This window comes from Camelus bactrianus, chromosome 5 (genome assembly GCF_048773025.1).
Source record: "Camelus bactrianus isolate YW-2024 breed Bactrian camel chromosome 5, ASM4877302v1, whole genome shotgun sequence".
Lineage (NCBI taxonomy): Eukaryota > Metazoa > Chordata > Mammalia > Artiodactyla > Camelidae > Camelus > Camelus bactrianus.
In genome coordinates, this window is record NC_133543.1 from 36,175,888 (window position 1) to 37,329,320 (window position 1,153,433).

The 1,153,433-nt window shown below is 38.7% G+C and overlaps 4 protein-coding genes, 4 long non-coding RNA genes, 1 other non-coding gene and 1 pseudogene across 14 annotated transcripts; 4 read left to right on the top strand and 6 right to left on the bottom strand.

Annotated features, from left to right (window-relative positions):
* The first annotated feature begins 290 nt into the window (after positions 1 to 290).
* On the top strand, positions 291 to 114,552 carry LYPD6 (LY6/PLAUR domain containing 6). 4 transcript variants are annotated; one of them, XM_074363628.1, is made up of 7 exons: positions 291 to 586; positions 20,652 to 20,731; positions 89,830 to 90,018; positions 97,619 to 97,717; positions 109,678 to 109,808; positions 111,659 to 111,777; positions 113,936 to 114,552. In XM_074363628.1, exons 3-7 carry the CDS (start codon positions 89,901 to 89,903, stop codon positions 113,949 to 113,951), a joined length of 483 nt encoding a protein of 160 aa, XP_074219729.1. In that variant the 5' UTR covers positions 291 to 586; positions 20,652 to 20,731; positions 89,830 to 89,900; the 3' UTR covers positions 113,952 to 114,552. The 4 variants fall into 4 exon arrangements, with proteins under 4 accessions (XP_074219729.1, XP_074219727.1, XP_074219728.1 ...); XM_074363626.1 differs by having other exon boundaries at positions 294 to 586; positions 111,659 to 114,552; XM_010950263.3 differs by lacking the exon at positions 291 to 586 and adding an exon at positions 18,477 to 18,662 and having other exon boundaries at positions 111,659 to 114,552.
* Positions 114,553 to 165,584: 51,032 nt separating this feature from the next.
* MMADHC (metabolism of cobalamin associated D) lies at positions 165,585 to 182,325 on the bottom strand. 2 transcript variants are annotated; one of them, XM_010950267.3, is made up of 8 exons: positions 182,230 to 182,325; positions 181,666 to 181,724; positions 178,214 to 178,358; positions 175,219 to 175,436; positions 172,609 to 172,714; positions 171,870 to 171,979; positions 167,634 to 167,720; positions 165,585 to 166,708 (listed from the first exon to the last, which is right to left on the bottom strand). In XM_010950267.3, the coding sequence occupies exons 2-8, from the start codon at positions 181,672 to 181,674 to the stop codon at positions 166,514 to 166,516; spliced, it is 870 nt and encodes a 289-aa protein (XP_010948569.1). In that variant the 5' UTR covers positions 181,675 to 181,724; positions 182,230 to 182,325; the 3' UTR covers positions 165,585 to 166,513. The 2 variants fall into 2 exon arrangements, with proteins under 2 accessions (XP_010948569.1, XP_010948567.1); XM_010950265.3 differs by having other exon boundaries at positions 171,870 to 172,000.
* Positions 182,319 to 797,191, top strand: LOC105065205 (uncharacterized). Of its 2 annotated transcripts, XR_012506994.1 has the most exons (16): positions 182,319 to 182,464; positions 184,899 to 185,112; positions 244,102 to 244,206; positions 466,490 to 466,596; positions 496,821 to 496,988; positions 582,402 to 582,573; positions 582,799 to 582,972; positions 585,433 to 585,525; positions 593,616 to 593,697; positions 622,554 to 622,764; positions 680,202 to 680,275; positions 700,693 to 700,968; positions 708,034 to 708,075; positions 763,202 to 780,786; positions 790,672 to 792,376; positions 797,067 to 797,191. It is a non-coding gene; the product is annotated as an uncharacterized LOC105065205 (long non-coding RNA). The 2 variants fall into 2 exon arrangements; XR_012506993.1 differs by lacking the exons at positions 466,490 to 466,596; positions 680,202 to 680,275.
* On the bottom strand, positions 249,105 to 249,636 carry LOC105065216 (peroxiredoxin-5, mitochondrial-like). Its single transcript, XM_045513029.2, is given in 2 exon segments — positions 249,105 to 249,251; positions 249,253 to 249,636. Coding segments are annotated over 2 exon segments (486 nt in total). The 5' UTR covers positions 249,612 to 249,636; the 3' UTR covers positions 249,105 to 249,124.
* Positions 378,885 to 401,710, bottom strand: LOC123615431 (uncharacterized). The gene is made up of 4 exons (XR_012506995.1): positions 401,238 to 401,710; positions 398,586 to 398,698; positions 385,234 to 386,832; positions 378,885 to 381,789 (listed from the first exon to the last, which is right to left on the bottom strand). It is a non-coding gene; the product is annotated as an uncharacterized LOC123615431 (long non-coding RNA).
* On the top strand, positions 547,875 to 547,947 carry TRNAV-AAC (transfer RNA valine (anticodon AAC)). Its single transcript has one exon. It is a non-coding gene; the product is annotated as a tRNA-Val (tRNA).
* On the bottom strand, positions 778,104 to 790,677 carry LOC141577702 (uncharacterized). Its single transcript, XR_012506996.1, has 2 exons — positions 789,215 to 790,677; positions 778,104 to 788,881 (listed from the first exon to the last, which is right to left on the bottom strand). It is a non-coding gene; the product is annotated as an uncharacterized LOC141577702 (long non-coding RNA).
* A 17-nt stretch (positions 797,192 to 797,208) lies between the features above and the next one.
* Positions 797,209 to 816,358, bottom strand: RND3 (Rho family GTPase 3). The gene is made up of 5 exons (XM_010950268.3): positions 815,954 to 816,358; positions 815,382 to 815,469; positions 804,010 to 804,119; positions 801,016 to 801,150; positions 797,209 to 799,218 (listed from the first exon to the last, which is right to left on the bottom strand). Exons 1-5 carry the CDS (start codon positions 816,101 to 816,103, stop codon positions 798,967 to 798,969), a joined length of 735 nt encoding a protein of 244 aa, XP_010948570.1. The 5' UTR covers positions 816,104 to 816,358; the 3' UTR covers positions 797,209 to 798,966.
* A 2,691-nt stretch (positions 816,359 to 819,049) lies between these two features.
* Positions 819,050 to 859,210, top strand: LOC141577703 (uncharacterized). The gene is made up of 2 exons (XR_012506997.1): positions 819,050 to 819,136; positions 854,176 to 859,210. It is a non-coding gene; the product is annotated as an uncharacterized LOC141577703 (long non-coding RNA).
* Positions 859,211 to 998,055: 138,845 nt separating this feature from the next.
* LOC123615433 (U1 spliceosomal RNA) lies at positions 998,056 to 998,209 on the bottom strand (annotated as a pseudogene).
* Between the last annotated feature and the right edge of the window lie 155,224 nt (positions 998,210 to 1,153,433).

The following is a 1,153,433-nucleotide window of genomic DNA, read 5'->3' on the forward strand; positions in this document are numbered from 1 at the left end:
CTCACAGGAAGGGATCAGTGCAACCCGAGCAAACGTTGCTCGTTTTGAACGCTTGCTGCGAACGGGCTTCAAGGACAGGTCTCAGATCCTCCCGGTTCAGTTCGCAGAACTCAGGAGGCTCGCCCAGCCGGCCGGAGTGTGGAGCTCGGTACCCCACCTGCGCGGGACCGTCAGCTCGTGCGGGCGGGAGTTTGCAGACTTGGCTCTCGGGCCCACTCTCCCGGAGTTGGGTCGTGCGCTCCGGGCCAATGAGCGCGCCCCGCGGAGGGCTCGGCTCCCCCCGCGCGCTGATTGGCCCGGCGGCCCGCGAGGCCCCGCGGGCGGGCAGCGGCTGCGGGCAGCGGCGAGTGCCCAGCGCGAGTGGGAGTGGCGCGCGCGGCCCCCGCCGCCCTGTTACTCTCCGCGGCCCTCCCTTCCTCCCTCTCTCCCCCTCCTTCCCTCCCTCGCTCCTTCGCTCCCTCCACGCACTCCTTGGCTCCGGCCGCGCGCTGGCGGGGCGCCGCATTGCACACTCTGGGGGCGCCGCAGTGTTCGTGGGATGGGGCAGCGGACTGCCGCTGGCGGCCGGAATCCGCGTGCAGCCCGGGTGAGTAGAGGCGGGCTTCCCCGGAGAGCACAAAAGGAGACGGGGCTCGTGCCAGCGGCCCGAGCTAATGCGGGGCCTGGGCCAGCCACGGAGTGGGCTGAGTCCCTGGAACTACCTAGTGCTAGGACAGTCCTTCCGCCTACACCCTCCTCGCCCCTGGCCAGCAGAGCTAGGGTCCTGGCCTCTGCATCCCTCTCCGGTGTTGTGCCCCTGAGTGGGCAGCCAGCATTGCGCGTAACCTGGGCAGGTCCACAGGGGCGTGTGTGTGCGTGTGTGTAGCGCTAGCGCGCAGGGGGTGGGATGGAAATGTCAGGAGCAGCCAAGTTCAACGCTGCAGGAATCTTTCCCAGGAGTAATTCAGCACCTTCCCAGGGCCATGCGTGCGTCCGCCAGGAACTCCAGCCGAAGGGAAAACCGAGGCGGTGGAATGGCAGCGCCCCACGTGTTGCTGCGGGGCGTGCGGGGGCTGGGGGTAGAGGGGTGGCGGCCGTGGCGGGGAGTGCCCCAGGTGCAGTGAGCTGGGGCGCCTCCCGCCTTTGCGAGAACGCGCCAAGCCCTCCGACCACCCACTCCGGGGACTCGGCTAGGGGGCAGTTCACTCACGGAGCCAGGGCTTCGCCTGGACTTGACTTGGCGACCTGCTTTTCTCCTCAGTAAAAGCAGCTCCGTTGGTTATATTTGGCTAGTGTATTTTAACCTAAAGCTCTCTATCGGTGGGTCTATCCGACTCGCTCTGACCCCCGTCACAGTCTCACGAGCTCCCCGCCCCCAAACCCCTGCGCTCAGTATGGATCCTGCTCCTCACGGCGCGGTTCAAAACTTGCTGTTTGAGCTTGATTGCATCTGGCGTGGTTGGTCCCTGGCATCTTAAGTGTCACAATCATTTGCCATTTCCTAGGGGACTGCAAGGACTTGTTATAATTTGGGGGTGGAGGGTGTTGAGGAGGGGGCAATTCTTTGGTGGCGAATTTGTTGGCAGAATAGCACTGACGTCCCAGAGCGTTTGACAGAAAGAATGTTAAGGTTCTCCCTCTGGTAATTTACCCAAGGTGTGACCTCCAAAATTCAATTTTCTTTGTGGGAGGCTAGAGAGTTTAGAATCTCCAGGGGGAAGCTTATTTCTTGTTAAATTGACTTACGGTGACACACACTCTGTTCTGCTCTGCTCTGGCCAGCCATTGCAGATGCCTCGATATTATTAGAGCAATTCCCTGAAAGCCATTACATTTTCTTTCAGTGAGAGGAACTCGAAGTAGCTGTTTAGAATTTTGGATCTGCACCTTATTTCTCTGGAAGACATTAAGGGTTACTGTATATGTGCTCACGTGTACTAAGTTTGCAAAAGATATTTGTGCAATCGTCCATGAAATGGCTTAATGCAGGTTTATGTTAAACCTATTTAAATGTAAAACATCTATCTGTTTTCAATTTTAGTTTCCACCTTGGCCAAAGGCACCAGACTGAAACAAGACTTAAAAGAATCTTCCTTGGTTAAAAAATGGTTTTTACAGAACTCTAGTCCTGAGAGCATACAGTAAGCGTTTGGAGCTTGCAAACACACAAAGGCTGTTAAAAATTTGAATTAGTTTTTTGGGTTAAAAATATCAGAAATGCTTCCACACCCGAAAAATGTAGATACGATTTCCTGGGTCTACGTATTGAAGCTGTTGATCGTCTTTATAAAATGAATGTTTATAGCATAAGCTGCGTAAATGAGGTTAATTATAGCAAATAATGCCAAGTAAAAAACCATCCTTTGCATCATGTTGTACAGTTTAGAGGGAACATTGAGATCTATTAATTAAAGAATCTTTGAGGAAGTTATGTATCACCTGCATTTTATAGGTGGAACAACTGAGGCTCTCAGAGATTGAGTGACTTTTCCAAGGTGAATAGCAGAGTTCAAGTTTTTGTTTTGTTTTGTTTTCCAAGTTCTTCCCTCCTTTGCTCCCTCCCTCCCTTCCTTTCTTTGTGCTGGGCTTCCTTCTTTCCTGGTTCTAATTTCTGTACCTGTTTTTACTATTCCACCCCATAGCATCGGGACCATTGTGTACCATTCCCACTCTCTGCTAAGTACCACTTAACTCCCACTAATGTGTGGGCTGATAAATATTTAAGGAGAAAGCTAATAATGGTTTTTAAGGAACTATCATTTTCAAAGCGATATATTATTTTTATTAATGAGTTGTTATAAATACAAATCATCAAAACCCTGAAGAATGATGTCCTTATGGTAGTGCTTCAGGAAAATCAAGTGACTAGTAGTGGCAGAGATGTTTGAGAAATACACGTCTCCCACTCTACAAGCAGAAACTCCTCATGAGTTCAACAGACAGTTACAACAAAGCTCTAATAAATGATTAGTGTTTGAATTTTAAAAAGGACTTAGAAAACAATTTACTTAAATAAACCCAGAACCACTCTGGAAAAAACAAAAAACACTTATCAAAAGTCCTTGGCAGGGAACATATAGCTCAGTGGTAGAGCATAGGTTTAGCATGCATGAAGTCCTGGGTTCAATCCCCAGTACCTCCATTAAGAAAAAAAAAAAAGGCCTAATTACCTCCCCTCTCTGCCCAGAAAAAAAACTAAAAGTGAAAAATAAAAATAAAATAGTTGGACAAAAGTCCTGAAATCCTCATTAACTAGTTTACAAATGCAACAGAAGACACTGATTAAAGAGAGGTTATATTTTCACTTGTATAGCTAGCAATAAGAAGCTTACAGACCTGCCCATCTGATTATTTATTAAAAACCCATCATTTGCAGATCTTTTCTTGGAAAACTATTGCTTACTGTGTTTGTGATATTGTGTAATATTTATTAAGATGAGTAGAATTAATGTTGTTTGCATTAATGTAGCTAGGAATATTTGAAGGGTCAGGTTATTAAATTAGGCCCATGAAGGGTAACAGATCCCAGGCACACTAAAAATGAGATAGCCAGAAATGAATGTGGCAAAATCCTTGCAATGGATCCCCAAAAACAATAATGAAAGGCTCTTTCATATTGTGAAATGAGAATTGTGGAAGTACTTGGCTTCCATCGTACCATACATATACTCAGAGATAAAAAGGGAACACAGTGTAAACGACTTCTTTGCTTCTGCTTTTGCTGAGTGGTATTCCTATACCCAGGCTTTCTCGAGCAATAAACACACTGGAGGTAATAGATCAAAAGATGGCAAGTGCTCAGGATACTCCAGACCTAATCAACAGACTAGATACTAAATCACCAGGATGGCCATCAGCCAGGCGTGTTGAACCCTAGTGTGTAAGTGACAGCTTTCCAGGACATTTGCTGATGGCCTTGGGGGGCTCTTGTCAGGGGAATGGTTTCAGGTAGGACCCTGGAGCCATCAAACCAGATCCATGTCCCTGTGGACAACTGAGAGATCAGAATTCAAAGTGAACACAGATTACAGTAATACAACTTATTTTGGAGAGAATGGGAATAATGTATTAGAGTTTAAGGCAGAAATCTATTTGTGCTAAAATGTTGCAGAAAATGTGATTTTTTTTAAAACTTTCAAAAAGCCTGACTGGATTTCAAATCCCAGTGCCCTCCCTATTCATGACTTTTTCGTTTGGCCAAGAAAGAAGAAATAAAGAGTGGAGATAAATAGATACTTGTCTGAGTGGACAAATAAACTCTCCAGGGGAACTAGTTTGGGCATGGTTTTATTTCAACTTTTATAAATGTTTACGGATGATATGTAGTTCTTATGGGTAAGTGAAAACCATGCTGATAAAGTTGAACCATAGGAATAACTTAAAAGACAACCTAAATGGGAAGAAAAATAATAGAAGATTAAAGTCAAAATGGAAGATTGAAGATAAGTGTACTTGGGAAAAGCAATCCCAAGCACATTTACAGATGTTTTTAAATTCTGTTCCCATCAGCGGTCAACCTAGCTGGATAATATTCTCTCAGCTCTCTTAAAAAAAAAAAGTGTGTCCACCAAGTTAAAGTCAATGTTAAGAAAAAGGAAGTATGTACAATTCTATATTAGTGTAATACCGTTAAAAAATGTGTAGTTGAGTAAGTTTGTATAAATCTTCTCTACTTATCTGTTCATCTATCTCCATAGAAATAAATACATCAATACGTTAATAGTGACTATCTCTGGATTTTATGGGATTGCAGATGTTTTTATTGTCTCCTTTTCTTCAATATTTGCCAAATTTTCTTCAATGAACATATATTGCTCTTATAAGAAAAAGTGTTATGAAAATAAGATACAGTGTTATAACCTCGGATTTCATATAGTCTTACTATAAGAAAGACTCACTTGATTATTGTTTCTATGTCTTCTGAAAAATTTGTGATTAAAAAATTTGCCTTTTTTACCCCCAGAATTCCCTATATAGAAAAGGCAGCATGTTTAAAAATTGTGGGGTTTTTTTGTTTTTTTTTTTTTGGCATTTGGCACTAGGAAAAAGTGTGGCTGAAGATGAACACTCGTGCTTTCCCTAGGTAGTGAGAACTGGGGAATTAAAAGGCATTCCATTTTTGCCATAACTATTGGGATATGAAGAACCAAGTTAATGGAAGCTGGCATCTCTTGTAACAACTCCATAGACAAAGAAAGCTTCCAGGATCTTATCAGGGGTGTGCCCAGTTTCCAGAATCATGGCCCTGAGAGAAGCCCCAAGTATGATGTCCCCATCAGGTAATTTTAGTTTTCTCCCAGTCTACCAATTGGGGGTCATAGTTATAGTTGGTGACTAGTTACCATAACTGGTAACCTGCTTGACATTTTTGCTCTATGAGGTTGCAGATACCGGAAGTCAAATTCTCATGCACACAGTTACAAATAGAGTGAACTTGGATTCTTTTTCATGAAAATAAAAAACTAGAACTAGAACACATCTGTAGATATTTGACAGAAAGTAATAAGCTCAAAGACTATGAAATACCCTTGTCTCTTGTCCGGCGTCTCATCTGCTCATCCTTACTCTCTCTTTTGCCAAGAGGGGATGCAAGGTAAAATTTAAAGTCATTCCAAAAAACATTCAGGTGTATGCATGAATGATTGCAACGTAATGGATTGCTGGGCAAAACAGAAGTATTGGGTGTAAAATCTTCTCTTTTTATAGGCTTTTTAGAAGCCATATGTGTAAGAGGTTCTTAAAGCCAAGATTGTCCTACTCGCTCTGTCATTATTTTTTTGAAATCATGATTGTTACTTGAATTACTAAAATAAGTATCTCTAAGCATTCTAAATGATTAAATAACAATACAGTTAATGTGTTTGAGTGGTAGGATTTTTGGTGCATATTTTCAAAAATATGTTTCTTAATATTCTGTGCTCTAAAAAGCAGGAAAAATAAAGATTGCATTATTCTCGTGCCATTCCATCTCCCTTTTTAGTACCACGTAGTATATAAACTAGCAAATGTACACATTATTTGCTTACATCAAGACATGTAGAAATACTAGTTTCTTTATGCCATTAAAGGAATTTAGATAATATATACACTTACTCGTGCATAGAGTGATAGCATTTATTACTCTTTATTTGTATAGCTTTTCATCTACAGGACTCTACCTGTTTATGAGGGGTTATGTCAATTTTCCATTGGCAGAGAGGCAGTGCAGAGCAAGGTTAGAGGCTTTCGATCTCCCGTGTTCTAATTCCAGCCTCACCATTTGCCAGAACTGTGTGACTCTGGGCGACTTACTGAGTTTCCTCCAGTTTAACTGGTTACCATTAACTAGCCGATTGACCTTTAGCAAGTTTGGCGCCCTGTGTCTGGGCTTCATTTGCTTCAACTATAAAATCAGGGGGTTGCACTAATTAAACTTTAAATTCCCAGATGAGGGGGAGCCAACATATTTTTTTTGACATTTAAAACTACCCAATAATGCTGATCTAATAAAATGGTTTTGAGCAACTGAAAGTCGGCAGAATGTTGATATTGAGAACAAGCTAAGTTAAAAAGACAAAGGTCTTGGCTTCTAAGAGCATGAGATCTATAATAAAAAATTTAAAACATCTAGCATATCTCCCTGGAATTTGTTCTTTTCTTTCTATGTAGATCTTCACTGTTCTTTGACTTGATTATCCATGCAGAATACATTTAATTCCTTTCAAGTGTTCTAAAAATATTAACTCTTAAAAATACTGACTTTAACAGAAGCAATATTCTGCATTTATGTAGGGTCTTTCCATACAGGATCAAAAGAATGGTATTAGAAGTACATGGGGTTTTTTTATGTGTAACTTCATAGAAGAATTTTCGTTTATGGAATCCTTTTAATTCATATTCCTAGTCATCCAACCGAGTGAATTCTCAGAAACTTTTGTAGCAATTCTGACTTGTTCTTGGTCAGACATGTCCTTGGTCAGGAGTGTCTTTTCATCCATTATTTCCCAATTGAGAAGTCTTTTTAATCCTTCAAGGCCTAGTTCAAATGCAGTCTCCTCAAAGAAGCCTTTTTTCCTGATTCCCCCATCAGTGTAAATTTTATTTTTTTACATATACCTGTGTTTTGCACTGACATGGCTTTTTACATTCTAGCTTATTATTACATCATGTCTTCTTTCTCTTGAATGCTAGCATGAGCATATTATCTTGCACAGAGGAAGCCTTCAATGACTGTGTTGAATAGATTGACCGCTTTTGTAGAGAAGAAGCTATAAAGACTGGCTGGGGGGTGAGGATGGGGAGAGTGAGGATGAGGGTGGGGGGAGGGGGCGAAGGATCACAGAAGACTGATTGAGATGGAAGGGAGAGATTTTGTAGTTTATGACAACCTCCATTTAATCTTAGTCTCTGGATGTCCATCAAGAACACACAAATGCCCTAAGCTGTGACTGTTCTCCTCAGAGACACTTCCTTGCTTTTGTTTCTTGGGAATACCTTCTAGATATTGAGGGTCTTTCTGGAACAGACTCTAAGCCATCACTCACCATAACCTAGGACTTGGGCAAGTGAAATATGCCATCTTCACCCGTGGAAATAGAAAGCTGGCTGTTCCACTCTTTCATACTAAGCTGTACTATGCTTTTTAAAAGTGTATAGATAATTTCTATTACATGAAAAGAACAGAAAAGTTCAAGGAAGAAAATAATCATTTCTTTTCCCCTCACCCAGATTTAAGTATTCATATGTAATTTCTTACTACTTTAATAGCATTCTTCGTCTCTCAGTTCCATGGTGGCCCCTAGCTACGTGTATATAGCACGTGTTCAGCGTGTTTGATCCTTATCCCAATAGAATAAAATAGAAGACAGTACATCATAAACATATACAAAGTCCTTCTTTGCTATTGAAAACTGTTTCATGAACCACCTCATAGAAGAGCATAATATACATAGTTAGGGCTCTTGCTTTTTAAACGGAGAACTAGACAAGGCTAGATCTGTTTAATCTCTAATAGCCAGTGTTCTTCCTGTTCCATTGTTGGAGATTGGAATCACAGCCAGCTGACTTAAAATGTTGTTTTAAGGATCACCAGGTGAAATGTGCTGGATCAGCATCAGCTCCACCCAGTTCTGAGAAACAACTCAGGGTTCATCTCCTCCTGTTGTCAGTATTGTTATTCTTTGGTATAGCCAAACCAGGCAAGTAAAAATCAACAGATTGCAAAAGGTGTTTTTTCCATCAGAGTGATTCAGAGACTCCACTTCCTAAATGAACGGCAATACGTATCATATAATAAAATAGCATTTTCTGGTTGATTTCTACATATGCTTTTTTAAAAATTGAAATGTAGTTAATTTACAATGTGTTAGATTCTGGTGTACAGCAAAGTGATTCAATGATACATATATGTTCTTTTTCATTATAGGTTATTACAAGTTATTGAATATAGTTCCCTGTGCTATATAGCAGGACCTTACTATATATAGTAGTGTGTATCTGCTAACCCCAGTGTCCTAATTCATCTCTCCCTTCCCATTCTTCTTTGGTAACCGTAAGTTTGTTTCCTATGTCTGTAGTCTGTTTCTGTTTTGTAAATAAGCCCATTTGTATCATATTTTAGATTCTATATATAAGTGATATCATATGATATTTATCTTTCTCTGTCTGATTTACTTCACTTAGAATGATAATCTCTAGGTCCATCCATGTACCCATAGATGGTGTTATTTCATTCTTTTTTACAGCCGAGTAGTATTTGACTGTATATACATACCACATCTTCTTTATCCAGTCATCTGTTGATGGACATTTAGGTTGCTTCTATATCTTGGCTATTGTAAATAGTGCTATTATGAACACTGGGGTTGGAATAGCATTTTAAGGAGAGGAGCTGTTTGGAATGGTACTTTCTTCTCAGCTTGGGACCTATGTAGGAAAAACCTTTACTAGAAGGGGTAATTTTCAGCTAGGCCAAGCGAATTTAAGAAACTGAAACTTGAATGCTGTAGCACCTAGAAGACATTGCGGGCAAGCAGGTAAACTCGTTTCCCATAGCTTCTGGGCAGTTCTGACGTTGCACGAGGGTTTCAGATCTCTCCTGGAACAGGGTACTGAGTAAGGTTGAACATGGAAAATGGAAAGAAGAAAAAGAGTACAGACAAGAAGGCGCTAGAGGATTTGCAAGAAGGAAAGGATCATCTATTTTGTAGCCACTTTAAGAAAACTTTCCAGTCCTGATTCCCATCTTATCTGGGGGAATCCCTAAAATAAAGAGAAATAAATTTAAGGAGAGCCACAAAGCCCTACCTGCCTTAAGTTATGTGCCGTGTTCCTGCCTCAGCCTCCATTAGGGCCGTGCCAGTGGTAAGGCACTTTCTCAACTGTAGAGTCTAAGAGATCTTCATCAAAGGGCTTCCCTGAGGGGAAGCACACACTGGGCAATGAGTGAACCCAAGCTGGTTAACAGCTGTATATTGGTCAAGTAGGAGGTAAAAGTTGAGGGAATCCAAGAATCCAAGGGGATTGAGACAGAAACACAGAAGAGGCAACAAGTTTGTGGTGAGGTATGGGTGGAAATGGAAGGTGTAGGGATCTTTGCTTATGCCCCACTTTTATCTAAACTCTGATCAGGCTATTTGCTGAATTATCAACCACCAATTAACTGCCAGCTTTTGGCCAAGCCAGGTAACTTCTTTGAACTTCCGTTTCCTCAGTTGTAAAATGGGTGTACGAGATCAGTCCCTTTAGAGTGGGATCTGCAGAAAGACACTGGATCCAAGGGATGTGGAGGGAGAAAGAAAGCACGATGGTCCAAAATGTTTGGGAAACACTGGGTTAAATGCTTTTCAACTGTAAGACTTCTCAGAATTTTTAGTAAGTGAACGATCACTCTGAATATCTGAAAGAGGAAGTGTACTCTTCAGTGAATCCCCAACCTTTTAAACAACTAAACCTATTTTGAATGTACATCTTGAGGGGCAGTGTTCTGTGCAGCACTGAATATTGGACTAGCTGTTGTCTGAGGTCCTTCCGAGTTTTAAATTCCGTGAATCTACAGTTAGATAGTTCATCTCTCTTCCTGTTTCTTTTTGAGCTAGCCTCTTGCCTCTCACCTGGGAGAGTTTTTGTGTTGTACATAAACCTTTTGACCAAAAATGTACTGTTAGAAAATCCCTGCATCTACTTTAAGAGCACGTTGAGATGGCGCAAACCTGCAGGGTGTGCACTTTGCCCGTAACTTTTGTATTTTAGACTGCAGAAGTCACAGGCAGTCAAAACACAAATAATGAATTCCCCAAACACACACATACACACGCACAGTCCCTCATAAAAACACTGAAAACATTTATTAATAGAGAGGGGATAATATTTTAGAAAGAAGTAATTTATAAAAGGCCCAGATTTTATTCTGATAGAGGCACTTCTGGGCAAAGCAATGCAGTTAATCACAGCGCTGTAACGTGAAGATGAAAAGATGAATACGGACTGTGTACAGAATGTGCACTGTTCATCCCTTCAGCTTCGGGATTCCAGAAGATGTTTACCACATCTCACCCCACCAACACCAATCTTGGATTTTCTGTTTGGCTCCTGCCAGATTCACCCTTTGCCGATGAGGAGCTGGTAAAAGTGGGGATGTTTGGAGGGGGGAATAGAGGCAGGAGTCCAGGGCACAGCGTGGCTCCATCTAGATTGTACCACTGCTGAAATAGCTCCACTTTCAGAGGTGGTGGAGAGCAGGGGAAAACACGGTGGTTGTGTGTCATCTCTGTGTTAGAGAATAAGGACTCACAACGGCTAGTTTTCATATGGTCATTGCTGCACTTCGTGAATTCTCTGAAATTAGAATAATCTAAATTTCTGTGGGTAACCTACAGGTAATCTACAGCAGACGGTTTACAGTGGGCTATGAGTTTAAATTTCTTTATATGTTTTTATACTTGATCTTAGCCAAAATGCTGAGAAGCCTTTTTTAAAGAAATAATTTATTAGTTAACATTAGTATACAAAAGCCAAAATAGGATAATAATTTCCCCTTTATATAAATTTACATGTTGCAGTATGTCTCAAGTTTGGTTGTCTTTGCTCTACCTTTATTTACAATTTTTAAGAATCATTGTCAGATATTCTGTTATTTGAATTCAAGCTTATCTCTGATGAAACATCAATATTCCTATTTAATTTTTCTGGTCTTGTTAAAAAGTTGGAATTAGTTGTACATGTTTAATATTAAAAAAAAATTTTTAATGGAGGCACCGGGGATTAAACCCAGGACCTGGTGCATGCTAAGCATGCCCTTTACCACTGAGCTACACCCACCCTCCCTAGTTATATTTTTAAACTCTAAGTTGAATTTTGAAATTTGGTGAACAATTTATATCTGTTTTTTTCCCAAGTGATAAAAAACATATAATGATATGGGCTTGATTCGGAGGACTCGTGTTTCCTCACCTCCTTGTCCTGGTGAAGATTCTAAGCTGTGCCGTGCCCTGGTCTTTGAATTTGGCTTTCTCATTTATAGAGGCCACCTTTTCTATTCCCTTAAACATATGAATGGTGTTTTTAGTTCATCGCACATTGCAAGCCCTGGCCCAGAGTAGATGCTCTGTAGGTATCTGAAGAGCAGACACTCTCCCTACTCCATCAGTGTTTGCTGAATAAATGAACAGATGAGTTAACGAGCAGTGCTTCCTGTCTGCCAGTAATGTAACCATTGCCTGGCATACGAGGCTGGTTTTCTTAACAATTAAAAGTAAATTTTTTATAACCCCCCCACATGATGCTAGTTAGTGTTTAATGTTCATTTCCCTGTTTCTAAAGGTAAACAGATAAAAGAACTCTACTTAGAAATTTTTGTACACGTTTCAGAGAACAAAACAGATGTATCCATCAGTTGATTCTGTACTGCAGCAGCTCAATGAGCTTTGGAAGAGACTGAGTCTTCTCACATAGGAATGAGGTGCTCTCTATGGGATGGGGCCTAAGTGCCTTAAAACCACTAGGTAGGATTTGTTTTGGCATGTTTGGAGTGCTCAGTCACTTTATGGATGCTGGATTTTCAGAGAGTTTTCTGCATAAACTTCAAGTCATCTTGTGTGAAAAAAAAATCACCTTTGCATTTGGTCTGTACTTGATTGTTGATGTCTTATAGGCTGTGCTCTGGATGTGTAGAAAGATTGAGTCTTCCCCGCCATTTCTCAGACTTCTTGACTATTAAGTCTCCCTTATTAAAAACTAGTTGTTTGAAAAAGGAAACAACACACAGATCTAGAGAACAAACTAGTGGTTGCCAGTTGGGAGAGGGAAGAGGGGAGGGGCAAGACAGGGGTAAGGAATTAAGAGGTACAAACTATTATGTATCAATAAATAAGCTACAGGGTTATATTGTTCAACACAGGGAATATAGCCAATATTTTATAATAACTATAAACAGTATAACCTTTAAAAATTATGAATCACTGTGTTGTACACCTGTAACATATAATATTGTACATCAACTATATCTCAATTCAAAAGACCAGTTGTTTGGAAGGTAACAGGGTATACACCTTTCTCTTTTCAAATAGGGGAGAGGAAAGTCTCCTCTTTTCTCCGCTGCATTCAAACAGTATCCATAATTCCCTAACAATTTGTCTAGGACATTATCAATGTCATTGCTTGGCAAAGTGGAGTTGATTTATTAAAAGTATCTATTTATTTTAATAATCAAGCAGAAGAACTTAAATGACTTTGTTTGGGGACTTGGCATTGAAACTGACTGTATTTGCTGTAATTTACCCAACAAATGACAGTATTAAGGTTTCCTTTCCCATCTTTTTTGGGCAGGTGTTTATGTCATTTTTTTGGCAGCACTTAAGACACTGTCTCTTACTGGTGATCTTGAGAATTGTTCATACTTGAATAGATGATGAACTTAAGTTTAAATAGCTTTGAAATCTTCAAAAAATAGTTACATCTTTTAATGTTGCATCAACACTGTCAACATTTAACATGTCCAAAATCTTTAATGACCAAATGTTTCACACTTGCCAATGCAAACATGGCAATAATCAGGCAAAAGTACTTTCTTCTGGGACCTATCCAAAGATATAAAAAGGAAGGGGAAGACATGGCAGCTGTCCTTGTGAAACTTAGAATGGCTTCTCTTTCTGTCTCTCTATAAATGTAGGAGAACCAACTCATGCCAATCACAGTGCAAGGTGGAAAACACAATAATGAATGAAATAAGCAGAAATCTCTGGGGGTAAATCAGTAAGTGAGACTCACAGAAATCCCTGTCCTCAAAGAGCTTCCATTCTAGAGGGGAGGAGGTAGAAAATAAGACACAAATAAGACCATATGCAGCATGCCAGCGGATGATAAGTGCCGTGGAGAAACTAAAGTGGAGAAGAGGGAGAGGGAATGTCAGAGGTGAGTGGGAGGCAGGTGGTGACTTTAACATGGTGGTCATGGAGACCCCACGGTGAGGGTGTCACATGAGCCCTTGGACCAGGTAAGGGAGAGAGCCTTGGGGACCTCCAGGCAGAAAGGTGCTCTGGTGGCATCTTGAATTTGCTTGCTCTCCAAACAGCAAGAAGTAAAAGTCAAAGACAGAAGGGGGCAGCCCTTCCATCAAGCAGAACCTTGGAGGTTACTTCAAAGACATTTCCTCTTTCTTTCTTTCTTTCTTTCTTTCTTTCTTTCTTTCTTTCTTTCTTTCTTTCTTTCTTTCTTCCTTCCTTCCTTCCTTCCTTCCTTCCTTCCTTCCTTCCTTCCTTCCTTTCTTTTTTTCTTTCTTCCTTCCTTCCTTCCTTCCTTTTCTTTCTTTCAATTGAGTTGGGGAGCCACTGGAAGAATTTGTACCAAGGAATGACCTGATTAAATGTACAACTTAAAAGACGACTGGCTACTATAAGAATAAATAATAGGAGGGAGGGGACAAGGCTGAAGGAGGCTGTTGCAATAATCCAGCTGATGTTGGCTTAGATCCAGGTGGTTGCAGTGGAGGTGGTGAAAAAGAGCCTTTTTTTTTTGTCTATTTGAAAGGAGTGGAGGAGATAGGATTTACTGAAGGGTAGGATGTGGGGAATGAGTGAGAAAGCGGAGTGAAAGATGGTTCCAAGGTTTGGGGCTGGATGACTGAACGTGTGGGATTATCATGTAGTGATGTGGGGAAGCTGAGGAGGAGTGGATTTGGAAGAGGATCGACTTCGGACACCTGACTTTCGAGATGCCTATTAGGCATCCAGACATAAGGGATAGGGGCTCAGTGGCTGGGGAGAGGGGAGAGGTCTGGGCTGAAGATATAATTTGGAGAATGTCACTGTCTCTGTAAAAGCCGTGAGACAGGAGGAGATTCATAAGCCCGAGGAGATCAGATGGGCCTGTCAGAGCAGAGTAAGGACAAGTAAATGGCAGTTGTAAGGTCCTTTACTTATTTATTTTTTTTGGTTATAGCTGCCGAGAGAAGTTAGGAGAGTGAAGGCCAGAGAGATAAAGCAGCTTTCATGGGAAGTGTGAGAGTGGAACTGGTCCCTGCAGATGGATAATATTTGGGGAGGTGGAAGTAATGAGGGGTGGGCATTTAGTTGAAAGGTTCGAGAATTAAACACACCACAGCCCTTAGTACAAAGATCCCAGTAGAATTTACTCACTTGTGGAAGGGGTAGGACTTTCAGTCCCTGTTCCATCTATTTCCCAGGATCGAGACATGAAAATGGTTAAGAGCCTCGAGTCCCATTAAAAATCTCAAAAATTTCCCGACCCTTTAGCTGCAGCTTCTCCCCTTCATCCTCGCAGCTGGTGCCACCTTATATTTTGTAGTAACTCGAAACTGACATGTGGGGAATTTTAAGTACATATGTTATCAAAACAGATGTTCCACAGACTTTATAGACTTCTGGGAGGTCATCTCATCTTTCTGAAAGCAGCCTGGAATTTGAATTTAGTTCCTCTCATAATTTTATGTTCTCTGAAGTCACTACGTGGGACATTTTAAATTTATTAGCAACTTTTTCTTGTTCTTGGCTTTTAGGGAGATAGTAATTTCAGTAAAACTGAACAAAAATTGTATGCTGTGTCACCTAGAGGCAGAGGACTGAACAACTTTACTTGCCTGGTGATAAATCTAAGGCATGTAAGTGTTTTAATGCTTTCTTTGGAACTTTGGAGTCATATTTTATAAAGGACATAAAACCCTGCCTTCTTTTTTAAAGCAAAGTGATAATTAAGGCAAGAATGAACTTCATAATATAACATAAAGGAGGCTGACTTCAGAACAAATTGAAAAATTTTGCCTCTTGCTACCTCTCCCCCTACTTTTTGCTAGAATCTAGGTGAGGCTCAAGTCTCATTTTTATTCTGGGTTAAAGTTTCTTGTGGAGTTGGGGAAGCTGAGGACTTTGCCAGGACTCCCTGGAGTAAGAGCACGTTACGTGTTTCTTTGTTCATTGTAGTTCAAGAATGCCTTGAAGATGATGTGGTGGTAATGGTGTGGCAGAACCAGCTGTGATATTTCCCTATCTCTACTTTTTCTTTGGGTTTCAGGGAGGTGCAGGGCACAACCCCTTAGGTGTTGGCTGGAGACCAGCAGTCAGTGAGCAGCCTGGTGGACCTGCTAGCCTGTCCGGTAGAATTTTCTAGTCTCTCCTGTGGTGGCAGAAGTATTCTGTGTCTGTACTGGTCAATATGATAGTTTTAGCCACATGTGGCTACTGAGTTGTTGAAATGTGGCTGGTGCAGCTTAGGAACTGAATTTCTAATTTTTAAAAAATTTTAATTTACTTACATTTAAATGGCCACATACGGCCAGTGTCTGCTGAATTGGACAGTGTGGCCGAGCTGATGGCTCGTCTTGGGCTTTCTGGAGCACAGAGCGGGCAGGTGCCCACCCTGCCCTTGCTGGGGCCCCTCCACCACCGTGGTGAGCGTCCACAAGCAGATCCTTCTTGTTCAAACACAGCACCCATCATTGCTTCTGGAGTGGCTGGAGATGGTATAGGACTTTGTGGAATACGTCCTCCCTGTCCTTCAGGGATAGGGGTGGGGAGAAGGAATATAAAAAAGCAGAATGGTATTGGATGAGATCACGTAAGTGTTATGGTCTTAAAGACCCTTGATGTTAAAACATATGATATTAAACTAGCCTATTTAATGCATTATTTTATAACTGAGGATGAAAGAGAATTATCCTGGAGAATAGATTTTGGAAGTAAACATGGTGAAATAATCATTTCACTAGTGTTTTGAAAGTAGGGGTTCAGTGAGGGACCCCCTTTCTCTCCCTAAGGAGAGTTCCTTGTTTATAAGGGGTGCTTTTAAGGGTTTTCTTCATTTTTAAAATTTAAGAGTGGATTATTGAAGGCTGGCTACGTGCTGTCACATAAATATCAACGGCGTGTGTGTTGCTCTGGGGTGGAGATCGTTGAGGAGAGGGCTGCATAGCACAGGGTCTTCACATGACCGAGACAGGGCCGTGGTAAGGCCACTGCTGGGTGTGTGAGCAGGGCCCCCTGGGCCCAGCCTCAGAGCTCTCAGTTGGGGTGTTGGTGTCGTGAAGTCTGCCGCGTTAGGATGATACCTCACATTAGAATGATCATCCCCGGTGATACCTTCGGAGAATGATTCGCCTCCGAAGAACTGCCCGTCCCAGCAGCCTTACCGCTGCGGGGATGAGCTGTCCCCGCTGACTTTGCGGAGAAAGGTTTTTAAAAAGATTTGTCAATTGATATTTCTGTGGTCATTCTGCCACTCTGTCTCGTAAAACTAAATGGAGCCCGTGTGCCCGGGACTATGCCTCACTTGCCATCTAAATGAGGAGGAAAAAAGTGTGTACGCGGACGAAGAAAACTAACAGTAAAACACACCGTGAGATAGATCCCAAATGAGTGGTCAGACTAAACTCGCATCTCCCCCAGGGATCCTCAAAGGCATAAAGGCCGTGGGGTGGAGGAGGTACAACGCGTACTCTTTGCGGCTCCAGAAGGCAAAACTAGAGGGGAGTCTTTAATTAAATGAATGGTTCTGGGAGGCCTGTCTGTGCAGAGCCCGCTGGTGATGGAGAATGACTTAGGAGAGGAAGGGTGAACAGAAAGCGAAGGTGTGACAGTGGCTGCCCGTGGTGGGGAGACTCATTTTGGTCCATGGGAGGGGAAGCTTCCGAAATTAGAGGAGGTGGCGGTGAGGGGCCCCTTCCCTGGAGGTGTCCCCAAGGAGACTCCCTGGGCACTCAGTGGGAAGGAGGGGACTCAGGCTGGTGGGGCAGGGGTCAGCACATTACTGACCTTGGGCCAAGTCCTCTTCCTGCCTCCTTCTATAAAGTCTGGTTGGCACCCAGTCGTGTCCGTGTGTTTACGTGGGGACGGCTGCTTTCACAACGTCACGGTAGGGGTGGGTAGTTGTGATGAGACCTAAATCATTTACTCTCTGCCCCTGTGGAGAAGAATGTGAGGGCCCCAAAGAGGATTGGATGCAGGGATACGTCAAGTCTTCTCGCATTCTCTGAATGTAAGAGGTTCAGACAAGAAACCTGTGGGGAGTGGTAGGGGAGCTTCCTGTGAGAGGTGGGCTTGGAGTTGGACCTTGAAGGAAACTTGCTGGTCCTGGCGGAGAAGGCCATTCCGTATGACCACCGGGACAAGTCTCAAGGGGAGTAAGTCAGTGGAGCTTGGATACAGCATCCAGACTCACTGCAGCATCCACTCATTTATTCGTTCATTCATTCATTCATTCATTCATTCTTTGTGCCTCCAGCACATGGTCAGCCGGTGTAGACAATCATCTAAGCCATTTCTCTGCCTTCTCTGGGTACAGTCAGCACAAATTCTGGCATGAGCTGTTGGCATTTTGATAAAAACTTTGCTGGTATGGTAGGAAATGCTCATCAGGTTCAACGTTTATAATTGAGTTTTATGGAGTTATTTTAAGTATAATAGTCTCACCTAGACACAGCTGAGAATTTATTCACATGTTTGGCTCAATTGTGGGATGTAAGAAGTGGTTGTTCCAAAATGAAAACCTCACTGTATCTGCAGGAGATGCAGCTTGCGGTGTTAAGGATAGGACGCACATTGCTATTCATGCCTTTTTAATTGATTAGCCTTTAAGGCTTCTGAAAGCCTTTAAAAGTTGTTTTGTCAACATTAGACCAGCTGCTGTGTAATTATGGTAGCTCTTCTTGCAGTTAAATTCTTTTAATAACGTGTTCAATCTGCCGATGCCAAAGTGCTTTGAACCTGTGATATATACTATAGAGAGCTTTTGTTTTTACTTACAGATGGTTGGTGCCGTTTTCTGGGCAACTCTGTAGAATTTTCGCAGAAATTTCAAAGATGGATTACTTCGAATGGGAGGCAAATGAATTTGAACATCAGGTTACTCCTCCCCCTATAAAAATTGTTCATATGTGACTTGAATTTTGAACTTGACTCATAACAACCTAAATATGCTCATTAAAAAAAACAAAAAACAACTCTGCTCCTTGGAACGTTTTAAAAGCTCTGTTCACTGACTGTCCAGCTTGCAAATCAAAACTTTCTGGCATCAGTCAGATGGTGGTAAAAGCAGTGGGGCTTGGGATGAGGATCATTGCTTAACGAGGAACCAGGCACGGTGGTTCTGCCTTCTGTGCAGGGAACTGAAGCTTCGCTCAGAAAATCAAATACAACTTTAGCAGCGTGTTTTGCTGTTTTTAAGAGGAGTTCTATCCTAAAGTCTGGCACAAGAAGGTAAGACTAGATAGGGGCTGGTATCAGAACGATGCGAACAGAAGATCCTGTGCTTCTTTCCTCTAGTCCCCTATCCTCCCCACACACTTTGTGCCCCACTTCTGTGGGCAGATGGCACTGGTGCTTAAGGCAGTAAGAGGTGGGGTGGTGATGCTGGCGGCTATGGCGGTTACCCCCGATAGCCCAGGCCATTTAGGTAACTTCTTCCCTGTGGCATTTTAAGAGAGAAAAGGCAAAGTCATTTAAAATAAAGGCACAGAGCATCAGCCCCTGTAGGAACAAGAGACCAGACGAGGCCACAGCTGGCTCTTTCTGGCCTCTTTTGTCCCCTGTGTATTAAGGAATGTGTCTCTGTTGGTGGAAAACCGCGATGTGAATCCCTCAGCCACCTGGGCTCACCTTTTCTCTCCACTTTGTGGAGTAAGGGGGCTGGGAGAGATATTGACCTTTAATTGTGTGAAAAAGCCAATCTACTTTGAGTTTGAACAGAAGCGCAGGCATATTAATACTCTGCAAAATCTGGAGAAGAAGCTCACCTGGACAGTATCGGCTTACATAGCCTCTGGGCCCGCTGAAAACTGTCTCTTGTGCTCACTCACCCGGGAAGTGGAAGTTTGTTTGCCTTGGGAGCTCTTGAGTCCTGAGAATTGCTCATTTGGGAGGTTTGAGGACCAATGGACATGTAGGTGGAGAGTACTTGTGTGTTGTAAAGTAGCCTTGAGATACTGTTCTGAAGAGAACTAGAATTTGTTTAATTAAAATTGGCCGAAATTAATTATATTGTTTCCTGTGGGACAAAACTTGTTCCTGGTAAATGGCTTCATCTTTTCAAAGTTATATTGAATGTTGTCAGAGTGTTTTTAATATTTTAGGCTTGTGAATAGACTACCCAGAGGTGACCAAGAAAACTAGCACGAGTCTCAGGGTTCTATCTCTAAATATCCAAACTTGTTAATATCATTCTACACTTTTTTGGTGACATCACCTTTTGCTAAGGTACATAGTTTACATTGATCTGATAGGAACTAAGTCTGCCTTCAAGTGTCAAGTCTAATTTCTTGCATGAAACCTGGTCTTCAAATCAGTTTTATCACATCCACATTATACATTCTGCTACCTGTAATGCTTATCACATTAGCCTTTTATAAGCTTTATCAAAGTCTTGCATATAGTTTTAGAAAATTATAAACTCTCAAAATTTCTCTGAGGGCTGCAAAATTGTTTTTGTTACTCTCGCAGAATAGTCTCACATTCTCTCGAGATTGCGTTGAGTCAGGAAGAGGAGATGTTGGCTTTTCCTTCTGGTGCTAAGACTTGATTGTCATAAACCCACATGCATATGTATGTACACATATACATGCATATGAGTGAACAGTTCCCAGGAAACCCCACGATCAGCATGACAAAGGACTTGTGCATGCTCAGAAGGCTGGAGTCAGGGAGGGCTTGGCTTCTCAAACTACCCATCCCTCTGAGTCTCCTGTTATGTTCGAAGGTACTCAGGCATAAAATCTTTATTATTTGTATCAAGTATTTTGATTCTTGTTTATAAATGGCAAAAACCCAACTCAAATTAGCTTGGGAAAATTTATTTTGAAGGACTGTCTCATGTGTGGAGCAGAATGGATCTTTTTCTTACTCCTAATTTATTCTATTTGGACTCTATAAGGATTGCTGGGTCTGTACGCTTTATATTTTTATGGTGTTGGACTGTGCCACCTCTCCCTTACATGAATAAATGGAAAATAGTTGAAGGAAGAGTCAGACAGTGAAACTGCTGGAAGGCCAGGTCTATAGTTGGGCCTCGCTAGCAGGGACTTGAATGCATCTGGTACTCTCCCCATCTTTTCATTTCTCTCATCTTGTTGGTTTCATTCTTTCTTACTGCAGCCCAGGTGCAGAAAAGGTGACCTCAAATGCTCCTAAGATGGACACATCTCATAGCTTGTGCCACCACATGGGACTGACTCATGCTCTCTCTCTTCCCAGAATCAATAGTCCTGAAGAAGAGAGCTGATTGGCCCAGCCTGGGACAGATGTCAACTTGGACCAATTAGCTGTGGCTGCGGGTAGGATCACGTTGTACTTGTCATTGGTGGCTCCTGTCCTGTGTGCCAGTAAAAGGAGAATCAGTGTGGGCTGGAGAACCTTGAAACACATAAGATGTTTTTCTTCCCCATCCATGGACACCTCACCTCTTTCTCCCCACCTGTGACTCCCGGCCTCTTCCGGGAGCCTTCTGTTTTGGTCACTTCTGCCTTGCCGTGCCATTGCTTTTCATGGTTTGGTGAAGACCCTGGGACAAGACCTAGCGTAGACAGAAGGAGACTCCTGGGTCAGTGATTTAGAGCAGATTTCTTCTGGTCTTTTCCCTTGAGCCCCAGTGATGCTCATCTTCCTTTTTGGAATGCAGAGAGGAGCAGCAGCTCGGGAGAAGCAAGTGAAAAGGTCGAATGACGAAGCTCACAGCCTACTTTAGGCCCAGCAGATAATGCCCTTTTCCAAAGGCTAAATGTTTTCTCAGGGTGAATAGATCAGTCATGAGGCCCAAATTTCATGACTACCTTAGGAGATATTTGAGTCTTTATGTATGTATAACATGTACAACAGTTGGTGAAAATGTAGTTTCGGTTTTGCCTTACTTCCTAATTTGTTTTCATTATTCAAATTCATTTGCATATACTTTCAAGGCTAAGCAAGTTTTCCAGGCCCATTTAACATGTAACTCTTAAGAAATTTCCTGGGATTCTCTATGTGTTCACTTAAATAGGAGTCATTCTTTAGTTCCCAAGTTAATGGTGCTAACTCACTCACGTTCTGCTTCTGACAGCCATGCGGCAGTAACGCGTCCCCAAAGGAGTTGCAGTGGATTTTTAAATCTTGTGTTTTCAGCTGCTGCCTCGTTATCCCACCCTGATTGGCATTTAACCATTGAATTAGATTTTTCTCTTACTAAAGAGAGCTTTGCGGGCTTTAACTTCAAGTGCCTATATCACAGGCTGAGGTTTGCATTATAATTGACTTTTTGCTAGAAAAGGCATTGTCTCCTAGGACGGAGGGAAGATTTAGACACAGTTCCCTGATTCTCTTCTTCAGGGTTCAGGGGAGTGTGCTTCGGGGTGGTTCTGTAGGTGAACATTGTAATAACAGTCTCACGCGGCACATGTTAACATGCTAACTTTATTTCTGCTGTCAGTGGTGATCATATTCCATGAGAGCTGTTTCTCTGGGCTTGTTGACTGATGTGGCCATAAATATGTCCCTGAAGGGTAAAACTGTAGCTGTTTCAGTACTGATGGAACAAAAATAAATGTCCCACTGTTTTAGTATTACAAATTATAATCTTGCTGCGGCATGAAATTTAGGGTGGTAATAGTTTAATTCTACTTTTTATTGACATGATGGAAGAATAAATAGAATTAAAAATTCTAATCAAATAAGTTTTGCTGACCATATTGTGTGCATGGTTCATTCTTTGCCCCTTAAACCATGGAATATATTATATTTCAAAAACAGCAGCACTTTTGGATGTTCTTACCATTAATTTTTTGATAGTAAATAAACAAAACTTGTTTCTCTGGGCCTGTACATGGATTTTGAGGAAAGGAATATACGTTCACCTTATGAAGCCCAAATCGTGTACTTGATGTTTCTTCTTCTTCTTCTATCACCATATTCATTCAGTCAGTCAACAAGTATCAATCATGTACTTGCCTGTTCTACCTCTGGAAACTGAAAACTAGAGAGAGACATATAAGAAGCTTCCAATAAAGAGCTACAGAAATCATGACAGAAGGTGCGGTGGGTCACAGAGGAGGGAGTGGTCAGTTCAGATCAGGGAAGGCTTAACCAGAAGACGACAGCTGAAGGGCACCGTCTGACCTGGGGAGGACAAGAAGGAAGAATGTGAACCAAGACGCAGACATAAAGCAGCACAGTCAATTGAAGGAAGTCGTGTGTTTGAATAAGGTCAGGATGAGGGCGTGTGTAGGTAGAAGGGAGACACAACAGAATGGGTAGAGGTCTACCCAGTGAGGTGTTTTATATCTATATGTATACAATATATATGTCCTAGTTGGACACACATGCATATACATATATGTACATATGTAAGAACATATGTGTGTATCCAATTATGGAATATGGATTTTGATTTTAGATATTAGTAATTTGCAGTCTCTTTGTTATCTGCTTCTAAATTTAAGAGGAAGATGAATACTCCGTATACTGGAGAAGTGCAAGGATCTTGTGGGATAGAGGAAAGGGGCGGGTTCATCATTTGAAAAACCCACAGGATGATTGTGCTAAGTCCCCATGCCCCACCCCGCTGAGAATTACAGCCAGACTCAGCGGGTGCCGCTGAATTGTTTAAAGTGGGGGCTTGATGTTGTCCTGTAATATCAGTGACCTCATTAGAGAACTATCTCGATTTACTATTCTCTAAATAAAAGACTTTAAAAATTAGTTACTTGCCTTCTCCATCTCTAGGCTCTCATGAACCCCTGTGTAATTATTCAATATCCAAGAAGAAAAATCATTTGTTGCCCTGTTGGCACAAACACATTTTAAAGACTAATAGGAAAGGAGTACTTGGGGACTGAATAAAACACCGAAGTTGGAACAGAAAACACAAGCTACTGTCTGTAGCTTCCCACCTTTGATTTTCATGACACAGGTCATTTCTAGGACCCCTGTGCCTGGTGCATGGTAGGTGTGCAGTGACAGTGCCCTTGTCCTCCCCTTTCAAGCTCTAGCTCTTTTTTGAAAATCAGGTCCCCTCAAAGTTTCTGTTAGTGGCTAATGTCAAGAGTGACTGGGAGAACTGTTTGAAGAAAATATTGAGAAGAAAATGAAGACTCAGATGTCAGACCTATATAACTTAGAATGAGAGGGGAATTTAATGGTTGCCTAATACTCCAAATCTTGCACTTCATAGATGGGGAACCCAGGGTCTGGGATTTGGAGCAGCTTATCTTAAGTCACTAATAAATGTGGGGAAAGGACCAGAGCCTGGGTCCTCTGACTCCAAATATCACCTCTTTCTAGTCTCTCAGACTCATCAATGTCATTTCTGCATGCTTTCTCTTCTCACTAAACAATCATAGTTGGCCCCCATAAAGGTTCTCATCAGCAAATCTGAAACATATCCCTCACTCAGCTGCCCCCCTCTATGTCTGAATTTTGGACCGTTTAGAGGCACCAACATCCACCAGCTGCCTGAGCGTCACTTTGTCTCCCTCCTGTATTGACTCGGTCACTTGGTCCTGTTGATTTCACTTTGGAAACGTTTCTCAAATCCACCTTTGCTTTCATGTCCTCTATTCCTTCCTTGGCTGAGTCTTCTTTTTTTCTCTGGACTATTGAAGTAGCTTGTAAGTTGGGTCTGCCTTCTGCAATTCACTCTCCTCACTGCCGGCAGAGTGTTTTTTGGAAAACATACATCTGAGTGCGGGATTCAACAGCTTTCATTGCCTTTTCATTCTGTAAAGTCCCTCTCCCTTGCTGTGGCCTTTTATGATGTGGCCTCAATATCCCTCTTCAACAGTTTCTTCTGTCACTTTCTCCCAGGCTCTAATCACACCAACCTGTTCAATATTCCCAACTTTTTCATGGGCTTTCCCATGCCCTTCACCACAAGTTTAAGCACATATCAGTGCTCAGTTCTATGCATTTGCCACTCTTATCATGAGGCCTCCTCTTCCTTTCTTGGATGAGATAGACGAATCCAGAGCACTTTGTTTATACTTCTCTAATAGCCCTGAGACTGTTTTCAGGTGTTCGATATGTACTGGAATTTTTTTTTTTTTTTCTGTTTTACTCAGTAGTCTGTGAACTGTTTGAGCTCTGCAGTTGTATCAGATTCAGTCTTGCATCCTTGGTTCCCATGGTAGACTGAATAGTGGTCCCCCCAAAATGTTCACATCCTAATTCCTGGAACCTGTGAATGTTACTTTACATGGCAGAAGGGGTCCTTCTAAGAGGAAGACAGAAGGGTCAGGGGCAGAGAACGTGGTGTGTTGGGGGAAGCAGGGGGAGAGAGGAGATAATCAATGGAAGCAGAGGTTGGAGTGAGTGCTTTGACATCCGCTAAGGCATGCAGGTGCCGCTAGAAGCTAGAAAAGGCAAGGAAATGGATTCTCCCTCATAGCCTCCAGAAGGAACACAATTCTGCTGACACTTGATTGTAGCCCATAGTTTATGCGGAACTATGAGATAATAAATTAGTGTCGTTTGAGGCAACTAAGTTTGTGGTCATGTGTTGCAGTAGGAAACTGTTATGGCCCCGACACATACCTGACCTGCAGACGGACTCAGTATATTTGCATCTTATCTTGATTAAGCAGAGTCGTTCCTGATGCTCCATCAATGCCCCGCGTAATTATGGTAGCTCACATTTCTTGATCTTTCGCTGTGTGCCAGTCACTGTGCTCAGCACTTAATATGTGATCCTCAGCATCACTCCAGGGCTACGTGCTCTTTATCATCCCCATTTGGCAGATGAGGAAACTGATGCACAGCATATGCTAGTAGTTTGCCCCACAGCACATTAGCCATAGGTGACGACACAGGGACTTGAAGTGAGCAGCCTGGCTCCTGGGTCTTGGTTGCACCTCTGTGTCTAGTCTAACCTCATGCTCAAGGCACATGTATCGAGTCTACGTGTGTTGGCCTTGTGTGACAGGACGTGAGGAAAACTGGAAGAGCTCTGATTGAATATTGATTCTTCACTAATCAGTTGGCTCTGTAAATTGGGCAAGTCAGCTAACCTAGATCTGTGTGCCTGTCTTTGCCAAATCTTTCTTTTTCTGTTTACATTATGGGGTTGGTGTGAGGGTCAAAGGATAAGTCCTGCGATGTATCAGGCACGACACTTATTCTGTTTATTGTTATCGATTTGGCTGCTTGTATATCGTTCACAGTCCCCTGGACCAGGGTTACGTAGTGATGAGACACGACGTCTGACTCATTTGGTAAGTAGGTGCTTAACCTACTTGATGAACACGTTTGATAAAAATGCCCTTTTGCCCTGTTGGTCATCATTCCTGTATTTTGGAATTCACTGTATTCACTGATGCTAAAAGCCTGAGAGCTCACAATTTAGTCTTCGGCATAGAACATCATTTTTTCCCTTTTTCCCGCACTCCTGAGAGAATATTTGTGTCCTGTGGCCCACAGGAAGGTAGGGCTGATGAAGGTTTGCAGTGCTTTCAGCAGCTTTTCAGGGGGGTTCTTTGGAATAAGGGAACAATTAATCCCTTGAGGATACTTGTCATTTGTGGTGGAGAATCTTAGGCTTGGAATGAGCTGCAAACCCCGGGGAGTCCTGACTCAAGAAGATCGGAAGTTTAAAAAGTAAGCCATTGAGGTGAATTTTACTTTTTTCCCCTGTCCTGCCTTAGCCTGCAAGGTTACTTTCCTTTACAGATGTTTAATTGCTCACTGTCTGCCATTTGATTTTGAGATTAGTTGAGATTACCAAGACGGTGGAAAGCTAAGACGTGACCTGACCAGGCTTGAACCGACTGGCAGGTTCTCAACTTTTTAAAATACTGATGAGCTGCAGGGAGGCTGGTTTTGGCTGAGATGACACCCGGCTTTTTGCAGCACCTTGTCATGATTTAGTGTTTCTTTTATTTACCTGTCAGATATTCCCATAGCACAGGGTCTACAGAGCACAAGTGTTTTATACATGCTCAAAGCAACTCAAGCTATCCTGGATGGTATGGATCCCAACGTAGAATGATGCTGGCACAGGCATTCCATGTACACACTTCTGCTCCTCGATTTCATTATTTCCCTTGATGGGTTCTTAGACATAGAATTAGTTAACCAAGAGGATGAGCTTTAAAACAAAAACAAAAGCAAAACTGAACAAAATGGGGGAAAAAATGGCGCAGATTAAGGATTGCTTTCCTTAAAGATTGTATTAATTTACACTCCCACCAGTAGCGGATGAGAATTCTTATCTCACTGCAACCTTGCCAGCGCTCACCTCTTCAATAAATATTTAGGGAGTTCTCACAATCTTTCAGGTTCAGACATTTTGAAAAGTTTTCAAAAGTGCCCCAGGTGATTCGAAGTGTAGCCAGCTGAGAATCGCTGGTTTGGTTGATGGAAGAAAGATAAGAAAGGAGCTTTTCTCTCATCACTTCTCTGTAGTCTAAATGTCTCTCCCTAGCCCCTTAAAGTAGAATAGATCAGTTTCTTGAGGTCATTCCTGTTTTGTTTTGTTTACATAGCACAGGCTCTTCCCACGAGCAGCCTCTTCACACACTCAGTCTAATACCACCTTGAAGCAATAATTCATAGTAGTGTCAACATTAGGTTTAGTAATATAATCCCCTGCCCACACAGCGCTTTCCAGTGTTCAGGTATTTCTTACGAAGGGTGTTACCTTTCAGCTGAACAGCATCTCCTTGCTTGCAAAGTGCCTCACTAGTATTATCTCATTTAACTGTCTCAATAACCTTGTGAATCTGACATTTTCACTCTTTTTACAGAAAAGGAGGAAGACTACAATTAATAAGCAACTTTTCTCTAAGGTCACACAGTAGTGATCATGTGTTAGGAGCTGGCTCAGTGCAGGTCTTCTGACCTCAGGCTCAGAGTCTAATGCTGTGCCGTAACCTGCCATTGGGATTTCCCTAGTTCGGCCCCTGTTCTATTACACAAATGGATCTGGTTATTAGATTGTTTTAGGTTATTTTATTTAGCATCTGCAGATTTTACCCTGCTTCCCTTTGCTCATTTTCTTCCCTAAATGCTCATCTAGAATTCTAAGCATCTAGAGTAGTGTTTCTCAACCTCTTTTTTCATTCTGTCTCCCTCCCCAAGGGAGGAAAATTAATTTAATTTAAATTCTTTCTAATGAGAGAAATTAAATGCTAAGGAATAAGATCTTGTCAAGCAGGACTGAGCTTTGGAGGGCCACCATCTATTGTTACGTGTAAGTTTTTATTTTGGACTCTTAACAACCAGTTTTCATCTTGGGGGCTCAAAAATCCTGTAAATGGAAAAACTAATTTAGATGACCTTAATTGGCTGTCAGGGCAGAGAGGTGGGTCGTAGGAGTTCCAGATGGAACTGACATCTGTGTGTCACTAGTGGAGCATGTGAAACTGACATTACTCTTAAATGAAGGCTGTTTAAAAAACTACAAACCAATGAATTACTTAAAAGGCAGTGTTGCTTCAATGTGAATTGCTAATTATTTAAATACCCATTCCATGGATCAAACCACCTGGAATTTCAAGCTTGCCTTGGTTTTCCCTATGCTGTTTAGGTCAAATAGCTTGTGTCTTCCCCCTCCACCCACTGTCTGCTCTTTTATGACCTTTGCGTGGACTCTGGTCTACTTGTTGCTGCAGCTCTAGGCTCAACTTTTGGACTTACTAGTTTCAGATTTGTGGCAGTTACATCTGTTTCCATTTATAAGTTTAGAGAAGTAAATGCCGGCACGCTCGGAGACAGGAAAACACTGCCTTGGTAGATAAGGACGGTCCCATGCTGGACTTGACTGGCTGCCACCAGCGCTGACATCCTCTGACCTTTGGCATGGAAAGAATGTAAATGAATGGGAATCAAGGGCCCCAGGTAGCTTCTGTTTGTTTTTGCAAGATTGCCAGATCTAAGGGGTTTGAGAAGATGCCAGATTTTATCAACACAGAGCCAAAGAAAAGAACAAGGGTGGCAGGGAGGGGCCCAGGAACTGGGGAGGCGGACTTGCAGGGAGGAGGGCTTGGCGGAGAATGAGCTTTCATTCATTTCTATGGGTAGGCTTTTTAAGATTAACATGCTAATTTCTTTATTGAAGTCAAACAAGATTTGAAGTCATTTATTAGGGTTCATAGTGTGCCTATTTATAGAAGTCAGAATAAAAGTCAGTGAACCGTGAATGTTAACATGCATCTAACACATTTAAGAAGATTTAAAAGTTGAATATACCAATGGAGCTGCACTTTTCTCCAGAGCCTCTTTACAAGTTTTACCCTTATTTCCTTCCCTCCCCCTGCTTTATTTTACACACTGTCTTGTCTTGTGTGAATTCCTTGGCCTCAGCTTTTAGACACTGAAGCCTGTTTTTAGAGGGAATTTCATTTCTAGTTATGTTACCAAGCTCGTGTGCCCACAGACACAGAAAGCTAAACTCTGACGCAGGTGTTTGCAGCAAAGAAAGGGTTTACTGCAGGACACCAAGCAAGGGAGTGGGGGACATGCCTCAGATCCACTCCATCTTGGTCTTTGAGTTAGGGATGTTTTAAAGGAGAAGGACAGAAAAAAAAAATGGAGTTAATCACGTCTTGTGACATTTCTGTGACACTTCTTAATTGCAGCTTTGAGAGTCGTGATATATCTCCAGTTTATGATTCTCTGGCCAGGTGGTCCATGGCTCCAGGGTCTGTGTGCTCATCCTGCCTGGGGAAACAGCCTGAGTTTGTCCGTTAAGAGTGATATTGACAACAGCGATTTTAGCATCTACGATAGCAATTGTAGTGCATTAGTGGTGTTCCCCACTGGAGCAATCTTAGTCATCTGACTCTGGTTGATTTGCGTTCAGTAAGCACAGAACTGAGGTCAGAGGGAACAAGAAAGGGATTAAGGTCAAAGGAGACAAGCAAAGGAATAAAGTTTTGGGTAGAGAAATTGATCATAAACTAGGGAGGGAACTCGGTTTTAGGGGGTATGGTTTCAGTTAAACATTTAGTTGATGATGGCTTTCTATTCAACCTGCTGAAAAATGCTAGTTTCACCCTCCCCCTCAGGTAGCTAGACTTTCAATAGGAATAAAAAGATGGTATTAGTTATCCTTTGCTGCATAACAAACTGCCACATGTGGGTGGCTTAAACCATCTTCCTGCAGTGTCTCTATGACAGGTTTCTGTTTTGAGGTCTCACACAAGGCTGCGATCAGTTGTTCACCAGGGCTGGGATCTTATCAGAAGACTCAACTAGGGAAAGAGCCACTTCCAAGCTCACACTGTTGTTGCATAGTTCAGTTTCTGGAGGCTTTTGGGACTGAGAGCCTCAGTTTCTAGCTGCTGGGGAGGTCACCCTCAGCTCTGTATTGCGTGGGCCTCCTCCCCAGCACCGTCACCAAAAGTTGTACACTTGTTAAAGATACTTTGAAAATTTGATAATAAAAATGAGGAAAAAATTCACATTTTATTACCCAATACAAGAGCAGTTAATAGTTCAGTATAATTTTTACAGTCAATTCTTGATATACTTGTTAAGTCAAGATAATGTGTCATATATAATTTTCAAACTGTGTTTAACTTAATATTACCATATTAGTATTTTAATGTTGTTATAATATCTCTTAAAATTTTAATGTATGAATAATATTCCATTATATGTTTATAAAATAATATAATTCTTTGTTGAAAAAAAAAAAGACACCCCATCACCTTTGCCATATTCCATTGATTAGAAACCAGTAGTAGGCCTGCCCGCCCTGAAGGAGAGAAGGTTATACAGGGCATTAATACTGGATGGAGTCATCTTAGGACCCTCTGCCAAGAAGAAACATGGCTTCATTCCAACAAGCCCTAAAGATCTTGGGTTCTTTGAGCGAAGGGACCTTGTCTTTTCTGAGATAAATATTTATAGAGCCTTTGCTAAGTCTTGGCCAGCGCTTTCTGGGTCCTGCAGCCCTGGGCCAGTACTGTGCAGGGCAGGACAAGACCACCCTGTAAATATATGCACGTAGAGAAACACCTCCTTGTGGTATCTCAAGCAAGAGAAAGCTCCAGAGCTTTATCAAAACAAAGGCAGAAAACACACCCTCATGATTTCCTTCTCAGTTTCAAAGCTATAACAGAAGGAAGAGTGTATACTCTGGTTCTGGAGATGCTCAGTTTTTTTCTGTCATTAATTCCCTGCTTGGTGCTCCAAGATATCCAGAAAGGCTGTTTTGAATGGCAGGCACCATGAATACAAATATCAGAAAGATAGTCTTTTCCCTTAAAGGACTTACAGTCTTGTGAACGAGACACAGATGGAAGTGGACAATTATCAAATGACATCAAAGACCTGTAAAAAAGTTATGCAGAAGGGACTGTGGGAGCACAGAAACTGTAAACCTAATCCCAAGGCGCAGGTGGGTAGGTATTAGGTGATATTCAAGGAAGACTTCCTGGAAGAGGTGATGCTGTGCTGAATTAGCTGAGTTAGCCTTTGAAGAAATGTGGGCAGGCTTTCCAGGGAGGGGGACAGGCATCAGGTACAAAGGTTCAGAGGTAGGAGGAAGTTTGAGACCACAAGAAACTGCCAGTTGTTCAATGTGGACAGAGTTTAGGGGCCCACTGGAAAGTGGTAGAGGATGCACTGCCAGGGTAGGCAGGAGTCAAATCATTATCAGAGTACTTGGATGTTGTTCCAAGGAGTTTGAAAGAATTAGGGGAGTCTCCAACCAGATTTGTGTTTTAGAAATAGAGGAGGATGGGAGGGGTGTTAGGAAACAAGAAGGCCAAATAGGATGAAGTGATAGGGTATGAAATATGATAAAGTCAGAATGGAGGGGAGAGGATATATCTGAGAACTCCTAAGAATCCTTAAGTTATGGGTATTGAAGTGATCATGGAGAATGGAGCAAAGGGATAAGTGAAGCTTGCCTCATATTTCTGACTTAGATGACTGGGTGGAGGGTGGGGTGATTCATCAGCATAGAAAAGATGAGAAAAGCAATGGGTTTGAGTTCATTTTTGTGATTCTTTGTTTTAAGGGGCTTGTGGGACATCCCAGCAGAGATGAACAGTGTTCCGGGTTATATAGATCAGGAGCTCAGAAGAGGGGACTGGCTGGGTGACTTAGATTTCATTTAGAATTATTTGCCCAGAGGTGGTAGTTAATGCCAAGCATGTGGAGGAGATCACAGAGAGAGGGTACAGATCCAGAAGAGAAAAGAGGTAGAGCTGGGTTCCCTTGACCCTGCAATTAGGGGGAAGGGGAAACTGTAGGAGAGGAGGAGAAGGAAATGGTGTGGCAACCGCACCGCCCCTGAGTCTAAACCTTCCCCAGAGAGATCACCAGTCCCACTGGCTGCTCCTCCACCCCAGTTCCTGTTTTCTGGGAGGGTTAATCTGGTTTTTCTTTCTATCTTAGGGAGTTACTCCTGAGTCCATGCAGTACTAATATGGCTAACAAGGGCCCACTCCTGCTGGGGTCAACCTTCAGGGAAGAGGGGTGTGGTAGGACTCATGTGTACCATGATCTGCCCAAAAGACCAGAAGAGACAAGAAGACAGGTAGAGGGTGGGGTCAAGAGGCCCAGACAAGGAGAGCATTTCAAGGGGGAGGAAGTGGTCCATGGTCTTAGATGCCACTGACCCCACAGAGAGGTCAAATTGAGGAAGAGGAGGACAGTGAATTGATGACTTTGAGTGGTTAAATCTGTGAAAATAAGAGGGCAATCTTGGTTGGCTGGTTGGTTTTTCTTTAGATGGGGAAGGCATAACTGTACTTCTGTGTGGAGGAAGGGGAAGAAAGTCATTTAACTGGGATTGAGAAGAGACAGGTGAAGGAGGGCATTACTGATGGATGAGGTTCTTGAGGAAGTGGGAGAGGACACAGGAAGAGGGATGAGCTCAGATAGGAAGGGGGCCATCGCTCTTGCTGAAGTAGAGGGAAGAGGGGTGCAATGGAGATTATTTGAATTGGAGGGGAATGAGTGGGATGCCAAGAAATTAAAACCAGTTCCTCTTACCAGGAATTAATCACATGCTACAAAAACCCAGCTTCTCCTCTCACTCCTTAAATACACTGAATATCTTTGCTCGCAAAAGAATTTGGTATGTCGTACACCAGCACCAGAGGATTGATGTGGAGGGCTGGAGCCAGGACTAGGGGTCCTTATAAGAGTTCCTTTTTGGACCCAGTGTCCCTGTCCAATGCTAACTTCTCTACATTCCTAAGTAAGCCAAAGAACATTCCATTCCAGCAAACATAAAAATGTGAGTGCAACTAACAAAAGTATGGGTTAAGGGCTGGTTACAGTTGTTCAGTTAGCGTTTGTTTTTCTCCTGTCTCCTCACCACGGTTTTCCTTCTCACGAGGCTGTCTCCAGGTTGCATCAGGACATTGCAGAGTTGAGATCCTAGCTTAGGGGGACTTACTCTCAAGTTCCACAACAGTCACTGCTAAAGAACATAGCTGAGGATATCTGGCCCTGCCTGGGACTTGCCCTCCCACCCATCATTTCATTTACTAGAGGATCTGGAAGATTTTTCCATGCACCTTAAGCCAGGGTAAGTGAAATTTACCAGCACAGTGGTTCAAGGGAACTTTAGATAGAGAAAGTAGACTTGTATGGCATTACATATTCTAAAGAAACAGACTTTTTTTTTTTTGTTCCTCCAGGAAGCGTTCTGGTTCAGTTCATCACAAGGAGGGTGAGATGATGGTGATTTTATCCAGATTACTTTCTTATCCTCTGCTTCCCCACCACCAACACTTCAGACTGAAGAGCAAGCAATTCTTTTACTCTTTCATATTTAGGATGCTAACTGTGGTTTGTGGTAATTCCCGCATGGTAACAGTCACCAGTGCTTTTTTGAATGCCTTGCATATGTCAGAAATTATGTCATCAAAATCCATGCCTGCCACTGAGCCAGCATCAGTGGGCCTCACCTGCGGAGACACTTAGCACGTGTTTAACTGAGATGCCAAAGGGTGCAGAGTGTGGGACTCTAGTAGCAGGGACGCCTTGTAAGACATGTTTTGTCACTTCCAGACTTTGGTTAAGTCTCGAAAATACTCCCAGTCAATCCTAATTTAGGTTTGGAATTTCTCTTCTTGATCCTTGGGTGGGGTATTGGGCCAAAACAAGTCCCTTGGCCTCTGCTCCCCCTCCACCCCCCAAAAAGGCTTCAGAAATTCCAAACCCTGGGGAGATGTATCTTTGGGTTTCTGGTGCCAGAATAAGCTCTTAGGGGTGGCTGATGCATTCCAGTGCCTTGGCTTCCCTGGGCTCTGTATTGGAACTGGCCCTCATTCTGGACAGAGGGCAAATCAGGGGCTGTGCCTTGAACACAGACGTTTCAGGGCCTTCCTCCAGGGAGATGGGTGCTGGTGAGGCTTTACCCGGCTTTAAGCTGCCCCACCACAGCCCATCCTCATTAAGCCCTAATACTTGTAACACAACTCTCCTGGTAAGACCTTAAGCCCGATAAAGTCCCATTCCTCTGTTGAGACTGTAACTGTACACTTTGTCACATTTTTGTCACTTTGAAGTCTCTGTTTGAATCAAAAGAGTACTTTGACTGAGTTTGCCCAGCAGATTAGTTATCCAGATTGGCCCAAAGCCCCTGAGTAGAAGTTTTAATCCCTGTGTTGTCTTAGATACCTAGGGACAATTCACGGGGACAGCTTAACCTGGAGTGCTATGTGGGTTTCATTCTCACTTGTCGATTAACAAGCTCTTTCGGGAACTTGAGATGCTAGAGTTGCACACCTGGCTTCAGGGAACTCCGGGATGTTATTGTCCTGGAGCTGGTCTGATCATGAACGTGCAGGAGCGTTTGAAGAGTTTGATTTAGTTTCAAAAAGTTCATCTCTATGATCCAACTTACAGGACATTTAAGAACAAGCAAAAGGAATCCGTTGTAATAAAGGCCAGAACAGTGATTACCTCTGGAAAGAGTAGGGACGGGACAGAGGCGTGAGCTTATGGAGTGTAGGGAATGTTCTATATCTTGCTTTGGGTGGGGGTTACACGAGGACATACATATATGCAAATTCATGGAGCTATACAGCAGTGAAATAGAAAATCTATTCGCATCTAAGAGTTTATGCCGTCATTCTCCAAGACTTTGATTTGGACTTAGACATTGTTCAAGATTCTCAGTATAAACCTTTGAAAGGTTTTAAGATTATGTAAGGAGTTAACTCAGTGAGATTTGTACTTGGAAGAGCTCTGTCTGGTTGTTGCTGGACAAAGGATGAGGACAAGGGTGAGAGCAGTGACAGTGGCTTGGGAGGCTGGCACAGTGGTCCAGCAAGAGACATTGGGCACTTGGAGTAGACAGTGGTGGGGAGAGAAGGGGCTGGGGGCTGGGTGGGGTACAGGAGTAGGAAGTGCTGAGGATGACTCTCAAGGGTCCAGATCAGTGGTCTGGATGGAGGGGCCACTCCCCAGACATCAAGACACCAGCTGGAGTTTCAGATGCCTGTGAGCCAGCCTTAGAGATGACAAGTAGGTAATTAAGTAAATGAGTCTGGAGCCAGAAAATAGGTCTGGACTGAAGTTATAAATTCGTGAGTTGCTGGTGTGGTATTTAAAGCAATGGGAATGCATGAGGTCACTTTGGTAGAAAGTATAGAGTTGGGAGAAGAGATTCCAGGACTCTGCCTGGGGGAGTTGCCTCACTTAGCGGTTAGGTAGGGGAGGAGTCAGAAACCGAGGCTAAAAAGGCAGGCAAGAGAGGTATGGGGCAGCGAGGGGACTGTGGTGCCACCACAAGGGACAAGTGTTCCTAGGAGCAGGGAGTGGTCAGCGTGGTCGGGTAAGTTGAGGGCTGAAATCCTCGATTGGATCTGGCGGCCTGGAGACTGTGGTCACATCAGCTAGAGTGGTTTACATGGAGGTGTGGTGGTAGCAGCCATCACAAAGACCTGTTTTTTTCCCAGCAGGATATTTATTGCTTTAGCTGTCTATTCAAAATAGCCATCATTTATGTAACATTTAATTGCATAACAACATTTAAATTAAAGTTTAATTCTAGAGCACAATGTAGAAGGGATGAATTGGGGTCCCACTTTCTTAGTTGTTTTAGTCAAACAAATTGAATTTAGGGAATGCTGTGGGAAATGATTTTTAAGTCCATATATTTACTCAGTAGGATTTTTAAAGAGATCATTTCCATGGTCCATTCCTGGCCTCCACACGGAAATGAACTGTGTTGAGACTTGATTCATGTTGCTTTAAGGGACAAAGTCTTGCGTGAGCTTTCTTGGGAAATTTAGATCTCTCCAGCTGATATTGAGGCTAAGTATCCCTCTGGGCTATAAATGACCAGCATCTCCTAAACCTATTACAGCAATCCTGATAATGGAAAGAAACCAGGGCAGTCAGTACTTGTGCCACATTATTTCAAAAGTCACACATACTGTTCTGTTGAATTAAATACATAAGCTGAGAAAAAAGGGAAAAAAAGAATCTCAAAATTGTGCTCAGGTCTTTAGTGCAGGAGGTATTTTGTGTAGATGATGCTTTGGCCAGTAGCATGGAAAAGTATAGAGACGTGTGACTCTTACATCCCAGAGGGTCACGGTGACACTGGCCATGGACCTGATGTCCCACAGTCCTGGGGGCGAAGGCACCGATTTGAGTATTACCTAGAGCCCAGCAAGCAGTAGATGCCCGAGGGATATTGAACATCTGAGTCTGAATAGAAAACCTGCCCCTGACAATCTCCTTTCTCTTGCTTTCTTTCTGAGTCTCAGGCTCTTGAGAGAAATGATCTGTATTAAATTTCATATTCTTATTCCACTTACGGGGTTCTGCTGAGAATTGAAAGGTCAAAACTATAGTGAGGTTCTTTATATACTTATGTCAAGAGGGAGAGCCTTAATATCTGGCTTAATGGGAAGGTGGCACTTTTAGGCTCTTGTTATAGGCGGTTCATATTTTTAGGATGAAATTTGATTTTACAGCATAGTCGTATTTATAGAATGTTATATATGTGTGTGTGTATTTTGTCTGTCTTCCCCACCCCCAGCGCTGTTTTTGCATCCATCTCCTTCCTGTACACACACATACACCATTTTCATTTTGGGGTCTCTTTCTCCCTCCACACCTGTTATTGCTCCCAAAACCACATGGGTTGGATGCAGAAACACCTCCCCCTTCCCTTACCCCTCCTGTGGGTAGTTGGAAAACTTTTTTGCTTTTGTTTTTTTCTGAATAGAAAAGGTTCTACTAACTTTAAAAAAAAAAAAAAGGAAAATTGTATGTCTAATGACATGTTATGTAATTATATAAAAAGCTATATTTATATTTATTTTTTTCTTTTCTTTTTCACATGTACTGGGATGACCAAGGAGAGAAAGTAGTACGGAGCTTAATTGGTTCTGGAACTATGCCAGGGTTTCAGGGAAGGTTGGATGTCCAGCTTGGTCCGGGTGAACTTGAGTCTCCAAGGATCTAGAGAGACTCAGGGAAGTGTCTGTGACCCAGCGGAAGACCTGGTCACAGACCTCACGCTGCGTCACAGACCTCAGGGTTTACTCTGGGTTAGAATGCACACCTTAGAGGGAGGTGGGGTATGTGTGGATTTATTTCAGAGATGACCAAAACAGGGCTTGCCATCATTCCTTGAAGAACTAGTGTGAAGGAACTTTTTAAGTAAGTACCAGACTACACTGTTCCGGGACTTGCTGAGGCTGAGTCACGGAGCTGTCGGAGGTAGACAGACGTGGGTGTGAGTGGAGAGAAACTTGAGGAAGAGGTTTCTCATCCTCTGAGGGCTGGTTGATGCTGAGAATGATGCCTACTGGTTTTTAATCACTTGCTAGAGACGTAGTCCTGCTCTCTGTCTTGCATGATGACAGTAAAGCCCAGAAAACTGTTATGTGTTCTCTGACCCTAGGTTCCCACAGTCTCAAACGAGATTTTGGATGCAGCTTTTCTGCAGAGAATCAGGAAAGTGGGGTTCTCCTGCTGTTCGCTCTTGGTGTCCTCTTGTTTTCCTGCCTTTCCACCATGCTTTCTTGCAAACCCTCTGCTATAACTGATACCAAGACATTTGAAAGTCCCTCCCAGGTGCCAGACAGGGATCATTTTGTTATTATTATTGCTGTTGTTATTATTACTAGTTTTGCAGAGAGGGGAGGAATTGGGCTTGACAGGTGGAAGGGGGGACTCCAACAAGAGTGAGGCTGGAGGCAGGGAAGTCCCAGGACTGAGATATGCGAGTTACACAGGACATTATTAATGAGAACAATGCCATAAATATGCAGAGCATACAGAACTGGGCTTCTGGTTCCAAAAATGCTCCCACTGCAAATCATAACTGCAGCGTTTTCTTAGCACACAAGCCAAGTGTTGTTCTAGCGCAAGAGGAGGCAGCGGGGCTGGAGGCAGTGAACACACCTAAGCAAACGTGGCCCAGGATGGAGCTGCACAAATAGAAAAGGGCTGCCTGCCGGCCTGGAAGCTGCCTCGGGGCTGAAACAACAGAAGCTGGGGTTGAACAGCGTGTGCCCGGGAAGAGTGGTTTGTCTTGGCTCTGTTTTGCAGGCCTTGGGAAAACAGCCCTACAGATCAACTCTCCAGATTTGCAATTCAAAACCTGTACAAAAGAAAGAGCTCTCTCCAACTTGGCAATATCAAAGAGCTTTCTGGCTGCTAAATCACATTATGCAGTCTCTTTGTATGCCCCAAATTTCATCCCAATACCATTAATATTAATAGAGATTGGGGTCCATCACCCACCCCACACGACCCCAGTACTTTTTTCTTCATTGCCTCTGAACTCTTCTGCTTAGCAGGTAGGGCCCTTCTATTCTGGAAAACCCATAGAGAAACGTTTACAGGACAAAGGCTTGAGTCAGGTGAACCAGAACCCCCATCTGTAAAAGGCTACTGCTAATAACTACTTGGCAGGGATGTTATATGGATTAAATGCAATTAAGTGAATTATTTAAGTGTAATGTAAAAATATACTCTCATTATGTGCCTATATATGTGAAAGGTCTAATCATGATATGATGCTAGGTGCTCACTCTGTCTTCCCTCTGGCTTTGTATGCAGCATCTCTTTGGGATAAGCAACTTAATCCAAGATCATACAACTCAGGAGGAGTAGAACTGAGGTTTACAATCCTTAAAACAGACAGCAGAGCCCCTGAGGAACCACTGCTAACATCCCCTCATTTGCAATCTGATTTGGTAGATGCAGTAATGTCTAAATTCATCTGATTGAATGTAGAGAAGTCCAAAGCTTGTGTGTCCTTCTCCCTTGGTTTTATTTAAACTGTCCATGGTGCAGTATCCAAACACCACCTCCTTTGTCACACAGTGTCAGAAGATGGCATTAAATCAGACTTCTGCTGCACATGGTTATGCATATATGAGTCATCCACTATGGAAGCCCACTGTCTTACCTGGGTTTCTGATCACTGCTGCTAAGAAAATTGATGGCCCCTGGTTGAGAACTTTGTCTAACAAGAAAGCTGAAGAGTCTGTTCTGCTTTGACTTAGGCAAGTGATTTTTTTGTAGCAAAGTAGATGACTTATTTACTTTTGTTTCTTTCTTCTTTTTTGGGAAAATTTGCTGAATCATGTGGTTCCCTTGGGTCCGAGTACAAGGAAAGTATGTAAGAATCTGCCTACTTTGCTTAATGATCCGAGAAAACCACAATTGCTGAACAGGTCCCTGGGTTGCGCTGGGCGCCGTGCACAGGAGCCGTTTTGTCAGACGTTAAGGGGATGCCTCTTGCAGACTTGGGCTCTAACCTTTGGAAGGCACAGTGGCTCTCCCAGTCCCAGCAAAAATGTGAATGTACAAAAGCAAAGCAAGGGAAACTAGGTTAGGGCCCCTCTGGTCCTTCCAGTGTTCCATCATCATCTTGGTTTGCTGGCTTTACCATTATTTTTGCCCTGGAGTCTCTTGGCCTCTGCACTCACTCATCACACGTGCACTACTTGTCTCCCAGGCCCCAGGCTCTGGGGATCCAGGAAGACACAGTTCATGTCAACATTTTGTCTCTTCTTTTTTAGGCGCTTTCTAAAGCTGGTGATGCCTGGTTGTACTCATGCTTGGGACTGAATCTCCTGGCTGTGTCTAATTCATAGTAAGAATCAAGGGAGCTTATGTGCTCAAACTTTTAATAATAGTACTCGTCCTGTCATTTCATTTTAGTCCTCTTGTTTTTAGCAGCAATATTTTAACTTATTCTAATATTTACGAATTTATTGACAGATACTTTTCGAAGCCTATTATCTGTGAAGTACGATATGGGCCCTGTTTCTGATGAGTGGTTATTTTGATTTTCACAGATCTTTTAAGTGAGCGTTTGTAGAAACTGAAAGGGAAGTTTTACTCTCAGCAATCTGCCCTGCATTTAGAGCTGGCCATCTTACTTTATCCCCTTCTAAGACCTAGCCCCTCAGCCCACCCTGACCAGCCCCACAGGGAGTAATGCTACGGTCTCCATCACTCAGACATGCTCTTCGTCCATTTACAGGGCTCTTCTCCCCCAGCTTGGCATTGTTGGGTTGTCTTGCAATGTATGTCTTACTGCCCCATCCGGGAATCTCATGCCTCCACCTTTGTGTTCTCCGTAGTGTTTAGCAAAGTGTCTTGCAGAGAATATAACTACACAGAAAGTACAGGTTGCATGGATTTTTATAAGAGAATCATTTTTATAAGTGATTCTATTTGAGATACTGAGCATTAGCGAACATTTTTATGATCATCGTGGGCTATTTGAAGAAGATGCTCACTCACTGAATTGGCAGGAACATGCTCTCTAAGGGACCCTCGGGCATTCTGTAAACCAGTTTTGGGTTGGGTCGAGCAGGGAGGAGGGTGTGCATCTGTGGAACTGGAGCTCCTCCAACGCGAGGGCAGAAGGGATGCCCTCAGAGAGAAAACTCAGATTGCAGCTGGTTTGCATCCAGTGAGTAGCTGTACATGGGGAGCCAGTGGGAACTGGAGGACTCAAGCCTGAGAGGAAGAGGGAGGTGAATGGAGCAGAGACAGTCAGGGGACACCACGTCCTGTGTATCAGAATTCACCTTGGGCCTTTTGTACAAAACTGGTAAGCCACCAGCAGCCTGAGCTTTACAAACTGCTCACCTTAAATGTTTAATGGTAAAATTATGGGAATAAAAGATATCTTACCAAAGGTTACCTCATGGAGTGGAGTAGACCTCCATTTAAAAACTGGTATTTAAAAATCTCGATAAGTCTACTATCAGGTTCAACCAAAATCAGCAGCAGGGGAGTTTATTCTCATGCTGTAATTAAGCTTATCTGTGCTTTGATCTGTTTCTCCTCTGTTTCACAAGAGGTCAGGAGCCCTGCCCTGAGCTCGGCCCTGTCCCTGTCGGCTGCTCCTTTAGGTTAAGGTGTGCCGTGGCCCTCCCATGGTCGGCTGTGCCTTTTAGAAAACAGGAATGCTGTCTTCTTACCTACTGCAGTAAGGTTGTTGACTAGGAATCTGAAATCTTTTATGGCTAGTAGCTGTGATGTAATTCATTAATTTAACAGGTATTTATCAAGCATAACTTACTTAGTGCCAGGCGCTGTTCTAAGTGCCGGGTCTGCAGCAGGGAACAAGCAGACAGAATCCTTACCCTTGAGAAGCTTACATCTGTGGGTTGGGGGGAGACAGACAGTAAGCAAAATAAATCATTAAATGATATTGTGTGTTTGAAGGTGAAAAGTAAGTACTACTGAGAACTACCTCGAAATAAAGCAGAGAAAGGATAGGGGGAGATGTGCAGTTTTAAACAAGGTTAGGGAGGCTTCACCATAAATGTGGTTTTATATAGAAACTTGATGAAGGTGAGGAAGCAAACCATAGGGATCTCTGGGGAAAGAGCATTTCTGACAGAGGAAGGAGCAAGTGCAAATGCCCTGGGGTAGGAGCTTGTTGGCTAGTTTCAAAAAGAGCAAACAAAAGTGATCAGGTGAGAGCGGTAGGAGGTGAGATCTGAAAGGTAATGGAGGCTGGATTAGATTGTGTCTTGGGGGCCTTTGTAATACCTCTGGATTTTACTGGAGTGAGAAAAAGTCACAGGAGGGTTCTAAGCAGAGGGGGGACATTAACTGATGTAACTTTTAAAGAATTACTGCCTGCTGTGCATGAGAAGAGACTGTGGAAGGGTGAAGGTTGGAAGCAGGGAGACCAGATGGGAGTCTATAAGCTGTTGCAGAATTCCAGAGACGAGGTGATGGTGGCAGTGGAGTGGTGAGAAGAAGTCAGAATCTGGATATATGTTGATGATTTGCAGATGGATTAGGTGTAAGTACGAGACTAGAAGTGGAGTCAAGGATTTTGCACACATTTTGGCCTGAATGACTGGAGAGATGGCGTTGTCATTGACTCAGGTTGGGCAACCCAAGAGTCTAGCAGGTGTCTAGAGACAGACCAGGAGTTCCGTGTTAGACATTTTAAGTTTTCTGTGTGCATTATACCTCCAGCAGGAAGTGTTGAGTAGACAGATAGTTGGATTCAGAAGAATGCAGCTCAGGGGAGAGATCTGGGCTGAAAAGACATAGTTTTGAGTCATGAGCATATAGATGGCATTTAAAGCCATCTGTCTGGAGGAGATCACCAAGGGATGAGGAAGGAGTAGAAAAGAGAAGAGGTTTAAGGGCTGACTTTGGGACACTCAGTATCATGAGTCTGGGACACGAGGGGGAATAGCAGTGGAACGTGAGGAGACGCAACCATTGAAAAGGAAAGAAAACCAGGACACAGAGTGTCCCAGCAGTCCAGTGAAGAAGTTATGAGGAAGAGTTGTGTCAGATGCTGAGAACAGGTCAAGTAAGACGATAATGACAATCTCCCATTGGACGCAGCACCTGGGGGTCATCGGTTGCCGTGATGAGAACTGTTTCGGTGGAATGCTGAGGCAAATCCTTGTTTGAGGGACTCTGAAACAGAATGGAAGGAAAGGAACTGGAGACAGGTATATGTGACTCTTGAAGAGTTTTGCTGCAAAGAAAAAGAAAAAATAATAGGTCCGTCATTCACAGGGCGACTGGAGTCAAGAGGGCTCTATTTTATTGTTTGTTTTGTTCTATATTATTGTTATGTTTTGTTCATTTTTGGTTTTAGATGGATAAAACAGCAGAAGGTTTGTTTGCTGCTGAGACTGATCTGGTGGAGAACACAAAATTAATAATATCCAGGGGAGAACTGCTAGAATGTTGTGGCTGAGTAGGTGGGAAGAGAGAGGATCTACTGGCGAGGGCGCCCTGTTTGAGGAATGTGGACAATTCATCCCTGGAGCAGGAGGAAGGCTGGTGTGTTTGGGCACAGATTCTGGCAGGTGGGTAGAGGTGGTGGTGAGAGCGTGGGGAGGCTCTTTTCTGATTTCTTCAGACTTCTCAGTGAAGTGAGAAGACAGGTCACCAACAGAGAGTAACGCTAGGGTACAGAATGGTAGAAGTTTGAAGAGAAAAAGAGAAGGGAGAACATTGTCATCCAGGAGAACGGGAGCATGCGTGGACTAAAGTCTGATACTGCAGGCTGTAACGCTGGTGGTGGTTTTTCTTATCAGTATCAGTGCACACTTGTCAGTGCTGTTCCACTTACCAAGTGTTTTCCCATATACAGATCATCCCAACAACCCGATAAGGTGATAGAGAGAGCTGGGTGTGCTAAAATCACACAGCTTAGTCAAAGAGTGGGACTCAAATCCAGGTCTCCTGAATTGCAGTCTAGAATTCTTTTCTTCTCTTAAGCGTCTCTTTTTTTTTAAATTTTAAAACTTTTAGAATTGAAGTATAGTCAGTTACAATGTGTCCATTTCTGGTGTACAGCACAATGTCCCAGTCATGCATATATATACATATATTCATTTTCACATTCTTTTTCATTAAAAGTTATTGTAAAATATTGAATATAGTTCCTTGTGCTATACAGAAGAAATTTGTTAATGAGTGTTAATTAATGATGATTTCCAGGTATCAGTGTACTTCACAGGATCTATATTTATCCTTCTGTGTTTTATTGCTCTGAATAGTCCTAGAGAGAAAAGATTAGATTCATTAGTCTTCGTCCGTTACTATTAAGGGTTGAGTTTCATCATCTTCAGCCATAGTCCAGTGGGTAGTCCAGCAAGTTTAATGGTGAGAAAATCCTTGCAGAACTTAAAAATGAAATCTAGTGAATAGGAAAAACATTGCCTTGTTAATGGACATTCTGTTTGCTTTCCGGGTCATATACATTTTTAGAAATACTTTTGTTAACATGGGAAGTTGTCATTTCCTTAAGTGCAAAATATTGTTATAAATAGGAACGAGGTAGGATATCCTCCTCACTCTGCACACATATCTCATACGATGCTAACAAATAACGTTGGGATAGAAGAGCTCTCATTTTCCCTTAGGGATGATGAGAGTTTCTAAGACAGAACTGATCATTTTCCTGTTGTATTAGAAGCGGTTTAGTCAATTTCGACATCTCCACCTCCTCAAAATGTCGACTCTTTAAAACAAACTCTTCAACATACTCCACCTTCTGAATGCTCGCTGGCTTCTGTTCACCTTGTTTTAGACCTGGGTCTGCGGCCCCAAATCATATTTGGGAAACTCACATTGGCACCAGTCAGCATCTCGGTTCGGTGTTAGTGACTACATCATAAATTACTGGAGTTTCTAAATCTTTCAGCAGCTTGACTCAAGTCTCGTGAAAGATTTAGTTCGTGGCAGAACAGCTTACCTATGCGCAAATGTTAGTCAGGCATCAAAACTACGTATTGAATTGAAATAATTTCAAAGTGTCTGCAGAAGGGCAGTGAATACTCGAATTGATAGCCTGTTATAACGCTGTTACTTCATCAATTTAAGAGAAAGTTATGAAAACATTGTGGCCTGACCTCTGGGATTCTTTCAGATAGACTAGGTTTTCTTACGCTGTTAATACTTTACATATGGCTTTTGTCTGGATTCAAGGTAATAGGCTTTTAGTTAAAGAGAGTATTTTAGAGCCTAAAAAACTTTGACAATATTTGGTTTTTAAAGAAAACATTCTGATGAGTGCTTTTGGGGGTGTTTTATTGCGCTTAAAATAGAGAATATAAAATTGACTATTTTAACCATTTTGAAGTGTACAATTCAGCGACATGAATTATAGCTACAATGTTGTGTGCAACCATTGCTCCTGCTCTACTACCAGGACTTTTTCATTACCCCAGGCCCAGTAAGTGTTTTTCAGATCACATGAAAAGATTTAAGTTTTCTGTACCAGTTGACTCCCCTTGAATAAGGCCTTAAGCTTGAATAGGGCAGTCATTGTGTTTTGGGTCAAAAATACTCCAATATAAGTGCTCGTCTTGTAACATGCTTATTTCTTAGTGGCTTGGGCTTAACCACATCTTTGGCCTCGTTGGTTATTGTTAAAATTCAGCTTTTCAGGTAAGACGATTGCTTGCAGGAGCCTTCCCTTAATCCTTTTATCCAAGTTCCACAAAATTAAACTCGACATCTGTTAGTTGAACATCAAAGAGATGTGACGATCATGTGTGTTGCCATATGTACAGTCCAGAGATGAAAGTCAGCTCAGTTTAAAGAGACCCCAAATAACAGATGACTAGAGGAAGCAGTACGTGGAAACCAGGATGAGAGAAGCATTTATCTTTTTCAGACGTTATGGGTCAAAGCCTTCCATGAACTGTGTAAATACCCTAGAAAGGAATCACTTTGGTAAATTATAATGAACCGAATCTACTTTGAGCAAATTTATAACTTCAATTTAAACCACTGATGCACTTGTTTTTAGATAGCAGCAGTGGTGATTTCCTAGTAACTGATGATACAGACCACTAAATAATAAAAGTGAGTTTTCTCGCTTACGGTGTGCTTACTATGACCCACACATCTTCCTCCACTTATTTAACAGATACTCATCCTTAAAGGATCCAAATTAAATGCTACTTCTTTTGTGAAGCCTTCCCCAAACCCCAGAGACAGCCATTGAATCTTCTTTATGGTCCAGTAGTGCTCTGCAAAAAATCTAGATTGCAGGAAAGTTCACATTAAATTCTCACTTCCTCTTCTCCGTGAGCTGCTCAGGGATAGGGGCTATGTCTTGTTCCTCCTTGCATTCCCACCACAGTTCCTAGCACACGACGGAAACCTATTAAGTATTTGTCGACTGGCTGAATGCGTGAACTAACCAATCTAAGCTTCCACACTGGAGTTTTCATTTTTTGATAGTGTTTCAATTTTGAGATGTTTATGTTTTATTTACCAAAGCGATTGGCAAAATACATATAGGATCCAATTTTATGTGTTGACATAAAGTTGTGACATCAACTGAAAACAAAATATTCTAATCACAAACTCCTGGACATTTGCCTGTGGCCATGGAAAACTCAAAGTGGAAAACTCACAGTGGATGACTGTGTTTGTTTGTCCTGAGAGTTGAGAAGGCTCCAGCCAGGGACGGATCTCCTCCAAGTCCACTGTGACCGAGTGACTCTCCATCATCTGCTTTGTCCCTGTGGAAAGGCCCAGCCCTGGTCCTGGTCACGGGCTCCGTCAGGGAAACATTCCACTTGGCGTGGTGCTGGTCACAGCTGGGTGCCAGTGGTGGCCTTGCAGCTGGCACTGCAGAGGAAATTGCAGCACAAAGGGAACAGCCTGTCTTGAGGCGTCACCGTAGATCTCTGTGACCACAAGGGGGCTCCCTCCCTCCTCCCGAGGCCCCGTCCAGGTGCAAATACAGAGACCCTGTACCTTCAAGTGGCTTCATGGGACCCGTCCTCTCATTTTTCTCTCTCCCCTTTGCTTCTCTTTTGATCCCTCCTTTGCCTGAAGGTGAGCTCACCACATTCCAGGTGGCAGAGTGAAAATAAGTGAGGATGGGTGTACGTGAGTGCCTGGTCGCATCCACTGTGAGTAAACTCGGCCGGCTGCCAACCTCAGCACTCAGAGCAGAAGCATCTGAAAGGCACGTTGCTTTCACTAAGCCCCCAGGAGGACAGGCCCAGCAGGGACATACGGATTTATCGGAGTTTAACAGTGTTAGTGAGGGATAAGCCCTGTAGTGCAGAAGAGGGCAGCAGTTTGGACAACTAGCAACAGCCGTCCTCTCCGTCCTGCCTGCTGCGCAGGGCTGCCTGGGCGACTTTCTTGTTAAGAATTCAGGGACTTAACTGGTCTTCTCAGCCAGGCAGTTGGATAAATTTATGTTCTTGGTACTAAAATGACCAGTGAATTCAGTGCAAACAATGAGACTGGCTCTATACAGATTGTGAAATTTTCCCTTTCCTGTGATTATCAGAGAAATCAAGTCTTATTTGTGCTCTTCCCAGAACGGAGGAGCTGGGGGAAAGGATTGATTTTTCTCCGGCACTTGGGAAAAAGTACGCATATATACAGAGTGGGGTGGGGAGAGGGAGAGCGAGAACAGGAGAATAACCTGCTTTGGAGAGCCGGGTGGGGTTGGCTCCCTTTGCAGGCATCGGACTAAGGTTAGGGCAGCACTTGGGTCTAGAACGTGGCCACTGTTCCCTGGGCCACTATTTCCCCGGTGCGGCTACATGAGTCCATCTTGGCAAAAGATCAAGAATTTCCCCCCAAGCCTGTCATTAACCATTTTAATTGCCTATGCATTCCAAAATGAAAATGTCCTTAAAACCTAAGCCATCTATTTTAACCTTTTGAATCTTCTGTAAAAAGGTAAGTAGCATGTGGGGGAAGTTCCCTCTTGAAGAATGAGGACAAACCTGAACAGAGTTATAATTATAAGGGGAGGAGAGTCTTCAGAACACTAATGGCAGGGTAGGAGGTTTTGTTTCCTATTGCACTTAGGTTTGGAATAGCTTTGTTTCTCTCTCAGCTGCCGAATAATTGCCCCCTCTTTGTAAGATGATTTTCAGATTTCTCATCTACCATGTACTTTAAATTTTAATAATGCTTATTGATACGGAGGGTCCAGACTTTCTGCTTCTCGCTGATCTCAACCTCTTGCCTTCACCTGCTAGAAACTCTTCTCTCCAAAAGGAGCCTGATTGCCATACAGAGCCTTCAGGAAACAGCCAGGGTGGAAGCAGGTCCTTTCTTACCAGGCTCAGAGGTGGGACCGGAATGCTTGCTTCCCAGGTGGGAACTGCAGGCCTTGCTTGTAGACATATTCCCACCTGCTGAAAGGAAGGAGGTGGTTAGCACAGGATGGCACTGGCAGTGAGGGACACGCCTTCTCCCGCAGCAAAGAGCTATGACTCAGAAAATAGACATTTTGGAATGACTCTGAAGACTAATGGGATTCCTGAAAAGGGAGGGAAGGGCTGTAAGGTGCTCTGTAGTCAGCACAGAGTGGGGTTTCTGGTAGACCATAACCGATGTCCCCTCTCTGAGTGGCAGCTTGCCACTGTGTGCAGCCCTCATGCATATTAGCTCCCTGTTGAGTATAAACAATGAAATAAATGGAGAACATACGAAGATGTGTTTTATTACGACTTGAACTGTCTTCCTGTCACCTTTGCATGGAGTGTGCCAAATCGAGGCTTACCCACCAGCCATCCAGCTTCCGGGTTGTGAAGACATAGCACTCTGCCCCCATCCCCATCATAACCCCCCAACCTTGTGTTTCCTGGAAGGGCTCAGGACTGCAGTGATCATGGAGGAGACCACAGGGAGGAATCTCAACGCATCCAGCGTGACAGCGACACTGTCCCTCCAGCAACATTGAGGTGGCCTTCCAGAAAGCTAACTACCTCTTTAGTTTGAGAGGCTCCACTTTTGTATTAACTCTCAGTTCCTATAGGAACGCCTGAACAAAATGTTTCTTCAAAATGAGTAGAATTAAGGGCAGATATTGGGACTGAGTTTGGGTAGCAGGAGAGTGAAGAGAATGTTTCAATACTTCAAATTTGGTGAATTTACTCCTCCTCATACCTTTCTCTCAGGACAAATCTTTTTCAGGAATCGAGGTCTTCGGTTGAGTTGCAGGTGGAAGGAAGCAAAATGGTATCTAATTCCATTTCCTTTCTCACCTTGCCCTTTATTCAAATCGCACTGACCAGTGGAAGGGCGTTTCGTTGATTCCTTCTTTTATGTATGTAATCAATGTTCACATAAGATTTACTGCAGGAAGGCGCCGTGTCAGATGTTGGTGCTGCAGAGGTGAATAGGAGAAGTGGGGCTGGAGGAGCTCCGGGGGGTGTGGAGGCAGGTGTACCGACAGTGGCCACAGCACCACACACTCTGAGAGTGGGGTTAAGAAAGCTGGAAAGAGGTGGGCCACTCAGTGGGAAAGGGCTGGGGAAGAGTTCTCAAGGAGGACCTGCTTGCGCTGAGATAGAAGGATGATCATTCACTGGGCAGGTAATAAGGATGAGACACCACGGGCAAGAAGTGCTGGGGAGTTCTCTCGTTGACTTTGGTTGACCATGTGCCCATTCCTGAACCAATCTTTGTAGCTAGGGAGATAGGTCTGGGTCAGATATTATCCCCCTTTACAGATATTGGAGGACTTAAACCTGTAAGTCCCTAAACTACTCCCCGGTGGACTTCCCACTTGGTACAGGGTCCTGGTAGCCACACACAGAAAAAAGGCAGTGGGAAAGTAGAAAAATGTCTACATACCATATTCTCTACAGGACAGAGAAGGGATGGAGGGGGAAACAGGGAAAAGAGTAACATTGAAATACTCTCTTCTAAATGTTCCAAAATAATGACTTCACTTTTATTTAAATAATTAAATATGTTGAATTACCTTTCTCTCACCTTATTTTTTCCCCCAAAGCTGATGTACGAAGATAAAGAGGATTAAAAGTTTAAGTGAATGTCCATGGAAATAGATGATGGGGTGAATTGATACCAAGCTATAGGGTTAACCTGGTACAGCCTCCCTAAGTGTTCATTTCACATGAATTCACACATTGCTTTATGTGAAAACAGATGTATTTATTATGGAGTACAAGGCAATCAATGCTTAAAAAAAATAGAACATGAGGCATCAAGGAAATTTCTGCTTCCTCTTTTGAGCTGGATCTCAACCCCACCTCCCCACCCCGTAGGCACTTCCCCTACTCTACCACTGGGGCTGGTTAAGAGGAGAAGGTTGAGAAGTACTGGGCTCCATCTTCCTGAACTAAGGAAAATTACCCTCAGTGAAGTTCTCGTGTAAAAATGACATGTCAGGGAAACATCTGGGAATTGGTTGGGAATTGGTTCTGCCCGTGGAATATTCACAACTCAACAGCAGGGGTGAAGAGGTCTGGCTGGGTAATCAGGGGTATGATTCCAGGGAGAGAAAGGAGTCATGTAATTATTGCCTGACTGCTTGGGTTTTTTTCTTTTTTTCTTTTTTAATATATATAAAATGAGTAGCTACATTTAGAATCTGTTCTTCACATACAGTTTTCACTCTGTATCCACAGGGGGATTAGATCCAGGACCCCCACAGACACCAAAATCTGCAGATCCTCAAGTCCCTTAATATGAAGTGGCATTGTACAGTCAGCCCTCAGTATCCATGGATGCAGAACTTGTCTTAGCTTCCCTGAAGTCAAATACCTTTTTTCCTGCCCTGTGTTGTCTTTTTATGAGCCACTCAACTAAACCTGTTTTCAATAACATTCAAGTTAATGGTTCTATGACTTACATTAAATGGAAGATTAAAAGCTCTCAACAGCCTGGTGAACTTAAATTAACCCTTCCTAATGCTAGGTCCATTAGCTTTCTTCTTCCCTGGAGGGACTGGGAAAGTTCCAGAAAGTTCCTTGCCCAACAGAACGGGTTAGTACCATACTGCACCATTTCTTAAGTTTTACAGTGGACTTTGTCAAATCAGGTTACAGCATGGGACTTAAAAGTCAGTTATACCATGGTTCGGGGGAGGGGAGAGTGGCTGGGAGGCAAAAAATACCCTAAGCCTTAGCTTCTAAAGACTTAGGAAATTATAGTTGCTTTTGACATTTGATTGATCACTTTTCTTAATTTCCATTCTGATAACAACCTCCCTAACCTTTTCCTAGGTAGCTCTTTCATGGCAGAAACACTGTCCTGTGTATGCCGGAGAGAGATGGGGCCAGTTATATGGGTGGGGGATGAGAGGGTAGCCCCGTCTCTTTGAATTGATTTGCTCATGTTTTCCTGGGTTTACAGAAATCAGGACACTTGAAGAAGTTAAAATTTTAAGCCATAAAAATGTTACCGTCACAGCGAGGCAGAGACCTGGCTGCGGGGAGAATGACCGAGTTAGGCATTTAGAGGAAAAGGACTAAATTAGAGAAATATGAAAATTAGAAACAGAGAAGCCAAATGGCCCCGCGCATTAATGGCTGGCCCGAGGGAACATCCGTGCTCACCTGCTTCTGGCCTTACAAGCTGAATCCAGGCACATTGTCATCACAATGGCTGCACTTGAATAGCAGGAAGGTCACCTAGATTAAGAGTTTTGACCTGTTACTGCAATGGGGCTTCAGTATGGTGTCTTTATTTTTGGTCTGTAAAGTCTTTTGTTCAAGGCAAAGTTGATCTCTCCCTGTGCCGGGCCTTGCGTGGAGGTGGACCAGCTTCATGTTTCCAGTTAGTCCCTCCTCCTGCTCCCACGGCCTCTGCTTCCTGTGAGCACAGGAGCCCCAAGCCCTCTCTCTTTGAGGCTGTGGTGCAGGGGTGCACCCCCTGGACTGAGGCATTTGGGTGGCTAGCGCAGTGGTCGCTCTCTTGGGATCACACTAGCAGACCCCTGCCCATCCCTGGCTGTTGACCGTTCAGCATCGCACCTCCTAGCATTGTTACCGAATGGAGAAGCATACGTGTAAACACTGGGAAGCCTTATAACCTCCTTGTTAACTAAGTGCAGTTGATTATAATAATTATTTTGCTTTGAATTCCTTCTGAGGAGATTTGCCGTTCAGGTAGTTCACTCATATTTTGGACCTTGACTAATTTTCGAAATGCTCTATACTGAGGATCTGAAAGAGGCCACAGCCAATTTTGAAAACCTTTAGCCTCGTAGCTCTGCTGCGCAGTCTGCTTGCTGGCCCCTTACTCTCAGCACCGTCTTACTTCATCCCTCCTGAAGTAATCTCTTGTCCCTCACGGGAGACCTGCACACAGGTCGGAGCTGCGAGGCTCCGTGCTGGCTGCTTCTGACTGGGTTAGGACGTTTAGGGAAAGCCCTCACTTGTCTTCTGTTCCTGTCTGCTACTCACTCACCCATCACTTCCTGTGCTTCCATTTCATTGCAGATTTGCACATTGACTTAGTGGCTCTCTGCCCTACTTAGAGACAGCCTACTTTTTTTGACTTTCTGGAAAATTCCTTGGGACGTTGCTACTTGGAGTGATGCCGCATTGCCCACCCTCCTCAGTCGTGCAGGCCCTGTCCCTCCTGCTTGAACCCAGACATCGGGGTACATACCCTAGTTTATGTTTTAAATCTCAGGATGTGAGGTCTTGTGATGGCCCATGCTGTTTTCTCCGCACTGTGGATCATTGATGTCTGGCACAAAGTATGACAGTCCGTTAAGTCAGTAGACAGTAATTAAATGGAAGAATTTCTAGATGTGGTTAATAGATGGTGAGCAGGTTGTGACATGATGTAGTGATATAATTGGATTTGTGTTTATACGTGGACTCTTTTTTGGAGATACTCATTGATAATAGCGGTCTTTGTTGAGCACATGCACTGTGTTGGACAATGCTCCAGCTGCTCCGTGTGCATTTCCTCTAACGTTCACAACAAGCCTGAATGGTGAGCATCACTATCCCCATTTTGCAAATGAACGAATTGTGACCTTTGGCCAAGGTGAGTGGCAGAATCAGCATCATTGTTACAGGCGTGTCGGACTTCAGAGCTAAAGCTTTCCATTACGCTAGGCTGCTATATATTTACCAGACGAATCCTGGAGTGATCATTAACCACTCTCAGCGGAGAAAACATTTCCAGCATTCTCTTGAACATGACAACATATGTGTTCATTGAATGAATGATTGATTAATTCTTTCTTGCTATGTGCCAGGTACTGAACTGGACTTGGGAGTTTTAAAGGTGAATAAAACTCAACACTTGCCCCTAAGATTTTCACAGTCTACTAGGGGAACCTCTTGTTCAGTGTCACTGAATGAGCGTCTAACGTCTGGTATAGAAGGTCCTGAAAACCATCTTTGAGCATTCTCTTATTTCATCCCTTTTTTTTTTTTTCTGCTTATGGAGAAAAGTACTTGTTCTAAAGCTACTTAACTTAAGGGATGGCATAGACTATTCTAAATTCTTTTATGTTTTTTAAAAAATTATATTTTTTTTACTGGAGCTGTTACTGGCTTTCTGCATTGAAGTCAGATTCCACAAAAGCAGCTAAGTGTGATTACGTTTCACATTTATATGGCCCCTTACAACCTATATGATGCTTTCTAGGTACATTATTTAATTTGATCCTTATATGGGCAGATATCCGATCCCTGTTTCACAGACGTGACTCTCAGAGGCCACTAAAGAGCATGCGATGGGCTGGCTGTGACCCAGTGTCTTCTGCCCATGACACATCACCTTTTCAGTGGGAGGAAGAGCTGTTGTTGGTAAGAGAAGCTTTCTGAGAGATGAGAAGGTATATTGAACAGAAGGAAATGTGATTATAAATATCCTGGCTGGTTTGTGGGGAAGTTGAGAATCAGGGATGTGCCTTCAGCAGGACACCAGGAGTCAAGGAACTGAGCAGAGGGAGACTGCAGAAGGAGGGTGTCCGCTCGGGCTGCCATGACTCTGCCCCACACGCTGGGGAGCTTAGACAACAGACGTTTATTTCTCCAAGTCCCTGAGGCCAGGAAGTCCACAATCAAGATGCTAGCTGATTCGGTTCCTGGTGAGGGCCCTTTTCCTCACTTGGAGGCGGCCACCTTCTTTGCGTGTCCTCACATAGCAGAGAGAGGACGGCAGGCTCGGTGGTGTCCCTTATAAGGACACTAATCCCGTCAGAGGGCTCCACCCTCAGGACCACATCTAAACCTGATCACCTCCCCAAGGCTGCATCTCCAGACACCATCGCATTGTGGGGTGTGGCTTCAGCATATGAATTTGGGGAGCACTGCTCAGTGCATTGCAGTGTGTGTGGTGGCAGAGAGGTAAAGCTTAGGGAGGAAGAGCTCACCCTAGGCCAGTCAGGGCGTAGTGTGTGTGTGTGTGTGAGTGTGAGCCTAAAAGGCACAGCCAGCGTGGCTGTAGAAAACAACTTCTCCCTGGGCGTTTGGACCGAAAGTGAGAGGAGGGTGGGATTTGTGACTCCTCGGCATACTTCAGCCTTTCTCTGAACATCTCGCAAATTCACACAGTGATTGTCGACCCCCCCCAAGGAAAAGGGAACTGTGACTGCATAGTAGTGAGTGTTATCCCCATTTATAGAAGCAGGATGCTGCCATGAAGAGGCCTTAAGTCATTTCTTTGAGGATATTGAAAAGGTTTTTAATATGTATCCTTTTGAAACCCTTCAGGTCCAAATCTCACCCCTCAGGGAAAGCTTCCTGTCAATTGAAAGGATATGCTTTACGTGGGACCCCACTAGAAAAACAGTCTTTGCACATTGGCTCAGGTGTGTGACGGAAAGTGTGTGTCCTGAGTTCTTTGGTATATTCACCTGATTCAGCTAGAGGCCCGCAGACGTCTTTCCTAACTTCCAGTGTTAGGCTGCTTCAGTGATAACTACAAAAGCCCCTTTTCATGGTAATTGTAATCAGAGTTCTGAATACATTTATCCATCTATAGCGTTTCAGCTTTATACTTAAAATAGATGCCATCAGAAGTATTTTGAGGGCCAATTTGGAGAGCTTCCATTGAAAACCCATTCTTGTGTTTCCAGCATTTTCAGCAGTAGAACAAGTGAAGTCGATCTGGTCATAAATGCCTACAGTGGCTGGATGAAGTCGAAGCTCTTTGTGTGAAGACAGGGCTATTTCCTCCTCGCAGCTACAGAAGCATGCATGTTCAAAATAAATAACCGCACACTTGCTCTATGGGGATATTGGAAGGGACTAACTAACCAGTTTACGAAGCATGAAGGCCATTGGGTTTGCGGGCAGAGGGGATGGAGGATGGGCAGGGCAGCCTCACCAGGAAGAGGCTGAGACTGGTGTGTCCCGGTCCCACTGTGCGGGCAGCTGGCAGGCTGCAGACCCAGTGTGAGGGACCTGCCTTTTTTGGACACGGCATTACTTGAACATCAGAGGGTATTATGCACACATCTGAGGAAGATTAAGGGATCTGGATTGCAGTGTACCGTGAGAGAAGATGAGATTAGCTTTCCCCAGCTAGAAAGAATGGTTACATTTTAGAAAGTATTTTAACCTCAGGGATTTGGAAGTTCTCCTGGAATCTATTACCATCTATTAGCTCCTGGGGCTTTGAAGCGCAGCCTGCTAAAGGTATGGCAGTAGCAGCGTGATTTGCTTTCCTCGTGGTGGGCTTGAATACCAAGGTGCCAGACGAGACTGGAAAGGCTTCTCCAGACTCCGTGACGGAGGTGGGGCAATATTACACCGAGCCTGCCTACAGATCCAGTGACGGGACAGTGAGGAATAAGAAGTGTGTAATCAGCTTAACGCTGTCATATTTCGATCAGGATGACAGGAGTACTTAAGACCTTCTCTGGAAAGGCAGAAGCCAAAGAGCTTTTGCTTCAACTCTTAATTCCCAGGGACGCCATCTCTTCGCAGTGTACAGCGTGTGGAGGGAAGGAGCTGGCGTTCCTTTTCCTCTACACGGAGGTGCTTTTACAGCCGTTAGTGATTCTGTGAGCTTCCCTTCATGGTGGGTCCCTGCGGTCATCCTTTTCTACAACTAGACAGAGTGACCTCTGAACTTCCGGAAGTTTTAAAAGGTTTACACAGTTTGTAAAGAAGTATTAGCACACATACACATATATGTACACAGGTGACCTCTGAACCTCCAGAAATTATGATAATAGCAGCGATGGTTATTCTGTGTGTCAGGTTTGTGCCATGGGCTTTCACTCTCCGCCTTATTTAAACTTCAAAAAATAGAACATGAAGACCCTCTGAGTCTACATTCGTTCAAAATATAGTATTTTAAAGCCAAATTTATAGCCATATGTTTGCATTTCATAATTTTGAGCCCTTTATTGATAATGAATTTTTTTCCTCATTACATAAAGTAAAAATCATCCGAAATTCATGCCTCCGTGAGGACCACACATAACATTTTAGTGCCCATCCTTTCACCTCGCTCTTTTTCTCCCTGTCTCTCCCAAACACACTGGCGTGTACATATGTGTGTGTGCTAATAATTCTTCACAAATTAGATGACATGACACATTCTGTATTTATAATGGAAGGAAACCTTTTAAAAATTACATGGTTTGTTCCTTCCCTCCCTTCATCTCCAGGAATTCCCAGCTCCACCGTCAAGCAGTGTCGAACAACCTAGTTTATACATCTCCACATTTCTCTCCCTGTATGATGTAACCATCTACAAGCATATATATTTATGTTTTGTCCTGTTCAAAGAGGCATCCTGCAAAGCAGTGTTGGTCATGTGCTCAGGATCCATGATCCACAATTCTAAACAGTAGACAAGACATTCCAAAACAGGTGAATTATGGGAACATATCTCCTCTGAATCTTCCCTTTCTTGCTGAGCAGTGCGTCATGGACTTCCCTTCTTGAGATGGCATACAGCTGACTCACTCTCTTCAGAGGCTTCATAATAGGATGTGGGGGCCCCATATATTCCTTTTTTTCCATATGCATAGTCGGTTGCCCACACGCCATTTTTATCAATGAGCTGTTCTCTCCACAGTGGGTCGCACTGTTATTCACGTTGTCTTATAGAGGCTTCTCTTCCATGAATATTGCCAGTGATCACATGGGGTATACTCCAGACATGATACTGAGCTGCATTTCTTGGCTCTTCAGTCTGTTCTGTCATTTATTCTCATGCCAGGTTTGATTCTAATGGATTTACGTCTGGTACGGCCCTCCCCCTCGTTACTCTTTTTAAAAAATTTCTTGCCAATTTTTGGACATTCAATCTTGCTGAAACAATTATTATATCCACTTTAAAAACTGGGGATTCTAATTGGCATTGCATTAAATTTACATATGAGATTTGAGTTTATAGGTTCATTTCTAATTTTTCTTTTCATTTTAATAATATTTTTTTTTAATTTCCATTGCAAAGCTCTAAACTTTTCCAGCCACCTGAACAAATTCCTTCATTGATTCTAGTAGTTTTCATTTTTAAACTGGAGTTGGAATTTCTAGGTATATAAACATATCATTAGCAAAAAGAGAGGAACTTATCTCCTTATTTATTTATATGAACTATTTCCTTGTCCTCAGTTCACTGTTGAATTGTAGTAATAGCATCCCATCTTATTCCTGGCATTTGAATGATGTTTGCAACTGATTTTCAATAAATGGGTATTTTCATTGTCAAGAGGTTTCTTTCTATTTATATTTTGCTTGGAGTTTTCTTTCAATGACTGTTGAATTTTACCAAATTTTTTTTAGAACCTATTGATATAACCAATCACTTTTCCTCCGTGCATTTGTTGCTGTCATCAATGATGTTCTTGGATTTGCTGGTGTGAAAGCTTGACCATTGGCAATATTCATTCATCTACTTTTAGATTTACTTGCCAATATTTTATTGAGCATTTTTGCAAATATTTACAAGTGGGATTACTCCGTAGTTTTCTTTTATTGTATTACTTTTATCAGTTTTCGTTTTAAGACTAAACCAGTTTTATAAAATGGATTTAGGTGCTTTCCCTATGTTTCTATAGTCTTGAATAATTTAAATAACATATTTCTATTCTTTATAAGTTATATGGAACTCACTGTAAAATCATCTGTTTCTTCTCTCTTTTTAATGGTAGAAATTTAACCACTCTCCCAGTCTCTCCAACGGTAATTGGTCTATTTGATTTTCTACGTGAGTCAGTTTTATTAATTTATACCTTGCAATAATTCATACCAAGAACTTTAGACTATGTTCACTTCTCTCTCTTCCTTCTGCCTCCAGCCTTGCTCCTCCTTAACTCCTATGCTTTCTTTCCTTCTTGACAGTTATTCTAGCCTCACAGTTTGTCTCTTATTTTGAAAATCTTTAACATTTAATTTACATGCTCTCAGTCATGATATCCATAGTATCTTAGATTTCACAATGTATTTGCAAATATACTTCTTACTACTGTTTTTTCTCCTTTCCCATTTCCTCTACCTTGAGGTCTCTTCGCTGGTGCATTTTTGTTACATTAGAGTCTTTCTCAATAGTTTTTACATATGAAGACTGAGGTTTATTTATTTTGAATCGCTGCATTTCTTTAAAGACTTTCTTGCTTGCTGTAAAACCTGGGGAAAGTTATTTAATTTCTCTGGACCTCATCTCCTTAAGTGTGAAACAGGGATACTAATAATAGTTACCTTATACAAATGTGAAGATTAAATGAGTTGGTATAAGCCTTCTGGCTATCTGTTGTTACAATGAACTACCCCAAAACAACAGTGTAGACAGCAATTTGTCGTTATCTCTCATGGTTCTCTGGGTTGGTTGGGCTTACCTGGGCAATTCTTATTTGGGGAGCTTTCATGCAGTCGGGCTCCAGCGGCAGAGGCTAGAATTGTCTGAAGGATCAGCCAGGCTGGAGGTCCAAGTTGGCTCTTTCACTCACGTCTCAGTTTCCCTCATACAACCTCTCTGTCTGTCAGAGGAGCCTGGATTCCTTACAGGGGAACTCAGGGCTCCTAGACACAGAAAGCTAACAGTCTTCATAATGTCTTGGCTTAGAACTGGTACAGTGACACTTCTACCAGATTCTATGAGATGGGAGACTAGACTCCACCTTGGGTTGGAGGAGTAGCTTGAATTGAGAGGGAGGGAAGGAGTTAATGGCAGCTACTTATGCAGACAAACTATGACAATAAGTTAAATGCTTACAACTGAACCTGTCACTGAATAAATGCCAAATAAGTATTAAGGATACTATTGTTGTTATTATTAAATTGCCTTCAGTATTTCCTTTTACTGTGAGAGTTGAATATCTTGTCTGGGTAAAAAATTCTGGCAATGTGATTCTTTTTTCTCAACAGTGTGCTGATGAAGTCTGATTCTTTTTCTTTTATAGGTGATTTGTTTCTGTCTAGAAGCTTTTGAGATTTTTCATTAAAATCAGAAATAAGAAAGCTATTACCACATTTTAACAGACTTTTAGACGTTCTAGAAAATGTAAGACAAGAAAAGAAAGGAGTAATTGAAGAAGAAAAGATAAAATTTCCTCTTTGAGCTCATGATTATTTTTAGAAAACCCAGGAGACTCTATTAAGGGAAAAAAAAAGCTAACTAAAATTAAGAAGGGAATATGATGAGTTATTACAAGATAGATGCATAAAAACAATAACTTTATTCTAGCAAGTACAAGTTTGCATTGATATGTATCTTTTAAAATCATTTTAAACTTAGAACTGGACAGGCTCTTTCAACCTGCCAACTGAAGTTTTTTTTTTTTTTTTTTTTTTTTTTTTTTTGCAAAATAGGGAAATTTTCTTCCATTATTTCTTCAGTTTTTGTCTTTCCTTCACCTGCTCCTTTTTCTGCATGTTCTTGTTATTTGTAACTGTTATGTCAACTGCCTTTTCTTGGGAAAATATGCCCTTTTATCATAAGATTTTAATTTTCCTATTTTGGATGATGGGGATGGCAGAAGGTAGCTCTGTGTGTGTGTGTGTGTGTGTGTGTGTGTGCGTGTTGGTTTTGTTTTGTTTTGTAGCTGCTCTGAAAGTGCTTCTATTGGGGGCTGCTTTTTTTTCTTATCAGAACACTCTCTTTTGCTACCGAGAAGGCTAAGGATGGGGTGGGGGGAGTGCGGAGAGGTTTTCCCGGGGATCTCAACAGAAGACAGATTGCCAGCCAGCTGGACTCACCCAAAGTTCGTGGATTTGTTGCTATTCAGAATGTCCCAATAGCTTGGCCTGAACTCTGAGGGTAAATAAAGCAATGAGTAAGCCATGCAAACCAAGGTAAGGGGACTGACCCAGCCATCCCAGAATAATAAGCAGAAGATAAATGATGCTGGTCAAATAGAATGGATGGAGGAGAAAGATGATAATTAAAAAGAAAAAGGTATAAAGTAACCCCATTGCACAAGAAGTTTTCTAGAATTGAAACAAAATGAAATGAAACATTCAGTAGATGGCAAAGATACCTAAGAAATTGCTGACAGTGATTGCTTCTGGAGAGGAGCAAATGGGAGGCTGGCGGACCAGGGTTGAGAAGATGGCTTCCTTTTCACTGACTTGTACCCCTATGTCAAAGTGACACCTCACATATGGATACAGTTATGCAGTTGAATGGGGAATTGAATGGCTATGAAAAAATACAGTGGTGTTAGGATAGGGTGTAAATTTTCTGTTTCTGAATTATAGGAGAATATAACCTTTAATTTGGAAGGAAAAATGCGTCTTCATTTTCATTATTTTTAATGAAACCACAAGAGTATTAGTGGTACCTGTGACTTTGTCATCAATAGGTAAATCAAAACCATATTCATATAACATTAGAATTGCTGCAGACATCCTGAAATATCATTTATGCTCATCATTGCTTGAAATTATAATGTTGTTCATATCACAATGAGAGCTTGACATTTAATGTCATAATAAAGAAGCATGTATAGTGCTGTATCATGAGTTCGTATACCTTAGTATTTTGATACTGGTATTTAAATATAATTATAATCCTATGTATTTCACTTTATGCATTTAAAAATACTGTTTTGGGAAAGTGTCCACACATTTCACTAGCTTACTGAAGGGATCCTTTCCCCAAAAGGTCAAGAACTTCCTGGCTATAGGGGCCGTTGGGGTGAACTACTGGCCTAGAAGGGCAAGTGGGAAAATAGCTGAAAATGCAGAGCAAAAATAAGTAAGTAAAAGGTCGGAATCATTAGAGGGACATTAGGAGGCTTGGAGGACAGCCTCACACTTCCAAAATAGGCTGAATAGAATCCTTCATCATACGAGGGCAAATCTTCCCAATAAAGGGTAGCTGGGAACATTATGTCTGTTTTGACTTTTGTCGTTGCTTTATTGGTATGTCTTTTTAAAGAAGAATACAACGTTGGCAAAGCTTTTTTGGCTTGTTTTCAAGTTGATTTTACTGCTCCACAAAATCGCCGTCTCAGAATCACCCGTGCAGGTCAAACCCCTTATTCTGCCGGTGGAGAAGGCCGTGTGATTGTCCGAGGGGCAGGAGCCGGGAACGGAGCACCCAGCCCCAGGGCTGCAGGCCCCCCAGCCCTCCCCAGCCGAAGAGGGCGCGGGGAGAGCGGTGAGAGCCGCAGGGCATCGCCCGATGCGTTCACACCTGAAGGAGCATTCGGTGATGGCGATCCGTCCCCTTCAGGCTGTGTAACCACCCGCAAGGCGGACCGGCTCTTGACATCCTTACTGGGGTAACAATAAAAACAGGTTTTTAAAACTCTTGCACGGTTTCCTGCTGGTTGTAGGTCTCGTGGCTATTTACCTGCTTACACAGCAGAGAGCAGCATCAGCGCTTGGCACTAGTGATGGTGTGGAAGGAAACAACAGAGGGCAGAATGTGGGTGTGTGTGCGCGCGCGTGCGTGTGCTTGAGAGAGTGGGGTGGATCATAATTCTTTTTCTGGAGGATGAGAGAGGAACTAATGTTGTTTGAACCCTGAGATTCTATACTCATGTGAACTTTTTGGAGAAAACTACAAATGTTACTGGCCGTTGTAATCTTGTTATTTTATTAGCTCCCCTCCGCCTCCAAGATTTACTATAAAGCTACAGTAACCAAGACAGATTAAGTGTCATATATAAACTTTCTGGTAATACAGTTGTTAATAGTGTTTGCTACTTAATTATAACAGCATTTTTAAAACGTGTCATGGCGTCCTTCATTTCATGTTTTGATTAAAGTGAAGAGTTGAGAGTTTGCTTTTGAATGTTGCCATTTGCTCTAAGATTTGGAGTTTTCCCCAGAATATGCAAACAAATAAAATAAATAAATAGTAATGCATAATAGCACTGTCTCCATGTATGAGATGGGTTTCCATTTGCGTATATCTGGGTGCATCCTCACTCCAGGACCTTAACTCAAACAGGATTTACTCTTCTAAGTAACAGGGAGACTGGAAGTAGGCAGTCCAGGGCAGATGTGACAGTTCCCAGAGACCAGTCTTGTTCCATCTTTCCAATTCTTACACTCCCCAGAATGACAGCTTCACCTCTGGGCTACTCTTCTGTGTTTCAGGCAGCAAGAAGGGTGAAGAGCAAAGAAAGAAAAGCAAAAGCCAAATGTGAGCCAGTGCCATTCTGGAAACCCTACTGTGGCTTCCACTTACATCTCATTAGGCAGGAACATGTCACTAGGCCACCCTAGCTGTAGGGGACTCTGGGAAATGTATTTTGAGTCAAGCTAGATGCCACTCTGAACAAAATTGAATTTCTATTTGTAACACAGAAGGAGTGATTGGATTTTGGATATGCAACCAGCAGCTTAGCCCAGGATCCTTCACCAAGCCCCTTGTCTTCATTCTAGCTGTTTCCTGCTCATCTCTCAGGGCTCTGTGTGTGCCTCCTCCTCCAGGAAGCCTCCTGGGAGCCCCAGGAGGGGCAAGGTGACCATTGTTTGAGTGTTGATGGCACCCTTTAGCCATACAGTTAAGATAACACCTAACTTACCCATCTCATCTGGAACAATCTGTTTTAGATAAGTGCCTCTTCATTACACATCAGAGTAGGGTTTGTATCCCAACCTTTACTCCCAGCTCCTAAAACAGTACTTGGCACACAGTAGGTGCTTAGTTAAAGTTTGTTGAACTGAACTGTTGGAAACAAGTTAAACTTACTGAAATTCAGGGATCTCAGAGTATTTATAGTTCTTTAAAAATTTTTTTTTACTTTTCTCTTTTTTGAAGTACAACATATATATACATTTATAAATGTCAGTTGGGGATGTTTTTAACCTTGTGAAGCATACAGGTTATTGATGCAAGTCTGTGTGTGTGTGTGTGTGTGATCTGTATGTGGGTGCAGTTGTTAAATACACCAACAGTTTCCCACGGCACCACGTGCATTGATAACCATGAACCAAGCATGGGTTAGAGGTGGTGGTCTCAGACAGGATTCCAGTGCTGTCAGGAAGGTGCAGCTCACCCTCCAGGGATATTGGAAGACAAATGAGGTTGTTTATCTGAAAAGTATTTTGAACTCTTAGCTCTCCAGGAGAAAGGTCCTATGTTAATTTCTAGTACAGTTAATCCTCTATTCCTCATGTCATAAGGAAAAAAAACAGAACACAGATTGTCTAAAGGTCATTGATTCTTGATTTTGGAGTTGAATTATAATATATTTTGGATGTTGGCAGGAGACCCACCTCCTGTGTGGATGGAATGAAGCTATTCTTAATGTGAGTCGATATTTCATGAATTTGTATTATCAACTCCTGACTGATCAGCCCTATCAGAGTCAGGTGATGTGGAATACGTTTGTACTAAGAAGGGCCAAGGCGTGTGTAATATGTTTATATCTTTGGCTATTCTTAAGTTCCATCTTTATTTTCTGATTAGGTCGTAAGAAACCATATATTTGGACCTCAGTAGTTTTAAAAATGCTTTCACTGGGGTACATTTCAATGTTTTACTGAAATGCTTAAGTGAAGAGTACCTCCAGATGGTCCGTAGAACCATCAATGGAGTCATTGACTATAAAAGACTAATGAATGAATGGTTGCTCTAGGATCCCAGTGTCACAAATTATGGTCCCCAAGCAGCAGCAGCAGCAGCAGCACGGTCACCTAGTAACCAGTTAGACATGCAGTCTCAGGCCCCGCCCTGGACCTAGTCAATCAGGAACTCTGAGAGTGGGGCCCAGAAATTTGTGTTTTAAAAGCTTTCCGGGTGGTTCTGATGCAGGAGCAAATTGAGAGCCAAAGGCCATAAAATCAAGATGTTTTCAAAGTGTCTTGCATCATGTCTCTTGGAATTCAGCACCAGGTAAAAATGTCTTCTGTGACATATAGGCTGGAAATCTTCTCCCAGAAGAGGAGGCTGATATCACCCACTATGTTCCCACCTTTGCCTTTTCCTTCAGGAAACTTGGAGCTGTGTTGCTTGCTCAGTCAGAGTCAGTACATTTGCATGGCTTTGTATTTTCCTTTGCTTTCCATAAATTGTATTCGCTTCCTTTATTTAACTCTCTTACTCTTAGTCTGTTATGTTAGGTCTTCCCAAATCCATTTGCTAGTAGGTGGGTTGGCTTACTAACCATAGAATTTGAAATAAATTGACTCACTCAGTGACTGACCATGGAGGTATTTGACTAAGCACTGTGGTAGACACTAGGGAAGCTGGCATGGAATGAAACATATCTTGGAGAAAACTCTATGCATGCCCTTGAATACTTACTTATACATAATAAGAAAATGTACACATCTAGACAGGAATAAAATGAAAGTGTTTGTTGACTGAAAAAAAAACGCACAATGTGAGAGCTGTGAGTTAAATTTTGTTTGGGGCCAAATGAGGACTACAGCCAGAGAGATGGCCTCTCAGATAGCTCTGAGGACCTGCTCCGAAGAGGGATGGGGAAGGTCAGTATATGGATGATTTTAGTGAAGGGAGGACACGTGAAATCAAGCACACCTTTCGGCAGAAAGTTGCTGCTAGTCACGAGAAGGTTCCTGCTAGTCATGAGGAACAGATGTCTCAATGATTTTAGTGCTTTCGTAGTTATGAGAAGATGCAAGAAATTGGGCTCGTAAAATCTCCTCCTGAAAATACCTGTCTGAAGACCTGTCCTGCTAGTTTTTTCCCAGAGCACAGAGCGCCTCAGTCCTGACCTCCGCCCTGAACTCCTTTCAGGGTGTGTTGCAGGTTATTGCAGTGACTAGTGACTTCATTCGTGTAGAATCAGATGGCAAGTGACAGTTTTTAGTTGGCAAAAGTAAAAACTTCTCCCACTCCCCCAGGGAAGGCAATCTCCCCAAAGATAATCATTAATAATCTCTTGGGTATCTTTGCAGGAAATAAAATTTATGCATAGGACCCATATATATATGTATGTGTATTTATGCATTTTCCTTTTTTTTTTAAAAAAAAGGACTAAAAGATCTGGTCACCAATTGTAATGTGTGTGTGTGGAGGGTGCAGCATTTCCCTGTACTAACAAGCAATGCTCTGGCACCAGCCGGCTGTTTTACAAGTCAATTCAATTCTGACCCTGAGTACCTGGACATGGCATCAGATCCCACAGGTTAAGGCTCAGCCCTACAAGATGAGATGCCAGTCTCAAGTCCAGGTTGTCACCTGTGCTTCTGACGAGCTATATATTGGAGGTTCTAACCACTACCTCCTTGGGTTTGATTAACTTGCTAGAGCAGCTCACAGAATTCAAAGAATCATCTTACTGGAATCCCAGTTTGTTATAAAAGATTATAACTCAGCAGCAGCTAGAAGGAAGAGATGCATAGGGCAGGGTACGGGGAAAGGGTGGGGAGCTTCCATGAGGCCTCCAGGCCCACCACTCTCCCAGCACCTCCACGTACTCACCAACCTTGAAGCTCTTTGAATTCATCCTTTGAAGTTTTTCTGGAGACGCCATTGCACAGACATGACTGATTGCAAGTGATTCAACCTTCAGCCCTTTCCCCCTCCACAGATGTCACGGGGAGTCCCAACCCTCCAATCACATGGTTAGTTCTCTTGGCAACCAGCCCCCATCCTTAGGTGCAAAGGCCTACTTCATTAACATAACAAAAGACACCTTTTATCTCTTCATTTAGGAAATTCCAAGGTTTTTTTTTTAGTTAAAGTATAGTTGATTTACAATGTTGTGTTAGTTTTCTGGTGTACAGCATAGTGATTCAGTTATACATATAAATATCTATTCTTTTTCAGGTTCTTTTTATTATAGGCTATTACAAGCTATTGAATATGGTTCCCTGTGCTGTACAGTAGGACCTTGTTGTTTACCTATTTTATATACAGTAGTTTATATCTGCTAATCCTAAACTCCTAGTTTATCCCAGCACCTCCTTATCCCCTTTGGTAACCATAAGTTGTTTTCTATGTCTGTGAGTCTGTTTCTGTTTTATAAATAAGTTTGTTCGTGTCTTTTTTTAGATTCCACATATAAGTGATATCATGTATATTTGTCTTTGTCTAACTTACTTCACTTAATATGGTAATCTCTAGGTCCATCCATGTTGCTGCAAATGGTGTTATTTCATTCTTTTTTTTTTTAAACATTTTTTATTGATTTATAATCATTTTACAATGTTGTGTCAAATTCCAGTGTTCAGCACCATTTTTCAGTTATTCATGGACATATACACACTCATTGTCACATTTTTTTCTCTGTGAGTTATCATAACATTTTGTGTATATTTCCCTGTGCTATACAGTGTAGTCTATTCTACAATTTTGAAATCCCAGTCTATCCCTTCCCACCCTCCACCCCCCTGGTAACCACAAGTCTGTATTCTCTGTCTGTGAGTCTATTTCTGTCCTTTATTTACGCTTTGTTTTTGTTTGTTTGTTTGTTTTTGTTTTTGTTTTTTAGATTCCACATATGAGCGATCTCATATGGTATTTTTCTTTCTCTTTCTGGCTTACTTCACTTAGAATGACATTCTCCAGGAGCATCCATGTTGCTGCAAATGGCATTATGTTGTCGGTTTTTATGGCTGAGTAGTATTCCATTGTATAAATATACCACATCTTCTTTATCCAGTCACCTGTTGATGGACATTTAGGCTGTCTTCATGTCTTGGCTAATGTAAATAGTGCTGCTATGAACATTGGGGTGCAGGTGTCATCCTGAAGTAGATTTCCTTCTGGATACAAGCCCAGGAGTGGGATTCCTGGGTCATATGGTAAGTCTATTCCTAGTCTTTTGAGGAATCTCCACACTGTTTTCCATAGTGGCTGCACCAAACTGCATTCCCACCAGCAGTGTAGGAGGGTTGAACCCTCCTATTTCATTCTTTTTTATGGCTGAGTAGTGTTCCATTGTGTTTATGTAACATGTCTTCTGTATCCAATCAGATGGACATTCAGGTTGTTTCCATGTCTTGGCTATTGTAAATAGTGCTGCTGTGAACACTGGGGTAGGAAATTCCAAGTGTTTAAGGGGCTCTGTGCAGAAATGGGAGATGACGTGCAAATATAGATTTCTTACTATAAATCACAGTGTCACAGGGATCTTAGTGTACATTCTCATCTCCATCTTGCTTTTTTTTCCTTCATAATATATATGGATCTTCTCTCTTTTAAAAAGCTACACACTATCCCTTTGTAAGGCTGTACTTTAACCTATAAACCTACCTCTTACTACTTAGGAGCTTAGTTTATCTTGACCACTCTCACCTGTAGTATCTTGGCACCCTTTTGCAATACATCTGCTAGGTGAATTGTCAGAAATGGAATTTTGGGGTTGAAGAGTCTGCCCATTTTAAAAAATTGATGGATACTGCTTAATTATCTTCCAAAAAAAGAGAAACTAATTTACTTCTCAAATGAGATTGTCCCTTTTCCCTAACACACTCACTAACATAGGGTATTCTCAAACACAATGTTTTGCCACTTTTACAGCAACCAAATTATATTTCTTTGAACAATTGTTTTGATTCACCTTTGTTAACTTTGATAAGGTTGATCATTTTTAAAAAGATTTATTTGCTCTTTTTATTCCTTTTTTTGTGGACTGCTGTTTAGGATGATATTTATCAATGTTTTTCATGATTTAATCCTAAAGTTTCCATACCTGGATTTGTTTGTTTTTTTAAGTACAGATTTTCTGGTTCTTCTTTAGACTCCCTGAGTCTGCCTCTCGAACAGGATACTTTTTTCTAATAATGCACTGTGTGAACACGGTGTCCAGGAGAGGTCTCGCTCACAGGCAGTGTCTCTGCCCTCTTTTATCCAGTTAACAGGAAATGAGCAATTAATACTTCATTGTGGGCACTGTTATCATTGGGAGCCAAAATACCTTACCACCTTTTTCCTTTTTTTAAGCTAAACAGTTATGTGTCAAAAGTCATCTCATATTGGGACCAAACTGTCTGTTGTGGTGGGAATGAAAATGGAAGGTAGAGGATAAACATTTCAGGAGAATGTGTCTGTGAATTATGTGCCAAAGAAACGTGCTTCCTTCAGAGTCATTAAGTCATCATGCTCCCCAGACTGCCATTTGGGCCTGGGAGCCCGGAGCTGAACTTTAAGACCAATCATAGTAACCGTATTGGCTAGGTTTCTGGTATTTTTAATTTTCCCTGCATTTCTCTTGGTTTGACAATGTCACACACCTCTCAGAAACGCTCTCCTGTGGTTTGCCTTTCCCTGCTCCCTGACTTTATAAAGGATTAAGCTGCTGTTGAGCACCATCCGGCAGTTTTTATCCTCACCAAGGCAAAGTGAGGCTGTTTAGGACTCTGCAGCCGGGTGCTCCAGGTACCCTGCAAGCCTTTTTTGCCCCAGTGAGACTGGCGTAGGGGAAGAGAAGGTTAAGTTTGTGAGTTTCTGATATATTTTCAGCCTTCTTTTTCATCACAACGTCATGGAGGAAAGCAGATGAAGAGAAAAACCAGCCCCAAATTTATCATATGTAAAGAAAAATGAAACTTAATTAGAAAAACAAGAAGGAATTCAAAAAAAAAACTCAGAACAGAATGTCATCTTTCTGCAATGTTACAGACTTACCAAACCACAGACTCTGTGGCCCACGTTCTTTCAGTTGTTCTCAGCTGGCTTATTTTATTCTCCTTCCCAACCTTATTTCTCTGAGATTTGCACTTTCCATTTGTTCTTGAAATCACTTAGCAGTTAATCTATTCCCTGGCATTAGGGCTTCCCCTGGGAGTTTTCCAATTGATTGGCCTTTTAATCCGGTTGTTGAAATTCTCCCAATACTCACTGACACAGAGCAGTTTCAATTTGTGTGTTGTAAAGTGTTGGCCAGGGTCGTTAGGAAAGTGAAGTTCACACACCTGCTTTGTGGGACTGGCATGGAGCAGGCAAAGATTTGCAGTGTGAGTGTGGCTTCTGGGGAAAGAAGGGAAGAGGTGTTTGGAACAACTGCCAAGTGCACTCCAGATCTGGGCCCCATCTGTGCACCACAGCTTCCAGCACAGCGAGAACACCCTTAGGACCAGGTCAGGGCAGATGTGTGTGCATTAGGGACCGGGGCCAAGTGGCTGCCACTTGTGTATAATACATGGACGGGCCTTCAGCAACCCAAGAACCCATGGCCAAGTTTCCCTAGAAAGAGCTGGTGGTGTATTTATGCAGCTTTATGAATTTACATCACTGGAAATAGGGCTTCATAAGCAATGGAACTTTGATAGACATTCAGTTAAGAAAATTGTATTATACTTTTTGTTTTCTTCTCCCAAATTAGTGTTTTAGGCGACTATTCAGAAAAAGAAATCTCAGAGCGTGAGAATGAGGTACACGTTTGAAGTGATTTTTATTAAAACATTTACTAAGACATTTACTAAATATTTGTTAATATTTTTAAAATGCTCACTATCCATATTTCCTAAATCCTCATTTACTTTCTACAGATTTTATAATTAAAAGATTTCTCATCCATTAAAATCTTTCAACTAGCCAGGTTATGGTTTTAGGTGTTTTTTTTTTTCACTTTATTTATTTAAAAATAATTTTTTATTTTTTATTGAAGCATAGTTTTAGGTGTTTTTTGAATTTTTTTTTCTTTTTTGGTTTTACCGTTTGTTTAAAAGATGTTAATGTAATGTTCTTTGAGAGATCAAGATGTTTGCCTTTAGTAAGGAATAAATGTTTTAATAAAATTGACTTCCCCTCAATAAGATAACATTGTATTTTTACATTTTTGTCTTTCCTACTTATGATTTTCTTGAGGAAAAGGGCTGGGTCTCCTTCAAATCCGAGCCTCCATACTTAGTACAGGGCTTGGCCCATGCTAGTCCTTGGTAAATTTTTTTTTTTTTAACAAAATCATGAATTAGTTGCCTCTTTGCTGAGGCAAACAGTCCACAGTAGTGGGGGATTATGAAACACCCCATGAGACACTCGAGAAGACAAAAGTCCAAAAATGTAATGATTCAGTTTTTTAGAAGAGAGGACAGCGCAGCTCCTTAGAGGCGTGGCCGTGGTGTGTGGAAACCCCAGCATTCAGCCCTGGAGGGTGCGTTCCACGGGGGTCATACCCAAGGTCACTGAAGCCTTGTGGAGTGGTGGCCAGAAGCTGGCAGGCGTGAACCACAGCAGTCAGTGGGGGTGCTTTGTGTGTCCTCCTGATGGGTTTTGTTTTAATTTTGAATCAGTTTATATCCTTTAAAATGCAGCAATCTCACAATAAAAAATCTGGATTTCTGAGGTTTCTTAAAAACTCAACAAATTTCACTTCACTAGCCCTCGTGACAGCATTCAGCTGGAGCTGGTGTGGCTGTTCCTTACAGACTCTAGACTCTTATGACCATCTAGTGAGACAGAAACCCTTTGTGGGGCACATGCCTGTAGGATGGATATGAGGAACCCACAGCTCGGTACACGATGTGGAAGAATCTGTGCTCTGTGGTCCAGCAGATCACCTTGAACTGGTCGTGCACAACCAGAAATAGTGAAAAGGGGGCCAGGCCAAAGTCTGGTGCTTGTATTGGTGCCAAACCTTGGTCCCTAGAGAAAAAGCAGAGGGCGTAGTATGGGTTTTCCTAGGCTTGGATGTGGAGAGGAGGGTGCCCATGTGGTGTGGTGTCTGTGGAGCAGGCAGCAGGCGGGGCGCTGGGAGGAAGCAGGGGAGGGGCCTAGTGAGCTGGTGCAGGCAGACTGTGAAGGACCGCGAAGCAGATGCTGAGATGGCAATAGCCTACTGCACACCTGGGATGGGGAGGGATGGAACTGGAGGAGGCTGGGAGAGCTGACAGATGCAATACAGGCCTGACCCTTGTGAAGGAAGGAAGGGAGGGAGGAAGGAAAGGGGACTCTTAGATTTCAATGCAATTCCAAGATAGTTTAGCAAGGAAGATGGGGAGTCCTTGAGCCAAAGTCACCTACTGGGGAGCCCTGTGTCTTCCAGAATGAGCCTGCCTTAGTGTCCCTGCCCTGCTCAGTCACTGGCTGGGAGCAGTGTCTTGGAAGTGTGGCTCTGGTATAAACGTGATGATGGACTTTGGAGCACAGCAGCTAAAGTTGTAAGGCTTGCCACAGTGAGAAAGCGTGAGGCTTATTCTCAGGGCCGCTGCAGTCTGCCCTTTGTGCCACAGACCTCCTTCTCCTCCTAAATTCAAGGAGCAGCACCTCCGTGATTCCCGTGGGCTGCGCTTCCTGAGGAGGAACCCAGAAGATGAAGGTTAGTGGGATAAACTATAACCCATCCTCGCTGCAGTTGACTTGGGGGCAACTGGTACTCAAGCCCTTCTTCCTGCAGTGTCCATTCTGAGTGCCTCACATCGTTGACCATCACCTTGGTGGGTCTTGATGGTTTGCCTGATGGCGTGGCCCCAGTCTTCTTACCTGAGGGGTCTGGAATGTTGGTAACCAGGCCCCACAGTCTGGGATTGCTGCATGTGTCTTATCACAGTCACCGTTGGGTAAAGGATCCCAGGAAGCACCCAGTGGATGGCCTAGTTTCATGTGGTTTCCTCCCTGCCTTCATTGGATAGAAGCAGCCCTGCCTTTTCTCCTGTTTAGGGCCAATTAGCTCTGCCAGTGTGGCACTCTGTTGGTCCTTGGGTGCAGAGTCCTGTGATGCAGCTGAAACTTGTAATTTAGTGGGACCCTTGCTGTGTCCTTTGGTCAGAGCGTGCTCCCTTGGAGACCAGGACCTGCAACATCACAGGGCCCAGAGATGCGAGTCATTGGCAGTGATGGTAAGAGGGGCCACTCCTGCTTCTACCCCTTGGTTTCCAGATCCATGTGTTCCTCCTGTTGGAGACACAGCACCATATGGGAGACTCTGATCTAATGCATGTGCTGCCTCCTGAAGGATGGCCCCCATCCTTTCAGAGGTCCCCTCTGAGCTGGGACTTTGAAGGCTGTTCCAGCGTTTGGTGAGGCCAGCTGCTGCCGGATGGTGCGGTGTGTGATACGACAGTGGATCTCGTGGTCCTGGGCCCAGAGCTGCATCTCCTTGCTGTGAAGTGGGTTCTGCGCAGACACAGTGCTGTATAGGACTCCGTGCCTGGGGCTCGGGCATTCTGTAAGCCCCCAGACAACAGTGCTGACTGAGGCTCTGCTGGGTGTGCATGCCTTTATGAATGGGCAGGTAAACAGAACCCAGCTCATAACGAGGGGTTCCGGGTACCTGGTCACTTGCTATCACACGAACAAGCATTCTGTCTTTAGCAGGGCTCAATGGAATGCCAGGGGCTGTTTCACACAAAGGGTCTACTTCTCTACTGCAGATGGTGTGGCCTTGATCTGGAATCCCAGGGCCTATTTTCTGGTTCACCTGCTGGGGCTCACCATAGCTCTGTACTGCCTTGTGTGTACTGATAATGAATTTAAACTCTATTCTGGGAACTATTCACAGTTTCTAACGGTAGAGCTGTAGATTTTTCTAGGCTGGATCTCTGATTTTGCAAACTGTAAGACAAAGATTGGAAAGAAAAGAAACCAGAGGCACGCAGAATAGTTTAGAAGCTATTGCAGTAATCCAAACAAATATTAGGGACCTGAGCAGAGTGATGTAGGCATGACGAAGAAAATGAGACTGATTTGAAAAGTATTCAGTAGACAAGACCAGTGAAAATGGAGAAATTGCACATCAGGAGGAAAAAAATGTCCAGAACAATTCTGCGGTTTTGGAGTCTGCTGAGTAGCCAAAAGATATTTCCACATGTTACATTTTTCTTGTTGCGTCTTAGAGTAAAGATTCCCCAAAGACTATACCACTAAAAGAAACTTGAACAGCGGTGAGCCAAAAATGTGAATGAGCTGTGTTTAATCAGCTGGATCTTGAACTGAACCCCAGTAATAATTTTTGTTAATTCAGTTTTTTTTATTCCCAAAATACTGAGCTGGGATAAACCATTAATATATTGAACCAGAATATCAATTCTCTTTTCATTTGTTTTGTTTACTCCATAACCCCAGAATGTAGAACAGTACCCAGTACGTATTAGACACAGTAAATATTTCTTAAATGAATGAATTATCCTAATTAAACCAATAATTCATTTGGAATTTATGAGGCTTTTTTGGGCCCTATTTACAGCATGAGTTATTAGTGGGAGATGTTGAACTTGCAGTGTAAATGAAGACTGGAAAAGATACACCTTGTTCACAAGTCTCTTGATAAATGGAGTGGGTTCGATTAAGTCATGGGAAACTCAGACAGGTTCTCATTTTACTTGAACTTGATATTTTTGGCTTCATGAAATCCTACAGGAAGAAAGGACCAAGAGAGATTCTTCTCGTTCCCTCTTGATTGCAAGAGGGAAGTACTTACCTCATCACTTTGTGACACGATTCCAGGGAAGGGAAACCCTCAGCATTCTTCTTGGTCCACCCAGTGCAAGCCAGGGTCCTTTCATCTCCTTTAGTCCCCATGTCCAGTTTATTCTAAGAAAATAATGGGGACTAGACCATGTGATGTAGTAGCAAGGATGCTACTTACTCACGGCGTTATTTAGAATACGAAACTTTGGAACCTTCTGAAATGGGTAAGAATGGAGGATTGAAAGAAGGGGACATAGCCCCTTAAAATTACCTACATTTTGATCTGTAAGGACAAGATTTTTACCCTTAAAGCAAACTGAGTTACAGAGCAACTGTTAACATATAATAGAAACACTTCTTTCCTCTAATTCTCTCAGGACTTGAGCTATTTTTCACATCTCCATCCACAGTCTTGCCATTGACTTTAATGACTTAGAAAGAAACCAGTGAATTCAGAGAAGGTTTGGGGACAGTGGCAAAGTGAGTCTTCCAGAACACCTGGTTTCCATATTTGCTTCCTCCTCTTCACCCTCCTCAGTCGTTGTCCAGTGTTCACCTGTTTCCTTTATGCTTCTTCAAGCTGAAATGACCACTTTCTTTTAAAGTGACACAGTCATAGTATGTCCAGGACACTTCGAGCAAGCCGGTCTCCTCTCAAAGGCTTTCTTTTCTTCACTCTAACTCCAAAATTACGAAGGGCTCTTTGAGGCATGGCATATGAAGCCAGATTGTCTGAATTCAGTGTCCCCTCCCACACTTCCTGTCCAGGTGACCTTGAAGCAATGGACTTATCTCCCTAAGTTTAATCATCTATAGAAATTGGGCTAAAAAAAACCCCATAAAGTAATTGACAGACTCACATGGAAAGCATACAGGATGATTCTTGTCACATAATAAGCTAACATTTCTAGCCGCCAACTGAAAATGAAGTGCAGGAGAGGTCGAGTGGTTCCTTGGGGCACTCCTGAGACTATGGCCCCTTGCTCTGCTTCATTTCCTTTTTATCCCCTTTGACCTCTGCACCAATGATAAGGCCAAGAGTGCCCCCATCAAAGCCATTGTCCTGTATTTCCTGATTGGATGTAATTAACACATTGTGTTGGTACTTAGCTGGGCGATCATCATTCTACATCACCTTAGCCCTAATTGGTTCTGAGGTCACAACTTTAGTAACTGGTTTTCATTTATTTATCACTAATTTAGAACTCCACTACCCTACACTGTAGCCACTGTCACAATTTAGTTTAAATTGCAATTAGGGGGAGGGTATAGCTCAAGTGGTAGAGCACACGCTTAGCACACACGAAGTCCTGGGTTCAATCCCTAGTACCTCCTCCAGAAGTAAATAAATAAATAAACCCAATTACCTCCCCCTCATTAAAAAAAAATGCAATTAAATAAAATGAAATTCACTTCCTCAGTCACCTTTCAGTTGCTCCCCGGGCACACGTAGCTAGTGGCTCCAGAATTTGGCAGCCCTAACATAGAATATTTCCATCATTGCAGAAAGTCCTACTGGGCCGTGGGACTTACTTAGACCCTCGATTTTACTTGTGCACAAAGAATTATTGTAGCATTTCCCATCACGATGTATTAGGCTCCCTAGCACAAACAGCTAGAAACTTCAGATCCCTATGATCATGAGAACAGGAATTGGGGTAGCCCGTCATCTCATATCAAATCCCAACCTTTTAAAGATCTTTGCTCCAGTTCCTTTGCCTCTTCTAGGATACTTCTCTACAGTATATGCTTAACTGCTTTTTTTCCCACCCATATGAAAAAGACCCGGCAGGATACAAAGCAACTGCATACATTGTGTGGTTTTGATATTAGAACTGTGTGGTCTTCACTTTACAGAGTGAAATTAGGGTGAATGCATTACTACCCTTCCTGCTTATTCTCAACACCATTATTTGAATTTGTTCCCTTTTGCCTTTATTCTCAGCCTTGCTTTCTTTCTGTGAATGACATCAGAATGAGTGACTGGAAAGTCAGAGAAGATGGAAAACTTGCCACCTCAGTCATCGTGGGATCAACAGTTGAATTGATCATGAGTGGAAATGTCGGGGTGGGGGTCCCAGTGAGTTGAAAGCATCTCGGTGCATCAGTGCAGATGAGGAACTGAACTGTGGCGGGTGGTGGGGTGGGTGTTCTTGCTCAAGTTCACATGGCTCTTTGCAGCAGAGAAAGAGTCTGAGCTCGAGCCTGCAATGTGCAAAAGTCATTCTCTGTCCATCATTCCATGCCGCCTCTGAAAACACTGGTGTATTTGTTTCCTTTCTCAAAAACCCACCCATCTCTCTGGTTGCCTTTAGAGGAATGGTTGAGAGGGTATCTCTGTCCCAGGAGATGCCTCAAGACGTTTTCTCTTTTGTTGTTGTAAACGAAATGCGCTAGGAAGAAAAGTAGCGTGCGCTTCACTCCCTGCATTTCTAGGGCAACATGGGACGATCACTTCATCAATAGGTTGAGAACCACTTTCAGAAAGTGATTACCCAAGATGCCTGTCAGGGTTGGAGCCAGAGCAGTGTAGAAACCGGATGGGAAGCCGTGGTCATTTTATATTTATCTCACTGCCTGCCTGTTCCCTTCCTGTGAGTACTCTGAGGAGCCCAGGAAGGAATGACAGAGGAGACTAGCAGAATAAATTACACTGATCGTGTTGGATTGCTTAATAGTTCCATAATAGAACTCTGTGGGGAACTTTTCAGCGGGGTTTGCTGATGCCTGGGGATGAAAGGAATGTATTTCGGGGCTGTTTCCTCCCACCAGCGACTTGCAGAAGCATGATGAAATTTCCCAGACGTTGCTGCAAATTAGAATCCCCTGGAGGGTGTTTTCAATCCCAATACCAAATTCACACCCTGTACCAATGAAATTGTAGTGGGTGTGAGCCAGCATCAGCAGTTTGTAGGGATCCTGGGTGATTCTGAAGTGCGGCGAATTTGGAAACCTTGGTCCTTTTTTGACCACCCGCTTCTCTCTCTTACTTGCCCTTTCTCCTTTTATCATTCTTTCTCCTGCTCTTCGTCTCTCCACGTGTTCATTTTAACTGTTGATCCCTGAGGAGGGCCAGCCAAACCCTCTGCCCCACCCAGAACAGAGACAAGAGGACACCAAATCAAGGTGGTCTTTAGTGGCCCCTTCCCTCCGGCAGGGGGATGCTGTCCCCGACTCGGTGTCCTAGTGCTCACTGACTGCCCGAATGAACTCTTTTCTGGGCCTGGCCCTTCCTCCTTCACCCCATCCCTGGTGTGCTGTACGCCTTATAGGTTAAGGCTTCCAAAAGTGGTATTTGCTCGCTCCTGGGCACCTACAAATGAACTCTTGGGCACCTGCCGGTTCTGAAGGGGATTTAAAAATGTGTGTCTTCGTTTCTTGGTGCTCCAGTTTTCTCCTCTGGAAAATGGGGCAGTAACAATGCCTCCTTTGTAGTGTTGTGGGAATTAAAGAAAGCACTTAGAGAGTGACTTGCACACATTGGGTTGAACCATATGAAATCGCCATGTTTGTAGGGCAAAATGATCGAATAGTGGCAATTTCATAATGTTCAAGCCTATAGTAAGTGCTCAATAAACGTTATTACGGTTATTGTCCCTTTTATTTAGTTATTTAATTTGAATGTGATTTTATTTACATTTGATAATTTTTGTTTAGCTTTAAAGCTGTTACATGGGCTTTAAGCAAAGGAGCTTAATCCTAGTTTTCTGTATATATGTAAGTAGCAGTATAATTATTATAATCAGGGTTAATTAGTTGACAGTAGAGGTAGGAGTGGTTCTGTCCATAAGCCTTTTTTCTCTTTAAAGAAGAAAGCATTTTTCAAATTTGAGAAATCCTGCCCCAGACCTTCCCAGTCTGCCTTGTTGACTTCACCTGCCCTGTGTTTTTTATCCTCACAGCAGGATGCTTATCTTAGTTTGGTATCAGCTAGAAAATCTGACAAGCAACCTGGGCTTTTGATTTCTGCTAATAGAACAGGATATTCCATCGGTGCCTTTTTGAAGACCTTTCACACCTCCTTTCTGGACTGTAGAGCAGACAGTTCCAAACCAGTGTCTTGACCCAAATGAATTACCAGACGCCTTGCTCAGCCACTCAGGGCTGATTTTGAGAATTATATTAGCTAGCAGGCATGTGCAAGGTATGGTTCAAAGTGCTTTACACGTGTTAGCTCCTTTAATCTTCATAAGAGCCCTATGACTTAGGTGGTATGAGTTTCCCCATTTTACAGATGTGGCAACTGAGGTGCAGAGAGGTTAAGAAACCTGCCCACGGTCCATCTGCTCTCAGCAGCAGAGTCAGAATTCTAACCCGGTGGCTCCAGGTATATGGACCTCTTAGCTCTTAGCACCTGCTCCGCAGTCTGTCCAAGCATTATCTGTTTGTCCTCAAAACAGCCCTAGGTGGTAGGTAAAGGGGTCTGGGGTCTTCCTTGCTCAGCACCCTCTCGGCTTTGCCGCCCATTGCCTGGTCAGTCCTGCATGTGACTGCAGGGTGTGGCTGGGTGCTCCCCATAGAGTGGCCTTCTTTCCAGTCCTGGTGCTTCTGCCCCTCCTTTGGATAAAATGTTTCCCTGACCCTTAAAATAGTTAGAAGACACATGCTAATTCTTTTGACTTGAATAGCCCCTTTGCCCCAAGCCCGAAGCGTGCCCCAGCATTCTTTCCTCATTGAGTGCTCCTTGGAGATGTGCCCACAAGCAGTGCTGGAGGACCCGCCCAGAGGGGTGGAGTTACACGGTTGGTTGATTGCTTTCTCCAGCTCTAATACCACCTCCTCAATTTTGAGAAGGCCTGCCTTTGTGAATGCGCTGGCTTTCCCTCTTTCTATTTTTTTTTTTTTTCTTTTCTATGAGAGTAGAATGACAGCATGTATTTCTATTCATTGACCTAACCCCTTTCAGAGAAAAAGCAAGAGTATTCTTAGGAATAATAAAAATTGTTTTTTGCATTACTAGGGCCAGGGGTGGCTGATCAGGTTTTTAGGAAGGAGCTCTCGTTAAGGGAAAGAGTACTGGAATTACAATCCTGGAATTAGGAAAGGGCCTTGCAGTCAGGGACCCTGAGGCTTACCTGTCACCACATGATGAAACCACCACTGGAGATAACACTCTGGAATTTTAGGATCTTTTTTTTTCTCTAATCCCTCATATTTCCAATATCCTCTTACTAGTATACTTAGTTGATTATTCATATGAATCTAGAGGTTAAGTGGATCTTTATAAGATGAAATGGGTCATTCTGTCTCCATTTCTCCCCTTCTTCCTTTTTCCAGTTAAGCTGCCCTGTTGATAGAAAGGAATATGGACCTCTTGTTGGGTTTCACTGATAACGTCTTGTGACTGGGCCTGTGTAGTGTTGGTGCAGACGTCGTGTTATCTGACTCCTCTATTTGGCATCTTACACATACGTGGGCTTGGGTCTAAAGACAGCAGGTCAGTATCACACCATGATCACTCTCGACTACATGACTTAGAGATGTGTTATCTCTCATTTTTATGAGATTTTTAAACATTTCATTAATGATTTTACTAATAGAATTCAAGTATTTGTTTATTAAGCTGGAGCGATTAACAATAACATGTAAGACTGATAATGTTATCTATGCCTGCCTCATAGAGGACGATGAATGAATGAATGAGTCAAAAAGAGAAACAGAAAATAAGGAGGACAATTGAGGGACAGAAATAGGGAAACTCAGTCATGAGGAGGAGAGGGGAGGAATATCACTCTCTTGTGGCTGGTGGCTGAACTCAGTATCAGCAGTCGGGAGTGGAGTTTAGATACCTGCATTTCCTTACCTACAAGAAGCTACTCAGTATGTATGTTTTTTTTTCCCCCAAGAAGGGAATTAGTTTAGATGCAAAAACAAAAAATTTCTATTATCAAGGACAATTTTCTTTTATTAATGACTCCTACATCTTTTTCTGCCTAGATGAATACCGTGTAAAATCTCATTAAATTCTGTTTTGCTACAATAATAAACTTCTTTACTAACCATTGTTTATGGAGACTTGTGAATGAAGATGGCGCATTACAAAGGAAGAATGCCTACCTCAAGGTTGCAGAGTTAGGGGGTTATTTGATACATTCCTTGACCTTCAAACCCAGGGTGAAGAAATCCTTCCTTCCTCATCATGACTGTGCTAATTTGTTAAATGTGCATAAAAAGTCAAGTTATAGTTTAGACTGTGAGTTTCACAGAAATGAAACTGTGATGGTCTTTGAGCTATCGGGAGAGAGACGTACGATGTGTAGTTCAAGGTATTGGTTGATTAGAAACTTGGAGGATGACTATGTGGATGGGTTTGTTTTTAAAAACATACTCTTTATTAAATGAGAAAGACTGGTTAAGATTCAGTACAGATCTTCCTCTACTTGCAATAGTGTTACATCTGGATGACCCTTTCATAGGTTGAAAATATCATGAAGTTGAAATGCATTTAATACACCCAACTTACCAAACATCAGAGTTTAGCCTCATCTACCTTAAATGTGCTCGGAACACTTACATTAACCTACAGGTGTGACAAAGCCTATTTTATAATGAATTGTTGACTATCTCATGTAATTTATTGAATACTGTACTGAAAGAGAAGAACAGAATGTTCTATGGGTACAAAACGGTTGTAAATGTGTTGGTTGTTCAGGTGACGGTGTGATGGTGATGGTGTGGCTGACTGGGAGCTGCAGCTCACTGCTCAGCAGTAGGAGGGAGGGTCCTACGACATATCGCTAGCCCAGGAGAAGATCAAAATTCCAAGTACTGTTTCTACCAAATGATTATCACTTTCACACCATGGTACAGTCAAAGGTTGAGCCATCACACATGGGGACAGTCTATAGCTAGCGACAAAGAACCAAGTGATTTGGGAAAAATAAAACTGTTAAGGTTTTTACATAAGCCACTGTTTTGATGTTGGTTCTTTGATGATTGTTACTACTTTTTTCTTTTTTTCCCACAAGAGGAGAGAGCACGGGCCGTCTCTCCTACCTTGTACAATGTTCTGAAAGGGCTCTCCTTGCCCATCATACTAGCAATTTCACTTTTCTTGAACATGAGTTATAAATGGCTAAATGGGAACCATCTTCAAGGTCTTTTTTGACAAAAACTTGATTAGGATTCTTGGAACCCTGGACAAAAGCCTCTTCCATGCAAGATAGTAAATAAGATTTAAAATGAATTGGTTCTTAGTTTTGGGTGAGGATCAAGATTAGCTGAGTGATTGTTAATGGTGGATGGTGGGCCGTGTGCTTAACGTTCTACAACCATTTCATGATAGCCACAAGGGCAGCTGGTTTAGCCTTTGAGATGAGGACCAAAATTGTTTGAAGAGGGACAGCAATGATTTGTAAGTGGGAGGGAGAGGGATTTTGGCTTCCTCCTACCCCCAGGATCCATGGAGCTTGGGAGAAGTCCGAGAGGAAGTGGTAATTTCCCTGTGAATTAGGCTTTAGTCCATATGCAAAGCAATGGAAGGACTGTTTCATGAAGAGGTTGGAGATGTCAGGGTCACTTTGGCTTTCAGAGAACTGGAAAGAGGAAGCCGGAGGAGCAGAGAGCACTTAGGATTATGGGTAAGCAGGGCAGTGGCCAAGGGCAACTGAGAGGGGTGATGTGGAAGAATTAAGAGGCCTCAAGGCCTCAAAAAGAATCTTCACACCAGATCTCTAAAACCCAAACCAAGTAGCTCAAAACACCATGCAATGGTCTTGCTGGTAAAACGTGGTTCAAACACTGCAGAACCATCTCCAAGATTCACAGCAGGAAGCGTCTGCTTGATAAGTGATTATTACTGAAGTTTTGGAAACACTCTAAATTAATAGAGGAAAGATGAGTGCAGCCCTGCAAACGCAGAGAAGCCTGCCTCTGTGCAGGGCCAGGATTACTCTTCTTTGATCAAGAGGTGGAAGGCATGTGCCTGGTAATCTAAATGTTGGATTTGGAACTGGGTTATTTTGGACACAAGAGCGAATGTGTTTGTGATTTAATCCACTTAGAGCCGTCATATTGTTACTGAGTACATTTTGAACTTTCACATTTTTGAAAGGTTTCTAAGATGAAAAGTCCTAGGAAAATAAAATAAAATAAAAACACAAGGTTCTTAAACATAGAGGAATGTTTAATAAAAGACACAAAGGCAAAAAATTCTCCAAACTCTGCCACTCCCTTCCAAGTAAATAAAAGATGGCAGGCTGTAGCTGAAATGTACCCTGTGTCCCGTTCTTGCCTGGACAGCTCTTTGACTCTGTCCCCTTATGGCTGTTTGCACTTCAGAATGCCTTCTCATCAGTTCTCTAGAACCTTCAGATTGATAGAGGAGGCAAACAAGCATACAGCCAGCAAGCAGAAGAGAGTGAACACGACATCTTTTAGGAACGTGAACATACTGCCAGGCATGCTCGGCCAGACATCATTTATCCTTCAGGAATTGAAGCATTTTTGATGCAATTGACCTTTAAATCAGATTGGGGCCAAACAGAAAGGCAGCTTTTCCCTGTAACTCAAGCCTTGCCATGGGGTTCCAGAAAATGAAATACACATTTTTGTAAAGCATTGATTTTTATGCAAATAGACCCTCAACTCAAATTGGGAATATGTGAACATCTATCACCTTGGAGGTTATGAAAATGGAACATCAGTGTCTACAAAATCTAAAAGAGGTCATCTCTGCCTGGTTTTCTGTTATTGACAACACAGGAAATTTTGATGGCTGGACCCTTTTGGAAGACTCTTGAACTGGTCAGAGCACCTGATTTCAAGGGACAGAAAGCCACATCAAAGTAGCTTGTGCAAAAGGGGTACTTGTGGTATGGAGATGGAGGCTTCTAAGGGAAGAGTTTAAAACTAGCCAAAAAGGCAGCGGTTGCACATAGCTTGAGCTTTTCTCTCCATTTCTCCTCTATGTCTCTCTTGGCGAACGTACTTCACTCTCTTCTTCTCCCTCCACATGGGGAGGAATGTGGCAGACACACGTTCCTGAGTTGTACTTCTTGGGGGCTTCTGTTTCAGAGAGGGCTGATTATCGTTTACCAATTCTGGCTTAAAATATATGAGAAGAATCTGCTGGGCTTGGCTTGGATCAGATTCCAACCCTGGCCCAGACAGCAGGGACCTGTAGGATGGACCACGTAGAGCATGGCACTGCCCGACAGCAACACGTGACGCATGCCAATAGAAGAGCCATTCCGATGAGAAGGGGAAAGTATAGGGCAAAACTGATTCTAAAATGCCCACTTGAACTATGTTTTCATTCTTTAAGCCTTATATTTTGATTTGAAAGTTGTAATGGAGTGATACTCCATTTTTACAGAAGAAAATCATGTCGGTGGGTAAACCGCTTCACCTCCTGGCATTTGCAGAAATATTCACGAGCTACTTTTGCACTTCAAGGCTAATGAGATTATTTAGAAATCTGTATTGATTATTGCAGTGGACAATCTGTGTGGTTCTGCTAGCCAAGCATCCAGTTTCTCTTCTTTAGGTGACAATTCCTAGATTTTCCTTTGGGGGACCCGTACCTCTATTCTCAAACCACGTGATTTCCATGAAGTTGATACTATGTGCTCATCTCAACGACATGCTAGTGACATGCAGCCCAATTGGAACACCACATTCCCCTGGCCACTTACAGTCTAAGGATGGAATGCCCTCCTTTTTAAGGACTTTTTCTGAAACACTTGGGAAAGGGCCTCCCTAGGAAGGCTTCTGAGGTTGCTGATGGCCACAGTTTGGGGAGACCTGAATGAAAATAAAGGCAAGAGAGAGGGGACAAAGCAGAGTTGAGGGATGGAAATTCCTGATAACAGGGTGTAAGTCCAACCGTGTCTAAGCTGGACAGCCAGGTGAGACTGTAAAATTCCTCCTCCTCCCCTCTTTCTCTCCGTTTTGGTTATAGGCTGTTTGATTTGGATTTCTGTACCTTGTAACCAATCTGACAAGTAGAATTATCTTCATGAGCAGAGCTGTAGTTCCTAATTATCTCTCCTGCTGTAGTTCCCTATTTCTAGACATCTACTGCTATGTAACAAACCACCACAAAACCTAGTGGTATAAAGCAGTAATGATCATTTCATTTATCTCTTGGTTTCTGTGGGTCAGGAATGTGGGAAGGGCTTGACTAACCAGATCTCACTTGAAGTCTCCATGCCGTGGCAATCAGACAGTAGCTGAGCTGGGGCAGAGGGGAGGAGAGGGGGCTGGAGCAGCTGGGGGCTGGCAGGGCAGCTCCCTCTCTTCATGAACTCTTGGTACATCGTGTTTGAATGACTTGAGCTTCCTCACAGCATGGCACTTGAAGCATTCAGACTGCTCACCTGGCTTCAGCGAGAGTGTTCCAGAGTGCTGGGTGTAAGTTGAATCACCTTCTATGTCTTGGCTTTGAAAGTCACACAGTGTCATTTCCACCACACTCTGGTCAACTGGTCAATAAGTTTGGCTCCGAGTCAAGGGGAGAAGAATGTAGACCCCACCTCTTCATGGTGACATGTCAATGAATTTGCAGACATGTTTTAAAATCACCACATATTATGAGCAGTCCTCAAATTGGGAGAAAGGTACTGTGGTCAAGGTGATATATTTAAGTAGACTTAGCTTTGTGACGTCATGCCTTTAGTTCATACTCTGGGGAACTGGATTAACTTTTTCAGGTCATTAAGGCTCCAAGCCTAGTCTATATATATTGAACATTAAATTAAGATTTGTCATGATCTTTCAGGCTTTAGAATTCCATTTAGTTCTCGTATTAAGGCATTCCAAATTTTAACATGAGTAGCATTGAAAAACATTTAGATTTGGATTAGTTCTCTACTGCATAATTGCTTCCGTATTGATTTAGTATGGAGGTCCTAGTACTTAGTACTTAGTCCTCTAGTACTTGCCACTTTAGTCACTGTGCTTCAGAACTGCTTCATTGTTTTCCAGTGGCCAGTTGCAGGAGTTGGGAGTAACCTTCTTTTATGGACTCTATATGAAATAGCAGTTAGGGTATAGGCTTGTAAAACTTGACCTGGGTTATGGTTCTATCACTTTGCCTCTCTGACTAGAGTTAGAAATCCTCTTGTATGATCTAGTACCATGGAGTGGAAAATCAGAATGCAACTCTTTTCAACTTTTTCCCAAGTGGAGGCAGTCTAATAGATCTCGAACTAATTTTTTTTTTCTTTTTCAGAATGTAGCAAGTAATCTATTGGAATAAAACCAGCAACTGAGTAACTCATGCAAAGATAATTCAGAGCACAAATTAAATCTGTCAGAGTGGTATTAGATTTGCAAAAGCTCATAAATAACAAATGAAAGGTCACAGAGCCGTGAAAATGAGAATGTACTTCTTCATAAGAGAGCCGTAGTCAGGGACGTATCCTCAGTGCATATTCAAATAGCAGTGCGCAAAATGAAAACGCTGCATCTTTCCTGAAAGTCTAGAATAGTCCAAAGACACAGTGAATTCCAGGGAAAAGCATCAAAGTCCTAGAAGGGACCCTTCATATCACAGAGCATGTCCAGAATCCTCTCTATGGGGTTTAGAGATTAAAGCTCCATCACCTACTGAGAATCTGTACAGAAAAGATACATCCCCTCAGCAGAGCCCGTATTTCAGCTAGACTCATTGTGAATGCACGTCACTCATCTTTCACTTCTCAGTTCCTAGAAAATACTAACAGAGTGAGTGGTGCTTCATGATTTGCTGCAGGAATGTAACCAGTTGGTGATATTAATAAACAGTCCTGCCCATCCTATTTTCTCATGGAGAAGAGAGGTGGGAAATGTAGCTCTGGCTACTACAAAGTAGATGGATTCTTTTACTGTGCATTGTATGCAGATCTGTGTGTGTGTGTGTGTGTGTGTGTGTGTTCATGCGTGCACTGTGTTGGGCTTGACTTGAATAAGGGAACAAAATCTGTATTTATGAAAAGCAATGTGTGGGCTTCATCAAAATTAAAAACTCTTTTGTGTCAAAAGACACCATCAAGAAAGGGAGAAGTCAACAGAGAGAAAGGGGGAAAACATTTGCACATCACATATCTGAAAAGCTTCCAGAGTCCAGTATATGGAAAGAACTCTTACACCTCAACAGTAAGACAGTACAACTCAATACAACTCAAATAAAGACAATAACTTAATGGAAAAAATGGGTAAAGGATTTGAATAAACATTACTCCAGAGAAGGTATGCAAATGACCAGTAAGCACATGAAAAGATGTTCAACATCACTGGCCACTTGGGAAATGCAAATCAAAACTACAATGAGATACCACTTCAAACTCACTAGGATGGCTATAATAAATTTTTTTTTTTTAATGAAAGTAAATGTTGGTGAGGATGTGGAGAAATTTTGCTGATGGAAATGTAAAATGGTACAGCGACAGTGGGAAACTGGCATTTCCTCAAAAAGTTAAAGTTACCATAAGACCTAGCAATTCCACTCTTAGGTATATACATCCAAGAAAAATGAAAACATATGTCCGCACAAAAAATGTACATGTATGCTAACAGCAGTATTGTTCACAATAGCCAAGAAGTGGAAACCACCCAAACGTGTATCAACTGATGAGTGGTATATTGCTACAATGAAATAGTATTCAGTCATAAAAAAGGAATGATGTACTGTTTCATGCTACAACCATGGGTGAACCTTGGAAACACTGTACTAAGAGAAAGAAGCCAGATGCACAAGGCTATATGTTGTATGATTCTGTTTACACAAAATGTTCCCAACAGGCAAATCCACAGTGACACCGAGTAGCTTAGTGGTTGCTAGGGAGTGGGGAGAGGAGGGACTTGCGATTGACTGCTAATGGGTGCAAGATTTCTTTTGGGGGTGATGGAAATATTCTAGACTCAGTGATGGTTACATGAAATTTGAACATACAAAAAAAAAACCCCACTGAACTGTATTATTTTTAAATGATGAATTGTATGTTATGTGAATTTTATCTCTATAAAATTTTTAAAAATAAAATAACAGACACTTTAAAAAACAAAAGGCAAGGTGGTGTTTACCAAGCTTACTAGCACATGCCCTAGCGATAGACCTTGAGTGTTGTCTCAGATTCCTACGAGTGGTGAGTTCTTTCTCTTTTGTGGTCAGTGGGTTGACCCTCCACTCTGGCTGCTGCAGTGTAGGGGAGGGAGTTCTTTGTGGAGTGAAGCTCAGTCAGTGGGAAACAAGAGACAGGAAGGTCCCGGAAGATCCGGTCTCTGTCCTTTCTCCCTCCGCCGACCACACTGAGTGCAGATGGTCCTTGGGGTCCTCCATCTCGCTGCGACTTGTTGTGACGTGGTGAGCCACATAGCAGCCTAGGATTGCATTGCTTTGTGTTTTCTAGTTTCATTTTACTTCTGTCTGTCTGTCTCTCCTTTTTCTTTACCCACGTTGTCTTGAGCTTGCTCCTCCCTAGGAAAATCTTAGTGCCCTTAGTCCTCGCACAGACTCTGTGACAAGCACCTGGCCAACTGCACAAGGGCAAGGGCAAGGGCAAGGGCAAGGGCATGGTGAGAGAGGGAAGAGAGGACATTCTATCAAACATGGAGTCTACTATTTTAGAGGCAACTTGAGCATTTTGGAGGTTATATTCATTGGCTTTAGGTGAAAAGCTGACTTATTTGTGCATAAAGGGTGAAGTTATTCTGTCAAATTCATTCTTGGAAGAGAACTATTTTTCAAAAATCTGCTTTCCTCTTTATAAAAGTAATACGTGCCCATCAAAAATCTTTGAGCATGCAAATTGAGCAAAAAGAATAACATCAAAATTATCTAAAATCCCACATCATTTTGGTCTTGGTCTTTTCAGTCCTTTTGCCTAGAAATATATACTTTTTTTTCCTAACGAAGGAACAATCTCATGAGTAAAATATTTTGGAATAATAAAGTGTCAACCACCTTAAAAATTTGGAAATTCTCCATTGAACACATACAGTTCATAGTTAAAAATAGTGGAACCCTCCACATTTGAAAACTGGCGCTAAACATGTCAGGCTGAGAGAGTCAAGCTTGCCCTTTCCTGTAATACATAGTAGAGCAGAATCTCTTTTAACGAATGAGTGATTGTTTTAACTTAATCTGTGATACTCCACCGTGTCGGGCGTGTGAGCACACACGGAGACACGCGCCTTGGAAGGGATACAGGGGACGTGCTCGTGACCTGTGCTCCTTCAAGATCTTTTACACAAGTGGAATCTAGCTAGAGCAGCTATGTGAGGATCATGGAGAGGAACGCAGGCCTTGTAGGGTAGTCTGGGGAGAGACGGGAGGGTGGGGAGGAGCAGCACGCACCTGTTTGCTTCCTTGACCAGGATGGCAGGAAGTCGCCTGGGTCTGCATGAACCGCAGCATATGAAAGTGCTGGTGGCTTTTAATGCCTCTCCCTCGCTGGCTTGCGCCTGTGCCTGGCTGGCATGGGGCCGAAGTTGGGGTATAGGAGACATACGGATTGTAATTTGTCATACTTAGTAGTTTGGGGAATGGTCATATTTTTCTGATTTAAGGAAATTGAGCTGTGTGTTGAACCAAAGTTAACTGCACCATGTTTACTTTGACTTAGAAAAGTAGACTGACTGATTCTGAGCAAAACCATAAGAGGAAAAATTTGGGAAATACTGCGTGGCATTGACTCTGACAGACATTGTTCTTATTGCTTTAAATATATTAATTTATTTAATTCTCATAGCACATATTTGAGGTAGGTAGTATTATCCTCATTTTGCAAATGAGGAAATGCAGGCACAGAGTGGTTAAGTAACTGGCTCGGGGTTGCACAGCAAGAATGCATTGGAGTAAGGTTTCAGATCCAGGCATCTCACTCTTCCCTTCTGTATGTCACTCACATATATTCAACACAAGCTGTGAAATGAAGGCTCGTGGCTGGGTAGCCATGCCTCAGAGGCTGCAGGAAGGCTAATTTCAGATGACATTAAGTAATGCAGAATACTTAGTGCCAAGATTGTGCAGAGGGAGACCTTTGAATCAATAACTGGAAGGAATTCTGTGGTTGAGAAATGCTTTCATGAAAATGGGCCACTTGCAGTGTTTGGTACATGTTGACACCAAGTTTCGCATTAAAAAGAACTTAGGTTGGCAACTAGTTGATATTTAATGTTAAATTATTCAAAATAAAACTAGAAAGCTTTCCTCACCTTGATCTGAGCCCTGGCTGAGAGGAGATAGGGGTGTTGGTGCTGTTCACTCGAGTCTCCAGGGGGCGCAGTGCAAACCTGTCACTTGGTTGCAGCCTCACCTGACCAGACGGTTGTACAAGGAAGCACTACTGCATACGTTTAAGATGAGATAATGCTGTGTCTGTCACTCACTGAGGGAAAGAGAGCCTTGATATTTGTGTTCTCATTGCATCGTTAGTACTAAGTGCCTAGCACAGTGCCTGGCAGTCACATTTATCAAGTGAATGAGCAGCTCCTTCCTTTTCTGAATACAAATCTGCTTTGGGGAACCAAACTGTAAACAGGAGATGGCGGAGTGAGCGTGAAATTGGCAAGGCTGGCATCATCAAGCTGTTACAGGGTGATAAGACTTCTACTCTGTTTTCTAACAATTTGTCTATTTTTTAAAAAAATAATGAACACACCAACCCATCTGGAGTTAATTTTAGTTTCTTGTGCATTGTTTGGCGTCAGTTAATCTTTTTCACAATTTTTAAAGTTATCATACCGTTTAATAAATTTTTTTGTTCTGTAATTTTGAAAAATTGCTTGTATCGTGTAAATAGTTGGGTCTATTTCTGAGCTCCTTAGAGTGTTCCGTTTTCTGAATTCATTTTTATACTTTCTATCATTCTGTTTTGATTAATAGTACTCTGTCCTGTGTGACTAATATCTGATTAGTCCATATTGATTTTCTCTATTGATTTTGGTTTGTAATATATTTACTCTTGGTCTATTTGTTTTGACAGAATAATTTTAGAATCATTTTGTTATGCTATTTAAAATATCTCATTGAATATTTGTATTAAAACCTGTAAACAAAATGTCCAAATTATGTTTTTTTAGCCAATTTAAAATAAAGTGAATATCTATCTTGCCCCCTTGCCTGGCGTCTGAATGATGGCATTTGGAAAAATAGTAGAACATGAGCAACAGACTCTAGAGAAAAGCAGTAAGGTGGCAAGCAAATAGCACATACAAATTAAGATATATGCCTCCCTTCCAAGTAAGCTAGGCAGTCCAACCCTAGGGAAAGATTTTACTGCTCTCAATTTTAATTGAAAGGGGCAGAGTCAGAATAAAGATTAAAATGATGATTACTTAAATTACTTAAATGACAGTGACACCTTGATCCTGTTTCTTCAGGGTTTATTTATACACTTTGAATCAGTCTTTGGAAGAACATAGTATCACCTAGTGTTTAAAAATGTGGACTCCTGAGCCAGACTGCCCAAGTTTGAATCAATTCCTCTCCTTATTTGCTGGACTTCAGTTTACTCACAGTGAGATGGTAACAGTGCGGACCTCACAGGGTGGTGAGGAGATAACATAGCTGATACACATAAATGACTTTAACAGTGCCCAGCCAGTGTTAGCCATGGTAAGGAGATTTTGAGCTATAAAGAGACATTTTGGTTCAAGAGAGGCCAGTGTACCTACATGTCTTTTTTTCCCTCCCCTGGATCTGGAAGCCTACCATGTGCAGGTTTGCAGGGCAGCTCGACCCAGGCAGGCTGCCCTCTCGCACCGGCTCTTCGCCGTCAGCAAGGAAATGTGTCTGAGCTTCTGCACCTGACTTCCTTATTGTTGCATTCTGGCAGCGGTCCCCTGGCCTCCTGGCAAAAATAGCTGGATTTCATTAAAATTCCATCTCTCACGATACCATCTCTGCTGGATATTAGAGGCGACTGCTACCAGTGGAGCCTTAGCAACCTAATTAAGAATAGATTTGGGCTGAAATTTTCTAAGTGCTGTGCAATCACAGTCTATAAAGTTGCTCTCCATGTCTGCCCACTCCCACGGGCCCTGGGCTCTCTGCTCCTCCCCAGCTCGTCCTGCCTGCACGGGAGCTCGGCTGTCTCCCGACGGGGCTTTCCTGAATTGGACACTGAGATGACTCTTGCTTTGTATTTTTCTATTTCAGGTGCGAGTCCTCTTTCATCGTCCCAAGTCCCCGCTCCCCAGCCCCCTGGATGAGTGACACCTGGGTCTGCCATGGAAGCTGGCCCTGCCCTGGCCTGGCTCCTGCTCCTGAGTCTGCTGGCTGATTGTCTGAAAGCCACTCAGTCCCGAGACTTCACCGTGAAAGACATTGTCTACCTCCACCCTTCAAGTAAGGCTCTGTTCTCTCCGCTGTGGAAAGGTCACTTGACTTCAAATAAGATTTGAAAGTTGAGAAAGGGCCAGCAGGAGGCAGCCTTTCAGGCAGGGGAAACCTTGGTGCGGGTGCTACCAAAACACGCTGTATGTTTCACCGTCCCCTTTTTATAGGCTGTTTGTTTTTATTTTAAGTTAAATTATTAGGCATGTTGGCTCTGTTCCCTGCACCGTCACTCTGATTCTGAGCATCCTTCCCTCTGACTCGTGCCAGCCCTTGGTCAGTTATCAAAGTGAACTGCCGTGTCCCAGGAGGAAGGTGTTTGTAAAAGATCAGGCCTTTATAGGCAAGATAATAGCTGGTCTTCCTGTCTGTGCATCTAATTTCTCAGTTTCAGCATAATTGCCTCCCATCACTTCCTAGTCCCTATCCCTTTCGGTTTCCTGTGTTTCAGAATTACCTAGGGAGTGCTTAGTAATGTGCATCCCAGGTCCCTTCCCTGCAGTGTCTGACTGCATGTATCTGGGGTGGTCCTGGTGGATTTTTGCTTTCAGCAAGAATTTCAGGTTCTGCTGCTGCTGTTAATATTCTAAAGATCACACTTTGGGAAACAGCAGCTTTATTTCCTCTTTTAGTCACCATCTCTGTATTTATCTCATCTCTCTTATTTTTACTTGACCCTCTCTGGATTGCCCCTGTGGTGGCTGAGATCTGGGTGTGTTGTGCGAGTGCTGAGCTTAGCATTTGCCCCGGTTTGCGTTACTTATTTGAAATGTTTTGTTCAACAAACTCGTTCTGAGCACCTACTGTATGTCAAGTGTTGTGATGGGCACGAAAGAACTAAATGCAAATCAGCCATAGTCCTTACTTGTGGGGATCTTGTGATCACTTAGACTCCCTCAATGCCTCAGGGTTTGAATATTTAACATTGAGGTGTTCTGGTTAAGTGAGAGGTGAGTCCGAGGAATACACAGAGGCTTGGAGGCCACCTGACCTTGGGCCAGCACCTCGCTCAGCTGCTTCCTACCCTTCTGACTTGAAATAAATTCCCTAACTTTGTGAAGACTGAATAAAAGAATGCAGACAAAGCACTTCGCGCTGAGAGCCATAGTAAATGCTCAGTAAACGTTAGGGGGCTTTTTTAAAGTATTGATTTCTCCGTTTCTAAGGTGGTTAAAATAATACATACCCTGTAGCATTATTTTGTGGACTAGAAATAGTACCTGCAAAACGCTAGGCACACGCATAGCAGGCAGCCGGCTGCTTGTAACAACAAACACATGGTGGTGTTGTAGTCGGCCCCCACAGTAAACTGAGGATGCTGAACATATCTCACTAATTTTTTAACTCCAAATCTACTTTTGACAGGCAGCAGATAGGTTTTTTAGACTTGTTCTTACGGGGAGGTTTATTTTAGTAACATTCATGAAAAGAAGGTGCCTTGATAGTTTCTCTGTTTTCCAGGATTGCATTTTGTTCTTTTCTCCAAATAGCCATGCTTTTTTTTTTTTATTAGCGTTGGTGAACAAAAACCTTGGTTTCAGTCTCTTGGGTTTGACTGCCAGGACTTTCAGCTTCTGTGAAATTTTCTGTCCACTTCAGTGACAGACTCAGAAGTCACTGGGCGGCAGAACAGAGCCAGGCCCGACCTTCTCTGAGGCTGTGATTGTACATGCAGGGTGGGAAGGAAAATTAAGGGGACTGAATGTAAGTGAACAAGAATGAAATGAACGCACAGACTGCCTTGGCCTCAGTGGTGTGGTCGGCCAGTGCTTGGGTTGAGTGGGCCTGTATTTGGAAAGCCCATTTTAGAACTAGATCCTTGAAGGATGCACTCTATCAGGTCAGAGGAGCCGTTGCTTCTGCTCTTTAGAAGTTGGTGAAAAAGTTCCGCTCACATGACCTGTGTTGATTAAATAGAGCCAGGGCCTGACTGAAAGGAACTCACCATACAGAAAGAATGGTGGCGTTTTCTGATGTGATTTTGGAATACAAAGAAGGGTAGAAGCCACGTTGTGTGTAGGTGATTCATCAGCAGGTCTGGGCTGAGTTCTCTTTCAGAGTTTCCAGGACTGGTCACCAGGAGTGTAAGTTCTTACTGGATCGAAGTTTCTGCCAACAGTTCCTACCTGGCCAGAATGTAGTTTACTCTGTCTGCTTTTAAACAGAGTTAACTTCACAATTCTCTGCACTATTTCAAAAGTTTGGGTTTTTTTTTTTTTTTTGCTTTTTTAGACTTTGATTTTTTTTTTTATCGGTCCTGGTCCTCTGACCCTGAGAAGCCCCCATTAGACTATGTTTAGATGAAGACATTGCTCCACAGATAAGCAGGTTTCTGTAGAACACAGACCATAAAAAATATATGAAGTGTAGGATTATTTTGATTTTGAATTATTAATATAATTGCCTCACTTTGTAGATGGAGACACAAATAGCTTTCCCAGGGTCAGCGAGTGAGGCAGATTCCATTAATGTTAGATAGCGCTCAGAACCTGCCCTAGGAGAAGCGCAGAGATGCTGCAGTCGTGAGAAGACACACGCGTTTTCTCCACCAAACATAAACTCACTTCTCCGGGCCCCGAACAGCCCTCGGAGATAAGAAGTGGGGTGAGATTGGAACCCAGCTTGAGAAAGTTCATCCTCCCATGACTAATCTCCTTTGCTCTCTGGTTCTCTAATCTTTGAAACATCTAAGCCTTTAAAAGAAATAAACTTTATGGCTTTCGAACTTGAGGCACTGTCCTCAATAACATTCATTTCTATAATTTGTATGAGTTTTCTTTTTCTTTCTCATGTGAAAAATGATGAATTTCTTCCTAGCCCATGACTAAAGTACCCAAGCCTAATAAAAACCTTCAAAGCAGGAGTTAGTATTAGGAGAAATGGAGCTAATACTTGGTTATTAGACCTTATACAAGATAGCAGAATTGAACATCCTAAGTGGCTTCAACCTGCTCTTGGCCTCCATTTCTTTCCTTGTAATAGAAACCTTTCCTGAGAAATTCAATATTCCTCTGGTTGCATATTCTGAGTCTTTCCTTAATCACATCGACCAAAGAGCTGTATCTCTGCAGGGGGCTTGTTTATGCCCAGAAAGCCGGCGAAGTTATCCTGTCATTCTACACTACCTAAGTCTTAGGTAGGCAGGGGACTTTCTAGACAGCTCCCAGGAAATGCATTTCTATCAGAAATACGTGTACAGTATTAAAATTATACTGACAAAATTTTGTTGCCTCATGGACTGAAAAGGAAAGTCAATTTATTAGATTTCTAGAAATTTTATATTTACATCCAGTTTCCAAAAACAATGGAGATTAACTTGGCAATAATTAAAACAAACACAAAAAAGTTTGGTTGCGTTACACATCAGCATACATTTCAAAACAAGATTCTCTTCTCACCACGGTTTTGGTAACTGAAGGCCTTTGTCCAGGTAAAAGTTCCAAGAGGTGGAAACAAAGACGAAATCTTTTCTGATGCCTTACAAATGAATTGTGGTTGGTTGAACTACGGCTGACCATGAGAGTTAATGGACAGGTTATATTACAGGAAGTAACTGGGCACTTTGGCATTTCTTTTTTTCTTTACAATCGCCTTCTCTTGAGGGACCAAGGACTTATGCCCTGAAATACAGAGGACTAAGCTTTATTAACTCTGTGATCAGGAGCCAAATTAGATTCATTCACAGCTGGGGCCACAACGATTTGAAAGCCTACTTGCTCTGTACTGCTTTGAAGTAACAAAGAAGAAAATAGCACCTCTCTTAGGAACCTCTTTCCGTCCTTTTTAAATAAATTTCTTTATCAGATGCAGTATCAGTTAGCAAGTTACTGGAGATAGTTGTTCATCTGTGGACTTGGTTTTCTGGCTAAATATTTCCAGGGGGGGAATTTAACCATTACTTGGTATTGTGCTATAATTATTGACTCAAAGTTGAGTCTGTTTATAGAGATTTGTCACTGAAAAGGGTTTGATTATTCACTGATCGGTACTACCTGCGAAGGCGGAAATAACAAGTTCCTATAAGCAAATATTGGACTGTAGTCATTGAAAATGCACACAGATATGAAGTTGTGGATTTAAAAATAAAACTCACCGCAAATAAGATCATTCGGTGAATTGTCAGTGATAAATGCCGATAAACACATTCGGAGATAAATGATTTTAAACAAAACCTCATTTGGCTACTATAGTGTTTTGGCTCATAGTCCTGTTTAAATTTGGATGTACTTTGAGTTAATTTCAGAGTCAAGGCCTACTTGTGAACGAAATAGCAGTGTTTAAAATACGTCACTAGTCTTACAAAAGATAATTTTGAAGAGTCTGTTAATCCAAATTTGGGAACACTACAACTGATTCATGCTAGGTTCTCAATAAGTTTATTCTTGGAACGGCTGGATAGTCAATCTTCATTCAAAGTTCTTAATTTATCTCTTTGATGGGAAAGTTTCCAGGAATAACTAATCCAACATTCCAGCTCAAAGTTTTACTGGCTGAAGTGACAGACAGATAAAATTGGCTACTCTAGTGAATTAATCATGCAAACTGAAGTATTATGGTTAGTTTGCAGTCATAAACCTTGGTGCATATGAACATTTTTTGAAAAATGCTGTTCTTTGACAAATCATTTACATCCTTTTTCTCAAAACTCCTACTTTACCAACTCCAAATTTCACAAACTATTTTAAAGTTCTATCTTTTACACTATATATTAAATATTTTAAAGTCAATAGTGAAACTATTTTTTAATGTATCCAATCAGGATAATTCCCTGAAATATTTTGTATGTTTTTTTTGTAATGGTATTTATAAAAATAAGCGACTTAAAATGTCCATAAGAATACTGAATGACTGCAGAATATGAGAACCTGTTTATTTTAAATTCTTCAGGCATGTGCTTACCTAAACTAGAATCTTTTTTATAGCTAAGTAACTGTAATTGATAAAGAGAGACTTGTTTACAATTACTAGAATTATGACTGATTACATTTAACTTAACATACCAAATAATCCTAGTTAATTTAATGTCTAAGATGCCTCAGGGTTCCTTAAAGCATCTCAAAGTTAGCTGGAGATCCAATGAACTTTTATAATTTGTTAAATACTTATTTACTTAACCAAAGATTTTAAAAGCAAATACAGATTGCTTAAAGGCCAAGAATCACACACAATCTGTTATTAGAAGCAGAATTTCAAGAAAACTTCTTCTTAACAGAGAATAAAATTGCAGTCTTGTATTAACCTATTTTTAATAACAAATTTTTTTACCTAATTAAATTTAATCCAACCTTAGAAAATCCTGAATCTTTTAACTCAATTGTAACCCATACTCTCTAGGTGGTGGGATGTGAAGATAGAAAAATTACCTGTATGTAGTTTTACAACATGGTTTACTTCTGTTTTCTTAGAATTAGATAAGAGGGAGGACGTGTTTAACCAGAGTGAAATTTTCATGTTGGGCTGCAGCAGCTGGATGGCTCTGCCTGAGCGGCTTTCCACCGCTCATTTTTAAGAGGATCCCCGTTCTCACTATCATTCTGTTCACGAACTCGAGTCCTTGGCCACTCTGAGGAGCGTAGAACTCTCAGATGCACCCATTAAAAGCTCCAGTTACCTGTCTTTTGTAGACAGCGTGTGACTTGTGATCGTGTTAGGTATTGGCTATTGTCAGAATCGGCTCTGTGAAATACTGCAGGCAAGTGCGAGGAGGAGCAGCTATTCCAGGCAAGGTGAAAATCAAAGTTCTGTCAGGCCCGTAATTCTGGCCTTAAGCTGCTGCCTCCTTCTTCATTTATTTTTGATCACATACTTAATTGGTTCCATGTGGGCAAAGCAATTTACCCTGAGATGATTATTTCCGCCAGTGGGACCTGCAGGCTCAGCCATCTGCGAGGGAGAACAGTTGGTTCCTGCAGATGAAGTGTTTACATGTTTGCAGCTTTCCAAGAGGCCAGGTACTTGTACAAATTAAAACACACACACACACACACACACACACACACACACACACACACACACACACACACACACACACACACACACACACACACAGAGGTTCTGTTCATGACAGGCAAAACTCTAAGCAGCAAAGCAAGCAAATGATTTGAACTAAGCAGCAAGTGAAGGTACATCAGGGAGAAGGGCAGAGACGGCCTGGCGTGACATGTGGCTCCTTGTCCATAGATGCCAAGGGGACCCTCGTGTGCTGGACACTCTAGAGCCTGACTGTTGCCGACACATCCCTCCCTGAACACAGACACAAGGCAAAGAATGCCCATACCTGGAGGACATCCCTGCAGAAGGCAGGAAGAGGCAGCTCAGGGTGGGGAATGGAGCGGATAGATAAGAGGGACTTTCTGGAATTATGCATCCAGCGAGCTGGAGCTAGGAGCCTCAGGGCATCCACATCCTTATGTCCCCTCAGCTCGCTGCCCCATGGACACTGGACATGGGCCCCTGAGGAAGGTCACCTCTGCACAGGCAGCGTAAATTTTAGCCATGAAGACTCTTCTCTTAGCTGATACTGTCTGTCCACTGAGATTCTTAACCATGTAAGTTCTAACCAGATAAAATATTAGATTGAACCAAAGAAATTTTGTAGGTAAGAAATGATCAAACATCAAGAAATTGTTAATGATTGAACCTAATATTTATATTTACATGTTGATGTGTCTACATAAGTTGACACATAAAAATAAATCATAGGAAATCCAGAGTGCCTTTTTTTAATTGTCATTTTTATTGAGATTATTTTTGATTCATCACCAGTTGTAAGAAATGATACACAGAGATTCAATATACACTTACTTTACTGGATTTCCCCCAATGGTAACATTTTGAAAAACTGTAAAATAATATCATTACCAGGTTATTGACAGTGGTACATTAATCCATCAGTCTTATTCAGACTTCCCGTTTTACTTGTGTCCATTTGCATGTGTGTGTATTTAGTTCTACATAATTTTATCACATGGAGGTTTGTGTATCCACCACCAAGTCTAAACACTAAATGGCTTCAATAGCACAAGGATTCCCCCTGTTGGCCTCACTCCCATATCCCTCTGACCCTCCCCACCATCACGCCCACCTGTAACCCCTGGCAACAACTAATCTTGTCTTCATTTCTAAAATTTTCTCATTTAAAAAATGTCACATAAGTGGAATTATACAGTATATAACTCCTTGGGATTGACTTTTTTCACTCAGCATAATTTCCTGGAAATTCATCCAAGCTGTTGAATGTATGAATACTTCATTTTTATTGCTGACTAGTGTTCTGTGGTATGGGTGTACCACAGTTTGTTTACCCTTCACCCATTGAAGGACATCTGGGTTGTTTTCAGATTGTGGCTATTACAGGTAAAGTTGCTGTGAACATTTGTGTACAGGTTTTTGTGTGAATGCAAGTTTTTATTTCTCAGGGATACATGCCCAAGAGTGCAATTGCTGAGTCATACGACAGTTGCATGTTTAGTGTTTGTTTTGGTATTTTTTTGAAGAAACTGTCAGTCTATTTTGAGAATCCTTTTTAAAAAATGAAAATGTCTAACTTCACAAGGCAGGATTCTGTGCTCCATCTAAAAAAATTGATCTTTTCTCTTGATCCTTTTTGTAGCCACACCATACCCTGGTGGATTCAAGTGTTTCACCTGTGAAAAGGCAGCAGACAATTATGAGTGCAACCGATGGGCGCCAGACATCTACTGTCCTCGAGGTAAACTCTCACAGACACGTTGAGGTCCCCAGAGCTGTCTGCAAGCCAACAGCCTGTTGACGATGATGCAGGTGCAGAGAGAAGCTTGCTGCCTTCTTACCCCCTTCTCTTTTCTAAGGCTACTAGTAGATCTTTTATGCCACATCAGTAACTGACCATCAGAGACTCTCAGACATATAAACTGATCTGTAGGATTGCCCCCTTTCTTGCAAAGCATCATTGGAGCTCCAAAAGAGGTAAGTGATCCTTCTCACCCCCGGGCCCGCCAAATGCAGGACAAGAAGAGAACCACCAGCCTGTAATCCACTCTTTGAAGCATTAGTCATTGCACAGTAACTTCCTTTAAGTAAAAATGTGAATTGGTGTTCATATAAAGATTCCATTTATTACACATCTTGCCAGAGGCTTCTATCCTGAGATTGCATGAAAGCTAGCCTTCTAAATGTCATCATTGCACAAATAAAAACTGAGCTTTTTAAACTATTAAGTTCTCTTTGAAGGATGAGATGGATACCAAATCGAAGCATGAAATTTTGACCCAAAGGCTCATTTCAAAATGAAGTCGATGTTTTGTATTCATCTCTCTTTTATCCTGTTGAATAAAAAAGATGGTTCATTTGGATATGGAGTCTAATAGCTAGCTGTTCTATTTTTGAAGGAAAGTCAATCCATTTGAGGGGGAGATGATGAGCATGGGATATTTTATGGACAAATGTTTGAGCGAGGAGTTAGATATGCAAGGATATCCCTGTAACAAAGGCTTTGCTGCTGCTCTAATTCAGTTGTGAAACATCACTGAACACACCACCCCAAATCTGTGATTGTTCAGCAAACGCTAGCGCTCCTGAACTCACCCCAGTGGAAGGCACTCTGTTTCCCCTGGAGGACTGGACATCCGGAGAGTGTGGGAACTGAGGGAAGAGACAGGTGGCAGCTACCTAAGCCAGCACTGTTTATTTAATCCATGAGTCTGCACCCAGACTGCCCAGGAGAAATACCCATGGGTCTTTCTGAAATCACCGGAACCTGTGTCCAGCCTAGACCAGGGGTTTGGAAACGTCAGCATGACCATCAGTCCCTGGAGGGCTTATTAAAACACAGGTTTCTGCCCCCACTTCTGCCTCCCCGCTCCTTCCTAGTTTCCGATTCAGTAGGTCTGAGATGAGGCCTGAGAATTTGCGTTTCTAAAGCATTCCCCAGTGATGCAGATGCTGCCTGTCTGGAGACCAGGTATTAAGAATCCCAGCTCTACGCCAGTTTGAGCTGGCATCTCTGAGATTAGGGCCTTGCATCAGGGAAATCAAATATCCCAGATGATTCAAATGAACTGTCAGGGCAAGAGGCACTGGGAGCTCCTCTCCTCACTCATAGAAAGTGAAATCATGTTTTCATTTCTAGATTCCTCTTGTTTACTTTGAGGTAGAGATGTTAGTAGGGTCCCAATAGACCACAGGGAAGAGGAAAACGTGGAGACCCTGAAGATCAGCTGTTAAGATCAGCTGTTAATCTTGTGAGTACATAAGCTAGGTGTCCAGCTATGCAGGTAATCAAAGAAAGGTCCCATCTGCACTGCCGTCTGCAGTCACGTGCTCCTTTAGGAATGAGCCGTGTTTTCTAACGTTCCCACTACAGAATGAACGTTTGGGTGGGTTGCTGATAGACCAGTTAAACCACTGCTTCTCACAGTTGGCGGCCCTTTGAAATCACAGGGGGAAACACTGACGTCTGGTCTCTTCCCAGAGATTCCTATTTAAATGGTACGTGTGCAGCTAGGCATATGGAGTTTTAAAGGTTCCCCAGGTGGGTCTAATAGGCAACAAAATTTGAGAACCATTGTAAACAGTGACTTTGGACAAAAACAGGATGGTTTGCTTGGATAGCCGATAACCTTTGGACTGGTTCCTGCTGGGACAAAGCTGGCAGATGAGCTTTTGAAACTGTTGCCACTGGTCAGAGCGACCTTACAGGAAACCCAACAGTGCTTCTCTCGGGACTGCCGGCAGAGTTGATGCAGAGGGAAGGGAGCGGCTGTGAACCGGTGCTCTCCTGGGCTTTGGGCTGTATGTCACAGGGGCCCAGTCCAGGTCTGAAGGTGTGCAAGGATATCCTGTCACAAAGGAGAAGCAGGGACCCGTAGCGCTGTGCTGGAGTTCCATTCCAGAAAAGACAGAGTTCTCTCTAGATGCTTTCTTTCGAGGTCAGAATCTATCCTTCTAAAATACAGATGCCTGGAAGTATCCCAGGGCTTTACACAATTTCTCCTCCCCCCCTTCTCTTTTCTCCCTCTTATCTTTCTGTCCTGAAATTTCTGTCCTGGAAAGTGATGCCCCGAGGTTCAAGACACAGAAGCACCATGCCAGGCCCTCAGGGGGATTATGCGGTGAAAGACAGGAATCTGGTTTCTTCTTTCAAGGAGCCCGCAGTTGAGTCCGGGAGATAAGATCTGAACGTATCAAATGTCAAAAATAGCAGGACAAAAGCAAGTGCCCAGTGAAACATGGCATTAAATGCTGTGGAGGTTTAAGGGAAGACTTGCTCTTTGGGGCTGAGGCCAGTGACAGCATCTTGGGCTGGGGAGAGACAGCAGCCTGGCAGGTGGGCGACGAAGGCACAGAGTGAAGAGCGCTTGTGCTCCGGGAAGTCACTCAGAGCAGGGGGCATGGCGTGCGCCCCAGTGGGCTCCGCAGGCAGGGGACACCTGAACTGGGTGGAGCAGAATGTGCTGGGGAGAAGTCGGCTCAGAATAGGGGAGCCAGGCTATTTTTGTGGGGCCTTGAACATCAGGTAAGGAGTGAGGACTAACGCTGTAACCTGAGAAGAGATGATTTCTTCTCCAGCAACGTTTTCCATTAGCCATCCACCCTTCCTCTGGGTTTTCTCCAGATTTTTCTAACAAAAATAATGTCATTATTATTAGATTAAGATTTAAAATTTGTCTACCATAAACTCCTGATGAACACTACTTTTTTTTTTTTTCTGTTTCTTATTAATTTATTGGAAGCAGCTATAAACTTCCAGCAGGCTTCGTAAGGGCAGTTCAGTAACTGCTATGGAAAGACATCCTGGCTTTCTGGGACATTCCTGGTTTTTCTTTTTCTCTTTTTGGTATGTGTGTGTGTGATATATATTTAACTAGGTTCTAATTATCACATGATGTGAAAAGTAACTGGTTGAAAGTGACAAAAAATCAGTTCATGTAAGTATTTAATTTTATCTCTATGGAATAAGCTTGCATCCCAAATTGCTTAGAAGATTGACTGGATTTCAAGCTCCCCATCACTTCTGACTTTTGAAATGTGTGTTCTGTAAGTACGTCCTCCTCCATTACACTGTTATTGCCTCTGGCACTCACAGATTCATAGGACCATACTCCTTCCCAAGAAATGAGAATTTCAGATGCCCTCCATCATGGACAGCCATTGCTTCACCTCCTCAGCTTCCATTTAGTCTTCGGTCCCTGAGCACTTCCTCTACAATAACCTTAATTTCATCAGCCGCTCGTTATAAATCTATGCAATTTTCTTGACTCTGTGAACCAGAAAGGGAAAGGATCTTGAAATCCTATTCTGTGAGGGACCAGAGTTGGGGGTCCCCTGCTCAGCTCCACGAGGTTTTGCCTGTGACTTTTCTCTGTGCTGTGAGATTAAAAGCTCCTTGAGACAGGGACTGTCTAAGTGTTTATTACGAGTTGGTGGAATTAAATGTCAAGTCAAAAACACTGCAGTTTTTTTAAAAGGCTTGTTCTGTGGAGGATACCTCAGCCGCCAAGGCTTTTATGTTCCTTCTTAATTATGAAGTGCAGATGCCTCCCTCGAAGGCAAAATCTTCATTGGAAATTATTGTTGATAGAAAGTCAGACCAAGAGAAATCTTGAAATAGAGGATGCATATCCTTTTGGTTCCAGCTTCTACGCAGTTCACTATTTTTCTGTGAAAGTGAAGAGAAATCTGGGCATGCCCTTGGCAGCTCTTTCTCTATCCGTTACCTGGTATAAGCAGGGAATATAAATGTGATCTCCAGCTCAAGTGAAGACAAGCCCCACGGTTACAGATTTTCAGGACAGACTTCTTTATTGTTGACTTTTTTTAGACCGAGTGCAGGCTGAGACAGACAACCTTTTTGTTTACTTAAGGGTGGATTTTTTCCTCCTCACTTTTAGACAGCCTGACCCGTAGGATCTAGCTCTTCAAGGTTTCTACCATTATACAGAGTTCTCTACCTCTGCACCCCGTGAGGACCCAAGATCTTGAATCTCCTTATAGTTTATCTATTAACCCTCCCCTCTCCCACCAGAGTAGAGAACTCAGTACCTAACCCAGGGTTGGCCCCTGGGATTCCCTTTACTTTCTGGAGAGTTCATTTGTACATTTATAAAAGGTAGTGGTTGTATATAATCCAACACTTCTGGCTGCTACGTAATGAGGTGATACGCAGATGATCTATCCTGTCATATTGCTAAAGGGAAGTCTTTGACTTCCTCCTTTTTCTAAAACAAACATTTTAAAGTTAAAATTTATCATACATTCTGGAAAGCGACTAGATCGTAAGTGCACAGCTGCTTGGCTTTTCACCATGTGAACATGCTGCGTGTCTGCCACTCATGTTAAGCAGTAGATCCCCAGAAGGCCACTGGGATCCCCTCATCGTTTCACCCCACCTCCCAAAAGTAATGCACTCATGACTGTCATGCATCTTTATATAAATGGAGCCACACAGAATGTCCTCCTTTCTTTCCCACACTCTGTGTGTGAAGTTCATCTCCGTGTTTTGCGAGCAGCAGGGTCATTCTTTCTCACAGACATGTAGCAGATCAGCATATGGATGTACTAAGTTCATCCATTCCACTGTTGACAGGCTTTTGGATTGTTTCCCGATTCTGAGTGCTGCGAGCACCGTCTACCTGTCTTTTGGCGCGCATATGTCTGCGCTTCTGTTGGGTCCGTCCCAGGAGGCGGGGCTGCCGGGCACGCGACACTCGTTTTGTGGTTTTCCTGGCCACTGCCTAGCGGGTCCGCAGAGCCGCCGTACCAGCTCGCAGCCTCCCCGGCAGGGCCTGAGAGTCCCAGTTGCTGCACGGCCTTGCCAACACTTAGTATGGACAGAAGCAATGGAGGCTAGACGTGGATGGGATGACATCTTTGAAGCACTGAAATATGTAACTGCCCACCTAGGATTCTATTCTCAGACTGTCAGCCTTGTCTCCTGGCTGCCCGGCTAGCTCTGAATTCCTGTTTGTGCCTCTCAATTCCCTCGAGACTGACGAAGGCCCCCGCATAGCTTCTCTGCTCCTCCGCAGGGCTTTCTGCCCGGCTTCTCAGCCTCTTCACCTGTGCAGCTTTTCAGTCAGCAAGTGCTCTGGGGAGAGCAGGTAGAGGATGTCGGGCCCAACTTAGTGCGCTGTTGGTTTTGGTTTTGCTGGTATCTTGCCCTTCAAATCCTGTTCGCCTTGGTAGCGCGCCTGTGCTTTCACGTGATCTTTGTTACCATTGTTTTCGTTTTACCCAGCTATTTTAGTTTTGTCCTACTGTTTCTTGGTAAGAAGGCACAAGGTAGTTCATCTCAGGTGGCACTGTAATTCTCAGATTCACTCTTTCATTAGAATTTTTTAACCGGAAGTTCTATTAGCCTAAACAAAATTTTTTTCTGTGCTCGAAAGCATCTGACCTACTCCAGTTCACAGTGTTTTTGCCCAAATATTTTCTGTTAACACAATTGCATCGGATAGGAAGTAACTATTTGATGCTTTTGTCTTATTGCTTTTATCTTAACTCCTGTCCACTATAAAGTCCTGTTTATCCTCATTACCTTTCCATACTTTGTCAGCCACCTTTTTGGCCTTTGTCTGGAAATAAGTACATTGCTTTCTGAATTTCAGTGATTTACTTTAAAAGAGAGGTTCCTCAGCTGCGTGTGTCACCTCTCCTTAATAGGTGTGGACGATGTTTTTGAAAAAGAGAGAAGTATCTGGTAGTTTTTTCAACAGATGCTGACTGCAGGATAAAGGAGAGCAATTATGACTTAATCTGGTTGATAAGTACTTATTTATTTTTAATTTCTGCCTTGAGGAATTTCCTCCTTGGGACAAGAAAAGAAAAAGATAATTGTTAAGGGTCTATGGCTAGCAGTGAATAGGACTGGGAAAGCCAAGAGATTGATCTGGTGCCTGGATACCAGAGCAGGTGATAATTCCTAATTAGGGTACACTTTAAATAATTCAGCTTATCTGCAACTCATTTGTAGTTCATTCTTCTCAAATGTCTGTTTTCTTTCATCTTAGATTCTTTTTTCTTTCACTTTCATTTAACTGAACGTAAAATTGAGTTATGCATACATAATATAGATATACCCACAGAATAGTGAACAGCATGATGAATTTTCACAAATGAGCCCACTGTGTAAGCAGCACCCAGATTAAGAAATTGACCATTTTCAGCAGCCCAGAAGCTTCTCGTTTGTCTATATTCAGCCTCTATCTTTACCACCAAGTGTCCTGTTATGGGCTAAATTGTATCCTCCCAAATTCATATATTCACTCCAGAACCCACCCTCCCAAATGTAACTGTGTTTGAAGATGGTAAGTAAAAATATGTCTTGGACAATACAGTATGGCTGTTCTTCTCCCCTTGAGTTTTCTAAATTAAGTTTGATAGTTGAAGCAAAAATTGTAATGCTGTCTAATGTGGTTCTAAATGTACGTAAGGGATTATATAAGACAATTTTACTACAAACAAGAGAGGGTAACAAGACATGAAGAGAAGTAAGATTCTACCCTTCATTTGAACTGATAAAATGATGCCAACAGACTGTAAGAAGTTATGCATATAATTTAATACCTAGAGCAACCTCTCAAAAAAAACAGTAACAAAGAAATATACTCAAAAACATGATAGATAAAGCAAAATGGAATTCTAAAAAATCTTCAAGTAACCCACAGGAATGCAGGAAAAAAATAGAGATGCAAAAAACCCCAGAACAAACAGAAAATAAAAATTAAAATGACAGAATTAAGTGCTACAATATAAATAATTACATTGAATGTAAAATTAAAAGAAATGAGTTGGCAGGGTGTATTAAAACACATGACCCAACTGTATGCTTCTGTCAGAAATTAACTTCAAAGGTAATACAATAGGCAAATTGAAAGTAAAAGGGTGGAAAAATATATTATGTAAACATGAATCAAAAGATTTCAGAGCAAACAAAATTACTAAAGGCAGAGTGGAACATTATATAATGATATAAGGGTCAATCCATGAAGAAGACATAACAATCTTAAGGAGTGTATGCACCAAATAACAGAACTGAAAAATATGTGAATGATAGAAATAAAAGGAGAAACAGATAAATCTACAAATATAGTTGGAAACTTCAGTACAACTCTCTCAACATCTAGATAGAACTAGACAGAAAACCAGCCAGGATATGAAAGAACTCAACAGTACAATCAACCAATAGGACCCAATGGACATTTATAGAATACTCTACCGATAACGGCAGAATACACGTTCTTTTCAAGTGTGCATGGACCATATGCCAGGATAAACCATATCTTGGGCCATAAGACAAACCTCAACAAAGTTTTACAGATTGAAATCATACAGAGTGTGTTCTCTGACACACTGGCATCAAACTAAAAATCAGTAACAGACGAATAACAGGAAGATCATCAAACACCTGGAAACTAAACAACACACTTCTAAATAGTCCATGAATCAAAGATGAAGTCTTAAGGCAAATATAAAAAGGCAATGAACTGAGTGAAAATGAAAACACAACACATCAAAATGTGTGGGGCGCAGTGAAAGCCATGCTGAGAGGGAAACTGACAGCACTAAATGCATCTGTTAGAGAAGAGGAAGATCAGTCATCTAAGCTTGCTAGTAGTTCAATAATCCCTAATAAGCTGACGTTTTTCTAAATTTTTAGAAAAGAGAGCATCTAAAATGAACACAAAACTAACCAGAAGGAAGGAAATAGTAACAATAAGGGCAAAAATCAATGGAGAAAAACAATAAAGAGGGTAATAAGGGAATACTGTGAGCGACTAGAAACGTAAGTTGGACAGTTTAGATGAAATGGTCCACACCAAAACACCAACTACCAAAAGTAACCCCAGTTTAAATAGGTAATAGTTACAGGGCTAGTTAAATTTAAGAAAGTTAGATTTGTAATTTAAAATCCTCCGCCGCCAAAATCACCAGGCCCAGATGATTTCACTGGAGTATTCTGTCAAATTTTTAAAGACAAATTCACACCAATGCTACACAATCTCTTCCAGAAAATAGAAGGGCATGGAACGCTTCTCTCTTCACTTCATGAATCTAGAATTACCCTGAATCCAAAACCAGACAAAGACAGTACCAAAGAACTCCCACAATCGCAAACATCTTTAATAAAATATTACAAAATAGAATTTAGCAATATATAAAACAATTATGCACCATGACAAAGTGTGGCTTATTCCAGGGTTGCAGACAGTCATTGCAGTGGAAGACCTGGAAGTTGCTGGCAGGGTGTAAGGGGTTAAGTGCACAGCAATCAGGCAGGGAGTGTGCCCCCAGATGCCACTAGCCTTTTGTTTTTCAATATAATTTGTGATATTATGACGGATTTTCCTCTCATTGATTTTCTTGCTCCTGGTGAATTGTTCTCGAGTGTCACTCTGATCATTACATGTGTTTGTTAAAGAGACCAAAACTAGCAGGGCCACACAGATAACTGAGTGGTGAGAAAGCCTGTTACCAGGAAGTTAGTCATTTTCAATTCAAATCAGTTTATGTGTATTTTGCATAAATACAGCTTCTGTTATTGGAAACTGAATATCAGTAGGTCAGTGGAAATTTGCATTTTATCCTTGAACCTTTTAAAAAAATGTTTTTGTTTGTTTTTTTAATTTAAGTTTATAGTCAGTTTATAATGCTGTGTCAGTTTCTGATGTACAGCATAATGTTTCAGTCATACATATGCATGCATATATTCCTTTTCATATTCCTTTTTATTACAGGTTACTACAAGATATTGAATATAGTTCCCTGTGCTATACAATAGAAACTTGTAATTTATCTCCTTGAACCTTTTTTTGACTTCAGAACTAGGCTGCGGAATTTCTGTATGTTTGTGGGTGTATGTGTGAATTTCATAAAAAGTATATTTCATGTTTGCCAATAGTTGCTTACGCTCTCTTACCCAGTTCTGATTTTAGTTGAATACCTGTGAGTCTCACAGTGAAAGACTTCTGTTTCACAACCTCTGGGAATTCCATGCAGTTACAGAATATGAGATTTTAGAGTCTGAAACTAACCTGGTAGAAATTCAAATCCATCTTTTATCTTTTAGATAAAAGCCTTTGAAATCCTTTTAGTGTGAAGTTATCAGCAGTCTTGAGTCTCGTATAACCGCATTACTAACCCAAGGATCATTCAAAATGCATGGTGAGCAGGACTCTGTGGCTGAAACTCAGTTTTTATCAATTCTACCATCCAGTGATAAGCCACATGTGGTCCACCTCGTTTTCTGCAAGGGAAATTCTGCCTGCTTGCCCCCACCCCCCTTGGAGATCACAATACAGATTTAAGGCTCTCACAAGTTATCCACTAAAGAAACCTGTCCAATTTTATTTGAGCATTTGTAAAATTTATTTAACCGCAGACCCTTTTTCCACATTAACATTTCATAACTCGCCTAGGGGTTTTGTGAGATAAGAAGAGGAATGGATACTTTTAAGGGACTGATGCTTCAGATTTGAGGTCTCTACTGCTGGAAGTAATGGGGTGTCTTTGTTTTATGGATTGGACTCGGTGAGTGTAAGAAATACTTGTATCCAGCCTCATCACCCTTTTCCCCCCAGAATGGCAAGCACTGGTTTATTAGGCACTGAGCTTTTGCATATTTTCCTGGGGGAAAAAAAAAAGGCTCATCAATTGTTTTTTCTACTTTCATTTAATGGAATGAGCATCCAGATAATAAATTAAAAGTTTGTTATGGACATAAAAGTATGAGCAGAAAGTAGTTATATCAAGTTCACCAATTGTTATGTTAAGGCTTACCTAAAACAAGATCATTCAATAGTTGAGGGACAAATCTCATTTCCAAACCTGAAATCATATAGTGATTTACTTAGTCCATAAATGTATGATCTTATCTGCTCAGATTTACATTTGGAGCAATAAAACCTCTGGCAGCTGCTCCTGGTTGTCTGCGGAAGAGGAGACAGGAGATAAGAACATTCCTGTTTTTACTGCTTTTTTGAACATCTGAAGCTGGGGTGGGGGTGAGAAAGGCGTCCCTAGCCTGGCCATAAACATCCAAATCTGATACTAAGGAAGTAAACCAGTGCTCTTTGGAAGATGTGGTAAACCTCTCAGGGCACTGGCCTCCTGTTAAGCCCTGCTAAAGGCTTAAAAATAACTGTAAAAACTATCATGCCACCTCCTCTCCATCAGAAAAGCAATCATTCCAATTTTGAAATATTTTAGAGCTTTGGGAGAATCACTATCAGGTGCAAAACTTTCAAGTTTTCTTATGAGCTCATGGTGTGATCTTACTTACCCCACTCAAAGAGCTCCCTAGGATTCTGAAGAAGCTAGAGACTGCCTTGACCTGACCGCAAATGATGAAATTCTGATTGAGGTGCCATGTGGGGGCAGCAGTTACGGGGGGATATTGACCCTTACTCAGCCCAGGTACACACACCCCTGTCGGGCAAGTTTCCGCCCTTAGGAAGACGCAGGTTCCTGTCAGGTGGGGGTGTCTGGGAAGAGCGTTAAAACCCCTGAAGTTTCATGATCCCCAGCATGTGTCAGTGTGGTCTGAATTAGCTCATTCCTAGGGTCTAAAATTCCTGAGCTTGCTTCTTTTGACATTAGTGCTTTGGTGAGGCGAACTTTTATTGCCTAATAAATAATATCATAGAAGGCCGTAATTCCATATTAGCCACTAAATATCCAAAATGTATAAAGCATGCAAAGTTAGGTCCAAGATATGGATGAAAAACAGCTCAGTGACATTTCTTAGGAATTACTCCTTTTTTTTTTTTTCAGTCTGAAAGTGAAGCAGGAACATTCTCCTAAATCCCAGGCTTAGAAAGCTGAGCACTGCCTGAAGGTCTTAAAGAATTACATCGACAAAGCCATTTTTCTTTGGGTTTTAAATTGCAAATAAAAAAAATTCTCCATGGAATTTTGGAAGAAATCTCAATGTTTTAGACTCTAGAATCTCATTTCATGGTCTTCATCTGCCTTTTTGGAAAGATCCTGGGATCATGTTGGGGAGAAATGGTGCTCTTCACTGTGGAACACCTGTTTTTTGGGGTTAGTTCTGTACCATCTTGAGTTTTAGGATCCGGTGTGCTCCTAGGCAAGAAGTTCTTTCTTTTGGATAAAAGCCTTTCCTCCAGATACAATAAATCTGTTTGTAACCATTCTGTCTTACTTGGGACTAGCCATTTTCCAAGCACGTGCCCGCGCCCGCACGTACACACACACACACACACACACACACACACACACAGCCCCCTTCACTACCGTCTTTTCTTTCCTTGAAGATCTTTGTTACCTGCCTCACTTTTTTTTCTTTTAACCCTGTGTTCATTGAACGTTTTCACCCCTTCATCTTCCTGAAAATTGCTGATTCTCACATCCTAAACCATCACTCCAAACCTCTCCTTCCCTAAAAAGAAAAACCAATACTTTGTTGGAAGACAAAGAGTGATACTGCTGGGTCTTGGTTTATGGGGATCATATGAGCAGAGACAGTCTTCTTCAGAAGGCTGCCTTTCTACCACGGGGAAGTGGATCTCTCCAAGGAGATCTCTGGTGTTGTATATAAACCTAACACAGTGCACATTCCATGTGCTGCTGAGTTTCCAGGGCTTGTGGTGTTGACACTCCTGTTGTGTTCCATCCAGGCAGGATGGGCTAACATTTGCCATCTCAATTAAACTGTATTTTCTCTGTTAACAGAGACTAGATACTGCTACACTCAGCACACGATGGAAGTCACAGGAAACAGCATCTCTGTCACCAAACGCTGTGTTCCCCTGGAAGACTGCTTGTCCACTGGCTGCAGAGACTCCGAGCATGAAGGCCACAAGGTCTGGGCAACAAAGCAAGTGACTGGTACAGCCTAGCCAGCTTCCTCCTCCCCAAACGCCCGCCAGTGCACACAAGCAAATTCTCACCCCACCATGTAGGCTGGCTCTTGACTGCCTTTGCTTCCTTCCCTGTTGGTGTCGAAAGCATATAAATTTATACTGGGGCATAGGATAACCAGCATAAATTATGTGAACACAGCACCAAGAGGGTATTGAAAATTATTGCCAGACCTTTCTTCACTCAGAAGAAAGTATTAAAGCTACAGAAGGGCGAGGAGCGAGGAGCAGTGATGCCCCGGGACGGAGCAGCGATGCCCCATGGTGGAGCAGTGCAGATGTGCCCTCGGTTCATTTAGCTGCAGGTGGCCAAGGCAGTGTCGCTTGGATGACTTTCTGTGAAGTGAGGCTCGTGTCTTCATTGGATGCTGAGTTGGGGAGGGCGTTCCTTTGAGCAGTGACCAGAGAACCATCTCGTTGTGGGTTTACTTTCCTTAAACGCCATCTGGTGCCAAGCGCTCAGTGCAAAACACACTTCAAACGCAGCCTTGAAGGAGAATGTAGAGTATCAGGAAAAGGCACCCCGACTCTCCCACTGGTCGTTTCCAGCTGGCTGTGCATGTGATCTTGTATATCAGCCCTTGATCTTTGTTTGAAGTCTGCCCACCCGTCCCCACCAGGCTGCCTTCCTGGTGGTTTGGGGGCAGCTCCCAGTCTCACTGTTAGTAGGGGCTTCTTTCTCTTAATAAGATGCCCAGTTTTCAAGCAACTTGTCAAGTACACTAAATTATTTTCCTAGTTTTTTTTTTTTTTTGAGAGGTAATTGTCATTCCTAATAACTAAAATATGAAAGTACACCCACAGGTTTTCCATGGCCCCCCTCAAGCTAATCTCATCTCTCAGGCATTATGGTGGCTACTTTACCAAGGAGGAAGCTACCAGAGAAGTGACATCATGTGCTCAGCTGATAACCACTAGTAAATGACAGAGACAGAATTCAAAATCACTTCTGACCTCTAGTTTCTCTCCTGAACATTACAATGTCTTCCTAGCCCGTGTCAACCGGGACCAAACTCAGACCTCTGCAGGATAATGCCTGTATAGGATATTAAGTACCACAGAGGTTTTCAAACGTTACTGTGCACAGGAACCACTCAGGGATCTTGTTAACATGCAGATTCTAATTTGCTAAATTCGGGACGAGGTTTGAGATTCTGCAATTCTAATAAGTTCCCAGTTGATGCTGAGGCTACTATACTTTGTGTAGCCATGGCCTAAAGTAATTTCTGTCAATAATCTTTTGGGTTTTTTTTTTTTCAATTATGATGCATGAGGAAAGCAGTGTAAAGCAGGAGTAATTGCATAAATGAAAACCCTTCAAATTTTAACTCACCCATGGGAATGGAGATAATTCTGCAGAAAGTTTGAATGATAGTAAATATTTAAGTTTAAATTAACTAGGTTGTAGCCACTTCACTTTCACGGTGAAGACTCAGCAAATCAAAGTTTACCATGAGAGCCTCTCTGAGAAAGGTAAGTATTACAATTCCCATTTCACAGAATAGCTGAGACCTAGGAAGCCTGTGAAACCATGCAATAACCACATGGCAAGATGTCAAAAACAGACCTATATCCCTAGAAGTTTAGTCTGGAAGGGGGGTTTTACTTTGACTACATTGCTTCCAGATTAAATTTCATACCACTTTCTCAAATGCAGGGTTGCTGTCTCCTTTGTAGAACAGGTCATTTTCACTAGTTTTGCCATGAGAGAAAGAGTTCTTTCAAAAATCTCCGTCCACTTCCCAGACCAGCCAGCTCCTCATCACCCTTTTTTTTCTCTCCATTTCTTCCAGGTCTGCACTTCCTGTTGTGAAGGAAATATCTGCAACTTGCCACTCCCCCGAAATGAAACCGATGCCACATTTGCCACGACGTCACCCATAAATCAGACAAACGGGCATCCGCACTGCGTGTCAGTGATAGTGTCCTGCTTGTGGGTGTGGTTGGGACTCACGTTATAGCAATTCAGAGGCACCAGGTGTCATAGCGATCCACTAGGCTCTCGATGGTCCATAGTCATGCATGAGTCGTTGGCCCGACCATTGCCACACACGCGAAACCACAACACTCATGGTGTCTTCACGGCCAAGCACGACCACTCCCCATGAGGAACGAGCATTACTTCATTGTAGTCATTTCAAGCATCCAAGCAGGCTGCCCCCAAAACAGACCTGAGTCCTATACCATAAACCTTTGTTTTCCCTCCAAGAAATAGTTCTACATTTACTGAGATTTGGGGCTCTTAATTCAGAATACATGCACAAGTCACAGGAGGTCTTGGGACCCTCAGAGATGTTGGGTGGTATGTTACATGGACACATATAGATCTGTGTTCTTCCAGAGAAAGGTACAGGTTTAAGTACAATTATGAATTCATTTATAGCTTTAGAGTTTCAAAACTGTGCTTCCCAAATGAATGGACTATTTTCTTGGAGATTCTGACCAAGTCCCTAGAAAAGTAGTAAGCAGTTTCAGTCGTCCTAATATTTAAGTGTCCCAATATTCTCCTCGTAACGATGGGAATATTTCCTCTGCTCTGCATGGGACATAAAAAAGGCAATCATAAAAGTTGGTTGTATTGGGGGAAGGGTGGCTGGAGAAGGAGTTTTCCCAACTTAATGGAATCGGCATCGGTAAGGTGGCTGTTTGTCCCTTCATGGTGTTGATGAGACTGGCCTTGATTGGGCAGCTGATTGAGATCCTGAATTCTACTTGGACCAATGGGTGTCCAAAGAACGTGAAAGCAGGATGGGGTTATTTCCTCTGGTCATAGTGTCTATTCAGGCATAGCTAATCCAGACGGAGGGTTTCAAAATGAAAAGAAGGAGATGGGTGGAGCTGATGCTAGTTCATTGTGAGGACCCACTAAGTGTCTCAGCCAAGTCTTTCTTCTGCCATTTATGCTGTCAAAGAGCCCTCTCTGCTCTTCCTCTTCCAAATCCCCAGTGACTTCAGGGAGAATCTCCTGCATTAAGTTGTCTCCAGATTAATCGCGAAAGAAGACGTGATATCTTAGGATAAGAAGCAGGTGGACCAGTGGGGTGATGGTGAGACTAGTAAAGAGATCCAGTGAAAAGTTTTTATTTCTTTTAGATGCTTGCTTTCTTATATTTTTTGGCATCCCAGGTTATAATTTTTTCTTCTTCCTTATAAATCATTTATACAATATTTATTTTTGTATGGCATAACTAGAAACTAAAATATATTGTAAAAGATTCTTTATTCTGAACAAGACGATCAAATTAGAATACATATTTTTCAACAGTGGTAGAGCTTGTAAAATATGTTTGTTGAAAGTTATCTATAATACTTGCACCAGTGTTGAAAAAAGTTAACTTATGTTGTGAGCAAGAGTAATGCACTGGCCTCAAGGTTCTTGCTCATGGTTTCCTCAGTGGTGTTGTCCCAGAAGTATTCAGGTGGTGACCGTCACTGGTTGAGTTTCTCTGCAGGGTTTTGGGGTGTATTTGTGTGAACTTCGGAGGACTTGTTGCTGATCAGGAGGACGCTGTTGTCAGGGTCCATCTGCCTTGCACAGGCTCATAAAATGAGACCCCTTCAGGGACCAAATATGAACTGACAGCAGTAACTCTGATACAAAATAATCTCAATTGCATCAAATGGCCTTAATTCAGAATTTGGTAAGCTGATCTATATGTTGCTTACAATTGGAGTTGGGGAAGCAGAGGGAGAGAAAGCAAGACATTTCTTGAGCACCTCTTATGTGCCAGACGCTAAGCACTTTACATAAGTTAGGTCCTTAAATCCCTGCAAGAACCCTATGAATAGTGTTACTAGTATTTACACATTGCAGATGAAGGTACTGAGGCTCTAAGAAGCTCAATAACGTGAAGCCTTTCCTTCGGATTTAGGTTATATGGGATGAGGTGGGATCAAACAGGAAGGGAAGTTGGAATTCCAGGTCTGACATTATGGGAATTTGTCCATCTCATCATATGGCATTTCTTTAGTCCTGCTTCTACAGGATGTCATTTGTGGGTGTCCCCAGACCATGTTTTCTCTTTGAGGGGTGGAGGTATGGTTTCCTCATTCATTCCTTTTGCTATCAGAGAGAAGACAGTTTGATCCTACGTCTGAAGATGCTAGAAGACAATGAAAATTTGATGTTGTACATATCGGCAAATACATTTCTGTGCATGGGTCACTCTCCACTGACACCTTCCAAATACTGCATGTGATTAGAAGAAGAGATAAAGTCCAAATCTTGGTTCTTCATGAGAAGCACCACTCCAAAGCCTCCCTGCCTGGTGTGCAGGGGACAGGTCCACAACGGTGCAGACTCACCTGCCACCCCGGGGGTCACTGCAAACTCCACACAGATGTGGCTGCGTGCACCCCATGTGCCTGTCAGAATGGCTGGTGTTTCATTCTCTTCAAAGAAAGTGATTTGCTCACCATCCCCAGCCTCAAGGAGCCAAGAAAGGGCCATTCATGTGGAAGGCCCAGGACTGGTCATCCATCTGACTTTTCTACCACATTAAACTTTACACTAAGTCCTACCATCGGTGAGGGCTTGAAGTGCAAAGAGCCACCATGTGTATATTAGCCTATGTGCCATTTATTTATTTTGAGACGCCCCACCATGTTCATGCTGATATGGGATTAATGCCTAAATTTTGTAAATATTGTACATTTTGTAAATCAATGAATAAAGGTTTTAAGTGTATCTTACCAGACTCCTCCCTGCAAACGTATAGACCAATCAATGATTAAGGCACCCAGGTAATAGACAAGGCATCGACTTAGCGTCACAGGGAACTTCCTTCCAGGAGGTCACTTTTTAGTTGTACAGACAAGAATATATGCATGCAAAGACACAAGGTAATTCATCCATGCCAAATGGTTCATACCGACAGTAAGTACTGCAGAAAATCAAAGAAGGAAAGATTACCAGACCTTTCAATCAGATCTGCAGTTTCCCTAGAACATTTTCTTTATTAAATTAGGAAATATAAAAAGGTATGTGTGTATATGTGTCCGTGTCTGTATGCATCTATATACTTAGATACGATCCCATTCGCTCTTTATTTTTAAACCTTATTCTGTTCTTGGGGTGAATTACATTAGGGATGATACAGTAGGAAACATTTTTCCCTGATGGTTTCTTCTGCAACAGAAAACAAACATTTGAATAACATAAATGTCATTTTCACCTATGCAATTAATTTATCACATTTTTCTTAGTAAAACAAGAGACATTGAAAATGACCTTGAAAAACTCCAGCTCATTTATGATTCTTGGTTATTCTTTAACACCCTATATTTTGAAATTTCCAGGGAAATAACATTGTTTCCCCAAAGTTGGAAGTTTTCTATTAGGCTCTGGATTGGTGATATGATTGGTGCTCCTTAAAGTGTGAAACTTCCGTGAAGACAGCTCTTCTTACTAACCCCTGTGAAGAGCTCTGTGTTCATGTAAACAGCACTGCAGGTAGACTGTGCTTTTATAGAAGATCTGATTATGAAAACATAGACTTAACATGGTAAGCCAATTTGGGGTCGGGGGGTTAAAAAGGATCCTTCACTTTATAAAGGCATTTTATATCCCTTTCTTAACACATTTAAAAGATTTTATTGACAACATTTAGGGCATATCAGGTATGTAAAGCCATATGTGGTACCTTGGTTACATAGTGGTGACTTTTATCTGTAACGCCAAGGGTGCTTTCACAAGTGTTTTTAATAAACTAGCGTTAACTCACGTACTAGGACTGAAAAATGTGAAAACTCTTTGAGCATCTGTTATCAATCCACACTGTAATTGGGAGAACGTGACCTTAAGAGATCCAGGCGTTTTTCTAAGCTTGCACAGCAACTGGGGAGCAGAACTAAAGCGGGGATATGAGGCAGCACGACTTGAGCCTGGCGTCTTCTCCACTGGAATCTCCAGGAACACAGGTCTCTGAATTTTTTTAACATAAAAATCTCTAATTTATCATTTGGCGTTACAAAACCAATGGTGATTTCCAAAATGTCTTTCAAATCAAGCCTTCATTTTCAGCAGTTACTCTCTTTAGCTCATTTCAGAATCCTGGCTTTTCCCACTAGCATATTACTCTTGTCTTGCTCTTTCCTTTGGCAAATTTTAATCCAATGCAGTTGGACTCCAAAGAACTCAGACTATTTGTCTCTGAGAAAGCCACACCGCTGTGTTAAAGAAAAGATAAAATTCAACAAAATGTCTCGTTGATGCTCAACGTAATTAAGACACAGGCAATGGAAACTGTTTTCAGCTTAGAGGTCTCCCATGCTCACCTACGGGATGGGCGGTACCACAAGGACAAGCAGCGCAGGGAAGGGCAGAGAATAAATCTAGAGAGGGCAGACTGTAGTCAAGAAAGCAAGCTAGCCCGATGGAAACATAGATTGTTCAATCTAACTTGAGAGGGAAAATATTCAGCAGATATAATCACTTTTAGAATCAAGACTTGAAAAAGCAGAATGATTTGTCTACATTAGAGATGACTGATTGTTCAGAAATGGTTTTCTCAGGGTTTACAGCATCTCCAGTGCCAAAACCCAGCCTCAAAAGTCACATTCAGGCCAGGAATTCAGGCCTCCACTGGAGTCCTCCTATGGAGGGGACAGGATCATTTTGTCAAAGTGGGGACGTGTGTATGAAAAGCTTCTCTGTTGGGTATAGCCAAAGTGAAAAAAAAAAAATCACCAGAAATAGGCATGATGCAAAAGGAAGGGCTTAAAATAAGTCACAATCTCAATACATTCGTTCATCTTGAGAAGAATTTCAAGCCGACTTACTGTCTGAGCCCTATGCTCTCTGTAGGGCGCAGGACTGGGTAGCAGGGATTCTGCACCCAGAGCCTGAGCCCTCCCCACGCCCCACCTACCTTCTCCCTGGTCTTCCTGAGGAGAGGCTGCTGGTCCAGCCTTACAGCTGCCCATCAACTGGGCTTTGCCTTGACCTCACCCTCTCCCAGCAGTAAAACAGGACTGAGTAAGCTATAAGCAGCTGCCCCTCACAGCAGTGTGTAGAGACACGTTGGCTGGGGACAGGGGTCATGCTTGAGGTGCTTTGCATTGAGATGTCCGGGTGAAAATGTACTGAGTAGACCTCAAAAGGCAATTAGAGCACATTTGGGCTCACTCGTGACTCACAGAGCCTGGCTTGGCGTGGCACGTGTCAGACTGGGCTTGCCCGTACCTTTAAAGTCTTTCTAAACACTCACCAAGAGTTGGGCTCACTCCTGACTTTAATATCATATTTAATCACCTAATGACCCCTGTGTGTGCTTTGCCAGTGACCTAAACACCAAGTGCACTGTGTAGAGACACACCCTCCTGCATGCAGACAGCCCGAGGCCAACAGGAAATGTGCAGTCAGAACTCTCTGTCTTCAAAGGTAGGAAATCTAAAGTCTAAAGAACTGAGAGGTCTATATGGGGTATTAAAAATCTAGGAGAAAAGCATGGCTGCTGGGTTTGGGTTGAACATGTTGAGATCAGTCGACATGTGTATCTAGTTCAATTAACCGGTCCATTACCACCTTCATTTTCTAGAAAGGAGACAGCGAGAGCCTCTCTGTGCACCCACCTCAGGAGCTCCAAGCCACCCAGGCAGACTAGCAGTCTGATTTGTCCTAAAGTCCCCATGTCCCCTGTTTGCCCATCCTATCCACTGAACACGTAGGGTAGACAAGTACTCCTCAGATTCTCAGAAGACGGACCCACCCTTTGGGACACAGAGGCGAGCGTTTGACTTAACAGGGAAATTCCTCTATTGAGCCCCACCATGGACACTTTCACTTTAATATTTTCAGCCTGGTACCGGGGCGCTTTATTCCTGGTACTGCACAAAGCGAATGACAAAGATGAAAGAACAGGGCAAAATTTGGAAGGCTTAAGAGAGCAGGTTGCATGAAAGATTGTAGATCACTGCAGACAACAGAACTCTTCCAGTTTTGCGAGTGGTGGGGAGGGCGGCGGTGAGAGACGCAGAGGACGCACCGCCCACAGCCCCACCCGCCAGACAGAGACAAAGTGCTGGGCAGGGAGGATGAGGGCAGATGGGCGGTGGGAGATCCTGTGAAAGAACTAGGCGAGGATATAAGGCCAAAATTACTGAGATTCGTGCAAATTTCACAAAGAGAAAGAGCAAGAGCCTGTTCAAACTCAAACACATGCAAGAATTAAATCTCTCAGACCTGGTGGAAGCAGGAACGCCTGGCGGGACTTGAAGGAAGAGGGTGGAGTTGAGGGAAGCAAATGCTCCTGCCTTAGTTCTGAGACCTGGGGTTTGATATCCTGGGACCAAACCCCAGTACACCCACATCTCCCAGAGCCCCATAGCGGTGGGTCTCCATGCCACCTACACATTAGAATCACCTGGAAGCTTTTCAATGACCAGGCTCCATGTCCAGCGAGTCTAATGTATTTGCTCTGGGGTCCTTCTGCCCCAGGTGGGCAGCCATGAAAGGCTAATCCATCAGGGATGGTCAATAATAGTCAGAGAAGCAGCCTTCGCAAAGACCAGCCTAGAAAAATAAATCGTGACTGATCCACTGGCACCCAAAACTTTCAGGTTATAGTCATTTACAGCTCATTACCAGCTTCTCCCAAGATTGACCTCATACCTTTCTTACAATTCAAAGTCCAAGACCCTTTGATGCCCATCCCTCCCTACCAGCTAACTCTTTTCACTAGCCAGACACCTGCCCATTTTTCATGTCCTAGATTAAATGCACCTCCTCTCCCCTCTAAAATAAAGTGGAACCCTCTTTCTGTTGACTGCTCTAGGATCAAACTTCTCCCTTCTGACACTTTATTGACTTATAATCATTTAGTTATTATTATGACTCCCTACTATACTGTAAACTCCACAAAAATGGGTAATATCTCCTTTTCATTCCCAGCTCTTTCCCAAGTCTCTGGCACACAGAGGACACAGAAGAGACATTTGTTAATTGACCAGATCAAATTGATATAGCAGGGCCTTGCCTATATCATATTCCCAGTGGATGTTGTCCCTGCAGAAAAGCCTGACCTTGGCCAAGTGTATGCATAAGAGTTAGGGGGTTATCTTCCACTAGCTGATCCTGTCCAGTGATACCAACCTAGCCCAGAAGGAAGAAATAATTCATTTAAACTGGGTTATTGAGCAACAGCTCTAAGAAGTAGGTTGAGGGGATTAGCAATGTTTATTTTTGTCTAGTGCAAAGCTCTTGACCAAGCGGTTCTCGGCTTTCACTAGGACCTGCCTGTACAGCCACCCTCAGTCCTCAGCTTCCTCCAACACTATGCTTTATCAGTGTCTGGGAGCTTGGAAATTGTAGGCACTCAGGGCTGGAGAACTCTACAAAGAACTTAGTCCAACACCTTTGTTTTGTTCCCTTCAAACCTTCAAATTTCCACTCATCCTCCACAAGTGGTACTCCTCCTACTTTATATGGAAAAGAAAAATTGGCAATAGAGAACACCTCAACTTACTGCCACCAAATCATGCTCCTCATGCCATCCACACTGATGCTATCTTTCCTATGACGTGGACAAGGTCAACCCTGCCTTCTGTGCACAGGCTCCTCTAGGACCTCTCTGTAGACATTGCTCCCCATCCCCGTCTTTAGCTTCTTCCTCTGTACTGTACCTCTCCCATCCACAATCAACATCATAAAGACAAAACAAAGCAAAGTGGACTTGAACCCTACTTCCCCTTCCACTGAATGGATGTATTAAGAGTGAGCAAAAGCACGGCTGAAAGCCTCCAGGCAGATGTTGTGAGCCTGCCTTTGTCTGGCATCCCAGCACCCAGGTACCCAGGTGCAGGGCTCCTGCCTGGTCTGTGATAAGGGAACTCTGGTCCAGGGAGCTGCGGTCCTGGCAAGTCTGCTCAGCTCCCGGGAGTTATAAGTTGCATATCTCCCTGGAGGAGGAAAGATGCTGAAAAATGCATTTCTTGCCTCTGCCTCTCACTCTCCAGCCCATGTTCGTTGAATATGTGGAAATGCTGTGCTAAGAAGGAAGGGCGTTTTAACACTCACACTGAATCCAAAAGCGTTAGGAGGTTTCTCCTTCCTCTCTTCCTCCTGACCCCCTCCTTCTCTCAAAAGTTTGAGAACCACCGATCAAGAGTGATGCAGAGGACTTATTAAATACAAAGAAGGCTTAGACTCAAACTCTGACTGCAAGTAGGATGTAATTGAGGGGGTAAATGTATGCTATTTGCGGCTGGCTTAAAATGTTATTAAACCAATGAGAGGTACATCACACAATCGTTGCTACAAGTCCAGAAAACCTGCTTTGTTCACCTGGTGCCAAGGCTTTGGGTCCTGCCAGAGCCCACCAGTTCATCCTGTATTAATAATATAGTCAGTCCTGAGAAATATAACTTCCATTTTTATACGTACATCATCTTCCCTGATGGCCCTGTCAAAAGTGAGCTCAGTAAGATTAGCCACATTTGAAAGATGGGAATATTAACACACAAAGGAGGTAAGTGGGGAAACACAAGGTGGAGTCAGGTTCTGCAGACAAAGACATCATGGAAATATTTAATCATTTTTTTCCCCTCTGCGTTGGTGTTACACAGAGAGTACAATCCAGCCACCTTGCTAAATTATCTGGGGAATCTAACAGTAATCTGTAGATTCCCTGGGATTTCATACCCACGCAATTCTATTGCCTGTGGATAAGGATGGTGGAACCATTTAATCTTAAAGGAACCATCTAATCCTTCTAGATCTTAGAGTCACCATCTGAGGAATGAGCTGAAATTGAATTGGTGGTTTAAAACCTTTTCTGGTTGCCATTTATACCAATACTTTGCAATGTAATTCAATGCACACATTTCTCTACATGTGAAAATATAACTGAAATATGTTTCATAAAAACATATGAACCTTTACAACATGTATTAATACCTAGTATTTTCCGTGTTCCATTCTATTGCAGCTCACCATTTTAAAAAAATCCTGAAAGTGACCCACTAATGGGTTACAGCTTAGAGTTTGAAGAGCAGTGAACCTTGTGATCACGAATGACCTTTCTTATCTATTTCCTGTTACAAATCCAAAGTCAAGAAATCAGGACTCAGTGCCTGGTCTGGAGCCCGTGGCCCCTCGCTGCTCAGGTGCTGTGACAGGGTAGGGGTTTCTCCCTGAATTCTGGGCTCCATATTCATCAGTTCAGTCTGGTGTGGTCCTATAAGCTTTCTGTGATTTATTATGTCATTTTTCTTGATTTGTTGATTAACTGATTCCACAAACCTTTTGATTTGGGAAGACAAATCTGGGTTTGAGTCCAAGCTTCCCTAGTTAAACCCTCCCTAATCTTCAATCTCCTTGCTTATAAAACAGGGATAAACGAGGTTGCTGGGAGGGTGAACCGGAAACGGTGGAAGCCCATAGCACAGAGTAGGTGTGTAGCGGGCCTGGTGTGCTGGGCACTGGCCTGGCACTGGGGCGACTACACTTGAGCTGGAGACGGTCCCTGAGGGCTCCAATGGTTCTCTTACTTACCCTCTTGCTCTTTTCACTTTGTAAACTTTTTTTTTTTTTTAATTTAGCAATACATCTGAAACGTTTTTCTGTTGGCAAGTAGAGATGTAAGAGATAATTTTTAGTGGTTGGTTAGTATTACATTTTATGGTTGTGTCATAATTTATTTCACCATTTCCTCCTTTTTAGGCATTTCTAGTTTTTTTACTTTGAAATACTTTTATATAAAGGGAATGCATGAGCATTGAAATATGAAGTAGGTAAGTAGATAAGTTTTTAATTAGAAAAGTAAAATCTTCCTCCCTTTCTCCTCCCACCTCTTCCGAGTCTGCACAATAATCTCTATCAATAATTTCCTGAGTATAGTTTTATATATCTTCTAGTGCACATGCAAGCAACTTTTAAATGTATTTATTTAATTATGTGAAAGATATCATATACACGTGTAGAGAACAGATTCTCCACTGCACCTTATTACATGAGTCCCTTTGGGATAGCGTCTGTTGTCAGCACGTGTAGCTCTGCTTCATTCTTTCAGTGGCTGTATGTGTTCCACTGTACAGATGGACCAGAATTTATTTAACCCATCCCTCACTGATCCACATTCAGCATATCCTAAAAGTTGTTTCTAAATGTTGCTTTTGTAATTATGCATTGGACACCTGTGTACCCTTTTGCAATAACTCTAGGGCAACTAACAGAAGTGGAATTTTTTTGCATTAAAATTTTGACCTATATCACAAAATTATTCTCCAGAAAATGGTACCAATTCAGGCTTTTATACCAACAGCGTATGAGAGTGTCTGTGTCGGTAGAGCCTCTTGAAACTTAGTAGTGTCAATACTTTATCTTTGTGATCGCTCCTTTTTTTCACTAGGAAATATTAACAAGAATGTTTAAATTACTTCAGGGGAGGAAAGTAGGAGACGTGTGAATAAGAAGGACTAACGACCTTGCTAATCCTGGAATAATTTCCAGGAGAGCTGCTCAAGGGACAGGTTACTTTATCGTCCAAGGAGAGAGTCAACTGGCCATTGAGTACCTGCAGAACACAGTTTTCTGAAGACTGGAGGCACTCACCAGGTGCCTGATTGTGAGTCAACTGGCATAAAACTAGCCTGGATGCTTTTCTCAGATCCGCCAAACACAGGCCATGTTGACTCTGATGTGACTGATTGTACTTCCTCCCCTTCACTCTGCCAGCCAGGAGGTAAACCTAACAGCACCACCTTTGTCACCCAAGGCTTGGCTTATAAAGAAAATAACTTGGGGAACACAAATAGGAATCAGCACACTTGCCTTTGCAGAACAGATGCCGACATTCTGTTAAGGGTAGCTTATGGTCCTCCGGAAACTCGGATTAACTCTCTTGCCATTCTCAGGCGGGAGAAAATCTGCCCCTCATTCTCCCATCCCCTGCCCCACCCCAGAAGTCTGCAACTCTGTATTCTGGACTTAAAAAAAAAATCTATTAAGTAGAAATATCCCTAGAGAGACAATGTTATGTTTCAATATAAAAGATCAAGTGTTGGATAAGACAGAATACCTATTTTCAAAGCCCAAATGTCAGTAATAATAATAAAAAGAAGTAGCAGAAATGGCTTAACAAAGCTAGAGCAGATTCGAGTGACCAATTGATATGCACAGACACAAGAAGATTCATATTATTGAAAAGTTGCAGCAGATCCTAGAAACAATTAAATCAAACACCCTCAGTTCATTTTCTGGATGAGATCATGGATACACAGAGAAGTTATGTGACTTACCCCAAGTCACACAGTATGTTGGTGGCAGCACTAGGCTCCCCCACAGAACCCCATGACTGTAAGCTCGGTGCCCCTTCTGCCGCCACATAGACCCCCTCAAGGTTATGGCGATCAGGTGGCTGGTGGAGGTGGGACATGGACATCAGGCAAAAAAGAGTGCAGCTGTTTAGAGCTAAGGGTGGAGGACAGGAGAGGAGAGAAGAAAGGAGGGGGAAAGGAAGCAGAGGACTCCAGTGGGGGAAACCAAAAAGAGAGAGTTGATACCAAAGGCAGATGAATTACTGCAAAAGAGCACATCCTCCCTTAGCTTCTAAGATGCTGAGATGCTGTTTGTTACTAATATTCCAATAATGTTAACTAATATTCTAAAAATTGAAAGCAACCATTGTAGTCATGTATTTCTGTTTCTGTTTAAAATGTGTACCTGTGATAATAGGAAGTAAGGATGGCATATTGAATTCTCGGCAGCACACACATGTTTGGTCTGGAGAAAGTTATTTTGATATGCAGGATGTTCCTATGTGTGCTGAGTAAAAGGGCGTACTGGCTCTACTAAAATTAAATGGATACGGCTCACTCCACATTTCCAGTGTTTATAGAGCATTTATTTGTATTACCATCCCTAGTTTGTTTCTGTTTCTTCCAGAAAGCACCACCCCTCCACCCCTGCCAAGCACCATGCTTCCATGAAGCTCTGCCTTTTTCCTCTCTCTCTCTGTAACTATGAAACCTTTGTCTTGCTCCTATACAGTAGGATGGCCAGAGGCAGGCTCTGGGCTATGCCCACATTCAAGGAATGTTTGATGAAAGGCTTTCTATTTTCCTGGAGAGACCAGGTCTTTTGTGGGTAGCTAATGGCAAAATCAATAGGGAAAAAAAGTACTCTAATTTGGGAAATTCTGGTTTCTCCAACCAGTGATACAGAAAAGATGGAAATAATCTGCTCAGTTCAAACAGTGATTTGAGACCAGACTAGACATGTGTTAAAGATCTCCCTAGGAAGCCTTGGGAGGAACACTGGGGCTGGTTCTGGACTCAGAGAATTCTGGATCTTTGATATGAATTTTTAAAAAAACACAAAAAAACCCCAAGAGGCTTCTTGTCAGCTTTTCTACCAGAAAGAGAACATTTGTTAGAACCAGCCTTGCAGAAGTAAAGAGGCCCAACCTACTGCAAATTTCCGTCTCACCTGCCACAGAGCCCTTGCCGATGGAGGCAGAGGGAGTCTGGCCCATTGTGTGCAGATGTATTTTTAATTGACTCAAATTTTTAAATTCACCCCTGGTCATCGTTTAGTAGGTTATGACATGGTAACCAACAGCCCTGAAATCTTGGTGGCTTCAAAAACATAGGGATTTTGCTTTGTTTTTGTTTTTCTCCTTGCTCACGTTCTCTATCAGCTGCAAGTTGGCTCCACGGACCTTCTTTATTCTTTCTGCAACATGCTCTTCTCCTGGTTGCGGGGAAGGAGAGCAAGACGGCTGGAGGGAAGACCAGTGCCTCTTGGAGCTTTCTTCTGGGATCGGCACCTTTTAATCTCCACTCACGTTTCACTGGCCAAAGCAAGTCCCGCGGCCAAGCGGCTGCCCATGGGGGAGGGCAGCACGCTGCTCCGCGGGGCTCCCTCAGGCCCAGTGTGGGGGGGACGAAGAGCGCTCAGGAAGCGCTGCACAGCCTGCCCCGCGGCCTTAGACTCAGCTGTTCCCCGAGTCCCAGAACCCTGTGTCCCTCAGAAATCAGAGTGTAGTTCGTGCCTTTTGACATGTTCTGACCAGTAGCTCTCAAGTCAAGGGCATCAGTATTAGGTTGTAATTTTAAAACTAGGGATGGGTTAAAGTCAAGCCTGACAGGAGTGTGGGAGTATGGTTTTCCCCACCCATCTCTTCCCCATTACTTACAGTGGGTAGTTCTGATGTGGTCCCTGCAGTTTCCAAAACTGGACAAGATGCCAAAAATAGGAAAATGTCTATAGGATGTTTTCTGTTGGGCTGAGGCTTGGCTTTTTTATGTGGAAAACTATTACATGGGAGATTTTAAGGGGAAGCTGTAAAAAAATCCAATTTTGAATGATTTCTGAGCCAACTTTCTCTATCTGTGTGTGTTTAGATAAAACAAAGAGGAAAGGCAAGCCTGAAGTTCAGCTGCTTTTTAAAAATTGAGTCTACTGTGTGTGTTTTTCTTTTTTTCCCATGACGATCAGCTTCAGACATTAATGATTCTGAAATGCAAGTCCAGTTCTAGGCAAAAGACTTTCAGTAGACAGTTTGCCTTGAACATTTCCTGCTGGCATTTTCAGGCACTCAGTACCATCATTCTGCCCTCTGCCCCCAGAGAGCCTCACTACAGTACCCTGTCTGGACCCAGGATCTACTAAATTCAGCAAAAATATAGGAAGCAGGTACTCAGGGCTGGGAACTGTGCCAGCTGGAGCTCTCTTGATGATTCCACACATCCCCACCAAAGTAGCCAGCGATGTCAGAGGCGGGACAAAGTAAGTGGTAAATTATACTAGAGTGATAACCACTGCAAGGTGAGGCACCCAAAGAGAACTGGTCAACTGCAAAGGAAGGAAGTGTGACTCACTTGTGCAAAATAGGAACAGAGTTCCTTGAGAGAAGGATGTGTAAACTCAGAAATGAAGGACGAGGTGGAGACAACCGGGTGATGAGGGGGACTGGAAATTCATTCTGGGGCTCCGGCTGCAGACCCCTAGGCGGAGTGAAATGTTGAAGGGTCTTGTAGCTCACTCACTGCCGAGCCCCTGCCCACCGTACGTCTGTACTGAGCTTTCTATTTAGTCTTTAACAAACCCATCTCAGCTCCAGTTTTAGTGTTTTTAAAACATATTTGTAAACTTTCATAATTGATTTTTATTTTGAAAAAATAATTTAAACACCAAGAAGTGTTTTTAAAAGGGTAATAAGATACCTGTGTAGCTACCACCCAGAATTAGCAAATATTATTATATATTTTATCTGATCTTTTAAGAAATAATCTATTCTCAATAAAGTTGAATACATCTTTCCCTGGTCACATTTATCTTTATTCTTCTCTTCAAAATTAACTGCTATCATGAATTTTGTGATCCTAGTCCTTGTTTTTTATATGTTTTCTAAATTTGTATTAATAAATACAGCATAAATTGTTTTATATATATGAAAATTTTGTGCAAATTACTTACTGGACTATGAATAATCTTCTGCAACTTGAATGTTTCACAACATTATGTTTTCAAGATTACTTCTGTGCTAACAAAGTCCATCATATAGGTATACCAAAATTAATTTGACCATACTGCTGCTATGAACATATAAGTTGGCTTCGATTTCTTGCTTTTACTAGGAGGACTGTAGCAAAATCTCTTGTATCAGGTTTATTTACCTATTTATTTATGTTCACACATTTCACTAGGGTATTACCTGAAAATGCAGCTGCTGGGTTATTGAGAATGCATGTTTTAAATTTTGCTAGACATGAGTATCTCTTATGATAAATGGTTAGTTTCTAGTTATTTTCTTCTTGAAGTCTCAGTGAGGATATTCCTTTTCTCTTGATCCTCAGTGATGGTTTGACGGTCCCATGTTAATTTAATTTAATTTGCAAGTCCTATTTCATTTGCAAATTCTCAAATGAAGGAAGATCTATGCAGATACATCCTTTGCTAAGTGATTGGATATGTCCTCACTCTCCTTCCCTGTTCTTTATTGAATTCGTTCCTCACATCTGCAGGTTCGACATCCTCTCCCCTTCACACTCACTTTGGATGACTTCACTTCTCTTTTCATGGGGAAAATAGAAATAAGAAGAGGAGATCAACCAAGTAAACCACCTCCAGAAGGGCTGCCCGATTTGCTCTCTTCCTAGAGGTGAAGAATTAGAAGCATTTGTATTTCTCGATCCAATTCCACCATCCTTGTAGTTCATGGAAATTCCTCTGAGGTTCTGGTAATAGCGTGACTATCAATCCCAGCTCTGGCCAGTGTGAAAAATCTATATCAGTTTCCGGGTTTTCTGGGATTTTAGTGGAAAGTTGGGAAAGAAATGCATCGGGGTCTTCAAACCACATTCTGTTGCCAAATGGAACTTCCCCTCTCCCTTAATTTTTAACTGCATAGCCCCTGTCAATGAGTATGTTTTTGCTTTCCTCCCCACCCCCTCATATCTGGAAACTACAGTGCAAAGGCAATGAGTAATTAGGCAGCATTTATAATTTTCATTAGAGTGTTTATATACTCACTTCTTGAGAGCCACCTTCAGAAGTGTGAGGTTTACACTGCAAGGAAGTTAACTCAGGCTCATTTTTTTATGATTCTAGATTTGAACGAAACACACATGGTGAGAATGTGAAATGACTGGCAGCACCTTTGGGGGAGACAGGCTGTGTTTCTGCCTGTTGTCCCCCTTAGCCCTGCCCCCAACCATGAAGCAAGCACCTGGAAAGACAGGTGGCAAGCGGAGACACGGCCTCTTCCAGGGCTCGACACTGAGGGTTTCTCCAGCGCTGGGTGCATTTCTGCAGCTGGGGGACCCAGTGGAGGGAGAGGGGCAGCTCATTCGAGGGGAACGAGTTCTCCTGCTGTAATGGGTTTGGAATGTAGACGTGGGATCTGTCAAAGGAGCTTCTCTGTTCTCCATCTGACAGCTTGTGCTCGCTCCATGACATGTGTGCTGCAGGAACATGACCTGGAACTGATGTGTTCTGGCAGAAACAAGCTGAGAGATTTCAGCCTCTTTCTGTCTGCCTTTTTCTCTCCTCCCCAATGGTGCTGAACTGTTGAAGGAGGGCGGGTATGTAACTGTCAGAAGAGGGTTCCCAGCCCCACCATCAAAGCCAGCTCTGTGGCCCACTAAATCCATATGAAGGCTGTTCCCAGATTCTTGCAAGATGGTGCTGTTATTTGCTTGTGGGAATTTACTAAGCATCAAACAAAAATCTGGGATGGGCTCTCTGCAAAATAGGGACTGAAAGAACAGAAAAAAACAAAACCAACTTTGTAGACACAAGTAAATGTGATCAAGATAATGAGAAAGTAATACAGAGAAAGGAGACAATGATCGGGTTATTCAGTTCAATATACACAATCAGTTTTGGCATTGGAAGATAAAGAGTCTGTTACGATCAGGTTTGATTGCCTATCGTAATGGAATCCAACACTCTCTGTATAGCTTTAAAATTTCTTTTTGGGAGTGAAGAGAAATGAAACTTAACTTTTGAGAATCCTACCCAGATCATCAAGCATTATAGTAATCAGTTCATTCAACAAATATTTGAAGAGTATTTACTCTGTGTTAGCAACTGGGGATGCAGTGGTGTAGAGGAGAAGCATGCCTCCCATGGGGCTTGTCTTTATCAAAGGCAGGGACTGATAGAAACAAGTACAGAACTAAAACACCTGATAAGTATATGGCATTTCAGCATGTAAGTATATGAAGGAATCCTGTGAGGGGCTGAGAAAGAGAAGGCGAGGGTAGGGGGAGGAGATAGCTCAGTGGTAGAGTGCCTGCCTAGTGTGCACAAGGTCCTGAGTTCAATCCCCAGTACCTCCACTTAAAGAATAGGTAAATAAATAAACCTAGTTACCTCTTTCCCTAAAAAAAAGAGAAAACTTCTTAAGTGGACATGGATGTTTAAGGAGAGAGTCAAAGGATGCTAAATGAAATAGTCCTGGGAGGGTTAGTCAGGTGGGGACCGGGGAGGAGCATCCAGGTAAGAGGGAAGAGTGCTTTCAAAGGCTCTGCTCGAGGAACTGAAAGAAAACCAGGGTGGCTAGAAGTTAGGAAAGGTAAGAGGGGTAAAGGGGGCTGGAGGGGCAGAAAAGGAAGGTAAGGAGTTGGGATTTTGTTCTCAGTGGGATGGGGAAGCCAATAAAAAATTGTAAGCACGGAAATGCTTAAATGTGTGCTCAACACACATACGCTTTTTTTTTTTAAACAGTCTCAAACATAACCATTTGAGAGTGAGTTGTCATACGGTTCCCTGCATTAGTTATCTGTTGCCGTAATATGTTACTCCACAGTTGAAGGGCTTGTAATAGCCTTTATTATCTCCGAGTTTCTGTGGGTCGGAATCCGGGGGTGGCTAAGCCGGCTTCTCTGTCTCACAATCTCTCTCAGGCTGCAAACAAGGTGTTGGCCAGGGCTGTAATCTTGTCTGAACAGTCAAGTACAGGAGGATTCACTTCCAAGCTGGCTCAAGTGGCTGTTGGTAGGATTTGTTGCCTCGTAGGCTGTTGACTCCAGCCCCGCGGCTCCTTGCTAAGGATTCAGTTTCTCACAGGCTGTTGGCAGGCGGACCCCTCAGTTCCCTGCCGCGTGGTCCTCTCTATAGGCAAGCTCACAGCAAGCAGTGGACTTCTCCCAGAGTGAGTGGGCGGGGAGAGGGGAAACAGCACCGAGAGGGGAGCCACAATCTTCGTGTAATCACATCTCCGAGGGCTGTGCATATTCTACTAATTAGGAGTGAATCTCTAGGTAGGGGTCACATGCAGCGGCAGGGACTACACAAAGGCATGAATATCAACAGGTGAGGATCACAGAAACCATCTTAGAGGCTGCCTACCACAGGCCCATCACCCCAAACACCTTACCACCAGCGCGGTCTCCCCCTAACCACGGTGCCATCAGCCAGATTAGGAAAGCAAACTGACGTGTCACTCAGACCCTTTTCAAGTTTTGCCAGTTGTTACAATAATGTCCTTTATAGCAAGAGGATCCAGTCTAGAATCATACTTTGCTTTTAGTTGTCACATCCCTTTGGTTTTCTTCAGTCTGCTTTAGTGCCTCATTCTTTCCTTGATGGTCATGATCTTGGCATTTTGAAGGTTGCAGGCCAGCTACTTTGTAGACAGTCTGTTGGTTGCGGGTTATCTGACGTTACTTTATGGCTGGGTTCAGGTTGTGCACCTTTGGCAGGAATATCATAGAAGTGACGCATTGCACCCTAGCGCGTGGCACATGCTTTTCATCAACCTGTTTATTGCTGGTGATTTTAACTGGGATCACCAGATGAAGGTGATGTCAGCCAGGCTTCTCCACTGTAAAGTTACCTTTCCCTCTCTTTTGTAATTAATAAGTATTTTGCAGAGAGTTTCTTTAAAACTATGTAAATTTCCTATTCCTCATGAAACATCCAATCTATTTATTTATTGACTTACATCAGGATGGACTAATAGATTTTCATTTTATTCAAAGGATCATTATTTATTATGATCACTATTTACTTTGATGCTAAATAGCTCCAGATTTGACCAGGGGAAGCCCTTTAAGCAAGCTTCTATGTTCTTTTGACATGTCCTCATTATTTTTTGATGCTCCAGGCTCGTCTTGCACTTCCCCTACCCCAGCCTTGGGATCATGCTTTTCCCTAAGGAGCCCTGGTGGAGAATGGTATTTACAAAACATGTTTCTGAAAAAAAACCAAGACAGGTGCTTATTACTATTAGGGTGTCACTGCTCCCAGGCTTTCACAATGGACAAAGCTAGATGTGTATGTATTTATGTATGTGTGTTTTTGCACACATTTACATCGTTGTTTATTTTTATGTCTATCCATATATATTGGAAACCATGAGTTCACACTGCTATCTCTAATTTCAGTGCAGCACCGCTGGGTAAATTCTACTTTTTCCACCTTTCTATATTTGTAGCCCCTTTCTCCCACAGTGAGAAACCTGACTTCACTTATCCTTAATATATTTGCTTGTTTGATCAGTGCCCTTGCATGCTGTCAACTGCCCGTCTCTGCTACCCCTCCCCCCACCCCCACCTCCCAGCATGGATTATCTTCTCACGTACTCAGGCTCCAAGAGCCAAGCTGAGATATCACCATCTCTACCACCTCCTTCTCGCCACATCCTTCCCACCCACCCAGACTTAGGCAATGTGCACTGACTCATCTCCCCACGTGGATGCCCTCCTCCTGTGCTGTAAGAGGTGCTTGAGAGCTGCTGTGTGGAGCCTTTCCACCAATGCAAACCCACTCCTGCAGGTGTGAGAATGCAGCTGTTTCCAGATCCCTGGACAGGCGGAGGTGCTGAGAGGAACTGAGTCTCCGAATAAGCCTGAGGTTCGACTGAGAAGCCTGTGATGTGGCAAGAGACCAGGGCTTCATCTGAGGATGCCACAGGACAGCCAGAGCCAGACTAGAATGAGCTGACCTCTAGCTGGGATCTGGGAAGGCTCAAAGCACAGTGAGTGGACCTGAGGCTCCTTCTCCACAGCTGGAAATGCACACAAGCTTCCACTAGATCCACATGCTACCCAAAGAGAAGAGAAAAACAGTAGGAAATGGAAAACACCTTGAAAGATTGAGTATTTACCCCAAAGAGAATAACCAAAGACTTAAATTGAAAAAAACCAAGTTATTTTCAATGAACAAGGAAGCATCAGAGAAAGATGAGGTCAACTAGAGAAAATTTAAAGGTCACCATTTCCCCAAACATGGGTTGTAGCATATAAACTTTGACAGTGATGTGTAGTCTCACTGGTGTGAAGATGAGTGAGGCTGCGTTGAACGGCTTCCCGTATGCCCATTAAATGTGAAGTGTGAGTGTTGATTCAGAGCGAGGGTTAGGAGGTGTGGGAGTTTGAGAAAAGAGAAGTTATAAAATTTGTATCTCAGGGGAATTCAAAATGCACATTAGTATCTTAAAGTCTCTGAGCAATCCTGTTTTATAAAAAAAAAAAAAAAGGCACCTGTTCAAATTTATATGCAAGCTAGGGCAGACCCAGGTTTGGAGGATCCTGAAGCCCTCTTAAGGCCTTCTTTTTCTTTTGAAGGCTCTCTTTAAGAAGAAGAACATAAAATTATGAATACAAAATTCAGAACTGAGCCTTGGAAAACACGGACTTGGACTCATGAAAACAAGGGTCCCTGAAGCTTTAGCTTCATTAGCTCTACTGTAAACCACCTCTGTCTACATGTTAAATGATCATATTTGCTCATGGAAAGATTCCCACATATACTCCTGTGAATAACCCCCACGGTAGGCTGACTTAACGTGGCGTTGGCACAGACTGCTGTGGCATCTCCAACACACCTCCCTTCTTCTGTCTCTCACTTCAAACCAAATACATCATCCCAGAGCTGCTCGCTGTTTTCCTAGAGCAGCAGTCTCATCCCCACACCACGTCTCTCTACACCACTTAGCTTCCAGACACTCTTAGACGGGTGCCTTTCAAGCCTCTTAGATCACAACTCATAGTAAGAAATAAGCTTTATATTGTAACCCAATACTCATATCTATTACATTCACAAAATGCATCTGAATTTTTCTGTAATGTGCTTTAATATTTCCTAGCTGATACAGTACATATTTAAAAGTAATTCTAGTTGGACCACACTTAAATTGTTTTGACAGCCAGCAGGTTGAGAACCACTCTCTGGCTAGTACTGTATCCTCTTTCATGCTGCTAGTCTTTGTTTATGTGGCTCCCTCACTCTGGGTTGCCCTTAACCTCTGCTATGATTTGGATTTCATGCCTCCAGTTTCAAATAAAATTCTACCTCTTATTGAAAGTCATCTGTTAAATCCTCTGTGCTCTCATGCATCTTGCAGTCACGTTGCGATGGCAAATATTGGATTCAGCCCTTTGATTTTAGTTAATTATTTAAAATTCAGTCCTCTTTACTTGATTGTGAAGTCCTTGGGGGCAAGACCATGTCTGATGCTGATATAGCCATTTCTAGGAATCCTACGGCACCCAGCACCTAGTAACTTGCAAATTTGTAAGGTAGAAGAAAATTATAGTGACTCGCAGGCTTGTTGTGGGGATTAAATGAGATAATACATTCAAATGGCCATGTAACTAGTATTGATTCTACCTTGTTTACAGTTGAAGTAATTGGCTTAAGGTCACACAAATATAACTGGAAGTGCCAGGACACAGGCCGTGCCCCACGTGCTTAGCCACCATGTCATTCTGTCTTACTTAACTGCTCCGCCCGTAGGACGCACTCAGTAATTGGTGACTATTGCTATCACTCAACAAAAGGGTGTCAGATCACAACTGAACAAATGATTCAGCAGAAACTATAGACTGCCTGGGAAAGCCTTTGAGCCTGGGGATAATTCCATTCATCATTCTGCTATTAGTTCGCTATTTAATCTGCTGTTTTATTTTTCTGTGTGAGTGGCTGTGACTATATAATTAAAAACCACCAGATCAGGAAAATGAATTTACTGTCTTCAGTAGATGTAATGACCACATCAGATTAACTGCAAGACTAATTCAACTACGCACAAATTAGATACTAAGATAGATGAGAAGAATCCAATTTGATCCAAAAAAATGATTTTGTGACTGCATAGATCAAACTAATTTTCTTCCTTTGTGCAATTCAGTTCAATTCAAACCCTCAAATATACGTGCAAGGCAGGGGACAGCAGGAAACATTCTCAGCATCTCTTGTTGCCAGGGAGTTCATAATCAAGTGTGAGTGGAGGGAAAAAGACATCTATACAAATAACCCTAATGTAAGGGAGGGTAAGACTTGTTTCATAAGGTTTCAATAAATCCTGAGGTTCCCAGGAGGAATGGGTTGTTTTCCAATGAGGGGATTACAGAGAGGAGAAGAGTTGTTGAAAGACTGGAATTGGGCAAGAGTGATTCTGGTTCTCAAAAATGAAGAAGATGAGGCATTTTCCTCATTACGGTTTTGTGGCAATTTTACGATTTTACGTAAGATTCTAGGACTATTTATTAACAAGATGGTAGGGAGAGCTTCTGTATGAGAGGAACCTGGTGATTCCTAAATAGTACTGAAGAGGTCATGTCAAATGAGTCCTTTTTTTTTTTTTCGGGGTGTCATGGTTATTAAACCGGTAGCAGTGAGAAATGTGATACATGTAGAGCAGCCAAAGTTCAGGATAGCCTGGGGACAAAACAGAAGAAAAATAGGCACACTTAAATTGATGAATTGAACAATTGTATTCAAAGGGTGCTGATTAACAGATAGATGTGACCCTGAAGGACACTCTTTAGTGTCTTTTCATTGGCCTCTAGCTTTAACACTGTTTGATTCATATTTAATCAGAAACTTGGATGAAGTTACAAAAAACATGTTAATTCATCTGAAGATGAACTGGTGCTGGGAAGAATGGCAAACAAACGTTGACAAAATCAAGGTCTACAATGCTTTTCATTAGGTTGAAATGATGGCTCAGGTACATCAAAATAAAACTCAGTCGTTTTGATTTTGATCCAAAAAGTCAACAGCACATGAAAAAGATGGTAGAGATGTGACTTAGAAGTGGGAAAACAAGTTCCTAGCTTTAATTAGTTGACTGTGATGAGTCAGCAGTATTACATGATCCCTGAAACCATTACCACCATCACCACTATCAGTATCCGCACCATTACAACAACTTAACTAGCACTTAGGCTGCCCTCATAGAAAGACTGTCTCTTGGGGGTGGGGGTTTAGTTCCACCAATCACATCACACCTAGAGCAATGAGTACAGTTTGGTGCGCCACATGAAAAACCTGGAAAATGTTCAGGGGGAGGGCAATGAAATGGGAGAAGAAACCCCAAAATGTGTTATGTTCAGAAAATTTGAAGGCCCTGCAGCTGATTGGCCTGGAGTAGAGATGTCTTAGCAAGAATATGATCAAAGTTTCCAAATGGTCCAAGGGCTGTCATCTGGAAAAGCAATTTAATATCTTTTATTGAGCTTCAAAAGGCAAAACTAGAACCAGTAACATTAATTATAGGAATACAGACTTGAGCTTATTAAAGAAAGTTCCCACAGCTAGAGCTGTTTAAAACTGGAAAGCATGGCTCCTTGCTGCCGTGTTTCCTGTTGTCAGGGAGTTCAGGCAGGGGGTGGATCACTCACTGGGGGCTTGGACTAGAGGTTCAAGCATCTGGCAGGTAGTTTGAGTTTGGCCTTTTAATTCCTAGACTGACCTCACTGAGTCTGGTGGGAACCTGGGGGCTCAGAGGAGAGACTGATGAGAGAATCTCCTAATTCGACGGTGGGGCCATCAGGGGAGGCAGGGGAAGAGGAAAGACAGTGGGATGTTAATCTGGAGGTGGCTGTAAGGAATTTTCTCAGGGCTTGGAGATGGGAGAAGTGGAGACACAGATTTCCCACTGTTAGGGATTAAGGGAAAGGCAGATTTTAGAAGATGTATATGAAGGAAAAGTTTGATAACACAGGTGACTGTGTATAATAGAATGGAGATACAGGAAGTAGCCATGGGAGGGTGGAGGGATCAGAAGTGGGGGTGTTGTCTGCATCGGAAAGCTTGAGGGTCCTGGAGCAGGTGGCAGAAGAGTTTGGGACTGAGACAGCAGTCATAGAAAAGGAGAATGAAGAAAGAGGGTTTGGAGGGCCAGTCTGAGTGCCAGGCAGGCAAGAGGAGAAGGAGTGTTGAGAGGCAGGCCTAGTTAATAGAGATGCCCCAAGGACTCACCCCCTTCTTGCTGCCCGACTCTCAGACTGTTTCCGCACACAAGGAAGCGGGGCTTACTCTGTACTGGTTTGTACAGTGCTCTGAAATCTTGCACTGCGTAATTCCTGGACCAGAACACTGGCCTCAGGGCCCTCCCTTCCTCCTCACACAGGATTCACACATGCTACGGGGTAACCGACCATTCCCAGGAGGTTGACTCCCATCTGGCCATCTCCACCCGTCCCTTTCCCATTCGACTTCACACTGACATGGTCTCCATCTTACATGCCGGACCTAAGGGAAATTTCTGTGCCTGAAGCAGAGAACTTGCAAGTCAACAGGAATATATTTTTTTCCAATCATGAGAAATTCTCTCCTAATAATAGCTGGATTCAGCAGCAAGTAGGACATATTTGTATACCATTCTGCTCAGAAGGGGCTCTAAACCCTTTAAAATACGTGTGATCTTCAAAACGCCTTGTACAGTGTGTGACTTTGTAAAACAGCTGAAGGCTAGTAACCATGGGTAAATGCCATTTAAAGAGAAGCTGAATTTTCTGCTCGCATTTGACTCGGACTTCAATTCTTCTTAGCCATAGGGCAGCATTTGCCTTCTCTGTAAAGAGCTGTTTTTGCTAGTCATAGAATCTGAAGTAAGATTACTTTGTGCACAACATGTAATGTAGTTATCTGAGACTTTAATGCATTGTCTTTAAAATACTATTTTCACAGATTGTTCCCATCATTCCTATGGCCTCAGATGGTCAACTTTAAAAGGACAGAAAGGTTGTGTGAAGTCTTTTTGTCCTTTTGATTTTCTTCAGAAGCTGTTTACATAAATACTTCACACGGGTATTCTGTTCTACCTGCTGAGCGGGCAGGGATCACTCTACTTGCTTGGAGGTTAGGAAAGAACATTTTTCCTAATGTTACTTCGCCTCCAGCAGAGCAAGTATAATACAAGAACTTACCCAGTCTCCCTTCCATCCATGCACTTTTCAGGGAAAGAAAATCGCTTTCCCCTCTGTGTCCCAGACGATAACAGGCGCAGGCTGTCTGCTCCGCACCTCACTCGGTGCCCTGCCTGGCCTGCTGCTTGGCACTTAGGAGGCCTTGAGTAATCCTGATTTATGTCGAGGGAATCCTACTCGGTCAGGCTCTACCCAGAGGAGCTTTTCTGATTAATCAAGAAACTATTTCCATGATTAGATTTGTATGAAAACTAGACTCCTCATGAGACTCAAATGCAAGAGGAAGAAAATTTATCCTGTTCCTTAGGTGAAGTCAGAGAGGCCTGACTTGGAGTGTCTAACAAATACGATCCTACAGAAGGGGTCTTTGTTGGGCATTACTTTGAATCATCTTGTGACGGCTGGGGAACCCTACCTAAGCTGCACATGTAGAAAGAGCCTAATAAACTGGGTAACAGGGAAGCAGAAAATCTGATTAGACAGACAGCCCACCTAATCAGAAAATAACCACACAGGCTGAACACAGACTTGCTGTTCTCAGCTGATTGCTGCCGGAAGCCACTTCCCCAGGGGCTTTTTTTTTTTTTTTTTTTTTTAACTTAATCTCCATCCATTTTTCTCCCTCTCCCGTTTTCTCCCTCTCAGTCTCCTGATCTTAGGTTTCTAACCAAGTTGGCCTGTGATAATCGTGATTTTGTTACAAGAGGCAAATGTAACCCTGGCTGTGTGCAGGGCTAAACAAGACATCTGTGTAAATATGTTTGGATTTGTAATCTCATCCTGCTTCCCGGCCTACAAGCTTTGATAGGATTAGCTGAAAGACTGGTGCCCAGGTAAATCTGCACTGGCTAAAACCCGTGTGTGCCCCCGGTGGGGTCATCAGACCATTATAATCAGGTCTCCAAGCCTGAGCGCTGGGCTCTTCGGACGGCACTGGGGGTGAGCGTTCTCTTTGTGTGGAGGGAGTAGAATAACCAACTTCATGTCTTTCATCACTGGATCATTTTCTGAAATAAACCACACACACACTGGTCCAAAAAAGCTGGGAAACAAGCTGAGCTGTGGGTTAAACCACGGCCAGGGATGGGCAAATGTTTAGTGTCTGGTGGGTGCGGGAAACCTCCAGCTGAGGCAAAGCTGTTGACGGGTCTGCTCCACCCAGAGGTGGTGGGGACAGGCTCCCAGCACAGGTGGGCCTTTCAGCACACACCTCTTACTCTTTGCTTCATGCATCTTCCACTGCTGTAGACAAGCAGGAGGACACTGGATTTCCTGGCAATCGCTTGAACTTGGGTCACAAATAATATCTTAATGACTTGTCAGGCATCTCTTAACACCCAACAAGTAGGCAAATTGATGCCATGGAACTCAGAGCCCCAGAGGTCTATTTATGGCCATAGCCAATTAACTGAGAGTTAGCCAAGAGGCATCAAGCTTACCTGGGCAACTGTTCCTTCTCTCAGGACACAGGAGCAAGCTGACCACAGGGCACGTGTCCTAAGCTGCCCGCCCAGGCCTGGTCACCTGCAGGGCTTGTTGGAGAGCTGGCTGTAGCTGCCCGCAGGATGTACACTCTGGGGCAAAAGTGATGGTGACTTACAACTGCCAAGTGTATCTGACTTAACTCCCAGGAAGGTAATTTGTCTGCGACTTCGGCCTCTTGATTGAAATCGTATTTGCAAGACAGATTCAACTTTACTGGATCTGAAGTTTATATAATTTCAAGGATCCTCTCTGAGAAAAAGAATACAAAATTGGGTGCAGGAGTTTCTAATAAATTTAAACACATCTACTCCATAACCTAGAAATCTCATTCCTAGGTATGTACCAAGAGAGGACTGGCATAGGTCCACAAAAAGACTGATACAAGAATGTTCATAACAGCTTTATTCATAATAGATCCAAACTAGAAATAACCCACATGCCCATTTACAGGTGAATGCATAAACAATAAACAAAAGATCTGGCCATGCAATGCAATACTGCTCAGCAGTAAAAAAAGAATTACTGTACATGTAATAACACGAATGAATTTGTATACATTCTGCTAAGCAAAAGAAGCCAGACAATCGATTCCATTTGCAAGCATACCTTGTTTTATTCACTTCCCTTTATTGTGCTTTGCAGATACTGCAGTTTTTACAAACTGAAGGTTTGTGGCAACCCTGTGTCAAGCAAGTCTATCAGTGCCATTTTTCCAACAGCATTTGCTCTCTTCATGTCTGTGTCACATTTTGGTAATCCTTGCAATATTTCTGATTTTTTATTATGATTATATTTGTTACGGTGACTGTGATCAGTGATCTTTGATGTCACTATCGTAACTTGCTGAAGGCTCATATGAGGGCTAACTTTTTTAGCAATAAAGTATTTTTTGAGTAAGGAATGTACACTTTTTAGACATAATGCTATTGCACATTTAATAGACTGTAGTATAGATTCAACATAACTTTTACGTGCAGTGGGGAACCAAAAAATTCATGTGACACTTTATTGCAATTTTTGTTTTATTGTGGTGGTCTGGAACTGAACCTGCAACATCTTCAAAGCCTGCCTGTTCACAATGTTCTAGAAGAGGTCAAAATACTTTAGGGCACTATCTATTAGAAGGGATAAATTTTTTAAAAAGCTGGAACTCTGGTGGGAGTGCAAAATGGAATAGTCACTTTGGAAAATATTTTGACAGTTTCTTATAAAGTTAAATACACACTTCCCACACACCCCAGCAATCCCATTTCTTATTAAGCCAAGGGAAATGAAACCTCTGTTCACATAAAATTCTGCAATAAATGTTTAGCATGGCTTCGTTCATAATTAGTCAAAAACTGAAAGCAACCCAAATGTCCCTCAACTGGGGAATGGATAAGCAAACTGCAATATACCAATATAATGGGATACAGTTCAGCAGTAGAAAAGGAATCGATTTGCTCATACATGCAACAAGGTGGGTGAGGTTTATATGCTGTATCTTAATGAAAGAAACCACATCCAAAAGGGTACATATGTGCTCTATGTTTCTATTTATAGGAGATTCTGGAGAAAACACATCAATGACTGCAGGAGACTGAAGGTGTAGGGCGGGGCTGGCTACAAAGCCATGGGGAAATATGGTGGGAGATGGAAATGTTCTCCCTCTTAAACATTGTGTTCGTGGTTACATGGCACTCTGTTCATTTATCAAAACTCACAGAATTGTGGCCTTGACTTTCTGGATGTTTCTCCCTCAGCAGAATCTGTATACATTATAGAAACCATGAGAGACATAGCCTGGTGGGGAGAAAATCAATGAATTAGACACAGGGAAATGCCCACCAGGAAACGTGGCCACTGACATCCACATAAAACTCATCCCAACCTCTTAAAATCACTGACTCTGAGGGCTGGCACTAGTCAGTAGCGGTGTTCTTTTCTCTTCAAGAATTCTACCTCATGACTTGGCAGTCTGGATATCTGCTCATTAGATTAGGGAAATCATCCCTCTTGGCTGAGAGAAATCTGACTTTAAAGGCGATAATTCCTCTCACATGTCAGGTTAGACTAAGTTGAGGGAAGAAATAGACCTAAAAATTCAATGGCTCACTATGATAGAAGTTAGCTAGGGCTCATCCAGGTGGCCCCTCTGAACCAGAAGGGACACTGTAAAATGAAGTTGAAGTGTGTGCCAGGAAAAGGGGGAAATGGATTTTGGTGGCCAGGTAGCTATCTCTTTCACACCCTGAAACCATCCAAAATAAAAAATGATACCTTCATTTGCTTTGCTTATCAAGGATTTGGCTTAAATCTGGGCAGCTTTTCACATCTCTACTATTTTTATCAGTGTTTTTGATAGAAAGATAAAGGGTAGTGGCAAAGACAGTGAAAAACTGTAAGAGGAGATTCAATAGTGAAGGGTCTTATAATTATGGGCTTCAATGAGGTCGATGAATGATTTGTATGTTAAGTGATGAGTTAGTTCTCTTTCTTCTCTATGAGCACAGATAACTGACAGGGGTTGAAAAATTATCGATAAGGCTAAATTTTTATTTGGTGCAATACTTAATAGGCAAATAAAGAACTATTAGGTGTAGCTGCTTTTGAGCGGACCTGAACTTAGATGGCAGACTAGGATGAAATCTTCCAGACAGTAAGATGCTAATCAGCAAGATCTTTCTAGGCTTTGCACATGGTTTTTTTAGAATGTCAAATGCACTTCAGTTTGAGCATGGAGAAAGTAGTGGCCCTGGGGAAAACTACTCCAAAGGAGTGATAAAGACAGACCCAAACATAGGCATTAACTTGGAACAATTCTAACAGCAAGTAGTGACAAATTCGAACAGTCATATTTGCAACAAAATGTAAGACATCATTAGCCAGAGCAGCGGAAACAAAACATAAGCGTATTAGCTTATCTTTGCATCGAAATATGGAAGTCCATACCAGCTGTCAGTCATGCAGAAAGACATTGCTACTTTGGATGCATAGGTAAGAACCAGTAGGTGAGCCAGGAGAGAAGGCACATAGCCTGCAAAGGTGAACTACAACAAAAAGTAGAACTTTTTGGTCATTGTGAGAAATTGCTCAATAAATATTTATTAAATAAATGCTTACATGAATAAAGTCCTACACAGTATAGAACATAGATTTGTTAACCAAATACTGGAAGTTGAGATTAAAGAGATAAAGTTAGCACACTCACAGAAAAAGAAGAAGTTCTGTACACAATAGTAAACCTAAGGTCAATAAAAAAAATAAAAATTAAAAAAAAATTTAAAAATATAAAATAGATAAATAACAAGTTTCTTCTGTATAGCACAAGGAACTATATTCAATATATTGTAGTAACCTATAATGAAAAAGAATATGAAAAGGAATATATGTATGTGTATGTATGACTGAAACATTACGCTGTACACCAGAAAATTGACACAACATTGTAAACTGACTATACTTCAATTAAAAAAAAAACAGTAAACCTAAGGAACTTCTTTCCTTAAGAGGCACAACATGAAAAAATCATGGAGACGGAGTATAAATAAACCCATGGATAGTACATCATTAATGGTTATTAAGGGAAGCAAGGGGTGGTGGAGGTTTATCTTTTGAGACTGCTGCGAAATTGTAATGTAACCTGGGGAGAATTCTCCAAACTGTGCCTTTCTGCAAATTGTCCCTCCATGTCACCGTCAGAAAGAGGATGATAGGCTGAGTGGCCCATGTGTCCACTGCGCTTGTTCCTCTGTCAATACAAGCATTTAGAGTAAAGCTGGACTCGAAAACAGGTAATTGCCTCTCTCAGCATTCCTGGGTTGGGCTGCCTGCTCCGAGATGCTGAGGAGGGCTCCGTGATGGATGACCTCCCATCTAAAAAGACATGTATGGTAATGGAGGTGAGGGGCCAGTCAAGACTTGTCTGTGTGCCCATCTGTGTCACAAGACAGTCCCAGGAATAATTGTGATGGAACTTTTCCAGCCTGGGGGGTGGGGATCGGGTGGTGACTAATTAATGTTCAAAAGATTGGGGTTAAGTGCACTAGCTGTTTTTGGTTGCTATGTCTTTCTGAAGTAGAGGGCTGAGGAAGGAAAGGAAGAAAGAGGCAGAAAAAACGGGAGCAGAAGGCACCAGGAACCCCCTAAGGACACCAAGCTTTTGTGCCAAAGGGCTGGTCCTTAGGGCAAACTGTGGTTGTTTCCCAAAAGCAGAAAAATGCACTTGAGCCCCCTGGGCGCCCACACCCCCGATGCCAGAGGATCCCAGCCAGAGGAGGTCTGTGTGGCATCCTGGAAGGGCTGGGGTGGGACTGTGAGAATAAAGGAACCAAGATGCCTGTCTGCACCGCTCTGGCGACATCCTTTCAAATCTGATTTCCGTTCTGAGATTTCTCTTTGATCTCTTACTTGAAAAGTCTGGTCCCCACAATGCACAAATCCTCAGTGCTGGGATATTGTGCCACATATCCAAGTTCCTCTTCTGGCCGCCTTGTCTGAGGACAATGGTGTCAGCAATGAGCACCGGCAGGCTGACCCTGGGACTTCCTTGCGTGAGCGAAGCTGTATCACTTGGACATAAGCATCACTTGGATGCTGAATCGTGTAGACTAACGTGCTTCTCCTCTCCCTGCTCTGGGGCTTATTTCTGTCTGTTCTCTGCCTTTCTCTTTGAGCATCTGTGTCTCTTTTTCACTCCCTCCTCCTCACTCTCTATTGCTTGTTCATGCAGGACATTTTTCAGTCTACAAAATGTAGCAACACATTTATTACCCTTGGGTAACTCCACAGACAATCAAGAAAATGCATTTCAGCATGGGGAAGTGTCATGAACAATGAATGTATAGCAAAATAAATTACTCTATAAATGAAGAAAAACATTTCACTAATGTAGAGTCCAGGAATATCTGAAGGTAAGGACTTACTTCAATTAGCAATGATTTAAAAATAAACCCATGAGTCAAAACCTGATATTTATAAAGCGCTTCAGACTTGTAGAGGGCAATTATTTAGCCGGTGGGTTTGTTAAGAGGGAGGTGAGGTGCCATCACCAAAGTCCTGCTCATCCTTTACATCAGGTAGCCTTCTGTGACCCCAGGCCTGGGTTGATGCCCTTGAGGTCTCATCACCCCGGTGCATCACTTTATCTCGCACTAGCACATTGTTTGGAGATTGCCGTTTCATGCATGTGCACCTCTGGCTAGAGGGCAAGCATCTGTATCCTGGGCACCTGTTACAGGGTCCCTAACACAGTGGACAATTAATACATGTTTGATAAGTGAATAAGTGAGTAAGTGAATAATTGATGCTGACTCCAAAACCTTGACTGATCTCCACAAGATGGCGGGGTGTAAAACCCAGTGGGTGGCTTCATGCCTCCCTATGGTCCCAGCAATGGAGGTGGGGCTGAGTGACCTGCGGGATCGACCACACATCACGGATCATCTTTAGACAGCTTCTAGGCCAGCTACACGTAGGGTGGGTCTCAGCAGCAGCCTTTCACCGTGGGTCCATGCACCAGCACTGTAGCACTGGGTCACCCTCTCCATGAGGCGCCCTCTGATCAGGAGTCCTATTTCCAGCTGCACCTGCCCCACCCTACACCAGGACTCCTGATTTCTCTCACCCTGCTGTCCACTTTCTTCTGTAGCTCTTATCACTTTCTAATGTAATTAGATTATGTAATTTATTTTTTCATTTTGTTTATTGTTTACTGCTGGTCTTTCCCACTAGAATGTAAAACCTTACTATGTGCCTGGCACACAGTAGGCACTCAGTGTATATGTGCTGAATGAACAAATGAATCCTACTGTGTGGCATTGACCAGGAGATATAAACTAGAGCCTAAAGCAATGGTTTTATGTGTTTGTGTGTCCTGTGGAAACTAGATTCCACTGAGCTGTTTTTGGCTGGGGGAAATTGAAAGGGGATAAATAGTCAGGGCTTAGCAGATCCCCCTTCATGCAACCACTTTTCTCTGTTTTATACATTGAAATTTTATTATTTTAAAATTCCTTTTGAGAAAGGAGTTCTACTGCTTTTAAGAAAATGTATTTGATTCCACTCTTTTCCTCCCAGGAGGAAGCTGGGGGCGGAGATGTTTTTCATTTGCTTGCTCCGTGCTGAGCAGGGGGGAATCCATGTCACTTACCAGCCCAAGCTGACAGCTCCACTCCTACCTTCCACAGCCAGACTGTGCTATACTGGTCAGAGCTCTCATACTGGCAAGACAGAAGCCAGTCCTCCGGGGAGCCCCCTCAGAAAAGTGGGGGTGTTAGATGTATGTATCAACACCTCGCTTCCCCCAGGTGGAGCTGGGAGTGGTATAAACACACGATGGAAACACACTATGCAGCCTTTAAGAAAAAAGAAACTCTGCAATACGTGACAACGTGGATGAATCTGAGGACATTATGCTAAATGAAATAAGCCCGTCACAGATACTGCGTGACTCCCCTTACATAAGGGAGCTAAGATAGTCAAACCCAGCAGATCAAAGAGTAGAATGGTGGTTGCCAGGGGTTTGGGGAGAGAGAAATGGGAAGTTACTAATCAACAGGCCTAAAGTTTCAGTTAAGCAAGATGAATAAATGCTGAAAATTAGCTATACAACATTGTACCTATAGTTAGCAACACTGGATTATACACTTAAACATTTGTTAAGAGGGTAGATCTCATGTTAAGTGTTCCTATCACAATAAAATAAAAAAAATTTTAAAGGAAACTTGTTTGAAACCCACTGATTTTTAGCAAAATATACATCTCTCTGTATTTAAACAAAAATACACCACGGAGCATCTTTATTACCTGTACCCTGAACCCTATGGAAAGTAAAATGGGGAGTTCTTATTTATTGCTTATCAAGGTCTACCAGTTTGTCTAAATTTTTAATGCAAAATGTGTGGGTCCCTAGACCAGCAACAACAGCATCGCATGGGAACGTGTTAGAAATGCAGGACCTCAGGCCCCACCCCAGACCTGTCTAGTCAGTATCTGCACTTTAACAAGATCCCCAGGTGATTCTAAGCTGTCCCTAAGGATTGCATTTTCAGTGCTGCAACCTCCTACTCTCCTTAGGGTGCCGTGAGGGCAGTGGGCAGCCAGGCTTTACCTGTGCTGTCATCCTTCAGGTGGCATTAGTAGCACACAGGGCCGCTGACAGAGCTGGGTTGTTAGAGCAGGCGACGAGGGGTCTAGCAGGGCATGTGGACACCCTGCACTTGAGATAATTAGACCTGAACAGGGGACTGCATGCCCAGGACTGGATTGTTCGTCTAAAGAATAGAGCGAGAGCACAAGTAATTGAAATATACCGTATTCTCTGAACTTGCTTTCGGCCAATACTTTCAACCTTTTCTGTAATAAATCTTCTACCATTGCTGCCAGCAAGAGGTCAAATGAATGGAATTACGTTTCAGTTCCTTTCTCTGCTCTCTTGCCAAGCAGAATTACTAACAAGGGATGACATGTCTTGAAAATAGGCAAAAACAACAACAACAACCAAAGGTGTGTTGGTGGGAGGTGACTAGGAGAAAAAGAGGAAGAGCAGCAGAGAGCGCTCCAGTCCGAAAACATGACAACCAAGCTGCGGCCTCTGAAAAGGGTCTGACTGCGCATTAATTTGAAAAGCACACACAACGTAGAAGTCAAACCTCGTTCGTTACACTTGGAAAAAGAAGTTTAGTGAGGCAGCTTAGCTTTTGCCCACAGTATATTTTTGAGCTGGATGCAATCAAACAAAAATATAGTTTACCATTTCTTGAGCAATTATAAGAGCTCCTGTAAATACCTTTCAGCTCCATTTTATCTTCCCTGTAAGTTAGGGTTGTGGTTCTTGATGAATGATTTGTCATCTTCCTTCCAATGATTTTGATCATATCATTTAGCAGCTTGGTAGGAGGGCACTTATGTGGTTTAGCTCTGAAACTGCCCATTAAGAGATGAGTAAAAAGTCAACAACATTATCCACATCATTAGCTTATGTAATAAAAAGTGATTAAATACAGCTAGCTTTCAAATGCATGTAAAATAGATCTAGCTGAAAATACAAATTTTTATAATGTTTATGTTCAGCTTGGATCGAATTACCTTAAATAACAGAAAATTGCCATCCTACCTCACTGATAACCATCAACACTGAAGTCATTACTGGATTATGAAAATTTTGCAAAAATGTTGGACAAAGCAGTAACTTACGTGGCTGGTTTTGCTGCACATCTCATTGGATAACCACTTGCCCCTCCCATCCCAAAACTGACTAGTTATATCTTCAGCAAACAGGAATTAGAGCATGGGTATTTAGGCTGCTGGAGGTGGGAGTGGGGTATATGAAAGAGAGAAAGATAAACTTATATTTAAGAAATACATACGTTTTTGTATTACCAAAAGATTTGGTGAGTCAAACGTGGGTGTTTTCCCTCTTTGATTTCAGGGACTACCAGAAACGATGGGGAATGTCTCACTTGTTTCCACATTCCTGGCCTTCTATGGGTGTAGGTTCTGGAAAGGGAGGACCCAGGGGACGATGAGTTTAGAAACTACGCCCCTGGAACACCCTCCAGGTGGCTGAGTCACGTCCTATTATGGAAGCTGCTCAGAGGCCACCAGGTCTCATTTCCCTCCTCAGCATCAGGAATTCCTTTTAATAGTCACAAACCATGTTCAACAACAGTCAGCACTGGTCACAACTCCTCATTCAAAGGTTGTGTCTAGATTTGGGTTTGGCAAGGTAATCTATTTATGGTACATTTTCACCATGGAATTATATCAAATTTTCACAACCAACGTTTTTCAGTCTTTATCCTTGCTGCTCTCTTAGCAGCATCTGAATAATCCATCCCTGCTGATTACCTCTTTCTCTTTGAAACACTCTCTTTCCTTGGTTTTCACGATAGAGGGTTTTTCTGACCAGCCCTTCTCTCTCTCCTTCTCTCACAGTGGCTCAGTCTCCTCTATCTGAGCATTAAACATTGGTGTTCTTCAAGGTCACTGTGATCATTGACCTCTAGTCCCGGACTGGTTCTGTTGTTTTCTTACTCTATTCTCTCTCCCTACTTAACCTCGTTCACTCCATGACTACAATGACTGCCTACATGATTAGGTTATTATCTTCAGCTCAGAGCTATCTATTGGGCAGCAGTCTTGTACATACAACTTTCTTCTCAATAGCTCTGCTTGGATTTTGACAAACATCATTCCCCACCCCTCAGCATGGATTTCTCTTTTATCCCATTCAGAGTCACCACAATCCAATAAAAGTAAGCCAGAAAATAAGGCATATTCCTTGGCACCTGCCCCTCCCTCACATCCGTATTCAGTCATCACTCACTTATCATCTTATTTCTGAAATGTCTCTCAAGTCTCTCCACCTCCACTATCACCATCTTAGTCCAAGTTTCTATCTCCCACCAGGATTATTTTGATTGCACCCTCTCCAGATCATCCCTCACACTATAGCTAAAAATGCAAACCTAACCCTGACTTACCCCGTTTAAGAGATTCATGTGGTTCTTAGCTTAAGGACCACATATCCTCAACCCTGCCTACAAGGTTTATACAATCTCACCTCTCATGACTCAGCCAGCCTCATCTTTCCCCTTATTTACCTCTGGGCTCTGCCACATTGGCCTTCTATTTCAGTTCTTCCCATTGGTCCAGGCTCCTTCTTCCTTTAGACTTTTTTCCAAGTAGGTTTTCTTTCTGGAATTCTGTCCCCTCCCTTGCAGCCTTCCTATAGCATTTCTCAAGATTTTATCTTGGACTTGATCTCTTCTTTTTTCACTTTCTCACTCAGAGCATTTGACCACTCCCAGGGTCCCCGTAAGCATTTCTGTGTAGACAATGCCCAAATAACACCTCTTTTAAAGCTGTGAATGAGCATTTACAATAATGGATATTTACACCTAAATGTTACATAAGTGTTTTAACTTCAATGTGTCCTAAACTCTTCTTCTCCCCAAATCTGCTGCCCCTCATGTCCTCTATATGCTGGCAATGGTATTACCAGTCTTAAAGACTCTCAATTTTAAAAATAACATCTTTATTGAAATATAATTCACATACCACAAAAATGACAATTTTAAAGCATGTCATTCAGTGATTTTTGGTATATTCACAGAGCTGTGCAATCTTCACATCTATCTAACTTTACAACAATTTCACCACCCTCAAAAGAAACTCTAAACCCATTTATAGTCACTCCTCACCCTTCCCTCCCCCAGCCCCTGAAAACCATTAACCGACTTTCTGTCTCTATGGAATTGCCTATTTTAGACACTTCAAATAAATAGAATCATTCAATATTGTAGTATGAATTAGTGCTTCATTACTTTTCACAGATGATTAATGTTCTGTTATATGGATATAGCATATTTCTTTATCCACTTATCAGGTGATAGATAGTTGGACTGTTTCCACTTTGAGCAGTAATAAATGATGCTGCTATAAACATTCCTATGCAGATTTTTTTGTGGATATATTTTTCCAGTTCTTTTGATTATATTCCTAGGATTAGAATTTCTGAGTCTTTCAAAACTTCCCTTTTTCCTGTTTCTCCTTATTTTAGTTCTACCTGCATCAAATTAATACAATTACTAGTCAAAATAAAGCTCCAATTCCATCACTTCAGTGGTCAAAAATCCCTCAGTGACTTCCCAGTGCCCTCCATGGTATGGTCCTTGCCAAATATTTTGGTCTAGATTTTAACTACTCTAGTGTAAAAGTTGACTTGTTTGTAAAGTCTCTCCTGAATGATCCCAACCACACCATCAATTAAAACCACATGGACTTTACAAATCCTTTCCTAGAACTTACATAAGCACAACAATTTGTACTAGGATATAAGTCCCAGAACAATGTGCAAGTCTTAGAACAATGCACATAGTAGATACTCAATAAATGTGTACCGAATAAATAAAAAATCTATTTTGTATAAATATTTGTTTTCATATTTCTTTCTGATGTGTTCATTGAATTTATTCAACACCACCCATCAGGCAGTAAACCTCATGAGGGAAAAGGACTGTATCCCTGATATCTGAATTTTCAGCTGGTAACATACTACTTGGCATATACTGTTTTCGATAAATAATTTTTGAATGACTGAATCAATCGCTCAATCAAAATCAAATTACTATTCCCTAGTCTTTGGACATGATTCTTAAGTGATTGGTTGAACTTAAGAGGATGCAATAGAACTCCTACTGTTTTCCACCTTGAGTTTTCCCATTTCAGCTTATGGTGCCATTAAAACAAAGCCTAGAATAAACTTTGATCCCTCTCCTTTTCTTACTCACACATCAACCTATCAGCAAGTTCTACTGATCGACTCCAAAGCAGATCCTGAATCCCTCCATCTTTCTTTAAGGTGCCATTTTGGGCTTCTGACCTCCAGAAACATAAGACAATAAATTTGTATTGTTTTAAGCCACTAGGGTTGTGGTAAATTGTTACAACAGCAATAGGTAACTAATACACCTCCCTCCCAATGAAAAGATGTTTAACAAAAGAAAAACCTCTAAACTTTTTCTGGTAAAAAAAAATATGTCAACTAAATAAATGAACACGGCATGTATGCACTAGCAGCAGTCACTTTAGGGACTGTCTGAAATCCTCATTTATTAAAAAGAAAGCAGAATAATTCAGACACGTACATACTTTATGAAGCACTCACTTCCATCATCCTGATCTCAGAAGACGTATTTGCTCAAGCGTAATAAACTATTACAGCATAGCATTACCAACATGTATTTTTTGTTGTTGTCTAGCAGTTTAAAAAATGATTCCTACTAATAATTCTTCCTGGCTGTAGAGACAAGTGACTTTAGGAACTCTGAAAATAATGACATCAGAGAGACCATTTACAACCATTTAGTCTACTCCCTTCATTTTAGAGATAGGTGATTGAGTCCCAGAAGTCAAGTGACATGTCCCAAGTTACACAGTTTTTAACAGAATGGGAGGAAAACACAACGACCAGCTGCTATTCCAGGCCAGTGTCACTAGCAGATGGAGCAAGGGGATGACTGGGAGGACATGGGACCCTCAAGAGGATAGGGTGCAGCCTAGGGACCCTTTCCAAGATAGGACTTAGGGTTCAATCTAAGTGCAATAGGAAGCCATAAATCATACACTTTTAAATTCTTAAATTCTTAAATTTAACATAATTTAATAATATGGATACACAAATTTAATCTGATAGAGATACAAGGACTATTGAAATGAGGTGGTTTATGAATTGGATCTTTCTTGCTGAAAAGATGCAGACAGGAAATGCAGAGGAGGATGCTCCTGGAGAGGAAACAGTATAGCAATGGCTAGAAAGTTAAACTTAACATGCTTGGGGATACAGTAAGAAGACTGTCTGGAGGGAGAGATTAATATAGGGGAACAGTGGATGACAAAGTGGGATGGAGAGCATAGGACAGTTAATGACTCTAGAGGCTCTAGTTTGAATTTATGAATGCCAGAGTCAAGAAATGCTTGCTTTGTCAACTTTTATAATGATATTCAATTTCTCTACAGTGAAAGCAAAATATCTTATTTTTATTGAAAACAATCTCAGAAAGGTTCTTGGTTTTGACAAACACACACACACACGCACACACGCACACACACACAGACACACTCAACTATACCCTGTTAAAAGAAAACCAAAAACAAAATTGTACACTATATATTTTTTTCTAAGTGCCTACAGAATCAAGAAATGAGAAGTGGAGATAATGCTTATTGTATAATTTAAGGAAGGTCTTCTGAGATAGCTCAACCCATGCCTCATGAGTTTGTGGAATCAACAACTCTGGAGCCTTTGTATTGAGTGTTGTACTCATGGGAGGGGGATTAATAGGGTCAGGAAAAGTTACCTGGAGGTAGTGATGACTTATGAATATATATATGAATATACCTAATGGACAAGGTAGGAGAAGCATTTTAAGTACAAGGGAGAAGATAGTCAAGGAAAAGCTTTGAGGTATGAATTATTAAGTTGGTAATGCCAGCAGGCAGGGTGGCCTGAAGGTTACTAGAAGATTAAACTGAAAATCCAGGCAGGAGGCAGATGACGGAGGGCCTTACACGCCCTGCTGGTTACTTTGATGTCACAATTTAGGGTGGTGGTTTCTAACCAGGTTCCATGGCTCTCTGAAGTTCCTCTGCTAAGACAGTACCATGCGGGGTTATGAGGGCATAGAAGAGGCTTCAACACTCCCCCTGTTCAGCCAAGGCTTAACGTAAGAACTCTATTTTATCTGTTTATGCTCCTATGTAAGTATGCAAATAAAAGTTTGCAAGGCTAAAAACGATTACAAAGCTCTGGAGGCAAAAGGAAGCTACAGAAGTATTTTGAGTAAGACAAAATCAGGTGCATTTTAGAAAAATCACTCTGCATCCAGAATAGAGTATCTGTCTCCGAGTTGCTGTGTTCCCAGTATGCTGTATTGGATTGGTTGTTGTCAACTGGCACCGCACGTGCATCTCTTCCAAGGCCGGGAAGTGGATTTCCCTTTAATTGCCTTCTCAGGAGTTACGCATTAGTCTCTGATGACAGGAAGTTGCGGAGACTCGGCAGGCAAAGGTGAAACTCAACCTATTACACTCGAAAGCTGTGAGGGTCCCGGGGATGCGCCTACAGGGCAGTTTCCTAGGACTTCTGCAGAAGCTCCCATTTCCTCGTCCTCTTTTGTCATTAGACCTGTTGCTTTTCAGACTTCCGCAAACTCCAGCTTTTCCGCCTCAAGTTGAACCGGTGATTATTTCTCCAATCCCCCGACTATTTCTCCAAGACCCCGGCCTTGAAGACAGACCTTCACTTCCTAGCTTCTCCCTCCTTCAGGTAAGTCGAAATTCTTACGTCAAACAACCCTTCTTCCTGTAATACTTGTAGCGTCCCTTCTCCGGACAGACCCAGACTGCTATCTGATTATTTGCATGTATCAAATAATCCATTGGATGGGGAAGATCATTTTAGAACTTCTGTTTATATTTGTTGTAATCTTTCCATATCATGCCATTTTATGACATACATAACGGTGAAAGAATAAGTATACCTCTTTTTATTGAAGTATAGTGGGTTTACAATGTGTTAATTTCTGGTGTACAGCATAGTGATTCGATAAGTATGTATCTTATAAATAAACCATTGTGCACGTATTGGGGTGTGTTCCCCACGTTTTCACTCATAGTGGTGCGAAGTTTTGAAAGTTTGAGAACACTGGTAAGGACAATGGCCTTGGGAGAGAGACGAAGGTGGAGGAAGCGCGTTTGGCCAGGAGGCTGTTACAGAGGTGGTCGAGGAGAGAATTTGTGAGGGTCTGAAGTGACATGGTGGCAGAGGCAGTCCTGATTTAAGCGGTATTGAGGATGTGAAATATATAGAAAGCAGTGAACTGATAGATCACCTTCGAGGAGGAAAGAGAAGGACGCTTCAAAGATAAATGACTCCTGGGTTTGCAGCTTAGACGCTTCCATTCACAGCAAGAGCTGCTGGCTGGTTGGTTGTTTTTTTTTGCGTTTCCTCTCACCCTCTCAACAATTTAGAAAAACCACCACCTACCTAAACCAAGTAGGATTCATCTCAGAGACGTGAAGAATGATATAATAGGAAAACTGCCCCCAAAACCTATTTGGTAAAAGCTCTAGGAAAAAACATGATTGTGGCAGATTCAGCTAACTGTCCACTCAAATTTTGTGTTTCCCATTCCGGTGTGTGGTGCTGTTACTAGGAAGTGGTGCCCAGAAAGGGCCCTGTGGCTAGTTCTCATCAAGGAATGTGGGTGGTGGTGATGTGTGCCACCTCTGGGCCAAAGCTTTTTAAGAAGCTGGAATGGCCCTTCACACTCTTCCCCTTCCATCAGCAGAATTTACAGAGCGGCAAGGCCCTAGTGGCTAATGCAGCCACACAGGGAAAGAGTTTGTGTCCCTGAATTACCTTATGGGGGAGAGCCACCTGCCTTAGTGTCATATGACTGAGAAATAAGACCTCCATCGTGTTAGACCCCAAAATATACATTAGCTCAATTTGTCATAGCAGTTGTCTACTTTAAATATTACAAGGATTATTGCAGAAGCCCCAAAGCATGAAATAACAGTAAATAATCATTGTTGATTCAAACCTTTAGAAAATAGATTAGCTACAGGCTTTCCGAATGTGGGGTCCACAGACTCCAAAGGGATCCATGCGTAGAATAAATTTAGTTGGTAAAATATATTTTTTTATTTTCACTAGTATTCATCTGAAACTTAGCATTTCTTTTCATTATGAATATAGGTGGCAAATTAAGTGTTACTAGCTGTTCTCTTGACTTGTCACTACCACATGATAGCTTTTGTAGATATCTCATAATATTATTTATAGTTCTCACTAATTCAAAATTACAGGACCTTTCGGCCTGCTGCTAGATCTTGTAATTTAAAGCATTAATAAAACACACATGTATTCTATCACAAATTTAAAAAATATTTTGATAAATAATCGATTTTTAACAGTATATGTATTTGATGTATTTAAAACCATTATTCTAGAAATGGGCACATGGCATGAAAAAAGGTTGAGAACCCCTGAAACATATATCCTTAGTGTAGCAGTGGATATCTAATTTAAAGCAACAGGGTTGCTGCTTCCAAATTTTGTGTTTCTAGTTTGAATACTAGCTAGGATGTGATAAAAAAAAATATAGACAGAATTGTAATAGTTAAGAAAAAAATCTCATAGTAATCTTAAGCATCAGGATATTGTAATAAAATGTCAGTAATAAAACAAACCTGTGCATGTTTGCATATGTGTGGACACATGCGTATAAATGTCTTTAATCTTTTTTATTGAGGGCAACATAGCCATTTAGACCATTAAGACTACTTTTAAGATGTTTCTAATTCATTTATATGATCATTTTATAAATTTAAAAATTCTGATTAAGGTATTTACAATATTCTTTCTTCACTAAACCACGTAAGCAGGTGCTTATGTTGAATAGTATATGAATTATATATGAATAAAGATATTCCACTTTATTCATGAGTCATACTGGGGATTGCAGTATTACAGATTTTAATTTCATCTCAATTTTATTACTTGATCTAAAACTAGTGCTCTATTTCTAAAACTAGAACTCAAAGGCTTCTTGAACTTTTAGTTTCCAAAGGCAGTAGAAGATACTCTGAACTACCGGCCACAACATCTTTGTACTATCAAATATTTACATTTATGATTTCTAAGAACCTAAAAATAATCACTTCTCAAAATCACTTTAAATCGTACTTAAATCACTTCCTCATAATTAAGAGCCCTTCCTTCTAGTAAACTATTCAAGAGCTATTTCCCAAAGTAGCTTGACCCATGATTTTCACAAGGTAATGCTGTGTGCGAAACTGGGATTTTCATATGAAAAAGACTTGGGTTTTGGTTCCTAGTCCAGATGACTTAGAAGCTTTGTGTCCTTAAATATTTCCCATTTTTTTCTGAGTTTCAATTTCCTCCTCATGAATTGGAGATACCCTCACTTACCCCATACTGTTTTTATGAATATTAAATAAGATACGTAAATTTCAACAGATTAATGTCTGTGCAAGAAAATTTGAACAATCCTTTACTGATTTATAAATAGAGTCACCACAGTAGATGTGAACAAACAGTTTGACCTTTACAATTAGTTAGCAAAATCTCTACATAGGAAGCTTTTTTGCATCAGGGTAGCACTTTTATAAACTTGGCTCTACAAACACACAGCATCTATCACTATAAATATTGATACCTTAAAAATCTCTATTTTTCTCACAACATAGGTATACATCCTTCTAAATTTTTGAGATGGAATTCTGTTGGATCCAGTGTTTGCATGTTTGGCTTTGAGGCACTGCCCACCCAACTATAGGAAAACTATTTAAAATGCTAATAAAAAGTTTCTGACAGATGTTTAATGACTGATTAAATCTAAAGCAGTGAACTCTGATTACCTGAGCTAACACACTATCTATGTATCAACAGCTAGTGGGAGTATTCCGTTTATTTGCTTTGGATGTAATGAACTGTTTGTGATGGTATTATTTTTTCTTCACCAAAATTGTGGTTAGATTAAGTGCTAAAGTATTCTGCCAAGCACGCTTCCTTTTGAAGTGGTTTGTATTATATTTTTAGGGAAACACATTTTGGGGAACTTTTATTGTTTAGATGTTCACAAAATTTGTTCACAGATCGGATAATAATACCAGCTAAAATATGCTGACATTTTCTGTAGGAAATGGTGACAAATGACTTGCATATGTCATTTCTCCTAAACCATACAATCTTCCCATTAGATGGGTGGTTACATCAGAGACAGAGAGCAAGTTGTTCACGGTCAGAAAATTTGTAAGTGGCAGAACTAAAGATCCAAACACAGGTATCTTCCAAAGCCCAGTTTTTGATAGCCACAATGCCACAAAGGTCTTTGATTTCCTAATGAGTGCCTGGATAGCTAAACTCAATGATATTTCATGGCATGTTGTAATGCTGAGAACTTCAGAAGCCTAAAACAGGATGGAGCCTTTAAAATGAGCATGAAATTAATATAAGCCGCCTGATTTCCTAGAAACAAATAGAAATTAATATAGCACATGATTCAAGTATTAGGATACATGAGAGAATAAAAGAAAAGCAGAACATCACTCCTGAGCACTCCGCTGAGGAAGTCTGTCAGCACAATTTCCAATGGGGCTGAAAACCTTTGTCTTGATCCTACATCCAGCCCTATGCCCTCTCCTGGACTGTGGAAAGTCAGTGGGTTAAATTCTAATCTCAAATTCACTAACGGAATGTTCTGAATATTCAAGTTAGTTTAGAGAGATCCGCGTAGCGTTCAATTCTGTATCTTTCAATACTATTCTCTTGAATTTTAGATTCCCACCTCCAAGTACCTGCTTGATATTCCTACTTGAAGATTCACCACTGTTTCAGCTTCAATGTATCTAAATTGAAGAGGGCCAGTTATAACCCACAAATTAGTACTTATTAATGAGACCATCAGGACAGGCATTAGAGACTGGCGCCCAATTGTGTTCCAATCCTGGCTGTCATTTATTATCTGTGTGACTGAATACACCACATACTCTCTCTTTGGTTCAGGTGTCCCATCTGTGCAGCAGAAGTAATGATACTTGTTTCATGGGGTCGTTATGAAGATTAAATGAATTACTACATGTAAAGCACTTTGGCAAGTGCCGGGTACATAGTAAGCACCATGGAAATGTTGGTGGTTATTAGTATTCTCATTCTCAGTCATCCAGGCTGAAAACCACAATCTTTTGTTTGGATTGCTAGATGTGGGAAGGATGTGGGAGCAAGTCAAAGGGAGCAGTTGGTCACCAACTCCTTTCAGTTCTTCTTTTGGAACAGTTACCCCATTTTCAACAGCCACCATCTTAATTTAGGTCTTCTCCATGACAACAGTAGTCCTCCTGTTGCCAGTTACTTCTCTCCTACAGTTTATGCCCTTTACTACCAGAAGATCTTTTTTAAATGTTGATTTAACAAAATTATTCTCCTATTCAAAAACTTTCTATGTTTAATGCTATAGCATATAGTGTAAATTCTTCATTCTTGGACAGAAAAATCCCTTCAATCCAGCCCCAACCTATTTTCCTAGCGTCATCTCTCTCCCTTGCATGTCAAAGAAGCTCTAAGAAAACCAGTCCACTCAATGCTACGTGCTCTTCTTCACACCACATTCTTAGGGCCTGAATATCCTCTTCTCACTATTCAAATCCTACCTGCGCTCCTTGGGTCAGCTCAAATGTTGTCTCTTCCACAGCCTCTAGATATGCCGTAAGCTCTATGTCTTGGAGCAGACATAAAGGACATCAGAATAAAAAATGAAATTTACTAATTCAGAGTGTACATACATTGGGAATGATTAAGTAAAAAGCAAAGAAAAGGTATGAGGTTTGAGAAATATTCGATGAATTATAACATTTTAAAACTATTCAATTATTTTCATATTTACATAGTGATACAAGCAATGACTTAAGTAAGTAGCAAAGGACCTGCCATAACCTATTTTAATAAATAGGTCTCATGTATAATTGAATGCTGGATATCACTGTTCAAGATCTAATTAACAGCCCTCACTGTCTCCCTTGTCCATTCTGCTATAATGTGATAGTTGCACTCCTAAGAAATCTTGCATGCTCCAAAAAAAAAAAAAAAAAAAAAAAAAAGCAATGTTGAAAAAACAGGAGTTTCAGATTCATAACATTGTTGAGTAAGGAATTTCAACAATAAAGGTGCTTTCTTATAGCCACAGATGTATGATTATAAAATGTAAACATTACTGAGCAAATCCAGTATTTTATTATATAAAGATACTGGTTTTTCTCTACTACTTCTAGCACTACCAATAGCCAGAACGTCTTACCATTCCTACCATCTCTGATATGATAAATGAAAAGAGATGCTCAAATAAAGTAGGAGTGTTATGAGCAACTTATAGTTTCCTCTTTGAGAATGGGGGAGGTTCTTAATTAAGATTGCATTACAAATAGATGATCATGTAAAGCAAACTGATAGTATAAAAGCCTGTATTATACTTGAATATTCTTTTTTTAATAGAAAATATTAATTTCAAAACTACCTGACTGACTTATCAGAAATTGCCAATTAGAGGAGTAGTTCCACAGACTAAAGACCCAGGAAATCTGGATTTTAATGCGACCTTGGACAAATCACGTAGGACTCTAAAGACTTGAGTTTTCTCATCTGAAAAATAAAGGGCAGGATAGTTGGTTTTGAATACCTCAAACACATCAATATTTCTAAGCCTTTTTCTTTTCTTACCTATGAGGCTATAAATTATTTGTGTAAGGTTCTCTTACTCACCATAACCTTAAAGTTCAATGAATGTGTCTATTCCCATGTACCTTACTTTTCAAAGAACTAGAATATAAATTCTTAATGTTAAAATAGTTATACATTTTGAATTTTCTTTTATGATTCAAAAGACATTTTGGATTTTTGAATGCCCTGTTACAAATACTGCAAAGTGACATAACAAATTCAATAGGTTCATTTTTGCATACTTTTTTCTATATTTTACAGTATTGTATTTTTAAATGAATCTAAAACTGTAACACATTCTACATTTCTAAAGCCTGACAGCTTACCCTTACTTTTTGCTTTTCTTAATATTTCAGGGACACAGTCCCTTTTTGTGGAGACAGGAGGCACCAAATAATTGCTTAACAACTGGAAAATAATTTGAAGTCTGAGACCCTATCAGATCTTTTGGTTAAGCCCAGCATTTCCTCATTGTTGCCCCTTTTTTATGTGTTAGTAGCTAGGAGTCTTTCTCTCCATCTTCCTTTTGTGATTCAAGCCACTAGATTCAAGCCACTAGACTGCACTGTGACAAACTCATACTTTTATAGGAACTTACAACTTAAAACATTAAAAAATAATATTCATAACTATTGAATAGTATGACTTACTGCACTGGAGATTCAATTTCTATTTTAAATATAATACAGTTCGTCTCACAGACCAAATAATGGCATCTGGGTAACAGCATTAGGGGAAAAAAGAAAGGCCAAGAAATTAAATCATTAGCAATGTACAGGAACCTCTTTTTCTAAACAGAATAGTTTAAATTCCAACTTGGTAGAACTGATAAAGTAGGATATTCCTCTTTACACAATCAGAAGCCTCACATTCTTTGCAAAACTTGGAGGAATTCTAGGTAATTAGATGGTGACACCTACTGGCCATACATTTCACTGCAAGCCTATCATTTTAAACAAGCAGAAGGATGACTGAAGTTGGGGAAGTCACAGGCACAAAATTAGGGGTTCTTATCCATTTGAGATACTCACACTGTGAATACATTTTAATGTAATATTTTAAATTAGATAAACATATATAGTTCTTTTGCTCTGAGAAGTTGTTTTGTTCACAAGGTATGTGTAGTTGTGTGTATGTATGTAGGTAAAAGGATACTCATTATTACATTAGCTTATTCTGCACTACGAAATGGACAGGCCAACAGCTAAAGGCTCTCTGGACATTCCACAGCCCCTTCTTTTGTCTGGGACCAATGTGTCCAGTACCAACAATAATAGAGATCTACTATCAGAAATGACTGTAACGAGATTGATTTTTACATGTAACTTATGGAATTAATTAATCTCAGTGCTTTTCAGTTATCATTCATAATAATCATAATGTCAGAAAAGTGGTATATTAAGCTTCTACAGTCTTTAACTTGCCTGTGAAAATAAATTTAATTTTAAAATAGAAAACAGGATTAATTTGAGAAGCAGGCCAGTTCTAACAGCCCTAGGTAGTATATCACCGGTTTTACACTTTATTGCTACACTCTAATTTTACTGGAGGAACTTGTGTTAACTGTTATACACAAAACTTCCAAAACAAAATCCATACCATAAAGCTTTCAATAGTCTCAATTTTATATCTCCATTTGTAGAGTCCTTGACCAACTCTCAGGTTTTTTCCAATATGGTAAAATGATTTTTGCCACCTGGAAACATCATTATCTTGAATCAGAGTAGAGCTTTTGTCTTTATTTGCATAAAAGTACCCTATGTTGATCTACATTTGACTCTAAAGGAACTATAAATAGAGAGCAATGTAAAAGCCAAGTGCTCATCCATTTGAGATTAATCGCCTCTTCCAGGTCACTAATTCATAGCCCAGTGTCCCAGGAGAGTTAATTCATTTCCCATGAGTGATCACTTGACTCTGCAAAGGTATTTTAATACACCCCGGCTTAACACAGGACAAATCTTATTACTGTAACTTAGTTACACTGCAATAAACATAGTCTCCCCTCCCCTTTCCCAGCTTGTCCCAGTGCCAGAAATAAGTCTTCCTTTTGACCCTACTGGTGATTTAACTCAGTTTGAACTGCTCCAAACCCAGTAATTTACAATTAAGATTGTGCAACGTTGAAGTTGGAATTTGTATTATTTAAAATAATTCTAATTAAGGGTAAATGAAGTCACATGCTCTGTAAGCAAATTACAAATGGATCTCGTGTCCTTTTGTAATCAGACAGGAATGTGCAGAATAAAATTCTTCCAAAAAATATTATTGGTTCCAATGTTAAGGATCTAACTTAGTCACAGCCTTAAAATGAATAGGAGAAACAAACAGCAATCAATGAACAGTACCATGAACACTCAAAGGTAAAAACTTGAAGTTAAAAAATGAAGAGTCATGGAGGTTTACCTCTGAAGGTGCTGACTTTTCAGGGTACTCAAAGCTTGTACCCTTTTCAATTTTAGTAGGTATTTGTATTTAAAAAAAAATTAGTTTGGAATTCTATTAAAGTCTCTTTACAGTCTCTCCACTAACAATAACTATTGTTTGATAGCAATGTTGTCATTCACATGGGGTTACCAGATTTACTGAATAAAAATAGAGGATACTCAGGTAAATTCAAATTTCAGGAAAAAAAGCAAGGAACTTTTTAGCATAAGTGTGTACCATGCAATATTTGGGAGGTAGGCAGTGTTTTCATTACACACACTGTTCTAATGGCACTGTAACTGTAAAACAGACTGAATTTAATCTGAAACTAATTGGAGGATCTCTCTATAGAGAGTTTTCAATGAAAATGGACACAAAGTTCCAGTTTGACCCCATCAAATCTAGATGACTGTTCTGAATCATCACTAAATTAGTCAGCATCTATTTTACAACCTTTTACCGAACAACTGTGTGCCAGGCACTGTACTGAAGCTTTCTTCAGTAACAAAACTGGACTTTTGGCAGGTACTTTTTCATGAAGTTTGTGACAAGGATGGCGTTTTACTACTCAAAAACTACTGAAAATTCAATTTACAGCAGAAAGGCATAGGCTATGAGTGAACACCAGTCTAAAAAGCTTAATGCCTATTTTTGTATCATTATATTGCCACTCATTTTAAATACAGGCATACTGCTCTTTCAGACTAGAATGTGTAAGAAGTTGTAACTTAAATACAACCTTACACAAAACACAAAGAAATAAGAGCTTCTATTTTTACATAGGACAATGAGATCAAAGCAGACTATAGCACTGCAACCTTATCTGTTTAGTCTGTTTTCATTTTAAGGAAGCAAATTTAATGGCTGTGGCATTTCATGTAAATACACTATAGTAAAACTGCAAATATGAAAAAATGAAACATTTCATGAAATAATCAAATATGATGACACAACTGCTAGATCAATGACTAATTAAAGAGAGAAAATCTATAAGGATGACTCAACATTATAGGAACTCTAAAAGAGAATGACTTAACTATCCAAGGATTAAGATGTTCTTAGAAAACTCAAGCTCTTGGTAAAATTGATCATGCTTTAAAAAAATATAAAAAGTGTCTACTACAACATAAGAAAAGTAAAGTGCCTCGAAATTTGATTCTTTGTTTAATCTAAAAATTAATGCACAGCTGAAATTATACCTAAATATTTAAAAAGAAACACCATAATTTTGTTTCAAAATTTCTCAGGGTTAACTATAAACTTCCATTCCTTTCTTTAAAAGTGTCTTCAATTTTAAGGGTTCTTTTTATGGTACCAGTTATATTTGAATAGATTTTACCACTATTTTAAGAGTGGATGTGGTTGCATTTTTAAAAACTTTTTATGGACGTATAACATATATACAAAAACATGCACTACTGTACGACTCAAGTTATCCATGCAGTCAGTACCCAAATTCAAAAGAAAACAGTCTCCACACCCCAGAAATCCCCTTTTCCTTTCTTCCAGTCACTACCCTTCCCCTCACAAGGGCATCATCCCGACTCCCAGCAGTTTTGCTTTTGTGCTTCATACTAGTGGCATTACACAGTATGTGCTCTTTTGTGTCTGGCTTCTTTCACACATTAGCCTCATGATTTTGTTGCAAGTAGTCCTAACAAATTCATTTTCATTATTGCATAGCATCTATGTGAATATGCCACAATTTCATCTATTCTAGTGCTGATGGGCATTTGAGCAGTGCCCTGCTTTTGGCTATTATAGTGCTGGTATAGACTTCTATGAATGCATGTCTTTTGGTGAACAGATAGATGAGTGCATTTCTGTTGGCTTTATATCTGAAGGGTGGAACTGTTAGGTCCTAGCTAGGGTATGTTAAGTTTATAACCACCAAACGGTTTTTTAAAGTGTTTATACTATTACTCTTTTCATCAATAGTTGTAATTGCTGTCTACATCTCTGACGCTTGGTATCTTCTTTTCCATTTTAGCCTTTCTGGGGACATGTAGGTGTGATATTGTGGGTTTAATTGCATTTCTGATGATTGATGAAGCAGAGAACCTTTTTATGTTTATTGGCCATTTGGATAGCTTTCTCTGTAAATTTTTAATAAGTCTTTTATTTTGGGAAAAAGTCCTTTGTTGCATGTATCTGTATCTGGACTGTTGGATATATGTCTTCAACTCTGTTGCCTTCTCTTTCATGTCTTTTGAGGAATTAAAAGTTCTTAATTCTAGTATGATAGAATTAATCAATGTTTTCCCTTTGTATGGTTAGTGTTGTGTCCTGTTTAAAAATATTCTTGCCTACTCTAATGTCACAAGTATCTTTTTTGCCCCCCAAAGCTTCATTCAATCTTTCACATTTAGATTTGCAACCTGTTTGGAAGTAATTTTGTGTATGGTGTAAGGTAAAAGCAAAAATATATTCTTTTCCTATATGAATATCCAATTGACCCAGCAACATACATTGAAAAGATCATTCTTTTCTTACTGCATTGCAGTGTCACCTTTGTCATAAATCAAGTGGCCACTCGTGCAGGTCTGTTTCTTAGACTCTTATTCTCTTGATTGGTCGGTCTATTCTGTGTCAATACCACTTGTTGTGATTACTATAGCTGTATGGTAGCAACATGGTTATAAGTGATTATAACGTCCAATGACACGATCGGAAGGCAAAGGCTCAAAGCCTGAATTTAAGTCTTCTGGATAATTCAGTTGTACCTTACATATATTATATTGATGCAAAGAAGGGAGGGCAGAGAAAAGTTATGAAAAAGCTTAAAATATGTTGGCTAGTATGAGAATGAAGATTATTACTGTATTTTTAAGTTTATTATGGAATTGGATGCTTACTTTCCAGATATGGGAGGAACAAAGACAACAAAAATACAGAAGAACTGTGTACAAGTATCAGGTGCAAAATGGTGTGGTGTAAACTAAGTGCTATACAAATGAAGGGGAAAGAAAGACCAGTGACAGATGGAGTAGTTATGAGAAGCTTCAGAGGAAGTAGAGTTTGGAAGAATCCTTGAATTTATTTGAATGCAGAACATTAGAGACTTCATTTTTGTTTCCTATATATCTTTAATGCATTACATCCATTATCATATCCTGCTCTTACTTCTTTAGACGCCTCTTTAACCTCTATTACTGAGTTTCAAAACAGATTAATGGTTTTAATCCTGACTGTACATCTGCATTACCTGGGAAGCTTTTAAAAAATAATGATGCCCAAGCCTCTTCACACTAGTAAAACAATCTGTGGGTGTGGGGACCAAATCATCAGTATGTTTAAATGCATTCCCACCTGATTCAAATGTACAGCTGAAGCTGAGGACCACTGAGTTAGGATGTACATTTAATCAGTGGTTCTCAACTGGGGATAGGATACTGTCAAATAAAATACAGAACACTTAGTTAAATTTTTTGCTCCCCAGGGGAAATTTGGCAATTTTTGGAGATATTTTTTGTCATGACCAGGGTTGCAACTGGCAACTAGAGGATGGAGGCCAAGGGTGCTGTTAGACATCCTAAAATGCATGTGACATCTCCCAGAACAAAGAATTTTTATCTGGTTCAAAATGTCAATAGTGCTGGGCTGGATAAATACTGCTTTGGAGCAACAAGAGACACAGTCATAAAAAGAGGAAATAGAGTTGGAACTAAAAGCAGAATTTTGTTCAAATGTATAAGGATTATATTGCTGTTACAAGTGACAGAAGCCCAAGAAATAAAGGTTTTAAATTTGAAGCCAGAGAACTACTGTGTGAAGTACAGCATTTATAACTGAATTTTTTGATACAGGTTTCAGTCTATTTTCAAAGAAAATTCAGAGCATGTAGAGTTCAATGGAATGAACTCAGAAGGCTATCTATGAAATGTGGCAGCAGTATTAGTTAACCTGGAAGTTAAATTCTGAGATTCTTTGATCTTGTTAATGACTATGAAGAGTCTCTCTCGGCATGTATGTGTGTGTATGTATGTGTATATAAGTATAAAAATATATATAAAAAATATATATATATCTCACAGCCAAGTTCCAGCACTGGGTCTTAACACTAGCTGTGGAACCTGATGCATGCTCCTATGCTTTCCATTTTGTCTACTATAAAATGAGGGACGTGGGTCAGATAATCTGAGAGACCACCTTCCAGCATTTAACTTCTATACACTAATTCCTAAGTTCTTGTCAAAATACAAATTTTACAACAAAAACATAATTTTCAGTGACAGGTCTAAAATCAATTTCAATGGCTCAGCCTTTCTTTAAAAGGTAACAAATTTTTGTCTAAGATGATAATTTTAACAATTCTTTATGAGGTCCTAATCAGATGAATATGATGAAATATACTTGCAATGTCTTCTTACTACAGTACATAATAGTTAACTGTTTTCTACTACTATCAGTAAGAATCCCTTGGGTTATATTTCCCAAACCTAAATCTTGCCATAACATTTCAAGGAAAAAAAAAAATCTCTAACTGGCGGTTACTGCTTCTCATGCTCTTGTTTCTGCAAATTCTGTTAGAAAGCAAGATGTTAAAAGGAGCCCCACCATCATATACCCTATGCCTCATATATTACAGTACATAGCCATAGCCACCTAAAGGGAGGAAGCATCCTTTCCAACCAGTAGATGGAACTCTAGAATTGTTAAAGCAAATGTTGAAATGTCAAAAACAAGGCTCACAGAATGGTGCAAGGTAGGAAATGCTGAATAAGCAACATGCACACTGGAAACGAGTGGTGCAAGGTAGTGGACCAAATAACTTTTTTTTGTGGAGCTATCCTTTGCATTGTAGGATGTTTAGTAGTATCCCTGGCCTGTACCTACTAGATGCCTATAGCACTCCCCTACCCCAAGTTGTGACAATCAAAAATACCTTCAGACATCGCCAGATTTCCCAAGGGGCAAAACTGTTCCAATTCAGAACCACTGAGAAGGCAAAAGCTATGCAAACAAACAGGCGATCTATAATTATGCACAGTAAGGGTTAATCTCACATTGCTGAGTGAAAGAAGCCAAAGTGAAGATCCTATATATGGTTTCACAAATATAAAGCATCAAAACAGACAAAACCAATTTATACTGCAGGGAATCAGGATACTGGCTACTGGTGGGAAGGGCAAGCAAGAAGAGGGAGTGCCTGAAAGACAGTAGGATGAGCCTATGAAATTCCACTAATGTTCAGTCTTGATTTGGGTGCTCCTTACACAGATGAAAATTTGAGTACCTATCCTTCAATAAATATTTTTCAAAATGCTACAGGAAATCACTATTTCATTTTTTTCATAATGAATGAAAAATTGTAGCTTACTGTTTGAATCATAAGCAACACTTATTATCAAGCTACATGTTAACTAAGCAGAGTTTTAAATGGAAATTGTAAACGAAATTAAAAAGTTGATCATCCCGTGTTCATTTAAAAAAACAAGCATTTAATTAAAAAATACAGAAAAATCCATTTTAATTTATTCATTTGGTGAAGTTATTTGTTCATCTGAGATTTATCTCTATATCAACTGATACAAGATTCACAAATCAAAGATGATTCTAAGTTTAAAATGCTGTAAAAACAAGCTCCATCCCACATGAGGTATTTCTGTAGAGTACTGCATTTTCCATCTATTGCTAAAATTGGAGGAATATGATTTAGCAGCTGAGGCACAGTTTTGTCTGAAAATAAACTACATTTACCCGTCTCAACTCAGGAGTTAAGAATTATTTTTTCAGCATGTATACAGATGAGATTGATACTCTTCTGTATGTAAAGATGTAGTATTATTCTTAGTCTTCTTTTCCTGCACATACATTTTTCAAAGTGATACTCAGACGAGTACCAGGACACTTGACAGGTAATAAAGAAAAAAGAAAATAAAAAAAAGTTAAATCTACACTGAATCCAGAATTCTCAATTGTATTTATTTAAAAAAAAAACTTTAAAAAGATAAATATTTTAGTTTCTTAGGAATCTTTAAGAACTATATTTTTAAGATTCTGCAATGAAAAAATACATATCATAACCAAATGTATGATTTATTTTTGGAGAAAATTAAAACAGGTTTTTCCAATAAAGGGGAGAAATAACAATATGAGATCATACCCTGGTCACATGTTAATTAATTTCCACATTCTGTACAATGTGGATGTGCTCAACAAGTATTTAATGATAATATGAATGAACATCTGAAATTTAAAAATCACAAACCACTTGCCAATATTGTGAATTCACAAATGTTGAAATAAATACCTACAAGTAAGTAAATTTTAAAATTTGAAACTTTAACAATGTTTATAGCTCATCCCAAGTGATACAAATCATAGAGCAAATAAATTGCCATTACTGCTAGTTTCCACTTAATTTCTTCATAATTTGGCTGTCTGGTGTTGCATTAGTAAAGATACTTCCCACAACCACATGGGTACCCCAGAGACTGTGACGAATCACTTTACAGCAGCCGAGATCATCAACAGAGAATCCTAAATGCCGATAGCGTTCATCTGTCTCAAAAAGAGTGTTGTTTGTATATGGTCCAAAAAACTGGAGGAAATAAAAAATGAAGTCATATTTTCATTAGCAAGAAAGATAATGGAGTAACAACTTTTATGCAAACATGAACACAGATCAATTTTAATACTCCAAATATTTAGAATAGTTCTTATTAAAAAATAAAAACGTCACGTGCAACACCTAACTGCCCTAACACCTCTTTTCCCCTGCGCATTCTGGAAATATGAAATGAATGATCTAGCAGACTGCTTATTATCTAGAACCATATGCATAACATTACATGACTTTTAAAGATGAAATAAACTTTAAGCAGTCATCTATAGTTCCACCTTTATAATTTTTAGGATAAGGAAACTAAAGCCCAAAGTGAAATTTTCATTTCTAGTACTAAGTCTTATGTGACTTTAATAAACAGTATATACTCCTATTTTAAGATTAAAAAAAATTTATTACTATTTGTAACTGAAAGATATAGCCAGAATTTAAAATGTGACCACAGTAGTGGTTCAGTTACTTTCTTTAAAATGTAACTTTATAAATGCTAATTTCCAAAAAGTTACTTTTCTAAATATTTCTTTACCATCCATATTTCCTTAATTCTAAAAACAGGTGTTTTTCAGTGAAACTACTGATTGCTAATTTTAAACTAATGGACAGTAAACACACTAATTCAGTGTAATTCAAATAATATCTACTAGCAAGGATGGAAAACAATAAACGCTTTTATTATTTTTAATTAAAGAAACTTAGTGATAGAGAAATGACGAGTGATAGAGGTCCCTCAAAGTTATGAATGCAACTGACTCTTGCTACTTCTTCACATAAAACTGTGAGGTTTTAAAAGAGGCTTAAATGATTTAATTTTGCTAAGGTTATAATTATAAACAATTTTAATAAAGATCATTCCTACTTCAAATTATATAATCTGGCTTTCAAAATGTATTTCGTTACTCACTGCCAAACCAGACGATGGGTCAATAAAATCAGCCCAATAGCCTTCTGCCCGAAGAGCATAGCAAATCTCCTTAGCACCGCTGATGAACTGCACAGAAGATGATACAAATATATGCTCAAGACAGCATTGCTACAGACTGTTTTATTTTTCAATACATTTTAAAATAAATCTTTTGCTTCAGATAGAGAATACAGTAAGATTAATAAAAAATTAAAGCTAATGATAAATTAAGACTGTGAAGTCCTAAGATTATTTTCACCAGTTCAAAACACTATTGGTTTATAGAACACTTTCATTTCTTTTAAAAAGTCCAAATTGTTTATTTTTTTCTTCTAACTTATCTCCTATTTTAGAAACTATTTTTACTCACTTCTGTGCTATTAACTCTCAAATTTGGCATGGATTATAAACTGTAATTGCTATTTTTCTCATTAGGGAGATATTAGAAATAAGGTAAGAAAGGGAAAACAAAATAGCCATAATGAAAAGATCTGAGCTACACATTCATTTGAATGAAAGTTGTTTAAACACATGTTCTTGTTTGTGTGTTCTTGAAAAACACATTTATGCACTCACACAGTCATGAAATAATTCTGAAAAGGCACATAAAAATAACAGGATAAATGGATAGATTAGGTACAGAGCTGAACAGGATACTTTTCACTATACACCTCTCTGTATTTTTTGTACAGTATATAAACATTACAGGCCACGAGCATTTATCACCTATTCAAAATCTTGGTCTTAATTCTGAATTCTTATGATGTCTGTATTAGTTTTACCAGAAATCTAAGCAGTGAAATAGACCAGTAACAAATATTAGAACCAGATTAGTATGTTAAGGAAAAAAAAAAAAGGACAGAACATAAATGTTTAAAAGCAAGGGTACAGTTCCATCAAACATGCCACATGCTGAAAACTATAAAACTGACCAAAACTACAAAACTGGTAACTGTTTTTAAACACTGAACAACAGTTAGACAAAACTGTAATCTTTGAGAGAAGGGAAACATAAGGTGATCCCCATATATGCTCTAGTCTTCCGTCTGGGGACACTTCATAGTCATAGGGCAAAGAAGTGGGGCCCAAGCAAAGTAATAGTGTCACTGAGCTGAGGAGGTAGAAAGCAAGAGTTCTGCACTGTTGAAGCACACAGAATTTGTTGGGTAGGGTACTAGAGACGAGGGAGGTGCATGAATGGGGCTCTCAAGTGGTCTGCAGAGCAATTTGCCTTGGTTCAGTAGTGAAGGGTTGAGCTGTACACACACAAGGAGAAATTCCTCAAGGTCTAGCACAGTGCCAGTGGTGAGGCTAAGAGCTGAATGGTGCTATCGGGGTGGTACGGTACTGGGTAACATGAATCTCTAGCCCATCCAGAGTGATGAGACTTCACTAAGCAACTCTGGCATTCAGCTGAGATCCTCGAAAGTCCAAGCCTTAGGCATAAGGGCCACATCCTAAATAAGGGGTTAGCAAGTGACAGCCCGAGGGCCAAATCTGGTTGGCAACCTGTTTGGCATTCAGCTGAGATCCTCGAAAGTCCAAGCCTTAGGCATAAGGGCCACATCCTAAATAAGGGGTTAGCAAGTGACAGCCCGAGGGCCAAATCTGGTTGGCAACCTGTTTGTGTAAACATAGTTTCACTGGAACATACCATGCCTTTTGATCTGTATACTGTGTAGGATTTCTTTAATAATACTAGGGTAGAATTGAGTAGTTGAGACCCTATGACCTGCAAAACCTAAAAATTTACCATCTGGCCCTTCATGGAAAAAGTTGGCTGATTCCTGATATAGAGATATACAACTTAAGCTAGACTATTTTCTCTGAATACAGGCATATCTCACTTTTTTGGACTTCATTTTATTATATTCACAGATCATGTGTTTTTTACAATTTGAAGGTTTGTGGAAACCCTGTGTCCAGCAAGTCTACTTGAGCCATTTTTCCAATAGCATTTGCTCACTTCGTGTCTCTGTGTCACGTTTTGGTAATTCTCTCAGTATTTTAAACTTTTTCATCTATTTTATTTGTTATGATAATCTGTAATTAGTGATCTATACTGATGTTACTACTATGACTCACTATGAAGGCTTAGATGATGGTTAAGATTTTTTAGCAATAAATTATTTTTTAATTAAGGTATCTACTTTTTTTAGGCATAATGCTATTACACACTTAATAGACTACAGTATAGTGAAAATATAACCTTTATATGCACTGGAAAACCAAAAAATTTGTGTGACTCACTTTACTGTGATTTTTGTCTTATTATGATGGTGTGGAACTAAACTTGCAATATCTCCAAGGTATACTTGTACTTTCTTGTAAACTAATGAAAAACATTTAAATATATTGTATTCTTTAGGTTATCTTCATACTTAATACTTACACTTATTCCTGTATTTCATTAATGTTCATAATTCTTAAAAATAAGAAAACTGAATATAGTCTAGAAAAGTCATTAGAATTATGTATCAATTTAATAAAAAAAAATGCCATACACAAAAACTACAAGATAAACAAAACAATTAATTCAAATGTTTGCAAAAGTTAACAAAGAATCCTGAATGATCACAAAATGAACCAGTTTTTCTCTTAAAGTTTTCTTCTCATCAATAGCAAATACTGACATCAACTGGAAAAAACTAGATTAGATTTAAATCACAAAACGTAAAACATCTACTTGGACAGTAAGCTATGTGTGGTTCTAAAATAATCACTAACATATCTAAAATAGGAAAATGTTTTTCTATAGAAAATAAAAGCTTAAGTCATTACAAAATTAAAAATCACATATAAAGTATGTTGCCATTTCAAAACCCTGAAACTGGTTACAGAAAAGCAACTTACAACTATACTAAGGCCAGTATCAAATGAGGCTCTGAATCTTGAACAGATTAAAAATTAGGACTACTGATATATGTGAGTGAGCTCTCTAGCATCTAAATGATAGTGGTAAGTATACATTTACTAATCATTATCTTAATAAAGAAATAGAAAATGTTTATTGAGTTATTGTGTATTTAAATTTCAACTCTCCAAATTCAGATCTTTAAAATCAGAGACAATGTCTTATGCCTCTCTGTAACTTCTTTTAACTAGCATATAACTTGCTCATGATTGTTAATTACTAAATGGAATCTGTTAGTAAAGCTATATGTGAAATATTTAAGTGTGAAGCCATTATCATAAAATACTCTGTTCAATATATAAAATTTTTCTAAGAAGAGAGAACCATACATCCAACCCTAAAGAAAATATAAAGTAATTCCAAATATTATCCTGCATGTAAATTAGTAAAGAGAACTTTTTCAACTATAGTTGGCTAAGGTGTCCAAGTGAGTTAATCTTAACCTGTGACACAGGCAAAAGAAACCGATATAACCGAACATCAAACTCTAGATAAATAATTATATAATTTTAAAATATGACTTTAAATTACCACTTATCATTTCTCAGGTTGATAAAAATGAGAAGTAATGCTAATATCCAGGGTAAGGGTGACAGGATACACACTAGGACAGTCTGTTTTGTTGGCAAATTGGTGGTGTCTATCAAAACGTAAAATGATTCAGCAATTCCCTATTTAGGAATATACAGATATAAATATATGCATAAAAATATATTCACTGCCTGTAATAGCAAAAGTTTGATTTTCAACTTATAAATTACTAAAATTTTTTTAAATAATTAAAAAATTTATGGTTTGCCCATGCAATATGATATTATGCAGATTTTACAAAGAATGAAATATAATCTGTGTAATTCTATAGAAAGGTGTCAAAACTTATCTTCTGGTTAAAAGCAAAGGATGGGAAAATAATGTGGGTATATAACACTACTTTATTATTATTGTACTGTACACTGTTACTGTTTATTCCTTAGAGAAGGCTGAGGTACTTTTCACTTTTTACTTGACATGCTTTACAAAGAGAAGAAGAAAGGAGACATGGAGGGAGAGAAGAGAAGCAGAGAGACAAAGAGAGAGATGGGTACAAAGAGTTAATGTAACTTTTTTGTTTACTGTATTTTCCAAATTTCCTAGAACAGACATAAATTCAAACAAACAAACAAAAACACATGGCATTTTTATTCTCAGAAAACATTAAGTTCTTTAGTACTGAAATACAGAAGTAGAGAATAAAGGCTAGAAAAGACAGCCATCACTTTAAAACACTGGATCATTGGTATTTAAATAGGATCATAAAATTAAAGTGTCAGGAGTTGAATTACCTTTTCTAAGAGCATTTCTCTTTCATTTTCTACCTCCTCGCTCCAAACAGTCATATCATTCTTAGTTTTCTGTGTTACAGTCAGAATCATTAGTTTGTTGGTAGCTGCTTCTGGAAACAGTGATTCAAAATCTATAAATGAAATAAGAATAAAACTCCAGGAAAAAATAATTTGTTTTTTTAAAAAACAAGAAACAGTGCATAAAATACTTTAGAATAATGATTAAGTTAAATTATTATGGTACCCAGTTAGGTTTACAAATGTATATTATTTTTGAACAAGGATGAAATGAATTTAGTTTTTATTTACTTCTGTTCTTATTGGATGAACTGAATTATACTGCCAACAATTCTGAAGAGTAAGTTGGGTTACATGTTGTTGGTTTTGTAATTTAAAAAAAAGATTATTATTAAGGTTTTTCTCAATAGTACTAATATATTAGCTCATGAAATTACAGCTGTAATAATCACCCAGGTGTGGGATGACTTCAGTAAAAGATTTACGAAAAAAGTAATTAAAAATTCTACTATTCCTATCTAATGGCAGCATGAGGTCAGATGTTTGGGGACATGTGAAAGTCTTTATCTTGGCCATGCAGTCATCATTTTCCAGCTACACATGTTAAAATATTAAGTTACAAAGCATTACAATTCCTATGGAGTACATTATTCAACACATTAAAAAATCAGTGACATTATCTAACACACATTAGTATAAAAATATATAAAGCACAACATACCTCTTCGCAGCAATTCTGGACATGTTTGGATTGCACACTCTACTTTGGCACTTTCAAAGTAAGTTTCTGCACTGTTAATTTCTTGCTCAACAGGTGCATCACTACCCTAAGGGGAACAGGAAATAAAAGTAAACAAAATCTGGAGTTCAAATAAAGTATCTTCACTGTTATGAACCTGTTTTCCCTAAAGTGTTTTTAATAATTTTAATCTAGCTGGTGATGGAGGAATAGTGTTTTCTTCAACATTTTCTCTGTGATGAATGTAAGATTTGAAAATTCTAAAAAAAATTTTGAATTAAAAAAGAACATATAAATATACTGATATTCTGAGACAATAGAAGTTGGCTAAGAAACTAAAATGTCATGATTTTGTCTTACAGTGTTACCTCTTCTGATATTTTGTGATATCTAATCATCCTTTCTTCTGTTCTGTAATCTGTAAAATGGGGTAAGAACATTAACTTACAATATAACATGATTAAATATACAGCCTCTCCTATAGGAAGAGCTTAGAGGCTTTTATTCAACTGAAATTTACTGGGTGCCTATTACACATCAGACATTACGACAGAAGAAGGCACAAAAATGGTAAAAAAAATCCAGTCTTCATTCTTAGGTATACAAGAAAAATAGCAACAAATAAATGCAATCCAATATGAAATGTACTGTAGAGTTATGAAGAAAGTGTTCTGGAAGTACAGATGGGGAAGAAACTTGCTTGCTGGGAGAAATCGGGAAAAGGATGAAACAATTTTTGAGCTACATGTTAATTAATGCATGTATCTGATAGGTAAAGAAGAGATGGAATATAGCTGAAGAATTAAGGAGAAAGAAAAAGTCCAGCAAGAGATAATCACAGTGCAAAGGCATGCAATGGTTAAAGAGAATGGTGTAATTTAAAAAAAATGAAAAATGCTGTGATTAGAGTGCAGGAGTAGGAAGTAATGGGAGGTAAGGTAAAGAAGATAAAGGATCAAAACTGTGGAGAGCCATTTATGCCACATCAAGAAAGTCTGACTTTAATCTAAAAGCAGTGAGGAGTATCAAAATCAGATATAAAAAGCTAATGACGTATTACTGTAGGGGATATACAGTAATGAGGAGGAGCAGGTGATAGACCAGCAGCAGCCAATATTTATTGATCACTTAGTGTATACATTCTCACATTTGATCCTCATAGCAACTTTGCAAGCTAGGGATTATTATCCTCATTTTACATATAAAGAAACAGAGGCTCAGAAAAGTTAAATAACTTTCTCAAGGACACAAAATTAAGTAAACAGGAGAGTTAATCTTTGAATACAGATTTATCCTATCTCCATAGTCTATCCAATTATAATGCCTCTAAGAACTGAAGTTAAGACAAGGCAGTTAAATTTTGGCAGTATTAGTGAGAATTGAAAGGACACAAATAATTTAAGAGCTGCTTACAGAGAGGAAGCAATGTAATTCTGTGACTATTTCTGAGAGAAGTTAAGGTTGACACTATAATTTTTGGGACAGGAGGAGGATGACTAAGTCACTTATACTACTAATAATAAGGAAGTAAGAACAAGTTTTGAGAGAAAAAAGGACTAATTCAGTATTAGACATGTAAAATCTGGGGACTTCTGAGATATCCAGATAACGATGTTTGGCAGGCAATTAGTAATATAGGGCTAGAAATGTCAGAAATAGACATAATAAATTAGGAAACATGAAAATGTAGCCTGTAGAGAAAGCCAAGGACTTAAGTGACCAGGGAGCAATTCGCATGAGAAAATCAAGAACAGAAACATTTGGGAGATATCCTATAACTGGTAGACAGAGGAGGAGCCAAGAAGACTGAGAAGAAATTATCTCAGATAAAAATTCAGGGAAAGTCAACTGTGTCCCAGTGTTCGGTTATCCGATATAACCCTTAATTGTGAGGGAATGCCATTTTCAATAATATGGCTTTGATCAAAATCTCAGCCTGAAACTATGCAGAAATATGAAAAATGGTAAAGGATCAGGGGTTTGACAGAAACTCTGAATTGCATCTAACTTTCCATTTGAGTAAGCAATAATGCAATACTAGTTTTACAACTCATTTAAAAAATTCATTATGCAATACCAGTTTAAAAAACTCATTTGGAAAAAAACCTCAGAAATTGTCGTTAAAAAAAACCTATTTAACACTCTTCCTTTTTAGTCTACTATATCTGAAGAATTTCAGAGATCTCCAAATTTTCTTAAGTTTCTAAATGGTTAGAGGAATAAAACTAGTTGGAATTTGGTCCATATATAAATTATAATTATCATTTATAAAAGTGAAAAACAGGAAATCTAAATTTCTAGTAAGTATAGAATTATTTATGTTTGAATAAACAGTTACTTAAACAGATCTTTTTGAAGAACATTTGATTACCTAAGAGACTGCAATCTAAAGTTAAGTGAAAAAATTGTACAGGAAACACTATGTGTAGGACAATGCTGAGTTTTTAAAAGCTATAGATATTCTTTTTGTATATATTGGACTTAGTTTTTTTTATTTAACTTTTTCAATGAAAGTAACATACTCAAAGTTATCAGAAATTATTATAGCATTTAATAATTAGAAAAAAAGAATACATGACATTAACAACTTACCTGAAATTCATTCACATATTGTGCCATTACAAACTCATGTCTTTCACTTGATAAAGGTTCTGCTAGAATATCAGGCAAAGTTTTATTAACCTGGCTTTTCTTCTGTAATGCAGTCCCATTGAGGTGACAATCAAAACCTATGTTCCCAGGAAGCTGGAATCTCTGATCCTGAGGTCCAAATGGTCCCATAGTTTCATCAGGCCATACTGTTCGAGAGCCTGAAGAGAAACAACAAAATGAGTCATTTTCTCCTTAACAGTTAAGTATATTGGTAAACTGAAAGAATATTCTTCTTCTAATTAGGTTTTTACCTAATCAACAGATCTGTGAAGTTTGCTTTCCTATGTGAATATAAAACAGTTTTATGTCATTTCCAAAACATTAATCAAAGCAACCAGTTGTAAGCTCAAAGGTAAGTTTGTTATTAGGAAAGGAGTCAATAAAATACTGTAATCCATACTATGTAATGCTTGATATTCATTAGAAAGAACATGGTAAATCTTTACTGATAATGAACGAAGTCCAGGACATATTACGTTAAAAAAAAAAGCTAAGCCAAAGAATAGCATTTTCACATTTATTTTCTATCCTCATATTTATGTTTTTAAATATAGAGGAAAGATTTGAAAAAAAAAAGATACTAGATTTAATAGTGGTTACCCTTGGGGAGGGGCATTGGCACAAAATATTAATGAACTGGGGAAAAAATATTGTATGAACCCAGTGAGACATAATGCCCTGTTTACCAGCCACACAAATTAATATAGATTAAATACTTATGGAAGAACAGACCACATTACTTTATTCACTTAAAATTTAAAAACATCCTAACGTGAAAAATTTAAAAAGATCCAGAAAAAAAAAATTTAAAAAATCAAACAAAGAAATATTCAGAGAAGAAGTTTTGTTTAGAGAAAGGAAGGGACGACTGCTACAGACTTCTGTTGGCATCAAAAATATAAATACTCTGCCAGAACTGCGTGAAAATCACCATGTCAGTATGGCTGCTCCTAAGTGCTACCATAACCCTCTTCCGTATCTATGACAGACATCACCCATCAGTCATGGAACTTTTTCCCACTGAACCCAGACACTATCACATAATTCTCAACCCAAACACTAGCCCAGTATGTCTCAAACTTTAAGTACTTAAGAATCATCTGAGATCTCACAAAATGTAGATTCTGATTTAGTAGGTCTTGAGTGGGGCTCAAAATTCTTTGTTTCTAAATGTCAGATGATGTTGATGTTATCCTATGCTGGTCTGCAGATCATATTGAGTAACAAGGCTCCAGACACAGCCACTAATGATTGACTAGAGGCAGTTCGCAAGCTAAAACTTACCAGCTATATTTGAACAATAAGGGTTTTAAAGACTCTTCAGATCTGTTTCTTTAAATAAATATCCAATATTAATAGTGGGATTGAGAATATTTTCAAATGTTTACTGGTCATTTAAGTTTTCGCATACAGAAATAGCCTGTTCAGATCCATTTTTGAAATTTTTGTTTGGTTTTCTACTGGGTGGTCTTTTTTCTATTTATCTACAAAAATTCTTTATATAGTTGTCCCTAGGTATTCACAGGGGATTGGTTCCTGGACCCCCTCCAAATACCAAAATCAGCATGTGCTCAAGTCCCTTATATAAAAGGGCACAGTTTAGTTGACATTTGAACAACTCAGGGGTTAGGGGTACTGACTCTGAATGCAGTCAGACACCTGAGTATAATCTGTAGTCAGTTCACTGTATAGTTGCTTCTGTACTGGCAGTTTCATGTCCTCATATTCACTGAACCAAGAACTGTGTAGTACTGTAGTTATTATTGAAAAAAATCTGTGTATAAGTGGACTTGTGCACTTCAAACCCATGTTGTTCAATAGTCAACTGTATGTCCATAAATGTAGCCTACATACAGCCTCCTGTATATTTTAAATCATCTCTAGATTACTTATAATATTTAACACAATGTAAATGATATGTGAATAGTTGCTGGTGTGTGACAAATTCAAGTTTTGTTTTTTGGAACCTTCTGCAATTTTTTTTCCCCAAATATTTTCAATTCCTGATTGGCTGAATCTGAAGATGTAGAACCCAGGAAGAGAGAGGGCCGGCTGTATATCCACAATATAAACCCTTATATTCTGAATAATAAATTCATTTATGATACATATATGTTTAGTCTTCAATTCTTGAAAATTGAGGAGTAATCAGAGATGGAGTTATAAAAGAAAACTGGGGCAAGAAAATCAGGGAAGGCTTTGCATGCCAAAGTGAACTTACATTACGTTTTAAGTAATGTGTTGCATGAAAAAAGGATTCCACGGGCAAACCTTTTAGGATACATTAGGTAAAGTTTCTAAGAGCCTTCCCTTAACATTTTAGTGTGCATTATAAACCTCTAAGATAGGAAGGGCTATGGCAAAAGTATTTCTCAAACTTAACTAATCACAGAACTTTAAAAGAAAATTTTTTATAGACCTTGAACAGTGATCCACAGTTTAAGGATTGTTTAGGAACTGCTACTGAAAGCAGTGGGAGACAGTCAAGGTTTATCAAGGAAGTGACATGATTAAAGTACCTTAGAATGATTATTATGATAGTGGTGTACAAAATGAATTAGAAAAAACAGACTATGATTCAATAAACAGTAGTATAGTAAAAAGTACTAGCTACATTTAAGAAATTCAGCAAAGAATGGCAAGAAGTAGTAATGCAGTTTAGTAGGACCAAAAGATTTGTTTCAGGGAACTGTGTTTTTGAAGATAATTACAAAGAAACTAAAGTTCAAGAAAATAAGTTTTAGAAAACAATATTCACTCTTTTTTTAAATATTGTAGATTTCTGGTATATTTAGGCAGAGCCCTGATTTTATTTTCAATGGGATAAACTAAACTTTAGAAAAATCAGTAAAACCTCAGGAAGAAATATTACAGGAAACACACCTCAAAATGTTATGAAACAATTATAAGTAAAGTAATAATAACTTTTACTTACATATATCTGGAGGTGCAGTGGCCACATGAGACTCATCAGAACCTGAAGATCCTGCAGTTGAAAAGGCTCTGGGATTGACAACCCTTTTAACTAAAGAGCAAAATCCTGGGAGATAGGAAACCAGTCTGGCTCTGTTACAGAGCACCTAAGAATGACACAAAAATCAAAATTATTCAGGATATAAACGTTATACTGACACAGACAATCTCTGGCAAATTCTCATATTGCAATGTATCTTCTAAAATCAACATTTATTCTACTATTATTGAGCACCTACCACATGACAAGATCATGCATATTTATAATTTTAAACATTTATATTTTAAAAAATAAACAGGAATATTAAAAAAGCAAATGTGAAGTTACCATGGCTAAAAATATATGGCTTTTCCAACAAACACCAGAATCAAGAGTGCCACACAAAGAGAAAAGAAACCTCTAAAAGGTGCCCTACTTAGCAACAACACTAAAAAGGTAGCACAACTATTAAGATTCTTCTATTCTCAAAATAAAGAACTCTCAAAATCTTTCCTAGGACCACAATCTACTTTCTAACTCTTCTCTTCTTTTACTGCTACAAATTGTACTAGTTTATCTCCCCTGTCATTTTTCCTTTTGGTTTTATGGCAATGTTCACTTTCCTCCATTTTAGCACACACCTTTGTGATACATTTTCTGCTTCTCTGTCCATTTCCTAGACTCTTGAGGTCAGTTACCATGGATGAATAAATCTTTCATGCATAAACTTTCATCAAAAATACCTGGGTCAGAATAATTTAATGCCTCCTATCTGTTTCAGTGAATGAAGTTTGACTGCAACATTGCCACACCCATTTATTTCTGTATTGTCTATGGCTGCTTTCATGTCCTTATGGCGGAGTTAAGTCGTTGCACAGAGACTCTGTGGCTTACAAATCCTAAAATATTTGCTATTTGGTCCTTTAAAAAAAAATGCTGACTCTTAGATTAGTGAAAAACATCTAAGAACAAACACTGTATCACCTGTCAAATGCTATTAAAAGATTTGAAAAATTAAGAGATTCTTGAGGGAACAGGAAAAAGTTTCATGGAGGATACACTAAGTTTTGAAGTAACAGCAGAAATTTGCCAGGGAAAGGGGCATTTCAGTGAGTCACTTTCAGGAACAAAGGTGTGGAGTCATAAAAGATATATTCAGAAAACTGACAAGTTCACTGAAGGTAGATATAATAAGGTAATATAGTGCAAAACAGGCTTCAGAGTTAACTTGTGGGCAACTGTAACAGGCTTTATACCTGATGCAGACAGTAAAGGTCCTATAAAATGAAGATAACAACTCAGAATTTTAATCTGTAGGCAGGGAGGAACAGAGTTAAGCTGATAAAATTAAAGGATGTGTTAAGGAATGTACCACTAAGGGCAGCATAGAGAATGGACTGGAGTGGGATTAGAGTGGTGTGAAAACTAATTACCAGGACGTTGAAACAGTCTAGGCATTTAATACTTTACAACCATTCTTTTTCCAGTTCATACAGTATTCTGAAATCCAACCCGTGTGTACTTTATGACTTTATTTCTCATGCTAAGTGCAAAAAAAATCCTAACTGGTCTTTCTACATCTCTGACATAATTTCTTTCAATTTTACCCTTCCTTCCCTTATTCCACTCTTAAGCCACATAGCAATATCTACTCAACATTTCCCATATTTCTCTGCCTTCTTTTAAACTGCCACAATAATTCTTCTGCTAAAACACCCTTTTCCCTCTCCTTCTAGGCCTGGCAAATTCCAACTCTTTCTTCTAGATCCAGAAAAACAGAACCTCCCTGTTTCCAGAGCATTCTGCCCACCTCAAAATTCAAGCATCCTTCCTTGGGTCTGTACCCAACCTGCTCAAAGAGACAAAAATGGTAATTTTAAGTGGTATATAGAAATTTGAATTGGATATCCACATCGAGCAATTGTGATATCTCACACAAAAGAGGCAGATTTTTGGCTGTTCTTAAAAACTCTTAAGATCTGGTGGCACTGGATTCACATTCCCAAATGACATTAGTTGGCAACACATTAGTTGGTAACTGGCAGAAACGAGTTACTTCAGTTTGTACAAGTCCCCACCACGGCCTCTTAATTTACCTGTCTAGCTGCTGAAGCATGGACCTTTCTGACCCTTGCTGTACATGCTAACTGAATTGTTAAAGACACATATACCTGCATATTTAATTACCAAAATACATTCAGTGTTTACAACGCATATAAACTAACATAAATTTTTAAAAGTATATTTGAATATTATTTTATGTAAAATTCTAACAATAAAGAATTAAAAAAGTATATTTCAAAATATTCATCTTACTGATCTAATTTATTCATTCAAATCAAAATAGAGCCAATTCAAATATTAACATACTAATCTCATTCCTTTGAGGGCAGCAGCACATACTTCTTTCACAACATTTCCTTCCTATGATTATGGCTAGGTAAAAATTCAGCTTAAAACATAGGCTAGACTAGTGGTCAATTTTTATGACTTGGTCTATGGTCTCACCATTAGACTATTACTTAACAGGAATACTCTCCAGGCTAACTGTTGCCATATCCATATCAGTCTTCCCAACACACTGCTCTAATTAAACCACCAAAATACAAAGAATAAAGTCCAAACTACTGAGTTTGGCATTCAAGACTGTTACTTGATCCCAAATAAACCAGCCAACCTTATTTTCCACTAAAGTCTTTCACACATCTAACATTCAGGAGAACAGAACCTACATCTTGATTTTTGAAACGGAGGATGAATATATCTCTTGTCTTCCCCACGCAAACCTCAGATGACCTAAATCCCACCCATCTTTCAAAACCAAAACTAAATGCTTCTCTGATTAAGTGAACCAAAACCCCTCCTTTTCCTCTCCACAAAGCTCTGAATCTGCATTGTGCCTTTGTGTAGCTTTTATGAAATTATCAGCCTCTACTTTTATGGTAACTGTTTTCATATGTCTCATGCCTCCTACTATATGAACTCTTTACGGCAAGTAATTACTGGACAGTCACTATGAATAATCTCTCTTGCTCTCATTTTGTAGTATTTGGAAGGCTACTTCCTATACTGAAACGGCTCCAAACCTCCAGTTTACCTAACCAAAAAAATAGAACACAGCTTAAAAAATAGATTCTAAATACTTCCTGAAATAATGTACTTTAAAAATATTAAAAAAGGATGCTGGCACTGAATTTATTTCTAAAAACGTATATGTAGAAATAAACGTGTAATTAGAAATATGTTTGTGTTCAAACTGTCTTCAAACCGTATTCACCTAATTTCACACCCATTACGTCCCTTGACATTTTTGATACTCAATATGAAACATTATGCCACCAATGACATTAGAATTAAACCCGTCCCTCCATTTTCTAACAAGTTCCCAAACTACTTTATTACTATACTGCTTCTTAAGAGACTAATTTACTCACATTGGCCATTTCTGGCAGCAAAGCAGACGCAAAATATCTTTCCTTTTGTTAAGTTATTCCTGGGAAAGGACAAAACAAAACAGGCCGGTGACGGATTAAGCTCTAACAGGAGACCGGTCGCTAACGTCCACCATCGCCTACTGTGGGTCCCTCCACCACGATAGGACCAAGTCCAGGTTCTCCCCGGACCCCACAGAGACCAGAACTCGCCCCCTGCCCCCATGAGGCACACAGGTCGCTGCCCAGCGGAGGCCGTGCAGCTCTGAGCCCTCCCGGTGTGTGTCCGCAGAAAACAACCCGGACTAGACTGGGGCGGGGAAGGAGGAGCCGTCCAGCGGGTTGGAGTCCTGAGGCTCGAAAGTAGGCACTTAGGCCTGACGACAGCTCTAAACAAAGGTTCGAGCACAGCTGGAAGATGAGAAAGCGAAAAAGATCCGAGGGACAGAGTGACAGGACGACTGGGGACAGCGACAGGGGCCCTGTGGGAATAGGGGCAACACCGAGAGCTGTGGCCCATAGATGGGCGAATTTGGAGGGGCTAACGCGGGCGGAAACCATCCGTACCAGTCACCGCCGCCGCCTCCAGCCGTTCCAGACCCTGAATCTTCCCGTCTTCAAAATGGCGGCGCGTCGGCAGGAGGGGCAGCGTCTACGCTGGCAGTGGCCAGACTGAAGGAGTTGCTGCCGAGCACATCGATGGGAAGGAGCGTCGAAACACTGATGCGCACGCGCACGGTAGGCCCCCGTAGAGCCGCCGTTCCATTGGCTACGACGTGCGAGGAGAAAAGCTGACGTGCAGGTGAGTTAGCGGGTTGGAGTCGAGGGCTGCTCAGCTGCGTTTAGACAGTCATTTAATTTCGTTTATTAACTCATTAATGTATTTGAAAGCCTCTTCTCTCCCCAACTTCTTACTGCCCCCGAGAGGTAGTCTTCTGTTCTTTGTATCGTAGTTTTTTATTTTTCGCTGTTTCTGAGATACGTTTTTCTCTTTGTGTACTAGGCCCTTAATAGGCCCAATAAGTATACACCACACGACTTATTTATAAACACTATATCATTTTCACTTGTCGGTTACATTTTTTAAGAGTTAACTGAAATCCATACTTTATTCATACTGATATTTTCAGTCAGGTTGGGCACGTTACTTAGTCACTATGCTTTTGGTTTCCTCAGTTCTAAAATGGGGATGATAATAATGCCCAACTCAGATGGTTTGTGAACATTAAGTCAGCCCCTGTACACCTAACCTTTGTATAGCAGCGCGTGCGTCCACATACACGCTCACGCGTCCACACACAGCTCACGGCTTGGGAGTCACAGAGGCTTCTGAGGAAAACTGCTGAGCTGAGTGTTGAACTTACTTACAACTCGTCATTTTTTCATGCCTCATAATTTCTCTTTCAATTTGGCTTATTTGTCCAGGTTATATAACAGGATTTCTGGTTGAATGATGATGGTAAGCTTTTTGAGACTGGGGACCATATTTATTCATCTTTGCCATGATAGGAAATCATCTATCAAGTAGTGGTGGAGATGAGAGGAGCCAGTGATCAGCAGAATGGCAGGAGGCTGTCAGGAATAACTTCATAGCAGAGGTGATGCTTGAACTGTGTTTTGAAAGATGAGTAATTGTTTGCCTGAATGCCAAGAAAAGACATGAGAGGGGTGAAGACATTTCAGTCAAAGGAAGCAGTGTGGACAGAGATATGGAATCCAAAACACTGTGGCAACTGGGAAGATCCACAGGTAACCAGTTGTGTTGGAGGTAGACAGGGGCCAGATCGTTGTCAGCCTTCAGTGCAGAACCTAAGATAAATGTAATCCTGGAAGCAATGAGACACAACTGGGCAGGTTTAAGCAGAGTTCCGGCGTTACAAGATTTGTGTCTCGAAAAAATCCTTGGGCTTCAGTACCGAGGATAGGTTGGAAGGATGTGGAATTGGAATTAGATCAAGTGGTTAGGAGACTACTTCCGTGTCCATAAGAAAGAACGTGAAAGCCTGAATTAAAGACAGAGGGGAAGCTGAGGAATTGATACCACATAGCTATCCGTTAGTTGCAGATGAGGCAAAGGACAAGTTGAAGATGAGTCCTACATTTTTGAGTTAAGATGTTGGTGAATGGGATTGCTTTTGCTGAGGTTGGGAATCCAGTAATATTAATTTGTGGAATGTATGCTCTGTGGTGGTGCTTGGGTAGGGATTTTCCCATTGCCTATTTTCATTCTTATAGCAATCCAGAAAATGGAGATATTATCTTCATGTTAAATACGCAGAAATTAAAGCACAAATAGCTTGCATATATTACTGATGCTTCCAGGGCTGGATTTAAATCTAGGTTTGATAGGTTTAAAATTAGTGTTTTCTTTCGCATAGACGGTTGTCTCCTAGGAGGAAAACAGATTTTAGGGGAAAGATAATGAGTTTGGTTTGGGATGTGTGTTTTAAGATGCCTGATTGGCATTCATATAGTGTTGTCAATAAGTTATTTGATAGTAGGCCTATTGCTTAGGAAGGTGGTTTATGTGGGAGACAAAGATTTGAGGGTCATTGACATATGGATAACAGTTAAAGCCACAGGAATGCCTCAGCTTGGAGTTCAACAATGGGCTTTAAGGCAGGAAGGTCTGTGAAACTCCTGAAAATGTATGCAAATTTTTGTATATTTGTTAGCAGATCCTTTTTTCTCCCCTAGGGAGGGGAGAGCTTCTTCAGATTCATAAAGGAGTTCATGATTCTGAAAAGATCAAGAACCACTAGTGTAGAGTATAAAAGAAAAAGGGTTAAAGTTGGAAGACTAGGACATTTTAAAGGGTTAACAGAAGAAGAAAAAACTAGTAATGGAGACTGAAGTTTCAGTTGGAAGCTAAAAGGAAATCAGAAGAGAGTATTCTAGATATCAAGAAGATAATTGTGTTTTTGTGCTATTAGATGCTACAAAAAGGTGTTATTGAGGACCACAAGCTATCTTTTGTATTTGATAACTAGGGCGATGATGACTTTGCCAGAGGAGTTTTAGTGGAATGGTAGGGGGATGGAATTTTGAAAACTGTGGGTATTCAAAGGATGAAACATAGCCCCTTGAGGGAAGTGACTTTATCTGTTTCTTCACTGTATTCCTGCCCTGGAGAGGTGATCAATAATATTTGTTGAATGTTGAACAAATGAAGAAGTGGTGACCATTAACAACCAGCTACCATTAGTAATAGCTGCTTTTTATTGTTCTGTTTCCAGCCTCCATACCTTGATAGCAGTTATCCACCCAACAACTGGGCTGGGGAGCAGTCGTGTCTACATTGCCTAAATGAAGAAACTGTGACTCAGAGAGGCTAAGTAAAATGCCCAGTGCTGTACAACTTCAGGCAGTGAGATTCACACTTGGATTTGTGTGGCTCCAAAATCTCAATTCCTTCTGGGACAATAAAACAAAGGAGAAGAAGAGAGAGCGGTGAGCATGTGTCTCTCAGCTGCTGTTCCAGTTTTCCTTTATCTGTTTGCCTTCTTCCTTTCACTCTCTCCTGGATTGTTCTTATTCTTCAGAGATAAAGCAGGGCCTTTATAGAACTATGAAGATTGATCAGAGTACCAGATTATGAGATTATTCAGAGGCCAATATGTAATCCTTAGGGTTTTCTTTCTCATTTTACTCTCACAGCTGCCTGCACTAATACTTTTTGATAAATACATGGCTTCCCTTTTTTCCTGGAAAACACTAATTCTCAATAACAAAGGATACATACTTAAGCAAATTGAGGAGTATGTAGTCATCACTGAGTGCTCAACTTGGAAAGACTTCTTGTCTTGCAGCTCACTCGGTAAAGACAATAGGATTATAAAACCAGAAGAGACAAGAGGGAATATTTTCTGCTCAACTAAGCATATCTAAAGCATATTAGAAGCTTGGAGACAAAATTCTGTGTTATTTTTAAAAAAGGTTGCATGAAACTATTACCTGGTTGCAAGAAAATAACATGTAAAGAAGGAAAATAATATTGAGCATTTTTTTATGTGCCTTTTGGCCATTTGTATGTCTTCATTGGAGAAATGTTTGTTTAGGTCTTCTACCCATTTTTGATTGGGTTTTTTGTTGTTGTTATTAAGTTGAGCTGTTTATATATTCTGGAAATTAAGCATTAGTCAGTCACATCATTTGCAAATATTTTCTCCCATTCCATAGGATGTCTTTTTGTTTTGCTTATGGTTTCCTTTGCTGTGCAAAAGCTTATAAGTTTAATTAGGTTCCATTTGTTAATTTTTGCTTTTATTTCTATTGCCTGGGTAGACTATCCAAGGAGAACACTGCTAAGATTTATGTCAGAAAATGTTTTGCCTATGTTTTCATCTAGGAAGTTTTTAGTGTCTTGTCTTATATTTAAGGTGTTAAGCCATTTTGAGTTTATTTTCATGTATGGTGTGAGGGAGTATTCTAACTTCATTGATTTACATGTGGCTGTCCAGCTTTCCCAACACTACTTGCTGTAGAAACTGTCTTTTCTCTGTTGTATATTCTTGCCTCCTTTATCGAAGATTGACGGTAAAAGTTTGTGGGTTTATTTCTGGGCACTCTATTCTGTTCCGTTGATCCATATATCTGTTTTTGTACTAATACCATGGTGTTTTGATCAATGTAGCTCTGTACTATTGTCTGAAGTCTGGGAGGGTTATTCCTCCAGCTTTGTTCTTTTTCTTATTGCTTTAGCAATTCTGGGTCTTTTGTGATTCCATATAAATTTTAGGATTATTTGTTCTAGTTCTGTGAAAAAATGTCCTGGGTAATTTGATAGGGATCACATTAAATCTATAGATTGATTTGGGTATGGCTATTTTAACAATATTACATCTTTCAATCCAAGAGCATGGGATATCTTTCCATTTCTTTAAGTCATCTTTAATTTCCTTAATCAATCTTGTAGTTCTCCGTATTTAAGTCTTTCAGCTCCTTGCTCAGATGTATTCCTAAGAATTTTGTTTTTATGGATGTTATTTTAAAAGGGATTGTTTCTTTACTTTACTTTTCTGATAGTTCATTGTTATTGTAAAGAAATGCAGCTGAATTCTGTATGTTAACCTTGTATCCTACTACCTTGCTTAATTCCTTTATCAGCTCTAGTAATTTTTGTGTGGAGCTTTTAGTGTTTTCTATATATAGTATCATGTTATCCACATATAGTGACAATTCTACCTCTTCTCTTCCAATTTGGATCCCTTTTATCTCTTTTTCTTGTTTTATTGCTTCTACAGTGTCACGTCATACCAATCAGAATGGCTATCATTAAAAAGTCCACAAATGATAAATGCTGGAGAGGGTGTGGAGAAAAGGGAATCTTCCTACACAGTTGGTGGGAATGTAGTTTGGTGCAGCCATTATGGAAAAAAGTATGGAGATTCCTGCAAAAACTAAAAATAGACTTAACATATGATCCAGCAATTCCACCCCTGAGCATATATCCAGGAGGAACTCTAATTAAAAGAGATACATGCACCCCAATGTTCACAGCAGCATTTTAAGAATAGCCAAGGCATGGAAACAAGCTAAATGTCCACCGACAGATGACTGGATAAAGAAACTGTTATATGTGTATGTATGTATATGTATGTGTGTGTGTGTATACACACACACACACACACACACTACTCAGCCATAAAAAAGAATAAAATAATGCCATTTGAAGCAACATGAATGGACCTGGAGATCATCATTCTAAGTGAAGTAAGCCAGAAAGGAAAGAAAAATACCATATGATTATCACTCATATGTGGAATCTAAAAAAAAAAAAAAGACAAATGAACTTATTTACAAAACAGACACGGACTCACAGACATAGAAACAAAAACTTATGGTTACCAGGAGGGAAAAGGTTACCAGGAGTGGGAAGGGATAAATTGGGAGTTCAAGATTTGCAGATACTAACTACTATATATAAAATACATATACAACAAGTTTCTTTTGTATCGCACAGGGAATCATATTCAATATCTTGTAGTAACCTGTAAGAAAAAAGAATATGAAAATGAATATATGTGTGTGTATGTATGACTGAAACATTGTGCTGAATACCAGAGTTGATACATTGTAAATTGACTATACTTCAATAAAAAAGGGTAATAATGGAATTTAAAAAGGGTATGGATACCAGAAAAAGTATGTGAATACTTGGTTTTAATTCTTTGACTTTGTCACAGACCTCAGCCGTTGAGAACACAACTTTTTAAGTTGCCTGCATCGATGCTGCAATAGCTTTTTAGTGTGGAAACATTAAGACAGACATATATTTATGCCATTTCTAAGAAATTCGAGATTTTCCTGGAAACCCTTTGTGTGTTCTAGCCATCCATTGTTAGATGGCGGTACGTGGATGTTACAGAGAAATGTTATAGAATGAATGTTATATGTCTCTAGAACGTAATGGAGGAGGAGCCCTCAGTTTAATATTTTGCTTTTTAGTTTGAATGTGATTCATACAGTCTGTCACTGGACTTCAATTGATATTAGATGTAACAATTGCCTGTCTGCTCTTCTCTCTGTCTCTCTCCTCATCGCTACAGTGGAGACAATGATATTGCCTACCACATAGGTATATAGAGGACTGACTATTTGAGATAATCCATGTAAAGAATTTAGCACAGTTCAGGGCACTTAGCAAGTATCCAGTAAGTGTTAGCCGATATCATTGTCCTCAGCATCATCGGCATCATCATCATCATCATCACTGAACTCCTCTGAACTCCATTCTCGTAGGGAGGTGATAACGTGGTAAGGAGCTTTGGTCCCCATATACATGCACAGGGCTGATCAGGGGTGATGATACTGCCATGGACCTTTCTGTATCCTTGGTGCCAGGAAATGGTTTAGTCCAGAAAGGAACAGGCATGAGTTTAGGTGGAACTCGCCTTGGGATGTTGGCCTGCTTTGTTCTGAGCTACTTCTCCTTGAGGGGATTGTGTCTGTGTTTTTGGACAGAGCGGAGAACAGGGGCGAGGGGAAGATTTGAGCAAAATCTCTTTAACTGCTGAGTGAGAAGCATCAATAAGTCATATTTTGTAAACTTAGGATTCAGGCTGTGGTTATCTGGCTACATAGAGAAGTGAAAATGCTTAGGTTTGAAATGAGGGTATGAAGCTACCTGGGAGCTTGTTAAAAATGCAGGATTTCTGGCTCCAACCCAGAACTACTGCCCCAGAATCTGTATTTTAACATAGTGATTCTTATGTGCAGTAAAGTTCTCTTGAATGAGATTGACCAGGAGGTGAAAGAGGGTTGGTAGCATTGAGCCTGGCCTAATGTCCATCACCCCAGATATAGAGAATCAGAATCTTTAAGGGGCTAAGGAAGCTGCGTTTTAAGAAACTCTTCAGGGAATTTTTATGAACTTGAGAATTTGAGGTAAGACATAAAAACTGTGCTGGGCAGAAGTGCAGTACACACTGTGAACACCAGCTGTCACTACTTTGCAATTTGAAAATGACCCTGCTAGTTACCAGCCAAAAGATTTATATTATATTATATTATTTACAAGAACATACTCTCAATTTGAAATGTAAAGATCTAGGGAAAATGAACTCTTAAGTTAAACAGAGTTGGATTATCCTGTGATTTTATTAAAGGTCTCTAGGACATATAAATGGCTTGCAATGAGTCGTGGTTGAGATTTAGAAATTTTGAGTAATGTGAATAAGCCCACATCCAGAGAATAATGTCTTTCTGCTCAGGGGAAATAAAGTGAATGCTTTGTGGTTTAAAAAACCAAACCGGACTCCACAATCTGAAAGTATATAAGGCAGTTCAGTGATTCTCAGAATATCTTTTCCTTTTTCCGGCCTCATGTTGCAGTGTTAGTTTTATACTGGGTTTACCAGGTATTTAATTTTCATCTGCAGCTCAGGGATTGAAAGCCTTGTGTATGGACACTGCACCATACTGGGAGACTTGGATTCAAGTTCTGGTTTTTCCACAAAGCTCCATGTGGATCACCACGACGAAGCCTTAATATCTGTGAGTCTTGAAACAGGCATACAGATGCCCCATAAGGGTTGTCCTGAGGAGGATCCAGATAATATAATAAACGTGAAATACTTTATACATTTTAAAGTATTAAAATAATGCAAAGTATTATTTGAATGCTTACAGTGTTGGGCCTTTGCTTTGATATTGGTCTTTGGAACCCCACTGAAACACTTTTCCATAAAAATGACTCTGGTCCTGCTAAGAGCCTAGTTGTTTCCCCCAGCTAGGTCTTTTGTTCCACCCCATCTAGGATTGACTGATAAAATATTGGATGCTCAGTTGCATTTGAGTTTCAGATAAACAAAGAATAATTTTTTAAATATAAATATGGCCTAGATATTGCATGGCAATCTGGCAAATCTAACTCAAAAGCAAACTAAGGAAGCTGTCCTGTGTTTATATTTCTACACCCCAACCTGATCTCGTTGCTCAGATCCTCTATTTTGCCTGGTATGGAAAAAGTTCAGCTCAAAGGCAGTGATGTAGGTCTGAAAATGCTGTCAGAGAGTTACTGCTAGCTGAAAGCTTACATTTTCAAAAAGGTTTATACTTCCTGTCTAGGAACAGCTTGCTTGGGCTTATACCTTAAAGACTGCTTGGAGGGAAATAGGGCCTCTTAAGTAATTAACTGGTAGACTTATTTTTCACTTCAGTTATATTCAGTTATTCTTTTGATTTTTGATTATTCATTAACATCTTTTTCTCTCTTCTACTGTGTGGTTATAGGACTAGAAGGAGGGAGAGCATGAATGTCCAAAATGAAAGCCATTCAAATGTTGGTGTTGTAAACAATTCTGTTGCGTTTCTGGTACAGCCTATCTTCCCAATTATATGTCGTGCAGCATATAATGCTATTAAGTGTATAGACTATATATAGAGGGTCCACACCCCAATAATGGCGAAGAGTAGGGAGAAGGAAAGGTGGGAGTTGGTTATAGCTAAGTGTCGAGAAAGAGTTTTCTTAGGGAAGTTTACAGTTTCAAAGTACTTGAGGATAATACACAAAATGGGGTTTAACTACAACAAAATAAATCCAAAATTACTCTTTCATGAGTATGCCCTGAAGCAGAACAAGGAATCACCCTAGGACTCCTGATGTACTGAACAGCCAAGTCTAACAGGAAGCCCTTGGAGGGTGACTACAGAAAAATGGCACCTTTGGGCTCAGCTAATGTTAACATACACTTGCCTGTGGACACTAGGTGGCGACATACGGCAACAAGAGGATTTTAGAATGTGCTGGACATGCTGAAGTAGTGGAAGAAGAGTTGTGAGATGAATTTTGGTTTCCTGCTGTTAACACAGAGCCCTTTAATTTATGGTAGAATGTTCCTTCAGCTGTGATCTTATGAAACTTCGGTAGGGGCAGGGAAAGGGTCACATCCATTTCCGGTGATTTTCCCTTTTAATTTTTTTCCTTCCATTCTAGGACTGATTACTTCACACTTATGCAAAGTACTTAATTAGTCTCCTCAGGGATCCAAACTTGATACCTATGTCCACCTTTAGTTACAGAGATGGTGAAGCTGTTTAATTGATATTTGGGGCCATTAGAGGGAGCCTAGAGAGGAGACGACATTGCACTGGGTGATTTGAGCCACCAGTGAGGGTAAGGCTGTATTCCTGGGCTGTGAGTTCCTGTCACTAAGAACATTTGCTAATCTGCTGACAAGCTGGGACTATCCCCTGGACATGCTGAAAGCCCAGCGCCCTGTCGTTTGAGCAGAGCAGGCACTTCACCAGCCCACGGACTGCCAGTGATTATCCTGCTCTTTGGCATACGGTTCTTGTTTTCTTTACTGTTTGATGATGTTTGGTGGCATCAGAGATGCATGTTTGTTAATTGCTTAAAGAAGCTTTTGTCTCTAAAAAAATCAGTAAAATCTTGGATCTGGGGAATTTTTTCCCTGTTTTAACTTTTATTGATACTTCTGAGTTCCAAGGAAATTACATGCCTATCAAATGATCATTGACACCCTTTTCTCCATTGTTTCAGGAATTCTCTGTTTTCCACCTTGTATTTATGCCCTTTCTCCTGCGTAAGTAAAACAGAATGATTTAGTTAGAGTTTGTGGATGACATTTACCGAGTCTATATTCTCAACAAAAATTTGAGATTTAAGTCAATTTTCATGCCCAAATTTGTCTCCCTCTTGCCCCGTTTACTTCAGCTGTCTTCTGACATTACCTACCCTTAGCTAAGCCGACTATGGGTATAGACCTGCATCGTTATCCTGTTAGTGCCTGCTGGAATGCCCCTTCTCCGTTCTCAGTGTTCAGCTCCAAGGCATCTCCTTGGATAGAGAAGCTATCTCTGGGTAATTCACACTAGTTTCCTGCTTCCCTGAACTCATATAATGTTACTCAGGCTAGCTCATTATTGTAACCTAGTCTCAGTTGCTTTCTCATCGGTTTACACATGTGTATGTGCACACACACACACAATTAACTAGATTACAAGCTTTTTGAAGGTGAGGAGTATAACCCAATGACATCTAGTAGTATGGTGTGTATTGAATATACATACTCAATAAATACCCACCTTTTGCCCAACTCTGATTCCAAAGCCTAAAACATAGGTGTTCAGTAAATGTTTGTTGAAACAGCTGAAGAATTGGTAAGTAGCTGGATCCCACTATGTATCTCTGGACTTTCTTTGTGCAGCTACTTTCTTTGTAACACCATGTTCCACAAATTCTGCCTTTCTTGGTTTACTTGAATTCTGATCTCTGCTTCTTCACCTCAGGAAGACAGCTTGACTCTGTGTTGCCTTAGAACTGCCTCCAGGAAGTGAACTGGTCAATGCTGAGGTTCCATTGTCTGTTTTCTTTCTCTCAGGTCACAGTCTTAGAATGCCTCTTCTCTGATGTCTATAAGCCATGTTTTCTATATTTTGTCTGATTTTCTAGTTGTTTATAACATGGGGGTGATTGTGGTGCTAAATCCATCCCCCTTTTTTTTTTTTACTCCATTTTGGCTTAAAGACAAAGTGTCTGTGGATATATTGATGGAGCTTGAAGGTAATTCTTACTTCCTGATATATTGCTATTAAAGACCAAATGAACACCTTAGAGTTTATGATAGAAGAGAATAGCCAGCAAATTAATGGTCAGAATAAAGCATGTGTGAGTAGTCCAGTAATTTTCAAGCAATGATAAATAAAAGGATCACAGGGATCCTCTGAATTAGATTGTTCTTTAAACTATGCATCAACCATAGTGAAACAATATCATGGAATGTACAGTCCCTTTCTACAACCACTGCAAAGTCTTAGAATTTTAGAAAACATTGCTTTCCTTATTTTAGATGGAGTAATTGAAATCCAAAGAGGTCATTACCTTTCTGGCAGACAATTGGCAGGAAGGGCCAGAAATTAGAATTAATACACCAACTGCCTTAATAATGTGTGTATGGTGTGGGTAAATGAAAAGCAACTTTAGTTTTCTGACCTAACATTAGAAGAGTATATGTTTAGCTTCCTAATAGATACTTTATTGCCTTTCAATTCATCTTGTTTGAAAACAGCTCCTCCTAGAATTTTGCTTTGGTGCTTTGCTTTAGCTTTGGCATAAATCCCCAAAGAGTCAGTGCAAAATTCAGTATCTAAATCTCCCTTAAAGAGAGTACTGCATTTTTACGAGCATAGTAATACCATCCAAAATGATATAAATGTACACACGTGAATATATATAGTTTAAAACTCTATGAAGGTTTATAATTTTAACATTTTCTTTTATTAGTCTTTTAAAATATCTTGAATTTTCAAATAAAATTGCTGTCTGTTATTATTTACTTAGATATTTTTTTTCTAGGGAATAATATGAAAATTCTCTGCTTATTCAGAATTTGTTATGGTTTCCCAGTGTTGCGTGGAGTAATATATCAAGAGGATTTTTCTGTTTTGTGGCAGCTTTTACTATCTTTAAAAAGTGATTCAAATTCCCAGTCACAATATCAGTGTTAAATAATTTTCAAAAAAGTTCTGCAAAAAAACCCTTAAGATTAATAGAAAAAATTTCTTCTATTGGCCATTTGCAAATTTTAACCATGATTCTATTAAATTTCTCTTTGACATGAATTTATAAATATCAATTATAATGAATCTGCCTCTCTGAATCAAAGGAGTTGTTAAAACCAAATGATCCAATTACAGGTTTATTTTAAAAATGAATGAATAATGAAAGCTTTTTAGCTGCTTAAGGTGCTATTGCTCCTATTACAGAATGTCAAATAAGTAACCAGTCTTTCTTTCATTAGGCTTAGACCTTTTTCTCTCAAATTTCTGGAGACTGTTTTTTTTTTTTTTTATTTGCAAGGGAAATAAATTAGAAAGCTATGGGGGCAGTGAGAGATAACAGCTAAAGATTTCCAAAGGATTATGATGATAGAGAAACAGGAATGACTCAGAGAGCCATTACACTCAGAATTCTAGTGTGTGGGCTGTGTTCCTACAGTCTTACCATGAGCTGGTCCTGATGATTGAAGTGTTGGATTCTGGACTTGCACATAGGGGAAGGTGAAGATGCGAGTATGTTTGATAAAAACAAATGCTTATAAATAGAAAGAACACTGAGGTTTTCAATAGCTTTCATGCTGACTTGTTTCTCTCTATTTATTTTACTTGACCACCCACTGGAAAATACGGTCAGATGACATAATCTTTTAATTATATTTAAAGCTTATGTTTTCTTATATATTATATTATTATTTTTCTGTGAAGAGAATGCTATAAGCTGAATTGCAAAAAGTAGTTCAGAATTTTAACATCTACTTTCAAAATATTTTCTCCACTCCAGAACTACTTCTGAGGAAAACTAAGGTCAAACGTTTTCATTTTTTCTGACTGTTAGTGTATAATTCTTCAAATCGACAATTAGTTAATGATTTACCATAGAATGTTTTCTTGTGCATCTATTATATGGTCAACATTGTGCGGCAGCTGTAGGGACACAGAGAAAGTATGAGCATTTACAAAGTCAATAAAAAGAGACGTCTAAGTGGAAAATATTTTTAGCATCCCCCAAGCTGGAAGATGAGGATTTAGTGCAGCTGCTTGCCTTGACCATACTTAGTCCGCTTCTGGTCCTGCCTACCTCCCAACATGGCTCTTTGATTAGGCCATTTATCCAGGTTTATATTTTTATGATTATGTTATTTATTACTCATGGATGAGCTAAGTAGTGTACCAGGATCCCGTTACTTTATCTGAATGACATTTTGTTCTCCCTGAAGTTTGGTTTTATTGTTTTTATTCTTTTAGTTTTCTCCAGTCTTATCCCTATCTTAGACCAAATATCTCCCCTGCTAATGGAAATATCATTTCAAAACTTGCAGGCCCATTAGGGCCCATCAGATTCATCTTCTTGAAGAACTCTCTCCTGATACCTTTCACCTGCTCCAGTCTTAGAGCAGTTGCTCTCTAGCTCTGTAGTAGAGCTGTCATCCTGGGATTTGCCTTCATGGGACTCCTCTTTCCTGGATGACATCCCTTGATTCTCATCTTTCTCCTTCTTGCTCTCATCTTCATGTTCTTGTATTGGAGGAGCACAGCTTCCAGTAGCTTCTTGAGAAGGCTTACATGCCAAATAGAATTTTTAGTATTTTTGTACCTCTAAAAATGCCCTCATTCTGCCTTCACATATGATTGTTACTTTTACTGTGTATAGAATTCTAGTTTGCAAATAATTTGTTCTCAAAAATTTGAAGACATACTTCCATTGTAAAGTGTCAGGATATAAAATCAACGTATAAAAATAGGTTACATTTCTATACACTAACAGCAAACTATCTGAAAAGGAAATTAGGAAAACAATCCCTTTACAATAGCAACAAAAAGAATAAAATACTTAAGAATAAATTTAAGTAGGCAGATGAAAGACTTGTACACTGAAAACTAGAAAACATTGATGAGTGAAACTTAAAGATGACACAAACAAGTGGAAAGACATCCTCTAATCATGATTTGGAGGGCTTAGTATTGTTTAAATGTTCACGCTACCCAAAGCGGTCTGCAGATTTAATGCAATCCCTGTCAAAATCCCAATGATATTTGTGTGTGTGTGTGTGTGTGTGTGTGTGTGTATAAAACAATTTAAAAATCCATGTGAAATTGCTTAGGACCCTGAATAGTCAAATCAATGTTGAGGAAGAGGAACAAAGCTAGAGGCATTCTACTTTCTGATTTCAAAATATAATACCAAGGTACAGTAATTAAAACAGTCTGGTACTCGCATAAAGACAGACATAGATCAATGGAACAGAGTAGCGATCCCAGAAATAAATCCATGCAAATGTATTTGACTAATTTTTGACAAGGGTGCCAAGTATACTCAATGAAGAAAGGATAGTCTCTTCAACAAATGGTATTGGGAAAACTGGATAGTCATATGCAAAAGAATGAAATTGGACACTTATCTTACACCATACATAAAAATAAACTCCAAATGGATTAAAGAGTTTAAAGTAAGACCTGAAACTATAAAACTCTTAGCAGAAAACTTAGGGGAAATGCTTCATGACATTGGCTTTGGCAATGATTTTCTTGGATATGACACCAAAAACACAGACAACAAAGCAAAAATAGACAAGTGGAACTACAAAAATCTAAAAAGTTTTTGCACAGCAAAGGAAAAAATAGAGAAGAGACAATGAAATGGGAGCAAATATTTGCAAACCATGTATCAGGTGGGGGTTACTTTTCAAAATATATGAGGAACTCTTAGGACTCAATAGTAAAAACACAACAAACAAGCAACAAATAAAAAAACCCCCAGAACAACCCTGGAAGAGCAGTTCCTCAAGATGAAGAGCAGAGCAGGGCAGGACATAGCAGAGAAGAGCACAAACTGGCAGGAAACAGGCACATGTAATAGGGTTTTGAAAATTGAGATTGTATGATGATTTATTCCCTTATCCCTCTGAAATGTTCTATAACAGGCATGCTCACTCCCTAGTATTTTCAGCCTGTGTGTACATGTGTTTGTGTATGAGTATCTTAGCTCTTTGTTAGCTTTGTGTCCTACTCATGAGAAAAGTGAAAGGTGGATCATTTTAAGATTGGATGTGAAATGACAGCTAACACTCCTGTATTCAGTTGGCACTTAACATTTATGTAATGCCAAAACATCTGGTCTTGTCTGTCACTCTCAGGCAAGAGGTTAGTCTAGTTGATTGCTTGGCGTCATGTACAGAAAGCAGCTGGCTGGTTAACTGGAGTTTTGATTATGGTTGAATTGGCTGGATGTTGGTGTCATGTGGACTGATGTTATGACTGGATAAAAAGGTGGAACAGAGCCAGGTACAGGGAAAAGCAATAAAAGTATGTGAAGTCAAACTTTTGCGTGGAATTTCATTGGCAAAGATAATTGTTTGTTTCTAAGACTGACTCTCAGAAACACTGATACCTGATTTAGTTTCTCTCTTGTGTCCCTCCATTACCATTTTAGCTCCTTGCACCCAAGTGTCCCCTGGTGTGCAGCCAAAATCCTCAGGCTGTCCATGGTCATTCACCCCTAAACACCCCACTCCTGGGATTTTCCTCACTAGGCAAGACCTCCAGCTTCTTAAATTTTTAGCCTTTGTGTCCCTCTCTCTTCCCTTTTACCCCTCTCATCAAATCTCATTTGTCCTGTCATTCAGAGATCTGCTCTCTATTGAAGGGTCAGCTGGTCTCAGAATCTGGAGGACATTATACTTAGTGAAAATAAGCCAGACACAAAATGATAAATATTGTATAATCTCACTTGTATAGAATCGTAAAAAGTCCAGCTCATAGAAGCAGAGAATAGAATGGTGGTCGCCAAGGGCTGGGGAGTGGGGGATATGGGAAGATATTGGTCAAATGGTCATCTTATAACAAACTTTCAGTTATAGAATAAGTTCTAGGGATCTAATGTACTGCATTGTGACTATAGTTAATGGTGCTGTATTGGATAATTGAAATTTGCTGAGAGTAGATCTTAAATATTCTCACCACATACACACACACACACACACACACACACACAGATAGTAAGTATGTGAGGTTGTGAATGTGTTAATTAGCTTGATTGTGGTAATCATTTCACAATGTTTATGTGTATCAAATCATCACATGGGTATACCTTAAATATATACAGTTTTTATTTGTCAATTATATCTCAGTAAAGCTGGAAAAAGAGAATGTAATTTTCATGAAGGTGTTTGTAGATGATATTGTATTTGTATTTATTACTTCATTTTTCCATGTGTGGATGTGGTCTCAACTGAGACTGAAATTCAGGCACCTCTAGCACTTTTTATCTTGTGTTTGCCAGAAGCACGTTTACATAAACACTGAGGAATGTCTTGGGGGAAGAAGGAGACAGGCTGGAAGGGCTCTCAGTGAAGAGCCTTGGCTGTCGGGGTGGTGGGCTGGTCTGTGTGCACCATGGTTTTAGTCACCTAGAGCTGTCCCCCAGTCCTGTTGAAAACATATGTGAGCTCTGTGGAGAGCACAGGGAGTCTAACTAAGATTTGAAGGAAAGTTGAGGTGGAGAGGGAGAACACTCTCTGTATAAGTCCTGGGATCAAAATGGGAGTGAGATTTTCTTTGCTGTGACACAGTCCCTGGCATAGATTTGATTTCTAGAGGGATCTGTTAGGGGCTGGGTACTTGCAGGAATGGGGGCTGAACCTAACCAAGGTCACTGTAGGAGTCAGAAGGAATAGAATTATTTAGGAACAGGTCTTAGATGACCTCTGGAGACCCAGACACATTGGGAAGGAGTTTTCATGGTGTGGGTTGGAGCAGTAGGGTGGGGGTTGCTGAAGGCCCGAGGGCTTGTCTAATACAAGTGGATTTGCAAGCCAGGAACATTTAAATTATTCTTTTAAATAGAACTTCATTTTTAACTCATGTTAAGTTGTAAGGAAATTCAGGTTATGTCTGTAACATACTTGCCTTTTACCAGAACCTTTGAATGCTTTGAGTCTAATAAGTACATTGATAGTGACAATTTCAGATCTCACCAATGGTACACTGGTGAAGGAAGAACACTTTTGGCAATCCTTTAAGTATTCTTCAAATAATATTTAATAAATTTGCTTCTTATCCTGCTGGATTTATTTGTTAGCTTAATACATGAGGACTTGAAATATCACTATGCAATTATTGACTGAGGCTTGGCTGCTGCTGGGGAAGAGAAAGGTGTGAAGCCCTAACACTTAGGACATCTAAGCGCTCTTTCTCTGTTAGCTCACAACTAGCAGTATTACAAAGGGAATTATTTTAGTTTATGCAAGTGATTACAGTAAAGCTTCAGTTAAATAATGGGTTTGCTGATTACTGTTCATTTAACAGAAATGTACTCAGTGCCTACTATGTCTCATGCACTCTGCTGGACGCAGGGAAAACTGGTGAGCTCTGCAGATGTAAACTAGTGCAGGTAAATCACGCTTATTAACTTCCCTTGTTGTCTAGCTGAAATACCAACTGGAAAATGTAAGACATTTTGGCAAGACTGTGCCATATTTATAAACCTCCCAAAAGTTATCCCTAAAGAGGATTTATACTTTATATTATCAGAAAGTATGTTCCCGTTCCCAAGATCTGGATATGAGGACTGCATATCAATGTCTTTGTGTGTGTGTGTGTGTGTGTGTGTGTGTAGTATTATTTGCATCTGTATCCACCAGAGCCTTATTTAGTTAGTTTTTTGAGGAGAGGATTAAGATTATTTATTTATTTAGCTTTTTTAAATGGAGATGCTAGGGATTGAACCTATGACCTCAGGCATGCTAAGCATGCACCACCAAAGCTTTATATGGCTAAAGAAAGATTTCAGAAATGCAAACATCAAATATATAGGTTTCATCTGTAGAAAAAAGTTCCAGCTTTCATTTAAACTACCAAAATTGCAGTCAGATGCTGGTAGAAAAATAAAGGCAAAGATCCTGTTTACGAGACATCTAGAGTTCAGCCATCAGATGGTTTTGGTTAAGATGTGTTTTCTCTTTATGCTGATGTTTCCACGAGACATTATCTTAGTTGGTGATTGCCCAACTGTCTAGTGTCTTCCTCTTTCTTATGTTTTTATAGTACCTTCATAGTGATACCATTTGGTTTTTGGCAATCTTTATGGAAAAGTTACTCCTCTGCAGCTTTCCTGCCAGTGGGTACAACTGCATTCTATAATGGGGAAGATTCTGATTTGTGTGTGTGTGTGTGTGTGTGTGTGTGTATGTGATTTTCCCATTGCTTCTTAAGGGCTCTTTGTGCTTTTCTCTTACTTTTGTCAGCAAGGAGCTGGTATTAAATCTTCACCCCACTAAGTTATTAAGTATTTAAGCTTATAATGGACTTGCCCTCTATACCTTTATGCTCTCCTGGAATGAGAGTGCATTAGAATGTTTACTCATTGAAGCTACCCTGCCATGCCTACAATAACTAGGTGACAAATTAGCCCATGCCAAGTTATTATTCTGCTCAATGGGAAGTGTGCTCTTGGGCGAGGTGGGCCGCACTGCACCAAAGGTGGGAATCAAGTTGTCTGTTTGCAAAAGGCTCACAGGATTCCCATGTATGTGTGTGGGAGTTGTAGACAGGGAAACCAGTCTTGATGCTATCATACGTTCTCTGTGCCTCCTGTGCTTAAACATTCAGTGACAGTCTTTTTGATTGACTCCTCTATAGAGGCAAGTTTGTTTTGACAATGGATTTAAACCCATTGTCCTTATTGTGTAAAAATAAGAATCCTTAGGCACCTGTTGCCATAAGGAACCCAGTAGACCCATCTATGAGTTTTTTCTTTTTGCATATTCCCTCTGTTAAAAATATGTTTTCTACCTAGAGGTAAAGCCAGTCAAAATATTCAGACTCACTTATGTGTCAGATATAGAAAAAATTTCTCTATATGACTACAATTATATGTCTACTGTATATTTATTTGCTTTTAATCATCCTCTCTGAAGCTGAAAATGATCATTCTGGATCATAGCTGAAGATGTACTCACCCCCTTTTCAGTTGCAAAAAATATGTTTAAATTACAGGACAATGAAAAAGAAACCCCCTGCTCATAATTGTTCTTGGCTCCTTTCCTTTGATGGAGAAATGGGAAGGAGAGGGGGAAAAAAGGCACCAAAAACAAATATTATGGACTGTTTCTCTAACTTCTTTCCCTGGAGTCATTGAAATAAATCTATTTGTTCATTAAATAAAATGATATTCATCTATGAAAAAGCCTGTTTGTCCTATTTCTCTTATTTTTCTTTATTCTGAAATGTATTAGATGGAAACTATGCATATTATTTTTCCTATGTAGCTTGTGATTAATTCAAATAAAACTGTGCAAACATTATGTTTTAGCTTTGTGCAGAATTCAGTATCATCTGTTCTTCAAGATGCAGTGTGTACATGTTTATTTACAATCACCACTTCTCTCTTTTGGTGCTTGTCTCTGACAGCAGGTTTTTTTTTTTTTTAGACTTGAATTTGGTTAACATGTCAAATGCTGACTCTTAACAAGTATTTTTGCTACACGTGTTTTCTAGTATTTATAATCAAGTGCTTTATTTATATAGCGCTTTATAAAACTTTTATTATCTTTGTATCTTAGCTCCATATACAGTAAGTGTTAAAACAGGTACCATTGTCTCCATTTTACAGATGGCAAATTGGGGCCAGAAAGTATTCATGACCTGTTTTAGATCACACATTAGGTTAGTGGCAGAGCCAAGACCACCAGAAGTCTTGCTTTTTACAGAGGTTGACTGCCTTAACCAAGTATATCAGAGGGTAGGCCCTGGACTTAAGTTTAGAGTTGCCCAAAATACAACCATCCTGTCTCTTCTGCCTCTTTATGGAGACAGGCATCTTGTCTATCTTGTCCACAATTTCAGCCCTAACAATTTGCATAGTATCTGGAATGAAACAGTACATATTTGTGAGTGAATGAATAATTGAATGGATGAAGTACAGAAAGATGCTGCAGATCTACTTTGAACGATAATGCAATGTGCCTCCTGTCCCCTTTCTCTATGTTTCTCTTTTTATGCCTAGAAACAATATTGTAATTTGAAACAATGGAGTTTGACAATGACTTACTATCTAAGCACTTGATACAGTTGTGAGGCAAAAATATTTTCATTTAAAACTTTGTTTCTTGATTTTGTTACCTTAGAAAATTAAATTGATCTTTCTGGGTCTTGGTATCCATCTAGAACTTGACTATTATCTGAAAATGATTTGTGATCTGACTCTCTGCATTTGCAGTCTGCTTTAGAGGGCTGGGAATATGTCTTCATTATGTATTTTTTTTCAGTTTAACACATTGTGAGTCTTTACAGAGTTAGGCTCTTCTCTTTTAAAGCTACCCCTGGAGGATGTTGGCCACTTGCAGGTATTCCTTTTTCTTTTTTAGGGCCCCCAGGGAACCAGTTAGTGGGCATGCACCGTCACACTCAAATCCCTGCTCAGCCACAATAAGTGCCTTTGGCAAGACGTCCCATTCATAGAAGGCACACTCTATCTTAAGGTTTTTGTCTGGAGTTTTCTCTATTCCAATCCCATGTCTTTGGAATATTTCAGGCAGGCAAGACTTTTTTTTTTTTTTTTTTTTGGAAGTTTTGCTTGAATGATTAATATGTGCTTGAAAGAGGAGAAATAGCCAAGGACATGGTCTGCTGGCCCCTGAGACACCATGGAGACAAGTAGATACTGGATTATTATTTCCTTCATTTCATTCTACTACTCTGAATGTGGTCGATACTGCGATTAAGACCTCTCAAATAAGGGAGGACAGTTCTCTTCTTTTTCCCCTACCTCACCTTTGTACCCTATAAAAGTGTTGTAGATTCAATCCAAACTTGTTGGCTGGGAGCCTACGGGGATTCCTCATCACGTGGCAGACTGCTGTGGTGTTTTTATGATAGTGTTTCTTTTGGTCTGAAACTGAGATATGTGAAATGTAGGTCAGGGGTTGGGAATTAATGCCTGCCTGTCATGTGAGAAGAAATAATTGGCATGAAATGTTGTCAAGAATGCCTACCATCCTGGCAGCACTGGGCCATTTTTTTACTATTGGTTTTGGCTGCTATTCCCAGAAAAATAACGGGCAGGTTCACAATTCTTAGACTATATCTTCATTAACTCTGTCTACTTATGGTGTCTTGGGTCCCCAAGAGACAGTCTGGAAGTATCTGCTTGGGCCTTTTCTGTGCAGGGTACATGACTGTACACACTGTGGCAAATTAATACAGAGAGAATAATGAATTTCTCTTATTCCCGTGCCAGATCTTCCAGGAAAACATCTACATCCTTTGAGAGATTTGAGAGTGGTATACAAGTTCTATGTAGAGATCATTGTTTTGAATAAGGATTTCTATTTTACTCTTACAGGGATAGTCCCCACTGGAGTGTGCACACATTGCAGGAAGACTCAGTCTCTAATGGTTTGGGTCCCAACCATTGATTTTGGCATGATGCACATGTTTTCTTTTATAAAAAATGTTACAAGTAGTGTTTGAGATCCTCAGACTAGCCCATTTAAAAATCTACAGGGGAGTAGAAATACATTCTGTACTTTCAGTTAAAAGCAATAGGAAAAGCACAGTTTTAATATTAGTAATTAGGCAGAATAAAAGGACAACACAATTGAAGAATAGCTTTTGCTTTTCTTGGAAAGCAGGTGCTGACAGTTTGGGCAGGTGAGTAGATGCTTCCAGGTGTTTTAGAGTGACTTTGGAAACATTCAAGGGTTTAAGAGTTGGAGGCCAGTCTTTTTCTGTTCTCTGCCACCATTATAGTAAAAAAAAGTTTGACTCATTAGAAAAAAAAACACCTAAAGCAACATTTTTTTCTCACTGCCTCTTCAGCACATATTGTTCAATAGCTTTTCCACTGGCTCTTGGATGAAATTTTGAGCAGTACTCATAGCTTTTTAAGTTACTCTTTGATGATTAATAGTCTTCCAGTAACATCTAAAGCTTCAAAGAGTACAGTTTATTATAATAGTATGAACTATAAATTTTCTCTCATCTCAGCCAAGGACCTGACCAAGTATTGGAAGCCTGGGAAGAGGGAAGGAGGGAGAGAAGGAGAACCTCCAGAACTGGAGTAGGATGAAGGAGGAGAGATCTTACTGATGTGATTCAGATTTGACTTCATAGATGTTCAAAACTGACTCTTCCATGGAGTGTGTTAGGGTGATCCACCTCTGCGACTCTCAACTACAACTCTAATTCCTGTGAGTTAAGTGATGCCTCATGCATGTTATTTTGACACTGTGTCCTCTGTTCCTGGACTTCTGATGGCTGCGCATCTCTTGAGTCACCTTGTCCTTCCAGGTACTTTTTTCAAAATGCCTGTAGGTTTGCCCCCTCCTGTGTGGCCCACATCTGGTCTACAGAAAACTTGGATCTTCTCCTTCTCTCTGCATTGCTCCTTCAGGAAAGTCAAACCACAGCCTCTTATACCAGCACTTAAACTCCCTTTAACTCTGAGAAATACTTGCAAGTCTCTCCAAGTATACCCTTGAATTTGCTCTCACTTGACTTAAAGCAAAGAAGTTGTCTTTCTCCCTTGGGGCAACCATACCCCCACTAATTCTCCAAAGGATTCTTCTCCAATTCTTCCAACTCAAAAGTTTTTATTGGTTGGAAACTTTGTTGGTTGCAGATGTTGGCAGAAGAGGTTTTATAATCTTATAATTTTGCACTGGACTCTTCTTACCTCATCATTATGTAATAACTCTGAAGCCTTGGCCAAAGCTTATATTCCATGAAAGAATCCCATTTATCCATTCTGTTGAATGTCTAATTTTACTTTAATACATATAGTTTTCTTGTACTTTGCTATGTGGGTATTAAAAATAGTGCTCCAATCAGCCAAGTTCAAGTTCTTTTTGCTCATAAGTAGTATTGTAATATAAATGGAAAGAAAGAAATTAGTAAAAAAGATACCCTTTTCTCTAAGATAAATCTGCCACAGATATATGATAGGGTGAGATGCAAATAGCAAAAAATAAATGCTAAAATACATAGACTAGTGTGATTTAAAAAAATTCTTTTTAACTGAACTATAGTCAGTTACAATGTGTCAATTTCTGGTATACAGCACAATGTCCCACAGACTAGTGTGATTTTGAGAGTAGAAAAATGGTGGTGGGGAAGGGAATTTTCTGGTAAGAGGCACTGTCAAATGAGGACAGCTTGGTGCTTGTTTCAGGTGGCCCCTGAAGGGGAAGGAAGGAGCAGACATGGTGGGCAACTAGATATGTTTCTTACCACCCATCTGTTACCAACCTGGAAATATCTATATTCATAGAGAAAATTATTCCTCAACTTAATCACCTGTTTCTTGTCTCCTTGTGCCAATGCATCTCATAAACCATTCTTTTCCATTAACCCATCATATACCCAGGCTACCTCCAGTGCTACCCAGGAAAATCAGTTATTCTAAAAATGATTTAAGAAGCACCCATTTAAAGACAAGGCACTGTGCTTGGTGGGTTGAAGATAAATGTTATGGTGTAGCTTATTCTCAAAGATATTTCAGTTGAGGTAGGTGATAAAAGACATGATCATATGAAGAATCATAGACCTGTCAGTGTTAGAAAGTTATTTAGTGTGCACTTATTTATTTATAGATAAGAAAACTGATACCCAGAGTGGTTAAGTGGCTTTAGAGTCATCTAGTTAAATAATGGCTGAGCTGGAGCCAGAACCCAGTTCTCTCTACATCTGCTCAGTGCTGCTTCTACTACATTTTCTCACCTCTCTTAAAAAAAAATAGGACTCTTTAACACAGTGTTACAAAGGATCTGACCATTTAGTCTGATAAAAAAAATTATGTGCTGGAGCCAGCTCTCATCAGCTCTCAAGAGCTGACTGTGGGCACCTTTCCAGCTCCAAGTTTTGAAATTGGTCATGGTAGGAGAATTTACCCCACAGAAATTGGCAGACACTACAAATCAAGGGTCCTTCTCTTTTCCAGGGAGAGCCAGTTATTAAACATTTACCATGTACTTCTGCTTATAAATAATAAATGTGCTAACTTTTTTACCAAGGGGTTGTCATATGAATGGATTTTATGGAGACATGGGATTTAGATAGAGAGAAAATGAGGGAGGCTATTTGAGAGTGGAATTAAGGAATGAATAGTTTTCTGGGACAGTGAATAGCATAGTTTGGTTGGGTGGGGGAAATGCTGGATGGGAGTTCTGAGTCGCATACCTGCAGAGACAAGGCTGAATAAATGAAAGTTTAAATCAGGGTGGGGTTATGGAAAATAGGGGATGTTGAAGTCTATGGTAAAATGGAAAGTAAAGCTTACCTAAATGTATTTTTTAAAAAAGGTTTCTATATTCTACCAACTTGAAATTTCCCATAAGGAACTAACACAATAAACCTAGAAAACAATATGAATTAGTAAGGCCCTGAGAAGGGACTATCATCTGTCTTCTTAAAATAGCATTAGTTTCCTTGACATAATGAAGGCAAAGTTGAGCATCCTAACTTATTTCCCTCTTCCTTCTTACTTTGTTTCTATGTTTTCATTTGGAAATACCCATAAATTATTTTTTAAATTTGTGTGCTTAAAAAAAATTCCATCAGTGTTTTACTTCATTAGTGTGAATACTGTAGAATTAAATTTTTGTCAGTAAAACCATTCTCAGCTTTATCATCATATTTCAAGGGTAATGATACCCCCACAGAGACAAAGATTCAGTTATATTTCCAAAAGATATTCATTCATACTCTAGTTTTCTGATGAAAAAACAATCCTACTATACACAAAGTGGAAAGTTCATGTATTTTAGGGAAGAATCTAGAAACATATTATTTCATTGATTTTTTTTTCAGAATGTCCCCAAGTTAATTTCACATAGTCTTTTGAATATGTTTCTTTTTTACAGTAACCTATAAGGACGACTCCACATTGATCAGCAGCCTTTTTTTTTTTCTAAGTGATAATTGATCCCTTCAGAAATATCTTTATTCCAACATATCAGATTCACAGGGGTTTATAAAAAATGGAAGATCAGTGGAATGATCATGACTCCTAAGGAAAGGTTTTCTGTATAAAGCAAACCATAATTCTTATATAGGAAAGTCCTAAAAGTTCTTAAAATTCCCTAACTGTAATCATACCTCAAAGAAGCCTAACAAAAATTATTGAATAGCTCTTTGTAAATGTGTCACAAGACCGTCTGATGATAATGACATGTCTTGTGTCTGCGGACCTTGCTGATGTTTGCTGCCAGTGGTACACATCGTTTCTTGTGTCAGAGATGGATTTGACTGAGGTCCCCCCTGTGATAAGCTGGTCAGGAGTGGAGCAGGGGTTGGGTAGAGACAGACTCGGACATTGGAAAATAAGTGATAGTCTAATCATAAAAATTTAATCTGCAACTTTGACCTCCTTAGCACAGATGGGCTGATTGATAGTACTTCTAAGAGGGGGCTTCAGCTCCTGGCTTGCTTGCCATGGTAACTCTACCAGGGATGTAAGAGGAAAGTAGGTGCTTAATTTGCTGAAGAACTCTGGAAAGGAGAGGGAAGGTCTTGCAGGCTTTCTTACAAATTTAGTTCTACTTCCACCTGGACTCTGGGCCTCAGCCCAGGGCCTCAGGCCTCTCTTGGGATCTCTGCTGCAGAGCAGGACTGCACCCAACAAATTCTGTGTAGCAGGCCAGGAAGACACAGGAAACGCCATGCCAGTGAGCTAAGTTTCACCAAAGGACTCCTGGGGGTTAGAGATGTCTGAATGTCCCTCGGAGAGGAAAGGTCAGGCCTGAGGGGGAGTTCCAAAATGGATTCCCCCTTCAGAAGCTCTGAAGAGTGTGGCTGGCAGTGCTTTGGGAAGTACCATATGCTCTGTGCAATAGCCAGCCAGATAACAAACATGCACCCAGAAGCCCAGGTGTGCCCTGTTAGCCAGGAAAAGGACTTACAGCACCATGAATTTCTTGCTAGGATGCGCCAAAATGAAATTGTTTGGACTGAGATTTGTACGAACACCTGCAAAGCCAAAATTTCAGCTTTCTTTTGGGCTGCCAGCATTTCCATCCCACAACGATTTCAGCCTTTTGCTTCTCAAATTCCTTTTGTGTAATATTTTTACTCTTGGGAATTATCCTGTTGCAAAACATGACTTGATTTTAGCTCTTGTTCCTCTGGTTTGATTTGGTGCTTGGAGTCCTGAATCACACACCATCAGTGTCCCCTTCCTCCTAGCCTTCTGATCATTCAGTGGGCTCCTAGTGGCTTCCGTCTGCCAATATTTTCATCTCCATGTCTGACTTCTTTTTCCCCAGGACTACAGGAAACTGCTGTGCCTGTGATTCATGGTCAGTAGGCCAGAAGTACCAGGGAATTAACAACCCCTAGAAACAGCCCTCAACTAATGATCTCAGGAACTGGGGTGTAAATACTCTAAATCCCTTGCCCCTTGGGTTCCTTAATTTGAAGGTGTATGTTTAGCACTGGCTCCTAGAGTTTCCTTAGTGAAATTAAGCATCAGTCACCTACATGGTAGTTGGATTGATAAGGCATCCTTCTTTGTTTCTCTTCCTTACTTTCATACCCTTATTCCCAGCATTTCCCTCCAAAGCTATTGGCACTCAAATCCATGTCTGAGTATTTTCCTGGGAGAACACAAACTTAGGCTTGCCTCTAATGTTAGGGTGTTCTATCTCTACTCTTTTACCATTTCTGTCTTTTGAAAACCTCTCGCCAAACCACATAGATTTTATTTATACAGAAGGATGGGCAGTGGCTCAGAGATTTAAAAAATGAAGGTATACAAATATGAAAATATACTCGTGCTAGATAACTCCATGATTTTGAGTCATTCCACCAATTCAAAAGAAAGAATCTGGGAAAATAAGGAAGTATAAAAAAGAGTAGTATCTTACAGGTATCTCTGAAGGGGAGGGCAATTTTCACTTAAAAATAAAAAAAAAAAAAGACTGTTGATCATTGTGGAGTTGTCCTTACAGATTAGTGTAAAAAAGAAACATGTTTAAGAGACTATGTGAAATTAACTTGGGGACATTCTGAAAAAAAAATCAATGAAATAATGTATTTCTAGATTCTTCCCTAAAAGATATGAACTTTCCAATTTGCATAGTAAGATTGTTTTTTCATCAGAAAACTAGATGTATGAATGAACATCTTTTGGAAATACAACTAAATCTTTGTCTCTTGGCAGGGTATCATTACCCTTGAAATATGATGATAAAGCTGAGAATGGTTTTACTGACAAAACCTTAATTCTACAGTATCCACACTAATGAAGGAAAACACTGATGTAATGGTTTTCTTAAGCACACAAATAAAAAATAATTTATAAGTATTTCCAAGTGATGAGAATGTAGGTTGAAGTCTAAGTGATACCAAAGGGTACCAATAATTTTTTAGGGGTGATAATTGCTAACCATTTATTGAACACTAATGTGCTAGTGATGATGCTAAACCATTACACACCCACACACAAACATACACATATCTTAAATATATCCTCATAATAAACTTACAAGGTAGATATAATTATTCTCTTTTTACTGATAAATGTAAGTGGGGTTAAGTAATTTGCCCCAAATTAATCAGTTCATAAGGGGCAAAATCCAAATTCAAAAATGAGGTCTTATTTTTGCTAAAGTTTATTCTCTTAACCACTGTACCATCATCCCTAAAAATTCTCTTTGAAGTTGATGCAAGATATGTGATCAATTCTGTTGACTGAATCAGAAATGGAATTGATAAAATCAAAATTCTATAATAATACAGTTATAGCCTTTCTTAAAAAAGATTGAGTTGGGTGTAAATTATGGGCAAAATTAAGAGTTTTTGATTCCTGCAAGAGACTACTTATATTAAATCTTTTTGCATTATTGGTAATATGCATTAAGTAAAGCTAGAAAAATAGGTCAAAGTTTCTTCTGGGGCACTTTGCTATTAGTCTAAAAAGATTATAGCAGATCAGTATCTCTAAATCACATTGCAACTTGAGGCTCAAATTTGATGATCCTGGGAAAGCTGAAATTCAGTGCTCCTTTTTGAGATTAAGTTGTGGCTGCAAGTAATTTGCAGAAAACTGACAATCCTGATAGTCTTGAAAAAAAAGGGAAGAGAAAACAAATTGGATCATTCTATCAGGCTTTTCCAGGGTATAGAAATCTTAATTTAATGTGAGCTTGGAGGTGAGGTAAGATTGGAATAGAAAGAGAAAACAAAAAAGAGAAGGAATTGACCAGGAAGAATGAATAAATTGCTTACAGTGGTCTTCCATCAGAATTGAAAGGTCTCTAACTTCTGTTTACTAAGTTCTCTTACTTTTGGATGTACTCCACCTAATATTTTTAAATTATTGTAATATTGTAATACATTCTAGATTGTTGACAATTGAAGGTGAGAGTATATACAATCTGGCTGGCTGTATGAGTTTATTAAAATATTTCTCTCTGTTAATATACAAAGTGTTACCAAGTGGAGTGTTTGACCTTTCAGTGTGACCATATGGTATGTGTGCTAAATAGGGTTGTCTTCAGGAGCAAACTTCAGAAACTCTGAGATAAAATCCCTCAGGACTGATGGTGTTTACTTTTCTCAAGTAATAAGAAGTGTGACAGTAGGTGGCTGCTAGTGTTCAGTGGTGCAAGAATGTGAGAGCCAGTGTCAGGTTCCTGGTTGCAAGTAGCTCACTCAGGGCAGAAGGAAGGGGAATGGATGAAAAAAGCTTTTCCAGAACCCCCATATAAACTTTTCTTATATCTCATTAGCCATAACTGAGTTCTGCTGGCAACATTTAGCTACAATGGAGACCAGAAAAAGCGAGTATTTGGTTTTTTTGGTTGTATGATGGAAGGTGAAGGGGAGGAGGGGTTAGAAATGGATGTAGACTTAGCCAACCAAGAGTTCCCATGTAATGCCATTGTGTAAGTAGGATCATTAAATATTAACTATAAAGAAACAAATTTCAGTGGGACATACCAAGAAGTATTTACTAATCATCCTGGCTGCCCGCAGGTTGGATGGGCTGCGCCAGTAGGTAATGTATTCCGCATCATGGCATGTGTTTAAACAGTGGGTGAATGAACATTTGACCAGTCTCTCATGAAGATTTAAGCATTAGATGGATAAGTGGTTGAACTAGATATCTTTTAAAGTTGCCTTCATAGCCTCAAGACTTGATGCTTTGTAAGCACTCCAATTTCTTACATTCTCAAAATTTTCTCTTTGTAGCTCACTTCCCTGTTATGTCCACTGGCACAATTGTGCTTTTACTTTTATCTTAACATTGATATCCAACAGTGAGATATCTAGATAGTCTTTATAAAGAACATATCTTTATCCCCAACTGTGTTTGTATCTTTTAAAAAACCGTCTTCTTCCCCCTCAAGAAATGTTGACAGAATTAATGTCAGAGATTTTTGTAATGGATGTGCTTATTTAATTTGATGCATTTTTAATCTTCAAAGGCTTTACTAAAGCTCTCACATGTTGTCCTTAAGATGACAGTAGGAACATCAATTTCCATGGCAATCTTGAAGCACTTCTCTTGTTTTTTGTTTGTTTCCCTTTGAAGTGTACATTTATGAAAAGACTCTCTTTGGATTTGCGCCTATGTTGAAGAAAGACAGATATTATTTGAAGAGAAAATGATATAAACAGTGAGTTGAAATTTTAAATTGGATAATATTGAAAGTTTTGAATTTTTGCTGAATACAAGCCAAATTAAAATGTTTCTTATTCCTAGGGAACATTATCTAGAATAAGACTGATCTTGATTTTTGCTTTGTTTGATGAAAGGTTAAATCAAAGATGTTAGAAAAATGCAGGAATTCTTGGTATATTCAGCACCGAATTATATTTGCCAATTCCTGGAGTTAGATGGATGTTTTTCAAATATACTCTGTAACTCTCAACAGAGAACTTTTATTATTATTATTCTCCTTTTTAACAGATAGCATCAGGAAAAATCCAATAAACAAAGTGGTGGGGAATAAAAGATAAACATAAAAAGAAAAAAAAAAAAAACCCTCACCCTGATTTGTCAAAAAAAAAATCCAAATGGATTGAAAATTGAGATATGGTCTTCCTCTCTTGTCAGATGTGATTAAAACAATTAACACTTAGTGTTGGTGAGGATATCGGAAAACAGGCCCTCTCATTTATTTCTGGTGGGAATGTTAATTGGCCCAAGTGATTTAGAGAGTAATAGGTTGCAGAGTATAAGCCAAAAAATCGTACTGTAGTATTGTTTGTAACAGTGAAAAATTGTATGTAACCTAAATAGTCACTGCTGAGGTGGTGGTTGAGAAAACTGTGGCACATTCACAGAGTAGCAAACTGTATAGACTAAAAACAATAAAGTGCTGAAAAGGCAATGTCTAGCTATGATATATCTATTTTGATTTTTAAAAAGTATGTGGTTGTATATATTTTGTAAAATGTTTTAAAGGATGTATCATTATTATTTAATAGTAGTCACAGTTTGGGGGAAGAATTTAGCATGATTTTCTGGGACAGTGTATATTAAAAATTAAACTTGATTCAAGGACCATCTATGTAGTGAACTCTCTATTAAGATTATTTACTTTATGTTAGATCTCTTAGAAGCCATTCATATTGTCCTAAGAATAGCAGTTTTACAATCAAGATGTAGAGAGAAAGAACTGCTGAGGAATTAGTAAAAAATTCAATTGGAAATTAATTTACTTCCACAGGATATTTTTAATTTTGGCATGTTGACTAAATTCAGTGCTTTGGTTTGTCTGTATGGAAAATGGGAAGCTTAAAGATGAACCAAAATAGAATAATACTAAATATTTCTGAACCTAAATGTTGAGCAGTCTTTGGTTATCTCTTCCTTTTCTTTCTTTTTTTTTTTTTAACATGGGTGTCTTTAAAGATTAAGTAATCCTAAATTCACTATCTTTGCATTATTAAATCCAGTGAATGATTTCTTGTTATTAAATCTCTTGTTATGAGAAGCTGTCGTATTGGAGAAAAATAATTTTCTCTCTTTTCGAAGATGCTGTCGCAGCTATTGAGTACACTTCCTTTGTGAAGGGTGGAAAATTATACAGAACAATTTTCCTAATGCAGCTATTCCTTTTTTGAGTCTTTATTAGCTCTGTCTCTCTTGCATGCTCTCTGTCATTGTGTAGCCTTCTATTTCCTTTGCACAAATGGCTCATCTTAGGCCTATATTTCCTTTGGACTCAGTGATATTTAATAAAGCCCTTGCCGTATATCCCAGATCAGAAAGACTTTGCTATTTTCTCATGGTTGAGCTATTTTCTCAAGATTCTTGCTTTTCTATTCAATGGATGAAATTAGTGGCACTAAGTAGTGGTTGGTGAACTTTTTTTTTTTTAATGCTAGACCTTTTCATTTCTTATTATATCTCTTAGTTTCCTTAAGGAAAAAAAATACAGGGCACAAATACAGTGGTCACTCATTTTTAAAATACCTCTGATGTATGAATTGATGGTCATATATCATGCATGCATTATAGTACATACCTATTGAAAGCTGAGTTTGAGAATAAATCACAAGCACTAGGAATAAATCTATTTTTCTAATTTCTGATATTTCAAGATGTTGTTTTGGAAAAAATGCTGTGACATTTGCACAACACATACATCAGCGTGTGGGCACTGATGTGTCACTTGCTGTTTATTATGCTCAATGGAGCTCTGGACTGAGGAAGTCACCTCTAGGCAAGAACATTAGAATATTTCTGGTTCAGCACTTGGTATCACTTGGCTTGACACAAAGCTAATAATGCAGATGTTTAAAGGACTTCACAAGCTCTTGGAAGGTCAAGGTCAGTGCCATTTAAACATGATTAGTGGTCAGTAATTAGTTTTATCTAATTTACCTTTTATATTCTTCTCAACTCTAGAAATAAGGTAATAAACAGTTTTAAACAAGCCTGTAAGAAAGAGTGAATTTGAATTAATTAAATCAGCAAGACAATTCAGGATCATTGAGAATGAAAATCCCTAGAAAGACTCTTTGAGCATCTAGATCAAAGCTTTCCAGTAGAAATATAATGCAAATCACATATATAATTTAAAATTGCCTACTCATCACACTAAAAAATAAAAGGAAACAGTTGGCATTAATTTTAATGGTATATTTTATTCAATATAATCAAAATATTATTTTAATACATAATCAATTTTTAAAAATTGAGATTCAAAAAATTCTTCTTTTGTACTAAGTCTTTGAAATCTGATGTGCATTTTATACTTACAGCATATCTCAAATTCAGACTAGTCATATTTCAAGTGCTCAATAGCTGTATTTGTCTAGAGACTACCATATTGGATAGTGCAGGTCTAGATTTTTAAAGTTGAAGCTAGAGTATTAGTTCATTTTTATTTTATCACGGCTAGTATGTTATTAGAATTAAAGTAATTAATAAGTGTTTAGAATGACAGCCAAGTCTAAGGATATACAGTGAATCACCATTTAGTAAGGAAAATGTAATGGATATGTTGCTGATTCATTGCCAAGGGGTAAAGAAAAATACAAGCTGCTGGTGCCTTCTATTTTGCAACAAATAAAACCCTAACCCACAAATCTAAAGGGAAAAGTAAAACTAATGAGCTTTGATTGGAATGAGACCAGTGGCAGAACGATTTTGACCACACAAGCATTTCCAGTAGTCTCTTGGGGAGATGGATTTAAGGGCCATTCTGAGGGCAAAATGCCAAAGGGCAAAGACCAAGATCTTCTAAATGTCAGTTTTTTTATATTGCCCATTTGTTAGTTTCTTAATGAAGTTTGGTGAATTTGCAAGCAGACTGCTTGGTGGGATGTACAGTAGGGCTGTTATAGTATCATATTCAGTTAAGAATAGGAATAACTTGCATTTATGCAATACCTAGTTTTTCAAAAGGTATTTTCATGTATTCTTCCGCAGATTTTTAAAGCAAGTTTTACTAATTATGGCATACCAAGCAAACTAAGGCCAAAAAATTTCCTTTCAGCAAATGATTATTGAGTGGTTAATAATCAAGGAATTGTGTTGGCCTTCAAGAGACGATGGTAATTGAGAACTTAGATATACAAGGCCTCACATATCTAAATCTTAAAAAATAACCATCGAAATCATTTGATTTCAAGGTAGTCTGTTCACATATGCTCCAGGTGAATGCCCAAATCTTGCTGCTTAGCCAAATCTGTCTGCTTCTTTATCCTGGGAAACTGGATTGGACCATGCAGGCACCTCAAAGAATTTTTCCCTCAGACTAAAGTACAGTCAACTAAGTCACTCTCTTTGTTCTTCCTCTTACAGGTCCATTTAGCTTCCCCATTCAACTTCCCAAGGGGGAAGTAAAAGATAATTGAGCAAGAATTACTTTTACTCTCTTCATTCTCCACCCAAAGATTTACTTGATCCTCATTACTCTTGGACACATGTTTGAGCTCTACTTGCTGGAAATGAAATTGTCTATACATATGTTGAGGGTGATGGTGACAATGGTGGTGGAAAAGGGGGTAAGACCTTGAATTCTCCCAGTGTGCCAGCATGAGATCAGGTCACTAAAACACACCCAATCTTGAATCTTTCTTCTCTTCAATCAGTCTTGGCATTCAACTCTAGTGAGCCAGAGATATTGCTACCTCCTTCAATAGAGATGAGTGGACTTTTTTTGTGAGATCCTTTCTCCAGTCCTTGGCATTACTTCTATTTACTTTGAGCCAATATGATTGGCATTTTGACCAATTTGGCTGTTTATAATTATGTCAAATTTATTGCCCCCAGAAACTACTGAAATGTGGCATATAACTAGTTATTAGTAAATTTATTCCAAAGTCATGTTATACAATGGCCAATAATTCAGTTCATATCTTTTTAACTCTCTCAATTGTGCCTAGCCATTGTTGAACCAAATTTTCAAGCTTGGACTATGTATTTTGCACCAGAGTTATCACGACGTTTGACCAAATAATACAGTATTAGTAGTTTGAAAATCCCTGAACTTGCTCTCCTATCTTTTATAGTTTTATATTACAAGAATTTATCTCCTTTTCAGAGCAATTCTTTGTTCTTATGTAATACATGAAAGTCACTCCTTTTGTACAAAAATGCTGGATTTTCCCCCTCTTTGTACCCTCTGCTTGGTACAAATTAGAGGGCCCTTATTCTGGGACCTGAGTAGAATTTCTGGAGCAGAATATTCTTTTTCTGATTTTCCCACTTTTCTGGTTATTAGAGATGATCAGGATCACTACACCAATCCTGGTCCTACGGAGACTTTTATTATCAAAGAAGTTTGGCTTTGAAGGGAAGGAAAACAATGGGGAGAAGTCTCAAGAGTTAACAAAGTTTTGGAAGGTTGTTTTGTTTGTCTTTCATTTTTATTTTTAAAGTAAGAGAGACTTCACATGGTTGTAATCTGAAAGAAAAGGTCCACTAGAGAAGGGTAGATGGTTTTATTATGTTCATCTTCAGTAACCCAAATGAAGATGATGGTGAGATTAAAATGATAGACGTTTCTTGATCAAAATCAAAGGGGTGGAAGAGAGGAAGAAGAAGAGAAAACGTGATAGAGAGTTTATGGGACTTCCATAGTTCTAAGTGTTGGAGACTGAAAAAGCATAAATGGTGAGAGATGAAGGGATTTGCCTCCAAAAGCCAGGATGTTCCTTGAAATCTTTGGGATTTTTCAATACCCTTTTTGGTATTGATTTTGTAACTTCTTCCCTGAATTCCCATCATGACTACCCAGGACTCAGACACAAATATAGTCTGTGTTTTAACACCCCTATAGATCTAGGCCAGCCTTGCATAATCTCATATCCAAGTCTGCCTTGAAACCCCAGGTTCAGAATTTCCAGTCAAGATGGCAGAGTGGTAGGACCACGAGCTCGCCTCTCCTTGCAGCTACAGTGAAACCACAACTGAATGCTAAACAGCTATTGAAAAAAAGACTGGAACCTAGCAAAAAAGATCTTCTGCAATTGGAAATGTAAAGAGGGAACCACAGCAGGACATAGGAGGGGCGTGCTTATGATATAATTGGGTCCCATACTGCTTGGGTGGGCGACCCACAAGCTGAAGAACAGTTAAGTTGCAGAGGCCCTCCCACAGGAGTGAGAGCTCTAAGCTCCATGTCAGGCTCCCCAGCTCCGGTCCTGGCATTGGGAAGAGGAGACCCCAGGACATGTGGTTTTGAAGGCCATCGGGGCTTGGCTCTGGGAGTCCCATGGGACTGGGGGAAATGGAGACTCCATTCTCTTGGGAAGCGTACACGGAAACTCACATGCACCAGATCCAAAGGCAGAGGCAGTGATTTTATAGAAGCCTGGGCCAGACTTGCCTGCTGGATTTGGAGGGTCTCCTGGGGACATGGAGGATGGCTGTGGCTCACCCAGGGGACATAAAAGCTGATGGCAGACATTCTGGGAGTGTTCATCTACACGAGTTTTCCTGGAGGCTGACATCTTGATTTGATCATTGGCACCAAGACCTAGCCCCACCTCACAGCCTGTAGAGAAGCCTCAGGCCAAACAACATACAGGGTCAGAACACAGTCTCACCCATCATCAGACCACCTGAGCCACAAAGGCCTCTAGACACGGCCCTACCCACCAGAGGTCCAGGACAAAGCCTCACCCAGCGGTGGGCAGGCACTGGCTCCTTCTGCCGGGAAACCTGCGTAAGCCTCTAGTCCAGTCTCATCCACCAGGGGCAGATACCAGAAATAAGAAAACAACAGACCTAAAGCCTGTGGAAGGAATCCATAAACACCTAGAAAGACAGATGATATGAGGCAGCAAAGGAATATCTCCCAGGCCATGGCACAAGATAAAATCCCAGAAGAAGAAATAAGTCATGAGGAGGTAGATAATTTATCTGAGAATGAGTTTAAAGTAATGATGGCCAAGATGTTCAGAGAACTCAAGAGAAGTATAGATGCACAGAGTGAAGTTTTTAGCAGAGTTTGAAAATATAAATACCCAAACAGAGTTGAAGAACAAAATCACTGAAATGAATAATACACTAGAAGGAACCAAGAATAGACTAAATGAGGCAGAAGAATGAATCAGCGAGATAGAAGACAGATTAGTGGAAATCACTACTGCAGAACAGAAAAAAGAAAAAAAGAATGAAAAGAAATGAGGATAGTTTAAGAGAACTCTGGGACAACATGAAGCACACTAATATTTGCATTATAGGGGTCCCAGAAAGAGAAGAGAGAAAGGGTCTCAGAAAATTTTGGGAGAAATAATCACTGAAAAATTCCCCAATTTGGGAAAGGAAGCAGTCACCCAAGTCCAGGAAGCACAGAGAGTTCCATACAGGATCAACCCAAAGAGGAACACACCAAGGCACAAAGTCATCAAAGTGACAAAAATTAAGGATAAGGAGAAAATATTAAAATCAGCAAGAGGAAAGCAACAAATAGCATACAAGGGAACTTACGTAATGTTATCAGCTGATTTTTCAGCAGAAACTCTACCGGCCAGAAGGGAGTGGCACAATATATTTAAAGTGATGAAAGGGGAAAACTTACAACCAAGAATACTCTATCCAACAAGGCTCTCATTCAGACCTGATGGAGAAATCAAAAGCTTCATAGATAAATAAAAGCTAAAAGATTTTAGTGCCACCAAAGCAGCTTTACAACAAATGTTAAAGAGCCTTCTCTAGTCATCAAACCATAAGAAAAGAGAACCCCCCCACCCCCTCCAAAAAAAGAAAGATAAAAAAAGAGACCTAAAAAAGATTGCTTTGGCTCTTCGGGGTCTTTTGTGGTTCCTTATAAATTTTGGAACTGTTTGTTCTAGTTCTGTGAGGAATGTGGTGAGTATTTTGAGGTTGCATTGGATCTGTGGATTGCTTTCAGTAGTGTGGCTATTTTGATAGTGTTGATTCTTCCAATCTAAGAGCACAAGAAATCTTTCCATTTCTTTGTGTCATTTTGGTTTTCAGAGTATAGGTAACTTCCTTGGTTAAGTTTATTTCTAGGTATTTTGATGTAATGGAAATGTTTATGTTGGTTATAAAATTCTAGTTTTTGAAGTGGAAAAAAAGTGAATGAAGGGCCACAAATGGCAAAATATCCTTCTTTCTTATGGGTGAGTTGTATTCCATAACATATATGTATGTGCTGCATCTTCATTATCTATTCAACTATTGATGTGCACTTGGAATGCTTCCATATCTTGGCAATTATAAATAATGTTGCTGTTAATAGCAGTTTGTATGTATCTTTTTGAATTAATTCTTATTTTGTGGTTGGCTTTATTCCTTTGATAACTATGTAAGTTTAAAAAGCTAAAGCTCTAAACATTCTTAGAAACAATGAACAGTACATATATGTAAATTAAAAAATATATGTACAGTTAAAAAGAAATGAGCTATCAAGCAATTAAGACTTAAAAGACATAATACTAAATGAAAGATGCCAGTCTGAAAAGGCTACAAACTGTATGATTCCAATCAAATGACATTCTGGAAAAGGCAAAGCTGCAGAAACAATAAAAAAATACTGGTTTTCAGGGGTTTGAGGGGAGGGAAGGAGGGAGGAATGAATAGATGCAGCACAAAGGATTTTTAGGGCAATGAAATTATTCTGTATGATACTATAGTAGTGGCTACATGTCATTATGCATTTGTCAAAATCCATAGAATGTACAACATTAAGAGTGAACTGTAATGGACCAAACTATGGACTTTGGTTGATAATAATGTGTCCATGTTGGCTCATTGATTGTACCAAATATGCCACACTGATGAGGGATGTTGAGGGTAGGGGAGTATATTTGTGTGGGAGGCCTATGTGCGAATCTCTGTATTTTCTGCTCAATTCTGCTGTGAACCTGAAAATGCTCTGAAAAAATAAAGTCTATTAAGGAAAAAAAAAAAAAAAAGAAACCCCAGGTTCGATCAGCCTTTATTTCTCTTGGTCTCTCATGAACCTGGGAAGGGAGATTATGCTATTGTTATCTGTGACCTGTGATTATTATCTATGATCTTGTGATCACAGTGTATTCTTGGGGAGCTCATATTGGACAAGAAAGTCCCAATTTGCTTTGACTAGGACTTGGCCCACAATTACAACTGCCTCTCAATTTAAAAGGAAATCAGACACTGTTAGATGAGCCACCAGCAGTTCAATACCAACGTGCTCTCAACGGTACAAGTTCCATTCCTCATCCTATATTCATTATCTCTGTGAATGGCATCCTTATCTAACCATGTGCCTAAGTTTAAACTTGCCAGTTTCATCCTTACATTACAAAATTTGTTTGTTACAGGACATTGAGTATACCTGCTAAAACTGAAAATGAATTCACTAGCACTGTGTAATTTTAAACTCTTTGGAGTTTCCCTTGATGGTTAGAAAACCATCAGATTCAGTCGGTTTCCAGATTCAATTAATTATACCTCTTAATATTTGTTTCATCCTCTTTTCTCCATTCTGACTATCATCTACTCAGTTCTATCCACCATATAAGCTAATGCATTAATTTCTGTACTTGTTTGCCAATCTCTAGTGTCATTCCATGTGCCTCTAACTCCTCTCCCTCAATCCATCAGACTCACTTGTACCAAACTGGCCTATCCCAAATGAAAAGTGTGATCATATTAACTTCCCTACTCAAATTCTTTTAATGACTCAAAAGTAAAATTTTTGTGTGGCATGCAAAGCCATCATGATGCAGTCCCTTGTCTACTTTTTCTGTTTTATTCCTGCCGCTGTCCCTCTTTACACTCCAGAAACACTGAGCTAGTAGGTAGTTTGCTGAATAGGCTGAATTCTCTTCTCTCTTTCATGGTTTTGTCTGTGTGGTACCCTTCACCATTAGTCCATCTGCCACACTGCTCATCCTTCAGGTCTCAGCTCAGCCTCTTCTCTCAGAAGCCTACCCTGCCTTTCCTGGGCAGCCTGGGGCAGCTCCTTTGTTACTGCCACTACCATTCTGTAGAACATCCTTCTGTTAAGACATTTTCTTCATTCTAATTGCTAAATACATAGGTCTCTAGTTTCACTAGACTGTATGCGTCTTGAGGGTATGGAAGAATGAGACTTTGAACTATGTTTGGACTTGAATCTTTAGATGAACTCATTACATAATTTGAGTCTGTCAAGAGACAACAAATGTTATAACTAATAACAGAATCTCCACAGTACATTTGGTACTGAATTAAATAAACACAAGTTCAGTGAGGTCATTGTGAGTGATAAATCTAACTTCCTATGACAAATACATTCTGTAACTTAAGTTTCACTATTATATTACCATTCTTAATTCTTTAACAATGCCAAGATCTTGTAACAAAATGAGTATGCACATTTTAATCTGAAAAGTGCCCTTCTGTTTCAGCATTCTTTGTCTACAGACCTAACCCATAATCCCATGGTCAGTGGTCATCCATTTCAAAGTGTACTTGATAATATCTGAAAGCCTTCTGACCCATTTATTAATTCATTTATTTAACACATTTTTATTGAATATGGGATATGTATAGAATGATTATGCTAAGGGCAAAGGATATAAAAGGTGAATAAAACATGATTTTTCCCTTGCAAGGATTAGAAAGTATAGGTTTTGTATATGTTTATTTTAACCCTTGTAACAGTCCTGAGGGGTAAGTATTATCATCTCCATCTTATTAATGAGGACATTTCAGAATGGTATTTATCATCTCAAAGGTGTCTTAAAACCCTGATGTTTTTCTAAATATAACATGTTTTGGAGGTCTATTTTGTGGTTTACAACTGTGTTTCTTAAACTTTAAAATGTACACATAAATCACCCCCAAGATATTATTTAAATATAGATTTTGATTCATTAGCTCTGGGGTGGGATCCAAGATTCTGCATATCTAGCAATTCTGAAATGCTATGCAATTGGTCTATGAACCACACTTGAATAGCAAAAGTTTAGAACATCATGTGTAGAATTCCGTTGTGTCAAACAATGTTCCTTTATTTATTGAGTCTTTCGTTTGGAAGACGGAGTCACCACTGCTTCTTAAAGTTGTTTAAAAATAAGAGTAGAGTATTAAGTTCTCACATCCATGATGTTCCTCAGCCTTTGGGGCCCAGTCAGATAATATGCATCCATTGTGAATCCTCTTCAGCTATTCCACCCCACCACAGTCTGTTCCCATTCCAAATTCTGTTGTGCTGATCGATAGTGATTTTCTCATACCTGCTTTGTTTCTTAATCTATACTGTAAGCTCTTTAAGGGCAAGAACCACGTGTTATTCATTTATTAACTCCCCAACACTGCTAGTATACTGCTGCACACTTAATGCTAGCGAATAATATGAGCTTGTGTTCACAGAGGAATCTAGTGTGTCCCTGGGACTATAATCCATCTTCTATATACATTGTCTCATTTAATCTTTCATGAACTCTGTGAAGTTCTTACCATTTTGTAGGTATACAGACTGAGACCTGGAGAGTTTATTACTTAAATAAAAATTAATTTACATAGTAGTGGCATCAGGATTTGAAATCAGATTTATTCTTTCCTGTCTGACACACCACACTACTTCTCATTACAGTGGACACTTAATTATACTCTTAACTGATGGACTAGTCCTATGAGTTAATTATTACTTGAAGTAGAATTGAATTAGAGACTATTTTGACTTTGTTTTATCCCCTTTTATGGTGGGAATCTCTGGATTAGGAATCAGCTGGAGAGTTTCAGGGAAGGATTCTGATATAACTGCAGTCCGCCTTCCATTTATGTTCCAGTCAGTTTCTTGCACTGGGACAGCTTTCGGGCTGGCAATGCCATGAACTTTTTGAAGCTATCTGAAGGGTTGGTGGCTCTGACAAGGCCATTGTCTAATCCTCACCTTCACTTGTTTACTTCATTGACTTTATGTCTGGCTTTCTGTCCTCTCAAAATGAAGAAGACTGACGTGGTAGTTGTATATTTATTCTACAGACATACCAGTTGATATGGAGGTAGTTGTTTTATAATTCAACATGGTTTTGTGACTCTCAGCCTGTTGTATGTCAACTTCATCCATAAGAGGAAGCATCTAGCCAGACTGCAATACGTTCTATGTTTGCTGGTGCTTATTAGTCCATTATTTTAAAGTAAAATATAGAAATGGATCACTTAACTAAAATTTTAGGAGAAAAAAATACCTGCTTTCTCTTGCTAACTTACTCTGTTTTTCTGGAGGTTCATAAATAATAAATTGGGTATATGAGGAGTGTCCTGGCTTCCTATTGCTCTTCTTCTAGCATCTCCCACTCCTGCAGGCCTCTTATTACACACCTTTTTCAATGAAGACAAACAGTAAGAATTTTGCATGCACAGTGGGAGTTTATCTATACAAAAATACTCAAACTTCGTTAGATCATTTCTGATAAATTTATAATCCCCAAACCAGAATATTTCTTAAGCTAGCTGTTGTTCTGGAAGAATACTATAGAATGAAGCTGCTCTCAGGGTGGCAGTCAAGGATAGTGATTCTGGGCATGGGTTCTGGAGAAGATAGACTGGGCCCACAGTTTACTATCTGAATGGACCTGGAGAGTTTACTTATGTATCGCAAACCTTTTTTTCCATCATCCTCAAAATGGTGATGACAGTAGTTCTTATGAGGACAAAATTAGATAGCTCAGATAAAGCATTTAGCAAAAACTCAGTAAATTTTAATTTTTTTTATTTCACTTTTCTCTTGACTCACTTCCAGAAGTGAAATTCTGGAAGGCTGTAGGTATTAAAGTGCTAATTGATTGGTTAATCGTTAAGAGTTTGGTAAAAGAGATTATTTGGGAAAAAAATGCTTAATAGTTTAGAGCTAGTGTCTGATCTGTGAATACATCCGTATTTCATTTTTCAATTTTGATGTCTGTTTTTAATATGAGTCATTGTGTTTTGGCTGTATTTTCCCTCATGAACAGTTATTTAATTATGGCCATAGAACTAACTTCATTGCATTCTGACTTTTAGAATATTTTAGGACTTGATGTTCTCACTAGGGAGAGGATTTTGAATTATTTAACTGCTTTCTTTTTGAGCTTCTAATCCACAGAAGTACAGTTAAAAAAAAAAAACTAGGAATACACTGGCATGAAGGGGCTAGAATAATGACATTATGTATAAGAAACTAGCAGTAATACTTGGTAGTGTTTTATACTTTTCTTCTGAATAGATTTGGAGTGTCTTATGATACACTATATTTGCTTGGAAGCTTAATAAATAACCACCTCAAGAAATTTATATCTTTTCGGCATATATATTTTTTCTTGGACCCAAGATTACATATATGGCACTTAAGTTAAACTCTGTCTCTTTATGTGCATACTTAGACATTGAAGCATAGACCATTTATTCTTATGGGTCAAGACCCTGTAAAAATTAATGAGATGTGTCAGAATAGTGCCTCTGGGGATGACAAAACTGGTGATGCTATTCCAGATGGAAGACAAGGCACATTCTGCTAGTGGGGGGGCATTACCTCCCTGGTTCAGTAAGAAAAGCTGAGTCCTGGAGAACTCTTGTTACGGTCTGTCCATAAGAGCAAACTCAGTACATTTTAAACTATAAGCTGGAATCGATAAAGGTACAAGATTATGTTAAAATATTTTTACACCTTTTCTACGTTGTTCTAAGTCTCTTTCCTAGGTGAGTTCTGCTTTTGGGAGGGACCTATAAGAGAGTAAAGTGGGCTGGATGGAGATCTAGAGAGTTCAAGCCACTGACTGGAACTAGTTTTTAAATTCATCCACGTAAATCTGTAGCTGATGTAGTAAAAATGACAATGGGCTCAGAGTCTGCAACTCTGAGTTTTAGTCTGGGCTCTTCGCTTATTGATTCTGTAACCTTGGACGTCAGTATCTTCATCAGCAAAACAGGGGCTTGAAATAATGATCTCTAGAGTGAGTTCCAGCTTGAGTGGTAGAAGCTTATGGATACCAGTCACTGTAGCCTTTCATCCCATAAAGTTCTAAGTCATAGAGAAGAGTCACAGGGAGCCAGATGGGAACAAAATATCAGTTTTATTCAGAACTCTCCTATAATGGCTACATTGGAGAGCACTGAAGGGCTTTCCTCCTCTCTCTCCTAATAAAGGTTCTAAGAACCATTCCCTTAGACTTAGTCCCCAACCCCCCTTTTTCTCCCCCCCCCCAAAAAAACCAGGCTAAAGTTGATAAAGTAAGGAAGCCCTGCATGGAGACTGTAGGTACAAATTCTATAAAACTCGAATAGAGGCAGGTAGAAGAAAAAGCCAAAAAATGAAATTATGCTATGCTTGAAGAATGATCTTTTATTTGTAACCTTACCCAGAAGTGGAATATCAGCCACTTAATACATGTTGGGTTCACATTAGTCTCTTAAATTAGACATAATATTTTCCAATATTAATTGAAACATTTGAACCCTACTCCCCACCATTCACACACATACTAGTCAGGATTCTTGGTTGTGTAAAATAGAATCTGGGCCACCTAGTTTAAGCACAAATAATTTAAGTGTGAAGATAGCTTAAAAAATTGTGGGGAAGAGTGAATCAGTGCCCAAGAATGATTTCAAAAGCCCCAGGCTGCTCAGGAAGCTGCCTACATGGTTAGGAAGCTCCCACCAGCCTGGCTGCCTGCTCCAAAACTTTACCACGTCTGGTCATTTAGCATCAACAAAAATCAGAGAGCCACTTCAACAACTGTCAGCTCCAGAACACACTTTCTTTGCTGTGATTCTGCTCAGCCTTGCACTCAACCTCTCTCCCCATGTAGCTCAGTGTGAAACAGAGTTGTGAGCTAGTGCCTTCATTGGGCAGAACCTCGATCTCACCCAGAATCCTAGCTACAGGGGAGTCTGGGAAATGCAGATTTTAGTTTTGAACACCTAATTTGTTAGAAGGCAGTGGGAATGAGGCTTGCCTGAGTCATCCATCTTCCAGTAAATCATATTGCCCTGCAGCCTTCTGCCTCAGAAGGATACAGGAAACTTAACACCACAGACAGGGCAGGAGGGAAGCTGGTACTTGATGTGTTTAGCAAACAGTAGGCTCAAAGCCAGCTTTAGAAGTTCTCGAAAATTTTAGTGTATTAAGAACCAAGACAAGAAGACAGATGATACAGTTTCTCTCAAGTCTGGAGAAGATTAAAGCCTATTAAAACTTGGCCAAAATGCTTGCTGCCCAGCATAGGAGGCAGTTACAATGGAAAGGCAGGGATGAGACACAGAGAGGCAGAGGAAGGCAGATGTCAGAATTCTTTTCTTTTCCCTCCACCAATAGAACCATCCAGATAAATAGGAGGAAGCCTGAGGACAGAAGTGGTCTTTTGCCCCCCTCTTGATTAGGAATCTGATGTCAGTTCCCTGCCAGGTTCCTCTATCACCCAGTGAACTCTGGGGCGGCGTGGATAAACAGAGGGACTGTTGGCATTGAACGTTTCTAAGACACTGAGTTTCTGTGATCCAGAGTGGAGAGGATGTGGAAGGCAGGTGAGCTCAGTATCAGCAGACATGCCATGGTGACCAGGGTTTTAGGGATGAGTGACCCTTCAGCAGAGCTGAGGACTGATAACCCACGTCATGGTGGAAACTGTGATGATATTCAGAGGGGTCCAGGTCAGATAGGCCCTCCTGTACTAATTCTTCTCCAACCACCTCCTCCCCCATCATCACCTGGCACTTCAAGGACAACTAATTCTCCCGCTGTCAAGTTTCCATAGCGCATTGTGCATACTTCTGTAATGCTACTTCATTTGATATTGTGATTGTTTGTTTGCATTTTTCACTAGATTGGGAACTCTCTAAGAGGTGAGGCTTTTAATATATGTATCACTAAGTCTCTGCGTATTTCCTTTCAGCAGGCGCTCAATTAACATTTTAATGCATTAAGACATATTCTTTATCCTAGGTATAGTTATACTTGGCCTAATTATACCACACTCTGAATGGGGAGGATATGAAATGTGATTATGAACCTTGTAACATGGGCATGGAATCTTGTAATGTAGGTTCAGAACCAGGAAATAAGAGTATAGAAGGGGAAGGAATAGAAATTTGGAGGGGTAAGAAAAAAATAAAAACAAGAAATAAATATCTCAAGGAGGTGTGATCTTTTTCTTCTCTTCCAATTACCGCAAACATTTTTACAAGTGAGAAATGAAATTATTTCTTGTTTTTATTTTAAATTATGGTAAAAGGCACTTGGTTGAAGATTTTGGGATGGGGAGATAATCTTGGATTATCTAGATGGGCCCAAGGTGATGACAAGGATCCTTATGGGAGGGAGGTAGGAGAATCAAAGTCAGTAATAGATCTGATGATGGAAGCAAGAGGCTGGATTGATTCAAGGATGAGGCCACAAGCCAAGGAATGCAGGTGGCCTCTAGAAGCTGAAAAAGGTAAGGAAACAGATTCTCCTTAGAGACCGCAGAAAGAACCAGCCCTTCCAACACCTTGACTTTAGTCCAGTGAGACTGATTTTGGACTTCTGACCTCTTGGACTGCAAGATAGTAAATTCATGTATTTTTTAAAGCCATTAAGTTTGTGGTGATTTGTTACAGTGGCAATAGGAAATCAATCCAGCCTCTTAATCTCACTCTCTCTACCAAAGGTAACCAGTGTTATCAGTATGTGTATCCATCCAGATCTTCTTTTATTTATGTATCAACGTACATATCACTGTGCACGTGTAAACAGTGTGGTTTTGAGTGTTATTAACATTTCACTGCATATATTATTCTATAGTTTGCTTTTTAAAAAACTTTGCTGTGTCTTAGAACCCTTTTTTTTTTTTATCAGTTTATGTTAATACACTTCCCTTCTTTCAACTACTCTCTGATTTTTCCATTCTGTGGTCTTTCATAATTTACATTATCATTCTACTAAATTACTTTATACACTAAAGTGTTGAAGTTTACCTTTCTGGATATAGAGGGGAAGCATAGCTAGTTGAAAATCACAGTCAAGTTCTTGCTTTAGGATATTAAAAAACCCTCAAATGTAACTATATATGATCATCATTGGAAATACTTTATTTCTCCCAAGTGAGTGATTATAGCTGAATGTGTCTTGGAGAAAGTGGTGTTAATAAATCCTGTCTTATCCAAGATTCTTTGTGATTTTTTTCTTTTTAAGTCTTAGAGTTTTGTGAATAACTTTGTGTTTCATTCTCAGATAGATTATAGGTTTAACAGATTAAAAGTGATAGTGAAAAATAATCCCACCTTGCAAAGCAGTCTTTTTTTGATGCAGACTTGTCAGAGCAGGTTACAACACATAATGAGATGTCACAGCCTGGTGAGACATGCAAAGCAAGTTAAAAAAACTGCCAATACTGCTTAGTGACTTTAATACTAAGGTTGGTAAATACGTGGAAGAAGAAATCCATTTGCTGCCATTCTGTTGAAATGTCTGGAAATATGTAGTTATCAGAACACCAATAAATGTCTCCTGTAGGTCAAGTTATTTAAAAAAAAAAAGCACTATGGTTTTATAGAATCTCTTTGGAAACTGAATGCACTTTGCTACCCAAGACCTGCTTAAAGCACTTGCTGTCAATCAGTAGAAAAGATTTGGCTACCACCTTGGTGTAAAATATAAAGGTACTCTAAAGGTTTAATGGATTGAAACTGTGCTATTTAATTTGAAATGGAATTTCCTACCCTCCTAGCTTAGATACTTAGGATTCTGTGAGTTTGCTGTTCATTCCAGCCTGGTTTATAGATCTAATAAAGAAAAGGCAGCAATGGGTTCAGAATGCAAGTGTGTAGAATTGAGGAGACAGGGCTCCTTTCTGTGGAAGGAGAGGGGAAAAAACACCCTATTAACTCCAACTTGTTAACATTTACTACGTCTCTAGTTCATTAGCCTCCCCACCCCACCCCCCGCCATCAAAAGAGTAGATAAAAGGTAAGCAGCAGCAACAGAAGACATTATATGCAGAGGTGAGCACACTACGACAAGGTCTTCTTTTAATAACAAACAGTGTAAGTTTTCCAGGAGGCAGACAGTATGAAGTACACCAAAAACTGTAATTATGCTCTCAGCAGGAAACCTGTATTTAGAGTGACAGTAAGAGTGTCTCTAAAAACCTGTTAGGTTAAGTCTGCTAGTCATAATTATATGTATTAAGAGTTTGTGTCTTCACTTTTTTCCTTTTAAAATTCAAAGGAGAAACCTAATTATAACTTGGACCCCAGTAAATTGGGCCATATTCAAACAATGAACATTTGGCAATCTCATCATGTGCCATGATATGTCCTACTGGTGCAGCTGCTATGGAAGCCAAGCTGACTCCCCCAAATAATTTGTTTTTGCTGCCTCCATTGACAGAGGAAAAACAAACAATAACTAAACAAGGGACATAATGAAATTGTGCTTTTTTTCAGTCAATGACACCCATGCCTTCTAGAGGAGATCATTCCTTGGGTAGATTCTTACATGTAGAATTACAGATTGTTTGTATGTTCTTAACATGTTTTTTAGCTAGACCATGGTTGGAAGAATCTTGGTTTCATTTTTGCCTCTCATTTGTCCATAGAGGCCCTAGAAGGTTACAACTGCCTTTAGTTCACTTCTGTTAAATTGTATGAGGCTCAAAAGTTTAGGTTCTGCCTGGTGTGCAGCAGAAGGTGTTGTAGCTGAACAATACACTTCTGAGTTATAGGGACTGGTCCTGCTGTATTCATCATAAAGGTGGCCCCCAAACATGTATATGACTACATTTGACTTTTCCATGTATGATTTACACTTCACTTAGTATATTCCACACCAATTTTCCAGTTTCTTGTTTTAATGCATAATATTTGCTGAACTTCAAGAAAGAAGAGCTTAATTATTTTGTTAGGATTAGATTATAATCATACAAATACATGTATAAATGTGAGGATTGTAACCTACTATTTAAATTATTGGGATCACTTATCATTAAGATGACATTTTATAATTTGGCTAGCATTCCAAAGTTATATGGTGAACTGAACGAGATTGATTTGTTGTGTTTAATGGCAAAAGTCATGCTGATACGACTGAGGCAATGAATCAAGCTGTATAAAAGTGAACTTAAAATATTTGGTACTCTTCCTCTCTATGGTTCTAATTCCTTGAAAGTGCTCATGGGTTCTATGGCCCAAGCAATTTTAAGATGGTCTGCACAAAATAATGATGACTGAATGAATTGATCCTGATCATTTGTTTTTCTCTATGGTCCTAGGCAGAAATGGAACTCAGAGCTAAGACATTTCATTCTCTTTGGAATTTATATCTAATTCAATTTAAATTTCTATCATCTGCCTTCAAATAGCCACCAAAGTAAAATCAGAGTGGTTCTAAGAAGATTTAAATAAATGCTGAAAATTTTGGAAACCATTTGCTTATGTATTGGTACCCCCATTGAAATTTGTATCTTGGGCAACCCAACTTTTAATTTTATTGAAATACTAATTTGGTCTTCATTATTGTTAGCTTTAGACCCTTTCAGTGGGCCTAAAGTTAATAATAGTTTTATGTAGGGTCTCATGGATTTTTATAGTGATAGGGATCTGTAGTCTGAGTAATGGCATTTCTCTAATTAAGCAGCAATTGAATAAACATAATACAAATCAAGGGTGAACTATTCATTAATTTTGACATTTAGCACAACTTAGATTATACTTTGTAGAGTTTTTGTTACTTATGTGTTGAGTAATTTGTGAAAGTAGTGAGTAACATGAATCATTGGACAGTTTTCTGTATTTTATTAAAATAAATTATTTGTGGAAAAATAGATCAAGCTTTACAGAGGAGGCATGAATAGTAGTGAATGTTACTAAGAACAAACATTAGGTAGTGAGCAGTGACCATTCCTATGCTCCATCCTGAAAGTGTGATCAGTTCAAGCAAAAACCAGTTCAAGTGAGCATCATTAGATGACCAGTTACCATGGTAGTAGAAATGGTAGCAAAAATACAAAAGAACAAGGTCCCAATGAATTAAATATGACTTTTAGAAATGTCGCTAAAAGGAGTTAGAATCTTTGAGCATATGGTAACCACACAAAGTAGTAAATTATCTTAAGTATTCCAAAATTGGGCCATGAAATGGTGAAAGTCAATCCTCAGATCTGGGTACCAGGTTTCCCCCTTTTTGTATAAATGAAATGGTAGAAAAGATAGTATCTGGAAAACCTAAATAAACAATTTGTATAGTAATATCAAGGAGACTTTAGAAGTGAAATTCAATGCATTTGAATTTTCCACTTCCTATATATATCCATTCTTGAAGGAGCTGAATGACCAGTCATTCTGTGCAATCTCAAAGAATACGTTACGGTATATTTTCAGAGTTAAAAGGAAACCTGAATGACTGTCTCATCAGTTTCCCATCCTTCAAGCAGAGTCACATGTAAGTTTGTTCATACTAGTGAGCTATTACCCAATTTTGACCTTTCTTTAGCAAAACCTTTCCTTCTCTCACCTGATTTCTTATGAATTTAGCAAACCGCACAGTCAGGAAAACCTTCCTAAATAACATCCTTTTCAACCAGGTCCACTTTTTTTGTTCTGTCCTCTATAGAAATGAATGATAACTGGTCCAAGTATGTCTGAGATTCTTGACTTTCTTTTGACCATTTTAACATCTATATTCATTTTAGAGATTTTGTTTTATCCTCCTTTTTTCTTCCTTTTTATCAAAAGCATTGTGTCATCTGGTTTTTAACTTTTCTTTCAGTTAAATTCATTAATCTTGGTTGGAGAATGTTAGGATAGTATTTGAGATAAGTAGAGACCCACTGGGGTGTGTTATATTTGAGCTTGGGATCCATTGTTTTATGTGTATTAATATTTTCAGTTTTTGAAAGTTGCCAGTGATACTTATTTATATCTTACTCTTTTTTTAGATAACTTGATCTTCCCTAATATTTCTCATAACTACAAATATGTATATAGTTATGATAGTTTTATCAATATCGGTAGAACATGTATTATCAATGAGTGAAAATAGACTGTTTATCCCTAAAGAACTGTTTAAACTAAATATATTCATAGATTCAAGTGCTTAAAGGCAGGAGTATTAATCTTTAATATGTAAATAGGTTATATTTTATAACAGTAAGTAATCAGCAAATATTATTTTATGTAATTTTACTCAGTTTTAGAATATAAATGATGCCAAGGAATTCAATCTTAAAATGGTGCAATTCATCTAGTTGAGGAAAAAACATTTTTATGCTATATAAGAAAATCAAACTTCTTAAAAAAATTGTTGTTATACTGTGTCCCATATCTAGTAGTATTTTATTTTATTTTATCATTTTTTTTTATAAGAGAACAACATTTTGCCATAAAATGGAGTTGTTTAGACTGGTACTTTGGTTTAGAGTGATAGGCAGTACTGTGCCTTTCTCTCTTTACTGTGAGAAGTTTATCTGATGTTTTTTCTGTTTTATCTAGCAGTAAAAAGATCCAATCTATCCAATTTGTTAATTTTTTGAAGACTGTATTATGGCAGCCCATTTACTTGAGTCTTAACCTATAGCTTAAGCAATCAATTCAGTTTGCATGGAAAGGGCATAAGGACAGAGAAAGGTTGTGAAAATTCTCACTGAAGGAAGAATAGTGAAGCTGGAATCTTTGGTCCTGATTTATCTCAGTCTTCTTTAATATGGGGATATTACTGCTCTTTTTTTTTTTCTGTTCACTCCAAAATAATGTTTTAAGCATAAATCCAAATCTAGATTTAGGATTTTTTTAAAGTTTTAAAGAGCAGATCTGTTTTTGTTTTTTAGATTCCACATATGAGCGATCTCATATGGTATTTTTCTTTCTCTTTCTGGCTTACTTCACTTAGAATGACATTCTCCAGGAGCATCCATGTTGCTGCAAATGGCATTATGTTGTCGGTTTTTATGGCTGAGTAGTATTCCATTGTATAAATATACCACCTCTTCTTTATCCAGTCATCTGTTGATGGACATTTAGGCTGTCTCCATGTCTTGGCTAATGTAAATAGTGCTGCTATGAACATTGGGGTGCAGGTGTCATCCTGAAGTAGGGTTCCTTCTGGATACAAGCCCAGGAGTGGGATTCCTGGGTCATATGGTAAGTCTATTCCTAGTCTTTTGAGGAATCTCCACACTGTTTTCCATAGTGGCTGCACCAAACTGCATTCCCACCAGCAGTGTAGGAAGGTTCCCCTTTCTCCACAGCCTCTCCAGCATTTGTCATTTGTGGATTTTTGAATGACGGCCATTCTGACTGGTGTGAGGTGATACCTCATGGTAGTTTTGATTTGCATTTCTCTGATAATTAGTGATATTGAGCATTTTTTCATGTGCCTTTTGATCATTTGTATGTCTTCCTTGGAGAATTGCTTGTTTAGGTCTTCTGCCCATTTTTTGATTGGGTTGTTTATTTTTTTCTTATTGAGTCGTATGAGCTGAGCTGCTTATATATTCTGGAGATCAAGCCTTTGTCGGTATCATTTGCAAAAATTTTCTCCCATTCCGTAGGTTTTCTTCTTGTTTTACTTCTGGTTTCCTTTGCTGTGCAGAAGCTTGTAAGTTTCATTAGGTCCCATTTGTTTATTCTTGCTTTTATTTCTTCTAGGAGAAAATTTTTGAAATGTATGTCAGATAATGTTTTGCCTATGTTTTCCTCTAGGAGGTTTATTGTATCTTGTCTTATGTTTAAGTCTTTGATCCATTTTGAGTTGATTTTTGTATATGGTGTAAGGGGGTGTTCTAGCTTCATTGTTTTACATGCTGCTGTGCAGTTTTCCCAACACCATTTGCTGAAGAGACTGTCTTTATTCCATTGTATATTCTTGCCTCCTTTGTCGAAGATGAGTTGACCAAAAGTTTGTGGGTTCATTTCTGGGCTCTCTATTCTGTTCCATTGGTCTATATGTCTGTTTTGTTACCAATACCATGCTGTCTTGATGACTGTAGCTCTATAGTATTGTCTGAAGTCTGGGAGAGTTACTCCTCCAGCCTCTTTCTTTCTCTTCAGTAATGCTTTGGCAAACAACAAACAAACAAACAAACAAAAACAAAGCTTAAATACAGGACAGAAATAGACTCATAGACAGAGAATACAGACTTGTGGTTGCCAGGGGGGCGGAGGGTGGGAAGGGATAGACTGGGATTTCAAAATTGTAGAATAGATAAACAAGATTATACTGGATAGCACAGGGAAATATACACAAAATGTTACGGTAGCTCACAGAGAAAAAAATGTGACAATGAGTGTGTATATGTCCATGTATGACTGAAAAATTGTGCTGACACTGGAATTTGACACAACATTGTAAAATGATTATAAATCAATAAAAAATGTTAAAAAAAATTAAAAGCCAAAAAAAAAAAAAAAAAGAGCAGATCTGCGTCTTCCATTAGAAATCTAGGCAGTGCCGCTTGAATAGAAGAATTTCTTAACTCCAAAAAATTTATGAAGTTTCTGTCTGTTAGGAGAAAAATATGGGATTTTCTTTCCTTAAGACATGTTTTTATTGGGACAGCCTGTTTGCCGTTGCTGCTTAAAACTGATCCCCAAAGAGTAAAACCTCAATGAATCACTGGATTGCTTGCCTTGGAGCAAGGCCAGAAGCAGTACGTTTTCAAGATAAACAGTGCTCAGGCTGAAAGAATGGCACAGATTTCTCAGGTGGAGTGTTCTCACTTCCCTTCCGGCATGTACCGTATTACACAATGTCTTACAGATAAGGCTTGAGGGAAAGCCAGTGTGAAATAACTTTATTTCATGATACTTTTTCCTGGCAGTTTAATTAAAATGTTTCTTGAGAAGTCCAAAGAACATGACTTTGAGTTCACTGGCGCTCACTGATTGAAGCCTGCTTTTATGTTCATCTCCACATTTTAAGCGGGGGCTCTGATACCTGTTTTGTTCCCTGCCGTACCCTGACTCCTAGCATAGAGCCTTGCTCAGACCAGGTGCTCAGTAAATATTGATTGAATACATGTTGAATAAATGAATTCAGGTTCACAACGATTGAAATTTGATTATAATCATAAGTCTGGGATGCTGTAAGTACAGCTAAATTACACTGGAATGGTCTTTATAATTGGACATGTTTATACCAAACATATTCTGCAGTCTACTCATTCTTGTTCATTTGCTCTTTCATTCGTCCAAAAGATATTTATTGACTACTTTGTCCATGATTGGCATTATGCAGTTAAGATACAGCGATGAGCTATATCAGGTCTCTGGGTTATATCAGGATGCATGAGGCACTTGCCCTGCCTTCTTTTGGTCTTGCCATTCTATACTTGGTTTTAGGCAAACACAAAAATATTTGCAAAATAAGGTCAATAATGTGGAGACTGAAATGGTCAGAGTAGGGGAGAAATTATACATTGCCAAGGGATACAAGAGGCTTTACAGAGGGAGCCAGGACTCAGGTACAGGTGGGATTTCAGAAGGTAAAACTGGTGACAGAGAGCTCCCCAGTGCTGCATGAATAGTGTGTATGTGTGTGTGAGTGTGTGTGTGTGTGTGTGTGTGTATATACATTTGAACACTTGACTAGAGAGAAGAGGAATGGGGTAAAAAAAAAGAGGGATATGTGGTCCAAGAGAAATTTGCACTACCCCTCTATTCCTATGTCTGCTGAGATTGGAGACCCCTGAGGTAAGTAATTTGGTCTTTGCAATCTACATTGTCCTTTGTCAGTCTGTGCTTGTGGTCAGGTGTCCAGAACTTACAGTGGCAGACTTGTTTTTGTTGAGACTGCAGATAACTGGTATAATAATGTATTGTTTGGGAGACCAAGGTTAAAGGCATTTAGTTGTTTCTGCTTTCTCGTAACACCAGTCAACTATTAATCAGAACCTAGTTCAGTTTTCCTAAATGAGAATGTTATACCTGGGGATTATTTGTGGACATTTTCTTAGAGCACAGAAGTATCTTTTAAAGCACTGAGCAGAAATTAACAGAATATTTGTGACTTTAGAGTTAATATAGTAACAAGCAAACGTCATATGTTCCCTGAACTTTCATTTGAATAAAATTAAAAAAATTTTTTTTAAATTTTTTTATTGAAATATAATCAGTTACAATGTGTCAGTTTCTGATGTACAGCATAATGTCCCAGGCATGCATATATGTACATATATTCATATAAACATAAAGTTTATTTGTTCATTTTATTTTTTCAAATCAATTTTACTAATATGTATTCATGGATCACTTGTTTTAGGAATCTTGTTGACATTTTCTTTGTTATTCAAAACTATAGCTCGTTTTCATGCTCAAGTGCTCTCCCAATATTTGGGAACCGATGTGTGCAGTGAGTTGATCTAGAGCAGGCATTTAAAAAGAGATGATGGGTAGATTTGGTGCAGTCCCTCTAGCCTGTGGAATTATACAAAACCTTACATACACACAGTCCTCATTATTCATGGATTCTGTATATTTGCCTACTCAGTAAAATTTTTGTAACCCTCAAATCAATACTCACAGTGCTCTTGCAGTCATTAGCAGACATGCACAGAGCAGTAAAAATTTGAAGTCATTCAACACATACTCCGAGCTGAGGTCCATCAAGGCAACACTCCACCTTCTTGTTTCTTTTTTATTTTTACCTTTTGTGAGGGGAGGCAATTAGGTTTATTTTTTAAAATTTATTTATTTATTAATGGAGGTACTGGGGATTGAACCCAGGACCTTGTGAGTGCTAAGCATGCTCTCTACCACTGAACTATATCTTCCCCTGTGGCCTTCTTGTTTTAGTGCTCATACTGTAAGCGTGTCGTTCTCGCAGTCTACTTGATGGCATGTTTTTCACATTTTTGTGCTTTCTATTGGTGATTTTCCTGTTTGAAATAGCCCCCAAGCATACTGTTAAAGTTTTGTCAGTGTTCCTAAGAGCAAGGAGGCTGTGCTGTGCCTTACGGAGAAAATATATGTACCAGGTCAGCTTTACTCTTGCATGAGTTATACTGCTGTGGCTGTGAGTTCAATGTTAATGAATCAACAGCATATATTAAATAAGGTGTCTTTAAAACAGAAATACACATAAAACAAGGTTATGTGTTGATTGGTTGATGAAAATATTGTGTCCAGAGACTCATGGGAACCTAGCCCTGTATTTCCCATAGTAATGCTTTAGTTGTCACTGATTCAGTGTTCCTGGTGACTTTATAGAATGTAGCTCCAGCAAATAACAAGAATTGAGGTACATATGTCTTCCTGGGGCAAAAGACTGTAATACTCCATCAGATTATCAGTGGGGACCATGACCCCCTCAAAGGCTAAGAACCCTTGTTTCTCTTCAGGAGTTCTTCCCATTCTAGTATTCTTGGACTCCAAGGCTGGCTCTGTAGAAACTTGAGCCAGTGTGCTGGTACTGAAGTGTTAAAGAGAGCAACACAGAGACCCGAAAACCAGAGACTGACGGCGCCACCTTGCCACTTACTGAGTAATCTCACCACTACTGGCTTTTGCAGTCAGACAGAGCTGGTTTGAATGCTAATTTTTCAGTTTACTAGCCATGTGATGATCCTGGGCAAAAGTGTTAACCTATCTGAGTTTCACATTTCCTCTATGTCACGCGGATACAGTAATACCTAACTTGGAGGGTTATTTTAAATATTAAATTCAATGATGGGTTTAGTTTAAAGAAACATGCCAAATGTCTGGGAACAGTCAAAACTGTTATTATAAATGTCATTATGGTATACACTCAATAGATCACTGGTAATTTCTGCCTTTTCCTCCTTCCCATTTGGGAACAGTATTGAGATCCATATTCTAATAGGTGGATGAACTAGTAAATTTACTATGGAAAGGCCTCTTTCCTGCAGTAACTAGTGTAGAAGGTAGGACATGCTGTCTAGGCCCTGGTTTTCTTCCTGCTGATTTCTGTGGTCTGAGCTCCACTGCGGTGTTGATGGATGGCTGGAGCTCCAGGTGGCACTGGTGGGGAGCAGTCAGCTGTGTTTTGGTTACAAGGGGAGTAACTGTCTCCAACTGCTGACCAAGAATGGAGGGCTCATGCTTCAGCGCCCACGCAGCTGCCTGTCTCCCGAAGGGAAGGTCAGGTTGGCTACAGCCGTTCAGAGGCTTGTGAATGACACCCAAGGGCCCTGTTCATATCCACGTGAAGGGGACTCCGAGGATTTCCCTTCCCTGATTTGAGAACCTGAAACCCCATTTGTCCTCAAGAATTTCTTAGGCTAATCGTTTCCCTTAGCATTTCAGAATTCCCCCGACTTATCTTAAATATGTAAAACAATGTAAGTCTGATGACACATCATTGAAGAATGAGGTGTTCTGCACTAATGGATTTTCCAGTTGAAACTGGCCCCTGGCTGTGTTTTGGTTTAATAACTTCATAGAAATGGTCATAAGTTGTATTAGACACTTTTTTGACTTCTTGTGTTTAAATAAAGTGGATAAGTAAACTTTTCTTGATTACCCATGAGTCAACTGCTGTACTATGTTATAGAACATAGCATCTCCCTCAGAGCCTGCTAATGCTGGTAGACGGATTGTCCACATATATTAGTAACCCTGTTTGCTTTCTTTGTTTTTTTTTAATGTTGTTGGATTTGTGTGACTAGGTGACATAAGTAGGTGAGGCCTGTCATTGCAGCTCACATTCTATAATGTTATGTTATAAAAGATAAGCCAAGTTCTCATTATTTGTGTACCAACAAATTCCAGCCATTTACATCATGTTTGTTTACTAAATATATGGACATTATGATACTATTTATGAACATGCACAGCAGCATTAGAAGAGTACATTTGATATTTATATTTAATGTATTAATATAACACATTTGAATGGATTAAATGCACAAGACTTCCATATATATATATATATATATATATCTATATCTATATCTATATCTATCTCCCTCTTTCCTATGAATTGTTGCTCTGGATGAAAATGAAGTAGACCTAGGATATTTTGTGGCTTGGGATAAAGCTGGTTACTGAGGAGTTTGAAACTCCAAGATAGCCCCACATTTTACTATTAATTGGATGCTTTGGTCACAGTTATGTTTGCTCAGAATGCAGGGTTTATGTACCAATTCCTGTTTGGTTCTAGGCCTCTGAAGTTGACCCTCAGGTACCACCATCTCCTGTCTAGAGGTGATACTATACCCAAAGGCTCATAGAATGACCTCACTTCTTTTTGCACTGGCCTAATTAACTTTCTGTCTGCAACATAATCTCACTCAATTAAAAAAAAATAGCCAGAATGTAAATAAAAATGACAGCAGGCTTTATACTCCAGTGTGTCTGTCTTGCCCTGGATGGAAATGACCCACCTCAAAGCCCCTGTGCTGATTTACTTACTTTGGTGCTGGTTGAGGGGGTGGGTGAAGCTGGGCCTGGCAGGCAACCTCTCAGTTTCTCTCTGTTCAAAACAGCCAAAATGGTCATCTCTGCAGAATTTGAAAACTGCACGTTCAGTAAAATAGAGACAAAGAAATGCAGTTGCTGTGAAATAAAATGACTGTCAAAAAGGGAGAGATCAAATGTGAGAGAAGGTGCATTTAATGTAGAAAACACAACTGGGTATCATTCCATTTCAAGGCAACCTAAGTGGAGAGTGCAAATATAATGCACGATAATGAGGTGCCCAATTTTGGAAAGTGGCTTTTAAAATGCTGCAGCAGAATGCTATCTAGAGTCTCTTAGGAAAAAGCAAAATCTCATCAGGGACCTTTTCAAGCATCATTTTCTCCTGTTTTAAATGATCTCACGTGAACTGGCTGTTAGTCGGCTTGGCATAACATTCTATCACTCATTATTTTTGACCGCTTGCACAAGGAACAAAAGGCCCATTATTAGTGATTTGCCAATTGTTGTGAGACTTAATCCAGGTACTTACAGAGCTCTTTGCCTCTTGCTTATTTTGTTGTATGAAGTTGTATGATCTAAGGGAATTCACAGCCCCCTCAAGCTCAACTCAGACACTCTCTTCTCTAGTGATTAGTTTGGAAGATGCGATTACTCCAAACACCAGGCCTCTGAGCATAAAGAAGAAGCCTTTTCTCCTCATGCAGGAGATTCTGGATTTGGGGTAAAAAAGGCTTTTCCCTTTATTTGTGTATAGATTCCTTTCTTCCATTGGGTGAAAACACAACCTTCTAAGGGTACAATGAAGAAGACTGCGTTTTTAACAATGTCATTTGTGACCCCCTGAGCACTTCACTGCCGGATGTGCTGTGGCCTATATGGTCCATGCTATGGTATTGCCTTTCAAAAGTCTCAAAATTTTCCTCTAAAGGATTGTAGACCTATTGGGCAAGTAGAATACAAGTGACGTAAGAGAGAAATTTCTACATGGGTGCAGAGGAAGAAGAAATCTGGGTCACAGGACAGGCTCCATGAAAGAAATGCCATGTGCAAAGAGGATGTCTATTATTTTGACATGTGGAAATAGTAAGGGAATTGTAGGATGGGGTTTATAGATGGCATAAAGGGCGTGAGTAAAGTAGCAGAGGTATTCTAGTATAGCCTAGAAAGCAACCTATTCAGAGTGTCCTAAAAGGGTTTTAGTTGATCTTCTTTATAATAATGCACACTGCTGTGGTTCATGTGATGGCGGGTTTGTGGGCTAGGAGGAACTGTTGGATGGCATCATGTTGACCTGATGAATTCTTGTAACTTATGCAGTGGCTTTGAGCCTAATGTAACACTCATATTTCATGGTTCATGCTAGTTGTGATTGTGCTTGATCATTTGTCTGATGTATAACAACCCTTTTGAAGCATGACTTATGATTATGCATATACATATATACATGCTGTTTATAATAAAAAGAAAAAATTGATGGATTATATACAGAATACTTTGGGTCTGAATCAAGTCTTTTACTTTAAATCATGTTATTTTGGAGTTAAGATTTCTATATACTAGAAATATCATTTCCAAACAGATTTTAGGTAAAAAGTATTCCAGTGTAATATAATACAGGTTGAGCTGAAAGAGAAAACAACACAAGAAAAACCAGAAAGTTACCCTTTTGGACTGTATTAGAGAACATTTATATGGAAATATAGTAGATGTTTGGGGATCAGGATTGGATTAAATTTACAATGAAAAATAAAACACATAAAAATAAACATCAGAAAGGGACGTTTATACAAGATAAACAACATATATTGTCTTTCAGCTGTCTTTCCTCTGGGCTTAAATGTTTTGAAGACTGGCGTGTAGAACAAAATGAGTTTTATGGAGAATTCAAACAACTCAGCATTTTTCAGGATACGGTTTGAGTTTAAGTGATCTGCTTTTCTCTTTTTGGAGAGAGGAAATGGGGGAGTAGGGAGGGAGGGAAGGAGAGACCGAGGGCATGGTTTGTCACTGTCTAATATGGAGCCTCTATTTTGGGTAGTTTCATGCCAATCCCCATTGGTCTCTTTCCAGTTCTCTGGCTTTGTGCAAGTTTCTTAAATTCCCTACAGCTCTTATTTCCTCATCTGCAAAATGGAGATAAAATGCCTGTGTGATAGGTTTGTTTTGACAGTCAAATGTAATATTGTACATAAAGTGCATAGCTCTGTGTCCAGGATATATTACCCGCTCACTGTAGGAATTTTATCACATACCCTTTTTGAGCAAGGCACTTTGACTTAACGCCTCTTATTTCATCCTCATAAAAGTCTGTGAATATTATTACAACTCTCAATTTACAGATAAAAATCTTGAAACTTAAGGGACTAAAGTGGTTTTTACAAGTTTAAACACATCCAAGGGTAGTAGTTAGGCGTTCAACTTAGACCTGACTGTTTCAAACCTACAAAGCGTTGTTGCATAAAATTCAGTCATTTCCTTCCTCTCCTCTTCTCTCCATTCACCATTCCTTCTCTCTGTAGTTCTACCTTCTCCAAGGTAGAGTCCTTGTTTTAAAAAGTTCCTAATGATAACTGGATGGGCTGAAACAATATTTTCATTCCAGTAAATTGAAGGAAATATAACATCATTGTATCTCCAAATGCCATTAATTCCCTTCAAAAATATAGCCCATTCTCTATTTTTTATACTCTTGTAATGCATATTAGTTGTAGAGACATTAGGAAATGTCAATAAACATAATTTGCCTGAATACTCAATATTCAAAGACAATCAATCATAGGTACCTTTTAGTGTATATCTTCAATTCATACCTATCCATGTATTATTTTTCCCCCTTGAGCAGTATCATACTACAATTCAGTTTATAATAGGCTATTTTTAGTTAATTATCATGCAAAAATACCTTTTCAAATTGGTAAATGTACATCTACATAATCATTTCTACTAACTACATAGCATCCCATTGTATAAAAGTACCTAAATAAAATAACCCTTATTATTGGATACTTACATTTTTTCCACTTGTTTTACTTTTATAAATTATAGACTCTGGCATATACATCTTTGTGTCCTTGGCCAATGATATCCTTAGGATAATTCCCTAGAAGTGGAGCCTGTGGGTTGGTGTTTAACATATATGGCCAAATTCCCTCCCTTAAAGAAAGGACCAATTTATTTTCCCTCCAGCAATGTATGAGAATGCCCATTTCTACACGCCCACACTAATGGTTATCATGCCTTTTAATCTTTGAGAACACCATTAGACCAAAAAAAGTGACTTTATTGCTTTTCTTTGCATTCCTGTGTCTATCCATTCTATATAATAATCACATTTCTAGGACTACTATCTAAACAAAATGTAAACTTCACTAGGTCAAAGACAAAGTCTCCACATACTTAAATGTTTATATCCTCCATCCTTCTGAAATAGAATAAATCACCAAAGAGGCAGTCGAGACATTGCTTGGCAGACAACCATGGATTAACAGTATATAACCTTATTAAGAACATCCTTGAATTTATTTTAAACCTCAAGCTCATTGTTCTCAGAACTCATTTACTAAGATAACCTTGTCCTGAGGATGACAAACACTCTGCTAGGCAGGCTCTCAAAGGAGAGGAAAGGAGAAGGTTATGGGAGCTAAGCCTTGGCATCACCTCACATTAGTATCTAGGTGGTACTTCAGTCTCTTTCAGTCTTTGTCCCTCTGTGGTCAGTGTCTGAGTGGCCAGGGTATAATGCCAGTGTCTCCTCAGGCATCAGTGCAGTGGGAAAAAGGAAAAACTATGCAAAATATACTTGATAGGTTTGTTTTGGGGAATATTGAACAGAATTGATAGTCTGACCCTTCATGAATGTGTGTACCCATTCAAAAACATGAAAAAAACTCCCTAAACAATAAACAGCTACTGCTTTGCTTTGAACAAAATTCTTACCATATTTTCCCACAAATAAAAGCACTGGAATAGTATTGTCTTTCCATATACTCTAGATTAGTTTGCCAAATAATTATGCTCTGCAGTCTGGCTTACACCATTTACACACACACACACACACACACACACACTCACTCACACATCTCACTAGGTGCCAAAAAATAATGGTGACCAGGTACCGCTAAAATGATAATGTCTTTGTAAATCCTTAACCAATTATCCTCAATTTGGAAACTGAGCAAGTCCAAGCTATCTTTCTGCACATGATTTTCCACTTAATTTTACCCTTCCTCTGTATTATTTACAATCATATAATTTCAAATTTCATACCAAAAATTAATTTATACTTGAATCAGCAGTACTTTATATATTAGGAGACACATAATACTGTCTAAAGAGACTTCCTTAAAATAGGAAGTTTCATTTAGCTAAATGTAAGGAAACTGAGATAGTCAACTCAAATCTGTAATTAAAGCCTGGGATCTCACATTATCTAAGAGTAGTGTTCCTTGACTAACCCAGACACATTTTAATGACTGGACAAACCAGATTCAAGAGGAAGGTGCTGCTCTGTTATTAAAAGAAAACTTAGTGATTGCGTTGCCATTGGGAACATCACAGAATCCATAATAAAGTTTACTTTGTGCAAGTATCACGGGGTACTTGTGGTATCTTAGCGTTCCGGGGTGCTTCTCATAGTTTAAAGGAGGAAAGCGAAGTGAAATTCAGCCAGCAACCTTTGGCACCACATCCTGGGAATGAGATAGCTTAAGTCTTTGTGAATTACCCAAAAAGAATCAGAATGAGTGTGATGATAGATGTTGGTGATTTGTTTTTGTTTTTAATGTATATAAAGTTACCTCTTCCAGATGCCCCCTATGTGAATGTTCAAAATGAACTGGAAGAACTCTACAATATGTTCACCATAAAGGAGTCAAGAATTATAGAACACTTAGGATTTATGAAGGAACAAAATATCATAAAGCTGCGGAGTGATGCCCCAGATTCACTGAAGAATCTGAGAAAGGAATGGAGGGAATAGTAAGAGCTCACACTTACACAGTGTTTATTATGTGCCAGATACTGTCTTTAGTGCTTTATATATATTAATTCTTTCAACCCTGCAAACAGCTCCATGAGGTAGTTATTTTATCTATCCAAGAGACCATTAAGACACAGAGAGGTTAAGTATCTTGCCAAAGGTCACACAGCTGGTAAATGGCAGAAGTGTAACATGAATTTTCTTTTGATTTAAGATGGTGCATCTTGATGGCCAGGTGAAAATGGAGCACTGCTAAGCAAGCCCCAAGGAAACGTACAACCCTCCACAGGAAGTTTTATTATCCGCTTCTGAGGAAATGGTGAGTTTGCAGATATCAGCACATTTAAATGCATTCTTAACAACTAATATGTCAGCTTGACCTTTGGGGTAGAAACTTCACTGGTTTCTAAGGTCTCAGTCTAAATGTCTGTGGAACCTGGGTTAAAACATGTCATGCTCTGGAGCTCAGTTTTTTTCTATCTAAACAAAAGGGTTGGATGACGTGCAAAAAAGAGCCTCTACAATTGTTTTGAGTCAAGCACATAGGCACATTGTTGTGGTCTGGTGGGGAAATTGTGCTGTCTATAAAGACCACACAGAAGACACAGGATAGTGTTCTCTGCCATGAAGTGGATTCAGTGAAAGAGCTTCAGCGTATTCTGAGATGGTTCAGCGTCTTTGCCTTCTCTAAATTCTTCACCTATGAAACAAGCTAGAGCAGAAAGGAAAGTGGCAACTGTAGGTTCAGGACAGAGTGGAGCAAACCCATCTTGTTTCTCTTGGGGATAAGCTTCAGTGGTGAGGGGAGGGTATTGATACTGACAACAGACACATACTCTTATCTGAAATTCAGATCAAATGATTCCACCCTTCAGACCATTCTTCAACAATGGTCTTTCCAGCAGCATGAATCTGTGAACAGAACCCAGCAGTTAATTTCAATCAGCCGGCTTTGCTGGTATTGCTGCTCCCATCGTAGATTTACAAAGCCATTCTTGATGCAGACAATAAAAGCCTCCTTTCCCTCTTGTGTTGTGTTCCGCTCTGACACTTTATCAAAGCACACAGACAGAGGGTTGTTCTTAACCATATGTATGAAATGGAGCAAGCTCACAAATCACGCTTTGATATTGCACTGTGGAAACACCAAGGTTAAAAGGTAAATCTGTGTTGTAACCGTATTGATTAATTGATGGAAGAAGGGTCAGGCTAATCTTTATCTTGCTTGAAAGACTCTAGTTCTGCATGACACATTTATTGAAATGGTTCCTGTGTAAAAAGATTTAAAGAAAAAAAAGGGGAGCCTTAATGCAAAAAAAGCGAGGGGAATCTCATCAAACGACCACTCAGAAAAGGTTAGTGAAAGGAGCCCTAATGCAAAGACAGTGGGGAAATCTCATCAAACGACCACTCAGAAAAGGTTAGTGAAAGGAGCCCTAATGCAAAGACAGTGGGGAAATCTCATCAAACAATCACTCAGAAAGTGAAAAGCACTAAAGCGGGGACTGGAAGGTGGAAGCTATTGGACTTCCATGTATTTTGAATAGGCTTCCTTGCAAATACCTTCACCAGTGAAGCAATTGGGGGAGGAGCAAAGGCAGTAGCTTTAGATACCAGCTTTAGCCATGCCCCAATATGACCAGAAAAGAGAATCCTCTCTTTTCAACAAGACTGTTGAAGCAAAAGACTTAACCTCTTGGACCTTCAGGGCCTGTACAGGTTAAAAACTGCCACACAGTGTTTCTCACAAGATGGTTTCCATATCCCCAGGGTGTGGTGGGAAGAGGAGGAGGGAATTACCTCCCCACACTTGGAGATGCACAGACAGCTAAGAACAGCTTGCCCAAACCCACTTCTGGCCCAAGAGAGATAATGAAGTATAAGAGCTAAGATTCAGAATTCTGAGAAAACAGGAAAATCAGAATGAGGAAGGACTAGTGGCTAAATCTGTGTAAGTGTGAATGGAGCTAAAAAAAATCTGAGGAGCACAAGGACAGGATGCTGATCCTGAATTACAGCACTGTTGAATGAAAGAAGGGCCTCAGCCAGGGGTGGGGGTGGGTGGGGAGAGGGTGGAAAGGGGAGTGAGTGTGGGAAGTTTTTTCTCATTATGCTCAAACCTGAAAAGACCTTCAGTTAGTGTCTGGACCTGAAGAGGCCAACCTATGATGTAGTCTCCAGCAAACCCAGACACCTCAGAGGCTCACTATAACATGTTTATCTCTGGCTCATGCGAAGTCCATGCCCCTGGGTAATACTCTTGCATCTTAAAGCTACGGCATTTGGAACATGCAGATCTACCGTAGCAATGAGGAGATGCCTGGAGGATCACATAAATTTTTTTCCAATTGTATTGAAAAATAATTGACATACCTCACTAGATAAGCTTAAGGCATAGAGCATGATGGTTTGATTTACATGTATTGTGAGATGATGACCACAGTTAGGTTCAGCTAATATCCATCTTCACATGAGATGTTTTAAAAGGATGTATCTGAAAGTAGATTTCATCATCTTTCTTATATCCTTCTGTCTGGGTATAGTCACAAAACCCTCAACCAACTGCAAGGAGGCTGGGAAATATGCCATAAAAGGTTTCTTGTCTTAGGTTTACCTTAGAACACTAGGGATTTAGATTTTCATAAAGAAAAATTTCCAAAGACTGCATCGTTACATATTGGAAGGAGCAATCATGGGATGTTTAGAGAACTTTATTGCTGTTCTCTCTGATACTCAGAGTAGGAGATTAGACTCATTTTTCTGCAGGTTCTGCTCTTTATATAATTGTATGCCTCTGTAATTATGTAGGCTTTTTATTTGCAAGGGAAAACATGAAACATGAGCTAGATATTTGGAATTATTTTCCTATCAAACTGATTTAATTATCCTTTTACTCACTGACCATAGCCACTTCCTACAAGTAGGTAGGGAAACTTTTATATTAAGAAAGCAGACACACACAAAAAAGAATGGAATCAGAAATTAAATGTATTTTATTCACAAATGTATCCATTTTGTGGCCTAAGGCCAACATTATGAATAATAAACACTTAAAGACATAAATCATAATTTGGTACAAATCCATATGTGAAATAAAAGATCTAACCTTAGTATTATGGTCTCCGGAATTCCGGTAGGTTGTATGTGACACATTTTACATTTTTGTGTTATTTGCTTCAATATATGTTAATAGATGGTAATTATATGCTTTTCATTTGGACAGCCCTTATCCAGAAACGATTTAATATTCGCACATCTAATAGGTCGCACACAGCTATTGATCATTCAGATCAGAGTTCAATTTGAACTGCTGCTGGTTAGATTAGAAATTGTAATCATGGTAAAAGATAAATTACAAGGCCTCTGAAGATCAGTTCTGTTTTCAGATTAGATGTACTTTTAGACATGAAACATCAAATAGGGGAGGTTAGAGAAGATCTGTGGTCATGTCATTATGTGGGTTTTCTAAGAAATACATCCAGAGAGCCATGGTACACTTTTCATCATTGTATCAGGAATGTTAAATTTAGAGGGAATGACATTTTATTACAAAAAAGATGGCGAAAAAAATCCATAAATTATTTGTGAATTAGAAAAGACTGCATATTTTGCAAATATAAATTTTGATATAATAAATGCTCTACTATTAAAGTTATACAGTTTTTAATATAGGGAGATTTGGTTTGGATTAGAAGACATCTAAATGAAGATTAATTTAGATGAAGCAGACCTCTGGTGACTTCAGTATTAAAAGGATTTTATCTTTGCTTTAAAACATTATTTTTTTTGGTCTAATTATAAAAGAAATACATTCTCATTATAGAAAATTTGGAAATTCAGTAAACTCTATTCTAGAAAACTAAGAACATTCACTGTTCTATAATCCAGATGTGTTACTATTAACATTTTGAGATATCTTGTTTCAGTCTTTCTTTGAATTTTTTCATGAAATATTTCAAGTATACAGAAGTACAGAAAATGATATAAAAAACTGCACATACATCTACCATTTAGATTTAAATGTTAACTTTTTAAATATTTACTTCAGATCTCTCCTACTGACAAATATATATGTTATAAATATAGATATTCCACTTCTTTCTCCTCCCTTCTTTTTCCAGAATTAACTATTATTGTGATATTTCCATTTTGTAATTTTACTGTTTCATCTGTAAACAATATGTAAAATTTTTTTATGTTTAAAAAGTATTTAACTGTTATCATCATCATTATAATGGTGAACAGTTATTAAGCACTTCCTATCTTTCAGGCACTGTCCTAAAACATATTACACACATTTAATCTAGAAGGTAGGTGCTATTATTATCCTCATTTTGTAAACAAGGAAACTGAGTTACAGAGAGGTTATTTAACTTGTTCAGGGTCATACTCCTGCTCTTTTTTAGCTTGCTTTTTTCATGCAACGCTTTGTTTTTAGATTTATCCATGTTGACACATATGGCCCTAGTTCATTCATTTTAACAGCTGTATAGTATTCCATTACATGAATGTCATAGTTTATTCCTCTACTGATAGAACTTTGTAAATCCTTTATGTATCCCTTGTGCATACCTGTGAGAGTTTCTTTAGGGGAGTCATATAGAAGTTGAATTACTAGGTTATAAATATATGCATTTTAGATTCTGTATGATTATTAAAAATTCATATGTTGGTCTTATAGCCATCTCATTGCTTTGCTGTACTTTGTTACCTCATGATCTGTGTTTTTCCTATACTGACAGTTCTATGTTGTAAATAGTGACGGTTTTTTCCTTCTGCTGTAATCTTACTCATTTTCTTCTTCTTCTCTTGCTGTACTGGCCAGGGCACTTAGCTCAGTGGAGGGGGGCTGCCACAGAGGCTGTACTTGTCTGTTTTCTGATGGTAAAGAGAATGCCTTTAAGGGCAAGTTTGTTGCTGGTTTGCAGTAAGTACCCCTTATCAGATTTAGGAAGCTTCCTCTCTTTTTAGTTTGCTAAGAGATTGGTTGATTTTATTGAATGCTTTTCTGTACTTTTTGAGAGGGTTATATGGTTTTTCTCTTTTAATCCATTAATGTGGAAAATTACACTGCTATAGTTTCTTTTTTTTTTTTTTTTAAACCAGAAGCATTTATTGCAGAAATCTGGCCAAGGTTCCAACTAGGTGACCTCAGTTGAGGCTGGGCTAAGGCCCCCTGCCCAGGGGTGGGCAGATGAAATAGGGAAGGTCGAAGGAGCACTTCTGGGCCTGTAGCCTCAGAGCTGTGAGATGATTTGGGGGGCCAGCCTGCAGGTGAGGCCTGTGCCATCAGGCTCCACATTCAAGGACTTCACTATGCCATCCTCTATCACCAAGGAGAACCTCTTGAGCCGTTGATTCCCAGAGGGACACCAATGAATCATCTAGTAACAAACCTGTCTCCTTCCCAAAGGCCCCAGTGGGGTCAGCCAGGAGCTGAACCTTGCCTTCCGTGTTGTGGGCTCGTCCCCATTCTTTAGTCACGAAAACATCATTAACACTCAAACATGTAACCACCTGGATTCCCTTGGCCTTCAGAGCTCCGGCCTGCTCCACAAACCCTGGCAGGTGGGTCTTGGAACTGCTGGGGGTAAAGGCTTCAGGGACTCCAAACAGCACCCCCTTCTTGCCCTTGAACAGCTCTGCTAGGTTCACCTTGTTCCCAGGCTCCCCTTCAAACACCACCACCGATGGGATGGCATCTCCCACCTTGATCGGGGCCATGGCTGCAGCAGTGCTCCTGAAACCACAGACCTCACCAAACGCCCACTTTAGGCTCCCTTCCAGGCACCTTCTGGCTCCCGCTGCTGCCGCACACTCAACAGCAGTCGCAGGGGAGACCACTGGGCGCATTCCTACACTAGTACAGTTTCTAAATGTTAATGTATTAATGTCTATGTATTCCTGGAGCAATATTTAGTCTGATATATTACTTTTCATGACATTGTTGGTATTATTTTCTAATATTCCATTTAGGATTTTTATATCTGTATTCAAAAATGAGATTTGTCTATAATTTTCTTTTCTTGAGTTGTCTTATACATTGTTGATATCAAGGCTTTTAGCTTTATAAAATGAATTGGGAACTTTTTTTTTAGTTTGCATAATGAAAAAATTATATGTTCCTTGAAGTTGTAGTGGAACTTGCCTATAAAACTGTTAGGGTAAGGTTTTAGGGAGATAATAGTGGAAATTTTAAATTACTATTTGTTAAATAATTATAAAGCTATTAAGTTCTTCTATTTATTATTGAGTTTACAATCATAAGTTACAGTTTTCTGGTTAATTTTCTGCTTTTTCTGAGTTTTCAAATTTATTGGCAGAAAATTTTTCATAGCATTCCCTTTTTGATTTGAAAAAGCTTTACTCCAGCTATCATTTCCCTCCCTTTTTTTTCCAAACATTGATGTATGCTTTCTCTTTCATTCTTAATTAATCTTGCCCAAGGATTGTCTGTTTTATTATTCTTAGATATGGCAATCCTCTAAGAATTTATTTGTGGGATTAAAAACCTCTTTAGATGTGGTGAGCTGAGGCTTGACTTTAGCCTCCAAAAGTGTCATAGCCTCTTTGCCTATCCACATTCCTGAGGAAATTCACAAACCCAGAGCCCCTAGACTGAAGGAGAGGCTTGATACTATAAACATCACAGTGTGGCAGATCTCCCACTTCACATGCCCTCTGCAGTATGACCTCCTCCATCAGGGGGAAACTCCTCTATCAAGGAATGGAGTTTATTCTTGGCTGCCTTGAATATGGGTGGGCTCTGTGAATGCTTTAACGAATAGAATATGGTAGAAGTACCCTTCTGCCAGATCTAGGTGTACCTTTTAACTGGCTTAGCAGCTTGTTTCTGGCTTCTTGGAAGCAAGTGAAGGAGTAAGAAATGTGACTACCTGAGACTATCATACTGTGAAAACTAAGAAATACAAAGAGAGAGGAAGACCAAAGGGCACCAAGGTGCCAGGCTTGTGAATGAAAAGCCATCATTGAATGTCCAACCCAGTCACTTTTAAATGAATCCAGCCCTAGCCCTATCTGACTACAAAGCATGAGAGACTCTAAGCAAGAGTTACCCACTGGAGCCCATTTAATTACAGAAGTGTGAGGGATAATCATTATGTATTCTTTTAAGCTTCTTAATTTGGGGGTGTTTGTTACACAGCCATAGATACCTACAGTGAGTAGTTACTGTGAGAATCTTCTTTTTCAGCCTTCTTCCAAAAAAAAAAAAAAACCATCTTTAACAGGATAAATATGCATATAATAAAGAAAAATACACAAATGCACAAATCATTGAGATTATCGTATATCAGCTCTGAATAATACTATTCCCAGAAGGATCAAGAATGCCACTGGGGTATGCCACTCAAAATGGAACCACTTAAAGTGGGACCATACGAACATTGGGTGATAAATGGAGTATTGATCTAAGTCCACCTCATATTGGGCCCAGTGATTATCTCCTACATATTTTCTGAGTTTTTTTTGCATCAGAAGTCAATGTGTATTGTTTAAATCTGGTAAATCAAGCAATAGATGTAAATATATTATATAGTGCTATAAAAGTGTATTATTTAAAGATGTAATGAATGTAATAATTAAGATCAAAGGGAAAGAGGGCAGTTGCAAAGAAATAGAATGATAGGAATCTCTTCATCATTTAAAGCAGGAAGTAAATAATAATTAAAGAAATAGAAGATTAAGCTAGCTATATATTAGATTAAAAATAAAAGCTAGTACTCACATAGTGCTTACCTGGCTCTGTTATAAGTGCTTTGTAAAAAATTAACTCAGTTAATCTTCACAACAACTCTTTGATGTAGGTATTATTACTTACTCTCATTTTACAGATGAGGAAACTGAGTCAGAGCAGCAAAATATAATTAGCCCAAAGTCACACAGAAAGGATACAAATAGTTATAATGGTAGCCATTACAAGAAGCCAAAACAGACAACAAATCTCAAACCAGTTTCCTGATTTCTGGGTAATTCTATGCTGTAACGCTGGCAGTCAAACAACTCCCTCTGTAGAGTCCTGAGGCTGCATAGTCTCCAGTCTTACTCTTCCTTTCCTAATAATTTAAAGCCAACATCTTAGACATACTGCATGGATTACTGTTCATTTCTTACGGGAGGACTTGTTTCTCTCTGTGTATTTTTGGACTGCTCCATGTGGCAGGATGGTGAATTCATCAGGGCTGAAGAGCTCGAGTCCCAGTGTCCATTCTAGAAGAGACTGGACAAGTAACTCCTTTGGTGTGTGAGTCAGCAAAACAAAGCAATGGTGATATTAGACTGTTGAATTTCTGGCCACACCTTCATCTCTGCCCTGTGGGGAGTTTTTCTCTTTCCTCTAAGAGTTTGAAAAAACTTTATAGTTATAGTGAAGTAAATTCTTTCATTAAAACAGTAAAAAATAATATGCTAAGGTTCTGTCCTTGGGTTGATCTTTTAAATGTCTCTGTAACTGAAATAAGAAAGGTGTTAACCCTGGGAAAAATGTCATGGGCAACAAAACATTCTTGGGTTTGCAGCTCACAGGATGAGTTGGTACCAGTTATAGCTCCCTCCCGCCCCAATATTGTTTAATGTAATGGAATCCAAAGGAACTTACCAACTCAGTGTGCTTTTTCAACACATTAACTCAGCCAGTAGAATTAATTTCAAGTTCACTTCTGCATGGATCATTTACAGTGCTAATTTGTGAGTTTGCACGGTGACTGCTGTTTTTTTCTTTCTTGCATCACAGTTCTTGGTCACAAAGTGAGCTAATTAATTTTGCCAATTAATTGTTACTATACCTCTCTTTCTTTTCCTAAAGCAATGGCTGTTTTTTTGTCATCACTTGTTGGCCTAGATCAGGTCCTTCTCTATGATTTTTTTTAAAGACCTCTGTGCGCACAGCTGCTTTGGCAAGTCAGAAATCAAGCTGACAGCCCATTGGAAAGGCATATCCTGTCACAAGTCTAAAGAGACACAGAGTGACAGTTCTCAGGCTCAAGTGCAAGGCCTGCCTCTCAATCCTCGTCAGCTGGCTAGGATCTTGGCTGATGCAGGCCACCAGTGCCAGACAGCAGAGGGCCTGAAGTAACAAAAATAAGGCCCAGCGAGGTAATTGGGACTGACAGAATGTTTGCCTATCCCACAGGCTTCTCTGCAACAGGCAGCCAAATTGAATATATCTTTTGAAAGTCTGAGCACACACATATTTTTTACTCTCTCTCTGCTATTTTCATTATTTTTAATTTTTGTTGTAGGTTTCTTAACCCACTCTTTCTCTAGATTTGTAATCTGAAGAATGGCATGGAAATCATTTTTCCCCCTTCTGTTATAACTCATCATGTACCTTCCAGGCAGGAAACAAACGCAGAAATCCAAATTCAGTTAGATCTGAAGAGGTGAAAGTACCGCTGGGTGTCTCTGAGGTTCATTCACAGTCCACGTTGTCAGCTGCCGTGATTGGTGTACCTGCAGCTGAATGAGAAGGGCGGATTTCAGACTTTGGTTCAGGTTCTTCAAACTTTGGAGTTAACTGGGGACATATAATCTACTCAAAGATAAAGATCTTAAAAATAAAGGGTAAGAATTATCTTTCAGAGGGAATGGTCTGGGTGAAGACCAATGCTATTTCTAGCAGTAGCAGGTGGCAGACCACACAGGATTGACCCTGCTCTGTGGAGGAAGTTTAGAATCTACTGAATTTGCAGAAAGACAGATATATTAGTCCATTCTAGCTTCTGTAACAAAATATCACAGGCTGGCTAACTTACAAACAGCAAAAATTTATTTCTCGTGGTTCTGGAGGCTGGTCCAAGATCAAGGCTCTGATGGATTCAGTGTCTGCTGAGAGCCTGCTTCTTTAGATGGTTGTCTTTTTGATGTAACCTCCCATGGGGGAAGGGTGAAAGATCTCTCTAGGGTTTCTTTTATAAGGGCACTAATTCCATTCATGAGGGCTCTGCCTAACACCTAATACCATTACCTTGGGGGCTGGGATTTCAACATATGAATTTTGGGGTGATGTAAACATTCAGTCCATTACAACAGATTTTCTGGATCACCCAGGTTTTGTTTTGTTTTTGCAAGTGGAGGCTTATTTTTACCCATCAAAATATATGTTGAGTCAGAATCTGCGACCAGATCTTAAATGGTCAGGAATATGAAGCCCAGGGAGCATTGGAATCTAATTTTTTAAAAAGGAGAGGCATCTATAGTATTGGAAATCACAGTTTCCTAATTCTGTTGAGGACAAAATTTATGTTAACATTATTATTTTAAAAAGAAGGTATGTACCACAAACATGGCTGCTGAACTATAGGATGGTAAGGGAAGTTTTGGGGAATCCACTTGGCAATTAGATGTCTATGCTGAAGGTGGCCATATAGACTTTTTTTTGCCTTAATCTGGAACTCTTGTAGCAATTTAGTCAATGGCCATTTTCTTTACTTCTTCCTTGCCATAGTAAATTTATTTGTTTTAACAGCCAGTTGCCCATGACCACCAGGAGAGACTGTCCAATCCATAGAGCATGAATCTTGCTAAGTCTAATTCTGTCATGATAAGTCTGTTCACCTTGACTTAGGAATGCATGATATAATTCTGACCAATGAGGATACTTCAGTTGATTGGACTTGGGAGAAAGATTTTTTGATCTTTAGAATAGATGCAGGAGAAAGTTCAGCTACTCATTATCTCTAATTGAAGCTGGGTGAGGAGGTGACGCTGGATCTTCTGAATCTATCCTGTAATTGTGAGAGGAGGTAGCCAGAGGACCAGGCAGCATGTTGAAGATGGCAGAGGGCACAAACAGAAAGCTGATACCTTGGGGATGTCACTGAAGAGCCAAATAACCATCTCCTTAACCACTTTGCCTCCCCACTTCTTGTGACATCAGATAATAAATTTTCTGATTTTTTTAAGCTGACTTTTACTTGGAATTTCTTTATCTTTAATTCAAAATGGATATAGTATCATTGTAGATAAATTATATGTTCCATTATTAGAATCAAATCAGAAACCCATATATGTAATCACTGGTCTGTTTTCTTGCTAATTAATCCACTGAACATTGGTCTAGAGATATTCACTCATTTATGGATTCATTTAGTAAACAGTTGTTGAGCCTTTACTCTGGGCCAAGCACTGGAGATGAAGCCGTGAACCAAATCAGTATTGTTCCTACTTTTATGAAATTTGTAATTGAGCAGGAAGTAGAGATGCTGAACATGTGTAGTTAGGGCAGAATATCTTGTGGATTCAATGATGCCTTTACCTGAAGCATCAGCATCTACCTTTTCAAGATGGGTGCCAGGCACAGTGCTTAGTCCCATCTGGAGGCCATGACATACTGTCTTCCTGTGTTTGGGCTGCAGTGGTTACTGGGCTTCACAGATGGAGCTATGGGGTTATAAGAGACTGACCAGCAGGCACTCAGGGCTATGCATTGTCTCCTAGCCATTTCAGTAAGTCACAGTACTTCACATCATGTTACATTTTTACCCTTTGGATGTCCCTTGGCAGTAAAGAAATGAATATTAATATAAGTAAATAAATGCAGTTCCCAGTAAACAGTATGTAAGTACAGAAATATTTACCTCTAATGATTCCTGATGAGTATTTGGGAAAGATGGTGAGCCAGACTTTAGGAGGTGGTGTCCTTCATGAGTCAAATGTTTCTTTCTGAAATTTTCCCACTCATGGCCTCTTTTCTTCCACTCTTCAAATATTTCTTCTTTACTGTGCCCTGGGGATGCAGTGAATAAAGCAATGAATAAACATTGGTTTCATTTCATCCTTGAAGAGCTTTGTTGTAAGTTAGGAATACAGGCATGGGAGACAAACAGCAGGTCTTTTTTTTTTTTTAACATTTTTTATTGATTTATAATCATTTTACAATGTTGTGTCAAATTCCAGTGTTCAGCACCATTTTTCAGTTATTCATGGACATATACACACTCATTGTCACATTTTTTTCTCTGTGAGTTATCATAACATTTTGTGTATATTTCTCTGTGCTATACAGTGTAGTCTATTCTACAATTTTGAAATCCCAGTCTGTCCCTTCCCACCCTCCGCCCCCCTGGTAACCACAAGTCTGTATTCTCTGTCTGTGAGTCTATTTCTGTCCTTTATTTACACTTTGTTTTTGTTTGTTTGTTTTTGTTTTTGTTTTTTAGATTCCACATATGAGCGATCTCATATGGTATTTTTCTTTCTCTTTCTGGCTTACTTCACTTAGAATGACATTCTCCAGGAGCATCCATGTTGCTGCAAATGGCATTATGTTGTCGGTTTTTATGGCTGAGTAGTATTCCATTGTATAAATATACCACCTCTTCTTTATCCAGTCACCTGTTGATGGACATTTAGGCTGTTTCCATGTTTTGGCTATTGTAAATAGTGCTGCTATGAACATTGGGGTGCAGGTGTCATCCTGAAGTAGGGTTCCTTCTGGATACAAGCCCAGGAGTGGGATTCCTGGGTCATATGGTAAGTCTATTCCTAGTCTTTTGAGGAATCTCCACACTGTTTTCCATAGTGGCTGCACCAAACTGCATTCCCACCAGCAGTGTAGGAGGGTTCCCCTTTCTCCACAGCCTCTCCAGCATTTGTCATTTGTGGATTTTTGAATGACGGCCATTCTGACTGGTGTGAGGTGATACCTCATGGTAGTTTTGATTTGCATTTCTCTGATAATTAGTGATATTGAGCATTTTTTCATGTGCTTTTTGATCATTTGTATGTCTTCCTTGGAGAATTGCTTGTTTAGGTCTTCTGCCCATTTTTGGATTGGGTTGTTTATTTTTTTCTTATTGAGTCGTATGAGCTGAGCTGCTTATATATTCTGGAGATCAAGGCTTTGTCGGTTTCACTTGCGAAAATTTTCTCCAATTCCGTAGGTTTTCTTCTTGTTTTATTTCTGGTTTCCTTTGCTGTGCAGAAGCTTGTAAGTTTCATTAGGTCCCATTTGTTTATTCTTGCTTTTATTTCTTCTAGGAGAAAATTTTTGAGATGTATGTCAGATAATGTTTTGCCTATGTTTTCCTCTAGGAGGTTTATTGTATCTTGTCTTATGTTTAAGTCTTTAATCCATTTTGAGTTGATTTTTGTATATGGTGTAAGGGAGTGTTCTAGCTTCATTGTTTTACGTGCTGCTGTCCAGTTTTCCCAACACCATTTGCTGAAGAGACTGTCTTTATTCCAATGTATATTCTTGCCTCCTTTGTCGAAGATGAGTTGACCAAAAGTTTGTGGGTTCATTTCTGGGCTCTCTATTCTGTTCCATTGGTCTATATGTCTGTTTTGTTACCAATACCATGCTGTCTTGATGACTGTAGCTCTATAGTATTGTCTGAAGTCTGGGAGAGTTATTCCTCCAGCCTCTTTCTTTCTCTTCAGTAATGCTTTGGCAATTCTAGGTCTTTGATGGTTCCATATGAATTTTATTATGATTTTTTCTAGTTCTGTGAAATATGTCCTGGGTAATTGGATAGGGATTGCATTAAATCTGTAGATTGCCTTGGGCAGTGTGACCATTTTAAGAATATTGATTCTTCCAATCCAAGAGCATGGAATATGTTTCCATTTTTTAATTTCTTTAATTTCTTCTTTAATTTCCTTCATCAATGGTTTATAGTTTTCTGTGTATAATTCTTTCACCTCCTTGGTTAGATTTATTCCCAGATATTTTATTACTTTGGGTGCTATTTTAAAGGGGATTGTTTCTTTACTTTCTTCTTCTGTTGATTTATCGTTAGTGTAAAGAAATGCAACTGATTTTTGAACGTTAATTTTGTAACCTGCTACCTTGCTGAATTCTTCAATCAGCTCTAGTAGCTTTTGTGTGGACCTTTTAGGGTTTTCTATATATAGTAACATGTCATCAGCATATAATGACACTTTTACCTCTTCTTTTCCAATTTGGATCCCTTTTATTTCTTTCTCTTGCCTGACTGCTGTGGCTAGGACTTCCAGGACTATGTTGAATAGGAGTGGTGATAGTGGGCATCCTTGTCTTGTCCCAGATTTTAGTGGGAAGCTTTTGAGTTTTTCACCGTTGAGTACTATGCTGGCTGTAGGTTTGTCATATATAGCTTTTATTATGTTGAGATATGTTCCCTCTATACCCACTTTGGCGAGAGTTTTTATCATAAATGGGTGTTGAATTTTATCAAATGCTTTTTCTGCATCGATTGAGATGATCATGTGGTTTTTGTCCTTTCTCTTGTTAATGTGATGTATTACACTGATTGATTTGCATATGTTGAACCAGCCTTGTGTCCCTGGGATGAACCCCACTTGGTCATGATGTATAATCTTTTTTATGTGTTGTTGGATTCTATTTGCTAAAATTTTGGTGAGGATTTTGGCGTCTATGTTCATCAGTGATATTGGCCTATAATTCTCTTTTTTTGTAGTGTCTTTGCCTGGTTTTGGTATCAGGGTGATGGTGGCTTCATAGAACGAGTTTGGGAGTATTCCCTCCTTTTCAATCATCTGGAAGAGTTTGAGAAGGACTGGTATGAGTTCTTCTTTGTATGTTTGGTAGAATTCCCCGGTGAAGCCGTCTGGTCCTGGACTTTTATTTGTAGGGAGGTTTTTAATTGCTATTTCTATTTCCTTTCTAGTGATCGGATTGTTCAAGTGTTCAGATTCTTCTTGATTCAGTTTTGGTGGACAGTATGTTTCCAGAAACTTGTCCATCTCCTCTAGGTTATCCAGTTTGGTTCCATATAGTTTTTCATAATATTCTCGTATGATATTCTGTATTTCTATTTTGTTTGTTGTAATTTCTCCATTTTCCTTTCTTATTTTGCTAATTTGTGCTCTTTTTTCTTCTTTGTGAGTTTGGCAAGAGGTTTGTCGATTTTATTTACTTTTTCAAAAAACCAGCTTTTGGTTTGGTTGATTTTTTTCTATGGTCTTGTTAATCTCTATGGTATTTAATTCCTCTCTGATCTTTATTATTTCCTTCCTTCTGCTGCTTTTTGGGGCTTTTTGTTCTTTTTCTAATTCATTCAGGTGGTGGGTTAAATTGTTTATTTGAGATTGTTCTTCTTTTTTGAGGAAGGCCTGTATCGCTATAAACTTCCCTCTTAGCACTGCCTTTGCTGTGTCCCATAGGTTTTGAGTGGTTGTGCTTTCATTATCATTTGTCTCAAGGTATTTTTTAATTTCAGCTTTGATTTCCTCATTGATCCATTGTTTTTTCAATAACATATTGTTTAATCTCCATGCTTTCCTTTTTTTCTCCTTTGTTTCTCTGTTGTTGATTTCCAGTTTCATGGCATTGTGGTCAGTAAAGATGCTTGAGATAATTTCTATCTTCTTAAAATTGTTGAGGTTTCTTTTGTGCCCAAGTACATGATCGATCCTGGAAAATGTTCCATGTGCACCTGAAAAGAATGTATATCCTATTTTTGGTGGGTGTAATGCTCTGAAAATATCCACCAAATCTAGTTTTTCTATTGTAGTATTTAATTTCTCTGTTGCCTTGTTTATTTTCTGTCTGGAAGATCTGTCTAGTGATGTTAATGCAGTGTTAAAATCTCCAACTATGATTGTATTCCCATCAATATCCCCCTTTATCTCTGTTAGTAATTCTTGTATGTACTTAGGTGCTCCTATATTGGGTGCATATATATTAACGAGTGTAATATCCTCATCTTGTATCACTCCTTTAATCATTATAAAATGTCCTTCTTTATCTTTCTTTATGGCCTTTGTTTTAAAGTCTATTTTGTCTGAAATCAGTACTGCAACACCTGCTTTTTTGGCTTTTCCGTTTGCATGGAATGTCCTTTTCCATCCTTTCACTCTCAATCTGTATATGTCCTTCTCCCTAAAGTGGGTCTCTTGTATGCAGCATATTGAAGGTTCTTGCTTTATTATCCAGTCTGCCACTCTGTGTCTTTTGACTGGAGCATTTAGTCCATTAACATTTACAGTAATTAATGATAGATGTGTGTTTATTGCCATTTTGAACTTATCTTTGCAGTTGAATTGGTATATCCTCTTTGTTCCTTTCTTCTTCCTTTTGTGGTTTGGTAATTTTCCTTTGTATTATCATGGATTTTATTTAATTTTTGTGACTCCTTTGTAAATTTTTAGCTTGTGGTTACCCTTTTTTGTAAATCTGTCAACCCATTACTATAACTGTTTTTATTAAACTGATAGTAACATGATCTCAAACCCATCCTACTGTTAAAAAAATTTAAAAAAGGAGGAAAAAAATATTCTATATTTCCCTGCCTCCCTCTCCCACTCTCAGTGATTTGTATGTCTTCTTTTATAATTTCATGTTTACTTTATTTGTAATTCATGAGTTATCACCTTTCCAGTTGTGTGTTTCTCATTTCTGTAGCATCCTGCTGCTTTTCTATTTAGACTAGCCCTTTCAATATTTCTTTTAGCATGGGTTTAGTGTTGCTAGACTCCTGCAGCTTTTTTTTGTCTGTGAAATTCTTTTATTTCTCCTTCTATCCTCAAGGATAGCCTTGCTGGATAAAGGATCCTAGGCTGCATCTTTTTTTTATTCAGGGCTTTGAATATATCTTGCCACTCCCTTCTGGCCTGTAGTGTTTGTGTAGAGAAATCAGCTGAGAGCCTTATGGGGGTTCCCTTGTAACTTACTCTTTGCTTTTCTCTTGCTCCCTTTAGAATCATTTCTTTATCCTTGACTCTGGCCATCTTGATTATGATACGTCTTGGTGTGGGTCTATTTGGGTTCTTCCTGTTTGGGACCCTCTGAGCTTCCTGTACTTGGATATCTGATTCCTTCTTTAAATTTGGGAAGTTTTCAGTCATGATTTCTTCAAAAACCTTTTCAATCCCCTTTGATCTTTCTTCTCCTTCTGGGACCCCTATTATGCGAAGATTGGGACGCTTTATATTATCCCATAGGTCCCTTATGCTATTTTCATTATTTTTTATTTGCTTCTCTTGTAGTTCTTCTGAATGGGTGCTTTCTATTGCCCTTCTAGATCACTGATTCGTTCCTCTGCATTATCTAGTCGGCTTTGCACAGCTATTAGATCATTCCTCATCTCTGTCAATGAGTTTACCCATTCTACTGGGCTCTTCTTTATAGCTTCAATTTCATTTTTGACATATTTTATATCTCTAAACACTATCTCTTTTAATTCCTTCAGCAATTCGATCACTCCTTTTTTGAAATCTTGATCTAGTAGGCTATCGATGTCTATTTCGTTGATCTTTCTTTCAGGGGATTTCTCTTGTTCTTTTAATTGGGAAAGGTTTTTCTGCTTCTTCATCTTGCTCATACCTCTTTGGCACTGTGGTTTATGGAGTATCATTTGTTTATTTTGGTCCTTAAGGATTTTATCTATCTGATGCCTATTTAGGAATAGAACTTAGGAAAAAAAGAAAAAAAATAAGAAAGAGAGAGAAAGAATTTTAAAAGAAGGGAGAAAGAGGGTTTGAAAACAGTGTATAATGAATAATAGAAGAGTGAGTTGAAGCAGAGTATTAATCGGGTTGAGACGTCCTTTTGAAACCTTTACAAAAAAAGGGGGGGGTGGGAGATGAATAGATGTATTTGAAACCTGTGTCTAATCAATAGCAGGACATCAAAACCCAAGAGAAATAGAAATGAATTAAGAAGTAAAGATTAAGAGAGTAATAGAAAATAGAACAGGTAAAAACAGATTTTAAAAAAAAAGGGGGGGGGGTTGTCGGTGTTCTCCTGGAGTCTGTGTGCTTTTAATGTGAAGTCTTTCTGTCTTCGTCCTGTTTTGGAAGCTCAGCTTGCTGTTTTCAGAGGCCCTCCGTTGGCGCCCTCTTCTGTGCTGCTCCCAGCACCTGTCGGCAAGCCGATCGCGCCTCCTCCTAACACTGGGTCTGGTGCAGCTCTCTGCTGTGGGCGGGCGGGTCGCTGCCCCTCCGGATGCCGCAGTCAGATGTGGCAGACTGGCCGGGTAGGAGGGCGGGTCGTGCCCCCTCCCAGCACCTCGGTCAGGGGCTGTGTTCCTGCCCGAAAGGCGGGGGGCCGCTCTCGCTCTACCTGCGCCCCCGCCGGTAGCTCCGCTGCTCTGTGCGGCTGCGCGCTCCGCGGGCAGCGCTCCGCCTTGGTCGGCGCTCCGCGGGTGGGCTCGGGGAATACCGAGGGACAGCCCTGTCCCTGCTCCGAGCCAAAACCCAGCTCCTTGTTTGTCTTTGTGGAGCAAGTTCTCTGAGGGACCAGGATGGAAGGATCCTATCTGCCCCGGGCTGCAGGCCAGTCTCAGTCTGGCCTTTGAGGCTGCTAAGCCCTTCGGTGCGGATGCAGGTTTCGCCCCCGCCCCCGCCCCCGCCTGAGTGCTCAGTGCGGAGGATATAGCGGCTGTGCCTGAGCCCCGCCTGTCTTCCCCCCAAAACTTTCCGCGGGTTTTCAGAGATGGGGGTGTGCACCCTTCCCCCGAGAGCACATCAACCTTGCTGTTTTATGGAGGGCCCAGGTTGTTCTGCCCTATGCACCCACAGCCACGGCGCGCAGCCCCTTGCGTTCCCCCGGGGCTGCCTCCGTGCAGCCACTTCTGTCCTCCGCCCGGCTTGTGCAGCCTGGCCCTGCCCGCGGCTGCCGGCCCGCGTCTCAGGCTGGGTGTCGGGGGGACGCTCTGTGCCCTTTTAACTTAGTTCTGTTAGTCAAGGGCTGCTCTGTACAGATCCGAGTCTCGGAGGCTCCCCCTCCGTCCCGCTGGCCTCTCAGTTGGAGAGGGGAGACCCAACGAAAGAGCGCCAGTCCTCCTTTGCCGCTCCCTCCCCGCGGGACCTGTCCCGCGCTGCTTTGCCTTTTGTTCTTTCTTTTTTCCTTTTCTCCTACCAGATTTTTGGCGTTTTTATCTTTTGAAGAGGGCGATGTTCTGTCGGAGTTCCACAGGTGCTCTGGTTGGCTGAGTGGGTCTATAGATGTGGGTCTTGGTGTATTTGTGGGAGAGGGTGACCTGCGAGCGTCCTTCTACTCCATCTTCTCCCTGTTTCTCCAGCAGGTCTTGAATATTGGCTCCACCACTTATTAACTGTAAGGCCTTGAGTAAGTTGCAGTATCTATTTGACTTCAGACTCTTCACGTTCAAAATTGTCAATAATTACACTACCCATTAAATAGACATTTATGGGAATTAAATGAGATAATGCAGGTCAATCAACTAGCTGAGTGTCTGGCAGAGTATTGTTCAGAGATTAGGTCTGCGCATGAGCAGCTCTAGCAGATGCCAGCAGGCAGTAAGGCCAAAAGTGCTGGAGGGAAAATGCTGCATAAACTCAGAGGAAGGCATCTCTGGGAAGAGGATAGGAAGCCACTTCAAGGAGGAGGTGCTGTTTGACCTGGGTTATCTCAGCCCTACCCTAAAATCTGGCTTAAAATTTCCCTTTCTGTTTTAATTAACCTTCAGTTTGAGTGCATGCTAGCTTTTCAGGAAGCTAACTCCATCTTGATGAGGACTGGATAATTTTCCTTTGTTCCCTGATAGCACGACTGACTCTAAGCAGTCACTCCCTGAAAGCAGGAGCAGAGATGGGATTCGGACAGGGCAGGCTACACTCCTGTCTACATTCCCACTCCTAGAAAAGCACCTTGTTTGTCTCAGAGATTGCTCTCTGAGAGTGCCAGATCAAAATCCTGTGATTCCAAAGAGCCGTATGACATTAAACAGACATTCTTGTTTCCCTGACCTTAATCCACTGGTATTTAAAAAGAGACAGTTGGACAACACAATCTACAGAGGAGATCCTATAGTGAAGTCTGAATGGGATACAGTTCATAATGTACTCAGCACAGTGCTTTGAACAGAGACAACACTCAAAAGGCATCATTTAAATATTTATAATCATAGATCCTATAATTCTCACTATATTAGTTTGCTTATTAGCTGCCATAACAAGTTATTATAAACTTAGTGGCCTTAAACAACTTAAATTTATTATCCTGTATTTCTGAAGATCAGAAGGCCAATATGGGTCTCACCAGGCTAAACTCATGGTGTTGACAGGCTGTTGTGTTCCTTCCTGGAGATTCTAGAGGAGGATCTGTTTTCCACTCATTCAAGTTATTGAAAGAATTCAGCCCCATGTAGTTGTGGGAGTGAGATCCCCTTTTCCCGTTGGCTGCCAGTTGAGAGCTGTTCTCAGATAGATTCCAGAGGCCACTCATATTCCTTTTCTCTTGGCTCCCTTCCTCCATGTTCACAGCCAGCAGTGGTGGGTGAGTCCTTCCCCTTCCTTCTTCTGTCTCATCTCTAACTCAAACAAGAAAAGTTCTCTGTTTGTGGGTACTGATGAGATTAGATTGGAACCACTTAGCTAATCCAGAATATTCGATTTCAAGATCTGTACCCTTAATGACATTCACAAGATCCCTTTGCCACAAAGGTAACATTCACATTTGGGTGACTGGGGAGTGGATATCTGTGAGTGGGGTGCATTATTCTATCTCCCACACTTTTCTTCACATTAAGGAAAACACATTAGGATCAGGCCTCTTAATTTTTTATCTCAGAATTCTCATTCTGTCTCACTTCCTATCTCCAATGCATCCAAAACTTCAACAGATCTCATAGCCATTCCTCTTTCCATGCCCAGATAGTTTTTTTCCTTTATTTCAGTTTTTTCTCTCCTCTCCCTTCAAACCAATGATTCTCATACTTACCCATCTATTGTTATAATCATCGTTCTCATATCTGTTACATTTAGCTTTGTCTCTACTTTTCTACTCGTTGATTTTGTTGCTGTCCAGATTTTCTCTGTTTTCATCAGTGTATGGCTTCTGCATCTTGGATTCTTAGAAAGAATCATTATTTTAAGGCTTCATAGAAATGGGTTAAGAGAAAGGAGAAATGCAATACTTTGAGAAACTTTCTGCTTTTCAGCAATACATCTTAATATTTATTTTGTTTTCATTTTCATTTTTATTGGATTATTAATTACAAAATTAGTATCTATTCATTCTAACAACTGATGCAATATTAAATGTATAATAAAATAAGTAATAACTACTCCTTAACCCCAGCTAATCCTGCACCAGATTAATGAAAGTTAACAGTTTTTGTAGCCTGTGTATCTTTCCATCCTTTTCCTATGCTCACATAACCGTATACAAATAAATAGAACCTTTTTCATTTGCTGTAATGGGCTGAATTGTATCCCTTCAAAATTCCTATGTTGAAGTCCTAACCCGCAGTACCTCAGATGTGACCTTATTTGGAAATAGAGTTATTGCAGATGTAATTAGTTTAGATGAGTCATTAGAGTGGGCCCTAATCCAGTTGACTGGTGTCCTTATAAAAGGGGGAATTTGAACACAGAAGCATGAATACAGAAAGAATGTGTGAAGGTGAAGGCAGAGAGCAGGGTAATGCTTCTACAAGCCAGGGAACACCAAACATCACCAGGAAAGAACCAGAAGCTAGGGAAGAGGCCTGGAACAGATTCCCTCTCACACAGATCTCAGAAGGAACCAACTCTGCCATCACCTTGGTCTTGGACTTCCAGCCTCGAGAGCAGTGAGGCAATACATTTCTGTAGTTTAAGCCACTCCGTTTGTGTACTTTGTTAGGGCAGCCCTAGCAAACTAATACATCTGCTTTACAAATATGGGCTCATATTATACAAGTTATTTTATGATGTGCTTTGTTCACTCAACAGCATGTCATGAACATCTCTTTAGGTGGCATATTTTAAAATAAGGGTATTTTCATGCTCTGGACAGGAATGTGGAATGTGGGCCTGGAGCTGCTCAAAGCTCCTTTCCTCAGGCCAGGGTTGGGTCTGGGAAGCAGCAGAAGTCATGGGATAGTTTCAGTTGTGGGAAATGGACCAACAGGAGTGTTGGCATAGCAGGCAGGGACTTGGAGGAGCCCCTTACAGTCTTAGTTATGCAGTCCCCGTGTGCACTAGCACAGAATTTGACTCAAAAAGGAAAAACACCTCCCTCACACTTGGTGTGCATATGTGGCACCACAACATATGCACTGGCTGAACAGGTGTGTCCTTGTTAAGTTTCTGGGGAAAACAACATCAAACAAATAACCAAACACATGTGAAGACTTCAGTAGCTTTGATATCCTAGGAATTCCTCTGACTTTTTGCTACTTCAGGTAAAACCAGCCCACAGTGGTGAGAATGCAGTATTTCAGTGATGAAGATGCTATAGTCTCTTTAGCTAAGGGATTCTTGACCTGGGAAACTAAACCCTCATGTAAGTAAGTGGCCAAGAAATTTATACTCATCAATGTTTTTAAGGTGGGTGTGGGCGTGCAGGGAGTGGAGTGGGGATGGTTTGTATCCCCAGGGGAAATGGTAACATCTATAGACAGTTTCTGCTAATCATAATTTCCATGGTGTCTGAATAATGATCAAATTTTGAGTGAATTTTAGGCCACAGCAAATAGAACACTACTCTCAGGGCATTTTATTTGCCTTCTAGGTCGAGCCTTCCAAAAGCTTTAAAAGTGTGTAGGGCAAGTTGTATGCCAGGAATTCTCTACATATTCATGCCATTCTTGGAGTGATTTATCCATGAAATGAAGCAGCAATGGAAAACTTGGCAGATATTGCTTCCTTTTAAGGTTACTGGTCCATAGCAAAGCACACTGTGTATGGAGATTGAAATAGGAAGGTTTATTTAAGGAGAAAACATTATGGTTATTTTGCTAGTCTATCAGGTGATATTTTGTTTTGCCCAAAAATGGTAGGAATTTGGTCCTATTGAGTTATAGCAAAATATGAGGATATCTAGGAATATTGTCACCTTGAGTTACATTTCTTAAGTTGATGTTTAGTTATTTTGATATTTATGCCCACTCTGTTTACTTTTCAGCTTTAAATTAATTTTATTTTTCAGACTTTTCTAAATCCCAGGTATAGCTTTAGACCATAATAATCACTTCATTAACAAAATGGGCCCATTACTGGTCAATGTTTTGTTTAAGATATTTAAGGATATCGTCTAAATAGTGGCATAAAACTCCTGGGATAATATGTACTTGGCCACATGACCAGAATAAAATGAAATTAGATGATTACACTTAATTAAATCAAGCTACAGGCCCCAAACACACAAATAAAAAGATAACTTTATTTATTTTATTTCCTCAGGATCTTGTAAGTGGGAGATAATTTATTATATGGAGCTTTCAGACTAACGCTTGTGGCTTCTGAACTATAGATCTGGTTTCCTAAGGGAAAGGGAGAAGAGTTCCAAGGGGCCAAGAGAACACAGGTGTGTCTACACTTGAGCCAAACTAAATCTTTTTCAGCCTAAAGATTTTCAGAATCTGGGTTTATGTTGATTTTCTTTCTTACATCATCAACCTATAATAATGGGAAAACAAAAGATAGGTAATAATTTGTGCAATGGTAGAGTAATCTTTATTTTGTGTCCAAAATTATATAACTGAATAATTTTTATTTCTTAGCTCCTTAGCCCATGAAGATGTTATTTCATGAATAGCTTCAAGAAAAGTTAAGGAAAGTTTTGGCAGAAGCACAATTATAAGGAACCAGTTTAATTATTTTGCATGGTGCTTAGAATTTGAGAGTAGCATGTGAGGTACAAATACAACTTTGGACTGATTAAATATTTGTTAAATCCTGAAAGAAAAGAAAATTCTTTCCATAGGTTACTACAGATACGAAGGCACCTGCGTGAACGCAATGGTGTGAAAGAAACATTTAGGCAAAGGAATTCTGTTTTGCCTCAGAAGATAATGAGAGAACCTGGTGGTATAGATCTGTAGTCAGAATACTTGAGACTGCCACATTATTCATCCTTCCATTTCCCAGAGTATTTTACTCCCTTTACCAATTCTGTAGAAGTACAATGAGGGTGAAATAGGGGCTAGTGCCAAAGAGGAAAGACACTTGGATTTCATCTTTTCTGAGATTACTTACTAATAATATTCTCTGCTTTCTGCTGTGTACTAAATACATTAATTTTTTAAAAGAATATTTTTGACGAATGTAACATCCTAGTAAATAATAGTTTTCTCTTCCTAATCCATGGATGTTAGTTAATACAGGCTAATGGCCACACACACACACACAAATACACACACATATATATACACACACATATACATATATAATAGAAGTTTTTTTTTCTTTTGTTTCATAGTCTGATATGGTTCAGTGTAAGGGTGTGCTCCACATGGTCGAAACCAGGCCCATTTATCCACTGTCTTCAAGGACCTTCTTGTCCTCTGCATTTAGCTCCACATGTGGGGAAAGTGAGAGAATGTGGAGGAAGCATATCCACTCTCAACTGCATTCTCTGCCAGGTGATGTGTGTCACTTCTACTTACATTTGATTGGCTGAAACTCAGTCCAGTGATGCCATCTAACTGCAGGGTAGGCTAGGAAATGCTGTCTGGTGGTGGGGCCAGAAGAAGAGGGGAGCTCTCTGCCACAATATGCAATAATTTTCAAATAAATATAAAGAAATAAAATGGGTTTGATGCTAAGAGCATTATAAAATTTACAGTGCTTATTATTATAAACAGCAAGTTTCTTTGTACCATGGATTCATTCATTGATTTATTCAACAAATATTTATTGAGCACCCACCACATATCACTTTGCTAGACACTGGCAGTATGGTGGTGAGCCAGATAGCCATAGTCTCTGAATTTATCAAGTTATCAGTTTAATGGTAGAGACACATATGCTAATTAATGTGTTTTTTTCAAAATATCTAGATGCACCTTTGCAGTACTTCTAGGTAGTACAATGCCACATAAAGAGTGTTTACTCCGTTTCCCTTCAAGTATGTCTTTGTCATGTCTCAGAATAATTTCTTAGTTATTTAATTTTCTATGTCTTTATCCATCAGTTGTCATTCCCTAGAGATAGTTAGTGGAAATGGAGGGTTCTCTTTATTCAGAGTTGGGTTTGAGCCAATTTCATCATTTTATACTTCTTGATAAGTGTTTTTAAATGAAATCCATTTGTTCCATTCCTTTCATATCCTTACCATGAAGATACTTTAAAAAAATGTTCCTACTTTGCAACCTGGGCCTCTCCTCCAACAAAACTACCTCGAGAGGTGAATAACTTGGATTGCTGGGACAGCCTGATAGAGGTTTTGGCAGAAAGATGGTGAGAACGAAGTCTGTCTGGGAATGGGCCGTTTGTCCTTTCATCCCAGAGCAGGGTGTCAGAAACCTTAAGTGGCTGACTCTGCCCCAGACACAACTATCCACAACCTCCTTAGGCAAGATCTTCTCCAGCAATGTTCCAGCATGAGAAGGGATTCAGGGCGTTTTTCCACAGCCTGTGATTGTACTACATTTCACTGACTTCACTGTCAGAACAGGGAGGGCTATATTAGGCCAGTTAGAAACAAGTTTGGGAATGTCCTAATGGTTCAAGTATCTGGTGCCTTTTATTTTTGGAGGCACACAGATATGAGAAGGCATCCTTACGTAACTCTGTCATAAGAGGAAGATTGCCATTTCTCAGACTCTTCCTGCCTGTGTCATGGCTCCCCAGGGCTGAGGGATTGGGGATGGGAGCTATAACTTGAGTTTAAAATTAATTGAAGAGCTACAGGTCTCATTTGACTCTACTTGATCTCCCTGGAGGCCCCAGCAGCCTGAGGGCAAAACTGAAATCTATGGAGATTACTGGAGAATGTTCTCTCTAGGACCAAAGAGAATCTACATTTACCGTAATTCTTTCAGAAGAAAAATAATCCCAAGGGCCTTTGATCTCTCCCCGTAAACAGTTGTAAGCACAATGGAAAAAAAATCTTGAATATTTCTTGAATATTGAGAATTCAGTGACCCTAAACTTTGCTGATGTTCACAGCTGACGTTGAGTTCAAGCAAAATAACCCAACCTTAGAAAAAAGATGGCTTCTGCACAGATGACCTCAGCATGGTGCTGATCTCCCTTTTTCCAGAGAAGAAGCCAGAAATGATTGAAACTCTAGTCTATTAACATTTCATCATGAGCTTTCATCTCTGACATATGGAAAATATCATTTATGAATAGATGCCAGTCCATAAGGAATGAAACAGACTGTTTGTGGAATATTAAAGGGATTAAGACTATGTATGGTATTAATTGAAATATTTTTGAGATACATCTCATCTCCAGAGAAATAATTTCTTTTTGTAGCTTCTAGAGTTGTAACTCACTTTTATTATATTATGGGTACACACACACACACACACACACACACACACACACACACACACACACACTACATTTAAGTGATGGAAATAGAAAGTTCAGTACCTGGGTTTTTGAGAGATGTTTCCAATGAAAAATTTAAATTTCTTAGCTATTTCTTGGGTATTTTGGGGACAATCAATCACATGATAGATTGCTTCATATTGGAATAATATAATGGTTGCCAACTTGCAACTACTTCTGTCAGAATTTAAACGATAAAACTTTTCCACTGAAATTTTTCTGTTGCCAAAAGGGATTGCCCATTTTCTATTTGTGAAGAGCAGCTCTTTTTGAAATCTAAAGTGCAGAATAAGGCCATTCTGAGAGAAGAGGCTAAATGTTATCTGGAATGAATATAGTTTCTGTTCTTACTCAAATATAGAATATTAAAAAATATATATGTCCAATATTTCTGGACCCTTAAATTTGTGTTTTACTCAGACTGTAGATTATCATTATCATCATCATCATTAATTGCGACATAGTGGAGAAAAAAATAGAGGGTGGAGGAAACAGGTAGCTTGTTATTTTTTTGTGTTCTTAACGTTTTCTGTAGCAGAATTGACTACTCTTTGGCTTCTTGGGTAGTTTCTCTTTTTTGGAGGCACCCATTACATAATTTTAACCCTAATTTATAGATTTTATTACTTAGATGGTTTTTAGGAATTTGCCTGCTATAACTGTACTTCTTAGTAGATGAACCTTGTCCGTGGCTCTTTAGAAGATAATTCATAGAAAAACAATTGCAGTGTATTCTATGGTGTGTGATGTATATATATGAAGTGTGTGGGACTGTGTGCATTGCATGTGTGTGCAATTTCCCAGAAGTGGAACATTTAATTTTTATTTATTGCTGTTTAATATCTGCCAGGTGGATGGTCAGATCTTCTGAATTATGAACTTTTGTAAGTTAAAAACATTGATAAGGATTGTAGAGCTTTTTCTCAAATGCTCCAATATGTAGGCTTTCTGCTTAGCTGGTTAATCATCTGAAAATCTAGTCAGGAAGGTCACCTATCATAAACTATGCTGGTGGGCCTGAATGTGTAACTTGTCCCTCCAACTGGCACTCTGTTGCCCTCAGATTCAGGTAGGGGTATTCATTTCCAATCAGCTTCTTGAAGACAACAGTGTAGTAGGGCCTGGATTTAGAGCTGAAGAATTAATTTTGAGTATTGCATCAACATTTTAATTATTTGTATATTTTTAAAAGCTTATTATCTTTACTTTTTCTCACTAAATATCTTCTAATCTTTTCGTAAATCATGGATAATGATAACCTACTGTATGGTTTTATCAGGAGCAAATGAAGAAAGGGGGCAAAACTACTTTCTTATAAAGTTCTCAACAGATGCTAGGTATTATTTTTTGTTTTGAAATTTAAAATCACATGTTCCACTTGCCTGGTTATTCAGTTCCTATTTATTCAGTGAACAGAGGTATACTGAATCTCTACTCAGTGGCAGATCTTGGGCACTAGGATGTGATGTCACACCTGGAGGTCCTACCTGGAGCTAATAGCCCAATGAGAAATCTGACTTTAAAGAAATACGTTAATAAGTCTGGTATCATGCTTGGTGATAAAATTTGAAGTGGAAGGGTACTCATTCTAAAAGAAGGTACAATGGAGATTGAATTTTATTGGAGGGCAGTGTGGGTCTGTTTGAAGAATTGGCATCCACTTGAAGACGACAGTGTAGTAGGGCCTGGATTTAGAGCTGTTGGATTATAAGGAAAACCTATGTAGGTGAATAGGGGGTCAGTATGTCTTCTCAGCAGAGGGAATAACATGTGCTGTTATTCTAGGGTGGAAGACAAGTCTAGTTTGCTGAAGGGATTGAGTGATGTCCAGTGTGACTGAAAAGTAGCGAACTGAGGATGGTGGGGGTGAATGATGGAGGCAGGCATGGACTAGACATGTAAAGGTTTGTTTTATTGCAAATTTGGTTGGAGGCTGTTAAAGTGTCGGGAACAGATGAGTGGCATGAGTTGACTGATGTTTTGAAAAGTGTAAACCCAAAGTAATGAGCCATATCATCAGCCCACCTGTAATGTCTCTTTCAGTAGCTTGAGGACCGGTGAAAATATAGATACTAATCATAAACATTCAAACAGTTTACAAAAGTACACAAAGGCAGGCAAAATTCATTGTGAATTCCATCATTCAGAGAAAGTCACTCAACATTTAAGTGAATTTTCTTTCACAAGGTATGTACACATGCCTACAATTTTATATTCGGATGATCAAACTACATTGTTCTTTTCTCCACTGGCCTTAATAAACACTCAGCAACATACTGTGGTCATCTTTCCATGTCCACAGTGATATTCTTCAGTATGCTTGATGGATGCTTAGTTATCTATTGTAGTCAGTTACACTGATTGGCTAAATCAATTCCCTATTGATGATTTGTAGCTATTTTCTGATTTTTTTGCTAACATACTGATGTGGTGGGCATCCTTGTACATAGGTGTATTTCATACATGTGATTATCTCATTAAATCAAATATTGAAAAGGGAAAATGCTTGATTAAGGAATTTTTACATTTTACATTTTCATGCATATTGCCAGTTGTCTGGAATTTACTTTAGAGAATCATGTGAAGAATCCGAATTTTTTTTTCCCTAAATGACTAGCTAGTTGTCTTATTCACTGCAAAAATAGGATGGGATTTTAAAGCAACACAAACACTCATTTTACTCTTTGCAAACTTAAGGCTGGTTTCTCTCACTCTTTTGTTTTATCTGTGTATATGTCAGTTTCTCTTACTGGACTATAAGCTCCTGTTAGTGATAGAAATGTTTGCTGTGGGCCACACGAAGCTTCTGTTCCAGCTGGGCTGTTTACTAGCTCCAGGACCAAGGCAATGGGCTATTACAGTAGCTGTAATTTCACTTTAAAATACTCTAGCATGGATGATAATGTGTGTGAGTGAGCGTAAATTAGTTTTACTCCATGCCTAGTTAATATTTGAAGTAACTCAGTCCAGCGTATGTACCAGAAGGGTGCTTAGTTAGCATTTCAAAGACTAATCAGGACTTCACTTTCTGAAGGCCGTGGGTATAAACCTTCAACTACTGCTATCTCAGTCTACATTCGAAGATTTTCCATGAACATAAGAACTGCTGGAAATTTTATTCCATTGGTGAAATGTGTAGCGTGCCAGATGTGTGGGTTAGTTAGACATACTGTATAGGCACCTGGTACCTCCACTCTTGCTGTAAAATTAGAGGTACCCTGGGTCCGATTCTTTTTCTGTGTCTTCTACTGTTCAAATCTGGTACATCTGATCCAAACAGAAGCTTAGCTGAATCCTGCTTCTAGGGGATTGTGTCACTACTTACCCCAAGTGGCTCTTGCATGCAAGGTCCTCTTTGGTGCATCTAAAGGTCACAGAGCTGGGACAGGACCAGAGTTCCAAGGATAGGTTTACAATGGTTTCTGTAGCCACACAATAATAACTGTTAGGAAGTACTGATGAATTTGGTCTGAGATTTGCTTTCTTTGTACCATATAGTAACCTGGAACAAGATTATGGAGGGGAAGACCTGTAGTCTTCCAGATATCCACCAGAAAGCATCTGCTAGATGTGTGGGCCAGTTCACAATGCTAGGAATGCCTTGGAGGTCACTTTCTTTCCCTCTTTTTATAAAAATATTCAGCCAAGGGACTTTCAGTGATTCCTGACTGCTGGGTTCCCTTGAGCAGCCTCTGGGCTGAATTGAGGTTGGTCACAAACTTTCCCTGTGCCCTTACCTTTCTCAAAATCAAAAGCTTATACCAAAAATAATGGCAGGTAGTGCAAATTATTACTGGAGTTTTTCACAGGAAGACAAGGAGACTGTCAAATTACAGGCAAAGCTTAAGAGAACTTCCCTTTAGATTTTTTTTGTTCTCTCTCCCCAGCCTCATCTTCCTCCCTCATTCCCAGGCTTTCCATTTGCTGCTTCTTTTCTTTCCATTCCCTTACTTTAACAAAGCCTCTAAAATCCCACTTGTTTATAGTCCACACCCTTGCAGCAAAACAAAATCGTTGCTCACGTATGCCCCTGGCACTTAGAGCTCTCCTGGTTATAAAGGAGGAGAGCTGGATCCATTCTTTTTATAAGCCCTTTGGCAAGAAGTATCAGAAGGACAGTGCATTCCTGACTCAGGGCACGTTTTCCCCAGAATCCTGCTTCAGGGCTGCTTGGCCCTTCACGATACACTCACAAGTTGCCTCCACCCATCTTAAGGCAGCTGAAGTCTTTTAAACAGTGTTGAAATGGAATAAGGCCAATAAGTACTGCAGGGGTGTGTCCCAAGGAGAGGAAGTGTTTCCCGAGCACATTGGAGTCTGTGTTCCATTTCCTTCAGAGTGGTGTCAGCAAGTAATACCTAGTGTGAAGAAGACATTTTGGAGCATGTTTATAGGGCCCATGGATGCACTTACTGTTTTAGAGGTATGAGCTTAAGTGTTGTTAAAATCTTTTGATGAGCACATGGAGGCCAGGCTGCTTCAGGCCTGCCCTAGCATGGGTCTGTAAGGAACCAGCGCAGCTCTCAGTGTTCTCTCCTGGGGAGCTGTGTGGTGTGCTTTAAACACTTTAACCCGTCATGCCTCAGGCTCTCAGGATTCACAGTAAGTTCTTATGCTCATCATGAAGTGCATTATGGTTTGCACTTTGATTATAATTGCTACCTTTCTTAACCGCTTAGTTTATTTTTGATCTTCTTAACCCCTCAAGGTGGATAGTATGTGATGTGGAGAGGGAATATGGTCTGGTGGTTAAGGGCACAGGAGAATAATCCTTATCTTACCACTAGCCAGCTCTGTACCTTTTGGCAATTACAAACTCCTCTAGATCTTAGTTGCTCATTTATAAAATGGGTATAATAACAATACTTACCTTATAGCATGTTTGTGAAATACAAATGAGGTAATATACATAAAATGTCTGGTATGTAATTCAATAAATATTAGTTACCGTTCTCCTCATCAAGATTACAGAGTTTGAAAGTGGGGTGGCTGGGATTCAAATGGAGACTTAACCTTCCAAGCTTTTGAAGGATCATGTTTTATAACAAAGATAACAAGTAATCAGAGTTAACATTTTATATTGAGCTCCAAAAATACTTGCTGGGTGTTATTCTAAGCACTCATGCATTAATGTCTTCTACAGTCATGTCCACTCTATGAGATTGGTACAGTTATCCCATTATCTACATTTGAAGATGGAGAAACTGAGGCTCAGAGAAGTTAAGTAACTTGCTCAAGATTCCTGGTGACAGAAGTGAACCCGCCGTCTGACCTGAGAGTGCAGGCTCTTAGCCACTACGCAGTGCTCTCAGTCACTGTGTGCATAAGACCTGACGCTATTTTTCAGAAGTCTTTCCTCAGTATTTATGGCTTCAGTCAGAGTGTTGAGGGTTCCAGTGTGAGAACCTCAGCCAAGTAAGCATGCCTGCAAAGCTGGCTGGGAGGGTACTCCAGGGTTCTCTGAGCAAACAGAAGGTATTTATCCTCCTAATGAAAGAAGGAATGCTGGGAAATTCATGGAAAACAAGTTCAGTCCAAAGGTGGTGACTATTAGGGAAGGGCAATTTTGAGTAAAGTTACTGAGTCAAGTAACCAGATTGCTCCCTGACTCAAGCTTCATGACTGATGCCTGACTGGAGGCCATTAAAAAATTATATTAATAGTTTTTATTTATCACAGCTCCATATGAATTCTCTATCATGACAATCGTTTGAGGAAAGTACTATGTTTTTATTTTTATATAGTTTATTTAAAAAATTTTTTTCCTTTTTGACTTATTTTTTGAGGGAGGAGGTAATTAGATTTGTTTATTTATTTATTTATCTATCTATTTATTTATTTAAATTAAAGGAGTTACTGGGGATAGAACCCGGGACCTCCTGCATGCTAAGTATGTACTCTACCACTGAGCTATATTCTCCCCCACAGGTATTATGCTTATATCCATTTTTCAGATGAGATATCTGAGGTACAGAGAAGTTTAAAAGATGTGTCTATTGCCATCACTATGCTGGTAACAGTGGGGTGACAGTATAACTCTCAACACCCAGACTGCAGGGCCTGCCCCGCTTCTGTGGATGTGATTATGGCGCAGTGAAGCCACACAGACTGGCAGGAGGCATCAGAGCAGCCACGCCAAAAGGGATGCTGCTTTTCCTAGCAGGGGCCCAGGGACTTTTCTGAAAGAGCCAAGGTTTGACATGGAAGTAGTGAAGCTTTGCACATTCTGAGATCTTATCAATAAGAAGTGTAACAAGATCTGGCTGAATAAAGTGATCCTGTTGCTCTTCTTCTGTCCCAAGGTGGTGTGGCTTGGGAAAGAACTCCTTGGAGAAGAATGATTGAGGCAGAGGCACTCTGCGTGAAGATGACACTTTTGTTTTCCTTGAGAAGGCCATGCCATCAGTAAATGAGGCACTTTACTGAGGGCATGGTTTGTAATTTGCTCTAGTTTGAGTTATTTTCTGAGAAGAAACATCCTAGTGGAGGCTGTGCTATCTTTTTTAAGTGGGACATGGTAATAATTGAGTGATGTGGCTGGATGATCATGTTTCTTTTCTCTGGGACTTCATTCCAACTTTAGGGAGGATAGTTTTTAATTATTAAGATAATGTCAGACCAACAAGTCGGTGAGCCCTAGCAGGGTCATTCTATCAGAAAAACTTGGAGTCATCTGCTCCTTGTAATTTCATGTCAAATAAACCCTTTACCCACCAGGTGTTTTAAATAATATAGCTTAGCTCCAAGACCTACATACAGTGTTTTCTTTATGCTAAATTAGTTTGCTTAAGAAGGGCCTCCAAGATAGGTAAACTGTAAAAGGAAAACATTGCTCCCAAGAATCAAACCAACACAACCATTTATAACCTAATAAAAGTATATTTGGCCAAGAGAATGAATAGGATCTCGTTATTCTAGTGAAAGTATAGTTTGTGTTTTATTTCACTTAGCTTCGCCTTTCTATGAGTCATAAATAAGAGATGCCAAGTAATAAATACACCGTACAAAATGCATTTTAATAATCCTAAAGGGTTTCATTACTCTGGCTATAATCTGGAAATGTAAATTATTTCTGATACTTTGGCCCTCATTTATCAACTTCAGAGGTTCTGTTTTTGCTGCTATAAATGCTATAGGATTATGCTTACTGTTTACAGAATAAATTAACTTGGTATGGCTAAATGAAATTTCCTTGTTTTTGAATATCTGAAAGACAATATTGAAATCTTCAGGGAATATATCATGATATCTAATGTTGTGTGGGTTTTGATTTTTTTTTTGAAAATGAAAACAATCCGTACTTCAAGGTAATAAATTGGAAAGTTACCCATGAGAAACCAAACAGCTGTTTTCAATAACGCAGGTAAATTCCAGTCATGGGAAAATCTACAACTGCCTGAGCTGTTGGAAAAGTCTTGGGCATTCAGCAGGCCTTGGGAATAGCAGAAAAATCCCTTATACAATCCGTGCCCAACCCATTGTTCTTATTTTGTTTTCTGTTCTCCATATTTACCTTCCATTCCAGTGAGTCTGGAATTTTGGATATTTAGTGCTCCAGGAATAAACTATATAGCCCTGAGTATTTGTACCAGTGCCTTGCTGTGGATCTGGAATGCCCTTTCTAAAACTCCATGTAGCCGTAACCTCCTTCAAGTCCTAGACCAAAGGCCACCTTTTCCACGAGGTACTTTAGCTCAGTGGCTGGCCCCCATCTCTGAAAGTCCTTTCTAAGTGGTTTACTTATATTCACATGTAACAGACATCACATAAATCTTTTATTTTTGATTTATGAAATTTTACTTTTGATTGATGATTTTTCACTTACCACAGAATTCTGGTCTTTCAAACTAGACAATAATTTCTGTGAGAACAAGGATCTTGTCTTAAACTTGTATGCGTTTCCCAAATTGCTTAGCAAGTGCTTTATACGCATTTGGGATTCAATGAATATTTGAGTAATTGAACATTGAATATATAAATGAGTGGGCTTCTAATAAACTGGTCTAGCCCAGCGGATGATTTGTTCACACCAGAGTAGCTATAAATGCCCTAGGTTTATGCCAGCTATTAATGGAGTAAATTAACATGGGAAATGCATTGCTGTGTTTTGGAAAGACATCATATAGTGTTCTTGGAATTACTTAGTAATGTTTGTGCCTTATATTTTCAGTGTATATTTCACTCCTATCATAAAAGGTTTATGTATGTATGTATGTATGTGTGCATTTTTTTCCAGTGCAGATTAGTACCTTTGATTCTTCCTTATCCTCTTCCCACAGTACTGTGCTTTAACCCAAGAGGACTAGAGCCTACTTTTCTTCCTCAGTGGGAAAAACATAGGGATTACTATAAATACAGAGCTCCATCTGTGGATCACCGTGGTCAGTGCTTTTTCTAATAATACTGTTCTTCTCCTCTAGAATGCTGTTCATGATCCACATTGATCCACGTCCACTATTTTATCTATGAACTGCTCAAAAGTTACTTCTGCCTAAATGCCTTACCTGACCAGTTCCACTCCGGCCTGTACATAGTGTTTCTTCATTATTTATTTATGTCATGTATACTTCATGACATTTCAACATTCATAAATTTACTTATTCATTCAACAGACATTTAATACATTCAAGCCCTGTACAAGGCAATGTGAAGTTACAAAGATGCCTCAGACACATCATGTCTTCAGGAAATGTGTAGCCTAGAAGGAGAGATCACACATATCTGGTAGTAGTAGTTAAGTACCACAGATAGTAGTAATGAGTTCCCCAAAAGAGGTACAGACAGTACCAATAATATCAATAATACAGGAGCTCAGAGGAAAGAGAACCTACTTTAAACTGAGGCTTTTTGGGTTAGGTTGTCATTTGAATGGGGCCTTATAGGCAGATAGAATTTGAACACATATTAGCTTATTGCTTTGTGATATTTCCATTGTAGACTAGACATAAGTCTACACGAATAGCATTTTCCTTGCTCAAGACTCCAGTGAGGAATCAGCAAGGCTTTGCTATGCCCTCCAAGGAAATATACTCCACAGAGCATGTCTGAGAAATGAAGATTATACAAAGTCATATAGGGAAGGAAAAGGTGGGTTTTACGTCACACATTCAGAGAGCATCTTTCAACCCCTCCATTCAACCTCTCCATTAATCTGTTCCCCTGTCTCTCTCCTCAGCCTGGAGACAGGAGGTCCCTTCTCTGGAAGTGCTCCCAAATGATATGAGGGCTTTGCTGGCTCCAGCCGCCCACCCCTGTGTCTGCTGGGTGCTTTTCCGTTGCTTTCCCCTGCCTCCCCTTCTCATGAAGCACCATTGATCACCCTTGAATGCTTCCACCCACTACTTGATGCTAAACAAAGGCCATTATTATGAGAATCAGGACTTTTTGTTCTCAGCAGTTAATAGCATCCACCGTCCTTCGAATTCAGTGAGAGAGTATAAATGACAAAATTTTGGGTCATACTGTAATTATGTTATGTGTGCTTGGTACATTCTGACTGTCTCAGGGGGTGGGTTCCATCTTCTGATTCTTTGGTTGCCTTGTCTTTCTACTTTACTGGCACCTGGCATGATGCTGTCTGCACAGAAGGCTGGGCGGATGGAGAAGCAAAGCGGCTTCCCTTACCGGGCAGGGCTCCGGGCTCAGGCACCACTCTGCCAGGTGAAGCAGACAGAAGCTGCACCTCATTGTTGTTTCTGCCACCGACATAATAGCCAAGGCCTCAGTCCCCAGGAGTAGGGTTTGCTGTTGTTCACTCAGGAGACCCTTAGAGGCAGAAGCTTCTTCTGGCATCTTGGAGTGTGGAACAAGGCTGGAGTGTGATGCCATCCCTGGGGAATTATCACAGAGGAATTTAAGACTAAGGAAGGTGAGATAAGGACATGTCCATCTCTGTCCCTAAGATGTCATCCAGTGTTAGCCACAGCTAATATTTATCATGGCATTTTGACCCTTCTAGTTCTAAAAAGAAAGCACTGTGACAAATCCTATTCATTAATTCCCATAGTACATGCTGACATGTGACATGCAAGTAGTTTCACCATGGCTGTCAGAATTTATTTCCATATGTTACATTTTATGGACATAATAAATGTACATATGGTTTGTTTCCCTCTTTATGATCTAATTGCTATAAATAGCCTAGAGCTCTTTTAACTGTATTGAACCATCATGTATTACAAGATTGTTTATTCCTGTCTTCTGAAGAAACACAGGGAATTAAAAAAATTCTGGAAATGGGAGTCCAGTATTTGATGAAATGAACACTATAAATATATCCTATGAATAATGTTAGGAGCATATAAAAAGCATATATCTTAGTCTCTAGCCACATATGGAAAAGAAAATGTTTACCAGTTGATGTTCGTTCCTGGATTAAAATGTATTTAAATGTTAAAGGCAAAATTAAAACCATTGAAACTGGGTCTACCATCCATAGTTAGAGGAAGCTACAGGCAATACCCTTTAAAAACTGTTTATTTTTACATTTTTTAAGAATGTAGATATGGGAGGGCCAAGGACAGCTCTAAGCCTTTAGCCCCCAGCGACAAACAAACGAATGAACAAACAAACAAACATGAGCAAAGGGACAGTGGTTTGTGGGTAGAATTATTGAAGAATCTAGCTTTTCAAAAAACAAATAAAATCATGCCCCAGTTAGTTGAAGTCTCCGACCGAGCTGTGTGTCAGGCACTTCTTAGATGCACAGCAATGCAATACAGAGCCAAAGGGTTCTTCTTGGTGGTCATCAAGTGCAAGTGCCACCAAAACCCAGATATGACATGATTCATGAAGCTAATTCTTGGCAAAGCTGCATCTCATATTCATGCCTTCTAAGTATTAACCCAGTGCTCTGTTGGTCCTCACTCTCTAACATCCATTTAGCATTCCTGGTATTAGGAAGCCATTTTTGGAATGGTCATTTTTTGGAATAAAAGTTGAGACTTTTAGAAAGTTTTGCCTTATTGTTAGTAAATTTTACCTTGCCTGCAAGAACTCAAATATTCTTTCCGCCTTAAAGCATTATAGTCTGTTTCTCCCCTCTTTTACACAATTGCTATTCAGATATTTGTGTTGAAAGTAATGGAAAGATTGAGGTATCATTAGATGGACTTTGGCGAGGATTTTGAGTTGGTAAGGTCAGGCGAATATTTTCTTTTATTCTCCAAATTTTTAATTTGAAAAAATTACAAACGTATAAACAAAGTTGAAAGACTTGTCTAATGAATGTGCATTATACCAGCACCTGAATCTATATTCAACAACTGTTGCCACATTTAAATCTTGTTCTCTCTTCCTCAAAGACCTTTCCTGGATATGTTTTTAATGAACCATTTGAAATATGTTGCAGACATTCCAGCACTTCACACCTAAGTAGTTCAGAACATATCTCTCAAGAATAAGACGTTCTTTTACTTAATGACAATACATTAACATTAATGTTCATTTAATTATACATGTAGTATATATAATTCTTATACTGAATGCTTTCTTAACACGCACAATGATCTTTCTCCTTCTCAACTGGTGTGTTTCCTTGAACAAGGTGAACTCTTCTGTTGCCACTAAGGTAAAAACCTCATTCCTCTGAATTTATGGGGAAGTAATATCTATTTGGTTTTTGATGTTTTGGTCTACCCCTATTTAAAAAAACCCTAATATTGGTATCAATGCACTGCTAGATTTCCTCCTTGCATTAACATGTGCATTACCTTTTTCATGCCTCATACTATCCATATAGATTTATGGGCACTGGATGTTGTGTGTATTATTCTGGATCCTTTCCCCAGTTGTTTCCTCCAGAGAATAACTAGCTTGCTTGTTCATGATTAGTTTTTCTTTTAATGACTTTTCTTCCATAGTGCTTGGTTTTAGCATTTTATCTGAAAAATTATCCCCCCTGTTCTTTTTAGATTTCACTGTAAAGCCTTCTTGAACAGGTCCATTAAAATATTTTGCCTATTTACAACCTTGCTTTTTCTTTGTTCAAATGTCAACATCTTAAGACAAGAAGTACAACTTTGATGAATGTTTCAGAGGATGCATGTGAAGAGAATACTCTAGGCTAATATCATTGTGTCAATACTAATTAGAGTGAGACTATTTGAGAAGGTCTAAATGGCCATGAAAGTGTTCTTATCAACATGCAAATGGAAGTGTGTCCATTTTAGAAGAGGAGACTTGACTCATTACTTGCTGCACCTCCAGATGTATTGGATGAAGTGTTAAGTAATATCTTCCCCAGAACAGTTATAACTGTATGTCTGTTGGTACTTGAATGGCAGGCTCTTCAGTTAGATGATAGAAGAATACCAATGCTATCAGAAAGGGCATTGCTCCTTTGGGTTGTTATCTTGTTGACCACATATGGAGAGAGCTAAACGAAAAAGAATTAGAAGTTGACAGGTACCAGATAATGCTTATGAAAGCCCTGGCACTCTATCTAACACACGGTAAGCATTCCATAAATATTAGTTTCATCAGCTCCAAACAGAAGTCTTTTTATTGCTTTGACAATGCAACAATAATTAATATTCATAATGAAGACTGAGGAGCTACCTGATTCTTCTGAATCATTAAAAAAGATTTAGTTATATTTTATTATGTGTATTATATTGTAATTTTTGAAAACTGGAAATACTTGTTTAGGAAGTTTTCTAATGTGTATTATCTTCAATATTTGATTCATAAAAATGTGCCTTTCCCCACCCTGTATAATCAAATTCATCATTATCATCATCATCATCATTGTTATCATTATCATCATAGCTTTTATGATGTGGTGTTTTATAGTTCTCAAAGACTTGTCTTGTATAAATATCCCATTTAATTTGCATACTGTCCTTTTGAGGTGAACAGGAGGAGTGTATTCTCTGAGACTTAGTTTTCTTTCTTGTAAAATGGAAATATGCATACTTACGTGAACGTTAAGATAAACTGCATGTGGCACCTGCTAGCCCTTTGATGGTCAGTCCTTATAATACTGGTTGTGTCAGTTTTCTGTAACTATTGTAACAAATTACCATAGACTAGGTGACTTAAAATAAAAGAAATTTATTCTCTCATAGTTCTGGAAGCCAGAAGTCTGAAATCAAGGTGTTGGTCATACTGTGCTCCTTCCAGAGGCTCTAAGGCAGATTCTGGTCCTTGCCTCTTCCGGTGTCTGGAGGCTGTCGGCATTCCTTGGTTTATGGCTGCATCACTCCAATCTCTGCCTCTGTGGCCACATGTCTTCCTCCTCTTCTATCTGCCTCCTCTGTATGTCTCTTTTGAGAGCGTTTGCCATTGGATTTGGCCCATCCACATAATCTAGGATGGTCTCCCCATCTGGAGATCCTTAACTTAATTATATCTGCAAAGACCTTTTTTTCCAAATAAGATTACATTCATACCTTTCATACCTTCCAGGAATTAGCACATGGACCTGTATATTGTGGGGTCATTTTCCATCCCATCACACAGACCTAGGAGGATTTGCGTTGAGATTATGTGCTGTAAGAGATCTCTGACTCGTAGTCTACAGTTAGCAAATTTTGGGTTCTTCTCTTTCACAGATATGCCCTAATTTTTCTGACTTTATGCTTAAATCAACTTCCTTGGTATATATAAGTGGTTTTTCCAAGGTCACAAGTCAATGAAATGAGAGCCTTATAAAATTTTTTCAGTCCAATGCTCTTTCTAATAACCATACTGTTAACACAATTTACTCTAAAAACAAAGTAGGAGTCAACAATAAGAAAACAAACAACCTAATCAAGAAATGGGCCAAAGACCTTAACAAACACATCACCAAGGAAGATATACAGATGGTAAATAAGTATGTGAAGAGATCTTCCACATCATATGTCATCAGGGAAATGCCAATTAAAACAAAAGTGAGATGTCACTACATATCAGTTAGAATAGCCAAAATCTGGAATACTGACAGCATCAAATGCTGATGAGGATATGGAAAACAGAAACTCTCACACATTGCTGGTGGGAATACAAAATGATACAGCCACTTTGGAAGACAGTTTGGTGATTTCTTATAAAATTAAACATATTTTTACCATAAAGTCCAGCAGTTATGCTCCTTGGTATTTACCAAAAGGAGGTGAAAACTTATGTCCACACAAAAATGTGCATGCAGATGTTTATAGCATTTTTACTCATAATTGACCAAACTCTGAAGCAACCCAGATGTCCTCCATTTGGTGAATGTATAAACAGACTGTGGTACATCCAGATAGTGGAAGATTATTCAGCATTAAAAAGAACTGAACTATCAAGTCATGAAAAGACATGGAAGAACCTTAAAGGCCTATCACTACATAAAAGAGGCCAATCTGAAAAGGCTACATACTGTATGAGTCCAGCCAGATAACATTCAGGAAAAGAAAAACTACAGAGATAAAAAAAGATCAGTGCTTGCCAGGGGTTGGAGGAGGAGGGAGATGAAGACGTAGAACGTAGAGGATTTTTAGGGTAGTGAAAATACTCTGTATATTATTTTACTGGTGGATATGTATCATTGTATGTTTGTCCAAATGCATGTACAACATCAAGAGTGAACCTTGATGTAAACCAGGGACTGTCGGTGATTATGTTGTATCAAAGTAGGTGCCATCTTGGTGAAAAAGATACCATTCTGGTGAGTGATGTTGGTAAATGGGGGAGGCTATGCATATGTGGATACAGGGGGTATATGTGAAATCTCTGTACCTTCCTCCCAATTTTGTTGTAAACCTAAAACTTCTCTAAAAAAATAAAGTCTTCTAGAAAGGGACATTGCATATACACTGAAAGCAATATTTCTCATTGGGATTGGGTATGTGGCTATTTGTGTTTGCCTACAGAAACAGTGAACAACTGGATGGGTGCAGGGTTATTGGCTAGAGAATAGTCAGGATGCTTGAGTTCAAGTCTCAGTTATGTCGCTTATTAGAATGTGACTTTGGACAAGTGATTTTACCTGTCTCTCAGTTTCCTCATCCATAAAATGAAAATAATAATAATAATAGCAATAGACTTCTGATCATTAAATGAGTACTATGCAAAAGTGGTTAAAATAGTGTCTGATTTGGGGAAGCATAATTGCTGACTTCTATTATAATTATCATCATGATTACTACTATTATTGTTCTTGTTATATAACTATGTAATGGGAAATAAGCTGTCTTTGAAAGTAAGGTTTTCTGTGACTTGGTGAGGACCATGCAAGGTAGAATTTTAGGGGAGAATGATTCAGTTTAGGAAAAATTAAGAAACTCAAGAAACAAAGCCAGTGAGGGCTAAGAAAGGAATTCTGGGAATAAAAATGGTACTTAGTGTTTCTTTAAAGAGCTTAGTAACTGAGCTTGTTTTACTGCTAGATAATAAACTATCAAATTTAGCAACTGGCTGCCTGCCTTGATTAAGGATTCGGAAAAGTGGGGGAAGGACAGCTGATTGTTGAATAAAACTATTTACAAATGGTTTATTTTTCTCTTACGTCCACAAATATGTACTTATTACCCAATAGAAGCTCTGAGGTGATCCCCCTTCTTTTGATTCAGTGTAGAAATCCAACCAAAATGTTAGCATAATGGAGAGGGAAAGGATGTCTGTTACCCAATGGTACAAAAATGGAGGGAGTAATAAGGCTGTAGAATTCGAAGTATCTAAAGAATTCAGCCAACTTAGGAGGACCTAGTGGGAGGCTAATTCAGGATTTCCTTGCAAGGGGACCTTGTATAACAGGAGTTGTTTCATTGACAAGATTCATATTCATCTGAAATCTGTTCATAGGGCGGCCTCGAACCATGGGCAGCCAGGCTGTAAAGAAGCTTTCATGGTGTTGAAGAACTCATGTTGCTCTGTGTGGTCTTGGAAAGAGCTTGGAAACAGCTTGTTCACAGACCCACGGACACCAGGCCCGTACTCAATTCTCTTCTGAAAGCCAAAAAACCTCTGAAAACAAGAAGTTTTTTCATAACTCATTTGGGAGTGGAATTTGACCTTTAATGACATGAAGTTATTTATCATCTTTACTTAGTAAGTGTGTTAGTTTGCTCAGGCTGCCATAATAAGGTACAATTTAACATCGGAAATTGTTTTTCCTCATAGCTCTGGAGGCTGGAAGTCCAAGATCAAGGTGTTGGAAGGGCTGGTTTCTTCTGAGGCCCCTGTTCTTGGCTTGTAGATGGCTGTCTTTTCTGTGTCTTCACAAGGTCTTCCCTCTGTGTCTGTCTGTGTCCTAATTTCCTCTTCTTATGAGGACATCAGTCCTGTTGGATGAAGACCCAGCCTAATGATCACATTTTAACTTAATTACCTCTCTAAAGACTCCTAGCTCCAAATACAGTCATATTCTGAGATATTGAGGGTTAGGACTTCAACATATGAATTTTGATGGGGCATAAACATTCAGCCCATGATAGTGTGGATGTTGATGTGTCTTTTGAAGAGATATTATTGTGCTGACCCCACTGGGAGTGTGATGTTTTATGTCGTATGTATCCTGTCACCTTCTAACATGCCCTGAATTCTGAAATTCAAAACATTTTGCCACTAGGGATTCAGAAAAGGGGTTGTGGACCTATAGCAGCTGTAGCTGAGATTCCAGCCAGAGCCAGGCTCCTGCTCTTCCCACAGTGCTGGACCATAGAATGAGGGGATGAAGTCACTGGTTCCCACCACCCTCCCAGCCTTTATAACTTCATTAAATTTACGACAATGAGAAGGGATGATTTTTAAAATAAATCTCTCCTAAAAAATACGAATGCATTTGAAGACTGATTATTCTAATTGTGCCTGTCTTATGGGGTGATTCTCAAGACAGGGCTGTATCATCTGGCCATAGAAACAGGCTTAGGCTATTTGGGTAGGGAATTCTGGAGTCCTGAGTGCCTGGGACATCGTCTAGAAGTGTGGGGTTGGTATGAGGAGGTCTGTCTTGCTTTGTGAGGAGGGGTATGACTGGATAAAGGCCAGAATATGGTCTCCTTGAGCATAGGCTAAATGTAGACATCTGGATAGGGCTTCATTTTAGGGGTTGAATGAGGAAGACAAAAACTAAGAAATCCACTGGACAAGAAATAGGCTCATTTGTAAAGCTTATGGGACGTGGAGGGCTGTTTTCCCCCATTTCATTCTTGTTGCTGGAGAGCTCTTTGCTCTTGAGAAGCAGTTCTCAGGAACTATGAGGGGCAAAAATTCCCTGCTTTTCCAAGTCAACAGCGAATTCAAAGTAATACATAAAAAGCTCTTAGGATTCATTTCAGCAAAGAGCTGATTGAAGAGCTGATTAATGCCTTATGAGGTCTGAAATTTTTGTATTTTTGAGGCAAAAAGCTTTGCATTTTAAAATAGTAATTGCTGATATTAGATTTTTAAAATATGTTTTGATACCAAATGTTTCATTAAAAATAAAATCCAAGAAGGAATACCTAAGAGAATGGTGTTTATGTGTGTTTGATGTATTATAGTAAACTGAGATAAAAGGAATGTTTCCCCCACTTTTTATTTATTTGTCTATTTTTAATTTTTGGAGAGAGGAGGTAATTAGGTCTATTTATTTATTTATTTTAATGGAGTACTGGGGATTGAACCCAGGACCTTGTGCATGATAGGCATGCACTCTACCACTTGAGCTATACACCCCCAGTTTTTAAAAGATTATTGTTTTATAGGAATTCTGGTGGTTTTGGTATATTAGGAATTTTAGGTGCTCTCCAAACACATGGTCATATAGCTTCCATGGGGGTCACATGTGAAGGACTTTGAGTCTTAGAATAAAATTTGGTGCTAAACAGATTAATATCTTACCTTCTCTGGGCTTGAGTTTCCCTGCTCATTGGGTAGCACCTAGCGATTGAAAACAAGACCTCCACATCTCCAGAATCAAGGCTGAACGCCATGGAAGTTGAGAAGAAGTAAACTTACCTGGTCTCGGGAGAGCGCACGTCCCCTTGACCTGGATGAAAACCATGAACACAGTTTTAACGATTGTTGTGGATGATGACCAGAACTTGATTAAGGTTAGTTTGCTTCTATTTACTGTGGAACCAGCCCACAGGCAATGAAGGGTGTTTGTGTGGATGAGGTCACAAGTTGAGTGGACAGTTCCCATAGCTACCCAGGAAGATACTCTCAGGAAATGGTCTCTGAAGAGGAATCTGCTGTGTGAGCAAAGCCCAGAAGCAAGAGTTGGCTGCAGTTTATACCACATCAGCTCTAAGACTCTACCCTGTTTTTAGTAAGGAAACTGTTGCTGGGCCACACTTACGCTTTCCTCTTCTCCGAGTCATTAGTACAGCAATAGGCCTGGTCACCACAGCTCTGTGGTCAAGCCAGCCCTCCATGCTTCTTTGTCATGGGAGCATCATGACAGTGAGGCTGAGACAAAGGAAACCTTTGGCAATTGTGAATCATGTTTGAGGATGACCTCAGGTCTCCTTAGGCCTCCATGTCTGACCTCGTGGACTCCTCCAGCAAATACCCGCCCTTCCAAGTTCTGCTGTGCTCAGAGCTGAGCTTGATGTGTTTCTCTATGGCAACCAAATTCAAACATTTACAGAAGAGCAGTGGCTCATGGGGCTCCTCTTCTGCTCTTCTGCTGTCCCTTTTTACACCACACTGTGTCTGAGGTTGGTTGGGTTGACTCACCTGTGTACCCACGAAGGCACTTATTGGACTGTGGGTATTTACTCAGATCTGCCCCTTAACCCAGGGGACTTTCAGCTCTCTACTCAGTGACTGCAGAGGTAGCATTCGGAATCTTTGCGGCTGGAGCAAATTCTGTGATGCTGAACAGCCACAATGCAATCAAGCAGTCAAGATATACATGTGAAAGCTAACATTATAGTGCCTTGTGGAATAAATGAGACACATGAGTGACAGACAATAGGTGATAGGAGGTTTCAGAGGGGAAGAGAGGGCTGAGAGCTGGAGTTGCCAAGGGAGGCACTTTGGAAGTGCTAAGGTCTGAGTTGGGCATTGAAAGCGAGTGGGAAGGAAGCCCAAACCAGGGAAGGAGCTCCTTTTTGATGGACAGAACAGCACAGGCCAAGGTGGGAAGTTGGACTGAATAGTGCTTCTTGGGGACCTGTGATTGATCACTCAGACTGTGAAAATCTTTATTGTTAGAACTCTGTGATGTAGTCAGTACCCCTCAGACACAGTGAGATACTATTGGTTTATCATTTGAAGTATTTTCAAGCAATTTTCCTTCTCCAAAATTCTTATAATCAGAAACATACTATCAGCAGGTCTGGGCTGTAACTACCTCCTTTAGCCTCTGGATCAGTCAAAATTCATGCCTGCAGAGCCGGAGAATGGACTCCACTGACTCTTGTGTTGTTTGCACAACTTCTGCTATAGCCTCTGATCCATGCCATGCTCTGAGGGCTGCCTTTGGAAAGCAGCCATCCTCACTTCTCCCACCCCCAGAGAGCCCTGCTAACAGCCAGCTCCACTTGGTAGAGAGGGAGGGTGGGAGGGAAGGAGAGAGAGAGGGGAGGGAAGGGGAGAAGGGAGTAAGGGAGAGGGAGACCTGATCTGATTTCATTCTTTCATACAGCATTCTTTACATGCAGAAACTTTTCTATGAAACAGATTACTTGCCCTGAAAAGCACATTTCTTTGGTTATCTAAGTGGGTAATTGGATTTATTTGAAGGCTTTGTAGTTCAGAGTGATAAATACAATAACACTTTATCCTATCCCCAGTGTCTAATTGTGTGTGGGCAGCGATATCTGCTTGTGAAGATAACTTTGTAGTTTCCCTTGGGAAGGAATGCATCCCCAAATGGGTAATTCAACTCAGCTATATTATCTTTACTAATGTTAAAGTAAACGACTTGACTTCTGTGTCCTAAAAAGCTTCTTTCAAGTGCGCCATACATCTAAATAGCCGCCTGTTTATTCAGCTGAAAATCAAAATGTTATTGGCAACTGAATGAACTCAAAACTAGTGAAACAAGATATTTCTTTATTGGTGGAAGATTTATCTAATTGGAGTAGGTACTATGGCCCTCATACTTAAAGGGATATTATAGACAATGCTACAGATCAAATGAACAGAGAGAACATGGGAAGTTTCCTGTATGGTCAGAAATTCTGTGCACATTGTGCATCTATACACTTTAAAAAGAATTTCACTACTGTTTTCTGCTGTCTTCCATGTCCTCTGGAGCTTTGCCTCTGAAGTAACTACACATTTAATGTTTGTGCCTGAGCTGTCTTGGTGAAGCTAAGGTCAGTGTTTAGTGTGGACGCTTCTGCTGGGACAGTTCAGCAGCCATCTAGGTATACAGGTCCTGAGCTGTATTAGAGGGTGAGGCAATACTCCCTTGGATTAATTTGGATACCAAGAGCTGGTCCACCTCAGAAGGAATGAGGAATTTTCCCATGCCTGTAACCCATGTTTCTAAGGAGAATGTTGTACAAAGACTTGACCTTATGTGCACATGCGTCTGCCCATACCTTGTGTTCAGAAACAGCATCTGGTCACCAGCTTTTGTGCTTTGGGCCTCAGTGACCTCCCCATCCAGAGTGGATGTCAGTGCTAAGAATTTCAGCACTTGCTTGCTGTCAGTCTTAATCTCCCTGACCCACAGACCTTCTGCCATTCCCACCAGCTGTTCCCACAAAGGACACTTGGAAACAGCAGCACACACAGTGACTTGTTCTACCTTGTCACTTTTGGTTTTTTCTCTTCTTGTTCACAGGCTATTGGTAATCCACAGAGTAAGTCACAAAACCAATCCCAGAGCTTTAAATGAATGTATGTAGATCCTCTGCAGTGGAACTTTCCATAGTGGCTGACAGTACCTTGCCCTCTCCTTTTAGTCCCCTCTCACATGCTTCTGAGTCCTGATTCTAAACTGTCTCAACTTTCTGATCGTTCTCTGAGCCTGGTCTTCATCCTCTGACTCTAGAGGTATCTCAAGCATACTTTACCATTGTGAGTGAGGGAACCTTCTCTTGAGTATTTTTCAGCATCCTCACCCATTTTCCACTCTTCTAATATCAGGCAAAGAGGCAACCTTCTGCTTTGTCCCTTCTGCTTGATCTCACGGCCTCCTGCTTCTCCTGGGATCTTACTCTGCTGGTTATTCCCTCTATATTTTACTTGAGTGTGTTCTCCAGAGACATCTCTGGACATCTCCCTCCATTTGATAAACATGCTCAAATTGCCATTAACTAAAAACAAACAAACACACAAACTGTAAAAACAAGTAGTTAAAAATAACAAACAAGACCCCAGGACCCCTTGACTGATTCTACTTCTTCATTTTTCTCTACTGACAAACATCTTAGTCTGCACCTGCCATCTCCACCTCTTTGGAACTCACACACTTCTTGGAATCTGGCTTCCAACCTCAATATTATGCTCAAACAGTTCTTTTCTTGGTCACCAACATCTCATAGTATGTAACTCAAAAGATCTAATCTTAGTTCTTAACCTCTTGACTCTGCGGTATGAGACATCTTGGCCATCCACACTTCAGTGGACAGAATGTTTGTTTGTGTCCTTCCAAAATTTAAATGTTGAAGCCCTAATCACCAGTGTAATGATATTTGAACATGGAGACTTTGGGAGGTAATTAGGTCATGAGGGTGGAACCCTCATGAATGGCATTAGTGTCCTCATAAGAAGAAACGTGAGAAAGATGATTTCTCCTCCCACCATGTGATAATAGAGCAAGAAGGCAGCCATCTGCAAACTAGGAAGAGAGCCCTCACCAAGAACCTAACCATCCTGGCACCTTGATCTTAGACTTCTAGCCTCTAGAACTGTGAGAAAGAAATGCTGGTTGTTTAAGCCACCTAGTTTATAGCATTGTGTTATAGCAGCCTGAACAGACTGAGACACACACCTTAAAACTTTATTTGAACATTGTGATGCTCTGTGCTTCTATGCTCCTCTGATTCTTTATTACTACTATTAAGACTTGTCCTTTGGGCCTCTTCCTTTCTTTCTAAATGAAAATGTTCCTTCTTACTTCTTCTCATTTCTCTCCTTAGCTATAGCCTTTGAATAAGTGATTATATCTACTCACACAAATTAAAATAGCACTTCTTGGAAAATATCTCCAAACCCTGTATCACAGCAGTGACCTATCTTCAACCTGTATTTTCAGTTGTTTTCTGCATATTTTCACCTGAAAGATTACCCATGGGTTTAAACTCAAACTCCAAGTAATCAAAACTGAACTCATTTTTTCCCTCCTTATTACTACTTTAGTTTATTCTTCTATCACTGGTTATGAAGAATACAATACCTTCCTAACTAATTGCTCTTATTTTCAGATCTTCTGTTCAAAATTCACACATGTGTGGGTAAATTTAGTAATGACAGATTTTTTTTTTAAACTTTGGCCGTGTTTAAAAACTTTCAGTAGCAGCTATTGCCTACTTACTTAAACCTAACCAGAACCTTGCCTTTAAGACGCTCTACAGTGTGGATATGCCGTATCTTTTCAAACTTACTCTTCTAAAACACTCTACAAACTCCCTGTGCTACAGATAAAAGTGACAGCTCATGGTTCCATGAATATGCTTTGTGCATTTTTGTCTCCATTTCAATAAACTGACATGCAAAAATGGTAATAGATTATTTTGAAAATGGATACTAGTGGATTCACCCTAATGAGTTGAATACATGAACCCAGAGAAGACATCTATCCCTAAACTGTCTCTTAATATAGGTAAGAAAAAATTTGAGTGGGGAGGTATAGATCTGTTATTATAAGTTGCTTATCTTTGATCATTGCCAGATTTTTTTCTACGTGTATCTTCTCTCCCGAAGTCTGTAAGTTCCTTGTAGACACACATGACTTGTTCTTTATATCTTCTAAAATATGAAGAACACATAATATTCCATATGTATTTGTTGAAAGGACATATAGATGGTTAAAAAATGGACATGATGCATACTATCCTTTAAGATAACATATCTATTATTTATCATGCAAGCCTGGTTTCCCATTGCCAAGTGAAAGCTTTATGGTAAACATCTGAGATCCTAGACAAATGGAAATTAAGCTGCTCCCAAATATATCTGGAGATTACATGGCACTTTGTGATGTTTTTCCCATTTTATCTTCCAGCTTAATTTTCATCTGGAAAGCAATACTCCACGAATGGCTCTAGCAAGTTGCAGATGCAGCTGGGGGAATTTTGCCATTTATAACATGAACCATTAATTTTTAGCAAAATTTCCAGTTATTTTTTTTAAGGCTGGTGATAATTGCAAGGATAATGCATATTCTCTAAGCCAAAAGATGTGAATTAATGAGGTAAAGGAAATGTTTATCTCTTGCAAATGACCAGAGAAGTTTTGCCAAATCTCTTCAAGTTATCTCTTCTCTTGGCATTTTCTTGGAAAGAATACATCCTAGTAATGAAAATTGCATGCTATTAAAGAGACCTTTATGAACTGATGCTACCTTACATGGCCACAATTAGAGATTTGGGAGATACTGGAAGTTGACATAGTCTTTAAGACACATTTAGCATATATAGTAAAATGTGATCAATGAAAAAAAATGCAGCCTCTAAACTAGGTCTTCACATCTAATCCAGAGTCATATGGTGTGCTTTTTAGTGTGTGTGTGTGTGTGTGTGTGTGTGTGTGTGTGTGTGTGTGTGTATGTGGTTGTTTACATGTGAAATAGTAATTAAAATGTTGAAAATAAGGACAGATTCTAGAGAAAAGCCTATTGTAGTGAAAACTGACAAAGGCTGATATCTTTAAAGTAAAATTCCTGGATAACTGAGGATGTGGATATATCACTCTGGGTGCTTCCTTTTATTCTCAGAGTGAGAAAGAAGAGAGTTTCAGAGGTTTGTACTCTCTACTCTGGATGGTTTGTATCCACATAACTAGATAGTTAGACTGTACCTGGGGTCCACATAAAGACTTTGGCTTATGCCTTCAACTCAGCACATTTATGGCAAAGTGCAAATAATTTTTGCTCTTTTTTCCTAGGCCTTCTGGCCTAAGGGCAAGTAAAACTTTTTATGTAGTTTTGTTTTGTGGTCTGTTAGATACCATTTCTCCCAGGTAGCTAGAACATACTCTTTCATCCTCTTTGGTACTTGATTTTGCTTTTATTTGCTTTTTTTGCTCTCTTTCAGATCTTCCCTTATCCCACCCTTTACCATTCCTGTTTTTTTCTTCTGCTTCCTTTGTTTTCAACTGTGCAGTTCTAGATGCCTGGAAGTTAATGTGGCTTGTTAAATATTCTCTGCACAGAGCCTGGAGAAAAGTGCTGTATTTGTCAGGCAAATAATGATAAGGAATCAAATTCCGCTCTGTGCTTTTGCCTCTTTCTGGTAATAAGTTATTTAATAATGTACTAAATGATCAATTGGCAGCTTGGTAGGGTGAATGCACTTCTCTAAGTGTCTCGTGAACACCCTGGGAGTAACTAGGTATGGGGAAGAATAAAAACCAATAATACATGTCAGCTCTTACCCATTTGAGAATTCATGTCCTCAGAAATATCAATGGAAAAATCTAATTTCTTATCCACAGTAGTGCTTGATTGCATTCAAAGAGGGATATTCTTCTGGTCTGGCTGCTTAGGGAGGGAGTTCAGAGCTCAGGAAACTTTTTACATCCTTAAGTTTTGCTCATTTCTTATTTACAGTGGATACTCACTGAGTTCATGGCACTACCTGGAAGGAGAGCTGAATTAAGAGCAAAACCAGGCTGGCTGGTGTCTCTGAGAGCTTCTATAGTCTCAATCACCAGAAGTGTCCCTTACATGGAACCCAGCTAAAGAGTCCCCACAAATAACTAACATTCCTGATCTTCTAATGTAGGTATACAAAAAAGAAAAGCCTGTTACCTGTCATTGGAGGATGAAAACTATAAATGATAGCATTGATAATTCCAAATCCTAAAGAGATGTAAAGTACACTTTCATCCCATAAATTGTTTATAGTTTTGTTGAAAAATACGCTCATTTAAAAACAATGTCACAGTCTATAACAAACTCCAGAGAATAAACACAGAAAGACTAGGGCAAGTAAGATCTGCACGGGCTGCAACTATCAGAGTGAAACCTTGTGGGGATGGTATGACTTGTGCTTGGCCTTGAAATAAAGAAGAGCTTTGGCTACAGTGGGCCAGTGTGGTGCAGAAAGAGGAGGGACTTTGGGCACAAACTGGCTTGGTTTGAATTCTGCTTGGCTACTTACCAGCTGTGTGACCTCAGACTAGTTGCTCAACCTGTCCACATCTCAGTTTTCTCCTAAGAATATTGTGCAGAGATGCCTAACAGGTGCTACATAAGTTATAGATGTAATTGGGTGGAAGAGCGTGGAGGAGAGCCCTTTACGCAACTGAGAGAGAGGGGAGCACTGGTGTGCAGCACAGGGAAGAGGATCTGTGGAGTGGAAGCGTGGCTACTGTTCGGCTGGTGCAGATGGCAACCTGGAGAGGAATACAAAATAAGGCTAGATTATGGGAGAAAACAGAATGTGTAGGTCAATCGTTCTTGAGTTATTCTAGCTCATCAGAAGTCAGTTAACTGGAGCATTCTGTTTTCTGGTGTGAGGGACTTTATTGTATAAATTGGCATGCTCTTGATTATGCTTCAGGCCTCAGTCTTGATGTCACTTCCCTGATCTTCCAAGTCTGAGTCATTTGTGCTCCTGTTACGCTGTGTTGCAATTGCTTTTCCCACAACCATCTCCCCTCTAGACGGGTGTGTTTCTTGATGAGGGCTCAGCCTGCCTATTTTATTCACTGTTATATTTGCGCACTGAGCACAGGACTTAGCTATTTATTAAGCACAGAGTAGGTGCTTAATGAATTTGGATGGGTCAGAAGAAGGAACGAAAGAAGGAAGGAAAGAAGAAAGGAAAAATGAAGGGATGGAAACAGGGAGAGAAAGAAGAGCTAACGAATCAGGATTCTGGCAGTGAGGAGATTCCAGTGGATGAGGACAGTGACTTTGAAAGCTGGTTGGTAAGCAGGGAGTGAGAGCTGACCTTTTGCAAATTCCCGACATTGGATTTTGTCTTGAATAGGCCAAGAATTTAACTGTCAGATGCCTAATTGATTCTGTCACTCTACACCTACCAGATCAAAGTGCATTTTCCTTAAAAGCCTTGCTCCTCTCTTTTCTGCAGCTCTTTTCAGTTGCTTAAGTGCAACTGCAAAAGGAAGGGAAGTCAACACTTCTAATAATCGTTCCTTGAAAAAAAGCAAGCAACCAGGTAGTACCACTTTCAGAAATACCTATTTTACTAAAACCCCATCCATCAATTATACTGTTTATCACTGATTCTAAAATGTATTTTTTTTCATATTTTAACATCTCTGCAATCAGGATGCATTTTATAATGCATGGCATATTACGATTATAAATGGCTGTGGTTTTCCTTTCTCAGTCCTACATAAAATCGTTGTGCATCTTTTAATCAATATCTTGGATAAAGTGGAGAAACCGAGGCCTCAGGTAATTTAGGAGTTTTCTGAAGGGTTACCCTGTAATTTGGTGGCAGAGCTCGGATGAGAACCCAGATCTTCTTTCTCATGATATGTGGTGGCTCCATGCTCCTGACTATGCTCCCTTCTCTCTCTTGATAATCTCACGTGTCAAAACTGCATACACATCATAGTAAAAGTGTTTTTCTCTCAGCTACCAAAAAGCCAGCTCCATTCCAGGACTAGGGAAAGGTCGCTTAGGAAACCTGAAGAGTAAGCATTTTTAATGATGAGTGTGGGATGCAGGAGCATTCACTGTTGATCTGAGTTCTGTGAAAGGTAAGCAGAAGATGTTTGCCACCAAATTGGTTCAAAGAGACTTGATTCCACCCCTGTGAAACGAGGGGATGCAGCAGGGACACCATGGCAACACGCATTTCCATCATTGTTCTCCTGCCTCTTCTCAGCCCCGAGGGCCTGTATAATGAGACCTTGACTCGCCTGGACTGCATCCAATTGTAACGTATTTTATTGTTCAGTGACTGTTGGATTTTAATGCCATCGTGCCCTGGATGGCCTTGCTTGACAATCTGGAAGCCTGAGGGAGGTCAGTCTCTTTATATTATGCATGATTTGAGGGTCCCACAGTCAGTCATCCCTGCTCCAAATAATGAATGGGCAGATACAAGTCTCTGTAGGGAAGGAAGATTTGGAATCCTGAGGTTTTGGTCACGCTATTCACTGTGAGTATCTTGCTGCAGAACACTCACTCAGTTATATTTAACTTGTGTATATTGTCTTGGTCTCACAAAGAATAGTTTATTTCTCATTCTAGAATTTTCCACACTCAAAAAACATTGGTTCTGGTGTACTTATCATTTTTCTCTCTGGGCTACTTTGTGGAATTTATCATGTTACATATGTTGGAAGAGGTTAAAAAAATCCTAGACTTTGCCTGGAATTGGTCATTAATTTGTTGGTTATTTCTATGGGGGCTCTTATACAACTCTTGGCTCACGGGGCCTTGAAAATATTACACTGGTTGTTTCTATGTGTTATACCATGATAGCAATCTATGAACTTGCACCACTGAAATTCTCTGACTCTCTGGAGAATTTAGTAATTCTCCTAGATTAGACTTTATGAGCAATTAAATTATCCATTGAGCAATCAACTAGTTTCAAAAGGGAGGGGGGAGGCAAATTGAATTAGGAGTAGAATTTAGAGACATTTAAATAAATAAATAAAATAAAATGTTAGACACAAAATAAGTGAATAAAACATTGAGACATAAGTCAAAGGTAAAAAAATCTTCTTATCATTCATTATGGCTATCATCACTGCACACATTTACTGAGTAGCTACTTCTCCTAAATAATTATAATAGCTAACATTTGAGCACTTCTATATGCAAGAGGTAAGTTTTGGGACTTAATTCTCTGAGTCAGAGTTTAGAGAACCTAAGTAGCTGAGTATATGGGCATAGAAATTATAGTAGATTCTCTGTGATTTTTTTTTTTTTTTTGTCCAGGTTTGAATCCCCACCACCCGCAACCCTGGGATCTCTCTCTCATCAGCTTCTCTCTGCATTAGAATAGAAATAACCAGCATTTGACATGATCCTGTTTCTCTGGTCATGTCCAGAGGTTGACAGAAGACACAAGTTGGGTCTATCAGAGTCCCTTCTTTAGGAAATTTAGAATTGGAATAAGAACATTCAGGGTTTTTTTGGAGTGGCTGCACCTGCAACATGTAAACTAGGTACCTGCTGGCCACCTTGTCCCTTATGGTAATCTTAAGGAGAGAGAGAAATATAGATCTGGAAATGGATAAAATCTATATGTAAAAGGAAGCAGAGAAGCGAGGTGGGAGGCACCTTTCTGTTGGTGTCAGAGGCCCTGTCCTGAAGCACAACTTTTTTCTTGTCCTGGAAGCCTCACAGTGATTTCTATCTTGTTTTCTTTTATTTAATCGTGAGTGGGTTTCTGTTATCGGTAACCAGGAAGTCCCAAGTATCATAAGGATAGATGTTCAATGTGAATTGATATCCTGACTGTCTGATATAATAACAGCTCTGTCCAAACTCAGTTCTGAATTCTGCCCTAATTAGTTTAGAAAAACTTTGAGGAATAGGTGGGCTGCTTCACTAAAAGAAAAAAAAGGACTTCTAAATGCACTTTCTGTATTTATACTACTTTTTATATTTTGGATTCTCCACTCAACAACTTTTACTGAGCACGCACTGCTTGAAAACCATTGGGATAAGCAGAAAAAACAAAGACCCCTTGTACTCATACACTCCCTATCCTTGAGAATCATGTAATCTAGCTGAGAGAGAAATGCAGAGAGGAAAATTCCTTAAGTACACCACCAAAGCATCAACTGTATATACAAATTAAACAGAGCAAACTAATTGTATACATGCCGAGGGGTGACAGAGTAATGAGCAGGTTCAAGGAAATGATCTCTAAGGTCTGTTTCAGCTACGAAATGCCACAAGGTTGCATACGACTGATAATTGGATAAAGCAGCACTTAGCAGTAACCCTCAGCCTTGGGGAGCTTGAAGAAATCAGGCCAAAGACAAGCAAAGATTTGAATAAAACTTGAATACTGGGAGTGCGTGCTGTTCTGGGCTCCAGTGGATGCTTGCTTATATGACAGCAGTGAAGGGACTCCTGATAGGGCTTTGGAATCTGCCCCGGAGAGGGGAAGGCACAGGAGGAAAGACAGCATGTCCCCTTCCAGGAGGCTTTGGCTGCAGGAGAAAGGGCAGGCCACCCACACCACACTGTCTTGATGACTTTATGATGCTTCCTAGGGTTGCCCGGACAGGCCTTCTAGATTATTTCAGTTTGAGCTTCAAGTCAGCATACGTATGTATTTTGATTGTCTTATTTCCTGTCATTCATCTGGAATATTCCATCTGAAGATCCTTGTGCTAAACAAATGCTAGAGAGAGAGAGTGCTCGATATTGTGTATTAAGAGACTTTGATGTGAGCTATAGCAGCATAAACTGCTACAATTTGGTGATTATCAGACTCAGTTATTATGAGATGCTTATTTACCATGTCTTTTCCCTGAACTGTAAGTTCCTTGACCACAAGGAATATAGCCATTAAAAGAAAAATCTTGTTCTTTCTTCTTTTGAAGTACAATAGCTGACACCCAATGAGCACTCAGTAGAGGCAGAATAGCTGAGTGGTTAAGAGTGTGGACCCTGAAGTCAGAGATGTGGTTTTAAGTATTGACTCTGTGAACTTGGATATGGCCCTTGAGCAGGCGAATGCCACTATCTGTTAAATGGGATAATAACAGTATGTGCCTTATGTGGCTGTTAGATGTAAAAATGATAGAGTAAAGCACTTAACACAGTGCCTGGCACATAGTAAACGCTTGATAAATGGCTGCTGTTTATTTTATATAGTAACATCTACTTATTGAATAATCAGATGAGTACATGAATGGTTTGATAGCATTCTATGAGGGAGTGGTCTTACAATAAATATTTTAACCTAGAAAAAGATACTGAAATAATCAGAAATTTTAAAAAACCTCACTATAATTAAAGGCTATAAGATTGGTTTCATCCTCTATCACATGGAAGATCACAATTTTCACCTGTGTTGCTAGAAACGGTGGGAAAAGGGCTCCACATCATGAATTTAGTTAGATTTGTGCGTCACTGGGAACACAGGCATGCCTACGGGCATGTGGGTTACAGTGTGGAGATGGATCTTGTTGCTGCTGGAAGCATCCTTGAAGGTATACCCAGCTCTCCTCTGGATGTAGTGACAAGCAGATCTGCAGATGCAAGATAGTACCGGCAGGGGCTGAACTGTCAAGCAAATAATGATAAGTCTTTTGTCATTTAAACTCTCATTCATGTGGATGGTGGGGGTGGGAAAATTGCCTTTTGTGCTCAAGCTGTAATGGCAAGGCATTGCATGAGCCAGAGTCTGTGTGTCTTATCACTAAACTTCCCCAGCTCTTGCAACATTAAGTGAGGACCTCCTTTGCTAGTGGAACTCTTTTTTTCACAGCTTCATTTGCAGCAGCAGTGGAACTAAGATTAAATTCCATCTCTGAGGCCAAGAAAAGATAATTTAATAAAAGAGCAAATCAGAGCAGCCAGTCAGCTGCAGCTGGTCAAACTCACCAGATAATAATTATGTGTGTGCATGTGGCGGGGGGTGGGTGGGTGGGGTGGGAGGAAACCAGACTGAAGTTTAGTTAATGTATGAGTTTGGTAGGGCTGCCTTAACAAAGTAACACAAAATAGGTGGCTTAAAACAACAGGAAGTTATTGTCTCACAGTTCTGGAAGCTAGAAGCCTGAAATCAAGGTATTTGGGGACAAGGAGAGTGGGGTGACTCATGCTCAAGAGACCCGAATTCCCTGATGGCTTTCAAGGAAGCATTTTTAAAGGCAAGGTGAGAAAGGGAGTCACAGGGTGTGTGATCAGCTCATGCACAATTCTCTGATGGGTTGATGGTGAGGTAACAGGGCAGTGTCACAGGGGTTAACATTATCCATCCTCAGGCTCCAGTAAGTATGGGGGCTAGGTGCTCATGGTCATCAAGCAGTTAACGTCTTCCATTTGGTTGAGGTTTTAGCATATGTAAAACAACTCAGGAAATGTGCATCAGATACTATTATCTAGGTGCTTCAGGGAGGAACTAAAGATTCTGTGACTGCCATATGACTGATTTACTGTTTAAATTCTTACCAGTTTTCCTGGCCCAACCGCTATTTTTGTCACTACGTGTTCACATCTTTTCAGTCATTCATTCTTGAGCCAGCTCCTGTGAGGCCTGGGAGACTACAGCTTTTCTACAAAGAGGAGGCAGGCAGAGGACATAGAGGGGAGGGGGTCTCTCCCAGGAAGGCCCTACCGGGCCCTGCTCAGTTGTAGTCTCTGCATCCAAAGTTTTCCTTTTTATAAAGACACCAGTCATATTAGATTAGGACCCACCCTCATGCCCTCATATTAAAGACCTCTATAAAGATCCTCTCTCTAAATAAAGTCACATTCTGAGGTACCAGGGGTTAAGACTTCAACATATCTTTTGGGGGAACATAATTCAACCCATAACAGTTAATAAAACAAAGCTTAAGTCTTCACATACTTTGAAGGGATCATGCTTACTACATTAAGTACACTTTATTTAAGCTCAGGAATTTTTCTAAATGTTGCAAAATGACCAGCAATAAAAGAAGTCAGCTTGAACTCTGGAATACTAGGATGTGAAGGGAAGAAAAGTCCTCAGCAAAGGAACACAAGTGTTTGCCTCAACAGCAGGGGGGACAGGAAGGATATTTCTAACAAGTGCGTTAGCCTTTCTTCAAGGCCCCGGTGCCAGTGCAGAGGGACCATTTGGGTCCTTCACAGCTGCTGTGATGACACAGAGTGCCTTCCAGAGCCAGGCTGTGGGGGGCTGCTGGACCTCTCTGTGGGAGCAGCAGGGCCCTCCTGGACTCTGCCCCAGGACTTCCCACCACTTCACATTTCAGTCTTTTCCATGAGGATGTGCGGGATGGTGGAGGCTGAGGGTCTTCTGTCAGAGAATGACCCTATATTCACATATACCACTGTCAGAGGATGGTCCTGAGAATTTCACGAGCTATTGCATGTAAGGGCATAAGTACAGCCTCTCCCAAATAGAAATGCTCAGCGACAGTTTGAGGTGAATTTTTGAATATAATCAACTATGAAAATAATCAAACTAGACTGAATTTTAAAAATCAAAGATGTTTTTAGTCCACACTTTGGAAAAATGATCAGAACAATGGAGTTTATGAGTGGCCGTTTTAGGGTAGGCTAAGGGGTCTATGTCCCAAGTAGATTCTAATCTTTTAGAAACTAGAAATCATTGCGTAACTATGGCTCATTACCTGTGTTGTGACATGAAAACTTGCAAAGCACATGTAGGGAGGTGATCTAAGGAAACAGGCGTTGAATGATATTCATTGAATTTTAGAACTGAAAGGGCCTTGATTTCATTAAGTACAGTAAATTTAATGAGGAAGAAAATAGTGCTTCTCATTTTATAAAGAAGTGTGGAAAGCAGAAGCTTCTCAGAAACAAATGTTAAAATCAGAATGATTTATTCTTGGCCACTAGGTTAAAATTTTTGTCATATGCTGTCTGCATTTTGTTTAATTAAGGCTTTATGGATTAGGGGCTTTTTGTTTATTTTGTTTTCAGATAGAAAGTGCTGAATCTACCACTATTAAGAGGCAAATATAGTTTTGTAATGTTTGAACTAATATATATACATACATTATATATGTATGTTTAATTTATTTAAAATGCTGACTTACCTCCATATAGACTGATTAAAAGAAAATGTCAGTAAGATGCAGGAAATGAGAAATGAAGACAGAAAAATGGGAACAAGAAAGATAAATATAGGAAGTAGGATCAGGGAAATTCTCTCATTTTAAGCTTCCTGGATAAATGCTCTACAGTTTCCTGGCCCCAGGGAATGTGCTTTTATCTCTGCAGTTCTATGTTTTCTGTAATCTGACTTATCATTTGTTCAGTAGATTATAAAGCATTGTTTCTTTGGTCAAGAGCACTGAGGCTCGTGCCTTCCCCTACCCTAGGAATTCTGCCATAAATCACTGCATACAGTTGCTCTGAGATGGAGGCTAACTTCATGTCTATAGTTGCTTGATTTTTTTTTATCAGAGGATGGAAATTTTTCAGTCACATTTTCCCCTGTTCTTCAAAGAACCAAGTTGAGATAACTTAGATAATTTAGGCCATAACTAAAGAAAGTCTTTTCTCTCTTTAGCTAAGTTCAGTGCTTATCAACAAATGTGTGCCTGGCAGTGGCAGGACGGAGGCTTGGATTATGCACCGAGGGCTGTTGGAAGGCCATGTGAATGTGGGGACTCTTGGGAATCAAAGCCTTTAAAGCCAATTGTAACCTCCTTTGTCTTTGCCCCTTCTCCTGGAGTCCCTGTCCTAACCTCACTTTCCATAATTCTTCCTCCTGTTACACTTTAAATTCCAGTCAACACAGCAGACCACAATTCCTCTTTCATGCCCTGGCTTGCAGTGTTGACCATGACAGTGGGCTTCAGAAGCCTAAAGCTGTGTCTTGTCAGCTCGGCATTGAAAGTGTGCACCTGCAGCTCGGGGGACAGCCCAGGACCAGTGTCTCAGTGAGAGGAGTAACTGAGATTGCTGAACCAGTTACACGATTTTATTTTTGTTCCTTGTTGGCTCTGATATTTTTCTTGAGGCAGCCCTGCTCCTGGGTGAAAATTTAGGCAGTCCTTTGATTTTTCTGGTCACTCTTAGTGACCAGACATAAAACATACTCAGATAAGTAAGTATAATATCCAATCCCATATAATTATCAAAACTTCCTGCTTGATTTTAAGTTGAGGTGACTCTTCTACCTCCAATTTGGAGTTGTTGCAGGTGAAAAGTCTATGACTGAGGAAGGGTGATGTGTTCAGCTGTTTTCTAAGTCAGTGGTTCTCCTGTTCCCCCTCCACATTCCTGTAGCGTCGGGGTTGAAAATAAAGGCACATTTTTCTCTGAGTCAAGGGTAAAAAGGAGAGCAAGTGAGGGAAATAGGGTGAGATGGGACGTTGAAATTTTTTTAAGTTTTCTGTATAATTAAGGTTACCACAAAATTTATCATCTAAACCGGATCACTTTGACAGTGAAAGGGACACCCTCTGGAAGAGATGTTGGGGTAACAAGTACAAGCCAAGACTAAAGGAGGTGTATGGTCACCTTCCGAGGACTTCAATCTTCTCATTACAATTAAGGGATCTCCTTTTCTTTTGTTTCTCAAACGTCCCTTACTCCATGACTTTCACATCATACCTATTTGGTATTTATTCTTCTATTTATTTGTTAAAAAATTCATGTCAAGAACTTTTTATATACCACACAATGTTCACAGCGCCCAACAAAACTTTTTATGATAACATATTCTATTAGACTTTTTGAACATGGACCTAAATAAAAATAAGTTTATTTGTTCATAAATTACATACATGTACCACTGATTTAATATATCATGCCCGTTTTACTCCAAAAGAGAAAAGTTTCAAGGTGAGATAATGATGTAGCATATAATATTTAAAACTGTATATTCATTAATGACAAAATAATATTGTTTCACATGAAGCACTAGACTTATTAGTACTGAACTTCATTAGTCCTAAGGCTATTACAAATATTTTGTTATTTTTGAAATTATTTAAATTTGAAACACAGTGATTCACAAATTGACTTCTGTGGAGATATAATTGGTTGTAATAGTATGTGTAACTGGAGAAAACACCCTCAAAATTACAGTATATGCAAATATGTAACTTATATACTAAGGCAATATTTACAATGTTAGATATTAATCCATATCTCAAATAGGCTTGATAACTTTTTTCCTGACTTTGAGTCAGAAGCTATTGTATCATGGTAATATAAGTGACTTATCTGGGCCCCATAAACAACAGCACATCATAATACAGTAAAAGCTAACAAACAAATGAGGATGCCACTGTCATCTCCACTATCGTCCCCCTCTCAGCCCCTCTTCCCCCAGGACACTTGTGAACCGTGTGCAGTATTGTCCCTACCTGATCCAGACTAAAATGGTCCTACTGACAAGCATAGGTCAAAACCAAATAGAAATAGGAATTTTAATGTCCTCTTTCTGCACCCTAGTGGGTGACTTGCTCATACTTGGTGATGCAGGCATTGACTTTGATGTCATATTGACCTTGATTCAAATTTTTGTTCTAACACTTAGAAGTTATGTGATCTTGGACATGTTACTTCATCCCTCTGCAACTCAGCTAGCTATTTGCTGTAAAATGGTGATACTAATACTTGACTCAGGTGTGTCTGTTTGAGAGTCAACTGAAACAGCGGGCTTGAAAGAAATCCAACCAAGAGCAGGTGCTCATTGACCTATAGGCTGTCTCTCTCCCTCTCTGCTTCTCTTCTTCCATCTTCCTTTCTGTCCTGGAATGATCTCCCCCTTTTTATGCTTTGCTGCTGTGTTTGAAAAATGAAAGAAAACAAGACATTTGGTATATTTGACCAGCTATTCTGAGTCCTGAAATTTGTTCTCCTCAAATGGCAGTTGGCAGACTTCTGTTCTATATTAGAAAGCGGGCAAGGGGACCTTGCTTCAGATTCATATGTGCCACTCATTTCTCCCAGGACTCATCAGCTAGAACAACCCCTAGGTCACATTCATAGTAAAATCTCAAATTCCATTGGTTTTGCTGGCCTTCCTCACCTGTTGGCAAAGGACTTTCAGCCCCACTGCAAGCCCACACCCCAGTATTTCTGGAACTCTCTATCAGGTGTCTTAAATGTGCTCTCAAGCAGTTTCACCCTGGATGCACCCAGCAATACTAGAAAATTTTGCCCTCCCACTGCTCTTCTGTGCACGGAGCCTCCCTGACATGGCTCTGCATATCCTCTCCTGGCCTTGGGGTCCCCCTTCTCCATGCCCCTTCACTGGCCATTCCAGGCCCTAATGGGGCTCTGCTCTGCACAGTTAGCAGCTGGACCGATTGACCAAGAAGATCTGAGACTCCATCATATCAAATCTGCCTGGTCTGTGTCAGGGAAGTGAGGAGGGTCAGGAGATGAGGAAGGAGATAGATTTTCTTCCCTTTGCCTAATGTTCTGGTAGGGAAGGATTACAACAGATATATTATATAATTTAGTAGAAATAATTATTTTAATTAACAGCTGTAGCTCCATCTTCCTCTCTTGGGTTTATGTATGTGCCCAGGAGACTGGGGCAGGGATAAGTCTGAAATGTGTTTACCAGAATATACCCAGGATCTCTACTCCATTCTGATAACTAAGCCTTTGAATGGGATCAGCTCATCATCTTCACTTTTTCCCTCAACACAAGCTTCCTACAAACAGACTTTTCAGCCTACATCCAAAACACCTTGGGCCATCAGATTATCTAGCTATACCCAAATATGCCTAAGCCCTAGAAAAGAGCATTGTTTGAATTCTGGTGGGACTTCTTGATGTCAACTGAGAAACTTTGATTTGTACTGTCTAGGTCACCATAAAGCAACAGCAATCAACATCATTCTCATTCTGATCTTCTTCCTTGTTATAATTATAACCATCATCAGTCTAATATCCACCATTTAAGTGCTTCTGACCTGCTAGATGCTGTACACAGCACTATTTAGTAAATAGGGCATGATTTACTTTCTTACGTAAGTCTTGCTCAGGCAGACCTGAAATGCAACAGGTGGACATAGCCCAAGTCCAAGATGAGTTTCTGCTACATCAGGTTCTTTTCATAGCCTCAAGACTGTACTAAAACCTGCCATACTACTGAGAGGAGGTATGCAGTGAGGACTGGAGGCAATAGACCATAGAGGTGTAGACTGGAGAAACCACTGCATAACTTACATAGATTTGATCCACCATTTAAGAGAGGAGACTAAAAATGTATTTTTGGATCCAAAGAATGAAGCCTTTAGTTCCACTGTTATTTTCACAAATTTGTTCTACATAATTCATTTAAAGGGCAAAAGAAACTTATTTTCACTGCATTATGCATTTTTAGTGGAATGCCCTGGAAGCATCAGCATCTCCTTATCTTTCCCTCCCTTGGAAAGAGCAATATATAATGAACACTCTGACATTGAAATGAGTAATTAATGTGCAGCTTATTTAGTCCAGTATGAATCAGCGTTCTGATGGTGCCTTGTGAGGACAGGATTATAATTGGCAGGATTTTTGCCTCAAGGTTGATAATTCTGAATTCTAGAAGGAACAAATGCATTAAATAGTACTGTGAATTTGTCTTATAAAGTGTACAGCCTTACAAGGAACAAATAAACGTATAGAAGACACAAATTAAGAAAAACTAATTAAATATATTCTAGCTTTGAAATCTTTAGGTCATTATAAATTTGTGGCAACTCTTGAATTATTCAAAACATTAATTAAAAAAACCAACTGAGGAATTCTCTTCTGTGATATGTTATCTGTAAGATTAGTAGATTCTTCAAGATTCAGCCATCATTTTCTCATTGGCCTCATAACAGTTGTAAGTCAAAGTGCTGGTTGACTTTTCCAGTTACCTGATTTGTTAGGAGTTCTGCAGTTCTTAGAGAAAGCTCACTCAACCACACCTAGTTTGGAATCCATGTCTCTTTCATGAACGGAGATTCTTCTCACCCTTGGAGACAAGTTTAATCTTTGAGCCATTATATAGTCCTTCAGTCTGACATGCTTTCCCCTCATTTCTCTATCAAATTAGTTACCTCTCTCTTTAGAAACTCTGCTCCAAATTTCAGAGCGTTCTTCCTGATTAATCCTATGTGCCCCTAATGTCTACTAGAAAGGATTGAGCAAATGTGTTTTGGGGAACACAGCTCTTCTGTGATGCTCTGGGTAAAAGGTGTCATAAATAAAGAACTGAGGGAAATGCCACCTCTGATATGCCCCTCTGGGAGACTTGAAGCATGTATTAAAAGTTCTGCTGTAAGAAGCTTATCTTGATTAACTTATTTGATCACACATTTACATCCCTAGGAGCTGTTGTTCTGTGGAATGTGCTCCAGGAACCACTACTACATATGTGATAAACTGGTATTAGGGTTAAGTTTGCTGATATCATTTTCAGAGTATTTAGTCATTTCTCCTCCAGTTAATATAAAATGCTTCAATTTTGTTGTCCCATCTCCCCAAGCACCCACATGTACACTGCTCCAAGTGGGCCTTTAATTCATACCAACTGAGTGAAAAATAGAAAGTTATTGTGACAGATCTGAAATTGCCATTCCTACCTAGATTTAAATAGACTCCTTCTATCTTTATTCATAGGATCTAGTGACGCTGTCTTATACTGACCCTCTCTGTCCCTCCTTTAATTCTTTAGTCGCCACATTAGTTACAAATGCTGCTAAACATGTTCAACTTCAAAGCCTTGCCATGGGCCTTTTATTTTAGCTCCTATTGCTACAGTCTGGCCTTTCCCGGGTGTGCAAGTCACAGCTGGTAATGATGGGGACCAGATGATGTCCCAGCAGCACATGAAAGGTTTTTTTTTACCAGGATGTGGTTTGATGGTTTTGCCTGGGTATTTTGTTGTTGTTATTTTTTCCTTTGGAATGTGAGTTGTGGCCAAGAATTATTTCCCTGATTACATTTTTGCTCTCCCTCTGCATTTGGAGAGTTGGAAAACATACAGAGACATAAGCAACATACTTGTGAACTACTTCTGAAGCTAACTAATAGGCCCTTGTAGGGTGACTGTTAGCTGTGACCTTTTGTCTATTCAATAAATAGGCTTTTATTATGTCCAAAGTATCATGACATCTTGTTTTATCACTTTTACCAAGGCATCATTATTCTAGGCCTTTAAAAAACTTAAATGTTTACAGACATAATTCATTGAATATTACAGGAAAAATGCCTGACCTTACAGTTAAGGTGTTGGCATCATAATGTGGAGGAGTGTGCACGAATTTATGATCACTAGCTGAAATGCTCTGTGCACAATGTATCGGCTGTCACTATTTAAAATATTTATTGTGTTTTTCTCATTATAGAATTGTCATGTGTTCATTGTGGAAGATTTGCACAATATAGAAAAGTACAAGGAAGAAATTAAAAATCATCTGTGGGGGAGGATATAACTCAGTGGTAAACTGCATGCCTAGCATGTACAAGGTCCTGGGTTCAATCCCTAGTACCTCCATTAAATAAATAAATAAATAAATAAATAAATAAATAAATAAATAAATAAATAAATAAATAAATAAATAAACCTAATCATCTCCTCACCACTGCCCCCCAAAATCATCCATAATCTCACCAGCATACACATCTCACTCTTTATTTCCCAGTTGGAGAAAAGCAATGGGATCTGTAAAACTGATACTCGAGTCATTAATTTCAGCATCATAACCAGACAGTCTGCCTGTTAGTAATATTCACCAGACTCAGAACCTAGCCACTCCCTGGAATCTTAACTCCTGTACCCAACTGCCATCTTAACATCTCCATTTAGATGTCTAAAAGGCCTCTCAAACTTAACAAGGCCAAAGCTGAAGCCTCAGTATTCATCTCTCCAGGCAGTTTTCCACATCTTAATAAGGAGCATCGTATCCACTCAGGATCTCGGGTCAGAATCTGAGAGGTCGTTCCTGACCTCCTTCCTTCCCCCCTCCCCCTCTTCTAGGGTATGTAAGTCTGAAGAGAGAAAGATTTGGGGTAATGCCAGATTTCTCTGGGCCAGGCCATTATTAAAGAACGTAATTTATAGGGGTCAGTTCTCCCCCTGCCAGAGGCAAATGGAATCCTGTCAACTCCCATGCTGGAGGTAAGCCTGACTTTGGCAGAACAAATGTTTTCCGTATTGGAGAAAAGGAAGAACGCTTATGGATGACCCAGCAATATGTAGCAGACTTCAACAACTGCTGTTTTTGGCAACAGAATTCAACCCTACGGGCTGAAATGTTCAAGCAGGGGCCTTTTGAGTAGCTGCCAATAAAGAGTGTTCAGCAAGATGAGCAAAAATCAGAGTTCCCAGCAAGTCAAGAAACTAGGAGAACCTGGGTCTGAAGAGGTCAGAACTCAGAATAGTAGGTTATCTTCTTGGGGTGATAGGTTAATCCATTTGCCCTATTCTTCTGCAAGGCACTGGATGGAATGAGCTGTTGAGTGGGGCTAGGGGGAAGGCGACACTGAGAAAAAAGTGGAAAAAAAGAAGGTAGGGAGATTGGTGCAGTGCTCCTCCACGGGAACTGTTGCCCTGGGAGGGATAGTTTCTGTTTGTGCAGACTGCCCTGCACATTGGGGGGACGTTTAGCATCTCTGATCCTAAGTGCCAGAGGTCGATGCTGGTAAATGCCAGAAGTGTCCATCAGTCATGGGGATAACCAGAAATGTAACTACATGTCTCTGTGGATATGGAGCAGTCCCAAATTCCTTGGAGTCTCCTGAGAGAACCTATTAGGAAGGAAAGAAATCTTAAGAGAGATTTGAAGGAAAAATGTGTGTGTGTGTGTGTGTGTGTGTGTGTGTGTGTGTGTGTGTGAGAGAGAGAGAGAGAGAGAGAGAGATTGAGAGAGAGATTGCTGATTGATTGATTGATTGATTGATGAGAGAGCACATTTTTACCGCCTGAGGTGGTCAGATTTAGGATATGGAGACTCATGGGATCAAGAGCAACCTCTGCTTCGGGATCCTCAAGGATCCTCAGACAGGACAGGGTGTCCATAGCCAGGGTCCTCTGGGAGAGTGCCTCCATCCTCAGCTGTCAGGGAGTTCTGCGGCCCAGCCAAGATTAGATTTGTTTTTGTCATTTGCATCTAAAATCCTGTTGGAGTCAGATTCCGTTACAGACACTTAAATAGCCAGAGTGTCTGATACACATGAGCATCTGTGATGTCATTTGCTCTGTGACACATTCCACTGGCCTGAGTAATACTACCTAAAAAGCATATGTTCTAGCTCCCTGCAACCTGTGCTTGGGAGCCAGGAATCACTTTGCTGATCACACTCATACAGAAAGATGGGTACAAAAGATCCCTAATCTTAGACAGCTTAGACTCATACCTGTCCTAAATATTTAATTTCATAAATACACCAGCATGTAGCATCCCCTTGGGCTGGTTATTTTACTTCTCTGAGCCTCAGTTTTCCTATCTGTGAAACAGGGATATTGATACTTACTTTTTAATGCTGCAGCAAGGAATGGGTAAAATAATTATGGTAATGATCTGATACAGATTTTGCAACTCCATAAACATTAATTCCCCAGCTAGCCAGAGTGTCCAGGTAATTATCTGGAGAATGAAACCACTTTTGACTCAATGACCTTATATAGTTTTATAAAAGCTTGTCTTCTTCAGGCACTTTCCATCATTCCTCTTGACCTTCTTATGATTTTGCACAGCCAGCACTAGACAATTTAGAAGAATAACTCTTACCCTCATCCAGGTGGATTACACATCACACTACAATTTAAGCTGGAGCATCAGACATATGGGGATGTGAGCAGGAGAAGGGGTTCTGTAATTTTTATAGAGCCCAAGAAGGGGTGCAGCATACATGCTAACCTGGGCATCAAATGCCAATTTTGTTCTAACAAATTAGTGGCAACAAAGAGGAAGGGGGAAAATTGTGCCGGGAACTGATTCATGCTTCAGGCAGCACCGGTGTCTGTACTCCTCATTACATGACTAAGCATTTATTTGCTGTCATGTAACATAGCCTTGCTGCCAAATACTCTTATATATCTGTGACAAACTCAAATAATGGTAGAGATTCCTTAAAAGGCATGCAGAAGTTACGGAAGTCAGGGATGTCAGTACCAATATAAACACTAAGCTTATAAAAATGAGGTTGGGTTACATGTAGTCAGACGTCAAAATGAAACAGGCTGTTAACGGTGCTTCCTTTTGCTGCTGTTCTGTCTTCCACATGTCCTTTCTCATTTAGACAGCCTCATCTCTTTCCCCCTAACACTCATCTCTTTCCCCCTAACCCCCCTCTCTTTGGTTTCTTTCTCTTTTTCCAGCAACACAGCCCCTATACACCCCCTCCACCCACAAGAAGTATCTTGAACACTACTAATATCCCTGGATCATAGAATGGATATTAAGAGGTGTCTTTATAAGTTTACACAGAGCATGAACCTAAAAAAGTAATTGCAAGAATTGCTGAAGCAAAAAATGTACTAAAGTCCTAGTGTTCTCATTTACTAATGAACCCAGATAAAGACACTCTTTCTAAAACTGCTTTCATTTCATGTAAGAGTGCCAAAATTAATGAAGACTATTCAACTAATTTACCTTAGCTGGAGTCTCAAAAATGTGGTACCTAGTTCCTGTGAGCAGTACTTTTATTTTTTATTTTTTTAATAAAGCAGAAAAACTGGGAAAGGAGCCAGTGGATTCTGCCTCTTCTCCAATATCTTCTGTCTCGGCCCTGAGGTTAAATATACTCATCAGACACAAGCACAGACATAGATGACCTCATATGGGGCTGAAAAAGAAATTAGAAACAGCAAGAGAGGCAAAAAATAAACAATGGATCATTGCTGAGATTTGTGTCATATTCAAGCAAAATAATATTAGCTGGGCATTAATTGGACATTCACTGTATATATGTGAATCGCTGTGCTGAGTGCTTTCCAGGCATTATTTATCTTTCATGCAGCTCTAAAAGGTAGGTAATGATGATAATAACAAACATCCAAGTAGCATTTATTATGTGTCAGGTAGAGTTCTAAGCACTCTTAAATGTCAGCTCATCTGATCTTTCTAACAATCATGTGAGGTAAATACTATTATCATCCCTGTTTTAAATATAAGGAAATTGAGGTACAGAGAATTTCAGCAACTTGTCCAAGATCACAATTAATAAGCGGGGGACCTAGAATTTGAACCTAAGAAGAGTTGGTATCAAATAGCGCAGTGACCACTAAGCTATAGTGTTATCAGCCTAATCTCTCCGAGGTTAAAAGGATGATTGGCATTTTGTACCCAAAGGTTTTGCATACTTTGTGCCCAAAGCTTATGTTTTCTGAGTGGCCAAGATTAATATCGTCGAGGAGAGAAGAGACCAATGGGACCTCAACTAGGGAAGGAATGAGGGATGATATGTGGAGAAGATGGATAAGGAAACAGCGTGAAGATGTGAAGGCAAAACACATGGAAGATGAGAGAAAACCAGGAAGCATGTGCCCTATTTAGGTGGGAAATGCACTTTGTATGACTTTACAATGTCTTCAGTCTTGGTCCCTGAGAGATTCAGTCTGAGTTGCTTGGTGGCTGCACTGCGTCCAGATAGTCATCATCTCTTTTCTCTAGACTGGATGCCTAACTGCCATTCTTGTCCTTCTAGCATTCTTTCTCCAACTAACAGCCAAGAGGGAGCTTTTAAACATGCACATCAGCTTATGAAGCTCCTTTGTTGGAAATCATCCAACACCTCCCATCCCTCTTGGAATAAAATGCAGACTCCTTGCCCTGGTGTTCAGGGCCCTGTGTAACCTGCCCTTTGCCTAACTGGTGGGACATTTTAGTCTTGAAATGGACATTACAAAACAGATATACATTACTGAGCTAAAAATGTGTTCCTTAATATGATATTCTGCACTGTCAAGCATGATGGGGAAATTTGCATTCATATGCTTAGTAGTTTTCAAAGATTTAACTGAAAAAAAAAAACAAACCCCACACAACCTTTCCTCAGTTAATTATTTAATTCCAATGTTTGCTGGGTGCACTGCCCCACAACTAGAAAGCTCAGAGTTGTAAAATCAACTTGATTCCAGTGTACTAAGCCAGAAATACGTATCAAGTTCTTCCTTGAAAACGAGTGATGCACCTGCATATGAAATATGTTTTAAATTAGCCCCTGAACAAATTATACATCAAATGTGAAGGGAATCAGAATATGCCAACCCAAAACATGCCACTTTATCATAGGGATTCTTTTGAGCTGAAGGCAGTTGAGAATCAATAGATACAGGCAGAGTTCCCTGCTTTCCTCTTATCTAAAAGCAAGGCATAAATTTCCCTTTAAGGAAAGAGCTCCTCTCCCCTCCCCGACCCTAGTACCAGGGAGAGAAGAGCAGACTCATCCCAGAAGATGGGACATCAACACAAAAGAAGTATGTAGAAACAGATCTTCTCAAATAGACCTTCTCTTCCATTATTTCTCCCATATATTTCCTAGTCACTTCCCCACAATTTCTTGTCTCCTGAAGCCCATATCCTCTTTCCTTTGTTAAAAGGGTCTAATCCCTGAGTCTAACTGCTTCTTTGAGTTTCATTTCTTTTCTGTGAACTCCATGAAGATGTATTTATAATTGTAACATCCAAACATTCAGTTTTTTTCTGTATATGTATTTTTTTTTATTGAAGTATAGTCAGTTTACAATGTTGTGTCAATTTTTGGTGCACAGCACAATGGTTCAGTCATACATGAACATACGTATATTCGTTTTCATATTCCTTTTCACCATAAGCTACTACAGGATATTGAATACAGTTCCATATGCTATACAGTATGAATTTGTTTATCCAAACATTCATTTTAAATGAAACCAAGAAACATGTAATATCCTATGAAAGAAGTGCTGGACCATACTCGGAGCTAACAAAGGAGTGTCAGAAAAATTTGAACTTTCATCCACATCGAGGGCATAATTTGGAGGGTTTTTCAAAAAAGTAGTTAGAGCTGTTGGTGAACTTCAGATTTTTCTCCTTCCTCTAAAAAGAGGGAAGGAGTGGGAATACATGAGTACTTCCTTCTTTGCCTCCATTCAAGAGAGATTTAAAGGTGTCAAGTAAAAACAAATTCAGACTTAAGTAAGGAGAGACTTTATTTGGAAATTTTTGCAATAGGGAGAATGTTCAGACCTCAGGATGTACAAGGGTGTCAAGACTCAATAGAAAATGGATTTTCTTTAATAGGGGTAGTAAACAGGACTAGCGGAACTCTGTGGGGAGGAGGGCCCGTGGTTGGAGTGAGCAGGCAGCACGATCAGGGGAGTTTAATGGGCAGCGTTTCTCTATGTGATGAGCAGCTTCTCAAAATGAGCTGCTGAGGGGGATGTTTTGTCCTTCAGTGCTTTAGTGCTTGCTCAGACTTGGGGTAAGCCAGAGCGTAGGTGTGTGTACTGAGGAGAGACGCCTGACCAAAGTTCGGTCAAGCCACAGTTTAGTGGGTAGGTAATGGGCAATTGTAAGCCCTTGGTCAAAGGGAATCATTTGAGAAGCTTAATACATTTTGAGGGAGACACACTGGACTGGGGTCTGCTTTCTGTGTGAGAAATATGTAAGGTGAGAGGCTGGCCTCAGTGTCCTTTGGCACCAAAGAAAAGGCTACTGTTTGGAAAATAACTGCACTTACAGGCTTAGCTGGGAAGATGTGTGGGTTTTCCCTGGCCTCCTTGCAAAAGAAGTCTTAACTAAGAGGACCTTCTAGAAGAACGAGTGGGCTTTGGCAGAGAGAGGCTGATGGTATTGCTGGATTCCTAGAGTCTGAAACATAAGGGTAGAAATGACTACCGTCTTTAGCAAAGGAACATCAGGCTGGAGATCCTCAGAGACTGGCATCTACAAAGAACTCGTAAATGAGCTTCATAGGGAATGAATTAGTTTTCAACACTTCCTGAGTTCAGAAAGCTCTGATGCTGAATCAACACAGCAGTACCAGTCAAACATGAACTTCCCTGTGCTCCTTTGCGTTTCTTCTAGTCCCCTGCTTCTTGCCTAGATGTCCTAAGTCGGCATAACGTATACTGGAGAGAAGAAACCTGACTACTGAAAAAGTTTTAAATTAAAAGCAAAATGCCTCCAAAGAACCAAATAGGGAAGGCAATGTCTTGGAGCATGGGAGGCATGTATGCCAAACTTAGGGAATATTCAACCCACAAGGTAGATCACCTAACTATGTAATGTCACCCATCTAAAAGTGCTGTTAAAACTAAAGATACAATTTCAACATGTGCAGCACTGTTACTTATTAAAAATCATTGTTAAAACTAGTGTGTCCTTTAGTCACTGCTAAGGCCTTGCCGCCTGTTTATTCCCCTGTACCATAATGGAAACAATGATTTCCCTTTTGTTGGAGAATATTTTTGTTAACAGTTGGTTAATAAATAGTTTGGACTGTTTAGAAAACTACTGAGAAGCATGAAGCAAAGCAATCAAACAGGTGAGTCATCCATTAGGATCCTCAAATCTTTTTGAATGCCTTTGGCTGGAGTCCCAATTAACAGAGTATGATGACTAATCGCATCAATTCTCTTTCTGCCACACCAAGTACTCCTAGGATTGCATCTCTCAGAAGCCTCCTGTAGCTTTTCTCTACAATATTTTGAAGTCTCAATATTGATTTCTTCTTGGAGGGATCCCTGAAGATACCATGCAAACCTCCTAATGCCAACACCTAGCTCACTTGAGGACAATCGATGATCTATTCTGGTCCTGATCAAATCAGGTGTTTCTGTGATTATGCCGCCTCCCGGACTGGGAGCAATCAAGCAGAGAATTATCAGGACATTGACAGATTAGCCTCATCAGTTACCTGCTGTGACCACCATCATTCTGTATATTAATAAGGAAAAAATAGCCTGCTGATTGTCATTTAAATTACATGAGGATATATTTGTCTTTTGGAACTCCAAGGCATTTAAATGTGATGTAAGAGTCAAAATTCATTAAAGAAGGAGAAGAGATGTTCCAGCAAACACTTCCCTAGAGGCTGAAGTATAACACTTGCACAGTGGAGAAGACGAGTACATTTTATCCTTGATCATTTTCAATATGGAACACAATATAGTCCAACCAGTATTTACTGAGCACTTACTATAGGCAAAATACTGTGTTAGGCTCTACAGAAAAGAGAAAAACAGGACATGGGGACCACAAATCTCTAGAGTCAGTCATTGAAACCACAGGTAAATAAACATAATCCAAGGCAGACTATAATGTATGATGCAAATTAAAAATAAAAAAATAAAAGAACCACAGAACTTCCAACATGAAAAGACCACATTACGTTGGAGCAATTATAGAAATCTTTGGAGAAGGAAAATATCTGAGTAGGCTTTCTAAAATTTTAAGCAGAAATATGTGCAGCAGCAAAAGCATGAGAGTGGGTGTGGCAGATGCTGAAGGTGCTCCTACCACATCCTACGGAACCGTTTTCCAGAGCATGCTGGCGGCTTCTCACTGCCAGCTCTGCAACTCTCCTGAGAGTTTTCTTTGGCCATGGGGCATGGTTGGTGAGCATGCAGGACAGGCCAGAAGGACCAAGGGCTGATGCCCTGGGAACAGCCCCAATCAGTGACAGACAAGAGCTTCCTCGTGCCTCAGATGGGAAAGTTCCAAGGTGTGTTCTACATCATCTCCTGGAGATACCCAGAGAGACTGCCCCTAGTTACCCAGAGTGGTTGATGCCCACTAACTTATCCTAGTGGCTTTCTGCCCATTCCTGTGCCTCACTTCCCCACTCTCCTGATTGGTCCTTCCTGCGGAACCTCCTCAAATAAATTACTTGCATTCAAATCCTTATAATAAATGATGCTTGTGAGGAACTCAGCCTAAGACAGTGGGCAAGCATAAGGCAAATTAAATAACCAGCAAACTATTCAGCTTGTTTAAAGAGGACATGGTGTATAGGACAAATAATAGTGGAAGCAGTGAAGCTTTTGGCTTTTTACTCTGTACCAAGAATTGTGTAAAGCACTTTTACACATTGTATCTCATTTAATAATAGGAAAACCCTGTAAGTTAGGTATTACTATAAATCAGAGATACAGAGAGGTTAATTAAGTTGCTCAAGATTATGTATCTGTCAAGTGGGGAAAGCAGAATCCAATTGCACTTCTCTGAGATGCTGAAACTAGACTTTGAAATCCAGCACTCTTCTGTCTCCCTAATGTTGTGGGAGTATTGAATGCCAATCTAGAGAGTTTCTACCTACCTGGAGAGGTAATGAGTAGCCGTGGAAGTTCCTGAGACAACTGAGGAACAACAAAGGGGATGCTTCAGGTTGCCTTGTGGCTCAAAAATAAAAAGGGGTGTTTCTAGAGGAAAACAGAGGCAGAACACTCTTTAACATAAATTGCAGCAATACTTTTTTCAATCCATTTTCTAGAGTAATGGAAATAAAAGCAAAGATAAGCAAATGGGACCTAATTAAACTTACAACCTTTTGCACAGCAAAGGAAACCATAAACAAAACAAAAAGACAACCTACAGAATGGGAGAAAATATTTGCAAATGATGAGATTGACAAGGGGATAATCTCCAAAATATACAAACAGCTAATACAGCTTGATATCAGAAAAACAAATAACCCAATCAAGAAATGGGCAGACGACCTAATAGACATTTCTGCAGTGAAGACATACAGATGGTTAACAGGCACATGAAAATGCCCAGCACTGCTAATTATTAGAGCAATGCAAATTAAAACTACAATGAGGTATCACCTCACACCAGTCAGAATAGCCATCATTAAAAAGTCTACAAATAATAAATGCTGGCGTGGGTGTGAAGAAAAAGGAACCCTTTTACTCTACTGGTGGGAATGTAAATTGGTGCAGCCAGTATGGAGAACAGTATGGAGATTCCTTAAAAACTAAAAATAGACAATCATATGATCCAGCAATCCCACTCCTGGGCATTTATCTGGAGAAAACTCTAATTTGAAAAGTTATATGCACTCCAGTGTTCATAGCAGCACTATTTACAATAGCCAAGACAAGGAAGCAACCTAAATGCCCACTGACAGATGAATGGATAAAGAAGATGTGTATATATGTATACACACACGCACGCGTGCGCGCGCGCACACACACACACACACACACACTGGAGTATTACTCAGCCATAAAAAGAATGAAATGATGTCATTTGCAGTAACACAGATGAACCTAGAGATTACCATGTTAAGTGAAGTAAGTCAGACAGAGAAAGACAAATATCATATGATATCACTTATATGTGGAATCTAAAAAAATAAAAGATACAAATGAGCTTACTCACAAACTAGAAATAGACTCACAGATGTAGAAAACAAACTTATGGTTACCAAAGGGAAAGCAAGGGAGAGGGAGGGATAAATTAGGAGTTTGTGATTAACATGCACCCATTACTATACATAAAATAGATAAACAACAAGGTCCTTCATTATAGCACAGGGAACTATATTCAATATCTTGTAATAACATACAATGGAAAAGAATCTGAAAAAGAATACACACACAACATATATATATGTATAACAGAATCACTTTGCTGTACACTTGAAACTAATACAACATTGAAAATCAACTATAATTCAATTAAAAAAAAGAAAAAAAGAAGAAAGAGGAGTTTTAACACTGAACAAGGCCATGGTCTGGAAACATCAGAGGAACACCAGTCATCCAAGGCCCTACCCAGTGCATCTAGTACATATGTGGCCACTGTTTGGGGAGTTCTAAAATTGAGATTAAGGTTTCAATTTCATAGACAGACAAACCTTGATCAGAGTTCTGGCCCCATCATTACTATTTCTGAGATTTTGAGCGAGGTGAGTTATCTTCGTTCTTTGAGTCTCAGGTTTGTTATTTGTAACAATGCAAGCTATTTCATAGGGTTGCTGTGGGGATTAGCAGAACTAACATGTTTAAAGAACTTCATCTTTTGCTTGACATACTCAATTTATGTTAGCTAGCATTATTAAAGCTGGGAATTACGTCTTACGCACACAGGCTGACCCTTTTTAGGTCTCATGAAGCGCAACCTCTTTCCAGCTTCCACCAAAAATTTAAGTATATAAAGCATGTCATTGCTTTATTGAAAATTTGTGGGACAAATATACAGATGATTATAGAGATGAGTTCTTGGCAAGTTGTGTCCTAATGAGACTTGTTTCTCTGACCCTTTTTTATGTAGCGGTCGCAATCTTATAAAATTACCAGTTAGGGGACTCAGTAGAAGTAGGTCACACTGGAAATTACCCTGGCATGTGTGCAAGAAGGCCTGCTTTCCTTCTGCCCTGGAAGATGCTTTAATAGGAGCCCCATTGAGGGCCAAGTTCGAATGCTGCTGCTGCTGCATTTCGGCATGTGCAGGAGTGTAGAGAAGTCAAAAAGGACATGTTTAGTTACTAAAAGCCAAGCTGGTGCAGTAATCTACAAGTTAAGGGTACTGTCTCTAGATGGCTTGGATTTTTACCTGTTACAAAACATTCTTCTCTAATATCTTTTATACTCATACAATATCATTTTTTGTCTTAAGTGGAATTTGGGACAATATTTCTCAAAATTATTGTCCGTATCTAGTGGATATGTTTCATTGCAGTGAGATTCAATTTGGTGTGAAGGGTGTTTTGCACTTAATCTCAACCTTGTGCTTGGTTTTATAGGGGAATCCAGAGAAATGACAGTCATATTTCTTCCCTAAGAAGCTTGTAATTTCACCAGGGAGAGGAAAAGAAAGAACCAGCATGTGTTTAGAAAAAAATATCTGGCTATGGGTGGGAATGTCCTAAGGAGGAGGGAGATGCAACTTGCTGGGTGTGTAAGACGGTTGAGATTCGGGTGAAAGCTGTAGATGATGTTTGTGAAGCAAGGAGCAACACGGCAAAAGGTGGAAGAAAGAATAGGAGAGATTTGTGTAGGTGACAGTGAGCACATGGGCTTGGCAGGGGCAGGAATCCTTGAAAGCAGATTTGGTAAAGGGAAGTGGACTCAAATTGGGCAGAGCTTTGGCTGCCAGGGAGGAGGCAATGTCCTATTGTTCCAAGCTCCAAGCTACCATCTTCGCACTTACACGATGTAACAGGATCCCAACTGATCTCCTGGAACCCAATTTGTATTACAACAAATGAAGTGATATTTTTAAAAAATGCCACTTCCCAGCTAAAACCCCTTTGTAACTTTGCTTTGCTGTTAGGAGAAAGACAAAACGTTTACCTATGCCTATGAGGCTCCTGTGATCCATTTTCTGCCGAACTCCACAGCTCCATCCCACCTTCTTCACTCTCTTCAGCTCTCCCCCTTTCACACTCTCCCCTTGTGCTCTTTGTTCAGCCACACTGGCCTTTTAAAATATCACTTCACCTGTTGTAAGCAGTACAAATTGGATTCCAGAAGACCAGTTGGAATCCTGCTGCACTGTCAGTCCCCAGTGATCCCTCTCACCAACTGGAAGCCTCTGTTTGTGCTATTTTGTCTGCCCAGAAAGCTCTACCCCTCCACTTCTTTCTTTGACCTAATTAACCTATCTCCATCTTACATATTGCAGCTCACATAAGACTTTCTAGGGAAAGCGTTCCTTTACTCCCTGGACTAAATCTCCTATTACATGCTCGCAGAACACCCTGTGCCTCTCTCTCATAAGACAGAATCTCGTTTGTGCTTACCTGTTTCTTTAGTTGACTATTTTAATGCCATCCTCTCTTACTGGATAATAAGTATGGAGAAGAGAAAACACCTGTCTCTTTGCTCATCATTGTACCCCTTGCACTTAGCACAGTGCTGGCCAGAGTTAACAAAGATCTCTTGGATTAGTGTTTGGTTGAATGAATGGATTGGTGAATGAATATTAAGAAATTTGCATACAAATTTTAGATCAAGGTTGGTATCTACTTTCTCATTGTTATCAAGTTTGAGAAATATTAGTTGCTTGTTTTATTTAAGAGCATCTTTTGTTTCTCTTCAGCCAGTTAGCTTATTTTTAGAACTACTATTCATGAGTTAGAAAACAAATTCTACACCTACACTTATCTTTTATTCCTTTGAGTCTTGCTTATTTTAAAAATGAAGAAAGAAAAGTAAACACTCCAATTTTGTGGTTTAGTTCACATTTCAGTTTTTCTCTTCTCTCTTTTATTCTGAACATTGTAAATGGTTTGAAAAACCAAGATTTTGCATTTATATTGCTCTTTTCTTTTATAGACTTCTGAGAGCTTTACAAACATGTGTTAATACTTACAACAGCATTCCAAACTACAAAAATACAGCCCCTTATGATATAGATGCTAGTAACAGGTTTGCAATACTGCAGCAAATACAAATTGGGGGTTTTGATTAAATCTTCTAAATTGACTAATGGTGAATTCCTTATAGAGGCATCGATCACTCTAAACTCAACAACAATGATGTCTCTTCAAAGAATACATGGATTTAGAAAGCTCTGGTTTGAAAACTCAGGGATTTGAAACATTTGTAAGTAAAAAGGGACAGGATAACATTTACTCTGCTATTTCTAACTTCTTGAGAAATGTAATTGGACTTTTAACCCTACATTTATTTCCCTGATATGTACATATAAAGCTATAAACTTTCCTTCAAGTATAATTTTTGCTGTACCCTGTGAATCTTGATATGCCATATTTCAGTTGTTTTCACTTCAAAAATTTTCTAATTTCCATTGGAATTTCTTTCTTTGGCTCATGGGTTCTTTAAAAATGTACTGCTTAATTTCCAAACACTTCTCCATTTTCTAGTTACCTTTTAATGTTATTGTCACTTTCAGTTTTTAATTCCACTGTGGTAAGAGAACATTCTGTGTTGATTATAATCCTTTGCAGTTTAAGTCTAGCTGCATGGTCTATATGCAAAATTTTACAATTTTTTGTAAATGTTCTGTAGCATTAAAATGCATATTCTTAAAAGTGTTTATTATTATGCACATCAGTTACATCAAGTTTATTAGCTTTGTTATTCACATCTTTTATATCCTTCCTGATTTACTTTAGTTTATTTTATTGGTTACTGAGAAATGCTTACTAAAATCTCGAACCATACTTGTGTATTTGCCAAATTGCATTAATTCTACCAGTTTTTACTTAATATATTTTATTGTCATGCTGTTAGTGCATACATGTTAGGAATTATTACATCTTTTGGGAAGACTGGCACTTTCAGCATCATAAAATGTCTCTATCACATTTCTTTAGCCTCTCCTTTTCGTGATTTTTGCATAGCTATATTAGGTTTTCTTATTTTGTGGGAAGGTTATTTTACGTGGTTTTTCTATTTCCATCCTCTTCTTTCAACTTGTCTCTTTATATTAAATGTGTTTCTCCAAAGCAGCATATAGTTTTTTTATCTGGTCTTACAGTCTTTACCTTTTAATTAGAATATTGATCTGTTTACATTTAATTTTTTTTGCTAATATATTTGTTTTCTCTTTGTCCTAATATTCATTCCTGATTTCTCCTTTCTAGTTATCTTTTGAGTCAATGTAGTATTTTCTTTTATTTCTCCATTTCTTTCTCTCTACTGGCTTGTTAACACATATTGTTTTATCAGTCATTTAGTGGCTACCCTAGAGATTATAACATGCATCCTTAGCTTTCATTAGTGTCATCTGTAATTCAGTATTTTTAAACTTCCTGACAGTGCAAAAATGTTAAAACACTTGAAGTCCATTTAAGTCCTTCCTTCTTTTTATGCTATTATTGATGTCCACTTTAGTTCTACTTATATTTTAAGCCTAATACATCATTTTAACTTTACTATAAAGTTAATATTAACTTAAATTTTCCTCACATATTTACCCTTTTCAGTGTCTCTGTTTTCTGCAATTCCATGTCTCCAATTGAGATAATTTTCCTCTGACTTGAAGTACCTTTCTTAGTATTTTTTTAGTGTAGGTCTTCTGGTGGTAGAGAATATTTTTCATAGAAAATATATTTGTTTTGCCTTTCTTTTTCTTCTGTGCATTTAAAAAGCTTTTTACTTTGAAATAATTATAAAGTCACAAGCATTTACAAAAATGGTATAGAGAGGTCCCATGTAACCTTTATGCAATTTCCTCCAATGTTTACACTTTGCATAATTGTGATAGGCAGAATTTTAGAGATGTCTTCTCAAGATTCACATCCCCTAATTATTCAAGCACTAATCCAGGTACTGCTGTGAAGGAACTATGCAGATGTCATAAAGTTTATGGTTCTTAAAATAGGGACATTTAGCCTGGATTTTCCAGATGGGCATAATCTAATCACTTGGGCCCTTGGAGGCAGAGAAATTGCTCTAGCTGAAATCAGAGAGATGTGATGGAAGAGGAAAACGGAGGATAAATGAATCAGAGAGAGAGGTCAGAGAGATTCAAAGAGTGAGAGGGACTTGACCTGCTACTGCTAGCTTTGAAGATGAAGAAAGGAGTCCATGAACCAAGAAATGCAGGTAACCTCTGAAAGTGAAGAATGACCCCAGCCAACAGCCAGGTTTTCGTCTCACAACCACGTGGAACAAAATTCTGCCAACAGCCTGAATGAGCTTGGAAGTGGATTTAACTTGGAACCTCTCAAAGGAATGCAGTCCTGCCAATACCTTGATTTTGGCTCCATGAAACCAGGAGCAAAGAACCACCTGAGCCACACTGTACCCAGACTTGTGACATACAGCACTGCAAGATAATAAATTTGCATTCCTTAAGGCCACTACATATATCAGATTTGTTACTGAAACAGTAAAAACACAAATAAAATATCTAGTGTGTAATACAAATCTAGGAAATTGATATTGGTACAGTATGTGTATAGTTCTATGACACTTTATCACATGTATAGCTTCATGGAACTACCAGTGCAATAAAGATATAAAACTATTCCATCACTACAAAGATCTCCCTCATGTTACCCTTTTATAGTCACACCCCTTTCCCTCCATCCATTCCTAAACTACTAATCTCTTCTTCACTTCTATAATTTTTTATGTTTTGAAAATGTTATATAAGTGGAATCATACAGTATGAGACCGGAGATGGCTTTTTCCCCTCAACATAATGCTCTTGAGATCCGTCTTCATGAGTCAGTAGTTCTTCCCTTTTTTTCTCCCTCTTTAATTTTGTGGTAAAAAAAACACACAATGTAAAATTTACCATGGTAACCATGTCTAAAGTGTATAGTTTAATAGTGTTAAGTATATTCTTATTCTTGTGAAACAGATCTCCCAAAACTTTTCATCTTGCAAATCTGAAATTCTATACCCCTTAAGCAACAATTCCCCCTTTTTCCCTCCCGTCAGCCCCCGATAACTACCATTCTACTTTCTGTTTCTATGAATTTGACTACTTTAGATACCTCATATGAGTGGAATTATACAGTATTTGCTTTTTTCAGTTAGCATAATGTCCTCTGATCTTTTGGGTTTCTTTTTAGTCTATTTCTCTCTGTTGTTCAAATGGGATAACTTCTATTGCTTTATTTTCAAGTTCACTGATTGTTTCCTCTGTCACTTCCATTCTGCCATTTGAGCTTAGCCAGTGAGTTTTTTAGTTTGAGTATTGATTCTTCTTTATATCTTCTATTTCTTTGCAAAGATATTGTATTTTTTCATTTGTTTAAAGCATGTTCATAATTACTTATTGAAGCATTTTTATGATGGCTGCTTTAAAATTCTAGTTAGATCATTCCAGCATCTGTGTCATCTAGGTGTTGGTGTCCGATGATTACCATTTCTCATTCAAATTGAGATTTGGTTCTCGTTATGCTGAGTGATTTTTAAGTGTACCTGCATGTATTGGGTATTATGTTGTGAATTAAATTTTCTATATTTTATGGCCTCCTCTACCACTGGGCTGTTGGGGAGAGGAGGGTGCCACCTCATTACTGTGGGGTGGGAGTGGAAGTCAAGTTCCCCATTCAACTTCTTTTGACACTCTGGCAGTCTAGGGATTCCTTACTATTGCTGGGCAAGGATGGAAGTTGGCTCTTCACTAGACGTTCATGACACCATGCTGGTTGGGAAGGGCAGAGGTACTTTATTACTGTTTACCATTGGCTTCTACTGACACTGACACTATGGAGGGGTGGGGGTTGCCAGAAGGAGGGTTGATCTCATTACAACTGGATTACGATAGAATTCCTGATTCTCTACTAGGGCTCTTTTGACACCACCCCAGCGGGGAAGGTACCTCCTTACTGATTGATGTGGTGGTAATGCAGTTTCCTTCCCATGGTTTCTGCTGAAACCACACTTGGAAGGGAGCTTGTTACCAACTGGTGGGAATGAAAGTCTCTGCTCCCCAGTTGGCTTTCTCAGACATCAGAATGGTGGGAGTTGAGAGTCACTCCTGGTTACAGACACTTGAGGTGAAAGACTAGGCTCCCCAGTTGGTGGGGATGGGGTTGGGATTCAGATTTTCTTGTGGTCTTTGCTTTGAGTAGGGCCACTGTTGTCTAAAAGTTTTCTATATCACTAGGCTGTCCCTTTCCTGGTCATTTAGCTAGAAAGAGCCTCTTGAGACTTTGTTGCCTATGCCCACTGGTGTTCAGGGTTGTTCATTTGATTTTTTTCCCCCTGAAATAGTTATTGATTCAGATCTTGAATGTTTGTGACATAGATTGGTAGAAATCGAAGATAAAAAGCTTTATACCAATGTCATTATGGAAGGGTAGGACAAACATTTTCAAAGTTAACTATCTTAGTTATCTCAAAGTCAAATTTTACTAGGATCAGTTTCTTCCATTTTATGTTCTAATGAATAAAATCTTTTTCTTTTAAATCCACAAGTTACTAGGATGTATTCAGGTCAAATATGTGTTCACTTAACACTTTCTATTATTTAAACATGTAATACCATATAAAGTATTATAGCAGTTTCTTGACATATATCAGAAATCAAAAGGGAACTGAAGCAAGCTGGCAACAAAATTTTCTTGGTCAGTATATATTTATTTATTTATTTTTAATTAAACTTTTTTTTATCAAGTTATAGTCAGTTTACATATTGTGTCAATTTCCAATGTATAGCATAATTCTTCAGTCATACATGAATATGCATATATTCATTTTTATATTCTTTTTCACTATGAGCTACTAAAAGATATTGAATGTATTTCCCTGTGCTATATAGTATAACCTTGCTCATCTATTTTATATATACCAGTCAGTATCTGCAAATCTCGAACTCCCAGTTTATCCCTTCCCACCCCTCTTCCTCTTGGTCAGTATTTAGAGCCAAGTAAAATTGGACTCTTTTTTCATTTAATATTTACAAAGCTTTCTAGTAGCCTATGAGTGACAATGGTGAATATTTGAGGGTAGAAAGATATGCTGTAACACCCCAAAATCCTTTTGGCTAAATATTCTCCAGTATGGCTTGCATGTTTTTCAGGTATTTGTTTGTACTTGATTCTCAGGTAGGAAAGTTCTAGAATAGGTATCTATCTTTGCATTTTCCAAATAACCAAGTCATCCAGTATTTGTTGAAACAAGAGACAGTTCATAATTACCTCAGAGATTTTTACTCTTTGAAGTAGGAAAAAAAAAGGCAATGAATAGATACCAGATTCAGCCATTGGTTACCCTTCTCCTCCTAAAATTTTCCTAGCATTATCCCCATATACAGTCATAGTTGGTTGTAAAGTGAATTACCTTATGTTGTTTAATTTTTACTGAGTAATGATTAGTGGTGTGGGCTTTGGAATCAGACAGAACATGTTTTAACCCTGAGCTTTTCCGCTTCGTAGATACTTGACTTGATCAATTTCTTTAGCCTTTCAAAACCCACTTCTTTGTCTAAAATGGGCAATAGGTGTTGGAATAATTATTTGGTTAGATGTTATAATAATTAGAGTATGAAACTGTTACACTTAGTGCACTATGTGATCTGCACATTTTAACTTTTTATTTATGATTATAAGGAAAGAAAGAGAAATAACTATCTCATTTAGAATGTACCTTTGGAACCTCTTAAATATCAGGTAAAAGTAAAATGGCTCCTTCAGAGTGGTGTCTGGGGATTTTTTATGACAGTGAGCTCTCTACTCTGGGAGACTCAGATGTTAGCACTATGCCTGTGAGCACCATGCCTTTTGAGTTGGCATAGCACATGATTCTGCAAGGACAGAAAAAGAGACAGATAGCAGGAATGTAGACACCCTTGAATGGCAGATCAAGGCCTTGTCCATTTGACAAATGACAATGCAGTATATAATGTGGTGGTTAAAAATGTGGAAAGTGGAGATAGACTAAGTTTGAATCCCACCACCGATAGCCAGCTGTAAAACTTCAGGTAAGTGATTTTACTTTACCTCTTTGTATCCCACTTTCTACATATGCAAAATAGTGACTGTAGTAGAATCTACCTTTTGTGGTTGTTGTGCATATTAAAAAATATTAGTGGACATCAAGTATGTAGAACATTGCCTGATATATAGTAAACTTTCAATAGTATTAGTTACTATTTAACCCTAACCACAAGGAATAGCACAGTACAGCAAAGCCTAGTCTGTTCTATTCCTGCCAGATAATTTAAGTTTTAACTAGGGGAGAGGCAAAACAATGAGATTTTTCTGCAGTCTTTATATTTCGTGCTATGTGAAGATAATTTTTTCATGCTTGCTACGTTGTACTATCTTCGTTAGAGAACAGGAGAAACTTGCCTCCCAATGTCCCGATTGATAAGGAAAAATTTTATAATTGGATGTCATCTCTGTCAATTATTTTGTTTTTGTTAGCAAAAGAAGCCTTAACCTCATGGAGGAGTGGGATGATTGTCTATAGAGTTGACTGTGGATGCGCCTGTTTTGGTTTATACCTTTAAGATAGGAGGTGGGACTCGTGTTCATTGCTGCCCAGTATTTTCCATAGTTTGAGGGAAGAGGCCTTCCTAGCAGAAGGCTGAGAAATTAATGTGTGTAACATCTGATTATTACTTAATCAACAGAACTTTTGATCCATGTAGATCAAAAAGAACTACTCATCCATGCAGAGCCTGGCAAGGAGAAGAGGTTTCTCCCTCACTTTTGGATTTAAAAAATCACATAAAACAGCATTCCAGTAGCTTTACACAACCAATATTTTGACTACATCTGTATTTTTTTTAACCTATTCTTACTGGTATGTGAATAGATTCTAAAGAGAATACTCAAATTTTTGGTTTGTTCTTTTCCAAGTTGAATATATTGTGTTTAAAAACCCCACTTTATTGAGGTATAATTTTGTTACATATAAATATACGTTTTTGAAATGTGAAGTTCAATGAGTTTTAACAAATGTATTCACTTTTGAAACCACCACCACAATCAATATATATTATACATCTATCAGCCCCGCTCCAGTTTCCTATTTTGTAGTTAATAGCCATACTAAACCCTAACCCCTAACCCCTAGTCCCAGGCAGCCACTGAGCTCTTTCTTTCATTATAGATTTAAGGGTTTTTATTTCCTAAAATTTTATGTAAGTGATATCTCATTTGTACTCTTTTACGTCTGGCTTATTTCACTCAACATACTGACTTTAAGATTCATACATGCCACGGGACTTATCAGAGGTTAGCATGCTCTCTCTCTTTTTTCCTACGTAGTATTCCATTATTTGAAATGCACTACCATGTGTTTATCAATTTACTCATTGAAGGATGTATGGGTTGTGTTCAGTTTGGGAATATTATGAATAAAGCCACTATGAACATTTGTTTATGGGTCTTTTTGCTATTGTATTTTTCCCCACTGACCTTTATATAAATTTTATGTATGTATGAAATACTTCATAGAAATGTGAGAAGAGATATACATGATATAGTTACAGCTTCCTTGCTTTCATTATTTAAAAAATGTTCTCTGTTTCTAAAGATGGTGTGATGTTATCCTTGAGGTATTGAGATTGTGACAGTGTGCAGTTTGGTTGGTAGTTACTGTTATCAGTTAGCCAGGACACATAGGAGTGGCTAAGCATTTTGGGGTTGTTTCTATTCCTTTTTTACACTTCTCTCTCTTCTGTGACATGGTTGGTAATATCATGCCTGAGAGGAGGTAGATGTGTGGAGGATATTCAGTACTTCCTTGAAGATTTTATTATTTTTCATTGGGACATTTTTTTCCCTCTTCCTCTGTTCTATATTCGGCTTAGGTCCTTTTACAATCTCTTATTCATTGAACCTCCTGTTGTTTCTTTAGCCATTAGCCTCAGCACTGAAGCTACTGGGAAAAGGACCAGCTGTAACAGTGGAGACTCATATTTTAAGCCTTCCTTGATTTTACCTTCACCCGTGAAATATGTGTAATCAGCATATAGTCCACATAAGAAGTGACTTAATTCCAAGAATCAGGGTCAATGATTTACTTGCTCTTCAGATTTCTCAAACTTGGAATTTCCCTTCATTTATTTCCTTTTGCTTTACAATCACTTGAATTCTTTTATTTAGGTTCAGGCTACCATGATATCACCCTGAAATACCTTCCAACTCAGTAATCCAGATCTCAAATGCAGCAGCATTCTTGGAAACTACTCAAACCTTCAATAATATAAACCCTGAGAATCTAAGACCAGTAGATATAGAAGCATCCAGACCTTCAACCCTGCTTATTGTGAAAGATTCAGAGCATTCAAAGGAGGAGTGTATCCCAGTGAGGAAGTAATTATTGAGCCCAGCAGCCTATTGTTAAGATATTAAATTAAGGTCAAATAAGATACCTAACCAAACTGCCTCTTAAAAATTGTGACTCATAGGCTAAGTGATGTGAGAATCAAATAAATATTATGAAACTCCTTTAGGGGGAAGAAATTATTTTGGATTTAAGTTTCAGTTAATGGAGTTCATTGAACCTCTTCAAAATATTCCATAAATTGTCTAATAAAAAGGATGGTCTTGAAAGAGTTTAAATCGTCTTTTAAAAACGAATGATGAAACTCTTTCCCATTCCTTTCCACCACATGAGAGGAGGAACGTTGTGCTGTAAATTCCCCTGTAATTTTAGTTACTGGGACCTGAATCTGGAGGAGAATGTCTAGTTAAAGAGTTCAAGCTGGCACAAAGCTGCCCAAAGCATACAAGGAGGTGGGCTTTCAAGAATTCTTACCAGGGAGCAGTTGAATGGAGGGACTTTACTATGACGCATTAAACAGATCTGTCCCAGAGGAAACGTTCATTCAGTCAGCCTGTGATTTTGTTTTCCTCATGACAGAGTACTGGTCTGTTGAGTTCTTTTCTTCTACTTTGCTCTCCAGGTTCTATTTTAAAGCAACTTATAGGTTGCTGCCTGTTATGCATTGGCATCTTAGAAGGGCTTCTACCCAACAATTAGGCAATCCCAATGACTTTTTCCACTGCAACCAGATCCCTCCCATTCAGGTTGAGGGCGGGTTAGAGGAGGCTGAGCATGATGCAGAGTATTTGGCATCACAGAACAGAATTTGAATTTTCTTCTTTGTTGCATCTAGAGGTGTGTTTTCTAGTAAATCGTTAGCATTTTGATTCTCTGCTTTCTCACTTTGAGTGAGAGGATAAAAATACAAAAATACTTTACTTAGAGGAATGTTGTGTCATTAAAAGAAATAGTGTATGCAAAGAGCCAGGTACCTAGTAAGTGCTCAAAAGTTTACTTCTGCTACTCTAATTTTTAGAAGGCTATTTTCTGGCTTTCTTATCCTTGAAAATGGTTGCTTTTGAGAGATTGAATGTGCCTCTAGGGAACCGCCAGAGGCAAATCCTTTTTGTAAAAACATAATATCATTATAGGTCTAGAATTTTTACAGTTTTCTTATGCAATGCATAACCTTCAATTAAAGTAACAGGTCATATGAAGTGATAAGACAATAAGAAATAAAAACAGAAAAAATTAGACAACAGAAAAAGATCTTCATGGCCTCAAATAATGGAGAAATCATACATAACAATTAAAATAACCATCCTTAATGTATTCAAGAAGATAGAAGACCAGAATGGGGACTTGGGGGAGAGCCTAGTGAATCTTAAAATTCCAAGAGGTTATAAAATTGGAAGATAAAGTATTTGAAATTGAGAACTCAATGTTTGAGGGTTAAAGGAGATTAGAAGCAGCTGAACAAAAAATTAGTAACTGGAGGATAGACCAGAATGAAATATCTAGAATGAAACCCAGAGAAGCAAAAGAATGTGGGAAATAGAAGAGAGGGATAAAGACCTGGAGTAGACAGTAAGAAGGTCTCACATGCGTGTAATTGGAATCCTAGAAAAAGAGAGAGAATAGTGCAGAAGCAATATTTGAAGTAATGCCTGAGAATTTTCTACAACGAATTAAAGATATCAATCCTTAGTTTCAAGTTCTACACATTATATTTCACGGCATTATCTGGTTTCCTGAATGCCATCAAGGGGTCAGATAATTCAGTTTACTAGTGCTGGAGAATTAGCTACTCATGAGTAGAACTTAGAACAGTAAGAAATGGAAAGTATCTGGGAAGATAAATACCTGCTCTGTTCTTTCCTGCATTGAATACTCCTTGCTGTGGTTGGTTCTTGCAACCCTTATACAGAAGTTATAATGCTGGAAAGTAAACTCAGCTACTGAGCAGCCTGTCGTGTCTTACTAGCTTGATGAAATATGATAACATATTTCATTGCATTCCTTGTGTATTTTCTTGCCTCAGTTTGCCTTTTCCATGTCCATACCACCCTGGAGTTGCCCTTCTCAGAGTAAAGTATACATTTCCTAAACACAGTGTTGATAGAAAAATACCCATTTTAAAGGAACATATATTGTATGGTTCCATTTATGCAACACTCAAATGCTAGCAAAACTGAATTATAATGCTAGAATTCAGGATAGTGATTACTTCTGAGGAGGAAGAAAGAATAAAGATAAGAAGAGGGGGCCATGAGGGAAACTTTCTGTGGTGCCTACAACTTCCTGTTTTGTTGGCCAGAATAGTTGGTACATTAGTGTTTACTTTATGAAAATTAGTTGAGTGGTACATTTATTTTTGTGCTTTTTCTATATATGTATTATAATTCACAATAAAAAAATGAAAGTGCCACACCAAAAATAGTTTTGTGCTTTTCAAAATATATAAATGGAAATTCTTGTCACCTTGTGGTCTTCATGTTTTATTTTCTTTTTGCTTGTCATTTTAATGTAAAAGCAAAGGAAGCAATAAACACGCATATTTGTTAAGACTACTGATCAATGACTTACATAGATTATTTCTACCTCTCACAGTGTTTCTTCAGGGAAGTGTTATCATCATTTCCTAAGTGAGGAAAGTGAGACTCAAAAAAAGTTAAGTGATTTCCTCAGATTTGTATCCTGCAGTACAGGAGGGGATCTGAGAAGTTTATGGAAAAGTGAAAATACAAAAGTACACTTAAATGAGGCAGAAAGCAATAGTAATACATTACTCCAGTTCGCTATTTATGCCCTGTTGCCTAAATGTACAGTATTTAAAAAATAAAATATGTGTATTTTTTATCTTTAGAAGTTCCATTTGGGTCTGTTTAAAAAATATTTTCCATGTCTCCATAATTTCAAGCTTTCCTCTGCCTTCTTGAATGTATGGAATGCAGTTATAATAAATGTTTCAATACCCTTAGCTACTAACTCTGTCACTGGGGTCACTGTGCTGTCACTTTCAATTGATTGGTCTTTCTCCTCATTATGGGGGCTGTGCTCCTGCTTCTTTTCACTCCTGGTAGTTTTTTACTGGACGTCACACATTGTAAATACTTCTTTTCTGGAACTAGATATTTTTGTATTCCTACAAATAATCTTGGACTTTGTTCTGGGAGGCATTTGATCTTTTCAAGGCATTTGACCCTTGCTTTTAAGCTTTGTTAGGCAGGACCAAAGTAGTCTTTAATCTAAGTCATAACTTTGTCCAATGACTGAGGCAAAAGCCTTCTGAGTACTTTACAATAGATTATGAGGTTTTCCTAATGTGACTGGTGGGATTACAAACTGGAGTGCAAGCAAGTCCCATCCCTGGGTGTGCTTGCATCATTTCCCCCTTCTCCTTTTGGGCGGTTCTTTCCCTGGCCATCGATAGTTTCCTTACATGCATGCAGGTCAGTACTATGTCAAGACTCAAGGGGGACCCTCTCCAGGTATCTGGAGCTCGCTCTCTGTGTAGCTCTTTCTTTGCCAGCACTCTTCTCTGTACTGTAAATTATACTGTCTTGGTCTCTCTGGACTCCAGCTCTGTAATTTCAACTAAGGGAGACTGTTTGGGTCTCTTCTGCCTCCGCTGCAGCCTGGGAACTCCTTCCAGGCAAGAAGTTGGGGGAGTCACAGTGCTCATTTCTTATGTCTCGCTTCTCTCAGAGATGATCATTTTGTGCAGTCTGGTGTCTGAAAACCATTGTTTATATATTTTGTTATTTCTTTGGTTGTTTGGTTTTTTAAAAATTTGTTTGTTTCAGGCTGGCACATGAAGCCAGTCTGTTATTCCATTTTGACTAAAAGTGGACATCAAATGTGTTTCTTTTGATTATACCTTTTTTTGTATTCAACAAATGAAATAAATACGTGTCATATTACACTAACTGGGAATCATCTCTCCCCCTGTTAACTAACGGCAAATATTCTTTTATTGTTGTTGTTGAATTTAAATCTACTTTATTTTTTATTGAAGTATAGTCAGTTTACAATGTTGTGTCAATTTCTAGTATACAGCATAATAGTTCACTCATACATATGCATTTATATATTCATTTTCATACTCATTTTCATTGTAGGTTACTACAAGATACTGAATATAGTTCCTTGTGCTATACAGTATAAACTTGTTGTTTATCTATTTTGTATATAGTAGTTAGTATCTGCAAATCTTGAACTAACTGAAGTCATAGTACTTTGTAGATGTGAGGTCTTCATGCAGTTGACCTATGATACACATTTTCTATATTAAGAGCAGAAATTCCCATCCCTTTCTCCTCATCAGCCCCTCCAAAATATTTACCTATTACTGTTGGGCAAATACACAAAACTTGAGCCTCATTTGATTCTTAGTGAGCCACGTGATCCATCTAAACTATTTCATAAGTCCAGACTCTAGCCATAAAGCAAACAAAACTTACAAAATGTTTTACAAAGAAAGCTAATGTTTATTCAGTGCCTGTTATCTGTTAGGGACTGCACCAGGAGCTCTTACAAATATTATCTATTGAAATTTCCTGGCAACCCTATTAGACAGGCATCATCCTTATTTTATTATCAATGATATTCATGCCAGGTCCCTAAGTAGATAACTGCAGCAGTTATTATTTCAATTCTTGGTGTCTAGCTAGTGCCAAATAAACAAATTATGAGTAAGCCTTCCTGTGCCTTAATTTTTGATATTTAATGATATCAGAATTACCTCAGGGAGAATCTGAGGTGACAAATCATAAGGTGAAATGTTAGTGTGCTTTTGTGCTACACAATTAGATACTATTTATATTCCCTGCTGCTGCTTGGCAGGAAAGCTAGTTCCAGGAAAGAGTTAATCCTTCCTCTAAAACGTAGTTTATTCTCTCAACATTTTTTCCCTTTTCACTCCAGAAACAGGCCTATTAATCATCATTTTGAATCAAGGTTATGCAATGCCAAGCAGTTCCAATTTGCAAACTGATCAAGTTTGGCAAACCCAGTCCAAATTTCCAGGACAGCATCTAAGCAAAGTGCACCTGCCCATAACTTGACCTGAACTCATACTTTGCCAAGTGCACTTTCTCAAACTTTGCAGGGCTGAGAGCCAGGGCCTTCAAGCCTGAAACAGGCTCCCCTGTGTGTGCAATTCCTGGCATGCAGGCTTACGGGTGTTACAACATAGACACAAGTTGTCCTTGAATGAGACTGATAAGTAAGCCCATATTTCCTTGTTTCCCTTCCCCTGGCTTCAGCTGCTTTCCAGCCCCTCCTTCCATATCCGTTGCTTTTTCCTGCTGTCTGCCTGCCACAGCTCTTAAGTTCAGCTGGGTTAGGTGGACTCATTATGGAGAAAAACCTAACCTCTGTTTGTTACCTAGTTAATAAATCACCTTTACCAGGGGACACATTGACTCAGCCAAACGAGAGGCCAAGAGGCAGGATAAAATCTATCCCACATCCAATTTACCAGAGTAGCTGCCAACTCCACTCTTTCTGCATGGAAGGCCAGTCTTATTTGCATTCTCTAAAGTATGATCTGATAGCTCGCATGCATTTCCTTTCTGGATCATATTTGTAAATTAATTAGCATTTGTTGTGAGCTTAGTATGTGCTTGGCACTAAGAAGTTTCACAAGTTTCTTTCTATCTCACTAAGCCTCAAAGACAACTTTGTGAAGTAAATATTTTAATCCTCACATTATAGATAAGAAAACTGACAGTCAAAGAGGTTAAGTGACTGTTGAAGTCCTCCTGGTAAGCTGTAGAGCTAAGACTCTAACCTCCATCTGGTTCTTTCCACTGCACACAGTTTGGGAGCCAAAGTAATTCATATGAAGATTCATAGGCTGTGTGCATTAAGCCGCTCACTTATGCTCAGCAGGCCTATTATAAGATCATTATATTTATAAAGCATGGGATTATGCACGCAGTTTGCAATCAGATACATACAGAGATGAAACTACTTAGTTCATAGTGCTTTGATCTTAGCCAAGGAGAGGTCTCTCCTGAATCCACCGAGCATATTGTGAGGCATGCTCCTTTGGAGGTAAAGAAGGAAAAAGAGGTGATACTAATAAGCTTTAAAAACTAGATAATTGGAGAGAATATTTGGTGATGCAGCACAAAGCTTTTTATTTTAGTAATAGTGTAGTTTGACTTAGGTAAAAATATTACAACATGATGATTTAATGGTTGTTCATGAATGCATTCAGCTTCCTTACTGAGCATATTTTTACTACATGAAGAAATCTTGGTGCTATTTCAGCCTTCTCAAGTTCCATTTGCCTTTTTATGTTCATTATTTTGGGAGTTGATGTTTGATAGAGATAAAGATAAGATAAAGAAAAGAAAGAAAATATATTTGCAAGGGTTTTTAGTGGTTTAATCTGTAAAACAGTGTAGAGCTCAAGGAAATTCCTGTGAGGATATCTGCAAGCAAAATGTTTTAGGAAAATGTCAGATTTTTTTCTATACTATACTTTTCTTAAGTTGAGGTAGGAAGGTAGAGAGACCAACAAATATTTTTCCCTTCTTTGTCTTGCCCAGAAATTTATAGAAGTCATATGTTATAAAATAATTCAAATAAATCAAAGGTATATCTCAGAAAGAGGATGTCACCCTCTTCCTATCTTTTCCTCTTCTGTCAGCTTCACTCCTGTCCTCAGAGGTCACCTTTTTTAACATTGTATGACATTCCAGGCATGATTTTTCCTAGCAGCTCACAAACCACACACACACACACGCACACGCACACCTGGCACAACATATGTCATTCATTCAGACCTCATTATTCATCAATAAGGCATCAACGCAGTGTTGATTCATTCATATCTTTTACTGTAAAATCTAATTAACCATCTCCCTCACAGAGAAAACTGATGAGTCCTGGTGATGAAGACTCCTGAGAGGTGGTCAGATGGTCCAGGCCAGGATTATTTAGTCCATTTGCCTTTCTGACTCAGTAGATGAGTTAACAGGTCACAGTATCTTAGTCAGTTGTGGCATTTGTTTTGGCCTTTTATCTTTGGTTTTAGCGATTTTCAAGCCCCTTGTTGTTGCTGCTGCCATTGTTGATTGGGGGAATTGAAAATGTAGTTGTGTACATCATGGCTTGTTGTGTTTGTTTTTATAGAGATAAGGGTCCAAAAGGTAAATCTGTCTTCTGGGTACTTCCTACCAGTATCAGCCATCTCCAGAAAGTGGCTGTGATGAAATAGTTACCAGCTCAGGCTCTGCTAACAGAGTTCTCGGCCCCTCCACCCTCTAGCTGTGTGACTCAGTTCTTTCCTTTGCTTATGCCGGAAACCTTACAGTCACCCCTCACTTTTCTCTTCTCCTCACACTCCACTCCCTGTATACCTGGAAATATTTTTGTCTCTACTTTTCAGATATAAACCTACAATCTGACCACTTCTCCGTACCACCATTGTTGCCACTCTGATCTGAAGCGCCATCATCTCTTGCCTGAGTTTCTAACTAGTTTCCCTGCTTCTCCCTTAACTCCCCTACTATCTACTCTCAACACAGCCCTAGAGTGATTCTTAAAACTGCTAGTCCCTGGACTAGTAGCATCAGCAGAACCTGGGAGCTTATTAGAAATGCAGAATCTTGGACCCTGCTCCAGACCTTCTGAATAAGAATTTTCATTTAACAGGATCACCAGTTATCACAAGACTATCTGTGGTGAAAGATCATTAAAAAACCAATCAACCAACCAATAAAAACAAAAATAAAAAACCGGAATCCATCATAGACCAAAATGTTAAAAAAAATGCAATAAAAACCAGTTACCCCCAAAAATAAAATTAAACATTAAAAATAGAAAAATGCAAGCCCTAATTTTGTATTTTTTGATTCAGAAGACCTACAATTTCTGTCAAACTGCTCCAGAAGTTTCTGCATACTTAGCCCACTGTCTGCATTCAGGTTTGTGCAGACGAGTTCATGGACTGGCACCTGCCTAACAACCACTGTCCCTCTCCCAGCTCCAGCCGCTCTGCTCTCCTTGAGGCCCCCAGACATTGCATGTGTACTCGGTGCCTTGACTCTGGCTGTTCCCTCTGCCTGGAGCCCTCTTGCCTAATTACCCACACAGCTCTATCCATCACCTCTTCAAGTCTTTGCTCAGTGGTCGCCTGGTCATGGCCTTTTTAGCTGCTCTACTTACTGTTGGAAATGTTCTTATGCTTCTCATGTCTCTTTGTCCTTAGTCTTTGTTTAAATGTCAGTGACTCAGTTTCTTCATATATTTAGGAATAATAACAATAAAACCAATCATGTAAGGTTGCTGAGAGGATTAAACAAAAGTGTATTTGTAAAGAACTTAGAGCAGTGCCTAATACATACTCGTATTATAAAGTGTTAAGTATTGTTAGTAATTAGTATAACTTAAATACACAAACAAAGGACTGCTCACTGTGGTTACCTCGGGGAAGGGGGGTGGGATTGATGGTGGGATATAAAAGATTTTGTATTTTTCACTCAATACACTTCTACCTAATTTAAAATTTTTACAATGGGTATTTGTTACGTTAACAATTAATGAAACACAATACAGAGGATGAAAGAAAAGCTTTTTGTTGTTGGTCTACTTCTTCTATCCTATTTCCCAAAGGCACATGCATTTGAAATTAAATTGTCATAATTATAACCATCAGAACAGCATTAATAATAATAAGAGTTTATGCAGTATTTACACTATGATGCTTGGCCTTGTGCCAAGTGTTTTACATACGTTATCTCATTTACTTTTTTATTCTAAGTAATCATTTATTATTTTTATGATAAATATTGTGCCGGTTATCAGTTTATTGCCTCTTAGCTCCAAATTCACTCTTCAATACCTGCCCTGTGATGATGGATGGAGCGCCTTTAAGATCATTTCTGCTTTAAAGTGAACATGAGGTTAAGGATTCTTAGCAGAAGGTGGCAGAGGGACATTGCAGGAGAAAGAGGCTCCCCTGTGTTTCCAGCTGTAGCACAGTGGGTCACTGGTGTGGGTGTGAGGACATCTGGTGGTGTTCCGCCCAGCCATGTTTCCAGAATGGACAGTTCTTTAGTGGTCTCACAGCCCCAGTGTGACCAGTGATCATCTTCACATGGTCTGTTCAGTATGAACATTCTGCTCCACAGTCCTCTGGCCCACCCTGGTGCTCTGATCCTCTGTGCTCACTCGCCACCCTCAAGTTTGTCTCTTGTGGCCCTTCCAACAGGGACATCTCGTGCTTCAGGCCACCTACCCAACCAGTGCTCCACCCTTACCTTATGCCCACATGCTGGCCACCCGCTGTGGCTCACATACCTACTTGGGCTCCAGAGGTTGCTTCCTGCTTGCTGAGGACTTCAGGCCAGCTCTGGCCTCACAAACCAGTTGACTTCTTTGCCATTCAGTCGGTTCAACTATATTTTCTGTAACGATGTCATCAAAACCCAGCTTTGAGGAGAACCTCAGCCTTGAGGAGAGGGTCCCCTTCCAAGATCGTCCTTCCTTGCATCATGTCCCTCAGACCTAGGGTACTTTACAAAGTTTTTTGGGTTTTTTTTTCTTTAGCATTTTTTTATTGAGTTATAGTCGTTTTACAATGTTGTGTCAAATTCCAGTGTAGAGTACAATTTTTCAGTTATACATGAACATACATATATTCATTGTCACATTTTTTTTGCTGTGAGCTACCCCAAGATCTTGTATATATTTCCCTGTGCTACACAGTATAATCTTGTTTATCTGTTCTACATGTGCCTATCAGAATCTACAAATTTCGAACTCCCAGTCTGTTCCTTCCCACCCCCTGCCCCCTTGGCAACCACAAGTGTGTATTCTATGTCTATGAGTCTGCTTCTGTTTTGTATTTATGTTCTTTTTTTTTTTTTTTGGATTCCATATATGAGCCATCTCATATGGTATTATGGTTTTCTTTCTCTTTCTGACTTACTTCACTTGGAATGACATTCTCCAGGGACATCCATGTTGCTGCAATACAAAGTTTTCTTATATTCTATAGCTACTCTTTAATATAGTGTGACAGTCCTTCCTGTTAATCTTTCCTGTTTAGGTCACTGTGTGGTTTTTATCTCTTAATTAGATATAAACTGTGACAAGCATTTTATTTTTTTAAATTTTACAATCTTTTTAAATGTTTTATCTTTTATTCTGTTACAACCTAAATGAAATAAAGTGAATGAATCTTAAGTGTATATACCTAAGTGAATTTACACACACACACAGAGGACTGTACCCAGATCAATATATAGAACATTCTGTTTACCCCCAGGAGGGTCTCTCTTAGCCTATTCTAGTCCATACAATGCTCTCCCCACAAAAGTAACCAATATTCTGATTGCTATCACAATCGATTAGTTTTTCTTATTCTTGAGAATAAGAAAATATCTTAAATATGTATACTTTATGATTCATTATAAATTGACTCATATTGTATGTATCTTTTTGTGTCTGTCGTCTTCCTCTCCACATGTCTGTAAAATTCATTCACACCTGTGTGCATCAGTAGTTCTTTCTTTTAGTTGCTGTATGGTATTTTACTGTAGGAATGAGTCACTATTTATCCGTTCCTCTTTGGATTGATATTTGAGTTGTTTCTTATTTTTTGTTATTAGGAATTAAGCTACTATAAACATTATAATAAAAGGTTTTGACAAACATGTCTAATCATGTCTTTGGGGAACATACCTAGGAACGACATTTCTGGGTCATAAAATAGGCTTATGTTTAGCTTTAGTAGATATTGCTAAACAGTTTTCTAAATTGATTGAACCAGTTTTATACTCGAATCACTAGTGTCTGATAATGCCTGTATCCTCGCCATATCTGGTTCCTGGTTCTGATGCTTGCTCTGACTCTTTGTGGGGTTTTTGCCTTTCGGTATGCTTTGTAATTTTTTCTTGATAGCTGGGCATGATGTAAGTGATAAGAGGAACAGTTGTAAATAGGCCTTTAGCAATGTGCTGCGGTAGGGTGTGAGGAGAGGGGAACCAGTCGCTAGCCCTGTGATTTGGTCTCTGTCTGAGGACTTTGTCAGTTTTGAAGAATACTGCTGAGATATTTTGTTAACTGTCCTCCTGTAGGGATTTGACTGCAGTTTTTCTCATCATTAGACTGAGGTTATGCTTTTTTGGAAGGAAGACAACAGAGGCCATTTTCTTCGCATCCTGTTTAGGGCACATGTTGTCAACATGACTTATCACTCTTGATGTTAACCTGAGATAGTGTTTGTCAGGTTTCTCAGCTGTAAAGTTACTCTTTTTAACTATCTCACCCCCTTTCCATACTGTACTTTTTGGAATGAAGTCATTATTGCAGGGGGGATTCATCCTTCACCTTTTTAAGAGTGAAGTATCTACATAATTTATTTAGAATTCTTCCTCCCCATTTATTTACTAATTCAGTCATTTGTTTATATCACTATGGATTCACAGATATTTCTTTTATACTCTGAGTTATAATCTAATACTGCTTTTTTTTGTTGTTCAAATTGTTTTAGTTTTGGCCATTGGGAATTTATTCAGTTGGCATCTATGTCCCTTTGACATACCTTCATAATTGTGGGGTTTGTTTTTTTATTTTTGAGTGTTTTTTTACTTTCTGCTTCAGACTCTTTTTGTATATTTCCTACTCGAGTTTGAGAACCAGTCCTTTCTTTAAGAACTCCTGGTTCCTTCTGATGGAGAATGGTATTAGAAACCAAGATCTGGGTACCAAGTGTGTCTTTGCTACTGGTGTGCTATCAGTCTTTAGTTTTCACCATTCTTGTAGGTTGTTAGTGTTACCTCACTGAGATTTTAATTTTCTTTTTCCCTGATGAGTAATGAGGTTAAGCACCTTTTTATATGATCTTTGACTACTTGCATTTTGTTATTTATGGAGTGTCTATTAAATCATTTGCTATTCATAGTTTTTAAAATTGAATTGTAGGACTCCTTTACATGTTCTGAATATGATCAATATGAGTCTTCGTTAAATATACACGCACGTATGTTGCAGATATCTTTTCCAAGTCTGTGGCCAGCCATTTCACTTTGTAATTAGTTTATTTGAAATTTATGCATAGTGATATTGATTTATTTTGTTGTATATATACTTATAAATATGTTAGGGCTTAAGCGTGCCATTTTATTATTTGTTTTCTACTTGTTTCTTCCATGTCTTGTTCCTCTATTTCTCTTTTATTGCCTTCCTGGGAGTTCCATGAACATTTTTTCGGTTCTCACTTTGTATTTCTCATTTTGGGGGTATCACTTTGTATAGCTTTCTTAGTAGTTGCTTTAGGTATTATAGTATACACATCTAACTTATGACAGTCAATAGGTATTAGTGTTTTACCACTTAAAGTGTAGAAATGTTACTTCCATTTAATTTCCTTTGCTTCCCCACTTTTTAAAGAATTTTTAAAAAGTTTTTCTCTATATATTGAGCACCCCATCAAATGATGTTATAATTTTTACTTCAATCATCAAATATAATTTACTAAGCTCATAAGAAGGATATTCTGTTATATTTTTTATTATGTTTATAGCCCTATTTTTACCCATTCCAAAGTTCTTTCTTTTCTGATGGGCCAAGCCTTTTATCATCTAGTTTATGTTTAGAGAACCTCCATTAGCTATTCTTCAAGAGTAGATTTACGAGTGATAAATTCTCTTAGTTTTTCTTCATATAAGAATGTCTTCAGTTCTCTTTAAATCCCTGAAGGATATTTTTGCCAGATATAAAATTCATAGTTGACAATTCTTGAAAAAATGTTGTGCCACTTTCTTCTGGCCTGATGGTTTCAGGTGAGAAATCATTCATTCAAACTGTTCTTTTACAGGTACTGTGTCCCTTAAACATTTCTTTTTCTTTGTCTTTAGTTTTTAGAAGTTTAATTATGATATGCCTTAGAATGAATTTCTTTGGGTTTATCCTACTTGAGGTTTTCTCAGCCTTTTGATTCTATAGGGTTATGTCTTTCCCAGATTTGGGGAGTGTTCTGTCATTTTATTTGAATACTTTTTTCAGTTCCATTCTCTCTCTTTTCACTTTCTGGGACTCTGATGAAAAGAATGTTAGCTTTTTTGTTATCCCATAGGTTCCTGATTTTTTTTTTTAAGTTTATTTTCTCACTGTTGTTCAGGCTGGGTAAGTTTTATTGATCTGTCCTCAAGTTCACTGATCTTGTCATCTGGCATCTGCACTCTACTATTGAGCACGTACAGCAAGTTAAAAAAATTCCATTATTATGTTTTACATTTCTATAATTTTCATTTGGTTCTTTTTAATAACTTCTTTATTTGCTGTTCTTAAGGTTTTCTAGTTTTTCATTTGTTTCAGAATTCCTAAATGCTTTTTGAGGTATTTTTATGATGGTGGCTTTAAAATCCTTATCAGATAATTCCAACATCTGACTCATCTCATCTTGGCATCTGTTGGTTGTCTTTTCTCATTTGGATTGTGTTTTTTCCAGTTCTTGGGATAATGAGTGACATTTGAGTATCCTGGATACTTTGGATATTGTGTTATAAAACTCTGGCTTCTGTTTAATCTTTCTTAGCCTGCATTCCCCCGTGGAGGTGTAGCACAGGGCGGGGTTGGCGTGTATATTCAGCTTCTTGCTGTGCAGATCTGGGGCCCTGATTCACACTGCTTTGTGGCAGACAGGTGGGGTAGAAGTTCAGTTCCCCTCTTGCCCCCGGACATCTTACAAGTGCGAATGGGAAGAACTCAGATGGGAGAGAGCCCAGCTGACACCAGCAGAGCAGGGGTGGGGATGAGTGTTGTGCCAGCTAGTGCTACCCACCTCTTTCCACCTCGATGCCAGCTCTCTGTTGGGCCCCACTGACCCAGGAGTGGGGGTGTGAAGCAGAGTGATGATGAGCCTCATTTCTCATTCAATCTGGACCCCACTGATAGCACCCAGGCACGGCAATCAAAGCACACTCTGCATTTTCAGGGCATGAAGATCACTCTCCAGGCAGCCATGCTGACACTAACTAACCTTTCAGGGAAATCAGAACTTTGCCTGCTTTAACTAGGTTAGAGGTGAAAGGCTCTTTCCCTGCTTGGCCCTGCTGGCACCACTGGATGGGGAGATTGGAGTACCATTGTCTGATGTCCTTGTGCAATGGGTGAGGGAGGTGAAGTGGCAGATGATGTGGGAGTTAAAGATCGGCTCCCTTCTTGGCCCAGCTGAAACTGTGGGAGTGTGGGTGGGTTAGGTGGATTTTCCATGGGTGTTTGGTTTGAGTTGGGTAGATGTTGCCAATAATGTTTTCTGTTCTGTTAGGTCACCCTGGTATTTTGACTGGGAGGAATAGGCTTTTCTTGGGAATTTTGTGGGTATAGTTGAGGTCTGTACCTGTTAGCAGTTCTGGGTTGGAGGCTTCTGCAGGACCCTCCCTGAGATATGTGGGAGGCAGTTAAGAAACACAGGGAACTCACCGCAAGTCCCAGGGTGCCTGCACAGTCTGCCTGTTTCTTTCCACCTTTCAGAGCCCATGTATAGTTGTTTTTTGTGTTATGTGGATGATAAGAGGTTGAATCAAGGAGGAAAGAGGCTAATTTATCTTGGTCAGAACTGGAAATCACCACCTGTATTTTCTGAAGAGCCTAAGTTTTAATATTTTGTAAGATTCAAGTTACTACTTTCTTTTTCCTTCATGGGCATGATCTCACACTAAATAGGGTGTTACCTGTTGATTTTTCATAAATGCCCTATGTCAGGTTTAAGGAGTGCCTTTCTATTCCTAGTTTGTTGGGAGTTTTTTATTAGTCATATATGTTGAATTTTGTCAAATGTTTTTCTGCATCTGTTGAGATGATTCTATGTTTTTTCTTTTTTTTGTTAATCTGCTGAAGTACCTTGATTAATTTTTTCATGTTAAACAAACTTTGTATTTTTAGCAGAAACCTCACTTAGTCATGAGGTATTATACTTTTTAGATTTGTTGGACTAAATTTGCTAAAATTTTGTTTAGAATTTTTGCCTGCATTTACAATAGGAATGTTGGTCTACAGTTTACTTTTTCTTATTGTTTCTTTGTCAGGCTTTGGTCTTAGGGTTTGCCTTTGTATTACTGGGTTATACACTTGCTAACTTTTTAGATCTTCTCAGTGCCCACAAACCTCATTTCTATTTCTTGTTTCAGCAGGTCTTCTTTTGATATATTCCCACCTTACCAACAATAATTAAAGCCTCTGATGGTTAGTAATTAACTTCCAGGTCAAGAATAAATTCGTATACATTTGAATTACAATCTTTTGATTTATGGTGGCCCCAAAAATGAAGGTAATTAAATGTTACAGCATTAAACTGTGATCAAATCTTTAAGAATGAATATTCAAGTAGTTCATTTAAATAAAAACCTGAAATAAAAAAATACTAAAATTTCATAGGAATTCTTCAAACTATCATTTCCACACCAATTTTTTAAAATTGAAGTATACTCAGTTACAATGTGTCAATTTCTGGTGTACAGCACAAGTTCCCAGTCATCCGTGTACATACATATATTCGTTTTCATATTCTTTTTCATTAAACACACCAAGTTTTTAAAGTTTTTTTTCCCTAGTGGAACAAGAAGTGACCAAGAAGAATGCAAACATGGTACATACTTAAACTTATTTCTATCCCCTCTCTCTCCTGTTTGAACTTTCTTAAACTATTGTGAATCAATTATGCAAAGTGGTGATAATTAATTTGCATCTTTAAACAAGTGAAAGCTTTTTACAGAGGATGGTTATTAAATGTTTAATATCTCTAAGGAGAATGGAAAAAGAGTAAATAAGCCCTTATTATTAGAAGAAATGCTGGATTTGAAGAACAAAAGTATGCAAATGATGAGTCTTTGACCCTGGTTCTGGTACCACAAGGAGATTCTGCTGTCTCTTTCCCTTGGACTAGTTTCATGTGGTGCAGGTCCCTTGATCCTTAAATGCAATAATGCCTTGAATTTGGTATTTAAATCAGGTGATTGCTAGAAACTCAATTTTTATTAAAAAAAAACAACAAACCCTAGGTATAAGATTATCTGATACATAGAACATGAATCTTCCATGTGTTTCAAATTTTAAAATTGTTTTCCTTTGTTCATAAAAAATTAATGTGAATTTTAAAAATTTTAGGTAATTTTAATAGCATTAATGTTTTTAGGGCTACTCTTTTCTGATATTATCTGATATAAAATGTTTCCATCTCTCCAAAACTGTGTTATCCATCTCCATTATATGCCTTGAAATGTGTCAGATATTAAATGGGATCTCAGATACTCTTGTGCCAGATTCGGTGACAGTACACTATAACCTGAATGAGAGCATTATCACAAAATTAGCTGCTATTGAAATTTTGCACTCTGTTCACCTTCTCAAATATTTTAATAGTAAGGCTGGGAGGAGGAATTTTTCCTCAGGACCTTCCTATTCCTTCCATCTTTTAACTCTTGGTGTTCCCTCAGACTGAATTTTCTTCTTTGTTTTCAAATTATTTTTAGATCTTTAGAAAATGCATTTTCTGTCTTTCCTGGTATTTGAGCAGCAGATAAGTTGTTACATGTGCTATCTTTGTCAAATATACACTTTAATCTTCACAATTACTCTGGATGGTAGGTTATGTTATCCATACATAACTTTTTTTTTGATGGAGGATGAAGCTCCAGCTTGGAGAGATTAAATATTATATCCAAGATCACACAGCTAATCAACAGCAGAGTGTATACTAAATTCTAGGTGTACTTGGACTCACAACCCATGATCTTATCTTGAACTGCAGTCAGGATGGTCTAGTGCCCATTTAGAAGAATGTTAGATGAGGTGTACATCATGCTCTGAACAGTGCATTCATATAACATTTAAGACACTGTGACAGTGTATTCAGAAATCCTATGCAACATTATCTAAGATGATAAATGTTTGACCGCGGCAGATACACAAGTGATTATAAGATGAATGAGTGTCATTTTTCTACTGCCTTGAGTTAGCAGATCTGCTTGTCAGAACTTCAGTGATATAAGTGAAATTTCAGCTTTCTTTTCGCATCAAATTGAAATTCCATAAACCTTAAACTTCCATGATAGCCAATATTCTAATTTTTCTACATGAAAAGACAATAAAAGTAGAATGAGAATATTCTGAAATCTTTGGGAAGGAGTAAAAGCTACCCCAAATATCGTCTACAACTTAAAAATCTCTTTCTTGGCCAAAAGTATAGCTGTGTGGCTAACAATAATGGATAGAATTTTGTATTTCTTCTACTTAAAGATTTTATTTTATATTCTTTATTAAAAGAAAACCATACTGTTATTATTTAATGTTGTAATTTAATTACAGTTTATCTTTTATCTCTATGCATATTGTAAGGGAGGGAAAATTTTCCTCTACCCTTCTTGGTTCTTTGGCTGTTCAGATAATCAAATTAACATAGGACAGATTAACAAGAGAAAAATAGATTTACTTATGTACATATGGGGACTGCAAAAGAATGAGACCCACAGGCATTCAGACAATTGAGGCTTATATGTCATTCTGAGCTCAGGAGAAGAGGTTAGGGGTCTGCGACTTCAAAGGGGAGGAAGACAGTTCACAGGAAGACGGGAAGAGCAAATGTTTGGTGAGGAAATGTTTGCTGTGTTGTGCAGACAGTGGACACAGAGAGGGATTTGATCTTCAGGCCCAGCCAAGCTCCCCTCAGCTTACCACACCCAGCCCGTGGTCTTTGTAGTTACCTCTGGTGATAGTTCTCTTCCTGAACCAGGCCCTCTATCTAAGTCCCTTTAGTCAGTTAAGGGTGAGGTGAAAGCTTTTCTTGAATATTCTGGGTCTTGATTGCCTTCAGCTCAAAATAGTCTACATGCCAGAGTGACACATTTTACGGAGACTTGTTCTGATCTCCTTCAGTGTCTTCATTCCCTAAATGGTCTCATTAGCCTTTAAGTTTACCAGGCAGCAACAAAACTCTGTTTACTATGAGACTGAACACTGGTTCTCAATTGGCGTTGTAAAATCATCACATCGTGTAGCAGACTCTGGATGTCCCTCTCAGAACCTAGGGGGAGCCCTTTGATGATAATGACTCACACTTGAGACACTTTGGGTGCCTGCAGCCACCTCATCCAGAGGGGCCTGAGGGTCCCAGAGTCTTTTCTTGACTTGCAGAGTTTCCAAATACCCACTGCCTTGCCTCTAGGTGGAGGATAGCAGCCTGGGATGATCTTACTGAATCAAAGTGAGAAGAATCCTAGTATCAGGCTCTGCTTTTCTGGAACTGGACCTGAGACATGCAGCAAATTAACCTATAGGAGTTATCTTCCTTGCCTATGTTTCAGGATTGCTTGGGTTTAATTTTGAAATGTATAGATGCCTATATAGCCATTAAGATTGCTGATTGTCTTACTCGATTCTGTTTTTCCTTTTCTCTGTGCTCTTCTTTCATTGGTGGAAGAATCTGGGATTATATATTATAAACATTGCAAAGAATTTCATAAGCTGTTGAATGTGGAAAGAAAAAGCTCATATAATTAGAATTTTTGAGGAAATTACTGAAAGAGCATGACACATAGCAAAGTCACAATTAATGGTAATCACCTCCTTTCTTCCTGTATGTTTTAGAAATAATTTTATAACCACTTTTCTGTCTATTCAAGATTTTACTGTCTCCCACCCATTTCTCCTGCTGGCAGCTTCTCACTGTGTTTTATGTGTTTGTCATTTTACCAGATTGGAAATACAACAGATATGAAACAGAAACTGATTTTTAACCCCATCTGATGTGGACACCATTAATTTATAACAACGCTGTTTTGCTTTTATTTTTTGAAAAAAGGAAAAAACTGAAAAAAAAAAAAAAAAAAAGCAAACAGCTGGTTTGATGGAAAATCTGCCCTAATCCCCGGAGAACAGGGAGTTCAGATGTGATATAAGCTGGCAGAAGGTGAACAAATAATCTTCTGGTGGATGAGTTAGTTCAGCTAGGATGGCACTACGACAGGATGGCACTACGACAGGATGGCACTGGCCGGAGAGAGAACACAAGGTATGTGGTCACACAGTGCCCTTGGAAAAGCTGACGTTGGGAAATGATAATAATCAGCTTACCAGTGTTTACAGTTATGAAAGAGTGCTAAAAAAAATGTAGAAATGAAGTTTTGGGTATGTGACATGAAAAGAGGGTCCTCTGCTCAGAATCCTTTTCAGATTATTGTTCCATCTCAGTTGATATTTTCCTAAACACCAGTAGAGGCCTCCAGACACTTCATTAAGTAAACAAACAGCATCCCCACACAGGGGAGAGCACACTCTGCATTGTGTCCACGGACGCGGAGAGGAATCAAACGGAATCTTTGAGCAGGAGGATTTCAGTGAGAGCCAGCTGTAGTCAGAGGAGGTGCTGACCTTCGTCTCGCCTGCCCAGAGGCTCGTTAAAAAAAAATAAATAAAAAAATAAAAAAACTTGGTCTAGAGTAGAAGGAGGTCGTGGGATGTGTAGTTATTGCTATTTTAGGTCACATTTAACTAATTGTCATAATGTGGGCATTTCTCTGCTAACAATCTATTATGTTGTCAGTAAGACAGTTCTCTCAAGCCACCTAACTCGCCCAGTATTCTTGGAATCCAAAAACTACAGTTAGAGAGGAATGGAATCAAAGTAATTCTTGGACCCCCAACCTGAGTTCTTTGGCAAGTGCCACTTTTCTGTCTCAGGTTTTCAGCTGGGCATAGTCCTAAAAGAGGAAATAGGAAAAGTTTGCTAAATAGTCACTACCCATGAGAGCTTCACAGAAAATATAATCAACTCGTGAAGAGCCTACTAATGATGGTCTAAAGCACCTCTTTTATGTGTAAATATATGTGCATTTATATGTGAGGTTGCAAATAAGCACCAATGGTCTACGTGACCATTATTGATTAACTATATGTTTCCCCTTTCCCCGAAGTTTTAATGAACAATCATAATTAGATGTCCTCTAATGCCCTAGGATGTCTGCTGCTTCTGCAGTAAATCTCTATCAGATTCTGTGTGTAACTGATAAAATCCACTCTGCTCCACCCCTTTATTAACTGCCTTAAGAAACTCCAGCAGCTTCTTTATGTGTTAGACACTTCTCTGACTGCACCTTTAGCTGACAGTGTAAATACATTCATTTTGCCGTCACATCAATTGATTTAAACTAATTAGGAACATTTGGGGGGTCCTAATTTGATAAGGAAGTGTGAATGTGTTTTTCCCCCCACAGCAGGTTTGTTATTTGCTGGGTATTAGAGGAGTGTTAATTAGGCACAGTTCTTCTGTCAGGTTGATGGTTTTTAAACAGCATTTACCACACAGAAACTAAAACAATCAGAACGGAAGCGGGGTTTTGGCCATTGGTGTGATTTGTCAGATTAGGTTAGTTACCTCTGGAATAGGAATGTGACAGTGGGTGAACATGTGTATGCCCCAGAAGCACCAAATCTGATTGTTCCTTTTGCACATATCCCTCCTCATGGAGGTCTGTTCCTCCCCATTTCAGAACCTTTCCAGAGGGAGGCTGTATCTCTCCAGTCATTGGCATTCTTTCCCAGCCCTACAGCATCCAGCGTGGTGTGCATCCAGGCCCTTCTTAATTTTAAAGCCAAAGCCCAGGTTTTGAAAATTCACTGGCCCTGAAGTATTTGCAGGAAATCTTTTGAACAGTTTGGGCCCTGGGATTTCTTTGTTCACTCTCTTCTGCTGAAGGCAAGCCGGGCTGGCTGGCGGTCTGTGGTCGGTTGGCCAGGAGCAGGGAAGCAAAGGGAAACAAACAACAGAGCAGCTGAGATTCCTGCTAGGAGATTGTTTGTAGATGGAGCCCATACAGTGTCTTTTGTTTATATGTGAGGCTTTACTTAGGGAATGCATAAAAAGAAGCTTGAAACAAGTAACCATTTAGGAAAGGAGGAAAAGGATTTTCTGACAACAACATTTTCAATTTTGAGGCTGGGAGAAATGCTCATTTCTATAATGCGAGTTTTCTGCAAAGATCCAGTTGCTCTCTAAGGCATGTGCTTTGTGTTCCCTTTGTTTGCTTCTCTGGTAGCTTTACACTAGTCACTTACACATTGGTCTGCCATCCTGCTGGTGACCAGCCTATAAATAATAGGAGCAAGTAAAATAATCTCTGAATGTCCTCCTGTTATTACATTCTGCCATTTGATTCTGCAAGTCTAACTTTGCATGTTAGTCTCACTACTAAAGACGAGTTAAATTGTTAAAACCTTCATCGGAAATGCCTGCTGTTTATAACTACCTTTGAGCAGTAGACTATACATGCTTAAAATAGGATGGAGGGAGGATCCCTTTATCACAGTGCCTGGCTGTCTGAAAAAAGCCTTGATAGAATAAAAAGAATATGATATTTGGAGACACCATCCATCTGTTGGTTCTAAACTTTGTTATTTGGTCTTCATGACTTAGTTGTCTTTGTAAAATTCAGATAATAATGACTATCTTCTAGCATACTTCTCAATATTAAGTGTTTTTTTTCCCTATTGTCATCCCGGTGTTCATCCTGATCCTTCTTAATTTTAAAGCAAAAGTCACAACCATTTAACAATGGTTGGTAAATAATAAGTATTTGTTTGTTTATGTGACTACTGTCTGTTATCCCCCATTCGTAAAGCTCCATGAGGATGTGGTGTGTGTCTCATTCACCACTGTGTACCCAGCCCCTGGCATGTGGTAGACATGAAATAAATATTTATTGTACAACTCAATGAAATATCAGCTATGATGGCATCTAATTTTAATATTATTGTTATTTTTGTAGTTAAATTTTACTAGCTAAAATCCAACATAAACACGAATTTTATTACAAACAAAGGCAGTATTTACATTTGTATTTGAAGTCAGGCTGAAAATGAATTATGTAAGCTTCCATCTCAAAAATAGAGGAAAAGAACAAATCAAAAAGAAAGAAAAAGAAGGAAATTCTAAAAATAAGATCAGAAATCAATGAGAAAGAAAACAAATATAGCATAGAGAAAATCAACAAACCAAATTTGATTTATTGAAAATGCTAATAAAATTGATAAATCTTTAACAAAACTGACCCAGAGAAAAGAGAGAAAACAAAATATTACCCATGTCAGAGATTAGAAGAGTGGTTGTTTACATAGATACTAAAGACATTTAAAAAGGCAACATTGGAAAGTCTTTAGGCATCTGCCATGTGGATGAAATGGAAGAATTTTATGAAAAACAACTTGCCAAAAGTGATACAGCCTAAATGATCATGTATCTTTTGAGGAAATTGAATATATTATTATGAAAACTTCTGACAAGAAAACTCCAAGACCAAATGGCTTCCTCATAAATACTTCTTAATATTTATGGTAAGAGTGAGCTTGCAAAAACCATTTCAGGTTATAGACGAAGAGAAACACTTCTTAACAAATTTTATGAGGCCAGCACAACTTTGATATGAAAATAATCTGATCAGGACACTACAAAAAAGAAAAATTAGGAACCAAACAGGGATGTGAATGTCCCTTAAATATTAGGAAATATAATGTAGATATATACATATAAAATTCATTTTTGATGAGGCTTATTCTAGCTTTTTAAGAGTAGGTTACCATTTAGATATCAGTGTTTGATTTTGTTCATAGCAGCACTATTTTTAAAAGTTATATACTGGAAACAGCCCAAGTGTACACTGACAGGAGAATTGGTATATAAATTGTGGTATGTTTATAGATTGGAATATTATACAGCTATGATAATAAATGAACTATAACTAAATGGAAAAAGGTAGATGAATATGACAAAAAAAGTATCAAGCAAAAGAAGCAAGACCAAGTATTCTAAGTCAGGTAGTGGGTTAGGCTTGGATGGAGGTAGGAGTGACTGAGAGGAGGCAGAATGAGGTTGGAAGTTTATTTTTCCTTGATGTGGGTGATAGTTACGTAGATCTGTTCAATAGTGAAAGTCATCAACATATTGACTTATCATAGTGCACCTTTCTGGGTGAATGTTTACACTTCAAAAAGGAGTTCAGATGAAACACAAAAAAATAACAATGTAATAATATAGCCTAATACTTGACCTGCAAGCTTAGCGTTTGTGTTTATGTGTGTGGCTGTAGATTCCCATTGTGACCACTGTAGTCTCAAGCAAAGCTTGCTGAGTATAAAGTAAGGGGAAAGATTAAATAAGTTAATGCAATAAGATCTAAGTTGCTTAGTCTGGACAGCAGGTGCTCATATAAATATATAAAGAGATGAGTCCATGATATGCATATTAGTTTTTTTACTTATTTTTTTTCTCTTAAGGGTTTACACTGTAATCATCCTTTAGTGATACTAAGTAAAAAATATATCATCATTTTTAATGTCCAAAGAGCACTTTATTACATAGCTATATTAAAATCCATTTTAAAAAACACCTTCACTTGAGCATTTTAGGTGGTTTTCAAATTACTGTCATTCTAAACAGTGCCTACATGGACTGCCTTTGCAATGACTGGAGTGCTCTGCTTCTGGCTGTCTGTCATATCTGTTCCATTCTACCATCACTCACTGCCAGGTCCACACAATTAACGTGGCAGGGAGAAATGCCCTCCCATTGCATCCAAGGATCTCAGTCATTCCACTCTTCTTTCCCAAAATGACATCTCATAAGCTTGTTTTAAAATACTGTTCCTAGAGACCATTCTTGTTTAGAGACCTTAGGTCTAGGTAAAGAAACAATTCAAGATTCATTACTTAAACTCCTCTATGTTAGCCGAGGAGACTGGAACATCATGGAGCAATTGTTCTAAAACTTTCCAATAATTGATATTTTGCACATTTTTAATCTAAAAATGAGGTGCTCATTTTGTGAACATCTTTTAAATTCCTAGTGATGCCTCAACATTCCAGGTTTTCTTACTCCGATGGAACCACATTCTGATTAAAAGAAAAAGAAAGAAAAAGCAACGGAAGAAGAGCTCTGAAAACATGATGGTTCCTCATTTTTCTTGACACTGTATTTCGATCCAAGTGAATGCACATTATACTTTCAAAGTGGTAAATAGATGTTCATAATTCAGTAATCCATAGTTCAAAAGAAAGGGCAAAATGTATTTCTCTGCCAACATTTATCTAAATGAGAGTAAAAGAATGTGATTCTGACTTCTCTGTAGTGAGATTATTCACAAAAGGGAAACAGAATGACCGTTCTTCACCTGAGGTGCAGCATCTACACTGGTGAACACAGCTGGCTTTGCAATAGCTCTCTAAGAAGGAGAATGGAAGAGGAGATAAATCCATTGAGAGAGTTGCATAAAGTAGACCTGGCCAGAGACTCAGACCGTGTAAAACTTGATTTGAGTCAAACAGGGAAGGAAATTTCCTCCTCAAAATACATGGTAGATTGCATCTCCTTCCTCTAAAATGTTTAGGTAAGATAAGCCAATTCATAACACTGGACAGTGTCACTTTCCTAGGAAAATATGTCTGGGGGGATGACTGATTCCATCTTTTGATAAATAAACTTAAAGAGGTCTTGCACTGATTTCTTTCTTGATAATCTGTCATTTTTACTCTGACTTATAATGAATCCAGTCTGCGTGGAGGTGTAAGTAAAAATTCACAAAAACAAAATGAGTAGAATGGAGAAATGCGCCATCATGTATTTTTATTTTTCCATGCCTTTGAGAAAAGTTCTTATGACTTTGTTCTCTAATGCCAAAGTAACTGAGTAGCCATCATTTGGGGGTAATTTGCACTGATATCCTTGATTGATCCGACATATTTGCTAAAGGGTATTTTTTTTTCCCTCCCTTTAAAATTGTTGATCACATTAAGCTTTTCATAAGATAGAAATAGAGCTGCTTCAAAATCCAAAGAAAGGTGACAACATAGTAGGGTAAATGCACTAATTGTTCTTCAAATAAAATCTGTAAAAAAAATTAAAATGAACATCTGTTTGAAGAATAGAGCTATTAAAGGGAATGTTCTGCACAAACAGTATGCCACACAGAAGAGTTGTACAATAACGCTGTGAAATTGTTTAATTAACTCATAAAAGAGGGAATCTAGTAAAGGAAATGTATGCAGTGCACTCTGGAGATATTTGACAGTCTTCAAGAGCAGATGTGATTATGATTATAATTATTTAAGTAAATTGAGCCATAATTTCTCTTTCTGTTGTAAAATAAGGTAAGTATATTATGAATCTTACATGGAAAAAAACTTAAACATAAATAATTCATGCAAATCCTGACTTTTGTTGTAGCTGCAGCATTGCTATCATTTCTTTTTTTTTCCACTGAAGTGTACTTTCGTAAATACAACTGAGAAGAGTAAGTATTCAACATGGAACTGGGTTGGATTTTTATGTGTACTTTGTGGAAATTGGCTTCAATATTTCGTAGATGTGACTTTCATCATAGAGTTAGATGTTCCTAAAACAACATTTTTTTTTATCTCTAGGAAGTATCAGTTATTTATAAGACCATGGTATATAGTGGGTATGAGTAATTTTATTTTATTACCAGAGAAACTCAATCAGAGACCTACCAGTATTGAACATGAAGGCTACAACAGCATTTTTTGTGTGTGAGGTCAACCAGTTTGACTTGAAGTGGATTCACTGACCACACATTACATATCAAGTTTGTTTAATATTACTATACAGATTTATTAGATCTCTGTCTGTTATTTTTCACCCTTCTCTATTTTGGAAATTGCATATTTTTATATTAATAACTTTAGTTAGTAATTACAGGAATGTTCTGCTTTCTGTATATTGTCTTTATCACTCTTATTAGCTAAAATTACAGCTAGATGGAAATTAATCAGACAAATTGGTATGCTTATTCATGAAACCCAGATTATAGTAAACCCCAAGATTAAGACTAATGAAACAATTACTTATTTAATCATTATTAAAAATGGGAACATTGCTCAGATATCTGACAGTAACTGCAGCAAGCTTTGGAAGTAGACAAATGAATGTGTTTTCCTTGACTGCTCTTTCATGAAAGCAAGATTATTATCACCTGCTGAGAGTTTTGCTTTCATATTCTACATTTTCCCTAGGAAAAAAATGTCTCTTCTTACTAGGAAAAGAGAAAATCTAATTTCTTCAATAGACTTCTCTTCTTGAAACTTAAGCTATTCTGACTCTGACTTTTTTCAAAATTTAAGATATGTATAAAAGTGTTCATAAGTCAATGCTGTAGACATTTATTATAGGCATAGTACTTACTACTTTATAATAATAAACATTGTATTAGAAGTATAAATATTCACTTAAGGTATTTCTTAAAACAAACTTAAGTTTTTAATTTCCTTTTCTTTTTTTTTTAAAGGAGGGGATTTTAATGGAGGTACTGGGGGTTGAACCCAGGACGTTGTGCATGCTAAGCACATGCTCTACCACTGAGCTATACCCCACTCCCTTAAATTTTTAAATGTAAGTTAAACATGTATTAGAAAGCGTAAGGTACTACAACCCTAATAGTGAAAATCCATAATCCTCTCCATGTGTCTTTGCAGCCGGTGTCCCTGAGCCTAGGGACAGCCATAGTCAGTCATTCCTGCTTTTAGGTTTTTTGGTGATTGCCTTAATGTTGAACTGCTTTTCTTATTTCTCAACTTTAGACATTAGCAGTTTTCTGCTATAATAGCTGAAGATTTTATTCACCCTACTGCTCACAACCTAGTCCTTCTCCATCTAAAAAAGTTCTGGATTGATAACTTTATTAGCTGCTTTAAAAAATCTTATATTAAAAATATCAATTTCTTGTTTTATCAAATTCAGATACCATCTCTTGATTCTCTGTATTGCAAGATGAGAATTTCAGTATTCCTAATACCTCCTTACTCTGCTTTTTACCATGCTTGAGTTACTAGATAAAATATAGCATATCCAGTTAAATTTGAATTTTAGATAAATAGCTAATTTTTTAGTATAAATATGTCCAATTCTGTATGAGACATCTTTAACCAAAAAAAGTATATATATATTCATTTGGAAAATGGAGAGCTAGATAAGTGATATTTTATTAACTAGACTTGAAAAAGAAGGATTTATTGGATAGACACAAAAAATAAGACAACCAGTTTACCTGCATAATCCCAAAGTCTTGGGAGTTTGGGGTACCAAATATTTCTACATCAGACTTAGAAGATAAAGCCAAAATCAGGAAGACTGGTGGAAAATTCTGTCTAAGGAGCAGCTAGACTCCCAGATCACCTCCGCAAGCCTTTAAGAGCCAGGCTAAATTGCAAGTCCCGCCCTAGCAGAGGAAATGAGGTTTTCATTTCTGGCAGAGTTGCTCTGGGGAGACTCTTAACTCAGGGAGAGCAAGCAAAACTAAGCACAGGGTGTGGCTCTCAATTGGAAACAAGAAGACTGAGTGAAAGTCTATATTCTGTACTGAGAGACTTTTAGCCTTCTTTTCCTTTTTGGCTCTCAGGATGATGATGGCAGCACAATTTAGAAGTAGCCTAGAGAGTTCTTTTTCTGGGCTCAAAAGACAGGCTCCAAACAAATGTTTACAAAACTCTCATTAGATCTTCTCAAGTGAAATAGCATGGTCCCCAATTTATCACTCATGGTAAGAGCCATCAATCCACAGCATTTTTTTTCCAAACAAATTTTTAGGATCTCACTCTTAAATATAAATTGCTGACTGGGAAAACTAGACATTGAAAGTCCCTAATGTAGAAGACAAAGACCAAAATGAACAAGTAGAGAAGGGAGACTCAGAGAACACAAATCTGATAAAGGAAAGAGAATAAAACTTAAGAAGCAAAAGAGCTACAAGTAAAGTTCTCAGTAAGATAAAGCATTGCACCTGAAACAAGAATGGGATATATTCACAAGGGAGCATCCCTTGAGCAAGAAAGAATGCTTTTAAACTACAAACAGGATAATAGAAACTTTAAAATCAATAAGATGTTTGGAATATATATTTTGGGCAATCTTCCCAGAAGTAACATCAAAAGACAAAAGGTGAAAAATTGAAGGGAAAGGTAGGAAAATAATATTTTTTTCCAAAAGATACAACAACTAAATAATATGAGTTCAAAAAAGAGAACAGAATAAAAAAATGGGGCAAAAATTTTGAATGAATTAACGTATTTCCTAAAACCAATGGACATAAGTTTTCAGGTTGAAAGAATTCATAAGGAACCTAGAAAAAAAAAGTCCATTAAAACATATGAATACTGGAGCAATGGATCATGAAACTTCACAATATCATAGATGAAGAAAATAAATCCTTAAGATATGAGAAAGTGAGAGAGGGTAGGGGGAGCAGGAGAAGAGGAGGAGAAGGAGAGGAGAGACAAGAGAATCATACCATCTAGGAAAGGCAGACACACCACCAGGCTTCTGCTGGTTATAGAAGCCAGAGTCCCTGATGGCACAGAGACTTGATGCACTGCATCCTTTTTGAATTTACTTTTTAAAAGCCAAGAAAATCTGTCACCAACAAAATGAAAACAGTTGCTGCCTTTTGCAGACCATGGCAATTCTTTAGGACCCTACCATTTGGAGTGGTCATCAAGTATTACAGGAAGACCTGGTTTTGTTTGGTGGAGTCTTGAGGCAAATGAAAATAACTAGAAGGAAAGGAAGAGGAATAAGAAACTATATATATATTTTTTACACTTATTGTGGGGTAAGTCTTAAGACACTTCCACATGCTCTATGTCATATATTTTCCCCAAGGCAATGGGAGTTAAATATAATGCTGACAGACATATGGAAAAGAAGTAATTCTTAGATTTCTAGGCAATACCACAGCTTTACTAAGATGATGCGGAGCCCCATAGAATTCACTTTTTGAAATATGGGTAGTAGGATACCACTGGCTATGCAAAGTTAAGCTACACTAATAAAATTATGCTGTCTAGATCAAGGAAGATAATGGTTTCACTGTATTTGCTTGGGTCATACCACATTTGGAGTGTAGTGGGATCTGGTGAAATTTGAGCACAGGCTGAGTAAAGGAAAAATGATCGTGAGGAAAATCAAAACCAGATAGTATGAGGAATATTTAGAAGAGTGAAGGATTTAAGCCTAGAGGAAGGAAGACATATTGGAACACAATATGGCTAGTTTGCCGTATTTTAAGTACTCTTGTGTAGAAGAAGGAGTGGATTTTATTCTGGATTGCTTCTGAGACTGGAACTGATGCACAGATAGAAGTTATAGGAAGCTTGAGAGAGTAATTTCTAATAAGTAGCGAATCTTAGACTACCGTGTCTTACAAATCACTTGTTGACTCTTTATTGGACTTGTTCAGGGAGCAACCAGATGATCATCAGTTATACACTTTGAGAGAGAATTTCCACATTGCAATAGAGGTTGGACCAGCTGTGATGTAAAGTTTGATCCAGATCTAATAATATTCTAGGTTCTTTGATATATCAGTCTTGATAGTGTCTCCAAATACTGATCATTCAATGAATGTTAGTCATCTCTTGTATGTCAGGGAACAAACATTGTCCTACTTCCTGGAATGTTAAATCCAGCAGAAGTGCTAATAATTAAGCAGATCATTGCATAGTTAATTTTAGTTGTAATGAACATTGTGAAGAAATAAAGAATATTATGGCAACATATAACACAGAATCTAATTTAGTTTGGAAGGAGAGGGAAGATTTCATTAAAGAAATAATGTTTAAGCTGAGACAAAGGCTGTTAGCCACTAGGAAATTACTCCAGATTTGGAGTTGAGGTACAAAAAAAAAGTGTCTTTGATTAGAAAACTGCACATATTGAAACAAAAATTTTACTTTAGCACTCAACCAATCTTAAAAACATCCCTTAGCACATCCCTTATTTATTGATGTGCTATTGATGTTGGCTGAACGTTGTGTTTCTGTGTTGTGGGAAGTCCTCTGTACTCACAGCCTAGTTGATTTGCCTTGGGTTCATACTTTGAACGCTTTTAGTTTGATCGAGTGATTTTGTTGTTGTTGTTGGCTCTGACACCAGGATCCACTACTCTGTATTTGTAGGCTCTCAAATGAGTCAGATTCTGAATTATAGCCACAGAGGCAGGTGGGATTTCTTTTCTGCCCTTGGCTTTAGAACTGAAAATACTATAGTTTAAGTGCCACCTGCAAAACAAAGAAGTGAATGAGGAATGGCTCTAGGAGTAAATGAACCCATCCTTCTGAGTGTATTTCAGAAACCTACATAGTGAAATCTTTCATCTAAATTAAATTAAACAGACCCCTGCAAAACTTCAAAGACTCTGATGATATAAAAGGAGTAGCCAGAGCTTATAAAGTGCTGGTGAATAATTACAGCCTGAGATTTATTGGTAACCACTCTTGTGTCAGTAAGAGGTTGACTGATCAGGGGGGAAAAAAAAAAAGAAAAACAGACATTGGCTAGAGGGAGGACTCTTGAGCCACTCAATCTTCTGGAATTTCTAAGGAGTTTTCCAAGGGGAAAATTCACCATTCACATGCTGTATAGGAAGGTCTTTACATAGACCTAATGGATTTAGCTGTCTCAGGCTGCTTTATTTGATGGTGTCCAATGCAGTGCCTGAGAAATGTCATCATGTTTTAGATCTTAGGGATATCCATCATGCCTGCTAAGATATGAAAGGAACATTCCTATGTCTGAGGTATGTTATTAAATCTACAGTATTGGTTAGCTTCAGATCAGCTCAGAAATACAACGTTGTACAATGACATTTGACATGGACCTTATGAAGGACTATATACTCAAGAAGTATCACCTAAAACATGATTAGGACATTCTTGGTGGGTTTTCATACTGTTGAGTAGTTTTCATTGTGTGACTTAAGGTAATACACCCAGTGGCTTTTGTTTATACCAGGATAATGAAGGCTCTAAGTGCTCTTGTTACACAGTAACTGCCTGGATCCTTTTAATTACAGAGCTTGTAAGTGTGGTCTCCAAATTCTATAGCTGAGTATCAAATCGTCACAGTAAAACTGAAAGCTGAGCATTTTTTCAGAGAAAGCTTTTCTTGTCATTCTAAAATCTTGACTTTAATCTTTGAAAGATTTGTTTGGTTATACAAATATTAACATAGACAAGATAGTTATGAATGAAACAAACTTGTCACTTCAGTTCATCTTGAATAATATTAATGAATAAGGTAAAACAGGAGATGTGGAGAAAAAAATTTGAGGATTCATTTATGTCAATTATTCCAAGGTTCTAGATTTGGTCTTTGAGCAATTCAAACATAATCTATAAGTGCCACAAGGCATCTCAAGAATGGATCTCATGATTGCAGAATAAAACACCTTTAAATTCACAGAAACAAAATTTGATGAAAACAAGAAAGAATTTATTACATAAAATATATAACTTCTGTACATAAGGCATGTACAAACTGTTAGAAGTTATTCCCACTTTTAATTGCTTATTCTATATTCTAGATATGTATTTTCTCAGTATATATTAATATATTCTCAATATATTATTGGGAAACAATAATAGCTCACACTTATTGAGGGTTTACTATGTTCTTGGCATAGCTACACTCTCTACATATATCATCTTATTTATATTCATAACAATCCTATGAGGTAGGTACCATGGTGATTCCCATTACAGATGAGGAAACTTGTTCTTAGGAAGGTAAAATAAATAGTCCAAAGTTATACAGCTACTGAGTGTTAGAGACAAAATTTGGATTAAGGCATTCTGAGTTCAGAGCTTGGCTCTTAATCAGGAACTATTGCTGTCAACGTAGCAGCACAACTGATTGAAAAGCAGAGAATTCAAACAACTTGACTTCTTTGCATACCCTCAAACAGCTAGTTTGCTTTTAAAGTGATTTTTCTTATTTTTTATGAATTGTCTCTGTATTGACTATTTTGAAATTGTGAGGCTATTGCTGCAAATCATACCCACATGTACCTGAAGTAATATCACAGGTGGTGTTCCTGTGTGAGTCAGGGGATATTGAGAATTTGGAGGTAGCATTTGGACTTTCATGTGATGTGAGCAAGTTAATTAGGACTGAGAGCTATGACTCCTTATCTTAATTGCCTCTATCTTCTAGCTGATGTTAGAACTGTGTACCAGGTGGCTGGTGACTTGTAACAGGTAAATGAAAAATTTGGGGGAGGAAATCATGAGCATACTTTTTAGGAACAATTAGGTAATCAAGGCTAGAGATTTTAGGATGGAGACTTTCCCTTTTCAACAGTCTCTTCTCTCAAATATGTCATTACTCAAGGTCTTATAGCTTCCAGAAACATGGTATATTTTATTTCCAAAGATCTGCTTGCTATGTTAGATGAGGTCAAGAGCCTTGAGAGTGAAGATGACAGCCATGGAGAGAGAGAGACGAGAGAATCTGGCAGGAGAAATTAGCCCCGGCAAAAGCAAAGTGGAAATTGGAGCAATAATGTAATGTTTGGCCAAATTACATAAGTTATTCAAGTTCTTCATTTTCTGGATGGGTTTCTCTTTTCCATGGAATGATTTTACAGTTTTAAATTTAACTTTTTAATATGTTTTTATTCAAGTGACTTTGGAAGTTTACCTGTACAGGTCTAATGTTGTTGAGTATTTGCATTCTGCATTTTTGAAGTTTGGCTACCCACTGATCGAATCTTCAGACTTAAATGAACAGTTGAAAGAGTAAGGCACAGTTACTGTCCCCCCGCCCCCACCCCTCACACTGTTTTCATTGTGGTAATATGTAGTATGGTGTCCTTGGGCAAAGAAGCAATTTGCCTTCGTATTTCACCAGAGAAAAATTATTTTTGATTAGGCATTACTTTTCAATTCTTCAAGGAATTTAAATCTCACTCCTGAATATAAAATGTGTATCTTGAATATAAAAATATTTTTTCATTCTGATATGAATGAGGTTTCTGATTCAAACACTTGGTTCATGCAAGGGTCATTATTTCGTTCATTTTTCATTACAGTGTCCAAATTGATGGGTGTGTATCAATGTAACATAGGATCCAAAGGCAAAAATAAGTCTGTTTGCTCAATTCTAGCTACAACACATTTCAGTAGTGCAGTGTCTGCTGTGTAGCAAGACTGAGAAAGTTTCTTAATCAAATTTTCTACAAATCTTTGATGTCTGCTTATTTATTTTCTGCAGAACAGCAGTCTCTTCATGTTTGATGTCCCAGTAGCAAGAGCCTGTTTCTGTTAGTTTGATTGTAGAAAGAGAGGTGTCCTCACAGGGAGCCCAGCTGGATGCTTCCTGCTTTCTGCCTTAGTTTCTTTCATGGTAGGAGAGAAAGGAGGAAGGAGAGCACATGATAGAATTGGTAATTATTTGTACTGCTGGCAGGGCCTCAAATGATATTTATTCTATTACAGTCACTTCCAACCAGAGGATTCATTTTTTGCAGCAGATTGGAGGTGGACAGCATGCAAATGCTTGGATTAAAACACATTCTAATGCTTTGAAGCCCTGTGCATGTAACAGTGTTGTTTGTAGACCTATTTTGCTGCCGTTACATCGGTGCTTAATTAGAACAATTAGTAAGAAAAACTAAAGTGATTTGTTTAGTTTTAGTTCCCTACCAAATATTTGAATAGGAGTCAGGTGACTATTAGGATGGAAGGAAAAAGTGCAAAAGTTTACGATTTGGCCATGTTTTAAGAACTGTTATGTTTTAATGTTGTATTTAGGTTATTTATGTTCTGGTAATGTATTCAGTCCCTTAAAGGTTATGGGACTGAAGTTTCCCCACTTTTTAATGGGAAAGGAATTAGATTAATTGTTAGGGGATCCCACTGGGGAACCTTTGCTTAAGAGTTACTTTTGAATTTATTCCTGGAAAGGAATGGAACTGGCAGAAACAAGGGCAATTTTTCTATTGTATCTGATGACAATTTCCAGGAAAGTTTGGTTGGCCAAACCACATGAATGCTTGATCTTTATTGTAAATTGCCAAAAGGGATGTCCCCCATGGAAATTGTTATACTTGTTTTTATAATATTGGCATCTGTAAGCTCTTCGTGGTACAAGGAATAAAATCTTGAGGAGGCTGGAAAGATATATATCTTGAGATCCAGCAAATGGAAAACAGTCTCTTCCACAGTTGGAATGTCTAACTGACTCCATTATGTATAGTGGATGGTGGGAAAAATCCTTCCTAAAGTGAGAGAGGTTTTGTGTACTCAACCTTCTTCATGATCTTTGATGAGACTGGACTTGATTTTAATTCATATATTCAAATTTAAAATGATATTCTTAATAAATCAGCAATTTATCATAATCATTAAATATCTGAGACATTCAAATTAGAATAAAGATAGTATTCATTCATTCATTTATTCATTCAACAAATATTCATTGAGCACCTTGCAAGGGCCAGACACAGCTATCTGTGAGACAAAGTTAGCAAAATAAACATATTTCTACTTTCATGAAACTTTCACCTTAATGACGTAATACTAAACAAGGGGAACATTTTTTAATGCTCTACTGTATGTTACAAAAGGAAAACTTTTGGATAACTCTCAGCAGGTCATGCAGTCAAGATATTTTTCTGTTGTTTGGGATGTGCTCATGTTGATCCCATGCATCATGTCTGTTTCTGATTTACTTGTGATAACATTAAGCATTTTTAGACAGGTAGCAGACTTTATTTAACATTAGGCCCTACAGTAATGTTAACTTACTTAGAAAAGATTTAACTTATGGCAGTGACTTTATTTGTTCTGATACCTAAGCTGATCAGTTGCAGTTTTAACTGAATTCCTTTTCTGGTCTCGTGGAATTTAGAATTTACTAGAGACTCAAGATTATGCAGAAGTATATCAGCCTGTTGTTGTTGTTGTTGTTGTTGTTGTTGAATTTACTTTGTGTCTTTTAAGGAGATACAATCGGTGACTTTGCATCCATTCATTGCAGGTAGTCCTGCCAGTAAATATGGAACTTATTAGTCATATAGTTAATATAATTAATTTGTTTTAGTTCCCAAGTGAGAGACAAAGTTTTGATAGCTTGCAGAGTATGACAACCTTATTGGTTTTTCCATTTCCAGATGTTATTACTGTTTAGAGTACATGGATCATGATCATTGGTATGCAATATATTGTCCATTATAGTTTATTTCATGATAATGTTTAAAAAGCATATATATTATACCTGTGTGTTCAAAGTGAGGTGACAGCTCTGGCAATTATATGGTTACTGCAATTAGTATAAGCCATAAATTATCCATATGTTATATTATAATAATGAATCTTTGATGAGTTGTTAGCTCTGCAGCAACTAATTATTTTGCTAAAATAAAATACCAAAGGTTGTGAGTGATTTAATTTTTAAAATAAATTAGAAAGGATTCAAGGTTATCCTTATAATAGTCCTGTTAATTATTACGTGTTATGTATATTATGATAAACTTTCTTGAGAGGAAGAGAAAGAAATGGAATTGCTTATAAACCTGAGTGTGCGTAAGAGAGGGGGTTGAATATGTGACTTGTATTTGTCCTGTGTATATGATGGAAATACATGTGATAGACTTTGGCCCAGACTGGACTAGAACACCAGTACTAGAAGGCCTGCTTCTCTGACTACTGTGCTCAAAGCCCCTTGCTCCACCAATATACTCTCTTTTTACATTATTCTGAAATAATTAGGACTGAGAGCTATGACTCCTTATCTTAATTGCCTCTATCTTCTAGCTTATATTAGAACTGTGTACCAGGTGGCTGGTGACTTGTAACAGGTAAATGGAAGGAGAGGGAAGATTTCATTAAAGAAATTATTTTATCTTCCTAAGAACAAGTTTCTTCATTCCTATTTTACTTAAATAGTTTTCAGGAAATATTCACTAATCAGACTCGAAGGGGAAATGGTTGAGAGAGAAATTTTTATTGCACACAGAAAACATTTAATTTGCAAATTTCAAACCTATCTCTTTATTCTTTAACCATCATATTTACCTCCTGATTTAGATAGATTTAAAGGTCTTTTGGTTTAATGGTCCTGTGACTTTATTGTAAGCTGATTCACATCTTTTTTGTGAACAGGTTACTTATTGTTTGTAACAGTCAAATGTTAATCAGGAAATCAGAAAACACTCTAAGTGTTTAAAATAGAGCACATTTACTGCAGATAGCTAGTAACATAGGTGACAGAAGGACTAGAAAGCCAAACAGGGAAAAGAGGAAACCCCTAAACTAAATTAGCAGCAGCAGGAAATAGCTACCATGCCTAGGTTTAAACAGACTAGATGAATAGAGGAGGTGGTTCACTGGACTTTAGGTGCCAAGGCCATCTGGTATACCTTTCTGGTAGATGCTGCAGCAATGCATGCCACCAGAATTACTACCTGGGAAGAGAGAGGAGAAAATACCCTGCTTATCCATTCTTTCCACTATGTCGTCACCTCCAGTCTGTTGCCAAGTTAATATAAATTCTACTTAGAATCTGGTGTTTTTTACAGATGGTCATTCCAGCACTATAAATTTATATCTACTAAGTTCACAATTCTATAATTATTAGGTATTTAATTTCAGATGGAAATCAATTAGTTGGACTTCAAGGGGTTAGAAGGTACCCTGGAAAATAGACAAGTGTATATAAAACCTGTCTGGATTTGTAAACTTCTTAATGTTATGTAATAGAGCATTAAGTAGTTGTTCAAGTCTAGAGATTTCCAGAATGGAAAGCAGGGGGTTAGAAGGACTTTCAGAGCTTATTTACAGGGGAAAAAATACCTCTTATTACATCAACAAGAAAAGATACATCCTACAAAATATTTGTGACATGTGGAGTTTTGGTAAAATTTGAATGCTTAAAATTGAACCTTGGGTGAATGTTATAAAATTCGGTGCAAAGCTTTGGAGACTCATAAAACAGTTTTCTCTTTAGATAATTAATTTACTAATGGATTTTGTTCTGTCCAGACAGAATCCCCAGATCCTTCTCACTCACTGAAAGGAGACTATACCCTCATGCCTTTAAAAGTGGCATGGAATCCAGGAAGAGAGACCTTTTTCATTAAAATCAAGTTAGTTTACTAGTATTATATTAAAGCAAAATTCCAGCCACGGTTGATACATAAAATGGTTTTATTCTCTTTCCTTCTTCCTTTTTTTCCATCTTCCTTTTTGTAACCTATATACCCTCAAGAAAAAAAAAATAATACCTAGTTTAAGGTAATGGACTGAAACTTTGGTATTTCTCTGTAGGTTTCTTTACAAAAAAAAAAAGTTATTCTTGACATTTAGAATTTTTCTATCAAATACTAATGCCATTCAATATCATTCACTGGAGAGTACTGGAATTATTTCACTCTGGTCAGCTTGTACTAGAAATGAGAATGATATTAATGTCTATCTCATACTTTTGGTACGATAGTTAATACTTGTAAAGAACTCAGACTAGCACTTAGCATGTGGTATATGCTAAGGAAGTTCTTGGTGAATCAAACATCAATTAATCAATCAATCTATGCTCTTTCCATGTTATATTAATTCCCAACTCAATTCTAGAATATTTAACATTTTCTCTGTTTGGACTTCCACCTCTCTTTCTATTTATTCAAGTCCTGTGATTCTTTAAGAACTTGTTCAGATCCTACCTTCGTAAGTCTTTTGTGACAATTCTAATCTCTGCTGACTTCATCTTTGTCCTACACTCTATTGCACTTATGAACAAATACAATATGTATTTTAATTTAATCCTTACCATTGGTTCTTAAATAGGGGAGGGCATTGGAATTCCCTGGAGAGCTTTCCAAAATATGTATCCCTGGACCCAACACGCAAGAGTTTTTAGATTCAGTGAGTCCTGCCTAACACCAGAATATGTTTTGATAAAAATGTTCAGCAAAACTAGTCAACATACACTGATAATAATTATCTCTTATTGTGGGTATGTGAATTTTCTTTCTCAACAAGATTATAAACTTTTTAAGGACATGGGCCATGCTTTGTTTTTCTTGTGTATCTCCCCACAGTGCTGGAAAACATGACCACTAATGCATAATATTCCTCCTCTTTGTCTGCAAGATCTCTGAGAGTGGGGCCTAGGATCTGCATTGTCAAAGGATGTGGAAGGATAGAGAGATCCACAGATGGATCATTTAGCTGGTGCCACAGTTATGCTGTGTGATAAATAATCACCAAATTTCAGTGACATACAACAATAAGCATCTATTGTGTATGTTTTTGGAATCAGCAGGATAAGCTAGGCATCTCTGCTGATCTTGCATGCCCTTACATGTTTGGAGAGTTCGGCTGGGCCCACTCAGTTGTCTGCATTTCAGCAGCTCACTCATGTATCTGTGAACTGGCTCTGACCCATAGGACACTGATGCTCCTTCTGGGACCATCAGGCTAGTCAATGTGAGTTTTCTTGTGGAAATAGTAGAGGACAGTAGGACAAGGCCAAATGCAACATGTTCATTCCAAGCCTCTATTTGCAGTGTGCTGGCCAAAGCCCAACTCATGGGAGGAGGGTACTACAGAGTTACCTGGTAAAAACTGTGGACACCGAAGTTGGGAAGAAGTGGTATCCTTTCCCCAAACTACCACAGTGGAGCTCTCGTTAATGTCTCTTCTGTGCAGAGCCCACTCTGATGCTTTACTGAAGGTCAATTCTTGTTGACACCCGATCAAGATGTCTTAAAAATAGCCTTACCACCCTTGAGTAAGCAAGCTGGTAATCTTGTTTGAAGAAAAAAAGTTGCAAATAAACAATCACACTAATGCCATTCATTTGCTTTTAAATAGAAAAATATCACCTTGTATTTCACAGACTTGACATCACCCAGGTAATATGTCACACTTCATTAAACTCGAACATCAAATGCAGAAAACAAAATACTTGTTGTTCAATAAGATTACTACTTGAACAAGATTTGTGGAATTGTCAACATGATGTGTTTGAATTCAAGAAATTATACCAAGAACTGTGACTGGGAAAATGTTAAAAAACACCACAAATTTGCTTTGAAATGATACAGCATCTCGTCATCACTTGTGATTTGACCACTGGTTCCATCTTTATTACCTGTGGTGCTGCTTGGTGAACTGTTGCACAGCAACCCGTGCAGTCTATTGTGGAAGTTCAATTTAGCATTGCCGGAGATTCACCTTGGGGCTGAAAGAGAGTTTGTGCTAAATTCATTGGCTTCCAGCAAGGCCACAGCATCTCTTTGTCTGAGGGACCTAATCTTCTAAGGAGCCAGGGATAGCAATTATATAACTTATGCTTTTATCTATCTGTTTATCTATCTATCTATCTATCTATCTATCTATCTATCTATCTATCTATCTATGTGTTCATCACCAAAATAATAGCTGAATTACTATGACCATTTTTTTCTAAATTTATGTGTTCATTTTCCATATTTAATTATTTACTTTCTCTCAAGGTAGGTACTTCATTAACTTCTCGTGAGTGAGATTGATCAGCAAAACAAATATTACATAAATTTTAGGAAGGAAAATTGCTTTCCAGTCTTGCTTTGTCCTTACCTTGTCATGGGATTTTAGGCAAATCACTTAACTAATCAATATTCTTATCTATAAAAATAGACAATTTGGATATATGAGTAACATGGGTCCTTTCCTATGTAGCCAGATCATATATAAAGGATCTAAAGTAAACTCTGGGTCAATCAGATATATATATGTGTATGTATTTTTTATTTTGTTGTTTATATAGGAGAAGTCAATGTAGAATCACCCTGTATGGGTCAGTTTATCTTTTATTAAAGATATTATGCCAAGTTTTTCTTGGTTTTCCTTTCCAAGAGGAAGAATATTAACTTGTGGATAAACAAAAATAAAAGGCAGCACAGGGACACAGACTAAGATGTGGGTTATACAATATACCTAACAGAGTTCAATTTCATCTCCTTGCATTGATGGGCAAAAATAAATGAGGCAAATTGGGATTTAGATGTAATAAAAAAGTTTCTTTAGAGACTTTCTAATTGCTAGAGAAGAGAAAAGCTGAGAAAGGTATAAAAAGCTCTTTCTCTGACAAGGGGATACATTTGAGATTTTTACATGAGTGTGATAATGATGGAGCCAGAGAACATAACCATTTTCCTGGGAATTCAGGAGTGCTAGCATTCCACAGCATTAAGGACCATCTCCCTCTTGCACACATGCAAATGTATATGACTGATTGGTCTCCAGGCAACACAGCATCAATGGGAGCAACCTGGTTACAAAGCTAGGCTCTCAGGTGAGCGGAGGTTAAAAAGCTCAATTTCAAATAGAAAATTCTGTGGAACTAACACTGTAGCCTTTGTTTGTTTTGTTTTTAGTCACAAAAGAAATAATTGCTTTGGAATTTGGAAAAAATTTTAGTTTTAGTTCCCTTGTGTGCTTTTTGGTAGAGCTTTTACCTAGCACCACTTGCAGCAAAGAAGATTTAGCAAACTAAGCTGGGCCTTGGACACCACGTAATTAAGAGCCGTTGGCTGTATGGTTCTATAGGAGGATGAGAGGACCAACAGCTGGCCTTGCACTTGGGACCAGCCCATTTTAACCTTGGGGGAAGTAAAGTTTATAATGGGAATAAAGCCAGTAAAATAATTTGAAAATTATTTCAAAATGTTTGTTTTCAACAGAGTTTGAATCTTGGTGCCTTGTAGGTGGATATGTAGGCAATGCTTAGAAAAACACAATGCTATGAATGTTTAATAGCCAAATGACATCGTGATGTCAAAACCACTCATGTACATGGATTTTTAACTTGATTCAAGCTGCAGTGGCTTAAGCTAAAATAGAAGCACAGTTATTTTCAGGACTTAGAAATTTAAAAATTGAAGCTGCATGGTATTGTCTTGGGGTGAAGAAGTCATTCCTGTAATGGCAAAGAGGAGAAAGCATGGGAAAATAGATAATTATTGCCTAGACTTATAATTTGATGTTCACATATTGCAAAGATCACCAATGTATTCAATAAGAAAAGGGAATAACTTTTTTTTAGGAGAAACACCCTGTATCAGAGAAACACTATTCTATTTAATTTTCATATAGAAAGATTAGAGCCCTTGTTTCCATAAAAAGAGAAATTGTAACTAAATATAGGCTAATTGGTGATGTTTAGTAAGAACATTTGATTGTGTGACTCATGCTTTGGAACACCATTTTCCTATCAGAAAACTAGCTTGAGACCCTTCTATTACTGGGAATGTGTTTAATTAGATGTCAGGTTTTAATTAGATAAGACTGTTCAGCCTGTTTACTCTCCATTTTTATCTCTCCATGAGCCATTTCCCCATCAGAAGGATGCAGTAGTCATAATTATTCCAGTCATCCTGAAGAGAATGTTTTAAAATATAGTAGTTAGATGTCAAGAAGAGAAGGCTAGTTTCCAGTTATGAGAGCATTTTCCCAATGGAAGTCTTCCTTTTATTGTGGGTAGACATATTTGTGTCTGTTACTGGCTTTATTAGGCTCCATTTCTCCTTCTTGTACAGCTAAGTTCTCTTGTAACTGTTCAGAATTAAAGGAATTCCTCAATTCCAGAAATGTTTCCAGGTGTTTTTAGCTTTAGCCAGACTGTTTACATTACCTAAATAAGTACCTAAAAACATGGCATATGTAATAAAAATTGCCCAGCAAAAACATAGTGGAACCAAATGATTTGGAAGAAATTCCCATAATATACGGAATTTTAATAGATGTAAAGTTAAAAAAAAAACACTATGGTCAAATATTTGGGCAATTGTGGGCTAAATGAACAACTTCTTTACTTTGGGATTTATTAGTTTGTTTACTCTACTGTCAGGCATAAGCTCTTTGGTATCAGGCTTCCAGATCTTTCTACCTCTGGTATTTTCATGGAAAGAGGAGGCATGAGGGAGATAGGTTTTCATTTGAGTAATTGGTAGTGACACACTTTTATTTTGTTTCCTTTGAAACCAACATGTGACAGTATCCTCCCTCTATGCCCCCTATTAAAACATTTTAAAATTGTCTCTGTGATTCCCACTGTAAAAGAGAGCAGAGACTTGGGTATGTGTGACTCCTAGCATATGGTGGGCCTCAGTTGCTTGTCAAGATAAGCTAGGCACATGGGGATGTACAGTCTCTAAATTTTGGCCTCTCTGCCTTTATCTTTTAGATTGAAATAGTCAGAGCCCAATGGGCTAAGAGCTGTTGGTAAAATTTTAACTTAAAAATAAGTATACATTGAAGTATAGTGCTTATTTGACATTGTGTTGAAATTTGAGCATCTATTACTGAACTATCTGATTATTTGATAGGTGTATACTAAAAACTATAATCCATATACTGTTTTGCCTTAGCTCATGTTATCATCTCATTTGCTAACCCCTAGATCAAGTTACTATCATCTCTTTCCTGGACAGTTGTTATCTCCTCCTGCTAGTCTCTCTTTTTCCATCCATGTCCGACTATAGACTGTTCCTCACTCAGCAGCCAGTGATACATTTAAAACATAAGCCAGATCGTGTTCTTCTGATGCTCCAAATCATCAAGTCATTCCCTATGGTAGGCAGGATTCTAAGCTGGCCCCCGAGATTCTCACCTCCTCCTGTACACAATTCTGTGTGATTATTTGGAAGAATAATCCCTTAAATATGAGCTGGACTTGTAAATATGGGGGGATTACTCTTAGGATTGTTATGTTATATGACAAAATGAATTTTGCAGATGTAATTAAGGTCCCAAATCAGTTGACTTGAATTAATTAAAAGGGAGATTATCCTGAGTGGGGTTGACCTAGTTGGGTGGGCCTTTAACACACTGATGGCCAACTGTGGATCATGTGCCCCTGAGGAAACACAACTGTCACCCAGATTTGGATGACGTGGCAACCAACATGTTAAAAGGGTCCAGGTCTTCCTAGAAGTCAGAGAAATTTGATGTCAATGAGATCTTCTGCTGTGCTGGCAGAAAGCAGCCATGTTGTGAGGGGGACAGACATTGGCAAAGATTTGTGGACAGTCTCTAGGAGCTATGAGTAATCTCTGGCAGACCTTCAGTAAGAAAATAGGGATCTCACTCCTACAGTCACAAGGAAATGAATTCTGCCAACAACCTGAGTGAGATTGGGAGAAGAGCCCAAGCCTTAGCCCCTTCCAACATCTTAATTTCAATCTAGAGAGACTGAGTAGAGACCCTAGCTAGCCCAGATTCCTGGCCCACAGAAAGTGAAAGATAATAAGTTTGTGTTGTTTTAAGCTCTTCAGTTTGTGGTAATTTGTTATGGAGAAAAGTAATAAACTTCTCATCTCTCACAGAAGAAGACAAAGTAACTTTAGTAGTAAGGACTTTGGATTTTATTCTGGTATCTGGCCTGGACTCTCTCTGTTACCATCTTCTATTATTCTGTCCCTTCTTCCCTCTGCTGCAGCCACACCATTCTCACTGTGCTAGAGCACTTCAGAGTGCTCCTGACGTGCAGCCTCTGTCCTTACTGTTTCCCTTCCTGGAGCTCCCTGCCCCAGATATGCACAGGACCTCCTATTGCACATCATAGAGCTTCGTAGTAGAGAGCGCCTCCCTGACCACCCAGACGAATCAGGTTAGGCGAGGTTTTGCTGTGCCAACCAATAAACACCACATCTCAATGATTTAAAATAACAAAAGGCTGCTTTTTATTTTCCCTGTATGTTTAATTTGAATTAGCGAAAGGGGTCTGCTCATCATGGGCTTGAGGGACCCAGGCAGATGAAGGCTCCGCCATCTTGTAATGCCAGTATTTCAGCTTTCTTTTGATTAGTGTTAGCATGGTATAAACTTCTCCAGTCCTTTACCTGTTTCCCCCATTTCTTTATTATTATCTGTTTGTGTCTTTGTATTTAAAGTGCTTTCTTGTAGATAACATATAGTTTGGTCTTGTGTTTGTGTGTGTATGTTCTATATCCACTCTATCAGTCTCTGTCTTTTAATTGGTATTTGTAGGTCACTGATGTTTGAAGTGATTATTGATATAGTTAGAGCAATATCTACCATATTTGTTACTATTTTATATTCATTGCTTTTATTCCTTGTTTGTTTCTATTTTAGGCCTTCCATCTCTTCTGGCCTTCACTGGTTGTAATATAGGATATGCTTTTAGCATATCAATTATATTATTTTAAACTTTTTTAGTGATTTCCCTTGAGTTTGCAATATACAATTATAATTAATAGAAGTCCACTTTCAAATAATAGTATACCACTTCATGAGTAGTACAAATACCTTATAGTATTCTCTATTTCTCCCTCCCATATCTTATATTATTGTTATTAATTTTACTTATCCATAAGCTATATTACCAAATACATCATTGATTTTATTATTTTGAACAAACTACTATCTGCTAGATAATTAGAAATAAGGAAAATAGTTATCAGAGAAATGTAAATCTAAACCATAATGAGATACCACCTCACACTTGTCAAAATGGCTATCATCAAAAAAGCCTACAAATAACGAATTTTGGCGAGGATGTGGAGACAAGGGAACCCTAGTACACTGTTGGTGGGATTGTAAATTGGTGCAGGCACTATGGAAAAAAACTGTGGAGGTTCCTCAAAAAACAAACTATAACTGCCATATGACCCAGCAATTCTACTCCTAGATATATATATCTGAAGAAAATGGAAACATTAATTTGAAGAGATACTTGCACCCCAGTGTTCATAGCAGAACTATTTGCAATAGCCAAGACATGGAATAAACCCAAGTGTCCATCAATGGGTGAATGAATAAAGAAGATATGATATATATGCAATGGAATATTATTCAGTCATCAAAACAATGAAATTTTGCCATTTTCAGCAATGTGGATGGACCTAGGGAATATTATGCTTAGTGAAATAAGTCAGACAAAGACAAATACTGTATGATAGCACTTACATGTGAAATTAAAAAAATAATAAAAATGAATGTTTATAGCAAGACAGAAACAGATTCCAAGATATAGAGAACAAACTAGTGTTTACCAGTGAGGAAAGAGAAGGAGGGAGGGGCACATTAGGGGTATGGGATTAAGAGATACAAACTACTATGTATAAAACAGATAAGCAACAAGAATATATTGTATAGCATAGAGAATTATTGCTATTATCTTATCATAACTTTTAATGGACTATGAACTATAAAAATACTGAATCACTATGCTGTACACCTAAAACTAATATAATACTATAAATCAATTATACTTAAATTATTTTTTATTATGTTTTTATTGAACTTTTTTAAATAAGGAAAATAATTTTTTTACCTTTGTTTATTCCTTCTCTAATTCTCTTCCTTTCTTTATGTAGATACTAGTTTATGACATATCATTTTCCTTCTTTCTGAAGAATTTCTATTTTACATTTCTTGGAAAGTAGGTTTACTACTGTCAGATTTCCTCAGTTTTTGTTTGTCTAAGAAAATCTTATTTCTCCTTCACTTTTGAAGTATAATTTTTCTGGATACAGAATTTTAGGTTGGTGGATTAAAATAAAAAGTTTTAAATATTTCATTCCACTCTGTCATTGCTTGCATAGTTTCTAGAGAGATCTGATGTAGTTTTCATCCTTGCTGCTCTAAGGTGAGGTATTTTTTCCTATGGCTTCTTTTAGGATTTTCTGTTTGTCTTTGATTGTCTTCGTTTTGAATACGGTATTCCTAGTATATTTTTATATCTATATATTTATCCTGCTTGGTATACTCTGCACTTCCTTGATATTTGGTTTAGTGTCTATCCTTAGTTTTGGAAAATTCTCAGTCATTATTGCTTTGACTATTTCTTCTGTTCCTTTCTTTTTTCCTTCTCCTTCTTGTATTCCCATTATGCATATTCCTTTTATAATTGTCCCACAGGTTTTGGTTATTTTGTTCTACCTTTTTAATTTGTTTTCTCTTTGCATTTCAGTTTTAGAAGTTTTTATTTATATTTCTTCATGCTCACTGATTCTTTCCTTGGCTGTGTCTAGTCCATTGATGAGCTCATCCAAAGCACTTTTGTCAAATTTCTGTTACGGTGTTTTGATTTCTAGTATTTCCTTTTGATTATTAGAATTTCCGTTTCTCTGCTTACGTTACCCATGTGTTCTGCATGTTGTGCACTTTTTCCATTATAGCCCTTAGCATATGAATAGCAGTTGCTTTAAATTTTGGTATAATATTCCAGCATCTCTGCCATGTCTGTATCTGTTTGATGCTTGCTTTATCTCTTCAAACTATATATATATTTTTGTCTTTTAGAATGCCTTATAATTTGCTGTTGTGAACCAGATATGATGTACTGGTAAAAGGTACTGGAGTATAGACATTTTGTGTGAGGCTTTATGTTTATATGATTAAGAGTTAGGCTGTCTTTATTGTTTTCTGTAGCTGTAGGTGTTAGAAGCTAAAATTTCCTCTGGTGCCCTTGTTGTCTCTCCTGTTGTTTCCCTTCCCCCTGCTGGAAGCACCAGGGAATTTTTCTCTGATCTTCACTGTGAGAACCTGGTAGGGCTCCTGTAGGTAAAACTCAGCAAAAAGTAGAGGTCATCCTCCTATGACTGAACTTCCTGGAATTTTTAACTCTCAAATTTGTCTGTATTGAGCAATTCTATCGATTACCAGTTAAGTTTTCTTATCCTGATGTTGCTTTCCATGGAAGTTCTACTTGTGGGTTTTTGTTCTCGTAAATTGTAATTCTCTGTATCCGCCTGTCTGTCTCTCCAATTTAGCGGGCAGTTTTTTGATCTGTGACCTCAGTTCTCTATTGTATCTAAGAAGAGTTGTTGATTTTTTGTTTTTTTTCAATTTTTTTTTTCTTCTATGGGAAGGAGTGGTGACTTCCAAGAGTCTTACATGCCAGAATGGAAACTAAAAGTTATAATGCCGCAATTTCAACATGAGACTTAATGCTTTGCCACAGCAGTGGAAACACCTCAGAGAGTTGCACACTGGCTCCTATATTCTTCAACCTGACAATGACATGTCATTTCTATTCATATTTCACTGGCCAGAGTAAGTCACATAGTCACACCCAATTTTTGAAATGTGAGAAAATGTAACCCTCCAGTGTTCCTTGAAAAAGAGGACAATCAGAAGTACTGGGAAGCATTATTAATAGTTACCAGAGCATGCTCTATTAGATAGCATTTCCAAATCCACCTACTACCCTACACTCTTACCACATTATTTTTGCCTTATCACTTTATTATGCCATATTATACTATATGTATTATAGTTCATTATAGTGAAACTTGTCATGCTACATGCTCTGTTTATTGTTTGTCTTCCCTCTTCTACCCCCACCAATGTGAGAATCATGGGAACCGAGACTTTGTCTGCTCTATTCTATTTGTCTATTTTTATCCCCAGAATCCAGAGTATTCCAGTGCCAGTACATATTTGGTGAATGAATTAGTGAATGTATTTTATTTAAAACTGAGGAACCCAGAAAAATGAACCCTTTATGTCAGCCAAATCTGGCGCAGAAATTTTTCCAACAGGGTGAAGCTATGTAAACCTTGTGCGGAGTCTTTGTCGGACTAGCTGGCAGCATCCTTTGCTATCAGACAGCAAGGAGAGAATGAAAAAGCCTCAGAAGTTCCCAGGAATGTGGTGCTATTTTAAGGCAAGGTTATACACAGCTTGAGGGAAAATGAGTTTGAAAATGAGCTTAGGCATTTAAACAATGCAGGTAAAAGATCTTAATAACTTGAAAAATAGGTAAATTTAATTTAAGAATCTTTCCATCTCAGGTTTGTTTGTAGTCAAGGATATTCAGCTCTCATTCCTCACTTTTTGAAAAGCGAAAAGCTAAGTCACCTCTTGAATATGAAATGTAGATGCAATACTTGGAACATTCTCCTTCTTGAGGAACAGACCTGTCAGATCCTGGGGTGGTTAAAATGTGGACTTCCTGCTGATTCATGCACACCATCTTTGTGCTTTTTTAGGTTTATTGTTCACTCTGAGCTTAATGAGTGCATTCAGGCATGTAATGAAGAACAACGCCATCACACAAACAATTCATTGAAATCCAAAGATAAGGTGACTTTATCAATTATATTATTCAGTAGAGTAAATTTGCAATTTAGTAAGTAATACATAGATTTGGTGGCATCTGGAACACTGTTGTGTTGACATTCATGATATTAGCAGCCATGCTATAAAAACGGCATTCGTAACAGTGGGTGTAAACCTTTTGTTTCTCTACTTGCTAGAGGAAAGAGGTGAGAGCAATGCAGTTGTGGATTGCAGGTCCCTCTGGTGTGAAATTCATCCTAACTAAGTTTAAAACATTGGATGGCCAAAAGCATGGGTTCCCATAGCAAATGATTTTTATTTTCACCTGCATGAACCTTAGGTAATGGGATGAACACAGGGCTGATAGGCAGGTGAACCACCCCTCACCGATTGTCCAAGAGTTACTTGATTTAAGCAAATCACTTTCCTTTCTGCTCTTTCTTTTCTTTTTCTTTTATAAAGTATGTTACGGAGTTTTCAGAGCATGTTCATATGGATCTCATTTGATCTCATAACACATCCCAGGGAGGTTAGCTGGTCAAGGGTTTACTCACTTCTGTTTCTGGATAAGAGACAACGTTGCATGGAGAGGTAAGTGAGAAGATTGGAGCTTTTGGCTCGTAAGCCCAGCGCTTTTAAAAAATTACACAACAATGATGCTCTGGGCCTTGGTTTCCATATTTAATTTGCCAACTTAAGCTGTGGGTATGACAAGAGATAAGTTACATTTTAAATATTCTGACTAGTCAAAGTCTTATGCAATTGTTAAATAATCATCTTGCTTTTGTTAATCCAAGGGCTCTTTCCTTAGACCATAAAGCCTTCTTCTCCACATTCTTCTACAGCAAAATGTCCAAAATAAATGCATGTGTATAGCCCTGGAATTTTTCATGTGAAAACATTTAGGAATGAGGACTCTTAAAAGAAGAGTAGAGAGTCATTAAAAAGTAGCCAGTGGTAACTCTGATTTGGCCTTTTTTTAGGACCATTATCAAATTAATTTTTTTAAATGATGACTTGTTGGTTTGCTTCAATGTTCTGTTTTCTAATTCACTGATAAAGACAGTCCTCTTACTTTTGACTAGGCTTTGTTACATAGGACTATAATCTTCAAGGACAGAATTACAGTAACAAATAACTATTTTGTAAAGGACCAACATTTGCAGTGCATATGGTCTCTGTCATGAATTCTCAACTCTACTGTTGTACAGTACAAAATTAGCCATAGACAACATGTAAATAGATGAGCATATCTCAATAAAACTTTATTTATGGACACTGAAATGTGGATATCATATAATTTTCCCACATCATGAAATATGATTCTTCTTTTGATTTTTTCCAACTATTTAGAAATGGAAAAGCCATTCTTAGCTCATGGGCCATGCAAAAACAGGTGACTGGCTGGACTGGTCCATGGGCCACGTTGAACACTGACCTGGAGCACAGGAGAAACATTCGTTGCTACCATAGACACTACTCTGTTTGAGTGATACTTTGAGTTGGAAAAATGTTTCTAGGGAGTCTATTCTTACAACATAAACTTTCATCACTGTCAGCAAAGGCAATATCTAACAGCAAGGGTTTAGAAGTTAGGTGGTCATCCTTGCATAGGAAAAGTAGAAGAGTTTCCTCATCAGAAAGCTAGAGACCCCTTCTTTACATTCAAGGGAGGGAAATTAATTAGCATAATTTGGCATAGAGCTTGCAAAATCTTTGGGCAAAGACATTCACACAGGGCTAAGGACATTACTTCCCTCAATTTGGTGCTCAATAAATATCTGTTGAGTTAATTGAAATTTCCACAAAATTCCTAAGTTCTTGCTTATTATGTAGAATGAAGTGAATATAGACTATAATTGTCCATTTAGAAGACAAGGGGTTAGAGCAATGAACCTTTAAGTAGCAATCTTCACTGCTGTTTATGAAGGGTGATTATGAAAGACTTAAATGACAGTGAGATTTTACAAAAGTGCTAGGCAGTAGGGCAAGGTGTGCACACAATATCTAAATGATTAGCCATTATGAGCTTGATAATACCCATGACTGAGCTAATCTATGGCTATAAATTGGATATCTATGGAACCTGCTATATATTCTTTTAGCTCTCCAGCATGTAATCCAGTCATAATGGAACAGCTAATCACTGCTGTGTCCTATTATCTCAGAAGTTCACACATATTCTAAACTCCTTTGCCTCATAGTTAATGCCAAAATATGTTAGTTCCTAACTAATCTTTAGTTTTTTCATGTGTGCTACTTTTATTTGTTCAACTAAATCATGTTTCTTTTGGGCAGGATCATATCACATAAATAAGAGCAGCATAATGATTAAGAGCATGATTGTGGATTCAGGCTATTGAGGGTTTAAATTCTGTCTTGGCATTTACTAGCAGTGCAACTTGAGACACATTACATAGTCTCTCTTTGCTCTTAGTTTATTTTGTAAATAATGATAGTAAAAGTATTTACTTGATTGGATTGGATTGCTGTCAGAGTTAAATGAATCAATGCATGCAAGGTACTCAGAAGAGTTGCTGGCACACAGTAAGGATTCAAGTAATGCCAGCTAGAAATAGACCTCTGGGTCCTAGTCTGATGCTATAAAATCCTGTTTATAAGCTGATGACTCCTCCAGTCCTGATTCCTCCACTGAACCCCACTAAAGTTATCCACTTGGAATACTGACACACCTCCACTTTGAAAGAGGGTATTCATCTCAAAATTATCATACCCACACAACGGACTTTTTTCCATTCCAAATCTATTGTCTCTTAGTTTTTCCCACCCAATATGCAGCATTGACAACAAAAATCTACTATTTCCTTTTGAGATTTTCAGAAGAGACATGACAGGTGAGGAGGTTAGGGTGTAGATGTGTGAAATCTTCAACTGTTTACCCCAAAGCATAATTGATTCATCACTATTGATCTCAAAATAAAATAGGAATGATCCACATGTAGCTGAATATAGGCTATAATCTAGTTTCCTTTTTTTACTTTAGTCTTTGGCTACCAGTGATCCTTTTGCCTTTCCCTTAGGGAATAGGAAAGACAGAGAAGAACAAGAATCAGTATAACATTTAAACAACAGTGCTGGCGTGCCTGTGATAGCCATCTCGACGTGATGTCATGAGTAGCTGGTGTTGCCTTGGCAACACTACAGTGGTAAACAAAGATGTTTTCTGGATGGCTAGAGGAAATGTGGCTTTTATGCTGTCTCACACCCTTTTGCCACCAACCCCCTCCCATAGGCAGAAAAGATATTTCTTTCCTTTTGCTATGAATTTTCCACCTTGAGATAGAGTAAGTGAGGTGAGCCACTGTTTTCTTCATCTGTCTATTTTTATGTTCCACAATTTTACAATGCTGGACATTTTATTGAAACAACCACTCAATTCGGAGACTATGATATTGCATGCTGAATTCTAAAATCCCCTGTTGTGTGGCATTGCTAAGAATGCACAAGGGGAAATTCTGTGCCCAGGTCTGTGACAAGTTTGACAAGATGAGCTCAGATGACCTCACCTCATGTGGTCACACAGCCGAGTGTACTATCGAGGTTCTCGGGAACAGATAAGGCAGATGAGGAATGGCTCTCCCGAGACAAATGCCGAGCTTTTGTAACTGGAGTAGAAGAAAGAAACAGGACATTTTAAAGCATTGTTTAATGAGTAAAGTAACGTGATGTGAAGAATGATGGAGGATAGGCAAACATGGGATTTTTAAAAAATAATTTCTCCATAAGCTCACAGAAAAGATTACAAATCATTGTTGTTTTGTAAAAACAAATAAATCTTTTAAAATTCAGCTGGGAAGTGAGGATAGAAGGAAATATAATGTGCCCAAAAAAGCATTCATTACAGTGTTTATTGGTGAACTGTGGCTGTTTTTCATGAGGCAGTGACACCTGCTCTAATACACAGAGACAGGAAATTTTCAAAGGCATTGTTTTTTTGAGATCTTTGCAATATTTCTCATTTAAGAAAGACTAACTCCTGTGATTGAAAGTTTTTTTAAACATAAATTTAAATAACAGCATAAATATATGCCCTAATCGGGCACATTAGCGTGGATAGCTTATTTCCTATTCCTGGGGGAAATCAGTTGCTGGGTGGGATACAGAAGTAGACAGGCACATTTTGATTGGGGTCAAGATTGGCAAACAGTAGTTGGGACCAAGGATTTGGGTGAAGGTGAGCCTCAGCTAACAAACCTGGATCAAAACCTGTGTGCTGGAGAGAAAACATCCAACGGGGAAGGAACTGGGGACCACTGTAATTCCTGAAACACTTCTGTCCAGGATAAAGCCAATTTCTCTGTCTGCTGAACCTTAGCCTAAAAATAGGATGTTCAGTATTTATGAGCTCTGTTTCTCAGTCAGATTACCCAGAGCCAGTTCCATGATTGCGAAGAGAGGAGGAGAGAAAGCGGTTGACTTTTGGCATCTGAAAACACATGTCCCTCCCTAACTCAATTGTGACTGTCTGTCATAGAGCAGAGCTTTCTGTCTATGGCAATTGAGAGGTTGTAGGAAAAATAATGTGTGCTGGGCAACAATAATGGCAAAGGGGAGGGGTGGGGCTGTGGAGATGAGAAGGGATAAGGGAAAATAGAGACAAGAAATTAATGATTTTAAAGTTTCTGATGTGTTTCTTCGTTTATCTGTTTTCTCTCCACCTACCCCTTCATGATTGCTGTATGTATGAACGTGGAGTACCTTAATTTGTGAGCATCTGTTCATTCGATTTGCATTTCACATTCTCTAGGGGAAATTCTGTAACACAGTGAGCACAAAATGAGTTGCAGAACCATTAGTTGCAACAGAGGTGGGGAGGGGTTCCCTTACCTAAAGTGCTGCTTTGAAAATGTCCCCTGGTACTCCTGGCTTTCCTAATGAAATGCTATCAACACTGCAGATGGTAAAATGATGTATATATTTTGCTGAATTCCCTAAACAAGGAAGCTTTCAATGGAGGAGTGCAGTCAGAATATTCTTTAAAAAAAAGAGAGAGTCCCTCAGGAATCTGTAAACCTAAACCAAAATAAATGAAACTTGAAAATTATTTTTTTAAAAGCTGTATGAATCTATGATTTACGCTAAAAGATTGAGAATCATAAAAAAGAGACAAGTTTTTAAGGAGATTTAAAAAGTTTTCTGGTCAAACTCTGAACTCCCGTTCTTCTCCCTAATCAGTGAATTTTTGGTAACACCCAGACATGTACATAATTCCTAATGATTTTCAGGGAAAAAATTAAAACCCGTACTACATCATGATATAATTTATCATCCAGAATAGGACATTTTCAAAAGTATAAGGAAGCATGTTTAAAACGATTATATTAAGACAGCACACATAACTAAGACTGTCCAAACTAGACAACTGAAAGTATGGGCTTCCTTCCTAAACCTTCATCCTACAGAAGTGCATGCTTAGTTCTGGAATTGTCGCTGCAAATCCATCCACCTACTGGAGTAAAGGTCACCATACCATTACTCATCCTTTGATTGGGTTCGCCACATTTTCAGGACAGTGAGTTGGGATCCAGGAAAGTTAAGCAACTTTCTCATGGTCTTATAGTAACCGATGCACCATTTCCCCCTTGTCTCTTAGAAGTATCCTTTCTGTAGTTCCTAGATACTCAAGATCTTATCACCTCCCTGAGACTAATTACAACCACAGCAGTAACACCCCCAGGGACACAGTTTCAAGAGTGTGATTTTCTTCCTAGCACTCTGCACTTATAAATTACACTAATTTTTCTAGGCTTCAAGGCATGATTGTCTGGAGTGCTGACATATTCAGAGTGATATTCTATGGAATTATAGTATTTCTTTCTTGATAATAGAAGATAAACTAAATATACCTTTCAGTATATCCATGGAGATGAAGTCTTGGAACAAGCCCAAGTTAAGGGATTGTAGTTGTCAACTCACTGTTTTTTCTGGATGGAGGCTTCTTTTTCTACTTCCTATTCTTTAAAGGAGTTTAATTTTGTTAGTGTTGAGAGAGAAAAAGACATGTCTAACCCTTAAGTCTCTTTGCACTGCTTAACTTCCTCCCTTTAGAAGCAAATACCAGGAATGAATTCTGGAGGACAGGGGCCAACTAGCAGTAAAAGCACAGGGTTGATCCTTGAGCTGAGTCTTGAGGGACAGAATGATATCAACAAGGCCTGTAGGGCACTATATATACAGAAGTTCTGAAGTATTCAGGAGATTATTGAAAATCAGGAGTTTTTGCAATATGGGTGGAGTGTTTATGGCAAATGGTGCTGAAGGACTCTGCACAATGTGCTAAGAAGCTTGACTTCATTCTGTGTCCACTGGGGAATAACTAAGGGATTTTAAGTAGGAGAGAATGTATAGTATGCACCTTCTAAGGAGAAACTCAGGTAGCTTTAGAGGGTGCAATACAGTGCCACATCATGGCTGAAGACCAGCTGGAAGACTCTTGCCAAAGTTTGAATAAGAGAGGACAGATCTGAGCTAAGGCTTTGACTGAGAAGATTGATAAACAAGAGATTTAGATATTAAACTTATAGGACTAGGGTTTCACAAAATAAAAATCTGTAGTGAAACTATATTGAACCACTTAAGGGAGGACCATATTATGAAGAAGTAGAAGAGGAGAGGACAGCTAATAAATTTCTAGTTATGGAAACAGGGTAATCGGTGGCATTCTAAACTGAAGGACTACTGGAGAAAGAGGAAGTATTAGTGGGGTATTTGTAGAGATAATGAGTAACATCTAAATATATTATTTTTATGTGTTCATGAGACATCAGACACAGATGTCTAGAAACAGTAAGTATCATCAAGTCCAACTCTCTTTTTTTATATGAGGATACGAAGATTCAGAAGAACGAAGAAAGTTGAAGAAGATCACCCAAAGTCTAACTGAGGAGTTGAAACTCCAAGCCCCTGATATTCAGGTCAGAGTGTAACTCTTTCTCTGAGCCAAAGCTTACCTACCATGTCTTGCCATTGTTTATTTTGTTGGTTAAAAGAAAAATGGTTGAGTTAATAACAACATTTTAATTCCTGGAAAGACTTTGCCTGAGTCTTACCTTTTTCTTAAGTTATTGCCTTGCATGCTGTATTTCAGCAATTAATTATCTGCAGTAAGAAATTGCATACATGCTGCTTTTGGAGCAAAGTTCTATACGGAAGGTGACTCATCTCTGTGATGTCACAGGTTCCTGAGAGGGTTTTCTAAAGGCTTTTGCTGAAGGCAGTAATATTCGGTCTGGGTGTCCCCATTTCCTTTTTTTGTTTTATTCTGTGCAGCTGTGTTGGAAGCAAGCAGAGGAAGTACCCAAAAGTGGGTCTGGATTAGAACGATTCTCGAACTTCCCTTTCCAGCATCTGTCTTACTATGAGGCAATTCAAATAGGAGGCGACCTCACAAACAGCCCTTTGTCAAGGCCAACAGCATGTTTTCCTTATGAGAAATGCCCTTTGCCTAATGTAAGTTTTGAAAACTGTTGCTCATCAAAAGTGGAAGTGTTTGACCTCCATTGGAAATACACTTGTGGTAGTAAAGTCACCAGTTCCTCAAAGTGAAGACAGATGTTTGCAGTAAGAGGTTGACAGTGAAAGAAAGTTTTTTAGGTTCACATAAAAATATCATTAATAAAAGGTTAATTTTTTAAAGAAGAAAAAAAAGCCTATGGTCTGTTTTTTCGGCTTCAAGGTACTTCTCACAGGTTTTTCCATCTCTGACTCCAACATGATACTTATCTAAGTTACGATGACTCAGTGAAGTTTCCTTGGTTATTTTGTCGTTTGAAGGTTATTAGAAGATGGCAACATCTTGAGATATCGGGTTAAATTTTAGTCAGTGATCTACATTTTCACAATCCTATTTTTGTTATTTTCACAGCTTCTTTTTTTTTTTTTTTTTGATATTTAGGTTGATTTCTTATAGTGGCTTTGTTCATTATGGATCAGCCAGACAAGATTCTTACATTTTAGGATGCTAGTTGTGACTTTTACTTTGTAAATATCATCATCTATGTCTTCTTACTTGCTTCTGACTCCTAATTCAGAAATTACTGCTTAGCCAAAAATAATATGTTTTTAAAAAATTGTTGTTTGATTTTGCTTTGTTTTGTTGGCTGTAGTTAATGCAAAGCTAGATGTTTGTTTATTTATTCCAAGGCTTGGTTGTCTTAGGGAAAATTCTGTAACTGAATTACTCCCCACCAAACACACATACTGGAGATTCCCACCCTGAGGCATGTCTCTCCTTGATGGGGATACAGTCTTAACCTGTAACAAATCTTCCAACTCAAAACAGCCAAATTATTAGTCCTGCAATCACTCTGGTCAATGAAGTTTCCCACGATCTGTTTCATGGCCTGGTGGTGAGGATTGTATCTGTGTATTAGCCATGCTGTGACATACTTGCTGAAATGTGCACCGGTGGCTTTGACCTCCCTCATCACATGAGGGAGGAAAAAGGAGGGTGTGAAACTTTGTGACCATCTGATTCCCATGGAAGTTTTGCTTGTTTTGCTGCTGGCACTCTATAAGGCAAATGCTACTCACTTCTTTTAAGAAATCCCAGCTGCAGAAAGTGTTGCTGACCACAACAGAAGCCGTTGCCAAAGCGCTCTATTGGAGTACTGCTGTGGCCCAGAAATAGTTGCAAATAAGCAGAAGTTCTCAGGAAAAAAAAAAAAAAAAAAAAAAGAGGAAAATTAAAGCTCATGGAAAAGTTTTAAGATAAAAAGAATTTAATCTATGATTATGTCTCTATAAACACAGTTTGTGGGTTTCAGGACCAAGTCTGCACTACTGTTCACATTGTCCTGGCTCTTTTGTTCTAGGTGGGTTAGGAAAATACTTCCCTTGACATAGATGACATCAGGTCTCAACTGATAGCTGTGTAATATTTTATTTAAAAACCCCACATGTTGTATGAAAGTAAACTATAGTTAATAATTTGGTTACTTTGTTCAAAGAAGGTAAACTTTGATATAGCTGTGGGCAGAATATACAAGTTGTCTGTTGCTTTTTTTCTGTTTTATGATGCTATGTCTCTGTGTCTTTGGGGAAATACCTTCACATTTGTGGTTTTCAGTTTCCTGTGACTCTAAACATGTCATTAATCTCAAGCTGTGAATAGGATATGGCAATACAGAGGGAAACAAGCATATGTTTGGATGTAACAGTATTATTACTTCAAGCTGCAGGCATGACCCTGGGGTGATGACACACACTGATGAAGATTAGGATGAAGAGCTTCCACTATAGAATGAGTTATAAGAGAGATTTTTGGTGAATAGCCATTTGGAAGCTTTAAGGGAATCCATAAATAACACTCCTTTTTCTCCCCCTCCTGATCTTATTGAAACATAAGACAGAAGCCAAACAAAGAGACCAAAATAATAGTTTTGTTATGTATAAAAGTTGCATCAGAAAATATAATTTAATATGTGGCCAAATAGACATTTAATATTTTCTTTACTCTTCATTATGCATTTAATCTAGCACTGAAAACTGCTGAAATTCCTCTTGCAGGGATGGGGAGGGCCCACATGATTGAGAACAGAATACAATGCCCTCTCTGTACAGGCAGCCAGCTCAGTAAGGGAGCACAGCCCACAAGAGGCTTCTCCCAAACTCACATCACACTGACTCACTCATCTTCCCATAGGGAAGTGTGGGAAAGGAATGAGAGAGGCCAAGGGAAAGAGTAGGAAGTCCCTCATAGAGATACGAGGCAAGAGAAGTTGAGACCTCCCACTTAACATCCATAAGCAGCATAAAGAGAGAGGAGAGTGTGAATCATAATTGGTGAAGAGAAAAATGTTGCCATCTTAGAAGTTCTAGGAATGAGGTAGACGACGAGCCTTGTGGATAAAGGGGTTAAAAATAAGCAAGAACAGTTACATATGGAGAATAGAGATCAGTGTTTGTGGCCACTTTTGCTGATTCAGATGCACAGGTAAGAGGCTGAACAGCACATTTGAAAGATTTAAAGGGCTAAGAGTACAATGAGTCCAAGTTCTGTTGAGGGGAAATTCCTAGTGGCTCTTGCTTTACTTGTCTTTGGAACCCAAAAGGGCTATACCCTAGGAGAAAGGGCAAACTAAAAGTAAACAGATTCTCAAAGGAACTACAGCTCTTTAACCCCTGAACTGAGGTGATTCCAGAATTCTCATGCTAACAGGCAACTGACAGAAATGAACACAAATAGTTTCTGATAGAAGATAACATCATCCTGGTCAAAAACTTATTTATACAAACAATATTGCAGATAAAATGTCTGGCACATAGTAAAAAAAAAATCCATATACACGTAGAGACAACAGAACATGAATAGGAATGAATGGGAATATCTAGACAACAGATACAGATCTTCTGGGTTCCAGATATTGGTGTTATTAGACCTTTAAAATAACTATCATTTATGTTGTTCAAGGAGAACAAGACTGAGACAAGGTTAAGAATTCCAGCAGAAAAAAATTAAAACTTTAAAAAGCATCATATTGAAGTTCTAAATGTAAAAATACAGTAATCCAAATTAAGAACTCAGTGGATGGGTTTAGCTGCAGATTAGATGCACCTGAAGGAAGAACTGGTGAGATGGAATATAGGTCAGAATAAAATATACAGAATGAGGCAAGGAGAGACTAAAGGAATGGACTATACAGAAAAGAGCATAAGAGAAGGCAATAAGAAAGTGAAAAATATGTAACTGAAATCTCAAAAGAAAGAGACACAACAGGGCAAGAGCAGTATTTGAAAAAAGAGTGGTTGGGAACTTTTGAAAATTGATGAAAGACACATCACATAGTCCTGAAAACCCTGAGCAGCATAACTAGAAAGAGGGCATATCTAGATACATAATAGTAAAGTTGTTGAATAAAAAAGGCAAACAGAATTTAAATCATGGGAGGGTAGGATTTTTGTTTTTGGTGGTGAGAAGATAAAGTAAATGTAAAAGATCAACACTAGTACCGAGAGCTGACTTCTTAACAGAAACAGTGGCAGGAGGAATGATATTTTCAAAATCTTGATATCTGATTGAAAAACAGTAACTACTAACCAATACACCAATACTTTATGGAAAATACACTTGGAAAATGAAAGTGAAGTAAAAGTATCTTCAGTCAAACAAAAATAAAGATGCTTCTTTACCAGCAGATACACAATGAAAGCAATATTAGTGAGCATTCTTTGGGTGAAAGAAAAATGACTCCCTGTGGAAGCTCAGAGGTCCTCCCAAGGGAAACAAAAATGGTAAATATGTCATTCAGTAAATTAGTGTTGTCTATGTAAAATAATAATTAAATTTTATGTCATTTAATATATATAGAGAGAGTTAAGTAACAGTGCCATATAAATTGGGAGAATGAAATAAAGTATTTAAAGATTCTTGCATTGTATAGGAGGAGGATAAAGTACCAGTTAATTTATTTTATAAATCTCTAGGGTAAGCACTGAAAAAAAGAGTAAAAAAAGCATATAACTTCCAAGCTAATGGAGGGAGTTTGGAAAGTAATAGAAAATAATCCAATAAGAAGGAAAGAAAGAAGCCAAAAAAAAAAAAAAAAAAGACAAAATAAAGATGTAAAATAGATGGGATAAGTAGTAAGAAACAAATAATACAGTAGATTTGAATTTTACATGGAAAGGTAAAGGTGAATAGCAAAAATTAATTTTGGAAAAGAATAAAGTGGGAGGAATTAGTCTACCTGATTTCAAGGCTTACTATAACACTATAATAATCAAGACTGTGTGGTATTGGCAGAGGGTAGAAATTTAGATCAATGAAACAGAATAGAGAACCCAGAACCCACACAAATATAGCCAATTGATGTTTGACAAGGTGCAAAAGCAATTCAGTAGATGAAAGCTAATCTTTTTAACAAATGGTACTAAACCAACTGGATAGCTGTGGTACCCTCTGCTCCCCCTTACCAATAAGAAAGAACCTAAACCTCATGCAAAAATTAACCCAAAATGGACCACAGATTTAAATGTAAACATAAAATTATTAAGCTGAAAGAAGATAATGTAGGATAGAATCTTCAGGACCTAGGACTTGGGGAAAAGTTCTTAGACATGACACCAAAAGCAAGATCCATAAAATATAAATATTGATAAGTTGCGTTTTTCATTGCAATTAGAAACTTTTGCTGTGCAAAAGACCATGTGAAGAGGATGCAAAGACAAGCTACTGAATGGGAGAAAATATTTGCAAGCCATGTATCTTACAAAGAACTCATATCTAGAAAATAGATGAATTCTTAATACTCAACAGTAAAACAATCCGATTAGAAAATGGACAAAAGATACGAAGAGGCATTTCACCCTATAAGATATAGGAATGGCAAATAAGCACATGAAAAGATGTTCAGCATGACTGGACATTAGGGAAATGCAAATAAAGACCAAGATGAGCTATCACTACATACCTATAAGAATTGCAAAAATAAAAAATAGTGACAGCATCAAATGTCAGGTATGTAGAGAAATGAATCTCATACTTGGGACTGTAATATGGTACAGCCACTCTGAAAAACTGTCGGTTTAAAAATAAAAAATTAAACACACATTTGCCATACCTGTTACCAATTACATTGCTGGGCGTTTGTCCTAGAGAAATGAAAATGTATTTCCACACAAAAATCTGCATAGAATTGTTCATAGCAGTTTTGTTTGTAATAGCCAAAAACTTGATAAAGCAAAAATATTTCTCAATACGTGAATGGTTATACAAACTGTGGTACATCAATACCATGGAGTCCTACTCAGCAATGAAAAAGAAGAAACTGTTGATACATGCAATAACTTGCATAAATCAAGAAAATTATGCTTATTGAAAAAACTCTCAGAAGAGTTACACATTGTATGCTCACTTATATAAGATTCTCAAAATGACAGAATTATAAAGATGGAAAGTAGATTAATGTTTACCATGGGTTAGGAGTTGTGAGGTTAGGGGTTGGCTATGACTCTAAAGGAGTAGCATGAGGGAAACTGTTGTGGTGATGGAATAGTTCTGTGTTCTGTTTGTGATTGTGGTTTTAGAGTTGTATACATATGATAAAATTACATGCTATGCACACACATTATACCAACATCAAAATCCTGGTTTGTATATTATACTATAATTCCATACGATGTAGTTCGAATGAAGGGCTCAGGGGTCCTTTCTGTACTATCTTTGCAACTTCCTGTGAATCTATAATTATTTCAAATGTAGAGTTAAAAAACACCACACAAATTTATCAGTAATTACATTAAATGTAAATACATTAAGTGATTTAATTATAAGACAAAAATTACCTGACCAGATTTTTATTTTTTAAAGCCAAATCCTGTTTACAAAGGACATTCTAAAAACATTAAGAAACAGAAGATTTGACTGTAAAAGGATGGAATCACTAACCAAAGAAAGATGGTTTGTTTGAATATTTACTTGTATATTAATATATCAAAGTCGGTTGAAGCAAATACTTCTTCGAGTAATCATATGGTTTTGGAGATCTGTTGTTTTTAGGATTTGTCTGGTGGTGTAGAATTAGCCAGACTGTAATATCACTATGATTGAGATGAAAAAACAAACAAAAATTCATGCCTTACTAATGATGGAATAGAACCATCTCTCTCTCTCTCACACACACACATGCACACACATACACACACACATGCACACACCATGTTGTCATAGTTTATCATCAACTTAATTTTTAAGGAACTTAAAAAATTGGTAGTACATTGTTGTGGTTCATTTCATGACTATTTCCTAACACTCTAACCAAGTTATTCTATATACATGTTTTTTTTTTCCCTTTTCTTGTATTGTCTGGTTCTGTTTCTACCTGCCCTATGGACTGAGTGTTCAAGGACCTTTGCGGAATAGTATATATCCTACTGTTTTAAGCTTGCCTGTTTATGCTTCCATTTTATTGGTAGCTATGTCCGGATTTCATAAATACTTCTATTGATTTTGTACTTAACACTCTTGGTATCATAAAACTGTTCAGAAAACAGCAGCGTTATTAAAATGCAGAAAGTAAATGGATCTCTGGGAAGAGGAATATTCAGTGAACATCTAGAGAGGGAACTAAAGAGTCTTTATAGCCATACATAAAATAGCCATTTTGCATGTTGAAATCAGCTTACTCCATTTCGATCTCTCCCATGGATAATCTTTTTTTTTCCTCTGAGGAACTCTCTAATAATAATCCATCAGGAAGAAACCCTATTTGAAAATGAAAGCACAAAAAGTTCCTCTGAGATTTAGATGTCATTTAAATTTATCTTTATACTTACACTGCTTGAATACTAATTGCTGCTTGCCTAACTCAGGGGCAAGGTGTTTATTCTTATTATTATTATTAATAATAACTTTAAGAAAATGACTAATTAGACCATTTTATATTCTTATAAAGTTTTGTATTTCATAAGGCAATCCTTTTAACATTATTATATTTGATCTTCACGATGTGCCAAGAGTTCATGGCAATAGTTATTATTTCCATTTGCACAAAAGGAAACTAAGGCTCGGGGGTATTGCGTATCTTATTCCAAACCACACAAGTATACACCCAGTCTCAAACCCAGTCTTCATAACTTCTAGCCCAGAGCTGTGTCTACTTTGTCACACTGCCTTCCTTCCTTTAGTGATGAAAGTGCAGTGAATCCTGGTCCTTTAAAAGGGTTACCTCAGGAAGAACGCACTTACGCCTCTCTGGCACCTTCCTCACTCTATGCTCGTGTTTCAGGAGCCTGTCTAGTGCTTGGGGACCATGCTGTAATCTGCCTGCTATGAGTTCGTCTTTCCGCAGCAAATTTATATGGTTGTTTCTGCACCAGCGTGTGGTCCCCTGGCAAATTCATGGCAGGCTGATTGCTGGTTTTCTTTGCCTTCCAATGTCAGTTGAACCCAAATGATTAAATAAAATCCAAATCGGTCAGTGCAGTGCCAAGCACAGCCCACATGAAAACTCCCAATTTTAAAAATAAGATTGGCAGTGTTATCAGTATTGAGTATTCTGATAAAATTTCCCTGATGAAATGTAATTAAAGACTGCTGAAGAATAGAAATGAAAACAAAGTGTTGGTTTTATTCTCAATTTGAAAAAAGAGACAACTTTATTTGGATTCACATCCTAGTCTAATTATTGATTTCATCACCACAAATGAAAAACAGTAGAACTATAAGGAAGTTAAGATCCAACAAAAACATAGCAAAAAAGTGGAGAGAGAGTGGAAGGAATGTGGAGAAATTGTATACGAGAGGTATTAAGAAAAACCACTTTCAGAAGAGCTCTTTGTAACTAGGAAAGATAGAGTCTGGAGCCACTTGAACTTCAAAAGTTTCTGTGCATTCAAGGCCTCGTGCCTGTCTTGAAATGAGCTTGAGAGTTTCACAATGACCGGGCTGTAGCTCAGCTATTTCTGGAGGATAGGAGAACAGGATTTGTCTGGCATGGCAGGGTGGCCTTGTGCACACAAAAACACTTAAAATCATTTTTTTCTGGCTAATTTTATACATTAAAAATAAACTGCCTTGGAAGAGTTTTCTTTTTTGGATGACTTTTGGAGGGCCTGAAGTTTTAACCATTCCATAGCAGAATCTACTCTGTCATAAACGACATCAGTCTTTGATATACTTAGAACTTAAGAGTCAATCTGAGAACTCCAAAGAAGATAATCAGGAAATAAATCTGTGAAAGTAGGCAACAACCTTTACTAGCAGAAGTCGAGAGTTTTTTGATTTTTTTGAAATTTGGAAAGAAGAGAGAGTTGGTCGTGGGAGTATGATGAAGAGTGGATTAGACCAACCACTGAACTGGCCACTGACCAGATTCCTTCAGTCAGGCTGTGTTTCTCAAACTTCAGTCATTCTCAAAACATGCCCTTAATTTTTTCCATATCACCCTTCAACTGCTCAATTTTTTAGTTTAATATTTTTGTTTGAATTATGTTTCTTTAAAGCAATTTTATGTGGTATCATAAATGGAAAACCATTAATACCTGACATAAACAGAAAGAAGTGTAAAAGGAAATATCATACAATTTCATTAAATTTTAGTAGTATGTACTATTGTTTGTCCTGAATTCTAAGCTTGAGGCCTTGCCTTTTTGTTTTTGCTAGAAAAGGAGATTAAGATGTGGTAGAGGAGTTTTAAAGTTGTGACATCATTAAACTGATTCCTTTTCTTTGATGTAGTCTGACGGTTTAAAGGAAAATTGTAAATTGAATAATGTTCTTAATTTGTGAATAAGTACTATTGTTACTGTTTGATAGTTTGTTTTTTATTTCAAGCAACAAAAACCATTATTAGGAGAATATGAAGTAAATCACTGTGAATGTCCATATAAAGAACATGAACTGATCACTGTAAAGTCATTTCCAAGTGTCATTATTTGGGTGAGGCAGCCCCACTCTACACCTTTCCACACACAATTTGCAAACTGCTGGTCAATTCTGAAAGATTCAAAGCATGGTAATTTGATAGGGATCGCATTAAATCTGTAGATTGCTTTGGGCAGTATGGCCATTTTAACAATATTAATTCTTCCAATCCAAGGGCATGGGATATCTTTCCATTTATTTAAATCATCTTTAATTTCCTCCATCAATGTTTTATAGTTGTCAGCATGTAAGTCTTTCACCTCCTTGGTCAGGTTTATTCCTAATTATTTTTTATGTGATTTTCAAAGAGATGATTTATTTAGTTTCCTTTTCTGATATTTCATTATTAGTGTAAAAAAATGCAACAGATTTCTGTATGTTGATCTGGTAGCCTGCTGCCTTACCAGATTCATCTGTCAGCTGTAGCAGTTTTTGTGTGAAGTCTTCAGAGTTTTCTATATATAGTATCATGTCATCTGCATAAAGTGACAGTTTTACCACTTTCCTTCCAATTTGGATCCCTTTTATTTCTCTTTCTTGTCTGATTGCTGTGATTGGGAATTCCAAAACTATGTTGAATAGAAATGGTGAGAGTGGGCATCTTTGTCTTCTTCCAGATTTTAGTGGGAAGTCTTTCAACTTCTCATGGTTGAATATGATGTTGACTGTGAGTTTGTCAAAACAGGGAGCCTAATTGGCTTAAAGAATGTTTCCATTTCTTGAATAGTGAGGGCATGATGTTTGAAGGACATTTCCACAAGAATGTGTTTAATAAAAGTATGATAGTTAATTTTATGTGACAACTTGATCTGGTCACAGGATGCCAGATATCTAAACATTATTTTTAGGTGTGTCTGTGAGGGTGTTTCTAGAAGAGAAATTAATAAAATAGAAAATAAGCCTACAGTTGAGAGAATCAAAAGATTATTTCTTTTAAAAAGTTAAAATTATAAATGCCTCATGAGTTGATGAAGACAAATGAGACAAAGCAAAAATGAATTATTAGCAGACATGAGAAGGGGGGACATCATTACAAGTCCTATAGCATTAAAGCCACCATGAGAGAATATTATGAGCAAACTTTAGATGAAATGTAGAAATTTCTAGGGAAAAAACCCCTGAATTATACTACAAGAAATAGCCTACTGAGTTGTTGTTAACTATTAAATATATTGATTATGCAATTAAAATTATTCCCCCCAAAGGAAGTTCTAGGCTTAGATGGCTTTGCTTGTGAGTTCTACCAAATATTTAAGAAAGAAAGAATATCAATCTTACATAAGCTCCTCCAGAGAAAAGGAATGACTTCCCAACTTATATTATGAGGCTAACATAACCTTGATTCTAAAACCTAGCAAAGACATTAGAGAAAAGAACAATAGTAAGACAGACTCATGAACCAAATCCTGCAACATACAGAAAGTATAATACATCACAGCCAATTTAGAGTCATCTCACCAAGGCAAAGTTATTTAATATTTAAGTCTTCAGTGTAATCCACCAAATTAACAGAATGAAGGAGAAAAATAATATATTCATTTCAATAGATACCCAAAATAGCATTTGATAAAATTCAGCATCCATTTATGTTTAAAAATTTATAGTTCTTACTATACCAAGAATAGAAAAGGAGTTCATTAATCTGATAAATAATATTTACAAAATACTTAAAGGAAATATCATATTTAATGGTGAAATGTTGAAAATTTTCTTTCAGATTAGGCATATGTCATTTACTCACAAAATATTGGCAGGCTTAGCCAGTTCAGTAAGCTGATCAAAAGAAATAAAATATATAGTATTTAGAAGAGAGGTTAAACATGCTGTTTTTGCATTTGATCTGACTGAATAATTAGGAAAGCCAAAATACATATGAATTATTGGAATAAGTGACTTTAGTAAGGTTGATGTGTAAAAGTAAATATATAAAAATGAATTGTTTCTATTTACAAGCAAGAAGCTCTAAGAAAAAGTACCTTTAGCATAAATACCAACTACCTGGTAATAAGTCTATCTGAGAGTGTGAAAGATCCCCTACACATATGTGTGCATGTGTGTCTATGTATATTTGTGTATTTATATGTGTATATTATTGAGAGAAATTTGAGGAGACTTAAAAATGGAAGGATACATCATGTTTATGGATTAGAGGATTCAGTATTGAGTCCAGAAAGAGAACAGTATATATGTATATACACACACACATATATAGACACTTGATTTATGTTATGTGACACATAGGCTGAGGAAGGATGGACTTTTCAAAAAGTGGTACTAGTTTAACTGAATATTTTTACCAAACAAACAGATAGAAAGGAAAAAAGATGCAAAGTTAACTGCTACCTCACACCATACAGAAAAACTTATTTCAGGTTAATTGTAGATCTAAATATGAAACACAAACTAATGCAGCTTGTATAGGATGATAAAGGGACACATTTTGATGTTTGTTGGGTAGGGAAAAATTTTTTTAAACAGGACACAAAATGTATCATCCAAAAGGGAAATGATCAGTATAGTCGACTGTAATAAAAATGATCATTACTTTTCATCAAAAGAAGCTATTAAGAAATGGAAAAGCAAGGCAATCAGAATAAAAATAAATATCTTTTCAGGTAAAGAACCCCTTCAAATGAATAAGAAAGTTTACCTAATAAGAATGATACGCAAGAATCTTTGACAAGCACTTAGAAGATAGATAAATGGCTGGTAAACAACCTCGTCAGTGATAAGGAAAATGCAAATTAAAATTATAGCGAATAATGTCCAAGAACTGGTCAGTGGATAAACAGATTGCGAATACATTCCTATAATTAAATACAACTTAGCAATAAAAAAGAACAATCCATCAACACACGCAACCACATGGATGAATTTTAAGAGCATTATGCTAGGTGAAATAAGACAGATACAAAAGACTTCATACTATATGATACTATTAATGTAAAATTCTAGAAAAGGCAAAATTATGATGACAGAAGGTCTATGGTTTGCTCAGATCTGCAGATGGGGGAGGGATTTGGCTGCAAAGGGAAAGGAGAAAAGTTTTTGGAGTGCTGGAAATGCTCTGTATCTTGTATGTGGATCCATGACTACTTACTTTCTTAAAAATCGTTGAACTTATTCATACCATGAAAAACTATAAGCAATAAAAATAAATTGAAACACTGCACCAACATGGATGAATTTTTGAAATATAATGTTGATAAATAATAGTAATAAGAGAATTCATCTGATCAACTTATAAAAACAGGTAACTCTAAACTAGAGTATTCTAAGTCAAGATAGTGTCACCTTTGGGCAGAGGGAAGGGAGTCATGACTGAGAGAGGGCATGAATTGGGAGAGGGTCTTGTGGGAGCTGTTTAGTTCTTGACCTGGGTGGTGAGTTCGTGGGTGTTCATTTTGTGATGAGTTCCTGAATTGTATAGTTAACATTTTCAGGACTTTTCTGATGATGATGACAAGTGTCTGGGTTTTAGACAGATGGAAAGTGGGGAGACAATTAAATGTGTGGTTTTACTTTCTTTTGTTTTTGGTTTTAGGAGATGGGAGATAGTTGAGAAATATGACTTTTTCATGAGGCTGATTCATAGAGAAGAATGGAAGGTAAATGGTTTGAAGGGATAATTAATAGTGCAGAATTTCTGAGGAGAGATTTAGTGCTTAGCTAAAAGAACTGGCCTTTGACTCATCAGGGGGAGGAGAGAAGAGATACACATTCAGGTTTGTAGGTGGGGAGCAGAGGGAACTTCTGTCTCATGGCTTCTGTTCTCTGTAAATTAGGAATGCAGTAACTTTGGGAGAGGAAGTAGAAAGATGAGCAGATTTGCAGTTTGAGAAATGTACAAAAGTTTGGAGCAGTCATTGCAGAGAGTAAGGCCAGGTTGACCTGGAATTGACTGCAGAATCACTTGTTAGCATTATGGGTCCAAAGTGGCTTGGTGAGTTGAATCTGCAGTTGGGGTTCTGTGAGAAGAACCTCTGTCCTGGACTCAGACCATAGCAACGTGTAGTTTGACCTCTTTAACACACTTACCGTGGCTCAAGGGGCGCATAGATTATGCATGAAATCCCGATAGCTGTAAATAAGTACCCACAACTGGTTCTGTGAGGAAGACGTAGAGATGGAGTCACGAATGAGATCTGCACCTGGTAGTGCAAGGTGATTCAAAAGAGGAACATTGGTCAATAATCACAGGTGTCTCGACAATGGGGTGTTCTTCTTCAAATACAACCTATGTATAAAATTAGAGGGAACATCCTCATACCCGAGTTATTTGTCTAAATCATAGAATTCAAAAACAAAGAACCATAAAAGTGTGTGTGACTATTAGAAGTGTCTAGATATGGATCTTATTTTGCCTAATGCTGCTTTCAAATTCAAGAAGGAAAATTAGTATGAAAGTGTGAATGAATCAACATGAATAGGTCTACTATTTATTTCTACTCTTTGAAAGTAATTCGAAGCAGTTGTCATAGAGAGGATTAGCCAGTAGTATTATTTGTGTGTGTGTGTGTGTAATCATGTAATCTTGTTTTTAATAACATTTATACTAATCTTGTATGTTGGAAGGGATATAGTTCCTTTGAGGGTGATTATAGTTACTTTATCAAAATAAAGTGACACCCAGCTCGTACTGTTAGGCATCAATAAAAGAGATGAAAGTTTATTATGTTCTACTAAAAGTAAATAAAAGCAAGCAAAACATTTTAAGTAACATTCCTAGCATTGAAACCTAATTATGTCTATATTATGTTTTATTTTTTTAAAGCAGGTACACATTTTCTTGGAGTATCAAGAGAAGCAAAGATAAAAATAGGTAGTCAGAGAAATGATAAGCAAAAATATAAACACATCTTTCTTTTTCCTGTTAGCTCTTTCTTGTGCAAGTTGAGAAATAAAGAGATGGGAGAAAAAGAGGCTTTGGAGAAGCTTAAAGCAAAAGATTTACCTTCAGGCTCAGATGGGGAGCAAAGATTGGTAGACCCACTTGAAAGGGTCTTGATGCCAACTAAAGGCTTAGGGTTAATTATATGTACCATCAACTACTACTACATTCTACTACTAATATACATTCAAGTTATTTTAAGGAATTGGCTCATGTGATTGTTAAACTTGCCAAGTCTGAAATCTGCAGAACAGTGTGGCAGCTAGATACCCGGGAAAGAGTTGATGTTGCATCTCAAGTCCAAAGGCAGTCTGGAGGCAGAATTCCTTCCTCCCTGGGGAATCTCAGGCTTTCTTTGTAAGGCCTTCAACTGATTGAATGAGGCCCACCCACATTATGGGCTTTACTAAAAGTTTAATGACTTAAATATTAATCCCTTCTAAGTATTAATTCACAGCAACATCTAGACTGGTGTTTGACCAAAAACTGGGTATTATAGCTTAGCTGGTGTGTAAAATTTACCACTACACTATGCACATTCCTCTGGGACTTGCTTTTTCCATTCAACACTTTGTTTTTGAGATTCCTCCAGACTATAGTTCTAATTCATTCAGTTTTTCTTCTACATAGTATGTCATTGCAGAAGTATATCACAATTATTTATCCATTTGTTCCTACTGATGAACAGCTGAGTTATTTTCCTTTTTTATTCTGTCACAAACAATGTTGCTGTGAACATTTTAGATTATGACTCCTTAGTGTTCACATACAAGAGTTTCTTTAGATTATATACCTAAAAGTAAACTTTGTATTAGGATATGCACGTGTTCAGTTTACACGATAACGCCAAGTTGTTATTCCAAGTGATGTGCCAGTTCACACTCTGACCATTGGGGAGAGTTGTGTCCTGCTGTGCCCCATCTTGATCTTGTCAAGCTTTTTAATGTTTTAGTCAAAAACTGGACTCCTGGATTCTCTCATGAAGTGTGTTAGATACTATCTGTGTGACTGTTGTCAGAAAACTATAAGGCTTCTGCCAGCCTTAAATTCTGCTGGTTCCAAATTCTTACCTCAAACTACTCAGATAGATAATGTCAGAAAACAAATCAAATTCACACCAATTTACTGTGCTCCAACACTGAAGACATTTAATTTAACTTGGTTCAGAATGTTCACTGCGTTAATGAGCTAGAATATAAATCAAGCCGTCGGGTGTCAGTTTCTGAGTAAGGAACCTAACCTATATGGCTGTTTTTACACAAAATGGTTGAGTAGGGATGGAATTACAGTTTGCCTCTGGCAGTAAATAGGATGGTTATTTGAGTCTTTTGTATTAAAAAGATGTTGCAAAGTCATTTGAAATAGCATAATCCACTATGGGTTTCTTACAATTTAATATATTTTCTGTTAGAGGGCTGTGAATTTAGGGAAACCAGGGATGGTTGAATGGAGCCTGAAAATTTGAGAGCTTTGTCTTATCAAGTGTTGGTTTAAAGAAGCCTTTTATGTTTTTAAAAAAACAATTTTGAACTAACTCTCTATACTGGCTCCCACCTAGGAGCCTTTACTCCTTTACACGTACTATTGTCCTGTTGATCTTCTGTTGATAGTTTTGATTTCTTAAATAAAGAAGAGAATACAGCACACTATAATCTGTTTTATAACAATTACATTGTATACGGTCTCACTTGTTCTACTAATTACTGCACATCTGATCTGTGTCTGATACATTGCTTATTAAATTAAGTAATTGTTGTAAAGAAGAAATTCAATGATTTTAATAACAAATATACATGTACCTTGCCAGTTAAAGACTCCTTGAAGCAAGTGCTGCCATAGGCAATGACTTCCAAAATTTGGCAAATCTGGAAATTTCTCTGATAAATTGGGCTGAAAAAAATCAAAGTTCATATAAAGTATGTAGAAAATTGAGTCAAATGTAGGTTTATGTTGGTTATGATTTGTCTTGTACATGGCTTAATTCCCTTATCCAAGGAACAAATGGTGTTATTCAAGCTCCCCAAATCCATAAATGTGCGGATCATGTTGCCTTGTAGTAGCTGTTTAAGTTCTTCATAGGCTTTTATGAAAGCACAGAGATTTCAGCTAACATAATTTCCAGGACTTCTTTCTTGCAGTAAATGAAGTCATAAATATCTCTAATATGATTTAAAATAATGTTTTCTTTTCCCCCTCACAAATGGATGCTGTAAGTCTAGTTCCCCCCAAATTCGTTGATACCTGTTGTTTACTGCTCTTTTGTAATTTACTTGTGCACATTTGACATAATACATAGTATTTAGAACTCTTTTAAAACCCAACAGTAAATTTAAAGAAAAGAAATGTGTTCCTTGACAAGATAATTTGAAGAGTAAAGAAAGATACAGGGAAAATATGAAAGAAGTTCAACATTTACAGTATGGAGCATCTGATGTCTGAAGCCATGCAACTTTCCAGAATTGTTCTTCTAAATCTTGTTAGAGTAGAGGAAGAAGCTAAATATATCTTTTAGAGAAGAATGGCTGGTATGAATAGCTTTTATGCTTTGAAGTTAGAAATTAGATTTTATTTTATTTTTCCACCTATTGTCACTGTCATATTGTCATAGTCTCTGGTATATATTTAATGCTTAATTTTTCAATTAATTCAGCCATACTTTAATTGCACTTACTTCCAATGCCTTTCCAGATAAATCCAGCTGGAACTAATACTTAAAATCTTATAGCATTTAAAATATATATGCCTTATTAATTGATTAAATAAATATTTAGAAAGTGTCAGATATAGTAGAGAAAAAAAGAAACCAAAAATCATGATCTTTAAGGATATTTCATCTTAGTGGAAATAAATAAAATAAATAAGATATGCTAATAAGTGATAAATACTATGAAAAATTAAAGTAAGGAGAATAGGGAGTGCTGATATGCAAGAACACTTTGCATCATGAATAGGTCTGGGTAGGTTCCTCTGAGAAAATATTAGGAGGAAATGAGGTCAAGTTTGCAGCAGGGAAAATAGCAAATACAAATGGCCTGTGGCAGAGGGATTTCTTGCTTGCCCAAGAAATAGCAGAGAAGTCAGTAAGCATGGGTAGTGAGCACAGGAGACAAAAGTAGGTGAGGCAAGAGAAGTAATGAAGACTCAGCTCAAGTCAAACCATGTGGGCCACTCTCACAACTTTGGATTTTTCTCTGAGCTATTGTAGCGGCATGTTATCCTGATTTTCTGGGGTTCTTGCTAGGATGTAAAACCCTAGCAGTTGGATATTCATGTGGAAAAAAATTAAATTTCACCATTATTTCAAACTGAACAAAATTCGTTCCATTATGGTTATAGATCTAACTGACAAAGGTAAAAACAATAAAAACTTAATGAAAGATAACTTAAGATGATATCTTTGTGTTGTTGGGGTAAAAGAACAAAAAAGTAATAAACACTAAGGGAAAGGTTGATATTTTGTCAACTTACTAAAATTAAGAATCTCCATTTATCAAAAGATACCATCAAAAGAGTAAAAAGATAAGTCAAAGACAGGAAGGGGTATCTGCAACATGTATAATCTATAAAAGAAATCTTTTTCAGAATATGTAAAGAATATCTTCAAATCAGTAAGAAGGTTGACAACCCAGTATAAAATGGACAGGAAACTTGAATATCCTAAAGAGGATATTCATACGGTCAATAAGTATATATAAAATCCCCCAACTTCCTTGGTCATCAGGAGCACGCACATTTAAACCTCCATGGTTTTATTAACCACATTCCCACCAAACTGTCTAAAAATTAAACAGACTGACCTTACCAAGTGTTGGTGAAGACGTGGAGCAATGAGGACTGTCATTCATTGCTGATGGGAATGTAATCTGGTACAGCTCCTTGGGAAGACTATTAGTTGTCATTCACTAAACGTTAACTATCCTCACATTCCATGATCCAGCATTTTTCCTTTCGGAATGTCTTCTACAGTAATGCTTGCATGCATGCATCAAAAACATGTATAAGAATATTAATTGAAAAATTATTTGTGTAATATCCTCAAGCTATAAACTATCCAAATGCCCTATAGTAGTAGAATGATTAATATCTTTGTACATTGTACATTTATAAAGTTGATTACTTTCTGGCAATGAAAATAAATGAACTATAGACATATATAAAATGGGTGCTTTTCATATGCTGTACTGCTGAGCAATAGAAACCAGGCACACAATCATATATCCAGTATGATTCAGTTTATGTAAAGTTCACAGAGTGGCAAGAAGGAGCTTATAGGAGGCTTCTGATGATAGCATTCTATTTCTGATGTATCCATTTTGTATGTTCACTTTGATAATTCTTCAGGCTGCACACTTACAATATATCATCCTTTTAATATTCAGATAAATTTATCATTCAAATAAAAAGAGAAACCAGTATCTGAATCCTAGGTTCTCGTGTTTTGTGTAAGCGGTGTCTAATTGTATACTGAACAGATGGGAGTAATTGACTGACCTTGGGTATTCAGTAAAATGATGGTACATTCCCTGACATTTTTGTTTGAAGGTTAGATTTGAATTAAGATCTGCATCATAAGCTCAAAACACTGAGTGTGTGCAGGTTTTCAGTGTTTTTCTATTATTTATGCCATTTCATTCATTTTCTATTTCTTTTAATCGATAATTTTATGAAATGATTGACGCAAAGACCTAGAAAATCTTCATGTAAACTGAATTGATGATTCTTTCCTTGCTGTAATGGAGGACATCACTCTTCTTTTATAATGCTAAATGCCAGTCAAAGACAGGAATATTTATACTTCTGAGCACAGCGGTCGGTCCTGTTACAGGTTCAGATTATTCCTCTCATCTCTTAAAGGTTATGGTCCAGACATGGGGCTCTTTCCAAGGCATACATTTTAGATGACTGTCTGAAGCAATTGCTAAATCAGATAATCATTTTGGAGCAAGTGCTTTGAAGCCTTAAAAGAAAAGAATTCCTATTACTAATAAGATAATTATAATTTTAATTATAAATCTAGACTTGAATTAAAAAAAAAAAACACTCCTACACATGTGAATTTTCCGGGGGAAAATTATTCTTTATAATAATTTATTCTTGATGAAGTATGTTATCTGGATTGGATTTAACTAAATTTCTTCAGTTACAATGCATCTTTGTCAAATTATATCTAATATAAGCATCATGTACTCTGTGAATAACTAATAAAATATTCACCGACTGACCACTGACATATTAGAACTGTATTTCCTACTTTATTTCATTATCTCTGGCAGTCTTCAAATTTTTCCGAAAATAAATATCTTAATAATTTCTTCGTATATGGTAATTTGGAAGTATTTGGTCCTATAAACATGGGTAGCATGGAGATAAAAGAGACAATGGCCTACTTAAAATGTGGTATGATTTTAGAGTGTTGGGAGAAGTTCTACCACTGTAAACTCAGAACATTAATAAGTTGTTTTTACTTTAAATTAGAACAAAGGGTACACAAAGCAGGTGACCTTTAAAATTAAAAATATTTTATCTTTTAGGGGATAATATGCTTATTTGTTTTCCTTTTAATATAAATACAGTTTACAGATTAGAATAAGAGTGAAATTAGGCCAAGGTGAGGACTCGTGTTCTGTTCGTGTATTGGACCTCAGTCACTCCACCATGATTTCCTAAACTCACACCTCCCACCTGCAGGCACACGGGAGGTGCTGCTATCCTTAGGTGGCTGCAGGTCATGTGGACGCTTTACTTGTTCTCTGCTTCTTTGCATTTGTTGAGACCTCAACCAGTGACAGAAGTGAAAACGTGTTAATAGGGAACACCAGAATATGGAGCATGAGTCTGAATAATGACGTCCTGTGGCTTTAACCCAGATGACTTTGGTGTTGGGCATTTAATCACATTTGACTAAAATGTCGTTGTCACTGTCTTGGTCAATACTTATCTACGCTCATTCTGAATAATTATTATAATAGTAACTGGCATTTGTTGGGTGTTTTCTATATGCTAAGAACAGTGCTAAACTATTTTGTCCTATTTCGTTCTTTAAAAAATTTGGGAACATTATCCCCATTTAGCAGATTAGAAAATTGAAGATCCAGACTATTAAGGAACTTGTCAAAGGTTCTTGGTGAGACAGCAGACTAAACCCAGGTCAACCTGATCCAGAGCCCCAGTCCTAAACATCATGTACTGCTGTCTCTCCTGTTCTTTTCCAGACAGGTTCTTTGCTTCCTTTTTCTTTATATACCTTGCACCTGTCTCAGTGGCTGAAACTGCTCATGTTCAGCAGGTGATTGATGAAATAGAATTCTATAGAGAGCTGTGGACTCTCTGTGAGAAACTGCTTGGTTATGATTTATCAGTCATATTCTGTGTTTGCTGAAGCTGCCCTAATTTAGGAAACACTTGGTTTATGAAAGCTCCCATTGGCCCAGGCTTGGCAGATGGCTTATAGGCACCAAACAAATTCTGCTCCATTTCCCATTCATTATCAAATGCTGGCATGGAGGTCTTCCCGGGTGTAGGATGCAGAAGCCTTCCTTCCTTGTGCACATAATGAGGGCAGAGGAGAAAGAGAGGTGACCTAGTGGAGTGGATGGCCACACTCAGGGTACTGGTTGACTTTTGTGCTTCAGACTGGGGGAAAGAGGGCATTTTATAGGGCCAGAGAGTGAAGCTGTCTCCTGGAAACGAATTGACAGGACTGAGTATTAGTTATTTAAACAGCCAGTGGTTACTTAAGGTTCCCGGTGATCTGGTTGCAGCCCATTGATGGCTTTTCCACTGGCATGCCTTCTCAAGCAGTGGCTCTCAGAAAAGAGAAGTCAAGAGTAATTATGTGTTAGAAATACCTGCCTTCACAGTGGGGTATGATCAAACCTGTGAACTGCACCTTAATCCATTTAACCTCCTTTTTCTCTTGGTTGCATGAAACCTTGCTCTCTGAAAGAGTCTTTTAAGGCATTTCCTTTTATCCTCTCACCTTACTATCCTCAAACACCAGTAATCCTCCATTCAATCTCCTTCCCCTTTGAACTGTGCCTCTCGCTACCTCAAAAGGAAATATTTACTTCACACTCAACCTTTCAGAATTACTCTTGGGCAGATGCTACAAGTCTAGACTATATAGGCACACCTATTATGGAATATTAATGAGAAGGGTTCAGTGGGATTCAGTAGAGAAATCCACTGAAATACACACTGGAGATATTTTAGCCTGTATGATCTAACTCTGTCTTTGAATTTCTCCATATAACAATCTGTTATGTACAGAATCCAGCTAATTTCCAACTCCAATAAATCATGTGGTTATTTGTTACCAAGCACAACTGGTGGGCTTATTTTCCTAGGCGTGATTTTAAGTCTTATTGGCTGTTTCTTAGAAGGAAGAAAGGAAGCACACTCATGCCTGTAGAAGCCTGAGTCTAAGGTTAACTCCTGGGGGAACTCTAGCCCCAGAGCACAAAAAACCTTATAGAAAAATGTGATGGTAGGGAAGAGGCTTGATATGATATTTAAATATGAGCCGGGAATGAGACAAGGTTTGGAGGTCCCCTCTCCATTCCTGATAAGCTCAATCTATTCCACAAATATTTTCTTGGCTTCCCAATTTGGTACTGTAATGCCCCAAAATGAACGCATGCTCTCAGAAAACCACTTTGCAGTGGAGATAGGCAGGCAGAAGTTCCCCAGAGAGGGCTCACAGCAACAGCACCTGTGGGGAAGTGAGGGCGGGAGGATTAGGCAGAGGAACCAACTGCAGTGTGGTCGCACAGAGGCTTCAAGCTAATCCCCACGGAGTGATGGTGTGAGATGATCCTTCAATGTCCTGAAATCATGCAAGCCGTCCCTGGTGAGGGGAATAAACTTGAGCAAGGAAGCTCTCATTTCCTGGGGAGAAATTCAGCCATGAGCCCTCAGCTGGTGTCACCCCCAACAGCCAGCAGAATGAGTTCTTTAGGCCTTGGATCTCATTGGTGCACACCTTGCACCCACCACAGTCCATCTCTGCTCTACTGGGAGTTCCTTGCCTTATATGATCATTTGTCCTCATCTGGGAATAGTCCCTCTATGATTCCATATTAGAAGTTCAGTGAGACAAAACACTACCTACCACAGTAGCTGGTCTTGGGGCCACAATTAATATTGAACATTACTCCCCATTTTAGATTTCTTACTTACTTCTTAGGTAATACTTCTGCTGTCCAGTTGACTTACCTGGAGGTTCCAGGTTGTCATCTGTGAGGGGTCTGAGCCCCTGATCACCATGTCCTTCTCAGGCCATAGCTGCTACATTTGCTTATTTACTTTCAGAGTAAGATAGAGGAAAAAGCAAGAAATGCCCATACATTTCTCAGGCCAGTTCCCTTACCAAACTAAGTGCATGGTCAGGTACATGTCATTAAAATGATCTTCCCTCTCTGCTGTCATTCAGGGCCACCCCTGAGTGGTCCTTTCTCACCTTGTACCCGTAGACTAGGGCAAACCATTTATTAACCAAGCTTAGCTTTTTTCTTCTTCTATCAGCTGGTCATAAGGGAGCCCCCATGCAGTCACAGGTGCGAGCTGAAGGAGAGGAATCAGAAGTAGATGACATGGGAGTCTGAGTACCTGCTCCTGCAGCTTACTTGTATCCTCTGGCCATGCTTATGTCAGTCGCAGATGTATCACTTCTGTTTTATGATGAATTATTGCTGGGCTCATCTGACTCTAGGATTTGATGGGTCTGATGGAACCCAACTCATGATGGGCAGTTCTAGCCAAATGGCCACTTGTCCGTTAGGTAGTATCCCAGAGCTGTTGCTCGTATGGTGTGCAATTCTCTGCTGCCAGTAGCAGGCTTTGCTCTAGAACCCTAGGGGAGTACCTTGTGATTCTCTTGCTACAGCTTGTCATAAATCCTTCATGGTATTTCCCCCACCATTGATAACTCTAATATCTTGAGTCATGCTGGATTGTATGGCCCCTGGAGTATATACTTGCACTGAAAGCTCGACCTATTTTAGGGCCAGTTCCTGCTCTGTGATCTATTCAAAGCTTTCAGTTTTCCATGCCATTTAGCAAATAGGTAGATGATTCCCAAGTGTGGGATATGCTGCAACTCAAAGTAGCCTACCAGATACTGTGCTTCCTCCTTCTTAGTGGTGGAAGGAATGAGATGAAATACTTCCTCTTTTATATTGGATTGGGTATACTAGCATGATCCAGACCACTGGACTGTAAAAAATTCCCTAAATCTTTGTAGGGTTTATTTTCTTCTTTCTCTAGTGCGTATGTGTTACCAAAGTCACTTCTTGTTCATCTAGTACCATTAACATGATCTAATTGGTATAATGGACCAAAGTGATAGTTTGTGAAATGTCCAGATGAGCTAGGTCACTTCAGATTATCAGAGAGAGTGAGAGAACTAACATAGCCCTGGAACAGGATTGCAAATCTTGTGAATGCAAACTTCCTTCTTGACAGAGATGAAAAACAGTGCATTCCCCAGATCGAAGTCTATATACCATGTATCTGAGATTGTTAATCTGCTTTAATAAAGATACCATATGTAGCACAGTTGCTATAATTGAGATTTTTTACTTAAATGAGTTTGTGGCAGGCCTCCAGTATTATTCTTTTTTTAGGGGCCATACTGGTGAGCTAAATTAGGATATGATAGGGACCACTCTCCTTGCCTCTTTTAGGCCCTTAAGGATGTCACTAAATTTTGTCATTATGTGACTTTTTTATCCACTAGGGTGGGAGAAAGTTGTTTTCAACTTTTTCATTGACCTCTCCATGACAATAGGTCTTAATCCTTCAGATCAAAAGAAATGACATTGTGACAATGCCACCTGCCACATTCATTCCAATTATACATTCAGGGACTTGAGAAATGACCACTGAGGTTAGGATGTGGGGTCAGTGGACTCAGTATACTGCTGTGAGTTAGAGGTAATTCAGAACTCCACTTAGTATTTAGTTCCCATATGCCATAACTTTAATAGGGGGTTATTTATATCATGATATTTATAGTCTGTAGGTATCAAAGCTAAGAATATCTGTCCAATAGTCCTTGAAGTGTCTCAGTATTCCGTTGCCCCCAGTGAATGCTTACCCAAATATATAGCCATAGCTCCCTTGAGGAAGGATTGGGGAGGGCATGTGCTTCAGGGTTCTTCTACTTAAGGACAAGTCTCTCCTTCAGTCACTGTGATCTGGGTCTGAAAACTGGCTCAGATTCATATACGGGGTAAGGAATCATGGCTTTCTGTTGGGCTGGCTGCCCTCAGTTTCTTGCTCATCAGTACTCAGTTTATTTGAGGATTGAAGCAGTACCCTTGTTGAGTGTCCCTGCATCCTGCCCCTAGGAATGCCTTGTTCTACTAGCCATATCCGTTGCTCTCTCTGGTTTAGGCCCCCCGGACACTACTATAACCTTGCTGCTCATTGTGGTAATTGTACTCACCTTATTCTGATGATTATGCACTGGCACTTGAACTCTACTGTTGAATGTCCTATAATCCAATTGTTCCTAAACTCCATTGCATGTTAGAATCACTTGATGGCCTGTTTGCGGTCCATCTCAATGAAATCACAATATCCGGGGTCAGATCCAGGCATCAGTAATTTTTAAAGATTCCCCAAGGGTGACAGTGGAAACTCCTGCTTCAATCCATGTTGCTGCCATGAGCCCAGGTCTGCAACAGCGTCTCCTGCCACCAGTCCGCAGTGAGCGCAGTGATGCTAGTATCCTTTTCACAAATGCATTTCTTCTCCCTTTGGTAAACGGGGTGTCCTGCAGAAGCTCTGATGGAGCATAGCCAGCTGACTGGTCTCTAGGCCTTACACTTACTTTGTCCCTGTCTCTGAGCCCTTTGCGCCATTTGTTGTACCACCCACAATGGCAGTTCTGAAATTCCCGCTTTACTTAGTGTGGGCCAGCACTTTCTCCAAGCTTCTGAGAGCTGTTGTGGCAGCATCTTACCCTGATTTTCTGGAGTTCTTGCTAGGATGTTAAAACCCTTAGTACAGGAGAGTGTTTCCTTAATGAGAAACTGTCCCTTATCCAACTTTATATTCCGCACCCGTCCCCCACACTGACCCAACACTTTCAAGATCCAGTCCCATACAGCCTCTTCCTGCTCCCACTAGCACGTACTGACTAGGTCCTGCAGCTCCTTCAATACAGCATCTCCCTGCTCCCTTTGCAGGCCCAACGTGTCCCCAGTTGGTTATATAGTGACATGGCCCAAGTTATTGGTCTGGTGACAAAGAGAGGAAGAGTGGGTAAACCCTAATTTGGGGGAGGGGCAGCATGTGTTGCCTTGCTGGGCAGGGACCTTTGTATTGTCTTCAGCCAAAGGGGAAGTACTAGCCTTACAAAGGGGAAAGTAAATTCCTGTAGGTCCACAGGGTTCAGGAGACTTTGCGATCTCGAGTTTCCTAAGTGCATGGATTCAGTGCATGGATTTCTATTGCAGTTCCAGAGCCCCATCCCTTCCTAACCATTGACCTGACCTTGACCTCATACTGACTAGAAATGAGAATTCAGCTTCCCCTTGCACTCCACTACCCTTATAATTAAGTCCTGGACCAAAGGCTCAGCTTTTTCTGCCCTTCTAGAGATCACAGTCTTTATATGTTGCCAGCAGCCCCTTTGATTTTCACACTTTGCCTTAAATTGGTGATTAATCATGCTCAGACTTTCTTTGTCTCTTTCTAGTGCATAGACGGCATTCAGCAGGGTGTTAAATATTTCATTGTCCTTATAATTACCACTCTCTTTAAACTTTTTAACATCTGTGGTATTGCACCGTAGCACTTCACTTCTGAAGGGGCCCCATCGCAGGTGGCCACCAGCAAAAGCTGCAACAACCGTACCGCTATCGCATGCCATGGAATAACTTACTCCTCCCTGTGTATAGTGATGGGGTCCACCTCCAAAATCCAATTTTAGGTTTTGCTTCCTGGAACCACTTCTGGCACCAACCTTCAGAGATTGGGTTCCTGGGGAAACAGACTCTATGAGGGAGACTCACATTCAGGAGAGTTCTTGTAGCATAGCAACAACACCTGTGAAGAAGTGAAGACAGCAAGATTTGGCAGAAGTTAAACTAAGGTACCATTGTAAGGAAGGCCTCAGCTCATCTCACTACAGGCTTTGGAGCTGGGCAGGCCTTTAGGGTTGTCCTTCATTGACATGAGCTCAGGCTTTATACCCTTGCTTTGGTCAGCCATTAGAATTAAAATGCCCCAGGGAGAGGCACTTTCCTTTGGCAGAGGGCCATTCTGGGATGGGATTCAGTTAGCAATATTCCCTGCAGCTGGGGGAATAAGTAAGTCCTTTTAAAGGGGGGCACTTTGACCAACGTTTGGGCTGTTAATAGACTGATCAAGTAGTAAGTGACCTTTGGGCCAAAAGAAACCTTAGAAATGTCTAATGATATCTTCTTTGCGTTGTAGCTTCTTAATCATGGGCACATCCAGGGCAAATGCAGGATTCTTGATTTGTAATTCAGGGCTCTGTTATTTTTACCTCACTATGCTTAACATTATGGGCAGTTATGCTGTGTACCATAAATATAGGGAAGTAGGTGGAAAATAATGATCATTACTCAACGTTACATTGGAATAATTTAATAACAATATTTTATCCTTTGCCATTGCTAAGGAAAAGGTGTACTTTAATTTAGGCAATGGACATTTAGGCAAAAAAAAAATCTAAACAAGAATCACATTCTGAAACAACCATCTCTATTGTCCAAATAGAGATGCCTCCCCTAAGGGAATCAAAGTGAAACAAACAGAAAACTGGATGCTTTAATACATATCAACTTCGCTCAGGGACAAAATCCCAGGCATTCACAGCTCGTTCATTTTCTCTGTGCTACTCTCCTCTTCTCCCCCAACTTTCTGGAAAATACCTCCTTCTACACTCTTGAAATTTTTTGAATCTGTGCACTAACTTGGAATTCTGCCACACTAAAATGTATTTGAAAGGATTTAAATATTATTTCAAAAGGAAAATACTCTTCACAAGGATGATATCACTAGGAGTTGTTCCTAACTGTGAGTTAACTGATTCAGATGGCTGTTCTTGGCACTGGGGAGGCTGTCTGCACTGAGAGAAAGGGACTTTGAGTGAAGGAAGGAGTCACTCATGAGCACATTGATAGTGAAGGCTGGGCGGGTGCTGTGGAGAAGGACATGGGTGGGAACCTGCCTAAAGAGAGGGGTGGGGAGGGTGGGACAGGAGCAGAGATAAAGAATTAGCAACTCTCAAAGGTTGTGGCTGTCTAGGGTCATGAGTGTAAGAGAACTAATTTTTCTTTTTCCTCTCTCTCCTACACCACCTAGTCTTCTACTCCCAGCACCCCAAATTCAGGCCAGTGTAATTGCTACCGTTTTTCAGCCTCAGTGGGGGTTAAATAGGCCTTTATGGGATCATTGGGAGTTCTAACTACTATTTATTTGATAAAAATGTAACCTGAGCTCCAAACCACCAATTTACAGACTTTCGTTATGGGCGTCAGCAGAGGAATGACTTGTGGAATTTTGTTCTTTTCATTAAATTACAGGCAAGAAATTCCCATCTTCCTCCCAGAGTGACATCCCGGTGCAAGGTGTCTCTTTTCTTTTAAACCTCAGATAGCCTATAGACAGCTGCAGATAGTAGAAATATTATTTATGAAATAAATCCTGTGATAAAAAATGTTATTCCTCAAAGTTGAATATTACGTCTTCAAAGTAGTTGAGAGACAAAACTGATTATTTTTGGAGATGGCTGTTATTTTAAGGAAGTTAATTCCAAAAGATGTAATTCCTAGGAGGGGAATAAACTCTTCTGATTGAATTTCTCAGTGGTTTTAAGATAAGCATTCTCCACCACCGCCTAGCAAGGTCTGCAGGAGATAGCGTGGAACAGGGAACAAAGAGAGAGCCAACTTTCTTTTTAGCATGAGGTAACAGGAACTTGAGTGTTGAATGTTGGCCACTAGGCTGTGGGGTGCCAGGAAAAAGGTAAGATACAGCAGAACAGTGTCTGCAGAGATTAGAAGGCCCGCACTTTGGCAGAAGTTAAAACTTGAGACGAACGGCTTACAAGAAACCCCAGACTGTGGAATATTACGTCCATGGTGTCTAGAGTTTAAGTTTCCTTTCTTTCCCCGCACTTATACTCAGCCCTCAGTACAAAGTGACTGTGTACAATAAGCCTGTGTAGAAGTTCTTTGGCAAAGGTCAACGGAAGGGCAGGGGAAACAGAGTGGAACAAGGATAGCAGTTGGAGATGAGTCAGGGAGAAATTTGAAACAAGCAGTCATCTGACTACAAGTTCCTCTAGAATCCTTTGACAATGTGGAGGCCCTGGTCTTCCCATTGCATGTGGGATAAAGGCTTGAACCATTTTCTTTGGGGCATTAAAGGAAATGTAACCCCAGGAGGCTGGAATACTTGGAAAACCAATTCACACTTGTAAATTTTATTTTCATGTATTAAGTTTTCAGCATTAAAAACTGCATTTTGACTATGAAGCCCACATTTCTCCACTAATTTATTTTGGCTCCTCCTCTAGAAGAGATTTTTCTGAATTCTGTGGCTTCCAAAATCCAAGCTGAATGGACTGTTTCTCTGCAGTCAGTGTGGGGCCTGCTTGCTCTTTATGTGCTGCACCCCCAAACCCAATATGGCGAGGTCCCAATCTGTCTACATGTTTAATGCTACATCTGGTACTTTATGCCGCGCAGGTCCAGTGTGTTGGGGGGCAGCCCAGGCTGGCGGTAAATAGCGCTGGCTCTGGAACCAGACACCCTGAGCCCCTTTATCTCTTCCACTTATAACCTGTACAACCAGTTACTTAACCTTCTGTGTCTCAGAATGTCCCCATTTAAAGGAAGGACATATTAGCACCTACCACATAACATCATTGTGAGGATTCGATGAGTAACAGACGCAGAGCACTCAGAACAGTGTCTGACATATGGTAAATACTAACTTACTATCATCACAAAATAGAAGTTTTATGGGACGCTTTATTGAGTGGGTAAGAACAGGATCAATTGCTGAGTTCCAAGAGTTATTTTCTGTCTGAAAACTGAACTCAGGTAGAGCCACAGATACGTGAGCTGAACGGAGAGGTTCCTGAAGGTGGGGACCACACCTTCCCATGGCTGTGATTGCAGGACTCGGTGCTGCTGTGCACTAAGAAGAGAGTGCCGCAGAGTGACCTTGAAAATAGCTCAGCTTCAGTTTGGTTTTGGTCTTGTGGAGTGTGCAGAGAAATTACACGATTTATCGTGATCCAGAACTCCAGAGAAGCATGGAGGTGAATAATATTGTCCTTAGATAGTGAGATGGCCCATTTTCAAACATTGTTTTTGTATTTGAGGGTAATATATACTAATAAGCCAAATTCAAGACTGTCAGAACTTAGGGGGAAATGGAGGGCAAAGGCATGGACATTGCAGAAAGATCGACCCAGATTTAAGATAGACCTGTTCTGCCATTTACTAATTCTGAATCCATGTGCGTATCCACCCATCCACCTATCTAATCAGATGCAGGAAAGATTTAGAAACAGCTTACAAAATTGTATTTAAAAGAAGAAGTCAAGGTCAAAGACAAAAAACAAGCTGGAAAAAAAAAAGTTGTGACATATATGACACACAAAGAGCTCATATCATTGGCAGTTGACACTCCGACAAATTAATAAGGGAATGAACAATCCAAAGGAAATAGGCAGAGGACAGGAATAACCAATAAGAGAAGAAATAACATATGAAATGAGAGCCAATCTCTGTAATAACCAAAAGAGTACAAAATTGAGGCAAAAATGAACTTTGAATTTTTTTATTTAATTGGTACTGATTTTTAAAAAATGAGGAATACTAAGGATGTTCCCAGCTAATAAGAGGAAATAGAAATAATCACTCTTCTAAACTGTTGGTGAGAGTGAAAATCATTGCAACTTTTCTGAAAGACAATTTGGCAACATTTATCAAAAGTCTTGAAAATGTGCAACTCGTTAATCCAGGAATTCCACTCCTGGGAATTTCTTCTAGAGAAATAACAGGACTAATATGCAAAGCAGATTACAAGAGAATATTCATTGTAGCATTGTTTCATTAAAATTGAGAATAATATATACACATCACTGGGAGATTGAATAAATAAAATGTGATATGTTCATACAAATTTAAAAACCATTATATATTTATTATATGTTACATATAATTCAATATATTAGTATTATTAATATACAAGCTTAATTATAAATAATATTAATTAAAATTAATATGTAAATGATTAATTATATTAATATAGTAATAATTATCTATGTTTTATATATATACTATAGAAAGTCCATATTATGTTACTGTGTTTAATGAAAAAATTATTAGATTACAAATCCATATGTACAGTCCAACCTATTTCTTCTAAATATGTGTGCTCATGCATAAAGAATGAGAAAATGTGGTGCTTCTGGTAATGAGATTATAGGTAATTTTTTGTTTCTTGTGTAAACTGAAATTTTTTCAGGAAGCATGGATTACTTTCATAATCAGAAAAAATAAAATATTTTTATTTTGATAAATAAAGCAAAAAAAAAAAAGGAACTAATGACCAAGCACTAGTTGATAAAACTTCACATTACTACCAGCAACGTCAACAGTAGCTGCCAGGTGAATCTCCCTTTGAGAATCTCCCCTTGGTCAGGATGCTCCAGTCTGGAATGAAGACAGGCACCCTTCCTGTGAAGTCAACTCTGAACCCCCATGAAGAAACTGCTACCCAATTATGCAGAAACACTTTCTTGGTCCATGTTCATTAACAGTATTATCAGTCTTCCCTTCTGTCGTTATTTTTTCTCTGCTCTTCCTAAGGTTGAAAGCAATCCACCAAAAGACAATAATTTCATGTCTGTGATGGGCTCCTGTGCAACTCAGCTCATTCAAATAAAACAGGATGGGGGAGGAAGAATCTTTAAAATTAAAATGAATACAACCTTCTTCCTGCTGGAATTTTAATGCTCTCTGAAGGGCCATTAGTACACAGACTTGCTAGAGTCTAGAAGCATTTGACCTAATTTAGTGAGCAGTTCTAAGCACAGGGACCCTGGATACTGAGCAATCCTGCACAGGCCCAGGTGTCTAATTTATAGAATCTACAAATGGGCAAGCAGGATGCTCTATGCATAGATTCAGAAACTGTATAATGAAAAGTTTTAAATGCTTAGACAAGGTGATTATCATTTTATTTATTTGAAAAAGTAAGAAAGACTCTTAGCATTTTATAACTCAAAAGTCCTCAATATACTAGATTTATAGCTGAATAGTTTGTAGAGAAGGAAAAGCTGACACTGAAGGAATAAATTCAGTACTTTTCGGGAAAGCTATTTAGTGCAGATTTACTGATGATTTAATTTTTCAAGGTGATGCCTTAACTGTGCCATGAAAGAATTTAATAAAGAGAAGCCTTAAAATAGCATGGCTTTAAAAAAATGTAGTTTTCAGTTTTATTCATGTTTCTAGGATATTGATTATTAGCTATGCACAAAAAGGAATTTCCTCCTGCTTCATGAAAACATGAATTTTGTATGCAACTCATCTTTGCCAACGTTTATGTAAAAATGTTCTGTGGCTTAGGGTCAACTCTATATATCTGTGAGAACTTACATTAATTTTTAAGTACAACTAGTTAAGGACTTAGCTTTAATTCAGTTATTCTTAATGCAGCCATGTTTCCCTAGTGCTCAAATTTCTTTTAAAAAATCAAAGCATTTTTCATGAAATCCTTCAGGATAGAAAACATTTGCCAATTTAAATGTGAATAACAACATCTGTAGTTATTTGGAATGTAAGGGAAATGGTGAACAGTGCTTCCAGGAAAACCCAAAGTAGAACTGCTTCTCAGACACGAAACTATTTTTTTAACTAAACTGTATGCCAGGTGGTGCAGCAGATTTGGAATGCAAAGTTTGCTTGCATTTAACTTAAAAATGTGTTTTGAGCCAAATATATTATTTCCTTCTTAAAATCAATATTTACTCTTAAGTTTTTTTTCCTATTTGTTGAAATGTCTTTAGATGAAAATTTCTGAATTCTGTAAGGTTTTTTTTAAACTTCACCTTTTGTTCTACAACATGGATTAACTGTGGCTACAAAGCTTTAAGTGGAAACAAAAATTTACAAATTTTATTCATTCTGTGAAATGTATAAGTTTGAAAGAACTTTCTTCCTGTACTTAAAATGTTCAGTAACCTTGTGCAGTTTTTCTGAATTCTACACTGACCTCTAATCTTCTGGGATTTGTTTGTTTATTTGTGGCAAATGCAGCTTCCTTGTTTGGAAGACAAAAGTTCATAATGATTTATGATAAACACATTTCGGTTTCTAGATCATGTCACAGGGCTATCTTAATGGATATAGATAAACAGAATTTTTCGTAAAGACCAATAGAGAGAAAAAGGAAGGAAAGAATAGCCAGAAGAGAATATTTTGGATTTTCCTGACACAAATTCTTAACAAATGATTAGTAGTATTTGATAAGTTCCAAATATAGAACGACGTTTCCATTAGCTGTGCAATCGACAGGATGTTTTTCTTTCGACTCTTCCTAATTTGTGCATTAGTGTCAGAATTTTTGTTAAAATAGTTTTGAAATGAGGTTAACAATGGAATATCTTCTCTAAGTAAACTGGCTTTGTCTTAACAGGACATATCCATTTTAAGGTTGTATACATCAGGGTTATGATTTTGCAAACTGGGCCAAATGTCCATCCTGTTCTTTACACTAACTTCTGAAATTAGAGTGTGATTACTCTGGGTGAGTCCATGTACTATTTGGTTAGGCGAAGTGGGAAAAACTTGGAGTATGCCCAGAGGGAGAGCAGTGCCATTTATTTTCAAAATGCATTCGCTCCCTGGAAGATGGGCACATTTCCAAACCACAAGCAGAAATTATTGGACAGGGATTTTTATGGATTGATGTCCCCTTAAATGGGAACTTCTTTTGTGGGGCCACCATGGGGGGAGGCAGAAGCTTAGGTTACTGCTGCTTTTCTCTTCAACTCCTGGGAAAATGTACTCTCCAAACAAGGCAAATGCAAAGTTTCTTTTTTTCTGAATAATTACAAGGCGGTAATGATTTAAAGGTTTTCTCTATAGTTCACAAATATTCTTCTCTAGATTTAGGTTTTCTTTCTAACTAAGAACTTGATAAAACTGTCTAGTTTGTATCTCTCTAGGTCTTTTATCTCAAACAATAAACATCTATTAGATATCTGCCATTTATAAGACACCATGGGCAGATTTAAAGACAATTAAGCTATGGTGTCTGTCCTAGAAAGAACTCATAATCTAGACAGGAAGTTAAAGATGGACACTGTCTCAGGGGTTCCTAAACCACTCCCAGGTTCAGTGATTTGTTGGTGGACTCACAGGACCAGTATAAATACAGCAGTGGTTTATTATAGCAAAAGAAACCAAAGCAAAATTAGCAAAAGGAAAAAGCACATGGGGTAAAGCCAAGAGGAAACCAGGCATAAGCTTCCCAGAGTCCTTTTCTAAGATGTGACCCATGCTTAATTCCTCCAGTAATGAATTGTGACAACATGTGTGAACTGTCTACCAGGGGAACTCATTAGAGGTGCCCAAGATTTTCACTGGGGATTGGTCAAGTATATACTGACTACCTAACACAGAATTCCAGACTTTGGAAAGGAAATTGAGTGTTCAGCATAACTTTACTGCTAGTACATTTTAGGCACAGTGAATCACTCTTATGAGTTAGAATGGTGGGAACACTCTGGAAATCCATGTTCCCACATGCCAGCCAAGGGCCAACCTTGCAAGCAAGTTTTTCTAAAGATAGCAGTGTCAGGCCTGATATTACCTCTTTTCTGCACAGAAGCATAGTAAAAAGCAAAAAATAAAAAATAGTCCAAGTATTAAATAAAAGGTAAACATGGGGGGAAATAGCATCATAAGGATAAAAATATAGATCAAAGTAACAGAATTATAAATGCAGAAATGCAGAAGAAATATGTGGTCAACTGATTAGGGACAGGGGTTCCAGGGTAATTCCATTGGGAAAATAATTGTCTTTCCAATAAATAGTGCTGGGATAATAGGACATTTATATGCAAAAGAATGAGTCCTTCCTGTTATCTAGTACTGTATATGAAAATAAACCCAGGATGTATCATAGACCTCAGTATAAGAACTAAAATTATAAAACTTTCCAAAGAAGACACAGGAGAAAATCTATGACTTTGGATTAGGCAAATATTTCTTAGGACTAAAAGCACTAACCACTAAAGATTTAAAAAAAATAAATAGAACTTTATCAAAATTAAAATTTCTGCTCTTTGGAAGTCATTGTAAGGGAAGTTGAGAAGGCAAGTCTCCAGACTGGAAGAAAAAATTTGCAAATACATATTTAATAATATGTGCATATTGTACCGGGCACATTTTTAAAATTCAGAATTCAATCATAAGAAGATGATGCGATTAAAAATGTGAAAAATATTTGGCTTCACAGAAGAATATCAATTACCACATGAAAAGTTCTTAATATTATTAGCCATTAAGGAAATACAAATTAAAACTAAATTGAGTTACTACTTCACATCCTCTAGATTGGCTAAATTAAGCAGATTGACATTACTAAGTGCTGACAAGAATGTAGAGTAACTTGGACTCTCATACATTGCTGGTGAGATTATAAAATGGTACAACTACTTAGAAAATAATTTCTAATAAAGTTAAATATATGCATACCATACAGTCCAGGAATCCCACTCCTAGGTATTTATCCAAAAAAATGAAAAATATATCCACACAAGGATCTGTGTGCAAAGATTTAAGGCAGGGAAGAACCCAGAGATCCATCAAGTGGACAGAGAGGCAAGGTAGGAGACAGACGTTCATTCTGCCTCAACTTCCTCCACACTTCCAGAGAGCTCTTCCTGCCTCTGAGAATTCCACAAGCTCAGACCTATCACCCTCCTGCTGGCAAATCTTCAGCTGTTCTCCATCACCTGGAAGATCCGATCCAAACTTGTCAGCATGACATGCACAGTGCTGATGACCTGGCTCCTGTCCATCTTGATTCCTATTTCCCTCAGGGATTCCTTTGCTTTCTGAATTCTCCAAAGGTGGATGTTCCCAACCAGCAGCCCTGTCTGGGCTCTGGTCAGAGCAGCAGTGTGTCCACCTTTGGGCTGTGGATTTGGGGAAGGCAGATAGACCTAAAAAAAAGCCAAGTCAGAATTCTTTCTGGGAAGTGAGACATCTGCTAGGCAAAAATTCAGAAGGGCAATCAAAAGAGACAATGAATCCTATTCTTTGGACCTCCAGAGTGGATTCTAGCTCAGAGGCTTGCTGACAGGAACCTCTTCAATAAAACAAGAGTACTAAAGAAGGGTGGAGCTGTGAGCTCAGAGGTCAGTGCTGAAGCTTCTAGTCCAGGTCAACCTAGTGGAAGGAGGCAATAGAGCACAGTAGCTAAGAAGATAACCCCCAAGTCTCTGAACTTTCCACCTTGACAGCTATGCTACTTTGGACAGGTAACCAACCCTCAAAGCCTCAGCATTCCTACCTGTGCGGAGATTCGGTGTGGTAATGCGTGTGGAAGTGTTAACACGATGACTGGCACACAGCAAGACCCAACGAAATGCAATCTCTTCAGTGTCAAGAAGAGGAGTGAAGCAACTCAAGTCCTTCTTTACTCCCGAAGGAGCATTTGAGAGGTGAGGAGTCCCTAGATCTACCTGTGAAGAATAGCAGAATGTATCATTCGGATGAATTAAAGGTTACATCTAGACCCTGTAAAGCTAGAAGCAATGGATAAGGAATGATGGCTACAAAAACTTGAATGAATCACTTTACCTCTTTGGACCTCAGTTTCCTTACCTATAAATCTGGATTTGATGATATTTTACAAACTTGCCAGCTCTAACATGTTATGACTCTATAAAAATGGGATGAATTGTTGAATTATGACAAAAATCCTCTTTCATTTTATATGACCTTAGAAAAGAACAGTGCCCTCAGATGATGTGACATTTTCCAGCTCTAACCTGCCTCATTAATTCAGGATTGAAGCAATAACAGATGGGATTGACAGTGAAATTGAAGTTGAAATTAGCACATAAATTATACAGAAAACTATTAATTTGGTATGGCAAACCCATGGTTGTTCACAAAGTTTGGGCTAATAGTTTTATTGGGAAAAGTTTCTTCATTGGTTAAAAGTACATGAATACGCTTGGCTCAAACCCATTCCTCTTAATGAAATTCAGATTAATTGAGGAGAAGTTGTCTGTAATTCATAAAGCATTCAGATCTAACACACAGAGTAGGAGCTCAGTTAGTGTGCATCATGTGCTTTCCTCTTCTTTTCTTTCTTGTCTCCATCGTAACTCCCTGCCTAATGGCGTTGGAGCCTACAGAACACGTTAGTTTACGTGACCTGCTGCTTTGCTGAGCTCTTCTGCAAAAGGAAGAGGAATCTCAGGAATGAGCTGAAGGGACCAAAAGCCCCTTCCCAGGAGTCAGCTGGAATCTGCAACCCATCAGAACTCCCCAGTGGGGGCTGTAAGCTAAAGCATGGTCAATTCCAACTTCCCTCAACGTTGCAAGGGATGGTCTGCTGAGACCTCAAATTCAGAGTTCCACTTTCATTGCTCAGGGAATCAGTCAGCTTTAGATGCTTTTTATAAAAATTAGATACCAGTGTAGTTCTCTAACAGCCAAGAGAATTTACAGAAAGCATGGAACATAGCAAAGAATTCTTGGTATGAAGAAATTTCTAAACCCATGATTTCTCTGTTTCAGGAGTGTCTGTTGTAATTACAGAATCAAAATCAGAAAAGAAAAAAAAAAGTCCTGTGCTTCCTTTCAGCAGAAGTATTTTGTCACTGTGTTCATAGAAATTTGGCTGAGGAAAGCCTTTTATAGGTATGTCATTATTTGTAGCAAAACATTGTTGGATATAATATCATTCCATAGTAGCATCATTGTGCTATTAATTACCTGCTAAGGCATAATGATGCTTATTAATGATACACACAGAACAAGCTTGACCTCAAGAAAGAAAAGAAAGGGATTTCAAATACCCCTTTCATCAACTGCACAGAGGACAGAGAATGCAGCTAGTAGAAAGAAGGAAAATTTTGATAAGAGAAATGTCTGCTGGACCAAATAAAATAATCAAAACTTTCCCAAAGATCAACAACAAAAAAAAACAAGAAAGTCCATATTTTGTATAAGCACAATGGAAAGAAATGAAGCTTTCCAAGAAAGAGTGTTTACAGTGAATTTTGAGCACTCGCAGATGCAAAGATTAAAGATTATGTAAATATTATCTCCAGGGACCTGAAATATGAAAACAACAGCCCATCACAAAATGAAAAACTGCAGACCTATAGGCCTCACAGAAGAGAATCAGCAACGAGGGAAGCAAGGGAACACAGGGTATGGATGTTTTCACACAGGCTGCTCCCCTCACCCACGGAGGAGCCAGTGGAGTTTGGTACCAATGCACTGAGGTTTTTTCAGTCATGGTGATTGTGGTTCAGTTAACGAGTAATAAGAGGGAATGCTGGTCAGAGATCTCACAAGGGAAGGAAATCAGGTACCTGTATGTGAGCAGGATTTCTAGAAATGTCACCCAACTCTAGAGAAAATTCAGTAATTAATAACAGAGATTCTTGAATAAGCCCCTTGGGGCTTTGTGTGTAGGTGACAGACCCCAGTGAGCATGCCCAAATGAAAATACAAGCTCTAAAAAATGTTCTTCACTAGTTTTGTGAAATGAGATATATAAATTTAGAGCCAAAGATAAATTGCTGGAATAACAGAGAAGGTAACATCCGTGATTTTCCTTCTTTGCTCTGTCCTCATGTTTTGACTCTAAATAAAAAATTGAAAATATCTGTTTAAAGTTGAACCAAAGTATTAGTCTCTCTGAGGTACCCATGTGTCTAGCCAATGTAAAATGCAAACAGCTCTTGAGGTTCAAAGCTTGGGGTGAGTCATTCTCAACAAACACTTGATCATTTTCGTGAAGATCCCTATGCTAAGGAATCCCTAGAGGTGCTGTCATAGATCCCATCCAGTTGGCTCTGATTCGTAGAGGCAAGGTTCTAGCACCCAAAAATCCTAACTCAGATAAAAAGCAGTTTTACAGCCTATTTCCACTTGGATAAACTACAGTTTCCATTTGTGTTTCATTAACTCTTTTACTCATCTTACTCTCAAAACATCAAGCATGCTACATGCTGGTCTTATCTGAGTCCTTTAAAAATTGTTCATAAATATCTTGGTAATGTCTCAGCTAGAAGAGGCAAATATCTGGTGGCCAACATGGCCCATCTGTTTCCAATATCTAGCTGAAAAAAGAAGTCAGTAATAAATTATTTGTTCCTACAAACACAGAGGCTTTAGTAAATTTATTGCTATGGACCTATATTGTGTGTGTGTATGTGTGCACATGGGTAGCAGACATAAGGTCAGAGAACATGAGTTTGTTTACAGCATTACATGTTACAGAACAATGTCCTGAACAATTAAAAGTACAGTAATTTTATTACATTTAACTTGATAGTGTTTTTCAAGTTACTTGTATCCTCCTAGGCCATCCCTTGACCAGTAGCGCATCCACTTACTCTCAGGTATGGTTAGCACCCCGCCTTGACAGGGTTTCTGCTCCCTTGGAGCCAGGCATCCGGGCAACCAATATGTGGCTGCCTCTACAGTCAGGCTGGTCAGATGAGTAGAGGTTCCTGCTAGGTATATGAATGAGACTGTCCCCAAAGCTCCAAAAGTGGAGGAAGGGTAACTGAGGCTGAAATGTAGCCAGTGTGAACACTGAGCTGCTCTAAGGAGTCAAGACCAAGGAAAGTAGACGTGCAACCCCCTTCTCCACAAGTGACCAGTGGGAGGCGTACTTCTTTCTCTGGTCTCATGCTTATGATCAACAAATGCAATTTTAGAAAGACACTAGCTTTCCCCACCCCTAGCCCACGTTACCTGCGTGTCAGGTTGACTCCAGCTTACTCTCCTCGGTGGGCGACATGGTTCAATTTCACCCATTTGATGGGTTTCTGAAAATGAGAAAAAAATCGCAGTCTCTGTTTATATAATTTAAAAATTAACTTAGATACCCCTCAAAAAAGAAAAAAAAAAAAAGTCCACACCCATGTGATGAGAGGAAGCAGGAAAAGTAGCTGAGTTCTGTTCTTTTTTGCTTTGCTCAGCTCTGCTGCACTGAGTCACAGATGAGTATTTCTGTTAAGAGAGTTTCAAGTCTTAGGTTTAACTAGGAAATGTCTAATCCCATGAGAGGAAGCTAACTGGAGTGGTTCCAGAGAACACTCTGAAACTAGACTGACCAGATTCAAATCCAAATCCTACCACTTCCTACTTATGTGACCTTGAACATTCACTTAACCTCATTTTCCTCACCTCTAAAATATGCATACTGTTAGTACCTGCCTCTTAGAGTTAATATGAGGATTAAATAAAATAGTCCATATAAGATGTTTAACAGGGTACTGGGCACATAGGAAAAAATCAGTATGTGTTGTTATCTTCAACTTGGCAATGAATTCTTTGTTTTTATGCTCAGGTTCCAACTGGTGATAAAATACCTCACTGCCCCTCCCTCCAAGTCACTCTCTTTAATTTTGAGTGTGGAAAGTCCAAGGCATGGAATGGTCCCATGGAGGATGGTGCTCTGGGGACTTGGCGTTTGAGTTCCAATGAGATGCAGAGGAAAAGGAAGCCAAAGAATAGAACAGGAGTATCTCCCCACTGGTCAGAATCAGGCCACAGGGCCTGCTCATCCTGTTAGTCTGCGAGGCGCCTTCTTCCTTTGATTCCTCTTTCTTGTCTAATCTCAAGTTAAAGGTGCTCTCTCTCCTTCAAAAATGAAGGCCAAGTGTCAGAATGTCTGTGAATTTTCAGACCACGAGGGGCTGGTTTTGAGGAAAGTAATGGCGAGAAGCACATGCTTTCTTTGGAAAATGACATTTTGTTATAATTAAGGGAAATGCCAGCTTTGCGTCTCTTGCAGAAATAGATGTTGCCGATGAGGTGACAATGCGTACAGGAAGGAGGAAACACGGCAGATTCTTATTTGTGTCAGTTATGTTCTATAAAGTCACTGCAAACACTGAATCAGCAAATACTGAGCCATTGCCCCTGGGGAAATACAGGGTTAGGGTCCTGTGAGCCTCTGGTCACAGCATTTTCATCAGCCAATCAGTTCATAACCCTATTTTATGTGTGTGTCTGTTTAAAGACGTCTTGTTTAATACATACTGATGGATCATTAATATTTAACTCACGGCCCACAGCACTGTAAGTCATGTCTTAAGCAAGCTTATCTCACACACGTGTTTTCTCCGTAAGACCCGTTGCAGCCTTTTGCACTTAGAACAGAACTTCGGCACTATCTTTAAGGGCCATGTTAAACAGAAAAATCATCCCCCAAAAGGGCACAAAATCTGAAAAACATGGCATGACATAGATTGCAAAAAGGACATTTGTTTGTGGTGAGAGGAGTCGAACCAAGAAGGCAGTGTTACCCAGTTCCACCTCAGCTGGGAACGTGTGCATCAGACAGCTCAAAGTTTTCACTGTTCTGGGCACGTCCACACATGACTGCACGAGCACTGCAGTTATTGATTTGGGGGCCACAAATAAATTTTAGCGAGTAGGCAAGTTCACAAAAACAGAATTGGTGAATAAGGAGGATGGACTGCATTAAACCGTCTGCCAGGGTACCTCTCTTCCAGCAGCGTGTGTAAATTCCTTTGTTCCACATTCTCTCATGGCACTTGGTGGCTTCAGACTTCCCTTTTACAATTTGGTGAATGATTTTATGTGTTGTTACTTCATGATACCCTCAATGCCTTGAATGTGTATGGTACAAAGTAGGCACAGGATATGTATTCAATGAATTAATACCCGGTTAGCCCATAGAATCAGATTAACTTGCAAATTAATATGGGTTCCATAAAAGTTCATTTTTTTCAGGCTTTAGCAGAGCACTGTGGTATATTTTTTATTTATCATTGTTGAATAGGTCCAAAAGTGTTAACACAGATGTTTAAGAACTCAGAAAAATGGGGGGTTTCCTGCCTTACTTAGGCAGGTCAGTCACCTCTGTCAAATTCACAAAGAACAAAAAGTACTATAACTATGTTTACATTATTGTTTTGTAAATTTTTTTCTCTTCATTCATTTAGAAACATTCAAGTTATTTCTACTAATTGCATACAAAAAAGAAAATGCCATGGTATAGAAATATTATTACCTCTGTTTCCTTCATGCGGTACCTTTTGGGGACCGAAAACAAAACCCCTAAATTTTGAATCAAGTTTGAGACTGCGCCAGTCTTTACCAGGAGGAATGAGGTCCAATACATAGCACGTGCTGGTTTTATACTCTCTTATTTAATGTAGATTTTTTTTTTGAGTACAAGAAATGACTAATTAATTTTTATTCAAGATTGTTTACTTTCTTTCTAAATGTACTTTCGATCTTTATGTCCTCGGTGTAGCTTGGATGTTTCTTCCAAGAACATAGTATTCACTTTCCAAGTCTCATGTGAGACACCAGCCTTATTTGTTTAATTGCTTGGAATATTTTATAGTCTTATAGTATTTAACTTGGCAGTTTCATTTGGGAGCATAGAAAGGAAAGCTGCTTTAAATTTCTCTGTAATGTGCAAAGGCACCCCCAACTTTCATAGGCTTCTCTAAAATGACTTATTTGCATTACTCTTTTCTGTTAGACAAAGCAGGAAGTTACTCAGACTTTAAAAAAATAAGTTGCTTTTGTTTCTAAGAAAGTGGATTAATTAACTAGTTGTGATATTAACTAGTTAACCTGATCTGAATATACTTTTGACAAAGAAAAAAATAGTAACGTTTCAAAAGGCAGGAGCTAAGGTGTGTCAAGGCTCTCGGGCCCCCAAGGGCTGCTCGCCTCTAGGACCTCTCTCTCAGGGATCCTGCACTGTTGCCCGCAGGAGATGCTGCAGAAGTGATTGTTGTTCTTCTTGTGTATTGGCTAACCTAGCATCTTCATCTGTTCTGGCTGCTATAGCAAATACAGTAGACAGGGTGGCTTTAACGACAGACTTTTATTTTGCCCAGTTCTGGAGGCTGGGAAGTCCAAAGTCAAGGTGCTGGCAGATTCAGGGTCTGGTGAGGCCCCGCTTCCTATAACCCCCGTGCTTGGAATAGGAGCGTTTCAGCATCTTAGACCAACTCAACTTCATTTACTTCTGATCTTGATAGCAATGTCATTGTCTAATTTGTCGGTTGCCTAAATCCCTTGGTCTCGCTCAGTTTATTCTGCATACTCTCCTCTTCATATCTCCTGTTGTTTTAGATATTATGAAGTTTATATTCGGGTTTCTTCAGAGGTACTCCTGTGTTCCCCTCAACACCTTTAACACACATCTTTTCTTTTTCTTTTCTTTACAATTCTGTTACCTATTCCCACTAACTTATTTCTATGACTAGGAATATGCCCTCTCTATACAGGGGAGTATTGCCCCATTTCCACCACTGAAATATAATTTATGTCTCCTAGACTTTTAAACATTACTAGGTTCAAATAGGCTGACAACCTCCAACTCCACCTAAAGCTCTTTCAAATGTCAGGGCTAAGAAAGCTTATTTTATCAACATGAATAACGATTATCTTCGCTATCTGAACTTCTGAAAGATGCTGAATGTTTTCTATAGTACCATTATCTCCATTAACCACTTATTATGATTATGAATGTATGTAACCCTCATTTGAACAAAATTTCATGCTCACTATATATATATATATAAAATAATTTATATCACAAACATATATAATGTGCTGTATTCCCTATCACAGAACAATGCATAGGAATGTAGTAGGCATTCAGTACGTATCTCTTAAATAAATGAAAGAACATACACAAGATTTTCCAGCTCAGAGTAGCCTGAACAATGTAGATTAAAGGTACGATGAACTATACTTTGTATCTATTAGACTGGTAACAGTTTTTAAAAGAGTTAAGATAACTATTATTATGGAGTATATTAAGAGAAGGTATTTTCATGCGTTGTTTGTGATACTGTGAGATTGTTAAAGCTAATTTGGAAGGAACCCGGCCCCATCTATTAAAATATAATACACATACCCTTTAATTCAGCAACCCAGTTCTGGGACTCCATCTTCTGGGAAGAGAGAAACCACCTATAAGAACATATATTCCTGCAGGTATATATATATGAATATATGTTATATATGTACATGCAATAAATACACAATAAATATATATAGATATATATGTATGTTCACTTAAGGAGAGAAAAAAACTAAAACAACATGAGTATTTTTCAACAGTGGAAAGATTAGATAAATTATTATATATCTACCTATGTATTTTGGAATATTATAAAGTCATTAGAAAAACATAGTAGAGCTGTATCAGTTAACTTGGAGTGTTTTCCATGAAACATTGGGACGAGCTGGGGCTGGGGAAGCCACAGGAATAAGATCAAGGCTTCTGAACTTGGGGAGCTGGGGGCAGCCCCAGACTCTTCAAGGGCAGTCACCCCAGCAGGACCCGTTCAGTGGTGCAAAGCTCCCCAGGGATTCTCATCTCAGGCAGTGTTCAAAGATGATTGACTAGCTAGGTGGGGCCTTGAGCCATGTTAGGATTTTAGATGTTTCCCCAAAAGTGATGCACTTTAAGTGGAAGGTAAGAAGCTCAGATTTGATTGTTGAGAATACCACTTAAGTTTCTATGTAGGAAGTACACTGATGGTTGTGACATGGTGAATGCAGTAGGTAGGCTATAGCAATAGTCCCCAAGTGGAGGGAATGGTGGAGATGGCTGGAGTACTGAAAAAATAAAATAAAATGAAAAGATGATTTAAATAATTCATGTTTGATTTCTCACAAAGATACTAATCTATTGTTTTCATGTATCCAGGGTTGCTGTTGAAAAGTCTAACCCTAGTCAGATTCTTGGTCATAAAAAAGATGATTCTCTTTTTCTGTCCAGAAACTTGCAGAATGTTCTGTTTGTTTTATGTTTCAAATTTCACTGTAATATGCTTAGTTGAGGTTTTAAATTTTTTTAATTTAAATTTTTTTCTTATTTATCCTTTTTGGTGTACTTTTTGGCATTTATTCAGCCAGATGTCTGATATTTCTGTATTTAATTCTAGGAAATTCTGGTTCATTATTTTTTCACCTTCTTGAATTTATAATTTATATATACATATATATCATTATTTTATTTCTTGTAGATACATTCTGGGAGAGTTCTTCAACTTAACTGTACAGCTTATAACTAATTTTTCGGTGTTTTGTATTCTTCTATTCAACCCATCCATTGAGTTCTCTTTTTCTGTAATAATATATTTCATCCTAATATCTCCAATTGGATCCTGTCCAGAACTGCATGTTGTTATGCCATGTTTCCAATATCCCATTTTGAGTATCTGTTCTGTACATCCCATTAGTTAATTTCCCAATGTAAGTTATCCCATTTGTAGTATGGCTTTTTGTTCTCTGGCTTCACAAGTGTATTGGGTGGTAATATTGCCTCTGGGAAGGAGAGAAAAAAGAACAAAAGTCCAGGTCTTGCTTTGTACTCCTATAAAGCATTCTGGATGTGTTTGAGGGTGGGGTGAACACCTCAAGACCACTCCCTGTTCCTCCATTTACCCCGACTCTCCAGTTCTCTCCCACCACCCAGTCTTGTCATCAAAACTCTCTTTCATACTTCAGTCCTTCTCTTACTGGGGCAGCTGCTTCTAGTGGCGAAGGGGTAGGGGCTGGGGGGAGTTGTTCAGAGGCCAGCCAGGCAGTCAGGACTCCTTGCCTATGGCTCCCAACTTTAGCTGAATTATGGCACTTTCCTGATGTTCTTATTGTTCTTGGCTGCTGCTGTTGCTTCCCTATCCAGAATCAAACAGTTGCTGAATAATTTGGGACTTTGGATTTTGAAGCACTGGTGGGGGCCCAGCCTGGTAGAGAAATGGATGCAACTAGAATGTTCTCCCTTGCCCATTCTCTCCTGGGATCCAGGCCATAATTTCCCTGCAACCACCACTGCTCCCTCCACTAGAAACCTACTCTTGAAGACTTCTCAAGGATTCCTCTTGGTTTCTTTGGTTTCTTGATTATTTGCTGAGTAGGGTTTTGAGCCTCGCCAACCTTCCTCTTTCCGCTCTAGAATCTCCACTGTAGTTAGATGAGTTGAAACAACAGCCATCCAGTTTACATTTCCTTCTTTTTTAACCACTCCTGGTAATTTAGAATCTATCCTTGTCTTTTAACAGACTTCTATAAACATATATATATAAGAGTACTTTGCCCATAAACTCCTCCAGTGACTAGTTTTCAACCTCAGAAAACACCCATTCTTTCTCTGGATTGTTTCTAAATACCTTCTCCAAAACTGCTTTACTCTTAACAGAATGTAAATCCCTCTGATAGTTTTCCCAGGCATAAGAGACATTAAATTTCTTACAAAATTATGCTGCTATCAACTTTCCTTATAGTTCTACTTTTTCTTTCATATATTTAGATCCTCTGACATGTTTTGTATACATGTTTATGACTTTGTGAGATAATTTTTATATTATATGTATAAAAGTATTTACCTTGAACTTAATATTGTATTTGTGATAATATTCATCTAATAAACCTTTTCCCATTTGCTTTTGTGTTCAAAATTTCTATTTAATTTTTAAGATATATCCCAGCTATGGATTAAATACTTTTAAAGCAATTAAAAATCTTTCACTTTTCAAAGAGGAGCATAAACCATTCATGTTTACTTATGTGTGATATGCTTGGTTTTACTTTTGCCATCTGTTTTCTTATTTTTTGTTTATATTTATTGTCATTTTGTTTTCTATCTTTTGCCATATGGATATTTTTATTTACTATTTATCCAGTAATTTTAAAATATACATTGTTTTTAATTAAAATGATTAATTAAAATCATGAATTTTTAAATAAATATTTCTCTATCAAATTAAGAAGAAATTTACAAGATGAGGACCCCAGTGTATCACTATTCCTCCTGTACTTTATTTTTCCAGTACTTTTAATATACTATAGACTTTTGGATTCAGGACATGATGACATGGTACATTCCACATCTTCTCCTTAAAACAAGTTTTAGCGTTGATACTAAATTTGGACCCAAAAATTACAACAATTGTTTGATCATGAGTTACTTTTAAGCCATTGTGAATGCTGACTGCCAATTGTTTTATGTCATGACTTTTCCATTATTGATGTTCTTATTAAAATGGGATTTAATTTTAATCTTCAGGGATGTTTTAAGCATTAAATTCTGTATGTGAAGCAAAAACATAGTGCTTGGCACATAGGTAATCATTTAATAAAAATAATGTTATTTATTTTCTTATTTGGGGTTACATGAAGGGACATTTTAAATTAGTAAAATAGTAGCCTTTAAAAATAATAGCATGTAAAAACAATTAATTGCATTATTTGTAACTTATCACATAAAAAATACATCTTCAATAAGATCCCTCCCCCAGATGGAGAGTGTAATTACCATAACTTTGCATATATAAAATATTTTTCTGTCATCTGAAAGCACAAACTTGGTCAACTATAATAGTTTTGCAGCATATGTTTTTTTCTAACTTTGCACATTTTTACCTCTAATTTGTTTCTGCATTTAATTTTTCAGAAGAGAAATGTAAGGCCACCTAATTTATGACCATTATAGCATATTTTCTCCTCCCCACCTCTTCCTCTTCCTTCTCTTCTTTCTTCATATTCATCCTTTTCCACCATCTAGTCACTTAGAGACTGTTTTTTCTTTATATAGCCTAGGCTTTCTAGATGTAAATATATTTCTATTCATTGCACTTGAGATATGATTGGTCCATCTGGTGCAACCTATATCAATGGTCTGTTGCTTCATTAGCCCATCACCCCAAAATTTAGAGACTTAGAACAATAGATCTGAAAAGAAAAAACATACATGTATGTATGTGTATAACTGAATCACTTTTTTGTGCACCTAAAATTAACATTGTAAATCAACTACACTTCAATAATAATTTTTAAAAAACAATAGGCATTTAATTATTGCTCAGGCATCTATGGGTCAGCTGGGTAGTTCTGATGATAGGAGCTAGGCTTGGCTACTTCTTTAGAATTGCTCATGTGATGGAGATTAGCTAGCAGGTTCACTGAGAGTTGGCCTCAGGTAGGATGATTTTCCTCTGATGCACGTCCTTCAGTAGGCTAGCTTGGGCTAGTTCACACAGTGATGATAGAATATCAGGAAAGAGAATAGAAGCACCCCAGGTCACCTGCGGTCTGGCACATTGTCACTTATACCACATCTAGTTGGTCAAAGTTACAGGGACATCTCAGATTCAGGGGTAGAGAAAAAGAACCCATGATGAGAGGAGTGGCAAAGTGTGTAGATTTGAAATGGATGGAGACTTGGAAGCTTTTTACAAAATAATGTACTGTGATACTCAAGTGATTTGTCAAATTGGAAATTTTCTTCAGTTTTGTCTTTGATTGTAATTTCTTTTCAATTATCTCTTTTTTTTTTTTTGCTATTGTTCCAAATTCAGAGACCATAATTGTTAGCTTAAATCTTTAATCTCTATTCTCTATATCAATCATCTCTTTTTCTTTTTGTTCTGTACTCTAGGAAAAATCTTCAGAATCAGTTTTGTCACTGCTTAGATTTTTCTGGATGACAGTAGTGTTCTTTAGTGCATGCGAATAGTTATTCACATTTTTGAATTGCATTTTTTATGTCTTTGCAGTTCTTTCCTGGCTAATTTAGTCTTATCCCATCCTATTTTATATATTTCTCCCCACTTCTCTGTATTTTCTTTTTTTCCCCCTGAGTCATAGGTATTACATTTTAATTCCGTTGCCAACATGTAACAATTAGGAGACTTACTAGAAGTCCTTCATTCCAGCTTCTTTTGAAAGTGAGAGATATGGCAACAATTCATCTCAGATTCTGTTTGCAACAAAGGCTGCGACAGCCCCTTTTGATAGAACATTTTGAGTCCAGTTTGCTACAAACTCCACCCCTCCTGACAATGACACTAAGTTTCAGTTGTATTTTATCATAATACTCATGGCTCTCTTATGCTAGTGTTAAATAGAAAATAAAATATTCTTGATACCTATTCTAGACACATATTTTCATCAAAAGGTGGAGGGGGGATGAAAGACAGTGAGAGAATTACTTGTTTAAGAAAAATATTACAGCATATTTTTTTTTCTATGGATGGAAGAATGTTTCTTCATGTGCCATATGCAAACACAACCTATCTGTTCTGAAAGAGTATAATTTAAATCATCTTTGTAAAACAAATCATAAAGAGAACTAGGTAGAAAACCAGAAAAAAGCTAATTAAAACTTTAATAAAGTTAAGAAATATTTTAACTGAAAGCATGGTATTAACATTTCAACATGTCACAAGGTTTATTTATGAAATGTTTTGGATCATAAAATTGCCCCCAAATTAAAAACTTTTCACAATGGCATGTTTTTTTCAAAAGTCCATTGAATACAGTAAGAATTATGTTTTCCAACAAGAACATTCATATTTGTAAATATAACTAAAACATTATTGTTTAGAATATTTAAGCTATGGTTTAGAAATTATAGGAAAATTTAAAGAAGAAAATATTAGTCATGTGGGACATTTTCTACTGTAGCTGGTGAAAACATAGATTAAAAAAATACCACCGAGTTAGCTACATCAACGGTCTTGATGAAAATTTTGATATGACCAACAAATTCTGGACATTAGTCTGCGATAGGTAGAATTTCACAAAATGATGTTTTCATTCGTTGAGAAAATTGAATGTTGTCTTAGCAAAATCAATTAGCTTACCTACAAAGAATATTCATAAGATGGCTGAAGTTGATCTCAAACTTGTTAGAAAACTTATATTCAAAGTTACACACTTGGTAGAAACAAGAAACTTCAAAATTGCATTACTTATTGGCATAGGTTTGTGCTAAAATGTTGAAAATAGGACACCTGGTGGACACAGTAATTGATGCTATAAACTGAAGTCATTTCAAGTCTTGATCCATCCTTGAAGTGAATGAACAATAGGGTAGGTTGCTGGACTTAACTGAACCTAGGTCATAATGAGGTGGTGAAAGCAGTTTTAAACCACTGAGGAAAGTTAATTTGTTCATGTCTTCCAATGAAAATTCTTGCCTCTGCTTCTCAATGGAAAACTAGATCAAAACTTTACTATTAGGTTTAAATAATAACCCAGCAAAATGTATTTGAATAATTTTATGCAGGGGAATTCTTATTAATTACAAATGTTTATGATTTGATTTTCTCATTCATTTCTAGTGAAAGAATGTTGTATTCGTTTCCTCTGGCTGCTGTTACAAATTACCACAAACTTGGATTCTTAAAACAAAGAGATTTATTCTCACATAGTTCTGGAGATCAAAATTCCAAAATCAAACCAAGGTGTCAGGAAGGCCATGTTCCCTCAGGAGGCTCTAAAAAAGAATCCGTTCTATGTCTTTTCCAGCTTCTGGTGTCTGCCAGCAATCTTCAGTTTGTGGGTGCATCACACTAGTTTCTGCTTCTGTGGTCATGATGCCTCCTCATCGTCTGTGTGTTTAATCTCCCTCTGTCTCTCTCTTATAAGGACATTTGTGATGGCATTTAGGGGGTACCCAGTTGTCCAAAAATAATCTCCCCATCTCAAGATTCTTAACTTAATCACAATTGGAAAGCCATTTTTTCCAAGAAAGGCAATATTTTCAGCTTCCAGGGATTGGGACACAGTCTCTTTGAAGCCATCATTAGCCCCCTACACTTTTCTTGGGGAAATTCAATTGGCAAGAAAAATCTGGCCCATTTTCCTATCCTGTAATCAGCTTCAAGAAACGAAAAGACTATGCTGTATTACAATTCCGACATTGTGAAGACGAAAATTGAAATTCAAAAAAGGGTATATAGTTGCAGACCTTATGAAAATGTAGTAAAATTGTTTAATTTTCTTTCTCAGTCAAGATTGACAGTATGAATGAAGAAATACAACTGGAAATTGCTGAACTAAAGGGCAAAACAGTACTAAAAACTAAACCCAAAACTGTTGGAATATCAGGTTTCTGAAATATCTTGGGAGTAATTATCCAAAACGTAAAAAGGACCATTCATGGATTCTTTCTGTGTTCGAAGTATGTATCTTTGTGAACAGCTGTCCTATGCTATGAAGCAAGATAAAAATAAATATCATTCTCAGTTAACATTTTCAAGGATGAATTATTTACTACCTACCATAACTTGAATATTAGGTCTAAATGAATATCTTGGTGCAGAAGAAAATGAGTAAGGTTTCCAGTTAAAAATCAATGTAATGACAATGAAGAAGGAAACATTTAATAATTGGAAGTCATTTTCCATTTCTATTAAAAGAAATAAATTTGAAATACAATCTAATAAAGTCCATGTTTGAATTATCTTGCATACTTCTATAGAATAGCTGAAGTAAAACATAAACATCTTTATTATGTGTGCAGTAACTGATATTTTCACATAGTCTACCTTTTCTTACTCAGTTACATTATCTGCCTAGGTTCTGTGTGCTTTTGAGTTTGTAAGCCAATCCCTAGCTTACATCTTCTTGTTTCTCAGAGATGATAAAATTTGTTATTTTAAAATACCTCTTCTGTTCTTAAGAATAACTTTGAGGGTTTCTTCTTCCTCACTTTTCCTCTAGTCCTGTGTTTTGGTAATGCTAGCTGCTCCATAAATCTTCATGTCTCAGTGGTTTAACAAAACAGAAATGTACTTCAGAGTTGCATGAACAAAATGGATAGTCCTGATCGACGGGGCCGCTTCCCTACAAGGAGTGATGCAGGGACTCAATTTCCTTCCATCTTTTGGCTTCACTATCTTCAAAACACAGCTTCCAGATTACTGCAGAATAGGAAAGAGGATGGAGAATGATATGTGGGAGGCTTTCTAGGCCAGCCCTGGAAGTGGTGACTTCTGCTTTGTCTTACATCTTACTGTCTAGAAGTCAGTTACATGACCACACTGACATGTGAAGGGATGTGAGAGACATCATCTAGCTCTCCTCTCAGGAAGAAGAAGAGATTGACTGGTCCCTCCGCAATTCCTCTCCTTCACCTAAGAACAACTAGGAAAGAAACCAAAAAGTGAAAACAATAATTACTGAAACTAGTAAGGACCCTAAGCAATAAAAATGGTCTTATGAAGAAAGTGTTTCCTGCACTACCCCCACTTACTCTCATGCAGAATGAACTAGGTTTCTGCTGAGAAGTCTCCTTGTTCTTCAATGCCTATTCTTGACCCCACATTTTGTCTTTCTAAGAATTCCATGCTTTTGGTTACTGTGACTCCTTCTTTCAGGAAAACATGCAGTCTAACCCAAGACCTTAAAAGTATGTATCAGTTCATAGTGTCCTTAACAGTTTTGGTTTCTGTAGTGTCACTGATCAGACAGGGTAAAAATTTGATGATTTACAGTTTGGCCCTTTTCTTGTTTCAGTGAAGGCTGAGTTATTGATTTTTTTGTTAGTTTATGTCTTTACTGATCATTGTAGTTATAGTTGATTTTACAATTTTTTGTCTTTTAATCTTTGTACTAGCTTATTTAAATAGTTGATCCTTACCCTTTACTACATGTCTACCTTCACTACTGGGATTTTCCCTTCCCTATAGATTCTTACTTCTTGTTAGAATCTTTTCCATTTCTCTTAGGGTAGATTTAGTACTGTGAACTCTTTTAGTTTTTGCTTTTTTGTGAAGTTCTTTTATCTCTCCTTCAATTCTAAATGATAATCTTACTGGGTAGAGTGTCATAGGTTGCAGGTTTTTTCCCTTTCAGCACCTTGAGTCTATCATGCCACTTCCTTCTGGCCTGAAAAGTTTCAGCAGAGAAATCAGGTGATAGCCTTATGGGGGTTCCCTTATACATAACTCTTTGTTTTTCTCTTGCTGCCTTTATAATTCTCTCTAACTTTTGCCACTTTAATTTTGATATATCTTGGTGTGGGTCTGTTAGGGTTAATCTGGTTTGGGATCTTCTATGCTTTCTGGACCCAGATATCTATTTCCTTCCTAAGATTTGTGAAGTTTTCAGCCAAAATTTTATCAAATACATCTTTGACCCCTTTCTCTCTCTTCTTCTACTTCTGCGACCCCTGTAATGTGAATGTTGGTATACTTGATGTTGTCCCAGAAGTCCCTTAATCTGTTTTCATTGTTTAAAATTTGTTTTCTTTTTGCTGTTTGGTGACGGGTGATGTCCATTATCCTCTATTCCATATCACTTATGTTTTCTTCTGTATCACCGAGTCTGCTGTTATAAATCTTAGAGCTATTTTAGGAACCAGTACCTACTGCAGTGAAAAAGTATTGATCAGAAGTGTCAACATTTCCTTCAGCGTCACTTGTGTGTTTTTTTTTTTTTTTTTTACTTTTAAATTCTAGGAAAATTAAAGGTAATACATTTATTTACAATAACATTTATTTTATTATTTTGTAAAATTGTTTCTGTGTATAAATTTATCCATCTAGTCTTCTGTTTGAATATACTCCCCAAAAATATTTGGCTTGATTTTCCAAAGTTAACAATGTTTATTTTCAGACCATGGGATTAAATTTTTTTTTCTTTAGTCCTGATTTTCAGTTTTGCTTGGAGTAAATTTTTTTTTAATAAGAATGAACCATTTTTACTTCAAAAACAAGATCACTGTTTTCTTTTCAGAAATTTTATTGTAGATTTCTAGTTTTTAACCTATAAATTTGAAAATAGTGTGTACAAAAATATAGATACATGTATGTGTATCATATATATATGTCATACACATACATAGTAAATGTAAGGCTGTTTATTGATACAAAAGGATTTTTGGAGCATACATGCAAAGTATAGATCAGGAGCTATAATATGATTTTGAGATTTTCATGTATATATGTATATGTGAGTATGTTGTGTTTGTGTGCGTGTGTGTGTGTTTGCACGTATAGGCATTAAAGCTGTTTGGAAGACTATCAAATGTTGAGTGAGTCTCTCTGAGTATTAAGGTTATAGGCAAATAGTATTTTTTTCCTCATACATTTTTCCAAATTTTTCAAATTAACATAAATTACTTGTACAATTACAATAGTTTTTGGAAGAACAAATGTATTAACTTATCTTCCTGGAGAGGTTGAGAAAAATATCGATGGCTTTTAAGAAGTGCTCCTTTCTACTTTGTACATAAAAGCTTACAACGGTAAATTAGGTAAATCTGCTTGATTCCTGATGCCCTAAAATAATTAATGCTTTTATGCAGGGTGAAGCAAAAAATTGCATAACAAATAAACCTATTAGAACTTTCTGCAGAAAACTCTCCATTTTCTTTATGCTTTTCTTAATAGGAAATATTTTAGCTGATGTGAATAGGCAAGGAAATTTTCCCAGTTGCTCAGTGCCAAAATTTCTATGAAATCTCACCAGGCCAACCTATTTATTCTCTTTTTCACTTCGATTGCACTGTGGTTTGCATTATTATTTACTAACTAGATTACAGTCTACTGCTCTCTTCAGCTGTTTCCCAGCTTTTTTCACGTGAAGATTTCTTTTTTTGTTATTAAATGCTAGTAATTCATTCATTTGATTTCTGTGTGGAGGATGAATAGCTACATCACAATCTCAGAGCCACGGGAGAATGTCAAAAGTGTTTCTTAATCTGTTTTACAAATGATTATAACAGCTGACAAATAAGTCAAGGACAGGAAATCACCTTCTCCAGCTAGGAACTTATTGTCCATTTAGGTCTAAGAAAAATCTTTGACCCAGTGGGGATGATTACATATTCTTTATTTTAAATTTAGAAGACTTAGAAGAGACACACAAAAGAGAGGTATTTAGTGTATTGTATGAAGATTTGCAGTTAAGAGAATTGAAGTTTTCATTGGAATACTGCTGTAAGAAGACCTATAAAAATATAGGCATGGAAATAGCCAGCTAGATTCTACTCAGAATTTGGGTTTTTCTACTTGAAAAGCTTTATTTGTATATTTAATATTTAATGATTTAGTTAAGATGATATTATGTGGAGTCAGATGTGACAAGCAATGTGACAAGAAGCAATTTATACAGAAAATGCATCCAAGAGAGATGGGGAAAAACATTTTATTTAATTAAGATTGTTTTTCATGGATGAAAAGTATTCTTGGAATATGATGTGCATTTAAATATAGATATCTGTGCAGCTTATTTGCCTTTTAATATTCCAAAAATTGGTAATTTTATAAACTCTAGGCTAAGAGTTTTGTTTTTTTCTTCCACAAAAGAAAATAGGGTTGTATATTTCTCTTTAAATCCTCACAACCCTCCTTTGACTTCAGCTATTGCTGCCCCAACTCATTCTACACCCACTTTGACTCGCATTGCAGAGGCATCACTGACAAAACCTCTCTTGGACCTACACAATATACCTGCCTATAACTTTCCACCCCAGGGCCTTTCCAACACAGTGATGTGGTATACCTGTGAGAGTTCACCTGGCACTCACGCATGGGCCATGCAACGTTTGATGCCCAGAGTTCACCCTTGACCAGTAGAAGATGGAATCCAAAGTGTAAATGTGTTCCCCTTTCTTCTCTCAAAGGAAAATTCAGAGACTCATCTAATAATGCTTCCTAAGGGTGTGATTAGCCCCTTGCAGTGGTGTCCAGTACAACTGGCTTGCTGTCCTTTCCTTTCACTAACCCTCTCTCTTACTCTTGCCCTCTAAGATTGCTTTCTACTTTAAGGACCTATGTACAATACTTTGGCTCAGCCTCTGTATTTGGAGAAAGCCAGATTAAAAGAGTTACTGAATGCGGCCCCCAAAAGCTGTCAGGATGGGACTTTGGAACTAGTAATAAGAACCAATTGCTGGGTGTAAGATAGGCATAAGCTCACAAGTTTTTCACATACTTGACAACAATCCTAAAAGCAACATATTAGTAATCAATTACATAACAAAGATACACTTTTAATTTATCAATAATAAAAGTGTATCAACTATGCTAGAGAAACCCTTGAATTAGCTTTCTATTTTCTCTATAGAAGATTTTACAGAACTGTCATATGGAGAAGCAATCAAAGAGTTTGCAGCCATAAAAAGTAAGATTAATAGTATTACAGAGTTGTGGTCTGGCATAAATATTATGTTTTTTTTGTTTTCTAGTGTTTTGTGATACTATTTCATAGATTGGTAAGTGACCCTATCTAGTCTAATTTGAATCTCAGATCTTATGAAGGTGAATGGTCATTTTTGCTAGATTCAAACCTGGAATAATATTACCCCAAGGGCTATAAGCTACTGCCTTGCAACCATGTGGGCTTAGATAATGGAACCAATACAAAACAGGCAATACCTAAAAATTCAGAGAGACAAAAATTATTTGAACCCTAGAATAAGCCATATCTGAAACCACTGTTCCATTATATGAGGCAATCAGTTTCTCTTTTTCTTAAACAATTTTGAGTTGAGTTTTCCATCACTCACTACAGAAAGCAAAAGTACACAGGGATCACTATCCTCTTGAACACAGTGGAAGACAGAGCTTTTGGCTTTCTGATATGAAAACTGTACCTAATTATTTCCAGTGTTATTTCAAACATGGCCCGTGAGATCCTGAATAAACTTTACTTATTCCTCATTACTTAGCTTTCTTGTGATTGCTTCAGGGGAAACTATTTTGGTTTTGAGTAGTTTATCTTCCCTGATTTGTATTCTCATAGGACCCTGTATTTCATTTTTACATTATAGATAGATAGATGGTAGATTGATAACTAGATAGACAGATGGTATATAGATGACAAATTTCTTTTCCAATGTCTTTCCTATGAGACTTTAAACTCTAAGAGGGAGGCTTACTTTCTTCATTTTATTTTCAAAGTTATATGCCCATCATCAAGCCCAGGGTCTGTATGGAAAGAATATTACTTAATGAGAAAATAGTGCCTGATGGAATGATGGGCTGAATGAAGGATTTAACTCATATAAATGTGAAAAGCCAGAATCTTAGAATTTCTCTGTAACTAAGTACATGACTACATATATGCACATATACAGTTATGTATGTATATGTGTTTTATATGTATTTGTGTATACAGGTGTGTGTATTTGTATATAGACATGTATGTGTGAACATATATATGTACACATACACACAGAAACACACACATGTTTAAGAATGTGGAGGGCAGATTTATACAGGTCCAAATCCCACGTAATAGCCACAGTGCTTAAGTCCCTTCCAAGCCTACTTGATCTTAGAGTGGAGTAGTTAGTGGAGCAGATGACAGTAAAAGAGGAATGGATGCTCTGAATGCAATCAGCAAATACCTGTTTTATGTTGAAATATTTTGTTTCTACACAAATTACATAAGAAAATGCTTATACTAGCTTGGCATAACGTGTGATGAGGATAACTAAACATTTGCATTAAGAATAAGTCAGTAAAGATCCTGGGGTAACAGGATTCAAAATGAAATACAAGTGATCTTCTTGGCGAGTATGGATGTCGTGGGATGGAATGCCACAAAAGAGATGAACTGACTACAAAGACTGACTGCAGCCCAGGGAAGTGGGGAGCCACCCAGTCTCTACTGTAGCTGAGTAAAATTCTTGTGATTCTCCAGAAGTGCCTCCCTCCCCAAAGATTCTATTCTGATGTATCTATTGGAGTTAAGAAAAATTATCCTAACCTTGGAAATAAGACAAAAAAGAGTATAGCATATTTTTTTGATGACATACTGGGACATTTGTCACCAGTTCCACCCTTGAATTATTTACTTTTCTTGGATGATTTAATTCTAAAGGTACATATTACTTGGAGATTTTTTTCCCTTAAAAAAAGATCACCCCAAAAGTTGTGATCTTATTGTCTCTGTTGGACTTAAACAAGCTTTGTGTCTTACCTAGACAATTAATGTTCATGTTTTTAAACGTCTATATACCTAGTTTCTCAAATGTTCTTTGAATCATCCCACTGGTCACATAATTAATGAGATAATACTCAGTGATACATCTATTGTTTAAAAGACTTGTCTTTAATTTTTTTGAAAATTACCCTTTGACAAAATCTATGCTTATTCTTCTTTATTTAGCACAACAGTCTTGAGAAATATTTAAGCCATTAATAAATGTATTTTGAGGTTATCTTTTCTTCCATTGTCTTCCATTGAGAAAAAGTTTGTTTTTGTTTTGTTTTTTAAATCACGAGAGCTGCTTTTTTTCTTTTTGGGTGAGTGTACTTTATAAACTGGCTCTTCCATGTAGCAGAGCTGCTCTCTTCCCATTGAGACCAGTTAAGTTTCACAAGCCCTGCCTACACATTCCACCCTTACATAATGGAGTTTGACACATAATATGATTTTAATGGCCCTCAGGCACAAGCTGTAGATGTTGGCAACTTCAAGTGTTTGGATACTCTCAGCCTTTCTTTCCACCACTTTAGTATTCTTTTTCAACTTTCGTGAGATCAGAAACCAGTAGGCAGCTCAAGGAAGTGACTTAGTAAGTGTTTGGAACCACTTATTTCTAGAAATTATGAAAGCGGTGTGAGCTGTGACAGGAGTGGCAATGCGGGTGAGTTGTTACTGAGGCGGGAGGCCCAAGGGAGTGGTATTAACAGTGTCTTCTAAAGCCATCTTTTTGGCGCCTCTGTCCCTGTGAAGCCTGTACACCATCTGGCAGTTAGGCATGGAGCCATTTTAACAGATGGGACCCAGTATAGGAGGCTCCGAGACCATTTATTACTATCAACCATAGTGTTGGACAGGGTAGAAATACTCAACCAACTCTTTTTCACCTCATCTTTTAGTTGCTCAGTAAAGGGAGATAATATTTCTTCCCTTAAGTGAGGAAAAGACAAGAAATGGCTTCCTCTTGGGAGTCTGGTGCTATCAGAATATGAGTTGATGCCAACTCTTGCACATGCTACATTATTCACACAACTTTAGCAAACTGACTCTTTTTTTTTTTTTTTATAAGTATCTCCCTTTCAGAACAGTTTATAACAGCCTGGTTTTTAGCCTCATAACTTGGTATGTGTATGGCATCTTTGGATGTGATTTAGAATCAAAACAGATTGAGTCACATTTTTCCCCTTTTGATGTCCTAGAAAGAACTTAAATTGAGAGAGAAAAAGCTATCAGTATAATAGCTCCTTGGAAAATTTTTAGTGGGCACTTAATTTAGGCATAACAGTACATTACGATTCAAAGGAGTTAAGTTACACAATTCTTGCCCTCAAGAAATTTATCAGCTTGTTGGTGAGATGAAACACATAACTAAAATGACAGCATTTCTTCTTTCATTATAAAAGTAATTAATAATTGGAATAAAGTATTTGGAAAATACAGATATGTGGAAGAAAAATTAAAATCATCCATAATCTCATCACACAAAACCAATTCTTGCTATACTTTGAGATGTTCATTCTGAATGTTTTTTTTTTTCTTCAGTGCATACTCTTTATTTGGATCGTGAATTTGTGGTCATATATCCAACTTTTGATACTGATCTTTCTCAATATGCTATATCATCGTAATAAGTTAATATTATATTATAATAAGTGCTTTGTAAAGATCATTTTTAAAGATTGTACAATGTATCAAGTGAATGCACTAGAGATTATAATTTCTCTCTTTTTCGGCCTTGTGGTTGTTTCTAATATTTTTGTTGATAGAAACAAGGCTTCATTAAACATCTTTGTAAACTTTTTTCTTCTTTTAGGATTATGTTCTTAGAAAATATCCTCAGAAGCAGATTTTCTGGGTCAAAGGGAATACGTATTTGTTTATTAAAGAATCTTCATGCATGATCAGTGTATATTGTTTAATACTTACACATTTTGTTTCAATCATTATATGAGGCATTTTATTCACAAAACTTTTCTTAACATTTATAACTACCATCATGGATAGACCTTTTATTTCCAATTTAACTGACAAAGCCACTGAGATACATGTTGTAGAGCCAGTTTTGAGTACAAATTCAAGTAATAAAAATTTCTCTTTTGCCTCCTAATCCAGTTTCTTACTCCTTCACACTACCCTAATTCCTTTAGATTGGAGATGTTCAATGAAGAGTGAGCTTATTATTTACCTACTTCAAAAAGTCAGTAGCAAAGTTTAACCATAGACAAATACCAACTTCCAGCAGATTTTGATGGCTTTCCTACTTCTGTGTGTGAAGCTGAGGTCTTCTACCTCCCTAAAGTTATCCTTATCTAGGTTTTCCAGATCTTATCCTCTGACTAGGAATAATCTTGATAGAGGGAAGGAAGAATTATAATTAGCTGTGGCAATAAGTAATCTGCATAGTGTTTGGGGAGCTTACTCTGATAAGTCTGTCTTTCCACCTGTTAGTTTTGAAACATAAACCTATTATAATGGTAGGAAATCTACAATGGTGAGAATTTTGAATATTTCAACTCATCTGAGTTTATTTTCTGTATTTCAGGTTTTTTAAAGAAATCACTTGGGAGGGATATATTTGATCTATTACTTTCATTGTTTGTTGTTTTGTGTGTTTTGTGTGTACATGACTCATTTTCCCACCTCGTTTTGAGTTCCTTGAAGTTAAGAATTAGACTTCATACACAATTCCCTACATATAATAATCATTAAAAAAATGCCTATAAGGTAGCATGAATTATTTATATGTTATAAATTACCTTTCTCTTGACAGAAAGGCAGATGAAATGTTTTTCCACTAGTCTTCACTAAAGGTTAAGATATCAAAGACAAATTTTCTTGTCATGTTTATACTCCTAAAGAAACCAGTATGCATAAATATTCAAATATATTTTTATAAGGAGGTATTATAACCTATATTTGTAGTAATTCATAACTTTTCTAGTTCAGGGATTTACACTGGCCTTGGACATCTCATAGCATACGTCTGGGATTTTGATAACACTCAGAGGGCCAGCTGTCAGGAGTATGCTGCATTATTTTGTTTGGGGCCATTGTATGTATATTTATGATTTATTTCACTGACCAATCTGTTGAAAAGTGCTGTTGGTGCTGGAATATTACAGTATTCCCATTATGGAATATTACAAAACCCACCATGGTAAAAGATAATTCTGCAAACAAAATATATATTTGGATTTTTTTCAATTATGGAAATTATGTGGACCAAGAAATATGTGAGTATATATTGATGGACCAGAGATTCCGTTGAGAAAAATGAAATTTAAAAATTATTTATTTCTCAAGTGGGGTGATTTTATATTGGTCATTACTCTTCCATGGCAGCCACAAGATTACATTTTTAATGGCCTTGACAGAATAGTTTCCTATCATTCCATTTTTGAAGTTAACCAAAAATATTCATTCATTAGTAGGAAAGAATTTTGCTCACATTTTTGTTATTAAAAATAAAATTTGGAATGTGAGTTTTATTTTAAATGATTTCAGGATACTTAGAAGTTTCTTCTTCAAGAAAAAGAGATGAAAGAGCATAAATACCAGTAAAAAAAAAAAGGACTTTCACACATTCAATATGTACACACTATCTCTGTCAATGTGACATTCGTCCTTAGTTGTTATCAGTTATCATTTATGAGTGCAGAAAAGTCAAGCAAAATACTTGTTCAAACAGTAATGCACCTTGTTACAATCCTCTCGTCTAGTTCTGTTCATATACACCTAATATATTCATTCATTTAGTCACAGTCATACATGCTGTCATTATTTTCAGTGGTCTTTTTGAGAACTCTGCGCATATTCCCCAAATGTCACTCTAGAAATTTTAGAGAAACTCTTGTACATGTGCATCCTGCCACATGGATAGGAGTCTAACAGCTCGTAGTAGAAAAACAAGCAAGCAAACAAAGAGATGACTTTTTTTAAATCCCAAACTGGAAGCAACTACATATACATTTACAGTAAAAAGATATAAATACAAAATATAGTATTTCAAAGAAAACTACATGGCTGTGAAAAGGAATGAGCCGCAGTTATAAACATTAACATGGATTAAAGTCTCAAAAGCTTTTGCCTAAAAAGCAGGTCATAGAAGAATATTCACAGTATGAATATATTCATATAAACTTGGAAAGCAGCAACACTAAACAAATGGTAAAATATAATTTAAAAATAAGAATTATTAAATCAAAGGGAGTATATTGGTTATGGAAAGTTAAGGGAATGCAATAGAAGAGTATATGTAATTTTATTTTTCTAAAGTTCTTTTATGAGGACATATGAGTTTAATATTATATACATGCAGAAGTTTTATAGAATTTCTGTGTGCATAATACTTCCACAATAAGCAGAATTTTAAAATACTTGATTAAAATAAATTATAGCACATGTTTTTGTGTAATACTGTTACTAGAATAAATAATGTAAAGGCACATGAATCATGAGAAATTCTCCAGAAAGCTAGACATAGATGCAGATAACCCAGGTTGAAATTCTGCTGCTGCCACTGACTATAAGAGCTTTGGACAAATCATTCAAACTTACTAGTATCAATTTTCTCATTTTAACCTAAGAATAATTCACAGCTATTGCTTTCTGATAGCATTGCTGTAGCTTCAAATGATCTATTGGATGTAATGGGCCCATATATAGTCTACATTTATTAGAATTAAACATTTTTTAAAATATATAAATTTTAAGTTGTAGAATATGAATTATACAGTTAAGTTCTATAATATAGAAACAATAATTATTTGCAAACTTTGGATAAAAATTTAAATGTAAGTCATTAATATGCCATGAACTTTCTCAGCAGTTGAATTTATTTCTAAAATTCTCAAGTGCTAAATGCAAGTGAATCTTTGTTCATTAGTAAGAAATGGCTTTTCACCATGAGACTTCCACAATATTAATTATAAAACTCAGGGCAAAGCAAATGTCCAGAATCATAGCTAATGGATGTCTTGCTGAATATCAATTTCTTGTAAACTGCTTCACTAAGGGATTAATTTTCAAAATTCACTGAATTGACTAAATATTCCAATTTGTAAATGACTTGTTTCGATAAATATTAATATTTTCCCTATATGATTATATACATAAGTACCATAGCATTATTCTAAGTAACATTCAATTTATTGAAAATTAACTGACATTAAGTACTTTAGTTCTCTTGAATTCTGGCATATTCTTTACATAATAAATATATTTTAAATTGTATAGACTATTTTTGAATATTCAAGAGGTGAACGTAATATTTATTCATTACAGTCAATAAAATAATATTTTTGAAATGTTCTTGAAAATAAGATGAATTAGATAAATTTGGTAAAGTTGACCAATTGGTTATTTACTAAATTAATACTTTGGAGATCCATCTTTTGGTGAATTAGCCTGCTTCTTTATGGCAGGACAGGAACAAACTTACTATGTTTTATAGCAGGACAGAAACACCTAGAAAGGAAATCAGCAGGAGAGTGGAGTTGTGGACTGTGAAGGATATGTGTAAGATTTAATTGGATGGATACTGAGCTACCACACAGGATTGAATTTTCAATAAAACTCACACAAATCAGAGATTTTAGCTAGTATCAAGCTTTACTAACACTTTCAAGGACACAGGTAATCTTGCAAGCTCTAGATGAAGCAGAGAGAAAAATGAAATATCCCACATGGCTCCCTGGGTCCTTCCTTTTGACATCAGGCACTCACATCTGGCCCAGAATCATAGATGGAGTCTCTAAATGGGCTTATTTGCAGACCAGAGAATGTTTAAGTTATGAAACATCTCCATTCTGTACTCTGGAGAGTTGATTCATTTATGTGGCATTCTTCAGGGATCCATGTTTCAAAATTTTTAGAGCCTGTGTTTATTTACTACAGGTAATACTTTGGCCAGGGGTATTTTGCAAAGGCCATTCTGTAGAGTAGGTAGTTTCCTCCCAGCAAATCTCATCAGTCTACTTATATATGGGTCTAGTGAACAGGCCTCAGTCCAGATCACTGGCTTTCTTTCCTTTAGAGTAAGTACAGCCCACCAGAAAGAGAGGAAATGATTGTAGGCCTGCTGCTCAACTCCTTCCTCTCAGAAATTTGGGCAGATTTAAAGATGCACTTATTGCAAGTTATGCAAAAGAAAAAGGAAACACAGAAAAGGAAAAGAAAAATGGAAAAATCAAGACAATTAGAAACTCAAGAAAGGTATAAGAAAGGCAATGAATTCAAAGAACGCTGTTTATGTAGTCATACAAATGTAAACACATTTATAAGTGTAAAATTTAGCCATGATTATAGAATGTAAATGTGTAAATACATGTAATATAATTTTGGAATTGAAACAGTAGGTTATAAGTTATAGGTACACTTTTGAGCTAAAAGTGATGGTAAAACTCGACTGGGAGGATTAATGGGGTAGGAGAGAGATGGAAAGGTGGTGCAAGTCAGTCACGTCCTCAGAAGTCATAATGATATTTCAAAAGGCTAATGTCACACTAAGGAAAATGGTTGTTACATATATACATAGGACACATACAATAATCTCCTTGTTGTACAAGGGGCATCCACAAACCAAGAAGAGAGAAGAAAATACCAGCTAGATAGAGAAATGGGATAAGAAAGTGAACAGGCAGTTTATCCAAAAAAATTTTAATTAATAACTAAATATGGCCAAAAAATATGATGTTGAATTTTACTCGTACTTAAAGGCTTAAAAAGTAAGTGAATGAAATAACATTTTTTAACCTATCAAGTTGGCAAAGACAAAAAAATAGTGACAGTCAATGTTGCAGAAGATCTGGGGAAATAGAAACTTTCTTAAATGTTGGCAGGAGTATAAATTCATGCACATTTTAAAATAAGCTTTTTTATTTTAGAACAGTTTTAGATTTACAGAAAAGTTGGGACGACAGTGCAGAGATCCTATACACCCCACACCCAGCTTCCTCTGTTGTTAACAACTTATGATGTTATGGTACAATTGTTACAATTAGTGAACTAATATTAGTACTTAAAGTCCAAACTTTATTCACATTTCCTTAATTTTTTATCTAATGTCCTTTTTCTGTTCCAGCATCCCATCCAGGATATCATGTTACATTTAGTCATCATGTCTCTTTAGGCTTCTCTTGGATATGACAGTTTCTCAGACTTTCCTTACTTTTGGTGGCTTTAAGAGTTTTGAGAGTACTAGTCAGGTATTTTGTAGAATGTCTCTCGAAGGGAATTTGTCTGATGTTTCTCTTATGATCAGGCTGGTGTTAGGAGGAAGACCACAGAGGTTAAATGCCATTTTCAACACATCATATCAAGGATACGTACTAAGAACATAGCTTGTCATTGTTGGTGTTGACCTGGCACATTATAACTCTACTGTAAAATCACTTTTTTTCATTCCATTTCTGTCCTGCCTTCTTCTGTACTGTCACAATGGGCAGCTCACTTAGAATATTGGGAGTTATGTTCCACCTCCTTGATAGAAACTCTGCGTAAATTATTTGTAATTCTTTTGTATTCTTTAGAAATTTTGCCTTTTCCAGAATAGCATGTAGTTGGAATTATGCAGGATGTAGCCTTTTCAGATTGATTTCTTTCACTTAGAATTATGCATTTAAGATTTATCCGTGTCTTTTTGTGGCTTGTTATCTCATTTATTTTTATCGCTTTGTACCGCAGTTTCCATTCACCTATTAAAAGACATCTTGGTCACTTCTGGTTTTGGCCAATTGAAAATCAAAGATGCTGTAAATATTCACATGCAGGTTTTCGTGTGGACATAAATTTATAAATTTTCAAAATAGTTTGGTAAATGCCTAGGAACACAGTTGTATCATGTGGTAAGATCATGTTTAGCTTTGTAAGAAGCTGCCAGATTATCTGCCAAGATGGCTGTACCATTTTGCATTCCCTCCAGAAATGAATTAGAATTCTTGTGGCTCTGCATCTTCACCAGCCAGGGTTTTGGGGATGTTAGCCCTTCTCATAGGTGTGTAGTGGTTTATTGAGGACAATTTGGTACTGTTTCCCAAAATTTAAACTGTGAATATCTTTTGACAGATCTAGAAATTTAGCCAGTAAATGAGCTCACAAGCATATGTAAACATATAAATATATTGTAAGTGTGCTTATAAAGCAAGTCACAGCACTCTCTGCAGGGTAGGTTTCTATTTGCTTAAAAATATACAGGCATAGGACATATATGTTGGGGCATATGAGAAATCATTACCAGTAATTTCCTCTAGAGCAAGAAATCGAGAGGATTTAAGTTGGAATTGTGATGAGAAAGACAACAAAAAAAGAGACCAGTTACTTTTTATTTTATACTTTCTGCAGTGTTTCCATTTAACAATAATATATTAGCTTTTTATAAAAATATTTTTGCTTTTATAAAAATATTTTAAATGTACATTGGCTTAAATTTATATTGGCTTAACTTCTAAAAATAGAAACTTCCTATGATCTGAAGAATATGGGTTGAGATTATTTCAGGCAAAATACTTGACTTTCACATTTACAAATTAAGTTGAATTAGAAGTCAAATTATGATTTTAATAAAATTCATGTTAAAATGATACATGGACAATATCCTTAAAACTTATAGTATCTTTCTAGCTTCTGAGACTCTCCCACCTTTTCCCCAGAAACTCCTTCCAACAACTGTAGCAATTCCCAAATCAGACCCAACATTTTTAGAGTTCGGAAAGCATGCTAAGATTATTGGATGAATGACTTAATTGGATGAGCTTAGATAAACTGACCTAATAACTGTACAAAGAACTCAGTAGAAAGTACTTCATAGGAAAATAGATTTGAGAAATCTCTTTACAGAAACATAAAAGAATATAATCTATTAAGCAAACTTTAGACCATGTCAGTCAGTCATCTATTTGGCCAGTTGATTTGTGCATGGATTTTTAACAAAGCTTAAACATACAAGTATTCACTGATTTCCGTTTTTCAGATGAGCTCAACACATTTAATCTCGGTTTCCTGTGCTGACTCTTCTACCGAAGCCAATTATAAGATAAACCAGCCAAAGATGAGAGGTTAGGTCTCATAGGGAGTTAATAGGTTTCTTTTAAAAAACCTCAGCATTTCAGTTAGAAGTAAACGCTGAAATAGAGTAAGCATCTCATCATCCTGCCAGTTCAACCAGCAGCCCTCACTGAGTTCTGGCTGTAGCTGAGACAGGTAGGGGAATTCAAATGGTTCCAACCTGCACACTGATTCCAATACAGCATGCTCTCCACGTGCCGCGGTCCTCCTAGAAGCGGGGCTTTGTAAGTGAGAGCAATGTGAAACTCTTTAAAAATAATGAATACAGAGGTACACTTTATAAATAACAGCTACTAATTTTTCTTTCTCTTCCTTTTGTTTTTGGCACTAATTTTCAGAGAAACATAGTTTTTGAGTTGCAGCAACAACTAATAAAGCTGATGATATAAAAACGTCACTATTATAGGCTGAATTGTTTCCCCTTAAAATTCATATGTTGAAGCCCTTGCCCTAGTATCTCAGAATGTGGCATATTTAGCAGTAGGGCCTTTAAAGAGATAATTAAGTTTAAATGAGGCCATAAGGGTCTGCCCTAATCCTCTCTGACTAGTGCCCTTGTAAGAAGAGATTAGGACAGACGAAGAGATACCAGGGACACACACAAACACACACACACACACACACACACACACACACACACACACTAAAAAAATAAAAAATAAAGACCGTGTAAGTACATAGTGAAAAGGCTTCCATCTGTAAGCCAAGGTGAGAGGACTCAGAATGAAACCAACCCTGCTGGCACCTTGATCTCAGACTTCCAGCACCTATCACTGGAGAAAATAAATTCCTATTGTTTCAGTCCCCTAGTCTTTGGAATTTTGTTATGTATGACAACTAGCGAACTAGTACATTCACTTAGAGTTCAGAGTCCTGAGGAAGAATTCTAGCGGAGGGTCAGCAGGGAGAATGTATTTACTTTTAAATGCCTAAGAATAAAATGTATTTTAGAGGAAGTTTTTTTTTTTTTTTTCAAGACAGTATACGTGATAAGAAAGCAAGCCTGGCTTGTTACCCTGAACCCTCTTGAGGGATGAAGGAAGCAATTCACTGTGTGGGGTGGGTGATGAGGGGTGAGGACAGGGCCCCTCAGCCTGCAGACCCTTGCATACAGGGCACGCACCCTCATGCTGATGATAGCCATATGAACAGAAAGCTAAGCCCAGTCCCCTCCACAAAGAATGCAAGAGCCAATAATGATTAGTTCCAAAAAACACAAATGTATAAACAACTCAGCAAAGGCTCCTTAGCATGATGTTTTCCAATTATAATTTCAAACATGAAGGTTCCACATAATTCCAGTGTCTAAGATTCAATACTCACAGAGAGCATCTGAGAAATAAGTAGCATGTTTTCTCCTCCAGCCTCTTCCTAAGCAGCTTATAGTTTTGGTATCTGACATTTTCAAGCTCAAAGCTAAAGCCAGATCAGAATTTTCATTGTATTAAGTGACTCCATCATCACATAATCCTGGTTGATTTTATTTTTTTTAATTATTGTTTTGTTTTGAAATAATTATAGATTCACAGTAAATTTAAAAAGAAGTACAAAAAAATCCCTTGTACTCTTCACCCAGTTTCCTTCAATGGTAATGTCTTTTTTTAAATTGAAGTATAGTCAGTTTACAATGTTGTGTTAGTTTCTGATGTACAACATACTGATTCAGTTATACATATATATATATATATATATATATATATTCCTTTTCATATCCTTTTTCATTATAAGCTATTGCAAGATATTGAATGTACTTCCCTGTGCTATACAGTAGGACCTTGTTGTTTATTTTACATATAGTAGTTAGTATCTGTAAATCCTGAATTCTCAATTTATCTCTCCACATCCCCCTTTCTCTCCTGGTAACCACAAGTTTGTTTTCTATGTCTGTGAGTCTGTTTCTGTTTTGTAAACAAATTCAATTGTGTCATTTTTTCAGATTCTGCATATAAGTGATATCATATGGTATTTTTCTTTGTCTGGTTTACTTCACTTAGTATGACAATCTCCAGGTCCATCCATGTTGCTGTAAATGGCATTATTTCATTCTTTATTATGGCTGAGTAGTATTCCTTTGTAGATATATACACAGCTTCTTTATTTATCATCTGTCAGTGGACATTCAGGTTGCTTCCATGTCTTGGCTGTATATATAGTGCTGCTATGAACATGGGGTGCATGTATCTATGCTGGTTGACTTTAAATATATCAATCCCTTTTGAATTTTTTTTTCTTCCAAATATTAGAACCTTAACTGTCTAAAGAATTAAACTAAGAGGGGAAATGAGACTATAGGTAGAAAGATTAAAGTAGAAGCCATATCTAGGTTAACCTGTGAAGGAGGACTACTTATCAGGGTCTGGTCAACTGCTGGATAACATAGGCATTAAAGACTACCTGCCAGTTTATCTCAGTTCATGTCCAGCCCCAGAACAAAATATCTACAAGCGTCGGCCAGTTTCGTAGATCCTGATGGAGTTCAAAGTGGGGAATTAGTGATGGAACCAGAAAAACATAAATTGCTTTTGGAATAATAAAAAGTTTCACCTTAGCTAAGGCACTTCTGTACTGCGTAAATAATGTGAATTACTTCTGACACATCCAATGCCAGAGTAACCACTGATTAGAACCAGTAATCATCATTAGCTACTTGTGTGACATTGGGGAAGTTGTGGTTGTGGTGTGGGTGGGGAAATGACAGGAATCTTCGCCTGCCTGGGTGATACCTGCCTGACTTTCCAGGAAATCTTAATTTATCAAGCACTTACCACACACAAAGGCCTGTGTTAAGCTCTTTACTTACATTTTGGTTTACTCATTGGATGAGAAAAAGTAGTTTTTCCAAGTTGCTCAGAAAACTTAGGTAATTTGCCCAGAATGACCCATATGGAAAGTTGTGGATCCAGGCAAGGCACTGGGGTCCATCTGTTCCAGATTGTTCTCTCTGCTCTATATAGCTTTGTCTTTCTACTGTGATCGTTCAACTTTTTAAAAAATGTTCTACTTTCCAGCATTTTTAAGAGCACACATTCTAAATTACATATATTCTGACTGGCATCCCCTAAATAGATGTGGCATAGCTAGACTCAAGCGTCATTGGATGATTCTAACTCACTCATTTTTATTTTTATGGTTAGCTTTCAGTTATAATTATTTGGGAGGGAGGAAAATAGCTTAAATAATGAAAAAGAATAGTTAACTCCTCCAACAAATGAAAGGTGTCTTCATTCAAGTAATATATGACTTTATCTAATCTAAATATTTATGGAAAGATGGCTTAGTTTGGATTCCTCCAGAGCAAATACCTGAGATGAGAATTTAAGTGCAAGTAATTTGGAAGGTATGGGAAATACGAGTAAGGGAGTGAGGAATTCATACCTGGAAAGGGAAGAGGCCAGTAAAGGGTGAGGTATTTATCAACCTATCTACCATGGTGAGTGAAAGGAGTTTAATTCTGCAGGGAAATGCTACAAAACCCACACCTCAGTTAATCTCTCCTGAGGGGCAGTGGTGCTGACTTATTTATACACCAGCTCCTGAGAGTCATAGGTTGGGGAGGGTCTACTTCCGGGGGAATGCATTCCCTGGTAGCTCTGCCACCCTATGCTGCGTGTGACTGAGTGCCTTCTGCATTTCTGGGAGAGGCTGCCCTCAGGCACAGAGATGCAGATATTGGCAGTTCAAAGGTAGCTGGATGTTCTGAAGCATATGGGCTGGACAAGGACAACTTCTGCTACCAAAGGAAATTATTTTTTGTGTGTGTGTGCTCATTTCAGAAGCCTATGTTTGACTATCAGAGCATCACTGTGAAAATAGTAATCAGCTGAAATTTAAAAGGTTAAATAAAAAAGAAACTTTGAGTTTCTGAGGTAGGCGAAGTTAGACAGAGATATTGGGTACTTAAATTCTGGAGAAGTCCTGTGGCTTTGTCAAGAGATGAATTTTCCATGGGTCTTGTTTGGTAGGGCCCTCTCCCTACATCTCACTGCTTCCTGGAGGGGAGAGAAAGTGAGAGGGAGAGAGAGAGAAGGAGGGAAGGAGGGTGGGAGGAGTGGTCTGTGTGGAAGAGGAAGGGTGTGACCAAAGAAAACCATGGACTATTCATCTTCTTGAAAAACTCATGGACTTCCTACAAGATTTAAATACCCAATCCCTACAGAAATACAAAAAAGTCAGATGACTGAGTCCTAAGAGTTACGAGAAAGAGAAAAAAGGGGGGGGGGAATCAATGATAAAATTCTTGGAATTTCTGTATGTGGGCACAACACCAGACACACTGCTCAAGACGTCCACTAGCTAATGGAACCAGGGCAGAAAGAAAAGAAAAGAAAAGAAAAATACATGAGAAAAGGCAAAATATTAACTGTACTGCCAGCAGATAGACAGGATAGCATCAAAGAATGAAAGTTTACTCACCTTTACTGAAGAGAGAAGTGGCCAGAGAGAATGGAGTTGGGGACAAACACAGGGTGGCTGGAAAGGAAACTGACTGCCTCGCTCATGGCTTTATCCTCAGCTCTTTCTCTGCTGTCATCTCCAGCCACTCTGTCTTCATTCCAGAATAACATAAATATGTTAATAAATATGTTATTCTGCTTCCACCTCGGGGCCTTCGCCCTTGCTGTTCCCACTGCCTGAATCACTCTTTCCCTATGTTCCCCGGGCTCGTTTCCTCACCTCCTGCAGATCTTTGCTCAAATGGTAGCTTCTCTGGGGGCTTTCCTTGACTACCTTATGTGACACTATATCCTTCTGGCATCCCCTGTCCCTCATCCTTGGCTCATTCCCTCCACAGCATTTTGTACCCTCTAATATATAGTATAATATAATATAATATAATATAACATAACATAACATAACATAACATAACATAACATAACATAACATAATATAATATAATATAATATAATATAATATAATAACAACATCTTCTTTTTAAGCATCTGTCCCTCCCCACGACTGAAGGCTCTGGGGCTGTTCGGCTGCTGTGTTCAATGCTGTATCCCCAGTACCAAGCACATTCCCTGACATAGAGCAGGCCCTTAGTAAATATTTACTAAACGAATGTTCTAATCAGCAAGTATTTGATTATGAGCTTCTGAACAGTGGGGTGTCCTTAGTGGGAAGGAACTTGGACCCAAATAACATTCAGTACATAAAACACAGGCAACAGATTTTAGGTCTTAGAGCAGACAAACTTGGATTTGAATCATACATGGTCAAAGGCAAAAGGACCAGTCTCTGAGCCTCTGTTTCCTCTTGGGTAAAATAAGTTTAATCATGCTTAATTTATATATTGCTATTAGGATTAATGAGGTAACAAATGCTTTAATAGTAGTGGCCTTCTTCAAATTCAAAAATTAGAGGTCACTAGTACAATTAATATTAATAATGGATCTGGCTAAGAATCATTTGTTTATGTCATTATTTTGGTTCTTCGTAAACAATCCCACTTGTTGGTTTCTGAAGTCCTGAGTTACGGAGTTTATTGATTGTGGAAGGGCTGGTGGGGCCAGTCGTGGGGAAGGCTCCCTGTAGCATCCAGCCAGGGACTACTATCTAATGAGCACCGTGATAGACATTAGACAACTGATCCCTGAGTGGGGTCTGTGCACTTTTTTTATGTTCACAAGGTGCAGTGCTGGGAGACCTTACAATGCCAGATCAGTTGTGATCTGCCATTTAACCACTCTGCCCCTTCCCCTGCTCTGAGTAAGGATGGCTCTCCCTCTTGGACCTGGACCTCGGTGACCGCAGATCCATCAGCAAGATGGAAGCTCTCGTCCTGCAAGTGAGCATGCAGGTTCCTAGCGCTCTCTGGAGTGGAAAGCATTCACTAGGGCTGCCAAATCTCCTTTGGACTGCACAGTAACTGCTTTCGCTTCCAAGTCCTGCTTGACTACCGTGAACAAATACCTGGCTTATTATCAATAACAAATAGGCAAATAGGTGACAGAGTTAGTAGGAATTTTAAAAATATCTTTGGTGGTTTAAACAAAGAAGAGAAAAACAACAACAAAAACCCTACCTTCAGAAACAAAGTCACAGTTTCACTGGTTCTGTGTTCCTTAGGCAGCCTCAGACACTGTGTGCTCTTCTGCAAAATTGGCACTAGCAGTCAAATTTGAAATGTTTCAAGCAACAGAGCTGCTTTGGAATCTCTCCCACATACCGATACATCTCTTGATCTTGAGAAAACATTTCCCGATATTCAGGAACTTTTCCATTGTTTCTTGCAACATCCCCCAAAGGGCACATAAGGCTTTCCTAGACCTCTTGACGCCTGCAGAACCTAAGTGCTGGCAGCTCAGAAGTAAGCTGCATTCACTGGAAACTGAGATTTTGAACACTTGTTCCATAGCCTTCCTGCTTTTCTAAAATCTTGGAGGTGAAGAAAGGGCCTGAGAATTTTGCTGCCCGGCGTGAAAGTTTTGTGTATGGAGTTCTTTTCTCCTCTGTCGTCATAGCAATGTCATCAACATAACATCGTCTCCGATGCATGCTAAGTGAGGAGCTAACTGCTACTCTCAAAGAGTTACAGTTTATGTGAACCCAGAGTGCTTTGTGTAACCTGTGGTGCTTACCTTTCTCCTGTCAGCCAATTTACTCTTCTCACAGTTAAGCATCTTTGTAGACACACAAATGGTGTGACCTGCTACAGTATTATCAGACTTGCCAGCTCTAAACAAGTTATTTTTCCCACAGTATGTTCTTAACATTAATTCTGTGAGATGCCCCCATGAAAAAGGTTTGCTAAGGCCAAGTGACTTTAGAAATTCTCTACCATCTAACCCTTTCCTGTAGACTTGCCATATATATTAGCACATTAAATGAACTGAAAAGGGCTACCAAAAAGAAAACTATTTCACTTGGTTTATTCTGGCATTTGCCAAATTTTTTTAACCACAACTCTCTTTTTCTTTTGTTAAATCTAGTAACATTCTGCATATCTAGCAAGAATTTCAGGAAACTTAGCTTGGATGACACTGTTCTGAATACAATACACGTAACTGAATGTTGTTCAGAGGCTAGAGTTCTCAAAACTGTAGCCTTTGGGCTTTTTTATAACCCCCAAATGGAATTCTTTTAAGTGGAGATCTGCAGGTCTTCTCTGTAAAGGGACATGCAGTGATTATTTTAGAGTTTGTGTGACATATAGCCTCTGTCAAACCTATTCAACTCTGGTTGAGTGTGAAGTTAGCTACAGACTATTTCTAAATAAATGGGTGTGGCTGTATTCCAATAAAACTTTATTTACAGAAACAGGTGGCAGCCTCAATCTGGGCCAATTTTGCCTGAAGTGTGCAAACCCCTGTTTTTAGAGTGAGGCAGCCACTTCTCATTCACAGTGCAGTTATCTGATACCTTGAGAGTACATTTAAGATAAAAAAGTTTATGGTGATTTTGTTCTACAGCCAAGCTTGGTCTACTTGAACTTTCAGGAGACTGGAAACTGATCTTAATACACTCAGATCAGTATCTAAAATCCTTCTTGTGGTCCAGAGAAAGTCCAGAACTTATCTGCTCTTTGCAACTAAGAGAACAAAGTATAAGTACCCTGATGCCTTGATACTTTGCTTTAATTCTCCTCAAATGGCTAACCAGTAATTTCCTGGTAGAAAGGGAGGAGATTTACCAGTAGGACTTCAAGCTTCCTTTTGGAGCTTAAGTAAAACAGGGAGGTGTTTAGGAAAGGAAATCTGCAGTAAGTGCTAGAAAATACCAAACCTGTGGTTATTTTAAGTCAAGCCCTACTGCAGAATCAACAGTGTCCATTATGCACAAGGGACCACCCACCCGAGGAACATCCAAAGATAACAATCTATGAGCAAGGAGACCACAAAAATGCGGATGCTGTTTCTGGCAGGACCTTGCTGTTCATGTTTAAAGAAGTGATTGCCCGTTAGATACCAAGGCCATTTCACTAGCTTTATGCTGGCAACCTTTCTGTTTATCGATGCTCTATCTTTGTACAACTGTGTTTTTAACCCTTTCCGGTGAAAGCATTTTGATCTTCTGCAGAAAAATGTTAAAGTGTTGAGGGAGCTTTATCAAGCCTCTAGACTAACAGAATGATAGAATTTTAGTACTGAAAGCAACCTAAAAATACCTAATCTACCAACATTAAAAAGATCAACTATTTAGGCATATTGCCCAAGATACCAAACAATGAGTGACTAGGTGTGAGAGCCAGGTTTCCTGAGTCACTCTCAAGGCTGTTCAGAGCTCTCAAATTACTCTTCTAGACCTTGTGAAGGTTCTATTATCAGGTCCCCGGATGGGCTTCTGCTCTCAGCATGGATGGCGTGCACATAACCCAAGGTGGGGAGTATCATAGACGGCAAGCACATTTGTTTCTACTCTGTGGTACATTGTGTGCATACTCTGAAAATAATTAAGGCTTGGATACTGAGATTCACACATTCTCAAGTAGCAGGGGCATATTTGGCTAAACGTAAACTGGGAACGAAAGTTTGGCTGTGCTTGCAAAATTAATGATGTGTAAACCTCCAGCATGAGTTGACATGCACAGTGGGGAGATGGTGCTGTTGGGAGTGTTTTGATTCCTGGGGTAGAAACAAGAAATGGAGACATTTGTATTTGTCTCCTACTTCCATCACAGAGATGAATGTTTGGGTTTTTTGCAGGCAGAGGCCAAGAGGAACTTTTTCACCCAAGATTTTATGAAACTTGGACTTCAAACAGTCCTGCCTGGAGGTTCAGGATCAGGAAGAATGGCTTTCTGTCATTTCACCTTTACCACTATGAAGGTTCAAGGGAACCCAGTGTGACTTGGCACCCTAATGGTTTATAGGCTTCTGTGGCCCCAGGAGATGGCATGCAGGCAGGAAAGATGTTTTCCATGGAGATGTTGGCATGTTTGAAGTGGCCACTCAGGGAAGCTTGAGGCAGCAAGCATCTCCAGTGTGTGGGTTTGTCCCTGCGACCTTGTGAGAGATACCCTGGGGACAGAGCATGAGGGGATTGGGGGGAACAGAGAGCTCTAAGGCCGGCTCCCAGGTATGTACATGGGGTGATGAGCAGCACTGGAACATTAATGTCAGTGGGATCCTACTTTTAGCCATAGGCTATAGATGTCTGGGAAAGTTTTGGTTATTCTTGGCAATATTAAGATTTAAATTCCCCATTGGAATTTTTTTTTATTGAAGTGTAGTTGATTTACAATGTTGTGTTAGTTTCAGGTGTACAGCAAAGTGATTCAGTTATACCTATACATATATATACATATATATATATATATGTTCTTTTTTAGATTCTTTTCCATTTTAGGTTATTACAAGATACTGAATATAGTTCCCCGTGCTTACAGTAGGTCTTGTTATCTATTTCTATGTAGTAGTGTGTGTATGTTAATCCCAAACTCTTGATTTGTCCCTCCCCCTAACGCCTGCCCCCTTTGGTAACTATAGTTTGTTTTCCATGTCTGTGAGTCTATTTCTGATTTGTAAATAAGTTCATTTGTATCACTTTTTAGATTCCACATATAAGCGATATCATATGATATTTATTTCTCTGTCTGACTTTCTTGACTTAATATGATTCCCCATAGGAATGTTAAACCACTTTTCCCAAACAAAAGAGAGACTTGAACTTTCTGCAAGTCATTATTCATATACTGGTGTTAAGCAACCACCAAAACCCTATAACTTCAATATCTTCATGTGATGAGTCCCAGGGAGGTATGTTTTGTCTGATCTTGTTGTGTTTGTTCAGCATAGCAAATATCCTGTGGTTAGTGTTCCCCTCCTTATTTACATTCTAAGTCCTTTTTTCTCCCCCCAAAGACTTTGTTTTAAAAGCAACACTGTCTGTATGTGAGAAATCTATTAAAGTATGGAGAAATATTGTCTTGTTCAACCAATGCAGGAACGTAAATTCCCCAACTTCAGCAATTCAGAACAACCTCCACTCTCAGTAGTTTGTGCTGGTAAATGCTACTGTGGTTTTTCCTTTTCACTGCAAAGAGCAGAATCTTTCTGTAAGCTTAAACTCGGGAATGGATCTTCTGCTAAATTCTCAAGAGAACTTCTTTCCACAGTGGATAATCAGGCCTTACCTGGGTGGTGGATCTCTGCTCGCACAGGGTGTTCTCTGCGTCCCCTGCTTTTCCCCTCAGGCTCAGCCCCCCGCCAACTTGGAACGGTTCTTTCTCCAAATCTTCATGACACCCCTGGACTCACTAAAGGTTATTATGACCGTCCTTGATCTGCCCTCCCAGAAGGAGGATCTTTCCGGATGAATCTGTCTTTCTACTTTACGTCTACAGCTCATGCTTATGACGAGTGCACATCCCACCCTCAGTGACACGCCAGGCTCCCGGAGCTGCATGTGATCAGGAGGGTGATTGCGTGTCTGTCATGTGCCAGATCTGGGAGAACCAGCCCTGGCGCAACCTCCCAGCAGCTGGGGGATGCACTTTCACATTTGAGGACTAGTTTTCAGAGGTGGGAGGCGTGGGTGTGCCGGCAGTGCTGCCATGGTTCTCATGCTCAGAGAAACCCAGGCTTGCCTGGGCCATCAACCGCGACAGCCGCGAAAATACCACACATTCCAAGGCCTGTCATCTTTCCCTCGCTTTGGATTATGCTGTTGCTGCTTAAGACTGGCCTCAACCCTTTACTCAAGTCAGATGAGTCCTGCTCAAGGTCCTTTGAAGAGCTATGTGCATCTCCACCTCCCCGCTTTGGTCATATTGTCACTCTGGCTGAAATGTTCTCCCGGTCTTGGTCTTCAGACTCACCCTCATGCCATCCACCCTTCAAGCCCCAATTCCAGTTTTACTTCCTTTGTAAGTCCTTTCCTGGGTGCACCACCCACAGAGCGCTCACCTTCCCAGAGCCTCATGGAACTTGCTGTCTCATGTAGAATTCTCTACATTTTCATTTATTTTGGTAACGTGTTTATTTTACACTCCTGCACTTTCATTTGACCTTTCTGGTGGTTATGGTTAATTTTCACAGCTAAGTTGCAAAAGGGTTGGTTTGTGTGTTATGGTTTGGGGTTGGGAAAGTGCTGTAAGATCGCATTCTGTTGCTCAGAGCTTTCAGTATAATTTGGGGCACAGTTTAGATGGTCAATGAATATAATTTATTGGCAGCCAAGGTGTTTCACACCACTCGACAGGAAGAGAAAAAGAAAAACTCCAGATGTAGCTTTTATAAAATAATTTCTTAAAATTAACTGCTACTTTAATCTCATATTTTACAAATAGAACAAAGTCATGTGATCATAATCCAATAATGAATTCTTCCAGCAAACAGTATGCCAAGTACTGTGTCCTTACTGACCCACAGAGTTTTGATGAAGGGTCCTAATAGATTTGACTTCCCAGTTTTTACTTCTTTTAATCATGGGCAGGTTGCTTAACTTTGTTAAACCTCAGCCTCTCTCTCTCTCATGTTTGCATGTATGTGTGTATTCATTAAGAAATTTAAATGATATAATATAAATCACAGGGTTTGTTAAAAAGCATTTTACAAACACCAACCATTTCTTAGATCCATTTTTTCTACTCTGCTTTGTATAGAGACACAAATATGAGAATTTCAGAATCTGTGAATTCAAGGAAATCCCTTTTATGATGTTAAGAATTTTTCATCTTTGTTTTCTTACATCTAATCCTTATGTTGGCCTATCAATGTTTTCATTATGATCCACATGAATTAATGCTACTCCCTAATGCCATTCTTTACTTCCAGAAAAGCAGCTTAATTCACTGGTAACTATTGTCATTAACCTTTGTGTTTTAAAAATGCAAGGGCCTGGTGGGAATAGAAATTCACATTCCCTGTTTGTCATTGACTACTAAAGCATAGCTATGGCCTAATTATTGTACTTTTAGGTATACAGTAAGAAGAAATGTATGCACAGTAACGAAAAGGCATGTATTAGAATCTTTAGGGAAGGTTTATTTATAATACTACAAACTGGAAATTACCCAAATGTCCATTAACAGTAGAATGGGTAAATAAATTACGGCGTATGCACGCAATAGAATATTACACAGCACTGAGGATAAAGAAACTACATTGGCACAAGCAGCTTGGTGAATCTCACAAACGGACTGTTGTACGAAAGGAGTAAGACACGAAAGGATGTGTACTCTGATTCCATTTATATAAAGTACATATAAAAGCAAATTTACCCATGCTGCAAGGTGTTACCCTTAATGGCAAAGGAGGTAGTGATCGAAAGAGGCACAGGAAGGGCTGCTGGGGTGCCACTGATATTCTGTTTCTTGGTTTGGGGGCCAGTTACACAGGTGGGCTCAGTTATGCAAATTCACTGAGTAGTGAATTTATGATGTGAATACTTTCCTGTATGTATATTATATTGGAATAAATTTTAAAAAAATCTTCAAGTATGTCCTGATTCCCATTTGATTTGGAAGCGCCCAGCACTCACTGGCAGGGCATCTAGCTCTTCTCTTGCTCTCCTCCTGACGCCGACGTCTCGGTCACAGAAGTAACCCCTGCCTCAAGACTCATTTCCTTAAGTGTCCTGACAGGAGGAAATGGCCTGCCGACTTCTCTGACTGCCCCAGTGGATTACATTGAATTCACTCCTTGGCTTCTGTTAGCATCTGTTTCAGGACTGCTTACTTTGTACTTTATTTTTGTTTCTCTTCTCCATTTGCTAATCTTTAAAAATGAATTCTCTTCTCCAATTGCCTCCATTTATTTATTTTTTTTACCTTTGACTGTTGTCAAGATGCCGCTCTTCCTTTGTTTCACTTGGGTTTTTCTTCTCTTGGGTTGTCATCTCAGTCGTTTCTCTGGCAGTCATGAGTGTTCTAGATACCCGCCTCGTGAATGGCACCTCCGGGTGCTGGCTATGGTCCATCCGGCACCTGAAGACTCTTGGCTAAAGGAGCATGTTACTTTCTCACCTAACGGTGTACATAAAGTGCTGTTTCTGTGCTTCTGTGCTTGGGCTTCTCTTTACCACACCTGGAGCCATTGGGTGTGGTGTGACCCACATGGAAATTCTGCTTAGAGCTGTAGGCATAGCCAGCATATGGCAGCCCTGTAGGCAGAGCCTCCTAATCCCCGGGAAGGGGATCCAGGGAGATGGGTGCTTCTCATGCCCCTTGCTTCAGTCTGACCCATCATTTTTTGTCCCCTGCTCACACCCCAGGTCTGTGTTGTTTTAGTCAGTTAATTTAAAACATGGCAAGTCTCCATAATTAAGAAAGTTATACCTCAAGAAACAATTACATTTTCATATAATATGTACCAGGATAATACATATACCTACACATATGTACATAAATGAATAAAAAGGGAAAGTTCTTCCTTTCAATAGGGCATCAATTATAATAAATGTAAAATTATAAGAGATGTAAAAGGAATAATGGAGGTAGAAAATCAACATTTCACACACATTGTAGTAATAACCATTCAGCCAAGGCTTAGACGGGTGCTTAAACTAGTGTGTGAAAGTTTGATGGGAAATAGGATATTAACATAATCTCAAATTATCTCTCTACAAAAATACCTACTGATCAGAGAGAAAGTAACTTCATTATGACAGACACCAATTTCACCAAGAGATCAAAATTCACATGACCAGTAATGGGACACATTCAACTTGTGTGCCTCCTAATGTGACAGGCTGAAGATGGAAGATTGCTTATATCATAGTCCCACCAAAGATGCACAAACGGAATCTAATCATGAGTAGCACTGATAAAGCCAAATTGAGAAAACCCGGTGTCCTCAAAACTGTCAGTATCATAAAAGAAAAAAGGTTGAGGAGCTTTTTCAGGTAAAAGGAAATATTTGTTAAAGTCCTCATGATAGATGCAACTTGCTGTGACATGGTTCAGGGAAAAGATTGTAGGTAGATAACCAGATAGATAGATAGACAGATAGAGCTAATACTACAAAATAGTAGCAATCATAAATTCAAGTGAAGTTATACAAGAGTTCTTTGGACTAGTCTTTTGATTCTTTATAAGGTTGATCTTATTTCAAAATAAAAAGTTAAAAATAAGAGTGTCCCATATTTTTCTAATTTTTTCTATAAAAAATTTTAAGAAATTTACTTGAAGAAAAACCAGTATTTCTTCCAACTTATTTAATTCCCAGAGATGCCTCCTAGTTCCTGTTCCTGACACCTGAATATCAGGCAGCACGTTGCTCTGAAGCATCTCTGCCGAAGTTATGATGAATGAATGTCCCATGATAAGATTTTAGAATCTCGAGTACTTTATGATTGCCTTCTCTGGTTCGGACCCTCTTTACAAGATGTCCCTTTAAGAATTCCCTGTCACATTCTCTGGCCTTGGCTGGTCTTTGACCTTATCTTTGGCCCTACTCCACCCCCTCCCCACACTCAGGCCTCCCCTCCATAAGCTCCTCTGACCTTTCAGGGACCTCTTCTCCAGTGCCCAGCATCATTGAGGCCAGGCCCCCTTTCCTCCTCTTGCTCTGAACCACTCCCCTTCTGCTTTTGAAACTCATGCACCCAAGGGAGCACTTACAGGCTCCATGTCCTGCAAAGCACCCCTTCCTGTCTCATGGTACCTCAGACTTCTTCAGTTTCCTGTTTTGTTTCATACTTAGCCCTCCTTCTCAACTTCTGCTCATGTCTTTTCTACACTAGGGGGGGCCTATCCTCTGTCCATGACAGGTAGTATTACATTGACTCCTCTTTTGCCAGTAAAGTAGAAAAGATAAAATATTAATGCCATCCAACCAACTTCAGATTTATGTTATGATATATATGTAATTATACCTTGTGTATAAATAAATTATGTGTAATTATATATATTTATACATGACACATCATTCCCTTCAACTGGTCTCCTAACTATAATCGTTCTTGACAACATAGACAGACTCAGTCAATATTCATTTCTTCCCTTCATATTAAAACAGGTTGGGCTCAACAATGTATTATGAAATTTAGGTTTATTTTGTAATTTTGTCCTTTAAACAATTTTACAAAAAGAATGTATTGTGTTTGTGTTTCAGAAATGCTCCTTGTGTGTTTCTTGTTGGAAGACTGGGCTAAGATTCCTCCTGAGGTAGCCACAAAGATCAGACATATCTTCTCCCAGAACTCCAGAAGCTGGCCTGAGGTACATGATCTAAAGTGATTCCAATCTCTGGCCTCTGGCAGGAATTTGGCAGGTACACCACGCATCCCCAGAGAAGCAGGGCCAGGTGGAAATTCATTATGGTGTTAGCATCTAGCATCCTGTGCCCAGGAGTCTAACCCTGACAGGTCTCTAACCTGGCAGTCCTCTTTGCTCAGTGTGTATCCTTACACACCTGGTCTCCCTGGCTTTCTTTTTGTTTCCAAACATGAGTCTCCAGATTTACAGCTGATTCTGTGAGCTGTCTTCTTTCTATCCAATCAAATTCTGGCCCCAGTTCCCAAATTTGGTGTGTTGTTTGTTTGACAGGCCCTGTATTTACTTCCATGAGGGTTCGGATGTTCACAGATATAAATTATTACCCAACATCCTAAATCAGGTACATGTCTAAGCCAGAATTTAAGTTCCAGTTTACAGGCTTCAAAACCATTTAAAAAATTTTTATAATGCAAAGTATTTTAAAAACATGTTTTTTATTGTATTAATATGGTCAAATTTGTGAGCACTTATCAGTATGCTGAGCGGAGGAAGAACAGTGCCGGTGTTCTACAGTCAGAACCCAACCGCCACGCTCTTTGTTACCTCTCCATAAACCGAATTGACTGTTTTTCGGACATATGTCAGTGTGATTTCTTTTATGTTGGTAGAAAAAAAGAATCCTCTTAGCTTTTCCTTCAGGTGACCTTGGAGACATTGCATTATTCCTAGACACAAATCTTTCTGCAAGAGGATAAAGATGTTTCATGGTGAAGCTTGTCTATTTGGCAGGCCTCCCTTGAAATTTTGACACTAACTTTTGTGAGGATAGGGTTTTTACCCTCCACATAGAAAATGAGTCATTAGTATCAGGAAAAAAAAAAAAAGAAAGAAAGAAAATTACCTTAAAATGTATTTGATCAAAAAACTGCTGTATGTGTTTTCCTTTTTGTGTAAGAGTTTATGGAAGTGTTTCTGGCCCAAACATTTTGGACATCCTGATAACCTACAGGATTGGAAATGCTGCTTCTGAAAGAAATGCATTGTGGAATGCAGAGAATGCCCTATTCAGGTCTTAAGTAGCACCATCTGTGTGTCTTTTAAAAACGTGGGCGCCTTGCAAAGCTTTGTCCCTGAGGGGAAACCTGGCTTCCCACACGCTGCCTAACAGTGGTGATGCTGTGAGGCATTTTCCCTCCTGCCTTCCGTTGTGGACCTTTGAGGGGCTGCCTTACAGAGGAGGCAAGTTCCCTCTTGTTACTAAAATCTTGGGAATAAGAATATACTGCCTGATAAAGAAGATGAAATCCCAGCTGTGAAAGCAAGATTTCCAAATTAATAAATTCATGTGGATGGGGCCCTTCTTCGTTTGCACATAAATAGGTCAAAATAATCACTAACAAGCAGATAGAGTGCCTGTGTGGCCACAGCTGAGAATTTTTTTTAAAAAAATCTGCCTTCTTTAGTCCTTTTGAATATGATGAGGGTCAAAGGAGACTAGATGGAAAAGTTAAAAGTTATTGTAGGAATTGTCTCAGATCTTCCAAGGATGCTTCTACTATTGCATTACTCAAAATAGTTTTCATTTGTAATTTAAGACTTTTTGATAATAAATATATATATATATGAACCAGTCATGTATCACAGCCAAATCTTCCAAAGGAATACATTTAAATTTTAGTTTAAATACATAGATATTAATAACAATTAATTACAATTAATGTTCCTTTTTCTATTTCTATTTTCTGCCTTAAAAATAAACTCCTTATTAAAATAGTTTAGCAGCCCCTAAAACCTAAAGATCACAGATAATATATATTTATTGTACTGATTCCTATTTTTTAATTTGAAAATTCGTAGGTATTCCCAGAACATATTTAATACCACCAACTTTCCTGAATGTAAATTCAGTAAACAGAATCTAACCACCCTGAATGAAGAAAGCAAGTCACTTCTAACTTCTGACATTAAGATCCTTGGTAGAATTTACAAGATTATAAATCTTGGTTTTGTTGTTAAGACATAGTAAATTCTCTCCTTTTGTCTGTGTTTTGCATTAGAAACACTTAGAACGATTCTTCCTTGATTAATCCCAAGAGCTTCAGGTCTCTCTGTTTGCACACTGGGTCGGATCCCCTCAGCGAGGGCTGCTCTCACAGGGTCGGCCTGCCCTCCCAATTAGAGCCCTGCACTTCCCCGGGCACATGATGTCTGTATTGTTCATGCCCTTTGAAGCGTTGCAAAGTGTTTAGTGGGGTACTTAGCACCCAGCAGGCGCGCCATGTTGCCAATGACCAGCATTTACACACTTCCCACACTGCTGGCAGCGTGGAGAGTTATCATCTAGCTGCATTTTACTCGTCTTGCTCAGTCTGGAGATTTGGTTGACCCTTCAACCTTGAATTTTCCCTCCTTAAATCTCTATCAACAGATTTCCTAGATCATAAGCTTTGTCAGCTGAGGCAAGGCACTAAGAATTACTTGAGACCTCAGCCTTCTTGTCTAGAAAATGAGGGAATTTACAGAATGATTTCTAAGCACTCTCTTAGATTAAAATTCTAGGATTTCGTGATATCCAGTGGCTTCCCAGGTAGCTATCTCAACCTGGAGGACTTGGCATATTTAATTTATCAAGTCCCAATGCCTTTGCCCTCCAACATCTCATTCTTGTCCTTATTGCCTTTGATGGAATTGAGCTTTTCCCTCTTCAAATTCCTCTCCTCTTTGTGTTCATATCCAAACAGATGCATGGCCCTCCAGCTTCTACCCAGTCTGTCTTTCCAGCTATACACACTCCCTGCTAACACTGAGGCTGCTGATACATTATGACTTCTTTCAATAGATTATTGATTTTTTCTGTTTATAGTTTCTTTCCCATACAAACCAACCATGCACTCTGCTGCTGGACACATTGCTGAAGGCTTGCATATTTCCTTCTGTGAGATTCTATTATCTACCTAATTAAGTTGATGGATATTTGTTGTATCCACTATCCTTTGTAGCAATATCCCAAGCTACCTTTCCAAGTATCTGCCTCTTATCTTTCCTATGCTCCAGGCAAATACCCCACCAGATTTCCTTAGTCCAGACCTTTACTTATGCCATTTACTCCAACTGAAGCTTTCTGTCATCTCTGCCTCTCCAATTTTGTCCATCCTTTAACTGTATCTCAATTGATATTTTTTCCATAAAAATTCTGATTCTTCTAATCAGATATGATCATGATTTCTTTTGAATTGCCACAATATTTTATGTAGTTCTATTATTATCTTCATTATGGGAATTTGTGTCCTTATCTCTCTTAAAAGCTGTTAAATACCCTAAGTCCTGTAATTGTGTCATATTCATCTTGTTATTCTTTGGGAATTCTTTCTTCGTATCATGTTCATAGAAATTCAGGAAGGATTTGTTGGAGAAAATTGAATTTAAGTTTAACTGGTGGTCTGATGGCTTATTTGCTTGCAAGCAATAGAAACTCACATAAAATAACAGGCAAAGATGAATTTTCTGAGAAGGAATATGTCATAGATCCTAAGGACAGACAAATCTCTCTGCTTCTAATGATGTGTATGTTTCATTATTCTCTCTCTCTCTCCCTATCTATCTCTCAGCTATTAGCGTCTCTGTGCCCAGGATAATATAGCCCAGGTGATGGTCTCCTTGCTCAGATCTCCAGCAGAGATTATCTAGAGTCTCTGAGTCCCAAACCAAATTCTCAGAAAAAAATTTGATTAGCTCCTCAGTTCAGGTGTCTAACCCTGACCCAGTAAACTTTGAACAGGGGGGGCAGTCTTACTCAGCCATCCACCCTCTCATTAAGGGCATTTGAAGGAAACTCAAGGGAACAGAGACCAGGCAGTGGATCAATGTTAGTTATCAGAGAAAGGGACGCAGGCTGATACACACCCTAAGAAGAATCAGTCTAGTGTTGAAGAATCTAAATTTGACCATTTACATACATAGGCTTTCATAATTATTCTAAACTTCATGTGGACCTGCAAAGAGACTGCAGTACCTTTATCTTTCATGTGATTTCCTGGACTTTTCTTTCTTATTCTGCATGGAACATTGCATCATCATCCCCAGTTACTTGTTACTTTTAAGTCTTATGAGAAAGGTATGACTCCATAAGAGTTGTAGGTATGGCTGTTTGTACGTGGTACTGCCTGAAATCAAATAGATAAACAGCCAATTAAGTTTTAGAGAGAATTGTACGATTGAAAGAGCCATCAACCTGGATTATAAGAGACCATGGCTATCCCCACAAAAGATCCTGAATTGCCACACAATCTTGAGAAAAAAGAGCAAACCTGGATGTGTCACTCTCCCGGACTTCAGACTATACTACAAAGCTATGGTAATCAAAACAGTATAGTACTGGCATAAAAATAGACACATAGGTCAATGGAACAGAATAGAGAGCTCAGAAATCAACCCACACACCTGTGGTCAATTAATCTATGACAAAGGAGGCAAGAATATACAATCGAGAAAAGAGTCTAATAAGTAGTGCTGGCAAAACTGGACAGCTACAAGTGAAAGAAGGAAATTAGAACATATCCTCACACTACATACAAAAATAAGCTCAAAATGGATTAAAGACCTAAATGTAAGACCTGAAAGTATGAAACTAGAAGGGAACATAGACAGAACACTCTTTGAACACTCTTTGCTCTTTTTTGTAGCAACATTTTTTGGATTTGTCTCCTAAGGCAAAAGAAATAAAAGCAAAAATAAACAAATGGGACCTAATTAAACTTAAAAGCTTTTGCACAGCAAAGGAAAACATCCACAAAATGAAAAGACAATCTACAGAATGGTAGAAAATATTTGCAAATGATATAATCAATATGAGGTTAATATCCAAAACATATAAACAGTTCATACAACTCAATATCCAAAAAAAACCCAAACAACCTAATTAAAAAATGGGCAGAAGACCCAAATAGACATTTTTCCAAAAAGACATACAGATGGCCAATAGGCCTATGAAAATATGCTCAGCATCACTAATTATTAAAGAAATGCACATCAAAACCACAATGAAATATCACCTCACACCTGTCAGAATGACTATCACCAAAAAGTCTACAAATAACAAATGTTGGTGAGGATGTGGAGAAAAGGAAACCCAAGTACACTGTTGGTGAATGTAAATTGGTGCAGCCACTATGGAAAACAGAATGGAGGTTCCTCAAAAAACTAAAAAGAAAAGTACCATATGATCCAGCAATTCCACTCTTGGGTATATATCTGGAAAAATGAAAACACTAATTTGAGAAGACACATGCACCTCAATGTTCATAGCAGCACAATTTACAAGTAACATGATTGCCAAGATGTGGAAGCAACCCAAGTGTTCATCAACAGGTGAATGGATAAAGAAGATGTGTGTGTGGTGTGGTACATATATACACGTATATACGGACACACACAGTGGAATATTACTCAGTCATAAAAAGAATGAAAATCTGCCATTTTCAGCAATATGGATGAACCTAGAGAATATTATGCTTAGTGAAATAAGTCAGAGGAAGACAAGTACTGTACAATATCACATATAGGTGGAATCTAAAAAATAATACATTGAATGTATATAGCAAAACAGAAACAGACTCACAGATATAGAAAACAAACTGGTGGTTACCAGAGGGGAGAGGGAAGAAGAGAGGGGCAAGATAGGGGTAGAGAAACAAGAGATGGAAACTACTAGGTATAAAATACATACACAACAAAGATACATTGTACAGACAGGGAAATATAGCCATTATTATGTAATAATTTTCATGGCATATATTCTGTAAAAAATACTGAATCATTATGCTGTACACTTGAAACTTACATAATATGGTAAATCAACTGAACTTTAATTCCAAACAAAATGAAACAAAATAAAACAAACAACTTTGCTGAATTGCTATAGTCCATCGACTGTTGTGTGTCTCTCATCTTCCCCTTTCTTAACGGGACTATTTACTGTGGTTGTGTCATCCTTTATTCAGCTGTTGTGTATGTGTGACAGGAGGGCCAGGGGACTTGTTTTAACTGCATAGTCTCTGGATCAAAAGGACCCCCATTTTGCCCTGGTATAGATAATATAAAATTTTGGACCGTGAGCTTATTGCTATGATTGGATTGGAGTGGACTTTGTCATCTGTTTCTTGGAGATAGGGAAACTATATTTTGTTCATGGAAGGGACAGAAACAAAAATTTGTGACTTGAGGGTAAAGTAAATCATGTAAGGTAAAACATGTAAGAAAAATTATGTTGTTCCTCATTATTGGCTGTCACTGCATGTAAGAAGATACTTTCTCTCCGTGTTTGGCCATCAAGCTTGGGTATGTGACTTGTTTAAGTCAGTGAAATGAGTCTTTATTTATGATTAGCATAATCCATTGCTGCACAGATGCTTGAAATGGTATCTCATGGGTTTGCCATTGGTCCTTTTTCTCTGGCATAAAACTGTATGTCCTAGATAGGAGCTTATCCTTCAGTTGGGGTGCTGAAATGAAGACACCATGGAGCATAACCATTGTCAATTCGCATAGGACAAGTAATATGAGTGAGAAACATTAGTTGCTATAAGCCATTGAGATTTGGGGATTTTTGTTATTGCAGCATAAAAGTTGATGAGTGCAACCTGATTTATGAAGCAGTTTATAAAATAGTTTACAAACATGAAATCTCTTCTAGATTTGTCACTTTAAAGAGTGCTCAAGAATCCTAAAAAATGGAATAAAAAAGTCACTCAGTAGTTTTCAATTTCTTTTCTTCCTTCCTCTTCCTTTCTTTGTTGCTTCCTTTCTCCCTGCCTCCCTTCCTTCCTTTTTTCGATCAGTGGTACCATTAAAAACAAAAATCTCATTAAGAGGATCAATATATAACAGACACACGTTAATGTATATAAAATAGATAAACAATAAGGGCCTACTGTATAGCACAGGGAACTATATTCAATTTCTTGTAATAACATATAATGGAAAAGAATCTGAAAATAAAAAATATCTGTATGTATGTATATGTATAACTGAATCACTTTGCTATATACCTGAAACTGACATTGTAAATCAACTACACTTTATTAAAACATTTTTTAAAAGAGGATCAGTATATAAATATCTAATAGTTGAACTGTTCTGGAAGTGAAGGAAGAGCATGGGGAAACATTTCTTCCTTGCTTCCTCACGGACCCCTCCCCATACTTGATATGCTTGAGGTACACCTTTCAGGCCCCTCCAGGGCAGAGCTTACTAAATTAGGCTTAAGGGCCAAAGAAGGAAAAGTCATGTGCACACAACCTCACAACTTTTTTTGTGAGCCACGTAGCAGGTGCAGCGGACTTTGGAATAAGACAGACGTGGGTTTGAATCTCTACACTGCTAACTGATTAAGTGTGTGACCTTGGGCCACCTCCTCAATGCTTCCAAGTCTCTGTTTCTTCATCAGTAGAATGAGGCTAATGAATCCTGCCTCATAGAGCTGTTGAGAGGATTAAGGGCAGCAGTGTGTTTGCATGAAGGATATTATTATTTGCCCCTTGTTCTTGATCCTGTTTTCTTTCCAACATACTCTGTGTCACCAGAATCTTGGAAATTTTATCCAAAAAATGTGTTTGCGGTAGCTTATTCCTCATCTTTATATCCTAAGGATGGGCACTGGATGTCCACGGTCACGTTGCTGGAACTGGAACCTGGGTCTCCCATTCTCCTTGTGTATCAAACTGCTGCTGAGTCTCTGAAGGCCCTGGGTTTAGAGTTGCACGAAACTTAACTGTAGTTACTGAGGGGTCCTCCCCGTTGGAGGGAACGGCTGGTAGGTTTCATTTTCCATCGTTCCTCTGACATTCCAGAACTGAAGTATTTCCACTTAGCTCAGCAGAATCCAGCAAAGCATATCAGAAATGGAGAAAACTGTACTTTGAGGTTCAATCTGTAATTGATTTTTGAAGTACCATAAAATGCTAGTGTGAAAGAGCCAGTTCCACGTTTCCCTGAAGACTTTTCCTGCCCAAATGACAGATAGTTGGTGCTGTAAAATGAGGGGACTGAGATCAGCCACTTAAAAGATAGCCACTACATCTCTTCTCTGGGGCAAAAGAAATGGATGTGACTTTGACATCAGAGATCGCCCTGCCAGCAGCAAGTGGGTCTGAGAAGGAAACCTGTGTGCACTGCACCTCTGCTTGTCAGCTGTGTTAAAGGAGCACATGGCTTGCATGACATGGACTCCAGGTGTGTCCCTGAACCGCAAGGCTTCTTAGTCATGTAAGAGCAAGATTTTACTTCTAAGGCAAAAAGTGAAGGTATCTGGGTGTGACATATTAGGCATTACCTTGGCATGTCCCAACCTGCCATTTTAGTAAGGTCCTTTGGGGCTGGGAAGTTTGCACAGAATAAAATCACTTAAACTGCAAATTCTTTAAAAGATGCAGCCTCTGCCTGCTAGGTCCTGGGATTTTTCTCTCCACAGGACTTAGCGTGAAGCCCAGAAAGCCAGGGAGGCACTGGGCTAAAAGCTCTCTTGAAGACCTTCCAGTCCAAGTTTGTTTGTTAGTGTAGACAAGATACATAGGTCTTTTCTTCTTCCAGTTTCATTTCAACCCATTTTAATACTGAAATAGGATTGAGAATCTGGCATGTAAATGCATGCTTAATTGATTCTTTTGTTCCATTTTGAAAGCTGACTGGCATCTTGATAACCAGTGGATCGGTGATCTTCCCCTAGAACCAGAGACACTTCCCAGGCACACGGGCTGGCGTGATGTGTTTGCACCTCTGGCTCTTAGAGCAGCGGGATGATACTGGGCAGGGAGGTGAGATGGTGCAGGGCAGCGCCCGTGCTGATTTGGGTCATGGGAGTGAACTGGGAGAGTGGCATGATGTCCTTCTTTTCTGAGACCTTGCTGACATCTCTGGTGACAAAAGGCTTCCATCAGGTCATCTGTCATTTCACCTTTGTCCTCTATGGGTGAGGAAACTCTTTAGAATTCTAAGCTGTTTCAAAGAGATGTGAATGGACAGCCCCAAAGGAAATAAATGTGGCCAAGTTCCACATTTCAAACAGGTATCAGTGATTCCAGAAAAAGCCTAATATGAAGTTTGGAAGAGATCCAATACTCTTTTGTTTAACTGTATTATTTAACTTACTTCAATAAGCCTTTGTCTTCTCTTTGGAAAAACAGGGGGAAATATTCATACCTCATTAGTGGTTCTATCTGATAGACAGTGGGCGTTTAATAACTGTTAATTCTCTTCTCACTCCTTAAAGATTGAAATGATTATGGAAGGCTCCGCTTAACAGATTTTGGAAGGTACCCCATAACCACTTATTTTTAGATTGCTTTTCTTTTTTTTTTTATTGTGTTTGCCTTTTTTTACTTCAGCACTATTTTGTAATACACTTATATACGCTTTAAAATATTCTTTCATATAGCAAAATTTGCTGTCAAAATATACTACAGTTCCACTGTCCAGTGGCTCTAAGTCTCTGTGTGTTATTACCTACAACCCCGAGGGTGTGAAAGCTCTGGATCCTTTACCTGGAGGTCCGTTTGTGTTGTATCTAACACTGCAGGAATACAGGGTCTAGGCAGCAGCAGGCTTAGTGTGCTAGACGACACAGTGGAAGATACTAGGGACCGTGGGCCATGTGGTATTGCCCGTAGTCTAGAGTTTCACTGAAACTGAGTATCTTAGTCTGGGGACTGCAGAACACCAGCAGCATCACTTAGGTTCATTGGTTTTTAATGTTAGTTCCATGGACACATTACATTAGTCTTAGTCTCCATGGATGAATCCTGGGAATCTGAATTTTCTTTTCAACAACTAATGTAATCCTTGTGGATAAAGTTTGGGAAAGAATATCTATGTCATGTTGACATGAGAAATGAGGCTCTGTTTGTTAATTTTCTTAAGTAATGGGCTGCCTGCCTTTGGCTAACAAAATTAGGTAGTACTGGAGTCCCTAAGGAAAGTGGGGTCGTGCCAGACAAGAAATAAGAATTTACCTGGTAAATATGGTCCGTTTTCCTGCATTTCAAATTTATTCAAGAATTTTGGAGAAAAGTTAAGAAATTTACAACAGTACTTAAAATTTTTTAAAATGAATATGTTATGGAGCAGCATATGTGATTCACATGATTTAAATAAAATTGACTTCAAAGAAATATAAAACTTGTGGCGAGCTTTTTTAGGCTTCTACCCAGACCCTTCTACCCCCTGGTATGTCCACTCCTCCTCCTGTTAGGGACAGTTTGCAGATAAAGAGTAGGATCCATTCCTGTAGGGGATTTGGATGACAGCACCAGGAGAAATAACAGCAACGGATCTTTTGAAATGTGCAGTAAAACTTTTATTAACAAAAACACTCAAACAGTATTTCCATACTCCTCGTTTATTAGAAAACCAAACATTAAGTGTCTAACTTGATACCGATCTTTAAAGTTTTAACTTTTCGAGTATGCCTGGGAGGCGGTGAGATTCACCTCCACATCACCTGTCTTCTGCACCTGAAGCACTTCCCAGAGGCACCTGAGGCCCCTGCACGTGACTTTAGAGATGTGCAGAGTCCTCATTTAAACTGGAAGCCTTTCCTCTCTTCAACTGGTAATCCCTCACCAAGCTCTGGGAGTCTCCTAAATAACTTTAAGTGATCTCCCTCCATTTTGAAGAGATCATTTTAAGTGTAAATCTGATGTCTTTCCACTTTCTCTCAGTTTCTGTCGCCCACAGTACCACTCAGACCACCGACTACTGTATATGTGCTGTCGCTTCATCCTTACCTTTCCAGGCTCACTTTCCATCAATGCCCTGTATGTCCCCATTCTTCTAACTGTGCTAAACCACTTTCAGAACCTCAAGTGTGCCGTGCACCTTCATGGCGCTTTCCCATTGCATGTGCAGTTCCCCACCTGGTCTACCTTTTTTTTTTAAACCAATAAACTCAAATTGCCTTCCCTCAAAGCTGTTTTGATGCCATTTTCCCATCCCTAGCTCCTGCTATCTTGTTCCCATAATACCATGAAAACAACTATTTCACAGAAATAAACACTCTGTATTCTAAATATTTATTACTAAGTAATACCTAATCTGCTGAATGTTGCTTCAAGGCATTATTATGTAGAATTCCCCCTTCTATCTTTAATAGTGAGCCCAAAGATCAGCATTTAATAGATGCCAAAAATATTGGTTTAAGAGAAATTGAAATATGCTAATTATTTTAAATCTACACATATAAAGAGATAGAATTTCATGTTGTTAAAATATTGGCAGACCTGGTCTTTTGGAAGCAGACCAACTTAGATTTTAATTTTACATTTTTCTGAGCACTAGTTTTATGACTTGAGCAACTTACTTAAGCTTTCTGAGACATATGAATTTTTAAAAAATAATACATACTTCATAGGCTTCTAGTGAAGATAAATAATATGCTTTTAAAAAGCTAGCATTATGTTTGCCACAATAGTCAATAAGTGTTATTTCCTTCCTTCCCCTTTACAAAGGCTTGAATAGAAAAAGTGTTTGTTTAATCCCAAGTCAACCAGAAAATTAAATTAATGGAAACCCAAATCCCCAATTCTCTAAACATTGTGGTTAATTGTTATTGCCATGTATGTTCTGATAAACAACAAAGGCCCAGGGTCTGTGTTTGTGCTGATGTGGAGTTGGAACTGATAAGTCCCAGAGCAAAATTCTTTATGATACACAAGAGCATCCTTATCCACTGGCCAGAAAACTTCCCATATTTTCTGTAATCTGGCTTAGATCCCAGAGCTCACAAGATAGGTACAATAATTAAGCCTGTCAGAAATCTGCAATATTTCAACGGTATCTGTATAAAAATGACCTTGCACAGCTGGTTTGGTAACTGTGATACACTGGGAAATTTTTTCATCCAACATGTTTCCGAATCCACTTCCACCCATGGGGACAGGAAGAGCCAGTCAGAATGGAATGACATTAATCTTGACCATGTGGGAACACCAAGTAGTTCAGAAGTTGGAAATTCTCCACACACAGGCACTTACATTATTTGCTTGTGGGTTAGCATAGGCTGTGTTGCCTGGTTTTATTTTTAAACAGAGAGACTTTATGTTTCAAAAGGATATATGAATTTACAAGAATTTTCTGACCACGTTCGTTTTCTTGATGGGCTTGGAAACTTGTGTGAGAACTTGAGACAAGTAGGACCCACGTGAAATGGGAGCTCTGGGCTCTGAGTCTTAGTTGGAAAGCTACACACTAAGGTCCTTATGCACCCAGTGAAATGTAATTTGGTGAGATTGTTTGCATGGAGATAATGAACTTTTATTTTAAAGAAATAACGGGATATTTTTGCAAATGAGGATTGTGAACAATTTAGACAAATTGTAAGTTGTCCAAAACTTGCAAAGTAAGATTTCACTAAAGGAAGTGAAGGCACTGGGAATTTAGAGACAGCAAAAAAAAAAAAAAAAAAAAGACATATTAACTTGTTATTTTAGCCCAAATAGTCAGACCCTGAAATTTGGGTTTCACGGCAATTTTGGACCAAAAGAGATTGCTCACACTTTTCTATGGATTAGTTAAGAAGTGGATATACCAACTGTCACTATTTTGCTTCAGGAACGTGAGCTACTATTATAAGTTTCTAGGGAGTGGTAGATAGAGACATGGTCCAAACGCCAGAAACTTCAATGCACGGATTGCAGACTTCTCATATCGCAGGAGGAGTTGGGACTTCATTTCAAAGACATTTTTATGGAGACTTATACAAAATATAAGGGAACTTCCCCCCCCCCCCAAATTGTACGTGCTCAACCAGAGTGAGAAAATTGTTGCCAACTTGATTTATTCCTTAATATAAAACCAAAGTGACTTTCTTGACCATATAACCTTGTCGGCCATCATATGTATTATTTATTTACTCTGTTACAACAATTTTTTCTATGAGGAACTGAGGAGTACTTTCTGTTGAGAAAGTTTCATGTTTGTCTTGCCAACAGTTCTTTTTGTGAGTTTAAATGTTATAATTAACTGTTGGAGAGAGAAGGAAAAAGTGTTAAACCAGCCTGAAAACTCTTTGCTGCTTTGACCTTGGACTGAAATCTTTCACTCTCAAATGGTTGTTTAGGTGTGGTGCCCTGGTAACATATATACTGTTGATTCTACTTTATCAGACAGTAGCGTTTATCTTGATCTTTAATTTTTATTTGTAGTTGCTTTACATTCATAAAATCACCGTAACTCAGCACAGAGCCAAGATTTGTGCGCCTGCCTCTCACTGTACCCACTCCACCGACAGGAACAGTTCTCCCATATTTATTATTGTAAAATTATAATACATGTGCAAAATAAAACATTAAATACCCCCAAAAAATTAAAATGAAAAAGTAAAAATCATCTCCTCCTTCCACTAACCAGACTTACTCATGAGAGGCGACAGTTTTTTACCCTTACTAATCTTGTTTTTGTGGTTATAGTCACAACACTAAATTACATGTTTGAAACTCAATTTGTTAATTTGTCTATTTTGGACCTTAACGATTTACTACTGAATATTAAAAATGAAGAATTTTTTCCTGTTTCTCTTTTCGTTCTCCATCTGTTAATTTTTTTCCTGTTTTTCTAGGGGTTAACGTCACAACTGTTAAGCAATACACAGAACTGTTACTTGGCCCATCACCTTTAGACAGAATCCACTGACTTCGCACTGTCTTAGATGAGGAATAAATGCCTGAGTGTCTTCTCCTACTTCTCTTCCTCTGGTTCTCCCTCCCAACCTTGGTTAGTTGTACCTTTGCTTTTCCATTGCCAAAATTTATTTCATGTATTCTTGTCTATAACCATGGCAAGGTTTTCTACTTTAAATTGATTAAAAAACAGTAAGCAGTATTTACATTAATATATTTGCATTGCCGGAACCAAACAGTGAGATTATACTCATAAAGAAAGAAATACCATCCTATGTTACTAAACTCTTCACTTGAATGACAGTGTTCCACGTTTCAAAGTCGAATGGACTTTCGTGCTCTGTACCCCATAATTGGCATAAAAGTCATGCCAAATTTTATTTAACTTGATATTTGGGCCATACTTTTCTTGCACAAGTTTTCAGTTTTTTCATACTGGAGATGGGGAAGAACAATTTTCCCAAGCTGTTCCAGAGATGCTCTTTAACAATTGCCCTGATTACAGCCCCATCCTGCTTTCTGGCTTCAGCATCAAGTGGACCTGCTGGGCACCTCCCAGGGAAGGTAGCTGCCCCTCCCAGTATCACTGACTCCTGTGCATCTTCGGAATCGGTCTTTTCTGATGGGGTCTATTCATCAATGTGATTCTATCTATTTTCTTTCTTCTGGGAACTTACCAAGACTTCTCATCTATTGATGAATCTTATATTAGTCTATGTTCTCCAGAGAAACAGAACCAATAGGATATCTGGATCCAGATCTATGTCTAGAACTGTCTACTAATTTACTTATTATTAGCAATTGGCTCATGGGATTTTGGAGGCTGAGAAGTCCAATTGCATTTAGCAATTGGAGACCCAGAATTACCAATGATGTAAGTTCCAGCTTGGGTCCAAAGACCTAAGAACCAGGAGAGCCAATGGTATAAGTTCCAGTGCAAGTCCAAAGGCAAGAGAAGGCCTATGTCCCAGCTTGGAGACAGGCAAAGAGAGTAAATTGTCTCTTACTCAGTCTTTTTTTCTAGTGAAGCCTTCAGTGGATTAGATGAGGGCCACCCACATCAGGGAGGGCAATCTTCTTTACTTCATCTACCCTTCAAATGATGATCTCATTCAAAAACACACTCGTAGACAAAACACACTCTGAAGAGTGTTTAACTAAATATCTGGGCACCTTGTGGCCCAGTCAAGTTGACATATAAAATTAACCATCACAGAACCCTTTCTCATTTTCAGTTCCATTATATCTTTTGTAGTATTTCCAAGGGATTTTGGAGGAAAGAGGAACACAGTCCGTCTTTTCGAACCAGCATTATCGCTTGCTTCCTTCTGCTAGAGTGGGAACTAACATGATTTTTTATTCTTCTGGATAAAGTCTGCTCATCTTAGCCCATTCCCCTTCCCTTTTGTGCTCTCCCCTGTATTGAGGGGTCTCAGTGCCCAGAAAATTCATTCCCCAAACTCTCTTTCTGATAGGTTTCTATTAAGCTTTGCCAGTAGGAAGCATTTCAGTGGGATTGCAAGGACAGCGATGGGGGAAATCCTTCTGCTTCTGGTTCCAGCAGGAGCTGTGGCCAGAAAGTGCAGGTGACTATAGGTGAAGGAGTGTCAGTGGATCTGGGACCTATAGGAGGCAGTAGTGGGGATGACAGTTGACCCCCAGCTCCAGCGGCATTGGTGACAACCTCAGCAGTAAATGCATTATTTCTGAACTCTGTAAAGTGCCCCCATTCTCTCCTTCAGTCTTCCACCCAGTCAAAAGTTTTGTAACTAATTTTTTTGTATTAAATTTAACTCTATTTGAAAATTTCAGAGCATTTATGTTTTCCTGACTGGATCATGATTGATACATTCACTAAAATTCTATTCTTTGTCTTTCTTTGAGATGATGTGATATGTCTTAAATGACAGCATCAGCTCAAAGGAAAAATTTAAAGGTAAGGGATGGTCATTAACTTTTATTTAATGCTTGCTGTTTTGTACTCACAGTAATTCTAAGGTAAATATTATTATCCCTATTTTATAGATGGTAACACAGGGAAAGTTATGTATATTTGACCCAAATCACACAGTACAAAATGACTTTCAAATCATATTCTACCCTTTTCATCTGAGAAAATCATAGTGATGTTTGATACAAATCCTAACAAGTTGAGATGGCCTATGAATAGCTAGCAGTCCCCTCACACTTAAATTTCCTGTGTCAAGTGAGAAGCAGGTCTAATCAATTTATATTCTTGGATTTTGAAAAGATGGTTGGGTTTGAATAAAATAGTCCAGAATTTAGCAGAGTTCGCCAGTGCAGACAATTCAGGGAGTTGATATGCTGGGTATTCTCATAGTTTTGAGTTATTAATATCTTTTAACAGCATGGTTTATGTTTTTATGATCAGAATACGGAATTGAAAAAAAAGAAAATCTTTTCTTAGAGGATTTTGCTCTTTTCATTAAAAAGAGTATTAAAGGAAAGGAAACCTCTTGCGTATCGTCAGAGTATAGCACCACTGCACATGATGAAATTAGCAAACAGTCACCTGCTTGTAGGTTTTAGATAATGAAGACGGCCTGAGAGCTTGCTCATGTCAAGTTAGGATGACATTTCCTAACTGAATATCCTCTCACCGACATGGGAGGAAGAGGATCAGCTTTGGGAAGTTTAATTCCTTGGGAAGTTTTTTGGAAAAGTCATTCCAGGAAATTAACCAAGCATATCTTCTAGTTCCCAGCATTTAATGTGATAGCTTTTATAGATAACCACATTCCCTTTGGATTGTAATCTGCCAGCAAATTTGTAGTTTAGTAAAGAGCTCTTACAAGTGTGTAAAAGAATAACACATTTGGGACATTTGTGTATGTGCATACATTTGTTTCCCTCTGCACACAGCCACAGAACCCAGATTGAAGAGGAATTGAGCTTGGCTCAAGGATGTAATGATTTTTTTATGCATGCCTTGTTGCCTTTGCTGTTTCTCTGCTCCGTGACAATCTTCCCCTCGTAGGACTGGGAGAGCCTGAGTTAAGTAATTAGAAATGTAGAGTGAACCTCTGCTGCTGTTCTCTGAAAAGAATGCTCAGCTCTGGAGTCACTGCTCTTGGGGCTGACCTGGGAGCACCAAGATCTTTCACTTCCAAATACGTACTTCTAGGATAATATTCCACCAGCTTCCACTCTATTTAAATTTTAATATGGGGCCATATGTCTTACTGTTTTACTTTAAAAAAAAAATGGAATCTTTCTCCTGAGACCAATAATAAAGCACTGATAATGTGTTTGCATTCTATGTATGCAAGCAATAGCCACTCACCACGGAAGAAGAGTTGTTCTCTATTGGCAGGAGCCTGCATTGAAATAGTCACAGGCACCAAATGTGTCCTGGTGCATGTCCTGGTGGTTTTCATTTTGACAAAATAATTTAGCAGGCAACTAAGTCTCAGTGTGGCTATAATTTTGAAGTTTCAGTTACCCTTTGCAGATTCTTAGGATTATCGATGTTAGAAATGGGAGGAATTCTAAAAGTAAGCTTTGTTACTTTGGTAGTATTTGCAAAAACAATTAGAAAAAAGGACCCAGGGTAAGGGTTATGTAGAGTAATGATGCATTCATTCGCCATGTGTGTCTCTCCAGCCTTTAAATTGAAGCAGGGACCCTGACTTTTGATATGTGTCTGGATCAATACACGTATCTGGCCCTCACTGAGTTTTCTCTAAGATCACTGTAATAGTTCTTTTAATGGAAGCCTTAATTTGCTAGGCAAAAACTCATATTTGAAAACACAATGTGCTTGGTTAATAGCCATGTTTTACAGAAATCCTTCCCAGTTATTAGTTGGGCCTACATAAAATTTGTTCCTTAGAAAATATAAAATTCTTGCAAAATTATAATGGGAACAGACAACCATGAATAGCTGAAACACTCATATGACAAGCAGCATGGTAGAGCTGGACAGTTCCTGAAAAATCACATTTCATAGCACCTTCATTCTACAGATGTAATAACTGAGGTCCAGCAGGGCTAAGTGGCAATTCAGTATCACTCAACTTGTAGTAGCAGAGCTGCATCATGAAGGCATATTTCAAAATTAGTGCCTCATTTAGTGTCAGTTTATATAGTTCTTGAATTGGCTGGAGGAAAAGTCTTTGAAACTTGAGATGGAGAGGTATGGGGACTCTGGGCAGAGGAATGTCAAAGACAGAGTAAGTCCAGTTCAGGACTCATCAGCATCTGTTGTGTTCCTGACTGCTTCAGGTTGCCCATAAAAACACGTGTTTAATTTATGAGGATTTAAGTTGGGAAACAATACATTCTAATGCCCCTTGTATAAGAAGTAGAAGCTCTGAGTGTGGCAAACAATTTCCTAACCCCAAATCAAGAGGCATGCTGTAAAGTATGAGAGTACATTTAAGGCTATAATAAGATCATACGTCTGGAATCAGAACTTTAATTTTTCTGTTACTTAAATTATCCTGTAATAATTAATTAATTACCCTCAAAATATTAAAGATGTGTATGGGACTTTCCATAAGAAACACAATGATGCCTTAGCATATTTCTATTTTATCCTCCTGACAGTAGTCTCTCTAGCTACAGCACGTAGGAGCTGTCAGCTAGATGGTGTTAAGAATGCCTAGTTCATCAAGCAAACCTAAATAGGAGTCTGTGAAAGTAATGCATGGTTAGGAAGGAAAGCGTGTAAGAAAGTGGGAAATCCAGAGGGGAGTAAGGACAAGGGCTGGATGCTCCACTTCATTCGTTTGTGTGCATGCGTGTGTTTGAAGACTCGGCTTCACTTCTCTCGTGTACTTACTTCAGTCACTGTCCACTGAAGAGAAGTACAAATCTTTACACCTCAGTTTTAAAGCCCTAGTATTTTCCCACTCAAGTCTTTGGATTACTCAGCTAGATGTCTGGTTCTCAGATCTGCTGCCCCATGGACCACAGGACAGGGAGATAGAAATAAATGACCTGGGAAAAAACTCTGTGCTTCCCTGAAGGTCATGGGAGTTGAGTTCACTGTGACTAAGTGCTTGTAAGATGAAGGGGAACACAGCCTCCAGAGTGTGAACTGCAGTCCAGAATTGAAGTCACCTTCTTCATTTGTGCTAAGTTAAGCTCAAGGGGGTAGGAGGAGGAGTGCTTCCTAAACTCAAAGGTGTGTTCCTCCTCCACGTCACATTCCAAGCCCCGCAAAGTCATCCAGGGTGTGATTTCCATAAAGCAAGGCCAAAGGTCCTTGGCAGTGATGGTCACAAGGAATGGGGCTTCTCTCTTCATTGATGTCAGCAGGATCTTTTCCTGGACCTGGACACCTGTGACAATGGGGCATTTGGAAGTTGTAGGGCATAGCTTCTCTGTTTTCTGTCTCTTCCCCCTTTCCTTTCCTTTGCAAAGTAATTTCTCCCTCTAGATCAGAGATAAAGCAGTTTGAAGGATTTGGCTGGGCACTGATTGAAGGCAGCAGTCGGAAAGCTAGAAAATTGGACAGAGAAGGTAATAGCCCTTGGGGAAACCACCCCCCATGCAAATATCCCTGCAGGAAATAGCGCTTCAGCAAGCCCTGCAGTGAGTTTAGGTATGTACCTTCTTCTTTCATTTCATCTAGCTTATTGGGACATAGGCAAGAGAGAATACACACACACACACACAAATGTATGCCATTGCCATTTCTGCTACTTCTGTCACACATAGGTGCAAAGAATGAGTTTACACCTAAATTTGAAAATGCTTAGGATGGAGAAGCCTGGGGAAAGCCAGTCAATCAATTTATCTGTCTAATCATCTACAAATCAGAAATGAAAACCAACTGATTTTCTGAGAACTCTAAAATACAAGCTGAAGTCCTCAGAATTATTTTTTGAAGCATGGTAAGCAAGAGATTAACATGAGGAGCTGCAATGTCCAGTTTTTCTCCCGTATGAATCAGCTGTGATGGATTGGAGCAGAGGTGGTTGAAGCTGTCCCACACTGGCCGCTGCAGAGCCATCCCTCCCTCCCCAGCGTGTCTGCCTAGAGGTAGGAGGTAGCTTGTTAAGCTCAGGAGTATATCTAGGAATCTCTTTTAGGTCTATCAGCCTCCTAACGTGTTGATTTGGAATTTTACACTGATGAAGCTGGAATCGTGGGAACTTCATGAAAGTGTGTTTAATTTTCACTTGCAATTTGAGAGTGATCTCCTCTCTCTCTCTCTCTCTCTTCCCCTTATCAGTAGACACATACATGTTGGTACTTTTACTATTATTCTATTAACCCTTCGAGCAAGGGATTTTGGTTTGTGCCTTAGTGTTCTTACTCTCTTGAAGCTGCTTTTAACCCACAAGATGTTAAGGCTATTTGATGGACGGCATGTCAGAGAAGAGGTACTTGGCTAACTCATTCCTTATTGCTCCTAGAATGTGACAAGCTTCAATTTCATTCAACAGAGTTTACACAGCTGTGCATAAGGACCCTGTATGAGGCCTTGGAGTTCAATCACTCAGTAAAATCAATCAATCAACAAATATGTATTGGACATCAACTCTGTTGGTAGAACAAACCATCTAGAGTTGGTGCTGGAATATATTACTAGTCCACAGAGAAAGAATTTAAGCTCAAACACTTTCAATATTAATCAAATATTGTGGTTAATTATTTAGGGACTGTTCAGAGGAGCTGACTGTGTTATGAAAAGGTCTGTTAAACTGGGCATGTTTTGGGCAGGAATAGACACAAAGTCTAAAGAAACTTGCAGTCAAGCATCAGGAGTCCCACTGCATCTGCCATATAGAACAAACTCAGCAAACAAAACAAAAACATCAAAAGATTTTCTTTAGAGATACAGGGTGGACGTCTTTGAGTGAGTTCAGCTTTTGAGTCCTGTGCAGATGTGCTTGGACTAAAACACGGAGCAGATAAAAGAACAGCTGCACTGTGGGAGGCCGACAGAGGGGTGGGTCTCCATGGGTCGACATAAGAGCATTGCACAGAGCCAAGCCACAGACTCTGTGAAAGTCTATGTCCAGGGTCTTGCAGAAGCGCATGTGCTGCCCGTGGCCTGGGGGACGCTTCGGGGCCCTCTGCCAGGCAGCCTGAGGTTGGTGTTGATTCCTCCACGTCCTCATAGCAGCTGCCTTCAGCAGTGATGCTGAGCCGGCACTGCTCTGCCAACTCACGTGTCGTTTCTCCTGGAATCCTCTCAACAACCCTTGAGGGGTAGTCAGTCTCAACTCTATTTCACAGAGGAGAAAAATTAACACTTAAATGGGTTTAGTAATGTTCCCAAAGTCAAACAGCTTATAGGTTGCAGAGTTAGAATTCCAACCTTGGCCTTCTTGAAATCCATGCTGATACCCACTGCACATACTTTCATCAGTTTTAAGAGCTTATCCTACTTGACATGTCTTGTTCTATGGGCAGGCTGTTTAGATTTATGTGTGGGCAAAGTAGGCAGAAGCATGTGGACACACATGATGCCTCCTTACATGGATTTGCTGTCATTTCTCTCCCTTTTCTTGTAAAATGTACTTCATTTCTGTATTAATTCATATGTTTTTGTCACCCAGCACGGCCTGTTTTCTTCCCGTAAGACATACCCTGTTAAATAAATGTTTATTGAATCAAAGGATGAATGAGTATTTCCCGAAACACTAACAGCTAGATCCTTACCCATCATCACCAATATCAAAATGTTCTTTTTCTATTTATTGTTTGGCCACAAGACAAAATCAATAATGGTTAGGTTCATTGCAATTTCTAATCCAACTTCTGGGTAATGGAACAGCTTATCAAAGAGGGCAAACAACTATGTCTTAATTCATGCCTGTGTTCTCAGCATCATATTTTAATGTCTCACAAATAGTATGCTCAGTAAATATTTGTTGAATGATCCTGTTAATCATCATGATTACTTAAGAAAATAAGAAACATTTATTCTGTGAAAATTATGTGTAAGGTATTAAGGTAGGTGATGAATGGAGTTAAGAGAAGCATAATAATAGTAGTGGTCATTGTTTACCACCTGTTGTACGCTACGCTGAGTACTTCCTTTCCATCTGAACCCTCCGCCACACGTCATGGTACTTCAGCGTTGGAGGTGGGGAAACTAACTTCTAAAGAAGTTAAGCAAATTATTTTCCCAAGTTCCCATAGCTGGTAAGTGGCAGAAATTGGATTTCAACCCAGGTCAGATATTCTATAACCCAGTAGTCTTAATTCTGATAGAAATATCCTGACATTGAAAATTTTATTTATTCAGAGAACCATCAAACAATGATCCAATAACTAAGTGTGTTTTCTCTTAGCTTAAAACATATAAATTTACATGAATTCATTAGACTGTTTTGCTAGAGTCAAGCTTGGCTATTGAGTCTGGATCATTCCCTGGGGAATCCTCTGTTGTCTTTCCCGCAGAAACCACACCCACAATGCATTGTCTACAATTTCCACTTTCAATTTTTATTAAGTGGAGCCAGAACTTAAGGACATTTGAAAAACAATTTTCAGCATAAACTCTTTCCAGATTTCTATGATTTTCCTCAGTCTGTTCAGTTGCTTCATAAACACCAAATCCAACAGCATTTAAAAAAAAAAAAAAAACTCTCTTTATCAAGTTTCTCCAAAGCCTTCAGTCCAGTTCTCACACAAAAACTCTTTTTGAATGCATATTTAATATGTTTACATGTAAGATTCAAATGTTTAATTAAAAAAGCAAAAATTACTTTCATAAATTGATCTGGGAATAAGCACAACCAAGTCTTGATAAGCAAACAATTCTACTGGTGAGAGCAGAGATGGACAAGGAAGTAGATGATAATCTCGAACATTACAAGTCCTAAATCCTAATGCTTGCAGAGGCAATTGGACATTAATTAATTGAGTCGAATTTACTTAAGCAAACTTCTGTTGTTTTATTCACATGTATTTTTCTTTCACAAACACTGATATAGCACAATGTGCCAGTCAATGTTCCTAGTACTTTACAAATATTTCATTTAATGCTCAAAGCTACTTTCTCAGCACATACTATTAGAATCCCATTTGACAGAGAAGGAAGCTGATGCTCCAGGAGGTTCCCTACCTTGTCCAAGGTCATACGCCTAGTAAGTGGTGGAGCCAAGAGCTGATTCAGGTACATGCTCTTAACTCCTTAACCCAGGCAGGTCAGACAAAAGTCATTGTTCTTCCTCTCCAAAAGTCTACAACCCACACAGAAAGGTCATGTATATTCACCATCTAAACTTGCACATGATAATTACCTAATGAGGGGTCCAGGAGTTCACAAACATCTCTAGTTGTGCTCACTAAAGATGCAAATGAATTTTCAGTCAGCATTTGGTAAGCCTCTCTTTTGGAGAATCCAGCTTCCATGTTTCTCTCCTCTTCTGTAAATGATAATGATGAACAGGAAGCTTCAGTTTTCTTTTGTTCAGCCACTTTCTCTTGTCTCTTTACAACCACTTCCTGTATATGTTACTGTTCTTTATGGCTTCCAGGCCTTGCAGTGATAATGCAGACCACGTGTGAGAGGCTGGCTGGCGAGGGTGGAGGAATGAGGGGGGACACTGGAATGTTGTCCTGGAGGAGACCTCAATCCTTTTATCTCTCTCTCATGGATTATGCATAGTAATCCCCACCGCTTCCTGGGATTCTAGGTTCAAGGTCATAGAGTAATTTTCATCTCCCAATCAAACTACAGGTTTTAATCTGAAGCAAAGATCTTTCATTTTGATGCCACATGAGCTACTTGCACGGTCTTTATTTATAGGCCTACAAGAGACAGGTAATGGATCAGAATTCTTAACAACTTTTGACTGGCAATGACCTGTTCCCCTCAGAAAGTCGTTTTGGGCCATCAGAACACGTGTAATTTGTATCAAAGAAAATGTTTGGGTTGCATTTTAAGAGCTATTCAGTATTTCTTTAAGTAAGTAATATTCACATTGTTCAAATTATCAGGTGTACAAAAGTCCCGATTCTGCCCCAAGGTTCCTACCCCATCTCTGAAAAGCACATGCCAGTCCCTATTACAAGGAACGTTTTAAAAATAAATGTTTAAATGGTCTGCAGTGTCTTAATCAGTAAGATAAATTGTTACAAATAGCTAAGAAGATGAAAATTTAATGCCACATTTTAGCTAACATATTGCTTCAAAATATCAGATTTCCTGGAATCTTCTTGGCATCCTATTAATTCTGAGAGTGGCTGACAGAACAAGAATTCTAACATAAAAATACAAAGGTATGTTCCAGCATTTGGACTATGAGAGATGACCTTTCTAGGTGGAACACACACGATGCATTTTTTGTTATGATAATGAATTGAAGTTAGATGATGGTAGTATTGTAGGGGGAGAGAATTAAACTGCAGTCCCTAGGAAATCTTATTTAACACTATCTCTAAGAAATTAATTTCCAGTCTTGTATCTTAATTATAATATAATCAGGGATCTTTTGAAAGATGACAAAGATCCTTAGAACTCTGCATGGAAATGCTTTCCAATAAGAAAGAAACAAAAGTTGTTTAAAGATGGAGCAGCAATGACTGTACCCGTAGGTGTATGGCTAGGGACTACCCCTTCCCTAGCCATAACACCCAGAGATGTATAATGCATTGGCAGATCATCTGCTGCACTTAGAAACAATCACATCAAGTAACAAAGCCCCACCACCACTGCAAACTCTGTGGCTTATAGTGATCAGTATGTGAGCAGGGCTGGAAAGGACCTTAGACATGTCCCAAATAAGAATCAAGATTAAAAGTTGTTTTTCGATAAGGCTATACACTCTTATACATACATTTTATTGGTGCTTTTATTTTATTTATTTTTTTATGTTTGCTTATAATTTATTATATTTTTAACATTTTTTATTGATTTATAATCATTTTACAATGTTGTGTTAAATTCCAGTGTACAGCACAATTTTTCAGTCATACATGGACATACATATATTCATTGTCACATTTTTTTCTCTGTGAGCTACCATAAGATCTTGTATATATTTCCCTGTGCTATACAGTATAATCTTGTTCATCTATTCTACAATTTTGAAATCCTGTCTATCCCTTCCCACCCTCCGCCCCCTTGGCCACCACAAGTTTGTATTCTATGTCTATGAGTTTGTTTCTATTTTGTATTTATGCTTTGTTTGTTTGTTTTTGTTTTTTGTTTTTTTGATTCCACATATGAGCGCTCTCATATGGTATTTTTCTTTCTCTTTCTGGCTTACTTCACTTAGAATGACATTCTCCAGGAGCATCCATGTTGCTGCAAATGGCGTTATGTTGTCAGATTTTATGGCTGAGTAGTATTCCATTGTATAAATATACCACCTCTTCTTTATCCAGTCATCCATTGATGGACATTTAGGCTATTTCCATGTCTTGGCTATTGTAAATATTGCTGCTATGAACATTGGGGTGCAGGTGTCACCCTGAAGTAGGGTTCTTTCTGGATATATGCCCAGGAGCAGGATTCCTGGGTCATATGGTTAATCTATTGCTAGTCTCTTGAGGAATCTCCATACTGTTTTCCACAGTGGCTGCACCAAACTGCATTCCCACCATCAGTGTAGGAGAGTTCCCCTTTCTCCACAGCCTCTCCAGCATTTGTCATTTGTGGATTTTTGGATGATGGCCATTCTGACTGGTGTGAGGTGATACCTCATTGTAGTTTTGATTTGCATTTCTCTGATAATTAGTGATATTGAGCATTTTTTCATGTGCCTATTGATAATTTGTATGTCTTCCTTGGGGAATTGCTTGTTTAGGTCTTTTGCCCATTTTGGATTGGGTCGTTTGGTTGTTTCTTATTAAGTTGTATGAGCTGCTTATATATTCTGCAGAGCAAGCCTTTGTTGGTTTCATTTCAAAAATTTTCTCCCATTCCGTAGGTTGTCTTTGTTTTACTTACGGTTTCCTTTGCTGTGCAGAAGCTTCTAAGTTTCATTAGGTCCCATTTGTTTATTCTTGCTTTTATTTCTATTGCTTGAGTAGACTGTTCTAGGAGAACATTTTTGAAATGTATGTCAGATAATGTTTTGCCTATATTTTCTTCTAGGAGGTTTATGTTATCTTGCCTTATGTTTAAGTTTTTGATCCATTTTGAGTTTATTTTTGTATATGGTTTAAGGGAGTGTTCTAGCTTCATTGCTTTACATGCTGCTGTCCAGTTTTCCCAACACCATTTGCTGAAGAGACTGTCTTTATTTCATTGTATATTCTTGCCTCCTTTGACGAAGATGAGTTGACCAAAAGTTTGTGAGTTCATTTCTAGACTCTCTATTCTCTTCCATTGGTCCATATGTCTGTTTTTGTACCGATACCATGCTGTCTTGATGACTGTAGCTCTATAATATTGTCTGAAGTCTGGGGGAGTTATTATATATGCCAACGACAAGTTACTATATATAGAAAACCCTAAAAGGTCCACACAAAAACTCCTAGAGCTGATTGAAGAATTCAGCAAGGTAGCAGTTTACAAGACTGATGTTCAAAAATCAGTTGCATTTCTTTACACTAACGATGAATCAACAGGAAAAGAAAGTAAAGAAACAACCCCCTTTAAAATAGCACCCAAAATAATAAAATACCGAGGAATAAATCTAACCAAGGAGGTGAGAGAATTATACACAGAAAACTATAAACCATTGTTGAAGGAAATTAAAGAAGACTTTAAAAAATGGAAAGATATCACATGCTCTTGGATTGGAAGAATCAATATTGTTAAAATGGTCACACTGCCCAAGGCAATCTACAGATTTAATGCAATCCCTATCAAATTACCCAGGACATATTTCACAGAATTAGAACAAATCATAATAAAATTTATATGGAACCATCAAAGACCTAGAATTACCAAAACATTACTGAAGAGAAAGAAAGAGGCTGGAGGAATAACTCTCCCAGACTTATTGGTGCTTTTAAAACAACAAATAATTAGCTAATTCTCTTTTGGAAGTTTAGGACCCAAAGCCACATCCATTCTCAGCTCTAAGTTTCAGAAATGACAGATTGGGAGCCAAGTTCTAAAGCATTTTTAGGACTGCATTTATTTTTAATTTTGATTCATGTTGTTTCAGATTCAGGATAAGGATGCTATGGAGGAGGGGAGATGTACACACCAAGTGGCTTCTCTAAAATGTTGTGTGTGAATAGTTTAACACTGATTTCCCAGGAAAAAAAGTTATGCCTGGAAGCACTTCAGCTTGTATTGCCACGGTTTGCCCATTCCATGAGTTTTGTTGAAGCATATGTGTTCCATCAGTTAGGTAAAAAATGTAAAGCAAGGACTTGATCCTGATGTTGAGCTGATGCGGCTCAGATGAATCTCATCAATATTTTGATCCCCACATTAAATCAAAAGAGTTTTGTTTTTAATGAGCTAATCTGCTAATATTAGATAGTATTTGGACTACTCCCTGTGCGGACATCCTTAAGGAACTGTATTATGCTTTTCTGGGATGGATTTGCCTGGTTTTCAAATACAGAGGACTTGCCTGTGTATTTTCTTTCACGCAGCAAAACAGTGTTCCATTCAGAGTTCATAGTGGCAAAATCCTCACGTAAACGTGCTATAAGATGTTTACAGATCTCCACTGTAAAGAAAAGAATGTGACAGCAATAATTTATGTTTGATTTTTTTCAGAGAGGATGCTGGGTTTCATAAGAAAAACCCTCAAATGATGTATTTATATTTGGTTTTGTGAGTCAGGGATGCCAGTACACAAAGGCAAATTTAACTTATAACTTAATTATGATCAGTCATCCTTACAGAGGACAAGAAGAGCATAATTGAATTCCACAGAGTGTTGCCCAAACTCATTTATCGATTATGTTTTCCTTGCCTACCCCCAACCTAATCGTTTTAAAAATAGTAGAACTGCCTTAAGCAAGGTTAGGAGTTATGAATTTCATTTCCTTTAATTTCTGCTATTCTTAGCTGCTGGCCATGGAAACAAGCAGCAGAGAGGAGAACTGGAAGTTGAATGTGCTTAAAGGAATCCACAAACTTGATTTGTAAAATGCTTCTGAATATTCTTGATTTGATTAGGATAATGAGCCTCATGGTATGAGTACCACCTTCTGAAAATCTTGTATTCTGAGTGTTGCTGATTACCAGGTTGAAAATAATGATTTGTGTCTGGGGCTCAGTGCTACGATGACGTTTATTTTACTGTCGCCATCATTCTCATCATCATCAACATCGTTATAGAAAAATCACAGTTTGCCCTGTCATATATGAGCCCAGTGTAGGCCTTCCCCAGGCTGAATGGCCCCTGTCTGTTAACAGTTATATCTATATCTGTATGTCCCAACCATCAAAGGATTGTTTTCATGACTCCAACAAACTAGATCTTACAGTTTAGGGTCAGTGACCCCTGGTGAACAGTGTAGCATCCATCAGCTTTTAATACAAAAGCATGGTTTATTTGAAATGAAACAAATAAAATGAGATTAAAAACAAAACAAAACCTACTATGCATGCATCCTCCTGGGTGTGAAATACGAGGGTAAATGAGATCTATACTGTCCCTATCCTCATGGAGAGTATGCACCACTGGCAGAAAAGGAAAGTATAATCAGAAAAGGAAAGTATAAAAATCTGTGCACATACACAACAGGACATCTTACCCAGGCATGGCAGGTGGGGCATCAGGGAAATCTCAAGGAAGTGCTGCTGGTTTGAGACATGAAGAGTCTGTAACAGCCAGACATGAGAGGCTGGTTGTAGGAAGAGAAACCATTCTGTTAGAGGCACTGAGCCTGAGGGAGCAGGAGTGTCGGGAAATGAAAGGCATTTAGCATGGTGATTGTAAAGACAGGGGATGAGGCGAGAAAGGAGGGCGGGGTCCAAAGCAGATCATTCAGGAACTTAACTCAACTTGTTATTGAATTTGGACATTAGCCTAAGAACAATGGGAAAGCACTGAAAAGTTTCAGGAAAGAAAATAATATTAGTTTTTTTGTATTTTAAACATGTTGCAATGACTGGAATAGAGAGAACAGAGCAGTGGTAGGTCAGTTAGTTAGGAAACAATTACAGTGATCTAAGTGAGAGGGTGAAGGTGATGGTGGCAGTGATAACAGAAGGAGCGAAATATTTAGAAATAGATGGCAAATATATAGAATTGTCAATTCCTTAGGTGAATAATAACTGTGGTGGGTATGAAACCGAAGTATCAAACCAGAGTTCCTGGTTGGCTCACCAGAAGATGACTCAGACTGGGAAGAAAGTTGATGAATTCTGTTGTGGGAATGTCACAGTCCAAGTACCAGTTGGAAATCCAAGTGGAACTACGCAGAGGACTTTCGGATGTAAGGATCTCAAATTTCAGGAGGCAAATCTGTGAAAAGTTGAAGAGTTGGGAGTCATTAGCACAGACCCTTGGAAGTCGATGGAGTTTTCCAGACAATGAGTGAGAGAGAGAGATTTTCTGAAGAGACTTTAAAGGGATGGACAGAGGAGGGGTTCCAGGCTGGAAAGCCAACTGTACCTCTGCAGCAATATGTTGGCCCCAAATGAAGATAAACTCCGTGTGAAAAGTACCCTCCCTGTACAGGAAGAAAGAAGACACTCTTATCAGCCCAGAGGCGGCCCCAGATCAATCTGCAAACAAATCTTATTCCATTAGTTTCCTCCCATGTATTTACCATCCCACTGTTTGCGGACTTTGGAAGCCTGAAACTGCTCGCCTTTGTCCTGTCATTTCTCTGCAACTTTATTGTCCCTTGTTAAAGACGCTACAGAAGCCGGAATTCTGAGTGCTATCTTGAGTTACTTCTGGTTTCGGTTTCCCCAGCATGATGTGCACTGCACATGTTAATCAACTGTTTGGTATTCTTTAAAAAAACAAAAAAGAGGCTGGAAAGGACAGATCAGAAAACTGGATGAAAAATCTGAGGAGGTGAAGAGGGTGGGACCATGGAAGCTAAGAGATGGGACCATTTCGAAGAGAAAGCATTCAGTGATGCAGAGAAGTCAAATCAAACTGTGACTGCAGACTCGGGGACGTGGTGGTGGGGGAGAGGTGTAGGAGGTGAGGAAACGGCAACATTAGGTACAGGCAGCACTTACAAGAAGTTTGGTTGGTGAAAGGGAGGATAGAAGTAAAACAAGATCCTTTACAACAGTAAAACTCCTTATAATATCAGTGAAAGTTAAATACTATTCAGTATTGCACAATATTATATTTAAAACATAGATGCTTCTAAAGAACATTCCAAAGGAAATGCCTTTCTCTCTAATTCTTAAATATTTTGAGCTGGTGCCAATGCTTAATATTCAAAATTCTTGTTTAGCATATTCCTTTTCAACTTAATCCATTTCTCTTAACTAAAAAAGTCAAAGATTCCTTCTAAGGGCATATTTGGCTCCAAAATATGTGGCTTTTAGCCATTTTTGTCATCAAAAGCCTTTTAGATTGCTTGTTTATACAGCCAGCAAAGAGAGAGTACTTCAACTGCTCAACACTAATGAGAGGAAAGGTTTTGATATGCCTTTATGCCTTTCCTAATATCTTGTCTTGTTTTCCCCTGAGAAATAATTGAGCTGCCTTGAAGTCTGACTCATTTAACCTTCTTGGTTTACAGGTGAGGAAATAAATGCTTAGAGAAGTACCGTATGTTCCCAAACACGGAATATGTACGTGACGGAATGGAAACTGGGATCCGGATCTCAATGATGTGGCTTCGTATCTTATCTTTTCCCAGTGAATACGAACCTCTTAATGTTGCTGGACTCCCTTTCTAATCAGAAAGGTAAGGCTTTAAAAAGTAAGATAGATTCCCTCTGTTTTATGATATCAGTAATTATTAGCAGTCACTTGAATTTTACGTGAAATGCCAGACTCTTCTGTAACGTCTGCTCATGTTAAGTACCTCTACATGGGATCAACTACAAACTACTTCAGCAGGAGTGCTCTTTAGAATTAATTTTGACAAGAGTTTGTTTTCTTACTAAATTAAAGCCATGTTCACACTTCCATTTGATAAGTTAACCAAGAATTTCAATAGAGATCTAAAAGAGTATCATGGTTTCCAGTATTGGGCAAGTTTCCCTAAACGTGTTGGACAAAACCTTTGCCAAATACTGTGAATATTGGAGTAACTCTATTCCAATATCAGAAGCCATTCTAGATGTTAAGTAGGAAATTTGATACTTAAAATCCATCTGTTGTTGTGGGTTTCTTTATTTTAAAGGAAAAATTTCAGGAGGAAAACTGGCAAAGAAATGGTTGAAAAAAATAATATTAGAACCAGAATGACAGACTTGGCTGTTGTGATGAGTAGATTTGGGGGAAATATATGAATATAAATATAAATACACACAGAGACCTTTTAGTTGCAAAAAAAAAAAAAAAAAAAAAAGAAAAGTGATATTCTGAAACTACTATGAGGATCTCCTTTTAAAAACTTGCAAAAAAAAAAAAAAAAAAGAAAGATTGTTCTCTATAGGGAGATTCAAAAGAATTGGTTCCAAATTTCCCATATACCACTGAATGACCCCACAAGTGATATACTCTATAAAACCAGCCATGAATTTTTATATTTTAGTGTCAGCTTCATACCTGCTTCAAAATTTGGAGACTGACAAAACTTTAATGTTTTATTTGCTTTATCTCCATTTTTACTTTGGTTATATAATTGCACTGCATACACCAATTTTCTTATCAAATTTTTCTACTAAATGTTATTTTCTCATCAACAAAACAGTTTACAGAGAAAACTAATATTCATATGAATAGACTAACAGAAAATGAATATTCATATGAATAAACTCAAATAAAACATCCAAATACTATAGGGAAAATGAAGTCATTTTCTAATCAAAATAGTAAAATTAAAAATGACGAAAATGTAAAATTCAATCACTTAAAAATGCCAAAGATATGACTCATTTTGAACAGATAAAGATGATTACATCTGTATTATTTAACTTGAAGTCTTTAGACAAAACTGGAAATAGACGGGAACTGAGAGTGTTCTCATTTGTTTTGTATTGTTTTCTTGGTTCAGAATATAATTAATTTTCCATGACAGTGAGAAGCTGCAATGCATGGGAAATGCACATGTCTTTACTCTGTCTTCTCAGTGATAATGCTTTCCCAAAGCTATGCCTTTGTTACATATTTCTGTAATTTAATTTTACCGAAGTTTATAATACCATTTATATGACCACTAAAGTTTACAAATGTGACAAAAAACTAACGCTAATGAATCACGCAGAACTCTTAGTTGGTGGCCATTGCACACGTGGCTAATTTCTGTCGTGAAGAGAACACAACAGAAGAGTTAAATATGAAAAATATGATGAATAAAGACTTGAAAGTCTGTGAATGAACATCAAGACTATGTATGTATCCACATCTACATTTACATACATACACACAGAAATATACCAAAATGTTGTAATCACTAGAACTTGAATAAAAATCACTAAGGTAAAGGCAAGTCATTTAGCTCATTTCTTTTTTTGGTAAAGTTATTTACATACTGATATTATAGAAAATTGTTAACAAAGTATCTTGATTTCAGGAAGCAGTTGACAATGTCTTTAGTTATATAGTCCACCCTTCATATCCATGAATTCAGCATCCAGGGATTTAACCAACTGTAGATCAAAAATATTTTTTTTAATTCAAGAAAGTTCCAAAAAACAAAGCTTGAATTTGCTGCACATAGATAACTATTTACATCGAATTTACACTGTATTTACAACTATTTACATTGTACTGGGTATTATAAGTAATCTAGAGATGATTTAAAGTATACAGGAGGGTGTATATAGGTTATATGCACATACGACATTATTTTATATGAGACTTGAACATATTCAGGCTTCAGTATCTGTGGGGGGTCCTGGAACTACTTGCCAAGGACACTTATGGACAACTGTAGCTTTGGATAAGGGAAAACATGTAAATTGGAAGACTTATGGTAGGTGATTCAGCCAACGCTCCTGCTAAAGACTACTTGCAAAGCTGAACAAAATATTTTTTAAATCTCTTTGATGACATTGAGCATTAACAAAATAGGAAAGAATTGCTGGGATAAGGTCCTGCAGAAAACTGATGCCCACCAAAGTGAAGCCAGAATTTTGAAGTTGTTTTTCTCCTTGGCACACGTGCTGATTTCAGGGGGAGTAGCTGAGAACCTAAAAGGTCCATTCGAGGATGGATCTTGAGGATATTATACTAAATGAAATAAGTGAGACAAAGAATGACAAATACTGTATGATATCACTTACATTTGGATGATAAAAAAAATGATTTCAGTAGAAAGAGAGACTAAAATGGTAGTTACCAGGGGCTGGAGAATGGAGGAAAGGGGAGATGTTGGCCAAAGGGTACACACTTCCAGTTATAAGATGAATAAGTTCTGGGTATCTACTGTACAACATGGTGATTATAGTTAATAATGCTGTATTGTATACTCAAAAGTTGCTGAGAGAGTAGATCTTGAATGCTCTCACCACAAAAAAGAAATGGTAACTACGTGACTGGATGGAAGTGGTAGCTTATACTATGTTGGTAATGTCTATTCAAGTCTTCTGCCCATTTTTTAATCAAAATTGTTTTTTGATATTGAGTTCTATGAACTATGTATAAATTTTGGATATTAACCCTTTATCAGGCATATCACTTGAAAATATTTTCTCCTATTTAGCATGTTGTGTTTTCATTCTGTCAGTGGTTTCCTTCACCGTGCAAAGTTTTAAAGTTTAAATGTGTCTCGTTTGTTCATTTTTGCTTTTGTTTCCTTTGCCTTAGGAGACTGATCCAAAAAACATTGCTACAATTTATGTCAAAGAGCATACTGCCTGTGTTTTCTTCTAGGAGTTTAATGGTTTAGGTTTGATATTTAAGTCTTTAATCTCTTTTGAGTTTATTTTTGTATATGATGTGTGAAAGCAGACAGTTTGATTCTTCTGCATGTAGCTGTCCAGTTCTCCCAACACCATTTATTGAACAGGCTATCTTTTCCCCATTGTAATTACTTCCCTCCTTTGTAGTAGATTAATTGACTATATAAGTGTGGGTTTATCTCTGGACTCTCTATTCTGTTTTGTTGATCTATGTGTCTGTTGTTATGCCAGTACCATACATCGTTGATCACTGTAACTTTTTAGTATAGTTTGAAAAGCTGATACTTTTCTTGATCAGCCTCAGTTGTTGAGGCTGTGCCAAGACCTATCAGTGTTCCAGAGGGATGGAGCTCAGTCTGCACCTAGTTTCAGACTAATTGGAAGGCAGGCAGCAGTTTTTAATGTATGCAAACATATGCAGTCCTATTGGACCACAAATAATCTCTGTTGGCCTCTAGACTAGACAATCTGGAAGTGTCCTCTAGGCAACTGTTGCAGAAATGAGGCCTCCAGATGAGTGTGTAAGCTCCTTCCTGGGAGATACCAGTGAGCTCCTCTTTTGGCCACATGTAGGGTGGCTGAAAGAGAACACAAAGATGGTGTTTCCCAGCCTACATTCCCTGAGATCACCTCTGTAGCCTCTAGATTCATAGCAAACCTGAAGATCACCCCCAAGGCTGAAGCTCCAGGACAAGTATGTAGGCATTTTTCACACAAAGACCTAGGATGTAGTTCAGTCTTCTGTCTCTGCAGTGCCCTGGGGAGGTAGCCTGCCAGAAAAATCAGGAGTGATTACCTCTGGGGTTGGGAGAAGAAGAGGGTAAGGACTGGGTAGTGTCTGGGAGAAAAGTTTCTATTCTTGATGTGAGACAAGATTACACAGTTTACTCTGTGATAACTTATTAAGCTGTATTTTATTTGGGTATAGTTTTCAGTATGTTTTATATTTCACCATATCAAAAGTTCAAAACACCAAAACAAGAAAAACCCTTGGACTGGCAAAATGAAACATGTTAGTGGATCGATATCCACCTAGAGGCGTCTGATTGTGTTCTCAGTTCTCCATTTTTTATCTGAAACTGCCAAGCCAGAGTTTTGGTTCAATTTCTCCTTACATTGAAGGAGCCATGATTATATAACATCTTCAGAAGCATAAAATCAAGATAGAGGACAGAATCAAGATTCAAAATGGTCTTGATAGACTTGTAATTCTGGCCCTAAACCAACAAGAGGAATGTTTCAGGGATAACTGAGGTATTGCACTCCGAACGTTGGCTGCAGGAGGCTCGGCAGAGATGGCTCCAGGGCTTCTGCTGCAAAGAAGTGTTGCAGGAGGTCCCTGCGGAAATGTCAGACAGGGTTCCGTGAGGTGATCTGGTTTCAGGACTGTGATGAACAAGCAGCTCTTGGCTTCAAAGGGAATTTAAAACGCTCACTCGATCACAGAAACACGTAGAACAGTTAACCCTCGGAGAGGGTCGTCACAGGGAACACACAAAGCACGCACACAGAGCCTTCAGGACCAAAAACCAAAGGGCAGCAGCAGCCTCATATCTCTTCCTATCACCTTACAAAACAGGCAGCCCTAGTCTGGGAGGAAAACAAAACGGAGTACTGCAGAATGGTTCTTTAAGCAAAACAATGACTCACTGAGAAGAGTAATATGTCCTGAATCAATCATGGTCCAGACCCCTCATTACAGTCATCAGGGGCCAAAGAAAAGGGGACACAGAGGAACCAGAACGGAGATGGTTACCTCTACCACCCAGGCAGTCATGACTGGAGAATATAAGACTATATAATAAAACGTTTATAGTTCTTACTACACACCCACAGTCCCTTCATTCCTGTCAGACGCTCTGGCTCTACCCATAAAGTCTTGACCGAATGAGCCCATGCAGGTGTTGTTAAATACAGATCCCGGAACCTACCCGACTCACTCAGGAGAGATTCTGGCTCTGGACGTGAGCAAGATGACAGACTCCCTCAAGAGTTCTGTCAACAGCCCTAAATCCTCTCTGGCTCGTCAGAGGTGTTCATAAATCAGTTACACCAGCACAGCATAGGTGAGAACTTGCCTGAGACATAATTTCTGCTTTGCTTCTCTCAATCCCGACTCTGCCAAGGCAGGGACTATGTCTGTTTTGATTCCTTCTGAATCCCCAGGGACAAACCCCAAGTAATACTCAATAATTACTGATGAAGGAGAGAAGAAATTTGGCAGGCAGACAGGCAAAAGGAAGGAAGGAAGAGTCAGGTACATAGTCCTACAGTTTACGACTGGCCATACCGTCAGTATAAGACGTTTCAAAGTGACTCAAGCAAACATATCGTTAGGCTGGTTAGACTGCAACAGTAGAAGCCCAGAATTTAGACAAAGGGAGGGAACAGTTTGATTCAGCTCTAGTGAGAACACATCTGAGCTTTGAGTTCAGTACTCACTTGCCACATTTAAAAAGCACATTGAGAAAGTTAAGTTCAAGGATGGTGATCTAAGTAAATGAGAGATGTTCGAACCAAGGCCCAGGGATAATTGAAGAAACCCGTGCTGTGTGTCTTGGGGAGGGGAAGACACAAAAACAACAAATTAAACACCTAACCTAAATAAATAATTATTATACATGAAGCAAGTAGCCCAAATGTCAAATTTTGTCTAACTCTCACATGTATTCCAGATGTAAATTATTGTTTTGAAAGTGATAATTTCGTTTTGATTTCTTCCATGCCTCCACAGAATTAATTTTTCCTAATTTGCCAATTTTCAAAAGGATAAGTTAGCAATATGAACGTATGACCTTAGTAACTAATTATCTTCTTTACATGGACTAGTAGTATGACCAGTATGGTGACACAAACGGCCAAGAAAACAAACAAAAAATTAGTAAATTGATCCCAGAAGGCTAAGGCCATGGTCTCTGCCTCAGAGATTAAATATGCCTTCACTAAAAATGAGAGTGATATCAGCCGCACTCTGGTCGTCACTCGTCAGCTGAATGGTCCCATAGTCTTGGCCTGAAAGTTGTCAGTTTTACTTTAGGATTGGATTCAAAATCCAAATTTTAATAATGCATTATTTTGGAGACAGCCTAAAATCAGTGACAGAATTCATCACTCTAAGGTAAAAATTAGAACAGATTTATTTACAGGAAGGAAAGAGTCCCTAAATTGCATACATATATAGAAATTCTTAAACTTCTTAAAGAGAAATGTCCAAATTAATAATGTTCTATTTTTCCTGGTGTTTCTGTGACCTGTTTGGGGAACATCAGTGAATGTGATATCCTGCAATGTTCTTTTTTAGATTTGTGATTATCTTTTTAGTGCTGTTTCTTTTTATCTGGCCCAATTCAGTGTTACACTCACACAAACTACAATATATGTTATACATTGACTTGTTAATTTGACAAGCATTATACTGCACAATAAAATGCAATAAAACTTGTGTTCTCTTTAAATCTAATAACACAAGTTTAGAATAATAACTTTGGGTGAGGCCTATAAAAAATCTATAATGTAGAAAAGAGCAACTTTAGTGTACAATTGGCAATTGGATAATATGGAGGAAAAAAGCCAATCTAGTTGTATAAATAAACAAATGAAAAGGACACACATAAAAGCAATACCATCTCAATTTTCAGCTCAGAGGTCTCACGTGAAGACAATTATAAATATATACTTGCTAATTGGAGTTAAGTATTTTCTGATACTGTGTCTAAATTCACACTTTATAATTATGTAAGCAGCATATCCAAACATGAAATTTGTAAGTGTATATTTTTATGAATCACTTTGAATCACTTTTTTGTCTGACACATTCATTTGAAAAGCATTTAAAGTAACACTTTTCAAATCTATTTTAAGTAACAGTTAACCTGTAGCCAAAGATGTAAATTTAATTTCACTCAGTTATCTGTCTTTCAAGACCCCATTCTAACCTCAGGATTCACAAAGTTTCTACTGCACCATGACAGAGGATTCTAAAATTATCTCGAGGATTTCATAAAATTCTTAAATCCAGATTGATTTTAATTTGGGGGAAGAAAAGTCAAAAATATTCCCTTTCATGTGTGAACCACTGAACAACACTGGCTGAACCACACTGTCTGAGTTACTTAAACTGTGGATTTAAAACATGGGACAGAGTTTTCTTTTTGACTCGTAGACATTTTCCTGTTTGGGAAACAGCATGTGATCAAGGCAGCAAAACCTGTTCTGGCACCATAGGAACCACGGCCCCAAGGAACAGTGCTCAGGAAGCCCCCAGTATCAGTCCTGGGATGACGGCATTTAAAGTACATCGTATACTTGTTTCCTACCCAAGAGTTTGTTGCTTGGGAGGAGGAACGCCTCTGTGTATGTGTGCACCACGCACGTCATTTCATTGTGGTTCAATTTCCCCGTCTATAAAATGGTGACAAAACTGCCATCAGCATTTTTCAGATTTAAAAACTTAGGCTTTTGAAAACCAGCTGGGGATTCCAAGGTCGACAGCAGGGCTTGGAAAAATGGAGAAAAACATAACTGAGCAATAGTTCCTTTTTTCCCCATCTTTCCGTATCACACCCATTCCCAACCTGACCAGAACCCCCTTCCCAGGATCACCACTTCTGACATTGGATCATGACTGGAGAAAAAAGAAAGCAACCAGAGTAAATAATTGAAAAATCTGGGGGGTGAAGCAGAAGAATGAATCTAAATCATCTAAAAAGAAGAGTGGAACATAATTTTCTCTGATTTCCTTTCCTCTGTTCCGAAATTCCTGGTGAAAGTACTCAGAGAAGTGCCTAATTTTAGGATCATCCCCTAACTCTTCCTCAGCAAACAGACAGACAATCAGGGTGGGATAAAGGAAAAAAAGACCAGGGAAAAAAACACATGAACAGAATTAGATTCCAGATGGGAGAGGATGAAGAAAGGCAAACGGCATTCTGGCTTTCCTTCTCAACTCGTCACGCCTTTTCCTTCGGGAGGAAAAGGAGGTGGCTCCTTATGGATGTTTCAAGTCAGGGCAGACAATAAAACATCACCACCGTGACAGCCCCGTTATTACTTTCCGGCTTGTGACCAAAATGAGACCCCAGTGCGGCAAAATTAAAATTCACAGTCTCATCCATGAAAGGATTCTCAGTACCAGACGTTTTGTTAGAGGTCTTTAAAAAAAAAATAGCCTAATGTGTTAATATTGAAAATAGATGCATGCAATTTGAGAGTGAGTATAAAATACCATGTGTATTAAATTAATAATGTTTCATTACTCACCCATCACAGAGTCATTATTTTAAATCCCCATATTTCATTTCAGTGGACAGAGTGTAAATGAGTATGTATTTTTATGTAAAGTGGACCTGCATCATTATTTATTCATGAGTTTTAAAAGGATCATTATTTTTGACAGACAGCTCCTGTCAAAAGATTTATGCATAAGAGCTCATGTTTCCCCACAATAATCATCAATCAATAAACTTCAGAAGCTGGTACTTAAAATTCAGTGTTACAGAGATGCACGTTTTGCTCTAATTAAACACATGTTTGCATTTGGAAAATAAACTGCAACCTCAGTTCAATTAAATATAATCTGAAATATCAATACTGCCTGTGTAGGGTGAGTCATAGTTTTAGTTTGAGAATGTGCCTTGTTATGTTTTAAGTGATTGCTTTGTTTCCACACACCAGACGCTTTTTCTGTATCCCTGTGGGGCAGGAGGGGAAGCTTACAAGATTTAGCTTTTAACACTGTAATTGGTTATCAGTGACGGGCGTTTTCCAAGAAACGATGCCATCTCTCCCTGCTGTAGACCTTTATTTTAAAGGACCTGGGAGGGAATAAACCAGGCATTTCAGGAGCACAGGGAAGAACACATGCCTTTCAGGATGGGGCTTGGGAGTCAGTTCAGAAGATGGGATGAGATGATGTACAGATAATAGCATATAATTACAAAACAGCAAAACTGTAACTGAGACTGATGACAAGGCTGATGGAAGACAGCTTCTGAATCCCCAATAAGGACCAAAACGGCCATGAGTTACCAGTGTGAGGCAAACACTCACTGCTCAAAGGAGAATTCATAGTGGTGATATAGCCTTAACCCCACAGGAAATAATTGAAAGGCTTGGAAGTCTCCTGGGACCAGCTGGCCCTACAGGATTTCCATAGACATTCCATTAATGTGCTTTCCCCAAATCATGCTGTCTCCAGATGAACTGATAATGCTCAAGACTGTTATTATCCAAAATACTCTTTTGAATAATCTGAATCTGAATGCCTGAATTAAATATACTTTCCTATTTGGCAAAGTCCATGTTCATATCTAGGTTTCTAGAGTTTAGATTATCTATTCATTATCTTGATGCATTACTACTGCCAAACACCAGCACCCCTTCTGTCAGGTTTTGGGCTTTGAAAGGGGTGCATTCCTCTCGCCTGCTCTCCCCACGCAGGCACCAGCAGTCCTGGGAAAGCCTGGAGACAGAGACGCCCAGGTAGGAGAGCACTTTTAACCTTTGTCTGGGAGATATGCAAGTCCTATTTTCAGGGTCAGCTTTTTATCCATCGACTAAACAGCTAGGCTAATGAACAAAATGTCAGGCCTTCCCTCGACAGGGAGAGGGTAGAGAGAGGGAAAGGGAAGGAGGAGGAGGGGGCGGAGGCAGGTCAGCCGAGAGAGAGAGCAGATCCCTCTGGAACAGCGGAGGAAAGAAAGGAGTCCTGAGAACAGCTGGGGGGGGGGACGGATGCACCAAGAGGACACGCGCTAAAGCGGCCTGTCCAATCATGGCAGACACAGTGGTGCTCTTACACTTGTCATTTGATTAAGTGTAACATTAGGAGCTGTCCACAGAATCTCCCTCCAGGAAATACATGATCAGTTTAAGAACACTTTAAAAGGTGAATTCAATTACTTAACAAAGGCTCTCTGGGGTAGAGCTGGAACGAGTCGGGGGGAAAGAGATAAAGAAAGAGGAAGTGGAACTTTTCTATAAGAGAAATGAACACTTTTGAACTGCTCACTTTGGGGTCAACAGTTTGAGGTCAGTTTGGGGAGATGGAGGAGGAATCTCACAGCTGGAGAATCAGAGACTTTAGGAGAAAAACCTGCCAGTGAGAAATACTCTAAGTTAGGAATGCCTGCAAGACCAAGAACTGAGTGTTTATTATTATAAACAACAGGTTCTTTGAAAGTATTGAGGGGAAATGAGGACAGGGTTCTCTGCCACATGTTTGTATTGCACGGGGGAGGACAGCAGCAGGGGAGGGATTACAAGGACGGGGGAGCAGGAATGAGAGAGAGAGAGAGGGCGAGCAAGGGAGCAATCGAAACAACTCATAGAACTTCTGAGAAAACTTGCTGTGAAACGTAGGATTGGAGCTATAGGTAGGGGTGGCAGGGAGGAAAGCCAGTTTTCTTTATGGATTTTTTTTTCTAACTTAAAAAGATTCGGTAAGACTCAGTAACCCAACTATACTGCAGATCAAGCATATGTATTTTGAGTGGGACAAAATATTTACTTTGGCATTTTGGTTATTTGGCACTTTGCACTGCAAACTGTGTTGATGGGGATTTTATTGTGCTTCATGCTTACCAGTAAAACCTTCGATCATTACACACTTCTTGCTGGGTTAATTTCCAACGGATAGAGTATCATCTTAAGAAACATAAAAGCTGTCCAATGTCAATGGACAGAAGGAACATGCCAAGGCGCTGAGCTGCTGCCCAAGACACCTAATAATCTTCCAGGTCAAAGGCAGAGATCTATTCCCCTTTTATTAAAAGAAAACAGTTGAATCTAGGGTGGCGTTTAATGTCCAGCTGGGTAGGGAACTAGAGCTAGGATTTCTGAAAGCCATGAGGATGTAGATTTCTATTTGTCAACACCGGAAAAGCTTTTATGCTCTGCCTTTGGATCTAGTGGTTGGTTGGTCAATTTGTGTGTGTGTGTTTGTGTGTGTCTGTATGTCTGTGTGTGGGTGTGTGATATAAATATGTGTAAGCATATCAGCTTTAAACTGCTTAACTAGTTTATATTAATGGAAAATACATATGTGCATATGCATTTGAAAGTCTTCTAAGAGTTAAGGCTATAGTCTTTTGAATTTGGACTGGTTTCATGCCTTTCTTTTTTTCACACAAATCTTATTCATAATTTATTCTTCCCTGTTTTATTGGCTTTAAAGTGGGGTGAGAAAACAAAGACATTTGCTCAACAGTCTGAGTGTCACAACCATCTATATGTTTGTATTTTCTGTCCAGCCTTTAATTGGTTGGTTTTTCTTTTTCTCGTCCTTATTTGAAAGTAATTCTTTTTGAGTAAGTTTTTAAAATTGAATAGATGGAGAAAATAAACTCAAAGTAAGTGTGAGTATACATTTTTGGATAAATTTTCCTCAAGTGAATACTTCTTTGTAACTGCTACTGAGATTGAAAAAAAAAAAAAGAGCATTACCAATATCCCCCAAACTCCTCCTCCACCTCCTCCCTCACTTTCCCATAATCTTCCCCAAAATAATCAATATTCTGAATTCTATCACCAGAGATCATTTTTATCTGTTTTTGACCTTTATTTAAGTGGAATCACATAGAATATATTCTTTCATGTCTTGCCTTTTTTCCCCAAATTTGTGTTTGTGAGATTCATCCAGGTTGTTAGATTAAATGTAGCTTACTGATTTTTATTTCTCTAAGCATTCCATTATATAGCTAAACCACAGTTTCATTCTACTCATAATAGATATTTGGATCGCTTTTTATTTTTAGCTATTATCATAGTGCCAGTATGTACATTTCCGTACATGTCTTTTGGTGAACACACTGTGCCTTTGTCATGAGTTGATACCTAGAAATTGAATTACTGAATCACAGGGTATATAATTTTCATTATTCGTGATGCTGTCAGATTTCCAAAGTGGCTGGGTTAATTCACATTCCCACAGTGTTTGAGAGTTTTAGCTACTCTCTATCCAGTATCATTAGCACGAGGCACTGTCAGTCATTTTTATTTTAGCCGTTCAGGTATACAGATAGTGGCATAGCATTGTGGTTTGAATTCCTGTTTCCGTGATAATTAAGGAGGTTGAGTACCTTTTCATATTAGTATCTTTGTGTGTTAAATGCCTAATTAAGTCACCAATGTTTATTAGTTTTCTTATTGATTCATAGATTACATATAAATATGGTATCTGAGTGATTTACTTATATTATTTGCAACTGATATGGTTTTCAACAGAACAAAAACTACCTGCTTTTTGCACTCATATTTTATAAGGTTTCTTCATATTTAATAACTTTCATAACTATAAAAACAAGAATGACTCTAAAAACCTAAGGGACTGTGGGTAAATATTCAGTTCATCTCTTGGGAACAGAATGTTTCGGCAAGTAGAGTGGTCTCTGAACAGGAGTGTATGTCAGGGACATAGGCTGACGTGTCTTATGGATGGTATTTTAAAGATACCATCCTGGTATCTTTTACCTGGTCTGCCCACTAAGCGAGGATTGGCCATCCAAAACATCTTAATGGATTGCTCACTAGGAAATTATCTGCAGAAGAAATAGATTTTGTTTGGCTCCTGCTATGTTTTTTAACTCTACAAAGGCCGGCACCAAGTTTTCTTTACCTTTCTTTAGTCAGAATCTCAAAGTATGGTGTTTAAGAGCGTGGATTTTTATGTCTCAAGATCACTATCTTTCATCTAGTTGGGAACTTGGTCAAATTACCTCCCAAAGTTTTAGTTTCCTTGTCAGGAAAATGGAGGTAATAATAGTATTTACACCATGGAGTGAATATGAATATTAAATGAGATGATATATTTAAAGCACTGAGCACTGGGTTTGGCATACTAACATATTGTCATATTGGTTATTGGAAATACCCAATAACTTTTACATTCATTTAAACAATTAATTCATGTAGCATCCACACTGTGAGAATTTAGGGATGAATTTCCAGGTAATCGTAAAAAACACATAGGTTCTTCTTGCCTTCAATTTGTTATCACTAAGAAGGGTTAGCCTGTCTCTTAAACACGTATTTCACAGAATACTGAAAAGATATGCTGATAGCCCAACGTCCTCACATGGTCTTCTTAAAATGTGGAATACTTGACTCTAATCCAGACTACTTGCCGTGAGAGCAGAGGAAAAGCTTTACCACAGCAAAATGGCACTATCTAGACCACACACTTCCACGTCTTTGGTCCTCTATCTTGTGTTTTTAAAAATTTAACCTGCCTGCATTGTTTTTTTGCTCGCTTTGGCTAAGCTTTCTATTCAGGCATAATTTACATGTAATAAAATGTACAGATTTTAAGTGTGTGGTCGAATAAATGTAACAAATGTATGTACCCATGTAACCACTGGCACAGTCAAAAATAGGACATTTTAAAAAACATGGTTGGCATATTAATTTCAGGTGTACAACACAGTGATTTGACATTTACATACATTACAAGTTGATCACCACCATCAGTCTAGTAACTGTCACCATACAAAGTTATTGCAGTATTATTGACTATAGTCCCTATGCTGCATCTTGCATCTCCAGGACTTATTTATTTTATAACTCGAAGTTTGTATCTATCTTAATCCCTTTCATCTGTTTTGCCTAACCACCCAACCCCAGCCCCCTCCCCTCTGGTGAGCACTGGTTTGTTCTCTGTATCTATGAGTCTGTTTGTTTTGCTTGTTCCTTTGTTTTATTTTTTATTTTCCACATGTAAGTCAAGTTCTACACTATTTGTCTTTCTCTGTCTAACTTATTTCACTTAGTATAATATCCTCTTGGTCCATACATGTTGTTGCAAATGGCAAGATTTCATTCTTTTTTATGAATGAGTTATATTCCATTGTATGGGTATACCACATCTTCTTTATCCATTCATCTATTGATGGACACTTAGGTTGCGTCCATATCTTTGCTATTGTAAGTAATGGTACAGTGAACATAGGTATGCATGTATTTTTCCAAGTTTGTGTTTTCATTTTCTTTGGGTAAATACCCAGGAGTGGGCTTGCTGGATTATTTGGTAGTTCTATTTTTAATTTTTTAAGGAACCTCTTTACTATTTTCCTTAGTGGCTGCACCAATTTACATTCCCACCATAGTGCATGAGGGCTACCTTTCCTCCACATCCTCAACAACACTTGTTATTTCTTATCTTTTTGATAATAGCCATTCTAATTGGTTTGAAGTTATAGCTAACTGTGGCTTTGATTTGCATTTCCCTGATGATTAGTAATGTTGAGCATCTTTTCGTGTGCTTATTGTCTATCTGTATGTCTTCTTTGGAAAAATGGCTATTCAGGTCCTGCCCATTTTTAATCAGGTTTTTTTTTTATTGAGTTGTATGAGCTGTTTATAAATTTTGGATATTAACTCCTATCAGTCATATCATTTGCAAACATTTTCTTTCATTGAATAGGTTGCATTTCCATTTTGCTGATGGTTTCCTTCACTGTGCAAAAACTTTTAAGTTTGATTAGTTCTCATTTTTAATTTTTGCTTTTGCTTCCCTTGCCTGAGGAGACAAATTTTTAAAATATTACTAAGACCTCTGTCAAAGAGCATACTTGCCTGTGTTTTATTCTAGGAGTTTTATGGTGTCAGGTCTTACTTTTAAGTCTTTAATCCATTTTGAGTTTATTCTTGTGTATGGTGTGATAAAATGTTCTAATTTCATTTTTTTACATGTAGCTGTCCAGCTTTCCCAACATCACTTATTGAAGAGACTGTCTTTTCACCATTGTATATTCTTGCGTCCTTTATCATAGATCAATTGACTATAAGTGTGTGGGTTTATTTTTGGACTCTCTATCCTGTTCCATTGATCTATGTGTCTGTTTTTGTGCCATGGCCATATCATTTTAATTATTGTAGCTTTGTAGTATAGTCTGAAGTCAGAGATTGCAATACTTCTGTGTTTGTTTCTATGCATTAGGTGTATCAGATGTCTCCCAGTTTTGAAAGAGTGGACTTATGTAGATGATGTTCTGTGGGGCTCAGTGGTACAGTCACCCTGGTCACCAGAGCTAAGTGTCCCAGGGTATCCCCTGTGTGGGCTACATGCACCCTCTTGTTGTGTTTGGGCTGTGATTGTTGTGGGCACACTGGTGGATGGGGTTGGCCTTATCAAGGCTGGCTGAGAGGTCCAGCTACAACTGCTGTGGGTGGGCTGATGTCGGGGGCTGGACCTCCAGAGTGGGAGTGGCTTTGGAGGGGCACTTCAGCCAACCAAGGTAGCCTGCCAGGGCAGGGTGGAGGGTTTCTTTGGAAGGGCTGGCTGGGGCCAGTGGGTTGGGCTGGTCTAGTCCTTAGGGGAGTACAGCGGTGGGGTGCATAGTGTTAGCTAGGCTGGTGAAGAGTGACAGAAATGGCACTGCCAGCACCAGGCCAACTGGGTGGAATGAGAGTGAAAAAAAAATTTTTAATGATGCCCACCAGTACTTGTGTACCTGGAGAAAATTCCACCAGATCCCTGCCCCTCTGGCATAGCCCTAGAATTAGTCAGTGAATCTTTTCATATGACCCAGGCACTTTTCAAACTGCTGACTCTTTACTGAGACTTGGAGAAAGCGAGTTTGTGCAAGAGCCCTTTAAGAGTGGAGTCTCCGTTTCCAGTGGTGCTCCCGCTCTTCCCGACATAAGCCCCACTGGGTTCCAAAGCCTGACGATATCGGGGCCCATCTTCCTGGTGCAGGTCCCGGAGGTTGGGGCCTGTTGTGGGCTCGGACCCCTCACTCCTCTGGGGACCTCTGTGATTGTGATATCCCTCCTGCATGTGGGTCATCACATGGGCAGGTGGGTTCTGACTAGACCGCATCTCTGCCCCACCCCATCCATCACAAAGTGCCATGTCTCTTGTCTCATCTACCTTAAAGGATGGTGTTTTCTCTTTGCCTAATGAGTCTTCAGAACCTGGTCCTGTATGTTTCAGCCCGTTATACTCTGAGCTGAAGTGAAACCAAGAAATAGAGCATTTCTGTCACCCGAGAATGTTCCTCTGTGTCTCTTCTAAGTCAGCACTCCCACAGACGATCTCTTCTGATTCCTATCATCACAAAATTTAGTTTTCTGTTCTAGAATTTGGCCAGCCATGATATTAAGTATATCCCACTCTCTATTTTTGTGCCTGGTGAAGTCAGTTGAGGTTTCCATTTACTCACCCAGACTCCCTCGTACGTTGCCCTGGCTCCTTGGAGCTCTGCTCCTCCTGTGTTGTCATGGAAATCTCAAAGGGTATCTGTCCTATTATGGGGTGGAAAATGAAACGCTCTCTGAGAGTCATCATTATATTTCACCTAAAGTTCCTTCCAGACTGCAACGGTCAGAGTCCTTGCATTCTACCTAGAAGCATTTGATTTTCTGTCTTTTTGCAAAAGAGAAAACTGCAGCATTTCTTATTTAAGTTACACTATACGCACACACATGTATATATCTTAATACCACAAGGAGAGAGTAAAAAAATCTGTGGCTAGGTTTGTGCTGCTAAACCATTTGGAAGAAAGAAAGAAAAAAAAATGATCATATCCACTGTCAGCAATCATTGTATATCAAGCATCACCTACAGACTAAAAAAGTGAAAGTGCAAGGTGAAATACTCGAGGTTAAAGGTGGCTTCATTCTGCATGAAAAGATTTAAGAATCGATGTTCCAAAATGTATAGGGTGCCTGTAGCCCAACGTATGCACAAGGCGTGGGGTTTAGTTGTAGAGTAAAATATTAGGGTTTCTGTATGTACTTATATTTTACCTCACCTTTTTATAATTCATTTTTGTATGTATGTGTTTTAAAATGTCAAGTGCTACAAAAGGGCATGTTATATAAATAAGGATAAGCAATAAACAAGGATATTTGTGGGGTTGGGCCCCCTATATTCAAGAAGAGTTTGGAGTATACAGCTGGTGGACCCAGATGTGCACTTGCTGCCTTATCAGAAAGCTCATTTGTCTCCACAGGGTTGAGTAATGAGGTTGTTCCTTGGATGCCATTTACTCCCTAAAGGATTTTTCTCTTCCTGTTCAATTTTGAACCAGATACTGTCCCTAAATATTTTGTTATTCTGTATTTTCTGCCTGGTAGCAATAGCACTTAGCTGAGGGCAGAAGGGAAAATAGAAGCAATTTTTAGAGACATAAAGTCCTAAGCTTTTTCATTGCCTCTATTTTAAACTTTAATAAGACTTTGGAGGCCTTATTTTCCACAACCAGGAGTAACTATACAATTCTTTGTAACTATTTTTTTTTTTACATGTGTTATCCAGCTCTTCCAGTGTCTTCTGGAAACCTCTTCATGGAGGGAGTTTATGAGTTCCAGCTCAGTTATCTGAGCAAGGAAAGGTAGAGGCAAGCCCCAAAGATGACCACCTGTGGGGAGAAGGAGGGAACAGAAAAAGAACCTGAAATCTCATAGAAACAATCACTGGCCTTAGACACAAATGCATCTGGGTGGCTAAAGAGAGGACAATTTTCCTTAAATTAGCTAGTTCTAGTAGGCACTCAAGAGACATTGGTAGACTTTATTTATAAAAGAGATTCATGAAATATGTGCTTTGCTTAAAAGAGCAGATTTGTCAAGCTACCTAGTTATTCTGACATGAAGAAGTATTTTAAAAAGTTGTCTTAACATGGCTGTTTACACAAGTAAATCTCAAGCAAATCTGAATTGAAGTGCCAGAGATATGTTGTATTTGTATTGACTCTATGATAAAAGCAAGTAAGTACTTCAGATTAAACTAAAGGAAATGTGCAAAGGATATGTAATATTTTATATAATGATGCTGGTAATAATATAATGCTGCTAATAAAAAAGACATCGGTAATTGATTTCATTGCTGCTGATGGATATATCTATTATTCTTTATTAGCTTCAATGGCAAACATAACAGATTGGAATACAGAGCCAATGACCAGGGGCAGCATGCCATTATAAACCTGGACCCAGTTTTTCACGTACATCGTGAATCTTTCAGTGCTGAAACAATGTTAATCCTCAAGCTCTTGGCACGAAGGAAGCAATTCACTGCTCCGAGTCCTGTGAATTGTGTCAGTCTTCAATAGACCCAACAGGAGGTCACCCATGGCCAATGGAGCAGTGTATTTCATCAGATCTGCATTTACATGTTTCCTGAAAAAACAAAATGGTGCTTGAGGATAAATCCCTTACTCTACTACATCTAAGACCATAGAAAAGGCTAAATGGCCTTCCTTTCTTTTCTTTATGACAAACTTCTATGCTGCATCTAAAATTGTAAAGTTACTCTGCCCTTAAAAAAGAAATCTCGTTTGCATCTCAGAATGACTTTTGTCTCATTCAAACCAATAAAAGCATTTATTAATTGCAGTTGCCCTCTGGAGCACACCTAAGGAAAACACACAGCATCATCTGGGAGAGAGGATAGTTGTTCGAAATCTCTGATTATGCAACTCCACAGTCACGCTGCTGAATTATTACACTCCCTGCAACTCTTACAGCCGTAGGAAAGATAAGCCGTGAATGGCTTCCTCAGCAGCACATGCAGTTTCAGGGGGCAATGAATTTGCCAGGTCATTTTCACTAATGGCCTTCAGAAGAAGATTCTTGAACATGGCATGTTGAAAGCAAATTTGATCCAAACATGCTGTGGCTCTCAGGATGTCAAGCCCTTTGGAAATGCAAGGTGCTCAAGACAGCCCCACATGATCAAAAATGGCACCAGCATCAATTAATGCCAACAACTGCAATTAGGAAATCGCAGATGAGTAGGGACATGAGAGGCTCTAATTTCCCTTTGCCTGGGATCTCTGTTCCTAGTGACACCTGTCATGTTTCATTGACATGAATACTTTTGGATGCTAGTCACCATCTTCTTGAAAATTGCATTTCTGACCAGAGCTCCCCAGGCATAGTGTCAATTTATCTTCATTTGCAATGGGTCCCTGGACAGACTCTGAGTGCTCCCAGAGATGGAGCTTTTATATTTGAAGAAGGGTGCAAAGCAGTGACTAGCTGCAGCCATGTAGTTTAATAGAGACTTGCAGGGAAAATGAATTTAGTTGGTATAGAGGGAAATCAAAGTTGCAGGTGCCAAGAAAAAAATATGGCAGCGATGCCTGGAAATGCCTTTCTGTCCCTGTTCAGGAAATCGGGATCGAGAGAAGTCCCTATACTTTGGATTTGTAATATAAGAGATTTAGAAACAGTTAATATTTCAGACCCATGCTAAAAATGTCATCTGGAAAAATGGAGCGAGTATAATCAAAGTTGTATATCTCCTACTGTCTTTTAATTTTTAAAGAAGTAGATCCTGTCTATGATTGCAAATATGTCCATTTTTAGGGGACATGATGGTGAGAATTAGAGTTGGAGCAAGTAGAATGAAAAGTCTATATTCACACACACACAAACACACACAAACACAAACACAAACACAAACACACACACACTCTCTCTCACACACACACTCTCTCTCTCACACACACACACACATCACATTAAATTCATTCTATAGTTAAACCAGTAAGTGGAGAAATGCATCCTCAGGTCTGTCGGTGCTTAACAAAATCCAGAGACTAATTGTTTCCATGCTTTGCTTTTTTATGAAGAAATTGAAGTGCTGAAGATTGAGATACTTTTTCTTGATAACATCTTTCTCTGTGAAAGAGCGCTGAAATCCTAGAAGCTGATTCAAATGCAATTACAAGTTGGCTTCTCGTTAACAATTTCAGATAGATAAACCTGAGAACTATCCCATGGGTTGGTGAAATGTTGTTTTTGTTTTCTTCGTTACTGTTTCAGTCTTTTGTGAAGGCATTTTTCTAGACTTTTAGGCTTAGCCTAGAGTGCTCATCAAATGTTGTGCCACAGGGATGCCTGTTAAGAGCATAACTTTATACTGGTTGGTATTTTTTTCCCTCACCTAATAGAATCGAGCTTAACACAATGAAATCTTGATGGATGATCCTAAGCAGTTAATCAAATCTCATCTTTCCATTAATCTAATTTCATTGCCATAGATATGGTCTCAGCAGTTTATCTTTAGCAGTAATCAGATTTCATTTTGAATCCAAATAAGTTCAGCTAGGTTTTAACTTCTACACATTTTCCTTATTCTGCCAGTGTTGATCTAGAGAAGATTAGTATTCTTCAAGGGTCTTTTTCATGCTTCTCTTGTATTGACATTTGCCTAATTGCTTCTCTTTATGTGAGATATCTTTGTCCCATAACCAAGATAAATACATAGCAGAGGGAGAAGGCAGTGACAAGTTTGGAAACTGATGGAGTAGAGCAGTGAAAAAAGTTTAGGACCTTGAGGTGAACCAGACAAGTCCATCATCTGTAAAGTGGGGGGATATAGTAATGTTCACCTCATGGGGCTGTGGTGATGATTAAATGAGATGGATGCTGGACTCAGAGTAAGCACTGAGAAATAGTTGTCACTCTCATTACAAAGTTCTAAGGGTGTTAAGGTGGTTATAGCAGATAACATTTAATAATGCTTCAAAGAGGAAAGCGTAATTTTTTAGAGAAGTTCTGAAGTGTCTTCCCCTTACCGTTTGGAACACCAATGCGTGGATGAGCAGAATATGTAATTGTATGGCGGTACAGTGTGTTAGTGGACAGGAGGGAAGAATGCAAAGCAGATGTGGACTGTGGGCATGGACACTAATGGAGGGAGACCAGATCTACTGGCAAACTTGGGGCTGCAGTGAGGGAGTAGGGGATATCCTCATGCAATATGGTTCTCCTCATGAAACCTACAGCCAGCAATGAGTGAATTTCATTGGAAAAGAATGAAAGCTGGATGATGCCAATTAAAAATTGTTCAGTCCCAGTGCCATCCTTGAAGTATATTATAGTTCTGCCATGTTTGTTTTAGAGTCCCACTGTCTTAATATGGTAGCAACTAGACATGTGTGGCTATTTAAATTTAAATTAAATAAAAATAAAACTTTATTTCCTCAGTCACACTATATCCACATTTCAAGTGCCCAATAGCCACATTCAACTAATGAGTAACATTGGAAGGTGCAGGTTTAGAACATCTGCATCAGCATAGAAAGAGCATCACAGGCAGGCTGTGGGAGGACAGAAGAGGCGGTGGGAGGAGGTGCTGTGGGCGCAGGCTGTGGAATCACCGAGATGAGCATGGTAATCCCAGCCCCGGAGTGAATTTGCTGTGTACTTTATGCTGGTTCTTTAACTTGTCTAGGTTTTATTTCCCTCAACTGCTAAGTGGAGGTGAATAATGGGCCTCTTGCAGGCTACCATACTTTCATTAAAGGAATGAAAGAGCCTAGCTTGGTGCCTGACCCAGAGTAAGTGCCCAATAAGTGGCATTTGTTATTATTATTATCAATAACAGCAAGTGCTAAAACAGATCAACGACAGACTCCAAATAGTGTGAACTAAATTGTGGCATTTCTGGTACAGCAACATTTCAGTTTTATTATAGTGGCACAGGCCTTCCCAAATGCCACTAGTTTTAATGGATCTGTGCTTCTTCATGTCTGTCTTACATACATACGTTTGCAGTTAGATTTGTAAAGTATGGGGAAAATATAAGGCACTAGGTGATTCTTCATGAGGGAAAAAAAGGCTGGATGTAAAGATTAAATATCTGTTTTTAATGCATGATAAACTCAAGACATGAATGCCCCTTTCCTGTCAAAAATGTGTGCTTTTGTGCAGTTATTAATTTAAGATTATTTTTGTCCCTACTTAATATGCAAAATATACTGTGACAGAAGGTGGCCCCAGGCAGGAAAAAATAAATGGCCAGAATAACTCATTATAATTACAATGAAATAATGCTTTCTGGAAAACAGTGTTTTCTTTTGTTTCCCTTATCCTGATAGGAAACTGTGAAAACTGAAGCTCTATTCAATTCATCCTTTCGTTCCACTTCAAACGCATTCCTGACAGCCATTTAAAATGTCTTTCCCCAAACCAAAATTAATATTTTCCAGACTAGTTTTAAGACTAGCCGCTAGTTTGCCTGATTCTCTAGCAACCAGCCTAGTAATAACCATCACTGCATGCGGTGGCAGGAAGGGGTGGTGACAAATAATTCAGACTCCCGGGTTATTTCCATTGGCTCATCAAACAGTAACACCGCATTTGTGCTTCAGTCAACAATCCTTCCTTTCTGTCTCCACGTAGCTTCCTTTTGTAACAGAGGCCAAATTCCTTTGCCAAATGTCTTCTCTTCTCTTCTCCACAAACCTGGGAGATCCCATGCCCTTGGCAGCTCTGATCCCAGCGGCCACAGTGGGTGCAATTCCTACTGCGTTCGCTCTGAATTGAGGAGGGTTCCTTTGGTCTAGCTAAGGTCATGTTATGTGAATATTAGACTGGCATATTGTCAACATTATGCTTAAGAAATATATTTGTCCTGCTGATGATAACAACAGTTTCTAAATGACTGGATTTTGATATTAATTTGATTAACATCAAATTAATTAGAAGGTGCTTTATTGCAGCATCTGCCACCCAGCAGCAATCAATTTCTTCTATGTGTTGTTCAGATCATTTTCCTTATGGTACAAAGGCTGGCTGGTGTGAGGGCGTGTCAGGAATCAAGAGATTAAGGATCACACTATTTTTTAATTTTTCTCTAAATACATATATAGGTATGCCTATACAACACATTGAATCAACACTGCCCAAAATTAATAATAATAATATAACTAACATTTGTTGAGCTGTTATAATGAACCAGTTGATGTTCTACATGCCGTATTAGAGTTTATTCAATATTGAGACAAGCTTTTTAATTATTTGAGATGTCTAAAAGATTTCTCTTGAGAAATAACTTCATCTAACTTTGAGGAAGACAGTAACAAAAATCTTTTTAAATTTTATGAAACCTATAAGGTAGGGTGGTATAAGGAAGTATTACTTTGGCTCGCTGAGTCCCAGATTTTTAAGAAAGCAGGTGTTTAAGAGAAAATGTAGGTGATTAAAGGTTCCTACTGTTAAGTCCTCAATTACAGAAAATTCCTCCCCCTCTTAGAGCTTCGGTGTTTCTCAGTGTGAGTCCTTTCTTTTTTCCTGACTCTGTAGTTGATTTTACAGTGTCATGTGTGTCAAAGCCTAGCAGTAACCTTTTAAATAGTATAAGCAAAATAAAGTAAATTGAAGTAACAAAACAGCCGTAGGCAAGGAGAAACCCTTTGGTAGGAGTCTCTGAGATGCCTTATAATAGAACACAGGCCCTTGCCCTGTTGTTTTGATCTAGGCTCCCTTCCTGAACCAGAGCTCCAGTCCCCTTAGGATTAGGCTGCCTGTGAAGCCCTGTTAGTGACCCTGGACAACTTGCTGCACTGAGTGTGTCGGGGGTGCTCCTGGGCTCAGACTCCAGAGCCAGACTGCCTGGCTTCACATCCTGGTCTGCCAGTTCCTACTTGTCTGACCTCGAGCACAATTTCTTGTCTTTCCATGCCTCCATTTTATCATCTGTAAAATGAGGGTGTTAACTGTAGTATTTATCTCATCAGGCAATTGTGAGGATTAAATATCTTACCAAACTTAAGGGACTTAGAACAGTGCCTGGCCATTGACTTTTTGGATCATGAACTACACCTGTTATTTATTTCTTGTACCGACCCGATTTTCCCTGGTTTCTGCCTTGGCTTGGCCTCTTCATTTCACCAGGGACGACAGTGGAAACCATAGTCTGGGCTTTTTTATAAATCTAACAGCCAAATATATTTGGGAGCTGGGATTAAATGCAGCTATCGTTTTGCCTCCAGAACTAATTTTTCCCAGAAATTAAAATAACACTCTTGATTCTTCCCTTTTTACTAGGTTACCTTTTTCTGTTTAAAAACTTTTTAACAGATGAGTAGAACTTTTTCTAGGTAGTGTGATGTGGGTATGTGGTGTGTCTGCATTTGTGACAGAGTTGGATGGAATGGAGGAGAAAGTGAGGTAGGAGAAAGAAAAGTTGTTAGAGAAATAAATATAAAAACAAAAGTACGGCAAGATAACTAGGCAGAGAAAATACTGTGTACAGGGGGGACATAGATAGAGCTGGCCTGGATATTCCTAACTGGAAAATTGGTGTCCAGTGGGGTTGACCCATTTTTAATTTTTTATAGCTGAGATTTGTTTATTTATTTTTTATTGAAGTCTAGTTGATTTACAGTGTTTCATAGGTACAGTAAAGTGACTCAGTTATACATCTATATACACTATTCTTTTTCATGATAAGCTATTACAAGATTTTGAATATAGTTCCCTGTGCTATACAGTAGGACCTTGTTGTTTATCTATTCTATATATAGTAGGGTGTATCTGTTAATCTCAAACTTCTGTAACTGAGCTTTTGATGGCAATAGTTCCAACCAGGTTTGGGGAAAAAGGAGATATGCAGGATCAGATAGACAAGTGAGATGTTAAGGGTTAGATGTTAAATATGTCAAATTTATTCATAGCATAATTTCACTAGGCAGGGAATCATGTTAAGGATATACCCACTAACTGTAAATTCATAGACTTTGACTCCTCCATGAAGCCCACCCTGATTGAGCTCTACACTCCTTCTCTGTTTGTCCATAACATCCTGGAAACAGATCCTTTTATAACACCCTATTTTTGACACTGTATTCTGATTATCTGCATATGCTTCTTATCTTTACTCGGTGGTGAGAGAAGTTTCTTGAGCGCACAGTCTGTGATGTATTCCCTTACCAGCCATAGTATATGCTCAGTATTCGTAGAGTGAATTGTGCGTGTCACCATGATTGTTCTCAACTTTATGCCGTGTGCACATAACATAGAGGACAGAGGTTTGAAGTTAAGGAGATACGCTGTCATTAGCAATCTTAAGCAACGTGAAATTTCTGGAATGTGTTCACACCAGCCTTTATTTCAGGTTAAATCCATTTAAAGGGCTACCAGAAACAAGGCTTGCAGGGGCAAGAGGGTTACATGCATTCCGAGATTCTTCCACAGAGACTTTGGGGATGATGACCTGAATGACTGGTTGGCCCTAAACACATATGTAACACTGCTGAGCAAAGTAGGCTGGCCTGCATAAATGAAGCATTGTGCTAGTGTTCTGTTTCTGCACGCTGCATTGAGAGTTCCTTAGATATTGTAATATGACAGTCTTTGTCCTTTATATGTCCTCTTAGAGGAGACTTGGCCTCTTGTGTGTCCTTTGATCATTTCTCTCGTCCACCCTCAACAGGGGGCACACGCTAAAAAGCTTCCTCCACAAAAGCTCTCTCATCCCCTAGCCCCTTTCTTTCCTGGCTCACATCAAACCTACAAGCATTATACAGATGCTCTGGCACTTAGAGGCAGAGAAAGGCATCCTGTAGCTGGTGGATGGGGCCAAGGAGAACGTGATGGCAACATTCACATAGGTCCCCGTCCCTTTGCTTCAAGTGCAAACGTCTTCACAATGGACCTTTCTTTATTAGCATAAAGGAGACTTTAAAAGACTGCTTTTAATAGATGCAGATTCTCAGGGTGAACTCCTGTTTCAGGACAGCTTGGCTGAATCTGCTGAGTAGCTTCTGGGAGCAGATTGAAGATATGATGATGATTTCCCGTCTCAGCTCTGAGGAAGCGCCAGAAGATTCTGAGGCAGATCTGTTTTTATGGGGCCTGAAACTGATGCCAAGATAGAAGTTCTTGGTGTTCTCTTTTCCATCAAAAGGCACCAACACTGTACACATGGCCAGAATAGATTAGAGGAAAAGAAACCAGAATAAGAATGTTTATTCTCGTTGGCTAAATAATAATTGAAAAAGAACAGGATCGCATTGTTTTAAGTTACACTGTAATAGTGGAGCACAGCAAAGCCACAAGGGCAAGTCATCACAAGAAGTTGATGAGAGAGGTGGCAAGATAGTATTTGGATTGCTTTTGCAAACGTGTTCCGTATTGAATGTGGAAGAAGCTAGTCCACGACACCTCACAAAGCAGTACTGTAGATAAGAGTACATATGGTATGTAATAGACAGTAACCAAGGCTGACTGTGAGGTGAAGAGGAATGCGAGTCAGCCCAGCACGGCCATCCAAGGCAGAGGAGCATAATGGTTGAAATGAGCACAGATTCTAGAGCCAGACTGCCTGGGTCTGAATTCTGCATCTGCTATTTATTACCTATGGGCAATAATGCCTCAGTTTCTTCATCTTAAAATAGGAATGATAGCAATAGAACTTATCTAAATTAGGCTGCTACCAAGATTCTGTGAGTTAATATGTTTTTCAAATACATTAACATATTGGTGGCTGACACCAGGTAGACATTAGGTGAATATTTGATAAATAAATAATGAAGTCATCCAACACTTCTGCAATAATTTACTATACATTCTCTGGGGAGAAAAAAGTCTCTTCTACACTGAAGGTCATTTTTTAGTTTAGTGAACCCTTATTATGTTATTCTTTGATGCTGTGGACCTGTAGAGGGGCATATAAAATACCAACACTAGAGGGAAGGTATAGCTCAAGTGGTAGAGTGCATGCTAGGCATGCACGAGGTCCTGGGTTCAATCCCTAGTACCTCTTCTAAAAAAAATAAAATAAAAGTAAACCTAATTACCTGCTCCCCTCCCCCCAAAAAAATACCAACACTGATCTCAAGGAAATTATGGTCGAGTTGTAGAAACGGGACATACAGATATAAAAGGTTGAATATTAATAACAAAGATAACATAATTCAAAACATTTAAATATGTACTATGTAAGGTTATTTTCTGAATGTGCACTTAGAAGTAAATGTGACAGAAGGTCACTTAGGGCTTGGTTAGAGAACGTCCCGTACAGGTACAGGTGAAATTTCCACCTGAAGCAGTTAGGTTTCTATCAGAGACTGATTTACATAATAAGGGAAATGAAAGGCGTGCTTTGGGAGTGAAATATACCCTTGGCTCTGTTAAGCCTCTCCTTCTAAAGAGCAAGTACTACCTTGGTCATTTACTCACGGTAGCCAGTAAGATATACACGCGTAGTTTATTTAGTAGTAGCACATTTTATGCCAATTTTTCCAACAGTTTGTGAGCACCGAAAAAGATTGACTGTTAGTCTTCACAGGTTTTCTTGTACTCCATCCAAAAGAGTACATCTGGTTTACATGATATCAGGCTTTGCTTTCCACACCACCACCACCAAAAAAAAAGGAAGAAAGAAATTTTCTTTCTGGTATAAAATATGTTTAGAATCTAAACATGTAAAAAGAAAGTCAGTTATGGCTACTTGAAGATAGAAAACAAATTCATTAGTAATGCACAAGACAATTAGAAATGACATTTGTCCACAAATATCTGAGTTCTTTATGTAATGAGTCAAACTAGTGCTCACCATAGAGTCACGACCAGGCAGAGGCACTGAAGAATCTACTTTGTTGTTTCTGTTGCTGCTCCTGCTTCTTCCCCTGCCTCTCCCCTCCATCCCCTCCCTTGATCTCCCTCCTCCTGCTCCTTTCCCTCCCCTTCTCCTTTCATTTTTGTGACTCAGTGTATTTTGTGTTCTGCATATCAAGAATGCAAGAATGCAGTCTGTTGGTTTCAGGCTGTTTCCTTAATCATGGCAGATTTATTTATTTTATCATTTAGGAAAAAGGAAGAATGGGTCGATATGACTTTTTTATATGTGTGATTTAAAATGTATAAGGTTTTTCTTAAGGCTATTCTGGCTAGCATAGTATAGGCACCGGTGTGTATCATTACCAATAAAATACCTTGGTGTAAATGTCCCCATGACATTGTGACAATAGTCTCCAGAGTAATACACCTAACCTGAGGACTAATCTTGTTGGAATGACTTAATAGACTTAAAATGTCATGCTTCGTGCATTATAGCCTTAGCTGGATTAAAAACCCTAGGCATATTTTAAGCTCTACGTGTCCTGTTAAATTAGTCATCTTAGTTACCTTGTGCTCGCTTTCAGTCATATTACCTTATTTTTAAAAGAGGTTTTCAAAATCACATTTCTCACACTAGTAGCAATTAAATGCAGGGCAACAAAAGCTTAACACATAATGAGGAGGGATACTGTCAACAGAGCCAAAATGAGATGGAGAAATGGCAATGACCTAGAATCAACAGTGATGAAACATTTAAGCCAAACCATCAACCCCAAGTACTGGATGCTCTTACATTCGTATTTACTTGGAGTGAATTCATTAGAGCAATATTTCCCATAGAGCTACTCCATGAAAAAAGATTTCCACTATTAAATAAGATGGAAAACATGAAATTCTGTAGCTCTGTCTTGGAAATTTATAACGCATATTAGCCAAAAACTCCTTAGAGAGCTCTTGCAGTTTTTTAAAAAAATTGAGAAATAATTCATATACTATAAAGTCACAATTTTATTGTGTATTTTTATTTTACTCTTATAAACATGTTCTAGGGCTCAAAGGAACACATAATTTTACCAACCAAAAGTTGGGGCAAATATTCTTAACAATATGTTGTTTCTTTTCTTTCTTATAAACTTTCATTTATCTCCTAGGAGACACATTCTCAAACCCACATACTTATACAAGTTTATAATACCGAGATGAGAGTGTTCACCTATTTTTAGAAAAAAATAAACAATGAGTTTAAGACTACAAACAAATCTCACCTCAGTGCTAGATAATTATTCTTGAAGTTTGTAATTTATTTACTTTTGTTTTGTTTTAGCATTTTGAGATATAATTCATATAACATGAAATTTACTGTTTAAAAGTACATACTTCAGTGGTGTTTAGTATATTTACTGTGTTATGTAACCATCACCACTATTTAATTGCAAAACATTTCAGTCATCCTAGAAAGAAATAGTGTAACTTTTAACAGTTAGTCCAAATACCCTCCCTCGCTCCATCTGCTGATAACTGCTAGTCTACTTGCTGTCTCTCTAGATTTGCCTATTCCGGACATTTTATGTAAATAGAATCATAAAATATGTGGCCTTTTGTGGCTGACTTCCTTCACTTATCATGTTTTCCAGGTTAACCCATGTGGTAGCATCTAACAGTACTGCATTCCTCTTAATGGCTGAATAATATTCCATTGTGTGGATATACCACATTCAGTTTATCTCTCATCACTTTATGGGCATTGGGTTGTTTCTACTTTGGGGCTATCATGAATAATGCTGCTATGAACATTTATGCACAAGTTTTTGTATGAACATGTTTTCAGTTCTCTCAGGTATATACCTAGGAATGGAATTGCTGGGTCATATGGTAGTTGTATTATTCATCTTTTGAGGAACTGCCAAACTGTTGTCCATAGCAGCTGTACCACTTTACATTCCAACCAGCAACGTATGAGGGTTCCAATTTCTCTACATTCTCACCAACACTTGTTATTTTCAAGTCATCCTAGTGGGTGTAAAGTTGAATCTCGTTGTGGCATTTCCCTGAAGGCTTATGATGTTAAGCATTTTTTCATGTGCTTATTGGCTATTTGTATATCTTCTTTAAAAGAATATTAACTCAAATACTTTCCTCACTTTTAAATTGGGTTATTTGCCTTTTAAATTTTTGAGCTATAGGGCATCTTTATAGTAGATAGATACTAGACCCTTATCAGATACATGACTTGCAAATTTTTTTCTCTTTCTGTGGGTTGTCCTTTCACTTTCTTGATAGTGCGGTCCTACAGTGATTTTTTTAAAGTATTCATTTGTATTTACTTCCAAGCTTTCCAATACTATTTGACACCAATGAGAACAACTTTTAAAACACAGTGATAGATGCTGAGCTAGGCCACCGTCCCAGGTTTTCTGAAAAGGTTTTCATTTCCCTTGGATTACACACATAAGAGCCTGACAGAGGAAAACAAGTTTTAGAAATATAAGGAAGGACAGAAATGTTCATATTTCAGTCTGGCATAAAGATCCCAACAGTCATGGTGATCCATATATAAAATATTAGCCCACTTTAAGAAACAATTGCAGACTATCTTTAAAAATTCACTTCTTATTAGTCCATGACAGTGAGCTGATGTAGATGAGGGGAGAGTAGTAGATTGCTCTAGTCATCCTATAAACCCTAGGAGATAAGGAGTTGACTCAAGCTTCATGTGCCTTTCTTAACCTAGAGATCCCAGCATGAATAGGGCGAGGAAGTATCAGGGTCAACAAAGGAGGAAAGATAGAGGAGAGGAGGAGACCCTTCCAAAATGCAGGACTAGATCTGAGAACTCTGGAGAGAACATGTGCTCTGTAACTGTCCATGTAGCAAACGCCTGGGGAGGGGTGCTCCTTAGGACTTTGGTTTGAACGACCCAGGGTGGTTACTTCAAACCCATGAAAGCTGCAAATGTAAAAGTAGCTCTAGGTGTTTTCCATCCATCCATCAGCCTACAATGACTGTGCAGAGTAAGTGGCATTATTTCCCTTTTATACTGGAAAACATTGATATAGAGGCTAGTGACTGACCCAAGGCCAAACAGATAGGGGGTGTGGCTGGAACCATATACCATTTTAAGAGAACAAATCAATTCTGTCTTATTGCTCCAGACCAAGTTTTAGGAGGACAGTCATTTTGGAGAATAAACTATTTTCCATTATCAGATATGTAATTGAATGCTCAGGCAAGGAGCAGTTTGTCCTCGCTGGTACCCACAGAGAAGAGATTAATAATTCCCAGGTGCTCCTTCTCTGACCTGCAAGGTGTATACTTAGAGTGATTACTAAATTCCTAACATGATACTAGATAATTTTTACATGTCTGTGTTTCTCTCTTTCCCTGAGAGGGTAAGGACCATATTATCTTGTTCCCTTTGCAATACCAGAGCCCTACACAATGCCTGACACATAGTGTTTCTAAACACTTCAGCCATGAAAATTAATAGATGATTGCATGAATAAAAGAATACATTAAGAGCTAGCAGTTATATAACTCTTACTATGTGCAGATACTGTTCTAAACACTTTTCATCTATTTATTCATATAAACCATACATCAAAAAATTAAGTATTTTCATTGGACAGATGAGGAAATGGGCACAAGGGTCTGGGTCTGCAGTTTATGCTCTTAAGCATTGTGCTAAACAGCCTCTCCCGAAGAATGAACCAAAAGCTTGTTTATGGAACCACAGACCCAGCCCCAAACTGCTCCTATCCTGTTTCTAATAAGATACTGAGTTGTTTTTCAGAGACAGCAGATCAATACTACGAGTCATGCAGCTGAAGCAGGCTCAGAGAAGAAGATTTTTACCTCAAACAACACCCAGAAACAGTGTTTCTGTCCCTGCAAAGCCTGAGGACTAGGGCATGACTGGAACCTGAATGCTGGAACCCTTTCAGAAGGGAAGGGTCCGCTGTCCAGGAAGATCTGGTGCTGAAGCCCCTTTACCATACCTTACCCTAAAGGGCCAAGTTTCAGAGCCCTCTAATCAAAACCTGCCCCACCAGCTCTTCCACATACCAACCCTTCTCCCCAAACTCAGAAAAGTGCGACTGAGCCCCATATCTGGGGGACAGATCTGAGCCATGCTGCCTGTATCCTTGTCAGTTGACCTCACAGTAAAGCTTTTTTCTTTCCTTAAAAGCCAATGCCATACTATTGCTTTCCACATATATCGGGCAGTGAGCGCTTCACCCAGTAACAATTTCCTGCTGCCGTAAAATCAAGAGGATTTAGAAAGTAGTCTCTCCCAGTCCAGCCTTCATGTTCTCTTGTCTCTGTAGTCCTTCTCAAATATATATTTGATTGCTGGTGGTACTGAGAATGCGAAAGAACCAGGTTGCTTGGTTTTCCTTTTCTTTCCTCCACTGGGGACTGGCACAGGCTGAAGGAAGGTCAGGGGCCCTGCAGACTTCACTCATGCCTGTAATGCCAAGCTTCTGGGGGCAGCACAGAAGCCAGAGTGGTTCACAGAAAGACTGGCTACCCAGAATGGTCAAAGAAGGGGTGGCTTCAGACAACTCAGCAGATGAAAGCACCCTAGCAGGAGTGGCCGCATGTTTTCAGTGCATGTGCTGTGATTCTAAAACCGCATCTCATCTTTAATCTGGCCTTGACATTGTGTCCTCGTCTGACGCAGGTAACATGAAATGCAGAGCACCACTTCTCCTGCTTGGCTGGGACAAATGATAACCGGGAAAAGGATTTAAAGTGGTATATGATTAGTCCTGCTCTTAGGAAATAATGGAAACATGTGTTCAAGCATCTTTACCTAGTGACCAATCTGAATTTGAGTCTGAATTACTGGAAGCAAGCACAGCTGATGCTCCTTACACTATGGCAAGGGTGCTGAGGACTGCTGTGTTGCTAAGGTCTCTCTCACAGCAGCAAAAGTGCAGCCATGTTTAAGACCAAACATGTATCACTGAGTGTCCAGGTTCTCAACTCATCATTGAGCTTATAAAGCCAGTGATTCATAAACCTACTTAGCTGCCCATTGTAATCACCTGGGGAGTTTAAAAGTACTGATGCCTGCATCCCACTCTCACACATTCTTGGGCTGGGGCCTAGGTATAAGGATTTTTTAACGCTCCCAAATGATTCTAATGTGCAGCCATGGTTGAGACCCATTGCCCTAGAGTGTCATTTAAAAACTGCTCAGGCCCAAATTAGCATTTTTACTGCAGCTGTTGATGGCCAGATTTTATATATCTTGGAAGGTTATTATAAGGATCAAATGAGATAATGTCTGTAAATTGCTCAGCACAGTTCTTGGCAAGAATAAGGTCTCAATAAATACTAATTCTTATTTGCCCCAACTGTGTGTATGTGTGTGTGTGCACACGCAAACACACACAGACACACTATATGAAAACCCTACAATCAAACCATAAGTTAATAAAGTTCCAGGAATTTTCTAGTTAACTGAGGATCAATCTCAAAATTTACTTTATAAAAAACTGTATTAAATTATTCTAAATTACAATAGCCTACTTCTCTGCTTAAGGATGCCAAGTCTAACTGACAAAAACGTTTTTTCCTTGGACAGTTAGGTGTTGGCCTAGGACCGTTTTAGTGAGTCATAGTTTCTGTCTTCTATATATCCATAGTACTAGGAGGTTCAAATGTGAAAATTCAGGCCTTACTCAAAGGGGAAAGTTTTATTTTATTCAATCCTAGTTGTTAATTTATTTCTTAGCAATATATCTCATCTCTCACAGCAGAAAGCCAAAAGAAAGTTGGCCAATTCAAAGTCCTGGCCTGTTAGCTTATTTAATGCTTTATTATAGTTCTGAGTATTTTCATCATGAGACTGTGCTCTTATACATGTGTTCGTTTAAATCATGTTCAAACTTAAGAGAAATTGTACAAATAATGTTTCGATAGATAGAGTTATCTTTATTGATTCATGGGTCAATATATTTTAAATTCCCCCTTTAAGGTCATTGGAAGCACACTTTGAGAACAAAGGTGTCCTATTACCCAAAAAGGTAAAGACTATGTTTAAAACATTCAGGAGGTGAGTGGGAGAGTGGGCAGGATGAGCTGTGCTGGGAAGGAAGGCAGCATGTGCAAAACCTTGAGGTATGACGTGTTTGGCATATCCAAGAAACTGGAGGAAGAATATACTGGCAGGCTCAAAAAGTGAAATGGAGCATGTTAGGCAGTGAGGCTGAAGAGAAACAGAGCCTCAAGTCTGCATCTTTGTTGCGGCTTGATTACTCCTGTTGACTCTGTGTAGTGTGAGTGCCTTACAATCAGCTTTTCTGATTATAATGCAAATGCATGACACTAAGCCTTTGATTACCAAGGCATCCATGTCAAAGACATCCATCTCAATGGCCATATTGCAGCTGTATGACACAGCTACCAGCTAAACAGCTGGATGAGGAACCAGGCTGCTCCACCCATAAAGTTTCCCTTTTGGAAAGCCCTAGGTATCCTAGATCATGTACTGCTTGAGTGACCCCATTTTCCCTCCCTGCACCTTAATTTCTGTCCTTACGTTTTAAATTCTCCAACAGAGAGTGAACCCAGAAAACCCTAGGCACGCCATCCTCAGCCCCAATAAGAGCAGAGCCCCAGGTCCCTGCTCTCTCTCTCCGACCCCCCTCTCTCTCCCCAACGACCTTGCTGTGTGGCCCTTCGCCATGCCGTGTACCCTCAGGACCTGTGAGTTATAAACCTTGTTTTTCCAAAGTTCCCTTACAGTTGTTGCTGAGGTGCATCTTGCATTTGTAATAAGAACCACAGGGGTCAGTCCAGCTAAAACACTGGCTCTGGTTGGGGAAGTGACTGTGAGGTACAGACCCAGCTGAGTGCCAGGTACCGCTAGCTGTAGCATCACCATCAACAGGCTGAGACCGGTATGAAACTCTGCGCTATAGACATCCACTCATCCTCAGTCTGTTTTGCCTCCATGGTAAATGTCAACTATTTCCACAGTAATTCAGTGTAACGAACCATCCCAGTACTTAGTGGCTTGGACACAATTACTTATTCTCTCTCACACATCTGCAAGTTGGCTGAGAACTGGCTGATCTAGGCTGGGCTTGGCTCTAAGCTGCAGGCTGGGGCCAGATTTACTCCCCAAGCCTTTTATCTTCACTGGACCAGTGGGTTACCTAGGGTAGCTTCCCTCATGGCCCAGCATGAATGCAAAGGGTAAGCCTAACCACACAAGCATATTTCAAGCCTCTGCATGAATCATGTCTGCTAATGTCCCACTGGCCCAAACTTAAGAGGCCAGAAAGTGCACTCTGTCCATAGTAGGAGGAAATACAGGTTTTAGGAGTTAAATGGCTGAAAGCACACATGCAGAGAGAAGTGAGAAATTTGGGCCAAAAAGTTAACCTACCAGAATCACCAAGGTGAGGTTTTTATATGCTGTCCTGGTTATCCAATATCACCTGTGCTGTTTCCCTGCTAAGAGGTTAACGTGACCTTTGTTAACCCTAATATGTCATCTTACTCTTGTTCTCTTATACTGTATGAGCTGTTTCCAAAAAGGAAAGAATAAGAACACTGATCCCTGTGTATTTTCTAAGGGAAAACATCTGGAGAGTTGTTTTTGTTTTTCTTTAATTTTCATCTGCATGTTTGGCATTTTCTCCAAAGTTTTACTCTGAGAAGTTTAAAAAAGTGTGTCTATTGAGTGTGTTACTTGCTCTCCACTTTATAATAATACACTAGAATCTCACTCAAATGCCACTTCTGGGACACTTGCTGGGAGCCATGATGCAGGGGAACGTGGATAGGATAAATTACCTTCTGATGCTCACACGCAAGTATAAATTCCCTCATAAACCTAAACCAATTGGCCCACTTTAGAAATGATCCCATGCCTTGTTTTTGTCACATTACAGTGAGATTCTAATATGCAGCAGACCCTTGGTATCCTTGGAGGTAACAACCACAGTTTCTACTATTTGCTGTTGACCACTTGGTCATAATATGCAATCATTTGTCATTTTTGTTGAGATTTACAGTTGGATGCCATGCGTCCCCATCTTGGTGACACAGTTTTGTTCTCTAATTGTTGTTGCACTTGCTTTTCTTAGGGAAAATTAACTTTATAAGAAGTGTTTGCAAATTTGGAAATTTTCCAGGTATCTTGGGCTATAACCCTTGTGGATGCTGGGAGTCTTTATCTTTTTCTCTGAGAAAAGAGAATGGGCTCTGAACTCAGAGTTCAATACGAAAAACAAAGTAAAGCAAAAACACCTCAGGGCATATGTGTTGGGCATATGTGTTCACTAAATATATAGAATACGTATATATTTTTAAGGATTTTATACATTTTTTGTTCCTGAACTGGTTTTTCTGCATCAGTGAAGCACATACAGAATGAATATAATAAAGTAGCCTAAAAAAAAAATAATAAGCGTAAGGGTCAGTAAGGATGATGCTAAATTTTCATTGTTTGCTGATTATATTCATGCTAGAAAATGAGAAACAAAGAACAACCATAACACAATTGCAATTAGAAATTCAATAGGTTGACTGTACAAGATTAATATACAAACTTAATTGTTGTCCTCAATGTAAATTTTTTAAAAAGATAAAGCACCTCAGAATAAATGCCCAGATCTATTTGAAGAAAATTTTAAAATTCTACTGTTGAACCTAAGAGGCTTAAATACATATCAAGAACTGAAATGTTCTTAGCTGAGAACAATCAATTTTGTATAGAGAGAACAGCATTTCTCAAGTGTATTTTCATCATAGCCTCCTAAGGAGACTTTTTAGACTTAAAAATTTTTTTTTATTATAGTTGATGTATGCTATATTAGTTTCAGGCATATACCAAAGTGATTCAGTTATACATATGCATATATATATATATATGTTCTTTTTCAGATTCTTTTCCATTATAGGTTATTATAAGATATTGAATATAGTTCCCGGTGCTATATAGCAGGTCCTTGTTGTTTACCTGTTTTATATGTAGTAGTGTATATCTGTTAATCCCAAACTCCTAATTTATCCCATCCGCCCAAACTTCCCCTTAGGTAACCATAAGTTTATTTCCTAAGACGTTTTTCTTAATCTCCCTCTCCTGTTAAATTTTAATACTATAGATACACTAAATATCTGTTTATATACTATACATATATCTGTGCTTTATACAGAAAAAGAGTAAGTTAAAAAAAAAATAAATTTTTTTACTTCCAAAAACCAGTTTTTGTCCCATTAAGGGTGTTATATCCCTATTGAGAATGCATGGAATAGACATTCTCCCTTAATTTATTCATAACTTTAATTCAGTATTAATCAAAAACCAACAATAAGTTTTTGACACTGGTACACTGATTCAAACTTAGAAAATTGGCTACAAAAGTTTCAAAGTATAAGATTTCTGAGGGGGACTAGCTCTTCTGCTAGGAGAACTAGACATATTATAGAAAAAACAGTCATAAATATTACATAATAGATTTTTCAGGCTAGATATTTTATAAGTAGAGCCAATACATGGTGGAGTTTAATATGTGATAAAAAAGTAGATTATCAAACAAATGGATTTTGAACAACTGACTAGCCAGAAGAGTGAGAATGAGAAGTTTATCTCTGTTACACTCATTACACCAAAATAAGTAAGATGGTCAAAGATTTTAACAAAAAAATGACATACCATACAAATGTGGAAGGAAATATAGAAAAAAAATTATATTTTCTTGGACAGAAAGTCTGGACACAAAATCTAGAAGCCATAAAATTAAAGACACGTAACAGTACATAAAAATGAAAATATTTGCATAGTGAAAAATACCATAAATGAAGTTAAAAGACATTGAATGTACTGGAATAAAATGTATTTGTATCATATATATATATACACACATATATATAAAATGACTAATGTTCATCAGATAAATTAAACTAATAAATCAATGCTAAAAATACTATTGACCACAGAAAAATGGACACTAGACAAAAAAGAAATGGAAACACAAATAACTTCTAAATGTAAAATAATCCAGTCATCCACAAAATAAAACTTGAATGAACATTCTCACATATCAGAATGGCAAAGTTGAAAATATTTTGTGATATAATGTGTCATTGAGAATGTGTAGAAACAAATTCTTACTCATTTTTACTAAGGGTATAAATCAGTAAAGTCTAGTTTTCAAAAACAATTTGTTAATTGCTATGAAAAGTACACACTCCTTGACTAGTATTTTCAGATCTAAATATTTTTACTACAGATATATTCATACTTGTAGTTAAAGACTTCTTCCCAAAAGTGATAATAGCAACATTTTTGTAATAATGAAAGGTAAAATATCCAACAACTAAAGACTACTTGTATGATTATGACACATTCACATAATAGAATACAATGTGGCAGTTAATAAAGAATGATTTTCAAGGCATGTTAAGGGAGCAAAAAGCAAATTTGTCAAAAATTACATAGCATGTGTGATGTTTAATGACATGTGTCAACATGGCTAGACCATGGAATGTGGTTGTTTGTTTAAATATTAATCTAGTTATTGCTCTGAAAGTATTTGTAGATGTAATTAATCTTTATAAATAGTTAACTTTATTTTTTAAATTTTTCTATTGAAATAAAGTTGGATTACAATGTTTGAGGTGTACAGTAAAGTAATTCACATATTCCCATATAGATTCATAAAGATACATATACAGATACTCCATACTGTTCTCAATAATGACTGCACCAATTTTGTAATTAGTTAACTTTAAATAAAGCACATTACCCTGGATAATGTGAATGGGCCTCATCTAATCAGTTGAAGGCCTTAAGAATAAAACAGGTTTCCTGGAGAAGAAAACTTCTACCTTAAGACAGCAAAATAAACTCTTAATTTCCAGCCTGCCCTATACATGTCAGACTTACTAGTCTCCACAATTGGGTGAGCCAATTTCTTAAAAATCTCTCCCTCTTTCACACCCTGATATATACAGAGATTGGCTCTGTGGGTTCTGTTTCTCTAGAGAATGCCGGCTGATACAGTGAGTTATTTTATCCTTTTTAAAAAGCTTGTTGTACATGTTATGACTGTATTATGACTGTATATCTAGTGACTGCCTCTGGAAGGACGTTCGAGCAAATAGCAACAGTGGTTGTTTAAACTTGTTACTCAAAGTTTGGTTCCTAGTCCTATAGCATCAAGTTGGGAGTGAGTTAGAAATGCAGAAGCTCAGACCCCACTCCAGGCCCATGGAATCAGCTCTACATTTTAACAAGATGCAGAGTTTGAGGAGCACTGGCAAGGGGGCTGGGGGTTGTAGGACATGGATTTAGACGAAGGGCCACAGCTTCTTCAGCCTGGACTCCCATATACTGGCTGAACTTTCCTCCTCAGTCCTTGGCCTCTCTAACTTGTCCATCCAAGGTGATGACTACTCCCTGCCTCTGTCTCTTTACTTACGCTACTTCTGGCATGCCTCCTATTGATGGCCTTTTCTCTTAAAGCTATTTTTTTTCCTTTTTTGCAGTAAATTTTAGTAGTCTAAATTAATTCCTCCTTACTTCCTGGGATTTCCTGCCCCCAGTCCCCAGTGACTCTAATCTATGTGACACTCTGGAGCTTGGAGACAGGGATGAGATGTGGAGAACAGACACTGCTTACTTGGCTTTGCTGCATTTTCCTTAACAACTGGTGGGGAGGGGGTTGGGCTGTCAAGAAACAGGGATGAAAATTTTGTTGTTGTTTCTGCTCATATTGTGTTTTAGGCAGAATTTTTTTTTTAATATCTGAAAGTTTCATTAAATGACAGTGTTTATCCCTTGATGCTCACAGCAGATCTTAAATAAAGAAGATGTGGTATATTTATACAATGGAATACTATTCAGCCATAAAAACCGACAACATAATGCCATTTGCAGCAACATGGATATTCCTGGAGAATGTCATTCTAAGTGAAGTAAGCCAAAAAGAGAAATAAAAATACCATATGAGATCACTCATATGTGGAATCTAAAAAAAAAAAAAAACAAAAAACATAAATACAAAACAGAAACAGACTCATAGACACAGAATACAAACTTGTGGTTGTCAGGGGGATGGAGGGTAGGAAGGGACAGACTGGGATTTCAAAATGTAGAATAGATAAACAAGATTGTACTGTGTAGCACAGGGAAATATATACAAGATCTTGTGGTGGCTCACAGCGAAAGAGAATGTGACAATGAATGTATGTATGTTCATGTATAACTGAAAAATTGTGCTCTACACTGGAATTTGATGCAACATTGTAGAATGACTATAACTCAATAAAAAAAATGTTAAAAAAATTTTAACTTTGGGAGCTTTTAAAAGTGGCATAATTGGATGCAGAGGTCAGTGGAAGATGAATTGATATTAGAGGGCAAATTATCCAGTAGTGGCTCACCTGGTTTCAAGATACCCTAACCTAAACAGGAAGAGAGGAAAGAAACAGTAAAAATGATGACCTTGGGGGAAAATATCCATCATGAAAGAACCTGAGAACTTTGCTTGTTCTTGCTGTTAAGCTATGGCTTATGTAATGTTTCCAAAGAATAAATGAGCCTGAAGCCTGATGCAGCTCAGTATGACCTTAGGGTCTGTCTACTAACAACTCTAAGGTCATTCAAAGAACTCAGCCTCCAAATGGGTTCATTAGGCTGCTCTGTGGCTTAGAGAAATGAATTTCCATTTTTGTAAGCAGCCTTCCCTATTATCAGGCTCTAACTCTAATGTTCAGACACATTCTGCAGTGCATCGCCTTCAAGTAACCACCCTCAACGTTAAAGACCTCCCTGTCTCCACTTGTTGAAGTGTTCTCTGAGCACTTTAGGCCTAGAGGCCAATCATACCCCACCTGTCTGGCATAGTTCAATGACACAGGCATAACTCTGCAAGGCACTTCTCACTGCAGGCGAGGAAGGCAGATGGGAATCTTATGCCAATTTTGAATATTACTTGTCTGAACCTTTTCACTCCCACAACCACAAAAAAACAAGCCCAAGCCTGGACTTAGGTTTACAGTTACTCCAAAGAAATGTACATTTATATTACTAGATAAGAACATTATAATATTTCCGGCTGACTCTAATGCTAATGTGTAATGGCAGAGATCCTGTTGGCCAAGTACACGATAGTAGCTTTTATTGGGCTGAAATTATTGGTACTTTAAAGAACTAATTTGTGAATTACCTCCAAAGCATGGAGAACTCCAGTATTCTGATATATCCCTGTGGTATATATGTCCAGTTGTGGTTTACAAGTTTTATTTTTATAGGAGCAAATTCTTTTTTGAATGTAATTTTAGGTAGAACCCCAACATTTGGAATAGAAAAGTGAGAATGCTACTAAGGCATATAAGTGGGCCCAAACTGCCACCTGTCTGTATTAACTGCCTTGGACCCCATGCTACACTCTGAAGAACGATTGTGCAGTTTGGGGGCTCCCTGGAACATAATTTGCAAACTACTGGTCTAGAAGAAAACCCTCTTTAATTTGGCGTTCTCAGTTTCACTGTTTTCTTAAGTTCTCCTGCTAGAGTCATATCCTCTTGAATCCACAGGTTGTGTAATACCCAAAACGGTTGGGTTTCTTCTTGAGATTGGGAGACTCACACTTCTAAACACCAAGTTTTTAATCTTGACTTTTTGAGTTAAAATCTTTCTAAAGTATATTTCCTAATGCTTTTAAACATTATGCTAAATGAATTTTAATCTTTCTTAGCTTGGAATCATTATTTTGGAAATAATATATGCTTTTATACTTGACAGTGAATACACTGTAGTAGAAAATGCACGCATTGGGTTGTCCGTGACGTACAACCCACTGAACAGCTGTGTCCTTAAGCAAATAATTTAACCTATCTTAGTTACTTAAAAATAAAATTCATATATCAGAATGATAGCTAATTTACAGAGTTGAGTATAAAAATTGAGTAGAATAATGCCTACCACATAGTAAGTACCAAATAATCTGTATGGAGAGTGTAGGGAGGAGTTGATAAGACTCTTAGCTGTCCACCCAAATCCATACCCCCCTTTAGAGGCTGAATTTCTCTGCTCACAGGTCTGCAAAATGAGAGGGCTTATCTTCACCACCATTCCAGGGCCTTATTTTGAGTGGGACTTTATTTGTGCATTTCTAGCTTGTACCAGTACAAAAAGCTGACCCATCTCTGTGGCAGAACCAAGGGTTTTCCCTCTTCTGTTGGTTGGGTTAGGTCACCCTCTATGAGGCCAGAAGTATAAGGGTGAAGGAGAGGCAGTAATACAGAAAAAGGATAACCTCTTCATCAGCTTACTTGTGCCCTGTGGATCTGCTGGGCCCCAACTGGCATATGTAGCATTTCTATCAAACAATAAAGGCCACCTGTGTGACCTTGTGACTTGGGGATTCTGATGGAATCATGTAGGCTGGGGTTACATAGTCACTCGCTGTCACATGAATGGTCAGGAGCACAATCTCTGCTGGGCTGGGAGCTGCTTTGACAACAATGAGGAGTTTGCTGCCACGTAAGGCCCAGCCTTTCTCTGGACTGCTAGATGTCTCTGCCATGACTCTTCTGTGGGGAATGACATCCAGTCACCATGGATACCTCTAGAACCAATAAATCTGCTGAATCTTGTGGACCAAGTGAAGGGTCCAATTGTATTGCAGCTAGAAATCAACTGACCCAATTCTTCAATCCCATGCAAAGAATCTGCTTTATAAAAGGGTTATTATGGGGGATCAAACTGTCTTTGTGTAAGTTTTTTGGAAAAACAGAGCCCAAGACAAGGGCTTGCATGCTAGTCATTAAGTTTGGGAAGCAATCCCAAGGAACTGAGGTCAGGGTCTGGGAACAAGGGAACTGGGAAGTAGGGGAAGCCAGTCCATGGGTCATTCCTGTGCTGCTCATTCAGTGGACAGCTGGGCTCCATCTCAGCTTGGGACCTTCTAGGGGGTGAACGTCAGTTTTGTTCACCCAAGAGACAGCAGGGGCTATCTGTCTACTGTCTCTGCTGTGTCGGGCAAGTGTGGGCCTCCAGAAGCATTAAATTCAGGTTTGCTCGCGCACAGGGATGGCCGAGTGAGCTCCTTTTGGTGCTCAGGTAACAATGCTGGAAAAGCCTGAGGGCAGGAAGGGAGCCGTATGCTGCAACCCCAGCAAGGGGCTTTCAGCTTACCCTGCCTGCTGCCGGCACTGCGCCCACCACTAGAGTAGGAGGCAGAAAGGGGATTATCTGGGGAAGGTAAGCTCTCTTCCCGAAACAAAGCAGCCCTGCTTCTTTAGTAATAATAACAAAGTAATTGCTATTGCTTTTATACTTTGTGTAACTATTACTTTCTTGCTATTGACTATCATTTCTTATTGCTGTTCATGTGCTTTTCTGTGGCACTGTTTCAAGCTCTCACTAATCTGGTGCACTTCTACCATGGGTTTGAAAGCCAATTGCTTTGAGTAGTTGGTTAGGATTGTATGCAAATTAAAAGTAATAGGCCCTAAGTGGAAGCCTGAAGTAGTTTTTTAAAAGCACATGAGGATGCTAGTCTAAACTTAACCATGGTAATGATTTCACTATATATGTAAGTCAGCCCATTGTGCTGTACGTCTTAAATTTATACAATGAAGTATGTCAATTATATCTCAATAAAATTGGAGAAAATTTAAGAAATTTAAAGAAACACTTGATGTTATGACTTTTGATATGGCTATTTAACCTACACAGTGGCCCTTTATTTCCTCTTAAATTTCTCATTCTCATGTTCTAGTTGGGTGAAATGGTCAGAGAGCTGAATTATTAACTAACATGGGCATTATTTTGATTTAACATGGACTATTATTATGATCGCATAGTATAGTTTATTGTTACTACTGTTATCATTTTGTAATGAGATGATTATTTTAAACTGTGTCATATTATTGCCTTTTGCTAATTATTTTAGCTCTATTTGTTACTCAAGAGTTATATCCAAATATGAAAATTAGTACCAAAGTAGTACAAATTAGTACCAATTAATTTTATTTCAGGCTCATTAAATTAAAAAAAATAAACAACTCTTAAGCTATACATAATAAGATAATATATTATAAACAGAACTCCCAATACAGGATTCCTAATCTATGTTCCCAGAAAAGAAGGATATTTATTTTGAAAATGAAAGATTTAAACCAAATATCTGCTTCCTCCAAAATGTTTTACAAAAAAGTTGTAAGGACAAAAATAATAAGGGGAGAAAAGAAAGAAATTCAACTTCAAATGGCTTTTGTGTTTGGTGCAGGCTCTATTAGTTCAAATTAAGCAAAGATTAAAATGCAAATATTGATTTTGGTGCTAACTGGATTCCCAGGGCCTTTGCAATGTTTAGAAAACAGTCTGCATATTTCATTTCCTTTTTTTTTTTTTTTTTTTTTTTTTGGACATCACACTATTGCCAACATTTCTTTGATTTGCACATCTGGAATCACTAAAACGGACAGCTGGGAAGAACCACCAGTGATATTTTGTTTTCTTGATTAATAATTAGAACCTTGGCCTTACCAAAAGGTAATTATGTGGGCAAGTTAATGATGAAATCTTGAGGAGTGATGACAGGATGAAGGCTCAGGTAGTGGCAACCGTGGGATCTGGAATTGAGTTTGTCCTTATACTTCTCTGAGTTTTATGAGACGCTACTAAAGCTATCACACTGCCTGTGTTAAACCTCTGGGGTCTCATGTCTGCTCACACACACAGTGAGTCATGGCCTTCTGCCTCTGATGCTCATCAGAGGCTTATCCACACAGGCAGTAGGTGAGAGAGGAGAGCATGGCCCACTCTCTTGCCAGAAATTCACCCCAAGTGCAAATACAAGAGACACAAATCAGCTGTGAAGTGCCATAAAGGAGTCACCTTGTATCTCTGGAGAAAATAGGAGGAAAGAAGATGGAGACTACAAATGCAATGGATTAGAAATAGTCCAGGAGAGCAAAGAAGAAAATATATGGCAGTGATTTTGTTATACTGTCTCTAAGCTTCCCTTAAAAAAAGCCAGACAACTCATGTAAAGAAACACTGATGAATATAGGAAGGTCAACTACCTAAATGGTTTTTCCTTTTATGTCAGAGTGTAAATTGGTAGAGACACTTTGGAAGAATTTTTGGCCATGCTTCCAAAAGTTATGTATGACACAACAATTTTTCACCTGGCAACATACCAAATAGAAATGAGGACTTAGTTTCACCCAGAGGCACATATAAGAATGCTCTAACCAGCTTTATCCATAACAACCCCCAAATGTAAAAAATCCAGACATCTACCAACAGTAGAATGGGTCAATGAGTCGTGGTCTAACAATAGAATGGAATATTCAAACCATCAAAAAGAAGAGACTGTTACACACAAGGACGTGGGTGCATCTCACAGACATGACGTTAAGTGAAAGGAGACAGATACAAAAGAGTACACTTCTATGATTCCATTTATATGAAATTCAAAAGTAGGCTAAACTAATCTATTGTGATTAAAGGTCAGATCAGTGGTAGGCCTGGGATGAGAAACACAGGGAGGCTTGTTGAGTGCTTGAAATATTCTGTATCTTGATCTTGGTATTCATTACACAGACATGTACATACACGTGTTGAAACTCTTCAGGCTGTACACCTGACAGCTGTGTCCTTTACTATAAGGTGTATCTCAGTTAGAAAGAAAAATCACAGTAGTGAATAATACATAATCAAAATGTGAAATTACTATTAAAATCAGTGACACATATAGCCGTTATCTTATTTGGAGAGAGTTCCCTGTGAGAAGAATTCTTGCATTAATTATATAAACATTTCTGGACCCAAACATCCAAATGAGTGAAGTCACTTGAAACAGTCACTTTGGAGGCCACTATTCATATTACACTGACATTGCTCCCTAATTGTTGGAGCTCTTTTTTAGAAACTGTCTTCCTGGACCTTAAGATATTATTTTGAATATGCGTAAGTGGTCAGATATTTGTCCTTTGAAAGTGTCCCAAGTTACTACATATATATAATTTGAAACCACTTTGGGCTGTACAAAGGATTTGCAATATGACTAATACCATTTTTGTTGTTCAGTAATCAGGCGTGGTCGACTAAAATATGAGGGTAATTATGTTGTCTGGCTCCAAAAATATTCCTAAGGTTGACTCCAAAAAAAGATTCCTAAAATGTGTAGATTCTTGTTAGCTCAAAGATAAAAGGTTTATGGCATCCTGCAGCCTCACATGTCTGCACAGTCAGGAAGAACTTGGCTCTTGGAACCCAAACAAGTTCAAATCCAGAAACTAAGTAACTCCATATTGAGCAATTCTGACAGAAATGTACCATTGGATACCTTTAGTCTCAGGAGTGTCACCACGTTAGTTTACTGTCAGGTAGGGAAATAACCCTAGGAGCTTCCTCTCTAGTCTAAGTACATCTCATCTGTGTTTTGAAGAGACAAACGCCTCCTCTTTGCCTGCAGGAAAACTGGGGTTTACAGCGGTGACACGTAAGTCACCTTGCCTTCAGTTTTCAAATCGTGGATTTTGTTTAACCAACTAAATATACATTCTTTACTTTCACATCTTGCACAATTATCTCATCATTCTCACTCTGCTATTTGAAAAAGCATTAGACGGAGCCAGCAGACAAGGTTTCCCATTTTACTACCTCCCTGCAGGGTGATACAGAAAGAGATGTCTGATCTTTCTTGGTCTCGGTTTTCTTATTTGCGAAATGATGATGCTATAATGCTACCTTGCCAGATTGCTGGGGGGGTGTTTCAGGAGCATTCTTGGCTAAAGATCAGGGGAGAGTACCTTCTCTTTTCTAGGTCCTACCTTATTTAATCTGCTCACTTTATAAGCATTGAGAGAAAACTTCAAACCTCCAAGATGAAACAAAAAGGATTTTCTACAAGCTCTTTTAGTTTTTGCTCTTGATAATATTAAGTATTATTCACATATTTCTCACTTTGGATTCTCAGCCATCCCTCTATTGGGAGTTTTCTTTCTTTGAATTGTATCAAAAAGTTAAAGCAGTAAAGGGGCTGACAGAGATGACACAGGTACCTTCTGGTCTCATTTCACTTGGGACTAGATGTCCCGCCTCCCTCTCTTATGCCTGAATGATTGACAGTGATGACATCCAATCCCATCTAATTTCTTATGTGGGGGCCCTGAGATGGGGACCTCCTGTCTTTTCTAACAGAAGTATGACAAAATATCAGCTGTACCAGTTCTCATGACAGAGCACAATATAAATACTTTGATGATGATCTCATGCTTTCATTCTCTCTCCTTTATGAAACTTCTATAAAGCATTTCTATTGATGGAGAGTAGATGGGTGCACGCTTGTAAAGGTTTAATACATTTTATTTAGGGCTGTTAGATTCATCTACACTGTAGCAAAGCTTTAATTTCCACTTGAGGATGATTCTTGTTACTAACAGATATTTGCCTTGTTGCTGAGTTGACTTAACTTCCAAATCAATGATCTCTCCTTCTTACCTTAGTTTTTTAAACAGTGTCAGGTAAGATTGTCTCATTTTACTTGTTCCAAATTAAAACTATCCATGAACTGAAGAATGTCCCAATTCACCTTAGGTTTCAGAACCAAGGGTGAAATCTTGGCCGTAATAAACAGCAAACCAAAATACAATGTACACTTCTGAGGTACGCTATTTTCCTTCTTATGAGAGTGCAATAAATTTGGGCTTCCTAGCTTTATAGGCTCTAATAGGCACTGAGAGAACAATAGTTTGTTTAATGAAAATGCACACATGTAATTACTAAACCTAATGCTCAAACTATGCAGTCTTTTATTATGTTCGAATCAGTGGTCTGATACAACAAAAGTGATGCCTTAAAGCAATGCCAGGCTTTGTTCATTTGATTTTTGGTTTTGGTTTTGGTTTTGGTTTTAAAAATAAATGAATCATGTATGGATCTATTCTTTTTCATCATAGGCTATTACAGAGTATGGAATATAGTTCCCTGTGCTGTACAGTAAAAAACAAAAAACAAAAAAACACAAATGAATCAATAGAATTCTAGGACTCCCAAGTTAAACAAGTAAAACAAACCGCCTGGAACCATTGGTATACTACACAGAGAAGTCCTAACAAGCTAAGGGGTACAAATGTAACAGAACTGATAAAAAGAAAGTGAACTGGTACTTCTGAAGGTAGCCACTGGGCAACGTGGTTTTTCTAGCAAAACTCACTCTTTGTTGGAGATGGGATGTTGTATGTAAGATTATCCTGTAAAGCTGAAGGCACATTTTTGGCCTTACATATTCATTCTCTAGCCATTACTATGTTTCTTCCTGCATAAACCGCAAATTGAAAGCCATGACTCAAGTTGAAGAGCATTTCCGCTTGTTTATTGTAATAATCATCATGACTACCATTATCTGTACTCTGTTCTTATCTTCACTTTCCTGAGCAAGAGGGGCTTGTTGGATGATCCAATTGCTTATGTTAGTGAATGTCAAAGAGTGAGTGCATTGTGGCTCTAGACCAAAGGCCTCCTTGTGGGTTCCCTCAGTTCTCCCACACTGGAGTGAAGCTGATTCTTTCCAGTGGTCCAGGTCCCTAATGTTTATTCCAGTTGGATGGCCTCAAAGCAATTAGGGTGTGCTTTAATTACTGAAGAGCCATTTAGATTTATGTAGAAACTTGAAAAGAAACTTAAGCTATCTTTCTACTTTACATACTTCATCTTTCTTGGTCTCCAGAGGGCTCAAAATACTGAGCATTTCTTTCTCTATGCAATAGTCTAAATAACCTAGATCTGAAGTATAAGAAAGCAGTTACTTAGAGGTTTTCATCACTCAAAATACCGGTGAATACTACTGAATATTCTGCCATGTTACTAGAAATACTTGCTGTAAAAATTGGGTATTGCTAAACATACTCTTTTACCCTGTTTTTGTACTGTTTTTCTAATGCTGGTTTAGGATGTATATAGACAAATTATAAGTAGCATTTATTCCAATCCAGTGATTGCCTTCTGTAATCAATAAAACAGTCAATACCTTCCAAAATGAACCATATTCCTGTACATTCTAGCCTCTACTACCAGGTAATGAAGAAGCATATGATTTGTTCTATATGAACATGTATCAGAAGTCCATGATTGGTGTCCATGTGCAGCGCTCTCCACAAAGTACTGCAAAACAGACTCCGTCTGCTCTAGACTTCTGCAGAAGGGGTGAAGATATGCTACAAATTGACTTATTTCCTACTAAAGAGAAATGTTTTGTATTCCGTGTTCTAAATAGTGCAGAAGGCAGAAGGCCAGGGTGATTCTACAGAAGTTATGTTGTAACTTCAACCTTGGGAAGTAATAGCTTTTATCAGAAGTAATGGGATTATGGGCACTGAATTAGGAAAAGACTTACTGAAGATATTGAGACTTGATTTCCCTCTGAGTTATAGTTCAGCCAAGACTCAAGAGACATCTAGTAGCTATGCTGTTCTAGATGCTGTTCTGGGAACCCAGCTCAGCTGGACCCCTGGAGATGTTTCAAGAGACCCACGCCACTGTATCTTGTTAAGGGCAGTGATCTGGAGAAGTGACTGTTGATTTGGGTAACATGGCCAAGAAAGTGTATGTATACACAGTGACTTGTATAGAATCCAGACGTATTTAGTTGATTGAGCCAAACACAAATTCTGATTCCTTTGTAGAAATCTGAAGAAAGGTCTACCCAACTGATAAGTATCTATGCTTCTCTAGAAGTAGTTAACTTCCAAAACAAGAAGTCTCCGGGAGATTCCCTGAATTAGTGACACATTTCCTGCCAGACTCATATTCAACAGAAGACAGAGCTTCAAACATCCTGTCTCCAAATTGCCTCTGATCAGCATACATGTAATAGCCTAAGTAACATTAACAGTTCATCAAGTCTAAGACACCTGTGTGTCACACAGTAATGGGATGATGTGAGTATTGCTCTCAAAATGAGTTAAATGTGGAAAAGCACGCCACTGAATATATAGTCTAGAATTTTAAGATAGTATTATTCTGCTGGGGTTTTGTCCTACTGGATGAAAAAATATAAGTAATTGTTTAACAAATTTACTTGGGCTCTTTCAATAAATTAGTTGTCAGTTCATCAATATTATTCAGCAAAAATGCATTCAGATTATAATCGTTACTAATAATCTGATAATCTGTGCAAAATTTATGTTCAGAATTGTTCAGAAGTACCTTATGTATTTATAACTTTGAAAACTAGAAGTAATTTAGTTGTCCAGCCACAGGGGACTGGGGAAAGAAAATTATGGTGCTATTCAATAATTAAGAACCATGCTGGAAAATAATATTTAATTATCTAGGAAAATAATCATGGTTTATTTTTAGTAAGAGAAAGAGATTACAAAATAACTAGGTAGAGAGTATATGTAAATAAAAAATATACACACACATATAGATAAATAAGGAATTTTTTAAAAACTTATAATAGACATAAAAATATTAATAGTATAAAAATTCTGGATTACAAAATGTTCACAGCTGTACTGTGTATGTGTATATTTCCTGCAATAAAATACATTACCTTACATAATAGGAAAAAGCGATCATTAAAAAAGAAAATAATGAACATAGTGAAAACGATTAGTCAAAATGGCCATAAGAGATTGTGTAGTCAAAACACCTGGCTGATTGGATTTTCCAGTTTTCCACCAGTTGTTTTGATTGTATAGTCATAGCTTCATTTGTCAGTTTAGAGGCCCAGACTTCCAGAAAATCCAAACAAAGATGTAGACAGCAACAGCAGAGGCTGTTAATTTTTCCACTAGACCTATCATTTGATTCCTTTGTCTCATATCTCTCCAGGCCAGGATGAGTTTCTAGCTCTGTGTATCAGTTAACTCTGAGCAGAGCTACATGAGTGTTTGTGGTAGAGGTGGCCTGGTGGTCTTGTGAGTGGTGAGTCGTCTCAGGCAAATGTCCAAGAAATCCAGGGTAAGATCAAATCATGTTTGCATATCACAGAAGATCAAGACTCTGAGCCATACAACAGGTGGTTTTTTTTTTTTTTTTCTTTTTCGATTTCCCCATTCTTAAGTCCCACTAAAAATCAAAATTTTTGGAGATGTCAGCCCAAATCAGAAAATAAATGGTACTTGTGCTTTTGCCACAGATTCAGTTACCACCACTAATTCATATTTCATTTACTTGTCTTGGGTGGATTATTTTGGCACTATATTTCCTTTTGAGAAAGGCATTGAACATATAGGCATACAAGTAGGTGCCAATCTCTCTCTTTTTCTTTTTTTGTTTTTGTTTTTTTCATTTCACTGCCTTATTTTAATTTGAAAGAATCTGAATACACATTTTCTAGGGACAGTCACAACACCTTCTACCAAGAAATGTAGTTAGTCAAAGTAAATGAGAAATTCTAGAAACTTTTTTGAAATACCACATCTTAATAAAATATTGCCACTTATTTGTTCACCATATTTGCTTGTCATTTTTTTGTCTAAAAAAAGCATATATGGGGGGAGGGTATAGCTCAGTAGTAGAGTGTGTGCTTAACATGCACAAGGCCCTGGGTTCAATCCCCAGTACCTCCATTAAAAAAAAATTTTTTAACTTATATAAAGAGAGACTGAGCCAATACTTTCCAAGTCTCAAGAGAACGTGGGCACTTGCCTCTCCATCATTATTGTCATTCAGTTACACATACATACATATATTTTTTTTTCTTTTCAGATTCTTTTCCATTATATTTTATTACAAGATATTGAGTATCATTCCCTGTGCTGTACAGTAGGTCCTTGTTTATCTATTTTATATATAATAATGTGTGTCTGTTAGGAGATTACTTTTTACGTGTAGTGGGAAAATTCATATTTACTGAAATATCTGAGATATTAATTTGTGTTTGCTTCTACTGTTATGGAAGAAACAAAATCCATGGGATCCATTTATGGATTTGCTCTCTATTTTCCTTCTTTTTTCCAGTTTTTAAGAAGGAGCCAGGCCTTTGCCCCTTCTTTCTTCAGGCGCTATCTCAAAAAGCAGCATCTTCTGATCAACAGTCTTCCCCTGTGTGCCTGAAAGCCTATCGTTGTGGGGCGTGTGCCGGACGTTGTGGAGGAAGCGCGAGGAGAGAGTTTCCATTGTGTTGAGGAAAGACTGAGCAGTGGATTTGCAAATGGTCTAGGGTCTTTGGGGGGCATTGCAAGGACTTCAGCGTTTACTTGGAGTTAGAAGGGAAGCTATCAGACGGTTTTGAGTGTAAGAGTGGTGTATTTTGACTTTCATTTAACAGGATTGCTGTGCAGCATTGTTGAGAACATTCTGAAGGAGGCAAGGGATGTAGCAGGGAAAGGAGATGGAAGCTATATCAATGATCCTGGCAAAAGATAACGATGGGTCAAAGCAAAATGGAGGCTGTGGGATCAGTAAGAAATGATCGGCTCTCGGCAGAACAGGCCTTTGGGTGCTTTTTTTTTTTTTAAATAAGAATTAGGGATGGGAGTATTTTGACTCATTCAAACCCTCTGCAGCCTATGCTCCTTCAGCATGTATTCCTGGGACTGGTGGAATTTGAGTGTAGTCTGCAGATGCGAACAGAGCAAAGCTGGCCGGCCCACACAGGCTCTGAGCCCATGACCCTGATCTCATTTGCTTCAGCCCTAACCAGTTTAGTTAAAAGTGGGCCACAAAATAAGAGAGCCATGCTCCGTCCCCCTGCCCCTTCCACAGAGTCTGATACAGTCTGTGTACTATCTGCCAACCTCATATAAAATCATTGAGGTTTCTTTGCGTTTGTTGTTGGAAAAGTAGTAAATGCCTATAAAGTGGATTTAGAAAGGCAAAGTTTACAGAGGGCTCTGCCAATACAGGAGTGAGCCCTGCCCACCTTGGACACACAGAGCCATTCTCTAAGAGTCAGTATTTTCATATGTCCATTTTGATAGTCTTTTTTTATTGAACATAATTAAAATTTTCTGAATTTGCTCACTTTTCCACAAGGGACCAATTCACCTTCTGGGTACACAATGGTATCTTCTAACAGGCTTACTCGAAGTAAAGAAATACCATATATTACAGCTCAAATGGTAATAAGAGATGGAGATAACCACCTCTTGAATAATAATTTTTAAACCCTTCTTCACCCAAGGCACAATGTTCCTTCACAGGAGAATAGTCACGTGGGGAACATGCCAATTATAAGGCAATTCGTTTGTTTTTCTAGCAGACTTGCTTTATTAGGAGTCCCCTAATGTGTTACATGTTCTGTTACAAAGTGTGACAATTTATGGTGCATTCTGGGGATTTCAGAAAAGGGAAAGATCTTGCAAATTATTATCTGAGACAGAATTATAATTTTACAAATGATTAATCTCAATCATCTCTCTTTTTCCTCTTGGGTTAAGCAGGAAAATTATATCCTGCAAAATTAGCTGTCAAAATGTGAGCCTGTGGTTTTGAAGTATTCGTACATCGTGAAAACCAAAGATCTTTATTAATGAGCTGGATTAAATAAATAAAAAGGTTATGGTAGAAGACATGCTGCTCTGTTGCTACAATATGTCTCATGATTTCCTAGTAGTCAGATAATATTTACCAAATTGAATCACGATTCGATATGACTATTACTTGTTTCCAGGGATGCCCTATCACTTAAATATGATTTTTTTAACCTATACCCCGCGTTTGAACTGGGTACAAATGAAAATGCATGTATTTCTCTTTTGTCATTCAATTACAATGACTATAGGTAAATATTTTGATCACAGAAGCATTTGGAAAGTACCTGAGTGAGGAACATGTCACATACATCACCAAACCAGTGTTGAAATCAGAGAGTAACAGTTCAGGGAAGGGGAGAGGATTTAAATAGAGAATTAAAAATTGAGACCCAGTTGAGCAAATCAAGAAGTCTTGAAATCATATATTTCACCAGACATTACTTCGCAACTTTAGTACCATTAACTTTATGTCATCATCCTTATGATGTGCATCACCTATTTGTTTGACTTGTAATTACCTGTGTATAAGTGTCATCCTCCTCCAAGCCAGGCTGCAAATTCAACTCCTGGAATATAGTAGACATCAGTAAATAAAACCATAAAAGAAGAAAAGGGAAGGGGATATTGAACAAAGCAGGTGATTAGAAATAACAGTGGCTCATAGGTTGGACTATATAAGTACCTAATCACATGATTAACACCAAAACAACTCACATCGTGATATATCTTTTAAAGAGTCAGGGACTGTAAATTTTCCAAATACACAAAATAAAGCAAAAAATGGGGCATTTGTAAAGGCTAATGATGCTCAGGGCTGCCTTCCAATGCAAAGATACAGCAACTGTAGTCTTCTCCCCACTGGCTATGCCTGAGGGTCACCCTCGATACTGTAAAAAATGTGGATGTCTGGACTTCCTTCATTTTAGATCTGCTGGTTATAAACTCACCAGAATTTCTAGACCTCAAGTATGTTAAAGTTATATTTTAAAGTTGAATGAGTAACCTGAGGGTCAGCCACCACCGAGGACCCTGGCTAAGCATTGTGCCGCCACTGTTTCTGAGAGAGGCAGGAAACTTCTTGACTTGACTCCCTTTGCCCTTTATTGCTCTTGTTCTGTCAGGATCTTCAGTTGAAGGAACCCAAGACCCCACACAAGTTACCTTAATAAGAAAGGGAGTGGATGATGAGGACACACATATGCTCGGACTGGAAACTGTCAAAGATGAGGCAATACTACGCCTGCAAGTTCCTTCAGTATCTCGAGCCTTGTTCTCTCTCCTCTCTCTCTCTCTCTCCTCTCTCCCCAAATCTCTCTCTCAAAAAAAATCCCTGCATCTAATGGCCTGTCTGATTTTCTCTCCATTTTCTATGGAAACATTTCCTCATTCTTCATGTGCTCAATTTTCTATGTCAGAGCCTCTAGTTTCCTTAATTTCTGCTCTTTTTAAAAAAATTGAAATATAGTTGATTTACAATGTTGTGTTAGTTTCCAGTATACAGAACAGTGATTCAGATAGATAGATAGATAGATAGATAGATAGATAGATAGATAGATAGATAGACAGACAGACAGACATATATATGTGTATATATACTTGCACACATACATATACAAATTCTTTTTCAGATTCTTTTCCATTATAGATTATTACAAAGTATTGAATATTGTTCCCTGTGCTATACAGTAGGTCCTTATCATTTATCTCTTTTATATAGAGTAGTTTGTATCTGCTAATCCCAAACTCCTAACTTATCCCCCCTTCCCCTTTGATAACCATTGTTTGTTTCTATGTCTGTGAGTCTCTTCAGGACATCAGTTCCCAGCTGGTCCTGAAGAGCTGCCCAGACTCCTGCTAGAATGGTCTGTGATCCTTGGCTGCCTTTGCCAGCTGCTTCCCTCCTGAAAAGAACCTGAATGGCTGTTTTGTTCCAAAGGGTGGCAGATTATGCTCAGAGACTGAGATTGTCTTTGCCAATAGTTTATTTAACACAAGTTCACTGTGGGAATTAAAATGATTTCACAAGCTAACAGCATACAGGATAATATCTCTTAATAAGCCAATAAATAAATAACGTTCTCCAAATCCATGATAGATTCATTATACTATTGTTTCCAGCAAGGGGAGATGACAGAAATAAAGCCCAAATTCAGTTGAAAGGTACTTTTTCTATGGGTTTTGGTTTCTCAGGAGAGACGACTTCACCAACCAAAAGCTGACGTCCAGACGCCAGGGCAAAAATTTAAGTCCCTTGTTGCTGGAGCACGTTGCTAGGGGACATTGGCACTGGCGTTGGCGGGCAGGCTAGGGTGCTCCAAGGGTTATCATCACAGGGGACTGTGGCTGGCTTGTGACACTGCCTAGGAGGAATAGCTGTCCCCTCTCTTCCTGAGACTGTTGCACAGTTTACTACCACTGCTCACCAAAGAGTCACATTAGCCATGGCATGAGCAAGTGTCTCAAGATCTTTGGAGAACTAGATCAGCAAAGACTAGCTTTGTGCTGACAAACTCTGGGATATTCCTTGCAAACTCACAGTATTCATCATCTGTATATCCCCTGGCCATAGCTGCTGCTCCGCACGTTCTTAGCCGCTCACACACTGAGCTACTGCGTGTCAAGGACAACAGCCTGACCCCACTCCATCCCTATATCAAGACAACTTCACCTCTAAAGACAACTTTGTTTTTTGTCTTTGTCATAAACAAGTGGATTGAGACAACTTCTCTTAAGTCACAAACAAGTGGATTTAAAATCATATCAATTTAATACACAGTGTTAGCTCAGTTCATCTTTTCATAAAAGACACATTTTGGTTTGCCAGCTCAGTGTCTTTGGGTCATGTGTCCCCTCCAGTGCAGTCATCTGGGATTGGAGGCTGGTAGCCTTGTTGGCCAAACTATGTGTGCCTCAGAATGGTCTTTTTTAGAGAGATTGTGCATATGGTAGATTCCTGGTATGCTACAGAGCACGTCTCAAGAGTTACTTATATATATTTACATGTATCTCTCGCCTTCTGATTTGTGAGAATCCTGGGGTGCCCTTTATATTACCAATCATACTTAGCAACGTACTTGGAATACTTTCTTTGTCCAATGCACACTTGTTGCATTGATACAATAATTATATTCTTCTCCCTTTCTATCCTTATTTTTTTCGTTCTTCCCTTCCTCTGTCTTACCCTCCTTCCCTCTCCTCATGCTTCCTGTCCTCTGTTCGTTCCTTCTTCCTTCCTTCCACTACGTGTAAGGACCTACTGCGTCTGAGACTATGCATCGTAATATCAAAATTGAAGAGACATATTTCCTACTGTCACGATGCCCACATTCTAGTGGGGAAGAGAAATCTAGAGTAGGATGTCATGCTAAAAATAGCATGTTTGTCCTGATATTTTGTTCTTCCCCAGTCTCGTAGAGCTCACTGATTCCTTATTACTTCATTGCTTTCAGGATTTTTCTAGGGCAGAACACAGAAGAAACAGATGTCAGTGTTTCTTCCTGCCTTTTATAAATGATTTAAACCTACTGAAGGGGTGTTTTATGCGTCCCAGAGGGGAAATTGAGAGAGGGTGTTCCTCTGAGAAAATACAAGAAAAGAAGAAGAAAGTCTCCCACAGCTGAGAGGAAGTGTGCATGGGGGCGGAGGAGTGGAGATCTTGCCCTCTCCCGGGCAGCACGCCAGAGGGTGGGGGATCTCAGAGCAGATGGTTCAGGGCTGCAGCCACGTGAGGTTCCCCGCTTCCCCACTGCATGGGAACGATACGGTTCTACCTGACACAGTCATTAGACTGGGATTTTAAGCAGGGCACAAATAAACCATGCTCAGAGAACCTGTTTTACGTCTTCTGAGGCGTGCCAGTTGCTGGGGCCTCTATCCAGTATTGGGCAAGGAGGATTTTCCACTAAAGAGTGAGATAGAACTTTACACTGGCTAGGTGGGAAAGGGCTTTGGTAAATTTAAAGCAAAGAAACCAATACTATTTCTTATAAGAGTAAGATTGTGAAACCCGTTCTATGTGCAAACATATGGCTGTGATATCGTAAACTAATTTCTAATGGCAACTGTGATGACATACGCCGGGGCCATAGAAGGGGGTGTGATCACATCTAACTTAGGAACATTTAGCATGAACTTACTGAGCATGTCTCTGACTTTAGGGATAAAACTGAAACACAGACTAGCGAAAAAATAAACTCTCGGCCTGCATGCTGGGGAGTGACACCATGAGACCTCATCATCATCGTCACGTCAGCCAGGTGCCAGCTGCCCCCTGTAGTCTGGCTAACGCCAACTGCTCCTTACTGCTCCCCCAAGGATTGTGTTGCTCTGCTAATTCATTTAACCTGCTGAAATCTCATTCACTTTCCTCTTTTGAGCAATGATAGAACTTTTTAGAGAAACCTGGATATGTTGGACTTGTATATAGAAGATTACCTATAAACTATAAAACACCTTATAAAATTTGCACATTGCAAATAGTTCTACTCATAAAAACAATTTAAAGTTTATCAGTGTTTGCTCCAACAGAGTATTTCAGTTCTGTTCTAAAGTCTCAAACAAGGAAAAGACTATTTTAAGCACCAAAAAGCCTTCTTTGCTTAGTGTTAACTCAATTGCACATAGATTTATCAATAAATACATGTGGCCAGGCCCTGTGTTAGATGTTGTAGGAAAGCAAAATTTGCCACCCCAAAATGTGACTCTCTGGTGTATGAGGAAGAAACAAAAGACACAGAAAGTTTTTCTCTTCATCTCCCTCTTAACTGCCTAAAAGAATTTTGATAGGAGGCTATTCCAGGAGAGAGAACTACCCCCAGAGATGTCTGTAGTATAATATGAACTAGATGTGGTGGACAGAGAGGAGCTTAGCAAAGTCGGTTTGTTAAAATTCCTCTCTATGTCCCATTGTTTCTGCATGGTCCAGCAAACATTTGTTACCAAACATTTGCTCTTTCTTCATCTTCCTGTGAATTGCCTGCCTTGCCTTTGAAGTCCCAGACCCTTGGCCCCTTCTCCTTAGCCCAGGATGATGTGTATACCTCATCTTGCCTGCCTGTCTTTGGAACTTCCCATGTTGATGCAGATTCCCTATATATATGTAATTAAATTTGTTGGGTTTTTTTTTTCTCCTGTTGATCTGTCTCATGTCAGTTTAATTATTAGGCCAGCCAGAAGAACCTAGAAGGGTAGAGGAAGATAGTTCTTCACCAACAGTGTTTTGTGTGCAGTGGTGAATATTAGATAAGATGCTTTCCCCCAAAGAGGTTAAGGTCTAGTAGGGGAGGCTAATACTACACAAGATGCAAAATTGCAGGAAGTGCCACCAAGGTCAAGAGCAGAGTGTTTTAAGAGAGAATAAGAGTAGCGAACTGTGTAAGAGGGAGCCTAGGAAATACTTTATAAGAAAGTGAGGGTTGAGTTGAGTCTTGAATGGTGAATAGGGGTAGGCAATGAGAGAGAGCAAGATAGACAGAGAGAGAGAGCGCTTTCCTGGGCAACACGTAACACGGGTAAACATCTCTGAGGCAAAAACGTTCTTGATGTCCTAAAATAACACAGAAATAGTGCCCACATTGTTCTTAAATGCCTCTCTTGTTGAGTCATTTTTATGAGCATTAATATTTTAAGAAACTTCGTGGTGGTATTCAAAGCATGGCTGCATTAAAGTTTTCAAAAATAGCAAAGACATGCGAACAAAAGGGGAGGGGAGGTTCATATTCTATTTGGTTTAATTCTAAAATTTTGTATATCCAGTACACATGAAACTTAGTGTTACATTATAGTTTGCATGGAAATTAGGCTGATTTTAGTAACTTTATCTCCTCTTGGTAACATTTATTGTAATTTTTACTGCCAATAAACATCCAACTATCTATATTTCTTCCTCTTTCTCTCTCATAAAAAACAAAGCATTGATATTGTTCACAAGACCTATTTTCCACACTTGATTAGCTCACAATACTTAATGGTTCACATGTTGGACTGTAAGTTATAGTTTAGAGTCTTCCTTGTCCCTATGAATAAAATTTTATTGATTCTTATTACATTACAATGGACAATAGTAAAAATGGAAATTTACATTATGTACTATTTGTGTTTCAGAATTATTTCTGATCCCTTTAGACAGATGTCATCTCCAAAGCAGTATGGTCTAAAACACAAACTTGTAATCAGTTGACACAAAGCCTTTTCCAAAGTGATTAGATGCAGCCAAGCAGAATCAGCTCTCCTCTGCATGAGATATCATACTTTTTATTACCTTCATTAATATATCTAACCATCACCATGAAATGCTGCTCCACCACCGATCTGTTCCTATTTGTGCAGCCTTCTGGTTGCACCCTGACAAGGAGTTCCTTTTATGAAATGTTGCTCGAAATTTCTTCCCACCCAGCTTCAATTACTGCAATTATTGAAGCTGTGCTATGAAAGATACCTTGGAGTTTGTCACAGTTGTTGTATGAGTTAACACTATTTTCCCAGTGGCTGAACTGGAGCAATATGAGCAACAGAATAATATAGTATTAGATTATAACCCAAAGTATGAAATATATGAATAAAGTATAATGTATATATATCCATACTTAAATAAATAAATTATTGAATAAATAAATACATAAATGGGGACAAAGGGACAAATCTTCCTTAGAAAAGAATCCCAAAGATTATTTCAACAAAGCAAAAGCTCCCAGAGGGTGGAGCATAGCTCTCCTCCCCTTTAGTTTGGGCTGGACTTCACCAGCTTCCTAAGAGACGATGTTCAAAGGGAACAATGGTAACTTTGCAGTGGAGAAGCTGAAAGACAGCACCTTCCTGAAGTGGTCGGTGTTAGCAGCACCCTACATGGCACACTGGTATCAAGTACCTCCTGCTGGGACGTGATGGGAAGGGCGCGTCACCACTGTGGAATTCCTCCCCAAACCCATGACCTTGGTCTAATCATGGGAAAAACCACGAGAGAAAGCCAGAGTAAGGGCATTCAACAAAATGAATGGTCTTCAAAAGACCAGTATTATCCAAACTGTCAAACTCATGAAAAATAAGGATGGACTGAGAAACTCACAGACCAGAGGAGGCGAAGGAGACATGACGAAGAGTTGTGAGGGGGTGTCCTGGACGCGATCCTAGAACAGAAAAGGGGCATTCGTGGTGAAACTGGTAAAATCTAAATGAAGGCTGGAGTTTAGTTAATAGTAATGTATTAGTGTTGGCTTTTGAGTTGTGACAAATGTCCCACAATTGTATAAGATGTCAACACAGAGGAAATTGGGTAAAGTATGTCTGGAGACACTATAATATCTCGGCAAATTTTTGATAAATCTTAAATTGTTCCAAAATCTACAGGTTTTTAAAAAACAAACAAAAAAAGTTAATGTTATTTTACTTCTGACAATCAGATCTTTTATTCATGGAAGAGATTACAAGATTATATTAACAAGAACTAATGAGTTTTGACTGCTACCTTGTGCCAGGCACTGGGCTGGCTGTCTGTAATCCTGCTTAATGCTTACAATGTATAGATGAGACAAATACTATGATTATCCCCATTTTACAGATGAGAAAACACTCCAGGTCCCACGGCTAATAAATGCTACAAAGCTTTCCCCAGTCTTGGCGTCATCAAAGAAAGAGATAAAATTATTTTCAGTAGTTCTGTAGAATTAGATATTGGGGATCTACAGTATTGAACTCATTGATACTCGGCAGACCTTTTGTTAGATAGGATATTCAATTATCAAGAATAATTCATTTTCTAAATTATTGTGTGTGTGCGTGTGCATGTGTTTACTATAAAAATAAAGTGCATTGTGCCTGTAATTTTTGTTAGTTCTCCACCCTCAGACACTTGATTTCTAAAGCAGGAACACTGGCTACTGTGTATTATTTGCAGTGAGTAATTCACCCCTGGTCTCAGTCCTGGGGCTGTTCTCTGCACAGACGGGGGTTCTTTGTTGCTAGTGCCTGACTGTATGAATGTGCTGCTCCAGGAAGGCTGGTCTAAATCAATCATTCTTGAAGCTGAAAATTTACATTTGAAAAAGGCTCTTCCCAAGTACCTTGTACTTAACTATTAAAAGAGGGAAAAACCAATGAAATTCCTGGTTTGATTGTTGTTGTGGTGGTGATGGTAGTGGTGATGGTTTATTTTTATTTGTTATTTTTTGTTACATAAATCTAAATCATCAATTTAAGCCTTTTCAACCTGAACAGATCCAATTAATTAATTATGTTATTTTTTTGTAAGAACCGAGAAAGACAGAGAAACAGAGACAGAGAGAGATAGAGACAGAGAGACAGAGGGTGAGTAATGGGAGGATAAATAGATAAAACCATATTCACACATAAAATGTTCCGGCCGCAGGTTCCCTCCAGCTCACATCTTTAGTAAGTAGCTTCCACAGCCTCTGAATGTGGCCAATGAGTGTTTTGCCAGATTCAATATAAATGTAACAAATATGACCCTGCTGTTTGTCTCCCCTGCCTGTAGTAGCGTTTTCCACGGCATGTAGATAAACAAAAAACTCATCTGCTTGTTTCCAGTAACCATATTAGCAAAAAAGAAAGTTAATGAAGGACACTGCAAAGGAGTATGGTGTGTTTAATAAAACACTTTCCCCGGGCATTGAAGGAAGTCGCTGCATGTGGGACGCGGCGGCTTATCACTAATTCAGAATCTCCCTTCAGCCTCAGACTTTTGTCTTTCTTCTTCTTAGTAGCTGCACTTTCAAGCGTGATGGCTTGCTTTGTAGTCTTCTGTGCTCTGGAAGGGAGCTCAGAGGAAGCGGAGCGCGAGAGTTCATTAGGGATATTTCACAGTCACTCCGATCCCAGGGTCTCTGTCTCATCTTTGCAGATCACACTGTTCATGGAGAGTCTTTCTTTATTTTGTTACTTATCCTGGTACTGCCAGAGTCTACAAAGACCCAGGCTCCTGCATGTTCCCATTCACATCGGTGGACTGTGAGCACCATTCAAAGCGTGTCCTGTACTGGTGTGCATTCACTGATTGCAAATCAGCTTATTGTATTTTTAAAATTCCACATCTTCTTGAAAATGCAGCATTTGAAGAAGAAAATGTATTCTAACAGAAGCATATTGCATAAAGGGGGAAAAAAGAGATGAGAGAGAAAGCAGAAAAGGGAAAAGGAACAAAGGAAACCAAATGGACAAAGAGAATAATCAGGTAGAATTTTGTTTTCGAATTCAGACAGCTGACCTCTGAAAATCAAGTTTGGTTTGATGTTTTAATTTACTTTCATGTATTCATTTCTTTTCAAAAACCTCTCCTCAAAGCCTTGCTAACATATTGGTCTCTTTCCAGGCTTGAGAAGTCAAACTAAGCCAACATTATTAGCACTCTGCAAAATCAAAAGAGTCAGGACTGTTCTCCACCAAATGGTCCCTTTCCTCTCTCACCTTTCTGGATGTGGACCCTTGAATATATATAGCACATTCTCCTAATTATAATATCTACCTTTAAAAATACTGCTTTATTCTTAGAATGCCAATGGTCAATCGTTAATGATTCAATTACTGAAATCCATGGCTACAGGTGGGCATTTGCAGCTTTAACATGCACTGTCTGTTCAGAGAACATTCCAAGTATTATTTAATAGGAGCTATACATTTTTGGGGTCCATGGAGGAATGCATCTCATTTCCTACTGAAGAAATAAAACTTCTGAGGCTCCAAAGAATGTCTGGATGGAAAAATGAGTGAATCCTGCTATCCAGAAACCTCTGTGTTCTCTTCTCTGCCCATATGCAGTATTTATTCCATTGAGTCTATGAAATCTAATTCTCACTAGACCCAACCTGATCGTTAGGGCAAGGAGGCTGACCCAGTAATGTAGAAGCTGGCTCCATGTACTTTCCTTCATGAAGAGAATTTCTCTAACTTTGAGCAATTCTTAGGGCTTCTGTTTCTTTGAGTGCTTGGTAGAGATCCCCATCAATGACTTTAGTTAGTATAAGAATGCAAACATGGAGACTACTTTGCACTCGGAAGTAGAAACATGCATGATTTTTCTCAATATTTTAGACTCCAAAGAGCATGTATTCAAAGCAGCAGCAGCACTGTGTTTAACTAAGGTTCAGGGACTTTTGTTTTCTCCAGACCACTGAAGCAGTATGAAAACATTTTTTTTTCATTGCACCAGACTTCCCCAGATTGCATCAAATCAACAAGTACCCTCTGTGTGTCCACCCCTTGGACTGTGCAACACCAGGAAGCACCACCAACACAATGTGAATAATGTCCTTGGAGTTTTCACTGCGGTGGTGCTGGCACTCACTGTGTGCAAGGAATTGTAACAGGTTCTGTGGAAATGAATACCACACAGTCTTTGACCTCAAATCATTTAGGCTTTAAATAGGAAAATATGCCGTATGTACATATAAAATAAAACATAATCTAAGAGCTATACTACAATATATGAGAACAGAATATGTGTCACTAGACACTGGAGATTTCATTGCCAAATGTTTGAATGAACAATGAGTGTTATGCATTCAGATGAATAGCATGAGCTCAAATTAAAAATTGTCCCTTGGAGACAATGAGAGCAGTCTTCACTTCGGAGGCAATGTAACTGTTTCCTACGTGAGCAAAACAAGCCCCGGCCACTTGGGCACGCCAGTAGAACACATCAGTGTCGCACTTCCGTTTTAATAGGCTGATCCATTTTCATTCCAGCTCTGCTGCTTGTTCTGTAATCTTTTCCTTTTTCACTCACTTGTCCTTTGAAAGCCTGATTTTAGACTCTGAGTTTTAATATTCTGCATTTCCAATTCTGTTAGTTTTCTCTGCAGCCAAATGTACTTACATTCTTGTTCACCCAGTATTAATAAAAAGGATGTTTGCACAGCAGGGAAGCGTATTCTCATTTATCTCTGACCAGAATTGTGAAGAATGGAATGGCCTGATGGCCATTATCTTAACCCTGTGTGACTGCAGACATTTTGAAGTAGTGGAGGAGACAATTGGACCAGGAAACCCACATTAAAGTTTGCTTGTCTCAGCTATAGACTGCAGATTAAGTCCCCAGTCACATTTCTTACATAGAATTTTTTTTTGTTATCAATAAATATAAGATTATTTTGTGTTCAACAAATAGAGTCACCTAACTTGAAAGACTGCAGAACTCATGAGTTCAGGGTTCTCAGTGGGAGTTACTTGGCATATCGTTCTTTGAAATTCCTCCCGCCCTATTAAAGAGAAATATTAAAGGTCACGACAGCATTCCTCTGTTCTGATGTCCTAGCCATCCTGTAGAAGGAAGTCAAAGCCATGGAAAGCTCTTTCTATTATTACAAGAGTGATAGCATTTTTATATTCGATTTGCTGTAAACAAGATTTAAACATAAAGGAAAGAAAAAGGATGTATGTATTAGTCCACCCCTCAAAAACTATAAGCAATTCTAAGACTTTACACTGATACGAAGCTCCTGGAGTGTAGTATAAGAAGCAATCACACACACACACAATGCTGAAGCCTAGTAAATATTTCTAAGCAAACTAATCAACAAAGCATAATCACAAAGAATATTTAAGTAAATGCTCTCTCTGACGACTATATCCTCACTTAAGGAAAAGCTTTCCAATATTTTTGGATAGGCAAATGTGTTTAGCTAGTAAGTGGCAAGAACCAGATTCTCTCTATACCATTCCCCCTAAGTTAATGGGTTGAGCACTAATTAATCTAACAGCTCATGTCTCTCAGATACCTACTATGTATCCAACATAGAAGGGGGGAAAAGGGAGACAACCTCTGTTCATTGTCTGATATCCTTCAAAGACAATAAAGCAATTCATGAAAAGTCCACACTGAACTGTGATAATAAAATGCTGAGTAAAGGAAAGGCTCAAGAGGTGTGAGCCGGGGAGCTATTTGGCAATGTAGATATGGAGTGGGAAAGGTCCGAAAGTGGCAGCATTAGAGGGGATGCTTTCACTGAGGAAATATAGCTTGAGCAGAGGTTTGAAGGATGGGACAAGAGAGGTACAATTGAGGACTTTTCTCAAAGTGTCAGAACAGTTGCCTCTCTGGATCACTTCCAACTAGGGACATGGCTGGAACAACAAATTCTCATCAAATTTCTCCTTGGCTGTTGCAGGGGTTACCAGGGGCAAGGTGGGGTCTCTTGGTCTCACATATCCCATAAGGATCTTGACTCTCCTCCCTCTGCACTGGAACCCTGGGGTCCTTTCCTCTGACTCTGGGTTGATGGATGTCACTCTTGTAGGAGGTTTGCACACTCCCCTAAGCCTCCTAAACTTGAATGGTATTGTAGCTATTCCACAGTGTCCTGCTCTGAAGACAAATTGAGAGAGAATTTTTGTAATCCAGGTATAAACAGCTGAGGTACTAAATCAAGGCAAGGAGTTGAAGTCAGTCTGAGAGAAGTGGCTCACAGAATAAAAGGAAACTAAGTGTCAAAAATGATCATAATTAAAATGGATGGAGGGGGTTCCAGAATTCTGTCTCCCCATCCAGACCCCCACTGAGGATCCCCATCATTCTGCTGTGGAGTTTTATGGAAAACCACCAGCCCAGGCATAATGTCCAGTCTGTTGTGTTTACACTTGTTGCTCTGAGTGGTCGAAGCTTGTGGTCAGAACAGATAGTTTGAAGGTTCGCTGTCTAAGCAGTAACTAACTTACAGTGGCCACTGCAGTAGCCCCAGGCTCATCCAGCCAGACGCCAGCATTCCTGGGATGTGACGTGTTCAGGAACATTTGATGAGAGAATGAGAGAATGCTATGTAAGGAAGCCCAGTGCTCTCCACACATAGATATTAGGGGGGAAACAAAACAAAAACATATGTGGCCCGAATGGTTATCTCAAGCCCGAGACAAACACCTCACTCTGGCAGTTCAGAGGTTATCTTTTCATACCCCTTTTATACGTGGGCTTTGAATGAGCCCCAGGGAAGCAGCAGCAACAGACGCTGTTTCCACGAGGTTTCTGGAATCTACTTGGCCACTGTTCACCTCAGCACCTGGGCATTTGAAACACAGAACATCTCAGAATAGCAAGCTTGGCTTTGAAATTTCTGAGGTGCACCCAGCCCGAGTCCCCAGGCCAGTTAAGAGCTGTTTCTCACACGTCCTCATGGTTTCTCGGTTTCCTTCCTGGGAGGGAGGACATTTGTTAATGATGAGGAAAACAAAGGCTTTGAACTGTGCCTCTCACCCACAGTGAAAGGTAGGCTCTGAGCCCTGGCACCCCAAGTGTCCAGATGGACGGGAGCTTTCTCTTCTACGTCCTCTGCTACAAATGTGGCAGATACAGATGAAACAAAGGAAACAAACACAATTGGCCACTGTTCTGCCAGGGCCTTAAATGCTACACAGTGAACACCATGGCCCTCATCCCAAAGTTGAGAGGAGCAGACAGTGGTTATTTCAGCTACACTGAAGTTCTGAGTCCTGTGATCTCTGCTCACCCAGTCCACTCTGTGGCCTCACTGGATGCTCTGCGTAGAACAGAACTGAAAAATGCAAAATTTGTTCTCAAAGTCCTCTGATGTGACTGCAAATAAAATTTCACATAAATTTTATCATACTAATCAAATTTTATTTCTACTTTATTATTTCATTTTATTTAAAAAATATTTTATTTCATTCAAGATCTATATTAAAATATTTATTTTGTTTTATTAAAAATAGTATCTTTAGTCAGTCATCTAGATAGCAGTGAAGAAAATAGATACATAATTTGTTACTGAGTCCAGACTTTTTCTGCTCACCCCAATAGGCCAGTAAATCAGGAGATGAGGTGTTGAGGCAGAAAACTTTATTTGGAAAGCCAGCAGACCTAGAAGATGGGACTACTGTCCTAGAGACACATCTTACCCACGTCAGAATTCAGGCTCCTTTTATACTAAAAAGGGGAAGGGATGTAGTTGGTTGTTACAGACTTCTTGGTGATGGAATCCTTTTCTGTTGCAACTGTTGGTATAGGTCAGGTCATGGTATCCCTGTAAACCTCCAACAAGACAAATGTTATTCTCTGTTCTGCAACTTTTTATCTTTATATGAATGGAAAAATTTTGTTCCCTTAACGGTCAGAGCCTTGAGAAGGGGCTATCCTGTGTATTTCAGGCTATAGGCAGCATTCTTTTTAAAAAGGTGCAGAACCAGCATGACTACGCACAGGCAACAGAGCACAGGGTAAGAGCTAAAGGAACAGACCTAATGTGGAGTCAGATTTGTTCTTCCCTATTACAGATCGTTGGGCTAATATTGGGATGATTCAAGTGCTCAAAATGCAAGTCAGGTCATGGCAACTACTAGGCATTGTCCTGTCTCTCCTCTCCCTGTTTCTTGATTTATGAGGCTAGGCAATAAAGGACCTCTTTCTCATTCTAGGAAGGAGTAAAGGGTTTGGTCAGCTACTCAGCTTAATTTAGCTAAGTGCTGTGTCTCCCGCATGCTGTGCAGGGCACACCCAGTTTAGAAATGGAATGAGGAAGCCCAGGCTTGCTTGGCTCTGGCACCAGAGCCACTGGGCCAGCTAGTGTGATGCCCTCCAGGCTGCCAGGAGAACCCTGTTCTGCCCTGGACTCCTGACTTGAAAGGTGAGGACCCAGAAGGAAAAGCCAGTACCCCCACCGCACACAGGCGGCACCAATTCTTTGAGAGGGACCGAGGCCTGTCAGGGGAGGATGTGTGTTCATCTGTTGCCAAGTAGGAGGAAAACCTTATAGGAAAGACCCAAATAATGATTTCAGAAAAAAATGTGAGAGCAGCCACAGGGCCCACACTATTTAACTACGGAACTCCTTGATGGCTATACAGTCTGGGCATCTTCAGGCCAACCTCACGGAGACGGTTCTCCCTGGAGATTAAGATTTGACGAAGGCAGTTGTGTCTGGATGTCTTGATTTGCTCTAGTGTAAAAGCAGCAGCACGCTTGTTTTGAATTCATGTTACTAATAATGATATCAAAATATTGGCATATGTCTGAACAACAGGAAGTGCTATTAAAATACTCGTGAACTTTTTAAAAATTTGCCGTTGAAGGGAGCCCTGATCACCAGTGAACTGTGGCGTCACAAGGAGGCCGGGCATCGTGGACGAAGGGGCTCCCAGGGGAAAGGCACCACACACAAACTGACGTGCACTCAGTGTGCACATGGCTCATCGCCGCTGCCATTTCAGACTCAGGTTTGACTGACCTGGTGCCAATGACGGCTGTCTCCATATGTGGCCACAGAAACACGGAGGTGATACCCCTTAGGAGAAGGGGAACTCCTACAGTGACCTCTAATTACAAACATCAAATGAACTGAAACCAATCCCTTCTCTCCCGTTTACTGGGATTCCTTGGGCTTAAAAGGCTCACAAAGCACTTCCTTCCACAAATGTAACCCATATACCAGTAAATGCATGTCACTTAGTGATAAACAATGTTTACAAGTGTGTCAATCAAATTGTAAACTGAAGTACCAACAACACTGCATTTGTTAACTGTCATTTTATCATCAAAGCTACAAAATACAGTCACGGTCCTAAGGTCACAGCCTAAATCTGGGAGGTTTCAGGGCCGCCTCAGGAGCCCATCCCTGGCCTGGTGTAAACTGGTTTCCTGGGATTGTCCCTCTGGTGTCGGAAGCAGCCCGTGGTTCCTCAGTGACACGCCTGCTGAGGGGTGAGCTCTGCCAAAGCAACGTCCCCACCCTGGTCTATTGAGAGACAGACCAATCCCACCACCACCAAACCCCGTCTCTCCCTCTCAGGGATGCTGAGAGAGGAGCCAGAGACCACTGACAGCATCTACGATTCAGAGTTTCTGGAATATCCAAGTCTAGGGCCTTCCAGAATTGTTTCGCTCTTTTCTGACCGGAATGAGAACTCTGTTGAAATCATTTCTGCCTTCCACTCAGACTTTCTAGACAGAGGGTGCTGACCCTCAAACACTGATTCAGGAAAGAGAGACTGGTGGAATCCTGGCCTATGTCACAGTTGAAATTACTCTATGACATCTATCGCCTCTAGATATATTTGGTCTACAGGCTTACTTGGTATTTTAAATGTGAATTAGTTACCGATGCTTTTTAAAAAATGAGAGGATGTCCCATAAAAATCTATGTGTGGTTTTTCTGACTCTTTGGTAACACTGAGCCTTATTCTCATGTGGTGCCAGTCAGCTGGAATTGATTTGAGTCTTTGCACAGGGCATGCATGCTCTAGGTCCCCAGGTCTCTGCTCTGCCCTAGACCAAGTGAGATGCTAAGGCCGAGTGATTGGAGCTATGTAACACCTTAATGTGAGCTGCCTGCCTTCATCTGCATCATCCACCTGGCTTCTGCAGAAATTTGAACTGTGACCCCTGCTCTAAGCCACACAGTCTCCTTTATCTACCCACCTATCACTTCCCCTGCTGCTCATGGTAGCTGCTCATGCCAGAAAGGACACAATCTCAGGATTACCTTGGTAGTCCTGTATAGCTTACTTTCTTAAAACATTCATGAAAAATTTCTGAGAAGTGTACAAGCCATTACTCCTCATGAAAAATCTGCGTTCGGGTATCTAGTAAATTTGGCAACAGCTTCAAATTAATGTCTATGTACTGGTAGAGAATGACCAGCTGTGTGCTCAAGAAGACCCTTGAACATAGAGGCTCTACAATTCCTCCAGATAAAAACGTTGCCCTAAGTTTCATCACAAATTCAAAGGATGTGTAACATAGTTACTCTGACAAATGCAACTTCTGAAGCTCAGTAGGAAAGTAAGATATGGAGACCAGGGCGAATTCCTTTAATAAGCAGCAAGTGTGTTATTGTTCAGAGAAGGAAGAGGCTCCCGGGCCAGGGAAGTGCAATTCATAGAGCCAGCGTTTCAGCCGGGCCTTGAAGGGCGAGCAGGCTCTAAACATGTAGAAAGCGGAGGGAGGAGCCTTTTTTATCAAAGCAACATTCTGAAAAAATTGCGGAAAGGGGAAATGTGGGCAGTATACTTAGAAAGAGAACAGTTCTGTTTGCCTAGAGTGTAGCTGGGGTTCTTGTACTCAAAAATCCTCAACTTCAAGTTGAAGATTCTAGAGTCCACATCCAGAAACCTATCTCTCTTTTTTTTTTTAATTGAAGTATAGTTGATTTACAATGTTGTGTTACTTTCTGGTGTACAGCATAGTGGTTCAGTTATACATATATATTCTTTTTCATTATAGATTATTACAAGATACTGAATATAGTTCCCTGTGCTATACAGTAGGACCTTGTTGTTTATCTATTTTATATATAGTAGTTTGTATCTGCTAATCCCAAGCTCCTAATTTATTCCCCCCTCTTTACCTTTGGTAACCATAAGTTTGTTTTCTATGTCTGTAAGTTGCTTTTCGTTTTGTAAATAAGTTCATTTGTATCATTTTTTTAGATTCCACATATAAGTGATATCATATGATATTTGTCTTTCTCTGTCTGACTTACTTCCCTTAGTATGATCATCTCTAGGTCTATCCATGTTGCTGCAAATGGCATTATTTTATTCTTTTTATGGCTGAGTAATATTCCATTATATATATATATACACATATATATTTATTTTTATATTTATTATATAAATATAAAATGTGTGTGTGTGTATATATATACACACACATCTTCTTCATCCAGTTGTCTGTCAATGGACATTTAGGTCTTTTGACTGTCATTACAAATGGTTTTGTTGTAAAGGGACCACAGTCCCTACTTCAAGAAAAATGTGCTTTGTGTATATATTGGGTAGATATAGAAGAGGAGGCAGGGTCCATGTTGCAGATAGTCTTGGCTTCAGGCAATGGAATTTATAATTTTTCTGTGGCCAACAAAGAGCTCTTATTCCTGCAGTTTAATACTCAATATCGGGATAAGGGAGAGGGATGCCTTAAAGATGATACCCACATTCGGATCCTAGGAGGCACCATTAGCAGGAGCAGGAAGCATGAGAGAGAGAGATTGGGACTGGTCCTTGGTTCACTTTCTGCCTTTTGGTTTGGTTGGCCTTTGCTTCCTTTGATTGCCTTTAACGCCACTTGCAGTGGAGGCGGAGATGATCTTGGGTGCTGATCCAGACCCCTCTGGTCTTGGGCTGGGCACACAAATCTTCCAGGAGTCAGTTCCTCATCTGGGAGATGGAGATGACAATATAGTATCTTTCCTGATTTGTTGAGGATCTAAATTGGGTGACGCATCTAAAAGGCCTTTAGAAGACGATTCATATGTAGAAAGTTATTTTCCTAGGGATAAAAGCCAGTGTTTTAAAGTTCCAAGCATGGCTGAATGCATGCTAGTGCTCCTATGCCATGATTTACATGTGCTTGCAGAGTATGCAATGGTAACTCTTATTATAAAATGCTAAGAGGAAAAAAAAATAAACTGGATACAATATTGAATCTATAGAGTGATTATACTTTTTAAATTACTGTATCATATGTAGGAAATAGAGCTGTATTTCAGTAGTTCTTTTCTCTAGTGGTGAGACTGTACATAAATTCCTTTTTTTCTCTTGATTTTTTTCCCTATATTTTCAAAATTATCTTCATGAGTAATGTATTGCTTTTGTAACCAGAAAAAAGAAACTATTTTTTTTTCCAGTCCCGGAGCCCTAAAGCTATTCTGAAATCAGTGAAGTTGGGGAGCAGGATGCTCTTACGGCTTTTCTTCAAGGGCCCAATTCTACTTTGGACTTCATACTCAAACACAGACCCATTTTCTTGATTGACTGTGTGTGTGAAGTTTAGATAGAGTCCTCAGGGAAGAGGAAAAGGAAAAGGAAAATGCCAAAATGCATGCCTTGAGTTTGTGAAGACTAAGTCAATACATCTCAGTTAGAACCACAAATCTTTCCAATATTTACACTGGATTTGCTTCCAAACGTTTTGCCTTCTTAATGGGTTGTACATAAATTGGGAGGAACCCAGCACTGGGGCATACTAAACACAGAGAATGCTAATGTCTGGAGAAAGGAAAAGAAGGGAGTTTGTAGGAACAAGTCAATGTTAGTTCCTATGGGGGTATAATCTTGTTCTGAATTTCTCTGACTTTTTGTGAGTGATGGGAAGAGTGAAAAAGCAGGGGGACTTGAGAAGAGGCTTGCCTTGCATTGTGTCTTGGGCTTCCAGAGAAACAAGAACAGGGGCCTCTAGCAAGTTTAACATGCTCCTCACAGCTTGCAGCCAGAGCTAGGTCAAACTGCATATAGAGCTGGGACTTACTAGTGTGACCATGGCAGACTTCTGAGGCCTGGACATTGCAAGATGAGCAGAAAGAGGTCCGTGTCTTCATTATATGAGTTACTGGAATTATCAGAATGAAAGACAAAGACCAGTTGGGCCATGAAGTACAGGTCATGAGTGTTTCAGAAGATGTCGCTAAGGTGTCAATCATGACCATTCAAACTGGATTTCCAATTTGCTGATTATTTATTCAGAATGTTCATTTAGACCAAAGTTACAAGAGACAAAAAGATCCCCTCATGTTTAGTCCTACCTCTTTTTGTTCAGAAGACTGTGAGAGAGTTTGGGAAGCAGGGTTGGCTAGCAAAGAGAAAATATATCAATACAAGAGGGAAAAGCAGTCCATATGTTATTAGGTTTTCAATGTAAATTGCAGAAGTGAATTCTCAAACAATTACTGAGGGAACAAAGTGTATAAAGAAGTGTCCCATTATGCTTTCATGCCAACTCCATATTTTTTCACCTGAATTTATTGCTGGAAATAATGTATAATATGACGCAGAAGCAATACAAAATGTTTGAAAATTTGTTGATGTAGCCACTAGCTTTCTTCTGGTCTTCACAAGAATGCTTTTACAAGAAATCAACATTTAATTTTATTTCAAAAGCCATTTATTTTCCTATTAAGGCAGAGAAAAGAACTTCGCCCTCTAAATGTCTGTCATCTGGAATGTTTGATGATTGAGGTCTTAATTTTGGTATTTGTATTTGTGTGTTTATTTTTGCTTTTGTTTTTATCTTTGGAGGTAGAAGATACGGTGGATTGTTTCAAATTGATAACTATTTTAGTTTTTCACTTCACCTTGCTGGCATAGGACTAATTTAATTATTTCCCCAGCAGCTTTTTTAGTGACTATCCCTACCTATCTGAAGAGTAATCTGTGTGTAAAACAGAAGTCTATACCTCTAATCTCTTGCTAGTTTGGGCCATCTTTTTATTTTGAAATATTAATACTACCACTTAAAAATACTTAGTTTATACTTATTTAATATTGTCTCTTATTTATCAAAACCTTACATTGTTATCCTTAGACATAACCTCAGAATTTTATCACGAGATACTGGTACCCAGGAACACTGGGTAACAATACAATAAAGACGAAGTTGAATGCCATGTTTTCCTTCTGTTAGATTCATACTGAATGTCTTTGGGTTTTACAAGTATGTATGCATGGCTGGCTAGCTAATAAAGAATATACAGGTCTATACTTTAGAAGTTCAGTACGATGCCAAACTGCAAACATTGAAATAAAAATCTTTTGAAATGGTCATTGTTCCTCTAAGAATTATGAAGTATCTCTCCCTTGGAAGAACTTGTTCATGCTGAGTATAATTTCATCCCACAAACAAAGCTAGTTGGTGACAGTGATAGGGAAACATTGATTCCTCATAAAGTGTTGAATCCTGAAATCAGTACCCAAAAAATCCAGAAGGCAAAATGCAATGCTACTGTATTTCTTTTTTTCCTTACACTGATTAGGTTAAAATGAGGGCGATGTGAATGAGGGATCATCTTTAAAAGACAGACAAAAATTCAGCATAAACTCAAAATCAGATACCAGAAAGTTACTTTTTACTTTTTTTTTAAACTGAAAACTACATTAGATACCTCTTTAGAACACTAGTGAAACAGAAAAAGTTCATAGGAACACACTGTTAGGGGATATCAGAGCAAATCAGCCATTCCCTCCCCACTCCCACCCCCTTTTTTAAAAAAACTTCTCTCTCTCAAGGAAATAACCAGGAGATACTAAAAATTAAAAATGAAACAATTACAACAATAACCACCCACCTGGTAACTGATAAATGATCACTGGAATGGCTGGGGCACTTTTTCCCTATTGATGTGACAAGTTTTATCCCTTTTATGTCACTTGTCTGTTATTTCCAGTGACGAGAAGGGAAAAGAGAGGAAGTGAAAAATTAGGCAAATCTCAAACCTGAAGGGACTTCAAAGATCCATTGGGCCCAGCAGGGGTGACTTTTTAGCTTCTCAGAGCTACCTCTGACAGTAACCCTGTGGGCTGCACGTCCCCCTCCAAGGAGTGCCCCGCTCCAAGGATTTTGTTCATCCTCTTCCTTGGGACAGGGTTGAGTGAAATATATTTTATGTACTTTTTTTTTAATTGAAGTATAGGTGATTTGATATTTTTAACTGAGTATAGTTGATAACGTGTTAGTTTCTGGTGTACAGCATAATGATTCAATTATACATATATATTATTTTTCAGATTGTTTTTCATTACATGTTATTACAAAATATTGACTGTAGTTCCCTGTGCTAAACAGTAGGACCCTGTTTACCTGTCTTATACATAGTAGTTTGTATCTTTGTATCTGCTAACCCAAAACTCCTAATTTATCCCTCCCAACTTTTCCCCTTTGGTAACCATAAGCATTTTTTCTATGTCTGTGAAGTTGTTTCTGTTTTGTAAATGAGTTCACTTGTGTCATTTTTTAGATTCCACATGTAAGTTGTATCATATGATATTTGTCTTTGTCTGACTTACTTCACTTAGTATGATAATCTCTAGGTCCATCCATATTGCTGCAAATGTCACTATTTTATTATTTTTATGGCTGAGTAGTATTCCACTGTATCAATATACCACATCCTCTTTATCCAGTCATCTGTGGATGGACATTTAGGTTGTTCCCATGTCTTGGCTATTGTAAATAGTGCTGCTATGAACACTGGAGTGCATGTATTTTTTTGAATTAGAGTTTTCTCTGGATATGTGTCCAGGAGTGGGATTGCTGGATCATATGGTAATTCTATTTTCAGTTTTCAAAGAAATATCTGTACTATTTTCCATAGTGTCTGCACCAAACTACATTCCTGCCAACAGTGTAGGAAGGCTCCCTTTTCTTCACACCATCTCCAGCATTTATTGTTTGTGGAATTTTTAATAGTGACAGTTCTGACTAGTGTGAGGTGATACCTGATTTGTAGTTTTCATTTGCATTTCTCTGATAATGATATTGAGCATCTTTTCATGTGCCTATTGGCCATCTGTTATGTCTTCATTGAAGCAATGTCTGTTTAGGTCTTTTGTCCATTTTTTGATCGAGTTTATTTTTTTGTTATTGAGTTTTAGGAGCCATTTGTATATTCTGGAAGTTAAGCCCTGACAGTTGCATCATTTGCAAATATTTTCTTTCAGTCCATAGGTTGTCTTTTTGTTTTTGTTTATTCCTTTGATGTACAAAAGCTTATAACTTTAATTAGTTCCCATTTGTTTATTTTTGCTTTTCTTTCTATTGCCGTGGTAGACTAACCTAGGAAAACATTGCTATGATTTATGTCAGAGAGTGTTTTGCCTATGTTCTCTTCTAGGAGATTTATGGTATCCTGTCTTAGGTTTAAGTCTTTAAACCATTTGGAGTTTATTTTTGTATAAGGTGTGAGGGAGTATTCTCCATTGATTTACATGCAGCTGTCCAGCTTTCCCAACACTACTTGCTGAAGAGATTGTCTTTTCTGTTGTATATTCTTGCCTCCTTTGTCAAAGATTAACTAACTGTAGGAGTGTGGGTTTCTTTCTGGGCTCTCTATTCTGTTCCATTGATCCGTATGTCTGTTTTTGTGTCAATACCATGCTATTCTGATTACTGTGGCTCTGTAGTATTGTCTGAAGTGTGGGAATGTTATTCCTCCATTTTTGTTCTTTTTCTTCAGTATTGCTTTGGCAATTTTAACTCTTTTGTGATTTAATATAAATTTTAGGATTATTTGTTCTAGTTCTGTGAAAAATGTCCTGGGTAATTTGATAGGTATTACATTAAATCTGTACATTGCCTTGGGTATTATGGCCATTCTCTATATACTTTTTTTAAAAGGGTATTTTAGACTTTACTAGGTGGAAGAAGTGTTATTGTGCTAATGGTTCACATTTTAAAAGGCATATCAAATTTTTGCAAAACAGTGACCTATCTAATAATGCACTTTTAAGCAAATAAATAAATTAATGTTCTTTCTTAGATGAAACATGAACTACAAATCATTGCTATGGATGTAGCAATATAGAATCTTTATTGCTAGGAGGTATTATATGCTTTTAACTCTTTTGCAATGACATTAACCATATGCCTTTGGGTTTGAAACAAAAACCATTTTCTCACCAACATAGATTTATGGAAAATACATTGAAACAACCTTGATTTCACCCTCTGAAAGGAAGTAATGAGACGCACACTTTCTCTTAGCTTTGAGGGTTGACTGTTAAGCAGAGGAAGGACATCAGTGTTTTTATTTTTACCTCTTTTCCTGCAGCATCCTGTTATGACATCACTGTCCTATCTATGCTGTGAAGGGTAGTGAAGGTCAGAGACTAGAGATGAACCTGGGGTGAGAACAGATCACACAATGTCCTTCTGTATGCATTGTCTTTGCAATGATGTGAAAATATGAGTCACTGTGACTCATTTGCTTCCTGACTTAACAATTGTCTGGCTCTCCATATTTAATCGATTTACCTGAACTAGATTCTCTGTTCATTTGTGTGACATCATGTATCTCACCTTTCCTTTGCCAAGCATCAGCCTGAACATTTTACCAAAACATTAAGATGCATTCAACCCCTAGATATTAAGACCACCTAGACAAAATACCCCTTTGGACTCACTAATGTTACAGCTAAATTTTATGTTTTCATCGTAAAATGTTAAATTCTTTGGAATTTAGAAGGTATTTATTATTGAATGAGGAAAACATATATAAAAATTCCCTGGGTAGCTCAGTCTCACCATAGCCAAAAGGTCTGGGAAAGGAGGGGTCTTGAAATGGAACCATAACTAAAAGCTCATTCATTGCTTTCTTGGTTTACCCTCTTCCTGTTCCCTAGGCTCATCCCTGCTTTGAATCAGTAAATGGCAGACTGTGGCATCTTAGAGGTGATCTCTTCCAGCACATTTTCTAGAGACAGTAACTGCAGCCCAGAAAGGAGAAATGCTTTGTTTCAAGTTGAATTTAAGTCTGAGATCTTGTCTGGCTTCATCACAGAATTCTGAACAGAGTTCAGTAAGCTCAGCATAGCTTTGGCTTTGACGGTGAGGGAAAGGTGGAGAAGCTGTACCATTAGCAATGGGAAAAAGCTTTCTGAAGCAGAGAAAAAGCATTTCTATAGCCAATTAGACAAATCACCCTAAAGGGGAAACATATTTTTCCATTAAAGCCTGCGTGCATACAATATTTCCCAATTAGTTCAAAGAGCACAGTGAGATGTGGGCCAAAATATGCTACCTCTTTCAGAAGTTCTCATATCAGTGGTTAGGATCTCTTTGATTGTATGAATGAGTTTCATGTTGTGTGGGGGTTTTTTTCCTTTAAAAATGAGAGACTCATAACCTGAGAAATTTAAACACAAATACACCCACTGAAAACACATTGATAGCACGGCAGGTGTTTCACACCAGAGTATTGAAATGGACAAAATAATACATACAATTACAAACTGTTGGTGTTCCAGTTTGTAATACTTTGACCTAAATCCCACCCAAAAAGCTAAATAAAATGTCTTTCCTTCTATGAGAAGGGTTACTATATTTAGAAAATAAAAATACAGGGTACCTAGTTAAATTTAAATATCAGATAAACAAAGAACAATATTTTATTCCAAATATGTTCCATGAGATTTGGGGGATGTTTAAATTATTCTTAGTTTATTGGAAATTCAAATTTAACTTGACATCTTATAGTTTATCTGGCAACCCTACCTGGAGAGAATCTGGCTCCTTAGCTCAGAGTATATAAAGGTATTTATAAAAAATGAACATACAAATTGCACTTCATGCTTCTTGGTGAGCTTTTCCAGCCATGGGACTTGCTTACAGAGGACTGGTCACTGGGAGAACTGTGATCAGCCAGGATGTGGATTCTTTGTAGAACTCAGGGAGGCTCTCACCTTGAAATAATCTGTGAGAGAAAAGACACCAAAGGGAAATGTGTTAGAGCAACAGTAGGAAAAAAATATTTTCTTGTCTACCTTTTTGCAAGTTCTTCTCTGCTGCCAAGTTGCCAGCTGGTACACTTTTCTTTTTCTTTGGCCCAAGTCCGTTTATGAGACCTATGCTGGGCCACATCATTAGGCAGGCTACATCAGAGTTTGCCACAATACACGTTGCAAATTAATTCCATGTGCTACAGAAGGGAGGGGATCATATTCTCATAAGATTTGTAGACTCTTGGAATGCTAGAGCTGAAAAAGCTCTCTTATTGATAAAATCATCTGATTCCTTTATATCACAGATGAAGTGGAGACTTGGCCACAGAAGCCTAAATGATTTGTCCAAGGACTCACAGCAGGAGCCAGGGCCAGTTCCCAGAATGATGGCTTCAAGCCTAGGACACTGTTGCACATCTCACCATAATCAGATATTGTCATTGGGACTGACTGTGTGTGATTGTGAGTGAACTACAATCCACTAGATTAGTATTTCCAACACTGAGGGCCCTCTTGTCCTCTCGATCATTTTACTGTATATCCATGGTACATAATGGTAGTGATGGCTACTACCACTAAGGCAGTAATGCCTAGTGGGTAGGGCGTGGGCTTTGGACTCATACAGACCTAGTCAACTTCTGGCTGACCCCTCACTAGCAGTGAGGACTTGGGTAGGTTAGGGAAGCTCCCAACTTCTTAGAACACCTCTTTCTTCGTCTGTGGAACAGGGGTAGCTATGGTACCCTCCTCGAAGGACTGTAGGGATGTGGACATGACATATTCAGGGAGAGTTCTTAGCTCAGGCCCTGGCATACAGTGAGCCCCTGGTGAACGTTGCCCACTGTTCTAAATCATGAATATAAAGGTAGGTCCTGTTTTCACTGAGCTCATATTCCAACCAAAAACGACACATGTAGACATGTCTACTTGGAAAGAAATGCTTAAAGTATTTCCTCTTAGATCAAGGCACAGTCTTTCATGAAATAAACAGATGATTTGGGTTAATTATCCAGCAAAGCCAAAGAAACAACCCCATCCTTCTTATTCAGAACTCAAGTCAGACCTGCAGAGCAGGCTCTCCCGGTGATGTGGGGAGTTGGGCCACATATTACACAGCTTCTCTTTCCCTCTCACTCCTCTGAAATATCCACACGTGGTGGCGCTGACTTTATTTGGGCTGTTTTAGCCACTGCATCAAATTACATCACTGACAGTTAAAGATGGTTGAATATAAGAAAAGCAAAATTACAAAGTCAGCAGAATTTCCTTTTTTGGCAGAATCTCACCTCTCATTCTCCATTCTTCTTTCACTGCCTCACACCTTAGATACCCAGTTCCTTTTTGTAATTCTGATTCTTAACAGCCCGAATCCTGTCCCCCTCATACATTCTGACAGAGCACTGGGGTCAAAATGACCTTTCCCTGTACTCTCCCCCGGGGTGCCCATTCAGTTTCCCAGTTCCTAAGTTGACGGATCACTTTAAGCACTTTGAGGAAAGAAAATTGAGCTAATTCAGCCCAAAGTGTACTTGACTGGTGGTCCAGATATTTTACTCAGCCAGATATTTTACTTTTTTTAAACAAAAAGTATCCAGCCCAAAATGCAGTGAATTTTTGTGAGTTGAGATCTACTTTGAGGTAGGAATGTCTGAGTGAGAGAATTTTATCATGTGACCAAGGAGAGTTGCCCAAATGTCCCTACATTCTCTAAGCTTCAGGATCACTCATCTATTTAATGCCAACTGACACACGGAACATGCCCCATCCTCCACAGCCCCGGATGTCAGCTTTCTTTCCCCTGTACTTCTACAGCTCCTAAGGAACGGTGACATGTTGGACAAATCCATCCTGTTGTGATTTGTCAGCTCCTGCTCTGATCTGCTGCTCTGAACATCTTTGCTGGATACCCCTTTCCACATCACAACCCTGCCCTGGGCTGCTGCCATTCTGCCTTATATGGCTAGGCACTAAATATTGACCCAATATCCTCCCTGAATTTTCCAAAGCACAGTCAACACCAGGTTAAGTATTTACAAAATTTTACTAAGGCTTGGACTATCAGATGTAAATTGCAATGCAAACAGAAAGAAAATAAAAAATTAAAAATCATTATTTATAGAGTCCAACCTCATACTCTTTCCAAAAATGTTTCGTATCACCTCTCTTTTAATCCTCCCACTGTATCCTGTCATTTGTGCTGAGCTTGCCCTGTGTTCCAGGATTTGGATCGTCTACCAATTCTATAAGAATCATAGAAACAAATGAGTGAGATATCTATAACATTCTCCCCCCAGTTGGTGCCAGACCCTGTGGAATAAGATGGACTGTGGGGTCAAAGGACATGTGAGTCAACCAGGAGAGAAACTGACTTTTGCCAGCTGAATTCTTCTCCAGGGATATCCTGGGAAGACATTTCTCAGAGTGATACTTGGCTCAGAGAAACAGGGGACCTTTCCAGATCCATTTCTGAAATGCATTCAGTTGAGAACAAAACAGCCTCTTTCTCAGGTTTAACTTCTCCCCAGAGGGATTGTCCAAACCACCCTCTGTTTTCTCTCAGTTCTTCCCTTTTGCATTGTTCTCAGAGACAAGTACACATTCATTGACTTACTCATTCATTCAGCAATTATTTACCAAGTACTTATTGCATGTTAGGTGCATTGTTAGCTGTTAGGGAGGGAGGAAGGAATGAAATAACATCCCTGGTCCTTCCCTAATAGAGCCTCAGTTGGCAGAGGAGTTAGGCAATACACAACTAGATGCAATGCTTAATCTATAAATTGTAACTCTTGTAAAAGAAAAGGGCACAATTCTCAGAGTAACTGGGGAGCTGCCCTTTAGACTGGAGACAGGAAAAAGCTTCATCAACAGTAAGTATTTAATTTGAGAAGGAAGGATGAGAATGAACTGGCCACGTGAAGAGGATGTATAGGCCTGGGTGTGAGTGTGGGGTGGGAGTGAGGAGGGAAGAGGTGGAAAAGCATTTATACCAAAGGAACAGCATAAGCAAAAGGCCTTAAGGGCTTTTAAAGAAATGGTGGGGGAGGGAATGGAGGTGAGGGGGGAGGGATGTCATAAGTGAGGGAGCAGAGCGGGACTGAGGGTTGCCCGGGTTATCGTGAAGCAGAGGCTGGAAGGGTTACAAGCGACCTCCACTCTTTAAGGGCTTTCACTGTAAGCCCCAGTAATGAGTTTCCATTTTATTCTAAGTGGAAAGGGAAGGGAACGAAGAAGGGGAGTGAAGTGATCAGGGCTGTGGTTTCTTAAAGATCATCTGTGGAGGTAAAGAATTGGCAAACGCAAAAGTAGGCAGAAAAGTTACTGGAGTCAGCCAGGTGATTGATGACCATGGTGAGAACGGTGGAGGTGGAGGCCGGTGAAAAGACTCAAGAAAAATCATAGAGGAGGAGGAGTTGGGACTTGATGAAGGTTTAGAAATCACTGACTCCTCAGGGTCCCAAAGGAACCTTCTGGTATCTTGAAAAGGACCACGAGTATATTTATAAGTAGAGATTTCTTGAACCAAATGCTTCAAACGCAGACATTTTATGCTCTTTGCGCTCGGTAGACTATATACTTGGGCACAAACGTGTAAATAAGGCTTCTGGCATGGCAGCTGTGTGGATAGCAGTGTCCTTTTCTCAGTTGGGGAGGCCGAGAGTCAGAGCAGGTTTCAGTGGAAATTGGGGGAGGAAGCAAGAGACCTGTTGTGGTTTGCGGGCACTGCAACCTGTAAGCGTTACCCACAGGCTCACAGCACGAGGGCAGCTGTATTTGTGCATCTGGAACTCAGAGGAGAGACCTGGGCTAAATATTATGGACTCTTCTCATTTTCAGAATTTTACTGCTACATTCTGAGGAAAGTCAGATAGGAAATAATAAACACACCTTCTGAAAAAAAAAATTGTGAGACGTTAAACATGGTCATAAAATATTAAGAAGTTTTTTTTTTACACAGTTTCTGGTTTCTATTGAAATTCCAAAGGTCTGATGGTAACCAGAAGCCCTGTCCAGTTTTCACTTTATGTAACATCTCTGAAATTTTGACAGCAGAGAAAATAAACATAAGGATCATTTGTTAGAATTATGATTGGCCTAGATTTTATTATTTTTCAAAACCTGTCACAAAACCATAGTACAGCTGTTTGTGTGCATGATTTTGAAGTGGTTAGATCCCATACAGGCCAGACATCATAACACCTATGCTTTCCAAAATTTTGGAAAAAATAATGCTTATTTTCTTAAGCATTTTTTAAGACTGAAAGAATATGGTAAGTCACCATGTTGACTTTGTTAAATACTTGCTAGTTATCAATCACTGGCAACATATCTGCACCTATATCTCCCAAATTCACACTTTCTTTTTCTGAACTCAGAGTTGTAACATGGGGAACTGAAATTATCCAGATAATTAAAATTTTTTAAATGACCATGTGAATGAATCAGATAAATCAGGCATTTCCCCCTGAAATTAACAAAATTATTTAGTATTTTGATTATATATTACTCTGCATCACTGATCCTTGCAGGATGAGTGAATCTTAGATGATACAGTGAAAACAGATATGAAGTAAATACGTACTTTTGTATTTACTCACACACACACCTTTTACTGCTAACAAGCAAATGTAACCATTATGGGATGATGTTTACTATAAAGAGTAGTTAAGGAAGGCAGGGTATAGCTCAATGGTAGAGTGCATGCTTAGCATGCACGAGGTCCTAGCTTCAATACCCAGTACCTCCATTAAAAAAATAAATAAATAAATAAACCTAATTGCCTCCCCCAACCAAAAAAAGAAAGAAAAAAAGAAAAGAAAAACTGAGAAAAAAAAAAGGTAGTTAAGAAATATAAACCCTGGAAGGAACTTGCTCCATGAGGAAACATGTTTAGAAAGGGATCTGCCACCCACCAGACAGGGTACATGTCAGATCTGAAGGTTATTACAATTATTTCAGTCTGGCAAACTGCATACGAGTCAAACACAGCATTTAAACTGCCGCCACCGCAATCATGGTGCCAGCCATGTAGTGATTTCTGTAAGGCTAGGGGAATAATTTTCTGGCCCATCATCATCCAGTTCACACAAAGTCACTGGAGATACAAAAACATTTTTGAGATTCCTACATCCCAAAAAACTATACAAATTACCTGTCAAAAGCAAGTTTGATTTAGTAGGCACAGGTACTGGGCAAGATACCCAGGCAAGCAAACCAAAAATGACTGATAGAAAATACAGAAAGACCAGAGGGCACAGATTCAACAGGAAGAGACACAAGAGCCACATGGCCCTGTAGCACGAACGTGGCTGCCATTGCTCAGGCACAACCACTTCGTGTGCGTGCTTTAAAAAGTCAGTCCAGACTCTTGTAGAGAACAAGGGCAAAACAACGTAGATCCTCAGTGCTAAGCGTGCATGATTGCCATGCTAAAAAGATGACAAAGTTAAAGGGCTAGTCAGCATCTATATGCTAAATAGCTCCTGGAGAAAGATGACCATGCTAAGGTTTAGCCGCCGAGCAGAAACCAGTGCAGCGTTGGGGGGTGCTGAGCAGCAAGTGAGCTGGAAACCAGACTCCTGAAGGCTGAATCAAGACTCAGCCCCTTCCTAACTCCTAGCTGTGGGCAAACTCAGGCGCCTGTCCCTACCTTGGTTTTCTGGTCTGTCAAGTAAGAATAACCATGGAACCTTTCTAATAAGAAGGAGGTTCTCTTGAGGTTAAATGAGTTAATTCCTGTAAAGCACTTAAAACAATATTTGTTAAATAAGCAGGCACTTAGTAAATGTTAGCTAAATGTGAGATATTGTTATTCAGTGCAGATTAAAACAGTTAGCTCAATAGCAAGTTTTTCTCTAATTATCATTCTCAGGGACTTATGTTTTACAAGAGGGGAAAAAGAAGCAGTTTATAAATTTGTCTGTGTCATCACTTACTTTGATTTCTACTGAAAAGGAAGGGTGAGTGGATCACCTGAGACCATCTTGTTCCTTCTCTCTGTTAATTGCATTTGATGGAAATCTGTGGCTATGTCTTTGCCGTCCCAATTTGGAACTAACATTTAGTACATGAGTATTTTCTTAACTTTTTTTAAAAATTTTTTGTTAGGGAGAGGTTATTAGGTTTATTTCTTTATTTTTAGAGGAGGTACTGGGGATTGAACCCAGGACCTTGTGTATGCTAAGCATGCACTCTGCCACTTGAGCTGTACCCTCCCCAGTACACAAATATTTTTATAATCATTTGCCAGGCTCTGTGTGGGGGTACAAAGTGCAGTAAAACCTGGTCCCTGACCTCAGGATCTTACAATAAATTGTACAGCTACCTTGTGAGACTTACTTAGGCAGAAGAAGTGACTACGAAGCCAGGTGGTGCTGTCTGACACCTGGTTCATGCTCAGTAAACAAGATCTCTTTCCAGGCTCACCCCCCCAACACGTTAAAGCTTTCTTGGATAGTCCTTGAATTCTCCAGCACTTCACAGTTGGAAAACAAAAAGCAAACCAGGATTTTCCAGTATTCATTCCAATCTTCAAGCCCCATTACTTACTGTTTTCATGAATTGAAAAAAAAATTCTATTTTCCATTGTATTAAAGACTTCCTTTGGTGGTTCCCCACACAGAGAGGAAATGAGATGCATCTCTGACCTATTATGTCATTTTATGGCTATTTTTTGCTTGTAAGATTGTTCTCCATAGAACAATTGCCTGTCTAACTACAACCGACTCATGTCATGCTGTTTCCTCCGCTAGCTTTTAAAATTTTAAATGTCACATAGATTTTGTGATTAAAGAATTTTACTAATATGGATAATGAATCGAATTCATAACAGAAAATGGTAATTTATAGTCCTGGAAAACTCACCCCTATAAGGCAGAAAACAAAATTTAGAAATATAAGTAGAAATCATATGATTAAATGTCCTTGCTGTCTGAATCTGGAGCTAACATTTCATATTATCAGAAGAGTAAAAAGACTTCCATTCACGTTCATTTGTCCATTTCAAGATATCATAGATGTTTGCTACCATATAGATTAAAATTAAAACTACACACTCAAAATTTTCTCAACAAAGAATATTGCAAAGAATAATTCAAGTGAGAAGTGAGTGATTATTGACTACTAGAAGGAAATATTTTCTCTGTTATAACATTGTATACATTTAGTACTTTAAATTCTAAGAAGTGATAACTATTAGACTAAATTAATGTTCTGTTGTGTAAAATTCTTTAAAAAAGTGAATGTATTTTTGGAATAGAGTTTGGTCACCCACAGTAAAAAACCATCATTCCTGATTTTTCTGATATTTTATGTGTAATGTCATGGTCCATTCATATTTTTGGACCCTCTGTAACTCATTCGTTTATTCATTAATTCAACAGATGTGAGTGTCTACCTTGAACAGTACGGCAGGGTCAGAGTTGCAAAGGAGAATGAGACAGATGAAATCTTTGTCCCTCTGGAGCTGGTATCACCTGGTTCCTGAATCACTGTCCTGAATTCCATGGGAAACACAGATTCTTTTGCACTCAAGACTGGTGAAGAATAGTTAAGGTAAAAGCATTGGCAAACATTTGATATACTGTTACAGCAATATAGCCAAAAGAAGTGATTTATAATAGAAACATTCTTAATTTACCAAAGACCTGTTACATATTAAGTTATGAGCTAAACGTTTTATATACATTATTTTATTTAGCATCTTCAAAATCTGAAGCATTTTTCCATAATTATTGCTATTTAACACATAAAGAAAGTATGTTTTGCTTTTCTCCCAAGGCCGCACAGCTCTTAAATGAGGATGGATTTCACCATAGATCTGAGGCACCATCTGTGTTCTTAAACACTATGCTCAATAAATTCTGGCTGATACAAGAGATTGTTGCAGCACCATAAATTAAGGAAATAAAGGAGGCCACCTACACTAAGGGCTGATGAGATATTGAAAAACAAGTAAGTGTTCAGAAGTTTTCTGTTAGAAACTTCAGCCATAAATCTGTAGAATTAGCATTCACACAAGGAACTAAGGGTGGTGCAGTGTCATCTTACAAATACGTGTGACTGTAATGCTTAGCACATGGAAAAGTTGTGTGGCCCAAAGAGAAAGCATTGTTCAAGAGGACAAGAAGACGATGAGACATTCCTAAGCTCTGCTTCACCCCGGTTTTCACTGTTCCATTGCATTAGTTCATGGCCTGTTTTGAGTCATTCAGAGATCATCTGATTAGAGCGTTGTTCTCTCAGCCTTCTTCCAGGCACCTCCCATCATGTATATGTAGCTCATCCCTTATTCCCTGTTTCAGGAAAGTAGTATGAAAACAGCCTCCCTCTTGTCAAGTCTCGGAGAAGGAGGCCAAACAAGGAGGTCGGGAACACAGAGGGCAGGGGACAGCCGTGGCACAACCAGCAGGTGCTTCATGAGCAATAGCTGGATTCCATCTCAGCAACTGCAAGATGTCTGAACACTCACGTCCTGATAAAGTGTAAATACAGGGGACTTGCATTTTGTCTATGTTGAATGTTTTTAATAAGTTTCCTGATAAAGTCAACAAAAATTCTGGATAATCTGAAAACAAAGCAAAACCAAAAACTTTCTGAGATGTCATGAAAGTAGAGAGCCATGGGCATCAAAACCAAAGAGAAAACCAGGAATCCTGGATGTTTTACCAGCACCAAAATTAGCTTTTACTCCAGGACTGAAACTGGGAGATTTGGAGCTTCCGTTCTGATGGTAGCATAGAGGACAAAGACCAAGAGAGAAGACTCACAGTGGAGAATTTTCCTCCTGCCTTTCAGACTATTGCTGTGGACATGGGGAAAGTCTCTGGTGTGCTGCTCTTACTGCTCCTTCCCCAAAAAGGTCAGAGCTACAGTTAAATGGCATAGAAGGGAGTGTGGAGAACAGTGGCTGTGGGTCTGGGACTTGCCCTTCCCTTTCCCTCACCTAGATGGTATAGGAAGCCACCCTGACCTGCCCTCTTCTTGCCCTCCCTCAGGGTCCCACAGGAGCAAATCGAACTTTCTGATAAGTGTACCACTAAGTCACAGAGCACACGCTTGACCCTAACAGCGAGCACAGTGGACTGTAGAAGTTGAGAACACAGAGTCCTGCACCACAATCTGCTCTCATCCTCCTAAAATCCCAGAGACAAGCCTGGGTGCCAGTCTTTTATAGATTGGAACAAGGGTGGCCATTTGGAGGGTGCACAAGTGGCTAAGTTTATTTGCACACCTGACAGTATTTATACCATGGTCTCTACTTCCCTGGGCCACACCCTCAGATTCCCAGCAGGGTTACTTTGTAGGATTTCTTTCTTTTTCTTTTTTTTTTTTTTTGTATTTTTATTGATGTATAGTCAGTTTACAATGTTGTATCAATTTCTTGTGTACAGCACAGTCATATATATATATTCATTTTCATACATACATTTGTTTTCATGTTTTTCACCATGTTACTACAAGATATTGAATATAGTTCCCTGTGCTATACAGTATAAATTTGTTGTTTATTTTATGTATATTAGTTAGTATCTGCAAATCTAGAACTCCCAATTTATCCCTTCCCACCCCATCCCCCCAAGTAACCATAAGTTTATTTTCTATGTCTGTGAGTCTATTCCTGTTTTGTCAGTAAGTTTGTTTGTCTTTTTTTTTTTTTTTTTTTTAGATTCCACATATAAGTGGTATCATATGGTATTTTGCTTTCTCTTTCTGGCTTACTTCACTTAGAATGACATTTTCCAGGTCCATCTGTCCATCCATGTTGCTGTAAATGGCATTATTTAATTATGGCTGAGTAGTATTCCATTATATAAATATACCACAGCTTCTTTATCCAGTCATCTATTGATGGCCATTTAGGTTGTAGGATTTCTAGAGTTGGCTCCAGCCCTCACTGTAAGTCTTTGGACTCTGTCTAGGTAACTACAAATGGAATGGTAAAGAGAACTGGAGACCACCAATAACACTAACTGTTACTGCTTCCTTACTCTGGGCTGACACTTCTAGGTCCTGAACACATGTGATAGGTACTATCATTCCCATTTTATTGATGTTGAAACTGAGGCTTAGAGGGGTTTAGGTATAAAAGTTGTACAGCTCGTAGGTAGGTCGGGATGATACAGCCTGCATTCTAGTGCTATCACACACAGCCTCTGTCAGACTGGCTGTCCCTACTGTCAGCTGTTCTGCTCAGGAATTGGCACCAGTGCCTCTTGAAAGCTGTGAGTGGTGGCTACTCCCAGTGTCAGTATCTCCCATAACCCATCTCAGTCCAGTTACGGCAGAACAATGCTCTAAGAGTCTCAAGTTAGGACCTTAAATCCAGCAGGCTTAAAACATTTAGAACACCTTAGGGAAATGGGATTCTTAAAATTCTGAAGTTATATTCTTTCCATTTTATTATTTGTTTAGCAGTTTCGATATCTTATGAAAGACAGCGTGGCTACAACGATCACAGGAGAACTATTTTCCTCCTCAAATTGAAGAAGCACAACATATGGTGAGGTAAGTAATCTCTAAGGCTTCATGGTCTCCCAGACAGATTTCTCATGATTCACAGGACTGTATCTGTTGTCCTTGGGGTCTCATGGATAAATCACTTCTTTTCTGATCTTGTTAATATTCGGTTGTTACTGAGCAGGTCAGTTCTTTGGCTTCATGGGGTCATGGCATCCATTTCTGGAAACCCACTCATTTCCACCGGTTGCCTTTGCTCAAAAATCATGAAACTGGTTTGAACAAAATGTATTGAATATGTTTGGGGAAAGTGCTGAGAAAGCCGAACTAATGATCCTCCAAAATCTGCTTGTCACCTGCTGTGAATTTTTGAATCATGCCCTGAAGGGTAAAGTACTGCCAAGAGTGTCTCAGATAAGTGTCAAAAGTGTCTGATTTAATTGTTAGCGTAAGGATTTAAGATGCTGTTTTTCCCTGGTGCTAACACCTCTCATTGATTCTGGAGCATTTCCATTTGTTGTTTAACAGAAACAGCCTCGGTATTTATAGCCCTATCACTCTAGAAGGGAAGCATTTGCAATTTGCACTTTCAATTTTGACTCCTAGACTCCTTTTTCTTTAAAACACCCTTCAAGTGGGTGTCAGACTGCAATTCAGTGCATGCTTTGTAAGCGGTTGAACAGAGCAATTCTCATCCCCATAGGCAAACATTTCAGAAGGACCCCCATAATCCTTTGCTAATTGAAATCTTAATTGATGAGCCCCAGTTAGGCCCAATCCCATTATAATCAGGGCCTGTGGGCCCGTTTGTGCGTGTGTTCACGTGTGTACGCCTGCGTGCGGAAACTGGAGTCGTATCTTACAACAGACTGTATTGTCGAAAAGTGGTCGCATCAATATGTATTTACATCCCATTCCATGTGCTTTTCTTAGGATGAAATGTTAGCATTCCTCCATCAGGATGTGCGCTTCTTGTTTTCTCCTTTTGACCTTGAAGGGATCTTTGTAAATTCTTGGACCAATAAAATGTAGTAGATATGATGCTGCCTGACTTCTGAGGTTAAGTCATAAGAGGCAACGTGTACTTTGCCTCTCTCGCTCTCTCTCTCTCTGCTCCCCTTGTAAAAGACTAAAACTGGGCACAATCAGTCCATCAACAGGAGTTAGGCAAATTACAGGATGATGACATCATAAAACAATGTAAAGTCATTAAAAAGGATGAGTCAGATTCGTATGAAATTATATGGGAATATCTCATAATGTAAGTGAAGAAAGCAAAGAGTGGCATAGTATATCTAGTACTAACTATCCTTTTGCTATAAAGTAAGAATAAAAATACACAGGGAAGAGAGAGATGCAGTGTATGCAGTGCCCTCCCCACTGGAAGATACATAAGAACCCGTAAATAAGTGACATTTTGGAGAAAGCTTGAGAATTGAGATTGAGGCAAAGAGAATACATTGTATTTTTTTACTTTGTACCTTTTTAGATTTTCTAGCCAAATACATTATTAATTTCATTTAATAAAAATCCCAGCAAGGTTATCTGAGCAGGAAAATTGTAGTCCAACTCTTGTTTTCTTCTTTGTATTTTTCTGCATTAAAAAAGCATGCTGTTAACTATTTCATTAAAATATGTATGTCTTCCTCTCTTCCTTGCATATGGAGAATAAGAGTTGAATTTCTCTACCAGTTATATAAATAAAACCTGTCAGCTTCAAAAGGAAATTAAAAGAAACATTTTTTAAGAGAGGAAGTATATAAAAAAAAGAGAAGAAGTGTATGAAGGTTAGACCACTGATGCACATCTTAATAAATACCTCTGTTATAAAATAGCACTGAGTTTTCTAGTCAACCTCTTCACATGATTTTTCTGCTGTGTCAATTCACATTTGGGGATTATTCATATATGTCTTTAGTTGAACACTCAGAAAAAGTATAGATATGTATAAAAGTACACAGAAGTATGTAAATCTGGTGGCTGTGTTCACTAAGTATTTTATTTTATACAAGCAAATTTGAACTATATAAGAGAATTCCTAATCAGATATTAATATTTAGTGATAATAATGTTTATGATCATTATAAAGAGCATTCAGTATCAGAGTAAAGTCAGGCACATCTCCAAATAAATGAAGACTTTTACCCAAAGGTAGCATCACTTTAAAAACAAAAATTTCCAAAATAGTACAAAAAGAAAAAGAAATTCTGAATGGCCTTATACCCATTAAACAAATTGAATTGCTGGTTAAAACCTGCCAATAACCACTATACACGCATTACCACAAATAAGATGAGTTTTCACCTTTAAAAACTTTTGTTTTTATGACACTAAAACTAGAGCTCCAACTCACACAAAATCGGAGTGTCTCTTGGGAAAATGGCTCTTTTCTGGACAACTTCTGAATTCTCTCTCTGTTGTCTGGATCATGAGGTCCACAGGGCTCAGGTGCAAAGATGAGGCACACGTACCCTATGTGAGCGCCCCAGAACCCTGACCTACTTCTTTCAACTACTTGCCTGTCTGTAAAAGGAACCTAATAGGATCAAAGGATATATACACATTTTAAAGCAGGTGTGTTGTTTTGAGTGGGCAGCTCTTTAACTGCTCTCCTGTGGGAAATGTTAACATCTTAAGCAATCAAAAATTATATAGCAAATACAGTAATTGTTTCACAAACTAATAATTTCCCCCCTCCTCTCCTCTGTCCTTCCCTCGTTGTAGGCCATAGTGGTTTGAGTTGTACCCTCCAAAAAGATATGTTGAAATCCTTACCCCCAATATCTGGAGAGGTGATCTTATTTGAAAGTTGGATCTTTGCAGTTGTATTTAGTTAAGGATCTCGAGATTAAGTCATCCTAGGCTTAGAGTGAGACCTAAAATTGAACGATTGGTACTTTTATAAGAGGAGACACAGGAAAAGAGCCTTGCAGAGAGAAAGACAAGAGATTGGGGTGATTGGAGAAGCCAACGATTGCCGAGAGACAGCAGCAGCTGGGGAGAAGCAAGAAGAGACTCTCCCTGAGAGTCTTCAGAGGGAGCATTTTTCTGGGTTTGGACTTCTGGCCACCAGAACTGTGAAGGAATAGATTCCTGTTATTTTCAACCATTTAATCTTTGATAATTTGTTACAGGGCCCCAGGAAACTAATACACAGGCCAGTCCTGTAAACCCACTCAGATCACCGACAATTTTACTTAGACCATGCCCCCAAATCTATGCCAGATAAACAAGATACTGGAATTAGAGTCAAGAGTTTGTCATAAGTCTAGCTTAAGGTAAAAGCAAAAGTCTAAGTGATAGCATGGAGAGAAAAGACAAAGGCTGGTGAGATTACCAATGGCTACAGCTCTTTTGGAAATTAATCTGGGATTATCTTGTAAAGCTGAAAATGTGCACAGTCTCTGACTGAGCATGACTTGCTGCAATGCAGAGAAACCTGCACGTGAGGACAAGTGCAGAAGCTTTTTTAAAACATTGTTGTTCCTAATAGCCGCAAACTGGAAAAAATCCAAATGTCCATCAACAGGATAATGACAAATGAGATGCACTGTATACTTACAAATGACATGTTATTCTCCAGTGAATATTCATGCCCCTTACTGAAGATCCTGAAAACAGTCCTCAAAACTAAATGACACTATTTGGAGATGCATCTCTGGGTAATATAACTATAAAGCAGAGCAGGAAAATGATTACTGTAAAATGTAGGGCGGTGGTTAACTCTAATAGGGGAAGAAAGTGGTTATGACGAGGAAGAAACACACTGCGAGGGGAGCCGTAAACATACTGGTGACGTCTCTTTGTATTAAGCTGTGTGGTGGTTTCATAGATGTTTATATTATTTTCCATACCTTTATTCATTACACTCTGTAAAACATTTTAAGTATTTTTAGAAACGATTTTTTTTGAAGAAAGGTAAAAGATAAAAAAGAAGAGAATCCATGGAAAATATGCATGAAAACATTCCACTTCACCTGAAAGAAATGTGCATGTTTTCGTGTGGTTCTTTCACATTCTCTTTTCTGCTCCAATTTCCAGTCTGTCAGCTAAACTCTTAGTCTAGGTATTTTTCTCCTGAAATCCAAGATTCTGGAAAAGAAGGGGAATATAATGAAAAAGCTCCACAAATCTTAATTGTTGACTCCAGGGCAGGCTACGTGGGGAATGCGGTGTTTAGATTTGCCATAGACTAGTTCCCTCAAGGCTGCTAAGTGGTGGCTGAGATTGGCTGGAGAGGAGGGCAGGTGGGTAAGAGGGAGGCCAGCTAGCATACAGACTTTGCCATTTTCAAGGGCTTCCCACATGGGCTCCTTTAAGCCTCACCCCGGCCCTGTGAGATCTTCTGTTTTACTTGTAAAACTATTAAGCTGCCAAGAAGTTAAGGGACTTGTCCAAAGTCTCAAGTTTGGGAAAGGACAGGGCTAGGATTGGAAACTAGGTTTTCTCCATCCTAATGCCTTTTAAGAGAGTTCTGCCGCAAATATAGTGACATCAACATACCTGTGCGGGAGACTCGGTGGTACTGAGCCAATTTGATGCAGACATCTCAAACTCGGACTGTAGAGACACGGGCTGAGGGCCAGCAGGCTCTGAGGGGCTGTGCAGAAGACAGACAGGTTTAAGCTAATCACAGTACACCTGAGGACTTTTGTCTTCTGTAAAGCCTGTACTCATGGCACAGTCAGAAGACAAAATTAATATTGCCTGTGGTGGTTTGTACTCCCTGGCAGTCTTCTGATTATCTTCTACATGGTTGATATTCCATCCTTCTGCTAAATAGTTCTACCCTCCCAGCCAAACCCCATTTCTTTATAAACTCAGAGTAATGAATTACTTAGTAAAACATTTCAGATAAACAGACATAATCAGATCTCTGTTTGGACTTCATGCTGGAGAAAGTGTGCAGACCCTGACTGTTTCATATCGCTGCCTTTGATGCCAATAAATCAACCATTTGCGATACTGCTTCTGCCAAGAAATCCCCCAGGCCCTCGTGTGGTTTCAGCAGAGGATATGTGAAAAGACTGAGCAAATATTAGTGTTTTATCCTCATTCCTGTCCTCAAAGCTTTTGCAAACTTTAGCAAGCTATTTTACAAGATACCCTCAACCCACTGTGGAAGTCTATTGAAACCATTCCTGGTGCTGATTCTTTCAGTTTGGGAGTTAAGGGGTAAACATTTACATCTCTTAAATGCTTTTGTAAAGTAATGGAAAGAAAATAGAAGCTAAAATGAAACTCCAACTAAGGTCCCAGTCAGCCTCAAGATGGATATATTTCTCTTACTCTCCACAGTCGGTTCTCTCCCACACAGCACGCAGCCTGAGACTCAGGCCAGTGGGTTAACAATTTTGGTAAATAGTAAAGCTTTGTGAAGATCATTAGACTCTGGGGGACAGAGACAAGGCAAAGATGTCAATGTAAGGAAAAGGCACATGGTGGTGAAGATGTCTGCTTATTATCTACTGAGCTGCATACGATGCTCTGTCTGGGTACAATTCACTCCCTACTGTCATGCGGGTCTGGCTGCCTGGGGGATGTGTCAGAACTGCTTTATGATCCTCTCCTTCTCTCCTCACCCCTTCCTGAGAGTTTCCTCCATAGAACCATTGCACACACGCTCATGATCTGACATAATCTTCCCAATGTCACCATATTTCCATCTGAAGTGAAATACAAGAAAAGAATAAGTTGGAACCTTAGCATAAATCTTTTGCAGAATTAGGAAGCCCTACATTTAGAGTTTGTCTTTTAAATTGGAACAGCACATGTATCACCTAATCAATATATAAAAAGAAGGCAGTTAGTTCATTTTTAAGAATCTGGTGGAGTCTAAGAAAAGGCACGGAGAGGATGACTGCCATCTTGAGCTGGAATCCAGCGTGCCTGAAATGCATGGCTCTGGGAGTCAGAGTAACATTCACGTTCCTTTCTTGGTGTTTTGATTGTACATCTACGTGCAAGTGAAACTGTATCTGACATGAAAATTTCCAAGGAAATAAAGAGAAGCAAATCAGTATGAATTCTTAGATCAAGATCTGCAGAAGGAATTTAAGTATTTTCAGATTGGAAGGAAATCTTCTCGAAATTGCTAGGAGACTCGGAACTGATAAGCCTCAGTTTCCACATCTGTAAAATGGAGATAACTGTACTTCATTCACTCGGTCGCAGTGAAGGTTTAATGAGATCATATAAAGTACTTAACAGGGAGTTGCATACTTAGTACTTACGTAATAAAAATTACAATTAATGATTATATTCACATTATTCCCCAGAAATATTCATTTGTATATGAAATTTCAGGTTCTCAGAGTGAACGGTAGGAAAACTATTAACAGACTGGAATATTGTGTTCCAACCTGCAAATCGGAGTTTCTTCCATTTTGTTACTTGCTGCTCATGGTCAGCTTGAATTTCTATATTTCCACATTTCAGAGAAGGACACCAAGGGCAATCTCTCTGGGAGTTCATAAACAAATTAAAAACGGGAACGTTGCCTTACACTTCTTTTGTACAGCAATTGAGCCAAAGACAGTAATCAGACATACATAAAATTGGTTTCAGTTGTTTTAAACTAATATCTCTTTGAACTGTATTTTAATAATTTTGACCATGACAAAATGTTCTTTGAATCCATTCTGACCACTCTGCCCAATTCAGAGAGACCTCTTATTTTCCCTTTTTTTTTTGCCCCTTTTTTTAAAAAACAATGTATTGAAAGTAGAAGTGCAGGGACATGTCATTTATCCAAAAGCATCCCAGGACATTTCAATCAGCTCTTATCTCAGGAACCTTTTCCAAGTGGATGAAATATAGGTGCCAAGAATTTTTTTTCTCTTTTTCAACAAAAGCGTTATTCAATTAACTGTGGAGTAGGTTAATGATAATTTATTATATAAAGGCTGTGTCATATCTATGACAGTTTGCTGTTTTCATGGGGTTTGGGTGGTGATTAAGACGATTTAGTAGTCCCTTAAAATAGCAAGTGACACCTATTCTAGGCAGGAGAATTAGCTATAGTTTGCTGACTCTCCAGCCTGCCTGCACGCTGGACTCACCTGGAGCTTTCAGAAATGATTCGTGTCCTCACCTCACCCCCAAGAGATGCTGACTTAATTGGTCTGCAGTGGGGCCCGAAAGCTGCTATGATAAAAGGTACTCTGCGTTTTTCAAATCTGAGGCAAGACTGAGAATTACTGTGACATTACAGTGATAGGTGACCGTCAAACAAACAACATTTAACCTCCCCTCAAAGAGCTCCAGATTCTACTAAGGAAAATATACTTTTACAACTCCTTGACATGCTTCAAAAAGGTGTTAAATGACACAATCACTGATAAATCCCACATTTCTTTTATCTTCCTTCCTATCATCTCTTACTCTCTAGTAATAAAATGGCTGAAGACCAGAGAAATAAAGAAATCACACCTTGAAATCAAAAGTAGAAAAATCAAGGGCTACGTGATAGCAGGCTTTGTTACAGATACCTTTAATCACATGGAAAAGGAATGTCTTTGTGAGAAACAAATGTACCCACCAAGTGTCCAAGAATTATTACAGATGCTTAGGGAGTGTTGTAATTATGAAAACGTCATTAAGAACCAATAGTGCTGGCTTTATTTGAGGCTGTTGATGCTCATTTGTGTGGTGATAAAACTGAAATCCAGGGCTCCCCCATAGCTTGATGTTATCTCTGCCTTCCCCACTCAGCCACATAGTCTAACTCGAACCCCGTGTTATCATCCCATGAGGAACCAAGTTGGCCTTGTTAAGAGGCTATGCCAAAAGCTGGAGAAGCCCCAGCAGAGGAAATCTGATTCCAATTTGGGGATGAAAGTATAGTCCCCCCTGCCAGGTTTAAATTGAGAGCGTATTACTCATTTTTAGTTAATTTCTCAGCCTGCAGTATAATTCGGCACATCTGTGCTGTTTGTGTTCCCTCAGCTGCTTCCTTGGGGACCCCGACCTTGATGGGATAGTTGTAATTAGGGGGGAATGTTAATAACTGACAATCATAGTCAAATACCCTATCTGTGTAAGAAAATGCATATGTTAAAATTAAAAGGACAAACACAAGAGCAGCGGATCATTACATTTTTCTTGTCACTGACTTAATTTTCTTTCTTAATGTCAAGGTCTAAAGTGCCAGGGGAGTGAGGAAGTGAAGTGCAGCGGTTCTCAAGGCACACGCGCAGGGAGGAAACATGATTATAGCAGGTCAGTATGGGAGAAGCCATCCGTTCATGGGAAAACCATACCTCCCTACAGATTTTAAATCCACTCCTCCTGAACAGACTTCTTGTAGAGGTATTGGAAACGTTGAAGGAGATTTTGCAGGCTTTCCCTTCCAACCTTTTCAAGTGTATCTCTTTTTAATATTAATGATTGTTGCCGTCTTCTACAGGATTGTAGCATCCATGATTCAGAAGAATACATAATGATCAAAACTCCTGTGGATTCAGTAATGTTATATATCTTATCATGTTATACATATGTGTTTATAGATGTTTATATGTGTGTGTGTTCATATTTATGTTATTAAGTGCAGTTGCATTTGCAGACATTTGGAAAATATGATACATACAGGTCACCTGAATGTCTCCACGTTTTGCAGTCCATGGTCATCCTTTCCTTTGATAGCCCAGAAGAAGTCCCAGGTCCCCACCTTAGGTGTCTGCAGTATGTGCAGCCTCTCCCACTATGTTCCTGACAATTCCTGGGAAGGATGCTTTTCCTTTTAACTATGTTCGCCTTGCCCCATTCCTACCTTGCCTTCATGGCTGTGGTCCTTCTATCTAAATCCATCACCCCAAGCATGGATGCATGTTCTTCCTCTTCATTTGCTAAAATAGCTCTCATACACGACTCTTGTACATACAACTATCATTCAAGATCTGGGAGTAATAGGAGGGTGCAATTACATCACAGCAAAGGAGGCAATTGAAAACTGAATGGCAGATATGTTTGTTCAGTCACCTTCCAGCATTCCTTGCCAAATGTTATTTTTTCCTCCCTTTCTCTATCTCTTCTTAGCATCTAGCCTGGCTCCATTTTCCTGGGTTCTGTTCTCTTTTAACCAAGAATTTCTCCCATGTCTAATACCCCTCCTTCAGCAACCCTTCTCCCTCCCCTCCTCAGGTACCCCCACCAAAGCAATCAGATTTCCACCTCCCCTGTCTTTGGCATCAGGGGCAAAATGAAAATCTCTGTTATTTCATTACATGAGGAAATTTAAATCCCTTTTCTTTTACTATCCTGGGCTCTGTGATTAATTTAAAAAGCTCCATTAAGTGTCATTCTTCCTGCTCTCCCAGAGCAATCCACCTAGACATCAGTTAACTCATGACATCTCAGTGTTTCCTCCCTGCCACAAATAGAGCTGAGAATTATTTATTTGGCTACAGAGATGCTTGGGTGTACCCCTTTAAATCGAGTCCCCTGAACTGTGACCTAGTCAATATTCCACAGCCACTGCAGCCTGGAAACAGATGATCTGTACATTCATAAAACTATCTAGTTGGCCAACGTGGCCTTTGAGGCAGTTCCATTTTGGTGAAAGCATTCTTTTCTCTCCATTGTATCATGAGTTCTTCTCCTTCTTCTCCTCACTTGCTTTCTGTAATGAAGCTAAATACTTACAGAGAAAGAAGTAAAAGAAAGCTAGCAGTAAAGAGTTAATTCTCCCAGAGGCATTACCTTTTAATGTGTAACACAGTCTCAAGCCAAGATCGTTCACAGCTGGAGCATCTCTGAATGTGGGATATGAATCGGCCAAAAGCCAGTGGAGAATATGTCTTTCGGGGAAGGAGCCTTCCCAACCCCTGGGAATCAGGCAGCATGACGTGACTTCCTGTGCCACCTTCCCAGGCAATGCCCCTTGCAGAGACTAGCTTACTTAACAGAGAAATTAAAATAGATGGGGTCCAAGTAAAATCAAGCTTTCCTCCTCCAATCCAGAAGACTGGTTCACTTTCTTGTTTATGCTTCTTTCATTGTCCTCCAAGTTGATCATAGCACAGCCCTGAATTCCTAGTCAGTGCTAAAAAGATTCTTATTTAAAAAAAAAAAAAAAATCTCAGCACCGAGATTTTACAGGGCATCGACCTATTTCTAAAAGTCGGAAACAGGCTTTTCTCTTCACCTGAAAAGAAGTGAATCTAACTGAAAACTCACCAATCAGGATGTAGACTTGCATTTTGGAATAGCGCCCATTAAACAGTCAGTGAGTGGCATTACGCTGCAGTGGTTAGAATTTTGAATTAGAATCGGATCCCCTGGGTTTGCAACTCAGCTCTGACACTAACCAGGTAACCCATGGCAGGTTATTTAATATGTCTGGCTTAGTTTCATCATACGTGAAATGGGAATAATAAAGTACCTTCCCTGTGGGTTTGTTGCGGGAATGAAATGAGGCAATTCCAGTTCAGTGCTTAAAACAAAATACAGCAAGAAATTCAAATGTGACTCCTCATGTCTGCTCTCACTGAGGCATCTGACTGATCCATATAGATATCAAGGTGACTGTGAAACTGAATTCAGAAATTACAGAGAGAAGTGCAATGCATTGGCTACACACTTCTTGAACTCCCAGCCTCTTTGAAACTATCAAATGTAAAGAGATGAGAAAGAGGGTAACCATTTATGAAGGAATTTCTTTGGAGGCAGCCATAGCTGTTCTGAGCCCTACAGTTCCTTTTGGGGTGGGTGGTTGGGATGTGTAAAGTCTTGTTATCCTTTAATCCAATGTTTTTAAATTGTGAAGTGAGAAAGAGGTTCAATAGTACTGTGCTATTTGATATTTGAGACCTTGATAAACCTTGCCTGGGGCTGGAGAACATTGTGGAACAGGTCCTGACTCCTGCTCCATTCATTACCAGGGCTGACTAAGCAGAGAAAAGCAGAGGCAGGACTGTGCTGCTGGGTTAGGGGCAACTGCAGAGCCATTCTTTGTCAGGGTGAAGGATGCAGTCAAATCCCCCATTGACCAGATGCTGACTACTCAGAAAAGAACATTACCTAGTGCTAATACTTACTGTCAGATGGACTTGCCGGAGAGAGTGGAGGGCCCCAGCAGCTAAAGCTGGCAGGGAGTGTCACTGTGTTAGAGGCTGTGAGAAGAATCACAGGTGGCCACATAATACAGAGATGCATAAGTTGGTTGAAGATTACTGCAAGAGGGCATGGCCATCCAAGCCTCCGCAGTGAGATTTGGGAAGAATCAAGGAAGTGTTCTGGAGAGAAATGCCGTCTTTTTCAGCATTTGCCAAGTACAGAGAGAGCTGTTCAAGGAAGACTTCTTAGCCATTGCTAACCCCTCCTTTACCGTAGCTCTGGCCTCAAAGGGTCAGAAAGTGGCTAGCAAGCTGCCTGGTTGTATTAGTCAGGGTTCTTCAGAGAAATGGAACAGATAGGGTGTGTGTGTGTGTGTAGACAGAGATGATAGAGATAAAATATCTTGATATCAAAATATTTAGTTTAAGGAATTGGCTTATACAGTTGTGGGACCTGGCAAATCCAAAATCTGCAGGGTTGGTTGGCCGGCTGATACTCCAGGAAAGAGTTGCGGTTGGAGGAGTCTGAAGGCAGTCTGCAATCAGAATTCCTTCTTGCTCAGAGGAGGCAGTCTTTGTTTCATTAAGGCCTTCAACTGAGTGGATGAGGCGTCTTCACATTATGGAGGACAATCTGCTTTACTTGAAATGTGCTGATTTAAATATTAATCTCATCTAATGCTAGAGAGGGTATGGAGAAAGGGGAACCCTCCTACGCTGTTGCTGGGAATGTAATTTGGTGCAGCCATTATGGAAACAGTATAGAGATTCTTTAAAAACTGAAAACAGACTTACCAAATGATCCAGCAACTCTACTCCTAGGCACATATCCAGAGAAGACTCCAATTTGAAAAGATACATGCACCCCAGTGTTCACAGCAGCACTATTTACAATAGCCAAGACGTGGAAGCAACCTAAATGTTCATTGATAGATGATTGGATAAAGAAGTTGTGAGATACATATGATGGAATATTATGCAGCCATAAAAAGAATGAAATAATGCCATTTGCAGCAACATGGATGGACCTAGAGATTATCATACTAAGTGAAGTAAGTCAGAAAGACAAATACCATACATTATCACTTACATGTGGAATTTAAAAAGTGACACAAATGAACTTATTTACAAAATAGAAACAGACTCATAGACATAGGAAACAAACTTATGGTTATTAAAGGGGAAAGGTGGGGGAGGGATAAATTAGGAGTTTGGGATTTACAGATACAAACTACTATATATAAAATAGATAAACAGCAAGGTCCTACTGTATAGCCCAGGGAACTACATTCAATATCTTGTAATAACCTATAATGAAAAAGAATATATATATGGTATATATATATATACACATATATATACATGTAAAACTAAATCACTGTGCTGTACACCAGAAACTGACACAACATTGTAAGTCAACTATGCTTCAATTAAAAAAATTAATCTCATCTAAAAAATTTTAAAAGGATAGTGCGATACCAAAAAAGAATAAAACAAGTCTTTTGATTACTCCATAATTATTCATGCATAAAATACCAGTTACAAATGCCTGGTACCTAGTAAATATTCAATAAATATTCACTATTTTTATTACATATACACACACATCATTTACTATAAATAGAACATAAAATCAATGCTACACACACACACACACACACACACTTTCTTGATGGTGACGTATACATGTAGCCTGACAACGGCAAATAGATGCATACATTTCACTGAACTACTTGATAAGTGGGAAAGAACAACCACTTTCAGAAAGTTATATTCTAATGACTGTGATTTACATTTTAGCGTTTCACATAAATACATTGCCTGAACTTTGCTCTGTGGTGGGATAAATATAAACCTTGAAATTTAAATATATTCATGCTACGGCAAACACAGTTTCCTTTGTTAGTGTTTACTATTGTCTGTAGCCTGGGGAGCAATACTGACTCTTAGGTAAACAAATAATTAGCTGGTTCATTTGAAGTAGGAAGGTGTAATTAATGAATTTGCCTACTGTTCTACCCTGCTGCAGACAGACAGCCCTTTGGGTCTTTGTACTTTCATTCTCAGTCTCGCTCTCTCTTTCTCCCTCTCTCTCTCCATCTACCTCTATGTCTGTTCACAACATAGCTGCCTACCCTGCTACTCTGGAGTCCACAAAGTATTGTTGCATAAGGTACTTAAAGTAAGATCAGTGTGAAACATCAGTCAACCTGGCCCAATACAGTTGTTGAAAGGTACTTTCTTTAGATGTTATTTTCTTGGCTGTGCAAGCAGTCTTTTAAGAGATGCTTTTAAAATTGAAGATGAAGATCAGTAAGAATAAATTTGATGTCTGGATGTAGCAAGTGTGCATTAGGAAAGAAATGGGCTCCATTACACAAATAAATCCTTTCAAAATTATAGTCTTAAGGGGTCTAATTTGCCCGTGGCTTTCTTGATCAACTTTTTTTTCTTTTCTTTTATTATGTGTTATTTATTTTGCATTAGATTACATGATTGTTATATAAATCTTTGCTCTTTTTAAAAACAATTCTGCTAAAGCACTAGTCTAACTTGTCCTTACATTAGAATTAGCTGTATGTGTGAACTCATGGGACCTGTAATCCACAATAAATGACTGCAGTGGGGCACTATTTAAAAACAGAGGTGGTTAGTGTCTACAAACCTCAAACTCCCAATTTAAGTACGATATATAAAATAGACAAGCAACAAATTTCTTCTGTATAGCACAGGGAACTATATTCAATATCTTGTAGTAACCTATAATGAAAAAAATATGAAAATTAAAAAAAAAAACAGAGGTGCACTCAGGGTGGCACCATGTTAAGAATCTTATTGTTCTGAACAATAACGGGCAAGACTTGACTGCATCCTTTGGCAACATATAGCATGTTAAGTACTATGTGGTTAAGATTTAAACAAGATTCATGCTGGAAAATCAGGCAGTTTCAGCAGTCCTACCCTCATTCCATCAGACTACTTTGAAAATGAGATCTGCCCAGAGTTTGAAAATGGGATAGAAAGAATGTAAGCCTCACCACTGACTTTTCAATGCTGTGTAAATCAGCAGGGTTGCCAGCAAGAAGACAGAATGAACACGGGTCCACAGTGATGCCAGCCATTACTCTGGTAAATGTTGAGTCTCGGAAATTGAAATTGTGACACTGTTCTCATATTAAACAGGAGGAAGGAGACTGTCCTCAGATTTTATGTTGATTAAAGTGGCTAATACTTTTTCAACAACCATGGCTTTTGGTTAAAGCTCTGAAATGCACTTTGTTTAAAACACACACATACACACACAAAACCATGCCTCATTCATCAGCTCTCTAGGTCATAAACCCTAACCAATTGCTGTTTCTTGAACATCTACTAGGAGCTGTGATAGATGTTAATAAAATCAGGTAACAGATTCGCACAAATCCGAAAAACGAAAATCTGAAACACAAATCAGAAATATCAAAAGCAGATCAACTTACAGGAAAATATAAAAAGAAAAAAAAAGATTTAGAAAGAAAAAAGGGCAGTAGTCAGAAAGAAGCTGTAGTTTCCACCCTGGGGTGCACTGTAGCCACGTCACATTGCAAACCTTGTCGCCAGCCTTGTCAGCAAGCCTTGGCAGGATTCTTTTCACATCCTGAGATCATTTTCATCACAGTTTCTAAGATTCTCTCCTCTCCCCAGTTTCAGAGGGTGGGCTCCGTATTCCTCACTCAGCAGCCAGAGTTGCTGAAAGGTAGGTCTTACTGCTGCTTGAGAGCTGAAAATGTGAGAAGGTGGTGAAACTGACCAGAGAACCCCTTGCCAGCGGGACACAGAGCTTTCCAAGTAGGTAACTATGACAGTAATCATGCCAAGGGACAGAACAGGAGGTCCTCTCTGGGGAAACAGGACATGCTTCTCCTTGTGACCTCTGAATGACCTCCCAAGGGAAAGAGCGAAAGTATCCGGCATCTCTGGCCAGGGCCATCAGCATCAGCAACAGCTGACATTAGAGAGCTCCCTGGCTTTGGGAAGGGGCAAAGCAATGACACAGCAGTGTTTCTAGGTGAAGTAAGATGATAATAACACTGCAGAGACTCATTGATTCTTGGTTTGCTCTCCACTGCCCATCACATCTTCCTGCGGTAAATATACATTATGGTGATTTGTTATGAAACCAGTTATCCTGTTGTCCTCAAATTGTAAGAGAGTATTTACAACTTGCAATATGTGATACATGAAGATGCAAGGCCCTTTTAATTTTAATTGGCTTCCCGACTAGGACAGAGAATGTGGAGCTGCTCTTGTGGTTTTGTGGGCTTGTTTTCAGCACACTGAACTTTTGGCAATCACTGTGAACACCTTTCTTAAAAATACAATAAATAAGTATGGAAGGAAGACTTTGGGGCCAAACTGGCATTGGTATCATTGAATTCCTTCTTGTGTTTCCAACCAATTAAATGAATGGGTGTCTGTGGTAATTAAACTCACTTTGATAATTAGGCACTAAGGACTCTTAAATTACTGAATGTTAATGACTATTTCCCAAGTATGGCCCCTGTATCCTAAGTGCTGCCAAATGGAATTTTCCTGCTCATCGGTAAAATCTAGGGTTCTTTTTTTTTTTTTTCTAATTCCACATAGATAATCAAAACTAGAAACAGAGAATTTGGTTTTGTTGCCTTTCTTTACAAGTCTTAGCAGACTGATGAAACTTGAATCAAACACAAGTTTTATTATAAATGAGACATAGTTGAACTCACCCCTTGGAACTTGGAAGGCCACACATCACAGTGCTCACATCAAAGCCAGAGGTAGGAGAAAACCCCTGCCTCACTGTAGGTGCCTACAAGCGGACCGCCCACCAACACATGCTATCTTTGCTAATAATTTGAGGGTAAGGCAGACAGAAGGTCTGGGCCATCTTGAGAAGTGTGCTCTCCACACAGAAATGTACACTGGTTCCTCTCTGGGTTTCCCCCCAGATAGATGAGTCATATGAAGGATTGTTATCTGAAAACTGAATACAAGGATTTTTGGAGTTGTTTCTACAACCCTTGATCATTTGTTCCTCAGGGCTGTGGTGCAAGCCAGTGAACCAAAAACACTTAGATCAAGTACTAATCATAAACAGTAAGTACTGAAGGAACCATTTCCAGAGAATGCCTTAGATGTAGTTATTTAGTTCAAATATTTTAAACATTTGAATATTTCCAATATTTATTTCAAATATTCCACAAAGCCCTTCTTATACCTTCTTACAGAATCTTCCTAAGAGGGGAAGAAGGGGGTAAAACAGGGAATTAGTGTTTCTTGAGCATCCTTTACATCCCAGGCCCTGCACTAACTCCACGCCTATCATAATTCCAGCACTAAAAAGTCATGGCATATCAATGGGTGAAGATTGCTGCTGCTTGTTTACTGGACAGAACTACATGAGACATTAGAACTAATCCAACATATTCTACACTATACCAATCTATTATTTAAGTTAACAAATTCACGCTCAGTCACGGAGGTCAAACTTAGCCCTGCCATTTCAGCACCATGTTGAGGGAACCTCCCTGAGCCTCGAATATCTCTTCATAAAAGGCGGATAATAACCCCACCAACTAGAGTTGTTGTGACGGTTAAGCTTGATAAAGGTGAAAAAGAAAAGACCATACATGGCATATTTCCTGGTTTTTAACAAATGCTACTTTCTCCTTTTCCTTTCTCCCTTCTTCATTGATTAAGAAATTTTCACCTATTTTCATGCTTAAATGTGGGCTTAAGTCAGTTTTAACTATGATATCTAATATAGACAAAATGGAGTGAATAAAATGAGTCATAAGAATGTAAGTCACAGAGATATGTTTTGAGGGTCTTATACACCTCCCTAGTGAGTGGATGGAATGGAAAAAAAACTTTAGTAAGGAAGCCTGTAAGTTCCCTTAATAAAATTCCCATCCTCCAAGGTTGGACCCAGAGATTGTTTTCTTCCAAACGTTTCATCCACATTCCAGATAACAGGGGCAGGACTGAGGACAGCCCAGCTAGAAGAAGGAAAAGAACCAAGCCATGCTTTCTCCCTTTGTGTGTGTTTCTTCAAAGCTCTGATAACACTTGTGCTTACATCCCACTGGTCAGAGCTTAGTTATGTGCCTTGGCTTAGAGGCAAGGAAGTTTTTATTCAGGGAGGCCTGTGACAGCTAAAAGTCAGGTTCTAGTAACAATAAAGAAGGATACTCTTTACCACAAAAGAGTCAAATGGTACTCTTTGCCACAAAAGATCATTACAAAATTCAAGATAAGAAATGACAGTGGCTTGGCTGCTGAATATATTTTGAAGGTAGAGGCAAACAAATTTGTTGACTGATTGGATGTAGGGTGTTAGAAGAATCAGGGATGACCCCATGGTTTCCGGGTCTGAGCGTTGAAATGGTGGAGTTGCAGAAGTCAGCAGTTTTTGTGGTGGGATAAACTGGGGTTCATTTGGGGGCTTGTTGTTGGAGATGCCTATTATATACACACCAAGGACACGGGTGATATACAAAAGTTCTGAGAGAATATCTGGGCTGGAAAATTGATGTGAAAATCATCAAGAAATAGAAGGAAAGAGTTTCAAGGTCTGAGCATGAGGTGATAATGTTTAGAGATCTGAAGAATGGAGAAACCAACAAAAGACACTGAAAAGAAGCCACCAGTGAAATAGAAAAAAGTGGAGTGTGGTGGATTGGAGGTGGGAGCATGTGGACCTTCTCTTGTGGTATCTGTCTCCTTTTTGGTGGGATAAGAAGCAAAGCATCAGGTGAAAGGGAGATAGAGGAAGGTGTGCTAGAGGCCTGAGGATGGAGAAGAAGATGTGAAATAGCCATGGAGGGGTCGGACAGTATACCTGATTGTCATTGTCATCTTGGTGGTGGTATGGTAGTTTAAGCCTCAGGATAATGAGCATTCACAGAGGAAGAGAAAAACAGCATCTTGGGAAGAGTTATTTTTGGAGCAAGAAGAAGAAGAACCAATGACTGAAACAGAGAAAGATCAAAGAAATAATCAGAGATATCAAGGAGAGAAGAATATTCAAGGCAGGACAACACATTACAGAAGAGTATGGATTAGGGAGTCGTATTCAAATCCCACATTCATCTCTTTCTAGTTCTGTGACCTTAAGCAAGTAATTCAGCACCACTGAACTTTACTTTCCCCATTTGTAAAATGGGAATAATAATAGTACCTGCCTTAGAGCATTATTGTGAGGATTACGTGAGCTATTGCTTATAAAGTACTTAGACTAATAATGACTCATAATAGATGCAGAAGGGACATTGCCTAATAGCCAGCCAATCTGAATGACGTATGTCGAAACTGGAAATGACCATCTTCACTTTCTCTGTCAGAGTGGGAGTATGTGCAATTCCTGGGCTGATATTTTTGAGTGACACATTCACATATTTCAGTGCCTGGGCCCCCTGTCTGTTCTTGCTTGGTTTCCCTGAGTCATTGGAAATGATCCTTTGCAGAACTTTTCAGGCCAGAGATGTCTTGGTTGAGGCTCTGAATTCGGCAACCTTAGAATCAACTATCTCCGGACTTCAAGATATTACATTTTCTACTGTTTAAATAATTCAGATTGGGATTCTCTTCCCTGCAGTCCAAATTATAATATCCAATATGCAACAGAAACAAGGCCCTACTTGATCAGAATAAGAATGCATTGAATCATATTGTTCTTTCTTGATAGCTAGACTGTAACGGTAGAAGGCTTATCTTTACTTAATTTTTAACAATTATATACCAAGTTCTCAAAGGCAATACATTCCAATATAGTTTTAGAGATATTCAAAAGTTAATTTTACTTTTTTCTGTTAAAATTGAAAAAAAATTCCCCAAATTTCTTGATATTTCTTCATTATTCCTATAATAAGTGGCACATTTAACATATTCAAATGACTTTCATTTCAATTAAGATATAATCATAATACCTACTTTATAGAATCAACTTTCACCTATTTGCCTTTATTCTATTACTGAATTAACAGTTGAAAGACTTCTAGTTTCAGCTAAGAGATGTAGAAAGCTGTGAAGAATATTATTCCCACCCTTACAACATGAAAAAACCTGGACCCATCAGAGAAATTGAGGTTTCAGGGCAAACAAGTAAACTGAAATATCGAGAAAAACAAATGCCTCTAGGGATAAATCGCACCTGAGCATTTACTTACCTGTGGCAGATTCTGCCAGATTTCACGTAAGACAGTAAGAAGATACAGCTAAAATGTTTTCAGAAATTGCTAGAGGCTGAGTGTAAGCTAGTGTGAGAGTGCAAAGCCCCTGGGTGTGGCAGATAGAGAGTAGAGAGGTGTTTGCACATTCCTGCTGGCAGTGCTCATCGGGAAGATTCGGAAGAATCCTGAGAAAGCTTTTTTCATGGTGCTGACAGAGAGAGGGAACAGCAGCCACTGCCCAAACTCTGCCCAAACCCATCTCCTCTGTCTCCACTACAGGATGAAAGGCTTGTTCTGCAGGGGGGAGAGCCGTGAAAACTGTCACTTTAGGGTACTGATGGAAATCCACTGCATCTAGAAAAAGGGCACGGGAAAAAAAGAAGCAGCATTCTCCCTGTGGGAGCAATACCCATATGCATTTATATTTCTCCTGTGGGAGAAATACCTGCGAGGTTCTGCTCTGCAGCTGGATAGGCAGAGTACTTATGAAGGCCATCGCCCAGACCCAGGGACAGAGCCCTGCCTGAGACCAAAGCTTAATCAGAACACGAGGAAATGCTCCTCCCTCCCCACACCAGGCTAGCATGTTCTGGGTGATATAGCAGTGGAATACAGCTGGGAGGGCTGGTTAGACAACAGTGCAGAGGGAAGATGAAAACCCAGGGAGGGTATGGACAGCGAAAAAAGAACGTCTGTCAAACCAGCCTATACTGTAAACACAAGGCATCACTTAAAGGAACCTTAAAGCTGCAGTACACTCAGAGTGACCAGAAGAACAACAAACTCCTAACTCAGCTCCTCAACAGATTAACAGAAACCCCGTGCTTGAGGTCTAGCTGAAGAAAATAGATGCTTATCTCTGACTATGGAAAATATTTACCCCAGGATCTTTAGCCCTCCACAAGATGTCTGGCTTTCTACAAAAACAACAAAAAACTCTAAGGCACACACACATACACACACACACTCACAGAGGAGGCAAAACAATTATCAGGATCAGAGTGGCTGTGACACAAATGTTGGAACTATCAAACTGAGAATTTGGGGTAATTTTAATTAATATGTTATTGGCTCTAATAGAATAAAGTAGATGACACGCAATATCAGATGAGTAATTCAGCAGAGAGATGGAAACTATAAGAGAGAATCAAATGAAAATGCTAGAAGAAAACAATCAGCAATAGATATAAAGGCCTACAGCAGGCTCACCAGTAGACTTGATACAGCCAAGGAAAGAATTTGCGAACTTGATGACAAGTGAGTGGAAATTAAACAGACTGAAAAACAAGAAATAAAAAAGAGTGAATAGAAAAAGAATAGAGCGCCCAATAAATAGTGTAGGCAATTTCAAACAGTGTAACACTTACACATGGAGAAGAGAGAGAAGATGGAGCAGAAGAAATATTTTTAAAAATAATTGCAGAGAATTTTACAAAGTTAATAACATACATGAAACCACAGACCCAAGAAGCTCACAGAACACTGCGCAGGATAAATATCAGAACACACACACAAATACCTAGGCATATGGTATTCAAACTTCTGAAAATGAGAGAGAACCACACCTTGAAGTTAGCCAGAAGGGGGAATAAAATTCTCTATACAGAGAAACAACCATGAGAATTAAAACAGACTTGTCATCAGAAACTATTCAAGTGGAAAGAAAATGTAGTGACATATTTAAAGTACTGGCAAAAATGTCAACCCAGAATTCTATATCTAATAAAAAAAAAAAAAACTGAAGGAGACACACACAAAGCCTTTTAAGACAAACAGAACCTGAGAGAATTCATTGCCAAACATACTCTTATAAGGAAATGCTAAAGGATGTTCTCCAGGCGGAAGAAGTATGAGATCAGTCAGAAACTTGGATCTACACCAAAAAAAGAATAAAGAGAATAGGAACCCAAAAGAATGAAAATGAGATAAAATCTATTTGTTATTTGTAAATATGCTAAAAAGATAGCTGACTGATTCCATGTATGGCATATGGAAAAATAAAGCATATGTCAGTAATAGCACAAAAGAGAGGTGGGAAGAATTGAGAACCTACTATTGTAAAGGGCTTCCATCACCTGGAAAGTAGGTAGACTCAGATTAATTTGAAATATATATTGTAAATCCCAGGGTAATCCCTAAAAACATTTTTAAAAGAGGCGTAATTAAGAAGTCAATAGAGAGAAAATGTGATCATAGAAATACTTGATCAAAGAAAACGCAGAAAGGAAAAAAAAAGAAATTAAGTACAAATAGGACAAAAAGAAATAGTTAGCAGGAGATTAGTTTTTAATCCAATATCAATAACCACATTGACTGTGAATGGTCTAAATATACTGGTTTAAAGATAAAGATTGTCAAATTGAATAAAAAACAAGACCTAAATATGTGCTGCCAACAAAAAAAAAATTCATTTTATGTCTTTAAATATTTAAAGCGTACTCATACAAAATATGCTAAGTATGTATTTAAATAAAAACTGAAGTTGTTAATAAAGTGAATCATTAGCTTCTGTAGAAAACTTACGCTGTGCTATATACATATGCATTTTCCATGCATTTCTGCATGTTACATCATCCCAGTGTACTCTGAGGCACTTCTTATCCCTCACTTTAGAAATGAGAAAACTGTGACTTAGAAAGTTAATATGTCCAATGTTTCTTACCTAATAAATGGCAGGTGGGATTAAAACCTAGGCCGTCTGATTAGAAACCCTACACGGTGATCCACTGTTTGAAACTGCCACTACCGATAGCTTTTAGCTATGAGTTTAGTAATGCCTCTGAGTCTATTGGTTAAGAATGATTTCACAGTATTGTCTGATTCTTCTGAATGCATGCCTGGAATAATTATGAAAACAGGTTTGTTGTTTATGGGGGAGAGAGCATGACCTCCATTTGAAATAGTTCCAGTCTCACATGCCAGTATTTCCTAGGTCTGTAAGAGTGTATTATAACTTTTTAACTATCCAACTTTATTTTGCCCCTGTGATCTTGCAATTCTCATGCTTTCAAATTTTCTAAACACTAATTCATACAGTACTCTTTATCTTCCTCTTTTCTTAATAGTCTTCTGTTCTGAAAACAAATATTGGTTAGAGCTCCACATACTTTGGCAATTCCAAGTTTCTATAAATTTAGTATAGGTATCGAGTTTTTAAAACACCTTATCTACTGTTTGTATACATTTTTGAATCCATTAAGCTATATAAAAATATTATGTAAAGATAAAGCCAGGAACTGGAAGTAATTTTCTGGAAAGCTTTGAATACTACCAACATATGTTTATGTTTAAAAAAATAGATTAATAGGATGTTTTCATTTAAATGCTAAAGTTGTAAACTTTATATTTTAGAGTTTCATATTAAGTATGATTGCCTAAACAGCCAGCACAGAATCAAATCCTGTATGCCTTACTTGATAGTCTCATGGGTGTATGTGGAATGGAAAACTGTAAATTCATTTTAGCTACAGATGGTTGTTGTAAAGAATACTAAAAATGACCATAAAGCAATTGGCTAATAAACACACCAAAAACAATAAAGTGTATCTAGAACAAACTAGCTTTGATAGCACATACCACCCATTATAAGCACCAGTATCAGTTTCAGCAATAAATAAAAGGTTATGAACGAGAGCAGCTGTTAAATTTTACTCAGAGATGCTAGACACTAACTGGGAGGGAGAGAAGAAAACTTGGAGAAAAAATGTGTCATCCAGCCGATAGTGGGGCTTGTCTTATGTTGTAGACTGGGTACTGCTTCCAGTATCTCTATGCCTGAAGTCAGTCTTCCAGGTTTTCTGATTGATTTCAGTGTCCAAGGGGAAGATACATACTTGGCTATGCTCTTTGGCGCCTAAGCTACCATCATGCTCCATTTCATCTAGCAGAGAGAATAACAAATTAGAGCCAAAGAGCAATAGACATCAACCCAATTTCTCTGTAGCTCAGAAGTATAACTGATGAGCTGTTTCCTCTGACTGTCCCACAACATAAACAAATGCCACATGTCTGCTTGACTTTGCTTTCAACCTAGTATATGTGATTCCCACCAGAAACATTTTCTTCTGTGAGTAGTTGAATAAAATCCCTTTACATATGTTTGAACATAATGTTGTGATAATATCTTATTTTTATTAGTGCTTATTATCTGGCAGGCACTGTAAACCCATTATAGAGATATCACCTCATATTTACAACAATTTTCTGAAATAGTTTTTGTGTTATGACTGTTTTATGGGTGAGGATAATAAGAATTAGAAAAGTTAACTATCTCCTCCAAGAGTACCCAGTTAGTATGGGGTAAGCTTGGTCTGAAATCCTGGTGCCCACGTGACATTTGAACTGAGATCTGGAACCCACAATCCAATAGGAACCAACACACCAATGAGGAGTAGTTTAAAGAGGACCACACAAGATGTGTAGCCAGTAAGTCTTTTTGTGCGACTGAAACCTAGGGTATGAGTGAGAAAAGGACAACTTCGGGAGAGACAGGCTGTCCAGGCTTGTCAAGACAGGCTTATCAAGACAGGCTTGTCAGGCAAGTCATGGCCATAGAAAGTCACAGGGTTTTTGAGAATTTGACCATGACAGGCTGCTTGAAAATGTTTAAAGAGAGATATGGTGTGATCGGAGTCCCATTTACCATGGTAAGACAATTAGTAACTTCTTCCGTAGTTCAGATGAGGTATTACAGGTATGTCAAACCTAAAGCAATGTGAGTGAAGAGAAAAGTTAGAATTGACAGCACTTAGGCTTGAAATGGGTCTTGAAGGCAAGAGGAATAAATTCAAGATACTGGCTTTAGTGGCTGGGTAGAAAGCAGTGCTATTAAATACGATGAAGAATCAATGGAGGAGGAAAGACTGTGCATATAAAGGGTGCATGCTGGTTGTATCCTGGTGACTATGTCTAGTCGACATTTAATAATATTGAATAATAGTTCAGTTCACTGGAGAGAATGAGAAGAGGATGAAAGACACAGTAATGAGGAAGCACCGGTATATAAGAGTGATCAGAATATGGAGTGTTGGTGAATGAAACTCCGCCTTGGTCACCCCTTGTGGTAGACAAGCTGCAGAGACGGCCTCCAGCAGTTCCTTTGCCCGGAGCAGCACAGCTCACCACACACCACCCATTAAGAGATGCAGTCTCTTTCCCTTGCTTTGCATCTGGGCTGGCCTTGGACTAACTTTGCCAGGAATTCTGTCTCCACTCATGTCTAATTTTGGTCCAATTTTGAAAAAGCAGCCTTTTACTCACATTTCATTCCATTGGAAATTTTAGCTCCTAGAAGTCCGTGGCTTTGTTGGGACTGGGGAAATGTATTTTACAGCTCTCCTGTGGTGCCGGTTTAGGTTTTTTCTTTGTAGGTAGGCTATTTCCAGTGCAACCTGGTTGGGAACGGCTGAAGGTTTGTGTTCAGGGGCCAGTCCAAAGCCATGCAAACTTTAGAGGCCTTTTTCCATAAATAATGTTTTCAGATACTGTTTCCGCATGTCAGGAGTTGAATTCTAGGGTCGCAGGTTCAAAGACCCTACATCACCTACATGCACATACATACTGTTTGAGCTTTTTGTTTGGGAAAATGATTTTAACCTGTATTGGTTATGAATAATTTCCAGATTAGAACAGGCTATGGGAGCAGTGGTTGGACTCAATATCCGTTGAAATAAATAGGTTTCTTGAAGAGAGAAAAATAAACCACTGAAGCTATTTGCATATTTCAATTTATGTATGAAAGTGAGAAAGGCAGTACTTAATTTCTTAATGGAAACCAGTTTCCAGCCTGAAGAGATCTGTGGAATAGACCTGACACCACCAGAACAAAGACAGTCTTCATGGGAGCAGGTATAGAGGAGCCGGTCTACCTGAGGAAACAATCTGGTAATTAGCTCAGCTACTTAAACAAAATGACACACTTGCCTTTAGAGTAAAATTTAGATTTCTTTCTGATTCTCTATGATTTTTGGTCCTGCTTTTCCCATTTATTTCAGATAATTAAAATTTTACTATAATTCCACTTAATAAAAGATGTTTAACATGTTACATTTTTAGTTCCAAAAACTTGTAGCAAGACTTGGTTTTTTCACATTTTTCCCCCAGTCATGTCTGGCTTATCTTCTGATTCAGGAAAACAAATGCCATCTCTTAGCAGGGACACAGCAAAAATAGAATGATTGATATTACTTGGCACCTACTGTGCTGAATGCCTGAAGTGGAAGGCTGTGGATCAAAGGCAGACCCAGGAGGGCTGGTAATTTGTATACTGAGTTCATAACCAGACAGCCATTGTTCTGATGCAAACATATAGGCTGTGTGTGTACTGAGACTGCAATGCAGGAGACACAATCAGGGCGAGGATTAAACAACGTCGTATTCTTTCTTCCATTCTGACTGTTGGATGTCACAGAGCCTCCATCACAAAAGGACATCTAAGCATGGACTTCAATCATGGGCACTCTGGTCTTCACGTCTGGTTCTGCAGATAAACTTAGGAGTTATAGATAACAGACAGATGCATAGTGTTTCAATGATATGGGAACATATATGTCTCATATACATTTATGCACAGGAATATATTCAAATCGAGAGGGAGAGAATAGAGGATGGGTGTTTCTCTTGCCAATTTCAGCAGAAGTGGCATTTTCTTTCAAAGTACCTAAGTCATTTCAACTAGCATTCCCTAGGTCAATATATGCTAAGAGTAGACAACTGCAACTAATTTCTAGTAAACTCACTAGAAAAACCTCACAGAAAATAGATACGAAATAAAAGGGACAAAATGAGCTGGTTTGGGGCAGTGGTCCTGACAATTCATACTTGATCTTAAATGGTTTTGATTGATTTATAAAAGAACATCAATTCATATCTCAAGGCATTTGCTATCAACATTATAGACCACTGCATTATACTTTAAAACAAGTTCAGGTGCTAGGGGTGGGGAGGGCAGGTCCATGGTGTGCTTGGGGAGGAACGTGCATGTGTGTGTGTGTGCATGCATTATGTGTGTATGGAAGAGAGAGGTTCTTTGGTGTTTTCGAGCATACATTTATTGAGGTAAAGGAAGCTTGGTTGAAGCATTAATAACTTTCAGGACTTTGTGGAACATTTGCCCTGAAGGACAAAGGTATATTTGAAGATGAATACTTATGTTAAGCAGTGGCAGAAGAAAAGAGAAATAATCCAAGAATGTCTGTCTGCCCATAAATTCAACAGAGGGAGGCAGATGATCAATTATTTTCTGATGCCGGTCGAACAGGAAAAAATATTCTGGAAGCAAAGAGATTGCATAAAAATATATTTGAAGAACATCTCTAGCCATTTTTCCTAAGCGAGTAATGAGAGCAATACTCACGGTTTATCAGATCTTTTATCATCAGAGGTAATTTTCTTCGAATATCCTTTAGCATTACTGATATATATATATATGTATACAATTTTCAACAGTAAACTCCAGCTCTCCTGCCTGTCCTCATTTCCCTTCCCCCCAACACACACAAACAGAGCCCTGGAAGGCCCCCTTGGTTTACACAGGGTTTCCTACTGAGGAGCTTGGGGGTAATGGAATTATTGTCCCATGTAAGGACCTAATAACACAAAGCTCTGTCTGATTTTAACCTTTATGGCCAATTATACAAGGGTAAATTTTTTCTTGCTTTAACTCATTTTCCAAATCTTTGAACCTGAAAGGTCTCAGAAATTATCTACTCCACGCTTCTCCTGACAAACTTTACAAAAAAAAAAAAACTGAGCCTCCAAATAGTTAAGTGATTTGCCTAATAAAACCAGAAAGACAAACCTAACAATGACTCTATCAGGATTAAACCCCTTTCATAGCTCATTACCCTCTACAAATAAAGAGTAACCTCTTAGATAGGATTTTTCCCATATTTTCAGTGTCATCTCCCACCCCACTTCTCTTCCACGATTTTATGAAGCAACTCAGAACTGCTGAGGGTTCCCCTCAGGACAAACTGATGATGGCCTCCATGCCTAGTTCATGACACCCCCTTTTCCTGGAGCACACTGTCCACCCCCAGCTCTTCTGTCTAACTCTTTAGAAGCAGTGTTCACAACTCAGGAGACAACATCGTGCCTTCAGAGACATACCTCTGATGCCCTATTTGGCTTGGGGGCCTCTCTGTGACCTCATAAGACTGAAGATCTTGACCACAGACCTTAGGCCATTGCGATTATCTGTTGATGGGGTCCTCTCCCATTTCTCTCTAAGCACTTTGATGACAGAGATTGTGTATTTTCATCTTTGCACTCCCAGCAAGCATCTGGAACAAAAGAGTTTCTCAACAAATTTATGGAGCTTCTATTTTTATTGCTAAAATCCTCATCTTCTCCATTCCCATTTGTATGGTAAGCATGAGTTTATTAGATTTATAGGGCAATTGAAGTTCAATAAATATATATCACTTATATGAGACTGAAATACTGACAGCATTTTCACATACATCCTTTTAAGCAGATATTCTTGGAGGCAGATTATTCATCTGTATAAGAGTGTCCAGATTTGTAAAAATAGAGAAAAGTTTAGGTGCTCTAGAGATTTAGACTAGGGAAGAAAAGGTCAAGGGAATCAATGTTTTATGTTTTAAAATATCTGAGGTAGTTTATATAAAAATATGACTTATATTGTATGGTAAATGCTTGAGTTCAAAAAAAAAAAAAGTTTCTCAAAATAGGAGAGAAGCTGATGGTCACCAGTTAAGATTAGTTTTTAGAGACTTCCGTAAATATGGGCATTAATGTTCTCTGAAATACTAAAAACTAATGAAAGAATAAAGGATTCAGCTTTATCATTTGTAGAAATTTAAATTTTTTTCAATGAAATGTTAAATGATTTTAACTTTAAAAAAAAAAAAAAGCCTTGTCTGTTTTCTATATAAGTCTTAAAAGAAAGACTTTAGTATAATAAAACCTCAACTATTTCACTGGAATTTATAGGGGGAAAAAAGCATACATTGAGGACTGATCATATTTAACCACAACCAACAATACTAAAATCATTATTTGCATTGATAAGTGAATCATGGATTTTATTACTAAAAGACAGATAAAGTTCCAAGGGGGGAAAAAGTAGAAATTAGAAAAAGGAGTACTGTTTGTTCTCTGAGAACATATATCATTCTGAACTTGCCTTCTGGCTTCTTAGCAACCTCCAATTTCAAATTCCATCAATAGGCGTAACCTACATAACATAAAACTCAGATGGCAGGGTATGTGTCTTTCTGTTTGCTTTGGCATACCTCTCATCTCTCTTAACAAGACTTGGGTAACAGATGAAAATCAATAAAATTACAGTTGGTTACGAAAGACGGCAGTCCTAGCTCGCTCAGGGTTTGCATTTCACCTCTTTGGGAGCACAAATTCCGCAGATTTTATGCTTCTCGGGGTGGGCCAGCGCAGGTACTCGGACAAATGAAAGAGGAGGATTTACACATTGTTCCCGGTAGTTTCTCCAGGTGTTATTTTCTTTAAAAAAAAAAAAAAAAAAAAAAAAAACCATAGCTGCTTTAGATTTTCTAGGGAAATCCAAGCATTCTCAGGGCAGTGTCTTAGCTGATCCCTCTGATACCCTTCCATCACTTGGTTTCAGTGCCTTCACAAATTGCTCTTTTAGGTTGTTTTCCAAACATCAGTATTTAAACCAGTGGTTTATACACATGCCCATGGTTATACACAGATTTATTTGGGATTCTGTAAGGAGTAATTATACCTAAATCCCTTTTCTTTAAGCTCAATAAGGCATATCAAAATACAAGTGAGAGTGATACTATATAGATAGCCTTGAACCTGTTCTGGTGTTTGTTCTGTAAATCATCCTCAAATGTCTACAATTTAACTATTATTGCTAAGAAATTGCAACATACCCGACATCTGATTGCATCACCCAGATGTCCTCACTGAGAGGATAAAGCACTCTCTTGAAGCTGAAATAGAGTTTGACCTGCCCATCTGTGATTTTCCAATTTGAAAAAATATACACACTGAGCTTTTAAATATTTCTCATCATCATTTAACCTGCTTTCCTCTTTAGAAGTGTGTGTTATTTTAATGAATTCTTTCACTCATTCTGTTGAGACACTGAAGCTAATGTGTCCATCTGAATGCAGTGACATTCATTTCTATACTCATGGAATATGTTTGTCATTTTTTGAACCTAAATGTAAATCTCATAGCCTATAACATGAAGCCTACAGCATCACAATAACATATTTAGCTTTGTAGCACCAGCACTGATTTACTGCCTAGCACACTGGGGCTAAATTAATTCGGAAGAGTTCTTAAGATACTAGTGAGACAGACTATCCGAGCTATCCCATTTTAAAAGCAGAGTCTTTATGCTCTTGAACAAGATGGGCAGTTGTTAGCTTATGACTTGATGTGCGCAGGGACTTTTCTTTAAGGGTGTGAAGAAAGGGAAAGGAATTTTTGTATTGGTGTCAGGAGAAAGATTGGGAAAATCAAAGCAGTAGAGAGGGATAACATGGCATCTCTTGAAACCAGCTTGAAATAGAGTCTTGATTATCAACAGAAAGAGCCAGAGCCTTAAGCTGAAGAAAATGTTTTCACAAAGGACTCTGTGAGATTCTAAGCACAAGCAGCGGAGCTTTGGAGAATAAGTGAAAAAGTGCAGCTTAACACTGGGAACAGAAGGGGTGTTCTCCGCACTTACACCTGGACAGCATTTCGTCAGTGCCCTGAGGTCTTGAGGTTTTCCTGCATCTCAGAGTCTCTTTCTTTTAATAGTTGAGTTCAACTTTTTTTTGCATTTAAGGACATGATAGATGTGTTTATTTTTAGTTTTTATATGATTTGTTGTTATTGCTTTCTAAATTATCTATTTTTTCCCTGTCGTCTGTCTCTGTTTGGTTTTGGGTATGTTTCCCAACCAACGGCTTGGAGGGCTTTGGGGTGTACATGCTCCACTTTTAGATCCCAAAGAGTTGATGTTTATACATTTTAACAATAATCTTAATGCTTCTCTCTCTCTCCACCCCCCCTTTTTTTTTTTTTTTGGTTTTACAGAGTGCATATTGACTTTTCCCTTTAAACAATGAATAAACTAGAAGCCATATTTTCTTCCCTTTTTCTCTTCCACTTTATCTCTTGATTTTGTTCTGTTTTTAATTTAAATTTTTCTTACAGATCTTTTTACATATTGAAATAATGTATTTAAACATCTGTTTCATTTTTTATTGAAGTATAGTCGACTTATAATGTTGTATACAACATAGTGATTCAGTTGTACATATATGTATATGTGTTCCTTTTCATATTCTCTTTCATTATATGCTATTGCACAGTATTGAAATATAAACATCTGGTTTGTCTGCTTTAAGCAGCATCAGTCAACTCCCCAACATGAAATGTTAGATGGACCCACTACTCCTTTATTATAATGACAAGGTCTGGGGCATGAGGCCAATCTACGGAAGCATACCTCAGCTCTGGTCCATCCAAGGAGGATATTGTGGGAAAGGCCTGGGTATAAATAATCAATCTATTCAAATCCATCATTAACAACAAGAAAATATAGAGATTGTGGTTTTAGATCAGAATTTAAAGCTTTGAAAATGTAGAAGTAGTAATATATTAACAAACTCTTGAAGGTGGAAAAAATGTAACTAGACTAAATTTCTAATCTTTCAAAGACAAATTATGCTGATGGGTCAAGACTAGCCATAATTAACCTCTGAAGTTCATGATGACCTCATATTTACACAAACCCAGGATCTGTTGGCAAAGAATAAAGCCAGGGGCAGAGGTATGCAGAAAGAGGGAGCAGGTGTAAAGGAGTGGACAGCCAACTATGGCCACCATAGCTGAGACTTTGCCAGAACTCTGCAGCGTGTGTATCTGCCCTTGGGACTGTCCTGTTGGATTTGGCAGCTAGTCTTATAATTTTGTGGTATGTAGTGGTAGCCATTTCCCAGCTTCATCAAAGATAGACTCCCTCCCCTCCACCCTCACTTTGTCCTCTTTCTTCATTTTGGTGAGTTTTGGAGACAATAGTGACAAGAAACAACTTCATTCTTCTCTCTATCAAACTAGAGATCAATAAAATAGATATTGTTGTAGAGATAAATAACTGGAAAAGCAGTAAAAAGTAACTCAAATAATTCACTAGAGAGAAGAACATGAATAAAACTTTTTCTTGGAAAATTAGGAAAGACTCCCCCATTGAGGACTGACCTTTTATCTTATTTAAATCTCATGGAGACAAATATTTCACTACACTAAGGAGAGACAGAAGTGGATCAGATGATTTCATGTACTCTTTCTTCTAATTAAACACAGCACTCAGAAATTTTAAATATTCCCTACACTGCCTTCTTGCAGATTTTTTCCAGAAAGTAGAAATCTTGGTTTAGGTGGTCCTGAGACTCAGACCTGGAATAGCTTGTTTGATGATGGCAGGGAACAAAGATGGATGTGGTCCACAACCCATAGCTGGTGTGCTGTAGGGACACTCAATTGAGTGTTTATAGCAAAAGGGGGATACATCTTTATCCTTTTTATAGCCTTTTCTGGAGCAGAGATTGAAAGATGATGATGAAGTCTTCTCACAAACTTGTTACCTAATCCCATTAAACCTCACCCAGGGGAAATCCCATTAGACCTTAAACAAAGGAACAAATCCCTCCCTAAACAGATTAGAGAACATATATCAAGCAAGATGGCTTTCCGAACAAAGGAGCTCCAAGCAGGGTTATTTCTTTTCCTTCAATGCAAACAAAGCAGGTATTTTAAAGTGCAGAATGCAGTGATCCTTGGCCAGCTTGCTTCAGAGCGATGGCTACAGTCTCGGACCACTGCTTTTTCTGTAATAGGGACTAAAGCCATGTATAAAGAAGTATTTCCTGATATCTTCTCACACAGAAACACATTGAGAGGACACTAAGATACAATAACAGTGAAGATTGGGGTCTGGGAATGGGGGCCAGAACCCATCATAATCTGCACATTTGTGTTACTGTAACTTTATCGGTACTCTCCATTTTAGGAGGCTGAGGGATGTTTAGGTTAATATATATGTATACATAACTCAGCAAAACAAAGGCCATAGCCCTTCAGGTAGATTTGTCTCTCAATACTTCTCAGACCTCTGCCAGGAGGAATCGGTGTGATTGTGTATGAAACCTATTCTTGAGATGGAGGCAGCAGCTGTGGTGGGAAAAAATGATTCTAAGAATTCTTCAGGTGGTCCTTAGACTCCTCAGACTAAAACACTCCATGACGGCACAGCCAGGAGAGGCGCGGAAGGATCGGGCATCTGATTCCTAGAGTGTAGGTGAATCCATTGATTAATTTGATCAAAAAGTAGAATCAGAAGGAATCTCAGAACTGCTTTGATACTATGATTGTGGTCCCAGCGTAAGACATAAAAGCTAGCCAAATGGGAAATCTGAGGAAATACAGAACAACTCCTCTCTGTGGCAAATGCTTCAAGAATCAGATATATTAGCTGATTAAACTATCCGATGGTTCCACCGGTCTGTAAATGGTCTGTGGCTTGTCACTTTTCCAGGATCTGAATTTAGTACTTAACGTTCATGGAAACGTATTAAATTTTCTTTCATCCCTTTGTGACTATTCAGGAGGCACTTTTGATCTTGGGATTTCTTTTCTGTGTCCACTGATTGCCATCTTATGTTTCGACAGGAGAAAAATATGGCTTTTTGAATGTTTTAAGAGCACTTTCTACATTAGATAAGGCCTTAAAGAGGAAATAGGGCACATTAACTACTGTGATCTACTTATGTTGAGCCTCCTCCATCATACCAGTCCCTGAAGTCTAATCAGCAGAAAGTACCTGATTTTGACATCTGGCAACATCTTTTTTACAGCTTCTTTGAGCAGCTGAGACAATTGCCATTACATTGAGTTAAAACTCATATTCTCTCTAAGAAGAAAAAGAGATGTGCCTTTAAATTTTTGAGTTATCTAGATGATTATCTCATAGTTTCCCTGCAGATCTATACGTACAAACAAAGCTAAAGCAACTGCGTAATAAGTTTAGGGGCTGAAAAAAGCAAAATACATGATTTACCTGTTTCTATGGTGCCAGTCTCTCTGGTACCTGGTTAAAAGGACGCATGCAGGACCCAGCAGGCCTCTTTCCTCTAATTCATGTCAATGGTGCTAATTATGCTGTATGCAATTCAAATCAGACATCTTGTTTGAATCTTGCATTTTAAAACAATGATTTCCTCATACTGTTCTCCTTGGCAAACAGGGACATTATTCTCTCCATGACATGTGATTACTTCTACACCATCTCATTTCTTTTAAATGGTCTATCTCCTTTCTTCTACCCACCAAAATATGTACATACCACATCAGTCTAAAGCAGTCCATAATAGTGATTGGAGACAACATATAATAGTGATAGAAATACCACTCCCTTTAAACAGCAGAACCCACTAAAGGGTTTTCATTTTACCACTGGTTACTTTAATTTTTCTTACAATTAAATCCAAGGCTCATCGTTCACTTTTATTGGGCATATGTTTCTCAGAGCTATTGTTAGTCACATGTGTGAAAGTAAACATTAAGGGATGAAAATTCAATGAGACAACAACTTAACATTAAAAAAAAATTTCAGTAGAGTGGATCTGAAGAAAATGATTGTAATAACAATACTATTGCAATAAAAGATGGATCCATTAATTTGGATCAATTTAATGGACTAGTTTAATTCTAAAACTAGAATCAGAATGAATCCTGACTCTGCTCTCATGACAATAGTCCTGAAATAGGATAAAGTTTAGCACAGAAGGACTTACTAAGCACTGGGCACTGTTCTAAGTAAGAGTTTTATGTATGTTACCTCATTTAATTTTTTTTTTTTGTATTCTAATAAAACTTTATTTGTGTTCACTGAAATTTGGATTTTATATAATTCTCACATGTCAGAATATAGTCTTTTGATTTTTTCAGTTTATTTTATTTTATTTTATTTTATTCTATTGTTATTTTTTATTGAAGTGTAGTCGATTTACAGTGTTGGTTTCAGGTGTGCAACAAAGCAATTCCATTATACATTTACATACATACATATATATCTTCAGTTTCTTTTCTGTTACAGCTCATTACAAGAAATTGAATATAACTCCCTGTTCTATCCAGTATTACCTCATTGAATCTTGATATCAATGCCAGGAGGTAGGTTATTAGTCCCGTTTTACCACAGGAAGGAAGCAAGGCTCAGAGAAGTTAAGGGATTTGCCCCAAGTTACACAACTAGTGCTTGTTGGAGCCTGAACCTGGACTGAGGCTGCCCGCCCCCGAGTCTGCGTTTGATACCACTAGCTGGCTGCAATGTGCGGTAATCACTGTGCAGCTAACAGGGAGGAGGGAAAGAAGGTAAAAATGAAAGTCCATGTTGCACAACGGATCCACTACTGAAGAACTTCTCTCCCCATGTTTTCAGTCACTCCTTTCCCCTGTGGCATGGAGTCCAGACCCCACCCATGTTTTCTGCGGCAGATTCTCTCCAACTTGGTCGTCTTCTCATGCTGAATTCTCCACCTCCCAACAATCTTCATGTCAGGGAAACCACACACTCTCAAACAACTGTCTGAAGGACAGAGACAAAGAAGATTCATTGAGGCTTGTCGCAGGAAAATAAATTTTTGGAATTTCAATTTTAGTTTCAGGGAAATTGGAGGCTTGTAATACTTGAAAAAAAAATAGTCACTTTTCAAAAAAAATCATCTGAAAGCAGTGCATCTTAATGAGGCAGAGGAACACCTGGGAAAGTTTTTCAGGTGGGCAACCATGAAATTTGTTACCCTAACTGGTATACTTTTGGGGAGTAAAAGACTCTGCTATTAGCAATTATGCTGGGACAACAGGTGTGAAATGGGACTGGGTGGGGCAAGATAGTTTATCTGATCACCCTACCTTTAGAGATTGAAAAGAGGCACAGAGATGAGTGAAGCAGAGAAAGGTATATGACTTTCACTCTTGATGCTGAGCGTTTTTCAGTTTATATTAAATATGCTTATGTTGGCTTTGGATTTGTTCATTCCCTAGGCTTGGGAACCCCAAGTGTATTTATTATTGTTGCTGTTCTCGCTTCATTGATTGGGAAACTTCTGTCGGACTGGTACTGTGCTGAGGACTTAATTTATATTGTCTCACAGCAATCCTATAAAGTAGGTATTATGAGTGAAATTGTCATTTTGGAAATGAAATTAAAGTGACTTGGTCAAGGCCACACAGCTTAGAAATGACAGAACCAAGTCTTAACAGGTATGACTGCAAAGCCCATACTCTCAACTGCTATATTCTATGCCTCTCAAATTATTTGACCTTAGAATACTTTTTAACATGTCATATTAATATTCTCCACCAAAAGCTTGTGAGATAAATTTGTCTTAGCTTAGAGTATACTGAAATGACTATCTCATAGATAAATTTATTACTAAAAGAAAAAAATTAAAAATTTGGTTGGTACTATTAAAATATCCAAATATTGAGTGAAATCACAGACACAGTCAAACGAAAGAGCAGTTTCCATGGCATGTGATTACTTGGAGACAGCACACATTGGAGTGGTTGAGGGACTCCCCCAAATGCAGATTTGCCTGACACACAGATCACATGGCATACGGTCATTTCTTAAAGTCAAACTAGTCCAAAATGTTAAGAATTATATAAATGTGCTTATATCATAGTTTATTCTTATGTGGTGTTTCCTATGTACGAGACACTGTTCCAAGCCCTTTACTTACATTAATTCAGTTCACCCTCACAACCTTCCCAAGATGAAAACTACTGCAAGCCTCGTTTTGCAGATGAGGAAACTGATGTACAGAAAGGTTAGGTAACGGCCCACGGCTAACGAGTGAGGGAGCCAGAAGTCATCTGGCTCCCAGTCAGGGCTGGCAACTCCTCGTCACACTCACCTTCCCTGCATTTTTCATGTATGTGTTACTGGTGTGTGCAGAGACATAAGATAAATATTGAAGATCTTTTAAAATACATCCTTGCTCCACTTCATTTGTTGTCCAGGAAATATGTATGTATATGTTTGTTAAAATCTGTGAAAAGGAAAGGTGTGTTGTTGGGGCAGGCGTGGGACACAAAGGGGAGCAGGGCTTTTCCCAGTGGTAAGTGGGATGAGATCAAGGGTGAGTATCTGATACACACTGTCTGTATCTAAAACAGATAAAAAAACAAGGACCTACTCTATGGCACAGGGAACTATATTCAGTTTCCTGTAATGGGCTGTAATGGATAAGAATCTGAAAAAAAAAATATATATATATGTATGTATATGTATAACTGAATCAATTTGCTGTGCACCTGAAACTAACATCGTAAATCGACTACACTTCAATAAAAAAAAAAATAAGAATTAAAAAAGAAAGAGTGGGTATCTGAGACTAGTATTTAAGCAAAGAGAAGGTAAAATAATTTCAAATGCATAATAAATGAGGACATGCATTCTCTCTGTTCCTGTGTTGCGGAGGTGATATTGCCAAGTGAATTCTGAGACTGAGTCTTTGCTTTGTTTTTCTTATTTATAATTGTATTCCTCCTTGTGTTTCACATGACCACTTTGATTGCCTTGATGCAATAATCCAGATGTTAGCTCCTCCAAATATGGGCTGTGAGTCAGCAGCACTCACATCTCCTGGGCACTTGGGAGAAATGCAGACTCCCGGGCCCCACCCTTCCTACTGATCTGGATTCTGCACACTTAACAGATCCCCAGTGACTGCTAAGGATGTGAAAGTGTGAGAAGCACCGGTCTACAAACCCATGCTGAAATCCTTCACTGATGACAGTCTTCTTTTCACATTTTTAGAGCTAAGCAAATGGAGGAAAGGTCAAAGCCAGTCATCTCTGTGGAGGAAGTGGGGGCAGTGGGAGGCCAGAAGGATGCATGGATGAAGAGAAATAAACAACGCTCTGATTTCTTCCTCTTTTGACTCTTCCACCACTACCTTCCTTTCAACCCCAATCACTGCCCACGCACACAGTCAATTTGCAGAATGAAGACACAGCTACACAGAATGGTGAGTCCATACGGTTTATATACAGGACAGTGTAAGAGGGGAGATTAAATCTCAGAAGAGATTTACAAGGCAGTATTGGTAACATGAAGCTTTTCTTAACCTAATTACCCTATAGCAAGGGATCTGTGGGCTAATTAACTGGGTCTGATGTTCCAAAGGATTCAAAATGGAGAGTAAAGTGATGTGGGACTGAAAGTTACTGTGTGTCTACCATGCACTTTCCATACAAAAACAGATAAATCCTCATAAATAGTTGATGAGGTGCTTGCCTCCTTTAACAGATTAGGAAATTGAAGCACAGAGAGGTAAATAAAGTTGCCTGCAGTCACACAGCAAGTTGAGGCTGATTGAACTCTGTTTCTCTGATTACTAACCAGTGCTGTAACTACCACCTGAAGCTGGAGATGTAAAAGAAAGCAGAAAGCAGGTTTCATAAAACTGCGTACCTTCTGCCTTCTTTCTCTTTCTTTTTTGCTTCAACTTGATGAGAATTGTTTCTAAGGTCCACTTCTGGTGAATTATTTACAGTAGATGGGATCTTCTACTTAAATGGAAATTACAAAAGTTGTATAAAGTGAGGTCCCCGCCACAAGGAAGTTTACAGTTTAACTGAGCCAAGAAATTAACCCACATGTAAAAAACAAAGATGTGTTAGACTGTGTTATGGCTGTTAACACAGAGGAATTCAGAGGAGATCAACTGAGTCACTGTGGTTATCTGAGAAATCTTTGAAATGAGATGGATCTTGGAATAAGATCTAGAAAGATTGCTCTCTCTGATGGGTCATTGAATTCATATGATTCTATACCATTAGTTTAGAGAAGATTAGACTTGTTTCTTTTTATTTGTGCTTCCAGCTAAGAATGCATGTGAACAAGGGTCCCATGGCTAAAATAATAAAAGTAGTAATCTTAATTTTATTTTTAATAAAGATGAGCTGGTAAGGTAATGAATGGACTGTTAGGAAGGTTAACACTTGGAGCAGGTAGAGAGGGAAGAGGGTGCTGAAAAGGTCTAGAGAGGGTGTCATAGGGAAACTTAATTCACTTCAAAATGTTGCCTAGGACTGGCCATGATCAACAGTAATAATGTGGGCCAACTTATCACTAGTATTGAAAAGTCAAAATTACAGACTATTCTAAGTAGAATGTTCAGTAAGAAAATTGTTTGGGCAAGAGTGTTCAGTCCTTGGCTGAATTCCAACTGTGTCCTGCTGACTTGACTTCTGTGGCCATCAAGTCCTTGGTGGTGTTGGCAGCCTCACACTGAGCAAGTTTAAAACATCACCAGAGCGGTTCCCTCTGTAGAGCCCTGAGGACAATTAGCTGGTATCCTTGTCTATAGGTGTCAGATTGCCTGGACTCCTGAAGAATTTTACCTAGAGGAATTCCTACTGTGGCCACACTTAGCCTTGTCTGGGGGCTCTTAGAATTTGGGGCCTTTAAAGCATCACTCCTAAAGCAGAAAAGGAGCATCAATAAGAGATTTAAGAGAATAGCCTACTGAAAGTTACCACTGGAGTTTAAGTGCTGGTCTACCTGTGAATGTGGAGCTCATTACTTAATTTCTCTATTCATGCAACAAATCTTTATCCTTTACCTACTAAGGATAAGATGTGCAAAGAATATCTACCTGATAGGGCTCTTATGACTATTAAGTTGGATAATGTTTGTAAAGTATTCAGCCCAGTGTCTGAAACATAGTAACTGCTGAATAAATGGTAACTATTATGATAACAGAAATAGTCCAAGGAATACTTCCATGTAGTTAAAAAACACAACCCATTTTTAAATTGAAATAATTGTAGAACACCTGCATGCAGAGATGTAGCCTGTACAATTTGGACTTCCAATACACAATTCAGGTCAAATACCCTTTCCCAGACCTGCAAGAGCCAATTAAAATTTTTCTGTGTACTGGAATTTTGCTGAATTCAATATGGTTCCAATAATAATAATAATACCATATTTTTACAAAGCTTTAAAAAACACTTTCACATTCATTAACTCTAAATGAATTATTGCCAGTAAGTTGGAAATCTCCTTGTTTTATAGAGATTTGGGTATGTAAAATTTGTTTTAAATGAATTTGGCCTGGATCAGCAACTGAGGTAAAACAATTAAAATGTCCAATTTGGGGGAATTCTTGGTAGCTTTCCAACATGCCATTAGTTTTCATAATCAAGCTGTTATATGATCTTTTTTTTCATTATGCATGAGCAAATACACTCCACTACACTCAATTTGAAGCAATTATTATCTGTGGCACAATATAATCAGAAAGCTACTGCTATTTGTTGAAGGATTCTTTGTTTGCCAAGATTATTAATAAAGTTATGCCAGGAGCACATACAGTGCCGCTTGGCACTCAGCAGCTGGCTCTGGCAGTGGGAAGATAAATCAGAATTCTTAAGGCTTGTATTTTTCAGTATTCCTGCCAGTGTGTGTGTTGGAGAACATTGCACATTAAACAGCACTAATTGCCTTAATTGGCTGAAGGCTAACAAGCCCACGGTACTGTTGGTGTGCTGTCAAAGCGCTGGGTTTATTGGGAGAACTGAGAGTCTTACATATTCAGTGGTCCAGGTGTAACACACAGAGCAAGACGGTTGGAGTCCATGTGTATTATATGTACATGGACCCCTCATGTGTTATGGAAGTGCAGAGTGTGGAGGGGGTTAGAAGCCCCGTCTGATCAGCCCAAGGTGATAACTCTTCACATAACCATCCAAGTTAAACAGCTGCCTTTCGGGGACTCATGAAGGACTGTCAACCCATCTTGACTAACTCCCAGATCAATCTGTGAGAAAAGATGCTCTCACTTGCTTACAGGACAGCTGTATTGGTGATGTGTGGAACCTGGTTTTGCTTTCTGGGGCTAACAATGAATTTAATAACACCTGCACAAGTAAAACCACCACCCTATTTTATCATGACCCAAACACATGATTCTTGACTTTTTCTTCATTACTGTTGAATCTTTTAATTCTGCTTTTAGTCACAGGTGTTGTCCCAGAGGACACCCTAGTGGCTGGGTGAAAACAGAGCCAAAGAGAGTATTGCCATCACCTTCCTCCTCTCCATGCTTGCAGATGCTAGACGTTCCAGAGAAAGGGGTTCATCCCCTCTTAAAATGCAAATTTTAAGCCCAAGCCCCCAGGCACTCAAAGAGCCCAGGTGAACCTTTAGACATTTACATATTAATATGCTTCAGTTTAAAATGCTAGGAAGGGACATGAAAAAAATGCTCTTAGGATGCTCCCAACAGAAGGGGACAGCAGGCTGGTCTAAATAGAGAAGGGAGCTCAAGATGGGATATCACCCCCACCTCAAACCGTCATGCTCCATTAGTCCCAAGTACCATGGTTTGCTTTATTTACTGATTAGTCTAATTAAAAGCAAACAAGAACAATTGTGCATTATGCCAAATGCATTTAAGAAATTATTTTACCACTTAATGGTGTTAAAGTTGCACGTGATTCAGGAGTAAAATTCCTAGGATAATAGCATTTGCCACTTGTAGCTGGAAATAGAGTTGAAATTTCAACTGATCAAGTGGGTAAAACTCACCATCTTGGGCATATCTGGTAGGTGGGCAAAGGTGCCTGACAGTCACGGCTGGGATATTTCCTGTGCTCACACAGACACTTGCCGGAGGAATCCATGCCGCCTCAGCGTGTGGAGGGTCTGCAGCTGGTTCTCAGGAGGCGGGAACGAGGGTCTCGGCCTTAGTCCTACCCCTGTGTGACCTCAGGGTGGTCTCACCAGAGAGGGCTCAAGTCTTTTCTCTTCCATCTGCCTTGGGCCAAGCCTTTAGTGCACAAGGGCACAAAGACAGAGATCACTTTTGTGTGGAGGTTTTACACATGTGGGAAGAGGAAACCTAAAAAATGAAACCAGAAAACCCCTACAAGGTGATAAAGTGGTTTGATCTGTTTCTCCCTTTTCTGGTATTCTTATTAAATCTGAAATTTATAATCACTCCCCACTTATGCTTGGGAGCAATTAAGAGCATCTGCCAACACAAGAAAGAAAAACCGAAAGTGGGTAATGAAATCGATGACAGAGCAGCGACTTGTTCATGTTTTGTAATCTGTAGATTTAGGAACACATTCTTGATCATTAAAAGCAACAGTTATGTTTTATGTTCAAGGGCAGTTTTTAAATATTAAAATAGAAATGTTTTTAAAGCATGGACAGAGATACTTTCTATCCCACGTAACAGCCTTTATCACTCTGTCAATCAGTTGGAAAAACAGCACAGGATGACACCATCCTGAAGGAAACAATTTTTAAGGTACTCGCATTACAGTTCTATCTCTTTGGATGCTGTGGTTAGTGGAATATACTTCTAAAATGTAAATGCATTCAGTTTTTCATTCATTGAACAAAAATCTATTAAGCAGTCATTGTCTACCAGGAATCGAACTGGGCCCTCAGGATATAAATATGATTAAGGCCATGACGCCTGCCTCAGGGTGGCTCATGGTTTACTGGACAGCCTATGTAAGTAGGATTCTTTTAGTTACAGGTAACAATTTTAACTTACTTAAAGGGCATTGGGATGTATAACAGAAAAGGCAGACATAGAGTGGGCTTCAGGGTGGGCTGACTCAGTGGCCCAGCAATGTTATCAAGAACTCAGGTCCCTTCTGATTTTGTTATGCACAACCCACAATAAGTACACTTCATCTTCTAGCTGGCTGTCAGAATGCTCACAGGTGCCTTCTGGCAGCATCTTTGTTGACATGTAGCAGAAGAGAGACGTCTCCTTTGGCTCTTGAGAATAATAAAATTTCTTGCCCCAAAGCCCAAACAATCTTTTATGCATTTCATTGGCCCAAATAGGTTCAGATCTGCCATATCCCTAAACCACATCCCCGGTAAGTGGATTGGGGTTGCCATAATTGGCTTTGCCTAATCATCGTCCACCTCTGCGGCAGGGACCCGTCAGACTTCCTTGAGTTTGTTGGCTGCTTGGGAAAGGGTTTTTATTCAGCCAGAGGAAAAGAATAGGTTCTGAATTACAACCTTTTCCTCGTTGCCTTTTGTGACACTAAAAGCTATTTCAGTAACGTGGGACTTGACTGGCAGATGATATGATTTCTGAGGGACACTGTTTCTCCTAGAAAAATGGTTCTCAAACTTGAGAACCGGGAGGGCTTATTAACCCACAATTTGCTGGGCCCCAGCCCAGAATTACTCAGAGGTGTGGTCTGAGTATTTGCATTTCTAACAAGTTGCCTGTGAGGCTGATGCTGCTGACAACTTTGTCAGGATGATGCATCTAATAGCAATTTGGCAGCCTTTGTTGTGCTAAGATCACCACGAGAGCTGGACAGAATTTACTTCAGATTTTGAAAACATTTTCTCTCCATGGGGCGGACAGTTTTTGATTTACTGTTGTCCAAGTACCTGGTTTGCCTTGAAGTCATCCTTCCCTCCCTTGGACATGGTCTTGTCTATTCCGGAAAGAGCCTCAAATATCTTTTGAAAGCTATTGCTGCTATTACTCTAATAAAAATAGTCTCCAAAATCATTTTTAAAGCCATTAGTGCACATGTAAAACGTAAACTTGTCTTATGGACAAGCTTTAAGAAAGTTACAATTCATATTTCTGCAATTCTGAAAATAATCTATTATTGTGTAAATTGGGCTCGCGTACACTGATAAGAGGAAGTGTATTACTGAAAATATTGGAAAACTAAATTGCTTGGGGAATAAAAAGATCATAATGTATCGACTTTCCACAGGCTGAACAGACTATTTTTTGATATTGAATAAAGCAGTTTAAACCATCTCTTCACTGCCTGATTTTTTTTAAACTTTTTTTTATTGAGTTATAGTCAGTTTACAATGTTGTGTCAATTTCCAGTGTAGAGCACAATTTTTCAGTTATACGTGAACATACACATATTCATTGTCGCATTCTTTTTCACTGTGAGCTGCCACAAGATCTTGTATATATTTCCCTGTGCTATACAGTATGATCTTGTTTATCTATTCTACATATGCCTGTTAGTATCTACAGATTTCGAACTCAATCTGTCCCTTCCTACCCTCTTCCACTGCCCAATTTTTATAATAGATGTTTGTTTAACTCAAGCAGAAAGTTTGCTGTCACTGAAAAGTTGTTGCGTTTTCCAAAACAGCTGGAGTTGGCAGTTGAACCTCTGAAGGAGATAATTCTAAAGAACCCAGATAAATACTAGTTGTCAGAGGAAAGGTACCTGCCACGGGCCAGGTACTGTCCTGGACACTGTATTTATGTTATTTCACTGAATAAATTTAAAAATAAAAAAGGAAAAATCAACAACAAATAAGAGTGCTCCTCATAATTTTTTTTTTTATAAATTTGAGCTTTTAGTGACTTAAGAGAGATCATGACTCAAAGCAAAGATCTTTTTGAGATGCCTTTTCATAGCTTAACACCCTTCTGTAGGTTCTAATTTCTTATGGTATGAAAACTGAGTTTGTTGATGGCACCAAAGGCCCATGTCACTGCCTTCCTGGTAGAGCCTCACCTGGGACCCTCTCCCAGGAGCATCCTGCGTCCAGCCGCACTGACCTGCCTTCAGAGTCCACACAGCTGTGCTCTCTCCGCGTCTGCCCTCCCTCTGTTGGAAAAGCTGTCTCACAAACTCCCTTATTTCATAATCTTACTCACCCTTCATGTCTCAGCTCAAATCTCTTTCTCAGGAAAAACTTGCTGGGCCACTAAGATTTGTGAAATGAATACATGAACACAAACATTTAACGATTTATCCTAGGCCAGGCATGTGCAGTATGATATTTAATCCTTCTGTCAACTCATTAGCCTGCAAGGAGTAACCAGTCTTCCGCATGTGAGGACTGTAATTTGCTCGATACCATACTAGGGCAGTGCTGAATGTGGGGCCTCGGGTACTTCTAGTAAACAAAGAAGAATGCTTTCAATTTCTACAGAGCAAACAGTATTATCACACACTGTCTATCTGGCTTATATATGATCTAGAATTATCTAGGAAGAGATGTGTTTTATGTCCCCGTACATAAACACTGACAGGAAAAAAATATTAGCGTTTTTCTTTCTTTCTTTATCGATGTTTGACTCTGCATTGAATGTAATAAAATCTAATATATATGTAATGTTTTAATATAAAAAGCACAAAGTAAATATAAAATGTTTTTAATGAATAAATTCTTGATAAAGGACTTACAGATGATGCTTAAGGAATATTGAGAGATTTTTCTAAACCCTATGTACAGAAGAAAATTTGAATTTTGACAGAAAAAGATGACCATGACTTAATAGGAAAAATAAATAATTTAAGACCCACTATATAAGTTACATTCAGTGAAAATGCCTCAAAATGTAGTTAAGAAATAAACTTTTTTTTAACAGAACAACTTCTGCAATGTTCAGGAGAAGCCTGAATTTAAGACAGCCTGCGTCCTCCCGGCTTGGCCATAGCATTCAATCACACCATTTTCATTATGTTGTATACACTTCACATCCACAATTTAATCGAGCCTTTGTCAAGTAGAGTTTTCTATCCAGAGGAGACATACAAGCTCAACATTATGGCTTAAACGTAAAGCAATCCTGTATTATATGTATTCTTAGGGTTCTAAGCCATTCCTGGGTTCTGTTTAAGCTCTTTATCTTCTATGGATAACCACTAAGATGTAGTTTAAAGAAACATTATACAAAGCTAAAAGAAAAAAAGATTTAAGATAAAATTTCACTGTGGGTCTTTAAAAATTAGCGGGATGTAGTGAACACTCAGAGCAACGCTAAAAATTAAAACATGTCTGTGACACTTAAATGAATCAGAAACTGAAGCTTTTCTAGAAGACTGCCTATGAACTATCATGTACTGTATTTTTTTCCTATTATCAAAGCATGTGAAACTTGAATTACAAATTCATGTGAAGTTACTAGAATTTTCTGTTTAAGACAGTCTTGCTTTTTATTTTTATTCTTTAGCCTATTGTATTACCACAGCCCAACATACAACATTCCAGGAAACATTTCATTTTTAAAGGGCTCCATTACCGTTAATGAAGATAAGTTCATGTGGTGTAATATCATAATGAATTTTTGGTGGAAATTAATTAGATGTGTGAATGCTAACATTTATTTACATCCCAGGCTAGATGTTCAAAGGAGTGTATGTTAAGCACACAATTAGAAGCAACGATGCATTAAATTGGCCTCACCAAGAAATAGTATTAATTTTAATAGCGCAATGGAAGCTCCTTGGAAAATCCAAGTAAGATTTTCTCTGTCCAGTTGCCAGCTTTTGAGACTCCTTGTCTACCTAAGTTACCGGTTTACAAAAAGTTGTTGGAAAATTTAGAGTGGAGACGGAAAGTGCATTTTCCCCCTCACATCATAAGGCTGCACAATATTCTCGTTAACCTATGGACTTCCTCCTAACTCCTTTTGATTTGCACCACACAAACAACATCTAACAACTCCTTTTGCAAACAGTCTGTGACCTTTTTAACCAGGGAGGGAATTCCTCACGGCTGGGAACCTTCAGTCACTGTGTTCTTTTTTAAAGTATTCCTTTACTTAAACTATAGAGAAATCACAACAGTCCAGAAACAACAATAACCCTTCATGGGATTTTTTAAGAATAAGTGCTTGGTAGACCGAAACCACAGAACCACAGAACCACAGAACCACAGAACCACAGAACCAACAGGAGGGATTTCTTCCCAGGTTAGGGACCATTCTGATTGTTATTCTGGGATGATTTATCGTTGTTTTGGAAATTTATTGGAATGTCTTCTAGTCATATATTTAGTTGAGAAATATTTTAAGATTCAAATGCTTCCTTATTTCACACTATTGTATAAACTAATAATAATGACTACTGCTTATTGAATTCTAACCACTTGTGAGCACTGGGCTAGTGAATTATATGAATTGTCTAAATTAGTTCCTTCACAAATGCTATGCTTGCATAGATTTTATTTACATCTCCATTTTATCAGAGTGAAAAGTGGGATTTGGAATTTGAGCAGCTTACTCAAACTCAATAGCTGGTAAGTGGCTAAACTGGGATGTGAACCAATGTCCACCTGCCCAATAAGCCAGTCCACCAAAGCTTAATGTTTTGGGGCAATTTTCATTATAATCCTTAAAGACACTGGCTGATTATGTCATAGTTCTTTTGTGATTTTGTGTAATGAATATCTTATTGAATCCCCCAAAACAAATTTCATGTATACACAGTACAGAAAAACAAGAAAGCTTGAATAATGAAAATATTATTTGTTGTACTGAACAGGGGAAATACATGATTGGGATAAATGTCTTGCAGCAACATAAGTTCACAAACTCTCTCTGAACTAAAAATCAGTAATTTATACATTCTGTATAAAGTTACCTCTCATGTCATGAGACCCCCTCATTAAACCCAAATGCCCCTATTCCCCTAATATTCTTGATAACTTAGAACTGAAAAGGAAAACAGCAGCTGGTGAACTCAGTAACAAGACTGAGAATCTGTATTAGTCTAAAAGGCACTTGAAAGTCAAGAAACAAATTTCTGTAAATAAAAGATGGTTTCAGGCAGCTCAGAATTCTAGATAAAAGCTGTTTCACCTTATGAAAAAATTTATAAGAAAACTAGTAAATTTCATGATTCCTGAAAATGTGAATTTAATCTACACTTGTAACCTACACCCACCTGGACTTTGGTTCTTGCAAAGGCAGTGGGAATTTCATGACACCTCAAGGCAATGAGGAAAGCTTCATGGCCACTGAGTATGCAGCTGTAAAATGAGCATGCAAGACTTACAACCTCATCACCCCCACTCCTCTCCCTACAACGTCTAGACCTGTCATCTGTGGGACTGATGGATTTGATCAATATTAGCTGTTCTCTCCTAACAGTTTGTTGTACTGGAAAAAGACAAACAAGGATGTATAAAGCACGTAGATGCATATTATGAAAGCAGGATAGAAAGGAAAAGTAATTTCTTATTTTAACTCAAGCAAGAACTGAAGCTTGGAGGTCAAAAATTTCCTTGTTTACACATGTTGTATGGCAAAGCTAACGAACTGTCTCATAGTTTCAGTCTCATACAAACTAATTTTATATCAACAGATACAAAATTTAATGTGAAAGGAGAACCACAAGTTTGTTTTCTATGTCTGTGGGTCTGTTTCTGTTTCGTAAATAAGTTCATTTGTGTCATATTTTAGATTCCACATATAAGTGATACCCTATGGTATTTGTCTTTCTCTTTCTGACTTACTTTACTTAGTGTGATGGGATTAGCAGATACAAACTACTATAGATAAAAGGGATAAACAACAGGTCCTACTGTATAGCACAGGGAGCTATATTCAATATCCTGTAATAAACCATAGTGGAAAAGAATATGAAAAAAAATGTATATATAGGTATAACCGAATCACTTTGCTATACACCAGAAACACAATATTGTAAATCAACTATACTTCAATTTAAAAAAAAATTTAAAGAGGAATTACCATATAATCCCAGGGTCTAACTTTATTTGTTCAGTAAATATTGTTAAGCACCTACAGCTAAGCATTGCTGTGGGATTGGAGATGGGAAGTGAGTAAAATAAGTAAAATCTTCTCTTGCTTTAATTTTACACATGACACTTAAAAATTAGAATGTGTGATCAAAGCCATTTCTTGAATAAAATGTGCTATTATACACTTATAAATAGAAAGGAGTGGTTAGCGCCCTTTAAATCAAATCAGAGGACAAGGGTGACCTCACAGGTCATCAAGTCTGCTCGTTGCCTCTACACTTAATACAAGTAGATGTAAGTGATGTCGTGAGTCTTCTCTAAAATTTTTGCCTTTTCTTTTGTCTGTCAAACTTGAAATTATCCCGTTGGAACTCTCTCACCTATCTCTAGTTGGTTTGGCAAAGAGGTTCCCTACCGGGAAAACACATCTGAAAACAAGTTCAAGAAAGCAACCAGAAATGATCCAGGCAGACTGGAATCCATAACAATTGTGGGTGATGAAAGAGTTCTGGATTGGATATCAGACCGGGGATGGAGTCCTTGTTTTTTTTAACTCACTTGATCAGAGGTTCTCAGCTTTTATATCTGGAGAGCTGGTTAAAATGCCTCCCTGGGTCACGCTGGCAGGGTCTCTGATTCCGTAGGTCTGCGTGGGGGCCTGAGAATTTGCGGTTCTATCAGATTTCTAGGGAATGCTAATGATGTTGAGGTGGGGACGGCACTCTGAGAACCACAGGGTCACCAGGTAACTTGTCTCCCCTAGCTGAGCTTCGTTTCCCATCTCTACGAGGGAATGCCCTTATCTTTACAGCCTTACTGCAAAAACAAATGCATTTAGCACCTCTGCAAATTCCTGGCACGTGGTATTCTCTCAGAAAAAGCTTATTCACAATCTTGCATCAGTTTACAAGCCTGAGATATTTAGGACCCCCTAAGTAATTCATATGTGACAAAATACAGGTGCAGATATATATGAAGAATTTTTGTTTGCTTGCTAGTGTGCTTTTTTTTTTTTTGATCACTGTGATTTGCTTATTCCTGAGGTTTCCATTCTTCTAAAAAGCAATCTTGATTGCTCTAACTTTTTATTATGCATTTTTATCCCTCACCATAAAAATTCAATATGAAACGTATATAAAAAACAAAATCTCTAGTATGAGATCCTGATCTTCACCACTGACAAACAGAACAGAATTCGGGGCTTGACGGTATCTTATAGATCGTCCAGTCAACCTGTTCATTTTATGAATGGAAAAACTTGTCCAAAGTCACAAAGTCATTTTGTGATTATGTCCAGGTCACTCAGATCAAGTCAGCCTAGTCTACGTCACCACCTCCTGAAAAGGTCACAACATCTTTTTTTTTTTTTTTAAACTATTTAGCAATAGTTTTATTAAATGATAAATAGGCAGGAAGGAGAGGTGACTGAACCTCTATATGCCAGAATCTAAAGTGACTGTATTTGGCTTCTATAGCCCCCCCCCCATGGGGCAGGCTTGGCGGGAAGTTGTTAGTGGTTCTAATCACTGGGTGTGTTGGATTAGAACTGGGAGACCCATCCCTATTAGGCCTGGAAAACAGACCTGATACCTACGGGGTGGCTGAGAGAGAATTTGAGGACCTGGGCGTGGGCAACACTCACTCCCACTAGGACAGGAGAGGTGGGGCAGCCTCCTGGGCAGGGGCTCAGCTTAAGGCTCCTCCTTTGCACTACCACCATCCCCACATCTTCTCCAGGCTCCTGTTCGGCCCCTTGTCGCCAAACCAATGACTGTGTCTTCCCCCCCAGACCACAGGAGATGGCGTCTGGTACCTGCTGCCTGTGATGCCCGGGCGCCGCTGGTGAGATCAGTAGGTGAGGACAGCAGGGCTGTGTCTGCTGGCTCAAATCACGACCTCTTAGCCTCAAGAAAGTGAATAACATTCTCCATTATCGTTTCCTCCCTATCCTTAGGAAAATTTTATCAATTTGGGGGGAAGAAAAGTACAGGTTCTCTTTTATGAATAGTGCTGATCTGTACTGTGACTTTCTCTCCAAACATTTCTATATGATGCTACCTTTGAAATAAAGGTTCCTCTAAGGGCTGGAGATTTTCAGAGATTTCCAGCAGCCCTCCTGCACCAGGTTTTCCTTTCTCCTAGTACACGCTCTTCGGGGTGGAGTTGTTTTGTCTCTTTTTGTACCACTGGTGATTATGATCATCATGGCACAGGAAGAAAATAAGAGACAAGAATCTCAGGCATCATTAGATGAGAAAGATCCCCCAATGTTTGTACTTTCCCTTCTGCTGAGGTTTTATTTAAATTATTTAACTTATTGTTTTAAAGCCATCAAAGAATGGGGCAAGCCCCAATCTGGAAATGTTGACCCTACTGCCATCAAGAGAAAAGGGTTAAGTGACACTATGGACTGAATGTTCATGTCCCCCCAAATTCACACGTTGAAATCCTGATCCCCAGCGTGATGGTATTTGGAGATGAGGCCTTCAGGAAATAATTAGATGAGGTCGTGAGGCAGAGCTTTCATGATGGAATTAATGCCCTTATAAAAAGGAGAGGAGACATGAAGCTCCCTCTCTGCTCCCTGCCATATGAAGATACAACAATGAGACCTTCAGCAAATGAGGAAGAGGCCTGTCGCCCACCAGGGAGTCTGCTGGCACCTTGACCTTGGACTTCTCAGCCTCCACAACTGTGAGAAATAAGCATTTGTTGGTGAAGCTCCCCAGTCTGTGGTAATCTGTTAGAGCAGCCCTAGCTGACTAAGATGGGAACTGATGCTGAGAAGCTTCAAGGAAACAAATCTAAGAATCAATATTTTATTTCCATTAATTACAAGTGAAAATAAGAAATCAGTTGGTTTAGATTATAGGATGAAAGAGTACCTTTCGCTGTACAGAAGAGCCATAAAAAAGCAAGGAGACGATCATCATAAAAGTTAGGAGAGGGTACCTCCTGAGAAGAGGAAGAGGCTCGGACAGAGATGCGCACAGGAGAGAGAGGGCCTCTTAGGTGTCACCAGATTCCATGTCTTAACCTGCATAGGGCTGTATCAGTCTCTGTCCTACAACTATTGGCAGATGATACATATGTTTTTATAAACATTTTTGCGTGTATATTATATTTCATAACATTTATAGAGCCTGGTAATGGCTGTCAGATAGTTGGAATTTCTGTGTGAAATCTTGAAAAATTTGATTAAATTATATTAACAGTAATAAAGGCAAAATAACATCTTTCAATAGTATATTTGTGCAATTTTCATGACCTTTGATTTCTGATTTTGCCTTTCCCAAAAGACTGAATTTCTTGGGTGCTGTGTTTAATAGCTCAAAATGATCATCTATTACGTTTTAGTTATTTATTGTGTGCCCAGTTTTTCAGGAACAACTACAAGCAAACAAAAATGTGTAACTTTTTCTTTGAAAATGAATGAATCAAAAAGCAATATTCAGACTGAAGAGCAGTTGGATAACTCAGGTTTATATCAACCCAAAAATATGAATTAAAAAAGGAAGGGAAACAGATGAAGGAATGAAAGAGAAAAAGGATGAAGGAAATGAAACGACCATTGATGGAATGCTCAGTGCATGCCAGATGCTTTAATTCAGAGTGTTAAACTTACTTCTCAAGGACCATGAGAGGTTGTTTTCTTTTTAAAAAGAAAAGAAAGAGACTCCAAGAGAATTTCTTGTAACCCTTCAAGATGATTGCACCCAAATCACAGCTCTAATATTGCCAATTATTATTAGGAAGGAAAAATGGAGTCCAGTTCTGGGATATTGACAACTTTTCAATTCAAGCACCCTTAGGTGTTACCTCTCTCGAGTAATTCTAGTGGGTTGGAAAAATGTTAGTTGCTTCCCTGCAATTCGTTAGAAACAGGGACTGGGCACTCCACAGAGTTTCCACACTTGCACTTTCCGAAGCAAACGAGCTGGCATTAATAGAAATGTAAGTGAGTGGATCTTGTCTTCACAATCTGACCTGTCACCTAGCTCCAGAGAGAAGGCAAAGTCTCACCTTATTGGGGGATGGTGAATAGACTTCTGAAATTAGGAGAAATTGTATGAGGTGTCATTAAATGCAATTTCTTTTTAAGAATTCTCTCATTGGTAATTATTCTTATTATGTAGGTGGACAGTCTCTTAATATAGATAAAGACCTTTGCAGCTGCTCTCATCATAGGCCTCATGTTTAATATGCACTTTGTAATTAGCATGGATGTAAAGCCCCACATTTGCAGTCAGCCTCCCTTTCTGTCAGATCGGTTTTTAATCTGGGCTGTGTTCAGCTGCAAAGGGCTGATAAGCATTTCTGAAATCTCTGTACACGACAAACAGCACTTTAATCTCGTCTTTCAATTTCCAGTGCACTCATTACACAAATTCAGCTCAAAGACCTTGATGCATGAAAATTAGCCTTCCTGGATGTGGTACAATTTCTTTTAACCTTTTCTAAAATACTCTGATCCTCCAGGCCTTTCGTCCCAGGAAAATGCAGGCAGTGGCTTACTTGTAAAATAGAGGAAATTTATCCCCAAGGCCCAGGGATGCTATCGTTGAGCTAAACGTGAGCTCTTTGTTTTAATTGAGGAAGAGGGAAATGATTTCTTCGATTTTAACCTAATTTTCAGGGAATAAACATAGTTACATAGAGATGAATCCTATTTCCACGTAGTACTTTCACATTCGGAACCCTCGACTAAGCCAGCTGTCTGACAGAGCTCACTCATGTAAACCCCCAGCCAATTAGCACCAATTTTCAATCAGTTATGTAAGTATTAACCTGTTCCTCTCTGTGTGTAATCTGTCTGTGAGCCGGCTTGGAAGAGATGAAATTCTTAAAGTGTCAAATTGCTTTCCTTAATACGTGTTTAGGTCTTTATTTACATTACACCCTAGGCTCTGATTTGAAGCTTTCAAAGATAAAAAAAAAAAAGTGTGAAATAGCAACTGTGCCTTCCTAGTCTCCAGAGATGGGAGGGGCTGGGGAAGAGTGTGTCATACTTGCTGAAAGATTCCCCTATGTGAAGACTGAGCCCACTTACAGGGAAACAAGAGTCAACTTTATCTGTCTTTCAGCCCCACATAATATTCCTCAAACACAAATCAAGGCAAGTTGAGGACAAAAGATTCCCAATGTATTTAATCTTGTTGGGATTCTTAAAAGTAATCGAGCTTCTGAAATTCTCCACTTAAAAAGACAGGCTATTGTATGCAGGTAAATTGCTTTCACAGAAGCTAAAGACACTTTTGGTGAGAAAGTCTTCAGGAATGAATGAAGGGCTTTCCTCTAAGTTTACAGAGGAGTTTTTCCACCCTCGGCCCCAGCAAAACGCCAAAACCCTAGGCTGAGCTCAGGCCTCCTCGCAGTTTGGATTAGAGATACACTTACCTACACCTCAGCCATACACCCTCTTCCCTGTTCATAGGCCACCTGGAAAGGGTGGAAGAGCTTTGGGAAAGTAACCTTGTTTTGTATTAAGGTAAAGGATTAAGCAAATCAAACACAAGGTATCTCATAAAGACAAAAGGATAATATTTACAATGACTTGTTTTCCAGAGCTCTCTGTGATATCTACCCAGGAGTTTTGCTAAATACATGAGGAAGAACAGTTTATTCAATAGGAAGAAGTATTAGTTCTATGAAATACTACACACAGATTTAAGAATGAGAAATGGACAAAGTGTGCATATTTTCTTTATTGCCAGGAGTACAGAGTTTGGGGCATCACCACACCTGTACAGATAAGCTCCTGGCTTCTGACTTTGCTGAAGCAGGATTCTGAGGGCAGGGCAGAAGGGAAGTTTGGAGAGGACTGGTTTGATAAGCCCACTGTGATTTTCTGCTTTCAAGCCTTGTTGGGCTTTGTTCTTTCAGAGAACTGCCTGGAGAGCTCTCCTCACAAAGCAAGTTGCAGGAGACAGGTTACCAGGGGGGCTGCTAAGTAAACAATTGTATTCAAATTACAATATCTGTCACACTCGTCCAGCCCTGTGTGCAGAACTCTAAGCAAGGAAAGGGAGTAGATTTCCTTTCTGTAATGTCACTGGAGGCAAACAAAAGAATTTTTCACATGGTGGAGTTTACTTTTTTTGTGATGGTAAATTTCTTTTTTAGTAATTATAATGCTGGAAGCAACTGTAAAGCAAAAGGCCTGAGCTGCCTCCTAGTGTATGTGACACCTCTCAGGACTCTCTATCCAGAAACCACAGAAGAACGTAACTTCCCAGGCATCCAGCCTTCCTCGTCGAAGAACTTCCAGTGGTTTGGCCTTGGCGTTGTGCCTGCTGGGTGGACGTGTTGGGACACTTATGTTTGCCCCACAGATGGGACCAGGGCCATCTTCTCCAGGCTGCAGTGCTGACCTATGTGGTCCGCCCATGAGGATTCCAAAGTGACCCAAAGATCACTCAAATGTGCACCCAAGAATGTGACAGTCCAGGGGTGTGTGACCCATAGGTCCTACTCTCAGATGCTGGGTGCTAATCCCAGGTGGTTAGCAACTTACTGGTTGGAATATTACCGGTTTCATTGTTACATTTATTTATTCATTTAAGAAACTTTACTTTGTGTTATGTGTTAGAAAGTGCACCTGAGCGGGTGGAGAGTAGGGTGAGGAGGGATCGGGGGAGACGTTTTTCCCCCTATTACTTCCTCCCAGGGAGTAAATCCACTCTAGGTTCAAATAGTCAAGGAAGCCTTTGGTGCTGGTGTCCCGAGGAAGACGACACACCTCTCCACTGTAGAACACTGTTGTCCCTAGGAAGACGACACACCTCTCCACTGTAGAACACCGTCTTCTCTTAGAGACTTGGGTCACTGACTCCTGATTACTTTGTGTTCTGTTTATTAGGTCTCGGCTGTTTTTTCATCTGCTTGGAAGAGGGTAATGACTCTTTTTCCTGGGAAATCTAGAGGAGCTCTCTGAGGCCTGCTAGACCACTTTAATTTATTAATTCAACAATGCTGTATTGCACTCTAGAGATACAAAGACACAGAAGCCAGAATGCTTATCCCTCAGGGACCTTGGAATTTAGAGGCAGAAATAGAAAAATAAATATTTAATTATGATACAATCAAGGTGTGTATAATAACACAGCCTTTCTCACAGTGGATCCCACAGACTTCCAAATCTGTTCTCCGAGCTTTGCAAGTCTTGGCACTGGAATCCCAGTTCTGCCACTCACTGGTCATGTCATCACAAGCAAGATATTTTAGCTCCTGAACCTTAGCATCCTCTCTGTAAAATGGAGATACTAGTTGCAAATTTTGTTGTGGAGTTAAATGGGAAAAGGAATGTAATTAATCAATCAATTTCCTGTTGTACGGTGTGCCAGGGGTCTTGTGTGCCTGATTTCAGCTCTACATCCTCAGAATTACTACTCACAATAGCGCAAAAACAGCATAGGCATTAAAGGCAAACACAACCATAACTTATTTATGAAAAAAGGGAAATCGAGAGGTCACTATTGCGTATCACTGGCAGAATACACCTGACATTGATTTATTCTCTTCTTTTCTCAGGAATGCCAAATTTCTGCTTAGGAGTTTCTCCCATGCCAAACCAAATTCAATAAATTCCCCTCTAAATTTAAATGGATAAAATCTAGCTCAAAAATATTTCCCAAACCCTTTAAGGAATAACCCAATGCCCTGTTTTTGACAGAAGACTCACTATATATTTTTTATTAACCATGCAGTTGAGACTATTTTTCTGTTACTGCAAATTATAACAAAACACCTAATGGTTTGTTTTCAGATATCTGTATTTGCTTTTGAGGAAAAGTTTGAATGTGGTCAATAAAATGTCACCTCCTTTCAAATATGATAGCTTAAGCAATAGGTTTGTTTGGGTTAATGTGGAAAATATAGCCGCCCAAGTAAACCATGTACCATTGGAGGACAGGAAAAGGAAATGGAAAATGAAGCCAAAGCTGAGTGTGAACCTGACCCTCTGGGCCCCTTGGCCATCATCTAAAGATCTCACTCATATATTTTAAGACATTTTAATATTGGTTTCTAAAGATTGCTCTAACTTAAAACCACTTGCCTAATTACACACACACACACACACACACACACACACAGAATCTAATTACCATCTTCTAATTACCATCTACCATAAAGCTTTCGTGGACTTCATTCAGGTTCAGAAGACACAACCACAGAGGTGAAATTCCTGTTGCATAACCAAGCCAGTCAATATCCTTTACCATGTATTTATACAGCACATTCTATGTGCTGGGAACTAGTCTAGATTTCAGGAAAAAAACAAAATCTCTGCTTCCAGAAAGCTTGTATTTATATATGAGATGATAATGGAAAAATAAAATGAAATGAAATATTTAAAAGTGTGCCCCATGGTAACATTAAGTGCTACAAATGAAGTAAAATAATGTGACAGAGAGAAACTGGCCAGGAAGTAGGGAATATACAGACGTTCTTTTTAGCCACATTGGCCTGGGAAAGTTTCTCTGAGAAGGTGACATTTAAGTTAATACCTGAATCTGGAGAAGTAGCAGTCGTTCCGGGGAGTAAATATTCCAAGCTATGGTGGCTGAAGAGTAACAGACGTGGGAGAGAGGACAGGGCGGGCGGGCTTGAGAGGGAAGCAAGTACCAGATGATATAAGGTTAAAAAATAATAATAATAATTAATTAATTAATCACAATGAGGTGGATAGACTGGTCAGGAAACAGTTACAGAAGTCCAAGTTAGAGATGATATTTTTAACTCTGGTTGTAGCAGCCGAGTTCAAATTCAAAATAAACACCTTCCTTAGAGCAACAGATTATATTGGTGAATTAGATGTGGCATGGAAAGAAATGGACAAATTAAAGATAAGATCTTGACCCTAGTAGATAGACGGATAGTGTTGCCATTTACTTAAATGTTGAAGACTTGGTAAGCTGAGGATTCTGGGGTTTGTGTTGGAGATGAGGAACCACTGGCCACTGGCTCCATTTTAGCCATGTTGAGTTTTTGGTGACTACTGGACTTCCTACTGATGATGTCAAGTAGGCAGTTACATATGATTCTGGAATTCAGCAAATAAAGTCAGAGCTGGGAATATTCCCTTGAGAATTTTAGAGAGCACTTTCAAAGCCATGATGCTAGATTAAATCACTTGAGCCTAAGTATAGTTTTAGAGGAGATGTCTGGAGACAGCAGTGTTTAGATAATGGGGGAAGCCCCTGAAGCTAAAGGAAAACAAGCCTTCCTCTGTGCTTAGGCAACATGTTGAAGAAGAAAACATCAACAGCTGCTAAGAAATCAGATAAGAGAAAGACAAAAGTTAACAAATAGCTTTCACAAGATGTGGGTCATTGGCAATGAACATACATATGTTCATGTAGAACTGAAAAATTGTGCTCTACACTGGAATTTGACACAACATTGTAAAATGACTATAACTCAATTAAAAAAAAAAGTTAAAGAAAAAGATGTGGGTCATTGGAGACCTTAATAAATTGAGCTGTGTTGCTGGATGCTTGATTTAGATTGGACTGAATAGAGAATGGGAGGTAAAGTAGAAACAGCAACTATATATAGAACCTTGCTAGGAGTCTTGCTATAAAGGGAAGTGGAGAAAAGTGATGATGGTTTCCAGCAAAGGCAGCGTTTTGTTTAAGACGAGTGATATTAGACTCATCATGGTGGGAAGGGTCCAAAAAGGAGAAAGAAAGGATACTGAATGAAAAGGGGAATGTTAACAGAAAGGAGACCAAGAGAAGTTATAAGGCAAAGGGATCCAGAGCCTCAGTAGAGGGTTTATTGTAGGTAAGAGCAGGGTCACCTTATATGTTATCACGGCAGGAAAGGCAGAGTCAATGAGCCCAGGTGAAAAACTGGCAGACTTGGTGGCAGCTCGATAGCAAGGTGTAACGGTGTGCTCTCTTAAATACCATAGTTAATTCTCTTGTAAATAATTACTAACCGTAAATATTCTTTATTAGAAGTCCAATACAGCAGATTACACTTATTAGAGTAGTAAAGAAAATAATATGTATTTTGTCTGATATATGTATCACTAAAATTCAGATTTTTCCCACTGAAACTATTTTATCAAATACATAGGTGGGAAAAAAAAATTTCAAAACAGAAAGTAAAACAAGAAGATTTCATCTGCTTGAAAAAATATTTGAAAATGATACCAAATAATGTTGATGTTAACAAGAATTTCCTTTGTTGGCAGCAGACACATTTTCAAAGCTTCCACGTTTTAATTTTTTTTCAATAAGGCAACTGTCAATTTGAATTACTCCATCCTGCTTTGCATAATAATTTACATATTTATCCACCAAGAATGCTCTGATAAAGGACAGTATCCCATGAGAGATGAAAAGGCTTGATTCTTGAATCCCACTTTTGCATTCTTGAATAGCAAACCCTCTTTTTCAGCGGCAAAATTGTAGTATTGAGAAAGACAATGGGCCAGGTCAGTGGTTTACGGTTAATTTTTTACTGTGAAATTCTATTATACAAAATCGCTTGGAGTAGCTCTTGTCAACACTGCCCCAGTTAAAACAGTTTTTGTTTTTCAACCATGAAAAATAATTATTGCCTAAAACAGGATGATCACAAGGAAGCTCTTATCAGTTCCAAACAAGAAAAGCCAAGCCAATTTTGGAGAAAAAAAAAAAAAAAGTTCACTGTTTTCGTTTACTAGCAATTTAAATGTTTACTGATATCCTTTACTGAACAAATAAATACTTTGGCCTTTAGACTTCAGGCCTATGCTATAAATTGGTTAGGGTTTTGAGAAGTTTTCCTGAGCTTTTATTCTTATCTCAGTCATAAAATTGTCTTGAGTATGACCTAAACTCTTATATCTCTCTTGATTTTCTGCTTCTGTGTGAGTGAGGTATCTATATATCCAGGCACTGGGATAGACTCACATTCACACTGCTCTACAATACACTTCCCAGCGTGTAGGCTCTTTGTGTTGCTTTCTCAATTTCACCAAGAGCAGCACATCGAATAAAAAAGACTACATGGAACCCTGAGCACATGTGTGCCAGAGACTTTTGGGATCCAAAACTTAGTCATGACATTAAGAGTTGGAGATACTTAAGAATGCCTAAGACATGAATTAAGTGAAATTCCACTGCTAACGTTCACACTGACGGTTGAATGCCCACTCCAGTTATGCCACTGTGGCTCCTGCTGAGAGCTGCCCTCACTGGCATCACCCATCCTTCCATCCTCTGTACCTGACTTTTCACTTTACCACAAGATAGCCAGTTAGTTTACGTCCCCACAGGGCTCAGTTGTCCTTTGTAAGATCTGATCAATAATTGAGTGCTTTTCAAAGAATGTTCTACAGAGTCTTATGGGTGGGTCTCAGGGTCACTTATGGGAAGTATTTCTTCAGAGTAACTGGGGACACTCCAGACAATCCTATCTTTACTTTTCAAATACAGCATCTCTATTCATTATTTTGTAATTTTGGGGTTTTACCAAAAACTTTATTTTGAGAAAGTATTCTGCTTTGGAAAAAAGAAAAGTTGGAAAATCACAGAAATTATCCTTATTGACGTAAGTGGAAGGATTAGTCTGTGAGTCCTCTTAAGTTGAATTTTCACTATGACATTCTAGGAGCAATGCCTTTAACTTCTGGATCCAAGACAGTAGAAGTGAAGGATGGACATTTATGGTCAGTTAGTCTCTACATGATCTTAAATATCACGGACAGCCAGCTCGCCTAGCTTAGAGGTAGGGAGGCAAACGTTGCTCACGTGGTATCAGCAAGGAGAGCATTCTCTCTGGAGATCTTAGAAAATATCTACCATTTTCCTCCTTTCCCATTTCTTTGGCTCCCTCTTTGGTTTTTGCAATCTTTGCTTTGGTACAGTAGTAGGGGTACAAATGGGAATTTGTATTTTTCTTGGAAAAAAACATAAAACACAGTTAAATGAAAGCTCATTTACAGTGTCTCCTACTTTACCTGGTGAGTCACAAATAGAAATTATCAATGATGCTTCAGTCACTGAACACCCACTGCACGGATCAGGAAAGTAACCCATACTGTACAAGGTCCTTTCCCTTCTGTGATGTAGTAGAGACGTCAGAGGGTGCAGTCTGATGGCAAAGTGAGGCTCTTGCTCCAGGACCACCTTTTCCAGTCCTGGTGACTGGTCTCCAGTGCTATGAAGGAGCAATGAAGAAACAGAAGAAGCTGAAAAGAGACACAGAACTTTCATCACCTTTAGGGTACTCTTTTGTTTAATTTTCACTTTCAGAAATCCTTTTCATATGCAAGTAAACCAGACATTTGCCTTAGAACATTTCGCTAGGTGGTGGGGAGTTTGTTCAGGTAGGGGGCCTAGAGAGGAGAGAGAGTGTGCATGATTCTCCCCAGCTCCCTCCCACCCCGCCGTGACTAATCCGTAAACCATCTTAAAGCAAGATTCTGGGTCAATCTGTAAACCATCTTAAAGCAAGATTCTGGGTCAAAAATCCTGATTTTCATATGGAAAAATGAATTCCTGTCCCTTGCAGCTTTACAGTCAGCGAGCTCCTTGAGTCTCACTTTCAGTAACAGTGAGTAGGAACAGAAGCCGTCTTGTTGGACTTGGCTGATGACCATGTCTAAAGAAAGAGTGGGCCTTGCCGCAAGGCTGTAGTGTTGTTTTTCTCTGGTGTAGCACTCACACACTCACAGTTGCGGATGTGTTGCAAAACAGAGGAAATCATCCAACGGCTATAATTACAGTGACTCATTGACACAAATGCTGAGAGGCAGATGTGGCATAAATAATGAGAGAACGCAAAGAAGACTCTTCCTTATCAAATCCAGCCCTACGTCATCACCATGCAGGAAGTGGCCAAGGCCACAGAGGCCAATGGCGAGAATCTGTTTTCCCCAAAGCTCCTTGAATACTCCCCCACCTGGAGAACTGAGTGGTGGCTATCAGAACCCTGACCTACTCAAGTTAACCAAAAAAGCAAATACAAGCCATCCTCTAAGATCACAAACTGTGGGGCATCAGATGAAAACTGTCATGTGGATGGAATAAATAGGGCATGTTTAGGGAATGTGCCAAAGCCACAGAGCAAAAGGGAAACCCAAAACCAAAGCATGACTCCAACAAAAGTTGGGCTGAGCCACTAAGAGACAGTTACAAAAAACACAGCCAAGTCAGTTTTCTCAGTGGCTTCAGTGGCAGCCACCATGAGCAGCTTTGAAGTTAGACGCACCTGGGTGACTATAGGGAGTCAGTTACGCTCTCATAGCCCCAGTTACCTTCTTTATAAAATGGGAGAACAGTAGCCCTTACCTTGCAGCGTTATGGTGAGAATTAAGAGATAATGAACTTGAATGTTCAGGGTGAGCACAGTACCGGCTAGATGTATGCTCGGTGAATGATGGTGTTTCTTGCTATATTCTCTTAAGAATAGGGTGTGGAGATAGAGAAGTGCTCAGTGCAGAGGAGTCTCTGATTCTCTCCTCCTCCTCTCCTTCCTCCCAGCAGGTATATACTCGTCCGCTGGCTAGAAGTGGAATTCCTATTGAGCACATTGACAGAACTCGTTACAATAATGGATGCTTGGGAGGGAGAACAACATGCAGTTAATCGACCACTTAATTATTTGTATAATTCATTCAAGTTTACCCTGGGATTAGATACTCAGAGAGGAGACACAGTGTAGTCTTAAAGAGCATGGACTCAGGAGACTGCCTGGGTTCCAATCCCAGCTCCCACTTACTACCTTGTAACCTTGGGCACTTAATCCCTCTGCATCCCAGTTGTCTCTCTGTAAAGTGGAGGAAATGATCCACATGGTGCTATGAGAATTACAGGGGTTCATGTTGGCAAAGTGCTTAGAATATTGCCTGGCATTTAATAAGTGCTACTTAAATGTTTATTAAATAAATAAGTAAATACTAATAAATGGGCATAGTGCAGTAGGATGTCTCCACCTATGGTGGAGAACCAATTAAAATTAAAATTTTACCATTTTATTTTTTCTGTCAGAAATGTGCAAGATTTCAAATTTCAGCTAAAGATCCTGAATGATAGTAAATACTTAATTTAACTTTAGATCTTTTAGAAGGAAAAAATGGTAAGCCTTGTCTGGAGTAATGTGAAAAAAGAAATACACACTTTATAATTTTTAAATCAAGAGCACTGTGTTGACTACAGCCTGAGTGATGGTCACATACATATTATGTTATGAAAGTTTCTCCTTTTTTTCCTTTGTCCTTGTATCTTATAATAATATCCCCACATGTCCATTTACTTATAATAGCTATCTCATTTCTTTATATTTTTATGACATGACATGAGGACATTTAATGGATTGAACATTTTTAAGCCAAAAGTTCCATTGTAATTGCTGGCTTTTGTTACTGAAATAACTGTTTTTCGTCATTATACAGTAGCAACCTGTGTTTTTTAGTTCCACTATAAGGTCAAGGTTCCAGAAGCCTTTGTCACACAATTCTTATATCTGTGTTTTTCAGTTGCTTCACACATTTGCTGCAAATGACTTATTCATTCATCCACGCATTTGTCAAACACTGAGAATCTATGATATGGTCGGATCGTTCCTAGAAATTGGGAACTAAAGTGAATAATTTTTCAGAATTTTTCTCAATAATATTCACTACGGTTAATGGTTATTCCTCATTTGGGGGCCTGGAGGGAGAATCAAATTGATTCATTAATGGATAAAATGAGTAGCCTTGAGCAGTCATTTAAAAATATTGAAACATTCACCTAATTGTGATCTCTCCCTTTGTGGTACAAGCTCGCAGTGTGGAAGCACTTACCCCGGGGAGCAAGGAACTCCAAATCCACAGGAGATAAAGGATCTAGGGCAGGAAACACCAGTTCCCCGCATGGGTAGAATGGGAGTCATGACTAGCAGGGCCTCTCGGACTCCCACCTCTATGTTCCCAGGCTCATGTTTTCTACCTATCAGGGGCCCAGCACCATAAAACCGCCACTGATTTGGAGTGTAGAGCCTGTCCTGATGGATGCTATGCCATTCAAGGTGTCATCTTCAAATTGGCACGTTAGGTGCATCTTCGAAAGATACTTTCACACCATATCAAGCTGGCAGCTTCTGAGTGATGCAGTATGTGATGGGCCCCGTGGATTCCATAGTCAGTGTCTACTTCTGTGCCTCTTTGCTGCTCTGCGGGTCCTTTATTTTGAAGCGATATCACATGGGAGCCTATGTCAGCAGATCAGACTACCTCCAGGCACTCAGATAAGGGTGCTGGCCAAGCTCCTGTGGGCAGGAAGGGCAAATAAATGGTTATCTCAGTAAAGAGAAATTGCTGCCTTCCAGTGGACTGAAAAGAGTTCAGTGTAATCAACCTGCCACCAAGTAGCTGATTGTTCTTGATGGATGGCACCATATTGAGGATTTAGCACTGGTCTCCGTTGCTGACAGGTTGGACCCTAGGCGGAGGCAGCAGCTACATGAGCCCCAGTGCGTGAGAGTCCATGCCATTGGCCTTGTGGGGAGCCTCCATTTCTGTTACCATGGCTACTCCACTCACAAGCTCATTGTTCCAGGACTGGGGAGGCAGAGGAGAGAGACTGTCTGATTAGTGGTTCAGTGCCCCTTCTTTAGTGGATGCTTTTTGGTAGATGTTAATGAGTGATATAAAGATATTAACACTTCATGCCCATTCCCATAAGTCCATCTTAATGACTCAACCTCAGACCTTGTCTCCAATCTTCTAAGCTTTCTCTTCTAGGACCTGGACCAAGTACCCATATATTTTCTTACCTTGGGCCACTTCTTTTTCCAGATAAAATCAGTGACAAGCTCCACCACTAAAAATTGTTTATTTACCATGAGGATTCCCCCTTTCAGGGTCATCCTTTGTGGGACTGTGGTTCAAGAGCAGTTCATTTCCAAATTGCACACACTGAATTGAACCATCTTTAAACCAAACTCCACCAATCTCCACCTCTATCAGCTCTATTACTCCTATGGGACTCCTTGCCCGGCTGGAGTGTCTGAGGAGCCAGTACGATGGGGGTAGATGACCTGGGACTCTGCCACTGCTCATGCAGCTTACTTGTGCCTTTTGGTCCAGCTCATGCTATTAATGGATGTACCATTTCTATCTTAAACTGAAGTGCTGCTGAAGTGCTGACTTGGTGAATTTTTCAGAAGCCAGCTCATGATAAACGGCTCTGGCAGTTTGGCCCCTTGATGTCTCATGACCAGATAATACCAGGACCTAATAACACATCAGGAATTGATTTTAAGGTGGTATATAGTTCTGGGCTTCAGATGGCATGGCTTTCTTCCAGAACCTCGGGGTTGCTTGCCATCAACCTCCCACAGCATCTTATCTCACACAAACACCTGCCTGTTTATAGGAAACAAGTGACAGGGCTGCTTACAGAGCCCTTTCTCTCTCTGGGTCTGCTACCCACTGAAATCTGGTAACTTTCCATGTCACTCTGTGTGGGTCACAGCAGTGTTCCCAAGCGTGGACACTGTGTTGTGCCATCATGTTGTGTGTTTTTCTTTTAGTAGGTGTTGTAAAATGCGTCACTTTGTCCTTTACCTTGGAGGGAATATTCGAGCATGTCCCAGACGACTGGACTCTTAAAATCTTCACTGACTATGTGTAGGGATTATCGCCTACCTTCTGGAGCATCATGGATCTTATCAAGGCCTCATGGTGCCTGCTACTTCGTGCTCCTTTGGGCTGATTCCACAGTTTTTTTGAGCTGTAATACACATACCACGTATGTATGTATACGTTACCATGCATATGCCTGTTTCCACATCCTCCCCACCTGCATTGGACTGCCTTATAGATTCTGTTCCATGAATCTACATGTCTATCCTTATGTTTATAACATACAGTGTTGACTTCTGTAAACTTATAGTAAGTATTGCAATTTGGAATTATCAGTCCTACAACTTTGTCCTTCTTTTTCAAGATTATTTTTTGTCTATTCTGGATCTCTTGTAATTCTATATGAATTTTAAGATCAGCTTGTCATTTTTGGCAAAAGAGATCAGCTGGGATGTTGATAGGGACTGCATTAATTCTGTAGATTAACTTGAAGAGTATTGCCATCTTAACAATATTGTCTTCTGATCCATGAAAATAGGATGTCTTTCCATTTACTTAGATTTCCATTTTTTTAATAATGTTTTGTAGTTTTCAATTTCAAGTCTTGTACTTCCTTTGTTTAATTTATGTCTAAGTATTTTGTTTGTTTGATGCTATTTTTAAATAGAATTTTCTTAATTTTACTTTTAGAAAGTTATTGCTGGTATATAGAAATCAATTGATATTTGTATATTGATCTTGTGTTCTGCAAATTTACAAAACTCATTTATTAGCTCTAATGGTTTTGTGTGTGTGTCTGTGTGTGTGCGTGTGTGTGGATTCTTTAGGATTTCATGTCGTCTACAAATAGAAATAGGATTACTTCTCCCTTCCCAATCTAGATCCCTTTTTCAAATTTGTTTGTTTGTTTGTTTTTTCACCTAATTGCTCTGACTAGAACCTTCAGTACAACATTAAGTAAAAATTCCAGAAGTGGGATCCTTACCTTGTTCCTCGGCTTAGGGGAAAGCATTCAGTCTTTCACAGTTTAGTATAATGTCAGTTGTGGGGTTTTCATAGATGGCCTTTATCAGGTTATGTGATAGTATTTTTAAGCTTGCTTCCTAGGAATCACCCGGAGTCTGATTAGTTTATTTCAGTCAGTGTTTCGTGAAAAGTTATGTTTCAACCTCTTATGTCAATGAAACTTCTACTCTGTGTTGATGGGTCTGTTCGTGGCTTTCAAATCTGCCTCATATCGTGCTCTGATTGCCCCCAAGTGGGTGCAGCCTGGAGCTAGGGCACAGCCTTCCTGACCTACAGTGTTGTCTGTGGTCCCAGGAAGGCTCTTCTGGGCTGTCTCTTTTCCTGGTTCCCTCTGTCAAACTTCTGGAGGCTCTGCCATTTTGCATTTATCAGACCTACTAATCACCTTTGAATTTTTCTCCATAAAAATCTCCACTGTTGACAATGACCTTAGGAATGGAGTTCTATCTTTATCCCAAATAAAGTCAGTTCCTACAGGCAGAGCTGAGATGCTCTTTTCCTTGTGGCCTGCCTTCCCCGTCCTGTACAGAAATCCTACATCATTTCCCTGGAGCTAGGAATGGGGACCAGTTTTTCCAGAGTGCCACCCCTGCTTTGTGAGGAGGTGTGGGAAGCAGGTTGCAGCCCCTGGTTATCTTGGTTTGCCCCTCTAGTTGTGGGACTTCTGTCCTATGAGAGTTGGAACAGGGGCAATCAGGAGCCTGGTGTTCTAGGTCTGCCATGCCTGGGATAGATCTTCCATCCTACAAGTGGGGGCTGGGTGGGACAAGAGAAATCTGGTCCACTTGTCTGTGCCTGCCCAGAACACAGCTTCTTCAATGGGGCAGGGCAGGGGGGTGAAGACGGGCCGGGGGGTGGGGGGCGTGCAGTGAGAAACGTCAGCAGTCTGCTTCTCCCGTGGTGAAAGTATAGCCCCAGACTAAGCAATGGGGGTTGAGGAAGCCTCTGTCTTATTGACAACAGCTCTGTGGAGTAGGGTCTCTGTCTTACCACACAGAGCTGGGTGATGACGGAGGAGAGTGGAGCGGCTTTTAGCCCAAATGCCCCAGATTCTTGTTGCTCTGAGGTTTAGTAGATTTTCTCGAATGAATGTTTATCCATTTGCTGTAGGACCTTATTACAATTTCTTGAGACTTTAAATGATCTTCTAAAAGCCTTTTATCAGTTCAATTGTTATTTTTTAGAAGAGGGTTCACATGCATTCCCATCCTTGAATTGCATTTTGCTGTTTTCTTGAGTGGAAAAGAAAGGAAAGAATTTATTGTTTCATTCCTGTAATAACATAGAAATATGTCACTGGAGAGAACATGTAGTAACATGTGTGTGATGTGGTAAAATATTTCCAACTACTCAGATAAATAATAATAAGTTATTAAAGGTTTCAAGCAAAGAAAGGGCATAATTTTAACTACCATGACTATGGCAGTTCTTCTAACTGCCTCAAGAATATGAGTTTGATAATGATCAGATTGGGAACAAGGAGATAGATGAAGAGGTTGCCAAGATGGAATCTGATGTCTTCTCAACTCTCTCGTTTGCATCTTGTCCAGGAGGCAAAGCTATTACAAACTTATCCATAAAGGCCTATATTAGGATGATGACATTTAAATGGAAAAGAGGAGATGGGAGGAGATATTGTGAAAATTCTTTAGGTTTGACGATGGATTGGATGGAGAAAGGGAAGAAAAATAAAGAATCAAAGGTTACAGTTAGTTCCTAAGGCAACAAGCCTGTGCCATTTACAGATACAGAGAGTTTAGACAAAGGCTCTGGTTTGCTGGGAAACTAGTGGATTTGGATATTAGTCTTGATAAGGACACAAGGCCGTTGCTTCATGAGGAAGATCTGGATCCATCAGATAATTGTCAATTCACATTTAGATTTTAGGAGAGCAGTTATTGCTAATGAAGCTGTGAATGTGAATTAAATTGCTGAAAATGAATGTATAGACATAAGAGGGTCAGGAGCTTCCTAGAGGGCCTGAAAATAAAGAAATTAAGGGGAGAAAGGAAGTAGTGAAGGAGACTACAAAAGAAAAAATGGAGACAAGAGTATATAGTCCCCGTTACCCTTACAACTCGATTAACTGTGTGTTGATAGAATCTTCAGCCTCTCAAAGCTCCTATAATTCTTTTAAAATCTCACAGCCTAAGCCAGTTTGGCTCAGGGTAGACAGAGCCAATGGCTTCATCATTGAATTATTACACACAAAAAGATCTTATTGCTGCTACAAGATCCTTCTGGTGGTCTGTTGCTGTGCATCTATCTAGGAAATAAAATATGGCATTAATACACTGGGAAACTCCCAGTCTGCCTTCCTCCTGTGTGTTTCCACGTGAGTGCCCCTATGCACCTATTTAAAGCAAGGATGCCTACATCTTTGCCTCAAGTTCAATGAATTTTTACTTTAAATGAAAGGATACATTGAGCTTAATTATCAAGATATTTGCCTAAATGAGCTTTTTAATTTTGGTGCCTAAGATGCATTCTCAATTCTAGTTTCTAGAACTTTGTGTTTGGGCTGCCCATTTATTTCCATGGCCTTCCTTCATCTCCAGATATATCAAGTCCAACAGGCACGGCCAGTTCAGCACAGCTTCCTGTCAAGGTGAGAGAGTCATCACATTTCATGACTTGAAACGACAGTAGCAATAGCTCATAGTTGTTAGGCACTTGGTAGACACTGAATGCTCTAGTAAGGGGCTTAATACATCTTTTGATTTTCACATACACACTGTGTGGTAGGTACAGTTTTCCCCCCCATGCTACACATGAAACAAAGGGAGATACAGTGACTTGTTCCTGCTCACATGGCCAGTACATGTGGCAGAAACAGGCTTTGGTTACAGAGTCTCACTCCAGAGCTAGACTTAAATCCTTTTCATTAAGCATCAAAATCTATAATTACCAGAGCCAACATTTTCCTTATCTTTTTAGTCGACATTTATTTTTAAAAAATCAAAGAACGCATTGTAATTTTCTCAGATCTTAAATACTTGGGATTAAAATGTAAATCAGATACTATTCCACTGAAAAGTTACTTCTATCAACTTGTCAAAACCTGCAGGTTCAACCAATATGAAGAGTAGACAGTACAATCTGAGAACTATTAACAGAAAAGGTAGTTTACAAATGGTCTGAAAAAAGTGTCATCTTACAAGCAAGCCTGTCTTTCATTAATGCTTTTTTCTTTTTTTTTTTTTTTTTGGTAAAATAATTTTCACTCTTTTTATTTCCTTTCTCTTCACTGAAATCTTTCACCAGTTATTTAATCCCAATAGAACTGATCTCTAAGCCTCAACTGTTCAGCCAGTCCAACACTTGAATAAATATTATTGGGCTCAAAAGTCAAAGCTGTTGGATGTGAGAGACACGAGGACGTGATTGCGAGTGTGATTCCGTACAGTGTGATGGACAGGATGCCATGCAAGTATCTCATCTCACTGCACATTTCAGACAGCAGTTTCCCACGAACAGATGAGGCCAAAGTCCTCAGAACTTTTTAGAAGAAAGGAACACACCCACTCAAAATGTTCAGGTTGGACAGGTACCCTTACTTAAATTAAACATTCAGCACAAGCTCCAGCTGAAGATCCAGCTGGTGACGGTAAGACTGAAAGTGATGTTGGAAAACTTGTTCAATTTTTGAATCCGCATTACAACTGCCACTTGAAAAGAAACAATATGCCTGTGCACATGTTTAGTCCAGAGAAGTATGTACTGGAATAAGTGTTAATTGTTAGTGAGGAAAAAATATGTCTAAAGTACTTACAATTAGCACTTAAAGACTGGGTCTTTGGCCATGTTATTTAGTCAGTTGCTACAACAACCTTTATGTATTTTTGTTGTAGAGACTTGGCCAAAATGCTGTTTTCCCTCTTGTATGCTCTTTGGCTTTGTGAACAAAAAATGCACCAAGATAAACCTTGACACATAATTAAAACCAATTCTTTGATTCACGGCAAACAGGTCACAAGCAGCAAACCTGGTAAAATGAAATTTTCTTTATGGGAAAATGGATTCAAATATATTAACCTATTCCATGGCAGGATGGAGACCCTTCCTAGAGCGTGACCTGGAAGTTACACAAGCAAACTAATTGTGAGAAGAGCCTACCTTTGGGGCTAAAGTGGGAGAATATACATTTGTCTCTCTTCTCCTTGTTAGTTATTATAAGACTGTTCACATGAGGAGCAGGGTAGGGAGAAAATTTGCTTCAGTGATTCTTACTGCATTGTAAAGCCTATTTCCATATTGGGTGCAGAGAGCTGGTGGGTTGCCCTAATTTCCAGGGATATGAGAAAAGCTTTGCTATTTTACTAATCTATTCTCTCACTCTAGCAAGATAGCCCAACACAGCAAGTAAGACAAGTAGAAGTTATTTTCATTTGTGAGAAGCACCTTCATGACCCCCTCCCTGAAATCTGAGGAAGAATTAGACCCATTCATGAGAGTCATGTATTTAATTAGGTTATAAAAATACTATTTACCAGTGGACTGCAAGAAACAGTCTATGAACAATTGGGCTTCTAATTAAAAATATGATTTTAAAGTTTTGCCCTTTGGGAATAATTTACTTTTGTAGCCATTTTCCAAATATTTCCATCCTCAGGAATTACACCTTTAATTTTTGAGTTGGGGAGGAAAAAAACCCAAAGCATCGAAACCAGGAATTCAATCACAGCTGGATGGACTGTGCACAGATTTCTCATACCAGTTACTGCAGAGCTGAAAAGTAGAAATGAAGTTAAGGGAGAAACTAGTATTATCTCTTAATGGAGTACAGAACGACAGAACTGGGCACTTTAAAGATACATAGTAACTATTAGCTAATTGATTAATTAGCTGATTAATTCTTATACAGTCAAGGAATCAGAAAATGATTCTTAAATCTATCTTCAGAAGCTCTCCTGTCTTGCTTGCCTGGACACAATTTATATTAAAAATACTGAACATAATTCTAAAGTATCATAGGACAGTCCAAATCAAATAGATCAATTTAAGAACAATATATTGTTTTTAAATAGATTGCATATCTTCCCTAATCTTTTGTTCTTCCTGTCTTCATTTTTTAAAATTTCCATTATCCTGTTTCCAGCGTATATATATATATACCCCATATATATAGCAGGGCTAAGAAATAATGTTGTTTGAACGTGTGCACACAAGTTGACTTCCCTCAACTAACGGGGAACACTGAAGGTGGTGTTGAGAGTAGAGGATATGAGTAGGAGTAGCTCAAACATAAAAGTGTTAGCTGCCTTTTCCCAGTGTTCACCATCCTGTAGGAATTAATGAAATCACATTCATAGTAATAATTCACTTATCACTGCCTCTGCTAACGTGAGACATCTAGACCTCTGTAAAGTCCCTTTCATATATTTGTAGGTGTCCTTGGGGGACACCTGCTCACAAATACGAAGACTGGCCAAATTGCAGCCAATACTCTATTTCTTATTGCCCTCAAAAAAAAAAAAGAGCTAAAAGTGAGTAATAGTTTTTGAGGTGACATGTAATGGATTTTTTTCCATTTTGTGTCATAGTCTATTAAATACTCCTCAAATCAGTCCTACTTGCACTTCAATATCTTATAGTAGTTGGTGGAACAACTTGAATTTTATGTTGTTTTGTTTTCCCAAGTATCAGCCTTTATTCCTAAGATTTATATATGCAACCATTGCATATATGAATTTAACCAGGTGCAGATTGCATGGGGGGCTACCATTCTTTGCTCAAAATCACAAACATGACTTTGCAGCTGACTCAGTGCCTTCGTGCCTAACTCCTTCCTCCCTTAATATACTCTTATTCTTTGGGAAGAGCCTCCAAGCCCTCAGCTCACAGCATCTGTTTGGCCCACACTAGCAGTTCATCTGACATGCTCAGACCTGTCCCCAAACCAGCCTGAACTCAAACTGGAACTTCTGACAAAGACACTACGAATTGTCATTATATATAAAAATTTACATTACCAAATATTCGCTGGAGTCTTTAAGAGGAAGACATTAATATCATAGAAAAGATTTGCTTCTCTTTCTGAATCGATGTCCATTAAGCTGATCACTCTCTGAGTTTGCATCTCCCGGAGAGGTTCAATTCCATGTGCCGTGGAGGAGAAATGACCACAGGAAACCATGAACAATGTTGCCCCTTACCACAGCATCATCACGCTGCCTGGTGGAATTAGCTAAAGACCACATCTAATGGAATCTGCTTTGCTTCATCTGGGTAACATTTACCAGTCTTTCCACTGGGAGAAGGAGAACTAACAGTTGGCATGCTGGTCTGCTGAGACACGGGAAGCAGACACACATGAAGATCAGAGCTACAGTCTGTCAAGTTATGGGAAGTGTGTGAGGAGGGGCATTTGTTTCATTCTCCTCTCATATCAACAAAAGAATCTGATCATGTCCCTTTGAGCAAAGGGAGGAAAAAAAAGTCTTGGAGAGCCTCAGTGTTCTTTGGATCACTTGACAATGCATGAATTATCAACATATACGAAATTATTCATTTATGCAAAACTATAATTTGTGTAGCCTCTTATTCAGCATGAATACTACCCATGTCTGCCAAACATACACAGTTGTAACTTCATTAGAATAAGTATTCAAGGCAGAGATGTCTAACCTCTAATTTCCTTTCCTGTCAGACATACACGCACACAGAAATTGCAAGAAAAAGTCTACATTTCCTCATTATAGACACATTTGTTAAAAGTGGTTGCCAAAATGTGGAAAATATGCAATGTTCACCTTACAGGATAATCGTAATAGTATAAGTGGAATGGAGACCCCAAAGCAACATGTGAAGTCTAGTGATCCCTTGAAAACATCAGGAGTTGTGCATCCCCCCACTCCAACATTACAATGGAACAGCAGAGCAAAGTGAAGAGAGAGAAAGAGATGTGTTCACTTTAAATATCCCTTCACATTTTAAGCAATCCCACTACAAGAAAACACCATGATAGAATTATATTCTTCCTCTTGATTATCCCACAAATTTGATATTAATTGGCTCAATGTTTTGAAACATTCACAGAGATAGAAAAGTGAAATAATGGTATAAATTTAATCTCTAATAAAGAACTGACTTTCCAAGTATCTGGATTACCCTGATATTAAAGAAAGAAGAAGGAGAAAAAAGAAGAGAAACAACAAAAAGAAAAAATTAACTAAAACTTCCCATCTCACTGAACTAAATAAAACCATAAGAAGTAATAAATGGCTTTTTTTAAAGGTCAACTTTTATTGGTCTAAAAGTAATATTTATTTTTGAGATTTTTTTCAGAGATTGTGGCATGGGAGACCATGGATGATGGTTACAAAAGAAATGCTGTTTTTGGAGTGGTGATGGTGGGTGTTAGGGAGCTTTCCAACTGTCTTTATGGACAGACACAAAGGAAGGGGTAAAGACAGCCAAAGTTGTTCAATGGCAAAGACTCATTAGTGTCTGAAAATGGAGCCCTAGCAACACAGCCCTTTGTGGAGTGGGCAAAGGCCAGGAATGTTCTCTACTTCCTTTTCGCTCTGACCCAATCCTTACTCCAACTCTGAAGTGAGAAACCATTATATTGATTTGATTTTTTTCTGCAAAGGAGGGAGAATGGATTCCCAAGCAAGCTGAGCAAGAGACTTAACCCATACTTATTCATCAAGAAGAGATCTTTCAGAGACAGTCTGCCTCTTCAGCTGCACCTCCTGGCTATGGAGTCCTCAGAGGATCTTCAAGGAACTAACTGCTAAGTCTGGGCATGCCTAATAGAACTGGCTTGGGGGAGTGGTGGTTATTCAGATGAGTACTGATAACCTATCCAGTTTAAATTTTGTTATTGTTATCTACACAGAGGTAGGATGTGAGAAACAAAAATTGGAAAATATAGCATGAACCTCTATACCTCATAATATGTATCTCTAATATAGAAGTATTTTGGTTTACATCAACCCACCACTGAGCATGTTGAAATGACATCTAACTATGAAAAAAAAAGGAGGATACCAAATATTACTTTAAAAAGAAACAGTAATCCAAGTTTAATTTAATTTATAAAAAGTTAGCTATGAATATAATTTTTTAAAAAACTGTTATTAGAGACTTCTGGTTTCAGCTCTGAAATATAACAGGCTTAGACATGGTCATTCCCATTCTTACAATAAGAAAAAACTGGGCAAGTTGAAAAATCAATGACTTTTCTTGAACCCATCAGAAAACTGAGATTTTAGGGCCAACCAAGACTGTAAAATCAAGAGAAACAGACACGTGGATAAAATAACAGCCAAGATTGGCTGACCAGGAGCAGAAGAGAAGCATCTGAAGCTCATAAACTGGTAGGACACTTAAAATGGTAATTTTGAATCGCTAGAGGCTGAGTGTGGACCACCCTGAGAGTGAGAAGCTTCTTGGGGTGGTAGTATTGAGGAGACCTGTATTTTTAAGGACTTTAACTCCAGAAACCATACCAGGTTCTCATAACGAAAAGCTGAGATCTTTTCATGGCTCCGACAAGGAGAGGGGAAAAATAATTATTGTGAAACATGACCAGAGCCTTCCCCGTAATGAAGGAAAATGATTTTCCAGAGCCTTATCCCACCTGAAAAGGGTATTCCTCTCATTCCATCCACTTCTAGCCTTCTTGCCTCACCAAAGTCTAGCCGTGGTGTGGGGAGATGGAACATAGTCAAGAAATAGCCCATGGAACATAGTTATGAAATCTATTTCTTCAAGGAAGTAGCCAGGGAAGTAGGGAAGTGAATAAACGTGGTGGTAGGGTTATACTACTGAAAAAACTTGTAAAGGGCAGAGTCCAGAGACACAGATCCACTAAAAGACTGGGGTTTAACTGGAAGCTTATAGAGCCTTCCCCTCTCCCATACCTTACCACCACATCAACAAGGCTCCAAGATAATTACAGTGGTTTACAGTTGAAAGAGCAGTAAGACACATACTCTCTCTGAGGAGAAATACTTCGAGACGCCAAAGTCGATGAGGGAGACCAATATAAGGGTCCCGGAGGAATTTGAAGTCTCTGCCACCTGCATGCTTACTACAGCAAACATTAGACACAGTACAGCTCTAAGCCAGATTAGCGTAATACTGCACAGTAAAGACCTATTTTAATCATTTTCTACTACTTGGAACAACATGTTTGGCTTTCAACAAATAATTGCAAAGTATGCCAAAAAAGAAAAAAAAAAAAGAAATAAAAACCCCACATACTGAAGAGACAAAGCAACCATGAGAACCAGACTCATATGTAACACAGAGGTTGGAATTATTGGATGGGAAATTTATAATAACTGATTAATATGTTAAGGCCTCTAATAGAAAAAGCAGATAACATGTAAGAACAGATAGAGAATATAAACAGAGAGATGGAAGCTCTAAGACAGAGCAAAAAGAAAATGCTAGAAATCAAAACACTCCAACAGAAATGAAAAATGCCTTTGATGGGCTTATCAGTAGACTTGGCTGATAAAATAATCAATGAGCTTGAAGCTAAAAGCTTTCCAAACTAAAACACAAAAAGAAAAAAAGAATGAAAAAATCAGAACTTTCAAAAACTGTGAAAATTTTCAAAAAGTGTAAAATGTGCATAATTGGAATACCAGAAGAAGAAAGAATTGAGAAAAAGAGATATTTGAAATATTAGAGGATAAGAGTTTTCCAAAATTAATGACAGACATCAAGCCACAGGTCCACAGATCCAAGAAGCTAAGATCCAGTATTAAGTATGAAATTCATACCTAAGTATATAATATTCAAGTTGCAGGGGACTAAAGACAAAGAAAGGAATGGCTATGACTCAGTAAGATAAGGATGGATAAATATATACCATACTAATAGCAATTAAAAGAAATCTGAAGTAGTTATGCTAATGTCGGACATAACGGACGTCAGAACAAGAACATTATCAGAAGTAAGAAGGGATATTACATACAATAAAGGAATATTACATAGTTATAATGTCCAAAAAGACATAACAACTCGAAATGTGTATAAACCTAATAAGAGAACATTAAGATACATGAAGCAGAACCTTATAGAACTGAATAGAGAAGTAGACAAATCCATTATTATGGTTAGAGCCACCCCTTTGTCAGTAATTGATATGTCAAGCAGGCAGAAAATCAATAACATAGTTGACCTGAACAGCATTGTTAACCAATTTTATGTGATTAATATTTATGGAATACTCCATCCAACAGAGACATAATAAATATTTTTTTCAAGTTCACTTGAAACATTTGCCAAGACCACACTCTGGGCCATAAAATATACCTTAGCAAGTTTAAAAGAATATACATCATAAATAATGGAATTAAAATAGAAATCAATAACAGAAAGATAGCTGGAAAATTCCAGAATGTTTGGAAATTAAGCAACACACTTTTAAATAGCAGATGGGTCAAAAAATAAATCTCAAGATAAATTTTAAAATATTTTTAATTAAATAAAAGTGAAGATGCAAGGTATCAAAATTTGTGAAGTAAAGCAAAACCAATACATAGTGGGAAATTTGTAATTTTAAATACAACAGATAACTTACATGAAATGATCAATTCCTTGGTCAAAACTCATACAAGGGGAAATAGATAACTCAAATAGCTCTGGAAAAGGCAAAAGTACAGAGATGGATAAAGATCATTTGTTGCATTTATCAAAAATGCGTAGATTTTATAGTACAACAAGTGAGCCAGTGTATACAAATAAAAAATCATTTAAGAGGCTGAAAGATCTCAGAATGGAATGCAGATAGTGAAAAATGAATCTAACCATATTACAAAGGTATGAATTGGGGTCACTGAAGAAGGAGGAAGAAAAAGATACTGACCTAAGTACCTTCAGAAACGGGTAGAGTCCGTTAGAACAAAGACAAAAGGATCAGTACATAGTGTTGTAGTTAATAAAGTTGTTTCTCATAGGAATTAGACAGTGGATGGCAGGAGTCAGGGAGGGGGTACATCTCACTGTTGCAATGGGAGGTTATGGGTAAGTGATGAAGGTGGCTAGAGTCATCCATGTGGTGGTAATGGTTACGTTTGGAAACATAAGCTCATGCTTAGCTTAAAATAGGTACACATGGTTATATAAAGGGATAGTTAAAGATCAGTGTACATACAGGGATTAGCACCCATGTGTTTCCTTGATCTGTCAGCTGAGATGGCCTACACGTAATAACACCCCAGTAGCAAGAAGCACACCTAGGGATCACGTGTCAGTTTCTAATACCGTATTCCAATAAAAGGAACCAGAGCTCTGGAAGAAATGGCTGATTATAGAACTAGGGCAGGAAATATACAAGTGAGCCTGGAGCATTCTGTTGTGTCAGAAAGTAAGACAGTGCTCGCACACAAACACATACACACGCACACAGGATGGTAGTATGACAAGGAGATAGAATGGCCAGCTGAAAAAACCCCCAATTGCCTAAGTTGGAATAAATTGTAATACAATTCACGTAACCAATTTCCTACTGAAAGATATTTAAGTTATGGATTTTCCTTAAAATTCATTATAAGCATATTAGTGAATTTTTATAGGCTGAAATCCTGGAAGTACATTTGTTCCATTAAAAGGTAGATTCTCTCTAAAGGCTTTAAATACATATTGATAGATTTCCCTGCAGAATGTGCAATTTTATTGCCTCCCAGCAGTATAAGAGCATGGACATTTCTTTATACTCTCTCCAGAATTTAGGATTATGTGCGTAAAAAAAATTGGCAATCTAAAAGAAAAAAAATGACACCTTATTGTTTCAATTTGCATTCCTTGACTGCTAATGAGGTTGAAGATAATATTCACATATACACTGGTCATGAATAATCTCTTCATATCCTTTGTTAATGAGTAACGCTTTGTTTTAATTGTGCTAGAGCAAAAACTATACCAATATTTTTCTCAGTTTCATTTAAACTTTCTTTTATTTTCTGGGGTTTTTTTTTTGTTCCCCTTCCTCCCTCCTGCTCTCTTTGCTTCCTTCTTTTTTCCTCCTTCTTCCTTCCTTTTTTCCTTTTCCTTCCTTCCTTCCTTTCTTTCCTTCTTTCGGTGATAAAGTCAATTATTATCAAGCATTTCTTTAAGGTTACATTTTATTCATGCTTATAAAAGACCCCCAAGCATAAGAATAGAAATATGCACTTAAATATTGCTTATACATTTAACCCCTAACCCATTCATGTTGTTATTTGTTGTGAGGTAAAGGTATAACTTTTTTTCCCCCAAGAAATTAACCAACAATCCTAACACACCTTATGCAATAGTACATCCTTTTCCTATTGATTTAAAATTCCACTTTATCATACTTTAAATACAAATATGCATTTGTTTCTGTTCCTTGGTCTTCTAATGTGTTCCTTTGCTTTCAATGCCTATTCCAGCACATTCAACACTTTAGTTGTTTTTATTTTGATGACTGAATTGATAACATCCAGAGTCTTTTTTGCTGCTTAGCAAAGCTCAATAACCCTGAGAATGGACAGACTTCAGGAAGTCTTTTCTTCCTTGACTACCTCCTGTGAGGAAGAAGGGTGTGGAATTCACTAATCTGAGGAGATTTCAGTGTCAAACACTCCGGTCTTGCCTTTGTGAAAGAGACCATTTCATGACCAATGATTATCTATATGTTAATTCCATTTAAAAGACAAGCAATTTAGTGACCTGTATGTTCAGATGTTAACACATGTTAAGTGCAATTGATTCTCCTGCTTTAAGTTGTAAGCTTAACACTAAAGAGGTCAAGAAGGATTAGTCTCCACCCCAGTCTGTCCCCATCCCATTGCAGTAGCAACAGGACAGCTTCACAAAACAGGTCAAAAGCGTTCTCACTCCTTCAAATGAATATCACTCACCCTTTAAGCATCTATCCTTTACTGCTAGTAAAGCAAGCTCCCCTGGGTAGAAAAAATGCTTTTTATCAGGACCCTCCACTATCGTTTAATTTTTCTGAAAACTTTATTTCTCCATCAAAAAGAAAACTTGAAAGTTAACAGAAGTATTTTCTTTGGGGGTTGAATCACCAGTTAGTGTTCTATTAGTGGGTTTGCTTAATAAGATTAGAAAAATTCCAAGGATTTAAAAAATTACACAGCCCCAAAGTGACCCATTTGGTAAGATTGGACTCACGGTGAAACCACTTCTTTCTTCTTTTTTTTTTAATCTTACCTTTATGTTTGTTCTATGTTTTCCAGGAAAGCAGCAGTATATATTTCACTTTGATGCTTTTATACTTGATATTTACATGTTTCCCTACAAGTAAAATGATTTAGTGGCTAATAGCATAGAATCCAAAGGTAGATTGCCTGGCTTCAAATTCTGGATTTAATGGTGTTATAGATGATTATGCAAAACTGGGAAAGAAGATAAAAGACCACGATGATTTTTTCAGCATCATGCTGGAGCTTTGTCAAAAAGGTCCAACCAAGTATTATTTAATTAACTAGAGGATGTACTTTGTTTCATTTACAATTTAGATCAGCTGCTGTCAAACTTTTTGGTCTCAAGACCCTTTACATTTTAAAGAATTATTGAGGAAGGCAAATAATTTTTGTTCGTCTAGATGTATCCATCAATACTTATTCTGTTAGAAATTGAAAGTGAGAAAACTTTAAAGTATTTATTTTTAGTTCATGTAAAATAATAATAAGCTGATCACATGTTAACAGAAATAACATTTTTTAAAAAGCTAAATTTTTCAAAACCAAAAATTTAGTGAGAATGAGATTTTTACATTTTTGCAATTCTCTTTAATTTTTGACCAAATAGAAGAAAGCTAGATCCTCATATCTGCTTCTGTACTTCACCTGTTCCTATATATTGTTTTTTTTGAAGTATATTAAGAAAAATTGGTATCATACTCATATGTAGCTGGAGAAAGGAAGTCTTTAATAGTGTGTTCTGAATTGCAGATGTTCTTTATTAGTACACCAAAACTCTACAAGGAGTCATTTTTAAAGGTTAGTTGTAATGTGTAATTAGAAACCACGTCAGTGAATTTTTTACCCCATTGAAGTGCATTGATATATTTTACAGTTTAAATGGACTATTTGCCCATGCATAATCTTGTAATATCATGCATTATCATTTGGGAAATAATGGTTCATTTAATTATGCACATACTCTAAATGTTGACACATTTCTTTATACAGTTTCAAAAATTGTATCTGTTAATATCACCATTGATCTTATCAGAAAAGTCTCTAAATGTCAAGAAGTGCTCAGGCTCCCAGTTGCAGAGCTACTCTTCCCAAAATTCTAATTTTAGCTTGAAAGCTCTAATTTTATCATCAACAAATATTCTTTGTTCCTTTCCTTAGAGAGTCAAGCTTACTTTTTTTATATTGGAGAAATTCCTGCCAAATACTCAGGTCAGAATAGCAATGACTTACACTCTTTTCATTTTTTTTTCAAATGAAGCAACACTCCATGAACACAATTAGCTAGTTCAGTGAACAACACAAAATAGTGCATAAATTATTTTCCTTAAGACTAGCATGGTATTTCACTAAACAACACAAATGCTTCCCATTTTGTCATAAGGATTAAAAAGATGTGTATGCAAAGGTTGAAATTTAATAAAATTAATTATTCTTCCTCTTATATCAAGACATCTTACATGAAAACTGGCAATTTTTCTTTTTCTATCTGTGACTATCTGGTGGTAAGGTACAGTTTGGTATTATCAGTTTTACTCACCATTGTTTCTACATCATCAGTGCAAATGTCAATACAGTGAAAAGGGCAAATCATATGTCTTCATTATTATAAAAGTAGTTTTAACCTTGTGGGCCCCTGAAGAACGTTTAGTTTTCCCTAAAGTTCATGGACCGCAGTTTGAGCTTTGCTGGCTTGGAAGCTAAATGCAGTGGAGTAGCAGATGATTTCTGTCCAGTAGAGAGCATAACCCCACAGTAATGGTTTTATTGTTCTATACAGTATCACCAATTTGTCTCTAATTTGGCCAGCTTATTTCAGTATACTTTTACTGATGACTGTATAACCTCTGTTTATCAGATTCTTTTTTGAATTCAGCTAAATCATTTTGCCTGTTCCCTCATTAATGAGTTAAATATTTTATTGATATGGTCTCATCATGCATTTGGAAATTGTTTTTTACTTCTTATAAGCTACGCTTTGACACCACTTACTATGTTATGTTGAGTAAGCTGCTTATATTCTCTACGCCTTATCTGTAAAATGGAGATACTAACAATTACTACTCTTAGGATTATTCTAACAATCAAATGCTTCACTTCATGTACTGCACTTAGAACAGTGCCTGGCAGAGCATGAATATTCTACTTAAGTGTTACCTATTACTATTTACATTAAGAAGAAAAATCTCCCAAATAAATGTTTTGAAATAGAGATGTTCCCTCCCCTCACCCTTCACCCCCGAAAAATCAAATTCTCATGTGACTATTTTTGAATGCGTGAAGACAGTCCAAAACTTCAGGGTTTATGTGAGTGTCTGAAAGGAACTGAATATTCTTCAAAAGACCTTAGCCATCTTGCACTCCCTTCAATACAGAAAGAGGGGTAAAGCCAAGGGACTGCAAACCCTCTGCACATGGTGAATTTTTCCCAAGGGCAAACGCTCTGTACAGTGAGCCCCAGACCTAGCTCAACGGGGTTTGTTTTTGGACAGCTCTCCCGTGCAAGTCCTGCTTTGCTCCCGTTGACTCAGATATTTGCCAGTTACTGGGTAAGTGCAGAACATCTGACCACGATAGAAATAAGCCTTCCTTGGAGTCATGCAGACACAGCCAGAATTTAGCCAAGAGTGCAGTGAAAATGAAAACTGAAGAGCATTCACCAACACACTCCTGAGCCCAGCCTGCAATGTTTACTTGTACTGATATTCATGAAAATAGTTGGGATGTGAACCAGGGGAAAAAACTACTATTTTAAAGCTGCCAGGAGTTATTTTGTTTTGTTTTGTTTTCCTATTGCTTGAGGTGGAGTGAAGCTAGAGAATTTTAAATTATTAATGTAGGAGAAGGAACATTTGCATTCTATGGCTGAAATAGAATTTGTCCTAAGGTCGATCTTGCCTTCTTTCCAGGAGGCATCACTTTAACCAGTCTTTTTAGCCAAGTAGATGCAAAGTCATTGTACCTGGGGAAACATACCCAAAGGCAGAGGCTGCAGTTGGGGATGTATTCCATATTGATGAAAATTGCTGTCCTCGCCTTTGCTGGGATGAGTATGACTGTGTTTAGCCGTTCCTTCTCTTCTTGAGGCCTAATGGGCAGGACTCCTGGACTTGACAAAAGAAAGCACCAGGGAAAAATTCAATGTTACTTCCTTAAAAAGAAAAAAAATAATAATAGATAATTCAATTTTTTTCTCTAAGACGGTTGATTTGTTTTCATTGATAGCTTAGAAAAGTTTCGACTTTATGATTCTGTATTGAAAATGACGCATAGGTTTTTCAGATTGTTCCCAAATTTGGGGAAAACTTTATTCAGTTTCACTCCTGGATGAGTTGAAAGATTTCACAGCATTTCAAATTTTCTTAAGCAGTGACTAATCTTAAATAATCTTTGAGCTGAAAAAATTCATTAACTAGTTTGTCACTCATGTCCCTGTTTTTGTGGTTGTTGAGTTTTGTGTTATCTTTGCTGATATCTTTTTGTCAAACCTAAAAATTGAAGCTTTGTAAACAGTATTCATATGGTTCCCTCCTCATCACTAATGGAATTATCAAACAATCCATGGACTTCTTTCATTCTTCTTTTCAAAATTTATCATTTCCTCTTAACGTATTACTGCTTTTAGTATGATTTGAGAAAATACTTTGTTACATCTTACTTTTTGAAGTCAGAATAATTTATTTTGATTTTATTATTCCCACATGTTGCTTGTATTTCGTATTTCATTAACTTTTTTTTCTCTGTATTTTCTCTAATTTCTTTAAAAGAAATGGCCTTGAGTTTAGAGACATGAAAATTGGTTTAATATCTACATTCTTGGGATGTCCTGGAGAGACATCTCTCTGCCTCCCTAGGGAAGGGTACCTTCTTGCTCTGGTGGCAAAATTTAAATCATAAAGTGAATTCTCAGATGCTCAGTCTTCCCATTACAATTCCGTGAGCACATTTAGCTCCCCTTCACTGTTCCAGGCTATAGTGTTTTATTTTAGGACATGGTGCAAATTTCTATGCAGAAGTGAATCTGGCACTCTTTTTTCTCAGTATGCAGAGATGAGGGTTTGCTAGAGAAATATCCAAAGGAAAATAGCTCTAACAATGCCAACATCTATTTGTGGAAATAGAATTAAAATAGAAATAAAGTTGGGGGAAGGTATAGCTCAGTGGTAGGGTGTGGGCCTAGCACGTACGAGGTCCTAGGTTCAGTCCCCAGTGCCGCCATAAATAAATAAACTTAATTACCTACCCCCTTCAAAAAAAAATTTTAATTAAAAAAAAATAGAAATAAAGTGATGCACAAAGTTCTTGTTCCTTTTTCTTTCTTTTCCTGGAGCACAAAAAGAAGTGCAGCCTCTTCCACGGTTTCTAGAGAAACTTTTGTATAATCACTAATTCTGACAGTTTTCCACAAATCTGAGAAAAACACAGGAAAAAGCCTCAGAGCCCTTGGGGATGCTGAGCTTGGATAGACGCCTGAGACTTCATGTGACTCGGTGGAGACACGTGTGGCTCATTTATCCACAGAATTACTTCTTTCCTGTGTGTTTTCTTACATGTCAACTTCCGAGAGTTCCTTCCAAAAACCTCTGACAGAGTTCTGGAATCAGGCAGAAGTGTCCCTGGGAGACAGATGACACATCATACTTCCGTGGTGGGGGGAGCATCCTCACATTTCCTTTGGGCAGTGACACCCGGGAAGAGGAGCTCGTGGAGGCTGCTCTCATAGAACACACGTCCTTATGTAAAACATCTGTTCTTAGGGCCCCAAATTAAATTTGCTCTTTTATTACTCATTCATAATGAACTTAAAAGACTTCCACGAGATCTGTTTAGCATCTGCTAAAAGCGTGTCCATAGACGACATTCTTATCTCTTTCTACCAAATGCAACCAAAAGATGACTGCCTGGTTTTATCAACAACTCCTTTGCATTTATCCCCTTTTCGTTGCTCTGATTGCTGGATTCAGGTTGCTTGCCCAGTTTTCACATTTGACAAGCTTCCTGTCTCAGTTTCACTCTTGCTTCCACATCTGTTTCTCACTTTTTTCCAGAAACATATGTGGCGATTTCCAAAACTGATTTGCTAAATACAATTTACAACATCCATGTTTTCATGGATAGACATTTTTGGGATCTGCAAATCCGTGTGAAATTTTTATGAAATAGTATTTTCATCCCAATGCTTGTTCTTCAAACACTTTTTGGACACCCCCCCCCCTTTTTTTTTTCCTTAAATAAAAAACAGGAAAGATTTTTAGGGGAAAAAAATTGGAACCATTAATATAATAAAGTTACTCAGGAGAGGAACGTTGTCTTGAATATTAACAGCAGAAGCAGGTCTGGGCATCCAAAAGGCTGGGTTTGGAGAAGAACAGAAAGTTGAATGGAAGAAGAATGGCTAAGAGGGGGCTGATCTAGCTGTAAATATGCCCAGGAAAAGGACAGCTAGTCAGGCCAAACCTGACTTATCTCAATGGCAGGTGCTGCTGTGGGAGTACAGCTAGCAAACACTCAAAATCTCCTATGCGAACGTGCCTCCTGCTTGCCTAATCTTCATTCAGTGCAAAAGGTGAGTTTTGGCCACTGGTCTATGGTTAAGGGTTCCAGACCTTTTTTATTTTTTTAACTGAAGTACAGTTGATTTCTAATGTATAAGTTTCTAGTGTACAGCATAGTGATTCAGTTATACATGTATATATATATATATATATATTTTATATATATATATATATATATATACACACACACACACACACACACACACACATATTCTTTTTCATTACAGGTTACTACAAGTCATTGAATATAGTTCCCTGTGCTATACAGTAGGACCTTTTTGTTTACCTATTCTGTACATAGTAGTTTGTATCCACTAATCCTCAATTCCCAATTTATCCCTCCATCTCTCCTTACCCTCCTAGTAACCGTAAGTTTGTTATAATAATATTCCATTGTATGTATATATATATATATATATACCACATCTTCTTTATCCATTCATTTGTCAATGTACACTTAGGTAGCTTCCATGTCTTTGCTATTGTAAAAGTGCTTCTATGAACATTGGGGTGCATGTCTTTTCAAGTTAGAGTTTTCTCCAGATATATGCCCAGTAGTGGGATTTCTGGATAATATGATAACTATATTTTTAGTTCTTTAAGGAACCTCCATACTGTTCTCCATCATTGCTGCACCAATTTGTATTCCCACCAACAGTGTAGGAGGGTTCCTTTCACTCCACAAAGGGTTCTAGACCTTGAGGGACCAGAATCTCAGTGGGAAGATAATCAAATTAGATACTCAGACCAGAGCCCAAGAAAACAGCACAGTTCTAAACAAGTTGTGCAAAGCAAGTTGTACAAAATTGGGGAAATAGATCAAATGGCAGCGGGAGGCATAGAAATGGGCATATATCAATAGAATCACTCTAAGCAGCCAGTCTCTTCATGCTGAACTACTAATTTCTTGCTAATCCTTTTACATCCACAAAGATAAGTTTCATAAAAAAAAGGAATAGATTCCATCTCAAAAATTAAAAATACATCTCATCATCTCATATGCTTAAAGAACTCAGTGCTCTTCTCTTCTCTCCTCCCCTCTTTCCAATAATATTGACTTTTACACTCAAGCTCATTGGTCCCTGTTCCCAGGACAGCTCATAGAAGAGAATTAAAGTGCAGGATGGACAAAGCAATAGAGAAGCAAGCAAGAAAAAACATGTCCCAATGTAGTGCATGGTGCCCCCTTCAGTCCCAGCCACGACCCACAACAGTATTCTTCTGCAAGGAAAAGGAATTTCCTCTTCCTCCCATCACTACTCCCACCCCACTTCTCCACATCTGGAATCCCAAGCCAGCCAGGGAAGTATGGAAATGAAATTTAAGATGTGCTGAGTTGCTTCCCGGAGGGAAATAGAAGCTATAACCCCAAACTACAGCAAATTAGGCTTTTCCAAGCCAGTAGGGGACCACAATTATGTAAGGAGAACAGCACACCTTTGGGGAGCTTTTCAGGTTCCTCGTCCACCAAATTTTGCTTTGTGTGTGGGAAGGTGAGGGCCTGAACCCTCCTCAGCTTCTGCGCCACTTCTACATGTTTACAACTGCTGCATATCCATGCCGGGATCCTGTGATGTGCGTTAACACCTTCCTTGGGTGTGAGAGCCCAGAGCAGCTGTGCAGCATGTGTTTCCAATGGGCTGCGGTATGTTCCTGTCAGAATGTATCCACAGGAGTGTAGTAAAATACTTCACCCTGTCTTTCCTTTAAGTTCCTCCCTACACATGCATGTGGGATTTGTGAGCTGAGAGTGTGAAACAGGAGGAGTGAAATGAAATCTGTCCCTTGAGTTGATGCAGGAGGTTCTTATTTGGGGGAGAAGCAAAGGGAAACTTCTGGAGTCTTCAAATGGAGCAATGACTCAATAGCCCATAAAATTGTGTTCTTGTGGGTATTTAAAAAAATGCCCTCACTAGTCTAATCTTTCAAAATATGTTTGATTTACAATTATTTCCAAAGTCCAAGAAGTACTGAGGATTTGGTTTCTTTCTTTCTTTCTTTCTTTCTTTCTTTCTTTCTTTCTTTCTTTCTTTCTTTCTTCCTTCCTTCCTTCCTTCCTTCCTTCCTTCCTTCCTTCCTTCCTTCCTCTCTTTTTCTCTCTCCCTCTCTCCCTCCCTCCTGTCCTCTTTCTCTCTTTCTTTTTTTGTTTCCCTTTACTTTTTAAAGAAGTACTACCAGAGACCCTTCTGCTCCAGACCCCTTTCAAGTTCCCAATGTTTCAGGAATGTGCTGGAAGCACTGAAACATTATTTAGCATCCGCTTCTGCACAAGGATAGAATGGTTTAAACACTATTGAAAATCTCCAATAAGCAGAGCCTGGTTGATCAGAAGCAGCTAACTCCCTATTCTACCACGAACCAATCAAGCTCAGTTAATATTTGAAAGGCAGTGAAAAATAAAACATATCCTTTAAAAAACTGGTTTTGAAATGCTGTTGAGACAACCAATAGTACTGTGCATCCACTGCATATATATGTATTTGTGCAAGATGCCAGACATTCCTTGTCTTTGTGGACCAGCTATTCCAGGGTTCTGTTAGTCCACTGCCCTGCCTGCTGGGACAATATTCTGCTGCTACCCCAGGCTCAGAGAGCATGACTGCTTCCTTTAGTGTGGCCTTCTGTGTAGCCAATGCAATTAAATCAAAGTCTAAACACCGCAGCCTTTTCTTTTTCCCTCCGGGCCCCTGCCCTATGGTCATGTACATCTATATACATTATATTCTGTTCTGGGATGACTTCGAACAAGACAGTTAAAGCTTGATTATTTTATGCTTATTCTCAAAAAAGGAATTTAACTGATTTTTGCTCTGTTAATAAAGGAGGGTTTGTAAAGCACATCTGTTTACACAATGAAAGGATAGAGAGGTTCAAGTAAAAGAAGTTAAATGTAAAAGCCAAAATGTGTATAAAGGCTTCTCTTCAAAAATGGATATAAGGGAATTTTTGTGCGCTTTTTTTTGAAGCAGTAAGTTATATCTTTGAGAAGATAGGTGAATTTTCTATTGCAAGTATAGCAAAAAGATGATAATACTGGTATTTCTCAACAGGTGCTGTTTTATAGAAATATTTCAATTTTATTTAAACATCAATGAAGAAATCATTCACCTGTCTCTCTCTTCCCCCTTCTCTCGCTACAATACATATATATATATATATAAAATTTAGTAATATATATTTATATATAATTTAATAATAGTTCAATGTAGTAGCTAGTTTGGCACAGATTTAGTTATTTACACAAAAAGTGCTATAAAGTTACTTTTTGTTTAACTTAATGTTTCAAAATTTAAAATCAGCACCATTTTTACTAAACCTTTACTGCCCAAGAGAAAAGAATTTTTTTTTTCACTAGTAGGCTTAATTTTCTATGTCTATCACCACCTCCACAAACGGTAATGAATTGAAGGGTGGAAATTTCATAGTTTCCTATCTGGTTGATTTATCTCCATAGACACACACACACACCTCTCACATCTTTGGTTTGGGGGGGGTCAATGAATATTTGGGATCAAAATAGAATTTTCACAGTCCCTGGACATAGATTAGTTAGGACTTGTTAGTCCACAATCTTTCTTTACCCTGATCAGAGGAAAATATCTAGAATAAGGGCCTACAAACCTTTCTGTAAAGGGCCAGATGGGAAAGATTTTTGGCTTTGTGGGCCACGCTATTTCTGTGGCTGTTACTGGACTCTGCCGTTGTGGTGCAAAATCCACCACAGACAGTGAATAAACAAATGGGCATGTCTGTGGCCCAATAAAACTTTATTTACAAAAACAGGTGACAGGTCAGCTTTGGCCCCCAGATTGTCCTTGTCCATCTCTTCTCTAAGCACAAAGATCTACAATGATCTCAAGATTTCACTTCACCCTACACTTCTTACTCCTTCCATTCTACTCTTTCATAAAAGTTGAGTCTCCACGTACAGACTAAAGTGGACATTTAGGCAAGAGCTACACCAACACTTCCCCAAGTATATTCCACAGAATAATAACTCCTGAAAGACATTCAGCTAAAAACAAAAGTCAGTGAATTTTGGAATCACTATATGCTGTTTTCCCTACAGATTCAGTGGAAGTTTACAGTAAAGACAACTGTTTACCAAAGAGTTTTTCACACTTGGAAACGTTTTTGAACCTGTGTCTATAAGCATCTTGTACAGGTACTATTCTGTGGAGCATGCACTGGTAATGCTGATCTAGCTATGGCAAAGGTCTTCGAAATCTTTTGCATTGTTTATTGGATATTTTCAATAAACAAATTTTTAAAAATTATCCCAATACCTTTTAATAGCCATTTATTTCATTATTTTAAATGCCTCGGACATCTTAAATTTTGAAAGCAGCATGCAAATTTTGTTTTATCTGTATACTTGCCTTATTCATTAAAGTTTAAAGGAGGTTGACATAAAGGTTGCCTTTCATCTGTGAAGCTGCTTATACTTTTGTTATTACAAGTGAAGGTCAAGGAGACAGTTCTCCTTTTTCATTCTGGGAAGGATTTATCTGACCCCGTTTCACACAGGCCAACACAATGCAACAACAGTAGCTCCAATTAGGCTAACCTATGTGCAAAGCTCCATGCAAAATACAATAGATGGATAAGGTTAGTTAATGTGCACAAGATGAGTAGCAATTAGCAGCGTTATACAGATGAGGAAAATGATGATTAAAAGGTTATCAGTAACTTGCCCAGAGTCACACAGCTCTAGTCAATAGTTGCTGAGATTTGAGCTACGTTGTATTTTTTTCCTAATGAGATATTCTTACTGGAAAATTATTTCGACTCTGTCTAACTAAGGTTAATGAAATGATTTTCATATTTACATATGACTAGAAAATTTATCTAACAAGAAGCACTAGCTTCAACTTCCCCAAATGGGATTATTTTGAGATCTGAATCATCCAAATTATCCTCGAAAAGTGCTTCTTTATAAGGAAAGAAAAAAATGTTAGTTATACTTGAATAAATTTATCACATTAATTTAGGTCAAAGTTATGAATATAGTTATAATTTTATAAGCCAGACATATACCTGATGATTTGTTAAAATCTTTTGTATGTTAACATTTTTATTTCATTTCTGTCCTTTTTATGATATTTGAAATAATTTTTATTTTTTAACAGAAAAGAGGATTTACCACTGTTTTATATGTGTTTTTATCACATATAACCAAAATTTTAATTTTTTTCATTAGATACTTGAGCAGGAAAACAATCCCAATTAGAATACTATTTTTATAAAGACATGAGATCTGCTCAGGAGTGATACATTTTATAACATTATATCTAACAGCATATCAGGGTAAAAACAGAGGAGACATTACTGAGAAGAAATATGTGTGACGTTTCAGTTTAATACATGTACTACAAGAGAGGGGAAAGAGAGAAATGTAAAGTCACTGTGTTAGTCTCCAAAGGCTGCCATGATAAATTACTTCAAACTAGATGGCTTATAACTGAAATGTATTCTCTCGAAGTTCCAGAGGCTTGAAGTCCGAAATCAAGTTGTCAGCAGGGCTTTGCTCCCTCTGGAGGCTCCAGGAAAGAATCCTTCCTGCCTCTTCGTCTCTGGTGGTGGCCAGCATTCCTTGGCAACCCTTGGTTTGTTTCTGTCTCCACCCTCACATGGCCATCTTCCTCGTGTGTGTGTCTGTGTCCAAATTTCCTTTTCCTTATAAGGGCACCAGTCATTGGATTAGGACCCACTCTAATGACTTTATCTTAACTTGATTACATCTGCAAAGACCCTATTTTTAAATAAGGTCACATTCACAGGTACCAAGAGTTAGAAATTTAGCGTATCTTTTGAGGGGACACAGTTCGATCCATTACTCTGACCACTGGAAAGGAAATAACTAGAAGTTTGAATATCAAATAGTCATTCTTCTCAGACAATATGAATTCATGTATCTATATTTAGCATTTGTTTAAAGACTAATAATTTGCTCACTTAGATGGTCTTCTGTGACTCTGACCTGATCAAGTCACACTAAATAAGTGAGCCTCTATATGCAGCTAAAAATGAGAAACTCATGCCATGTGCTGGTAACTTGAGAAATTGTCTCACTTGCTACTTGCTGATCAGTAAGAGCAGCTCTATGTAACAAAGGATAATTCTTTGGTTACTTGACTTTTTAATTGAACAGGTAATTCATGAACATTTCAAATTTCAAATATACAGAGTGAAACTCAGCAAAAATTACTCTGCCCAACCCTGAACCTCAGTTTCTGTTTCTCAAATAACTTTCCTTGAGGCAATCATACATAAGCGTGTGTGCATATATGTATGTACAGTACATAGATCCTTTGTCTTTTTTAATACATTTAAGCTGTACATACTGTTCTGCACCTTATTTTTCTCCTTGGCAATTACTTAATGTCAGTTTATATAGATCCACCTCATTTATTTAATCACACAGTACATTCCATTACAAAGATAAGCTACAAGTTACTTACTTTACATTTTTAAATTGAAAGATCATTTTCCATTTTTGTTTGGTTGGTTGGCTTTTTGATTTTTTTAGCTAGTTTGTTTTTAAATACAATTCTGGGATAAATATCCTTGTACATGCTTAATAGTATGTGCAAGTGTGCCTCTGAGATAAATTCCAAAAAGTAAAATTTCCGGGACAAAGGACGTATACATTTCTAATTTAATAAATATTAGCAAGTTGTCTTTCAAAGGGATCGTAAAAATTCCAATTAGAGCAACACACAGGTTTCTATTTCCTGTCTTGTCAACTCAAATAGTATCTAATACGTTAATCTTTGCCAATGTAACAGGTGAAAAATTAAATCTCATTTGTTATTTTATTTTGTATTTCTTAATTATGAATGTGGTTGCCCCTTTTTTTTTATTTAAAAGCCATTTGGGCAACAAAATATCTACGTCCCTTGCTCATTCTTCTGTTGTAATTTTAGTGTTTTAAAATTATTATTTAATGAACTTTTAACAAAGATTAAGAAAACTAATATTTTAAAGTACATTTATATATTGCAAATTATTTTCTTAGCATTTTTTACTTTACTAAATATTTTCCCATTAAAAAATGTTTAATTTTCCCAATATAAACTATTATTGCTTCTGGTTTGTGACATGATTTGAGAAAGGTTTATCCTATTCTAAAATTGCATATTTAAAAAATGATTCCTTTTTTTCTATTATTTTTATGACTCATTTAATTATGCTCAACTCTTTGATCCCTGGGGCTTAAATCAGGAAATGAAGAAAGAATACAATTTTTCCTCCATATGGTGACCTGTTTATTGAATAACCTCTTTTTTCTCTGACATCTTGGAAATACTTCCCAGATTGTATGAAATTCTTACATGTTGTGTGGTCGCCGTTTTGTTTTATTAATCTTTTAGTCTATTCATTGATCAGTGCAAACTATTTTAATTTCTCTAACTGTATAATGTTTTAATTTTGATAGATCTATTCCCCTTCATTTTATATTAAAAGAATTTTTTAACCAAAAAAAGATTTTTGCCAGATTTTTCTAGTTATGAGTTCAGGCTCATTTTGCAGTTTATAAACTTGAGACTCATCTTTTCTAGAATGTAAAAGAAAAAACAAATCTGGTAACGTTTAAAATAAGGAATGTATTAAACATATATATTACTTTAGAAATAACTACTGTATGTATAGTAACATTGAAAAGATAAGCTAGCCAGACAATACTGTTCTATTTGTTCAAATTTTCTTCAGTCTCATGGCTGCTGTTATCATCTTTTCTTTAGATCATGCCTATTTATTAATTCCTATATGAACTGATTATTTTTTGGTGCTATTGCAAACAGAATAATTTCTCAACGTTAAATCTTCATACTGATTATTTTTATTATGCAGAAAAATTATGATTAAGCCTTTCTTAAATTTACAATAATGCACTTAATGTCTTATTATGTCTCATAATGTTTAGTTACTTCTCTTTGTTTTCTAAGTACTGTAGCATATCAGCTACAGATAATGATAATTTTCTCTTCTCTTTTCTAATTTGTTTATACTCCTTTTTTTTTTTCTCTTTTTGAATTATATTGACTAGTATTTCCAGAACAAGTTTTGATAAAAATAGACAGAGTAAACAATCTTGGCTTGTTCCTTACCTCCATTGAAATTCCCCTGGTACTTTGCCATTCAGTCTGACATTGGATTTTGGTTTGTAAACCTTTAAGGATGTGACCATCATAGCCATTACATTCATATTTTATTAAGGATTACTTTAAATTCAATAATGAAAGTTGAATTTTATTATTTTTTTAGAATCTATGTACATGATATCTTTCTCTCTTGATATAGTAATATGGTGAACTGTTTTACCAAATTTACTAATATAGCATCACTCTTGAATTCCTGTGATGGAACTTTTCTTATATCATTCTTTTCAAGCGTATTCTGTTTGTTGACATTTTATTTAGAATTTTTGGCTGAGGTACTCATAAGTGAGATTGGTGTGTGGATCTGCTTTATTGTGCTATTTTAGGTTTCTTGTGTCAATGTTGCATTAGAGTCATAAAAATATTCTGTGTGCTCTCCTTTACTTTCGATGCGCTGAAGTATTTATCAGCACGATAGCTCTCGTTCTCAGAGGTTTAGTAGAATTACTCGTGTAACTTCTTGTAAAAACTAAATCTATGGAAGTGAATGTTTATCTTTGACCCTAAGTGATGAACTTGCTAACAGTTTCTCTTTTTTACATACATTCAATCCAGTTCTGTTTATGGCGTAACCACTTGGAGAGTCTCAGAGGGCACAATGTTACTGATGGCTAGGAAACCGGGATACTTCAATGTGAGCCGCAGCCCGCAGCCCCGCTCTCTGTCACTTCTGAATTGACTCACATCACCTCACGGTCAACATAATTGTTTCAAAGTTTGTCATTGACAAAGCTGACATTTTCAGGTTCACTCTGCTCCTGAGGGATCTGCCATGTTAAACTGCCTTTGTGTAGACCAGAAGAAACGTGCATGTATCATTCTCTTAGGTTTTACCAAATTAAATTTCTGTGTCAAAATAATTATTATTTAGTTCTAGTAATTGGTACTATTTATAAATTCTATGTCATCGCCCTAACTGTTGATGTTAACCTTGCAGACTGAGGTGGTAAGGGAGTGAAGGTACAAAGCCTTGTTAAAAATCTACTTCCTTTTCTCCCTCTCTTTACACACACCACTCTTAGCTCACAAAGGAGATGAAGGAGCCCGCCTCAAATCACAGAATATTAGAACCGAAAGGGAACACACACATTACATTATCTGCCCTAACATTCCCGTTGTAGAGCTGAAGAAACTGAGGCCCCGGGGCCGCGGAGCCGATTGCAGGAGACTCACTCCCTCTGCCAGGGCAGTGCCTCTGCCCCAGGAGAGCAGGGGCGCCTTGTCAGTGCCACTCCAGGGATGCCTTGCTCACAGGGACACATCCAGGATTTGTGGGGTCTGAAGCTTCCATAGTTCGGAGGCCCTCTTTCAGAAAAAAGAGTATCTTAATTTGCAGATACACTCAAACGCAGGACTATGTGAACACATTGCTAAAGACCCTCAAAGAGCCTTGGAAGGGACCTGTGCACATGCGTGGGGGCCCCTAACTTTGCCCCTAATTTCTTTGAACACGAGTTTGATTGTTTTTAAGTTGGTACCTGAGAGGCAATGTAAGTAATGTCCATTTTGATATTCTTCCTATATCAGCCCAGGGCTTTTGTTCTAATGATCGCATCAGAAATTTTTTAAAGCATAGTCTAGACTTGATTTTCTTATTTCTGAGGTTCTCAGGTAATTTTCAAAAGTCCTAGTCAAGAGGTAAAACTTCCTTGAGAGAAGCTATGCGTATCCATTCCATTCAAGGTCGTAAACTCCCTGGGTTATTTTATTTAGGACTCTTGAGTATCACTACAGGAGAGGCAGAGCTACCTGAATAAATAGCACAAGAGCCCATTAGTACTTCTTTTTACTCCAGAATAACATCTGCGGTGAATTTAGCTGTCACTGTCATGCAGGGCGACGGATGAATCATCAAACATCAGATAGGCTCCTGGCTTCTGTGCGGAGGAGACGGCTTTAAATCCTGAGATGAGCTATTTTCGCTTCTATAGGAGAGAAATGAATGGACACAAGGGAGGAATGAACAATCCCCATCTATTTATCTTCAGTTCCGTATATATATGGAATTGAGAGAGAGAGAGAGAGAATGAAAGATGGAGGGAGATGGGGAGAGAAGAGAGAGGTTTAAAATATCAGTAAAAACAGCAAGGGCAATTTTCACCCAATGAGAGGAAATATTTCCCGTTTTTGAAAGTTCTGTGTTGATTTTCAAATATCTATAACTTGTGTTTTCTATAGAACTTTCTTGTCAAAATTCAAGGGATTAAACTTACCTCTTGCTTTTCTGCTGTCCTAAGTGTTGATTTTTTCTTCGTCATAAAAAAACATTTTTTAAGTGCTTCTGTTGGGCTTGTTAATAAGTGCCAAGTCAAATTCTGCCTCTTTGTGGGTAGAGAAAATTTTCACTTGCTGATGGGATTTTAGGACCCGATTTTCTGCAGGGCTGTAGGGAGACACTGTAGCAGAGTGGAAAGGAGTGGACACTGGGGGAAAAAAAAAAAGGAAACCTTGGACTGAACTTTGTCTCTCTTATTTACTAGCTGTGTGATCTTGGGGAACTCGCTTAACCTCACTGAGAATAAAAATACTGGAAGAGGGACTGGAAGGATCGCATGTAAGTTTCCTGACACACAGAATGTTCTCAGTAATGGTGCCTTTTTATTGTAACCTGCCCCAGGGCTTAGAATCTGTGGGACAACTGAGTTCCTGTTCATAGTAATGAGTGACTGAGTTACACTTGCTGGACACATTCACTCCGTCCTCTCTCAATACCTCCCTCAGTATTGCTGGAAACCACCAGGATGATGGCATTGAACCTGAACTAAGCAACAAGCCCACACATGTTCTTCCACATTATCAACCTCTCTCACCACTGCTTCTGCTGCCAGTGATTTCCAAGGAAACACAACCTTACTCCAGAAAGACCAGTCTCCACGGATGCCTTTCAAAGCCCTCTGGGTTCCAAAAGTACAATGTGGGGGGTGGGGGGCAGTGACAAAAGGGAAGGACTCTTGGGTTGCAGCTGTAGGGAGGAAAAAGTTTTCCTTTTTTGGGTCCCTGGCTAGGTCTGAAAATTAAAATGATGAAGACAGATTAACAGGAGAAAAGCATATAGATTTTATTGAATTTTTACTTGTATATGGGAGCTTTTGCAAGAGAATGAAGATCTGAAGAAGTGACCAGAGCAAGAATCTTTATACTTTGAGACAAAGGAACGATACATTTGTGACAAGTTGACAAGACAAAGGGGTTTGGACTAAGGCTGGTAAATGGTGAAGAAGTAACTAGAAAGGGCAGTTGAGGGTAGGCCAGAGTGATCTTTTTGCTTTTGCCACTTTTCAAAAATTTCTTCTGCTTAAGATATTTTATATGCCAAGGTGCCATACTGTAGGGTAGAATGTCTTGAACCTCATGACAACTAAAGAAATCCAATACTAACTTACTCATATAAAAAAGAACATATTAACCAATGTGACAGAAGAGATCAGGGTGTTTGGTATCAAAAACAATGTGCACTAGGGTTTTGTCTCTTTGCATCCTTATCCCCACTTCCCTCTCTGTAGGCGTCAGTCTCAGGTAGGCATTTTCTGTATAGTCCCCGTAGTTTTCAGGATTAAATTCTCTAAGACCCTTGCCTAAGACAAACTAACAAAAAACTTCTTTTTGCCTCTTGTTCCAACAAAAGACTTATAATTTTTTCCTATTGACTTGATTTGGTTGGTCTGTGAAGGAATCAATTTGACTGAGAAGAGGCACAGGTTTGAATCAGGTGCCCTCTCCTGCATCTGGGGCTTGGAGTCAGCACCCAAATCCCACAGATTACGAGTGGGGGAGGGGAAGTTGCCTTTACCAGAAGGTTGAATTGAGGCCAAGCAGGAACAAATAATGAATGTCTACCTCAAATGGTCCCCCGACACTTTTCAGCTGAACTGCTTCATACGAGCACAAAGTCTGACAAAGTCTTTTGTGAACCCCACCTCTTCAGTCTGTGGCCCTAACCCTCTTTCTATACAAGTCCGTAGTCCGGTCTGTAGGCCACCAGGAGTACAGATGTTTTCCTGACCAGTCCCCCACCTTTGCTTCCCTCTCTTCTGTTTCCTAGGCTCCCCTGCACTGCCATGCACAAAACTCTTCCTTAAGCCACAAAATGTAAATCCCCTGTGCATATCAACCAACAGTTATAGGCATAAAGGAGTGTCAGTCACCTACCAGTTCAGCAAATATCAATCCAGTTGGGGCTTATTTAGCTCTGCTTCATTACCATCCTATTATTATTATTTCGAATTGTGGATTTTCCCAGCCACGCACCCTGTCCCATTGATCAGGCATGAAGGTCTACCTAAAAGGTCTTAGCAACAGCTACAGACCCTGAAGGAGTTAGAACAAGCACTTCTAGAGGCACGGGTGGTACAATTAGTCATAAAAAGAGCTCGCCTCCTGGATAAGAGGTTGCTGTATGGATGTCCCGTGCAAGAGAAGTGCAAAAGGGGGCTTAAAACATCTGGTGTTTGCTTTATCACCTCTGCACCAGGCTTCCATCTCACTGTGGAAGCAGGCACTAAAGCAGCTTGCCAGGCTTCCTGCTGACCTTCAGAAATAGCAGGGGAGAAGTATCGGCCGCATTTGCTTTGCACCTGACTCCTGAAATAGAGTATGAGGTATTCCAGAGGAGAAGTATAAGAGAGACCTGGAAAGGGAATTCTCTCCCCTCTGCACACTCAGAGATAGCATGCCTGAGCCAAAGAGGAGAATTGAGCTCAGTCTGTAGAACATTTAACAAGGACTGCATTTAGTCCCAAGTAAATGGACTCAATTCCATTTACTTAGAAAAAGCTCTAATCCCCAGTGTGATTGCTTTCAGAGCAATGTTCTCTTTGCTGATCATGGTACATGAATCAGACACTTTATACACTGTAAGCTCAAATTCTAAAAACGTGTGACTAATGATGGCAACAGAACTTAATAGGACCATCTCCTTCGGTAGACTCCATTTACCTTGTGCCTCAAACAGGAACCTTCCCTCAACAGGAGAAATTTGGAAATGCCCTTCTCAATGGGGCTGTTTCATAAGGAGCAGAGAATGGACTCAAGTAATTTTCTCTGCTATGTCTAATTCTACGATAATTATAAAGGCACAGTCAAGTTTATACATTTAAAAAATCACTAGAATCAGGACAATAAATAGTGGGATTATATTACATTTGACCCAATGATCTTTTCCCCTGCATCTCAGTATACAAACATTGATTCTTGGTCTTGTTATAAAATATGAACTCGATTCACATTTATTCCATAGGGAAAGAGGAAAAAAATAACAGCATGTAGGAGAAACAGACTCTAGAGTTATCTGCTGAGTTGGAGAACTCTAGGACCTCTAAAAGTTCTATTGCTTTATCAGCATTTTCTCAATAAATAATTTGAATAACAATTTATGCCCCACCTGAAGTTAATTGCTAATGTATTGGAATTTATCAATACAGAATACTGAAAATAGTTTACTTTTGATGACATGGGTAACTCTAAAATTGTGACTATGTAGTTAAGAAAATGTTTATGTGTGTTGTAAGGGATAACAAGTGAAGCTAAATTCTTGGCCATGTCTTCTGCTTGGTTACGAGAAGAAAATCTTAGAGTCTTTTATAATTGACCCCTTAATTTTTGACATAATAGCTTAATCATACTAACTTAAAGAGCTCAATCTCTTGATGGTTTTATAACTTAATAGGGCTGAAAGTATCACATGAGTAGTTTGTTTCTTTCTTTTGGCCACATGTATGTGTATGTGTGTGCATGAGGCCTATGAAAAAGTGATCTTTTTTTTTTTAAATCAAGTAAGATTCATTTCTCTAAGAGATGATTAATTGCCAGTTTCACAGAAGTATGTCTAGGCGACATAGCTCAAGTCATAATCAAGTTTTCAGTTGCTTGACTCAGTGCCCAAAAGTTTCAGTCCTTTGATGAAATGCCCAAGTTAAATGGCCCTTTAACGTAAATCCATGGCTGAAAGCACTAGGGATTTGGCAAAGCAATGAGATTGACAGCATGACACGCTCATAGACATAAAAGAAGCAGAATAAAAAGATACATGTGGTTGGCTTTCCATCCCAAACAGAATTTTAGTCTCAAATGCAAGGACGACCAGTGCTTTCCCAGAGAGAAAATGAACCATCATCTCACTCCCCTAAATGGAGTCATTGTTTAATATACACAGATACAACATCACCAAACACACAAACTCACACTCCAACGGGGGAAATGATTCAGGTTCTGGCCTGGGGAAACATCCGCACATAGCCTCTTATTTTTATTTATTTTTTTGTTACTTGGCTGATTTATACACTGTAACACTGTAGCCAATGAGTCTTCTATGTCTTTCACAGATCCCTTGGTTAAGTTGGCAAGAGCTATGACATAGCCTAAATGACTTCTTTGAAACAAGCAGGATAGCATTCATTTGGGTTTTTTAATTTTTCAGCTGTCTGAATGGCTAATGTCCAGGAATCAATCATATCACCATGTGGCCAAACTAATATAGTAATTATTCCAAAATAGAAATGGCATGATAAGTTCATTAGTAACCAGTCTACAAATAACCCATCGTTTCAGATTCATTCCCAAGATTGAGGTAGTGCTTGCTGGTTTCTGAAAACGTTGCTGTTAGAAAGAGCTTATTAAGATTTATTTATTTATTCACTCTAGTTCTTAACTCATTTAGTGTGGAGAATTTTGTATCCAAATTCATTGACTACTGTGCAGTCTATCAATTCTCTCCCTCTACTTTCTTTTGGTTTATTTTATCGTTGTCTATTAGTTTATTAAATTTACTAAGTTAAAAACAACTTAGAATACTTTTACATATTTTTTGTTTAATTAAAATATAAAGCTGTGGACTTTCATGTTATAAACTGAATGCTTGTGTCCTTCCAAAATTCATATATTGAAGCTCAAAGATAACTATATTTAGAGATAGGGCCTGAAAGGAGATAACAGATGTTAAATGAAGTCATAAGAGTAAGAGCCTAATCTGAGAGGTCTGGAGCCCTAAGATGAGGAAGAGACACCAGAGCTCTCTCTTGGCCATGTGAGGGCACGATGCTAATGTTGCCATCTGCAAGCCAGGAAGAGAGCTCTCAGCAGAAACCACACTGGCCAGCACCTTGATCTTGGACTTCTCAGCTCTAGAACCGTGAGAAATTAATTTCTGTTGCTTAAGCTACCCAGTCTGTGGTATTTTGTTATGGCAGCCCCAGCTTAATAACACAATTCCTCTAAATTCAGTTTTAGCTGCCTCAAAGAAGTGTTCTTAACTTCACTGATTAGCACATAATTTGTAGTATCTGTATTATATTCCTCTTTGATATGGAGTTATTTAGAATAGGGTTTTTAACATTTATTTGTGGTTAAATTATTTTTGTGAACTTAAAATTTGTTCATTTAATTTAAAAATTATGTTTATTAAATATAACATTCATATAGGAAAGAGAAATCATAAAGATATAGCTTAGTAATCTATCACAAAGTAAACATGCCCATGTAACCATGGCCAGTGTCAAAACACAGCATCACTAGCATCCCAGAAGAAACTAGCAAGGCCTTCCCAAAATATCCTCCCCTCTCCTAAGAATAGTCACTGTTCTCACTTCTAGCAACATAAATTAGTTTTGTCTGTTTTTGAACTTTAGAGAAATTGAACCAAGTGACACATATTTGTACATATCTGACCTCTTTTGGATGATATCTATTATTGCCCTAAATTGTTCTTTGTTAATTTTCATTGCTTTGTAGTATTCCATTGTGAAGCAGAACAAAATATATTCCTTCTGATGTTGATGGGGTTATCTCTGTTGCCTACTTTTTTGAAACTAATTCAAATAAAGTTGCCATGAATATTCTGGTACGTGTGCTTCATATAAGTGTGCATGAATTTCTTTTGGCTACATACCTCAGAATTAAATGGCTGAACCAAGTTTCACAGAAACTGCTAAAATATCTTCCAGGTGATGGTACTACTTTGCACTTAGCAATGAATAAGACAGCTTATTGTTCTTTATTTCATAATAACTTTTTATTTACAATCTTTTTAATTTTCATCAGTCAGGGGAGGTGGTGGTTAAGAGTGTCTTGGCGTGGTGTTAGTTTGGATTTCCTAGAGGACTTAGTGAAGTTGAGCACTCTTTCAAATGTTTGTGGGCCATTTGATTACCCTATTTTGTAAAATTTTTGTTCAGTTTTCTTGCTCATTTGTCTATTGGGTTAGCTATGTTTTTCTCTACTCTTATCATAATTTCTACATCTAATATCTTCTAGGATATCTTGTAGAATCAGTTTTTCTCTTCATTTTATTTTCTTTTTCATCTCCTTACATTTCTATGTACATTTTAGAATCAGCTTGACAAATTCCAAATTTTGTTTAGAGTTTGTTTGTTTGGATCGAACTGAATCTGAAAATTAATTTGAGTACAATGACCTTTACAGTATGAACATGGTATATCCCTTCCTTTATTTAGATTCTCATTAATTTCTCTTAATTTTTTTTTTTGTTTTCTATATGGATATTTTGCATATCTTTTCTCAGTTCTGTTCCCACAAAATTGATTTTTATGCTATTGCTGCATAGTCATTTTCTTGTGTCTTGTTTAAAGAATTTATTGTTTTATAAGTTTCTTCTTATCATTTTAATATCTACTCCATCTGTAGTGATGTCCCCTTTTCATTCCTGGAACTGACTGTTAGTGCCTTTCTTCTTCTTTTTCTTATGACCAGCACTGCAGAGTTTTATCGATTTTATTAATTTTTCCAAAGAATCCAATTTTACCTTGTTTTTTCTATGTAAATTTTTTTAAGTTGACATCTGTGAACTTAGCAGTTTCTATAAATTTTGAAGCTTAATTTTCCATCCTAGAGATGGATAATTCATTCATATTCAGTCTTTTTCTTTCTCAGATATGAACTGAAAGCTATACATTTCCTACTAAAGCATGGTTTTATTATTATTATTTATTATTATCTGGTAATTCTAACATCTGTTGGTTGGTTCTTTTGTCTTATTGATAGATGATGTTGTTTCCTGTATACCTGGTTATTTTTGTTTGAGTGCTGCACACTGAATATGAAAACTTGTAGCGATGACATGAGAGTCTGCATCCTGCATCCAGTTGTGGGGCTGGCAAGCTTTTTCTTTAAAGACCAAATAGTAAATATTATTGACTTTGCAGCCCATGTGATCTTTGTTGCGAGTCCTCAACTTTGCCGTGGTGATATGAAAGCAACCACAGACAATATATAAATGAATGACTGAGTCTGGCTGTGTTCCAAGAGATATTTAATAAACAAACAGTGACCTGGATTTGGCTTACAGGCTCTAGTTTGCTAACCCTTCTTCTAGAAAGGTTTTACTTTTGCCTCTGTTAAGTGGATAAGCTAGGACCACTAGCAATATGGTGCTACCTTCCAGTCAGGAACTGAGATCATTCAAAGCCAGACTTCTGTTCTTGCAAAGGCTGCTCTATACCTAACTCCTCCAAACCTTCAGAGCCTGGGGCAGGGTTTCTCAACCTTGGCATTGTTTTGGGCCAGATAATTCTTTTGTAGATGGGCGACCCTGGTCCTTGTAAAACATTTAGCAGCACTCCTGACCGCTAATCCCTAGACGCCAGTAGCATGCCTCCTCCCATTTGTGAGAACTAAGGATATCTAGAGACTGCCAGAATCTCCCCCAGTTGAGAATCACTGAGGGTTCCCTTAATGATCAGACTTGAACCCCACCATTTATTCTGTTAGTGCCCCTAGCACTCTAGTGCCACGTACCTTGAAAGCTCTGCTCGGGTTCTCAACTTTCAGCCACCTCTTTAAGAATGGAATGAAACCTCTAGTGTGAAAGTACCCCAAAATGTTGTCCCCACTCTGGATTCCCCTCTCCTCCTTGGTCTTGACACACTCTTATTTTATTTTCTATTGTAAAGTATTTCTAGCTTCTATTTCAGATTATTTTTCCGGGTTTAGTAGTCTATATTACTGTAAGTAGAACTCCCATCATATGGTATTTTTAATAGACTTTTTTCTCCCAAAAAAGTTAGTTAAAAATTAGAGGGATATTATAATTTCACTAATGTTATTTAATTTTTTCTTTCATCAGATCTAAGGGACACTGATGAATTGGTATATTTTTTCCATAGATTTTTAGTAGATTCCAGTTACACTAAACATTAAATTGCATTTATTACAGAACCTTTCTCTGTACATTAATCAGTTAATTCTAGTTCATTAACAAACTTAAAATTAAATAATTCAATTTCCATGGGAAAATAGAGAATGATTATATTTCCAAATTGGTTTTAAAAAGCCTATAGTATAATTGAATCCTGATATAATTTATGTTAATCATAATTTAGTACTAAAATAAAACATGCTGATCATTTGAGAATACTAGATTTTGAAATGGGCAAAAATGATTTAAGTAAAAATTACGAGGAAAAATTAAGCTTTGGTTATTTCCTAGAATGGTGGTAATTGAGTTTGTTGAAGAGTTTTTAATTATGTGATTATTAGAGGGTTATGTGTTTCATATACCTGGTTTTTTAATTAACAACCTATGTGACTGTAGTCTATTCATTTAGTCTTTCTGGGACTTTTGTGGAAGTGTTATCTTCCACAAAATAAATGTTAGCAAATATTTTTTGAACACCTATTTCATGCAAGATACTGCTCTACATATTTTATGTATGTTAATTGGAATAATCCTCATCATAACTCTGAGGTTGGTACTATTATTATACACACACTTTAGATGAGGAAATGGACTTCTATACCTATTATCAATACAAATGCAATGCTGACATTTGAAAAATATGACTAAATATTAGAATTGGAGTTTTAGAATGATTAATTCCATGTAACTTATATAGTTACTGTTAAATAGCTTCACTTGTGTGTAACTCTGTAAAATCTCATCAAATATGTTAAAAAATAACATTGTAAAATACCTAGGTCAGTGATATTTTAGATCACTGTTGGCCTCAAATGTTCAGATGTGCCTGTATATCCAGGTTTAAAACTACTAACATTCTCTTGTTGCTTTTAAGGGAAGATTTAGCCAATCTATGTCAAAGAAGTTCTCACATTCTCTTAATCAGACTTGCTTTCCTCCGAACTAGAGACTTTACGTATAATTCCCTATGGTTTGTCATCTACTGTTGACAACCTGCCATGGTCCTCTGCTTGAGCCAGCTCACTGCAAAAGAAGAAAAATTAACTACCCTAAAAAGGTTAATTCAGGCAATTTTCAAGAAGCAGATTGAGAAATTATAAAACCATATTTTAAAAAATTAATTTGTTCACTAAACAATTGTTATGACACAAATCATAAAAAAAAGTATGTGTTTCGAATGGTTTATATATATATATTCATGGTAGAAAACTAAAAAGATATCTGATGAAAAATAAGTCTACATCCTACTTCTGTCTCCAGATATTGAGTTTGTCTCCAGAGGTTCTATTACTGGAAATTAGGCAAGCATTTGAGAAGAACTATAGCAAACTAATTTTAAAGGAGTATCTTTCTTACAAGAATCATAGTATCTTACATATAGTACAGTGTATTTTTTAAAGAGTTTCTTAACACTGTTATTCTTTTGTTCAACAATCACTTGCTAAATGCCTATTAGTTTCAAGGTAATGTTTAGGCCAGTAGTTTACAATGTGATAGACATTAGATTTAACAGGAAGCTTTTAAAAAAAATATCCTAGTCCCTACCCAAACCAAGTAAGTCAAAACCTAGGAGACGGGCTGCCCAGGCATCAGATTATTTTTCCTTTTTTAAAACTCCCCAGTGGATTCTAATATGCACTAGATTAAACACTGACCCCATACTGTGAGGTATACAAAGTTAGGTTTGGCACCAGCTCTTTTCTCTAAGTGGGTGAAATGCCCATAGTGTATTGTAAATGTTTAAAAACTGGCTATCTGAACAAAAAGCCCTAATTTGTAGCATTTGCTGATTTTCATGGTATAAATACTTTCATCACAGCCAATTTCAAGCTAACAACATGACTCATTGAAGGCAGACCCAGGAAGAGATGTGAAAATGCACACCAATACACGGTATTTCTACTACACAAAGATAACGGACATAAGTACCTCAAAAGAACAGGTAATAATATAATGTGGTAATATAATTAAGGAGTATGAGTTTTGATTATTTGTTGCCCATATTTTAATGTAATTTGTTTAATTATAAGTTACATAACTTAATATTTAACAATGGCTCCATTTAACAGCTCACAAAATCTTGCAAAGTTTAAAAATTTGTTCTTGAGAGCCTATGCAAGCCAGCTCCAGTACATCACCACCTCTAGTGCATTAGGATATGCGAACTACAACAGAATACAGGAAACAAATAAGCACTATGGAAGCTTATTATCTTCTCTTCTCCTGACAGCCACTCAGTGAAGGTGGTAGAGGGCATATTACCCCCTTTTGACTGATGAGGATATCAAGCTGCACAGAGATTTCAATTTGTCCCCTCCTGAGTAAGCCACAGAGCTGAACCGGAACACCATCATCTGTCTCCCAGTCACCGTCTCACCAACACACCTGTTTAGAATCATCTTAGAAACAAGGAACACGCATTGGGGGACCTTTTTCAGAGGAAGATTTTAATTATTGATGCATCTTCATTTAAAACTTGTCCAAGCTATGCCCTACTGATCCTTGAAGTGATTTCCTTTTAAAGATGAAGTTCAGATAAGATTTCACACAGAAGCTCTCTGCACCATCAACTAATACATATTCACAAAGCACTTCCTTTGTCCTCTGCTAGAGACGTGAGGATGGCAAAAGGAGTGTAAGTTTTGGTCCCTACACTCAAGGAGCTTTCAATCTTATGTATCAGATCACTACATTGTATGCCTGAAACTAATATAACATTGTAAATCAATTATACTTCAATTTAAAAAAAATCCCCCCCAAATCTAACGGAACTTCGTTCTTGTGCTCTGTGAACATGACTCAGCTCACCTCCTCGCATCTGCTGTCGTGTGTGTGTCTCATTCAGCTACTCTGAACCTCTTTATTCCAGGCTCTGAATGCCCAGTTCTGTTCCATTTCTGAGAAGACTTTGGATTGGCAGCTGAAAACCAAAAGCTTTGGTCGCTGGCGCTACTCAGATTGCCTGCCCTTCCCTTGGTCAAGTTCTGACAGCAGATTCTGTTCCCTCACGGGTCTTAGTAGCTGAGCTCGTGGCAGAGTTTTTTCCTTACCTAGGCAGACAGGCAGGAATGATTGGCATTCCTAGTACAGATGGAACAATTACAGAAATGCAAAAAGAAAGGTGAAAGATATCTGCTGTTCCAAGTTCAGCCAGTGGTTGTATTAGATCAGAACACGTGAGTCCATTCAGAGCGACAGATGATTTGCCCGACATCACATGGTAGGTTAACATTAAACTCCAAAACTCCAGTATATGCAAAAGCGCCAAATCATTTTTATTGTTTTAGTAATGAAGTTGCTTCTAAAAAATGTCTTTATATTAATATACTGCCTTCCTAAAGATTCCCAAAATTCCCTTTCTGTTTTATGAGTTTTATATATTTTTGCTTTCTTGCTCAGTGGTTATATTTTTTGTGTGTTTTAAAGTGTGAGTTCAAAGGTTGAGAACATGGTTTGGCTCAATTTCATGTATTGTTCACTGTGGTTCCACATCACAACCAAAACCAAAGGATGATTCTTTTCTGTCTGTCTGTCTTTTTTTTTTTAAACCGTATCTGAAGATGCAAACAGCTTTTATAACTTTTTCCAAAAAGACTTTCCCTAAAGGAAACTGGGGTTTGGTTTTATGTTATTTAGGTCTTTTAATCAGAAAGCAAATCATCTGTCTTTGATCATGCCCTTGCCAGAAGATCCCTAACTCATTAGTGTGCTATTAATGAGGCTGGATTTTTAAAGCAGGTGTTGTTAAGTGCAATCAGAGCAGCTTTATTAAGCCGCAAATTGTCTTGCGATGACAAAGGAAGTCAGATTGGTCCATGCTCAGTTAACCTTTGTCTATATGCATGACTTGGCTGATTAAACAGCAATTGATAATGACCTTCAGTCTGGCAAAGCTGGAAAAAGGTGATGCCTGATGTTGGCATTCATTGTATGTTATGTGAGTGACAGGCAGGCAATCTCTTTAATTTAGAAATCTATAATGCAACTTCAAAATTAACTAATATCACAGTGCAATGAGCAACTAATCTATGTGTATTAAACTGATATTTTGATGTGTGTGTTATTTCACAGGAGAAGCATTGTTGCAAAGAGAGTTAACATCAAGTCAAAGTAGCTTTGACTAGTCATCCTTAGTAGCTAGAAAAAGAAGACTGTGGAAGATAAGGGACAGTTGTTTTTTTTGGAGATTATTAATTTATTTAACAAGCATACTGGGCTCCTAATATGTTGAAGACCCTGGCCTGGTGAATTAAACACAGGAGCTGCTTCTCAGGAGCTCACAATGGGGTGATAGACAGGAACATTAATTTTATTACAATTTATTCAGTGCAATAGCAGTTTATCATTAGCACGTGAGAAGAATGCTGTCATTCTGAAGACCACAACTGATTCCAAAAAGTGGAGGGAGAATCAGAGCTGTAGGGGAAATTATAATTTATTGAGTGTCTATTATATGCTAGATCCTTTGTTCATGTTACCCATCAGAATCCCTGTAACAATTCTTAAGTAAATATTTAATTTTGTAAGTGAGAAAACAGAAGTTCACTCTGTTGCCCAAGGTCAGTCGACTAGTAAGTAAGTAGCACAACCAGGATTTGAAATCAAGCTCTGTTTGTGTCTCAAACCCACAACATTCTGGGCAAACACTCAGGATAAATGGAAATGAGTCAACAGCAAATTATGCACCATTTGTGCTCTGCATGCGTGCGTGCGTGCGTGTGGTTTGTGTGTGTCTGTCCATTCTTGTTTGTTTGTTGCCTGGTTTGGGAAGGGTAATACATGGGTCACATTGTCTTGAAATCAGTATTAAACAATGGCTTCTGTCTCGTGGTTTTATAAATTTTCCTGTATTTTTTTTGCAAGTTCATCTTCATGAACAGACGTGTAATGACTTTACCATTTGTCACAGCGTACATCCTTTGCGTTAAGTAGGCGTTTCAAAGTTCCCTCCTAAAATATAGAGCCCAGAGATGGTTATAACTTGAAATTTTGCTAACACTTACACGTCCCAGCTTGGGGTTAAGGACATTTTTTTCCAGGATGTGTTAAGAGATGTGCCAAGAAGAAAGTCTAGCCAGGCTCAAATAGGCTTGTTTAACTATTAAACAAAATTAGAGAGGTTTCTTTCTTATTGCAGGACCTTTCAGAGCCTTTAATGTGCTAATAGGTATTGTGACTTTCCAAGGGTAGAATTTGGTATCCAGCATTTCCCAAGTTTTCTTGACCATGAGGTTCTTTGTTCTTTGATCACCAATTAACACTCACAAGAACTAGTGTGTGCGGAACAGAGTGAACCCCTGCTCTGTGAAAAATTAGCAGCCAACTAACAGCATAGAGAAGGCAGAGAAGAGAAACAAAGATGAAAGGACATTGATACAGGAAATAGGAAAGCTCAATGATCAATTTACCTTTTTTACAACTTTGCTAGAACCTGATGTGAGTATTCAAATGCTGGAAAAATTTTAATGAACTGTATGATCACTTCTGACATAAATATAAGTGCTATTCATCTAAATTGCCTAAACCAAACACCGATCATTACTATAAATATTAGTTGAGTTTCTCTGAGTTCTACTTCTCTCCTGAGTAACATGTGAATGAGCTATTCATTTTGAGATTATATAAAGGTTATCAAATGATTAATAGGGCAAATGGAACATGGGGCATTGAAATAAACTATGTAAACTTACTGAGAATTAACTAAGACCTACAAAAGTACAAATTATTTGCAGCGCTATTAGCTATATTGTTCTAGGTCAACCCTGCACTTGCAGAATCATCTTTCAGAAGCACATTTTTAAACCTACCAGCCCAAGAATAAAATTTCTGATGTATAGTCAGAGTCAACTGTCAATCATTCCCCACCAGCGTAATAGCTCCTTGGTCCTGTCCAAGGTCCTCCACTTTTCATCTCTGCTCTAGAGCATTCTGTCTCTGTCCCCATGTTCATCCCACTGGTTGCTTCCTGCTATCATTGCTAGGAAACCAGTTAACATCAGATACTAAAACTCTCCATCTGCAAGGGCAAAACATTAAATTACAGGTTATCTCTGCCACTCCAAGTCCATTTGCTATATTATAATTGTTGCTATAGTGCTTCCTGTTCTTGTCCTGTTACTGCATTAATGCAAGTATCACAGTAACCGTGGGAGCCTTGAATTCTCCTTGAAGCTGCTGGAATCCTTCCAAGCACGCACTATAACGGTATCATTGCCTGGAAATGCCTTTGGCTCACAGGGAAAGAAGGCTGCTTGGAAGACTGTCTGAGAATTGTCATATTTAAGAAGGAACCAAGTTCACTTGCCACCACTTCATAATTTTTTTCTGTTTAAACATTTTCCAGACTTCCTCAGATCACTTAGTTCTACCCACTTTAAAGACCTGTTTCCTCCTATTTAACCTGTCATTTTTGCAGCAAGTAGATCCCAAAATAACAGATGATAAAAACGATAACTGACATCAATTGCAGTGAGGCCACCTGTTCAGCCCAATGACAATCTCAATTGACTTCCACGTACAGGGTGGTGACCAGCAAATAGATGGTGATGATGTCTGGTCATTTGGCCTTCTGATGAAACAGACCTGGGATGTGACCAGGATGAAAAGTTTGGTAGGACAGAGAAGGAGTTAATCAAGTTTTCCTTCAAGGTTGTTCATTTTCTTCCCAGATAATGAGCAGATTTGAATAAGGATTATTTTACAGGTTGAGCAATCACAGATTGTGAGTTGAATAGGTGAAAATTATTTAGGGAAAGAGGATAAGAAAAGCGTACCCTGGCTGATAGATGTTTCAATTTTCCCGAGAAAAGACACGCACTTACCAGATCATAATCATTTTGGTAAATTACATTTCAATGCTGAGTCATCTGCACAGCAGTGAGGTGGTACGTGCATCTTTGAAAGATAAATTGTACGGCTGAGTTATCCAAATCTCTGTATTAGAAATGGCTTGAGGGGAACTATGAACAGAACTTAAGGCATACAGGAAAACTTCTAGCTTTGGGGCTTATCTTTTAAAGAGGAAAATGAGTCCAAAGCTCTTCGAAAAAATCTCCAGGAAATATTTGCGCTAGAAGTCACATTGCTGTAAATGATTGCCTTGTTTTAGTCTTTCCCGAAATTGCACATGTGACCATCAGCTGGATAAAAAGGATGCAAAATTCAAGGTGGCATCTCAATTGAATAAAATTACAACTATTTTGTGGCTAAAATGTAATCATCCTCTTTATCAGTGGTTCTACCTCCCAGTTACATGAGAAGCAGTGTGATAGCCTAGGAATGTGGTTCTCAAAGTATGGTTCCCAGACCAGCAGCATCAGGGAACTTGTTAGGAAAGCAGATACTGGAACTCCATCCAGACCAACTGAATAAGAAACTGTGGTTGGAGGGTGGGAGGCAGAAATCTGCTAGAACTCCATGTGGTTCTAATCCATGCTATAGTGAGAGGACTGTCCTATGCAGAAGATCTTTGGAATCAGGAAACTGCAATTCACCAAATCAGCTGGATGAGCATGAGTAAATCCTCCCACTTCCTGAAGTTGGTTTCTTATCAGCAAATTGAAGAGTGTGGGTTACATAATTTCTGAATGTGTAACTCTGCATTACTCACACATTAAAACTAAAATTCTACCATAATGGTTCAGGGTTGAAAGTTTACATTCTGAAGACAGAGAGCCGTGATTTCAAATCCCTACTCCAGCCTCAGAGCTGTATCTCCCTTCTTAGGTTTAGCCTCTCAGAGCCTCAGTTTCCTCAAACTGCAGATAATAATAGTGCTCAAGTCATAGATTTTTGAGAGTTAAATGAGATCATGCGTGTAGCGTACTTAGCATGGTAGTTGGCATATAAGGGCTTAGCAAAGAATGATTATTGTTATTTGGAAGTAGAGCTCTGAAAAAAGATGCCCAATTTTCAAAATCATAGAATTAGACAAAGGACTTCCATTTGAAGCCTTCTAAATGAAGACTAGACATTTCAGGACAAATGGGCATTTTTAGCTTTAGTTGCTTGTGGCTGATTCATGCTATTAAAAAAGTCATTGGTGTGCAAGCCTTCCATTCTTCCCTGGGGGGGAACGTCTGCACGTTTCTCACATTATTTGGTTAAACTGCAATTATTTTAGAATATGGAGAGAGAGGCAGTGAAATTTGGGTGCAACAATGAGATGTTAATATAATGATGGTGATTTTTTTTTTCCTAACAGCTTTATTTTCATTTGGTCCAGAAAAGAAAACACAATCGTTTGTGCTGTATTTGCAAACAGTCAACAAGGAAATCATGCATTAATTGTTCAGATGAAAGCATGATGCTGCTCATATTTATCTGTGTTTATCGCGGCACCAGACGGTCTGATTGGGAATGTGCTTCGAAGGAGAGCCCAGGAAACAGGCGCTAATAGATGGCTCTGTGGTGTGAGGAGTTCAGTATCAGACGAACTTTGTTGACCCTATTCCTGCACACAATGAGTCTGTGTGGAGGGCTGTGTGCAGCAGCGCCTCGGCCTCTGTTTTAGTTCTTAATTTCTTTCACAGCATCAAAAGCCTTTTCTACTCAAAAGCTTTTCTTTTCCTCTTACTCCTGAGCCTCTGCAATCGAGGCAGAACTGCAATCTACCAGCAGCAGCCTTTGTTCCGGCCTTTCAGGAGGCTGGGGAACAGTGTGAGTCCTTCATAATTAGCCCGCGGGCCAATGAAATCCTTCGCCAAGCCGGGAGAGGCTGCAATCCCACAGCCCAAGTGGCAGAAAAGGGGGAAAAGGCCTCTTTAATTAAGGCCCAACAAAACTGGGTAAAAAAAATAGTATTTTGCTCTCTACAAATGTCCTTTCTAAATGCCTGTAAATGCTGGCACATGCACACGCTTTTAAATTGCGCCTTCATTTGTGCCGATGTACTGGCGCGCTGCTTTGGCTAAAGACTGCAGGAATTACTGGCCCAGGAGAGCTTGGACCCAGCAGCCTTAGGCCGCATGGGTGTTTGCATTTCACAAGCGGCCAGGCTGTGCTAGAGGCTGTGAGCCGAGCATCAGGGGATGGTCTCCACTTGTAAAAGTGGTGCGGACAGCCACAGCTCACCGGCCAGGCACTTTGGACGTTCACAAGTGTCATTACCCTGCTGGTGCCAAATATGTATTTATTTACTAGCCTCTTCGGTTGCCCGCCTCTCTTTTATGTCTTTCAACTTTAATACATTTATTTTTTTCTTTGGCGACCCCTTTGTGACTCAGTATGTTGAGGTTTAGAAGCCGGTTTTGAATGCACCGCTCCCCAGGATCGTTCTGGGCCACCTCTTTATGTCCTAACTTCACCTCAGCATATGTATGAGAATGATTAGGTTTTGCTCCTTTATTTTCAAACTAAAAAGATTTACCCCCAATTTTAAAAACTATAAATGTTCATTGTAAAAAAAGAAATTAATGCAGATAATCACAAGAAATGTTTTTTTTTAATTGAAGTATGGTTGATTTACAATATTATATTAGTTTCAGGTGTAGAGCTTAGTGAGCCAGTGTGTTTATGGATTATACTCCATTAAAAGTTACTACAAAATAATGACTAGAATTCCCTGTGCTGTACAGTATATCCTTGTTGCTTATCTTTTTTATACATTGTAGTTTGTGTCTCTCAATCCCCTACTGTACCTTACCTTCCCCCTTCCCTCTTCCCACTGGTAACCACACGTTTGTTTTCTGTTATCTGTGAGTCTGTTTCTGTTTTGCTATATGCATTCATGTATTTTATTACTTATTTATTATTTAATTTCCACATATAAGTGCTATCATATACTATTTGTCTTTCTCTGTCTGATTTATTTCACTAAGCATAATATAGGCCCATCCACATTACTGCAAATGGTAGAATTTCATTCTTTTTATGGCTGAGTAATATTCCATTGTGTATATATACCACATCTTCTTTATCCATTTGTCTATTGATGGACATTTAGGTTGTTTCCAAATCTTGACTATTGTAAATAGTGCTGCCATAAATATTGTGGTGCATGCTTCTTTTTAAATGAATGTTTTTGTTTTTCTCCAGATATATATACCCAGGAGCTGGATTGCTGGGTCATATGGTAGCTCTAGTTTTAGCTTTTTGAAGAAACTCCATACTGTTTTCCATAGTGGCTGCACCAATTTACACTCTCACCAACAGTGCACAGGTGTTCCCTTTTCTCCACATCCTCTCCAACACTTGTTATTTGTAGACTTTTTCTTCATATGATCATCTTGTGAATGAAGGTGTGACAATTAAATGCAATGTAAGCTAGGAGAGATGTTTCTCTAAGAGGTGAAGCTGATTTAGGCAAATTCATGGTTCTTGGTGATTCAAGGAGCAGCAGTACGGTGTAAGGAGACAAGAGTTTTAGAAGTGTGGAGTGGAGTTTGAAGTGAAGTTTGGACATCCACAGAAAGATATCAAGCAAGCAGAGGTAAATGTGGTTGAGAGCTTGGGAGTGATGCTCCCAAGTGAAGGTGTACAACATGGGACCCTTGCATCTGAGGTAGTGCCTCGAGCTGCCAACATGGGTGAGGAAGCACCAAGAAAACCTCACTGGTGCTCACCTATATCTAGGGGTGAAAAAGAGGAAGAGCATTTGAGAAACGGTCTTGGGGGCAGTGCTCAAAGGAGGAAAACCTAGATTCTGTGGTGCAATGGGAAGACATGAGGAGAATGTTAAAAGAAGGTGAGGGAGACTATGTGAAAATAGGCTGCCCACTGTGGGCCTGGCGAGGTACTAGGTGTAATCATACAGTGACATACTCTCACTTGCATGAGCTTATTTAATTCTCCCCATTACCCTATGAAGCCCACTAGGGGAAAACGTGGCTGGGAAAATCTCCATAATTCATTCACGATCATGCACCTCATAAGTGGTGGAGCTGTCCAGTTGAGATCTGTCTGGCTCCAAGGCCCATGCTAACAGTGTTAAGTTCATGTGCAGAAATTCATAGAAAATAAGTGAAAGGGAGAAAGGAAAAGTCAACTTTTAAACCATTGATACCTTTGAATGATAGTTGTCTCAGTTGGAAGAAAGTGAGGTTTAAGGGAAAAAAGTAGTAAGAAGATAGATCCAATCATTATAGTTTACTTATTCTTATAAGATAACAATGCAAGGAAAGCTGTGTGTCATTATCAACAAGAACAATTGACTGTCTTTTAATTATCTCAAAGCAATTCAGAAAAGTCTTGAAAGTAAAATGTCCTTTGGGGGAGGGGATGATTTCTTGAGGTTCAATTCAATAATCAATTTAATCTTTATGTAATTCCAAAGAGCATTATCCTTTTAGCATTAATTTTTCTGTCTTAATATTATTAAAAGACAGACTGAGGCACATTAAAACTTATGAGTTTACTTGATCTAACATAGATTGGAATTGTGCAGCACCAAACCAGAAGTGGTAAGGGGCACTCTCCTGGGAGGACCAAGGGAGCAGACGCAGAAGCAAAGTATGGAAATGATTTGATTGGCTGTAACCGAAGCACTTGCCTTATTTGGGAAAGCCTAGTTGTCTGTGATTGGTTGTTCTTAAGTTTCGACTTCTTAACCTTGAGGCATTTGTAGGAATTGACTTCAACCTGGATTTCTCTGCCTTACTGGGCTGCCAAGGCACTAGAACCACCTCAGTCTAATGGTTTCCTTGCTTAATTGCTTTACCAATATTTAACAGTTCTTCCCTTCCTGAACTTCCCTTCCCCTTTTATAGTACAATGAACAACTCACTTTCATTCCTCTAACCTTCATGTTGTTATCAACTCAAATATTATCTGTTGGGAGGTGGGTATATCTCAGTGGTAGACTGCATGCTTAGCATGCAGAAGAAAGATGAAAGGAAGGAAGGAAGACAGGAAGGAAGGAAGAAAGAAACCTGATTCCCCTCCTCAAAAAAAAGAGTAAAAAGAAAGATAAGGTTAAAAACAGAAGGAAAAAAAAGAAAATCTTTTTAAAAATTTAAAACTAAAAGAAAAAAATATATATATATATATAAAATCTATAACAGCCTCTTCTTGAAGCCATTTACCTTATCCTCATTCAAGCTCCTAAATGCTCATCTGATTTTGAAATTCAGGAGCTTCCTGCAAGTCTGAGGTCAATGCTGATAAGGAAAGGACACATGTACAGAGTTGAGTCGGTTGCCCTGGTGTGCTTGCTGCATCAGTCAGTGATGGGTTTTGGTGACTGTGAATCAAGAGCAAAAGACACCTCTCAGTGGGAGAGCAAACTTTGGGCAGCAACAAGGCTCCTTCCACAGTTTTCTTTGGCACGTCCATTCTCACCAGTAAATCAGCCCAGGGTCAAATACTGGTTGGCAACAAAGACCCCAGCAAGCCTAATCCAGGACTGCTTAATGCAAGAGGCTGTGTACGGCTTTTTGTTCCAAATAGCAATTCATTGGGATATTAATTTGCCTACTTTGGGAGCTTTGCTCTTCAATGTACATTAAGACTAAGAATGCATTGAAGTGATCAAAAATTTGCAAAAGAACCAAAATTAAACCCATCATTTAATTAGATTTTTTTGGATGGTTTTCATAAGTTTTTTAACTTTCTCTATTACTATCTTGATTTCTTTCTGGATTTTTTTTCTTTGCTATTTTTGTTGCCTTATAAATTGGCCCTATTTTACAATTGTTTAAAATGTATTTCTGGTGTATAAAATAGACTTGTGCACTTGGCGATATCCAGCCAATTGCCTTCATCGCAATTTTAGTAATTTATATTTAGTTTGCCTTGTATTTTCTATGTTAACAGTCGTATCATCTGCAAACAAGTGACAATTTTCCTCCTTTATAACTCTTACACATTTTTTTCTGATTTTACTGCAGTGATTGAAACGCGAATAAAACCTTGAATACGAAAAAAAAAAAAAAGAGGTTGTGCACGTACAGCAGAGCCAGGAGGCCTGGGTGGAAGCCGTCCCCAAATGCTTCCCCTGGAAGAGTCACATCACCCCAAGGTCTGATGACAGAAAGAAGTGTGACAAAGACTCTGAAGCCCATGGAGATTATGAAGCGGTGTCCGTATGTGATTTTTACGGTAATGGAGCTACTTCTCTGCTGCTGAGACTATGGAGAATCAAACTCTGCCCTCGGATGCCAAAGGTAAGGCTGCCAAGCCCTGGCAAGGCAGAAAGAGTAGTTACAAGAAAAGCCTGGTGGTGGGGTCCACTCCTGTGTGCGTCTGTGGCAGAAGGTGGAGGGCACATGGGTCATGTGTGGGTGCTGCTTGAGTGGGGAGACCTTTTCCATGGCACAAGGTTCTAGACGGGTTAGGATTAGGTAGACTTGGTCAAAGCAGAATCATTGTTTGTTTGTTTTTATCAGACCTAATTTTATTGATTTAGTTAGTTGGGAGTTTTTTTGGTTTTTTATTAGGACTATTTTTTTTTAGAGCAGCTTTAGGTTTACAGCATTATTGAGGGGACAGTACAGAGATTTCCCATATACCCCTGCCCCCACTTATGCATAGCCCTCCATGGGCAACATCTCCAGAGTGGTGCACTGGTACAACTGATCAACCCACACTGACACGTCATTACCACCCAGAGTCCATAGTTTACATTAGGGTTCACTCTTGGTGCTGTGCATTTTATGGGTTTGGACAAATGTATAATGATGATAATATCCATCATTAGAATTTTAATGAATTAATATTAGAATATTCATCATTAGAATATCATACATTTACTGCCCTAAAAATCCTCTGTGCTCTGCCTATTTATCCCTCCCCACCCCTGCTACCCCTGACAGCCACTGATCTTTCTACCATGTCCATAATTCTGCCTTTTCCAGAATGTCACATAGTTAGAGTCATACAGTCTATACTTTTTCCGATTGGCTTATTTAACTTAGTAATATGCATTTAAGGTTCCTCCATGTCTTTTCATGGCTTGATAGCTATTCCTTTCCAGTGCTGAGTAATATTCCATTGTCTGGATGGACCACAGCTTATTTATTTAGTCACCGACTGAAGGACATCTTGGTTGTTTCCAGGTTTTGGCAATTATGAGTAAAGCTGCTACAAATATGTGTGTGCAGATTTTTGTGTGGGAATCATAAGTTTTTTTATTTTTTATTTTTATGATATATGTTTCATTTTGTTTTGTACTGTGTAGTTTTCCGCTTTGCCCATGTTGCACATGGGCTTTCTTAATCTGTTTCTATGATTTTTTTTTAAACAGAAAAAAAAATTTTTCCCAGTTCACAATCAGAAATAGGTGGCTACCTTATCATTCCCAAATAAAGGTGAAAAATGAAAATAAATTATGACCTTCAGCTTCAGGCTCAAGTCAAAATGGTGCATTTGCTGTATGTTGCTGGTTCTCTTTAAATTGAAATATATTATGTGTAACAAGAGAAAAAAGATTAATAATAAAGCAGCAAGCAGCTAAAGGAAAGCCAAAATGACTTCTTTATTATGGTCTGTCAAAGTAGTAATTGATATAAAGTGTGGAAAGACCGCTAAGAATTTGAGAGAGAAACCAGGATAGATTTTAAGGTAGAATTAGAAGTGAGTGAAGAGAAACATTAGGCTTAAAACATTTCAAAAGGGCCGTTTGATTACTGTTGTTCTTTCACTGAGATTTTCATTTTAACCATGAACTCTGTCTGTGCTTTTCTCGTGACTTTCTAATGTAATTCAGCCCTGAAATTATAAAGAGACGATTCCAGGCCATCCTCAGTGGTGCACTTTCTGGTTAACTTGACAAGTCTTTGCAGCCCCTCAGAGACTTTGGCATAATAGATGCTCAGTAAATGCTTCTTGGACAAATAACCATGTACAAATGTACAAAGCAAGCATGGCGTCATTGACTGGCGCACAAGATGATTACTGGGGACTTGTCACGTCTTCCCACCACTTGCATTTCCTTTTCTATCACTGGCTCTCTCTCCCTCCCTCCCTTTCTTCTTCCCTCTCTTTTATTTCTTTATTTTTCTGCACAATTTCTTCAAGTGCCTTTTGTCCACTTGCCTATAATTTACTTCTTGGTCCCCCACACCCCAGTGGATATCATGCAGTGCTCCTGGTGATCACAGGGACGAAGAGGGTTGACCTGCTTGCTGGATGGGCCGCTCACAGTCAGAACTGGGGTGGCTGACAGTTCCCTGGCTGTGCTTCGCTGGAGTGAATTTTCTACAATCACACCGTGACCTAGATATGGAATATGTTTGCCTCAATGTGTTCTGTAAACCATTTGAATAACTACCCACACTGAAATTCTGAAGAGATTATGAAAAGGGAAACAATATGGGGCAAAATAACACATTTTACAGAGGGTAAGATTCTGTTAATGTCACCGTGTAATCTATTCATTGTGTTATGGTCCTGTGTTCTCTAAGGAGTGTCTGAAATCTGTGAGATATTTTTATATCACAATTTACATTGGTCTCTGAAAATCCCTCTGAAGACATTAGTTACAAAATAGATCAAGGTCTCCCCACGATTTCATTCTCCTGCAGCAAGTGCCCTAGGAGATTACATTTCTCTGGCTGGAGTCTCTGAAATCCTGAGATTAACATTCTCCTGAGAGGGCACACCAGCATCCTTGGAGAGCTTGGTCTATGCATTTTGAATTTCAAAGGGCAGGAAAAATAGCTAATAATTTACTATGAAGCTCACAAGCAGAATCTACCCCCAAATAGCTTCTTTCTTACAGGTTCTTTCTGTCTCCTTCTCTTCCTGCCACCTTCAGAATGACGTGGCCTCCGCTGGTTCCTCAGATGGTCTATGAGTGCGAGACCCTTAAGCTTTGAGAACTTAACTTCCCAACCTGCCCACTGTCCCTCCTTTACTGCATACACCTCTCCCCTGACTTTTGTTTCTTGGCATTAATTAGCCATAATGTGAACTGAAGTCCCATTTTTTTTTACAAGAGAATCTATATACATTCTCCTTCATTTGAAATGCAGTTGAATTGGATATTTTATATTTCCCTTTCTCAAAACCAACAAACAAACTCAAGCTAATATTTACTCACATTGAGAATTCAGTTTATAACTGTTCCAAGATTATATCTCACTGTTCCTCTCACAACTGCAATGGGTAATTCTAGGTAGAAAAAAAAGTAATACAGTATACCCTAACCACTGCTGTTCAATGTAACTTTCTGTGATGATAAAAATGTGTTATATCTGCACTGCCCAATTCAGTAGTCACTAGCCACATGCACCTAATGACCACACATACGAACTTTTGGTTTTGTCTTCGTTTTTTCCCTTGTTAAACAAAATGCTAATAAAGATGAAAGGACATATTTCTGGATAGAAGAAAAAAATATTAGTAAACCTACTTTCCAGTGGCACCCAGTGCAATGGGAAAGTCTGAAAACTGATATTTTTCAGTAAGGGATTTCTACTAGGACTTGATAAATAAAGAAATAGAAATTGGCAGAAAATAGATGAGTAACAAACTGAGTTTTCACAGAGCTCAGAGTCTACCTATCAGTTGGTTTTGATGAATAATTTAAAAAATTCAGTCAAAGCGCGATAATTTATGTTCAACTGTTATTTTGATCAATTTAACCAAGTCAACTTGCATATGTAAAACCAAATTTAGGAGCTGCAGAAATCATATTAGTTTTGTAAAAAATAATAATGCATTGTAGAGCTATTTGGTAAGTACAATTTGCCATAATGCAATGCATGTCTGAGACTCACTAAGAACTCACAGAGATGTCAGTACTGTGTAATTTGTCCACGCGTAAATCTGAGTCCAATCTAAGTACAAAGGTATTTCTGACAGATTTCTTGGATTCGATTTACCCCCACCGAGCATGTAGTATTAAAATCTCAGTGGCATGCTTTATGAAACAGAAGACTGAAGATGGGTAGGCTCATGGTGTCCATAAAGTCATACTTTTTGAGCAGAGTATCTCTCAAACTTAACACTCAGACTCCTCCAAGTAACAATGGGAAATCGAAATTGAAACCCTTGATGGAGCAGACATTTGATGAGCTTACCTACAAGCTCTGTCTGGTTTTGCTCGTGAGATGACTGAGATGACTGAGATGACCGTGGGCACAGTGAAGAGAGACGGAGTGAGACTAGCTAGACCTGCTGGGGGAGCAGGGTAGGGCGGGGGCAAGCCATCCACCTTCCCGGTACTCAGTTTCCTCATTTGGAAAATAAAAAGTAAATGAAATTAGCAGTCCATGGATTTTTATATTTCATTACCCAGTAACAGTTCAAATATATATTTGCCAACTTTTGGTTTTGCCAAATAGGGACATTAAAAAGTGCCATCTACTGTCACCATGATTTCATAAAGGGTAGGAAAGCTGACCACCAAACAAAAGTTATTAAACCTAGCTTAATGAGAATCTCTCCATGTAGTTACCATTTGTCTTAGACTTTAGTCTTGACCAGTATGAGTCTTTAGAACAGATTTGGGAACCCTTAGATCTTCACAGCCCTGATATTTTTTTCACTTATTGACCAAAAATAACTGATAGACCTGGTGTCTGAACTCTGCATTACCCAGAGTTTACTACTCCCCTGCTTCCTGCCTTTTACTATTTCCATATTCATCAAGCTCTAATAGAAATTTCGTATTGAGAAATCCCAGTCTCTAAACTTCCCTTCCTATTGCATTGGGTATCACTGATAGGTCAATTTACTATTTTTTAAAAATCTACCCCCATTCTTTTTTATTTACTAAACTTTTATTTGATTACAGCAAAGAAAAAAAAAAAAAGCACCTCATTCCAAGTGTTTAGTTGTCCCACGTGAGTAGCAGCTGCTGGGTGAGACAGTGCAGAGTTATAGGACAGAAGGGTCTTTGAGGCGACAGGGTTAATCTAACAATCTATACACCAGAATATGAGTTTTTCTTTTTCTACCTAGAATTACTGACTGGGAAGTGTCCAAGGAAGGTGAGGACTGAAGCTGGGGACAGTTATCAACTGAATTCCCCACATAAGTCAAAAGTAGCTAGATTTTGTCTGGGGAATTTTCTGAACCTAGATCTTTATGCCCCCACTTAGCTTTGACATTCTTTCTGCTTATGCAATAGAGTAAAGCCAAACATATTTTACGATTGTGGTTTCCTGAAATCCAGATTCAGATTCAGTTTCAGGTTCCAGCATTTTATGGGAGTGAAAGATCTTTGGAAATAGCGGCTCTGTTTGGAATACCCTGCTTTCCCCTTTCCAGCTGTTCTCCCCTGCTCGCTCCCCTCCCAGTCTCCATCGAGTCCATCTGACACATGAGCCCGAGCTGCCCAATGGATTCAAATAAGCTCCATCTGCTCCCTACCTTATCTCTATTTAAATCAAGCTAAGTAAACACTTTTCCTGGGAGAACTGGGCACAGTTCTGTAGTGGACTTGAATGGAAACATCACCACTCACATATTCTACAGCATTTGTTTCTGGAGTTTGTTATTCTTTAAGGTCTTTCAGAGCATGCTGTAATTAGCCCCCAAGGCTTTGGCTTATTTTTAAAATGATTATCTCCCCAATAGAGTAAAAGAAAGGCAAAGCTTGTGGTTCCTTGGTTAATTTAGTCAGTAGAGTCAGCCACAACAGATAATGAATGACTCTGTTAAGCTACCTGCATTGATCTCATCCATCAGAGAGCAGGCACTTCATCTAGCGCTGTCTAGAAAGAGGATGTCTGCATCTCTATTACCTTCCTTTCCTTCCTGTCCCTCACCCTTGGCCCCAATTCCCCCTAAAAAACTCAGGGAAAGTGAAACTAATGTCAATGGCTGTTTTAATGGTCCATCTGAAACCCGCCGCTCTTTCCCTAGAAATTGTGCAGTGCTCGGCCATTTCTAGATGGATGGGAGGGAGATGTGTCCAATCAAAATTGAAGAGTATTTTAGCTATTTTCAAGAAACAACTAAGGACTAAAACCTAATGGATCTTGAATTTCAATTTTTAGCATATTTATTAATAACAAAAATGTTTGCCAGAAGGTCATGCATACATACGTGTATGTGTGTGTGCACGCGTGCCTTATTTTTCTGCACAGATTATTCATGGTAGCTTCTTCAGGGAAGACAGTCAGTTTTAGTGGTTACAGTGGAATGTCATGAGAGGTTCTTTTTTTTTAACTTTTAAACAAAAGCCCCAAATTGTATATCATCAAAAAACCATAGATGAGTTTTGCTTCTTACTTGTTGTTTTCTTGAGAGTCCAGGTTTCCTTAATGCCCACCCAGATTCTGCCTGGTCTCAAAGTTTCATTGCTTAGTTCTGCTCTGGACACATGTGATGTGATGTTCCCATGGCCTAAGCCCCTCAGGGCACTGCCACCTGGTCCTATTTCTGGGGTCCTATTATCCTCATTGCTGTCAGGAAGCCAAGTTCTATAAGAGCATCTTCTACCGTCAGTCTAGATCGAGAGAGGTTAACCACCACTGACCATCACAGGGACCCTGGTGCCACTCTTACAAATGCATTTTTGTCACTTTGGTAAATGGAGTATCGTCTAGGCCAGCTCACTGAATAGCACTGGCTGTTGGGCTTTCCAGCCTCATCTACTAGCACGCTGCTCTTCTGAGCCTTTTAGTACCTCTTTCATGGTCAGTCATGGCAGTTCTGGCATTGCTACCTCGCTAAGCATGGGCCATCACTTTCTCCTAGCTTCCAAGAGCTAGCCTGTGTGCGCTTTTGTGTAGGCGCTTGGGGTCCTTGCCAGGGTCTTAAGTCCTATATCACAGGACAGTGCTACTATACTGACAGAGTTTTCCTGTTATAACTCTATGTTCTGCCCGCCTCAGTCAGCATCTACAGTCCCTTACACACACCACTCCCTAGATGCTGCAGCTTCTCTGTGTTATAGTCCCCCTCCTCTCTCAGCAGACTCAGGGCTTCCTCACCTATCTTACGTTTTGATTTAGCCAGTTATTCTCTGTCCAGGAAGAGAGGTGGGAGTCCATCCTGAAGGGGGTTCATATTGTCTTAGAAGGCAGAACCCTCACCATCATCTGTAAGCGAAGAGAAGGAGAGCCAGGCTTTCCTAGGGAGAGGGGGTCCACTTCTGTGGAACCAACAGATATACAGTGATCTGGGGATGCAAGATTTTTTAATACATTGACCCAGGTGTTGCCATCCCAGTTTCAGGGTCCCGCTCTTTTCTGATTAACACCCTGAACTTGGTTTAGCCAAATTGCTGAGACTGAGAATTTAACCTTCTCTAAAAATCTGCTACGCTTACCTTTCAGTTGTGGACCTGATCTTCGCCTGTCTCTGCTTTCTGGTTGCAGGTGAGAGTTTTTTTATTTGCTGACAAGACCCTTGTGCCTTTACACTTCACCTTGAATTGCTGATTTGTCATTCTCAGCCCATGATTGTCTTTCTCCAGGGCACTGTTGCCCCTAGCAACAGTCCTCTAATTCAATTGTTTAATAACCACTTCCCCAAACTGCTCCAAGGCCAGGGACAGCGCCCCGTCCACTGTGATCCCGTTCCAGCTCAGGAGCTGTGAGGGTCGGAACAGTGGCACCACTGCCGCATGCTAGGGCTATCGCCAGCGCACTCACTACCCAAGTGACGGTGTATATATTGCCAGTCATCCAGTTCCAATATGCCATTTTAGTGTCTGCTTCCTAGTTTGCATCCCTGCTACCCTGTTGCATATCAGATTATCTGGCAAACAGACTCTTTTATAAAGGTTCGCATTCAGCAAGTTCACTGGGGATCCCTCTCAGGAGCAAACCTGTGGATGACTGAAGTAAGACTAGACAGAGGGGGCAAGTGAATTGTGCTACACTCACTTCACGAGCCTCAGATGACCCCACAGTTAGCGCTAGAGCTGGGAGAGTTCTTTGTATTTGCCCCACCTTAAGCCAAGAGAGCAGTGGCCTTACACTCTTAGTTCAGTCGGCTGCTCCTGGGAAGTGTGCTTTGACTGTGGGCGAGGAAGCCCTCTTTAGCAGAGAGCAATTCTGGGTAAGCAAGCATCCAACACTCCCAGCAGCTGGTAGAAGGAAGGACAGTCCTGAAGGGGACTCTGGGCAGCACGCGACATCATCCACTTGTGGGTTCCTTTAGGTCGCTTCTAGATTCCATTAGGTAGGCGGTATGTTTCATCCATATCTGTAAAACCACCTCCTAGCATGGTGCCTAGTAGTATGTAGATCCTAGCATGCTGCCTTGGCAGTAAGTATAAAATAAATGTGATGGACTCAGTGAATGCAGCTGGGATGGTGAGGGAAGGAAATCAACTAGAATATGCAAATAAAGTTTAGAGAGTTAGACATGTTGGGTTTGAGAGGCCACTGGGATTTTTTTTGCTGGTGTAGATGTCCAATGAACATTTGGATAAATAAATCCAGAGTAGAGGTGAGGATCAAAGCAGTAATTTGGGAGTTATCAGAACATAAATGTCATTAAAGCTCTTCTTCCTTACTAACTGAACTCTAACTTCAAAAGTAAAACAAACTTTATTTCCCAGTGTTTTTTGCAAATGGGTATAGCTATGTGACAGGGTTTTGGCTAATGAAAATGAAGTTCATGTTGTTGAGTGGAGACTCCTTAAATATTTCTCAGAAGGGAGACAGAGTCTACTAGCTCTGGTCCTTTTCCTGTTCTCCTAGTGCTTGACTAGCAGCAGATTTTACTGTTGGAGCTGTGGCAGCCACGGTGTGACTGACCGTGAGAGAAAGGCCAACAGACAGGGGCCCTAAAGTTGCTGAGTTACCATGCCCACTTAGGAGAACCTACCTGTCATATGAAAGAAAAAGAAACTCCTGTCTCGTGCACACCTCTCTTTCTCATTCTCTTATGTGCCAAATGCAATCTATAACTGACAATGACCTTGGATGAGATGTCCCCAGGAAGAACTTAGAGTGGGAAGAGCAGGTGCAGTCAGAAACTCTGGAGATCACAAATGTTCACAAAGGGAGTAAAAAGAAGCACAGGCTGTGAAGAAGACCAAGGAGATAACAGAAATTATAGAAATGATAGAGACAGAGGCCTTGCAGAGAGTGAAATCACCAAGGAAAAAGAAGTAATCAACATTTGAAATGCAGCAGAGCAGACCAATAAGAGTTAAGAGGTATCCAATGATTTGGAATTTAACTCTATGTAGTTTAGTGTTCCAACAAAGGAGGCAATTGATAAATTCTCACTGCTGTTGACTGATACTAAATTGATTACAATGATTCATTCATTCAACAAATAATTATTGAGCACCAAGCAAGTACAAGGCACCGTATGTACAATGATAGTCAAAACAGACTGAGAGCCTAGGGTCTCATAATTTAAAAGGATGCTTCCCACTGGCTAATCATGAAAATGTGAACATTTATTACTTTGGGTTATTGAAATGCCTGATTAAAATTCTGTCATGAAATCCTTTAAACAAGGACCATTATATAGCCTACCTTACACAAATACTTAGTCGTAGTCTTATTATAATCTCAGAAACCCAAATCTCTAAACCGCATTACAGATGCTGAAAGCAATCATAGGGTAGAACTTATGGGTGTATCTTGGGGAGAGAACTATAAAGTTAGATGATCGTATGTCAGCTACCCCTACTCAACCAGATGTGATTGAGCTGGTGCTATTCCATCCATGTTGTGTGAATAACTAAAATGTTAGAGAGGAGGACTTGAATCAAATAATATATCTACATGTGTAGGTAACAGCAACAGAGGAATACCTCAAAAGTGTTTTTGAAATGAAATGAAGCAAGCTATCATTAAGATGCATGTGAAACCTTTTCATTGTTTTTTCATTGTCATTTTTTCATCTATCATGTAAATAGATAATTTGCAGGTTTGAAAAATCCAAATGCATAGCCAGCGGCACATCACAATAGGCTAGACAATTGTTGCAATTCACCTGTGGTTCACGATAAAAAATCTCTTCACGGAGTAGGTGTAGTCGCCGCATCTCATTATAATGTGTATGCCAAAGACATATCCTACTTCAGGGGCTCGCGGTGCTGGGCTTGAACATTTTGATGCAGCGAATGGATTCCCATTCTTCCTCTGGGCCACTCCAGCTCTACAAGTCAGCAACACTGTTGATTCAGAGGCAGTTACAAAGCCAGTCAAAAGCAACAACAGGAACTGGTCGTTACAGGAAGGGAAATGAAAGGGATTGGAAAAATAAAAGACATGGGCCAGAAAATATACATTATTTCACACTGGACTTGCCAGATATAGATCGAAGTGGGCACGAGGAGGGGGCATGACAAAGAAAGATAAGCAGATTTCAGCTACTCATAAGTACCTGTTTGAGACAGATGAGTGAGAATTCTATCTGTTAGAATCACTACGGTTTCAAATGCTAACCCTTCCAACTCAACAGGAGCTTTCCCAGAGGGCTGCACAGAATATAAATGTGTTTCACAAGTTTTGAAACTCCATTACCTCAAGGTATTTTGTTGTTGTTGTTTTTGAGATGTCTGGAAAGCACAAAGTCAAGGAAAATTATGGTAAAATAACCTTGCTAACCACCATCAACCCTTTAGAAATATTTCATTTGGTATCTAAATGGAAATTTTATTGAGCATTGACTATAGGGAAAATAGTGAGAAATGCTCAGAGAAGAATGGATAAAATGCAGTCATAATTTGGTCTGACATATTTAGCCCAAATTAATGACTGATACTTAGCATATATACTACATAATGATATGCTTATTTATAAGTGACAAATGTCAAAACAGATTAACTCAAATTTCCTTTTAAAATATATATTTCCTTAACATATTTATCAAAAAGTTTCCTTTAAGAAGAGAAAATTGGTGAAATATCTGTCTTTAAGCATACTGAGATTAGATTTACACTGGTTTGGGAGAGTTTAGGGATACATTAGTGATAAGTCCATAGAAAAACAAACCGGAAAACAAATGAATAAGACAATTATTAAGTTTAAGGCTGCAGGAAAGGAAAACTAATCATAGGACCCCACAATGCTCAGATGTGAATAGTGTACTCATAGTCATAGTAATGTAAATGCTGAATATTGGTCTCCTCAAAATACTCTATAACCCTATCTGTAGGGTAGGAAGTAGGTGGGGGGGGGGTCAATAAATAAATAAAGCTAAACTGAAAAGAAAAATAGCATTATAAGCATACTACTAAGAAATGTAACTGTAGGTAACAGGATAAATAGCTGAACATTTAAAAAGTCACTGTCCTTGAAATGGGGAGGAGGGTGGTGTTTGGGGACTGCTGTTTCCTCAACAAGCTTGGAGGACAATCTGACTCTTTAAAATCTGTAAATATATCATTTTGGTAAATTGCTTAAATCTAAAAATGCATGTTACATCCCAGCATGTAATACAAACACTGTGTTTATATGTGTATTTAAGAGGTCTTTAAGGATTAATTACAGTCAATCATTATTATTTCTAAGGAGTGGAATTATAGCAATGGGAAGAGGAGGAGGAGAAACTTTTATAAACATCAGCAGAGTTGATTTTTTGAACGAGCATATATTATTTTGTAGAAATTAGATTTCTACATAAATAAAAATGTATGTAAATTAAAAATTGAAGTAAAACATTGCAAACTAAATAGTAGTTTTATTTATATTAAATTTTGTACACAATCATAAGCATTGTACATTAATTTTGAAACTCAAATGACTTGGCTGAATTATCCGTTTATCATTTGGAGACTGGTTTGGGGAAGACGTAACTGTGTAACGCACAGGAACACAGACTAATCAAGTGGCATATTTGATGAGGTGAAGTGAGACCATTGCACACAAAAGCAGGTTGTACATTTTAAAATGCAGAACAAATGAATGTATCAATTATAACACCTGGAGCTGTAGTCAAATAGTAAACCAGAAGAAGGCAAATGGTAGCCCAGAGAAGTGCTCTTTTTTAAGATGACCCAGAACCTCTTTGGAACCTTCCAGAACTGATTACCATTCAAATACCTACTTCGATAATGACATGTTTGGCTTCTGTGGGTCTCAGCATCAAGTATAGCATTTAAATGAAGCTCTATCATTGAGATTAACTGTAAGGAAAGAGCATGTGATTAGCTAACTTGGTCAGAGAACTAGTTGAGCACAGCCAGCTTCCTTGCTTTGATCTCTGAGTGGGCAGCCTGGCTTGGTTCTATGCCTTAGCCACAAACTGTACTTCCAAACCCAGCAGTCTCAAAACTACGTGCCACAAAGGCGATTAGACAGAGGAGTGGGGTTAACCTATGTGAATCCAACCATACTATCCAAGAAAGAGCTGAAATAATGTTCCACTATGTTAGGTAACTAGCAACGCATCTTATGATTAGGCAACATGTTACTGTTTCAACATACTTGCTGCTTTACTCCTGCTGCTGGGAATTTCTGCTTTCTTTTGACTAAGGTACTTAGAATCACTACAGTGGAAGGGCCTGATAGGTCATTTGGGCCACGTCACTGCATGATGCAGAGCTTTTCTCTACAGCTTCCCTGGGAAAAGTAGTTTAGTCTCTGCTTGGTCATTTCCAGTGGCCACGGGGGTGGGGAGGATTCATCGTGTCAAATGGTTATTCATTGCGTTGTTGGGCAGTGATAGTTGTTAAAAGTTTCTCCTGTTGATGGGTCCATTGATCCTAGTTTTGTTCTGTGGCAGAATATTGGACAATTTTAATCTTTCTCTGGATTGTGTATAGACAACCCCTGTCTTCCAATGCCTTTTCTGTTTCTTGATGAAAAAGTTTCTTTAATCATTTCTCCAGTTTTCCTCACTCTTTCATCTTCTTTATGATTCAGATATGTTCCAGATTGTCAATGTATAGTCCTCAGATCCAAATACAAATCTAGGTCCACCTTGTGCAAGCAGGGCGGTCACCTTCTTGGCCTGTCCAGTTTCTTGCCTGTAGAGTTTTATAAAGGTAACACAAGAAAGAAGAGCCATTGGCAGCTCCAAGTCCAGTGTGGCTTATGTTGGCCTCCTGTTTCTTACCCTGAATCTTACCCTGGACTTTCCTCCAAGGATCAAAAATGATCAGGGCAACAAATCAAGGACCAAATTGAAATATCGGGCCAATTTTGAGAAAGTGAATAACTCTACTAGCGGTAAACAAATTCCTTTGTGAGTCGTGTGGTTTCCAAAGCATTGCTAGTAACAAAACTGAAGGAGAGCCTAATCCAGTTATCAAAGAACAGATCATTAGAAATAACTTTTGCATGATGGATCCCTGCACAGCATGTAACTGAGAAAACATGAAAGGAATTGAGTGATACTTTTATAATAAAACTCCTTCCATTCTCATCTATTTGTGCAAACAAGTTTACTTAGTGCTTACTACTACAAAAACAAAAAACAGTAATCACCTTAAGGCTGAATGCTGTTTAATTCTAACAATGTATAACATTTGTTCATGGATTCATGAACTAATTTTTTAAAAGCACAATTCATCTTATTTAGAAATGCATCTCCACTACAATTTTGCTTTTCATGCTTAACGAACATGTGTTCAAATGTGTAATAATTTATGCTGTTTGGGGCAACTGTATATGAATAATAATTATCTTAATTCAGATTATTTCAAACAATGAGAATCTGTGACCACAGAAATTTTTTAAAATTGTAGATTTAAATGTATATACGTATTCTTTTTGAGCTGCTATAGGGTGATTAATAAAAGACTTTCAAATATAAAAATATGAAAAAGCGAAATGGAAATATGAGTTCCCATAAAAAAGAATAAAATAAAATTTCATACAATTAAGAGGATCATGTTCCTATGTTTTAAAAATAAATGATCCAAAATATCAAATTATAAAATTATCTAAATTCCTCTGGATACATTTAAAAAGCTAAAGTAACTGTTTCATTTTTAAGTGTCAATGTTACTGACATGCCAGAAATTATGTTCTTTAGAAGTACTTCAAGAATTATATTCTTCAAAGAGAGGGTATAGCTCAATGTTAGAGCACCTGCTTAGCATGCACAGGTGGTGGGTTCAATTCCCAGTAGCTCCATTAAAAGAAAGAAAGAAACCTAATTACCTCCCCCAAAACAAACAAACAAACAAAAACTATTAAAATAAAAAGAACTATATTCCTTAAAACTACTTATAATCAAAATTTATAGATGTCAAGCTAGAACCATGTAAAAGGTACATCTTTCTTCTTAATGAAAATGAAACACATGTTAAGTTGTTTTCCCTTACATGACCAAAAGAGTTTGGATATCACTTCCTTAAACCTCTCACTAAGAAGCCTGGTGGTACTCACTCACACTCCAGACTAAGAGAGACACAAAAGCAGTTTGGAAGCATGTCTCAGCCATGTCGTCCTTTCATGCTCTTGGTTGAAGGCAAGGTGCTAAAAGCTGAAGGATGACACTTGATTAAGGGTGGACACGGAGGGATGGGGCCGAGCCGAGAACAGTAGAGATGGGATTACACCTCACTACTCTTGCACACTGCAGTGGACCTTGCCTACTAGACTTCTCTCATGAAACTGCTATTTCTCCCATTTGCTACATTGGAGTCAAATATTTGATGTTTGCATGTCAGGTAAAAAAAAAAGTACATTAAGCACAATGCCAGCAGAATATATATTTCACCTACTTGTGTGCTTTTTAAATTGTCAAAGTTCTAATGACTGTCAGAATTCCTTCTGTGGGCTCTCTAGGGGCAATTCTAGTCATGCTGCCCTTAAATGATTGACACCTTTCCTTGCTCATTGATTTTTCATACCATGTGAAATGAAACTGTGTCTCTCACGGAGTTTTGGAAAAGCAGATAGAGATGCTGCCACCATCTCTGATTTAATTTGAGGGCCTCATTTCCTGCCTGATTGAGCTCATGTAGTTTTATGGAAAATTATACAGCCTCATCAGAACACCCTCACGAGTCAGTCCTTTGAGGAAATCTGGAGCGGGGACCTCTCCTACCCAAGAAAAAGAATGTCTTACTCAGCAGGGCCCGGCAAGGGGAGAAGGCAGCCTGGGTGCAACTGACTCAGGGATGCCCTGAGGAAAGGCAGTTCCTTTGCTTTCAAAAAAGGCAGAGGCTCATTTGACAACCAGCAAAAAATGACATTTCAGAAATGGCTAGACTCTCAGCAAATTTTTCAATTACTTTTAAAGAAACCTTTTAATGATCGCAACCATTTATTTATAGGCTTGGCTGTATTCTGAACAGGTTGATCCACTCTGATTAAAAACCAAATATATAAATAGTTATGAAAAATAAAGTAGAAGGATTAATTTTTCTTCCCCTAGCAGCAGTATAAGCGTACTTCTTGGAATAAGGGAGTTGTATACTATGTTATCTCCATGGTTCCTTCTGATTCCATCAGTGGTAATCTATGCTCCTAGATGTAGCTAATCCATCACTGAAATTAAAAAGGGACCAGATAGAAATGCATTCTCGATGGTGGAGTAAGAGAATCATAGACTTTCAGAGTTAGAGATAACATTAGAAGTTATCCCATCTAGTGTCTGGCTTCAGATGAGGTAAACTGAGGCCCAGTATGTTCAGATCACCTATTCAAAGATGAATAATGGCAAAACTTGCATTGGAATCCTGTTCTAATGGCCCACTGTTTTTCATACCCTTTGTTCATCTTATCTTAGTGTATGAGAGAAATGTAAAAATAGTGAGAGTCCTCTCTCCCTTTGGCAGTTCTGTTCATTAGCAAAACTAATAGACAACCTCACTCCCTTCTTCCCTGCCACCCCCACTCTAGAGGCCAAAGAAGTTAAATACGCCCATTCCTCGTGTCCGTTGCCTTCAGAGGTACTCGCTGACATAGCTCTGGCCGTGAAATGCAAATGAATGTCTGCCAGGGGCTCAGAGGAAGACTTTGCCTTTTTGGATAAAAGTTATAGAGAGCTACCCGTTGTCTTTTACTTTCTTCCTGCCTTGGATACATATGTGCAGCCTGGAGCTGAGCCAGCCGTCTTGAGAAGTGACAAACATGAAGAAGCATCCAAGAAAGTTATAGAGATGCCCTGACACGTTTAGGCCTCTGAACCGTCAACAACTGTTACTTATTTCCAGGTTTCCTGTTATGTGAGAAAAAATAACCTCCTCTTTGTTTGGCCACTTTATTTGTACCTCATGTTATCTGTAGCCAAAAACATTCCTTACTGACATTTCCTTTCCTTGTTTTGTGCATAAAATCATACTGTACAAAGGAGACCCAGGACGCCGACCTGGGAGCCCAGTAAATGTGTTTTGATGGCTTAGGTCACCTGAGGAAAGAAGGGAAGTGCTTCCTCAGCATCTGCTCCCTGTCCTTCTGTGTTCTTTACCTTCAAACTCATTCCTTGTAGGGGATTAAAGTGGCCACCCAAAAGTATTTCCAAGTCCTAAGCCTTGGTATCTGAGAAGAGGACCTTTTTTTGAAAATAAGGTCTTTGCAGATGTAATCAAGTTAAGGATCTTGAGACTAGACCATCCTGAACTTAGGATGTGCCCTGAATCTGACATCGGATGTCTTTGTAAGACAAAGGAGAGGGAGATCCAACACACTCAAACTCAGAGAAAAGGGTGGAGCTCGCTTCAGCAGCACATATACTAAAATCAGACTCAGAGAAGAGGGCCGTGTGAAGATGGAGGTAGAGATGGGAGGGCAGTCACAAGCCAAGGAATACAGGATTGCCGGCAGCACAGGGAGCTGGGGGAGGCGCCTAGGAGGGACTGTCTCTCAGAGTCTTCAGAGGAACATGGCCCTGCTGACACCTTGGTTTCAGGCTTGTGACCTCCAGAGCTGTGAAGGAAGCATTTTCTGTTGTTCTCAAGCCACCAAGTTTGTGGTAACTTGTTATGACCTCCCTAGGAAACTTACATCCTCTCAAAGATGCTTAGTGCTTTGGTGCTGCAGGGGAAGAGTCTGAAGAAGGGAGAGTGAGGCACACAACACACTCAGTACAACCATGTTCAGAGCCCAGGTAAGGCGGCCCTTAATTTTCCATGAAAATCCTACTCCAGAATATAGCATAAGGGTGGAAGGACTGGCAATTTGATGAAAAAACTGTCATTTCACCAAGTATTTTAGCAGTTACCTGAATTTTTTTTTTTAAGAAAATGAAGGCAAAGAGTGAGTAGACATTCTGCCCAAAGGCCAGGCATTATGCAGAATCTTATCCAGTTACCAAGAGTTAAGTTGAAGGGATGTTTGGCAATGACTGGCATAGTTGTTAAATCAATGAGACAATGATGGGTGGGGGACAGGAAGTCTGTTTTTTCATTAGTGAAGGTGCTAACTGGTCTGTAATTCTCAAGATTCTACATAGTCAAGCATATTCCCTTCCAAAATATCAACATCATCCCATTGAGAAACTGACCTTGAGGATCTTGGGAAAGCTCAGCTACCGACACTCCCATTTTTATTAGGCGTCCTGTTAAGGCCCACACACATCTTGTACCCATAGAGAATGGGGAACCATCCTCCTTATCTATGTTAATTTTGGATACATTGTCCAGGACCATGGCCCAAAGTTCATGCCAAGCCTACTTCCTTGCACTTCCTTGGCTAGGGCAGGGAAAATAGGGCAAATTCAACGACTTACTCACCATTGATCAAGAGTAAGGGCCTGTGTTTTCTTTTAAATACACACTTTCTCCATTATACATTCTGGCAGAGGCTGTATTAAAATTGTAATTAATGAAAGAAATGTTAATTCAAGTGATATATTATTTAATGAATTCATGATTCATTAACTTGAAAAGAATCCATTTGTTTGCCTAAAATGAATCTCAGTGATGGAACTATATAATTATTTAGTATGAATAATGATAGCACATTTAATAAAATTAGAACAATTTTTGGTAAATTTTACAGATTGGGATTAATTAATAGTAGTTATATATAATAGTTTTATATTTCTATATGTAAATAACACTAGTATGATAATTTAAATATTCTAATGCAGTTCTAATATAGCAACCCCAGTTGTAGCACCCTATTCTTACAGTAAAAGTTTTCCAAGTCACCATAATGAGCCAATAAACTTAAAGTTGTATTCCTGCTATCAAATCTGCTTCTTTAATAACAGAAGCATTGGATGTGGAGAGATATAGTGGTTTATTTCATCTGGGTTGATATAACGTTCTCTAGTAATCACTATTATCCTAAAATCTGTATCATGCTCTTAAGAAACAAATGCCACACATGATGGTTTTGCAGAACGGGTGTATTATAATGGCAATTTTTCCCTCCTAGAAATAAGCAGCAAGGTAAGGAAAGAAGAAAGTAACCAGTCCAAGACAACTCTAGCCCTGGGAGACATCACTGGGCTCAGTTTTATTTTCCTGCATGGAAGAATGGACATCCTTTTAAAATAACTGAAATCCAGCTGCACATAAGCCATAGGGATTTAAGTCATCCTATTCCAGAGAGGAAAATTATTTTGAAATAACAGAGCATTTATTCTATTATAAGGCTCTAAGAACAAACTGTTCTGTATCAATGGCCAAAAGAGGGAGACTGTTCTATACCAAGCCAGACTGAAGCCCAGATACTTGACGCCACAGTCAGTGATAGGATGGAGACTGGGACCCCGATGTCCTGAATCTCTGCCCAGTGGTCAATCATGAAAATGCTAGAAATTGCATAAGATGCAATCTGGGAAAATGAGAAAACAAGAGAAATCCATAAGAAGAGGAGGAAACATTTGGTGCCTATGGCAGACTCATTGACAAGGAAAAGATCATGCAGAAGTGCCACGATTGTTCCAGAAGGCCTGACCTCTAACTCCCCTCATGAGGAAAGGGGTTTTCTTCTGGTTGTGTTGCCCTCCAGGGTTGTTTTGGGTCAGTGTCCTGCAGACTGGTCAACGCAGTGTGTATTCAGCTGTAAGAGTATGTGAACCAGTCCTAAGTTCATCTGTGGAGCTGCCTGTGAATGGGGCCTTTTCACAATGGGGTGAGCCACCTGTTGATGTGGAGAAGGAAGTACAGATTTGGAACTGGGTCTCAGAAATTAGAAAGGCTAAATGGACCGTGCGTATTTTCTAAAAATATACCTTAGAGTCTACACGATTTGGGGCTCCCCACGATAACCATAATGACTAGTGAATTCTGAATATCCATTTTAGCTGGCACGAGGCAGACTTCACTTTAGGCCTAGTGTAGACAAGGCAAGTGAATTGAGTCAGAACACAAGAAATCCTTTTATGTGGAAGTGTACAGAAGACACTGAATTCATCATTCCTTTCATAATGAACAAGCATAATAAGCTTTTTCCCTACCTTTTCCAAGTATCACTAACAATTCTATTAACTAATGTAGAGTAGACAGTACCTGGTTGGTTGGTTGGTTTGCTGGTTTATTCATTCATTAAATATCGACCGAGAACTTTCCGTGGGAAAAGCTTAGATGGAAACAAACATGAAGGAGAGACAATGGCCTTGTCCTTAAGAAGCTCACAGCTAGACAACAATGGTCAATACAATGTGACAATGACAAGTTCAGGTCAGTGGCATGAGCAAAAATGATCAGCCTCATGTGGGCAAGCAGGGGACTTTTGCCAACAAGGAGGTTGCATTTGAACAAGGAAACAGAAGGATGAAGAATTGGAGCTAAAGGCATTCCAGACAGAGGGAAAAGCAAAGCCGTCAAAGTCTGAGATAATACTAGATGGCAGTTTCTGAGGACTTGCTATGGCCAGGAGCCGTTCTAAGCATTTTCATGTCTTAACTCATTTGATTCTCGCAACAACCCAATGAGGTGGGTGCATTTCTTTGGACAGGATTTGCAAATTTAGGTCCAGAAAGGCCAGGTCACTCTTCCAAGATTTCAGACATGGTGAAGGCACAGCTGGGATTCCAGCCCAAGCGGTCTGCCCTTGGAGCCCTCCTGCCCCACAGCACACAGTCCTGATGGAGCGCTGGGAGTCTAAACAGGAAGCCTGGTTTGGTGCGGGTGAAGCGCAGGCTGCTTGAAGGAGCGGACCAAAAACAGGGAGTTTGGGGGCCATTCTCCAAGGCTCAACAGCTGGCCTGTGAAGACAGGCAGAGAAGAGGAATTTTGAGAAACAGCCAGTGTTTGGTGCTGGGCTACCACGAAGGCCAGAAAACAAAAAACACATATTGAGAAACATTAATCAATTAATTAATTAAATGTTGCTCTAATCACACGTACAGATGAACAATCCTCAACTACCTTAGCATTGTAACGCTGGGTTTTGTTCTTTTGCGACACATTTATTCTCTAGCCAGTCTCCCTCAAGTGTTAGATGCACGTATTTTCAGTAGAGTTGTCTGGGGAATGTTATGACACTGTTTAACATACCAGCAGATCCCCTGCAGTATGACAGTCACCAGGGCGGATGGCGCGGTGATTTTATTGCTTCAGTTCTCATAGTAGAATACACATGCCCAGGGTTTCCTTTTCCCGCAGGCATTTCTCTTTCTAAGTCACAGAACAGCAGTGTCGGCTAGTGGCGCACTTGAGCTTGGTCAGCGCCTGGTGTCAGGAAGCCCTCATTCAATCCGACTGCAATCATCATTTCCCTTTGGGAACTGTGTTCGTCTGGTGTGACCCCAGCGGGTTATCAGGGCTCTAAAGCTAATTGCTGGTGTCCATGCTTTAAGATACAAATGTGTCTTGTGTGTTTCTTATGGAAAGCAACAAATTGAGAAAAGATGTCAGCCACCTGGGATGTTTACCAGTGGACTTTGAGGGCAAAGTGTCTTCTGAGACACCAGGACCGACCAAGCCTCACAGTATTACCACAGTGACCTTGAGAACGAAGTTCGCTCACGTGCATCTGAGCATGGAAAATTTGCTTTCATTCCATGTCTGCTGGTAGATCAGTGCATTTTTACTTCTTTGCTTCCTTCCATTCTGAGTAAAACTGTCTCTAGGGTTTTCAAAATATAGAAGATAAAAACTTACAAGATGGAGAGCAATTTTTTTCTAGCCTCTAAAAATGAATTCTTCTTTGGAGACTAATTGTGAGGAGGAAGAGGGGGAGGAGGAGGAAATGGAGAGGAGGGAGTCAGAGGGGGTGGGGGAGGAAAGGGGAGAAGCAGAGAAAGGAGACGAGGAAAGCAATTGTTCTATTAAGTCAGCAAAACTGGCTCAGTGACTGTCACCCTGAAGGGTCATTGGGCCACCACCAAAAGCAACAAGCCTGATCCTTTGGTCTGTGGCCCCAGGTGCAGACCCAGGGAAGGCGCAGCCCAGCTCTCAGAGAATACTGGGAGAACATACTTGTCCACTTCTCTCTCACACTGCCCTTGGCTGTTTCTTATCCCATCTTTAGTTCTTGGAGCAGGAGCTGCATTTGAGTTGATGACTTTGAGAGAAATGGAAACGTTCTCCATGCCTTCTCCCTGCTAAAGAACAGCGGGAGAGCTGTGTACTTTCCACACTGGTTGAGGGCCACAGTGAATGGGAACAACAAAGGTATCAGGAACAAAGCACGATGCTACCACCTACAAGAGACTTTCGATGCCTTCCCATATTTGCTTTATTATTTTTAGCTGCCGTTTCTCAAGCATTTGTATTGTTGGCAACTATGAAATTCTTAGATGCTTTATCTCACTTAGTTTAATCTTCAAAACAACTTTGTGGGCTAAGCATAAGTATTCCCTAACTAGGGTCCTGGAGAATGTAAAGTAATCAGAGCAAGATCACACACCTGGTGAAGTGACTGAGTTCAGGTTCAAACTCAAGCTCCAAAGTCAACACTCTTATCCACTTAATTACACTTCAAAGAACTTACTCACAAAGGCACCATGTCACTGTTTTTAGTGTTTATCACGTTCTGCTTTGTATGATTTTTTAAAATCTTTGCTTAAAATACTATAATGAAAAATATTTTGGATGTGGAATTAAATTTTAAGTTTTAAAACTTAAAATTCTACTTCCTCCTACAAGTGACCCTTGTGTGGGATATACCTTTGACTGACTCTAAACAGAAAGGAGCATCTTTATATGGTGGCCAGGAGTATGCCAAGGCCTCAGGTGCCCAGAGCTCCCAGGGGCCTTGCCGAGCTTGGACTTGCAGACTTTACAGTGTGCTCTGCTGGAAGATCTCAGAGACTCTGAAACCCTCTCTTGACTTTTCCTCAGAGGTCTGTTAAGTGCCTGCTCTTGGCTGGAGACACAAGAATCCCCAACTGTGTTCTAATTGTACCAGTAGGAATATACATATATATATCCCTGGTTCCTAGCACAGAGCTCCTAAAATCCTTGTAATTTCTTAAGTGATAAGAACACTAGGAGCATCTTTTGTTCTAATATTTGGTCTTTGACCTGGTTCCTGACACAGACCTTCTAGATGCCTTGGAATTTCCTAGGTGAAAGGAGGTCCTTTGCTCTAATGAGGTGAGTCTCGGTGGATACCATCCTTACAAGTGTCACTAGGGTTCATACAAGTTTGGGGAGTGTCTCTAAAATATGCTTTAATTCTACCAATAAGAGCCCATTTCTGAAATCCGTTATGCTAATTGACAAGTCACTGATTTAAAAAAATCTCTGACATCCAATGTGTTTATTAACTAAACGTCTGATGTTGCCCTAAGAATTATCACTTCTGGAGGGTGGCCCTTTGGGTTTACTATTGGCTGATATCTCTGCAGTGTGAATTACTCACAGTTCATACTGCCTGCTACAGCTGGTCTGTAATTTAACATTCCCACACACAACATATCACATTGTCTAGGCTAGCAGTTCTTTACCTTGGCTGCACATTAGAATCACCTAGAGAGCTTTAAAAAAAAAAAAAATCCAATGCCAAATATCATCCCCAGAGACTCTGATTTAATGGCCAGGTAGGATCCCGACATCAGTATATTTTTAAAGGTCCTCAGGTGATTTTAAAGACCAGGGTCACAAACAGCTTCTGCTAAAGTATTTTACAATGCATTACTGTCATGGTAACAATAAATAGCTGGAGCAGAGCAGAGGCTGCTCTGTTCAATGGAGATGGCGTTCTCCAGTGGCCTTGAAGGCACTTATCTGAGTGAACCTTGTCACTTGGCTGGTCCTCTGACAGCCCTGGAATTCACAGCAAGTCTACTTCTAGCCTCTGCAATATTTTTAGGCTCTCTGAGGTCTCATCTCTGCATAATCAATCCAGCCTTTACTACCTAGTCCTTGAGATGATACAAAGCAAATAAAAAGAAGCAAAAATTAATGAGAAAATTACACTTTCATGCCAAAGAAGAACAGATTTTTTTCAAAGAAATTTGCCTGAAAGACCATACCTGAAAAAGATCTGAAAGATGTCAGGACAGCTCTAAAGAAGATTTATAATCTTTCTAGGTCCTTACACCTTCTCCTCAGGAAGCTGCCCCCAGGTAGACGGCAGAGACATGACACTTGTGCTTATTTCGGCTGTTATTAACTAAGGAGCAGGGCTCTCTCTCCAACATATCCCACCTTTGACTTACAAGAAAAGTTCTTTTGGAAAAGAGTAATTACTGCTTATTTATTTTACTTCTTTCTTTATAATAATCACTTACCGTATTTTTTATTTCTTTCCACCAAATATGAGCAAGTCAACAAAAATAAGTTTCTCCGTATTAATGATTTTGTGATTATTTATACTACTATGGGCAAATTCTACTTATTCCAAATATTTGGTTATTTTCTTTTCCCCTCTTCTTGTTTGGCCTAAACTGCTTTCACGTTTTTCTCTCCTTCTGTTTCAGTTTGTACCAGCTGTTAACTAGAATAAGAGTTCTCTAACTTCCTAGTTAGGGATGAGGGTTAGAGAGAGAAATACCCAGAATTCCTTGGATAAGGGCTGGACTAGATTAGCCAGATGTGAGCACCTGGACAAAATTCCTGAGAGATTCTCATACCCAGTATAAATCTCTTCCCCTCATCCACCCTCTCCGACCCAGACACCTCAGGCCCATCTCCCACCGCCCACCGCCCACCACCCACCACACAAAAAAAATTGAGAAGCACTGACCACAAACCGAGGGCTTTATTTATTAAACACCTGAGCTATTTCTGTGCTGGCTCTCAGACCATTTAATGTTATACTCCAGTTTTAATGTTATCTGTTCATAATCAGAATTTCAGCTGTCTCTCCATCTCTCTCTTCCAATCCTGGTTCTCAGCTTTGATTGCACGTTGAATCACCTGAGGAGCTTTTTAAAATGCCCAATGCCTGCAGTGCGCCACAGATCAATTAAAGTGCAATCTCTGGAGGTGGGACCTAATAATTTTTAAAACACCCCAGGTGATTCCAGTGGCTCAGAAACACTGCTCTAAATTTATTAACAAATGAAATGCTTCTAATGCACTCACTAAATTTCTACAAGAAGCTCAAACTCCAGTGGTTTTTTTAGACTGTTGTGTGAAGGAGTCTCTCTAGGATAGGGTGGCCAGATAAGCAAATAAAAATACAAATTCTGTTAAATTTGAATCTCAGTTATACCAAGTATAATTTTTTAGCCTAAGTGTGTCACATTTGAACTATCTGACATTCAGAATTAACCAGGTGTCTTGTATTTTATCTGGTAACTTTATCCTAGGAGCTTATGACAATGCAGATTCCTGGGGTTCACTTTAATCCAGTAGATCAGGACTTCATCAAATGGTCTATATTTTTAGCAAGTATGTCTGTCAGATGATTTTGTTGCAGGTGATGGGACACATTTTTAGGTGAGAGGGGCTCAGGCATGGGGAATGCTGAAGAACCCACATAAGGTGCTCAGTTGAGCATTCCAAACAAAGGGAATTTATATATTGTTATTTTACCTGGCATGAGTTCAGAATATCCTCCTTTGGAGATCTTATATAAAAATAGGTAACACTTACTGATTAATAACTAAGGGCCAGACCTTGTGAAGTGTTGTGCAGGCATTGTGCATCTGTAGTCCTGACAACTCAGTGAGTCGTCTGCTGTGTTACAGCTGAGGAATCTAAGGCTCAAAAGAATGTAAGATGTCCAAGGCCACACAGTGAGTGACCAGCAAAGCCACAGCCACAGGGCCCGTGTTCGTAATCTCCGTATGATATTGCCTCTTAAATGTCTGGCCCCATAAGCCTACATTTTATCATCAGGATTCCAAGAGATGTTTTTCATTTATCCATTTAATTCATCTAACAAGTGTTTATTGAACTATAACTATAAATCAGGGGACTGAGGGCAGCTCTGGAGATAAAATTGTCAACAAGATAGCTGAATCCCTGCCTTCACAGAGCATATGTTAGAGTGAGAAGGACAAAAAGTAAAGTGAGTACAATAATGTCAAGATGTGTTAGTGCTGTGAGAGAAAAAAGAATGTATGAGATAGAAAGCCATGGAAGAACCTAGTGGGATGGTCTAAGATGGCATTTGACTTGAGAGTGAAAGGACAGAAAGGCTGTGGTCAAACACAGAAAATGAAAAGGAAATCATCCCAAGAAGAGACAGGGACACGTGCAAAGACCACGATGTGGGATAGAGTCATCAGCAGAAACTGACTCCTGCCTTTGGCTGGCTGCACAGGGAGACGGATATGGAAGGAGGGTGGCCGAGCATGGCGTTCTGGGAGGCTGACTGTAATTCTGGGTTTGCATTGTGTATGTTATGTCTCATTTGCTTCTTCCTCGAGCGATTGGAATATTAAAATGTAAACTTGCCATCTGTGCCACGTCCACCGTGTCGTCATCTCGAGACTTTTATCATCTTGATAAGCTCACTCAGGCGTTGCATGTGAACAAGGTAGAGCTTGGCCGGCGCTCAAAAGGAAAATCAGATACAATTTGCAACATAGAAGACAGAGCTGAGCCGTCAATTAAGAGAACACAGACACAAAAATCTAAGTCATGTGAGGAGCAAGGAATCTATTTCTAAGGTACATTTAATAATACAGTATACTATTGATTTATCATATTTTATAGTATTATGTTGCCCCTAAAAGAATTCTCAGAAGTAAGGCTGCATTGGGTGTCTAATAACTTACTATACAAAGTTAAAAGTCAAAAAATATATATATTTTTTCAGGATAGCTAGACTGATGATGAACGTTCGAGCGTGCTCACAGCTAATTTGCTTAGTCCTGTAGGCCTAACACTTTGTATCCAGTTTCACTTATGCAGTGTCCATTGGGAGCACCGAGCCGTAGCACCAAAGGGCATGGGATTTAGACATGTGTAGGCTACGTTTCATTTGTCTGGACTCTGACACTCACTTAGCAACAATCGATGAGGCACTGATAGCATTACTGGTCAGAGCGATGGCACTGTTGACTTTAGGAGTCATTGTAAGCCCTGCAGGCCTCTGAACAAGGGATCCTATTTCACAAAAGGTAATGATTTTCAAGATGTGCTGGGTTTGACCCTTTACCCTCTTGTAGAAAAAGGAGCACGTGGTTGGGAATTAGGATCAGCCTGAGACTGAACCTTGGACTTAGCGCCTTTTATGTTTTCTCATCATTGAAAGAAAATGTAGGCCTGGTTGGCCTGACTCCCCACCACACCCACCCTCATGGGACTCCACGCGGCCAACAAGTGCTACCCTGTAAAATCCAGGAAATGCCAGGAACTCTACACTGTGACAGCCCTGCCTTTGAAGAGGGAGGTCATTACAGTGTAATCATTCTGTTGAACAAGCACAACTTGACTTATCACCAGAACTCAGCTCTTCCGTCACTGTCACTTTAAAGGTACTGACATTTTATTGCCCTTGGATGAAAACTCAGGCAGACCCACAACTTTTTTTCCAGGCTTTTAACTAAATCACAATCATATGGCCTCTTTAAATCATAAATGAGTTCTTGAATCAGAAATTAGCATCTAGACCAGTATATTAATCAATGGCCAGAAATCCAGTGTCAGATCTTTTTCCCACCTCCAGCTCGGACCAGTCATAGGCTAAAAGTCTGAGGTGAGAAAAGGAGGCAGAACTAGCCCTTTATCTGTTTCTCTCCTAGTTTATCTTCCCTCTACCTCCCTCTCACCTTATCCCCATTTTTTGCAGGCTGATTTCTGACGCCTCTGTGAGAGGGCGGCAGTGGGGCAGGGTAGGGTTCTGTACCAGGATCAGAAAATTCTTATTTGACCTGGTGACTTTGCGAGCTGGCCCCACGCTCTCTGGTGAAGCCATGTGCTTAAAGTAGACTCTGCTGAGCACCCGTGTGGGTTCTTTGGCTTTCCCTGTGCCTGAGCACCTCTCACCTGGACTGTGCTCTGAATAGCATCTCCTGAAACTCTGTCCCACAGCTGCCTGGTTTTTGAAGAGAGGGTCTATTATAGCATAATCAGTATATTCAGTAGGCAAATTTTGAATCAGAAACAGAACCTAGCTTTTTCTTATTTGTTTTCCAATTTTCATGAGAAGGGCAATGAGCATTTTCTTCAACTAGCTTCTCTCCAACTCGCCCTCAGCCTTTATTTAGCTGTTGGCCCTCCTCACTCAGACACAGCTTTAGGGATTGCCAGGGGCCAGGGGTGTCCGGGCAGCAGCTCTCTCTACAGCAGCACTGCCAATAGAAAGGCAGAGTGAACCACACCCATCATTTTAATTTTCCAGTAGCCACACTAAAAAGAAACATAGAAATAATGATGATAGTATATTTTATTTAACTCCATATATCCCAAACATTATTTGAACATGTAACTGATATATAACAATTACTAATGAGATCATTTAACTCTTTTTTTTCTGACATCTAGTCTTTGAAATCTTGTGTATATTTAACAGTTAAAGACCGTCTCAGTTTGGACTAGCTCTGTGTGGCTAGTGACTACCATATTGGACACTGAAGAGCTATTGAAAAATCTCTTTCATTCACTTTCTTTCACTTTCTCTAGTTTTTAAAGCAGCTTTGTTATTATAGTGTAATTTACATACCATCTAATTCCCCCATTTTAAGTGTACGATTCATTGACTTTAAGTAAATGTACGGAGTTGTGCGACAGTTGCCTCAATCCAGTTTTAGAACGCTTAGAATCTCTTGTTTTATTATACACAAACTGAAAATAACCTGCCTACGTACATCTTTTACTAATTGTTGGCAATAGCCACGTATTAGAAATATTGTGCAAATACACCTTGTTTTCCAGTAGTTTTGAAGTGTATGTCTTCTTGCCCATTCTATAATCACAGGAGAGCATTTTGAAGGATTGCTTAATTTTTCCCAAGAGGTGTCTGTGCTGAGAATCAGTCTCTGTATTCTGTATTCTCTGTATTATCAATAAGATGTTAAAATCGGTCATTTTCATCACCCCAAAAAGATGTTTTTCAGTCACTACCTGTTCCCACACCGAGGTCCAGGCAACCCTTAATCTACTTTTTATCTCTGTAGATTTGCCTGTTCTGCACATTTCCTATCAATAGAATCATACAATATGTGCTCTTTGCTTCTTTCACTTAGAGTAACATTTCTGAGGCTAATCCATGCTGTGGTGTGTTTCAGTATTTTGTTTCTTTTATTCTCAAATAGTATTCCATTATATGGATATACCACTATCTGCTTATTCGTTCCCTGGTTGATGGACATTTTAGTTGTTCCCAGTTTTTGGCTATTATGAATAATGTTGCTGTCAACATCTGTGTACAGGTTTTTGTGTGGACATATACTTTAATTGTTCTTGGGAGATTTCTAAAAGTGAAATTGCTGAAACATATGGTAAATTTATATTTAATTTATGAAGAAACGGCCAAATTATTTTCCAAAGTATTTGCAACATTTCTCTCCACTTTCTGATTCTTTTTTATACATTCTTGATCTTACAAGGATCTAAGAGCCAAAGAACTGGTCCTCTACAATGTCCTTCAAAAATTCTGCACATAGGGCTCTGCATATTTGGTATCCTCACAGTTATCACATGGTCACGTCTGTAGATATTAAGTCTGGAAGAGCCCCCTTTTAACACATTATAATACAGAGATTGATTCTCAGCACAAGCACCTCTTAGGAAAAGTTAAGCATTCCTTAAAAATGCTCTCCAGTGATTCTATAGAAGGAGCAAGAAGACATACTCTTCAAAATGAATGGAAAACAAGGTGTACTCGCACAGCATTTCTAATATGTAGCTGTTATCAACAATTAATTAGTAAAAGACGTACGTAAGCAGGGAATTTTCAATGTGTGCATAACAAACAAAGGATCCTAGAAACTCTTCTAGTATCCTGGGAGGGACAGACTTTCTGACTAAGTTGTTACTAATAGGCAGCCTGACTTCAAAAGACACCTTATCTCTCTCATGAGTACATCTATGATGGCTAAATTTTAAATTAAAAGCCCCTGGATGGAGGAAGAATGCAGAGAAACGCTGGATACAACCTCCATGCAGATTAGAGGAAACTAGTCTGTTGTTTCTTGCTTTTATCAGTTTAATAATCCTGTTGGGGTTTCTGAAAAAGCTAAAAGCCAATGTCTTCTGACTCTAGTGATTTCTCTTGGTGTTCACTGGAGGGGAATGGGAAAGACAATGTGTAGATTTAATCAGCATTTGATTTTCCTCAATCCCTTTGCATGTAGAGAGGAGCAGCTGGTAGCAGGTAATCTTGCCCTTGGGAATTATCAAGTAGAAGAAAGAGACAAGCAGCAGCTTTTACAAAGGCAGCTGTTATGAGACTGAGCTAAAGAATCACCAGGGAAGCAGCTGGGTTCACCATTTTCATCCAAGTAATTACTGGAAGAGATAGGTGGTTTTCAAGGTCAGTGGTAGAAAAAGGAACTAATGGCCAGCCCTTCCTCTGGGAGAACAGTCACAGGAGAGAGGATGAATGAAGATGTCAGTTTCCCTGCTTGCTTGAAATCAGCCAGGGTGGTGTTCAGAATCCGGTGGGAAAGACCAGAGTTCAAATCCTGCCTCTCTCAGCTCTTAGTTGTGTGACTTTAACCTCTCTAAGACTTAGTTTCTTCATTTGCAACACAGAGACAATAATACCCAACCTGCTGGTAAGCATTAAAGGAGATAATCACATGGGACTTATTTCTATTAAACTAATTCAGCTACTTCATCTAAAAGTCTCCGTCAAACACAATCAGCATCTGGTTGTCCTTCTCTTTTGAAATTCTTCCCATTAAAGACATCTTGGAAAATGTTTCCTGCTTATCACAGCCACTGTAACAAATCAGGCCCAGGACCTTTTAGAACCCATCACCTTCAAAAAATGAATCAAAGTAAATTAACCTCTTTTTGGAAACAAAATTTGCTAAAGACTTATTTCTTGCATAACTGCTCTTGTGATCAAAACTAATTAATCATACACCCTCTGTATCAAGTTCTTTCTTTTAACAATCTATCTTAAATAAATATTAAAAAATGAAGTTTTTAAATGTGTACAAATTACATTCATCATAGTGTCATTTACATTTTTTTAAGTGGAAACAACTTCTGTGTTTAAAATTTAAAATAGTAATAAAATAAATTACAATGCTTGCATAAAATAGGATATTTACAGACAAAACTATGTAGAAAGGTATTTTAATGACGTTGGAGATGCTGGGGAAAAACAACAGCAGGTAATAATGGCAGGACTGATACATATATTCTTAACTTGTTTTTAAAAAAAAATTGTACAAAATTGTACGTAGAGAAACACCAGAAAAGGTAAATCAATGTATTAACAAAACCACAACAACAAGCAATTAATAAGCCATCACGACCTAGAAATGCTTCTACTTAGCTTTCAGCCTGGTATTGTGGCTCAACCTTGTTCCAGGGAGAGGGGGCCTTTGCTGTGGCTGAACTAGGGCTTCCTGGTTCCCTGGGGCTCTAAACAAGGCAGGTCTGATGTTATGTGGAGGTGGGGTTTTGGACAATTTTGCATCCCCATCCTTGCATGCTATTAATAGCCATACTGAGCTAAACCTGGTTGCTGTTACAAACTTCACTGAAAACCAACTGTACTGTGTAAGTTTATTACGCAGCAGTCAAGGAGTTGGCTTCTTAGAATCAGGAAGAGCTTTTTGTGTGTTTGGAGAAGAAATACACACACACACACACACACACACACACACACACACACATCAGTTTCCTTGAAAGCCATAGTAATCAATGTTTCAAAGAGTGTGCTTCAAGGGTAGGGAGGGTATAGCTCAGTGGCATAGTATGTGTTTAGGATGCAGAAGGTCCTGGGTTCGATCCCCCATACCTCCATTAAAATAAAGTAAGTTAATAAATAAACCTAATTATCTACCCTTCTCCCCAAAAAAGAGCATGCTCCAAACTCACATACATCAGAATTCCCTGGACAGTTGGATAAAATGCACATTCTTGGGCCCAGTCCCACATCCATTGAATCAGTCTCTGGGATGGCCTCATGCTCTGAATTTTAAGCAAGCTTTCAAATAAGACATTCAAAGTAAAGCTGGAGAGGCTGTTTTCTGAGTGGCCAGAAGTTCCTATGCATAATAGCAAGAAGTTTTGTTCCCCTCCGTTCTCTGTACACATGTTAATTTTCTCCATATTTATTTGGGCACATTCTACGTTGACAGTTAAGTCATTAAAGGAGCCCCAGAGAGCTGAGTTGAACTTTTCTGTGAACAGAAAAGCAACCTCATGCCTAGGACCTTAAGGCAATTTTATCACTGGTGGGAGAAGAAAGAGATCTTCATAAAGCCTTGCATTTGTGTCACTTGCTCCATTTCCCACCAAAGAGGGCAATGACTTCAATTTCAGCCTTCTGACCTCTAGTTTTAAAAAATCTGCTCAGTGATAGAGCGCATGCTTGACATGCACAAGGCCCTGGGTTCAATCCCCAGTATCTCCATTAGGAAAAAAAAAAATCTGTTCTTTTAAATATCAACAGTAACAAATGTTATATTGACAGAGGGTTTGGGGAGAAGCTTCATCTCAGTATTGTTTTTCTTTCTTACAATATTTTTTATTCTGGTTTTCTTCTTTTATTTTCTTATTACAGTTTTCTGCCATTGCTTTTCCATCTATTAGAGAATAAACAATATTCTTTCTAACTTTTTCCTTTTTTAGGCTTAAAATAAAATCGATTTCATTATACACACAATGAATGCTTACTATTTGGACTTCAACCCCTTTTGGTCTTGCTCTCCCTCTTGGGACAAGGCTGATTCCCCCTAAGGGCTTATAAATGGACCCGGCTGCAATTTGCAGGTGCAGTCATTTTGCTGGAGCCCAAGACATGATTTACATATGCAAATGTTGTGTGGATGTGCCCAAACTGAGTAATTGTGCATGCAAATAGGTGATTAAATAGACAATTACCAAATCTGCATGAACAAATGGAAGTTGTGCATATTCAAAAAGCAGGGGGCACCTGAACATTATGCAAGCAGGCAGCTTGCCTCAAAGCCTGTGCAAATCTGGACCCTGGAGCCTCAGAGTTGCTTAAATCCTAGAGCAAGCTAGGTCTCAAGTTGCACAAGTGGAATTTACTCTTTGACCTCAGCTGCCACTGTAATGATCAGAACTCTGACAAGGTCATCTTCAGGAAGTACCGTGGCAAAAGGTTTCATGCCATTTCTTTCCATATACTAGGTTTAAAGCAGAAATTTAAACTAAATTTTTTTTATGACCAGTATTAAGAAATGAGCTTTGGATATATCAGTATGTCCACCTTTCCAAGCCAAACCTCAAAGCAGGTACAGAGAATCAATATAAATTAAACAACCATACCACAGTGGATGCAACTTCGTAATGCTCTTTTCCACAACTGTTAGCAGATGGGGGGACCCCTAAATTAGGAAGCTCATCAAAGTGTGGGTCCTTGCCGCCAGCTGTGAAAGAATTCACGCAGCAGAGGTAGAGGAATGAAATGAACAGCCACTTTATTGCTCAGAAAGGGAAATGGAAGGAAAGTGCTCAAGCAGAAAGAAGGGAAGAGAAGCTCTCAAGTGGGGAGCTGTGAGCCAAGACCGGCAGTAGAGACAGCTCCAGCCCAGGTAAGGCCACGTGGACTTTTGTGAGAAGCTTCTGCCATTGCATCCTTGTTCCTGGTGTGCTGGGGCCAATCGGTCCTTGTATGGACTTTTCAGTCCTTGTATGGACTTTTCTGGCTGTTGTCATGGCAATTGTCAACTGTCATGACGCTGGTGGGCATGTCACTTAGCAGCTAATGCATTACAATGACCTTATAAAGAGGCTCAAGGTCCACTGGAAGTCAGATCCTCCACTGTCTTGAGCTCTGTGGGTTCTAGCCAGTTCTTATTTTTTCTCTTGTCTCCTGACACTTAGATAAGAGTAATTGGTTTCTAATCAAGGGAAGGGCAGGGGTATGATCCTGGGGACAACAGCCTTGGTAACAAAAAGGAAAGTTGCTTTTAATCAGAATGCCTGCAATCTGGTGGACCCAGCATCCCCGTGAAAACAAACAAAATCTCCAAAGGCTCTATTCGGCCATAAAAATTTTAAAGGGAAATGAGAGAATAATCTCAGTTAATCATTGAGATAGGCGGTCAGAGTCGTCGCCATCCCCCAGGGCCTGCAGGCTTGTCCTAATCATCTGCTTGAGCCTGCTCTTCTACGACTCCTGGAGGCTTAGGCGACTTCGGCTTTTCTAAAACAAGAGGCAGGATTAGAGCCGGGGTGGGGCTGGGGGGACGGAACACACAACTATGTTGCCAAAATTGAAAGCGAGTCTTATTTGATCTTAGGTAGCAGTTTTTAGTTCGACTTTGTGGGCTAGAGAAAAACACCTCTTGGTTTTAACTGTTCATTTCTTCACAATTTAAGATCTCAGTGCTCTACATCCCACATAACAGTGATGGATGGCGTTTTCAGTGGAGTACATCAATGAGAAATGATTTCACCTAACTGGGGGGCCTTTCTGACAAGAGATTAGGGGTGATGCCTAGACTAGCCCCCTAGGAGCCAGAGAGTTTGAGGCAGCAAAAGAGTCCTGATTGTTGAAATTCTCATATTTTTTGTTGAGATATTTCATCTTTAGGATATTCTAGCAGGATATTTTCCCACCTTCAATTTTATAGGGACTGCTTAGAGTCTTTTACTTCACAAAGTAAGACATGATATTATTAGAGACCATAAAATCAATTACTCGAATCAATCAATAAACCTATTAAGTGAAATAATTTCTTTACTTTAGCATCTATCAGGAGGAGATTTCAAAACATTTTCACCAGGGGTCAGAAATGAATGGAATTAGCCCTGTTCTACAGAGGAAGTAGCTAAGTCCCCTACATGTAGACTATCAGGCAGCCCATATGGCATGCAGATGTGGAGAAACACCTGGCAAAGGAGATGCTCCGACACCAGCTTCCATGAAAGCACTCCTTTCACACATCTTCTACTCAAGTGCCTTAGAAGCTAATCAGGGAATACTCCAGAACTGCAAGTCATGCTTATACAGTCCATCTGTCCAGGAATGTCTTTAGTGCAGAAACTCACCTCACCAGGTTAGTCTCAGAAGCCAAAGAAATAAATGGAATTGTCACTTCTTCACTTTTCACGAGTATCTAAATAAGGTTTCCACCAATTAATCAAAAACCAGTGGCACAAATACTGCAAAGCAATATATATGTATGTGTGTACATATATATGTATATGTGCATAATATATATGCATATATATGTATTTGTAGATATGTGTGTGTGTATTTTCATAATAATACAAAAGCGATATTAATCTTTTTCACTCTAGTGACATTCTAGTGATGCTAGAAAAGCAGTGGTGAATAAAATTGCTGTTGCCTTGGTAGGAATCAGGGCAATGCCACCAGTACTTATAGCATGTCAGGCACTCACAGGGAAAAATAAAAAGCAAATTTCACTTAAGAATGTCCTTGAGGAGGAATAAATGTGTGTTCATTTTATTAAATCTCTATCTTTCTGTACACATCTTTTTAATAGTCTATGTGATGAAATGGTAAGAGGATGTAAAGCACTTCTAAGCTGCGTACAGAAATATGTTGGTTGCCCTGAGGAAAAGCATTTGTGTGACTATTTTAATTGCAAGCTGAGCTACACACTTTTCCCATGAAACACACTTTATCTTGAAAGAATGACTAACAGAAAAACTATGCTTAGTCAGAAATGAGTATTTTAAGGACTTTTTTGAAAGTAAAGTGAGCCTGTCGCTTCAAGGAAAATAGCTGATAGTATTTCTTGCCATTAATAAAATTAAAGCTTTCAAGCAAAATGAGAATTTTGAAAATCTGTAATCCCGCGCTCTGAGTTTGACTGATTCCCAATATTTGGAGATTTTTTTCAGACGAAATCAGTGATAATATGGTTGAAGGTAATTTCTGAGATTGCAACATGAAGTGTATCAATTTGAAAAACCACATAATTCAGTAGTGAGCCAATATTTTCCAGATGCCCAATGAATGCAGTTATGGAGTTTTTCATGGGTAAAAGATCCATCCAAAGTGTAAGACAGGAGGGTGGGTAGGGCACAGTGGTAGAGTGTATGCTTAGCATGTGTGCTTAGCAGCTCCTGGGTTCAATCCCATTACCTCCATTAAAAGCAAAAACAAAACAAACAAACAAACAAACAAAAAGACAAAGGGAACAAAGTATAAGATAAATAGATGTATTTTAATGTTATAGAGTTCAAAATATTTATTGATACGGGTTTTGATCTCTCATTACAATTAACTTGCTTAAAATTTATTTATTTTTTAATCTTTTTTGGGGGGGAGTGGAGGTAATTGGGTTTATTTATTTGCCTACTGATTTATTTTAACAGAGATACTGACGATTGTACTCGGGACCTCATACACGCTAAGCGTACACTCTACCAGTGAGCTATACCCTCCCCCCACAATTAACTTTTAAGAAACTATTAATTTCGAGTTTTGGTCTAGTGTCAAAGAATAAAAGCCACAGTTATCTGGAAATACTTAAAAAATAGTCCTCCTCCTTCCAACTTTATATCTCTATGAGATCTGCTTTTTTTTATATACTTCTACCAAAACAACGTATCATAACAGATTTAGTACAGAAGCAGATATGAGAATCCATCTGCCCTCTACTAAGCCAGGCAATATTTGCAAAAAAATGTAAAATACTGCCTCTCTTCTCACTATTTCTGTTTTGGAAAATATAATTATTTTTCACAAAAACATAATGTTTATCTTATCATGTAATGGGTTTATTATTGTTCTTTTAAAATTAATATAATAAATACATATTTTAAATTTTTTGTGTTAATTTCAAAGATGGCAAATATTAATGGATGAAATCCATATAAATAAACTGCCTTTAAGGTCCTCAGTGACTGTTAAAAGTGGAAAGGTGTCCTGAAATCAAAAAAAGTTTTGAGAACTACCAATTGAAAGCAATGGTTTGTAAACTTGTTTTTAACATCAGAACTCTGTCCTCAAAATAAATTTCATATAAAATTCTAACCCACAGAAAAGATAAAATCAGAGCTGCTGTGGTTAAACAGAGAAAAAGGCACCCGCCCATTCTGCCCCTCCTCTACCCCTTCCCACTCCACCCCACCCCCACCCTTTGTCCCTCTATAATCCCAGTTTGAAATTCTCTGTGCAGAAGCATCAGCTGCAACATCTCAGACCTTAAATGATGCTAGAGTGAACTAGAGCTAAGACGAGCAATGGGGGAGCCTCAAATCAGATTACAGATGCCAATGCCTCTGCCTCCTTTTTGGTCCATCAAATGGCAAGCACTCAGGGAGATCTCTTACTTAAAAATACTAACCTTCTGGCCACTGATCTCTTAACTATGTGTGGAATTACTGGTGAACACTCCCCAAAGTGATTGATTCACCATGAAGAGAAAGTGGCGTCTGAGTGTAGGGCATATACAGGCACATTCCTAGCATACTCTTCCCTCTGAATTGTCAGTGTGGAGTTCAGGCAATTGAAGATTAACTTCCTCCCAAACCGTGGGACAAAATACCATTTTGAAAGACCAGGGAATGGAATAAAATACAGAAACACACAGAGAGTGAGATAATAGTAGCAAGACTAGGGATGAGCAGAGCTCCCCTGGGTGGTTCTGGACAGACAGCAGCACTAGAGGGAGATAAAGGGACTCACAAGTCTTTGTCTTTAGCTCTGACCTTTGCCCGAGTGTCCAGAAACCACAGTCTTCAGCTTCTGGGCTTTTACTTGGTTTTCCCAAAGCTATCTCAAACTTAATTTGACCCTGACTCATTACTGCATTCCTTCTGGGTCTGTGTCCCATTGTCCTTACGTCATCGTCATTCACTCTGTCAGTAAGTCTAGATCCCTGATGATAAACCTTGGAGTGAACAGTGGTCACCAGGACCATTCAATGTCCAAATCTCCCTTTCCAGTCGGGGAGAATCCACCAGAATTATTGGTTCATTTTCTCCCTGTACCTTCATGCTTGGCACCCAGGATTCTGAGTCCAAATAGCTTTAACACAGTTGGAACAGAGTACAGACCCAGGGCAGCAGATTTAGATGGGGCCATGCCAAGTAGCAGCAGCAATGTCTCTGCGTTTGGGACTCATTTTTCCTCTAAGATAGGGGAAATCCTCCCTGCTCTTGATTGTCCAGAGGTTCCTTTACTGTACATTTTCTGTATCTGATTCTCCAGCCTCGCACTGCTTATCTAGACCAGTCAGATAAAATCCCTCCAGTAAAATCTATCTTTCTTACATAGCCAGAGTCAGTTTTTCTTAATTGCAGTTTTAAATTCTTGAATTATGCCCTATATCCTTTTTATTTTATTTTTTCAAATTTCTTGCCTCCAGAGCGAATTTGTCTACCCTAGTTCAAGCCCTTATCATCTAGACAGGGAGCATTGCTTCTCCCTGACGTCAGTCTTTCCCACTCCAACTCAACTTCTTTCCAAAGATCCCATCAGAGCATTTCTTCCCCAGTTAAAGAACAAAGTGGCAATCAGATCTGCGCACTTCCCTTTGCTCACAGAATCACGTTTGAACATCTCCATACTATCCAAGGTCTTTCCATCTGCTTTCTGATATCCAGCACTCAGCTCCTGGCATAGGAGCCACCAATTCAAAATTATCTTTGTAGCCCGAGGACCAAGCACATTGCCAGGCAAGGAGTAAGACCCAATAAATGTTTGAAATGGATGAATGAATGAATGACTTATTTATTACTCAGAAACTTTGGGCACTAGGCTTGGTTATTTGCCACTAGACATAATTATTGTTTCCTAAACTCTCTTTAGAAACATTCATGATTTTTTATACATATGATAAAGTATCTATAACGAATATTTTGAGGGGTCTTTGCTTCACAGTACTTTGAATTGCTGGCATTCACTTACCACAACGTATTACAGTCAGTTCGATTCTGCCTGCCTTATCCAGTAATGCATCAGCCCTCCCAGGGCAGGAGCCCTGTCTTATTCATCCTTGTACCCTTAATGTTTAAACTTGAGGAGAAGATGCTTCACATCTCTGCAGAATTTGCCTCCCAGAGAGGAAGTGAGTGGTTAGGAGAAGGGAGAGGATGAGTTCAGCTCAACAAAAATTTCACTTCCCACAACTCCTGCAGGAAATCTTTCAGTATTTCAACATTAAATATGATCTTTGCTGTAGGTTTTTCGGACACACTCTTTGCCATATGAAGGACCCTACCTCTTGTCCCCTGTTTCTTGAGAGCTGTGACCCCGAAGGCTTAACATTACATGTGGGAGACTTCCTCGACTCCAACATTTCCTCCCAGCCCAGATAACAGAGTTGCTGGGCCCAGGTACTCATGCTGTAAATTGCACAGACAAAATTGAAATAAAATATCCAAACTATTTCTGATAGTGAAGAGGGTTCTGAAAGCCTATGAACATCTCTATAATTATCTCAACTGAAACCTTCTTATTAAATTTTAAACTCTTTTCATTTTAATTACTGTCACTTACGTGAAATGGGTGGCTGGGAATGAAGCCTGGGAAAATTATGAAGTTGTTAATCCTGTTTATGTTCATTCAGCACAGAGTTTGGGCTGAAGAGTTGTAGTGTGTGTAGAGAAGACCATTGAAACGTCTTTATGAATGAAAACTAATAGTAATTAGCAGATGCAGTGGCTTTTTTTTCCCTTGGCTGGGAAAGGGAAAGGGGTCAACCACAGGCAATGTATTTTTTTTATCTCATCTTACGTGAGCAACTGTGAGGTGCTGAGTATGTTGATCAAAATTTTTTTGCATAAACAAAACAAGTAATTTTATCTAACTTTTTTTTTTTAATATAATGAGACTAAGATATACTGAACAATGTAAATGTTTCCAATTTTATGGATTGGTTTCCAGAGGCTCAACCTATCTTGGAGAACCTCATTCAAGTCTTTCTCTTAGGTCCTGCAGCTCCCTTTTTTCCAGGGGGGTCTCAGTCAGAAGAGCTATGCCAGAAAGGCATGATAGGCGTGGACACAGAGCAGCCTGGGCATGCCAAGCGAGGGTATCTGCTCATCCATCATTCCATTTAGACAAACGAAAGATTACAGTCCTATGAGAAAAGAAAGCCACAGTCACACAATGCATTGTGCACAAAGTAAATTACTAGTTTCCTGTGATCTTTCTGACAAGTAAATTACTGCAGAAAATGGCAGAGATGGGAACACAATGACAAAAAATGCAGAGACTTGGTCCTTCAAAGGAGTTATTAGACCTCTGATACAACCGTTTCTAAAGAACTCCGGAACCTCACCCCCACCGTAATAGGAAGGGGATTTTTGTTTTCCCTCTCATCTTTCCATACCGTATCTTGAAGAAAAATAATACTGACTTGCAGAGTTGGAAGTGGATTTCTCAGTGATCAAATATCCTTCTTTGGAGGATCAAGACAATGTCACAGAAGGTGAGAGAGGAGCTTGCTATGTACAGGAAGTGCTATGTCTGCAATCAGATCATTGTAGCTTCGCATCAAAGACCACAGTGATGGAGTATGTTTTGCAGAAGGAAAGATCACCTCTGAGAAAAGTCTTTCATATCTTAACAGTTTCTGACTCTACGTATTATTTTTGATCAATAATAAAAAGTAAATTCTAATTTTGTTTTTTATATGAAATAAGGGAAAAGCTATGGTATTAGAATTAATTTCCCTTTGCCTATTCAAAACCTAAACTCTAAAACAGCCTCTAAAGGTTCTGTGAACCCCGGGGTAGAACAATAAAAGGTTTATTAGCTAAGTCAAATGGAGCAGAGTAGGGGCAGGTATTGAAGATAATAGAAGTAGTAAACAAATCACAAATATAAATTTCTGAGTTTCAATTTCATCAGAGAAGTAGCTTGAAGTTGACAGACTTCATAAAATTTTAGAGTCAAATAAGGTTTTTAGCAAGACTTAGTGACATAAAATGGCCTCCCCAATACCTAAAATATGGCGTGGTGGTGCTGACACTAGAATCCTGAGATTGTATCTACTAAGTTCCCCCCGTTAAAGTAGGGATTTCTTCCAGGAAATCTTATAGCAGGTACTATAGCCAATAAACCACTTAACAGGACGCCTGACCCTAATCTAGCTCAACTGATGTCTTACTGTATGACCTTGGGCAAGGGGCGTAAACATTCTGGGCACCACGTGGAGAATGATGGTGTCAGCTGAGATCAGGTGTGCTCAACTGTGTACTTAAAAGCATATAATCAAGACCACTATTCCAATTTTATATTAAAAAATAAAAAATCACTCTTATATAATAAAAACCTCAGAAAGCAGAACTCATCCAAATTGGCTAGTAAGGAGTATATTAAATGGCTTAGAAAACACATGGACATAAAATGCTAGTCTTTTCCAAAGCTGCTAGCCTCTGAGGTCCTGAGTGATTGATAACATTTCCCCCTGGTTCATACTGTACTGCCTCAGTTTCCATTTTCTTATAGTCATTTTGTTCCTGCATTGAGCCCCTTCCTTTGCCCTTAGGTCTTGGCAAAGTTGGCCTAAGAGCATATAAAATCATTGATAGCTGTTTAGAGGCCAAACATATCGCTTCTTCTATTACGTCTAAATAGCACCATTTAAATTCAGTTCAACAAACATCTTTGTGCCCTTGTTGTATAAGTAAGACTTTGTCCTTATCTTTGGAGACATGACTTTGTGCAGAAGACTGAAACATTATCAGAAAATGACCTTTGGGACTATAGTATAGCTTTCGGTCCTCTGCCTCTTTGTCAGCTTTATCCCAGATCATCCTGTACTCCAGGGCATTTGGTGGGAACACACGTACACAGTAAGGGAGGAAGCGCTCTTCATTTGAAAGAGCAAACAGAATGGTCAGTCTTGAAAAGATTAAATTCTTTGGGCCCTTTTCTGCAAGAGAATCTGAGGAGCAGAAGAATCTAGTGTTTATTTGATTATGGTTGACTTTTCCTATCTGAGTTTTTTTTGGAGGGTTTTTTGTGGGATTTTTGTTTTGTTTTGTTTTTGAGGTTGACTAGATATCAATGCCTGATTCTAAGATAGGGCCTACAGACTCATATTTCTAACAAATTCCCAAGAGATGGTGGTGATTCTGGTACAGGACCACATTTCTCTGGCTTTCTTTGCTTATCATTAACACCAGTTGCCATACCACACAGTTTACTGGGGCTACAAAGCCAGGGTCAAAGGTATGGGCAGCTTTTTCTGATATAATCAATTTCTAATGTTGAACAACTTGTCTGCATGAAAACTGCACGTGGCTGACAGTTTAAAAATATCTTCCCACATACAAAGTCAATTTCAAGCTGGGATTTAGCCTTCTTCCACTACTTAACAAAATTCAAACTTCTATGTTTAAGAAAATCCCTATCATATATTATGAAAATGAATTTTAATTGATAAATATGATGACGTAAAAAGTTCAAAATACTCTGTTCAAGAAAACTATTAAGAAAACAAAAGATGGGGGAGGGTATAGCTCATGTATGCTTAGCGTGCACGAGGTCCTGGGTTTGATCCCCAGTACTTCCATTAAAATAAATAAATAAACCTAATCTCCCCCCTAAAAAATGTTTTTAAAATTAAAAATAAATAAATAAACTTATAAAAAGAAAAAAATTTTTTAAGAAAATAGAAGATAAATCATCATTTTGGAAGATATCTCACAAATATTGGGGGTGGGAGAGAGGGTTAATTTCTCCTCCTTCAGTTTTGAGAGTTTTTTAAATATATTCTTAAATGTCTTTATCAGATATATGATTTGTAAATATTTTCTTCTCTTCTTTGGTTTGTCTTTTCATTCTCTTACTGCCTTTAAAGAGTATAACTTTTTAATGTTATAAATTCCAGTTTATCAATTTGTTCTTTTATGGATGACACTTCTAGCATCATATCTAAGAAATTCTTGCCTACAAAATCCACAAAGATTTCCTATTATGTTTTATTCTATGTTTTTTATTTTATACTTAGGTTTATGATCCATTTTGAGTTAAATTTTATATAGTGTAATGTATATATTGAAGCTATTTTTTGCATATAAAATCTAACTGTTGCATTTATTGAAAAGCTATTCTTCCTCTGCTGATTACCTTGCTTTTCCACCTTTGTTGAAAATGATCTATCCACCTGTGTGTGTCACTTTCTATTTTGCTTCCTCAACCTATGTGTCTACCATTTTGTATCAGTTCTACAGTGTCTTTGTTGATGTAGCAGTTAAGTCTTTAAACAGTCTGAAATGAGGTAGCGTTAGTCCTCCGACTTTATCCTTCCTTTTCAAAGCTGTTTTGACTATTCTAGGGCCTTTGCATTGCCATGTGAATATTAGAATCAGCTTGTCAATTTTACAGAATGCCTACTGGGATTCTGATTGGGATTATATTGAATTTAAAAATTATTCCCAAAAGAATCATTATTTTAAAAATATTGCGTATTCTGTTCTTTGAACAAGGTATATCACTTAATTTATGTATCTTTTAAAATTTCTTTTAGCAATTATAGTTTTCAGTATGTCAGTCTTGTTCTTTTTTCAGATTTATCCCAATGTATTTCATAATTTTATGTGCTTTTAAATTGTATTTTAATTTCAATTCCCTATTGCTTGTGGCTGGCATGTAGAATTATACTTGATTTCTGTATACAATGTATCCTACATCCCTGATAAACTCCCTTATTAATTCTACTAGGTTTTAAAGATTCCATCTGATGTTCTATATCGGCACTCATATCAACTGTGAATGAAACGTTTTAGTTCTTTCTTTCCAATGTGGATGCCTTTTATTTCTTCTTCTTGGTTTATCACACTGGCTACAATGTCCAGTACAATTTTGAATAGAGGTGGTGAGACCACAAATCTTGGTCTTCTTCTTAATTTTAGGGAGAAAGCATTCAGACTTCCACCGTAAGGTATTATGGTAGCTGCTGGGTTTTTGTAGGTACCCTTTATCAGGCTGAGCAAGTCCTCTTCTATTCATAGTAGGCTGATAGCATCTTTATTATGAAAGGATGTTAAATTTTGTGAGCTGCTTTTTCTGCATCTATGGAGGTGGTCATGTGATTTTGCTTCTTAGTTTGTTCATTTGGTGAATTAACATTGGTTTTCAAATGTTAAACTAAACTTGCATTCTTGGATGAACCTCACTTGGTCACAATTTATTATTCTTTTTATTTAGTGTTGGATTCAATTTCAAAATAGGCAAAAGGTTTGAATAAACATTTCACCAAAGGAGATATTTAGATGGCAAACAAGTACATGGAAAGTATGTTCAATATTATTAGTCATTAGACAAATGTAAATTAAAATTTTAGTAAGATACCATGTCACACTTAGAATGGTTAAAATTTAAAGGACTTACTATACCAAGTGTTAGGAAGAATGTAAAGCAACTGGAAGTCTTAAATCTTGCTGGTGAGAATATAAAGTGGTACAACCTCTTTGGAAAACAGGTTGATGGTTTCTAGAAAAGTTAAATATCCATATATCGTGTGATCAAGCCATTCCACTCCTAGGTATTTACCCAAGAGAAATGAAGGCATGTGTCCGTACAAAACTGTGTACAGCAATGTTTGTAAAAGCTGTATCTATTTGTAATAGCTTTAAACTGGAAATAACCCAAATTCCTACTAACAGGTGAATGGTCAAACTGTTTTATATCCATACATTACAATACTATTACAGCAATGAAAAGAAACTATTGATATATGACAGAATGTAGATAAATCTGCAAATAATTATGATGAATGAAAGAAGCCAGATCAAAAAAAAAAAAAAAAAAAAGAGAGAGAGAGAGAGAGTACATATTATATAGTACTATTTTCTTTTAACTGAAAAGTAACCAATAGTGACAGAAATAAAATCAGTAGTTGCCTTGGGACGTGATGGAGCAGGGTCAGGTAGAAGGAGAGGAACTTTCCAAAGGGGCACAAGGAAACTTTGCAGGCTGATGGATATGCTCATTATCCTGATTATGTTGATGCTTTTATGGGTCACAAGTATACTTTCAATATGTGCAGTTTATTATATGTCGATTATGTCTCAATATAACTATTAAAAGTCAAAAAGGTTAATATTCTTATCTACAAAGAGTTCTTATAATCCACAAAGAAAATATAAACACAATTTTTAAAAATTCAACCTTGTCAAGATCAAAGAAATTTAAATTAAAACAAGAATGACTGACTCATATATGTATGTTTAGCTTTTCTAGAAACTACCAACCTGTTTTCCAAAAACCAATATTAAAAAAATAATGGTACCTGTGTTGGAAAGGATGCTTGGTGTAAAAGCACACTCATACTCTGTTACATTAGTGAAAACTGATATAACTTTTCTAAAGTGTAGTTTGGGTAATATATCTATATATAAAGAATGCCAAAAGCAATCATATCCTTTGACCCTAGTATTTCCACTCCTTGGAATTTATCCAAAGAAAGCAATCAAAGAAAAACAGAAAGATTAGTATAAGGAAGCCCCAAAATACTGCAATTTATAAACAGAATTTCAGAAACACATTCATGTCCAAAAAGCTTAGAGCTGCTTAAAGAATCCAAGATATGTCCAAATAATGAAATGTTGTGTAGTTCAGTAGAGATCAGACTTTCAAACAATATTTAATAATATAAAAATACATGCACTGCAATATTTAGGAGTCAAACATTTAGGCAGTTTCATTCTATTATTTTTTCATGTTCATGGGTAAACTCATAGACACACACACACCTGAATTCTTTTATGATTAGAAGTAAATCTAATGAAAAACATGACATGACTTTTTATATTCCCTTTTGTATACTTTTCTATTCCCAAATCTTTTTTTTTATCATGAAATATATCATTTTATATAAATATAAATCAATGTTCTGTGATAAATAATACATAATTTTTGTTTCTTTCTGTCATCCACATCCAAAATAGGTTTATAATCAGGCCTGACATAAAAAAGGATGAAACAGCCCATTTGTAGCAACATGGATGGACTTAGAGATGATCATACTATATGAAGTCTGTCAGATTCATATCATATATCACTTTTACATGGAGTCTAAAAACATGTCACAAATGAACTTATTTACAAAAAAGAAAGAGACTCACAGCATAGAGAACAAAGGGAGAGAGGGAGGGATAAATTAGGAGTTTAGGATTAGCAGATAGATACTAACTACTATGTATAAAAGAGATAAATAACAAGGTCCTACTGCAAGCACAGGGAACTATACTCAATGTCTTGTAATAATCTACAAGGGAAAAGAATCTGAAAAATAGATATTTTTATGTATAACTGGATCACTATGCTGTACACCAGAAACTAACACAACTTTGTAAATCAACTACACTTCAATAAATAAATAAATGATAAATGATAAAAATAAAAAACTATAATCAGCCTTGAGTGTGGCACAGGAAGATGGCATGCTGATCAGGCAGACTATGCAAAGAATGATTTGAGAATTTCTTTTTCTCAGAGGACTAAAGTCATCACAATAAAAAAAACTACCATGTACTATTCTATACAATGCCAGTCCTTGCACAGGCTCAGCCTTTCCCACTCCCTTCGTATGTTATTTTCTTATGTATCATTTCAAAGCATGTAAGATTTGTGTTTTTTTGGTGTTTTCCCCTAAAAGGAACTGGAGTGAAGCTTTTTGCTTCCAGGAAAGTTAGCTTAAACCAGCCATGAGGAAAACAAAGAAGGAATTATAGATAGAAAAATAGAGGGGATGGAAATATTTCAAGGTCAGAGCCACTTTGTCCAGAAAGGAAGGGAGGGACCTGAAAAAAAAAAAAAAAAAAAGAGGAACTCAGTGATTGATAGCAGCCGTTGTGGAAGAAGTTCTGATCAAAGGAGGCTAGGTAGTTACCCGTACCGTAAGGTCTTCTCCCCACTCCAAAAATGGCCGGTCCCAAGTCCTGCTCTGGCCACTCAGATTAGTGGCACTGGCTCTGTAACTCACAAACTGATTTCCCTGAGGAGTAACTGGAGACGTTTTGACAGATCTGAATGAAGTCACCAGTTAAGGTTTAGTGATCTTTACCACACAGTATTTTATAGGTGAATTAATCAGAACACTCTATATTTATAATTTCATATTCTCTAATTTATAGTTTTCTTTTTCTTACAAAGCAGTGCAACATTCCTCTTTCTTCTCCTTTATATAATCTGATTTATGTTGGAGAAATTGTTTATTACCATTGTGATATAAATGTTAAATCTCATACTTGTGGAGGCCCCTCTGTCACCTTCCCTCATTCCAGTGAATGGCTTTAGAGCATTTTTCTTATACACAGATTGTATCCTAAATATCTGCTGGTGCTGAGCAATCTGCCACATTCTTACTTGTCAAGGCCCAGCCCTGAATTTACAAGAATGGACACAAACAAACTCAGATCCTTAGATCTTTGATTATTTTGTTTGACCATTTTAGCTCCTTCCAGCTATAGGGTCCCTCAGCTGCCCCTGTCATCGGATCCAGCTCTGATGTTAAACATCTGGCATTTCAACAGGGTTCAAGGTTTCAAATGGTCAGCGAGATAATTATATCAGGATTACACATCTCTACCATTTACTTTCAGCTCCTAAAAACACATAAGGACCAATAGCATGTCCTACCAAAAAGAATTATGTGAATACTAATTACAGCTGTTTACATTTCAAGGCAATTCTGTAATAATAAAAAAAAATTCTAAGAGGTTCAGAAAGTAATTGGATATATGTAATTTTGGAAAAATCTCTTTTTTAATACTTGTTACTGAACTTTGTACTGAACATCTAACCGCGGTACAAGGAAAGACCATACACATTTCCAGAGAGAAATGTTCACATACGAATTAGATCAGGTATTAGAATGGCTAGAGGCTTGAAGACAGTAGAACAGCCCTTTCAAATTGTAACTAAAAATTACTTAAAACTAGACTTCTTTACAAAGCCAGACTATCACTCAAGCCTGAAGGTGGAACAAAGACATTTTCAGAGCTTCCAGATCTTAAGAAATTTACCTTCTCTGCCTGATTCCCTAGGAACCTTTCTGAGAATCTCCCTACTAAACCAAGAACCACAAAGATGTGGGTTCCAACTGTGAATGAAAAACACTGCAAGCCATATCGGTAAACAAAGAATGCTGAAGCCATCAAGTCATTAGCCGATGCCGCCACCCCCCAGTGAAGACAAGCCTGCAGCCCAGCCTCTCTCTGCAGCCACTCACAATGGTGCACTCTGAGGGGACTCAGAAAAAGAAAGGACAAGATACTGGCCCTAGATAGCTAGATGCTTGTCAAAGGAATGAATTCAATGAGCCTAAATGTTTGCTTCCTCCCATACATAGAAAAGCACTAAATTCTTTAACTTGATATGCCTTGGTTTTCTTTAGTTAACAAGTAATCTTTTATTGTTCCAACTACCTGATCTTTGTTGTAAAGCTCCTATATATCCTAGCTCCTCCCCTACCTCTTCGGAGCAGCTCCTCAGAGCGATCTGAGAGGCTGTCATCCCAGCTCAAGTCCTCCCACCAAATAAAACATAACTCACAAATTTTAGGCTGCACATTTATTTCAGTAGGCACAACCCAGGAGAGAAGCAAAAGGATTCCACTGATGACAGCTCAGGGGTTTCCACAGGACAACTGTGTGGTGGGAGAGGCTAGTCCAGGCTGGGGCTGTTCAGGAATCATCAGGCGAAATTTACTCAGTAAGAGAAAGTCGATCGAACACTTAAAACATCTGGAAATATGAGAGGGGATTTAAATAATTAGAGGAGAGTTTGGGGTTTCATTACTGATAAGTATACAGAAAACTGAGAAAGGGCAAAAGATAGTTTTTAACTCTAAGGGGGGGGAATTTTTTTTAAGGAAAGTTTATTAGGGTATACGAAACAGAACATAATTATATCAACACCGAATATTACTCTGACCAAATTAAGATTTAACTATATTAGAGACTGTCTTCAAGAAGTTGACATGAGTCAACATGACTGGAATGGTGCAAGAAAGCTAAATTCTCATTATCTCAAAGTAGGAAATCAATAGATAAGGCCAAAGAGTAAAAAAATCAAGAGAGTGATAATCACCAGAGATACAGAGGCAATAGAAAAACAAAGGGCAAACACAGTCAAAAGTGGTTGCCTCTGGATATTTGAGTTGGACCCCATTGTTTTATAACAAGCCCCCTAAGGTCTTTTAAGCCATGTGCCTCAACACTTTTTACAGAACTTTTCATAAAAATTGAAAAAAGGAAGTAATGAACAATTTAAAAAAAAAAAGCTGAGGAGTAGGGTATAGCTCAGTGGTAGAGTGCATGCCTAGCACGCACCACGTCCTGGGTTCAATCCCCAGTACCTCTATTAAAAACAAATGAATAAACAAACCTCATTACCTTCCCCCTTCCCCCCTCCAAACAAGCTGATGACCAGTTGTTTTTTCTTCTCATTACTTCTATTTAGCATATCAGTTGTCTTGCGCAGGTTCTTTGTGCTTTGAGTAAGCAGACGCGCTGCATACAATCCCTGCCCAGAGGGTTTTATAGTCTAGTAGAAGCGGTGTAGTATATAATATTACATAAAGTAGAAAATCGTAAGTGTCATGAGAGATGGACAAACTGCCATGAAATTTAGTGGGAAAGATACCATTTGCAGCTGGAGGAGGCTCCGTGGAGGAGGCGGCATCTTCGTGGTCCTCCCCTGGGGAGGCTATCTCGAGACACAGCGCTGGGCAGGGAGGGGGAGGGGTAGAGAGAGCTCAGCGTGTCCGCTGGAGCCCTCATGGGGTTGAGTCCGTTGTAGCCCAGAGCATGTGTTGAGAGGAATTAAGCTGGGAGGGCCGGCTGCAAATATATTGTGGGGGCTGGTCCTGCCGGCTTAGTGGTTTCTGGGGCTTCAAATGCTTTTCCCATGTACTTTGACCCTTTGTTTTCAGAAATGTAAATCTGCAGAAAGAGATGGCGAAGTCTAGCTATTGCATTATTCATAAAGCATGCCGTCTCTCCAAGTTTCTTCACCTTCTGAGTCTTCCTATATCCCACAAGAGACTTTACCAATCTCTCTAATTAAACTTTCATTTCCCAAAAGATTTTTTTCGTGTTATGGACACCTTTATACGAGAAAAGCTGAGCTGTATTCTTCCCTCAACTCAACCTAAGCCTTTTTCTTCCCCCCAAAGTTAGAGAATGAAATGAAAGTAAACTATTAGTTTCCTGAATTCTTTCACATTTCAAGTGATTTTTTTTTAAATTGGGGAGGGGGCAGGTAATTAGGTTTATTTACTTATTTATTTTTAGAGGTGGTACTGGGGACTGAACCCAGGACCCCATGCATGCTAAGCATTCGCTCTACCTCTTGGGCTACACCCTCCCCACTTCAAGTGATTTTTGAAGCAGTTTTGATTGTGTTTAAATAGGTGGCATCAATTTATTAATATCAGGTGCACAAAAAATGCTTCTGTATGATAGGGCAGGCTTGTGGTGAGGGCCTTTTTTCTTGCCTTTCTCACATCCCACTTTTCTGTTGAGTTCTGGAAGGACAAATGGACGCTGTGGTCCTATGGGATCACCACCCCGCATCTCCCATCAATAGGAGTGTGTCAGAAGTGAAATACCCCTTTTAGGGTAGTCTGGGTTAAAGCCCCCTGACAAGCAGAGGAGCAGCCAAAAGGACAGCCATCAGGGAAAATTTATCTGAGCCTCCCACGTCTGAGCCTTTGCTCTGATTTCCGTCCAATTAGGTCTCTTTAGCTCCCAAGCTGGCTTTCTCCCGACTCTAAGCTTTGAATTTTTAACCCTCTGTGGACATGTCTGAGAGTTGTATTGTGTGTGGATCCCTTTCACAGACCCTTCTGGGACCTGCTCACAAAGCTTACTCTCAGATTATGGATTTAATATGACCTCTGATATTGCAATCTGTATAATGATCCAGCACATCCCAGGTTTTCTTTGTAGCCAGCCATCAGGCTTGATAGAAGTAAAAGGAGACTGGTTAAGAATGAAGTCCGTTTAGCCAGTGTACTCATTGAACAGTGCCTCTCCTTTGGGGCCTGGTCTTTTATTTCCACCTCCTTCTTATTTGTTTCTATGGAGCACAGCTAAACATTTGGGGGCTGGCAAGCCCAAGGCTCCTATCTGTTGCCTCTGGACCAGAGTTTATCCACTAATCTAATACTGAAACTTCTAACTCAGCACCAGGGCCAGTAGGATGAACCCTAGGGAGCAAAACTGATCCAATTAAAAGAACCATGATGGTAGTTGGAAATCTGAAAACAGTTCAATTTGTTTAATATCTAGATCCCAAATAAATACTAGAGAAATTATGAAACCAAGAAAGAAACCAAGCAGAGGACAAGGAGGAAGGAGAGGCAACCAACGATGTCAGTTACTGGTTTAGGGATTTATTTACATTTTCTCATTTAACCTAGACAAAAACTCTTTAAAGAGAAGGGTGTATGGGGGCGGGAGGACTTTACAAACGTTTTTTTTTTTTAAACACTGTATTAGTCAGCTTTTGCTGTGGTAATAAACAATACCAAGATCTTAGTTGTTTTTAACAATAAACTGTATATTTTTGCTCTTGACTCTGGAGGTTGGCCCTGACTCAGTTGAGCTCCGCTGGACTCAGCTGGGTTTGGACAGACTTCACATCTTCTTGTTTTGGAAGCACTAACTGGGGTATGCTTTTTTATGGTAGAGGGGAGACTCTCCCGAAGAGTGGGCAGAATCACATTATGCCCTAAAAGTCTCTGCTAGGAACCATCACTTCCACTAACATTCTACTGTTCCAAGCAAGTCCATGGCCAAGTCAAGCCAGAAGTCAATGGAGTGAGGATGTTGAGGTTGGCGTGCACAACCACATAACAATGGACTGTAAATATTGTCTTTACTGGAGGTAGGATATTGTTGAAGGTGGTAGTTCAGTCTTTCCCAAGCCCTCATCAGATGTCAGACACCTTTTTTTTTTTTTAAGTTTCTCTTTACTACACTAGATTTAAGAGATTAAAAGTCTACCTGACTTTATAGGTAAGGAAATTGAGACTTTGAGAGGTTAAGTAATTTGCCCAAGGACTGGCAAGTATTGGATCAGGAATTTAACACTAATGTCTGATTCTCAGCCATTTTCTTTTCTCAATACTTTTGTCTAGAGAGACTATAAGTCTCAGATTTAAAGAATCTAGGACCACCAGAAAGAGTTTATGCCTGAAGCAGAAATTGTGGGAAACATTTCTATATAGAGTTAAAATATAAACCTAATTAAGTTTAATGAGTGTAAATGTTAGAACACTTTCTTTGAAACCCTCTTTTATAATGCCACCCTTTGAAGGGATGGGGGAGAGTGTGGTAATGATGAGAGTCTGGAGTCACTATATAGAACTGTAGAGAGACTTTCTTTCCACCCTCTTCTGTCCCTCTTTGGTTCTCTTCTTGCTTCATTAGCTCCTTCTGTCTGATTTAGAAGCTGGCTACTCCTGGCTGCTTGCTGCAGCCCCTCCCCCGTGCCAGCCCTCCCAGCAAATGTCCAAGTTACAGTCTGTTCCTTTCTCCAGTACCATGTAAAATCTCCAGACCATCAGCTTTCCAATCAGACGTTATATATTTTGAAAGAGAACTCCTGAAAGAGCAATGTCTGACCCCCTGATAACATGTTTCTTTGACCCTGTGACCCTGGGACCTATTGCTAAAGGAAGTGTCTTTCAGTGGTGGAACTGTCTGATATCTCTACGACAGAGCATGTGCACGCCAATCAATGTGAATGCATGGAAAATGACTTCATTTTTACGAAAGGGCAAACGACCCCCCCACCATCACTCCCCCACACCCCTAACACCCCTGCTCCTTTCTTCTCATTCCTAGTTTATCATCAAGAGGATTTTATGCCTTGTTGAAAATAGGTGTGTGGTTGCTGGCTGGAATGTCTGTCAACACTTTTTCCCATGAGATGCTTCTTATTGGGGGGGGGGGTTGGTATGTTAATTTTGGGGAAAGCCGCTCTACACATATAGACTGTGAGGAAGAGAAACAGAGGGGATTACCTTTATGAGCCGTTCCAAAATACCTTCTCTAGCCTGCTGCTGCCCTGAGGCAGAGGGTCTTCTAAGGGCGGTGGGGAGGATGAGACAGGAATGTGGTAGCAATTCTCGCCTCCACCTTTCTCTGGTTAATCTGAATAGAGGCTTTCTAGGCAGTAAGTTACAAAGTTAGGCTCATTGTAATTAAAAATATAAAGAAATTAATCCACAGTATTCTGATTGTGTGCTTGGCACACAACATCTATTTGTTGAATGAATGAATGAATGGATGGATGAATGTGTTGCTGAACACAGTATTAATCAGGCCTTAGAGTCCAGTGAATATGCTAAAAGGCTTTTCACTTGTGTTTATTCTATATTTGACCATTCAGAAATATTGGATATATATATATATCTTATCTTTTGTGACTTAAAATGCAATCAGAACCATCCTAAATACCACTGTCTGGATATATTTATAATCATTTTCTGTGAAAGTCACTAGTTGTAGGAGCCATCATGCCTGCCTTTTACATACATGTATGTGAACTGCCATGATATTTTTATAACATGGTGGAATTCTGAATAAATTATCAAGAGAGGAACTTTTGCAAGATGTGGAGATTGTATTTGCACAGTTAAAAAGAAACGCCTACAGTTTAAGAAACCTTGTATTTATGTGGAATACACACACGCATACACTGACCCCAGCATTTTGCATTGCAGTGAGTGTTTCTTCCAAGTTCTGCCTTTCAAAGTCTTGGTTGACTGACTTTATGGTATGGCTTGGTGAGAAGGGAATGGGGGTGAATAAGAGGAGAGAGAGGACAAAGAGTAAGTAAGTGAATCATTGCTAATGTCAGAATTCCAGAAATGCCTGGAATGCCTGGAGCATTCTGGCTGGAGATTGAAATAACTGAACAGAGCGACCCCAGCTCTGGAGATTCCTGCCTCATTTATTTTGCAGTGGAAACCTCCGTTAAAATGGTCCTTAGCCTTGCTTGAGTTCTGACCTACACTTAAATCGAAAGAAACCAATAACAGTTTTACTTACAATCCCCCGTGCCAACATGTCTGAAAAAATATGTTGTGAAGGGAAAGAGAGGAGGGAAAAAAAAAGCTTTCATGAGCATAACTTATCTTTGACTGTCACAAAATCAATGGGCTTTACAGAGCCAAGGAAATTCAATAGCTCGGCATTCATAATAAAGATTGGTTTGGGTGATTTGTCTCTCTCTAATAAGTCAGGCTTTGGACCCCAGCGTCCCTTCCTTTAAAACTCAAAGGGGGTGGGGATTTCTTCATCACAGCCAAGTCCTCTTGCTTGTCCATTGTCAGGACTTTACAATGGTGCTGCTTGTCTGGCCAAGCCTTGCTGCACCCAGGAGAACAGACCTCACACTGGGGCGTGGAGTACCAGATGCCCAGCTTTATACCAGCGTTCAGCCTCCCTCAGCCTGCCTGACAGCCTTTTCATGCATCATGGATTCATCTGTTTCAATGAAAAACCCAGAGCAAAACTGCAAGTATTTGTTTTTTTGTGTGTTTTTTCCTGGAGACTACTTTATAGAATGTGTCCAGATATTCACTCTGGAAACTAGGCCCATTGCAAAAACATGTGAAAAACTTTAAGTGCCCTGACCCGACCCAGCTCTCATCAGAGGAAGCTTGTGCCCAGGCTCCCATCAACATGTTTAGTCAAGTGGAGAGATGGAGGCCAAGGGAGAACGGAGAGGCTGGCTGTAGCAGGTGGAATACCACACCTGAGGCTTGCCAGCTCAGTGGCTGGACGACACCCAGTGCAGGCCTTGAACGTGGCAAGGAATCAATAGATGTCAACTGAATTGAGATAAATGTCTGATATATATTGAATTCCTAACACGTGCCGGTCACTTCATTTACTGCACATTAGTCCTCATCTTTAAAACATGCCTAAAAATAAATGTATCAGTATCCTTGTTTAGCAAAGAAAGAAACATGAGATTCAAGGGAAGGAGGTTAAAAAACATGTCCAAAGTCACACAGATAGTCAGTGTTATAAGCAGGAATCTAATCAACATTTGTCTGACTCTAAGCCCAGGCCCTTTTGACTGCTCCAGAAAACCGCTCCTCGCTACACTGTCAGGCCAAGGAATGAGCGCGCGAAGCTCATGTTAGAAATACTGCTTGTGGTCTGGTGGTCTCCTTCTTAATCGTAAGCTCACATAGCTCAGTTGAACTTTAAAAACTCGGGTTTAGTCTTGCCTTTGCAACAAACTCACTCCTTTTGCTGTATGAATACATGAGAAGAAACATAAGAACCCACTTTCTAAATCCTCAGTAGATAGTCTAGAAATGTTGGCTAGCAAAGCGGTGGAGAGAGAGCCCTGTCTGGTAACAGAGAAGGCTGACTGGCAGAACAAAGGAGGACTGAGCAGGACCAGTTGGGTGGCAGCTGTCTTTCCTTCCCAAAGCCGCTCTAATGTCTCCTCTTGGAAAAGCAGGAGATGAGCATCAGTCGATCAGTCAATAGGGGCCTATCGTATGCTTGCTCTGTGTTCACCCTTGATTAATTGTGAACCCCCTGCAGTGTGGACCAGAGGTTGGAGGCAGAGGGGACTTTTAAGAGGTCAGAACTGCAGAGCCACCGCTCCCTCACCCACCCTTCCCAGGCAGGAGCCCCGCTCTGACTTCTCCCGGCTGCGCTCAAAGCGTGAGTCCGGTACCGCAGCGTGAGAGTGGTGGAGAGGGTTGGCTCTCTCTCCCAGGATGCGCAGCTGGCAGATGAGCTGAGCAGAGGTTTGAGGGAGAAGAGGAAACCAGCACACTGAATCTGGGAAACAGCTGGTAGTTACATGAACATAATGGGTTAAAGAGCATGGAGTTCACATTCTACTGGAGTCAATCTTTTCCCATATGTTTAAAACCAGGTTTTAAACACGGGCACAGTCAGAGAAGAAAAAAATGAAGATTCATGTTCGTTGAGGTCATCAGGCTTTTACATATTGTCGGTGTTAAGACTGAGTTTACTGTGAGTGACCGGAAATTAAAATAAAAATGGCTTAAATAAGGTAGAAGTATGTTTCTTTGATGCACGTATGTGTGAGTGCCCCCCCGCCACACACACACAGTCTGAAGATGGTGGGCCCGGGCTGACAGGCCAGCATCGGAAAGTCATAAGGAAACCAGACTCCCCCTCTGTGCTGTTTCCCGTCTCATCTTTGGCCTGTGACATCTACCTACTGGTCCAAGATAAAAAATTCAAACTCCAAGCACCATCTCTGAATTCCAGCCAGTAACATGGAGGACGGAGCAAACAGTAACCACTGTTTCTTTCAGTGAACGGCACAAAAGTCTTACGTGATATTTCTTACGTTTCACCGTCCAAAACTTGATCTGGCTGTGCCAGAGATTGTTGGCCATGTTCCCAGCTACAGTTTGTCTGCTCTATCATTATGGAAGAAAGAGAGGATGGATATTAGGAGCCAATCTGCAGTATCTGTCATACAGGCGTAATTAAAAATAATGCCAAAGCTGCTTCACCACAAGCCCTGGAAGAAGCAAGCAGAAAAGGCCAATGACTCTTTCCCCTCCTACCCAGTTGTGTGATATTCAACCTGGAGATAATGGGCAACAGGTCACATACAGGGTTACTGCCATCCCACCAACTGAACTCACTTTAGAAGGTAATAAAAAAAATTTCAGAGGAAAGCAGGGGGGGGGGGCGGTGAAGAAGAAAGGTCAAAAAGAATGAGTCCAAAGAGGGGGAAATTAGTAAAACTTGGCAACTGATTGGATTTGGGAACTTTAGTTCTACAAGTAATCTGACATGGATGTACAGGAGTCCCTGGAAATCAACCCTTGGTGTCCCTCTAAAACACACAACACACACGCACACACACACCCCTTTCACTCATATTCTTGCACGCCCACAGCTAAAATCCATCATTATGGCGATGTTATGAGTGTGTGTTCGGGACTTGGTCACAGCTAACTTTCGTTTGCTAAGTACTGTCATTTTATAAAAGATGATTTATTTACATAAGGTCAACTTTCTCAGTATTAGATTACTCCTTCCAGATCACCAACAGTTGGGAACAGATGAAATACACGTTACCCGTGACTTCCTTTGGGAGTGCAAAACGTGTATTTGCTGTAGAGGAAGAAGTGTTTCCTCCTCCCTTCTCTGTTGCTAAAAGTAGTGGGTGGGAAAAAATTATTAGACCCTTGCTTAGAAAGAAGCTTTTGGGTTTTAGGGTTTGTGATAGGCCTTTCACATAAAATGTGAACCATATAATCAGGCTGCCAGTGAATTTGTTGCTATGTAAAGGGAAAATGTGGTTTTTCAGATAAGGAAGCTCTACAAAGTGGATAAGTTGGTGATAGATAAATATGACTCAAAACTCGGTAAATGGGAAGCTCAGAAAACTTTGGATTGTATTATAAAGCAGAGTCAATGAGAAAGCCTGGTATCTTTTGAGAAAGAGTAAATTTAATTGTTTATTTTAATTACAAATGCTGATAAATTTGGGGGTGGGGGGAAATAGGTTCATTGCCTGGAAATAAATGCTGAATCTTAGTGAACTAATTTAAAAATTACCAGTGCAAGAAGAATAGGAGATACAGTAATGTTCACCAAATACTCAATTTGTTTCTCTACATTTCTCAGTCCCCTTATAATTAGGCTGGACCATTGGATTAGTTTTGCCTAATAAAATGTGAACAGATGTGATATATTAATACTTCCAGCCTGAGGCATGGTCAGTTTTCTGAATTTCTCCCTCTTCCCCTATCGTCAGGACTAAGCCAGTCCCAGGATCCAGATATGAAAGCTACAAAATGACGTAGCCTCTGTCCACCGCCTGAGTAACTCCAAGGAACAGAGCTCCAGTGGACCAATATGGACCACGCTGCATGAATGATAAACTTTTGTTGAGCTTCCAAGATGGGATTGTTTATTACCACAGCACAATTTAACTACTCCTGACTAAAACAAGGAGTAAGTAACTAAATATCTGGGAAAGCACAAATTCTGAAATTAAAAATTAAACAAAGGCAAAACCCTCAAAATCTCAGGTTCTCAATAGCTCTCTAAGCAGGAATTTTGCTTTAATTAGGTAAGATTTTTGCTGAAATGTTCTGTCCAGCCTTAATACCAGCTCTGTTTAATCCTACTGCCAAAAATATTTCAGAATTCAGCAGCTCTAGGTTATCTGTTGGTCAACCAAGTCTACAAAATGGTTTTTGTTTATTTGTTTTTATTGAGCTATTTTACTCTGAGTTAAACAAAATTTCAGTGTGTGGAAGCTCCCCTCCCAGAGTCTGATTTGTTAGTTATCTGAGAGTCAGGAGGTTCAACGTCCTCAGGCCAAACCCTTGATAGAGGAAATTATCATGAGTTGGGAAGAATATGTTTCATAGATTTTTGCCAAATTGCAAAATGCACTGTGAGCATGTGTTGGAAAACCCTCAATTAAGCCCCAAACTACAAAATGTTAACAAGACAGATTAGAGACTGAGAGTGATACAGAACTGGCTGCCTGAAGTAACGAGCTGATGGGGCTTGTGTCAAACTGCTGAGAGAAGGGCTCATCCAGCGATTAGCCTGAGGCACCCAGGTGTCGCCCTCAGCACCGGAGGGTGCGCTGTAATTTCCTCTGCTTCTCTGAGCCCAGGAACTTGAAACTACCAATTGGAGAAAAGTCAGATTTGTTGAATATCCACAATGTACTAACGTGCTGCACTATATAGTTTCTAAACTAGATTTCCATTTTACAGACAAGGCAACTGAGACTAAAGGTTAGTTAGGTCACTCAAGAGACAGGGTCAGGATTCAGCCTGGACCCAGGCCTTTCCACGACCCCTCATGATAATACTGACCAGCATATAAATGAGTCCCTGTAGCTATGCTCATCAGGATGGAAATCTTTTTGGTGAAGGGTTCTAATAAAAATTGATACTCATTTTTTTTAAACTAAGATTTCTGAGTCTATGAATGCATAATGTCACACATTCAACATGCCAAATGTACAGGTAAAATTCTACTTTTTTTTAATGGGGGGTGGAGCAATAAATTAAGAGTTTGGGATTTGCAGATACACACTATTATATATAAAATAGATAAGCAATAAGACCCTGTTGTATAGCACAGGGAGCTGTACTCAATAGCTTGTAATAGCCTATAATGAAGAAGAATATGAAAAAGAATATATACATATGTATAACTGAATCACTTTGCTGCACACTAGAAATTAACACAACACTGTAAACTGACTATATTTTAATTTAAAAAAAATTTTTAGTATAATTAACAATTGGTTAAAATCATCAGAAAATGTGATATTCCTCATATATAAATTTTCTTAGTGTCCAGAGCATACATTTTAAGGTCATATTTTTAGATATTTTACCAAAATTTTCACAAACTATGTTTCAACTTTTTGTTTTTCTTCCAACTTTATTGATACATAGTTGACATGTAACATATGTAAGTTTAAGGTGAAATCCTACTTTGGACTGAAAGAAAATTGCATTCAAGCTCTAGCTTTAAATTCTTCTACAGAATGTGGTTTTGATGAGTAAACAAGGCTTCAAATGTTTCCTTCTATTATATGTGTGTATTTAAAATGTTCAGTCTCAAGTTACTTAAAACTGCTGGAAACCTAAAATAAGAACTAGTCACTTAGAAAAAAACAGAAGTTTCTAAACCAAAACTTAGAAGTACAAGTCTGCCAAGGAGTTTTCTGTTTTTGTTGTGTTGTTATCTTTTTTGTTTTGTTTGTTGTGTATCCGAAGGGAACTGGAAAAGTAGTTCCCCGGTTATCTAAAAAAGGACACGCTAACAGAATGATGGCAGTTTCCTAGATTTTGAGTATAGTGTAGATGTTGTCTTGCCCTTTTTTTTCTTTTTTATCCTCCCCTCTTTCCATCTTAACATTTGTAAACTGTTTTCTGGCCGTTTTGAGGGAAAAGCTTTTTTTTTTTTGCAAACTTTAGTTTAGAACTTCTGTGCAAAGCAGAGTTACTCTGGGGAAAGCAAAACCAAACTAAACACTCTCTGCTTGGGCCCTTCAGTCTTGCCTTTGAAATGGCTGTTATACAGTAGCTGATCTCTGGTAGGACAGCTTTTGCCTTGGAGAAAACTTCTATTTATAATGTTTACATATGATCCCAAAAAGGAGGGAAAGGAAGAAGAAAATTATATGCACAGAGCTTTATTTAGTCTCCAGAATCACAACCCCAAAGTGAGCTGGTCAACCAGAAGAACGGGGAGTGGGTGGGCGGGGTGGGAGTCTACTGCTCTCAGTATAAAGCTGGCCTGGTTTCCTTTTGTGCCAGGAGGTCATCCTCAATCCACTCACAGTCCAGTCTGGCCGGGAGGGACCCGCCAACCACAAGAAAGAAACGTTGAGAGTCTAGCAAGTACTTGCAGGAGATGAAGGAGTCAGCCAGGGAGACACTTGGTTGTAGGACAGCCCTGGCAGACGGGATGCCCAGGCATGGTCCCTAAGGCGGGAGAACGTCTAGAATGTCAAGGAACAATGAGGAGGCAATATATCTGGAGTAGGGTTGCCAGACAAAACACAGGATGCCAGTTAAGTTTGAATTTTGAGGTATGATTATGAGGTGTCACTGCTATCGTTGGCTGACTGGGTACCGAGGTAGGGGAGTACAAGAAAATTATCAATATGACATGGGACAGGTTTATGCTAATGAAATATTAGTTGTTTACCTGATCTCAGGTTTAACTGAGCAGCCTGCATTTTATGTGCTCCCTCTGACCAGCGCCACCTGGAGCCGAGCGGGAAGGGGGAGTCTGCCTCGTGTCCCTGCCTCTCCCTGCAGGGAGCCGCTCTTCTCACTCACAGCAGCTGGTCCCCCTTCCTCCACGTGGCAGCAAACTCCAGAGCTTCAGAGCTTCATCCCACCGAGTTTGTCATCCACAGAGTCTGATTCAAATGTACAGTGGTTCCAAGTTCAAGGATCCGGGAGAGGACTGGGTGACCCAGTAGGAGTTAGGGAGCTTGTGGTCAAGAGGCCTAGATGCTACAAAAGGATCCGCTGTAGTCAGACGAGTCCCTTCAGGTGTGTGAGACCCGACGGCTCCCAAAGGAGGAAATCGTGGTGGCCGAGAGGACGGATTACGGTGTGGCCGCGTCTTAGTCTGTTCAGGCTGCTATAACAAAAATACCATAAACTGGGTAGCTTATAAACAATAAATATGTATTCCTCAGTGTTCTGGAGACTGGGAAATGACTGGAGAGCCAGAGTCAGTGTCTGGAGAGGGCCTGTTTCCTTATAGACGGCTCTTTTCCCTGTAACCTCACGGGGCAGAGGAGCAAGGGAGCTTTCTCAGGCCTCTTTTCTAAGGGCTCTCATTACATTCATGAGGGGTTCACACTCATGACCTCATCACCCCCCCCCACCTCCTAATACTATCACATTAGGGATTGGATTTCAACATATGAAATGTAGGCGAACACAAACAATCAGACCAGGGCAGACAGGATTTGTGCAGACAAAGGACATTCACACTTAGATATCTTGGCAGATCCATAGCACTAAATGCTTAGCCTGTGCGAGGTCCTGGGTTCAATCCCCAGTACCTCCATTAAAACAAAAACAAAAACAAAAAAATTCCCCACAGTGATTCTTCCAAATGTAACTTGGATTTGAAGTGTACTGCCCATATATTTTTGTTTGTTTGCTTTGTTTTAAAGTGTTATCTTTCAAATTACTGTCATTAATTAAACTAATACCATTCTTAATTGTCTTAACATACATCAAGCGTCTTTAAGGAGAAGCGTTCCAGAAGCTTGCTTGATAATGAATGGGCAGAGCTTCCCAGAACTCATAATTTCTCACAGTAAACTACCGCTGAGTTAGTCCACAGTTAGCTGATTACAGTGTTAACCCTCCTATCCTGTCTTCAGTGCTGCTTGAATGGATGTAAATTTCCTAGCATAGAATTGCAACCCAACCTGGATTACAGAAACTGTACTAAAAAAACAGTATTTGAATGTCCCAAAAAGCCTGCACATCTATAGTGCTCTCGCTCACAGAAGCTTTGGATATACTGGTGACAGTAATTTCACAGAAGTCAAGCAATTTATCACCAGATTTTCCAATACTTTTTGCTGGAGAACTGTAATTATGAGGTGTCACCACGATAGCTGGCTGTCGGGGTGCCAAGGTGGGGAAGTATCTGTGATGAAAGAAATTTACAAGTGAACTTGGGTGAGAGAATGTTTTTCCAGCAGGAGCAGAAGAGGGTGTGTGGGTTCTGGCGTTTAGGGTTGCGGGAGGCTGTTCGGCTCCACACAGCTGAACAGAAATTGTGTGCAGGGGTCACAGCCAAAACCCATCAGAAACCACACATTATAGCTTGAAGCATCCTCTCTGTGTTCCCTGTGGAGCCAGGGCATCTTTATTTCATACATCATTATTCTTCCCATGGCGGGATTTCACAAAGGAGCGATCTGGAATAGTTATCAAGTTGCTTAAGACACCAGCACGTGTGGGCCCTCCATTCAGGAGACCGTATCCCAACCACTCGGGTTTCACACCGTCCCTTTCTTTCCAGACAAACCACCTTGTTTGTTAATTTGTCTATAAAATGAGTCTTTACATTTCTCTGGAGACCTATTCACTAGCCAGACCCAGAGTCATGTTTTTATTTGGAAACACTGCTAGAATAACATTCAGTGCAGGAGAATTGCTCTGGTCCTTTCTCTGTCACAACATATAAACACATGCTGACAGAAGGCAAAGCAAAGAAGAAATACAGTCGTTGGCTTTGTCAGACTAGCTTCCTGACCACTTGCACAGGCTTTGCCTAATGACCCCACCCACCCACGCATCCAGTTGTCCTCAAAGATGTGCTTGTCCAAGGTAGTGTAAAAATCTATTGTGAGCTTTTGTGGCTGGTACCATGAGGTGGTCTGATACTCAGAATATCACTGGATAGTTCCAGCCATGTGACAGAAAAAGCTCAAATGAAAATGGTTTTCATTGCTGTTACTTGCAAACCACCAGCATGCCACCTGGCTCTTTCAAGCAGATGGAGAATTTTAAGTAAACCACACCAGAGCTCCAGAAAGCTTGAGATCCGAGATCAGTTTGTCTAAGACTTTGGATAATGTCCCCAATACTAGCACCCCATTCTTTGATTTCAACACGGCTCATTGTTGCATCTGCTGGGTACCAGGCACTGTGTGAGTGGTGGGAAAAGATACCTCTTATAGCCTCTCATTACAGTTTTGAGAAATAAGTTTTCATCCTTGGAGTGTTTGACAAAGCCTTTCTTCCTTCCCCCAGATCCATTTGCAAGGAGTTTCTCCTTTCCCAAGGCCCCCCAGACAGCTGACCCAGCTGGATGAAGCTGAGAGACTTGCCCTTGAGTTCCTGTGTTCACTAAAGGTAACCCAAGGCAGGAGAGCCCGACCCTTTCCCAGAGTAGATTTTCTCCCTTTGTCCACTAGCCAAGGCACCGTTGTGGAGAAAGGTGATGGTTGTTCAGCTTGTTTGTCCAATCTCCCCACTCCCCATCCTTTGTTGTCTGTCAACTCAAACTCCTAACAGGACACACTGGGAGAAAAGCTGTCACCAGTGAAAGGCTTCAGCTGCCTGGCAGCACCGAGCCCCTCTGCCAGCTCCCTGGCCTGGGCACTGGCATTAACGCTGTGCCTCCATTTAGGCGACAATGAAAGGACGAGATGAATAGAGTTAAGCCCCTCGAGGTTTCCTTTTCAAGCACACCCCACCTCTCGGCACCCCAAAAAGGCCTCCCCAGGTTTTTCTCGCCTCTTTTACTATAAGAAGACAATGACATAAAGAAGAAACAGTGCTGCTAAAAATTTTAAAGGCTTTGCAACTGGATTTTCTATGCAAATCCAGAATCCTGTTTAATAGCAGAACAGGGAAATTTCCTCCTTTCATACCATTCATTTATGTAGCGCTTGCCCCAGTTTCCTTCCTCGGACTCTGTCTGAATTGTCTTCTACACACTTAATGAGATGCAGTTTTTGTTTTCATTCCAGTGGAGATCTTTGTGAGTTTCAGGGGGTGGGGGGACCTGAACTAGTCCTAACGCCACCTTTGGCAGAGAATTACCAAGCCAGGATTTTCCAGTGGTGACAGTAAAGTGTGTGTGCATTAAGTAGGGGCTCATGCTACTTTGGACAGAGAGGCAGAAAAGTTTTCCCTGCGCATCTGCGGGTTGCAAACTCCTCTTTCTTTAGCCTTTGCGGCAGGTGGCCGATTCTCTCTTCATTCCCCTCTTCTCTCTCCTGGAGCAAATCACTGCTGCTTTTGTCATTCAGGTCTTTTTGGAACAAGACAGAGATCACCATTAGCCACAACTTTAGACAATGTTAGCTGGGGAGAAAATAAAACTACATAAAGTCAGGGAGGGTGGCATAAAATAACCCAAGTTTAATAAAATGTTAGTGGTGCTATGGGTCACCCTTCCTGGTAGGCTACACCTTGCAAAGGTTTTTGTACAAATCATGCCATTTTTTTTAATATTATTGTACTGTTTAGTTCTGTTTTACTGCTTTGTTCTCACTACATATCTTCTCATGTACATGTTATGAAGCATTTCTTGGTAACTCTTCATTGTTTATGGTGAAAAAATAATGCTGAAGAGCAGAGCAGAGAGGAGTCAAAGGGCGCTGTTGAAAACACCTCGTGAAAGCCCTCAGCCCGATACTCCCTGTGTACGCGATGCCCCGATGACGGATGCCATTCCTCCGTCTGACTGATGGACTCAAACCCGAGCTCATCCCTCAGTGCCCAGCGGGAAACAATCCTTCTCTGTCAAGTGTGGTGTGATTTTGTAGGCACGTGTTTCCATGCCCTCTGCTCCCAAAGCACCCTGTATGACTGCTGTGAAGACTGCCTTTCATATCTCCCACCCTAGTTCGACACCCACCTCTGAAGAACAGGAACTATGCCTTTCGTCTTCAGAGTTGTGGTACCTGGCACGTAGTCGGGAGCCAGTGTTTCTGCGGTGCTTAAACAGACATCTCCCCATCTCTTTCTCACTCTTCGTCTTGTCTGTATTTCTGCTAATTGACCCAGAACACTTCCTTTATCTTCAGCATGGCCAGCTGAGAGAATGATGCCTACTGCGCCTCTTTGAGAGTTTGGAGTGATAAGACTGTTACACAGACTGTATGTGAGTGTACTGAGTGTTTTTAAAAAGCTTACACGTATACGGTAGCACGTTTATTATTCTGTCAATTAGATGTTCATAAGCTTTTTTCTAATCCAGAAACAGAATCCTTGACTCACATGGTCTTTAAGTAACTGATGTAGTGAATGTTTTGACACTCCTTTTCCTCATCTGTGAAATGCAACAATTGAGTAGAGTCTCTCCAAAGCCTCTTTCCAGTCTTGGATGCTCAGGGAGGATTAGCCCTATTGTGTGGGGGCAGGTAAAGTTGGGATGGGAAATGGAAGGAAAATAATAGAGGTCCACGCAAAAGCAAAATCTCACCAAGGGCTATTTTGATTAGTTCGCATGGCTGCCAGCTGCAACTCTAGCCACAGGGGTGGGGTGGAGGGAGAAACTGCCCTTCCCATTAAGAAGCTGCGTTGAGAAAGGTACCAGGGTAAAGTCAGGGGCAGGATGCGAACACTGACAAGCTTCTCTTTTGCTGGCTGTGAAACATTTCTTTCCTCCTCTTGATGTTATCCCATGTGGTACATGATAAAGCCTATTTTTTTTAATGTTTATTTCCCATTAAATAACATTTAGCAAAATATAAGAAACATGTTCTTTCTTGGTATTAGTAGTTTGGGGGCAATCTTCCAAAAGGTAACCAAGAAGAAATGCAGTCATAGTGTATAGTCATAGCACATTTTCCTGTGTTACTGATTTCAGTTGTGCAGACCTGTTTCATGCCAGGGTTTTCCGAATATAACCTTATGCCCAAAAAAAAAGTCTTATAAAAAAGCATTAGCTTGTAACATAGGCAAAGAAGGATTCTTATTGTAACTACATTTAAAGGAAGATTTATCAGTGGCTCCGTAAGTGGACATGTGGCAGGTCCAAAAAAGATTTCTTGAAAGATTTCCAGTGACATAATACTTATAAGTAAATATGTCATGGCTTTTGCTGCTCTTTTTTGTTTTGATTAATTTTTTCTTTTATTTTTCAGAATCAGCAGGCAAGAATATTAAACACCATAAAAGGGATAGATTAACAGAAGCATACATTTCTTTCTCTCTAATCTTTAACCTTTGCTCTAAAATACCATTTGGGATGCTTCAGTGTTGCTCTGATAGTTTGGTACTCCATTCAGGAGATTTTGGTAGTAGGGACGGCTCACTTATTTTGCTGTTTCCTGTCTAAATTCTACATGGCCAGCTCCACAAACATGCAAATCATATTTAAATATGCTTGACCTGGCAGATTCGTACATATGTGTTGTTGGGGCTTTACCATTGGTCTGCTGTACCTGTATCTTTTGTTTATTTATTTATTTTTGGTGTATCCTGAACATGAGTTGCACTCATTTGATTTTGGACTCAGTACTAAATTCAATGTCTTTCAAGTTACGATGTTTTAAATTCTAAACAGAGTCTTTTGAGGATGAAAATTCACATGTATGTCCTACTTTATTTTTAAAAAGTAAAATAAATCAATCAACTTTCTACTAAAAACTGAAAGTGGAGATTATTATCATTATTATTTTATACAACTCCTCTTCTTACTGCACTCTGTTTTCTTTGTTTTTTCCCTCTAAACTCTGATCAGCTCCTCCCTCGCTCCCTGTGCCCCATTCGCTTTTAATGCCGTTGTACAGCTGCTGCTGCTGCGATGCATCCTACGACGCAGTGACGTGGGATGATGGCCAGCTGTGTCACAGTTGGCCCACTGGTGGCATCAGGCAGCAAACCTCACTATTTACCTAAAGCTCCATCAGAAGGAGAAAACTGACCCAAATTAAGAGCATTTGTTATTCCAAAGTGGCAAATGTTTTTGTCTGTGGCTGTGTGTGTGTATGCTATTTTAAAGTGATTGTTGATTTAACAAATGTCAAAATGAATGCTCTGTTTTTGTTTGGTTTTTTTTTTTTTTTTAAGCGTTAGGAATTGCATTCAGTTTTTAGGATCTTGCTAATGACTTTCCCCTATAACTGGCTTGTCCTAAGGATGCTCAATAAGACTACAAAGAAGTAGCACCAGGGATGGGCAGACCAGACCCCACCAACTTAAGTGAAACCGTCAACCCCCCAGGGAGGCATTAATAGTTTATTGCGTATGGAAGATGCAGAGCAAAGTAAAGGAGGAAGGCTAATAACCTTTAACATTAAGAAAAATCACTATTATTGTGACCAGTGTAGCATGAAGCACAAACAGAATACTCTCTGGGCAACAGAAAATAACGTGTAGCCCACCAGAGCAATTAATAAAATGAAAGTGCGGCTTCTTGCAGATGGATGTGTAGGAGAAGAATGGCGCGGGGCTGCGCTGAGCTGTCATGCATCAGATACTACATCTGTTATGGAAATCAGGGGAAGTGGGGGCCTTTTGTTCATGCGGGAGCCCTCCCAACAGGGATTTGGCTGGAGTAGATTTTCTTGTTATTAAACATGATTTCTAGCTAGTTGAGAGCAGATGCTTCTGCAGCATTTGGAACTAATAACCAACCTTCAAGTGCATGCCACCCCTTAAAGAGGCTGGGACTGTTGGAGAGACCAATTTCAGCTCAGAGATCATGCATTTGGTTTCTACTTTGCACATGAATGACACTGATACCAGATGAGCCTGCTGGCCTAGAGTTTGCTGGAGACAGTAAAGAATGACATTGGCCCCAGAGAAGAGCAGAGCCTTCCAGGTGTACTTGCGAAGGACAGTTCAGAATCAAGACAGCAATGCTGTCGACTTTAGTTGGAGGGCAGAGGGTGGGGGCAAAGGGAAAGAGATGCAAACTTAAACTGTGTTTGGCAGATACCACCCCTCCTCTGCCCCCACCCCAGGCCCTTGCCAGGCTCTCACATCTGGGCTGTGACTTTTGGTGATTGAAAAGGACTCATGGGGCTCCAGGTCACCATATAATCACTAAAGAAAAGCACCTTTTCTTGAGAAACCACTTGAGTTCAACTGCCCAACGTGTTATTCTTGAGTTTTTTCCTCCCCCTTTATTTCTCTCCAACACAACACATTAATTTAATAACAATAATAGCAACGAATAAACAGATCAAGCATTCTTTCTATCCTAACTCTTGTGTAGATGGTTGTTTATAAATAACAAATAGGCATTTGAATAAAAATCTTTACAGTTGCAAATGAAATTTGAATAGAGAAGTTTTTGTTTGTTTATTTGCCTGAAACTCAAAATCAATATTTGAAAAATTCTAAAATGTAAAGATTGGGGACAGTAAATAAGTTCTTTTTTTTTTTTTTTTTTTTTTTTTACATTTTGTAGGTATTCTTATTGTTTTAATACAGTCAGAAATAGGTATAATTATAGATAGAGACAGTGATTTTACTATTCACCTCAGAATACTTTTTAATTCAGAAGTGTCCTGTAGCTAGAATTTACCTCCCCAGAAATGGGACAGTAATTCTAGGATGGAGGCCCTGCCAACTGTGACACAGCTTGAAATGGCAGCGTTATTAGATATTTCCAAACACAAAAGTGATAGTTGGTATTTTGTTTTTATTATTTTGCTCAAATTTCAGAGGCTACATTTTGAGCTTGCTTACTCAACCCCTGATTACAGCTTGAAACACTATTCCTAAGTATATGAATTTTGAATTCCTCTCCCCCGGTTTTCTCCTATGATTCTATGTGGCCTGTCTCTGAAACAGCTGCCTCAACTTGTTGGATTACCAACCACCCCATGTGACTCCCTCTTTGAAACAGATTCAGCTCAATATGTATAACTAACAAATCACCTGGAGGCTAGGTCCAGAGCACTTTCGGGTGGACTGAATTAAACGGACAGGTTTGGGGGACTGATGCGATCTATTCTTGAGAAATGTGCCTGCTTATTCACTGATAAGCCTTCCAACCAAGGCTTCTCAGTGTTACTAGGTAGCTGGGTCCTGCAGGCGCTAACGTCGTACGAACAACAGGAAGACTTCGCACTTGTAAGTTGCCCTCCATTTCTCATGTGCTTTCACGTGGTTGATGGTATTTGATCTGATCCTGCTATTCAGAGAAGGTAGTAGATGAATTTCGTTACCCTCACTTTCCCAAGAGAGAAACTGAAGGTGAGGCAGGCCAACTGGCTCACCGGATGTCACACAACCATTAAAGTGTCGCATCTGGAGTTGATTCCTGGTACTTCTGACCCAGTAAGGATGGGTCTGTTTAAAAGAAATTTATTTTTAACAGCTCTATGTCCTGTTCCTTTAAAAGGGCAATTGATTTTTCTTCTCCCTGCGATTATAGTTAGAATTCTTGTTACAATCCAGCACAAATAAGACCCGTGGGCACTTTGAAGCTACCACTATCTTTCCATAGCTGCTAAATGTTGTTCGGCGGGTGTTAGGGACACTGAATGTAAGAAAGCTTTTTAAATGAGATGTAAGCCTGGACATCCCAGACACTTGGGATCTGTAACACCATGGTGGGTATCTATTTTTTATGATTACTTTTCACAAACAGGGTTGTTAACCCTGATGCCCTGGCCAGTTTCCAGATAAAGGATTACTATTTGCCTTGCTAAAAACGTTCCCTGCTGCTTTAATTAGATATGGTATTTTCCCCTCCCTTTTCTGCACAGTCTGCAGCACACTCTGGCCTGTCAACCAGCTGCTATCACTCACTGGAGAAGGACGAAATGATTCTGCTGGTATCGAGAGACAAAGCAATAGCCCCAAAGCTGCATTTCAAAACAATATATAAACTTAAATGACTGATGGGTAATATGTTAAAATTAAACCATAGGATAGGAAAGGAGCTTTGAAGATTATCCCTTTAAGCTGGGTCAGAGAGAGACCACATTTCCAGGAAACCAGAACACCAAATTAATTGAGCCAACTCTGCTTTTAAAAAATCTACCCAATTCTGGCAAAAAAAAAAAAAAAAAAGAAAAGAAAGAAAGGAAAACTCAAACCAATTGTTTTTTTTAAGTGTCTACTTAGTTGTTTTGCTATTATATATGTGTAGCAAGAAAGGTCAGCAAATCCTTATTTATTACTGTGATGGCAAATAAATTTAAACTCTCTACTAACATCCTAAATTTGATAAGGAAGTATTCATCAAGCTAAGCAAAAACCATTTAAACCAAGGACCAAGAAAGCAAAGGAAAAAAAATGAAAAGGAATATTCCACACCTTGGAAGTGGATTTGTGAAGAAAAAATGAAATATTCATAATGTGTTACTGTAAAACAGTTCCATGGGATTATGTGGGAAAGGCTATATCCCATATGGCGTTTCCAGACTGCATCCCAGAGAGCTGCCATAAGGTGAGAGCTGGCTTGACAGAGGCAGCGTCCGTCTGCATTTGGAGCTGCTGCCGCCGACAGAGCAGATCTCCATATCTGGACCCGGCTCAAAGGCTGGACCTTCCACTTCGAGCCCACACAACGACTGTCCTTTGCTTTACAAGTGAGATTGCTGTGTCTGACTCTGCCTCCTAGATAATGTAAATAACTGCTTCCCGGCTGCAAAAATCACTCCCATGTTGGGTTGCTTCCTGTATATATACGTTTCCACGGATTCCGTTTTTTCATGCTGCTGCTGAAGCTGCTGAAACTCCCAGTTCACACACTTCACCCTCTTTTTCTTTTCACGGACCCATTTTCTCCCTTTATTCATAATGAGTCACAAAACTGGGATTTGAAAGTGGCAAGCACCACTCTTCAGGTATGTTATACACTCACTTAAGGAATTAAAAGTTTGAACATTTGCATAAATCCATGGAGTTTTAAGGTAAACATAACAATCTGACATGGATATAGCATAGCACATGGAACTCATTTCCAATGCCTTGTGTTCAGGGAGGTTACCATTAAATGAGAGAAGCAGATCCAGTGGAAAGCAAAAGGGAGTGCTGGGGATTGTGGAAAACTGAAGAGCTCATTTCCTATATAAAATGGACAGATTCTATTCAGCACCACTTTTGATTTGTGAGTTATAGTAACTAATTTAAAATTTTAAAAAATTCCATCCAGGTCAAGCTAAACATAAGTATGGCCACTGGCATATGTATTTATATTTTCAGGAGAATGGCTGGAATGCTATACTGATATTAAATTAAGTTGAATGAAACAACAAAGATTTACTGTATAGCACAGGGAATAATATTCAATATCTTGCAATAACTTCTAATGGGAAATAATCTGAAATATATGTATATATAGATAACCGAATCACTTTGCTGTATACCCCAAACTAACACAATATTGTAAATCAACTATACTTCAATTAAAAAATAAAATGGAGTTCAATAAAAGACCAAACTAGAGAACAGGCTCAACTGTTCAAAGATGAGACACTGGTTTTCCCAGTCATCCAACATAGGCAGGATTTCCCCTCAGTAGTGTTCCGACGAAGGGGGCTGGCACATCACATGAGAGGCAAGTCAGATTACTTCCAAATCCAAGGCAGGATTCTGGGACTCAGGACTATTCCAACCACACCAAGAAGTTTTCTTCCTCATTACTGTACTTCATTCATCTGTGAGGTTTTTTGTTTTTTTTTTTTAAGTGTCTGGTTAAAGTGGAAGTATGTAAAATGGGACATTTATGGAACTACAAAATAAATAAGTAAATAATACATTTTACAAATAAAGAATACAAATCAGCAAGAACAACTGTGGTTGCTAACACCAGGGCGGCTAGTAGGAGACCTGATTCTTTGGCTTTATATGTACCAGGTATGTGTCCTCGGGCAACTCATTTACCATGTCTTGACCTTGTATAAAATAAGATAGTTGAACTGTATCAATCTTGTCAAAGGTCTAGGTCAGTCTTATATTAACAGCAGACTCATTTTTCAAATGAACTTGACTGTAGAACCCACTAACAGAACAGACAAAAGTGGAGTAGCTTGCATGGAAAAATGTAAGTCCTCTGATAATATCTTGTTGAAATTACAGGAGGGGCTCCTCCAAGCCCACTTGGAAGGCACTGGACAGAATTCTCTCTAGGTTCCTTTCTATTATTGAAATTCAGATTCTTAATTTTCTAGAGATATATTAAATTCTACCCAACATGAAAATAAAATGAGCTTTTTTGCTCAAAATAAACTTCTTCCACAACCTCATTGCCAATATTAACAATCACCTATTTTAAGTGCCCATTGTATACTAAAAATTGTCCTTGTCTTCAAAAGCAATATATTTGTGAAGATGAGATTTTTGTGTTAAGCAAAAATCTATCATTGTAAACCAGCTAATAAGAATGATAAATAAACTTTATAAATATAATTCTGCTACATAAATAACGTGATTTATCCAGTAATAAATCAGGTCAACTTTATTTTATGGTCCAAATGACATTGACTCAAACTCCTAATTCCATAATATCCTCTAATTATTTCTGGGACTCCCCAGGGGTGCCTTCACTTATGCTCACAAAAGAGTCTGTCTGCTGGAGTCAGCTTTCACCCTCAGCCAGTAACTAACTGCTACGATTTTTCTCTGTGGCTACAGTTCCCTCTGCTAATGTCACTGTTGTCTAAAAGACCTGTTTGTTACCCCGCCGCCAATTCTCTTCAGGAAACAGACAGTCTTCTGGATGCTCCAAAAGTCCCTCCTCCGTGAGCCGCAGCAGTTCCCACTGCTGGGGAAATGAGGAAAGAGGCCTCCCCTTCCCAAGAACACGCACGCCCGTCTGTCTAGCTGATCTTCAAAGCATCCCTGTGCATTTCCAGAGCCCTGAAATGACTCCGAAGTGCTGGCGATCAGATTCTTCACTCTGGGTGTTGTGACATAAACTCTCAGTGAAACGGCTCAGCTCAACTATCCAGTGACTTAACACCTGCATTTCAGTAAATAATGCTTTCATAGTGTTTCCACAATAATGGAAGGGCACCTACTTAATTTGTGGAATGAAAGGTGCATTTTGAAGTTTTTCCTAAAGTGTATTATTCAGGATAGGCTAGGGGTTATGCAGGAAAGTAGAAAACCCCTAAATCTTAGTGACTTAAAAATCAAGATTAATTTCTTGCTCCTGCTATCTGTTTATTAATCATGGGGAACTGTAGTTACTCATGAGTCGATGGACTCCGGCTGACGAAGGAGAGGCAACTTGGTGATTTGAGGGGCTCTTCTGCATATCAACCTCTAGAACCAGACTGAGGTTTCAACCACTATCAGTTATACTGCTGGTTGCTAATGTAGCAGGGAAATTTTGGAAAAAATCACGTGTTGACTCAATGCTTCCAACCAAAAGTATCACCTGTCACTTAACTTCACAATTCATTGGCCAAAGTAAATCATGTGCCCACACCTAACTGTAAAAGAGCAGAGAGGTGCAGGCCTCCTACCCCCGGTCCAAAATGTGTGACTAAAACTAATCATTACCACCCTCTAAAACAATCCTCCACAAAAAGTGAATTGGAGTCTCTGCCTCTGCAGAGAGAAAACCACTTGCAACTTTAAAGGCTGTATTCTTTGCCCCCTTCTACAATAGTCCCCAAATCTCAAAAATTAGTATTGCCCAGCAACTTGACTTACGGTTGTTAAAACAGCTCAGAGGAAAGCGTGGCCATGGACACTGGGGAAGTTCAGGAAGGAAACAGGAAGAGAAGGGATATGAATTGGACCTTGAAGGAAAGGATGTAGATTTTGAAAAAGGAAATGGAAACAATTTGGCGGAATCACACACTGAAACAGGAAAGGAGAGCGGACAGAGAGGGCGTGCGGGGCCGCGAGCGGTTCGCCTCGCGGTGATGCGCCCGAGGACAGCTGCAGGCGCCGGCAGCTCGGAGACGGGCTGTGCCGGCCCGCAGGACAGAGACTGGTCTTTGTTCTACAGAAAATAAGGGCCACTGAAGATTTTAAGACGGAGCAATGATTGCCGAGTCAGAAGGTAAATCTGTCCATGGAGAAGTCGATGGATTGGAAGAGGAAAGGCTGCTAGAAACTAATTAGTCCACTGTTGTCGTCATCAAGGCCTAGACAAGGATGGTGACAGCAGGAATGGTGGGGAAAACAGCTGGGAACTTGTCAGAGGAGAATTTTAATAGGATTGGCTGTGTGACTAAAGGAAAAGAGAAAGGAGAGCAGCCCGGTCCCTGCCTACTTCCTCCTCCCGTTCACCCTGACAGAACTGACGGCAGCCACTCAGGACCCTGCGTGTGTGTGTGTGGTATGTGGTGTGGTGTGTGTGTGTGTGTGTGTGTGTGAAGGAGAGAGGGAGGGAGAGGTGAGGGAGAATGGAAGTCTGTGGGTGCCCGTGTAAAACTTTCTTTTTCATCTAGCTGCGTGTATTAACTTGGACTTAGGTACTATTAAAAGAGATTCAGTGTCCAGTACATTGGGTGGGGTTATGATAATGAGTGTCTACTATTTTTAGGATAAATGATGACTTTGCTGGTGAAATAGTATATTGCTGAACCAGTAGGACCATTTTGTGACTTTGGTGTTTTACTCCTAAAAATCTTCCTCTTGGACTTCGCAATTCAGATTGCCCTAGAACACTAACTGAATTTGGCTTTTCAGTCAGTTGGTGCCAACAATCTCTTCTTGACGTGGTCAGATTATACCTTTGAATCTCCCCGGGTCCAGCCCCTCGACCAGACTTCCCTTGCAGAATTGGAGTCTGTTGCCTCAAGTCTTACCATATTTTGCCTGCCAACATAGTTCCGGCAACACATTATTACTATTTGTAAATATTTTCTTTCAGATTGTTCAAGAGTTTTTGCTCATGGTGTTTTTCCAACTGACTGATTTGAAGTATCCCCATGGCCAGCTGTAATTTCTCCAGGTGACTCTACTTTCCGTACTCCCTCCCCTGTGCCTGGCAACTTGCGGCTATAGCAGGTATTTCTGTCGTATAGGATTCAAAAAAAAATGTGCTTTATTCCCATCCCTCCTCCCCTTCTTCAAGAGCTGCCCACAGTCTATGCTGTCAACACAGTATTTGCATTCTGTACCCAAGGACTTGAGCTGTGGGGGTAGACAGTCACCAGGGTAGCTGAGGTATTTTTATTTGTAACTTTATTAAAGCCACCATTGTTTCCAAGTCAATTATTTATAAGAAAGAAGATAAATTTTAAAGAATGGTGTTTTAAAGAATTTCAATATTTTTTTCTTAAAAATAAATTGTTTAATACACATCCCTCACTGAAAGTCAACCCCAAATCAATTTTAATCGTAATCTGAACTACAGTATACTGAAAGAGATATCATACTGATATAAGAATGCCGTAATCATATACAGCATGGGGTATAAATAAACGATTATTTCTCTAGAGTTTGGAGTCATATTTGGCCTGACTCCAGTGACGACAACCCTAACCACTACTCTTAGGTTCTCTCGCTTATAAGATGTCAAAGCACCATGAGACTTTAATTAGAACAGTGTGGGGCAGCCATAATAATAAATAAATAGATCACTGGAATAGAAAATAGATTCCAAAAAGATATTTATGCCTGTGAGGAGAATTTGGTACATGATGATGATAAAGAAAAGATGAATTATTCAGTAAATAGGGTTGGGAGAACAGAACACTTAGGGGGGGAAATAAATTGTGATCTCACTTCAAATAATATTTCAAGAAAATTTTTGGATGAATTGAAAAACTGTGAAAAATCAAAACTGTGCAAAGCAATCAAAATAATGTGGAATTATTAAAATATTGTACTCTTATTTATATTTTGTACAATATTATTCAAACATTCAAAATAAGGTTTATCTATTTGGGCTAATATGGAAAGGCATCTTTATTAAGTAAAATAATTTTCTGATTGTATAAATAGTATTAATTCCTTTTATGTAATATATGTGTATATATATATATATAAACACATACACACATACATTCATATATGTACACAAACACACACGCACATGCACACAAGGAAGAAGACGAGGAAGGACAGCCTTTACTGCTACCGGGAGACTGGTAAGGGCAGAGTTTGTGGGTGATTGGGACATCATCTCTTTTTTGTCTACACTTTACTTATTGCCTACTCTAATTTTTAAAAATGAAGCAGAAATCTCAATTAGGTTGAAATAAAATAATTTCTCCAAATCAAAAATGCAATATTTGATACTGTCTTACGCTGATGAAATGAGACAAGAAAGACATTGTCAGTTCCTTCCAAAAGTCCTTCCTGCGTCATTAGGTGAGCTATCGTTTCTCTGTGAACTTGAGCAAGAGCTTCCCAGCTCCTCTCCCGCCTGCAGTCCAGGGCCCGTTATTCCCTCCCATCCATCTTCATGGAGAAGACCCGTGGAGAGCACGCGCTCCAGCCCCGGGCTGGGTCACCTTGGATGTCGCTTCTGCAGATTCTCCCATCTCAACTGCTGTACTGTTTTAGAGCATTTTACATTTTTCCCCGATACCACAGAGCACATTTCTTTATACACTCTCTGCTTCACTACTCTGTTAGCATCATGAGGACAGGGACCAGGTCTGGGTTCTTCCAAACAGAAGCTCCATCCCTGGCGCAGTGCCTGGCATGAAGTAGATAAATAGACGATAAGGTAACTTTTTTTTTTTTTTTTTTTTTTTTTGCAATTTAGGGGAGGTAATAGGTTTATTTATTTATTTATTTCTTAATGGAGGCACTGGAGATTGAACCCAGAACCTCGTGCATGTTAAGCACACGCTCTATCACTGAGCTATACCCTCCCTCTACCCCTGACAAAAAGGTAAGTACTGAATGAATGAATGAATGAATGAATTGAATGAATGGATTGCATAAATAAACAAATATGGACTAAATGAATGAATAACTCAAGACAGAATTCACCAGTTTAAAGAGTATCCACCAAGGAGAAAATAGAAACCATAAACATCATTTACATGTAACCAGAGAGGATTTAAACACAGGTAACCGGAGAAGAAGCAGGCAATGACTGAACACCATCTCCTGATTTTCTTAGAGTCTTTTTGAACAAGAGGTGTGCCAGGAAGCGCTAAGGGATGAAGTTCAGATTTGTTATTTACAGAGCTGCCTGCATTTTCCAGCTATATTGCAGGTCAGGACTGGCAAGATAACAGGATACCCAGGAGAGTTCTTTGATTCCGTAAATGAATGTTCTAAAAGAAACATATTGGTGAAAGACACAGCTCTCAGACCCTGGAAGGAGCATAATGCAGGACTGGCCTGAGGGAGGGAAAAAAATCAATAACTTTAACAGAGAATGAGACCAGCTTCTTTATAGCTAATGTTGGCAAAGGGGGAAGCCTCAGGGGCACTGATATTGGCACTGTCTCCATCAATTTCCTCTGGCTCTGCTTGATAGCAGATACCAGCCAGGCTCAGGGATGCAGTGGGGTTAGGCGAGCCAGGGAGGGGGAACCAGGGAAGCCCAGCTGGCTTGCAGAGATGACTTCTTCCTGCTCAGTTCCCTCAGCGCAGCCTTTGGAACCCCATGGGGCATCTACCAGGCAAGAGCCTGACCCTGGGAACATTAATTATATGCCTGAATCGAAATTAGGCCTCCAGTCAAGAGCTTTTCTTTCACCAGCCATTGTATTCTAGCCAAAGAATGAAAAAGAAGTGAAAAGACTTCAAAAATTAACATCCTACATTGAGGCTAGATCCTCTCAAACCATGCAAAGAAGCCCTAGGCCTAGTCTTCCCTAATCTAATTGGTTCATGGTAGGTGAAGGTTTTATTTCTTACTTTATTTTATTTTATTTTTTTACTGAAATAGTACTATCCTCATTTACTCATGCAATTAGCACTCAGTAACACGTCTTACACATGTGACTTTAGAGAGTACATAACATGCACCACGTAGAGGTGAAAACAGTGTTCACTGAAATAACGCTTCCCTGGTTCATTTATGCAACTAGCACTTTTAGGTAGATCTTTTATACATTAGACAAAGGTTTAAAACCTAAACTTTTTCCTTATCACAGGGGTTTGTATTCTTTAAGGAAAAGAAAATGGTTTCCCATGACAGTATCCATTAATCAAAATCAATAACCGTAACAGCAATTTTTTTTTTTTTTTTTGAGTTAAGGGAGGAGGAGGAACCATCTGGAAAGAGAAACTTGACTCCTCAGAAAGGAAAGCCCAGCATCCAAACTAAACAAGCCCTTTACCAGAAAAGCAAGGTCTTTTTAAAAAAAAAAAAAAAAAAAAAAAAAACAATGATATCATCTAATCTTAGCCTCTAGTATAGTCTTTCTGTTTGGGGTTTTTGGATTTGTTTATTTACTTATATTTTAACATAGACAATCACTTTATATTCCAGATTTTCCTAACTTTCATTATGGCATCTTTCTAAAATCCACACAGTTAAGACGGGTGCTCGGAGCCATCTCTTCTTGGTCCATCTTTTATAAATAACAAATTTTCATGACCACGCCTCTCTCATCACTCTAATTAACTACTTTGCCCCAATTTTGAGTGTAAATGTGCATATGACACTTATTGGTCATGTACTTACAGACTTTCGTATTTATTTAGTATATGGCACAGGCAATCTACAACTATAGAAAATTCACTTAAAGGAAGTATGACTCTAGGTCTATAGTATTTAAAGATAATTTAAAGTGAGAATAAGCTAAATTGCCGTGAGATGAGTAAGATTATTATGAGAAAGGAAGTGCCCTATGTTTTCATTTTCTAGCATGTACTAGGAAACGTAAGACCAAATGATAAGTCAGCATTCTTCCACTTTACTATGTATAGAGAGAATTTATTGGCACCTACTGAAAGGTTGAAGACTGAGATGTGGCTTAGTCCACTGTGATCACTTGGCACCTTAGACAGCTCTGTGAGCTGTAAGCTGTGAAGATGTCCACTGTGTAATACAAGGTAACTATTTGTACATGTGATTGAAAATATCTTTACATATCAACAAATAATGCTTTTAAACATGCTCTTGAAATGGAAATGGAAGATACTCTATGTTTTAGACATTTCGTAATTTACTTAATCAACATCCTATTGTTAGACATGTATCGTGAGTAAAATAGTGATTAAAAAGACAGACTCAAAAGGCAGCCGACTTACTTTGGGCAAGTTACTCAACCTCAGTTCTCTCACCTGTAAAATGAGGATATAACAGCACCTCTCTGTTCCAGTTATTTTACTTTTGAAATGGATTAATTTGTGTAAATTGTTCAGAGCGGTTCCTGGCAGACAACAAGTACTTAATAAAAGGTTGGTGGTATTACTATTATAATTACTACTATTTAATGTCAGAGTGAAGACTATATTCCTATATGTGAAGTAAGAAATTTAGCACAGTACTTAGTCACCACAAGAATGTTTTCTCCTTTATTTATATAATCATTTCCCTCTAATTTTTCTCATATTTTTGTCCTCCTCTTCATTTGTGAAAGTCTCTCATTTTTGTCTATGGATAATGGCTCTTTAAAGCCTTCAGATGAGGTATTAATTCTATATATATATATATGTATATATATGCAGATATATTTTATATCCTTACATTGATTACTTATTCAGTTTCTTTTTCACTTTATTTAATGCTTGAAAAAAACTCAATCTGTTTTCTTTTAATAATTGTCAGTTCTTGCTTTGTAGAAGATGTGTCTTTCCTTGCATTTTTGTTAGGTTGCCAGATGTTTGCTGACGTTTTTCCCTTAAGGCTATAGACAATCATTTTCAAAGACAGGATCTTACTCTGAATCTTCGTGTTATTATTCCCTTCTTTTTTCAGCAGTTTTCTCACTCTCTGGACTGAGGTGAAAGCTTGCAGTCACGCTCTGACCTGCCTGTACGGTCCCCTCTTTCTCTCAGTGACTCCTGGGTGGTACCCAATTAGCATCTATGCAGAAAGATTCTGACAGTGAGGACAACCCGCCATGGAGAAGCACCCAGGTTGGAGAGTGATGCCCAGTTCTTCATTATTACAGGTTCTAAGTCTTAACGGACACGTATTAGGAGCTGTGAAGCATTTGCCTACTTTTTTCAGGTGACCCCTTTTGCACAAAACAAAACTGTGATATATAAAGAAGTAATATGTTATAAGAAATAGATTTTCTTGGTTTAACTGTCAACACCACCATTTACTAACTTTATGTGAGTCACTTAACTTTTCTGTGCATCTGTTTTCCTCAAGTGAAAAGTAGGAAAAATGATAGTAACTGAACGTATAGATTTGTTGTGAAGATTAACTGATTAGAATAAGTAAAATCTTAGAACCATGCCAGGCATCTAGTAAATACCACGTAACTGTTCGCCAGTATTGCCGTGACTTGCGCCCTGAGGAGGTTTTTCCCTCAATCTGATTCCTTTATAATTAATGCCAATTATCTAAGATCTCAGTAGTGAGTCAGTTGTCAGTTATGGTTTTTGATGTTGTAAGTTTTTAGTTTCTTCTTTGCCGTCCCAGGTACTTTATGAAAAACATACTGAGAAGTTTGGAAATGATCTTTAGACTTTCTTGGAGTAAACTGGACCACGATTAAGCTGTATCTCTAACCCATAATTTCTGGAGACACTGCAGACTTGCTTTTACTAAAATGGATTTTGGAGTAATTTGCTAGCCTCTTTAGACTGAGGCTGGAAAACCAAGTTTATAAAAGTCAACGTAGCAATTTATAATGTTGGAAATGTTTTATCCTAAAAAATAAAAGGGTATTGGGTAGGAAGTATACACCGTACTGATAGAGGCAGGAACACTCCCTTCATGCGCTGTGGTGAAACTCAGGTCTAGTCTGGAACCAAGCTTCAGATCCTACCTGGCCACTTCCAGTCTAACGCTGCTCCTGACAGCACCAGACTTTTCAGAGGAAATTATGAAGGCAAAGATTATACTTGCTCCGGAAACACCTGAACAGGTAAGAATTCTTTTTTCCTTTCTATCCCCTTCAGTTTGCATAAGCCTATACAGAATGATTGAAAGAAAAGATGGCCCTTAACATCTACTGTTGATATTATCTATGTTTTTTAACCCAGCTTTTATTTTGGAGTTTCTAACGTTGTTTTTGCTTATATGAAATTCCAACAAAACATTAATTGCATAATAAAAAAAAAACCAAGAAGCACTTGGGAGCAATATTAAAATATGTAGCATTTCAATATATAATCACTTGTCCACTGAGGTAGCCACATCCACATTGACTTTTTAAATCTAACTTTTAAATGTCATGTCTTTTTTATGTGTATAAATTTGCAATGTGAATTGTGATTTAAATTACCAGGAATTAATAAAAATTGCTATCAAAGAAGCTGTTGAGCTATTCAGTTACTCTTTACTGCACCAAACAAATGTCTTGCGCTATCTGGACAGTCATATTTTAAACAGAGTCAGCAATTTAAATGAGCCAGAGAATTGGTTAAATGTAAATTACACCGGTCCAAAACAACAGGGACGTAAATTATTTCTGTAGTAGCATTTTATTTAAGTTATGTGATAATTATCTCAACTCCAAACAAGCATACTTAGTGTTGTACGAAAACAAATTGGCGCTAGAAGAAATTTAGGAAGGAACAAGGTGTATGTGCTGAAAATCTGGCAGAATTACCTAACGTGTAGTGAAGAAAAGATTTGGCCATTGTCTAATTACTGAAATCTAATCTGGAGAACCAAATTGAGAAATGTTTTAATTAACCAGAAAATGAACAAATCTCTGCTTGATTATTGCTGCGAAGATGAAAGCTCAGGGACGTCTCTGAGCAGTGTTTTGTTTTTAATGGTATGTTTCTTGTGTCTTTGCAAAGAATCTACCTCAGGGGTGTACGCTGAACAGGGGTATGTATGTGTGCGTCTTCCCTCAAGTGAAAAATAAAAAAACACTGCGCTAAAATTGTGGAAAGCAGAGGACCACACATGTAAATGAAAGAAACTTTAGAGACTAAAATAAAACTAATGGCGTACCTAGAGCTCTTTATGGCAGTATGTGCTCTGATGAGGAAGAGGGCAGAGTCAGGGGCTTTTATGTACGAGAAGCTACAAGGATAATCATGTCTTCAGCAAAAAGGCATGCATAAACTGTGCTGCGAGTTTCGCCTCCAAATGAGTGGAAGGGCAGGTTTGATGTTCCGGAGTTTACCCATACAGGAAGCAATTGAGTTTCCAAAGATGAAAGCTTGTGAAAGGTCCTGGGAACTAGCCAAAAACAGCTAACATCCCTGACAGGATATGATGGATGATAACAAACTATGTAAAGAACAGAGATGTAATCTGGGCTGCTTGATTGATCTTTTACAAAGAGAGATTTTAAATGTGCTTAAATCTATGAAATCTTCAGTATTTTAATATCTAAGAATAAAGGTCTGTTTTTAGTGGTATTCATTATTTACCTCTCAGAGAGCAGGATGAATCACTTAAAAATGTAATATTAATTAATTAATATATCTAAAGTGATATTTTAAAATGAATGACAAATTTTAGATATAAAAGGTTGCTTAGAGCACTTTGTGTAGAAGATGGAGTCTCATACTGCCATTTGCACTACTTTTATGTGTATCTCAGTAATGGTGTTGCATAACTTTTATAAAAACAGAAATTCTAACTTTCTTTGTGTCATAATTTTACAACATCCTATTTCCTCGTACATGTAGTAAACACAGAAATTCCAACTTTCTCTTTCTTGTTATTTTACAAAATCCTATTTCTAAAATTCAGTCTCAACAATTCAAAACACAAAGTAAGGTTTCTCATCTATTTTCCTTCTTCTCATGTTCCATGTGTCTTTAAATACCCCAGCCCCCTCAGTTTGCTCTAATGAGGCATTCCTTTCCGCCTTCTTCCTGTTTCAAAATCTGTCCCCTCTCCTTCCCTGTGAGAACAACCCATCTCTGACTAATTTCTAAATTACTCGACCCTGCTAGGCAACTTTAAAAAAAAAAAGATTCAACTTAAATCAAATAGATGACAGTAGTTTTTCATGTCACTTTTATGTCACTTTCCCAGTGAAAAGAGAGAGCATCGCTGGCATCTCGGAGCAGGTCTGATGCTCCCAGCTGGGGCTTGGTGTTCTATTAAACAGCAGTTTCACAGAACGTCAGTATCAGGCCAGGGTACTCTGGGATCATGATAGATCGAGGCAAAACCAAGACTACTCTCTAATGAAGTCTCAGCATGACAAAACCTAACCATTGTCGACGTCACAAAATGCCAGCTACCCCCTTGCCCCGATAATATAAATGATTATTGCTTATTTATCAATGACAGATTTAGCGGTGCTCTAGTCGTCTTTTTTTTTTTTTTCTGCTTAAAAGTTCATTCATATCATATACTCAGCCATGGAATTAACCCCGTATTCTGACAGCACTTAACCCAGAGTGAACTCGCTCCTCCTTGAACACCTTCCTCAGGTCGCCTGATCCACACTCAGATCCTACCCTAGGTCCCTCCTAACCCGTCCTGTTGAGATGCTCTATGGTTGTCTCATTGCAATGAGAAGGAAACCCAATAGTGCTTGCAGTAGGTATGATCTTGGTGGTCTTTTGTGTGGAGGACACTGACACTGGATAACAACCAAAGTGTAATAGTGTACAAAATGAAAATCAGTGACTGAAGGTGAAGATTTTCAAGGAAATAAATGGGCAATGCTGAGATCCTATTGGTCAGGTAAGAGAGCACTGCTTGAGTTCTTAGATCCGTTTCATTTATTCAATCATTCATTCATTGAATCATGTATTCTTTCATTAAATGAATATTTACTGAACACATACACTATACCAGGAACTGTGTTAGGATCAAGGAAGAGAAAAATCAAAGTTTCTGCACTCATCAAACTTACAGGTTGTGGGGAGGGAGGGTGTGGCTCAGTGGTAGAGCACATGCTTAGCATGCACGAGGTTCTGGATTCAATCCTCAGTGCCTCTATTAAAATAAATTAGGGCTACACTTTAAAGCTTTTGTGGCCTGTAGCTATCTGAAGGCTCCCCTCTTTGATTTACTGGGAAAATCAAGGCCAAAATTGCAGTTTATTCTAAAGCAATTTCATATCTGTGTGGTATAGGTCTTGATTCAATTTATTTTCCTTTCCTCATTTTTTGAAGGTGTATTTATTTATTATCTTGTTCTGTATATATCTTATAAGTCATCTCTAATCCTTTGTGGAATATGTAAGATATAAATGAATAGACAAATATTATTCTTAAAGTCCTCACAAAGGAAATTAGATTTAGAGGATGAACTTCCATAAATCTAGTTCCATTATTCTTCTCCTATGTTTTATTTTAATTTTAATCTTTGTATCTGGGGGAAATGAAGGACAGTTCTTCAGAACAAAACACAGAAAGGGGGCTCTGAAGGGGATGCTTGGGGATGGAGCTGTAGAAGCAGCTAAGTGATACCTTGATGATGATGGTGGTGGAGGTGGTGGTGGTGATGAAGGAGGCTGGGGTTAATTGTGTGGATATTTTCTGTAGGACCTTTGTACCAAGAGTAAATAGTTCTGTCATCCGGTTCCTGAGTCACTGCCAAGTGCCAAAATTGAATGGGTACATAAGCGTAATAAAACATGAAGGATATGGGTGTGAAGGCTGGTGAATGAGCAAAGTAAAATGAAGAAAAAGGCACAGCTACAATCCTGGGTGAGTGTGGGTGGAAGAGAAGGTTGGTGCTTGTAGAGGACTTCGTTCGCTATGTCTTATTTTAGAAAAATAAGAGTACAGTCATAGCTCCCTCATGGAATTAATTTATTTCAGAGCAGATGTCTGTGGAGCAAACTTTGTGGCTAGGGTTTCTACATCTTAAAAGTTCACCTACATCACAGTCATCACATAAGTAGTAATCTAGGAAGAGCCCAGACTTATTTTATCCAAAGTCCCTAAGGCACTGTAAATCTTAAACTGATTATCATCTATTTTCAAAACTACGTTGACCCACAGTCTGTTAGGATAGCTGCGTAAGTGGGTCTTCCAAAATGGAATGACACCTAGGAAAACCAACCAACCAACCCTGATCTAAGATTAGTTTTAAGGCAGATGCTAGATTTTGGCCAAACTCCTCTGCAACAGGAAGACTTAAAAAGACTATGTGCTGTTAACACAAAAGGATTCTCTCTGAATCACCAAATGTAAGAGACAGTCGTTCCACAACACAGAGAAGGGAATCTGCGCCCCGTACTGCTGTTACACCTGGACTGATTTCACCGTCTAGTTTAGCCCAGAGATCTGGACATCTGAAAAGGAGAGAAAAATCAGGACTTCCTTCAGCGTATTTTATATTGACGTGTGAGCAAACATCGACACGATGGAAGATTTGATTTGACTCTAACAAGCCCAAATGGAACTATTCCATTACAGGGGAAATGTCAGCTACTGGTTTCCACCAAGTCAGGTTGCTCGTAAAAGCAGAGGGATCAAGGAGGTAGGAGAGAAAGCAGTGGGTAATCAACTCAGGGAAATTCCTCCGCGTTATTAGTTCAATCAACCATTAAACCAATATTTAGTGAACGTGTATGAAAGAGGCCAGGGAGGGATTCAAAGAATTACCCACAGTCCACCCCCATCAGACAACATCAGTCAGCACTCTTAGTCTTTAATGATAAGAATGGCTTTAATAATTTTAATAGCAATTGAAGTCCCTTGCAAATTGCATCATAAATTGCTTATATTCTTGGGAGACGTGTGCTAGTCTTTACTTTGGTCATGATGAGGAGATTCAGAATTCCCTTCCATCTCTAATATACTGGACTATCTTAGACTACAACGTAATTCAATGATTCTCATTCTTTTTTTAAGCAGAAGGAAGGATTTTTTATTACTTCTAGCAAGTAAGAACACCAGGGATCTTTCCCAAAGCAGTGTGTCTCCAATCACTCTAATTCTTATAGAGCATTAAGTGGATTCACTTTAAATTCTATCCAAGTGTATTTCACTGCTAAAATATACCTTGCTATATAAAAGGTCCATGGTTTGAGTGCACAATACTTTTTTTTCATTGTTTACTTAACAAATTCATATTGGGTAATCATTTGATACTAGAGACAGTGTTAGCTGATGGATATGACACCTAAGCTCGTGGACTTACAAGTTAGGGTCTTTATTACAATACACATGACAAAGTTTGGGGAGCATCACCAAGGAATTTAAATTTAGAGAACTACATTCTCAAGAATCTAGCTCTTCTTTTTAAAGTTTTTTAATTAAAAAAAATTTTTTTAAGAGCCTATCACCTTCGTTTAGCCTCAGCAGCACACTGAGGTCAGCAGGATCAGCAAAACGACGGTGAGCAAGACACAGGGACATGGCAGCTGCACTGGGTTAAAAGAACAAGAGCTATGAGATGGTGAGAAAAAAGCAGGGAGGATGAAAAAATTATAGATAAGTGAGCCAGAAGAGAAGTCACTGCTGTGTAATTATCTGTTACTTAAGATGTGGTCCCTGTGGTTTCGGATAGACTTGTCTGAGACATGTTTGTCTGCAGGGCTGGCGGGGTGATAGGCAGGGATTGGAAGACAAAGGAAGAGAACTCTTTGTGGGGAACAAACTCAGAAGAAACTGCTCTGAAGTCTCCCAGCTTCTGAACCTTCCCAAATGGCTCCTGGATTAGCGTGGTGGCAGCTGCAGAAGTTACAGGCATTTCTGAAGAAGCAAGCAAGGAAACAAACCAAAAAGTCCTGGTGGTATTTTCCCATGAGAACAATGGGGGAATTTGACTAGCAAAGACGTGGCATCACTGCAAAGGCCAGGCACTGGGCTAAGCTTGTGCCATTTTATGTCTCTTAATCTTTATTCACGCATGTACACTTGACCCTTAAACAACTCGGGGGTTGGGGATGGGGTTAGGGGTGCCCACGGACTCAGTCGAGAACCCTGAGTGTCTCAATAGTCAGCCCTCCCGACCCTGTTCTGCATCTGCAGATTCAACCCACTGCAGACCTTGTGGTACCACAGCACAAATTTACTGAAAAAAATCCACATATAAATGGATCCACAGAGTTAAAACCTGTGTTATTCAAGTGACAACTGTATTCATTCTTTTAATTATCATTCATCACCCTAAATATATGGAGTATTTATTAAGTTCCAAGTTCTGGATTAGGTGTCAAGGACACACATTAATTGAAGAATTATAGACTTAAGTATAAGTTTGCAGCTTTGATAAGTGCTAAGAAGGAGTGTCTGATGAGGCCAGTAACACTGTCGGCTGGGTTAAGAAGAGCTTTCCTGGTGGAGAGCTACTCATGCTGGGATCTGAGGGAAGCAGGTAAATACGCTCTAGAGATCTGCCGTGCAACGCTGTCCCTGTCGTCAGCAATACCACATTGTAGACTTCAAAATGTGCCAGGAAGGTAGATCTCATCTTAAGTTCTTTTCACAATAAAATAAAAGAGAGAAAAAAGAGAGAAAGAGAAAGAAAGGGAGGAAGGAAGGAAGAAAGAAAATTAAGACGTTCTTGACAAATATTGTAGATATTATCATGTCCATCTCTTGGGAGAGAAAACTGAGTCTCAGATACATTTAACAACGGCGAAGTGGGTGAACCAGGAGTTGAACTGAGTCCCTGTGTGTGTCTACCACACTGAGGTGCGTGTGATGAACTCACAACGCCACCTAATCGTGATGCTGAGAGCTAGAAGGGTTCTTGCTTTGGGACGTCTTCACCAGCCTCCCCTCCAGACAGGTGGAAGTTTGTTCTAGGACAGCAGAGCTTCCCTCAATGTCCTTTCTGATACTTAGTGTTTCCCATTAACAAGTTTCTTTAGCGCAAATTGTATTCTTTTCTTGGTGGGGGGTGGATTAGGTTTATTTCTTCTTTTTTATTTAATTTTTATTTTTCATTTTTTAAAATTGTATTTGGGTTTTGTTTGTTTGTTTTGTTTGGGGGGTAATTTATTTATTTGATTAATTTTTTTATTTTTGGAGGAGGTACTGGAGATTGAACCCGGGACCTTGAGGATGCTAAGCATGAGCTTTACCACTGAGCTGTACCCTCCCCACCATCCCTGAGCAAAGTGTATTTCTGATTGTATTTTCTGTTAGCTTCTATTATTTATTTCCCAAGCAAAAATGAAAAATGTCAGCCATACTCTCTCACAGTTGAATAATGACAACAGAGCAACAAAGTTGAAAAGCAAGTCCTGATACTTCATTTTCTTATCCTGAAATGACACAGATTACCTGAAAGCAGGGAGGTTACCTTTCATACTTAGGATAGTCTCATTTTCCTTAAGTTTGTTTTACAATGGCATCTACGCTGGGCCCTCCCAATCCCTCTTCTGTTTTGGAGGCCTGATTCCGGTGTCACACTTTGTGTTAAATCTCTCTGAAAATGTAGTGCAAGGTGAGGTCCAGGTTTCCTGAAGGCTTTCTTCCTTACTGTTGTCTCTCACTTCAAGACTCAATCTATTTTCTTAAACATAATTGCTTACTCTTTTCATGTATTCACTGGGGGTCATATTAAAAATGTCCTAGATTCTTTTCTTATTCTCTCAAATGCAGTTAATTATGTTCCATATTCTATTTTTATCGTTTTCCATCCTTCCCTCCTGAACTCTATGTTTAACTCACACATATTCTTGCTGAGTTTAATCTCTTGGCTTCAAATGAGCCCTCGTTTGCTCTCTTCCTTTCTCCTGGGGTGGGCTAATACAGGCCAGAAAAAGAAGGAATATTAACTTTGTTGTTCATTCAATAAACACATTTTTATTGAAAGCACAGTGTTTGTCAGAAATCAGCCCAGATGTTTGATTATAATGATGAACAAGATAGATACGGCCCCTTCCACTACGATACGTCCATGATATGAGAAGCATCGTAGAACCAGATAACAGGGACATCTCATCCAGCTTATGTGGTCAGTAGGAACATACCTGAACCAGTGAGATCAGAGTTGAGACTTGAAGGATCAGAAAGAGTTTGCCAGACAACCATGGTCAGCCACGGGAAGACAGAGGAGTACTCCTGGCAAAAGGAACCACACATGTGAAGGTCAGGAGTATGACGGCAGTGGTCTGCTTTGTCTCTTCTTTCCTAGGGAATGCAGAAGAACACACATTAATAATTTACTATTTTATGTGGGAGGGGAAAATGCTTATCTTACATATGTACTATCATAGAAATAATTTCCTTATAGAATACTTGTCTATAAGCTCTGGGATCAGGTTATGACCAATTTGGAGGCACCATGTGGAGGATCACATGGTTCACGGCCTGTGAGCATCAGTCATTGATTTAGGAGAATTTAAAGATGCTCCTTAAGGCTGGGGCAGGTGATGGGAGGGGAGGGAACCAGTGCCCAGGAGGAGAGAAAATGTGCTGAGAGATGAGCATCAACTGGGGAACAAGGAGCAGAGAGGGCCAGACCTTATAAACCAGGTAAAGACGGGAGAACATGGTCGTAAAAGTAGTGGAAAGCCACAGTTTCAAGCTGACTTCAGTTTTTCCACCTGGGAGGGTGGCAGGCATTGTATTCTGTTCATTCCATCTTCTCCTGTCACTTCCTTTGCTCTCCATTGAACTAGACTTAATAGCAAGAAAAAGGAATTAAAACGATACTTTCTCCTATCCCAGTTTTATGAGAAACAAGTCCATTGATAATTTTAGGGTAGTTTGGCTAGAATAGACCCCTATTTAAATTATCATCTAAAAGATTTTATCAACATCTAATTGTGGGCAGCACCGAAGGGAGGGGCACATACAGAATGCGGGGATCCGAGGTCTGCTGTCTGGAAGCTTCTTGTGACTACTCTGCCTGTGGTCTCTCATGAGCTGCGGATACCCCCCAACCAACCTTTCGCCAATCTGCTCTGTGTCATTAGGGAAATGGAAACCTAACCCAATTTTTCTCTTGAATGATGTCAAGACATGCCAAGGAGACTGGCAACATTCTATCCAGAGAGCTATTTTCTTCCCACCTTGGCAGGACGTCAGGCAGTGACAAAAGCAGCCATGATATGACAGGGCCACCTGACAAGTTCTTGTCCCTCTTGGCCGACAGCTTCCTTTTTGCATCTTGCTTTGCCAAGCACATCCCGACCCATGCGGCTGGATGACTTACTTCCATAAACCTAGATGATTCTTTCAGAACAGAGGCAACCTACTCCTTTTTCTCTGGACACCCATTTCTTTATAATTAAGTCAACACTAAAGGTGCTTCCCACTATCTTGTGTTTAAAGCTGTAGAGAGGATGAGTAACTCCTGCCTAAAGTGGGTTTAACAGATCCTGGGATGGGCATTTTGAGAGTCTCACACAGAAAAATGACTTGGTGTGAGATGGAAAGACGTCAATCTCATTATCCCCCGTTATGGACTTAACAGCTCAGCTGTCACTGCTCTTTTGCTCTTGAAGTTCATTGGTCCTGCATATATATCAGCATCTTTGTCCGGAAACGCACTCACACCATAGTGCTTATGTCTTTATTAAGAAAACATGTCACTGCTTTCATTATTGATTACGAAAAGTAACACCATCCAGTTTCTGTACATGAGCTCAGGAGAACACCTGAGCCTTCTCCCTTTTAATCTCAGGAAAAATAGGAGTTTGCATTTGGAGAACAAAGAAACACATTGCTTTCACGGACAGAATTAGACTGGCCATTGTTCTCCCTAGAGTTACAGAGGGAAAAAATAGCAACCGTTTGCAATTTGATCGCTTCTTTTTTTGTCCTCTAATACTTCTCAGGCTCCTTTGAGATTTAGGACAGCAGCTGAATACTTCCATAATAATATAACAGAGGGAGGAGAGGGCTGTTTATTCCCCCAACGTTACTTGCCACTCTGAATTGTGATTTTGTTTGTCTTTGCCTCTCTCACCCATTAGGCTGGCATTCATAAGGACAAGGTCTAATTCATCCTTCTCTGTGCCCAGCACAGAACACAGTGGCTGACATGTGGAAAGTACTCGAAAATATTTGCTGACTACATCAGTAACTCAGTCCACAAAAGCAAAGGGCATCACTTAAACAGTGATTTCCATTGTATTATTTTTCACACTCAGAAAAGTTCTGCCGCACTTGCCAGCAGTGCCACATCTGGATGTGGAAGAAACCCTGGAGTCTGATTCCATCAAATGGGAGAGACACACGGACTGGACCTCCTTGTGCTGTAGCCGCTCCAGCTCGAGGTCTGGGAGGACAGCCACCCAGGAGGCCCACTCCTCTCTGCCATTAGTCTTCCCCTGAACGTTGCTGGGCTTCCATTTCTCTCCTTTCTAAACCAGAGGAGCTGGACACAGGACGTTCTAGCCTGGAGAGCGCAGATTCATGTGTGGATGCCATGGCAAGCCTGCAGACTCCCTGAGATTGTGAGCAACGTGTGAGGGTTATATGGCTATCTGCTCTTATGTGGGTGTTTTTTTTTTTTTTTTTTCTTTTTTTTTTTTTGAGAAAGAGGGTTTATAGCTTTCATCAAGTTTTTTTTTCAAGAAAAATAACTTTTAAAAAAAGGTTAAGAAACTCCTGAATAGCTAACTTTTGGTATCCCTTTACCCTATAAAATTTCTATACTTCTAAGAAAACTTATAAAACTTTTCTTTGGCCATAGTATTTTTTTGTTCTGTCTGATTGCCCATTTATCCCCGAGCATTCACTGCCTCATGACACTTTATCTGCGTATGTCCAGATTAAACTTCACCTACGTTGTTTGAATCTGGTGTTCGCCCTTTTGCTTCTCCACATGCCCACAGCAGATGCTGACTGAAAAGTTTTGCAGATTGATTTTATCACAGAACACTGACTATTTTCCCTCAAATTCTCTATGACTTCCAGGATCAGGACCTATAAATATCATCTCTCCAGAAGGGCTCAAGAGAGGGTAGAGAGACCATTTACTAAGACTGTCCACAGAGAGGCCAGTGGGGCGAGATGCTAGTCCAGGAACTTTGGGGGGCACTGAGTGACGAGAGAGTGGAGATTTCTGATGCTCACTAGGAATGGCAGGTAGGTACTTCTTAAAAAGAGCAGCTTGGGTCTGTGGTAGCAACTTTATGAGCAAAGGCCATCACCTCATAATCTAAAGGGGCCAGATTTAACGGGCGAAGGAAGAGAAAGATTTTGTTTAGCATACCTGTGTTAGTTTCCTATTGCATCTAGAACCAATTACCACTGATTTAATACCTTAAACAACATAGATTTAATATCATATAGTTCTCGAGGTGAGAAGTCTAAAATAGGTTTTCAGGGCTTTATTCCTCCTAGAGGCCTGAGGGGAGAACCCCTTTCCATGACCTTTCCAGCTTCTAGAGGCCAATTCCACCCTTTGGCCAATGGCCCCCTTCCTCTGTCTTCAAGGCCAGCAGCACAGCATCTGCAGCTTTTTCTGTCTCTGTGCCGAGGCTCTCATCACGTTGCTGGTGTCTGACTCCACGTCCTCCTCTGTCCCTCTTACAAGGACGTGTGATTACATGGGGCCCACCTGGACAATCTAGAATCATCTCTCCATCTCGAGATCTTTAACTGATCACAAATGCCAAGTCTCTTTGATAAAGGACCATGTAAGGAACATTCACAGTTACTGGAGATTAGGAGGTGAGTTGTGTTTACTTGCTCTCTTTATTTCATTATGCTCCAGTTTTGTAGGAAGAGTCATGTTCATGGAAATCATGTGCAAAGAAAGCAGAAAGGGAAATTATACAGCTAAGTACATGAACTGGCAGTGAGAAAAGAGGGAGGAAGTGTGTGCCAGGAGCTGAAAGGAACCTAACGAGTTTAACAAGTCACCAGTTGCCTTAAGGAATGGAGGAGTCTCCTCTGTCCGGTGATTTGCCACATACAGCTTCCCCTCCACACTATGTGGAAGACTGGAAAACTGGGAGGATTTAAAATAATAATGAGGATAATATCGTATTATATATTGTACTAATAATACAATTGGCCTTTGAACAACACGGAGGTTGCAGTGCCCACCCCTGGTGCAGTTGAAAATCCGAATATAAGTTACAGTTGGCCCTCGCTATCCACAGTTCCCCTGAATCGGTGGTTCCACATCCTTAGAGCCAACCAACCGTAGATTGTATAGTAATGTAGCGTTTACTACTGACAAAAATTGGCTTCTAAGTAGACCCGTGCATTTCAAAGCCAGGTTGTTCAAGGGTCATCTGTACATTAGCTGTGCATTACAGCTAAATGAAATAAGAATGTTCTGGAGTGTTCACCTACAGGGCTGTTTTCCTGGGGGTAGAGATCTGTGCAGTGGGGAAGGGGGCAAAGTATTGGGTCTGGATAGAGCTGGGGTGAGGACATTGCAAATGGACACATGTACTCTGCATCGGCCCCTGCTAAGGAAAGTAACTCTTAGCTATTCTTCAACACCCTTAAACAGCAATGTACTGGCCATGCACCCTTAGGAAACAAAAAGTAAATAAAGCAGCTTTTCCCTCTAACTGGCTTCCTCAAAATAAGGACCCTGCAATCAGGAGAACGTGGTTAATGTAGCTGATGGCCTTTCATCATCATTTATCCTGTCATTTATATCTGTCCCACCCAGAAAGCAATTAGACAACCAAGTTGTCACCCAGAGTTAGAGTGTCAAATCTTTTTTCTACTCCGAAGTTTATTAAATTTAATGCTGGCATCTACAGCATGCATTTTAGGTTGAAGCTGAAGGAGTCTAAAACTATGGCTATGAGGCCTGTGGGTTCTAATACAGTTTGAGAAGCCTTGGATTGTGGAAGGCCACGTGTGTCAGCCATCCACGGGTCCTTCTGTGGACTGAATCGTGTGCCCCCAAATTCATATGCTGACACTCCAACCCCCAGTGTGACTGTATTTGGAGACAGGACTTCTAAGAGGTAATAAAGAAAATGAGGTCCTAAGTGCTGGGCCCTAATTCAGTAGAATTGGTGTCCTTATACGGAAAGGAGGCTCTCAGTCTCTCTCCCTCGCCTCACACACACTGAGAAAAGGCCATGTGAGGACACAGTGAGAAGGAGGCTGTCTGCAATCCATGAAGAGAGCTCTCACCAGGAACTGGGTGGGCTGGCACCTTGACCTTGGACTTCCATCCTTCAGAACTGTGAGAAATAAACATCTGTTATCTAAGCCACCCGTTCGAGTATTTTGTTACGGCAGCCTGAGCAGTCTAAGATGTCCTTTTGTTGTCTCCTCAGAATGCTCTCATCATCCAAGAAGCAGGGCAGACACAGAAGTGAATTCAGCGAGAAAAGAGGGGAGAGGGCGTGAGGGAGTCAGGAGGTAGTTGGAATCCTGGGAGGGACTGGTGAGGGTGCAGACCTGGGGAGACGGGGTGGGTGTGGTCACATCAGGCTCAGTGAGCGGATGTATGGCCGTGCTGGTCAGCTTTCACGCACCTGGGACACCACCCTGTACACGTGATGGATTTGTCAACGGCTAGATGGTGTCCTGGTGAAGCACACGGTGGTGCAGAGCCAGACGGCCCTGCCTGAGTTCTATTCCTGCTCTTCCACGTGGCCTTCAGGAGAATTCCTGGCTCCTCATCTGTAAAAGAGGGAACTTGATGGCACTTAACTTTCTGAGTGTATTTGTGGTGACGAAATGAATTGCTATATAAACCATTTAGAACTGTACCGGGCACATAATTTGTGCAATTTCTGGGTTAACTATTACTTTGATGGTGGGGTTGACCATATGCTTACCGAGTTTTCATTTCTTATGGTGGACGCCATTTAAATCTTGTTTTCAAATGGAGGCCCACTGTCAGTACCTCAGGGTTCATACAAGAAAGGCACTAATGTCTCCCTTCAAAAGAAACAAAACTTGAAAGAAAAATCCCCAAGACTGAATTGGCTTTGCCAATCTTGCAAATTCTTGTGTTAAGATTTATTATAATTTTTTCATTAGAATCGGTATTCCCAGGAGGAGCAGAGACAAAGAGCCTTGGAATTCACTGTTAGTGAATGCTTTTTAAAAGATCTTTTAGACTCCCACTAAATATATATTTTCAACATTAAATAAATAACGGGTCCTTTATCTTCACCCAAAGTGCTAATAAAATTACCTCCAATGTTTTTGTAATCTCCTAAGAGTTAATTTCATTTTATAATTGAATTGTATTTCATTTATTTCAAACTTTATTTCATTTTTACTTTTCCAGTATGTTCAGCAATGAAAGCTTTCACAGAAAAAAAAAAAAACAAAAACAACTCTATGGCAATGCACACACACTTTAAAACAGACAGGATCATTCACATTCAGCTGTGGAGGAGTATTTCCCCTACTGGACTTCTGATCAACCACAAGTATATAAGATCCTTACACAAATTCTACATTGATGACTGGCAACCATCATTCACATTGCTCTTCCACAGTCACCATAAACAGACCTTAGCCATTAGAATGCACTTGAAAATTCCGCTTGCACTCTCATATCATAGTGTTATAAACATGGTGTAACATGGGGCTACCACACTGGTCTACCTGGCTACATACTGGAATGTTTACCACCAGCTGGGATCCAGGACTCAGTTAATGTCATGGAGGTCACACCTGGACACGGTGCATTCTGGTTTGTTTGACTGTCTCCCTCTACTAGATTATCAGCTCCCTGGGACAGAGATTTGGTTTTGCTCATAATTATGTGCCAACTCTAGAAAAGTGGCAGGCATATAGTAGGCACTCAATAAATATGTGGTCAATGGAAGGACAAAAATAAAAACTAGGAGATTTAGAGCGGAATGCTAATGTCAAAATAATCCATCAAAATTTACTTGGAGCTTTAAGAGTCTCAGGAGTCTTAGGGGCTGAGGGGATTCTTTTCTTATTCCTTCTCATAAAAAAATAATTCCTTGGGTTATTTCTAAATTGGCGTTTCCCCGTAAGACTAGAATCTTCTAAGCAACTATTCCTATTTTTGGAAAAGATTAATAGAAGTGAGACACAATTAAAGTCTTAGAGTTTGAAAATCACCTTTTAGTATTTAAAGAGGCATTCATCATGATCATTAATCAATAGAAAGGAATGTTCACAGAGCACTTACAATAAATGTTTGCTGAAGCAAAAAGTCAGAGGAGAAAAGGAAGGCAGACACGCCTCGGGCTGAAAACAAACTTTTTTCCTTTTAGCTTCACAAATTAAAGCCACTGAAAAAGAACAATTCACCGGAGGGAACATTACTGTACAACCTATAAAATACTGCCGAGGTCAGCAGAACCTCAGCTGTTGCTTTTTTTTTTTTTCTCCCTGTGTCAGTCATTGTTGAGAAACGAGTTTCTTGCAAGCCTGATTTAGATGTTACGCCTAGAAGTTACTCAACGTCAAGGATTAGGAAAGTACTTTTATTTCCTTGACTGCATGCTGACAAGAATGAGTTACAAAGATTTTTGGTAATTCTGGATTTCTAAAAATTTTTTATAAGGCTATCTGGTAATGTCAATGCTCTTCAGTTTGTTTAGTCTTGCTAGATGCTTGGTTTTCCCTCTGCTTTGTGCTTCTGAGAATTATTCACAAGCAAGTAACTAGACCTCAGATTACTAAAGCCATTTTTAAAAAAGGCACAAGGATGTAGGGTTTTTTTGTTTTTTTTAATGGATGTACTGGGGATTGAACCCAGGACCTGGTGCATGCCAAGCATGTGCTCTATCTACCACTGAGGTATTACCATCCCCCCCTCAAGGATGCAGTTTTTATATGAAGTGACTCAGCTGTGAAGAAATAGCTGAGTTCTAATGTCCCACATGGACTATCTTTGGACATTTATGTAAAACTTACGTGTATGAGTCTCAGCTAAAGACTGGTTTTATGGGGACCCAGGCCCGTCTTGATCCTAAGCTAGTCCTTGCTTTCTTTTTATCTTTTAGGTCACTGGGGAAGCCTGTAGCATGTTGTCCTGTTTTACTTGGAGATGCTGTTACCATAAACAAGCCCATTATTGTCTTCCTTTTTGTTGTTGCTTTCCCTTAATTATTGCAACAACTAAGGTCTAGGGTCATCCTTATAACTGGTCTCTGTGATAAGACTGCAAGGTGAGTGGCTGGGTTAGGAACTGAGGTGGGAGCTCGGAGCTGGAAGGCACACGAGGCTCATCACCAGAATTAACCCCCTGACCTGAGACTGCATCAGGGTGTTTTACTGCTTAAGTGCTGAGCGAAATTTCCACATTTTCTACAATTAACCCTCGGCAATGTTGTGGCTCTTGTTGCTTCTGATCAAGTCACACTTAGTCTAATTACGATCCATTTCCTTCTTCGGATCTGAAATCATCATGAAAATCTTTTACATTTGTGGATTTGTCTTCCCCCAGGAAACTACGATTACTGCCAAGAATCAGAAAATTCCAAAGTCTACTCATTCAGGAAATGTTTGGCCAAATTCTATAATCATCTCTGTGGAAGAACAACACTAAACAGCTAAATCAGGAAGTAGGTAATAAAAAGCAGCTCACATTTAGACAAAGACGTGGTTACTTTTTTATTTGAAGGGGAAAAAAAGCATGTTTTAATAAATACTGCAGAAACATTGACCAAACAAACATACAAAGTGACTTCAACATTTTAAAAACTGCAACAAAAGTTCTGCTTTATAACAGTTATAACTTATTTTTTTTTACAATATTTAAATACAGAAAGCACTTGCCAGCTAGTTCGTAATACTGCCCAAAGCATAATGCTGCATCAATCAAAGCGTATTATGTCAGTAAAACGTCTGTATTTCGTGGGAAATGACCGGAATGGTATTTTCTTGCAGAGACAAAACAAAGTGCTTGTAAGACACAGAACTGAGCATTGTAATTACCTTAATCTCCTCTCCTGCCACAACTGAATGGGAGCACAGCTTCAACACTTCAAAAATGAAGCTTTATCATTGGAAAGAAAGCTCGTTTTCAACAAGCGCCAACAATAAAAAGGTCAGATCTGGTTCCTTCTCTGAAAGAAGCTCTAAAAGTAACTGGTCAAAAAATATCTGTAAACTCTTTTAATGCTGACTATGCTATGTAACAACAGCGATCAAGTATTGAACATGGGTCTTGGCGGAATCTGGTTAAGTGAGGTTAGCACTCTCCAGCAATGCCCTAGTGTAGAGTCAGGGCTAACACCTTCCTCTAAGGATTCTGGAGAGCCTGGGTAAGAGGGTCCTTCTCTTACCACGTTCATTGAAAGAAAGTGAAATAAACCAACCGATCATCAGATGCTGTCAACTTCGGAGCTTCATCCCCAAATAGGCCTCCTGCTTTGTATTTTTGGTAACTTAATTCCAGACAGCTTAACTCATAAACTGTGCTTTCTGCAACTATTCCTTCATCCGTTCTCTCTCCAGGTGAAAACAGTACCTACATTTTTCCCTCTTGGATCACTATGAAGTCAAACCAAGACACCTTTTATCTGACTTTGCATTTTTATCACCGATGGCAAAAAAATCACACACCCTCTTTTCTAAACAGCACACAAAAATATCACATTGAGCAATTTACCACTTTTTAATGACAATCACAAGGATGAACAGAACCATCAGACTGAATAAAAACGGACACTTTTTTATTCTAGTTGACCTATTCGATCTCTGTAGTGCTGGTCTGCATATCTTGCAAGACTGCAAAAGCCTTTCTTGAGAACCATCTTGCTCAGCTATCTTCAGGACGGCAAGATTTCAACGCCTCACCAACTTTTCCTCTGGATATCCCATGGGTCCTGATACAATTTCCATTTTAATGATGAGATAGGAGGAAATTAGATCACATCCTCTAGAAAACTAAACGCTAAGGTCACAGTGCCAGTTCCCCACTGAGGACGGTGTATTAATATATACTTTTTTGTAAAGGAGATTAAAACACGTAAAAATTAAATCAAAGTAGAGATCCACGAATAGATTGGAATAAAGAAAACAAAAATTCAAGCACCATTCAGAGCTTGATTTTTCTTCTTGGAGGTACTCGCTTTCCTCCTCCTCAACCTCTAGCCCAAATGAATCTCTCTCTTTTGGCATATTTTTCAAGTCACACTTCAAAACTCTTCACTTCCCACTGCTTGATCTACACGCCGAACCTAAGGACAGGATTCCAAAAAGATGAGCATCCTCCCAAATGCCTCCTAAGCCTCCAGAAGACGTGACTTTGCTGTGCACTTTGTTCAGACTTCACCCTTTTGTTTTGCTGTTGGTGTTTTTTATACTAGATTTCCTTGTCCTCACTAAAGATAAGCAGAGAGTCACATCACAGTGCAACTCTTGGCTTTGTCCTTCCGTAAGTCTGTAGCAACTGCCGAGAGTTCTGGTCTGCTGGGCATGTGTGAAATCCGCTTTGTCGCCCTCTGCGATTTGTTCCGCTTAACGTTTTTATTTGTCTTGTTTACACATGCCAAGGTGGCAACGTGAAAAATGTCTCTGACGCTATTTTCTGACTGTAAAGCTGAGCATTCGATATAAGTCGCTGCTCCGATCTGTTTGGCCATATTTGCCCCCTGAGAAGCAAAAAGAAGGGACTGGGATCAGCAATAAGCTTTGGGGAAAAGTTCTGAAGTCTCTTGGAACACCACAAAATAATAATGCATTGCAAACTGTTTCTAACACATTAACTGACTTTTCCCAGTATCGACGCAAAAAGACCCATTTTAAAATTTGAACTGCCTTGTTTATTACTTCATAAATATTTGCAGTCAAGACTCAGTTCTAAGATGTTCAATTTTCATCCCTCAGTAGACACTGCTTGACTTCCCGGCGGTGCTAAAGGCGGATCTAATGTCACTGGGTCATTGATAAACGAGGGCCTGGATCATCAAATAGGATAAGGTGATTCCAGCAAGTAGGAGGCTCTAAGGAGGTGATTCATCTTTACTGCTGACCGTAACGGAGGGTAACTAGATACTCGGGTCTTCCAGGTCACAACTAAGTAGAGAATTACCCAGAGACTCTTACTATTGGCAAAGTAAGAAACCTGAAGATCATGAATGAAATATGATCTGGTCCCTGGAACTTGTTCCAGCACCACATGGGACACTCAATTTCTTTTCGAGTGTAACTGGCACTCAAGATTAGTTAACAGGCTGTACAAAAAATAGGGGCAAGAGAATTTAGACTCTGTTCTGAAACATATGATTATGTCTTAGGGCCAAAATAAATTAAAGAAAGGAATAATACTGTTATAACATCTATAACTTAGGAAACATAAAACATGTTGTTGCTAAATGTGGACCAGACAACCAGTGTGCACAATAAATAATAAGCACATGTGCATCAAAAAGACTTACTTAAATAATCAGATTTGTGTTAATTGGAAATGCAGGACAAAGAAGACCACAGTATTTAAAATGATGAATATTAAATAAAATTCTAGCTATTTCAACACGAAACTTTCTTTAGAATCTGGTTGTAACTTTTAAGAGAATGAAACTTCTGAAACTAATTCTCCTTTCTAAATACTTGGGGGAAATGCCTATAGAAATGATGATTCTCTAAAAGACAGTTTTACGGAGTGCTCTACTTGACTGACAGCGGCCTTTGTTAGTATTTTATTGCGCTGCTGAGTGTAAAATAAGATTAACTCTCTTTAAGAGTATTACTCATTTTGACCACATTCTCTCCTAAATCTATTTAACTTTAAACCCAGTGAGACTTGCAAAGATATTACCAAGAGTTGAATATGAGCCACTGTTCGTGTGCTCAAGTCATCAAGTATCACATGATTCCCCCACTGAATGACAGAGCGTTTCACATTTTAAAAGATTTTTAATTTTTTGTTTGTTAGTAGAGGTACTGAGGATTGAACCCAGGACCTCGTGAATGCTAAGCATGCGCTCTACCACTGAGCTATACCTTCCACCCTAAAAGATTTTTTTTCCAAACTGGTCTCACATACAAATCCTTACACAGTCAACTGCTAAGTAAATATTGGAAAGCTTTTTGAGACAGTCCAGAATCAAAGTATCATCATAATTGCAGCCAAATCTCGTCCTAGATCACTTTGGTGCTCACCCGGTAGTTCTGACATTAACCTGAGCAGTGGGTCACCAGGCAGGGGCTTGGATGCTTGCTGTGAACACAGGGGCACAAAAACGCCAGCCCTTTCATCTGTGTTGACAGTCGGTCACGCTCTGGACACATGGCATTCACCCTACATCTTGGGAAAGGGGCTCGCACCTGGGGTTAACCACTGGGTAAGACTTTAGAAAAGCAGCTAATTTTTATTTTATTTATTATGAGTGGTGTTTCATTTCTGTCAGTCTTTAAAATCCACATGCGTGCACTGACTATGTACATACCTGGTCATAGGACACCGGCGTCTGCCGGTGGTTTGAGAGCTCTACCAAAGTACTGACATCTGTCCGAAGATCAGATTTGCACCCGACCAAGAGCATTTTGGTGTTGGGACAAAACTCCTGGATTTCACCTTTCCACTGTGAGGGAGAAAAGATGAGAGATTAACCAAGTGCTGGCACCCAGACGATGGGCAACAATTTCTCCACTGGCAGGCACTGGAAACGGGACTGAAAAAGGACATTTAAATTAAAGTGTCACTTTAGATGAAGAAGCAAACCTGTGTTTATCTTCTAAGTAGGTATCAAATTTTACTACTTTTTAAAGTGGATCCACTAGCAAACTGTATTATTGTCTACGCTCCCTCTCTGTGACTCACCATCTCCGTAACCCTACTTTTAGAGACTTGTTGGGTGTTGTCAGAAGGTAGCTAAGGCGATTTCTTAATTACTGGGGTATCTCTGAAAGACAAAAGTGCCTTAAGAATAATGACATATTCAAACAAGTGACTACACCCTCAGATATGTTGAGCTGGTACTTCCCAGCATGGAAGGCTGGGAATAAGGCAGGGTCAACACAAGCACAGGTATGCCTTCGCTGATCCCATCAAAAAAGACTGAGCAGACTCTAGAGATAGAGCTAGTCAGACAGAATGGCCTGACTTTAAGGAGCTTCCATTGGAGTGGATGAATCAACAAAGGTCCATTTCGGGTTATCAAGGAGGCATCTGGTCCTGTGGTTCATATGCCCTTGAGTTAGTTTTAAGTTACACAAGTTCCCAATTTAGTCTACTTTGCCTAGCTGTTCCATGACCCAACAAAATTCTCAGAACTTCCGGAAATGCCTGGCAGGGAACTTCCCCTACAAAAGCAAATGGATGATTTTTTGTGATTTCACTTCCTCAAGCCTGAGATGACCATCAGGACAGGAGTCAGGAGTTCAAAGTGTCCACAGGACAGCTCAGGCTCTTGCGGAGGAGAGAGCAGAGGGACTGAGGTTGGGAATCTGTGCTCATTCACAAATACCGCCCACATTCACACGTATGTATGAAGTGCTCTCCCAAATAGATGATGAAGATGGCTGTGTCTTCCAAAAAGGAATTCACAAGAGGAGTGATGACGTCATGTGTATAATGCTAGATAAAAGGGATATCCCGCAGGAGTAATTTAAAAGACCTCTAGGAGACATCTCCAGACCTAGAAGTACACTGTGGGCGATGAACTCTAGTCCAAAGTACCCCAGGGGACTGAAGGGAGTAATACATACTTTCCACAAGAGCCTCTTTTATCTACCAACTCCTCCCTCCCTCCCTCTTTCCCTTCCCTCCTTCTGTCTTTCCTTCCTTTCTCCCAGCCTTATTTAGAGGCATCTACCATGTGCTGGATGGTACTGGAGAAAGAACTGGAAGGTGAATCAAAAAAGAGAGTAAGTAAGATCTCTCCAGCTCGAAGTCACTCTCACCTCTTTGATATTCAAGGACTTAAAGGAGTCAATTAATCAAGACTAAGCACAGCAGGGGTCATCAAGAGACTTAAACTTCATATGCATGTAAAACACACTCATTAATGTCTCTAAGGCCAAAGTCACTAGTCATTTGGTCTTAGAAGACAAAAGCAAAATAAAACAGGAGCAAAGCTCTTCACCATAAATTATGCATAATCCTATACGACATCAAGGAAGAACTCCTGTAAATAAGCAATCTCTTTTATCCAAAGACAAACACGAGACAAGTTGCTATGTGGTTCTTCAGCTGTGTGATGACTCTGGCCTCCCCACTGCATGTCTAGCAATTGTTCACAAGCACTGAAGGCAGAAAAGGTGTATTCTTGCCAGAATCTGACAAACAGTCACATTATTTGTGTGAGATACAATCATTACTCAAAATTGAAAGGAGCTAAAAAGCTAAAAAGAGCCTTTAATCTTCTAAGAAATTCATATTTCATTGAACTAACTGTGTTTGTCGTGTTTACTAAAGAGACCGGGGGATGATTCACTTTCTATCCTAATTTTGTAATGACACACAAGACCGGCAGTCAAATATGCTTGGGAAAATAAACTAATAAAAACACACAAAATACAAGGACACTGCCTTACCCTCAAGCACATCCTCTGTCTAAGCCTCAGCCTATGGAGAACACGGGGCGCTCTACAGAAGGTCTGATTTGGAAGCCCCATGGCACTCGGGCGAGGACTGAGGGGACAGCTAGTGGCCAATACACGCTGGTCCTTGGACTGGCATACGCCATCTCTGACTAGTGGGGGCTTAGTCCTAGGCTGGCGGAAGCCAAGGGATGTGCCTCCCTCCACTGGCCTCTCCAGGGCCTGTGACCCACCTGCGCCAGGGCCCTCTCACCTGACCTCCCCTGGGTTCCATCCAGCGCTTCCTCAGGTCCCTTCCCCACCTCCAGAACACCTCAGTTACCTGTCTCCAGACACCAGCCATGTGCTATCATCCCTGACATGTGTACAACTACTGTGTTTATTAGTATCTCACATGCACCTGATCACAATTCACCTGGTCTACTGTCTAGAAACACACTCCTATTCCTCCTCCAGTCATTCTGTTTCTAACAAACAACATCACTGAAACACAGCTTCTTACTAAAACAGCTATTGCATTTATTTCAATTCCTGAATTGAGGTCAAATGTAACCCTGTTAAGTAAAGCACAATCTATAAGGCAAGGAAAAAAGGAAGACACACTTAACGTCATCAAAAATCATTATTTTTTAGTTTCACCGTTTCCACCCAAAGGATAAACACAAAGGCTCTGAAAGGGTATTTTGTTTCTTAAGAGGAAATAAAACGTTAAGCAGGTTTATCATCAAAACTTGTGACCCCTACGAGTGGAAACCCCATTATGGTGTGAGAGTGCCCTTTTCAGTGTTTTAAAACAGCAGGGTAATAACCAGCGTGTCTGCGCTCCCGGCCAAGCGCAGGTGTCCTCCACTCCGTGTCTGGATCAGTACTGAACCGGGCCCTCACTCCCCAGCACTTGCCTTTTTTAGGACACTGTCCAGAGTCTCTGGTCTACTGATGTCAAAGCAAATCAGCACGGCATCCGAGTCTGGGTAGGAGAGGGGCCGGACGTTGTCATAGTAAGGAGAACCTGAGAAGAAACAAAGACGCACAAGTTTTCAGATGAAAATCCCCTTTGTCTGTCACGTACGAACTCTGCCTGTTTGAGTTAAATTCCCTGACTGTCACGTGGCTCCTGGCTCCTCTAATTCTTATAAAAGAAAGCAAACGAAAGCTGAGTGGTAGCACTCTATTCATGTCTATGAAAAGGCAACGAAGCCTCACGTGTATCTGACTTCAGTTCAGGGGGAGGCGCTAGGATCTGAAGCTGAGACCTGCACAGTGGGAAGAGCAGGTCCCGAAGGTACCTGGGTGAAGGGCAGAAGCATCAGGAACCAAACGGCCTGGAGTTCAAATCCACCTCCACCACTACAGGGGGCGTCGGGCAGGCAGCTCCAGGCCTCTGCGCCTCTGATCCTTCACTCATGAAATGAAGATGACAACAGTACCTACTTGGGCTCCAACAAACCTGGGCAGTGCCCGGCACTGAGGAAGGGACTGAGAAACCCTAACCAGGCTCACGGCTGTGCTATTGCTACTAAAAGCCGAGTGGCAGCAGGCACCGTTAACTGAACCTACTTCTTGGGAAACAGCGCACATTCAAGATGGCTCTGTAGTAGGATGGGGGACGGGGGAGGCAGGGAAACGGTCGGTACAGCTATGCCAAGAGAGCCATCGTAAGCCGTCCCAGCACCGCCCCATCTCCAGGTTACAAGTCTGGACAAAGAAGCCCCTGACCTTTGAGCTTGCTTACTTAAACTTATCCCAAACCCTATACAGACTCTCTTCCTGTTACAATCGAGGATATTGGATCGTGTCACTTTTCTACACGGTTCCATCTCCGGGAGCGACATCAAGGCAGGATCCAAGGATCTTAGCCCATGTTAAGTCCAGGGTTCCCTAAAGGTTCACGTTACCAGCCAATTAATTTAACCACAGAACCCCCTACAGTCGCTCAGGAAATTTCTTCTATTCTTGTAATAATCCCAAAGGATGGGCGACTGTATGAGGCCAATTATATAAAATGATGGGACTATAAGATTAAATGCAGCGTGCCAATGCCATGTATTTTTTGAAAACACATTTTCAGTAGGCTGACACGTCACAAGCACAACATGAAAGTCATTTTACTAGGAAGAGATATATGTATATTTGACTCCATAGTAGAGAAAGAAAATCTAAACCACCAGTCTTTTTGAAACCCAATTTCATTTTGACATCACTTTCCACTTCTAGCAAAAAAAAAAAAAAAAAAAAAAAGACACGTTGTCCCCTCATAAATCAAAACCTCAAAAGTCAAAGTCAGGGAAAGAGAGATGCTTTTCAAATGATCTACATTTTTATCAAAACAAAAATTTTCAGGAGGCTGCTCTTGATATGTAGAAGTTACTGTATGTAGTTAGGGAGCATTACCCTCCAGTCCCAGCACATGTGGGTCCCTGGCATTCACGAAGCAACCCCAGGAATCGTGTGGCCTTTTCACCAGCTGCTTTAGGGGTGGAGAGTGACAACTTCAAGCCAAGCGTGTCTACCGGGCAAGGAAGAAGGAAACATTCTAGGCATCAGGAAGCTAAGCGTGAGTAAGTAACAAACTAAGCCAGAATCTGGGCTACGCGGCCCCTGCCCTCGTGTGCACTCAGGACCCTGACAGAGCAGAGACTGCCAGTAGAAAGATTTTTTCCAAAAGCTTAAAGCGTTTAAAGTTTAAAAAAAAAAAATCAAGTCATTTTAAACAGTAAGGCCTCTCAGAATAAGGTTGTCTCTGAAAATGACATGCTGAGGCTGCTGCCTTTTCAAGCCACTCCAAAAAAAAAAAAAAATCTGAGGTTAAGAAAAAATTTCCAAATTGTTCATTAATTTTGACATCGTTGAGAGGTATCAGAAATGAGGCAGCTTATCACTGCACACGGATACACAGGCATTTCCTATCTGTTCTGTGAAGTTCAGACTTGCCCAATTGCAGTTTCTGTCTCCGTGTCCAAAGTCTAACTTGGACACAGCCTGTCATAAACACTGGGGAATCTTTCCAGGTGTGGAGTCAGAAAAGCTCCAGATCATAGAGTGGAAATCCAAATACCAGACACCACACGAGGATTTCCCCTGCTCTTCCAAGTGAGCAGCAGACGACCTGACCCCAAATCCATAAAGTGAGAGCATTGCAACAATTCAGATCGTCAGGAGCCTAACTAGGCTTCAGCGATTTCCTTTCTTGGACATCACTCCCATAGGGAAGAAAACTGCCTAGCTGTGGATCCTTCCCGGTCTCCATCAGATATCTGAACTTTGGAGGACAGGCACCTCCAAGAGCCCTGGTCCTTCAGGACAGAACCTGTGACTCCATGACGATAAGCACTCACCGCTCATCTCTCTCAAATACTCTACACAACAGTGAAAATCATCTTTTCCAAATATAAAATTAAGGGAAGACAGTTGGTGAATTACAAAGGTGCTAAAAATACAGTAATTAAAACTGGAACTACCAGGAAAATCCAGAGGAATGGTTTTAACGTTTAAGGCACCACGTGGCTGCTGAGAATACCCCTCCCTCCCTTTGTGTCCTGGGTTTCCCTCCCCCACCCATTTTATGGCCACAAAGGGGATGTGGCTTTGTCTTCCACACTCTGTCACTGCTGGAGACTCCTGCTTACTGGATCAAGCGAGCTGCCTTCTGTGCTTACAGGTTATACCCAAATAGCTGCAAAATGCAGACACTGGCCTGACTTTAAAATGAAACGGAGTTTGCAGCTTAAAACCAAATTCTTATGAAGATTTGTTTCTTCTACTTTTGCTTTTATTTGGTTTAATATTTTGAATGAAAATACATATGTAAAAAATATATATATATATACTTAAAGGTTCATGAGGAATAAACCACCTTGCTTGTTGAGGTAACGAGGTAATTTTTAAGCACTTTAACAAGATCTAATTAGGAATGAAGCTTTGATCTGTCCTATTACTTTTGCTAATGAACAGGGCCTGTAGATCAACAAGAGTGTCCAAAGGTATAATAAAACTGATCTCCACATTTATTAGTTATAAGCATAATTTGTCTAACCACTAACCACAAGAGTAATTTCTCGTTAAAAATAACAAGACCACGTATTCGTTTTATTTTTTGATAGTGCAAGGTTAAAACTTTTTTTGAATAGAAAAATTCATGGTCCGTATTTTTTCATAGTTAAAAAAAAAAACAAAACTGATACAGAATTCTAACAGGACTGTCCTATCAGGAAGGATGTGACAATTCATCCGCTAAGCAAGACCTTCAGGGAAAAAGAAAATCCCGTGTAACTTGCAAGTGTTTACTCTGTGTTTAAGCACTTGGAATTCTTTCCTGTAAAGCCCAAGCTACTGCACAAAGCAAGACAGAAAAAGCAAAGCTGCAGAGTGCATGGTGTAATTGCAGGCATGCATGGGATAACTCCCAGCCAGGAAAAAATGAAGGAATTCCAGGAATGCCCCGTGAAGTGAAGTGAGAAGCAATATGGGGGCAGGCAGGAGTGACACCAAAGGAAGAGGCAGACAGCAAACCAAGGAGCAGGAACAACACATGCCCCAACCCCTCCACCCCTCCGGAAAAGCCTTAAAGCATTCTGTTAAGCCAAACAGTGAAAAGTCAACTTCTGCAGATTTTTTTTTTTTAAAGATGCATGTGAGATGCTTCCAGGGTAACTAACTGCAGAACTAAACAGAAGGCAAAGGCAAGAAAAAACACTGGATAATTTTTTATTATGTAGGAAAGTACTGAACTTAACCTGTGGTACACAGAAGGTACTGACATCCATACAGTATATACTCTAGTCCCCAAGAATGTTCTAGAGGTAAATTCAGTTAGTCTAAGTACTGAGCTTTGCTTGTCAAGTTCACCTCTTTCTCACCACGTGGAACAGGCTTCATGTACATGGAAATTCTCAGATGCAGCACTTCCTTATACTGTATGAAACTGTAAGCACCCTGCACCATTCCAAGGCCCTTTTCTCATCAACGATCAGACTATCAAAGGGAAAATTTCAAGAAATTCCATGCTGTAAAGAAACAACTATACCACACAAGCAAAATGTATGCCCCAAACCCCACAATAACCAAGCTTTGCTTGGGTGTAGACTGGAATAGCGCATGTTTGAGGTTCTCTGAGTTCCTCAAGTTTGGCAAACATCAGCAAAGTTCTAAAAGGCTTCCGAAACTGCAGGTGTACCCATCTCTTCAAGATCATTAATTCTGGGTGAGAGCAGTCTTTCCAGCCCAAGAAGAGTCACAAAGTGCCTCACCCAGAAACCACTTCTGCAGACACATACCTGCCTGCATAAGTCATCTTTTCACAAAGATAGAACACACCATATATGTCCATAATTAAACGTACATGTCAGAAGATTCATGCCCAAAAGGGAGGCTTTATGGAAGCTTCTGGAAAACCAGTTCAAACACTCTCAGGCTTTACAGAGCCTGAGAACTGGAAGCTCTTCTAGCTGAATATTTCGTAAGTGTAACTCCTCTTACTTGAACTTTACATTGAAAAAGTTCCCTTCCCCCCATAAGAAATTTCCACCTAGGACACAAAAATCAGGAATACTGCTTATTTTTGGCAGAGAAAATACATTAACTTTTGGAACTTTTAGTGACCACCCAGAGACCATCTGGACCAAACAGCGGCTTACATGTGAGAGCGTATGACCTGCCCCATTATTACGAGATTCCATTTCCTCATGCCATGTCTACTCGGAGCGAAAGTACCAAATCAGCGATCATCTCAAGAATGTGAATCAAGTCCAGGCAGAACTTTTGCCTCTAGCTCAGTGTAAGACTCTACTGAACTCTTTTCCCACATCGTCAGCGCAAGTACCAGGCCCTCAAATGCGCAACAAGTATTCCCAGGAAGGATATTATATTTGTTTCCTCTATAGGTTCAGATAAACAGAAATTATTAACAGATTTTATGAAAATTTGGGGGCTCTTCTGTGTTGCTGTAAGAACAGAATCAATATTTTCAATTTCTGGGAGCAATGCAGATACACAGCAGTCTAGAAAGTCAAAGAGGTAGAAAGAAGATCGCTATTTTTGAGCTTTAAATAAAACTTCAGGGTTAAACTCCCAATCTTACTGACTAAAAAATAGAAGAATCAAAATAAGTTACTTAAAGTGGAATTAGTAAGTCCCAGAACTTTAGGGCTAAGAGGAGATATGTATAAATGCTAAAAATTACACTAGTATTTAATAATAAGACTGAAGAGTTTGTGTTTTATATGATACTTAAGAGTCAGATTCCTAGGAGCAGAGTCCCGTGAGTGGCTCTGCCTTGCCACACACTATGTCATCAGGCTCATTTTTCAAAACCAGTGTGCACAACACCTGGTCAGACTTCTGTGTTAGCTCTTATCTGTGTCAGTGAACTTCTGTTTTGTCAAGGAGGTCCTCTGATCAAAGTTGCCAATATATAGTAACTGAGAGGACATTTCAAGAACATCAGAAAATGGCAGAGACACAACTAATTCATTTGGCACAGCCCACCAGGCACCAGGAGCGAACTGGAGACACTATTGGTCCTTGGTGTCATATCTACATGCAAAAGAACTGGATGAATGAGGAAACATCTGGTTAGCTCAGGTGGCATCAGAATGACCAATCTGGATGCCTCACTGAAATGTTCAACTTAGCAGAAAAGCAGATTGGAAAAAAACGCAGGACCAAATGGGGTTTGAATTAAAAAGAGAGAGAGTAAGAGAGATCTAGACACAGATATAGAAAGGAAGATAATTTATATCCTTTTTTTCCCCTTTTGATCTATAGGTTTAAATGAAAATCATCATAGAGTGGATGATTCTCCAAATCTAAGTTTATGTATTTCTTATTGCAAATCACCATCCAAACTCAGAGTTGTTTTGCCTTAACCCACCTCTCTCAGAGTTTCAGAGTGAAAACTCAGTTGAAACTGACTTCGAAACTCTAAGCCCTAGGGCTTATTACTGCCTTGTGATCTAACTGGTTTTGTGCAATTTGGCCCTTGATGGACCCCCATCACAAGCATCCACATTTCTCTGGTTTCTTTGTAAATTCTTGCCCTCTCCCTTTCTCTAACCAGGTTAAAGTCAGAATTCTTCAACTTTCAAAATCTCATTTTCCCTGATAGCCCTTCAACGTAAGATGTTTTCGAGTGCGGCGAGAGGGGAATAGTAAAGAGTTCTTAAGAACTGTGTCAGCTTCTAGAGATGAGGAAGAAGTTGTGGTGGGCTTCAGTGAGTTTCAAGTCAGGCGGCTTGGGCTGGCCCTGCACCCTTCAACAATTCTTTGGATCTTCTTGCTGCTAAGTGAGTCCAGCTTTAGAACTTCCAGGCTCACCCTCCTATAAACAAGCACTAGACTGTGAGTACCTCGAGGGCAGGAGCTGTCCTAGCCAGACTTTGAACCACCCCGTCTCTGCTCCCACAGCATTTAGCAGAGCTCATGCACACAGAATGCCCTAAAAAAGGTCTCAATCATTTCTGTGTCTTGCCTTGATGTATTAATTTACATCTTAAATCACTAAAAAGGGATCAGTGGTCTCTTTTGATGCTGCTTTTCTGGATTAATTATACACTAATCTCCAACACTGCTGAAACATTTCCATCCCTGTTAATATTTCAAGAGTGCTTGTCACTGAGACTATTCTTCACACCTGATATATAACCTACAAATATAACGATATGGACAGATTTACGGTTGTAGAGGAGACTGTCCTCAAAGTCAGGCTGTGAGTAATGAAGATTCTTCTCTCTTCCCTTTCCCTTGAAGTATAAAATTAAAAAAAAAAAAACAAAAAACCGACTACATTCTCTGTTAATAATGCTAAAAACTAGTATAGGAAGTGCTAACTTTAGCGCTCATAACTTAAAAGAACCTAGTGTGAAGACAGGATTCCAAAGAGTGTTTAGAAGCCAATAGCAGAGTTATTGTGGGGGAATATTAGCAGCTGAATTAAGTATTTTAAAACTAATAATATGCCTTAAATAAAATGTGCATTAACCTGCCCTGGTTAAGAGCTGAAATGAATAATTATTACTCCCTAAATCATATGTGCTCAAATTACAATGCAATCAAATCACTTAGGAAAAGATACGGTGATCCCTCAATGACGATGTTTCTATTATTAGGAGGTACCGGCTTCATGCTACAGATTGTCTGGATGCCTGGCAAACGTGGCATATTCTGAAGCACAAGTCTCCTTTGGTCTCATTTTCCACTTCAAAATGTTTAAACTGTTACCCATTGTTTTGTAGAAACTCACTGAGTGAACGTGAAATCATTAGGAGCATTTCTGCAATCAAATGGCTCATCTCATCAATGAAAAGGGAATATTTCTCATCAAAAATCAAGAAATCATGAAGTACCTTTAAAAATCCCTCCCTTTTGAGGATTCACAGTGCTATTATTTCTAAGAAGTTTTTGTTCCCTTTTAGGGGGACTGGAATAATTTTCCATAAGAAATCAACCGGCAAAGTGCCATTTGTGTTTGCTTTAATTGGTGAGTGCCTTGGGGGTGGCAGGTGGTGTTTCCTACCTGAGGGGGATCTAGAGCATCTATCTGCGCTTGGGGGGCCTGACAAGGGAACTCCACGGCAACCAGGTGAAGAGGGCACGTGGGTTCAAGAATCTGACAAAACTGGCTCATCATAGGTTGAATATGAGCTACACTTCTGTGGGGAGAGTTTCCTCCTTCTCACTCTCTGCCCTACCTGACTATGTGACTCTTAGGGGCAGGACCATACTTCTTTTCTTTCGGTGCAGAGGCCCACATAGCCTACTTCTACTTGATGTTCTTTGCTACATCCAAACTGGCAGAGTTCTCCCCATGCATAACTGTATGACTCCTGGGGGGAAAAGGAGATCCCTTATGAGAAGCTGTCCAAGTGCAGAAATGGGTAAGAGCAGAACAGCTTCCGTCTCCTAAACGTCTGCTAGGAGGCTACACAGGACATGAACGCCATCCAAGGGCAGAGCTGATGCCATCTCTCCCCCTGTGTAAGACAAGTTCCATGGCTCACCTTTCCTCTTTCACAAAGTTCTAGAAGGGAAAAAAAAAATCTGACATTTAGGACTTCAGACACTTGGCTTGGATCTTTTCTCCAGAGTTAAACTGATAGCAGTTGGGGAAAAAAATGTATCAAGAGGCATCAGGCATATGCAATTATTTCCACAACCTGAACTAAACAAATGTCTTAGTCGGCAGAGAAAATGTCAAACATTTGTCAAAAAATAATTCTCTTCAGAAATTTGCCATGAAAAGCTTGAGATGAAATGCAGAAATGTTCAAGATACTTAAAATGACTAGTTGCTGACGCAGTGGACCTTGCTAGATGTAGTTCACTCATGAATGACAAACCACTTTTGGTGGGAACAATCTATTCTTAGAATCCAAGCAAGGTTTTATGACTGTGTTTAATTAACATTTCACTTCACAAACAACATAATGGGATTCTAAATAATTCCCTTGTGCCTTTTCCCCATTATGTACAAGTCTAAATCTAAATGTGAAGTAAGATTTCATTACTGGATAAATTTGCAGTGTGATTATTTTCTTAATCACATGTTTTTCAAATTTTTATGTTTTAGTTAAATATGCATAGGTTTCGTTTCATTACATAACAATACAAGCGATTATTTCACTACAGACTTCATTTCAAGAGATTATCTTTAATTTGATGAAACACAATGTTTATAAAGTTGCCATTCTTTGTGCACAGGTAATTCAGTGGTAATAAACGTCAGGGAATCTTATCTCCTTGGAAACTACACATACGATTATTCATTTGTTCATTCAACAGATTTTATTGGGTGACTACTGTGTGCAAGGCATGATGCTATGTGTGCAGACTACAAACTGTAGAGTTTGGATTAAATACTTGAAAATATCTTAAGTGATATTTATCTGAACATGTGAAGCATAGCCTCCAACTGCCCACATTTTGTTTCTAGCCTTTGAAAAACATGTGCCTTTCTCTCCTGGGGAAAAAAAAAAAAAAGGGTCAATTTAGCCCTTTGGGAACCTAATCTAAAATCTCCGTTGGTGGTCTTGTGACTCTTTAAATTAGAGACAGAGGATGTATATAATCCAACATTCCTATAAGCCCACCTCTGCCCCTTCCTACCCAAATGAGTCTCCTTCCTAAATCTACCAGGAAGCAGTGGCTTTATTCAGAACCTGGCGTGCTTTGTACGTGGTGAAAACTGCAGCAGGGGATGCCAGATCCACCAGGACTAAGAGCTAAGCCAACCAGCACTCTGGGAAACAAAAAGACATGCCTGTCTGGTGATCTAAAGCCAAGATGTCTACAGTTGGGAGAGATTCTGCACGTTATGTAGCTCTGTAGTCTCTTTTTCCATGATGGAATGAGACTCAGGAGGTAGGGGATCTGCACACTGAAATCCGTGGTAACCTGTGGCTAAGATCTAAAGCTTTGTATCAACGACAGGATCAGACTCACAGAGGCCATGTCTAAATAATTCTTATCAAGCATTAGGTCCAAAGAGGCTGGGGGAGGAGGGTGAGTACCAGTGTTAATTATTGGTACCATACCAGCTGTCCTGCCCAGTAGGCATAACAAATACCATGATACATCTGCGAAATAGAGCCCATTAAGTACTAGCCTGTGAAACAGTTCTGATGATGGAAACTACTGAAAGAAGAAAACACTAGAATTCGGCCTATCACCACCTGCCCTAGAGTTGAGACTGTGTGCAATCCTGAGAACAAAACACGGTGAGGTCCTGGTTCTGCTACCCTTGGCGAGGCTCCAGGAAGAGCGCCTGACTCTCTAGGGAGAAACAAAATCTCGCACATCTTACTGCAGCTCTCCTAGCATCTGGCACCAACCATGAGAGGCGCTCGTGCGAGACTTCTCACTGCCTTTGTGCAGGGACTGCCTCTGGCGACCCTGTCAGTTTAGTCTCTTCCTTGTGCTCGCTAATCCCCTGCGTCCCCCGGGGGATCTGGAGGTAAAAGCCAAGGGCTGTGGACAGCTCGAACAGCCCCCGAAGCACCTCCACCAGGCCACTCCCAGCTGAACACAGGTTCACCTCGGGGGCCTCTCCGCCTGACAGCAGAGCCTGCACTTGAGCACTTCTCGCTAGTTTCATCCAGGATTTGCCTTGGTTCACCCGCAGCAGCCCAGCTCCCTCCTAAACCCCCACACTTTAGCTCAGGTGCCTTCACCCAGGATCCCCGCAGGCTCCTCCTCCTCCAGAGGCTACACCCTTTCTGGAAACGGCACTCCTTCGCCGCCGGACACCACAGGCAAGGGCAGTAGGTTCTTGGGTCCCAGCCCGAGATCCAGGTGGTGCTCCCGCCCTCACTGCGACTGACCCAGCCCGAACCCTAACAGCCACGCGGGGAAGCCTCCACCTCCGCGTGGTACCCGTGCGCCAGGCAGGTGGGTGGGCGTGTGGGAAGGCGATAACCCGGCCTTGAACCCCAGACCCTTGAAAATAATTCACCGTGCCAATAATTCAACTGGACGGGAAGGTCAAAGGCGAACAGTGCTTGTGGACTGGGGGAGGGTGATGCAAGGGGTGGAAAGAATGGCGTGGGCCGGGGGACACCGAGTGGTCGCTGGGGTGGGGGAGGTCGGCTCGGCAGGTCGGCACCGTCACGGCAGGGGCGGCCAGCAGCACGGAGGAGACCCCGCTACCAGCCACCCGGTGCTGCCCGCGCCGCCAGCGCATTCCTGGCTGTAGGCGTCACAAGTACCGGGGCTGCCGGGGCTGCCGGCGCTCACGTTACTCTCCCCTTAAGCGCGGAATCCACATCCACACGTAACTGCGTCGCTTCGGGGATTTTCTCCCACCTCCCACCACCTCCGCCGCGGTCCCCGCCTACCCGACAAACTGCAGGTTAGATCCTGGAGAGGCGCTCGCGGAGAGCCAGCTGGTTCCAAGGCGGCGCACGCATTACCCCAACATTTGGCCACCTTGGCCGCCCCGAGGCGACTCGGGCACAGCACTGCGGGCCAACCGCTCCCCGGCCACCCAGCTACAAGAATTTTCCCCCACGGGGTCACCCTTCGGGCACACAGCCCTTCTCTTCCCACAGCCATCCCCTGACCCAATGTCGTCCCCCACCCCCACCCAGACGGATAAAATTTTCAACCAGCAGGGACAGCAAGACTCGCTTGTAAGAGGCAAAGTTAACCCAGGGCCGCAGAGGGCTGGTGGCGCACTGGCCGGTGCTGAGATTGTGCCAGGCGCGCGGTCCCCAGGCCTGCCGCCCACCCCTGTGCGGCTGGAAACCCGCCCCCAGCGCCACGCGGTCCGATGACTCCCTTACCCGAAGTGTCCCACAGGCTCAACTCTATTCTTTGTGTGTCGATTTCAAAACTGGCCGTGTAATTCTCAAACACCGTAGGAACATAATTCTGCACAAGATGGACAGAAGAAGGAAAGAGGGCAAAGAGGTTATCTTAAAATGCACGACACCCGCAGAACACCCTCTGAAAATCGGCTCCTCACTCCCCAATTAAAAAACGAAAACCAAAATTCCGCACCCACCAGATATCACACTAAACACCCGAACCCTTTCCGAAACCCGACTCCCTCCTTGCCCCACCCGGACCCTCCAAGACGGAAGGATCCAAATCCCCCAACCCCAGGTTCTTGCACACATGATCGAACAAGTTTCAGAAGCTAACAGCAGAATGTGCTGCGCTTCCCAACCCCTGAACGCTCCCAGCACACTTTCCCTTTCCAGGCAGTGTAACCAGGGGGAAAGTAGTAAGGGGTAAGAAGGACGGCTGAGAAAAAGAAAAAGGGGTGAAGGGGGAAAGCCAGGGGAAACCCACTTCGAGACGGGGGTTCCCGCGGGCCGCCCCTTTCCGCGCAGCCCGGGCCGGCCACACTCACCTCGGGGAAGCAGTCTTTGGCGAAGACGTGCAGCAGCGCGGTTTTCCCACACTGACTGTCTCCCACCACTACTATCTTGCATTTCACGTTCTGATTAGGATCCATGATAGATTTACTGGATAATTTCTGGCTGGCTCTTCTCTCCTTCATTGATCTTGCCTTATTTTCTCTTGGAAAAGGAATTTTCTCTTAAGAGGAAAAAAATATATATTTCTCTCTCTACAAAAAGCAGATATAAAAAATAAATCGCAAAGCTGACGGGAACCCCTGAAGCGCCGCGCAGACGAGGAGAGCTAGAGGAGCAGGCGCGTTACTCCCCTCCAACAAGTTTTATGCCTGACTCCACACGGCGCTCCCAAGTCCAATTCCGAACCGACTGCTTTGTTTCACGCTCTCTTCGCGGCTTTATACGCTCGGCCTTCCAATCCTCTTTCTCAATGAGAGAAGGAAACTGATCCGCCTCCTCCCCTTTTATGGAGCCTGGGAGAGAGCGCCGTCCTGGTACTTGCAGAAAATGTAAACAGTGCGCCCTCTAGGGTGACCGTGCGGCATCTATTTCAAGACCCAAGACTGGGACAACGTGAAGACTCCAATGACGCTTGGCTGAACGATGGGACAGTACAAGTCCAGGAGGAAGCGGGAAACTAAATGTCTGTGCCTATTGATTTTTATTAGAATTTCTTTAAAATGTTTTTCATAGGGGCTGATCTACGGAGGCCTCATGAACATTTATGAAAACAAAAACATTTCCCGCTCAAGTTAAAAACATCGTTATAAAACACAGGAAGCAAATCTTGGGTGAGGAAGGGTTAAATGGCTGTATTTTCTTAGCAAGTGTTTCCTATCAGGTATATAGGCCATGGAACAATAGCTAAGCCAGGTTATTTCAGATTCTCGGAACTGGCTTGCCTGGGTCACAACCATAGACTGGCTTCTGAAACCTGTCAGTTTCAGTGACTCAGGTGGAGGGAGAAATGTTTTGAGGAGAGGGGAAGGGAGGTGGAAGAGGAGAAGAAAGAAAAGCAGAAGATGCTCATAACCGAGTGACAAAAGCCATTGGAAACTCAACCCTGCTGCACTAGGGACTCAAACACGAGCTCAGCTATTGTTTCAGTGAGAAGACTGGGTGGGAGGGATTCCGTCCTGCCCTTTAATTCCTTCATCTGTAGCCTCCTCCTCCCTGGAATCAAAACATCCTAGACTAGACCCAGAAAACACAAATATGCTTAGCTGAAAAATGCAGATACAACCCTCGGCTCCCTCTCCACCTCAACGTCCACATCCATTCCCCCTGCCCACCCACCCAGAAGTCTCAGGACTAAAAATGGCCATAAGTTTGTTCTTGTTTCCCTATAAAAAGTCCTTCTTTTCTCATTTTCATCTCTTGTGCTTCAAATGATCAGGTTTCACCGATTTTTAAATTTCTTATTGAGGTATAGTTTATGTACAATATTATATAAGCTTCAGGTGCACAATAAAGTGATTCACAATTTCTAAAGGTTGTACTCCATTTATAGTTACTATAAAATATTGGCCATATCCCCTGTGCTGTGCAATGTATCCTGGTAGCTTATTTATTTTATACATAATAGTTTGTACCTCCTAATCCTCTACCCCTATCAAGCCCTTCCCCACTCCCCTCTGCCCAGTGCTAACCACTAGTTTGTTCTCTGTATCTGTGAGTCTGTTTCTTTTGTTATATTCACTTGTTTGTCTTATTTTTTAGATTTCACATAAAAGTGGTAACTTACAGTATTTGTTTTCCTCTCTCTGACTTATTTTACTCAGCATAATGCCCTCCAAGTCCATTCATATTGTTGCAAATGACAAAATTCACAGAGGTTTCACCTATTAAATAGTATTAAGGATACTGGCCAAAACAAACAAACAAACAAAACCATTTAGGTTCCTCTGTGGACACTTCTATGTTTGTAAATGAGAAGACGGTAAGGTGAAAAACCAAAAAGTTCAATACAGGGAATGAAAAGGCACAATGAAAGATGATTAAAAGCACAGATGTAAGTAGACCCTAGGACCGTGAAGCCTCAAGGATCTAAGGATGGTCTCTCTTCCTTTCAGAGGGGAGAAAACCGGAGTTCCCCAAGCTCCCAACCCCACAAAGGAAGACCCTTGCTCTGGCCTCAGTGAGCAGGACTGTCTTTATACGCATGGAGGGCTAACCCACGGGAAAAGGGATCGCTGGCCCTGCTCAGCTTCCTAAAGCAGCACTGGCCAAAGTTTGCTCTGCAGAAAGGGTCCTCACAGAAAGGGTCCCATGTCCCAATTAGTGATGGAGACACTGTGCCCATATCACCTCTTGAAGATGTACCAGGCACTATGGCATGTTACGAACATGTGAAAAATGCTGTAGAAAGGTAGCCTACTTAACATAGTTAAACCCAGCATGTCCCAGATCTACACAGGAAACTTTGATCAAATTATTTACTTGTATGAGAAGCAATGGACATAGTAGTTGGGGGCAGGAGATCACAAAGAAGTGTATCTGTGTATCCTTGGATGGGTTATTTAACCTTTGTAAGCCTCACTGTCATCATCTGTCAAAAGAGAAGTCATAATAGTAATGATGAGGAAATGCAAATGAAGCTTGCAGGATAGTTTCTGGCACAATAAAGAATCCTCGACCTATTTTATATTTCACGTGTAACTCTTATTTGCACTTCTCAGAACTATCAAGCATATCTTGAGAAATTCTGGCCTCATTAGTGGACTCACTAATTGGAGCTAAAAGAACAGATCCACCCTTTTTTTCTTAGATTTTTAACTTAGGAAGTTACCCCTTTCTGGAGATATGATTTGACCTTCCACATTCCTGAAATGAAGCAGTTTATGTGGCTAAACTGCTCTAACTGGAAATAGTTATGAATTATTGGTATTTGGCTGACCATGACTAAGATAATCATGTAATTTATCATATAAGCTGGGACACTTTTGAGAGCAAAAGGGGGTAGGACTAATGTTTACATCAGAACAACAGTTGTAAACAGGGTCTGTCCCACACAAAATGAGAGGCCTAATCACGTTAATGAATAATCTGGAATCACAGACTATTTTTGGTAATCAGGTGACCTGAATCTCCAGGAATCTGCCAGTTGCTGAGTGAAACTCAATGGCTAGAGTAGAAAACCAACTGACTGAAGTCACCAGGCTTTTAATCCCTTTAGGGTAAGAATTTTTTTCCTTTTCTTCTTTGAGTCTTTACTGCTCAGTATGTAGTCGATATTCAATATAGATATTCAATATATGTATATATATTATATAAATATAATATATATTATATATATAAAAATATATGTATATATATTTTACATTCATTTAGCTCAACAACTATTTATTAAGCAGCTGCTATATGCTAGGCACTGTTCTAGGAACTGTAGATAGAACAGCAAACAAGCCAGACCTGCTTGCTGCTCTCCCCGAGCACATATGCCAGATGAGAGATAGACAATAAATAAGGAAGCAAGTACACAAATAATGAAGGTGCTAAGCAGGATGTGATAAAGCATAGAAAGGCGGGGATTAGACGCAGCGGCCTGGCAATGTCTCTTGAAGGGGGTGGAGTCTTCCATGGTGAGAACAAGTCAGCCATGAGAAGGTCCACTGGAAGGCAAGGGAACAGACAGTGGGGAAGTCATATGCAGGGAAAGAACCTGGAAGGCGAAAGGAACAGAAGGAAGGCCGGAGTGACCGGGCCCACTGACGGAGGAAGGAAATAGAGAGGAGAGGGGAAGGGAGAGAGCAGAAGCTAAATCACTGGGCCTTGGAGACAAGGTCACAGACTGTGGATTTCATTCTAAGGGCAAGATGGAGTCAGACACGGGAGGGCTTGAAGCAGGGTGAGGATAGGATTATTTGAATAAATGAGTGAATGAATGGCTCCAGTTCGAGGTCTGCACCTGTCACTCCACTAACTATAAAACTCTGATGAAACTGCTCATCTTCACTGAGACTTTCAGATCTGCATGATACCTAAAGTGCTAGAAAAGACTAAAATTTTAGACTGCAATGAAAGGGCTTCCCCTAAGAAAAACATTCATTTGGAAGATGTGCAGCCCCATCTAGGGAATGATATGTTACCTAATGTCCTTTCTTTGGTTATTATTCTTGTTTGTCTTCCTATTATTCTCTCCTTTCTCTAATTAACCCCTATGTTCAAGAGAAGAGAAAAAACAGCAAACATTTCAATAGGGATTGCTTACTACATCGTGTGTATTCAGCAGTCAGTTGCTGTAAGAGGTTTGAGCTTAAGGATTCTTTCCTCTGTGGTTAACCCTGTACTTACTAGGGGGAGGCGGCCCCTCCCATAGAAACGAAATCCGTCTGACACCAAAAGGGTTGATGCCAGGCCTGAAGAGAAGGCTAATTGAGAAAGACAAGCCATCTAGGGATGGCGCAGACCTGATAAACAACAATAGCTTTGCGTTCTTTCTGTGAGCACTGGACTACAAGTCAGGATGTTGGCGTTTAATCCAAGCTAAACTACTGCACCATCTGACCTTGGGCAAACACTGACTGAATTCTTTTCCTTAGTTTCATCCTTACAAGACAATGATGATATCTGCCTCCTGTAGGTCGCACAGTAAGGCTGCTTAGCTAACCACGTGCCCTCTACTTTCGAACCTTCTTTAGAAACACACTACAGGCACCCCCACACTCCAGCCCACCCTGCTTCCTTTTCAGATTCAGTGGATTTATGGAGCTCTCAGCCCACAGTGGAATACTGTAAGGCATAATCCTGATTGTTTATTCATGGTTGCCTGCCTCTCCTCAAACACCAGCAGAAGTGTTTGAAGGAGCAAGCATGCCTTGAAGAGAAAGGCCGGATCTCTTACAGGCATCATCAATGGAGCAGAGAGATAACACAGAAACAGGGAAACATGCAGGATGCCTTCACAGACGTTACGGCGGAAAATGTGGGTATGAGTCATAGGCGTTCTCTTTGAGAATTTAATAAGATGATGGATATGAAGTAGCTTCAAATACATAAAGTTCAATATAAAAATAAAAGTAGGGTGTAAACTTGTAACTGCTCTGTACTGAAGGGTGCCACTTTCACAGCTGTCCCTTCTTCAAGATAGTTACTCAGCTGGCCTTATGTAGCATCAACCAAATAGGAGGAAATTTTTGGAAGAAAGAAAAATTGAGGAAAGGGGGTTCATAAAATTCAACGGGTTGAACTTGTTACTTGGATAGAATTTGTTCTCTTGGAGAGGAGTATTTTCCTTTATTTTCTGTTAACATTATGGTGGATTGTCCTGTCAAGGGCATTGTACTAAGCTATGTCGGCTATTTTGTGCGGATACTCTGGCCCGGGTTGCGGAATTTGGCCCTGTTTTTCCTCATTAATGCTGACCACTAATATGATTTACTGCTGCTGTGGAGACTCAGCCCTCACCCTTCAGCTGACAGGAAATGACACAGCTGTGTGGATGTGGAATAATAAGTCACTGCCCAACTGACCATCCTTGTCTCTGTTTACAACAAATTCAATAAAGAATTTGTTGCATTCTTTAGAAACCCGGATCACATAATTTGGGTTCTGTGTATCAGAGGGCACACATAACCTTCTCCAAAGCCCCTTCCAAACTTCTGGTCATTGATTCCTTGTGACATTTCTTTATGATTCAGGATTTCCCAGGGGGTAAGGACAAACAAACAAACCAAAGGTTAACATACAAAGAATTAACACAGGATTATAAGACTCATTGATTACTTAATCTATTAAACATCCAATATACTCTATATCAGTTTGTCAGTGTAATATGCAAACTATTTAAGGAAATTCCCTAAGAAAAAACTTTAGAGAATGAGTTCTTTGTAAATTGTTGTCTTTGAAAAACATATAGTACATTCTAAAGATTCACCATTTTCAGTGTTTTAGGAGTAGTCAAACAAAAGCAAAGATTATTGCTGAACACAAATCAGGCCCTCTCTCAGAGACTGCCAGAGCTTCATTGCTGATCTGACGGATATACAGAGCTGAGTTACTTATGGCTGTGCACAGGGTCAAGGGACGTTCAATGTTTTAATCTAAGATTTAAAAGATGGGAGTCAGAGGTGTCCTCTCAGATTTCTGGGAAAATCCTTTGTGGAAATTCTCGTCCCTTATGTCGAAATACTTTACAAAAGGAAATGTGAAAACTTAGTTGAGGTTAGTGTTTGTTAGGTTAGATCAAACTTCTAAACAAAACACTCAGAAACCACTATTTTATTATTACTGAACTCATAATGAGGAAACAGGAAATAATTGGCTAGAGCAACTTGAAAGGAATCCCTTAGCTTAGGCAGAGACAAAGACAGTAGATTTTAAAGTTAAATAACCTCAGTTTGTAGATATTACTCTTCAAACCAGTCGCTCTCAATTTACGTTTGGACAAAGGGCTACTCTTTTGGTAAATAGAATCAACCAACCAACAAAGAAGAAAGTCCACAGATGTTCCCTGGGAGACTTTGCCCAGAACTAGAAGTCATGTTGCAACGATTCGGGTGATAAACTTTTAAAGAGATGTCTGATTCTGGTACTCTGTCTATAACGTTTATTTAAAAACTGAGTGCCTTAGGTGGGATTATTTTAGAACTTGAATTGTGTATGACCCATGAACAAGGATTATAATGGATCACGAGTGACTCCAGACCTGGAATTTGAGAACCACTGTCCCAGACCAGTCTGTAGGGAGAAGGGGGTATGTTTTCTTTTGACAACTGATTGGACTTCAGCAGAGCGGGTTTAGTACTTAGTCATTATCTCAGCTGGAGACGTAGCACTTACCAAAGAGTTTAAGACTGTTAAAGACTAAAAAATAATCACAATATCAATTCTTTCTTCTTTTTTGTTGCAGAAATGAGGGTAAAATTATTTCATTTGCTTTCATTTAATTGTTCAGTATGTCTTATATTCTTCTCCTAAAAGATCCTTTCAGTTAAACATTCTTTATTTCCAGTTAAACCCCCCAAATTTGGGGTAAATTAAAACCCGCAAATCTTATTCTTCCCTTTGAAGGACACCTCTCTGAGGGAAGAGGGTATCCTGGAAAATATACCCCAAATGCTCAAAATAGTACTCTATGATAATGCAGGTCCCGATAAGGTCTTGCAACCACCAATTTTTGAAAACATATATAGGGAAGATAAAAATTACTCTTTTTCCCCTGGCCAGCAAGAATCTGGCCTCCTGTAAACATCTTCCAGTCTTGAGGGTCCTCTAGGTCTTCCTCCTCCTCTCCAACCTTCAAGGAACCCTCTCTGAAAGGCACCACTTTTTACCAATGCTGGCTATTCCTCAATGTTGTTGAAAGTGATTATGAACTGACTGTTAGCGCCTTAAAACTGTCCATGTAAGTAGAGGTCAAATGACTCACCACAGTCTGATCCTGGCCCTTATCCAAGAATTTCCTGTAGGTCACATCATTGTCATGAAACCACTACAGACTGGCGATCGGTTAAAAGAATGTGTAAGCCTTATGATGCAATGTCTGGCAACTAACAAGATATGTAAGTTATGTAGAAAAAAACCCTGTCCTGTGCCTTAAAGGCAAAGAAGAGGTCCTAACACATCAATAATATAATTCATCTTAATTTTAACTCAGAGCAAAAAGCTACCATCAGCACATTGCATGGAGCCATTGATCTTAATAAATATTTACTAAGGATTTATGCCAGTACACTTTGTTCTGGCTTATAGCCTCCATGCAGCTTCTGAAAATGCCCCATGGTGCTTCGACATTGTCACGGCAACGAAGTGGAAGCAATCCAGTGACTGCTCTCAGGAGCACCCGTGTCATCAAGTCCCGTATATCCATGTCTAAGATCATGTTAGCCGGGGTTGCTAAAGGCTCTTAGCACATTGGCACCAGGGCTCTTACAGTGGTTCATATATAATTAAAATAGACATTTGAAACCACATTTTGAAGGACATATAAACCTTGGCATGATAAGAAAAGAAGAAAAAAAGCACAGAAAATATGAATGTATTTGTTTTTATTAAAAAAACATGAATTAGACAGAAAGGCTAATGTTAGCATCCTAAAGGGAGGCTTATGTATTGTCATGTACAACGGAAGGCATTCAACTGTGATTCATTTTCCAAGAAAAGGTGACTAGCTGTTGCCCAATTAATACATTTTGGAAACTTTCCAGAAATGATGCTTTCCATATATATGCATGAATTCACAGTTTTACTCCTTCCACTGCCCCCACAACCCCCTGAGTTCTGAGTTTGTATTTTCAGCAGTCTTGTTGAGTGCTACCTGGCCTACACAGCCCAGTCAGAGGGCCTGGAAAGCCGGGTCAAAAGAGCTGGACTTTGCAGTTCTCTGGGGCTCATCTGGTGAGCAGTCCGTGGACTACAAGACCTGTGGAGGCTTCCCAAACCTACTGGTGCTGACAGAATTTCTCACAGGGCTCTTAAACACACCAAGGTGAATGACTAGAGAGACTCCGGGAACAGTGACTCAAACCATGAAAACCTCTTTCTGTAATAGTGCAAAATGTCTGGGCCCGAGGATAATAGGGGAAGTCCTTCTGAGGGTCAATGATGTGGGTAATTCCAGGCCCCTGATATCCACCGTTCCCACGCACACAAGGCCCACAAGGCTTTTACTACTAGGAGGAAAATCAGTTTGCATTAAAATATAAACAGAGCATTAGATGGCAAACCCAGTCTCCAAAGAAAATCTGGGGAAGAGGCATGGTCTCTAGGTTTTCTAAAATTACACAGGGGTAAAAACAATGAGGTTATAGTTTGGAGAGCAAAATTTCGCTTACATCTTGAAAATATAAATGTCCCTCACATCTTTTTAAAGCCCAATAAAATTACTATGTTTAAACTAAATGCAAATGAATGGTTGTGTTCACCTTATGGTTCAATTCAATGATGCATTGCATTCCTCTCTCTGGTCTTAAAACCTCTCTGGAGAAGTGGCTGGAAGAAACCGAAACACGGTTCCTTGCGATGAAACTCTCAGTCATGAGCCAGCCCTAGAGGCTGTGGGCTTAGGCACAGTTAGTTACTTGCTCCTTTCTGGTCTAAGTCTGGTTAGAGTATCTATCAGAGGAAGCCCTGAGGGAGACTCAAAAGGCAATGTTTAGAACGATGAGTGTAGGCACTCTTCAGGGCCACTCACTTTTACTTTGAAAATGATGGGTAATTACAAGTGTGAGAGGCATCCAGATATAATGATTTCACATGGTGTTGGGAATTTGGATATTCTGATTACTGCCAAGTGCTGTGTGATCATGGGCAAATATTTAACCTCTCTGGGTGTCAGGTTCTCCACCTGCAAAATTAGAGAGCTGACCTAGATGACGTCTGAGAACTTGAACAGCTTTAACATGCATGGTCAATGACTCAGATGGTTTTTTAGGTCAGTGGGAAGAACGACGTCCCATTGCCTGCCTTCCATCAGCCTACTGCGCTTCGCTTCTAAATGTAGGGCTTTGGGCACTTATACCCCACTTTTCCAGGACTGGATCCCCCAAAGGTACTTCTATATTTGGGCTCATGAATCCAACTACCTAATATGTTGAGGTCTTTGGCCAATAAGGCGTTGAATTTCTGTCTTATCTATAGTATCATTTATAACGCATTGAGGAAAATCCATTCAAATCTAATTCAGAAGAGCAGATGGCCACATGGTCAAATGACCCAGTTTCTTCATACGCACACAGACAAAAATAAGTGTATAGATTGTGTTATATCACACATGCCCATGATATGAAATGTATCATACAGATTTGGGGGTTTGGGGACTTTTTTATTTTATTGACGTATAATTACACACAGTGAAAGGTATAGATCTTGAATATACAGATGAATGAATGTTGGCAAGTGTATATGTTCATGTTATCAAAATCCCAAGCAAGATATAAAACACTGCCTTAAAAAGCTCTCTTATGTCTTTTCCTAGTCGATGTCTCTTCTGGAAGGAACAACTATTATTCTGACTTTATCCCCATAAATTAATTTTGCCTATTCCTGAACTTTGTGGATTGCTCAATATAATGTTGTTTATATTTATCTACATGGTTGCCTGCATTTGTAGTTTGTTCCTTTTCATTGTTAAGTAGTATTCCATTGTGAGACTATACCATAATGTATCTATGCTTCTGTTAATAGATAGATTGGGTCAATACCAATTTTTGCTATAGTGAATAAAATAACAGTGAACATTCCTGTACATGGCTTTTTGTGGATTTATGTTTTCAGTGGTGTGGGGAGGGGGGTGCAAATAATTAGGATGGAATTGTTGGGTCAAAGGTTAAGTGAATATTTGGCTTAATGAGAAACTGCCACAAAGCTTTCCAATCCAGTTGCACTATTTTACTATCCCATGAGTGATTCCACCGCCTTACATTTTTTCAGACATTTGGTACTTTTACTTTTAGCCATTCTAATGGATGTATAATACCTATGGGTGTGTGTGTGTGTGTGTGTGTGTGTGTGTGTGTTTAAACTGAAGTATAGTTAGTTACAATTCATCAATTTCTGATGTACAGCATATTGTCCTGGTCATGCATATGTGTGTGTGTGTGTATACATATATTCATTTTCATATTCTTTTTCATTAAAGGTTATTATAGGATATTGATATAGTTCCCTGTGCTATACAGAAGAAATTTATTTTTTAATCTATTTTTATACATAGTGGTTAACATTTGCAAATCTCAAACACCCAAATTTATCCTTTTCCACCCACTTTCCCCCAGTAATCATAAGATCGTTTACTATGTGAGTCTGTTTCTATTTTGTAGATAAGTTCATTAGTATCTGCTCTCTTTTTTGTTGTAAATTCGTGTGGTTTTAATCTGAATTTCCCTTATGTATTTCCTGCATTTTCATATGTGTATTGGCAATTTATATAACTTCGTTTCTGAAGCATCTGTCTAAAACTATTTTCCCATTGTTATTGGGTATCAGTCTTTTTATTATTGATTTGAAGGAATAAAACAAATGCTCTCTGTGCAAGTTTTTTATCAGGTGTATGCATTGTGAATATTTTATCCCAGTCTATGATTTAGCTTTTCATTATTTTAATGGTGTCTTTTGAATTTTGGCAAGTTTTATCAATTTTTTCCTTTTATAACCAGTACTTTCTGCATTCTGTTAAAAAATGTGCCTACTTCAACTTCACAAAGACATCCTCCAATTGATTCTTTATAAGCTTAGCTTTTGCATTAGGTCTGTAATCCTTACCCAGTTAATGCTTGTGAATAGTGTAAAAAAAGTGTATGGATATCAAGTTCATCTAGCATCTTTTGTAGTGGAAAAAATTATTTTATTATTAAATTTCATTGATGCCTTTGTAAAAAATCTTTGGACCATAAACGTATGATCTAGTTCTGCACTCTCTCTATTGTTTCATTAGTCTATTATCTATCCTCACATCAATACCACACTTTCTTTTTTTCCTAGTAGAAAGGACCAAATTTTTATTAACTAGTTTAGTATACAATAAAAATTGAGTAATAGTACAAATATAAGTTGATATTATAAAATAAACAACATACACTAGCAGTCATCAGATAACTAATCTGTATTAACAGTTTGTTCAATACCACGCTTTCTTGATTTTTATAGCTTTATATTAATTCTTGAAATCATATAATGAAAACTCTTCAAATTTGTTCTTCTTTTGAAAGATTGTTTTAGTATTCTAGGTTCTTTTCATGGTTATATCAACTTTAGTTTCAACTTGTCAAAAAAAAATGTTGCTGATAATGTTTGGAATTGCATTGAATCTATAGATACATTTGAGGAGAACTGAGATCTTAACAATACTGAGTCTTCTAATCCATGAATCTGGCTTATTTTGTAGCAATATTTGGTAGTTTTCAATGTATAGGTCTTGCACATATTACGTTAAATGTATTCCTAAGTATGTCACATTTTTGTGCTATTCATTTTATTTTTAAAATATTCATTTCTGATTATTAGCTGCCAGGATATATAAATTGAATTTATTTTTGTATATTGATCTTAAATCTTGAGTCCTTGATAAAATCACACGAACCATTTACTATATTTAGGTTTTTTTTTTTTTTATTGCTTTTGTTAAATTCCTTAGGATTTTCTTCATACACAGTCATGTTTTATGAAATAAGAACAGTTTTAATTCTTCTTTCTTAATTTCTATGCCTTATTGTATTGGTTAGAGTTAGAAACAATACAGCGTTTACTAGGATTGGTGAAAGTAAACATCACATCCTTAACTCAATACTTGCCTTAGTGGAATGTGTTCAGTCTTTATGCATTAAGTATGATGTTAGCTGTAAGTTTTTCATAAATTTCCTTTATCATATTGAGGAAGTTTCCTTTTACTCCTAGTTTGCTGAGAGTTTGCTAGACTTTGTGAAATACTTTTAAAATACCTATTGAAATGATTGTGTGTTTTTCTCACTTATTCTGTTAATATGGTGATTTAAATTGATAGATGTTTGAGTAGTAAACTAATGTTGCATTTTTAGGATAAGCCCTATTTGTTCATGATGTATTATCATTTTTATATACTGTTGAATTGTGTTAAGGTTTTATGTGGGGGTGTGTTCCTGAAGGATATTGGGCTGTAATTTTCTTTTCTTATAGTATCTTGTTCAAATTTAGGTTTTAAGATTATTCTGGCCTCATAAAACAAGTTGGGATTTATGTCTCCCCATTTATTTTTTAAAAAGTTTGTGTAGGATTGGGTTTTTTTCCTTTTAAATGTTTGATAGAATTTATCCTCAAAGGTGTCTGAACCAAAATTTTTCTTTATGGAAGTATTTTAAATTACAAATTCTATTTCTTTAACATAGATACTCTTATTAAGGTTATATATTTCTTTTTGTATCCATTTTGGAAATAATATTTCTCAAGGAATGTTATCTAATGTTGTTGGCACAAAGCTGTTCATGGTATTTTCTTATTATTCTTCTACTATCTATAGAATCTATGGTGATAGTCCTTTCATTCTTGATTTTGGTTTTCTGTTTTCTAGCTTTTGTTTTTTATTAGTTTTTATAAAGGTTTCAATGGTATTAATTTTTTGAAATAACCAACTTGATTTTTCCAAATGTTAATTTTATTAATATTTGAGATTAATTTCTGCTCTTACCTTTATTATTTCCTTTCTTCCACTTACTTGAGGCTTAACTTGCTTTTCTTTTTCTAGAATTTTAAGGTGGAAAGGTAGGTAATTAATTTTAGACATTTCTTGTTTTTTTAATATAACCATTTAAAGCTATGAATTTCCTTTTAAATACCTTTTTAGCTGTATCTTACAAATTTCAATATATTGTATTTTTTGTTGTTCCAGTCAAATTATTTTATAGTTTTTCTTGTCACTTCTCCTTGGAGCAATGGGTCATTTAGAAGTATGTCGCCTAATATCCAAATATGTGGAGGAATTTATTAATATTACTTTGTTATTGATTTCTAATATAATTTTGTTGGAGTCAGGTAAAATATTCTGTGATTTCAATCCTTTAAAATGTATTGATAGTTTTTAATGGACTAACATATTGTCTTTTTTGTTTAATATTCCATGTGTGCTTAAAGAGAATGTATTCTGCATCTATCAGATGTAGTATTCAATAAAACTCTATTAGGTTACTTGTTGTTAATGCCATTCAAATCTTATATATTGTTATTTAATTTTTTTTTTTTTTAAATTTACATCTGTCAATTACTGAGAGTTGGTTGTTAAAGTCTTTGGTGATAATCGTGAATTTATCTATTTTTCCATTTGGTTTTGTCAGTGTTTGTTTTCGTTTTGTTAAAGCTGTTAATTAGTTGTATTACATTCAAAATTTGACAAATTCAGTTTTTTATCATTATAAAATATCCCTCTTTATCTTGGATAATACTTCTTATTTGAAGCCTACTTTGTCTGATATATATAGTCACAGTAGCTTTCTTATGATTAGTGCCTGGATGCTGTATTTTCCCCCCTATCTTTTGACTTTTAAATCATTTGTGACTCTATATTTAAAGTGCATTTCATATTTGCAGCATATAGTTGGGTTTCTTTTATCTATTCTAGTAATTGTTTTTAATTGGAGATCTTATCCCATTTACATTTAATATAGCAATTGATACAGTTCAGTTGGCTATGATTTTTTTGTTGTTTTTTTTTTTTTTTTCACTTTCCTGCCATGCTAAGTTTCTTTTTGTCATATATTATCTAAATAGGTTCCTACGTGTCATCCTCTCAACTTGGGCTGCTTTTCTGTGTCTCATAAAAAGTAGATCGTAGAACATATGAACACTAAATATAATCAAATAAATAAGGAAATGGAAAATAAGTCAGTTGGGAACATAGATTCTAGGATGGATCACACAACTTATGGTCATTATGCCAATTGAGGATCAGAGGATCAGTGTCAACCCTGGTGTCTGGGGCCAGCACCAGCCTCGATACTACTAAATATTTTCCTTGGTGATTTGTGAGAATTATAATTAAGTGAGTAAATGATGTTTTGCCAGGTGGAAAGGTTGACCAGTTCATAGTTGCCCAGATTATAATAATTAAATAGTATGTTGGAGGAATAATCAGTAGCAAACAAAATGAATATTAATCAGGTAAATCTTCAGCTGATATACTTGAAAACAAAGTTAAAAATATTCAAAGCTACTAAGGATGAGCAAGATTAGCAGGAAAAAAGTCTTAAAGATTCTTTTACCACTGAAGTCCAACAATTTACAAATAGTATTGTGGGATTAGAATTCAGAAATAGTGGGGGAGGGTATAGCTCAAGCGGTAGAATGCATGCTTAGCATCCATGAGGTCCTGGGTTCAATCCCCAGTACTTCCTCTAAATATGAATAAATAAACAAACCTTAATACCTCCCCCTCAAAACAAACAAACAAGAGAATTCAGAAATAGTAATAAAGCAAGTCACAATGATGACCTAACTTCTATACTTAGCACTGGCATACTGTGTCCAGTTCCAGATTCCCTAATTAATCTGGGAGGACTAGAGAGATTTCAGGGAAGCATCAGAACTTTGGTTTTAGAGTTAGACGAATAGTCAAAGATAAATCTGTCCAAACTTCACATTTCACTGATGATGAAACTCAGGAAGGTTGGAGTATTTTATCCAAAGGCACACAGTTAATTTGTGGCAGAATTCTAACTACAGCCTTAACTTTTAATCCTGTGTTTATTGCTCCTTCCTGTTCTCGAGTGAATGAGGGATTTTGAAATGAGAGGAGATGAGGAACGACACAAGGAAGTGAGGTTATTCATTATGGAGAAGAAAATGTTTAGATTAGATACAATATCTATCATCAAGCCTATGAAAATTTCTTATTTAAAAGAAAATTTCTTTAAAGATTTTTTCTGTTAAAATTAAAAATTATTAATCTCCTCTAACCAGGGACTTCACTTTCACTGAAGACTACAGGAGAGAAAATGCACAATACAGTGCAACAGGAGGGATTTAGGAAATACACAGCAGGAACCACTACTTATTAGTATGGTAACTTACAATATCTGTTCACCAGAAGTTTGACCTTTAAAAATTAGGATATGCTTCACCTACCTAAAATGGCAGTCTCTGCAGATGGGAGGATCTTATTCAAGATCCCTAAAATTCTATTCATTTTTATTTGTCTTTACTTTTTGCCTGTTTATTATTCTCTTGCAAGATCTCACCCTCAAGAAAGAGATATTAAACTTGAAACCAATTAAATATTCTTGTTCTTAATACTATCGAATACCTTTCCCGGAGTGAGCTGTTTCCCTGCTGAACCTTTGTTGTAAGATTGCCACTTTCATATTTTGCTATAAACTACAAGGTTGTGGCATTAGGTGAGACAGTTTACCTAAGCATGCCCTTGGCTGACCAAAATGTATTCACCAGATATCAGCAGCAAATGGGATTCTTCTTGATTAATACTATGGCAAAATTTTAAATTGTCTAGTTATGAATTGTTCAAAATAATAATTTATTGCTATCTTATTGGGGAAATAAAAAACTTGATACTACAAACTACATGAAAAACTACAACGAAAAGTAATTACCAGTAGTGGATTTTGCTCATAAGACAAATAATTTTTAAATGGAAAGCAAGTTCAAGTAACATTAAAATCTGTATTACATAAATTCAGACATATAAACTTGTAACAACTTTAATGATCTTCTTAGAAATTCAGAGATTGGTTTTTGCTGTTATTTAAATCTCTCCAAAAGATCCTGTGCTACAAATAAAACAATACTGCATCTTTGATATTTGAAAATAAATTGAAATTCTTTTTTAGGCAAGTACTTTCAGTCAAAAAAAAAAAAAAAAACCAACAACTGTGTTTTAGTTTATTTCAAGGTTGTTTCTTTTCCATTATGGAAGAATGTTTACAAATGATTTTGATAAAGGTCACACAACCAAATCATTATTTTTCTTTAAAGAATGAACCTCTATAAGAGATAACAAAATGAGAACTGGTTGAGGAAAGTAAATAAGCTTGTTTACCTCTCTTGAACATATGTGGGGATCATCTGACTTGTCCACATCCCAGATAATTTATAAAGGAAGAAAAACGATTATACTATAACACAACAGTTGCTTGGAATGGCTTTAGTGTTTTAAGAAATATCTCATTTCAGGTTGTTTTCCATTGAGTAATCTGCACCCACTATAAGATGTTGCAGAGTGTTTTGCTCTCCCATGGAATCTGTGGCATACATTTTTAAGGCTCAGTCACGTTACCCATATATAGAGAGAGGAATTGTGGTTAGTGGAGTGGCTAAGAGCTTGAATGATTTGGGAGAGTTGGTTTCAGATTTTGACTCTCTACTTCCTAAGAACAAACACCGTGGGCAAGTTACTTAACCTTTCTTTAGCCTCTCAGTGCTTGTGGATGGTGACTCAATTATATTCTTTTGACTCTAGTAACTAGGAAGATAACATTCATCTCTGACTCCTGTATTATCTTCTGCTTGTCCCTATGCTTACTTGCTATGAGAGAAGGAAGAACAACCTCTGTAAGTCCAAGAAAGCCAGCAGTGATGACATTGCAGACTATAGGACACCCCACAGTATTCTCTACCTTGGAGGGAACACCTGTATACTCGTTTCTATCCTGGACAAAATGAACCTTAAGAGATCATCCTGAGTGTTTGTAAACAGATAGATTTGGCCATTGTTTAGTTTAAAATTATATATGTAGTATACATTACCTGAATATTAATTCCACAAAGCCACATGGTAATTAGAGCTATACCAGAGTCAGACCTTCCCGCTTGCAACCTGATAGAGTGATTTTTGTTTTAGAGGATCTGCCATGATTTCTAGATAGCCAAGCATTCCACACAGGATATCACGAGAGCTATCCTGAAGACTCGCATGGACCTGCATAGTGTATTTTATTTATTTCTCTGTACTTTTAATAAGTATCGAGAATGTCTTACTCAGCTTGGGATGCCATAATAAAAGACCATAGCCACGTGTCTTAAACTACAGAAATTAATTTTATCATAGCTCTGGAGGCTGGAAAGTCCAACAGCAAGATCTGAATGGGGTTCATTTCTGGTGTGACCTCTCTACCTAGTTTATAGATGGCCACCTCACATGGCCTTTCCTCTGCATGCATGGAGATGAGAAGAGAGGCGGGGGAGAGAAAGAGACATCTCTTCCTCTCTTTATAAGATCCTCAGTCCTATGAGACTACGGCCCCATCCTTATGAACTCAGTTAAATTTAATTACCCCCTTAAGAGCCTACTCCAAATACAGTCATACTGGGGGTTAGGGCTTCAACATATGAATTTGGAGGACACAATTTAGTTCAGAGTAGACAATAAATATGGATATTTACTGGCATTGCCTTAATTTCTTAAAGCATTTTTATGAAAAAGGCAATTATTTAAATGTATAAGTAAATGTGATTTGATTTTTTTTTATCTTTGCTAGATTTTTTTAAAGGTAAAATACTTTTGTATTTTTGCTTACCTTTGCTTGATTTGCTACTTTTATATTTATGAAATATACTCAGATATTTCATAAATCTGAAAATTACCTTTGTTACATCACCAGCTATTGGGTTCAGAAGGTCACCATAGTTTTATAAAGTGTCTTCAGAAAAATGATGTGGAAAGTAAAAAACATTAACATCATATTATAAGGCCAGAGAGACTGAATTCAGTATCTCCACTGTAAGCTCATGAAACTGAGGTCTAAATAAAACCACAAACAAATAAGTAGCTGAGGCACTTCTGCAACCTTGACTAGCCTTCTGACTCTCCTGAACTTTGCTTTCCTCAATAATTCACCCACAGTCCTTCTTGCTCCTGTCCAGGTTCTTTCAAAGTCCAGAATTAAATGTAAAACTCTTCAGTGGAATGCACACAAGGTGTAACCTAAGCCTAGAGCTGAAGAAATTCTTGTGTCTATGAAGCAGTGGCACAACTCTGACCTTATAAATTGATCCAATAAATCTGAATTTCAAAGTGAGTAGAGATTCTTAGGAATTCCATAGGTCATAAGATGACCTTATTTAGGAGAATAAATAATGTAGTAATATATAGCCACAAAGAGAAAGACATCAACTCTGGACTGAAGCAATTTATTTAACACTCGAAATTGTTGGCATATTTAACAATCATCAGATAGATTAGAATACTGACCAAATATTATATGGGTTAATTTATAAAATGTATTTTTAGCAGTTGTCTAGTAAAGAACATTTGTCATTGATTGAGTACCTACTGGCATAATTGCTCTGCCTCCCAAATTGAGATAACCTTCCAATGTCACTTACAGTATTTAAAACTACTATGAAATATACATTCATTGTCTTATAAACTGAAGATTTTATAACAAGGGCAAGATAATTAAAAATTTAAAATCAAATTGTAGATTTTTTCAAAGCTAGTAAATATTTTATTATATCCAAAATTTTTGAGTTCCATTGCAGTGAAAACTACCAATTCAGTACAGATCAGAAAATTACTCAATACAGATCAGACATGGGGGTGAGGAGGTACCAAAGGGAAAGAAAAGGAGAATCCTAAATAAAAGCTTGTCCTTGCTGAAGAGCCCCTCGGGTCTCTCTTTGAGGTGCTGAAATCCACCAGACTGCCACGTATTAGTTCACTTAACTTCCGGTTGCCACTTGCCCCAGCCTGAGAGCCTCAGTGAGATGAGTAGGGAGAAGTGACTCTCTGCATTAGCAGGGAGTTGTAAAGTTCTTTTGCTAATAGCAGTGTAGGTGAGCATCTGGTTCAGAGGCGGGTCAAATCAAGGGCATGAAACATTCCTGCTTTGGGTGGAAGAAATCTCAGTGATGTTACTGAGCCTAAGTATAATGTAAACTGCTGAAAAGCAATAATTAAACTTACACCTTTAGCTTTGTGAAATGAATTATCTAAAAGCTCCACCTCTCTGAAAAAAATAAATTAAGCAGTGTGAGTCTGCTGTTGGCCGCTGCAGTGATTATACAGCACGTGTGGTTTGGGATTATTTGGATTAGGAACAAATCGTATGTGTGGAGTGTTCAACACTCAGGAAATATTATGATTGTCTTAGGACAGGTTCACTATTATATGGTATCAACATACATTAAATAAAGCCAAAATCTCCACAGAAGGAAATCCCTTCACAATTCATAGGTCCATGTGTCCCCACAAATGAGGAAAATTTAATCATGCTTTCTTTTAGGTCTTATAATAATAAAATTCTCCATTATAAAAATGTCTCTAAATGCTACTTATAAGGAAAGTATCATCATATAGGCCAAATGGAGCAGATAAAATGAACTAAATTTAAAAAAACCAAGATTTTTCATGATATAATGGCAACAAACCTCAAGAAACCAAGGAAACAGAGACCTCATTTAATCCGAAGATAGAGAAGACTGATGGCTAAAAACAGCCAGGTGTTAAATTCAGCACCTTCTGTGTGGTTATGGAGATTGCAGAGAAGAATCTATGACCCTCTGCTTTTCTTTGAAATTTGGCTAATAAGTGTGCGTGCGTGTTCGTGTATGTTTGAAGTCTTTCCTTTTATTAAGCCTCCTTTCTCCGTGTGGATTTGTCTTCTAATGCAGATTATAAGATTCTCTCTTTCAGACACCAGACACCTGTGCCTGCTATGTTACCCACCTATCTTGAGCACTCAATACGCTAGACCAGCCTCTCAATGAGTAGCCTGCTTTCTGGAATCCAGGATGCCCTTTACTAATTGATCTTTGTTAGAGAACTGAAGGGTAATCTTCTGGGAGATTTGATTCTTTTCACACAGGAGAGATGACTTTCTGGAGAAGAGTTTGCTTTCTCTGTGCTGCTCTGCTGACTTGGCACCAACAGAATTACCTGAAGAAGTCCAAAGCATCACCAGTCTCCAGTCATCTCTAGTTCTGTAGATATACCACAGAATCACCTAGAGGCATCTCAGTTAAGTGAGCATGACTGTCCTAATTAGGCAAGAGTCCTCACAATTAAATATTATTAGCCTTAATTTGATGCCCTAGGAAAATTCTTGATGAAGTCCATCCCACTAAGGGCAGAGTATTGCAGATCCACAGCAACGTGCTCAGAAAACACTTCTAAGTAATGTTTATTAAGTCACAAACAATATCATTTGGTGACATAGTCTCTAGGTTTATAGAAACATCAATTATTAAAGCTGAAAAGAACTTTGAAAATCTTGTCACCTCTGACCCTGTCACTTTTGATGAGGAAATAAAAATCCATGGTGGTGTGGTTGATTAGTAAGGAAAAATAAGACTAGATTTAGGCCTCCTGACTCTTCTACCCAACAGCTCTTTACATAATGCCATCGTACATTCTAAAATATGTCAGTGACTGAAAGCACATCTCGAAAGTAGTGACCTCTCAATGTGGTTGTGTTGCTGGTGGTGGGATTTCAGTACTTAGCTTTGCATTTCCAGTGTTTTAACCTTGAGGAAGTTAATCTACTGCATCTGATGTTTTTAAAATTATAAATCAGAGATAATTTTGTGTATCTCATGAAGTTGTGATGAAGATTTAATAAATATTGCATGACAAAGTGCTTTCTGTAAATATAATGTTAAAATGGAGATGACGATGTTTCTTTAGAAGCTTATCTGTGACTTTCAGTTCCAAACGGTGCATAGGATATGTGTGTTTATCTCTACCCTACCACTCCCATGAAATGCTGCTAAAATAATAGTGAGAATAAGGAAGATAAAACCCTACAACAATATGAAAATGGTGGGAGGGAGAGGTGAGCATCAACAGACAAGAGATTTCAACAGACTTCTGGGAGACAAACATGGGATGAAGGACTGGTGAATGATGAAGCTGGCCAGTGGACACACAGCCATGAGTTTGTGTGGAGAGACTTATGGCCTTGGCTGAAGATGATCTTCCCTGAAGAACCCTGAAAAGGATTAGAACTCAGAATGGCAGGTACTAAGGAAGGTAAAGAAAAGCTGTGGAATTAACAACAGAGAAATTAAATTCTGAGTACAATCTGGCTGATCTCCAGTAACAAAATGCCTGGCATCAAGAAATGTGCCCACCACCATTACCCCTGTCACCACAACTACTGCGACCAGAGGGCTCTTCTCTGAAGAAACTAAAGGAAAGGGGAGAAATTAGGGCAGATGGTATGGGAGTTGACAATTCACAACAAAACCCTCTCTGCATTCAGCCATTTACGGGCACCAAACCATGAGGGCCCCTTCCCTGCCAGTTCTCCCTGGGGGAACATTGCTGGTTGAGAATCCTTATCTCTATATTAGAGCTCACAGTGAACTTGTATGTTGCCTTTTTCATTAATATGATAAGGCAACTGAAAAATAGAGGCATTTGTAGAAAGCCAGAAACATGAAAGAGAAAGAAGATAAAAATTAACTTAAGAGAAAAAATAAGAGAATTTAGGAAACAAAAGAGAATGAAAAGTCTCTAAATGGCACCCTTAGACTCAGGAGGATCTAACATTCATAAAAAGTAAAATAATATGAAAAAAGAACAGAGGGAAAAAAAGAGCTCCTGGAATTAAAAAAAAATTATTGCTGAAATTTAAAAAAATACAATGTTCATAGAGAAAGTTAATAATAAAATCTTTCAGAAAATAGAGTCAAAACGCTACAAGAAGGAAAATATGTGAAAAGATTTAAAAAGTCTATTTTTAAAAGATAGACAGCCAATCTAGCAACTGTATTGTCCAAATGATGAGTTTCAAAAAGAAAGAAAAGTAAAATCAGATGAGAAGATATATTATCAAAAAAAGTAACAGAAGAAACTTTCTTGTAGCAAGACGTGAACATTCAGATTGAAAGGGCTTAATAACATCTATACAAACTGAATGAAAAACACATAATCAGAAACATCAGTGTTAAGTTTCAGAACCCTGAGGATAAAGAGAAGTCTCTAAAACTTCCAGAGAAAATACATGTGTATGTATATATATTTCACGTTCAAAATTAAGAATAAAATTCATGTCCATCTTTTCAAGGGCCATTGTGAATGCTAGACAACAATAAAACAAGGCCTTCGAAGCTGCGACTGTGATATAACGACCCAGCCTAACTATCAAACAAGTAAGGTGTCACAGTAAAACTCTTTTCAGAGACTCAACCTCCCAAGCAAACTTTTTCAGGAGTTTTTGAGGATATATATCAGCAAAGTGAGGGGATGGATCAAGAAAAAAGAAAAGCACGAACTCAAGTAAATTGTGTCTCCAAACAAGGAGAACAGTTGAAGGAAGTCCCAGAAGGGCAGCTGCCTAGCAGTCCCATAGAACAACCAGGACAGATGGGAGGAGGAAGGAGGTTGTGGAGGGGTCACTGTGAGGGGGCAGCTGTGACACTGCAGAGAATAAATAATAAAAGAAGAGTCTGATAAAAATTGAGAACATACTATAATAAAGGCAAATAAATCAAGAACAAAAAAGCAATAGTGTCAAAAAAAAAAAAAAAAAAAGCTTACACGGAAGGAAACTCCAGTGAACAATATTTATACAGTTGTACTAACAGAAACACTATTATTGATTTTCAACCTTTTCAAGTAATCTGTAGCCAAAGCATAGAAAACTTAACTATGCTTATAGACTGTAAACTTACCTATACATATAGAATGTTATGAGCATGTCAGTGAGAACTCAAATTATGAATGACAGAAATTGTAGTAGTGGAAAATGCTGTAGGAAATGGAGGGAGTGGGTAATACCTCAACTGAGAAAGTGAAAAGTCATATGATATTGCCTTTGGTTGATTGAATAAGAAATAGAAAATGTAAATATATTTTTTCTTAGGGTTATGTTTGGAGGAAGCAATAATAATGACATAATTATGTTTGTTAGAAAGTGGCATTTAGTTGTGAAGAATGGAAATATGTTGTTGTTAAATTCCAGAGATAAACCCTAAAATTCATAAATCAAGATACAGCAGTATAGGTATATGTTTAGAAATACAGCTTAACTATCTAAAGAATAAAGGAGTTAAAGTGGTCCCTAGGAGAGGGACTAGAGAAGGATGAGTGATGGAGCCAGGAAGGGGTTAACCCTTATCATAATACACTGTAATTAACATTGTTGGTTGACTATCCTGCATGCATCATCCTTTCTTCCTTCCTAAGACAACTCTGATTTTGTATGTATTCAATTCTACCTGGACTCCAAGGGTAATCAAATTTCCTTTGCTTGGGATCTGCCCAATAGAATGGGAAAAGAAGGCTCCTGGGGTGGAGGAGGGGGCGTTTTTGAGAAAAGTGCCCGTCACTCCTTAGAGGGAACCATAAGGACATATGTTGTATCCTCTTCCTGATGCTTTTGCCATATCTGGATGAGACACTGAGGGCCAGTGAAGCCAACTGAGTGTGAAGTATATTGGAAACAATACCGGTTCTTCATGACAACTACAAGCAGCTGGATTTAGCAGCTTTGAAGCCTGCCTTCCCTTTAACATTCTGTAATGTCAGACTTTTACAGTCAGTTGATTCAAGGCTTTTGTTACTTGCAGTCAAATGTATTCAAATATATACATAAAGTCCTTCTGTATCATTTGATTTTTTTAAAGCATATGCATGAATTATATTCATCAGAAATACTTAAGATAACAAGCAGTATATTTAACATTACAAATTTAATTCTAAGCACACAAAGTCCTCCCTCTGCATCTCATATTTTTAAAACATGTGTTTTCAAAAATTATCCAGTTGCAACATCAGCCAATGCAAGAGCATGTAAAAGTAAAATAAAAGTCGACATGCCCAGGAGTCATTAACCATTAGCATTATGCATCTTCTCAAACTCTAGGATGCATACTTTTTATTGTGATTATATATTTTACTCAAAAAAAGTTCATACTATATGTACTCTTTCACAATTTGCTTTTTCACACACACTATGTCACAGATATACTTCCTTGTTAATGAACTTATTTTTTTCTCTAGCTGTAGAGATTTCTGCAGACAGACAGAGCAAAATTTATTTAACCTGCACCTTATTACTAGATATTTAGATTGCCTCCAATTTTTCACAAATGCAACAAATGCTGTCAGAAACATTCAGACACATGCTTCTTTGTACCAGTATTTTTCTAAGATAAATTCCAAGGTGTGAAATTGCTGGTTCAAAGGACACATGTGTTTTAAATTTTAATAGATTACCAATTGAAAACCCCCTCCCCCCAAAATGGGCTGCACTACTTTACACTCCACTAAAAATACATGAGTTGTCATTTCTCCACATTTTTACCAATCACTGATATTGTTAACCTTTAACTTTTTGTTTCACAAAACAGGCAAACATGGTAGCCCACTATTTGTTTTTATTTGACTTTCTCTGATAAATAGTGGAGTTTATCTTCTTTTCATATGTTTATTAGCCATGTGTGTTTTTTAACTCATATCTTGACATTATTATTAGCTTCTTACTTAGCTGTTCATGTTTTTCTTGTTATCTTGTGCTCTTTGTCTCTTAGGAATATTCCCTTAATTATATATGATGCAAATATTTCCCCCCAAACTGTTGTTTGTCTTTTAAGTTTTTATTTATATGTGTCCCAATATCACCATCCAGGACTTTAAAAGACTTGGGTAAGATCACTTATTTGTTTGACCTTTCTTTTTGTGTGCACTAAAAAGCAATTAAAGCAATACCAAACTGTTGAGCAAATTCTTACTGAATTCCCACTGTGTCCAGTAATCACAGAAGACAATAGACAGACAACTGACAAAAGACAGAGATCGTAGAAGGACAATCTCTGATTATAAAGATCATCTAGAATGAGGAGCTGATAGACCTGTAAATAAATAATTCTACCACAATAAATTTTTAACATAATATATGTTGGGGACAGGGGGGAAAGAATACCTAAAACTACTTATGGATTTTCAGAGAAGAACTTATAGAGAGGGAAGAGTCAGTTATTTCTTTGAGTTTTTAATTTTTTATACACATAGGTTAGCCTTGACTATTGAATTCTTATTATATACTAATAATGTATGAATCAAATGTACTTTGCAGCTTTTTACTAGACTTTAAACAATTCTTATTCTCAAAATGTTAACAAAAATCTGTGTATTTTATTGCCATTAAATCATGTAAGTATTTTTAAAGAACAATTAAAAAGTGAGTCATATGAATGTGAAACACACAAAACTATTTCCTTTTTAAAACATTCATTCTAATATTTCAATTCTATTTTTAATAATCTGAAACTCTTCATGTTTACAGAAATACGAACCATCTAGTATTAATTTCTAGGAGTAATTTATAAATGCATGTTAAATGAAAATTAACATTTCCTCCCAACACCCTATACAGCCCCTCCATCCAAACACTCCTGCTCTTAATAGAGGAAACATGTTAGGAGTGCTTCTTTTCAATCTTTGAAAACTTCCTTTGATAGTTACCTCCCTTTTTGACTTTGGCATTTGTCTAGTCTTGCATCAGGTACCCCACAACAAACTCAAAATAAAATGATGAATGCAACTGCTCATAATATTTCAATACCTCTTTTATCATTGAGAGTGTTAAGTACATTGGCAGGCCAGCTTACCATCCACAAGAAACCATGAGGTACTGAAATACTTTTCACATGCCAATCCACAGCCCAGTTCTGTTCCTACGACCTTGATAACACTTCTCATCCTTCACCCTATCCCCTGCTCAGTTCAGTCCTTTTTCAATCTTCATCTGGAAACCACAACTTTCATCTCCAAATGTCTCTCTGGTACTCCATCCCCAGATACAGCATAACCTCTGAAAACCTGGATGATGATGATGATGATGATGATGATAATAATAATAATAATAATAATAATAATAATAATAATAATAATAATAATAATAATAATAATAATAATAATATTGAAGTAAGTTGGCTCTACCTGTAGTTCTAAACTATCAGAGATTTGTTTCTAAATAGCTCTGGGGAATTTCACCATATGACTCCTATTAATGGAAATTGCTGAGCTAATCTCTCTGTGTGACATTACAAATATTAGCTTCCCGTCCAACTTTGTTTGAAGCGTTTCTGTATTTCTTTTGCTGTTAGAACAAGAACTGTAAATCTGGAAAGGAATTTTAAGATCAATCAAGTCCTGGAAAGGATTTTTAAGATCAGTCAAGTCAGTCTTCTAATTTTACAGATGAATAAATAGGTTTCAGAGGTTGTAACTGACCATTAAATGGCTGTGTGAGTTTGAGCGATTTGATCCACTGACTAAAGACTGACGTGGAATTTAAGAAAGATGTTTTTAGACATTATCTACATAAAAGGTAAGGAGAAGTGAGGAAACGAAGAATAATCGAGGTTATCTGAATTCAGTGTCACAAGGGTTTTCTTTTATACTCCAAACATTATTATTAATGGTTGTGTCAATATTTGGAAGGTGTCCATTTAAAAGATTATATTATAGGGAACATGTTTATGATCACCAGATCAGCCAACTAAAGGGCTGTTATTATTAATAGGGGCTAATATGGCAGGACAATCTCTCTCAAGTATATATTGCTATGGCTTCTTGAGTAAAAAACCTGCAAGTTGTTGTAGCAGCATCATAAAAATGAGATTTTAGATAAACAACAAGTTCATACTGTACAGCACAGGGAACTATATTCAATATCTTGTAGTAATTTGTGGTGAAAAAGAATATGAAAACAAATATATGTATGTTCATGTATGCCTGAAGAATTAGGCTGTACATCAGAAATTGACACACCATTGTAAACTGACTATACTTCTATTAAAAAAATATATATATATAAAAATAAGATTTTAATAAGCTTTGGTTGAGTGGGTTTCTTCTGTACAGGTCACTCTAAATCCCTTTTGGATTTTCAGTGAAGTTGAGCAATTCTGAACAGCTTTCGAATGGGTGACGTACAAGTCACAAGATGGGGCAAACAGCCCGATTTGTATTTTGCATGCCAAAAATTCTTTCTCAGTAACCCTGCAATCCTTCTTGCAACTTGCAGAAACAGAAATTCTTCCATATCTGTAGATTTAGTCCATGTATTCAGATCAAATGAAATGCCTGTTTTTCTTTTATGATATCCTGTTTTTTGTTTTTTTACTACAGTTTTTGGGATGGAAGAAATAGGTTCTTTTCTATCTTTTGGTGATTTTTTTCCCCCCACAATTAAATATTTTAACATATTACTATGATTCCACAAGGGCATATGGTGTACTTTACAAGCTATTATTGCCCTTTCAAATTATCTCCTCAGGTGGAGAAAAAACATTTGGCATTCTTTCATGTATGATTCATGGTCTTCTGACTTTGTATTTCTGGTGGCCATAGTGACCCAGTTCTTAAAAAAGCACATACTATTTCAAGTCAAATCTGACTTTTATCTCTGTCTCTTTAGTTTCTATTCCAGTTAAGGTAGAATACTGTGAAAATCAACAGTTCCTACAGTTTGCTTTTCCTGAAGGAAGGGCAAATGTGTAACTAATCAAAAGAAAGCCAATCACTACTCGTATTGTTATGTTTAAACCTAAAATTTTCTAGAAAAGAAACCCTTTCTCATATACATCTTTCTATCTAGAAAATTGCTTTTCATCAAAATATTTCTTTTGAGAAATGAGTGACCACTTACTTAAAGCCACAAATATCACAATTTGACATGTGGGAGGTTTTTGGGGTTTTTTTTTAAGTTCTTAATTTCTCTCACTGCATAGAGAACAGATGACTTTCACCATATATTGGGCTTTATCATGGTGGAAAGATGACTTAATAATTACAGCCTAACTATTCATGTTATTTCTACTTTGCATTTCCTAAGGAAGAGCTCATTACATGACATCAAAGCCAAATCCTGCAATTAGAAAAGAGTTTGTATTAACTGGATTTTGAAAAGAGAAAGCAACAAAACCACCCCAAATTCTTGAAACAACAAAAGAGAAAACACAGCAAGAAAATGACTCTTGGCATTTGCTCACCTCTTTTAACCCTTGCTCCTTTATAAAATAAAACTGGTTGGAGGAATTGTTGTGAACAAAGGCTCTTAATTACAAAAATATTTTTAGAAGTGTTTTTGAAAGGAAAGGACAGATTATATTCATTGAGCCTGAACCAAGCATACTTGTCTCACATTGTCCAGTTTGTTCTGCCTCAATACTCATTTAGAATCTGAATTTAGCAATGACACTATGGGACTCTTTCATCTGTATTATATAGAGAAGAGTGGTGAACTCAGGACAACCCACCAACCAAAGAAACAAAAGCATATTTAGAAAAACCAGCTGTAAGGCACAGCTCACGCAAAGAAATCTCGTCGCTAGGTCCATGTAAGCTTGGAGGGGAGAATCGGCACCCTAATCCTGGACCCCTGTGCTGTCAGGGATGAGCCTGGCTTCCAGCAGTCCCTTTTTAAAAGGTACAGAGATTTGTGGGGAGAAATGCACTGATGACAGGTGAGCTCTTCCCCTCTAAGTGGGATGGATGGAGGGAGTTGGCACAACAGCTTTGCAATATTCAAGTACAGTGATTTTTTTTCTTATAAAGATGGAAGCTATTATTTTTTTCAGCATGTGGTTTCAATGATGCATGTATGATTTATGACTAAGAATTCTTTTTCTCCATGCCATATTAGCACCCTTGTATAATTAGTTTCCCTCTTGAAACTTACATTGGCTGAATTCTGTTCTACCCAGGTAGTGAGTGTGGCGTGGACAATTCAGGTTTAAAATACATCAGAGACGTGGAAAATGGAGACATTTTTCTCTCTTGAATTTAGCACAGTGAAAACCTCTGTCCTTCCACTAACATTTGCAGGCACTAGATATAATACTGGTCTGAACAACTTAGAGAATCCTCCGTTTCATCTGCACCTCAATCTTGTCAGAATGACACGGGTGTCTGAGCTTAGTCGGATTTAACTGGATATGAACCTGAGCACATATTACACATGCAAATCAAGCCTCCCTTTTTTTAACCATAAAAGGCATGAACATAAATTCCAAAGCTGATTCCACAGTAAATGACGTGGGATAACCATATTACTTCCTTTTGTGGACCTGTTCCTCCTCCCACAAGACATCAAACTGCTTTACCTCTCCTGAGGCTTGTCTGTGCAAGCCCATAAACATTTACCTGTATAAACTTATAATTAAAAAAAATCCTAATCCTTTAGCAAGTAATTATATTGAGTATTATTCACCCTTCCTAAGAAATCCCTGAAAGATCTAAAGGGATGACAGCCTCATCAAGTTTTTATTGCCTCCCTTGATGCATTTCCATTTTTGGAAGTCTCCTCTCACTTTCTGCTTAACATACAGGAACACAAAAAGAGATTCAAAGGAAGGCACCTTGAAAGAAGAACTTCATTAAATAATTATCAAATTAGAAAATTACATACCCAAATATCCCCACACATGTATAATAAGATAAGAGATACATGTGTTTGCATGTTCGGATGAGACAGACCGTCTTGGCAAGTGTAAATATGCATCATTTTCTCATACGACATAATTAGAGAAAATTACGTATCGAGCCAATTAGTCTTCAGAACAATTTTCTTCATATTTTTCTTCTCCTAAGCTAAAATGGTCCTGATAACCCACCGCTACCTTCATTTTCTGCAGTCTCACCTGCACCCCCTCCCCTCTCCTCGCTCTTCTCTAGCATCCTTCACATTGGATGCCTTCCTTGAGGGCCACCTCCTTTCTCCTCCTCCGGTTCTCTTCATTTTCTCACCCCTTTCCAAGTCTCAGACACTGGGCAAGACGCCAATGGTTTGTGGGTGGACAAAACAATTATACAGAAACTCTAATAGAAACAAAGAAGACTCCCAGTCTGATGTCATGGATGGCCCCAGACCTCTGCTTGTTCCTTCTCTGCATCTCTTTGACCCTCAGTCACTCTCAGCAGAGTTTGTTGCCAAAGTGTCCTTCCATTCCAGTCCGCTGGCTTCAGGGAAGCCCAGTATGGCCAAAGCACTTCTTTCTAAAATGGAGTGCCTCCATATCCCATGAGGAGGGAGAGGCTTGCGGGCTTTGAAGAGATAAGATTTAAGGCTAGGCTCGGCCCTGCCTGTCTGTAAGTGTACAGCAATTTCGGGGAACCCCAGCTCTGTGGGTACAGCCTGAGTTCTGATGCAGGCCCTGGGAAAGCCCTGATTTGCAAGTTAAATGCACACTCCTAAGCGGGCAGAGCCTGCTTCTGCTCCAGCAGCCACTCTGCAGGCTCTCCCTGTTGCCTGGCAAGCCCTGGGAATTTCATCTTCTGTCATCGGCTCTCTGAACACCTACCTCAGCCTTGTCCAAGTGGATGCTCAGTATTCAGAGAGCTCTGCCTTGGCTCAGAGGGTAGGATCAAGACAGGGATTTCTCACAGATTCCCTCTCTCTCCCTTGTCTCCACTTCCCCTGTGAACCCCTATGACAGTGTTTCAACCGTTTAAAAAAAAAATCATTGCTCTCCTAAGGACACTTTTAAGACATGTTTTGCCTAATAAATTAGTAAGTTAATAAAATTTCCCCCGTGACAATTTAATAGCATAGATATACCATATATCTGCTTACATGCTGTATGTATCTCTGTGTTTGATGATAACACAAGTTAGATGCTTTTACTCCCTAAGAACCAATCTTCACCCTGTGGGATTGATACCGTCCCCCCATCAAAATATGTGCTCTGTGGAATTTCTGTATCACTGACAGAGGGCTGACACCGAGTTTGGCATAGCCAAGGTCTCTTTAGCCTTTAGGTCATTTATCTGTAATAGTTTCCTTTGCATCTCATGCTGCTGCATTCTCTCAGCTGGAGTTTACTTCATGTGTATCCTGCCAACATCAGGAAGCACCAGGAATCTGCATAGGGCTGTTTGGGCCCGACGTCAGGCTGTCATGGAGATGGGAGCGGTCAGAAAATCAAGCGTGTACAACATTCCTGTGGTGTTAACCACTGTACTAACCAGAAAGCATTCCCCTGATCTCGGGCTGATTGTTGCTTTGTTCTCTATCTAAATACTTAGGGATACAGAGACGGTGTCCAGCACACACAGTGTTTATGAAACATTCCCAGCAGAATAAGGATTGATGCTGGAGGGTCTGCTCTGGATGCCTTGCACAGGAATGCTGGGCAGGGGTGGGGTGAGGGGGTGAGAAAAGAAGTGGTATGGGCAGCCCTAGTGCAGAATAAGGAGATGATGGCCTCAGCAGGGTGACCCTTCTGAAGACCAAGGACTAGGCCTCTTCTTAAACCTCTGCTGTGCACTTGCTCTACACAGCGCTGCTTGTGTTCACGACACAATTTGGTCGGGGCTGCGTTTTAGGAAGTGCAATGACCACTCTTCAGAAATACATCGAATGACTTTCAATTATCTACAGACTAAAATGCATTCTTAGCCTAGCATTTTAGGTACCTACACTCAATGACCCGACTCATTTATCTGCTACTTTTCTCTGACCTGCAGTCTGCATCTTCTGTAACACCAGCTCTAAACTCATTATGACCCAAATACCAACTGACATGCCATTACTGGGGCTGTGATCTCTGTGTAATAAGCTTCCTTTCTCTAGCCACCTAGTCAACTCCTGCCCTTTCTACCCATTCAAGGTCAGCCTCTAGAAAGTAATTTCTGGTTTTTCCAAATAGATACTAATTCTTCTTCAAACTCTCATTTCATTCCCATGAGCAATCACCAAAGAGGAAATTAAATTACAATAAGAGGTAGAATAAGGTGTTTAAATCCTCTACTAACCTCTAAGTCCACTGAGAACAAGAATTCAATTATATCTGTCTTTGAATTTTATACATTGACTAGTGCTCATACTGAGAGCACAATAAAAGCAGTGAGTTTCTTGTGTTGAATTTGTTGTGCTGTTGTTTCTGGGCCAGAATAGGAAAGAACTCTGCTGGAAATATCCACCTCATATCATCTCCTCTGTAACAGAAATGAGACTTGGGCTGACTGTATCTACCCCTGAAGAGACATAGAGTCATTTAGATAGGCAGAGACAACGGATAGGTTTTGTTGTCCTTGTTAGTCTTTTTGTTTTGCTTGGTTTGCTTTGCTTTTTTATGTTTTATTTGAGGAAAAAAGAATTGATAAGGCCAATGGACCACATAACCCAGATTGTTTTTCCTCTTGTAGCTTAATGTTTCCTGTTAACTACAAAGCTAAACATAGTTCCTTTAACTGGAGCTGATGGGGATCATTTCCATGGTTTGCTGGTTCCAACAACTCAGCTCAAGGAATCATTCATTTCCTTTGCTTTTATTGTTATTTTTTCCCCAAGTCACATTTTTCTGGGCAATTTCCCTATTGCTCAATCGCCTCAGATTATTTAAACAATGTAGCTAGATGCAAACATCTAGCTTTTATTATTACACGTTCAGAAGACATATGTGCTGCTGTTGTTGCTTGTTTGTGATATTTTTTCCTTGTTTTTAAAGACAAGTCGTATCCAGAATCAAATGAGAAAACTGAAGCAATCCAGAAGACACTGTTCAGGTGAAGGTCATTGTATGCTTGGGATTCAACAGCAAAGCAGCTGAAATTTGAAGTATAGTGGGTTTTTTTTCCCCCCTCCCCTTTTGGTAACCATGGGGATAGCAGAGGATCTTATATACAAAGCTTGTGGGGAGGAATAACCTTGGAGATTCTTCTACTGAAGAGTGATTTAAGCCTTGTTCTGATCCATGAATCATGGGGTGGTGCTTTCTGTCAACATTCTTTGCTGTCTTCAGAACCAGAAAAGCCAGTATCTGTCTGGTTACTGGGGCTGCCACCACTGCTAGGAAATGGGATTGACACTGGCATTTTTTTGAAATCATTTTGAAATAGTTGCATGTGCCTAGGAACACTCAAATGACGTTTTCATCATAGGTATCTTTTTCACATATTGTTGCTATCCTGTGCTATATAAAATGACATCTGGAACAACTTAATTTTTAGTCTTAACTGAGAAGAGGAGAAAATATTCCAAGAAATTCTTTAGCATCTGGAAATGTCTAGTTGCTGTGTATGATGTAAGTAATGTGCTTCTTTTGTTAATTTTAATTCAATAGCATCTTCAATATTCATATCTTAAAGTGGCTACATATAATTATATATTATAAATTATATTCATTAATTCAAATTATTTTTTTCTTTTGTGGGAGTCTTCTTTTTAGAGTGCTCTTTTTCTTTTAAAAAACAAGAGTAAATATAAATGTATACTAAAAAACATTCTAGAAACTATTAAATTAGCTCTCTTTAATGGTTTTTAATCCATTAAAAAGAAAGAGGGTATCAGAGAAAGATACAGGGCTAGATCATGCAACCAGACTAATTTTTTATCTACTTATTTGAACATTTTATCAGAAATCATTTTGTGTTTGCTGGCCATAGTTCTTTGAATAATTGCTTCTATAGCCTACACCACTTTACGTTATTAATACAGCTTCATCATAAATTATTCCTTCACCCCCCAGACAAAATCAAACAAAATTAATTTTTAAAAGTCTTCTTTTTATGTATCAATAGATATTAGATTTTTCCCTTCACTGGTTCTTCCCTTTCCATCATGCCTTGAGCAGTTTTCTTTGCTGCAGCTCAAATATATGTTCATCTAGGACACCATGTTCAATATTTAAACTCATAGGGCATCTTTAACTCCACTTTTCCCATCTGTCACACACGAAGGTTCCATACATGACAGTCTGTGTTACCACTCAAGAGTCAGAGGAAATCTATCAGTGTTCTTAATCCATCACGCTATGTTGACTCCCCACGATCTCTCTCCCCCAAATATACATATATATATTGCTAATATATATAATATATACATATATAGCTAAAAACTGGTATATACTATGTTAGCAATATATAATAAATAAAAAAATATTACATATATATAGCTAACACTGGTTTCAGTTTCTTGCCCTCTATGTGACTTATTTTATTTTCATGTCCACTCCCTTTTAGCTTGAATTGTGTCTTTTGTCCACTTTGACCCTGCCTAGTGGGCACATTTTTATTCATAGGCTGAAGCGACTTGACTGGCACCCAGATCTAGGACCCTACACATAAGCAGCAAGCGAAAGCAGACATTTCTTGCTACTGATTCTTTGACACTGTCTTCCACTCTCACTGGCCACTCACTGCCACACCACTGACTATGAATCCACTCTGCCTGTGAACATTGATACAAGAAATACTTCCATCACCCAAAAAGTTTTTAGCTTGGCCCTGCTTCTTTACATCACTCACACCAGACTGCAACAATGTCCATAATACCTTTAAATATTCAGTTGTCCTCATTAATCTACACATTCATCTTCCCAGCAAGACTGTGATTTCCTTGAGGACAGAGAACAACTGATTCATCCCTGTATGTGTCCAGCGCTTTGCTTGGTGCACGATGTATCTCATATGTCCAACAACGGACAAACGCTGAGTTTCCTCTCCTTCTCCCGGCTTGATGAGAAAGCCTGCTTTTGTTATTACCTTGACACCACTGCAGGCTTCTTACAGGAAGTCTCTAACTTATAAGTGATCCTATTCCATAAAACACTTCTGAGGTTGTATGACACTAAGACCCGCTAACCCCCTCTGCAGGTAATAGTCACTGAGATGCTATGTTGGATTGGGTCCTATGAATGTGGTGAAGGGACAGTGCAGAATTGCCTTCTGGGAGCCGGTGGCCATGGTACAGTGAAAGAAGGAAGAAAATTGGGAATAAAGACAGTTTTCTGCTTTGTAAGTTTGTCAAAATTCTAAAATAGGTAAATGTCATTTAAGATATTCTGCTATATTTTATTTTTATTATTTGCAACTGTCTCCCAAATCGTGTTATACTTTCCTTACTCACCCCTACTTCCCACCCACACAATGACTTTTTGCTGGTCTATACCTTCACTGTAAAAGCTCTGGAGGAGTGAGTGATGAGAGATATTAAAAGAGGAAGCTGATTTTCATGAGAATGACAGCAGCTCTGATTAAACTAATATCCACTAAGCTTGGAATGACTAATAGTATTTTTAATTCTTCTGTTATTTTCATTTTGATGTCTTGCCCCATAGCAAAGTATATCAGTTCCTGCTTTTTGCCACATTCATACTCTGCAGCTTTTTCAAAGATCTGCTTGCTTGTTTATTGCTGTGGCTGGTGCACACGTGTGTGGCAGGCAGGGAGGGGACTGCGTGTATGTTTTGGCAGAATCAGCAGGGTCTTTAGCATGAGGGGAAAGAAAACACTGAAGAGAAAAGACCATAATGGTTCTAAGTGTGGGTCATTTGTAAACCAGGTGTTTATAACTGAACAATTGCTTACACATCTATGTAGATCCTTCATAATGGCTATGTCATGAACCAACATTTTGTATAAAGGTGAATGGGGGTTCCGTGGAAATAGTAAGCTTGGAATTCTGTGAGCCTGAAACTCTGACCTATGACTTTGTGCTCAGAAGTTAGGAATGTGTAGTATGTGGGAAAGTGCTGTTGGGGCTCAGAACCCATTTGGGTCTCCATTTCATAGTCCTTACAGCTTGAAAAAATAATCCACTGAAAATCTTTGATGGGGAAGGTAGCCTTCAAACAACTTTTCTTTATTCTTTTGTGATTCTAGAAATTTGATTATATCATTTAGGGAGCGTTCATATTTCCTAAAAATCCCTGGGGGTTTCATGTTTTATTCTTTGGTAATTCACACACAGTTAGGAGTGTGAACAAGCCTCAGGCATCAGAGAAAATTGTCAGCTTCCTTGAAGGGTCTATGAGAAAAGAATGTTCTTTGGGTTGATATTTGATGTTAAAGGAATCTATGAACTGCAATGATACTGTCCTCTACTATTCTCCTTTATAAACAATGTAAATCTCTACGTATAGAGAAACTTCAAAAAAAAAAAGAGACTTCAATAACATAAATATTTACATATATGTTACACACACACAAGTTCATGTGCAGAATGAAAAGTATATATAGCTGAACAAATATACATATATAACACAAATATTTGTGTTATAGTGTCAAAATTCTAACCATATTTACACACAAACTGAAATGTGGTTATTTCTGAAGCACAATAATTATGATAACATAAGTCTGAATATAAATTAATTTACAGCCCTGTAACCAACTCCAGCCCCCAGCTCCTCTTCCTAACAGAGGAACGTGCTGGGAAGGGTACAGCCCGAGCAGCTGTGTGACTGAGAGCATTTCCGGGTCTCTGGTACCCTCGGCCATGTACCTTTAATCCATTTGAAGGTGGATTAAAGTAGGGGTTGGTGCATTATTGTATCCTGTTGACATAGTCCTCTTTGCTCAGCTGACATCCCTCTGTGGTCTAAAATGGCAGACACTTTGCTATAACTATATTTCTTACTGCTATTTTTAATCATATTTTCTTTGGTTAACAAATATTAATCAAAATCCTACTATGTGCAGATACCATGATGTGAAGGACGTTCCTCTTGCCTTCAGGGAGCTCACTGTCCATTGCTTATATTATATTGTGTGTCTGTAACTTTGTATGACAACTGCGTGTTCAAGCTCACAGATTTAGGGGTTTTCTGTAAAGCACACTTTTGTGTAGATGTAGTGAAATATAAGGTAGTTATATTACATAATTATTTGCAATGAATTCTAAGGGCAGATCTAGGAACCAAATTAAAGAAAAAAGCCACTGTAATGAAAAAATAAAGTACATAAACAAATATAATAATAAACAAACAAAAAAAAGTTTTTAGCCTGTGAAGAAAATAAAAAAACCAATAATGTGCATTTTTCTCTGACAATGATTGGTAATTTTTCAAATATTTCTAGCCTAAGTTATTAAAGTTAAATAGTAAAACAATATATCTTCATAAGTCCTTGTGTAACTTTGACTTTATAAATAACTGTGTTATTGATCAAATGCAGTGCTCCTTTACTAAGAAAAAAAAAGCCTTTAAAAACTTGCATAGCTTACTGGTGATCAAATGTTTTGTAGAGAGTAACATTTTGATGAAGAAAGTGAAAATAAATCAGGAACATATGGATTACATTTACCTACAAATGTACAGACTTTTTAAGAGGTTATAAGGGAAATTCCTGGCAAAAATGTCCCTATGAACCATATCTGAAAAAGACACAAGAAGGTGGGTAACAGGAAAATTTAATATACAGGATCTGCCAAGAGGTTGAATTACTTTCCCATTCAAAAATGTCTAGGACTATTCTGGAAATCCACAGCCAAGTCCTGGAATGACTGGTCTGTGCTAAAAATTCAATTGTGAATGAAATTCATGGAGTGACCCAAAGGGAAGCCAGTTGCACAATCTTACAAATATCACCCTGAATAACACATGTGATTTCCAACATGTGACTTGGAAAACCTGTTACTAGTGGCTGTAAGTGGCTGGCTTACAGTGCATGCATGTGTGTGTAAAACATCTAGCAACACGTTTTTGGAAATAGAGTATTTGTCCCAGTAACACAACCTCCTATCACTTTTTATGATGCATTTGCATAACTTCCATTTACATGTGTAAGGTTATTCGCCTTTTTCATCTGAGTAACATGTATAATAATTTTCCTGAGACAGCAGTGCAGGTGCACACACCTGAGCCTTTGGAAGGGGATGTGGGAGGAGGCATGGTTACGTTCTCCCTCCCACGCGGGGATGGTGGCGTTGTTTGTGGGTTTTTCTCTCATCTCTGCTCTACTCTCATTCACTTAAAGCCCATGTAGGAGTGATTCCAGGGTTCCTGAAACCAGCTTTTTTTCCCAGCTGACTGCTGGAAAGTTCCTCACAGTGGGATTATTGTATGTATTCTGTAAATCTTCATGGAACCAAAATGCATTTCCCTTCTCTCTTCCACTTCCTCCTAGGCAGAAGGGCACTGAAAGTTCCATGGATGACTTGAAGAAAGAACTATTCAGAAAATAGACCAAAAGTAGGGCGGCGCCACAGTGGTGGATGGTCCTGAAGACTGAAGTGGCACATGAGTACAACTCTTGGGGACGGGGTAATTGGGGGGTGACTCAATACATGGGACCTCCTGGCTTAAGTCTCCCATAACCTCCAGATATCTCCGACTTCAGCACTGTACCCAGGGCTGCCTCTAAACCTCAAGGAACTGCTCTTGTGGTCTTAACACTGAACTGAAGTAGAATGGGACTTGGAATCTCCCAAGTCATTGTCTCCTTGATCCATGTGAGCCAGCCCCCTCCCTCCCTGGACTGGCTCCTCGGACAGCCACAGCTTCCGGGAGCTCAAGGGGTGCAAAGAATGGCTTGCTGACCAAGAGGAATAAGAGGAGCTGTTTCCCACACTCCAGGAGAAGCCGCCACGTGCAAATTCTTCATTTGAGTGAATATTTCTCTTTTGTTAAGTACAGTTCAACATTCTTGAACAATAACAATGATAACTATGACACTTTTGGACAATGCCAGGCGTGACTCACTTTCTGTTGTGCATGTCCCGGTTGTACATTCTCTCCTTAGAACCCTGTAAGATTTCTGATCTTATAACCCAGTGTTGGAATTTACAAAACATCTGTCTTATTCTTTTCTTGGCCAGAAAATACGGAGAGGGCCTGATTCTTGCTTTGGCTCCATGAAGGAGCTGGCACCACAGCCCTTGAAGTGCAGGCGACAGCAAAGTATAACTTTGCTCCCCGTCCACAGATCTAGATCTTTCTTCACTCTGGTATCACTGGCAGCATGTGTAAATCCTGACAGAGGAGCCTGGTAGGTAAATCCCAGAGCTCCATGGCAACCGTATCAATGGCAGGATCACCATAGGCACCAGTCAGGCCACCATTCCCAAACACTCTAGGGCACGTGGGCACATGGAGGGCCCTGGAATTCCTGGGCCCTGAGCTCTGGCACTACCCAGAGAACTGCATCCCAGGTTACTCTCTCCCAGGCCTCTCTGCTGATCAACCTGAGAAACACCTGCAGGCAGACAGACTCTTGGCCTTGGAACAGCCCGGTCTCCCAGTCTTGTAAAAAGGGCAAATCTAGAAGGACCAAACAATTCTGTGAGATTCTAGACCCATCTTCCAGCCTGCGACTTCTCCACCCTATTCTCTATCAATGGTTCTCAAAGTTTTTTGACCATGACTCACAGAAATCTCAGCCCAGCACAAATACACCCATGCACACTGATATATACACTATTTGTAATAGAAACAGTATTTTCACAAAATATTACTTACCTTTGCATGCTAATGTACTCAAGATTTTTTCTATTCTATTTTTACCTTTTTCTTTTAATCTTTGTCATAACCCACCAAATTGATTCCATGAGCTACAAATAGTCACAACCCATAGTATTAAATAAAGTGCTCTATATGATGTGGTTTATTTGCTGTTAGAACACATTTCAATAATATAATAATGACAGTTGTGATTTATCCAGTATCTACCAGACGTCAGGCAGTGGGCTAGGTGCTTTACACACATGATCTCTAATCCTACAATACCTTTGCAAGGTACATATTATACACATTTACAGAAGAGATACTTAAGTTTAAACAGCTTAAAATATTTTAAATATTTAATTTTATAATGTAGTTCAGCTTTTTGAAGTATTTCTATTCACAAAGACTGAGTGAAGGGTATATATATATGTGTGTGTGTGTATAGATATATTGACTCTTTATGTAAATATATCATATAAAATAGTGAATGGACTTAGAAGGAGGTAGACTGCATGAGCAGGAGAGGGTCTCTGGGAAAAACAATCCAATGAGCTTTGTGTAATAATTCATGAAACAATTTTAAGGCTTGGAGTAGTACAGTCATAAAAGGAAAGCTTGTCCTGTGTCACCCAGTAAAAGTTTTGTAGGCTAAAAATTTTCTCTTTCTGGAGAGAAAAGTTAACATATTTTTGTGTGTCTTTTTTAAATTGATAAGTTATTTGTTATAACTTATGTATAGAAATGAGTATGCTCATGTATAGAAATGAGTGTGCTCCCTAAACTTGTCTCAACATACTGCCAGCAATCTAATTAAAATGGAAAAATGCACCAGAGAGTCGATGTTGTTTGATCAACTACACACTTGGTTAGGCTGACCATCTTCAACAGGAAATGATTCAAAGACAGCAATATTTACTGCTTTTGTTTTGGTTCTGTTTTGTTTTTTAGTCTACTCAACACCATTGGCTCTGAAGAGTGGATCACAGTGATATTTAAAGATACTTTGTCTCTCTGGACAGTACGATATTCTCAGGCTTAAGAGCCAGGATGTAGGAAAGCCACCCTCTTCACAGACGTTCCTTGTTGTGTCACTGGCTCCTGGCATTTGTGTGTCTGTGCTGGGCTGGATGCTATCAAATGTGCTGCTTTTCCACAACCCTCATACTTAGTATCTATTTATACTGTAGGATTGTTATACTTTGTAGTTGACAAAAAAAGCAAGCAATCTGTCTGGATTGTTCTTTTTGCCCTGGAACTAGCCTTCTTGACCAACAGCCAGCAGAGCATAATGGACTGTGAATCTCCAGTGTGAACTGATTAATTACTTTCTTCCTCTCCTCCCAGTTCATGAAGCTTCCTTTCTTCCCAATTAGAGTTTTGCAGTGACAGCCGAACTCTACATGTCCAACGACAATCATCAGACATCAAGAAAATCAGAATTTGCCCCACCTTAACACAATCTGCAGACTCAAAACCACAATATGGAAGCAGCAGAAATTTTTTGATCATTTTTCTCGGCCTTTTTTGGAACGTAGAATCGGGAATAAAAGGAACTAAACCACGGTTAAATCAGAAAGAAGTTACACATACAGGCTTTTGGGGAACTTTCAACCTTTCATGTGACTTTTCAGAAACAGCAAACCATAGAGGCCAGTTCAGACCTAAACATCTGTAGGCTAGGCTCTGAAATGGGCCAAAGGATCAAATGTGACAGAAGAGCAACAGAAAAGAAGCTGGCCCTGCCCCAGTGAAATAAAGCATGCCCCAGAAGAGAGTGATAAAAGTGCTACTTAGAAAAATGAGAAGAGCACAGATGCAAGTAAATTCTTGGGTAAAATGGTCTTAAATGAGACATCTACACATACAAGAATTTACAAGGAGCTCACCCAATAACAATTACAGGAAGTAAACAGATAGTCTTCTAGCACATCATCAGCAATATTTTTCTAAAGTCTAATTGTTATTTGTCTAGAACTCCTGCAGTAGTGATAGTGTGGAGATGGGTAGGAGCATACATGTGCTTATTTATCTTCTGACTTTTATAGTTGTCCCCAAAGAACTGCTTAGAATGGCAACAGTCAAAAAGTTAAAGGATCCTGGACAGATCTTTACTTTTACATTCTTTGAGTTCCCTTATACTATTTTTAACAGAAGAGGAATCATTCCTGAAGTGTTTCTTCGTTTGTGTATTATATAGGCTTTCTTAGATCACAAAGAAATATTTTTAATCTTTTTGCCTGCTGTCAATCACCTTATCATCTTTTCCTTGGCCTTTGAGAATATCCTTCTCCTTCATCAGGGCTTTATAAGGACAAAATGTCTCCTACTCATTCAGTGACAATCATAAGACACCAAGAAAATCCCAAGTCATCAAGTACATAAGTTGCTGGAAGGGAGTCTGACAAAATTTTAAGATGATATTAAACTTCCACAAGGCCATCTATTGGCAACTTTCATGAAATTAGATGAATGGTGGCCCTCAACTTCCTGGGACAGAAGTTATCTAAAGAAGCTTAGAAATGCTACCCAAGGCATGTAGACAATAATTGTTGAAGCTCATACAGAATAGACTCCAATTTTGATGGTAAAGCCTTACCTACATTCATTCACTCAAAAGACCATTCACTGAAAGTAATATTTTGATCTTTTCTTGCCATTGATGCTGGAATGGTCAGGACGCCCCTGAAAGATCAGAGAACTGGGTAATTATCCATCAAAGCTCACCTGGGTTCTACATACCTCAGGGATATTTTTTAACCTAATGGATTTTTTTTGTCTTTATTACCTAGATTTTTTGTTTGTTTCAAAAGTTAACTCTAGCCATGTGTACATTTTGTCACTTCTCTCATGAAATCACTCATGAATAGCTACATTTTAAGACTGTTTCATGTAATAGAACATCATGCAAAATAAACCAAAGCAGATTTTCTGAACATACTACACATGACAACAAAAGCCAAGATATGGCTAGTGTCCAACACTGGTTCCACTTCAAACATCTTGGCTGGAGGAGAAATGAAATTGGAATTTAAAAAAAAAAAGCTGGGAATATTTTTACATAAAACGGAGAGTAGTTACCAAAATCATTAATTTTTTGTTTTGCCTTCAGCCTTGCTGGATTTTCAGAACTTTTCCTTTATATATTTTTGGTCACACCGTCTGCATTTTAGACACAGGATATAAGACAGCCAAAGGCAACATTCCTCACTCACATTACTCACACGAGGTCTCATGATGTGCAATAACAGAAGTCATGGTAAAAACAAAAACAAGTCCATGAGCCTCAAAACCGTGGCTTTTAATTATTTCCCACAAGTAGAACATTGTAAAAATATAGGCTGGTATCTTAGTGGGACAACAGCATTCGGAACTAAAAGTATTCTTTCCATATAAGACATGTGTAAAATGTAAATTTCCTAGTTTTATTTTCTCCTGACCCTGGGGGGGGGGGGATTTTTTGGAGTGATAGACAATCTTCAGTCATGAGAATTCCAGGTGTGAGGTAGAAATACTGAGTCTGCCTTAGCTCCCATTTAACCACTGGCTTTATTACCATTTCAGTCTTCAGTTTCTTTATCTATAATTGAATACTGTGAAAAAGACAATATCTAAGACTGCTTTCATTCTAAATTTTGGGAGTGTACAATTCTTTCAAACTTGGTCATGAATTCTGTGGGTGTTTGACAGACTTTATCTCACTAAAAGATGTGCGAGTTTAATCTGCTCACTATGTTGTTTGCCTAAATATATTAACCTCTGTGCCATGATTCCTAACATTTCCATATTGCAGATAGCAGATCAGTGACGTCATCCAGGGGAAATCCTTGTTTCTACATGAGGCAGCATCATTGATTAGCAGCTACAATTTCATGTGGCCGTCAGGTTTTGCCTTACGATTTCTTAGAAATGGAGCTGGTGATAAACATTCCAATTAGAAAGGGTAAGATAATTTTTACAAGATATCTTCTCTAATTTACATTTCTGAGTAACTGAGGAGTGACTAATGTGAAAGCAAATATTATTTCAATACATAAGTTTAAATGTACCACACCTCCAAGACACAGATGGATGATAATGCCTTATGAGTTGGTGTTAGGACATGATAGCCCTAAATATCCTCTCAACATTTAAAAAGACATCTTACTAAGTAAAGGTTTTTAGTTTAAGCTTATGTTCAAAGGAAGAGAACTTTGTTTCATTTTTGTTTCTTTTAAATCTTGTGGTCTTTTTAATAGATGTTTTTCTGTATGCAAGGGAGAGAAAGAGTAAGAGGGAAGAAACCCTGTTACCTTAAAGAAAGGTTAGGGCGGGGAAGTTCAATGAGGAGAAAACAAATTCATCATTGTTTGTGGCAAAGCCTTACAAAGCCAGATAATTTTCATGCTTTATATTTATTCCACTCATGCGAATATTGTTTTCTAGTCACGCTGCTTATATCTACACAAACAAGCTAAGTAAGAAATTAAGGCTTTCCATTATAATATGGTGGGGTGAATTGCTAATTTTATCTTAACACTCTCCCACAGCCCAACTTGGACAAAAAGACGACAAAATTTTTAAAAAGGCAGAAACAGTGCTGGGCTGCAGTCAGCTCTTAACCTGGTGTCAAGACACAATTGTTAAATATTCAGGACTCTCAGGAGCCATTGTTAAAACTATTGGTAGCTTGAAAACAGTCATAGAGTATACACCACTAAAATTAGCAAATGCTATAAAGTAGAGCCTTTTCTTTCTTCTGCTTCTCCCCCTCCCCCCCTTCTCCCCCTCTCCCCCATTTCAGGGAGCCATTTACTAGCATACCACTGAACAAATCTATCGGGGAAAAACCTTCAGAGTAGAAGACATCAGATGGGAGTTATCACTACAAACTCAGATGCTAGGAAGCTGATGTTGAAGTAGTAATTTACTTAGTTGACTGACAAAAGTTAGGAAAGCTTTCAGTGGGAGAAAGTCTACCCTCTTCCCCACAGAAAGTATTCAATGCAGAAAACCCTGGAAAGGCTTATGAATTTGAGAACTCAGTTGCCTGTGAAAGTAGAAAGGCAAAGTGGGACTGAAAAGAGGAAAAAAGGTTATTAAAAGAGAAATCTGATCTTCAGATCCCCTACTACACCCACCCGGGTGGTCACTTCTCCTGTAATCTAAGAAGACAGGAGAGGTTAAAGACAGGCTGTAAACTGTGGTGTGCTAGTGATACTGAGAGTGAGTCTGACTTGCTGTACCGAAACCAGAGGAATTAAGTCAGAATTAACATACTGAATAAAGACCCAATCTTGCTTCTCCTGCTCAGCTTCAGGATTCTGGCAGGCAGGTATGAGATTGGAAGACTTAAGTCTAAGGAAACTGCCTGGGTAGTTAGTGATGCTCACAGTTGGAGAGCTCCCAATAACTGCAACCACGTCCCTACCAGGTTAGCCTGTGGTAAAGCCCACAGCTGCCTTCACCCATGCGAAAACCAGAGTTTCTAATCAACATCTTACTTAAAACTTTACTTAAAAACTTAACTCTTACAATGTCAACTGACAACCAAGAATCAACAGATATTACAGGCAAGACTTACATGAAAGGAAACGATCAAAGCAACTAGATTAAAAAAAAAAAAAGAAGAACCTGAAGGAAACAGAGACAATGTTGAGAATAGGAAAATACTTAAGAATTAATTAATATTCTCAAGGCTATAGAAGGTATTACATCCATGAAACAAGAGCAACAGGATATAAAAAGGACCATACAGAGAAAAAGGACAAACTCTTTGTAATTAAAAATACGTTAACAGGACTTATAAACTTACCAGGAAACTTGAAAGGTAAAGATGAGGACAAATCTCAGAAAGTGGGACAACATAAAAGAAGGGAAATTAGAGAGAAAAGTTAAAAAAGATGCAGGATAAAGTCTAATTTCTGAACAATACAAGTTCTAAAAGGGGGAAAATAGAACAAAATAGAGTGGGAAAATTGTCAAATAATACAGGAATATTTCCTAGAATGAAAATGAATGGATTTTCAGATTGATAGAGTCACAGATTCACAGAAAAATAAATTTAAAAATACTCAAAAGTACATGGATGTAAAAGGTCAGCCTGCTAGAAATGGAAGATTCTAAAAGCTACTGGCATAGGAGGATGGGAGAAATCACTTTGAGAATTAAAAAGCAACTTTAGAAAGTAGAAAATAATGGACCAATTCCTTTGGAAATCTGAGGGAAATTTTTTTTCAGGATATAATTCTATTCTAAGCAATTTTAACAAATGAATATGAAGGCAGAAAAAATACCTTATTAGTTGCAGGTAGAAAATATTTTAAATTGCAAGACCTCAGAATGACACTGTCCACACACCGTATCTTCAGAAGCTATTTGAGGATGTGCTTCAGCAGCATGAGGGGATAACCCAAGAAAGAGGAAGCTAGAGTCTCCAGGAAACAGGTTCAGAAACAGGAAAAAGAAGGAAATTCACAAGATACTGACGAAGAGAAGTCCTAGGACAACAGCTTCCCTGCAAGCTGGTAGAGAAACTAGTATAGACTGGAGAAAAGAGGTTGGAGGCTCCAGATGTAATAACTGATATGTTGGAATGTCTAGGATACTTTTGGAAGAAAGTTTTAGGATGAATTAACAATTGATAGGTAAAATAAGTAAGTACAGGAAAAAACATTGGGGGAATGCTTAATTCCAGGGAAAGCATGTTATACAAAAAGAAATGTAATCACAATTAACAATGTTGTTCATTAATGGTTAATATCTCCATTGTAATAACAATTTTGCTTCAACCAAAAAGAGTAGTGAGGGTAGGAGGTCAGTGCATCTGCTTTTATGTTGGGATGAGGAATAGAAAAGGTTGAAAAAGCTAAAATTTTAACTTTCACAGTAGCAAGTCAACAGATAACTTCTACAACTGGCTGGCTTCTTAAATCCTATACATGTATTATTCTGATAAAAAAAATCAAATGTATATAAAGAAAACAGCATAAAAGAAAAGTAACTAAGGTGAAAAACTTAAGACAAATTCCATTGCTTTTGCACCATAACATTTTGACACCATAACAGTTTAGACATTTTTAAAAACTGAAAATCATGACTTCAATTTTCAAAGACCTCAGGGTCTCCCAAGACTATAATCATGATGTTGCGAGGGCTGCAGTTTCATCTGAAGCTTAAGGTCCTCCCTCAAGCTCATGTGGTTGTTGTCAGAATCCACTTTCTGGCAGCTATAGAATGCAGGGCAGCCTGCTTTTTCAAGGGCAGCAGGAGAGAACATTTCTGACCTCTGGACTTTCTCTGAGTAGACTCACTTGATTAAGTCAAATACAGTTGTAACCAAGAAAGACCCTACTGTCATTGGTTACCCTATGGTATTTGTAACTGCTTAACTGTACAAAAATTTAAAGGGCTTTTCTCATGTTTTTGCTGACCAGGATTGGGCTGAAAAGGTGTGGGGAACTCGAGTGATCTGCCCATCCTCCTCATTTTGCTCCCAACAGCTCAGAGACAGCAGCTGGCTGTTTTGTGCATCTTGTTGTTTTTAACTCACCCCAACTGCACATGTCTGCAGTTATTTTTAGCCCCTCATGGTTTCTTTGTATTCTGTTGTCCCAGCCTATGCAAACACTGAAAGCAAGAGGGCTCAGGCCTCAGCCTGCCTAAAATACTAGAAGCAAATATCAGCCTGACTTCTAACTGCACACATTTTTCTCTAGAGCACATTTCCACAGACCGTTTTCCTAAGCACCTTTGTTCTAGGCACATGGATATTAGAAGAGTTCCAAAGCCAGAGGTGAACATCTACCTAGCAGGAGAAAGGGGACAGTTGCACCTACAAAAATAAGGACAACTTTGCAACAAGTTGTTACCCTGTTTGTGATCTCTATGGAAACCAGTGCAGCCCCTTCAACTCTTACTATAAACCCCCCTACCTTCTCTCCCATAGGCTCAGTCTTAGAGGCATTACCCCACTATGACCTCCTTTGCCTAACAAAGAAATAAAGCTGCCTTTTCTACTTCATCCAAAACTCTGTCCTTGAGCCTCAATGTGGTAAGCTGGGTACGGAGGCTGAGTTTCGGCAACACACTCAAGATAATTTCCGTTTTGTTTAAATCAAGATTACCTTATTTGGGGGTCTTAATTTCATTGGCATAATCCCTTTACCTTCCTAAATAAGGCAAATGAATCACAGGAACCATAGTCCCTCGTATTTACAGGTCCATCCCCCACTCAACTGGAGATAACAGGACTACAGGACATATCTAGACTAGGGTAAGCAGGTCTTGAGACCCATTTTAGGCTTCTGCCCACCCATCTGGCTTTAGATTCTTATCTACAGCTATTTTTGCTCAAAGTCAATTTAAAAACTTTGGAACCCCCAGGATAGATCATTTTTTTATTTGCACTCAGTTTTTCCTTGTCTCAAATTATCTAATGACACCCTTATTCCTTATTTGAATATAGATTCCAAGTATTTGTGAGAAACTGAAATTTAGAGGAAAATTCTGGGAATTCAAATTCTTAAGGCCAGCTGCTTAGGTTAGCTTTTCCAAGATCTGCTAAACTGAGTTTAATTCTTAAATATTATGACATATGCCCTCTACCCTCCTCTCCAATAAAACAGCTGTTCCTGAAAAGGCAAGGAATTCATGCCTAGATTTTTATCTGAACAAATTTTTCGAAAGAGAATATTGTAGAATAAAGTGTGCATGCTGGTGACCTTTCCATTTGTAAGGGCAAACAGTTCATTTGAATTAGACAGAAATAATTTATTTTTATAGTAACCAATTGCTGACAAGGCCTACATCACTGTTACAATCCACTGTTTTTATCCAAATATTACAAGTCCTTATTTTTCCCCTCTCTAGAGGCACAGTATTTACCAGTATTACTTCTTACTTGAACACTAAAAAAAGTCAATTTTCTCAGACTCTTACAGCAAAAATCCTGGACTGTGATCCTTTTATAAATGTGCCTGGAAAGACAGTAGTTACAAATACAACAGTCAAACTTTGGAGGTTTTATAAGCCTTGGACAGTACCTTGAATCCAGCATTCATTTAAAAATATATAGAAATTATGTAATAGAAAAAAACCAAGTCTAACTCCATATTAGATCTGTTCCTTTGGCTTTAATCCTGCGCCCTGTTTTCTAGGCTTAGTCTTCCTAGCTCTGCACTCACGTAAAGATAACAAGTTGCAGAATAAAGAGTAACATTTGTTTTGTTGGAGGTTTTGCAGGAGCACCATGAGCTGGCCCACGTGGACAGCTGCAAGAACAAAGAATTCCTGCACCAAGAAGTTTGCAACAACCAACCATATCCCCTCCCCCTTTTTTGTACAAGAGGAGCCTGTATTGTGACTTGAGGAGGATGGTTCTCAAGACATTAGTCTGCCATCCTCTCAGTCCACTGGCTTTCCGAATAAAGTCGCTATTCCTTGCCCCAACATCTCGTCTCCTGATTTACTGGCCTGTCATGTGACGAGGAGAACGAGTTTGGACTCGGTAACGTTTATTTTAAAAAAGTAAAAGAAAAGAGATTGTTCCTGAGATTCAGTTTTAGTAACATATGCACAACATTTTTATTAAATTGAAATCAAGACACATACTTACTTTTTACTCTTTTAGGAAACTTCCCCATTTCAAGTGAATTCTTTTTGGAATGTAAGTACTTGCTTTTTGTCTTATTTGTTTTGAAATTCTGAAATTTTGTAAGATGAAATATTTTAAATGGGGGTGTATTCATATAAATACTTTTTATCATGTATGGAATGTTTTATTAAAAGGGAGAACCCAGCTTGGAAATTATGATTTTCTAGCTTTAAAGGAGTGGAAATTCACCACACTTTTGGCATCACTTCTCCAAAAGGGAAAAAAATAATAAAGGATTTCAATAACTCTTAGTCTGTTCTTTGAATATTCCATGAGAAAAGGTAAATGAAGGTTGGAGCCCTTATAAGTTCCGAAGAGTATGGCCAAATACTTATTTTGATTTTTTTCTTTATTTTTCTATTTTTATAAAACATTCTGGAAAAGAGCTGCTAAAACAAACTGAAGAGTCCTAATAATCCATGTTACAGTTTAAATATGTTAATAGTCACCATAACTGTCCCTCAAACCAATTAGGTTTTGGCACTAATTTCTTGCTTTGTATTCCTATCTTTCACTAAATGACTTTAAAGTTTTCTTAGGTAATTTTTTTCTGAATAGTCTGAGTTACTCTAATTCTGGAGAATTCAATTTTCTCTTTCATATCAGTTGGCTCACTTCAGAAATAAATATTTTGCTATTTTCCTTTCTTCTTAAAAATCTTTGTGTGATTTTCAGCATTCAACCAGTGCTAAAATTGCAAATTTGATCAAGAGAATATCTAAGCAGTGTGGTATGAGGAGAAGCATCTTTAGCATAAAAAAAATCTCCAAAATAAAACCATTTTGAATTATTTTAACACTATTAGCAAAGCTACCATAATATATTATTCTCTTTAGAAAAATCTTTTTCATGTTTGACCAAAATTCACTCCTTTTATTTACTATAAAATAAAATTAGTCATACTAAGATAAACATGCTGAAGAACTTTTAGCCAGTGTAAAAGGCTGAATGAGGAAGAAATAAATGTATAACAATGATAAATGTCAAATTCAATACACTGGAGATTCTTGGCAGGAAGTACACTGATGCAGTTGGGGAAGAGCATACAGGACCTTCAATGAATTTGATAAAATTTTATTTCTTGAGTGGGTGTGCTTTACATAGTATCACATTTTTGTATATATTCTAATATTGGATAATAAACTTTTGTAAACGTACATATATACACCTAGAATCAGCAAAGCATGTGAAATTCAGAGTAGCTCTGATCTTGTCGCAATCCTGTGGATCACAGGGAGCGAAGACAGCATGAGCACATATAGGCAATGTGACTTCATATCTTCCCTGCGAGTATTGAAGGGGTGCTGTCTGAAGGCAGAGTTATTCTGCTAACGCTTAAGAGGTTACTGCCCCATGGGAGACAGTTTCAAACACTGGAAGAGGATGGATCTCAGTCAGTAAAAGGGAAGCATAGAGTTTACCAAGGTGGGATGGGGGAGTCCAAGTTGCTTTCTTTCTCACCCTTTTACTCTCTTGGGCTTGGGTTCGAAGGAGGATAATAGGCTAGGTGGTGAGTCCTAACATGTCATCTTCTATGGTAAACCAATCCAGGAGCTAGGAAGGAGGGACTTTCTTGGAGCCATTCCCCTTTGGATCACGTGGCAGGGCTAATCTGTGTAAAGTACATTACCGAGCTTAACATTGGCAGTTTGGATTTATTTTCTTTTGTTACCTTAGAGCCTACAGGACAGTACTGTTTATTCTCTCATGCCCCAAGTTTCTCAGAGCCTAAGGTGGGGTTAGGGTCAAATCTTAGTATCCCTGTATCACTTGAAGGTCATTATGGTCTCCATCTTTTTTGGATAATATAGTTAATTTAAACACTTTCACAAGACATAACACACATTAATTTTAGTAGTTGTATTTCTGGAAACTTGTGCATAGGAGACTTTTGTGAATGTAACAGATTTGCCATGTGCTGCTCAATGGCACTATTTGAGAAATCAAGGAAGAGTAACCACTATTTGTAAGGTTAAAAATCGTGTCTTCACATTACTAAATAAAGAACAGATAAGCAACAAGAATCTACTGTATAGCACAGGGAATGATATTCACTTTCTTATAATAACATACAATGGGAAAGAACATGAAAAGAAAAAATACACATATATGTATATGTATAACCACATTACTAAATATAGAACAGATAAGCAACAAGAACCTACTGTATAGCACAGGAAACAATATTCAATTTCTTATAATATATAATGGAAAAGAACATGAAAAGAAAAAATACACATATATGTATATGTATAACTGAATCACTTTGCTGTACTCGTGAAACACACTGTACAAGTGAAAACTGCATTTCAATAAAAAAATTTTTAAATCGTGTCTTCAAAATAAATGTTTATAGATAATCATTTAAAATTCTTTTCAACGATATTGGTAATGTGACTCCAATTTTTGCAGGCAAGTTGCCAGAACTTCTCAGCCAGAACTCCCTAATTTAGTGGATAATTATCTAGTTCATTGGATTACCATGAAAGTTTTAACCAGTCTACTCATGCCAGCAATGTGCTTTTGTTGTAAATTATCCAGTCAGAAAGTCAATACTTTGTACATAAACAATTTAAATTTTGCCATTTTGTTCTATTAAGTGGATATAGACCCAAACAATAAGAACTATAGTACACTGATTCTTTTCTATTTAAAAACTGGAATCTCACTCCTCAAAAGACTAGAAATAGACTTACCATATGACCCAGGAATCCCGCTCCTGGGCATATATCCAGAAGGAACCCTACTCCAAAATGACACCTGCACCCCAATGTTCATAGCAGCACTATTTACAATAGCCAAGACATGGAGACAGCCTAAATGTCCATCAACAGATGATTGGATAAAGAAGATGTGGTATATTTATACAATGCAATACTACTCAGCCATAAAAACAGACAACACAACGCCACTTGCAGCAACATGGATGCTCCTGGAGAATGTCATTCTAAGTGAAGTAAGCCAGAAAGAGAAAGAAAAAAATACCATATGAGATCACTTATATGTGGGATCCAAAAAAAACCAAACAAACAAAACATAAATACAGAACAGAAACAGACTCATAGACATAGAATACAAACTTGTGGTTGCCAAGGGGGCGGGAGGTGGGAAGGGATAGACTGGGATTTCAAAATGTAGAATAGATAAACAAGATTATACTGTATAGCACAGGGAAATATATACAAGATCTTATGGTAGCTCACAGAGAAAAAAATGTGACAATGAATATATATATGTTCATGTATAATTGAAAAATTGTGCTCTACACTGGAATTTGACACAACATTGTAAAATTATTATAAATCAATAAAAAATGTTAAAAAAAAAAAACCTGGAATCTCAGAAGCAACAAATAAAATGGTGAAGAAACCACAATCTAGCAGAGTCTATCTGATAATTTCACATCATTGCAATATAGATCATTTCCGGACCAAATGGGTCATGTAATAATATGTATAGATGATGAATTGTCAAAAGAATTACAAAATTTTTATTCATTCATTTGTTCATTTCCTAATTAGAGCTTAGAAAAAAATTTCTTGAAATTCTCATATTTTATAATGTAGCAGGTTTGGCTGTGCTAATGAACTCTAAGTTAACAATCACATTTTTAAAAATACAGAACTTGACTCAATAAAGTTTTTCTCTCTCCTAGGCATTTTTGTAAGAAAAGTCATTTTATTTTCATTCTTAGAAGGACCTCATGCATGAGATTACCACTTCACAGTGTATTTATCAAACATGGGCAAGCTTATTTTTAATCAATGTGTTAGGAAAGGTAAGTTAAAAGAGCATATAATCCTACACATTTTAGAGGATGTATTTTAAAATTGTTACCTTAGAGAAATGTTCCACTATATAGAACTAAGTGTCTTCAACTGGGGTTTTTACTGTTAATAGGTACTCCTATTCAACTTGGTTAAAAAGATAGCATCTCCCAGTCAAAATTACAGTATAGGCAATTTATGTTGATTTTTTAAAAATCACAAATCACACACGCCTAACATTTTAAATACATTTTATCCTCCCTAAGCACTTTTTGATTAAATTCCTCTGATTCATTTTAGTACTTATCCATATACTATTAGCATGAACATTCTTGAGAGCAAAAATTCTTGAAAACTGCATCTTCTCATGACTATTTACAGAGAGTTATTGGAAACCTGAACTCAAGAATGATGGATTTAGGTAAAGGTGATGCTGCCTACATCTGTATGTAATAATAAGATGGGCTTCTCACAGCTAATGCAGAACATACTATTATAGGTTATAAATGTTGAAAAATAATTTCCTATCAAAGAGTCTGGGCAAAGTGAAGTTAGACTAATGTTGTCATATGCATTCACAACTTCTGATTTTTAGCCACATTCCCTACTCTTCTGTTACACCCGTGGAAAAAAACACAGACATTGGGTCAGACAGACAGAGCTAGTTCTAATTTTAGCACTTTTTGAGCGGCTTTCTTTACATCTCTGATCACCCAAGTCTTTATTTGTAGAATGTTGGCAACAATGTCCATATCATGGGGTTATTGTGAGAAACTACTGCCTTGACGTATATGAAATGTCTAATCCGGTCTCTGTCAGGCAGAACATACTAAGAAGAGGCTCTCAGAATTACCACCCTCCCCATCATTGGAGCAGCAGGAACAGCAATGCTAGAAGAAGTGGCGGCAATTACAGCGATATCTGTTTAATCCTCCATCCCACACCAGACTTTTTTTTTTTTTTTTCTGTATCAAAACTTGTTCACAGAGAAAAATCTGATATAACCCTGAGGGCACAAATGATTTATGGACCTTCAACAGTTATTATCATTCTCAGAAATACTATATTTAAATGAGTGAAAATTAAACAAATTCCATGAAATTTAAAATGACATGAAAATAGTGACAACCTAATACAGAATTTCAGGCACCAGTGAGCCACATAGCCAAGGTACCTTGTACATTCATTCTCTAATAGTTCTAATTTTTTAACTACTGGTGCTATCTTGGTCAGGAATTATTTCAATACTAAGAAAGGAAAACTACACACATTATACTAAGGGGGAAAAAAGAAATTCAAGGGAAGGGATTTATTAGGAGGAATCAATGCATTCTCATAACCCAAGGGCGGGATGCGTTTCTCCCTACACATGGGCTTAATTCTTTCTTTATGCAGACTGTTCTCAGTTCTTCCTGGCTCAGGACCATCCTGTCCTGGTATTATAACGGATGCTGTGAACATTGTTTTGGGGAGCTTGTACTTCTCCCCTTTCACTTGTCACCTTGTGACAAGCTTTCTGCCGTAGGTGACATCACTATCTGCTAAAGTAGTTGAAGCCTGTCAGCCTTAAATGTAAACAAAGGGATCTAAATTAGGTCTAAATATTACACCCATTTTAACATATACTATGCTCTGCCTGGGATGACAGGAAGCTAGAGTCTTTATTCCTATTTAGCTAGAAATTCTCCCCTTTTTCCACACTTGGTTTTGGGGGCATGGGAAGTGGTATTAAATCTTTTGTTTTAGTCGTATGATGTGACTTTGTTTTCTGTGAAATTAATTCTATCTCTATTCCTTTCTATCATCTACTGTCTATCATCTACTGTCTATCATCTCACTATCTACATACATACTTTAATTCTACCTTTGGTGCTAGAAAATTAGTCTCTAATCGCGTGAATGCACTTGTTTTCTATTGCTTCTCAGTTCCCAGCAGAGGCTGACCAGTCTCTGAGCCTGAATGACAGTTCACCAGACAGAGTGGCTCATGGGCCCTTTTTGGTTCAGGGATCCAACTGTGTTCTACTTAATAATGGACAATAGCAGGGACTGGGGGGACTCAGGCCCTTTGGGTACAGAGCGAAGGCAGGTTCTTTAAGAAAAGAGTGAGAGAGCGGGGAGGGAAGACTGGAAACGAAACTTACAGAAGCATCCTGCAAACAACAGAAACCCCATTATCTAGGCCAGCAGGTTTCTCTCTGGTGTACATGCAAATTACCAGGGATGTTTGTTAAAAAATGCAAATTCCCATGCCCATCTTTTGAACATAACTGTTTATGTTGAAATAACTAACACAACACATTGTTGCTTGTTGTTGAGGTCCACATTGCTAAGCTGGGTTAAAGAACATAATGTGTCATGTTTATCTTTTCAGTATAAACAGCATTTCTAAGTAACGTTTTCTGAGTTCTTAATGTAACCAGCAAAATGGGAGTGAAAATTCTTTAAATAAAAAAATGATACATGAGGCAGCATTTGATTAAATTAAATAAACAATATATGAGAACTAACCCAAAGCTTAGTTTCAGGGCTACTGTGATATGATTACTGTTGGTGAATATAGTTGTTTAAAATTTAAACCATCTTTCATGAAACATTTTCTTTTTTACATATTGAAGTATAAATGACCTACTGTATTTTATTACTTTCATGTGTACAACATAGCGATTTGATATTTTTATACATTAGGAATGATTATCATGATGTTGAGTTACCATCTGTCACCATATAAAATTATTACAATATTATTGACTATATTCCCTATGCTGTACATTATATCTCTGTGACTTATTTATTTTATAACTGGAAGTTTGTATCTCTTTATCCCCTTCACCTATTTTATCTCCCTGCCTTGTGGCAACCACACGTTTGTTCTTTGTATCTGTGAGGCTGTTTCTGTTTTATGTTTGTTTGTTTTTTCTTTAGAGTCCACAAATAAGTTAAATCGTATGGTACTTGTATTTCTCTGTCTGACTTATTTCACTTAGCATAATACCCTCTAGGTCCATCCATGTTGTTGCAATTGGCAAGAGTTCATTCTTTTTTGTGGTTGAGTAATATATATATATTACATATCACATCTTTATTTATCTATCAGTAGACACTTAGGTTGCTTCCATATCTTGGATGTTGTAAACAATACTGCAATGAACATTGGAGTGCATAAATACTTTCAAATTAGTGTTGTTATTTTCTTTAAATAAATGCCCAGTTGCTAGGCAGTTCAATTTTTAATTTTTTGAGGAATCTTCATACTGTTTTCCATAGTGGCTGTACTAATTTACATTCCCAAAACAATAAATGAGAGTTCCCTTTTCCCCACCTCCTTGCCAGCACACATTACTTCTTGTCTTTTTGGTAACACCCTTTCTGACGGGTGCAAAGTGATATCTCAGTGTGGTTTTCATTTGCATTTCCCTGATGATAGCAATGTTGAGCATCTTCTTATGTGCGTGTTGGCCATCTGTATGTTCTTTGGAAAAATATCTATTTAGATCCTCTGCCCATTTTTTAAATGGGCTGTTTGTTTTTTTGATGTTGAATTGTATGATTTCTTTGTATATATGGGATATTAACCCTTTATGAGATAAATTACTTGTAAATATCTTCCCTCATTTAGTAGGTGACCTTTTTGTTTTGTTTTGGTTTGATTTTTTCTTTTCTTTCTCTTTTTTCTTCTTTCTTCTTCTTTTCTTTTTTTCTTCTTTGACCTTTTTGTTTTGTTGATAGATTCCTTGGATGTACAAAAGCTTTTTAGTTTGATATAGTCCCATTTGTTTATTTTTGCTTTTGCTTCCCTTGACTAAGGAGATAGATCCAAAACAATATTCTGTCTTTCAGATTGTTGATCCATTCTTCCGTGTCATCTAATCTGTTGCTGATTTCCTCTAGTGTATTTTTCATGTCAGTTATTGTATCCTTCAGTTCTGGTTGGTTCTTTATATTTTCTAAGTCTTTGTTGAAGTGCTCACTGTGATCTCCATTCCTCTCCTAAGTTTGGTGAGCATCTTTAGGACCATAACTTTGAACCCTTTATCAGTTTAACTACTTATCTCCATTCCATTAGAGCATTTTTTTTTCTGGGATTTTATCTTGTTCCTTCATTTGGAACATATTCCTCTGTCTTCTCGTTTTATTTGACCTTCTTTAGATGATACACTTATCTCTCCTGGTCTTGGAGGCATGGCCTTGTGTGGGAGCATCCCCTGTGTAAGCTGCATGTGTTCAGCACCTTTGGCAGGCAGCTGGAGCTAGATAAGGTATGGGCCGGGGGATTCTTGGGGTGCAGTGTATCAGGTCACCTTGATGGGATGACTGGCACTAAAATGGGCATGGCTAGGGGTTCCTGGGGCACATTGTGCTGGGGCCACCTGGTGGGATGTCTAGAATTGGAGTGGGCCCTGCCAGGATGGCTAGAGCAGACACAGACCAGAGCATCCTAAAGCATACTGCACTGGGGCAGCCTAGGCAGGAAGCTTGAGCTGGGGTGGGTACAGGCAGGGGGCCTAAGGCACCCCATTGGGACTGCCTTGGGAGGACAGCTGGAGCTGCTGTGGGCCAGATGCTTGGGACATATTGGGGATCATGTTCCATGCTATCAAAGTGTTTCTACATGTAAAGTGCTTAGCACAGATACGGGTAGGTGAGAAAAAATAAATCTTAGTTTTTACTTTACTGCTTACAGTAGTTGGGCACAACATAGTAATGAGGGGTTGACCTGTGCTTTTTCATTATATATGTGTTTACTTGTAGATGAATAACAGATTTATTAGAAACCATCCACTGATGTCATAGAAATTTCAGACTATAGTTACAATTAACACTATCATTCCCCTAATCTATTGTTCTTACTGTTCTTCCTTTTCCATGGATAACTGGGTAGACAGGGAGCTAGATAGATGAATTAACCCATAAATATACAAAACGAATGCATTCAGAACAATTAATAGTCATACAGCTTTTAGTGCAATGTATTGTGCTTTTCTAGGTGTTTGCGTACATATTTTTTATATGAAAACTTAAGTATTTTTCCCATTAATGGAGCATATATTTCAGAATTGTTTTTCCTTTAAAAAATACATTTAATGGTTTCATATATCCAGTCCTGAAACTTTCATCAGATCTGCTTTAAACTTATTTTGTGACTGAATCCTTGGACCCTGCTTACAGCTAAATAGTCTGGAGAAATTTCTACTTTCTGGAAGGAAGCACTGCTGGGGTACTTTGGATATTTACAGCCTGTTATACCTCTCTAAATTTTTAGAATTACTAGCTATTTGACACTCACTTCTGTTTCTGCATTCCTCCTCCAAAACATATCTTCTTTTGAGGAGTTTCAATCGGCGGCTTCTCCCCCACCCTTTTTTTCAACATGCTAAGGGAGTTTCTCTATTGTTTCCACTGCCAGATTTTCTAGTTGTGGAAAGGATTCAAGAGAAACTGAATGGTGATCTATCTAGTCAGCTCACCTTCCCAAGCCAGGAAAAAGGGAAATGTTAGATTCTATCTGCTACAGTTATTACTTTGGAATTGTGATGTGAACATTCCCCCCCAACCTACACCTACAGGAAGCGTGGAATACTAACTCCAGTCTGCGTCCTTTGGCACCAGTGACTGCTCAGGCATTGAAGGCTGAGTTGACAGTGGCTTCCCCCCATGGGGCTGAATTACAGGGCCAGGAGTTGTCCTGAGGACCGGTGTGTTTGGACACGGCTGTGTCAACCCAGGAGTCATAAATATGACATGCAAATTCTAAAGTTTTCTGAGAAGTGTTAATATTTAAGAGTACATTAGGTCCAGGAATTTGGAAATCAGCAGTTTTTACTTTGAACAGATCTCCTGCCAATTGTGACATTGTTGAGTAAATTGGCAGCCTGTTTGCTGTTGTTTGCACTTTTTGAAATTTAACCTCTTGGAAAAATAGCAGCCTGAGCTGTTATATGTCTCAACATAGGCCACCAGAGAAGACCACTTAAACTTGTTTTTTTTGATCTGGAGTACAAGTTCCCCTCTAGCCCTCTAGCAACTTTCTTTCCTCCTTTTAAATCATTTTGACAGGGCATCTTTGCTGGGTTCAATTTCTATGCCCTTTGAAAACCTAGGGGCAGAGGATTTAGGATGGAACATTTGCTGCTGAAGTTTCCTTCGAATCACATTATAAAGGAAGAAAGTTTCTCAGATTTTCATGCCATAAATGCATACCTTTTTAAAGCCAGTTGACTCATGTTAATTCCATGTAACTGCATTTCAGATGGCAGATCTTTTAATGTTATTTTTGCAACACACGCAGACTTAGAATTAGCTGTGTTTGAATAATTAACAGTAATAGAGATAGTGGTCATAATGATTCAAGTCACTGCTATAAATAATATATGTTTGATATGTCCCTGCTCCATTACTTTTACATCGCAAACAAAAGTTTACTATTTCTGAGTGGATTCAGAGGAAAAGTTTGTAGAGAAGAAGTAGGCTTTGAAACAAAACTCAGTTCTAGGATATTCAGGCCTTGAATGTGTCTCTCATGCAATGTAGAGAGATTTGGATACAAAAAGATGATGATTCATGGTATTTTTCTTGGATTAAAATTGGTTCATATCTTTCTCTGCCACTAGTAACACACCATTTAGTTAGTCAAAATCTGCTTTTTTGGCTTTTTAGTCTCAAACGTCAGTTGGTAGAATTCCATAGAAAGGAGACTTTGTTTGAGACAATCAACCGTGTTGGTAAAACAATGTTTTGTTTGGAAATATCACAGACTGCTGCTTCAAAGTGCTTAATGAATGGGTGTGTGTGTGTTTCTGCAACATTTTTTTTTTAAGGAAACTAGAAGACAGGAAATACAAACCTACATATTAAAGAGTTCACCAAACGAAGAGCTTTGTGCTTTTTTAAATAAAGAAATTCTCTGCCAAGAGTTTGCCAAAATCTAATTGCAAACGGACATCACAACTTCTCACAAACAAATCAGGAAGTCCTGTGAATGGATGCCCAGTGTTTTCAAGTGCATTGCCAAGCAATCACTGCCCACTGGGCAGAGATAGAAGGAGAAATATATTGCAGTGTCTACACATGGGTGCACCAATATCCTGTAGTTCAGACCACAGCTTCATAGCTATGATAATCCCTGACTTACAAAGCCTTTGATTATTTCCATAAATGGTGAGTGCACAGTGGTCCAGACAGAAAGGGATTTTATAATTTCTAGTTTCTTGTGGAAAAACAAATGTTGGTGTCTCTTTTCCAAAGGCCTGGAAATATGGATTCTAATTTTTTTTTTTTTTTATCTAGAGTCAGTTCAGTTTTATTTTGGTACTAAGAGGCCTGAAAATCCCAACTTGTCGAGCAATAATTTTATGGATTTTTATTTTTAAACCAATACTTAATTAGACAAAAGTCAGTGAAATATTTTTGAAGCCAGATTATCCTTGGCCTACCTCTAAACATAACGAATACCATTTCTTGAGAACTCTGTGATAGACAGTATGTTACTGCTTTAAATGCTTGCAGTAATTTTAATACTTTGGATCCCTATGAGCAAGTTAATACGTTGTCAAAGAGTTCATGAAATTTATTAAATTATTTAGCTAGCAAATGGCAGGTCTAGATTTTTTAACAGAATTCTATCTTACTCTATGTCCTCAGCTCCTTATGACTGTATGATGATTTCCTTGTATCTAAAATAAGGCAAAGAACCTCACTTGACACCAAAAAAAAAAAAAATTCCATTTATAAGATAATTTTATCCATAGAATCACATTAGTATTTATTTTCAAATATCTTTCATATCTTCCTTTACTGTTTCTCAAGCTACTGCAGTGGCATAACTATTTCCACTATCTTTACCCTTAATCTGACCCAGGGCCAACAAATGTATGGCACAGAAGCTGCAACCTCCTTTCCCTTGCTCACATCAGACATCACTAGCAGAAAACCACATTCTGCTCATTGAGGCCAGCCTCAGTCTTGTGCTCCTCATCACAGCGCCCAAGGCAAACACCACCAGTTGTCTGAGTTTGCACTCCACAAAAAATACACTTGCCATTGAGGATTCACTTCCTCCTGTGCAATGTTACCAGAAACATCTCCTTAAAACATTTCTCTTGTAATTTCACTGTCCTGAACAAAATTAGTCAGAGGCTCAACATTACCTACTACCTAATATCAGATCCTATAGCTTCCCTGAGATAGTCCCAAACATTTTTTTCTGAGCCTTTTCTTCCCTCTCTTTACTCTTCTACATGGACTGTACCTTTCATGTCCTGAATTTTGCATTCTCCAATCCTTTGTGTGTTTGCTCTCCACCTAAGAATGTTGCTTTGCTCCTCTACAGTGATAAAATCATACCAATCATTGTAGATCTACCTCCTGACTATTTCAAAACCAATAGATTTCTTCTTTCCCCAAATTTCCAAATTTTCAATATAGTACAAGTTCTCTAATCTGATGAGACCAAGAGCAGTAGTTGACTGGTCAAATCAACAACAGCAACCATAACAACAATAAAAAAATGCTAAGGGAAAAAAATACATTTCATAAATATTCTACTATAAAATATTACAAAACTGTAGAGTAACTCATCAAGCTTCTTTAATTTTTCTTAATCTGTTAGTGACTGTTTCTAACCATTCATATTTAAGTCTTCATAAAGCTATCAATTTAGTTTTCATACAAAATCCTCCGACACCTCTCTTTATGCCCCATATTTCATTGATTTAACTATGTGACTTTAATAACAAGTACCACTGATAGATTTGGAACAAACATGTTTGGGCAGCATAACACTCAACTGTGAAAGCTGAGACTTCTTGAGGGCTCTGGGAAGGCAGCATGCTATGATAGTGTATTTGACTGAGTGAATGGAGAGCTGAAGCTATTCCAGGGAGTTGATTAAGTGAATAGTGAAGAGAGATTCTTCTCATTTATGTTTATAGTCTATCTCATTACTTGACAATGCTTATACAAAGATTTTGGGGCAGGGGCATAATTGTCTTTTTATGTAAACTGTTGCAGTTGACTGTGTAGGACTAGAACTTAAAGACGCCTTCGAAGTCTTCCTCACAGCAAATTATACTGGCCTTATAATGAGAAACTATGAAGTATTCAATACAGTCTGTTTGCTGATTAAACTCAGATGGCAAGGTGAAGGGAAGAGACTTTTTAGAAATCCACAGAAAAGAAACACTCCAAAGATCCACAGCCTCAAATAATATACTGTAATTGGACTGAGACAGATAGTCAGAACATAAGAATGTTTTGGAAACTAAGAGTATGGTTGCTGCACTAAATACATTTGGATACATTATGGATATAAAGCAGTGTCCAAAGCACAGAATACATTAGTGGTAACTGGGGCAATTGTTTAAATAAATAATAATATAAGAATTTACACTGAAGGACTGAAATGATATTCTAGAAGTTCAAAAAATTTTAAAACCTTTTTGTTTCCATTGTCTTAGGTATTGATGAGCCACTCTATCATTCTCTATTTAACAAAAGAGAAATGCAAAGGCTGAGAGATTTGTCCAAGTGATCTAAACATAGCTAACCAACCACAGGATACTTCAAATGTTCTTAGTTCTTAGTCAAAAGACTTAATAGCTTTCTACCAAAAATAACCACTTCAGTCAAAGAGGGAAGGATAATTGCTACTTCCACAGACAACATGAGAAACCAGCATTGTTCCAGCCCAGAGAACAACATTAAATGACCACCCATATACTCCATCACAGATTCATCTTCTCCAGCTGCAAGACCCTCATCTTTTTGGCTTCCCACCAACCTAGAATGAAGAACTAATGAATAAACAAAGCTTAAAACAGATGCAAAGGCAGTATGCATAAGAAATGCCGCTACACTTTAATTCAACCTCTGGTCAGCTACTCCTTGCTCACTGGTGCGGTCAGGGATCAAAGCCAGGTCTCTGCAGAGACTGCAGTGGTTCCACATCTGCCGATAAAAATACCTGGCTGTGCAGGACAGGAAAGCTCAACCAGGTCTTGAAGGGTCCTCAGTTTAGGCAACAGACAACCATTGGCTAGGGCTAATTCGATTCCTTCTTTTTTGCCTGGACAACAAGATACTGGTGGTTCCCGAAGACAATCAAGATTGACCAGATGTGTGGCTGTGTCAGATGCCTACTGTCCAGAGAATGCTCTGGCTGGTCAGCTGAAGATTCATCCATTAGAGATGCATTTTTTAAAAGCAGAGGTCAAACACTAAGGGCTCATAGGCCAAATTCAGCCTTCAGATGGATTTTGTGTAGGCTAAACAGCTGTCTGTTTATTCATTTTTTAAAAAGTATGAATGCATTTAGATGGGACTTTTGTCAGTTTCTGTGGTATAAATACTCTTACAATGTCTGATTTCAAGCCACCAACACGACATTCACAAACACAGAGCCGGGAAGAGATGTGCACATAAATTGTATAATATTTCCATCATACACATACAATAGGTGTAAATAAACTAAAGTGTTTATATAATGGTAAAACCTCGTAAAATAATCAGAAAATGATGAGCTTGAGTATTTAGTATCATTGCTTAATGTAACTTCTTTCATTGTACATTTTTATAATTTAAATTTTCACAATGGCTGTATTTAATAATCAGCTCTCAGAAGTCTCAAAAACTTAACCCCTGGCTCTCGTGGGTTAGTGTGAACCAGCTGCAGCACACCCTTGCATAACACGTCATGTGACCACAGCAGCCACAGCCCAATGGTTCAAGCTCTGGAGGCTGAATTTGTATCCCAGATCTCACATTTACTAGTGGTGGAGCTTGCACAAGCTACTTAACTACAGAGAACTTCAGTTTTCTCAGATTAGAACATAAGTCAATAATGTTTATTCTGTTAGCCTACAGTGAGGAGTAAAAATAATTTATGTGAAGGGCTTATTAGCACTGTCTTTGGCACATAATAATTACTCAGTAAATAATGACAATGTCTTTAACTCTAGGTAGGAATTGATTAGAATTGCTTTGTGGCTACCTTGAAATCTTGCCTGCAACACCTCAAAGAAATAAGAAATTTTAAACAGAGGAAGGAAAGAAGCAAGGGAGGCCTGAAAAGACTGGGGTGGAGGGCAACTTGAGCGCCCTGAGAAAGAAAGAACAAAATAGGATCAAAAGATAAAAAATTGGAATGAGGGAAAGTAACTCAAAAATGCAGTTGAAAATCCCAGGGCAAGCCATGTCTATGCTATCCATTAGAGATTCAGTCTCAACTTCTCACAAAGGATGTATATTCTCTCCACAAATGAAATAATTTCCTTGAGTAGACAAGTATCAAATAATCCCATGCTATTGGTTTGGCCCAGATAATTCAATCAGTAGTGGACACGTCACCCACACTCATCCTGAAATTTGAAATTTATGCCCAGAGACTGAAGTCAGTCAATGTTGGGTGCTGCCATACTGCACAACCCCGAATGGCCACCAGAAAATGAGGAAAGGAAGCCAATCAGCAGAGGTGGAGAAAAGCAATGTAGCAATACACAGAGATGGAGCTGGCCTGGCCCCATGCAGAAAAAGGACAGGAGACAAGTGCTCGTTTCTTATGAAGTCTGACAATATCCCTTAAACTTTGTTTCTGTGAGATGAACTATATTCTTTATACTAAATTTTCTTAACCTAAACAAGCTGGAGTGGGTATCTATTCCCTACAACCAAATGATTTCTGACCAGCTAATCCCTGCTGGTTTTAAAGTTTTATGAAAATATACAAAAGCACAGTATTTCACAGCTTGAGGTGATGAGATTCCAGCCCCCTGGACTGATGTATGACCAGTGGACTCAATGGAGTTCAAAGAAATTAAATAACTTGCATCAAGCGACATATTTAAGGAACAACAGGGCTTATTCTAAAGCTCAGTTCAGCTGGGTCCCAGGCAGGGCTGCCACACTCTTGTGCAGTACAATGACAATGGTGCCCTTCCAATTCAGAGTGGTAGCATGCTAAAAATCCCCTGAGACTGATACTATTCTCAAAGGTCAAATCTGTTTCTCTTTGTATTTCTTTTTATGAGTATGTCAGACAGATCAAAGCAGAAGCAGGATGTTAGTCTACTGAGAGGCAGGGTTAAACATGGAGTTTGCAATTCAGCTGACTCATGCTCCAATCTTTTCTCTTGCCCTGACAAGCTATGTGATTATGCGAAAGAGACATGACCTGTAAGTTCCAGTTTCTCTTCTAAGATGGAGATAAATAAAATTATCTAATTTATAGAGTTGTTGAAAGATTAAATAAAATGATTCATAAATATACTTAACATATGCTCCTGCCATGTAATAAACATGCACCAAATGTTAAAAATTGTTCTTGATCTTAGTATTGTCAATGGTAATTGGTCAGATAGGAGTCAGGAACCAAGTCTGGTGGGTTCTGTGTAATTCTACATTAGGATGCAATGATTTCTTTCCCTGATATAATAATGTAAGTTTATATAATCAGTAGCAAGATCCATATATGTGTATTTCTACATGATACAAGCCATTCTTCCAAAAACAGGTATTTGTTAAATCTTTTCTTAAACATGCGACTGACTTCAATCCAGAATATAGTTGAGATTTAATGTGCTTTGAAAACGGAAACTTTTATACCAGATGATTAAAAATGTGGCACTAAATGTAAAAAACCATGAATGTTAACAGTCAGCATTAAAAACAAGCAATACTTTTCCTGGAGCTTCTATGAGGCAGAGCTAACAATAATTACTAACCCAGCAGCTCAAATCAGGAAATACTATATAAGCACAGCTACACTTCATTAATGCAGAAAAACCAAACTGTTTTCAGCTAGAAGGAATCTATAATGCAACATTAAACAAGTAGAGAAGGATCAACCTAGAAACTTTGAAGGACATCATTACGGCTCTAAAATTCCATGATGCAGTGTTGATTAGGAAGATCGTGATAATCTAGAGCAGCAATCCTCAAGCTTCCGTGACACAGGAATCAACCTAACGAAGGCGTAAAAAATGCATTTTCCTGGACCCTAACCCTAGCCATTCAAATTCAGTGGTTCCATCCATAGTGTTGATCAATTATCTGTACTTTTTAATCAAGCTCTCTGGGTAATTATAATCCAGGTGATCTTGGCAGAACTCACTCTGAGAGACACTGATCTAGAATCTCAGATACAGTGAACTTTTGGATGAGAAGGAAGACAAGGTTCTGCAGACATAGCTTTTCTCAGCAGGCTTGGAATGGAGGCAGGTCTACTTCTTCAAAAAAGAAAAAACAAAACCACTCAAATTATGCCAGTCTTTCCAAGTAGCTGTACCTTGACTCTCACTGAAGCTTAAAGGGGAGTTCTGTGGAAATACCAGGTGTTAGTACTAGCTCAGTTTGTCTCACGGGAATCGAATGACTAATGTGGAGCAGCAGAAGCACAAAGGAATTTCAGGTTTAATGAGTCATTCAGTGCACAAGAGAGGTATTTGTTTCCCTAATAATCTGTAAATATAAATAATCAAGCATAGATTTCTACAATAGTGATTACCAAGTACTTATTTTTAAAACATCTCAAAAGCTAAAGGATTTTAAATTTTAGTAGTAATACACTGTACCTGATATACTGTGGTTGTACTTGCCCAGTCAAGGGAGGCAGCAGCAAAGCTTTCTACAATAGTCATCAGACTGGGATTTGGGGCACTAGAATTCTAATCTCATCTCTGATGTCAACTTACTCTGCAATTTTGGGCAAGTCCTTTCACTTCTCTGGATCTCAGAGTGGACTTGATAGCTCGAGAGTTCCTTTCTATTCTGATGATCTGTAATAAAGTGTTTACTGTGTACTGTGTACTAGGAATTGTTCTAAGCGCTTCATGTAAAAGTGAACCCATTTAATTGTCACAATCAACCTATGAAACATGTACCGTATTTTAATCCCATTTTATAGGCAAGTATACTGAGGCACCAAAAGGTTAAGTAACTTTTCCAAGGTCACTGTGCTGTTTATTTGTATTATGTAGAAATACACACATATGGATGTTGCTATTGATTATACAAACTTACATCATTATGTCAAGGAAAGAAATCATTGTATCCGAGGGTGAAAATACATAGAACCCATCGGACTTGGTCAGCTTGGCTGGGTCACTACTGTGGTCCCACATTATTCTGGATGTTTCTGTGAGGGTGTTTTTGGGTAAGATTTATACTTAAATGGTGGATTTTGAATGAGGCAGATTACCCTCCATTCTGTGGGTGGGCATCATCCAATCAGCTGAAGGTCTGTATGGAACAAAAGCTGATCTTCTGGAAGTCCCAGGTTGCCAGCAGACCAACTTCAGGCTTCATTTGCAACACAGGCTCTTCTTGGCTCACCAGCAGACTGCCTTTGGTCTTGAACTGCAACTCCTTCCCGAGTCTCTAGCTTGCCAGCCTCCCTTATCAGATTTTGGACTCACCAAGCCTCTAAAATCCTTTGAGCTAATACTTCATAAAAAATCTCTTTCTATCTATCTATCCACTTCCTACTGGCTCTGTTTTTCTGGAGAACCCTGACAAATACAGTCCCACACTAGACTACTACTGGTAATAGCAGGAGAGCCAGGCTTTGGCCCCAGACAGCCTGGCTCCCCAGGTGGGGGATAAGAAAGATTCTGCAATGCCAGAGGTTGGCCAAGCATCCCCTCTGTGAATTCAGAGTCATGTGAACGTAGACTCATAAACAGAATTTGTTCTTAATGGGTATTCTCTGTATGTCTACAGTGATGATATCGTTCAACTGGGCATAATAAATTCATGAAACATGAAGCTCCAAACAGTGATACTGAAGAAACTAATATTATACACATTTGATTACAGGAAGTTACTTAGTCTTACAGAACTGATTTCAGTAAGTAAGTGCCATCTTACAGAAAGTCCCTCATTGGCAGAGACACCTGTACCCAACCCTAGCCAAAAGATAATTCTGAGTGTATGACTCCCTGCGGCAACCTTTTCCCTTCTTATTTGTTGATCTTGCCCTCCGCTCAGTAGACACTATCCTGGAAGATTCTTGGAGTACTTGGTGGTAGTAGGTGGATTTAAAACTACCACTTAAAATTTTTATCCTATCTTATTTCAATTTAATTAAATAATTAAATAATAGTAGGTTCTTACGTTCCCTTTGTAATGTGTGCATAGAATTCAAGACCCAAATTCAGTTTTTGACCCTCTCATAAAGATGACCCTAGAGACATGACTTTGGACTGGCCCAAATATAGACATCATCAAACAATTAATTATCACCAATTGTCCAAATGCCTGGTAAGGAAAGAAGAAGCCAGAAATGTCCTGCATCTTCTTTTCACTAGAAGTTAGTTTTAGATTCCTATGACGAAGTCAACAAAGATTTTAGAGAGACTGAGGATGAGCCCCTACCTTCAAATGCACTCATTATTAAGGCATGAGAGGCTTCGCTGGTGGAGGTCAGCTGTCTCCACTACAGATGTCTGGTTTGAGCAGCTGAAGGCTGATAGCTTGGGAAAAACAGGGTGCCTCTAAAAGAAGGAAACACTTAGCTAAGGTTCGAAATCACTGGGCAATTTCTGGCATTTGTACATGGCTCAAATGTTGTCTGTAACTCCTCTGACCCAAACTATTAACTCCGAGACTTACGTAGCAGTGGAGGAAGAAGAGGAGGAAGGTGAGTTGTTTCATTTAAGACTGGCTGATCCACTGCAGCCAAACTCAGTCAGCGCAAGAAAGAGGGGTTCAGAACATTTGGCTAGTTTCCTTCCTCCCAAATGAGGTGTGCAGACTTGCCTCTCACTATTTTGGTTAAAGGCCTCCCTTCACATAAAATGTCACTGGTTATATGGGTTTGTTTGTATTATCTTTGAACTTGATGTATATTATTCTACCTTTGTCAACATCCATTCCCATTTTCTATAAGCTTTAAACTATCCCAGATGCTGAGCAAATGTGAATTCTTTGGAATGTGGCCGACCTCTGTAATCTAGTTGCACAATCACTACTCTCCGTCTCCAAATTCTGTGTAACTGTCAATTTTAAGCATGCATTATCTGGAGCATTTATATGCTGTAGTTTAAGACAGACGCCAAATGTGTAAAAACATAACCTTGACCGACTACTATCAGCATCTATGTGCCATTTAAAAGGAGAATGGACTCTCAAGTCTGAATGCTTATCTGCTGTTCACAATCATTTAATGCTTCAAAGTGTACGCTTCCAATGTCAATTCTTTAGTTGCCTGTCAAGGCACTTCCCACTAGGCATTTAGCTTCCAGTACATTCTGTACAGAATACAGCCAGAGCTTTAAGGATGTCAATTTGGATATTAAATATACGAATCAGCATCAAAGACATGTGATGTGACTTTTCCTCGGCACCGTAGTGTGACCAGCCTCCCTGTGTCCAAACTGCAGAGACACAGTGTCTTGCTTGATAAAACTGTGCGTGATGAAATTGCACCCCAAACTGTGCAATGAAGACCAGACGTGGGCATAACAAAAATGCATAGCCCACACGCCTTTTGCTGAGATTTAGATCTTCTTCTTTATCCTCCATCCTCTGCTGCAGCTTTATTATTTTGGTACTTTTTTATATTATGCTGTATACATGAAAGGAGGAAGGGCAGTCACAAACAACTAAGAACAAAGAGAACAAAGCTAATACAGGGAAGCATTTTCTTGGTCTCAGCAGACATTTGCAACATACTTTTGTGTATTATTTATGAGTTACACAGACAGGCTATGTTAACAGACCAAGGAAAGAATATTTAAAAAAGAATAAATCAGATAACTTTAGAATACTTAGGATAGGCCTGGGGAAAATATATTTCCTTTAGTCCAAAAAAAAAAAAAATCAATATCTTCCTTTTAAAAGGAAGTTTTTGAGGAAAATCTCCATGTGATATACAAACTTCCTGGAGCTTTCTAACATCAGTAGCTGTCTTTGTGCTGGCATTTTAATTGATTCCCACCTTTTTTTTTTTTTTTTTTCTTTTTTTGGGGGTCTTTCAAATGATCAATTTTGTGTACTCAGTTTGGGCATGTAATAGATTTAATTCTGTTCATAAAGAAGATTGAAAATAAATATGGTCCTAAAAAATCCAGCTTATGCCATTAAATAATTGATTAACTAAATAAAAACCACATCGTATTTTCAGTTTAACCACTTGTTTAAGTTATGTGTCAGGGATTTCTTCTATAGGAGTTGAAAAATTTGATTAATGAAAGCTGTCCTCTGTGGAAAAAAATAACTTAGCTGTTCCATATGTCATAAAAAAGCTTGACTGGAGACTGAGCAGACTATAATTCTTTCCTTTCTGGAGGAAAATGTGAAATTCTTTTCATGGCTTTTAGACTGTGATCTCAAAGCTAAATGAATTATTTTTGTCCTCAGGATTTTTCTCAACCTTATCGGGGTGACTGGCGGGGTGGGCTGTTGTAAACAGGACCCGAGTTTACCCCAGCTGTCTGAGTAGCAGCGGTGGCCTACCTCATCATTATTAACAATGCAGTGGGTCTTTAAAGATTTTGAGTTTTCAAGAGCTATATAATCAGTTAAAAATTGTAGTCTGATCAAAGGTTTGTGTATCAAGAAAAGGGTGCTAAAAAGAGAAAATCTTTCGGAAAAAATCTTAATTTTGCGTAGATCTGAAGCACTGACCTGCTTAGTTAACCTCTTGGAGTTTAGGAAAGAGCTGGGGTTTTTTTGTCTTGCATACAAGCCATTTGAGAGTCTAATCCAATTTTACTCCAGCCAATTCCCAAGCAAGAAGATGCCCAGGGAGCCCCTCAGGATTCCAGATTTCTTCATTGTCCTTTACTGGCTTGTTGAACAATTACACTGGGAGTGAGTGGTAATCATGAGTATATTTGGCACAGGAAGAGTTGCCCACCACTGGAAAGAGAGAAGGTTCGTATATTGCTCCTAGGAATCTTTTTACCCTGAAACATTGTGATGAGGGAGAGCTGGTGAGGGTGGATGGGGAATGTGGCTGGGATATGGGAGGTAGGACTACTCAAGATTCGAGGAATGGATCAAATGTACCAGCCCTTCTAATACTGGCCAAGCATTAAACTATATTCCTGAGGATAGAAAGATGAGTGGGCTCTCCTGCCTTAAGTAATCACAGCATGGTCAGGGAGATTTATATGCAAAGATGACTTTGCAAACAAATACAATGTGTGCAACAATATTTGAACTATGTATAGAACACAGAAGGAGTACACAGATAGAAGTGATTACTTCATTGTTCTGAAAACAAGTTCAGGTTTCCCATACACTAGGTTAGAGAGAATATCTACTCAGAATGTACACTGACAGGGGTTGGGGTATAGCTCAGTGACAGAGTGTGCTTAGCATGCATGAGGTCCTGGGTTCAAGCCCCAGTACCTCTGTAAAAAGAATTTTTTAAAAAATGTACAACGGACAAGAGATCTTAACCATAAAGTACTTTGTAGCTCTTACCTAATGTCCTCATTTTCAAGAAATAACATGTAGTGCTAAGGAGTGTGTGTGTGCGTGTGTGTGGGTCTGTGTGTTTCTGTTTAGTGAAGAGGGTGATGAAGCCTCTCCTTCCCACCTTCCTAAGTGGACCAAGTTGTCCTAAATCTCTTTGCTATTACTTCCATTTGTGGGCAAAATTTGACTTTTACAGGCTCATGCTGATAACCAAGGCAGAATAAGTGAAGTGGGAGTCATATAGGTTCACAACTAAGCTGTGTAATGGATTTGCACTTAAGGAAAATACCATATGCTACAGAGTCATTTTTTTCATGACCTCAGCTGAGAAGAAATTGGATTGAAAAAAATTCTGAAAACCTGGAAGATTTCGAGTTTTCAAGAGCTATAATCAGTTAAAAATTGTAGTCTGAAAAATTCTGGAAACCAATCAAGCCAGGTTATAAAAGGTATTAGGAAAATCCTTTGCCACTTATTCACTCTGACACAGCCCAGACACCAGAGCCGATGTTTGCAGAAGCAAATGAAAATAAATAAAGACCAAAAACACCACAAGAGAAACAGAAACTTCCCGTAAGGGGGAATGCATTATCCCGGACATCCTACAAAGGGGAGAGGGGGGGACTAGAACAGCACTAATGAAAAGGACTCTCTGTGATGATGGAAATGTTCTGCCTCAGCGCTATCTATTATAGTAACCACTTGCAATATTTGACTGTGGCTGTTGAGCCCTTGAAATATTTCTAGTGGGACTGAAGAACCAAATTTTTACTTTTTCTTTAATTTTTGTTACCTTAAATTTTAGCAGTTATATTTGGCTAGTGGATTCTGACTGAGAGGATTGGGGTATTATAGATTTGGGGTGAGTGTGATGGAGTGAGGAAGGAAGGCCATCCCAAGTGTGGGAGCACACCCTTGGCAAAGGCACAGAAGTGGAAGAGGGTGGGGTCTTCAGCACTGCTGCTGGTCTGGCATGGCTCCAGTGCAGTGCACTGGGGTTAGGGCTGGTGAGAAAAGTAGGCTAAGCTGATTCCCTGTAGGGCCTAAAATGCCTACTCAGGATTTGTATTGTTATTCTGTAGGCAATGGAGTGAAACTAGATGTTTGGCGTAAATGAGAAAAAGATCAGATGTGTGATTTAGAAAAATAAATCTGATGTCAGTGTTAATGAACTTGTAGAAAGACATAGGGGGATGAAGTCTAGTTAGAAGGATGTAGAAGGGGTCGGGCATACGGTGAAGATTAGCTAGGATCCACACAAAGGACCAATAAAAAAGGGGGCTGAATATGGTAGAGCAGAATGCACAAATTTTGGTGACCTAATAGATGTGGGTGTTTTAGGGAAAAAGAAAGACAAAGGTAACTGTGAGGCTCTGTGTTTGGGTGGATGAGTGATAACATTCATCAAGCTAGGGAAGAAAGGCAAGACTGGGCTCATTGATTTAGAGGTATTAGCTTGGCATCCACTTTAAGATGAACAAATACAGAGATGAATTAAAAGTCTTCAAATGGGTCTTAGGCCAGAATCTCAAAATCAACATGTCCAAACCTGAGCAAGCATTTATTGGATGTCCAACTGGATTTTGGGAAGGCAAGTCTTGAGCTCAACACAGAGGTCAGAAATAGAGGCGTGATTCTTTGTGAACAGAAATGATAGTGAAAGTCATAAAAGCATGAAGTTGGTTAAGATGAGAACATTGTGTAGCTGACAAAGGAGGATAAGGGCAGGATAAGGGAGCATAAGGATTCAGATGAGTCAGCGAGGGAGACAGAGAAACAAAAACAGAGAATTTGGAGAACTCCAGCAGAAAATGACGAAGTTAAGAAAGTTAAGAAAGAATAAGTTTCATATCCTGGAGTCTACAAACTCAATAAAATGCAAGCTCCAAAATAAGCCATTAATTACTTTCTGTAAATTACTTTGCACCTGAGTAGGCCCCCAGGTAGGACAGGGACAGAAAGACCAATGTCTGGGGTGGGTCAGGTTGAAGGAGCCACGGACACAGCAAAGGCAGTGTACCTTGTGGTACGTATTACTGTAGAGAAGGGGAAGAATGAGGGAGAGAACCAAAATTATGTCACTGAGGCTTGGGAGGAGCCAATGGCAGTGGAAGGAATAGTCAAAGATCAGCTATTTTTTTTTTCTCTAGACTCTGATCAAGTAACTTCAGTTCTCTGAATCTCGGTTCCCTCCCACCTAAATGAGGTTAAGTATAAGATTCAAAGGATAGTTGTGAGGATTAAGTGAGATGGTGCCCTTGGCATGACTGTGATTTGATAAATGTTAGTATCCTTCCACCCCGTCCCCTCTTCACAGCCTGGTATCAGGCATGCAGCCCATGAGTATTAACCTTAATGTGTCAACTGAATGTGGAATGTTTCCCTGTACTTGGAACAGACCTGAGCTTCTGGAAAAGGGCAATTTCAGCTTATCCAAAGCTGCCTTGTCACAGTGCTTGCACTCAAATATCTCAGTTCCCTGGAAATCAAAACTCTTTGGGTGAATGTCTCTGTGTTCATTTTGAAGCTTACCAATTCTGGCTTTTAGAACACAAACTTTTACAAAGAAGGGGAAATTCTTAAAATAAGCAATTATCCATGTCAGAGAAGTGTGAAAGTGACCCATCTCTATACCCATACAGCAGTGGAGCAACTGGTGACTAGTTCCCAGGAGGCTAGGAGGAGGACGCGGGTAGGGAGCAGAATGGGGACTCTTCAAGATTTTCCCTGATGGTCATGCTATCTGGATAATTCAATGAGAAAAAATATGGGGGTATCTGGGTGATTTAAGTGACGCATGTTTGGTGGTTAGGGAGAGGAGGAGAGTTACAGGTTGCATTGATCTATCAGTCTGATTCATCTCTCTCCACCAAAGGGTAAATGTAAGTATAGTTTTAAAAAGCTTATACCAGAAATTAGTCCTTCTCTATAATGAGTGAGTTCAAAATACATGCTTTACTTTAGAAAACTGGCACATAAAGGGACCTAAATGGGCAGTACTGATTGGATGATTCACTGGTTCATGCATCCATTTATGCAACAAAGTCTATACTGTGTTCCACTCCGTTTACCAGGAGCTGGGGTAAGGTCCCTGTTTCCATGGAGTATACAGTCTAGCAGGTAAGGCAGGCATTGCGCAAGAAGCTGTAAGTAAGAGAAGTTTTAGAAAGGCGTTACAGACACCCACACAAAGGAGCTCTCAATCTGGGGAATGTACCAGCAATAATAATGATAAGAAGCAATACTTCTACAGTGTTTACTATGAAGCAGACTTTGTTCTAAAACACTTTATATGTATCATTTTATTTAATTTATTTGTCAACCCTAAGAAATAGGTACTATTATTGCTCCTATTTAACAGAGGAAGAAAATTGAGTCACAGAAACGTTCAGTAATTTGCCCAAGGTCACATGATCAGTATGTGATGAAGGCAGAATTTTAATCCGGGATGTGATGCCCAAGAGCCTGTGAGCTTAATAACTGCAAACTAGAAAAACATATAAATCTAAGCAAGCCAAGAAATTGATGTGTTTCATCTCACATATTTCAGCCCAGGAAAAAGCATGGAGAAATCCACTTTGTAATGACTTTTTTTAAAGCCTGATTTGTGGCCATAATTGACCTACTACTTTGATAACCACAAATGTAATATTTTGTGACTTGTGTTTCTTGGACTGGATCTAGTCTGTCTGCAAAGGCAGCCTGCTCATCAGGCACTAGGGTGCTCCCTTTCCAAGTCACACGGCCTGTGTTTGTTCTCATGGGAACAAGAATAGCGACAACAGTAGCTGTTGCTCAGAACACAAAAGAGAAGATAAGCCTAAAAGCTAGACTGTGTGAACCTATCAGCCTTTTTCACAACCTTTCCCACACTTGCTGGTTTCACAAGGTGATGCAACCTGAGGCTCAAGCATGATATCAATGCTCAACCGATGCTGCGTGAATTAATACCCACCCTTCCCGAGATACTGGAACAGGTGCTTTTGGTGCTCAAGTCCCATCCCTGGATCCACCTCAGACTCCAACGCAGCTGCGTGGACAGCTTGCTGCAGGCTCTTTGCTCTTCTGCTTCAAGGCCTCCCTCAAACTCAAGGAGGCCTACTGAGCCTAAAAAGGCTGGAAAAGCTCCCAGGACAAACTTCAGCATGTGAAGTATGGGTGAGCAAAGTTATTTAAGTCTGCACAGTTGAGTTACAAGGGATGAAGAATATTTAAAGACAAATAGTCATCCAGAAATTGGATGGTGCTAGGAGAAGGGCCTAGGAAACAGAGCAACACCTATTCTGTCATTGTTTGCAGGAGGGAATTAATAGAGACTCAAAAGGAATAGAGGATTAAGGACATTGTACAAAGCTATATATGGCAATCATACAGAATAAACATGAAAACTTTCACATTTCAAGAATACAGATATACACACAGCAATGGAAATAGAGATCTTATAGAAAACCATACAAAGTAAGAATAAAACCAGAAATGATGATGTCGAATATTACACACACCTAAGATCAAATATTATTTTCATATTAATAAACATATTAATGGATAGATTTGCCTACTAAAAAGAAAATATGTTTTATTAGAGCTACAAAGGTAAACTCAATTGCATGTTTATACAATAGATGCGTCAAATGATTCAGAAAGGTTGAAAATTAAAATAGGGGGAAATGCACATGAGGAAAATACAAACAGGTAGAAAAGTAGGGGTCATAGTCCTAGAAAGAATGAATTTAGAGGAAAATATACTAGTAATAGAATTATGGGCAACTTAGGTAAAGGATAAAATTTATAGTATTTAGCAGTTATGGGTATTCATATACTAAGTAATCTAGCATTAATAATCATAAAGCAAATAGTACAGGAACTCCAAAGAAAAATAAGAAGAATCACAGTAGGAGAAACAGACTCTTATTTACTATCATTCTGTGCTTGAGCAAGTTTAGAAAACAATTAAGGATATAGGAGACATAAATAACAGAATTAATAAGATAACTCTACTTGATTTTCAATCCTGAACACAGAACATATTTGGGGGTACCCTTAGAACAATAAAAAAATTTGGCCACAAAGAAAATCTGATAAATTCATAAAACAGTAACAAAGACAATATTCTCTGACAGCTATGTAATAAAACTAAAATTAATGCAGAAATCAGAAACAAACAAAAATACCATGCCACCTCTAAATCAGAAGATCTCCTCTTAAAAAATTCTCAGGTCAAAGATTCAAGTATGTATTAGAATTTTGGATTTAGGTAAAGTGGTTCTTGCAAGAAAATACCTAGCACTAAAACCTTAGGCCAATCAACAAGAAAGAATATAAATAGATGAATCAAACACACAAATAAAAAAGCTAGGAAAAACCCAAAACAAACCAAATGAAAGCAGAAATAATTAATTAATAAGATAAATGCAAAAAAGTGTATTAAAAATAATTAGGTAACAGTTATAAAATTAATAACCAAATTGATAAGTTATTTCTTTGAAAAGTCTGTAAAGTTTCAAGATATTAGTTAACCTAGTCATGAAAAAATGAAGAATGTAAAACTACAGAAACAAAAAATTACAATGTGGGAGTAACCCAAAGAATTTATAAAAAGAAACTGTTGACACGACTTAGTTCAACATTCTGCAAGCAAGTTTGAAGAAGTTAGTGGAATAATGACCATCTAAAATTCTGAAATCCTAATCCCTGGAATTTGTAAATGTTACCTTATTTGGAACAAAGGTCTTTGCAGATGTGATTTAATTAAAGATTCTGAGATAAGGAAATTACCCTGAATTATTCAGAGAGGCTCTAAATCCAATGACAAGAGTCCTTACAAAAGACAGCTTAGAGAAGGAAACTCAAAGAGGAGAAGGAGGCAATGTGACCACAGAGGCAGAGGTTGGAGTGATGTGTCCACAAGCCAAAGAACATCTAGAGTCCACAGGAGGTGGAGGAGGCGAAGTAAGGATCCACCCCCAGAGTCTTCGGAGGAGCATGGCCCTGCTCACGCTATGCTTTCAGACCTCAGGCCTCCAGAACTGTGAAAAAGTAATTTATGTTGTTTTAAACTTCCCAGTTTGTGATCATTTGTTACAAAAGCCCCTGGAAATTAATGCACAGAAAATGAAATATATGAATCTTAAGTGCACGATTCTCTACACGTTGTGAGTGTAAAATGTTGTATCTATTTCTTCCATTTCCTTTTCCAATGCTATTTCTTGCCCTCATAGCGTTCTAGCCCCAACAAACAGCACATGCAAAAGTCCTCAGGCAAGAAAGAAAGTAGTCTGTTCAAGGAACCAGAGAAAGACCGGTCTGTCCAGAGTGTGTGGCACTGGCAAGACTTTCCTGACAAGAGTTCCTAATTTACGAGGAATTCTGGTACCAGCCGTTAAGATAATATATATATTTAAACTCATCTACACACTTTTCATCTGAAGTGGTTCCCCAAAGTCTGGCTGAGTTAGATAATCAAAGAATCAGAGGATTACACAAAGGAGAAAGAAATAAGGACAAATTAGCAAGGCAGAAAGATCTGCGAGGTATAGAACAAAAGTGGCTGCACTGACTTTTCATTCTTCAGCCACAAAATGGACCGACCTCCCTCCCTCCCTCCCTCTCTCTCTCTCTCTCTCTCTCTCTCTCTCTCTCTCTCTCTCACTCACACACACAGACACACAGACACACACACGCAAGACTGGTGCCACCACTGTGTCAACAATCTCATAAACAGTAACAGTTATTTCAACATCTCAACCCACTCAGTGTATTCAAATAAAATGGAAGGAGTTAGAGCAAATGATTTCTTCTGCTTGTTTTCATTTCATTGTTTGGCTGTTTGCATTACTATACACTCAATATTTTTGTCATGGATTATTAAAAGAAATCAGGAACAGCTGCTGGCGGCTGCAGGCTTATTTGTTTGAAGTACCATACCACTCCTCTTAAAACATACAAGCACACGCACACACACACACACGCACGCGCTCATGAATTTAAGCACTGAACCATGGTTGAGTAGACAGTGAAGAAAAATGTCCAGTCAGAAATGATCGGCAGACCAGTTTCCCTATAATTCCAAGATAAATACATCAAGTCCTCAAAGGGCTAAGAATTAATCATTGTTTCAGTCTTCTTCCTTTCTTCCTATCCCCTTTAAATAATGGAAACCCCTATTTTGGTCTAAGATTTTTGTTGAATCTAGAAGGGCATCAAGCCTGCTTCTAAATTAACTACCCAGGATCATTTTTATCGTCTACATCTGCTTTTGTCAGTTAGAACTGTCTTGTTTTAAGCAGTTGTTCAATGAGGCATATGGCAATTTATCTGGTACAGCCTACTTCTTCTACATAACCACTCAGGTACGGCGACTTCTTTTTTCAGATCCAGGAATTTCAGATTAATGTTGTCTTCTGTGTTTTAGAAAGCTAGATATAATTCAAGGAATTTCTGTTATTATTTATTATAATTCTCTTATTATTTTGGAGGTATATTTGGAAAACTACATCCCTTTCCCTTCAGTACAGCTTGATTTAGATTAGAAGCATATATGGAAACATGACATTAATTAAGAAATTTACTATCACTTATATGTGGAATCTTAAAAAAAGGGACACAAATGTACTTACTTACAAAACAGAGACAGACTCACAGACATAGAAAACAAACTTATGGTTACCAGGAGGGAAAAGGGGGTGGGGAGAGATCAGTTGGGAGTTTGAGATTTGCAGATATTAACTACTATATATAAAATAAACAACATGGTCCTACTGTATAAAGACAGCGAACTAGATTTAATACCTTGTAAGGGCCTATAATGAAAAAGAATATGAAAAGGAATTTTCATATGTATATGAACTGCTATGTGTACACCATAAATTAACACAACAATGTAAACTGACTATACTTGAATAAAAAAAGAAATTTACTGCATGATTAAATTATATAGCATGTTTCAGGCAACTCTCATTTTCATCACCTTACTTCTGATTTTTATAAAATTTTATAAAGAGGTGGAGGAGATATTATTATCACATTTTACAAATGAGAAGTGTGATAAACATCAAAATAAGTTAACTTGTGAAAAGCCACCGATTAAGGAAAAAGCCTGGAGGAAAACTGGATGCTCTCACCCCTCCCCTAGGCCTTTTCCCGCTTCTTGGTGATACTCCTCTTCCTGTAGCTGTCACTGATTAGAGATCTCTGATTGTTCCCAATTTACCTCTCAGAGAACTGATCAGGTAGTACAGGGTGAATGACTCACTTAACAAGTGAGCAAATCTTCAATAAGAGAAGATACGTATGATAAAAATGACATATGTCTCTTATTTAACTATTTATTGAGTGGTTTATATGTTCCAGGAGATTTTCTAGGTATTAGAAATAGAGTAAGAAATAAGTAGACACAATTCCAGGTCTTAACAAGCTTAGACATTTATGGAGGAAACAATTCACAATCACACCAATGATCATACAACTAAAACTAGAAGAAAATTATGTCAAAGGAAAATACATGTCATGAAAAAATATGAGAAATCAAGTCTGTGAAACCAGGTGAAATTTCCTTGAAGGTCTGACATTTAAGTTGAAACCTGAAGGCCAGCAAGTTGGAATAAGGGCATTTTAGATGGGATATGCAAAGGCCTGGAGGCAAGAAAGAAAGTCAATGTGCAAAGAACTGGAAGAAAGCTGGTATGTTGAGTGCATTGTGAACAGGAGTAAGTGGCACCTGATGATGCTTCAGAGACAGACCCCGGCCAGCTCATATGGAGCCTTGTGTGCAAGTTAAGGACTCTGTGTATTTCCAAAGTGAGATGGGAAGCCACCTAAGAATTTCAAATAGGTGAGCAATATGATCTGATTTCTGTTTGTAAACCAATCACTGTAGCTGCTAGGTATACGGAAGGATGGAAGAGAGGAAGATGAGTTAGGAGGCTATTGCAATAGAATTATTGTAATGATAAAATGAGAACACATTTGTGTGCACCCGCCAACATGACTTTAGTACCAGGCTTAGGCTAGGGATGCGATAGATAGCTGATAGGTTTTTCTTCCCTTCCTGAGTGACTTAATCTCATTTTGCTAACTCTCGTAATTGGAGATCTCAGATAACATGAAACATAAACAGCCATTTTGTTCTTTATCTGCAGCTAATTTCTTATTAATGTCATTTGCTTTCATAGCCATTCCAGGCTCAGTTCTATAGAAAAAACTGATTTTTTTCTTTTTTTTTGCCCACTTTTATCTGAAGCTGCACATTCACGGGGACAGCCTTATATATGTGATTTACACAGAGACATTTTGGTTGTTGCAAATAGTATCATTGGCTGGGATCTTGGGTTGACCTAAAGCAATGCAGGACTCACAATTCGCAGGATTCACAGTTCTTTCTACCACACATTTTCTCAAGAGGCTCTGTGGTAACTTGGATTCCAGATCAGTGAAAAGGATGACAGAAATTGTTGCTATTGGAGCTCATTTACACACAAGATGAAACCAGCAGGGCACATGTTCCCAGAAAAATAAAATGCAATTTAAGAAAATAACTCTTTCAACTTTGAAAATGACATGGAGGAAATTTGGGTTCAGATTTTAAGAGGTAGGATCTGTGTAGAGTACTTATTTTAAAGCATCTCATCCCCATTCCCATCTTCAGAGTTGAATTGATGGCTGTTGCGGGACCTACAGCATTTGCACTGCTTCTGTATTGGTCCTTTTCTACTGGGTCACTCTTAAGGGAATATGACAGTTCGGGGTCAAAAAAGCAGTAGCTATTAATTGGGCCTTTGGTTCCTGAGCTCAGAGATGGAGAAAAACTTAACTGAAGAGTGTGTTTATTCACCTGAGATATGTCAAGGAAGATATCTGATTGGCATGCAATAAAAATGAAATGTAGATTTCTCTAGAAATACCTCTTACTTACAGAGCTGACTCAAATGGGCATTAAAAAGCTTTAACATGGATGTGCGCCTTCCCAAAAGATAGGATATTCTGGTAGAGATTTAGTGGAGAAATGAGTATCATACAGGTGCCACTTTCATCTAGCAAAGAAATCTTTTCTTTTCCTATTGACACAAGGCAGAGAAAAGTCATGAGTACTTATTTGCTTGCTTTACAAATGGTTGTCACTCAAAGAAAGTCTTCCCTTTCTCAAAAAAAAAAAAAAAAAAAAAAAGAAGTCTTTATATGACCAGCCTTACCGCTGAAATTTAAGTCCACAATCTCTTCTCCAGATTCCAAAACTAAAAACTCAGAAAGTGTATATACTTTGGTACATTTGGCTCCAAAGCTCATTGGGTGACAAAATTGGATGTGAGGCTATTAATAGACTTTTTTCTACTAAGAAAGAATATTCATTTCACTGCAGAAATTTTAACATTTATTATGTGGTGCTACTAAATGTTTGCATATATATATAAAATACAAAATATGCATTGCATTTTCTTTCCAAAATATAAAATATTTTAAATTTTTGCCCAAGAATTTTGGATAAAGGAATGTGGATCTATGCCACACACAGCAGAAAATTTAGCACCCTGAGTCTGACCACCTCCCAGCACCCATCATTGTGGGCTAGTCCTTGTTCAAATGACCTAATCATTACCTGTAAGTCACTTTCTTCCTCTTTGGCCAGTTCAATCTGCTCAAGGGTCACTAAAGACCAGAATCAAAGAACCACTATTGCTTTAGAACAAGAATGCCAATCTAAAATTTAGAGTTTAAAATATGTTCTGTTCACTAAACTGCAATATCCAATAACAAAGACAACTAACAAGAAGTTTCATTCATATATTCATTCATTGAATATGAAACACTTACTATGCAATATCAACATGGTGTAGTTGAAAAAAGAATGGAGAAAAAAATCAAGAGGCTTGGGTTCTAACTGGCTTAGTCATCTAACTGCTATATAAAGTTTGACAAGTCAATTTCTTTGAGTCATTTAATGTCCATTTTACAGAAGAAAAAATCTAATACTTCCTCTGACTTTCTAGATAAGTGTAATAATTATGTTTAATAATATACTAAAAAGTGCATTTATTCATTTTATTGAGATTTTGTGCTAAATGCTTTATATGTGTCAGACAGAATTAATATGCACAGGGCATAAGATTAGGTGGGTGTGCTAGAATGGCCAAGACACATTATCTATCCTCCAAGAGCAAACTGATAGAGGAGTAACATATGGAATTACACGGCTACTCTAGGTTTTTATTTTTTTAATCATTGATGTGCAGAACCAAGAAAATTTGGAAGACTTCTCTTTTCTGAGTCCTTGCCAAAAAATATTTACAGAAGGGGGAAGGGAGAAAGAAGCATTTGGAAGGAATTTCATCTAAAACAGCTGCACTGCTAAGTCCCTGTTTCACATTGCCTGTTAGCTGATCTGACTTAAGACTTTTTTTAATCAAGAAACAAAATCTGTGGGGTTTGCTAGTTCAATTCATTTGCACATTCCACACAGCTACATATGGCGGCACTGGAAGGATCAAGTTTCCTTCAGCTTTATCATAAATCACAGAGATTCCAATGTGTCCTTCACAGCTTTAAGTTTTCAAAACCATCATGACTAATGAAATATTTACTCTAAGACCTACAGCCAGTCGCATGGAGTCACGTTCCTTAGAAGAGAGTCTTTGACAAAGAGCCCATCAAGAAAGCAGCTGGTGAGCCCCAGCCCCTGGCCCCACTGCATCCTCCGCTGTCCGCTTCACATCCGCCACCTTCAGGTTACCAAATGGCACCCCTCATAAACTGTGAACACAGGCTTTCTGCTCAACTCGACGGCTTTCAGTTGGAAACTCATCAAACTTTAAGGATTCTACTTAGCAGAAAAAAAAAGGCTTTCTCAAGGTTTTATTACTTTGTAAAACGTATTAGGTTTCAAATCAGGTTAATTTAAAAAAAGAAGCTAGTTGCTTTTACTTGATGTTTTTAAAGTTTTCACTTTAAAGCCAAACGATCATGATGAGGAAGTTTTCCCTTCAGACTGAACGTTGGCCAACCGTTTAGAGACAGATGAGAATGCACCCTCTCACTGAGGAAGCAGCAGTGATGCAAACAGGAAAGGGACTGAGCTTACACAGAAATGCTGTCCTTACCTATCAGAATGGATCACCTGAAGTGGAAGAGAATTTTTAAGGCTTTGGAGACTCCCTCTGAGCTCCTCTAATGTGACTTGGCCACTCTGCCCATTAAGAACTAAATACATTACTCTTACCTGGTCTCACTGTGTAACTGGTGTTGACCAACAGAATAGGACAGAGTGACATCCCCTTTTCTGGGTCTAGATCTGAAGAGGGCCTGCAGGTTTTGCTTCCACTTTCTTGGAACATGGAGAATGCCATGTAAGGAAACTGGTCTGGAGCCCTTGAGGATGTGGCCGCACAGACAAGAGCCCAGGTGCCCCTCTGACACAGAAACATCAACTGCAAGACAAGTGAGGAAAGGCACATTGTTCCTTTCCCCCATACGACCTGCCAGCTAAGTGCAGCCACGCACATAAGCCCAGATGAAACCAGCAGAAACCCTCCCAGGCAACTCACAAAATCATAAAAAATATGTAAGTGTGATTTTATGCCCCTAACTTTTAATGCTTTGTTAATCAGCAGATAGGTAACAGAAACATCTGTGGTCTGGTTTTGGCCTTGCCACCAATTAGTTGTGTTACATGGACAAGGTATTTCATTCTATGTATTTAGCTAAAGTCCCTCCTTGCTCCAGTATTAGGGGATTTCCCCCAAATTTGTTAACTCTCGCAGAAAGAGATGTTTCAGTAAGAATGACCACAGGATAAATCTTAAAGATGGACAGACAAAGTGGCCACCTTGTGGCAGAACAACATGCATCTCTAAAGCACACAGTCAAACAGTCATTGCATGGCTCATTAATAGGTAAAACAGAAACTCATGCTTTGGGACAAAATAAGGGGTTCTGCAGCCAAAGTATAAGAGAAACAGAATCAGTTTGTTCTGATCATTGCTCTGCTTTGTTTTCCATCGTGTTGAAGAGCATTTTGCAAATAAGTGTAGGTGACAATGAATGTGATATTACAAGTTGGCTGTTACCAGGGGTCATAATCTGTTTAAACCTGTGCATACAGTTCGCATAAGTCAACTGTCAGGAACCAAAACAGGCCCATCTGCTTCCTTTAGAAATCTTACCCAGTTACTCATTTCAGCACTTTTATGAGCTAACATCATCTCTTGCAGCTAGATACTCTGCATAATTGGTGATTTCTGATTGCCTGGCTGAAATTTTTCTCGATGCTGGTTATAATCATTGCCTGATGGGAACATTTCATAGTTCAGCATGTGTAGTCATAATTACTTTAGATTCCTATGTAAAGTTAATCAACCTTGAAGGAGCCTCCTTGGATATGACCATAGAGGTAACATGTAACATTTTGGCTATTTTACTTTGATCTCTGTCAAATAAGTAATCATCTTCTGTTTACAAAACTAGCCTAGCAAAATTAGACAGATTATGTAAAACACAACCTGCATCTTTGGCAGATATCTACACCTGGTTATTGATATGTGTTGAATATCATTATCAAAGAAATGAAGTTATTCTGAGTGAAAGAAATGTGCACGAGGTAACATATTGCATTCTTTTAAAATTCCTAGGAAGGCTAAGTTAAATAAGGGAAGTAGTGAGAATAGCTCCGTTCCCTACTACTTTCCTTAGATTTTTCTTACCTGCTGTGACTGTTACCAAGTAATGTTGAACTGAAAAGTCTGTGACATTTTCTATAATAAGACAATTTCAACACCGACATAACATATAATCTCAAAGATATTTCTAGCCTCAAATACCTGCTTCTATGGCAACTTTCAAAGAACTCACTTTTCAAAATATTTGGATATACTGAGAGCTCTTTAAAAATTTACTAACTTTACCAAAAGTCTCTGATATCAACTAGTGCCTATTTTAATCTACCTGTTAAAAATATTCCTATTCATGATCATTTTTGACAACCTGTTTCAGAGGTTAAACTCTAGAGGATAAATATATATATATACGGCAGTATTTTGAGAAGTAAAACATGAAATGTTTGAAAATATTCCATGAATGTTGAGATTGTGATGTAATTAAGGCCAGAATTATTCTGGATTCTATATTGTAAAACATGTAAACTAGTAGAATTCATATGCTCAGTACATGTGAACTAGTACGATTCATATGAAGTTTTTAAGGCAGTGTTATCTACAAAGGAGATTAAGCCCTGACAGATGGCTTGTACTCAAAAAATACACAGCAACTTTGGGAAGTAACAATAGGTTAATAGAAATTGCGAGGAAACTTTCTGCACGTCTGCCGCACTGTCACGTTTGAATGGCAACATACAGTGTAGGAAAAGTCCACTTTCTCTGCCCTGGGAATCTTTTTTCTTCAATTCTTTGAAGGAAACGGTGTAGCTGAGGAGAGAAAGAAGTAGGTACAATGTTGTCACTGCCCCAAAACAGCTGTGTTTGCAGCCAACGTTCACATGGTTTCAAGCCCAGGAGAAAGCATTCCAGGAAACTAAGCTTCTCCATGACTTTCTAAAGAAAAGCATTTCTGTGAGGCCATTCTGCAGGACAGATGAAGCTTGCTGTACATAAGGGTGTTCATCAGATGACGGAAGTTAACCATGCAGAAACCTTCCCCACCTGAGGAAAACTTAATGGTAATCTTCTGAAAGCTATCTTGATGTTCTTTCTTTTAATTTTTTAATAAACCCTGATCAGATATTATACTTTGCCTTGATATTAAAAAAGGAGAAAGAGTTTACTTGAATTATGTATAAAGTCATTATAAAAAGACATGGACTTTAGGAAGAATTGCTTCGTAGACAGATTTTTATTGATTTTTCTTCCATAGTTCAGATTTCATTCATTATCTGTGAATTGTTACTGTCCTAGAATTAAATTTGAATTGAGTTGAAATAGAACTGAAAAAGTCTTTGGAATGTTCCAGTTTCAACACTGTTTAACAAAACTCTGTCTCCATGGAAAGCCTGGCCTCTCAGCACGTTTATATTTCCATCATGCTAATTGACAGCCAGTATAAACCGAAGAATGAGAGCAAAATCCGTAGGTGAGCTCAACTTCAGGAAGCAGGTTCCAGCCTCAGCTTCTTCACTCCTCATTCTCTATGTCAAGATGAAACTCATAGATCAGAGCTTCATGGTACCAAATAATTTAAATGTTAGGAGGAACCTAAGACATCATCTACTCCAATTCTTTCACTTTAGAGATGGACAAATTGAGGCTGAGAGACATACGGAACTTGCCTAAGAGCACACATTTACTTGGAGAAGTGATAGGACCAGAAGCTCTGGGTCAAGGACCTGCTTTTCTCATCCATACAAGGGGTGGATTTAATGTACTTGCAGGTCTAGCTATATTTGACTATATTATCTCTATACATAGTAAGCACTAGAAGAGACCACAAGAGGTAGATATCTATGGTAACCCTGCCCTACCTCAAGGGATATTTCTGTCCATGGGAGGGGAAGGAAAGACAAAATGAAAAGTGCACATCATGCACTGGAAACTCCTTTGTAACCCACCACTGATGCAGTCGATGCCCAGCATGCTTTTCTTGCATATTCATGAGAGATTAAGTCATTAAAATATAACCCCCGCTTCCCAGGGACAGTTGCCAGAAAAGCTCTCATTAAAATTGCATTTCTGTTTATGCAAATAACTGGTTTTGCTGCAAAAATTGGCCAGTTGATGCTGGGTATGAGTTTGCATCATGGCTGCAAGATGGATCAGGGATGAGGGAGCAGACTTCGGCTCTCAAACCTCTTTGGCCAGAGTTGAAAGTTATAGGACAATACAATGCAGAGAAATAATTGCCCCCATCATGTCCATTCTACCCTTTTCTATTACTCAAATCCCTAATTTGTAAATGGCATATAGTCTCTCAGAATATAGGTTACAATTTCCTATATTCCTTGCAGCTAGGTATAGCCATATGATCGACTTCTAGCTAAACTTTGTAGGGTTTCTCAACATCCCCTCTATTGACAATTTGGGCCAGATAATTCTTTGTTGAGGGGGCTGTCTTGGGTGTTGTGCAGTGTTTAGCAGCATCCTGACCTCTACCCACTAGATACAAGTAGTCCCCTACCCCCAGTTGTGACAACCAAAAATGTCTTGCGACTTTGTCAAATAATCTGTGAAGGGCAAAACTGCCCCCAGTTGAGAATTACTGAACTAAAGGATTGTAAGTGGAAGCATCTGTTCTACTTCTAGGTAGAGTCATTAAATGGTTCATTCTTTGCTCCTTCCTCTTTCCTGCTGGGATGGCTGGAGCTCAACCCACTATTTTGGACAAAGATGAGGAATGGCACTGTTAAAAGACAGAGGGCAATAAGATGGGAGGGGAGAGATTCCTTCCTTATGATCTGTGGAGCCATCCTACAGCCATGTGTCTGCCCATCTCTTGGCATTTTGCATAAGCACAACATAAACTTCTATCTCCTTTATGTCACTGCTACTTTGGGTTCTTTAATGGAGATACAATTTCCCCACTACATCTTCAATCACTTTCTGTAACACAGTAACTTAAAGAGGGAAATATTTATGTTCACAATTCAGAAGCAACTGACTTGTCACCAAGGAATCCACACTTAAAGCTGCCGCCTCTCTCACAAAAGTTTCTTGATGAGCTAACTTTGAGGCACACAGATGTCAATCAGTGGTTCTCAAATTTGGCTACACATTAGAGTCATCTGGAGAACTTAAAAAAATCCTAAAGCTCAGACTGCACCCCAGAAAACTTCCATCAGAACTTTACAGAGCAGCACCCAGGTATCAGTATTTTGTAAAACTCTACAGGTAATTCCAACGTGCAGCCAAGTTTAAGAACCACTCATATTGAGCATTTTTCTTCATGTTTTGATTGTAATTAATTAATCTTGGTTGCTCTTATTTGCTTTGGAAAGATAAGGCATGTGTTATGCTTTGCACCAGAGACATTCTTTTGCAAAGTATTGTTTCCACTTCTGGATTGTCTCACATTTGAGGTGCACATGGTGAGAGTGAGTCACATACCATTTTGTACCAGTCAGCAAAATCTGCCTGGAGAAATATTTTGATATTTTATATTGTTGAAGATAACTGAGCTCATTCAAGGTAGGCTCATGCTTTCATTATTCTCTCAACACACACACACACACACACACACACACACACACACACACACACACACCTTTAATGTAATCAGTAAAGCCAGATGAGTTGGGAGAAGCTAGTTTTGCTCTGACAATTAAAAACTAAATGCACAGATATATGTATGTGCATGTATGACTGAAACATTATGCTGAACACCTGAGAGTGACACAACACTGTAAACTGACTACACTTCAATAATAATAATAATAATAATAATAATAATAATAATAATAATAATAATAATAATAAAAACATCTGAATGCAGACAGTATGAAAATAAAGTGAAGTCCTCTATAGGTGGGTGTGGGGCTGCTATTGGGTTTAGATGTATCTTGAAACCAAACTACATTCTTTTAAATTTATCCCAGAGGAATAAGCAAAACAACTCAAAATGGGGGTCCAGGATCAGCCATGGTGCAGTCTTGGAATAAGAAGAATCTTTAATACCATCAACCACCTGTGTATCCCAACGAAGACCACCCCAATCAGGTGGGCAAAGGAAAATGGCACCATTACTTCCCATTTGTCCACTATCTTAAATGAATTAGCTTTATTTCTTTTCAGTGTTTATAGTTAAAGCATTCTTAATTAAGTCACAATATGTGAGTGATCTGGGAAAAATTACAGTAGACTCTCATCACGGAAACCATTCTCCAGTAATAGGATTTCTCTTAATGCTAAGGGAGGTGAAAAGGGGGAAGAAGGAAGAAAAGGGAACAAAAATACATTGCATTCCTACTATAAGCCAGGCATTGTCGTAAGCGATTTACTTGTGTTATCTTTAAAAACCAATTTCAAAGCAGTATTCACAAATCAAGATGATTATAAGAGTCACAGCAAGTTGGAGATGAAATAAACCTGAAAGACTATCTACAGGTGAGAAAACTGATGATTTGCCCAGGCTCATTCTGACTGAGACAAAACTGGGTCCAGAATGATGATTTTCTAGTCCAAGTTGGGAGTTCTCATTTCCTGCCTCTCTCTGCCACCAGACCCACCCATCCCCACTCACTCACCATTCACAGAATCTAGTGTGCAGGGGCTTTTCCTCTTCACTGAGAACAGAATAAAGGATTTAGGTAAGACGCAAGATAATTTCCTGGTGCCAGAATCTGCTTGTCGTAAGAGGACGTAGTGGAATATCCTTTCCTAGATCTCTTTTAAGATAGAATTAATTGTCATCCACTCGTGAGAGTGAAGCACAGCCGACCTGCCTAAAGGTGGAGTGGATATTCTAGTGGGACAATTCCATTAAATGTCTGTCTGCAGCATCTATAACGCATATGGAAAATGCCAAGAGTTCTGCCTGAGCTCTACTTTTCACCACCTGCCTGGCACTGGTCAAGGATGGCCTCCTCATCATAGTTTATCAAAAACCAATAACAATAATAGCTAATATTCATGTCACACTTACTATGGGCTAGCACTGTCCATGGCACTTTGCATGTTCTTTTTATTATTCCCATTTTATAAAGGAAGAGGTTTAAGTTACATGCCTAAGGTTATGCAATGCAGCCAGCAAGTAGTGGAAGCAGGATTCAAACTTTAAACTCTTGTATCAGTTTCTACAGTTCTGACTTGAAACTGTTCTGCAATTCTGTCTCCTATTGTGAACTCTGGGTCATAAATACCATGATAGTATTTACCAGCATTAATGTGGTTCTAAAAAAGACAATGTGCCCCAAAGTTTATATTTTAAGTTCTACTGAGGTAATCAAAGCATCAGATCATTTCCAAAATCACAGTAAGCACTTTTTAGAAATATCCTATCAAAAATGAAATAGATAGAGGTGGCCGAGGTTTGCACTCCCATGCAAGGGTGTGGGGAGTGGAGGCTGCCTTTGCCCATCAGGTGGTCAGCACCAGGGGCAGGACAATCATACAGGGTTCAAAACATGTTTTGTTTTGGCAGTTGGCTTGGTGGGAATATCAGAAGTTAGCCTTTAGGAGGGGCAAAAACTAGAGGGGAACAAAACTTACAGAGATTGGAAAAAGGTTTCTTGAATATCATATCCATACATTTCTAGGTAGTCTCAGTCTAGGTCCCCATTTTCCCAGCTCATAGAGAACTGGGACCTATTGGTAACTGACAAGTCCAAAGTAAGCAAATGACAGAAATTTATAGCTAATATAAAGCGTTTCCCTCAACACCTGCTACTTGTTGGGAGGATTGGGAAATGCAAGGAGCGGAGGTGCACAGACTTAGCACCAGATGGTGGGTTGGACAACACAGCCTCAAAGCTCCCTTTCAGCCCAGAGTCCTATAAGCCTAAAGTTAATGGAGACTTAAGGTAATATTGCTAGCAATTCTGGGCATAACACAGCAAAAAACAAATAAACAAAAAAAACCCAAAACAACACCAAGATATTTTTAAAAAATTGAAGTATAGTTGATTTACAATATTGTGTTAGTTTCAGGTGTACAGCAAAGTGATTCAGTTGTACATATATGTGTGTGTATATGTGTGTATATATGTGTGTGTATGTATTTTTTTTCTTTTTCAGGTTCATTTCCATTATAGGTTATTATAAGATATTGAATATAGTTCCCTGTGCTATACAGTAGATACTTGATATTTATTTATTTTATATATAGTAGTTAGTATTTATCTGTTAATCCCAAATTACAAATTCTTCCCTTCCCCCAACTTTCTCCTTCAGTAACCATAGTTTGTTTTCTATGTCTGTGCATAGAAAACCATATTAATGCAAATAGCATTATTTCATTCTTTTTATTGGCTGAGTAGTATTCCAATGTATATGTATACCACATCTTCTTTATCCATTCATCTGTCAATGGACATTTAGGTTGCTTCCATGTCTTGGCTGTTGTAAATAGTGCTGTAAATGAACACTGGGGTGCATATATTTTTTTGAATTAGAGTTTTCATCTTTTCCAGATATGTGCCCAGGAGTGGGGTTGCTGGATCATATGGTAACTCTATTTTTAGTTTTTTAAGGAAACAAGACACTTTTATATGCAACACCTTGGAAATGTAGAGGGTATGCTTCTGTGAGCCTAGTGGCCATCTGAGCTAACAATGAAATGATGGAAAGCTAAAGCCCTTCGGTACTATTTTCCTGAGCTTACTGCCTACTGATTTAAACACATGTTCCCAAAGTGCTAAATGAAATCCTATTCCCAAATTATGAAACTAAATATTTTCCTTAGACATATCTCACATTTCTCTGTATGCTAGGGAAATTTCCCATGACCCTTGGAGTCACCTCCATTTTTTTGTTCCCATACACACTTCTTCTGGGACGTAAGACAATCCAGTTGAAGGCTAACGTGTAAGTATCCGATGGCATGTCCAACAAAGCTGTTATTTTATCAGGAAGAAGTGAAATCTTATTTCAGAAACTGAAGCTTCTCAGGAATGAAGTAAATGGTTTGGTAGACATGCCCGGAAGCCTATCAGAAAATTACGAGTATTGTTTAGTTAGGAGATAGGAATTAACTAATGGTTCTAAAATGCCTGAATTTTAGATCAAGAATTTCAGCAACTTGATGCATTCAAGATGGAGAACCCAATTAAAAGCAAAACAAAACAAAATGCTACCCTCACAGCTTTTTCTCTGTTAGAACAAGGAATGGGTTTAAGCTATTACATTAACAGAGATTTGAAGATATACCTGGGAAGAAGATTGCATTTCAAGCAGCTGACACCTCAAAAGAGGTTAAATTTGGTTTAATTGTTGATTGCTTTTCAGAGTCAGAGACAGAAAATGAATTAGAGTCAATGCTCAGTAGATGTAATTGTTATTAAGTCACATTTGAAATCTCATTTAATTCACCAACTGGCTGATAGAAAGAACAGTCTAATTTTTCAAATCAAGTGAAATTTATCATTAAATTCACTGATAAATGTTTAGATCTAAATGAACCACAGGCACAAATGGCAAAATCAATTTAAAATCCACAAAGATACACAGTAATTATTAAAGCGAGTGACAATGGTAAATATTTCAGTGACATAACTGCAAAGGGTTATTTTGCTGAGTACATTCAGTTCAAGCTGTCCAATCACTCAAGTCATCCCATCTTCTCAAAGTACCTGGCATCTGTTTTTTCTTTTCATTTATTTACTTACTTTCTTCTTTGTCTTAAGGGGGAAAAAAAAGGATTTGTTTCATTTCTAGGCTAAAGCAAAGAAACCAGACTGAGAGAAACAATAATTAAAACAACTTATTTAGGCTAGGTGGTGGGGGGTGTTGTTGACTAGGGGATAGAAAACATTTTAAAATATGATTCCGTATGTTTTCATCCTTCTTATTAGACTTTTATTTTTACCTAACATGTTGGCTGACAAAACTATTTGTCTTCAAGACTTTCCAAATATCCTCAACCAAATTTCTGAAATTAGTCTAATGTTTTCTGTGCTGGGTTTTACTACTCCAATATAGTTCATCTTTGCCTTGTTATTTCTGCAGTTATTGCCCTGAGTATTTGCCATGATAGGACAACAAAGAATACATAAAATTTCTGAATATTTCTACACCAAATTTTCTATTTAATTTGTGTGCAGTTAGGGGTGGGCAAAACATGTACACAATTCCTATTTTTAAAACTTTTGGTCTTGAGAATATTCTGTAGTTTTAAATTTTATTTTGTATAGTGAAATGATATGTATTTGATGTTTTCTGTAGCATATTAGATTCTGTATTATGAGATGATCATGGAGTTTTTGAATATTGCTTTTTGAAATACTGACCTATAGGAACTGTGAGGGCCACATTATTTCCTCAAGTGTATAGAATGTTCTATTTTTGTACCATTTCATTCCAGTACTAACTATTGCTACATATGCCGGAGATCTTCCATTTTCACCTACAGAGCCACGCACCACCCTTTCCCCTGCTGCTCTCTGCCCCTGACAGAGGCTGGTCCATATGGACTGCATCAGTGGGCTCCCATGCCCTCCGTCTTCCTGTTAGGTTTGACTGCTGGCAGGAGATCAGAAGGCAAGAAAAAAAGCAAAGTTGAGGTGTTTATTCCCTCTTGGATGTTCTATTCATTTTTGTCAGGACCTGGACTGATAATCAGACAGAGTGTATTTTCATTTGTTTGACTATTTTTTAACACGTGATGAATAATGTTTATTCTATGCTGTGTTCTCTGAAGGATTTGGCATACTTTAAAAATAATGCATCAAATATATAAGGTAAAAGGAAATTAGTATTGGTAAGAAGAGATGAGGCAAAGGGAAAATAAGGAGCAAAGAATGAACTGAAATCAGTAGCTGTGTTAGCACATGAAATGAAACCCAAGAAATCCTCTGCATTTGCTAAACTCATCTTTGAACTTACCAGCAGACAAAGAAAAAGAGAAAAGTTTTTAAAAAACTTTACAGAAGTACAACATTCTTCATACTCAGAACAGAGATATTTCCATTAAGATAAAGAGGAAACTGTAATGCAATAAATGACATCTTAAACCACATTCTTAGTGACCCACTGAATCATATGAAAATATTTTCCTATGATGCTTTATTCCCCCAAAACATCAAAATATTACTGTCTGACCTCTATGGTTTTTGCTAAGGGGAATCTGTATATAGTCTACTAACAAAGTCATGTATTCAATTTTGTGGGGCAGGGGGCAGGGGTAGATGGTTAGGGAAGCTAACTTTTAATGAGATTTAACTTTTAATGAGCTATAATGATGAGTAAGTTTGGAGTAATGTGATATATGCCTACTTTCTGTTGAAAGGATTAAAAAATACATTGGCCACCATCAAAATGGTCAGGCACCAAGATGAACAAGGCTAGGTTGAAGATACATTGCATGAAAAAATTTAATCAACCAGTACTGAAATGATCACAGGTGGGCAGAATTGTGGTATGGAAATGGCATATAGATTATACATTAAGAAATCTTAAAAATAGTTTTTCTTTTAAAAAAACCTTGAAATTATTACCACAGCCCATTAGTGGCACTAATCTAGACAGACGTTAATATTCCTAGAATATAAACCTGTACTCACCATCGTCAAAATAGATCCATATGGTGCTCCCCAATGTTAAGAGTATTATAATACACACTAACTGGTTTAATCCTAGCACAATTTGGTAAGACAGACATGGTTGCCCTTATTTTATACGTTAGAAGAATAAGGTGTAGGAAGGTGAGGTGATTTGCCCAAAGTATTAGAGATGGTATACAGAGGAGCTCAGAGTAGAATCCAGGAGGTTTGTCAACTTTGATCTAGAGTGTTCACCTTATCATGGTCTATGGCTCAACGCCTAAGGAAACTAGGGGGGAAAAATCTGTGTGAAAAAACAATGCCACACTCACATGTTAAAAGAAAAGCTCTGAGTGTACAAATTCCAGAGATCAAAATTTACAAAGAATTTTAGAAACCATTTAGTCTAGCCCCATGTTTTTCTACTGAACAAACCCCAAATGGTTGAGACTCAAAATGGCTTCATCTTTGTTCCATTCCACTGATTTGTAACACTTGTTTCAAAAGAGTACTAAGTCAAGTGAAAGAATCTCTCAATTAAATATATATAAAACTTTGAACAATTAAGCTAGCAATTTTGAATATAACTTTTCAATCGGTGTTTTTTGAATTAAAAGCAATCACATTTATTCCTCTACTGGATCCCAAACTCAAGTGGCAATATTGCCTCAAATCACAGATCCCAAACTGCCTTGAGGTGCCCCAGGTCACACAGTTACATGAGGTATTTTAAATTCTGGAGGGAAACACAGTGATAACTGACATCTGTTGACACCATGAGAACTGCTAGATCGAGGTGGTTCACAGTTTAAGCATTAGATCACGCCACATTTCTTTCAACAATAGCTATTATCATAAAGCCGAGTTTTTGGCAGTTGCTATAATAAAAAGGAAATATGGTGCCATAAGCAACGTGAATCAGAAATGAGGGAAGTGACGTCCAAACTGATTCCAGGATTTAAGATGTGCAGTGCCCAACAGGTGCACACATCACAGTAACAAGTAATTGCGGCTGTGTAAGAACGAACTAAAATGGCTTTTCTTTCACTGTATTTGCATTCTTTTAAAAAATGGCTAGTAGGTTGTTGGGACATAAAATTAAGTTGCTTTGATTCAACTACTGGATAAACGAAACCATTAGATTTTTCTTGTAGCCTTGGGACAACGTTAAAGAAAATCTGAGATACTAAGGGAGAGAGAACTTTCCTCCCTCATAACTTTTTCCCCCTGCTTCATATGAGAGGAAGCAGGCCAGAAATTTCTGGAGAAATTTCAACTAGTGTTGAGTGTTCTCTTAGTCACAATTTCAGAAAACATAAGGAGCTTCATGTCCCACACATACTATCAGGAGTGTTTTACGTGCCCCTTTTGCTTCATAAACAGCTGAAATAACTCTAGACCCTGTAGCTGGAATGGCAGAGTGTCTGTACTGATCATTCCTTGGAGGAAATGAACTTTTAAACAGTTACTTATTCCTACAATCAAAAGTTAACTCAAGCCTTCTTCTTTTTGGATCTTTAAAGCTTTCACAGCTATATTTTGGAGATGTCATACCTCTTTACGTGTTTCGTCTGATTTCCCCATGTAATTATTAGTTTCTAAAGGAGAGGTATTTTTAATTTCCCTTAAAATTTTTTTCCCCTAACAATTACTGTGTATCTATTCTTTACCCTGAAAGCGACATAACGGCTTCTGGGCAACAAAAATTCCTGCCTCAAATATCACATAGAAGAAGAAACGATATATTCTGTCCAGGAATATGTAAATTAATTACAGCAATTCATATTATAAATCATGGTTTTAGAGGTCATCCCATGACATCCTAAAACATAATAAAATGGTAAGCAAAAAGCAGAATACAAAATTGTGCATCAGCATGACCCTAGTTTTACAAAAACAGAAATTAAATATATTTGTATATGCATAGGAAGGTGTTTGAAAGGAAATGCAGTGAATATTTTGAATTATATCTGGTTATGGATATTTATGGACTTTTTAAATATTTTGGTTTGGATGTAATTATTTTGACTGCAGGAAACAAAATCTACTGCCAATATGGCTTCAGTAATACTATTTAATCATCACAGGTGTCTAGAGAGGCATGATGCGAGTGGCTGGTTGAGTGGCTCCACAACACACGCACTCAGATCAACATTCTAGAGTCCCGTGGCCTGCCTCTCGTAGAGCAAGGGGCTGCCGGCAGCCCTAGCGTCATGTCCTCACGTGATGATGTTCAGAGTAGGAGGGGGAGCAACAGGCAGTCCCTCTCATGCCACCCTCTCTTTTCATCAGGGAAGGAAATAGTTCCCAAAAGCCTCTCAGCTCTTAGATCACACTGACTCAACCTGGGTCACGTGTCCTTCTTTGGACATAATATTACCACAAGCGGCATGGAGCAATCATGGTTTGTCCTTGGGAGCTGGGCACATAGGCCCTGGGGAAAAATCAAGGCTATGTACCAAGGATGAGAACTGCTGTAGGATAGGCAGTTGACAGGAGACCATTCACTGTCTAGTACATTTCCCAATTAGCCTATGGTGGTCAAGTGATTTACCCAAAATCAGAATATAAATACTATAAAATAAACAGAAAGGCAACAAATAACAATCTCATTTCTAAAATGACCCGGTTTAGGTTAAGAAAAACAGGAAGTAGGAACATGTGAACATGTTTCATCCGTCTACAGGCACATCTGGCAGACTGGAAGTGGAAAATCCTGCCATTCCATGTGGGGCACTTACCTAATATCTACGATCAAATTCCTTCTTATAAATAACTGCAACAGCTTGAACATCTCATGAGTTAACAAAAGCTAGTCCAAAAACAAGAAATATTCTCAAAAATTCTGAAGGAAAGTGTTGCCTTCCAAATACTAACATGTCAGGAAAAAGGTCTCTCAGGCCTACTAGACCGTGAGATATTAGCTCACTGGGCTGCCAAAGCCAAAAAGACTAGCCAACTGTTGGGTATCATCAGAAAACACTGAACATTTCCTGTAAAATGACTTAGTGCCTTGGAATAGAATAGTGTATGGGCTTTACAAATGTGTACTGGATTCAGAGGTAATTGACAAAGAAGAGGTGGGATAATTAATAGGGTGTCAAAATAGTTTAGAAATCTATTTCTACATAAAATTCTGGACCAGAAGGATGACTAAATCAAATTCCAGGACTCTAGAATAATAAGGCAGCCTTGAACTGGCCGTGACTCACAACTTTTTAAGTACTCACTGTGAGGCTGGCTTTCTTGATGGCCACCATGACCAGAGAGGGAGCCAGTCCCAGAGATGCAGCTAAACTGTCAGATGATTCTCAAAAGCAAGGTGGAAGTGAGGGCAGACCACACTCAATGATGAAAAAGCACCTAAGGCAGGTATTGTTGCGAAAGGAGAATTCCAAAATGGAATGAGACTGTAAATTTAAAAATTGGAAAAGACAAAATTATGTAGTGGGAAGAAATCATAGGATGGTATGAAAGTTTGACGACATTACTTTTCTAGTTCGTTGCTTTTGTTAATGCATAGGTTCCTGGCTTTCCTCTTGAGCATCAAAGGCACCTCCCAGCAGTATCTGTACCACCAGAGGGAGGACACAGATACCTTTATGAATGGGTGATACACCACTGCGGGTGGTTTCAATCATATTATTCATTTTGGTTATTGTAATTTTAAAACAACCTTTCTTGGTGTCTCTATTATTTGTTAATCTAACAAGTAATTATTGAAAGTCTATACTGTTTCAGAACCTATGCTAGTATAATAATAAATCAAAGTTCCTGCTCATGGGCAGAATCAGGGATGGATGGATCCAATTGGGCCCAGTGTGGCATTTGCTCTGTCTTTAAGTTTTCATGTGGCAAATGTCCCCCAAATAAATAGGGTCTTATTAGAATTCTGCTCTAACTTCTTCATAACTAGAGCTAAAAGGGCATTAAATGTTTACCTCTACTCTTCCTAGAAGCTCTGTTATTCAGATAGTACTTTACTAAGAATTCTCTCTGAACAAAGCAAACCCTGCTTGGTTTGTGGAGGTGCAGATGAAAAAGGAAGAACATGTTTCTATCCTGTAGACACTTACTATCTGATGGGAAAGTGCAAGCTCATCGTGCAATTAAAGAGGGCTCGGAAGCATGCCAAGTTACCCAAATACCTCATTTTACTAAAATTAGCAGTAGTGATAGCCAACATGTGTACACATAAACATTTGATTTCTTAAGAAGTTCATCACCTAAGTCCATGTGCTTGGGTTTGTCTAAAATATAAACTAGAGCAAAGTACCTGCTTTGTAAATGTCTCAGGAAAATATGCAGAACAGAATAAATTGGTTTATAAACTAGGCATTTGTGTACTTACTCTCATGTAAAACCTTAGCCAGAGTTAATCATTTTATTCTATTTGAACATTGAAGCGTTAAAGCAAAAAAATTAATGGCATGTGAATGATAAGACTTCATGACTTGAGGTTATTGCCAAATTGTCCCAACAGATGTTAGTAAGTTTTAATAATGTTGGAGATTTTGGTAATTATTTATTTGGCTGATTGGAGGTTGTGTATGGTAACATTAAACTGATAATATTAATTATATACTTTAATTATTTCTAGGCTCTTGTAGCTTTTGTTGTTACCTGAAACACCATGAAAATTCAAGATAATAATTAAATGTGAGCTTTATTATGCTCCCCAGGGCAGGAAGCTTGTGCAGGGTGTGCTTACAAATGATAATAACAATTAATAGTGCAAATAATGAATTAAGTTAAAAATCAGTTAAACTCCCAATGATTGTTTTTTTTTTAAATCCTCAATATAAAAAATTACAAAAATAAGCCCTAATCATTGGGTTAATTAGCCACCACTCTGATTAAAAATGGCAAGGAATTAGAGATATAAGGAATAAGAAAAAATAATGAGCAAGCTAATAAATATTTTGCCAAATCAAATCTGAGATGCAAACTATCTCATGTAGCTATATAATTGTGGCTGGGTTACAGGGAAATATTCAAAGCTTGGGGCTAGTGCAGTTAGATAAAATGATTTCACCCACACATTTCACTATGACAGTTTTAAACACACAGGAAATGTTCAAATATATAGAAAATTTGAAAGACTTGTATACCAAACACTTACATACCCACTACCTACATTTTATCAAATAATATAATTTTATACCTGAAAGAAGCATGGGGAAACATTAGAGAAAAGATGAGAAATCACTCAAGATGTCAGTTAAAAAAGTTAACACAATAAAAATGTGCCTTTTATAAAAAATAAAAAATAAAATTAAAAGCTGCAATTCAAAATACTAGCAAAATATTAAAATGTCAAGAAATAAACAGAAATGCGCAGGATATATATGAAAGGAAATATTTATATTTTACTGACTCACATAATATAAGGATTGAACAAACAGAAAAGCATACACTTGTTCTTGGAAAAAAACATGGGAAAAAATGTTGTAATTTATTTGCAATCTCAGTTAAAAATTGAATTATTTTTATTAAAATAACTTTTAAATTTATTAGAAAGAATAAACAAGAAAAGTGAGGGAAAATGTAAAAAAAATAACAAGGGGAAGAACAATATACAAAATGTTAAAATGTTTCAAAGAGGGATAATGTTTAAAACAAAGGTACAAGAATAGGTAGGGAGATCAATGAAGAAGAATGGAACACCCATAAATAAATTTACGGAAAAATGAAAATTTTCATTTGTGTTAAAATGGATTTTCAGAACAGCTGGGAAGAGATTCACTATTTAGCAAATGTTGGTTCAAATGTGCAGGCATTTGAACAAAATACAGTATTTGTTCCTTACTTCATAATAAATTCATTCCAGACCCATTAAAAGTTTAAACATGTTTGAAAAGTGTAAAATATCTGAGGAAAAATTGAGCTCTTTTTTGGTAAACTTGAACTACGAAAGGCATTTCTTAGCATGGTAAGAAATAAGAAGTAAGAAATAAATGGTAAGAAATAAGCTAAAACCTAGGTAAGCTTGACTACTAAAATTTACAAAACATTTATGTTTAACACAAAACATTATAAATAAAGTAATAATATAATAACCTGGAAAAATATAGTTGCCACAATATGACTCTCAAAGAGGAAATTTTATAAGCAAAAACTTAATAAATCAGTAATAAGACAGATCATCCTGTAGGAAGTTGGAGAAAGGATTTAAGAATGCAGGCAACATAGAAAGTACAAGTTATCAAAAAGCTTATTAAAATTGCACAGCCTTGCTCATAAATAAACATAATAAGATATATTACATAAGTCTTTTAAGCAGTAAGTTCAATCTAAATTGTACAATAGTTAAACGTTAAGAAAATTTAAATATACTGATACGGAAAGCTGTCCAAAATATAACTGCTAAGGATAAAAGCAAGTCATAGAAGAGCATATGTAGTGTGGGATTGTTTTTGCAAAGAAAAAAGTACATATACCCATACCTCGGCATGTTCATAGATGGATAGAAAATGTGCAGCAGTGCACACCTCAAACTCTTCATACAGTCTACTTCCCTGGAGTAAGATGATAAAGAGTAGGGGAAAAGGTTCATAGGGACTTACATTTTTTTCCTTTATAAAGTTTCATCTTTTAAATTTTAAAAATTCATCTTTTATTATTTCGAGATAATTATATACTGATGAATTTTTTAAACAATGAGCATTTGTTTTACAACACAAGCACTTTTAAAAATTCTGAAGTATTTTAAGAAAAAAGGGAGAAAAATAATAATAATCGAATAAAAGAATCAATTCTATAGCTTCTTTAGTGAGGAGAAACTAGATATTAATATCAGAGCCCCATGCTTCTTGTGTCTCAATGTGTCTGAGTTAACTGTGTAGTGACCTGTGTATAATTTTCATTTCTTTGGGTGGGCCCAGTCATTTTCAGCTAATAATTTTGTTATCTTCATAAAGCCCTCATTTAAGGCACATGTCAGGCATTATTATAGATAGGTATCTGGAATTAAAGGACCCCACCTGCCAATTGTGGTTGAAACTGTTGCTCAAGAGAGGCAGAACAGAGGCGTCCCTCTACAGCATGATACTTTCAAAGCCTCACCTGCCACTGCGTGGACCACACCTTCAACTTACAGCGGATATTTTTCAGAGGCTGCAACTGATACTCACAAGAGCTACCATTTGTTGTGTACTTACTATGTCAGATACCACTCTAAATTTTTTATATCACTGACTAATTTGAATCTCATTAACCACCCCATAAAATTATTATGCTCTTTATTATTTTCAGTGTGCAGATAAGGAAAGTCAAGAGGCTCAGTAACTCCCTCGAGGGCCCGTCACTACAACAGAGTTCATATTCTAATCTGAGACTTCCTAATTCTATAAAGATGTTCATACTTTTCCACTGTGCTCCACTTAAGCTAGTGGAGTACCTAGTGATGGGGATATTTTTGGCAGGGGGAGGTAGAAAACAACTACTGATGTATGAATTTTCATGATGACTAGAGAGAGCACTGGTGAATTTGCACAAAGCTTCTTAAATTTCTGCTCAATTTTCAAAGCTATTGTGGCCTGTCAGAGTTGTCTTTACCAATGCCCAAGAGCTGAGAAGGGCAAAAAAATTTTCAGAGATAAACATTTTTTGATGCTAAGAGAAAAATGGGGCCACATGCAGAGTACCTGAACACCAGGACCCACCCTAGTCTTACTCTCATTAGCTGGAAAGTGCTTCTGTGAATACAGAGGAGAGCAGAGGCTATCTTGGAATGGAATGCCCTTGGATGAAATTTCAAGTCTTGAAATCTCTGGGGCACTGGACAAAGACTTGCCCTAATGGGTTTCAGACCCAAGCAGTCCTGCTTCAGGTATGAAAGACACCCATTGGTGTGCTGCTTAAGCCACAGCACTGGGTCTCTTTTATCTAGGTCCTTAGCTGCTCAGCAGGTCTCTGGCTTGCCAAAGACAGTCAGGATGAGGGGGGTGGGATGTGTTCTGCTGCAGTTGGTCTGTAGAGTTGGCTACTATGTTCTCAACCTCAAGAAGGTGTGTGGGAGTCACATTCCAGGGGCAGTTGGGTGCACACAAGACCATACTTTTGCATACATGTAAGGATCCTAGGGGAATTCTTGGAATATTGAAGAGGGAATATCCACAGAATAAGGAGACTGGGTTTTCTGCTCATCCAGACTGGAGGATATTCACTGAGTGAAGTACTCTGGGACAGATTATTCACCAACCACATTATGAAAGAGCACACTCCAGATATATTCCTCACAGTGGGATTTATGAAGGCACAAAAACTGCCCTGGATTGGGATTCCCCCTGTTGTCAATTTTGAGAAGAAAACTGGTATCTGATGGCTAGGAAGTGTGACCCTCAACTGAATCCCCAGGCAGTAAAATGGGTTTCTGATTTGGTACGAGATCCAGAATATTGATCACAATGGGAACATTATACATAAGCCAACCTAGGTGGAATTCAACCTGAGTCATGCAGATACTGGTTTGTGAGCAGGAAGTAAATGACACCTGCTGCTGAGCATACAATGTAGCTTAATGGGGTTATGGCAAAGTGGCAGGTAATTAAAACCCATTTCTAACAATTAACCACAAATGCCCCACGGGAAGGGTATTTTCTGGACAGCTAGCCACATAAGCCTGGAGACTTCTTTCATTAAACAACAAGCTGATATATTTATTCTACAATGAAGTTCTTCCTTCTTTGCCATTTCCGTTGAATGCCAATTGGAAAGTTTTACGTGGCAATCCCTGATTCAAAGCCTTCCCTCGCAAGCAAGTCACTAAAGCAAAGACTTGTGGGAACTGGGAGAAAGAAGGAAACAGAGCATCTGAAAACTCTGCCTATTTAGGGCAGGACTGAGCCTGTACCCCATGGCCACAGACACTCACTGCAATCTGCTGTGCTCCACAGCTTCACGAGTATGAAGAGTCAGGCTAGTTTGCTTTCCGAGCTAATGTAGATAGCAGCCACCCCAAATATAGAAGGGATTATTTACTCATTCAACTCACTTCCTGGTATTACCAGGCACTGAAACTTGCTATGGACCCTGATGCAAGCTTTAAGTGGTGGTATATTTAGCTTTTGTCTTCCACCCTTCACCTTCTTCTAGCCCCAGTTCCCATCACCAACAATATGATGTGGTTCCCCTGTGTACTGGACACATCCTTTTGTGGTAAGTGCAATGACAAATATACCCATCACACTGAATATGGAGTGACCTACTGTGACAACTGGGTCACACGTGGTGTATCCATGTCATAAACACAAATGCCACCTGGACCTTGTTTTTAGACAAGATTGTTTATCTTCCTTTTTGCTTGTGTAAGTCCTTCATAAAGCCTTGAGTGCTTTCTGCCTTTACCTCCCCCTCAACAGTGTCATGTTTAGAGATACATACCCCAAATTGGAATTACTGAGCGCTACGGTATTTCTCTGAAGATTGTCAGGGTTTCCAAAACTTGGCTTGCGGAAACCCCATTAAACCTTCTCGTCTTCTCCCATTTTCTAGCACCCCTGCCCCCAGTGTCTTTCTTCTACTCCACAGCATTCTCTTCTCCCTGCCCTCTACCCCTGCCGTCTTGAGCTCCCTGCCCCTATACAGCATGAAGCCTGCACTGTCTTCGTGGAAGCCACACTCCTAGGCTCCTGCTCCACGCAGCCACCACCACGGGGAATTTAGCTTCCTTTTCACCCTTTTTTCATGAAAAAGTTGACTTCTAAACTTTCTCAGCAGTAGAACTGAGGTACTCAAACAGAGGCTGGGAAAGGACGTGAACCCTATTCAAGTTGACAGTTATTACCCCCTGATATTTGTCTGGGCTCTTTGGTGGTGTTTTGTTGTTGTTGATGTTGTTTGTCTTGTTCGTTTGGGTTTGGGCCTGGGCCATGCTATTCAAGTTACTTTCTAACAGTTATTTGTTTGTAGGTTTTTCTCCCAGTATCTGCCTTTATATCAGTCTACCCTCAACCACATCATCTGACAGGAGTGCAAGATCTTTTATGCCTTTTGTCCTATATAAACGTTTTCTCACTAGTTTTGCCTCTGGGTTGTTTTGGTTTCGAAAGAATAATTGTAATTCTGTCTCCTTTGGAGATCTCTCTTCCAACCTTGTTCCTTCTCTTCACTTTGCTGGGTCCCAAGGTTGCCAGCTAACTGCACAATCAGGTCACATAATGCAAATCATTCCCTTAATGGCTATAGATTTCACAGGAGAACTCAAACATATGTTTCCCATTTTTCTCCCTTTTATGCTGCATACTTGTGCTGAATAGTTTTATTGGTAATGGGGGAGATGCCAGAATGTTTACAGGATCATGGTCATGGGAGTGTGCTGTTATTCGGTCCATGTCTGGAAAATGCCAACATAATCAATCAAAACGGAAACATTTGGTCAAAGAAGCATTTTTAAGATGATTAGCATATTGCTAATAGCTTTGAATATGTAACCAAACTTACAGTTCTTTTGATGTAACATAGGGTAGCAGAATACCATATAAATACTTTTCTTTCTTAAAAGTGAAGAAATGTTAGAATTTTGCGTAGTTCCATCATTCCTCAGGAAAACAGGGTTCTATGCCTCTGCCACTGTGATTTTGAAAGAATCATTTAACCATGTGCAGATCGCTTAACCATGCTGTGATTCAGCTTCCTCCTTCCTAAAATATGTGTTACTTTGTCTTATTTCTTTTTGGACACATTTGAAAATATAATGAAAAACCCCTCTTCTCCCTTGATAAATACACATGAAATTTACAAACAATTTCAATATAATAACTTCAAACTTAAAATGGGTTTTGTTTAGAACTCTTAGGACACGTGATCTTTAGACTCGCTCAGCTTAGAACTTTACGATTCCATGAACTTTCTCTTTCGTAATGCTGAGGGACTTGCATATCCCCGACCATTCCTCCAGCACCAGCTCTCCCAGAGCCTCCCGCGTGGGAGTTGTGGATATACTGAAACATGATTCCTGTTGCCCTACTGGCCATGCTTTTATAGTCGCTGGCTTCTTTTAGTCAGGGGAACTCTTTAAGAACCAGGATAGATTTTAGTTTTCTCACAACCATCTAGGAGTGACTGACAAGCACCACCTTCTGGGGAAAATGTGTAGCAAATGTCAGAGTAGATCCCTGACACAGCTGGGTCCCTAAGGCCAAATCTCTCCCTGCCTTCAGCCTCAGTCTTACCTATTTCTTGAGCAATCTCATTTCCCCTTATTCTAACCAAGGATGAATCTATCTTTGGTTTTGGAGCCTTGAAAATGATTTAAGTCTGAAAATTAATTCTGTTGAGTGAAAGAGTCCCACTTTTCAATAGAAATCTCACAGTAGAAAAATTCAGATCATTTTAAAGACACTGGGCTATAATTTATATTAGAAGCTTTATGTTATGTGACTTAAATATGACTTGTCATTAAAATGTTGGTGAAGTAAAGTACTTACTCAGAATGAATGGGGAAGGTATTAAGAAAAGAACCCATGCTCTTGGTAGATATAACAGTGATGAATTAACTAAAATAATGTTCCACTCTAGCCCCATGCCAAATCAAGCATCAAAAGATTATTTGGTTTAAAAGATTTATTTTAAACATGCAAAATATGTTTTAGGTAAATAGTTAAGCTTGCTTTTTCATGTGCATGGTAACTTTTTATACATGCTTTGAACTTAATTGTAAAATGCAAAATTTTTAAATAATACTTTTGCCAGAAAATTGAACTATTCATTAATATCTTTATTCTCATAAAACTTAATTTTTTAATTATTTTTATAGAACCCCTTTTCATCTCAAAATTTTTTCTCTGTCCACTGGGGACAGATCAATGCTGATATGAAACCATCTGCCTTACAGGAATTGCTGAAGGCGTTCTATAAAGGTTTGTTCCACTACTAAGTTGAAAAACTCCTTAGCCTATTTACTTTTTTTTTTTTTTTTGGTTTGTTTTTAATCTAGAGAAGCAAGAATGATTATGTTTCCTGAGAAATGACCCTTTGCTTCACAAAAAAGTCAATTCTTTAAAACTCATTTTTGATGCAACTCAGTAGACTTCTGAGAGTTGAGTCAGCTAATGGAATGTTCCTTCCCAGAGCTGGGTTGGCTTTCCAGGGAGATAAATGGAATACAATAAAGTTTACAGTGGAAGAGTTGCAGAAATGGAGTCTTGGAAATACAGACTTAACACATTATTGTATTTCTCCTGGCATTGTTAATGAAAAAGTAGGCACTGATTGTTTACCCTCACACAAAACTTCTATGTCCTGTACCTAAAAATTCTCCATCTGCCAACTGCTTTGCTCCTCCCAAGGGGCTATTAGTCATTTCATAGAATTATATTTATTTTTTTAACTTACTTTCCAGATGGACATACGCATCATTTCATTAAAGCCAAATGTAGTTTATGAAATTCGAGAGTAATAATTAATCATGCCAGTGAAAGCTGTTGAATGAGGCAGATTGAGGGCATTTTCAGAAACATCAATAATAAAAGTAGAAGCAGCTACCATTTGGGGGGTACTTACTTTATTCAAAGTACTTTTTAATGTATGAATGTATCTGAACTATAATCTTGCACAGTAAATATTATTATTCCCACTTTGTAAATTCATCTCAGGGAGAGATGATACCCTGAGAGCTATGAAGTGGTAGAATCTGAATCCAAGTCTGCCCGGTCCAGAGTTTGTGTACTTTCCTTTCTGCAACCCTGCCTCTTGGAGTTAAGGGTTCAAACCTGACAATCTTGCAGGCTTCCTAAATTGCATAGGTTCTCTACAACTGGTAACTACAAAATAAAGAATTATTAAAATTCTACATAGTTCATCCATGGACAATATTTTGTCTTTAAATGACATGCTTGCTGGTAGATGACAAATACTCCTTAATCAGTACTATTTGTCAAACATCTCAGATTTTTTTTTTTTAGCTGAATAACCAGAAACATAAACACACACCAAGATATAGCCCTTCATATCCTTAGGAGTCCATTTAGAACTGATTTTTTTTTTAAGCACAAAGACAGAGAATCCTAAGTGCAGCTAAACTGATAGGGTATCAGGTAGAGACAGTGAAAAGAACAAAGTAGAAACTGATAAATAATCGAAGACACAGAACTGGTTCAAGATCATGAAAGCAATGATAAAGATACTCCAAAACATTTGAGAGAAAGGAAGAAGCCTCACATAGAGGGGAAAGATACACTCCAGCAGAAAGAAATCCCCAGCACACATCTGTCATCATGCGTCTGGGAAAAGTGTTCATCATCACCTCAGGGCAAATGGTGGAGGTTATATTGTTTTAAAATAGGGACCTGGCCAAAGAGAAAGAAGTCTGTATCCTGCCAACAACCAGTGCCCAGAGAAGGAACAGATGTAAACACAGAAAACTGTTCAAATTTGCCAGCGGAGCCTAGCAGCCCATCAGCCAGCAGTCAAAGTCTAGAAAGTAACCAGAAATGCCTTCCTATAAACAAAGAGAATTGGGAAAGAGATGGGAAACTAACATCCACATTTTGAAATCACTGAAAAAGGAGAGGATGTGCTACACTTTGACACAGACCAAAGACACTCATGTCAAAGGCGCAATGTGGGAAGTGAGGCTGAGAGGGGCCAGGTGCAGTGCCCTTTCTCTGAAGTATTTGAGGCTGGGACCAAACAGACCCGAAGGGGAGGGCTGGTGAAATTAATGGGCACCGATGCCAGAATTGTTCATACACTTCATCACAAACAATGAGGAGATTTTACAGAAATACATCCCTGGGAATGGCTTGTAAAACCTCAGCATGTCTGCTTCTGGGGTAAGAACCCAGAATGTTCACAAACTAGAAAACAAAATGCACTGTTGTTGAGAGATTCATGTTGTAACAGTGCAGGTTTTGGTTTCCAAGTTCACTGCTCAAAGACTGCCTTTTTCTTCCTGCTAAGGTATTTTGCTTTGGTTCTATCTACATAGATAGAACTGGAATCTGTCGGAATTGCCAGGATTCCTACAGAGCCTTGGTTAACCGAGAAAAAGATTAACAAGTTTTTTTTTTTTAATTCATCATTTAAAATGCAATAGAAGAAATCCGTAATAAAGTTAAATGGCAGCATTAAAGAGCACTTGAAAAAGATATTATAAAAATATAACTAATAAAACTGGGCCTCTCGGTGACCTATCTCAGTATGTGTCATACACAAAGGAAACATCCAGAAAGGGATTGAAAAGCAATTGAAAATGAAGTCTTGTGAAGAGGCAGCAAGAGGTCTGCCATTCACAAGGCATAACAAAACTTCTTAAAATTTTTCTTTCCCAGGAGTTCATGTAGCAAAATTGATGCCCTAAGTAGTTTTCTATACACACGGCCAGACTTTCTGTCCCCCAGCTGAGCCAACGTTGGCTCTTCTCTCTCCAGCTCAACTCTGCCTCCTCCCACCATATCCTCTCTCATACGTGGACACCCAGGACCAAGAAGAGCAATTACTCTTTGTAATGAGACCATACGTGTCTTCTAACGGAAATCAGTTTAGCACTCTCAGCTGTGTCAGTTATACATTTGTCCTTCGTCCCAGATTAGAACAGCAGAAGGCCAAGAACCAACATGACCTCTTCCTTTGGGGGAAGGACAGTATGAATAGTCATTTATTAGCGATTTTTTTTGTCTTTTGTCATACAAAGATTTAAAAGAATCCAATGCTTACAGAGGTCTTGATACCTTTTCTTTCCAGTCCTCTTTAAATTCCCAATTACTGCTTAACGTAGCCTTCATTGTTACTTACCCTGAATCTTTGAGTCAAACCTTTAGAAAACAGATATACTTGATCCACATAGATTCAACTTCCTGGCTTTTCTTATGATAGAAAATTATTATATGCACTTTCCAAAAGCACTGTCTCATGGGAACTTTAGGTACAGTAAGGGATAATGGCAGACCCTTTAATCAGAGTCCAGATTATCTGGTTTTCAATTCAATGATGGTTCTATTTAGAGTTAGCTGAGAAGAGGTGTTAGTGATGTAGAGGGATGGATAATAAAATCAGGGACTCCTGAAAGGGGAGGCCTGAGGGAAAAAGGTAAGTGTGTCTTGTCAGACTTGCTAGCCTCATCCCCTTTTCTGGTCCTTCCCTCTTCTGTTCTGTACCTAGGGAGGCTCCCTCCATAAGCTGAATTTCTCAGGCTCTCGTGCCTGCTGGTTAATGACAGATGAACGTTGTTGGTAGAAGGTTGGAGGACAGAAGGAAGACAGAACCAGAGTATGCCTCCTTCTATAACACTTATTTCGTTCGGGCAACAAGTTACCTGGTGGTCAAATCTGGCCAGAACTAACAGGAAGCCATTTATCATTTTTATTTATCCAACTTTGGGTGAATATGTGCACATTTTGCTGAATTTGACTATGGAATGCTGTCCCCAGTCCTACTGAGGGCGTTGACATAATCTATGATACATACATCGTATTGCTTTTTGAAACTTTGAAAAATTGTGAGTTCTGAAATTTATCTGCCCCAAGGAGTTTCAGAGAAGGGAGTACAAACAGGCAATTTGCAATATTTGTGTGATCTTTAATTCAAACAAAAGTTAGGTATGTAATTGGACATTAATTCTGACTTTTCCTGTTGTCTTGGCTTTTCAGAGAGAAAAATGCAATCCCACCCAAAGCATATGCTAGACCACCCATGCAGGGCACACTTGGAGGTTATGATACTTATTCTGCCAAGATTAGCTCATCCTCCACTTCTATAGAAGATAAGACAAAGTTTTCACTTGTGGGCTAGAGAGATTGATAATATGATTTCTTTAAAGGGAGAGCTGTTCGTGTGCTGGACTTCATCCTTCTCCACTCATGGAGGACATGAGGGGCACTTCCCCCTCCCCTCAATCCAAATGAAGGGCTTCAGGAGAAACCCTGAGAGAACCTGACCTATGAATGCCTAGAAGATGTGAAGACTGAAATCTGACTCATCCCCAACGAGTGTCAGTGCACAGGGCTATACGTGGAGTCTGTCCTGTTTGATAGCAGAGAAAGGAATAGGTTTGAGTTAAGACAAGTCTATGCTTCCACAATTTGGATGGGCAAAAATAATTGTGCTTGCAGCCCAGATGCCAACATTTAGAAGGGTGTCCTTGAGAGGGACTCTGCAGGGAGGGGTGAAGAGACCTACGGAGAGAGACGGACTACTCGAAGCTTGAGGGCTGCCAGCAGGTGGGAGGAGAAGTCATAAAAATACCTAGGTATTTTGGGGTATCTCTGGCTATCATTGCATCCAGAGACCTCCAGTGAAATTTTCCAGTCACATAAAAATGATTGTACACATAAGACTTTTCTGATTCTACACATTTTAACTAGCCTTAGAAAACAGGAGATAAAACATTGTAGTAGTCTTATCAAAAGAGAAGGCTGGATACACCTTTCTTTTGTACTGCATGTTTCTGAGCTTGTAGGAGTCCCAAACAAGGGAGAAATTTAAAATTGAAAGAGAGTACAAAGCAACGTTGCCCTGGATTAGGCATTTTAACACTGGAAGTAAGAAGAGACTACTTGTTTCAAGGCAGGCACGTGAATAAGTGACAGCAAGCAACATCCGATAGGGCCCGTCTAGGCAGTGTTTGTGGAGGCTGCTTACAGCTCTGCACTGAGGACTGTGAGCTGTGACCAGCATGAGTGGGAAGATGTACATGGCCATCTTGAGGGAGTCTGAGACAGGACCTCACACAGTAGGCACTCAGTAAATTCTCATTAAGTGAGGAGAATGAGCGCAATGGAGCAAATCTACATATTTCATGTTCTAAAGGATTCTTTGCACATCTGACTGCAAGCTTCTGCTAGAGAGGAAGACTGCCTTCAATACATCGATTGGATGTCAGAATAACCACCACTACCAACAGTGTGACACGCCTAAAAGTAGAGCAGGCCCTGGTTAGTAAAGCCCATGCTTCCCTGGACCAGATTCTCCAGAGGAGTTATCATGGAAGAATGACTACTAACTCGCTGGCTGTGATTTACCTATAAGGCTGGCCCTGTGATTTACCAATACGACTGGCCTAGTAGTTAGACAGGGTCTTGAAGATGAGGCAGCCAAGGTGGGTTCTTACACCTAAAGCAAAAGCAGGTGGGTTGAGGTACCCTAGGCCCTCTTCTTTTACGGCCCCTACCAGCTTGCTTTTGGGGGCCTGGAAGCATCTCTCAAGACTTTTCTCCGATTTACACATTGACAGACCAGATCCTTTGCATTGCTGAAAATAACTGAAGGGATGATTTCCCTCTCTCGAATCCACTCTGTACCCTGTCATCCGATTTATCTTCCTAAATACAGCATTATCTGTATTTCTTCTAGCTTAAAAAAAATATTCAGTAGCTGTTAATTGCTTTGCTAACAGAATCCCAATTCCTTAGTTATTCAGAAATCTCTACAAGCAACATCAGTTCAACCTACTTTTCTGGTCTGAACTTCTGCTCCAGCCATCCTGCCCAGGTGTAGTCAAGCCACACTCCCTGATATTTCTTATGCCTCTTCTTTCTTCCCTTGGATCACGATATTCCTGCTACCAGGACAAGGGTGCTGCCGCCTTCTGCCTGTTCTTCCAGCCATCATTTAAAGCCTGTCTCAAATACTGCCTCCTTTGTGAAGCTTTTCACACCCAGCCCAGTGGCATCCACAAGTCAGAAGTCAGCTTTCCCTTGGTTGGTGTCATGTTTCTTACAGAATTTATTATATATTGTCTTTTATTTTAATAGGAAAATGGCAAAGCTCCCTACGAAATATTTGCTTCTTAAGGGCATAAACCATGTTTTATTTTTCTTTATACAGTTTATTGCACTTGATGAAACAGGGTTTGTACATAAGGCAGTAAATAAATAATTTAAGAGTGAATTAATGCTTAGGGTGACAAAAAGATTTTAGAATTAGATAGAGGTAGTGATTGCACAGTATGTGAAAGCACTAAATGACACAATTGTTTCCTTTTAAATGTTTAATTTTATGCTACTTGAATTTCACCTCAATAAAATTTATAAAAGAATGAATGATTGAATTAATACCCTTCTAGCATTTAGCTGCCAAATTGGAACCATTTCTCTCTGACTTCTTCCACTTTGCAGAAGAGAGCAACATGAACGTGTAATTGCACTTCCTTATCCACAGCATGAATGTGCTCCAGAACTAACTTCTCCCAGTTTCTCTCTCTGCTAGTTGGATTATCTTTGCAGAGTGGTGGCTTCAATGATGCCAGTAAATGAACGGCATTTTTCTCTACATTCCCCCATTTCCACGCTGATTGGATCAAGCCTCATTAGCCTCCCGTCAGACTATTTGAGGGAGAAGTTCACCATCTAACACAAAAACAGGAGAACAGATTTGAAGGTATTTGCATTTCTCCTTAGTTTGAAAGAAAGTTAATTCAAGAATTCATAGACAAGGTATTTTTTTTTAAAGCCAGTGCAAATTACTGTCAATTACAAATTCTCCTTGATAGAAATGCATTCTCAGAGTATGTTATCTTTTACCACAGAAGACGACATTTAAAAAATAACATTTAATATTTAATGTAGCTTGAACAAAAGATTTTAAGTGGCAGCATCATTTTACCTGCAGTGACACTCCAGGCACCGTGAATGATCCTCCTTTAACACTGATAAACCCATAGTTTCCACCTCTAGTTTCCCTTCTCCAATAAACTCTGCAAAATGTCACCAGATTTATCTTTCTCAAACTCCCAAATCCAGAAACATTACTAGCTACTCATTACTGACCCACCAAAGCTCTAACTCCTTAGATCTGTGGTGGTTGACCTTGGCTGCACATTAGAATCTCCTGGTGAATTTTTGAGCGTGCTGATGCCTGGCTCATCTGTACTAGAGGCGCTAGGCAGTGAGGCCCAGGTATAGGTAGGTTGTTAAGGCTCCCCAGGTGATTCTAATGTACAGTCAGCATCGAGAAACACCATCTTGAATGCTCTTTCACAAGCTCTGTACAGAAAACAGCAGGGGCAGAGATGTGGGCTATATGGTAAGACATGGGTAAGAAAGAAAGAGAAGATGTTGTGCAACCAAAGGAGAGAAGTGAGCGGCTGAGATGTTGCTCGCAGATGCCCTGGTATAAGGAAGACAGAGTCTTTCCTCTGAGAACAAATAGAAAAGGATCCCCACAACCAGCCTGAGAGTTAGTTAGTCTTGATCTCTGGTTCTGGGAGAAATGTCAGCGATGCAGCCTTTCTGGGTTCCCAGTGTGCCCCCGCAGGCCACTGTTTCCATTCTGTGCCTCTATGTGCCAACCCTGCCCTTTCGTAGGGGACTGGACCCCTGAGAGCTACAATAGGAAAAGCCAGGCTTTACTGGCTGATCGTCTTCCCCACTGCAGAAAGATAAACAGGGCGGGTGACAGTGTTTTATCTACCACGGTTACTCAGTAGGCTCTTTCCTCCCTGGGGCAGAATTTGATATAATTTGTGTCACACAAGCTACCTGCCAGGATTTGTCCCAAAGTGAAACTGAGAGCCTTGAAGGACATAAATGATACTGCTGTGCTTGGGCAGAGGTATTCCATGCCCCCTAACTCCTTCTAGGAGGTATTCATGTCTAGGTTTTGCTACAAGACTGAGAGTGGGCTTTATCGAAGCACTTTATGACTGTGCTTTTGAAAATGTTTCCCTCTAGTCATCATTATGAGGTAATGTATTAGGTAATGTCTTGAAAAATGGCCAGAGGGCTAAAGTGTCAGCTTTACAGCTCACATACCTGAAAATAACAATGTTGGTTTATTATTTTTATACTACAATATCTTTGGAATGCCTCATAAACAGAAACTAATAGTGACAACTCTGTCTCTGTACTAAACACAACCCTAGCAACACGTGATGCTAAGAAAAGCCAAGGCCAGTAACTGAGCACTTTCGAGAAGAATTTCTCTTCCTGTTATCCCATCCAGGGTACATTGCTGGCCTCTTTCGGCTCAGCCATCACGGCCAACTTCAGTTACCCACAATTTGCTAAAATCCATAGATAATTCTTCAGTCATTTTTTTAAAAGAATTTCAACCTCTGTTCTCATCTTATCTCCTATTAGAATTTCCAGTAAGCAACAGAAATATGACTTGTTATACTTAGCTCTAAAGACAAAAAGACTGGCTTAAAATATGAGAGTGCTGGCAAAGAAATGACCAAATCATTTTGAAACTACATATATATTTTAAATTCTTTTCTTTCTTTTTATTGAAACTTTTATATATCTGATCCAATGTTAATTGCTTTCTTGTTTTTGAATTTAAAAAGTTATTAACAAATGAAAAGACAACATAATGTCTGCACAATCTGAATTTTAAAAGTATAAATTTGGATTGGTCCTACACAGAAATTACTGTAGTAAGCATTACCTTCATAAACAAAGTTTGGTCACTTCTCCCAAATAATGCCTTTCAGATTTTTAAAACCAAATAATATTGATCAATAAAATATAAATTAAGCATGTATTATGTACAAAGCAATAATCTACGTGTTCAAAATATATAAAGTAGTATCTCTGGATTCTAGGAGATTTATATCTAATTGAGGAGCTATATTTACTCTCCTATGAAATTTCAATGGACCCTCAATAGAACTGCAAAAGTTCTTATACTACACTAATCAAATTATTCATTCCATGAATGTCCATCTGCTAGAGGTTAGGGACTAGGTTATATTCTTTTTTTAATACCCAGTGTCTCATATAAGTAGCTAATTTGCATGAGGTAATATATGTTGAATCCATTCATAGAATGTGTGTAGATATCACACATATGTGCATATACGTATATGCATATATACAATACATAGATACTGATACAGAATTATTTAATTAATTGATTATTTATGTGGAATTTGGTGTGTTTGTAAAATCAGAAGTGAATAACAGAAGTAGTATAGCGTTTCCATCATGCCAATGTGGATAAAACAGGGCCCTGCCCAGTTTGTCCTGTGATGTTACAGTGCAAGTCATAAACTACAAAATATGTAAGAGGGAATTGGTTTGGTCTGCATTTCAGCGGAATCCCTGGCATAATAATGTTCTTTATTGCATTTTTCTGGACACACTTTCAAAGATTTTATCCATGAAGCAGATTTTGGCATTGCTACTTTTTACTGAGGTCCTGAAAAGACTGTAATACAAAGAAAGGTAACTTCCATCCAAATATGTATCTCTGTTTTACACAGAAATGTATCCTAAAACATGTAATATATATATCTTTTATTATCTGAATTATAAATTGTGAGGTCAAAAGACTGAAAAAGAGGTTCCAATTTATTTTTTCCAGCATGCTTAAAGGCAAATGTCCCTGAAAATTTGCACATCATGAGAATGGAATGTGCTCGGAAATCAGCTGAAAGTTTAAAAAATGAGAGCTTTGCAGCTGTGTCTATGGGCTCGGGCTCAGTGACAGAGGACGGGTCCCCTTCTGGTCATCCTGCAAGTTCTGATGAGCTCCCCGGGGAAGCACAGACAATACTCCCCATATCCTGACAAAGCCCCGCGTAGGATATAGGTGTACAGTAGTAATAAGATCTTACATTTGCACAGCACAATATAATCTGCTTCTCACTACAATCATTTGAATTAGGCAGAAAGATCATTTTCCCCAGATTATAGACAAGGAAACCAAAATTTGGCAAGAGTTAGTGGTATGAGACAAAAGAAAAATCTATGTATATTGGTCTCTGCCCCCGTTCCCAGCACAGAGCTCCTCTAACTCTTGTAGTTTCCTAAGTGATAAGAGCACTGGAAACATCTTTTGTTTTAATGTTTGGTCTTTGACCTGGTTCCCAACACCAAGCTCTTAAATCTCTTGGAATTTCCTGGGTGATAGGACTGTCTTCTGTTCTAATGAGGTGACTCTGGGTAGGCTCCTGGATGACTTCCCGATGGGGGCTGGTCACCAAGCCATGATTAGAAGCTTGAAATCTGAAGTCCCATCCCCGATCCTCCTGTAGGGAGAAGGGCTGGAAATGGAGCTAATGATTGATTGTGCCTATGTGATGAAGCCTCCTTAAAACTCCCAGAAGTATGAGGTTTGGAGTTTGGGGGCTGGTAAACAACTGGAGGTTGTGGGAGAGTGGTGCATCGGGAGAAGGCATGGAAGTTCTGTGCCCCTTTCCATATACTTTGCCCTATGCATCTCTTCCATCTGGATGTTCATCTGTATCCTTTATCATCCTTTTAGAATAAACTGGTAAACAGTAGATAAACTGTTTTTCTGAGTTCTATGAACCACTTTAGTAAATTAATTGAATCCATGGAAAGGGTCATGGGAACCTCAGATTTATAGCCTACTGGTCAGAAGCACAGATAACAACCTGGACTTGCAATTGACAGCCTTGTAGGACTAAGCTCTTAACCTGTGGGATCTGATGCTCTTTCCAGGTAGACAGTGTCTGAATTGAGTTAAGTTGTTGGACACCCAGCTGGGGTCACAGAATTGCTTGATGTGGGAAAACCTCTCACACATCTGGTGTCAGAGGTGTGATGAGGGTAGTAGTTGTGTGAGAGTAAGGGAGAAACACAGGTAGAGGACTGAGGTTTTCCTACTCAAGTGGCTTGCCAGGTCCCACAGCAGAAAGGGGTGAAACTGGAAACAGAACCTGTAGATTCTACCAAATCTCCTATAGAGGTCAGAGAATCTACATGTTTCCAGTCTTACTATTTCCTGACTAAGCGGCCTTCTACAAGTTTCTCAAGCTCTCTGAACTTGAGCAGCCTTGTCAATAAAATAGAATAAAAATCTCTCACATTGTTGCTCTGAGGGTGAAATAATGTGTGAAAAAAGTTCCATCAACAGCAAAGTGTTATTCAAAGTTCAAGCATACTTACTGTTTTACTCCTCTACAAACAGTAACTACAGATTTCCAGAAGCATCTAGTTTAGAGACCACCGGATGACAGCATGCCTCAATTCTGGGTAAGATTATACAGATGTCAGAGGCTGGGTGGTGCTGGGATCAGCCACGGGTTGGGTCTACTCCAGAGCAGACTTAGGACAACCTTGGAGGTGTCACACACATCCAGTCCTGCCCTACACCTTGATCCCTCATCCTAAAATTAATGTGGCTCCTTGAATGATTCTACTTAGAGCAACACATCCAAGTGCTAGAACCAGAAGCCATGGTGGAAGGATGAGCAAAGATGTTGGTCAACATGGATCTGAGTCTGAATCTCTGACCTGCTGTTCACCAGTTCTTAGACAAGTTTATCAAAGTTTTAAAATCTCAGCTTTTCACCCTTAAAATGGGAATTTTAATAATGTTTTGGAGGGCTGGAGTAAGTTTTAGATGGCCCAGCATATGTGGAAGTGCTGTATGTGGTATGTGATTGATACTGTGTCCAGTGAAGGGTAGATTCCATTCTCTTTTCCTCTGTTAGCATTTCCATGGTATTTCCATGAACAGAAATCTCTACCATAAGGCTATTTGTGAAGTTTTTCTTCAAATTGCTGATTGGTTTTGTTGTGGTTGTTAATTAAAATAGCTGAAGGTTTTTTTTTTTCTCTTTTTTTCTTGAATCTTGGTCTGGATCTGTGCCATGCTGAAGTCCAGAAAGTTGAATTTTTGGTTTAATTCCAACATTATTCTGCTAAGTTACTATTTTTTTTTTTTAGAAAACAAGTTGTTTTAATAATGTATGAGGTTTATAATGCATGTGTCTCACAGTTTGTAAGAAACAGAGCAAAACACCCCTAAGTGATAAAGTGTGTTTAATGTAGGTCAACAAATTACACTTCTCAACCTTGGAATATATGAAATTTGATGGTTGGCTCTAGTCTGTACCTTGGCTGTGATTTACTCAGAAGTTCTGAAGGCTGGAACTCATGATAATGGCACATGAGCTCTGGCATGGCTAATTCACATGTAATTTTAAATCGGTCTTGAGTCAAAAAGTTCTCTCTGAAGTTTAATTACCACAGGTCATAAATGCATGGAAAGATTCACTCTGGTGCTTGAATTTCCCACTACTGCTGGGCTGGGCAGCACTAGTGCTCACTCACAGCCATCGGGGAACCTCATGGTGATGTGTAAATGTCACTCTCAGCCCCTCTTCTCAAGTACAGGAGCATATGTTGCAAAAGAAAGGCTCATTTGTTTATGAAGGTGACCTGTAGGTCAGTGGCCTGATGGACAATTCAATAAATGGACAGGTTGTCACAATAAAATGTAAATAATAGTAAAATAAAATAAACCTCATCAATGTGGTTCCAAGGAAATAGATGCCAGGCCAAGTTAAGACTGCCACATGAACAAGAAAAGTTTTATTTAAAAATATAGGAAACTACTATGACTTCAGGATAAGGAAGGAATCTTAAGACAAAAAAGCACAAACCATAAAGGAGAATATTGCTAACTTTTACTCCATTAAAGTTTAAAATGTCTGCATAACAAAAGGTACCAACAAACAAAGTCAGAAGACAAGCCACAGACTGGGATATGATATCTGCATACAACTGCCAAAAGATGAGCACCTGGATTAAATAAAGTAGTGCTATAGATGAATAAGACAAATTAATAGCCTAGTAGAAAAATGAGGAAAAGATATGAATCACAGAAGAGGAAAAGTTTTTGCCCAATAAACACATGAAAAGATGTTCAGTGTGACCAATAATTAGGGAAATGCAGATGTAAACAGATTTGGTGAAATTTTAAAAGTTCAGCAAGTGCTGGGATGGATCTGGTGAAATGGAAAGTCTCTTGTTACTGAAGGGGAGTGCCAATTGGTAGAGGTACTTTGGGGAAGAAATATTTGGCATTATCTCCTAATGTTGATGATATGCCTCCTCCTTAGCACAGCAATTCTATTCAAGAACAGAGCTTCCTGGGGGGTAGGCATAGTTCAGTGGTAGAATGAATGCTTAGCAATGTACAAGGTCCTGGGTTTAATCCCCAGCACCCCTATTAAAAAAAACAAAAGGAAAGAAAAAAGAAGAGAGTTTCCTGCAGTTGGTGCCCAGTGTGCTCTTCATGGGTCACACGGATGCTGAGATATTGATTCTGGAGGCTTGGGGACAGGTGGGAAGGAAAGGGCCTGCAGTGGCCTGAAGCCCCATATTGGTTTTCTCTGGACTCTCAACGAGGTGCCTCATCTGTTTCCATCAGTGTGCCATACCTGTATTTTCATTTTCTATGCAAGGAAAAAAATGGAGCAACACTGCCCAGAAACATGTGCCTTCAATTTCACAAGGAGATATTCATAAGCGCTATAAATATGTGACTACAGCCTTGCTTATGCTATGTTAAAAAACATGGTTACAGCATTGTTTATGATCACAAAGACTTGGAAACCACTCGAATATCCCATTCAAAGCTTGCTAACTCAGAAACGCCTTTCCTGAAGAAACTTTCTAAAGTTGCATGTCCTCTTCTGTTACCCTCCAACCCTTTTCTTTGCTTTTCATTCACTTCATAGATATTCTCAAAAGTGACATTCTGTTATACATTTATTTGTTTCTTATTTATCTCCACCACTAGATGTCAATTCCATGAGGCAGGAAACTATTTTATTCACTTCTGTATCCTAAAAAAAAAAAAAGCATGAAGTATGAAGCCCAGGAGATACTCAAAATTTTTTTCAATATTGAATGAACATCCACTTTTCAGTTTAACTGCATATACTTATGAAACAGAATACTACACAACAATTAGTATGTATGAATTAGGGTTCTATGTACCAACACAGAAATTTTCTTAAAAACATAATGTGCAAAAAAGCAGGTTGAAAATATGTATCATGATATAATTTTTATAAAAAGTGAAAACATGCCAAATATGCCTATGAATTAATAACATATATTCTATATGTACAATAGCATAAAATGACACACCAAATTCAGGAATTACTGGAGTTACTACATGGAACACAGCAGGGAAAAAAGAAAAGAAAGTGATACACAAGGCTTCAACTGTCTGGAATATTTTATTTCTTTTAAAAAATAACACAAGTATGGCAGATGTGTTAGTACTCAATGGATTTACTTATTGGATATACAGGGATTTTTTTTTTAAAAAATTGGGGGTAAGTAGGTAATTAGGTTTATTTATTTTTACTTATTTATTTTAATGGAGGTACTGGGGATTGAACCCAGGACCTCATGCATGCTAAGCAGCAGCTCTACCACTGAGCTATATCCTCCCTCCAGATATACAGGTTTTTAAAATATATATATATTTTAGTATATTCTTGTATGTTTGAAAAATTCTACCATGTATATTTTATGAAAAAAATACTACTCACTTGGTAAACAATTCATTTTGTGCTATAGTAAGGCAAACATTTGGAAGAAGTGGTAAACGAGTTCCTGGGACGTTTGCCTCTTCTGCAGCATGGATCAAAGCCTTCTTCCCATCAAACTTTCCTAAGTTTTAGTTAAGGGGCAAACTGGGGAAGTGGGCTCTCCCTCTACCATTGGAGCGGCTCAGAGAGTTTCCGCCTCCCTGAAGATGTCTTATAGGGCTTCTATAATGTGTGCTTTGTTCCACTTTCTGGCCCAGTCTCTGCATCCTGGAAGTCGAACAGAGTTTCCTCCTCTGACTGCTGGGATGTGCTGGGGCATGGCAGTAGCAGGGACTGTCATTCAAACAGGGCTGCAGCTGCTGTGATTCTGACACTGGGGGATGTGCACTTCAGCATCACGTCCCACTCTGATGCTAAACAGCCCTTTTTGGTCTTTTAATAGATTTTGGGGGGAGGAGGAAGTGGAGGCTGAGGTTAGCTTGTTCACTGTGTGCCTGTCTCAGCCAGACTGGCATCTGGCACCAAGCCTACCGTTTAGTCAGATGGTATTGTTTTCTGTTACACACACGCACACACAGAGCATGAGCTCAAGCCGTTCAAGCCATATGTCTCTGTGCCTGAAAGTGACACTGCACTGGCCAAAATTATATTTAACCACATTCTGAGATATAAGCTCAAAATACATGTTCATTGGCATCTATAATGTCAAATGAGGTTCAGTTTTTTCAAGATGGCAGTAGGATGGAGAGAGCAGATGAGACTCCCTTCAGATGATGTCTACTACCTTTAGTGAAAAGAACTTGCAAATTGTGGTGAGAAGTTCAGTTCAACCAATTCTCATACAAAGAGGATTTGGAACCTTTCGGACTCTCGGTGGACCATTAATGCAAACTTCCCAAATCTCCCTGGCCCCAATGCCTAAAGATAGCTAGGATGAGCATAAAACTCAGCCCTCTTCTTCCACCCTTATGTGACTGTTCTGGATGAAAAACTCCCCAGAACGCATTAAGACCTGCCCTCTCACTCTCTATAGAAACTCCAGAAATTTCAGAACTATTAGAGCAGGGACTGACAACCTGGAACATAGCAACACCCATTTCTTTACAGACTGACCATCACCGTCTTCACACTACCACGACAAGGTTTAGAAGTGCTGAAACCACACAGCCAAAAAGCCTAAAATAGTCACTCTCTGATCTTTATTGAAAAGGTGTGCTGACCCCTTGGTAATAAAATCCCGTGGTCAAGAGGACTGATTAGGTTGCATGTTATGGTCAAGAAATAGCAGGTCAAAAAGATGTTTCCATTCAGTTTATACCAGATGAGCAGCAAAACTGGGGGCCAAGTATGCTCCTCATTTATTTATTTTTTTAAAATTACAAAAATCAAAGAAGTACTCCTTCGTAGCATAGTCCCTTTCTTGATTAGAAATTGTTCCCTGCTGTCCTATGATAACTTCCCTTAACATTTACAATGAAATAACACAGGACTTTAGTTTCTCTGTAACTCAGCCTCTTTGCTCAAGCTGTGGTGGCTTCCCAGACTTGTCACCCCACACCTGATGGCTGGAGGCCAAGATGACCATGACATTGGCGTAGCCCAGTCTGGGCAGGCTGATGACACACAGCTAGTTAAATGCTCTTTCAAGGGCAACACTAACAAGCTTCCCCAAATAACAGGTCATTTATTCATCACCAGTTTGTGATTATCACTGTCCCTTTTGTCTTAGAAGAACACTCAGGCAGATTCTCACTGGACACAGAAGGCAAATAAATACACTTCTTTATGTGTCTATGCAGATCTATGAGTTCTAAAACCACTTGACTGATCCAAGCTGTAAGAAAATGATTATTTCAAAGAACTCTCCATTCATGACTTACTGTAGCTAATGATGTTGGTTTCCAGACAGCTTGTAACTACTGATATTATATGCAACATGATGTATTTGGCAAAGTTACTAACCCAAGAAAAATCTGCTCTGGGTAATCTGCTTTGTGGTGACTGGACTGAGAGCAGGAGACTGGAAGTCATGTGACTCAGGGCAAGTCACTCAACCTCTTCAAATTTCAGTTTAGCTCTGGAAATGGGGAGTTTGGACTGAATACAAGAAAGTCATCTTCCTAGTCTACAAAGCACTTTCACAAGTGTTATTCTATGTTATCATTGTATGGTTTTTAGGTAAGTCATGAATCTCCACCATACTGAGATGCCACTGAAGATGCTGGAACCGACTTGGGAGCCCTGCAATCATCTAGAAGTAGGTCAAAGTGCAATTCTTGTTTCCCATCTTGCTCTTCTTTATAATGAAGGTATGCTCCAGCATTAGAATATTTTAAGGGTTTGCATTATCTTTGTTTTTAATTATTAACCTATGCCCTCTGCTGGCTCATCCCCTTGGTGCACTCCTTCTAGGTAACTGGCCTCAGTTAGTTGCTGCCATTGGCCTAAGATTAGAGCAAAGCTAAGAAATCCTAGCAGACACAGTAAAAATACCTCCTGCCTTGGTGCCCCAGGCCAAGCTGAATGACAGCCCGATTCTGAGAATTACGAAATGGCCAGAAGGAGGCCCCTGCGGCGGCGTGCGTTGTAGGTGCTTTCCTCCCCTTCCACTCAGTTAAACTTGGGGGAAGCATTTCACTTGTCTGAGCTCCTCCCTTTCCCAGGCAGCTCTGTTAATCCTGGTGGAGTCTCGGTGGTACAAACCTCAGATATATATATTTTTTATATTTTTATATATGTAAAAATATAAATAATATATATATGCCCTTAGTGAATACTCCTTTGTCCCACTGAACTGCACTTACAAAACACAAATTCAAAGTAAAATCATTAAGAATTTCAAGATGGCAACCACAGAGCGTTAGCCCCCAAGCATGGGATTCTTCTGAACCTGGAGCTCCATGCAACTGTATTGACTAAATGCCCATGAAGCTGGTCTTCATGTCTGCATGAATCTGCCTCAGCCATCCTGCAACCACAAAGGAAACATGGCCAAGTTTGAAAAGAAAGACAAAAGCACTTGGGTTCTTCTCACCATATGATCCAATGATCCCACTCCTGGGCATATATCTGGAGGGAACTCTAATTCAAAAAGATACGTGCATCCCAGTGTTCATAGCAGCACTATATATTTATACAATAGCCAAGACATGGAAACAACTTAAATGTCCATTGACAGATGACTGGATAAAGAAGTTGTGGTATATTTATACAATGGAATACTACTCAGTGATAAAAAGAATGAAATAATGCCATTTACAGCATTATTGCAGAGAAAGAAAAATAACATATGATATCACTCATATGTGGAATCTAAAAAAAAAAAGAAAAAAGAGGACACTAATGAACTCATCTATGAAACAGAAACAGATTCACAGACATAGTAAACAATCTTATGACCACTAAGGGAAAGGGGGTGGGAAGGGATTCATTTGGGAGTTTGCAATTTGCAAATGTTAACCACTATATAGAAAAATATATTAAAAAACACAAATTTCTTCTGTATAGCAAAGGGAACTGTATTCAATATCTTGTAATAACCTTTAATGAAAAAGAATATGAAAATGAATATATGTATGTATATGCATGACTGGGACATTGTGCTGTACACCAGAAACTGACAATTGTACTTCAATTAAAAAAAAAAAAGCACATGAGTCCTTGACATTATTAAGCTACTAAATTAACCAACCTTGGAAACTGCCTATATTCAAGAATTTTTGTTATAGGAGGTGATAAACCCTGTGTTTTAGAGGCCACTTTTACTTGGGTCTTTCATTAGTCACAATTGAAAGTACTCTAACTGATAGGAAAGATCACACATTGATGAAAAAGGCTACAAAAGGGACTAGAATGGGGTAGTTAAGCTAGAGGAGTTTTGTTCTGACATTCAAATCTAGAGACACTCCCCTAGAGAATGCTATTTCTGCTTTTCCCCAAGCACTCTGAGGATATGAGTGGGCCAGTGTGTTCTTTGGAACCAAGCACAATGATGCCCTCACTTACTTTCCACCCCCTCACACTCCTCCACTCTTAGAAGGCTTAACAAGTTCAAGTAGGACAGACATTGGAAACTATGATACAGAATAAACACAACACCCACATTGATTTTAGGTACACAAGAATTGAGATGATGGAACGAGGTCACTGTGAGCTTCAGAGATAGTTTGAGGCAAAATAATAAAATAGATGAAGCTTGTTTGGGGCTCGCCTGCTCTGTAACAGAATTTTCCATCCTTCAGAGACCCTCCCCAATGTAAATATCTTGAGTTCTAGGTCATTCCTGCTTAAGGTGCTAACTAATAAATTTAAGGTTATGTTTCACATAAAGGTTTGATTGACTAGCCCCTCAAGTTCCTTCGAACTTTGAGATTTTATGATTCTTCACTGGCTGCTCTGTGTCTCTCCTACATAGAGATCCTGGGACTGTAAACCTTTGGGGATCTCAAGAAATTCCAAGTCCATAAAACTGTTCCTTGAACTATGGGTTAAAAGAATAAATGACATCCTCTGGAAAAAATAGCTTCAAGGAAAAGGCAGTATGAGAGAAGTAACTGAAGGGTGTACATGTGATAACACATCTGGAGGGAAAGCCATTCCATCTAGGAGATCGGCAGGCACGCAGGCACAGATGTGCTTCCTTCTGCCTGAGGAAGTGGGATGTAATGCTTAGAAACTTCTTCACTCCTTCTCAGGAATGGTCAGCACTGTCCAGGCCTCTCAGACATTTCTAGAGACAAGAGCAGGGGTCTATAAACTATGGGTCACTTTTTTACTCTTACAAGTTGTACTGGGTAGAATAGCATCTCCCCACATTTATGTCCTCCTGGAATATCAGAATGTGACCTTATTTAGACATACGTGTAAGATGAGGTCATTCTGGATTCAGGTAGGCCCTAAATCCAGTGAATGGTGTCCTTATGGGAAGGACTGTGAAGACCCACAGGGAAGATGGTGTTATGAAGATGGAGGCAGAGAGTGGAGGTATGCTGCCACAAGCTGAAGAACACCAGGCGCAACCAGAAGCTGGAACCGACAGGGAAGAAGTGTTCCTCAGAGGATTCAAAGGGAGCATGGCCTTGCCAACACCTTGACTGTGGACTTACATAGCCTCCAGAACTGCAAAAGGATAAACTTCTGTTGTGTTGACCCCCCTGAGTCTGTGGAAATTTATTATGGCAGCCCTAGGAAACTAATACACAGGCCCCTCATGGGGGCCACTGACTACATGGAATGATAAGGCTTAATAACTGACCACTGACTGGGCCTTCCACCTTCCGAAGGGGAAATGGACAAGGTACTTCCTCAACAGAACACCTGCTCGCCTCTGTGCATGGGGGAGCAGGCCTTACCTTTCCATCTAGAATAAGCCCATGAGGTGAGCGATATCAAACAGGATGCTGTCTCAAAGGTCAGCATTCCTGGCTGCGGCGTGCCTATGCATATGCCTCTGGAGCCGCCCACTCCTACCTTTCCATCACAACCGCTGCCAAACAACGTCGGACCACAAGGTCTTCCTGTTCAAACCAGTGAGTTTTCTCAGTGACATCAGACAGGAAGGCTGAAAACTGTTGGAAGTCCCCTCCATGTTGGATTAGCGACACATGGGTGAACCGAGCCCATACATTATTCAGAGGGGAAAAATGTGGGCTTTGACTGAACTTTGAAGGAATCAGCAGCCATTCAGGAGGAGAGTGCCCTATTGTTCTACTTTCCAGAATACAAAGGGCAAGCGGCATTCTTCACAGCATAGCTAATGGAATGCACACAGACGGCAGACATCTCTGATGAGCTCTGAAGTCCTGTGCAAAGAGCCCTGATCAGAGGAAGGATGGTCACACTTTTTCTATTTCTGTAACATTACAACTCAGTGATACTCAGGTCAGTAGTTTCCGGATAAAACGGTGTCATCTGTGAAGAGTGTACTTGTCAACAGAGCCAAGGTCCCCTCAGGAGGGCCACCAGGCAGATTAGGTTGACATTCATGCCATTGTCTGGCAGATCCTTCCCTGAAACATGGGAAGCCTTTCCTGCATGGTGGAGGAAGAAGAGAAATGGTTGGGAAATTCATTAAAAAAAAAAAATTCCACACCATTTGTTTCTTCGAGACCAGAAAAGCATTTTCTAAAAAGAGAGAAGGAAACTCTGACCAAAAGGATCAAGTGAAAGCTAACAGGGCCTTTTGTCCAGATCATTTGCAAGGGTTCTGAATAGATTCCTGGTGTAGGCTCTTTGGTCAGTAATGAAAATTTAAGTATTTTTGGGGAAAAAAAAAAGTATTCTGGAAAGGACATAGAACAAACCCTGAAATTGCAAATATTTATTTGCACCTTATGCTACCACTGAGGATTTGCATAAACACTTAAAAAATATATTATCTTGTTTACATTTTCCTTGGCAAAAATTTCTTAATCTGTGGATTAAACTGATCTGCCATTATTAAGTTGGCTTGACTTTCAAAGGTAGGAAAGTGTTTTATTAAGGAAAAAAAAAATACACTGATAGTACAAATTTGATTTCTAAAATTCTGTTTTCTTGTAACGTATTTCTGCTGTTTCAAATTAAAAAGTACAACTCAACTCACATAATACTCACAAAAAGACACTAAAATTATTTATAAACTTATCTAACAATATCTATAATGCTTAATTAAGCTTGTTATGTAAAGTACATTTTAGGAATTAGACTGTATTTAGGGAAGATACATGAATCATTCCAGGTCACCAGATTTGCCTTAATAAAAATCTTCAGCATTTTTAGGCATCAAACTTGTTTATCATTCAATTGTTCATCACTCTTTAAAATTTGTCATTCATTCAACAGATACTACTGAGTTCCTACCATGTTCAAGTACTGTGTGGATAACTAGGGACAAGGTAAGACTGGACTAGATGCAGACTTACACATAAATATTTGAATTAGGAAGCGCTCTTGTATCTACTATTTCAGTTTCTCTACCTTGACTGTAACTTTTTCAGAAGAATTCTGATATCCCAGGTTTTCCATCAATTTATATCATTGATCTCTGAGCAGCAGATCACTTCAATCCTTGGGTCAACTTATATATTGGGAATGCCTTTCTCTTGTGGGCATTACTTTTTTAAAAGTGACTTGGGAAAAGTTCATTTCAAATAGTCAAGTTGCAGTTATAAAAGGAAATATGAATTATGCACTCAAGCACAGGCTTGAGATTTAGCAGCCTTTGTAAACTGTAGTTTTATTTCCATACATAGATTTTTTTTTTAATCACTGGCACATCCTACTCAAAAACTATACATTGGGGACTATATAATTATTTGAAACATTACCATGGTATTTAGATATATACATATATATATAAGTAAATAGACTGAGCTAAAAAGAAACATACTTGTGGGAAGACACAAATGTTCAGCTACCTTACACTGCCTTGAGATTTTCTTATTAAAAATCTGTAAATTATTGTGACACATTTAGGACACATCTAAATTTTGAAAAACTTAGGGAAGCTTCAATTTAGTAGCTTGGGTCTGTCTTGACTGAATATCATTGTGCCTGCAATATCTAACAAATAAATTGTCAGGTATCCATCATGGTAATGAAGGGAAATATTTAACAAAAAGAATGGTCAATGCAGCGATTACATATCAGCAGTCTTCCATCTCACAACCCATTCTCTTTTAAGAAAGCAAAGATAAAATTAAATCCAATCATTTCAACAACAGATATATATGGAACACCACTACCTGTTTTTACCTATGCAGTACCTCCCAGAATAAGATAAGGCATCTGTCTGTAGTGGTCTGTATTTAATATGGGAAGAGAGTCATGCAGTAACACATGAAAGAATTCCTTCAAGTTCACTACTGTCACCCCAGCCCAAGACACAGTCATCTCATCCCTAGATTTCTAGGTGTCCTTTTGGTTCCTCCTTTTGCTCTCCTAAAACCCTGAGTCACAAAAGTCAGTAATCATCCACTGCACTTAAGATAAAATCTATGCTGTTTCACTTAGTGAAGGAGAGAGAGGAGAGAAGGAGGAGGATGAGAAGAAGGAAGATAAATCATCATGTTATAATTCTTACCTTCATAGTTTTCAAATTTCTACACAGTCTGGCCCTACTTCTCTGTCTTACTTCAACTCCGATCACTTCTCACCTTGTCTAGGGTACAGACTATCTTCTCCCACCAGAATTAAGCCCCATGAGAATATGTGTCTTTCCTTGTCTGGCTCTTTGTATCTGTGTCATCCAGAAAAATGTCAAAGAATGTTGGAGGCATATAATAAATGTTTCTTGAAAACAATGAATGGCTACAAGAGTATGATATCCTTCTATATTGTGATATGTTAAATTTGCAAACTGAGGGCAGGCATTGAAGGGCAGGATAGTCTTTCATAAGGTAAATAACAAGTTCAAATACATAGCAAATTCAAAAAGAAAATATTTTTTAAAATGAGGTGGACAGTAGGAATAAAGTAGACCTCCTAGAAAGTTAAGACTTGAGATGGGCTTAGAATAAAAATTTGAATTTCAATAGGTGAACATGAGGGATGAAGTACAGCACTTTCGGTTAGTAAGAGACCAAATGTGGTGGATGGAGCTAAAGAAGGAAAATAAGGGGGCGAAAGTGACAGATCCAGGCATTCAGACTAAGGAGGAATGGAAACCAAATTGCGGTTAAGAATGGCCAATCAAAGGACTTGAGGTTAGAATTGATTAAGTAGAAAAACAAGATTGAATGCTTTTGAGGAGATAGCCATTATAACAAAAGGGGTATTTTAGGAAGATTCTTTTTGTAGCACATGTAAGGTGAAGTAAAGAAGGTAAATAAATCTATGTAAGAAGTCTGGGCTGGGAGGAGATAGCTCAGTGGTAGAGTGCGTGCTTAGAATGCACAAGATCCTGGGTTCAACCCCCAGTACCTCCATTAAATATAAATAAATAAATAGACCTAATTACCTAACCCCCCAAAAAAATTTTAAAAAGAAGTCTGGGTGGCCAATTTGGGATTAAGGTGATAAAATAAGGGCCATATAAGATAATGGGGGAGAAAAAGACAAACCAAAGAGGACAAAAGAACTGATGGTGAGAATCTGAGTGAGTAAGAAGAGAGAAAGGTACTCAAAGCTAAGAAGACACTATGTGTACTAGAAAATGTCTTTCTTCTATCCAACAGGAAAATGCAGAAATGCAAAGCCACATTGCTTAAAGGTCACCATTCTATCCCTAAACATAATGGCTTCCTGTGCGACTCGGTTTTTCCAAATCCTTCTTCGTATTTGGACAAAGTTAAAGTATGTCACCTTAGAGCCTGGTGTTAGAATATGGATCTTTCAAAGTCTTTCAGTGAGTTATCCATCCGTATGTATAGGTTTTCTTATTATATCAATCAACAGATAAAGTATTTCAACAGGAATTCATAGGCTGTGTGTGATTAAGCATTCACTAAGATGTCTTTCAAGCAAATTTCCTCTGCCCACTCCATTTGCTGAAGAGGATCTGGCTGATAACACCTGATTGGATACTGAGGTGGACATCTAACTCAAACTGGTCCAATCAGAATCTTGCCCTGTGACTTTCCACCAACAGACAGTAAGGAGAAAGGAACAAATACATGTTCATTCCAGAACTCTAGAGAAGAAGCCTATGAATTCGGAATAGCTTTGTCTCCAATCCTTTCTAATGCTTCATTGTTCGAGTTTTCTTTGATGTCTCAGAATCTATCCCATACATTTCTTTTGCATTTTCTTATCTTAAAAAGAATCATCTTCTGGTTTCTATTTCATATAACTCAAAGAAACTTAATCCACACCTACAGTAAAATGCTTTTAGAACTGTATTAAATGTAGATGCAGATGTTTCTAGTGGAAATGGTAAATGAGAGCAAGACAAATGTAACTTGGGGGTATGGAAAGAAAGCTTGCACATTAATAAAACTCTTCACAAAACTAATCTAAGAGAGAAAAGCAACACTTGACTCATGAACACAGAATTAGAGTTCTGTTTGTCTCTCTCCTCCCAGAGGACTGATATTTTTGGTAGGAGGTTTTTTTTTTTTTAATGTATGTGGGTTTTCTGTTTTCTTTTAAACATTTCTTCATCTTATTACCTCCTTCCTCAAAGGGAAACTTATATACTTGGAGGCTGTAGAACAGATCAGCTGTGGTCCTACTTAACTAGGCAGAAGGGTGGCATGCCATGAGAGGGAGCTGAGAAACTGGGGAGGACAAGATGGCATAGGTCCTTACAAGCTAGGTTAAGTTGCCAGAATTGATATGTGAGTTGAGACAGAACAATTTAACCAAGGGTGTTGCTGAGTCCCCTGGGCATTAGGATTCTAACAGCACAAATGTTTAGAAGGGTTACGACACCCACTCTCCTAGAGGTTGAAAGCATATTAAAACAGCAGAGTCTATTTTTGTAAGTAGCAGCTGAAGAGGTTTCTACACACCCAGAATAGTATTTCAGTTCATTAACTAAAACACTTTAGTGTTATGGTTGATTGGTTTTGTGTTCTAGTTTACTTCAGACCATTTTGATATGCTCATGGAAGTAGGCTGAAGAAGCTTTTTAATTTTATTTAAAAAAATAAAAATCAACAAGAGAGGGTTAGGAGTATTCATTCATTTGTTCATTCACTCAAAAATATTTATTATGCTGCCAAGTATCCCACCAGAAAGTGATTACATAGGTTGTTTGTTTGCTTTAAGGATGCAGTCCCTGTTTTCATGAATCCTGGGGAGGCAAACATTAAGCAAAGAACCATACAAGATATGATTACAAATTGTGCCGAGTCAACTGAAGAAGTACATGATATGTACTTTTTGTCATATGAGACACTGATAGGGGTTTGATTTAATTAGTAAAGATGATCAGGGGAATCTTCTCTGAGGAAGACTTCGAGCCTAGAAGACTGTGCCTTAAGCCAAGAAAAGGGGAGGAGCAGGATGGGTTTGGAGGCAGGGAAAGGGGATTCCAGAAAAAGTGGAAAGCATGTTCAAAGCTCTCGTGGAAGGAGAGAACTTAGTGCCATTAAACAAATGAAAGGGTTCAGGGTAGCTGGTGCACAGTGAGGCAGAGGTGGCATGCTATTAGAAGGGACTGGAAAATTGAGGAGAACAAGACAACATAGGTCTTTACAGGCCAGGCTAGGGATTTGGGTCTCTGCTTGAATGCAGTAGGAAGCCACTGAAGGAAGTGGTGGTGATATGAATATCATTTAAATGTGAAGACTACTCAGACTGCTGTATTGAGAACAAGTTCTTCAGTAGGTCAACATTAGAAGCAGGAAGAACAGTTTGAAGGTCACGGCAGTAAAGCCAGGGGAAAGATGAGAACTATCTATGGAGCATGGTGATTGACTGCAAAATGATAGCCGAGTTTTAGGGTTAATCTAACTTCAGATCTGCTAGAGTTGCCTACTGCTTGACTTGGGAAGCTACGACCTTTAAAAAGGCGTAAGGATAGTTCTATGGCATTCCTTCAGTCACTACTTAATCTGATGTGGTTTTGTTTAAATATTTTACTTAGTTTTAATTTTTAAATGTTTTCTATAAAAAGTTTAAAAATACAATCATGAATAGAAAAAGAAAAAAGATAGCTACATAATTTAGATACACACACATACATATGTATTTACCTAAAATGTGAAAAGCCACATTTTATGGACTGTTTTGTCACTTGTGTTTTACATTTACCAACATGTCATAAACATGTCTTCTTGTCAAGATCTGCAGAAATGCATTCTTTGAATGGCTATTGGTCTTCTTACTTATGAAGGCGCCATAATTTTTCAGTAATTTTTTTTATTCATAAGCATTCAGATTGTTTCCAATTTTTCATTATTACAAATAATGCTGCATTTTCATTATTACAAATAATGCTGCAAGGAATATCTTTATGCATTTCTGCAAACATTTAAACACACTTTTAGGAAAGTTTCTATAAAATTAATTACTAGGAATAGAATTGCTAAGTCAAAGGATTTATACATTATATAAATTTATAACTACTGGGAAATTGCCCTCCAAACTATTTATCTTGATTTCTATTCCTGCTGGTTTTACTATACCTTCAAAATACTGTGGACTTTTCGCAATCTCATAAAGTAAAAATTTTAACTCATTATTGATTTAGTTTACATTTTTTTGACCACAGAATGGTGGAACATTTTTCTCTATGTTGATAAACTACTTCTGTTTCTTTGTCTGGACTTCCTATTGTATCCTACTCCCCCTTTTTATCATATTTTTTTGTCTTTTTTATTATTTTGTGGGAAATATTCATATGTTTAGGGTATTAGCCCTTTGACTATGATATTTGATGCACATAGTTTTTGATGCTATTTTGTTTTTTTCATGGGCTTTTGTCTCTTATGGGCTACTTTTGTAGTACAGAAGTTTTCATTTCAGATTTAGGGAGTCAAATTTTGCCCCCTTTATAAATCATTTAACTTTGAGATTTCATAACAAAATCCCCATTACCAACCACTCATCATTAAATATTCCAAAACAAGGAGAAACATGCATAATCCATTGATAGTCCTAAAAGCAATTAGCTTAACACTTCTGAAAAAGAGTTACATTGAGTCTGGTCATTTCAATTCTCCTTAATTCTTAAAATATCATGAGCATGAAACTAGTTCTCTTACTTATATAATTTTTTGTTTATACATATCTTTCGACTGAATTCTATCCAGGACCTAACCAAAAAGTTCAGGTTCATGTTACCTGAAATTCCAAAGAGAACCTGCTCTTGATTCATGAGAATAATTGCTTCTCTTTTTATACAGGATGTTATGTATTCTGGGCTAGAGAAATGCCTGATGACTCCTACAGTCTGATGATAAATGTCATTTGTGACTTTTGTCTCCAGTCTACAGTTCCTAAACTGGTTAATATCAGGATCTCTTTCCATATATTTAGGCTAGAGGCAACTGAACACATACTATTAAATCTGTGACAAATAAGGAAGTAATTTATTTTGATGTTAAGCCAAAATGAACAAAATAATTTCTACCACCTTTCTCTTGATGTGCCATAGCGAATGCATTAAAAACACGATCAGGCTTTTTGCTGTAACTGCACTGTAGGAGTTCTTCAAAACATGATCCCTTGTGTTCCTGATTTCAGGTTCCTCAATGTACAATGTTTCTAGACAATATAGTGTATCTTTTATTACTGCCTTCCCTTTGATGAGTGCAAAGAGTGGCAAATATATTTAAAAGATTTTAGGAGACTGATCAATGTAATTGGGTCCTAAATATTTTTGAAAGCAAGTAATGCCATCAACTAGGCTCATTAAAGGAAATATATGTGTGTATATGTATATGTGTGTATGTGTATAAATATATACATATATATTTAAAGATAGAGTGATTAGGTAGAAACTTGTAAACTCTTGAACCAATAGGAAAGAGCATTTCCATGATCCTACTAGCAAGGAAGACAAAAATGCCAACCTCTTCCTCTTTGATGATTCCATTCAATTTGCTTCTCCAACCATGTGTCACAGAAGACTCTTAGAGCAATACTCCTAGTACACACACACAGACACACACAGACATCTGAAGCCTCCTGGTGAAGTAAGTTTGAAAAATATGAGACTGCAACTAAAAACAGAGAGATGTTTTACCAAAGGAATTTTCAGGACCCTTAAGATGTTGATGCCCTTTGTTAATTAATCTCTAAGACTCTAAGAGGAGATATTGCTTTTTGCTTTCTGAAAACAGAATCTATTTTTCAAAGAATATAAGAAACACCTGTGAGCACTGCATGGATTTTAAGAATGACAATTTCAGACATGCTTCCCTAGGGCATCCAGTTGCCTTAAATACACTGACTTCATATTTCTCCTGCAAGACTAGAAAAAAAATTAGTTTCTCTATCATCTTTTTTGAGATTCATGAGACCAGCGATGCTACTACTGTCTTCTCCATGTCATCCTTTAATTTCTCCTTCATTTTCCTTCTCTCCTTAAGAACATACTGGGATGAATGCCTTCACAGTACCAGTTCAATTGTGTATGCATAAATTTCATTGCCGATTTTATTGTATGTACTAGTGGTTTTAATTTTCATTTTATGTTTCTTATAAAACCATTAATATCTTTAGGTTACTCAAACGTGTTCTCTGTTTTTGGTGTAGTCATTCTCTATCCTCCACCACTGGGACACACACACAATCTAGAATAGTTCTCTGCCCAGAGTCGATTCCAGAAAATGTAGTTACCTGACTTTATTTGGGTGAATGCACAGTTGGCTATATGGGATGGAGGAGGATGAGTCTGCATGTGTTTGTCAGTGGTAACGGCCTCCAAAGGCAACACCTGAAGCAGAACAGAATCAGTATTCAGCAGAGTCATTTCTTTGGCAGCTGAAATGAACTTGCAGGAATCCTGCTGTCACTGGTACATTCCTGGATGCCTGCAACTGTAAATTCACCCGCCCACCTGCACAACTTAAGGGAAATAATTCCCTCAGCTTTAGAATACATCCCCCTTGCAGTGGGTCGGATAACAAGCCTTAAAGGGACACGTTATGAGTAATGAGAGATAGAGAGAACTGAATCCAAATGATATTTACAGGAACCTTCAGTGGGCAGCGGGTGTAACGATAGGATTCAGGCTTATGTGTTGCTTTTGATTTTTTTTTTTTTTTTGCCACCTCCTATCTCCTTCCTTTGTCTCATCACCACCACACAATAAATTCCTTTCTACTTGAGTAGCTACAGAATGGCATGCTTTGATTCAGCAAATACTCTGGTTCCTGGGTCCTGCCACAATAGTTGAACAGTTAATTTGGATTCACAAGTATTCTGAGTTTTACTGTAAGTCTTTGGAAATAGGCACAAAGATATTCAAGGTCTTACAATGACAGGGGCATCATTAGAAAAACCAACTCTCCACGCAAAGTATGCTACATACAGAAAACAAGCTGAAACTGTTCTGACTACACCATGTACTGGAGGAATGCTAATTTGGAAACAAAAATCTTATTTCTGTTTATTTACTTTGTGTCCCTCACACAGAAGTGAACAATGAATGAAACTTCTTTCCATGCAATTTAGTTGATGTTTCTTTGGTTTGATAATCTTACAAAATGGGAATTTATTTTCAATTAAGTGTTTGTTATGTGACAATAATAAGCCTATCTTTGCCTTTTAATTTTCAACTGAAGTGTTCTCATTACAGAAGGAGGCCCTTGTTCAGAATGAGGGATTGTTGTCCCTTCCTGAGATTCTCTTGGTTTTCATCGGAAATGTGTTCCTCCAAACACTGACCCAGCTCAACCCCACTTAGTTTCTCAGAGAGGATGAGCTCATATCCTGGTGGTGTGGCGCTCTGCTCTGTACAGTCCCAATAATCTGACCATTGCTTGTGTATGAAATGAAGCTCAGAATTTTAGATGGTATGGCTAGCTAACAGAGGAGGGTACTGTCTGTGCGGGGAACACTGCATGATTCATATTTTCTTTGAAAAATTGAAGTCATATTTCTTTGATGTGTCAACAGTGATGACTGAAAGCAGATTGCAGAGTCTTTGTACTAAACTGGAAGGAGAAAGGGAGAGAGAGGAGCAAGAGTTCAGAAAAGCAAATGAGAGACTTCTCTGAGATCAAGCAGGAGGAACAACACTCCCAGAAAATATACCTAAACCAAGTGCACAGTCCTTGGAATGTAACAGTACAACCTAACGATGTGAGAGAAGAGATAGTAAGAGGAAAATGTAAACCGAAATAATTCTTCTTGGATATTTAGGAAAATAAACGAACTATGGGCACTGAAAGCATCTGAATATTTGTATGAGGCAAGAAAACAAGGACACACATTGAGTGAGAGGACAGGCAGGCAGAGGAAGACACAGTTCCTGAAATGATTTGGCTCCATGACTGGAGTGCTATATTGAGGCTCTCTCATCTTCCCTCTCCTTCTGTCGTCATCTTTCCATGATCCCATCAGCATCACTTCAAAGAAGCAAACCTCAGTTTATCCCTATGCCAAACATGTATCACCCCTGCCAAAATAAGAGGTGAGGAAACCAGCTCTATGTACAAAAAAGTTCCTCTAACTTCATTAAAGATAGACAATCCACCTCTAGGGCCCTTGAAGGGAAGTGGGTGGTAGGTGGCAGGTGGCTGTCCTTCTCCTAAGGATGTGAGCAGTTTGGGGAGGAGGTTAGAAGAAGGAAGGAAGGTGACACCCTCTTCCTCTTTAGGCGAGCAGCTCTCTAAATTCTCTCCATCTCAGTGATTCCTGTGGTTTAAGGTTCCAGCAATGTCACCTAGTAATTCCTCTGGGAGCGGAACTACGGCACTTTCCTCCCCTAATGACCTCATTTCCCCGTCAGGCTTCTGTAGGCTTCAGTGGACATGTCACTGAATGGTCTGGGTTCCCTGGTCAGCGATTTGCAGTCAAGCCAAGGCTGGGACAGGCTGTCAGAAGGAAACCAGCTCCACCCACTCCTGCATCCATGAGCACTCCTTGAGAAGAAAAGGAACTCACTCCTCTGCGACGACACAGAATTCCCAGCGTTTCATGAAGAGCTTATAAGACAGTCCAAGGCAGCTGCTGACCCACTTCTAGAAAACACATACTTTCTCTAACAAGGCTCTCCCAACTCTCAAAAAAATGGCACAGCATGGGCAATCAGAATCTCACTAGGGAGATAACAGAACCAGGAAAATGGATCAGGCGGAACGCAGAACTTGGAACTAAGCTGGTGAACTTGAAGGCACTATATATAAAACTAGTTTTTCCAAGTTGCATCAAATACAGTTTCCCTGCTGAGGTCTCCGTTATTTAAAAAAAAAAAAAAAAAAGAATGGTGCTGAGAATGACTGGACGCCCCAGGATATCAACAGCATAGGGTTGTTCTTACTGAAATCTGAAAATTCTCTTAATAAATGGAGTTAGAAAGAATATCTGGCAAGGCTCCCTCCTTTTCAGGAAGCATTATAAAATGGCAGGGGTGGGAGCCATCCCAAATTACAGAATATCATGCTGACAGTCCTAGCATCACTGGCTTGCACAGACCTCATTGAACGTGACAGGCTGGAAATCTAGGTGGTATAATGAGGCTCAGCCACAGTATTTTCAAGGGTGCTAGCAGCAATTTCATGGCTCTTTTCCCCTAAGGCAAGTAAGCTTTCCAAATTCATCTGTCTATTTTCATATATTTTCTTTTTCTTCATTGTTCTTCCCCCTATATGTAATGTACTGACATTCAGTGGGTTGTGCCAGATTTCAAATACATACATCCCTCCAGGAAATAAAAGATACTCAGACTTCTTGACCATTTGAATTAAAAGTGAACATCTTCCTAGAAAATATATGATCAAAATAGTTGTTTTCTAAAGATAATCTCATGTAAGATTTATGGCTTGCTTTATTTAGGAATTATATTTTGTTTGAAATCATCAATGTTATTTTGTATCAACACTAAAATTATTTTAATGAAAATAATCATCAAAGTTCACATAAGACAAGTACATATGATATTTCTTATTTTAGAAATGGGCAATACAGAACAAGATTGAAGCTGTAAATCTTAAGGCTGGTGTGGACTGAACTGGGATTATGTAATTGAGATGTCCCAGTTTCCTGCAGAGGCTGACCTCAATTACACACAGGATGAAGTATCAGAGTTTACAATTGCCCTGATGCACAATTAAGAAAAATGTTATAGCTTAAACGTAGAAAAGTTATATTTGCATATATGCAAAAGGAACAGATAAGTAATGAAGTTTATGGTTTTATGTTGTAGACAATCTCTCTAACATTATTTAACCATACAGTGTTGTTGTTCAACGAACTAGTTTTACTTGTAAAATGACATAACACGAAACTATTTTTTTCCAAGTAAAGCCTTTTGCTATCGAAACATCCATGATGGGTCCACCAGAGCTGTTTTCTCTGCGGAATGGTTGGTAGTTGAAAGAGATCCACGATCCATCTGACATTTTAGGTACCCCCATACATCATGGGGAGAAAAGCAGGACTTAGTACAAAGGGCAAGAAAGCTTGAGTTAGTGGGTCTGAGCGGGCGATCCGTTTCCTGCCCTATTCAGCTTCTCCAGTTCTCAGATGGGAATCACAGCCCCTTTCCTGTAGGGTGCCGGCTGTGAGACTCTTTCTGAGAGACCATCTCTGCTTTTTTCACTCTCTTCCTCTTCTCTTCTTCCTCCTTCCCCTTGTAGTCACTCTTGACCTCTCACTTGCTCTTTCATTCACCCTGGGACCAATATTTCTGAGAGCAGTGAGGGTTCATCGTGAGAAACAGTCAGTCACTACCTCTTGGCCCAGGAAAGGGGGCATGCAGTGAGTGCATGTGGGTAGGCGGGACAGGAGAGCAAACACAGAGCAGCAGGGGCTGTTCCTGAGGAGTCATCCTGCTGATATGACCCCAGATCCTCTATGCCTAACTCGGCCTCACTGCACGATGAGCCTGACTACTTCATTCACCTGCGGTTCTGACGGACCCTGGTGGACCACCTCAGGCACTCTCTGTGCTATGTATTACTGAGGATTTCCTAGAAAAGGTCGAATGCAGAGAATGATGTTTTATAGGAATATTGTACTTTCTCGTTTCCTCATGTGGGAGAAAGAGAGGAAGCAAGCTCTCTGGTGTCTTTTCTAACAAGGGCACTAATTCCATCAGGAGGGCTCCACTCTCATGACCCAATTACTACCCAAAGGCCCCAGCTCCAAATGCAATCACATTGGCGCACTGAGGCTTAGAGTTTTAACATATGAATTTGGTGATGGGGGAAACAAACATTCAGTTCAGAGCAGAAGGCTACTGTGCAATAAATATGTGAAAGGGCTTTATAAACTCTAAAGTACTATATTAGCTGAATGTTGAAATTATAAGGCATGAATAAATTCAGCCATATAATACTAATAATAAAAGGAGCCTTTTATTAGGCTTTGCTAAGTGCTCACTTCATGCAAGTCATTATATACAACATCTCATTTAGCCTCCAGTCATGTCTCTAACTCCATTATTATTATTGTTATTACTAACAGAGAAAACCTGCTTACCACTCCCTCAACCCCCCAAAAAAAGAAGATTGCTCATTCTCAGATTTTGTTCTTTGGAAAGGACACTAAAGTAAACAAATTTCTGACATGTTTGATGAAGCAGAAACACAAAACAAAACGGAGAAAATACAAAAATATTAGTAGTGAAAAGATGGTAAAAATCACAGAACGGCAGAGATAATAAGAAACTTGAACTAACTGCTGCTCACTCCATTAATGGAAATAAACCTGAACACTTCAGACTAGAGACAAATGACCAAATTCATGTAGTAGAGAAAGTAGAAAAGAAATATAAAATGAAAGAGTCCACGTTTCTAACAGTTACTATCTCTGTGGCGTGCACGTGGCTGATGGGGTCGAGGGAGACCTAGTGCCTTTCGCTCTGTGATCATTAGCACTAGTTTACTCTAATCAGAGGCATATATTCACACACCGGTTTTAATTTTTGAAACACATATAAAGAGTTTGTGCAGCACTGTCATGTAAAATTTGAATTTTTGCTTTCTTCGAGGACAGCTATTCAAATTCTGAGAAAATACCGTAAGTGAAATGAGGAATAGAAAAATAACTGCAACACAGTTCACAATATCTGAAAACAAAGTTTAAATCCCCTTTACTCAAGTGCCCCAGGAAAATTTTTACGTTGTTTCCATCATCTGAATTGAGTTATGTCTGTCTGAAATTAGTTCACATGTAAAGGCATTCTTTAGTGAATAGATAAATTCCTCAAGATCTGCTGGCAGCTCTGAAGAAAATGTCTGTCCTGGGAATAATTATTTAGTGTTTATATGTTCTTTTTTTTCACATTTTCAAGTTGTACTTTATGATGACTTTATAAGATAAAAACCAGTTAATTGCATATCTACAAAGTGCTTCAAGAGAGGTCCTGATATTTTACGTGTTTTCCATTAGCATCCACTGTACTTGTCACAAGCACAAATGAGTAGAATTGCTTTGGGTAGGGTTTTGAGGCTTGTCTGAGGCAGGGGAAGATGCTCCCTTAGTCAGAGTTCAAGCACCCTTGGAAGAAAGCTTTTCCACCTTCATGATCTGTGATAACCCAGGTAATTAGTTAGCCTGTGCGAACGAAACAGCACCAGTGTTCACTGCAGATCAAAGCATAAGCAAACACTGGTAGTTGAGTAATAAGAGGAAATATCTATTAAATGCTTCAGAATAACCTACTAGAGAGGATCTAATCTACCTGTTATTTTTTTTCTTTTCTTTTCTTCCTTTTTTTAATGGATGAATAAACCAAGGGATAAAAACCTTAAACAACTTTTGCTCAAGGTCACATAGCTCAAGCTCAAGTTGGAATCTGAACCCTCCAGGCAGTCAAACTCCAAAACTTCTACTTACAATTCCCTCATGGTCACTACACATCAGAATAACATCATTTCCATTACCTAACAAAGGGATCATTCTCCCCACCCTGCACTGGTGTATGTGTATGTCTCAGTGTTCCGAAGTAATTACATTGCAAAATTACCACAAGTTGCAGTTAGCTTTGAAGACAATGAATGATGTACAACCTTCAGGAGAAACTGGTACCAGGTGATCTCAATCAAGGTTCATGAGTTGTGACAGTCAACACAAGGCCGTATGTGAGACATTAGCTTACTGGAATGTACATCTCAGCTTCCTGGCACCCAGCCATCTGATATGTTTCCCATTTTGCTCACCTCGTTGCAGATGGGCCTGTTTCATTGAGCGGGATGCCTGAGTGTGTAATCAGCAACATGAAAACAGAACCTGGCAGCTGTCTAGATCACGGAAGTTCTCATGTGACCCATGCACATGGCCACAGACACACAGAACCCAATGGCAGAAACATCAAGACAATGCAAACTGCTTCAAAGAAATCTTCCAATTAATAGTATCACCACTAAAGTACCAGTGAGTTGGGGGCCAATTTAGATGCAGGTTAGATGGTGATGGAATGACGCACGTTAAAAAAAAAAAAAAGTTGGCCAGGGTCCAGCACCTTTTAAGTGCATTTATTGATAGTGCTTATTTTAATACTGACACTTCTGGTAGAAGTACTGTTGTAAGATGGCAAGTAAAAAATACAACACAAATGTGAACAGAATGGAATCAGCATGAAAATAAGCCTTATGTTTTAAGTCTTTTGGAAAACTGATTGAAGGAGATGAGTTTTAAGTTATGAGCTTTTACCTTTCAGAGAAGGCAGACAATCCCAGAAACAACATTTCATCTTTTATATGTATGAATGTACTTTTGAGATGTGTGTGAGTATACATTGTGGGTGGTTGTATATGAAAAAATGCTCTATGGGAGGATAGGAATAAATCTGTTGACCAACTCAGGGAAGCTACGGCAGAAATATTACAAAACTACAGGTAATCTGATCATTCTCTGAAATAAGTAAGAGTACATTTCACACTAATACACACAACACAAGCTCACTCCCTACAATGTAGATCTTATTTATAATTTCCACTTGAACACAATCCAAAGGAGTTGACTTGTTGACGTTAAAAACAACTGAATTATGAATCCGTTTGGCTTCTAACTAGAGTCTATGGCATCATGATGAAAATGGCAGTGCTACTAAAGTGAAAGCTTGCACTGGAGGATGATATTGCTGTCATCCAAATGTCTGTGGATGGCTGAGAAGACTTTCCACACTACAAATACATTTGGATCAAATTTGAAACTCTACCTATTATACTGTACACCCTTGCTTCCGACTGAGTCACCACTCTCTCGTTGTGTCTCCCTCCTGATCTCACCCAGAACTGAACTCCACAATTCCATGAGGTCTGACCCAGACCCACTGGAGAAGCACAAGACTATTGCTATTTCCAAGGCCAAGAAACTCCCCAAAGTCAGGCAGCCTCACACTCCTATTGGCCCCCTGCCTCTGCTATCAGCTCCCTTCAATCCATCTTCTATGCTTGCTGCCAAACTGATAGTTCCAATATGAAAAATCTAACCAAGAAAACTTGGCTTAAAGCCCTTAAAATGCTTCCCTAGTATCTACAGAATAAACTGTAAACGCCTTTACTTGGCATACAAAGAACTTCGAGATCTGGCCATTGCCGAAATGTCAAGTCTCATCTGTCACTTCCTGCCTTGCTCTTTGCAAGCCAGCAATATTGAACCACTTAGAGTTCTCTGAACATGTTGAGCTCTGGGCTGGCTCCCCGCCTTTACACATGCTCTCCCTGGAACAGTCCTCCCTTCTTGTGTGCCTGACAAACTCATTCATCTCCAAGCCTCAGTTCAAATGCTACCTCTTCTGAGAAGGCTTCTTTGACTGCCCCGTGAAGCTGGCTATGCCACTTCCCTGGTGATCTCACTCGGGTTTGTGAACACATATTTGACGGAATCATCCTCTTGTCTGATGGCACATTCCTCACCTCTATTTAAGTTACAGGAGGGCAGGAGCCACATCTTTCCATTTCTCATCGCCAGCATCTTGGATAGAGCTTGACATAAAGTGAGGCTTGATACATCTCAGTGAATGAATGAATGAATGAATGAATATGACAGAGATATTCTCCTTAAGTGAACCAGAGAGCAGTTCAGACGTTAAGGACTTGATGTGGGTACACAAGGCAATCCCTCCAGTGATCTAATTGGACCAGTCCTCTGTGCTCTGCTCAGCAACCTAACTAACCAGAAAGAGCATTTTGTAAATGACTGACAGACTCATTCTAACTACTTAGCAATCACTTCTTTGCAGTGAAGATTTTGAGGGGCATGGTCCAGTCAGTCTATCCAGAGCCACCTGATAAAGTCACCTACAACCGAGTGCCAAAGTCAACTGATAAATACCCATTCTCTGAGTTATCACAGCTCTCCATTGCCTTGGCAATGAAAGAGAGGCAATACAGCAACGTAGTTAAGAGTACACTCTCAGGGGCCTTAGACTGAATAGGCCTCGGGATGAATCTGTAAATTAGGAACACTAATAATACCAGCTTCAGAGGGTTGTTGTGAAGATTAAGTAAGGTGTATATATGTAATAATTGCTTACAATAATATTTGTCACATGGTAAGCTCTAAATAGGTGTAGCTATTGTTATCCTTTTTTAAAACCTACTCTATTCCTCCTGACCTTCAAACAAATTGCACAGTAGCAGCCCTGCTCCATATTGTCACGGAGGTTTTAAGCAAGTTCAATCTCCCCACACACAGAAAGTAACAAAGGTCAGCCACAGATGCCCCAAACTACATGCAACAGTTGCATGGGATCCTGCCTCTTGTTCTCAACAAGCTGGTACTCTGAGTTGAGCTCTGTCTGGCCTCAGTGTGTTGGTTCTTCAGCCAGAGCTGGTTTTGGTCACTGGCCCTTTGGGATTGTGTTTGTGTTGTGTCTCCTTTTAAAATCTAATTAAAACTGGCTCACAGCCTCTGCTGAGGCTGGCCCTCTGGCTCTCCAGACTTGTGTTACCTCAAGTAGAATTCTCAACAGTGGTTCCGCAGAACTCAGGTAGGACAGCGCCACAATTGCCACCAACATCTCTGTCCACCAAAAATGGGAAGGAGTCGAGGGAAAGGGGAGAATTCTGACCATGCTGGCAGTAACTGACTCACAAAGAACAGTGAAGAATGGCTTGCAGGGCCTCCTGCAGATTCCCCAGTGTAACAGTAATCACAACCAACCTTAGAGTTGACATTTACTTGGCAAAAAAAAAAAAAAAAAAAAAAATCAAAACAAAATAAAAAAACCTTCCAAGAAGCCCTAAAGATAGACAAGTTTCTTTAAAAATGGAATACACATTAGATAAAAATGGCTTGTTTTATTGTGTTATAGCCCCTGGGTTAGATTTTTTTTTTTTTTTTTTGGCTTTTCCTCACTATGAGAGTGCTAAAAAGGTTGAGCACATGGGCCTGGAACCAAGTTCCAAAATGGCAAAAAGTTCTAAGGTGGTACAAACCCTGGATAGCCTAGGCCTTCAGCCAGAGAGCCAAAGGAACTCCTGTGTCTTAGTCTAGCTCACCAAGGGTCAAAGCTCAACAATGAGAGTGTACATTGGACTGATCAACAGCCACTGTCAGAACCTTCCTCATGAGCCTGCAGCAGTGCTGGTCTGATCAAGAATTGGAGGGTTCTGAATCTCAGCCAACACAGTTTTTAGACATTGCTATTGTTTAGAAGTTTGGAGTTTCATCCATTTGGCCCATGGACAGTTTGCTCAGAAAGCCATCTCATTTCCTGAGATGATAAAACCACATGATTGGAAACTACCTTAAAGGTATACTACTGGATACAGATCCAATTGCTCTGTTGGCTGCTGCTGCTAACTTCTTGCATTGTCCATCAAGGATACATTATTTAACATTATTCTTCAGGATTTTCACAGAGACTTTCCCTGGCCTGACGCGTCAATAGGTAGGTGTTCAGTTAGCATAGTGTGGGCCTGTATAAAATATAGCCAAGAAGGAAGACCGAGTATGTTACAAATCTATAAATCCAATTATGACTCAGACTGTGCATATCAATATCATATTTAATACTTTACACTTATTTTTAGAATTCTGTGTCTGAGCCCCTAAAACCATTTTCCTGCTTAACATATTTTCTTTTGTTGGTGCCTTGAAAAATATGACCTAAGCATGTTCAATTCTGATTTTAATCACAACCTTCTAATATTTTGCCAAGGGACCAGCCTTCTGGATACTGAAAGAGAGTTTTGTCCATAATTCATACCATCCTATTCTATTATACTTAGGTTCAAATAATTTTCAAGCACTGGGATCCCTCCTGGCTGAGTCTAGAATCCACCCATAAAATTTAGATACCTGGAAAAATTGAGTAGAAGTGAGAAATATAACCCAGCAATACTAACCATCTTGATTGCTGCATATTATTATATCTCATACAAATTGGCTCAATATGTAACATCCATTCCAAAATGACTCATGTAAATGTGATAAGGACAGGTGGTAATCTAATTAGAATTTAGAAATGAATTGGCTAGATATTGGATTGCATCTCATAATGGACAAGGGAGATACAGAATAAAGATTTAGCTAAACTTTAACTAAAAATGACCAGGCTTCAGAGGATGGCAATCATCCAATGATCTCATTCATTTCAAGGTTAAATTAAAAGTAGTCAGCCAATAATGTTTTTGGTTTCTTCAGGGAATGTTTTCTTTAATAGGAGTCTTAACTGAAGTGACATTCCTAAGGATACTCCCATTGCTAACTTTTTAAAAACAAATCTGTCAAAACCAAGTCTTTGAATTTTGAAAATTAATATGATTTTATAAAAAAGATGACTGCTTACACAGATTCTCTATAAGGAGCTATCTCCTAGACTGGTTATTTGCATGGAACAAGTTAAGACTTCAGAAATAATGCAGCCATTTTACCATTAAATAAAGCTATATTAACAAAGGTACCAAAACTATCTATTCATAAAAGGCATACTTCTATGCACCTTCTCTTTACATAAAATCAAAATACAAAAAGTCATGGATGAATTATCCATCAACTAAGTTGGAGTTAGAACAATTTTATTTTTCTAAATTGTGGTAGTCCTAAGACTTAAAGTCCCTTCCATAAGAGATAGACCATGATGAAACTGAAGACAAAATATTTGGGGCAATCTGATTTGATCAAGATTATGCAAAGGAAACTAAATTCCCTTGAGGGCCTGACTTAAAACAAGGCTAAACACAGAAATCCCAAGTACCTAATGGACTTCATCTGTTTTCCTAAATACAACTCAAATGAACATATCCCAAGCTGAATCATTATTTTCCTCCATCATATTTTGTATAACTCTGCTCTTCTTCTGATTCAGTTATAAAGCTGTTATCAATTCAAATATATATGGCCATTTATCATACAATAAAAGTGAATTTCCCGTCAGTAAGAAAATATATGTTATTCAATAAATGGTGTCAGAAAATAATACACCATTTGGAGAAAAAAGGAAACAAAATTGGCTATCAATATCAACCCCATTCCTTAAATTACTTTAAAATCTAAAAAGGATTAAAAAAGAAACATGGAATGCTTCTATTACTATAGAATGGAAACAGTCTTTATATTAAAGACACTCAACTCAAACTATATTAAATTTTTTGTGGTCAACAGAATGATGCACAACTGAAAAATTATATCCAGTACACTTGAAATAGATTTTTTTCATCTTTAAGTCTTTAATAAAGTCTTGACCTATAATCCATTAAGAAAATAGGCAAATAGCATGAACAAAAAGAGGTTACACACACACACCCCACACCCCACAAAAATAGACTGTAAATATATAAAGCATGCTTAAACGCCCTTATAATTACATGAATATAAATTTTAAAAGGATACTCTTTTTACTTAAGAATCTACTTAAATCAGTCTGCTTACAGAGTTTTGAGAAGTCAGGACGACCATATTTCACAAGTTGCACAACTCCAGGAACCACCATTCACATAGTATTGGATGTTGTATGTTACAGAAGCCATGCAGAAAACAGGCCATCTCAAACACTCACAGTTCATGACATTGGAAATGAATATACATTAGCGTTTTATATGCTCTAAGTTTAGAACTAGCATTTCATCTTTAGGAAATTGTCTTACTCATAGCCACAGAGAACAGCCTTGCAAGCTAACACACTGCACAAATTCAGAGGGTTCAATTCCCACAGTCTACAGTGTGAACGATACCTCCTGACTTGGATAGTTTCTCACACATTTGTGAAAAGACATAGTGTGCAGGGATGTTCATTGCTTCAAAATTTGGAATAACCAAAACACTAGGGGAAAAATGGTATCCAATAAGGAATTTGCTTAAAGTACTCTTAGTACATACACAGATTAGAACAAGAGGCAGCTGTTAAAAGAAAGACTAGCTCTCTACAGGTGCTGATCTGGGGAGATCTCTAAGGTATATTTTTAATTTTAAAAAGGCAAAATTCAAAGCACTGCAAATACATACTTTGATTTGTACTTTTTGGTGTGTGTGTTTAAAGATATATAAACTTAAAAACCAGAGAACTTTTTCAGAAAAAAGTAATTTACTAATAATGGCTGTCATTAAGGAACTGAGACTGAAGGGGGGATGGTAGTTATTTATCGATGTATACATTTTTATGTTCTTTGAAAATGTTTTAAGTATATGTATTACCTTTTAACAAAATAAACGTCATAAAAAACAGGTTCTGTTTTATCATTCAAATTGAAAACAGCTATATATTAAGGGATCCTAAGGAAAAATATCACAGAAGAGGTGAGGTACCTCCTACAATTACCTCATTGAAGCTGATTTTCTTCCAGAGAACATTAAGGCACCACTCCCAACAGCAGAGGCACAGATCAGTAATGAAGGTCCAGAGTAAACCTCATTAAAGTCCAATGACTGGGTTTATATTAAGTGAAAGCAATAGGGGAAAAAAGGCATTGCTTTAATGTGATATTTCTTAATCAAGCATTTCCATAATGTTCAGTCTCCCATAGTTCCAAAATCACAAATCACTTGAATATATATATATATATACTCATTCTACTCTGATTATAAGCTTTGATTTATTACATATTCTTTAAAAACTCAGCATGACTATAATGTATGCCCAAGATTTACAATTGCTAGATTATAAGAATGGAAGACTGACGGCAAACAGAGTATTAGCAGGCACGCGGGTATACGGGTATGGGTATTTATCTATGTGTTGGGAGAGGAAGAAGATGAACAGCAGGAAGACCTTTGCTAAGGAGAGTAACTTCAATGACTGCTTCTCTGCTGAAGAGGGGAGTAAGTTTTATTTGAACAAAGGAAACTGAAGAGGATTTCAAACTGTGCTAAATATCTGTATGCAGAAAAGTTGGCTGCAGGGTTTCTTAGAGAAGTCAAAGGAAATACTAATTGAATCACCATAGCAACAGTCTGCCTAATTCTGCCTCTGCCTCTTTACTCTTACACTAGCCCTCAACATTCAAATCTTTATATGTCCTTTATATAAACAATCATGTGCTTCATCATAAAATAATAATCATACTTTTCTTTCTCTCCTATTCTACTGGTATCTATGTAGAGTATTTTTCAAATTTAAAATCAAAGCCTCTCCTCTAAACAAGAGCTAACTGATCAGGTGAACTGAATCTACCTCTGGTGGCACAATCTCACAAAAAACTCTTTCCCCTGAAGAGTAATGACTTTGTAGGTTTCGGTAGGCTAAAAATATGCCTTCCTCCCACAAGACATACCCACTCCCTAATCCCTAACCTGCGAATATTACTTTATATGAAAAAAAAAAAGATGACTATTACTTTGCATGGCAAAAGATGTGATTAAGTCAAGAATACTGAAAGGTGGACCTTGTCTGGATTATATCCAATAGGGCCCTAAATACCATCACCAATGTCCTAATAAGGAACAACAGCATCCTATAGTTATACAGAAAGCAGAATTTGCAAGCCAAAGACTTGGGTATCTAAGCAGAATGTTGAAGATGTGGCCTAGTTCCTTCTTGCTGCTTATAGTAAAATGAGAGAATTAAGAGATAAGGAAAGAACTGTTAAACAAAAAGAAACCAGCACCTGATGATTTTCAGCCTATCCAAATTGCAAATGATGCCAAAATTAGGCGATTCACTGTTAGGAAAGCACATTCTGGAGAGAAGTCTAAAGATAAGCTGGACTACCTTTAACTGAAGAGATTAGATGTGTGACTCATGGGTCCACTCAATAATCTCAAGGAAGCCAGGGACTGAGATGGGATTATCCAGGAAATATCTATGAAGGGCCCTTTTGTTTAATGATGTGAGTACCCATGACACACAGGAGACCCACAGATTTTTTTTGAGAATGTTATAACAGAAGGAATACTGCCAGCTTGGATTGAAAGAGACAGAGATAAAACAACATGAAAGAAATATGTTGGACTCCCTAAATTCTACAAGCAGGAAACAAACTGATAAATCTACTCAGCAGCAAAAATGTGCTACTCTTAAAGAAAAAGTAAGAATGACTTTGAAGGTGGAACCACGGGTGCGAAGGGCTACAGAACTGAGTTACAGAGGATTTTTCTCAGGCCTAAAACCTGATGAAATTTGTCCTGCAGGACTCTGAACTTGCTTGGAACTGGTGACCCCTTTATTCCTTCCATTTCCTCCCTTTTGGAATGAGCATGTCTATAACTGTTACAGTACACCTGTCCCCAAATTGGATCTTGGAAGCAGGTAACTTATTTTCTAGTCTCACACATACAGAGATGGAGATAAATTTTACCCCAGAATGAATCACACCCAACTGTCACCCATACTTGATTTAAAGTATTTACAGGATGAGAGCTGGGGCTACTTAGATGAGATTTTGGACTTGAGTGGATACTAAAATGAGTTGAGACTTTTGAAGATGTTGGAATGGGCTGGCTGTATTTTGCATGTGGGACAGATGTAGATCTTTGGAAGCCAGAAAGAAAATTGTAAAAATTGTGGCAAGTTGAAAAAAAAGACACTCCAAAGATACATTCACTTCCTGATCTCTGAACATATGAACATTACCTTATATGGCAAAAAAGTGAAATTATATTTTATGGCAAAAATGTGATGAAGTTAAGGGTTTTTAGAGGAGGAGCTTACCTTGGATTATTGAGGGGGACCTAAATGCCATTACAAGTGTCCTTATAAGAGAAAGTCAGAAAGATATCAGTCACAGACACACAGGAAAGGATGTGCTATGATCAGAGACACGGAGATTGGAGTGATGCAGCTACAAGTAAAAGAATGACAACAGCCAGCAGAAGCTGGAAGAGACCAAGAATCAGTTCTACCCTGGAGCCTCAATAGGGAACATGCTCCTGCTAATACCTTAATTTTGGACTTCTGGTCCCCAGAACTATGAGAGAATAAATTCCTATTGCTTTAAGCCACCCAGTTTGTGGAAATTTCTTACACCAGCCCTAGGAAACTAACAAGAGTAAATAACAAAGAGTGTGGATTTAATTACTTTTATTATTAGAATGTAGAAAGCACTTAAAAAGAAATCCATGTTCAAAACACTGTTCTTCACTCTAACAAACTGTCTTTCCTAATATTTTGGCAAGTAGAAACTGTTGAGAAGATTACAACCTGGTGTTGGTCATGGAGAGGAAAATAATTGCCTATAGGCTACAACCACTGAATATCAAATTTTTCTTTTCCTTTTGCTCCCAGGCAATGATACCAAGGGAAGATCACAGAAACACCTTTACTAAGTTAAAAATTTATTACCATGCTTCTGGATTTTAGACAGAACAAAGGCAGAGAGTTCAACTATAGACAAAACACTTTCATGACTTCCAGTCATTTGATCTTGGCAAAGGCAATTTCCTTTTATGAATCTCTATTTCCTCATATTAAAATGGGGGTGGTGAATTAATCCCATGGGGTGGCTGTAAGGTTTACATTAGGACAAAAGTGACAGGCACTCAAAAATATCATTAGCCCTATTATCAACTGGATAAGAAACTTATAATTAATCCCTTTTTGCTTTGACTTCTCGGAGGCTCAGAAATAAATTTAATGTTTGTTACAGTAACTCATTAACCTGAGTGATTAGCATATGGCAGTTTATTTTTCTATTAATATTTTAAATTTCTGTTAATTTTAACAACGTTATTGTATATTTTCTTATCATTAAGCTGCTTTCTGGAAACAGATTAGATAGCTATAGTTAATAAATAATAAATTATGATCTGTTCATATTGTCTGTTAAGATGCTTGTTTGTATTTCCTATCCTGAGTTTGTTTGCTTTGGTGGGGAGTAGGGGCATTCAGAGCATTTAGCAGAGAGAAATGCCTACTCCCTTTGAACAATCATCCAGGGCAGTTACTCCCACCTTGAGAAAGAACATCTTCCTCTCGTGTGAACATGTTTAGAAAATTTCCAGGCCACGCCCACTCTCTATACGTGGAAGAAAAAGCTGTACCAGGAAAAACCGAAGAGCTGCTTGTGGGCATGTAAAGCTTAGAATAAGTAACAGAAATGTGTGTGAGAGATTAAATCAAGTGTGTATTCTAAATATCAGTTACCAGAGTAAAAATTGACATTAAAATATCAAAAATTATATAAAACAGCCAGGTGAGGGAATCATATCTATACATTCTAAATAAGATTTAAACTAGTTTACCTAAGTGTGTTGACAATACCCCCCAAACTAACATTTATTTAAATTGACTATGTTGTATGTCATGCATATACGTTCAAGTTAGCTCAAGGAAATTTCTCTCAAGTAACGCTTGTTTTAGGTAAGCTTGCAGTATCCGCTAGTCACCGTGGTGAAGAATCAATATCGACCACAACTTTGACTGCAACACTCAACGTAACAACAGAACTTTTAAATCCAATTTTCTAAGAATTGCAGTTTGCTCTCTCTCCAGTGACAGTTACACTCTGTAGACTCCACAAATGCAGAGATTTTGTCTGTTTTATTCACAGTGATAGACACCTCGTAGGTGATGCTCAATCTCTTCTGAATGAATGAATCATACTGTGATAGCTGTCTATATTAGTCAGCTCAGACTGCCATAACAAAATACTACAGAATGTGTGACTTAAATATCAGAATTTTATTTTCTCACAGTTCTGGAGATTAGAAATCCAAGATTAAGGTGACAGGGTTGGTCTCTGGTGAGGTCTCTCTTCCTGGCTTATAGACAGCTGCCTTCTCACTATGTCCTTATGTGACCTTTCTTCTGTGATTACATGGAAAGGGAGAGATTTCTGGTGTCTTACCCTGTTCTGATAAGGACATCAGTTCTATCAGATTAGGATCTCACCTTTATAGCTTCATTTAACCTTAATTCTCTAAAGGCCCTGTTATGCAGGGGGAGGCGGAGTTAGGACTTCAGCATGAATTTGAGGGGCACCCAATTCAGTCCTTAACACTGTCCATGAGGAGAGACTAGTGCTTGGAAAAAGTTAAAGCCTTAAAAGGAGTTGCCCTGCAGTGTCAACCCTGTTAATAACTGACACACGCAGCCTCTCACTTAATATGCCACCAAGCTTCTATTCCCACTCGCAGGCCTCCTCCGTCACCTGAACCAACCCTCATCCCTTCTAGTTCTTAGTACTTCTCATCGACTTGTTTGCATTAGTGTTATCTATACACAGGGAAGAAATGTTTAAGGGTACAAGCCGATTAGTACTAAACTCTAAATCTTACGTCTCACTCACTGCTGTATTCCCAACTTCACCCAGTGGCAGGCACAGGTGAGTTCTCATTAAGGATTTAATAAATGAATGATCTTGTAAAGCAGAACCAGGTCCTTTACCTTTTGTGCTTCTCAAATTGGGGCAGGTGGCAAGCACCTTGGGCATTTGCCCCATGTGCCTTGGCTTACAAGAAGAGGGATAAGCATGTGCACCTCTCTGAAGCACAAATCTGATGTTATTGTAAGTCATTTAAAATATGTCATAATGTTAAAACCAACTTTGGTCTATTGCAGAAAAAGAAAGCGAAGTTCACATAAATATGAAAGGTGACACGTTTTCCTCAGGCACCATTCTCCCTCACTTTCCCCAAGTGGGTTGTCCCACTTCTTCTAGGTGCTACCAGATACCAGGCAGAAAATGCAGAAGGCACTTAAATTCATTCACAGATTCATACAGAGAAATGTATATCCGGGTTCAAGAATGATAACTATTATGAGGTCATACAGAGATTGTTTTCACTGCTTTCTCTTAAAGCAAAACAAAGATTTAGACCATGTATAGGAACAGTATAAATGCAGTCTTCCAGAGACAATAAAGTGCAAAATGCAACGGCTTTTAATTTGTAAGAGGAAATTGGGTAAAAACGTGCTTAATGTTTCATAAAATTATTTGCAGATGGTAGGACCTCCTAAGGTTTCCTGGATCAGCTGTCCTGATCCTGTACTGATGTTTTAAATATATATACCTCTGTGTAGACTCAGGAATAATATCTCAATTCTTTGCTTTAAATTCTGTTCCAACAGTTAAGTATTCCTGCTAATGATAACAGATCCATTCCCGCATTGATCCTCTGGTACCCTTTGAACATTTCTCCTTTGTTATGCCACTTTACTGCATAAAGGCAAATTCCTAACTAAAAGCGATTCCTCTGACATAGCCTAGATAAAGCACAGTCATATCCTACTTGTCTCTCTTTTCTGGACGAGAGAGTTTGGCTCATTTTAGAAATTCATCGTGAAACTCTTTATTTGTTTTCAAAAGCACCCAGACTGACTGTGATTTCTAGCTGTCATTCATAATTCACCTTCATCATTTGCCACAGTGATTTTAGAAAAGGTTCTACTAGATCAGAAGGGCCTTGTCTTGTTCACGGCAGCAATATGATTATCATACTTAAGCATTAACCCTCAAGTGTTTTGAGGATACACTTTGGTTGCGTTACTTGCATTTATTTGCCTCTGCCCCTTTTGTCTCACTCCAGAAAGAGACTTTAGGCAGCTGCTTCCTTTCTAACTATTCTTGATTTCTGTGCATTTTATATTTTAGATTTGTCTCCAAAATAGACTCACACCTTCACATATGCTTCAAAATCTTTCCAATCTGTCCTCAGTGTTTACTGATGTTTACCCTGAATTTGACTTCCAGTTGTCCCTGGTATTCATAAAAATCAAGGGAATGTTAGCACTTGAAGTTTACTGAATTCCCACTCTCGAGCAGAGCTTGATAGATAGACTCTGTCTCAAAATGAATCTATGAAGAAATCAAACAGCTTAAATCCAGTACATGTATACTTCTCCAAACCACCTCTTGGTAGCTCTCTACACACACAGCAGCGTTGAGTGGGAACTATGCCTGTGCCACTCAAAATTCTATCAGGGAAATAAGCTGAGGTGATTTGTGACTTCTTGAAGCTGAGTGGCTTTGCTGAAATGCAGAATATAATTGAGAAACATGACTTTATCAGTCATGGCAAGCAGTGTCTTACACAGCTTACAAAAAGGAGAAAAAAGAAAAGCAAAGAAATTTTCATCTGTGACAAAAAATAGATGATTTATGATACAAGGAATGCTCTTGAGAAATAATGGCTGACACAGAAAGCAGATGTCAAATACTGAAAGAGATCTGTTTCCATTTAAAATCCAATGAGGTATTAATTTACATGAGCATAATGTGAGCAAAATTTGTAAGCCACCAGGGATAAACCCAAGTGACTTTTTGATACATTTAACATAGCTACATGAATCAGTTGAAACTGCAATTTTCCTTCAGAAATTTCCAATAGCAAGCTGGGTAAAAGACCTTCTAATGGCCCTAGATTAATTTAAAAAATTAGGGTTGTATTAGCACATCTGAAGAGAATTCACTAGTAACTCTAAGAAAACATAACCAGCAGCCAGACTTGTTAACTTCTGTATGAGTTCATGGCATCAAAGATGTATATTTATACACTGGAATACTACTCAGTGATAAAAAAGGATAAAATAATGCCATTTTCTGCAACATGGATGTCATTCTAAATGAAGCCAGGAAGAGAAAGAAAAATACCATATGATACCACTCATACATGGAATCTAAAAAAAAAGAAAAGAAAAGAAAAGAAAAGAAAAAGAAAAAAGAGGGCACTAATGAAATTCATCTACAAAACAGAAACAGACTCACAGACACAGTAAACAATCTTATGGTTACCAGGGAAAGGGTAGGAGAAGGGATAAATTTGGGAGTTTGAGATTTGCAAATGTTAGTCACTATATATAAAAATAGATTTAAAAAATTTCTGTATAGCACAGGGAACTATATTCAGTATCTTATAATAACATTTAATGAAAAAGAATATGAAAATGAAAAAAGTTGTAAAAAATAAAGACTGCTATAATTCAGTGACATATAATAAATGATCACTGGAATTTAAAAAAAGATGTATTTCTAAATTTTGTTTCTTGAATTCATTCTCAAAAGGTATGACTTAGGAAATTGAGACTATGTCAGTGCACATAGCCAGTTTATTGTCATAAAATACATTACCATTTTGATTTTTAAAACTAAACTCCTACAAATTAGCAATCCAAGAGAAAAAGAAATTGGACAAAGGATTTGAAAGAACAAGTTAAAAGAAAACCCAAAGCATACAAAAAGATGCTAAATTTCACTAACAATGCAAGTTAAACCAACACTGAAATACCATTTTACATTCATCAGCTTTGTTAAATAATTTTTTTTTTTAAGTATTGGCTAGGTTATAGCAAAACAAGCCTCTTACAATAGTAGTAGGAGTGTAAATAGGTAAATCTCTTCGGAAAGAATTTGGCAAAATCTAGTGATGGCAGAAAAGATATAAATCCTCTGACCCAGCAGCAATTACCCGCCTGAGTTTAAGGGGTGCATCAAAAATAAGGTCAAAATACTTCATGCCGAAATATTTGTACTAGTAAAAAATTGGAAAAATACATATATTCTTTATGTACATATTCTTTATATGTATATTTACAATAAAATGCCACCCAGCAGCCAAAATGAATGAACTGAAACTGAATATTAACATGGTTGAACCTCAGAGGTTGAATGAAAAAAAGCGAAGTACAGAACAATATGTAAATATAATGCCATTTACATACATTTTAACATATAAGAAGAAATACATTTGATTAGTGAATCTATCTAATGCAAAGTCATCCTTAAAAGTAACAAACACTAAATACGGGATGATGATCGCCTTGGGTGGGTGTAGGGAAGAGCACGTGCTAGAGGAGGGGTGCACAGAAGGCTTTAACGGTTTTCTTTTTTGGTATTTTACTTTATTTGTGGGGTTGTTTTGTTTTGGAGGTTTTTTCTTTTCTTTTCTTTTCTTTTTTTTTTTTTTTGAAGGAGGAAGCAATTAGGTTTGCTTATTTTTTAGTTATTTTAATGGAGGTACTGGGGATTGAACCCAGGACCTTGTGCGTGCTAAGCATTTATTCTAACCACTGGGCTATACCCTCCCCTCTTTAACTGTTTTTTTAAATGGATTATTTCTCAAGCAGAGTGACTGGGTACACTGGAGTTCATCCTATAATTCTCAGTACTTTTTTGGTGTACAGATACAAAATAAGTCATAAAAATCTGTTAACTCCAGCCTTTGATTACACTTGTCTTAGGATTAGTTTAATAAAGCCCAGTAAAAATGTCACATCGGCTTCCATATTTCCATTAAGATGCCAATTCTGTCACCATATGTGACTTGATACCAGTTGATGTTTTGCTTTTTCTTTTCCTACAGATGAATGCCTGAATGGAGATTAATCCAAATGTAAAAAAATAAAAGGAACAATTGAGAAGAGCGAAGTCCTCTGCAGGATGAGCATCCTTCAGCAAATCTCTCTATGCTAGTTTAGACGTGCAGACAAACACATACCCATCTTGACCACCAACCCCTTCTCTCTGTACAATGAGAAACTTTCTCAGGCTCAGGGCAGAGTCAACGTCTCAGTGATGCCTCTGTATCATCTTCTTTCTCCTTCAGCATATTTCTTGTATGTTCTGTGCTTGTGAAGATCACACAGGCTACTGCATTTACTAAGCCTCTTTCTGAGTGTTTCATACTTTTCTAGCCTAAATGAAAGTCAATCTGTGCCCCTATTGCTTGTTCCTCACTTGTATTTCCATTTTAGTGCAGATACAAAGGCATGAACACAAAAGATATCCAGCACAAGAAAGCTGCAAAGGCAGGTGTCACAGAGGCTAGGAAAATAATTTAAATAAATGATGCAGGTCAGAGGCAAAGAAAAAAAAAAAAAAGTCCCTTCTTTTAAACACAGATACTAGTCAGGTCCAGGCCTTTTTTGGAAAGTAAAAATGTAGGTAATGTATTACAGATCCTCCAATTGTTCAAAAGATACCAAAAAATCTAGATCTGTAGGTTAAATCTCTTGAATTTTAAAAGTTCGCAACTAATTTAAGATATGCTTTTAACCCTGTTTGGGCTAGACCAAACAGACCTGCAGCCATAATTGGCCCCTGGGCTGCCAGTTGGAGACTTCTGCTCTATACACAATGGGAACTGCCAGTGAAGGGAAAGCAACCTATCCTTGGGATGAAAAAAAAAAGCAAAAAAATCCCTTAACAACCAAAATAGTTTGTTTTCCTAAAACAGTAGGCAGAACTGAGCAGCTCCTTAGAAGTACACATGTAGAAGAGCATCTACAGATGCCATTTGAAAGACAGCTCCAGGAGGCTACCAGATCCTTTGCTTCAGGACGTGTCTTGGGCTTCATCCTTGTCACTCACTGGAAGTGTACAGAGATAGGATGACCCGGGACCTGAGGGCCACAGAGGTGGTCCCAAGTAAGTGGCTGCCCTAGGTGACCCTTCCACCTCTGTCAGTAAATCCGTGTTTATTTTGTTGTGGTTGTTTTCATTTTTTATTTAAAAATATTCTTATTTTTAAAATACTCCTGAGTCTCTGGAAATATTTGTCGCAATCCCTAAAACAACTTCTTCAGAAACAATTTAAATGTCTAAAGGTAGGAAAGTAGTTAAGTAAATTGTTACAAAATGGAATATTTTACTGGTATTAAATCGAAGTTATAAAATCCATATTCAAGGTGGAAAGTATTAAGAGTGTTAAGAGAAGAGAAACAGGATATTTATATTATGATTACAACTATGTAAACTGTATAAAACATCAGCTCATTATTATCACAATTGTTTTAAGGTAGTGGGATTAATGTCACTTTTTTCCCCTCTTCTAAATTTTCCATCATGTAGTTATATTATTTACATAATTAAAATTATTTTTAAACCAGTGTTTAACATTAAACCCCTTTTTTCAGAACTCTGTAAGCAGAGGGATTATCACTTCTCTTCCCCCCGGCTGCTCCCTTCCCTAGGAACCTGGAGGTGTTACAGTAAATCTCTCTCCAGATAGAAGGCAGAAGAGCCTCCAATTATCAGCTTCCTGCATTCTCACATCAAGAGTCGTCAGAAATTTACCAAGTAAGTCTTCACGACCCTGGAAGAAATTCCATAAAGCTATGGTTTAAGGTCTCTGTTTTCCCACAAACTTACTCTGGAGGTTTATAATCCATATTCACATCAAACCCCACATGGTTCCTGTGGTGGCGCAGGGGAAACTGGCTTGCTTGAATACCTTTGTGAGTTTCCTTGTGTTCTGTTTGTAGGTGAAAGAAGCAAAATTGGTGGCATTTGTTAACTGTGATGTTCCTGAGACAACTTAATCCCAGCGAACAGGAGAGCCAAAGGAAGCTCAAGAAGGTAAGCTCCTAACTTAAGTCTTTGCTTCACCTGCTTCAAACATTAAAATGCCCTCTTCTTCTCAATAGAGGAAGGATTCTCTAAAACAAAAGCCAAATAATCTGCCAGCATTCTGTTTCTCACAGCAGTGGTTTAAAGAAATATTCATTTGCATAGGGATGGCAAGGTCAGATGTATAAATTGTCTTGAAATATATGTGTTTCCACATGGTATTTGAATTGACTGGATGAAATCTAGGATGTATTCTGAGCACTGGTTCCAGATTAAGCTACCATTCATGGCAAATACTTGTGGGTGGAGAGGAGCTGACTCTTATTGAGTATGTGCAGTGTCCTAAGAGTTTTGCAAATGTGACTTCCTTTAATATGTAGAACAGTTCCACTTGGTAGGACCATTTCCTTAATTCCACAAAGGAGGAAATAAGATCAGGGAAGCCAAATAACTGGCCCAAAGACAAACAGCAAATATATATGGCATACGCAAGATTCAATCCCAGGTCTATCTGATTTTAAAACCCATATGTGTTCCATTCTATTAGGCTTTCTTGACTGCAATTTATTGAAAACCTGTTCTAAATTAAGAAAGCAAGCCTTTTGTTCAGAGCTCCATGTAGGAGCCATATCTGAACCCCTTTTCACGTATGTCGTGTCAATATTTTGGAAAGTATAGCACGCTGCGTTGTTTTTCCTTAAGGGATTTGGTGAATAGCCAATAAGAACTGGATGCCTACTTCATCCACTGCTTTAAGCAAAAGTTTCCAAAATAAATGTCTTCCAAGTGCTCCTGGTGTAGGGGAGGAAACACTTCCTTCTTTCCCCTTAGGTTCTGGGACGGGCCTCAGAATTAAACTGACATAAAGCAGATGAACAGGAAAGAAGCATACACGTTTATTTAATATTTTGATGTGTATACAGGAGTCCTCAAAAGGAAAATGAAGACCTGAAGAAACCATTATGCCTAAAAGCGTAAATACCTTTTTTACACATATGATGATAAATTGTGGAGATGTGACAAAGGCACTTGGGTTGGGGCAGTAAATTGTGAGACATTGACTAGGAAATGGATGAAGGAAGCTAATAAAAGATACAGATTATTTTAGTAGGTTTGCTTTTAGAGGTCCATTTCAGTGTCTACTCCTCGCCTTTGGTCATAAAAATGTTCTTTTCTTTCTGGTACAGAAAGGACATCTTTCTCGTGAGAAATCTTATGACTAACCTGCTTTTAGATAGAAAAGGGGAGGTCAGAGAGCTCCACCTGCATCTATTGCTTCTTAAGTATCTTCAGCTCAAAAAAATCAATATGCCAAAGGGGCATAGTTCGAGGTGGGCATATTCTGACCCCCTTCACTGGCTTTTTTCTTTTGCTTCCTTGAGTTGTACTAGCAGGACACAATGGTTCAACCATTTGTGTTTGATTGCAAACCAAGTAAGATGATAGTCAATTCAGGGTTTCAGAAGAGTATTTTAAAAGCCAAGCAAATAAACAATGCTAGTCTCTCAGCTTTGCCTGGTCTTTGTCTTTTCCTTTTTCTTAGTTTTTGTTTTTTATAAGAAGTTAATATGGTAATACCTCTGGCAGAACAGACAAAATCCGTACAACTGGAATCTAGGCTTAAAATCATTATGAAACACAGATGTGGTCATATTTCCCCGAGCTTGGTTCTGGTTGGAATGCTCTACCCTCCTCCAGAGAGGTCTCAGAAAAATGCATATTTGGCCAAACAAAAATTTCCCCCAAGTTATCTTCAGTGGTTATACACTACAGCAGTTTAAAAAAAATCCAAAAAAAATTGCTGGAACAGTATTGAAATGATATCTATGTAGTTACAGATATAGGTGTAGATAGAGGTAGAAATACAGATACTGATACAGATGTAGAGTTAGAAAGAGACATGAAACCACACACACACAAACATACACACACACACACAATCACACACACAAATGAGCCCAATAATTCAGAACTCATGTCTTGCTTGCAAAGACAACAGTACTGGCATATCTAAAGTAGCCAAGGCATGCACTTGCTTTAAGATTATAAAGGGTGATTCTATAAGGGTCTATAAATGACCTCTGGATCACATGCGGGATGAAATGGCCTGGCATAAGGATCTTAGAACCTCATTCAGATACTGAGTCCGTCAAACATTACCCATATGCCAATTGCTTTGTTGACAAATACAGTGATAAAAGTGTACAGGGAAGTATTTGACAATTATTTTTCACTCAACACTTCAGAAATTTATCTTTATATTCCCACAATTGGCAGATTGCAAGTGCTGGTCATTCCCAGCACCTTGCTAGATAAACATGTAATAGCAGGCATTTAACTCTGAAACAAATTTATAGAAATAGCTATGGAAGCTGGTCACCAGTTAAGAGGAATGAAAAGTGATTTGTTGACCATATCTAGGACCTGACTTCATCCAGCACAGGATGAAAACACACTCCACCCAGCCCCAGTACCTTGCAGATGCATTGTACAATTGCTGTTTTTCTCATTATGTAGATTAACACATTTGCCAATGTTAAACACTGTAAAGCAGTTGTTATTTTCCAAATTATATGAAGACTTGAGAGCTCTGTGATCATCCTTTATGCATCTCAGAGTCCTGTCTGCAGCTTTCGGACTGGACTCCTGAGATATTACCGAAAGGTACACACAGTTCAGATTATTACACCGTGAACTTTCTCTCACTCTCCTCCCCAATAGCATCACCACACAGAAAGATCTACACTTTGTAGAAAAGAGTGAAAGACATTATTTCAGAAGCACCCATTCACACACACAGTCCCCAAGCAGTCACTATCCCAGTTGAAGCCTGTCCTAGAGGTAGGAGAAGAGATGCATTTTAAATCAAGCTTGAGATTCATTTTTTACCTAGACTAAATGTTAGGTAGACCAAGATATTAAGGGAAAAGGGCACAGTTGAAAGCAGTGATTGGAAAAAAATGACGTTTCGTATCTCTAGCTCACTGAGTAGAACTGTGCATATTTTCTTTCTCTTCCTTCTTTCCTCCCTCCCTTCCTTTCCTCCCACCACCCCCTCCACCTTATCTTCTGATATATGTGTCCATAAACATTCAGCTTCAAGATTTTGTGTGTGTGTGTGTGAAATCTACTGCCATTGCTAGGACCTGAAGTCTGTTAGAGGAACCAGGTGGTAGATTATCTCAGATTTGTTCCCCAGAAGCAAACCTGAGCGGGTGGTTCCAGTTTAAGTGATTTATTAACAAAGTGCTTCCAGGGGAAGCCAATCTGGGAGCAGAAAAAGGAGTGAAGAAAGCAGGACACGAATGAGGAGGAAGCCAAGCAAGGAAGTGATCTCAGGCAAAGTCTCCCAGAGGCTACCTTCATCCTGATCCTGCAGAAAACTCTGGACTGTGAATTCTGCCTCTGCTAGTCCCCAGCCAAGTCAAAGGGGCTGCCATACTCCCACACCTGGGAGTCATTAGTTAGCCTCCATCCTTAGGGGATACCCACAACTTCTGGCTCTCCATCCTCTGGGAGGCAGTGGGAAGTTATCTAATGGGGAAATAAAATTGTGAAAATGAGATCCAAGAAGATCTGGACAGAGAATCAGCATTATCTGCTACACACATCCACAGGATGTTAGAGGGGAAGAGTTCTTGGAGGACTCAGGACCATGGCATACCTTGATTTGCTGTAAGTTGTGCCACACATGCACATACACATGATGTTACCAATAATAAAGTATAATAATTTAGCAATTTTTTCCAAATGGTTTGTTCAGAATGCAATATCCCCATAATAATGTCACTCTTACTAGCACCCCACACTCTTCCTTTTTGGGAGAGAAAGAGTTGGAGGTCTGACTACAACTCAGGATGGCAAGTACCCCAGGAATGCCTTATTTCTGCTGCAATTCACCCTAAGATACCATTACTATGGTTCTGATGTCAGCTGTGGCAATTAAAGGTGATTTAGAGCTAATGGGTTGTGGTTTTATAATTACTTTGGATTGAAAAAAATTATCTGTGAATAAATTTGAGTTTATTTCTAAATAGGCCTATAGAAAGTTGTAGTTCTTGCTAAAAAAATATGCCAAAATCATTCCTATAGTAGAATCCAGCACGCAGCCTGGTACAGATGTAAGGCAGTGTATACTATTAGTTAGAAGTGTGTAGTTAAATTGTCTTGGGTTAAATCCTGGTTTTGCTAGTAACAAATTATTTTTCAATGGATAATTTGGTTAATTTTTTATACCTAAATACCCTCAGGAATAAGAATTAAAGAATTAAACAGGAATAAGACTGGAACCTGCTTTATCAAGCTTCTGGAGATTAAAGGAGATAATATGTGTAGAGTGCTTAGACTTGGTGGAAGCATAAAGTAAGTGCTCCAGAAATGTTCATTTTTATTAAGAACACGGTTTCAGGAGTTGGGAAGACCTCTGGCAAATTCTCTTTGTCCTTGGGCAGATGAGTTCTTCTCATTAAAGTGCAGATAATATTAGGATGATCGAATTTCTGTGGGGATTAAATGCAGTAATAAATGAAATACCTACCAAACCTGAAGTGCATAATAGGTGTCAATTCCCTGTCCTTTTATTGGATACACAAATCCTCTCCGCACATGAAAGAGAAGTGGGTGTACAACCTCAGCACGAATGCCTTCAGAGTCACTCTTTCATTCAGTCTCTTCTGCGTAAGTACAAATGGAAGCCGAGTTTAATTTTATGACTTTGAGAAGATGACAGCAGAGACCATTCCATCTCCACAAAGTTCCAGTGCTGGAATGTGCTCCCTTAAATTAAAGTGAAATTTCCATTCATCTAACTTCAACTTTCTTTGCTTCTGGAGCAATATGAACTTGAATTATTCTAGAGTTAATTCACTTGGCCAACAGAACTGAAAATGTTTCCTTAAATTAAAGACATACTATCAGAGACTAAATGCTCGGGGGTTCAGCGGCACATTCGGTGGACTATTTCCTGCGCCTTGACTGTAGCAAGGCTTCAATGGAAAAGCAGCTGAAGTATTCACAGAGTGGTCCAAACTGTTATGTTCCCCTCAAAACCAGTCTCTTGAGTCTGCTCTATAGCTTCTGGCCTAGACCTCATTTGTTGGTGTGCAAAACAAAGTCTGGGTTTCATTAACTGTATTGAGTTGAGGTTGGAGTTGGACAATCACACAGTTCTTTTTAAAAAATTGTTTAACTTGGGAGGAAGGTTGCTGCTTAGAGTATGGAGCATGAAGTAAGGCTTTTTTTTTTTCTCAATTGCATTAAGGGCTTAGAACAAAACATTACACAGGAAGCAAGTTCAGGGTCTCTATTTGAATTGACCCAGCAGCTCCATGAAGAGGATGCTCTATGTGTTAAAGGCTTTGAGCAACGGTGTGACAGACAGGAGCGTGAAGGTATGCCTCCTGTTTCATCCCTGTCTTCTAGAAGACCCATGTTCATTGCAGCATTATTCACAATACCACACTGGCCACAAGGTAATTCTTAGAGGAGGTCTTAGCTTGTACCAGTATGTAAAAGAAAGTCTACAATTTTTTTAATGTCTCTTCAGGCCTTCTACTCATTTTTTGTTGTTGTTGTTGTTTTTTAACTGAAGTATACTCAGTTACAGTGTGTCAATCTCTGGTGTACAGCATAATGCCCCAGTCATGCATTTATATACATATATTCATTTTCATATACTTTTTCATTAAAGGTTATTACAAGATATTGAATATAGTTCCTTGTGCTAAACAGAACAAATTTGTTTTTATCTATTTTCATGTATAGTGGTGAACCTTTGCAAATCTCAAACTCCCAAATTTATCCCTTCCCAACCCTTTTCTCCCAGTAACCATTAAATTGTTTACTATGTCTATGAATCTGTTTCTGTTTTGTAGATAAGTTCATTAGTGTCTTCCTTTTAATTTAGATTCCACATATGAGTGATAATTATACAGTATTTTTCTTTCTCTTTCTAGCTTACTTCACTTAGAATGACAATCTCCAGGTCCATTCATGTTGCTGCAAATGGCATTATTTTATTCTTTTTTATCACTGAGTAGTATTCCATTGTATAAATATACCACAACTTCTTTATCCAGTCATCTGTCGATGGACATTTAGGTTGTTTCCATGTCTCGGCTATTGTATATAGTGCTGCTATGAACATTGGGGTGCATGTATCTTTTCGAATTAGAGCTCCCTCTGGATATATGTCCAGGAATGGGATTGCTGGATCATAGAGTAAGTCTATTTTTAATTTTTTTAGGAATCCACATACTGTTTTCCATAATGGCTGCACCAAACTACACTTGCACCAAAAGTGTAGGAGCGTTCCCTTTTCTCCACACCCTCTCCAGCATTTACGTTTATGGAGAAAGTCTATAATTCTAATGTCTTAAAAAAGTGGAGCCTTGTGGTCATCCAATTACTGTCTGGTTTAAAATTTCCCTTCCTCTTTCCCACAATAAGTTCTTAGTAAACAATAAGGTCTAATTCTAAATTCTTAGTTTATGACCTCAGGAATGGGTTTAGTATTTCTCAGAGAGCTGGGAGTAAAGTGAGTTCTCTTTGCCTTTTCTGAGTACAAGCAGAACTGGGGATCAGTAAGAAAGAAACCAGGAGTGGCTATTTGGAAGGCATCCAATAATACTTGCTACAAGTATCTTATTATGCACTATTAAGTACATACAGTGAGTTGGTTCCTTGAAGACACATGGCTATACCCTTCCACCTTGTGCACCACCTTGAATTCAAACTGAATACTTGGGTACCAGAGCTGCCATCTTAAACTTGTAGGGTTCAAGTAGCAAGATAAACTCCAAGAAGAACTGCTGACCGGAATACCACTAAAAATTACTAGCGTGTACTTATACTGTCATTTATTCCTTCAAGGTTTAAATAACGTCAGCCTTAATTGTGAAAATATCAAATACAGTGTAGCTATAAATAAGAATGACTTTAGGGAAGATCACAACTCAAGTATTTGTAGCTTAAAATATGTATTTAAAAAAGAAGAAAAAAGTGGCCCAGGCACAGGCCATTTTTTCCCCTGGTTCAATCCAACTGTCTTGCTTCACAAATCTAAAAGATCTGAGTCTTAAAAACATAAAAGCCCAGATGGTTTTACTGGCTCAGACTTTTTTTATGATTGTATTTTGTCAGAGCAGTCACCTAAGAGCATGACTAACACTGATTTGAGTTCATCCCTTCCAAATGTGTCCAAAATGATTGAATCAAAGAGAGAATAAGTTAATGTTTCATTATGAAATGTGAAATGATCCACATAGTTCAATAAAATCTCAGGGCCAGAAATAACTTACATGGCAGCGGATTGCAGACATTAGCTTAACTTGATCCAAGAAATTATTGGGTGAAACATGGTTTAGAGATGATCCAGACATTCACTAGCTTCCAAATACTTGCACTTAAGAGAAATGGAGAGTCTATATATGTTAGCCATTTCCCCAAATCCACCTGGCCATCTAAAGCAGATAGTCTAAAAAACCAAAGGGGAATGTTCATGATAGCAGGAAATTAGAATTTTTGTGGGTTTTACACTTTGTTCAGAGACATCTGCTTATAGTCATCCTTATGGTCTCACTATTTTCATAGTTTCAGAACAACTATTTTCAATTTTGCGGCCAAAGCATGTTTTCTTCCTTCCTGTCAATCTGTATTTTTTAAAGAGTTGGGCAAAGTGCTAATATGAAATAGATCTCACCAAGAAAGGCAATCATAGTCAAAATTGGAAAACAAGAATCATTTGCTTTCTTCAGAGTCCCCAGAAAATCCATTCTGTTTCTTTTCTCTATGACTTTTTCATTTTCCGTTAGCCAGTTTTGCCCTCCTGGCAAAATCTCTTCTGGATTCCTCAGGAAGGGGAGAAACAACAGATATGCACACATGTAATACACACATAGTATATACATTCAATTCCATCAGTCACGTGTACCCTAGTCTTAATGGACATTTTCACTTAAAACTGTTTTTTTTAAATAATTATAAATTTAAAAGTTTTGTATTCTTTGTAAAATAAATGCAATCCAAATATGTCTGGACCTCACCACTTTTTGGATATAGGGCAAGTTACATTTAACATTGTCATACAAATTCCTACGTGCCTTGTCCCCATCTGCTAATTGGGACCTTAAATCTCCTGAAAATTCTTCCGTTTTGGGATATTTGCCATCTTATAGGGAGACAGGTATAAAATATATAAAAACAATTGTAATAAAAGGACTATAAATGTGTGGAAAATTTTAGAAGAGCAGTTTGTGGCACAAAGGAAGAAACAATTATTTCTGGCTAACTGGGCTGCAGAGACTTAAAAGACAGAAGTTTAATAAACAAAAAGAAGGGGAAACAGCAGCCCATTTTGAGTGAATGAGATTGGACTGTGTGAATAAAGGAGCAGAGGTGGAGAGATGCTGTGTGCAGGGCACACCGAGTTCTCTCACTTGGGGTCTAGGGTCACTGAAGGAACTCCAATGAGAGAACCCCAGCTTTCCTCTGTGGCAATCACATTCACTATACTCTGTGCCAAGCCCCCAGCTCAATGGTTCAGATCCATAATCTTTAAAAGGGAAAAAACTGTTTTTCATGTGTGCTTATTTATATTGGAAAGAATGTAATCACCACAAGCTGCCCAGAATAGGCTCCCAGTGATTTTTGAGGATGTTTGTGTTTTCATGTACTCTTGATAGAAAGGTACCCCTTGAAAATGAGAGTAGGATATAATTAATGCACTGCAGAAGGTTTTGTAAATGATGGATGTTCAATAAATATTCAGAGAAGAAAGAAATTGCCATAAAAAGAAAAGATTTTGCTTAATTTGACCATGGCCTGCAAAACTTATTCTCAAGCTGTGCTCTGCTGGGGGTCTGGAGCCACAGAAGTGTCACCTAGGAAAAGCCTCCCCACCTCCCATCCCCACCCTCAACCTCCTTCAACTAGAAACCTTCACTTTCATGTATTTTACATATAAGGGCTCTGAACAAGATTTTCTATAAGGGAAATAAGTGATTCCATGACTCAAAACTCTTGAAAATTATGTTCTTACAACAGAATTTTGTCCCTGAAAAGTGCCAAAGATCACTTTTAAAAGTCTGAAGAAATTGTGATTCCAGGAGATCATTAACTTGATTATGAAAGCTTTCAAGTAATATTTTCAGGAAAGAGAGAAAAAAGAAATATGGGAAGCAATAAGAATGATATATAAAGATAATTGTATAGGAGATTGGAAATAACAGAAAATAAGAAACACTCATGTTCTGTAATTTTCATAAGCTACCTTCTAAGTAAATGTTTTAAACAGTCAAAACTAAATTCTAGATACTAACAATTAAATACCATCTTATGTAACACTGACACTGTGGTAGGCATTCACGGGTAGAAATGCAGAATGGGAGAGAATCATTTTTAGATAGAAACACATCTACTAATGAAGGAGTAATTAATAGTGCTATACATCAAATGCTGTTCCCCAGAAAATCTCTGAACATGAGAGTAGAGATCCATTTACAGAGCATCTTATAAAAAGTGTACTCTAGACAGCTGGCCAGATAGAAACCTTGATCAATGCTCTTTTTGGGGTGGTTGGAAGGGAAGTAACAATACATTTGTACAACTAGGAGGAAGAAGTCTGGGAAGATAATAAATTCTATAATAGAAGATGTTCAATAAAGGTAAAAACCAGATGGAAATAATAACCATATTAAGATTAGCTTGGCCTAGTGGGGGAAAATTTGGAACAAAACGTATAACCACAATGTAAGTTGGGGTCATAAATAAAAATGAATGTAAAATGGAAGAACTATCTTGGTGAAGCCTTAGCCAACTAGGGGATTGGCTAAGTACCATTTATGTTGGGAATCTGAAAGATAAGTTTTGAACAAAGCTGCTGTAGTTACCATATTTTAACCAATAATCATGATGATTTATAATACTGATAAGAGAGTTAATGCAAGCATTTGCAAATTAACTTGTTATTAATAATGAAATATGATTATGTTTTATCAGAGAACTTTATTAGGAACAGGCTTAGGCTGTTCACCTTTCCAGCATTACAATAAGCCACATAATAACTCTACTATTCTCGTGGCTTGAGAAGGTGAGAGATGCTCATCTTCTTTCCCTACTGAGATGTAACAAATAAAGGCGAGTCAATGCCACTCCTGCAGGAGACTTGTCCTTAAGGATCTTTAGGCAACACTGATCATGAGGGTTGATTAAAAAAAAGGAATGATGAAATTAATTCCACCCATAATTATGAACCTAATGTTGCATATTGGGATGTTACAGACATCAGCAGCCTGAAACCTTTGGCTACTGCTGTGAAAGACATCTACATCATTATGCTTGAGGACTGAAATCATATCCCTAAGAAGTTTTGCCAAGATAGAGGAATAGAATATAGAGTTCTTTCACATGATTAAGAAAGGGGTCTTAATACAAGATGGATTAACTTTAGGCAGAGCCATCCTTACCCATCACCCTTTCTATTTAACAGAAGAAATTCACTCACAGAACCATTTGTTACGGAGGAAGTCATGCTGAAATGGTTCACCTGGCCAGTATTTTCAGCCATAGGAATAATGTAAACCTTCCCCTTAAGGCCCTTTAGTCAGAATTATAGATACTGCTTTAAACGTATGAGGCATTTCAGCCAAATAGAGATTCTGGAACAAAAGTTCAGAGGCAAACTGAAAACTTTCCTGCTGGAGGAAGTAGTTTTGTAAGCTGATATCAGAAGTCACAAAGCCCCGTCATTTTTTAAGACCAAAATTTACCAACACCTGGAAACACCGTAGAATTTTTTAGAAGGTTACTTCTCCTCAAATGACCTAAAAAAGAGATGTGCATTCATAATTCTTACTGTGCTGACTGGCAGGACTTATGGAAGCTCTCTTCTTTGACTTGAGAGAAAAAGATGTGTATCTTATAAATTCTACCCGAAGATGTTGGAAATTCCACTGCTCCTTGAAACAAGCCTATTACCCTGTAGCAAAACTAGTAATGGGAGTTCTGATTCCCTTTTTTTTTTTTTTGGTAGGGGGCTATTTCAGACATTTGTTAGTTTCCAGCATTTGTAGGCAGAGAAATGAAAACTCAAAATTGATTGTCAAAAGATGATTTTCATGGACCCATATAAGTTCATTCCACAATGTTTACTTCTTATCCAAGCCAGAAAATAGCTGCCTTCTCATTAAAATTTAAAGTTGAGCATGATTAAGGTCTATTTTATTTTATTTTTACACAATTTATATTACTATAATTTTTAAAGTAATGAATATTTTTCACATTAAACTTGAGAATAAGAGAGGCCTTTTTAAAAATATGTTTTATATTATGTTTCCATGAAAGAAATAAATATCCAGTGCGATAAAAAGATGGTATGAAGAAGTGTGTGTTTCCAGGAAAAAAAAAAAAAAGCTTCCCTCAGATTTTCAAAGGGACTCATGACCCAAAAAAGGTCAAGACTACTAATAAAAAGTTAGTTCACAATCATGTCCCTGGTTCTATTCTATTCAACTTTGTAATAACAATTAGGTTGACCCATATACAACTGCCCAGCTGTGACCATTTTTGACCTATAAAAACAGCAGTTTTACAAAGCTCAGCCTAGTATCTTAGATGAATTGGTGGGAAACATGAAAAACCAAGCGAGAATAATATATTGGACCCAGAATCATATTTGAAAGAAATCTGGGCACTCTGAGATATGGGATAGAAATTTATTACAACGGAAGAGAACAAAGATAAAGGTAAAATCCTATATTGAGTTAGATAAACGAAACTTTTCAAGTGCAGGATGGCAGAGGTATTTCACCACGCAAGTAAAAGAAACTGCAAGGACTTAGATGATGGCAAGCTTATATGCGACAAAGACATGGCAGGGCTACTAATGAACGCTAAAGCAATCTTAGCATCAGGAGAATCGCAGACTTTCACTGAGTACTCTCCTTATGCAAGACTTTGCCTTAGGTGTTTTTGGATTTACTTTCTTATTGAATTCTCACAACAGCACTCTGAAATAAGTATTAATGGCTTTGTTTTACAGGTGAGAAGCTGAGCCTCAGAAAAGCTACATAACTTGTCCATAGCTAGTAAGTGTCAGTGCTGGAAAATATAATAATCATAATCATTAATAATAATTATCGGAAAAATTTACTGAGCTCTTCCTACAAACTGGGAGCTATGACAAAGGACAGTACTAGATGATTTCATCTAATACTAATATTAATACTGATAACAACCCATTTTACAAATGAGAAAATTGAGGGTCAGAGATTGTATCTAGCTTGATAAAGGTCTTCAAATTCCAGCACCAGACACAAAAACATGAGCACAGAGAGAGTATTTAATCAGCTCCCATAACTGAGAAAGGTAAAATCCCTTATTTTATGTATATATCCCAATGATTTTGCTCCTTTGATCAAATTATGACTGAGATATGGGATAAATGCATATCTATGCATATGCATAAATCTATCCATGTTTAGGTTTATATAGAACTCTGGAAGACTTTACACCCAAGTGCTTATGGTGGTTATATCTGGGAAATTGAATTTGCAGTGACTTCTGACTTTTATTTGCTCATATAAATACTCTGAATTCTTAACAGTGAACATGTTACTTGACACCTAAATAATTTTTAATGCTTTTCATTAGTGAGTCCATTTATTAGGGAAAAAATAGTGTAACTGAACCTATGAATTTGAATTTTATAGTGGTATCACAAGTATATGCAAGTTCCCTAATACTCAGACAAGTCCACACATACATGAGAAAAAGTGGTAAAAAGCTAAATTATGTGTTTAAAAAGCAAATTAATGGAGCCAGAACAGCCATCTGCTGTGCAAACATACCAGCCCAATTGTACCATTTCTTTCTGCAAGCACATGGGGGAAAATTCGCGCTGCCACCGTGATGCTTCAGGGAGCAGGAGGCGGGGACTAAGAGGGCCTGATGCTGCTCTGCAGGCCTGATCACCACGGAGGCTGGCGTGTGGTCTGTGGGGTAGTTACCTGGAGAGGCTGGAAGCAAAGAGGGGTGACAGGTAAGTTGCAGTGACACATTCAAGATGATGAGCCCAAGGTCAGTTCTGAGAAGCAAACGGTAAAGGAAGAAATAGGAACGAGAGAGAATCAGGTAAGATGCTCAGAGAGAAGAAGTAGGAAGTTCAGTGCAGGCAAGAAATAGGGCTGAAACAGCAGATAAGGGTAACTGAACAAGTTGGGGGGTGAGACAGGAGAAATGGGGAGAAGGGGGGAAGTGGCAAAGGGCAGGAAACAGTGTTCCACCTCTGGTCACACACCTCTTTCTGTCTTAAATGAAAACCCTCCTCCACTCTGTGCTTCTTTCTCTCGTCTTTTCCTTTCATCGCTCACCTTCTTCACCCCATTAGTTCCCTTCCCTCTGCCATTTTCTCTCTTGCTGTGTTGTATCAAATTAAAATCCCTTTTATCCTGTGAAGCCTAAAAATGATGTTAAGTAGGGAAAGAGACCAGATACATTAGAGAAAAAGGAGGAGGATGGAGGTAATGAGGTTATGGATGTGTATCACATGTCTCCAGTGAATTTGAAAACTGCAAATGAAACTAAAGAAAGCTTACGCATAGAACAGAGAAACTCAGGGAGCAGTTGGGGGACTCATGAACACCAATTTAAACCATTGCTCTTTGTCTGTCTAGGATTCTGTCGCAGACCTGAGAAGATTGCAGTCTTTATTTGGGCTGAGAATTGGACATGTTGACAAACACTGTCTTTAGTGAAAACAGAAGTGTAATTTAGGTTTGAATTTCTTGGCAAAAAATATTAGAATGTGTGAATGTGTACATGTATTTATATGGGATTTTTAAAAATAAGATTATTATTTAAGGTAGGGAGTCAACAAACTACAGCCCAAAGGTCAAATCCAGGATGCTCTGTTTTTGTAAAGCCAGGGAACTAAGAATAGTTTTATATTTTTAAATGGTTGCAAGAAACATGAGAAGAAGAAATATATTTTGTGGCACAGGAAAATAATGTAAAATTCAAATTTCAGAGTTCAAAAGTCACACCATTCACTTACTTATTGTCTCTGGTTGCTTCCACTCTGCAGTGGCAGAGTTGTGTAGTGGTAACATATTTGCTAACTGGCCTATTACAGAAAAAAAATGTTCTGACCCCTGACTTAGGGCATTGTTTATTGAAAGGGAAAAGTACATTTTCCTGTGTTGATTCTCATGGTTTGAGAGAATAAGGTACTTCCAAAGGGCCAGGATGTCACTCTTTCAGTGACCACCCCCACCCCACCCCACCCCGCCTGAGACTCCCTACTTCGTCTTCTCCAATATGGTGCTATTCCAGAAAAAGAAATCTACAGGTGTGTTAGTCTGTTTACTTCTTAAACGTTTTTAAATTTTATTCCCCATAAACAACAGCACCCAGATTATCATTCTGGTGTTATTGTCCCTGTTTGATAAAATTAATTTGGTAAACAAATGATTGAATAATGAATGATTTTAAATGCCATGTGCATTCCATTTTTGTTTTGCATGTTTACTCAAATTTCTGGAGGCAAGAAACCAAAGAAAAAACCATCTTCATTAGACAAACACCCTAAACAGTAATAAAATTAAGTCTTAATTATTCAGCTCATGATTTAGATTTTCTTGAATGACGAAGGTCCTTTCTGAACATTAAGTAAAACATTATGCTAAATGAAAATATAGAACAGCCTCACAAGGACCATGGGGTCTCCATGCTCAGCGTAGTGGAAGGCATTGCCAGGTAAATCAGCTACCGTTTCATCACAGAAAGATTCTGTAGAATTTGCAAAAACAGAAGATAAATAACTTTGAAAAAATATAATTTAATTGTGTGGTTTTCATACAGTTTACAAGTGTAAGAAAGAGATTTCAGAAATCATAGAAATGATGGACACTTAAGATGACAGTCTTTTCAAAAGGCTAATTGAACACTAAAACTCACTTTATGAGTCACACAGGAAAGCTTCTTAACTCAACACGTTAAGTGCAACCAGAGAAATATGTAACTAATGTTTCTTTTTTTTAAATGGTACAGATTCAGCACTACAACTTTAGCATTAAATACTTTCACAGCTGCCGCTGTAAAATTTCCCTTTTATTCAAATTTATCGGGTTTTGTGTAGATGAGACAATTGCTTTTACAAACAATCAAAATCAAAGCATGATGTTGATAGTGAAAAATGAAAGCCAAAGATAATTTTTCTCCCATTGCATTTGTTTTCTAAATTAACTGCTTCGAGGCATCCATCCATTAGAACAGTTAGAAAAGTAAAACAGCAGCTCTATTAAGCAATATCAAAATAATTAGAATTATAAACATCATAAGTGAAGCTAAAGTGGCAGGTTCAGACAGTGTTTCACCCACATGGCTTCAACCTGTAATCCTGCTAGAAGCTGAGTCACCCCATTAACCATCAACCTTCCAATTAGAGCTTTGGGGGTAACCTTTTGTAACTGGTACAATATTTAAAAGTAACCGGTAATTATATAATTTATAAAAGGCATCACTCAGTTATGACAAAGCTACTCAGGGGAGACAGGGAATACGTGTAATTTAATACAGCAGGCTGATTGGATAAATGGTTTGGCCACATCACGGCTGTTACCATTTGCGGAACAGTAAGTAACGGTTAAGTTCAGTCTAACGCTCATTACTTACTGTGTGCTTACATCTCACACTGCTGGTTCAGGTCTTTCTTTTTAAGAGAACTAGTTGATAATGTCAGATGCAATACAAAAGTGACATCCCTAGACCCTTACTCAGAATCAGTGTGAAACAAGTTTGTGTTTCAAAACATTAGGAAGAAGATTGCTTCCAAAATGGGTTGGCGCCACGAATTAAGAGCAGATGGAAGTGGACAGAAAGGATGCTGCTGTAATTTGAGGGCCCGCTGATGGCCTCCTCACTCAGTTGCTGACTCTGTGCACAGGGGGTTTGGTGGAGATGATGTCCTTCCTATTTTATGTAGAAAGCCACATCCAGCTTCCCTGTTACTATCAGTCCAGCTACTGTCTTTACAAACCTTAGAATTGTGGTGTGTGGATTATGTGGATATTTTCAAATTTGGCACATGCTGTGACTTCTGTACTTAAAAATGCATGTCTAGGGGGAGGGCATAGCCTAGTGGTAGAGTGCATGCCTAGCATGCACAAGGTCCTGGGTTCAATCCCCAGCACCTCCACTAAAAAAATAAATAAAAACCTTATTATCTTCTCCTCTCAAAATTAAAAAAAAAAAAATGCATGTCTAAGTTTCATCACAAATTGGTGTTATTTACAATTGTTGTAATATCAGGAGAAGTCCACAATAAAATAATTCCTAAAACTTAAATTGAGGAATAATTATTTCTTATCCTTTTGCAAACTGACTTTTAAGCCTACCTGCTTTATAAATTAAGTATATGAAGTATTAGTGTAAAATATTATTACAAGGTATTATTTTCATTGGCTTTATTATGATTTAGGTATGGTAAGCCTAACAGATCAAGAGATGATCACCATTGAAAAGACAGCTTGCTGATCACAGCTCGCAAGTGGAGGGAGCACATAACACCATGGAGGGGCCATGTGGGGAAACACCAGGGTCAGTCAGAAGGCAGAGGGGGAGGGGCAAAATGGGACCAAGAGCCTTTTCTGTGGCTTCCACAGTAAGCAATGGGTGAAGCAGGGTAAGCAGGTTTAGGACTGGCTAGTTTGAATAATTTCAGTGGGCTCTGGGGCTTAGGGGCTGTTCCTAGTTGTTCCTAGTTGATTAGGGCAGCTGGATAGTGATCCAGAGTATAAGAGCCAAAACTAAAGGAAGTGGCTGGGGATGTGGGCTCTGGACTGGTTTAGTTGCATTTGAAAAGCATGCTCACTGGCGAGTTGTTTACTCTATGTAAGAATTAGCTAACTCTGGGAAAAGCAGTCCTTCCAGGGTCAGCAAGGGCCCTAATGTTAAAGCATGAGAACACAGAAAATAAACGACAGGGTTAATACAAGCATTTGGCCATCTGAATTGCATGGTGTTAAATGTATTTCTTTTTATTATGAAAAAAAGGCTTTGATTCCTATTACTATCAATAAGACTGAGAGAATTCAGTGCAAACATTTTCATACCACTTTTCTCCTCTGCAAACTCTTTCTGTATCTTCCATCAATTTTATCCCATGCCTTCTGACTCTGAGACTATCATCTCTACCTTAATTGTGAATATTGGTCTTCATCCTACTGCTTTAATACCAATTTTAAAGCAATTCTTCATGAATAATTCTCTTTTTTCATGTATACTTTGAATTTTCTTATTTTTCATCTCTGTAGTCCCAAACCCTCTACTTACAATACACTGAGATCTTCTCTAGTCTAAAATCTTCCCCTCTATGGGTTTGACCCATCAAGCAATTACCACAGCATTCTCTTTTCTTCACTGTCAAAATTCTTGAAAATTAGTCTGCATCTATGGCCTCCGACTTATGGTTTCACTCCTTTAACCCCTCACAGTCTGGTTTCTGCTCCCCACAGATATCTCTTTTATTATGATCAAATTTTGTGAGATTTTTCTAAGCCTTCCTATCTCCTTATTTGTCTGAAGAATTTGAGGCTATTGTCCTCTTGCTTAAACTGTCCATTTCTCCTAAATATGTGGCATCAAATAATCTAGCTTAAACTGTTAGGTCACTTCCAGGCTCCTCCCATGGCTTCTCTAAAGCTGTCTACTCTCCTTACAGAGAGAACACTTCCTCAAGTCAAGAGTCACACTGCTAGAATAGTGCGTATTACCATGCTTGAACCGATCAATGAATAAGAAGCCAGAGGTCATTCTGAGTGATATTCCATCACCTCTGAAGACACCATAACCATGAACTGAAGAAATAAACGAGTTGGAGTCTAGGATTTGGGTTTTCACCAGTAAAGCCCCTGCCAATAACACCCCTTTTGGGGCTGCAATTCAGATGTCAGAACAGCAGTGATAATGCAGCAATGATGGAAGAGAGGGTTTGCTCAGAACAGCCCACATGGTCTGCTGAAGACATAGCTGGCTCCTTATCTCCCCTTGATATAATTGGTGTCCTGTTGTAACAAGAGCCTCTTAGTTGCAAAAAAGTAAATCACTACTTGCTTAAGTGACAGGTAGTTGGGATTTTTTTGTCTTTGGCAAATTTATACAGAAGAAGAATCAACCCACATGACCCAGAAGGAAGGAAATGGGAATGCTCTGACCTGGCCCTCATCCTTTGGCAGCTCAGAATGTAGTGATGGTTAATTTTATGCACTTGACTTGCCACAGAGTGCCTATATTAAACTATTTCTGGATGTGTCTACAAGGGTGCTTCTGGGTGAGTTTAGCACTTGTATCAGTGGGCTCAGTAACGCAGACTGCCCTCCCCAGTGTGAGTAGATATCATCCAACCAATCCATTGAGGGCCAGAACAGAATAAAAGGTGGAGGAAGGTGCTTCCTGCGTGCCTGCTTGAGTTGGGACCTCTCATCTCCTCTTCTCCAGCTCTCACACTGGGATTTGCAGCACTGACCCTCCTGGTTCTCAGACCTTCAAACTTGGACTGAACTGTACCACCAGCTATCTTGGGTCTCCAGCTTCCAGACAGTAGACTGTGGAACTTCTCAGCCCATATAAACATATTAGCCAATTCATCATAATATATTATCAATCTATCTATCTATGGGTATGTATTGTAAGTAATACATATTTTATACACATAATATATACATATATACACATATATATACCTGTGTGTGTGTGTGTGTGTGTGTGTGTGTGTGTGTGTGTATTCATCTTACTTGTTCTGTTTCTCTGGAGAATCCTGTATAATACAGACATAGTGGGATGAAAGACCATGCCTTTCTATAGAGACCCCTCTAGGAGCCATACTGATGTTCCTTGTTAATCTGTCCTCTACACCACCCCCTGATACACCTTCAGCTATGTTCATATTGCTGCTCTGGTGGTCTTTCCCCAGGAGCTTTCCAAACTTGATATAGCCATTTCACTCTGGCATTCCAGGCCCTCCTTAGTATGATCTCAATATATTTCCCAGCTACAGCTCCCTGTAAACTGGATCTTCCTTTAATGAACCCTTTATTAGATTGCCTTTGTACCTTTGTTCATATGGTTTCTCTTCCTATGGAAATCCCTGGCTCCATTGGCTCACCCAGGGTTTATTCAGTACCTACTATGTGCCAGGCACTTTGCTAGACAGTGGAGATTCAACTATGAGCAAAACCAGGACAGTCCCTGCCCTCAAGGAGTTTGCAAACCAATGGAGAAGACAGATATTAATCAAATATCACAGATCCATGTAAAATTGCAACTCTAATAAGTGATAAATAAGAAAGAGACACTCAGAACACACAGAGTTACTAACGTACTTAAAAAGAGAACCTCGTGGAGATATTCAGGAAAGAGAAACCGAGAGCTTGGCAGTGTGGCTAAGGTACAGAGCGTACGCTCCATCCTGCTATGTAAACCCTTCTGATACACTGAGCCTCCTAGAAGCCCTGTTGTTCATCTGGGCAGTAAGATGTGGTCACTCAGTTGAGCCACTCTAGACTTTGCATATATCATTTTCTTAGCCTTTCTCTTGTTCTATCTTTATCTAATCTTCACTTAGACAATAACCAACTCAAGGTCAGAGACTCTGATTTCATACCTTTGTATTTTTTTGTCATTTCCTGGAACAATGCCTTGGATGGAGTTGGCACTCATTAACTATTTGCTAAATGAATGGTCTTAAATTTCCCCAACATAGGTATAAATAATATATGCGCTGATGAAATTTTCATGAGATTAATTTTAAAAAGTATGGCAAAAATGAGGTGATGCTACTACCATCCATAAAATAGGAAACCAATTTCCGGACTATTGAGACCTGGTTAGGCAGCTACAGGAAAAAGAAATAGAAGCACACTTCCTACATGTTTGTATGTATTGCATGATGGTGAAAGCACATGCTTTAGAATCATACTACCTGGTTTCAAATGTCACCTCCACCAATTACAAGTTGTGTGACCATGGGAAAATAATCTTTGAAATAGGACTGATACTAATAGCACCTAATACAAAGGACTGGGCAAAGATTAATCGAGCTAATATATGTAAGGCATTTGAAACACTTTGCACATTGACATGTGCCTCAAGAACCTCCTACAGTTCTCAATCACGTGGGAGAAGTTTGGTTGTCACTTCTCAAGTTCTCTTTCCCAGATCCCCACAATCAGGCCTGGGTGATCATCAAGATTCTGTATGGAAAACATCTGGCAAGGTCGAGTTCTAAACAGAAGGGTGAGTTATCACCAGGAAGTCACAAGACAGGGTAAGAAATCAAAGCATTAGAAGCAGACAAAGGTTGATTAAATCCACTTCTGCCAAGTTATTCCAGCTCTCAGAACCTCAGTGTCCTCTCTTGCAGAATGGGATTGTTGCAAGGATTTGAGAATGGGGCCTGGCCTTTGTGGTGTATATTCTAGGGCCCAGGGAAAGCCCTTTCCTCCTCAAGAGTCCTCCATAAAGTAAGATACCCCTTTATCAGAAACTAAGATTGATTCCATGATTACTTGGTCAAAGGTTCCCTTTATACCAAGGTATGTAGAAATTCTATTCTTTACAGAAAGCAAGACATTCTGTGATACAGACACATTGTCTATCTCTCCAAACAAGAAGGCTTGTTGTCTACCAGAAGAGTCTCTTTACCTCTAGTCAAACTACTAATTATTTTATGCTTTCATTCACTTTCCATATACCTAGCCAATTTCTCATGTTAAAAATTTTTTAATTAAAACTGTTTGCACCTATCTATTATCTTAGATAAGCTTCCAGCAATTCTGTTGATTCTGAGAAATACAATATTGCTTTTGGCACCTAAATATCACTTCTGAAATATAGAGATTTGGGGACATATTTTTATGATGCCTCATCACATCCTAACAATGTGTTACTGTTCAGACTTTCTCTGAGAGACTGTCCAGAGTCAGTGGCTGCTTTCCTAAAACAGAATCTCAGTGACCTCGTTGTGACCTTTTACATCTATAAGGCAGATACACCCAAAAAGCTCAAGCAAGCAAAATACATATATTTGGCTCCATAAACTAGGCAAACCTGGAGTGATAGGAGTATGCTCTGGCTTTCACAACAGTTACTTGACATTCTGGAGTAGGCACAGCATGCTTTCAAAACTCATCACTTTACAGAATTTAAAAGTCCTGGAGTTACATCTTGACACCCTCTATGGTACATGCTGACTTCAGCTCTTTATTAGAGCCATGGGTATTGATTTTGATTTTCCCATATTTTTAATGTCATCTTGATTTGGATACATGGGCTCTGGTGGGGTGAAATTTATTAGGACTGATTCTAAGAAAAATTATTAAGAAGACAAAATTTATTTTTATTGTCCTTCTCCTTTCCATTGGCTTCCTTTCTTCCATGCCAGCTGCTCACCCATCACCTTTCCCAGTGCCTTCATTATGTTTGGGACCTCCATTAAGGCTGGACTATTCTCCCTGGAAAATTCTTCTTGTTCTAGCCCAGTGAAATGTATCTGTTGAGTGTGACCATCTCTCAGTCCTTGCTCAGTGACAAGTAACCACCATGATTTACAGCATCTGTTCTGATGAATTAGTGAGTACTTAGCTTGAGTCGCTATAACAAGATACTCCAACAGACCTTTATAGCGCATGGGTATGGAGGCTACAAAGTCTAAGATCAAGGCACTTGTAGGTCTGGTGTGGTGAGGGTACTTCCTGGTTTGTAGCTGGTCGTCTTGTTGTGTCTTCACATGACAGAGAGCGGGGGTGGGGTGGGGGCAGGAGAGAGAGAGGAAACTCCCTTGTGTCTTTTCTTCTAAGGGCAGTAATCCCATCATGAAGGCTCCACCTTCATGGCCTAAATACTTTCCAAAGGCTTTCCCTTCAGACACCATCACCTTGGGGATTAGGTTTCAACATATGAATTTGGGGGTGACCCCAACATTCAGTCCCTAGCTGTACTACTCTCTTAATGAGCTCTCTCTCCCTTTCCTAGAATACTCTTTACTTCTCTGCTCCTTTGAAAAATTAAACTCACTCAACTCAAAAATAAATTCTTTGAATCTTTCCTGATTCCTTCCAGGAGTAATTAGTTATCCTTTATTCCGTGCTCCCACAGTACTTTGTATAGGTAGTCTATGCTACAGCTGGTAAGACTTTAGTTCATTATTTTATTTTGTTTTATTATTTGAGGGGGTTTGCATTGTCCTTCTTTTCCCATTAAACTCTGAGATGCTCAAAGACTGGAACGTCCCTTTATTTGTTCTTATGTTTCCTAGTACTACCTAGCATAGAGTCTGGCACTTAGTAATTGTTACATAAACACTAACTGAATAAATCAGTCACTATAATAGTGTGAATATGAAATCCTCTCACATCTCGCAAGATACGTAGTCCTTCAGAGGTTAAAGAGGAAACAATCTGGCATTCGTCTACATGAAAGGATGCTTTGGGTAGATCTTTTTTTCCTGAAAAACTGATCCGAGGACAACAGCTTGCTCAGAGTCCTAGCCAGTGATTCCACACAGACTTTATCAGTGAACCTTGGCAATGGCAAAGCCCACACCCCCACACCACAGATCCCTTTGTTGTGAGGCTGTTTCTCTGGCCAAAGTGATTCTGCATCATTGCTCTCTTTAGTGCCAGAGAGAAACTAGCTGCACCAAGTTCCCGTCCAAGGATTTGGTGTTCCAAATTCCCTGTGAGTAAACAATATATTCTTGAACAAGGCAAAAATGATACATTCTATCATAAAATCTACTCATTCATAGAATCTCTTGTCCTTTTGGAAAATGATAGCAATGAGTGATTTCTAAATCTAGCCAGTCAGAGGGGAAAATGTTTAGGGGTGAGTAGGCCTTTATTCAGTACCTCCCCTCAGTCACATCACATTAGCAGCCATCTACACCACCACAGAGTGTGGGTAAAGACCAAAGACATTCCACAAGCTGAAGTTACACTTCAAACACAAACAAGAATAATCCATGTAAAATGAGATAGTCTCATCATTCATACAGATGTGATTAACCTCCAATGCAACAAGGAACAATGCACCTCCATCCCTCATCAACAAAATTGCCTTACCTGGTACCTTAATATGAGGACAAGAGCATGAAGAAAGACACTTCTAGGGGTACTTTACTAGAAATTGCTTCCTATTGCTATAGAAAACCATCTTAAATAGCCATTTTTGTTGTTTTTGTAGCCCAAAATATGTAATCACAAACATAAGTTTTAGACTTTTTTATTTCAGGGGAGAGCGTGAAAGCAGTCCCCATTACCACAAATTATGCAGCTGAGCTTCCCACATTTGGGGAAATCGAGGGGTCAGCACATCCATGGAGAAGCCTTGCCCTGGGAAAACCACCTTCGTGGTCACGGTGTCTCCCCTGCCAGGCAAGTATCCTAAGTTCTAGACTTCTGTGGGAAGACAGACCCAGGCTAAGGCAGCTGTGAATAATAGAGCATGTTGATCTTTGAATCATTTGCTTTGCAGATATATTTACATAGTTCTTAGATATTGCCAGAAACAAATATAACATGTTGAAATTTCCAATATTTGGGATTGTGGTTAAGAAAGACATAAAATTATATGTCAAGCAAAGAAGAAGAAAAAAAAAAACCATCTGGCCTTACCAACACAACTCTAATTTATCTCAAACTTACCTATCATTTCCTTTGCTTCTCTTATTTCTCTCCTGTTCCAGATGTCTTTCTTTAATTACTTTGTATGCTGATTCAGTTAGCTTTCTTATCTAATTCCATATGTTTATAATCTTTTGTCTGAAATACTTCTGCTTGAGTTTCTTACATTCCATTTTCTAAATGCCTTTAATTAATTCCTCCAGCTATACTCTTAATCTTATCCTCTCCTAATTTATCCAAGACCCTGCCATCGATTACGGTAATATAATTACAATCTTTTTTTCTCCCCTGGTATCTCCTCCTTTGCCCCAAATAGGAAGATGGCAGCACGAGTGGACAAATGATCCCACAACTCATTAGCCATGTATAGAATTTTGCACGTTTGCTTCATTCTCTGAACCTTGGTTTTTTTCATCAGTTTCATCTATTTTGTTCACTACATCCCAGATAATCAAAAAATAGACTAAAAATAACTGATACAATGTAGTAGCCCTATGGCTATACCTTGATCTGCTTTATGGCAGCTTTATCCCCTATCAAATGCCTCCAAAATCCTCCTGCAAGTTGCTCAGTGCTCCAAGACCTAGTCCTTCTGTCTGTCACAGGGCACACAATCATGTTTCTCACTTCTTCCTCCAGCCCACTGGAGGGGAGCCTGTGTCTTCAGAGGCTGCTGAAAGTGCCATCTATGCCAGTGTTGCCCACTGTTGCCTTCCAGAGGCTGTAAGGTTGCCAATGCCCAAGGCTTAAGAGTATCCATATCTGTAGCAAGGTTGTTGATTGTCAAAGCCAAAGACACAAAAGATGCTAACAAAAAAAAAAGATGCCTCTATCTGTAATGTCACTGCCATCACCGGAGCCAATCTGCTATCATCTGTACTATCGCTTCTCCCACAGGCACCGGCATTCCCAATGCTATTGACAATCTGCATGTCAATGTCCCAGGAGGAGTTTAGAGAAATGACTCTTTTAATTTACACTAGCTCTGTTGTTACGTCCCTCCCTCTAAGACGTGGCAGGACTGCATGGGTATTAAACCAGGGACCATCCGACAGACACCAAGCTGTCCTTGGAATCATTCCTGTATACGCTCCACAAATTACATTTTGACTCTCTCTCCTTCAAAAGAGCTCCTCTCCTCACCCTGGCCCTTCTCCAGGTACAGGGGCCTCTCTCACCTCCTAGTTTTCCAGGCGCACTCACACACACACTCCTCAACACTAGCTTAGGATCAAGCTGTGACTCTTGCTAAACACAAGTTACTAACAAGAGTAACGATCTTGTGGTATTACTTTGATGATCAAGTGAATAGCGTGTGTATAGTGTGTGTAACACATTTGGAATGGTATCTGGGGAGGAGGAAGAGGGTTTCAAGGGAAGAAGCAGGCGTCCCAGAACTGGTGTCTGAGAAGTGTCACACTGCAGCCATGGTGCACAACAGAACTTCAGGACAGGTGTATGATACTCAAGAGTAAACCCCATGAAGAAGGTTTACTCCAAGGTGAAATGTTTGGTGCAACCATACACACCAGGCTACGCCTGCCCCATAGGCACCCCCACTTGAATATGACCCAGGAGAGAAAGAAAGCTTTCAGGTTGGAAGGAGCCTTGAAGATGGGCCCAGAGACAACTCAGTGATGAGCTGCCTGGATCCACCTGAGCACAAAGTGGGACGTTACACGTTCTAGGATAAACAGGTACAGGGGTAAATCCTCAACTAATATCACATTTTCTCTTCTTTAGAAGAATGAGAATTCGAAATAGAAATTACATTGAGTTATCAACAATACATATTGTTCCCTCTATAAAAGGAAAATATTCTTAAAATAGTCTATCTCTGAATTCTCAGTTCCTTCAACACTTTACTGGAGTCGTATTATTTCAATCCCATCAGTTTACTGAAACTGCTGCCTCAGGGGACAGTGATAGCTGACAAACTGATGAAGCCAGTATCCTTTTCTCTGTCTCATTCTAGGCGACCTGTTTACAGAATATGATGTTGCTCTCTCTGGAGCCCGCACCACATCACCTCTCTAAAACATTTCTCTTCCCATTGCTACTTCTCTGCTCTCAAAAATCTCTTCTTTTTCCTGCTCTTTAAATAGTTTTTTAAACTCTGCGGTTTCTACAGTCCATTACCATTCTCGTTCATATCCTTGTCCATTTGTCCATAATCTCTCCCTGCTCAACACTTTCTCCTGGATAATCTTATCTACCATTAGGCTTCAGGTATCACCTTTACTGGTAGTTCTCAAAATTTTAATGCATTAAAGTAACCCCAGAAAAGTTTTAGAAAAGCAGGCATCCTCAAGGGAATCTGATTAAATATATTTGTGGTAAGAACCAAGAATCTTCATTTTTACAAGCATCCCAAAGCAAGACTCTCTGATGCAAATGTTCTTAGATCACCTCCTGAGAAAGACTGCTCATGACTTTCAAGTCCAAATCACCAGTGTCTTAATCTGTCTCTTGACTTTCAGATTCATATTTCCATTTAGCTAGTTAATAGTTTCATTACATAAAATGTAATGCAATAATCTGAGAAACAAATTTTATTACTTCATCCTCCCAAACACAATTTATTTCCTTGTTTGCATTTCCTGTCTTAAATCAATAGCACTAACAACTCTGCGTAGAAACTAAAAATTCTCTCTACTTATCATCAAATAATTCACCCAGTTCTTTTAATTTTATCTCAAATGTATCCCTCACCTTTCCCAATTTTAAACATCTGTTGTTTTTTCTTGGGCAATTACAATAGCCCCTTACCTGGCCTCTCCGGTCCCAGGCTCTCTTGCCTCCAAGCTGCCAGTACTTCTTCTCTAAAAGACAGATCCAAGCATGTCAGTACAATACAAAAGCAAAAATTAAAAATAGAAATGAAACAAACTTTGGATGTTTACTTGGCTTACAGAATTGCTAATGTTGTAGCATAGCATTCAAGAACTTGCCCAATCTGAATCCAATCTCAATCCAAACCCCTTCTCTTCAGCCTCCCCACCACACACAACAACAAGTTCACAGGCTCTGTTCACCCTGTCATGCTGCCATATTCAAGCATACTTCTCTGCTAAAAGAATGCCCTCAACCCTATCTCAATATGCTGAAATCTTTCCCAAGCATTCAAACTACACCTTTCACTAAAATATGTCAAAGAGAATTATAAGCTGTCCCCATAAGATTCCTCAAATATGAAGATGTTTTCGTTTATTTATTCATTAACTAAATATTTGTTGAGCATCTGTGACAAACTAGGTCCTGTGGTAGGCACTGGCAATTCAACAATAAGTAAGATGGATTCTGTGTGTGTGTGTGTGTGTGTGTGTGTGTGTGTGTGTGTGTGTTTTCTAGGTACAGAGGTTAAAAACCACATCTTTAGAGTAGGGCTGTTATATCCAAAAGACCAAACAATAACCTGGTGACTTAAAGAAAATTCAAGTTTCTTTCTTTCCTCACTCATATAATCATCCAAAACAGGTAAATGGACTTTTTGCTCCACAAAGTCATCTGGAAATCTGAGGTAGTGATAGAGCTCTACCTCCTCTGGCATTGTTGTCATCCACATGATAGAACCTGTGGAACCATTGTCTTAAGGCATGTATTACTTGTACTCATATTATCTAGGCAAGAACTTTGGCACACAGCCACGCATAACTTCAGGGGAGACTGGAAAACAGAATGTAGCCATGTACTCAAGAAGGAGAAAATTATCTCAGTCAACTAACTGCATTTCATGAAAAATTTCCTAGATTCCCTGATAGTGAGATTTCATGTGTTAGCTTAGTTTGGATACTGATTCATTTCAGGAGAGAAGCAAGGTGAGGAGCTTCCTTGTTGCAAATATAGATCATGGCAAAGGCAGCCTGGTTCTGGAACAGACACCTGCAATTGTGACTCCCTGGTTCTACAGGTTATTTGCTCCTTTGGCAGATTCCTGGCAAAGGAAGAAGTATTGTCCTGCGACCAGAGCCATGATGACATGTTTCTGATTCTGTGATGAAGTTTCTGATTACGGCAGAGGCAGCACCTTTCCCTTCCCTGGCCCAACTCCATTGCATGGATTTGGAAATGCTTCCTGAAATCCCAACATAGTGTTCCTTTAGCCCTCCCAGTGGTTCTGTAAGTTACATAATACCATGTAATAACTCCCTGTGTGCTTAGGTAGAGTATAGTCTATTCTCGACAACTGATCATTGAGCAATATACCTTCTATGTGTCCAAAAGCCTGAAATCTCCTTGGAGATCTCTGGTTCACATTTTCATGATGTACAGACAATTTACACTGAATTCCAAAAAGCATTTACTAAGAGATATGCCAGTCTAAGGATCCCCAAAGAGTATAGGGAAGACTATTAATTTCTCCAATCTTTCAAGGATCCTACCCTCAAATCTCAGTACCTAATTGCTCTATATTTTATAGACCCTCGGAAGATCTGTTATGTCAGGAACATAGAGAAGAAATCCAAGATGCCTAATGAGTGAGGACACAACCAGAGCTCTTTCTCTAAAATGTGTGAAATTTAAATTTCAATCAAAATGTCATTTATTATGAAAGGTGAGAGATTTTAGGAGAACGTGGACTGAGGTGTGACATTTACTTTGAAATGCATCAAGAAAATAAAGTGGGATGAGGAATGGATAGAAAAAGGGACAAATGGATACATGATAAAGCAAGAACAGTAAAATGTTAATGGGAGAGAGGTTATAGCTGAAGTGGTAGAGCACATGCTTATAAGCATACATGAAGTCCTGGGATCAATCCCCAGTACCTCCTCTAAAAATAAGTAAACCTAATTACCTTTCCCCCAAAATAAAATAATTAAAATACAATGATAAATAAATGAAATATTTTAAAAATGTTAATGGGGTAGAATCCAAGTGGTATGTATATGGCTGCCTATTATAAAATTATTTAAGCTTTGCTTTATGTTTGAAACTTTTCATAATAAAATGTTGGAACAATGTTGTTCATTAAAAGTCATATGCTTCTTGAATATAAGCAAACAGTACAGAGATACAGCTGGAGAAAAGTAGTAACTGTCTCTCTTTCTCTGATTTCTCTACTGCCAATTTGGATGTATTCATTCATATATTCCTTTGCTTATCACATGCATAAAATACACATACATAAATATAAGGATTTAATATCAAATGAGATAACATTATATTGCATTTTGTAAATTGCTTTTTTACTTTGTAAGTGCATCATGGATATCTTTCCAAGTCAGTTCATATAGCTCTCTGTCCTTTTTACAAGGTGCATAGTATATCAGAATATGAACTGCTTCATTTGTTCAGTTATCCTGATATTGATGACTCTTCAAATAGTCTCTGGTCCTTGGTTGCCAAAAGTTGTGTGATACATTTCTTATACGTATGCCTTTAAATACTTAAATATTTTTATATCTAGTAAATGAGTAGTTGGAAGTGGAACTGCTGGTCAGGGGGGCATATATGTTATGTTTTAATTGCTTCTGCCAGATAACTATCTAAGAAGGCTGTTTACAGTCCAACCAAGAGTGAATGAGAATCTCTCTTTTCCCACAGTCTCATGAGCGCCACAGATTACTACTCATGGGCATTCCGATGGTGATCATGATGTTTTAGGATTTTTTCCAGAGGAAACAAGACTGAAGAATGGAGATTAAGTCCAGAATAAATGATTTCCTACGACCACATAGGTTACTATGCCAGAATAGGGAAAGAAACTATGGACTTTCTAATTTGCAATGCTTCCTTCTTTCTTTTTTTGAACATAACCTAAAGACACTAAGTAAAAGCATTTATGGGTGATAGTTTTCATTTCTTATCAAAATGAAAATGTTATCTTTCAATCAAACTTAGTTACTTTTGGTATCTCAGCTTCCTGATATTTCAATTCTATGACCCTAATTGTACGCAGTATGGTCAAATACGAGCGTAAAATGTAAGGGACACTTCAACGGTCTATCAAGTGGAGAGTGACAGCAACGTGACAGAGCCGCCTCTCACACTGCTCCCAGAAAGGCATGGACCAAACTGGTGATGATAAATATCATCAGTCAGGCATAGAGTGCCCGAGCTCACTTTGGAAACAGGCAAACCTCTCCATTTCCCTGTTTGCATTTTCCTTACATGTAAAATGAAGAGGTACTTTTCAGATACAAGGAAGCTTATTCTATGTTTTGAAACAAAAATGTTAGCCAAGGCTCTAGACACGTGGTAAAACCTTATTTTAAAACGATCTACCCTACAAAGAAAATAAAGAAAATGAGAAGGAACAAACACTTAGGAACAGGTCGTATTACATAGCATGTTAGTCTGATCCTGGAATTTCTGAATAATTATGTTCCATGACCTGCATTGTCTATTTTGAAAGTATTTTTCTCTGTGGGATGGAAGCAGCTATTCAAATACTTCACAGCCAATAGTTAGATAATTTAAGACACATACTCTTCCCCAGAATAGAAGTGGTATCCAACCATTTCCCACTCATAGATTAAATCACTGAAAAATGTCATTTTTATACAAAAACTCCTGACGCTAAAGCTTAAAGAGATCTATACCACACCCTCTTTCTTCTCTTTATGGGCCAAGAAGTTTTTTTTTTTTTTTTTAAGTGAGCTGGTCAGTTTATTTTCCCAATGTCAGAGAACCATAGGACCAACAGTAAATAATGACAGGTCCTAAAATTAATGATAATGCTACTCATCAAAAGGCAGACTAATTATTTAAGACCTAGAATGAATGAAAGTGGTGCAAATAATTCAAAATTTCCAGGTAACTAGGCACAGTTAGTGTTGATTATAACTGTTCTAAGGCTTAGGAAAAAAATGTTCATGGGGGGGGCACCACATCTTCAAGTTCTCAGGTACCCTGAAGTGTAAGAAGTACTCAAATCTTTCCAAACATTCTGAACCACACATTCTGCAAAGAAAGGATGGTGATGTAGGCAGAGCCAACACACTAGGAGATGGAACTTTTTAAAAAATCACTAACGAAGCTGAAAACATGTTGACATGGTATTAACTCAGTGCATTTGTGGAGAAGTGCTCTTTGAGATCATGGTCATTTACTATATTACTTGTTCCAAAGTAGGAATAGGTAGACTGGGGCTGCATCCAGCTTGGAATAATTTCTTACACTCCCCTCAACAACCACACACAAAAGCAGACACATATTCAGGGAAGGCCCTGGGACAGGCAGTCAAGTTTAGCTGTTCTAGGTCGTACGGGGTATATTCACTTTTCTTTGGGTTACCTCTTCAACATTTTAAGTGCAATATCAAGGTATCAGCTTACGAAAAAAACCCCAAGAGGACCATTTGTCCTGCTTTTGGACATTAGTTAAGGAGCAGCGGTTCTCTCGGGACATCCTTAGTTCAGCCTAGCCCAGTGGTTCTTAACTGAGGGCGATTTGGCAATATGTGTAGACATGTTTGGTTATCACAGCTGAAGAGGAGGGAATGCGCTGGCGTCTAGCAGGTAGAGACACGAATGCGCCAAACATACTACAATGCAGAGAACACGCCCCTCAACAAAGAATTTCCAGTCCAGATGTCAATATTCAAGACTGCAGAGCTTGATAAATCTTCTAGCCCACAAGGGCCGGCAGGTTTAGGGCCAATAACTTCTTCAGTCATATCAACACCATACTCTCTCTCTCTCTCTCTTTCTGTCTGTCTCCCTCCCTCCTTTCCTCTCTCCCTAGCTCCAAATATGGGAGACAAATTACTCAGTTACCAACTGAAAAGATTCAGATATTGTAATCATAGCTAACTCCTTTTTAGAAATATGACTACTATTAGCCATTTCTTAAATTTCTTAGTACTCACCTTTCTCATGAGTTTAATGATTAACATAAGTAAAGTGAATAATTCCAGCTTTAAAATCCATTTTGGACTATAACTATTTGAGCTGGCCATATTAAAATATTATTATACAACTCAATAGGATCAACCTAAGCGTCCTCATTTTTAGATTATTTCAGGTCAAAAAAATAATAATCAAGGGAAATGTTCAAGGCAACCATGGAAATGGATCTGAGTTTCTTTGTACACTCACGTAAAACACACATAGTTACCCATATTTTTGAATATGAAGAATACTCATATAGGAAAATATTCTATTTGGTTTGATGTCTGTAGATTAATTTAACTAAGCCAGGTGGCAGAACATCAGTCTATGTAAATTTATGCCAAAGGCAAACACAAGGTATTGTCTGACCCAGGTAAATTACCGCTCACACTGCAAAATAAAGTAAAATAGTTGCAAATGCTGACAATAAACACTTGCTCATATGCAAAAAGATCATTTCCTCTATATTTGTGGAGAAATTGTATAATCTGAATCCTACAGATTTGATCTTTGATGTACTAAAGGAAAGTAGAAAATTATTTTACTGTCTTAACAAACTCTGGCTTTCAAGCCAATTGCCTTGCTATAAAAATTCTCTTTTGGATGTCAGAAGCTGAAAAACAACAATTTCTTCCTCTTTACATTCCTGCTGTTACAGTCTTAAGCCACTTCCACAGGCGTCCAGGAGCAGCAAAAATTTTCGGTACCAAGCAAAAAGTGAAGAGATAGGGCTCTTTGTTTAAAAATTACTAAGAGTTTCAAGATGGTGACATGGGGACGGCAGAGCATTAAACCAAATGTGGGCTCTTGTAAGCCCAGGGCCCTCTGCGACTGCACCCTACACACCCATGAAGCCAGCTCTGCTGCCATCCCACTCCAAAGGATTCTTGTGAGGTCATGTCCTCAGCAATGCCATTTTGAAGCTAACATGCTGTAGGGCCTCCACACCCAGGTAAGCAGGCTCTGCACTGCACAGTGCTACAAGGGCGCTCACATCAGGGGCTGAGAGAACGGCCTCCTCTGGACTTGTCTGGCACACCACCTGCACACTTGTACATGCCAGCCCCAAATGCCAGGTGCATGAATGATCCTCTTCTCCATTTTAGCCAAAAGAGTCCTAATACATAGCTGCTACCTTTCTCATCCACACACAAAAAAGAGAAGTGAATCAGTAGATCTTCAAATCCAGTGTCTTTGTGATCAGTCTTTTCCTTTGTGATCAGTCCCTGAAGAGGGTGTTTTGTATTTATTAAATGCTAGTTCAAAGATCGTAAGAAAATTCCCTTGCATTTTTCTCATGAACAGAAATACATTTCATGTTTTTCAAATATCTGCAGCCTTGGTTTTATGGGATTTCCACGACAATATAACCCATTTGTGGATCACAGTTTTATCATGCTTCACGTGTTACTTGAGGCAACAGGAGGGTCTAGGAAAGATCTCCTAGGTAGGTCAGAGGGAATGCCCCACAAACTCAGCCAGCACAATGGCTTTTGTGAATATTCGAGCTGGATGTGATCTAAGAATTTATCTTTTCCCACCCTCTCCTTAAAAAGATGAGGAGCTGAAAACTGGACACGTCACATAGGGAGATACTGGAAAACTAAAGACTAAACCCCAGATCCCAGGGATCTTGATTTCCAGTACAACCAGAGTATAATATATCTGCTTAAATCAGACCTATTCTGAGTGAAAAGTGATAAATGCCTCTGTCAGTATGAAAAAAATCAATGCTTCTGAATACTTGTAACCGTGACTCAGATTTGACAGGTAGCACATTTAACAGTTACCCAGTCAGGTGCTGTGAACTTGTACCATCATGATGGCACAACTGCTGGCAACGGATGCTGTTTGTCCAGATGGCGTTTTATTAGCACCTTTGTTAAGATTCTCAATGTGTGGGGACTATAAACCCTCTCTCTTCAGGTGTTTATAACAAGCTCTTAAGCATTCAGTTCATATTCAAACATCGAAGCATAAAAACTCCCACAATAAAAAGAATTTAGACGTATTTGCTAAAAGTTCTAAACCATTTCAGGCACAACAGTTTCTCAAACAGAAAGGGTCATGTCCACAGCTCTCAAACAAATTATTTTGCAATATATTTAAATCTGAAAATCGTCATTAAATCTTGAAAGAGACATTTTATTCTTTCTCCACACACAACAAACCATCAGAATTACTGCCCCCTGAAGGGATTTCGCTTTGTCACTGTCTCTCTGTTTTACTTGGAGTGAAGGTTCCTCTCTTCCACTGTAACAGACGGAGGTCAGTTCTTAGCACCAGAACCGGGCTGTGTGAGTTCTTCCTTAGAAGCTCAAGCTTCCTACCACCTCTCTAACACAGAATTGATTATTTTCCTGCCAATTCATTAACTTCTCCATAGTCTTTGCTCTGAAAGGATTATGAGATTCTTCTTTGTATTAAAACTGAATCTGTCATAAAATTTGGCTAGCAAATCTCTAACAGATATTAACAGTCTGATACCCCATTATTCTAAACAAGACATTCACAATTTCTATAAAGGCTTGTCCTCCTTCTAAAGTGATATATTTGTAACTTGGTGAGACAACACTATTTTCATCAAAAAGCACTGACATGAAAAAAACATATGGAATAGGAGCAGTATATACCAAAATACCCCCAAAGACACTAAATCAAAAAGACACATGCACCTCAATGTTCATAGCATCATTATTTATAGTTGCCAAGGTATGGAAGCAACATAAATTTCCATCAACAGATGAATGGATAAAGAAAATGTGGCATATACACATAATGGAATATTACTCAGCTATAAAAAGAATGATATTGTACTATTTGCAACAACGTGGATGAACTTGGAGGGCATTATGCTAAGTGAAATAAGTCAGACAGAGAAAGACAAATATTGTATGACATTATTTATATGTGAAATCTAAAAAAATACAACAAACTAATGAATAAAACAAAAAAGAAGCAGACTCAGAGATACAGAGAACAAATTAGTGATTATCAGCAGGGAGAGGGAAGGGTAGGGACAACATAGGGGTAGGGGATTGAAAAAAGGGATGGGATTATATGAACTAGTGTGTGTGTGAAACTTTTGAAAATTGTAAAGCGCTATAAGAATTTATGAAATATGAATTTCATTCATTAAGAAATAAATAAATAATTAAATTTTAAAATAAAACAATATATCAGATATTTTCTCATGTTACTATAGGTTGCATTACTGGTCCGTAGTTTTCATTGTCCTCATTTGGTCTTGTAATTTTGCAGCTCTGTCCCTTGACCTTGGACTTGATCATGTGACTTACTTTGGTATTTATATGATCTGAGTAGAAATACAGTCTTCCAGTTGCTCTTTTGTATCATTTCCGTTGCCATGAGAAGAGCTTGCCAAGAAATGATTCTTGTTTAAAGCCACTGAATTTTGAAGTAGTTTCTTGTTCAACTATATTTAGCTGATCTATTGAGCTTTCATTGTCAAAAGCAAGAACAAAACTAGCTGGAAATAACATGTGTGGGACTTGGAGTGCAAAACCAGGCCAAAACTTAACTATCATGCTTATTATTCTCAAACACAGAGGAAAATGCTTCCATTTGGAAACCAGAATAAATGAAAACGGTTCACATTCTTGGAGTTTGCTGTGAAAAATGTGACTCCCAATCTCTTCTGAAGTAGTAGTTTCCAAAGGCGGGACACTCCAGAAATGTTTCTGTATCTGAAGACTAGAGGTTCCTTGCCGTTCTGAAAGTAAGCCCACTTTAGCTATTCTGAACCTCTCACTTAGAATCACACTGCTGTTTCCCTAAAATAGGGTATTTAATTTGTATTTAACATGATTTTGTAGTCAATGAACAACTACTATTCTTCCAACTTACTAAATAGGAGATTTTTAGTTTTGTTTTGTTTAAATGCTTAGAACTAAAGAATTCAAACTGGATAAACAGAGGCCTTGGATTCAAAATAATTCTCATGAATACTGTAAACCTTTGACCCAAATGGCAAAGCAATTTCAATCATACTTCTATTTAAATAAATGAAAGAATGAAAATAAACAAGTTAGAACAATAGATTCTTACATCATGTTTATTGATTCCATAAAGCATTTTCTAACTAAAATATGTATACTTCCCCACAAGCATAATCTCTCTAATGACTTAATTCAGGTCAGTCTTGGCCTAAGACTTGCTTTGACAATGAACTTGAGACGTTTACTCAAAAAAGCACAATGCAAAATACACGAATAGCTAATGAAGATACAGAAATTGTAAATAATTTTAAATATCAAATTATCTGAAAATGGATTGTGCCTTTGGAAACAAATAACTATTTTTCATTTATTTCCTATACAGTAAGTAAAATGGCTTTAGAGGTTTAAAAAAAAAATCAATGTTTCATTATCTAAAGACCTTGCTGAGGACTGAGAATATTTTTTTGCTGTTGACATCTCATTAAGATTATTTAACAACTAAGCAATCCATTTGCCTCTTTGGTGCTAAAATTGATACATTTTTCAAAATATAGTTCAGAGTTTTCAGAGAAAAACCCATAGATTTTGACCCAATGTCAATATCTATCACTGAAAGATGTGGAATAAAATGAAACAATAAATGTGTTGAGGCAAGAGGACAGAAAATATATTAAGCAACAAATAAAGTCTTCCCTTAATGATGCCATTAAAAGTGGCAAAGACATAACATGAATATTCTTTTATAATGAGATTATTTTAAAATTGCTACTTTGCATTAATTAGATATTGACAGTGTATTAATTTTGTCACCTTATATGTAGGCATTAGAAAGCATGAGAATCTATTTGGTATCTATTTTCACACATGGAGAAGAAGAGGGGCTTTTTCCAGATTCTTTTAGACAGATAAACAAGATATCTATCTTTGTTCATTTTTGGTATAAATTCAGGCTTACAGAAAGGTTGCAAGAATACTACCTAGAATTAGAATTCCCATATAACCTTCATCCAGATTTTCTAAATGTTGCTATTTTACCACATTTGCTCCATCACTCCAACTCTTAATCAGTTTTGATACTATCAGATAATCTATAAACCTCAGTTTCACCAACTATCCCAACAATGTCGTTTACAGTAGAAGAAAATCTCAGTTTATACATTACATTCAGATCTAACATATGTTTAGTCTCTTTTAATCTAGAAACGTATCTCAGAAAAATTTCATTTTCATTTCATGGGTATTTTTGAACAGTATAGTCTTATTAGTTTGTAGAATACCCTTCAAATTGGGTTTGTCTGATGTTTTCTTATGATACAACTCAACATATGCATGTGAGGCCTGGAATAGCATAGATGTGATGTTTTGTTCTCCTCAGTGTAACACATTAGGAGACACATGATGTCAGTTTATCCCAGGGCTGGTGATGTTAACTTTGCTCACTTGTTTAAGGTGGCATATGTCAGGTCCCTACTATAAAGCTAATATTTTCCCCTTTTAATTAATAAGTATCTTATGAGAATACACTTTGAGGTTATCTAAACATCCCGGCACTTTTCACACTTTCAACCTCTACTTAGCACTAATTGATGATTTTTGCCTCAATAAAATCTTCTTATGAAGATTGCCAAACGGTGACTTTTCTAATTCTATCATGCTTATTGGTTGGCATTCTACTGTAAAGAAGGAATGTAATCACCACAAGCTGCCCGGAATAGGTTCCTAGTGATTTTTGAGAATGTTTGTGTTTTCATTTACTCTTTTGATAGAAAGGTACCCCTTAAAAATAAGAGTAGGATATAATTAATGCACAGCAGAATGTTTTGTCATTGGTGTATGTTCAATAAATATCCAGAGAAGAAGAAAGAAATTGCCATAAAAAGAAAAGATTTTACTTAATTTACTTAATTTAACTATTGCCTGCAAAACTCGTTCTCAAGCTGTGCTTTGCAGGGGGTCTGGAGCCACAGAAGTGTCACCTAGGAAAAGCCTCCTCACCTCCCATCCCCACCCTCAACCTCCTTCAACTAGAAACCTTCACTTCCATATATTTTATATATAAGGGCTCTGAACAAGATTTTCTGCAAGAGAAATAAGCTATTCCATGGCTTAAAATTCCTGAAAATTATATTCTTACAACAATTGAATTTGGTCCATGAAAAGGGTCAAAGATCATTTTTAAAAGTCTGAGGAAACTGTGATTCCAGGATATTACTAACTTGAAAACAAAAGCTTTCAAGTAATGTTTTTAGGAAAGAGAGAAAAAAGAAATACGGTGAGCAGTAAGAATGATAAATAAAGATGGTTGTAAAGGAGATCTGAAGTAACAGAAAATAAATACTCATTTTCTGAAATTTTCATAAGCTACCCTCTGGGTAAATATTTTAAACAGTTAAAACTAAATTCTAGATACTAACAATTAAATACCATATTAGGTAACACTGACACTTTGTGGTAGGCATTCATGGGAAGACATGCAGAATGGGAGAGAATCAGTTTTAGACAGAAACACATCTACTAATGAAGGAATAATGAAGAGGCCATTTGGCACACTTCTGGCCAGTGAGATATTAGTGCTGGCTTTTCTAGAAAAAATGTTTTTCTTGACAAAAGAGCCAGAGGCTACTAGAACAGACCCATTTCCTTCTCTTCTGCCTTGAACTTGAGACAACGGCAGCCCTATTGCAACCACAAAGCTTCAAGCATGAGAATGAAGGCCGGTATGCAAAGCAAGAGAGGCTGCGGGAAATAGAAGAGCTAGCTGATACTACTGAAAGGAGCTGATTTTGTAGACTATTCAGCTTTTTCTCTTCGGCTGTATGGTTCCAACATTCTCTTAGATTTTTCAACATCCTAAGGGGAAGCACAATTCCCTACTTAGGAATTGGGTTTCCTCTTACTTTCAGTCCCAGAAGTACTCCTAACATACAGAAAGACACAACTGTCCAGAGAACATAGGAAATCATGGATTCTAATATTTCCCATAGCCCAGGCAATGGCAGTGGTATAAATACAAATTGTCCAATACTTCCTCCAAAGGGAAAGAAAACAATAGCAAAAATAAATTATATCAAACAAAACTCATGCTTTCTATCTCTTAAATTTAATTCATGTTTAAAAATCTCCACCAACTATAGCCTAGATGGTGTAACTCGTGAAATCTACCAAATGTGTAAGAAAGCAATAATATCAATTCTACACAAACTCTTCCTGAAACTAGAAGAGGTGAGATGATGTCTCAACTCATTTTATAGAACCAGCACACTGAAACTAAAACCAGACAAAGACAATGCAAGAAAGAAAACTCTAGACCAATATTTCTCAGGTACATAGACACAAAACTTCATAAAAAATATGATAAAAGCAAGTCAAACAATACTTTAGGAAAATAAATTATGAACAAGTGGGATGTCATGGAATAAAAGGTTGGTTCAACATTCGAAAATAATCAGTGTAGTTCATCATATCAACACATCAAAACCATCAGATCATTTCCACAGATGCAGAATAAGCATTCGACAAGTTTCCATATCCATTCATGATAAGAATGAAAGGGAAAAAAAGAAAAAAACTCTCAGTGAATTAAAGGTGAAGATTTTCCTTCCCCTGATAAGGGGCATTTTGAAAAACCCACAGCTAACATCAGTTAAGGATGAAAGGCTAAATGAATTGCCCTTAAGACCAAAAACAAGGCAAGGAATTCCTCTTTCAACCCTTTTAGTCACCATTGTTTGGGGGTCCTAGCCTGCACAATGTTAAGAAAAAGAAATAAATATCATTCAAATTGGTGAAGCAGAAGTAAAACTATCTTTATTACATACAACATGGTTATCCACCTAAAATATCCTAAAGAATTTACAACAAAAAAATTACTAAAAATCAATTTGTGAGTCCATTAAGGTTGCATGTAAAGGCACAATACAATATTTTCACTCGTACAAGGCATGATACAATATTTTAAAAACTCAATTGTACTTATACTTAATGATTATGAATACTTGGGAACTGCAATCAAACAGACAGTGCCACTAACAATAACATTTAAGAGAAAAAACATGAAACACTTAGGGGCAGATCTAACAAACCATGTGCAGGACCTGTCACTGAAAATTAAAACTTTTCTGAGAAAAATTAAAGAAAACTAATCTAAGAGAGTGATGTACTTTGTTCAAGAATTAGGTAATTCAATATTGTAATGATATTCATTCTATTCAAATTGATCTGCAGATTCAAAGTAATACTAATCAAAAACCCCAGGAGCCTTTTTTTTTTTTAATTTGCTGATTCCAAAATTCACATGAAAATGCAAAGGATTTAGAGTAACTAAAACCAATTTAAAAACTAAAGATAGAGAACTCATTCTGATTTCAAGATTTATATAAAACTGCAATATCAAGACCGGCATTGATGTAAGGATAGTATCACTGGAGAAGAACAGAGAATCCAGAAACATAACATTGTAAGCTGTCTATACTTCAATTAAAAAAAAAATCATTAAAAAATAGCCAAATGGTTTGAATAGACATTCCACCAAAGAAGACATACTAATTGCAAATGATTACAAATAAGTACATAAGGGGAAAAGTTCAACATCATTATTAGGAAATGCAGATTAAAACCCCAATGAGGAAATAAGACACACCTACTGCAATGACTACAATGATAAAGGGTGACAGCACGGAGTGTCAGTGAGGCTGCAGAGCAACTGGAACCCTCCTTGTTGCTGGTAGAAATACCATACGGCACAGCCATTTTAGAAGTGAGTTGGTATTTTCTTATAAGGTTAAACCCATGCTCATTATTTTGTGGTAATCTTGCTGAAGGCAGGATCAATCCCCCCTCACAAAATTGGTTCAGATGTCAAGACAATTAATGCCACATATGCATCAAGAGAATATGAAAAAGTTTATTACTCACATAATGAGGCTCTCTGGGGCAGGCAGGGAAAGCACCCAAATCAGTTCAAAATGACTTGAACAAAGGGAGGAGTGATGGCTTTGTTTTTTATTGTGGTTAGAACCAAGGTGAGGATTGCAGAATAGTTTGAACTTCTCCACTGGCACCAAGGGAGGGGGCACATGGGCTTTTTTATGGCTTGCCCAGATGTTAAAAAAAAGGGGAGGGGTGGGGCTTGAAAGTTATCTGTGGTCAAACATCAAAAACGGAGTTAGACACTTGATTACACTTGCCATACAACCCAGCAGTCCTCCTCCTAGATACCTTCCCAAGAGAAAGGATAACATAAATCTACAATAACCTGTATTCAAATGTTTATCACCCCAAACTGGAAACAACCCCAAAGGTCCATCAGCTGGTGAATCAGTAGATAAAACTGTAGGGCATGGATACATAAAATACTACTTTGCAATGAAAAGGAACAATTTACAGGTACATGCAACAGCATGAAAGAATCTCAAAAGCATTGTGCTGACAGAATCCAGATACAAAAGGCCACATACTCTACAGTTACATTTATGTGACAGTCTGAAGAAGACAAAACTATAAAGACAGAAATAAGACAAGTCGTTGCCAGGGGCTTGAGGTTGGTAGAGGGAATTGATTTCAAAGCAGAAGAGAACTTTTCAAGATGTATCTTAATTACATGGCTCTGTTTTTCTCAAAACTCAACAAATTAGACTTATGGAGGGTGAAATTTCTAGCATGAAAATTATATAACCATAAACTTGAGATAAAAATTTACCTTTGGAAAATAAAGTTAATATTATTGTCTTTAATTTCTAGATAAGTAAACTGAGGCTAAAAAAGTTTAAATGGTGGCTAAAAACCACCGGGGGGAAAGTGGCAGAGGCAAGGCCTACATCTCTCATCTCAAGCTTGTTGATGATATTGCCTTTTTTTTTTTAACCTAATACAAGAAGCACTTTTATGACTTTCTCACCAACAAGGTAACTTAAAGAGGATTCAGACTTGTGTCATTCCAAGGGGTCACATTAGGTCCATTAAAACAATAGGTAAAAATTACTACAAATCAGATTTTTAGCTCAAAAAAAAAAAAAAAAACAACTACTTGAACAATGAGGCCTTTCTGAAAATAGGTTGCTTGTTGATAGTGTTCAGGTAAAAACCAATAGGTCAGGAAAAGCAGAACAGAGGAGGTGTTTGAGGAATTTAAAGAAAAGTGCAGTGTTGCAGCTGCTGAGCCCTAAATGTCCAGTCATCACTCTTGCTCTGTAAAGAGGTGGAAGACATGTATTGCATCTGATAATGTGAAGTAAGTCCTAGGGCCTGTGAGTTTTAAAAAGATGTAAAACACATAATTGCTAACCTGAAGATGCATATGGTAAAATATTAGTCTATACCTGCAGAAAGGGATTGCATATATAATATACTCTAAAAGCAAATACATGACAAAATAGAGTTAAAATACTTCTTTATAAATTCATATGAGGGAAAATAAAGATTGCTATCTTCTCAATCAATGCAAAGCACTATGCAAATTGTGATACACATTAAGAAAAGTCTACAGATAATGTCTACTGATTAAAATTAAGCTAATTTAATTAATCAGAGAGTGAATATTACTCTTTTTTCTTACCATTTATGGATTTAAATTTAAACTGTTATTTTAGGGTGGTGGGATTAGGTGATTTGAGTCTATATGGTATAATTGTAAAGTATTTTAATCTTGAGGATAAAGAAATGCAGTTAATTGCTATATGCACCAGAATAGCATAAACAGCTACTGGGCTGGGACTCAATTAGAGCCCCTGAACTCAAGGACAGAATTTAGCCCAGATCACTTGAAAATAACAGCATCCTCCCTTATAATTATAAGATCAATGACTGACAAGATAACTAGTATATCTGGTAATCAAGGTAGCAGCTTTTGCAGATCTAATTAGAGTATATTCTGTTACTTGGAATACATGCCAAAGGTGTTAAACTAATCTTCTGTACTTAAAGATTATGGCTGAATCTTAGGAAACTGATATGCATAAGCTGTATTCCCCACTTCATAGACAGTAGGAGGCAATAAGTAAATCAATACTAATCATAATTATAGTTTTAGAGCACAGTTAGGATAAAGCAGCCATCCTTTCAGGAAGAAAATCAGTCAAATATTTCTATACCTTAGTGTCCTAAATTTGTAAAACTGAACATGAAAGTTACTGTTTTATACACTTACTGTACTGTACCTCAGACAATTGTTGCTTGATGCCATTTAATGTTTGTAATGACTCTCTATGAAGTAGGTTTTAATTTTATCCCCATTTTAACCGATGAGGAAACTGAAGCTCAGATGTTAAGGAATTTGCCCAAGGTAATGTATTTGTCAGAGTAATCAACATTTATTAATTTAAAAATAATCTCAAAACTTCAGTGGCTTTATACAAAGCCTAATTCTACTACAAAGCTAAAGCAGCCCTCCTGGGCAGCATCGCTCTAAATGCTGCTGCATGGATCCCCTCCCTCCTTAATGGGGCTCTGCTATTCTGCACCTTCAGTATCTCACTAGTGTCATCCAGCCAGCAGGTGGAGATGGCTGAGGGGTACAGAACATGGGGAAGGCACACCAGATACCCAACTCAGAAGTGGTACATATCATTTCTGCTATTATTCTATTCACTAAAATTATTCACAGGATACTATCTAATTATAAGGAGTCATGAATCCTCTGTTTGTCCAAAATGAAACTTAGATGTAGTATTGTCTGTACCATAATTAACATTGGCTAGTATGGATGGAGCCTGGATTTCAACCCAATCAAGCCGACTATTGAGTCCAAGCCCTTAAGCCTTATGCTATGTTATGGTAACCTGCTGTCAGCACTGAGTGAATGTGCTTGACAGTGCTAGGCATATGGCAGGCGCTTAATAAATGTAAGGTTTTTTTCCAAGGAAGAAAGAGAGAACAAAGATGAAAGAAAGGAAGGGAGAAAGGGAGGAAGGGAGGAATGAGAAAGAGAGGGAAGCAAGGAAGGAAGGAAAGGGAAATAAACCAGTTTTTAAATTTTTTATTTTGTGTTTCTTTTCTCTCTAAAAATCCTTAATTTGATAAATAGGGATGGAGAGCAAAAAGTGAATCACATTTTTAAAAATTGTAATACTTTAGAAAAAGAAGGACAATGACAGCAAAAGTGAAACACCAAGAAGGGTTAAATGCAGGCTGGCCCATCTCCTAACTCAATCCATTCAAGTAACAGCTCACTAGGCAGAATGCACTGAGTGCCAATGGCACTGTTTAGATAGTCCTTGAGTTTCTGTATTTGCATGTATAATCCAAATTGTAAGCTACAAGTCTTCTCTGCATTTATGCCTGAAATTAGCTCCCTTTGAATTTTTCCCCAGCTATTTATTAGAGGTTTCAAAGCACTATCTGTCTCTCCTTTCATGAGTCCATCAGATTTTTCCAACCAGTCTTAACTTGCCACCTCATGTGACCCTTGTGAGCTCTCTGCTAGGCTCCATTCTACTTAATGGGCATAACCAGTGGGCAATATTGAAAACAGATAAGAGGAAAGGAAACAATGCAATTCTATTATCAATTTTTCCAAATATGTACCTGTCCTTTTCTAAAATCCCCTCAGCATAGCAAAGACTGAGCTATACCTTTCCACAGACCTTATGGGGGGTGTTCAATGATAATAAATTAGCCTAAAACTTCTGTTGGACTCAGATCCATTCTAGAGACTCTTCCTGACCAGCTCTTCCTTTGATTCCAGCCTGTTATTATGTACTAAAGAGCAGGTGATGACTTCCATCACCCCTACCCTCACCTTCCATCAGTAGAAATGTTTCCGGCATCTCAGGACTTCACATCTGGGCCATGTGCCTCCCAGTCTCCAAGAGAAGAGAAATGATTCTTCTTTGTTCAATGCAAGACCAACATGGAGGTCTTTACTTCCTGACCCCAGACTAACAACCCCATTCCCTTCAGGAAAATCTTCTCCTCCACCCACATATGTGTGAGTTTTGACCTTATACAGTAGTCTGAAATGAGAACATTTCCATTTATTGATACTATGTTTCTTTAAAAACAAGACTATACATGAGATACAACAATCTGATCCCTGTAAGGCCGCAACAAGCTTCTCTGAAAGCTACAAATGTATATTTTGGCCAAAAGGTAAAAATACTTATCTCCTCAAGTGAATAACCTGTATCTAATAGATTATGCCAATTCAGTGGTACCTAATCCAGAGTCCCTGAACATTAAGATAGAGCTTGGCCTTCCCAGGTTACTTACTTGAGACTTTAATGTATGAATAAATGAATAAATGAGCATACCTAATGGTAAGGTGAACAAATTCACAGTGATATGCAGTCCTAGTCCATGAGAAATCTGCTAGTTATTTTTTTCTGAATAGGAAATTTTGTTTACTGACCGCCCCCACTCTTAAAGATGTTACTCAATATTATCAACAATTAATCATGAGTGTTACTGCACTAGACACACAAATAATTATTACCTAAAGAGAAAATCTGATATGGACCAATTCCTTGGAAGTCACAAAGTGCCAAAACTCACACAAGAAGATATAGACAATGTGAACAGGCCTATAACAATTAAAGAAATTGAATCAATAATTAAAAACCTTCTAAAACAGAAAGCACCAGCCCAAAATAGGTTCACAGGAGAATTCTACCAAACATTTAAGGAAGAAACTATACCAATTCTCTACAACATTTTTGAAATGATAGAAGCAGAGGAGATACTTCCTAACTCATGCTATAAGGCCAAAATTACCTTAATACCAAAATCAGACAAAGAAATTACAAGGAAAGAAAACTACAAGCCAATATCTCTCATGAAAATAGATGCAAAAATTCTCAACAAATTACTAGTAAATTGAATTCAACAATGCATAAAAATAATTATACACCATGACTAAGAGGAATTTATCTGGGTACGCAGGCTGGTACAATGTTTGAAAATCAACTGATGTAAATCCCTTACCATCAACAGGCAAAGAAGAAAAATCAAATGATCATATCAATAGATGAAGGAAAAGCATCTGACAAAATCCAACCCCTGTCACGATAAAAACACTCAGCAAACTAGGAGCAAAACTTTCTCAACTTGACAAAGAACATCTATGAAAAACCTACAGCTAGCATCATACTTAATAGTAAGAATCTAGAAAATTTCCCTCTAAGACTAGAAAGAAGGCAAGGATGTTCTCTCACACCACTCCCTTTTAACACGGTACTGGAAGTTCTAGCTAATGTAATATAACAAGAAAAAGAAAGACAACAACAACAAACCTCCTGGAACTAATAAGAAATTATACCAAGGCTGCAGGATACAAAGTCGGCATACAAAAAGCAAACTGCTTTCCTATATACCAGTAACGAACAAGTGGAATTTAAAATTTAAAACACAAGATCATGCACATTAGCACCCCTAAATGTAAAACACAAAACTATAAAACTCTTAGGAGAATACAGGCAGACAACAGGAGTTTTAGGGTGGTAAAAATACTCTGTATGATGCTCTAATGATGAATACACGTTATTATACATTTGTCCAAATCCATAAAATATCAACACCAAGAGTGGATCCTGAAGTAAACTCTGATTTGGGTGATAATGATGTGTTAATGAAGGTTCATCAACTGTAACAAATGTACCATTCTGGTTAGGGATGTAGATAATGGGAGAGGCTATGCATGTGTAGAGGCAGGGTGTATATGAGAACTCTGTATTTTCCACTCAATTTTGCTATAAACTCAAAACTACTCTAAAAAGTAAGTTCTATTTTTTGAAGGGGTATGTTTAGAATGCATTTAATTCAAATTTTCTGCAATCCTTGAACATTTCTCATGCTTCACAGAGAGCTTGTTTTTTGGATTTTGGGTGTTATCGTATTTTGATAATGAACGAACAAAGAATAAACACGGACATAAAGAGACTTCAGAACTTACTATATATTTCCAATATTTCATAAACTCAGTCCAAAAAAATCCCTCTTATGTAAGAAAGATTGCATCCTTCACCACTATCCTTATATTCAACTTATTCCAAATGAGATATTCACAACCCTAACCCATGACACTCCTATGAATACACACAGACACAGAGACATACACACACACACATCCATACACAAACAGTTCAATTTGCCAGTGCAGACTCAATTTTTGCCATATTTTCCCACCAAAACCAGTTCTTGAGGAGACAACTCACTGACCAGGAAGAGAAGAAGACATTCCATTGGGCTGAATTCACCATTATGAATGAGATGGCTTTCTGTAATGACAAGTAATACAGACTTTCAAATAAGTGCTACTTGCCATGAATAAAAGTTACTGATGATGTTCCACACCTAGAAGTACAATCAATTTTTGACCTATAATTTTACTTACTTGTTATGTCTTTGTCATTAAGATCGTGTTACCAAGTTTATGCCAGATTCATGAAATAAGTTAGGAAGTATTCCCTCCTCTGGTTTCTGAAAGGATTTGGGTAAGATTTGTCCCATTTCTTCCTTAGATGTTTGACAGAATTCTTGTGAAGGTGTCTAGGCCTAGACATCTCTTTGGGGGTCAATTTGTCCCTTATAAGTTTAATTTCTTTAACAAGTATCAGGCTATCAGTATTTTCTATTTTTTTTCTGTGTCAGTTTAAGTAAGTAGTGATTTTCAAGGAATTTAACCATGGCATGAAGTTGTCCACAATATTTCATTATCAAGCTTTTCATTCTTACAGGATTTCTCATTTCTGATATTGCTAATTAATTTATCTCCTCTCTTCTTTCCTCTCCTCCCCTCTTCCTCTCTCTCTCACTCTCTTGCTCTCATCACCCTTGCAAGGGTGTCAGTTTCATCATTCTATTCAAATAATTAACTCGGTTTTATTAATTTTTCTGTCTTGTCCTTTTCTTTCATTGATTTCCCACTTATTTTCTTTCCGTTTTCCCTACTTATTTGCATTTAATTTACTCTTTTGATTAGCTTCTTAACTTGAAATTTTCTTCTGTTCTAACATAGGCATTTAAAGGTATAAACTTCCCTCAAAGCTTTGCTGCAAATGCATCTCACATATTTTGATATTTTGTGTTTTTGCTAAAATACAGTTTAAAATATTTTCTAATTTCTACTTGTGATTTCCTGATTTGTGATTATTTCACAGTATGCTACTTATGTCTTTAAGGTGATCCCTGGTAAGTAGCACATGATTTTTTTTTATCCTAATAATCTGTGCCTTTTAAGTTTTTAAACTGTTTACATATAATTACAAAGCCCTAAATTATTGATTCTTAATTATAATATCTTAAGTTGTGTTTAAGACTACCATTATATTTGTTTTCTATACCTCCTGTCTGCTCTTTATCTCTTTTTCCTCCTTTATTTTACTTCCTTTGGATCAACTTTTTATTCATCAGTTTTATCACCTCTATTGGCTCCTTAGCTATATCTCATTGTCTTAATGTTTTAATGGTTGCTCTCATGATGACACTATGCATCCTTAACTCACAATAACCTAATTTTAATAGTATACCAGTTCCAGTATAGTGTGAGAAACTTGTAATAGTACACTTCAAATTTACTTCTTCCCTGTCCTTTGTATGGTTGTTGTTATATATAGTATTTGTACATTATTTATATAACCGAAAACTAATTGTAATTATTTTGCGTTAAATAGTCAGTTTAAGAATTTTTTAAATTTAATTTTTACAAATGTTTACCCACATATTTACCATTTCCACCACTCTTTATTCCTTCCTATAGATCCAAGTTTCTGGATTTACAGGGTCCTTTAGCCTGAAGAACTTCTTTTAGTATGTCTACTGTGTGGATCTATTGCCAAAAAGTCTCTCTGAAAACATGCCTTCATATTTGAATGATTATTCCAACTATTCACATAGTTATGCATAATCATGACAGTTCTTTTTCATTAAGTGCTTCAGAAATGGCATTCCATTACCTTGTGGCTTCCATTGTTTCTGATGAGAAGTCAGGCATAATTTGTATCATTACTCCTCTGTATGTAATGCGTGCTTATTCTCTTGCTGCTTTCAATATTTTCTCTTTGTTTTGGATTTCAGCAGGTTGATAGTCATGTGCCTCTGTGCATATAGTCTGGTAAGGTGTTCATCCCACGAGAAGCATTCAATGAGCTTCTAAAAACTTGTGGATCAATATTTTTCATTTAATTTAGAAAAATTTTGACCATTATTTATAGAAATATTCTTTACACGATTTTCTTTTCTTTTCTTCTGGGATTCCAATTGCTTGTGGGCCTGCTCTTACTGACTACTCTTTCTTTTGATTATGCACCACTTATTCCTGCTTCCTTGCATGTTTCATATGTTTCAGTTGAGTTCTAGGCATTGTGCATAAAGAAATAATAGAAGCTGAAGGTATGGTTTTGTTTTTGTTTTATTTTATTTATTTTCTAGAGAATTTAAGCCTTTTTCTCTGTTTGGTAGTTACAGCACATAGACGATGATTTAGATTTTTCCAAAAGTCAAGTTGAGCTGGGCTGAGCCAGGGTGTTAATTAGACGGAGTTCACCTTTGGTTAACACTTACTGCACCTTCTATGCCACTGCTGGTAAGGACTGACCACTTTGTTCCTGATAGCATTTGAGCTAGATAGGGTCAGAGATGGACTGAAGTTTCAAATGGCTTTGGTCCATGTTTGGATTCAATATCCTATTAGTTCCATTTCTCTGAAAAACTCTTAAAAAATGGCAAAAGGAATTGTTTGTAGATGAAATTAAGTTTACCAACTGGTTGACTTTGGTTAATCAAAAAGGAACTCAAATTATCTAGGTGAGCCTAGCCTAATGAACCCTTTAAAAAGCAGAGTTTGATCTAGTGAGTAGAGGGTAGCAGAGGAGGAAGTCAGATGGATTTCAGGAATGAGGAGCTGAAACAAGGTTTCTGGCTTGGAGATGAAGGAGGCCACACACAAAGGACCTTCTCAGGTCTTTTAGACACTGAGAACAGCCCTCAAGCTGACAACTAGCAAGGACATGGGAACTTTGGTCCAACAGCCACAGGAAACTGAATTCTGCCAACAAGAATAAGCTTAGAAGCAGATTTTTACCTCTGAACAAGAACTCAGCTCTGCCAACATCTTGATTTTGGCCTGTGAGACCCAGAGCAGAGAACTCAGCTTTGCCATTCTGGGCTTCTGACATAAAAGACTGTGAGCTAATAAGTGGGTGTTGTTTTAAGCCACTGGGTGTGTGGCAATTTGTTACACAGCAATAGAAAACAAATATAGCCTAGATATAAAGCTACACTATCAAAGCTAAAAGTAGTTTTTGGTAATGGCCAGTTGCTTTGGTAACTGAATGTACACAGCACGAAAAATTCCACCCTTAAGAAAAAACTAATTTCTCTCTTTTACTATTCAAAATTCACTCAGTGGGATGATCCAGAAAGTATTAAGACCATATGTTGTCTAAAAAAGGCTTCTCACAAATCTCTACCTGTTTTTCTTTATTCTGACACATGGACATTCAAACGTATAATCAGCAGCATAAATGTGTCAATAATCTAGAGTGACACTGGCTATTTAAATGGTATTGAAACCAGAGTAGTGGGAGCTGTCCCACAGAAGTTGAAAACACTAAAAGTAAACGTGGTTGCTATATAATGGTAGCTTATTAGAAGTCCACTCACAGAAACTCAAAATCTCTTTCCTAAAAGATTAAAAATCTGCTTGTTAGGGACAAAGTTGACATCTGCTAGTACATATGCATTTTGCACAGGTGTCTCAGTATTATAAATTCAACATCTGCCTTCACTTGCGGTGAACAACCTTCTGGTTTTAGCTAAATTGTTTTAGAAGATCCTTATTGAAAACCCAGGAGTATGAAGAGTCATTTTATTTTAAGTTTTGAAAGCTTTTTTTTTTTAACACTGAGTTGTAGCATGTAAACAGTGGTCTGAAAAACAACTGTGCTCTTCAGAGCCTTGCTTCCCATTTCTCTGTTTACTTAGCACTGTTCTCAACCTGCCACCACGACAGCCTAGTGATTATGGAAAGAGACAAGAAAAACATTTTGGAGTCCAACAGATATAGGTATACATGCCTACTTTACCATTTATCAGCTAAGCAAATAACAGCACCCATGAATCTCAGTTTTCTCATCTAAGAAGAATTTCCTTGCAGAACCACTATGAAGATTATTTAACAAAGTCCAGAGTTTATCACTGTTCTGACCCAATTTGTAGTGTCTGCTTATATTAATACTTATTCTGAAATCTAATTGTTTTGATCTCTCAGCTCATTTCAAATTTCCCCCCAAATGCCTCAATTGTTCTTACTAAAATTTTGCTCTGGATGTTATCATTTATTCAGAATCCTATTGCTTTTTTGTCAGTAGTTTTTCACTCATCAACAAGGAGTTAATACTACTAATGTCACCAGTCTGAGTTAAGGACTCTCTGTGATGAAGCCTTAGTAGCTTAAAGTATGTCTGGAAAGGTTTTTTTTTTAGGATGATACTCATATTTACTCTAGTACACATTTTAAACATTATTGCTCAAAAACAATTTTCACTTAAAAAGAGCACTAAAAACTTCACAGTAACAACTGAGGTAGGTCAGGAAGATGTTTTCATTTGAAAATATTTAAAATGATGAAATAACAACTCCAGTTTCCCAAATGTATCAAAAATTAAAATAGTGCTGCCAAAAAAAAAATTCAAGCATGGGATGACAAAAGTTAACTTGTCATGTTAACCAAATTTAGCCTGAAAAGGTATTTTAAACTCAATCACCTAGCTGTTAGCGGTGGATATTTAGCATTTTCAGTAGGGGTTTTATTAATCCAGACCAGAGGGACCACATTATATTAATAATTTTCCTGGATTTCAGCTGCTGTAACCACTTTATGTCAAATTTTGTTCAATAGTAGTCACTGTTATAGTGAAATGATAGTGTTCATTTTCTAGACTTTAGAAGGTCCAGCAAAAGGTTTGGGTTTTTTTTAACACATGGAAACCATACTCACCAAGCTATCCTTTATGAGTCTGAACTAGGCCATTCAATATTTTATAAATTCAAAGCAAGACTCTATTATTTATTCTAAATGTGACAGCATAGCTTCAAAGATGGGCAGCCTCCACACAAGTAATCTGCTGATTAGTGCGAGTACGCATATCAGAAGCCAACAAACTCCAATTTGCATTGAATGTCAGCTGCAATAACAACTTATCAGAGAAGCCCAGATACAAGGGTAAAGAAATATCCTTTCCTTAATTATGAGCATGTGTATGGCAGTGCAAACCTGCATTAGTATGACTGAACATTCTGGGATAATAAGTTAATGCTATTAAGATTCATTACACTTTCCTAATATGCATACCAATACCGCATAGTGGTAATACGTTAGATCCCAAGTTCCAAGTCTGTGCTGACAAAGTCTAGTGAGAGTGGAAAGATGTCTAGCCAGGAATGCCAGCATATGACCTAAATAAGACTTTGCAACATTTTAGAAAAGATATTTTTGGTGATTGTATGTACTAATTCAGTGCTAACCTTAGGTGATCTTGGTTACTTATTATTTTAAAAAAAAAACGTTTTTGTTTTGTATATACACATCTGTTTATTGTACTAATGTAAGAAAGGAAAAATTAATGCAAAATGAAGAGCAGATTGGCGAAAGCCTACTTTGGCCTCAGACTTGTTTTATTTAGCTGAAATTTAAATTTGAATGACATTAGATGGCATTTGTACTGTCCACAGCCTATCGCTTTTATATTGATTTATTCATTTACATTATCTGACTGGTCCCTGGAGGATTTGAGCTTCAGACTCCAGTTCTAAATGATGATCTATTTGAGAAGCCAAGTGTTTCCATAAGACAGATGGACCAAGAATGTAAATGTGACTCTGAATCATTCCCTTAGCTGCCATGTCAGAGTCTGACAAAATACAAATGCAGGATTTATTTGCCTTTGGAGGCTGTAATATAATGGGAAATATCTTGATTTGGGAAATAGGAAACAGAGTTCCCTTCATCCATTCATTTAATCATTCAGTCATTCAGATGACTAACATGACTACCCGCAGGGTACCACTTTTGGGATAAAGCAATAAGCAATAATAATACTATTTCCTAAGATTGTTATAAGGATTCAATTTGATAATGCTTGTGTATTGGGTAAAAATCTTGTTCTTTTTTACAGGTTCCCTTGAATGCCTCCTTTTTCTTTCTCTTGGTCGGCATGTCACCCATGCCGAATAGCCCCTTTTTCACTAGATGAAGTGCCACACCCTACGGGTCCAGCTTGCTGAATGAACACCAAGATGCTAGATAATAGCACTTAGAAATGTGAGACTGTGAGCTTCCTGTGGAATAAACTCCATCACTGGGAAAGAAGAGATGAAATTGAACTAGGCAGATAAGTTTCTCCTCTTTCTCTCATCATGGATTGCTCCAAGGTGCAGTTCGTTGCAAATCTTCCAGGAAGGTCCCATATTTCAAGCAAATACACCTGTTAGGTGACTTGTTGATGTTGTCTCTACACATTAAAATGCTTGTATTTCATTATTAATTACCTTTTCTTACGTTACTTCCCTCTCCTCTTTCCACCTTTACTACACTGGGCTTATGTCTCCCAAATAAAGTACCACTGTGATCTTGTACAAGTTACCCAGTCTTTCTGAGCCTCAAGAATAGAGTTGAATAATCTATAGACCTCTTCTGACTCTAAATGTTAGAATTCTATGATTATCAGCAAGAATACCAAAATTATTTACTTTTTGAAATAGCCATTTTGTAGAACTGCTAATGCATTATATAAAAAGTGATTTTTAATGTAAGCCTATAAAGCCAGAAATAGCTTTCTCTTTCTTAAAGAGCATTCCTGGCCCCCAAAGCCTGTTTTGCATCTCAAAATTTAAAAGCATTGCATTAGGTAATTTCTAAGTGAGCCACACATTTCTATAACTCTATAATTTTATGATTCCATTTGGACAATCTCAAGTTCAAATAGTTTTTTTAGAGGGAGGGAAGAAATTACCATTTATTATGCCAAAAGTATAGTGCCAAGCACTAAGCAACTGATTTTATATACATTATTTTATTTAAACTTCATACATGGGAGCATTGTTTTCTTTGGTGAGAGGGTATAGCTCAGCGGTAGAGTGTGTGCTTAGCATGCACAAGGTCCCAGGTTCAATCCCCAGTACCTCTGTTAAAATAAATAAATAAATAAATAAACCTTAAAAAAAAAGAACTGTTTTCTCTATTCTAAGGTTGAGGAAATTAAGGCCCGAGAGAGTGATAAATTGCCAGGTATACATAGCTAACAAGGGGCAAGCACAGGTGAAAAGCTATCTGCCAGTTCAGAGCCCAACCCTCCTCACTGAGCACACTGTTTTACTTTTTTATTTATTTTCATCTCCTTCCCTTGATTTTCTTCCCTCCACAAAAATCTATTACTTAGAAATCATTCATTTACCCACAGCTACACAAATATAATGTTCCTTTCATTATTTACTTTTTGCCTGCATGCAAAAATATCTAGTAACTTAGAGCTATAATATCTCATTCAAATAGTCCGTGTAGCGTCAAAGGTAACTAAGTTTAAAAATTTTTTAACTCAGTACATTACCATATTCACTTCCTGGATACATTTCAACTCGTTTAATATTTCACTCACTGTAGTAATAGCAATCAGCAGCATCTGTTAACCAACAGATGTGTTTCGCAAATACAAATATAAAAGATGTTCACAAGACAATCCTGACACCTAAGAAAGACTAAAGGCCTTTTCCATTTTCAAAGAAAGCTTTTGTTACATTCAACTCTACTCTAAGCACATGTTTATTTTATTGTATTTGAATAATTTAAAATAGGTAATGCATACATGGACTACGGTTAAGTCCATGTTAAGCAAAATATGAAATTATACCTGTACATCATTCACAAGAGGCAAGACATAAATTAGAAAATTAAATCTATGTTTCTAACACAAAAATACTTAACTCAGCTATTTATAACTAAATTATCAGTATCACCAGATATTAAAAACCTTCTCATGGTACAACTAAACATATCAGTGAAAAAAAGTTGTACATTAAGTATTAAACATAATGAAATACTATCTTTAGAACATAGTTTAAATAAAAAGGATATCTCAAAAGTAAAATAATCTTACGTATCTGTGCCTGACTCCTGTACATTGATTTAATTCTTATGATTCTAATTGAAAAACTTGGTCTAAGTGTTGACTAGTTAGAATATTCTGGATAACCTAGTTTAAACATTATTAGAAACTTTCACAGTACTGCATTTTCAACTTACTCCAGTCACCCAAAGAATCTCAGTGTAGAAAACTGTAAGATGGAAGATGACATGGAAGGACAGTGTACAGGTAAAACTAAAAAACGGATAAACATCTAAGGTCATTCATTTTTAATATAAAGCAAGGGGCCTCGGGTACTAAACCAAATAAAAGCTTCCAAATGATCCTAAGAGGTATCTGGATGCACAGCCAAGAGTTCTGTTTCCGTAATCTGTGATGATACAGAGAGTTTCTACTGGGTGACTCCCAAATGGCAGGATGGCCAGATGCCAATACCCTATATCAAGACTGAGCCCAGATTTAATCTTTTGTTTGGTGGGAAGAATAACACAACTATTTTTTAAATGTTTTGTTTTACCAAAGGCCTTCCCACTACTGCTCTACCCATGGTGGAATAAATGTGCTGATCAACATTTGCACAGTCATAACAGCCAGAGGGGTAAAAAAACAAGTAGAAAAGTCCAAAACCAGCAAGGCTGTCCTCAGCGGCCCACACATCCCTCCTACATATTCTCCCCAACCTCCAGTTCTCCAGGGTCCTTTGCTTTCCCTCCAGCTTTACAGGAATATGTGTTAGCTCAGCCCTTCCCCTACGTAGTCCTTCCCAGATCAAGCTATGTATGACGCCTTATTAGAGGAGCTCATAGGTTACTTATTCATACACAAATGGACATAATGATTCATTTACTCACCCAGTTACTTGACAAACATGTGCTGAGTGTCCATTTCTTGCCAGGCACTGTGCTGGACACTAGAAAATTTAGTAAACTTAGTAAATCATCATAGTAAACTTAGTAAACATAGTGGTAGCAAAGATGGACTTTTGTCCAGTTATACATAATTTTACTTTGCTGCATTTTGAAAGAGTAGTATGTAGGTTGTTAACCCAAAGTAATAGACCCTAGCTGAAGAATTTTAAGCAGAAATATACATATTTTAAATAGAAATGACTCTCCTAGAACTCTCAAATCCTAGGGTGCACATCCTTTCCCTCTATCCAGAAAATCAGCCTTGAACATGGTATATAAATTGTTCAGCATGTTAAATGAAATTTTCCTGTTACCTTGGAATTTGAGACTAAGCCCTAAGCAAGACAAAAGGCAATACATAGCTTACATTATAAAAAGCAGCTGCCAAATACATCCCTGTGAATTATTAAGGGTTGACAAAAATGAGTCCTCACCTCCTAATACCCCAAAGACCATATATTAAACATAGAACAGAAGAGCAATGCCAGGCAGAGATCATTCAGATTTGGTAACTGCTAAGTCTTAGGCACATTTTGACTTTTCTTTTCTCCATGGGATGGCATAGAGAGTACTCTCTCCTTTTAAACAAAGTAAGGAAGGTTCTGGAGATTACTCCTGATAATTGGAAGAGTAAGAAGAAGAGATGCGTATTCCCCTTCGTTGTGAGTACTTACAAGCCGTGGCTCAGATGCCACCGTGAGGGAACCCTTGGGAGTGTTTGACATGCTTCTGTTGAGCTCGGGAAGCAACCGAGCACCTTGAAACTGTGCCTGCCTCTGTCTTCAGAGTTCTGAAAAGGGAAGACTGGCGGAGCCACTGCGCAAAAGGTGAGGAGTGGGTGTAGCTGTGGAGGCAACCTGGACTCTGATCATTTGGTCAGACAGCCCAAAAGGATGTCAGTGAAATTCAAGACCACTGAAAGGTACGTGTATTAGTTTCCTTTTCCCACTGTGTTGAATTCCACAAATTCCATGGCTTAAAACAATACAAATGTACCCTTGTATAGTTCTGGAGACAGAAGTCTAACATGGGTCTGCAGGGTTGCTTTCTTTCTGAGGCTTTGGGGGAGAATTTGTTTTCTTGTCTCTTCCAGCTTCTAGAAGCCATCTACATTCTCCTTGGCTCACAGTCCCTTCCACCATCTTCAAAGGCAGCAGTGTAGTACCTTCTCTACTCTCTGATCTCTTCTTCTCCTCTCTGTGATTCTGAATTCCTGCTTCCCTCTTACCAAGACCCTTGTGATTGCACTGGATCTACCTGGATAATCCAGGATAACCTTCCCATTTCAAGATCCTTAACTTATTCACATCCACAAAATCCCTTTTACCTTGAAAGATGATGTTTACACGTTCCAGGGACTAGGAAGTGGACAGTACTCTACCCAGTAAGGAGGCTTGACGGGTCACAGGGAGCCCGGCAATAAGAAGGTTGGATATATAACACTGGTTGGGGGTGGGGTGGATCTCAAGAGAATCAGGAGAACACGGCCCAAGTGAGACTGTAGAGGATTTCCAAGGCACCAACAGATGTGTCCCATGAAGGATCCAATGTCTGCACCTCTACCCTACAAGGCAGCAATATTGAATTCCAACAGCTCCAAGGAGTCAAGACTTCCGTTAGTCTACCTTCTCCTCCGCTGACCCTGGAAGACCCAGATGTGATAACTGGGGTTGAAGTGAAGAACAAGGCAGGAAAGAGCAAAAGAAGTCCTGTCTCTGTGACAGGTTAGCCACAAGCCAACAGAAATTGAGAAGCTGTGGATTAAACGTGAGACTGAAATTCAGATTTAGACAACACCAAAACTTTTACCATCCAATACGAGTCTTCATTAATAAAATGTAACTGTTCTAATATTGGAAAGGTATGAATTCTGCCTCTGAGGCAAGCAAGGGGTAGGGAAAAGGAGATCCAACAGAGCATATCTGAAGCATAAGGCTGGAAATACTTAAGCCTTTTCCTATTTCTATGGCATAGGTTTTAGGATGTTCAACAAAGTGGTTGCAATGATTTTTTTGTACATTTATTGCATATGTCCCATGTCATTGGCTTTTGATTAGATATTTTTCTGTCTCTGATTTCCTATGTGCTCCTGCCTAGAAAGGCTCTTTATGTCAACTGCTGTGCGGCTCTGCCACTCCCGTATGTAACAGCAACCTGCTCACTGCAGATTCACGTACACTCCTAATTATTCAGAGCCTGCCAAATTATCTAAATGTATTAACTGGCACTGGATCGACACCTTCTATGTTGTTCAGCAGTTGTTACATTGGCTTCTAAATTATTTCAGCTTGGCATTACCGAGATAATGTGTCACTAATGCAAACCTGTGTATTTACAATATTAGAATCACTGTCTTGTTATTTTTTCCATTACTATTGTATTTTCTGAATCTCCCTCATTACCATGTGTATTGTTTCATTATTTACATATTGAATGCTATTATCTCTAAGGCTGTCAGCAGAAGCATTGTGAGATAATGACACTGTGGGAAGAGAATTATCTAAATATGGTGCTTCCTACTCATGCTCAAATAAATTATTGTCTAACTCTCAGGATGCTTCTTCTGGGTCCTCATTAAGACACTCATGGCCAAGGGGAATTATGGAGCATCAGCTGCCTTTGTCTAAGAGTCTGAAGATACAGACTAGAGATGGAGAAACCAATCAAGACTTGAAGTGAAGGGCATTCCTATGATAGTAATGGGGGAGGTAAAAATAACCAGTAAAATATGTATTTTTAACAGCAGTAGCCTTGAAAGAGGATAGTATTTGTTTGAGAATCTGAAGATAAAACAATGAACATGAGATGAACATGAAATATTTCAGGTATGTTGTTTTGATTTAGTCTGTCTTCTCAAAAGCAGACGGTCCTCAGGGGACTTTACCTAGTGACCTGGCTTTAAATACCAACTCTACACTCATGTCTCCCAAATTGCTGTCCCTATCTCTGGCCTCCTCATTGAGCTTCTTCAAGTTTCTGACATCTATACTTGGTTGTCTACTGGTATCTCAAATTTAACATGCTAATACAGAACTCTTTTTCCCCGAAAAAATCTCTTTGTTTCCACTCTCCTCTGTGATCCAGCCTCAGTGCGTGTCATCATCATGTACTCTACAAAAACCAAGAAATATCCCTTGACTGATCTCTTCCCCTTCTTCCCCACACGTAATCAATCAAGTCCTGTGGTTTAATCTCCCAAATTGACCTTGAATCCGTCTACTTCTCTCCATCTCCACTGAGCCCACCATTTCCCATGGACTCATCAACTCAGTGATTACCACTCCCAAAGGGGAGAGCAACCCCACTCTTGCTCCCCTGCCCACAGCAGCCAGAGCGAACTTTGTAAGATGTGCATCATGTCATGTCACATTCTGCTTAAAGCTCTGGTGGCTTCTCATCATACTCAAAATAAAATCTACACCCCTCCCCAAGGCTTGCCCAGCCCTAAACACCCTGCTGTTGCCTACCTCTTGTATCACATCTCCTCTCACTCCCTCCAGCCACGCTAGCTCATTTTGGCTTCATGCTCCCTGCACATGCTGGCTCCTCAGTCTACAATATTCTGCTCCCAGATCTACTATGTAGGGATAGATGATCGATTCCCCCATTCAGGTCTCACTCAAGTTCCTCAGGAAGGACTTACAACTCCCCAGCCACTCTCCTTCACATCAAGTACTCCTTCTTGGTACTCATCACCCTCTGAAAGTATCTAGTCCACTAATTTGCTTGCATATTTATTATCTGTCTGACCCACTAGACTGTAAGTTCTATGAGGGTAGGAATCTTATCTCCCTTGTTCTCCACTCTAAATCTAGGATCAATGATGGTCACAGCAGTCCCTCAATGAATATTCATAAGTGAATGAAGATTGGAATTCAGATTATTTATGACTCAGGGTCAGAGTCCCACACTGCCAGTCTTCTTACTTATGCTAAACAGGCTTGTGCCTGGCTGTCTTCCTGCATGTCTGGGAGAATCCAAATGGGAGACTTAATTTCCAGGTGCAGCCCTGATGGGTGCTCAGGGCTTTGTGCAAAGCTAGTATCTCATGCTCTGGCCAGCTACTTCATACTTCACCTATTGTCATCTGAGTGAGAGATCTGTGTCCCAACTCTGGTTCTGGTGTGGAGGTGACCACCCCTTCTCTCTGCTACTGGAGCCTACAGTCTCTCTGCCTGCGATGCTTCTCTTTGGTGAAATAACCTCTCCTGACCTCTTTCCTCTACAGATTTCCTAGCCATCAACAGATTAAACTTACTTTCCTCAAGTCTATCAAGAATGCTATGTTTACTGGAAAGATGGAAATTTTTCAACTTCTTCAACACTATTGTTCTAACAGTTTTTGACATCTTGTAATTATGTGTTGTGATGATTCACTGTAGAATTTAGCTACAGATTTTTATTTATTTTTGAGGGGAGTTAAATAAAGGGAGGAAAGTGGGTGGCAGAACTGCCTCAAAAAATGGTTCTCAAAGCCTTGCTTAGCTTTCTTGAGTATTTTAATGCCAAAAACAAACTAAAAATAGTATGCCCTTAGTTCCTAAGGCTGGTGTTCCTGCAAACTATTTCCTCATAGATGAATAAAATGTAAAAACAGTAAATAATCAATAGTGCCTTCTACAACACCACCAAGACCCCAGAGGGGAGGAGATAATAAAGAGTTATTGAATTGGTTTCTTGGAAAAAATGTAATCCTAAATACTACAACTGAAGTCCAAAAAGTAGGTCAGAAGGTAGTTCAGTAATGTTTGCAGAAAAGTTAGTTAATATTAGAATAATAATACAGAATAATTATATAGAATGTGACTCTTCTATAGATAAAAATGAAATTTGTTTCAACGTACAAATTTCAACAATACACATTTATACCATCAAAAAAAGTATTATCTAAAAAGTTCAATGTAAGGAAAAAGTATGATTAATCTTGTGCTTTTCAGGCAGATTTGAATTGTTTTGCAATACAATCACTGCTGTGGAGTTCATATTTAGTTTAGTCCTTTCTGTGAACCCAGCACTATTGTCTGCACACTGTGTGTACTCACTCATGTCCTCCTTAAAACCGCCTGTGAGGTCAACAGCAATGCCTGTCTACCTTCAACAGGTGAAGAAACAGATGCACAGAAAGGTTAAGCAATTGCCCACTGGTACTTAGCTCTCAGTGGTAAGCTGGGATCTACTTTCTTTAACCACCAAAGTATGCGAGCCGTACCCCACTACCGGCGGAAGCACCCAGTGACAGCTGTCAAGCCCTCCCACTGTTCCGGGCACGATGGAAAGCACGTTGCAGGTACTGTATCATCTGATTTTCCCCCAAATCCCGAGATAGAAGAATTATCATTATAACCTTTGTTTAAAACTGAAGATGATGTGATTTTGCAGAAAGTTCCCCTAAACTGCTCACTGCTCATAAGACTCCTATGTCTTATCACATTTTGCAAAGCGTCAGCAGCCCCTGGCAGCTCAGCACACACAGCTGTTTCTTCCGTAGCTCGACACGAGGGCCTAGCATTGCAGCTACAAGCCATCTCCTCTCTTTTTTTAATGTGACATCTATTTTTTTTAATCCATCTAGGAAAATTTTAACTCTTTGGTTCTAACTGAGGCAGGTATATTTTTAGGGTGATGCTTCTTTCTTTTCTTCTTCCAGTTTTATTGAGATACACTTGACATACAGCGCTGTGTAAGTGTAAGGTTACAGCACAATGACTTGACTTACATACATCATGAAGTGATTAAAGGTGATGCTTCTTAATCTTCCTGTCCAGCAGGTTACTTTTCTCATTCCAACCCAGCATTAGGGCTGAACACTCCAAGAGAAAGTGTATCCCCAGTGAGAAAGCTCAATGATAGCTCAATCTGTGAGGGCCGCAGATCATAAGATATGACTCCCTTCCCTGGCTAAGTTAATTGGACCATGTCACAGAAACACTAACAAACTTTTGCAGGCCTTTTATTTTATACTTTCCAGTCAGTGAATCCTTTTCAAAGTGAAGCCTATATTCCTTTATTAGTTCACAAGTAACAAACGTAATGCAGACATCAATCTTATTGAAATAGTAGAGAAATCTCTGGAGCTAACAGAAGAGAACTGGGTGCTCCAACAAGCAGTGGGAGGGTAATTTAGCAATAGTCACCATTAAAAGCAAAACATGCATGCACAGTTATGGAGGTGAACTATTAAATAGTAAAATTGGGACTTATTAATTACAATCAAATAAAAGTTTACACTGATTACTTACGATATGACAGGCACTTCTCTGAAAACTTTAAATGCATGATTTCATAATAACCTACAGGGAAAGACAGTATTACTATGCCCCTTTTATAAATGAGGAAACTGAGGCTTAGAGAGGCCAAGTAAACTGAGTTTCAGAGTTCAGAGTCATGCAGCCAATAGGCAGCAGAGCTAAGTTTGGAACCCAAGCATTCTGAACCCTACACGTTTTTAGTCTGCTGTGTTTTGTCCACCCGCAGCTTTGTAGATGGGTAACGCAATGCAGGCTGGCTACGCTGAACTACACACAGTTCCAACAGCACAACAGCACTGCTCACTTGGCACTTTGCCCGTGCAGTTCCCTGCCTGGGGCACCTGCCTTTGCCAACTCCTTTTTCACTCTCTAAGGTTCAGCTTAACTGTCACTTTGGGAAGGCTGCCACTATGCCAGCCAGTTCAAGGTTCTGCTGATGGCATGATTAGAGGCCCTTTCTCTGGCTCAAAATGTGTGATTCACTGCCTACAAAGAAGAAAAAGGAGTCAAGTAAGCAAACTGGAGCTGCAAATAGTGAGAAGGAGAAATCTTATGTCTACAGCTACCATGGTCCTATACAAAGAAAAAAAATCTATACTCATCTGACTGGTGTTAAACACCTCTGATTTTTTGAATTACTGACTGCCACATAATTTTTACATTATTTACCTGGTTTACAAGTGCTTAGCGCTGAGGCTGTAATGAAACAGGCATCCATTATTTATTTATCAGAACTTTTTGACAGTCCATGTTCATTCTTATTTCAGTACAACTTCATTGTAGCAAATTAAAAAAAAAGTCATATTATAAAGCTAAAATATTTTGTTCCTTTCCTGGTGTAGCAGGGAAGTTACTGTATGGAGGTCTCTGGATAATAAATAACTTCTCCACCTCTTGCTTTGCTTGGCAGGCTTGTGAAATATTTATTGCATTTCTTTCCAAAGACTTAAGAATATCTTTCTCCTCCAGAGAGTATCATTCTGTGACCCAATGCCTGTTCCACCGATGCCTACTTCAATGGCGCTTCCATCTCCTGCCCCTCACCTGACCTCTGTTTTCAATGCTGCCTTTGGGTTAACTTCTTTTGACAGTTTCTGTTGCCTTTCGTTTAAGCTGTTACACTCTATATGGCTCCTCTTTCTTTGATGTGAACCAGAACATATTATAAACCACAGAACACAAACTCTACAATGTAATAGTTCACCAAAGAATCTCTACACTCATCTACCCAGTTAAGTTCTTGACACAACTCTAAAGAAATGAAGAACATCTAGGCAAAGAAAGGGCGAAATCCTCATCTGTGTATCACCTGTGTGTGTGAAAGAAATTATGCTTCCGAAGTAAATGGCTTCAGAACTTTTTACCTGTGGGAATATTACAGTAAACAGCCATTGTGGACAAACTCAGACAAGACCAAAACCAGACAACCCGACCATCGACAGTCAGCTAGTGGTCCTGATTTGGCATTCGATGGCATATTGATCTAAAGTGGATTTTTAAAAAATCAAGAGCTAAAAGCAAATAGAGTCATAAAATGTGCTTAAGAAAATTTTCACCCATCCCTACCCAATCAATGTAAAAGATCAGTCAAACAGCTTCAAAAGATACTGTACATCTTAAGTCAAGCCAGCAGGTGAAAAGAAGAGAGTGGAATAAAAGATTGTTCAACTGTCTTGTGATGAACAAATGTTGAAAATGAAATGGTTGACTCAACTGAAGGTTAAAAGTTATCCCAGTATTTGTAGACTCGGTTTTGTATACAGAGAAAAACAGAGAAAAGAGAGAAGAGACAGAGAAATAGAAGGAAGGGGGAGGGAGAGAAGAAGGAAGAAATGCTGCAGGATGTCAAGAGACCTTGTTCAATTCAGATTATGCAGCTCAGCTGCAGAATATCCTTGAGCAAGAGTCTCAACCTCTTTGACCACACTTGCTCATCAGTCAGGCAAGGTTAATTAGGACCATCCACCTTCCCCACCTAAAAGGCATAGTTCGTATTAATTAACTTGGACATTTTGAACAGTCTGAGCTCCACACACAAAAAGGTGAAAAGGGTATTTTGCGGTTGTTAGCAATTACCTGTGACATTATTGAAGTTGTCAGAAGGAGCCATACAGATCTGCCCCTGGGAGACCTCCCACATCATTCCAGGACGACATGTCTCATCTTTTAAAAAGAAGCATTTTTCTCCCCACCCATTTCTTCCTTTCTCTCTTTCTTTCATTCTTTGTCTCTTTTTCTCTCAAAAATTCTTATTCTTTTTTATAAGATCATCATTCTCTTTTATGACTTTATCCCAAATCTTCTAAAAGCTCAGAAGCCAATTATAGTAAAATCTGATGTACCTCCCTCCAAGTTCTCCCCACCCCACGCCCAAAAGACACCCCACGTATCTTCTTTCTCTTAATACACTAAACCATATTTTCCAGTCATGTTGCATTGGCAAATAAAAGAGTTTATGCCCACATTCTCTCATCTTCTCTACTAATCTCATGAAACATATTAATACAGATGCATGTTAACATAGTACTGGCATCTAATTCTGGACAATTGAAAAAAGAGCACTTGAGGATCAACTTTAAAACAACGTCTTGTTTTTTGTTTTGTGTTTTAATGACTGCATGCGAGAGAGAGAGAGAGAGAGAGAGAGAGAGAGAGAGAGAGAGAGAGAGAGAGAGAGAGAGAGTGTTACATTTATTCTAAAGTAAATACATCATTTAAAGTGCCAGGAGGGTGGTGTGTCCAGAGTAAAAATGGAAGCTCCATGACTCCTACTACCTCTACACCTTGCCTTATGCATCTCTCCATTTGGCTGGTACTGACTTGTACCCCTTATAATAAATGGGTAAACATTAAACAAAAAACCAAACAAACAAAAAGTCATTAAGTTGTTTCACAGTACGTCCTTAAGTTGCCTTCTGACACTATTACTTTCTTTCCCCTCAAGCCCTTGTGAAGAACAGTTCCACTATGACTTGCAAACATTTTACCTTCTCTGACTTTTGCCTAGTTCCTAGGGTTGTGTTTTTTCAAAAGGTTAGGTTATATATCAAAAGTGTACTGCAAAGTTATTAGCTTGATCTTTGAACCAGAACAGGTTATCTGGGATCCAATTCATAATTTGTCAGTAACATATAAAATAAGTTGAGGGGGGATTAAGGAAAAAAAGAAAAAGAAAACTTTGCAAAAAGCAATAGTTTAAAATTTTTTATGGAAAACATTTAAATATTATTAATAACTAAAGATATTTTAGGATAGGCCAGACCAGAAATCAGAACTGCATCCAAAGTATATAGTCTTAGAAAGTAAGTCTGAGGAAATCTAAGAATATTTTAAACTTTACATCTAGAGATAGAATCCCTTTAAAATGCCACCATGATCCATTCATCAATTTCATTCTGTTATAGAAATAAAAATAAATTACCTGCTAGTCAACCTTTAATTATGGATTTGGGTACTCTGTGCCAAATACTATAGTAACTGCTGGGAATAAATCAGTGGAAAGTCATTCTTTTACCACAAGAGCTTATAGTTTAGCCAGGCTGAAGACAAGCACCTGAACAGCTTCATAACAAACAGAAGGAGTATGTAGGAAGCACATTTACAACTGAGTCTTGGACGGTCTATCCCCGAGTCACAGGGTCGCTGGGTAAAACACATTCAGGCAGAGGGAATGGAAGTTTAAAAAGAAAAAGGAAAGAAAAAGTCTGATAATGCCACTGTTAGTGAAGCTGCAAGCGTCTGGGTACAATGAGAGCCCGAGCATGGCAGCTCACAAGCACAGAGCTGCAGAGATGGCACAGAACTGGGCATGAAGGACCCTGACTGACACGAGAAGGAATTCTGACTGCAGGCAGTGGCAGGCCATGGTAATGTCTGAGCAGTGGAGGGATATGGTTTCTCCCAGGGTTCTACTTTAAAAAGATCACTCTGTCTGCAGTATGAAAGATCTATTTGAGGGATTGTCCTTTGAACACGGTAGATCCAAATATACGGGTATATATTGACTTCTCTTTAAAACTAACAAAAAGGAATAATGTAATAAAAATGGTATAAAGCCAAAGGACCAGGAAAAAAAAACAGGAAACAGAACAAGAAAAGAAAATAAGACTTTTTATTCAAGTACAGCTGATTTAAAATGTTGAGTGGTAAGTCAATTGAAGAGTACGTAAGCAGTGCAGAGAACATTCAATGCCTACAAGGAGGGGTGTGAGTGAACACCAGACTGGGTCACACAGAGAAGCAGAGGCTCAAGGTGTCTGAGATGGTGGGTGGGGAATGGTGTGGATTAACTGAAAGCTTTGATGAGGAGTAATTAGGTTCCAGGTCTCCTTACCAGCTCACACAACTAGGCAACTCTGTTCCCAAGCTGGGAAAGGACCAAGTGCTTATTCTGTGGAGAAATGGAAGTGGAAAAGCTCTAAAATCAACACTACAAGATTTAGGAGAGCACGAGTGTGAAACGCAGTTCAGAAAAATTCACTGAAATTCTACTTCCTGAATGGTGAGAACTCTCTTGTTTGATTCACAGAATACTGGGGAACAGACTTCTCTGCAGAGAAATTAGCTCATATAGAAAAAAGAAATGCAGATATTGACAATTGTGATCTTCCAATGAATTGGTTGAGTTCCCTTTGGTCATCCTACCATAAAACCAACTAAATGAGAAGCATCTGTCTCCAACACACACACATCCACACACACAGAGCTTTTATCTGATTTTTGTTGCCTCAATCTTAAGTATGAACAGACAGGCAAGAAAACTGGACATCCAGACATATGAAAGAAGCCTCCTACATAGAAGGGAGAAAGGCAAAAAAAAAAAAAAAGGAACAAAGAAAGAAGAAGGGGAAGAAGGAACTAGAGGACATATAATTAATGGAGAAAGCACAAGAGCATAAAATACTTCAGAATAGGATTTTATCATTTATATCCTCAGGAAGATATGCTGTTGAATTTATTAGTGTAAAGTTGTTTGTAATATTCCCTTATTCTTCTCACACTGTTAATTGGTTAGATCACCTAAGAGGAGTGAGTTTAGATATAATTTAAATGTTGAGGTCTAAACCCTGAGAAATACTAATATTTTATTTATGGTTTGGAAGGGCAAAGGATCTCATAATATAAAAAGAAGTTTATTTTGATAATCCAACTCTCAAAACATATACCTGAAAATATGAAAGTCAAAGAATTTTCAAATGATCCCCCCCCCCCCCAAAAGACCACCCAAACCAAAGTCAACAGAACAACAGCTCACTATAAACTGGTAGACATTCTGCTCTGGTTATTAGTTGGGAGAGCTCTGTAGTGGACATTTAGGCATTTAGACAATTCAGTAAACCCCACAATAACATCTGCACTTACAGTAACTCTGCAGTAAATAGCTCTTATTTTAGATTTTACACTAATTATGGCAGATATGATCATGTGGTTGATGGGAAAAACTGGGAGAATTCCATATGGCGTTTTTAGCCTCATAAATTTGAAATGAGAGAATTTTTCAACCATATTGCTGCTAATTTTTTACCTGCACACACCTGGTATAATATTCTATATTATATTTAAGCAACATACTTGGAATTATTAATTCCAGCTTTGGCTGGAACCAATATAATAATGAGATTATTCATGTTTCCTGAAATTATAAAAATTATTAAGTCAAGTGACAGACATATAAATGTGCTATTGTGTTTTCATGAAAGATATTTCCAAGGATCATATTATAAATATTGAACTGAAAAGCTATAATTTTGATCTTACATATACAGCTAAATATAAAATCATATATAAAAATTCAAATAAATTACTAATAACCCATTATACATTAACTACCCCAAAATACATTTATTAAAACTCATACATTTCACTCCTTGGAAAGTCCTAATCAGACTCCATCAACTCCCATTTTAGAAATTCCTAGCAAGCTTGGTTAACTGGTTTACTTCCCCAAAGCAAATTAGAAGTAATAAGCTAGCTGTACATAGGCCCTTATTTTGAGACAAGCACTTTAATGGCAGAAAGTATGATGACAGATAAAGCGAAATGTTTTTTTAAAAGCTTTAGGAAGCAGGAATCAGAACTCCAGGTAGATCAGTTCATGGCCATTTTGTGCAGAGTAAGCAACTTGCTATATTGTGTTAGGCTCTGATGGCAGCACTATTCAATGACTAAAGAATATGATAGTTACCAAAAAGTTGAATACATTATATGAAATTCATTATTAAAAACATTTTAGTAGAGCTAAAATTGGTTAATATTGTCATTCCATTGTTTATAAGTTTTGCTTATGTGAAGTAGTTTATTTTCAAGTAATGAAAGTTCTCCCTTAAAATAAAACCCATTCATGAGAAGGAATCTCTTTAAAGACCATTAATGACTTCAGATATAAAGTACTTGTTAACTGACAGCAAGTTAACCTCTTTGTGTCATTGAGAACTCCTAAAATTCTACCTAATATCACAGTGCAGAATTGTTCCCATGTTAGATTATTGGCTCCTTGAAGAGAGAGATTAAACACCAGGCACTTCACTGGACAGCCACATGTAAAACAATGAGATTAGAACATTCCCTCACATCATATATAAAAATAAACTCAAAATGGCTTAAAGACTTAAATGTTAAGACCCAAAACCATAGAACTCCTAAAAGAGAACATAGTCAAAACACTCTTTGCCATAAATCATAGCAATATTTTCTTGGATCAGTCTCCTAAGACAAAAGAATTAAAAGCAAAAATAAACAAATGGGACCTAATTAAACTTAAAAGCTTTGTACAGGAAAGAAACCATCAACAAAATGAAAAGACAACCTATGGAATGGGAGAAAATATTTTGCAAATGATGCACCTGACAAGGGGTTAACATCCAAAATACACAAATAACTCATGCAACTCAATATCAAAAAACAAACTCAGTCAGAAAAGAGGCAAACCTGAATAGACATTTCTCCAAAGAAGATAAAGAGATGGCCAACAGGCACATGAAAAGATGTTCAACATCATAAATCCTTGGAGAAATGCAAATCAAAACTCACAACTGTCAGAATGCCTATTGTAAAAAGTCTACAAATAACAGATGTTGGAGAGAATGTGGAGAAAAGGGAACTCTTATAACTGTTGGTAGGAATGTAAATTGGTATAGCCACCATGGAAAACAGTACAGAGTCCTTAAAAAATAAAAAATAGAATTAGCATATGGATTCAGCAATTCCACTCCTGGATATATATCCAAGAAAACCAAAAACACAAATTCAAAAAGATACATCCACTCTGATGTTCACAGCAGCACTATTTACAATAGTCAAGACATGGAAGCAACCCAAATATTCATCAACAGACAAGTGCATTAAGAAGATGTATTCTGTGTATATGTATGTATGTGTATATGTGTGTGTGTGTGTGTGTGTGTGTGTGTGTGTGTGTGTGTGTGTAAATAAAGGAATATTACTCAGCCATAAAAAAGAACATACTGCCATTTGCAACAATGTGGATGGACCTAGAGAGTATTATGCATAGTGAAATAAATAAGACAGAGAAAGACAAATGTTGTATGATACCACTTATAACTGAAATCTAGAAAATAATACAAATCAATTTATATGCAAAACAGAAACAGATTTACAGATATAGGAGAGAAAAAAAACTTGTAATTACCAACGGGAAGAGAGAGGGAGGAAGAACAAACTAGGGGTATAGGATTAACAGATACAAACTACTATATATAAAATAGATAAGCCACAAGGTATACTGTATAGCACTAGGAATTATACTGATTACCTTGTGATAATCTATAATGGATATAATCTGTAAAAATACTGAATCATTATGACGAACACCTGAAACTCAAACAATATTGTAAATAAACTATACTTCAATTTAAAAAAGAAAGAATAGGAAATTAAATAATTAAATAAGTAAATATCAACAATGAATTCATCTTTATATCCTGTGTCCCCGGCTGCACTTTGCACTGCCTAACATATAGACAGTGCTGAATAAATGAAGAAAAATGACTTAACAATACACACACACCTACATCTTTTATTCCTTTAGTGACAATAAATAATATTATCAAAACCTACATTTGGATACCATTGTAAAAGTATATTTACATAATAAAATCATTAAATATGATTTGATCTCAAAAATTCAAATCAGCCAGGAGGATAGTCAGTTAAAATGGGTGAATGAATGAAAGAATGAATTACTGAATATCCTTTAGGACTTACAGAATAGACAGAAGCTAATGCTGCTTATTAATGAATTTCCAGGATGCATAGATTAAAATTACTTGTTATTACAATATCAATTATATATCATATAGTTTTACAGTTTTAGGTGGACTGTAATTTACATTTCATGTTGAAAAGAGACTTTAAAAACAAAGCTTTAATATACTCTTACTAAATCTTTTAAAATTTATAATTAATGGGGGGATTTCCAAAATAAATTATTTTGCCCTATATATGTTCAAAAACCATAGGTTTGTTACTCTAAGGTAATTTCTATTGAATTTATTACAGGCATCCTTCAGAGATAAATATGGGTTTGGTTCCAGACCACCACAATAAATTAATATCTCAATAAAGCAAGTTACACAAAATTTTTGATGTCCCAGTACATATAAAAGTTATACTATACTGTAGTCTCTTAAGTGTGCAAGAGCATTACATCTAAAAAACAATGTATATAGCTTAATTTAAAAACATAAAACAAAATAACCAATTACACTAGCAACAAAGATTACTGATCACAGTTCACCATAACAAGTATAATTTGTTAAGTAAGATTTAATTTTTAAACTTTTGAGAGACATTTATATAAATAAGTTCAAAACTCCAATTTTACAACATTTTCATTTTAAAGAATATTTTTATTATCTCTATATAATATTTATGTTCAGTTTCAGGGCTCAATCACAGTATATTTAACCATGGTTTAGACTTTATTCAGAAATAAATCATTAATTGAACAACATTAATTTCATTAAAATAATCAAGATTTTTCTGATTAATTATCAAGCATTTGTCTCTTTTTTTGATACCTATGGTAAAATATTATAAATAGGTAGAGAGTAGATTTCAGTTAATAAGGTAATGCCATATGACTGTAGTCTGTAAGTCTGATATATAGGTGCAGCTTTTGAGTTATAGAAAATGAGGTGATCTGAATAACAACAGACAAATTCTCAGAATTCAATCACATCAGAAGATGATTAGAGGTTTCCTGGGTATAACAGAAAATTCTTTCATATCTGAAGCAGGGACAACTGGTAAACATAGTAAGTATTCTAGTGTAACTCACGGAGGAAAGAAGATAGCAAAAGTCAGAAAGCTGAGTCAGCTTGATAAGCAAATAGTCAATCATTTCTTATTAACTCTTTTCTTGTTAAATCCATTAAGTTCTTTTACTAATATAACAATGTAGGAGATCCTGTTTTGAATAGAGAATTATTTGAGCAGCAAGGCAGAGGACTAATCCATTCACTCATTCATATTCAACACTAAGTGCCTAAAATGCACCAGAAGCAGAAGATATAAGAATATGACATTCTTTCTCTTAAAAACTGTTTTGTCATCTGTGAAAGAAACAGTTGATAAGCTGGATTGCATTAAATGTAAAAGCTTCTGCCCTGTAAAAGACAATGTTAAGAGAATGAGAAAACAAGCCACAGACTTAAAGAAAATATTAACAGAAGACACATCTGATAAAGGATTGTCATTTAATATAATACAAAGAATAATTAAAACTCAACAGTAAGAAAATGAACAACCTGATTTAAAAATAAGCAAAAGACCTGAACAGATATCTCATCAAAGAAGATAGGCAGATGGCAAATAAGCATATGAAAAGATGTTCAACATAATATGTCATTTGGGAAATGCAAATTAAAACAACAATAAACTACATTACACACCTAGTAGAATGGCTGAAATCCAAAACACTGACAACAACAAATGCTGGCAAGATTGTGAAGCAAAAGGAACTCTCATTCATTGCTGATAGGAACGCAAAATCTCTACTGTTAGGCAGTTTCTTACGAAGCTAATCATATTCTTACCATATGATTCAGTGATTGCACTCTTTGTATTTATGTGGATGAACTGAGAACTCATGTCCATACAAAAACCTGTGCACAGAGGTTTACAGTAGTTTTATTCATAAATGCCAAACTTAGAAGCAACTGAAATATCCTTCAGTAGGTAAATGGATGAATAAACTGTGATATATCCAGACAATGGAATATTGTTCAACACTAAAAATAAATGAGCTATGAATCCATAAAAAGACACAAAGAAACCTGAAATGCATATTACTCAGTAAAAGGTTCAAACTAAAAAGGCTACATATTATATACATACTATGTGATTCCAACTAAATGACATTCTGGAAAAGGCAAAACTGATAGAACAAGTAGACAGAAAGACAATAAGGACATGGAAGATCTGAAAAACACTCAAACTTGACCTAATTGACATTTATAAAGCATTCCACTCAACATCAACAGAATCCACATTCTTTGCAAGTACAGAGAACATGAATCAAGAGAAAACATATGGTAGGTTGCAGAGAACTGCATTTTTCTGAATATTAAAGTGAGGCAATTATTTGTGCTGTTGGGGCCAGAAGGTGAAATAAAGAGAGGGCAACATGGAGGGAAGTTAGAGGTCAGGACTTGATTTGGGAAAAATAGCCAAACAACTTTCTAAGGTCAGGAAAATCTAATATCCAATTTCAATTTATCTGTATTGTATATGCCCCTTCCCTTCGCCGTATAACCCCAAACCTCAGTGCATGTCTTGTATTCACAGCTGCCTCTTGTGAGCAGTGTGGGGCTAAGGAGGACATAGAATAAAGGAAAAGGAGATGTTCCCACATTTGACATGAAGCCAGGTCAGAGATAAAGAAATAGCCTCAAATCTCAGAGTAATGAGAATTCAACAAAAGCAGGAAACTGGAGTCAGAAGTGACTAGCACAAATATATCTGCAGGAATCCTGAGGGCATTAGTCTTGCCATAAAACATAACTGCAGAGCTTGACCTGACCTTATCCTGATGCTTAGGAGCAGTGTGACCCCAGGGAACATCTGTTTCATATTTTTTTCTCCAAGCTCCCATCACCACAAGAGAAAAGAAACAGTATAAATTTCCTTCTCTGTTGTTATGAATGATTCCAAAGCTTCCCACATAGGCAAAAGTGGCTACAAATAGTTTGTTTTTAAGTAACATTTCTATTACATACCTATCATACAATTTAATTTAAGCATAGTATCTCAAAGCCACAGCAAGAAGTTGATGCCAACATGGAAACAAAAATGAGAAAAAATGGATGCTATCTACAGCAGGGAGAGCAGACATACAGTCAAGGACTTACTCCCTAGGGTGTTCCTTAAGGTTAAACCCCAGCTGCTTGTGTGTCTCTGCCTCCATATATTTTTTACATTCTTCAAGTGATAGCATAGAGGAGTAGGGAAATTCAAATCAAGTCCTCTTTTCGGCTTGCTAGCATAGGCAAAGGATAGAACAAAATGTAAGCTTTAGAATAGTGATAGCATATTTAAACTTTTAAAACATACCCCTCATAGAGGCGAAGGCTAGGGGACTCAGTCACTTACATTTGAATTTTTGAGAGAAACTGAATTTTGGTACCACTCATCAGTTCCCACTAGCCAGTCTCCTGAAGGTTAAAACATTCCCTGGTCTCATTGCTTGGACCAGAAAGCTGCCATACAAGAACATCTGAGCACCTCAGGTTCCTAGAATCGGCAACTAAAGTGGCAGAGATGGTAGTGAAACCCAGCTCTCAGATCAGGGAGGACCTTTTCACAGTTTGAAATCAGCTATGGCACTGCCGACGTAGCTGCCTTTTTACTTGTCTGTATTGCCCGGATATCACTCCGTAAGGTGATGAAATTGTCTAGGTTACTCATTTTGTGTCTTCAGTGCCTGACACAATGCCCAAGCACAAGAAGGTGCTTAATAAACAGTTGTAGAATTGAATTGTGGCCAAATTCAAAGAGTATGAACAAGTCTGGAATAAGACAAAAACGAAAAAAAGAAAGTGGTTTATGATGCTGGCCATGGTATAGGAGCTTCAGTCACCAAGTGGTACTAAATGAGGTGTTCCTCTGAGAGACGGAGTTGTGATTTTCCCCAGCTATCAAAGCAGGGCAATTCCATAATCTCCAGTGACACGTGGCCAACAAGGGTCATTAATGTTATAGAGGTTTAGGGAAAGCATTAGTGAGTTTTTCCCTCAGCAAAATATAAAACGAAGTTCAATTTGTAGGCTAACCTGCAATGTAATCAGGAAGTTTTACAAATGATCTTCCCCTTTGAGTCTTTTTATCATTCTTTTCCAGCACTGAATTCCTTTTTCCCGACTTTGCTACAGCCAACTTCCTCTGCCCGTACTTAAATAAGCCAGACCCATTGACTGAATAATAGTAAACATTCCCTATTGTAAAAGATAGCAATTTGGTAAATACATCTTTAGCAAAGTATCATGACTTTAAGAACTTCCTGTGATACCTTTCTCAGGCATATTTGCATTTGCACTGAAAGAAATCATATCTTAACTCGGAAGAATGCATGAAAACAGGGATGTTTGAGGAATCAATGAACCTGGATTTTAAAAATATTTTTTTAAAAGATGAAGGCCAAATCGCAGGAATTTTAATCCAGCATGAAAAGAAAAATTATTTTCACTGAAAGTGAGTGGGGAAAAAAGAAAACCAATTTGTTTGATTTGTGGTGCTCCTTTTACTAGCCTTAAGACATTTAATCTACAAGAGCATTTTCAGCAGAATAACAAGAAATCAAAATTAAAAATCTAGCAAGGTCACTGTAGAGTTATACTTCATCTCTAAGAAATCTGCATGTAACCCTGCATATGTGTGCTTCTTTATTAGACATTAACAGAAAATATAAATCAAAGTGTCTCTTGTAAAAAGACTAAAACAAACAAGGTACAGGATTCTCAATTTCCCCTTTGCTTTCAACCATGGCCTTTCCGCCCTTTTTTCCTCTCCCCTCCCAACCACACTTTTTCTGGGGGGGGAGAGGGTGCTACCTCACCTACCTCTGAACCTTGACTAACTGACAAACCACAAGACTTGCAAAAACGGCTCTTGGAAAGTACTGCTCTGACAATTATCGGACAGGATGGCACCAGCAATTGCAGCCAGAAGCACGAAAACCAGAATGATCTCCAAATACAAGTTTCACAGCAATTAAAGACACAACTGCTACCTGAGCCAAACCAAAGATACAAATTCCCCTCTCCTCCTGACCTGATAAAACCCCTACCCTGCTTCAACTCAACAGTCACCTGGTCATCTGGTTTTCCATGCTGTATATCAGCTTAATAAAGATTCTAAAGCCTATATGAGTTACTTAATGTATTTTCCTTTGAAAGCTTTAATGTGAATATTAACATTCAAATATAAGCTTCTGTGCATTGAGTAGTACACAGTAACATACATCTGCCTATCACAGATTTTACCAAAACATCCTTCACTACATTACTAACTGGGGTCTGGACGTCAAGTGGGGCGGCACAGGGGTTTGACTATGTTTGCTACTCACGGGCAGGTAGTAGATGAATTTCTCCCTTATTCTGTTTCTCCCCTCCATCTGAATCATCTTTCCCTAGTTTCCTTATCTGTGCAGTCTAAGATTATATCAAAAAGTAATTTGCTCTGGATTCCTTAAGATCATTTATTAACCACTTTCAGACCTGATAGATCTATAAAACCTGCTTTAACAGAACAATCTGCTTAGTCTCAAGCTAAGACCAATCACTGAATTTGCATGCCTAACATAATTTTTCACTCGTTAAAATTTCCTGCTTTGTTCTGACGGATTCACAAATTCTTCAGACTTGACAAGGAGACTCTGAAAGTCATCAATCATTAGTGTGGTGAGATTTCCCGTGTAATATATACAGTGATAATAGTGTCTTTACATTGCATAGTATGTTTTACAATTTACAAAACATACACGTATGCGGGCTTTCTGGTTTGAGTATGAACACACACAGACATAGAGACATCCAGTCTCTCCTTAAATACTACTAATAACCGTGGGCTCATTACATTAAAGGCTGCCTACTTTTTCTAATAGAAAGCATGCCAGCCAGTGAGTGAAAATGTAGTTCTTTGATACTGATAGCTTAATCTCAAAGGTTCCAAACTCTTACCTGCCCAACTGCCAGAATTTCAGTTTTCACAGAGAATTCCTGGGAATCCTCAGTTTCTTACAGACTATGGTCCTTGCTCATCACTCTAGCCAGTGTGCCTGGGATGTGTCCATAGCAACTCCAGACATTTCTACCAAGACTCTATTCCAACCTCAAATTCTGCCCTATCACTGTCACTGGAACTGGATGCCATACCTGGAATCTTAGTCTGGAAACATGTGTTTTGCTTATAGAGAACACTCTTTCTATGTTACTCTCAGTCTCTCCAAGAGCCTATGGCAAGACTGCCTGGATCCAGAATTGTTAAGGCAGGATGGTTCTTTTAATTCACACACATATTCGCTTTCTCCAGGGCACAAACACACAGCCAGAATGTCTGGGTCAAGACAAAATACAGGATCAGCCACCACCAGATAACCAGGACTGTCGCAGCTCTCCAGCACGGAAACCCTATTATTGAGCCCAGGCTACCCTTCACCTACTTTTATGATGAGTTCTCTCTCAGGGCCACCTTTGTCTTTTCTTGCAGTTTTTGACAGAGCCATTCCTGTCAGTGATACTTTTTAAAGTATGCTTGAAACCAAACCTAGTTTTGGACACTACTGATCTCTCTCTCACCCAGTAAGGAAAAAATCTCCCAGTAGGTAAACTTCTTTCTAAATCGATGGATAACTCAGGAGAAGAATTGCTGTTTGGATTATTCCCAGAAATCCCAGCTTCTGTCAGGCCAAGCCTCCTTTTTATATTTCTTCTTAAAAAAATTCTACATCTTATTACCTCTCACCCTCTCATTCAAGTTTTGCTCTCTGGAGAAGACTTCCTCCTTGTGAAAGTCCATTCAGATCCTAGATACCTACGACCATCCACTCTTTTTCAGCCTGAATATACTGATTCCTTCCTCTTTCTCATAGAAAACAGCTCTTGGATCATTTATAAGGTTGGCCACCACCACAGGATCAGCTCCAGTTGACTAATGTGCCTTTTAAAATTCAGTGTTCTAGCTGAAGGCCAACTTCAATGGGGTTTGGTTGGATGTGTCCCTCTCTTAATCTGGGTACCATATTTCCATCAAAAAGTCTTAAAATTGGGGTGTTTGCCCATCTTTCAAAATTAGGCAGACACCGAACTAGTATTTTTAAACTTTATAAAGGTTAAGTTCACTCTAATCAGACCGCACCACTTTACTTGACAAATTCTAGTCAAAGTCACCAGTGACATTCATTTGCTTTACCTAGTGATCAGGTGCAATACTCTGTTGCATATACATATATATACACACCCAATTGCTCTCTGACCACCCCCACTAATAGGTATCTAAGACTTAACATGTTCAAAAGTGAAACCCCATTGCTGCCTCTGCTAACATGTTCCGCCCATTCTTCCTCATCAGTTTCTCAGTTATTGTTAATGTCCTCCCTTCGGGTGCTCAAGCCAAACACCTTAGTGTTATCCCTGAAGCCTCTTTACACACCCCTTGTTTAACTCACCAGTAAATTTAGGCAGCTCTTCCTTCAAAATACATCCAGAACTTCTGCAGGTGCATCTCACAACCCGCTCCAGTACTGCCCTGATTCACACCATCTTCCACCTGGCCTAGTACAATGGCATCCTAACTGGTCTCTCCGTGTGTCAGCATAGCAGCCAGAATGAGCCTGTTAAAACACAAGCCAGCTCTTGGCACTCTTTTCAGTATCCTCTGACAGTCTGGCATCTCTCTCAGATTAAAAACGTTAAAGCCTTTACAGTGGTCTATCAAGCCCTGCAGGCTCTGCCTTCTCCTCACCTCTTGAACGGGAGGAATGCCTCCTCGAATGTTCTTCCCCCAGATACCCACATATCCTGCTTCCTCACCTCCTTCAAGTTTGCATTCAAATATCACCTTGTTCAAAAAGAGAACTGGAGTTCTGATGGACTAGTACTGAAAATTATTTCCAAGAACAGGCAAAGCTCTTGTTTTTCTATGATATACCCATTAGAATGTATCAGTATTTTAGGATGAGAAAGGGATTTTTTGAATTTTTTAGAATTCTAATTTTAGGACAAAATAACAAAAGCATGTTAGATTTCTACCTTTGATTTTTGCAATGGCATTACACTTCTCTAAGTCTAATATTTGCCTTTTCTCCTCTAAAGTGTTCTTAGGTGATTTGATTGGTCAAGATTCCCTTTGTCAGATGCCCACTCTGCATCGCTGGAAGTTACACCTCTGCCCCAGTGGAGTCTAGAGCTTCCTACCTTCATAACTTTGTGCACCCTAGCCCCTCCACTGAGATTATCCCTGCTCCCACACCCATAATGTTGAAAGTCTCACATATACTCTGTGACCCAGATCAGATGCTCTTCCCTCCATGAAGCTTTCTCTGATCCCTCCCGCAAAAATGCACCTCTTCTTCCTGGGAACTCAGAGCACTAATTTGTTCTTCTTCATGTGTCCGTTCTTGTATGTGATTTTTTTATGTGACTCATGTGCCCTAAAAAGGTATTATGTGTTTCCTGACATTATATTTTATTTGTTATTTTATTCCCTGCAGTGCTTAGAAGTGCCTCACAGAAAATGAGAATTCAATAAGATGTTTGTTGAATAATTAGTTAAAAATGAAATGAGTAATAAGTAAACTAAGACACGGTCTTAAACAGCACTATTTTAATTATCATTGTTTTAATTAGACTTATTGAAATTAGTGTCATTACTGTCTTAAGTTAATATTAATAATAGTACTTGAATTGCCTCCAGTCATTTTGAAGTCATTACTTAAAATATGTTTTCATGATCAGAAAAATACCTACTACTACTATCTTCCTTTGCTTTTTATTTTCAGGGGTGGTTGCATTTATATAAAACATATCTGATATATACAGATAATCTAATATAAATCTGTCTGCATATATTACATACAGATTTATATGCATACTATTCAGCAATGGTCATTCTCTCATCAAAGAACATGTACAAATGCACAGGTTATATTTTCTATGTAGACTGCGCATGTTTGTGTGTTTGTGTGAGCATTACATAACTTTTCAAGTATGCCTATTGATCAAGAATGGGACTAACTAATATACAAACCCTTAGGCATTTCCAAGGACCAGAATACTTTGAACTATTTCAGTAAGAACATATTGACCTCTTTGGGGAAAAGGACTGTGTGCAGCAATCAGACATGACTATCTAATGTTGAAGATCAAAGGGTATTGACTGAAATCTGAAGTTGCCATAGCTACTGAGCCCTGTGAATTTACTATAGTTCTCTTATTACAAGCACAAGATTTACAGTTAAGACCTGCTTTATTGACTAGGAGGGTTATCTGTTCACTAAATCTGGGAGTTTACTGGAATGATTTTCAGCCCACATTGTTTCGCTAAATTGAATCTGATTCAGTGAAATTAAAATTAAAATACAAGTTTCTCAGGGCACACATTTATAATGTACTCTATCAGTCTTTTTAGGATGTGCAAAATATCCTAAGAACTACTCCAGTCTTAGAAGATAAGACGTTTATGAAGTATTTTCATATGGGCAGGTTCTCAATTGACTGTAACTCCTGAAACAGATGTTCAGTGGCAAGGGTGACAAGTAGGATCAAACCAGCATGTCTCAAATTGCCTCCCGAAAATATCTTAATGCTTTTTACCTGGTGACACCAAGTGGATTTCTGAAGCTGGGTTTCGAATCCCCAAATCTCAATCAGCAAAGCAGGCCTGGTTATCTAAAGCTACTTTCTGAAACCTTTCTTCAAATGAGGATTTTAAAAACATAATCCTACCCTTGGCTGCCTTATCTACAATTGACCTGGTTCTCAACTTCTTATTAGATCCATTATTGTAAAAACAATATCATTTATGCATCTAATTTCTGAATAAATATTTGCCTGTTGTGCCACTGCTCCCAGTGAGGTATTTTTGTAACTAAACGGGTGTGGTTAGCAGAGAGGAAAAATGAAGAAGCTAGTCAGTAAGTCTCCAGTTATTCTGCTGTGTGAGTAACTGGATTCTCCCCAGTTACTAGTTGTCTTTATGTTCACGAATCTGCCCTGCATTGACTTCTCAGGGCCTTAGGGGAAAGAATTTCCAAATCTTGCCTTCTTGGTTATTATTCCATATATCAAAAATATGGAATAAGAAGAGCACCTAGATGGAAGAAGTCCAAAAGTGTGAATTTCTGCCTCATGGTATTTAGTAAAAATTTAATAAGTTGATATATATGAGGTTTTTAACTGAGTGCTTGACATCTAAGGGCTCTCAAAGTTAGGTTATTATTTTCAAGACACCCTATTCTGCTGAGAAATTTTCAAAATTAAGAAGGAAGAGAAGAAAAAGTTGAAAAAAAATTCTTTTGATTCCAAATATCATTTTTAGAAGGTACAAGGAATTCACTTCTAAATTTATTGTATAATCTCCTATTCCCCTCTGACCAGGCAACACATTTTAAGTTTTGTTCTTAGAAAACATTTATCTTTTGGAAAATGTCACAGTTATGCTGTAGAACTTAACAGAAATACTTCATAGTAATTAGAAACAGTGACTGCTTATTCAAGTTCAGATCATTTTGGATAAAACGAAATACTGAATCACAGTTTACTTCCCCAATTGGGGAAAAAAAAGCAGTTTTCTGCTCTATTTTTAAGCTCTTTTCTGGGGTGCCATTTGCAGCCTTAAAAACACACAAACAAAAACCAGTAAAGTACACTGGAACTCCAAAGCCAGGGGCTGTAGCCATGGTTTCGTTAGTGATAGTGGCCTAAATCCACATGACCCTAACTAGATACACATGTAAGTGTGTGAAATTTGTCAGTAAAAGATAAAGATTTTTGTTTGATACACAAACCACACCTTCATTTCCTTCCCTCCAGGCATCCTCTCTATTTATCAATAAGATAATGATATGCAGCCATATTATAAAAATCAGAATATGCTGAATATCCATTTGGAGCATAACTCAGTATCTGTGTCTGTTTAAAATTACAGAGTGTGATCATCAAATAGAAATCAAGCTGGAAAAATAGTGCATGGAAAATTTCTGTTTCCTCAGGGTAAATGGATTCACCCAATTGCTCACTCATCCTTAAGTCAGTAATTCCTTTCTCGTGCTCAGGTGATCTACAGCCTTCAGGCAATGCATTCTAGAACTCTGTGGGCAAATCCTGTATGTACCTTCCCAAGACCTTCTGTTTAGGTTTTTATCCACAGCAGTTACCTCTGCATCAAACCCAAGAAAAAGTCAAATTCGAGTCTTTATATCAAGTGTATATATAGGAATCAAGAAAATACAAGGAAAAAATTAAGTTGCTATTATGATAAATAGAAGTCAGAGCAAGCACTCAGTTCTACTAAGAATTAATGTGTTTCTCAGCTGCTCTTATTCTGAGACAGCTTCGTTGTAACTTGGCAAGATTGAGGAATGTGGGACATTTTTTCCGGTTGGCCCACGGACAGTTTTATATGGGGTAGAACAGTAATTGCTGGCTAGAGTACTAAAGCCCAGAAGATAATTAAATAATGCAAAAGGAACAAAGTGGACTTTGCGAGCTATGCTACTACTTCCCAGTCTCTTGCTCTGCAGGGAATTCAGATCGCTACTCAATGGGCTTATTATATAATCTTGCTGCGAACAACATATAAACAATAATTTAACTAGGATTTTCATCTAAAAGAAAACAAAAATCTTATGAGAAGTGAACTATGATATAGCTCCCAAATCTTCCAAATTAGCTATATTGGAATAAATATATCTTCTCTGAAGTGCTGCAACCTGGGTCTGTTAGTACAGGAAGTCATGAGGGGGCGGGGTTTTTATGTATTCTCCTATTAGATTAAAATGGAATGTATTTGAGACCCAGGGATTGTGTACACAGACAGAAACCGAGCAGGTATTTTCTAAATAAGCTTAGATTATTTTCTAAGTAAACTTCTAAAGTTATTAGTGATTTCAAATATTATTTTGTTTTCCCTAAATTTGTTTCCTTTTTAATTCTAATTTTATAGATTTTTGTCAACCTTGGAATCAGAGTCCAGTTTAAATTCTTTTTCTTCCCTGAAAACAGATTTGAAATTGTTGCATAGGGACTCCAGTGATTAATAAATACAACTGCAGCAACTGAAGCAAAAAGATCTGGAAGTGAGTCATTCTAGCAAATACCGTCTTTGGAATCCCCAATTTAAAAACATGGCCAAAAGTAATCTTCCCACATTATTTAGATAAACAAGGTCTACAAAAAAAAAGAAAAAGAAAAAAAAGAGATGAGAATACTCCCATTAATGATTCAAATGGACCTCAAATGAGAAAGATTAAAAATAGTTCATTAACCTTTTCTTTCTTTTAGAGTAATCATTATTCTATTGAAACTGAGTTCAGGGAGAGATCAAGATGGCAGAGGCTTTAGGCTGCCCCCAGATAATCTGGGAATGGTAGGGGTACTGATGCAGGCCCATTCCTGCCAAACGCAGGACTCTTCCAAGGGGTGACTTTAACTCAAGGACTGCCCATCAGCCTGGCTAAATTTCTCAGGGCAAAGTCTCAGTCCAAGACTCTTCCCACTCATTCCTCCTTCCTTCCCTCTCTCCTTTCCTGGGGTCAGGCCTGCATTATGGTCTGAAGGCTCTCCCCACCTTCTCCCGCTCCTTCTCTTTATCCTTCATAGGCACCTCTCTACCTCTCCCCCAAGAAACCTCCTACATTGCATCTTGATGCTATGTTTCATGAAGTTTGAGGTGTTGTCAGCTTAACTATATCAATTATTCCTCTCTGCTGTTCACATGATGCTAATGCATCTGTGACTAGCTCTCTGACCAGATCCTGTGAGGTTTGTTTATATATTCTCTTTCTCCACATGATCCTTTGTTTAAAAACAAACAAACAAAATGGTGTTTTCTCCACATGTGAAACACTCCGCATACCCATACATTATCATCACCAAGCAATACCCTCACCCATAGCACCTCCACTGATAACTCTTAAAAGTCATCTAAATTGCACCTGGAAGGTAATTAGCCTCATCTCCATCTGCTAACAATCTCAACTGTATTCTCTGGAAGAAATACCAAACCTGCCTGATACTGTTGAGAGAATCATTAGCATGCCACAAAGACCTTTCAACTAAAAAAAAAAATGAAAGCAATGGTTCTCAAACTTTAGTGGGTGTTACAAATGCTTGGAAGGCTCTTGGAAATGCAGTTGCTGGGCTCTACCTCAAGAATTTCTAGTTAAGTAGGTCTAAGGCGGGACATGAGAACTTGCTTTACTAACAAGTTCCCAGGTAAAGCTGAAGCTGTTGACCTGAGAATCCTACCTTGGGAATCACCACTCTAGAGCAGTGATTCTCAGATCTCCACGAGCAAAAATAATCCTTGGGGAGCTTGTTTTAACTGCAAAGTCCTGGACCCTCCCATCCCTCCAATCCAGAAAGTTTGATTCAATAGGTCTGCATAGATCTGAGAAGGCTACAAATTTTAAAACCTCCCCAGGTGATTCTGGTGACAGTAGACAAGAGACTTTGCTCTAGGTTTTTGAAAAGCTCCCCAGGTAATTTAAACATTCAGTCCGCTAAGAACCAGAGCTTTGGTACTCTCTGCCTTTCAAACGATTGCTATCCTTTCCCTCCTCTGCATCTTGAACAATTGGTCTGAGGCTCTCTATAAACTACAGCCCTACAGTTTATCTGCCCAACACTATCCTCCTACCCTCCCATCCTCCCCAACTACCGTATCCGTCTCCTCTCATCACTGTTGGTTCACAAGCATCTGATCCATGCTAAACCATTAAAACACAGGAGCTATTAGCTGCTCCTGCCTGCCACATAAGCAACATGAGCAATGGAAATCAAAGGTAAGGAACAAAAGACTAAAGATGCCCTACAGGAGAGTAAAAATAAGAATATCAGAATCCCTGGATACAGGTGCTACTGAGCCATGGGTATAATCTAGTCTTTACTTCTTTGAGACATCTCATATCTTTAAAAAATCCATATTTTTTTGTTTATTTTTGTTACACTTAATGGACTTAGAGATCTATAACTTGCAGTCAAGAGAGTTTAACTAATGACATTACGGAAACACATGTATCCCTCATGGACAAGACCTGATCCCCAGGACACCCTCTGAACGAGGACAGATATTTTATGGGTAAGAAAAATGAGGCACTGAAGGATTAAGAAATTTGCCTAAAGACAAACAGAAAGACAGGGTCAAAAGCAGAACTGAAAACTTAACTGGTATCTTTCTTTTATACTGCACAGCCTCTCCAAGCATGAATTTGATTTACCTAAAACACCCAAAGGCAACATAGCGGCTTCTTGTAAAGTGGTGTACGTGGAATTCCTAACCCAAGCCTGGAGAACAAATTGGAATTTTCAGGGATTATTTAGCTATTGCTAATTCTATTGAATTAAACCATATGTTTGGACTTGGCAGAAAGATGTCTCCAAGATCTGTCCTTCATGGTTTCTACCCTTCCTTCAGAAAGGTCAAGTGCATTAATGGCTTTCTTTCACTCTTTGTCAGCTAAGCATGAAAATCTTACTGGAGGAAGAGTCCCTGACCTATTGAATAGTGAACCCAATTGCACTGTTAATGTGTGTGGAATCCACAAGTTGGCCACAATCCTTGCTGAACCACAGCCCAGACACATGCCTTGACTTTTATGGCTCTTGAATAATGATGCTGCACTTTAAAGAGTGTGAGAGGGTTTTAAAAGTTCTGGTCTTATACCAGGTTTTTCCACTTCATGTAAAAGGAATTTTTTCCACCTATCTATGTAAAAGGGTACCGGTGGCATAGGGAAAGACAAGGGAAATTCTTCTCGTCTATACTTTTTCTATCTTGGAACAGGACCTACTCCTTAAGGTGCTGGACATACCCAAATGACCCCATCAGAATTCTCAGTTGCCAGAGCTGTCTGTCTTCTGAAAACTGGACTTTTGCTGTAATAGAGATGTCTAGAAAAATAAATGAATTCTGCAGAGTTACTAGTCACATTCATTAATCTAAGTCTCCAGACAAAATTAAAAAAAAAAAAAACACTTAGGTAAAGCACTGTAACAAAATCCCACAGAGATTTTAGAATGGGTATGATGCACATATTTGCACCATCATGTGCTACAAACACAAAAGAGTAAGTGACTTTTCTCCCGCAGGATGGTAAACTTTAGGGCAGGTAACTCAAAATATTGGACAGTATGTGTGGAGTGGGAGGTGTGGGTTATACAGACAACTAGATGCTTTTCTAAAAAAAGACGTGTTCTAATAATTTGATCCCAGGATGATGTGAGATTAACCACAGAAGGAATGTTTTCCTCCTATTGAAAGGAAAATGTTAGGAGACTTGAGTGGTAAAGGAATAGCTGATAAATAGACTTTATAAACCGAAAAAAAGCAGTTATATATGGAAAGTAGTTACCTAATTTAACAGGTTTTGCATAAATAGCTTTCTTCTGTTTTAAAATACTAAAACTAAGAAGTTTTCTATCTGAGTCTGTCCAGGCTGTCATAACAAAATCCCACAGACTGAGTGGCTATTAAGCAACTGGAATTTATTCCTCATAGTTCTGGAGGCTGGAAGTCTGAGATTAGGGTGCCAGCACAGTCAGGTGAGGACCCTCTTCTGGGCTGAAGACTCCTCACTGCATCCTAGATGGCAGAAGGGCTAGGGAGCTCTATCGGCCCTCTTTCATAGACATACTAATCCTAATCGCCTCCCAAAAGCCCTAGTTCCTAATGTCGTCGCCTCAAGGGTTAGGTTTCCAAAAAGTAAATTCTAGGGGGACACAAACATATTCAGACCATAGCAATTCCCTTTCCGTGCCAGGACTAACAACCATTACTGACGGTGACTGCACTGTGCGTCAGGCTCTGTGCTACACTCTGTTCAGATATGATCGCACTTAATCATCACAACCATCCTGTAAGGTGATTGTTATTATTATCCTAGTTTGTATTCAGTTACCTATTGCTGTACACAAATTAACCCCCAGCTGGACAGCTTAAAACAATAATCATTATTATCTCACAGTTTCTGCGGGTTAGGAAATCAGGCACAGTCTAGCTGGATGCCTCAGGCTCACGTTCCTGGCCCTTGGCAGACCTCAGGTCTTCACCAGCTGCTGCCTGGAGACGTAAGTTCTTTGCCACATGTGCCTCTTCATAGAGCTTCTTACAACATGGCAACCTGCTCCCCTCAGAGCGAAAAGTTTGAAAAAGAACAAGAATGTTACCTCTAAGAAAGAAACTTCAACCTTGGGAATAATAACCTTGGGAATAATATTCTACCACTTTTGCCATATTCTACTCATTAGAAGAGAGTCATTCTGTCCAGCAGACACTCAAGGGGAGAGAATTACACAAGTGTGCAAATACCAAGCGGTAGGGTTCATTGAGGCTATCTTAGAGGATGCCTACCCAAGAGTTTTTATTATTTTAACAGTTGAGGAAACCAAGGCTTAGAGGAGATAAACAACTTGCCCAAAGGCATTTGGCTGTTCCATGATGAAACAGAAATTCATTTCTAGGCTGTTGGAGTCCAGAGATCAAATTCCTAATCAATATGCTGTAGAAAAATACGTATTTTTAAAGAAATTAGCCCTTTTTTTTGGCTAATCTCTTTTGATGAACATTTCTCCTCCTGTAGGAAAAGTTAAGACCAAATAATAGCAATTTAGATTTATCAAATGCATTGCACTATTAGACATACAGACATATAATGCTGGACTTTCAGTGTATTTTTATGCATTTCAGTATCTAGCGATTTTCTCAAGTTCATCGCTCTGTCAAGTTTTTATATTAGTCAATAAAATAGGAAATGACTGAGACACACTTTATTATGTTCTATGGATTATAATTCTCAGACATAGTTATTTGGTTTAGGGTTAATATGAAGGAAGAAGATGTAATTTTGCACAGAGTCAGTTTTATTAGAGAATGATTACAAACACCCAATCTCTACCTAGTTATTGCACTACAGTTGGAGAACTTTTATCTCAAAAAGAAACAGATGCAGGGACTCGTAAGGCCATGGAACCATAGTCTTTTATTCCCTAGAGTACTGATATCCTGTGAGTTCTCACTTAGGTTAAAATGCTTGCAAAGTTAAAATGCTTGTTCATTTACCTCGAACAGAAGGTTAATCCAGAGAGCAAGTAAAGCAAGGGCTGTGGCAAGGTTTTCATAGGTGCAAGTTTTATCACAATACAGGAATTAACAACAGGGGAACACTCGAGGAGTTTTCTGACAACTGCGTTATCGGTTCAATCAGGCCCTCTGTGCAAACCAAACGGCCTGTGTCCCAGTCAGCAAAGAGGAATTACCCAACTGTCACTTCTCTCCCAACTGACGGTTGTGTCATAGTTGAATTACTACATTAGGGTTTTTATTTTTATGTATTGTTCCTATGAAGGAAACTTTGGCATTACCAACACTCTCAAGATACTCACCTCCATTTCTTTAACACCTAACACATTGCTAGCTCTCAATAAATGTTTAAGAACTTCCCTGCATTTTTATGAACATGTAGATGGATTGAGCTTTGGATTTTCATCTGTATATTGATTGGGACCAGCTGGTAACATAAGTGACAAAATTCTGAGAGACAGGTTGCTTGTTCACAATATACTTCATTCAGCAAAAGGAGAAAAGGGTATAAATTTTTCAAGACAGTTAATCCTTACGGGATTTCCAGATCACTAGCATCTAAACTTTGAGGATTATTCTTTAAATCACACTTTTGTTTTCCACTTATCCATGAAGCTATCTGAAAATCCAATTTATGCTGGAGAACATTCTCCTCATAGACATTAGATAAAAATATTTCATACTGTGAATCCAGGCATCTGTTTAGTAGCACCCCATGAACCATTGAAGAAGTGAAGGAGCAAAACGTATTTTTTTATAAAATGATATTAATATTAGTAAAGAATCTGATGTGATTGCACTTCTTATTATAATTCACATTTCCATATTTCCAAAAACTGCTTATCTAATGCAGTAGGTATTATTACTTGAAAAACTGTCATTTACACTGGGTAAACTTCAGAGTAACCATCTGTTCTTGAGCTATGTGAAAAATAAAAATGACATTGTCTATGAATTGTATAGCAAATCATTATTACGTAAAAATAAATATGAAAAACTGAATATTTTAACTAGTCATAAACTATTTTAAAATAAGTAGCCAAATGATATGTCTTCACATAATTATTTCATTTTAAATTAAAGAAAAAAAATCATAATTTGTACAATACGTTTAATTGGACAACACCAGGGCTTGGGGCCAAAGTTTGTTTCTTCCTTCTCAATCCACCCTTATTCTATTTTTTCTTATGTTTGTTTTGAACTACTTTGGATGAGAGCAAATTAGGACTACTGAGGTTTGAGCTGGCAGGAAAGAAAGAAGGGGGATTTATTTATGTGATGCAAGAAGCCAGAAGTCAGTTTTGTTCACCCTTAACCTTGACCCCTCTTCTTCTTGTTGGTTTGCCCTCCAAGTGTGAAAACACTGCCAATGATTCCTCCTCAGTAATCCACTTCCCCTGAGTTACTTTGTTTCTAATTATCCAGTCTTATCACGTTCACCATGCAGAAGACTAACATTCACTGAGTGCTAAATGCTTGGCACTTTATCTAATTTAATCCTCACCACTACAATCCCAGGAGGTTGGTGGTAGTATTATCCCCATTTACAGAGGAGAAAAGTGAGGCTTCAGGGTCAAGTGACTTGCCTAATTTCATTGAAGCAGTAACTGATTCAGCTGGAATTACCACTCAGGTCTTCTGAACTCTGTTATCTATACTCTAAACTGTTGCTCACATACTTCAGAGATGGTCATTGAGGACTAAGGGAAACAGAGCTATAATTTTTGGTTTATGAACAATATAATTTACCCAAACCACAAATTCTAACATACCTAATCATACAATGTAAAAAAGGGTGAGTAATATTCAGCTGTGAATTAGTCAGCAAAATGACAATCTGCCTTCGAGATTATCTACACATTTTTTAAGAGTAAAATAAAGCAGAAAAAAAGTTCCTCCTTATCAAATTTTAAATTTACCTATGAACCTCTGCAATGAGATTCTTTGTGGTTTCAATACACATACACAGTAAGGTATGTTCTATTGCATCGTCATGTATTCGCAAACATCTAAACAAAATGGCATACCTATCACGAATTAATCCTAACTTCACAGCCTCCACCAAATTTATAAAGATATACCATACTTAAAATCATTCAAAATAAATTTTAATGTTTTCTTACTTTTTGGGTTAATTAGAACAATTAACATTTCCATAAATAGGAATGCCTTTTGTTTTACTTTGTTTTATTTTGTTTAATCATTTGGTCCGCTGGCCTGATCATTAAGCCATGAATGAAGCCAAAAACCCTGCCTCATGGCTTTAGTTACTGTTGAAAATACAACAGTATTTTCTATTTCACAAAATTTGTCACATTGTTGAACACTTGCCACCAAACTGCTACGACTTAGCACTGCACTATGGCATGTTCCTCTCATTCATTAAACTGATTTCCCGTTGTTTTAAGGAAAAAGCAAAGACATTAAAAACAAATGTTATATTTCTATAAGCAGACTTTTTTTTTTAAACCTTCTGTTGTTTACAGCCAAGACTCAGATTCTTGGCTCCAGGGTCCAGACGACTCTCAGATGAACTTGTTTCAGAACATGTGCTCTACATTTGTTTACTGGGATGCAAATGACTTGGGCGTGTGCTGACTAAAACTCTTAACACCAAGCGGATTTAGTCAGATCCCTGTAGTTTGGCAAACATTTCGCTATGATATTTGGGTAGAGATTATAAAACAATGCTTTTTTTCTTCTTCCTAACTTCTAACCATTGGACAGCTTTTCAGATTGTTTCCAGCCAACGTTATTAAGATACCAAATCAACCCTCACACTAGAATGAATGTGTATTATGTTAAGCTCAGGTAATACTCTTCTGAATTTAGTGAGAATAAATTTTCACATCCACGTAAATATATTAATTGATGAGGATGAGCTTTCTGCCTAAAAGAAGAATTCTGATACCAAAGGGCCTAGCTACACATGCAGTCAAAATAAGTAAGTAGAACCCTTTCTTTCAGGATTACTGTATCTGGGGAAACCTGGAGGGAAAAAGCCATAATACTGCTTTATACTAGCATTCCATTTAGTATTTTCCAAAGTACTTTCACTCAGTATCAGTAGGTTCATGTTGGAAATCCAAAGAGAAATAAAAAATGGCAATTACTTCATTCTCCTTACAGATTAGTTGCCAAAATTAAATTTTTCTGATGTTGTTCAGTGGGCCATGAAAGTAGAATAATGTTTCCATTACCCAAATGTTAGAATTTTAAGAACTATCAGCCAGAATCACGTTAAAATGAAAGTTGTTTGGAAAGCACATTACAATTCTAAAAAAAAAAAAAAAAAGGCCAAACTGCTCAACTTTGTCTGACATTAAACAAAAAGTGCTGGGGAGGAGTGGCCAAGATGGCAGAGTAGGAAGAACCCGAGATCACCTCCTCCCACAGGCACACCAAAATTACAACTGTTTACAGAGCAAGTATACAACTTGATGAGAACAACCTGAAGACTAGAAGAAAAGATCTACAACTAAAGACACACGAAAGGAACATAACATGATGGGCGGGGCAGGCAGAGACATGGTATAGTTAAGACCCATACATATAGGTAGCCCACACACAGAAAGGAGGATAATTACAATTCATAGGTTCTCTCCAAGGAGCAAAGGATCTGCGCCCTACATTGAACTCCCAAGTCTGTCTGACTTATTTCACTCAAGGTAATGCCTGCAAGTCCATCCATGTTGCTGCAAATGCAAAATGTCCTTATTTTCTATGGCTGACTAGTATCCCATTGTGTGTGTATGTGTTTGTGTAGGTTACATCTTCCTTATTCATTCATCTGTTGATGGATATTTAGGTTGCTTCCATACCTTGGCAACTGTAAATAATGGTGCTATGAACATTGGGGAGAATGTATCTTTTCTTTTTGATTTAGTGTTTTTGTTGTTGTTTTTGTTTGTTTGCTTGGATAAATACCCAGGAGTGGAACTGCTAGGTCATACAGTAGTTTTATTTTTATTTTTTGAAAAACCTCCAAACTGTTTTCTATAGTGGCTACACCAATTTTCATTCCTACCAACAGTGTATGAGGGTTTCCTTTTCTCCACATCCTTACCAACATTTGTTATTTGGAGTCTTTTTGATGATAGCCATTTTGACAATTGTGAGGTGATTTCTCAATGTAGATTTATTTGCATTTCTCTGACGATTAATGATGTTGAGTATTTTTGGCCATCTGTATATTTTGTTTAGAAAAAAAATGTCTATTCAAGTCTGCCTATCTTTTAATCGGGTTGACACATTCATATGTTTTTACGGTGTTAATTTTTTTCCACATGAAAGATGCCCTTTAGCATTTTCTGTAAGGGAGGACTAGTGGTGATGAACTTCCTCAGTTTTTGTTTGTTTGGGCAAGTCTTTATCTCTTCTTCATTTCTGAAGTTTAGTATTATAGGTTGACAGATTTTTTCCAGTATTTTAAATATATCATCCCACTGTCATAGTCTGCAAAGTTTCTGTTGAAAATCCAATAGTCTTTTAGAAGTTCCCTTGTATGTGGTAAGTCACTTTTCTCTTGCTGCTTTCAAAATTTGCTCTTTGTCTTTGACTTTTGACAATTTAATTTACAGTTTGTCTAGGTGTAGCTCTTTGGGGTTTGATCTATTTTTGGTCTTTTTCAGCCATTATTGCTTTAAATAGATGTCTGTTACTCATTCTTTCCTTTCTGGGATTCCCATAATAAATAAATTACTCCCTTTAATGGTATATCATAAGTCCTATAGTCTTTATTCACTCTAATTTATTCTTTTTCTTTTTCCTCCACTGACTGGATAATTTCAAATGACCTACATTCTAGTTCACTGATTCTTTCTTCTGCTTGGTTGAATCTTCTGTTAAGCTCTCTGTTGAATTCCTCAGTTCAGTCATTTTATTCTTCAGCTTTAGGATTTCTCTTTATTTTAAACTGTTTTATATGGTTTCTGTTTCTTTTTTAAACTTCTCACTTTGTTCATGTATTGTTTTCCTAATTTTGTTTAGTGGTTTGTGTGTTCTTGTACTTCACTAAACTTCGTTAAGAAGATTACTCTGAATTTTCTGTTAGACTCATAGATTTCTATTTCTTTAGGGTCAGTTATTAGAAGCTTTATTAGCTTCCTTTAGTGATATCATGCTACCTGATTCAAATGTGCATTGGTCTGCACATTTGAGTAAGTGATCTCTTCTAGACTTTACAGATTTGCTTCAGCAGGGACAGACTTTTACAGGTCAGCTACACGTGAGGTTTTAGACAGGTCAGCTGATAGCATCCATGGGCACAGAGGGCTTGCTATCAGGGTCTCCAACTGGGCTAGACCACTGCCCACTCTCAGAGGTTGAGGGGAGAGCCACTGTCTGGGCTATCCTGTAATGTAGGCCTACTAGCTGGGCTCTGCATTCAAACAAGGCAGCTGGTGGCTTCCTATTGGGCAGGGCTGCTGGCTGAGCTCTGAGGTCAAGTGGGGCCTCAGGCTGGCTCTGCAATTATCTCCAGTCTGCAGAAGTTGCATGCTGCATTCCTGGCAGGGTGGTGCCATTTATTGGACTAAGCAATTGAGCAAGGCTATCAGCTAGGCTCTGCAGTCATTCCTGGTTGGGTGGTCTTGGGCTGTGCTCCCCAACTGGACGATGCTGCTGGCTGCACTCCGCGTTCAGGCAGGGCCACACATACGGCTTCACAGTTGGCAAGGCCTCAGGTTGTGCTATGCAGTCGGATAGGGATGTGGACTGTGTCATCAAGTTGTGTGGGACTGTAGACTGAACTTTAGATCAGGTAGGCCACTGCCTGTACTCTACTGCTGGGCAGAGTTGCTGGCTGGGTTCTTGGTCAGAAGGACCCTCCAGCTGTATCTCACAGTTGGGTGGGGCACTCAGGAAGGGCTGTTGTCCACAATCCCTTATTAGGTGAAGCCACAGTTTATGTTCCACAATTTGGCAGGTTCGTTGGCTGGGCTCTCTACCTGGGTGAGGTTGCAAAATATGTTCAGCAATCAGGCAAGGCCATAGGCTAGTCCCTGCTGGGAACGGGATGCCAGGCTGTGCTCCACAGCTACGCAGCACTGTGTGCTGTGTTCTGAGGCTGTCCGGGTCTATCCATGCTCCCTGTGATGCAGTGCCGAGACTGTACTTGACATCTGGGCAGCACTGCTGGCCTGGCTCCCTGCGCGTACAAAGCTGTAGGATGGACTCCGTGGCTGCCCAGATTCCGGGTTGGGCAGAACTGGAGGCTATCTTCCACAGCTGGGCAGAGCTTCAAATTTGTTTTACTGCCTGAGCAGGGCTGTAGAACAGGCTCCACAGCTCCAAGTTAGCTAGGGACCCAAATCAGGCAGAACTGCCAACAGAGCTTTCTGGCCTCGCAGGGCCACTGGTTCGCTCTGCAGATGGGTAGAACCACCGGCTGGGGTTTCTGCTCAGCTGTGCTACAAGAAGCAATGTGGTCTACCAAGGTCTGAGTTCTGATTGCTGTAAGCCCCACCCTTCTTCTCCCGCTCTGATCCCCAGTGGTCAAGCCCTGCAGATTCCCCCAGTGAGCTCCGTGAGGCAAGATCTGAGTGAGCGTTTTGGAAAGTATCCCATAACACTGGGAGAGCTAGATGTTCAGCCTGGTTTCTCTTCCCACTGGAGAAAGTGTCAGCCCAGGGGTGCCCTCTTGGTGTGGCTTTGTGCAAGCCTGGGAGGGGGCAATGTGGTTGGAGTACAGCAGCTCCTCTTACTGTTCTAATGCAGACCTTCTTGGTCTCTGTTGTTCAGGGGGTGCTTTAGCCTCACCCCTGGGTTTTGGGATTTTCTCAGTCATGTCTTGTCCATGGGTAGTTGCTATTTGGTCTTATTGTGAGGGGGACTGAAGCCAGGAACAACCGATGTCACTGTTGTGATGATGTCATCATCTTCATATCTCTCTTGATATAATCCATTGGGCTGTGTCTCACACAGATGCCCAGCTAGATCTGCCCCTCTCTGTGCTTCTTGTGTGCACAGGGTCATCAAAGGTAAATAGAAGACAGATGATGTTTTCCTCACTTCTCAGAGAGGGAAGGTAAGATGAGCACCAGCACCACAGATGGACAAAAATCACACCTTCTCTGAACACCTGGCCTCGGGCATAGCTAAAGCCCCAGAGCCCACCCCAGAAGTAGTGAGAGCTTAGGCCCTTGGGAAGGCCAGAAGTCATGCTGGCTGCAGATGAAAAGCAAGGTTGCTGAAAAATTGTGCTCTACACTGGAATCTGACACAACACTGTAAAATGACTATAACTCAATTAAAAAATGTTAAAAAAATAAAGGGAAAAAAAAGCAAGGATGAAGACCACTTCAAGGGGAACAGGAAGCTGGTAATGAGACATGCCCTCAAGCATTTTTCTCTTATTACAGACTTATACCCCACCTCTGACACCAGCAGCATCAGTTTCCCTCTCCTTAGCACCCTTGAACAAACCACTATATTTGAGTGCAGACAAGGAAACAGAACACACTCCTTGTGATTCTAAACTATTTTTAATAACCAAGTTGCCTTATATTTATTATTTAAAAGGTGAATTTAGCATTGAAATTCTTGACAGATTAAGAAAAAAACATAATTTTTATAATTTCATGATTTTGGATATTACCTTGAATTATCTGAACATGTAATAGGTATTCATTAAGTTTATTAATTACTTAGTTTAAATATAGCCAGTCAAATCATATATCCAGATATCTATTAAGTACTAGTAGTAGATACCCAATATAAAATAGTTTATAAATTAAGAGCTGTTTTAATCTTTCAACACAACTATTATAAAAGAAGTCTATTGTATTAAGGAATCTCCATTCATTTCACCAAAAGAAACCCAAGTCATATTGTGAGATGGATGCTTTCTACATTTTGTTTCATTAGAAATCACAGCTCAGAGAGCTGTGGGTGGAGATTACCATCTAGCACAGTTATATGTTCAAGAAAAAGCCCCACTCTGAATGTAGCAGTAACTTCATGGAACAGTTTCATTGTTTCCCCTTAACAATATGGAACAATTTCAGTGTTAAATGATACATAGCATGTTTTCCCCAAGATTTTAAACATGTGAATAATCACTTTGTTCTTTACCTTATCAGATTTCCATTGTGAATCTAGCCAAAGTTTTATGACTAACACATATTTCTAAGCCAGCACCTAATTAGTATTATGTAAGCTATAATACAACTGATCTCAAACTAGAATATTTTTAAAACCAAAACACATATCTCCCCAAAGTGGTATCTGTTAGGAAAACCAATATGTATATTTAGTTAAATCTATTCTTTATACCAGATGTATATTTATTCTAAAGTCAATGTATTTTAAATCAACCTGCAAAATGCTTCTCTTAACCACTTTTTTATATTCTCACCATGTTATTTTATTTAAATGATACTCCATTACTGAGTTTTTGGATACAAGAAGATATAGAAGAAAAGAGTCATTTAAAATTAGAGGTATTCAAAATCAACCAGGATCAGCAGTTTATAAAAATAGAACTATATACATGACACATATACACAAAGAAAAACAATTCCCTACACATCACATTTAATCCCACAATAAAACAGATAATCAAACAAAGGATCTATTTACCACTAAATAAATAGGAAGAGGCACAAAATAGCTATATAGCTCAGGAAAGTCATGGATCCTGTAACCCTGTTTCTCTTTTCCCTCTTTTTAACCACCGATTCCTATCATTTGAGTGGTTCTCAAATGATAGGAAACATTTTATCATTTTTAAAATTTTTTCTTAAGATAGTATGTAACCTGTCTTACTGTGGACCAATTATTGATCATCTATTATACTAAGACACTGTCTTAGGCTTTTTACATCTATCTCATTTGAATTTCCCCACAACCTTACAAGATAAATGATACCTTCCTATTTTTATGGATGATGAAACTGAGTATCTGAAGTTAAGTTAATGTTGCAGGTGGATGGTTAACAAACTTAGGCCACCTGTCTGACTTCAAAGACTACATTTCCTCTCCACTTTGTAACCTGGACCATAAACTGTCTCCTTCTATTTAAAGAATAAAAGGCATTAGGGTTAGCTTTGGAGCATACCACAATTTGGAGTCCAGGATATTTTCATATCCTCATGAGATAGTCAAACAGCACAAGATCAGATGCCAAAAGAATTCCCATTTCCTGTTCATGTCTTCCCACTATTCCAAGCTTCTGTTCTCCGCATTGCCAAAGCATCTACAGAATTAATATTATCACGTTCTCTAGAGTTCAGGACTCCTGCCCCTTAATCTCATACCTGTCACTCACTCCTGAGAACACTTTCCTTGACTTCTCTTTCCTTGGGTAGATATCTAAGCATTTTTTGCTACAATTTTTGTACTGCCTTTTAAGTTAAGGGTCTCCTTACTTGAATTTCAGCACAGTTATCAGTCTGGTAGGTCTTTTTCAACAAGTTCAGGAAGATAATTACTCCCCTTGGGAGCTTGTTTGAGTAACTATTTTCTCATTTTTCCAAGGGGAGTGTATGGCTAATATCATTCTAGGTGCAAGAGAGATAAGATAATTCATTATTCAATGGCTGTCTTAGGACATTAGGACTTAATTCCCTCCCAGCACCCTATTGAGAAGGTGGTATTGTGTCTTACTTAGTCTTTGTCCACCCTGCATACTCTCTCAGGGTGACAGCATTTTCGTAACTGTCAGGAAAGCATTTTAAGATACCTCTAGGTTTTGTTTCCCTCCTTTCATATCTGTCCCCTTTCAATCAGGTACAGCTCCTGCACTCATAGCCTTGGGTGAGTCTTGTGACAAGATGCAAAGGAGAAGAAATCCATGAGTCCCAGAGCTGGAGAGGAGTCCATGGTACAGATAACATGTCTTGGCAAGGAAGTGAGGGATGAGGACTAGAGATGATAAAGTCCCTGTCTCTTCCCCAAAAAAGCAAGTGACTCCACTCAGTTCTGAGCTGAAGAGAAGGCAGCTATTGACTCTGAAAGCAAAGGAGATTCCCAGTCCAGATTCCAGACACCGTACCTGTGAGTGAGCAAGAACTGAGAAAGAAATGTTGGTCTGAATAGGGAATAGGCAGGCAGGGCTATTGGCAAATTTGCAAAATATCCTAGCACCTCAAATATAATCTGGAAACAGAAGAGAGCCTCAGGCTCTGAAGGGGACAAGCAGGTCAGCAGAAAGGACGTCCCATCACCAAGGCCTGTGGACCTCCAACCAATAACTCCCTTACCTACTCCCTGGAAATCCCAAGTCTTAACACCATGAAAGATACCAGAACTCAAGCATAACTCTGGGAAGCAAGGATGTGAAACTCCAGAAAGAGCCAGGGTTAAGTTTCCTATCAATGGAACAGAATGAGGACCCAAAGTAAATATGCAAAGGAACAAAAGAAATGTCTGAGTTTTACACCAAGATCATATTCCTGTTGGTCTTGAAAGAAATCCCAGAATGTTACAAGGGCAGATCTTTTTACTTACTTTTCTCATGTATAATTAAATTACAACTTAAAGAAGTAGTTTGCCATGGCCAGTAAGGGGCAGGCCTGGGACTTGAGGCTGCCTAGTTTGATTTATATCCTATCTACACACTGAAAAACAACTTCACTCTTGTAAAGTTAACCTGAGATCACCATGGAAGATACAGCTTTTAATTTCTTTTTTTTTTTAACATTTTTTATTGATTTATAATCATTTTACAATGTTGTGTCAAATTCCAGTGTTCAGCACAATTTTTCAGTCATTCATGGACATATACATACTCATTGTCACATTTTTTTCTCTGTGAGCTATCATAACATTTTGTGTATATTTCCCTGTGCTATACAGTGTGATCTTGTCTATCTATTCTACAATTTTGAAATCCCAGTCTATCCCTTCCCACCCTCCACCCCCCTGGTAACCACAAGTCTGTATTCTCTGTCTGTGAGTCTATTTCTGTCCTGTATTTACGCTTTGTTTTTGTTTGTTTGTTTGTTTTTGGTTTTGTTTTTTAGATTCCACATATGAGAGATCTCATATGGTATTTTTCTTTCTCTTTCTGGCTTACTTCACTTAGAATGACATTCTCCAGGAGCATCCATGTTGCTGCAAATGGCATTATGTTGTCGGTTTTTTTTTTTTTTTAACAATGTTGTTGGTTTTTATGGCTGAGTAGTATTCCATTGTATAAATATACCACTTCTTCTTTATCCAGTCACCTGTTGATGGACATTTAGGCTGTTTCCATGTTTTGGCTATTGTAAATAGTGCTGCTATGAACATTGGGGTGCAGGTGTCATCCTGAAGTAGATTTCCTTCTGGATACAAGCCCAGGAGTGGGATTCCTGGGTCATATGGTAAGTCTATTCCTAGTCTTTTGAGGAATCTCCACACTGTTTTCCATAGTGGCTGCACTAAACTGCATTCCCACCAGCAGTGTAGGAGGGTTCCCCTTTCTCCACAGCCTCTCCAGCATTTGTCATTTGTGGATTTTTGAATGATGGCCATTCTGACTGGTGTGAGGTGATACCTCATTGTAGTTTTGATTTGCATTTCTCTGATAATTAGTGATATTGAGCATTTTTTCATGTGCTTTTTGATCATTTGTATGTCTTCCTTGGAGAATAGCTTGTTTAGGTCTTCTGCCCGTTTTTGGATTGGGTTGTTTATTTTTTTCTTATTGAGTCGTATGAGCTGCTTATATATTCTGGAGATCAAGCCTTTGTTGGTTTCACTTGCAAAAATTTTCTCCCACTCCGTAGGTTTTCTTCTTGTTTTATTTCTGGTTTCCTTTGCTGTGCAGAAGCTTGTAAGTTTCATTAGGTCCCATTTGTTTATTCTTGCTTTTATTTCTTCTAGGAGAAAATTTTTGAAATGTATGTCAGATAATGTTTTGCCTATGTTTTCCTCTAGGAGGTTTATTGTATCTTGTCTTATGTTTAAGTCTTTAATCCATTTTGAGTTGATTTTTGTATATGGTGTAAGGGAGTGTTCTAGCTTCATTGTTTTACATGCTGCTGTCCAGTTTTCCCAACACCATTTGCTGAAGAGACTGTCTTTATTCCATTGTATATTCTTGCCTCCTTTGTCGAAGATGAGTTGACCAAAAGTTTGTGGGTTCATTTCTGGGCTCTCTATTCTGTTCCATTGGTCTATATGTCTGTTTTGGTACCAATACCATGCTGTCTTGATGACTGTAGCTCTATAGTATTGTCTGAAGTCTGGGAGAGTTATTCCTCCAGCCTCTTTCTTTCTCTTCAGTAATGCTTTGGCAATTCTAGGTCTTTGATGGTTCCATATAAATTTTATTATGATTTGTTCTAGTTCTGTGAAATATGTCCTGGGTAATTGGATAGGGATTGCATTAAATCTGTAGATTGCCTTGGGCAGTGTGACCATTTTAACAATATTGATTCTTCCAATCCAAGAGCATGGAATATCTTTCCATTTTTTAAAGTCTTCTTTATAATAAATATAACCAATAGAATAAATCTAACCAAGGCGGTGAAAGAATTATACACAGAAAACTACAAACCATTGATGAAGGAAATTCAAGCTTTTAATTTCTAATAACTCTCGATCAAATACTTTACTTGCTAGATGTTTATAAAATGATATGAATAAGTGTACCAAATGTATAAAATCCAAACAATGACCATAATGAGGAAATATTCATAATTAAATAGCCACTTCATTTTTGCCAACAGAACAAATCTGAATGTTAACAAAACACTGATGATGCATTATCTTAAGAGTGTTATTTCAACACTTGGAAGGTCACTAGTTCTTCGAATTCTGTTTTCATGATCCAAAATGGTGACACCAATGAAAATTTCTGCCCCATTGGTCACAGAGGCAGCAGGTCTATGATACTGATCTATGATACATGCATATTCAGATGTATTCTAAAGTGTATGTATACCTAGCAATATTTGCTCAGCATGTACAATGTCTTTTTATATTTGAGGACAGAAAATTTATGTACATATTATGACCTAAGAATACTTAAAGAACAAAATTTTATTAAGCACAGTTTAAATTCATACAAATTGAACACATAATTTATGCACTGAGAATATGCAAAATAACTGTTTAGTTTTGATTTGGTTAATTGGGAAAAGATTTCCTGAGGAAATGAATTACCATTTCCATTTTGAAGTAATTGATAGATATAAGCAATGAGGAAAATATTCATACAGAGGGATGGAATTGAAGACATGTGACTTATGGCAGGTTCAGTGAGCAAACTACTCTGAGAAGTATCTTTCATTCTTTTATTCAACAGGCATGCATCAGACACAGTTTATACTGAGAACAGTATTAAGCACTGAGGATACAAAGTCATGTAACACAGCATTCCTGTCTTTAAGCTTACTGTTTCATGGAAGAGATAGGCAAGTAAAAACACACTAAAACACAGTAAGATTAACAACAACAACAACAAAAAGATTCAATTCATTTCCCAGAGCTGTAGGATACAGTTAAAAAATAGAAATAAAATTAGGAAAATGGGCTTTGGAGGGCCCAGTAAGGATAAGCTAATAATAGTAAATATTTCCTTCCTTCTTCATCAAGCCTCTCTAAAAAGAGGTCTGCATTTGTTGCCTCAACACCACTCGTGCTTTAACTCCTTGCAATCTGCCTTCCATTCCTGTTGCTCTGTTATTCTTACAGTCAGAAGTCCTCAATGACCCCTTGGTTGCCCAATCCGGGGTCTTTGCCCAGTTGTCATTCTCTGATGTGATCCCTTCTTTAACCTCTACTTTCTCTTCCAGAACACTTTCCTTCCATGTTCTCCTGTCACCCTTGAGACCTCCAGGATCTCTTCTTATTCTGCTTCCTTTTCCCATCTTCTCAATATAGGAATTCCTCGAGTTCTGCCGTTGATCGTTTTCTCTTCTCTCATTACATGTGTTCTCTCTCCTCTGACAAGGTCCTTTAGTTGTACAAGCTCCATTCTATACAGATGATTCCAAATCCCACTTTTAGAATCCTAACTTATCCTCAGATCCTCCAATATCTAGCTTTCAATGAGGAAATTTTATCTTGATATATTGCCTAGGTAACTTGTATCAATCATGTTTTTAATTTTCTATATTTTATGATGCTTTGACATCTGGGACCTTGCGGACTTGGGAGAGACTGCCCCTCCAAGGGTTAATTAATTCCTAGAAATAGCAGACAGCTTGCCTTCCAGCAGACCTTTGATATGAAAAATCACCAATTCCAAATTCATATTCCAACCTGCCTCTTATCAGGCTCCTCAGCCTGGGATACTATCCACCTGCCCTAAATCATCCCAGGGCCAGGTGCTGGACAACTAGAGACCACTACCATATTCAAAACCAGCCTGAAGCCTACCCAGCTGTTTACCCTGCCTCTTCCAGTCCTTCCCTTGCAAACCACAAGAAAGGCTTCTGCCTTGCTTTCCCCTTGATGCTTCTGCCTCATGCCCAACCCTGGTGCCTTACCATAATAGCCTTGCATGGCATACCATGCCTCCTATTTCTAGTCTTCCTCCATAACAATCATCTCCATGTCTGTGTGTCTTGTCATACCTGAGTAAAACAAATCCAGGGTACATTTTAAAACATAATTGAACCTATAAATTTGAAAATAAGCTTCTCATCCTCCTATGCTCTCTATTTTTGTGGTTAGTACCATGATCCTTGAAGTCAGTAAGATCCAAACCTTCAGAGACACTTTTGGCATTTCCTTCTCTCTTGCCACATACATTCTATCACTTGCACTACTTCAACAATTATCTCTACACAAATACACCTGCCTCCTTTCTGCTGTCACAGCCCTGATGTGATCATCCATTGTCTCTCATTGAGATGATTATAACAGCTTCCCAACCAAGCTTCCTATCTTCTGCCTCTCACAGATCCAATCCATCCTACAAAATGGGACCAGATTTATTTTTCAAAAGCCATCCCCAGTCATACTATCCACCAGTCCAAAAACCTTCAGTGGCACACTGCATAAAAATTATATCCTTGGGTAAATTCAAAAGATAATATAGTCCAAGAGATAGAAGACCCAAAACAAACCAATGTCTTAAAAGTTAAAGGAAAAAAAAAATTAATTGAATGAATATTGCTAGCATCCATTGCCATGCTCCATTTTGTTACCACATTGCATAAAATGGAACACAGATAATTATACATACCAATAATCATATATCTCCAATCATATACTGAAGATAGTGGCAGAGACACTTTGCTAAGGAATATCAGAAGGTGATGAGCACTGTGGGTAAAAGGTCAAAGCACCTCCTGCCTTTCCTCATTATGAAGCCCTCAGAGTGATTTTCAGATTTTAGCCATGTTCACTTATTCCACGTTTCTAGGAAAACTATTATTCTTCTTGAGTAGAGACCTCTTATCCCAGAATCTAGAGATAATTTTGCACTCAAATTGGAACACCATAGACGTAGTCCAAAAAATTTTACTATAATCTCAAAACAGAAAAGCATCTGTTCACATGCAAAATGAATAATGGCCTGAGATATAGTTTTCCAGAGGAGTATAGATTGACAACAGGTTCGAGTTAACAATTTGTATGTGTTGGCATGACAATAAAACTCTATTTAGTAATGTGGTAACACTTAAGTCCATTAAAGCAGGAAACATGCACATGCTTATATAGTATATATTATAAATTTGTTTTCCTTTTTCCTTGGGATTCACATTTTCTCCCCTAGCCAGACATAGGGTATTATTGGTTATAAATAATTTGTAGTAAAGCTTTGCCTTTTCTAACAGAATGAGAAACACATGATAAACTATTAAGAAGCTGTGATGTACACAGAATACACCCCAGACTGAAAAGAACAGAACGTGCCCCACCGTCTCTCCCATCCCAAGCTCAAAGACTTGGGCACTGCTATAACAAATTACTGTTGTACAGTGTTGTGGCATAATGTCACCAAGTGAGAGAGAGTCACACTGTGAGAGAATAAGGTAGAAATCTATGATATGTAATTGTTCTAAAGGCTGGTGATGCATGCAACCTGTCCTAAGGTGTTTGATACTCCACATGTTTTCAAAGGGGCCCAGCACATGAATACAGGTTCCTGCCTGCCACTTCAGTATTTTGTAATCACTCCTTAGGGTGTGCTAAGGAATTTCACAGTCAAAACAATTGTTGGAACATATGGTTACTATCTCACAAAATACAAACTAAAAATTCAGATCAACTAAAGTGAAAACATTTAAAGCAGCAGGCATTTGAGTATAGTTTTTTAATGATATTTTTCAATGATTTTATAGCATAAAAGCAGACCTCATTTGAGTAAAGAAAAAAAATGAGACTTTTTGTATAGCAGAGGGAACTATAGTCAATATCTTGTAGTAACTTATGGTGGAAAAGGATACGAAAATGAATATGTATGTTTATATATGACTGAAGCATTATGCTGTACACTAGAAATTGACACAACACTGTAAACTGACTATACTTCAATAAAAAAAAATTCAACCTCAAAAAAAGAGAGTTTTCTCATGATTATTGTGTGTACTTTGGTGATTTTATTTACTAACATAGGGTATTTCCTCTCACCTCAATAAGCTGTTTTATCCTATCTTAGAAAGACAGACTTGTGTTAATTCATATTTAAAAAGAAAGAAGGTAAGGAAAAGGGAGGGAAGGAAGGGTATAGGGGTGGAGGAAGGACGGAAGAGGAAAGTAGAGGAAATGTTATCCCAAGGTAATAAAAACAGGGTTTTCCCTATTTATAGAATTTAACATCAATCCATTTAATTTTATTGAGCACTCTGTATCATGAAAAATTATATTCAGTAAGGGTAAGTGAAATAAAAACTGAACTCATCATCTCTCCCTTCAAAGTTTAGCATCTAAATGGGAGAGACCTACAGAAGAGGGGAGAGAAATTCTACGATATGGTAAAATCAGCCATAAGGTAAAGGAAGGTCCCATGGAATGCAGAAAAAGGTTTCTGGGTAAGGGACTCCCTGAGATCTGTTTCTAAGGACATGAAGAAGCTAACCTGGCGAGCAGAGAAGATGAGCTTTCCAGGCAGGGGAGGAGCAAGTGCAAAGCCTGGAATTGTGTGTGAGAGGGTGTACACCTGGAGGCATAAGGGGTGGTTGATAAGTCTTTGAGGGAGTTTGGGTCTCGGACTCAAGCACCGTTTCTCAAAGTGCATGAGAACTGCCTAGGATGTTTCTCAATGCATATCCCATGGCCACCAACACATGCTTTCAAAATCAGATCTGCAGTGTTACGAACCTTCCAAGCTATTAAGATCCCTAGAGGAGCTTTTAAAAAAATATCCTTCCTCAGTCCCAGCCTCAGAGATTTTTGACTGAATGGCTCTCAGGTGGGATCTGGGCACAGTATCTCCCCAGATGATTCTAATGTTCAGCCAGGGTCAAGAATCAACAGAGGGACAGCTGCATTTTAACAAGCTCCCGGGTGATTCTGATGCTCATTACCTTTCTGTAATTGCTGCCCTGTGCCTCAGGGGAACACAAGTTAAACACAAAGCGATTGTCCTTAAACTGTGGTCCCGGGATCAGCAGCATCACCGTGACCTGAGCACTCGTTAAAAATGTGAATTCTTCGACCCCACCCTAGACTTACAGGATCAGGAATTTCAAAGGGTGAGCCCAGCAACCTGTACCAGAACAACCCTGCAGGTGATTCTGATAGACTTAAGTTCGAGAATCACTCACTGAAGAGAAACTGTTGTACTGAGCGTGCATGTTGGGTGGCACAGGGAAAGGAGGGCAGGTGATGTACAAACCTATTTCCCTGTGTTGCTACTTAAGGTAGAACATTTTTATAATGTTTCTTTCTTGGAATGAGGCACATTTCTACATGAACTGCAAGACAAGAAAAATAAAACAGATGACAGATGATGCTTTTCTTTTAACTTGTCTTTTCACTGGTCTCTCTCTCCTGGCCATCCTGCCTTCCTAAGGCAGCTATAGCTGATGATGACTTAACAAGTGCCAGGAAACAATGAGTAAATGAGTTTAAAATATAAACTCTTAACGGAAACCCAGGCATGCGTTCTCCACATTCTTACTGTTTCAAAATGCACTTGACTTGGCACATCACATTCTGTCTCACCAAGTTTTCATTTTAAAAGGCAGAGAAGGAGGGTCCAATATTCTTGAGATAAAGATAAAGAGGTCCACTTAGCCACATGTTTGGTTAATGCTTTAGGTGTCCTCAAAGTTCTGCATTTTTCTGTCAGTTTTTTAAAAACTTCCATTCTTAGCAAAGGACAGAAATGGCTAATTAAGTTTCAATGACAAGCATCTTGAGTTTTCATATTATCAATTACTTCTGGCTTTAGTTTTTCCTTCTTCCCTAGGGAGGCTGTATAAACCCTGTAGTTACAGAGACATGGGCTTAAGTATGGGTACTGTAGCTTCTAGATCTAGGAACTGGGCCAAGGTATTTCCTGTTTATGAATCTCTATTTCCTCTAGATGTGAAATAACAATAATAATTCCTCATTTTGATGGTTATTGTTAGGAGTAGATGAGATAAATCATATGTCACACTGGAGATGTTCCATTATGTCAGGTCTCTTCCCCTCTCTGAATAGCCATGCTTTAACTGAATTGTCATGGGAAGAGCGATATAGCTTGGATCTGGAATATTCTGAATCTTTTTTTCCTTTTCCCAGAGGTAAGCCTGGTGTAAGAAACAGCTTTGCAGTGGATGGGTTGGTTACTTCAAAAGGGCATGGGAAATAGAGAAAAACATAACGATGCAGAGTCAGGTTAGTTAATTATAAACATTAATTCAGTTATTCCAGCCCAGAGGCAGTGAACTTTGGACATAACTTTGAGCCCACACCCTACCTTCTTGTTTGGGCAGCTTCAAAAATATTTATAGAACATATTTCAAGACTCAGCCATAGATACAACATCCCTTCAGTACACAGAAAACTTCAAGAAAATCACCTAGAATGGCGTAGCTACCTCTAGCCTAAATGCGTGTTCAGACCCAGCCCATGTTGTAAATACATGTTAAGAAATTGCAGCACGTAATTCTTTATTTGATAAGACTTCCCAAAATAAACCTAATGGCACTACAGGGCCACAATCCGACATTTTTTCCGAGGAGACTGATATGTTTTAAAATGCAAAAGTTTCCTAATTTTATAGAGGTAGTGTTGCCCATTTACCTTATGCTAAGTAACACCCCAGTAGGTCTGTGATCAAACATGTTAATATTTCTGCAACATAATATACAAATATTCACATTAGTAGGATAAATAAAGACCCAAGTAACTTTACATTTACTTCATATTTTGTTACAAAAGAAGTTCAGATCAAGTCAAGTTTCACAACCAAATGAAAAGGAAAAAAATCACAATTTTCAGAACTTTTTGACTTTCAGAATGATAAACTATTGAGGACTTGTGACATACCTTCCTTAAAGGAGTTTTCAATCCTACTAGGTTACTATATCCAAAATCCACCCATCTCATGGGCAGGATCCAAAATAGCATTGAAAACCACTTGCTCAAATCATAAAAGGGCATAAATTATTTCAAAGTCTGCTATTACACTTTGACTTGTACTGATAATACAGGAAGTGTGCATGAGTGATGGCTTTCAGTTTATTGTGATGATTTTAAGTTACTGGTAGGAAAAATTGTCCAGTGAAAATAAAATATAGTTTGCTAACTTATTTAATAAATGTTTTCCAGGGTTGACAGAAAGAAAATTTAAGGAAAATTATTTGTTTGTAAATTAAAGAAAATAAGACTTTTTAAAAAAAATCACTTAAATTTTAGCTCCTAATAACTGCTGAGAAGTACTCATGGAGCACAGCTCTGCCAACACATTCATCCCGCTGTCTGAGACGGCTTTAGAGGCCGAGAGAGATCTTTGGGACCCACACAGGCCCTGAGCACTGTAATTAATACCTTGCTGAAGAGCAGGGTAGTCAAATGAATGGATACAAACATTTCATGTGATCAAAACTGAAAGAAAGAGTGTGCTAGGGTTTCCTGGGTGTTACTATGAAAGTCACTGTTGGCTAGTTACATTTTGGACTTTTCCATCTATATCTATGCTCAGAATGTCTCTGTGACATTTGTGCAGGGATCTCATAGGCATTTCTTCACTCAATGAATCATTATGAGGTGCTGATGAGGTGCCAGAAAGAGTAGTAGGCCCTGGAGATACAGTGGTGAATGAGAAGGCTTAGTTCTGTTTACAGTACAGTGGAGAGATAGAAACAGTCCTGGAGGAAAAGAATTTAGGTTAGAAAGATGGGGGAAAAAAGTGGTTTTTTGATCCCACAGTCATCACATTTTCTTAACTTGCTCTGCATGCCTTGATATAATTTGAGATTCCTACCTTTGGATGAGGTGGGAACAAAATGCAGCTAATAAAAATAACTATCATTTACTGAGCATTTTGTACCAGGCCTTTTGCTAAGCTCAGCGACATAATTATTTCATTTTATCTTCACAACAACTCTATCAGGCAATACAATTTTTGTTCCTAATTTACGGATAAGAAAATCAAAGATTAGAGTGGACAAAGAACATTTTCAAGCTCACACAACTAAGTACAGGCCTACAAACCCTTAATTATTATCCTAAAATTCAAAAAGTTCTGAAAACCAAATATGTTTTTCACAATTACCTGGCATCAAATCCTGTGTGAACTATAGAGTCTTCACGTTTCTCACTTAAGAAAATTTCTGCGTGCATACATTTTTTTACCAAAATAGTGATGCACTTGATTAAGGAGTACAGCCTAGAGCCTGCTGGGAGTATTACATAATACATAATAGATGCACTGTATTATCTTTCTACAATAAGAATAATTCTAATTTATGAAACACATCCAAGAATCTTAGATTAGAAAAGTGGAATTCTAGCTTATTCATCTCCAGGCTATTCTTACCAACAAGTTCTCACAAACTTCTTTTAATAAGCCTGTGGTACTCAAGTGGAGTGGCCACATCATTTATCATCTACACATAAGAGAGTAAAAGGAGGCACTATTAATAATTACTCAGGGAAAACTGACATAAATTAGGATTATTCCAGGCAAACCAGGATGTATGACCCACCCATTTTGGTTGCCATGTGGCCTGAAAAAGAGTACTGCCCATTAATCATGGTGAAATCTGTGCATCTCATCTGGACTGCATTTGCCTCCTCAAGGAGGGTGAGGACCTCTACTATAATCCCTCAGAAGTATTTTAGAAAGCTCCCTCAGGCCCAGTGTGAATGCCCTGTGAGTATGGAAGTACAGGTAACTGTAAGAAGTTTGCCTCAATAATTTACACTGGGCAGAATATGATAACGATCCCAAAGAATACAGTATTAGTGTGGACAATGGTACAGCCTAGACTCAAGGGAAGGAATGGACAGATTTTCCATTGGATGACCAATTGGATAAAGGAGATAAATGAGAGCCTAGGACAATTCCCAAATTTATGACTTGGAAGATTGAAAAATGATTTGTTGAAAGAGGAACCACAAGAAACATTAGCAGCTTTGGAGGAAGTAGCCTGAGATTGTCAATTTTAAGGTGTCTAAGAAACACTTCAAACTCTACCAGTAGAAAATTTTAAATACAATTAGGTTAAGAAACTAACCCTTGCCCACAAGGGCCTAGCACAAAACTTTAAACATGGTTGATGTCTATTGTCTGTAAGTATTCTTGAGGTTTTGATCTCTGATCCCCAGAGTGATTAACCCTAGTCAAGGATTATTTCCCTATTAACTTTGGTATGTTGAAAGTAAAAGTAAAAGGAAGTGATTGTATGATTACAAGGTTTGACCTACTACTGGATTACAGGGGAAAAAAAAAAAAAAAACCCTCAAATTTCTAGCATACAATACCCTTCCTGAGCTAACTCTTGCCTACTTGCCTTCTTGTTTATTTTTCCCACTTTGGGGGGAAAAAATCTTGATTTTCTTTATAATCTTAGAACCTAAAACAGTGCCTTGTACTAAAAAAATGTTTAACTAAAACATGAATTAATTAAATGAAAGGATATGAAGATTTTTTTCTCCCTTGAAAGCTACCATTATGTTCTTAGAGACAACCACCATTTCACTGATCTTCTCTAAAGAGAAATGGAGGCTTAACAGACACTAGCCACAATACAACACAAAGAGCCTTTGTCTCTGTCCTTAGAAGCCTAAAATTGCTTACCTTTGTCCTATCATTTCTTCAGAAATTTAATATTTTTTGTTAAAATGTTATATAAGCCAGAGTTCTAAGCTACTTCCAGGAGTTACTTATTTTTCTCTGGGTATCTCCCAGGTGTACACGAGGTATACATGCTAATAAACTTCTGCCTGTTTTTCTCTTGTTAATCTGTCTTTTATCACAGGGGTCTCAGCCAAGAACTCCAAAGGGTGAAGGAAAGTTATTTTTTCTCCCCTACACTGAAAACAGGAAGTAACTTATGTTGACCTTGCTAAGTCAGCTCCCATCTTATACAATGTACAAATGGGTGTTTAATTAATATGACTTCACTATGCCACTTGGAGGTAATGAGACCATATTCAAACCAATAATGACATCAAAACTGATATCCCCAAACAAATAATAGTTACGTTTTATTATTACATCACTCCATATTATTCCACTACAAGAATATAGTTCCTCAATTGCTCTAGTCAGATTTACTGAACATACTATATCTGTATAATCTGTGATAATTAATTGTCTGGTCAACATCACATAGTAACGTATTTTGGAGAGAGCTTCTTAGCCTCATTAGTCCTAATATGAAAATACGCAGCTTTTACTAAAGGGAAGTGAAGATTAAAAAGCATTCCAGTCTACAAAAGAAGAATTCCTTGTTTCACTTCTCTACCCTTCTTTGACTAATTCTCCTCTATCAAATTCTTAGTCTTTCATTTGAATTATTGTGATCTATTCACTATTTTTGGTAATAACATCTCAGGAGCACTTAAACCATGCTGAGCTGCACAGTCTGGGCAGACATTTGACTGTTCAGAAGGATTATGTATGTGTCTCTAAAAAGACCAAAGTACACATTGAAAACCAATAAATGAACCATTTTAAAAGAAACACACATCAATCCACTGGGCAAATGGGAACATATGGTGAAAATGATGCTTTATCCACACATGCTAATATATGAAAGTAAGGGTATTTGGAACATCTTCTCTATAATTATTCCACTTGGAGCAAAAAATGTCCTCAATTTATCCAGTGTGGGTGGGGGGTGCCAGTGTGGAGTAATTACATAAAATAGAGAATAGAGAATAGAGACACAAAAGTATGGCTGTTAAAATTTTATCAATTTCAACTTTAATGCCTATAGGTTTTAATTTCAGGATCAGCAAACATTATTGTCCTATTAAGGACCAGGTACTGGGCACAGAGGCCCCACCACATGGTAATGTGTGAATAAAGTACTCTTTCTGTGTGATTCTGTATTCCCTTTATAAATGCTATAGCTTCTGGAAATAAGGGAACAGTGATTATGAGGGTGTTACCACAAGCTCCAGCTCTTTGAAGTTACGTATATTCATGTTTCAAAAATTTTTTGTATAAATTCATCTTGCTTCCAACTGTAACAATAGCCACAGTAACATGTTGACTTCAGGACACATGGTTTTAAATCGTTATTGCACTGGAGGGCTTGGCAGTGTCCCAGAGGACCAGGATAGCTGATGCAGAAGCCTTGTTTATAAACACTTCTTTATGAAGAGTATGAAGAGACAGTTTTTGAGGGAATCTTCTTTCACACAAACATGTTTATATGGAGAACACAATGAAACACCTTCACTGTGAAGCTCTACCATCACCAAAAGCAAAAATTCCCACCTCTTGAGTTCCCATCTCTCAACAATATTGAAACAAATCTTAAGGGTGAACAAATTGGATAAACCATTACTCAGGAGGCACATGCTGTACAAGGAAGGGGTCACAGTATACTATTCAAACACTTGGAACCCAGAGGCTAGCTGAGTGGTAACGGAGCATAAGCATCAGTGTTCACATTTAATTCTTGAAAAGTATTTGATCAGAGACCTCAGGGCCCTTGAGATAAAAGTCTTCTTTGAACATGCTCATAATAGTTCATTTCCAATATAATTTTTAGACCTATGAACAGGAAAATTTTTCTTCTGTGTTTCTCCAAAGGAGCTTTAAGAAGTCTATGAAACTTTGAGCCAACCACAAAACTTCTCTAAGTCTTAGTTTCCTGAACCTGTAGAATGGATAGAATAATATTTGCGTGCATGAAAAGAATCTGTTGGTACACTTGAGATTCATCCACAAATGCAGAGCAGATTATTTACAACAAAACAAATCAGACACCAGTCCTGTCTATTAACAAGTTCCGGTAACTGGCCAGGCAGAGAGGCGTGCACATAACTGGAGTCTAGACCAAAATGCAAGCCCAGTGCGAGGGCCTTGGACCCAGGAGACCCATTAAAAAAACTGGCAGTTGTACTATGAGTAGTGTTATGATATGCAGAGCAACAAGGGTAACTGGGTTTCAGCACTAAGTCTTTGCTTACTACTCAAGTAAATTGGGATAAAAGGCTGGATAAGAGTCAACAAGAATATTCAAGTTACCTTGGGCAAGACGCTTAACTTTCTGTATGACTGCACTATCTATAAAATTGGGTCCTCAAAGGCACATATCTCATAGTGTTCATGGTACAGAGTAATCATTATCTAAGTGATATCTTATTAGGAAGTCACACTATAAAAGGAGTCTACATTCAAGTACCTAAAAACTGGAATATTAATATTGTTTTTGTCGTTTAAGACCTTGACCTCCCCCTAGGATAAAAATGCAAATGTGAAACTTTGAAATTTTGTCTTTTCTTCCCTCATCCCGTCTCTCCCTCCCTCTTATGTTGCTTCCTTCCTTCCTTCCTTCCTTCCTTCCTTCCTTCCTTCCTTCCTTCCTTCCTTCCTTCCTTCCTTCCTTCCTTCCCTATATATTCATTGGAGTTTAGAGGAAGCATATAGTTGCTTCAGGCAATTGTCTAAGTCATATCAGTTTTTCAAGAGTAAATGTTTTGAAGGTTGATTTAGAGGTGGGCCCAATGGCGTGTTGGTGAATCTCTCAAATTGTATAAACTAAAATGAAATGAAAGGCTCTGTGAAGCCATCCCCCTAAATATTGAAAATAAGCATTAAATTGTCTCAATGCAGGTAAAGGGAATTGATATGCATTTATAGCCGTTGAATAGATGATGTGCGCAGAAACAGCACACAGTGAATTTAGAGCTCATTTCAAAAACTGTGTAGACTTCACTGCATCAAGGCTTATAGTGAGCTTATCTCCTTCTTACAGATGTGAAACCTATAAGAATTTGATAAGCTTTCTTTCTAGGCTGTAAATTAAGAAAGGGATATTTCTTTTACTAAAGGCAGAGCGTAAAAAAGAATATTCAAAGGTTATATGCATATGTATATGTGTGTGTGTATCGTGAATGTATCCCTATCCCTGTTCTAAGTCTATTTTAGGAGAGAGAGCTACCCCATAAGTCTAGCCATGCCTTTCAGAACTGGCTATATTGCCATTTTCTTCATGAATGTCTTTAAGTAGAGGATAATTTGCACACACACTGCTGACAAAGGGAGTCAGCTGGTAAATAACATTGCCCAAAGGGACAAATGAGTCTCACTAGCATTACAGAAAGACTTCAATCCAGAATTGTAACTACCTTTATGGCATCTGAACTGCAGATGAGTTTATACTTGTGAAGTGAAGGGATACAAAACATGCCACCTCCAAGTATGCCACTCTGGCATCGGAGGACTTTAAATTGAATTGAGATTTAAAGAGATTGAGGCAATTGAGAAAACGCAGACACAGGCCAAGCTCCCTGCCTTCCCTCTATCTATCTGAGGAAACAGAACTTTCATTCCTCTTGTGAAGATGCCCCAGCCCCTTCCCATACCAGGAAGGGGATAACAACCTTATCACCAGTGACAAGATGGCACCAGAAGTCTTCACAAGCCAACCTTACTAACCAGCCCTTATTTTCCATTAGTTGCCCCATGAATTTGCCTTCCCATCATTTGCCACCTGTAGAAGCTCAAAGTCTTTTTCCCTTATCTTATCACTTCTCTACAAAGGTATTGTTCTTCATTAAGGTGCTATTCAAGCCCAAGTTCCAACCACCCCTCTGAGTTACTCGTCACTGGGTACTCCCGTGTGTTGCATCATACACATGTTAATAAAATCCTGTTTGTCTTCTCTTGTTAATCTGTCTTTCTTCAGCCTATTTTGCAAGATCCCAGTCAACGAACCTAAGACGAGTAGAGGGAAATGATTTTTTCCTTCATATGAATTCCACTCAGTTCTAGGATTTTTATTTGTCAAAATCTTAAAACCATAGAAATGATGAAAGCTAGAGCTCTTGTTGGTAAGGAAAGCTGAAGGCCATAGGTAAGAGAGTAGAATGGGAGCTTCAGCTTCCTGTAAGTGCTCACCAAGTACTTCTGGCTACACACCTAACTTCATCCAGAGCAGAAATTCATCTCTCCAGCAGCAGGAAGCAATTTCCCCATTTAACACACACACAGGTTCCTCTGTGCATTTTACAACTATTTCAGGAGATAATAATAGCAGTCCCCCTTCCCATTCACCAAACACCCCAAATGTATCAGGAGCTTGGCAGATATCACTTCCTTATATCCTCAAGACAACAGTATAAGACACTGTAAATCTCTTCCATTTTACAGGTAGGAAACCAGAGGCTTAATGCCAAAATCACACATCTAGCAAACAGTAGAAACAATACAGGCCTCGGAGATACTGCAGGTCCAGTTCCAGACCATCTCAATAAAGTGAGCATCACATAAAGCGAGTCACACTAATTTTTCAGTTTCCCAGTGCCCATGAAAATTATATTTTATACTATACTGTAGTCTATTAAGTGTACAATAATTACATTATGTTTTAAAAAATAATGCATACGACTGGGACATTATGCTGTACACCAGAAATTGACACACTGTAACTGACGGTACTTCAATAAAAAAATAAAATAATGCATATACCTTAATTACAAAATACAAAACAAAAAATAACTGAAATATTAATATTGTCTACGGCCATACCACCCTGAACGTGCCCGATCTCGTCTGAAATATTAATATCAAAGATCACTGATCACAGATCACCATAGAAAATGCGATAATGAAAAAGTTTGAAATATTGTGAGAATTACCAAAATGTGAAACAGAGACATGCAGTGAAGAAATGCTGTTGGAGAAAATGGCACTGAGAGACTTGCTTGACACAGTTGCCACAAACCTTCAGTTTGTTTAAAAAAAAAAAAAAAAAGCTCAATTTCCATGAAGCATAATAAAATGAGGTATGCCTATATTAAAACCAGACCTATGTGACATGTAATTCTAACCACCACCCTCTCCAGGTTGCCACCATGCATGAAAACTATGCTTTTAATTTTGCAAAGAAGATATGAGCATTATTTCCATGTAAAATCATTCCTACCTGTCTACATCCAGTTCAGTGTATTAATCAAACTGAGAGAAAAGTAAAGCTAAGCAAAAGTTTATGGAAAACATAAAAATTGAGATTCTATTCAAATATTTCATAAAAATGACTCATCCCACACTCTTCCTATAGCAAGTTCTCTGGTTCTTTTATTGAGTCTAGTTTCCATTTGCTGAGGTTACACTTAATTACTGCAGAATTCCTTGCAAATAAAAACATCAAACATCAAAGCAGACCTTGCTTTCTGACCTATTTTTGATGATCATTGGAAACAATGAGGTTTCTATGTATTTCTCTCTCCTTTATGTTCTTTATGATTACTCCCATCTTTTGTAATTCATTACACTCCATTTCTGTAATTCATTACACCCCAAGGCAATTACTGCACTTGGTGAAATGCACAGCTTTAAAAGGAATTTCCATGCAGAGTTGCAGAAACTGAATGCCACATTTCTGAGCAAAGCACTCTTCCTTAGGGCGTTGTGGATTAGCCTTTCCATGCTAACCAGCTTGGATGGGGACAGTTTCTTTAACCATTCTACAGTGCACTGAAAAGTCTCTGAACATAACTGTCCTTTTAGATTAGTCCTTTGGTGACTGCCTGAGACACGTTGCATCCTATGTTCCTCTCTCCCTAGACCCAGCTGTTGTACCCACCTCCCACCCCTAATGAGGACATAGAGCTCTGGACTAAAGCCTTAGATTTTAAGGCCACTTGCACAAGCTGCCACTGCCTAGAACCCACATCACTGTAAACAAAGTAACCCAGACCCTTCCCAACTGATGTTGTACTTCAGCACTTGTGGCATGAAATATCATGGGCTTCACTGAAACAGTTAAAGATTTTTTGTCTCGTTTTATTTAACTGAATTAATACTTTCAAGAATTGGATCATAATCGAATTTCTGTGGCAATTTAAGTACAGCAGATATACTGAAGTCATGCACAGGTACTAAGTAAAAAGCCAATGTCACTACTGTCGCTAGCATTTCCACCAGGGGCACTGAAATAGTGGGCACCCTTGCCAACATCTCGGATCAGTTGGGTTGCAGGCACTGCCACTGTGGTGGTCGGGAGGGTGGAGAGGAAACAGGATTCTGGGCACCTCTGCCACATCTGAGGCTGGCAGGGGCCACCACCATGGGGGAGGGGGCCAGAGCTGAGAGTGCCACCATTGCTGAAGAAATCATGTCACTGACTCCACTGCCACTGCTGCCTGATACCCTGTGGCCACGGGAACCTCTGCAGCCTGAAGGCCAAAGGCACGTGTGCTACCACCCCTGCTAATACCAGGTCCTTTGGGGCTGCAGACTCAGCTGCCAAAGCCAAGGAGCTGGGATCGTGGGTATCACCTCCACTGCTCCCCTGGGGTCCTGCCTCTCTGTAAGTTCCAGTTCACCCATCTTTAGATGTATAGTTCTCTCTAGCATCCTGGTGTGTTGGGCATAGGAACCTTTGTTGAGTTATGGATGTTTTACTAGTTGTAGATTGAAGGGGAGAGACAAAGGGAGTATCTCATGCTGCCATGATGCTGATGACACAGACTGTATCTTCGATCTCTTTTTCTATATGAATGAAGGAGAAGTCAATGTGTTACCTTAGATACTGAAAACAAACTCCTGTACAAATTAGTCACAGTCCCTGCCATTGTGGGGCTTGTAGCCAATAGTAAATGATAATAGTAATGAGAATATTAAAAACAGCAGCTGATGCTGATTAAAAGCATACCATACAACACTGTAAATCAGCTATACTTCAATTTTATAAAAAGCGTATTATGTACCAGGAATCATTCTAAGCACTTTACATGTATTATCTCATTTAATCCTTGAATGAGTTGTCTTTACTCACTGTTTCCACATCTTCACCTCCCCTTCTCTTTTGAAATGACATTATTCAGACTTTTGTTCCCACCATCCATTGAAATTACTGTGCTTAAGGTCACCAACTATTATGTTGCCAAATCCAACCGAACCCTTCTCCGTCCTCATCTTGTTCAACCTCTCAGGTGGATCTGACAAAGTTGCCTGCTCCCTTTTGTTGAAATACTTTCTTTACTTGCCTTCTTGAGTGACACTCTCCTGCTTTCCTCTTACCTTACAGGTTGCTCCTCCTCCAACTCCTTTCCTGGCTCCTCTTCACTGCCCTGCCATCTTAGTGACAGAAGGTATCAGGTCTCAGCTTTCATACCACTTACTTCCTACTTTCCTAGGTGATTTCTTTGCCTTTGGTTTTTAAACACCTTCCACATACCAATCATTCCAGCTTCATTTGTGTCCCCTAAGCAGTAGGCTGCCTACGCAGTTATTCAATTTGTGTTAGTTTGCTAGGGCTATCATAACAAAATAGCACAGACTGCGTGATTTAAACAACAAAAGTTTATTTTCTCACAGTTCTGGAGGCTAGAAGTTAGAGAGCAAAATGTTGGCAGGGTTGGTTTCTTTTAAGGTTTCTCTTCTTGGGTCCCTCTGCTTTATATGGCCTTCTCTCTGTGCATGTCTGTGTCCTAATTTTCTCTTCTAATAATAAATCAATTGTATTGGATTAGGACCCACCCATATTTACCTTAATTGCCTTTTTAAGACCCTATCTCCAGATACAGCCACACTCTGAGGTACCAGGGTTAGGACTTCACCATACAAATTTGGGAGGATACAATTCAGCCCACAGCAGACCTAGATGCTCAGTTTCTTCACTTGAATGAATAATGGGAATCTCATGATCAAGACTGATCTTTACATCACACTCCACCCAACCCCAGCTTCCAAAAAACTTGCTTTTCTCTCATTGTTCTCCATTTTCATTTGGTTTCTCTTCGATGTCTCCTCCTATCTAATATAGTACTCTCAAATACCCTAGAGCCCCACATCGTGTTATATCTTCATATATTTATGGTTTATCTCCCACTAAAATGTAAGCAGGGCAGGGATTTTGTTCTGCTCACTGCCTTATCCCCAGCACTAGGAATAGTTGACTGATGTGTAGTAGTTACTCAACAGCTTATTGCTGAATGAATAAATATAACAGCAACTCTTTTAGATAACTATGTTATTGTCTCCATTTAATAGATAAAGAAGTAAAAACTCAAGGAAAATATGTAACTTGCCTTAGGTCATAAAACTAGTAAGGAATGGAGCTAGGATTTGGAGCCAGGCAATCTGAATCCAGATTGCTGATAAGCAGTAACATTCCAGTGCAGCAAATACTATTTCTAGAGGACCACAGAGTATACCAGAGCCCTTAGGAGGGCACCTAACTCAGGAGTTATAATAGAAGACAACTGGTAAAAAAAGTTCTGTGGAAGAGAGTCCCAGGCTAAGACAACCTCATACATGCAGGCAAGGTAAGATCCTAAACCAGACTGGTGCTCAGCAGTTAGTCAAATGAATGAGTAATTAAATAGACAATTACTGTATTATATAAACCTAGAGAAATCAGAGCACATTATCATGGAAGAGCACTGCAGCACTCAGCACTCCATTTATTCATATAATCATTTAACTTAAAGAGAAGAAGAAAGAATTAACTACCGTAACAACTGGCCACAGCTCCCAAGCCTATAATGAAGCTGTCAGAATTGACCACTCCAGGCCAAATATATTATGGTACCATTGTTAGTCAACAAGGTCACAACAATAATTAAGATCTAGTTCCAACTTTATTAGGGCCTTAGGGAAATGGTAAACAGCAGAAACTTGCAGTGTGTAGCAGGCCTCAAAGATTCCGCAAGGAAGTTTATAACTCCCTAGTAGAGGCAATCAAAGCCCAAGCCCTTTATAATTAACAACAGGAATATTGAACGGCACATATGAAGAGAGAGAGATGGTTCTTCAAAACCAAAATGAAAACCTGGGTTATTTAAACTTGAATTATTTTTATTTCACCAAAGAGAGCCCATTTTGGTATTCATCATGCTAATTTGACAATAAAAACCCATTTCTGACATTAAGTATAATAATAAAATTCCAAGAGTTAGTGAAGATAGGGATGATTAGCAAAGTTGAGAAATTAATTTGAAGTGTGCTTCTTTCTGAGATAATGCTATACAGAATCTGGCTTCTCATGATTTCCCCTAGAACTGGAGTTACCTAGCATATAAGTCCTATCACCAGTCTATGCTGAAGTGTTAGAAAGATAATTATAGACATTGTAGCCTATAGGAGCTGGAAAGGTTACAAGTGTTATGCCCAAGTCCAGGTAAGTACTTAAAGAAAAAGAAAGCATGCCATCAACTGGCATGCTTTTGGCCACCCAAATCTAGCCTAAGGAAAATTCTTCATTGAAAAACGTGCTATTGGAAGATAATCATTGGATTCCCCTTGTATGTTCCATATTTTTAAATCTGAACCATTGGCAATGTGTTTTATAGTCCTGGGAAGACTTAAAAATATACTTATGGGCAATTCTGTGAAAACCGTATGGGAATATTGACTAGAATGAGACTGAATTTATAGGTTAATTTGGTATAAACTGTAGCCCAAAGAAGCTATTGAATCCATAGTTAATAATCATGGCATATCTCTGTTTAGTTCTTCTATTTATATATCCTAAAGCAGAGTTCCTCAAACTTGGCACTACTGACATTTGAGAGCAGATAATTCTTTGTCACTTCATGCGTTGTAAGATAAATTTAGAAGTATCCCTGGCCTCTACCCATCTGATAACAGTAGCATGCCCTGCTCAAATGTGACAATCAAAAGTGACAAATGTCCTCAAGGGGCAAAATCATCTTCTGTTGAGAATCACTGCCATATTGCTCATATTATCAAGGAGATGTGAACAAATATAATAACTGCAGCATTGCTTATAACAGCAAAATATTAGACAAAACTTAGTTGTCTGTTAGTAAGAGCATAGATCAATAAACCTTGGTTTATTTTTGCAACAAAATCTCATTCAGCAGCAGGAGAATAGAAAATAGAAAAACTAGATCTACCTATCAGTCTATCTATAAATGTGAATAAATCTTTAAAAACATAAAGGTGAATTTAAAAAACAAATTTCATAAGACAAGTATCATGTAGTACCATTTATATACATTTTAAGTACTCAAAACAATATACTAAAACCTCAAACAATACTTTAAATATGGTAAAAATTTTTTTAAACTTGCATGGAAATGATTTCCATAACTTTCAGGATAAATAAAAATATGGGGGCTTCAGCTAAGTTTTCTCAATCTTATTTATTTAAAAACAAAATGATCTGAAGAAATTATGGGAAATACACTGGATGGTAAACTTATGAGTGTCTATTATATTCTTTTCTGTACGGTTCTGAACACTTGAAGTGCTTCATAATAAAAAGATAAATATTGTATAAAATATTGTATTTTGTACACTATACAATAGTATAAAATTTTGGAATAAATCCATGAGCTACCTTTTGAGGGACTGACAAATTGAAAAGTTTATGCTTTGCCAGTAGTGATTTGTTTTCAAACATTTCATTAGACCTTCTAAACAGTTTCTGAATTCCCGTCAACGTTCATTTGTAAATGAGAGCTAACCATTTGTTTCAAATCAGTATTATCCATCAGTCAATAATGCGAATCTCACAAGATTCACTCATAGACTAGATGATACATCTGCCAAAGGAGATTTTACATTGTCCACATGTAAAACACTCTTGATTGACCTTAGTCCCATTAGAAGTTTCAAACTTTGACAGAGTATTTAATATTTAAACTATACCAGGTAGTGAGCTGGACCTTTATTTTGGAACGCTTACATTGGCAGTAATGACCATCTCTATCACAGGGATTAAGTGAACTGGATACACAGGCTGATTTACAGACCAGCTTTGCAATTACTTTTTACAAGTGCTACAAGCTTTACAAATGCCTTCCCTCAACTTAAACAAACACAATGAATGCACAGCTGCAATCAGAACTTGGCCTTTCATCTTTTCATAGGACCTATTAATTACATCTCATTTTTTATGAAATGACTTTCTAAAGAAAAAAAATTTAAGGAAAAAATATACTGTCTCGCACTGTGATTGACAATCTCTGAAAAGTCTATAGCTATCTTTAAGTCAAAGGTCAGTTCAGATGGTAATTTCAACTTATTTTTCAATTTCTGCTCTTTTAAAAGGCCATGTGACTCAAAGCTATTCCTTTCATAAGCAAGAAAATGGAAGGTCCCAAAAGAGACCAGATGATAATAATCATAATTATGATAAAAGCACCATCAATGTCCTCTCTGGGAAGATATTTTATATGACTTTAGAGCTTGGCACAAGAAATAAAGAGAGAGAAAAATAGTGCTTGTTCTGCTGGTGTTCAGGCATTTGAAGCCATTCATATATCAATGACACAAAATAGCGTGTTAGTGGTTGAAAATTCAGAAATCAGTAAGAATCTCTCCCCTTTAATGGTACAAATCGAACATGTTTCAAATTCTAGCAACAAGGGATGTATTTGCTTCTAATCAATAGGTACTTTAGTTAGTAACATGCAGTGTTTCTTCAAGATATGTAGACTGTTTGCCAATTTGAGTTATTTACCTGTGTTTGAATCAATCTTCTCTACTTAACATCCAGAAAATACAATGTAGAATGTTCTTGAATTTAGGACTCATAATATACAAGAGACATTTTTGTCATTTTGTCATAAGTGATTATGAAGAAATCACCACAGGGAGTGATTCTTTCAAGGCCAAAGACCCTGCTGAGTGACTACCACTGGGTAGAGGTCATCAGAGACACATGAAAGCCTTACACTTGGCGTTAAATTAATAACACTGGAGAGGGCCAAGCAGAATGTCTCTGGCCAAGGTATTTCCTTGTCCACTGTACTTTACTGAAAACAAGGAGATTAAAAGGAGGTTTACCAACTGTGAGACCTCCAGCCATTTTCCTGTGCTTCCTAAAATGCTTGCATTCCCTAAACAGAAAATTGAAATTTTATTTTCTAAGGAATATAAACTCCCCAAGGGAAGAGACCTAAAGATATTAACAGTGGAAGTTCAAAGAAGAAGAAGAAAAAAAAAAAGCCCAGCCAGATCACCCTCAGTAAAACTCATGGTTGACAAGCCCAGCCCAGACAAAGAACTCCAAATTACTTCATTTTTCTTTTCCAATTAACTTCTTGAAGCCCACTTCTTAAATGTAAGCAATCAGTTTAGGTCACCAGACAAATGAAGAAAACCTTCAATAGTAAAAATCAGAGGCCAGACAGACAAACACATTAACTTGGAAGAAATAAGAAAACATGCAGGGAGAATAACACTCCTGGGGAGGAAATAGCTAATATTTATATTCTCAAAGAGGTAAGAAGATTCTGGGTACAAGAAATACAAACTTGAGGCTATAAAAATTGATGTTGATGTTTACTGATGTCCTTGACAGCAGTTTTGGATATAGAAAAGACAAAGCAGAAATTTATTCACTTTGATTTCAATATTTAATTTTAATTTATTAATTATATTTTCAAAACTAATTTTTTCTTAAGCTTTTAAGGTCAGTTTGCTAATATTATTATTCAATGTTTACACCAAGCAAATTATAACATTCAGTTTTAAGGGTTTTTAAATAATGTTTATGTCTTTAAATAATACTTATTTCTATTTATAACTTGTAATTAATTAAAACATCCTAAATTTTTCAGACTACATTGAGTTACATCTTAGTTTTTTCAATTATCTGATCTAACAGACAAAACCTTTCCATGAACTTAAATAATTCCTATAGAGATAATGTATCTGTTCTAGTTATCTATTACTATATAGCAAATGACTCCAAAGCTTATTGCTTAAAATAATTATGCTCATGGAGTCTGTGGATCAAGAGTTATGACAGGTAAAGTGGGGATGACTTTTCCCTGTTGTACAGTGTCTGAGGGTCTCAGCTGGAAAGGTTCAAAAGCTAGGGCTGGGGTTGGGGGTGACATGCGCTGGGAGAAGAAACCATCTGGAGGCATTTTCACCCACATATCTGACTACTGATACCAGATGTGAGCTGGAACCTCAGCTGAAACTATGGTCCTGAACACCTACCCATGGCATCTCCATGTGGTAGCCTGGGCTTCCTCACAACATGGCAGCCACTAGCTTCTCACATGGTGGGTCATGGCTCCAAAGGCTAATGAGAGAACCAGGGCAAAACTGCATGACTTTTTCTACTCTAGCCTTAGAAATCATAAAGCATCAATTCTTTTCTGTTGGTTGCCTAGTCAGCCTGGATTCAGGAGAAGACACAGACCCCACTTCTCAAGAAGAAGAATGTCAAAAATTTATAAATATATTTTAAAACTTCCACAGTATTACACCTATAAATTGAGTGTAACCAAAGTTCTCTTAAATATGCAGTATGTACATAAATTGTACAATATGTAAAATAATGTACATAAATGTTGTCATATTTTACTTAAAATCATGTCTAAATAATCAATTGTGCATTTTATTGTAAATGCAGATTGTCACTCAAGTAACTTTATAAATACATAAGGTACCAAATATGCATGAATTCCTTCTTAATATAGCAACAGAGTAGTTTTATTTTCTTAAACTATTCTTTACTTCTACAATTCTATATTGTGCAGTTAAAATACTTATGTCCACTACAAAGGAAAATACCATCTGGTTACTTAAAACTAGAGATGCTGGCATCCCAGACATCAAGAGCAACATAATACCAAATCCTTTTTATAGTCCCTGTGTCATGGTAGGATGGTTCTGAGACTCAATTTCCAGTGTGTGCAAGTTCACGCACAGCCCCAAGTAATTCTCCAGACACCAGTTGGGTACTGTCAGGGAGGAAGAAATTTTCCTCTACCATTCTAGGTTCTTCTGGTTGATCTAAGAATTAAACTGGTATGAGACAGAGTAACAGAAGTAAATCAAACAGAAGTTTAATAATAAGCATACATGAGAGAGATCCAGAAAAACTGAGTAACTTGCCAAAACAGCCGAAGCCCTCATCTTAAATACCATCCTCAGGTAAAGACAAAAGAGGATGTTGAGGGTGGGGAGTCAGTTATAGGAGGTTACCAGGAAAAGCACAGTAAACATAGATGAGGTTGTTATGCATATTTAAGTCTTTGCCTTTTCCATTCATAATTTTCTAGAGATTTGGTCATCCTCTTCTTCCTGGTACAGTGAGGGAGACACCCTTACAAATGTAAATGTTTCTTACAAGAGGGTAACTCTTACTTGGTTTTCAGAGTTTTTCCCATGCCAGCTGTTTCTTAAAAACAAACCAGGTTAAAATAATTAATTTGCCAAAGACATATTTTGGGGTGGCAAATTTCAACTCAGTTCTGACACAGCCTGGACATAGCATCAGATTCCACAGGTTAAGAGCTCAGTCCTACAAGACTGCCCCTCCACCCCACTTCAGATATCTAGTCACAAGTAACTCTAGGTTGTTATCTATACTTCTGACCGACTCATTATAAATCAGAGGTTCCCACGACCCCCTCCTTAGGTTCAATTAATCTGATAGAGCAGCTCACAGAACACAGGAAAACATTTTACTTACTAGTAATTACTAGATTTCCAGTTTAGTATAAAAGGATATAACTCAGTTAACAGCCCGGTAGAAGAGATGCATAGGATAAGGCATGGAGAAGGGGCACAGAGCTTCCCTGCTCCCTCCAGATGTGCCACTCCCCCAGCATCTCACCAAATTCACCAACCCTGAAGTTCCCTGAACCCTGTCTTTTTGGGTTTTTATGGAGGCTTCATTACATAGACATGATTGAGTAAATCCCTGGTGATTGAATTGCAATTTGCAGCCCCTCTCCCTTCTCCAGAGTCAGGGAAACAGGGCTGAAAATTCTAACCCTCTAATCAATTGGTTGGTTCCTCTGGTGACCAGTCCCTCATCCTTAGGTGACTGACAGATATTCCAAAAGTCACCTAATTAACATAATGAAAGACACCTTTTATTACTCTCATCACTTAAGAAATTCCAATGGTTTTAGAAGAACTCTGCCAGAAACAGGGACGAAGACCAAAGATTTATTTCTTATTACAAATCACAATGTCACATATGGCCTACAAAACTTAAAAAGAAAATAGTGTCCCAGCTGATGTAGAACACTACATTCAAGTTCTTCTCACTACTAGATTGAGACTACAATATACATCCACTATGATTACTTGACTGATCGATCTTTCATTTATTTGATTATGTATGCTAATTTTTCTTCTAAATTAAAAGACCTCTGAAATAAGATACATAAACATATTTTCTAATAATGAAGATCTTTGTACAAGATAGGATTCCAATGATACGTAGATGTATTTTTTATTTAATGATTAAAAAACCTTTGTACTTAATGGGTCCTAAGATATATAAATGTATTTCCTACCTAACAAGACCTGTGCATTTGACTAAGATCTTGCACTGTCTTATATTCTTAGCACCATATTACTCTTAACTATTTAAAATAATGTTTAATTGACATGGCTAGGTCTTATTTGCTATAATAACTCATAATGCCATTCTACTAACAATTCAGAAAATAAAACAGCTCTTAAAGAGATTCAACATGTGATAGCAAGAAGAAAAAATTAAATACAAACCTAGAGAGAAAAAATTGAGGAAATCTACCAGAAAGCAAACCAAAAGATAAAAAGAGATAAAATTCAGGAAGAAGACATTAGAAAATTAAAGGACCAGTTGGAAAGTTCTAATATACAAATAACAGATGTTTCAAAAAAGAGAAAAAAGAAGGTTGAAATCATTAATGAAGCAATTTAAAAAACTTTCCAGAACAGAAGTACAGAAACTTTCAGTTTCAAAGAGCCCTAATGAATAACCAGCACAATGGGCAAAAACAGACATGCATAAAGGCATATTAATAGGAATTTTCATAAAAGTGAAAAATAAACATTTTAAGAACACTAAATATTCATATATTTAATGTAAAAAATTATGTAAAAGTTCCTACAACTTCCAGAATCGGGTTCTAACTTGTCAAAAACCCAAACAGAAGGAGACATCTTAATAGCAACTAGAACTTCTGGAAGCTAGAAGACAATGAAGCAATGCTTTCCAAATTCTGAGGGAAAATAATTTACAACCTAGGGTTCTCTACCCAAGCAATTGTCAATCTGTTATGAGGTAGAATAGAGAAATTATAAGATAGGCAAGCTCTCAAAAAAAGTATCACCTATGCAGTCTTTTTAAGGAATTTAATAGAAGATATGCTGTATCCATACAAGAAAGTAAATCAAGTAGAGAAATGTTATGAGATCCAGGAAGCTGGAGGCAACAAAAGAGACAGGTGAAAGAATGATGGTGAAGTAAGTTCTCAGGATCAGAGATGCAGCAGGCCTAAGAAAAAACCTGTAAAAGTTAGTGGAGACCGCAGAGTTCTGAGAGACAGGTCTCCAAGGAAGCAAATTAATAGAATCCTTGATGGGCTTGAATGCATTCAAAGATTTACAGAACTGGGAGCATGGTGGTGTTGGGGGAAAGAAATTTTCCTCTACCTTTCTAGGTTCTCCTGGCTGGTCTAAGAATTAAATTGACATGAGACAGATTAACAGGAGAAAAATCAAACAAAGCTTAATAACATGTATATATGGGAGAGACCCCAAAAAACTGAGTCCCTTGCCAAAAGAGCTGAAACCCTCACCTTAAATACCATCTTCAGCTAAAGAAAAAAGAGGATGCTTGGGGGTACTGGTTTGGGACTTCAATGGGGAGGAAGGCAATTCTCATAAAAATGAAAAAGCAAATGTTTGGTAAGTAGATGTTTGCTGGGCCATGCAGAGTCAACAGGACACAGACTGGACTCTGATCTCTAGGACCTGCTGAGTTCCCCCACCACACCTAGCCCATATGCCTTGCAGATATCTCTGGTGACAGCTCTATTCCAGGAGCAGAGCCTCTATCTACATTCTTTAGGCAGTTAGGGGGAAGATCAAAGTTTCTTGCTGAGTCTTTTGGGCCTTAACTGTTTTTAGCTCAAAATAATCCACATAGCAAAGAGACATTCTGGGGTGGCAAATTTTGCTTCCCTACAGTGGGAGAAAAATTAGTTACTGTTAAGTACATTTTAAAAATTAGACCTTAGAAAAACACAAAAATAAGGTGTTTATCAACTCCAATGAAACAAAAAAGTATAGATGAAAGAGAATTATGAATAATGATGTTAATTCTGAATATTGACTTAAACTTGTTCTAACTATACTGGAAAGCTAGGCAGAATAGAGGAAGAGCGTGAATACATGATGGAGAAAGGCAGGGTGGTGAAAGACAACAAGATCCTCATCCTCCAAGTGGGAAGCCAATAATTAATAAATAAAATTTGAAAATCCAGAAAAAAAAATAGGTAAACTATCTGTGTATATGCCATATACCCCTATACTATTTGAACACATGGAGGTAAACAGCAGAAGAATTAATTAATTATATGCCGAAATGATTGTTTGCAGATAGTAGTAAATGGTAGGGGAAGGGAACTATGTATAATAAACATATGGGATAGTAATGTGTAATAAACATTACATAATCATATGCAACAAACATCATGGAAATATATCACTTTAAAATCATATACATGTTGTAGAAGCAGAATTCTAAGATGGTCCCCATGATCTCTTCTCCCCAGTGCTACACACTATGTAATCCTGTCCTTTCAGTGTGGACAGAACCTCTAGCCTATAGAATATAGCAAAGGGGATGGGATGTCACTTCATTGATTATGTTACATTATTTAACACTCAGTCTTAAGACTGGAGAAAGGGACTCTATAGTTGGCCTGAAACAAGGAAGCATGTTGGGTAAGTCCTTTTGATAAGAAACCAAAAGCTACTTCCAGGACCTGAGGGCAAACTCCAGCTAACAATCAGCAAAAAGCTGGGGTCCTCAGTCATACAGCTACAAGGAAATGAATTCCATCAACCATCCGAATGAGCTTGAGCTTGATTTACTCAACTGTGTTTGGACCATTTCAAGTTCTGTCTCTCAGTGGAAATAACCAACAAAACTACTGGCATCATTCCAAAAGGTACAACTGAATAAATCCTCTTGACATGACCCAAATCATTAGGTCTTTCAGGACTACTCCTAGACTCTGAAAACAAGAGTTCTTTGTTTTCACTCTTTGGTTTTTGACTGATAGAATTAGTAACATATTTCTTTATTCAGATATCAGACTATTCATTTGATAGTAAACACATGCTGTTTCAACTAATCATTATGCGTTTTTAACTATCAATTATGTTCTGATCACTGCAATACCAAAAGAAATTTTAGAAAATATTTTCCTCTTCTCTAGGAACTTATAATCACAGTTGTAACTGAAAAGGAGCAGAATTTGTCACCCCATATTTTTTTATCCCCTTAAAAATTATTTTAGGCTTCCTATTTTTAAGAAATAGCAGACACAAGAAAAGTTCTGAAAATGGAGTAGAAGTTACCTATCTGTAAGAGATATTTACATTCATAAGGCAAATCTCCAATTTTAAGGGTGTCTCCCTCTCTGTACAAGGAAGAGGAGGATGACTTAAAATCTCCAGAAACTCTTATCAATAGAGAAGGGTATGTCTCAAATATGCATTAACAACCACACCCTTGTTTACTGTGCTTTGTCTGATAACCTCCCATAGTTGGCTCCCCTCCCCAAATCCAAACATCTTATTTTGTCTTTAGCTTGAGATGGTTTTTAACTTGACGGCTTGGGCCACTTCTGGGAATTTCTGTTTTCCTGGATATTTCCACATATATGGGAGGTATATATGTTATTAAACTTCTGCCTGTTTTTCTCCTGTTAATCTGTCTTTTATTACAGGGAGTCTCAGCCAAGATCCAAGAAGGGTAGAGGGAAACTTATTTTTCCTCCCCTACACAGTGAAAAAAGAATGGAGACCAGGAGGCAGTTACCTGGTTTTCTAGGCCTAAGAAGACAGCACCTGAACTAAGATGGAAGCAGTGTGACAGAAAAAAAAAAAAATGAAAGCACTACTTCTAAGAATTAATCGATAGAATTTTGATTAAATAAAGCAAGAATAAGAAAAATTTTCATTAAAATCAAAGTCAAGGATAAGATGAGCTTCTCAATCCCAGATGTTTTGGCTTTCCCATCTCTCCCCCATCTCGCAGGCTACTGATAAAGAAGAAATGGATTTAGATAAAGAAAGAAAATACTGTACTCTGTAACTTGGAGGTGTTGTGGGGAGCATTGCACTCTGTCTGCACAGAGATGCAGAGACTATTTTTTAAGAGACAAAAGACTTTCTACAGGGCATCTCTGAAAAAAAATCTTCCCCTTCCTGATTTCCAGGCAAAGGAATTTATGTGCGGATGGTTTCCCTTGAGCATTCTTTCTTTCTGATGATGGAAATCCAGTCAGTTTTCTCATTCAAAGCAGACTTTCCCCAAGGCCACACACATCCAGCCTGCCAGCCTGAAGGCTGCCGCCAACCACTCACTCTCCCTACATCCAAGATGCCTTCTCTAATCAAATTAGAGGGGGGGAAGGAAAAGATCAGTACTTGAGCACAAAAGCTTCACAACAGAAATACCACTTACAGCTGACTGAGTCATTTTGCATATGTGCATCTGCCCTAAATTAGGAATACTTGTGAATGGAATACCACAAATGTCTTTGAAGTTCATTACTGTTGAGAGTTAAGCACTGAGGGGGTCTTTTCCTTGTTTACATAGCATGTTACAGTCTCACAGAGACTGAGGGAAGTGGAGTAACCACTCTGGTTTACATTATAGGATGGTTCCCAGAGATGAAAGGATTTTGTGCACAGAGTCATACTGCCTATGTTATTACCACCAGGGCAAATATCGCCAAGAGTAAATCAAGTTAATCTGCAGAGCCTTGGGTTATGTATTTGGGGATTATAATACAAAATAATCTCACGTTCCTGGGAAGGTTCAAGTTTGCAGAAGACTCAATGACCTCTTAGCCTATTCTAAATCTACAATTTTTATAAGATCTTTGCCACATTTTCTCTCTTTCTCCTTTTGTAATAGTTTAAATAGTCTCTATGTTTATCTAATGAACAATTTTCTTACATTTATTAGAAAAGTTTACTGTAAACCTGTAATTGTGTAATTGGGAAGATCTCAATAGGAAAGAAGATCACCACAGTCTAGGAAAGAATGACCAATTCACATGTCAGATAAGGCAGGAAAATGGGGATTTAACAATACTCAAACGTCATTGTTTTAAACGCCATGCAGGACAAACAAAACTGCATACAGGTGACACTGTGTTTAACGAGTCTATAGATGTAGAAACCATAGAACCAGAGCAGAGGGCTCAAGGAGAAAAAGTTATGAGATAAATATAGGTGAATCCAAAGAGATTTTGTACATACGCCTATCTGTAATTGAGTTCCATCACTTTTTTGTTGTTGTTACAGTGGGTGTTGGGGAGCATACATTTTAAAAGACATCTGTAGTGATGACACTCTGACTCTTAATGTTTTTTCAGTCCAATCTCACCTTTAGAATTTTCCATAACAGTACTTATCCTCTACCCTTTCAATATGTCTACAGCTCTCTACTGAACCCACTCAATGACCAATTTTGTCTGAGCAAACAGAAAATTTCTGTAATTTAATAGAAAGTCCCCTCCACTTGAAAGCATAGCAGAAGAGTTCCTCAGAGCTTTTAGGTATGTTTTCCTAGCCCAGAAAGCTGCCTTAAATATAGTGTGTGTTTCCCTCAAGGGTTTTGCAAAAGTTGACAAAGACAGAAAGTCTTCTTAGGATACTCTTTTTCCACCAAGCTCCCCACAAAGACAGATAAAAATTAATAAGCATCCTTGGGGTATTTATGTGAAGTTCCAAGCACAGCATAATTAAAAACCTCTGAGGTTTACTTTTAATTTTATCATAAAAATTCAACTCAGTTTTTCTCTCTAGTCCCTAGTAAGTTTTTATTATTGATATCCTATACTGGTAGGTATGAGGATTGGCATAGATCTCTAAGGAGACAAAGCAAAAGTTGTTATCTGATGGCATGATGGCAGGGGAGAGGGGTAGGAAGTGGGGACAGGGAGAAAGAACTAAGTAGTGTGAAAATCCATCCAGAGATAAACCATGGGAAGAACTGGATAATATTCACATAACTCACAAGTTACTGAAAAGTTTAAAATAAGGTTGGATTTATGGTATAATATCCTGGGAAAAAAGTTCCAAACAGATCCAGTCCCACATGTTGACTTGACCCCTTTAATTGCCTCAAATGCATTGCATTCCCTGTAATAATTCAAAGTACCTCCTACTTGAGTTGCACTATTTCAGAAAACAATATTCATAAATTTAGAGACACGATTCTCAAACAAATACTAGGGAACATTGGTCAAAAATGTATTTATCTCATTAGTAAGGAAACCAGCAGGGTGACAAAGCTAGTTCAAAGATAGAGGAAACTGCTATATAGAGACTCAATGAAAGAAAGAATGAAATACGATTGCTAGTGTTGCCGATAGGTGCAACCGGTGTTCCAGGTTCTTGTCCCGTCCCAGAAAGAATTCAGACACAAGACTTAGAGGTTAAAAAAGGTAAAGTGAGGATTTATTAAAGGACGGATAGTACGCTCTCAGGGGAGAGCGGGCAGGCTTAGGTGAGCAGCTGCCCTGAGTTTCTTTGGCAAGTTAGTTACATAGGGTGTAAAACTGAATGGGCGGAATATTCATTGGGGAGGGAAGGGTTTGGGGTCGTATTCCCTGATTATCATCCCAACTCCACCTTCCCAAAGGGAGGAGGGATTTTTGTCCTTATTTAGTCTGGATCGTAAGTGTCATGGTGTCGGTGCACGATGGGTACTTCTGATCTGCAAGGCTAATTTTATTAAAATGAGAGCATAATGAACAAAAGGTTACATTCGGACACTAGAAATTTCTGCCTTTTCTCACCTTTCTTTGTTCTTCTCCAGGCCACTTGTCATCCCAAAAGGCATGATCCCTTATCATCCCCAAGGTTCCTGCTTTTCTTTCTCTGCCCAAGGATCCCTGCTGCTTACATGATGTGCGGTTTCCTGCATTTGGCCTGTTCCCCTCCTTTCTGCCCAATTCCTGCCATTTGGTCTGTGTCCCCCTTTCTCTGCTCATATCTAGCTATCTGCCTGCTCTAACACTAGGAAAAGATGGAAACATCATAGCCTTTGCTGTTGTCTTGCCCACAAGATAGAAATCATTTGCATCTCTACCTAACAAAAAATCATTTGCAATTTTTCAATCTTCTACAAGGTAATATCTAACTTTATTGAGTTTGGAACCTAATCAGTAGTAAGGCAGACAACGTTAGATCACCTACCAGTGCTTCAGAAACTTGGGAATGCATCAGAATCACATCAGAATCACCTTGTTAAGCCAGATGGCTGGGCCCCCATCCCCAAAGCTTCTGATTCAGTAGGTCTGGGGTGGCCCCTAAGAACTAGCATTTCTAACAAGTTCCAGGTGATGCTTCTGTTGCTGGTCCAGGGACCACACTTTAAGAACCACTGCTCTAGTCTGACACTGAAAAGACTTGAGTAATATTTCTGCATTATTTTCAAATGTCACATATGTCAGAACAAATTGTGAAGGACTTTGAAACAGACCATCAATATTATGGTATATCTTCAATGGAAAAGAAGGTCTTATCTAATTCCTGATTTTCTGAATCCTTAGGGTTTGTACTTTTCATTGTCTTTGAGATATTTTAGAATTCTGTAATTTGCAGAAAACTAATAGCCATGCAAATGATTCTTGACCATAGACATGCTAATTAATTCTGTCCAGGTGGAAGGACAATTGATTTCCCTCCCTATCCTTCACTCTCACCCCTCTGTAAAAAAGCCATTTTTGCATTTATTTGTAAATTCATTTTCAGTATTCCATATATATATATATAATTTGGTCCTCTGAATTTTCCTCTGAACTGCTTGTCACATTTTATTAGTTTTCAATAAATGAGATAAATAATATCTTTGGCACATGTTTATTTCATATTTACATGAGTCACGATTATACCTTTTAAAAATTATCCTTTAACAGATACTTTTTCTTAAAAATAATCCCAAGTTTGAAATGTCACATTTTGTTGATACTATTTCCATTGGAAGCAAGTGAAATGTCTTCTTCCAGTAGAGCTGGTTTGCGGCTTTTCGACTTCGTAACATTTAACATTTAATGGTTTTAAAAATTTAGTCTACTGGGCCACTCACCAGACTGGGATCCTATGGATTCCAGCTGCCTCTTTCCTTTAACAATAACACAGCTGCTCCTACTTTTTAAATCCTTCTTTACTGTCATCATTTATCTAACAGTGAATTCTTACTTGTTCCTTTCAAGTTGTATTATTTAGAGGTATAGTTTTGGCCATTTCTATTATTCCGGGTGTTGACCTCAGCCCTTAATTAACAACAGCAAAACCACAGAAACGTTTGCTACCTGTTTCCAAGCCTGGAAACTCTTAGGCATCTGGAATGAGAGGAGGAGGCAGATTTTTGTGCCAACTTAGAATCCTTTGAATTTCTAGGGTCAGCAGGAAATCTTAGCTGGCTGGTGGGGTCACAGACAGATATTTTAAACTCTTAGTTCATGACCCTGGATGCTGCCCAGCTTCTAATCTGAATTGCTTCCTTCCAATAGAGCATCTGTGTTCTATAAGAAGCCCTCGGATTCTCCCCATGGCCCGGAAGAAGCCCTTCCTGGGCCCCTCAGCTCTGGAATTTATAACAGACTCTGGTTTGACTCTCACAGTTCAGTTCTTCCCCACCCACTCTCAGCGAGCTCATTTGGGAGACCATGGTAACACCCAATTTCAACCAGAAACTAGTGTTTCCAGTTTTGTTATTTCTCTGATGGCTGCAGAATGTTGTAGGGTGTATTATGAAGAATATGGAGGCCAGGCTGAGTTCACTCCATATAATAATTTTGTGCTAAAGAAGAAATAATACCACTCATTTCTCCTAGGTTTAGAAAAATAAGGTCCTGAATTTTTTGGCTAATTGTTTTCTTAATGTTGTTGCTATATATGGGGTCTTCCAGATTAACCTTAGCCTTTCTATCCCAAGTACTTATGTTTTCATAGAAAATACTCTTAGGATGCCATGTTTTAAGTAATCTTAAGATATTTTTCAAAAGAAGGCATGGGTCACCTTAAAATTTCACTTATGCAAAACTTTTCCCTCGACATTTCCCTAGTGTCCAAGGGTTCCTAACTGTAGGCAGGAGGCCCATGTTCTGACATATCATCTCAGTTTCCCTTTGCCAGTTTTTCTATGGAGTCAACAAAAGTAAAATATCATGACAAAGACATCTTGCACTGAGCTCCTCAATTTTAATGAAAACTGGAGAATGGAGGTATGACTTAGATATCAGAACATGTAATAGGGAAGAACAAATCTGACTCCACATTAGATCTGTTCCTTTAGCTCTGTCTGTTTTGTTTCCTGTGCTTAGTCATGCTGGTTCTACACCTTTTGTAAAAAATTGCTGCCTACAGCCTGAAATATACAGTATAGCCCATTTTTAAGGCTCTGACCTTTAAGGGTCACTTTTCCATTCATATAGAGATTAAAAGTTGCAGAACAGAGAGTAACATTTGTCTTGTTGGTAGTTTACAGAAACATTGTGACCTGACCTATGTGGACAGCTGCAAGAAAAAAGGATTCCGAGACTAAGAAGTCTGCACCCACCAACCGTACCCCCTCCCCTTTCATATAAAAGAAGGCTGAATTCAAACTTGGGTAAGATGGTTCTCTAGGACCTTAGTCTGCCATCTTCTCAATCTTCTGGCTTTCTAAATAAAGTCGTTGTTTCTTGCCCCAACACCTTGTTTCCCAATTTATTGGCCTGTCATGCAGCGAGCAGAATGAGCTTCAGACTCAGTAACAAACATGCCTCCAATCTTTTAGTTACCTGGGATCACCTTGACCTTTTAGGCCAATAGAAATATCATTTCAAACCTTATATATGCATAATGAAGAGGGTTCCCAGATAAAGTGCAGAATTGCCCTAAATATTGCCTGGGACTTATTTATACTATAAAATTACTCATTATTTATATGAATTCCAAATTGACTGGACATCCTGTATTTTGTTTGTTAAATCTGAAATCCTTGGAAGGAGTAGCTCGTTGCCCTGATACATCTGGAGATCCTTGGGGAGAGGGAGAACACATGTATTGCAGGTGACCTAATCAAATGACTTGGCTGCATTCTCAGGCTGGCTCATCTCTCCTCTTTCATTTACCCAAACACTAGACACAGCCACTTTTTCTTGATTTTTCCAAATCTCCACTCAATGCAAGTTAAATTTGTACTGCATATTCAGAGCTGTAAAGAGAGGTAGCTAAAACCTTGGAAAATCACAGACATTTTCCTGTCACCCTCACCACTGTTCATCTCCTTTCCAGTGGATTCAGCTTCTTGATGAATTTCTGGGCCATATCTCTGCCCCTCAATCCTAGCTTATGTGTCACAGCCCTCCTCCCTCCATTTCTATATATTTCTCACTGAAGAACAATTTGGAGATGAGATGTTCCTGGGACACCTCATGATTACATCCACTGCCTGTGAAGATAGTTGAAGCAGCATCTCCCAAGGGCCACTGGTGTCAGTGCCTTCCGTGAGAATCTGGATGTTACATTAATCATTTTTAAATTTTCTATATTTTTATGATGCTTGGGCATCCTGCGACTTTGTGGAACTGGGAGAGACTGCCTCACCCAGAGAGAGCAAACAACCTGCTTGTAAGCACACCCTTCATATGCAAACCAACCAATCCAGAATCCATGTCCATATCCACCTCTTTTCATCAGGCTCCTGCAGCTGGGACACTCTTCCTCTGCCCTAAATCATCCCAGAGCCTGGTACTACACAACCAGCAACTGCCCTTACAGCCCAGACATCAGCAAAATTATTCAAACTATCCAACCCTAATCCTGCTCAGATGTTTATCTTATCTCACCAATCCCTTCCTGTGAAAACCACATAAGAGCTTCTGTATGTGTTCTCCCCTTGCTCCTTTCTAGCCCTGACTATCCCTGATGCTTCCCCATGTAGCCCTGTGTGGTGTAGTGTAACCCCTCCTCTTAGGAGCTGTGAGTAACAAGCTATCTTTTCAAAGGCAATCATCTCCTAATCTGTTAGCCTTCATACCCAAATAAAAACAAAATCCCAGGTACATTTTAAAACAGATGTCTGGGCCAAGGATGCTCTCTACCAGGGCTCCCAGAGCAATCAAATCTCAAGGTGTCCTTGAAATATTGCATACCCTGGATGTTTCACTACTACATCCTGGCAGGGAGGCAGAGAGGGGAGAAGGCTCTTCCTCCTCATTGTTGTTGCTTATGACTCCATAGCTCCAGCGTGTTTTGAACACAGTGTCTTCAGCTTCTCTGCCCTGCTGCACAGAACCCAGACACTAGTTTCGGGGAGCCAGGCTAGAGGTCCATACTCTCACTCTCCATCCTCACTTCTCCCACCCAACCATATGCCCACACAAAACTTTCTTAGCTGGGGCCCTTTCCCAGGCAAATCAACTGATATAAATTGACTCATGCAAGTGCCTAATTTCTAGATTCAGAGAAGGGTAGGTACAACTCTCACTGAAACAGAAGATCCAGGTACTGAAAGGGAAGATTCTCAAAATGCATGTTGTTGACTGTTAGGATGAATTTCCAAAGTGGATCTTCCAAGACTTTAAAAGCAGGAAAATCTACCAAATGTTTGATTGAAATAAGTTGTGAAGGGTACTTATGATCCTACATTGAACTACATAAAATATATATTAGCTATACTATAATGTGTGTATATATATTCATAATTATTTAATATATATTCACATATATTACATACATATGTGTATATAAATATATAATTAATATATACACATATGTATGAGTATATACATTATATGTGTGTATATAATGAATTTATATTCACCGTTATTTAAAACAAAATTTATTTAAATAATTTAATCTAATTATTTAAGTAAACAGTTATTAGTATTAATTAATTTAATTATTTAATTAAATACATTCTTAAAGTATATTGTCAAACAAACTTGATTTGCTCAGAGTACATACGAATTACCTCCAGCAGAGGAGCAGCTTAGTTCCCAGTCCTCATGAGAAGACAGAGCCTGTGGAAAAGGTTGGACCAGCAGGAGAGGCTCTGAACCAAAATATGTTCCCAGGAAACATGCAGTAATTGTTACTACTTCCTCTTCTTGGGACATCCAGCCTGGCCCTACCCCAGGCATAACAGTCCCAAGGCAGAATCACAGGCAAGCTCTTTCCAAATGTCCTTCTCCAAAAGCAATTGTCTCATAGGAATCATACGTGGGTATTGGGGCAATGCCTAGCTAATCATCAAACTCCTATTTTCTTTTATTTCTAGACTCTCAGCAGTTATATTTCTCAGCTTTTCATGAGTCAGGTGTGCTCCTGTGACTGAATTCTAGTCAACAGAATGTGAGCAGAAATAATGGGCACCATTTCCAGGCTAACTTTTTTAAGAAGTGAATCTTAAGGTGGATGCTAAAGTGAGAGTGATGGTAAAGCCGTGAGATGAAAGATGCCTGGGACTTAACGACTCTACTTGGATGAGAGCCGACCTCTAACCAGAAATATCTGCTATAAGTTTAGGCAAAGGAGAAATAGAATTCTACTGTATCTGAGCCATTTTATATGTAGGGATCTATTTGTTACACAGCCCAGATTTTTTCAACTAAGACAGGTATCTACTGTTTCAGCAGCTTGAAATTTACTTGATGTTCCTCCACCCTTCAGCAAACACTGAAAACCATTTTCTACTTCCTCTGCTCCCCTGCATTTGAATGACAGAAATCTCTCAGGCTGCTGAAGTTGCTAAGGATCAGATATTCCATGCCAGGTAACGCTTCTCCAAACCAGTATTTAAAGATTTTACTTTGGGGGTTATGGAAAGAGTATGCTTTGTGGTTGCTTTTAATTGGTACTTGTCATCTACTTGATAGAATTTTATTATCAGAAATGTAAACATCCATTGCAGTCTGCAGAACACAGGAATCTTAAGCAGCTTATGAAATCCAATCAAAGTTCTTTTTATCTTTAGTGTTTGCTTATAACTCATTGAATGTTGCTCGATGTTACAAGTTCTGCCGCAGAAATGTTCCTTGCAAATAAAGAGCATTAACACAGCAAAAGAGTTGAGGGCTCCTCACCATTGTACAAAAGAGTAACAATCTTTTACTTTAAAAGGCTTTGCCACAGACGAGAGAATAGATAGTCCTTAGATATTATGATTTTTTTGAACAAAGAGAATCTACCAAAGCATTTTTCATGCCCATCATCCCTATGTTATCAAAGCCATGTACTCTTTTCAGACAAACACATACACATACTGTCACACACACAAATGCATATAACTTTTAAAAAAAAAAATAGGATTTAAATCTTGTGTATAAACCCAAGAGATTTTACACTTAATCTAAAAGCAATTGGAGATGGAAATGTTCTCAAGGTCTGTAGTCTAAATGATTCCCTGGAATGCAGTTGTACTATAACATTCTCATTCTAGCAGACCTGCCCAAAATAAGGCAGTAACACAGATCTTATTATTTATGTACACTCAGCAGCTTAAGCACTGATGTGTTAAGTGACAATATGGCCAACTAAACCTCAGTTTCAACCTTGGTTATTGTGCATCCATAAAACAGTATCAGCTGAATAAGCTGTGGCTGTATTAAAAGCAAAGCTGGATTAGGCTGATGAAGTGGAAATCCATATCTAGGCCAGTTGTGCACCACCCCACACTGCCCTTCTGCAGGCTTCTCATTTAACTGGAAGATGGTTTCCCTAAGCAAAGCAACCAGACATCATGGAGGTCTTCCAGGAGGCAGGCAACCCAGTTTCACTGCTGCTACTTTGGCAGATATGCAGCATGAGAGGTGACATATTCTGCAAGAATTCTCTACTACAAACCCTCCAAATGACACCAAGGGAGGCTCTCTCTGAGAAATTAGTTACAGCAATTTCTCAACGATTGGACAAATCCCTTTACTTGAATGGCACAGAAGCTGATGTGCTCAGAGGCCAACAAAATGATATAGGGACTCTCTAGCTCTCAACCCCAATCATGATTTTTTCCTATCTGGCTATATTACCTTGAATAACTTACCCCATTAAATAATATTTATCACATTGACATAGAAGTGTGGCTATAGATATGTAACATGTCTGATATCTGTCTAAGCCAGAGGTGGACTCCACTAGGGTGTCTTTCTGTGTTTGGTCTCTGTGTTGTTCTCTTCTTATATGTTCTGGGGTTGTTGTTGGTAAAGAAAAGACTCACAAGTAGAAACTGGACCCCACTGGAGTCTTGCACTGGGACTTAGTCTAAAGCGAGTCTTGCTTGCCCAGCCCCTGCCTTGACCAGCACAGTCCCCTGAGTGGCTGGTGGTCCTCTTGTGACTTCTTTTCTCCATGCCAGCAGGCCATAGCGACCTGTACCTCAACTCTGCCATCCTCCATGGACGTCAGTGCAGGTATCCTGCATCTGAACAACATAGTGACAAAACCAAGAAAGGCTCCCTCTTGGTGTTTCCTTCTTTAGATAGATACCGTCCTCCCCACATTGCTCAGGCCCGGGGCAGGGGGGCCTCCCACTCAAGCACCAGTTTCTGCGGTTCAGGGAGATACTCAGCACTGGAGCTCTTATTACCCACCACTACACCACCATCCATCCTGTCAGTTTTCTATTACTGCGGGAATTAAAATTTTATTGCCAATTTCTGTAGAGTTTAAATCTTTGGAACACAAAACAACTCTTCTCTCTTTCCTGAGGATAAAATTCAACCCTTAGAAATACAACAGTTCATCTTCCATTTCCCAAGCCTACTTCTTCAAAGAAACTTCTGGTCACATGTTCATACTTCACTACAATAAACTCAAAATTCACCCTGTTCAAATAGTCATGTAAGTTTTTATTTTAAGGGCTCCACAACTAGATTGGGAGCACTTCTCGCTGGTGTACATTACTCATCTTTTCTTCTCCAGCATATAGAAAGCAGTGCCTGGCACAAAGGAGATACCCAGTAAATGCTTAATGGTGACTTTTTTTTAATGATTTGAAAATGACACATTCTTAAACATGACACCACAAATATCATCTCTTCCCTTCATATCACGTTCTCCTTTTCCTTCCTTGTTCTAAGCACTTCACAGCAGCAACCACAGCGGAAATTGACACCCTCTTTCATCTGTAATAAATTTCACTCTAATCTGACTTGACAACAAAATGACTTGGGGCCAGAACACAACCTCATAATCTAATGGGAAATGTGCATTTCGCAGGTAATAGATGCTTCAAAAATCCACTTTAGCTTCTTCTAGCTTTGGTCACAGGAAAATAAATAAGAGCCTTTGGCTACTCTTCCTTCTCAAGTAAATACAATGTGAATCTAGAAGATAGTAAATTAAGTTTCAAAACCAGCTGGTTGACCTTATATCTTCTATCAGCCAAGTGGTCGCCAGAGTAAATAACACTCATTTCTCACCGTGTCAAGGCTTGGTAAGTTTAGACTGCTCTGAGTGTGGCTGTGTGTTCTCCCCTCCTTCTGTGCCTGGGACCTCACCGACAGCTTCGGCTCTGGGTCTCGGGAAACAGACCTCATCTGGTTTACATTTCCTTTGAGCCCCACTCTGAAGGCTAATGGGGAGATTTCAGATTTCTTTGCTAACACTATGGACTAAGTGATGAAAATCCCAATGGAATTCAGACTTCCTCAGTATTTATATATGTCTGTAGGGCAATTGTGAGTTAATAATCTTTTCCTGAAACCACTTTATATTTAACAATTATTTCTGGCATTATTCCCTCTTTCCCAAAGGAAATTTCCTTAAGTTTATTGCTAGCACATACATAAAATGGTCTTTCCACAATGCTACAATATTGCTTAGCTTTTGAGTTTATTTAAACATATTTTAAAACAGTAAAGTCTTTCTCTGACCATTTATTGAATTTTAAAATAATGATATCTTTAAAGAACAATTAGAAAACAGGAATTTCTTAAAGAAAAATTAAGTCTTAAATGTCAAATTATTTTATGTAAACAAAGCCATTAATCTCTCTGATGTTTGCTTCTCTCTCCTTTTAGTTTCAATGATAAATATATTTATTCAATGGGATTGAATGTAGTTCAGTTTAGAACCATCCACCACCATGCAACTGTCAAATTCTTCAAAATATATATAACTTTGGACACCTCAGGTATTCCATATTATTTAGAAATTAGGACTTCAAAAGCTTTATAAATAACTCATCTCATTTACATAAAGTTTCTTTTGCTGCAGTTTGACATCATTGCAAATTATGACCTAGACTGCTTTCATTTCTGTTTCTTTGGCTTTGGAATTTTACGTGAGTAGCTTACATATGACATTACAAAGTGCCTGCTTTATCAGATATAGCTGGGAGGAGCTGGTTCCTTCCTCTTCTTTTCAAGTTTCTTGTCCCTTTTGACGTTTCACAGCTGCCCAATAAACTACCTCTCTAGGAACTGGGCTGCTTTTCATTTGAAGTCACTCATATCAGCTTACCTTGTTTTACGGGGTACTCTTCATGTTCAATTACAGCTATAGCTAACGGGTGCTTTGGTCAACCAGGCTGATAGGCAGCAGGGCAAAGGGGGACGCCAAAAGGAATGGATGAGACCAGGATTCTGTGATTGCTTCCACCATTAGTTTGTTATTATGAGAAAGCAGGCTTTCAGCTTCTCTATCTTCCCAATAAAAGCAATAAAATTTATCTTAACCATTTCAGAGGGCCATTACAAGGTTAAAATGATTTGATAGGTATTTTTTTAAATGCATTTAGTATGCTATTATTTGATAATACACTAAACCTAAGGGGAAAATAGACATTTTTTAAAAAACAATTCATAAAAAAAAAGCAGTCAACAAACATATATAAATATCAACTTCTTTAGTGATTAAAGAATTGCAAATGAAAACCAATAAAGTTTTTTGTTGTTTTTTTTTTTTTAAATGACCCTATGGACTGGTGTGAGTGGTGGGAAATGAGTTTTCTTACACAGCATAAGTGGAAGCATAGTTTGGTCCAACCATGAAGGGCAACATTTTTCAAGTGAATGCAATTTAATGTGCATAATCTTCATCCAGGAATCCTACCTATAAAAACCTATTCTAAGAAAGATCATCAGAAAATTATGCAAATATTTATTTGTATATGAGGATGTTTGGTACAATATTATTTTATAGTAGTGAAAAGTAAACTGGGAAGGCAGTACATTGATTGCTAAATGGATTTACCTTTTTTCTGAAAGTAACATGTGAGGTAAATACAGACTGTCCAACAGTGCACAGGAAATATATGAGCTTGAGCCACATTTTCAAGACATACCTTCTTTCTCCTAGTCATTCCATCTCATTCTACAATCCCCTCCATTGCTAAGTTAAGACCACAGCTCTCAGTTATATCTGTTCCAAATATACTCAGACCACTCCTTCCCCTCTGCTAACACACATGTGCACACACCCCACATTTTAACTATAAATACAAAACACTAAGGACGATGACTTAACTATAAATACAAAACCCAAGGAAAATGTCAAAAAAAGGTTTCCTTACTTTGGGTTAATGGCAAAACAAGATGACTTTCTGAAAAGTAAGGAGCCTCACTCAGGAGGGATCATCTTGCTCAGTGGCCCTTTCTATAGGTATGAGCTTTGGGCATCAGACCTGTTCTTATCTTTTTCCTTAGTCATTATGTCTCATTTTAAGTATTCATAAGTGAGGCAGAAGAGACTGGTGTTTGGGAAAGTATCAGAAGGGAGAGAGAAAGGAATTGTCTTTCAGTACATCGATATACTTCAGTATTTTTAGGAGTACCTAAAACATAGTAGAAGCCCAAGAAATATTTGCTGAGTGAATAAATAGTCTCTCCTGCGCTAGAGATTTAAACCAGAAACATGGCTCTTGCTGAGAGCCCCACATAGCTTACAAGCCTGATTCACAGCTGAATGCGTAATAGGAAGAAAATGGCAGGGGTGGCTTTTTTCTTTTCCAGAAAGTTCCCCTTACTTCATAATAACTTAATGAGGACTTGAAGCCTTACAGAGTCTCTTCTCTGTGTAGCGTTCCACATCACCAACTCAGATGCACCAAAGAAAGACTGTTAACAAAATCTTTCCTTTTGCTTGAGAAACACTGATTAAAATGGAAGGACATCAAAATCATTTCTATCAATTCTGAAGGGTCCTTGACATACTGAAATGCTTTCTGATCATAAAGAGTTGCAGCCTATGGTAGGTCCCTCAGAGGGAGGGAAGAGGAAGTCCCTGTTGGTTCATGCATCACAGAATGCGGTGGGGTGTGTGTGTGGTTGGGTCTTCTTTCTCCTCTCCTCAAGTCATTCTCTAATCTGAAGCCTTGAGCACTCTTAATAACTCTTAAAATTCTCCCACCAAGTCAGTGTAACTAAATCTATCATGATTACTGAGGTGATCAACTTTGTTCTTAAATTTATTAAGCTATTTTCCTCAGTGATAGTCCATGGCAGTGGGAAAAACTCAGTAATGTATGTGCCTACTCCCTGATTCTTTCCACTTGGACTCATGCCTTCTAAATATGAGACCTACACAGAAAAGCCCCCCAGAACAACTTTGTACATGGCGGGGGTGGGGGGGACCTCAGACCAGATCTTCTCACCCAAATAAAACAGAATATTGAATTACCTATATGGTTATTCTAAAATGGGTCTATTTTAACTTGATGTTTTTATTATATTCACTTTCCTTCAATTCTCCAGTCTCATAGTTAATCTGCAAATGAGGAAATCTACATGGTTAGATTTATCAGCATCATAATCTGTATAATAATCTGTATTCTTACAACTGCTCTGATCTTCCCCATGCACCATCCACTGGGGCAGTAAGGGAACCTAACCCCACTCAGTAATGAAAATTTGGTTTTTAATTGTCTATTTCAGAGAAATATTCAGTCCTTAGCAGTCCTCCCTGTTCCTTCTCCTCTCTGTCACCTTCAGTGGTTGCATTCTTTGTCTGCCTCTTGTGTCATTTGTTTGCTTATCCCATTGGCATTTGTAGCTGGTGAACCTGAGGTCTGTGTTCCCTAGATCTGGGTCTCCCTGCCATCAAGACTGACCTTCTTCTTACAGCACCACTTTTATCCACCCTGCAGGCTGTCTTGTCTTACCCACTCCCTATCTTGATGCCACAGGCTGCCCAGCAGATAGAAGGTCATTTGATGCCTGTATCTATAAATTGTGCCTCCTTCTTGTTCATATTCACCCATCAGTGCCATTAGCTGTTTTCTGCATCTACCAGTTCTGCTTTGATATGGTTGCCCATAGTGGTGTTCTGACCATCTGTTGAGGTGAATCCCAAATGCGAAATAAAGCAAACTACCCCCTGCTTTCAACTTTCCCTTCAACCTATCTAATACAACCTTCACCCTGACGTTGTGGCCTAGAGAAGGGGCTGGGTGAAGAGAGAAGACTTGTCTCACTGCCTGCCTCCCTAACCTCTATGCTATTTTCCTCCCTGTAAGCCACCAGGGTTATCAGCATACCTTCTTAAGGCAATGAATGATGGACCAAGTTCATTCAGGGAATGAAAAACAGAAGAGATTATGAATCAGGAGCTTTTAAAATGTACTCATTACATTAAAAATAGAATTACCTTTTATCTAGCTATTCCATTTCTGGATATATACCCAACATAGTTGAAATTAAGGACTCAGATATTTGTATGCAAATGTTCATAGCAGCATTATTCACAATAGCTAAATGTGGAAGCAACCCAAATATCTATGAACAGATGAATGGATAAACAAAATACAGTAGGTATATACCTACGATGGAATATTATTCAGTTTTAAGAAGTAAGGAAATTCTGACACATGGAACAACATGGATGAGCCTTGAGGACATTAGGCTAAGTGAAATAAGCCAGTCACAAGAGGACAAATGTTGTATGATTCCACTTATACAAGGTAGCTAAAGTAGTTGAATTTACAGAGACAGAAAGTAGAATGGTGATTGCCAGGGACCCAGGGGAGGGAGGGAATGGGGAATTACTGTCTAATGGGTATGGTGTTTCAGTTTTTCTAGATGAAAGATTCTGGAAATGGATGGTGGTCATTATTGCACAACAATATGAACATACTTAATGCCACTGAAATGCACCATTAAAAGTGGTTAAGATGGCAGGGGGCAGTATAGCTCAGTGGTAGAGGATATGCTCAGCATGCACAAAGTCCTGGGTTCAATCCCCAGTACCTCCATTAAAAATAAATACATAAACCTAATTACCTTCCCCTGCCCCAAAAAGAAAATTTAAAAAAAATGGGACTATCAAATAGCATGGATGCTATAAACCCATTTATGTGGAAAAAACAATTTAAAAAATCAAGAAAACAAGGGGGGAAAAGTGGTTAAGATGGTAAATTTTATGTTATGTATATTTTACCACAATAAAAAAAATTAATGTATTTGTTAGATCTGTTTACATCAGCACTAGGAACTTAACCTCTGTGAGATGGTATGTTAAGGAAACCAGCATGCGTTTGAGTCTGCAAGAGGAAGATAAGCATTGGGAAGAAGCATCTTTAATACAGGAGAGTTCTGAGAAAGTCCTCAAACTAGAAGCTATTCAGGTTTGTTTGACAAAACTAATACCCTGATACTAATGAAGAAGGGATTTCTCTTCAGAAGTTATTTGCTGAGATTGTTCATTACCAAAGGAGCATATTTACTTTCCCTGAAATTTCTTGCTTTGCATACAGGGCCACTCTTTTGCCCAAATCTTGGCTCAAAAAGATTTTCAGAGAGCACTATTCAAGTTTTAATCTCTGTAAATGGTTCTCCCAGGACCTGGGGACTCCTCCATTGTATCCTCATTCCCTACACGGTATATAAGATACCATGTATAATATGTGCAGTTGAATAGAGGTACATAGAAGGAAGGGAGGGAGGGGGGAATTCCTTTCATCACATGGGTGTAATTCTTCTCAGCCAACAGAGTTTGTGATGGTTAATTTTATGTATCAACTTGACGAAGCTATTTGGTCAAACATTAGTCTAGACGTTGCTGTAAAGGTATTTTTTACATGTGATTAACATTTAACTCAGTAGACTTTAAGTCAGAGTACCCTATAAAATATGGGTTGACATTATCCAATCAGTTGAAGGCCAAAAGAGAAAAGACTGAAAGCCCCTGAGGAAGAAGGAATTCTGCCTCCAGACTACCCTTGGACTTGAGACTGTAACATCACCCCTTCCCTGGTTCTTCACCCTGCCTGCCCTGTAGATTTCAGACTTCTAATCCCCCACAATCACATAACAACATGAGCCAATTCCTTGAAATCAATCAGTCAATCAATCAATCAGTGTGTGTGTGTGTGTGTGTGTGTACACCCATTCTGCTAGTTCTGTTTCTCTGGAGAACCCTGACTAATACAGATTTTCATACTAGGAATGATGTTCTATAAATTCTCACAGGCCTCCCCAGCTGGTGGATAGATAGGAAAACATATATATTAGAACAAGAATGGCAGATTGACTTCACCTCACTCAGCAATTCTAGTCTATTGGTGGAAGTTACCTGAAACACTACTGAGAATAATTCTGAGGTCTGATTCAGGCTCAGCCGGAAAACATATTGTGATTGGGCATTGATTTCTGTCCTGGATCCATCGAGAACCTTTTGTTTGTCATCTTTGCTTTAGATGACAGAACTCAAAATACTTTTCTATGAAATAGGCATAGAGGAATATCTGGATGACATTATCTTTCACCCTTAACAGGCCTCAAAGTTTTTACTTCACGGGGGTATATAACTTTTATTTGAGGTTGAGTATGAGCTTCCTTCTCTTTATTTACCCTACTGTGTCCATGTTCTTTTTCCTCCTCTCAAAGAAGCTCTAACCCAAGGCCATCAGCCTTATAAAAAGCAGAAAGGAGGAAATCAGCTCTGATCCTGCCTTTCACACCAACACACTCCACCTGCCCCAAGGAAGCTGCACTCTTCCCTTGCTTCCCCCACAGTGGGAAATACCTCCTCAAAGACCAAATTCACTATATGTAGATTAAGAAATTACACTTCATAGAATTTGCTTTAAATTCAACAATCTATTTTCTTTTCCATACCCCAATTTCATAATTCAGTAGTGACTTTGATTTACAACATTATATTGTTGACTTGGCTCAGAAAGATTTTCATTTGAGTCCCTCCAAGGAAGTATTAAACGTGGCTAGCTACAAAATTAAGAGCCCATTAAGCAGCATGGAAGTTCTAACTCTTTACATTCTAGAAACTCCCATAGATAACAAAATATATTTTTGATCTATTCCATTAACTCACGCATTCATTTACTGATCAAGCTTTGAGCATCAAGTACCAAAAAAGTATGAACCCTTTCTCAAGGCGGTCAAGTCTAGCTCGCAGAAGACAAATAAGCAAACATGTATAATACTCCGCAATTAGTGTTATGAGAGATTGGTGCATCATTTCAGTTTTCTCTGGAAGCACAGAAGAGGAGTACCTGACTACCTAAGGAGTGAGGGGTGTTAAAAAGGTCTTCCTTGGAGAAGGTAGCATTTCATCTGAGTCTTGAAAAGCAAGTAGAGAAGACAGAATTGAAGAAGACAGAATAAGTAGCTTTAAATAGAGGAAACAGCAGGCACAAATCTCTAGGTCAGATGAAATGTGGCCTTTTCCTAGAACTGCTAGAGCTGAGGGTACAGAGGGAGAAGTGGTGAGAGATGAGAGTGGGGAAGAAGGTGAAGTCATTTTCAGTGCCTTTCTGAAGGATTTTTGTGCCACAAGAAGGGATCTATTTTATTCTGAAAGGGAAAGGAAGACACTGAATTGAGTAAAGCAGGAAGATGGCAAAAATCAGTCTTGCTAGTTAGTTTATTCATCCAGATTTCTCCCTCCATACCTGCCAACTTCTCTGACTTGCATTTTAGGATTGCCCCCGTTTCAGTGAGGAGTATGTTTCAGATGGGGACTAACCCGACACCATTTAAGGATCAGTTACACTTATTACCCATGAGATAAGTGTTGAGGGACTGAAATAAGGGAGTGGAAAAAGCTATGGACCAGCAGGGGACAGATTCAGGAAATACGAAGTGACAGGATTTAGCATACAATCAAGGGAAAGGTGATATGGCTTAAGCGAAAGAGGAAGATACGCCTGCTGCTAAAAATTATGTATCCCAGTTTGGACATGATATGGGCTATGTTTCTTGAAAGATGACAATAAATAGCAGGACTGCTGTTTATATTTTCAAACAAATAAAAAATGTGGTGCCTGACAGTTTGCTACATATTAGCTGTACAGCAAGTAGGCAGAGGGGAAGGATAGTTGGGAGAAAGAAGGGCCCTTCACCCGGGGTGCAGGGTGTACCTCCAGTTACTCTGGCTCTTGCACAACAGGTTTGCCATGGGGGAACGGGAATAAAGAACCAAGAACTCTGAAAAGCATCAGCATTTGACTTTGGAAAGCATCTTTCAAATGACATGATTACAAGTCTATCTCTAATTGAGGAATTCACGTTATAAACCCATAATTAAGCCTGATGCAAAGATGTGACTTGAAAGTTGGAAAACTACTTCCATGTCCTGCCGCTCTGCTCAACTCCCACTCATCATGTCTCTTGTGTCTGCGTCTGATCAGTGTACAAGTCTCTGGGATTATAAAATTGCCACCTTCTTTTCTCACTCCCTCCAACCATTTGCTTTTGGTGATTTGAAAGTAGATTAGCTAGGCAATACCAGCTACATAAGTTGCGAGGCTCAGAGCAAAATTACAATGCAGAGGCCCTCGTCAAAAAATTATTAAGACTTTCAAGGCAGCAACCACAGAACATTAAACCAAGCATAGGGCCCCTCTGAACGTGGGACCCAGTGGGACTACGCAGATTACACATCCATGAAGCTGGCCTTGAATCTTGGCCTTAATGTAAAACAGCTGGGCTAAGTTGCGTTCGAGGCGGTGCAGAGGGTGGGAGAGGGGAGGAAACATAGTCTCACTACCTTGTAACACTTTCTGAAATAAGGAAAGTATCTATTTCATTGTGTGACAAAATCATACCTCCCTAAATCCACCCCATGTGTGCCTGCCACTAACAGTCTACCCACTACGCAGGTGGGTTAACCAGGGGTAACCAAAGGAGAACAGCTGCAAATACTGTTAGCTACAGTGAAGGACAATTCCTGTTTGAAAATGAAATGATGGGTGGATACATCAGCTGTCTAGAAGACAAATTAATTAAAGTAAACATGTTCCCATCCATGGTGTGGGACGCTCACAGGAGGCAAATAGAGGGGTACTAGTTTCCAACTACGTGGTCCAGGGTGCTTCAGTCAAATGCTAGAGGGGAGTGAAGATCAATGATGCGCCAGAATCTCGGCTGCAGAGAGGACTTTCCTTCATTCACGTTGGCTCCTCTGACATTGTGGAGTGAAACAGAAAAGACAGAAAAGAGTGAAACAGAAAAGAGATGCCCCATTGCTAACCTTAATCCTAACTTAACCTACAAACTGGTTGGCCTGAGGAACTCCCTCGAGGGGAAAGAAGCTGCAGGTAACCAAATCTTCATTCACTGCTCAGTGTATTTTCATGTAGCCCATATTTATAATACTCGTTAAATTTAAAACACACACACTCATATTCTGGGGACTCCTTCTGAGTCGGGAGCACACCTTGTGTAAGAGTTTGTGATCAACAGTATATAACTCATTTACTTTACACAGGAAATTCCCACAGTACGGTCATGACATGGGGTGAGATGTGGACAGTCATGGGTAACTGGGATTTGTTTACACTTACTATTGGAGTCACCCCTTCAGCTCCTGAGCAGTCTGCTCAGCCAACTTCAGGGGTTCTTTGCCTACTTGGTACAAGTTAGTACAAACCCAGAATGCCACATTGGGAGAGAAGCAACTGGTTTGTACAGATTTAATGTCAACTTAATATTATTCTAAAATTGTATTTTGTACATTTGTATTGCAAATGCTTATGATTCAAACAGCCAATCTATTGCAGTGTGTCTATGAAATGGTTCCCTTGTCCTGGGCCTAAGGCAGATAAGAGAGGTGGTCTGGAGAGATTTGATGCTAGCCATGCCTTCTTCTCATTCCTGTTAGTTTAATCTCTAGAGATGGCATTTGGAGGCATTCTCATTACCGTCTTCTAGACTGAAGCAGAGTGAAATGAAATGAAGTAGGAACGGGTCAGAGTCGGGAAGGAAATGTTGGGAATGGGCAGGTTTGTGTCTAGTACATTTTTCAAACTAAGAGCTATTGTAATTTTTTTCAAGATATTTCACCAGTTCTCCAGGGCAGAGTAGGGGGGAAGCACAGACTCTAGGATTAGCAAGATCTGACCTCCCAACTCACTAGCTGTGCAGCCTTGGGAAATTCACTTCACCTCTCTAAAATGCAGGTTCCCTATCTACAGAACTGGAACATAAACACCTACTTGAAGACATAATACCAAGAAGACGTAATTTCTCCTTCCCAGAAAGTCATTACAATCTTTTCCAGAAGGAAGCCAGCATGAGACATGAAGTATATTGTCTTCTAAACCCTAAATTCCTGAATTGAAAGCCCTGTTAGTTTTCAACGTGTGTTCCTGCTACCAAAAGTTTACACCCACTGATTTTCATTTCTTACCTTGCTGAATCATGTGTCTTCTTTAACAGGAAGCAGATTGTCAAGATACTTCTTGATATCCTGAGGTGCTGGACCTTAAGACATTCTTTCACTTCGGTGACATGGAAATATTCCTCATGGGAGCACATGGTTCTAACCACAGAATTCATAAACCCCACCGCACGGCTAGTGCCAAAGACATCCTGTAAAAAAGAAGTGAGTCACAGTGTAAGGTGCTCTTTATCTTTGGGCTATTAAATTATATTTTAGAAAATGCACAGAAATACTCTCCTATGTACAAGTACACGTGCACACACAGACAACTCATAGGCTATTGTTGGAGAGAGTTGATATGGGCACTGGTACTTCTGAAAACTAGAAACCACATGGGAATACCCTAAGTAGATATAGACAACTATAAAGTAAGATTTTAACTATGTTTCTTTATATGATAATACATCCCTGCTCTACACTTCAGGTCCCTAAATGACCAATCTACTAACTTGGAGATGTATCTGTGGCAGACACTACTAGCTGAGTACCTAATATATATTTTCTTCTTTCTCCATGATTAATATAACCTTGATTTTATTGGGGAAGCCAATAAACATCCCTTGCAGCTAGAGGTGACCATGTGACACAGTTCTAGCCACTGGGAACAGAAGCTTTCTGGGGTTGCTGAGAAAGTTTTGTATTCCTGATAGAGATGCCATCACACTTTCCTTGTTGCTTTCTCCTCCTGCTGACTAGATGGCTGAATCCACAGCAGCCGTCTTTCCACCATGAGGGAAAGGCCAGGAGAATGGCAGAGACTACAGCCTCAATATTCTTGAGCCACTGAGTCCTTGAGGACTTCCCTAACTTGTTAAAGCTATTGTGATTTGGGTTTTTCTCTGAAAGCACTCCCAAACTAACATAGTAATCCTCTTAGTTGGCCAGAAATTTCCAATAGATCCGTCTCTTTGGAGTACATATGCGTTAAGATTCACCACATTCTGACTACCGCCCTTGCTGAGATGACCGAAAGAGTCTAAGAAGATGTTTTGAAAACTGTCAAGCACTTGATAATGGCAATTAATATAACAAGGACAAGGTCACAGTCATCCCTCTGTCCCCAGTAGCAGGTACAGGGTCTGCCCATGCATTCATTCATTGTTCACTATGCATTTAAGACAGAGGAATAATTTTGATTTTCTTATCAGATTAGCTAGAGGATAGGTCAGAAAGCAGAAGCAAACCTTGCCTATCCTGTACAAGAATGGCAAGTATATAGCATGCCTACCTATACTCCGTCTTCTTCTTAATCACAGACATAATCAATTAACCAACCAATCAATCCTCCCAATGAGAAAAAGTTATTCTCAACCTAGTGATTTAGACAGTCACTACAAATCCAGCAATGTCTTAAAAACAAGTGACTATTTGTAACCTACAAGAAAAAGGCAGATGCCCTAATAATGGGAGGTCAGCATCAGCCAGGACTGAGCATGAGGCTGTTAGAGGCAGCACCATAACAGAAGGAACAAAGTGAAATATCAGGTCTCTGAATGATGGAGAAATGACAGAGGGCACAATCTGGGAACACAGCTTCAGGACTGGAGGTCAGGTCTGGCAGTTGGATGCAGGATGGCTGATGTCCAGCAACAAGGAAGCACTTAGCCCAACCAGGAGGTAGCCAAGTAGCTTTATTCCCACATCTCCACGCCTACCACCTTCACACCCTTGCTCTACCCTCTCTTCTTTGTATACAGGTATCCTTCTCACTGTTACCTGTCTTCTTTTCTTCATCACCTTATAATTCTCCCCATTGAGGAGTACCATGGTTCAGTAGAAATGCTTTGCACCAGACAAATCTGGATTCAAATACTAGTCCTTATAGGGTGGGGAGAGTAAGTGAATTGTTAAATCTCTCCATCTCCACATCTGCTGAAAAAGGATAATGATGGAATATCATAGGCTTGCAGTGAGCATGGAACATGCTTAATTCTGTAAAGCACTTAACACAGGGTCAGGCTTATTGTAAAAACTCTTCCTCAGCTGGAGTAAGAGTCCATTTGTCATCTCAGATCCCGGATACATTGCCATCTCTTAGAACAAAGAAGTTTCCAAAGAGTCACTATGGTTCCAAACATTTTATAAAGATTCAGCAAATATTACAACCCATGAAGGGAGAGAAGCTTATTTTGAGCAAGTAAAGTCATAGGTCTAGTTTGTACAAGGTAATCTGAATAAATACTCACCATGGTAACTTCACCCTATTCTCAGACAAGCAATGGCTATCAGACATATAATAGTTTAATAAACTTTTTAATGACAGGACCTTCAAATTCCATTTATATTTTCCAGTGAAATTCTATCTGCTCCAATAATTTTTAAACATATGGAATTTATTTTCCCTCACACCTGGCTATATTTAATTTGTTATGAGAGGTTCCTGACTGTGTTATGTGACCTATTCCCATGATGCTTAAGAGTTAAATGTGTTTCCTGCTTTCTTGAATTCCAAATAAACTGAATAAAATAACCAATCTTTGGATACACAAATGTAATATCCTGAGCCTGCGCGTGCATACACACACACACACACACACACACACACACACACACACACACCCCTCGTGCTCCTGTTTTCTATTAACTTGCAGCTTGTGGGTCAGAGAGACGGGAGAAGTAATAAGGACAAGGAAATTATGAACCATTTAAAGAGAATTACTTGAATTTTTCATATTGTGGTTATTCTTAAATGCTCTCATCCATCTTAATAATTTAGTATGTTACTGACACCTTAATAACTTACTCATTTGAATTGTCTTTTTTCTCTATGAGCTAAATAGTGTGACTACTTAGAATAGTATTTCAAACTTGAAAAGGAAAATAGTTTTAAAAACATTAACAACAATAACATAATATCCTATTCAAATGTTAGGAGTATATTTTGGAAAATCTTAGGCCTACATCTTAAAAATAAAAGCTCAAGTGTAACTATTCAATACCTATTTTTTAAAATCATGACTATTCTGCATACATTATTATGATTTATCAATTCCATCTCATGAAGACAGACTGTTATTCTCTTTCTACAATTTAAACTATTAAATGGTGTTTTATAATCCTGAAATGCATACAAATTGCATTTCATACCTAGTTTTGCAGGTGTAAAGGCAGTAAGGAACAGTGAAGAAGCACCATCTGAGAAACTGGACATGGAGATATGGTTCCTTCTACCCCTTACTGAAAACATACTTTAGACAAGTCATGTTGTGTCTCTGGGCCCCAGCTGGCTCACGTATAAAACAGAGTTAATATTTTACCCATCTCAAACCAATTAGCCTTGGGCAAGTCACTTAATCTTTGGATCTCCTGTTTTCAATGAGAAGTGAAGGTTAAATTCAGTGATGCCTGTAAACACTTGAAATGGTCCATAACCATGCCATGGTAAGAGCATGGTGTAGGTCAGGTACCATGTTTTGTTCACTGACATACTCTGAGGACCTAGGGGACAGTCTGACACATAGGTACTTAATAGTTATTGTTGAATTAATTTTAACTGACATATACCATCTGAGGTCACCCTGACCCATAAGATATAAGACTGACTCAAAATCCTATCCCACATTCTCTAGAAAATTCAATATCTTACTCAAGAATTTCACAAATGTATGGAGTTGTACTATTCTTTCATATTTGGTTCAGATTGTCACCTTCTGCTGTGGTTTATTTTGTCCTCCATTGTAAGGCTTTCTTGACTGCCTTGTTACTTTCCTTTGATTAGCTCCATCATACATGCCCATAATCCACAACACAAATAACCACAGATACCACCCTCATGATGAAGCTATATGTATCCGATTCATAGGAGGATTTAGGAGTAGTGGTGAGATCGAGTAAACAGCAGTTATACACAAGACAACTTACACTTGAATGTTAAGCTTTCTTTTAAGGAAGTCCCTTAGCCATAGGACTTCCCTACGCTAATCAAAAATTATTCACAAGAAATAATTATAAGAACCCTTATAGCAATTATTTTGGGTACATGTATTTTATTGTTCCTCTGATTTAAAAAATCTTATTTTAGAGCTGCCATCAGAATCTTCCTCAGATGTATGACATCTGTTTGTTTACAAAGGTTTATTTATTTACCACGAGTAGAGATAAAAATGAAAGAGCTTAAATATTTCCAAACTCTCCTTTAGTTGATCTCACAAATACACATCCTTTCATCAGCCAGAGCATATCAGAACCCATCTGACAACGAGTGTTGGAATCTCTTTTATGTGTATTCTGTACAACCTGTGTTAGACATCACAGGTTTCATTTCTGAAAGTTCAGCAGTTTGTTTAGGAAAATGCCGCTCGGAGAACCAAAAGAGTGTCTGTCTGGATCCAAAATTAGAGTCTTACTCTCCATATGTATGCCACCAAGAAGGCATTCTGGAGGAATGTAGCAGAGTGTTTTTCAAAATGTTCTTTTGTAATACAGAAACTGCTAAGTCTTAAAATGAGACTGAGAGGATATGGAAATGTGGTATGATAGTAAATATTCTTTTTGGCAACATGGATCATTTACCATAAAAGAAATATTCTATTTCATGTTATTTCCCCTCCTCTTGAGAATACTAAGAACATATTAGGTCTTCTTACTCCATGTGATAAATAAGAACAATCTCCATTGCCAGGGGAGATGCACAGAAGTTACCTACTAGGGAAGCTGCTTGGGTTTAGAGCCTGGGATGCTATGTCAGGAATTTTCTAAGCTCACAGAAACAAGTTCAGTACTGGTGACTCACTCTTCCCCTTAGAGAGATCCAGAGACCCATAGCAACATTACTGGGGTTGAAAGGACCAAAAAGATGTGACACTCCTTCAGGGAGATAAGAACTGGAAGGGTATCCTGGACCACATCTGTCCTGTTTCCCAAGAAATAGTCCTTGTTCATAGTAATAGCATCTTATGCTTGTATACCATCTTTGTGAGTATAGTGATTCGTTCAACAAACCATGTCTAAGGCATTGTGCTCGCTGTTCACGAGAGAAGCAGCAGAGTGTTGGACTCCAGAGTTAGACTGCTTGCATTCCAACCTTGGTTCTGTGCCTGCCAACTCTGCAACCTTGGGTACATAGAGTTCTCTGTGTTTCACTTTCCACATGTGTCAATCAGAATAATAACTTTAAAAAAGAGGATAAAGGTGCTTACAGTCTAGCAGAGAAAACAATTGCATGACCAATCCAAGTAGCATCCAATGATATGTTAAAATAGAAGCATAAAGCAAGTATTTATATATCCCAAGAAGGTGGGGGTTAAGGAACATTTGCACCTAGAACACTAGAGTGATGGCAAAACCACTCTAAGATAATACAGTAAAATGACTGTCCAAGGTGACACAGAGATGGAGCCTGAATAAAAAAACAGGAATATTTCTAAATCCACACATAGACTCTGTTATGCTTCTCGTCTTCTCGATTATCTGTAAAAATTCTAAATATATATATAATTTAAATATATATTTATAGTATACAGTATATTACATTTAATATATATTTATAACATATACTATGTATTATATTATTTATAATACATATTTATATTTATATAAAAATCAACTTATCATACCCTTGGATTCAGAACCAGCACACCAGGTAAGCTTACTCTACTAAACTTCATTAGTCAGTCAGTCCACACCACCAAAGACAGACCAAAACCTCTGGCATAATAATCATTATTGGCAAAGAACATATTCTTTCCTAAGTATCATACAAATCACATTTAAAGAGACTTGTATTCAAAATCTCCCAAATCCTAGAGTCCTCAGATCTTTGGAAAAGAAATACTGACCTCCCCTCCATAATAATCACATCAAATTCCATTAACTATACTGTCTTAATCACATTTTCCCTTCTTTTAGAAACCTAAAAATTCAACCCCAGGCTCTGAGACAACCCATAAAAACTGTAGCAATAAAAAGCAAAAAGTGCAGACTTTTAAAATAGGTCTGAGAATGTCATTGTTTCCGGAAGGTAGAAGTACAATGATATAAAACCCTGGTTAGAAGCAAGGAAACTGTTAGCAGCTGGCATGGAAATTACCCTGTTATTTATTACTGTTATTAGGTGAGATTCTTACTCCGCATAACTCAATAGAGAATAACATCTATTTGACTGCATGGGATGAGAGTCTGGTCCATTATTATTAATTTGCCTTCTCTCTAGCCATTAAGTGACTGCTCCTTTGGATCGTAAAAAGCAGTACATGAATAGCACAAAAGAGTTTTTACCCCATTCTCAGTAAGATAATAAATGCCAGCTACTGTACCAATAAAAGATTCAGCCACCTGCTTGGATATCTTTCTGCCAGTGGGCTCAAGAGCAAACAAAACTGGTCCAACTGGTGCCCACTGAGTGGACGCACGTTACGCCTTCCCCGGTTGTTAAAATCAGTTCAGAACTCTGGATTTCAATAAAAGAGACTCATGATTGCATTATGTTTATTCTTGAGGTTTTTCTTATATTTAAAGATGAATCAGCCTTTTACAATTCACCCATCTGCCATTACTCACTCAGGACTGTCTCCTTTTAAGTAAATTTTTAGATAATCAAAGATTTCTGCTTTAGACACCCAAGTTTACGTACTCTAAACGTCTCTAAAATAAATCTTTCTGTAATGGTAGGTAGGCAGACATTTCCCTGTTTATTTTTTATTTTTTTAATTGAGTGTGCTGAATCTAAGTTAACGTGATCTTGACAACTTTTTTTTTTTTTAGGTTGATTATTGTTTTAGGCCAAAGCTTCAAAGGCAAAGCTTCTTGTATTAGTCCGGAGTCTCCAGAAAAACAACCAACATGATCTATGTAGGTATATAGAATAAGATTTATGATGAGAGATTTGCTCACACAATGATGGAGAATGAGAGCCCATCTGCAAACCTGAGGCCCAGGAAAGCCAGTGGTAAGTTACAGTCCAAACCTAAAGGCCTGAGAACTAGAGGAGCCAATAATGCAAGTCCCAATCTGAGACCAAAGACCTGGAAAGCAGGAGACCGATGCCTAAGAGCAAGAGAGGACAGAAGTTTCAGCTCAAGCTGAGAGAGCAAATTTGCCCTCCTTCACCTTTTTGTTCTGTTCACGCCCTCAGTGTACTGATGACGAGCACCTGCACCGTTAAGGCGGATCTTCTTCACTCAGTCCACCAATTCAAATGCTCATCTTTTCCAGAAACACCCTCACAGACACACCCAGAAATAGTTTCTACCAGCTATTGGGCATCCCTTAGCCCAGTCAAGTCAACACATAAAATTAATCATCACAGCCCTCAAGCATCCAAAGCAGGTCTTGTGCCTATCTCCAAGATAGAAGCCTGCTGAGTCCTCTACCCGAGGCAGCTGCTGAAATCCTCCTGTGGGTGCCCAAACACCCAGGGGTCTAGGCAACTCTGATTTACCCTCATGTGCTACCAACTGCTGTCTGGGGCAGAGTCTGCTCACCAATATCATGTCTCAAGGCCCACTGATCAACCACGCAGGCCATTTCCACTGGGTTCCACACTCCACATAGACACCAATAAGATGCCTCACTACCAGTGCTCAGAATGCCTCACCAACTCTGCTAAGTCTGTCCTCAAACTTCATCTCCAAGCAGAAGTGCCTTGCTTCTTTTTTCTGCTCCTTCCAGCTATGAGGGACTCTGCAGCCTTAGGATCATCCTATTCTCTGATCCACTCTGCCTAGGACAGAATATAATAAGTTAATAATGTTGGACTGCTGGATGCATGTCAGTGGAACTCAACGTTAAGTCCCAGGGTCCAATGGTCCAGATGCCATTGCTAGCCTCCTTAAAGACCTGCTGGTCGATGGAAAGGCTGTTGCTAGAACTCCCAATCATGGGCTGCAATCCAGGTTTGGGCCTGGATTCTATATAGTAGCAAATCAGAATAAAGGCAAGTGACCTGGCAAGGACTTAGTCTTATAATTTGTGCTAAATTTGAAGGAGTAGGGTCTGGAGGCAATAATGAGTAATAGCTAAGAACACAGGCTCTGGTGTCAGACTGCCTGAGTACCAATCTCATCAGTAGCACTTTCTAGCTAAGTGACCTTGGGCAGGTTTCTGGGGAATAATGAGTAGAAGCCCTCCACCCAGTATTGTTGGGGAAATCACTGATGTGAGAATCAAAACCATCTACACAGCTTACTACATTAAACAGATTTTACTACTCCATTGTTTTCACGAACATTACTTTACTATTCCAGGAAACTCTTGCCTGGAAGGTAAAAGTTGCAAATAACTTAGTTATTTATTCCAAGAACTTTCTGAAAGACCAAATAACTCTTTAATAGAAAGCATCATATGATAGTTTACATGCCCAGACTCTGGACTTGTCTCTAAATCCTCTCTTTGCTGTGCCCAGTAACTCTAAGCTTCTTATGTCACGACCTTTACCCAATCCTAATCAAGCCCCCTATGTTGAAAGACTCACCTTAACCCAGTCTTCAAAATTTCAATAATACTCAACATTGCCCTTCCCTCCCAGAGGCACTACTAAGACTCTGTCAGGGTGGTGCTCTCCCTTACAGCAGTGCGTAAGAAACTCAGCTTTGTCTTATCAACAGATTGTTTCGGTGATATTTTGGGGAGTCAGCATATATAAAGCTCTCAGCTTGATGGTGGTCCCATCATTAAGTACTTTGTAAAGTTAAACATATAGATACCCTGCAGCATTAGTCACAATAGTCAAAGGCTGGAAGCTGTGATACAGAGCAGTAGATACCAGCAACGGAATACAATAGTGTGTTACTAAGAACTGCCAAGAGCAACTCTTTTGCATTAAAGTGCAAATAAACAAAGACTAATCAAATAACAAAGGCAAAGGCTATTTTTTCAGCCCTTAAGTATAACAAGGGGGTCAGCTACCATCACTTGTGTTTTGGCAGAGACTCAAAGGCAGGTGGAGGAGTGGGAAAGTTTTGTAGTAGAAAAAAAGAAAAGGCTGCAGGTACATATGTATGCCCTGAGTGGAAGCTTACTATCTCGGGGAAGCTGCAGGCGGGCCAATGAGGTGCAAGGTATCTTTTGTGGTTGGTGAGGGTGCATATTCGGCTTTCCCTGGTTGGTTCTAAATTTGAAGTATGGACAAAAATTAGGGAAGCTGTCAGTTATTAATCAAGTCCTGGCCATTTTGCACCAATTGTTATAGAAGTCACTGTTTAGGTTCTTGGGAGTGTACTATAGACAGCAATCAGGTTTACTGCAAGTCTGACTTACAGCAGGTTGGCTTCCTGGGTAGTTTACTGTAGATAAGGGGGTTGGTTTCCTGGGCAGGTAGTAGGTCATAGTTCTATTTTTATACATGATCTGGGCATTGTCCATTTGTATATTCAATTTCTCAAAGAGAGATCTGCATGGGAGCTTGTTTTTTATCTTGTTCTTTGGGTTCCATGGCATGGTTCTCGATATAGTATAGGTACATTAATTAATGAATGAATGACTTAATGGTGAATATTGAGAGTGAATCAGAGCTAATTTATTGTATAAGCTGATGTCACCTTGAAGGAAAAAAAACTGATGAAATTCTAGTTAAGATTAGGCTTGGGGCACACAGGGAAATATGGTGAAATCTCTTAGTTATTTCCTCTTCAGTAATAACTTTGACATGCAAGTTTAGGTTCTGTTCCCAGAAAATGCTTTTTGACAAAAATTTACCTCAAGATTTCTGGTCTTTTGAGTATGCCCAGAAAAAATGTGCAGCAAAATGAAATAAAACTGCTAGTTTCAAGGCATATATAAACATGGAACTAGAGGTAGGAAAGCATGGAGCATTGCTCCATACATATAGGGTCAAAAACTTGGGAGTGTAGAGTGACAGAAAGACAAAGGGATAGGGTGAGAGAGTGTCTTTGCAACAGTTTTGAGAATGAGTGCTACCCTACTCAACAGCTCCTCTATTTACAACCAAATCCATCCAGAATCTGGCCTTGATTTGTACACCCGACCTCACTGCTTCATTCCTAGATCAAAAACTGGCAAGAAACCAAACTACCAAAATACACCCTGCATTTTTTTGTTTTTAATTTTCTTCACTTTTCTTCATGTCATCCCTGTCTTGCCTGCCTTAAGTTCATCTTATCTTTTCCTTTTCAAGTCAGTTCCTATTCTACCTATCTTTTTTAACCCAGTCCAAAGCCAACCTTTTAGATGCTTTCTCAGACCAGCTGTGCTGAAAAATTACGTCCCCAACCTTGACATTTTGATGACACTCACTGCCATTACCATTTACTCACTACTATGCATGGGCTGCTTAGATTTGTTTCCTTACCTTATCTTGTGTGAAAGCCTATTTCTACAGCTAGACTGAAAGGTGGAGGGGATAATGGCTTACAGTTCCTTGCACTGTCACAGTCTCTATTGCAGAGTTCACACATGGTAGGCAGACAGTAAATGATAACTTATAGTGGCAATCATTAAGGTCCCTGGCATTTGATAGATGAGTTTTAATGTTAAGGTTTAGCTCAAATTATAAACGCAGCACATAGCTCCCCTGAAATAAGCTCAGAATCTGTTTATTATAAAGTAAATGAATTGTTCCTATTAAAACAGTATTCATTTTCCTCCTTAGTACTGGCTATAATTTCAGTGGTTAATGAGTAACTGAAATAGGTTACTTAAGTGAATGTTTCCTGTGTTTCCACTGGTCATAATAAGACATTTTACACCTATTAAGTTTCCTATGTTTTTCCAAATACAGCAATATTAGTTTTATTTTAACAATAATTATCATTTAGGCAACCATCTGCCAGCACATGTTTTTAGGTAACCTTTTTCCAGTGATTTCAGTGAGTTTTGCCAAACTGTTCACAAAAATAGTCTATTATTGTAATTCAGTTTTAACTAGATGGTTGTCTTAACTTTAATGTCTTTACAACATAAGGAAAATTAAATTACTTGTTCCCCAAATTCCTAATACTAATATATAATCATTTTCCTACCCAAAGGCTAGCATTTAAATCCCATTCTTTGCTCCCTTTATGTAAAATATGGCTCATGATGTCACATTTCTGAAATTGATTTTTATGAAATTTAGTCAATTTTTATTAATTTTATATCAACTACTCTTATATGTCTAGAAGTAAACATTTATCATTGAAACCAAACCTTACTTAAGTCGGTTGATGAATTCTACCTAAAATATCTATTTTTATGGTTGATATTTGGCATTTCATGATTGGTTGAGTTGCGAGGTAAACGAACCAATTATTTTGGCACCTGGTGTATGTGTAAGAAGACTCACAAGGGGTGGTGTTTTAAATGGCAGGATAACAGTAAGTGAAGACTCCCTAAAGATTCTGTTTTATCATTTGCAGGCTGAGGAATGAGCGTCTGCAATGGAAATGCTCACTCTGCCTTAGGTGTCATATAGCCTGGCTGGACTGTGATCATGTCTGTAATTAGAAACCTTCATCATCAGTCAGCAATTATAGCAGATGAGAAGGTAGAAGCTAATGATGCTTCTAGACAATTGCTGAACACATTTAGATGAGCTGCAGCATTCGATTGAATTGCCATATAATTTTGAGAATTTCAATAAATTTCTCCTAGTTTAAAAATAAAAGTGGAAGGAAATCACCCAAAAACTATCACAACAGGCATATTTGTAAATAAATACTTGAAGTAGAGTTTTATTGTAAAGATCAGGGAGTAAAGGTTTGTTTTTGTTTTTAAACTTAAAATAAATATACAAACTAGTAGAGGCAAATGAAAATAATATGACTAAATTATGGAACTTGAAAAATGGAGCGAAGGATAGATAGCCAGGAAATTTGCATGGAAAACCAATTTCTTTGTCTGAATGAAAAATTAGACTAGCATATGAATGAAAACAAATCCTAGTGGATAAAACCACAGAAGAATTGTTTTGTGTCAGGTCACATCTGTTGAACCCAGAAAAACCTACTGAAGACGTTAGTTCACAGTCAACACATTTTGTTGAGGCTGCTACAAGGACCACATCAGTGAACTTCCCTTATTACCATCAGTGACTTTATTAAAAAAAAAAAACAAAAAAACCCCACTAAAGCCATTAAGTCATATTTAAATTTCAAAAAGAGAATCTGCTTTTTCAAAGAAACCTACCAACATTGTATAAAATCTGAATTACCATGTGTTATACTGATTGGATTTAGGTGATGCATGCACGCATTTAGAGTATGTCCTACAAATACAAATAACATTCTATGAATACAATAAAGAAACAGAGATACCATCTAGATATGTATTTTTAACCCTAAAGTGGCATTTGAAATGTATGAAAAGCTGATATAAGACAATAATATTAATAATAATGATGTTATAGAGCTAACATGTATCATGTAACTGCTATGCTCTAGTCCCTGAGCTGTGCTCTTTAATCATTATCCCATGGGCAGGTACTATTCAAAATACCTTAGCAGGCATATTGCCAATAAAGTTAAGAAGCACTTGCTTGGAAGGAAGAAGAAAAGACAAAAGAAGAGGAGATTGAAGCACACTGGAGGTCAAACAGAAAGTCAAAAATTATGAGTCAGTCTTGGTCTTATTTAAATAACTGAGAAGGGATAAAAAAAAAAACACTAAAGCAAAGGAAAGTACAGTGGAGTCATTTGGAGCCAGGGAAGTGTTTCTGAAGGAATATTTGGGGTATAAGTATTTTCCTGCAATACTCTTCACCTAAGGTATGCAATGTTAGTAAAATAACTAGGCCATGTGTGAAGACCTCTCCTCTGTAGTGTGACATTTCTGCCATGACGAGGGTCATAGCCCTCAGGTTTGGGGGCCAATCAGCAACTCTGGTGCTTCTCTGATGCCACAGAACTCTGCAGTCCAAGAAGTAAGACCAGCAACATATTAATTTTATTCATCCCAAGGCTGGCTTCATTTCTGCACTGGGGAAGAAGGCGGAGGGGGTTCTCTTCCTGACTAGGAATTAGAACCACAACTTTGGGACTTTCAAAAACTTAATTCAGAAAGCCCTAGTTACCCATTCCTTTAACTCACCTGCTTAACTAAGCCCCCTAGCTCTCTTCACCAAGAATCAAGTAACCCTCATAAAACTGATGTGTTTTATGTCTTTTTGGATCATATAAGCCAAAAATTGTTACCTGTGGGTTAATTTTGCACCAGCTCTTTCCTATAACTTCTTAGCAGTGGAATATTGGAACTGTGTGTATTTGTGGCAGAAGTCAGAAGAGGTGCAGGGTTAGACCTTGAGTACGAAAATACTAACTGCCAGATCTTTTATCTGAGCTCTCTTTTCTAATAGAAATGAAAGTTTTGTCTGGGATCCTCTTTTTCCCTCAAGTATTATTTGTTTCTAATAAAAGCTTTAAGCTAAGTTTCATATATAGATACTTCACTGTGGGAGAAGTTTACTGTAAGAATTTAAATGTATAAAAAGTCCTAACGCAAGTGAGCAACAACTTCTTCATTCAACTAATTGAACAGCTGAGAAATATAGAATCTTTTTATCAGTTACATCACTTAGGATTTATTTTACTTATAAGAAAAGCAAACTCCCAACTCAAATTACCTCTAACAATATAGGAATAAATTCCCTTGAGTAAATGAAAAATTTAGAACGTTTTGGGTTTCTGGCAAGAGTTGATGCAATAACCCAGCAATGTCACAAGGGAGCTGGTGTCTCTCTATGTCTAGGCTCTTGCTTGCATGGTGTCTGCCTCATCCTCCATCTTGTTCCTGATCCAAGATGGCAGCTCCTATCTAGAGTATGTGAGGGACTTCACTTTCTTCCCTCAGACATGCAACAAAAGTCTTGAGCTTCACAGTGAGTAAACCAATGTAGGTCAGACACCTTTCCTAAACCAAGCACTATGGTCATGGAGAACGCACTTGGCTAGAGAGCTTACCCTACCCAAAGTTTCATCATCATCATCACTGTGTCAGGACCACATCAGAACTCAATGATGTGCGGCAGAACTTTTGTTCTCAAGCCACAAACCAGAGACAATAAACTAGAAATCCGAAGAGTTTCCAGTCATGAATGTCTTTCTAGAGAGATCTGAGTAGGTCTCTTTCACTAGGTCAATTATCTTTTATTCCCTTATGGTTCTTTAGTGTCCAGAAGAATTTAAACTGGGTAATATATAGCTATAAGCAGAAAGGAAATGATATGACAGAGGCTAAAAGGAAAAAGAATTTTTGGACAAGTTAGGATGAAAAGAATGAAAAAGCCTGTGGAATATTTCTTTAACAACAAAAAGTCAAGGAATATTGAAAATCTGTGCTGGAATATTAATTGATTTTAAATATTGGATTTGCACTGCTATTGGAATAGGCATCCAGTGGCTGGCTGGCTGAGACTAATAAGTTTTCAATGGCAGCACCTGGTGGGACAGGCAAGTGATGGCAATATATGATTATTAACCTGTTTGTGCTGGTGTTTGGAAGCAGGACTGACTTTTCTCTCTGAGAGTAAACGGAGTTAGCTGCAAATTCTTTAAATCATTCATAATCAGGGAGAAACAAGTGATGGAAGGGAGGGTGCTTCCTGAGGGACTGTGGACTTCCTATTCATAGGATATGTGGGATGTCGAGGAATTAATAATCAAAACATTAAGTAAATTCTGGGGATTTTATGCACAGCATGGTGACTACAGTTAACAATATTAAAGTATTGTATGCTTTAAATTTGCCAACAGAGGAGCCCTTAAGTGCTCTCAACACACACATACACACAAAAGTAACTGAGCTGATGGATGTGTTAACTGATTTGATTGTGGTCATCATTTCACAATGTATGTGTATATCAAATCATCACATTGTACACTCTAAAAATATACAATTTTATTTGTCAGTTATACTTCAGTGAAGTAGTCGGGGGGGTGGAAGTCTGAGAAAGACAGAAAATACATATATATAACAAGAATAGATTAAAATATGCCTTATGTGTAAAAAAGAGAGAGAGAGAGAAAGAAAAAAATCACCATGGAAGAGATGTAGCCCTAATTATAATCTGGTTTTCTGAAGCAGGTCATAGAAATTCTAATGGGCTACTGCTGGGACATGTAAATTTTTTTAAATGGACAAGGTTTATCAACTAAACAATTGTGCTCATTGGCCACCACATACCTTTCTCTGTCCATAGAAATCCTGCAGAACCAAAATGCTGAAAAGTAGACAAGTTACATCCAGCACAGGCCAGGGCTTGCAGTCAATGGACCAGGTAAAGTCTGAATTAGGAGTGAGAGAAGGAAAATGCCTAATTACAGAAATGATCAACTAGAGAAAGTGTACAGGGAGAGGAATAGGACCTGGTAGTTATTGTAAGAAACGAGATTGAGGCTGAATGGAAAAGGAGAGGGTGAGACATTAAAGAGGTCCTGTCTGGAAGTGGGGAAATGTCTCGGGCATCCCTCAGCAGCCCTCTGGCCCCTTCTGCTGCTATCAGTCAGGCTTAGCTGTGAAGACCTAACTGTGGATGCTATCACTCTGCCACAGGCCATGCCAGCTCATGGGACAGGAAAGCATCCTGAACCCAGGAAGGAGGCAAAGGTCCATATGCACTGCCATATCTTAGTGGGCCAGGTCTGGACCCTTGTCTTGAAGTACTGGTGTGCAGCCTGGGGAGCTAGCTGTCTGCTGGCCATGAAGGAGCACAGGAATCTGTATGTGTAGATGGCTCAACCATTGCAGTCACCAGGGTAACAGCTATTACCCAATGTCTCTGACAGCAGGACCAACAGCATGTGACACTGTATTAATTTCTTAGGGTGGCTGTGACAAAATACCACAAACTCAGTGGCTTAAAACATCAGAAATTCATTGTCTCACAGTTCTGGAGGCTAGAAGTTCAAAATCAAGGTCTTGGCAGGTCCATCCTCCCTCTGAAATCTGGGAATCCTTCCTTGCCTCTTCCTAGTTTCTGGTGGTTGCTGGCAGTCATTGGCATTCCTGGGCTTGTAGCTATATAACTCCAATTTCTGCCTTTCTTGTCACATGTGTTCCCTGTATCTCTGTCTTCACATGGCTGTTTTCTTATAAGAAAACCAATCATATTGGAGTAGGGGTTCACCCTACTTCAGTACAATTTCTTCTTCACTAATTACATCTACAATGACCCTATTTCTAAGTAAGGTCACATTCTGGTTACTGGGGGTTAGGACTTCAACATATCTTATTGGAGGGGTACACATTTCAACTCATAACAGTAACAGATGCTAACGAGGATGAGGGAAATTTAGGACAGTGCAAAAAGGCTAATGAAGAAGCAAAGATGGATATTCGTTCTCTGAATCTGGAAAGATGGAAACATTTCCTATCTGTACCATGTAAAGCTAGATCTTCAGATGTATTCAGTCTATCTTAGTTCAATCAATGGCTCTGCAGAGAATCCCCAAAGGCAAATCTAACTGACTGCTATGAGAATGCAAGGGGTAAAGCTCCAGAAATTGTATTTTGCTGCCCAACATTTGAGCCATGTTTCGTTGGTTAAAGAATAAACAAAAGAATAGCAATAGCAAAATCAAATAGAAAATCATCAGTCATGAAGTCTTTTAAGTTCATTAACTGTACAATGAAAAAAATCAGAAGAACAATGTTTAAATAGCATTGTTAGCTTTTTAGGGAAAGAAAAAGAAATGTGAAGAGAAAACATGTCTAAAATTCCAGATCAAAATAAATTTTGTGTTTCTGCCTTTAGACATATTTGTATATTTTTTAACCAAGTTTGTATTCTTGTCTAGTATAAAAAATATATTTCTTTAAATAATCTTAATCAATGAGCAAATTCACACACAATGCTTAGACTTATTTTAAGTTTTTATTTTCAAAATCAAATTAACAAGGGATTTAATATGTGTGTGTGTGTGAAGTCTCTCAAAAATGTAAAATAAGAAATACATTCTGTTGTAAGATTAAACAGAGAGGAAAATATACTAGTAAGAGAAGGCCCTTGAAATTCAATCATATTCAAAGGTATTGTTAGTTAGAAAAAGTAAATGTCTTTATGAGAATTTAGAGTAAGATTGCCACATATAGCCTACAAAGAATACCATACTAGGAAACCCACCTAAATGACTTGTACTGGTTTTACATTCTGCTTTTTACAATACATTTAACTTAGTTTATGTCAACTCTAACGCAGATTTTTGCATAATCTATAGACTCTGAAGCTGGTTCCCCTAGTCATCAGCACTCAAGTATGCACAGTCAGCAACCTGGCCTTGAAAAAGCATAATAGCTTTAATGAGTAGGAAATCAATTAGGAATTTTGACACATGATGATATGCCTAAACAATTAGGCCTGTCCTTATCTAGGAGACTCTTCTTTTAATATGACAATGAAATCGACTATGTCACTTCAACCTCTGAATAGCTGGGAGCAACACCACTCAGTGCCCATCACCAATAGGAATCTTCCTTTCTAGGAAAGGCGAGGGGCTGCAGGCTGATTCGTATTCGTGTTCTGGATCAGCTATAATTATATGGGTGTGATTTATTGGTTTTCTATCTACTGCTTTCTGTTTACACTGGAAATAATGCAATTTGTTTTCCTTCTGAAACTCCCAGTCAAAGTGAATTGTTCTAAAGTGATGCGTGCTTAACTCATACGGATGATTCAAACTGTCAGTGATCAAAAAGTCACTTAAATGCATAATGCATGGCAGTTCTCCACCCTAATTATTCGGTCTAGACTGGTGTTAATACTGCTTTTCTTTATCTGTGCTTCTATGATCTTATACCTGAGGAAGAGGCTGCAAAATACAGCAAGAGGTAGGGGAAATCAGTCCTGGGAGTTTTTATTGAGTAAGTAACCAAAAATGATACACCACGGTCAAATCAGCCAGAATTCCAAAGACATTTTATAGTTTTTAAGATTCCTAAGAGATAATAATAATATGAAAAATGTCTCATCCTTCTATGAAGTGTAAATGCTGGCAGCCCACCCACATGTTATCAAATCTGCTATTTACTTTCCTATTCATTTGAGTCACAAACATTTATTGAGCACCTGTGCCAGGTACCAGCAATACAGTGGTGAACAAGACAGAATATGCAATTCCTAGCTTTAGGAAGCACATGATCTATGAGGAATTCTTCAGTTCCTGCCCAATCACCCACCCACTCCACCCCATCCCATCCTTTTTCCTATCCATTATGTGTCTGTCCTGTTTTTTATTTTATCAATCTTTATCAGTTTGATTTCCAAGTAAGCTCAATATACATTTTTGATTTAAAAAGGCAGTGTTTAAAGGTGAAACAGTACCTTCTCACTCTATCAACATAAAACTGTATCAGATTACAAAAGCAATACCTAAATATTGAAAAAAACATGGAAAATATAGAGAGCAATAAAAAATAAAATAAAAATCCCTTGCAATCCCAACTCTGAGAAAATCACGATAAACCTTTGGCTATTTCCTTTCAGAAGTTTACTTTGTTTGCCACATTTGCTTCTTTTTTCCCTTAATTTTTTTCCCTATGTTAAATTATTTTAAAAAATAATTTTATCAAATGATAATTTATCATGTATAATTTAATCATTCTCCAATAATTACTCTAATGCAAAATGGTCAACTCTAAAAGGACAGAGAAAATGACTTACTTTTGTGCTATAGTTCTTTCAGTGAATGGTAGAAAAATGGAGTATCTACTTTCTGTTTTTCCTAAGTGGTTTTTTTTAAGCTATCATATAAATCAAGATACAATCCTTTTTTTTTTTTTTTTTTGCTTCTCTTACCTTGGCGTCTGTATAACATCTGTTGAGGCCCACCTCTGACATTTATGATTGTAGATATAACACAGATGGCAAGGAAGAGACATAGGGCAGAGAGCTAGCTCATAGATGCCCTGGGGAGCTAATTTGCTCTGTCTTCATGAAGGTAGTCTAAAGTAGTGTAGTAAACACTTGTTTAAAATTTAAGCCATAGCGTACAGAAAATGGTCAAATAAAACTAATTATTAGGTGGCAAAAGAAAGAAAGTAATGGGATTCAGGAACACTTCCAAAATATGGCACCTTGACATATTGAATGTTTTCAGCTAAAGAAGTTTGAGAAAAAAGCATCAGAAGGTTACTCTGATACCCTCCTCATCCTTGCCCTTCTTCCCTGAAACGAGTCACAAAACTCTCCTGGGAAGGTGCCCTCCCAAAACCTGGAAGAAAGGAGTATTCTTATTTCCTAAGACGAAAGGATGCCTCAAAGAATCCTAATAAACAGGCCCTGCTCAGTCTTTCCCAGTTGGCTACAGCTACTTCATACTCCTAGCACACTCCTCCACGACTGTCCACTCTTCAAAAAATCCATCGTAAATACTCGGGTCCAACTGTACCTTTGGGTTTTCATTTCCTTATGAAGACTTCCTTGGCATGTAAAATTTATATTAAATAAATTTATATGCTTTTCTCCTGCTATAATCTGTCTTGTTAGTTTAATTTTCAGACCCAGCAAGTGACCCTAATATGGTTGAGGAAAACTCTTTCATCTCCTATAAAAGAGAGTGAGAGAGAGAGAGCAAAGCAAAGAAGGAAAGGAGAGGAAAGGTAGAGTGGAGGAGGGGAAGTACTAAGATACAGTGGCCATTTGCCAGCTATGACCCCAGAACTTACTTGCTGTGTGAACTTGAGTAAGAATAACTCCTAATTATCTCCCACAATCTCCCACTACCTTCAGTTTCCTCCTCTATACAATGGACACAATAATAATACTTACTGTATAAGGTTACTTTGAGGATTAACTGTCTAAAGTTAAGTGCCTGATGCATAATAAAAAGATATATCCTAATATTACTATTATTTCTATAATGGAAATGTTTATTTTAAAAGGAAACTGGCTAGAGTTGATGTTTCCTCTCCAAGATGAGAATGTACCAGCACAATTTATGAGTAACTGACCAGATCACTGTGACCAAACAATCACATAAAACCTTTGAATGGACACCTCTCAGAATCATCCATGGTCCTCTTGCAACAGTCACTTCGGTATAATTGTTAAGAATGACATTTCTTGAGATCCACTGTCTATATTTCTGGGTGCAAAATTGGGAGACAGTCAGTGGTGATCCAGAATCACCATTTTAGACCTATTTCTAGGTGATAGCCATACAAGCTAAAGTTTGAAAAACTCAGGCTTCTTTACACAGAAAAAGTTTTAACAAAAATCTTCTAATGAATATGCATTAGTTGCTATAAGCAGATTCAGAGTGATTGGTGTTTGTGAAAATGTCAGTGGACAGGGTGCATTCCAAATAGGCCCTGTGAATTATTTACAGAATGGCTGTATTTACAGTATAGACTCAAGAGTTTTTATATAATCTTTGCTGTACTCCAAAACACTCCCTGAAATTACTGGGGAAGAGTTTCACCAATCATAAACCAATCACCTACCTCCTCAAACACCACTGCCCACCACACACACCCACACACACACACAGACTCATGATCAGCTGCCTGGAAATGCCAATCTTCACTGATTTTGGCAAAGAAAAAAAAAAATCTGGTATTCTAACTAAATTACTCTGCTTACTCTCATTCAGAAAAATCACTTACTTCATAAAGAATTTGAAAACAAATTCTTCTAAAACTAGTGAAATCCATGAAGTCTGGAGTTCAGTGAATAATGAAGTGACTAGTTTTCACAAATAGTTATCTAACATGTTAAAACAGGAAAAACTGGGGAACTCTGTACTTCTTTGCAACTTTCCCATAAATCTATAATTATTACAAATAAAATGTTTATTTAAAAATAGTAAAAGAAAAAGAAAAAAAATTCTTCTCAAAAGTATATCTTTGAAAGAGAATTATAGAATCAGAATTACAAAGCTATATAGGACATTAAAAAAAGCTGGTTTGTAGGGGAGGGGTAAATTTCTCCTCTACACCTCTTGAGCTCCGTGGCTGGACTTATAATTAAATTGACATAAGACATATTAACTGGAGAAAAAGAAACAAGTTTAATTTGTGACCAGAGAGGTCTCATCAAATGGGACCTAAGAAGTGGCCAAAGCAGGCAGCTTTTATACTTTTTAGAAAAAGAAACAATAAATTTGAGAGGACTTGACATGACAAAGAAACCTTGGAAACAGGTTTGGGGGCCTAACTAGTAAGGAATTTAAGCAAAGTTTCGGCTTGGGTAGCAAATTAGTAAAGAGTAACAAGGTTTGTTTATACATGCTTCTCAGCCTGAATTCCCCATCTCTGGTGATAAAGATGTCTTTCTACCTCCTGGTACAGGGAGGGCACCTTTCACATGAGAGATTTTTTTCATGCTATCACAGAGATTCATGCAGATAGAAAACAGGGTCAACACACTCTTGCATTGGCTGTTTTTTAAGTAACTTTAATTTGAAAGCATCAATATCCCACTGAGGCATATTTTGGGGCAGCCTACCCTGGGCTCCAACAGCTTGTTAGTCAGGAAGGCGTAGTGGCTACTACTCAGGCTCAGTAATGAGACTACCTTCCAGATGCCTGGCTCTGTCACTGCTGGACATAGGCCAGTGACCTCACTGTGTCTCTATTTCTCAGTTGTAACGTGGGGCTGACTATTCTACCTGTCTCACAGGGCCGTTCTAAGGCTGTAAGGAGTCAATATGTATAAAATGCTTAGAATGTTTCTGACAAACACTATGTATTCCGAAGATGTTCATTATTATCACTTTTTCTTCTGATCCAACAATCTCATCTTACAATTGTGAAAACTAAGGACTGCTAAAACTAAACAACTTACTCAGGTCACACAAGAGGAAAGCCAGGGCCAACACCTAGGATTCCAAACTTCACATACATTTTTCCCCAGTACCCTGCTGAGTTGTCAGAAGATAATTCTGTTTTTATTGATTCATACTTAAACCTCACTCATTGCCCTGAAACCTATAAACTACCAAAGTTAAAAATAATTTTGTTTCCTATAATATGTCACCGTAGTAGTCACTCTGCACATGAACAAGATGATGATTTTCTCAGTAATTTAATTCAGAAGGGATTTTTACAAGTCTCATATTTTAGAGCTATGAAAGCACATATCAATATTGTTGAAATATGGAATCTAAGAAATCAATCTTGGAAAATAAATTGTGGTGTTGCCTCGCTGTGGCTCATTAATTGTATTCTTTTCATGTATGCTAATTGCTTGATCACCTATTGTAGTGCAGCCCTAATTTTATTCATAGTTTTTTTGTCCTTCCTCCAGGAAATGTATGAATGGCTCTGGCATGCATCTCCTTCTCTTTTGAAATCCCTGAGACCAACAATGCATTTAATTATTTTTAGTAATGACTTTAGTGAATGCATTAGACATTCTGCTGTTTTACAGCTCACTCTGGATGTGGATGTTTCGCTGGTGCTAAGTTAGAACCCCGTACCTGGGGGTCTCTTTAGGTAGTGCCTAAAAGACACCTTGGGGACTTGCTGAGATGCATTGCAGGTTTCTTTCCCCATTTCAAAACAGTTTGTACGGTTTCCTCTCTATTTCAGCATGTAGGCTACAACCTGGAGAGAGCCACAGGCTACCTGTTGGCCACGTGGTGAGGCAAATGGAAATGTGTTTTAGATATTTTTCCCTCATCCTGATTCTCTCTTTGTCCTTCATTTTAGTTCCTCTTATTTCAGTGACCCCTTAGGCCTTTTATTTCCTCAACAGATACCATAACTTTTATTTCCTAATACTCACAATGAATTTTTTCCTATCACTGTGCATTACTCTCTTAGAATTATAAAAGATAATAAAGCTAATTAAATAATACTATAAAGCATTTAGAATAGTGCCTAATACATACTAAATAATATATATTGCTTATTAAATAAAAATAACTCTATTAAGCCAATTTATTTTATATAAATTCTTCCTTAAGAATATGTTTTTTAAGAAGGACTTTTTTGTTTTTTTTTTCTTTTTAAATTTCAGTTTACAAGGAGTTTTAATGACATAGCCTATAGGGCAAGGATCTTAATACTGAACATAAAGTGAATATTTTGCTATTTCTTAAAACACATTTATAGCAGCTGCTTACTCCACTTATTTTAGTCCAGGATTACACCCTGAAAGATGTAATCAAAAAGAAAGTACAAAATGAAAGAAGTAACATTTCCCAATCTATTCATTCTACTGTTCTACTATCATAGAATCCAGCATTTCTCTAGTGATCAAGCCCCACTAACAAGCAGCCAGCAGCATGCAAAAGAGGCAGGGCCTGGCAACCAACCAGGCCCAGGCCTAACCAATACTACCAGACCGTCCACATAATCAGCCCACCACAACAGAAGGACCCATGCAGCCCTCTTAGGGGGAACTCCTAGAGAATACAGCTTGGGTGATGAGAGAGAGGGCACTGCTGAGATGCACAGGATGTCCCCTACAGAAGGCCACTTCTCCAGGGTTGAGAAACATAACTAACCTACTACATACATAAAAATACTAATAGCAACTTAGACAAAATGAGGTAGCAGGCTGCTCACTTGCTCAAACTGGTTTGGAGGAATAGCTTAAGCTGAAGGTAGGAAGGCTGACTGCCAATAATTAATTGTTCACATAAGAAATATACAGCTCTTCTAAAATTCCATGGTTCTGCAGTTAAACAAAGATAAATTTAGTCCCAGGAGATGTTTGTACGAAATGTTCAAATGGCAAGGTAAGACATAAATTCAGTATTTCTTAACTGGATTGAAATACAGTTTACTTCTATTAGGTTCAATATTTAATTAAGTCATGAATATCAGAGTGGCAGGAATCCTAAAAAATAACTAGAGAAAAACATCTTCATTTCACAAATGAGAAACATGAAGCTTAAAAGATCAGATACATTTCCTTGCATTCTACCATGACTTAGTGGCAAAAGCACTCTGGCTAACCTATTCAGGAAGGCATTACACTTAGCGCATAAATAGATAAGAAGGTAAGAAAAACACAGTTCCTCCCATAGAGAATCTTTAGAGATGAGGGTTTTTTAAGAGTTTAGGTAAGTTACTCCATGGTATTGCTGCCTTGGCTTCCATTTTATTTGGCCAAGTGGCCCACATGTTCCTTAAACTGACATTCCCCCTCACGTAAGCACATGCTTTAGATAACACCCCTGAGAGATACAAGCAAATGTAAGTCCCTGATATGACTTTTCCCAACAGCCCTTGTGATCACAGTCTCTCCCACGTCCAAGCAACTTCCCCTTATGTACCTCTTAGATAAGACCCCGATAAGGCTTACCAAAACTCCACTCTTGGTTTGAATTGACCAATCCAGACTATACCCAGGAATCCCAAAGCATTCCACTCATGGATTCTAATAAAGACATATGCCTCAGGTCCTATCTCTCAGTCTGCATTCTGCCTTGAACTCCCTGTGTGGTCCTGAAAGTATGCTAGGCACCTCCTTCAGGACCTGTGAGTAATAAATGTCTTAATTTCAATTTCTCTTTGGTCTGTTGTTGAAATATGGCTTATCATCTAGTTCCCCGTGCTCCACTTAACAAGAGTTAATATGACAGATTCATTACATGGTCTTTCCTTGATTCCCGTTATCATTCAGTTCAATAAATAGTTGAGGAAGTTGACCATCCTATGCTTCTTCACCTGTGAACTAGGGACACAGACATAATTATAACAATTCTTCTCTCTTAGGCTGAAATATATTAAGAGAGGGGAGAATCACTTATAGCATATGAAATGTCTGTATATTATCTAAGTGCTAATATTAAAGGCATATACAAAGTATTTCAGGGGCAGTATAAAGGGAAGAATTATTTCTACCTGTCTGGGTTCAAGGCAGGATTCAAATGGAAGATATTTGAGTTGAACCTTGATGGAGAAGTCAGACCCTGTCAATGCCAGGTTGAGGGCTTTATAGACAGGGGAAATTTTGAGTCTATAACTTAGATTTCAGAAAGGACTTATAAGGTAGGCAGAATAATGACTGCTCCAAGGATGTCCACATCCTAATCCGCAGAACCTGTGAATGTACGCCACGTGGCAAATGGGAATTAAGGTTGCCAATGGGATTAAGGTAGCTAATCAACTGACCTTAAGATAGGGAGACTATCTTCAATTATCTGAGTGGGCCCAATGTAATTATAAAGGTCCTTAAAAATGGCAGAGGAGGCAGAAGAGGTCTAAGTGGTGTGATGTAGGAAGATCTCAGCCTGCCACTGCTGAAACTGAAGATGGACAAAGAACATGAGCTAAGGAAAGAAGGAAGCCCCTAGGAGCTAGAAAAGCCAAGAAAACAAATTTTTCCCTAGCGCCACCAGAAAGGAGTGTAGCTTTGCCAAAACCTTGATTTTAGCTTAGCGAGACCCAGGTTAGACTTCTGACCTACAGAACTGTAAGATAAAGAAAATTATGCTGTTTTAAGCCACTAAGTTTGTGGTAATTTGCTACAGAAGCAATAGAAAATGAACTCGGGACTGAAAGAGCAGTTAATCCTCCTTGCAATGCCACCTGGGTAGGATTTATACTATGCGGAGAGAATAAGGACCAAAAGCAAAGGTGTTTTTTTGTTTTTAAGTTTCCTCCCTTTTGACCCAAGTCTATTTCCCACTCAAGTTGAAGCTACACAGGTAAACGCTGCATTTCCCTTTCCTTTGGCAATGGAAAGATTCTGCCAGGTGGACAGACTAAATAATATCTCTGTGGAATTTTCCAGTCACAGGCTTTGCTCTGACCCGAGCACCCACTGAGAGCTCAGAGGCTGAAAGGACCACACAAGACCACCCTAGAAGGCTGCATTCCTTCGTTCCTTCAGGCCCAGGGTACTGGCTGCACAACACATACTATGTGGCTGGTTTCTATCTCCCTGCCATTTCTTGGGATCTGGAAGTCTGCACTCCCTGACTCCTCATTCTTGTCTGCGTTTTCAGTCATTGCTTCGACTTTCGGGATGGATTTGTCATAGCCTCGGTTTCCTCCAAACACCTAGGCTTGAGTATACGTAGTGATCCTATGGAACAGAAGTTGGAGCCTATGGAAGAGTGAAACAGGGAAGGTGGGAAAGCCAACGCAAGGGTGCAGTATCAAGCTGTCACTACTCTGAATCTCGAGCCTCAGTCTGCACGAGGACTTGGAGACAGAAGGGGTTGCCTCCCAGGTTTGTGCAGGCTATCTGGGCCCTGAAGAAGTACCAGAAGGTAACACAGATACCCCTGAACAGAATGTAAGCTGACCAGTTATGCTGCTGAGGCCGGGAGCCCTCAAGTCACACCCTTCTGCAGCTGGTGGCTGCAGTAACAGGTAGAGTGAAGAGGACGGTGAGGATGCGAGGCGGGCAGAGAATTGTCTGATACGGGAGGCCTGCAGCTTCATGAGTGCGGATCACTGACCCATAGTGTCACCCAGACCTTCATTTTCCACACCGACTGACTCTCCCAGATTGGGGTCCCTGCACCACTGCCAAGCAGGACCTCAAGGCTTCCCGAAGGCCTTCTCCAAACATGGCTCTCAACTATGTCCCCAAACATAACAAAACCCAAGAGACAGGGTCCCAGACCATCAGATCCAAAAGTACTGTTCACTAGTCAAAGTGGTGAATGCCAACTCACAAGAACAGATTCACATTCTTCTAAGGCACCCACTTCCTCTAAACCACAAAGAGGATAAACATCATTGTCTCTCAATACAATAAACAGATAGATAAAGCTTGATATTTTTCAATGTGAACTTTTACAATATTGCATTTTTCTCTCCCTTTGTCTACAGTATTTTTTAACAAGACTTTGGTAACTCTGATGCCACAAGAGAAAGTAAAAAGGCATGATGTGCTTGCTCAAAGCTGGTAGCTCCTCTGAACCTTATTGAAATAATCAAACAAGCCCAATCTGAAAAATCAATTTTAACATTTTTTTCCCTAAACATTCTTTGTAGCTAACTAATATTTAAGGGTCTTAACAGAGGCTAACAGCAGGGAATTGAGAGTTAATATAAACTTGGTGACACAGAGCTCTTCAAATGAGTAGTCTGAACTAAATTCCATGACCATCATCTTATTTAAAAACAACAACTTTGTTCCTTCAAACCCCCCTTGAAGGGTTTCTCTACCAATGCCTTGAGCAGCGTCCTCTGGTACCGAAATGGTGGCAGGGCTGCTGGCTCCCTTGGCGCAGGCTGCTGCCATCCACACAGCCTTTGATCTAACAACTCGTGCCAGACCATGTGCAAAGCTGCTATGCTAATTTCTTTCCTTGGAGCATTCTCTGTCCCTGGTGGCAGGCACCATACAATGTTCAGAAGCATTTTCTTTAACTGACACACGAAGCTCACAAGATTACTGTTAATTGCATGGTACATATTGATTACCCTTGCTCCTGAAGTTCATAATTTTGCATACTGAAAGTCAACCTAGGCACATCCTGACTCCTCACAAAGAGCCAGCCTCTCTGATATTTTTGTTTATTTTTCTTCCTTCCTTCTTTCTTCCTTTCTTTCTTTTTTTTTTTCACATACACCTCTTACACAAATACACTAAACTCATAAGGCTCTTTCTGTCTTCCTCATTCACCCCAAAATGAAAAACTTCCTAGTGATTAAGAGAAGCCTATTTAAAAAGCAGACATCGATTCATCTTATACACTTAAATGTTATTTTAAAAAAATCATCAAGCATTAAACTGGATTTCACTTGTAAATACATGTTTTAGAGAAAAGAAAGAATTATTATTTATCAATTAATTAGCTGCCTGGTGTGTTCAAGAAGAGTGGTGGAACATTCAAGTGTAAATCTATAAAGGAAAAAATCCTTGGCGAAGCTCATGTCCTGTGTAATTAGAGTTAATTAACACATTTGCTAATTGACTATTATTTAGCACTCCAGCTGCTGAGAAAAATCCATAGGCCCATTAAATATTAATTAGCAAAAGTCTATTGTCTGATCCTGTCAGATTCTGTATTGATGAGACTTTTTACAAGCACAGCTTTGTTAGGCTGGGTATGGAGTAACTCACAGTAGTTGGCTACTGAGGAACAAGAAAATGTGAAACTCATAATAAAACACATAAGCCCAGAATTTCAATCTTTTTTTCTTTCTCCTTCAACTGATTCCACTGCCAAAAATACTAGAAATGAAGTAGTCATCTGTGATCACATAGCTACCTACAATCTTGAAATTATGTGATTACTGTTGTATCAAATTCTTGGTGTTTCCTGGGCAGCCTATGTGACACATCCTTTGGAAAACTTAAGGAAAATTAACCTATAATTGCAGAAACAAAATGCTCCCCATAGCTTTTAAAAACAGCTGCATTGAGATATAATTCACATACTACACAATTCACCAATTTAAAGTGTACAATTCAGTGGCTTTTGGTATATTGCATTATCATGTTTCAAATTTTAAATTAATTCAATTTTAAAAATACATATAACATAAAATTCACCGCTTAAACTATTCATAATGTTGTGCAGCCGCCCATAGCTTTCATTAAATTGATTTGTTTTGTTGACCTAAAACAGACCACCAATTATTTCTCCAGCAAAAATGGGTTTATTCAGAATCAGCAATGAATTGCAATTCAGGGTTTGCAACTATGGTGAGCCACATTCAAGTACCCAGCAAAAATGGCTAGGAGGACTCTTTTATAAAGGGGAGAAGAAAGTTGAAAGGGTTACAATTAATAAAGAGTCTGTGGCTTTTCATTGGCTGGGTTGTTGCCAGGAAGAAAAGGGTCTTCTTCCTGTTG

Coding starts and splice junctions, on each gene's coding strand:
- LYPD6 (XM_074363626.1), top strand. CDS start 89,901: ATGGAAGCTGGCCCTGCCCTGGCCTGGCTCCTGCTCCTGAGTCTGCTG. Junction 90,019..97,618: donor TGTCTACCTCCACCCTTCAA/GTAAGGCTCTGT, acceptor TCCTTTTTGTAG/CCACACCATACCCTGGTGGA. Junction 109,809..111,658: donor CCGAGCATGAAGGCCACAAG/GTCTGGGCAACA, acceptor CATTTCTTCCAG/GTCTGCACTTCCTGTTGTGA.
- MMADHC (XM_010950265.3), bottom strand. Junction 172,715..175,218: donor AATATGTGAATGAATTTCAG/GTAAGTTGTTAA, acceptor TGTTCCCCTTAG/GGTAGTGATGCACCTGTTGA. Junction 172,001..172,608: donor TCCAGAATTGCTGCGAAGAG/GTATGTTGTGCT, acceptor TTTCATTTATAG/ATTTTGAATCACTGTTTCCA.
- RND3 (XM_010950268.3), bottom strand. CDS start 816,103: ATGAAGGAGAGAAGAGCCAGCCAGAAATTATCCAGTAAATCTATCATG. Junction 815,470..815,953: donor CCAAAGACTGCTTCCCCGAG/GTGAGTGTGGCC, acceptor CATCTTGTGCAG/AATTATGTTCCTACGGTGTT. Junction 804,120..815,381: donor GAGCCTGTGGGACACTTCGG/GTAAGGGAGTCA, acceptor GTTTCTTCTCAG/GTTCTCCTTACTATGACAAC.